This window comes from Sus scrofa, chromosome 2 (genome assembly GCF_054392235.1).
Source record: "Sus scrofa isolate SSC_HxYL_T2T_F1_AM1 chromosome 2, Sscrofa_HxYL_maternal_Yorkshire_Landrace_v2.0, whole genome shotgun sequence".
NCBI classification, from domain to species: domain Eukaryota; kingdom Metazoa; phylum Chordata; class Mammalia; order Artiodactyla; family Suidae; genus Sus; species Sus scrofa.
Genome location: NC_139384.1, coordinates 160,149,388 through 161,280,045, shown reverse-complemented (window position 1 = coordinate 161,280,045; position 1,130,658 = coordinate 160,149,388). Strand labels below are relative to the sequence as shown.

Below are 1,130,658 nucleotides of genomic sequence, written 5' to 3'. Positions count from 1 at the left end.
GACGATGGACTCCCAGGGCACGAAGAGGGCTTTAGGCGCTGGAAGAGCCTGTAGAGATGCTTCTAGAGAAGACTCTTGTGTTTGCAGATGAGGAAATTGAAGCGGAAGGTCTCCTGGGAGAGGTGTTACCCTCAGCACCTCCGTTTCTCTTCCCTGTTGCCCCCAAGCAACCCCGTTTGCAACAGAGATCCCCAAAGGCTCGAGCTGTGTCCCGGTGAGGTCGCCTGGGGTGGGGCGGCGGAGCTCCTGGCTGTCCTGGCAGGTGGCTGTGCAGGGCGCCATCAGCAAACCCCCCTCCCCACTGCAGCGACAGAGACCTGGCACCTGTCGGGCTGTCGTGCAGCGGACACAGGCTGCCCAGGCCCCGGAAGACGGTACTGTGTCCTCTTTGATTTTACAACAATAAAAGGGTGGAACATAATTCGACAAGAGCAAGCGATCCAGTGAGTGAAGGTGGCTCGGGGGCGTGTCACATGCACACTGTGACCGCCGGCAAGTGCAGTCAATTTTATGCACTTGAACTCAAGGGCCTCTTGAATTCAAAGGAGAGTGGCTGGAAGAGTGCTCCGTAAACTGCGGAGCCGAGCAGGTACCCAGGTGTCAAGACGGCGGAGGCAGGGCCGCCTGGCTCCGGATGTGCTCGCGGCAGGGGTCCCTCAGCCTCTCTCCATCTCCGGAGAGCAGCCGCCCTCACGGAACTACTGTCCAGCTTGAGTTTCCACCTTGGGGCTCCTGTGCCAGCAGCTCCTCCGCCTAGAACACTCCGCCTGTCCCCTGCGCCTGGCTGGTCCTGTCTCATCCGCCGCATCCCAGACGAAGCGTCCCTCTCGGACGGGCCTTCCTGCCCGCTGTGTCCTAAAGCGGTGCCCAGGCCCCATCACCTACTCTGAGTCCCTCAGTTAGTAGTTTCGCTGTGATACCCCGCCCCTGTGTTTCCAGCATTTTTTTTAAATTGTGCTAAAGTGCCCCTAATATAAAATTTCCATTCTAATTTCCCTTTCTACTGTATTTCAGTGGCGTGAAGCCACCATCGTCACACGGCTGTGCACCCATCCCCAACCTCCTTCTAGAACTCCTCCCATGTGTTTCATCTCCTTGTGTGCCGTCACCTCCCCTGGCTGGGGTTCCACGCGGGCAGAAGCGGCGTCGGGCCACCTGTCTTCTTCCCTGCTGTTCCCCCAGCAACCGGCACAAAGTAGCTGCTCGATAAACACAATGGGCTGCGCAGGTAGCACCGTGTCCACCGTCAAGGGCAGCACCCGAGGGCAGGAGCGGCAACATGGCCCCTTTGTTCCGTGCGGTCCTAAGGCGCAGCCAGGTCGCCTGGCAGCCTCGGTCACCACGTCGGGATTACAAGTTCGGGCCGACTCTGCGGAGGAAACAGCATCGAGAGCGCCTTTCCTCCCTGGTTCTGCGCCCCTGCGAGAGGTCAAGCATGCAGACAGCCCAGCACCCAAAGCACCTGGCACTGACACTCACTATTTCAACACATCACCTCTACCCAGAGCAACATTTTATCAGCTGCTGAAGGGCAGGTACAAAAATAGACTGTGGGGATCAAATGCCACCCTCTGCAGTGGCTGAAGGGCCCTGGTGTATGACAACTCGAGGCCTGGGGCCCGGGACGGGTCCTCTTCCAGTGGGGCGCAGACACGGGGAAGCCGTGGCCGGGGGGCATGGCCTTGGGCACCAAAACACTCAGCAATCAAGGCAGGTCATTTTGAACGCAATATTGCCGAAACCATCAAAATTCATGGCCCCAAATCGATGACGAACAAAACATCAAAATTCTAAATGAAGGCAGGGTCAGTGGAAGGACTCTTCCTTTTGCTTCGGGTGCCTCTCAGGCTCTGCGGGGCCTGCCCCCTGCCTTACAGATCTGGAACTGTGTTCAAGGGGGTGTCTGGGCGCTGGTTATTACCGTTACTTGTACAGATGTTTTCCCGTCTTTTTAGGGCCGCACCCGCGGCATATGGAGGCTCCCGGGCGAGGGGTCTCATCGGAGCTGCAGCTGCCGGCCTACCCCACAGCCACAGCAATGCCAGATCCAGTCCGCACCTGCGACCTACACCTCAGCTCACGGCAACGCCGGATCCTGAACCCACGGGGCGAGGCCAGGGATGGAACCCGCAACCTCATGATTCTTAGATTCATTTCCGCTGAGCCTCGACGAGAACTCTGGTTACTACCATAACTTTTAAATGTTGCATTAAAATATGATTTGTCTTGATGACTGAGTTTTTGGCATCTCCTTAAATTTCGTGCCTGGGCCGAGGGCCTTTGCCTCACTCTACTCGCCGCCTGGCTGAATGAGGATGAAAGAGTTGCCGAATGAGCAGGTGACCAAAGCAGGGTCAGCCCCGATCCTCCACCCCGTCCCTCTGGAGCCTGAGTGTCCACGCCTCTACAGTGGAAGCCATCACCCTCTGGCTGCTGCGGAGAATCCCAGGCCTGGCCACTGACGTGTCTGGAGAAGTCTCCAGTGCTTTCTCCGGGTGAGGGACTGCTAGTATTTCTTTTCCGGAGAGAAGTTCAACCCAGGGGTGAGCAGCAGTCAGTGTGGGGTTTGGTTTTGCTGTTTTTTCCTTTCTTTTGAGGTCTGCACCTGTGCATGTGGAGGTTCCCAGGCTAGGGGTCAAAACAGAGCTGCAGCTGCCGGCCTGCACCACAGCCACGGCCACGCCGGATCCGAGCCGCATCTGCAGCCACGCCACAGCTCTCACCGCAACGCCGGATCCTTACGCCACTGAGCGAGGCCAGGGATAGAACCCGTGTCCTCAGGGATACAGTCTGGGTCTTAACCTGCTGGGCCACAACGGGAGCTCCGGCATTCAGTTTTGAGGTGAGCTGCAACACACTGGCCTGGTCTATAATGAAAGGAGTGACGTGTGCTAAGTGAGTAGATTCGGCTGCAGCTGCAAGCCGGTTCATGGTCGGCCTGTTCTGAGGCCAGTCCTGGGCAAAAAGGAAGGCAGCCCTGGGGGCGGTGGGGGGACGCTGAACCCACTCCTGCTGTGGGACCCTGACCTGGCACGCTTTTCCTTTCAGCTACATTGCGTGCGGTTTCCTCAAAATCCAAAGGCCCAGGGCCGGGGCGGCAGGGCTGGCACAGGTCAGCCAGTGCTGTGTGAGATGCGGGGGGCGGGAGGGGGGCGTCTGCACGAAACCGGGAATGTGGTCAAGACCAGCAACGGGTGCACTTCGACACGGCCGGTTTTACGGTACGTGTATTTCACCCACAATAACGTGACACTGAATTTTAAAGAGTCCCAGGGACCTAAAGTAAAGCGCCCAGCACCCCCGGAGGTTCTCTGGGGTCCCCAGCGGCCACGTCCTGTGGTTCGATTTCTGTGACTCCTGCCGAGGCTGGCAGGGGACCCGAGGGAGCGGGGCCAGGGCTCGGCTGAGAAGCCCTTTTGCCTGTTAACACTGTTATAAATAACCCAGAAAGAGGCCGAGCGGGGCTCCTGGCAGGCGAGCGAAGGTCAGGGAGCCCCTTGGTGGCATCTGAGGAAATGTCACAGGGGCCGGGCCAGCAAGGCGCAGACTCACGTCTGCAGCCCAGGCCGCCCGGGCTGCGGGCAGCCGGGCCCACGTGCCGCGGAGCTGCAGCATCTCACCCATGCTCGGGAAGGGCAGCCCCAGGGGGGCAGGCTCCCGGGGGTCCTGAGCAGAGGGGCCCCCGGGGCGCTGGGGGCGCCAAGGGTAGCTGAGGCCGGCTCCCCCCAGAAGCCAGGCCGGGGCTCAGCCACCACCACACGAGCCTCGGCTTGTCAGCCAAGGCTCACCGCCCGCCAAGGGACAGGTGACTCAGCTGAGCTCAGCCCACGACTGCCCCGCCGGGGCCGCTGCACAGCGTGGGAGCTGGGAGGGCCTCCCGGGCCATCTGGGCCTGAGCTTCCCACGCTGGGCTCCCTGGGGAACCCCTGCGGGCGCGCCACCCCCAAGCCGCCAGCGCCCTGGGCTGGGAAGCAGGAGGGATTACGAGGCAGTTCATGAATTAAGTTTTCCCTTTTTATTAACCCAAACCCACGCAGTGGCCCCACCGCCCTCCTCTTTAAAACCGGAGCGATTTCAACATGGAGCGCTTGGCGAAGACCAAGCACACAAAGAGCCAAATTCTGTTTCCTTCTTACATATCAGAAATACAGGGACATGGCACTTTGCACAGGAATCCTATATATTCCCCAACCCCCACACACAAAGCTATTCCTCATAACGCGCTCTTTCACCGGCAATTTAAAGGCTATGTTGGAGTTCCTGTCGTGGCGCAGTGGTTAACGACTCCGACTAGGAACCATGAGGCTGCAAGTTCAAACCCTGGCCTTGCTCAGTGGGTTAAGGATCCGGTGTTGCCGTGAGCTGTGGTGTAGGTCACAGGTGCAGCTCGGATCCCGTGGTGCTGTGACTGTGGTGTAGGCCGGTGGCTACAGCTCCGATTACACCCCTAGCCTGGGAACCTCCATATGCCACCCATGCGGCCCTAAGAAGACAAAAAGATTTAAAAAAGATAAAAATAAAAAAATGAAGGCCATAGAGGGTTCATTTGACCCATTAAGAATCCACTTCCTGCAGAGGTGTTACCCGCCACTCAGAGCCCAGCAGAGGGGGTGCCCCCCGTTTTACAGACGAAGATGCTGAGACTTGGGCAGTCACGTGACTTCACTAAGCAGGATGTGGAGAGTCTCTCGGGCCCAGAATGCCTCGGCAACAAGCTGTGGTGTAGACCGCCTCCGAGAGAGCCAGAGCTGGGGCCAGCCCACCATTGCCAGGGAGCTGGGGCCACAGCTGAGACGAGGGGTGCCGCTCACTCTCGGAGAAGCCCTCCCTGACTTGTCACCGCCCTTAACAACACCCCAAGTCCCCACGAACCCTCCTCTCCTGGCTCGGCCTCCCCAGGCTGCAGACGCCGGCCGGGGCATCACCTCTGCAACGAGCCCCCGACGGCTCGGGCTCTCGGCCGGCGATGGCCCCGCCAGGCGCTGGGCCCCTTCCCCAGTGTGCGTCTCAGTGAGCGAGGCCCTCAGGGCGCTGGGGGTCACGTCCTCACCCTGGGTGCCATCCGCAGCATGAGCCCAGGGACTGCACGTCTGCCCTGCAGAAGACAAGCCGCCCGCGGCCGTGGTCCAGGCTTGCCCTCTGTGGAATCCAGGGCCTGGCACAGGGTCTGGCACCGAGGAGACGCTCACTACATCTCTGCGGGGGGTCGGGGGGGGTGCAGAGCTCCGGTTTCCCAGGTCAGTTTAGGCGTCTCTGGCTCGCGCTGCTCTAGGCCTGCGAGGCTGCCCTCCCCCGGGGCTGTCCTGCCGCATCCACGGATCCCCTTAAGGAAATCGGTCGCAGTGGCCAGATGATGAGAAAGCCAGGCCCATGGGCCCCCAGATAAAGCTGGCGGGAAGCGGACGTGCGCTGGCCCCAGCAGGCCCTCCCTGGTCACATGGTCACCAGGGGCCCCCTGGCTCCCTCCTGCTACGGGTGAAGCTGCCTCCTGCAGAAGCGTGTTCATCGGGTGTCTAAGGTGAGCCCGTGTCACACAAATCGGCCCCTTCTTCTCACGAGGATGTGTCCACGGGCTGGCACTGCCACGGGGGCCCCGGCCTGGCCCTGACAGTGGACGGAGAGGCACCTGAGCGAGGAAAGCAGGGCCACCTGGCAAGGCCCGGCGTCCACCCAGGCCGGAAGCGGGAGCGCCAGGGCAGCCAAGAGCCGCCGTACGTGGGAGTCAGCGTCACTCCTGTGACCTGCCAGCCGTCTCCCCCTGCCAGCACGGGGGTCCTGGGGCTCACAGACAGCCTCCGTGCAGCCCACCAGACGCCCTCCGGTTTTATCCTCACGGCAGGGCAAGGCTCAGCCATGTCTCGGACGGGGCAGCCGAGGGGCCGAGAGGGGACGTGACCTGCCCGCAGTCACAGAGCAAGCGGAAGGGAGGAGCAGAGCCCCAAGCCCAAGACCGCGGCCTGAGCGGAGGCCAGAGGGCACCGACGAGGAGCTAGTGCGTGAGCCCTCCGCGCTGCCAGCACGGGGTCGGCCCCCGGTGCCTCCCCTTGGTGGAGCCTCAGTGTCCTATACCCCCAGGCTGCCAGCCCTGGAGGCCACGGTCTGTCACGTGGGCTTTGGGACGCGTGGGGTCAGCCCGTGACGCCCCGGACGTGGGGAGAAAGCCTCAGGCGTCGCATCAGCAACTTCGGGGACAGGGAAAGACGGCAGGTGGCGGGGGCAGCGTGTCTGCAGTGATGTCGGGGGCGGCTGCTGGCTCCTGCTTCTCAAGGAGCTGCCCATGGACCAGCAGCGTCAGCCTGGCCTGAGCTTGTTCAGTCCTGCGGGTCTCACGCTGAACCCCGAGACCTCCCGAACCGGAACCTGCGTGTTAAGAAGATCCCTGGGTGACCCAGACACGCGGTAACGTTTGGGAAGCAAAAAATTTTAAAGCACAAGACGAACGCAGCAGGTGACCTTGGCTTCAGCGCCTCAGTCCTCTGAGCTCCAGAGTCCGCCTCCGCAGACAGCAAGGCGTACGGGGCACGGGACGGCCGCCAGCCGGACGCGGGACGGCGCGGGTCGCCCAGGGCCTGGCCGCTAACAGCCACCAAACTGCCAGTTTCTCCCGAAAGGCCAGAGGAAGAGGCCTCTGCTTCCACCCCAGGCCCTGCCCGCACATCTGGGAAGCAAGGAAAAGGGCCCCGCGGGACAGCCACGGACGGGGACGAGGGGGGAGCGGAGGAAATAAAGAAGCAAAACAAAAACAGGCCACAAGGCCTGTCCGAATCCCCAAGAGGCAGGCGACACCCAGAGACACAGTGGTGTCAGCTCAGGTCCAAGGCCAGGGGCGGGGAGGGAGAGAGAAGCAGGAGCCACCGGGCCGTGTCCCCTTGGAGCACACGAGACAGTGCCTTTCCAGCCCAGCTCTGATCCAACTCTGGTGACCACGGCAGACACAACGCCAAGAATCACTGGAGCCACGGGCACAGAGGGCCCGGAAGAGACGGGTCAAACTGGACTGGAAGACACCAACCCAGGGGACCGGCAACCCAGGAGCTGGACAATGGGGGCGCTGAGCTGTGTGATCTTGGCTGAATGATTTAACCTCTCTGGGCCTCAGTCACATGGCGGATAAGAATAGCCTTCCGGGCCTTAGGAGGGTTTAATGAGAAGGGCTTGCATTGTGTCTGGAACAGAGGAAGTGCTCAAAAGATAATGGCCATTCTTGAGACGATTACACAGACCTGAAGCAACTGCAGAAGGTCCAGCGCTCTGGGCTTGTAGAGCTCACACCCAACCACTGTGTTAACCCTTCAAGCTCAGACTGACCCAGTCCACACCGCCATCAGCTCACGCCCCGCTGGCGGCCACAGCTTCCTGCTTCCACGCCAGCCCTCTCCAGGCTGCTGGACACGGAGAAGCCACAGCCAAGTCTTTAAGATGCAGGCAGGACCCTACTGGATCCTGTTTATTTTTTTGTTGGTTTTTTTTTTTTTTTTTTTGCTTTTTAGGGGTGCATCCAAGGCATATGGAGGTTCCCAGGCTATGGGTTGAAACGAGAGCTACAGCTGCCGGCCACGGCCACAGCCACAGCAACAAGGGATCCAAGCTGCGTCTGCAACCAACACCACAGCTCATGGCAACGCTGGATCCTTAACCCACTGAGTGAGGCCAGGGATTGAACCTGCATCCTCCTGGATACCAGTCAGGTTTCTGAACCTGCTGAGCCACAACGGGAACTCCTACCAGACCCAATTTTAAATCCTGCTTGGGGCGATCCTGCCATAGCTCAGTGGAAATGGATCTGACTGGCATCCATGAGGACGCAGCTTCGATCCCCAGCCTCCCTCAGTGGGTTAAGGATCTGGTGTTGCCATGAGCTTCGGTGTAGGTCGCAGATGCGGCTCGGATCCCTTGTTGCTGTGGCTGTGGCATAGGCCAGTGGCTACAGCTCTGATTAGACCCCTAGCCTGGGAAGCTCCATATGCCGCAGGAGCGGCCCTAAAAAGACCAAAAAAAAAAAAAAAAAAAAAAAAAAAAATTAACCCTGCTTGCCCCCGATTCCTCCCAGGTAAAGACTGAAACCCTGCAAGAGGCCTGTCAGATTCCACGTCCTTGGGCTCCTGCCTGCCTGCCAGCACTGTTTCCTAGGACTAACCCACCCCGCCAGACTCTCAGCCCCACTGGCCCCCTCTCCACCTCTGGCACCTGCCAGGATCTCTCCCTTCGCAGGGGCTGTTCCTTCTGCCTGGAACCTCATCCCACACAGAGGCCGGGTCTCCTCACCCGCAGGCCCAGCCTTCACTCTTTACCTTGAAGCAGCTTTCCGTGAGCCCTGCAGCCCACACGCGGAGCCCAGAGGCACCCTCTCGCAGCCTCCTGGAGGCCCTGGGCCATCAGAGCGAGCGTAACACAGTTGGTAATTACACGGTATTTGGGTTTATTTTTGTGTGTGTCTTTTTTTTGTTCTTTTAGGGCTGCACCCGCGGCCTATGAAGGTTCCCAGGCCAGGGGTCAAATCAGAGCTGTAGCCGACAGCCTACACCACAGCCACAGCAATGCTGAATCCGAGCCGCATCTCTGACCCACACCACAGCTCACGGCAACGCCGGATCCTTACCCCACTGAGCGAGGCCGGGGATTGAACCTGCAACCTCATGGTTCCTAGTGGGTTCGTTTCTGCTGCACGGCGAAGGGAACTCCACACACGTGTATTTGTAGGGGCATTTTATCAGTGCTCGCCACGGACTCCCCGGCACCCGGCACACAGTAGGTGGTTAACAAACGTGGAGCGTAAGTGAATACCCCAATCTCTGCCAGCATCTCACCCATCCCAGGAAGTCCCGCCTTCCCTCTCACCTCATCCCCTCGGCTTAACTCGTTCCCGCCTTCCCTCTCACCTCATCCCCTCGGCTTAACTCGTCACACACACGACAAACGCCAGGACTGCCTGGTCCTCAACCTCCATCCCTGACCTGCAGGCCTCGCGCCAGAGAGCCTGCGTTTCTAGACCTGATCTTCTTGAAAGCGGCTCTGGGCCGTGGCAGTCAACGCTGATGAAGCTGTCTGGGGCAGATGAGCAGAGATGAGGGCAGGCCAAGATTTAAAAGCATCCGGAATCCATTTATTTATGGTTGTTCTGGCACGTCCACGCTATTTTAAGCTCTAGATCGATCCGACAGCCCGCCCCTCTCCAACGTCCCTCCAGAAACACCCAACATGCACCTGATAGGCCCTACCTGTCAGGGATCGGCTGCCCCCGCGCCTTGGGAGACGCGACCGTGATGAGAACGAAAACAGGCAGCTTAGTCAAGTCCCCACACAGTGTGACAGGTGTGTCCACAAGCTCCACTGAGAAGATGCGGCAACTGACACTCAGAGAGGTGAAGACACCGGCCCAGGGTCACACAGCTAGAAAGTGCTAGAACTGGAGTTCCTGTCGTGGCACAGCGGAAATGAATCCGACTAGGAACCATGAGGTTGTAGGTTCAATGCCTGGCCTCGTTCAGTGGGTTAAGTTTCTGGTGGTGCCGTGAGCCGTGGTGGAGGTCGCAGCACGGCTCGGATCTGGCGTGGCTGTGGCTGTGGTGCAGGCCGGCGGCTGCAGCTCCCAAGAGACCCCCAGCCTGGGAACCTCCATATGCCACGTGGGTGTGGCCCTAAAAAGACCAAAGACAAAAATTAGAAAAAGGGCTGGAAAGGGGATTCAATCCCACATCTTCCACATCCAAAGGTCAGACTGGGCTCCCAACCACCCAGCCACGCGGCCTCCCTCGCTCCCGCCCCGCCGCTCCGGCGAGAGGACCAGCTGATCTCAGGTCACGAGCCCGGCCGCCCATCCTGCCCACTCCGCTACAGAAAGGCCGCCAGGCTGGGCTGTGGCAAGAAGAGGGGCCGCGAACGTCATACGAGCCTGTTTGTTTTTAATGACGGATGGACAGAAAGACAGACGGCGAGTTCGCACGTCCCAGGTCACTGCTAGAAGGACAGGGGCGAGGGCTCGGGGGAGGTGGGCGAACGGGAAGAGGCAGCCGACGGGAACTCGGCACGTCGGGGGAAGCTTTCCTTTCCGTCTCCCTTCCTCTCCGCAGGACTTGCAGGTGTCACATGCGCTTCGACCCACCCTCCAAGGCCCATCGCAGCCGCGTCCCCGCGGGGCTGCCCTGAATGCGCCTCGCCGCAGCCACTCCGCGTCCGTCCACAGCCTGCTGCTCTCAGGGCACGCAGGTCCCTGGGCCCGCGTCCCCGTGTCCCCGTGTCCCCGCACACACAGGAGCCCCCAGCCGGGCGGGAGCGGACCCTCTGCGGAGCCAGGGGCACCCAGGGCCTGGGGAACCAACAACTCCCTTGCTCTGCATCTTGAGCCAAGGAAGGTGTGAACCCTGAAAGGGAGCTTGGCAGGCAGGGAGGGACGCAGAGGGTCCGAGGGCAAATTCGGCTTCTGGAGACCCGCCCAGCGCGTCCCTGGGACGAGACTCAAGCACTGCTCACGCCGACAGACCGTCCCTTTGGTCCCCGCGGTCACCAGTGATTAAAGCCGCCCATCTGGTGCCAGGCTCGAAGGAAGGGACAGAAACAGGGGCGAGAGGCAGGAGCTCTGTCCTCCGTCTCTCATCCCAACGGACCACCTAGGAAGCTGGGCCGTGCCTGAGGCTGGACCACTTGCTCCGACGTGGCCCTGGCCTTGGCGGGAGCCTGGTGATGGCCCTGCCTCACCTCCCAGGCAGCAAGGGGGTTCCCGGCTGCCTCAGCACCCACCCCCCCGGCCTGAGGCCTTGGGCGAGCTCTCGGTACCTGTGACACACAACCGTGACATTTTGCTGAGTCTCTCTCCTGGGCCCTGTCCTTTCAGGCATCTCATCACGCATCAGTACCAACCAGACAAAGACAGGGAGACGCTGTCCTGTCTACTGGGAAGATGAGGCAAGCGAGGCCCAGAGAGGGTAAGTAATACGCTTGAGATCACACAGCCAAATGACAATACTGGCCCTGGACCAAGGACGCAGCTGGGGAAGGGCCAGAACCAGAACTCCCCGGGCTAGAGCTGTGGGACTACAGCCACTCAGCACCTGGAGGCCTCGGTTCTCCCACGTTCCAAGGAGCTGTTGACCTGCTGCCTCTGATCACAGACCCACCGAGGGTGCAGCAGTGGGCTGAGAAATACACTCGAGGCCCAGGTCAGGCCTGGTGGCTCACCTTGCAACTCCCACTTCCCTCCGAGGATCTAGCCTGACAGAATGCTACATAATTCCACTGGCAAGGAAACCCTTCTTCTAACAGACAAAAAACAAAAGCATGCTGGAACTAGAATATAAAAGCTGTATTTTTTTTCTTTTTTAAAATAAGGACGTTTCCTGTGCTATGGATTCTGATGGAATTGGTCGTAAGTTTAGCTGACAAGGTAGGCGGCAGCGCCCGACGAGACTGACTTTGGAGAAAGATGTGCAATCATCTGGGCTCGGCCACTCAATCAGCTGTGTGACCCTGGCCAAGATACTCAACCTCTCTGAGCCTCAGCGTCTAAAATGGGAATGATATGACGATGCTTGCAAAGCAGGAGTTCTTAACCTTTTTTGAGTCCTGGGTCTCAGTGGCAAACTAGAGAAGCCTAGAAACTTCTTCTCCAAATGTTTATGAATGCATAAAACATAGGGTTATAATGGAAACCAACAATATCAAAATACATTTATAAAATATTAAAAAGAGTATCCTATGTTACAGTGATGGAACGTGCTTCCTTGTTACCACACTAAATAAGATCGAGCAGCAAGTGGACTAATTACTAGTGATTTCAAAGGAGTGATGAGTAGGATTTTATGCTCCGATCTGAAATAACGAGTGCGACAGGAAAATATCTGCTTTCCCTTGACGACAAAGTCACAGGTACCACTACTTTCACGGTTTGTCACCTACACTCAGAACAGACGAAATGCCAAATGTCACTTGGAGGTTGGCAAAGATAAAGATGGAATTTTTCCCCCAAGATCACACAGCTCTGAATTCGAGCACCCAGGGTTCAGCTGCTCAGGTGTGCAGCATCCTACGCGGTGGTGCCTGGCAGGCTCTGTCCAAGTTCTGGTTCAACTGCCCTCAAACAACAGGGCCGGGGTCCGCCTGCGTGCCGCCAGGAGTCCCCTGGGGAGAGGAGGCAGGCGCAGGGGAACGTGGGTCCTGCCGAGCTGTCCCGTAAGTGCGGGCAGCTCGGAAAGCTAATCCAGAAGCTTAGCGCCCAAAGAGGGTTAAGCCCCGGCTAGATGGGCCCGCGGCTCCCTAGGCTCCTTCCACGCAATAGCCGTGCCCTGACGACCCGCAAAGGAGCCCTCTCACGGGCTGCCTCCTCGGCGCCCCACTTGGCTGGCCTAGCAGCATCTCAACCTTGTGTCCAAACGTAGGGCTGTATTCTGTCTGCACCCAAGCCTTTCTCTTCAGTTCTCCCAGTGCCAATAAACGGCAAACCCTTAGCCAGCTACTCAGAAGCCAACCTAGGGGTTCCTCTTTCCCTCGCCCCCCCGATTCGATCCATCCAGTCCCTTCCCCCCAAAATACAGCGTTCTTCTCTCCATCTCTGCTGTCACCACGTGAACCCAGCTATCGCCACCTCCCACCTAGACCTGCGCTGTCCTCCGCCCATCCCTGCCCGTCCTACGCCTGGCTGTCCTCCCCGCGGCGGCCAAGGTAATGTTTTCAAAAGGTAAAGAGATACCAACCCCCTCCGAAGAGTCTTCTAACGCACCTGGAGTGAAACCCAAACATCCGCGGCTTAGAAGACCCTGCCGCCTTGCAGGCATCCTCTCTGGCCTTTCCTGCCCCACCCACCAGTCCCAGCAACATCAGAGCACAAAATCCAGTCACTGCCTCAGGGCCTTTGCACAAGCCATTATTTTTGCCGGGCTGGCTTCTTCCTGACACCTCCAGCAAAGGTCAGCTCTTCGGAGAGATGGTCCCTGACCACTGACGACAAAGGGGCCACCCCTCCCCGCTCCGGGACACTCTGCATCACGTGGCTGCATCTCATTTCCTCATGACCCGCAAAACTGACACGAACTAGTCCATTCTGCCCATGCGCTGGCTCTCTGTCCACCTCCACCTGAATGGAAGCTCCAGTTGCCGGGCACGAGTGCGTCCTGCTTCCTGCTACGCGGGGGTCCACAGAAGGCACGCTCCAGGCTTCACTGGGTGGGCCTGTTTCGCATACGGTGCACCAGGCAGAGGTGCTGACACATGGCACGTTGTTCGATCCTGGCAGCTGCTGTTATCTGCCTCCTACAGGGGAGAAGCCCGAGGAGGTCCCATGAGGTTTCCCAGCTTGTTGATGGTTGCCTGACTCCAAGGCCAGATTCGTTTTTGTTTTGTTTTGTTTTTGGCTTTTTAGGGCCACACCTGCGACGTATGGAGGTTCCCAGGCTAGGGGTCTAATGGGAGCTGCAGCTGCCGACCCAACACCACACCCACAGCAACGCCAGATCCGAGCTGTGTCTGTGACCTACACCACAGCTCATGGCAACACTGGATCCTTAACCCCCTGAGCAAGGCCAGGGATTGAACCCACATCCTCTTGGACGCCAGCCAGGTTCCTTTCCGCTGAGCCACAGTGGGAACTCCCCAGAGCCAGGTTCCTAATCACTGCATCCTACTGCTGCAGAAATGAGCCCTCGCCTCTCCCCACCCTCCCAAGTCATCCCCGAACAGGGGAGGGCTGCTTCTACCGAAGAGGCAGGGGGTGGGGCTGGAGCGACGGCAGCCCAGGCCTCGTGATGCTGTGACCTCATCTTGCTCAGAGTGCTCCCCCGCTGGGCCCAGGGAAGCTGGCTGGCAGGGATGCGGCACCCACACCTGGACTCACACTTGCCTGCAGCACCCCAGAAACTCCCCACGGCTCCTTCCTCCTCAACTGCCTTTTCCAGGCCTCTTATCCCCAGATCAGGTTTCCAGGGCTGGGGAGCCTCTGCTTAGGAAATTGCCCAGTGAGCCAACACGGGGCAGGTGTTAGAGCTGCCTGAGGCCGGAGGTCTGCGGTCGGAGCCCCGGAACCTCGGCAGGCAAGGTCTGGACAACCAACGGTCCAGCCCTCCTTCCGCTCTAACCAAACCACAGCTGCAGGGGCCTGCGGGCGATGGCCTCGCTCTCAGCTCCGTCTCACAGATGAGCAACCTTGAGGCCCTGAGAGGTTTGCCAGCTTCCCTTGAGACATCCAGCTAAGCACTCTGGGAACCCAGGACATCTGACGCCCTAAGCCATGACACGTACCCGACAGGCTAGAAGAAGAACAAACCCCTTTTTGTTTCGGAGCCTGGCCAAGGGCGTGCAGGTGGCAGAATTATAAAACAGAGTGAAAGGGGCCCTTAGACAGACCTGCCTCTAATTCTATTTTCCAGGGGAGGAAACTGAGGCTCAGAGCGGAAAAGTCTCTGACTGCTCCTGGGAGGCCGCAGGCGGCCCCCGATGCACTCTGCATAGCCCTGGACAGCGGGCAGAGCATGCAGGCGGCAGGCGCTCGTGGGGGGTGGGGGGTGGGCATGGCCCTGGACAGCGGGCAGGGTGCACAGGCAGCACACACTCGGGGGGACGGGGGCTGGGCCGCAGCCCCTATGAAGGACCCCCTGCAGGAGGCTGCGCCCTGGAGACTGGATTCCAATCTGCTTACAGCAGGAAGGGCAGGTGCTTGGCAGCTGTCGGGGGCGGGGGAAGCCGGCCTCAAACAGAGCCCCGTGTTGCCATCGCAGCCCTGTTGCCAGGGCATGACCCTGGCTCGGCTGCCGGCCTCCTTATATAGGGCAGCGCACAGGTCCCCGCCCCGCCTTCTCCCAATGCAAAGGTAGTGGACGCAGAAAAGATAAACAGGCAACTGCTCTTTGGAGGCAAACATATCCCGTTGCCATTTTACCCCTTTGAGGATGGGGCGTGCACGCGTGCGTGTGCACACCACGAAACGGCACGTCAGAACAAGGCGGCCGGGCCGGGGTGGGACACGGGCAGCTGCCCCCATGTGTCCCCGAGGAGGTCCCCTTGCCTCCCAGGCCTCAGGTTCCCCCTAAGGATAGAAGACTCCCCACAAGAGTCAGACTAAACCCTGCCGCACGCCCCGGCCTTCCTGGCCATGGCGCGTTTTGACCCTGCGACACACAGGCCACCCGAAACCTTTTCCCCTCATCAAAGCAGCAACACGAGTGTGAGACGCCACCCGCCGCTCGGTCTGCAAGGCCGTCCCCGACACACCCTGTCCTCCCGGTCAGGCGTCCCCACACGCGGGTTTTACCCTCCCTGATAGCGCAGGTCACAGGGGCTGGCAAACCTCTGCAAAGGGCCAGAGCGTAAATATTTCAGGGTTTGGAGCCAAAAAAACGAACTACTCAGCACTGGGGTTGCAGGTGAGAGCAAACAGGCAGGGCTGGTTTCCCAAACAACTTTCTTTATAGGGAGTCCCCTCTGTGGCGCAGCAGAAACGAATCCAACTAGTATCCATGAGGACGTGGGTTCGATTCCTGGCCTCGCTCAGTGGGTTAAGGATCTGGCATTGCCATGAGCTGTGGTGTAGGTTGTGGATGCGGCTCAGATCTGGCGTGGCTGTGGCTGTGGCATAGGCCGGCAGCTATGGCTCTGACTTGACCCCTGGCCTAGGAACTTCTACATGCCTCCGGTAGGGCCCTAAAAAGCAAGAACAAAAAAAAAACAACAACAATCCCAAAACTTTATTTACAGCAAAAAGCAAAAAAAAAAAAAAATCCCTTTATTTACAAAAACCCGCAGCGACTGGACACAGCCCTCGGGGCCTTAGTTTGCTGACCGAGGGAGCATCAGTTTCATCACCCCGCCCTGGGGTCCTTTGCTCCAACACAGCGCTGCCTCCCACTCCCTGGGCGGGGCTCTGGGGTCTTCGGAGCTGCCCTGTGCAGTCACCACTCTTGGCAGACACCTCTTCCAGCCGGGAGTCTGCCCGGAGCAGCTCCACACCCTCTGATCAGGTACCACTTCTCTGCAGGGACTGCTCAACCAGACCGCAAAGCCCAAGGCCCAGCTAAATGGGCATCCGTGGGCTCGGAAGGAGGCCTGTGCGGGGAACAGCAGTGCCTGGGCGCTGCCATAAGGATCTTGGCTTCCCCGGGCTCTGCACGACGTTCCAGAAGGCGGGGACAGGTGGCTGAGTGGGGTCTGAAGGCATGAGGAAGCCGGGGTGTGGCCTGTGCCTGCCACGCACAGTTGGCGCCTGGGCACTGCCAGGGGCCTTCTCCAGAGCCGTGGGCTCTCTCGGGGCTCCGTGCTCTCCACAGAACCGCGCGTGGCGTTGCTGGAGGCCCGTCGGTGCTCAGCGCACCTCGTCCTCTGTCCTTCCCCTGGGACGCCTCCCTCCGACAGGAAAGCACCTCCTGAGTCAGGGGTCCCTCCTGGCCACAGAAACCACTCCCCGCCTGCCTGACCCGGGTCAGGGCAACCACAGCTGCCCCCGTGGCTCCAGGCGCAGAGGGCGAGCCATCCAATCCCCATGCCCAGCCGGGAGGCGGAGGCCGGGGGGCTGGGCAGCACGCCCCCTACCCAGCCAGCGACCTGGGCCCCGCCTCGCCTCGACCCGACCTCTGGTCTCAAGGTGGCATGGCCACTGAAGGTCAAGGCGAAGGCACATCCACTTCTTAGAGGGGGGCCCAAGGGCAGGCCCCAGATGCCCGTGGGTGAAAAGCCAAGGCAAAGTGTCCTGTGGAGGCAGGGATTCCCTCTCCCAGAGGCTGGCAGCGCAACCTGCCCAGGGGGCTGGGGCGCCCGGGAACGCGGGCGGCTTGGACCAGCGAGTGTGACTGTCCCAGCGCTGTCCCCTCTGCTGCTTCGCCGCCAGCCCTCTCTTCAAGCCTCACATCAGGCCTCCAAGGAGCGATTAACGGCCCCCTTTGCCGGTGGAAAACCCTGTCACAGAGGTTGTAAGAGACAGAAGTCGCGCAGCCAGCGCGGATGAGACCCCGGGCTTCCTAGTGCCCGCAGCACAGAAAACCCCAGGCCTTCAGTGACGCTCAGGCTCGCGGGCCCACGGCCGCCCCAGCCCAAAGCGGAAGGCGTTCAGTCCGAGAGGCGGTCCTGGCCTATCTTTGACCCTTCCCTCCGGGGGGCGCAGTGAGGAGGGCAGGTGGGGACCTCACCCCGCCCCCACCCCATCCCTGGGCGCCCTGGAAGGACCCTCCAGGCCAGGCCTGTTTGCTAATTCCCTTTTTACAGCCTCCTGCCCGGCCGCTCCCCGCCACACCTTCGTACACGGTGTTCCACCCGCTGCCACCCTCCCCAGGGCTCCGCTGTCCCCAAAGCCCTGCCCTCCCAAGCCAAGCCCGAGGGCGCCTCTGCCCCGCTCACCGTCCTCAGTGGCTTTCATCACCTCCCTGTGCGGGGGCTTCGAAGCCAAGGCCACAGCAGGAGGACCTGCACCCTGGGCCCCAGGGCCAGCAGGTGCCCACCCAGCCCAGTCTGCGGGTGAGGAAACCATCTATAGACAGGGCCTGATTAATGAAACAACATAAACTAAATAACATTCTACACATTAAGTTAAAATTACAATCTTTAAAGTTAAGAAAATGTAAAATTAAAATTGAAAAAATTAAATTACATTTAAATGTTAAATATAAAACTTAAACCAAAACCCCCGAGGCGCTGGGACGTGGTTCCTCATGCTCTTAAGGAGCCGAAGGCTGCAGAACGGCGAGGGGAAGGGGCCGCCGGACGCAGGCTGATGAGAGCAGCTCTTCTTGTCGCCTCTACTCACCGGGCCGGCGGTTAAGAGCAGCTACGGAGGGAAGAAGCAGTCCGACAGTGGGGACCAACTCCCTTCTAGCGCGAATATTCGCTCATCGCCCCCTCCGCAGACACTGGCCTCGGCTATAAAAGCCCAGCCCGTCCTGGCGGTGAAAGCCCAGGATTGCGGCCCGGGAGACTCCCCTGGGTGGGTTCACGCCCAAGCAGGCGGCCCTGCACCCCATGCACACCTCCGGCGATTGGGGGCTCACCAAGCAGCAGAGGGACCACCTCTGGAAGCTCTGAGGTGGGAGTTCAGGGGGTCTTACTGGGGCTGCCAGCTGCCCCCAGAGTGGAAGCTGGGGTGGCTCCAAGAGGGGCGGTAAGGAGAAGGCAACCTGGCAGAATCAAAGGATACCCTTACGAAGGGTAAGGCAAGGCTTGGCTCTCTGACCACCTGCTGCAGCATCTCCAGGGGGAGCTTGGAGAAACGCTCTTTCCCGGGCCCTGCCCCAGAGGCTCTCATCACCTCGGGGACACAGGGCACCTACCTTTTCAACAAGCTTCCAAGTGGCGGAGCAGCCCACTGTCCACTGTGCAGATGCCCGCCCCAGCCCGGGAATCTGGTTACGTCACAGGCTGCACGTGCCCACCAGGGCCCCCTGCACAGGAGGGGTCGCTCCCATCCCCGCCAGGGCCCCCTGCGCGGGAGGGGTCCCTGGGACCTACTCCCAAAGACGCCCCAGAGAGAGGGACCAGAAAGCAGATCCTCAGAAGGCTTTGTTCTCAGTTCTTTGTTCATTTCATGAGCCCCCAACAAGGGCACCTGTCCACGTGCAGACGCCTCAGCCTAGAAGCACAGTCCCTTCCGGCCGTGCTGCTTTTATTCTAATTTTTAAGCCTCACGGGCCCCCAGGAAACGCAGGCTGCAGAGCAGCTTACTCTGGATTTGGCTGGTTTGGGGCTGCAGCAGCAGGAAGAGCTGGCGGAGGCCAGGGCCGCAGCCCGAGGGGTCGCTGAGTGCAAAGGCCAGAGGGCGAGGATGGGGCAGCTTTCACCTGAGAGGGAGATCTATCTGCTCAGAGCTCACCAGGGCGTCACAGTAAGTGATGCTGCAGAGAGAAAGCAGGTCCTTCGCCAGTCCCGAGGGGGCAGCCCGTGCCACCGCTCCAGGTCCCTTTAACCTCTGTACCCCTGACCTCCCATCACCACGTGGAGTGTTAACACCTCACCAGGCGGATCCTTACAGTATCTCTCTTACTCCCTACAGCAGTCCTAGACATCAGGTATACCTATCACCTGTGTTTACAGATGAGGAAAGTGAGGCTCAGAGAGGTTAGGTAGCTTGCCTGAGGTCACCCAGCTAAGAAATGGTAGAGCCAGGTGTGCCCAGGCAGTCGGACTGGAGGTCAGGGGCAGAGCCTCCGACTCCCAGGCTTCCCCTTCCTGCCTCCCACGAGGTCTCAGGAAGGTACCATCGAGCCCCGAAGGGGTGACACAACGCCACAGCAGCCTCCGTGGTCTCACGGAGGGAGTGGGTGGCTACAGAAGCCCTTCCTGCGCAGGAGATTTAGAGGTTTCACTTTAGACAATGGCTTTCAGGTGCACTGCACTTTACAGTTTACAGTGAGAAGCACCATAGGGAAAGGGCTCAAAGCAGTGACACCAGAACCAGGCTGCCTGGGTCTGACCCCTGCTCTCATGTTTATGGGATCTTGAGCTTGTGGCAAGGTCTGCACCTAACCATCACTTTCTATTAAAAGAGGATAACAATAGCTAACTACCTCGTGGAGTTATTTTAAGGATTTAATGAGGATATAAGGAAGGCACTTAGAACACAGCCCGGCACATAGAAAGCGGCGTTTAACTGCTTGCTGTTAGGACGAGTATCAGAAAATGATCTCACTTTTCTCACTTCACTTGATCCTCGTAACCGCCCCGCGTGGCCCACAGGGCTGGGTCATCTGTCCCAACCTTTGACCCCACCTGCAGATGAGACACGTGAGCTTCGCCAGGGAAGAGGAATCCCACCAGGACACACCGCCAGGGGCCAAAGTCTCTGCATTCTCAAGGTACCCCCCAGGCAGGCCCCCGTTCTGCCTTTCTTGTGTCTCTTTCTTGAGCCCGGAGGGTGACTTCCACTTGTTCTGTTGATTCATAGCGAAAGTGAGAGAGTTTAAGAAGAAAAAAAAGGAGTATCTCCCATACAAGAGACATGCCCCACTCGCAGCGCCTTCGCCCAGAGCAGACACTTTGCCACGGAGCCAGAGCGCCCGCTTCGGCCGCCGCAACACAGAGCCCCCGACAGGCATTTACCAACAGATCACAGACGGAGACGGTCAAACCCGACCCTCCCCTGGAGCGAGAGAATCTTCATTCAAACTCGGATGACTTCCAATTCAGTTCTGGTTGGCAGACCGGGGTGCCCACAGCCCCGTCACATCGGCCTGAGTGTCAGCCCCCCGAGAGGAGTGGCTCTGGGGAGGGTGCGGTCACAGGAGCACTGACCTTTCTCTGCACCAAAAAACTGCTCGACAGAACGCCTGGCGCAGCCCTGGCCCCCCGGTCTTGCCATCGTGACCAGAGACCACATCACCAACAGGGCAGGCCCGACACGTCAGCAGGTGTCCTCTGTGTTGTTATGGACACTGGTAAAAGGCATGGTAGGTATTTAGTTACGAATCACACATTTAAAACTCCCAACCCAGGAGTTCCCGTGGTGGCTCATGGTAACAAACCCCGCTAGTATCCATGAGGATGCGGGTTTGATCCCTGGCCCAGCTGAGTTAAGGATCTGGCGTTTCCGTGAGCTGCGGTGTAGGTCACAGCTGCAGCTCAGATGTGACGTAGCTGTGGCTTCGGTGTAGGCTGGCAGCTGCTCTGATTTGACCCCTAGCCTGGGAACCTCCATATGCCGAGGGTGTGGCCCTAAAAAGGAAAAAAACAAAATCCCAACCTGGAGAATGGCTTTTATGCAAAGTGGAGCTGTTCCATGGGTGCAGGGGCTTTTTAATCCGCCCACCATCTCTCTGGAGAAAAGTACCTTCCCATTCTGGATCTCCTGAGTCAGCAGTGCTGAACACACACACACACACACACACACACACACACACACACACACTCTCTCCTGGCTCAGGGCAGAACAAGTGCCCCATCCAGACGATCAGAGTCAGCCCCTGCGTGGCAGCTGGTGCTGTGAGAAGAAAAATTCCTTTTCCTGCTGCAGCTGCTAAGCTGCTCCATGAGAGGCCTTGTGGCCATTTTTTCCATTGACGGGGAAGAACCTGCATGAAGATGGAGCCCCCACAAAGGAAGGTAGAGCTGAGAGATGGAGCTCCTGGATCCCACTGGACCTGAACGCCACTTTTTCCGTTATGGGACACCAACCGTTCTTTTTTGGAAGGTGACTTTGAGTCAGCTCTCTTTCATCTATAATCCAAACAAACCTGACAGTTAAATACTCACATTCTGATGTGAGTGGAAAAAATTCCAGCAAGCATTCGGCCCCTGCGGCTTCTCTTACCCACATGCCACAGCTGATAACCTGGGCGTGCACGGAGGAGGGACCCTGCGTTCTTGGGGCACGCATGTTGGGGTCAACCTTTAAAGGTTAAGAACCACTGAGCTCATTAACTTTGTGATTTTCTACTCTTGGCTCTTTCCTACTCTAGACGCCTAATCAGCTGGGTGAGGCGTGAGCCACGGGGGCTGAGGCTCTGGCCTGGGAGGGAATTTCGTTTCTACCGGCAGAAGACCTCCGTCCGTTCATTTTCTCATTCACTCTCTCTGTTCCTTTCACGGACGTTTCCCGCTGTTTGATGGTCTCCACTCTACCCTCTGAAATCGTCTCCGTATTTCCGACAACCTAAGACTCTCTTTCCCCGACCGCCTCGAATTTCAGTTCCTGCAGACCGTCCGCAGCGCGCACGCAGCCGGGGTGACAGGCGGCCGCCTCTGTGACAAGGTGTCGTCGGGGAGTCATCTCTGCACGGACACCTCCTCTGGATCTTGGTGGCTACTCCTGGGGCATCTTTCCATCCGCAGTGGCTGTCAGGCTTGGTCCTTGGCTTTGGCTCGGGTTTGAGCCCAGCCTCTCGGGCAGCGCATAAGCTCGGAGCGCTGGGGGAGGGTCTGCAAACCATTCCAGGCTCTGGCTGCATTTAGTGCCAACCTGCGCTGGGGTGCCACGAGCCCCTGACAGTCTCTAACCCAGAGCACACTCCAACTGAGACCACGTGCAGGGCAGTCTTTCTATAAATACATGGCACTAAAAGATAGGGGGGGTTAGTGGTAAAGATTTATAAGTCATTTGAACCACAGTCAGACTGTAAACTACAAAAATGGAAGGGGGGTGCTTCCTAGGTGTCGGGCACTGTGCCGTCTCGTTGGCAACAGCAGAAAGGCGCGCCCTCGCCCTCCTCCCAGACCAAGAAACCGAGGGGCAGAGACGCCCCGGGTCAGCAGGAGATGAAGCCAAGACCCAAATCTGGGTCTATCTGGCGGTAAGGGCCACCCTGCCCGCCTCGTCTCTTTTCCGCCTGACCCTCAGAACCGGACCAGCCCTCCGACGGGGCGTCCGATCCAACGGCTGTCGAACAGGTGGGAGACGGAGGCCCCGAAGGAAGAGGCCTGCCTGGGACGCGGAGCTCCTGCCACCCTGGCTGAGGCGTCTCTCTAGACTCCTGAAGCCTGAGCCGGGACAGGGAACCCTGTCACGAAGACAGACGCGCTCTCCTCTCTCCCGACCCATCATCCGGCGCTGCCGTGAGCCAGGCTTCCGGGGGTACAGCAGTGGCAGAAAGACAGGGAGTCTGCCATCCGATCGTATGGGGGAGCCCCCAGACCAGTGCCCAGGGGATCAGAAGACGAAAGGGAAACCGCGAAGCCGGAGTGAGCGCCCGGGGCCCTGGCAGGGATAAGGAAGGAAAACGAAGCCCTTCGAGGCCGCAGCGGGAGGCTGGGCTCCGCCCCAAGACCGGGCTCCACGTGACGGTGGAGTGTCCTGTCCCCCGCAGGGCTGTGGCAAGACAGTGCTGGGCTCCGGCTGCCACGTGGACACAGGGACACACGGCAGCAGGAGGCCCAACTGGCTGGCTGTCCCACGGGCCAGAGAGACACGGCGGGTGCGGAGCGGGAGGAAGTAAAACGAAGAGCAGCGGATGCACTGGACCCGCTGTTTGTGGCCAAACAGGCGCGTGCGGATCGGCCAGGACACCCCCGCCCCGTCCCGCCCATGACTCGCATCTCGGTGACACCAAGTAATGAAATGCGCTCCTGGGGCGACACGTGGGGCAGGAGGGAAAGAGACGGTCCCAAGGGGGAGGCCCGAGTGGCCAACAGTCTCTAATTCCCGCGTGACACTGATGCTGCCACTAGGAGTTCTGGGGCCCATTCCAGAACCTCTGCCCCAAGCACCCCGACCGTCTGTCCACCCTGGAAGCTCAAAACCGCTGAGCATCTGGCCAGAGCTCAGGCCCAGCCCGCCCTGCGGGGGGTCACAGGAGGGCACCTGCTAACGCACAGGCCCCTGAGGCCACGCCGCCCCGGGACAGGTGGGCAAGGCTGGACATCGGGGCCAACACAGCACCCAGGGCTGCGTGACCCCAAACCCACCTACGAACAGATGAGAACCTGCCAGCCCCCTGCTCCTACCCAGCCTCCTCCATCTTGACAAGAAGGAAGGGGCGCCCTGAGGTGGTGCAGAGGCCCAATCCCCAGCTCAGCTGCTCTGGAGCCAAACCATCTACTGACCCCAGGGACACCCCTCCCTCCTCTAGCGACCCCGGGCTCTGTCAGCCCAGGCCTCACTCAGCCCGCACCCGGCTTTTGCCCCACTGACTATCCCGGGGTGCTTGCTGCTCCCCACCCCACATGTCTGGGCCACGGGGACAACAGTTTAGCCTGCGGCCACCACGGGCACTGGCCAGGCCCTCCCCGGGGAGAAGGGCGCGCGTGCTCTGGGCGGACACCTGCGTTCCCAGAGCGTCCTTATGGCTCCGAGGCCATCAGACCAACCTTGGCCCCCACCTCCCCCAAAAGCGCTGGGCTGGGCCACAGCAAAGGCCGCGGAGTGAACGGAGCAGGGCCCAGCCTCCCAAGCCAGCGTTCAGCACGGCCCCGGGGCAGTCGGGCCCCTCCAGCCCACACGGTGCCAGGGGCCCTTCCTGCTCCTCTGTTCCCACCTTAAGCTGCCCTCCATCTGGGACACAGCCTGATGCCACCTCCAGGAGGCACTGCCCAGTCACTGAGTTCAGCCCCCACCTGCCAAACACTGCCCTCGATGGGTGTACTGAGTCACCTGCCTGGCACTGACCAAGAGGGACCAAGAGTGGCCTTCGCCTCTCCTTGCCTTCGTTTAGGGGCAGCTAACAGAGCCTGTCCCACGAGCCAGATGTAAGTCGGTGGTGGCTGTGACGGTGTGGGGAGGGTTAGGAGGCCACCCAAGAGCAGCAGGAAGGGGTAGGTGATGGATTAGTGATGTCTGCCCAGGTGAGAGCAGGGTCAGCACAGGTGCCCGCTCTGCCTTTAGTATCTACTCCTCTCCCTGCCCAGCACCACATATCAGCACCAGGACAAAGCAGACAAGGCGGGGGGGAGGCAGACAAGGCGGGGGGGGGGGGGCAGACAAGGCGGGGGTTGGGGGGAGAGAAGGCTAACCACCTCTCGCCCACATCCGTGGCGGCAGCACCCAAAGGACCCCACAGTCATCGCCTCAGCCACTCTGGACAAGAAGCCTGAGAGGCAGATCCCGCCCCTGTTCCCCTAAAGAAACAGAGGCTCGTGCAGGTGAAGTGACTGTCTCAGGATCAGGCTACAGCTGTCAGACCTGGACCCAGGTGACAGAATGGCAGCCATCCAGAACCAGCAGGAATCATCCAGCCTAGCGCCCCAGAGACAAGGGACAGCCAAGCTGTCCGGGACGTGCTGGACTTCTCGGCCTGAGCTGGAACCTCTCCCCACGACTCCCTTCTCCAACGCCGCCCCCTCCCACGTCAAATATTTGCAGGCAGCTCCTACGCCGCCCCACCCCGCCGCCAACTGTCCCCTCTGGTGGCAGCTTTACAGCACCTGCCGTGTGGAAGAGCACCTGGTTTTAGAGCCGCCCTGCTTTTTGTTCCTCTTTCTCTAGAACAAACCTGTTTGCCTACGCTGCTGACAGAACCCTCCCCCCCAGATGCCAGGCCTCTGCTGATCTAACTAGATGCCCACAACCAGCGACAACTTCCTGAGATTCATCAAGCGTCACACTGTACGCAACCCCCTTCCCCAAACACCCCCCTCCAGCGAGGATCCACAAAACTAGAGCCAACTCGGGGAACAGACTGTCAGAGCGAGGGCCACGGAGACCCCGAGCACAGACCCTGTCACGGCACAGACGAGGGGAAGGGCCCTGTCTCGGGTTCAAGGGCGAGACGGTGGAGAACCGACCAGGACCCGGAATCCTGCTCCCACTCCGGGACTCTGCCCCCAACCCTCGGTGACGCCCGACTGGAACCCTGCGCCCGACGCAGGCTCAGGCGAGCCAAGCTGGCTCTTACTGAGCGCGGTCCAGAGATCAGGACGGGCGGCTGAAGGCGACACGCCTGGGGCCACACTTGGCCCCCACTGCTCCCCGGCGGCGCGGGGGGCGTCTCTCCAGAGTGTGGGCCGACCACGCTCCAACCCCCCACGGCTCCGCGTCCCGCCAGACCCTACAGCGGGAGCAGGCTTTCCGCCTGCAGGCCTGGGAGGTCCTCGCAGGCTCCTCGCCCCCAACCCCACCCGGGACGACGGCCCTTTCACCCAGACCCCCCTGCAGCTGTGGGGACAGGGAACCGGTCCCTCACATGCTGCCGGCCAGGGGCGGTCAGGGAACGCCAAGTGGAAGGGGAGCCTCCGCCCGGAGCGGCTCCCTCAGCAAACACCACGGAGCCCTGGGGGCCCCCGACCTCGCCGCCTCTGGATCCCCCCCACCGTGCCCCCCTCGCTGCTCGCCCTGCCCGCGCCACCCCACCCTCCTCTCGGCTCCCCCCAGGCCTGCCCGCGCCCTTTCTTCCCTGGAGGTCTCAGCAGTCAGTCCTGGGACGAGACCTCACCACGTCCACCCTCCCCGGCGTCCCTGCCTCTCCTGCCCCATCCCTGCCCCCGTCTCTGGATCTGCGTCCTTGTCGCCGTGCTTCTGCGAGCTCTGCGGGGGCAGCGGCCAGCCCGCGCCAGCCCGGCAGCTGCAGTGTCCCGTGTACAGTAGGTGCTCAATAAAAACCTGAGGGCACGCGTGTTGTGGGGTGCCAGAGGCGGTCCAGCGATACTCGGAGGGAGGGCCGAGGAGGCAGGGAGGCAAGGGAGTGCCTGCTTTTCCCGTCTCGGAGCTCGGGGTCCCCGCGGGCACCCCCCGCCCCACTGAAGGATGGGGAGACTCCGGCTCGGAGGGGGCAGACTCCAGGCCGTCTGGCGCGGGCTGTGCTCAGACGTGCGGCCTGGCTGGGGTCAGAAGGGGACGGGCCCTGGCCTGGCCTCGGTCTGGTGGCTGCGGAGAGCAGGGAGGGCGCTTCTGAGGAGGGGCTGGCCTGGCTCCCTCCGGCTGGGACACGCGCAAGCGCCCGGTCTCAGGGGGACTGACCTCTAGGGAATCACCTCCTCGAAGACGGTCTGCAAGTCCGCTGGTCAAGTGCAAACCGTGAGCACAGGCGAGCGCCCCTGTGAGCTGTTTCTAGAGCCTTCTGGATAAGCTCTTCCCACGGAATTCCGGAAACTCGGTTCCGAGATCACAGTCACACCCCCCTTTTCACTAACAAGGCACGTGACGTGGGGACGGCCTGCGTCCACCTGGGCAGGCCGGGCACTGCAGGCGCTGGATGTCTGGCCCGAGGTGTGTGCAGCTGAGAGGAAGGAGGAGGAGACACGCAGTGACCTGCGGGTGGAGTGAGGCCTCAGGAGGCAAAGCCACAGCCACGGCCACAGGGGAGCCGAGCCTGCAGCTCACGGCCCCTCAGGAAGCGCTTGAGACCAGCAGACCTGCCCAAGGACGGCCACAGGCAGCCTTGGGAGACACCAAGGCTCACGACCGAGCGTGGGTGCGCGGGCTGTGTGGCAGGCGGGCAGCAGATGCCAGCACTGCCTGCTGGGCGGGCTCCACGACGGCCTTGCCGTCCCCTTGACCCAGGGAGCCTGGGAGCCTGGCTCTGGGCCTCTTCTCACCGCCTCCAGGCCTCTCCGGCCGCCAGAGGCCCAGGCGGAGTCAGGAAGCCTCAGAGCCCGCCGCCCTCCCGCCAAGCTGCCGGCCAGGGTGAGAGACAGACGGCTCTTCCTCTTCGTGCCGGGAACGTGGGTCTCCCCACTTCTGGCTCAGGGGCTGCCCCCTGATGCCATGTCCTCTAAGCACATCCGTCTGCTGAGAGCCAGTGCTGTGGGTCCATGCACGTGAGCGGCTGGACGCTCTGTGTGTGTGTGTGTGTGTGTGTGCGCGCGCGCGCGCGCGTGTGTGAGGAAGACAGTTTTAAATCTCTCCTTCCAGGCGCTTCCCTCCCGCGGAGCCCGGGCTCTGGGGGGCGAGTGGGGCCGTGCGGCCCTCAGGACCAAAGAAGGCAAGAAGCTGGGATGCAGGCGGGGGCAGGCCACAGGCAGCTTCCGGAGGAGCCCAGGCTGTAAAAGGAGCGAAGAGGGCTCCGGGGGGGGCAGACACTTCACTCTCCCCCCCACCCTCCCCCGTGGGGAGGCGGGGACGGAGCGGAATGTCCCAGCATCCCAGCATCCCAGCCCAGGCCTGGGCACAGGCCCAGCCAGCATCCCCTCCCGGCGGGCGGCACAGCTGCGGCCCGGCCTCCCTCCTGAGCAGGGCGGGCAGGCCAGGAGCGGGGGGCTTTTGGAAGGAGCTGGAGAGGCTGGGGGCGAGGGAAACAGGCTCTGCCAACAAGGGGCAGCCTCGGGCCAGGCCGTGCCAACCAGGGCGGTCCTGGCTGGTGCTGACTTCGCCCAGAAGTTTCCACATCTGTAAAGTGGGCAGGCTGTGCGTGTGAGAGTCGACTGAGACCATGACGCCGGGCACATGGGCTCGCTTAACAGGAGACGAAACAGACCACACGCTGCCTTGGCAAGAACGACAGCGACCAGCACGCGTGTTGCCAGTGACGCCGGCCCGGCCCCGCCGCTTCTTTGAGAAGAGTCCTGTCGCCTCTTCTGAGCCGTAGGCCCCGCGGCTGCAAAATGGACGTAAGAACGACCCTCTGGCAAACGAAAAGCGCCCGCACGGGCAGGGGTGGCCCGCGGGGAGGGCCGGGGGACGCGGGACCGAGGGAGCCCGTGCGCGGGCCAAGAGCCTCGCGGCCGCTGCCAAAGAGAAAAGGTTCCTGGGCTGTTCCCACCCTCCTCCGGGCACCACGCGGTCCTGTGCAAACCCGCCGAAAGCCTCCGAGTCAGAAAGTGGCCAAGCAGGGCTATGAACTCAGGTCTCACTGCGCTGTTCGTCTACACGGCTGGCCTCTGGGTGGGTCTCCCCAGGGCCCTGGATGAATTTGCAACAGCCAAGGCCCACCGGGGTCTCCCCAAGCCAGCGTCCACCTCACCCGTGGCCTCGAGCCCCATGGTCTGTGGACACCAACCGGGTGGAGGCACTGCCAGGGCATCTGTGAGGCGCAGGTTGGCATGCAAACTCAACTCAGGGCCTGGGGTGCGCTGTGTCCTGCACAGGGAGAGCTGTCCAGGCTGGAAGGTTTCTGGTACCTTCCTAAGAAACACTCAACACAGCACAGAGGGAAACCAAGGCCCCAGAGGAAAAGGGGTGCATCCAGAGTGACTCGAAAAGCCAGCGATGGAGACGAGGCTACTCCGAGGGCAGGGCTCTTTCATCGCCTCCGTCACCTCCTCTGTCTTTTCTGGGGCACCGTGAGAGCCAGCAGAGCGCAGAGGGGGCCCCGGGAAGCAGCCCTGAATGAAGAAACTAGGAGGCAGGATGGCGCGGGGCACGGCCTGGGCTCTCTGGGCGGCGGCCCCGGCGGCTGGGCTGAGCTGGACGATCATTAGGAGGAGGCCGAGGAGGGCCGGGCGGGCTCTACTAGCCCGTCTCTGTCCCACGTGAGTGACTTTCCTGGGGGACCGTCCCATGCACCCAAGGCCACAACTCCCTTCGGGGCTGCCTGGGGAGATGGACGGGCAGAGAAACGGGAGGAGGTCCAGACAGAAGCGGGTCACAGGAGCCGAGAGATGCAGAGCCCCGAGGACTCTACCTCGCATCCAGGGAGAGGAGAGGGGCAGGTATCCCTGGCTGAAGCCCGCAAGCCAGCCGCAGACTCAGCATCCCTTCCAGACCGAGCGAATGTCTGTCTCAAGCCCGGCCTGAAGCTCGGTTCTGTTAAGGACGCAGGCCCGTCTGGGTTCGGGGGGAGGCGGTGACTGGTTCTGTCTGGCATGGGCGTGAAAGGGAGTTGCAGCTCCAGGATCATCAGTCATGACCTTTCTCCTCTCGTGGAAGCCTCACCCTGGTGCCTCCTCCGAGAAACCTGGGCAGCAGGCGGGGCCCGAGTGATCAAGTTGCTTCGAAGGGGAGGAAACCGCAGGCCCGCAGGGCCCAGGAAGCTGTCCCAGTGATGCCTAAGGTCAGCGACGACGGGGGAGGACAGGGCAGGGCCATCTCCCCGCTTGTTCCCGCGACACCCCTGCTTTCCAGGGACCCACAGAAGGGCACCCTCTGCCCTGCGGACTGCAGGCAGGGCTTCTGCAGCGAAACCCTGAGAAGGGGTGAGAGGCCAGCCACGGGGGGCCCCTGCAGCAGGGAGCTGCCCACACACCCTCACACACGCCTCAGCCACCCACAGACACACCCACAGGTGAGGCTGGGTACCCAGGGCCACCCATCCGTGCCCGGCTACAGCCACAAGCACCGACCGCCGCTCTCCTGCCTGGGACGGCGTCCCTCAGCCGGGTCACAGCCCCGAGTCTCAGATGAGCCGACCTGGATCCTGGAAAAGACGGGGGTGAAGGAACCGCGCCCAAGGCCACGCTGGCCAGCGGGAGGCGCGCCGGACCTGGAGCCCAGGGTCCCAGACAGGGGTCTCAGCTCTGCCACTCGTGCCGCCCCCGGCCCTACTGCGTTTCTTCTAGAAGCTGCTTTGATTCATCAGAGGCTTGGAGGTCTGCACAAGCCACCACCACAGCAACGCCCGGCCCCCGGCTGCCCCCACAGCCTGTCTGGCACCTGCCCCCAAACACCAAGGAGGTACAGAGGGCAAGCCCCGGCCTAGCCGTCTCTGGAGGCGGAAAGTCGAGCTGCCCGCTCAGTAGGAAACGCTGGCCGGCAGCACACCCGGCAGCGGGCCGAAACCCTCACACCAACACGGTCATGCCACGTGCACAGGCCATACCAGGCCTCGCCCAGTCACAAGCAGTGGCACATCCAACCCAACCGTGTACCCAGTCATTCAGCAGGTGCCGAAGACACCGCTCGCCACAGCGATACCACGCAGCCCACAGCCAAGTCCACTGCAGCAGGCGCCCTCGGACGCATCTGCAGCGCTAGCCCCACGCCCCACACCAGCCAGCAGGAGGCCGCCACTGTCACGCCCCACCCCACCCGCGACATGTCACCAGCATGTCCCACCGGAGCACACGAGAGGTCCCGTCCCGTCCCGTCACCATCGCCAGCCCAGCAAAAGCCTCCCCTCCCAGAGCTGCTGAAACGCACGGAGAAGCAACATGCAACACTGCCTGTGTATCCAAGGGTCCCGGGGCCACTCTGATCCGGAGCAGACGGGGGCCAGCCCCCCGGAAGACCGTCACCGCTTCAGCAGTGCCTGCCGCGCGCTGCCCACGCACCCCGCACAGCGAACCAGGGCCGCACCACAGCGGTCTCCCAGCCAACGCTCCTCTCGGCCCCTCGGGGAACCGCCTCCCCCCAACCCCCCCCCCAATGTGCTAGGTGATGGTCTCCAGACACGCGCCCCCACCCGTCACCCCACCTGGGTGGCCGGGGAGCAGCTCCTAGGACAGCAGAAGGGGGGTGTCGTGCTGAACAGTTCCCCGGGGCTCTGACACTGGATCCGCGCCCGGGGGCCGAGCCCACTGGTTCCTGCTGAACAGAAGCTCCTCTGTGCCCCCTGCAGGCCCAAGACTCCTGCGAAAGCGCGGGCGGGGCGCCGGCTGGAGCCCCGGGGCCTCCAGGTCAGCTAAGGCTGCATGACAAACAGCACACGCTGGGGGCGCAAGCAATACCATCCACTGGCTCACGGCTCTGGGGGCTGCAGGTCCAAGGGGCAGCAGGGCCCGCTGCTGGCGAGACCCCCCTGGGCTCACGGACGGCCACCTTCCGGCCGCGTCCTCACGTGCTCTGGTCTCTGCGTGTGCAGAGATCTCTGTGTCTCTCCACGGGGGCACCAGCCCTCCTGGATGAGGGGCCCCCCTCTGAGCTCATTTAACCCCCACGACCCCCTTACAGGCCTGCCTCCAGCACGGCCGGGGAGCGGGGGAGGCTCAGGGCTTCCACCTTGCATCTGGGGAGGGACACGCTCGAGTCCAAACCCACGGAAAGGCTTGGTTTCTCGCCCGCAGGTCTGAGAGGTGCCGGCCGGGGTGAGAAACTTCGCGTCCCTGAGCCTCCTTCCTGTCTGTCAACTGGCATCACAGCAACCAGGTCACGGTGGCATCGTCTGAGGATGAAAACAAGACTATAAAGCAGGTGAAAGCTGGAGCCACTGCAGACACTGGGCAGGGACATGACTTGAGTCACGGGAAACTGGCCTGGCGGGAAACTGACAAGGTGGAAACCCGCACGCCTTAAAAACTAGGGCCCCGACCCCAGCCAGAGCCCGCTGTTCCACGCTGACCGACACGCCCTAAACGGAAGGTAGCACACAGGCCCTTCTGCTCCATGCCAGCCCGGCAACGCAAAACCACAGACGATGCCACCTGCTGTATCGTCCCACGAAAAACCAGCAGAGGGAAGGAAGACGCTGTCTCGCTACGATGTATGTGCGGCCACAGAGGCAGGGCCCGTTGCCCGAAGCTTTTGTCCTGCTTCTTCTCCACTCCTAAAACCTGACCTCACAGCTCCCAGACCACAGCCCGCTGGTTCGCAGCTCCCCGCCTTCGCCCATGCACCTGCCTAGGGCACCCCCCGCCCCTGCAGGGTGGCCTGGAGCCCCTCAGACCTGGGCCGCCAGGGCCCCGCACGGGCTCTGCAGCTTAGAGGACGAGGCTCAGGCTCTTCCAGCACTTTCCCTCCCACCTGGAACCGGAGCCGCCTCCAGGTCCCCAAATGCTCTGCCTAAAAGGCCTGAGCCCCCCCGCCCCTGACCCACCACCACGGGATCACGGGATGAGGGCACAGCGCGGGCACATGGAGCACGGCCGTCTGCGGGGCAGTGGTGGACCGGGCTGAGACCGGCCGTCGGGGCACCCTCGTGTGTATCTCTGTGTGTGTGTGCGCGCATGCACACAAGCCGGGGGACCCCATTTGCCCTCTTGGCCCAGCCCTGATAAACCAGTCACCCACTTTCTCCCAGGTTCTAGAACATGAAATCTGCTTTCGAAGACGACCCTTTAAAGCGATGAACCATAAGCCACAGCCAGCCCTGCTCCTATAGCAAGTCTGTGCCCCATCTCATCACATCCTCAGGGCCGCGCCAGTACAACGCACGGATCCCACGCTGTTCCGAGGAACCTGAGCGTTTCTGCCGTGGGTCTCTGGTTTTTATTCTCAGCGCAACCCCTGGGAGAAAGGGAAGGTGCTGTGCTGTCCACTTACAGAGCCTGAGCCGTGGAGCTGCTGGGTAACAGCTGAGGGCTCCCAGGCGTGAACCGCCTCGCGGGAGGAAGCCTGGATTTCGCATGGGGGCCTATGCTGTTCCCTAACGGGATGGACAACACGGGTGAGGACAGACAGAAGGTCTTACATGTCTTGGGACCTCGAGGGGCCACCAAGCGACAGAAACAGTTCCTGGAAAAGGATAAAAACCAGGTCTATTTTTTTAACTTGACTCATAAGGAACTGAACAGAATTTGACAGCTGCAGAAGGCAGCTTGAGGACCCCGGCATTTCTCCCCAACAGACCAGAGCCAGCAAGAAGGCGGGGGCTCCTGCAAGCCCGACGGAGGCTCAGGTGCAGGTGAGGGGGGAGCCGAGCTGCCACACAGCTGAGGGGACTCTGGAGATGGAATGTGTCCCCTGCAGACAGCCTCACCCCCAAGCCCGCGATCAGGTGCTCTGACGAGAGGTTCTGCAGCTGCGGTTAAGGGTCCCAAGGTGGGGGGCTTGTCGGGCAGGTCCCCACGCAAGTGCGACAGGAGACGGGCAGGGGAGCCGAGCGTCACCCAAGGACATGTGACAACCGAGGCAGAGGTCAGGGCCATGAAGGGGACCGCCCGCCAAGGAATGTTGGCCGCCTCCAGAAGACGGACAAGGCAAGAAAACCGATTCTGTCCTGGACCCTCCAGGAAGGACTCGGCCCAGCCGGCCGCAAGCCCAGTGGGACCCATTTGGGACACGTGTCCTGCGGAACTGGTGAGAATAAACTGGCATTGCTCCACGCCTCTGAGCTTGCAGTCCTTTGTTACAGCAGCAACAGGAAGCTAATATAACGACCGTCCGATTCTGAGTTAGAAACGGCAGCCCAGAGAACAGGGAGTGGCCAGTGGTCCCTGAACCGTGGGCAGGACCAGGGAGGGGCGGCACTGGCAGTAAGCGTGATGGGCTGGTCCCAGCGGACGGCCTCTCCTGCGGCAGGTCACCTGGCCACCTCCGCTGCCAGGTGTAAGGAAGAAACCTAAGTCGTTACGCAGAATGTAACAAGTGCGAGCAAGTTCCAGGGGAGCAGAGCTCCCCTCAGTGCAAGGAACACCTGAGCTGTCAGATGAGCGAAGGGGACAGGCTGCCCACAGCGGGGACGAACGCTCCGTCCCTGGAGGCGACAGCTGAGTGGGTACATCCTCTCCCGCTCTGCAACGTCAGACCATAGGAGGTGCACAAATTCGTGACCTGAGAGGGTTCTGGAATGGCCTCTCCATTGAGAAGGAGCCTCCAGAGACCCGGGCAGTGATGCCTGCGACCCCGCGCTTGGGAGACGGCTAAGCACCGCCGCCCCCCCGCCGCCGAGCTTCCTGGGGTCTCCGTGCCGGCGGAGGAAAAAGCAGGAAGAAAACGTTCCCTGGGGACCCTGCCTTTCCCGACAATTACTTTATCACCAAGGCATCTCTCCAGCGGCCTCCCTCCGACCACGGCTGCTGGAGCCTTCGTGGGCTCTTGAACAAACACGCTTCCGGTCCCCACGTGCCACTTTACACCCAACCCACAGCCTGCCCTCCCGGCCAAGCCAGCAGGCCCTCGGGGGGACGGGCCATTCAATCCTCTTCAATCCAGGAAGAGAGGCAAGCCTGGCCTGGCCTTGGTTGAGAGGCCATGAGAGGGTTACTACGTCTGCACTTATCCGAAGGCAACAGCACTGACTGCAAAGGCTCACCGGTGCTGCCACCACCCTGGCGGCGCCACTCACAACAGCCGAGGCAGGAAATCAACCTGAGCGCCCATCAACAGGCCAACGGAGGAAGACGTAAGAGAGGTGTATATTTATGGCCACGTCGTCAGCCACAAAAGAAGGAAACTCTACCACTGGCAACAAGACGAATGGACCTGAAGGTACAGGCCACGTGAAGTCAGTGAGACAGAGAAAGACAAAGACCTGTGATCCCCTTTATACATGGAATCTGAAAAAACCCTCTCGAGCGATACAGAGAACAGACTGGCGATTTCCAGAGGCTGGAAGGAGTGGCATCAGGGAAGAAAGAGTCAAAGGGAAACCTCCAGTTGTAAAATCAGTCCTGGGGACACCACGTGCAGGCCAGTAACGACCGCTTATAACCCTGTACGGCGCATTCGAAGGGTTAGAAGACAATCTTTTTGGAAAAGGGTTAAGCAAGCTTTGGAATCAGACGGTTCAACTCCAGCTCCACGGTGCGAGGCGAGGTGTGAGCTGCCAGGCAAGTTCAGCGTTTCCGAGCCGCAGCTCCTGCTCTCAAACAGGGCGCTGCTGACATCGACCCTGCGACGGGAACGGCCCACAAAGGAGGCACACGAAGTGCTGTCAAGAAAGAGCTAAACAAGCGATCCCTCTAAATACACTGATGTATGGGTCACCAAGGCCCTGCTAGGCCTAGTATTCTGTAGTTAACCTGGTCAAGATAGTCCAGCTTGCCTTTCCCGGTTACCCATAACCACACGCCCTCATGTTTCCGGTCAATCTCCTTTCAGACCACCTCATGCAAGGGGTAAAAAAATTTCTCATTTTTTTAAATCCTTGAGGAGTTCCCACTGTGGTGCAGCGGGTTAGGGATCTGGTGTTGTCTCTGGGGCAGCAAAGGCTCGATCCTGGCCCAGAGCAATGGGCTAAGGATCTGGTGTTGCAGCCGTGGTGATGCAGGTCCACCCTGAGCTGGGCCAGGGAACCTCCATGTGCCCTGAGGGTGCCCCTACCCCAAAAACAGCAGGCCTGAGCCTGCAATTTGGGTAATCTGCCACAAGGTGGCAGACGTCCCCCGAGGGGCAAAGTCTCTTTTAAACTCTGCCTGATGAGTCAGAGGTAGTAGTACCTCTGCTCACACGACACAGACTGGGAATCAATACATTTCTACATGTATTCATTTTTTAATGCTTTCATTAAAACAACAGCCTTAAATAATTGAGCAAAATGTGCCAGGTATTGTCACATGCTAAAAAACAATCCCATAAACGCTTGCATTACTTTGCAAACAAGGAACTAAAGGCTCAGAGAGGTGCTGTGGGTGCCCGAGGCCACGCAGCCTGCATCTCTTGGAAGCAAGAGGACTCTGGAAACCGGGAGCCCTCTCCCCTTTCCAGCCCGAAACGTGCCCTCCGCTCCAGGTGGCTCCATCCCAAGGGCCCCAGGCAGGAGGTTCCTTAACAAAACCACAAGGTGACCGACCGCCTCGGGGCCGCCCGGAAGCAAGTGGCACCTGCCAGGTGGCCTCCAGGGTCTGTCTCTCCCCAGCCTGAAGGGCGTGTCCTCCCTTACTGAGCACAGGGGAGGGGGCTCTTCCCTCCTTTCCGTCCCCGGGTGAGTCTCCTTAAAAACAAAGTTCTGGAGTTCCCGTTGCGGCTCAGCAGTAATGAACCCGATAGGATCCACGAGGACACGGGTTCCATCCCTGGCCTCGCTCAGTGCGGGAAGGATCCAGTGTTGCCGTGAGCTGTGGTGTGGGTCACAGAAGAGGCTCAGATCCCATGTGGCTGTGGCTGTGGCCGGCAGCTGTAGCTGATTCAACCCCTAGCCTGGGAACCTCCAGGTGCTGCAGGTGCGGCCCTAAAAAGGAAAAAAAAAAACAAAAAGTTGTGTGTATCTCAGGGCTTCCCCTTACCCCTTCCTGGCCTCTCTGACAGAGACCTCCGCCGGCTGCCTTCCAGCTAATCCTGGGGGAAACTCCCTTTCTTGCGTTCTGCCAGCTGTACGCTGGCACCCCTGGCCGCCCCGCCACCCCCTAACTGAGCCTGCCCGCAGCCTCCGTGCGCTGAGACAGCCAAGGCCTGACTAAGCCCATCGCTGGACAAGCCCCAGGCAGCTCCTCCAGCCCCCATGCCTCCCAAGTCGGCAGGGCACGTGGCACTGTCCCCCAGCCGCAGAGCAAGCAGCAACTAGACTAGATCCCCTGCCTTTGGGCTTCAGCTCTGAGCTCCATCAGCCTGGAAAGGGTTGACGCTCAGGTCCTGGAGTAAAACCCTGAGAAGCTCCAGCCCCCCGGGCCCTCCTGCTCTGCGCCACTCTTGAGAGGCGCCCGGGGCTCAGGGACGGCCCGGGTCCCACCTAGCAGTCACCGGTCATTTGAGGGCCATGCTTGAATTTCCCCTGTCTCTGTACTCCTCCGACTCAAATGTCTTTCTGTAAATCCACTTGCTGGTCCTCTCAGCCTCACCCTATCATTAAGTTATACACAGCACACAACAGCTCTTTTCCCAAATGCACATTTAAATAAGCACCTGGCTCTGCACACGAAATAACCCCAAATCGCCCAGCAGACCACCCATGCCCCCGCCAACGCGGGGTTCACTCGTTCTCACGCACCCAACTCAGCCCAGCCGCCTGCCGTGCTGGCCTCGGTCCCTGCCCTGGGAAATTCCGAGAGTGGCGTCGGAGGGCTTTTCAAGCCAAGACCTGCCTCGCGCGCCTGCTCCTCCACGGGCCAAGGATGACGGCATCGCGGTACCGGAGTCCGGTCTGATGCCACCGGGAAGGCGCGGGCTCCACGTCCTTAGCCCCCTCCCACCAGCCCTCTCCTGTCCCCACTGGATCCGGCCCTCCCCCCCGCCCCCTTCTCCCCCATCCTCCCCCCCCCCGAGCCCTGACTCTGGCCGAGCCACCCCATCACCTCCTGGCCTGTGCTCTGGGCTCTGAGCACCTTCCACCCCAGCCCCCCGGCACTCCCTGAGGAGACGGGGGTGCTGCTCGGGACCTCGGCTGCCCGGTCTGTCCAAGGGAGGGGGAGAGACTCAAGCTGAACTTCAGACCTGGGGGCCGCGCCGGCCTGTCGGGGTCCAGGAAGTCACATGCCCCCTCCGTGTGCACAGCCTGACCTAAAGCGAGTCCTCAGGCTCTGTCCCGCTCCAGGGCCCCGGCCCTGCGCTGGTCCAGGCCCGGGGAGGAGACGGATCCCGAGGCCTCTCTGCTTCCACCCCGAGCCCCCAGGACGTCCGGGAAAAGCCCTCAGCCACCTCCCGCCTCCCTGAGACCCACGCTTCCTTCATGACCACAGGAAAAGAGAAACACACCAAGGGCTGAAGCCGACCCAAGCAAGTTACAGCTTTAATCGGAGCAAAAGGAGGTCGAGGGTCACCCCGGGACCTGGGGCCACAGCGGGCGCTCAGTGCCCCGTGAGGCCCCCCCCAGAATCCAGACTGGGAACTGGGACCAGGGTCCAAGGAAGATGAAGAGGCCCAGGAAGGGGGGGAGGAGGGCCCAGGGGTCCAGGGAGGGCCGGCAGGGCGAGCCGGGGGCGCAGCGACCCCCCTGTCCCCAACACCGTCCCCCAAGCAAAGCCGGGGGCCTCCGGAGGCAGCGCGCACCACGCCAGCCCTGCCCTGAGGACGCTCGAGGAGGCGGCCTCCAACACCTCGCACCCCGGGAGCCCTGGCGCGACCCTGGGGACAGAGACGGCGGCGGCCGGGAGGGCGGCAGAGCCGTGGACGGAGCAGCCCCAGTGGGGGAGTCAGCCCGGGATCGGCGAGAGGCGTGCGGCCCCCCCGGGGCCTCCTGACCACACCGGCCCTCTGCCTGTCGCTGCCCTGGCACTTGACCCGCCACCTCCCACCAGTCCTCGAAGGGACCCTGGGAGGACGAGGGCCCAGCCCCCGAGAGCAGGACAGGGGTCCACAGAGCCAAGGAGGGACAAGGCAGAGGCGGAAAGGAGAGCCAAGCCGAGTGCGCCTGGTGACAGGTGGCAGGGCAGTTTCCCCGCACGGTCCCACGATGAGGTGGTGCTGCTGGCCTCCTCGGGTCTGGACGAGGAGGCTGAGGACAGCAGGGACGGGCAGCCTGACTTGTTAACAAGACACGGAGGCAGGATGAGACCCCAAGCCATCCCTCCAGGGCCGAAAAACCAAAACAGCCTTGCAGAGTGTGACAAGGGGCCAGACGCCAAGCCAGCATCATCACAAAACCAAACCCTGGACGCCTCGTGCAGTTTTAATAACCCGGGCAGTGGGAAAGGTGCCCCATTCCAGGAGCCTTCCGGCATCCCCCGACCCTGCCCTCGGCTCAGGGCAGGACCCTCTTCTTCAGGGATGGCAGGCTCTCCTGACTGCTCCACGGGACTGGGTGGAATGAGGTCAGATGCGTCTGCTACACCTCGGGGCAAATTCCAGAAGTGCCATAGCTCCTCCGCCTCCCAAGGGGCAGCCAGGCACAGCAGGTCCGGGTGGCCGGTGCAGGAGATGGCTGGGGCTGTGTCTGTCATCTGCGCAGCGTGTCACAGCACAGACACCTCAGTGCTCCACGTACAAGCCCTGGGAATCCCAAGGTGTCCCAGACCCCTGCACCCGTCACTGCCACGGGGACAATGGCCACAGGGCCCTTCCAGGGCCATGCCAGCATCTCGCAGGAGCTGCCACCCAGAGCCCATGCCCTCGCTGAGCCTGCCGTGTGCCTGGGGCTGCACGGGGTGCAGGAGGGAGGGAGGGTCCCTGCACCACTTCCTCGCCTGAGACCCCAGCTCCTTGCACAGAACGGGGGGATGCTCCCGACCCCGGGTCAGAGTCTGTCATGGAAAATGTGGGAGCAGATGGCTCTGCCGGTGACCCGCGACCTAGGGTGGCCGCTGGCGGGCTCTCCGAGCCCCCACACCCAGGGCAGGTGGGGTGCCCCCAGCTTGGGGGCGCTCAGAAGCCAGACCCCCCACCAAGTCCCAAGCAGCAGCCCAGCAGCTGCCCTGGTTGCTACCACGGCCGCCGCTGGAAGGGGGTCACTCCTCCGGGGTGAGGACAGAGGAGCGAGGGCTCCAGCCTCGCCATGAGCCAGGCCACGCCTGCCCAGGGCACAACCCAGCAGCCCACTCCTGTCTGCTTGCTGCTCAAGTTCAACTCTGGTCAGCAGCCGCTTCAGGCAGGTGCCTTAGGTCTCAGAGTCCCCAGCTCCTGGCCACTGAATCAGGGCTGGTGGCCCCTCCCCCGCTGGCCTGCCCAACGGTGGCAGCTGTGGGCGTGGCATCCTGCAGCCACCAGGCCCATCTGCGGGTTTACGCTGGGCATCCTCCCTGAGAGGGCGGGACAGTCGTCTGTCACTTTTACAAATAAATAAAGAGACAAGGCACGGTCAATGACTTGCCTGAGATTGTGAGTAAAAGCTACCGGACTCTCCAGAACGAACCACAAAATCTCCAACTACATCCTGACTCGGAGTGTTACCCTCTGGAATCAAAACGGTGGCTTAAAAAGGTAGGGCCGGTGAGTTTAAAAAGGTAGGGTGGGGAGTTCCTGTCCTGGCTCAGTGGTTAACGAATCTGCCTAGGAACCATGAGGTTGTGGGTTCGAGCCCTGGCCTCGCTCAGTGGGTTAAGGATCTGGCATTGCCTGTGGTGCAGGTCACAGACGCGGCTCGAATCCTGCGTGGCTGTGGCTGTGCTGTAGGCCAGCAGCTCCGATTAGACCCCTAGCCTGGGAACCTCCATATGCCGTGGTTGTGGCCCTAAAAAGCAAAAAAAAGGGAAAATCACAAAGACAATAAGACCTGATTGGTCCCCCCCGCCCCCACCCGAGGAAAAAGATGTACGTAGGGGAAGACAGAAAAAAGGGACGTCCGTGATGGTCACTTCCAGCAAGTGAAAGGAGGGGTGGTTTTTATTTCTTTAATTTTTTCCAAAACAGACTTAATCCTTTCGTAATTAAAAATGCTAATACATTTTTCCTTTATCTTTCAAAAGCAAAGCAGAAGTTACTCTTGTGTGAACCAGAGGAGCTGTGAACGTATAAAATTAGTGGCCGGAGTTCCCTTACGGTGCAGCGGGTTAAGGATCCGCAGTTGTCACCGTGGCCGCCCGGGTCACTGCTGTGGCTCGGGTTCCATCTCTGGAAGCCACATGCTGTGCTTGCAGCCAACAAAAGCTAGTGACAATGGCCAATTCTTTAATTAATTCCACCTGCTTTAAAACTGGAAGTACGAATGTGAGAAGTATATCATTATAAAAGTTTATAATGATTTAAATATTTGGTGGATTACAGTGAAAAGCAGGCTCTGAGCCCGGGACAGACGCAAGACCTCCTGGAGCCTGGAAGGCAAAGCTCAAACCCACAGGCACAACTGGCCTGGGGACGCCTCCCGGGCCCGAGGCAGGCAGCTCCCCCGTGGGGCCCCTGCTCCTGGAAGGTGGCATCGGGCCACACAGGAGACCCCGCCTGACGCAGAGACCCCGCCAAGGGCGGGGACTCGCCCTCCGAGGTCCCCCCGCAGCAGCTGACAGATTCAAGGACAAGCGTAGTCCTGAGGGTGAGGCACATGCCCCGGTCCGTGTCGCCCCCCCTTCCCAGAGGACCCCAAGCTCGAGGTCAGGGGGGCCGTCTGTCCGCTGAGACGGTGCCCCTGACACCTAACACAGAGCCTGGCACAGACTACGGCTCGGAAGCACCTGCGGAATCCACGGACACGAGAAAGGACGCGTGTCCGAGGAGACGCGCGAGCAAAGGAACCCACAAGGGAACTTTGATCTGGAGCAAGGCAGAGGCAGGTGTGTCCCCAGGGCAGGCCACCCAGCCAGAGTCCACCCCGCGGGGGGCTCCGAGGTGGCTGAGTGTGTAACCTTACCATTGTGAGCGGTGCCTCCCACGGCCACCGCACGGCAGACGTGTCCCCAAGGCCAGCCGGCCCTGCCCGCAGATCTTGCTACGAGCCGGATGCGGGCAAGGGTCGCGGTGTGAGGGGCTGGGAAGGAGAGGAGGTCCCTGCCCCCAGACTGCTGCCAGGAGACACGAACCCGGGCCAAAAACAGGCCCCAGTGGGCCACCTGGTCTTCTTCTAGAACACAAACTCCTGGGGCCACAAGACTTCCTCCCCGGGAGTCCAAGGCCTGCATGTCAAGCTGTGTCCCTCCGGCTCTGCGGCCAGCGGACCCTGCTGGCCCAATCCCCCTCCCCTCCTGGCCTGGCCCCCTAGTCTGGCCCTGCCGGCTTCTCTGCATCGTGACCCTACCCTGGGCAGTGCTACCCCAGGGCTAAGAATCCCCCTCTTACTAAGCAATGAGCCCCCGCGATCCCATCTCTGCCGCTCTCTGAGCAGCGGGGCGTTAAATCGCTGATCCCAGGGTGGAAGCTGACTTGTGCGAAGGCGGCCTGAGGACGCTGGCACGGTGAGAAGGAGAGGCCGGGAGGAAGCCCTCATCGGCTAGGCAGCCCGCCCGAGCTACTCGCAATCACAGAAGCCTTCCCTCTGGCCGCTGGGAAAGGCCTGCCTCGTGCATCTGACTTTCCAAAGAAACACTGCAGCACAAGCCGTCTCCGGCTCTGCTCTCGGGGCGGGGCCCCCAGCCGGGGCCTGCTCTGATTTATAACTAGCACAGCACCTGCTCTGGAAAGATGCTCAGACACCCCGGGTCTCTAGGCAGCGCCCCCCGGGGCTCCTGGATGCCCAAGAAGAGGGACCAGCCCAGCTGCCCCAGGCCTGGCCCTGGCTGCGCCCCACGGCCCACAACACCCACCCCCTCCCCAGCCCCAGAACATCCTCCGCCTCCCACTGCCCAGAACACCCTCCGCCTCCCACTGCCCGGAACAGCCTCCCCTCCCAGCCTGCTTCCTTTCTGATTTTTCAGGCCTGGGCAGGACTACGCTCTCAGAGGGGGGCTTCTGGACCCCCCTCTGGATGCAGCTCACAACCCGCGTTGCAGCGCCCCCATCGCAGAGCCCCCACCGCAAGCCCGTGTGGAATTCACTCTCCTCTCAGGGTTTCTTACTGGCTAAAACCAGGTGTGATTTCTGCTTCTCTGGGGCCGGGTCTAGCTCGCTTCTCCGTCCAAGCCCAGGAAGAGAACACTAAACGCAGGGCCGGGGGTGAGAGGGAGACTCCCCGCGGCCAGACGAACAACGACCGACCAGGGAGACCCAGGCCCGGGGGGTCGGGAGGCCAGACCTGGTCTCGGGGGACGGGAGACCTCAGGGCTCGGCCGCCGTCAAGCTCACAGCTCTGCTCACCGGCCGCTGGAGGCAGAGGAGGGAGGCAGGTGGCATCGAACTCTCCGAGGTTATAGGAGAAAAACACCTCCAGGGAAGCGACCGACTGAATCAGGAGCAGGAAAAATCCTAGAGGTTCCAGGCAGCGGCCCGGCAGAATCGGCAACAGGGCCCGACGCCGGCCAGACTCCGCAGCCCTTCCTGCGACCAAGAACAAGAAGCCAGGCCGCGAGCTGCCCCAGGCCGGGATCCTAAGTCCCCAGCGTCGGGACCGGTGCCGACACGGGACCAGCACCTCAGTAAGTGTTTCTAAAATAACTTTATGTTTTATTCTGTGCCTTCTGCGTGGTAAGCGTTTTATACGCAAAGTCGACCCTGGGCAGCCAGGACTCCTGAAGTGAGACAGGCAGGCAGGGAGGGCAGAGCGAGGCCTTGACCCAGCTCGCTCAACACCTGGCCCCGGGCCTCCCGCAAAGCCAGTCATCATGACACCGCCTGCCAGGCCAGACAGGCAGGGCTCAGCCACTGCGGTCCCAGTAAGCCTCTCAATAGCCCCCTGCGCACCACGGAGCAGCCAATCGCTGCCCCAAAGGGTGACGTCGCCGAGTGTGGGGGCTGCAGCCACCGCCTGGCAACTGGGATCCCAACCCAGATCCTTCTCAGCTTTGAGCAAGAGGCTCTCGGGGTGCAGCCCACAGCCTCCCCCCAAGGGAGACAGGCTGTCATGGAAGCTGGAATAACTCACTACAAATCTCAGGATGCCCTCAAAGAAACGGCACGTAATCCATGGCTTCTGCTGTTTCAGGACAACCAGGGGCCCCGTCGCCTGTCGCCTGCCAAACCAGCCTGGGACTCGCGGCTGGCAGGTCCGCTCTGTCTGGGCTTCGCTTTCCCCACTGATTTAAGCAGATGACACAGCTGGGTTGTGTGAAAAATCTAAAATGTCTTCAGTCATCGGAATAAATATTAATGTGATGTTACGTTCTGATGGCTTTCCACAGTTTATAAAACCTTTCTGCACTGATCATCTTATGTATCCAGCAGCCCTGCTGTCCACCCACCGGCCTCGCTTTACAGAGGAAGCAACAGCGTCTAAGGGGCCCGGTCAAGTCACACAGCAGGACGGGGCAGGACTGGGATCCGCATCCCAGCCGAGGGCGGCGGGCTGCCTCCTTCAACGGGGGTGCCGGAGAGGAGGGCGGGGCCCAAGAGAGTCTGGGGGCGGGGGGGGGGGGGTCTCATACGCATCAACAGGCCAAGAATCAGCAACACAAGAGGCAGGTCACTGGAGAGGAAACAGGTGACTCTCCAGCAGGAGGGAGACCGCAAATCCAAACCTCAGAGACGCCCGAGTAACAAAGATCAAGAAAGCTGAGCAGCACGTGCTGTGCTGGCGAACCAGCATTTCTAGTTCGCGTCTGCGGGAACGCGCAACTGAGACGATCCCGTGAAGGGCAACGTGGCCACATTCACGGAAATTTTAAATGCACGCGCCCTTTGACCAGGAAACTCCACGTGCAGCATTTACCCTCCACCTCCACTCGCATGTGTGCAAAACGACGCTCCTACAGAAAGATCCACCGCAGACAGCGCTGGACGAGGAGTAACCCGCATGCCCCATAGAAAACGGGTGAAGCAAATTACAGCCAAGCCAAAAAATGAAGTCGTTCTTTATATACTGATACGGAATGATCTTTCCGACATACTATTAAGTGGCAAAAAGCAAGGCGCAGAGCAAACGTACTGGGCTTGATACCATTTGTGCAAACAACAGAGGCGGCGATGAGAGCACAAACATGCGGGAGCCGAGCACTTGATTCCCGGAAGAACATTTTGGAAATTGGTGGCAGGGTGGTGCAGGGATGGGAGCACAAGAAGGGAGACATGAGTTCCGTTTTACTTTTACAGTGTTTGGCAAGGAAGGATCATGTATTACACTTTCAAAATAAACATAAAAGCAAGTCTCGCGCCTTTCCCATGGAGCAATGCTGTGGGGTGAAAACCCGTAAGAAAACTAAGCTGCGAGGTAGCTGGAGCGTCCCTGGACCTGTTCCGCGAGACCCCCACCACCGCTTCCCCTCGGGGCGGCTCCACTTGCAGCCTCAGTCACAAGGCCGATCAGTTAACACTTTAAACGGCCTGGCTGAGTCAAAGACGCTCCATCGGGGAATCTGGGTTCGTGTACCTCTGGTAGCAGCACGGGTGTTTATCAAGCTCTGCAGAAAGACAGGAGGCACAGCGAGCGGAGCAAAAGCCCAACCTCTGGTGTGATTCAATTCGGGGTGTAATGGTCACGTGAAATACCTGGAGGGGACCGGCTGTGGTCCGGGCTTGCCACGGTCTGCGGGAAAGCAAGAGCGGTCACTGCGGCAGGCACAGGCTGGTGGAAAACACTGCCTCACATCTGCTGATGCCTCTACAACTTGCAATTAGCTCTGAAAAGCAGGACACACGCATCTCACAGCCACGCAGGGGCTGATCCCGGTGTTTGAAGGCGGCCAGAATCTGCAAGAGGTCACGGGGTGGGCAACAGCTAAGCCAGGACTAGAGTCCAAGTTCGCTGCCTCAAGGTCATGGGCAGAAATCAGTCCATGAAGGACGCCTGAAGGATGCGGGGAGGCAGAAGTGTACCAAAGAGGGAAGCTGGGCTGGAGGTGGGACAGGCAATGGTACTTTAAAAAAAAGAAAAGAAAGTAAGAAGAAAGTGCTGTTTCCGACTGGCTGCCTCTGGGTGTGGGATTCCTCTTTTCTCTTTTGCCTATTTGTGTTCTCCCAAAAGTCAATACAGGACTGCCAGCCACTTTTATAACAAGAAAATACAATGTATATAAAAAAGGACAGAAAGCCAAGGCAGCTGAACACACCCAACTGCTGGGAGTGGCTCTGTGGATGGAAAGAGGTTACAGGAGGGGTGCTTCACTTCTTTGACAAGTCAGCTCCTAATATTCAAAACGTTTGAATAGTTTCCAAAAATCTTCCTTAAAACATGCTTTAAATGTTAATTTTAAAACATACATTACCTTTGTTGAAAAGAAATTAAATTCTGGGGTAGAATGGTGATCAGTCATGAGGTGAAAAAACATTTGTTGAAAAATCAATAAAAATATAAAATCGAAAAGAAAAATGTAACACAATAAGTTATTTCTCCAAAACACTTCAAAAGGGTGGATTAGGGAGCAATTACACAAATGTCTAAGTTACAGCGATATAAAATGTTTGTTTTACGTTCCATCATTTTCAGCTGCCTTTATGACCTAACGAAAGTGCTTTTAAATCAACTTTTTCTGCAGGGCTCAGAGCCGAGCTTCCGGGGGATGCAGGCAGATCCCCTACCGAGACGGGGACAGGCTGCCTGCGCACACGGCCTAATCCACATCCTGCAAGACCCAGCGGCTCATCCGGGCCCAGGCGGCTGGGCAGCGCCGGTGCTGAATTGCCTAGTGGCTGCCTGGCGCAGTGACGAGTGGTCGCTCTTTTTCCACCTGCTGTGAGCTTTCTTTAAATAACTGCAAACCTAGTGGTTGAGCCAGTAGGTGCTGCGCCTGAAGGGCACCAGGGGCCTGAGCAGAGCCACCTGAGCCTCAAAGAGCACCCACGGCCAAGTCTACAGACCATCCCCCACCCACCCCCCACCCCCCACCCCCGGCGCGGGGTATCACACAATTTGGTGACACCGTCTCTCCCTGCTGAAAAAAGTTTTTAACTGAAACAGAGGAGGAGTCCCCACTGTGGCGCAAGGGGATCTGCGGCGCCCTGGGAGCACTGGGACGCTGGTTCGATTCCAGGCCTGGCACAGAGGTTTAAGGATCCTGCAGGGCTGCAGCTGGGGCTCAGAGGGCAGCAAAGACTCCGATCAGATCCCTGGCCGGGGCACTCCATATGCTGTGGGGCAGCAGAAGAAAAAGAAAGAAAAAGTAAATAAATAAATAAAACAGGGAGTTTCCCTCATGACTCAGGGGTTAACAAATCCGACTAGGAACCATGAGGCTGCGGGTTCAATCCCTGGCCTTGCTCCGTGGGTTAAGGATCCGGCGTTGCCGTGAGCTGTGGTGTAGGTCGCAGATGCGGCTCAGACCTGGCATTGCTGTGGCTCTGGTGGAGGCCAGCGGCTACAGCTCCGATTGGACCCCTGGCCTGGGAACCTCCATATGCCGCGGGTGCGGCCCTAGAAAACGGCAAAAAAAGACAATCAATCAATAAATAAATGAAACAGAGAGGAAAGCTAAAAGGCAGTTTTACAGATGAAAGAATGACGTGAGATGGAACACTGTGGAAAAAGGGAGAAACCCATTTTAGACATAACTTACCGGTAGAGGGTTTTGAATAATGTGCTCCTTTAAAAAAAAAAATCTGGCCCGACGTTCCTGATTTTCACGCAGTCTTTCCACCCCCGTGAGTGACTTTATCCAAATGTTCCATGATTCACTGGGGAGGTTGGAAATCGGGGCTCCTCCCGCCCGGAGTTCCTCCTCCACCTTCTCCTCCGAACCCACACATCTAAGGCACATGATCCCATGACAAACGTCTTCCAACGGGCAGTCAGAGAAGCCGGCGCTTGTCACCAGGAAAGGGGACACAACCTGGGGAGTGAGCTCCTGCCTGGGCTCTGCCTGCCAGAGAGACGGACCTCACGCTGCCCTCTGAGAGGTGCCAGTTCCCTGGCTCCATCCTCTCCAGCAACTAAGCCTCCCCTTTCTCTCGCCAGCACCTGGCGGCTCTGCCCCACAACAGAAAAAGGCTGAGTGGCCGGGAGAGGGGCAGACTTCTCCAGGGCTCCAGGGCACAGGCCTCCCGGCAGACCCCAAGGGACGCAGAGCGAGCCCCTCATCTCAGGGCAGCCCCCATGCGCTCTAAGCAAGCGTGTCTCTTCCCTAACCAGAACTTAAAGAGAAACCGATGGAAATCGCACTTTTCTGGGGGGTGCAACAACTGCAAAATCACGTCATAGAAGGCTGGGCACCTGCCGGAAGGGAGACAGTGCTCCAGGGCGGACGGAAGACAGTCCTGGGGACCCCGTCTAGACCCGGCACCGACACGAGCGGCTGCGGGGCCCTTTCAAGCCCCGTCCCTTCTCAACCAGGCGCCGTGGGGGGACCCGCACATCCCACATTCCTGTCCAGTTCCTGCAACAGCGACGTCACTGGGCAAGACCTCCCAGCATCCCCGAGCCCGAGGGTCTTCATCGGAAAAAGGAAAAGGAAAATCCTCACGAGGCTGTGAAACGTGGAAGCCAAACGCTGTGAGGACGCCACACGCCCACGCTGCCCACGCTGCCCACGCTGACGGGGAGGGGGTGCCCCGTGCCAGTCAGGAGCACGGGGGCAACAACCCCCGGACCATGCTGAGACCAAGCGAAGGCTTCCTCTGGAAAGCTACCAGCCCTCCCCGGCCCGTCCCCACCGGGGCCCCGGACACCCGCGTCAGCAGGCAAAGGACTTCGGTCCCCGGCGCAGGGGAAGCGCTGCGCCCTCGCCGTGCGCCCAGAGCTGGCGCGGAGCGGCCCGGACCCCGGGCTGTCGCTCACTCCATCCCGGCCACGAGGCTCGAGGGCAAAGCCTCGTCACCGTCCCCAAGCCCTCCGGCTCGGCTCGTTCCTCGGGACGGAGACCTCGGCCCTCCTCCTCCTCGTGACTCTCCGACACTTAATCCATCCTACGCGCTCTGCCCCATCACAGGAGTCCTGCAGCCACAGCTCAAACCCTCCGCTGATGGGGAGGGCGCTCGTGTGCGTCCCCTCCCCGCCCCCCAGGTCGCTCCGAGCTTAGTCACCAGCCACAGGACACGCAGGGGCTTGTCACAGGCGAGCCGTCCCCACCGAGTCACACAGCCCATCCCCCAATCCCTCTGTGCTTCGCAAGCTGTCTGGACAGTCCCTCTGCACCGGCCGCCCTGCACGGCCATCTGTGGACGCGTTTCTCCCAGGACGAGGAGCAGGGCTTGGGGCCACTGGTAATCCCAGCTTCTGGCAGAGGGACTGCTGCAGAGACAGGAAAAGGAAGGCCAGCCAACGAGAACCCATGGTCTGTAACCCACGGGGTCTCCCAGGTTCCCCACCAACCTGTCATCAAAACCAGCAGGCACTGTCACTGCTCCCGACACTAACCGCCCCCAGGCCCTCCACCGAGTTCTCCAGACCCGAGACCATTTCAACCCCCGCTGAGACACTTGCTATGATCCCATTTCACTTGGTAACCTGCACTAAGCCACTCGGCTGCCGAGTGACAGACCCTGGACTCCACCCCGACTGAGAGCTCCAGCCTTAACCACTGTTCTAGTCCATCTTCCAGGGACCCTCAGAATCCGGACCCCTGGCCGCACCGGCCCCTGGCACCAGCCGATCCTGCTGCTCCTCTGCCTGTCCCACGACTGGGTCTTGAAAACTGACTGTGAGGTCACCTGAGCAAAGGGGGTCTTTCTTCTCCTTCTGCGGTGGATTCTACAGCCCCTCAGTTCATTCTCGAGCCCAGGCTGCTGTCCCCAGGACTCGAGCCACCAATCTGGGTCTACACGGGGTCTACACGGGGTCTACACGGGCTCTGGGGAGAGAAGCTTCTGGTAAGACAGGATCACTGCCCTCTAGGCTGGCCTGACGCAGAGACCACCCCACCTCCACCGCCACATTCCTGCTGGGGGCTGGTCCACAAGGCACAGGCAGGCAGCCACTCCCCAGGCCACCAGGACAAAGAGCAAGTGCTGCTGGGCAGGTGCCCGTGGCCACACCCACGGCACAGGGAGGAGCTGCTGCCCAACCCTAGGAAGAAAGTGGTGTGAGGTCACAGGGCACTGGGGCATGACTCCTCGGGGGCAGGGTGCTGCCGGGCCCCTGGGGGCCTGTGCGTGCCTTGGTTGGCAAGAGCAGCTGATTCTCCAGCCCCACACTCACCCTCTGAGCCTCAGATCCCTCTGCAGACGGGGGCTTTGTGCCCTGGGCTGGCCGGGAGGGTTAGGTGAAATCGGTACAGTGGCTGGCACAGATAAAGAGCTCAACAAAAAATGAATTCATTCACTCAAGAAATATTCGGTGAATGCCAACCATGTGCCAGGCCCGAGGCTGGGCTCCGAGGGCACAGCGGGAGCCAGACAGGCAATGTCTAGTCCTGGTGGAGCTTCCTTTCGCACGGGGGCAAAGGCTATCAGCGAGGTGCACACTGACACACGCAGGCACCCGGGGTACAGAGAGCTTCCAGAAAAGCGAACGCGGCACTCCCGCGGAAAGAGGACCGAGCTGCAGGGCAGGGAGGCGCCTCCCGCGAGGCAGTGAGGGGCCAGCGAGCCACGGTGGTGCCTGGAAGAGCATTCCTGGGCACAGGCAACGGCATGTGCCAAGGCCTCACTACACCAGCGGCAAGATTCTTTCCACCACCAGGGAGCCACCCCCGCCTCTCCAGAGAGGCAGCACACAGTCTCTGGGCGTCAGAAGTGGGTCCTAGGCCTAAACTTCCAGACGCCCTGGGCCCACGACCTGCACCGGCGGGTCTCCGCGGGTCTGCAGCCGGCCTGCATTCCCTGGGCTCCCTCCGGTCGTCCTCTCCCAACCCAGCCCCTTCCTCAAGTAACCACGGCCCCACCACCTGAGCTGCCCCAGCAGTGGCTACACGGCTGAGGACGGGGCGGACAGACAGAGGGATGAGGCCAGTGTGAGAAAACCGACTCGCTGCAGGAGTCCGTCAAAGCGCCCTCTGGGGCCCGTCTCCCCCTCTGTAAGATGGGACCACTGCACCCCCGACAGGGAAGTGATGGGACGTGCAGACGGATGACACTAGATTGACGTGACGTTCGGGAAGGACAGGCCAGATGAGGAACCACCCTGCGGGACGCGGGCCTCCCCAGGGGGCTGCCCCCTGCTTCTCGGTCCTTCCTGACCTGCGCCCTGGACCACGGCGCCCGACGGACAGACACCGGCGGGGCAGGGTTAACGGCAGACGCTGCTACAAATCGCGGCTGACTGTTTCGGACCAACCCGGAGGGCGTCCTGACAGGGAGCCTTCCAGACACCCGGACAGCGAAGGGCCGGCCGCCAAGATGCGCACCCGGTCGTCGGGGATGCCCCAGACGTATCATTATTATTTTTTTTAACCACACTGATGATTCTGACACGCACCCCGGCTGAGAACGGCTGATGCATCCCACCGACTCTGGCAGGTGGGAGCTGTCGTCACCCCACTTGGGAGCGGCTGACTCTTCGGGTCACACGGCTAAGAGTCACGCAGCGGAGGTTTCAACCACACAGTCTGCTCTCATTCATCCCAAGGACACACGCGGCTTCCTGAGGCCCATCGGCGTCGGCCACAGGCTCGCCCTCCTGCTTCCAGGCAGCCCGGAAACCCAGGAGACAGCGTCTCACACGAGGAGACAGCATCGACTTTCAAACACGCTGGTTTTGGGGTTTTTTTCGTGTTACAGTGGCACTCGCGGCAGCCACATGCAAGTCCCGGGGCCAGGGGCTGAATCAGTGCTGTAGCTGCGAGCCACGGCCACGCAGGCCGGGATCAACTCTGCACCTCCCCAGAGACCCGAGCCCCTGCAGTCAGGTTCTTAACCCACTGGGCCACAGCGGGAACTCCTCAAACTTGCATGGCTGGACAAGCTCCTTCTGCATCTGGCACTGGGGACAGACGGCGTGTGCTCACAACATGCAGAGCGCAGGGACAGCTCTGAAACCCTTCCTGCTTCGGACAGACTCCCTGCCTGAGACGCTACCGCCAACATTCGCTTCACTCTTCCTCGCTTCCTCCCGGGGACACTGGCTGGCGCTCTCGCGCGCGCCCTGGCTGTTCCACTTTGCCCAGCAACGTGTGCAGAACCAGGGCCGCCTCGGCTCCTCCTAAGGCCCCGAGCCGCGTCCCGAGCCTCTGCTGGAAACGCGGGCCCCACCGCCTGCTGGCACGGACACACACACTGACAAAACTGGCTGGCTGCTCCTAACATCCTGCGGTGTGGACAGGACAGCCAAGCCTGGAAGAACTGCGGGCCCACGAAGAGCGAACCAGCCCAGGGAAGGCAGCTCGAGGTGCGCTCTCACGTGGGACACCCTGAGTCTCGAGGAGGCGTCCAGCCCGGGTGATGGCAAAGGCCAGGGCGAGTCCGCGGGTCCCCGGGGGCTCCTCCAGGGCACAGGCCGCCGCCCCGTCCCTCTGGAATACGCACCTGGGACATGGACCCGAGGCCCAGAGGCCCAGGGTTCCCGCCCCTGTGCTCTGTAGAGGGTGTAGGGCCATCTGAGCAAACACCTCCCTGCAGACTCCCGAGGCTCTGGGCCCCGCCCGGTGACAGTCGGATTCCTGGATTCCTAAGATCGGGTTGACATTCCACAAAGACCTGCCCACAGGAGGAGGTGTGTTCCGTGTGCTTTTGATTCCTGTGTGTGCAAGGCTTATCCTGGAGACGGGGCAGCGGACCCGTGGGGGGCTGGACAATCCCCCCACCCTCTCGCCCCCATATCCTCCTACAGCTCAAAGCAGAGAAGGGGCTTCTGGAGCCAGGCAAACGGTCGGCGACTTTCCTGAAAGATCAAGCAGCATCCGTTCCCTCATTTCGTCCCTCGACCAACATTTCCGGGAGGCCTCGAGTGTGCCGGCCACTGCCAGGGCACTGGGCGATCTGCTGGGGAGGCAGCTAGAGGGGACCCCTTGCCCCAGGGAGCTCCAGTCCTGACTGGTAGAGCGGAGAGGAAGGAGTAAACATACCAGCAGCAGAGCCGAGCCCAGGCTGGGAGCGGGTTTCGCGAGGGCCAGGGAAGGTCAGGACCGGGGGACCTCGCCCGCGGCTCCTCCTCCATCTCCAGCTCAGCTACAGGGGCGCCTCCGCGCCGTCCCTTCCTCCCACATCCGCTCCCCCCCCCGCCCCCCCGCTGAGGCCAAGTTCAGACGCCTCCTTCCTGCCGGCCATCACCCCTTTCCGGTCCTTTCTACACCCTCAGCCAGGCCGACCCAGGTTCAAATCTCAGCCCTTCCACGTCTGGGTGACGGGGAACAAGTCGCTGAGCTTCTTGCACCTTAGTTTTCTGGTTTCTCACAGGACCCACCTCAGCACGAGGCTGAGGATTAAACAGGACATGGTGCTGAAGGTGTCAGCTTAGGACCCGGCACACAGGACGTGGTCAGTCAGTGGTGGCTATGCTCCGTATGACGGCTATTAGCCATAACACTATTATTCTTAGCATCAGCCATAAGACTAATAAAAACCTCTGCGGACTCCTCGCCAGAACGTTCAAAGCTCTCTCTCCCTCTTAGGCAGCTTCCCTGGCCGTTTTGTTTTGGAGTGGCTGAAGGGCAGGCAGAAACTCGTCGGGACACTGAAGGCAGGGCACACAGTGTCTGCAAGCTGTGGGATCACAGACAAAAAGGGACCCCTTTTGCAAGGGGGATCCAGGGGAGGTGGCGCTCAAGCTGGCCTTGAAGGGGGCAGCTGGAGGTGGGGAGGGACAGGAGCGGCTTACGGGAGGAGCCCCGCGGTTGCCCAGGAGCCACTAGGGAAGGAACTACAGAATAGGACCAGCACCACACACTGGGGAGACGGCCTCCGTTTACCCAACTGTAAAATGGGCTAATAGTGGGGGCCACTTCATGGGGCTCCTCTGAGATTAAATGCTATTGACTGAAGGTTAGCACTTGCCAACTGCTTTCATCACCATCGTGGCTGAAGAGCAGGGCAGCCTAGGAACACCTAATACCAGGGTCTATGTTCAGAATACTATGCTGTTCTGCTTTGTGCACTGGATACACTGTTGCGAGGCCAACTGTGCCAGAGGAATAGATGGATGCATGGATGCATGGATGGATGCAGGGATGCACGGATGGGTAGGCATTTGATGCCACACCCAGGAGCTTGCTTCTGCAAATCCTGGAGCGTGGGGTGGGGGTGGGGGGGTCTGCAGGTGTTTTGAGCAGGGGATGCTGTGGCCTGGGATCACTTGCAGCATGGAGGCTGGGCCTCCCCAGGCGCCAAAGAGCCAGGGCAGGACCTTCTCCAGTGTCCTGGGTACCACATTTCTCCTAGAGGAGCCTGAGACCAAAAATAAAAGCTCAAGCAGCCCTGTTGCCAAGGCTGTTTGCCATGGCAACATCAGGGAGCCACTCGTGGGCCGGCTGCTGCAACTGCTCAGGGCCTGGTTCCTAACGTCTCCTCGCTCTCCCTCTGCTAAATGACTGTTCTGCCAGGCAAGCACAAGGAAAAAAACCCGGCTGCAGAGCTGCTGGGGAGCATCCATCTCAGCCAAGCAGGGCTCGCCCGGCTGAGTTCCCAGACAGTGGGTCCCAGACAGCTGAGTCCCTGCCACGCAGAGCCAGCCCTGGCCAAGCAGACAGCAGCCAGGAGTCTGGTCCTGCCTCTGCTGGGTGATCTGAAGGCATCCCCTGGTCTGCCTCCTGTCTGCTTCTGCACTGCAACAAGAGGGTCTTGAGCAAGTCAGTCTCGAGGGCACTGCCCACTGCCTGAAAGCGCAGGTTTGTCTGCGTGTGTTGACCTCATTACCACTGTCATCTTCAAAGTGGCTGCCGTTTACTGAGAGCGCTTACTGTGTCAGACACGGCGGCAGGCATGTTTATCTTCGGCAGTTAGCCTAAGAGCATACTATCATCATCCCTGATATTGCACGAGGCAATATCAGAGAGGTTAAGACACTTGTTCAAGGTCACACAGCTAATAAATGGGAGAACACTGATTTAAACCCTTGACAGTTCAACACCAAAGTCCAGAGCTCTTCATCACTATTTCTTCAAGAGGCATCTAACTGGATGGGCTTTCCTCAAAGTCAGTGCTGCAACATTTGGCTAAGGCTGCCTGGGGCTCCCCTCTGGTACCCCAGAAGCCGGGAAAGGAAACTGTAATACTGGGAACACGGGGTCTAGACAGGCTCAAGGACCAACAGCAAGGCCGGCATTAGACTTGTCTGTTTTTAATATCAACAACACCCCATGACTGGGCTGGGTTTCCAAACACTCCACAGGCCTCACCACGGAGCCCCTCCCAAATCCCCTAAGGTATGTGCTGCTATCAATCCCACTTCCGAGATAAAAACACAAGAGGCACAAAGAAATCTGCCAAAGGCCACGAAGCTTGTCCCAAGCAGAGTCCTGGCCTAGGCTCCTAAGCCCTCTAAGTCACTGAACCAATAGCTGTTTTCCTCCGGAGAAAAGACTGGGTAGGAACTACAGGGCCTTGGGGCTAATTCATCCACAGCTTTGCCAAGGACTTAGAAGTCTCTCCGTGGGGCTGCAACTCAGGCTCTGCCCTAAGGACAGGGCGGGCTGGGGAGCCCAGGAGCCTTGCAGCCACTGTAGCTGCGTGACCTCGGGCCAGGCCCCACCTCTCAGCTCTGACCCTGCAGCACGGTCGCCCTCAAGGGGTGGTCCCAAGCACCTGGCCAGGGAGCCTGCAAGGGGAGTGGGGGGGCCTCCCGGGTTCAGGAACCAGCAAGCAGGAAGACAGCGTGGCCTGCACCTGCGGCCTGCACCCAGGTCCCAGGGCCATTGACCCCCCCCCAATAGACAAGTGCCTGTAGCCCTTCCCAGTCCTCACTGAGGGAGCTCCCTGGTGGCTCAGCGGGTTAGGGATCCATTGTTATCACTCCTGTGCAACGGGCTTGGTCCCTGGCCTGGGGACTCCCGCAAGCCCAGCCACCCTGGGCAACAGCATTTCTCCAAGGACCAGCCACCTGTCCCTCCCCCAGAACCGAGACCCATCCTCCCCCCAAGTCCTGAAACTGGAAGAGAAGCAGTCGGGGCGCCGGGGAGCTGAGCCTCCTCCAGCCAGGTGGCTTCTCAGGTGCCTCCGTGTCTCTTCTTCTGGGAAAGAGGGGGCAGGAGGGATGCACTCCGAGGGCCCCCCGGGCCGAGGAGAGGGAGCCACTCGGGCCAAGTTCACATCCCAGGCTAGACACTCAGTAGCTCCAAGACCCTGAACGACGCACCTGAGCCCTGTGCCTCAACTTCATCCCTAACTAAATGAGTGACACAGAACCCACCTCACCAATCCAGAAAGAAACCACGCAGCAGTACCCAGAAGCCTCCTCTCAGACACACGCTCAAAGAGTCCCGGGTGACACGATGTAGTCTGTGGGCAGCGGTGGCCGCTGGTCCAAACTGGCTGAAGCTGGGTGTCGGGGGCCTAGGGACGCATGACTCTCTCTCTGCCACTGGCTCCTGCTGGCTATGCCTGGCATCTTCCACCATCAAATGCTTAAGATACAAAGGTCTTTGCAGAGAACCTGACACCCAAACATAAAAAAGACTCTGCTCAAAACCTCGTCTACTTAATGCCAGACAGGATAAACATTTTTTCTTGCCCTCCCTGGGCTGTCATCCTAGTTGTAGGGATAAAAGCATGCAGGCCCCTCCCCGTCAGGGGACAGGGCAGAACAGACACTTGACGGGCTCTCCAGAGCAGTCAGGTAGGAGCAGGGGCTGGAAACACGGGCAGACTGTGACTGCGTTAGCATGCTGCGGGCCCGCGGAGGGGACTCCAGGTCATTCCAGAAGCATTTCTGCACCTGTCTCTTCTCAGGAACAGGTGCACCAAAGACACATAAGGAGCCGCAGCATCTGCTCCGAGGAGGCTTATATTCTAGCACATTCCTTCACTCAGGGAGGATTTCATTTTGGTTTGAGCCAAACCAAAATTTGGCTTGCAGGAGTCCCCGGGCCAGGGACCAAGCCCATTGCACAGGAGTGATAACAATGGATCCCTAACCCGCTGGGCCACCAGGGAGCTCCCTCAGTGAGGACTGGGAAAGGCTACAGGCACTTGTCTATTCGGGGGGGGGGGGGGGTCAATGAAGCAAACAAAATCCTTGCACTCATGGAGCTTAACGATCTGGAGTGACTTCGTCAACACTTCACAAGACCCGCTTTAGAAAACGTTTCCGTGATTTGGTGTTTAGACTCGGCGCGCTGCGGTGGGTGCTTTAAATCCATGTAGCCCTTGGATTTTCACTGTCTCCTCCAAAGAACTTTATGGGCAGGTGCTATTACCATCACCTCTGCGCAGGGGGAAATGGAAGCTGAGAGAGGTCACGTGACCCACCAAAGGGCTCCGAGCTCGTGAATCACAGAACCCGGACCCGAACCCGGGGAGGCTGACGTCCAAGGGAGCGCTCGCCACCCCCCCCCCCGCCCCCGGGGAACGGAGGGGAGAAGGTGTCACCAAAATGACAGCAGGGGAGCTGAACACTGGACACAGCGGCGATGGAGACGCGGAGACAGAAGAGAGCAGAGCCTCTGCTTCCAGGAAGAGACTCGCGGCCAGGGCCCCAGAGAAAGCGCACGACTCGGGAGCGTCAGGGGCCTAACTCGCCAACGCCAAGTATCTGAAGGCCCTTGAACTTGAGGTTAAACGGACTGGGGAGCCAGGGATGACGTATGAGCAAGGGGGTGACCCCAGACACGCCCTGTGGGCAGACTATCTGCCAGCAGGGCTGAGGACAAGCAGGAGGGGCGGGGGCCGGTGTGGCGAAGACGGGCAGTCGAGGCAGGAGTCCCACTGTGGAGGGCCAAGGTCCTGGATCAGAAGTTTCAGAGGGACAGAAAGGGCAAAGCCCAGTGCCACTGCGCCCCCGCAGCCCACACGGTGGACGCCAGGCACCCACCCAGGCTGCAGCAGGGGAAGGGAAAAGCCCCTCGGTCTCTCCCAAAGGACTGTGCGGTCCCTCCACCCTGCACCCCAGGCAGCATGCTGGCCTTTCTTCCCTAGAAAAGACTGTGCCTGATCTCGCCCGTCTCAGGTGCCGAGACACAAGGGCTCCAAGTTGTGTGACCAGCAGGCAGATGTTATGGGCAGAGCAGGATCTTAACCCCCAATCCCCAGAGGTGGGGCCCAGCAGCCCCACTGCAGAGACAGAGGGACAGGGGCCTGGACAAACAGAGGGACCATGAGTTCGGCCTTCTCTCGCTCCGATTAGCCTTCATGTTTGCCCAAGTTGCTGGCAAACAAGGAGGAACAGAAAGCGAGCGGTCCCTGGCTGCATGGAGCTTGGAGTCACGAGGTCTGGGGGCCACTGCCTCGCTCTGCCTTCTACTCCCAGGCTGTACAGGGGGTCCCCTCTGGCCAGTGAGTGAGTTTTCTGAGAGCATAAACGCCTCATCCGTGAAACGGAATAACATCTACACTTCATAGTCTTTATGGGAATGAACCACAGTCACGCACTAGAAGGCTCGCCAGAGGCTCAGCACGCAGGGCTGCTCACCGAGTGGCGTGGAGGATGCGGGAGGAGACAGCCGTTCCTACCGCCAGTCTCGCTCCCAGCCCACGGCCCCAGTGGCCAGGCTGCCTCTGACTCAAGCCGCTGTTCCTTCTATTGTCCCAGAGAAGGAAGAGGGCGACGCACATCCTGGCAAAGATGGAGCTTCTGGCCCCAGCGGGGGAGGGGCGGGCCCCAGGGTGACGGGAGACAGGCGATCGGTCCCCGCCTTTGCCGGGCTTCACAGGCATCCTGATCAGCAGCAGCAGCCGGACAGCCCAGTGAGGGACCCCTGGGCCTCCAGTGAATGCAGCCAGCCCACCGAGCCCCCTCTGGACGCAGGGGAACAAGCCCCCCCCGGGGTGTCACACAGGTGATCCGTGGGGAAGGGCACCCGGCCCAGGGTGCACTCGCCCTGCCCTACGGAGGGTCAGAACTTTGACTTGGAAAAGAAGCCAGCCCTGGCTCCGGGGCTGTGCGGGCAGCAACATTCCAGAACTAGCAAAAGTCAACACCAGCACTTCGAGCCCCGCGCCCTGATTCTCCAGGTGGCAGGGGCCCCTTGTGGGCGCTCAGATCCTGTTTTAGAACGGGGAGGAGATAGGATTCCAACTGAGAAATGGGCCAAGTTCACCAATAAGACATTCCACAGGACTCAATCACTCATGGCCCCTCATCAGAAGAAAAGAGGGTTCCGTCTCACAAGTCGTCAAAGAATCGCACATTAAAAGAGTCAGCGGGACACCGTTTATTGATAAACAGACGTAAAAAATGAAAAACAACTTGCAGAGAGTCATCGAGTATGGGCACCAGGCATTCCCACCCAGCCCACACTCCGAGTGCAAATGAGCTCCGTCTTTCTGGAAGGCACCCTCCAGAAAGGCTGCTGACCAAATGCCTGCGTAGCTCCTTGACAGAGTAATCTCATTTCTAGGAATTTAGATATATACAAAGACAGTCATTTCCGCGTGGCTCATAACAGCAAAAAAAGAGAGAGAAACTACTTAAATGACTACCAATAAAGGATGAATTAAATGCATTTTGGTTCAATCCATGATACTATGTAACTGTTAAGATACTAAGTAGAAGAATTATTGATACAGAAAGATAGCCACAGCATAATCCTTTGAAGGGAAAAAAGGCAAGTTTAAAAAACAGTGTGATTCCACGTTACAATTAGCAGATAAAGGACGGCTCCATCTTTGTACAAAAGACACAATCGAAAGGACTCAATAGGCGAAGAAAGTGGACATGAAAAGCAGCAGCGGTTCCGTCGGGTAAGCTCACGTGTTTTCCATTCTGTCCTTGACGCTGGCCAGTGTTTTCTAACAATTCTGTAATTAAATATTTTCAATGATAAGGGGTTGGGCCCGATGATTCATCAGGTTCCTGCCAACTCGACATTTTGGGCATCTATGATTGTCGTCCCAAGCAACCAAGCGACTTCAAACAACCCATATTTAGTGTGGCCTCCGGAGCCTCGGCCGCTGCCCACAGCTGCAGCCCTCTGCATTCCTCTCTCCCCAAGCTCGCAGCCCAGCTGTCCCCTGTCCCCCCCTGGCCGGCCTAAGAGCTGCCCTCGCCTGCAGGTCCTGTGCCCAGCCGAAAGCCGAGCGAAGGCACTCAGCACGGTAACAGGTGCCACGAGGGCACAAAGAGATGACAGGCACGACTCCTCCGGTTCCAGAATCTGCCTGGGACACGGGGCTCACGCACCAAGGGCTCGGTTGTGCAACGCGGCCTAAGGAAACCCGAGGGGAGGGAGCAGAGTGAGCCGGGTCGGGAGGCCTGCCGGCTGCAGGAGAGGGCGATGCAGGCCAGGGGCGAAGGCGAGCGGAGGGAGGCCCACCCGGAGGCCTTTGGGACACACGCCCCGAACCCTTCCAAGAAGCTTTCGCAATCCTCGGCCTGCTGAATTTCGGAACTCTGACCTGAGGAGGTGAAAGTTAAGTCTCCTCAACAGAAGCTCTCCCTCTGGCTACTCCGGATTAGCCGCCAAAGACAGGACTTGGGGAGAAAGCTGATCAACGACCTTTTTCCTCACTCTTCCCACCCCTTCCCGAGGGGGAGATGGGGGGCGAGGGTCAAGGAGGGGCTGGGGAGGGGGGGGAGAAGTGGCAGCAACAACCGGACATCCCGCATGCAAACAGAGCTCACCCCCAGCGGCCACGGGCTCCGACTGCGGGCGCCACCAGCCCCATTTGACAGATGGCGGAAGGGAGGCTGGGAGAGTCCAAAGGGCTGGCTCCGGGGTCACCCAGCCAGAGAGCGGCGAAGGCGACTCCACGCAGGCCTTCTGACTCCAAGTCCAGTGCTATTTCCAGGCAACACACAGGACCTGGAGTCAGGAGCCCTGGGTGGCTCTGTCACCCACTGGCTGCGTGGTCCTGTACCGGCCGCGGGGCTCTCACAGCCTCTCTCCCCAGCTGTAAAATGAGCAGGCCCGCGATGGCCCGCCCAGGTCCCCTTCCGCCGGCTGGCTGAGCCTTCTAGGGGCGGCGGCAAAGCTCCCCTCTCAGTTACATTTCCCAAGTTGGGCCGGCAAGGATCACCGAAGCGCCGCGGCCCGTCACGTGGTTACATAAAAAAAGCCAACGTCCCAGATTAACTTTCACTGCACCGCTTCTGCCGCTACCTCATTACCCAATTTTCCAGGTTCCTTGGGTGAGAGATCCCTGCTGGGTAGGCCCGCCGGGCGGCTGAGAGGGCCAGTGATGAAGTACTGGTGAGCCAAAGAACACCGAGGATGGAGTGCGAACCGGGGGTCGGGGCCAAAGCGGACAAGTGTTTGCTATGGGGCTCCGGACTCTTCCAAGTCTCCTTCACCGGCGTCTTGGCTGAGAGGTTTGGAGTCACCCACCCAGACCAGCCCGAGGGCCGAGGACAGAACGGTCCCAGCGGCAACGGTGCCCCGGCCCCCGCCTGCCGGCTGGGGGGCTGCGGGGGCGGTGGCGGTGCCGGGGCTGGGCACCGCCTTGGGCGCTGACACGGCCGCGGGGCGAGCCACGGCCCCGGTGCCCGCCGCGGGAGCTCCACCGCAGTTTCGTCAGAGGTAAAGGTACGCGCCCGGCGCGCGCCGCGTGTGCACACAAACACAGCCTCGCGCGCGCGGACCGCGCATCGCCCTCTCCCGCCGGCCTGGCCGAGCGCGACCACACGCCCCCGGCGCCCTCGGCCCCTGCCCGGAACCCACCCGAGCGCGCCGCCACCGACCACGAGGCCCCGCGGCTCCCTGACGCATGCACGTCCGCAGCGGGCACGGGCTGGCCTCCTCCCGCGCGTGGCGGGCTTCCTCCCGGCGACAGCCCGCCGTGCCGCGCCGTCCCATCAGCCAGCGGGGACTCGCCCGCCGGCGTCCGCCCAGAGCGGAACGTCTCGGCTGCGGCATCCCCTCGGAGCGCGTCTCGCCGCCCGGAGTCAGCGCGCAAGCCTCTCCCCGCCCACCGGGTCCCATGACAGCTGCTGCCGCCCAAAGACAGGCGGATTCTAACAAGAAGCAAAGTTTCTCCCTCCCGCTCTCCCCTCCCACACGCCCGCCCCCCGCCTCCCCCTCCCTCCCAGTGTTATGCAAAGCAAGCCGGCACCGGCGCTCCGGCCCCAGGTACCAAACCGGCCCTCGCGAGCCGCGCCCGGTTGCGCCCGGCGGCCCCTCTCGGCGCTCGGGCGTGCGCCCGCATCCGGGGTCTCCCGCTCGGCTCCGCCGCGTCCCCCGCCGCCCGGCTGCCCGCAGCGGGGCGCCCGCGCGGAAAGCCCTAACTATGGGGCCAAACTTTAAGCTCGCAACAGGCAGGGGTGGGGGACAGCGGGGAAGGGGCGGGGGGCGCGCACGCCCCGCGCAGGCATGTTCGGTGCCGCGGGGGGCAGCAGCACCCCCCCGCCCGCGTCTCCACGTCCCCGGCTTCCTCGCTCCCCCCTCCCGGCACACCAAAGCACCCTCTCCTGTCACGCGCGTGTCGCCGGTGGGGCTCCCAGGCGCAGCCGGAGCCCGGGACGCCGCCTCGCCTTCCCTTCCCCCCCGCACCGCCGAGCGCGCACCGGGGCCGCGCGCTGCAGGGGGACCCAGGCGCCCCCACACCGTCCTCCGCCCCCATCCCGCCGCGCTCTGGCCCCCGGAGGCTCCGCCGAGTAGCGAAAGCAGGAAGGTGCTATCCCCGCCCGCACGTCCACGTGCCCCACAGACCCCCTACGCCCTCAGCGGGCAACTGGCAGGAAACTCCGCGCTGCGGCCGCTTTGGGGAGCCTCGGGGGGGCAGCAGCAGAACGCGGGGTATCGGAGACTGGGGAGGGGGGTCAGGGGACTCCGAAAACCGGGGCAGGCGCCTGTGCCCGGGCCACAAGTCCACGTGAAAGTACGGCGGCAAGTGCCGAGAGCCTGAGGGCGCGCCTCCCGCACCCAGAGCCAGCCTGAGGGTCCCGCACACCTTGGCGCGGCTCCACCTCCCAAAGAAGCGTGCAAACACCCCCCCCCTCCTCCAGCACGGCCGGGGCGGGGGGGGGCCGGACGCCCAGCAACCAAGGCTAGACCCTCCCCAGCAGCCGTGGCGCCCCCAAGGCTCCCGCCTGCTCGGGCGGCCCCCCAGCTCCCCGTGACCCTCACGAAGCGCATCGCGGGGTGCGCCGAACAGGGCTTCTGCACCCCGGAGCCCCGGCCCCCCAGTGCGCCCACCGCTGCCGCCGGCCTCTGCGGCTGCGGCAGCAGCCCCCGCGGCTCAGCCCCGCTGGCCTCGGGCCCGCGGCCCCCGCCGGCCGTACCTGCGCGTCGGCGAGATAGTTGAGGAAGAAGGAGGAGAGCTCTTCGTCCAGGAGCGCGCCGCAGTCGTTCCCCGCCATCTTCCAGCCGCGGCTGCAGCGTGCGGCGGAGTCAGCGCCGAGCCGGCCGCGGGGGTGGGGGGGCGGGCGCGAGCGGCCGAGGGAGGCGGGCGGAGCGAGCGCGGCCGGCGGGAGGGGGCGGAGCCAGGCCGCGGCTGCCGCAGGGCCGCTGGCGGCGGGGGCGGGGCCGCGCGCGGAGGGCGCCCGCGGGGGTCTCGCCCCCCCCTCCCCGCCCCGGCGCGGCGCTGCGCCGCGGCCGGCGCCGCGATCCGCTCCCGCGGGCCCCGGCCCGGGAGGAAGGCGCCGGCAGCCGGGCGGCTGTGCCCCAGCCGGCGGCCTGCCGCCTGCGCAGCAATGCGGGCGGCCCAGCGCTCCGGCCGGAGCGAATCACGTTGCGTTAGCGCTGGGCGGGTCCGGAGCCAACCTGCTTCTGCTCGGCTGGGAAAACTGAGGCCCGAGAAGGCAGAGGACTTTGCAGCCTCGGTGTGTTGCAGATTGCAGGGCAGACAGGCAAAGCCCCGGTCTGACGGCCCCGGAGGCTTGAGTTTGCCCAGCAGGGCTGCCGGCCAGAAAGGGAGGAACACCCTAGGGCCAAGGCGGAGAAATCAGGGAAGGCTCCTCGGAGGTGGTGGCTTTTGAAAACTCCTTCCATGGGAGATACGCTGACCAATATTCTAAATGTAACCATCTCTGGCTCTCAAGGCTCCTCTCATTCCCTAGTCCTCCCCTTCCCCCTCAAAAACACCCCCAAAACTTCACTGACTTCTCTAACCATGGCCCACAATGCCTTGAAGCAGCCAAACTGCCTGCTTCCCCAGGCCCACTGGCCTCCTCCCTGGTTGAACCATCTCACAAGCGGCCTCCACACCCTGAGTGGTAGCCCACATCTGCCCTGCGTCCTTCCCCACTGCCCCGCAGACTGTCGGCCATTGCCTCTCCCCTACTCCCACCGGGCTCCCTTACACCTGCAGGCCTTTTTTTTTTTTTTTTTTTTCCTTTCCTAATTTCTAATAATTCCTTCTTTCTTTTTTTTTTTTTTTCCTTTGGCTACCCCAGCATATGGAGTTCCCAGGCCAGGGATCAGATCTAAGCCTCAGTCGTGACCTGCGGCAACGCTGGACCCCTTCACCCACTGGGTTCGATCCCGCCTCCTGACACTACAGAGACACCTCTGATTCTGTTGCACCCCAGCGGGAACTCCAGATCTGCAGGCCTTTAAAACATTGGTAACGGTGGCATTTTACATTAGTGTCAGCAAAGATTTAATCTTCACTACTAAACTTCCTACTACACTCGAAGACCCATGAAAGCAAGGCCTGAACCTGCTTTTGCGCATGCTGTGTCTCCAGTGCCTGGCACATAGTAGGTGCTTAATAAAGAAGGTGTTAACTAAAAATTCCAGAGGATTTTGATCTACCTGCTGTTACCACCACCACACACAGTATAGATAAGGAAACGGCCCAGGGTCAACACTGTACCAGGAGTGAGTGCCAGAGCCAGGACCAGAACTCAGACCTCCTGACGCCAACCTTGAACTCTCATTGTTATGCCTCGCTGTTTGCCAGGCAGGAGATGAGGGCACCGCCTGGGTAAAGGCAGGAAGGCGGGAAGATTTCGGCCTGTTTTATTGGGCCCTCCTGCCTCCTGCACACACAGGGCTGCCCCACCCTGCCTGCCCTGCCTGGGCTCCCTCCCAGCCAGAGGAGGAAGCAGGGAGCGTCCCGAGAGAACACCTGCTCAGACTTGAACACCCCATCGAGAGCTTCCTTCTTCTCCAGCCTGAGGTTCCCAGAACCGGCAGGGTGTAATTTCAGTCTCTGGGCTTCAGACGAGGGTGCCTTAAAGGAACAAGGCATCCCAAGGGAGCACCTCCACATAACCTCGGAGCAATGACCTGGGAGTCGGCAGCCCTGGGTTCTGGCCAGTCTAGCACATCCATTCCAATATTGGGCAACCCAGGGAGGTAAGAGCCCGGGCGCTGCAGCCAGACGGCCCGGCTGCGAACACCTGCAAGGTGTATCCTCACGTAGGCTCGGGCCTCGTTTGCTCATCTACACAGATGCGGATGGCAGATCACTCACACCACGGGGATGCCTGGGTGATGGAGGAGGCGGTACCCGTCAGGTGTGTACCTGACTCCATCAGGAAAAGGCGGGCCTTTCTGGTCCCCTGGCTCCCCATCTGTAAAAACAGGGATCAAATATATGTCCCCTGAATATAACATAGGCCAAGGCCAATGTCCCTTCACTTTCTTCCAGGGCTTCGAGGCTGCCGACCACCTTGAACTTCGACGGATGCTCGCAGGCTTCGTGCCCTCGGGCCTCTCTGCGGCTGTTTCCTCCACGCAGGGGTCTTGAGAGGGGACTGCAGGAAGCAATGCCTGTGAAACCAACTGCTTGGCGCAGAGAAGTCCTGAGTCTCATCCTCACTGCCAGCCTCGTCACCACCAGCACCAAGGACCTAAGCTCTCCTAAGGCCGCGCCTTGCTGCTGCTGCCTGTAGACATGAGGGTCTGAGCCCCGTGGGTCTCTGTTTCCAGAACTGGCCCTACCAGATCCAACCCAGCCTCCGACTGGCGTTATGCTCCCTTACAGCCCAGGGGCCATTCTTGGAGGGTCCCCAAGGCCGGCCATCTCCAGCCTGGGCCTGGCAGAGCTACAGTACCGGACAGAGCCTCCCGGGGAAGGGCTCCATGCCCTCATCCAAAGGCTTTTGTCTTTTTTATCTTTTTGCTTTTTCAGGGCCACTCCCATGGCATATGGAGGTTCCCCAGCTAGGGGTCGAATCAGAGCTACAGTCGCTGGCCTCCACCACAGCCACAGCAACGCCAGATCCGAGCTGCGTCTGCGACCAACACCACAGCTCACGACAATGACAGATCCTTAACCCACGGAGCGAGGCCAGGGATCGAACCCACAACCTCATGGTCCCAGTCGCATTCACTTCTGCTGTGCCGAGACGGGAGCTCCAAAAGGCTTTTGTCTTTAAAACTCTGGTGTTGATAGAAAAGCCACAAACTGCCCAACTTCAGGTCTTTCTCACTAATCTCTGTGTCCTCAGAATGGGCATCTGGCTGGTAAGAAGCTCGGTGAGAAGGCTCCTCATCTGAGCTCCCCAGCTTCTTATACAAAAGCAGTTATCGCAGGAATTCCTTTATCACAGGCCGCCCACAGAGTCTCGGCCTCATCACCTTCTCTGGTCCATAAAAGCCCTCAAGAAGCCTAACGGGCTAGCTGATCTTGTGCAATTAGCTTACCCACTCTGATGCCGTGTCCTGACCTGTAAAAACGAAAGAGCCAGGCTGAACCATCCCCTCCCGAACCCTCCAATCCAGCTACAAGGGCAGTCTACAGGGATCGGTGCAAATGGCACAGCTTTTCTGTACTGCGCGTGCCCCAGACACCTGCGTTTCTGTCACCTCAGATTGTCCTCAGCGACCCCGAGCAGCCGCTGTGTGATGTCCATTTGATGCCGGAGGAAACTAAAGCTTAAAGGGGTTAAAGTGATTCGGCCAAGACCAAGCAGGTGGAGACAGAGCTGAGACCTGAAGGAGCCCTGGGCAGGGTCGAAGCCCCAGAGCCTGGAAGGGAACGCGTCACAGCCGCAACCCCTTCCAGGCAGTGGGAACGGTGGCACCTTTCCCATTTTATGACTTTCAAGCGAAGGGCAACAGGCACGCCAAACCCGAACCTCATGTGGCTCGACTCCTACCTACCTTGCCTTTTTACGGGCCTTGCCTCTCCCCGGGTTCGTGAAAGTTTGCTGTGCACACACTCTGGGCAAAGCCCAGAACCCTCCGGGCTCCGTGGAAATGGCTACAGCAACGGGAGCCCAGGGGGCTGGGACACTTTGAGTCACTGCTTACAAATGCTCAGCAGTAAAACCGTCAGCATCCTCTCCCTCTGATGATGGGAGAACACGCTCTAGTCAGAGTCTGCAGCTGCGCCTCTCCAACCCCGGAGGGGAGGAGGGTCCCGTGGGCCCCATCAGTAGCCGCTAGAGGTCCATAGGTCTACAGTGGGCCAAGGAATCTGCATTTAGTAGGCTGCCCTGCATGCCTCTGCTGCCAGAAACTACCCACTTCGCTGGCTGTTTAATGAGCACCTACTAGTGATGGGATGCCTGGATCCACAGCTGCGGCCCCGCCCGCCTCCTACTCCGCACAGATCCTTAGCGAGTTTTTGTTGACTGGGTGAGGGAGACAGGACTCGGGCCTTGTCCTCACTGCAGTTTCCTGCCAGCCACCCACTGCACGGTGACTCCCTGTCTGACCCAGGCCGGGGAGTCAGACACACACCCGTTTTCCACCTCTGCCTCGGAGGCAGGGACCCCAGCCAAGAGGAACTAAAAATCACCTGCTTTGTATTGTTAATTCAGAAGGCAAACGCCACCGTCCCCTGAGCCGCAGCCCTCAGGACAGGGGAGGGGCAGTGGAGGGCCTGCCACCCCCCACCCGCCCCCCACTCCCGGCTTCCCCGGACAGGCCGAAGAATGCGGCCACGGTCCCGCAACCCCTGGGCGGCAGAGCCAGGACTAGAAGCCAGGCTCAGGTGTCTTCTCCGGGCTGAGCCTGAGGAAGACATCTTTTGGTTGTGACAGTTGCGGGTCTCAGAATTGGGGACAGGTACTCCTGGCACCCGACCCTCCATCAGCAGCCAGGCATTTCTGTGCGTTAACCAGTGCCCTCTTTCCCGCAGGGCTACAGATGAGCCCTCCGCTCAGTCTGGGGGATGCACTTGGCAGATCACGTTCCCGCTCATGTGCTCCCAGTGACGCAAGGGCTTCCGATCTGGCAGGTGAGGGCATCAAACAGCCGCGCGGGCAGCTGTGACTGTTTCCGATCGCCAGTACAACTAAGGGCAGAGTTTCATTCACTCTCCTCAGCCTTGACAATGACATAATGAGAGGGGGTGGGACGAGAAACCTGGGCTTTTCCTCACCTGCCCGCAGAGCAATCTGATGCCAGACCAGCATGACGGAGAAACGGGCCCTCCTTATGCCCATTTGATAGATGGAGAAATAAAGGCCCAGGGATATGAATTCTTCTTCGTGGTTTTTTTTTTTTTCAGAGATGTGCATTTTACCAGGTTATTACTATATGTGTAATTTATGTTTATAAATTAAATGTATACAATTTAATTCAGACAGTTGCCTGAATTAAAGAGCGACATCTAAACGTAGCCTTCCCATCAGGAAGGCGAGCAGGTGGCGAGAATGCGGTTGCCTGTCACTGGGGAGTAGCCCTTAGCTCCTTTCCTTTCTGGCTTGGAGACCTTGCCAAGCACCGTCCTCTCCTTCCTACCCGACCTAGAGTTTGGGTGGATCAAGTGCATTTGCAAAGGGCTTTGAACGTTGCATTCACTATCCGAAGTCAACAATGCTCCTTCTGGAAATTTATCCTGAGGGTCTGATTCAAAAAATGAGACTGCTACAGTAGGACGTTGGTGTAGATGGACAGATGGACAGACGGCTGGACTCAATAAAGACCTTTAGGACGTGCCGGGCGCCAGGCACTGTGCTACAGGCCCTCAGATGGATCCTGTGGTCCAGCCTCTGCGCTCGTGTAACTCGCAGCTCTGATCGCCACACCATGCAGGCGAGAGACGAGTCAACGTGCAGTTTGCTAGCGTGTCGCAAGCTCTTTAATGGAGGAAGATGGGGGCTGAAGACGAGGTGAAGCTGGGATTAGCACCCTGGGGAGAGGCGGCATCCCGAGCTGAGACAGCGAAGGTGCAGGAGAGATCTGGAAGCCTGGGCCAAAGCAGAGCGGTGATCAACAGGCTTTGGTCCTAGGTAGAAACTGGTGGGGGACTAGAGGGAAGGGTCGGGACCCCCAGGTCCTGGCTCTACGGATGGATGATGGGGCCTGAGGAGGGCAGTTTAGGGGGACGTCTCCGAAGGAGGGCTCTCCGATGACTGTGACGTCCAAGGAGAGACACACAGGGGAGCACACGGGTGCCAAGCAGAAAACTGGCAAGAACCTCAACATCAAGTAAGAGAGACAGTTGAGCTGCATTCCTAGTCACAGCCGGAGACCAAGGCTCACCCACTGCAAAGAGAACCGTGCCCAAGCGTGTCCCCTGCAGGACTCGTCATTAGAGGTTGCTGGGAAATGAGATCCCACATGGAATATTAGACAACAGTGAAAATCCTCAAAATCTGCACGAATCCACCCGGAGGAATCACCAAGGCAGTGAGACAAGCAAGCAGCCTAAGGATACATACAGCATTAGGCCGTTTATGTAAGATTTTAAATCTGCAAAATACACGGAGTTGAAGTAAAAGCATAAACATGGGACACTGAAGGCCGCCATCGTTTTAGGAAAGGGGGACCCAGGGCTGGCTTCATGGCTGTGCCCCTCACCCAGGCAGTCATACTGGGCCCTGGCCATGGCTGAATGCTTTGCTGGGGCCATCTTGAAATTCATAATGTTTTGGGTTTTTGTCTTTTTAGGGCCACAGCCACAGCATATGGAGGTTCCCAGGCTAGGGGTCGATCGGAGCTGTAGCTGCCGGCCTACACCACGGCCACAACAACGCCAGATCTGAGCCACGTCTGCGACCTACACCGCAGCTCACGGCAGCGCCGGATCCTTAACCCACTGAGTGAGGCCAGGATCGAACCCGCAACCTCATGGTTCCTAGACGGATTCGTTAACCACTGCACCACAGGGGAAACTCCCTCAAAACTCTTTTTAAATTATCAATATGTGTTATATCGATGTGGTGTAGTGTTCCTTGTGCTTTTCTATATGTTGGAAATCGTTTATAATATAGAAACAGTAAAGGTGTAGTTATATAAAAAAGTGGCTTCTTTACTTGAAATACTCTGCAGAGGACAGAAAGCTATACGGAAAATGTGTAAAAAGCACGCATGACATTAAATGAAACAGGATGATAAAATGTTTACAAGACTGTTACAGTTCCACACATAAATGACGTGTCAAGTAGTTTGTGAGTGTGACATAAGGAGTGTGAACAAGTGAAACATGATTAGGAAGGCAGAAACAATCCCTTTACTATTTTCATCGGTGTTATGATTTTGTTTTTACAATGAGTAAAATGTAAGTTTCTGTCTGCTTTCTATACTAACAATCAGCGCCTCCGATAAACTATGTTGCTGGGTGTGAACTGTATCATTTAAGTAACAAATGTGCACCGGAACAGGGATAGTTTGTTCTTCCTTAACAGCCGCAGGTGCAGCAAACGGAAGTCCCTGGAGCTGCAGCTGAGGCCCACGCCACAGCCACTGCCACTGCCACACCAGGTCTGAGCAGATGTGCGACCTACGCCGCAGGTTGCGGCAACGCCAGATCCTTAACCCACTGGGCGAGGCCAGGGATCGAACCTGCATCCTCACTGACGCTATGCCAGGTCCTGAACCAGCTGAGCCACAATGGGAACTCTGTAAGAGGGACATTTTAAAGACTCAAGATCTCCGTATAAAAGAGTAGCTACGATGGAATTGTTTGGGGAACCCTCCCTAAAATGAGCTGTGAACTGGAAGTCCGGCTGGAGTCCCACCTGGGCACTAAGCTCAGATTTGGCCAAACCTCTTCTCCACTCTGAGACTCGGATTCCCGGTCTCACCACAAAGGGCCTGCACAGGAGCAGCCACCCTGACAGGCCTGGCGTGGGCGTCTCCTCGGGGCCTCCGCACTGACTGTGACGCTCTGGTCCCCTCGCCCGTTTCCAGGAGACGGCACCTGGGCCCTGCATAGTCTGGCCGCAGAGGCGGCTGGCGTCAGGACACCGAGAGGAGAACCCGGGTCAGCAGGGCACCCCGGGAGCACTTGACACGGGCTGGAATCTCCTTGGCTCCTGCAGCAGCAGAAACTGCAGAGTCCCAGGCAAAGGGCCCGGACCGTGGGCCCAGCCTCACGGGTGCAGCCCCGCTCTCTTCAGCTGCCCCACAAATACTGACAGACCCCGCGAAAGGAGAAAAACACATCGAAAGGGGATAGCCCACCTTCTGCGGAGTTATTTTTTCATTATAAATTATTTTAAATTACACAAGTGACACATAATTATTATATCCTTGTATGAAAAAGGGAAAAAATGCAAAAGAAGGAGAAGCCTCTCCAAGCACCTGCGCCCAACTAACTACCACTCCCTCCCACACGCACATGCGTGAGTGTTCCACCAGTGGCCTGGAGGAAAAGAAAAAGTTGTTTTCTTTGATTTATATACTCATTATAAAACCCACAAACTCTCAGAGCTCCCTGGCGGCCTAGTGGTTAAGGGTCCAGCATTGTCATTGCTGTGGCTCAGGTCACTACTGTGACATGGGTTGGATCCCTGGCCTGGGAACAGCGGTGGGCATGGCCCAAAAAACTCCAAAAACGTACAAACACTCAAAGTTTCATTTGAGACTTTGAAACAAAAAATGGAATCTTACAGAGTACCCTTGTGGCACAGTGGGTTAAGGATCTGGCCTTGTCTCTGCGGTGGGGTGGGTTAGACCCTTGGCCTGGGAACTTTCGCATGCCATGGGCACAGCAAAAAAAAATAAAATAAAAATAAAGGAATCTTAATAATTCCTGTTTTGAAATTTCCTTCATAGGGATTCTTAGAAATCTTTTGTTATCAGTACGTACAGATCTGCCTATTCCTTCAACTTGCTTCCCGGCATCCCCAGGGTATGTGTGCCACGGACTTGGTTTGCAACTCTTGGTGCATCATGTTTCTGGACTTATGCTCTCCAGGTGTTTGTGTGGTCCTGGTTATATCACTAAAGAATATGGGAGTTCCCGTTGGGCTCAGCAGGTCAAGAACCCAACTGGTATCCATGAGGATGCAGGTTTGATCCCTGGCTTCACTCAGTGGCTGAAGGATCCGGTGTCACCACAAACCGCGGCATAGGCTGCAGATGAGGCTTGGATCCTGTGTTGCTGTGGCTGTGGTGTAGGCCAGCAGCTGCAGCTCCGATTCAACCCCTAACCTGGGAACCTCCATATACCACAGGTGCAGCCTTAAAAAGAAAAAGAAATTAGCAGTGCGATTCTGCTGTGTAGCCCTGGGAACTCTGTCTAGTCATTTACGATGGAGCCAGATAATGTGGGAAAAGAGAATGAGCAGGTGTATGTGTGACGGGGTCACCTTGCTGTGCAGTAGAAAATTGACAGCACGCTGTCAACCAGCTACAAAGGAAAAAAATAAAAATCATTAAAAAAAACAAAAAGAAAGAAAAAGGAAATGGATGAAAGACTTACACATAAAACTTGCAATTAAAAAATAAATAAATAAACGTGCAAAGCTGGGCATAGAAAATAATGACAATGGGCCCATTCCTTTAGTCATTCAACCAACAAAAACCTACGGAACGCCTCCTTTGAGTATACACGCTTCATCTTTTAAAACAGGAGCAGCCAGAGCTGCACATACGCGTTTAGCAAATAACAGCAATCGTGTTGCTACATGGTTTGAAATTCATTCGTCATTCCTCAGGAGCAGCCTACGTGGTGCCAGGCTTTCTGCTAAGCTTGGTAGGACTCTGCGGTATTAGTTTTGACTGCTGTGGTTGCAGTGAACAAAACTCCTCTTTAAACTCTAGCAGATAAGGCACTGGCTTCCATAAGTAACCCTTTCAAAGGAGCAACGCTGCCGGGAAGACGGATGTTCATTTCTCAGCTGCTTTCCTCCGGGTCGGCTTCCTTCCGAGATGGGCGCTCTCCCGGCGCTGGCAAGGGGGTAGGCGCCAGGCCTAAACCCAATCCTCTTAGCCGTCCAGCAAGGGAGCTGCCCCAGTTGTCCAGCAAAAGATGAGGCTTCGCTCATATATCAGTTTGGCTCAGATGCCTCTGCCTAAGCCAGGCCCTTCTCGGACAGGTCAGTCGGAATCCGGAGTCAAGCTGTCGCATGGAAATGCCCCCAAGGCAAGACTTCTCAAAGCGGGACCACCCCTCCGGGAAAGCGCTCCTGTTCTAACTTCAAACCGAACTTTGGTGTTTCCCTTTATTATGAACCCAGCAAACGACACACGGCTGTATTAAAAGTACCCACCACCTTGTCACCAACCGAAATCACAGGTGTCTCACGGCACATGGCAGCTGCATAGCTCTCGCCGCGTCATCTATGCTCATCCCACTGTGAAATGACGGTGGCTGTCGGACCAATTCCGTCTTGTTATTTCACGTGTTAATACATACACATGGCACTATATCAAAAACCTGTTTTTCTCGGAGTTCCCGTTGTGGCACAGCAGAAACGAATCCGACTAGGAACCATGAAGTTGTGGGTTCAAACCCTGGCCTCGCTCCGGGGGTTCAGGATCTGGCGTGGCCATGAGCTGTGGTGTAGGTCCCAGACGTGGCTTGGATCCTGAGTTGCTGTGGCTCTGGTGTAGGCCAGCAGGCAACAGCTCTGATTCGACCTCTAGCCTGGGAATCTCCATATGCCCTGGTGCAGCCCTAAAAGGAAAAAAGACAGGAAAAAAAAAAAACTGTTTTTCTCATCATTTCGCAACTATGTCAGTATAACTGGCTTTTTAAACCATTTGTGGTTGGCATTAAACATTAAAAACCATCCATCTGAGAAGGGATCCAGAGGCTTCTAGGGACGGCCGAGGGGCCCATGGCATGAAAATAAGACTAGCTATGATATGGGGGAGGGGGGTCTCCCCAAAGGGAAACTGGGTGCCTCTGCTGGAGGGAGAGGAAGAGGAGCTGCGGAGGCTGCCATGACTGAGGTCGGCTGGGATGCAGAGATGAGGCAGATGTGAGCCTGCCCGCAAGTCAGACTACAAGCCCCTGGAGAGGCTCTGGTCCAGCCCCTTCCTTTGACACATAAGGAAGACCTGAAGCCTCAGAGGGGCCGGACTTAGCCAAGGCCACCTAGAAGGGGCAGTATTGGACCCAGAAAGGCTCCCGGACTCTTGCCCTCCTCTCTTAGTCCCACCTCTGCAGGGTAGATGGGAAGACGGTGCAAGGCAGCCCCAACTCCTGAAGTTAAACACGGCACACAAGGGAGGGTGTTTATAGTGCTAGTTGCCTGTATCTAAAAAAGGAGAGCTCCAGAGTTCCCACTGTGGCACAGTGGAAACAAACCCAACTAGTATCCATGTGGATGCGGGTTCGATCCCTGGCCTCGCTCAATGGGTTAAGCATCTGGCGTTGCCATGAGCTGTGGTGTGAGTTGCAAATGTGGCTCGAATCTGGTGTTGCTGTGGCTGTGGTGCAGGCCAGCAGCTGCAGCTCTGATTGGACCCCTAACCTGGGAACTTCCATAGGCCACGGGTTCGGTCCTAAAAAAGTAGAAAAAAGTAAAGAAATAAAAGAGAGCGAACTCAGAGTTCCCCGGTGGCCTAGTGGTTAAAGGATCCTGTGTTCTCACTGCTGTGGCTCAGGTCAGTGTTGTGGCACGAGTCCGTCTTCTGGCCTGAGAACTGTGGCACGACGCAGGTGCAGCCAAAAAAAAAAAAAGATCTCACATCATAACCGAACTCACCACTTTAGAAAAAATGGAGAAAAAGAACAAACTAAGCCTAAAACAAGCAGACGAAAAGAAATAATAAAACTCAGAGCCCAAAGTAACGACATAGGAGAACAGCAGAGAAAATCAGCGAAACCAAGAGCTGGTTCTCTGAAAAGACAGGCTTCGGTGACAAAGCTTCAGCTTGACCCCAAGAAAAAGAGAGGAGGTTCCAAGTCCTACAGAAATGAAAGCGGGGACCTTACTCCAACCCCACGGGACGGGAAGAATGAGACGATAATGCTGTGAACAGCTGGAAGCCGATGAATTGGGTAACTCCGGTCAAATGCTCAAACCCCTGGAAAGATACGAACTATTACAACTAATTCAGGACTTTCCACTGAGGCGCAATGGCAATGGGATGGCGGCGTCTTGGGAGAGGCTGGGGGGCAGGTTCGAACCTCCAGCTGGTGCCATAGGTTAAGGCTGCACCTTTGGCTCGGACCTGATCCCTGGCCCCGGAACTCCATGTGCCACAGGGTGGCCAGAATGGAAAAGAAGGACGGCTACGGCTACTAATTCAATAGGAAACAGAACATCTGAGGAGAGAAAAGCGAGTAGAGACTGAACTGGTAATCGAATAACTACCCACCACGAACAGCCCGGGTCGAGGTGACCTCACTGGTGAGTTCCACCAAACAGTTACAGAAAGATTCTTGGAGCGCCTGTCGCGGCCCAGCGATTCAGGAACCCGACTCGTGTCCATGGGGACACGGGTTCGATCCCTGGCCTCGCTCAGTGCGTTAAGGATCCGGCGTTGCCACGAGCTGTGGTGTAGGTCGAAGACGCGGCTCGGATCCCACGTGGCTGTGGCTGCGGTGTAGACCGGCCGCTGTAGCTCCCATGTGACCCCTAGCCTGGGAACCTCCATACGCTGTGAGTGCAGCCCCCAAAAGACAAAAATAAAATGAAATAAAATAACGATTCTTGCTAATTCTTCACAAACGCTTCCTAAAAATAAGAGGAACGAACACTCCTCAGCCCATCCTTATGGGGCGGTGTTCGTCTGACACCAAAGCCACACAAGGACATTGCAAGACAACGGCAGGCCGCTACCATCTTCCGAAGGCAGGTGCTAGGGCAGCTCTCAGGAGCCCTTAACTCAGGATGAAACAGCATAATGGCAAGAGATGTGTACAGATGTCTCTCATTCCCAAAAGCGTCTCATCATCCAAACAACGAGAGGCGGTGGCGACACAGGGAATTAACTTCAAGCGTGGAAGCACAGTGGGGCCGCCTTTTTAAAACAGGCAGTGATCATTCTGAAGAGTATTTTGTTCCTTAAACCAAGATTACTAATACTTCTCTGTGTCACTCTCCTATCCTTTTAGAAGTATTTTTAGCACCATTTAAGACAGAGGATGTGAGGGCATTTTAAAACCCTCTGGGAGAAAAATCACTGTTGGGACTTACAGAGCACAGCCCCACCGGGCCCACAGCCGTTCCACTCCTTGCAATGAGGTGTCTCCTGCCACAGGGCCTTTGCACTTGCTGTTTCCGTGACCAGGGACGCGCTGCCCTCAGCTGCCCTTGTGGTTTGCTCCCACCCTTCATCCCTGAGCCAAATCTCACCTTCTCAGGAAGGCCATCCCTGACCGACTGATCTACATGAAACCTCTGAAGTTATCTTAGAAGAGAAGCGAGGCGGGAGCAGCGTCTTATTACCCACCGTGTCCCCCAGGACAAGACGGTTTGTATCACATGCTATTTACTTTTTTTGGAGGGGGGGTCTGCCACGCTCACGGCATATGGAAGTTCCTGGACCAGGATCAAATCCCAACAGCCGCTGTGACCTGTGAGACAGCTGCAGCAGTGCTGGATCCTTAACCCACTTGCCACCGTGAGAACTCCAAGGATGCTATTTAATGAAGTAGCCATTCACTTCTCTTCTCATGTGCGGAAGAGGAATCTAAGGCTCTGGGATGAGAAATGACCTGCTCAAGTTTCGGTGGCAGGTAGGGTGACGTATCGTCCACCCTGGGAGGTTTTCACCCTGAACATGTGCTAAGCTGGACGGGACACGGGACAATAGGAGTAAACAGAAACGGCAAACCAAGACACCGGCCACACCTCAGAAGGGGAACTGAACTGGCAGGTGTGAGCCGTAGTCTCTGTGCTACATGCCAAGATCTGTGAAAAGCTGGGGGTACTTTAGCCACGTGCCTCTGCCCCCCCGGGAGCGCGAAGCTGCACGGCCCAGGAGCGGCTTGTCCTCACGACTCTGCAGACTCTACTGTCACCCACGTGTCATGAGGAGCTCCTCCAGAGCGGGAGCCAAGGTTTCCTCGGTCAAAGTCGGTGCAGTGACAGAAGGACCAAAATGGAACTGGGGTCTCCTTCGTGAAGAGAAGGCGGACCCTAAGCAACACTCTTGAGGCGTTTCCCGAAGTCACCTAGCTCAGCAGGTGCCAAGTGTCTCAGCCCAGAACCCAGCCATATGCCTGCCCTTTGACTAGGTCTCCCTGCTCCTGGGAGTTCACCCTAAAAATGAGAGAAAGAACGAGAGGAAGCAGGCCAGGCCAAAGCATTCACTGAGGTGGACTGGGGGCGGGGGCTGGGTTTGGAGCCTGGAGCCAGGCGGGCCGGGAGCTGCCCTCCTCTCCCGCTACCCAGATGGCAGCCAGCCCGTCCCCCGCAGCCTCACTGCTCCCCCAGGATCAAGGCGGCATCAAGTGGGTCCCCTGACGTCGGACTGGCCTGTTGACCTGCTTGGACCACGAGCACGCGGCAGAGAGGACGCAGTGCCAGGGCCAGACCCAGGTGTCAGGGCCATGGAGCTTCCACTCTGGCTCTCCGGGAAGCCACCACGGTGTCAAGAAGGCCAGCTAACACCCTGGACCATGCAGGTGGACAGAGGCCCCGGACGACAAGACCACAGAGGCGGAAACCAGCAGGTTCCTAGAGCCGTTTCAGCCCCTCCGGCTGCGGCGCCTGGCAGGTGAATAAACCCGTCTTGGGTCCTCTGGCTCCTGGGAAGCCACCTCAGTCAGTACCACGTGGGGCAGGGAGGGCCAGCTCCACCACGCCCTGTTCACACTGCAGAGTCATGAGCAAGTAAACGGGGCTTCTTCCCTTAAGCCACACATTTGGGGGCCATTTGTTACACAGCAGTGGATAACTCAAATGCTAGCTGCATAAATTCTGGGACATTATTAAAGCAATCTGTCTCTGATTCCTCATCTGTAATGCGGTAATATACCTACCTTATGGGACTGCGGTGATGCTCAAATGTTACAGAGTAAATATTTACTGATTTTGTGAAATGTAATACAATACTGTACAATAATATGGTATAATTGCCTGCAGGGGTTGAGTTGCCATAACTTCTTGGTAGGACTCTACTGGGTAGAATAGTATGGAATCATCAGAAAGCATAAGCCTAGGCACTCCCCTTGTGGCTCAGCAGTTAACGAATCTGGTTGGCATCCATGAGGATGCAGGTTTGATCCCTGGCCTTGCTCAGTGGCTTAACAGTCCAGCGTTGTCGTGAGCTGTGGTGTAGATCGCAGACGCGGCTCAGATCCTGCGTTGCTGTGGCTGTGGCGTAGGCCGGCAGCTGCAGCTCCAGTTCGACCCCTAGCCTGGGAACCTCCATACGCCACGGGTGCCGCCCTAAAAAAAAGAAAGAAATCATAAGCATTAAGTTCATAAATAAATGTATTTATTAAATAATCTGAATGGAAATTGAATAATGAAATGCAAAAAAAGAGTGACACAGAGAGCCATTTTTTAAATTAGAGATAGTTGACTCACAATGTTATGCCAATTCCTCTGTATAGCAAAGTGATTCAGTTATATATAGATACACACACAAACACATACACACATTCTCCACTAGAATTTTCTTTTTTTTTTTAGGGCCATATGTGCAGCATATGGAGGTTCCCAGACTAGGGGTCAAATCGGTGCTGTAGCCGCCGGCCTACACCACAGCCACCGCAACACCAGATCTGAGCCACGCCTGCAGCCTACACCACGGCTCTTGGCAACGCCGGATCCTTAACCCACTGAGCGAGGCCAGGGATCCCACCTGCATCCTCACGGCTCCTAGTCGAGTTCTTAACCCTCTGAGGCATGATGGGAACTCCCACACACGTCCTTTTTTCTATTCTTTTCCATCAGGGCCTCTCCCAGGAGACTGGATCTAGTTCCCTGTGCTGCACAGTAGGGCTCTGCTGTCTATCCGTATTCTAAATGTACCAGTTTGCAAACAAAGAGAGCCTGTCGGATTCCAAAGAAGAAAAAATTTCTGAATTAAAAGTCGGAAGTCAAAGCAAAGACATGAAAGCTGGTGGTGTATTTGGGTGGCGGGTTTATTTGTCTGTTTGGTTTTGTTTGTTTGGTTTTGCTTTTTCAGGCCACACCTGTGGCACTTGGAGGTTCCCAGGCTAAGGGCAGAATCGGAGCTGCAGCTGCCAGCCTACACCACAGCCACAGCAACTCAGGATCTGAGCCGAGTCTATGACCTACACCACAGCTCACGGCAACACTGGATCCTTAACCCACTGATCAAGGCCAGGGATCAAACCTGCATCTTCATGGATCCTTGTCGGGTTCGTTAAGCACTGAGCCACGAAGGGAACTCCGATTTTGTTTTAAAGTGTACCTTTAAGATTTCTTTAGGAGTTCGCATTGTGGCGCAGCAGAAACAAATCCAACTAGGAACCATGTGGTTGCGGGTTCGATCCCTGGCCTCACTCAGTGGTTAAGGATGCGGCATTGCCATGAGCTGTAGTGCAGCTGGCAGACACGGCTTGGATCCTGCATCACTGTGGCTGTGGTGTAGGCTGGCAGCTACAGCTCTGATTCGACCTCTAGCCTGGGCACCTCCATGTGCCGCAGGTGAAGCCCTAAAAAAGCAAAGGAAAAAAAAGATTTCTTTAGTGTGATTGTCAGCTTCTTAATCATAAATCATTTGAAGGCAATTTCCGAATGGGGAAGAGGTTTTGGAGAAAACATGCAGAAACGGAAACTGCAAATCTGAGTTTTGACTGCAGTGAAAATGTTCTCTGCTTGAATTTCCTGTGATTCAGTCTGCATAAAAAAATAATTCTAGTGCAATTATTAAATAGAAAAACCGGTGGCTGTGTAATTTATCCGGCACTATCATGAGCCCAGCAGGGAGCTAAGTGCTCACACTCCTTCGTTTATTCAACAAACAGGGAAATCCAGAGCCCAGGGGAGGGCTTTCCAGCCTCCAGCCACTCTCTGCGGTCCGGGGTGTTCTTACCCCCATTTCGCAGATGAGGAAACTGAGGCTCGGTTAAGTTACTTGCCAGAGTCCTGCCGCCTGGAAGGGCAGAGCTGAGATTCCAGGTCACGGCCCTTGACTGCATCTTGCCATCGTCGCTGCTCCTCTGCCCACAGCAGGGCAGCTGCTCCGAATGTTGGTGGGACTGATAAATGAGGCCGCCTGGGCGCCCGCAGAGTAGCGGTCCGGAGCCAGGAGACCTGGACTCGGATTCTGACTCACGACGGGAATCTTCCCTCTGGACCCTGGCGGCCTCGAGGGTAACTGAGGGATGCGGGGAAACACTGGACAATAATCCAAACCGCAATCGCTTAGATTTAACTGATTATCGTTAGGACACTCGGCCTACATGGTGCTAAAAATATGCCCCTGGTACTCGGGTACTGTTCTAAGCAGTATTTGGACTTAAGGTCTCGAGATCTGGCTTCAAAGACGGGCTCCACTTTTGAGCGACTCTGGCTCAGGGTGCTAGCTCTCCGAAGCTCAGTTTCAAGGACAGCAGCAACCCACCCTCTCTCACTGGTCACGGGGACCCAGGCAGGTGGCCGACGTGGAGGAACCAAGCGCTCAGTGAATAAAAGCCTGTCAGCTTATCCGTAATGTGCGTGACGTCGATCTTCAACCAAAGGTACCTGCACCAGACAGCAACGCAAGATGAGCATAAATCTGTTTTGAATTTTCTGACCGCCTATCAGCTCTTTGATATGTACATAGACATTTTGAATCCGTATGTCATGTATATGTGACATAGACATCAAATAACATGCAGAACAGCTACCTGGATCTCCTCTTTTTTTTTGTCTTTTTGCCTTTTCTAGGGCCACTCCCGAGGCATATGGAGGTTCCCAGGCTAGGGGTCTGATAGGAGCTGTAGCCAACGGCCTACACCACAGCCACAGCAACTCGGGATCCGAGCTGTGTCTGTGACCTACACCCCAGCTCACGGCAACACCGGATCCTTAACCCACTGAGCGACACCAGGGATTGAACTTGCAACCTCCTGGTTCCTAGTCGGATTCGTTAACCACTGTGCCGTGATGGGAACTCCGGGCTGGATCTCCTTGATGACGGAATTCTGAGCCAGGGGGAAGAGCCGCCCAGCCCCACCCAGTGCCCTCAACCCCTTCCGCCATCACGCAGGCTGGGGAGCTCGCCTCCCTATGTCCTGGCCTGGGCTTCCCTCTGTTAATGCCTCAACCCCTTGAGTGAGAACTTTTTTCTCTTTTAAGCATCCATTTTCCCCCGGGAGACCGTGAGCAAATCAAGACTAGGGACTGAGTCTGTTTTGTTTGTTTGCTTTTTAGGGCCACACCTGTGGCATATGGAGGTTCCCAAGCTAGGGGTCAAATCGGAGCTACAGCTGCCAGCCTACGCCAGCCACAGCAACACTAGATCCGAGCCGAGTCTGCAGCCTGCACCACAGCTCATGGCGACACCAGATCCTCAACCCGCTGAGGCCAGGGATCCAACCTGTGTCCTCATGGATACTAGTCAGATTCATTTCCACTGAGCCACCATGGGAACTCCGTTTTTGTTTTTTTTTTTCCCTTAGGGACTGAGTCTTAATCTTAGATACATCAGCCCTTACAGTAAATGACACAGAATGGGTAAATAAATATTTCTTAAACTGACCTGAACACAGAGAGCTTAAAGATTTCTAACCGCAGAAAGTATCGCTTTAAAATTATATCTGTTTTGGGAGTTCCCATTGTGGCTCAGCAGATTTGAATCTCACTAGCATCCATGAGGACGCAGGTTCGATCCCTGGCCTCAATCAGTGGGTTAAGAATCCGGCATTGCCGTGACCTGTGGTGTAGGTCTCAGACGCAGCTCAGATCCCATGTGGCTGTGGCTGTGGCTGTGGGCCGGCAGCTGTAGCCCCAATTCAACCCCTAGCCTGGAAACCTCCATATGATGTAAGGGCAGGCCTAAAAAGAAAAAAAAAAATCCATCTTTCTGAAGAGCAAATAAGCACATGGAGAGGCACTCCAGGTCATTGCCGGGCATTAGGGGACACAGGTGACAAGCACGAGGCAATACCACTACTCCGTCCCCGCGAAGACTAAGATTTTAACCACTGGCCATACCAAGCATTTCTGACGATGCCGAGCAACTGCAACGCTCCTGCAGCGCTGACAGGAATGCAGAATAAAACAGAGACAGACAGACAGAGAACGCTTTGGAAGAGATTTGCCAGGGTTTGGTGGGTTCGTTTTTATTTAAGTCAAACATATACCTTCCACAGGACCTAGAAATCTCTTTCTAGGTATCCAGACAAACACATTTTTTTAAACCACGTCCGCCCAGGAGGCACAGGTGGATTATCAGCAATTTGCTGACGAAAGCCAAAACCAGGAAAACATCCAAAGGGCAGGCTGACTAAATAAACTGAAGGACCGAACAAATCGTGGTACTAGCCGTCCAATGGAACACTGCTCAGCAATGGAAAGAAGAAATTCCTGATGGCTGCCGTACCGTGGACGGCTCTCAACTGCGTTATGTGCTAAGTGAAAGACGTCAGACTCAAAAGACTGAGGAGTGTAAAACTGCATTTAAATGAACTTCTAGAAAAGGCAAAATTAGAGTGACAGGAAGTCGAGGCTAGAGGGGGAGAGCCCGCAGACTGCAAAAGACAGAGAGCAATCCTTTTGGTTTGTTTTGTTTTGTTTGCTTTTTTAGTGCAGCACTGGCAGCGTGTAGAGGTTCCCAGGCTCGGAGGTGAATCGAGGCTACAGCTGCCGGCCGACACCACAGCCACAGCAGCACCAGGTCCGAGCCACATCTATGACCTACAGCACAGGTAAGTCAACGCTGGATCCTTAGCCCACCGAGCGAGGCCAGGGATTGAACCTGCGTCCTCATGGATCTCAGTCAGATTCGTTTCTGCTGAGCTGCAACGGGAACTCCCAGGAGAAGCAGACTTTTGAGCCTGATGGAAGGGTTTTCATCTCTGGTGTAGCGGTGGTTCCACAGCTCTGTTTGTCAAACTACACGACCGCTATACTTAAGTTGGTACATTCTGTTGTATGTAAATTGTACTTTAGTCAAGCCGATATTTGAAATACACATGGATGTGTTTGTGTGTTGGTTGGGAGGCGTGAACTGCTTTTTGAAGCGGTCAGTGTCCTGTCCCCAGAGAATTCAAAAGACCAGCCAAGTGGCTCTCGGTCAGGCACGCACTCAGAGGGATCCGGGAGCTGGGTGCCAGCCCAGAAGAGATGGCCTTCAGAGCAGTTGGGGTCACGGGAGGAACTCCGGCTTAGGTCGGTGTCGCCTAGTGCACCGGGGAAGGACAATGGGCCAGGCCTCGCGAGCCGCTCAAGCACCCATCACCGACTGCGCACCCAAGTGCCTGCCTGCGTGGCTCCACAGAGCTGAGCCCCAGCCAGCTGAGTCGGGATCCTGCACACTCACACCTAGAAGAATCCCAACAAACACAAGCCCGGTCCTAGGTACGAATTGGGTGATGCTGACTCTAAGAGCCGAAGGAGGGGAGGAGCAGGGCTTCTCGCCATCGCCCCGCGACGGCCTCGGTCCAGGCTGCCACTGCCTCTCACGTGAGCAGGTACCGCAGCCTCCTCGAGGGCGCCCCGAGCCCACCCCCACTGCCCCGCGTGGCCTCCCCCACGCGGCCGTCGGAGGGCTTCTGCCGCTTCCCCAGACCTGATGCTCGAATCTCTTCCACGGTGTCCCACGGCCCCAGATTAAAGTCCAAATTGCTCCACCGGGTTCCCAGGGCCCCTTGTGACAGAGCCCCGGGGGGAAGGGAGATCCGCCGGGGGCATGTGGGCTGCGGAGGGGGAGGAGCAGGAAAGGCTGGGATAAGGAGAGAGGTTTGGGAGGAAAAGCCATCCGGGTTTAGGCGCCGTCTGCGCGGTTGGCCTGTCCAGGCTGCGCCTCCGTTTCCAGATCACCCGGCGTTGGGACAGGGGCCTCGAAGGACCCCTGCGGTTCCAGGGTGGAAGGGTCACGCTTTGGGGTGTGCTTCCTGGCTCCCCCCGCCCCCATGTGTCCCTCTCACTCCACAGACACCTTTAAAGAAAGCTGCTCTCCGCGGATGTGACTCACGGATTCTAACGGGCTCCATTTGCAGCAGCTTCACCGCCCATCCTGCTGACTCGGACCTCTGCCCAGGGGAGCTCCAGGGTCGCGTTACTGACCCGACGGGCAAAAGAAAGCCTGGTGAGTGTCCTTTGAAAGGGCAGAAGACGGCATTCGCACTTCGAGCCACGGACGCCCTCCTGGACAGTGGCAGCTGCCTGGAACCCAGCAGAAGGGACCGAGCGGGCGAGGGGACGCCCGCCTGTCGGGCCTTCAGACGTTCGTCCAAAGCCCTCAACCGCCCCTGCGGAGGTGCTTCCTTCTAGTGAAATGGAAAGGGCACCCAGCGGGCTGTGAGTCAGCGGGCAGCTCGAGCCTCGGCCTCGGCTTGACCGTGACGCGGTCCCTTCGCGTCCAGCCCGGTTTCTTCACCAGCCCGTTAAACACAGGAAGGGCAGCTCAAGCTCATGGCGCAGTTGGCACTATTTTCAGTTTCGCCAACAGTACCTGTTCAAGAACGACAGGGTAAAGCGTGCATTTCGAGAGGGAAAAATACACCCCTTCATCCCGCCGTTGCGACCCAACAGATGTTTTTCTATTCCGATCAGCGCGGGGTGGCCGGTGCGCCCCGTCTGGTCTTTAACAAGGTGTCCTAACCACGTCCCCACGTCTCGACGCTGTCGCCCCCATTAGGCTGCTCAGATGTGCCTGGATGCCCGGGGACCCCCCGACGGAGGCCCATCTCCGCGCCTCGTTTCCCTCCTCAAAGCACACCCGATCCCGAAGAACCGGCAGGCGCCGCGTGTCACCCCGAAGACTCTGAGAGCCACGGAAGCGGGAATTTCACGGCTTCCCATCCAGCAAACACTCTCCAACGCCCAGCGGCAGAGCCCGTTCCTCCCAGGCTCTGACTTTCCTGCTCCCCCAGCACAGCCTCTCAAAACCACCGCTCCTTTGGGTCCGCTCCGAACTCCACAGAGCAAAACAACAGCCAGAGGGCATTTCTTTTTTTTTAATGATTTTTATTTTTTCCGTTACAGGTGATTTACAGTGTTCCGTCAATTTCTACCGTGCAGCAAAGTGAGCCAGTCATACATTTATACACACACACATTTTCTTTTTCTCACTTTATCCTCCGTCATGTCCATCACAAGTGACTGGACAGAGCTCCCTGTGCTATGCAGCAGGACCTCATTGCTTATCCACTCCCAAGGTCAGACGGCATTTCTTTTTTTTTTTTTTTTTTTTTTTTTTTTTTTTTTGTCTTTTAGGGCTGCGCTTGCGGCATATGGAGATTCCCGGGATAGGGGTCGAATCGGAGCTGTTGCTGCCGGCCTACGCCAGAGCCATAGTAACTTGGGATCCGAGCCATGTGCAACCTACACCACAGCTCACGGCAATGCCAGATCCGTAACCCACTGAGCAAGGCCAGGGATCGAACCCGCAACCTCGTGGTTCCTAGTCAGATTCGTTTCTGCTGAGCCTGAACGGGAGCTCCTTCGATGACACTTCTTAAGGATGGGCTTGGAAATTAATTTCACAGCATTATTTATTCATTCATCCCCAGAATACATACCAAACACCTTTATATGCTGGCCGTTATTTTCGGGGCTGAGGGATTCTTCTTTCAACAAGAGGAAAAAACCTTGGTTCTCTTGGGACCTGATAGTCCTCAGTGTTCACGCCAATGAAGGAAGTGGTGGGAGTTATTTTAACAGTCCAGTCATTGCCGACCCCTGTGTTATTTCCGATTCTCCCCTCCTGCTGTAAATAACACCACACGGAACATCTTCGTGGCTTCGGCTCCTATTTGGTAATTAAAAGAAAAAAACCTTTGCCGTGGCAGACCTTGTTTTTGTCATGACAATCTCGAGATTTACTGAAAAAGAAGGTAAGAGCCAGGAGAAACCAAGAATTTCCCCAGGGCTACATGTTTGCTTATTTGGCAGCAATTAAAAAAACCCAAAGACAGCACCTTTTCAGGGGAAAACAAGAAGGTGCAGCCAGGGCCAGATGACTCGAGTCATGCTTGGCTCACGCTAGAAAAATGTATGAGCAGCACTGCTCACATGAGCTTCCTGGAAGGGAAATAGGACTAGAAATCAAGATTCTTTACTCCAGGAGCTCCCGTCATGGCTCAGCAGTAACAAGACCAACGAGTATCCATGAGGACGCAGGTTCGATCCCTGGCCTCGCTCAGTGGGTTAAGGATCCGGTGTTGCCATGCTCTGTGGTGCAGGTCACAGATATGGCTCGGATCCTGTATTGCTGTGGCCGGAGGGTAGGCCAGCTGCTGCAGCTCCAATTGGACCCCTAGCCTGGGAACTTCCATATGCTGCGGGTACAGCCCTAAAAAGAAAAAAAAAATCTCTTTACTCTGGTTCCTCACTCTAAGATTTTTTTTCTACCAAACTTGCTTTGAGCTCAGCCACGTCAGATAATTAGAGCCTTGTCTGGTGCTAAAGAAGCTAAAAATGAGCAGATGAGTGGAGAGATGGGAGGAAGGACGGGAGAGTGGGGAGAAATGAAGGGAGGCAGTGACAGAAGGAGAAGATGAGGAAAGGGGAGTGGACAGTCGGGAGTAAGAACGATGGACGGACAGAGGGATGGACAGAGGGATGGACGGAGGGACGGACGGAGGGAGGGACGGAGGGACGGACGGAGGGACGGACGGAGGGAGGGATAGTAGGATGAGCAAGTGAATGAAAGGAAAAAGGAAGGAAAACTGGGCGGATGGACGGGTGGATGGAGGGATGGAATGACAGAAAGAAATACAGATACGCAACTGGAGAGAAAAGGATGGTGCAAGTATGAGAAGGAGGAAGAAAGGAAGGAAAGAAAGAAGCAGCAGGAGGAAGACGGAGAAAACAGGAGCGGGCAGGGAAGGCGGCACGGAAGGAGGGAAGGGGAGAGAGAAGGAAGGAAAAAGAGACCTGGCCGAAGAGCAATCCAGGCTCGGTTTCAGAGAAGCTCACTGCGGAGCTCGCGCTCCCGAGGCTGCGGCGTGGGAGCCCTTCCTCCCTGAGACTCTGCCGTCCGGCCCTTAACCGGCACTTGACTGCGGCTGACGCCCCCGGGCTCAGCAAAGTGCAGAGTTAGTCCTGACGGCCAAGGATCAAGTTTATACAGACAGACAGTCACACTGGACACTCAGGGCTCCAAAGCCAAGCCTCTAAAGGACAATGAAATCAGCCTTGAAAGGAGCGCTTTCTTTCTAACCTGTTGAAGAGGTAAAGGCACGGGAGGCGCAGCAGGTCCACAAGGAAGCAGAAGTCGCGCTAAAGCCAAGAGGCCCTAATGCCCATCTTTGCTCTAAACCAACCAGACCTAATGAACACCTGTTGGACTTGGGCAGACGGGTCGATGCTGATGAGAGGTGTGTGCCCGGCTCTGGGGACTTGCCTCCCCGCCCCGATGCTCTGAAACGTCTACACTAGGGCTTCTGAGGCTGTTTCGGAGGGAGGAAAACACACCGGGTGGGGGGGGGGGCACGGCCTGGCCTGGCGCTGACGCTCGGACCTAGACCACTTGCGTCCCTCTGGGTGTCGCCTTTGCTGGGACACCACCCTGGTGGCAAGAGAAGCCCAGGCCCGATCAGGCGGTAGGTTCATTTGCAGCGGCTGCCTTGGTGTGATTGGCCACGTGGGGGGCTGGGGGCGCGCTCCTGGAGGCCCTGCAGGTGGGTGGGGCCAGGGCCTAGCTCCCCAGGCCAGGAGGGCCCCAGCTGTCCTTGAGAGACGTGCCTTAAGACACAGGAAGGCCTGCGCTGGGCTCTGGGGACAGAGGGGACCGGGTAGGGGGACTGCTTTTTCAGAGCTTCCAGACTGTTCGGTGGAAGGTGACCAGAGGCGTTGAAGGCACAGGTTTCGAGGGTCTGTGGGAGCTCGGGGGAAAGGGAGCCCTTTCTGGCTGGCGCGGGGTGACGGAGGCTTCCGGAGCCCGGCCTGAAATGTTAGGGAGGGTTTCACCAGCTCACAGAACAGCAAGAGCAAGGGGCCTGCTCCCAAGGCCCAGAGCCTACCTGGCCGCCAGGACCGTCCCAGGGGCCGGGGAGGGCAGAGGTGGGGGGAGGGGGCCAGGCTGCGAGGGCCAAGGTTTTTGTCTGAAGCGTGGGGCGCCCTCGAGGCTGTTGAGCAGACACCCCATGGATGTGTAGATCCTGCGTTTCCCTCATACTCCGGCTCAGCAGGGCTCGATCCAATGCACATCCCAGGCCCCAGTAAAGGGGATTTTGATTCACTCTTTCTGGAAGGGTTGGTGGGTGGTTGGGTGCAGACAGACAAAGGGACAGTACGGGTTTTTCCTTTTTTCTGGCTGCCGCATGCAGTGGCTTGCTGCAGGATCTCAGCTCGCAGACTCAGATCGCAGCAGCTAAAGGGCCAAGTCCTAACCACTAGACCACCAGGGAACTCCCACAAGTGCGGTCGTGCTCAGGTCTCTATCAGGACGGAGCCTCATCTCTGGAAGCCTTCTGTTCACGGCGGCGGCGTGGGATGGGTAAAGGTTTGGGGTTGGCATCTGCACTGTGGTACATGGGATGGTTGGCCAGGGGGGAACCTGCTGGCGAGCACAGGGCACCGACCCAGGATTCTGGGCTCCTGGATGTGGCAGAACCGTTCTCCACTGTCCTCGAACCACGCGTCAGCAAAACTGCAATAATAATAAACAGGCCCCTCGGCCCTCAGCGTGTCGGGGATGGGGCCGTAGAGAAATGCGAGCCGTGGGCGGATCAGGAGGACACGGCTCCTCCCGGGCAGGAGACCCAGCCCCGCACTCCCGGCGCCGTCAGATCACCGCTCTCCCCCCGCAGCCTCGTGGGGGCTGGAGGAAGGCGGCCGCCAACCGACACGAACTTTGGCCTCGTGCTATCGCTTTTCCTGAGAAACTCAAAAGTGGCCAAGCAAACCCAAAGGTCTTTTATGACCAGGAGGGCAAACGTCAGCCCCAGCCATTAGCCATCAATTACCCCACACCCCGCCCTGGGCGCGAGCCTCGTCCCAGCCTCGAGAGTGGAACCGGGGTCTTGGTCCCCGGGTGACGTCAAGATGTCCTATCAGACTCGCCGGCAAAAGCTCCTTCAGAGAGAAAAGGCTTCCAGACCCACATTCGCTCAAGCTGTGCGCGCCCAGTGGGGGCGGGGGGTTAGGGTCCCACCAGCCGGAAAGAGGGTCCATTGCAAACCAGCGTCTCCATGACAACGACGACAACAACATAGTAATCCTGTGCCGGGGGTGTTCACCACCCCGGGCAGCGTTTGGCAGTATTTCCATGTATCCAACCACACTGCAACCTCCAACTTACACAATGTGACATGTCGACCAGATCTCAGTGAGGCTGGAAATAAAAGGTAAATCAGCCAGGATGCTTCCTCTGCCGGCAGCAGTGCCGACAGCCAGCTCTGGCAAGAACACGAAAAAGCTCGGGACCCTGTGGTGTTCAGTGGTGTTCAGTGTAGCACTGTCCCCGCGAGCTGGAAAAGGAACTCGCCCGTGTCCGGCCCTCGACCAACTGTCAGCGTTCACTGCGCTGGGCTGTCGGTGCAGCGTTTCACTTGCATTCTCTTGCTGAATCCTGGCAGGGGCCCTGGGAGGCAAATACTCTACTCAAGTCCGTTTTGCAGATAAGGAAGGAGGGGCCCAGAGAGGTTAGGTAACACGCCCAAGGTTCCACAGCTAACAGCACAGCAGAGCCAGGGTCTACAGCAACATGAAAAAAAATACTTCTTTTGGAGTTCCCGCTGTGGAGAGGTGGATTAAGGATCTAGAATTGTCGCTGCACCGGCAAGGGTTTGATCCCCGGCCTCTTGCAGCAGGTTAAGGATCCAGCATTGCCAGAGCTGTGGCGTAGGTTGCAGCTGCAGCTCAGATTCCATCTCTGGCCTGGGAACGTATGTGCTGTGGGTGAGGTCAAAAAAACTGATAAAAATAATAAACGACGTCTTTTGAGAAGGACCAAGATTGCTACACGGAATGATTATAACCACGTGAAACAAGAGGAACAATGGGAATGACTGGTTTATTTTTAAAGACTCCAATAAATAGTCCAAAATATTACAGTGCTTGCCTTAAAGTACTGGGTTTGTGGATGTTTTGTGAGTTTGGTGGGGGCGGGGCTGCATTTTTCTACTTTACATGATTGTACATTTTTATAATTCAAGGGAGAAAATGACTTCTTGTTTGGCGTGTCTTTTTTTTTTTTTTTTTTTGCTTTTTTTGGGGATGGCGCGCTCATGGCATATGGATGTTCCCAGGCTAGGGGTCGAGTCAGAGCTACAGCTGCCGGCCTACGCCAGAGCCAAGGCAACACAGGATCTGAGCCACATCTTCGACCTACACCACAGCTCACGGCAACACCGGATCCTTAACCCACTGAGTGAGGCTAGAAATTGAACCTGCATCGTCATGGATGCTAGTCAGATTCATTGCTGCTGAGCCAGGACGGGAACACCTTGTTTATTTTTAAACAGAACTTTAGAATTAATAATGCAGGAGTTCCCGTGGTGGCGCAGTGGTTAACGAATCCGACTAGGAACCATGAGGTTGCCGGTTCGATCCCTGGCCTTGCTCCGTGGGTTAAGGAGCCAGCGTTGCCGTGAGCTGTGGTGTAGGTTGCAGACGGGGCTCTGATCCCGAGTTGCTGTGGCTCTGGCGTAGGCCGGCGGCTACAGCTCCGATTCAACCCCAAGCCTGGGAACCTCCATATGCCTCGGGAGCGGCCCAAAAAATAGCAAAAAGACAAAAAAAAAAAAAAAAAAAGAATTGATAATGCAAAGAGGGTGGTTCTCAAATGGAGGGATTTTGGCAAAGGAGGAGTTATCAAAGGGCGGTAAGGACTTTGCTGCAGCAGCCGCCTCAGGACCTTGAAAGTTTCTGACCAGCTGGGGTTGATCTGAGCTAGTGTCCCCTCAGAGGTGTGCACGGAACGGTCGAGTAGAGAAGCCAAGATGGGGAAAGTCTCAGAAAACAAGTCCCAGGAGAAGACCCCTAAACCCTGGGTCCCAGAGCGTGCAGGAGACGAGGGAGGTTTTCCAGGGCCGAGGCTGGAGGCAGGGAGCTGGAAGCTTCCCGTTCCCTCTGCAGGGTGGGGAATGGCCTCCACCGTCTCCACTGCCGCCGGGAGGGAGGGACGTGGCTCCGGGCTGGCCTCTCTCTGATCTCGGCCTGCCTCCCCCAACACCCCCACGGCCCCTGCTTTATAACGAACAGGTAAAATTTGCTCGACCCAAGACACAGCATGACTAAAAAATTCTTTGGAAAATGGTTTGTATTGGACTAGAATATCTTATCAAAGCAAAACCCCTGTGTTTGTTGGACAAACAGTAGCTTCAAAACAGCCCCTCCAAGAGAGGACTCTGGAAGCACCCTGTGCTGACGCCGCCAGCACATCCCCAGGACCAAGGGGACCCAAGAAGGGGACCGGGGGACAGTCTGGCAGGTGGCACAGGGCCTCTGAGGGCTGCCGGTGAGGCAGGGCCCAGGGCTGGAGCTAAGGAGGCTGCCAAGGGCAGGGCCAAAGGGAAGGTGGCCGGGCGGCCTGGAGGTCAAGGTCAGGCCAGCACCGCTTCAGCCGCAGCCTAAATCTGGGGGCTTTGGGCTGAGAAACTCAGTTAATTACAGACCTTTTCCAACATAAAATAATAGCTCTCATTATAGAAAATTTAGGAAAAGAAAAAAGAGAAGTTAAAAAACAAATGGCCATTTCTCTGATGCCTTCATTTAATTAAAAATACTTTTTTTTCCCTGCCTCTCGGCATGCAGGAGTTTCTGGGCCACGGGTGGAATTCACACTAGACCAGCATGGGACTCCCCAAACTTTTCATTGTAGATTCATGTTTCTTTGGAGAGTAACCCAGGAGTGTCCTGTGTATACTTTCAACACGTCTGTGTTGTCTGAATGTTTTCAAAACTACCTGCTTTGTTTGTGCTGAGTGATATCTGTTGTTAATGCAGTAAATACAAAATAGGACAGAAAACAAACAGTGCTTTTTAACCTATTTTTTTTTTTTTTTTTTTTTTAGGGCCACACCCGCAGTGTGGAGGTTCCCAGGCTAGGGGTCAAATTGGAGCTACAGCCCAGATCCGACCTACACCACAGCTCACAGCAACGCCGGCTCCTTAACCCACGGAGCAAGGCCAGAGATCGAACCCACAACCTCATGGTTCCTCGTCAGATTCCTTTCCGCTGAGCCACAATGGGAACTCCCCAACCTAAATATTTCTTATCTTATGTTTCAGAAACGTTGATTTCATGACAGAGAGCGACTTTGCAGGGAAAGAGTCTCGGAAAGGACGCCCCTCACGTTCAAAGGGCACAGGGCGGGAGGTAGAGGGAAAGTCAGGCTCCTCCCCCGCTCCCCGCCCTGCGGAAATGCTCGGCTATTTCTCTTTCATTTTGACTGAGCTGATCTTTGCATTTGCAGATGTATGTTAACCTTCGGTTGGTAAGTGTGCCTGTGTGTGTTTCATTCACTGAGGCTCTGGGTTCTGAATCGGCCTTGGGATCCGTCCACGGGCAGCGAGGAGTCTGCTGCCTGGGACATCACCCCTGCGGACCCACAGGCTCCTGCTTCGTGTCGCACCCAGAGCCCTCGCAGCTCTCGCCACGGCGGCGAGGCCCGCAGCTCCAGGGCTCGGACGGTGGATGGACAAGGAGGGAGGCCTTCCAAAGACCTCTCTTTTTCCCTTCCTTCCAGCTTTTCTTCCTTCCTTCCTCTCCTCCTCCTCCCTCCCCTCTTCCTTGCTTGTTTGCCTTCCAAGTGAAAACAGCGCATTGCGGCTGTGTTTACTGCAGTCGTTAATCCAAATATACTTAACTGGGAAATGATCAGAAAGTTTAAAAAAAAAAGAGAGACTGTGACGTCACTCCCGCCATCACCCAGAAGAGATCCCCGTTAAACTGCAGCATCTGTCCTTCCAGTTGCTCTCCTGGAACACACGATTGTTTGTCACCGTTTTGGCCATTTTATTTTCTTTTTATTTAGTTATTTATTTGGCTTTCTAGGGCTGAAGCCACGGCATATGGAGGTTCCCAGGCTCAACTCGGAGCTGCAGCCGCTGGCCTAGGCCACAGCCACAGCCATGCAGGATCCGAGCCGCCTCTGCGACCTACACCACAGCTCACGGCAACGCCAGATCCTTCACCCACGGAGCGAGGCCAGGGATCGAACCTGCGTCCTCATGGTTCCTAGCCGGATTCGTTTCCGCCGTGCCACGACGGGAACTCCACGAGAGTCTGTTTGGACGGCACGCCTGCATTCAGTTCTTTGGGGTGTGAACGGGAAGTGGCGTTGCCAGGTTAAGGGGTCATCGTATGTTTAACTTATTGAAGAAACAGGCAATGGTTATCTACGGTGGCCATTCCATTGTGCATTCCCACCGGTGCTGCACGGCAGCTCCAAATTCTCCGCACTCTTAGCATCGCTTGCTACGGCCTGCTATTCTGAAACTGGGGCTCTCCCGGGGGATGTGAAGTAGTAGCTCATGATGGTTGCGTTGTTGTTGTTTTGCTCTGTTTGCAGCATGTGGACGTTCCGGGGCCAGGAACTGAACCTGTGCCACAGCAGCAACCCCGGTCACGGCAGCGACACGCCAGATCCCTAACCCGCTGCACCGCAGGAGACCTCGTCTCGTTGCGGTTTTGATTTACATTTTTCCCTGTTGACTCATGACCTTGTCTACCTCTTCCTGTGGTTGCTGGCCATCCATATAGATCCCCCCTTTTTTTTTTTTTTTAGGAAGCATATGGAGGTTCCCAGGCCAGGGGTCAACTCGGAGCTATACCTGCTGGCCTACGCCAGAGCCACAGCAACGTGGGATCCGAGCTGCGTCTGCAACCTACACCACAGCTCACGGCCACGCCGGATCCTTAACCCACTGAGCAAGGGCAGGCACCGAACCCGCAACCTCATGGTTCCTAGTCGGAATCGTTAACCACTGCGCCACAGCGGGAACTCCTGAGAGGGTAGATCTTAAAAGTTCTCACCTAAGGAAAAAATTGTACTATATGTGGTGATGGATAGTGACCAGACTTACTGGTGATTACTTCACAATATACACAAATATGAAATCATTCTGCCGCACACCTGAAACTATATGATGTTATATGTCCGTCACAGCCCAATAAAAAGTTTTTAATTTTGATGGAATCCAATGTATCTATTTTTTCTGTTGCTTGCATTCAAGGTCAGGAAGACTTACCCTTATGATTTGTTTCCTAAGAGTTTTTATAGTTTTAGATCTTCTATTTAGATTTCTTTTTCATTTTTGTGCACGGTATGAGGTAAGGGCCCAACCTCATTCTTTGCATATAAATATCCAGTTGTCCTGCATCGTTTGCTGGAAAGATTATTCTATCCCCCCCCATCGCGTGGGCTTAGGACCAAAAGCCAGTTGAGGAGCTCCTGCTGTGGTGCGGCAGGTTAAGGATCCAGCATGACCTCTGTGGCAGCGGGGGTTTGATGCCGAGCCCGAGAACGTCCATGTGCCATGGGTGCAGCCATAAAAAAAAAGAAAGGAAGAGGAAAAAGAAAAGGAAACCAATCGAACGAAGGTGTAGTCTTTATTTATGGACTCTTGGTTCTAGCCCATAGAACTATCTGTGAGACAATCCCTATGCCAGCAGCACAGTATTTTTATTATTGTAGCTCTGTAGTAAATGTTGAAATCGAGAACTGTGAGTCTTCACACTTTTTCTTTTTCAGGACTGGTTTGGCTATTTAGAGTTCCTTGCAACTCCACTTCAGAATCAGCTTTTCCACCTCTAAAAAATGAAATTTGTGGGATGTGGGGATTTTTTTTTTTTTAGGGGTTTCATTGAATCCGTAGAATACTTTGGGGAGTTCTGTAATCTTATCAATATTATGTCTTCAACCCATAAACATAGGTGTCCCTTTATTTCGATCTTTAAATTCTCCCAAACCCAAGGAGAAACGCACCCAGACATATTAATCAAACTGACCAAAATGAAAGACAAAGAGCAAATACTGAAAGCAGCTGGGGAAAAGAAACGAGTAACATACAAGGGAACCCGATAAGGTTATCAGCTGATTTTTCAGCAGAAACTCTGCCGCCCGAAGGGAGCGGCACGATATACTTGAAGTGATGAAAGCAAAAACCTGCAACCAAGATGACTCTACCCAGCAAGGCTTGCTTTCAGATTTGAAGGAGAAAGCAAAAGCTTTATAGACAAGCGCAAGCTAAGGGAATTCAGTGCCACCAAACCAGGTTTACAACAAATACTAGAGGAACTTCTCTAGGCGGAGAGAAAAGGCCCCAGCGAGAAAGAGAAAATTACCAATGAGGAGGCTCACAGTCAAGGCAAACGTCAGCGAAGGTAGGAGATCCTCCACACACAAGCATGCCACCAAAGCCGCCCCTGTGAGCAGAGGAGGGGCAAATGCAGGATCCCGGACCTGCCGTTGCAATGAAGAGACCAGCAACTTAAAGCAGTCTTGTGTGTGTACATAGACGCCGACATCAAAACTTCAAGGTTAACGCAAATCAGAAATCTGCAATAGATGCAATTCAAACACAGCACTAAAGACAGTCATCCAACCACAAGAGAAGAGAACAAAAGGGAAGAAAAAAGGCCAAGAGATGAAGGGCCAGAGAAAATCGACAAAAACAAATGCAAAACAATCAACAGAAGGGCCCTAAGAACGTACATGTCAATAATTACCTTAAATGTCAATGGACTAAACGCTCCAACCAAAAGACATAGACCTGCTGAATGGATATAAAAACAAGACCCATGTATATACTGTACAAAGAAGATGTCACACACACACACACACACACACACACACACACACACACTGAAATACTACTCAGCCATAAAAAGGGATAAAATAATGCCATGCCATTTGCAGCAACATGGATGGGACCTAGAGATTATTATACTAAGTGAAGTTAGTGAAAAACAAACATCACATGATATCACTTATATGTGGAATCTAAAAAAAAGAGACAAATGAACTTATTGCACAACAGAAACAGACTCACAGACTTTAAACAAACTTACGGTCCCCACAGGAGACGGGGTGGGGTGGGGGGGGAGTGGGAACCTGCAATCGGCACCCGCGCACTGTATCCTGAATGCCCGGCCAACAGGGACCTGCTGTACAGCACAGGGAAATCTACGCAGCCAATATTCTGTGGTCATCTGCACGGGAAAAGAGTCTGAAAATCCCTTTTCAGAACGGACGTGTGTCTGTGTAACGGAATCTCTTTGTTGTACAGCAGAAGTGATCAGAATGGGGGAAAAACGAAAAATAAAAATAAATTCTTCCAGCGATGCTTTGTAGTTTCAATACACAAGTCTTACATCTTTGTGGTTAAACTTAATCCTAAGTATGTTATTCTTTTTTGGTGCTATTGCACGCAATTTTTTCATTATGATAAAATACACATAACGAACATAATACTTATCATCTTGTACATTTTATTGTCTCTTTTTTTTTTAAGGGCTGCACCTGTGACCTAAGGAAGGTACCAGGCTAGGGGTCAAATTAGAGCTGCAGCTGCCGGCCACAGCCACGCCAGATCCGCGATGCCTCTGAGACCTACACCACAGCTCATCAGGGCAACCCTGGATTCTTAACCCACTGAGCGAGGCCAGGGATTGAACCCACATCCTCACGGATACCCGTCAGGTGTCGCTAATGCTGAGCCGCAGTGGGAACTGCTACCCTGCACAGACATCTTCAAGGGTAGAGTTCAGTGGTATGAAACACACACATGAAGTCAGGCTACCAACACCACCAGTCAATTCCAGGACTCGTTCACCTCATCGAATAACCTCTGCACCTGTTAAACAGTAACTCCCCTCCTGCCCCCTGCAGCCCCTGGCAGCCTCCGTTCCACTCTCATCTTTGCGATTTTGGCTCTTCTAAGTGACTCATTTAAGCAGAATCCTGCAGTATTTGGCGACTGCCTAATTGCGTCTAGCATATCTTCAAGGCTCGTCCACGCCGGAGCAGATGTCGGGCTTTCCTTCCTTCGTAATCTGAACCCCATCCATTGTATGTACGCACCACAGTTTGCTCATCCGTTCACCTGTCGATGGACACCTGGGCTGCTTTCACGTTGTATCTGTCATGAATCATGCGGCTGTGAACACGCGTGTACAAGTGTCTCTTGGAAACGCTGTTTTCAGTCCTGTTGGGTGTATACCCAAACCTGAGACTGTTGGATCACATGACGGTTCTGCTTTTATTTTTATTTTTTTGTTCGTTGTGTATTTAATTGTTTAAGGAACCACCATACTGTTTTCTGGAGTGGCTGCCCCATTTTATGTCCATCGACAGCACACAAACTTTCTAATTTCCCTGTACATAACTTTTTTTTTTTTTTTTTTTTGGGCTTTTTGCCATTTCTAGGGCCGCTCCCACGGCACATGGAGGTTCCCAGGCTGGGGGTCCGATCGGAGCTGTAGCCGCCGGCCTACACCACAGCCACAGCAACGCAGGATCCGAGCCATGTCTGCGACCTACACCCCAGCTCACGGCAACGCTGGATCCTTAACCCACTGAGCAGGGACCGAACCCGCAACCTCATGGTTCCTAGTCGGATTCGTTAACCACTGTGCCACGACGGGAACCCCCTGTACGTAACTTTTTGAACCAAACATCGTAACATCTGGATCTCTTTCCCTGTCTGGGTATAGAGGGCTATGTAATCATTTATGGCATTTTGTGGACATAGAACAATTTGTCTCCACAGTCCCTTAAGACTAGCCGTCCTTTTTAAAGCTCTAATGAATGTTGCCAAATTGTCCTCCAAAAATATCAGACCAACAGGCACTACAAACAACCACGGAAGAGGCGCCAGCTCCTCACACACGGTCCAAATGCCTTTTCCCCAGGGTCACTTCCAAGGGGCAAGTACAGGGCCCTGACAGGCTCCTTCCCAAGGCAGAGCCCCGTTCAGTGGAGACTTGAGAGTTAGCAACAGCCCCGTTCAGTGGAGAGGTCTTCCTCTTCTACCTAGAAGGGCCCTTCGCACATCGTTACTGGAAGTTTTCTCGTAAAGACCACTTGTCTGGTCCCTGTTCTCGGCGGGTATTTGTGTCTTCCTCTAGACTGTGAGCACCACGTGGCCCGGGCCGTGTCTGGCTTGTTCACTGCGTGCCAGGGTCTTGTAAATTGCCTGGCACAGGGAAGACACCAGAAAAGGTTAGTTATTATTAGGATGGGGTAGGACACCGATTGGTCCAAGCCAAAATTCCTGAGAAGAGGAACGGCATCTGTGACCGCCTTTTGTGCCCCCAGGGCCGGCACAGCCCTGGCACCTGGTGGCTGCTCGGGAGGTATCTGTTGAACAAATCAAAGAGAGTCCCTGGCTCTAGAGCGTGGGCGGGAGCAGATCTGAGGGCGCCCAGCCCAGCGCTCCCTCTGGCCCCCGCACTCTCTTACTTCTGCTCTTTCTCTGCATGTCTGTCTTCAGGGCCCCGTGGTCTCCGTGCTTCAGCACACAGCTCCGCTGCCAGACAGACGAGCCTGGGACATCCATCGCCCGTTGGCAGCTCTGAGGTCCCATCTCACCCTCTCAGGGGGTCTCGGGGGGCCAGGAGCAGTGGGGAGTTTCCCAGGCGTGCCCGGCCCTGGTCCATCTGCGCCCCCATCTCTTGGAGGCGGTCCTGTGGGCTGGAGTCAGCAGGAGAGCTATTTTTGACTAAGTGGCTACCTAATCTTACATAACCCTCACGATCCAGGCCAAGGTCATTCGGCTTAGTGCACGAAAGACACTTCAGAGATGGCCATGCCCTCCCCAGGCCCTCCAGCGACTGGCAGCTGGGAGGGTAGCGCCAGGGCTTCGGGGCCTTCCCTGCCAAGCCCAGGGAGGACCGTCGGAGCACGGCCTGACTGCTACAACCACCCCCGGGAAAATCCCCAACACCCCTGGCACGTGGTGGAGTGAGGGCCTCGGGACCCTCTTCTTCCCCCCCCCCGCCCCGTTCCTCCCCGCAGGCAGCCCCTCAGCTGCATGAGCGCAGCAGCCCCAGAGGCCCCGTCGGGGGGAGATCTTTGTCCCTCCGAGAGAAGAAGTGATGAGCCCACATGCTAGCCTCAATTTTGTGTCACTGGAAGAGAGACAGAGCGGCACTCCAGGCCGTCTGGAATCGCATCCCAAGTGGCTTTCCTCTCTCACCAGGCAGCTCTCAGCCAAAAGCCTGGCCTAAACCCGCTGCTCACGAAAGGCTCATCGAGCGGACTCCAGGGGCAGCTGCCTGAGGCTTTTGGACGCACCCGATTCCCCGCCAGCAGGTGCTGTGGGTGGACGCACACCTGGCACACGCGGGTTCCTTCGCCCAGGAGCCCCTGGCTGCATGTTTGAGCTTCAGGGATCAGTTCAAAGTGCAAGGCCTTGACGCCACCTTTCAACATTCCCCCTCGACAGAACGTGCTTCGAGGTTTTTTGTTTGTTCTGTTTTTGTTTTTTTGGCTGCATCCATGGCTTATGGACGTCCCTGGGCCAGGGACTGAACCGGTATCACAGCAGCAACACAAGCCACAGCAGTGTGCCACGAGGAAACTCCCAGCAAGTGTTGTTCTTTGGTGTACATTTTTCTAGCACCGCGTGTTGATGTTTGGTCTATATTTTTCTAGCGCATGACTGACATTTTTGTTCTGGGCTTTTTTTTTGGCTGCGCCCCATGGCAGATGGAAGTTCCCAGGTCAGGGATTGACTCTGAGCCGCAGATTCGACCTACGCTGCAGCAGGTAGCGAGGCCAGATCCTTTACCCACTGTGCCGGGCTGGGGACTGACCCCACACCTGAACCCACTGTGCCACAGCAGGAAGTCCTCTTTCCAAATCTTAAATGTTCGACTCTCCTTTGAGTGTCCATGGGCCAAAAATCCTCCCTGTGCTTTTTCCATTTTGAGATGGATTTCAGTCACGTGCTAGGGAGCAGCTCCAAACCCACATACAACGTGTCGTGGATGTAGTTTCACGCCAGTTTGCCCAGCGTCATGTGTGACGTGGCAGGGTGTTGTCTGAATTTCCGCTGTGAACCAGGCTCCTGTTGTTGGCTATCTGGATTATGTACATTTTTTCCACCCTGATGAGCAATGCGCCAGGACAACAGCCTCAGAAAGTCGTCTCGCATCCATGCAGTATTCTATCACAATGAGTGCCCTGAGGTGGGAGGGCTACAGCAAAAGGTATTCATATTTTTAAGGCTCGAGGACGCAGTCTTGAGCGCCTTGAGCTCTGTGACACCTGCTTCTGCCAGCGTCCCCGTCGGCACTGTTGCCAAACGCCTGCCCAGGATTCCACTGTCGTGCACTGAGTCGGCCCCAGTGAGTTGGATGCTCACCTGGCTGGGGGGCGGGGTCCCAGTTGGGGGTCCAATCTGCCCATGAACGATGTCCAGCTCTTTGCTGAAAAGGTAGGTGTGGGGTCAGCCAGGGTCTGAAGCATTTTCAGAGGGGATTCTAGGGACAAGGACGCGTCCCTGAGGGCACAGTGGACGCCCAGGGTGTCGGGAAGAGGAGGTCCAGCTGCAAGGTCATGGGTTGGGTCCTGAGGGCTTATCCCGGAAGGGAAGACGCGGCTGTGCATACCCAGCGGGTGGCAGCCAGGCCCGGGTAGCAGGGCGCGGCCCTTGTCTGGGGTCAGGGGACCAGTCAGTCCGCTGTTCCTGTGCTAAGTAGGTCAGGGAGCCAGGTCATAGGGGAGGTGACGGACACCGTGCCCACTGCGCTAGAGCTCCCAGCCCGGTGGCAGACGGACACGAGGTGGGTGCCACCAGGAAGAGGAGCGAGGAGCTCACGGGGCAGTGCTGGGAGCCGGGCCTCAACAGGCAGGGGCTCCTCCTCTAAGACGGTGGGGAAGCTTCCTGACAAAAACGGGTGCAGCTGAGCTGTGAAGGATGTGCCACGGTGACCCCAGTGAGGCATGAGTGAGCATCGCGGGCGGGGCAGCCAGTGGCCAAAAGGCCTGGAACCAGGGAAGTGCGGCGAGAACGCAAGAGATGGCAAGTCTGCCGGGCTGGGAGTCAGAGGGTCCGGGGAAAAGACCGAAAGACGAGACGGCAAGGCCTCTGCACGGCCAGGCCTCAGGGCCTGAGCCAGGAACTCTTCCCTGAGGCCGGTGGGAGCCTCTGAGGGGACACTGAGGTGGGTGGGGCAGGGGGACGCAGGGCCAGGGACACTCAAGAAACCACAGGGTACGTTTCTGGCACTGTGGCCTCTCGCAGGGGACCAAGGCTGGCCCCTGACCCGTGGATCTCAGTCCGCTGCAGTGAGAGCCAGATCCAGGGCCTTGTTGTCATGGCTGGTGCCCTGGCATCAGCCTGGGCTCCTACCCCAGGGCCCACTCTTTTTTTTTTTTTTTTTTTTTTTGTCTTTTCTAGGGCTGCACCCGCGGCATATGGAGGTTCCCAGGCTAGGGATTTAATTGGCGCTACAGCCGCCGGCCTACGCCACAGCCACAGCAACGCCAGATCCGAGCCACGTCTTCGACCTACACCACAGCTCACGGCAACACCGAATCCTTAACCCACTGAGTGAGGCCCGGGATCGAACCCGCAACCTCATGGTTCCTAGTCAGATTGGTTTCTGCTGCGCCACGACGGGAACGCCCCAGGGCCTACTCCTGTCATGGGTAAATACAGCACGTTCACACAACAGCCTAGCCGTGAGTAAATCTCTGCTTTCCACAAAGAAACAACATCCCCCCCGCCCCACCCCCCACCCTGCCTCCCACACAGACGAGAGTCTTTGTCATGAAATTAAATGGAAGGAGATAATGGAACTGAAAGTGCTTTGGAAAAGGAAAAGGGCTCCAGTTGGTTTTTTCTCTCCACTTGAGCAGCAAAAGGCGTTTTCAGATAAAATCTTGCAGTACCTCCGTGCAGCTATATCTGCTCCCAAAGGCTCAGATTTGATGGGTCCGGACGGAGCTTAGGCCTTGGGTTCGACCGCCCTCTTTACACCTGCTCCTCCCACCCTCGCGTGTCAGTTCTGACACCTCCTCTCACCCCTGCGCTCATGCTGGAAGCTGGGGGGCCGCCCTGAGGTCCCCCTCCCCCCGCACTCACAGCCCACCCGTGCCCCCACCGCTGCCCACCCTGGGGGCTCTTCTCCCGTCCATTCCCAGCTCCCCGTCACTGCCTCCCCCGCTCTGGGCCGCCATCCCTCACCTGGATTCTGTGACAGCCCTGCCTGCCTCCCTCAGACTGCACCTGCCCGCTTCCAGCCCCCTGCTCACACCCCAGCCAGAGGAGAACCTACGGAGGGCCTGGTGCGCAGATCCAGGGCCTCGACCGGCCTGCTTGTCATGGCTCATGCCTCGTGTGTCAGCATGAAGCTTGGTGCGTTTGCCTAGTTTGTCTAAACTGCACACACCCGTGCAGTCAACACCCAGGTCAAATGCGGGACTTCACCGGCATCCCAGCAGCCCCTGAGGCCCCCTCCCAGGCCCTCTTGTTATTCCCCCTGGACAATTACTGTCCTTACTTTTTTCTAAGATTTCTATTTTTTTTATTATAGTTGATTTACAATATTCTGTCAGTTTCTGCTGTACAGCAAAGTGACCCCCCCACACACACACACACACACATATACATTTTCTTTTTCTCACATTATCCTGTCATGTTTCATCACAAGTGACTAGATACAGTTCCCTGTGCTACACAGGAGGATCTCACTGTTTATCTACTCCCAATGCAATGTTTGCTCATGTTCATTGCTGTATAGTATTCCACTGCCTGTATACATCATTATTTATTTAGACAAGCACTGAGCGATAGTTTGGGGTTCAAAGTGTGGGGCTTTTACAAAGTGCAGCTGTCAATATTTTGACGGGGTGGGGGTGGGGTCACGCGCATAGCATGTGGCACTTGCCAGGCCAGGGATCAAACCACACCACAGCAATGACCTGAGCCATAGCAATGGCAATGCCAGATCCTTAACCCGCTAAGCCACGAAGGGCTCCCAGCTGTGACTATTCTTGTCGTAAGTACGCATTTGTGTCGGAAGAGAATCACTCCATCACGGAGAGTGCATGTGTTCACAGAGCGAGGCACAAGCGGACTGCGGTAGCCCCTTGCTTAAACCCTCCCTGGCTCCCCAGTGGCTTCAGCATAAAGTCACAACTTCTGGAATTTCAACGCACATGGGCCCTGCCTGTTCTGGCGTATTCTCTGTCTCCTTCCTTCCTCCACCTCAAACCCTGCTCTTGGACGGGCTCCTTTCCCACCTCGCTGAACCTCTGTTCCCTTCTTGGGACCTGCCGAGCCTTTTCTCTGCCAAGGACCCCCCCCCCCCCATTTGACAGGCTGCAGCTTCCAACTGGCCAGTTCTTACTTGCTCTTTCTTGTTTTTTGGTTTTCAGGGCCACATCCACAGCATATGGAGGTTCCTAGGCTATGGGTCCCACTGGAGCTACAGCTGCCTGCCCACGCCACAGACAGAGCAGTGCAGGATCTGAGCCTCGTCTGCGACCTCCACCACAGCTCACAGCAAGGCCGGATCCTTAACCCACTGAGTGAGGCCAGGGAGCGAACCTGCAACCTCATGGGTCCTAGTCGGATTTGTTTCCACTGTGCATGACGGGGACTCCCTTACCCATTCTTTATTTTGTAGACCAAACAGAATTTCCTCAAAAAGGCCTCTCCCGACCCCACTGTAAAAGAACAACCGTTGTCCCTGTCACCCATTGCCCACTGTCCCTGTCACCCACTGCCCGCTGTCCCTGTCACCCATTGCCCGCTGTCACCCATTGCCCGCTGTCACCCATTGCCCGCTGTCCCTGTCACCCATTGCCCGCTGTCACCCATTGCCCGCTGTCCCTGTCACCCATTGCCCAGCTCATAGTTACATGGAGACGCAACGTGGAGTCGGCTCACTGCAGACCGCCGTGTCCCGGAGACCATGAGCAAAGGGACTGGCACTGCTGGCATCCCCGCTGGATCCCCCACACCAGGCACTGCGCAGGGACACAGTAGGGGCTCAATAAATAACAATACTCTTCTCTACGGATCAGATAAGAGATGATGCAAGGCCTTGAAGTCGCAGAGTCCGCTGCTCTTGTGCCTTGAGGCAACTTCCCTAAACTCCCTGGGCCTCCGCTTCCTACTCTGTGAAACAGGGATAATCCTGTGGCCTGGAAACACACACACGCACACCACTGAGAAAGGGTCGGCCACGTGTCAGTGCCACTGCAGCAGTGGCTTCGGCGCTCCAGCTCTTTGGAGCCTTACCACAACCCGGGGGGCAGGCAGCCTTTCCTTAGCGATGAGGAAACGGAGCAACTCAAGTCCCAGGGGGTTCAATAGTCGGCCCAGTAATTCTGGCTCCAAGTCCCGGGCCTCCTCCGCGACAGGGCTGGCAGGGGTGGCATGAGAAAGACAATGAAAACAGAGAAGGGCCCATGGTGAGCTCCAGACAGCCAAGAGCCCGACTCGCTCCTGTCCCTTTGACGGCCACTCATCTCCACGAAGCCCAAAGGTTCCGAGCGCAGCATGACAACCCCTGGGCTACACAAACACCCGTGGCTATTAATAGCTAGGAAGGAGAAAATAGAAAGATCCCATTACAGAACAATTTCAAACTTGTATACAACAAACGACATCACAAATGAGGTCAAAAGACAAATGAGAGTGTGGGAGAAAGGATGGAGACCTCACAGAACAGAGGCTCGGCCTGGGGTGGACACGCTTCCGCAGATAAACAGGAAACACACACACGACCCAGTGGGAAAACAGGCAGACTGGGGACCGTACGCCAGGAGGAAATGACCCACGGCGCAGAAGCGGGGAAACGAAAATTAAATGACGAGCTCCCGAAGGTCTGCCGGTACTGGCAGAAATGAAAACTACTGGGGACATTCACGAGTGATGAAGGCACAAGAAAACCAACCCTGAGACCCGCCACGGGGCTGTGAAAAAATTAGAGGCTTTTAGGAAACATTCAGAAGTGAAAGAAGTGAAAGAAAGGAGAGATGGTGCTACAGATTGATGACAGATAAAAACACGGACAGACACAAAGGCAGTCCCTACGAGGTTTCTTTTTGCAATTGACAAGAACCTAGAAACACCCCGAGGCATCACACAGTTGTGCGTTAACAGAGCTAAAATCGCCAAGCTCCCATTACTTCCAAACATACGAAGTAAAACAGAATGTTAAGGAATCATTTCTTTGGTTTGAGCCTATTTTCGTGGAAAACAAAAATAGGCATAACCAAATCACCTTGAACAGTTCTTGAAGCAGAGAAGAAAGCCGGAAAATCTGGAGTCCAGGTTGTGGTGCAGGGGAGACGAAGCCAACTAGGACCCATGAGGATGCAGGATTGATCCCCACCCAGCCTCGCTCAGCGGGCCGGGGATCCAGTGTGGCCGTGAGCTGTGGCGGAGGCTGGCAGGTGCGGCTCCGATTCCACCCGCTGGCCTGGAAACACCCATATGCAGTGGGCGTGGCCCTAAAAAGCAAAAATAAATAATTTTAAAACAAGAAAGTAGGAGAATCAAATTTCTGATTTGGAGGGAGTTTTGCTTCATATACATCGTTTAAGTTTGAACGGTTGCCATGGGCATGTATTTTATTTAAAAATTAATGAATAAGCCCTGCCCACTAATCACGACTTATAAGCGTGGCCTGCCTGTCTACTCTCTCATGAACGCTGTCCTGCTTTTTTCCGCACTGACTTTGCTTCAGTTCCTACAAGTAAGCCGCTGGCTGGAGAGAAGGGGTCATTGGCCTCTGAACAACCTCCGCTGAGGAACCTCTTGGCTGCTCTGCTGCCCTGGTTTTCAGGGGGAGGAAACCGGTATCGTTACTCTTCTAAGAAGAAATGTATGTTCTGAGCATGCGATACCACGTGTAGTGGAAAATCCAAAGCGAACAGGAGCAGGTGGTGACAAGCGAGTCCCTGCCGCCCGGCTCTAGGCCAGTGTCCGGGTCCTTTCAGAGGTGGTCCCGGCAGACACTAGCACACGCGTGTGTAGAATCTACTTTTTCTAGGAACACAAATGCTGTAAATGTCTTTATACACGGAAAAGTCTTTCTAAAGGAAGATGCCTTTTGATCTTTTGGAGCCAGAACCTGATTAGTTCCAAGGTTGCACTTCTTTCCTGCTTGAGAAGCCACACCTCCCCCGCAGAGGCAGTGACTCCATCATTCGTCCGTCCACCAGTCTGTCTGTTGGTCCAGCCACCCATCCATCCACATCCGCTAATGAGTGTTTGGTGAGCACTCACTGTGGCCCGGACACTAGGCTACAGGCTGGAGAAAAAAGTGGTGAAAAGAGAAGCTCCTGTCGTGGCTCAGCGGTTATCAAACCCGACTAGGAACCATGAAGATGAGAGTTCGATCCCTGGCCTTGCTCTGTGGGTTAAGGATCCGGCGGTGCCGTGAGCTGTGGTGTAGGTCGCAGACGCGGCTCAGATCCCGTGTTGCTGTGGCTGTCGTGTAGGCCAGCAGGTGCAACTCCGATTTGATCCTTAGCCTGGACCCCGCCACATGCCTTGGGTGGCACCCCCACAAAAAAAATGGTGAAAAGATAAGGTCCTTGCTCTCAGCCAGCTGGCCTGCCGGGGACATAACAAATTGTGTAGAAGGAAACAAATAATAGAAGAAAAGGAACACAGTTCAGACCACGGGAAGGGCCCTGGGGAGATTCGCTGTCAGTTGGGGGGGCGGGCAGAGGAGGAGAGAGGGGAGAAAAGGGGGGCGCTGTTATGGATGGAGTGGCAGGAAGATCTCCCTCAGGAGGTGACATTTCGTCTAAGAACTGAATGACAAGAAGGAGCAGATGCTGCCGGGTTCCTGGCTCTGATGACTTTCCAGCGAGCGCTTTCCCGGGCAGAGCTTCAGGCCGCGCTGAGCGGCGAAGGGGGCGGGGAGGCGCTCATCTGACCCCACCTCGGCCACCGAAAGCCAGGGGGCCTTGGGGACGTGACTGAAGCTCTCCACGCCTCAGTTTCCTCACCTGGAATATGACGCCACCTAAAAGCAGTATCCGTCGAACAGCATGCCACTGAAAATTAAATGGACGGAGCAACGCGGGCTGCCCAGGCTGGCACGAAGAAAGGGATCCCAAAATAATCACGTTAAAAAATTATTGTTATTCTTATTAATGTATTTATTATCTTTTTGTCTTTTCTGAGGCCGCACCCATAGCCTGTGGAGGTTCCCAGGCCAGGGGTCCAATCGGAGCTGTAGCCACCGGCCTCGACCAGAGCCACAGCAACGCCGGATCCGAGCCTCATCTCCGACCTGCACCCCAGCTCACGACAAGGCCGGATCCTTAACCCACGGAGCGAGGCCAGGGAGGACGGAACCCGCAGCCTCACGGTTCCTAGTCGGATTCGTTAACCACTGCGCCACGACGGGAACGCTTGTTAAAAAATTATAATGTTAGGACAAAGAGTTCCCAGATGAGAAGTCAGAGTTTTGTCTAAAAGAAAAAAAGTGATAAAGTTTTTCATCAGAATTAGAAATAGTTTCTCAGCCATGAAAAACAAAATAATGACATTTGTAGCAACATGTATACTAGAGTTTATCATACTAAGTGCAGTAAGTCAGAAGGAGAAAGACAAATACCACATGATGTCACTTATATGCTGAATCTAAATTATGGCAGAAATAAACCTATTTAGCAGTTCCCATCGTGGTGCAGTGGTAACGAATCCGACTAGGAACAACGAGGTTGCAGGTTCAATCCCTGGCCTCGCTCCGTGGGTTAAGGATCCGGCGTGGCCGTGAGCTGTGGTGTAGGTCGCAGACACGGCTCGGATCCTGCGTGGCTGTGGTTCTGGTGTAGGCTGGTGGCTACGGCTCCGATTAGACCCCCAGCCTAAGAACCTCCATGTGCCGCAGGAGCAGCACTAGAAAAGGCAAAAAAAAAAAAAGAGAGAGAGAGATAAACCTATTTATAAAACAGAAACAGACTCACAGACATGGAGAACAGACTTGTGGGTGTCAAGGGGGAGGGGGAGGGAGCGGGGGGGGACGGGGAGTTTGGGGTTCGCAGAGGCAAACGATGACATTTAGGATGGATAAGCAGTGAGGTCCTGCTGCGCAGGGAACTCTACTCAGTCTCTTGGAACAGACCTTGACGGAAGACAAAGTCGGCAAAGGACACACAGACACACAGCCATGACTCGGTCCCTCGGCCATACAGCAGACACTGGCACACTGGCTAGACTGTGATAAAAACATTTAGAAATCCTGCCTCTACCAAAGACACCGTAAGCGCATAGAGACACGTTATAATCTGGGAGAAAATATTTGCACATCACACATCTGACAAAAGGCTTGCATCCAGAATATAGAAAGAACTCTCAAAACTCCGTAAGACAACAAACAACCCAATTAGGAAATGGACCAAAGACTTGAGCAGATACATCATCAAAGAGGATACAGTAGGGCAAGTAAGCACATAAAAAGACAGCGGACAGCATCAGCCCGTGCGGAAAGGCAAAATACACGCACTACACACCTATTTGAACAGCTTCAAAAATCTGACGATGCCAAGTGCCGACAGGACACAGAGAAAGAGCACCCCTCACGCACTGCCAAGGGGAGTGCAAAGCGGCCCAGCCACGCTGCAATCAGTACGACAGTGTCTTATAAGGCTAAGCCCACACCGAACCTATGACTCAGCAACCCCATTCCTAGAGAATCTTATTACCCTAGAGAAACGAAGACTTAGGTTCACATAAAGACATACAAAAATATTTATAGCAGCTCAATTCGTGATGATCCCAAACGCGAAGCGACTCAAATGTCCTTTGAGGGATGGACAGATAAACACTGTGATGAATCCACAGCACCCGAAAGCTACTCAAGGAAGAAAGACAAGAGAAAAAAAGGACAGAACTCCCGTCACAGGCAACGACTGAGTGAAGGGAAAGGAGCCAGTCTCAAAGGGGTAGGTATTAAGTGACCCCTTTCATATGACTTTTTTTTTTTTTTTGGTCTATTTAGGGGCACACTCGCAGCATATGGAGGTTCCCAGGGTAGGGATCTAATCAGAGCTGTAGCTGCCGGCCTACACCACAGCCACAGCAACACCAGTTCCAAGCTGCACCTGCGACCTACACCACAGCTCATGGCAACGCCGGATCCTTAACCCACGGAGCAAGGGCAAGGGTCGAACCTGCAACCTCATGGTTCCTAGTCGGATTCGTCGAACCTGCAACCTCATGGTTCCTAGTCGGATTCGTCGAACCTGCAACCTCATGGTCCCCTGAGCCATGACGGGACCTCCTCATGCGACATTTTGAAAAGACAAAGCCGGAGCGATGGAGAGCGGATGGGCGGTCGCCGGGACAGGTGCGGGCAAGGGTGTGACTACGCGGGGGCAGCTGGGTGGTTTCTGGGCTGGAGGAACTGACTTGTATCCTGACAGCGGCAGTGGTTACACATCTACGCATATTCAAAGTTCATACAAATGTCCACAGAAGGTCCATTTTATTTATTTATTTTTTTTTGTCTTTTGTCTTTTTGTTGTTGTTGTTGTTGTTGTTGCTATTTCTTGGGCCACTCCCGCGGCATCTGGAGGTTCCCAGGCTAGGGGTTGAATCGGAGCTGTAGCCACCGGCCTACGCCAGAGCCACAGCAACGCGGGATCCGAGCCGCGTCTGCAACCTACACCACAGCTCACTGCAACGCCGGATCGTTAACCCACTGAGCAAGGGCAGGGATCGAACCCGCAACCTCATGGTTTCTAGTCGGATTCGTTAACCACTGTGCCACGACGGGAACTCCAGAAGGTCCATTTTATTGCACGTCGACTAAAGAGGAAAAGTCAGAGGGATTGGTGTGCTCATTCGGTCTCAGCCCCTCACTCCCCGACCCTCCTCCTCTTTCCTCAGCAGCCAGAACTTGCTCAGAACAGGCACTTCCGCCCCTACATCTTTGAAGCCGAGCTAACAACCTGGCTTTGCGGCTCTGCGTACAAAGGCAGGGCATTTTTGGGGGAAAGCAGGAAGGATGAGGGAGGGAGAGGAGGAACTCCGTCGTCTCAGAACGTGGGACGTGTGTGACGCAGAGACCAACGGGCCTCAGGGGCCCGCTCTCCAGGGGGCACCGCGGGAAACGCTCCCACCAGGACCCCTTCAGAGCGATTCCGTACAAGGTTCAGCCCCCAGACGGTGGGGTGTAGTCCAATGGATTGTTCAGGAAAACAGGTCTGGCCCTGGGGAGAAGGACCTTGAAGGGTGAACATCCAGGACGCCGGCCCTTCTTTGCGTCAGACCAGAGCACGTCCAAGCCGGCTGGAGTCCTGGCGTGATCTCGTTTATCCAAGGCCGTTCTTGTCCCCGTCGGCCACCACACCCAGCAGGACGCCGCATCTCCTGGCAGCCCCTTTCGCACACGCTGGCCCTTCCCTCTGTGTCCCAGCTGCCACATCCTCTCTGCCACCGCCCATCGCTGCATCTGTCCGTCAAAGGCGACGCGTCATCCATTCATCTGCTCCTTCCTGCCCTCGTTCAAAACCCTCCCCGAGCCCCTCGTCTGTGCCGGGCACTGCGCTGAGGGGCAGGAAGGCCTAGGGCAGCGAGACCCACCTGGAGCTTCCAGCCTTGTCGGAAAGACGGCGACTGACCGCACAATGATTCCAACGCGGATTTCAGTAAGAACCGTGCTACCGCCTGGCCGTGGAACCATGTGGCCTGGTGAGAAGGCTCCCGGCCAGGCCAGGCTCCCCTGAGGAAGGGCGGTCACGCCGAGCCCCACAGAAGGAGCAGGAGTCGGCCAGGTTCAGAGCAGAGGGAAGGGCATTCGAGAGTGAGGGAATTGCCCAGCAAACCCCGAGAGGCCAGGGTGGCTCCCGTGCGGACCAGCGGGTGCCGGGGTCACAGCAGTGGACAGCGAGCACACCATGACAGCTCTCCCCGGAAACATTGGGGGACTCTTGCCACTGGCTTCGTGGCCTGCCTGGGCCTGTCCCTTCAAGTCCTGCCTCTGAAACAGAACGGTCCCTGCAGGGCCCAGCACATGGGACCTGGAGTCGGACCTAGGCCTCCCGTGTGTGTGCAAACAGGCAACAGCTTACTCCCTGGGAGCCTCCCTGCCCTCTGTAAGATGGGCATGAAGCTGCAACCGGGGGTTCCAGGAGAGAAGGCACACAAAGTCATGAAAGGCCACGATCACAGGGCCTGCCTCGTCGGCAGAGCCCCGTCCACGGTGGCCGGTGTTCTTGCTGCCCATGTCATTGGAGGCACCGCGGTCTCTACAGAGTCAAGTGAGGAGCTAACCCCGAGCCGGGCAGGGCTCCCAGGCCCTGGATTCCTGCAGACCCAAGTCCAGGCAATGACTCCCTTGGAATGACATTCCTTGGATCCACGGAGCATGTCTGAGGCGCGGACTGCATTTGCCAGTGACCCGGGCTGGGGAGCAGAGGACAGCGAAGACCCAGGAAGCTTCCCCGGATGACAAATGCGTGCTGCCGGCGGACACGAGCCCACCGCCACCCCCTCCTCCTGCCCCGAAGGCTGGACACTCGTCCAGAGGATTCCAGCGACACTGCCGGTAACGAGAGCCCCAAGATGTCCTCTCTGGGCAGAGGCGTCACGGGTTCTGCCTTCCCAGAAAAGCACCTTTGCTCCAGGGGGAGCTCGCCCTGGGACCGAGGAAGACGGGCCGTGTCCAGTTATGGGTAGGAATCCTGCGAGGGGGTGAGGCTATTTTTTGCCACATGCTCTATCTCTCCAGCAGGCACAGTGACATTGCCTGGGATCCAAATATTCCCAGCCCTAGAAGGTCATGCTACAGACCCGAAGGCCCGGCTCTCAAAGAGCCAGGTGGGGGGCGGGGGGCACAGGGAGGGGGTCCTGGTACCTTGAGCTGTCATCCCGCCCAGCCCCTGGCCCAGCTCCAGCCCACCACCCACAGGACTTCTGTGGAACCGATTCTCCTGGGCCCAGAGGCTGGTGGCCACTGTTTATTTTTAGCCAATGATTCCCTGACAATGAGAATGCAGGTGGCCCCCGTGGAGGGAGGAGGCCGGGGACCGAGGGCCTGGAGGGCAGCGAGGACAGGGCGCCGGCCGAGCGCTCAGCTCCGCCCCTGCGTCCTCCCCCTCTGGGCGCCCCCGGGAGCAGGGTGACCAGCCCCGTGTTCCCCTTTCTCTCTTCCCTGAAGGCCCTAGTGACCGTGGGCTTTCGGTTCCTCTTTCTCGCCACCCCCAGGGCCCTGGGCCCCCGGGGTTCTCTGCTCCACCAGGGGGGAGTGGGACAGAGTGCCTCAGCACCCCCCCCTCCTGCCTCTGAAGAGCCGTCTCGGGCCCCCCCTTGGGCCCGCCGAGCCCCAGAGGGGGTGCTCAGGAGATACGGGTGGGCTGAGGGATGGACCGCCCGGCCCCCCCACGTGGGCAGAGGCCTGAATCATGAAGAAGCCTAAGGGGAAGTTCGAGGGGTTTGGGAACTTACAAAACCCTTAAGTCACTGTCCCTGGCTGCTAGTTCCTATCTCCACCCCTCCACCCGCCCCAGGTCTCCGAGCCCCTGGGCCTCCTCCTCGCCTCGGGAATCCAGAGGGACGGCCCCCCCCCGCCTCCTTGGCAGTTCTACCTTCAGCCTCCTCCCTTTCTATTTATTTGCCTGTGTCCACGGCATGCGGAAGCTCCTGAGCAGAGATCAAACCCTCGCCCCAGCAGGGACCTGAGCCACAGCAGGACAACACTGGATCCTTAACCCACAAGGCCACCAGGGAGCTCCTACCTTCCACCTCCCCTGACAAAAGGACACAGGTGAGCTGCCCTCAATGCGGGCACGTGCTCCCCCTGTGGCCCCCGCAGGAGACCGCAGAGCAGGGCTGTGGGGCTGCGTGAAGACCAGAGTGTGTGCAAGAGGCCTGCATACAGTTGGCACTTAAAGGTGATGGTGGTATGATCATTAAATACGTGGTGCGGGGAACCAGGCCTTCTTTCTAAACGCCACCTTCTTTCAGGCGATACCTCATCATTCTTCAAATCTATAGAGCGCTTTAATATTTTATAAGGTACTTTCACTTCCATTAGCTCCTCTGATCCCCACACAACCCTGGAAAAGGGCCGGGTCATTATTCCATGATTATCATCCCATCGTCCAGATAAAGCCACTCGTGTTCCAGAAAAACGTAGCCGGGTCTCCTCACCATTGTGTCGGAGCACCTGACGGAGGGCCTGGCACAGAGCAGGTGCTGAAACCAAGCCAAGCAAAGCCTGTTGGCAGGAAGGGCCTAAAGCCCGGGACCCCTGCCTCCCCCTCTTGCTCCTCTGCGGGACGGGAGTTAATGCCACAGGTCAGACACAGAAGATGCAAAGCCGGAGACTCAGCTCCACCGCAAGGCTTGGCCTCTGTGACAGGCAGAGGGGAGAGAGGTGCGTGGAGCAAGCCCTTGCTCCTTCTCCGGAGGAGACACCCGCTCTTTCAGTTTCAGGCCAGTAACCGGGAGAGTGCCTCGAACAGAGACGTGGTTAGAGGTCCTCCCGGGAGCGCCTTGGCCCCAATGTCCTCGTACCCTGGGACTTAGGTGGACACTGAATTTTACAAAGGATGCGGGGAGTTCCCTTTGCGGACAGCGAAAACAATCCGACTAGTCTCCATGAGGATGTGGGTTCGATCCCCAGCCTCGCTTGAGTGGGTCAAGGATCCGGCATTGCCGTGGCTGTGGTGTAGGCCAGCAGCTGTATCTCCTATTCGACCCCTAGCCTGGGAGCTTCCTAGGCCACGGGGGAGGCCCCAGAAAGCAAAAAAAAAAAAAAAAAAAAAAAAAGAAAGCAAGCAAGCAAGCAAGGACATGGCCCATGTGCATGCAGTCGTGGGCAGCAGATCCCAGGGGATGTGCAAAGGGCTCTGGAGCAGAAATGACAATTTCCTCTACTGACCCCACGGGGAAGAGATTCTGCTGCCTTTGGAAGAGGTGGGGTGAGGGGACGGAAGCCTAAGAGAACGTTTAGGTGTGTCTGGTTGCTTTTTAGGTCAAAAATCATTTCAGTAAAGTGGGGACATAAAAATGTACTATGTATCAGTTTTTGCTGCAATCACCATCAGTCTATTGCATTTCAAAGTATAATCTTCGTTGTCAGGCAGTAATTACAAATCTGTGGTTCACTTTTAATTTATTGAGTTTTTTTTTTTTTAATGGGGCTAAAGGTGTTAGATTTTAAGGAATCTCTTGCACATGGAAGAGAAGCAGAAGTCACTCACGCTTGATTTAAGAAAGCCTCTGGGAGTTCCCTGGCAGCCTAGCAGTTAAGAACTCCGTGTGGTCACCGCTGTGGTTCAATCCCTGGGCCCTGGGGAACTTCTGCATGTCTTGGGTGTGGCAAAAAAAAAAAAAAGAAGAAGAAGAAGAAGAAGAGAAAGGAAAAGAAAGCCTCCAACGTGTGGGAGCTTAAGGGTTACAAAGAGAGCACGTATCTTTAAGGAAGTTACCGAGACTGTGTAGGCAGGAAAAGCTCCACTCACAGATGACAACACATGTCTCTTGGAACCTGTCTCATTATTGTGTATATTTTCTTTCCTAGAGACTGTAAATCACATTTTCCCCTCAGAATGATTTCCCGTGCTTTCAGATTCTTGGAATCGAAAACAAAGCTGATGTGTCCTGAGCTTCGGAGTATGTGGCAGCCACTTTTCTGAGGACTCTTTTCATCCTTACAACAGCCCCTGATGGAGGTTCTATTATTAGCTCCATTTTACAGACGAGAAAACAAAGTTCAGAGAAGCAAACTGACTTGCCTGAACATCCCAGGGTGTAGCAGCAGAATCCAGGTTGACAGCAAAGTGGGGAAGGTTCAGCCTGAAAGGAGGCCCCAGTCAGGCTTCGTCATTCACTACCGTTACCGCCTCGGCATCCACTGGGGCGAACCACCCCTCAGCCTCACTGTCCCACCGAACCCTGTGGAAGCCTCTTCTTCCCAGATCCCACCCCAGCGGGAACATTTTGTGACTTAGCTGATGAAAACACACCAATGCTTTTCAAATATTACTTTAGATTTTCGAACTCAGAGCAATTTGTTTTGTTTGTTTGTTTGTTTTTGGCCATGCCCACAGCATGCAGGAGTTCCCAAGCCAGGAAATGAACCCACGCCACAGAAGCAGCCCAAGCCACAGCAGTGACAACACCTAATCCTTAACCCACTGTGCCACCAGGGAACTCCTTAAAGAGCAATTTTTAACTCTTTAACCCTGACACCTATGGTCAATTAATCTTTGACAAGGGAGGCAAGAACATCAAATGGGAAAAGGAAAGTCTATTCAGCAAGCATTGCTGGGAAACCTGGACAGCTGCATGCAAAGCAATGAAACTAGAACACACCCTCACACCATGCACAAAAATAAACTCCAAATGGCTGAAAGACTTAAATATACGACAGGACACCATCAAACTCCTAGAAGAAAACATAGGCAAAACACTCTCTGACATCAACATCATGAATATTTTCTCAGGTCAGTCTCCCAAAGCAATAGAAACTAGAGCAAAAATAAACCCATGGGACCTCATCAAACTGAAAAGCTTTTGCACAGCAAAGGAAACCCAAAAGAAAACAAAAAGACAACTTACAGAATGGGAGAAAATAGTTTCAAATGATGCAACTGACAAGGGCTTAATCTCTAGAATATACAAGCAACTTATACAACTCAACAGCAAAAAAACCAATCAATCAATGGAAAAATGGGCAAAAGACCTGAATAGACATTTCTCCAAGGAAGATATACAGATGGCCAACAAACACATGAAAAAATGCTCAACATCGCTGATTATAAGAGAAATGCAAATCAAAACTACCATGAGATACCACCTCACACCAGTCAGAATGGCCATCATTCATAAATCCACAAATAACAAGTGCTGGAGGGGCTGTGGAGAAAAGGGAACCCTCCTGCACTGCTGGTGGGAATGTAAACTGGTACAGCCACTATGGAGAACAGTTTGGAGATACCTTAGAAATCTATACATAGAACTTCCATATGACCCTGCAATCCCACTCTTGGGCATCTATCCGGACAAAGCTCTACTTAAAAGAGACACATGCACCCGCATGTTCATTGCAGCACTATTCACAATAGCCAGGACATGGAAACAATCCAAATGTCCATCGACAGAGGATTGGATTCAGAAGAGGTGGTATATATACACGATGGAATACTACTCAGCCATAAAAAAGGATGACATCATGCCATTTGCAGCAACATGGAAGGAACTAGAGAATCTCATACTGAGTGAAATGAGCCAGAAAGACAAAGACAAATACCATATGACATCACTTATAACTGGAATCTAATATCCAGCACAAATGAACATCTCCTCAGAAAAGAAAATCAATCATGGACTTGGGAGAAGAGACTTGTGGTTGCCTGATGGGAGGGGGAGGGAGTGGGAGGGATTGGGAGCTTGGGCTTATCAGTCACAACGTAGAATAGATTTACAAGGAGATCCCGCTGAATAGCATTGAGAACTATGTCTAGATACTCATGTTGCAACAGAAGAAATGGTGGGGGAAAAACTGTAATTGTAATGTATACATGTAAGGATAACCTGACCCCCTTGCTGTACAGTGGGAAAATAAAATTAAAAAAAAAAAAAAAAAAAAAAAAAAAAAAAAAAAAAACTCTTTAAAATTTCGTCTTAAAAAGATTCTTTCTTTTGCTTTTGTTGTTGTTCTTGTTTTTCTTTTTAGGCATATGGAAGATCCCAGGCTAGGGGGTCAAATCAGAGCTGCAGTTGTCAGCTGGCACCACCGCCACAGCAACACCAGATCCAAGCCACGTCTGCAAACTATACCGCAGCTTGCAGCAATTCAAGATCCGTAACCCACTGGGCAAGGCCAGGGATCGAACCTGCATCCTCATGGATACTAGTCAGATTCTTAACCCGCTGAGCCACAGGGGGTTTTAATCCCTTTTATACATGATGAAGGCACAGGGGTAAGAAAAAGCCAACTTCTAATCCCCCCCAACTCCCTATTTCTGTCATGTCCTAACTAATCTGTCAGGAACCTTGTGAGAAGGAGAAAAGTGGGACCGTTTCTGCCCCCCCTCCATGCCCCTGTCCCGTTGACACTTCCGAAAGGAGTGCCCGACCCTAGCAAAGGCACTGGGAACTCAGCAAAGGACCGGCTCTGCCCTCATTTGGTGACAACCCACGGCACACAGGGGAGCACAGAGACGGAGGGAGCGAGGGGGCCGTGTCGTCTGTGCCCTGAAGGAAATCCCCTGCCTTTGGGGGGCGGGGGGGCCCGGGGATTGGGCAGGGGCACTCCTACCCCCAAGGCGGAGTCTGAAGAGGAAGCCCCGGCCAGGGGGCAGAGAGGTCCCTGTCGCCACAGCAGCACCCTCCAGGTCCCAGAGGGGCCACTTCCCTGCTGGCCCACGCTCGGGTCACCCTGCCCTCAGCGACCAGACACTGCCCTGACCACACCCGTCACAGCTTTACGCTCAAACCCTTCTTACGGCTTGGCTTTTATTTTTTCGTTTTAATGTATAGTTTTTTGGCTGGGCCCACGGCACATGTGGAAATCCCTGGCCCGGGGCTCGAACCCATGCTATAGCAGTGGCCCGAGCCACCCGCTAAGCCACCAGGGAACGCCTGGCTTCATTTTTAGACACATTTCGGGAGAGCAAAGTCTACCTGGTCGTGTTTGGACAGCTTATCTTAAATGTTTTATTTTGGGGAGGCTTGTTTTTTCAGGCTTAATTTCTCCAAAGAGCCCAAACGAATAAAAGGACACCAATGCCACCGCACACCCCAGACTCCTGCCTTCACGGCCGAGGGGGATCAGGGCAGAGAGCGTCCCCTCCCCCGAGCCTGATGCAAGGACTGTCCTGAGAGCCACCCCTCCGTGGCTGCCCCGCAGAGCCCAGGGACACCCTTCCTCCCCGTGACGTCAGCTGGTCGCACAAGAACCGGGCGGAGGACAGGCGCCCCCCAGGAGCGGAGCAGGCCCTCTGCTGAGGGGCACCCACTGGACTTCAGGGCCCTTCCTGCGTCGGTGTCTCCCAGCCTCTCTCCAGTCCTCCCTCGGCTTTCGCCCAATCCCTGGAACCCCCGTGCCATCAGCAATACACTTTCCAAGGCCGGCTGCTTTCCCCGGAGCTTACACACCTTTGTTTCAAAACAAAACTTGCTACCACTGCTCTGATGGGAAATCTGGTTTCACTTACCGTCAACGGAGGGCTGCCATAAACACCAGTGCAAGGACGTGTGAGCAAATCCCAGCTGGACACCGGCGCCTGCGGAAGCCTCCGCGCCCGAGGCCGGCTCCCTCTTCGCCCAAAGGCAGGGCGGCCGGTGTCAGAGGTGTTGGGCTGGCTCCCAGCTGAGGCTTCCTCCTGCGGGCCTGGGGGGAGCTGGGAAAGGGATGGACGTTCCTGCTGAGTGAGCAAAGGAACAAAGGCCAGGCCGTGCCTGTCAGACATCATCCATCGGGGCCCTCGTCTCGCCCCTGGAAGAACCTGGGGTGCAGCACCCCTTCTTGGAGAAGAGAGGCAGCTCCCTTGCCTTGGCACCTTCCAGGCTGACCCCAAGCACCACCCCCAGAGCCACCGTGGTGGTCTCGGAGGGCCCCTTCTGCAAGTCCGCTGGACTCTGCCTCCCTGGTGTGGGGTCGGCCCCAGGCTCCACGCCCGGAGCCCAAGGTCCCCGCCGGGGCCGGGGCAGCGCTTGGCTGGACTGTGCAACCTCTCACCAAGCACTGCCTCTGGGGTCCCTCGCTCCCCCAGACCTGCCCGCCATGCCAGCCCGGAGGCCCAAACCCAGATGGGTGTGCGGCTTTTCTGCTACCCCCCACGGTGTTCCCCCCTCTGCCCCGCCCACCGGCTGCCCACCCAGCTCCCAGCCTCACTGCCGCCCACTCCCCTTCCTCCCCCAGCTCTCGTTTCCTCACCAGCCCCTCCCTTGACGTGGGGATGTCAAAACGGACATTCCCTTTGCTTGAAGCCATCACCCACACCTTCTTCCCGTCTCGGCTGCAATGTCACTCTCTTCCTGGCAGCCCTGCCTCGTCTCCGAGCCAGAGCCCTTCCCTTAGACGCCCGCGTTTCTCCCACGCTCACGCTATTGGAATCACCTGTACCTGCTTGCGGCTCCAGGCCAGAGCCGAGCAGGGGGCCTGAACCACGTGGAAGTGCTTGTTGATTGACCGGAGGGGGCGTGTTAATTTCCGGGCCCACTTTCTACCTGCCCTGCCCTTGGTCCTCACCCGAGTTCCCCCTCTCCCAACCTTGAGGTTCCAGGTCCGTTTCCAGCTCTCCCACGAAACCGGCCCTTCTGGCTCCAGCACAACAGGATTCTCTGTCTGTAGATGGCGGAGAGCATCTGTTTGTGGAATGAATGAACGGAAGATATTATAAACGGAGCAGAGTGAGAAAACCAGGTCATTTAAAACACAAACGCATGATAATGACTTGTTTTCTAAGGCATGATTCCTACTCGGGGAAAAATGAATCTCAAAAATAAACCCTTGAGAGGCTGCTGGGAGGGGGGACAACAGGCTAAAATCACAAAGCCTGTTTGGGTTTTTCTTTGCAGCAAAGGTGAGATCCTAAGAAGAAAGTCTCTTTGAAGCAGTTACTTGTCCAGAGTTCCCACTGTGGCTCAGCGGTAACAAGGCCAACTAGTATCCATGAGGACACAGGTTCGATCCCTGCCCCCACTCGGTGGATTAAGGATCCGGTGTTGCCGTGAGCCGCGGTGTAGGTCACAGACGCAGCTTGGATCTGATGTGGCTATGGCTGTGACTGTGGCCAGCAGCTGTAGCTCTGATTCGACCCCTGGCCTGGGAACCTCCATGTGCCGCGGGTGCGGCCCTAAAAAGCAAAACAAGAAAAAGTTACTTGTGTACAGTTTGTACATGGTACAGAATTCGAAAGGCAGATGCCCTTGCTTGGTGCGCCGAATGACCGCGTTGGCTGTGCGGGGAGGTGGAAAACCCCCGTGTCCCAAGGACACAGCGTGAGAAACCGCGTTCCTGGGGGGCCCCCACCGGCAGAAAAGCGGGGCCCTCTGAGGGCGAGGACTCGGCCTGCAAATGTTGATCTAGGGTCTGTGGAGGGGGTGCCCGGGGCGAGGTCTCCGGGTAGGTGACCCCCAGGCCCAGGCCTGGCCGGCAGTGAAGCTGCCCTTCTGGCCTTGGTGACCACACCAGGCCGTGCGGGTGGCAAACAAGGGCACAGAACCCCAGCCCCCTGGGATGAAAGAGCCTCGGAGAACAGGCACCCCGGGCCTGGGCACCGGGGAGGACAGCGCTCTGGGGAGCCGTGGAGACCTGGGCAGGGCATCGGGCTCCCACTGAGGAGGAACAGGGCTCCAGCCAACGGTCTTCAACCTCAGGGCCACGTGGCCTCAGCTAGCACTGGGCGACAAAGAGCTTCCTGCATGTCCGCCTGTTTACTGACCCTGCGCTCCCGGCTGGACTGCAGGGTCTCTGAGGCCAGGAACCGGCTGTCATTTCCTCTTGTTAAAACCCCCCCACCCCCCGCCCCTGCCAATAACACTGAGCGGAGGACTGAGTCCATCTTGGTGGCCACCCAGAGCACCCTTGCTGAGAGAGGACTGGGACCCACGCGGGCCTCCCCTGCCACACGCACGCACACACACATCACACACACACACTACACACACACACACACAGTACCTGGAAACAGCCTGGGAGGGGAAGGAACCCCTGGGCTGCCAGGAGCCCTGGCCCTAGCATGGCCCCTGTACCAGTGCCCCACTTTGGGCCACCTAAGGCAAAGCCCGAACTCAGCTCTGGTTTCCCACACCTTCCAATCAACAGCTCAAGGGACCACAAAGCAATGGTTATGGCTGCTGTCCTGGCTGGAAGGTACAAAGGACAAAGAAGACCTTTCTAAATAATTCCCAAACTGTTGAGGTTACAATGGCCAGAAACCACGGTGGGCTGGGCAGCCGGGTCGAGCGAGATTGCCAGAGGCCTTTGGAACTGCCTCTGCGGCTCTGGAACGAGCTCCGTCAAATACGTGTCCAAAGAGGAGGCTCAAAGCCCCTGTGAGGCCAGGCCTGGCCGTCCTGCTGCCTCCACCGGAGAGATAAGAAAGCAGAGACCCGCAGAGGCTCCCGCCGTCCGTCCTCTGAACATCAGTAGGACGGTCCGGAGTTCAACCCATTAGGCCAGTACTAATTGCGGACTTCTTAAAAGCTCCAAGTGACTGACTGTCTGCCAAACTGAGGTTCTCCTTACGTTCCAGAAAAAAAAATCTCCAAGTGATGCCACCATTACAACAGGGCAGGACGGCTGGGGCTCATAGCCATTGGCTTGGTATTCTGGATTCTTGACATAGCTCAACTTAAATGTTTGCTTTTAATTATGTGCGAGTGAACTGGAATGCTCCCGGCATGTACCGATGTGTCATTTTGTTGTGCCTAAATTTAAATCATAACGCTGGGAGGCTAGTGCACTGGAAATACTATAACAGCCACTAAGTAAGCCCAGCCTGCTGCCCAGCGGCTACATTTCAATCGTGCTTTGCCGTTGTCACATGTCATGTACCCTAGAATTCTCAGGAAGTCATGTAAAAAGAGAAATCAAAAACTTACTTAGTAGAAAATATGGTTTCTGAAAAATAAGCCAGCTTGTCTTGGTGACGGAAGGGAGGAGTAAACACGTGTAAACGCCTGTTGTTTCTTAAGCCAGAAAATAGGACTTTTGGATAAACTGCAGAGCAGCTGAGGATGGGACCCAGTGGGGTCTCAGATCCTGAAAGTGGCAAATGTACCTTTTTCTCTGAACAGTCATTTAAAAAAAAGAATTTATAAAACTGTATCAAGCAGTCGATGGCAACGACAATAACACTAACAAAAACAACTCTGGGAAACAAGAGAAGAAATTTAGAGAAGCCGGCAAAGCATTCGATGTGCCGCTCGGGGGTGTCACCCTCGCCGGAGCCGGGCTCCGGGAGGAGGCGCTTAGACAAGCAGGCCTCGGTGGGTACACACTTTGGGCCCCCAAAGGCTCTGGCTTTCAGTCTGCAGCAGAATGGGGCACCCCTGGGGCATCTGGCCTCCTTCCGTACCGCCCCCCGGTCCCCGCCCATCCCGACAGGGCCGTCCTCGGCCGGTGGGAGTGATCCCTGCCGGCGAGGGCCCTGGGCTTCCTGCTCTGATTCCACTACACCCGCCTGCCTTCGTTTATCCACGCAATGGATCGCGCTTGTGCGCCCGATGCTGAGACTGTAACAGACAGCAGGGACGTGGCTTTTCCCCGGGGAACCTCACAGGCTCCTGGGAGGTCAGACACAGCAAGCACAAGATGCGGGCAGGAGCACGCCGCCTCAGAGGGAGCTGACAGAGCACGCAGGAAGGGGCCCCCAAGCCAGGTGCAGTGGTCAGGAAACACTTCCCAGGGGACATGCCATCAAGGATGGGACCCGAAGGATGAGCAGACGTTCCTTAAGCAAAGGAGGAGAGTGGAAAGGCCTCCTGAGTTCCCGGCCTGGCTCACTGGCTAATGAGCCCAGCCGGCATCCACGAGGATGTGGGTTCGATCCCTGGCCTCGCTCAGTGGGTTAAGGATCCAGCGTTGCCATGAGCTGTGGTGTAGGTCACAGACGTGGCTTGGCTCCCGTGTTGCTGTGGCTGTGGTGTAGGCCGGCAGCTATAGCTCTGATTTGACCCCTAGCCTGGGAACCTCCACATGCTGCAGGTTTGACCCTAAAAAGACGACAACAACAACAACAACAACAACAAAAGTGCTGTTGGTGGGAATGTCAGCTGGTACAACCACTATGGCAAACAGTATGGAGGTACCTTAGAAATCCATCATAGAATTACCATACGACCCAGCAGTCCCACTCTTGGGCATATAGCTGGACAACGCTTTGCTTGGAAAAGACACACACACCCGCATGTTCACTGCAGCTCTACTCACAATAGCCAAGACACGGAAACAACCCAAATGTCCATCAACAGTTGATTGGATCAGGAAGATGGGGTATATATACACAGCGGAATACTACTCAGCCATAAAAAACAAAATCATGCCATTTGCAGCAACATGGGTGCAATTAGAGACTCTCATACTGAGTGAAGTAAGTCAGAAAGACAAATGCCATATGACATCACTTATATCTGGAATCTAATATAAGGCACAAATGAACCTTTCCACAGAAAAGAAACTCATGGACTTGGAGAATAGACTTGTGGTTGCCAAGGGGGAGGGGAGGGAGTGGGAGGGATGGGGAGCTTGGGGTTAATAGACGCAGACTGTTGCCTTTGGAAGGGATGAGCATTGAGATCCTGCTGAGTAGCCCTGGGAACTATGTCCGGTCACTTGTGGTGGAGCCTGATAATGTGAGACCAAAATGTATACACGTATATGTGACTGGGTCACCTTGCTGTCCAGTAGAAAATTCACAGAACTCTATAAACCAGCTATCACGGAAAAAGTAAAAATCATTACAAAAAATAAAAAATAAACAAACAACAACAACAAAAAAGAAAGGCCTTCCAAGTAGAGGGAACAGTATGCCCAAAAGCCAGGTGTCAAGAGTACACAGCCAACTCGTGCTGGGCTTTGAGCTTCGTCAAGAACTTTGAACCTCACGACTGGAGTCAGGGAGAGTCGTTTCTGTTCAGGGAAACATGAAGAAAGCCTACAGAATCTGACTTTCTCCCAGGCCCTGGCTTACACCTCTTCCTCTTAGAGTCCATACCCTCCCCCGCCCACCCCCAAAGTGGCAGGAGGTTACTCTTTATTTCGTCCTGCCTTCCTCCCAGGCGTGAGTTGCTCATCCCGCATGCCCTTCATCTCTTTCCCTTCTGTCAGCAAAGACGTTTGTTTGCATGGTGATCATTCCTGAGCCAGGGCCGAAATTCAGCTCTGGAGTGCCCCTGTGGCCCAGTGGCTTAAAGATTCAGCCTTGTCACTGCTGCAGCTTGGGTCCCAGCTGTGGCGTGGGTTTGATCCCTGGCCTGGGAACTTCCACATGCTGCAGACACAGCCAAAAAATAGAAACAAGAAATTCAGCTCCTGCGCACACAGGTGCGGGAATGTTCAACGAAGGTCAAAGTCCCTCGGGGGGACACGGCTGCTCAGAGGATGGGGCCCTGGGAACCTGGCAGCTGCAGACCCATCCCAGGCCCGCTCAGAGCTCACTCAGGAGGCCGCCCATGGAACGGGTCCCAGGACCCCGGGGACCTGCTGCTCATCGACTTGCAAGTCCAAGTGCCATGGTCAAGGGCACAGGCTCTGGGCTCAGCCCCCCCAGTTCAGTCCCAGCTCTGCCCCAACCTCAAGAGGCTCAGTTGTGTGACTTCAGGCCAGTTACTCGACCCCCTAAGCCACTGCTTCCTCTTCTTGAAAATGAGCGTAACAATCAGAAAGCCTCCCTGAGAGGATTCTTGAGAGGGTGGAGGAGGTCAGGCATGCAACGCGCTTGGCAGAGTCGGGCACGCAGGAATTGCCCAATAAAGACTAAAGAGCAAAGCCAGTCATGTCTGGGACCCCATTTCAGTCACAAACGGGCACAGGGCGTAAGGCAGCAGGCCTGGAGAGTCGGGGCCGGGGTCCGGGATTAAACGCAGCCCGAGGAGTGGGCTGCTGCCTCGGGGCATCACGCGGTCACCTCTGAGCCCGCAGTTCAGACAAGCAGGTGGCCTCAGGGCAGCCGGGAAAGGGCCAGCACGGGGTCCCAAGTGCGCAGCAGCGGGTGGAGAGGAGCTCTCCGGAAAGGGCTCAGAGAATCTGAGAGGAAGCTGGGCTCCGCCATCTCCGGGTGGCAGTCCCGAATCGTGCCACCATAAGCCAGCCTCAGGAGGAAAAAGACAACTGCATTCATTTAACCAAGAGGGCCCAGGGAGCTGAGTCCAGTTTAAACACGGTCATCAACCAGTCTCCAGTTCCTGGCTCTCCTTCCTTCTGTCTTGGCTTTGTTCCCAGGCAGCCTTCTCTCCCTCAAGGGGAAAAGTCAGCCAGCAGCTCCAAACGGAGCAACCCCAGCAGAGAGACCTCACCTCCTCCGCCGCTGCTCCGGCCCAAACCCCGAGGCTGACATTCCCGAGCTTGCCCGGGTCACCTGCCCGCCTCTGAGCCAGTCACCGCGATGAGGAAAGAGAGCGCTGTCATCCGCCAGGCCTCTATCACGGCTTCGATCTGGAATCCAAACCGTATGAACTGAACGTAGAGAATCCCCTGAATAAACAGGGGCCTTGATTCTGGAAGAAGGTGGCATCCTAACACACTAACAAACAAACCGCAAGAGTCCAATTCGGAGGCCAAGCATTTATTTGGGCTCGGCGAATTTGGGGTACACAGATGTAGGCAGAAAACCAAATAACATTCTTTTTTTTTTTTTTAATTTGATGGTTTTTACTATTCCTCCATTACCGCTGGTTGACAGTGCTGTCAACGTTCCACCGCACAGCAAGGGGACCCAGTCACACAGGCGTGTACACATTCCGTTTCTCACATTATCCTGCCCCATCACGAGGGACTAGATAGAGGTGTCAGGGCTACACAGCAGGATCTCCTTGCTTATCCGTTCCCGAGGCAGTCGTTGGCACCAAAGAATGTTCTGGGACAGGCAGGGGCCTCAGGATTTTAAGAGGAGGCCAGCTTCAGCTTTAAGCGTCGCGCTTCACGGGCGGGCGAAGTGGTCACGAAGGAAAAGGTCGCGGTGGGTCCTTCCGACAGGACATTCCGGTTTCTCGGCTGACCTGGCACGTTGGCGGTCAGGTCCAGTTCAGAGGACGGAAAGCAGCAGGGGCAAGGCAGGGCCTCTGGAATGGGTGCTCCAGCTCTATTTTTTTTTTTTTTTTTTTTTTTTTGGCCGTGCCTGTAGCATGTGCACATTCCTAGGCCAGGAACCGAACCTGTGCCATAGCAGTGACCTGAGCCACAGCAGTGGCAGTGCCAGGTCCTTAACCTGCTGCACCATGATGGGAACTCCTCCAGCTCTATTTTATTTTATTTGTTTTTAATTTTTATTTACTTATTTATTTGCTTTTTAGGGCCGCACCTGTGGCATACGGGGGTTCCCAGGCTAGGGGTTGAATCGGAGCTGTAGTGGCTGGCCTACACCACAGCCACAGTAACGCCAAATCCGAGCCACATCCGCAACTACACCACAGCTCACGGCAATGCCTGATCCTTAGCCCACGGGGCGAGGCCAGGGATCGAACCTGCGTCCTCATGGATGCTCATCAGACTCATTTCCACTGCACCACGACTCCAACTCCTCCAGCTCTATTTTAAATGGCTCCACTCATGTCATCTTTCACAGGGGAAGGAGGACACACCAACAAGGGGTGCCCTCGGTTTGCCCACGTGAGAGACACGTCTGTGGCCAGATGTCCCTGGAGCCAAGCACTTGGCCTCCTGAGCCTCCATGTGCTTCTGCCGCAGCCGCCACAGGCCTGGTCCTCGGCAGAGGGTTCTAGCAGCTCTGGACGGGAGGAGCTTCTTCCCACAGATGGCCTTTGCTGAGAAAGCAGTTCTGGGGAAAATCAGGCACAGCTGGTTTGCACAAGCCCCCAGCTAGTGCCTTCAAGAGAGGCTGCGAAGGACAAAAACTAGGGGCGCTGAGTGGGGGAGGGGAGCAGGGAGATGCTGAAACGCCTCTGGCTCTCCAGAAGGCTCGGCCCCTCAACCACGGAGCACAGAGGCCACGGGGGGGCTGGCAGCCTTGGGCCGGGAGGACAGCAGGGAGCATGTGCCTTCTCCCGCTTCTTCCCAGGGTGCCCTCGCCCCCACCCCAGCACCCTCCAAACGCCGCGGTCCCGTGAGTGCCCCGCTTCATCCTGCACACACGTCTCCTGGGCCCTCGCACTCATTCAGCAATGGGATGAGCAGCCACAGAGGGCCAGGTCCTGTGCCAGTGGGTCCCGGGCGGAGCCCCCACGCTCGCGGAACACGCAGCTCTGGAAAGGGTGCATTCTTGGCTTTTAATTGCACGAATTACACGTATTCCAACTCTGTCTTTCCCACCGGGGCCATCTGACCCGACGCTCCGCAGCGAGCCGCCCTCAGAGGAAGCCGTCACACACTTGAGGTTTGTCGGGCCGAGCGTTCTTCTGCAGGAGCACATCCTAACTGCGCCCTGAAGGAGCACAGAGTTTGGTTTTGACTGCGTTTAGAAAGAGGTCCCAAAGGGGGAACATCACGAGACGCTGCCCTCCCACCCCATCCCCAGCAGCCATCTGGGGTCACCAGTTCCCAGTGCCCCTTCCCGACCAGCTGGGCCGGAAGCGGGCACACCTTGCCCGGAAAGAGCCAGAGCGTAAATGTGTTAGGCTGTGTGAGCTTACGGTTCTGTCCCCACTGCTCAACTCTGCCACTGCATTGAGAAAGCGACCACAGGCAACACGCCAGTGAAGGCGTGTGGCTGGGTGCCAAGGAGACTTCATGTGTGGACAGTGACATTTGAAATTCGTATCACTGTTATGTACAACGAAATAATATTCTTCTTTTGATTGTTTTTCAACTATTGAAAAATCTAAATATCATTCTCTCTTTTTTTTTTTTTTTTTTTTGGTCGGGCTCATAGCATGTGAAAGTTCCCGGGTCAAGGATCAAACCTGCGCCCCGGCAGCAATCCCCTGCAGTGACAGCTCTGGATCCCGCTGTGCCACGAGAGACCTAAACAGCCTTCTTGGCTTGCTGGCTGTACCAAGGCAGGCAGCAGGCTGGATGTGCCCTGTGGACTGCAGTTCTCCAACCCTAGTCTCTGTGCCAAGAAACCATACACGTGACTGTTGGTCCCCTCTTTCTGACACACGGCGAGCACACCACACACAGTGGTCTGTGCCTTGATGTTCTCACTTTGCGACGGGTCTTAAAGATCATGCCACATCCGTTCATATAAAACCTCTTCATTTTTGCCTTTGGCATAACATTACATTTCATTCCATGATGACACATTTGCCAGAATTTCCATAGCCCATCACTTGCTGGGGTGTAGTTAGGTTATTTTCTTTCGCTATGATAAATAATGTTTCGGTGAAAATTTTTGTACAGGAGTTGCCGTCGTGGCTCAGCGGTTACCGAACCCGACTAGGATTCATGAGGATGGGGGTTCGATCCCTGGCCTCACTCAGTGGGTTAAGGATCCGGCGTTGCCATGAGCTGTGGTGGAGGTCACAGACGCGGCTCGGATCCCGAGCTGCTGTGGCTGTGGCTGTGGGCTGGCAGCTGCAGCTCTGATGTTACCCCTAGCCTGGGAGCCTCCACATGCGTTGGGAGTGGCCCTAAAAAGAAAAAGGGAAAAAAGAAAACATTCATTTCTGCCACTCGGGCTTGTTTCCCCATACCCGCCTACGTCCACACGAGGTCTTCTCTGGGATGGCGGAGTGCCGCAGTTGGGCCAGGTCAAAGCTGGAGCCTTGAGAGCGTGACGTGCGGCCAGATCAAAGCTGGAGCCCAGTCTGGCCGTGCCCTCTCGATAGCTCTCTGGGCTGTTTCTAAGTTTTTATCGGCACAAACAGCACAGCCATGCACATTCTTGCTTTGCTTCCTTGTGTACAGAGGAAGCATTTCATGCGCTCAGAAGTGGGTCTGCTGGATGGAGGTGGACACACATTTAAATTTTTGGGGGCCACGCCCAGGACATCTGGAAGGTCCAGGGCCGGGGATGGAATCTGAGTCTCAGCTGCGACCTGTGCCCCAGTTGCAGCGACGTCAGATCCTTAGCAGACTGTACTGGGCCAGCATCAGCCCCCACCCCACCCCCGCCACCGCCGAGACAGAGCTGGATCATTAACCAGCTATGCCACAGGGGGAACTCCCAGATTTTTTTTTTTAATACGATAAACCACCATCTGAAAAAGCTCCACCAGTTAACAGTCCTCAGATACGGTCTGAGAGGGCTCGTTTCACTGCATCCTCGCCAGCCCTGGATATCACCCCTCCCGTTGGTGCCAACGAGCGTCTCCGTTCCCTCTGCGCCTCCCTCATCAACCTGAGGCTGAGCACAGGGCCGGATCCCAACCTGCGGCTCACCTCCTCTTTGGCAGCAGGTGATGCCCCATCATTTCTGCGTCTTCCTCACTGCCCAGCACGCAGCTGAGCGCAGCAGTGACGGATAAATGCTGGCGTCAGGTCCTGTGACTTCTGCAGTCCTGTGTGACAAAAACGTATTCTGAGACCCTACACGATTCGACAGTGTCTTAGTTCTTCAAGATTTAATTGTGGATTTTAGAGCTTCTACCTGAGCTGTGCTGACTCTAAGCCTTAGGAAATCAGGAATCCTTCCAAGTTTTTTGGTTTCTTGGTTTTTGCTGCACCTGCGGTGTGTGGAAGTTCCTGGGCCAGGGCTCAAACCTGTGTCCCAGCAGTGACCAGAGCTGCTGCAGTGACAATGCTGAATCCTTAATCAGCGGCGCCGCAAGAGAACTCCAGGAAATCAGGAATCATTTACTCCGGGTCTAGGGAGCCATGTTTTAGTCAACAGCAGAATGACTCGAACACCTGCTCAGGCTGGAACACAGGAGTCTTTCCACACAGGTCTTAGGATCCTGGGAAGGAGGAAACCTCTTCTGCAGGAAACTTCCTGACACCGTCATCCAAAAAGAATGGGGAAAGAAAGAAAGCCAGCCAGGAAGAAAGACAAGACAAGACCTCAGGGGTGGTTTAAGCCGTCCTGCTGTACAAGTCAGGAGACTGAGGCCCCAGCCAGGGAAGTGACGTGCTCCGGGTCCCACCTCCAGGCAAGAGCGGCGCTGGGAGAGCAGCCCAGGGGCTGATTCCAGGCCGGTGCTCTTTCCTCACAACACGTGGAATCAGAGAATTTGCCTCTAACCCCCTCCCCAAGATGCCCTGCTCCTAACTGGAGAACCCCACTGTCTCGGAACCCGACAGCTCTAGACGCAAGTCCCAGCTCGGCCACTGAGCTCTCTTTGACCCCAAGGCTCTCCTCCCTGGAGGGTTAATGTTACCTGCCTCCCAGGATTACAGCTAGGGTTAGTAGCACCTCCTGCACGGGGCTAGGTCAGATTTAAGTCAGCAAATTCAGGAAGCACTCACTAAACCGTGCCTCTGATTCCCCCTCCCATGCTCCTCCTCTTTAATGAATCAGCCGTGAGGGTGTAAAGACGCATTTATCACAGCACAGGGAACTCCCAGTTCAGACTCCATGCAGCTGAGTGGCTCATGCATCCCTCACTTTGTTTTGGGGTTTTGGGTTTTTTTTTAGAATATTTATTTATTTATTTATCTATTTATTTTGCTTTTTAGTGCTGCGCCTGCAGCACATGGAGCGTCCCAGGCTAGGGGTCAAATCAGAGCTGTAGCTGCCAGCCTACACCACAGCCACAGCAATGCGGGGTCTGAGCCATATCTGGGACCTACCCCATAGCTCACGGCAACGCTGGATCCTTAACCTGCTGAGTGAGGTCAGGGATGGAACCTGTGTCCTCATGGTTACTAGTCAGGTTCGTTGCCACTGAGCCTCGATGGGAATTCCCATCCCCCACTTTGTTGTTTCCGTTGGCTTGGCTGCAGGTGCCACCTCTCAAGTCACTCCTTTACTAAGCCACCATCCGCAGCAGAGGGACAGTCCACACCCTCGTTCATGTCCACTGCACAAATAGTACCGAGGACAAGCGTTCCTTTGAGCTCAGGGCCCCTGTCGCGCTTGGCCCCCATTGGAACCACTTGGTGGAACATGTCAAAAGCACCGCTGAGGAGCCCACCCCCCGTACTCCTTGTCATGATCCGGTTGGTTGGGAGTGGGGTCCAGGCAGCTTAGAAGCTTCCCTGGCGATTCTAACTGAAGTCAGGGTGGCCAGCCCCCCGGTCTGCACGCGTGGTTTTCAAACTTTAACATATGCATCTGGATCACCTGGGGAGACCGCCTCCATGAGGCGGCTCTGCAGTGGGGCCCACGGACCTGCCTTCCTCCCAAGTTTCCCCGGGAGGTGGATGCTGCGAGTCTGGGCCACGCTCTTGGGTAACCACCCATCCAGACGAACCCGCGTGGGGCCTGCGGGTCTTTTCGCTCCCGGCGTCATTCCCCACTCTGACCTGTCTGTAGTGAGCCACCCTGCCTTGCATCTTGGGTCATAGGTGGAAGTGAGGCTCCCCCTGCCCCCCAACTCCAGGAGCGAGAACAGGACCAAGTCTGGCTGATCAGCAGAGGCTGCAGCTTGGCTCCCGAGAGCGGGTGGTTCCAGCAATGGGCATGTCACTTGGCCCTCCAGGGAGAGTCAGCCCTGGACTCGCGCCGGAACCCTTGGGAAGAAGTGCTAAGCTGGTAGGATGCAAGCCTGGCGCTGCTGGCACCCAGCTTGTCTTGCGTGGGAAAAGCGTGCCTGAGGATGAAGCAGGCAAAGGAGGCTGAAGAAGAGACTGAGAGAGACCGAATCCTGACAACACTTCCTTAGCCCCTGCATCCAGCTAAGCCTGAATTTAGATGCCAGTGTTTCTGTTAGACGAGTCAATACATTCCCTTGTTTGTGCATCACAGGGAATATAACCATTATTTTGTAAAACCTTTAGATGGAGTGTAATTGACAAAAACATCGAAGCCCTTCATGGTACGCCTGAAACTACTGTAACACTGTAAATCAACCAGATTGCAATCAATTCCCTTTTTGCTTAAGCCGGCTTGGGGTGGGCTTTGCTGTGTGCAACTCAAAAAGTGCCGTCCACCGGGACACAACTAAACGCTTCCCACCCAGACAGTGGGACGCCGGGCTCTCTCCTGGGTGCAGCTCCCACCAGGCAATGACCTTCCAAGAGGCCCCAGAACCGAGCAGCAGAACTCCTAGCATCGTTCGGTGCCGTTTCCCTCCTGGTGCGCGTGGGGGGACCTGGGGGACAGGTGGCTGAGGACGTGTCCTGAGACATGCCTACCACAAAGCCTGGGAGATCTGCCCTTGGCTCTGTCAATAAATCCACCCAGGAGGCGGGCGATAACAGCCAGCAGGCGGTGCCACACACCGAGAGTCCCCTTCTCAAGGACACCCGCGCGGGGACGGGGCTGCCGCCTTCAGCACCAAAAAGAGCGTTATTGTTTCAGTTTGTCTCACCGCCCTTGAACAAACACAGAGAGACGCTGTTGCTTCTCATCGACCCAGTGGAGCGTATGGAAACGGGAAAATTCTTCTACGGGACAAGTGCGAGCTTTCGAGGGAAACGGAGCCTCCAGCCGTCTCACCACCCGCACCAACACTGACCACATCTGGGGAGCACGCGCCTTTGTGTTCGCCTTATCGGGGAAGGGTTAGGGTAAGTGGGATTTGCTGGGGCGGGGCGGGGGGGCACCCAGACTGTCCTCAGGAGCAAACGGGGGTGAGTCGGGAGTAAAGGCGTGAACCTCCGTTCTTGGGGGTGACATCCCCCGGTATTCACGGTGTGAGCACCGGAAGTGAGAGAGCAGGGGACTTTTTTTTCTTTTGGAGGCCACTGGGAGCTAACACAACCGATGAAAGACCAGAAGCGCAGGCTTAGGTCAGCAGGAATCAAGGAAACGCTGCGGGTCAAGACGCAGGAAGGAGGAACACCGGCCCCCTCCTTTGACCGGGACAGAGGTCAGGACGGCATCAGTGACACACAACGGCTATTGCCACGAAGAGAACTGGCTCTGGCAGAATGAAAGGCCACGGCGGAGAGCGTCTGACGCCCCACTGACGCAGCCAGGTGAGGAGAGGAGGGATCTGACCTCTCTGACTTCAGCGGGGGGAGGCCGGTGGTGGGAGGAAGGAGCCAAGAAGTGCCCCTGCCCCAAGACAGCCAGGGAGGGGCAATTTCCACTCATGAAACTGGGATGCTTTCAGGAGAGAGACGGGCAGTGTACAGCCCCAAACCAAGAGCTACCCGCCAGTGAGCCTAGAGAGGGCAACTTTATCCCTTGGCCTGCAAACCCATCCTAACCCACGACCTTGGCACACTGCTGGCAGACCTCGGAAGTGAGGCGACCAGGTTTGAGTGTGTGTGGAAACACCGGGCTCTGCGTCGTGGACTCTGCGAGAAAGTCTTCTCCCAAATCCCCTTGGGAAGCACCGGCAGGACCAGCCAGAGGGAATGTGCTCTGGTCAATAAGGCCATTTATTTAGAGGGCAGGGGCTGTGCCTAGGGCCGGGTATTGCTGACAGTCCTGGAGACCAGTGGTGGCCTGGTGGTCCCGGGGCACTGCCTCTAGGCAACAGAGCTGCTCCGTTTCAACAGTGCCCCCATGTGGCAGCCTCAGCAACTGCAGGTTGCCTAAAGGTAAAGGTTTTTCTCCTTCAGGAGATGGAACTAGCGCTGCCCCTTCGGACCAAGTTACCGCTCTGAGAGCTACCCTGGAGGTGAGCACCCCGAGTTGGGAAGAGAGTCATTCCCAGAAGAGGTGGCAGGGGAACTCAAGTTGTTCTGTCTTAGCAATAAAACTCAGGGGACACAGCATCCTTCTATGTAAAAACCGATTCGCCAAGATCGCGTGGTTACCGATTTCCCACCAGCTACCACCCAGCCAGCTGCCCTGGCATCTGTTCCACGGTTTTCCATCATGTGTAGCCACCAGGATGTAATCTGCCTGCTGGTCTGCTGCCCTGCTCCGCTAAGTTCAGACGTATTGTGTCACTGTCACCTCCTCGTCAAAGACCGAATTAGGGGCCTAGTTATTGAAGGGAAATGAAGAAACTAAATCCTGCCCTTCAGTGTCCCCTTTCCTTCCGAGGCTGTGTTTTTTTTGTTGTTGTTTTTGTTTTCGGGTTTTTTTGTTTGTTTGTTTTTGCTTTTTAGGGCTGTACCCTTGGCATATGGAGGTTCCCAGGCTAGGGGTCCATTCGGAGCTGCAGCCACCAGCCTGCACCACAGCCACGGCAACGCAGGATCTGAGCCACATCTGCAACCTACACCACAGCTCACAGCAACGCCGGATCCTTAACCCACGGAGCGAGGCCAGGGGTCGAACCCGCAACCTCGTGGATCCTAGTCGGGTTCGTTACCACTGTGCCACGAAGGGAACTCCTTCTGAGGGTGTTTTGTAGGAGACTCACATTGCCCTGGAAGTTCTGAGTCTTGGCCCTTGGTTCCAGTTTGGCCATTAAGTTGCTGTGTGATCTTGAGCAAGCTGCTGGAGTTCTCCGAGCTCCGCATTCCTCCTTAGGCAAATAACCTCCACATTGCCCACCTCGAGGCTGCTCACCAGTTTGAATGAAGTTAACGTTGCAGAAGCCTAGAAAAGACAAAATAAGTAATTATTCACAGCAAGTCATGTGTCTGCAGAGACTGCTGCAGTACTGGCTCTTCTGTGTCTGCAGAGCTGAACAACTAGGAAACAGGGTTCTGACTCCGAAAAGCAGGTGTGAAGGACCTTCTGTGCCTGTGTACATGGGTCTGTGTCTCTCTCTGACTCATGGTGCACGCGACTGTGTCTCTCTGTGTGTCTCTCTGCCTCTCATATTCTTTTCTCATTTTTATTTTTAAAAATCTTTTGTTATAGTTGATTTGCACTGTTCTGTCAATTCCCCTGCACAGCAAAGTGACCCAGTTATACGTTCACACACCTTCTCGCTCTCGCACCATCCTGCATTGGGCTCCCTCACAAGCGACTAGGCAGCGCTCCCTGGGCGACACGGCAGGGCCCCTCTGCCTCTCCCGCTCTCCCCTCCCCCACTCCTGCTGGCCGCTTTGCAGCCTTGGCCAGGCCAGGGCTCCAGTGTTTTCTCAAGGAACAGCTCAGGGCCCTTTGAAGCCACGTCTGCCCTCCTCTAATGGTTGTGGGGGCAGGATCAGGCCAAGTCAAGACAGCCTCTGGGTTTTTCTGGCTCCAGGCCTGAAGGGCAGAATATTTCAGTCTCTTGTAGGTCCCAGTTAAACAGGACCTCCGGGGCAGATTAGGGCAGAGAAGCCTCAGGCTGCTGAATTAGGCTCCTGCAGACGAGGGGGAGGGAGAGGGGGAGGGGATGCTGCCATGGCTTAGTGGCGGCTGGCCTCGGGCCACGGTAGAGCACTGATGCCCCCAGCTCAGCCCAGTGTCCTGAGCACCTCTGCCAGCTTCCTGCCTCTACAGCCTCTGGGGTCCAGACAAACCTGGGTGCAAAACCCGACTCCCCCACCTGCTCACTGTGTCAACTGGGGCAAGTCGTTCACGTGTTCTAGCTGGATTTGTCTGGAAAAAGGAGATGATAAGATGTCAGTTGTAAGCATCAGATCAACAACAGCCCAGCACAGAGCGCCAGTCAGCGCAGGATGGGCTGTAGACCAAGTCTGGCTCGCTCCCTAGGTTGGCATGAACTGCGGGCTAAGAATGGATTTTGTGTTTCTAAATGGTTAAGGGGGAGAAATCAAAAGAAGAGCAATATGTCATGACGTGGAATATGATACAAAATTCAAATTTCAGGGTCTCTAAAGCCTGGCCGGCACATGGCCACACCCTTATCTAGGGCTGTCGCTGCTTCTGCATTCCAGCGACAGACCCGAGGAGTTGGGACAGAAACGGTAGGCGGCCCTCAGTGGCCAGAGGGCCACCCGGCCACTTACAGAGAAAGGGTGCCTGCCCTTGGCAGCGGTTTAAGGACACAACCCCCGGTACCGATCTCTGTCCGGTCACTTACGAATTCCGTGACTCCGGGAAGGTCACACGCTCCGTGGGTGCCACGGTTTCTTCTCTGTAAAGCGCAGTAACAGTGGTGATGAGAGGTTGTTGCCAGGATGAAATGAGTTGATACCTGGGAAGTGCGGGACCAAGGAGGTCATCTGTGCGGAGGCCCAGGCGGTGACCTTGTGTTTTGGACTCTTGGCCGGAAGAATTCTTGACCTGACACTGTCCCGGGCAGCAGACTTTCGGTCCGACACCCGAGTGGAGGCGTCCACGGTCAGACGGCCGAACGCACCGAGAGCTGCGGGGATCCGGAGGGACCGGGGGAGGACGGAACCGGATCAGCCAAGGCCCCGCTGGGAACAAACGCGCCGACTGTACAGGGGACGACTTGGAGAGCTGAGCCTGCGTGCGGCCAGCCCCTCCACAGGGAGACGGATGTGGGTTTCAGCTTTGTTTGTTTGTTTGTTTGTTTGCTGCTATTGAAGAACAAAAAGAAGAGGAGCCGGTTTCTTTTCTCCTCCTTGACCGACCCATCCCTGCAAGAGGACAGGGTTTCTTTCTTTTCTTTTTTTCTTTTTCTTTTTTTTTGCTCACGCTCACAGCACGGGGAAGATCCTGGGCCAGGGATTGAACCCAAAGCCACAGCAGCAACCCGGGCCACTGCAGTGACAACGCCGGATCCTTAACCCACCGTGCCACAAGGGCATTCCAAGGACAAGATTTCTGATTCATGGAGTCTTGAAAAGAAGCTGAAGGTGGAAGCAGTTCTCCCAAGATGGGAGAGGGTTTGGAAGACCTGAGGGGACCCCGAAGACAGGACACCCATTTTAATACAAAGCATCAACTGCCACACCAACGGGAGCTCCATCTCAGGCCATGTTAATAGAAGCAGGTCTTGTAGAAAGAGGGAGGTGATCTCCTTCCACCTCCTCTGGCCAGCCCTGGTCTACCGTGGGCAAACCCTTCCTATCAGTTATGCCGGGTTTTCTTCACCCTCAGCATCCCTGATCCGAGGAGCGGCTGATAAAGGCCCGTAGTTCTGGTCTTTCAAACCTCCGCAATTATGCAGAATTTACCCCTCTCCCCTGGTGAAAGTGGGCCTGGGGGATGAGTCCGGCTGCAGGTCAAGAATTCTACTTTATCAGCAGCTACAAAAACATTAACCTGATCCCCGGGGGCGAAGTGTAGCTGGTTCGGCAGCTCCTGGAGTCGCCTGGCCTTAGGAGAGCCTGTGTCTCCCAGTGGCCTCAGAGATTGGGTGGCCCCTCGCAGGGTCTCCAAGGACCCGGCCGTGTGCTTACAGCCTGGTTTCCCACCCTCATCTCCCCTTTACACATGTACGATTCTGCCAAAAGAGAGCACGGTCCAGCTTTTTCAAAAACACGTTATATTAGTTGGTGTTGTGTTTTTTGGTTGCAAGGGGCAGAATGCCAACGCAGACTGGGCTGACCAAGAAAGGAAAGTTTATTGGCTCATGTGACTGAGATGCACAGGGTTATCTGGCGTCAGGCCCGGCTGCATCCAGCAGCTTAGGGTCTCCGTATCTCAATCTCTTGGCTCAGTGCTAGCTTCATTCTCAGACCAGCTTTCCCCTAGGAAGTTGTGAAATGGTTGCTGAAAGCTCCAGACTCGAATCTGGAGCTCATCAACATCAGTAAAAATAGAATTTCGCTGCCCCAAGAGCTTGAGCCCAAAGCTCGGGAATTAATGCCCAGAGAACAGATGGGATTGTTGTCCACCCCAAATCAGTTCTGCGCAAGAGGCACTGAGCACAGGGATGCCCAGGCGTGAGCCAGGTGGCCCAGGATGCAGGAGAAGAGGCCTCTCCAGAGGGGGGTACAGCGAGGGTTGGTCTGCCGGCAGCCGGGACTGGGGAGGGTGGCCTCTAAAGGACGCGGCAGATGCTCTGAACAGAGGCAGGGCCATCGAGCGACGGGCACGCAGCAGCCTGTGCCCACCGCCACGAGCATGCCTCTCTCCTCCCGGCAGCCGGGGCACTGGTATCGGGCCAGCAGAGAGCGGGGGCTGTAAAGCCCAGAAGAACGGCTCTGCGTGGGGAGGCTACCCTGCGTCTTCAGGACCGCGTGCCTGCTCTGTCTGGAAGGGGGACTGGAACACAGGGAACCACAGGAGGGTTTTGAAGTTTGAAAGCTGAGCTTCCTGCCAAGCTGATGACTAACAAAAAGAGAGGCGTCTCTGGAGCCTGTGTGCCGAAAAGGGGAGGGAACCCCGGGGCTGGGGGGGCATCGTGCGCAGACACCAGCCTGCACCCTCTCCACTCCGTCCTTTTTGAGGAGCCCTGTACGGCCCAGCTGTCCACTCGGCTGGGCCTCGCAGGTGAATCAAGACCGGTTCACACACATCCCGATGCCCCGCCCTGCTTGCCAACAACTGGACTAGGTCTGAACAGGCATGTGATTCTGCCAGTGACAGGCAAGGCCCTTCAGAACCAGTCTCCTCACCGACAAAAAGAAACACATACGGGGAATGCCTGTCGTGGCTCAGGGGAAACGAACCCAACTAGGATCCATGAGGGCGAGGGTTTGATCCCTGGCCTCCAAAAGCAGCTTGGGAATCCAGCGTTGCTGTGGCTCTGGTGTAGGCTGGCAGCTGTCGCTCCGATTCGACCCCTAGCCTGGGCACCTCCATATGCCAATGGGTGCGGCCCTAAAAAGAAAGAAAGAAGGAAGGAAGGAAACACATGGGCGTTCCCATCGTGGCACAGTGGAAGCGAATCCTACTAGGACCCATGAGGTTGCAGGTTCGATCCCTGGCCTCACTCAGTGGGTTAAGGATCTGGTGTGGCCGTGAGCTGTGGTATAGGTTGCAGATGTGGCTCGGATCCCGAGTTGCTCTGGCTGTGGTGTAGGGTGGCAGCTGTCACTCCGACTGGACCCCTAGCCTGGGAACCTCCATATGCCATGGGTACGGCCCTAAAAAGACAAATAAATAGACAGACAGACAGACAGATAAAAACCCATAGGAAGAAACAGACCATCACCTTATTCTGGACATGTCATGTCTGGAAGGGCATCAGCTGTCTTGCAACCGAGAGGAGAGCTGGCCTGAAGGCCACTTGGAGCCTGAAGAGGACAGGGCAGAAAAGCGGAAAGAATCTGACCTTTGCTACGACACCGAGCCACTGAAGCAACCAGCCCTGGAACCAGCCTCCTTTGGACGGGGAGTGTCATGTGATAAACGTCCCCATTGCTCAGGCCAGTCACCCTGGAGTCCTCTCTTTGCGTGGCCTCCGCACACTAAGTGACCCCAACAGCCTTTGCTGGTTGAAAGGGTTTCCACCGAGAAAGGACACTTCCCTCGCGGGGGCTGGGGCTCGAGGCAAGCGGCGGGGCCACTCTGGGAAGTGCAGGATGCGCTTGGGAGACTCCTACGCGCTCCCTCACTTTCCAGCCCCGGAACACGCTCGCTCGCCTCTCTAGGCCTCGGGTCTTCACCTGCACAAGAGGAAGAGTGACCGGAACCTCATCGGGTTGTCGTGAGGACTGAGGCCATGCACGGGTCGTGACATAAAACCACAATGGCCACACATGGAAGGTCCTCTCGTCTGTGCGTCATTGGACCAGGATCCCAACCAAGTCCAAACAATGACTGGCAAAGTGATGACACGTCTCAGAACTTCCTCAGAAGCTTCCTGAAAGATTCAGGTTCCCCGACGCCTTCCCTGGGGATCATGATCTGAGATGGGGACCTTTTCAGGTATAAGCTGCAGAAACTCAACTCAAACTGGCTGAAGCAAAAGCGAATGATAATAATAGTGATAATGAAAATAAAAGGGCAGGAGTTCCCACTGCGGCTCAGGGGGTTAAGAACCCAACTAGTATCCATGCGGACGCGGGTTTGATCCCTGGCCCCGCTCAGTGGGTTAAGGATCCGGCGTTGCCACAAGCTGCCATGCAGGTCTCAGATACAGCTCGGATCTGGTGTGGCTCTGGCTGTGGCTCCGATTTGGCCCCTGGCCTGGGAACTGACATGGGCCACAGGTATGGCCCTTAAAAAAAGACAAAAGAGAGAGAGAGAGAACTAAGAAAAATAAAAGAGTAATTTGTTGGCTCCTGCATTTGAAGAGCCCAGAGGAGAGAATTTCAAACGTGGCTGGACCTAAGTGCTGCCCATCTGTCACGAGTCTGCTCGCTCCCCTGCTCTCCCTCTGTCTCATCCCCTCTCGTGATTGGCCTCTGTGTTGGTTTCATTCTTAGTCAGCCTCTCCAAGCTGACAGCGACCAGCCTACGGCCTCCGAAAACGAGAGCATCTCTTGCTCTGCCCAAGTCCTGGGGCTGCCGCTCCAGCCTGGCCTTGACCCCTGGGCTGAGCCCCCTGAGACTGGCCCAGCAGGGGAACTCGCCCACCCCCGGAGACCACCCCAAACTACAGGGGGCTTGTGTGGGCAGTGACAGCTCCCTGAGGTAACAGGGGTGCTTCTCGGAAGAAGAAGAAACGGGTGCTGAGCAGACAAACCCACCACAGGCGTTGGAATCTGTCCTTTTGACCAAGTCGCCGGTTGAATGTGCAGCACAGGCCAGTCTGGGAAGGACCGCTGGACAACGCCTGGTTTAGGACTCCCTAGAGTCACGGCCTTCCCTTCTTCCTAGGAAATGCTAAACATGAGCAAATAAATAAAACGGATCCCCAAACAGCGCCATCCTGGTGGAAGGAGGGGTCTGGGGGCCTCCCATCACCCCCCAGGCAGCCCCTAAGGCCCCCGGGGGCTCCCGTGAGCACCCCGACTTCCTCGCTCCCCGTGGTCTCTTGTGCTCTGATTCTCCAGCCCTGCGTCTGGTGCAGGGGAGGGGAGGGGTCTCCGGGGTCTCCCCTAATGCCGTCCTCGCTGCCCCCCTCCCATGCGTCCGCCGCCAGCGCCAGAGGAGTAAACAGGGACAGGAGGGGCCGGCGGCTGACTTAGAAGCTGCGTCACACATGCCACATCGGATGCTTCTAGCTTTGAAAGCCCATCCTGGCCTGAGGCCAGAAGGCTCGTGGGCTCTGCGGCGCTGGGCCCTGGGGCGGCGTGGGCGCTGCTGACCCGCCTGTCTGCCGTGACAGAGCGAGGCCGACAGCGCGGCCTCGGTGGAGGCCGCGGAGGTGCTGCGGGGACACTGGCTGGGGAGACGCGGCAGAGGATGAAGTCAATTTCACACTTTATTAGTCAGGCTGGGGCCAGCGGAGGCCGCCCTGAAACTGGGCTGAGGCCCCAACCCCCTCCTCCCTTCGCCGGCAAGAAAGGCCTTTCTTGCCTGAAACTCTTCTTCTTGAAGGAGCAGGCTTCTTTTTTTCTACTCAACCCCCCCGCGGCATTCACGCGAGGAGCTGGAATCCCTTTTATTCTGTAAGAGGCCCAAGCTGAGGGGTGAACCAATCCTGTGTGTGCGTGGGGAGGGCGGAGGTGTTGAACTGCGATTTTTTTTTTTTTTTGTCTTTTTGTCTTTTTGTCTTTTCTAGGGCTGCTCCCGCGGCATATGGAGCTTCTCAGGCTAGGGGTCGAATCGGAGCTGTAGCCACCAGCCTACGCCAAAGCCACAGCAACGCGGGATCCGAGCCACATCTGCGACCCACACCACAGCTCACGGCAACGCTGGGTCCTTAACCCACTGAGCGAGGCCAGGGACCGAACCCGCAACCTCATGGTTCCTAGTTGGATTCGTTAACTGCTGCGCCACGACGGGAACTCCTGAACCGTGGCGTTTATTAGTGCGCATACTCACCCACCCTCCACTGAACAAATATGCACGGAGAGCCTACTGTGTGCCAGCCACCTGAGCCTGGTGCTCGGGGCAAGAAAACATCACGTCTTCGGGAACCTCCTTCATTCGCCAGCTTTCCCCCCAGCGCCTCCAGCCGGCACCCGGCACCCAACACGCCGGGCTCGGGGGATGCAGGGAGAACAGGCCGACGCAGCCCCTGCCTTCCGGGAACAAGGGACAGATCCTTCTGTAAAAAGGCGGTTCCAACAGAGAGGACGAAGAACCCGAGCAGAGGCACACACAGGAAGAGGACTGGGACCCAGGAAGGAAGGCTTCCGGGAGGAAGAGACACGTCCCTGAGCCCTGAAGGGCGACTTGGCAAAGGAGAGGAGGGCGAGTGGAAGGGCAGAGAGAACAGGCACATCCCGCCCAGCCCGAGCGCAGAGCTCAAGGAGCAGAAGGGAAAACGGGCCAGACCACGGCGCTCCGGTCAAGGACCCCGGAAGGACCAGCAAGGGCCCTGGACTCGGAGGCGTATTTCTGAAAGCTGACCCTGGTGGTGGCCCGCGAAGGACATGACGAAGGCGGGAGGCAGTGGACGCAGGGACGCAGGCAGAGCCCCAGCCCGGCATCGCGCAGCGGTGTCGCGGGGAGAGCTGAGGGATGCCGTGCTTTGGGGGGTTCTCCGGAGGGCAGCGCTCGAGTACAGGGGACAAAGACTCGACTGGGAGGCAGAGGAAGCTGGGTTCAGACCTGCTCTGCTCTTAGCACCGACGTGACCTCCAGCAGGAGCTGTACCTCGCTGTGCCTCCTTCATAAAACGGGACCCTACGCCCGCCTAACGGCTCACAGCGCGGGCAAAGGCACGGGCACCGTGAGGAGCACGTCGGAGCCTGCGAGGGGAAGGGGACACCTCAAAACCGAGTCCACAGGAAAACAGGGCAGGGCAGCCCATCTGCTCCCGGCATCCCTTGAGGGAACCACAGATCCAGCGTGCTCTCCCTATAAACCAGGGCTGAGATCCTACCTCCAGGCCTCTCTCTGTGGCCTCTGTGGTCACTCGATGCCTTGAAGCCTCCGTCTCCTCGACTGTAAGTCACCGACTTGGCAGGGCTGTCGTGGGGATGGGCCGAGAGGGTGCTTAGCACGTAGAAGGTGCTGCATAATCAGCTGCCAGGCTTCTTACTAATATTCGCTCTTCTTACTTTCATTCTTGCAGGAATCAGGAGCACTTCCTTCGTGCCAGGGCCTGTGCTGGGCATCAGAGAAAAGCTGCAAATAATAAAGATGTCCGTAAATATTTATTAAAGGCTCACGGATCGGATGGCTCTTTACGTGTGTGTATACAGGCATTAATTAATCAAAGCCCCACGTCCATCCTGTGCAAGAGCTACTGTTACTGTCAACTCCGCTTTCTAGGAGAGGAAGCTGAGGCTCAGAGCAAGAGGGGAGCTTTCCCAAAGTTACCCCAGGGGTGAGGGAGGTGGCTCTGAGCCTGGCTCGTCTGGTTCCTGAGCCCACACGTGAGGCCGCCTGCCACGCGAGGGTCAGCAGTCGGTGTCTGCTCGACCCAAGCCACCTGGGACCTCCCGGGGGACGAGGGACGGCTTCTCCTCGCAGTGGTCCCACACGCTGGCATCGGACGGCCTGGCTGTGGAGCCCGGCTCTGCCGCTTCAAGTCTGCGTGACCTTGAGGACGTTATTTAGGGTCTCTGTCCCTCAGCGCTTCCTCTGTAGACGCCACACAGCAACACCCTCAGCGAGCTGTGTGAGGTGACACTGAGGTGACAGCCTCAGCGAGACAGTGCATCCAAGCGCTCGGCCCAGTGCCTGGCACACATACGTGCTCAAGAACGTCGGCTGTTATTTCGAAGTGAAAGGGGACTTTATTGATGCCTGGAAATAAAGTACAGAAAGCACAGGGGTGGCACCGACCTTGGGCCACCGAGCTGTGGGACTTCCCGACACCGTCAGAGGGCGAACACTGGGCCACCGGGGCCTCTGTTACCCTGCCTCTCCCGCCCCCTCTCTCGCCCACATCATTTGCTCTCTTCTCTTCAGTCTGGCTTCCGCTCTTGGCACCATGTCCCCGAGATGTGGTACCATGGGCCTCGGGTAGGACTGTCAGTTAGAATACGGGGCGCCTGGCTAAACTTGAATTTCAGATCAACCATGACCAATGTTTCAGTGGAGTAGGCATCGCCCATTTGGGACCCGCTAAGGATTATCGGGATCTGGAAGTGAATACGATGATGGAGCCCTTCCCTGGGAGAAACTTACCTCTCTGTGGCCATGCCCGTGGCATGTGGAAACGCCTGGGCCAGGGATGGAACCTGTGTCACAGCGGCCACCTCAGCCGCAGCAGTGACAACGCCAGGTCCTTAACCCCCTGCACCACGGGGAACTCCGAGGAACTTACTTTCTAAATGAAGGCATCAGACGAGTAGATAAACAAGAAAAGAAGAGGCAGTGGCCCCTCTGTACTGACAGGAAGACCGGGTGAGGCACCGAGCGTGTCGGGGGCCAGAGGCCACCCAGAGGGAGTGGTCGCGAAGGCGTCGCTGAGGAGCCGACCCGTGTGGCAAGAAGCCGGCCGTGGGCACATGTGGGGAGAGGGTGTGCCGGGGAGGGAAGGGCCGGGGCAGGGTCCTGGGTGAGGACGGAGCGCGGCTAACTGAGCAGTGGAGGGAGGAGGAGCACTGGCCTCACTGCAGGGCGGGGGCGGGGGCGGGGGCGGGGCCATCCCCGCGGCCGGATCTGGGGGCGCACTTAGGGTGCGTTCAGCCTTAAGCCGAAGCGTCGCCGTGACTGCTGCACGGAGCGCGGGCGAAGGGGAAGGCCAGGCGCTCCTGCGGGAGCCCAGGGGACAGACGAGGCTGCTTCTGGACGGAGGTGGCGGAGACGGGACCGGGGCTGCTCTGGGGACGCTTCTGGAGGCGGCGCTGACAGGCCTCGCGGGAGGGCTGGGGGGAGCCGAGTGAACCCCAGGCTCGGGCGCGAGGAGCCGAGCGCAGCGTGACAGCGTCACCGGAGGGAGGCTGCCGAAGGCCCTCTCTGGGCTCACGGGTGCAGATGAGGTATTTGGTGGCGCTGTCCTTCCAGGAGGCTGAGGACGCAGGACAGGCTCTTGGGGGAAGAAGTGATATAATTCCAATTTCACATTCAGCCTTATCTAAAGGACACGCACATTGTAATACCCTAAGAAAAACAAAAAGCACACCATAGTCACAAACGACACAAGTCACACTGGACCAAGGCTTTGGGCGGGCAGCTCTGCTTCTCCGGGTGGGGGAGGGACACAGGAGTCCTAAGCGGGGCACACCTGCCATCTCTGGCCCGGGACGTGGCCGGCGGGGTGGAAACAAATAGAGGCTGAGGTTCTTCTAGTTGTGTGCGTGTGTGTCGTTGTGTTTGTCTTTTCGTTTTGGGTTTGCCATTCTGCCTCTGCTTTTGGTGAGGAGGGAAGGGTGAAACAGAATTTGAGAAGGAAAAACGCAAAGGGTGGGTGAAGGTAGCCTCCCAGAGGCCCATCGCCCCGCCCAGGCCTGAGGGAGCTTTCGAGAAGGAAGCCAGCATCTGACAACGGCTCCAGGGGTGACCTCTGGCCTCTTGAGACAGCCACCTGTTTTCAGTCTGGAAAGAGCTCACGCAGGGAGTGAAGTGTCCAGAACACAGACGCTAAAGCAGAGGCTGACGGTGCGGGGAGCGTCCGCCCAGAGGGGCCTCGGCCCGGGGGTCCCAGCCGGCAGAGCCAGGGAGGGACACTCTGGACGGTAGACGCCGCCCGGCTGGCTGTCCCCGCGGATCAATCACGCCAGCAGAGCTCGTGCGTCCCAGACACAGAGCCGAGGGCTTCCCCGCCTGACCCCGTCTGGATGCGGCACAGCCTGTGAGGCAGGGCTGGTTCCTGGTTCCGCCCAAAGGAGAGAAAGTCCCGTGTCCGCCGAGGCCACGCGGCTGGTGAGCAGGGCGCCAGGGTCCGAACCGCAACGATTTCCCTTTGCAACCCGGGCTCCTGACCCCCGGACGCCCTCCCATGTCCAGCCTCCTTGCTCGCTAGGTTCAATCCCGTCCTCAGACGGGAGGGCTCCAAGCAGCTCTGGTCCAGCCCCCGGGCTCACAATGAAGTCCCTTGCGCCCAGTTCTCAATCCTGCCTCCTGCCAGCATCTCTGTATCTTCAGCGGTCTTGCTCCCCCAGTCCCCAGGGCCTAGTGCTTGAACCTCAACCCAAAGCCTGGGACCTACTGCCCGCCCTCTGACCTGGCCTTGGTCTCTGTCCTGCCTGGACACTAGGAACTACCTGTCCTCAGGTGCCTCCTGCCCCCACGTCCCACCTCCCAGCCCCTTCCCCCGACCAGACCCTCTGCCAGCCCTAGCCCTGCTCCAGGGGAGAGGCCTGTGGCTCAATTCCAACGAGACACCAGCTTGTCCCATTAAATGCCTACTGAGTAAGGTCCACAGTGGTTGGCTGCTGTTGAGATTTGTGGGGTTTGGGGTTTTTTTAGCTTGCAGCCCTCGAGAGCGTCCTATGTGCCAGCTCGGATTAATCATGTAAAGCGATTCCCTCACGTGGCCGGCACACAGCCCTCTGAGAAGGGAAGAGGAGCTGCAGTGACTGCTATTAGCGCCAGGCCTTCCCTGGGGTCAGAGGCTCTGCCAGTGTGTGCAAAGTCACTGAGACCCCAACATGGAGACAGCAGGCTCCTCCCAGGCCAGAAGCCCCACCTCCACTTCCTGTCACCCTGGCAAGGCCCTCCGTGCCCCTTCCGAGGCAAGGCCTAACTCTGGCTGGAAGGAGGTGACTCCCTCCTCCTGCCCACAGCCCAGCCCTGTTCTCACATAAGGTGGCCTTGGGTCTCGTCTGTGTCCGTCTTCTCTGCTTCAGCCCCCAGGCACAGCTTCAGCCGGCCAAAACAAGGGCAGCTTGGCAGATCCCCACAGCCACTGACCCTGGAGTGCCACCCACTCAGCTGCTGCCTACAGCTGAAGATACTCCCGTGGGCTCCGGGCAGAGAGGGCTGGACTGTCCCCTGACGCAGGGAAGGGGCAGCAGACCTGGTGCCAATCCCAGTCTTCTCTGAGGGCTGGGCAGCCTGAGGGGCAGAGCTCCCAGGCAGCCTGAGGGCCTGGCTCCACCACCCACTCCCTCCCTGTGGCCCAGCTGCAGAGCTGCACAACAGTCACTAACCAGCTGGAAAGAGAACCCCTCTATGCTGTGTGAACAGAGGGACGTGAACACTGGCAGGTGGTCACGCAGGTGACAGAGGATCCTAGCAGCACCCCAGGCATTAACAACAGCAAAAAGACATTCCAGTCTTTCGGTTGGCAGAGCCTCAGGAAGAGGTAGAATTATCAGTGCCCAGTATCTGAAGCTACTGATGGAAACTGGGAGCAGAGCCACGCCTGTCCAACAGGACCCAGGACCGAGATGGAAGGAGCATCCAGTGGAAGCTGGAAGCATGGAGAAGAGTAGCGACTGCAGAGATGCTGCCTGAAGCAGAAGGAGAATGCCTTGGTTTTTTCCTCTCCTCCCTCCTGCCAGGGCCTCCCATTGGCCAAACCCACCAAAAAAAAAAAAAAAAACCAGGACAAAGGAGCCTGGGAGATGTAGTTCCCGGAAGCACAGAGCCAAGCTGGGCAGGGAATACACGTGAAAGCAGACAAGCAACCCATCTCTGGAGCTGTGAGCTGCTCAGAGGAGGTGGGTACAACTCCTGCACCCTTTGGCTCAAGCGTCCTGGGGGCCGGGCTGCCCAAACATACAGCCACAGAGCTCTCTTCCTACTCACGGGGCTCAAGGATGCCCAGAGCCCTGATGACAGGTAAATGGGCCCAAGACGGGGAACCCAGAGCACCCTGAGGTGTCCTGGAAGCATGGGGGCTTCCTGAGACCCAAGAGACCAGCATTAGCTTGTGCTCCTGAGCCCCCCATAAGGCAGAGCCCATGAGGACAAACCTGGTCCCCCCACCTCTCTTCCCAAATCTGCCACTGGAGCCTCCAGCAAGGAGCCTTGGTCCCCAAAGCTGCTGGGTCCTCTGGGAACACCCTGAGAAGCTGCTCTGAGACACAAAGGAGCCGGTAACCGGAGTTTCTGTGCCAGTCACTTCATGACTGACTAGAGCCTGCGGGCCTCCCCACCTTGTCCAGGTGCAGCAGACGGCAGGAAGCCCCGTGCTGGGGAGAGGGAGGGGAGTCCCGGCCACTCCTGACTGTGAGTGGGGACCTGGCCACCCTGACCCAGCTGCCGTCCCAGGCATGGCAGGTGGCGGGAAGTCCCAGAAATGCCTTTGGGGTGACAGCAGCCTCTGAGGGAAGCTCTGTTCCCAACCTCCACCAGGCGCTCAGGAGCCAGAACCACAAGTGGCCAGGCCTTGTCACCATCCCAGACACACATGGGGAGAAAGGCTCTGTAAATCTTCTTTCAAATGCCACGCTGCCTCTTCTCAGTCCCCACAACAACGACAACTCTGTTGGGAGACTTCCCTGGTGGCTCAGAGGGTTAAGGATCTGGCACTGTGACTGCTGTGGCATGGTGTCAGTCCCTGGCCTGGAAACTTCTGCATGCCATGGGCATGGCCGGGGGAAAAAAAAGATAACTGTTTACCAAGTACTAATGAGCCAGATGCTGGAGTTCCCGTCATGGTGCAGCAGAAACGAATCTGACTAGGAACCATGAGGTTGCAGGTTCGATCTCCGGCCTCCCTTAGTGGGTTAAGGATCTGGCGTTGCCATGAGCTGTGGTGTAGGTCCCAGACACAGCTTGGATCTGCTGTGGCTGTGGTGTAGGCCGGCAGTTGTAGCTCTGATTTGACCCCTAGCCTGGGAACCTCCATATGCCACAGGTGCAGCCCTTAAAAAAAAAAAAAAAAAAAAAAAAGAGCCAGGTGCTGGGCTAAGTGATGCTCTACCAGTATCTCACTGAATCCTCAAGCGACCTCGTGAAACTGTACTAAGGAGACCCTTGTCGGGGCGCAGACACAAGGCTTGCAACCTAATAGCGCGTGAAGGCGACAGCAGCGAGAACGGCATGAAAGGAAGACACTCCCAGGGACCCGACGATAGGAGATCAGGATCCCACAAAGCGGCAGCGAAGGAGACACGTGAAGCCTTTCATGGGAAACAGGGAGTGAGGAAGCCAGTTCTTCAGAGCAGATTCTCCAGCAGGACAGTCAGTCCACTCCTGGGCAAAAGATGCAAAGAGGGTGCCTGCTGTGGCCCCCACAAAATCATCACGCAGAAGATCGCACATCAACAACCAACCAAAACAAAACCCTGGTGTTTTGGCTGCTCCTGAAAAAGAAGGTCTGGCTCCACTGGGCCCTCGTTCTGATGCGGCAACACTGGCTGAAGCCAAGCCGCGGCGAGTTCCTTCGGGACGAGGCTGCACAGCTCTGGTCGGACGCAGGCCCCACCACGCCCTGATGTCCTTCGCCTGGCCCTTCCTCTCACCTGCGCCACCTGCCCGGCACCTCGACCCTGGCGCCTCCCGGGCCAGTCCCAGCTAATGGGTCGAGCCCTGCTGCCACCTAGTGGTTGGGGCGCACACGTTCCCTCCTACGCAGCAGTGCTGCTCCTGCTGTGATCCAGGACTCACACACAATTTTTGCTTTAATGCTCTCACTCATGCTGTGAGAACAGAAACTGCACCCATTCTAAGGATGAGAAAACCAGGAAATGTAAGTTCAAAAATTACCAGTAAGAAAACAGGAGCCAGGTTAAGAGAACGAGCTGTTGGGGATCCCAGCTCCTTGCAATGCTGCCAGGAGTAGAATCTGCTTTTTCCTCACCTCCAGGTACTTGAGTCTCTGCCCCACCACAACGGACCCCAAAATGACTCTTCCACAGTGGGGGAGGTAGCCTGGTGGAGGGGCTCCTTGAGATAAGCCAGAACGCTTCAATGAGTCTTTCTGGGGCTGAGCGGGGAGAACGGGGCAGGTGGGGGCCGTAATAAAACTGCTTCACATACAGAGACCACGATAAATGCTTATGGCCAAGCCGGCCCTGAGCTCCAGGACTTTAAGGCTGGTTCTGGGTCCTCCCCTACCCCCGCCCCCACCCCCGCCTCCGTTCCCCTTCCCCACTGACCTGTCCCACTTCCTCCAGCCACCCCCCCCCTCCGCCTCCTCAGCAACCCCAAAGCCCCTCCTTGTCTGAGCACCTACGGGCCTGGCTCAGAGCACCTCCTCAGGCTGAAGGCTTCCTGCCCCGAGGTGCCAGGTAAGTGCATGACGCGCACATTCTTGCACAGCTGGATGGGAGACTCCTGGGAGGCAGGTTTCAGGGCTCCATCCCATACATTGAGCACCTATTGCTTGAGGCAGGTGTTCAAGGGGAGATTCTAGGATGAACCAGAACTTGCATCCTGAAATACAACTCTGAGCGTGTCACTGCTCTGCTTGAAACCCAGCGTCTCCCCACTGCCCTCAGAATAAAACCCGAAGCCCATTACCACGCAGGCCTCGCTAAGCCATCTCCCAGAGACCCACCGCCCCTCCACACAGCCTGTGTTCAGTCTGCATTCCGACTCTGCACGAGCTGTGCTTGCTTTTACCTCCGGGCCTTTGCATGGGCCCTCCCGCCTACCTTCATCTAACCTGTTCCCCATCAGGCCTCAGCTTGGATATCACTTCTTCCAGGAAGCCCTCCTGGCCTCTCCTCTGGGCTCTGGGGGCACCTGTTACCGCCCTATCCTAACACTTAACACCGTGTGCAACTGACTGTGCCCTTACCTGCCTCCCTCATAAGACGGTGGACTTGGCCAGCGCAGGGCTCTGGGCTGCCTGATTTCTCACTCCACCTCCTGGAGACACGGAAGACGTGCAGGAGACGCTCGCTGGCACGTGAAGAAATGAGGTGCCTTCTTTCGGTACAGCAAACACCCAGGGAACAAAGGTCACACGCAAAGTCCAGCAAGGTCTCATTTCACCTTTGAGATCCTTTATTCCAGAGTCAGTCACCACGCCAGAGCTCACCATGTTAACCCAGAACCCACGCATCTTTCCTTCGCTATCGCAATCTTGCCCCCGTGCCTACCATCGGCGGGGGCCCAAAGCTGGCGTCCCTCTCCACCGTGAGTGCATCTTCAGCTCCTGGAGGTCTTGTTCACGTCACAGGCAAATACCTTAGCGAGCGTAACATGCGGCAGCCCGGCAGCGAAATCAGGAAGACACAGTGCAAGGGTTCTAGGCGTTTGGGGAGGACATCAGAGCCCCTGGAGAAGATTCAGGCCCTTCTCCCTCTTCTCGACAAGCATCTTCTCTCCCATCTCCTCCCTGGCCTGTGAGAAACCATAACCCATGCGTGGCTGAATACATTTTTAATTTCCCTTCATGAGCCAGATTTGGTTCCAAGAATATTTCAGTTTTCTCCCTCATGCCTACAAGAACATTCAATTCTGCTCAGGTCCCTTTTAAAGGCACTTAATAAATATACATTCTAGGACCTAACAAAACAGGCTGTCCTATTTCAAACCATCTCTCAAGCTGCCTGTTTGAAACATCTGAGCGAGCACAGAGAGTGGCTAGGGCCCGTCCGAGCTCACAGCTTGCGACCACTTCTGATCCCAGGCCTACTTCATCCCCTGCTGTGTGTCTAAAGCAGAGGTCCCAACCCTGGCCACACACCAGAAGGTCCTGAGGAGCTCTCTGAATTCCTGAGGCTGGGCCACACACCCCAGACTAATTCTATCAGCATCTCCGGGTGAGATCCTGGCTTCAGGGCGGCTGGAAGCTGCCCCAGCCACTGCTGTGGGCGGCCCTGCTGAAAAGCTCTGAGCTAGGACTCGAGCACACCGTAGGCTCGCATCAGCATCGTGGACCCACAGTGTTTTCCTGTGTCATTACCTGCTCCCCTGCGCTGCCTGTCTGTCTCAGAAACCTGAGCAGGAAGGAGAAAGGCACGAGTCGCAGGCACCTCGGAGAGTGAATCTGGGGCTGGGAGAGGGACCGCGAGAGCTGCGTTCCTCCTGCGTCGTGTCTGCAGCCTTCGCGCTTTCACACGCCCAGTCCTCTGGTACGTTACCGACTGTCCGGCACAGACAGGTACACACTTCTTCAAGGCTCTCCAAAACCCAGAGCTAACAGTTTTTAGGCACTACGGTTATAATAATGCAGAGATGTTCTTGGAATGAAGGCGAAACAGCCACCTGTTTTTACACACACGCTTAAGTTGGGTTAGTTTCAAAATTTGTAATTTAAAAGTCACACTGGGTCCCTTTGGCCCTCTCCTGCGAATCTTGCAACGTATCTGAGCCCAGAGCGACAACCCAGAGATGAAGATCCAAGAGCAGGGGCCTCCCAACACGCCCCAGTGGGCAGCCTTCCGGGCACAGGAACCGCTGTGAGGGCTTCAGAGTCTAAGTTCTGCAAAGGGATGATGGGTTTCTTCTCACTGAGTCTGACAGCCTGGTTACCTGGAATGCAGCCCCGGGAGGGATCCCGGGCTTTGGGGCAAGGGTGCCGCATTGACGAAGGACGTCAGTCATGGCCGTGGACGTGGGGCGTGCCAGCTGGTGGCCGAGGCCGTCCTGAGATCACTTCCGGCGCAGCCTGCAGTTTTTGCAGGGATTTGCAAGGAGCTTCCACACCCTCAGCATCATGTCATTCTCACCACAAGCCTGGGTTAGAGCCTCATGGGTGGAAAACTGAGGTTGCGTCCTAGGTCTGAGGTTCCACGGCCAAGTGATGTCACCTCCACTGTTGCCCCAGGCCCTTGGCTGCCTCCTGAAACCACCGGGGATTCTCCCGGGTCCCTTTCTTCCAGAAACAGGAAACCAAGTCCCGACCGCCCACTAGGACTTGAACCCCTGCCTCACAGTTTCCTCTGTGATTTGCATGCCCCTTGGCCTTCACACTCAAGACCAACAGCTGCTGCCAACAGCCCGCCCACACCCCGCCTCTCACCCCTCAAACCCCTGGAGCGGCCTCTGCATTTGCCCACACACATTCCAGAGCTGTGACTTGCTCACACCCACTCCCGGGCCAGCCAGCGTCTCCTGGGAACCTCTCCACTGCCCTCCCACTGGACACGGCGCCCAGCCTTCACTGTCCGAGATAACCCGGCTCCAGCTGGGGCAACAGAAGCTGGCCGGTCGGCCGTGGCCTCCCTCTCTACCACCGGCAGCAAGTGACCCGTCAGGCCACCACACAGCACACGGGGGACACGCATGTGGGTGACCCGCTCCCCTGGCAGGCCCGGGCAGGGCCACAGGCGAGACCAGCCATAAGCTACAGCAAGTCCTGCTTGATGGGCTGTGACCTGCCATCCAGGGTGTTGCAACTCAGGCTGGCACGCCCTCTTCACACAGGCGTGACGAGCCGTCCTGGTGGAGCCCTTCCTGCGCACCCACCCCAGCACCCCAGGCCCACCCGCCTCTTCTGGCTCCCGTCACCCCACCCTGGCCTGACGTCCCCTTCCACTGCGCCTGCTCTCTGCGTCTCCTCTTCCTGGGGCCACAGCCTCTAAGGCTCTTGGAACGTAAGCGCCAAGGAGGGCACCCTAAGAGGGCAGGCTCCAGCCCCACGGAGCTGGGCCGGGGACCCTGGCCAGGAAGCTGGAAGGCACGTAGCCCCTCTGTCCGTTCACTTCCACGAGGCTCCATTCCGGGTTCCCCTTCTTGTCCTGGGCCTCCAGGACAGTCACCTGCTGGCCGGCCTGCAGGCTCACTTCATGGCTGCTTCTGGCCGCAAAGGGGCACACTGCCACCACCTGAAACACAGGGAGGACGACACGGCAGCGGTCAGGGGGGCACAGACCCAGGCCGGAGAAGCTGCCTGTCCCTTCCCCCGCCTCAGTCCCCTGCGCTGAGCAGCCACTGCCTCCCAAAGACATCCCCGTCCGAAGACGCCGCGCCTCCTGCTGCCCCCACTGCTGACAGCAGCTGCGTGGCAGCCTCTTTGCTTGGTTTTGATCCCTGCAATCCCACACTTCTGTTGGAGCCCATTTTCTGGCTGTGCCCGCAGCATGTGGAAGCTCCCAGCCAAGGATCCAACCCACCCCACACCAGTGACCCAAGCTGACAATGCCAGACCCCCAACCTGCTGTGCCGTAAGAGAACGCCTGCTCTGTTTGTCTGATAAGGAAGATGAGACTCAGAGAAGTGAAGGAATTTATTCAGAATCACACAGCAGAGAAGCTGGGCCTGTCTGGTCTCAGAAGACGTGCTCTCAGTCCAGCTCCCCGGGCAGAGGGCTGACCGCCCTTCTGAGATCAGAGGCTACCATCCACCCAGGCCCATCCTCGGCTTAGCGTAGGGACAAGGAGCTTGGGCGACCGTGTCACTCTTTAAGGAAAGGTGGAAAAAAAGCCGGAGGGGAGGGCATTTATTAGGCTATTTCACCTCTCGCGGCCTGAGGTTCATCATCCGTGAAACGGAAGCAAGGACGCCCTTCCCTCCAGGTTATGGCGGGAACTGAATGGAGGCTTCTGCCTGCTAAATACGAGAGTTGAACAATTCCATGCTGCTTTGGGTGTTTCTCTTTTTTTTTTTCTCCCCCTTTTCAGGGCTGCACCCACGGCACATGAAGGTTCCCAGACGAGGGGTCCCATCGGAGCTACAGCTGCCAGCCTACACCACAGCCACAGCAACGCCAGATCCGAGCCATGTCTGCAACCTACGCCACAGCTCACAGTAATGCCGGATCCTTAACCCACTGAGTGAGGCCAGGGGTGGAACCTACATCCTCATGGATCCTAGTCGGATTCTTTAACCACTGAGCCACGACGGGAACTCCCTCCTTTGGTTACTTTTACCACGACTTTTACCACTGTGGGCCAACGCCAGGAACACTCAGGGGCAAGAGAGAACTGCGGTGGCCCCATGGGAGTCCCGCTGAGCGGCCCCGTGGACAAAGAGGAAGCAGCGGATGTGTCTGGGCAGATGGGCAGCTGAGCCCACGACATGAGCCCCTGGGTGGAGGTTCCAGGGACGCTGCCCAGAGTGGCTGGCGCTGGGGCTAAGGTGGGTGGCCAGGCTCTCCCGTGGTACTTTGTGGGGAACACCAAGCAGGAGGCAGCCCTGGTGTACCACTTCTAGCTACTGTGCCCGGCACTGGCCTGAGAGCCTTCCCGGCGTGTACTACAGCTGCACGTCAGCTTCCGCCAGCTTCTGCGCCACCCTCACGTGGCCCACTCCAGGCTCCTCTGGCTGCCCTGGCCATTCAGTGCAAGCCTCTGGGCCCTGGCCCCTCAGCCTGAGTCCTGTCTGCTGCTTCTCCATCACCTGAGAACCTCCTCCTGGATAACTGGGAGAGCAGCCTCGGTCGACAGAGGCCCCGTGTGCCAGCCAGCTTTATGGTCTCAATCAGCCCTCACGAGGCCTCCTCCTCCCAGGACTCTGCCCCGAACACGTCCCATCACTTTCTGTGTTGAGACAGAATTCACAGGCAAACATGCACCTTTTCAAAGGACACGGAGTCGGTAGTCGTTAATATGCGCCCAAGTTGTGCCACCATCACCACTCTGCTCCCAGAACACCCTCATCACCCCAAAAAGAGACCCGAGACCAGTCAGCGGTCAGTTCCCACCGCCCCTCCCTCCAGCCCCTGCCAACCACTGATCTCCCTTCCGTCCGCATGCGGAACAGCCCGTAAGGGACCCTGCGTTACGTGTGGTCACTTCTGCGTCGAGTGACAGGAGGCGGCATGGGTTGGCACCACGTTCTTTCTTGGGGCTGAATGACATTTGAACGCGTGGATATGCCACGTTCTGTTTACCCCTTCCTCCACCGAGGGACATGGCTTGTTTCCCCTCAGGGCCGTGACAAACATGCATGCACAAGTTCCCCACTGCTTTTAAGAGAAGGACCGACGCCCGTGCCAAGGCCACAGGCCCTGCAGCCGGCCCTGCCCCCAGCTCCGGCGGCACCTCTCAGCCCGGACCAGCTGCCTCCTCCGGTGAGTTGCTCACTCGCCCTGTCCTCCCCTGACCCTGGGCCTTGCGTTTGCCAGGCACGCTTTCTGGAAAGCTCTTCCCATCCCCACGCCAGCGCACCCCTTTATCTAACTCCGTCCTAGTCACCCTTCAAAGCTGAGCGCAAGCACGAGTCTTCTTAGGAAAGCCTCTCCTGACCTCCCCAAACCACGGCTCTGCTGCGTGTCGCTACGGAACTTAGGGTTATCCGCCTGGTTGTTTGATTAATTGCTGTCTTCTCCATCCCCCAATTATAAATTTGAGGAAGGCCAGGACCTGACTCCTGCTCAGCAGTGTACGTCTCACCTGGGAGAGTGACGGCCAACAGTGAGTGAATCAAGACGCGAATGCACACACAAGCGAATGAGAGCGCATCCCGCATGCTCTGCTCATGGGGGGGAGGGTAGGAGCTCTCGGCTGATGCGGGGCGGAGAGGCTCCTTCCTCAGGTCCCGCCCTGGGCAGGACACTGGGGCAGCCACTGACCCAGGCCCGGGCCTCACAGTGGTGTCCCCTCCGGACAGGAGGAAAACCAAAGCCCCGTCCAGGGGGCCCTGGGGATGTGAACCCTGCCCCTCTTCCAGGCTCACCTGAGTCACCGCTGGGACAGAGGGGACCGGGGCCAGTGTGGGCTCTGGCGTCAGCTGGCGGGAGTTTTCGTGAGGCTTCGCCTGTCCTCTGAGGTCCTCCTCGCTGGGGGCCACACGGTACAGCTCCAGTTTCCCGGCCGGCACGTACCCTCGATGTCCTGTGAGACACGCAGAAGGCTCTCTGGCTGAGGCTCAGCTGCCCACCCCTCGCGGTGGCGGGGAGTCACCACCACTCATGGGTGAGATTACCTTCGGCTCCTCTGTCCTGCCCCGGGCCGCCAAAGGTCATCTAGGCACCTCACCAGCCCGCCCGCCCCACGCTGCCTGTTTGGGCTTCTGCTCGAACCTTCCCGAGAGCTTGCTCAGTGCCAGAACCGGCCTCTGATTATTGAGGGGTGATTACCCACATCGACGCTGAGTCAGTCCTGCTACCTCCCTTTTAAGTCTGGGGCCCCTGAGCCCAGTGAGGCCTCCCTGAAACAATCCTGTGCGGATTCCATCTGGAGTGTCGCAGGCGCTCTGTGGAGGACAGTCCACTGGGCCATGTCCTCTCGGGCTCCCTGTGCCCCTGGCCGCTCGCCCTGCTTCCCCCTGGGGCACCCACACCCGAGTGGCACACTCAGGGGACAGGGCAGCCCCACCTTCCCTCTGGGTAACAGACTTCTGTCCGCACAGCAGGGACCCAGCACCCCTCCTCTGCGTATCTCTGTCTTTCGAGGTGATACTGAAGCTCTGGCCACACCTCTGTCTACACCAATGACCTGTGAGGCCCCCAAAGCAGAGGTCCTGGCTGCCTCACACAGTGCCCGGCACACAGCAGGCGCCCGATAATGGATGTGGCAATGGAAGACCAAATCTCTCTCTCTGGCATCTCATGTACCACACTCAGCGGCTGTGCCCCCAGCCCTGCACACTCAGCTGTGTTCACTCCCATCCTGGGTTTGCACAGCCAGACTCCCACCCACAGGTGTGTCCGTGTCTCCCCACTGCCTCCTGTTGGTGGTTTTCCCAAAGGGAGGGGACGCGCCCGTGGAGTCCCATGTACCTCCAGTGTCCACTAGCCATCGGCTGCTGTTGCCTTTGGTGTCCTTGTTTTGAAGGAGCGCCACAACATGGCCCCGCGGCAGGGTCAGGTCTAGAGTCCCCGACCCACTGATGTTGCTTGTCACCTGGTACAGCTTTCCCGAGCCGTACCTGCTCAAGAGAGCCTGCACCTGGCGTTCGGCCCCTGGAAGGAGTGGCTGGGAGAGAAAGGACAAAGACAAGTCACAGGTGTTGGAGCTGGCGTGTCAGATCCGGCTCCAGCGGTGGCCCACGTGCTGCCTGACAGCCAGGAAGCCCGGGCCAAGCCCAGCTCTGGAGCAAGAGTCTCTTCCCTAAGAGATGGGTGGAGCAGATGAAAAACACACGCTCTTAGTATCCAAAGGCGTCTCAGGAGAAACTTCCAACTTAACTCCTAAAGTCCCTCCCGGGTCGAAACGTCTGGGGTTTTCTAAAATTCGAATTCGGGTTCTGCATTTCTCGTAACCGAACTCCAGGACTGAGCCCCCCTCTGCCCAGAGCATCGGGCTAAGCCGTCCGGCAGGAAGACACCTCACCCTCGTCTCTCGACCCCAATGAGAAGACCGCGAGCATCGCGTGGGGACCTGGCCGCCCTCGCCGGGCGCCTTAACCAGTCAGCACGGGGCCGGCGTGGAGACCCTCACACACGTGTGAGCAAAGGGCACGGGGTCCTCCGTCCCCGGGAAGGAGACGGTATTTACTGTGCCCACAGGGCGTGAGGGGCCTTGGGAGCGTTGGCGTCGAAGCAGCGCAGGCAGCTTTTCCCTGGCGGACACGGGCGTCCAGCCGGGAGGCGACTCGGTGCACGTTCAGCACATCCCAGGTCTCTGCCTTCGTCCTCTCGCCCACGGCTTCCAGCTAAAGTATCCACAAGAAGGGACTCGGGCGGTCGTCCCCCAGGAAGGAAAAACGTGGCGCACAGGCTGTGTATCCTCTCTCTCCAGGTACCTACTGATGGATCTGCCTGTCTGCACACGCACATTCACCATGTTCTAGAGGGCTGCTCCTGGGCGGGGAGGGCTGGCTAAAGGGAAGGGGGCAGAGTGCCCCTCAGGGACACGTGGGCATCGACGCTGCCATCACCCCGACCTCCAGGGGGTTCCCGCGTCAGGATCAAGAACCAGGAAAAGGGAGTTCCCGTCGTGGCGCAGTGGTTAACGAATCCGACTAGGAACCATGAGGTTGCGGGTTCGATCCCTGCCCTTGCTCAGTGGGTTAACGATCCGGCGTTGCCGTGAGCTGCGGTGTAGGTTGCAGACGCGGCTCGGATCCCGCGTTGCTGTGACTCTGGCGTAGGCCGGTGGCTACAGCTCCGATTCAACCCCTAGCCTGGGAACCTCCATATGCCGCGGGAGCGGCCCAAGAAATAGCAACAACAACAAAAAAAAAAAAAAAAAAAAAGACAAAAGACAAGAACCAGGAAAAGTCGAGGTTTCGCAACAGGCCCTTAGATGGAAGCGTGGAGCCAGGGCATCCTGGGTTCGGAAGGGGGGTAAATGAGACAGGGGCAGCAAACAGCTGCCCTTCTTGTCTCTGCCCCGCCCGCACAGAGGGCAGCGCTCCCAGAGGGACGGGGGGGGGGGGGCCTACGAAGACTTCACCAGACGGCTCCTGTCCGGGGCCACCTCACCTCTCTGGGTTCCATACCCTTAGCCAAGTAAGTTAGGAAATTACAGGTGTGGGGTGTGTGTGTCTGTGCATGTGTGCGTGTGCACATGTATGTGTGCACATTGAGCACGCTGTGTATGTGTGCACTGTGTGTGTGCGTGTATGTGTGTGTGTGTGTGCCTGTGTGTATGTATGCATGTGTATGAGTATCTGTGTGCAGGTGTGCACACGTGTACTGTGTGTGTGTATAGGTATGTGTACACGTGTTGTATATGTATTGTGTGTATGTGCACTGCATGTGTGCACACATGTGGGTGTGGGTGCGTATATGTACATGTTGTGTATGTGTGAGTGTACCTGTGTGTGCATGTGCGCGCACATGTGTGTATTGTGTGTGTGCGCATATGTGTACTGCGTTGTGTATGCATGCGCGCGCACGCGCGTGTGTGTGTGTGTGTGTGTGTGTGTGTGTGTTGGAGGGCAGGTAGGAAGACAGGTGGGGAAAGGGAGGGTCTCTTCCTACCCATTTGCAAACCCACCAGGACTACGATGCTTCCATTTCTCTCTTTTCCCTTTTATCTTCTTTCTTCTACAACCACCATGGATTATTTTTCCGATAAGAAAAGCGTTGCTTTGCCTTCGGTGGAGAAAGACGGGACTTGCCATGACTCCCCTGAGGGGCTGCTCTGTTCCTGATTTTCTGCACCCTTCTTCTCCCCAGGCTGCGTGACCCACGCTCCAGCCCCAGGGGAGATGTTTGGGTTTCTTATTCTTGACCTGCATGCTCACCGGCCATGAAGACCGTGTGTGCGTGCGTGTGCGTGCGTGTGCGTGTAGTGCGAGCGATCCCCGCCGGACCCCCAGGGTGATGGGAATACGGGACCGGACAAAGCAGAGGATGGGGGCTGCCTTGCCCCCCCTAGAGATGAAGGGCAGGACCATCTCTGCAGGGAAGGGCACCACTTACCCGGGTGGTGGGAGGTGGCAGCACCTTCTCAAAGTTCTCTTGAAAGGAGCGCAGCTGGTGACCTGCCTGGTCCAGAGTGTCCGCCACCAGGTCCCTAAAGGCTGGTTCAGAGAGGTGGTGGTGGGGGAGCTGGAGAGGGACAGACACCGTCATCAAAACCCTCTTCAGGACAGAGAGGACAGGAAGACCCTCGGAGCCACCCTCCAGCCCCAGATCCTTCTAGTCAGGGAAGGATGGGCCTTTGTGTCTTGGGTGGCTCTTGTTTCAGCCTGGCCCCGGCCCCACCTTCCTTACAGAAAGGATCCCTCTATGTGGTGCAGTGGCATTGCCCCTCCTGATACCCGGCCACAGGACTGGCAGCCAGGGCAGCCCTCTGCCATCCACTGTGATCGGTCAAGGAGTGGACAGCGGGCCTGCACAAGGCCCCCTGGAATAATCGTCCCATCAGATATAGAGCAGGAAGGCTGCAAATGAGAGGGCGGCTCTTCCTGTAGATACTGCGATGTAAAGATGAGCCCTTGGAGCTGCCGGCCACTCTCTCCCACTTTGCAGAAAAGGCCTGCTTGACAAGAAAGCCAACCCAGAGAGGGAAGCAGCCAGGAGATGGAGCGAAAGTCAGCGCCCCAGGAACACTGTGCTGAACGGGGCTGGCCTCCCAGTTATACACGTCGAAATGCTCTTTATGCCTAAGGCAGGGTGGAAACTGAGGGGTTCTGAACAGCGCTCCACGCCGGGACCTTGGGCCTGGCAGGCATCGCCCGTGTTCTCATCACTCAGCCTAGGGGCGAGTGTGGCCCCACAGCTAACAGAGACATGTCCTCTCTGCCGGTCACCAAAATCACCACTCTTGGTTCTGAGAGCCTTTCAGAACCACCCTGGGCCCTTGCCAGGACGGTCCAGGGGAATGGGCCATGGGACACAGACGAGGAAGCTGGCACCAATGACTGACGGGCCCTCACGTTCCGTATTGCAGGATCAATCAAGAAATGGCCTGTTTCTGCTCTTATGACACAGAACTCTGCACTAAATGCCGGGAGGCCGAAGCGAAGAAAAGCTCAGCACTCCCACGGCGGCACAGCAGAAACGAATCCAAAAGGTACCAGGGACAATGCGGGTTCGATCCCTGGCCTCACTCAGTGGGTTAAGGATCCAGCATTGCCATGAGCTGCGGTGCAGCTCGGATCCCGCGTTGCTGTGGCTGTGGTGTAGGCTGGCAGCTGTAGCTCCACTTCGACCCCTAGCCTGGGAACTTCCATATGCCATGGGTGTGGCCCTAAAAAGCAAAAAAAAAAAAGAAGACGAGCTCAAGGAGTGGAAACAAGTTTATCCGTCCCCATGGCAGAAGGCAGGCTCTGATAGGTGCTCAGCAGAAGCACATCCTAAGGGCTGCCGGAGTACAAAGGATGAAGACGCGGATTCTGGGAGCTGCATGGAGACATTCATTCTCTTGTCACATACTTGGGGACAAATGAGTGTGAAGGCCTCAGGGCAAGGGGAGGGACATGCCAGGCTGCAGAAGGGTCTGTGCGAGGGGCTGTGGTCACACTCAGAAGTGGTGCACCGGAAGCAGAGGCTGCAGGTGTAGAAAGGGACTGGGGGACGGAAAGGAGGTGACGGGCGGGCAGGACAGTTTAGAGAAATTTTCATGCAACAAACTGGATGGGGACAGCTGAGCTGGGGCCCACGAGGCACAGGAGACGGGACGTGGTACGAGCAGTACCGAGACCGCTCCAGAGCTTAGACTCCCAGGCCCATCCGCTATGACGCTGACGTCAGAGAAAGAGGTTGAGAGGCAGCTGGGTATTCTTTCCTACACCAACCTCGGTCTTCAAAAATTCTAACATCAAAGAATGCACTCGGAGCTTTGTCTAAATCTCCGTGTGACCCATTTAAGCTTTCAGCAGATGGCTGCTCCTACAGGCTGTCAGACGTTGTGGATCAGAGCTCGAGCTTGGAGCTGAACCGCCAGGATTCATATCGCGCTGTTAGCTGTGTGGCCTCTCTGTGCGCTGGCTTCCCTTTTCTTTTCTTTTCTTTTTGTTTTTAAGGACCACACCCACGGCATAGGGAGGTTCCCAGGCCAGGGGTCCAATCGGAGCCACAGCTGCCAGCCTCCACCACAGCCACAGCACAGCAACTCGGGATCCAAGCCACGTCTGCGAACTACACCACAGCTCCCAGAACGCCGGATCCTTAAGCCACTGAGCAAGGCCAGGGATCAAACCCGCAACCTCATGGTTCCCAGTCGGGTTTGTTTCCGTCGTGCCCCAGTGGGAACTCCCTGGCTTCCTTCTGAAATGAGGACAGCGATAATACCTACTCTGTAAGGTTATTGTGGGGATTAAATGAGATACATACAGAAAGTGTTCTGAACAAGTATACAGTAAGTGCTCATGGGGAAGCAGCTGCTAAAAGCCGTAACAGGACCCCCAGCCTAGATGTTTACTCCCGACCGTGTGGAAGGGACCCCGCTCCATCACCAGCCCCCCCAGTACGTCCAGACAAGGGCCCCAGGCCTGTATTTTCCCAGCAGAGCCTGCTGCGTTTGAGTCCCAGAGCCTGGGGCGGCCTCGGGTCCTGGGTCTCTCCTCGCTCTCACGGCCTAACTCTATCAACGGAGGGAGAGCAGGCAGCAGGGATCCAGGTCTCCACGGCCTCCTCCTGAGCAGCCGACGGCCTGTCTGCAAGGGCTGAGCTCATGCCCTCCTGGCCCCAGCAAAGGGCAGGCTGCAGGGGCTACAAGGCTCTGCCTGGCTGTTCCTGAGGCCTCACCTGGGCCAAGCTGCTCTCCGCCCTCTGCAGCACGTGCTTCGCAAGGTCCCCCTGAAGAGTCACAAGTGTGCACAGGATCTGGCGCAGCCACTGCACGGCCAGCTGGTTAAACTGTGGGAGCTCAGCCACCAGCAGGGAGTTGAGGGCCTGATACGTGTGCCGGGCCGCCTCCTCCTCATAGGTCACGCTGCCCACCTCCGACAGCTTCTCTTCTGCCCTCTCGAAGTCCAGCAGTTTGTCCAGACGCTTCCGGATCAGGTTCTGAGGGCCAGCCAGGGCTTTGGCCAGGCTGCACAACGGCTGCCACACCAGACCTTCCAGCCGCTGCTTCTGTGGGGAGAGGTGGACTTGGAGAGGCGGAGGAAGTGGCAGAGGACAGGCGCAGGGCGAAGGGACGTTGGGGGTGGGCAGGATGGGCTCCCTCCCACCCTCGCCAACCAGCTGTGACCTCTAGCATGTTATTTGACCTTTCCGGGCCTCAACATGCCCATCTGAAAAATGGACACAATGCTCAAGGAGCTTAGCGGAGCGGCCCAGAATAAGCTTTCCATATTCATCACTTCTTAATAGGGTTGCTGTGCCCAGATCCGGAAGAGGATTTTGTATCGGGTGGTCGTCAAAAGCAGAGTCCTTGGGGCTCAGACCCCAGCTTGCCAACGACCATCTGAATAACCCGGGAGGCCTCCTCCCGGAGCCCCGGGCTCTCGGCTGCAGAACGGGGCTATGAGCAGCCTCCGCCCTTAAGTGTGTGTGAGGATTAAAGGAGGTAGAGGCCTGGCAGGGAGCAGGGCTCCGTGGACGCGAGCTGGGGCTGTTTTTATCAGGAAAACAAAGCAACAATCCTCTCTGCCCTGCCGACTCCGTTACAGCTGTGACCATCCGTCGATCATGCAAAGGGCCTGACGTGTAAACTGTACTCTTACAGGCGCTGCCGCTTGCCTACCAAAGAAAGCAGCTCCACTCACAAACTGGGGGAAGGCCTGGAGCTGCAGGTCTCTCGCCAGGTCGCCGTACTGCGCCACGGGCCCCCCGGGAATGTCCAGATGGGATTCGTGCGGCCGGAAGCGGAGCAAGACCTGAGGAGGACGAGGGCGAACGAGAGCCAGTCACAGCCCGTCCCGGGCATCTCGTGCCCGAATCCCTCCGCACCACGGCCGGGAGGAGGCTGCCCAGACTGTGTGCACACGGCCCGTTCTACCTCGCTCGGCACGAGTGCTAGAAAGTTCTTCCTCAGACGGAGCCAGCACCTTCCTCCCTATCCCAGTGCTTCCCCAACGTCACGCGTGCGCATCTCTCCCTGGTGATTTTTTCCCGCCACCTCCATATTCCTTGTGTCCTATTAATACTTTCTCTTCAATCCATCTAGCATTCCTGTTTAAATCAACGCATTAAAAACCCTTAGGACACTCCCATAAAGGGAGCGCCAGTAATAACTGCCATAAATAAGCATGTCGGAATAACTGCTACAGGAGCTCCCGCGGTGGCGCGGTGGAAACGGACCCGACTAGGAACCATGCGGTTGCGGGTTCGATCCCTGGGCTTGCTCAATGGGTTGAGGATCCGGTGCTGCCATGAGCTGTGGTGTGGGTCACAGACGTGGCTCGGATCTGGCGTGGCTGTGGCTGTGGTGCAGGCCGGCAGCTGTCGCTCCAATTCGACTCCTAGCCTGGGAACCTCCACATGCTGCGGGGGCAGCCCTAAAAAGACAGGGAAAAAAAAAACCAGAGTAGCCCCTACGAAAGTCCACCTGGGCATCGTGGCCTGCTGAAGGCTCCCAGCCCAAGCCTTGTTTTGCCTGTTTATTAAGGACGTGCCAGCAAAAAAGGCTGTTCCTGGACTGTGAGGATGAAAGGAGAGTCATCTTCTCGCGCCGGTGTCCACGCCATACGTATGTGTCCCGTAAGCCCCGCACTTGCGGAAACGCAGCCGCAGTCCTTCCCAAGAGCTGTGCCACCTGTAAAGCCAGGCCGTCTCTCGGGCGCCCCTGGCTTCTCTTCTTGAGGCTGCTCGGTCTCTTCTCCGAGGACCCTGCCCTCTGGCTCGCTGTGCCCGTCAGATTTCTCCCCTGGGGAGGGGCAGGGGCAGGAGCCAAACAAGCAGGGGGTGTGCCCCACCCAGAGACGCAGAACTGCAGCGCCCCCGCTCCCTCCAAGAGGCCGCCTCAGGTCCTGTCCTCCAAAGAGCCTGCGAGCGCCCGACGGAGCCGGTTCGCAAACGAGAACAAAACTACCTGGGCGGCCAGAGGGCCAGGGTGCACGGAGTGAGTCAGCCCCCGTGCCAGGAAGGAGGGATGGGGGCCCAAGGGACTGAGGTACTGGGTGGGGACGCAAACTGGTCCCCCTGGCTGGGTCTGGCGTGCGGAAATATATTTTCTTGGGTCTGAATAACATTTATATTTTTATTTACTTAGTTGCATTTCCAGTTTTCTTCTTCCTTAAAATCTGAACTGGCTGCACTGGACCCACCTTCCCCGGAGCGACAACCTCCGTGAGCCAAGGAACAGCGCGATTTTACGCCCTCGATTTTAGTCAGTCATTCAAACCCCACGTGTGACTACACACCCAACTCTACCAAAAACGTCTCAGAAGCAGACAGCGAGCCTTTGACACCCGCCCACTTCACTCACAGCATTACGTGCCTGGTCCTTTGAGCACCTGAGGTGGGCGACAGGGCCCCCCCGGGAGGCTCCGATTCCGCTGAATTTTGACCCAGCCCGGTGGGAGCCCCACCCCTTGAGAAAGCAATGGGCTCAGAAGCTGCCCCAGTCAGACGGCCTGTGGGCGCCTCTTCGGGCCTCGGCCGGCCGTGTGTGGCCTCCTTCACTTGGTCTCTGACGCGGGCGCCCGTCACCTGCCCCGAGTCTCAGCCCCGCCCTGCCCGCCGCTGTAAACGCAGGATGCTCACCTCCAGGGCATCCAGGTGAGCAGCCACGTTGCTCTTCAGCTCCGTGACACACAGTGACACGCAGTGGAACTTCTCTTCTAAGTCATCAAATTCCTTGTCTTCCAGCTAAGAGGAAAGTGACGCTCGTGAGGGCTGAGAACGCCACACGGGGGCACTGTCCACCCTGCACCCCTGTCCCCAGTCCTGCCCAGAGACGTCTTTCCACACACCTGCCCCTTAGAGCCACCTCCTCCAGCTCCAAAATTGAGGCAGTGAGGGCAGCTTAGCGGTTCTGCATTCAGACCACGGAATTAGACACACGAGCCTATGAGTCCCAGTTCATTGCTTCCTGGCTGTGTGAGCTCAGGCAAATGTTTCACCCTCTCTGAGCCTGTCTCCTCTTTCTAAAACCCGGCGATAATACGCACCCTTACCTCACTGTGGGGATCAACTAATGCCTGGTTCAGAGTGAGCTCTCAATGCACCTGAGCTGCTACAGGCAGCGATTCAGAGCTGGTGTCCTGCCCAGACCCAGTCATCGAATCTGCAGAAGGAGGCCCCAGTGCAGTGAAGAAGCACACCCGCCCCGACTCTTCAGAATCAAGTGGCGGTGCCTACGGCGCCTCCTCCTGGCTACTTGAGGCCAGGCAGTTCCCTTGCTCAGCCAGGAGTCCACACCCGGCCCCACTCCTGCTCACCTTGGGTACAAGCCCCGCCTCCTGCTTCAGCAGCTGGCTCAGCCTGGTGGTCTTTTTGGAGAGCGTGTGCGTGTTGATGCGAGCCAGTCGCTCCCGGAGGCTCAGCTGCTCCACCTTGGTGTACCTGGAAGCTGCACCAACAGAGGAGGAGGGCACAGGGCCAGAGCTGACCCGGGAAGGCCAGAGCCCCGACAGCCCAGGGGGGAACCTCTCGGGCCCTCTTCTCCCACATCAGGGCTCCTCCGTTGGAAGGGCGACTGGAGGAGGAAAAGCACGGGGCACAGAGCCCACACTCCGAGGCAGGGCCCTGGCCGGAGAGCTCCTTGCCTGCTTGACCTCCTGGGCCTCAGTGTCCTCCTCCGTCAAGAGGCTAAACACCGCACAGGACTGCGGGGAGGCTCACGTAACATGACGGGTCTCGAGCAAATGCCTGAAGCTCACATCTTACCCAACTGTGAAATGGGGCTAAAAGTGCCCACCTCAGGGCAACTGTAAGGATGAAATAAGATAATGAGTGAAAAACCGTGTCTCAGCCCTTGCTCAGCATAAGAATGCTCCCTGGTATGCTGTCTCGGCTGTGACACGGCGTTTTCCCCTCCTTGGGACCCTGCTTCGTGTTCTAGACCTTGCGGTCTTCACAGCTTGAGAGGCAGCGTCCTGCCCTCTTTCTCCCCGATACATATGCAGCTCTTGGCCTCATGCAGCAGCCACGTGATTCGGCTAAGATTGATCTCACTGTAGTGCAGCTGAGCGCTGACTGTGATAAGCCAGCTCACATAGGACCCCACCCCCGCCCCGGGCACAGAGACAGGTTCAAAGGTCACATAACTCAGGCCTGAGCCGATCAGCTCGTGACTTTCCCTTAAACCATGGCTACGGGTTCAGGGTGAGCATCTGACTCAAATAGCTCCTATCAGAGTGAAGCACCAATATAACTTTTACAGCTAAAGGGAGAAAGGCCCCATCTTATCCTGGAGGGTGTGGGCTGCAGATGTCAACCTTAGGTTAGCAACAGCCATAAGGAAGGCCAGCCTGAAGAGGAAGCTGACACAGATAGAAAGCAGAGACAAGGGAATTACAGGGAAATGAAACCAGCACCCTGATCAAACCCCACCTAAAGCCCACATCACCTCTGGACTTGTGGGCTATATAAGCTACTATATTTCCTTTACTGGTGAAGTGAGTTTGAGGTGATTAGGAGCAGTCTCGCTGAGGTGTCGTCCCAAGGCCCCAAGTCCTTACCCACTTCTTTGCGCCTCTTGTACTCATTGATGTGGGTGACCACGTCCTGGAGGGCAGAGGCAGCCCTCTGAAGGACGGGGTAGGCACTGGCATCGGGGAGTGTGTTCTCCAGAATTTTCTGCAGCAACAGTGGGTATTTGGTAACCCTCTGCAGAGGATTTACCAGCAAGAAACTGAGGCCTGAGGGTCCAGCTTGCGGCCTGAGGGAGAAGGCAGGTGTTAGGTTGGTCAAGTCCACTTCCAACTCCTATCCAGAGCTCCGGATTCACAAGGTCAGCTGTCCACCTGAGATTTCTATGAGGGTATGTCCCAACCACAGCTCTATCTGTTGGACACGCACTGATAGTTTATTTAATAAAATGGTTCTGCTGCTTAAAAAAAAAAAAAAAAAAAAAAAAAGGCTTTTAAGGGAGTTCCCATTGTGGCACAGCAGAAACAAATCCGACTAACATACATGAGGATGCCAGTTCGCTCCCTGGCCTCACTGAGCGGGCCGGGGATCCAGCACTGCTGTGAGCTGTGGTGTAGGCTGGTGGTTACAGCTCCAATTCAACCCCTAGCCTGGGAACCTCCATATGCTGCAGGTATTGCCCTAAAAAGACAAAAAAAAAAAAAAAAAAAAAAAAAAGGTGAAACATAAAACAAGACACAGGTTCCTCCCAGATGTACCATCTGATGTGATGTGTAGCTTATTCCAAGTCCCCTCCTGACAGTATCTGGAAACTGCAGAGGGTCCCCTAGTCAGCGGCGTCTGGGTGAGGCGCCAGTGGGCTCTCCTGGGTTCTGACCCGTAGCCCTCAGAGGCACCGTCTGAGACACGCGCGGGGTTTCAAACCTCGGTGCCACTCCATGCAGGTTCACAGATGCTGTCATGGCCGTCATTGGGCCTCCTCTCCATGGACCCTTGCCTCTTGCTCTTACTCTCACGGAAAAATTTCCAGAGCAAATGTCCGGGAAAGACCAGCCAGCCAGAGGCTCGGAACAGACTGAGCAGATGGGAGCCCCCTCATAGCTTGAGGGGGTGGGGACGCAGAGGTGGGCGCACCCGCCAGGACTCACCTACGCTGACCATCTGCTCTCACCCAGGCTTTCCTAGCTCCTGGCTGACGGTGGGCAGGAGAGGCACAAACGGTTGCCAGCTATTTGCAAAACTCTGTCCTCTGGGCTTTCTCTCCACGGGAAAGACCAGCTGCCTCGTGGGGTCAGCTGTCACCTCACAAATCAGAGAGGGTGGGGGGCCTTCAAAGAGATGATTAAGCTCTTGCCCACATCATCAAAGAGTCAGCGCAGAATTACGGCAGCCCCTGACATTCACAGCCGGAGGTAACTTGGAGAAAACCCTGCATAAAGCCCTTCAGATAAGGAAAAAAATCTCTAGATAATCGCCAGAGCTGGGTGAGCAGGAGGAAACCTGACCTCCTACATTCTCTCTCTTTTTTTTTTTTCTTTGTCTTTTAGGGCTGCACCCGCGGCATGTGGAGGTTCCCAGGCTAGGGATCCAATCAGATCTGAGCCGCCGGCCTACACCAGAGCCACAGCAACTCAGGATCCGAGCCGCGTCTGCAACCTACACCACAGCTCACGGCAACGCCGGATCCTTAACCCGCTGCGCAAGGCCAGGGACCGAACCCGCAACCTCATGGTTCGTTTCCGCTGTGCCACGATGGGAACTTCCAATTTTCCGTTATATACCAGTGCACTATTTGAATTTTCTTTTTTTTCAATAAGCGTGTGTTACTTTTACATTTAAAACAAAAAGAGCCAATAAGGAAAATAAGAGTTCCTATTGCGGATCAGAAGTTGAGAACCTAACTAGTACCCAAGAGGATGAGGGTTCGATCCCTGGACTCCCTCAGTGGGTCGAAGGATCTGGAGCTGCCATGACCGGCTGTGCAGGTCACAGAGGCAGCTTGGATCTGGCTTTGCTGCGGCTATGGTGTAGACCAGCAGGTGCTGATCGGATTCGACCCCTAGCCTGGGAACGTCCATATGCCGTGGGTGTGGCCCTGAAAAGACAAAGAAGACCACAGGTTACCTGCCTTCCGCAGACACTCTGCCTCAGCTGGGCAGACCTGCAGGCGATCTGTGCGACTTAGCTACCTCTGCCCGCGGCCTCCTCCCTCCCGCAAGCTATGCCACTAAAATGGTCTTGCCGAGGCAGGGCTTCCTGACGGCTGCAAGGGGGAGCCTCAGAGCCCCTCGGCCCCCAGATGGGAAATGCTGTTTGAAGAGACAGATAGGAGTTCCCGTCTTGGCTCAGCAGAAACAAATCTGGCTAGGATCCACGAGGATGCAGGTTCAATCCCTGGCCTCGTTCAGTGGGTTAAGGATCCAGGGTTGCTGTGACCTGTGGTTGCAGACACAGCTAGGCTCCCCCATTGCTATGGCTGTGGCGTAGGCCAGCAGCGACATCTCTGATTCCAGCCCTAGCCTAGGAACCTCCATATGCCGCGGGTGTGGTCCTAAAAAGACAAAAACAAAAAAAATCTAAATACCTCACCTACTCACTCATCCAAATAAAAAGTGGGAGGCAGCCTGTATTTTAGAATCACTAAGAATCTAATTAGATGGTGCTAGCTGCCCTATTTGGATAAGAAAAAACATTTGTGGTTGGTGCGAATTTAGTCAGTGAAGCTCCAGGAAGCGCCCCCTGGTCATCTGCGCAAGAAAGTCAGGACTGCTGTTTCAAGAGAGAGGGCACCAGAAGTTCTAGAGCAGAAACCTACCCACAGAAACACCAACCCGAGTGCACACAGATAAAGGCAGAAGCTATTCGGTGACCAGTCCCAGCGGGATATGGAGCACCGGGACACAGGTTCAAGCCACGGCTGGGCACAGTGGGTTAAGGAGCCAGAATTGCTACAGCTATGCAGTGGGTCGCAACTATGCCTCGGATCTGATCCCTGGCCAGGGAACTCCATATGCTGTCAGGATGGCCAAAAAAGAAAAGAAAAGATGGCGTTCCCGTCGTGGCGCAGTGGTTAACGAATCCAACGAGGAGCCATGAGGTTGCAGGTTTGATCCCTGCCCTTGCTCGGTGGGTTAACAATCCGGTGTTGCCGTGAGCTGTGGTGTAGGTTGCAGACGCGGCTCGGATCCCGCGTGGCTGTGGCTCTGGCGTAGGCCGGTGGCTACAGCTCCGATTCGACCCCTAGCCTGGGAACCTCCATATGCCGCAGGAGCGGCCCAAGAAGTGGCAAAAAAAAAAAGAAAAGAAGGTTCTAGAGCAGCATGTGTAGAAGTCCCTTAACGGTTCATTCATCATAGCCATCTACCCATCCTCCATCCAACACCTCACTTTCCCATGCGAGGTCATTTCTCGCTGCCTGTAAACAGAATAAAATTTGAATGACATGAAGAATGTCTTTTCAGGAGTTCCCTGGTAGCCTAGTGGTTAGGACTCAGTGCTTTCACCCCTGTGGCCCAGGTTCAATTCCCGGTCTGGGAACTGAGCTCCTACAACAAGCTGCTGTGTCTCACAACCAAAAAAAAAAAAAAAAAAGGAAGAAAGAGGGATGGGGGGAGAGGAAGGAAGGAGAGAAACAAAGAAACAAAGTAATTCCCACTGCAACACTGGACCTGAGGATTTGATTTCGGATTTCTTTGAGGGGTCTGTGGCATGTGGAGGCTCTGAGGTACAGCAGGCCTTTGATGGGCAGGGACCCAGGGACACAGGGCACCCTGCAAAGACAGTCCTGCACTATGGACATCCGTTCTGTGTCTCATATGTCTTGAAACTGGCTGAGATGTCAAGGACGCAGACACTTTTGAGACACCTGCACTCCAGCCAGTCACATATGGAATGACTAGGACACTACCTTTTGTAAATAAGACCCAGGTCGTGTGCAAGAATATCAGACTTCCAGAGTTCCCACTGTGGCGCAGCAGAAGCAAATCCAACTAGGAACCATGAGGTTGTGGGTTTGATCCCTGGCCTCGCTCAGTGGGTTAAGGATCTGGCATTGCCATGAGCTGGGGTGTAGGCCGCAGATGCGGCTCGGATCTGGCATTGCTGTGGCTGCGGCGTAGGCTGGCAGCTGTAGCTCCAATTGGACCCCTAGCCTGGGAACCTCCATATGCCACGGTTGTAGCCCTAAAAAGACAAAAAGACAAAAAAAAAAAAAAAAAGAATATGATACTTCCTCATTTCCTCCATATTTTGCTGTGTAGTGTGATTCCACTCTGGCCAGATCTTCTGATCTTTCGAGAGAAACCAGAAACTTTGATGTACCTACTTCAGTTGTGTTCTCTCCTCCTTTCTCTTTTCATACACGAGGAAGTCCCGTTTGTTACTGCTGCCTGTTGTTACCCCAGGGTCAGATACGCTCTGCTCTTGCCTTTTCCTGTACTTCTTGTGCAGAATAGCCTCTGACTCTTCTCTGCTTAAGTCCAAATGTCTTTGTTATAATGGAGTTCCCTTGTGGCAAAGCAGGTTAAAGGTCTGCAGTTCTCACTGCAGTAGCTCAGGTCACTGCTGTGGAGCAGGTTCTATCCCTGCCCTGGGAACTTCCACATGCTGCAGATTCAGAAAGAAAGAAACTATTTACTGTACGTAGGTTAGGTGAGAGAGGCTACAACAAACAAAAGTCCAGGACCAGATGGCTTCACAGGCGAATTCTATCAAACATTTAGAGAAGAGCTAATACCCACCCTTCTGAAACTATTCCAAAAAATTTCAGAGGAAGGAACACTCCCAAACTCATTCTATGAGGCCACCATCACCCTGATACCAAAACCAGACAAAGACACCACAAAAACGAAAATTACAAGGCCAATATCACTGATGAACATAAATGCAAAAATCCTCAACAAAATACCAGCAAACCGAATCCGGCAGTACATTAAAAGGACTGTACATCATGACCAAGTGGGGTTTATCCCAGAGATGCAAGCGTTCTTCAATATCCACAAATTAATCAGTGTGACACAGCACATGAACAAACTGAAGATTCAAAACCCTATGGTCCTCTCAATAGATGCAGAAAAAGCCTTTGACAAAATCCAACACCCATTTCTGATAAAAACCCTTCAGAAAGTGGGCATAGAGGGAACCTACCTCAACATGATAAAGGCCACTTATGACAAACCCTCAGTGGTGAAAAGCTGAAAGGATTCTGACTAACATCAGGAACAAGACAAGGATGTTTGCTCTTGCCAATACTCTTCAACATGGTTCTGGAAGTCCCAGCCACAGCGATCGGAGAAGGAAAGGAAATAAAAGGAATCCAAATTGGAAAGGAAGAAGTAAAACCATCGCTGTTTGCAGATGACGTGATGCTACACCTAGAAAACCCTAAAGACTCTACCAGAAAACTGTGAGAGCCCATCCATGAACTTAGCAAAGTTGCACGATACAGAATTAATACACAGAAATTGACGGCACTTCTCTATACACCAACAATGAAAGATCAGAAGGAGAAATTACGGGAACAATCCCATTTACCATCACATCAAAAAGAATAAAATACTTGGGAATAAACCTACCTAAAGAGTCAAAAGACCTGTACTCTGAAAACTGTAAGATGCTGATGAGGAGTTCCCAGGGTGGTACAGCGGAAACGAATCCGACTAGGAACCATGAGGTTGCGGGTTCGATCCCTGGCCTTGCTCCGTGGGTTAAGGATCCTGCGTTGCTGTGAGCTGTGGTGTAGGTCGCAGATGTGGCTCGGATCTGGTGTTTCTGGGGCTGTGGCGTAGGTTGGCAGCTACAGCTCCGATTCAACTCCTAGCCTGGGAACATCCACGGGTGCAGCCCTAAAAAAAAAGACAAAAATAAATTTTTTTCAAAAAGATGCTGATGAAAGAAACCGAAGAGGACACAAACAGAGATGCTGACGAAGGACCGGAGGAGCAGTCGCAGCTGCTTTCCGAGGAGCTGGTGTTGCCGAGGTTGCCAAAATGCTCTGGAGTTTTTAACTGTTTTTGAGAAAAGCCCCAAATCGATTTGAGACTGTAACAACAGAAGCTACAGCAAGAGGGTTCAGTGCCCATGCGGCGACAAAAGAGACAGCCAGAGTTCGTGGAAGGACGACCTCCTGTCCTCGTGTTTCCCACGGAGCTCATCTTTTATGCAGACGACCAGGGCTGACTCTGCACAGTCCTCATCAGTTTGCCTTAAAGGTCAAAGTGTTGGGAGCTACCCCAAATAAGCGTGTCGCCGTTGACGCTGCAGGGGCAGTAACGCCTCAGTGTTGCGTGGATGTTGCGACTTGTCACAGAGACGTTCGCTCCTGTCCCCGGCGTGTAATGGACAAGTTCCGTCTCCAAGTTTCTGGGCAGAGCCAGGGGAAGGCGTCAGGAAGGAAAGAGGTGGTGGCTACTCTTCTCTCGTGGGCACAAGAACAACAAAAGGAAGAGGAGGCAAAAGGCATAAAGGAACATTTATCTGCAAGTTTATTTTGTGAGCAGTCGTTTCAACCAGAAGGCAGAACTGCCTCCTCGGGACCTCGGCCACTGACCGTCTTCCTGGGAGGGGTGCAGTGCAGCTCTGATGCTTCCTACGCTGGCGGAGGTGGAATCGCTGGTGCTTCTCCACCTCCACTTAAGTGGGAATCAGAAAGCAGTGGCTGCTTATATCTCAGGTCTTACCACAACGGCTATACTTAGAACATGAGCAAGGAATTCAGTTGACTTCTGAAGGAAATTTATCTTGAAAATATGAATGTGGACTGCCTTTTATCTCTGCTTCACCCCCTTGCCATGCTACAAACTACTGAATGATTTACAATCATTGCAAATGCATCATAGATATTTTAAATGACTCTATAATTTTATTCCAAGGACTTCAGGCACATTATGTTACTGACAGCAAGGGTGCTTCTGAGTGACACTTGGGAAATTATTTGAAGAAATTCTTTCTATATCTAAGCCTATCCTGCAAAAGACTTCAACTAAGACACTTATTATTTTCTCATCTTTTTTCTAGTTCACTTTGATTGTTGAGGTCACGTGTCCTTCAAACTTAAAGGCCTAAAAGAGCAAACTAACCAGCCTGAAAATAAAATGATATTTATTTCCTAGCTGCGAACATCAACATTACTATGTAAAGTATACCTTGCCCTCTAGCATTATAAACCGTTGCCATGGTGTTTCTGAAATAACAATTTTGTAGTTCCCATCGTGGCTCAGTGGTTAACGAATCCGACTAGGAACCATGAGGTTGTGGGTTCGGTCCCTGTCCTTGCTCAGTGGGTTAAGGATCCGGCGTTGCCGTGAGCTGTGGTGTAGGTTGCAGACATGGCTCGGATCCCGCGTTGCTGTGGCTCTGGCGTAGGCCGGTGGCTACAGCTCCGATTAGACCCCTAGCCTGGGAACCTCCAAATGCCGTGGGCGCGGCCCTAGAAAATACAAAAAAATAAAATAAGAGTTTTATACTTAATGCATAGAGGGTAAAAAGGGGGGGGGGCATCAAGTACTGAGGAATCATGCTTATCTTAGGGTCTCACAGAAGACAGGGCATATTTAATTCATCTGGTGAACTACAGAAGAGCTTGTGGTCCAGCCACCAAGAAGCAGGGTGACCATTCTGCTTGGTCTAAGAACCCGAAAGGAAGGTAGGCATTTGTTTCGTTAGTGGGTACACCCTGCCTTTCCCTCTGGATAATGCTTTGTGTTATCAGCAGGAAAAGTCACATTAACTTTGCTCCTCCGGCCCTCTGCCTGCCTGGAAGCTACTCGCCCAGACTGGGACTCCCGATGCCTGGTGATTTCTGTGGAGGTGATCTTTCACCTTTAAACTCTAAGCCAAGTTCAAAAGAAAAAACCTTGCTCTCTGTGTCTATTTTATATCAGTCACGGAGACATTTTTTTTTTTTTGTCTTTTTTTTTTTGCTATTTCTTTGGGCCGCTTCCGCGGCACATGGAGGTTCCCAGGCTAGGGGTGTAATCGGAGCTGTAGCCACAGGCCTACACCAGAGCCACAGCAACGCAGGATCCGAGCCGTGTCTGCAACCTACACCACAGCTCACGGCAACGCCGGATCGTTAACCCACTGAGCGAGGGCAGGGACCGAACCCGCAACCTCATGGTTCCTAGTCGGATTCGTTAACCACTGCGCCACGACGGGAACTCCCACGGAGACATTTTTTAAGTTTATATTTATTATTAAAATAACCTTACCAAAAAGAGTCCCTTAAGCACAACTACTTCCGTTTCTCTACAGCCTCTTCTGATCTCTAACATATACATGCAGTTCACCTGTTATGTTCTCGTAACTGATCTTTCGACTTGGGATTTCATCTTGAGAGCACGATGCCCTGAGAGTCTCCTGCAAATCGTCTCCAGGTCTTCGTAAAGGACGCGCTCGCGCACGGCCACCGCAGCCGTCTCCAGGAACACACACAGACACAGACGTGTGCCTGAGGCTGGTTTTTGCAAGAAACAGTAATTTACTTCTCATCTAAAAGCTTTGCGTATAGTCTTTCATAGAAAATCCTCATTGTGCAACCATTTGGGGCATATACATCGTCAAATGGATCATGTCTGTACATTGTGTAACGACTGAAAAGCACATGAATGTTAATCTATTTTGAACTTTGTAAAAAAAAAAAAAAACCTCCAGTTGTGAATGCAATCCTAGTTTCTCCGTCCATCTCAAGTTCCATGTGTGTGCATGCACCTGTGTGTGTGTATGCAATAACACATTGTAAGAAACAAATTACTTTAAAAAAATAAAAGAAAATGGAGAGCTAAAAAAAAAAAAAAAAAAAAAAAAAAAGAGGACACAAATAGATGGAAAGACATACCATGCTCTTGGATTGGAAAAATCGATATTATCAAAATAACTATACTTCCCAAGGCAATCTACAGATTCAATGCAATCACTATCAAATTACCAAGGACATTACCCACAGAACTAGAACAAATTATTTTAAAGTTTGTTTGTAGGCACAAAAGACCCAGAAGAGCTAAATCCATCCTGAGAAAGAAAAAATGGAGCTGGAGGAATCAGGCACCCTGACTTCAGACTATACTACAAAGCTATGGTCATCAAAACCATATGGTACTGGCCCAAAACCAGAAATGTGGCTCAGTGCAACAGGATAGAGAGCTCAGAATTAAACCTACACACCTTCAGTCAACTAATATATGACAAAGGAGGCAAGAATATACAATGGAGAAAGGACAGTCCCTTTGATAAGTGATGCTGGGAAAACTGGACAGCTATAGGTAAAAGAACGAAATTAGAACACTTCCTAACTCCACACACAAAAATAAACTCAAAATGGATTAAAGACCTAGATATAAGACTGGATATTATAAAACTCTTAGAGGAACACAGGCTGAACATTCTCAGACATAAATCACAGCAATATCTTCTCAGACCCACCTCCTAGAGTAATGACAATAAAAACAAAAACAAACAAATGGGACATAAGCAAACTTAAAAGTTTCTGCACAGCAAAGGAAACCCTAAACAAAACAAAAAAAACAATCCACAGAATGGGAGAAAATGTCTGTAAATGAAGTGACTGACAAAGGATTAATCTCCAAAATGTATAAATACCTCCTGCAGCTCAATACCAAAAAAACAAACAACTCCATCAAAAAATGGGCAGAAGATCTGAATAGACAATTCTCCAAAGACATACCGATGGCCAAAAACCATGTGAAAAGATGCTCAACATCACTCATTATTAGAGAAATGCAAATCAAAACTGCTATGAGGTAGCACCTTGCAGTGGCCAGAAGGGCCATCATCAAAAAGTCTACAAACAATAAATGCTGGAGAGGGTGTGGAAAAAAGGGAACCCTCTTACACTGTTGGTGGGAATGTAAACTGGTGCAACCACTGTGGAAAACAGTATGGAGATTCCTCAGAAAACTAATAAGAGAATTACCATTTGATCCAGCAGTCCCACTCCTGGGCATCTATCCAGAGAAAACCACAACTCAAAAAGACACATGTACTCCAGTGTTCACTGCAGCACTATTTGCAGAAGCCAAGACATGGAAACAACCTAAATGTCCATCGGCAGAGGAGTGGATCAAGAAGATGTGGTCCATATACACAATGGAATATATTACTCAGCCATAAAAAGGAAAGAAATAAAGGGATTTGCAGCAACATGGATGGACCTAGAAATTATCATGCTAAGTGAAGGTAGTCAGACACCAATGTCACATGCTCTCACTTACATGTGGAATCTAAAAAAAAGGACTCCTAAGCAAAGTAAGTCAGAAAGAGAAAGACAAATACCACATGGTATCACTTCTATCTGGGATCTAACATATGGCACAAAGGAACCCTTCCACAGAAAAGAAACCCACGGACATGGAGAACAGATGTGTGGTTGCCAAGGGGGAGGGGCAGGGAGTGGGAGGGACTGGGAATTTGGGGTTAAAAGGTGCAAACTATTGCCTTTGGAATGGATAAGCACTGAGATCCTGCTGTGTAGCACTGGGAACTATGTCTGGTCACTTATGATGGAGCCTGATAATGTGAGAAAAAAGAATGCATACCTGTGTGTGTAACTGGGTCACCATGCTGTACAGTAGAAAAAGGGCAGAACACTGTAAAATAGCCATGATGGAAAAAATAAAAATCATTATTAAAATAAAAAGACCAGACGAAAAAACAAATAAAAATAAAAATACAAAAAAAGGATACCACGAACTTCTTTGCAGAACAGATACAGACTCACAGACTTTGAAAACGTTTTGGTTTCCGAAGGAGACAGGTTGGGGGGCGGGGGGATGGGCTGGGGGGTTGGGAAGGAAACGCTGTGAAGCTGGGTTGCGATGATCGCTGTCCAGCCAGAAATGCAGTAAAACCCACTGAGTTACAAACAAGCGAATAAATAAATAAAAATATAAAAAAAAACTATCAGGAAAGCTGAAATGAACCTAAGTGGTAACACACAGCCCTATGCAAAGAAAAAAATAAGTAGGTTAGGTACAGGCATCTGATGGCTTTACAGTATTTTCCAGTGTGCCGGGGCACAAGCACCCGCACATTGAAGTACGTATTACTTGGGAGTTCTCTTGCAGTGCAGTGGGTTAGGCATCCAGCACTGTCACTGGAGCACTTTGGGTCGTTGCTGTGGCTCGGGTTCAATTCCTGGCCCAGGACCTTCCATATGCTAAGAGTGCGGCCAAAAGGGGAAAAAAAAAGGAGTACAAAAGAAATACACATCACTCCAGGCAGAGCCTTCTTCCTGCCCACTTGCAACACTCACAAGCATCCTATTGCAATAAATCTATTTCTTGCCTATCAGAGAAAAAGAAATACAGACAGCTCCCAGTGTGATGCAGTGGAAATGAATCTGACTAGTATCCATGACGAAGCAGGTTTGATCCCTGGCCTCGCTCAAGGGGTCAAGGATCCGGGGTTGCTGTGAGCTGTGGTGTAGGTTGCAGATGCAGCTCTGATTCGACACCTAGCCTGGGAACTTCCATATGCCGCACCTGGAGCCCTAGGAAAAAAAGCAAAGAAAAAGAAATACATATGACTTTATTAGAAACTGTTTTTCTTTTATTTCTCCTTTAATTATAATTCATCCATTACATTGAGTTGTTTTCCAGTTATGTACATAGGCAGGAGAAATGTGGGTTTTTTCCCCCCAAATGTAACTCAGTATAATAATTTGTTTAGGAGTTCCCATCGTGGCTCAGTGGTTAACGAATCCGACTAAGAACCATGAGGTGGCAGGTTCGATCCCTGGCCTTGCTCAGAGGGTTAAGGACCCAGCGTTGCCGTGAGCTGCAGTGTAGGTTGCAGACGTGGCTCGGATCCTGCGTTGCTGTGGCTCTGGCGTAGGCTGATGGCTAAAGCTCCGATTGGACCCCTAGCCTGGGAACCTCCATATGCCATGGGAGTGGCCCAAGAAATGGCAAAAAGACCAAAATAAATAAATAAATAAATAAACTGTTTAATGTTTCTTATAAAAAGGGGGCCCTGGGGCCGACAAAGCTGAGAACAGAGCGGTCTCCCTGAAGCGCAGGCCCTGCCTGGACAAGATAACTACGACAGCTGGGGATCAGTACGCAGGGCTCCACACAGTGAGTCTCTGTCCCCAGGAGCTGCTGATATTACTCCCACTCTACATGTAGGGACAGTGGGTTCTGAGACATGAACCGGCTCTGCCAAGGTGAATAAGGTGCAGAGGCCGATCCACTGCCAGGCAGCCTGGTGCCAAAGCCCAGGAGAAAAGCCTGGCCTGGCCTGGAGAGGAAAGACCAGAGTGCAGAAAATGCAATGACTGCAGCCTCGGTGCCAACTAGGGCCCCACACGGTGTTTCTAAATGGTGAACGAGATGCCAATATTCAACCCTTGGGAGCGCCACATCAAGGTTCCTGGTTGCTCTTGAAAGATCAGAAAATTTGGCCACAGTGGAATCACATTTTCACATGGCAACTGAGGCAGACAGTTACCAAAAAATGGCTGCAATTACTTCTTCTCTGAATCTACGCCCTTCGAATATGTCCTGGAAGCTTCACCCATCAAGAAGCGGGGTCGTCTTCTCTACCCGAGGCGGGCACAGCATGCCAGTGCCCAAGTGAGGCCTGAAAAGGCAGAGCTGGGCGTTCCGGTCTCGACTCGGTGGCAACAAACTCGAGTGGCATCCATGAGGACTCGGGTTCAATCCCTGGCCTCGCTCAGTGGGTTAGGGGGCTGGCGTTGCCATGAGCTGCAGTGTGCGTTGCACATGTGGCTCAGATCTGGTGTTGCTGTGGCTGTGGTGTAGGTCAGTAGCTGCAGCTCTGATTCGACCCCTAGCCTAGAAACTTCCATATGCTACAGGTGCGGCCCTAAAAAGACAAAACAAAACAAAACGAGGCAGAGTTGAGTCAGCTCATGTGTTCCTGATACATAAGGGAGCCCAGCCAACATCAGCAGACCTGACTGGCAGTTGACCACAGACACGGGGTGTTCAGCCAGGACTAGAAGAATCATTTCCTGGGCCTGGCTAAATTGCTAACATGCAGAAGTGTGACCTAAAAAAAATGGTTTGCTTTAAGCATATTTTAGGGGTGGTTTATATTTTAAACCACCATCTTTGGGGTGGTTATATAGAAAAAGGGCTACTCAACTGAGCCCCAATCAGCTGAGGCTGGCTGCAGCTGCACTCCGCTCGGGGGCAGCTGGCTCTGGTTTGCCACAGTCCCCACTACGCCTTTCTGTCCCGTATCTGGCATCTCGCTTCCCTCATTTCTGCTACCTGCTTCACGCCTGTAGAAATGTATTCAGGGACCCTTGCAAAAGCCTAAGTTTATAAGATCCATGAAGGGATCAAAGGACTCAAAGGAGCAAACAAATGTAGGTTTCTCTGGAGGCCGGCAGAGCTAGGACACAGGGACTTCAAAAGGAAGCTTCAGGGCGCAGAAAGGCGGGATAAGACTCGGGAGAGACGAAGGGAAGGTAGCAGGAGGCTGCACACGAGACAGTATCAACCTCAAAGACCGAAACCTACGCTGTCTTTCCCTTGGGCTTAAAGGAAGCGCCTCGGTGAGACGGAACGACAGTAACAAACTCGGCTCCTCCCGCACTGATTTTCTGATTTTCAGAAAAGGACCTTCATCTACCTTCATTTGGTGATTTTGTCCTGGAGAAAATACAAGCCTTTTTAAAACAGAAAAGATGCAGAAAATTCACAGGCGAGGGAATACGAAGGCCTCCTAAATACCAAAAAAGATGGACTTTAACGATAAGAAGAATGCAAAATGAAACCATACTGAGATGCCACTTTTCACCTATTTCAGTGGCAACCACACTAAAATTTAACAACACACTCTGCTGGTGAAGCTGTGGGGAAAGAGACACCCTCATGGGACTGTGTGTTGCTGTGGGCTTTACAGAGGGGACTTTTGCAATGTTAACCTAAGTTACTGATACCCACGCCTACGACGTAGCCATTCCACATCTGCAAGTTTACCCTTGCACCTCAGTAAAACAACATATGTTCAGGAACAAACTCTGTAGCATTATCTGTACTATCAAAAGAATAGAAACAAATCACTGTCTACCAACAGAGACCAGTTAAATAAACTGGAACAGCCACATGATAGGAAAAAACGCAGCAATTAAAGGATAATACACATATGGACTGAAAAGGAAAGACCTCCAAGATGTAAGCGAAAAAGTTTATAAACTTTCATTTAAAAGCTGGGAAAGGAAGAGCATATATTTGTATTTGCTTGTACAGGCATACAGCAACTCTGCAAAGCTCCATAAGTAATTTATATGTGGTTCCATTACCTTTGTGCTTACGAGCAGGAATCGGGTTGATAAAGAGACAGGGTTGGGAAGATTTTTTTAACTGTATCAACTAAAGTGCTTTAACACTTTCAAACCATTTACCTGTTACCTGTTCAAATTTTTGATTTCAAAAAATCTGTTCTGGGAGTTCGATGGTGGCTCAGGGGAAATGAACCTGACCAGTAGCCATGAGGATGCAGGTTCGATCCCTGGCTTCACTCAGTGGGTTAAGGATCCAGTGTTGCCATGAGCTGTGGTGTAGGTCACAGATGGGGCTCGGATCCAGTGTTGCGGTGGCTGTGACTTAAGCCAAAGGCTACAGCTCCAATGCAACCCCCAGCCTGGGGACTTCCACATGCCACAGGCCAGGCCCTAAAAAGACCCAATTTTGCTCTCTGTGTATCTCCATCTGGAGGCCAACCAGAGCAGTTACGGTCTTTTTCTACTGGGCAGGACTCCAGCCACCTGTGGAGAGGGCTCCCCGGTGATTCAAACCTTCCTCCTGCCGGTTGTTTGCGGCACACGGTTCCCACATCACTGCGCCCTTCCTGTGGAGTCATGAGTGCTGTTCACCAAAGCCTTCTGCTCTTCCTCTTTTGAACAAATGGCAGGACGGCATGCCCTGGCCCCCCAGTTGCCAGACAAAGTCATGTGATCAGTTCTGGCCCATGATTATAATAAGCAATGGGCATTGCTTCTGGACTAGAGCATTTATCTTTTTTTTTTTTTTTTTTTTTTGCTTTTTAGGGCCGCACCTGCAACATATGAAGGTTCCCAGGCTAGGGGTCAAATCAGAGCTACAGCTACCAGCCTACGCCACAGCCACAGCAAGGTGTGATTCGAGCCGTGTCTACGACCTACACCACAGCTCACGACAGCATCAGATCCCTGACCCACTGAGTGCGGCCAGGCATTGAACCTGCATCCTCATGGATGCTAGTCAGATTCGTTTCCGCTGCACTAGGACGGGAACTCGCTCGCCTAGAGCATTTAGTTCCAGCATTAGACCCTCCAGAGAGCTCTTTTTTCCTTTGCCAAGTTCCTGGCAGTGTTCCAGAGAGTGCCTGCTGTCCACTTGGGTCCTGGGGTGAGGATGACACAGAAGCCCCAAGTTAACCCACGAGGGAGAATAAGTAGGGTGGAAACCGTGCAATTTGAAACCTCTGAGAGCTGGGGTTGTCTCCACAGCACAGCCCAGCTTAACTGACCAGGACGTGCCTGAAGCGGTGTGAGCAGCAGGTGGGGGCGACCCGAACAGCCCCTGACCTCCGAGTCCGGGGGGTCCCAGTACTCACAGCACCGCCTCGATGGTGCGCTGGATCCCCCGCTGCAGCTCTGGATCCTTCTGGTAGTTCTCCACCAGCAGCAAGGCCTGTTCGTAGCTGGCACAGTAGACCTTATAGACTTGCTCCAGCTCCTCTTGGAATTCCAGGAACACGTCACCTGACGGAGAAAAGGCCAACGAGGAGTTCTCAAAAACATGTCAGGTCTGTATGTCCTCTTACATAGGACAGGGGGTGGAGAGCGGCACAGCGCAGCTCCAGCTCAGTGAGACTGCCAGGCTTCACCAGCATTGTCACCCTGGACAAGTCCCCTCATCTGCCTGAGCTTCTGGGTTTTGTTTTTGCTTTTTGTTTTTCTTTTTTTTTAGGGCTGTTTCCCACGGCATATGGAGGTTCCCAAGCTAGGGGTCTAATCGGAGCTGGAGCTGCTGGCCTACGCCAGAGCCACAGCAACAAGGGATCCGAGCCGCGTCTGCGACCCACACCACAGCTCACGGCAATGCCGGACTCTTAACCCACTGAGCAAGGCCAGGGATCGAACCCGCAACCTCATGGTTCCTAGTCGGATTCGTTAACCACTGCGCCACGACGGGAACTCCAACATTATTCTAAGTAATAAGAAATAGTGATACTATGTGCATCCAGTATGATGCCCTCAGGACACCACAGTGACTACAGTATTCCTGACAAAAATGTATAACCTAAATTTAACAGTGAAAATAATTTTAATTTGATAAATCATATAAAATATAGAAGTTACATTATAATACAAAATTATAAAATATGGATTTTACATATAGGCGTTTACAAAATATGAAAAATCTTTTTTTTGCTTTTTAGGGCCACCCCTGTGGCATATGGAAGTTCTCTGGCTAGGGGTTGAATCAGAGATGCAGCTGCGGGCCTACACCACAGCCACAGCAACACAGGATCTGAGCCGTGTCTTTGAGCTACACCACAGCTCACGGCAATGCTGGATCCTTAACCACTGAGCGAGGCCAGGGATCAAACCTGCATCCTCATGGATATGAGTCAAGGTCATCACCGCTGAGCCACAAGAGGAACACCCAATTAACTTTAACTTTAATAATTAAAATCTTAAATCTAGGAGTTCCCGTCGTGGCGCAGTGGTTAACGAATCCGACTAGGAACCATGAGGTTGCGGGTTGGATCCCTGGCCTTGCTCAGTGGGTTAATGATCCGGCGTTGCCGTGAGCTGTGGTGTGGGTCGCAGACACGGCTCGGATCCCGTGTTGCTGTGGTTCTGGCGTAGGCCGGCGGCTACAGCTCTGATTGGACCCCTAGCCTGGGAACCTCCATATGATGTAGGAGCGGCCCAAGAAATGGCAAAAAGACAAAAAAAACCAGGAAACAAATAAAATCTTAAATCTATAAAGTCACTAAAGACAAGGAAAGACAGAAGAAGACTAAGGGAACATGACAATAAAATGAAATGTATCCCAGACTGGGTCCTGGACCAGAAAAAGGACATTAATAGGAAACCTGGCAAAATGTGAATCAGGTATTCAGTGTTGACAGGGTTGAACTGATGAAAATCTCCTCATTTTAATAACAGTACTACGGATTTGTAAGATGTAAAAATTAGGAAAGGGGGAAGAATGCAGCTCTCTGTATGATTTTTGTAACTTTTCTGTGTGTCTAACATTATTTCGAGATAAAAAATGTAAAAAGAACCTTGAAGAAGAGCTCCTGCTGTGGCGCAGTGGGCTAAGAACCCGAATGCAGTAGCCACGGTTGCTGCAGAAGTACAAGTTCAATCCCCAGGCCAGCACAGTGGGTTAAAGGATCCAGCTTTGCCGCAGCTGTGGTGTAGGTTGTAGCTGCGGCTTGGATTCAATTCCTGGCCGGGGAACTTCCACATGCCATGGGTGCAGCCATTTAAAAAAAAAAAAGAAAGAAAGAAAAAAGGAACCTCGCAGACATCATGGCAAGTGAAATAAGCCAGTTACAAAAGTACCAATACTGTGTGATTCCATTACATGCAGTAGCTGGAAGGGTCAGCTCCTAGACCCGGCAGGTAGAACGTGGTCCCCAGGGGCTGCTCACCAGTTTGAAGGTGAAAAAGTTCTGGGCATGAACAGCAGTGACGGTGGCACAACGACGTAGAAGTACTTCACGCCACTAACCACACACTTAAAAATGTTAAAACGGCAAATTTTACGTTACGTGTGTTCTAGTACAATGACAACCGAAACTTAAAAAAAGACTCTTAGGAGCTCCCCCCACCGCCCCGCCCCGCCATGGCTCAGAGGCAACAAATCCAGCTGGTATCCGTGAGGATGTGGGTTCGATCCCTGGCCTCGCTCAGTGGATTAGAGATCCGGTGTTGCCATGAGCTGTGGTGTAGGTCGCAGACATGATTCGGATCCCGCGCTGCTGTGGCTATGGTGTAGACCAGCAGCTGCAGCTCCAATTAGACGCCTAGCCTGGGAACCTCCATGTGCCCAGATGTGGCCCAAAAAAGAAAAAAAAAAAAAAAAAAGACTTTAAAACCCTACACGCTAATGTTACAGCAGCTGTATTCACAACTGCCAAAGCCTAGAAGCCCCCCAAGTTGTCCTCCAGTAGGTAAATAGATAAATACACTATGTGATATCCATACAATGGAATACAATTCAGTGATTAAAAAAAAAAGAAAGAAATGAGATATTAAACCAGGAAAAGACACGGAGAAACCGTAAATGTGAATTATCAGATGAGAGAAACCATTCTGAAAAGGCCGCATTCTCCAAGGTTCCAGCAATATAACATTCTAGGAAAGGCAACACTCTGGAAACGGTAAAAAGATCACTGATTTCCAGGGGCTGGGCTGGGGTAGAGGGAACAGGCAGCACACGGAGGAGAAACTCTGGGTAAGACACTGTGATAACGGTGGCATCAGACACTACACGCTAGCCTAAACCCAGAGACTGAGCGACACAGAGCGAGCCCCAAGGGACGCTGTGGACGTCAGTCAATGAAGATACATCGCGACGCACCGGTCAGTTGTAATAAACGGACCACTAACACAAGGTTTGGATAACGGGTCAAACTCTGTGTGTGGGGCAGAGGTTACATGGGAGCTCTCTGTACTTCCTACTTAATTTTTCTGTACATCTAAAAGGGCTCTAAAAAGTAAAGTCTATTAGAGCTACAGCATGTTGAGACCAAAGCAGGGGTCAACAACGGCAATAGCAACAGCTATTAGAAGGCTACCACGAACACGCAGGCAAGAGCATCAGGATGTCTACCTGGGGGTCGGGGAGTGATAAGGCTGAAGAGAAAGGTGTTTATCACAAAAGCCAAGTAAGCCGTGGGCCAAAGGACGCCCCGCGACCCTACTTCCTGCCAATGCTGCGGGCTGTGCTTCTGAAATGCACCAGGACCCCCTAAGGGACGCATCCAAAGGTCCCAGACAAGCAGGGTCCAGCTCGCAGGAAGACCCCCTCAATGAGACCACCACCCGGGGCCAGAGCCCTTCCCCAGGGCCTGTGGTGCCAAGCCCTCCAGAGCACTCGCTCAGGAGACGCCCCCAGAATGAGGGAGACGGGGACCTCGGAAGATCCCCTGAAACTGAAGCTAGGAGAAGGTGTGCGATGGGACATCGGCCCGCCGCAGAGCCGATCCCACCAGGAGAGGGCCTGGGCGTGGCCCTGAAACCCAGGCAGGTCCCACCTTCTCCTTTGCCAGGGTGATTCTGCAGGAATGCCACTAATGCCGCAGAGGCCATGGTCACACCGCGGTGGCCAGGGGCGGGACGGTTCAGGACCCGGAGGCTGGAGGAAGGCAACGCCCAAGAGCAGGCTGGCCAAGGAAGCAGGGATGCTCGGGCACCAAAGACTCTGGTCCTTTCCTCCGCCCTTCCTACCCACAGACTGTGAAGAAGTCACGGCAGCAAAGGAGGGGACTCCTCCCCTAGCGGGGGGGATGGGGAGGCGGGAGGTCAAGCTCTGGCTGGGTTCGCACCGAGACTGCCACATCAAGCTGTGCAACCTTAGGGAAGTCGTGTACACGAGTCTCAGGATTTCTTTAGTCAAACGGGAATAACAATAGTGACCAGCAAGCAACTGTGTCATGAGAACACAAAGGGCTGCTAAGGTCAGCTGCCCAGTCATGGCTGGCACCAAAATGGGCACTACTTTCACGTGGAAGGCACAAGACAGGCCCAGCGACGTGAAGGAGCTATGGGTGGCAGAACTTTGTGCATCAGACTCCAAAGCCTCTGCTCTAAACCTCTTGGCCTGCAAGCCACGGCCACACGTGGCTCCTGGGCGCCTGAAACATGGAGAATCCCAATGAGACGTGTTGTCGGTGTAAAAAGCACTGATTCCAAAGACTTCGTACCAAAAAAGAATAAAATACTGGGTTAAATAAGATATATCATTAAAATTAATTTCCCTTGTTTTAGTTTTTTTCATGTAGCCATTCAAAAATTTTTAATTAAATTTGGGGCTCACGTTGTATTTTTTTTATTTTATTTATTTATTTACTTGCTTTTTTAGGGCTGCACCTGCGGCATATGAGGTTCCCAGGCTAGGGGTTCAATCGGAGCTGTATACACCACAGCCACAGCGACACCCAATCTGAGCCGCATCTGCGACCTACACCTCAGCTCACAGCAACTCCGGATCCTTAACCCACTGAGAGAGGCCAGGGATCGAACCTGTGTCCTTATGCATACTAGTCAGGCTCGGAACCTCTGAGCCACAATGGGAATTGTGCATTTCTTTTAAACAGCACTGATCTAGGGCGTAGAGCCTTCCCGTGACAGAACCCTGTGGGAGGGGGGGAACTCCTGTGAACACCTGGGTAGTGTCTGGACCCTCAGTGCTAACTCATTTGGGAGGGAAAACTCTGATAAAAACAGCCATGCTTGAGGTCCAAAAATCCTTTAAAACGCAGCTAAAGAATGTGGAAAAGGACCTTCTTTGTATAGTAGGGCCTGGGGGCAGGGCAGGGAACAGAGTGAGCTGGCAAGGGCCAGCTGCGCATGGGAGAAGAAAGGCCAGGTGGATCCTTTGTGCTGGCTAACCATGGGCGGGTGCAAAGGATGAGGTTGCTTTCTGTAGACTCAGTAAAACCCAGGAAACAGATGCTCAGTTACATTTGAACTTTAGGGAAATAACACAAAATGTTTCCATACAAGTATGTCCCAAATGTTGCATGGGATAAACTTATACTAAAACATGACTCACCGATTTGTGAAACTCAAACATACCTGGGCATCCTGGGGAAGTCACGAAGGCAGGGCACAGAGCTAGCATGGGGAATGCTGGGGAGAAAGCAGCAGCTGGACGTTTTGCAAGTCAAGCAGGAAGGCAGAGCCGGACAAGTGAGACCTTAACAAGGACTTGGGTGGAACCTCAGGAGCCACAGCAACAGAAGACCCTGACCTAAGAAGCCCCAGACCCGTGGGTGGTCTTCAACCTGAGGCTATAGCAATTGCCATTCAAATAAGTGGTAATTATTAACAGGAACAAGTGCAAAATGATGAAAGGTAAGAATATCTAACCAGATAATTTAGAAAATCTTCATCTGGAGTTCCCATGTGGCTCAATGGGTTAAGGCTCCAGAACTGTCGCTGCAGTGGCTCGGGTTGCTGCTGTGGCGTGGGTTTGATCCCTAGCGCAGGAACTTCTGCATGCTGAGGGTGTGGCCAAAATAAATAAATAAACAGGAGTTCCCATTGTGGCGCAGTGGTTAACAAATCCGACTAGGAACCATGAGGTTGAGTGTTCAATCCCTGCCCTTGCTCAGTGGGTTAACGATCTGGCGTTGCCGTGAGCTGTGGTGTAGGTTGCAGACATGGCTCAGATCCCATGTTGCTGTGGCTCTGGCATAGACTGGCAGCTACAGCTCCAATTAGACCCCTAGCCTGGGAAACTCCATATGCCGCGGGAGCGGCCCAAGAAATGGCAAAAAAAAGACAAAAAGACAAAAAATAAATAAATCTTTTTTAAAAACTTCTTTTTAAATTTTCTATTCCTCTATCGCTTGTAGAGAAGAGTCACTCACACTGCTGTTTTAATAAAGAATCGTACCTTTAGGAGAACAGGAAACGCATTATGTACACGCTTCAATCCCACTGTCTACTGCACGGACGTTGTGCGGTGCAGCAGTTGAGACAACCGGCTCCAAAAGGTACCTGCCCCAGTGCACCTCCTGGCTCTGCCTGGCTGGACCACCTGAGCAGGTTACTTCCTCTCCCCAGGCCTCAGTGTCTCTAACTGGAAAATGAGAGGACGGCACCTACCTTTCAGGGTTGTTCTAAGGATTAAATGAGTTAATACATGTACATCAAAACAGTGCTGGTCCTTTAGTGAACACTCAGGAAGGTGGCTTTTTCTTATTTTTCCTTTGTCCTTTTAGGGCTGCACCAGTGGCATGTGGAGGTTCCCAGGCTAGGGGTCTAATTGGAGCCGTTGCTGCCGACCTACGCCAGAGACACAGCAACGCCAGATCAGAGCTGTTTGCGACCTACACTGTAGCTCATGGCAACGCCGGATCCTTAACCCACTAAGCGAAGCCAGGGATCGAACCCACTACCTCGTGGTTCCTAGTCAGATTCGTTTCCACTGCACCACGACGGGAACTCCAGGAAGGTGGCTTTTTCAAAAAAATGTGTTTCTCCCCATGGTGTACAGTAGGAAAAAAAAAAAGTGTGTTGGGGGAAATAACAATAAAAAATAAATTAAAAAAATAACTAAAATTGCTGAGGGAGTTCCCGTCGTGGTGCAGTGGTTAACGAATCCGACGAGGAACCACGAGGTTGCGGGTTCGATCCCTGGCCTCACTCAGTGGGTTAAGGACCCGGCATTCCTGTGAGCTGGGGTGTGGGTCACAGACGCGGCTCGGATCCTGCGTTGCTGTGGCTCTGGCGTGGGCCGGCGGCTACAGCTCCGATTAGACCCCTAGCCTGGGAACCCCCATATGCCACGAGAGCGGCCCTAGAGAAGGCAAAAAGACAAAAATAAAATAAAAAATAAATAAAATTGCTGAGAGCGGAAAAACATGGGTGTGTTATTTTTCATCCCCATCATGGTCATTTACGTCTCGGAAAAGGTGGGAGACGGGGGTGCAAAGGCCGGGGGTACTTGGGTGGACGCCCCACCTCATCCCCTTTTCTGCCCGACACCATTCACCCTTGTCCCGACTCCACTTGAAAGCCTCGGGGAATGGGGATTTCGCCAAGGAGACGCAGAGCAGCCGGTGGCAAGAGACGCGAGGACGGGGATGAGGCTCACACCTCTCGTCCCTCCTCCTCTGTGTCTGGTCATCCGGAGCCACTTCGGAACCAGGAGGCCACCTGCCTCTCTCACCTGGGCGCCTGGAAAGCCACCGGCTGGTCTCGCTGCTTCCACCTGCCACCCTCTCCCAATCCACGACCCACAGCTTCCAAAGGGATCGTTGAAAAAGGAATCAGACCACGCTACGCCTCTGCTCAAAACGGCGCACCACTTGCCATGACATTTAGAATAAATCCACAGTCCTCACCACGGCATCGGGGGCCCAGGCATCTGGTCCCTCCCGCCGCCTCCGTCTTGGCTCCGGACGCTCTCCCCTCCTGGGCCCCCGGAACCACACCACCTTCTCTGTGCCTGTCCTTCGGAGCGCCCGGGCTTCGGCCTGCCGCGGGGCCTCTGCGCAGCGACCCTCTCCCTCTCCCTCCAGCTCTTCCCACAGCCGGCTCCTCTCGCACACGCAAGCCTCAGCTCACGCGTCCTCTCCTCAGGAGGCCTCCTCGCAGCTCGACAGTCATCACGGGGTGTTACTCCTCTCGTAACAGATCACCCCTTGAAATTCCCCTGTTTATCTGGGTATCGTCTATCTCTCGCTAACTTGTTAACCCACAGGAACAGAAGGTCGGCCCTCTGGTGGATGCTGCGACCCGAGCACACAGCCCAGGGACTGGCACGCCGTCGGAGCCCCGCGGGTACCCGCGGGGGGAATGACCGTGGGCGAGCCCCGACGAAAGTCTCAGCCGTGCCGCTCACGGGCGCGTGTCCGTGAGGAGGTCTCCCCTGTCTCCCGGCCTCAGCCGCTTCTTCTGTACAGTGACGGGGACTGGACACTCCTGGCGGGTCCTGCGGCTCTGACACGCCATGTTTCAGGCGTCCCCAAGACAGCCTCTCATCGAGCTGCACTGCCCTGAGGCCCTGCGGAGAGGGCGGCAATGCCACATGCCAACAATGGCTGTCAGGAGCCCGGGCTGGCCAGCGCCGGGCCCTTCGCTTACCGACCAGCCGCACCTGCTCCTCTCCCCTGGAGGCCGCGTCCTGCAGATCTCGGAGCAGCCTGCTGTTCACCTTGATGACATCATCGATGTTCGAGAACAGGACATCCAGATCTTCCTGAGGCAGCTGGAAGGAACAAAGACGTCAGGGCAGGTGGCCTGGGAGTCGGGCAGGGCGACCTCTTCGGTAGGCTTGGGACAGGAGTCCAGAACACTCACACCATCAGGGGCCCATGACTCTTGGGAAGACTGTCCCAGTGGAGTGCTTGCAAGGCCTTCGAAGTCTGGTAAACTAGACATTTTTTTTTTTTGGTCTTTTTGCTATTTCGTGGGCCGCTCTCACGGCATATGGAGGTTCCCAGGCTAGGGGTCTAATCGGAGCTGTAGCCATTGGCCTACGCCAGAGCCACAGCAACGCAGGATCCGAGCCGCGTCTGCAACCTACACCACAGCTCATGGCAACGCCGGATCATTAACCCACTGAGCAAGGGCAGGGATCAAACCCGCAACCTCATGGTTCCTAGTCGGATTCGTTAACCCCTGCGCCACGACGGGAACTCCAAATTAGACATTTTTATTACTCTTTAAGAGAGGAAGAAATGGCTCAGCATGAAAGCTATTTTACCCTAGGTCTGCTGCTAACGACGCTATTTCTTGTCTCCTTTTCCCCATCTGTCATACACGGGTGGGAAGGTGGACTTCTTTCCAGCTCTGACATACCTGGCAACTACGCCCATCACCCTGAGATGTATTCTGAACTCTAGCCCCTATGAACTAAATTATACCGCTGTTTAAGGATGCAGCATATCTAGATAGGAGCATGAACACGTACAGGCGAAGAGACAGATGTCCCGGATGCACAATCAAGAGATAAAAGCTAACTACAGAGAAAGACCTAGGAGTTTCCACTGTGGCTCAGCAGGTTAATTACCTGAAACAACATCCGTGAAGATGTGGGTTCCATCCCCGGCCTTGCTCAGGGAATTAAGGATCCGGCACTGCCGCAAGCTGCAGCATAGGCTGCAGATGTGGCTAGGATCCAGTGTTGCCATGACTGTATACAGACCACAGCTGCAGCTCCGATTTGACCCCTAGTCCAGGAACCTCCATAGGCCGCAGGAGTGGCCTTAAAAAAAAAAAGAGGAGAGAAAGAATGACTGCAGTAGCTCAGGTCACTGTGGAAGTGCAGGCGCCACCCCCATCCCGCACAGTGGGTTAAAGCATCCGGCATTGCTGCAGCTGTGGCACAGGGCACAGCCACAGCTCAGATTCAATCCCCAGCCTGGGAACTTCCTATGCCTCGGGTGTGGCCATGAACAGGGAAAAAGAAATAAGAAAAAGAAGAAAAAGATCTAGAGGATGCTCTTTCTTTGTTGAAATAAGTAACAGTCTATATTTGCTTATTTAATGCCTACAGAGAAAAACCCTGATTTCTGGAGGGTGAAAATATGAGAGGATTTCACCGTCCACATTATCTGCTTCATGATTTCATTTGTTCAGCAAACACCAACGGAAGTATTCTTCATGTGTAAGAACTGGGATACAGTGAACTAAAGAGTCTTTCCCCTTACGGAGCTTACATGTTAAGGGATGTACATTTCAGGGAGAGCCTTATTATTTCTGAAATCGGGGTGGGGGGAAGATGTGAAAAATGAACCCTAAAATAGAAACCCATCAGAGCTGATAACTTTTCCATGTTACCACTCTCCAAATGAGACCATCAGAAATAGGTCACTTAAAGCCAGCTGTTCTGAACTTCATAATGGGCTATTTTATCCATTAGCTCACGTAATTCTCGGAGCGGTTATTCCTCTGCCCATTTAGCAGATGGATATACTAAGGCTTCAGTGTTAAAAGACGTCCTGAAGGGTTTACACCCAGGTGACTCCGCATTCACCATGCCTGCCCCTCCATCAAGCCTGTCCCAGGAACGGATGCGAGGTCTCCGAAGCTGGGGCCCACATTTGCCCCTACAGAGACAGGCTGGGCGTAGCCCCTGGCAGGTACCTGCTGCAGGCGGCCCCTGATGTCTGAGGCACAGAGCTGGAGCACATGCAAATAGGAGGCCTCGGTGTCGACGAGCTCCCTGACGGCCAGCCTCTGATGGAGCAGGGATCTGTCCTCAGAGACCAGACCTTCCCCGTCTGGACTCCCCGTCCGGGAGGACAGCTCGTCATCCGCAGGCTCGGCCATGTCAGCAGGTTCTGCGAAAGAGAAACACAACCCAACTCACTTCCGGGAGCTCTACTGGGACATGCTGTCTCTAATCCAAAGACTTCAAGTGGCCTAAAGCATCTCCAGCTGCCTACAGTCAAGATGAACTGCGTACTCGCTTTCGTGGGCTTATCTGAACCACCTTAGAAGGCAGAACGCAGTGCAGCTAACTGTGACTTAAAATCCACTTCCCAGGATTCAGACAATGTGCTTGCCCCGCTTTCCTTCCGCTCTTCCCCCCCCCGGCTCCTGACCACATTTCTCCACCTGGCCCAGCCGCGTCTCTCTTACCCCCCCCTCCTCTGAGCAGCCCCCTCCCTCCACTACCCCACTGAGGCTCCACTACCTCCACCTGGATTATCTCCACAGCCTCCGGGGTCATTTTTTCAAGTGCGAATCCCTTTCCCACCTGCTGCCACCCACGCCCCTTCATCCTGGCTACGCTTCCAGTTTAAACTTCCTGAAACAAAGCCTGGGATGTGGGTGTCCTCTGCTGGAGGCCGCGACGCTCCCTGCTGCTCTGGGGTCTACCTCCAACCTTATTTTCCACTTTCCTGAGGCAGTTATGTGCTTTTCTCCACACCTGCACGGTCATTTCCCGACTCCGTGCTTTCGTGCCTGCTGTGCCCCTCCCAAATCTCTGTCCTCCGACACTCCTCCCTAAGGGCTTTCCTGATCCTTCCAGCCAGACGTACTTTTCTCCTTTATCTCTAAGTTTAAAAAGTACAAACGGCAATACAAGGAAAAAACCCTACTACCGAAGACCTAGAAATGCCAGATCAGCTGCAGCACACCTGTTTCACTGCATGGCAGGACTTGCAAGAGAGGGAAGGCAATCAGCACAGGTCCCCAAACAGGGCTTGAAAACCAGAGCAAGAGCGCCAAGTTGATGCAGCTGTGGCCAAAGCAGACTGGGTGGGCAGGGAAGAAGGCACTGCCAAGCTCAGTAAACCCGACCTGGGTGTTAGTGCTGAGGCAAAGGCAGGGGACAAGCTCCTTTCCAGAACTAGGATCCTTCAAGCACGCCAGTGAAACGCCAGATCTGGACCCACGGCACCACCAGGGAACGCGAAGACCTGTATCGTTTTGTAAAGCACCAGGCAGAACTCACAAAAGTTAAAAATTCAGTCTCTGAAATTAAAAACTAAACAGGCAGCTTAAACATCTAGGAAAGAGGAGTTTCCTTCTGGTGCAGCAGGTTAAGGACCTGGTGCCATCACTGCAGCAGCCCAGGTCGCTGCTGTGGCGTGGGTTCCATCCCTGGGCAGGGAAATTTCACACGCTGTGGACACAGCTTCCCCCCAAAAAATTAGGAAAGAGAAATAGTAAAGGGGAAGGAGTTCCCCTCATGGCGCAGCGGAAACCAACCCGCCTAGGAACCACGAGGTTGCGGGTTCGATCCCCGGCCTCGCTCAGTGGGTTAAGGATCCAGCATTGCTGTGAGCTGTGGTGTAGGTCGCAGACTCGGCTCAGATCTGGCGTTGCTCTGGCGTAGGCCAGCAGCTACAGCTCCAATTAGACCCCTAGCCTGGAAACCTCCATATGCCGTGGGTGCGGCCCTAAAAAGACAAAAGACAAAAAGAAAAGGTAAAGGGGAAGATAAGATATGAAGAAGTTATCCCGACTTTTAAAAAGAAAGAGAAAACCTGGAGTTCCCTGGTGGCCTAGCAGTTAGGGCTCTGGGATTGTTACTGCTGTGTCTCAGATCACTGCTGCTGTGCAGGTTTGATCCCTGGCCTGAAAACTTCCACAGGCCACAGGAGTAGAGAAAAAAAGAAAAAGAAAAATCATGGAAAATATACAAGAGCATTAAGGGATCTGGATACTGAAATAAGAAGGTCATGTATCAGAGTCTCCTTTGTGGCGCAGCAGAAACAAATCCAACTAGTACCCATGAGAACTCGGGTTGATCCCCAGCCTCGCTCAGTGGGTCAGGGATCCAGTGTTGCCGTGAGCTGTGGCGCAGGTCGCAGACGCGGCTTGGATCTGGCGTTGCTGTGACTGGGGTGGAGGCCGGCGGCTGCAGCTCTGATTGGACCCCTAGCCTGGGAACCTCCCTATGCCGTGGGTGTGACCATTAAAAAAAAGGAAAGTCGTGTATCCAATCTGTGTTCCAAAAGACAGAAAAAGGTGAGCAGAGGCGATATATGAAGAGCTGCCTAAACCACTCTTAGCCTTTTTGTCCATATACATTTTAGAATCGTTGTATGATGTTCCAGTTTTTTTAAAGCAAACCCCAAATCCCCAAACCCTGTTGAGAGTTTTGCTGAGATGTGTGGTGAGTAGGTTTGGGTCAATTTCTGTCTTTATGACGTTGACCCTTCCTATCCATGAACATTACCGTATCTTTACTTGTGACCAGCTTTTTTTATTTGGCCATACCCCCAGCATGTGGAAGTTCCTGGGCCAGGGGTCAAATCCACACCACAGCAGGGACCCACACTGCTGCAGTGACAACGCCAGAGCCTTAACTCACCGCACCACGAGAGAACGCCTGTGACTAGTTCTTAAGTGTCCTTGAATAAAATTTTATAATCTCCTTCATAAAGATCTTGCACATGGAGCTCCCTCTGTGGTGCAGCAGCAGGTTCAGATCTGGCATTGTCTTGTGGTGGCGCAGGTTTGACCCCGGCCCACGCAGGGGATTAAGGATGTGGTCACAGCTGTGGCTTAGACTCTATCCCTGGCCCGGGAATGCTTCCACGAGCCATGGATGTGGCAAAGAAACAATCTCATACATCTTTATTTATTTATTTGTTTGCTTTTAATTTATTTTTTGTCTTTTTAGGGCCACACCTGTGGCATATCGAAGTTCCCAGGCTAGGGGTCGAATTGGAGCTGTAGCAGCCGGCCTCCACCCCAGCACAGCAGCGCGCGATCCTTAACCCACTGAGCGAGGTCAGGGATCGACCCTGTTTCCTCATGGATGCTGGTCAGGTTTGTTTCCCCTGAGCTGCGATGGGAACGCCCTAGCTTTTTTTTTTATTTTTTTTTTCTTTTCTCCCTATCTTTTTTAAAATTAAGATATTTAGAATGAAATTATGTATTATTACACTATTAAACCTTTCATTATGCTGCTGTTTTTCCTTAAACTGTGCTCTTAACATTGTTGGTACATATGGGAATATTATTCATTTATTTACTATGTATGTTTTGGCTGTGCCTGCAGCACATGGAAATCCCTGGGCCAGGGACTGAACCTGAGCCACAGCAGTGACAACGCCAAATGCTTGACCACTAAGCTACCAGGGAACGCTGGAATATGACTTATTTTTGAGTAATGATCTCCAGGAAAATTGAGGCATTCTCATTTGTTCTTACATTGGATGTTCACTCCAACGCTATAAAAGCGTATAATTTGAAGAGATGGATAGTTCTACATGTGTGGTGAGAAAGAGCAACAGTTAATTCTATAATGTGTGTTCTGAAAAGCAGCCTGTCCTCTTCTCTCTCCCGCTCCAGCCACTATCAGGCAATTCCTTCTGTCATTTTCAGCTGATTACTTTAAAGCATGTACCGCTCCTTCTTGAGCTTTCAGCTTGGGCAGTGCTCTTCAATCTCTGCTCTGGAAGATGAGGTTTCAGCGCCTTCCCACTCCCTCTCCATCACCCTATCCTCTCGGCGCATAATATGAATTAGATCGCCGGCATGATGACATGTGTAGATTATAGTTATAACTAAATTAAATAGTGACATACAATTCCTCTTATTTTTTCTGCACAATTTCTTGGGGATTTTTTTTTTTTTAAGGGCCGCACCTGTGGCATATGGAGGTTCCCAGACTAGGGGTCAAATTGAAGCTAGAGCTGCTTGCCTACGCCACAGCCACAGCAATACCAGTTCCAAGCCACGTCTGTGACCTACACCGTAGTTCACGGCAGTGCCAGATCCTTAACCTCACTGAGTGAGGTCAGGGATCAAACCCACAACCGCATGGTTCCTAGTCAGATTTGTTTCCGCTGTGCCACGACGGGAACTCCGTGCACAATTTTTTGTTACAAAAATTTTTATAACAGTTGTTTTATTTTTGGTTCTTAGTTTTGTATATATTATCCATGTGATTATGCCTAAATAAGCACCGTATTCTCTACCAATCCAATAACTCTGTTCTCAAGACATTCTCCTGCTCTTATTTGCTGTCTGCCTACAGCCAACAGTCAGATTTAGGGTTTCCGTTCTCCTGTCTTGGGGGTTCCTGAGCCTCTGTCACATAGGAAGTTACCATAAGGTAGGGGACCTGACCGATCAGATACAAAGATCTATTTGAAGTCATAGTAATTTAAAAGTATGATATTGACACAGGGGCAAAGAGATCAGTGGGGCAGATTAATGAGCCCAGAAACAGGTCATAGTCAATGTGGAAACTTGACATATGCCACACGTCATTGTAAGGCACTGAGAGAAGGACGGCCCGGGGGACAACTGGCCTCCCTACAAAAAAAGAAAGAGGAGTTCCCCCATGGCTCAGCAGGTTAGGATCTGGCACTGTCACTGCTGCAGCTCTGGTTACAGCTGTGGTGAAGGTTTAATTCCTGGCCCAGGAACTTCCACATGCCATGGGGGTGGCCAAAACATAAAATAAAATAAGCAAATGCAATCCCACATATGTAAACAAATGTAATCCCACATCACACCCCAAATAAACTCCAGATGGATTAAAGACCTAAATGTTAAGTGTGAAGCTAAATTCTTAGAAGAAAACAGGAAAATATTTTTATACTCTCCAGATGGGAAGGATTTTTTCAACAGGACATAAAATGTACAAATCCCAAAAGAAAAGACTGATAAATCTGACTACAATAATACTGAGATGTTCTGTTCATAAACAGTTCTAGGAGTTCCCTTATGGTACAGCAGGTTAAGGATCCAGCATTGTCACCGCAGGGCTCAGGCCACTGCTGTGGTGCAGGTTTGATCCCGGCCCAGGAGCTTCCACAGGCTGTGGGTGGGGCCAAAAATTTAAAAAAAAGAATGTATGTAAATCATACACTATGTGTTTTTGAATCATATCATATGCAACCTTTTGAGACTGGCTTTACTCAACCAGCATAAACCCTGGGGATTCACGTAAGCTGTTGTGTGTTACCAACGGTTCCTTCCTTTTTATTGCTGAGTATCTGAGATGTTTTATTTGTTTTCAACAAACTGAAGCAAGGAGTTCCGTCATGGTGCAGTGGTTAACAAATCTGACTAGGAACCACGAGGTTGTGGGTTCGATCCCTGGCCTTGCTCAGGGGGTTAAGGATCCAGTGTTGCCGTGAGCTGCAGTGTAGGTTGCAGACACAGCTCGGATCTTGCATTGCTGTGGCTCTGGCATAAGCCAGCAGCAAAAACTCTAATTAGACCCCTAGCCTGGGAACCTCCATATGCGGCGGGAGCAGCCCTAGAAAAGACAAAAAGACAAAAAAAAAAAAAAAAAAAAAAAAAAAAAGGAGTTCCCGTCGTGGCGCAGTGGTTAACGAATCCGACTAGGAACCATGAGGTTGCGGGTTCGGTCCCTGCCCTTGCTCAGTGGGTGAACGATCCGGCGTTGCCGTGAGCTGTGGTGTAGGTTGCAGACGCGGCTCGGATCCCGCGTTGCTGTGGCTCTGGCGTAGGCCGGTGGCTACAGCTCCGATAAGACCCCTAGCCTGGGAACCTCCATATGCCGCAGAAGCGGCCCAAGAGATAGCAACAACAACAACAACAAAAGACAAAAAAAAAAAAAGACAAAAAAAAAAAAAACTAAAGCAAATATGGTAAAAATGTTAAAACTAAACAAGGTGGGGGAGTAAGAACATGGGTACTCGTTTTGTTCTTTATTCTTTTCTGGACTGCTAAAATATTTTCTAATAGTGATTGACTGATTGGCTATGCCCATGGCATGCAAAGTTCCCAGGCCAACAATCAAATCTCTGTCACGGCAGGGACACGAGTCGCTACGGTGACAATGCCACGCCAGATCCCGAACCCACGGCACCAGAGGAGAACTCCAAGATACATCCTAACATTAAAAGTGGCACACACCCCTCCAGCCTCGTACCCGAGATATTACAGCTAAGCCTCGTGTTCCTCTCACTACGCTCTTGGAGACAAGAGGAGCGTCCATCCACTGCGTCCTCCTGTCTGTCTCGCACAGCTAACACACACGCGCACACACACACGCACACACTCGAATGTGTATTTGCATATCTAAAGAGCCTTTTTTTCTTTAGGGCTGCACTTGCAGCATGTGGAAGTTCCCAGGCTAAGTAAGGGTTGAATCAGAGCTGTAGCTGCTGGCCTACACCACAGCCACAACCGCACCAGATTCAAGCCGCATCTGCAACCTACACCGCAGCCCACAGCAACGCTGAATCCTTTAACCCACTAAGTAAGGCCAGGGATCGAACTTACATCCTCATGGACACCAGGTGGGTTCTTAACCCACTGAACCACAACGGGAACTCCCTCAATAGTCCTTTTCTATGTATTAGCAGCAGGAGTTTCTGTCCTGGGCCATAAGTATTCGCCTATGGCTCAGAGAGTACGTATAGGAGTTTGGGGAGAACACAGCTGTTCAGGAGACAGAAGGCCCAGAGGATGCTGGAACACGCCTGCCTGACACACAGCTCTGGTCCTGCTCCTGAATGCTGCCTCCGGCCTGCGGACGCACCCCCGGCCTGAGGTGCTGGCATTCGTCACCCAGGGCACAGCTTCTCTCGGAAGATTCCCAGGAGGCTTTCAGGAGAGCTACTCAGGTTCCACTCATCACAACTGTTGCTAAATAAACACAAAGCATAAGTAATACTTTACAGAGAACCGCTAAATATTTAAAATGGCACTTAGGTTAACGGCAATCGAGACCTCTAAGCAGGCCCGGGCAGAACCTTTCTGCAGCAGCATTTTGTCATTTTCTTAGTTTATAGCCCACCTAATGGAAAAAAGCACACTATTTCCTTAAAAATATTACATATCATTCGGCGATGAAAAAGAATACAGTACTGACCTACGCTTATCTTGAAAACATTACGGTAAATGAAAGAAGTGAGCCACAAAGGACCACATGTTTTATGCTTCTATTCATGTGAAATGTCCAGAATAGGCAAGTCTACAGAAACACAAAGCCGATTCAGTTTCCAGGGCTGAAGGAATAATGGTCTGGGGTATGGTGGCTGGGTTTCTTTTGGAGACGGTAGAATGTTCCAAATTTATTGTGGTGATGGGTGCACAACTCAGTGAATACGCTAAAAACCACTGATTTGTACTTTTTTTTTTAGGGCCACACCTGCAACATATGCAAGTTCCCAGGCTAGGGGTTGAACTAGAGATGCAGCTGCTGGCCTATACCACAGCCACAGCAACGCAAGACCAGAGCCACATCTGTGGCCTACACCACAGCTCACCACAGATCTCTTAACCCACTGAGTGAGGCCAGGGATTGAACCCTAAAACTAGTCAGATTCACTTTCACTAAGCCACAACCTGAACTGCCAGTATGTATCCCCCCGCCCCCTTCTTTCTGGTCTTTTTGTCTTTTTAGGGCCACACTCACGGCATACTGGAGGTTCCCAGGCTAGGAGTCCAATCAGAGCTGTAGCCGCCGGCCTACACCAGAGCCAAGGCAATGAGGGACCCGAACTGTGTCTGCAACCTACACCACAGCTCACAGCAATGCCAGATCCTTAACCCACTGAGCAAGGCCAGGGATCGAACCCAAACCTCATGGTTCCTCGTCAGATTCATTAACCACCGAGCCATGACGGGAACTCCCCCAATATGTACACTTTAAATGGATGAATTTCACAGGGAACAATGTTCAATATCCTGAGATAAGTCATAAAGGAAAATTAATAATTTAAAAGAATGTATACACAGGAGTTCCTACTGTGGTACAGTGGAAACAAATCCAGTATCCACGAAGACGCGGGTTCGATCCCTGGCCTCGCCCAGTGGGTTGGAGATCTGGCCAGTTGCCATGAGCTGTGGTGTAGGTCTCAGATGTGCCTCGGATCCCACACTGCTATGTCTGTGGCTGTGGTGTAGGCCGGCAGTTGTAGCTCCAATTCAACTCCTAGCCTGGGAACTTCCATATGCCGCAGGTATGGACCTAAAAAGAAAAAAGAAAGAATGTATATATATGTATAAATGAATCACTTTGCTGTACACTATGCATTAACACACCATTGTAACTCAATGGCACTCCAATAAAATATATATTTAACAGGAGTGCCCTGGTGGGCCACCAGGTTAAGGATGCAGCATTGCATTGTCACTGCTGTGGCCCAGGTTTGATCCCTGGCCTGAGGAACTTATGCATGCCACGGGACCAGCCAAAAACAAAGACAAGAAACAAACACGAGTTTTTTCAAAAAGGTGAAAAATACAGGCTGGATTAATTATACGAGATGAATTACCTCTCAATAACGCTGTTGCCTGGAAGATCTTACCGAACGTGAAATGCTGGTCAGGAGGCGGAGCAACTGCATCTCCCACACGTCGCTGATGGGAACGTAAAACGGCGCAGCTCCTCTGGAAAATCGCGCGTGTGTCTCTGTCACAACCGAACGCACGCTCGCCAGCAATCACACCCGGGGCAGAAGTTCCAGAGGAAGAAAACGTATGTCTCTACAAACACTGTCTACGAATGTCCATGAAAGCTCTATTCGTAATAACTAAAACTGAAAACAATCAATCACAGGGCTGCTGCTCCTTCTGTTGGCCACACTGGCGGCACGTTTAAGTTCCCCAGGCCAGGGATCGAACCCGAGCCACGGCAGTAACCTGAGCCATAGCAGTGACAACGCTCCGTCCTTAACCACTAGGCCACCGAGGAACTTCCAAACGTTGTTTTAATAGATGTTCCGTTTTTTAAAAAAGCGGCATATTCAATACCACGGAATACTCCGAAATAAAAAAGTGTGAACTACGGACACACTGTCACAACGGGATGGTTCCTCAGGGGGCCGCGCTGCCTGAAAGAAAACAACCTGAAAACAACCTATGTGATTCTACTTACAGAACATCCAAAATTACAGACAGAACTGATTTCCGGTCCCTTGAGGAGGGAGGAGGGAGGAGGGCAGGTGAGAGACTGCGAAGGAACAGCACCAGAGAATTTCCTGGTGACAGATCTGTACTGTCCCGGGGGGGGGGGCGGTTACAGAAGTCTACAGTGTGATAAGAGGACATGCGACCATCGCACGCGTGTCTCCTGCCAATGCCAGTCTCCTGGTTTGGATACTGTGCAATATTCAAATGAGAGGTAGCCACCGGAGGAACTTGACAAAGGTGCACTTAACCTCTCTGTACTATCTCTGCAACTTCATGCTGACCTATTATTTTTTCAGAATTAAAAGTTAAAACAAAGTATTAGACAGCTTAAGTTAGCCTCCATCTTTGCAACACTCTCTGGACAAACACAGCTTAAAAGCCTGAACAAGCAGCCTGGGTGCCTCTGTTCCATTTCCTGGTCCTGTCTGATAAGGAGTCTGGTCATGGAGAAAACATTCGGGAAAATATGCCTTTCAATATAGCAAAGTTCATGCTCAGTCCTGAGACCGCATTAATGCCCTGTGACAGGCCAATAAGAACTCAAATCAGCAGTTCCAACTGTGATGCAGTGGAAACAAATCCGACTAGTATCCATGAGGATGCAGGTTCGATCCCTGGCCTTGCTCAGTGGGTTAAGGATCCCGCGTTGCCTTGAGCTGTGGTGTAGGTCGCAGATGCTGTGGCTCTGGCGTAGGCTGGCGGCTACAGCTCTGATTAGACCCCTAGCCTGGGAACCTCCGTATGCCACGGGCGTGGCCCTAGGAAAGACAAATAATGATACTAAAATAAAATAGCTGGTTATTTGCTCTAAGTTTCATTCCACTAAAAGCAGAGGACTAAGTCAGTGTTATGGACATCCGGATCATTTCGTCCCTTTTAGGACAGAAGTGACAAGGGAAGTGACACTTGGAACCTAATTCCGACCAAGCAGAAGAAGCGAACGGAGAGATGGAAGTAAGCAGATCCCAGGGGAAAGTGAAATCACCCTAAGTTCTTCCAGCAGGTAAAATGTCGCCGCAACAGCACAGGAACACCCATTAACCTCCCATCCCAGGTTATATTTAAACATCTAAGAAAAGAATGGAAAAAAAAAAAAAAAAGGGAGGTAAAACCTCTGGTGTGAGACTCAAGGGATTCGAGTTCATGAAAGACTGATAAAAAAGAAGTTAAACATCATGGCAGCAAAAGACCCTACTGAAGAATACAGGCGGGGAGATAAACAGAGAAACGAGAGTGGCCATACAGAGCTCCTGACTCATGAGCTTCGTTTCTATGCACAAGGGTCAGAGGGTCCTGTACACAGAGTTTTCAGAACTTTAAAATACAGAAGGATCTGAGACTAACAAAATGGTTTTTTTGTTTTTGTCTTTTCTGGAGCCGCACCCGTGGCACATGGAGGTTCCCAGGCTAGGGTCCAATCGGAGCTGTAGCCGCTGGCCCACACCAGAGCCACAGCAACGCAGGATCCGAGCCTCATCTGCAACCTACACCACAGCTCACGGCAACGCCGGATCCTTAACCCACCAAACCCGAAACCTCATGGTTCCTAGTCGGATTCGTTAACCACTGCGCCACGACGGGAACTCCGAAATTAACAACATTGTAAGCATAACCTCCAAAGCTCTGCCCCTACTAGGAATGCCAACTAAATTTTAAGATTCAGGTTCAGAAAAAATAAGAAGTAGGCCCATTATTTAAAGGCTTTGCTTTCCTGTTAGCCCTAAAGAGTGACTGCAGGGGGGCACTGTGAAGCTTAGGAGCCCGGACCCTGGAACAAGAAAACTTGACTTCAAATCCAGATCAATCAGCTGGCTTTCCTGGGTAATTACATAATCTTCCTTATAGGATTGTTATAAGATTTGATAAGATAATCCACGTAAAATGCCCAGGGAATGTCCAATAATCAGTAAGCTTTCAACAGCAGTAGCTGTTGCCTTTGCTACTATTGTTGTCAAGCTGGAAAGAGCAGCACGACCGTGGAGCAGAGGGATGAAGTTATCTAAGGACACCTGACCGATCACATTTCAAGCAGATGGTGAGAAGGGCCAACCATGACGGTAATAAGTAATGAGAGCTACATAGCAGAGCCTGACAGCCCAGCTAATACCAAGGCAAAGGAGCTGAGATGGAAAGACTGTGAGACCAGGCCCTGCTGGTACGACTCGGTTCACACGGAGACTGACTCCCTTTGGATTTTTTTTTTTTTTTAAATAGGAGCTAACACATTTTCATTCCCACCCCACTGTGGCATAAACCACTCTGAGCTGACTGAACAGATGGTCCATCAGCCCTTGGGGAGGGAAAGAGAGGTCACTGGGAGGCAGGGCAGGTCAACAACAGCCAAAAAGACAGGTCAGGACAGCTGAACCTCATTCCTCAATGAAAGTCGGCGAGATGGGCAGATCAAAGGAATACCACAGGCTAGTGTAACCGGACTAGGACGGTATTAAGGGGCTCTCGTGACATCCTTACGAGTAAGGAGCACCGTGTGGCAGTGGAATAAGATGGGCTGATGGAGGCTGGGGGAGGAGGGAGGCAACAGGACAGGAATATGGACTACCGACTGATAAAATACTGAATCCAAAGGGCGTTGCTTGGGGTCAATCTCTGGGATCCGCCCCGATTTATTTATTTTTTTTTTTGCTATTTCTTGGGCTGCTCCCGCGGCATATGGAGTTTGCCAGGCTAGGGGTCTAATCGGAGCTGTAGCTGCCAGCCTACGCCAGAGCCACGGCAACGCGGGATCCGAGCCGCGTCTGCGACCTACACCACAGCTCACGGCAATGCCGGATCGTTAACCCACTGAGCAAGGGCAGGGACCGAACCCGCAACCTCATGGTTCCTAGTCGGATTCGTTAACCACTGCGCCACGACAGGAACTCTAAGAGCATGTTTCTTATCTTTATCAATGCAGCACCTAGCATCTACTGTAGACCTAGCACATTACAGGTGCTCAATTAACTGAATGAATGAATGCATGACATGGGGAACACTGGCAGAATACTGATCAAATTGCCAATGACACTATTACAAGTGGAGTTAGACACACAACTCTTGGAAGTCAGCACAAAGTCTGAAGTCAAGTAAGAGACAGAAACTCCCCTTGAATTTTATACGATTGGAACTATACAGTATGTACACTTTTTTGTCTGGCTTCTTTCTTTCAATAAAATTATTTTGAGACCCATCCATCCTAGCATGTTATCAATAGTTCATTACTTTTCATTGCTGAGTAGTATTACATTATATAAATATACCAGTTCATTTATCTAGGCACTGGATAAAAAAAAAAAATAGTTGCTTCCTATTTTTCTATTACAATAAAGCTGGACCTAGGAATACAATGTCTAGATCACAAGATAGGTATACATTTAACTTTTAAAGAAAATGCTAAACTTTTAAAAAAGGGCTGTACCATTTTACATTCTCGTCTACCCTGTATGAGAGACCCACAACCTCATCAACACCTGGTGTAGCCAGTCTTCGGATAAAGTGTTATCTGCTTGTGGTTTTGATGGGCACTTTCCCCAATCATCTTGACATCTTTTTCGAGTGCTTATCTGACACCAATATACTTTATTCGGACATCATGGGTTTTTTCCTTTGCTTGTTTAAATTAAAAAAAGAGGTTCTGGAGTTCCCATCGTGGCGCAGTGGTTAACGAATCTCACTAGGAACCATGAGGTTGCGGGTTCGGTCCCTGCCCTCGCTCAGTGGGTTAACGATCCGGCGTTGCCGTGAGCTGTGGTATAGGTTGCAGACGTGGCTCGGATCCCGCGTTGCTGTGGCTCTGGTGTGGGCCGGTGCCTGCAGCTCCGATTCAACCCCTAGCCTGGGAACCTCCATACGCCGCGGGAGCGGCCCTAAAAGAGGCAAAAAGACCAAAAAAAAAAAAAAAAACTAGACAAACAATGTGGAAATTTATAAGTAATCAACAGTCCCCCAGGCTCCAATACACACATAGGCAACCAGAGTAACTAGGAGCACTTACTAGGCACGCAAATTCTTGCCCCCGCTCCTGAAGACTCTGATTCGGAGGTCGCGGATGGGGCACTTGGACAAGACCCTAGATAATTCTGATACAAGGAGTCTACAGATCATTTCTCGAGAAAGTCTGCTCTTACTCTTTTTTTTTTTGTTCTTTTTCAGCCACATATGCGGCATATGGAAGCTTCCAGATCAGGAATCGAACCCCAGCTAGAGCAGGGAGCTGCACCACAGCTGCACAACGCTGAATCCTTAACTCACTGGGCTAGGCCGGGAATCGAACTGGCACCTCCACAGAGACCAGCCAGATCATTCGTCCACCGCCCCACAGAGGGAACTCGGGTCTACGCTTACTTTGTCCTACTAAGTAGGAATGAAGACAGTGAGTCTAGAGGAGCAGACACGTGGAAGTGGTGCACGGATTGCCTTCAAACGAAGAAAAGCCTTTGCCTGACCAAATGGGTGTGGGTTCTATGCTGTCTCATGGAGCACCAAGAGTTTGGAACCTAAATTTCAAATTAAAACAAAACATTCCAATAGCGCTACTGTGAAACAACATGAAGCAACAGAGCCAGCAAGGTAAGGAATCTGCCAAAGTCATCAAGGTTGCAGAAGGACTTCCTTGGGTTGAGAAATGACCGGGGGGGGGGGGGGAGGTAAAAAGAGAGCAAGAGACATTCCAGACATACGCGTCCCCTCCCTCCCTCCCTCTCTCTGAGGAAAAACTGCCCGTTATAAACACACAGGAGGAATGTAACCACCAGACAGGTAGTGTGTGTCTTCACCCAAATTAAATAGCAGCTATTTGCCCTGAGCCATACTCCCCTGGCTCTATTTGCAAGGCCTAAAATGGCAGAACAAGGAGACCACACAGCATTTGGTAGGGGCAGCTTTCTTTTGTTTTTTATGGATAAGTAGGCCTGTCCTCACATTTTTGGACCCATAGGTTTTAAAGATCTTAAGCCTGTCAATAGCAAACAGGCTTTGAACAATCAAGCTCAACAAATGTCGTTTTGCTTGCTACAGCACCTAGACAACTCCCCACCATAACATCGGTTAAACAAAAAGCCATTTATCTGTTCCAGAGCAGAAATCAACCCAGGCACTGTTTACCACAGCAAGCTGCTGATGCAAGAGGGATGTGAGCAAACTGCCAAGTGACTCCTGTACCCTGGCAGAAACTCAGCTGAGCCTCCACTGCTGGGCAAGATTTGGGCGTGCCCATGTTCTCACATATGTCCTCTCTCCTCTTCCTTAAAAGCTATACAGGTGCTGGCTGCATTCGAAAGGAGCAAGTGAGGCCCAGTAAACAGTCCTTGCTAAAGCATCTGTAGTTTCTACTTTTAGCATTTGACCTTGGCTGCTATGCATTATTCTGAGTAAGAGTACTTGGGCACAAACGGTTAAGGATCCGACATTGTCACTACAGCAGCTTGGGGCACTGCCGTGGTGTGGGTTCTATCTCTGGTCCAGGAAACTTTCATATGTTGTGGGTGTGGCCAAAATAAAAATCAGTACAGTCTTACTTAGCTTACTATCACCAAGGTATGTGCTGCTGTTTGTACATCATAATAGCATTGACTTTATATGTGCACGGTTTTAATTTTTTAATTTCATTGTCCTTTATTTTGTACACAGCCCGACTTCCCCCAGGTCATCACTCTTTAATGGCACAGCTTTGACCAACTGGCTTGTGTGGACCAGCCTTTTTACTGAGCGTCCACTACATGCCAGGCACCGGGCTCAGCATTCACTTGTAGTCTGACAATACCGTGAAAGATGAAGCGGACAGTGTTAGCTCCAGTTTACAAAGAAAATGGGGCCTTGAAGAGGTTAAACTACGCGTCCAAGATCAGGCAGCTAGGGAGCCTAAGGCCGCTCTCTGAACTCAAAGCAGAACTCACTCCTTCACCAGGTGCCTCCTTCTAAAGAAGCAAAAAAACGGGGAGTTCCTGTTGTGGTGCAGCAGAAATGAATCTGACTAGTATCCATGAGGATGAAGGTTTGATTCCCAGCCTTGCTCAGTGGGTTAAGGATCTGGAGTCACTGTGAGCTGTGGCATAGGTAGCAGACATGGCTCGGATCCTATGCTGCTGTGGGTGTGATGTAGGCTGGCAGCTGTAGCCCCAATCTGGACCCCTAGCTTGGGAACTTCCATATGCTGCAGGTGTGGCCCTAAAAAATAACAACAACAACAAAAACAAACAACAACAACAACAACAAAGAAGCCAAAAAATTGCTCTAAAGAGATCCCTGGTGGCTCAGGGGGTTAAGGACCAGTGTCGTCACTACAGTGGTTTTGCTTACTGCAATGGCACTGATTCCGTCCTGGCCCAGGCACTTCCGCATGCTCGGATGCCAGAAAGACACAAAAAACAAAAACTGCTCTGAAACAGCGCAGCCTGAGTGCCCACAGCAGTCGTGCCTTACAGCAGGAATGCTTCACGCAGCTGTCCAATCTGAAACTGTGTGCAAGGGTATGTGTGAACCCTGGGGAACAGGACCCAGATTTTTAAGACGTCAGTGACCCCAAGGTTAAGAGCCAGAGCCTGGGCCAGCTACCAGCTCCCCCATTCTCCTTTAAGTTCCTGGCCATTGCTGTGTGGCGAGAACTGCAGCAGGAGCCGGAAGTTCTGGCTTCCAGCCCCAGCCTTGGCAGCACTTCTCCGAGGGCCCTTGGCCCAGGCAGCTCACCTACGGATCACAGACTTCCTTCTCTTCTCTCCTGCTCTTACCTGTCTATTTCTAATTACACCTATCTTGGCAAGAAAACTTTATTAACCATTGTTTGTGTTATTCCATTGTCTTAGCGCATGGGTTCTTCTTAAAAGCCATAACCAATCCTACACTGAAGGAGGGACGGATAGACAGACACGAGGAGTAGTAATTCGTTTTCAACAGGCCAGCTTAACTCCCTGGGCCTCAGTTTCCCACCTGTAAACTGACCCGCCGGGGTCAACTGGATCAGGTTGCTCGCATCCCCATTAGGCTCGGGACACAAAGCCAGCCTATGAGCAACCCGGATCCTGCGCGCTCCCACCGCCCTTTCCGGATCTGATCAAGCAGCTCTTTTCCCGCGCCCCTCCCTGGCCCCATCTGCGGGCCCCAAGCACCCGGGCAGACTCACCGCACGCGCAAAGTGCTGGCTCCTGCGGGGAGCTCGGCCGCCCCGGGGACTGCGCAGCCAGGGCAGGAGAGGCGCTGGGCTCCAGGACCCGCGCGGCGCTGCGGCCCGGGCGCTCTGTTCCCACGGAGGGCGCGGGCGGGCGCGGCTCTGCCCAGGCTGCGTACGTGCGTGCGCCGAGGAGGGGCGGCCCCGGCTCCCGCCTTTGTTAATTGTCCATCTGGAGGCAGGTTGTTTTGCTCTGCTCCCTGGAGTGGGCCCCAGCGGGGTGGCCTGGCGACTGCAGCGTTGCGCTTCTCACTCAGTCGCCTCTCCTCTGTCTGGCTAGTCGGCCCCATACAGGGAGCCGCACCTGTTTAGGCCACCCCCGTGGGACTGTGGGCCCCAGGATCACTGAGTATCTGTGCTCCTGCCCCAAACACTTTACTGCAGGCTTTTTTTTCCTAGTGCCGGCCGCCCAGGTTCCTGTCCTAGGTCTCCTAGGAGCCCTCTGCCAGGCTGAGATCACCGCGCCAGTCTCCTCCTTTGACTCCCAGCAGTGAGCAGGACACTGGCCCAGGCACCAGGTATGCAGCGGTCATCACCACCGACAAGGTCCCGGCCCCTTGGCGCCTGTCAGTGAACGCACACTTGAAAATAACCATTACTGTGAAAAGTACAGAAAGGTTCCCATCGGAGCAACCAAATCATGTTTGCAGAGTCATGAATGGACTCAATTAACTTTCTAAACCCTTCTAACTTTTATGCTTATTCGCATTCTGTGAACTTTACTATTAGTGATAGCAGTAGAAATACCGCTCACTCAGTGCCAGGTACCATTTACTTGTGATTTCTCATTTGTCTCATTTATAATTTCTCTAAGAGGTATATTTATTATCCTCATTTTAAAAAGAAAAACTGGGAGTTCCCATCGTGGCGCAGTGGTTAACGAATCCAACGAGGACCATGAGGTTGCGGGTTCGATCCCTGCCCTTGCTCAGTGGGTTAACCATCTGGCGTTGCCGTGAGCCGTGGTGTAGGTTGCAGACGCGGCTCGGATCCCGCATTGCTGTGGCTTTGGTGTAGGCCGGTGGCTACAGCTCCGATTTGACCCCTAGCCTGGGAACCTCCATATGCCACGGGAGTGGCCCAAGAAATGGCAAAAAGACAAAATAAAAATAAAAAAAGACAAAAAAAAAAAAAGAAAAAGAAAAACTGAGGCAACCCCCCCCCAAAAAAATGAGGCTAGAGAATTGAAAGAACTTGCCCACTGTCACACAGCTAAGTGACAGGACCAGTACTCAAATTCTGTCTGAGGCCTCAGGGCGCTTAGTCACCACTCCATAAAAATATAAAGACCAGAACGGTGCCGTATCTCCAATGTGACGGATGAAACTAGAAGAGGACGGGTGATTTTAGTGGAGAAGAGCAAAGTCGAGAGCTTTCTGAAAGAACTGTCCCTGCATCAGACGTCCCCGATCTGACCTCAGGCGCCACTAGCAGGGGGAGCGCTATAGGGAGACGAGCTGCAAATATAAGGAAGAACGGATCTAACAGCATTTCAGAAATGACATCGGTTGCTTGGAGAGCGAGCATCTTGTCACGAACAGTCAGCATTCAAGCAGAGGCTGACTGGGGATGTTTCAAAGAGTCATGCAAAGGTTAAGAGCTGGCGTGGGTGACCCCTACGTTCCTTCCTTGCTGCAGGAATTCTGAAGAGAATGTGAGTCCCAGCGCTGTGAACTGACTTGTCCACAGTCACTCAGGGAATGCAGACCCAAGCCCCAAACAGGTCTGACTTCTAGGGCAGACTTCCTGTTGGGGGGTGAGGGTCTTGTCCCAGGGGCCCGGGATCCTCTGCTCTACTTGACCTGCCATTGCTAATATGTGCCTTTCCTCCTTGCTTGTGTTTTCAGATACAGACGTCAGACCTCCCGGGCAAATTACTGGAATGCAGGGTCCGAGAGGTACCGGGATCCCCACTGCCCTGGAGTCCTATTTATGTGGTAATTGAAGGGAAAGGAGACAAGCTGACAGTATTTTCACTTGAGACCAATCTTCCTTCCTTCCCTCTTCCTTTTATGGCTGGACCTGCGGCACACGGATGTTCCCAGGCTAGGGGTGGAATCCGAGCTGCCGCTGAGGCCTACGCCACAGCCATGGCCACACTGGATCCATGAAACTGATGTGTCTTTGATTCTATTTTAGCATTCTGGCTTATCTTGAGTTAAATTTCTTTTTTCTTTTCTTTCTTTTTTTCCTTGAGTTAAATTTCTCATATATTGGCACTAATTCCCCATCTCTCATCTGGGTCACAAATACTTTGATGAGCAGCAATCTAGCTGTCAGCTTAGGAGGCATTCTCAGAGCTCTAGAGAGCGATGAGTTTGTTTTGACTGGAAACCTCTTGTAAAAGAATCCAGTTGCCTTTGGGATTGATTTCTAGAATATTTACAAAGAAATGAACATCATCTTGTCCCCAGTGATAGCATTTTAAAGATAAAAAGAGTTTCCCGGAGTTGCCATTGTGGCCAGTGGGGTAAGGACCTGACATAGTGTCTGTGAGGATACAAGTTCATTCCCTGGCCTTGGTCAGTGAGCTAAAGATCTGGAGGTGCCACAAGCTGTGGTGTAGGTCACAGATGCAGCTTGGATCTGCTGATGCCCTGGCTATGGCATAGGCCTGCTGCTGTGGCTGATTTGACCCATAGCCCAGGAATTTCCATATGCCACAGGTGTGGCCCTAAAAAAGAGTGAGTTTCCCTCACTTCTCCCCTCAACAGAGTGATCCATTTCTAAAATGTATCATTTTGTGTATTTTTAGGGGCGCATCAGACTCTTTTGGTTTGAACATTACCTAAAGACTATGCTCCAGCCAGCGTCTTCCAGTTGTACGCAATAAAAACTGATTTGGGTTAACAAGCAGAAAAGGAGTTCACTGAAAAAGTATTGAGGAGCTCAGAGAATCAACGGAAAGGCTAGAAAACCAGGCTAAGAGCATACAGGCAAGCACCAGTGGAAGCTGGGGGGCCCACAGAGGAAATCACAGCACAAGGATGCTGCTACAGGACACTGGCAAAGTCCTGGCGACTGGGTGCCATAGCTGACCCGGCTGCCATCACCACCATAATAAATTCTACACACTGCCTGCTTCCCTGCACCCTTGTCTCCAGAGTCACAATCCTGGAGGGATGGGCTAATCAGGCAACAATCAGGAGCAACTGATGCCAAGGTCTTCTGGCTTCCACGAGTGAGATGTATGGCCCTGCCTCACACAGTGACTTGTTCCCCAAACATAGAGACAATTCGGAGGCTGAGGAGCCAGGAGTATGACAAATGTCCACTAGACAGTCATCTTCTAACACTTTCTAAGCCAAAAAATGAAAGAATCAAAGAGTCTAATCTGTATAAAAGGCTTAACATAGCACCTGAGCTGAACTCTCAAAACTGGAAGAGGTGGCTATCGTACTTACTACTCAACGTTTTAAAACTTTTGCGGATCCGAGTACTGCATTATAGTGCCAGCGTTTTCCCTCCAAGCCTTTTACTCCTTATGGGAATCACAGTTGCAGAGCTGAGCAAAGAAAGTTGAGAAGAGGTACACGACGCAAAAGTGTACTTAGGGACAGTGCCACGAGCATAATAAATCCAGTTTAGTTTTCTAATAAATTTTTTAAAAGACTGCCTCTTTTCAAGTCTCAGTCTTAGAGCCTCCTTGCCTGCCTGCCTTTACTCCTCCCAAGTGCTTTATCTTAATAGCACTTCCATTCCTTGCCTAAAAAAAAAGGTCTCAGTCTTGGGATCGTATCTATTTTTTCATTTAATTCTGTGAAATTACTAATTTCTACAATAATAATAAAAATAGGTGCTACTCACTAAGTGCCTAATATATGCCAGAAATTTTTCATGGATTACTTTTAATCCTGACAATCATCCTATGTGATAGATATTATTTGCATTTTGCAGGTGAGGAAACTGAAGCCGAGAGATTAAGTAAGTAACCTGTCGAAGAGCACACAGCATGGGTGGCAAGTGCGCAGCCAAGTCTACTGCGACCCCACACTGTCTCTCACGTGGGTGCTTTCTCCAAAGATTCCCACCAACATCTTTTAAAAATTCCACTAAATCCAAGTGTATGTTTCTCAAATCATTTTTTCTATCTTGAGATATTATTAAATTATCAAAAAGACAGGTCAAGAAATTATTTGTTGCCAGGTCTTTGGCACAATTAAACTTTTATCAGATAACATGGTCGTGTGCTAACCTCATTACTAACACACAAACGTTCTTATAAACAAGAGCGACTGCTTTATTAAGTCCAAATTATAAAGCAGCTACTCTGCTAGCCAGCCCTAAAAGACAGGTACTACCATCTTCTTTTTACAAAAGAGAAATCAGAGATCTAGAGAGACTGAGAAACTTGCCAGGGGCCTCACTGCTAGAGGTGGCGGAACTAGGACTGCAGCGTCAGCAGTCTGACTCCAAAGCCTGCATTTCCTCCGGTGTATCATCCGCTCTGGGCCAGGCTGATCATTTGCACTGAGAACCACCACTCCTTCCCCTTTCTGGCTTCCAGTGGCTTCCCTGTGGGCACCTGGCCCTTGGTAGGAATAATAACCCTTCAAAGGACAGCGCTGTTTTCTCTTCCCTTGCAGGTTTTCCGGCTCCCTCTTCCTACAGGCAAGAACACAACCTCCCTACACAGACTCAGCCCCGAGTTCCAGAACATTCTCTTCTTTTTTGGCCCTGCGGCAAAGGGAAGTGCCCAGAGCAGGAATCAGACCTGAGCCACAGATGTGACCTACACCACAGCTGCAGCAGCGCCAGGTTCTTATCCCCCTGAGCCAGGCCAGGGGCCCGACCCCTGGACCATCCTGTTCTTAATTTGCACAAACATGTGGAGCCTTGGCTTTGAGGCTTAGGTGAGTCCCCCTAAGTCTCCTTGGCTGGAACGCCATCACTGATTGTGTGCCTTAGTTCCAGCCACTGGGTTTAACCCATTACCATCGTGGTTTGTTAGCCCCGCTTGGAGGGACTTGCTCTGCTCCTACCACACTCGTATTCGTCAGTACACCTTTGGGTCTAGAATCTAACTCGTCCAGAAGCTACAACGTCTATTGGAAGAAAAGACCAAGAGAACAAACCCTTCAAAAAGCTCTCCAGCAAGCAAACTTCTCCCTCATTGCCTAGAACAGTGTGTCCACACTAACCATACCTAATCTGAAATTGTTGGCGTAGACGGATGAAGACTCAACTCTGGGCCATTCCCTTTCTGAAGCATGTAGCCGTGTAGCCTTGACAAAGCTGGAGTCTTACTGGGAAAGAGGAAACATGAGGGCGAATACCTTGGGTAGGCAGCCAACAAAATCTGCTGCCGGAGAGAGAAAGCAATTCTACCGGGAGGTTGGAGGGCCAAAACAAGGTGATCCTTGCTGCTGAGTCTTTAAAGAGATTTCTCTCTCTCTCTCTCTTTTTTTTTTTTTTTGGCTGTGCTCAGGGCACGTGGAAGTTCCTGGACCAGGGACTGAACCCACGCCACAGCAGCCGCCTGAGCTACAATGACAACACCAGAACTTTATTCTGCTGGGCCACAAGAAAGGTCCTAAAAAGGGAATTCTTACCAAGCGGATGACATGCACAGGCATAACTGCAAAAGCATGATAACCTGCAACTACCTTCTGTTCTTCAGAAATTACAATCGCTTCACTGTAACTGGGGTGTGCAGTGGCAGACAGGGCTGGAAAGCGAGGCAGGCATGTATGCCATGCTAAGGAGGCAATGAGGGAGTCACTGAGGTGTGGGGACAGCATGATATTATTAGAATTTTCCAAAGATAATCTGCTCACAGAATGGAAAATGGATCCCAGAAGGATATGAGGCTGAAGGGTGGGAGACCAGGTGGAAAGCTGTTAGTTTTCACACAGGGGAGAGATGATAGGCTCTACGCTTGGCTGCAGTAATAGTGAAGCAGAGGAGGAGGGACGAGAAAAACGCTGGAGAGCTTTCTGCAGAATCTGCTGATCTACGGGATAGGAGCCTGGAAGGCCTATGCTGACTCTGAGACGCGTGCCAGCAGTCTTCATTAAAGAACAAGTATCCCAGAGAAGGATCAGGTTTGGAGCAGCGGTTTGGGGGAAAGCAATACAGCCAGTTAGGGACCAGCTGCCCCCTGTGCTTGTCCACGTGAAAGTGCCCAGGGGAAAGGTGGAGAGAAGTTGGGCCTGGCAGCGCAGGGTTGGGGCACTGGCGTATCTGCTGCACAGGAAACGCTGAGTGAGTGAGCTCACCCTGGGAAAGTAGCAAGGACGGAAAAAGAAAACGCTTCGGGACAAAGACCTGGTGAACACAGCCTGGAGGCAGGCAGCGAAGAGGCTGAAGAGAGTCAGATCAAATGTGGAGGAGAGCTGGCCTTTTACTCAGCTTCCTCACCAACAATTTCATTCAACTGCTGCGTTTCACCTGCTGCGTTTCACACCACACACTCCTTTCAGCTGGTTTCACACTACCTGGTACAACCATGGTTAAAATATTTGACCACTGCCTTTTTAAGTACTGTTTGAATTATCAGATTTTTCACTCATTGGTTTCTAGCTGAGGGTCCCTTTAGTCAAGTCAAAGGAATGCCCTCCTGGAAACTGCATGAGAAAGGAGTCTAGTGAGAGAAGGAAATTCCCTCTCCTGCAATATGCATTCACCACCCTGAGTATGGCCTCCAGGGCTTGCTGCCACATATTTTAGGATCAGCAAATGAGTAGGTAGGCAAGGGTATAATTTGTAAGCCTGTGAGTTGACAAAACCTTTCTGACTCGGAAATTTCACTATTATCCTATAATAAGTGCACAGAGATATATGCATATGGTTGTAGTTTGTGACTTTAAAAAAAACAATCATGGAGTCCCCATCGTGGCACAGCAGAAATGACTCTGAGTAGGAATCATAAGGTTTTGGGGTTGATCCCTGGCCTCGCTCAGTGGGTTAAGGATCCGGCATTGTCATGAGCTGTGGTGTAGGTCGCACATACAGCTCAGATCTGGCGTTGCTGTGGCTGTGGGGTAGGCTGGCCGCTAGAGCTCTGATTGGGCCCCTTGCCTAGGAACCTGCATATGCCACGGATGCGGCCTTAAAAAGACCAAAAGGAAAAAAAAAAGCTAGAAACAGCTCAAAAACTATCAGCAGGAGTTGGTTAAAAAAATCCAAGAACTTCCACACCGTGGAATACTACACAACCAATTAAAAGAACATGGCTTATTCTGTGGTATGGACATGTGAAGAAGTCCATTTTATAGATATGACATACGGTTAACTGACAAAAAGCAGGAAAAGATGACAAAGCAGAACTATCACATGAAAAAAGAAAAAGCAGGTTTCAGAGCCATATGCTGAATATGTACATATGTAAAGTTATACTCTATTCAATCATTCAAAGCTTTTTTTTTTTTTTGCCAAACCAAGCAGCAGCTTGATGTGGGATCTCAGTTCTCAGACAAGCGCCACAGCAGTGAAAGCACTGACTCCTAACCACCAGTCCAACAGGGAGCTCCCTCAAGAGCTATTATTGAGGCAGGCGCTGTGTTGGGGGACACATCAGTGAACAAGACAAGGAGCTTCTACTGTGGCGCAGCAGAAATGAATCCAACTAGCATCCATGAGGATGCAGGTTTGATGTCTGGCCTTGCTCAGTGGGTTAAGGATCGGCATTGCTGTGAGCTGCAGTGTAGGTCAAAGACATGGCTTTGATCCCATGTTGCTGTGGTTGTGGTGTAGGACAGCAGCTGTAGCTCCGATTCAGACGCCTAGCCTGGGAGCCTCCATATGCCATGGATGCGGCCCTAAAAAAAAAAAAAAAAAAAAAGACAGAAAAGTCCCAGTCCTATTGAGCAAATGTTCTAGTGAAGGAATAAGTCACTTAGAGAGTAAAATACACAGAAATATGTAACTGTGTATTTATACATAATTTTAGATACTAGTAAGTGCTGTGAAGGGAAACAATAGGTAAAGAGCTGAAGAGCAATGAGTATGTGAGAAGATATACATAAGGGGCTATTTAAAAATTTTGGTCGCGGAGTTCCCATCATGGCGCAGTGGAAACGAATCTGACTAGGGACCGTGGGCTTGTGGGTTTGATCCCTGGCTATGTTCAGTGGGTTAAGGATCCAGTATTGCTGTGAGCAGTGGTGTAGGTCGCAGACATGGCTCTGATCCCGCATTGCTGTGGCTCTGGCGCAGGCCGGCGGCTGCAGCTCCAATTCAACCCCTAGCTTGGGAACCTCCATATGCCACGGGAGCGGCCCAAGAAATGGCAAAAACACCAAAAAAAAAAAAAAAAAAAAAAAGAATTTCACACATGTGAAACTACAAGAAGTCTGCAACTCCCAAGAAGGTCTTTGCCAGAAGCTAACCTTGCTGGAACCCTGATCTTAGACTTGCAGCCTACAGAGCTGTGAGAAAATAAATTCCTGTTCTTTAAAATACCCAGCTTAGGATTTCCCATCAGTGATGATGGAATAAATAACTGGTTATCCATACGGAAAAGATATGTCTTTGTTTTCCTGTCTCTCTTATCCTGTGACCATGTAACATACGATGCGCTGACTTTGTATCATAGCATTCAAGTACAGCTAACAATACCAATGCTAGATCTTGTTCAGAAAACACAACAGGTCTTCTCAAAATCTTGACGCTTGCCTAGCTCCTTAAATGTTTTTCTAACTTCCCCAGCTCCAGCCTTTTCCTGGGCATCTGACTGTTCAGATAAAACTAGGTAATTCGGGCCCAGAACCATGCTAGGCTACAGAAGCCAGCTGATGCAACAGCAAGTGAGTGTGTCCACAAGATGGCAGCATTGCATAATGATTGAAAACCACCGCGGGCAGCTGCTTGAACCTACCCTTTCTGTGGCAAGGCACATGATCTATTAAGTAATGTCTGGGTTTTTTGTTTTGTTTTGTGTCTTTTTAGGGTTGCACTCACAGCACATGGAGGTTCCCAGGCTAGGGGTCCAATCGGAGCTGTAGCTTCTGGCCTACACCGGAGCTACAGCAACACCAGATCCGAGCCGTGTCTGCGACCTACACCACAGCTAACGGCAACACCGGATCCTTAACCTATTGAGCAAGACCAGGGATCAAACCCGCAACCTCATGGTTTCTAGTCAGATTCGTTTCCGCTGCACCACGACAGGAACTCCCAGTAGACGTCTGTTTTTATATCTTCAATTAATCTTGAAATAAATGGGCAGTTTCCTTCCCAGAATACTTTACAGTCCTGAGAGCACGGACTAGAGAAATGAAAAAGCAGATTATCTGGAGTCAGAAAAAGTCTGATTTCAAGCACAGAAATGCAGCCCTCACTAATTTAGTGCACTTGGGCACTTAAGATCTCTGGGCCTCAGTCAACCTATCAACAAACTTTGAACAGGGAGCTCCCCTTGCGGTTCAGCAACGAACCCGACCAACATCCATAAGGATGCAGGTTTGATCCCCGGCCTCAGTCAGTGGGTTAAAGGAGCCACCGCTGCCATGAGCTGTGGTGGAGGCTGCAGAGGTGGCTCAGATCTGGTGTTGCTGTGGCTGTGGTGTAGGCTGGCAGCTACAGCTCTGATTCAACCCCTAGCTTGGGAACTTCCATATGCCAAGGGTGAGGCCCCCCCCCAAAAAAAAGACAAAAAATTAAAAAAATAAAAACTTAGAATAATGAAATTACTTTCCCATGATATCTCTCTTTTTTTGACATAAGGTCAAATGAGCAAAGAACAAAACTGTATAAACATTAAAAGTAAGGAGTTCCCGTCGTGGCTCAGTGGTTAACGAATCCGACTAGGAACCATGAGGTTGTGGGTTTGATCCCTGGCCTTGCTCAGTGGGTTAAGGATCTGGTGTTGTCATGAGCTGTGGTGTAGGTCGCAGACATGGCTCAAATCCCGCATTGCTGTGGCTCTGGCGAAGGCCAGCAGCTACGGCTCCAACTGGACCCCTAGCCTGGGACCCTCCATATGCTGCGGGAACAGCCCAAGATATGGCAAAAAGACAAAAAAAAACAAAACATTAAAAGTAATTATTACTTGGGAAAATCAATCAGGGTAGATGCCATTTGAAAATTCAGTATCTTCAGACTGACTGGAAGAATCTCAGGGAGGTCCCATTGCAGCACAGCTGAAACGAATCTGACTAGAATCCATGACGGATGCGGGTTTGATCTCTGGCCTCGATCAGTGGGTTAAGGATTGCCCTGAGCTGGGGTGTAGGGCACATTCGTGGCTCAGATCCCACGTTGCCGTGGCTGTGGTATAGGCCGGCAGCTGCAGCTGATTCGACCCCTAGCCTGGGAACGTCCATATGCCACAGATGCAGCCCTAAAAAGCAAAAAAAACCCCAAACCAAACCAAAAAACCCCATCATCTGAGGCCTTTAGGATAGCCTAGAATACTTTATTTCTGTTTCCTGTGACACATTGTAAAAGCCTATGGTAGTGACCTTGTCAGAAGGAGTCAGCTACATAAAGAAATCGGTTGTGGTTTCAATTGACTTTTTTTTTTTTTTGGCTTTTTTAGGGCCACACCCATGGCATATGGAGGTTCCCAGGCTAGGGGTTGAATCGGAGCTGTAGCTGCTGGCCTACACCACAGCCACAGCAAGGTGGGATCGGAGCCATGTCTGCGACCTACACCACAGCTCACAGCAACGCCGGATCCTTACCCCACTGAGCAAGGCCAGGGAGAGAACCTGCGTCCTCATGGATGCTAGTCAGACTCGTTAACCACTGAGCCACGAGAGGAACGCCACAATTGTCTTATTTTTGGTTTTGGACAATAATTGCGAAGTTCCTATTTCAGCTGACAGCCTGTCTTTCTCCACCAGAAAGGTTAGAAAAAGTCACCTCTGGCCTGAACTGCCTAATCATAGCAGCAGCAGGGTACGTCTATATGAAGATTGTGACGAAGTGCTTTTACACATCCTACTTCAGGTGGGCAGAAACTGGTAATCAAAGACAGTGCGGGACAAGAACATACGGAATAAGATGATCAGTAGAATGTGAAAGTCTAAGCAACAAAAGAAAATATAAAAAATATGAGTTTTCTGTAGGTTAAATGGGGCTATCGTTTGCCTTGCCTAGGACACGGATAAGCAGCAGTTTCAGTTCAGATCTGATTCAGGATCTGACAGGAAGTAAGGAGGGTTTGGACAGTCTGCTAGGTAGCTAACATTTAAACAGGTCCGTTGGTTAAAAAAATTTTTTTAATAAGTTAAAAAATGAAATGGGTCTCTTGGCTTTAGAATCTGAACGGGGGAAGGGCAGAAGTTACTAACACTGGTGGCAAGAGTATACAGCACTGTCTAGGAGGGTGGCTGGTGGGAACAGGAGGACGGAGGTAAACAATGAGGTCAGGGAGGCAGGATCAAGGAACCAGCTAGAGAGCCAGGGACTACAGGGTCTGGGACTCAGACACGGAGGCAATAGGCCAGCCCTCAAAAGTACAGGCGTTCTGACACAACTGGAAGTCAGAGCCCAGACCCTGCTTGGGCACCACGTTACAGAATTTTGACACCGAGAGCTCAACTGAGCAGCAGATGGGCTGGATCAACCAGCTGGAGGGGGATAATTTAAGTCACCTACTGAGATGCTGACTGCTAACCTATTCCCACCCGAGAGCTACAGCAGCACCAGCGTCTGGCCAGGCTAACTGTGGGCGTGAACAGGCACACACTATAGAACAATGGTATGGTCTTGGAGGTTTTTCAAAAGCTGGTGTTGTTGGGTAAGTCACCACCCATCTCCAGAGCTTCAGACTGCTACATAAAATAAGTATAATGAGATGTTTTACCTATCTCTAAAACTGGTCATGAAAAGCACAATTTAGTGTGTCACAGATTGCTTTATGAACTGTAAAGGGCTCTCTAAATACAATTTGACTTCTTTTGCTTTATGGACTTGGGGCCTACAATCCAGAGTTCTTCTCCCCCTGCTCCCAAACCAGGCCCTGGGTTCTGCTCACTGCAGAAAGTCTTCTTGCAGTGGTATTGGGCTTCGCCAAGATCAAATGGAGTAGCTATTCCATTTCCGGTGGTAAGTACCAGAGCTTCCTGGCATTAGCGTGGGGAGCGGAGAGTTAACAGGATGTGTTCTTAGGACCTGCTCTCCTCAGCAATGGCTACTCCAGCATCTTCCAAATTTAGTCTCACAAAGAAGAGTAGATTACTATAGTGAGTAATAATGAGTCACTGGGAGCAGGGTTTCACGGCCTTGCTAATGAACAATGCAGGGGAAGAGAACAGAGGCTGAGAAAAGAAAGGGACAGAGAAACTGCAGAAACTCCAAAACACTAATAAAATTCTTCCAAGTTCCTGGGCTAGGGTTGAACTTGCCCACAGCAGCAACCTGTGCCCTCACGGTGACAACACTGGATCCTTAACCTGCTCAGCCACCACGGAACTCCAAACTTAGCTGTATTTTGTGGTTATTATTGTTGGTTTTTGTTTCTTTCGACCGTGCCCACAGCATCTTCTAATTTCGAACTATCTATTGCTATGTTCACTGTTAGAAAATCTGATTTTCTAACAATTAAGTATTAAAGGAGGAGTTCTCTTGTGGTAAGGATCTGGGTGTTGTCGCTGCAGCAGCTTGGCCACCGCTGTGCTCAGGTTAGGTTCCTGGTCTGGGAACTTCCACACGCCTCGGGTGTGGCCAAAAAAAAAAAAGGATTAAGGTGAACTGGTGAAGGCTTGCCCATCAGAACCTTAAGTATTATCTGAATTATCAGAAACTAAAAAAGGAAAAGCGCATGTTAATTTCCTCCTTCTATTTAAAAACACAGGAGTCATCTTCAGTAAATACCATTAATATTTTCTAAAGCTGTAAGAAACTTTAGTTTAGAATCTCACTTCTTTTTTAAAAGATTACACCACTGAAACCTCGTAAAATACTTAAGGTAGAGTCACAAGTAATAGTCAGCTTTTCTGAATACTTGGATCAGGATACATTTCATTACACTATTGAACCTACCCCTTAAGTACCCAAATGAAGGGACAATCTGGGTTCTCCTTTCCCATCTCAAACTACTTTTTCAGAATAAAACAGGAGTTCCTGTCGTGGCTCAGCGGAAACAAATCTGATTAGTTTCCAGGAGGACACAGGTTCAATCCCTGGCCTCGCTCAGTGGGTTAAGGATCTGGCGTTGCTGTGGCTGTGGTGTAGGCCAGCAGCTGTAGTTCTGATTAGACCCCTAGCCTGCATCCATGTCAAGGGTGCAGTCCTAAAAAAGGACAAAAAAAGAATAAAATAAATATCCATTACTCCAGTATTGTTTCCTTGTCACTTTTGTAAGGAAAAGAGAGGTCACCATTTTACGTGTGTAAAGGATTATTAAAAGTTCATTGGGTAGTATACATACAGAACCTATCAATCTTAAGAATCCTGAAGCTGTACAGGTCAAAAGGAAGACATTTCCAAATAATTAAATTAATCAAAATAAATTTAGGGTTAATGACAATATAAAACGTAAGAAATGTTCGTAGAATGTCTCAGAAGTGTTTGAAGTTGCTATCACAGATGCAATACACTTTCACAAAACCCTGTGAATAATGCAGAGGGGGAGAACAGAGACAAGACACGAAGGGAACACAGAAATTGCTGTCACTGTCCAAAACTAGAAGAAAGACCGAATGGATTATCACAGATTACTTTATGAACTCTAAAAGGCTCTCTAAATACAATTTAACTTTTTTTGCTTTGTGGACTAGGGGCCTACAATCTAGAGGTCTTCTCCCCCCGCCCCCAAATCGGGCCCTGGGTTCTGCTCATTGCGTAGTCTTTTTGCAGTGGTGTTGGGCTTTGCCAAGATCAAATGGAGTAGGACATTCTTTTTTTTTTTTTTTTTTTGTCTTTTTAGGGCCATACCGGAGCCATATGGAGGTTCCCAGGCTAGGGGGCAAATCAGAGCTGTAGCCACTGGCCTACACCACAGCCACAACAATGCCAGATCCAAGCTGTGTCTTCGACCTACACCACCCCTCACGACAATGCCAGATCCTTAACCCACTGAGTGATGTCAGGGATCAAACCTGCATCCTCATGGATACTAGTCAGATTCGTTTCCACTGCACCACGACCGGAACTCCCAACAGAACATTTCTGATGTTCTCATGTTTTCAATTACTCCATTAACTCACTTATCTGCTACTGATTATGCACAAAGCTGGGTAACAAAGACCTGAGAGAGTGTTTGACATATCCCAAGTCATTCCATTTTTCTACTTATTTGTACCAAACAACTCTAGAGATGGGCAGGCCACCCTTGTGTTTTTATTTTCTCCATTACTACACCCGTCTGTATCTCTTGTGCTTGTCCTTAATCATTTTACTCAAAAGACACCCTGTCTACTAGTGACCTTTTCTTGGATAAGCACTGTGGTTTGTTTTATTTTATTTAGTTATTTTTTGTCTTTTTAGGGCCGCATCCATAGCATATGGAAGTTCCCAGGCTAGAGGTCCAATTGGAGCTGCAGCCACTGGACTACACTACAGCCACAGCAACAAAGGATCCGAGACACTTCTGTGACCTACCCCACAGCTCATGGCAAAGCCAAATCCTTAACCCACTGAGCGAGGCCAGGGATCAAACCTACATCTTCATAGATCCTAGTTGGGTTCATTAACTGCTGAGCCACAAAGGGAGCTCCAACCAAAAAAAAAAAAAAAAAAACCCTTTAAATGTACACCTCACCCCTTACGGTGAACTCCTTAAGCTGAGGGATCCGTCAAATTTGGGGTAGCTATAGTAGAAAATCAGCAGAACAGTCACTATCTCTGGAAACTTCAAGATACTTAAAACTGATTTTTTTCTGCTCAGCCCCAGCATGCAGAAGGTTTCAGTCCAGGGACTGAACCTGAGCCGCAGCAGTGACACTGCCTCCTTAACCTGCTGCATCAAAAGGAAACCCCAACTTTTTTTAACAAAAGAAAATCGAACGGCAGAGAGTTTTAACTAGGTCGGACACACTTTGGAGTCACCAGTGAAGACTGTCCTTTTGGGGGTCAGGGGGCCTGGGTTTTGTTAGCACCTCAAAACTTCACCTTAAACCTTAGAAGTCTCTTTCCCTCTGTTCTCAAATTCAAGACATTTAGGTTAAAGCTTTATGAATACAAATATTTAAGCCAGAAATAAAGTAACATGGAGAAATCCTAGTCAAGATATCTTTCAGGATGAACTCCATTACTAACTCCTTGATCAGCTTTCAAAGTTGCAGTTGAGGTACATTTTTTTCCTGTTTTAATGACATTCTTTTACTTGGGATAGTAAAATAATGCCGCTTTTGCACTTTCACAACTGAGGCTTTGATTCACTCATTCGTCAGCGTTTGACTCAGACTGCAGATGACAGCAACATGGACATTTCTCCTGGGATCATCACCACTAAGCCCAACCGTCTGAGGTCAAATTTTGTAACCCAAAATGTGGTCAAGAGGTGACTCTGTTCAATGTTTTTGTTTGTTTTAGGGCCGGACCTGTTGCATGTGGAGGTTCGCAGGCTAGGGGTCGATCGGAGCTGTAGCTGCCGGCCTGCACCACAGCCACGCCGGATCCTTAACCCACTGAGCGAGGCCAGGGATCAAACTCGCAACCTCATAACCTCATAGTTCCTACTCGGATTCGTTTCGGCTGCGCCACCACGGGAACTCCTGTCCAATTTCAGTAAAAGTTTTTACTGTGTAGAGTTTTAAACGCTGCCAATCTTATGGTCTAATGGTCATTTTTATCCTGTGTTTCTGGGGTCAACAGCTCATTTTCCCACACGACCAGGATAGGGTGTTTCAAGGCATTTGGGAGGGGGATAACTTTCGTTTTCCCCCGGCTGCAGATCTTACTTTCTATCGACCACGTACGTGCCACTACCCATGACTTGGATATTGGGGTTTTCCTCCGGGATCAAACAGCGTCAGCGGGAAGCAACCCGAAGCCCCAGAGCAGCAGGGCTGGCGCCTGCGCCCCTCTTCCCGGGAGGGGAGAGCGGGCCTCCAGCCCTCCGAAACCCTGGGCGGCCAGAGCCGCCGGGCTGCGCCGCGGGAGCCCCGAGCGCGGCTGCTCGTCTCCCGCTCTCCACCGGAGGCGACAGCTCCGCCACAGCGGAGATCGGCCGGAGCCCCGCAAAGAGCGAAAGGGTGAAAACCGCCTCCGACCAAGAGCAAAGGTCGGTACCCAACTCCCCGGGAGGCCTGACGCATCCCCTCCCACGAGCACTGCAGTGACTCCTCCCTAACACGTCTCGAGGCCTGGGCCGCGCGGCCCCTCACCGAGCAGGCGGGTCTGAGGTGACTAACAGGCAGCCGCGGAGGAGCAGCGGGCGACCGGAAGTGGAAGCGGGCGCGGGGCGGGGCGCGGGGCGGGCGCGGCACGCCTGCGCAGTCCGCGGCGCGGCAGTGCGCCTGCGCGCTTGGGCGGTGACGGGGGACGCTCGGAGCGTGGGCCGCGACTCTCACGGATCCGGTTCCGCCCTCCCTCTCGCCGTCGACCCTCGGGGCTGGCGCCCGCGATCCCTTTCCCAGCGTGCTCCGCGCCGTGAAGAAGCGGCTCCCGGGGACTGGGGGCATTTTGTGTTGGCTGGAGCCGGAGCAACAAGATGGCGGCGTCGGCGGAGTGACAGGGGTCCCTCCGGGCGGGAGCTGGCGGCAGCGGGGGCAGCGGGATCGCCGCCCTAACTCACCGCGCCCCTTTTCCAGCCGGCGACGTCGCCGCGAGAGCGAGGCAGCGGCGGCCGCCAGGAACAAGTGGCCCGGCCCGGCAACCGCGAGCACCGCCTCGGCAGCCTGCGGCCTGGCCGGAGGAAGCCTGACAGCCGCGGAGATCCGGGTCCGCCTGGCCGGTTCCGGGCCTGTAGCGCCGAGAAGGAGCCAGCGCCCCCCGGTTCCTGCCGCGCTCCGCGGACGAGCGCTAGAGGCCTCCGTCGTCCCCTAGAGGTGTCGGGGCTTGGCCCCAGCCTCCATCTTCTCCCAGGATGGCGAGCAGCAGCGGCTCCAAGGCCGAGTTCATTGTCGGAGGGAAGTACAAACTGGTGCGGAAGATCGGCTCTGGCTCCTTCGGGGACATTTACCTGGCGATCAACATCACCAACGGCGAGGTAATCCCCCGGGGTGGGGTTCCCGACCGCGCCTGCCCCCCCCCCCCAGCGGCTCGGGCCTTTGCCCCCCGCGCGCGCGCCCCGGGAAGTCCAGAGGGAGCCGGCTCTCCCGGCCTGGGAACCTCCACCGCTGTCCTTCCCTAAAAGGGAAAGAAGCGAGGCAGACGTTGGGGTACTGTGGAGTTTCCCACCTTACTCGGACTTTTAAACCCATCCTCTAAGGTGAGAACGGCAGAATCCCTATGCTTCGCTCTCTCCCTATTGAATTCTCCTGGGGTTCTTGTTCCAATTAGCGCAGCTTCCGATCGCCTGGCTTCTTCAGGACCTCTCTTTACGTTTTCTGGATGAATCATTTTCCTGCACTTTAGAGGACGTGCCGCTTTCGTCACTGCCCCCTGAAGAGGCCTTTGAGGCTGGATGCCTCGTTTTGTAATTACAAAGAGAGCTTTCTCCTCCTGGCTCTACTGCCGGGAGAGTTGGGGCTTTGCTCACGTCGCCCCGTCCTTTCCGAGTGACATTGAGTCCGTAAGGATGTTGATGGCATCATTCCCTCTCCCCCGCAGGAAGTGGCAGTGAAGCTAGAATCTCAGAAGGCCAGGCATCCCCAGTTGCTGTACGAGAGCAAACTCTATAAGATTCTTCAAGGTGGGGTCGGCATCCCCCACATACGGTAAGAGTCCGTGGGCAGACGGCGCTCCTCCCGGGGAGGTACCCGAAAGGGGGATGTGGGAGCGGCGGGGACGGGACCAGCTGGATCCGGCTCTTGAGGTCTGAGTGGCCGGGGTCTCCGTGGACCGTAAGTCACCCCAGTCCCCGAGCAGATCGTCCTTTGCCAACTTAGGCCGCGTTTCGGTTTGCGCACCCTGCTCCGCTTAGCGTCCGTCCGTCTGGCCGCGGTTTTGAAAGTGCGCGGCCCATCTTTGATCCCGACGCGGAAGGGGTGCCTGCTGCCGTCTCCCGGTCGGCTCCTCCGAGGCTGCTGGGATTGCCCGGCGAGGGCCTGAGGCTGCGGGCGGCGGGGCCCGCCGGCTCGGGCTGGCGGAGCCGGCCTGGGAAATGGCTGCTCTTTTGTTGTGTTTTGTTCCAACATGTCTTCCTGCTCCGCTTAGAAAATGGCGGAGCGACGTGACTCAACCGCACGCCCCTGCCCTCGCCTCTGCCGGGTTCACGCCTGAGGCTTCCTCGACGCCCCGGCGGCAGCCCTGAGCGGCTCAAGCCTTTGAAAAGCCGGGATCGGGCTGCAGGCAGTGGTGGGGTTCACGGAGGGGGCTGGCGTGACGGCGGCGGGCTTGCGATCGCCGCCGCAGATGCGAGGTGAAATCCAGTCCCTCCACGGGCCCCTCCAGGGTCCTTTGAGGGGCGCGGAGCCCTCCGGAGAAGGGAAGTGTTTGCTGCCTTTAGTCGTGTCCTAAGTTTGGTGGCTCATGGCAAGGGCAGCTGGAGCAGCGCTGTGTTGAAATGGACTCCGTTGTATTAAAAGAAAACTTAATCATGCAGTTTGCTAAGTAACTAACCTGTTGAGTTAGGTGGTCAGCAACTCCTCATAGCTGGGAATTTGTGGGTTTTTGGAGATGGGATATTGGTGAAGGCAAAGAGTAATCGGGATAAAGGAAGACATTGGCTTCTTTTAAACGGTTAAGTTTAATGGGTTGTAGACTAGTTGGACTCTTGAGATTAAAGAGCCTTTTCCAAGAATAGAATAGTTTGGACCTAGCCCTTTTCCAACAATTCCTCAAAAATAACATTTGCAAAAATATATCAGAGGTTGTTGTGAATTAACCGGAATGGTATTTATTGTAGCCTCTTTTCCTATCCTTGCTTTAATTTCTCAAACCTTGAATTAAGGATTGGAATATATACAAAAATTCTGATGTGGAAACAACCCGAATGACACTATCTTTAAAAAATTTTCAGTGATAATAGACATTTTTAATGAAGAAATGGAATGATACAATGTTCTATTGGTGGGAAATGCTAAAGTAAATTATTTGGAAGAAAATTCCGGGTTTATCTTAGGACGTAAATTTTAAGGTGAAACCTGAGATGATCCAGATTTGAGATTTTCTTAATGGTTCTCATCCCTTAAAAGAAAAACAACAAAACTCTGCTGTGTGGGAAAACACATTTGTTATTGTCAAGAATGAAAATCTTGATTAGAATGTCTAGCTTTTTTCTTCACAAAATAAAAAATGTTATTTTCATTGACCTTAAATTTTTAAACCCCTTTCCCCTTGCATTTATTTCCATCCCTTCCACCTCAGCCCCCAATACTCATTTTTCCTCACATGTAAATATATATAAATATATATACCTAACTTCGCATAAGGTTTTTGAGATTCATCTATGTTGGGTTTTAAAATTTTCACAAGTCAGGTTGAATTTAGTTTATTTGAAATCATTTTCAAGAAGCATTAAGCATTTGGTGGCATTTTCAGTGCTAAACCCAAGTTAAGTGCATGCACTTTTATTTGGTAGCTTTTATTTAGGACAGTACTGATGCAGATCAACAAGGGCAGTAGTTGATATACTGAATAAGCACATAAATAAGTGAAACTGGCTTGTAAGCAAAATTCTAAGATGCTGAGTGCCGAGAGAGTTTGCTAGTTGTGAACTGGGTGGAGCTAAAGAGATTAACCTGACTTTCAAGTTAGGGCTTTCTGGGAGAGGAGATGGGCTTTCAGGATCTGGCTCTAAGGAAGAGAGCTTGGGGAACTGGTTGAGGAGGGCATTCAGGAGTAGGTGTGGCTTCTGGGAAGATTCTGGGAAGGGAAAATGTAGTGCTTGGGTGAGGGTGGGGGAAGGGTGATTGGTTTTAAGAGTGGTGTTGTCTGCGTACAGGGAAAACAAAAGTGCATCATTGGTTTTAAAGGAACATAGGAGAGAGCTGTTTTTCCCTGAAGTGGGAAAGATAAAGACTCAAGTTTTATTTTGGGTACCGCTGTCTTCTGCTCAGTTTGTTCCCCTCCATTTCCACATCAACTGTATACAGTATACACTTCATATTTACTTGGTAAATACGGAATTAAATTGTTTGGTTTAGCTGGAATAACTAAGGCAGACTGTGTTGTGCCAGTTGTTTTAGAAATGTTAACACTAATTTAAAACTTGAAGATTTTGGAGTTCGAGTTACAGTGTGCAGTGGAAACAATCCGACTAGTATCTATGAGGATGAGGGTTCGAACCCTGGCCTTGCTCAGTAGATTAAGGATCTGACGTTGCTGTGAGCTGTGCAGATGCAGCTCAGTCCCGTGTGGCTGTGGTGTAGGCCCACAGCTGTAGCTCTGATTCAACCCCTAGCCTGGGAACCTCCGTATGCCGAGGGTGTGGCCCTAAAAAGCAAAAATAAAAAATTGTAGATTTTGCTGAGTTTGTTATTTTAGTAGTGAGATGCCACTCAGATGTGCCTCACTAATATCCACCCACCCATCAGTTCCCCTACCCTGATTTTCTTAAAGAGACTATGTGATTTCCTAAAGGGATGAAAATTACCAGGCCTATATAGCATACCTGCTTTATCAAGTCTTTATATGTAGGCACCTTACTCAGGGACCCATTGTTATGCAAAGAGTAGCATCTCCTGAGTATAAAGAACAAGAATAAGGATGACTATGTCTCGATATTTTTAAGAAACTTAAAGTCCTTGACCCTTGTGAATTGACTCTGGGAGCTCATTTTATTTATTTTTTATTTATGTGTTTATTTTGTCTTTTTTGCCATTTCTTGGGCTGCTCCCACGGCATATGGAGGTTCCCAGGCTAGGGGTTGAATCGGAGCTGTAGCTGCCGGCCTACACCACAGCCACAGCAACTCGAGATCTGAGCCGAGACTGCAGCCTACACCACAGCTCACGGAAATGCCAGATCCTTAACCCACTGAGCAAGGCCAGGGATCGAACCTGCAACTTCTCATGGTTCCTAGTCAGATTCCTTAACCACTGCGCCATGACGGGAACTCCTGGGAGCTCATTTTAAATGACTATATTTTTGTTAGAACCTTCCCTTTGTGTCACTTTGAATTGAATTAAATTGTTCTCTAAAGATGCAGTTAGGCTCTAAGCCAGCTCTCAATCTGCCTTTTGGTAATGACTGAGTGATCTAGGGTCAGTCAGTCCCTTACTCTCTCTGGGCACCTCCGTTTCCTCATCTTTGAAGTAAAGAGTTTTACCTGGAACTTTCATGTGCCAAGGGTGCGGCCCTAAAAGACCAAAAAAAAAAAGTTTTCACCAAGTCAGTAGTATTCTAATTTTGTTGGAGTAGGAAAGGAGAGTACTAGACAAAAGTTGAGGACTTCCTACTCTTGTGCTGGAAAAAGGTTTGCATGGTAAGCTTTTGGGTAGGGTTTTGTTTGAATACGTTTCCCTACTTTAGTCACTGGAGCTTTTGATCTTAGAACTTTCAGCTCTGAAATTTTAAAATTTGTCTTCAGATGATGGTAGCTAGAAAGCATTTCATTACGGTTTGCTTTGTGTAGATCTTAAACGTCGAATGTTATTTTAGTAGTGAGATACCACTCAGGACCCTTAAAAATGCTGTCTGCATCAGGTAAACCATAGGTTACCATTTAGGGGGAAGCAAATTAATAGAATTGACTTTTTTAAATGGGAAAACGAATAAAGAAGATGGGAGGGGGCATAGAATTTTTGTTGCTTTTTTTTTTTTTTTTTGCCATTTCTAGGGCCGCTCCCTTGGCATATGGAGGTTCCCAAGCTAGGGGTGAATCAAAGCTGTAGCCGCCAGCCTACACCAGAGCCACAGCAACGCGGGATCCGAGCCGCGTCTGCAACCTACACCACAGCTCACGGCAACGCCGGATCCTTAACCCACTGAGCAAGGCCAGGGACTGAACCCGCAACCTCATGGTTCCTAGTCGGATTCGTTAACCACTGAGCCACACGGGAACTCCCTGCCTTGTTTTTTTAACCACTTTTTTTTTTTTTTGCCCTCTCTGAATGTCAGATATTCTAGGAGGTATTTATAAAGTACTGGCTAATCCTTACTGTTCAGTGTTAAATGCAGCTTAAATTTTAATCCGAGCTTTGGGCACTGGGCATGTATCTTGTAAATAAGTACTACCGTGGTTAGCAGGGAAGAGGGTGATTGATCTCCTCGGGCTGTGTCTTTACAAGAGATCACTGGATACACAAGGAACTTGAGTTTAATTCCTAGAGTAACTGAATCTGGTGAACCGAAGGTACCTCTGTTTGATTGGCTTATGCTAGATTTCTAGTGTGCACTCAGGTAGTGATGCCTAGATAGCATTTTGAGCTGGGTGAGATCTGAGAGCTAACAGCCCAACACCTGAAACACATTAGGCTATTGCGTCTCACAGGGTTTACTGGACGTCTCCAAACTCCCAGTTTTTCTGTGAGCCGTTTTCACCTTTAAATCAAGGTCAAATCCTGTCTGCTGCATCCCAGACCTTTTCATTGGATGCTGCAAAGCCATATTTTGCCTCCTTCACTTCTTGGCATTTGGTCTCATACAGAAAAACTAATAAACATAAGTAACCTATTGTTTGTATTGCTACTTAGATGCTTTTAACTCTTCTCCCTTTTGAATCCATGAATTGCTGGATATTACTCATTTGAATCTTACAGTGGAGTGAATACTTGCAAAGCTTGTACAGTCCCCGGATTGTACTGCCTTGGCTTTAGTCATTTGTGGAGCTAGGTCACTTCCTTTCAGAGCATACTTAGGCTGTACTGTAAGTAGTATTTAGTAAGCTTTTCTCACCATCTGTCTTGTTTAGTAAGGAACTGTAATGTCAAGAAGTCCAGGGGTTCCCATTGTGGCTCGATGGTTAACGAACCCAACTAGCATCCATGAGAACTCGGGTTCGATCCCTGGCCTCGTTCAGTGGGTTATGCTGTGGTATAGGTTGCAGATGAGGCCCTAATCCTGCATTGCTGTGGCTCTGGCGTAGGCCAGCAGCTACAGCCCTGATTCGACCCCTAACCTGGGAACCTCCATATGCCGAGGGTGCAGCCCTAAAAAGACCCCCCCCCCTCAAAATAGTGTATACAAGAGAAAACTAGAACTTGAAACAAATATTACAAATTTAATCTTTTAAGCTTGTTCCGTTTATTCTTAAAATTAGTACTTGATTTTTAACAAATTTTCCTGGTGCTGAATGAGCACCTTAATAGCTTTCATAGTAGAAGTGAATACCTAGTTTTGGGGTTTGTGGGGGTTTTGTGGGTTTTCTTTTTTGGTCTTTTTAAAGACTGCATTTGTGGCATGGAGGTTCCCAGTCTGGGGTCATATCGGAGCTGCAGCTGCCAGCCTACACCACAGCAACACCAGATCCAAGCCGCATCTGTGAGCTGTGCTGCAGCTCGAGGCAAGGCCAGGGATTGAACCACACCCTCATGGATCCTAGTCAGGTTCTCAACCTGCTGGGCCGGAACAGGAACTCCATGGATACCTAGTTTAAATGATGCTTCCTCTTAACTGTTTTTGTTTCCAGTACAATCTCAGGTAGCTTTTGGAATTGAATGATTAGTAATCAAAGCATAGCATGGAGTGATGCATGGGATTTTTTTAAAATGAGATATAATTTTCGTATAGTTAAGTGTATAAATCAACATGCGTTGAATCGGTTTTGACAAAAGCATACACTGATGTAATCTATATTCTATAGCAATAGAGAATATTTGATTTTTCTTTCATATTGCTAATCTTTCATAAGATAAATTCTGTGGCAACGTAGGTTTTGAAAATTCTTATTTTTTTTTTTTTGCTGTGCCTGCACCATTCAGAAGTTCCCAGGCCAGGGATCAAACCCAAGCCACACAGTGACAACACAGATCCTTTACCACTAGGCCACCAGGGAACTATATATTCATTTTTAAATTGATCTTTTGGATTATAGTTATGTTTTCTGGATTCAATACTGATTTGTCTGTATGCAAGACTACACGTTAGGAGTCTGTTTATCATGTAGTGGGCTGTGACACCTAATAAAAGGATCGTGGAGCGTGGTGAGTCCTCAGTGGCAGTTGAGATCTCGACCTTACTTCTTCTTTTCCTCCTTGGAGGAACTCGAATACCTCCTTTTCCTTGTCTAAACCTCCTCAGTGGGGTGTGTTGTGTAGTGGGGACTCGACGAGTGCTGTAGAAAAGGCTTAGCTGGGCGGCACCTTCTAGTCCTTAGGGAAATGGGAAGAGCGGAGTTCTGTTGAGAGCCAGTACTTGGGGTTCTGTCTGTGATGTCGTCTAGATTGGAACCTAGGATGAATTCTGTCATGAATGTCAGCCTTTGTTTATAAAAGTGTAAGACCCATTAGATCGTGAGTTTTCTAAGTGCATTATGTAGAGGAATGGCAACAGAGGAATAAAAGATGCCTCTTCCGTTCTCTGATGCAGTGACAGTTGGTTCTAATTTGAATGTATAGTTGCCTTTCATTGATAACATTGATAAGTACTTTGAAGCAAGTGGGTAATAGGTTGAAGTTAGTGTGGCTCAACATTCTTTTTTCCATCTATATGCAACAAAAAATCAACCATTATCACAGCATTTCACATGGTCTCATTACACCTCTGTAAGTTAGCGTTTCATGTAAAGTGAGTCAGAATGGTTCATTTGCCTAAAGTCACACAGCTAATGTGTTATTTGAATCAATGTTACTGCCTCATTCAGCTGTATCAGTGACTCTCAAACTTTGCTGCACGTCAGAATCACTTAGAAAACTTTTAAAAAAATATTGACAACTGGTACCTAACCTCAGTATTTTAATTGGTTTGGGGGTATGACTGTTAGTGTTTCTTAAGTGAACTCGGCTGAACTCACTAGATGGCAGTTGAATCCTAATGTAAGGATACTACCATCTCAGGAGTTCCTGTCGTGGCTCAGCCGTTAGCGAAACTGACTGCGTGGGTTTGCTCCCTGGCCTCCCTTGCTCAGTGCGTTAAGAATCTGGCCTTGCTGTGAGCTGTGGTATAGGTCGAAGACATGGCTTAGATCTCGCGTTGCTGTGGCTGCCGTGTAGGCCGGCAGCTGCAGCTTTGAGTCGACCCCTTGTCTGGGAACCTCCATATGCTGTGGGTGTGGCCCTAAAAAGACAAAAAAAAAAAAAAAGAAGAAGAAGAAGAAGAAGAAAGACAAAAGGATACATCATCTCAAAGTTTCTGATGGCTCCATGAGTTAAAGATCTGGCACTGTCCCTGCTGTGGCTCAGGTCGCTGCTCTGGTGCAGGTTCGATCCCTGGCCTGGGAAGTTCTGCATGCCACAGGGAAAAAATACCACCATATCATACAATGCTAATGTCTGTTTCACAGTAAAGCTTGCTTATTTGTCAGCTTCAGTGTGCATCAGTGGTGAATTGGCCTTTTGGAATTTCTTTTGGTTCAAAGTTGCAATTTTTGTACTGGAGAATTTTTATTTTTAAGGGAGATAAGATGGAATATCTAGTAAACATTATATGTTTCCTTTGTGCCATCATCAAGTGTACAACAGCTTAAGTGTGCAAATCAACCTTCCAGAATCGAGGCTGTCCTATATTTCAGTTCATCCAGAGTGCGCTACGTACTCAGTTAGCTGTTAACGTTTTTCTGCACTGGCAGACTAATCTGTCCTTAAGGTGGCTTCTTTGGAGAGAGGAGTGAGATCTGGTTTAAAGCTGCCGTCTTTGTTGGAGAGTGGTACAATGAAGATCTTGCAGATGTTGTCCATTTCTCACCGGCCTGGACCTTACACCTTTATGTGAATACTGTTCCCTTTTCCATTGCTGTACTCTGCTGTTCGCTGTGTGTTCAGGTTAGGTTCTCCTTTTGGCTGCTCTCTGGATTGAAATTACTCTTACTCCCTAACTCTGCTTACACAAATCCTGGTATTCCCATTTTTGAACGTTCATAATACTAGTACTTTGTATGCTTCTTAAAGAAAGGATCGGGAGTTCCCTGACGGCTCAGCTGGTTGAGGACCCAGCCTTACCACTACGGTGGCGCAGGTTCAGTCCCTGGCCTGGGAACTTCTGCGTGCCAAAAAAGAGGTGGGCAAGTGATGGTGGCTTTTTCTGTAGAGATTAAAGCTCTCTTGTTGGAGAGTGTCCGTGAACTTGATACGCTTTACAGTGCTTCTGCAGTGCAGTGTTTCTTTTCATTCAGTCAACAGACATGTATTTGAGTGCCTACTGTATACTAGCAGTTTCAGATTCTGGGCACATTTCAGTGGACATGTTGAGGCTTACATTCTTTTTGAGCATATGCCATTACCTAACATAGACTTGTGAATTTGTCTCTCGCTGAAAATGGGGAGCAAAGATGTCTAAATTTCACACTGTCTGAGGACATGAACCATTCCTAAACATCAAAGGGATGATACACTGAAGCTGAGTCTCCAGCAGCATATTCTGAACCATCCAGAAACTGTCTTGATTTGACAGGTCAGCAGGGACCCCATTATGTTTCCCTCTGAATCCTGCTTAGTCAGCATTTTCTCAAACATCAGCCATGCATAATAATTACCTACAAGCTACAGAGCTTGTTAAAATATAGGGTTCACTGCCTCACCCCCACATTTGTTTGACCAGTGGTGGAATGGGGCCCAAGCGTCTGTACGTTTAATAAGTACCTCAAATAATTTCTCCTACAGACCAGAGAGCCACTTTGAGAAGTTCTGTGCTGAGATTTAGATATTCCATTTGTGTTGAGCTGTTGGGGGTAGTTAGTTATTTTGCTGAGAGGGCTCTGAGTATTATAGGAAATACTATTGTCTTGGTTGTTGGCATTTCATCATTGTTGGGCAACTGCTTTGTGCAGTGAAAGTAATCCTTATATTTATGAAATGCTTTGCGACCTAAAGTGCTTTCACAATCTCATGATTATTACAGTGCTTCTTGATAGGTTGATGTTACATTAAGAATGTTTGACCTACGAGCAAAAAGTTGGCTTATAGATAAGAAAATAGCTGAGTTCCCGTCGTGGCACAGTGGAAATGAATCCGATTAGGCACCATGAGGTTGTGGGTTCCATCCCTTGCCCCGCTCAGTGGGTTAAGGATCCGGTGTTGTCATGAGCTGTGGCGTAGGTCAAAGACGTGGCTTGGATCTGGCGTTGCTGTGGCCGTGGTGTTGGCCAGCGACTACAGCTCTAATTAGACCCCTATCCTGGGAACCTCCATATGCTGCAGGTGTGGCCCTAAAAAGACAAAAGACAAAAAAAGAAAAAGGAAAAAAGAAAATAGCAAAGCCAGAACTGTATCTTGGGTTTTTGGTTGCTCATTCAGTATTCTTTGCATTATATTACATGTACTGTGAGTTTAGCCAACTTCCCATTCTTAAATCCAGCTGCCGATTTACTGGGCCAGTTTTTAATATCTAGTCACTGAAGGTCTTATTTTTGTAAGTACGTATTACGTAGTTCTATATTATTTGTTCAGACTTGCATAGAGTTTTAATTTATGGATAGATAATCGTGTGCTTATTCATTGCTTTTTTTTTTTTTTTTTTTTTGAAATTAGATCTTTCCTTTCCAGAAGCTTGTGTTGCCTCTTCCATTTTGCCCTTTCCTATATCTTATGTTGCACTTCAAGCTCAGAACTTGTGTTCTTTGTTGTGTTATTTTTCTACTTTTATCTTTTTCTTTTGGCTGCACCCACGGCATACAGAAGTTCCCAGGCCAGGGATCAAGCCTGCACTACAGCAGTGAAAACGCTGTATCCTTTAAACCAGAGGCCATTAGGGAACTCCTATTACGTCAACTTTTAAAAGATTATTAATCATTTTCTTTTTGTGTTCATTTGCTAATGTAGAGAAATTTGAGTTAATTTTTTTAAACCTGAAATCTTTTTTTTTTTTTTTTTTTTTTTTTTTGTCTTTTTGCTATTCCTTGGGCCGCTCCCGCGGCATATGGAGGTTCCCAGGCTAGGGGTCGAATCAGAGCTGTAGCCGCCAGCCTACGCCAGAGCCACAGCAACTCGGGATCCGAGCCGCGTCTGCAACCTACACCACAGCTCACGGCAAGCCGGATCGTTCACCCACTGAGCAAGGGCAGGGACCGAACCCGCAACGTCATGGTTCCTCCTTGGATTCGTTAACCACTGCGCCACGATGGGAACTCCTGAAATCTATTTTAAAAGAATTGCTGAGCAAATTAATTGGGGTGGGGGGAGTGTTCCATCCAGCCAAAATTATTTGTTCACATAAAACTATCTCTGTTAATACAGCAGTTCCCTTCGTGACTCAGTGGGTTACGAACCCGACTAGTATCCGTGAGGATGCGGGTTCTATCCCTGACTCCACTTAGTGGGTTAAAGATCCAGCATTGCCATGAGCTGTGGTATAGGTCACAGGCATGGCTCCAATCTGGCATTGCTGTGGCTGTGGCGAAGGCTGGAAGATGTAGCTCCAGTTTGACCCCTAGCCTGGGAACTTCCATGTGCCACAAGTGCGGCCCTAAAAAGAAAAAAAAATTAATAGGAATCATTAATGCAAATGATCCCTATAGAGCAGAAATTACCTTGAAGAAGACCATTTGGTCTCTGAATAGTGTACTAAGAGATATTTTGCTTTTCATTACTTTCAAAAATTTTAATGTATGTTTTTTCATATTTTCTCTTATTAAGAAGTAGAGGTAAGTTACTTTAGTCTTGATCTTGAGAATTTGAGGTTTATTTATTTATTTATTTTAGCTTTTTTAGGGCCTCACCCATGGCATATGGAGGTTCCCAGGCTAGGGGTCTAATCAGAGCTACAGCTGCTGGCCTTTGCCACAGCAACAGCAACGGGCAGATCCATGCTCGTCTGCAACCTACGCCATAGCTCACTGCAGTGCCAGATCCTTAACCCACTGGGTGAGGCCAGAGATCAAACCTGCAACGTCACAGTTCCTAGTTGGATTCGTTTCTGCTGCGCCACGACAGGAACTCCGAGAATTTGGGATTTAAATTAGGAAGTCAGAAAGGGGGGCCCAGGAGTTCACTGGTGGACTAGTGTTCAAGGATCCAGCATTGACACTGTTATGGCCAGGAAGCTTCCACATGCCACAGCCATGGCCAGTAAATGAATAAATAAATTAATTAATTAATTAAATGAGAAAAAAAGAAAACGGGGCCCAATTTTGATATTTTGGAAGGAGGGTGGATGATTATAGCTCTGGACGTGTTGAGTTTAAGGTGACAGGATATCCCAAGTTTAGCATTTGTATAATTGAGTTAGCAGAAAATATAGACTGAAACCTATTACAATCAAACCCCAAAGCCTTTAAGTCCCATTTCTTGTCTCTGGAACTGCCTTCCATATTAATACCACACCACCTACTCTCTCCTTGCCGTATCTCTGAATCCACCACTGGTTCAGTCCTCGTGTCTCAGTTCCCTTTCTCCACTACGACTTCTAATTCCCTGGAGTATTTGCTGGAAAAGTAAATATATATATTTGTTGTTGTTGTATTGTTTTGTTCTTTTTAAGGCCGCACCTGTGGCATATGGAGGTTCCTGGGCTGGGGTCCAATTGGAGCTGCCCTGCAGGTGTACACCACAGTGTGGCAACACCAGATCCTTAACCCACTGAGCAACAAGGCCAGGGATTGAACTCGCAACCTCATGGTTCCTAGTCGGATTTGTTAACCACTCCTGAGTTCCCGTCGTGGCTCAGTGGTTAACAAATCCGACCAGGAACCATGACCTTGTGGGTTCGATCCCTGCCCTTGCTCAGTGGGTTAAGGATCCTGCGTTGCCATGGGCTGTGGTGTAGGCTGCAGGCGTGGCTCGGATCCCACGTTGCTGTGGCTCTGGTTTAGGCCGGCAGCTACAGCTCCGATTCCACCCCTAGCCTGGGAACCTCCATATGCCGCGGGAACGGCCCGAGAAATGGCAAAAAGACAATAAACTAGATTTTCCCTATGTTAGCTGTGAACAAGAGAACAGGGTGATATTGTCTTGCTGTGTACCAAGCATGCTGGCGATGTTTCTTGTGAATAACAAGCTTTATGCGTTCATAACCCCCACCCACATGTTCCTGGGCCATCTTCCATTTATGTTCTAGGAATCAGCTATGCGTCTTCATTGGGGAAGCTTTCCCTAATGCATCCCTCTAAAAGATCGATTGGGTCCCCAATCGATTGGGACATTAAGATGAAGGAAAACAGGTCAACTTAGTTGACATTACTATTGCTGAGTGAACCGTACATATGGTTCAGATCATATTCAGCATCAGTTTTTCTTTCATCACATGTGGGTTTTTTGTTTTTGTCTCTTTAGGGCCGTTGCTAGGCTAGGGGTTGAATTGGAGCTGTAGCTGCCGGCCTACGCCACAGCCACAGCAACACCGGATCCTTAACCCACTGAGCAAGGTCAGGGATCAAACCCGTGTCCTCATGGATGCTAGTCAGGTTTGTTAACTGCTGAGCCACGACAGGAACTCCAGTGGTATTGTTTTTTATGTGTTACTTCTTTACCTACATACACTGTGCTATAAGCTGAGAGCAGGAACCGTGTGGCTTTGTACTGCTCGTCACCATAAATATTGAAGGGTAAATGAATAGTAGTGGCTTTAGTAGTGGGTAATGCTGAGTATCAAAGCACGTTTTTTTGGTTTTTGTGTTTTTAAAATTTGTGGGTTGGGGAGTTCCTGTTGCGGCTCAGTGGAAATGAACCATGACTAGTATCCATGAGGATCAGGTTCGATCTCTGGCCCCACTCAGTGGTTAAGCATTGCCCTGAATTGCGTAGGTCCAAGATGCTGCTCAGATCCTGAGTTGCTGTGGCTGTGGTGTAGGCCAGCAGTTGTAGCTCCAATTCAGCCCCTAGCCTGGGAACTTCCATATCATCTATGGCCCTAAAAAATTTAAAAATTAATTTAAAATAAAATTTTGGGGGAGTTCCCGTCATGGCGCAGTGGTTGACGAATCCGACTAGGAACCATGAGGTTTCGGGTTCAGTCCCTGCCCTTGCTCAGTGGGTTAAGGATCCGGCGTTGCCGTGAGCTGTGGTGTAGGTTGCAGACGCGGCTCGGATCCTGCGTTGCTGTGGCTCTGGGGTAGGCTGGTGGGTACAACTCCGATTGGACCCCTAGCCTGGGAATCTCCATATACCGCGAGAGCAGCCCTGAAAAAGGCAAAAAGACAAAAATAAAAATAATATAAATAATAAATAAATAAAATTTTGGGTTACTGCACATTTATGCCTTTTTTTTTTTTTTTGGCCGCACCCCTGGCACATGGAACTCCCAGGCGGGGGGTCAGCTCTGAGCCGCATTTGGGACCCAAGCCACATCTCCTCCAGTGCTGGACCCTGATCCCGTTGTGCGACAACTTGAGCTCCTTGTGCATCTTTTAAGACACGGCAAGGAACAAGGAGACTGAGAAATATGGAAATAGCATAATTCACAGATTTTAGGGATGATATTGTGGTCAAAGGATTCATTGTCGCAATTAGGGACATTAAGATGAAGGAAAACAGGTCAACTTAGTTGACATTACTATTGCTGAGTGAACCATACATATGGTTCAGATCATATTCTGCAGTCTATTTAACTTAAAAATCTGTTTAGTGGAGTTCCTGTCATGGCTCAGCAGTTAAAGAACCTGACTACCATCCATGAGGACGTGGGTTCCATCCCTGGCCTCCCTTGGTGGGTTGAGGATCCCGTGTTGTCGCGAGCTGTGGTGTAGGCCAGTGGCTGTAGTTCAGGTTCGACCCCTAGCCTGAGAACCTCCATATGCCAAGGATGCAGCCCTAAAAAGAGACTAAAAGAACCCCCCCTCAAAAAAAATCTGTTTAGAGCAGGGGTTCTTAACTTGGTTCAGGAATATCTCCTCTTCCACTCAGAGAGATCAGCGAATAGAATAGGAGAAAAATTCTGTCTTTGTTTTTGTGTTTCGTCTTTTCTAGACGTAGGCAACAAACCCCCACTAGTTTTGGCAGTACCTACGGTTTTGTCGCTAGTAGGAACCACGTTTTTTTCATATCACATTATTGTTGCATGGACCTCAAAATAATTGTTACTCCCATCACTGTTGGAAAATTACACTACTAATTAGACCTACCCCTAAGTCATATTACCTAATGCTTTAATAAAGAGCATGTGTATTACTATATCAAGGTCGATATCAAAATAATGTTATGGTAACCAAATTTCCCTAAAATTGGTTTCCTTTATAATGCTACACATTTTATTTTATGCAATTAAAACACTTGGAGGAGGGATGGATGGGCCTCATTAGACTTTCAAAGGTGGAGGATCCATGGCAACAAAAGAGATTTAGAACTCTTGGGGCGTAGAACTAGTTCCTTCAACTCCCACCCACACACAACTTGCTGGGATAAGTTCTTGGTCATTGAGCTAAATAAAATGTATGTATTTTATTAATAAATGAATCTCAATTGGTAGCTTTTCAGTATTTGTTTATTTTTCCTTTTCTAGTCTTGTTCAATTTTAAATTGCTTCCATGCTTGTTAATGCCCTCCCCAGGGATGTGAGATTGTAAAGGTGGGAAAATCAGCCAGTTAAAAAAGGTTTAAGCAGTTCTGGGAAAGGTTCAGTGAAGTAATAGATTGAGTTAGTATCTAAAATTTTTTGCCATCTTCACATTATCACAGTTGCTGCTCTGTTCACCATACCCACAGCTAACACTGTGGTTCTTTTCCTCCATACTGACTCAATCCATTTTCAACATATGGGGAAATTGTCACTAGATATTTGTGTTTCTGGTTTTAGTTGTCTACTTGCTTTTATTCTCCAGAAAATTGAGTGTTTCTTTATTAAACCTGATTGTCTAGTTCCGTACAGTAGCCAGAAAGCAGTATCGAGTGTCTCTCCCAAGTGAAAGTACTCTGGATCCAAACCCATTTCAGAGATATTTCTACACATTGTAAATCCAAAGGATTATGAATGAAAAACTTGTGTTGCTGACCTTATAAAATGCGAACGTATTTTCAATGTGAACTTGCAAGAGAAGGACGTGACTCAGTGGTCTTAAGTTGTTGGCAGCAGGAGGGAGGAGGTTTAAGAGCATTCAGCCCTAGGTGTCTTAGATTCAAAGTGAAATGAAGGCCAGAAACGCCACACGTCTCAGCGGCAGATATGGGCAGAGCAGTTGAGGAGAATCAGAGTTAAACAGTAATCTTGTATGCTAAGAATTCGTGGAAATGAGGAGGTGACCCACGTCTAGTACTGCCTCTAATTCTTCCCAGGGGCGAAGTCACCATGAATCAAAATGCCGTCAAACCGGTGCCTTATGGGTCTGTCTTTGTGATGAATACCGTTAATTAAATGGAGCTTAATACGTACTAACAATTCTGTGTTAAAGGGGTTACACTGGCTTTAGACTCAAGTTCATAGATGCCTCCAGCTTCCAGAAGTATTCAACAAATAAAATAAATCCAGTACTGGGGAGACGAACTTTCGAGACTCAGGAATTTAAGTCGAGGGTAGAGGAGCTGTGCCGTGGAGGGAGGAGTCTGGTCTCAGGGCCGTGGAGGGAGGAGTCTGGTCTCAGGAGGGGGAGTAGGGAGCGACCTTCTGGACTCTTGGAAAGAAACTGTTAACCTCAGTGCACCCACACCAAAAACGAAGCAAAAAAGGAAATGAAGCCGGCATGGCATAATGAGAAGCAAGAGGGAAGGAAGATACGGGAGAAGATAAGCAGTTACCTGTAGGGAATTTTTTTGGTCCATGATGTTTTGGGTGCTGCTGAAGGGTGGGGAAAAGAGCTATAGCTTGTTGTGGGTTTGTTCGGGGTTTTTTTGGCTGCACTAGCAGACGTGGAAGTTAACCAGGCCAGGGCTTGAACCTGAACCGTATCAGAGACCCAGGCCACTGCAGTGGCAACACCAGATCCTTAACCTATTGTGCCACGAGAGAACTTAGAATATAATAAAAGACAGTATTGTTACAGATAGCATACGTAAATGTTAATGTATAGGAACATGAAAAGAAATTCAGACAAAAGAGTAGGGTGACTGGAACCCTAAAGGGAGAATTAGAGCTAATAGCTCTTAGACTTAAGCAAGATTGTATTAGACCAAATCCTTAATTTCTCCCCGCATGAAAAGGAGTATAAAGGTTGGATGATGATGAGTTGGCAAGAGACTAAGTTTGTGATTCAGTGTCTTGAGAATGTAGACGGTATGAAAACAGGTTTATTAGTGCATGGATTCAAGTGCTTAGACTTTTTAGTTGTTCACTGAGGACTCTGACAATAATCTAAAGATGGAAGCATTTTCTTTTCAGGGCCGCATTTGCAGCATATAGAAGTTCCCAGGCTAGGGGTCGAATCGGAGCTGTAGCTGCCGGCCTACACCACAGCCACAGCAACTGGGGATCCAAGCCAAACCTGCAACCTATACCGCAGCTCACAGCAGTGCTGGATCTTTAACCTACTGAGCAAGCAAGGCCAGGGATCCAGCCAACATCCTTGTGGATGCTAGTCGGGTTCGTTACTGCTTCGCCACAACAGGAACTCCGAGATAGAAAGATACATGGCCAACTTTTTGTTTTTCAAGGCTCTTATATTGATTTAATTTTATTATGTCCCAGCTATACTCTACTGATATTTCCCTGGTTATTTATAGAATTTAAAGCACTTTAGTCTGGCATTCAAGAGTCTATATAATACAGCCCCGAACTCTCAGCCACTTTGACTCTCCCCGTTACACGGGCCGATAGTCTGTTCCTTCCTCTGCTTGGCACACCTGCTGTCCCCATCAGAATATCCTTCCTCCAGCCTCCTAGTCAGATTCGTTTCTGCTGTGCCACAGTGGAACTCCACTGCTTGCTTGCTTGCTTTAAATTAGGGCTACATATATGGAAGTTCCCACGTTACGGGTCTAATCGGAATTGCAGCTGCCAGCCACAGGCACAGCCACGCCAGATTTGAGTCAGGACTGCAACCTATACCACAGCTCATGGCAGTGCCGGATCGTTAACCCACTGAGTGAGAATAGGGATCGAACCTACATTCTCATGGGTACTACTCAGGTTCATAACCCACTGAGCCACAACGGGAACTCCCCTGATTTTTTAACTAGAAATAGTCTCTATGGGTTTATAGGAAAGGAAATGCGAGCACAGATGGACCTTACCTTTCCTTAGCATCTTCTTCAGACCTTAAACCACAAGGCATATGGAGGTTCCCAGGCTAGGGGTGGAATCGGAGCTGCAGCCACTGGCCTGTGCTGTGTCTGCGACCTACACCACAGCTCACGGCAACACTGAGCGAGGCCAGAGAGCGAACCCGCAACCTCACGGTTCCTAGTCGGATGTGTTAACCACTGAGCCACGACGGGAACTCCAGGAGTAAGGTTTTCCTGTTGGTTTGTTTCAGATTATCTGTAAACTTAGATGCCTCAGAGAGATTAGTGCTTACCCCTCACCTAGGTTCTCTAAGCCTTAACAGGAGTAGAGTGAGAAACACTAAAGTAACAGTACCTGAATCAGGGGGTTAAATCTCAGATACAAGCTGTAATCAGTGGCTGTGGGAGTTCTGGGAAGTGGAAGACCAGTGTAGGTGAGGCTGCTTAAGGAATATTTCTTTCGCATCTGGATATTAGGATGTGGGCAAGTGAAAATAGAGAATTTGGAAGCTCTCAGAATAGAAGTGGAGGTGAAGGTAGCATCTGAGTAAATAGGACTTGGGTAAGGAGGAAATTGTTGGTAGCTCCTAATCTGTGCGTAGTGATGTCTGGATGGTCACGCGGGTGGAAAGCGCGGGTGGGAAGGGCGTGAATGTTAGCCGTGGAGAACTCCATTCCGTGTTCCTTGAGATTGAAAGGAAGCATGAGAGGTAGAACCACCTGTCAATTACGTTTAAGGAGTTCTCATACTAATCTCTAAGCAGAAGTACTTAAATACATGTCTTAACCTCATATACTTCTACAAGTAAAAAAGATGCCCAATGACTTGGTGGGTGTTGTTTTGTTTTGTTTTGTTTTAAACTGTGTTTCTGAGAGTTCCTGTTGTGGCTCTGTTAACAACGAACCCAACTAGCATCCATGAGGACATGGGTTCGATCCCTGGCCTCTCTCAGTAGGTTAAGGATCCTGTGTTGCCGTGAGCTGTGGTGTAGGTTGCAGATGAATGTTAGGAGATTATCAAGGGACTAGGTTTTGTATACTTTTTTTTTTTTTTTTTTTTTTTTTTTGGTCTTTTTGCCTTTTCTAGGGCCCCTCCTGTGGCATATGGAGGTTCCCAGGCTAGGGGTCAAACTGGAGCTGCTGCTGCTAAGCCTACCCCAGAGCCACAGCAACATGGGATCCGAGCTGCATCTGCGACCTACACCACAGCCACAGCAATGCCGGATCCTTAACCCACAGAGCCAGGCCAGGGATCAAACACGCAACCTCATGGTTCCTAGTTGGATTCGTTAACCACTGAGCCACGACGGGAACTCCAAGGTTTTGTATACTTTTACTTCAGCTGTTCGAGAATGACTTCACAGACATGATAAACGAGTAACTCATCAAACATGCCAAAAATAAATTCATTTTCACATTTTGCAGGGAAAAGGTAGCCTGATTGTGCCCACTAGCCTAAGAAAAGCAACAAAATGCCAGTGCGGCAACAGCAGAGTTGATTTGTCCTTATTGTGCTAAAAACTGTGTTCCAAGCTGCTATAAATTTCCATTTTCTTTTTCTTTTTTTTTTTCTTTTGTCTTTTTAGGGCCGCACTCATGCCATATGGAGGTTCCCGGCTAGGGGTTGAATCTGAACTGCAGCCGCTGGCCCACACCACAGCCACAGCAACGCTGGATCCAAGCCACATCTGTGACCCACATCCTCAACCCGCTGAGCAAGGCCAGGGATCAAACCTGTGTCCTCATGGATGCTAGTGGGGTTTGTTAACCACTGAGCCACGATGGGAACTCTCCTCCATTTTCAATCCTTTATCTTCCATATCGGAATTCAAAACCTTTCACATTCATTCAAGCATTTGTTTGAGAGAAAGGCTCCCTGTGTTTTGGGGGTGGGGTGGAGTTCAAGGTGGGAAAAGATGGGTGAGACATAACAAATAACAATATTAAAAGATAAATGATGAATAAATGAATAGAAGATGTTCTCCTTTCCTCATTGCTCTTTTGTTTTCCTTCCCTTTTCTCTTCTTTCCTAACTGCAGAGGCAAATCTGCTAGGAAACTACCAGGAACTTGCCATTACAAACATCCAATAATAAGAATTATGACAGATTTTTAATATAAATCTAATTTATCTAGGTTTTACAGAAAAATAAATGAACCTATATAAGATCGCCAAATCCAAAAAAAAAAAAGAACACCAAATCCAGTAAGAACTAAAGTAGAGAGGGAAATTAACCAAAAGCCAGAGGCAAAAGAGAAAGCACAGGGCGTTTCCTTGGCACAGTGGATTAAGGAGCTGGTGTCACTATAGTAGCTCGGGTCACTGATATGGCATGGGTTTGATCTCTGCCCCGGGAACAAGGGAGAATTAGATGAATTCAGAAATTGTTTTTTTGGGAGTTCCCGTCGTGGCGCAGTGGTTAACGGAATCCGACTAGGAACCATGAGGTTGCGGGTTCGGTCCCTGCCCTTGCTCAGAAGGTTAACGATCCGGCGTTGCCGTGAGCTGTGGTGTAGGTCGCAGACGCGGCTCGGATCCCGCGTTGCTGTGGCTCTGGCGTAGGCCGGTGGCTACAGCTCCGATTGGACCCCTAGCCTGGGAACCTCCATATGCCGAGGGAGCAGCCCAAGAAATAGCAACAACAACAACAACAAAAGACAAAAAGACAAAAGACAAAAGACAAAAAAAAAAAAGAAATTGTTTTTTTGGGTTGTTTTTTCTTCTTCTTCTTCTTCCTTGTCTTTTGTCTTTTTAGGGCCTCACCTGTGGCATATGGAGGTTCCCAGGGTAGGGGTCAAGTCAGAGCTGTAGCCACTGGCCTACACCACAGCCACAGCAATGCAGGATCCAAGCTGCTTCTGTGACCTACACCACAGCTCACGGCAAGGCCAGATCCTTAACCCACTGAGCAAGGCCAGGGATTGAACCCGCGTCCTCATGGATGCTGGTTGGGTTCATAACCCACTCAGCCAGCATGGGAACTCCTGAATATTTTTAAAACTGTTCAGATGGTTAATCCCTAGTATCAGTTCTTGGAGTTAACAAAGAAATTACTCCAGTCTAGCTTTAAAATAACTTCCTTTTTAAATTTTGGGTGTGGCTTTTTTTTTTTTTTTTTTTTTTTTTTTAGCATTTTAAACAGTAGTCTATTTTCAAGCAGAATTCTTAATCTAGATAAGTTTGAAATAAAAAATGGTTGTACTGGAGTTCCCGTCGTGGTTCAGTGGGTTACAAACCCCACTGGTACTTTTTAATTTTTTTAATTAAGGTTGCACCTGTGGCATGTGGACCTTCCCAGGGTAAGGGTTGACTCGGAGCTGCAGCTGAGACTTAAGCCACAGCCATGGCAGCACGGGATCCTTAACCCACCGAGCAAGGCCAGGGATCAAACGCACATCCTCATGGAGACAATGTTAGGTCCTTAACCCCCGAACCGCAAAAGGAACTCCCAGTAGTGCTCATTTTTAGGAGATCACCGGTACCAGATTTAGAGGCATGATGAAACCCGAAAGCATCTATTGCAGATTCCGAGTCCTTGGAGTCTCTGAAATTAGCAGCTGATATTCCTAAAGTTATGGGGACAGATTGTGTATTTATCCACAGTAATACAGGATGGGACGATTACAGCATGATGTTCTTCCAGTTAAAAGCGAACGTCATCTTTGTGATAACATTGGTTGTTTTCTATCATCTGAAACTAAGCAAAAATGCAACTCCTTATTAATGGTAGGAAATGGAACAGGAGTGACAATAAAAAGGAATCTGTTTTCTGAAATGTTTTGGAATGGATGATAAAACCGCCTTCATTTCTTAAATTAAAAAGTAAGCCCAGCTGAGTTGAGGAGCCCAAGGTCAGTGGATCAGTAGATGCATAGAGACTTCGCCAGCGCTGCTAAGGCGCCGAGGGTGTTGCACAGGTCCCAACTTAATTGGTCAGTGGGGTGGCTTTACACGAACAAAAGCTGCCAATAATCAGCTTTTTATAATGCCTTCCCTTTTTCTTCCCCTTTGTTTTGTTAGGTGGTATGGTCAGGAAAAAGACTACAATGTGCTCGTGATGGACCTGCTCGGACCCAGCCTCGAAGACCTCTTCAACTTCTGTTCCAGAAGGTTCACAATGAAAACTGTACTCATGTTAGCCGACCAGGTATGTGAAATTTTTATGAGACTAAAAACTGAGGAATACTACTGCTTTAACACCTCATAACTCTAATTTAAATGTGTATAACCCAGAATATTATAATCCCGTGTATCTCTACTTGACCTTTAGATCAGCAAAAAAAAAAAATCTATCATAAGGTATGGTCGTTCAGGTGTGTTACTCTGATAGGACTTGTCGGTGTTCTCCTGTGGTTAGCGGACAAAAACAGATGGCACTAGTTTAGTTCTCACCTCTCGTCTGGGAGTTTTCGAGCTTCTCCCACCAGCTAGATTGTTTAGTGTCGAATGTAACAGGTTTCCTTGTAGGATTTTTTTTGAAGAAAGGATTTGGAGTACATGGATAAATATGTCCATGTTGAAATTTTGGTTAAGTTAGTGGTAGGTATTACATGTGGAACCCTTATGAAAGGCGTATTTTTTAAGGAAAAGAAGACACTAAAGTAGCTTAAGGGCCAAGTAGACGCTTCTTGAAGTAAAGGGTTTTCAGCCATTGGTAACATTTAAGCAAAACCAGGGAACACAGAGTTTAGTGGAGAGAAATGAAAGTTTCTGTCATGGAAATCTCTGTTAAATACACTAGTAACCTCAGGGAAAGGGTGTCATCCAGGGCAGAGGGCTGTGGGGAAGCGTTGATTTGCCGAAGGAGAACACGGCTAAGCCTTGCGCAGCAGAGCAGGTGACGCGGCACCTTGGAAGTGGGCTGCGGTCTCTGCCGCTACTTGGACTTTGCCCGCTTTTCCCCCTCGAGTTAAGAACCACCATTTAATGATAGGTATTACTCAGCTAGGACAAATATGTGCAGAAAGTGAGCCAAATGTTTTGTTTTGGGGTTGTTTTTGGTTTTTGTTTTTTTTGTTTGTTTGTTTTTGTTTTGCTGTGGCATATGGTGGTTCCCAGGCTAGGGGCCTAATCAGAGCTATAGCCTCCAGCCTACACGAGAGCCACAGCCATGTGGGATCTGAGCTGCATCTGCGACCTACACCACAGCTCACGGCAATCCCAGGTCCTTAACCCACTGAGCGAGGCCAGGGATCAAACCCGAAACCTCATGGTTCCTGGTCGCATTCGTTTCCGCTGTGCCACGGCGGGCGCGCCTTGTTTTAGTTTTTGATACAGGAGTTGCTCTGTACCTGAAGGGTGGTGTTTGAGCTTTGTGTGCCTCTACTTCCCTGAGAGTATAAATAGTTTAAGCCAGCGATTACAGTTGGACTTCCAAAGACACTCGCCCTGATAGAGAAGTAAGATTGAGAATCTCCATAGCCACGGGGGTAAAAGGTCTGGAGACAGATACAAAGTAGAATCCTGATACGTACTATTGAGAAGAGCAGCAATATATTGGTAGAAAGATAATGTTGGCAGCCTTTGGAGATGGGAAACATTTTCAAATACAATTTGTATTTTATGGAAGACGTAGGCATATTTGATAATTTGAGAATTAAAACTATTACAGAAGTTCCCTTTGTGGCGCAGTGGGGACTGACAGGTATCCATGAGGATGCAGGTTTGATCCCTGGCCTTGCTAGTTGGGTTGGGGATTTGGCATTGCCTTGAGCTGTGGTGTAGGTCACAGACACGGCTGGGATCCTGAGTTGCTGCGGCTGTGGTGTAAGCCAGAGGCTAAAACTCAGATTCTACCCCTAGCCTGGGAACTTCTGTAGGCTGCAGGTGTAGCCCTAAAAAGCAAAAACAAAACAAAATGAACTATTATGGAGGAGATGCCTTAATTAAAAGACAGAATTTTTCAAAATCTAAACCCATTTACATAACAAATGACTGATAAAAGATTCTTGTATGCAAAGCATTCTTTTTTTCCAAGCCACATCTGCGACCTATGACGCAGCTTGTGGCAACGCCAGGTCCTTAAACTCAACGAAGGAGACCAGGAATCGACAAACGCACGTCCTCACAAAGACAGTGTTGGTTCCGTAACCTGCTGAGACACAATGGGAACTCCTGCCGAGCACTCTTAAGAAAATCAGAGTGTAGATTGGCAGTTCAAGGAATAGTACTAAATCCAAAGAGTCAGTAAAATGAGCAGGTTTGGAGCTATCAGGAAATAGCAGTGAGATTAATATGTGTCACATAGGCAGAAGGTAGAACTAAAATAACTTTGCTGGTAGGAAAAAAACAGTACTGCTGGAAAAATGAATTGTTACAGCCTATTTTGAAGAGCAGTCTGATAGCATTTATCAGAATGAAAAGTATAGGGAGTTCCCTGGTGGTTAGGATTTGTTGCTTTCACTGCTATGGCCTGGCTTCAAACTGTGGTCTGGGAACTGAGATCCTACGTAAATAAAGTCCAGGTCCCACATGAAGCTGCTGCACATGGCCACAGGGAAGAAAAAGTATATGTACCCTTCAACCCAGGAACTCCTCCTGTAATCATGGGAGTTATAGCCCATAGAAGGAAAAGCACTGGTAGGATATATTTAAGTGTATTAATAGTGTTATTGTTTATGGTGGGAACATGCTGGAGATAATGGGACTGCTGTGAGTTAGGGGGTAATTGGGGAATGCTTCCGTCTATCACAGAGTATTTGTAGCCATTAAGAAGAACACTAAGACCATACCACTTGACTTGGCAGAATTTCCAAGAAATTAAGAAAAGTTTGCTAGAATGGCATGTTTATTACTCAGTTTGGGGATATGATTGCATAAGTACAGAGAAAAAGCATGGGAGAGTCCAAAAGTGTGCAGGAGAGGAGACCTAGGGCAGTCACTCAGTCCCCCTCCACCCAAGCGCACATGAGCTTGTGTGTGTGTGTGTGTGTGTGTGTGAGCGAGCATGGAACTAGACCTGGGTAATAACAAGCTGTTTTCACACAGGTACCTTGGGGGGCATAGATTTGGCTTTTAACAACAGAAACAATTCTAAATTTATTACTTTTGTAATTTAAAAATTAAACCAAGTGTTTCTATCAAGTTAGATGACTGTCGTGTTTATAATCATTAATATTAAAAGAATAAGTCCAAAGGACACTGCAGGTTTCTGCTCCGACATCCATCAACCTAGAGGTAAATGAAGAGCCTGGTTGCCCTTTCTGTTTAATTTTGTCTAGCACTGTCTTTGTGAACTCTAAATAAAGTTATTAAAATATACTTGTGATCTTGGAAAATAATTGATGTATTGAAATAATTGAGAAATAACATGTTGCTTAATTCAAATCACTCATTCAATTATCTCTCCCCCCTTTTTTCCAGATGATCAGTAGAATTGAATATGTGCATACAAAGAACTTTATACACAGAGACATTAAACCAGATAACTTCCTAATGGGTATTGGGCGTCACTGTAATAAGGTTAGTCACATGTTCTTTGCATGAAAGAACAAAGAGTAAACTACTTAAGGAATTGCTTTGGTGAACTTTGAATCTTTAAAAAGTTATAGTAAGCTGAATTTGCTATGGATAATTGCTTTAATTTGTACTAGACGGATAATCTATTAACTTATTAGCAACTTGAAACACTCTTATTAACTTAGTAACTTGAAATAAATTCTCTCCAACTTACCAACCAAGGTTAGTTAATCTATATGGAAATATAAAATTCCAAGGGCTTTGTAATGAAATATAATCCTCTATGTTACAGTTTTACCTGTTTTTCACTTATTCAAATAGCAAAGCAAAAAAATCCCCGAACAAACCCGTACACCTTTCTTCCTGAATGATAAAAATCAAATTTTGACCTTTGTCTCCGAAGTGTGGGTTTTTGTAATATATGTGCTTGTGCCAGCATGGGAGCCACTGACCCATCTGTCCCCATGGCGTTAGCATTTGCTGACTGAGCATGGTTCATAATGAGAATTCTTCAGTCCTTGGATTTGTGTATTCAAAAGGATAACTTTGGGGCCTGTTTCAAAAGTAGTTGACAGTTTCTCACTTGCGTGCCAAGTTGGGTCGGGTTCCCCTCCCTTTCTCCCCCTTTCAAAGGAAAATGCAAGTGAAATGAACTTTCACAACAAAATCAGTGTTCAATGGGGGTCTCAGAATGGTTGAACTTGCGGGGTAAATTGGGTTTTAGCTAGTGACGCATGACTGTAGTTAGAATCTAATTGTGTTGAAATTTTTTCTGCAATGATTAGTTTTCTGGGTGAATTGCTTGATTTATCAATTCAATGTTGAGCTCGGGCAGACAGGCAGCATATTGGCAATGCATTAAGCATGTGATGATCTGATAGAAATTCTCAACTTCAGGACAACTTGGGGGCTTTTTGTTTTTTGTGTTTTTTGTTTTGTTTTGTTTTTGGAAGGAACATTCCCGTTTGTTTTACTAAACTGTTAGGGAATGTTTGGTGTTTTTAGGTCTAGCTATAAATGTTTACCTTCGTTTGCCTGTATGAATGCCAACTTGGAGCCGTTGCCATTAGATCTGGTGTTACTTGTTAATGCGTGAGATGTTACTGTTGATCTGACCCAGTTTTAGGAATTTAAATTTTTTTTTGTTGTTGAAAGCTGAGCTTTAAGTAATAAAAGGTGTTTACATATAACCTTTCTTGCCATTCCCAAATTGCACTTTTTTTTTTTTTTTTTTTTTTAAATATTGTACGCTTCTATCTTTGAAGCACCCAGGTCCTTAATTGTTACTGTAATACCTGGTAATTTAATAAAAAATTATTAGTCTTAATTTTAGGGGGCAGTTTTGTCAGTCTGACCCTAATCTTTTGACCATTTCCCAGCCCTTTCCTCCCGTTTTCTTCCTGTTAGAGACCCATTATCCATGTGGTCCGTGCTCTGCATGTTGACATTGCAGAAAGTACGTGGTTTTTGTCTTAAATTTAGTGATGGCCTAAATAATACCTCTTTGCCTTTTTCCCCCTTTACAAATAGCTTATTAATCACATAGTTGTGTTAGGAAATCCGAAGTGCCCGGTGATACATAAACCTTTTTAGACGCTTGTGTCCTCTTTTAGAGATAAAAAGAACATTGTGAAGCTGCTTGGCTGTTACTCCGGTTCAGGGAGACCCTAGGGTAGAAGTGCAGTGTTTTTCCTAAGATGCAAATTCTAAATGTTGTACCTAAACAGTTTAGACTAGCGTTCTGTTTATGTAGTTGGTTTTTAGTGTTTTCTGTATTTGCCAGTTGTATGAGACTGGATTCTTTGGTCAGCTTGTTCCAGTAGTTTTCTATTTGTGGGAAAGAGGTTTTTGGGGGGGCTTTTTTGTTTTGTTTTTTTTTTTGTTGTTGTTGTTGTTTTTACGGGGTGGGGGGTTGAGTTTTGTTTTTTTTTTTTTAAAGTCACATTTTTTATTTGGGAAATTGTTCTGAATTTGATATTTAGGAGTAGTCACTCCAATCTTAGTGAATTTGCTCATCTCTTCCAGTAATCAGCCCTGCATGCTTATGAAAATAAATTTTTAAGGTGACTAAATGCCTTCTACCTCTTCCTTACTGAAGATTTTTTTCCCCTGTACAATCTTTTTTAGGGGAAGGGCAGATTGTGATACCAAAGATTGCAGATCCAAATTCCCCATTTTTTATTACAAAATTAAAGAGCCAAATGTCACCATTGCTATCCCTGTTTCAGGCAGTGACACAATATAGTGGCATTAAAAACCTGAGTATTTGCCAGAAATCAAATGCTCTTCAGCATGTAATTTTATTTGGAAAACTGAGAAGCTACAGTGCTTGTGGAAGAAGGATGGCATTTGGCTACCCTGTTCTTTCTCTGATGCCTCGGTGTTGCCTGTCTGCGCGGCCGTTGTTGCAATGTAAGCAATACTGTTTGATGCACTGCCACCCTCTATTGTCTGTTCAGTGTTTAGAATCTCCAGTGGGGAAGAGGAAAAGAAGCATGACTGTTAGTACTTCTCAGGACCCATCTTTCTCAGGATTAAACCAGGTCTGAAACTGTCTCCTATTCCAACCTCAATCCCAAATTCATGTGCTTTTCTTTTTTATTGTTTTATTTTGATTATTTTTGTTTTGTTTTAATTCTGGAGAATGTAGATCTTGCTCAAGCACCTCTTACGTTGGCATTATTCAGACATACTTGGCAAACATATAACATTACTAAGATATTTCGTTTTGGCTTTTGCTTAAAATTGGTAGAGTTTAGAGAAAACCTAAATGAAAACAGGATTATGTTTAAATCTCTAACATCCACATGAGGAAATATGTTGGCCTAGCATTAAAATTCTTTACCTAACGGTAAACTTGGAATAGACTGTTCAGTTTTTAAAAATATACTTGGAGTTGCAGAACTAAATGCATGACGTGTGTCTGAATCCAGTTGCATCAGGGCTGTGAGATGGTATTCTGCCTCAGCCCTTCCCAGTGAGTCTCAGGTGAGTAGAGATCAGGCCTCAGATGGAGCTTTCCTAGAATTTGTGTATCTCAGCCTGCGAACTCTCTCAGCTTCAACCAAATGCCGTCAAACACTCAAAGAGCATTATGTGTTCTGGGACTAGAATATGCTGCATTCTAACAATATGGTAAGAACGTAATTGAAGCACTTACCAGTAGTAACCTCCAAGATAAATTAAACAGGTGCATAACCTGACGACTTAGTGTTTGGCAGGCTGGATAAACATTCCAATAATTTTCTATGTTTTTAAAACATGTCAACAGAATTCATTTTCTTTTACTTTTTTAGAAGTAGCTTTATTGCTGTATGAATTTTCAGATAAACAAGGGGGAATCCTTTTTTTTTGTCGCAACATTTAGATACATAGTTTTTTGAAGCTCCTGAACAAATGAATCCTTTATCATTCAGTTTTGTGTACACTGAGAAGGAAGTATGATAGGAGTAATCAAAAAAGAAAAAAAGCTGCATGTCATGGGAGCATTCTTTGTAGTTCTTTATTAAACTACACGCATCATCTGGGTAATCATTTGATTCTTCTCCATACTGCCTAGCGTTATTTCAGGAACTGCATTCTCCTGCTACTAAAAAAAGGTTTCAGAAATTCAATTTTTTTTAATTTATATATATATATATATATATATATATATATATTTTTTTTTTTTTTTTTTTTTTGCTTTTTAGGGCCACACCTGCAGCATATGGAGATTCCCAGGCTAGGGGTTGAATCTGAGCTGTAGCTGCCAGCCTGCACCACAGGCACAGCAATGCCAGATCCGAGCTGTGGCAACGCCGGATCCTTAACGCACTGAGCAAGGCCAGGTATTAAACCTGCAACCTTGTGGTTACTAGTTGGATTCATTTCCGCCTGCACCACGACGGGAACTCCCCGTTTTACTTTTATTCACAGCCGAGGAAATAGCAGCCCTGGTAACCAGATCGTGGTTGGGCGAAGGGAGGATGGTGGGCAGTCAGGTACATTGTCAGAAAATAAACTGCCCTTTTTCTACTTGTATTTTAGAACATAAGCATTTAATAATTTCCTTAAGGTAGTGCTGTTTATGCTCTGTATTTATATTATGTAGGTTTGCCGTGTCAGGAGGAAAGTGATCTTGGGACTTTTTGGAAGGGCAGAGACATTTGACCCTGGTTAGGAGAAAACCAAAAACTAAAAGTGACGATGGTATTTCTGAAAAAAAAATGCCCGTCTGATGAATGGAGTTAATCCCAGTACATCCAACATTAACTCATTTCCACATACCTTTGAAGAGTGTACTTCGTTGTTTAAAACAGGCGCAGATTTTACCTAGAACATGTAGTTAAAACCCACGGAAAGGGAGCCCGACCACCAAAGAGGTCAGACCTCTCTCTGCATACGCGGACCTAGACAAAGGCCCTGTTTTGTGACTGAGTGAATGCAGTTTGGCTTTACTTTTACGTCTCTCTGGCTGTTTGTATCCTTGATATCACATGGTTTCACGTAAACACTTCTCTTTTTTTTTTTTTTTGCTTTTTAGGGCCGCCCCCCTGGTATATGGAGGTTCCCAGGCTAGGGGTTGAATCAGAGCCACAGTCACTGCCTTACACCACAGCTCAGAGCAAGGCAACACCAGATCTTTAACCCGTTGAGTAAAGCCAGGGATTGAACCGCATCCTCATGGATCCTAGTTGGGTTTGTTAGCCTCTGAGCCACCACGGGAACATTTGTTTTTATTCATTTTTAAATTCAACTATAGAGAGCTACTAAAGAAGCTTGATGGGGACCAAAAGATAATGAACTTTCAAGAGATTTGAAATAAGTTTAAGTAGTTTTCCTTTCAGTTGTTTTCTCTTATTAAAGTGGTATACCTTTATTTAGCTGTGACCTGACTTTTCCTGACTTTTTTTCAGTTTTTATTGAAGGAAGAATTTTTAAATTTATTTGCTTTGTCGTTTTTTGCTTTGATGTTACAAATTGAGATTTTTAAGAAGATGGTGTTTGTATATTTTTTGTTTTCTTCATATGTAAGGTTTTCACATTTTAGAGTGGTAGAAGGAAAATCTCCAGTGAACACTTGAGTTTTTATAAAGCCGTCTTTAGTTGTCACAAAGTTATTGAGTTATTGAGTTGCAAATAGAGCCATTCAGTGTATTTCAGACCTGGATGTAACTGTCAGGCAGAACCTTTTCAGAGTTGTTCTGTTTTGTTTTCTCCCCTGTTTTGGAGCCTAAAGGAAGCAATCCCAGAAAAACAATCCTTAGAGGAGAGTCCTAATTCTTAGAGTTTTAAATACTCTGAAGCCCGATGTCTTTCTCTGTTTTACCTTTATTTTCGTTTCAGCGTGAATCTGTAGAACCTAGTCGTAATTTTCATTTTGCTTTCACACAAGTGTCTGTTGCTCATTTTAATACTGAAGATGCCTGAGCCAATTTTCATATCAAAAGAAACAAGTATGTGCTTTATTTCCCTCGGTGTCTGTAGCCTTCCTCTTCCTCTTTTCCAGTAAGGTAATCGCTTAGGAAGTGAGTCATCCTCCTAGGGAGTTGTCCTTACCCCCTGGCGTGTTACTAAACTTTTAATCCTTCTTCTCTTAGAGGAGACCAAGCCAAAATAAGTGTTTCATTGCTAACATGGTTGGGAAGTTCAAACCTCTGTCTTGCCAGTCCCCCACACAATTAAGACTAGGTTACAATGCCTGCCTGAAATAGGTGTGTTTTTCATCTTCCTGACAGAAGGACTTGGTCCGCTTTTTCCCGAGTCAGTAGCTTGCTTTGTTTTTAACGCAAACCCTAATAGGCTAGGTGACCATGTTGCCAGCACCTCACAGGCTGTGAACTGCAGCAGAAGTGGGGAAGAGAACTGCAGTTTAGGAATAACTGGGAAAGAAGAGTGTAGGCTACGCAATATAAAGGCACGTAGACCTGCTTTGTCTGATAGACTTTGTAGACATTAACTTTGAATAAGTAAGTGATAAAGACTAAGTAAAACTATAAGTTACGATTATTATTTATGATAAAGACTAAGTAAAACTATAAGTTAAGATTATTTTACTTTAGCAGGTAGGTAAATAGGAATGTATTTTGGTCACTCCCCCCCCCCAAGATACTTTTTTCTTCTTCTTGTAAAGGTTTAAATCATGGAGAGTAAACCTGAGTTACTTTAAAAAATTATACATGTTATAAATGGGTATCTTATTCCCTGTGTACTCTATAAATGAGACAGCACTAAACATTATTTTGTTCTAAAATACCCGTTTGTTTTTTAGTTAGCTCATTTAAACTGCTAATTGTAAGCCACTTTGATTTAAATAAATACTAAGTGCTTTTTTAAGATTTTAGATCAACTTGTTATAGTTTCCGGAAGTTTAACCTGATCACATGTATAAATGTCAGTTGGAAATAAAATGAAATGCATGCTTGTTTTTTGTAAATAAAAATTTGGTGTTGTTGTCATTATGAAATTTTCAGAGTTGTCTTATTTTTAGATAATGAGCATTCTGTTGGCGTCCTAAAGAGCGGCCCTGGTAGAGGGAGGAGTTCCAGACCGCTTCTATCTAGTTTCTATAATCCCGTGCTTGTTTACCACCAGCAGTGACAGGACGTCAGGCTTCGCTGTGGCCCACAGCACACCTGCCACAACTCTGCTCTCAGGCACACGTCTCTTTCTCCACTCCTTGAGAGAGTCCAGAGACAGGCTCCCGAGTTTATAATGAACTGGGCCTGCGAAATTTGTTTAGCTGACAAGGATCAACCACCTAACTGCGTTTTTTTTAGCTTGATTTATTGATGAGGGCTAGTAAAAGCTTGTTGGAGTGTTAGTTTGTTCAGTGTCTGTTCTGCTTATAATAATTTATTTTGATATAATGGAACAAAATAGATTAGATGCCTTTTAATAAATAAGAAGTAATTTAATTGAACAAGATTGGGAACCTAATGTCTCTTTATTTTCTCTTAAAGTTATTCCTTATTGATTTTGGTTTGGCCAAAAAGTACAGAGACAACAGGACAAGGCAACACATACCATACAGAGAAGATAAAAATCTCACTGGCACTGCCCGATACGCTAGCATCAATGCACATCTTGGTATTGAACAGAGGTAAGTTTGAAAACTGAATGTGTTTCTCCAGCCCATGGCAAAACCACTAAGGGGTTTTTGAAATGTTTTAGTTTCTTAAGCTATCTAAAGATCTCTTGGCTGAAGATTTAAAAGATACTAATCCTTTTCCTATTGCTGTAGACAGTGTAGAGAAGCCAATTAAATGAGGCCTTTTTGTTGTCTTTGAAGGTTGTCTCTTGGGGACAAAATATTGCATGATGGAAAAGTTAGAAGCATAAATGCAACCTTATTTTTGCTACTGAAGACCAAAGACAGGACTTATTAATGTTGATCTCAGGCGTTTTATATTTTAGTGATTCAACTTGAGTTTTAGTGAAGACTTGATTATTTTTACAAGGCACATGTTACCTAATTCTGATGAACCAGAGGGGGTCCGTGGACCACCCCGTTGCACTCTTCCGCATGTGCCTCAAGTGACAGGAGGCGTTTTAAACATTGGCCTAATGTCTGCGCTCTGTTTTTTGGCTTGGGTTCTAGTTTTTGATCTACTTTCATCTTGTATCTTTTTTTGTTTTTTTTTTTTTTTCCTTAAGCACAGAAGTGACCAGTGGTATGCTTCCAGCCTTAGGGAACTTCATGAGACAGTTTTTAAGCTTAGGAAATCCATCTGAATCTTCTGTAGGCCACTATATTACCAGTCCTTAAAGACAGGTACTCATGTGCCATTATCTCTGTGTGTGCCATATAGAAGTTTCATTAGCTTTAAAGTGATGATTTATTTCAGCATCCCTAAATAATTTTTGTGAGCTTGTGCAAACTTAAAATTGTCCTTTATTCATTTAGATAGTTATTTAGCTAAATTCTTTTTGCTCCTTAAAAATTAAGTTGCAGGATGCTATTGGATTTTATAATTTTGGATTCTGTAAGAAAATTCTATTTAGACGTGAGCCTCTGGTGTGCAGTGGCTTGACTTCCCAGACCAGGGATTGAACCCAGGCGATGAAAAGCATCCATGAAAGCAGCAAATTCAAACCACTAGACTACCAGGGAACTTTTTTTTTTTTTTTTTTTAAGGGCCATACCTGTGGCATACGATGCTTCCCAGGCTAGGGGTCGATATGGAGCTACAGCTACTGGCCTACGCCACAGCAACAGCAACACAGAATCTGAGGCACGTCTGCCACCTACACCACAGCTTATGGCACTGCCAGATCCTGAACCCACTGAGGGAGGTCAGGGATTGAACCCACAACCTCATGGTTACTAGTGGGATTCGTTTGCCACTGCGCTGCAACGGGAACTCCAGGAACTTTATTTTAATATATACTGCTCTCTCTACTTGATTGGGAAAATTTATTTCTTGTGTACCTGGCTTTCTTTCACGTATTCGTCACAATAATTCCAGCTTATAAATTTACCTTTTTTTCTAGTCGCCGAGATGACATGGAATCATTAGGATATGTTTTGATGTATTTTAATAGAACCAGTCTGCCATGGCAAGGACTCAAGGTAAACCAGATGCACATTACCAGCTTTTTGTTTTGCTTTAAGAATAAAAATACATCTTGGAGATGACCATTCATAGCCCTTTTAAGTATGATGTTTTCTGAGGGGAATAACTTTATTTTTACCTTTAATTGGAAAAATAAAATCTGATTATTTGAGTAAGAATTAAGTTTACAGAATGTCACAGTCGTAGCAAAGAACAGTTGTTCTTTGGAACAGTTAGCAGGTAGCCATTGATGAAGCCGTAGCTTTACCTGGAAGGAACTTGACATGGGCTAAGAAAGGCAGAGACCTTCTCATTGTCAGGTGCTGCCATTGGGTTTAAATGGATACTTTTATGTAGAGTAAAACTGGTTTATCCAGTAATACTTACTCAGTTATCCTAACATTTTACTTGTTTCTATTAGGAGTTTTACCATTACTTTTGTGAGTATTTGTGTTTAATGATAAAGTACTGGGTCCAAGAATATAATGGCTATTTAGACTCTTTATTAGTCCTTTCATGGAAAATGGTCCCTGTATTTATGGAGCATCTGTGAGCTGGACATACTGCTCCATGTTGTGGGGGTGGCTTTATCCAGTGTGAATACTTTTACGTTGGAAGGCTGTTTGGAGTTAACACCAGTCATTAGTGTCAGTAGATGGTGGGCACGTTTGTTTGGTGTTGGTCTGATACACGTTTGCCCTTGTGTTGGATATGGGATAAGAAAGCTCATTTCAGATTTGACTCCACCTGCTTTTTTTCATCATACATTTTTATGTTCCTGTTAGACTCTTTTCTGATAGCTAAAAATATTAATGAAGCAGGTCATGTGAAGTCTTAACAGTTTAGGAAGAGAAAATTGAAATGTATCGTCCTTTCATTTCTTTTTTATTCTAGGTTATGATTTCTCTTGAATCTCAAGTTTACTTTTATGTATAGTGTGTTACACTCTTAAAGTTCTACTTAGTAATACTGAGTATGTATCTGTGGTTTGATTCTTACTCTCCACAGGCTGCAACAAAGAAGCAAAAATATGAAAAAATTAGCGAAAAGAAGATGTCCACACCTGTGGAAGTTTTGTGTAAGGTAAGCATGCAAGATGGTTTTAATGTAAATGGCGCAAGAGCAAAAGGAACATTTAACTTCCCAGCCCCCAAATCCCAAGCGTCCTGTCTGTTGGAAGTTCCTGTCGTGGCTCAGTGGGTTAAGGACCCGACATTGTCTCCGAGATGCCGTGGGTTGATACCTGGCCTCCCTCAGTGGCATTGCCGTAAGCTGCCGCATAGGCCACACACGGATGGAGCTCACAGCTGCTGTTGACCCGGCTGTGGTGTGGGCCTCAGCTGCAGCAGTAAAAAGGAAAAAAAAAAAAGGATCCTATTGGGAAAGTACTTGCTGTTTTAAATTTACTTTTGCTTGATTCTTGGTATCTTCAAGAATGACTTGAGTATTCTAAATAATCGTGTAATGTTGCTGGTTTAGGCCCTATGAACTGTTTTAAATTCAAGGAAAAATAAGAGGGCGGGGAAACTTCCAATAGAACCTCGGCAATTTATGAGAAAGTTCAGTTAAGAAGTACTCCTCTTGGGAGTTCCCGTCATCACACAGCAGAAACAAATCTGACTAGGAACCGTGAGGTTGCAAGTTCGATCCCTGGCCTTGCTCAGTGGGTTAAGGGTTAAGGCTCCGGCGTTGCCATGAGCTGTGGTGTGGTGTAGGTCTCAGACGTGGCTCGGATTTGGCATTGCTGTGGCTCTGGTGTAGGCTGGCAGCAACAGCTCCGATTGGACCCCTGGCCTGGGAACCTGCATATGCCGCAGAAATACTCTTCTTATCTTTGAACTACCTTAAACTAGTGCCAGAGAAGAAAGGCTATCCACAAGTGGTGTGTCAAGGAGTTAGCGAAACAAAGGCAAGCAGATCCAAGCAGTCCCAAATAAGGCGCATCCAGCAATAGGAATGGCGGTTTGACTCAGGTTTCTCTCTCAAATCTCAGTCTTCGGAGAAAGTCATGCGGGTTGAGGAGCCGCAGACCCTCCACCTCCTGGTGTCTCTTCCATGGAAGGAGGACCGCGCGGTCGTCTTTGGGAGTCACACACCTGAACTAACCAGGAAACAGCATCTGATTGCCTCACTGTAGGGAGAGGGCGGGAGTCAGCCTGAGTTGAAGTCGGCTTTGTGGAGGGAGTAAGCGAGGAGTGTGGCTGCTCTCCTCCGGGTCTGTGGGGACGGGGCCGGGGGGGAGAATGGGATCTTTTCTGAGACTTGGGGATTTGTTTTAAATTATGAAATACATTGAAATTAATGAATAAAGTGTTCATGGCGTAGTCCACTCACGTAGCTTTAAAAATATTTTAACCTGTAAAAGAGTTCATGAAGCAGAACATAATATTTTCTGTACACTACTCATTGCCAAAGATTGATTTGGCTTCTCAGAAAAGTCAGCCATCTCTAGAGGAAGAGAAAGGGAGCAGTGAGTACATTTGTTGCTTGGGTGCTGCGTCTTAATTTTGATGAAAATTGCGAACTGTGGTTTTCTCAGTTAGACATGCAGTTGCTTCAGGGTGCACTGAATGTATATTTAAAAGTTTAAAGTCCTTTTAAGAGTTTTTTTTTTTTTTTAAATTAAGATGTGTACAGTGTATTCATTATTTCAGTGAAAATGAAATAACATGAAAGTACTTTGTAAAAATTGTGTTTATGTCACTGCAGTCAGCACAAATACGTTGCAGGTGTATACATTCTATATCCTGTCTTCTAGACATGAGAAATTTCTCAAAACCATAAGGTTGTGAGAAGACACTGCCTGTTTTAACTCAGCTCCTCCTCTCAAATTTACATTTACTCATGGGAAGGAGATGTGGCGATTTTTGGTTGTTTTAATACTTTGCATTTCTACATTCCTGATAGGAAAACCCTTTTGGTGACTAATACCTGCAGTCTTAAAAATGTTTATATATTGGAGTTCCCGTCATGGCTCAGCGGTTGACGAACCTGATTAGCATCCGTGAGGATGCAGGTTCGATCCCTGGCCTCACTTAGTGGGTTAAGCATCTGGCGTTACTATCAGCTGTGGTGTAGGTCGCAGACACGGCTCCGATCCCGCCTTGCTGTGACTGTGGTGTAGGCCAGCAGCTGCAATTCCAGTTTGACCCCTAGCCTGGGAACTTCCATATGCTGCCAAAAAGGAAAAAAAAAAAAAAAGATAATAGGTTAATGAGTGAGATGTCTTAATTACTTAAAACAATACTATAAAGGGTATATATTTCTTCTATCAATATTAAAAGATTATTCCTACTAAGAATGTCAGGGTGATTAAATTTTTAAAGAGGATACCAAGTCAATTATTTTAGTTCTCAGATCTTCCAGCAAAGTAGTAAAATATTCTCAAATACATTTTTTGCTTGTATTTAAGTGTATTTGTTTTTCTGTCTTAAAATAAGTTTTGTTTTCATTTTGTGCTTTAACTCATAGGGGTTTCCTGCAGAATTTGCCATGTACTTAAACTATTGTCGTGGGCTGCGCTTTGAGGAAGCCCCGGATTACATGTACCTGAGACAGCTATTCCGCATTCTTTTCAGGTCAGTTTCTAAGACTGTGAACGCCAGTGAGGGAAATTAGTTAAATCCACCCAGCATACTGTTCTAACAAAAAGCACGTAAAAGTGGGTCTAACCAATATAAATAAAATGTTAAGAAACTGTGACTGTGGCAGTTCCCCTTGTGGCTCAGTGGTTAACGAATCCGACTAGGAACCATGACGTTTCGGGTTCAATCCCTGGCCTCGCCCAGTGGGTTAAGGATGCGGCGTTGCCGTGAGCTGTGGTGTAGGCCGGTGGCTACAGCTCTGATTAGACCCCTAGCCTGGAAACCTCCATATGCTGCAGGAGCAGCCCTAGAAAAGGCAAGAAGACAAGAAAGAAAGAAAGAAAGGAAACTGTGACATTTTTCCATTTCCAAATGTACTCGAGATATTTTAATTTAGGTTGGAGAGATCGTTGAATCAAACTCGAAGTAGAATGTAAGTTTTCCACAGTACTTACACAATCACATCAGACGCAAGTGACTGTTGGTGGCACCCGGGGCTCTCCAGCTTGGTAGAGACCCTATTCGATACCAAGATGAACAGCAGTTAAACTCTTAAGGTCCCTAGGTGTAACCCACACACCATCTCCAACACAGGGAGAAGCGTAAAGTAGTTCAGAATCTTAGTTGGACAGCAAGAATTAGGGGCGAACCTCCAATCCCAGAAAAGTCTTCCCAGGCCACCAGCTTGGGCATCTCCCTCATAGACTTCGGCCCCATATGCACCCCGATTTGTTTTTAGGGGGTACCTCCTACTAGGAATAGCCCTTCAGATGACTGACAGCTTGACTCTGCTTTTGTTGTTCATGCTGCATTTCATTCTCACTCCCCTCCTCCTTTTAAGAAAGACCAAAGGCAGCTTCTTTTTGAAAAGGGAGCGGGCTTATTCTTGAAAACAGCAGACCAGGGGTTCCCATCGTGGCTCAGTGGTTAACGAATCCGATTAGGAACCATGAGGTTGCGGGTTCGATCCCTGGCCTTGCTCAGAGGGTTTAAGGATCTGGCGTTGCTGTGAGCTGTGGTGTAGGTCAGAGACACGGCTCAGATCCTGCGTTGCTGTGGCTGTGCTGTAGGCCAGCAGCTGTAGCTCTGATTGGACCCCTGCCTGGAAACCTCCATATGCCATGAGTGCAGCCCTAAAAAGACAAAAGACAAAAAGAAAAGAAAGAAAACAGCAGACCACAGTGGTGGGTGACATCATTTCCTCCAATTGTGATGTGTAAAAAATGGAATTAACTGAGCAGTTAAGTCATCGACAGGGAAAGAAATCTTACAGAAGCTATCACACTTAAGAGAAAATATTCATTTCCTCCTGGCGTTGCTGTGGCTGTGGTGTAGGCTGGCAGCCGCAGCTCCGATTGGACCCCTAGCCTGGGAACCTCCATGTGCTGTGCGTGTGGCCTTAAAAAAATACTGTCACTGTCTGAAAAGTGAGGTAGAGTGATTCGACCCTATTATTAATGGGATGACATACAGTGTTTCGTTTTCCAGGACCCTGAATCACCAATATGACTACACATTTGACTGGACAATGTTAAAGCAGAAAGCAGCACAGCAAGCAGCCTCTTCAAGTGGGCAGGGTCAGCAGGCCCAAACCCCCACAGGCAAGCAAACTGACAAAACCAAGAGTAACATGAAAGGTTAGTAGCCAAGAACCAAGTGACGTTCCAGGGGGAGAAAATTGAACACAAAATTGGGTCATTCATCCATATCTAACAGTGTTAGATCGAGGAGGTGGTTTAAAATACATAAAAATTTGGCTCTTTGTTTTAAAAAAAGACGTCCTTGGAAAATTTGACTACTAACTTTAAACCCAAATGTCCTTGTTCATATATATATATATGTATATGTATTTGTATATACATATATGTGTGTATATTTATATCATTCCTCTTGGGATTTTGGGTCATTTTTAACAACTGCATCTTTTTTACTCATTCATTAACCCTTTCCAAAATAAATATTTGGTCTTGGGAATATGGTGTGATCAAGCAATCCAAAATCCTAGACCTAACACTTGTTGATTTTTAATAATGAATCTGGTTAGCCTTGATATTTTGACTTTTCCTTCAGACTAACAGTGTTAAGCCTTTTTCTGCATGTTAAAGCTCTATTTCACGTTTAAAATGGAAAAGTGGGAACGTGATCTAATTTTAAGAGGTGGGTCTGGCATTGCCCCCAGAGTGTCTGTCTGCTCAGTGCAGAGCGCTGTGGACATGCTCTTAAAGCTCAGACGACTGAAAAGCTTGGCACGTCTTCATCACAAAAATAGATCTTCCGTTGCTAGTTAATGTGTTTTTAATTTCAAAATCGTTTTTTTCCTTAAGATTTGATTTTTTTTAAGTGTACAAATATTCAGGGTCCAGGGGTCCACCATGGAATTGAATTCTCTAGCTGTTCCATACAAATTGAATAAAAGCATCAACTGGGGCAAATGCCATTGAGCTGCTAGTCTGTCTCCTTTCTCTCCCTGGCACTCCTAGTGCTGCGGAGTGGAACTGTCAGGGCACAGGGCCATTTCTTACGACTGTTGCCGTGCAGTTCAACTCCTGTGTTTTTGTTTTCGTTTTTTTCTTTTCCCCTTTCTGGGGCTTACCTCCAGATACTTGCCTACTTCCTGCAAGTGGTGGGCACGTAAGGTTTGATTTTGGGTTCTGATTATTTAATTTCTGAACGCCTGCTCTAGTCTGAACTTGGTCTTCTTTGGTCCATATTTTTAGTGTTGTGTTTAAAAAAATTTTTGTAATTTACAACTAGGCTCTAATCTGAGGATGTTTTTCAAAAAGTGTAGTTAACTGATGTCGTCCTCATCCCAGCAGCTCATCTGTTAGGAATGAAGTTGAAATACTTGGCTTCCATGTTTCTGTATCTGGGAAGGATCCACAGTTGAAGGTTTAGGGAGTGGGAGTTCTTAATGAGAAGTTGGAGGTGAGGAGAGCAAATACTAAAGCTTGCCCAGTGCTCTGCCTCTGCATCACAGTTGGGACCTAATTGTCCCTTTTGAGTCGTTGCATAACTAAGCGCCATTCAGCAAGTTCTTAGTGAGGTAGGTGGCTAGTATTGCTGAGGAGGGGTCCTGCCTGTTGGGTGAGACCACATAGACCCTCTAAACTGACAGGTTGGCAGCTGCAGTGTATTTGCTTTCTCTCCCAGATGAGCCCAAGTGTTGGCTAAAGCTGGCTGGGTGATAGGAACATCATGGTGTCTAGAATTAAATTAGGTGAAAATCTCGAGTTGGACCGGGAACACTTCCCTTCAGGCTTTCAGCAGCCTTCAGAAGGAATTATCTTATCTTGAGCTAGTTCCATTGTTAGTTTACTCTGTATCTCTTACTCAATAAACAAGCAGAATTTTTGTCCTGCCTTATCCAGGTCTAAAAGATGAGAAGTTGGATCCATTGAGTTAGTATGTTTCCTTGGAAAAAATTGTAATTAAACTTAAGTTTAATCCTTACTTTTGTATTGTAGCTGTTTTTCATAAAAACAACTTAAGATCTTAAAAAAAATTCATAGCATTATTTGACACTGGGACTATACACATTATCACATGAACCTGGATTTGCAACATTTTGAAAAATTGGACTTTTCATAAAGCACGCCACATATTGACTGCTTTCAGAAAGGCGTTTCCAGGCTGTATGTTTTGACTCCAAGTAAAATACTGCTTGCTGTTAAAACATGCCTCTCCACAGAATACAGACAACACAATTCCTTTTAATCTTTGATTTGTATTATTTTGGACATAGAACTTTGTGCTCTAAACAAATCTTACACAAAACCCTGGTACATAAAACCATAGCATAGCACAGCAGGTTTGAGGGTGGCATGAAATACGTATGGGAAGCCTGTTCCCTGGCTGACCTCTCCCCCCACCCAGTTACCCGAATTGGGTTCAGTGAGAAATCTCCTATGAAGCCTAGAGCTTAAAAACAACTGTTCCAGCTTTACTTACTGCTGGTGTCCTTCTCTCAGTAATAAAGGGGTTTGAAAGCATATAGGGTTCCCCACAGTCGTTTTTTATTCAGGGAAGAGCTCCTCCAGCTCCATATTTATTGATTTTAAGAAATCCTATATAGGGAGTTCCCGTGGTGGCTCAGTGGTTAACGAATCCGACTAGGAACCATGAGGTTGTGGGTTTGGTCCCTTCCCTTGCTCAGTGGGTTAAGGATCCGGCATTGCCATGAGCTGTGGTGTAGGTCGCAGGTGCGGCTCGGATCCCACATTGCTGTGACTGTGGGGTAGGCTGACGGCTACAGCTCTGATTCGACCCCTAGCCTGGGAACCTCCATATGCCACGGGAGCAGCCCTGGAAAAGGCAAAAAGACCCCCCCAAAAAAAGAAAGAAAGAAATCCTATATAGTTCCTGCTGTGGCATGGGTTTGATCCCTGGCCAGGAGCTTCATGCTGTAGATGTGGCCCCAAAAATGCATATAGACATCCTATAGATTATTCGTTATTCACTAGTTATACCTTTGGGGGTTTCCACATCAGATACTTTCGTTTCTTAAATGAATCTTCAGCAGGTAAATCTCTATTGCAGGCCCATGCGTTCCGGCGGGAAGGAGGGAGGGGAATATCCCCCAGATGGTGGCTTCAAAGTCTGACTATTCAGCTGTGATGGGCTTATTAGATACAGTAGACTTTTCTTTGCTTTTCTAAAGAAATGGTCTTTTGAAAGACTCCATTTCAAAGCCCACCAGAAGACTAAGGTCCAAGGCCTCTTTCCTAATGATGCTCTGATCTCTACTATGAGGTGTCTGTCCTGTTGCCACGTGCTCAGGTACCACAGGCTGTAATTACTGTTTCACACACAGCAAAGAGGGAAAGAAGAGATTTTCATCTCTGCACTTCCAAATGCATTTTTACTCCCTTTGCTTGAACTATATGCGATTATAAGGAAAGTGCTTTGCAAGACCTTGAAGTAGTAAAGGAAAAGGAAGTCTTTTTAGGACATTCAGGATCTACCTAAGTTCCCCATCTCCTCCGCTGAGGCAGAGATGGGGAGAATTTCAGAGGGTAGTGGAGCCAAGTGGAGCCTCACATGACTCTTGTTACTCGCGTCACCTGAGCCATCTGGTCACGACTGTGGGCGTCAGGACGAAGCGTAGCTTTGCTGTGACGTGCATGGGTGTCAACTTTTTGGCCTTTGGTAGATGAGAAATAGGTTTTCCATCACATGTCCTACACATCCATGGTCTTCCTTGAATGACCTCCCAGTGTTTACTGGGCTTCACTTACTACTCATGTCTAGCTTCCCTTTTTCTGGCTTCACCAATCGCTGCTAGGAACGGGGCTGGTCATTCAGCAACGTAAACCAAATCACAGGGGAAGACCTTGAAATATCTGGAGAGACTGCTCTGCTCTGAATACTCTCAATCCAGAGACGTGCCAGGGAGCTGCGTCTGTTTGCTGAAATCTTTGTCAGCTTTTTCTCACTGTGGACAGTAAAGCTGGAGAGAAAAGAACCAAATAGCCCAACAGGAAATGAAGACGAGCACTTGAGAGCTGACTTGTGGTGACCTGAAGCCCACGTCTCGAAGGCTTGCTGCGTCTCGACAACTTTGCGACGTGGCGGGCTGACAGCAGTCAGAAGACCTAGAGGAATGGAGTGCTGCTCGGCGGTGTCCAATGCAGACCGTCTGCCAGTTGGGGAAGGAATCACTTGAAACAGGTATTTTACACTTGAGCCACCTTAGAAATGTGTAGCAGAATGAATTCCGTTAAAGGGAAGAAAGACAGAGGAAAGATGAGCAGTCTCTTAAATGCAGCTTAGGGATGGTGTGTGCCTGCTGTACTTAAAAGCTGTCATTTATCTTATTTGTAGCGATAAAAATAAAATCTTCTTTCTCTTCCCAATTTAATACTTGTTTAGTTTCTATGGGAAAGGAAGAGTGATTGTAGTTGTTGTTTTGTTTGTTTTTCTTTAATTTTGATGCTGCCAATCTGATACAGAATTCTCTAAGCTCAATTCTGACTCGTGGCAACCAAAAAAACCCTGCAAGCGTGTTATGGGAGAAGTTCCTGTAAATGGCATTGTCTGGTGAATATGGACATCATGCCCAAAATTAATGTGAGAAAGTTATCCTGTGAAAGGATCCTAGATTTTTACAAGCACATTACACACGTCCTGGCCTTTCCTATTAGTACCTCTTGAACTAGTCTGTGGTTCTGTTAAAAAGAAACGACCAGGTCTGTCTTAACGCACAAGTGTGAGCGATCCATACTTTTTAGGTTTCCCATTGGAGGATAGCCTATCTTGGTTAGTCATACAAAATAAACGTTTTTTTCTCTTTTTGCAGATTTGAAAAGAAACTTAAATGTAGCTATGAACTCCTGAATTTGTCGCATTAATGTTCCAGCCCTATCTTAAGCCTTTTTTTTTTTTTTCCTCCTTGTTTTTTAGGAACAAAGGGATTCAGTCCTTCATTCTTTGTTTTGACTGTTGCAGTGAAGATGAGTCTTTGGACTTTTAGAAGCTGTTTGACACCACCTAAACCGCAAGACACACCAGGGACTGACGCACCCTGGGGGAAGAATGCTTACTCGCTGCAAGATTGAAAACGGTGACCACCCAGCAGATGCTCCCAATGAGATTTTTCCTAAACAAGCAACAGTAACGTTTTAGGACAGCTCACTGGAAAAACTGATCCCTGGGTGGAGGGTCCTGCCGTCGGCCAGTCTGAAGAATGAAATCTGGATTTGACTGCTCTGTTCTCCGGGAATGTTGTTAGGCCAGCTTTTAACCAGCCCCTAAACAACTGTAATTATTCCCTGGCCCAGCAGTTCTTCAGATGTCCCGCTAAGAGATGAACAGACACAATTCTTACGCCTGTTAAAGACACAAGAATCTGCTAATATTTTGACTGCCAATGTAACTTATGTTTGTTTTGGGGGCTTTTTCCCCCCATTACCGTGACAGCAGTTTCCATTTTGAATATCCAGTCGGTTGGATATTCAACATAGAACAACTTTCCCCTCTATCTAAGTAGAGCATTCCCGTGAAAGCTTTTACAAGTGAAATGGTGTAAAGAAGGCGTTACCTCAGGATGCCTCCTGCTCATGAATGGGGGTGGAGCAGAGATGCTTGCAGACAGCGTACAAGCTGAGGCAGGGCAAGGCTGAGGGTAGGTCCCGGCAGAGACCGCCCCTGCTCTGGGCTGCCAGTGAAACAAAGGCAAAAATCCCCTTAGTGAACACCGGTGCTAATGTAGGTCTTTGATGAAAAGTGCAGTGGTATAAAGTGGACTTTGGAAAAGTAGGGGATACCTGTAATAAATCCTTCAGTGAAGAGTACCAGTGTAAGAAGGCTATGCGGAAAGAACACTCAGCGGTTTTAGTGGCTGTGAAGGGCTTTTTATTATGTGCGACAGTGGTTGCAGGCCTTGAAACCAAATGCTCGTTGGGCTAAGGGTCATTGCTGTTCAGCTCATCCCTGTTAACATTGGACCTCAATTACAGTATAAGGTCAGATTTTAATTCAGCTCTGATTTGACAGCCTTCTTTTTGCGTTTACACTGCTAATCCTGTTTAGAAGATGCATCCGATAGGCAGTATTCCCTGGGGTGTCCATTTGCAGAAAGTTTCAGTAGGTATCTTTCCTTTTTGGCATTTGCTGTGTGAACTTAGTCCTTGGGATGGCAACGAAGGTCTCTCCTGCACCTGCTCGGTTGCCGGGCACCTTGGAGAGACAGCAGAGTGCAGCATGCGTGCACATCGGTGTCTTTAGGGCTTGTCAGGAGGTACTTCCTGAGTGAATGAAGGGGCCAGCCTGCCCTCAAGTGCAAAGCCTCCTAGATAACAAGGTAGTGAGAGAATATTTACCAAGAAGTGATCTGTTACTGTTCGGTATTATCTTTGAAAAAACGAAGGCATTGCATAGTGTGTAAAAAGTGAATTTACAGAAATATTTCATTTATTCCACAAAATAAAATAAAAGTCCAGCAAATGTCAAAGTACCAAAAAAAGGAGCAGCTTATGATGGACAGAAACATGGCTTGTGCTCAGGAAGTAGGTGATAAGAGTGGGCCAGGAGAGAACAGTTGGACAAAGGGGCAGTGAAGCCCTAAAGGAGGCCCGTAGGTGAGAGGAGGACACTGATAATGACGGGGTGGGTGTCCCTCTGCCTTCGGCCATGGCTGCACAGGTGGGGATGGCCCTGTTCCTTGTTGCCTTTCGCCGTAGGTAGACCTACCTGGGACGCCTTCTGTTCAAACCTGCCTTCTGTGGGAGGTCTGCAGTCTGATTTGTGGGTGAAGAGAGGTGTGTTTACAGGTTGGTGAGGCTTGAAGTAAAGCCACGGAAGCCTCACTTGTTTACATGTTCAAATCGGCGATAAAACTAAGGTTTTTAATGTAGAAGTATGGAAGTACCCTTCTTTTAAAGTCTGAGGCTCCTGTGTAAAAATCATGCTTTAAATATTTAGCAGGTTTGTGTTCAGTGGAATAACGCAGATAATTATGCCTTGAATACACTTATCATGAAAGCCTTTTGTTCCTCATTTGTATCAGAAATGCTATACAGGAAGGTTCCTGCTCATAATATGGTTAAAGTATACTTTCTAGTTAAAACAGAGCAGTCTTATTTTTTATTAGACAAATATTTGAAGACATCCTGTACTCCAGGTACTAGAAATATGGAAGTAGACACAGCGGGCTTACTGCAGCTGCTCCTAAACCTCCCTCTGTCCCGAGTCCTGCTGGACGGAAGGCTTTCTTTCCCTCACTGTGTGCGGCTCCCGCCTAGAGGCATCCCGAACAGAACACTTTCCCGTTTCTCTGTTTTTAAACGCTGACCTAGTGATTTTCACATAGACGGAAAAGGAACTGTTTCCCTACCTTGGGTGCGGTTGAGAACTTTCTGACTTGGAGTTTTAACATTCTCTTTTCTGTTTTGATTTTTCTAAATAGGTTTCTAAGCATGAATCGAGGAACAGAAGCAGCAGAGCAGATGATCGGAGCAGCATTTGTTTCTCCCCAAATCTAGACATTTTAGTTCATATGTACACTAGCCAGTGGCTGTGGACAACCATTTCCTTGGTGTAAAGAACTTCATTTCGGTATAAACTGGCTCTGGGCAGCACTGGCGATACTGCGTCCCGAGTTGTAGCCGCTGTAATTGTGAATATTAACTGAGATAGTGAGACATGGTGTCCAGTTTTCTATTGCATTTTTTCAAGTGGAAAAGTTAACTGAGTGGTTGACACACACAAATTGGTGGACAGATTGTGCATATGCCAATTGTTTTGTTAAAACCTTTTCTTTTGAACTATACTGCTTTGAGATCTCACTTCAGAAGAACGGCATGAACAGTCTTCAGCCGCAGTTGTGATGGTTGTAAATGCTCGCAGCTGTGCGTTCTTAGGGTTTCTTCATCCCTGGGGTTTGCAAGTTGTTCACTTAAAACATTCTTAACATGGTTGGCTTCTTGTGTGCAAGCCAGCTGATATGGTAGCAACCAAAGATTCCAGTGTTTGAGCATATGAAAGACTCTGCCTGCTTACCTGTGCTAGAAATAACAGCATCTAAAGTGAAGACTTAAGAAAAACTTAGTGACTACTAGATTATCCGTAGGACTCTGCATTAACTCTATAATGTTCTTGGTATTAAAAAAAGCATATTTGTCACAGAAATTTAGTTAACATCTTACAACTGAACATGTGTGTATGTTGCTTAGATAAATGTAATCACTGTAAACATCTATATGATCTGGGATTTTGTTTTTATTTTGAAATGGGAGCTCTTTTTTGTTTACAAGTTCATTAAAAACTAAAAACTGTTTCTGTAAGGAAATGAGATTTTTTTAAAAACAAAAAAATGCCTTGCTGACTCACTATGAAATCAAAATCTCCCCAATTTTTACGAGACTATTTCAAGCCATTTGTTATGTAATTATCCTTTGCAAATCATTTTAGATTTAGTACGAGGACTTCTCAAATGTTTTTATTTAAAAATTTTTTTCCCTTGAAGCGAAAGGCATTCTTACCATTTTCTTTTTTTAATGACTTGCAGGCGCAATACCTCGTGCTGCAGCCGCAAGGGCCAGGACTTGGTATTGTAACTCCTGCAGCCTCAGACGAACAGCTGGACTGATTTTGAATGAGAATGAAAGCGTTAAAGGGTTTAACTACAAAATGAAGCTTTTCTTTAAATTCCTTGCTAATTGGATCTGAGGAGGTTGACTCCGAAACTTTGGAAAAGCATCTTACCTACCCTGTGAGGTTCTGGGATTGCCAGCCCTCCCTGGCTGCACTTCGTCTCAATCCTAATATGTGGCTCTTTTCTCTTTCTGACCCAAGAAAAAGAAAAGCTAAGCAATTCTTTAGTGTAATTTCTTCATTTATAGCATGTCCAGATAAATTAAAAGAACTTTTGTCTGAGAAATGCTGCCAGGCGCCTATTGTCTAAATGTAGGGTATTTTCTAAAATAACCTTGAAATTGTAAATTGACACGTGTTTGATCAGATTGTGTCAGGTTTAATTTGTTCCTTTTTTTTTGAAAACCACGTTAGCAATAACTACTTCAGTGACTAACACGTTCTGCCGTGAAAGGATCCCTGCTGGCACCATCACGAGTGTGAACTTGGGGGAGGCAGCTGCTTTGTTTTGTTTCCTTTCTCTCCACCTCTGTCGGTTAAGGTACTTGTTCCTCGACTAATAAACCCTTTGATACTTTTAGCCAGAAATCAGTCTCATAAAGCTATTTTTGAGTATAGTTTGTGTAAAATAAAAATGTTTAGCTTTGGTAATGACTTTTCCAAGCTGAACTCCCTCTAGCAAGATATTTTTCAGTGCTTTTATTTACTATGCACTTAGACTATGCACTTTTTCTGAAATATTTTTGTAACACTTAACTTTTTTGTATTTTGCCATTGGAAAAGGTTGTGGTGTAGTTGGTCTGTAATTAATTACGTTGCAGATGTAAAACTGCTGTTAGCTTTGTAAATCAAACGATAGGTGTTTTGTCCTGGTATATTGTCATTCCATTATCTTCACAGTTCACACAAGAAGAATGTGAATTTCAGTGAATGCTGTTACTAATCCTGTCGGGAGATGAATCTCATTTCACCAAATTAAATTATGTTTTTCCACTAAAATGATGGTACAAGTTGAAGACACATCACTTTGAAATTGGACGACCTCACCACTTGAGCCCCGCGGTGGCTTCCTCCGCCGAACTCGAGGTTACTCTTGATTTGTTCACCCACTGGGGGTGCAGTTCCTCTAAATGTTGGGAGATGGCCATTCTAACTACTGTTGAATGTCTCTGTTTTGGGAAGGTATAACAAGAAAATAAAAAAGAATATATATGAAGGGAGAGACTGGTTATCTCCTCCCCATATGGTTGTGCCGATGCTCCTGTGGCTGCAAGTGGAAATTTGGAGTTTGGAGGGTTGCTTTTCTTAGTTTCTATCAGCAGATGTTAAGCCATTTTCCTGTTTATACTAGTCCTTGCGATATTTTAAAATTCTGTTGTAATAGAAACGCCAAACAAGAGGATTTTAGAATCTGGGCCGCTGAGCTCGTTTTCTCTAACCTTTGCTGAGGTTTCAAGAATAGGCTCTTAGAACTTGACTAAAGTGAATCGTGCTAAGGCCTGTCTTAGAGAGTTTCCGCTTAGCTCTGCAGCATTTACCGTAGTCTGTGACATAGTTGACGCTTTTCGGCCAGTCTGATACTTGGCGGTATTTCAGGTGACTGCTGACCGTGTGACAACATGTAAGTCTGTGTGAGGTACAGTACAGTGTTACAGGTAAAAGACTGTATTTCAAACGTGCTGTTCCCTTTCAAGTGAGACTGTCCTTTAATCATAGTCACAACGTTTTGAGGACCGCCCCCCCGCACGCCACAGAAATAAACCCCTTCCATTCTTTCTCTAGTATATATTTATTGACAGCTTTGAGTGCATTTATCATGTATTGAGAGCCTAAGATGGCAGAGAGTGAGAGTAATTGAACTAGGCTGTGCGTCCTGTATTTAATCATCCGACAGTATATTATTGAAGTAAAATGGATTATATTCTGAAATGATGTGTGAGGCCGATTTCGAGGACACACGCAAATGTGTAATAAAAATGTTGAGCAATATCACAGCCGTTAGAGAAACGAGCTGTCCCAGTTGTTGGTCAGATTCATTGTGTCATTGCTGGAGGCTGAGAACAAAAGCGCGGCAACTTTGGGAGACCTGGGAACTCACTTCTGCTTGATTTCGGCTCCTTTTCCAGCAGGTGGGGTGGGTCGGTTCATTATACCTTTTCCCAGAATCAGACTAGATCCTTTAAAGAGGCTTTTGAGGAACTCCTGCTGGATTGCCTTTCTTGTCCGTCTGTCTGGGTTGAAACTCGGAAGAAATACTTGTAGCAGCAGTGATGGTCGTCAGTACCGGGAGCCGCGTTGAGTTGCTTGGAGTCAGAGCACCTGCTTCTGCGTGACCTGCCGGAGCAGAAAGGGAAGGCGGAGGTGGTGAAGGGAGTCTGAGAAACCGGTAGGTCCGCATCTTCCACCGCGAGGATGCCCGCCAGAGCTTGTAGCTTACAGGTGTTCGTCTCAGAGTTAAATTCGGGATTTCCTGATTGTTTGGCCATTTATCACGCCAATCTTGTGCGTTTTTCATAGGTAAACATTTGTTTGTTTTCCTTCGGCACCTCACAGCACGCGAGTTCCCTGGTCAGGGGTCAGATAGGAGCCAGAGTTGTGACCTATGCTGCAGCTGCAGCAATGCTGTGGGATCCTTTAACCACTGTGTGGGGCCAGGGATCGAAGTGCCATCTGGTGCCGCGGGGACACCACAGATCCCATTGCCCCACAGGAACTCGTGTAAGTGAATACGGGCAAGGGGAGTTGGAAGAAACGATTTTAGCCATTGGCATCACAGCGCACCTTCCAGTTGCACTTGAGGATGTCGGGAGATGCACCAGCCGCACAGATTCAGAGGCGACTGAGATGGTGGGATGTAGTGGGGAGAGAGCGAGTTTTGCCCCGAGGAACTGTTGCTGAAGAGCAAGCATTCGGTGGCTGTGGGAGCACCTAGCAGGGATACCCAACTCGGAGCTGAAGGACTTCGAGAGAGCGCCTAGAGATGTGAGCAGATGCGGGCCGGTGCCTTGGCTGGGAGTGGCCAGCGAGAGATGCGAGAGTGTGGCAGGCAGCAAGTAAAACAGCTGCAGAGCCGCTTTGAAGGGACGACCCCGGAAGTGTCCGTTGGAGGGATCGCCACGTTTTGACTGAGGGGTGGGTTGGAGGTGGAGAACTCACTCAAGCTGGTCTGGGGACCACAAAAGAAAGGGCCCCGGTGGGAACCCTGGCTTTATCTGCCTCTGTCAGAACTTAGATGTTTGAAGAGTTGCCTTGTGGCTTAAGGATCCAGTGTTGTTCCTGCTGTGGTGCGGGTTCAATCCCTGGCCTGGGAGCGTCCGCGCGCTGCGGGCATGGTCAGGAAAAGCACATCCGGTGTTTATGCCGGCTCTTCTTAGATGTCATTTAAAGTTTCAGATCCCTTCAACTTCATACTCGGGAGTTAAAAATGTTTTCCTTTGCACTGGTAACAGTAAATTGCCCGTTTATCTACTAAATATGGTCTTTGTTCCAGCTGCCAAGCACGAGCTTAATCCTGGGTCCTCGTGAACTGAGTCAAGACCCTTAGAAGTCATCTGTGCTTTTCATTACCTTGTAATTTTACAGGTGACATCCATATGCTCTTTACACAGACCCAACGGTCGAGAAGATTTTGGGGTTGACTGCGTACATTTGCTTTTTAAACATACGTACAGGCTTCTTGGCTGCTAGAGGGTAGGTTACAGAGTCATGACCCTTCATACTCTGGGAACTAAGCCACGCTCCTACCGAGTGCCGCAAACACTTAGAAAATCTATATGAACATTTACTGGGAGTTCCCCGGGTGGCACAGTGGAAGCGAATCCCACTAGTATCTATGAGGTTGTGGGTTTGATCCCTGGCCTCACTCTGTGGGTTAAGGATCCGGCGTTGCCGTGAGCTGTGGTGTAGGTCGCAGACATGTGGCTCGGATCCCACGTGGCTGTGGCTGTGGCGTAGGCTGGTGGCTGTAGCTCTGATTTGACCCCTAGCCTGGGAACTTCCACATGCCACAGGTGCAGCCCTAAAAAGACAAAAAAAGTGGGGCAAAAATGTTGCTCCTAGTGGCAAAAGTCTTCATTAAAAATTTAAAGTGAGCGTAAGACTGTTGACTGAAATTGCTAGTATCGGATGATTTAGGGTATGTTGCCCATGTCTGATGTAAGTGGAATGCAGGGGTAAAATCTGCATTCTGCCGGATAAAACATCTGAGCAAGTTATTTTTGCCTGTGTTTGTGACTCTGACTTTGGCGCGGTTCCATTTAAGCAAAAGCTTACAGAAGTGGGTGGTTCTGAGGTCCTGGCGTGTTCGCCGCGAGTGTTTTCTTTGCCTGCGGTACCGTCATGCTTGCATAGCTTGATAATGTCATGTGTGGAATAGAAGGTCTGGGGTAGAAAAATGTGGCCTTTTCTCAACATAACCATGAATCGGTGTTACTGACTCCGAGAAGTGACGTAGTTTGAATCACCATTAGAAGCAGTTTCTTTGGGGCGTCAGGCGGCCATCCCTTTGCTTTCGGCCAAAGGACCGGGGCACACATCTTGGTGGTGATGAAGTGCTGAATTCGATTTTGGGGTTGGAAGAAAGGTGGGAGGTAAGAACAGAAACTGCTCTCCCCAGTTGCTGATCAATTTTTTTTTCATTAATTGCAAAACTGGTTGGCACTGTGCAACGTGCACCTCCATTAAGAATGCCATATTTTAGGAGTTCCCGTCGTGGCGCAGTGGTTAATGAATCCGACGAGGAACCATGAGGTTGCGGGTTCAATCCCTGGCCTCGCTCAATGGGTTAAGGATCTGGCCTTGCTGTGAGCTGGGGTGTAGATTGCAGACGCGGCTCGGATCTCGCGTGGCTGTGGCTCTGGTGTAGGCCGGTGGCTACAGCTCCGATTCCACCCCTAGCCTGGGAACCTCCATATGCCACAGGAGCGGCCCTAGAAAAGACAAAAAGACACACACACACACACACAAAAGAATGTCATATTTTAGTCTTGATTTAGAGCCAGTGAAACTAATAAATTGGCCTCTAGATTTTGTGTATGTGTGTGGCCGCCAGAAACCATGAAGGCAGCATGTTCTTAATATCCTTGACTGTCCTGTCCTGCAAAGTGGTGAAGAAAGTGTTAAATTATTGCCTCTGAGTTTTCTGTGAGGGCATGCAGTTTTTTAGCTTGTGTGCTGAAGTGCAAGTTTTGTGCAAACAACAGTAGAGATTAGTTTTAGTTGCGGGTAGCATGGTGATCCAGGAGTACTTGATGGGTCTCTTAAGGGCCAGGCAGTGTGCCCCTGGGAATTCAGGGGTGGCAGTTCCCGTGAGACTCCAATACGGACATTGCCAGGATGGATTCAGTACTGGTGGAACAGAGGGGTGATCAGAGAGGAATACCTCTGAATTGCATCTTGAAGGATGAGGAGAATTCCTGAGTAACATATAAATCACATAACTTTTTTTTTACAAGAATTTGAAATAATATGGGAGTCGTAGACAAAGTTCCACACAGCCTCGTCCCTGTTCAGACCGTTGTACAAGCTCTTGCATGGCCATCGGGGGGTGGAACTCGGAGAATGACGACGAGATAAGAGACCAAGTGGTGGGGCAGAGGAGGGTGGTGAGTGGTGACCAGATGGCAGCGGCAAGCATACACGGCGGTTCGGGCACGGGATAGGCTGGGCCCGAGCGCACAGCCCTCCCAGGGGAGGGTCTTCTCATTGCCTTGGGCCAGGTCCGGCCCTGGCGCCCCTGGACACGAGGCGAGCAGTTGCCGCAGCAGCAGTGTCTGCATAGCTGACGGTGAGGACTCCGTGGGTTCTGTTGCATGTGAAAGCAAGTCTTTGTTGGGTTCGAAGGCTGATCACCTGTCACCGCGATAAATATATTGTGATGTCTTAAAACGCTGCTTGTCTGCAGTTTGCATCTCCAGAGGAAAATGCGCTGTTTACAACCAAACATTAGGAAGGAAAGGACATGATTTCATTCTGTGCGTTGTCAGCCAGCAGAATATTAAGCCTAGTGTGGGGATTTTGCTGCTTCGAAACCTGGAGGTCCTCGGCTCTTTTTTTTGGTCCGAAGATACTATACATGGAGCGGCATGAGGACAAGGTGGAGAAACAGGCTAAGATGGATGAACAGAGAGTCGCAGGACACGGCAAATAAACAAGGTCCCTGAATCTTGAAACTGATCTTCCTGAGGATTAATAACCCCTGTTCAAGGTCACAGCCGAAGACCGGCAGAGCTCGGAGGGAAGCCAGCCCGGACCTTTTGTCGCTAAAGAGGCCTCTGGGCACAGGGCAGTGACTCCCAGGTGGAGTTCAAGGCCAGCAGCCACAGCAGCAGCTGGGAGCTTGCTAGCAATGTGAATTCTTAGACGCTGCTCCGTCCTGAGTGAAGCTCGGGTGTTGTAAGAAGACCCCGAGGTGCCCCCACGCTCCCTGAGGTTTGAACACTGGCAAGAGATGAGACCCGTGGGGGCCAGGCTGAACTGGGGAGGAGCCTGAGTTCTGTGTTTCCTCATCTGCAAAAGCGGAGCAGTCACCGGGTTGTCGCCTGCTGGTGGTTGTGAGTGTGAGGTCAGAAACAGCATGTAGGAAACGGCACTCTTGCCAGCACCACATATGGTGACCCCCTGTGGGGGGCAAGTGGAAGCCTTACGTGCCAGGGCTTTCCCACTGCCCCAGTCCGCTTATCAATGGGCCACTCGCTCCGGAGAATGAAGTTCATTTTCTCTGTCCTCTCAGGTCTTGAGTGAAAATTGCTTTTTAGGTGGCTGAGGTTGGAAACCGGAAAAAATGCTAATTTAGGGGAGAGGTCTGATTTACATATCTTAATAGGACTTCACATTCTCTATAAACCAATAGAGAATTCTGTGAAGCCACCCCACCTGACCCCTCCACCCCCCGCACACACACACACATTTTGAATAAATTTTAAGGCGTGAGATGCTGATTTAGGAGTTAGCACTACACAGATGATGGTCAGAACTCCGGGAGTCGGTGCATTTTTCCAGACCCAGTTTTGCTCTGGGTGAGAATAGGGTTGAACAGAGAGAACCCTGGGACGATGCAAGGATGAAGAATGACGGGGAGTTCCCATCGAGGTCAGCGGGTTAAGAATCCCACTAGTATCCATGAGGACGTGGGTTCAACCCCTGACCTCACTCAGTGGGTTAAGGATCTGCGCTGCTGTGAGCTGTGGGGTAGGTTGCGGAGCAGCTCACATCTGGCGTTGCTGGGTTGTGACCTAGGCCAGCAGCGGCAGCTCCAATGTGATCAGTGGCCTGGGAACTTCCATATCCTGTGAGTGCGGCCTTTAAAAAAACGTCATTGGGGGGGAAAAAAAAAAGAACTACTGAAGAAAGATGGGAGAAGTCACAAGAGAGGACATCCAGAAAGTCCCCTGTTGCTCGGAGAGAGGAAGAAGGAGGCCGTGCCAGTCCAGGTGCTTGGTGCCGATGGCCGCAGTGGGCAAACTCCAGAAAAATGGCATCATGCACCAAAAAACCTCTCCGTGTGAGTGGAGGAGCCCTCGGTCCTCGTCCCTCCGGGCTGCTGGAGCAGCAGCACCAGCGGTGAACTTTCTCAGCAGGACTGAGGTGTATCGCTGTCTTTTTTTTTTTTTCCACAGACCACTGGCCAGGACAGTCAGGCCTGTCTGTCAGAAAGGAGGCTCATCAGTGTAAGGACACGTTCTTGGCAGGCGCGGCGGTAGAGGAAGTGAGGTGTGTCGGAGAGTGGCCTCTGAGCCCCGCGCCGCCGTGTCCAGGCGCCGTCTTCCAGGAGGGCAGAGCCTGGAGCCCACACACTCTGATGGCTCCTCTGGCACAGGCCCCTGCCTCGTTCAGGGCTGGTCCCATAGGAAAACAAGCCATGACGTCACCGTTGCTAGGAAACACATAAACACAGCAAGAAATAATGTGCCTCTCTGCCCAGGGTTTAGCATTGCAGCTTGCCCATAAGTGACCCGCAGCCGTTTGACCTCTGTGGGGGCTCTGTCTCCATGGCGACAGAGTGATAAGGGAGAAACGGCTCTCCAGCCTGCTGGAAAAGGAGTTCCTTTTAGTTTCAGCCCAAGCCTTTCCCCCGTGTTCATCGTCTAGTACGAGCAGGTGGTGGGTAAAATCGCTTTTGACTGTTAACCTAGCCCAGGATAATAGTGGTTGTCTTTCAGCAATAGAATGCTGTTGATTCATTGGATTTGTGGTCAATTAAAGCCTACACTTGCTCTCAAAATCTGTTGCCAGGCAACATCTATCTTGGCCCTTTGCAAAAAAAAAAAAAGAAACTACTTGTCTACCGGCCAATGATTTTTTTTTTTTTTTTTTTTTCCCATGCCAGTGGCATGTGGAAATTCCTGAGCCAGGGACCCATCCAGCCCATGCCACAGCAGCAACAATGCCAGATCCCTGGCCCACTGCACCCCAAGAGAACTGCATGATTTTAGATTCAAAACTTTTAAATGGTTCTGGAGTTCCTGTCGTGGCGCAGTGGTTAATGAATCCAACTAGGAACCATGAGGTTGCGGGTTCAATCCCTGCCCTTGCTCAGTGGGTTAAGGATCTGGCGTTGCCGTGAGCTGTGCTGTAGATCGCAGGCACGGCTCGGATCCCGAGTTGCCGTGGCTGCGGTGTAGGCCAGCGGCTACAGCTCCCTTTCATCCCCTAGCCTGGGAACCTCCATGGGCGCCACTCTAAAAAAAAAAAAAGAGATCAGAAAGAGCTCTCCAGAGTCAGCTTCTTGAAAATGGAATTATAATCTCCCCCACTGTACAAAGAATTTCACTGATACTTAATCCGGGGTGCGTATGTGTGTACATTATCAGTAGGTCGGTGTTGTGGGCCTAAATCCGATTACTTTAAGTTATTCGGCTTCCTCCAAGCCCTGCTGGCCCTTAAGCAGACCTGAAAACGGAGGCGCTTTCTTCCGCTTGCATGTTGCTCTCGAACCTTGCCATCCCTTCTTTGCCAGAGACCATGGGCTGTGACTTGAAAAGTTTGTTTGGATCTGTTTGTTGTGGGCTTCAGAGCCCACAAGGAAGGTGGCTTGTTACTTTGGCAACATGTGCCTAGTGATTTGTGGCATCTAGTGTGTGATTAAACGCTCACCTCTGGCTTTTGGGCAACCTGAGGTCCAAGATGCAAGCATTGCCAAGTGTCAGGGTTGACGCGCTGTGTCTGTAAATGAAGCTACTGTTTTGCCTCCTTAAACATGTTCTTCCTGCTCTCATTCTCTCCCGAAGAACGGAATCTCCCAAGCAGGACAGCAGGAGCCATCCTTCCCTGCCCCCTGCACATGCAGAAATTCTGGGGCTAGGGATCAAACCTGCGCCACAGTGCCAAGGCCAGGTCCTTAACCCCTTGTGCCACAAGGGAGCTCTAGCGCCTTTGACTTATCTGTCAAGTCCATCTCCGCATTTCCCTCACTGGCTCCACCTAAATGTGGCCATCATCTCTCCTCTGAACTCTTGTAGAGCCTCTGAAACAGCTCCTTGCCTCGAGCGAAAGTGTACCATCCTTCCGAGAGCGCCACTGCCTCTCCCCGGTACCTCCGGATAATGGCACGCTCCACGATGCGTCCCCTGCTCACCCGGCTATTCGGCCTCATCTCTTGGCCAGCACCCCCGGCGCCGGTCTCCATGCCAACACCCTGCCCTCCACATACACAGGTCCTGTGCCGTCGGGCTTCCACGCAGGTCTGTGCCAGAGATGCCCTTCCACGTTCTCCACCAGGTGCCCACGGGTTCGGTGCCAGCAGCTCGAGGAAGCTGGTGGCACGAGTGAGAAATGGGGGCGCACACCCTTCTGAAGCAGCTCTGCTCACCACTGTCCTTTGGAGAAAACGTGTGTCCACTCCTTGTTCTCTCTGAACCCCTCCTTCCACACCCAGGATTTAATCACAGGTGCCTTCAGCTTCTTGCCTTCCTGTCGTTCCGTGGTTGCCCCTGGAGCTCTTTGAAACCAGAATAGGCGCTGAACTGCAATTTGGATTTTTTAAGTTCTTGTGACCCTAAACCTTGAAGGGTTATTTCTTCTGGCTAGAGTTGCCGTCACAGTTATAGCTCATTGATCAAGACCACATAAGGACATTACACAGTTTGATAACAATAAGAAGCATTAGGTTTTATTTATTGCGATAGATGTTTTAAACACACGTTCATGTGTACATTGATAAATGCTATGTACACCTGCCTTGACAGGAGTCAGAACTATCCCATTTCGCATTTTAATTCAGGTGTAAGTCGAGAAGAACTGTTCCCAAGAGTATAAGAAACCAGGAGTTTTGTTGTTGGACTCCCTCAATTCTTTGCATTCTTCCCAGGAGATACGCCCACATCCCTTAGAGCTCTTTTCCTGAAACTCAGGGAACAGCTCCAACCAGACTTACCTCAGTGTCGCACCGTGGCAGCCTCCTTTCTCTAAGGCTGTTGCCCTAAAGGAGCTTCCAGAACTAGGAAGAGCGGTTTCACGATATGGCCGCAGGTTGGACGCCCATGAGCGGAGAAGCTTCCGGAGAGCGGAAGGCTCCTGAGCCCACCAGAGGCCGCGCGTCGTTTTCTCGTGGCTCTCACCTTCCTCCTTCCCTCTCCAGATGTGCAGCTCTAGATCTGGTGCCGGAAACTCCCTCAAGCTCAAAATCAGGATTTTCTGCCTCCCACTCTCAACCACCCCTCTCCCTGAGTTGACTGTCTCTGCAGGAAAAGGTTCGCCTGGTATAATTAGCACGTCACGTCGGGTGGAAAACGGTGCTGCCGCTCTTAAAGCAGCAAGGAGACGGCCTCTGAAGGCCGGCCTGCCGCACTCACCTCCTGGGTTCGGAATGGTGCGCTTTTGAGAAGACAAGCTGGCTGCCAGCCACAGTGTCGGATTTGTGAGCCCTTTCGAGTCAGCTCTTACGCAATATAGGGAACTAACCGGCTCCGCTCCATTCACTAAACGACTCTAGAAAATTCTGTGGTGCTCGGCTCGCCCCAGCTTGCCCCCGTTAGCATTTTAGTTCAGGACATTAACTTTGCTTTTGACTCTGGGCCTGTCTGGCTCTGTGCCTCTTTCTGACCACATTGCGGCATCAGGTTTCAGGGACCCTCTCCTTGGCTCGCTCCCATTTCTAGTAAAGGTGAAGTCACAGCGTCAAAGCTGTGTTCCCTGGCACCTCCCTGGTGGGTTAACCTTTGCTCTGAAATACAAACAAAATTGGCTTTGCTGCCGAAAGGCGGCCGATGCTTGGAAAGAGCACAGAAGCACCGAGACCAAAGTTACGAGCCTGGTAACGTCGCTCTGACCTCGAGCGACCCCCATCAGTTCCCTCCTCCCCCCTGGCCCTCAATTCCTGCCTCTAAACAAGTGGATGCAGGGGGTTTTGCCCTGTCTCATCCTCCGGCCAAGGACCAAGGGAAAGGCAAGGGGTTTTCGGTGTTGGGAGCAGTGCCGAGCCTGCCGTTTGCTGCTGAAGAATGTTAGCCGGGAGACATGTCCCAGGGTTGGAGGCCCGGCTCACAGGAGAAGCCTTGGTCCCGACATCAGGGAACACGGGTGACGCAGGTTTTGAGGAGGAAGACGGGGCTCCAACTGGTGGGCAGACGCCTAGGGTGAAATCATTTCTTAAGCCCAGCATCCAAGTGGGGGGGGGTGCTGGTGGGAGGTGGGTGGAGGCCTAACTGGGCGGCTGCGGGCCCCCCCCCCCCCCCCCCCCCCCGCTTTCCACGGCCCCTCCCGGGGCGGGGCTGGGTGAGTCACGGTGTCCACCTGTCTGCGCAGCAGGTACCCCGCCTGCCTGGTGGAGGGGACGCTGGGGACACGTGGGGGAGCGCGCACGCCTAGACCCGAGGCAGAGGACCCGACGTGCTCCCAGGGGAGCCGGGGAAAGAGCCCGCATCCAGCAGCTTCGGCATCTGGCAGCCTCGGCCCCCGCCGTCAGACCACAGCCTGTGTGCTTGGGAGCTCGGCGGGGAGTCGGGAGGGAACGTCCGGCCTTCTAGGCCTTCAAGGGCCTGAGGCTGGAGAGTGATGACCTCCTGCGCTGAGACGGCGAAGTTCACGGGGTTGAGTGGGGGGGAGGGGAGGAGCAGCGGAGGAAGCCGTCGTGACTGTGGGAGTCTTGAAGATCAGTTCAGACAGAGAGCGACCCCTCGGGGAGCCCAGGAGTGTGTCTCCAGGGCGCAGGGGTGCCTCGAAAGCACTAGAAGGCAGAGCCGCACTGGCTTTGCAAGCGCATGTCTCAGCGCGTTTTCTTGGGGAGGTGACCTGAGCGCTGAGGACGCGGCCGACACCCGCGAGCCGGAGTGAGCCTCCTCCTTCACCGTCGGGGGGACCACGGTTCGGCTCTGAGGACTGCGGGGGTGAACCCCGGGAGGCCCAGGCCCACGGTGGAGACCAGGCTCTCTGGAGGCCGCGTGGAGCCAAAGAGGACCGCGGGCCCCGCCCTGGCGTCTGGAAGGAGGGCCCGCGGCCCAGGGGAGGAGCCTGAGCCGCCCAAGCCAAGAGAGGGGGTGGGCGGAGGACCCACAAAGGCAGGGGCTCCTCCCTGCCCCCCCCACCCCCACCCCCACCCCCCGACAGACCCGGCCTGTCATGGTCCCTTCCACTCTGGCTACATTCAACTCGGGAGCTTCTGATGCGCCCTTGCAGGGCCGCCTGCGCCTCCTTAGAAACGCCTCAGGAGCAATGGCGAGGGGAGGGCACCTGCCCGCCTCCTCATCTCCAAAGCCATTCACCGCCTGTCAGAGGCCCTGGGGCCGCTCCTCAGCCCTCAGCCGGCCCGGTGCCCTCCCCGCAGCGGAAGCGCCAGCCCTTGCGCTCTCTGCGGCCCTGGATGGAGAGGGCAGAGGTCAGAGCCCCTCCCAGGGGACGGCCAGGCCTGGTCCCCCTTTATAGGTGCCCAGCCAGGTCATGTCACCCCTGCAGTCACAGCCATCTCAGGCTGCAGAAGGCCCGTCTGTGCGGAGCTAGGCCCACGCCACCCCGCCGGGCGCTTATGCGACCCCAAGAGGCCTCCCTCGCACCCTGGCCAAGAGGCCAGCTTCTCAGGGTCCAGCCTCTGCAGAGGCAGCCCTCCCATCAGCCCTCTCCCCTCTCCCTGGTTCTTTGTCTCCCACCAGCGCCCTGGGCCCTGCGCTCACTGTTGTAAAGTAACAACCAACCCGGCTCCGGCCAGGATGACGGCGGCAGCTCGCGTGCTGATGCTTCTGTGTCTGGTCACTGCCTCATCCCTGGACGCGGTACGGGGCCCGGCAGGCCTCTCCCAACTGGCTCTGGACACGGAAGGATAAACGGGATGCCGAGATGAATTAGGCTGGTGACATAGGCTGCGATACCCTCCCAGGCCGGGGAGGTCCCCTCCCAGCTAGGGAATCCTGAAACGTGCCAGATGCGGCCTTTTGTAAGAGAGGAGAGACGGAGCGGTGGGTCAGGATCTTGGCTGTTTCAAACACCAGCAGGTGCAACCGCCGCCCCCATCCCTCCCTCCAGACACGTTGCGCTGTTTTCTTTTCCTGTCTGAATGTCCCTGCCTGTGCCCGTATGACGCAGCGACCCAAGCCTCGGCCCTGATGAAGCTGAACCCTTAGCTCACGGAGCCCTCAAGGAACTCCAACACTCCTTGTAGTTTTTAGAGAGAGTGGAGTTCCCGTCCTGGCGCAGCGGAAACGGCCCCGACGAGGAACCAGGACCTTGTGGGTTCGATCCCTGGCCTCGCTTAGGATCTGGCGTTGCCATAAGCTGTGGTGCAGGTCGCAGACGGCTCAGATCCCACGTTGCTGTGGCTGTGGTGTAGGCCGGCAGCGGCAGCTCCGATGCAGACCCCTAGCCTGGGAACCTCCATATGCCGCAGGGGAGGCCCTAAAAGAACAAAAGAGTAAGATAAAATAAAAGTAGTTTCTGGAGAGAGCATAATCTACCCGTTTGATCCCAACGGTCGCTCTTGACTGAATTTTCTCTCTCTCTTTTTTACATCTTTTATTTATGGGAGACAGATCTCGGGTGGGCTGCTTGGTGAGTCGTCCGTACACGCTCGCCTGGGTAATTGGCACACAATCCAAGACCTGAGGCCAGCCCCACAGTCCCCGCCGCCCTCCTGGCATTATCACCTCATTCATCCGTGTCAGAACTTCACCTAGACGGAAGCTTGCAGCACGTGGGTGGGTGGGGGCTTCTGTGTCCGGCCTTTTCCGTCCAGCATGGTGTCTGTGAGGCACCTGGCCTGGGTCACGGGAGTCTGCTCTTTCCTCTTAGCCGTGGCACAGCGGCTTGACGGGGGAGCTCGGTTCCCAGGCCAGAGATTGAACCCCAGCGCCGCGTTCTAACCACCAGACCTGCAGGGAACTCCTGGAGTTGGCTCATTTTTAATTGCTTCGTGCAGCCTTCGCGGCTTCTTGAGTGTGGACTGCAGGAGCTGGACCAGTTCTTTCATCAGCCTCACAAGGGGCACGGGGAGACCCCCGCTCACTCAGCCCTCGGGTCTCGGGCTTTTGGAGCTACGCGGCCTAGAGAGAGGTCCGACCCAGACGGGAGACCTGAGCGCAGCCCGTGGAAGGCAGACGCGCGTCGTGACCAAGGACTCGGGCCCTGGAATCATCCTTCACTCCGGGGCGGTGTGAAGCCTGGCACTTCCCTGAGCCTTTCTCTTTGTCTCTCGTATTCATCTGCGCAACGCAGAGGTAATTTCACGACTGACTCTGTGGCATCGCTGCGACGACTGAAGAAAACGACCCATGCGTCTGTCGCCCCCGGCCCGGTAGAGATGCGGATGAATGGCGGCTTTTATTTATTTATTTATTTCATTGCGGCTCCCGCCACCAGACACCTCTCCGTACCTGTTTTTACTGGGATCTTTGCCCCACAGGCCAGGCCGTGGCTATTTCCTCCCCTCACCCCCACTGGGCTGTCGGCTGAGGCCTCAGTTTCCCCATCCTTCAAAGCACTTTTATAAACAGGCACAGGGGAGCCACCAGAACCCAGAAGAAACCCATTTACAAGCACCGTAATGAAAGCTTTGTATCCGCGCTGGCTAAGATTCATTATTGGGTCTTCCTACAGGACTTTGAACTTTGGCTTCACAAAGCGCCGAGGGAAGCGGTGGCTCCGGTGCAGGGGGTGGGCACCAGTCTGAGCTTCCGTCCGCTTCCCTGGAAGGAGACGCCTGAGCTGCTCGCACCCCCACCCCCCACCCGGCAGCTGCTGCCTTCCCACCAATGCGGCCACAGAGACACAGCCCCACGGACGGGGCCCAGGCACCTGCTGGGGTTCTCAGGGTCACCCCATGACTCAGCCCCTGGGACTTTCAGCCTGGCCACAGCACAGCAACGTCACCCGTCAGCCAGGACTGTGTCAGGGGTGCCTGGGAAGCGCTTAGTCACACCACCGGCCCCTGTGATGACCTGGGCACCGTCAGAAAGAATCGATAACAGCAGCAATAATATCGGACATGGGTGACAACTGGTCTTTCAGTCACGGATTAAGTGGGACTCGGAGCATCTTTAGAACTGCAGCTGTCGGAGTTCCCTTGTGGAGCAGTGGGTTAAGGAGCCGGCGCTGTCACTGCAGCAGCTTGGGTTGCTGCTGTGGCACAGGTTCGATCCCTGGCCTGGGAACTTCCACATGCCACCCACTCCGCCAGAAAATAAAATAAGAACTGCTGTCTGTTGGTGAGAGATCTCGGTGCCCTCAGCAACCACTGAGCCCCTCTTCAAGGTCCCCCTTGCAGTGAAATTCTGGAGCCACACTCCAGGGATAGGCTCGCACTGTCCCTGCAGCAGTCACCCCATGGGACACCCGGCAGCACACCAGCAGCCACCAGGCAGGCAGCAAATAACAATACGAAAATAACTCAGGAGTTCCCGTTGAGGCTCAGTGGGTTACAAACCCGACTAGCATCCATGAGGACACATGTTCGATCCCTGGCCTCGCTCAGTGGCACTGCCGTGAGCTGTGGTGGAGGTCACAGATGCGGCTCGGACATGGCGTTGCTGTGGCTGTGGGGTAGGTCACAGATGGGACTTGGATCCCGAGTTGCTGTGCTGTGGCTGTGGCGGAGGCCGGCAGCTGTGGCTCCGATTGAACCCTGGCCTGGGAACCTCCCTATGCCGTGGGTGCTGCCCTAAGAAGCAAAAGAAACAAGCAAAACAATATGAGCATATGACACTAACAAACATTTTTTGAGTGATGACTCTGTGCCAGGCGCCTAAGGCCTTAGCTCAGTGAACCTCCTCAGCCAGTCTGTGAGGTCGCGTTATGGGTCAATTCCCCCCAGAGATGTTGAATTCCTAACCCCCAGCACCTGGGAAAGTGGCCTTGCCAGGAAATAGGGTCCCTCCCTGCTGACGACAAAGTTGAGATGATGTCGTTAGGATGGACCCTGAGCCAGTCCGACTGGCATCCTGCTTAAAGGGGACCCTTGGACACAGCGACACGTGGACCTGGGCCCGGATCTAGGCTCAGAACCAGGCGGAAGGAAGTTGTGCCAGAGCCATGACTCATCGTGGAGACAAAGCCGCCCAGGCAAGGTGCTGCTTCAGGACACGAGCTGCTCCCAGGGGCAGGTGCCCGCCCCACCCCGCCCTGGGCACCGGCTGCAGCCCTGACCGGCCTGGGCAGGGACACAGCTCTGGCTATAACTCGGCGCTCCCGTGCCCAGGGTCATCCCATCGGCCCGGTTCCCAGGACCAGACTCCCCGAGTCCCCCTGATGCCTTCAGGTGTGGGCTTTCTGGAAGGGCTTGCTCGGCCTGGAGATGTATCTGGTGTCCAGAGCCCTGTCCCCCCCAGCCCCCGCCCTGCGCTAGGCAGCCTCTGTAAAGCGGTGGCTTTCACAGCTGCTCCGAGCTCCCTCTACAGTGCCCGGTCCCGAGTCAGCCTTGCCGACCTGCTCTGTGTGCTCGGCACACACTTGGATTCATTGAACACGCTATGGAATGTCTGGATTGACCAGCGCTCCCTGGGCTGGCTCTCTTCTCGTGCCACTTCCTAGAGCCACTGCCACGAGCGTACGTGTGGGCATCCTAGCTGGTACTCAGGACTCCAAAGAGACTAAGAAAAAAAAGTCAGGCACTGGCGTAGCTGGGAAGAGCCTGGTTTCCATGGTGGTGAAGCAGGTGGCCCTGGCACGTGTGAGCACCGGGCACAGGGCAGAGCCAGGAAAGCCTCTCCAGTTTTCTCGGGCATCTCAACACAGTGACACAGGTCCCAGCTCAGAGCTCTGGCCATAAGGCGGGAGCGTCTGCAGCTGGGTTTCACAGAGCTGACCTCTTCAGCCCTGTCACGAGGGAAGCTTGTGGAAAACACTGGAAGGAAAAAACCCTGAGGTTCTTCCTCTAAGGATATTAAACATCCATACGAATGAAATGCCACAGGTGAAAACGGGTGTTCTGAGTTAGTTGCCACCACTACAAGGATTGTCACGTGAAAATCTGGAGTTTTGTCTTCGGTTGAAACCTTGGGAAATCCTGCAGCGCTGGAAAAGTTTGCCGAGGAGCCAGGGTCCTCGCCCTGACTTCACTCTTGGCTTAGGCTCACTTTAGCTGTGACCCGTTAGGCGTGCCCCCAGCCTCCTTCCCTTATTTCTGTTATCGGCCTCCTTCCCCAGGTGGGTACATTTTTTTAACTCCTCTGCAGTCCAGCTGTCAAAATAAGTCCAATCACTTGAGGAAGCCCCGCACTCTCTGTCCTGCTCTTCTTCATGCCCAGGGCCCATGAGCTGATAAAGGCTCTGAGAAGACCTGCAATTTCCCAGAGCATGATGGTCCCCATGGACATAGCAGGTGTCTCCCCAGACGAAGAGTCGGTGTCTCTTCAGACAGTCTCTGTGTCTTGGGGTCAGCCCCTCACCCAGGGTCACTCTCTGGTATCTCCTCAAGCCCCGGGCAGGTCTGAGGAGCATGTATGTGCGTGAGGGATGCTGCCTGCTTGACTTGGACAGACAGAGACAAAAGAGGATCAGGTGACAAGCTTCAAACCCAGACCAGTGAGTCAGCGTCTCAACCCCAGGCTTGCCCTGGGCCTGGGCATCCCCTCGCAAGCTTGGCTGATGCCAGTATATCCTAAAGCTTGTCCGTAATTAGCATCTCTCCCCTGGAACCCCTGACCACTGGCTTCAGGCCCCTCCTGCGCTGGTTATTCTGCTTAAGCAGAAGTGCTGACTCAGACTCAGGCTATGCCAGCATCCAAAGCAGCTCTGCCGATCGGCCCATCCTGGCTGGCTCCTTCGTGTCAGCCAGGATCACTCGGCAACTGCTTCCTGCCGAGCACTGTTGATTCTGAGTCTGACCAATCCGGAGCTCAGCTCGGCCAACAGGTAACGCCACGTGATCCACCGGTAGCACCTGCCATGGCTGCAAAGGAGAGAGTGGTGGGTTTGCCCCAGTTAACATCCTGGCTCTCGTCTGTGGGTCAGTTCAGAGGCCCTTCCTGGGATTAGAGGGAGCCTGCGAAGGAGTCTGGGCGCTGCACTTTATAAAGGGAGCAGAGGCATGAAGGAGACGGTTCGGGCACAGCCATCTGGTAGTGCTTGTCCATGCCAGCCCCGGCCCCTGTGCCAGCCCTTCCCACCTCCTCCTCCTCAGGAGCAGGCATGTCCAGGCCTGTGACCCCCAGCTCCCTGGCTGCAGCTCTGCACCGTGGGTGGGGACCCAGCCTCTAGGCTGAGTCAGCAGCATTGAGGCGGCTGTGGGAAAATCAGCTGCAGCAAGGAGGTCCTCTTGGGGGGAAGATGAACCAAAGGCAAAGAGGGGAACCGCTGGCCGAGGACCCGAAGCTGAACCACAAGCCTAAGGGCAGAGAGAGGAGAGAAGCCGCGCATGCGCACGCGGGGTTAACGACACAGCCTGGAGCGACAGCCCTCCTCCTGCGCTGACACACTGGCTCTGGGAGTCACCGTGGGTGAGGGCGTGGAGGGCAAAAGCCAGGCTTCTGGTTTACAGGAAGCGGCTCCCTCTAAGCCACTGTTTCTGGCCCCTGGGGTTTTTCCTCGGGGCCTACCCTCTAGACTGGCTCCCGTGCCTGCTCCCATCCTGGCCCCCAGGGTGGGCCGCCAGGGTGGGCTCCAGAGGGCAGGTCGGCGGGACCCTGAGTGGGGCTGTTTAGAGTGACAGAGACTTCAGGGCGAACCCAGGCCGCACACACGTAGCGGGACCGCTGTGGGCGCATCCCGCTGTGCCCTCTGGGGCAGGGACGGGGCCTTGAGAGAACAGGAGGGAGTCCATCACTGCTGCAGCCTCTGGCCAGAGCCTGGCCTGGCCTCACCAGGCGCTGACAACGAGCAGCTGAGAGCCCGGCCGCACCAGCCAGATCCCAGGCTTGGCGGCTCAGCTACCGTGAGACTTTGGGCCACTGCTGTCAGGCCCCTGGGCCTCAGTTTCCTCCGCTGTGAATGGGCCATGAGGGCCCCGCCCAGGGTCACCGTGAGGGATGAACCGAAACCCTTACAATGCGGCCTGGCACAGAGCAGGGGCTACTCGGGTCACCTGTGCGGGGTGCAGAAGGTCCCAAGGAGGTTGGGCCCTGCCCTCGAGGAGCCTAGAGTCTAGAACTCAGTGGCTGCTGAGGGCCCCACCCACCTCTGACCTCCACGCTGCGGGGAAGCGGGTCTTTCCTGGGCCCAATCGCAGCCAGCCTTGGCGAGACAGACATCCGTCCCCGGATTCTAGCCCTGCGTCCCCCTGCCACCCAGCCTGGCTGACAGTGCGGACCAGGCCTGGGGGCAAGGAGCCTGTGCCCCGGGGGGTGGGGGGCGGCAGGAGCGCCAACACCACCCGGGACCGTCCTGGCGGTTCCTTCTGCTCAGTGGCCCCGTGTGGCAGATCCGCACTTTGGGAAATCCGTCTGCAGTTCCCAGGGCTGCTGGCCACACACTGGGGCTCACACCAGCACACCGATTCTCTCACAGCTCCCGAGACCTGTGTTTTGTCTCTGTGTCCAAATTTCCATAACGACACGAGTCAGATCAGATTTTGGGCCCTCGCTAGGCCAGTATAACCTCATCTTAACTTGATTACATCTGCCGAGACCCTGTTTCTAAATAAGGCCGCATGCCCAGGTTCTAGTGGGTGGCAATTTTAAGGGGACACCATTCAACGCAGTGGAGTCTCTTAGCCCTCAGTTATCAGAATGAATGTGGTGCTGTTTCCCCCATTCGACAGATGAGAAAACTAAGGTGCAGACCAGCCCAAGGCCACATGGCGAGCTGGACTTCAAACCCGGCTCCTCTCTGACCCGCAAAAGGCCTCGGAGCCCCGAAGGAGACCAGACACAAGGGCGCTGGGAGGGACCGGGCCTCACTGATGAGGAAGCAGGTAGGGAAAAGAGGAAATCCCTTCTGGGGCAACGTCCAAGGCTGCTTATCAGCCCAGGGTGGCCTCCGACCTCCCAGCCTCCTCCCTCTGTCTCCGGCCCCGCCACACGGCCTCCCCAGGCGCCGGCAGGAAGCCGCTTAGGCTGCTGCTCTGCTGTTCCGTGCTGATCGGAATCAGCCCACGGCCGCTTAGGAGGCAAAGCTGGAAGGAATGTTTATCGTTTATCTGGGGCCAAGAGAGGGACGGGCTGGAGCCCGCACAGCCAGAGCCGCGTGCCTGGGAAGGCCCATCTCATGTGCGTGTGTGCGTGCGTGCTGCGTGTGTGTGCGTGTGCGCTGACTGAGGCCACGTTGCCTCTCCGGGGGCCCCGCCAGAGCTGGGACAGCTGCTGATTCCGAACACACGTGTGTTTGTCGGGGGGCCTTAGAGCCAGCCCGGGCGGGGCCGTCGGTGAAGGGCCCCGCCCACCACCGGACTCGCAGCCTCTGATGCCGCCTCAAACGCGTCCCTACGACGGCCATCAATCCAGCAGAGCTGCCCACCGCAGACCCAGGCGTCTGAGCCTCGAGAACACCTCCCCGAGGGCTGCGGAACTGCCTCCAGGCCCTGCAGCTTGGAGAGGAGCAGGCCTCGCCAGTTCTCCCAGTCCAGACCCCAGGCTCTTAATGACACTCGGACGCCCTACACAGGGCGACACCCAAGCCTTCCCGTCTCCCCACTCCCTGTGAGTCACCCTGGCCGCTGCCAAGAAGCAGGTTTCACAGCGCTGGCGTCTGGGGACGGTGGCAGCAGGCCCACCCCGGCCCCAGGCCGGCTGGCCTGGGTGACACACACAACGGTTCAGAAGTACAGGTAGGAGGGTGTCCCGTCAAGGAAGTTCAAGGGGGGGTTCTGGGCAGAAGAGTCAGCGTGTGCACAGGGCCTGACAGAGCCCGGGGAGAAGGGGCAGGGCGGCGAGGGGGCGGCCGGCCTCACAAGACCTGGGTTCTGGGCCCGCCTTAGTCAAGTCCCTGCCCTTCTGGGCCTCGGGGCCCTGTCGGTGGGGCGGCAGGACCAGGTATGTGCCCTACAGGCTGTTCCTTCCTGTCGGGGGTCCCCCGAGCCCTCCCCACCGTCCTGGCTGGTGGAGACCAGAGGCTCACCCTCAGAGAGGCTCGGCCGGGCCGGGAGCTGTGACTCAGCCACCTCTGGGCTTCCGCACGGCCCAGCCCAGGACTAGGGCGGGAGTGGGATAGGCTATCCTTTCTGCCTTTGTGTGCTGGGACAGGAGGCAGCTTGGTAAAGGTACCAGCCCCTCCCCCACTGCTCCGACCCGGGGAGCCAGGCACCTTCCCTGGGCCCTCGCCTCTGTAAGCAGCAGGCCACTGGCCAGGGACCTGAGGGCCTGGCAGCCACTGGGGCGGCAGGAGCTGGGGGAGGCGTGCATAGCCGGGGATGGGCTTACTTGCCTGGGCTGGGAGGAAACTCTTTGCCAGCCAGGCCGCAGCCTCTCCACTCTCCCCGGGCCAGCCACGTCGTCCTAGGCAGCCCTCCCGCCTGCCACGTTTCAGGGCCGTCCTGCCTCATCCTACCCTACACAGACATGAACTGGGGCCAGTCGGGGCCACCCACTGGTGTCTGGCCGGTAGCCTGGAACCTGCCACTGCTCTGCCCTAGCCGTGCATCTAACCCCTGCGGGGCCCGACAAGGGCCTTGCTTCTCTGGCCTCAGTTTCCCCTTTCCTATGACACGGGCACAGGACAGGACAAGATGAGGAAAGCTCGGAGAGACCCTTCGGGCCCAGGAGTCAGGGCCTCTGTGACCCGGTGGCCTCGAGCACAGCTGTCACTCGTTCGCCACATTTGCAGTCGCTGAAAGGGCCTCAGCGAGGGAGACGGCGTTGAACAAACTCCTAGTCGTGCGGCCAAGAAGACTCCTTAGGAACAAAGGAGCAGAGAGGGACGAGGTGAGGGGTCACGGAGGGCCTTGTCCCCGAGGTGACGTTTAAGCGGAGATGCGGAGGAGGAGCTGGTGCCAGTGTCACTGAGAGAGGAACACACCAGGCTTCAGGGCCGGTCCGCCAGGCTACAGTGTCCCTGAGAAAGGGGCAGAGGGAGCTCTGGTCATGGCTCGGGGTTAACGAACCCGACTAGGATCCATGAGGAAGTGGGTTCGATCCCTGGCCTCGCCCTGTGTGTTGAGGATCTGGCGTTGCCATGAGCTGGGGTGTGGGTGGCACGCAGATGCGGCCTGGATCCTGCGTTGCTGTGGCTGTGGTGTAGGCCGGCAGCTGCAGCTCCGATTTGACCCCTAGCCTGGGAACCTCCATACGCCTCGGGTGCGAACATAAAAAGACAAAAGACAAAAAAGAGAGAGAGAAAGGGGCAGGGAGGAACCCGCCAGGCTACAGGGCCGTGGGTCCTCCCTGGTGAGGAGCAAAGCCTGGTTAGGGCCATGAGGTCAAGGAGCCCCCGGGACCTTAGAGAGGGCCCTTAACGCCCCCACACTTCAGTGTCAAAATCGCTGATTTGCAAGATACTCATGAGGATTTAATTATATGGCGCCCCGCATGTCTCAGGGCCTACGCGTAGGCACGCAGTAAATGGCAGCAGAGTGTCTTGTAATGCCCTGTGCACGTAGTAGCATTTATAACCACGGGTTTGATGACATTTTATAACCCACTTCTCTTTGTTTGTCTTTCCCCTCCCTCTCTCCCCACCCCTCTCTTTCTCTCTCTCTCTCTCTCTCTCTCTCTCTTTCTCTCTTCTTTCTCGGCCACACCTGCTGCATATGGAAGTTCCCAGGCCAAGGACGGAATCCGAGCCAGGGCTGCAACTCACACCACAGCTGCAGCAAAGCCAGATGCTTAACTCGCTGCTTCAGGCCAGGGATGGAACCAGGGCCTCCACAGAGACAAGCTGGTCCATTAACCCACTGTGCCCACAGCGGGAGGCCCATGTTTTTCTTTACTCTTTTGCTCCCTCCTTTTTCTGGCCCCGCTTGCCGCATATGGAAGTTCCTGGGACAGGGACTGAACTTGTGCCACAGCATCGACCTGAACCACAGCAGGGACAACACTGGGTCCCTAACCAGATGAGCCACCAGGGAACCCTGTCATTGGGCGTCTTGTCTGAATGAGGGCTTTACTGAGAAGCGGCGGTGGGAAGGGTTGACTGAGTAGGGCTGAGACTTCAGAACAAGGAGGAGAGAAACTCTTGCTTCCGCATGGGGGCGGGGGGGGGTGGTCCTAGGCAGCTGGGAGCTCGCCTCGAGGGAGAGGAAGGCCAGAGCCAGGAGGCAGACTGATGGTGGCTGGGAAACACTTTGGCCGGGAGTCACTCAAAACGTCCTTCAGCCTAGCTGGCTTCGGGAGGGCTGGGGGCTCAGGGAACCACCCCAGGCAGAGCTGGACGTGTTGGCAGGGACTACGCCCTTCCACTGACCCTGCGGGACAAGCGGGGAGCGGGGAGAGTGCGGCAGAGAGAGGCCCACAGGAGTGAGTTCAGAGGGATGATCAGAAGAAGGCTGGGCTGGGCTCTGAATCTCAAACCACCGGGTCCTTACAAGCTTGGAGGGCCCCGCGCATGGAGAGGCGACCCCTGGCCGCCTTAAACTTACATATTTAAAAAAAAAAAGAAGAAGAAGAAGAAGAAGAAGAAGAGGAAGAGTTCCCGCCGTGGCCCACGAGGATGCAGGTTCAACCCCTGGACCCGCACAGTGGGTTACAGTATTGGGCCTTGGCGGTCGTACCTGCCGCTGGCATCTGCCACCTGGCCGGGAGCTCCACACAGAGGGGCAGCCAAAAGAGGGAAGGGAGGGAGGAAGAAGACCTGCTCCTGGGACCAGCCCCTGCCCTACGACATGTGACCCGGCCCGGCCGCCCTTCCCTGCCCGCATGCCCCCTCCCCACGGCTGTCACAGCGGGTCATTCCCACCTCGGCCCGGCGCCCCCCGCCGCAGCCCCAGGGCTGGAGACAGGCCGACCCGGGCCCAGGACCGAGAGAACGCTGATGCGCCAGGCGCTCTTGGGAAACCTCCGGACCGCAGCCGAGCTGAGAGCCCCCAGGGCTCCGCCTTGCCTGCCGCGGGCCGCCAAGGTCACGGCTCCCTCGCGCGGGGATCCGGCTCTCTGCCGCCCCCTCCTGGGCGTCTGCCGCCTGTGAGCGCAGAGAGCTGCCCGCCGCACCCGCCCTCCGTGCGCAGCCGCGCCTGCAGCTTTGCCGCAGCACGGGTCGCAGGAGGGCCAGGCTGAACGCTCCTCCCCAGGGCCTGAGATCTGAGTTCATTGTCTCTCCGATGCTTTTGGCAGCCCCGACGTTCAGGAGATGCCCAGGAAGAGACAGTGAATACAGGGATTGGCTCATCAGTCAAAGGGGAAACTGAGGCCCAGCGAGCTGGTTGCACGTGCAGGACTCATGCATAGCCCGCCAGGTGCCGGGCTTGCTCTGCCACAGCTGCATCTGGGCGCAAATCCTGGCCTTACCCTGCTTAGCACGAACCAGACTTTCTCAGTTGACTGGGTCGCCCCAGGAGAAGAGAAGAGGTCTGTCCCCAAACTGGTGCAACTGGGCCAGACTGGGAAGGCAGGCAGTGGGAGGAGGGGGGCCGGAAGCCAGCCTGCCTCTGCCGGGCTCCCAGGCTGGTCCTGCTGGATTGTGCTGAGCTGCCCCCCGCCCGGATGCCTGACACAGACACGCCTGGGAGCCCGAGGGGGTGGGGGTGGGGTGGGGGCCCAGCTGCCTCTGCCCCGCCCGCTGCCTCTGCGGTGGTGTCATCCTCCCTCCAGACAGATGAAGTTCCGTGAGGCCGCATCGCCCCAGGCCACTCCGCGGGTCCAAGCCTCTCCCACTGACCCCGGAGCTCCCCCCCACCCCCAATCCTGCCAGCAATCTCTAGCTGCCCAGGGCGTGCGCCGCCCCCAGAAAGACAGGTCCACCTGCTTCCCATCCCAGGGCTCCCCTGTCTTCTAGTTACTCAGTGTAGGAAAAGGGAAAACAGAAAAGCACCAAGAACGTGAGACCGGTTGAGCTACCAAGCAGGTGACACCCCCCCCTTCCCCCCCACCCCCCCCACCCCCCACCCCAGGCCTATTGACTCTGCTTTGCTGGAATCTAAACGGCTTCCTTCTTCCCCTTTCTCCAGGACCCAACCCCTCCCTGACCTCTGTGTGGCCTCGCCCAATCCACCTGCAACTCCCTCCAGCCCAGTTTGTCCCCCCCCCAGGATAGGCCTCTGTGCCCTCCCTCCTGGGCGACCCTTTCTTTCTTTCTTTTTTTTTTTGTCTTTTGTTGTTGTTGTTGTTGTTGCTATCTCTTGGGCCGCTTCCGCGGCATATGGAGGTTCCCAGGCTAGGGGTTGAATCGGAGCTGTAGCCACCGGCCTACGCCAGAGCCACAGCAACGCGGGATCCGAGCCGCGTCTGCAACCTACACCACAGCTCACGGCAACGCCGGATCGTTAACCCACTGAGCAAGGGCAGGGACCGAACCCGCGACCTCATGGTTCCTCGTCGGATTCGTTAACCACTGCGCCACGATGGGAACTCCTGGGCGACCCTTTCTCCCACAGTGACAGCTTCTGAGGTGGCTTGGGAGCCCTGTGGGGTCAGACATACTAAAATTCCATTTCTCCCTTACTTTCTTTCCTTCTTTCCTTCTTTCTTTTTTTTTTGGCTGCACCCTCAGCCCAAGGAAGTTCCTGGCTCAAACCACAGCAGTGATGACGCCAAATAAGATTCCATTTCTATGAAGTTGTGGATTTGATCCTCGGCCTCGCTCAGTGGGTTAAGGATCCAGCGTTGCCAAGAGCTGTGGTGTAGGTTGTAGGCACGACTAGGATCTGGCGTTGCTGTGGCTGTGGTGTAGGCTGGCAGCTGTAGCTCTGATTCGACCCCTAGCCTGGGAACCTCCATGTGCTGCAGGTGCGGCTCTAAAAAGCAAAAAAAAAAAAGATTCCATTTCTGAGTGAGATGATTGGGTCAGTCACTCTCTGCTCTAAGACCTGCTGTGGCTCCCAGGCAGACACAAGAACAGTTTTCAGACAGGTCAGTGTGGGGTTCAAGGCCCCATAGTCATGCCAGCCTAAGGCCGCCCCGCCTATGTCCTTGGCACTGCAGGTGGGCAGGGATGGTCCGCTTCCTTTGGGGCTGGCTCCCTGACAGCGGACAAGGTCAATCAGCAGAGGCTGCGCCCGCTTTATTTCGAGGGCCTGGCACACTGTGGGCTCTCGGTAGATGTTCACGAGAGGAACCACCCCGGGTGGGGCAAACCAATGCACTCGCCTTAGTAAGAGGAAGAGGCGTTTTGTCAGCATGTATTATGTCCAGGTACCGTGCTGAAGGCGTTCCAGGATCCCACACTTTATCCTCAGAAACTGCTTTCTAGGAGTTCCCGTCGTGGCTCAGTGGTTAACGAATCCGACTAGGAACCATGAGGTTGCGGGTTTGAGCCCTGGCCTCGCTCAGTGGGTTAAGGATCTGGTGTTGCTGTGAGCTGCGGTGTAGGTTGCAGACTCGGCTCGGATCCCGAGTTGCTGTGGCTCTGGTGTAGGTTGGTGGCTACAGCTCCGGTTAGACCCCTAGCCTGGGAGCCTTCATATGCCGCGAGTATGGCCCTAGAAAAGACAAAAAAAAAAAAAAAAAAGAAAGAAACTGCTTTCTAAGGTGATGCTACTACAGTGCCCACTTTCCAGATGAGGGGACATTCAGTGACTCGATCAAAGTACATCCAGGATTCTTCCCCCACCCGTGACCTTAGGCCGTGGGCTTTGCCGGCTCCTGCCTTGCGAGCACACTGCTGTCTCTTTTTCCCAAAGGCTGTTCCATTCCGCCCTCTTTCAGGCTCAACCCCAGGGCCTGGGCAGTGCAGGGCGAGTCTCAGGTGCGGGGCTGTGGCTGAGCACGCCGCCAGGGAGGCTGCAGGGATGGTTCTGCAGAGAACAGGAATACCGCTGCTCTGTCATGCGTCTAAACAAGATTCAACAGGCCGATTTTAGGTCCTGAAACTCACGTTCCCGACCGGAGCTTGAATGGTTGCAGCTCTGGAGAGGCCTGGCCTGGGACGCTGGACTCAGGCACAGCCCCACACTCACTATGTGAGCTTGGTAAGGGGCTTAGCTCCAGTGAGCCTCCGCTGGCACATCTGTATAATGGGCACATCTGTATAATCAGCACCTCCACGGTGTCACCGGGAGGATGAAACATGGGCAGGCGTGGGAAGGCATTTCATAAACTACAAGGCTGCCGATGGGGGAGGAGGGGCTGTCCTTGTCCTGTGGGATCAGCATCACAGTGGCCCGGGTGAGGGGCTGGCAGGAGGCAGAGGCCCGACAGGTGCCCCGGAGGCCGGGCACAGGTTTTTCTGGTTAGGATGTGCAGAGCTGGTGCCGAGGGAGACCTGAAGTGGAAGGGGGCTCGTGAGGTAGGCAGAGCCTCTGTCGGGAGCTGCTGGCGTCCCAGAGAAGCTGCTGAGTCACCCACCTCCGCTCTATCCTTGTTTTAAAAAGTCTTAATTACCTTTCTCTGCTTGCAAAACCAGTCTGTGCCCCTTGTGTAAAGTTCAAACAACGCTGCACTCTCCAGTGCGGCAGGTAAACAGTTTCCTGCTCAGGCTCCCCGGGTGTAACTGCTGCAGACATTTGGTGTGTGTGCGTCCCGATTTTTCTTTCGATAAATAAATACACATTTTCCAATTAAAAGAGCACGTTCGTTGAAGATAATCCAAAGCAAGGCAGAACTAGATAATGCGTATGCCTTTCCACACCCCTCTCAGAACCAGCTGCTATTAACAACTTTGAAGGGAACTCCTTCCCCTTTTTAATGGGTGTTTATATTCCCAAGAGGGCAGAAATGAAGCGGGGCCGTAATGATTGTGGTGACAAAAGCCAAGCCTGCCAGGTACAAGCCCCAGTCCCAACCGTGACTAGCTGGGGGACCAAGGCAAGTTCCTTGGCCTCACGGAGCCTCGTTGTCTTTGTCTGGAAGATGGGAATGCTGCTTGCCCCTACTTCAACGTGCGATGGAGAGAATGAAATGAAATAGTTGGCTGTGCTCAGCATAATCCCTCAGTGAGCATCAGCTATCCTTCCAGACACACCTAAAGAGAGTCATTCTCCCCACGAAATTGGGATCACATGACGCATACTGTCCTATTTGGTTTGGAGGAAGAGTGACGTGGAAACATTAGTCAGGGGGATCCTGAAATTTCCATCGGAGGCGAGAAGTCTTGCATCTCGATTCAAAGAATTGGTTGCATCAGTGTAGGATGGGAAACTTAGATTTCCCAAACGGAGTCACCACCACCTCTGTGATGTGGCTGGAGCCAGGCTGCATCAGTAGATATGGAGGGTTTGTTTTTTTTTACATTCCACCTGCAGCATATGGAGCTTCCCAGGCTAGGGGGTCTAATCGGAGCTACAGATGCCGGCCTTCACCACAGCCACAGCAATGCCAGATCCAAGCCACATCTGCAGCTCGCAGCACTGATGGATCTTTAACCCACTGAGCAGGATCAGGGGTCGAACCTATGTCCTCATGGATACTAGTCAGGTTCATTACCACTGCACCACCACGGGAGCTCCTGCCAGAGTCTTGGCACCCGCTCCTGCTCCCACCTGAGCCCTGGATCCTTCATCCCCACTATCCTGCTGGCATCCATCCGATCTCTCCTCAAATGGCAGCCCCGCAGAGACCCTCCCGACCTCTCAATTTAAAGCAGCCCTCCTAGGGGTTCTTGTCATGGCGCAGCAGAAACAAAATCTGACTAGGAACCATGAGGTTGTGGGTTCGATCCCCGGCCTCGCTCAGCATTGCTGTGAACTGTGGTGTAGGTTGCAGACGCAGCTCAGATCTGGCGTTGTTGTGGCTGTGGTGTAGGCCGGCAGCTGTAGCTCTGATTTGACCCCTAGCCTGGGAACCTCCATATGCCATGGGTGCAGCCTTAAAAAGCAAAAACAAAGGTGCCCTCCTAATCCGGCCACCCGCGGGTGTAGCCCTCCTAATCTGGTCACTTCTCGCCGTACCACTGGGCTCCATTGTCCTCCTTGACTCTGTCGCGATCTAAGATTGACGGTGCGGTGGCTGATTTGTTTGTGTCTGTCTCCTGCTCTAGACTGTAAAATCCTCAGAGCTGGGATCTGTCTTATTCTCCCGTCCATCCTGGGCACAGAAATGGCACTTGGCGCATGGCAGGCCCTCGGTGAACTTTCGGTGAATACAGATGTTAACGGCGAAGGCCAACCACGCCCTGGAGACTGACATCCACTAAAGAAAGCGCCCTTGGAGTCCATGGACCCGCTCAGCTGCACATAACACCTGGTGTGCACCTGTGCTGTCTTCCGTGAAGACGGCTGAGTGTTTTTATTAGGGTCTCAAAGGAGGTCCTGGCCTCCCAAAAGAGGCCTTGACTGTGCAGGAAGGAAAACAAGTTAAATTCAGTCTCGGATGCCCACTGGGGGCCCCGGGCATGTTTAGCCTGGAGGAGAGAAGCCCAAGGAAGCCAGGGTCACTGTTTGTAAACCTCTGTGGGCAGCAGAGGATCCGGAAAATGACAGGGCTTTTCCTCCAACGAGAGAAGGAGCGTCTCACAACCCAGGCTGACCAAGGGCCCAGGCAGGCTGGTCAGGTGACGAGATCCTTGTCATTGGGGTGTGCAAGCAGATGTCCCTGTGGCTCTGTCAGAATTCGCTCTGGGATGAGCGGGCCAAACGAGTTTTGGGAAGTCAGAGGGGTGGATGCTTGGGTCAGAGGGGACAGTCTCTAAATGAATGTAACTGTGGTTCCTTCCGGCCTCACACAGATTGGAGTGCAACTGACATGGCCCTGGCCATCCCCAGAGGGAGCCACTCAGATGCCACCCTCACAGTCCACCTAAAAGGAGCAAGTCTGTACCTGCCCCTCGCTGCTGGCTGGGTGTCTACTCTGCCTGCGCCCATGACCCGAAGAGGGGCTGTCTAGGTCTGAAATGCAAGCACAGAGTTCCCGTCGGGGCTCAGTGGTTAATGAATCTGACTAGGAACCATGAGGTTACGGGTTCGATTCCTGGCCTTGCTCAGTGGGTTAAGGATCCGGCGTTGCCGTGAGCTGTGCTGTAGGTCGCAGACACGCCCGGGATCCCGCATTGCTGTGGCTCTGGCGTAGGCCGGTGGCTACAGCTGCTATTCAACCCCTAGCCTGGGAACCTCCATATGCCGCGGGAGCGGCCCCAGAAATGGCAAAAAGACAAAAAATAAAATGCAAGCAGAGGACAGGTCGCCTCTTCTGGGCACTGCCCTTTCACAGCAATAAGCTTGGCTGGCACGGGAATGCCGGAGGCGTTCGGTGCCCCACGGGCAAGGCGGTCTCCCTCCCATCTCCCTCCGGCTCCTAAGCAGGATGGCCTGTCCTTCCCGGGGAGGCCACGAGAGGGCGCCGCCCCTCCTGCCAGCGGCAGCCTCCTTGGCCCCTCCCCCGGTGGGCGTGGCCCAGGACGCCTGTCCGTCAAAGGAAGGGCGACCCTCGCTGCTGGAAGAGCGCGAGTGGTCCCGGGGGTCCGTCCGCGGACCTGTCAGGGGTGCCCGCTCCTTCTCCCCGCAGGACAGAGGCCCGCGGCGAGCCTGGCAGGTAGGGCTGTGCTGAAAGTGTTCGTGCGTGAGGCTGTGTCGCAAGCGGTCTCAGCCCCCAGGTTCGCCCTTGTGCACGTGTGGGACGCGTCCCGGGCGGGGCCCCGGTGGTCGCGTTCACCGCCGCGTCCCCCGCAGCCCGCGCGCACGGGCCCAGGAAAAGCGGGCGGAGTTGCACCGAGGTACATAGACCGGACGGTCAGCGTTCCTTGGTGGCCTAGCCGTGGTCGCTGCAGCAGCTTGGGTCGCAGCTGTGGGGCAGTTTGAAGTTTTGGTCTGGAAACTTCCCCGTGCGCCGGGCGCGGCCAGAAATGGAAAAGCAGAAAGAAAGAGGCCACTCCCTTCGCTGGGTCCTTGCCGTTCCTGCTGTCCTTACCCCCGCCCCCCATCTCAAACCCTGGTGGCGAAGCCACCCGTGGGGTCAGGAGGCCCCCCTGGCGGTCATTACCCAGCGGTGTGGAAGGTTCTAGAAGGAACGCAGCAGGACGAGGCCTGCGCGCGGAGCTCGGCCCTGTCCCGCCTCTTCCGCTGTCGCTGGGGCTCCCGGGTGCCCGGGGCTCCGGGGGCCTTGGGCTCCTCGTCGTGAGGACACGCGCGTCGGGGCGGGGAGGCCCTGCGCATCTGGGCAGCTCAGGGCAGATGCTCTGGCCAGGGTGTGGGGGTTTCTTCCCCACAGCGGGGCCGGGTTGGGGGACCCTCAGAGGTGGCGTCTCCAGCGTCCCCGCGTGGTGGGCGGGATGCGGCCGCACAGCCGCCGCAGAGGTCCCTGTGAGCCCGGACCCGGGCCACGCGGTTCAGACGCCGTCCCCGTCTCTCCTCTGGTCGGTCAGTCACCCCGCTGGGCTTGGAGGGGCGAGGCTGCCCTTCGGCGGGGCCGGTGGGTGACCCGGCCCCGCGGCTCAGCCTGCGTCTTGTCCCTCCCTCAGGCCCTGGCCTCGTGGGGCTCTCCCCCTCCCCTCCCTCTGCAGCGGGTGCTCCTGGACCCCGCCTGGCACTTCCGGGGGCTTCTGGCCGTGCTGACGTGGGCCCTGGTGGCTGGCCGGCCTCTGGAAACGTCCAGCCGCGGGAAGGGCCGCCTGAGCAGGGGCCGTGTCGGGGGTTTGTCTGCCCCCTCCCCCCATCCCCGATGGGCGCTTCATCCCGGGACCTCAGGTGGGACGCATTTGAAGGCAGGGTCTTGAAAGAGGCAACTGGTGTTAAGCAAGGTCACCTGGCTGGGCCCGGAACTGCACCTGGACCTGTCCATGTAGGAAGAGACTAAGATGCGGACAGCGGCGAGGACACGGGGGGGGGGGGGGGGGGGCGGGGGCGGGGGAAGACCTCAGAAGGAGCCAGCCCTGCCCACATGTGGACCTCAGACCTGCCGCTTCTAGCACTTTGGTGGGATGCCACAGTGTTGATGAAGCCCCCCAGTCTGGGGTGGTGAGGCAGCCCTAGCAAACTAGTACAGGCCCTAAGCTTCTCTCTCTGCCCTTCCTCCTCCCTCCCCACGTTCCCAGGAGGAAACAGGCCATAGTCAAGGGTCCAGGAGTTTATTATGGTCGCAGTGCACAGGAGGGGCCCCTGAGGTCTCACTGAAAGCTTCTCCCCAGGGAAGGCCGCGGGCTGGAGCCCCCCTGCCAGGCCAGGCCAGGTGGGCGAGCTGGGCAAAGGGCATGTGACAGGGCCTTGGTGGGACACCCCCCACGACTTCTTAGCTGTGTGATCTCAGGCAAGTCTCTTCACCTCTCTGGGCCTTGGCGGCCTCGTCTGTGAAATGGAGTGAGTGACAAAATCTACCTCGCTGTGTTATGAGACTCCATTGAGACAGTGTCTGGTGAGCTGTGAACACGCCGTGGGTGGAGGCTCTTGTTATCCTCGGGGCAGATCAGATGTCCTCACGGTCAGGCCAGCCCCAGCCCCAGTCTCTGTGGACCAGGGGGGAGGGGTTCCCAGCCTTCGCAGATGTCTTCAGTGGGGCCGATTGGCAAGACAGCCTGAGACACGCGAGCCACCTGGTCCCTGGAACACAGTGCTCAGACCCCACAGCGAGGCTCCTGTGGCCAGGGCACCTCCTGTCTCTTCCAGTTCCATGAAGAGCACCAAGAACGTTCTAGTGTTGCACCCGGACCTCTCCAGGTCTCTGTCAGTCAGTGTTTTCTACGTCTATTCAGATGGTCTTCCTTCTGTTTTTTATTTCTGCATTTTTCACTTTTGGCTACGGAGTTGCCACAAGCCACTGAACTTGGAATCCGTCCTGGCTCTGTCTCATGCTATCTGCGTGAACTTGGGTTGGTCACTTCACCTCTCTGAGCCTCACCAGTCCCACTGACCTTCAGGAGCTTTGAGGGAGAAGGCAGGTGATGCAAGTTAAAGTTGAGAGTGATGGAGGCATCAGAGCTCATGAGGAGTGGGCAGGGCTCCAGTGGTCACTGGCTCAAAAGCGACTGGGGCCAAAGGAATCTCGCTGCGTGTGTGTCTGCAGAGCCGTGCTCCTGGAGGGGGTGGAAGCAGGTGCCACCACAAGAGGGCACTGTGAGCTTTTTTGTTTTTATCTTCACGGACAGGTTTTTAATCTTTCTATGTCTCCATTCCAAATTGAACTAAAACTTATGTTTTTTAGTTTACCTAACTAACATAGTAAAGCTTTTTAAGTGGATTTAGGCACATGTATTCATTTGTCAGTAATGCTGATTTGATACCGTGGCCCCTACCGCTTGGCATGCTGGGAAGTCGTGTGGGGCCGGCGAGGGGGCGGCGGAGAGAACACGTGCCTTATGGTGTCCTGGTGCAGCCGCTGCTCAGCTGAGCGCCTGGACAGATTTCCCAAGAGCAGGACAGTTTTGAAGTTCCCATTCCAGTCTCACAGGATGTTACGAAATGGATGGAATGGAAAGAAAAGCAACGTAAAGGTCAGAAACACAGTCCCCGGCCTCTTACCTCCAGCGCGTGGCCTTCCACTTGACCTGCTGCTGCGCTCAAGCCGAAGCTGCGTGGGGACCGCCCTGGGCTGGGAAGGAGGCACATCCAGCTGGTAAGCCATGACCTCAAGAACAGTATTTCCAGGAATCCCCATCTCAGCATCTAAGGGATTCCTGGGAAAACTGGACCGTGAGGACAAGGTGAGAGAGTGGCCTTCGGCCCCAAGGCCCTGCCATGTCCCTAAGGACCAGCCGGAGTTTTCTTCTGCATCCAGCCCCACCCGCGGAAGCCGGTGTGGCCACCGTGTCTCACAGGGTGTGGCCTGCTTCCCCCCGGGGGAGTGGCGAATGGAACTTCAGGTGCCCTGAAAGGTGCCTTCCCTGGGGCCAAAGGCCCTGGTGGGGACGAGAAACCCCCTAGGACGCTGCCCGCTGCGACTGCCGTGGCTCGGCCGTCCTCCTGCCTCTCCAGCCCGAGGGCGGGTTTTCTTCTCTAAACCCACTGGGCGGATCTGGTTCCCAGTCTGTTTGGCAACCTCCTTGTGGGTGGCCTCCGACAGGTGCCGTGACCTCTGCTTCCCTGCTGGCAGGTGGGTGGTCAAAAGCCTGCTGGGGGAGGGGGCAGGTTCGGTCGTGGCTGGGGGCGGGGGTAGGAGGAGGGATGCTCACAAGGTTAATGGAAGTGTCCGGGTCTGGCTTTGCTGAAAGGGACCCGAGATACAGGGACAAGGCCAGAGCAGGATGTGTTACGCTCTCCTCCTGCTCCCCCCCCCCGGTGGGGGGGCCCTCCACCGTCCTTGCTGCGGGTAAGACCATCCGTCTGAAGGCAGATAGATTAGGTTACAAGGCCAGCTCAGCATAGCAACGTGTGACCTTGGGCGAGCTGCTTACCCGGGTTTCTGATCTGGAAAAGGGGTCAGTAACATTGTCCACTTGCTAAGCTTTTTGGGAGGCTGCATAGAACTGGGTCTAGCCCAGCAGTGTGCCTGTGCTGTCCCTGGCTTGTCTGAAGCCCCTGAAAGCGCTCCGGTACTTGGGGATGCTTGGACTAGTGGAGGCAAAAGCCTCAGAGAGCGGAGCGCCAGACTCGAAGCCCAGGGCCGAAAGGGTCTCGGGAATTGCCCATGTCACGGGTGGGGATGGGTGCAGCCTTGCGTCATGAGGAGTGGCTCTCCGGGACTCGGGGTTGAGCAGGGGCCGAAGCTGCCCCTGGACGCTTCCAAAGCGGGTGCCCCAACCCTTCAGCAGTGCCTGCCGCGGCTCTGAGAACGAAAGCAGCTGGGGTGCTGGCCCCTGGCCGCCGCCGAGTGCCTGGTACGCGTCCACAGCTGGACCCCGGGGGGCACAGGGGAGCCCCGACTGCGCAGAGTCACCAGGAGAGAGTGGCAGAGGCAGGCCTCTCGGCCGGACCTGGCTCAGCTGACAGGTGGGCGCGTGGGAACGCCCTGTCCTTCCCGGTGCCCCGAGCACCTGGCCCCCACGTACCGCTTCCCGATGGTGCAGCAGAGCAGCTTCTCCCTTCCCGAGCTACAGTGCTTCATCTCAGACTCCCAGCTGACCAGAGATGCAGCACTGCACCTCCGGCTGGGGGACAGGGCGCCGCGCCGCGCCAGGGCCGGCGGCGGGGTCCGCCTGGCAGGAGAAGGGCTTTGGAGGCCCGCGGCGGCTGACTCCAGCGACCCCGGGTGTGCTTCTTTCTTGTCCTCGGCCTGGCGTCCGAGCTCTCCGGGGCCAGCCTCCACCTTGCTTTCCCTTCCGAGCAGTGTTATTGAGACAGAATTCAGCCATTTAACGTGTCCGATGACACGGTTTGTTACCACATCCACCAGTGGTGCAGCCGTGGTCACAGTCAGTTTTAGCACATTTCAGGGTCCAAAAGAACCCTCTTACCGTGTAGACCCCCTTCCCTCCCCACCCTGGGCAGAGCGGTCTCTCTAGAGCTGCCTGGAGACATTTCAGGGGACGGAGCCACCCCACAGCATGGCCCGCCTTTCCCAGCTCGTGCCCCCCTTTACGGCTGGCACATCCCAGTCAAACAGCACATTCGTGCTGCTTCTATTTTATGTTACCCAGCGCTGGCCTGGCCTTCTACGTGGCCTCCCAGCTGCTGTGCTTTGCTTTTCTTTGTCTTTTTTTTTTTTTTTTCTAAGGGCCACACCCATGGCATAAGGAAGTTCCCAGGCTAGGGTTCGACTCAGTTACCCGATAGCCTACACCACAGCCACAGCCACGCCAGATCCAAGCCATGTCTGTAACCTATGCCCCAGCTTGTGGCAAAGCTGGATCCTTAACCCACTGAGCAAAGCCAGGGATCACACCCGCATTCTCATGGATACCAGGCAAGTTCTTAACCCCCTGCGCCACAAAGGGAACACCAAGCCTCCCAGCTTCTACTCCCAACTTCCACCCGTCCTTCACAGCCATCCTCCCACAGTGATTTCTCAAAATTCAGATATGGCCACATCTCTCCTGTGCTTCAGATGCTGAAAGATCTAGGCCTGCCCTTGGCTACGTTCTCAAGCCCTCGGAAGGGCTTCAAGGCTCCATCCGGCCCAGCTGGGTGCTCTCTCTGGGGCCCCTGCCCCTTTTCTCCCTTCCTCTAGGGAGCCCTGTGCCCGCCATCCCGTGGCTCCCAGGTGCCATGCTGCTCCCTCTCGCTCCCTGGCTTGTCTCCAGTTGGTAGGTGAGTGTCTCCTCAAATGGCCACTTCTTCCGGGAGGCCCTCCCTGACTTTCTCAGACATTAGGACGCTGGTTCGTGTCCTCACACATCCTGTGCCCTCTTTCTTTTCTGTTTTTCTTTTTTTGGTCACAGGCACAGCATATGGAAGTTCCTGGGCCAGGTATTGAATCCAAGCTGCAGCTACAACCTACACTGCAGTTGCTCTGATCCCAGTCCTTGAGCCCCCTGCCACAGCAGGAGCTCCTGTGCCCTCCTTCTAATGCTTTACCACGCTTGTGATGGGAGATCCCTGCTGTGCGCTGTTTGAGCGGCTGAATCGTGTTCCTCAGTCCCATCCTCCTCAGTGTCAGAGCTGTTTGCATCTGGGTCTGTCTGGGCTAGACCTCCAGTTCTCTGAAGACAGCACCCACACTTGTTCGTGGGGGGTCTCTGGGCCTCGTGGAGGCCTTTGCACAGGCTGATGGGCCCCAGGGACCACCACTTGGTGGGTGGTTGAGTGGCCACGCACAGAACTCACTTTGCTGAGACCTGGCTTGGGTGGGGACCTCTCCGCGAGCAGGCTGAGCTCCGCCCTACGTCTCCTGTCCCCTCAGGGTCCCAGGGCGCTCCCAGAGGACCCTCCTGCTTGCTGGTGGCCTCGGTGGCGATGACAGATTCTCCCAGGGGTGTCAAGTTTGAAGGGGGCTGGCAGCCTTTTCTCAGGGCTGGGGGAGAGCAGGAAAACGCAGCGCACGCCCCCTTCAGGTAGCGGTGGCTCTTGGGGCCCTGCCAGCCGCCGAGGTCGGGCCGCCTGCAGCGTCCCCACTGGCCTCCCGCTGGCCTGCGCGAGGCACGGCCCCTCCGGAGGCAGAGTCCCAGCCAAAGAGCCGCCCTCCTCTGATACGTGTAGGGCTTCTTCGCCCACCGCGTTTTGGGAAGCGGGGCGGTGATTCTAAGGTCGGGATCCCCCTCGGGGGCCTGCCAGCCCCCAGCCTGTCTCTTCCGCTTTCAGCCTGGTCAGCGCGCGCAAGGGGCCAGGGAGGGCTGTCCCCACGGGGTGATCACTGATGTGGACGCAAAAGCTGACGCGGCAGCCCCCGTGCCCCTGGGTGCGGGGCTGGTTCCACAGCTCCGCCACCGTCCCCTCTGGCTGCCCAGAGGCGGCACGGAGCACCAGCGAGTCTGCAGAGTCTGTGGCCTGGACGCTGCCTCTGGACGACGGAGGGACTCAGGCTGTTCCCTGTCCATTGGCTTCCAGTCCCGTTTCCCCTGGGGAGGGGGTGGGGAGACGGCCCCAGCTTGGGGCTGCCCCGCGGCTGCCAGCTCTCTGGCTCTTATTTATCTGCTGCGGGCCTGGGGCCTCGCAGGGCCTCGTGCCAGGAGCAGGAACACTGCTGCGTTTTTACTACCCTGTTCTTACCCTTGGTATCTCCTCATTACAGGCAGTGTTCTACTTTCCCAGGGGTTTTTAGGTACTAAAAAAATACAATGGCCCGCAGGTTGGACAGAAAGGAACAGGGGGCATCTGAGTGCCGCTGCCATTTGAAAAGCTGCCGCATCACGTTTAATCTGCAGAACAGCCGTGCGCGGCTCAGGGGACCTTATCACCGCCAGGAAGGGCCAGGAAGGGGAGGGGACCGCTCCAGGGTCCCAGCCTGGCTTGAGCCAGGGGAGTTGAGGGCTATTTCCAGCACAGCCCATTGGGCTCAGGATATTGCTGCCGGGAGAGCCGGTCTCCTGGGTGTCGCCACAGGAAGGGCAGGGGGACTGTCCCACGCCTTGTGGGAAACTGAGCTTGAGGCCTTTGACCCGGGAAGGTATGTGCCTCTGAATCTGCCGAGGCTCTAGGCCGCCCAGCTCTGCGGCTTTGCGTCTAGAGAAGCCGTAGTGATACCGATGGTAAAAGACGGGCCGTGTGTCGGAGGTTTCCGTCGCGCTGATCCCCAGGGCCCCGTGGAGCCAGGATCCCAGCTGGATTCCCTTCGGAACAGCCGGCTCAGGACCCTCCTCACTGCCTTCCACGCTGCTGTCTCCCCCCCTGACCAGTGTGCCCGTCCTCTGGGCTTGGGCTCAGGGGCTCACCATCTCCCGGCTCCATCCAGCAAACCGAACGCATCGCCTGCGTGCCGAGGGGAGTCAGGCCTGAGCCCGATGTGCCCCTTGCTCTGGGGGAGCGTGGTCAGAAACATGCCCTTGGCAAGGCGAATAGGGGACAGAGCCAGGTGGCACGAGAGGGAGCCTGAGAAAGGGCGGCGTAGAGGACCAAGAGGTTCCCACCCCGGGGGAACCTGGGGGGCTTCCCGGAGGAGGAGGTGCAGCTGGGCTGGGAGGAGGGCAGAGGTGCAGAAGAGGCGCCCCGCGGGCTCTGGCCCCGGATCCCTTCCCTCATGTCTCGCGTCCTTGCTGGGCGGGCAGACGGCGCTGGCCCTGCGTGCTGGTCTCCTTCCGGGGAGGCCTCAGCGAGAAGGCCATGGCTCTCCTGCCCCCTTACCGCCTGAGCGGCTCCTTCTCTCTCTGGGTCCCCAGTCAGGAGGTGGGTCCCACGCGGGGGAGCCAGGTGGTGTGGTCCCTTCTCAGGGCGCGCCTCTCTGTCACCCTGCCTCCCCTTCTGCCTGAAGAGGCAGGTGAACAGGTGGCTCACAGCCTTACCTGGCGGAATCCTACCTGGTGCTGGCTGTCCACCATCGGGGGTGCTGCTCCCAGAGGGTGGCCTGTGTCTCCATCTCCGTCCCCTGGTGTCTTCAGGAGATGCCCCTTAGTCCAGGGGGATCCTCTGCCTTCTGCCGGGAAGTGCTGGGAGGCTGGGAAGGAGAAAATAAACAGTGGCCGTCTGGACTTTCTCGCCAGGCCTGAGCCAGGAGGTCTTCCTGGCTCCTTATATGGCCTGGCCTCTCTGGGCCGGGAGCCTGCCGCTGTGCGCCGCCACCCGCTGTCACCGAGGGCTGGGGGCCACTGCTGGGCACCTGAGGCTCTGATGCTACGGAGGCCAGGGCTGAAGGTGGAAGGTGGGACCCAGGACTTGTTCCTGTGGTCGCCTGTACAAACTGGCCAACTGTCGTGGCCTCTGGGCTGCTTGAGATGCAGCTGGTGGGGGAATTTATAGCGGAACAAGGGGGAGGGTGGGGGAAGGGACCCGTCTGCCCTCCCCCGTTGCTGCCGGGGTCTTGTAAGGGTATGGAAACCATGAGTTAACCCTCACAGCAGCCCCATGACGGGGGAGCTTTTGCAGTGTCATTTTACTGATGGAAAAACAGGCTTCGAGAGGCTAATTGGGCCACAGCTGTCCCGCTTAAAAAAGGAGCAAAGGCAGGATTTGAACTTGGCACTGTTTGACGTCGGGGTCTGTGTTCCCAACGGGTTGATGGCTAAGGCTGCTCTTGGTGGTGATATTCAACCACTCGCCCGTGCTGTGTCGAAAAGGTTTCTCGGGAGCCGCCCCCACGCCCAGGGACCCAGCCCCGAAGGTACTGTTCCAATAAGCAGTGGAGGCAGAGACTAAGTCCTTCGTTGCTGTGTCCCCAGCAGCCCCTGCAGGCCTTGCGCAGACAGACGCAGGGCTTTGGGAGAGCGGAGCTGCGGGGTCACTGGATGCGTGAAGCTCAGGCGTCGCGTCTGTGCCACGGGCACAGTCTCCCGGCGCCCAGGCATATGCTGAGGATTGGCACACCCTGGATGAGCATGCCCGCGGATGCCCCCTCCACGGCATCGTCGGCGTCTCTCTTCTCCGATGCCTCCTTCCCCTTGACGTGCCCAGCGGCGTCTCCCCAGCGGCGCTGTTCCCGCTCAGCCCAGCTGTGGGACCGAGTGTCTGCTTGGGGCCTGGGCTCTGGCGGCAGTGACCGTGGGAGAGGCTGCCGCTGGGGCGGGGGGAGGGGGAGGTGGCGCTGGGCTGCTGGGAACAGCTCAGAAACGAGCCTCCCATAAGCACCAACATCCTGTGTGCTCTCGAGCTAGCCCCGGAACCTCCCCAGCCCATCCATCATCGCGGCATCCTCTCGGACCCCGGCCCCCTTCCTGGGGCCCAGGGGCGGGGTGAAGGGGCCGAGGACGGACTGTCAGCGTGCGAGAGACCGCAGCTGGCAGCTCTGCAGGCCTGCACAGTGTCGGCTCCCGACAGCCGGGGGTGGGGGCGCCTGCAGCCTTCTAATCCGATTTGTTTGGACCCAGCCTCCGAGGCTCGTCGGCTAGTGCGTGAGGCCCAGGTGCGGGCGCTGTGCTGGGGAGCACGTTTACACACACGTGTGGGCCGTGAGAAGGGAGCAGGTGTGCTGTGTTGCATAGGCCGGGCCAGGCCGCCCCCCGGGTCTGGCGTGTCAGCCTCCTCTGCTCCCTCCTGCTCTTCCTCCTCGACTCCAGCCCCGGGACCCCGTGCGGGAACCCCGTCTGCACGGCTCTGAGCGGGTCCCTGAGGTCCCCGGGCCTCCGTTCTCCACCTGCTTAAGGGTCCCATCCCTCACCCTCCTGCTGCACCCACAGCTGCTCAGTGTGGGGAGGTGACAGAGGTAAAAACAGCTGCTCCGCGTCCCAAGCACACCCCCGCCCCTCAGAGCCTCACCGGCGGGTTGAGTCACCGCAGGCGGACACGACCCTGCGTCTCCCTGCCTGCCTCTGGCGCATGTCCCCTTCCTGGGGGGACTGCCCGCCCGCCACGGCTCCGCGAGCCCGCCCTTCCCGCCCTCGCAGGCTCTGTGTTACTGCGGAGCCGGGCGGGTGCTTGGCTCCTGGCGGGTGTTCCTTCTTTGGGTCCACTTCTCACCGACAGCTCAGACCCGACAGCCCCGAACTGCCTCCCCCCCCGCCCCCGTCAGCTCTGCCCGCTCTGGAGCCTGGTTTCTTGGTCATTCTCAGGGTCGGGACGGGCGCTTATCCTGAGCCCAAGGGCTGCTGCTGCCAGGGCGCGGCGCCCGGGAGCAGAGGTGGGTGCCACTCACCCTCCGCAGCCGCCTCGGGTTCCCTCTCCACCAGCGCCAGGGTTGCTGGGGTGGCTCCCATCCGCCAGTGCCCTTGCCTGGAAGGAACAAAGACAGCTCCTGTCAGAGGATGCGGGGTGCCCCGTGGCCAGGGCCCTGTTCGCTCTCCTAGAATGTATTCTTGTTCATATTTTTCTACTCTTTTTTTTTAAATTTCTTTTTGGCTGTCCTGAGGCGTATGGAGTTCCTGAGCCGGGGGTTGGATCGAAGCCGCAGTGTGGCAATGCTGGATCCTTTAACCCACTTTGCTGGGCCGGGGGTTGAGCCTGCATCCTGGTGCTGCAGAGGCACGGCTGATCGCCTTGCGCCAAAGCGGGAACTCCAGTATTTTGGACTTTTCAGCTCTGGGTCCTGACAGCGCTGCTGGGCTCGGATTGAGGGTGAGCCTGGGCGGCGGCCAGGTTCTCAGGAGCCTCCGACTGAGCCTGCTGAGGTTTTCCAGGCCTCACGGCGCCTGCTCCTCAGGCCATGGGCTGCCGTTATCTCTGCTGTGCTTGCCTAGCGTTCAGAGGGGGTCCCCTGATCAGCTTTAAGCTCCAAGAGCAGAGGGGCCTCCTTCCCTGCCCGGCACACCCAGGCCCCCAGGCCGCATCTGCCAAAGCACGGGTCTAGAGTGAAACTTGCCAGAGGCCCCTCCGACCCATGGCCCCCACTTCCGGCCTCACACATGGGAAAGAAGCCATTTTGGGGCAGATGGAAACTTGGGGTTAACACAGTGGCCAAGACCGAAGGGGCAGCCCTGGAGCCACCTGTGACCAATTCCAGCGGCACAAGCTTTCAGCCTACGAAACGCTCTCCGGCCTGTAACCTGAGGAGCACAGGCAGCCACGGCCAGAGGTGGGGGTGACGTCCCTGCTCCCTGAGGCTCAGAGGCTCGGCAGGCATCCAGGGGACTCCAGGTGAGGGTCTCAGGCTGGCTGGAACCCTGGGCTACTCACGCTCAACCCAGCTGCCTCCTGCGCTTGGGTAGCGGCTGACTGGGTGACCACAAAACAAAGCTCGTGTCGTCACAGTCGTTGCAAAAGCCCCTGTCCCCTCTCCTGGCCTCGCTCATTTCCAAGAAACACGACGGGCTGGGCACACGCCACATCTGCGAGCCAGATGGCACTGCTGTGGGAGAGGGCCAAGGTCGGGGCCATGCAAGCTCCCGAGCCGTGCCCTTTCTTTCTGGAGGGGCCCCCACCCACGCACCCATCCCCTTCCTCGGCTCCCTCACACGTGTCCTCCTTGGGCCCAGGGAGGGAAGAGCTGAGAAGACGGCAGTCCTGGAGCCTGACAGGCCTGTCTTTGAATCTCCCCCGGCACTGGCTAGCTGTGTGATCTCAAGCTGGTGGCTTCACCTCTCTGAACCTTGGCTTGTTTGTGAAGGGCAGATGAGCTAGATGTCAAGTGTAAACCCAGTTGCTGGCCACAGGCAGTAGCTGCAATTTCCAACATGAGCTCAGGGCTGGGCCCACAGGGAGACATGGCCTTGGGAGCAAGAGAAGCAGGAAGGATGGGAGCAAAAGTCCGAGGAGGCGTCTGGAGAAGATGCAGACGCTGGGCTGGGGCCGCCGTGGGCCTCCGTGTCCCCTCCATCGTGCAGCTTCTCTGGGCCTCTGTTCCCAGGGCGCTCCCACCCCCTCTGCAGCCCAGCCGAGTTCACCAGCCTCACATGCTCCCTGCTTCCTCCCCAGGGAAGGCGGCTGCTGGGGATGCCGAGCAAACCCTGGGAACGCAGCCTGAGGCTGCGACAGGAGGATCCCAAGAAAGGGGAACGTGGGAAAGAGCAGGGGCCCCGTCGTTCCGCGTACCGCAGGGGCACATGGAAGGACCCGCCGACGGGGACCTGCTGGCGAGCACAGGGCACTGACCCAGGATTCTGGGCTCCTGGATGTGGGAGCAGACGCCGAAGGAGCGGGGCCGTGTGTCCGCGATGAACACGGCATGACTCGGCTGCACGGCAGACCCGTCCCCACACTGTCCTCGAGCGAAACTTAAGAACAGGGCAGCGTGGCCCAGACCTGCCTCCCCACAGCCCCAAGCCCAGGCTGGAGCAGCTCGGGCTCCGGCGGGGCGGTGGGGTCAGGATCCCAGTCCCGCCTGTCACCCTGACCCGCCAGTGCCAGCAGCCTGGAGGAACAGGGACACGGGTGACAGCTGCCACCTACCCAGCTCACGTCAGGAGGTGCCTTGGTCGTAACAACGGCTGATGGGGGTTACGGCCGCCGCATCGATGTGCCACCCTCGCCGAGTGCTTTGTTTCACACGGGTTTTCTCCTCTGGTCCTTGCCATCACTGAGACGGTGGGTAGCATTTTTCTTCCCAGAGGAGGAAACCCGGGCAGGCTCCCAGGAGTTACAGCTGGCCCTCGGGGTCACACAGGCGGGACGTGTCAGGATCCGAACTGGCTCCTGGCAGCCCAGCCCGCATTTTCAGGCCTTCTGTAGGACTGTTCACGGCGCCCTTTCTGCAGAGCGGGGCTGGCTCAGCGTCCAGCCTGTGTCAGTCTTTCTGCAAAGGAGACTGCAGACAGGGCGAGAGCTTGCAGTGTAGGCGGCGCGGTGGGGGCCCGGCAGCTGTGCCTGCGGAGCAGGGGCTTCTCTTTGCGCTCTGCCACAGCATCTGTCCCTTGCACGCTGTTTGAGGTAAACGCCATCAAGACGCTAGGTGTCCCTTCTATCTTGTCCACTTTGCCAAGAACCAAGACCTCCCGGGTTCCAGGTTGTGGAGCTGGGGGGAGCCGTGTTGGTTTTCTCTGGAACGTGTTGAAGAAAGAGCAGCGGGTGAGGTGCCAGGTCTTGCGTAGGCCTGCTGTGTGATTGCAGGCGAGCACCTGCCCCTCTCTGGGCCTCAGCCCCACGTGCTGGGGAGAGCGCTGGGCTCCCAGGGTCAGAGGGAGCTCCCCCAGCTGCCCCTCGCTCCCCTGCCCCTTCTGGCCCTCGCTGCTCAGCCCGAGACAGGCTCCAGGGGCCTGGACCTCAGGGTTTTCAGCAGCAGGACGTGGCATCTCAGCGCCGGAGGCACCGGGGCGTGTGCCCGTCGTTCAGAGGGGGAAACACGGCGTGGAGAGGAGAGGCTGCGAGCTCCAAGGGATGGAGGCCGTCGGAGGCCCGACTGGGAGGGACCCTCCGCTCTCCACGGGGTCCTGATGGGTCAGGCCTCCGCAGAGGGCCCCGAGGGGAAGGCGGGAGAGAGGAGGGCCTCTGGGTTCCCTTGGCTTTGAAGACCGAGTCGCCACGACTTCCTTTTCTAAACATCTTCGGGCCCTTCCTAGAACCAGATGGCGGATGTTTGGAACTAGTGTTGTAAATAGTGTTTAAGAAGCGAGCGGGTGCAAACGCGTTACTTTCTCCAACCACCGAAAACCAGATCTGGGGGGAGGGGGGAGGGGAGCGGACCGAGAGGGGTCCAGGGGACCCTGGGGACAAAGGAGGAGAGATTGGTGGAGTGGGAGTGAGCCAGGGAGCGAGGAGGAGGGCAGGGGAGAGGCAGCCGGGGGAGAAGGGGGAGGGCCGGGCAGGGGCCCCTGGGTACAGCCTCAGACAAGCCCCATCGGGAGCTCAGGAGCAAGCCCTGGCTTTTGCTAAAAATAACCGGCCTTTCCCCCAGTGGGGCTGGCAGCAGGGACCAAGAGAGGCATGCTTGGCCTTTTATGGTAAGAAAAATCCGGATCCTCTGAGGGAGCTGGGCTGGAGCCTGTGGTTCTGGATGGAGCCCAGCCCTGGGGTCTGGGGTGGGACTGGGATGGCTGGAGGTTGTGACTTGGTGGGATTCCCTCTGGGGCAGAAAGGGCTGAGGTGGCCACGCTGGAAGGGCCTGGGCTCCTGGAGACCCCTGGTCCATCCCGCTGTGCCGTTTCTAGGAGAAGCCTGGTTCCAAGAGGAGAAGAGAGTGTGGGACCCCAAAGGGGGGCTTCTAAATGTGCAGGTGAACGAACGCCGGGTCCGCCCGAGGACGGTGTACGTGCTCCTCATCCTGGAGGGCACGCCGGTCAGCAGAGGGAGCGCTGGTCTGAGCGTCAGGAGACCTGGGCCTTCGCCGGTTTTCGTGGGATTTGCTCTGTGACCTTGAGCAAGCTGCTGAACCTCTCTGGTCTTAGCTTCTCTCAAAGGGGTGATCACAATGGCTTTCCCAGCTCTTTGCCTCTCTGGGGATTTGAGGCTGGAAAGCAAAGCTTGGGCAGAGGGGGCGTCTGCAGGCCTGTTTCTTGCCATGCCTGGCCTGCTTCTGTGCTGAAGCGAAAGCCACGATGGCCTGAGGACGAGAGAGGAGGCCCCACAGGAGGCTGGGGCCGGTTGGGAGGGAATCTCTGCCCGTGCCGGTTGGGTCTGGCCCTCCCCGAGCACACTGGGGCCAGAGAGGACCTGATCTCAGGTCATGTTCGAGGTCCCGTGGCGAGTTGGGAGAGCGCCAGGAAAAGAACCCAGGGCCCCGCATCCCAGCCTTGGGCTCGCGCTTCGGTTGAAGGCCTATTGTCTGTAGCAGCCGACAGCTGTGGGGACTCTGTCTGGCCAGGAAAAGGGCCTTTCTGTGCCAAGTAGCCAGAACCCACTGCTCTCATGCTCTGACCACGTCTCGGAGGTGGATACGGGGCACCTGCCTCTTCTCTGGTCCCTCCTCGGGCGGAGAAGACCGCCCGTCATCGCCATCTCTGGTTGGAAGGCAGGGGGACGCCAAGAAGGAGCATGGCGGGGTGGCTGCTGGCTGTGTCGTCGCACGCAGGTCCCTCCCTGTCACCGGCCTTAGGTTCTGCGTCTGTGGTGCGAGGAGTGGCCTTGATGCTTGCAAGGGTGCCTTTTGGCTCCAGTGGGACCAGGAGGCTCGGAGGTTAGACTCCACACCGGGCGCATTTGTTAAGCATCTGGTGGGGCGCCCGGGGAGTGCGGTGGGCCCGGTCGTTCCCTGCTTTTCATCCCCTGAGGCAGGGCCCCAGGGCTCCGGGAAGCCCCCGTGCTGACACCCTCCGTCTATTCTGGAAACCTTGGCCGACTCTCTGACTCCAGCCTGAACCCAGGCCTCGGGGAGCTTCGGGCTTGAGTGTCCAAGAGTGCCTGCTGGTCTGGCCCATGATCATGTGCCCACTGCCCACAACCCTCCCCAGGCCTTTTTAGTTTTGCTTTTTAGGGCCGCACCCACGGCACATGAACGTTCCCAGGCTAGAGGTCGAATGGGAGCTGCAGCTGCTGGCCTCCACCACAGCTCGTGGCGACGCCAGAACCTTAACCCACTGAGCGAGGCCAGGGATCGAACCTGTGTCCTCATGGATGCCCGTCGGGTTCATTGCCATGGAGCCAGGACGGGAACTCCCTGCCAGGCCTGTTCTCCCCTCCCCATTCTCCCATGTGGCGTCCACGTCCCCAGGCCCTGCCAGCCCCCAGCCCGGCCCTTCCCATGATTCTGCTCAACAAGGACTCCGTTTTCCCCTCCCGCTGCCGAGGGGGAGGGTGAGACAGGAAGAAACGGGGACAGAATTCCCACGAAGACGCTCCGGGGCGTGTGAACAGGGCTCCCAGGGACGCGGACCCCTCCATGTGGACTGTTCCCTGGGGAACAGCCAGGCTCCTGTCTCCCTGGTCAGGCCGCCCCCCGAACCCCCCGCCCCGGGAAAGGCAGAGGCAGCAGGGGGGCGGCAGGGCATCCTTAGAGGAAGGGGGCGTCCCTAGAGGCCCCTGCATGAAGTCAGGGCAGAACTGCTGTCACTCCCGGCTGGATGTCAAGGCAGCAGGGGCCCCGTCCTGATTGCCCCAGGGCTCCTAGGCCTGATGCCACGTCCTGGGCTGGTGGTAGGGGAGGCCGTGAGGCCCAGCCTCCTTTAAAGTTTGGTGTCTCTACAGAGTCCCCGCTCAGCTTGCATTCTCCTGGCGATGGGGAGCTCACTGCTCCGCACGCACCCCAGCTCTCTCTGGACAGACTGTGGAAGCCCCCCGGCTTCCATCCCATTGAGCCACTTCTCTGGGCTGCATGTCCTGCCCTTTGGGCTGCAGAGAACAGGCTCCTGATCCCAGAACACCCGTCCAGCCTTAAAGAGGGTGACTGCAGCCCTCTGACTTCCCATCCGAGGTCTCCTGGCCCAGCCCTTGACTGCAGGCGTCACCAGTGCCCAGATGCCCAGGTCTGTACTGGGCTCAACCTGGCAGAGTTTTGGGCGCGGGTGAAACTCTCCTCCTCGCGACGGACACCGGGGAGGACGTCGGTCCCCTGAGGCCTCGGTGTCTGGCGCTCAGAGCCACTCCATGGCCAGGCCCTTCCCCATTTGCCAGCCGCCAGCCTTCTCTTGGCTCCAGCCAGATGGGCTTGTTTGCTGTCCTGGAAACGTCTTTCTGGTTCTGCGTCCCGGCCGCCTTCCCCTCTCTTCTCTGTCTGTCCAGGGTGGGGCCTGGGACTCTGACCAGCCCTAGCCCAGGCTTCCCCTCCCTGAGAGCTGGGCTCTCACCACTGCACACGCAATGGCCAGAGCTGTCACCTTCCATCGCAAATCGGGGACCATCTTTGCCTGGAGGGCTCAGAGGGACGGAGGCCCCTCTGCTGGCTGCAGAGCCCAGGCGGGACGCTCAGCTGCTTCTTTCCCTTTTGCCCCGTCTGGTTCCACTGAACTCTGCAGATGCCCTCAGACACAGCGGGGTTGTCGGGTCACCTGCCTGAGGTCCAGCTGGCTCCAGGCAGCCTGACCAGTGGCTGCTGTGGACGCCTCCTGCGGGGGGAGCCTCCCTCTGACACCCCCCCTCCCTGCTGCCCTGGAAAAGAAGGGGCGAGGGTAGAAGCTGGTGGCAGCTAAGCGGGGTCCCTCTTAAGCTTGCAGGGTCCAGCAGTTTTCCAGTTTGGGCTGAAGGAGGCCCCGGGCGGGGGACATAGGCCTGCATTTGGTCTGGGCTCCAGGCATGTGCCAGGGTCAAGCTGCTGTGTCCAGAGCTGGCCCAGCTGCCTGCCCCTTCTGGTCGAGGGCATCCCGGGACTGCTCAGGCCCCCAAGGGCACCCAACCTGCTGAGCTGTGCCCACCGAGAGAAGGCGTGTCTGCATTTTCGTCCTGGAGCAGGCACGGGGCTGGGCCTCTCCTCGTATCTGCTGTAACAGTGCCTGATCTCGACGGAGGCGTCTCCCTTCGAATGCCCCCCTTTCTAGGGGCCAAGACTTTTCCTCCCAGGCTGGCAGAACCAGAAGTAGCTCTTGCTCCTGGGCTCGGGAGGCGGGGGGCGGCGGTGGTGCAAGAGCGTTTGTGCATGGGTGCTGGAGTCAGCCAGACCTGGGTTTGAGTCCTGGTTCAGCCTCTTTCAAGCTCTCTGACTTTGGGCAAGTGCTTGAGCTTTCTGAGCCTCTGGGTTACTTCAGGGGGTGCTGGCTGTGGGGTTGCCCACTCAGAACGACTTGGTGCAGGGCGGTGCTTGTCTTGGAAGGAGCCAGGGCAGCGTATCCCCCTAGGGGGAAAGGGCCGCACCCCTTTCCCCAGAGAAGCTGCCCTTGGTCATCAGATTGTAGCCGTTATTTTTTGGTGAGCACTTCTGTGCCAGTCACTGTTGTGAGGGCTTCACGAGTTTTTTAAAAACTCACTTAATCCAGACAACTGAACGGCCTTCAGAGGCAGGTTCTCTTTTTTTTCTTTTTCTTTTTCGTCATGTTAGAGCTGCGCCTCAGCACATGGAGCTTCTCAGGCCAGGGGTTGAAGCAGAGCTGCAGCAGCACCAGATCCTTAACCTGCTGAGCGAGGCCAGGAATCGAACCCGCATCCTCATGGGTACTAGTCGGGTTCTTAACCCTCTGAGCCACAAGGGAACTCTAAGAGGTGGGTACTCTGACCGTGCCCGCGGTCGTACAGCGGTTATGAGGTGGGTCTGGGACTCGGGCACCCTCTGGCACCTCTCACGGCACCAGCCTGCTGGGCCTTAGCCCGCCCCTTCCCCTTCTCACCTGGGCCTGAGGACGCGCGCAGCCCCCACCAGAAAGGCCCCCGGCTCCAGGGTCAGCCTGTTTTCTCACCCAAACCAAAGGGGCCCTGAGCGCGGGGCCTCAGGCGGGCTGTGCCTTAAGGCCTGTTGGGGGTTCGAGCAAAGGCTCCTGCTGGGAGGCTCGCGCCAGGTGTGGTGAGTCCCTGGGGGCTGAGACCAGCCCAGGAGGGGGCCACCACCGTGGGCTCTTTCTCGCGACTCCCCGAGGACCATGGCAGGCGCCCTCCGATCGGACGGAGGGTCTCGGGGCGGCGCCCGCTCCCTGCCCAGGCCCGCGGTGTGCGCTCCAGCTCGGGGCCGGGGCCGGCAGAACCGTGCAGCCCGCGTCTAGGTGGCGGTGTGGACGGGTGCTGGCGCGTTTCTGCTTCCTCTTTACGTTCTTTCGATACAGATTTGATAAAAAACAGAGGAAAATAGCAACGTCCACGCTTGAAGGATTCGGGTAACCCGCGTGGTCGAGTGGGAAAAGCTCACACGCTCGGGCGGGTGTGGTGACGCGGTTCGGCGCTCCGGCTCCCGATCTGCTTTTCTGTTGTGTTGATGGGCACCCGCCTGGGAGGGACCCCGGAGAGACTCTGGCTCACGTGCCCCGGGGGGTGCGGACAGAGTCCGTCACAACAACCACACCTGGAAAAAGTCAGTGTGGCAGCTCCTCGCTCGCGTGGCCCAGAGCCCTGAGCCCCGGGGACGGTTTCGTTGAGAAACTGCTGTGGAGGTGGGGCCCCGGCGTCGCCCGAACCGACCGAGGACCTCAGAGACCCCTCCCCTGACCCTCAGGACTCCGCGGGGTTCGAACACAGCCCGGAGCATTCTGTTCCCCGGCGCTGTGTGCGTCAGCTCTTCCTTAGGACAGGCTCGCCCGGAGAGGGTTGACTTTGCTCGAGGGGCCGCCATGCGGCTCCTGGGTTCTAGTGACAAGCAAACTCCTTTCTGTCCCCTGGCAGTGGCCTTGGAACTGGAAGACCTGGGTTCAAGCTTGGGTGTGGCCCCCTCCTAGCCTCGGCCTCCTCTGTGAGGTGGGGTTCCCTGTCACTGCGCCTGGGGGGGCCCTGGGGGCCCCACGAGCATGCGTTTTGTAGGCAGAGTCCACGTGCCCTCTGCCCCTTTCAGGCCGTCTGACCCTGGCCCCTCCGGGGGTTTCCTTCGCTGTAACTCGAGAGGGTGGGATGATGCTGGTTCTTGCCTCGGGGTGACCCCGGGAGGCTTCTGTGACACCACAGGGGGCTCAGCCCAGTACGGGCCGCGGGGGAGGTCCCTCAGGCCTGCTCACGAGGTGCCTTGGAGGGTCTCCAGGAGGTGAAGCGGGGCCGTGGCCAAGGGGCAGGGCAGGAGGTGGGAAGCCCCTGGGGACGGAGCCCCCAGGCGGCAGCGCACCTGCGGTGTCCGGGTCTCACCGGGCACGAGCTGCGGGACCCGAGGCAGGCGCCTCACTTCCCGAGTGTCCTTTGCTCGCGGGGCCTCGGGGATCATCGTCGTACCTACCGCGCCGAGGTGTCTTGGAGCGTAAGCGGAGTCAAGGCCTCAGGCCCGCACGGTCAGACTCTGGGCACACGTCTCCCATCAGCCCGGCCCACGGAGGCCTGGGGGCCAGGGGCTGGCTCTGCCCCGCTCTGCCCCGCTCTGCCAGCCGCGCTCGCGGGACCTGAGCAGCGCCCTCTGCTCGTGGCTTCCGCTCCCTCACCTGCCTTGGCCTAGGTCCCAGGCCCCGCGGCCTCACCACAGCCTCGAACTCCACGGGCAGCGTTCCCGGGGTTTCTAACACGGATTCCGCCTCCACCCACGACTCCCCGGCCGTCCCTGTGTGCGCAGTGGCTCGGACGCCACATGTGGGCCCCAGCGCCCACACATGCCGGGAAGGAGACCCCGCTTAGCCCATTGGGCATCTCAAGCTGCTCCCTCTGCCGTGCCCCTTAACCTCTGACCCCTGGCCTCGCCCTTTCTGCCTCTTTCTAGACCTTGTTGTTTCTTGAACCTCCGTGGGTGGCCCTGGCTGCGTGTCACTCCCACTTCCCACTAAGTGAAGCTTTGGGGCCGTCTCGCCCCCGAGAGGAGCAGGCCCCGCTGGTGATGGTCGTCAGTCCCGCTCCCGTGTACGTGCGACCCGCTTGTCCTGCTCTCGCGTGCGAACGTCACCCGCACCCTGCCCTTAGGTACGCGTGTTCTTCACACCCGTGGCGGGCGAGGGAGGTCGGAACCCAGACTGCACCGTTCTGCAGGGCAGGAAGCCGGCCCAGGGACAGCGACGCCCGAGACGCGCTTGGTAAGTGAGCAAGCCAGCACTGGACCCGGGCAGCTGGAGTCCAGAGTCACCCGTTGGACCCTCTGGCCTCTGTTCTTGTGGGATCAGAGTGGGAGCTGAGGTGCCGGGCAGGCGGTGCTGGCGGGCGGGTCCATTCGGGGCCCAGGGCTTATTCCGAAGAGCCGTGCGGCCTGCACGTCTCCAGCACTGCGCCCAGGCCTCTGCGTGCATCTAGCCCTGCCTCCCCCAGTGGCTTCCTCCGCGTCCACTGGCCTCCCCACTTCAGCCCCTGAAATTCTCTGCTGTCCTTTCTGTCCCCACCCCACTCCTGGACACTGGCTTTAGAGGCCAGCCCCCCAGGGCCTTTCCTAGCCGGGGGTCCTCGGCCCCTTTGCTCCTTTCCACCAGCCGAGGCCCCACCTCCCCTGGGCTCAGGGTGTCTGCTTGGACCCTGCGCGTGTGTCCCAGCGGTGGAGTCAGCTCTGGGCCTCCTGGGGACCAGCTGCCATCCAGGCTCAAGCAGAAGCCACATCCTGTGTGGAGACGATGCTGTCCTTTTGGCGCAGGTGGGGAGCTCGGCCCAGAGTGGGGAGGGTGCCTGCCCAGGGCCGCAGGGCTGAGGCCTGCGAGCCTTCCCTCTGCTGCGTCCCCGCCGACCCCCGAGCCTGCCCGCTCTCTGCCTGTCTGCCGGAGCCCGACCTGACATTGCTTTCTCTTGCGTCTTGAAACCACTGTTTGGAAATAGTCGTCCTTGCCAGGAGCCCCAGGCTCTTAGCGCGGAGAAGTCACACCTTATAGGCTGCTGTGTGTGCGGCGAAGCCAGCTGGACGGGCCAGACTTGGGAGCGGCGGTGACGCTGTACCCTCCCTCTGCTCCCCCCCAGCCACAGCCCTGAGGAGTCCTTAAAGCCAACAGGACCGTGGCCTGCACACCCCTCAGAGCAGCACAGGCGCTCACAGATCGCCCAGTTCGGCCCCTGTGCGGACGGGGAAACTGAGGCCCCGAGCAAAGACCAGCGCGCAGAGGGAGGCAGCGCCCCCGCGCCCCCGCACCTGCCGCTGGCTCTTACCTCTCCTGGGGTCTGGTCCAGGTGTGGCTCCTGTGGCCTGGAGACGTGGGCTGGCCCGTTCGGGGAAGGTTGGAGGGGTCACTGCCTCCCAACTGACTTGACTGGGCCTCTGGCATCCTCACGGCCACTGCCACGGGGGCACTTTTAAACAGCTGGCACTGGGCCCCCCTCCCCTGAGCCCCTGGTCCGCTGCTCCCTGGCCGCAAAGGCCCCTCTGCCTTTTACCTTATATGAGCTGAAGAGGCGAGCCTGGTGTCGGGGTGAGGCGGGCGCCCGGTGCTCCCGGGGCCCCCATTGGCCCAGGCGGCGGCCACGTGACCGCCTCGCCTTGACCTGCCCCGGTGCCGAATGTTGCTTTTACCCCCTAAGGAAGGAGTGGTTGACAATTTTCATATTTCTTCTAAATTTGGAGATTTCAGACAATGCTGGGAGGCTTGGCTCGGCTGCCAGAGGCCCATGTGGAAGTCATTAAGCGGGAGCAGGGGGGCTGGGCGCGCGGGAGGCAGGGAGGGCAGGACGGGGACGAGGACGAGGAGGAGGCCGGGGAGGAAGGGGGCCGGGGCCCGCCAGCCGCCTGAGCACAGCAGGCGCCCTGGGCGCGAGCGAGCCCTGGGGGGGCCCGGGACTGGAGTGGGAGCGCTGAGCTTTTCTGGGAAGCTGCCCGTCCTGGTCCCGGGGTCGGAGGGTGGTGAGAGGGCCGGGACAGGGACCGGGAGGAGGTCAGTCCCCTCCAGAGAGCCGGGCTCCCGAGGCCGGGACGTGGCTCTGCCCTGCTCGCTCTGGAGGCTGCAGAGGGAGTCCAGGGACGGGCCTGGGGGCTCGCTTTGCCCAGAGGCCCTGGTCCTGGGGCGTGCCCCCCTCAGCCTTTCTCATCAGCTCGGTCAGGTTGGCGCCCCGGGGTGTCCTTAGCGGCGCAGGCCTTGGGGCAGGGGCGCCCTCTCCCGCAGTGCAGGCCTGAGCGGGCTCCTTCCGCTTTGGCGCAGAGTCCACCTCTGGAGGCCTTGCCTGCCAGTGCCTTTCGCTCTACGCTGCCCCTGCTGCGTGCCCCCCAGGACTGTGCCCATTTTTTCCCACCCGCTGATTTGGGTGCTTGGCATCTAGCCCTTCCAGGAGAGCGGGAGTCCCTGGGGAGGCCTGGGTCCCCAGGCCTCCTGCAGTGTCCACGAGGAACAGCCAGAAAGATGCCGTGGAGGGGCCACCACTGGCATAGCACGGCTGCCCTTGGGCCCGTGGTGGGCTCCTCCCGTGGTCTTGTCGCTCACAGCCTGCCGTCCGCGGCCGGGCTGGCTGGGCCCCAGCCGCCCTTGTTCACATTCTCATTCGCAGCCCCCTGGCCCCCTGCCCACATGGGACAGCTGTCCCCTCCCTTGAGGCAGGACCCCCATCCTGTGTGGGGTGGCGGGGGGCCCAGGGCTGTGGCTGCTGGACCTTTAAGAGGCTCCCCTCCCGTCCAGCAGGAGAACCCTCGCCTCCACCTCGTCCCTTCCGAGGAAAGGGTTCTTGATGCCCGGAGGCCTGGATGTTTGTTCCCGCCTCTGCCCACTTCTAGCTGTGAGTCTGCGCGGCTCCTCAGCGGCGGCTCTGAGCTCCCTTTCCTCCTCCTGAGATGGGGACAAGAGGGCCCGCCTTTCGCTGTTGCTCTGAAGGTCAGGTGGGGTGGCCCCTGCAGTCCTGGGGTGGGTGGGCACTGCCTGCGCTGCCTCCCTCGGCGGGGTGGGGGGATGGGGTTTAACATCCGCCAGCCTCACTTTCCTCCTCTGTAAAATGGGGCCAGAAGCAGCTGCGTCTCCCAGGCTTTTGCTGTGAGGACGGAACGAGACCCGGCTTGGGAAGAGGGGAGCCCCAAGCCGCGGTTCCAGAGCAAGGGCTCAATGCGTGCCAGATGTTTTAAGGGTTATGACGCCACACCTGCCACACAGCAGGTGCAGCGTTCATGTCACTCCTGTCCCGCCAGAACCAAGAAGCTGGATGCCTTCCTTACAAGGCCCTCGGCTGTAAAATCGTGGGCCGGGAGGGCTTGTAACCCCTGCTCCCATCCCTGCTGGCTGTTCCAGTTTGACCCCCCAAAGCACCGCCAGCAGATCCAGGGTGATGATAAAGCCAGCCCAGCCGAACCATCAACATTATGGAGAGTCCACTTTGGAGACTGTGACACTTCAGTTGTGCTTCTGTTACTTCTGCTAGTGTAGAATCAGGGGTTTTTCTTTTGGCCGCCCCGTGGCACGTGGGGTCCTGAGCCAGGGATGAGATCTGAGCTGCAGTTGTGGCCTGCGCTGCAGCTGTGGCAACGCCGCTTCCTTTTAACCCGTTGTGCAGGGCCAGGGATCGAACCTGCGTCCTGGTGCTGCAGAGATGCCGCCCATCCTGTCGCGCCACAGCGGGAACTCCAGCATCAGAGATTTTTCATCAAGACAAAAACAGAAGAAGGGCGAGTGTGGCTTCTGGAGGGATCCACCATTTCGACGCCCAGGAGCCGTGGGCGTGCGCCGGCCTCCTCCGTGAGGTCCTGTCGGAAAGTCCATGACAGCGATCAGAATCCAAGCTGCCCGGAGACGGGTCCTGGAGAAGAGGGGTCCTGACAGCCTAATGGAACGGCAGCCGTTTGTGACTCAGTCTCCGTAAATCTGTCTCCAACATTTGTGTGTGTGTGTGTGTGTGTGTCTTTTTGTCTTTTTCTGGGGCCGCTCCCATGGCATATGGAGGTTCCCAGGCTAGGGGTCTAATCGGAGCTGTAGCCACTGGCCTACACCACAGCCACAGCACCTTGGGATCTGAGCCATGTCTGCAACCTACACCACAGCTTATGGCAACGCCGGATCCTTAACCCACTGAGCAGGGCCAGGGACCGAACCCGCAACCTCACGGTTCCGAGTGGGATTCGTTAACCACTGCGCCATGACATGGCAAACATTTTTGAAGCCATCTCTCTTCCCTCCCAGGCCATCCCTTGGGAGTTACGAGTGCTTTATGCCTGCGAACCATTGTGTGACGTGGCCTTTCTTTCCAGACTGGCAGGGCAGCCTCGAAATGCCTCCACTCCCAGAGAAGGCGGGTCCGTGAGCTCCTGGCTTCACAGGGATGAGTGAGGCGTCTTGGGAGGTGGGGGGAGCCTCTTGTTAGGGGCCAGGTGCGGGAGTGTGTTTGCTGAAGTCTGTGTCCTTAGAGGTGTGGGGTGTCAGGGGCAGGGACTCCCCAGGGGGGGCGAGGGGCCTGGCAGAGCTGCCTCCACTGCTGCGGGCGACAGAGGCAGAGGGCGAGCTGGGGCAGTGGGGGCCTTCGGGAAGATGCTGTTTAGGCCTGCGCCAGAAGGGCTTGACGAGTCAGGGTTTACTCCGGGGCGAGGTGGGCTCGCGAGCTGCACCGGTAAAGCCGCGAGTGCTTTTCACGAGAGGATGTCAGGTTGTCACTGAGCTGGCAAGTCCCTCCAGCCCCGGGGACCGAGGAAGTTCACGTCACGCCCGCAGCCTCACCCCTAACCTGTCCCTGAGCCCCAGCCTGACTTCGTACTAACTTGACCCGAGAAGGCCCAGCTCAGGGTGGTCCCTCGGGCAGTTACATGTTGGGCAGGACTGAAGAGTCAATGCCGTGCGCTTTCCCTGGTGCAGCTTCGGTTTCGTTGACGGACTGTGACTCTGAGGTTCGTAATCGTGAGGAAGCACAGGTCTTCAAAAATAGCATTTTATTTTATTTATTTTTAATTTTTTTTGGCTGCGCTCGTGGCATGAGGAATTTCCCTGGCCGGGGATTGAACCTGAGCCACAGCAGTGACAGTGCTGAATCCTTAACTGCTAGGCCACCAGAGCTCCAAAAATATCATTGTATAGTTCACTGTCTAGAGTGTATTATTGAACTTAAAGGTCACGGTGGCGTTCCTGTTGTGGCTCGGTGGCAGCGAATCTGAGGAGCATCCGTGAGGGTACAGGTTCGATCCTTGGCCTCACTCAGTGGGTTAAGGATCCGGCGTTGCCGTGAGCTGTGGTGTAGGTCGCAGTCACGGCTTGGATATGGTGTGGCTGTGGCTGTGGCGTAGGCCGGAGGGTACAGCTCGGATTCTACCCCTAGCCTGGGAACCTCCGTATGCTGCAAGTGAGGCTCTAAAATGACAAAAAAATAAATAAATAAAAATCAGTGCCGCCAGATGCATGCTTTCCATGGTATTTAAAAATAACTAACTAACTAAAGGTCATGGTAGAGAAGGAGATAGAATAATACCATTTAAGTAAAACGATGTATTTGCCACACTGCCGTGAGACGCCACATTACATGGTAATAGTAATAATACCACCGCCACCAAAACCCCTGGGTAGAGACTCGTGCGTTGATGCCCATGGCAGCATTATTCACAAGGGCCCAGTTGTGAGCACAAGCCAAGGGTCCATCAGTGGACTGCTGGATAAACAAAATGCAGTGCGTGCATGCAACAGAGTATTACTCAGCCCTAAAAAGGAGTGCAGTTCTGGTAATGCAGCAACATGGTTGAAATTGGAAAACATGACGCTAAGTGCCATGAGTCAAACACAAAAGGACAAAAGCGATGTGAGCCCACTTATACGAGGCATCTAGAATCGGCGGATTCGTAGAGACAGACGCAGTGGTGGCTGCCAGCACGTGGGGCACGGACGGGGGAGGTACTCTTTAATGGGGTTAGGCGTCCTTTTGGGATGATGAAGCAGCTCTGGGAATGGATCCTGGTGATAGGCAGCAACCCTGTGAATGTACTTAGTGCTCCTGAAAAACAGCTGAGAGGTCCCTTCTCTGGGATGAGTGTGTCTGTGCGCAGGGGAGTTCGGCTGTAGCACAGAGCGGAGCGGGAGGCTCGCTCAGCTCACTGTGTGGACGGGCCAGGACAGCAGGGTGCTGTGAACCGCCTGGGGAGGGGTTCTGGGAAGGGCAGGGAGAGGGCTGGAGCGGAGCCGTGAGCCGATCGCCAGGGGAGAGCGGCTGTCGGGCAGGCGATGCTGCGGCCTGGTGCCCCGGCACTCCCGAGCCTCCCTGGCCTGTAGGTGCTGGTGGGAAGCGGGATGGGTTTGCTCTTGTTGAAGGGCCCTGGGCCTTTGGCTTGGAGCCCTGCCCTGGTCTAGGGAGAATCTTAGCCTGCACCTCTGTGGCCACTTTGGGGGTTGTGAACTTGGCCTACAACTTGGGGTACAACTCAGTGAGACCAGCTTCTGTTTGGACATTCATGTCTTTCTGTCACTGTCATTGTCAGCATGCTGCTTCGGCGCCAGCAGGGACCGGACGCTGCCCCAACCCAAGCCACCTGTAAGGACTGGCAGACCCCCGGGTGCCTAAGAGGAAGGAAATTCTTAAGAACCTTTTTTTTTTTTTTTTTTTTTTTCTATTTTAGGGCCACACCCATAGCATATGGAACTTCCCAGGCAAGGGTCGAATCAGAGCTGTACCTGCTGGTCTCCAAGACAGCCACCGCAACATGGGTTCCAGCTGCATCTACACCACAGCTCCTGGCAACGCCAGATCCTTAACACGGAGCAAGGCCAGGAATCGATCCCGAATCCCCATGGACCCTGGTCGGGTTCATTACTGCTGAGCCACAGCGGGAACTCCTGGAGGGGCAAGGACCCGGAGGGGGCGGCCACACGGCAGGTCGAACCTCCTGTCACCTGCATGCGGGCCTGGAGCGTCGGAGTCCCAGGACCAGCTGGGCCGTGGTGATCGCACGTGAGCCGTGCGGGGACCAGCGCCCTGTGACGCGTGCAGGTGGCACGTGGTACACGTGTGTGTGAAGATGCGCCGTTGGAAAGTGGGGACCTGGCTGATGTTGGCTTATTTCACCGAAGTTTTCTGGTTTTGATTTTTTCCTGATTTGCACTGAGGTAGTGAGCTTAGCTCAAGGGGCTTAGTAATAAGCTATACTGTCGTTACACACAGTTGTTATTTCTGCCTCTATTTTTTCTAATTTCTGTTTTTTGTGTTAATGGGCTATAGTAGTAGTATCATACTCTACCGAGTTTATAAAAGATGTCTTTTTAAAAATAACTCAAAGGAGTTCTGTTGTGGCACAGTGGGTTAAGAACCTGACTAATATCCATGAGGATATGCAGGTTCAACCCCTGTCCTCACTCAGTGAGATAAGGATCCGGCATTGCCACAAGCTGCAGTGTAGGTTGCAGAAGCGGCTGGGATCTGGGGTGGCTGTGGCTGTGGTGTAGGCCAGTGGCTACAGCTCCGATTTGACCCCGAGCCTGGGAACTTCCACATGCCGCAGGCGTGGCCCTAAAAAATAAATTTAAAATTTAGTGACGTCCCCGTGGAGATTTAGCCCGCTGCCGCTCCCTTTTCCCCAGGGAGGGGGGCTGTTTGCAGGGGCTCCTTTTGTCATAAAACCCGAGAGGCGTGTGCTCTTGGTTCACCCACCTGCCTTAGAGCAAATTCATGCTTCCTTCCCATGTGTGGAAGGGTTATGGTGACCGAGGGAGTTACTGGAGACTGTTTCCATTTGGGGGCAACTCTGGTTGCTGGGATGTGGGGGACCTCCTTTAATAGCCGCACCCCCACCCGTGGCCTCTGCCCAAGCTGACTTTGCTCGTCCATCTCTCCCCTGGGCCGCCGAGACCCCCCCCGCCGCCCCACTCCCCCCCCGCCCCGTCTCCCCGGCGGACAGACCTCAGCAGCCCTCAGGACGGCAGACCGACTCCAGGTCTTCGTAAACCGGCCGGGACTGTTAAACACATCCTATAATTAGAAGGCAGGTTTTCTAAACGAAGTGAAAAATGGAACGTTCCCCTTTGTTTGTTCACTGGATGCTCAGTGCATGTCCCATGACCCAGAGGAGCTGTGACTTTGGGTTTCCAAGAAGCCTTAATAAGGTAATGTTTATAAAGTTGTTCGCTTTACAACTCCGCCGGAGCACAACTCTGTGAAATGAGGACAAGCCCTCGTTCCGAGAGAGCTGCCCCCTCCTCGCCCTGTCCCAGGGGTGGAGAAGCCCGTCCCCTTCCGCGGTGCGCAGAGCCTGGGGTTGAAGGAAGCGGGTTCTGGCCCCTGCTCTGACGCGGATTGCTGTGTGACGTTGTGTCAGTGCCCCTCCCTCTCTGGACTTGTTTCCCCACGTGTGAGAGAGAAGCCGTGATGAGACTTGCTTGTTCTAAGAGTCGCTTCTGACTTCAATGTCCGGCAGTTTGGTGTGTGTCCCTCTACGACGGGGTTTATGTCCAGCAAGGAGTCCGCTCCAGAGCTGACCTCCCTTCTCGGGGCTTCTCGGAAGAACTTGGTGATAGGCCTCGAACGGGACACATCGGGGCTGGAGCTGCCAGGACCATGGATCCGTCTCTTGGTGCCTCAGCGCTTGAACCCTTGCAGTCCTCTCTCAGGAGAGAAGATGCGTAAACGGTCATGTGACAGTGACTTGCAGGAAACAAGCTCTGCGAAGGAATTTCAGTTGCGGCTCACGAGCAAGAAGGCTGCCCGTGTCCCGTCGGGAGGTGGCAGCCCCGCGGGGAGGACAGCACTCTGCTCACGCCATTCAAAACCCGGCACCTGTGGAGCTCTTTCTGTGAGCCCGACTCTGGCCCCTCGGTCGACCTCACAGCAGACCTGCGGAGCGGGTGCTTGTCATCAGCCTCACCTGACAGGTAAGCTGACGTCTAAAGAGACGAATTTGCCTGAAGGAAATACGTGGTTGTAGCCAAGACTCCAGAGCCCGTGGCTGCCTCCACTGCCGGCAAGCCTCTGATCCTGCTTTCACGCCTCCGGAGGCAGGTATCATCGTGCCGCTCCCAGCACTCCGTGTGGCCGCGTGGTTCTGACGGCAGAGCGCAGCCACGTAGCCCGCGCGGGACTCGTGGTGTAGGCGAGAAAGGCCGCTCTGCTGGGCCCGTTTCTTACTGCAGCACCACCTGGCCCGTCCTGACCGATGCCGCTTGTCTCAGGGCAGAAGGCGCAGCTTTGTTCTTCGGATGCTCAAGACCCAAGTTGTCATCAGCGGGTGGAAGGAGCCGGGAAGCAGGCGCTTCAGACGAGGAGAGACTAAGAGGCAACTTGAGCCTCCAGTGAGAGCATCACTGAGACCCCAGCAAAATGGCCCGTAAGGTCCGCGGGGCCTGTGATGCTAAGAAATGGCCTAAAAAACCCCAAGACTTGTAGGCGACTCTGGAATGGCAGGTCAGAGCTGGCTCTGTGGCCGGAACGCCCAGGCCTCTCAGGGTGGAAGCGGAGAAATCGGGGCCAGAGCTGTGCGATCGCTTGACCGGAGAGCCCGACAGCCCCGCTGTTTCCCAGCGCGCCCGTGAGCCCGCTCCAGGGCTGACTCAGATCGTAACCCTCGGGCCCTGAGCCCTCTGGCCGGACTCGGTTCCCTCTGGTGTGGCTGTGGTGTGGGCCCGCAGCTGTAGCGCTGATGCGGCCCTGAGGCTGGGAAGCTCCGTGTGCGGCACATGTGGCCCTAAAGAGAGAAAAAAAAATGACGACGCGATTGGGGCGGCTTTCGCTGCTCTGCGTGACCAGCCTAATGGCTCTAACCCTTGCACGCTCCCTTCCGGGGGCGAGGGTGGGGGTGGGGGTGGTCAGAGGGGGCCGCAGGGCCCAGCCTCCCTCACTGTATGAGCCTCACTTTCCTCTTGGTTTTTTTTTTTTGTTTTGTTTTGTTGTTTTTTTTTAATCTTTTTGCCTTCTCTTGAGCCGCTCCTGTGGCATATGGAGGTTCCCAGGCTAGGGGTCAAATCAGAGCTGTAGCCACTGGCCTATGCCAGAGCCACAGCAATGTGGGATCTGAGCTGTGTCTGGAACCTACACCACAGCTCACGGCAACGCCGGAACCTTAAGCCACTGAGCAAGGCCAGGGATCGAACCTGCAACCTCATGGTTCCTAGTCGGATTTGTTAACCACTGCGCCACCACGGGAGCGCCCTCACTTTCCTCTTTTGTAAGAGTCTTGCTCACGTGGGCTTGGTGCCAGGAGCAAAGCCAGGGACGCGAATGTGTGTAGAGGCAGGAGGGTACCCTGTTCCCAGTGGTGGTTACTCCCCGCCCCCGCCGGGGTCCTCGGGCCCGGCCGCCTCTGTCTCCCAGGCCCAGAAGCCTGACGCTGTCTTCTAAGAGTAGGACAGCGACGGACACATCTTTCCTGGGAACAGACGTTGTTTGCAAACGGTGGGATTCCACGTCAGCCGCTTCTCCCTCCTTCCCCACAGATACTGTATTTATGAGAACTGACCTCCCGATGGAAATTTGGCAAGATTTCACGTTCTGGAGACGTTGTACCTTCCAGCCCGTGTCCCGAGGACGGAGGTCGCGGGCTTCCCAGGAGATGCGGCGTTCCCCTGGGTGCAGGAGTACCGGGGACCGAGAGGAGGGGCCCAGCAGAGCCCCAGGCCCCAGGCGGGTCCTCCAGCGGTGATGTTGGTACTCCGTCCGTCCTGCATAAGACCGTGAGCTCAGGAACAGGTCTGGCCGTCCACTGCTGTGTGCCCAGGGCCTGGCACGTCGTAGGTGCTCAGGGTCCATTTGTTAAATGAAGGGAGTAAACCCTTCTCGAGAACTTTGAAGGGTCTTCCTTGCCTGTACTGAAGGTCACGGCTCCTGGAAATTACGGAGCCTCCCAGACAAGGCTTTAAACTGCCACCTGGGGCAGCAGCTCGGCGTTGGCTCCCAGCAGGTTCAGGCCAGAGAGCAGCCTCGGCAGGAGGCTTGGGCTGGGGTTCCCTGCAGCCCTAAGAGCCTGCCGGTTCCCGAGGCGGTTTTCTGGTGGGGGAGGTGGGGTGGGGGCTGGTGCCCTGGCTCTGGCAGTCAGGTCGGGCTGCTGCCAGGCCCCCCAGCGGTGGGTAGTGCGTAGCCTCAGTTTCGCTGGTCTCTTAGCAGGTCCTGTCCTGGTACAGTGGGTCCCTGGCTCCTGAGCCAGGTGCTGAGAGGCACGTGTGAATAAGGCATGTTTGCTGCTTGCGAGAAGCTTCCGCCCAGTGACTCTTCGGAGCAATAACAGAACATGCACACGCAAGACTCCAAGCACAAATTCACGGCCACACAGCCACACACCGAGCCAGTACAGTGACTGCAGCACCGTCTGAGCCCACAGCAGCAGCCACCACGTCCAGAGGCTGGTAAGCACCATGGGTTGGTTGCTGTGTTGGCGGGGGTGGCCTTTGAACCCAAGCCACAGAGGGAGGGTGGCCCCTCCCCTGCTTCCCCCTCCGAGCCCCCCCCCCCCCGCCCCCGCAGCACACGCTGCTCCCTGCACCGGTCTGGGCCCTGGGAATCTGACGGGAACATTTCTCCTGTTGGACCCTGTTCTGGCTTCCGCTGGCGGATGGGGCTTCCCACCAAAACTGATGCGGGGCCAGCAAGAGGTGGGGGCTGACAGCGGGGCGGGGAGCGGTCAGAACTCTGGGTCTTGTAAGTCCAGACGTCCTGTAAACTCTGACCAGAGCCTAAACATCCCTGCACTGAGGGGAGGATGTGCTGCTGGGCAGGGGGCCCGGCGCCTCCATCTGCTCCGGGACAGGCTGTTTATGCCGCAGCCCTGGAGGCCCCGGGCTCCTTCCTGTCGCGGTCTGGGCAAGTAGAGGCGGGAGGGGCAGCCCCACCTGGGGGCCTGAGGCCTGGGACTCAGAGTCCACCTGTCACGGCCAGAAGGGAACTGTCATAGCTCCAGAAGCCCAGCTCTGCCCCCTTCTCGAATCTCCCTCACAACTGGTCCCCTGGTTCCTCCTAAACCACCTCAGCTAAGGGGGAACTCTCTTTTCCCCAGGGCAGTCAGTTCTATTATCTGGCAGCTGGAAAGTTCTAGAAAAGATGAGTTCTAGAATTGTTCAGTGCACCTGATTGAGCACAGCCACAATAACGTCTGCACCAAAATAATAGCGTCATTCGCTGAGCCCACACTGTGCGCGGTACTTTACGGGCGTTATCCCGTTAAATCCCCCTCCTCTGGAGGAGGACACACGGGCTCAGAGAAGGTAGGGCCCTCGCCCAGGGCAACCCAGCTGTTTCGTGGAGAGGCCGGGGTCCAGTCACTTTAGTTCAAAGTCTGTGCTTTTAAGTATTAGTCGATACTGGTTCTTTACCAAAAGCCAACATTGCACTCACACCACAGAAACTCCGTCCAACAAACAATAGACACGGAGCTCCCGTCCTGGTGCAGCGGAAACGAATCTGACTGGCATCCACCAGGACGCAGGTTTGATCCCTGGATCTCAGTAGGTTAAGGATCCGGCATTGCCATGACCTGTGGTGTAGGTCGCAGACGCGGCTCGGATCTGGCGTTGCTGCAGCTGTGGTGTAGGCCGGCGGCCACAGCTCCGATTGGACTCCTGGCCTGGGAACCTCCCTGTGCCGAGGGTGTAGCCCTAAAAAAACAAAAAACAAACAAAAAAACCAGGCACACGTAAGCCAACCAGATCACAGTAAAAACAACCCATGTCAACCACATCTTAAGTACCAATTGTGTGCCAGGCAGATCAGAATTTTAATGATAAGGCCGTTTAACAATCAGGTGAGGAAACTGTGGCTCACTGAGGTTTGGAAAAATGGATGAGGCCACATAAGAAGGGGCAGGCTGGACAAGTGTCCAGCCACCGTCTCTGAGGTCTGCACTCTCCCGCTGCACCCTGCTGCGTGATGGGGAGGGGGCTGTCGTATCATGAAAGAGAAAAGATTTATTATTTTCAACAACAGCAAAGAAGCTTTAAAAAGTGGGATGTGCATCCTTAGCGAGGCACCATCTGCCTGCACTGGAGGGCCCCGCCAGGACGCTTTAGACGGGGCTCCCGCACTGGCAGGGGCCCCGCAAGATAGTCCCCAGCATCTGTCTGCAGCCCCAAACACCAGCTTGGGGTCCTCAAGCCTGAAGGTGGGGTGGGAGGGGGGCCTTGGCCCCCCTTCCCGGAGTGCAAGCCCACCCCCACCGCCACCCGCCTCGCGTTCTTTGACTGCCCCCCGCCCCCCCCAGGGGAGGAGGCCTTGGCGCCTGGCCTGGGCCGAAGGTCCTGTGGATGTGCCCGCCCTGTCCACCCAGGCCTTTGCCCTTTTTTGAGAACTGGGAGCTTTCTGGATGGGTCTGTTCCCACCACCAGTGTTCCAGTCCAGGGAGCTTAAAATAGTGCCTCTTGGCTGGGGCTCTGGAGTGAGCAGTGAGGGAGGCATTTGTGCAAATATGGGCCTGGGAGCAGGACTCCTGCCCCGAGAGGGTGGGGGCGGGGTGGGCAGCCGGGCGGGAGAGCCAAGGCGTCCGGGGAAGATGCTCCCTCCCGGCCTGACGCCCTGCATCGCGCGGCAGGCGTCTGCTGGTCTCCTGCCCTCCCCGGCCTCACGGGCCCACGTGGGCACATCTCTGCACCGCATCCCGCAGGGCTCCCGGGCCCGGCCAAGGCTCCACGGTGGCCCCCGGGGATGGGGACCTCTGCCTTCTTGTGCAGGTTCTGTCCTTGTCCCCGCCTCGCCATGCCGTTCCTGCCAAGGAACCCTCCGGGAGCAGCCTTTTGAAGCCCCAACTCCAAACCTGTTTTAGCAGTTACAGTGACAATTGCAGCCACCACTGACTGAGCGCTTACTTTGGTCAGGTGTTCTGCCAAGTGCTTCAGCATTTTCTCCTCTGGTCCCCACAGCCATCCCCGGAGAGCCAAGATCCTATCTTTTCCGCTCTGCAGAAGAAACTAAGGCTCAGAGAAGTCAGGTAACTTCCCCAAGGTCACACAGCTCAGAACTGACAGGGGCAGGATGAAAACCAGGTCTGTCAGCCTCTGGCGTGTGAACTCTAACCTCCCGGGCTGTGCGTCCCCACTGCCTGGGGCTCCCATTCTCGGTCCAGCATTAGCGCCGTGCATCACGTGCATAGAGCCGCTCTGAGTCAGTGTGTCAGGTGTTTGGTGGGTGCCTGCTCTGTGCCAGGCACCTTGCTGGGCACCATGCGCACGCCCTGGAGTGCTCAGGTCCCCTTGAGGACTCTAGGTGGGGCTTGGGCTTCGCGACGCACCCCCCCGCCTCCCGGGCAGGGTCTGCTTTGACCTTGTCAGGGTGAGGGTGAGGCTTAGCCCCTCCTCGAGGCCCAGCTGCCCAGGTGGGCCCTCCCCTCTGTTCCCACACCGCAGGGAACCGTGTGTGCAGGAACCGGATCTCCTGCGGCTGTGGGCTCTCTGAGCCTCAGCTGCCCCGTCCGTAGAGGTACCTCTAGGACCTCGTGCAGGCGGTGGGGGGATTTAATAAAATGGCGTGGGAGGGACTCGGCACAGTGCCTGCTGGTCAGTGAGCACAGTTAGGCAGCCCCTTATTGCTCATTGTTGCTTCCTGAAAAGCCTGGTGTCTGGTGGTACCTACCGGGCCGGGCATGAGCTTGGTGCTCCAGCTGAAGGGAGGCGCTCGCCCCAGCCCAGCCCTGCCCTCGCTTCCGGCCAGCTGTGTCCTTCTTGCTCTGACGTGGATGGTGTCCCAGGCCCTGGCCCTCAGCAGCAGTCGGGTCGCTCGGGCAGCCAGGAGCGAGCATGGGAACTTTACGTGCTCTCCTGGGTCCCGTTCCAGGGAAAAGGGGTGGTGCGCCGGGAAGTGCTGCCAGGGTTTGCCCGCCCCTCGGGGACATCTGGCTTTCTGGTGGTGCCACCTGGCGGTGAGCACAGAACTGCTCCTAGCTGGGCGGCGGCCGAGGGGTCTGTTGGCTCGGAGCACGACCACTCCCTGCTCCTGTCTCTCCAGCCCGTCCACCCGTCCCTCCTTCGCCTGTCTGACCGCCTTCCGTGGGAAAAGCTCTGCTGTGGGGCAGGAGCCCCCGAAGCCCAGGTTCCCACGCCTCCCTCAGGCCTGCCTCTGACCGGCCGTTTGCTGGTTGGCCAGGGTTCCCACTTAGGATAGCCTTGAGGGCACATGACCTCTCAGGGGTTTCTGGAAACCAGGGCTGGGAGAAGGGGGCCTCCTTCTTGGTCCCAGGATGGAAACTCAGGGATGTCCCTGGGTCCGTCCTTGAGTCTCCACAGCCCCTGCCTGGGTACCTGGGTACCCACAGACCCCCCCCCCCCCCATTAGGAGGGTCTGGCCCAGCTCCTGGTTCTCTCCTGACCAGGCAAGGGGCCCAGCCTGGCCCAGGGCTGTGCGTATAAGGTTTGGGGAAGAAGAGTAAGAACTGGAAGACTGAACTGCTCAGAGCAGCCTCAGCCAGCTCCGCACCGGCTCGGAGGGCCTGCCCGGCCTTGGTTTCCTCGGGGTAGAACGGGGAAGGGCGGGGAGCCCCGGGGCCCCGGTCGGGGCCTTGTCAGGGTACAGGTCCCTGGGCCTTCTCTTTCACAGCTCCAGGGCCAGGGCCTTGGACTCGGGTAACAAACGCACAGAAGCTGCAGGCGGCGCAGATGAGGAGAGTGTCGTGGTTTCAGGTCCTGAGAATCCAGTTGGAGCCCCGTCTGCTTTTAATTTCCCCGCCTTTCTGTGGATGCGGTGGGGGGGCTCCGCTGCAGGTCTGTCGGCCCCCACCACCAGCAGGAGCGGAGGGGCAGCAAGGAGGCCGCCCGCATTGCCGCCAGGGTGCCCCAGCCCCAGCCCCTCCCGCGCGAGTGCAGGGCCGGGACAGCCCGGGGTGGGAGTGGGGCCCTTGCCGCTTGAGGAGGTATTTTCGGAGTCCCCCTCCCTCGAGCGTTTGCAGCGATGGAATAGAGCCTGTCTAGTATTTGACCAAATATGGTGGGGTCTCTTGTGAGCTCGAGCCTCAGCCAGCCTCTCGGTCACGCTGTGGAAACCTGCCCTGGGGAGATTAATCTTGGGACGTTCCGGAGCGCCTCGCACCCTGAGCGCTTCCCCCGGCGATTCCTGTAAATGGCCAAGCGCGGCCGCGAGCAGGAGGGTGCCGTCTGGATGCCCGCTCGTGGTGTCGTCCCCCGCCCCCGGGACTCGCTCACTTTCGGCCGGGCTGTTCCCTTGCGGGGAGAGACCCAGCCCAGCAGGGCCAGTCTGTTCAGGGCAGGGTTCCAGGACGCGTAGACCCGGGGGTCACCGGAGCTCACAGACTTGGAGCCAGGCCCTGGGAAGCCCAGGGCCGTGTCGCCAGGAGAGCGGGCCGAGGGGGGCAAAGGAGAGTTGGCTGAGCAGCGGGAACCGTGCTTGCTCTCACGTGAAATGGAACAGCTAATGTTTAGAATAAGCATTATGTCATTATTTTCTAATAATTTCCATAATTACCTGCTGTGTTTATTGAGCATATACTATGTGCCAGGCACTGGGCCAGCTGTTTCGCCTGGGGGATTTCGCTCTGTCCTTGTAACAGCCCCCAGATACTGTCACGTCCTTGTTCCAAAGATGGAGGGGCTGAGACTCAGATTTCAGAGGGGACGGGGGCAGGCTCACTGTCACACTGTCCATCCCTGGGCACAGCCCCCATTTTACAGAGAGAGACACTGAGGCCGAGAGAGACAGGACGCCACAAGCAGCCACGCGGGGCAGGCCCCGGCGAGCCCCTTTGCACGAGGGGCCGTGCTGCGCCCGGGGGCCAGGACAACCAGCCGGAGGCCTTCGCAGACCGTGGCTTGGCCTGTGCCGGAGCTCTCGGATGCAGGAGCGTGTTCATGGCAGGCCAGAGCCGTGCAGACAACGGGCCAAGACAAACAGAGTGGGGTGGTGGTTGAAGCCCTGCGCGGGGCCCAGGAATGAGCCCTAGCTCTGTCGCCTCTCGCTGCTGTGCCACCCTGGATAGGTCCCTTCTTTGTTCTGGCCTCAGTTTCCTGCCTGAGATCTAAGGGGTGGGACTCTGGGCACCCAGGGCCCCGCGCTCCCCTGAGGCTGGCTGAGGCCAGGGTGCCTGCGGCCGCCTCCCTGGGGGCTGGGGCCAGCACCCTTCGAGAACATTTGCTCTCCCGACCAACGGACAGCCTGTGCCTCCTCCGCCCTTGCCCCCTTGCTGTCCCCAGACCAACGAAGCGGATTGTCTTCACCGGCCCTGTGGGTGCTGGCTGGGCGGCCGGCCGCAGGCCACAGGCGGAGGTGCCACCCGCCAGAGCCCCGCCAGACACACAGGGCATTGTCCCTCGGTCAACAGCCCCTGGGCACCTCGGCCCAGCTCCTGGCCTGCCCCCACGCCCCTCGCTGCCTACTGCGCCAGGCCCAGCCAGCTGGGGCCCTAGGGCTCCCAGGCGATGATGAGCCCACCCACCCACGCCCCCAGCAGCCCCCTGATGAGCTATAATTGCTTCGCTCCGTCCTGTTGCTGCCACTCTCTGGGCGGCGGCATCTGGGCTCCGGGCGGGCGGCAGCTGCGGGCCGGTCGCCGGGCTCACGGGATGGACTGGCTGCACCACCTGGTACGTGGCGATCCCCGCCCCACCCCCGCTGCTTTTAGGGCTCGAGGGTTTCGTTGTTTCTTTCCTACGGATTCATGGCAGCCTCTGTTTGGCTTGGAATCTGCAGAGGCGAGCTTTCCTCTGTCCGGTCCCTGAGGGCGAGGAGGAAACAGGCTGGTCGCAGAGCCTGCAGCCAGGGCAGGAGCTCCGGCCCTGAGCAGGCTCAGCCCCCGCCACACTGGAGCCCTTTCAGGCCACGGCTGCGGGGCCTTCCTGGCAAACAGTTATCAGGCTTTTTCCACAGAGTCTCCCGGTCCCGAGGTCCGCGCTGTGGGACCTTGGGCAAGTCCCGTTTGTCCTTCTCTCTCTCTTTTTTTTTTTTTTGTCTTTTTGTCCTTCTCTTCTGTAACGGGAAGGAGGCTTTGATTCTGTCCTTGGAGGAGTGGAGAGCCAGGGTTAAGAACGCCGTGTGAGCAGCTCAGACAAGAGAGCCTGTTGTTAGGGGACATTTTTCTACCCCAGAATCAAGGACCAAAAAGGAAGAATTCAGCGACTTGAGGCTGTCACAGATTTTGCGCCAAGAAGTGGTTGCGCCAAGAGGGGCTCTGCTGAAACTTGTTTCCAAGGGCCCAGGCCGCCGGGGTGGGTAGATGGGCACGAGCTATGTGAGCCGTGGGGGAGCCTGGCTTGACTCCGGGAGGGACCAGCCCTGGCCCCCATCCAAATCGCGGCCCTTTCCCCTAGCCCCCTGAGGCGTCTGCATTCTGCTGGGCCTCCGAGTTCTCTGCTGTGTGTGCGTGAGAGGCTTTCTTTATGCTCTGGTTCCAGGGGCAAGAGGTGGACGACGGCCAGCGAGGGTGGACACGGGGCAGGGCAGGCGGAGGGCTGGGGCGTGGAGGAGGGGTACAGGTGTCACGGAGGCCGCAGGGACCCTGGCCCGGACCTGCCGTCTCCCAGCTTCGTCTCACAGCCCCTGCTTCCCGCCCCGTTTCAGCCTCACTGCTCCCTTTCAGCCACGTTCTCAACCAGCCGAAACTTCCACGCACACACACGGTTCCCACCCGCCCCACCCGGCACTGGCGTTCCGGGCTCGTCTGTCCACATCTGCCTCCCCCCGTGCCCTTCAGACCCCTCCCCAGATGGCTCTGCAGGACCCCCGCTGCCACGAGGCTGGGCAAGCGGCCCCCTCTTAGACCACAGCGCCTGGTCCCGGGCTCACACTCGCGCAGCGAGGCTTAGGTGCTTGTTGTCTTGCTCACCCCGTTCTCCTTGCCGGGCCGGAAGCTTCAGAAGGGCAGCCACGGCGACAGGCGTTCCCTTGTTCAGCCGGTGTTTACTGAATGCCTAAGTGCCCAGAACCGTGGAAACGCAGGGACAGGACAGTGTGCGGCAGTGGACACAGGGCTGGCCCTCACGGAGCCTGTGCTCCGTGGGGGGCAGACCTATAAACGAGTCACACGTCCACCCTGCTAAGACGTGCGGAGAGCCCAAGGTGGTCCCGGAGGCCTCAGAGGGGCGAGAGGCGGGACCCTGCGAGAGGAGCACAGGGCGCGGGGGTGAGAGGAAGCCGGAGGCCGAGGCACAGATGCAAGGAGCTGGGAGGGCCGTGAGGAGGGAGGGCTCGGCGGCGGCAGACAGGCCAGGAAGGCGGCTTGGCACACCCGCCCACAGCTCCGTGCTCGGCCGGGGCGTGGGGAGTTGATGGGAAGAGCCGGTTGGGGCAGACGCGGGAGGCTGTTGAGCCGTCCAGGCGGGCGGGGCTGCGGTGCTGGTGGACGGGTGGACGGGTGGTGAGACCTGCAGGAGGAGCAGCGGGACTTTGCAGGGAGTGTGGGGCATACGTGTGCCGGGACGCGCGTCTGGCGGGCTGGTGGGACCAGGCCAGGCATGGCAGGGGAGGGTGGCCGCCCCAGAGGCTCCCCCCGCCATGAGCCCCAAGTCTTTGCCCAGAGGGCGACCTGGCGTTCCCGCCTTTGACCCGTGGCCTTCTTCCGCAGCTCTTGCTTCTCACCATCTCCGTCTTCCTGGGGCTGGGCCAGCCCAGGAACCCCAAAGGCAAGCGGAAGGGGCAAGGGCGGCCTGGGACCCTGGCCCCTGGCCCTCAGCAGGTGCCGCTGGACCTGGTGTCCAGGGCAAAGCCGTTTGCCCGCATGGAGGAATACGAGAAGAACCTTGGGGACATGGTGGCCCAGCTGAGGAACAGCTCTGAACTGGCCAAGAGGAAGTGTGAGGTCAACCTGCAGCTCTGGCTGTCCAACCAGAGGAGCCTGTCACCCTGGGGCTACAGGTAGGCCAGGGCTGGGGAGGCCTCGCCCGCTCCCCTGTCGTAGTGAGGTCAGGACTTTGGGTCAGACGCCCGGGTCTGCACTGTGGCGCTCGCTCGCCCGCTCTTCCAGGCTGTGTAGCTGGGGCAGGCTGCTTGGCTTCTCTGCGTCTCGGACTCCGCAGCCGCAAGCGGAGGGGATGGTGGCCCCTGGTGATCAGAGGCTCGTTATGAGGCGAGACGAGGTCAGAGCACTGCCTTCGTGGTCTCCAAGTCGCCGGCCAAGCGCCCGCAAGGCCTCTTGGGAAGGTCCTGTTGCCCAGCTTGGGATGCTCTGTGCCCACCTCTGGTTACGGCGCTTGCGGGCAGCCCCGAGTTGGTTGTGTGCGCCTGGCTCTCAGGCCAGCCTGGGACCAGCCCAGGGCCTGCATCTGAATCATGTAAGCGTCCTCCTGCCCCCGCCCCCCACGCCGCCAGGGTCTCCGCGCCGAGGCCCAGGAGGTGGTGTTGGATACGTCGCCCCGTGATCAGGGTCCATGGCCAGGCTGCCGGGTCAGGGTGCTCCCCAGGTGAAGCTTCCCAGCTCGGGGGTGGCTCCACCGCCCTGCAGGGCATCTGGCACACAGAGGGGCCGCGTGCGCACGAGCTGGGGCAATACTGACAAGAAGGGCTGGCCCTGGGGGATCCTCACTCAGGAACTCAGGCCAAAGGTTTTTAGCCACATGACTTATGTCCTGAGACGCTGGAACAGCACGTCCAGGAGAACTTTCTGTGGCAGGGAAGAGTCCAACGTGGAAGGAGCTAATTTTGATTAATTTAAACGTAAACATGCCGCTAGTGGCTCCCATACCCGGAACGTGGCAGCTGGAAGGGCCCATAAAGGTCCTCTGCGACTGGGCCTCTGCTTTACCTGCCCCGGACTTCTCGTGGCCCTTAGGAGTCTGCAGGGGGAGTTCCCCGTGTGGCTCAGTGGAAATGAGCCCAACTAGGATCCATGAGGACGTGGGTTCCATCCCTGGCCGTGGCTCAGATCCCGTGTTGCTGTGGCTGTGGTGCAGGCCGGCGGCGACAGCTCCCATTCGACCCCTGGCCTGGGAACCTCCATGTGCCACGGGTGTGGCCCTAAAAAGCAAAAAAAAAAAAAAAGTAGGAGTAGCATGCAGGTTTTGATTCAGGAGGCCTGGACGGTGAGAGAGAGTGCTTTTCTAACAGCTCCGGGATGGTACTGAGGCTGCAGGTCTGCGAGGGCACTGCCCCCCCCAGCATGGCACAGTCTTGCAGTGGAATGGAAACCCCGGGTTCGGCCGGGCGGGGACTGGGGGGCGGCCCCTCTTCGACAACCTCCTTCTACCCTGCGTTCTCTCCCGCCTCTCACAGCATCAACCACGACCCCAGCCGCATCCCCGCGGACCTGCCGGAGGCGCGGTGCCTGTGTCTGGGCTGTGTGAACCCCTTCACCATGCAGGAGGACCGCAGCATGGTGAGCGTGCCCGTGTTCAGCCAGGTGCCCGTGCGCCGCCGCCTCTGCCCCCTGCCGCCGCGCACCGGGCCCTGCCGCCAGCGCGCGGTCATGGAGACCATCGCCGTGGGCTGCACCTGCATCTTCTGAGACGCTCTCCCCGCGCCCCCAGCCGCGAGCCAGGCAGCGGCGGGTGAAGCGAGACCTCGGGTCTGCTCCTGGGGCTCCGAAGCCAAAAGCCGTGGGAGGTCGATTCCGGCAGAGACGAAGGAGGACCCGTCACCCGGAGGCCTCCACCGCGGAGACAGCGCATTAAACGTTTCGTTCATTCCTACCACTTGGGATGGCCAGACGCGTTCTTGAATTGGAGTTGATAAGCCTACATTTCAGCCATGGGAGTGGAGCTTGGTTGGTACAAAGCTGTGCAGGCGGGGACGCGAGGGGGCCTCCCAGGTTAGGTCGGGGCCACGGCAAACAAGCCCTTTAGAAGCAGCGAGCTGCCCGTCTCTGGAAGGAGGTTCCCCCTCGGGAGCGGGGGTGGTCTGCGTGGTTGCCTTCAGCTCTGAGGTGCACCGCAGGTCCGACCGAGACCCAGAGAGGAGCCTTGGGGCTGCTGGGGCGGAGCAGGCTTTCTCCGGTGGGCCAGCAAGCCTGGCGTTCTCGTGTGCGTTTGCCCTTCTGGTCTGCAGACCCCTGGCTTTGCACAAAGGCTCGGGGGTGGAGAGCAGCGGCGCCCACGGCTTTCACCCGCCCTGCGCACAAGGGGTCTGGTTGGATGACGCGCTGCCTCACGCGTAGCTGCACCCGAATCCCCTGGAGGCCTTGTTTAAACACAGTGCTTCTGAGTCAGTAGGTTTGAGGTGGGGGCTGCGACCCTGCCTTTCTAATGCCGCGCTCCCCAGGTGACACTGCCACCGCTGACAGGGGGACCGCACTTTGAGGGCCACTGGCTTGTACCAAGACCCTTTGCTGATTCAAAAGGCAGCGTGGACAGACTGGTCCTAAAGCCCTGCAGGCTCCTGAGCCCCGGATGCTGAGCCCCCCACCCCCCGCCACCCCCTCCGCCCCTGCGATTCAGTCCTCCCCGCCCTCCCAGTCCTGCGACGCATGCTAAATCAGCTGTTCTAGGGGCTAAAAATACCTTCCACCCCGAAAACAGCTGAGGGGCTCAGGCCGATTTCTGAGGCTGAGACTAGTTGGCACTGAGCGTTAGTTTCAGTCAGAGGGCAGCAGCGGGAGAGGAGGCGTTCCTTGGCTGCCAGCCTCAGCGCCCGAGGCAGCTCTAGTTCGCAGGCTTTGCAGGGCCCATTCATGAAAGGGCGGTGGTTAGGTATGTGCCTGTCTGCGCTGGCAAGCACCTTACCTTTTTTGGTATTGTTCTAGAGTGGATTCTGGCTAAAATTATCCCGGGAAGCTTCGGCCCGGTTCCAGACACATGGAAACAGACTTCATGTGCCAGTGCAGGCTGATCTGTCCGCAGCCGCCTCCTCCCGAGGGGCTGCTCTTGCCTGAGGCCCCGCAGCTGCTCTCCAGGCCTTAAGACTTCAGCTGCAGCCAAGGGACCCACGGCCTCCAGAGCCTTTCTGCGGGGTAAGGGCCTGGGAGCCCCAGGGCGTGGGCAGTAGGTGGGGAGACTCCTCTGGGCGGGGCCGGCCGTCCTCCTCCTCAGACACGGAGACGCGCAGGTGCCAGCTGGCGGGACGCGGCCGCGGCCTTGCCTCTTTCTGGCGGCCGTTTCCTGCTCTGAAATGAGCAGGTGGGATCTGGGCATCCCCAGGCTCTCCTCCAGCTTCACGGTTCTGAACTCACGAGTGTGGCTGGCACCTGGAGGAGCTGAGGCCCTTGGAGAGCCAGCTCTGCACTGTACCCCGGAACCTCCTTTGCTCTGATTCTAAGTGGTGCTTGTGTTTTCCACTGTCTGGTGAGAAACCCTCACTCCATGAGAACAGACGCCCCATCTGCCGTCCAGCGCTGCATCTTTGGCCCGCGGCAGAGTGAGCGCCCAGCGCAGGCGAGGGGTGCAGCACTTGGTGAATGAATGCCCCTGGGGGGGGGGCCCACGACCTGCTCCTCCTGAGTCAGGAGCAAGGCATGCTCTCCCCCCGAACGCCCCCCTCCCCCCACGTCTGAATTTTGCTGGGTGACCTGCTCTGGGGTAGTTGTAAACATTTACCACATCCCGGCACTACTGAGGTGGCGATGCCTCGTTCCTGTTTATTTGGCAGATTGTAGGGTTCTGTCTTGGCAACTGCTCTCTCCCCTCCCAGAGAGCTGGGGGCCCTTGGGGGCTGCCTTCTGGAACCTCTGGCCTCTCCTTGTGGGCAGAGGGGCGGTGGGAGCCAGCCCTCAGCTTTGGGCTCGTGGCAGCAGGCGGCGTGGCTGGCTGCTGTCCTGAGCTGGCCAGGCCTGCCCACCCAGGGACAGGGAGCTTCGGAAGGACCAGCCCGCCCCACTGCGGCCAGGCTGGGGATCACACGGGGCTGCCCTGGTGCCTCTTCTGTGCACATGTCCTTAGGGATGCGGGGGGGGGGGGGGGCTGTCAGGGACAAGACTGGTATTGGCCCCACGCCCCGGTCCTCAGCCACATGGCGACGGCCCGTGCCATCATCACGTCTGACCCCGGCCGTGAAAAGAGGCCGCTGCACATGGATCTCTGTGGACCTGGGAGGAGGGGAGGGCGCCGCCCCGTCCCCGCCTGGGCGACACTGTGCCTTTCTCCAGAGCCGGCTCCCCCCTTTGATCTTGGATGAGACCCTTGGTGCCGCGGTGGGACCTGACTGTTCTAAGCCCATCAGTTTAGTCTCGTCCCCAGTGTCCCAGGTACTCGGCCAGCCGCTGAGCCCAGAGCCCGTCAGCACGTGGCATTCTCTCGGCCCCAGGAATTGGTTCCACAGGGGCCCAGAGCCCAGACTTTGCTTCATGGGTCCTCGTGGGAGAAGACCCTCTGACGCTGGCGGCTGTGGGCAGCCGTCTCTGCCCTTGAGAGGAGGCAGGGCACCTCGCCGTGCTCGGTGCTGGCGCGGCCCCGGCCCTTCATCATAACCAGCGAGGCCCTCTGTCGCTTCAGCTAGCCGACCTGCCGTCCTCTGTCGCACTGGGGAGCGGTCTTCCTTCCTGCGACGACCGAGAGGCGTGCGCCCGTGCCCGTGCCCTTTAAAAGCACCAGCCGGTCCGCCACCCCTGCTGTCACCTCTGCCTAGTAAAACAGGAAAGCCCAGTAAAAGCGACTCAGAGGCCACGGAGCCTCTGCCTGCGTGAAGGGTACTTTGCCCCACGCCGAATTCAGTTAATTCCAAGGAGAAGCTCCAGGCTGAAGCCCAGTTCTGCGAACTCACTGGGAGACCTGGGGCCAGTTCTCTTCTCGCTTTGGCCTTGTAGCTCCACCTCTACCAGACGAGGGACAAGGGCTGATGACCTCTGGGGCGTCTAGGAAGTCCTGACGTCCAGGTCCTCGGCAGCCTGGTGTCCTCTTGGTGTCTGCGTCCTCCCCCGAGGCGTGTTTAGCAGGTCGGGGTGGGACCTGGGCGTCCTCACCTGAACGCCATCCCACTACCTTCTGCTCTGCGGCGAATGTCTGGGCTGGACGCTCTCCGCCGCCGGGAACTTGGCTTCTCCCAGGCGGATGGGCCGTGTTCTTGCTCAGCCCTCGCTTTCCGGGCAGAGGGTCGGTCCTCCCAGGCGCCTCCTTCGCCTGCGATGCTCCCTTTGCCACTGGCTGCCGTGAGGCTCGAGCTCACGGGCAGCTCTCTGCTCGGGCAGCCTTTCTCCCTTGTGTCCTTCCACGGTCGCCTCCCCCACCCGCAGGGGGATCCAGAGGCTGGACTGTCGCGCAGTCAGTTCTCAACTGGGCACTTTGCATCTAAGGTGCCTGCAGTGAACAGGCGCCGGCGCCCTGTCCTAGGTTTTCTGACCTCCCCTCTGCGGGGAGCCGTCTGATTTCTGGAAAGCACTGCCTCAGGTGCCTTTTGGGAGCTGGCAGGGGACGCACCAAGAAATCGGATTCCGAGTTCTCTGCCTTCCACGGCCTCCCAGAGTCCTCACGGTGTCCTCTCAGAAAACCAAGTCAGAAGCAGCTTGAGATGGGTTTTTATTTCTTCTTAAAAAAAATAAATAAGCGGATAGAGGGCGGGAACGTCCTTCCCTTCCCCCCTCTCCCGTCGAGAGGCTCCCCCGGGAGGATGGTTTCGCTGGAGAGGCGGGGGGTCCTCCGGGACCCGTGCTGGAGGGCGCCGGCGCTCCGCAGCCCCGGGGTCTGAAGGACGCTCCGCCTGAGGGGACAGAGGGGGTGCGGTGGCGGTGGGGGGCCCCTCCTTCAGCTCGGCCGGCTGCTCCCTGGGCCCCCAGGCCTCACAGCTCCGTCTTCACCTTGTGCATCAGATCCTTTTGGTCAATCTTGTCCAGGTCCTGGTACCAGCGGTTGAAAGCCAGCAGGGCCACGTTCTTGGCGGCCACAGCCGTCACCTCCACGGAGCTGGCCGCCCACTCCAGGGCGTTGAGGTGGAAGAGCTGGTCGTGCAGCATGAAGCGCGGGAGCGGGCCGTGGGGGCTGTGGACGGGGTGGGCCTGCCACTCGGCCGTCTGGACCGAGTAGTAGGAGCGGAAGAGGGTCTTGAGCTGGGACCGGAGGAGGGGCTGTGGGGACCGGACCCGCCACACGGCGGCCTCCTGCGGCTGCCTGCGCCGGAAGCTGGCCGAGACGTTGACGGGGCAGAGGTTGTCCAGGGCCAGGAAGAAGCTGGGGAAGTCGGTGGTGAGGATGGTGGCGAAGGGGAAGAGCTTGGGGTCGGGGAAGCCGAAGTAGGAGGAGTTGAGGTAGCCGTGGACCAGGGAGACCACGGTGGGCTGGAAAGGGCCTTGGGCGACGGCGATGGGCGGGTCGAAGCCCCCGAAGGTGATGGAGCTGCCGCTGTCCGGGTGCAGGGGCGTGGCGATGACCACGATGTCGTAGTAGTCGGAGCCCACGCCCGCCTCGTTCTCGTACCACACCTGGTACAGGGGCTTCCCGTCTGGAGGGGGGCACGAGGGCACAGGCCTCAGCTTCGTCCTCGGTGTCTCCCCGCCCGTCTGCCGCTGGGGGGCCCCGGCACCAAGGGAGACCCCGCCCAGGGGCAGCGAGGCTGCCCCGATGCGCGGCTGCGGGGCAGCCCTGGGCTGCGGTCGGGGGAGGCTCGGCCTGAGGGCGCGGTCGCTTGACTCGGGACAACAGTGCCCTCTGGTGTCAGTGCTGGGCTTCCCACTGGCTCTACGGAGCCACCCCGGGAGGTCGCAGACCAGGGTTCGGGCACAGAGAATGTGGGCGTGTTCGCCGTCCAGGAACGGCGTGGCCCCGGCCCCGCCCTGTCGACTCACCTGTCTGCTGCAGGGTCACAGAGGTGACCGTGGCGTGGATCACGTTGGCCTTGGTGAGCTTCAGCAGCCCGGAGCAGACCAGCTTGTTGCCGCCCTCCACTGACCACAGGCTGCCCTGCGCCCCTGCCAGTGACATGGCTCCTAGGCAGAGAGAGGGCTGGCTGAGGACGTGGCCCTCAGGCCGAGGGCAGGGGGCTGGCCGGTGACTTGGCTCCTTGGCAGAGGGAAGCGGGGCTGGCTGGCGGGTTCTCGGCTCCACCCTCCCCGGCCTCGCTCACAGGCCAAGACGTCCTTCCCACCCCGTCACGGGGCACCGACACAACAAATAAATACAACAGATTCACAGTGTTAAGAAGTAAAAACCCAATGCTCCGTGCAAGAGCCAGTGCAAGAGCCCAGACAGCGTGAGTCTGTTGACGCAGACCGCCCGCCACGGGCAGACCCAGACACGGGGGAGGTTGGCGGCTGCCGCGGGCTGCAAGGCTGGGGCGTGCTGGCTGTCGGTGTGGGCTTTCTCTGGCAGTGGCAGGAGCGTGGGGACAGAGGCGCAGTCTGCACACGTCCAGTCCTGCACGTGAAGTGGGTGGCCTGCGGCAGGTGAGGACGTCCTGAAGGCCACACACGGTGGCGGAAGCGTGAGCAGGGTGGCCTCTCTGAGGGGACCCCAGGCAGGGCCTCGGGGGTGGGAAGGGGGTGGCCGTGCCAAGGGCCAGTGGAGCGGTGCCCTGGGCGTGTGGAAGGCGCTTGTTAATCACACACGTTTGCATTCCTTTCTTCGGGGGGTGGGGGGAAGGCTGAGGGCCCGTGATGGGGTGATGGCGCCGTCGTGAGGGTTCGTCAGTAAACGGGACACAGAGTCCTCTGGGAAGCCTGTGTTCTAGTGGGAGGAGAGAGACAGGTCGCTTCGGCCTCCGGGAAGAGGTCAGCCGCAGGGCCTGGGGACGGGGCCTGTCGGGACAGGAGGGGGCCCGGCCTCCGTGATGAGGCAACATCGTCACAAAGACTGGGGGGGAGCAAGAGTTTACCCAGAGGGCGTCTCTGGGAAGAATGCTTCAGGCACCGGGGTGGCCGCACAGAGGTGGGACTGGAACACGACGGGCGAGGAGGCGGAGGGGCTGGGCTGGGTGAGCGAGCCGGAGGTGGTGGGGCCCCGACAGTCGCTGGAAGGACTTTGGTTTTATTTCAAGGAGAGCAGACTCCTCTGACGAGCCTGCCTTTTGTTGGAAGAGGACCGTCTGGCTGGCGTGTGGGCACAGCCTGGGGCGGGGCGGGGGCCTGGTAGGAGACCTGCAGTGACGCAGGCGAGGGTGGCTGGGAGCTCGGACCAGGAGGTGCTGGGTGTGTGTGGGCTCTGAAGCCGATGGGCTTTCCGGGCGCTCGACTCAAAGGAGGTGAGAGAAAGAAGTGACTCAAGTTCTGGCCCCAGTGACAAGGGGAGTCATTACCAGCCAAGCCGGGAGATGCTGGGAGGGGCAGGCTCCAGGGGAAGGAAGGTCAGAAACGCAGGTTTGGACGCGCTGAGCCCCAGCCACCCGTTAGCACTTCCAGTGCCGACACGCGAGCCTGCAGCTCTGCAGAAGGGGCCAGCTAGACGTCACATTTGGGGGCCAGGCGCGTGGAATGTCAAGCCTCGAGACGGGCTGCGCCCCACAAGGGAGGGGAAGAGAAGGGCCGGCTCTGCAGGCCAGCGAGTGCCCGCCCGGTGCCTCGGCCGCAAGGCCTCTCCCCCATAACCTCCTCCCACCTCTTTCAAGGCCAAGAGCAGCACCCCGCCTCGGGGCAGACCTGTGGCCTGTGCTGGAGGGTGGCCCGTGCATGTGCCCACTGGCCCAGGGATGAGCTGGGGACGTTAGCTGCTCTAATAGGTGGTCAGCCAGGGGCCCAGAGGCCTTAACCCGACTCCAGCAAGAGTGGCCAAGGCACCCTGGACGTGAGCCTGAAGCTCGCTCTCACCATCTGCTGCCAGCTCGGAAACTGGAGGCCGGAGGCCAGAATCGGGGTTGTGGTGCGCTGCGCGGGCAGCCGCGCTGAGGCCGGTAGACGGGGGGTTGTCGCAGGGGCTGCGGAAGGACGGGGGCAGCCCGGGGGCTGGCGGCTCACCGGCAAAGGCGGGCATCGCTGCCGACTGGCCGTAGCTGGCCCGCAGGACGGCCGAGACGACGTCGTCGATGAAGCGCTGGCTGACGCCCACCCGGAGCAGGGACTCGGCCACGGAGCGCCGGCTCATGTTGATGAAGGCGGCCTCCCCCAGGGAGTAGAGCAGCTCCTCCACGCCCGAGAAGGCGTAGCCGTGGGCCTGGTACTTGTAGATCCTGGAGACACACGGAGCCAGGGCCCTTGTGCAGAGGCCGTTCAGCTCCTACCTGCGGCCGGGCCTCGCCGGGCGGGAGGGGAGGCTGGTTATGCGCCTCTGGCCTGGTCACGGGCTGTGGAGGGCCTGCCCGCCTAGGGGAAGGCTCGGAGGAAAGGACCCCCAGACCCGGCTTTACCTCGAGGCTCAGCTGACTGACCACCGTGTCACCCCTCGAGCCACTCCCTGCCTGATGTCCCAGAGGGGGCCGTGCCACCGCCCCGCTGACACCCGCCCCCTGCTGTAGCAGCTTCATTCTGCCCTGGCTTCTAGGACCACGGTGGGCCCGATGGCAGCTGCCTTGGGCCAAAGTCGTCACTCTCTCTGCCAGCCTAGCCCGTCCCTCCCTCTGGCTCAGTCTGCTAGGACTCCCGCTCACCCCCTCTTGCTCCCCCCACCTGCCCCAACCCCAGGGACTGGCATTTGCCTGGAGTCGTCACAGATGGCTGTCGGATGGATGGTCTTTGACACGCTGCCTCTGGGCAGCTGTGAGTGTGTGGAGTTGGGTGACAGACGGGACACCCAGACAGGGGCGTCCAGGAAGCAGTTCGAAACCGTCTGCCCAGGGCGCTCTCGTGCCACAGCGGGTTAAGGGCCTGGCGTTGTCACTGCGTGGCTCGGGTTGCTGCTGGGAACTTCCGCGTGCCACAGGTGTGACCAAAAAACAGAAACAAAGTAACCGCTTCGTGAGTCGGAAGCTTCAGGGGAAACCGGGGCTGGTGGCAGAGGTGACCTGCCAAAGGGAGAGTTTGGGTAAAGCTGACACGAGAGGAAAACCTCAGAAGAGAAGGAGGAAAGACTCACGTCGGGGGACGCAGAGAGAATGGGAGGACGCGCCACGCAAAGCGCGGTCAGAGCGGGAACGCGGAGGCGTCCAGCACGGGAGGCCCTGCCTGAGCGCCCGACGCTGGAGCCTGTGTCGGGGCCAGGACACAGGGAGCCTCCAGGAGGGACTTCAGGGGAGAGCTGGGTGCCAGCCTGCCGAGTGGAGAAGGCAGCGTGAACACAGTGACACCAGCCCGCTTGTCCTTGTTATCTGGAGGTGACGGGGAGGGGGCCGGACCCAAGGAAGAGAGACGGTGGGAAAGAACGGTGTGTGTTCTGGAGGGGTCTGGGGGACAGCAGAGACAGTCAACGGTGGCCCACAGGCCGCCTGTGGCCTGCGGATGAGTTTCCTTTGCCTTATGAGTTGAATTGGTTGCCTCCCTTGAGGAACAGAGATTTCACCTGTAACTCCGGATTTCCAGCTTCTGCTGCAGCACTGGACGATCTAGCCAGGTGTGGCCGGCAGGTGGCTGGAGCAGACAGCTGGCTGCCCCTTCAGACGGGGCCTGGCTCTGCAGGGCCCTGCCCCCTCTCCATCCCTTCCCCGTAAGTGCTTCACTCATCCCGCCCCGAGGTGGTCCTTGTAGGTGGCTGACCTTGCAACCCACGCTTCCGTGGGCCAGGGTAGCCAAGGGCAAGAGGATGCTGGTGGGGCCACCCCAGAGGCCAACCACTGCTGCGCCAAGGAAGTACCTTCCTGATGCTGGGCGGGATTGTGCTGGGTTCTGACCCCGCAGTACCCTTTCCTTCCCACCAGGGTACAGTCCAGCCGGTGCCTTGGGCACCCCTCCTCCTCTCGCCCCGGGATGCCCCCCGCCGGCTCCGCCCAGCCCTACCTCATGAACTTCTCCATGACCTCCTCCACCCACAGCTGCAGCCTCAGGAAGCTGATGCCGTAGTGCCACCAGAGGCGGAAGAGGTTCAGCAGGTACCAGTCGGTCTCCTCCAGCACCAGGCTCTCCCCGTTGAAGATGGCACTCCTGCCTCCCACCTCTCGCCGGTGCCGCAGCCCTGCCGAGACAGGACAAGGCCCTCAGGTCCCCTTCCCAGGGCCACCAGGGGACCCGGCGATGCGTGAAGCTTCCGTTCGGGGCCTCCCCGAAGGGTGCCCTGGGACTGGCTCCGTGGGGGGAGATGAACACAGCAGTGTGTGCACCTGTGCTGCATGTTCAAGAACAGCAGACAGGAGTTCCCGTCGTGGCTCAGGGGTTAACGAATCCTAGCAGGAACCATGACGTTGCGGGTTCGATCCCTGGCCTCGCTCAGTGGGTTACGGATCCGGCGTTGCCGTGAGCTGTGGTGTAGGTTGCAGACGCGGCTTGGATCCTGCGTTGCTGTGGCTCTGGCGTAGGCCAGTGGCTACAGCTCCGATTCGACCCCTAGCCTGGGAACCTCCATATGCCGAAGGAGCGGCCCTAGAAAAGACAAAAAGACAAAAAAAAAAAAAAAAGAAATAAAGAACAGCAGACAATACGCTGGGAAGATACCTGGCCTGGTGAGTCAACAAAGACAGGACATTTAAGGAACCGGGTCACATTTTGTTTTTCTAACAGGGGATCCACTCAGCCAAGAACAAGGGAACTTCAGCCATCGTCCTGGACCGTCCAGGGGCAGACGGCCCCAGGGCTCGTGTTGGAATGGCTGACCTGGGCACAGAGGCCACGTGGAGGCTCACAGCTCCCATCCCGGAGTCACCAGGTCCCCCTCCCCAGAGGCAGCTAGGAAGTAATTCCTTCAGCATCCCTCCAGAGCTATTTTGTGCAAACACTTACAGTCAGGGACACGCCTCTGAGTGACTCCTCCCCGACCACTATGTATTGTAGACGCTGCTCTGAACCTCCTGACGCGCGTCTCAGAGATTGTGCTGTACCTGCGCCCACAGGACGTCCGCACCCTGGCTGCTCCAAAGTCTGTTCTGTACGTAACACTTTCTTTAATCTCAGATCCCGGCGGGTGGGCAGTGAGGATATTTTCACGCTTTTGCTGTTATAAACGATGCTGTAATGAGTGACCCCATCTGCCTGCCACCCCGCGCATCTGTGAGTGCACCTGCGGGATCCCTTGTGGGAAGCGGAAGGTCTGCATCCAACTGTGTGTGCGTGTGTGTGTGTGTGTGTGTGAGTGAAGCGGAAGGTCTGCATCCAACAGTGTGTGTGTGTGTGTGAAGTGGAAGGTCTGCATCCAACTGTGTGTGCGTGTGTGTGTGTGTGTGTGTGAGTGAAGCGGAAGGTCTGCATCAAACAGTGTGTGTGTGTGTGTGTGTGTGTGTGTGAGTGAAGCGGAAGGTCTGCATCCAACTGTGTGTGTGTGTGTGTGTGTGTGTGTGTGTGTGTGTGTGTGAGTGAGGCGGAAGGTCTGCATCCAACAGTGTGTGTGTGTGTGTGTGTGTGAGTGAAGCGGAAGGTCTGCATCCAACTGTGTGTGCATGTGTGTGTGTGTGTGCGCGCGTGCGTGCGTGCGCGCACCTGAGAGGGCCGCTGGGGCCGCATCTCGGCTCTCACTCGCTAGCTGCAGGGCCTCAGACGAGGTGTACACGCTTTCTGAGCCTCGGTTTTCTGGGGAGGGGAACAGCACTCGCCTTGCAGGCTGGTAGGGAGGATTCGGGGTCGTGCCTCTGAACCACCTAGGAGGGTGCAGGTGCCTTTCTGATTCTGACGATTAGGATGGAGCAGCAACCTGAAGGGAAAGAGCCTGGCCTGGGAGCCCAAGCTGAGCTGTAACCCGGGCTCCGGAACTGACTCACCGTGTGACCTCAGGCAAGGGCCTTCCCCTCCGGACTCGGCTGCTCCATCTGTAAGATGAGGAGCTTGGGCGGCACGGCTTTCTGGCCTTGACCCGAGTCACGCTATCTGGGAAGGGCCGGATGGCGGCCTGCCCGAGACCCCAGCCCCAGGCGCGGCCGGCGCACTCACCCAGCTGCTTGACGAAGTCCTGCATGTGGAGGCTCAGGGAGTGGAGGGAGGCAGCCCCGCTCTCGTAGTGCTGCTTGTTGACCGAGATGGTGGCCAGGCGGCCGCCCACAGTCCCCTTCTCAAACACGTCGATCTGCACCCGGGGGCCAAAGTGCTGCTGGAGGAAATGGGCCACGGCCGAGCCCCCGACTCCGGCTCCCACCACGGCTGTCGGCAGGCGCGGGGAGAGACAGAGCGGTGGGTGTGAGACGGGTCACAGCACCTCAGAAAGGAAATCTGAGCTGCACGCTCGTTCGTGGTAAAGCTATTAACAGAGAGCAGAGGGCAACCCGAAAACTGCCACCTTAACAGAGAGCAGAGGGCAACCCGAAAACTGCCACCTTAACAGAGAGCAGAGGGCAACCCGAAAACTGCCACCTACGATGACCCTTATAAAGAAAAAGACCAGTTAGCAGCAGCAGGACGGGAAGGAATCTCGGAACTCAGGATGCTTCGCCTGCAAGCACCAGTTTCATCTTGTACCCACTCATCCCTTTGTCCGTATCTCACCTCCCTCTGAACGGGGGAAAACCGGGTGGGGGACGGGCACCAGGAATCCACTTCCTAATCCGGGGGTTGGCAAACCCACAGCCCAGCGGCCAAACTGAGGCAGATGCCTGGTTTGCCAGCCAAGTTTTCTTGGAATACAGCCACACCCTTGCTCCAGCGCACGGTCTGTGGCTGCCTCCGTGCCAGGCCGAGGTGAGCGCGGCTGCGATGGATACGGTAAGCACAGCCTCAAATCGTCCTCTGAGGACGCCAGGCAGGCCGTGGCCTCGTCCGACCTGCCACCTGGCACGTGCGTCACCTCCACATCTGTTTTGCCGTGTCTGCGGTGCCCCCCAGGGAGGGCTGCCCCCCGGGGAGGGCTGCCCCGACCACGGAGGCCACGCTGGGCCTGGCCGCGCAGTTTCAGCCTTATTAATGCCCTCGTGAGTCCTGCCCCGTTCACTGTCATCGCGACGCCGTCTGCCCTCCTGTTCTTTGCAAACTTGGTTCAGAGGCTTGTCCACCTTCTCCACCGATACTCTCATCTGAGTCACTGAGAAAAGCGTGTCATCGGACAGGGCTCTGAGATGCTGCCCGGAACCGCTGTCCAGACAGGTGCCAACCGCTAACGCGCACCGAGAGGACAGGAAGCAGCTGAGAAGCTCCCGAGTCAGACGGCCCCCCGAGGATCCAAGACACGGCGTCCCTTCACTCGAGAGTCTAGTAACCGGCCCCCACCGGGGGAACGAGATACTTCTGGTGAGATGTGGCCTGACCGGACCCACGTTGGGCCCAGAGCCTCCCAGTTCGTGTCGGGTGGGCCCGGATCCACGGTTCTTGGGATCTGGGCCCTGCTCGTTCCTTTCCTCCTCCGCGCCCAGCCCTCCTGCTCTGTCCCGAGCTCTGGGCCACGAAGCACGACCTTTGTTCCCCGACCCCCATTCCTTGGTCCGTGCTGCTCCCTTGGCCCTGAACTGTCACCCTTGGCCCAGCTGCCTCTCTGACCCTTGCCTGTCCTTTGTGGCTGGCTTGCCTGACCCCTGAGACAGGCAAGGGTCCCTCCTGGGTGGAATCACGGCACAGGCCTGGTCCACTGCCCACTGTCCTCAGGTGGTCCGTTTAAGGACTCTGGCCAGGTGACTGTGTCCCCAGATCCCGGCAGGCAGGGAGCTCTCTAGCTGTTGCATCTTGAAGGAATAAACCACTGCCTTCCTCTCAGTGTTCACAGAACCACTTCCCAGGAGGCCCTTGGCCTTTTAAACCAACATGCTCCCCGCCCCGCCCCCCCCCTTCAACAAAGCCCCAAGTTACCCATTTTTTTCTCCAGAGAAACTGCTGTCACAGGGCCTGGAAGCTGCCCTAGGGCCACAGGGAAGCTGAAGGCCCCACCTCATGGAGAACTGGCTCATTCGATGCCCTCGACCTGACACCGGCTCTCTGGTCTCTGGTAAGATGTCCTGAGACATGGGATGCATCGGACAGAGGGCTTCTGCCTCCCTGAGCACCGGCAGGGGAAGGGCCGCAGACTCATGTCAGTCAGCTGTGACAGTGCGTCACCCAGTGCAACCAGGGGCCCCAGAGGAAGGAGCAGTGAATTCTGCCCGCGGGCTTGGGCCCCAGGCTTCACAAGAGAAGCCAGGTTGGCCGGGACCCTGGAGGACAGCTGGCTCGGCCCGTGTGCTGAAGCACATCCTCTGTAGGAACAGCACCCAGAGGGGCCGTGTGGAACCGCGGGGGCGAGTTTCAAGGGCCCAGGGCCACAACGAGGGGTTGGGATTTGATCATGCAGGAGTCGGAGGGCCAAGCCGTCTGAGCAGGAAGCTCCTCCTTCCCCTTGTGGGGGAGTCCTCACCACCAAGGATGGACAGGGGCTCTTGTCTGAGGGCCGAGGACAACACAGAAAGCTACAGGGCACCTTGGCACTGGCGAGCACCCCGCCCTGAAGACCCCTGGGGTGAAGGGGGGCCTGCTGGAGTAAGGCAGGCACCAGGGTCTGCAGTAGAGCTGTGGGGAGGCCCTGCCCCTGCCTCAGTGGTCAGTGGGAAGCGTCCCGCTCTGCCGCCGTTGCCCTGCACCTGCGGATACTGCCCCCCCGCTCCTCCTCCTCCGAGCCTGGCTCAGAGTCGGCCTCCTCGCTCGGCCCGCTCAGGACCCCCTTTCCTCTGAACACTAAATGGCCAGTCCCAGCCTGGTTTACCCCTTTACGGCCTGAGCTGTGCTTTGGTAATCTAAGAGGCCTGCACACTGCCCTCGCCCCACCACGCCGGGGGTGGTCCCACCGCACAGCCCTCCGTGCCAGCTGGGCTGCGTGGAGGCCGGCCGAGCAGAGCAGGGACTCTCCTCCCACGCTAGGAGCCCAGCGGCTCTGCCTACGGGGATTTTCTACACACAGGACTTGATCTTTGAGCCACGCAGAATTAAAATGACAAATGTTATGAAGGAAAAAGCTGTAAACAGTACGGAATGCTGGTGAGCAATATACACGCAGTATTTAGCAAAAGTCCTGATGTCTGCATTTACTTTGAAATGCATTAAAGTGCAGGCTGGCTTGATGGCCGTGGGGTGGTACGTGACAAAGCCGATATAGCAGCAGCCTCTTAACAGCGGACCTAGGTGGTGGGGGCACAGGTGATCACTATGTAATTCTGTCACCTCTCGTCTACGTTGGAAAACTTCCATAAGCAAATGTTGAAAAAGGGGACATAAAGGAAAAGACTGCTGTTAAAAATCCCCCGCTTTGTCATTCAGCAGGTCGCTCCCCAGAGGCCTTACGGTGGGTTCTGTCTCCCCTAGGACTGCCTCCTACCCCCGCGAGGTTCTGGCTGAGCCGGTCCTTCTAGGAAGCCCTCCCAGAGCCGCAGAGACTGGACGAAGTGCCCCCTCCAGATGCACGGTCGAGCACTAACTTCCTGGAATTGTGCAGACGGGGACTCTGGGGCACTGCGCCTGCTACTCCGTGACCCTCAGTATGGATGGTTCACAGCATCCAGACAGGCCAGAGTCTCGTTCCTGGGGGCACCTGGCAAAGAGCCAGGTCCACAGCCCATGCTCAGTGCTCCTGGACTTTCCGGTAAGATGAGTGGCCAGGCCTGCTCAAGCCTCTTTTCCGCCCCAGGTAGCCCTGGCCCCAAGCCCAGGCCGTCGCCCTTATGGGCACCGTGCCTCTTGCGGTCCCCCTCCTCGCCGGGCTGCAGGGCCTCGGCTCTTCTCCCCGCGGCTCCCCTCCCGAGGACCCCTCCCTCGCCCAGCTGCCTTCCCCTTCCCCCACCCAGCTGCCCCCGGCTGCCAGCCCCCTTCCCTCCGGCCCTCCCCGGATCGGGCCCCACCCCCCCGCTCCTCCCCGCACCGATTTTGCTGGGCCGGGCATCGCCTGTAGCGGCGGCGGCGAGGAGCGCGGCCAGCGCGGGCAGGAGCCGGGCGGCACGGGCCATGGCGGGCAGCGACGAGAGCAGCACGCCGCGGCTCGGGCACTGGCGGGCTGGCTCTGCGCTCCGTGCCCCGCCCCGGTGCCCCACTGGCTGTGCCGCGTCCAGCCTCGCGGGTCGCCGCCTCTCATTGGACAAGCGGCCGTCCCTCTCCAGCACGAGGCCCGCCTCCGCCGCATCTCTCTGGGGGGAGGCCCTGTCATTGGCAGCCTCCCCGGCCCGCCTCCTGGATGCGCTTTCCTCATTGGCTGAGGTGCGCGGCCTTCCGTGGCTCAGCATCAGGACCGGGGCCCAGCGGGCGGGGGCGGGAGGGAGCTGGTGGCAGAGAAAGGACCGAAGCCTCCACCGGCTCGGTTCAAATCCACCCTCTGAGGCTTACTCGCTCTCTAACGTTTCTCCTCTGTATCTCAGTGTCCCTGCTCTGCTTTTGTAGTGGTTGTGACAGTCACGTGAGATAAAGGACCTGGAATCACTGGGCAGTGTTGGCAAGTGCTGGAAATTGCTGACCAATCACGCAGCCGGGGTGGTTAGACACTAGGCCATGCATATATGCTGCATCAAGGCCAGAGGCTGCTGTTACAGTTGCTGCGTGGACTGGCAGTTTATGTCTCTGACTTTTACTTAAAAAAAAAAAATGTAGGGGTTTCATTATCCACTCTCTTCTGCTGGTGGTGGTGGTGGCAGTTGCGGGGACAGGGAGTAGGAAGGGATAAACTCCCATATTAACCCTTTAAGACAACACGAGCCGCTTGCTGTGGCTAGAGGTGACGGATTTCCTCCACCAGAAAATAAAATTGGGAATGAGTTTCAGTATAAAATAAGGAATATTCATCTTTCGTCAGTCAGATGGTGGCTAAGAGAAGAAACAGAGGGACTCAGAGAAGAGTAAACAGGCAGGCACAGCACCGAGATCCCAACGAGCTTTGTGAGGGCCTGGTTGGATTACTGGTAAAGGTAGTGGAATAAACATGCCTCTCTCATATTAGAAAGTCATTTTGGCAGTATTTGTGTTAGAATATTAACATGTTTCCAAAGACTTTAAGTGCCTTTCCAAAGACTCAGGATATTCCCTCATCTTTTATTTTTAATTGAAATATATTTGATTTACAATGTTAATTCCTGCTGTAAAGCAACGTGATTCAGTTATACATATATATACATTCTTCTAAAAAATGTATTTTTTTCTTTCTTCCTTTCTGGCCCCACCCATGGCATGCAGAAGTTCCTGGGCCAAGGATTCAACCCACCCTAGAGCAGTAACGAGGGTCACAACAGTGGCAACACTGGATGCTGAACCTGCTGAGCCATCAGGAAACTCCTATGTATGCTTTCCATTATGGTTTATCAGAGAATAGTGGACATGGTGCCTTGTGCTGTGTAGTGGGACCTTGTTGTTTATCCATTCTGTATATGATAGTTTGCATCTGCAAACCCCAAACTCCTACTGCATCCCTCTGCCACCTCCCCTCCCCCTTGGCAACCACAAATGTGTTCTCTATGTCTGTGAGTCGGTTTCTGTTTCATAAAAGTTCCTTTGTGTCACATTTTAGATTCCATGTATAAGTGATATCATTTAGATAATTCCATTCATATTGCTGCAAATGGCATTATTTTGTTCTTTTTTATGGCTGAGTAGTATTCCATTGAATGTATGTACCACATCTTTATCTGGTCATCTGTTAATGGACATTTAGGTTGTTTCTGTGGCTTGGCTGTTACGATTAGTGCTGCAGTGAACATGGGGGTGCATGTATCTTTTTGAATTATAGTTTTCTCTAGATAGATGCTCAAGAGTGGTATTGCTGGAGTTCCCGTCGTAGCTCAGGGGTTAACGAATCCACTAGGAACCACGAGGTTGCAGGTTTGTTCCCTGGCCTTGCTCAACGGGTTAAGGAACCGGTGTTGCCGTGAGCTGTGCTATAGGTTGCAGACGCGGCTTGGATCTGGCGTTGCTGTGGCTCTGGCGTAGGCTGCTGGCTACAGCTCTGATTCGACCCCTAGCCTGGGAACCTCCATATGCCACAGGAGTGGCCCAAGAAATGGCAAAAAGACAAAAAAAAAAAAAAAAAAAAAAAGAGTGGTATTGCTGCAGCATATAGTTGGTCTACTTTTAGTTTTTTGAGGAAGCTTTGTACTGTTTTTTTTTTTTTTTTGTCTTTTGTTGTTGTTGTTGCTATTTCTTGGGCCGCTCCCGCGGCATATGGAGGTTCCCAGGCTAGGGGTTGAATCGGAGCTGTAGCCACCGGCCTACGCCAGAGCCACAGCAACACGGGATCCGAGCCGCGTCTGTGACCTACCCCACAGCTCACGGCAACGCCGGATCGTCAACCCACTGAGCAAGGGCAGGGACCGAACCCGCAACCTCATGGTTCCTAGTCGGATTCGTTAACCACTGCGCCACGACGGGAACTCCTGTACTGTTTTCCATAGTGGGTTCCCATTTCTCCACACTCTCTCCAGCATTTATTTGTTATTATTTCTTAATGATGGCCGTTCTGACCAGGTGCGAGGTAGTACCTCACTGTCATTTTGATACGCATTTCTCTAATGATTATTGAGGCTGAGCGTCTTTCCATGTGCCTGTTGGCCATCTGTATGTCTTCTTTGGAGAGATGTCCATTTGGATTTTTTTGCCCATTTTCTGATTGGATGTTTGTTCTTTGGTTGTTGAGTTGCATGAGCCGTTTGTATATTTTGGAAATTAAGCCCTTGTCTGTTGCATCATTTGTGCATATTTTCTCGCATCCCATAGGTGGTATTTTCATTTTGCTTATGGTTTCCTTTGCTGTGCAAAAGCTTGCAGAAGAGGGTATTTTTCCCCATTGTATAGTCTTTCTTCCTTTGCTGAAGAGTGACTGTAGGGGCATGGGTTTATTTGGGCTTCTCTGTTCTGTTCTATTAATCCATGTCTGTTTTTATGCCAATACCATGCCATTTTGATTACTGTAGCTTTGTAGTATTGTCTGAGGTCTGAGAGGGTTATGGCTCTTGCTTTACTCTTTTTCCTCAGGATTGCTTTGGCAGTTCTGCTTCCATACAAGTTTTAGGATTGTTCTAGTTTTGTGACAAGTATCATGAGTAATTTGATGGGAATTGCATTAAATCTGTAGATTGCTTTGGGTAGTATGGCCATTTTAACAATATCAATTCTTCGAATCCAGGAACGTGGGATGTCTTTCCATTTCTTTGAATTATTTTGAGTTTCTTTTATTAATATTTTATGGTTCTCAGTATATAAGTCTTTCACCTCCTTGGTCAAGTTTATTCCTAAGTATTTTATTTTTTTGATGTGATTTTTAAAGTTTTTTTTTTTTTGTAGGTTTGTTTTTAGATTCCATTTCTGGTATTTGTTAGTGTCAAGAAATGCAATTGATTTCTGTATGTTATTCTTGTATCCTGCTACATTGCTAAATTTATCAGCTCTAGTAGTTTTTGTGTGGAGTCCTTAGGGTTTTCTCTATATATAGTATCACATCATCTGCCTGTAATGACAGTTTTACCTCTTCCCTTCCAATCTGGATGCCTTTTCTTTTTCTTGTCTGAATGCTGTGACTAGGACTTGCAACACTACATTGAATAGAAGTAGCGAGTGGGCATCCTTGTCTTGTTCCAGATTTTAGTGGGAAGGTGTTTCACCACTGAGTATTATATGGGCTGTAGGTTTGTCATAAATAGCTTTTGTCATGTTGAGATATATTCTTCATATCCACTTCAGTGAGTTTTTATCATGAATGGATGTTGAATTTTATCCAATGCTTTTTCTGCACCTTTGAGATAATCATGTGGTTTTTGTCTTTTCCTTTGTTGATGTGTTATGTCTTATTGTGTATGTTAAATTTTCTTTTAAAAGAAGCATTCATTGATCACTTTGTCTTTTTTTTTTAGGGCCACGCCCATGGCATATCTGAAGTTCCCAGGCTAGGGATCCAATCGGAGCTACGGCTGTTGGCCTACACCACAGCCCCAGCAACTCAGAATCTGAAATGAGTCTGCTCACGGTGACGCTGGATCCTTAACCCCAGCGTCGGGTTCTTTACTGCTGAGGGATACCGGTCGGGTTCTTTACTGCTGAGCCATGATGGGAACGCCTCATTGATTACTTTGTACCGTGTTCTCTTACGTGCTAACAATGTATTTCATGTGTTTTTTTTTTTTAAATAGGGTCACATCAGGTTAACTTTAAAACTCACCTTGACTCTGCTTTACTCTTAGAGTCTTCAGTGACTCTAGATTCTAGAGCTGTGTTTTCTCCTGTTAGGAAATTCTTCCAATCCTACAACACATCAATGACGCGAATCAGAGTTGTAGGACTAGTTCAGAAAAGCTGCTCAAGGAGTTGCCTTGTAGCACAGTGGGTGAAGGATCTGGCCTTGTCACTGCTGTAGTGCAGGTTCGATCCTTGGCTGTGAACTTCTGCAGCCACTGGTGTGGCAAAAAAAAAAAAGCAAGATGCACAATTCTGGTGGCTGAGGTGTAAACCAACGAGTAGGGAGACTGGGAGTGAGGGGACGAGACCATCAGTTTTTGCTGCGTAACAAACCGCCCCAGAGCTTAGTGGCTAAAAGTGACCATCTTTTTCTCTTTTTTTTCTTTCTTTTTTAGGGCTGCACCTGTGGCTTACGGGTTCCTCGGCTAGGGGTCCAGTCAGAGGTGCAGCTGCCGGCCTACGCCACAGCCATGGCAACACGTGATCCGAACCACATCTGTGAGCTACATTGCAGCTCACGGCAATGCCAGATCCTTAACTCACTGGGTGGGGCCAGGGATCGAACCCACATCTTTGTGGATACCAGTCGGGTTTGCTACCATTGAGCCACATTGGGAACTCCAAAAGTAAGTCATTTTGCCTGCAAATCTGCATCTGGGGCAGAGCTCGGTGAGATCAGCTCATTTCTGCTCCATGTGACGTCAGGTGGGGCTGCTGCCCTGGGGGCTGGCGAGTCCACTTTGAAAAGCGGCTCACAAGGTGGCTGGCAGGATGGTGCTGGGTGTCAGCTCAAAGCTCAGCCATGGCCTTCAGATCCGCTGCACAGGCTGCTTGAGCTTGTTCTTTGGTTTGATGGCTGGGTACCAAGAGTGAGCATCCAAAGAAAGTCTGGGTCAGGAAACTGGCAGTGTGACTTCCACTCTGTTCTCTTGGTTCAGATTCAGGTAACTGGAGCCATGTTTTAAAACCTCTAGTGCACTTGAGAACGTGGGCAGCGTCTGCGTGGATAGGAACAACATACTTACCAAGGACCACTGGGAACACGGATGATGGAGCCAAGACTGGAAGAGTGACGATGCAAGGCCAAAGCTACAGGGGAGGCTGGTTCCAGAGGGGCACGTACTTAGCCAGGAGGCTGGGTATGTGGATGCCCGTGGGAAAGCAGAGGCAAAGACAAGGCCAGGCCACGGTCAGGAAGCACACATGGAAGCAGAGGGCCATGTGCCAGTCATCTGGCTGAGAGGACGGCCAGAAGTTCTGCAGCTCAAGTGAAAAGATTAAAGCAGGAAAAACAACGAGAACTAAGCAGCCAGCACAAGAAACTGAGGCCGTGCTGGAGAAGAAGGCGGCACAGGAGTCCGGACCTGCGGAGGTGGGAAACCGACAAGACTGGGCGCGTCCACTGAGCGTCAGCAAAGTAGGCCAGCCAGTGACGTGACCGTGACATGTCACCACACAACGTGAATCTGGACCAGAGACACTAAACGCAAGAGACACAGTTATTTCAATTAAGGTTTTATTGAAACTGTTTCTGAAGATTCTGTTTCATCCTTAGTTTTCCTTACTTGATTTTGCTTTAGTGTCAAGGAATCTTTCTTCACTGATCAAATCCTTTGCCATGAAAAAGCACCACATGATGTATATCAGCATCGAACAGAATGATCCCTTTATGGCAGTGAGGAAAATCCGTAAAAGCTTTGTGGAACCCAAGGACCCAACGCCAAGACCCCCTTCAGATGAGCCAAACTTCTTCGCACGCCCATCTACAAGCCAATAAATAATACTCTTTTCACTTTACCATCAAGATGAAAATAATTAAGAAGAGTAAAGCAATTTTTTTTCTCCAGTCAAAAAAAATGAGGATTTCTCTGTTATGGTTAAAACACACACACACACACACACACACACACACACACACACACACACACACACACACACACACACACACACACAAGCTGAAAAAAAAAAGTTCACTGTGATTGATTAGCTTATGTTCCTTTTTTTTTTTTTAAAGTCAAGTACCACTTAACCAGTCTTCTCCGTCCCCTAGACTTTAGGTAATAATAAAAACATCAGAAAAACAATGTGCATAATAAAATGTCGTAAAAAATATTTGAGGGCCTACTCTAATAGTCAGTTGGCACGTTTCACTTAATCTTTGCAATATCTTGAGAATTAAAACCATTTCACAGGCAGGGAAGTGGGCTCAGCAGAGTGAGTGACGGTCGTGCCGAGTCAGTGCCTGCAGGGCGTTCGCTTTATTGTGCTGCGCTGGCTCCTGCAAGCCCGTCAGCTTTTTGAGATTCTCACCGTTGCAGCTCCATCTTCTAAATTATACTTTTAAGTCTGCAAAACTACTGAATAATAGAAGAATCTAAAATTATTTTTAATGTGCTTGCTAAAATAGGAGGCTGGAAGGAATATTAAAAACTCTTCAAGTACTTAGAACATTGCATCCCCAACGTTGCGGTTCTTCTCACTCACTCGTAATAACTAGTAACCCGAGAACACACAGGAGATTACAGTGGGCTCAATTTGGGGGTCACCATTTGCCACTATCAAAGGAACGAAGGCAAAGAAAGACAACTTCCTACCGTGAATGTGGACTGCTCACTATGGTCACAGAACGCACTCAGTGGAGTGCCAGAGAGGTTCTGGTTTTAAAATCTCACCTCCCGTCTTTTGTGTGCCTCTTAGAAGCAAGTATTTGTTCTTTTAAGGTGTCTCAACCTGATGGAGCCGGTCAGACTTTGTTGACACGTCCGTGCAGTGCGCCAGAACCAGCAAGGACATCCGGGAGGGCAGCCTTCACCACTCCGCAGAGCAGGGTCTCGAAGTTCAGGTAGAGATTTACTTACTTTACGGGTGACTAACTGACACCTAACCCTGGGTAATGCGGACACCTAAACACATTTAATTGTCTGCTGGGGACATATTTGCATGTTTGTTATAGAACTTGTGAATCTTTTTTTTTTTTTTGCTTTTTAGGGCCGCACCCGCGGCACATGGAGGTTCCCAGGCTAGGGGTCTAATTGGAGCTCCCAGCTGCCGGCCTACGCCACAGCCACAGCAACGAGGGATCTGAGCCAGGTCTGCAACCTACACCACAGCTCACAGCAACACCGATCCTTAACCCACTGAGCGAGGCCAGGGATCGAACCCGCAACCTCATAGTTCCTAGTCGGATTTGTTTCCGCTGCGCCAAATGGGAACTCTGAATCCTAAATGATTGAAGTTAATATCTAGTTGTTTCTTAAATTCGTACTGACATTTCATTTACTAGAGATTTTTTTTCTCTGAGTCTGGTCCTAAAAAGACTATTTTCACACTTTAGAAGAGCTCAAAGGGTGAGATTATACAGTCATTAACGCTGCTTCTAACTTCAAAGTATCCCTAACGACCTCCTGTCTAATGTCTGATTGATGTGTCATTCATTCACTGACTCGTTATTGAATAACCTTTTACAGGACACAATCAATACCAAGTCTGAACTAAAACATACATTCATAGGCTCATTAACTCTAAGAGGTCAAGACATAAAAGGGAGGCTAGATGTTTACACACGAGACATAAGACAGATACAAAAACTAGGAAATAAAGCTTGTCAGTGTCAGAGAGGTAGTGAATTGTGATACCAACCCTCCAAAAAACCCCCAAGGCAAAACACCTCCCAAACCCAGCAGAACCACATGAAATGGCAATGAGAAATCACGGGAAGCTAATGGTTTTGTCCCGACCACCTCTCCACATAATCTCATGCAGGACCACAAAGTACATCTGACCAAATGGCCGGGGATTTAAGGAGAAGTCAGGGGCAAAGGACCTACACAGACGGATGTAGGGCCTTAGCTGCTGGGCCGCCTCCATCTCCCCGAAATGATTATAGAAGCAGAAGGGCCGAAGCTGGTCTGGCGACAGCTCAGCCAAGCAAGCTCAGGGCTTCTTGGCCGTACTTGCTCCAAAGGGATCTGGACGTTTGATTTCTTGTTGCATCCCCCCCACGTCTTGCCTGGGCCTTTAGTTTTGCAAATGGGAGTTGAAAAGGGCCAGTGAGTATGGATATTCTGAAGTCTACCTGGCAGGAACTACAAGGCCAAAAGATGGCTAAAAGGAAAATAAAATCAAAAGGGGAGTTCCTGAAAATCTGTGTGCATAAAAATCAACCCAAATATCTAAATTCCTCCAGCTCTGCAGCCTGCTCTTTCGGGACCCACATAATGAACCAGTCCCACCATCGCCTCTTCCTACAAACACAAGGCCCTATACAGGTCCTGCTACAGGGACCCTTCGAAGGAATGTTTAGTTGAAAGTACATAAACATATACTCATTTCCACCTTTAGAAGAGATTTTGGATTGGAAGTCATCCGAGTACCAATTTTAAGATAATTTTCTTAAACATATTTTGATAAGGCCACAGGAACACTTATCACACACTGTTCAAATGCCCAATGGCAAGACTTCTGATGAGACCAAACAGGTCACATGAAATCAAGAGAGTATCTTAGAAATAAAGCCAATATGACTAAATCCAGAACAGATCACATGAAGTACCTCATGTACCAGAGAAACCTCGGGAAATAAATAAAGGGATCCCAGGCGGCTGTGCTCGGGGAGAGCAGCTTCAGAGTCGTCTCTGCGACTCCACGGCCACTTCTACCCGGGCGAGTCTAATGGTGCGGCCGTGAAGTTTGTAGCCATCTTGCCTCACCAGTGCCACGGTGCCCGGCTGCACCCCAGCACCGGCGGGCACGTGACAGATGAGTTCGTGCTCGTGCGGGTCGTACTGGGCACCAAGGGGGGTCATCTTCTCCAGGCCGTGTTTGGCAAACACACTCTTCAGCTTTGCTTCCAGAAGCGACAACGCTCGGAAGATCTTCTCTAGAACGAGCTTCTGGTCCCCAGGCTCGGCCTCTTCAGAAGCACACCCCGCAGTCTTCTCCAGAAGGTCGGCCACCTCCACCAGGTCCTTGCAGAAGCTCTGAATTCCTACAGAGAGACCAGACATTCTCACTGCTGGTAGGAAATCCCGGCCCAGAGAGGGCGAACCCCAGGTCGCGCCAAGAGCCCCACACGGGAGGGGGGGGGCCAGCATTTCTCTTGGGAGACGTAGGACCTGGAAGCTTTCTGGGAAGTGGGGAAGCTGTTCAGAGCCAAGAACTAGGTAAGACTGCACACCGCGTTCAGAAAGGTTCTCAGGCACCAAAGCAAAGTCCAATACGGAAAACCTGTAACGCTGCACGCCATGCAACTGCAGGCGCGTGCTTGGGCTGTGGGATGGGAATCCGGTGAAACCAGATTGTGATCATCATTATGCAACTACAGATGTGATCAATTCATTGGAGTAATAAAAAAAATGAAAAAAAAAAACAAAAAAACAAAACCAAAACCTGCAGGCACAGCAAAAGTCATCACATGTGCCCTTCATGCGTGAACCCCTTACTCAGCTAGCATCGTCACGAGCAAATCCGGAACGAGGCGTGCTACATTCGGGGAGAAATTTCTCAAAGGCTTGGAAATGGGCCAAAAGCTTATTCAATGTCACGACTGCAAAAACAGATTTGACCCAGGACAGCTTTCAGGGCTGTCGGATTCCAAGTGGTCCGAGCCTTTGACTCACACCGCAGCAAGCGGAGACGGCTGAGGGTGATGCAAAGGACTTTTGTCGGCAGTTGTGAAAATTGGTGGGGACACTGCTGATCATCGCACTATGCATATAGACCAGTTCTGCGTGCCTGAAGCAAATTTCAGCATTTCTGACGGCCTGTGTATCTGCTTTTTGGATTCGCCGCTGAACATTTTCATGACTCACTTGTTAATTAGTGAGTTAAACAGAACTGCCTGTATAAGCACTGGAATGTTCACCACAGAGGCTTGAAAACTAAAATCACAGAGGTTTGGTGAACAGACACGCAAGCGTCATTTGAGCAAATGGTTCACTTGACCACATTCCAAGACAGCAGGACCAGAGGAGAGCCTGTGGGGATCCAGGAAGGGTAGGGCGTGGGTGTTTTGCTAAGCAGTGTGCAGCACGGCGAGCAAGTGCCCTTAAGCTCACAGATACCTTTATTATGAATAAACCTCTCACCAAATATCTTGGCATCTTCCACACATCTCTGGGTTCGCCTTCGTATGTTTTCGCCATCAGCTACAGCTCTCTGGTACCTGACCTGAGCATTGAAAGCAAAGCCAAGATGACAAGAAACCAAATGCTTTGTTGGTGAAAAAAAGAAACTTTCTGCTTACTTTACAAATTTCACCCTTGGCATAGTTTTTTTTGTTTGTTTCTGTTTTAAAGGGTCACACTTGTGGTATATGGATGTTCCCAGGTTGGGGCTGAACCCACATCACAGCCACAGCAGCGTGGGATCTGAGCCACATCTGTGACCCATGCCGCAGCTTGTGGCAATGCCAGATCCTTCACCCACTGAGCAAGGCCAGGGATCAAACCCGCATCCTCATAGATACTAGTCAGGTTCTTAACGCTCTGAGGCACCGTGGGAACTCCGGGATGAGTTTTATTTAAAAAAAAAAAAAATTAGGACTTGTGCAGGAATCTCAGATCAGCTATCCCAAATTCCAAGTCAGAGTAGAACTCTAACGCAGTTCCGACAGGCTGTCAGTTGGTGTGCTGGTCTGAACAGTCACAGCTGTTTTCAAGCCCCTTATCTTGAGAAAGAGCTTTCCTTTTCACCGTCAGCCAGCACTGCCGCCTACAACTGTCTTTTGTTCAACTCAAGGACAACCAAGAGTCAAGTGAGAAAATACTGATGCGAAGGCAACGAAGGCAACGACTCTAGCCCCCTCGCCCTTTCCTCTTTCCTCCTCCTCCTCCCTGCTCCCCTCACTACTCTCAAAAGACACACCTTCCAACCTCCTTCCCTTCCGGGGGCGGGCGGGGGTCTTGCTTGGGAATTGCTCTGCTTGCTTAGCTTTCTCAACATCTACCTGCCCTCCAGCAACGACCCAGTAAGCCAGCTGTGGTCTGACGGCAGATACTAGCATCCACGACCGCATTCGTGCCACAAAGGCTTGCTGAGTGTCTCCCTCATGCCAGGCACGGTGCTGCCTTCGAAGCTACCACAGCATCAGCGAAGGGCTGGGCCACAGCAGGGAAGTGACGAGAGACGCGCGTGTGCAGTCAGCGGTGTGTGTGCACCTGCACCAGACCACCCTGCCGACCCCAGAGCCAGCAAGAGGAAACTCAGTTTAAACAGCCGACTGAAAACCCTTACAGGGATGTTGAAACCAGCGAGACGACAGGAACGCAGGTGACGCGCAGTCTACTCACGGTCAAGTCCTGGACTTCCTTCTCGAGTTTAACGGCTCTCAGCTTCAAGGCTCGCTCTGTGCGCGGCGGCGGGTCCTCAGAGCCGCAGTCCTCGCCGGCCGTCCTCTGGGTGGCGGTGCTGAAAGGCAGCGGCCGTGCCCTGGAGCGGGAGGGGGTGGCACCTCATGGAGAAAGGCCATCCCGAGCGGCCAAAACGGCAGCCGAGGTCCGAGACGGAAAGGCTCCCCAGATGGACCCTCTGGACGAAGCGCCTTCAGTTTCGGGAACAGCAAGAAGACTCACGTGTACCTGCTCGCTGCCGCGGCTGTCAGAGTTTTACTTAAATCACCTTTTCATCGCACGACATGCGAGAGAAACGGTATTCTCACCCCTATTTTCTTTCTTTCTTTTTTTTTTTTTTGTCTTTTTGCCATTTCTTGGGCTGCTCCCACGGCATATGGAGGTTTCCAGGCTAGGGGTCGAATCGGAGCTGTAGCCACCAGCCTACGCCAGAGCCACAGCAACACAGGATCCGAGCTGCATCTACAACCTACACCACAGCTCACGGCAATGCTGGATCCTTAACCCACTGAGCAAGGGCAGGGATCAAACCCGCAACCTCATGGTTCCTAGTCGGATTCGTTAACCACTGCGCCACAACAGGAACTCCCTCACCCCTATTTTCGAAGCGAGAAAACCGAAGCTCAGAGAGGCTTACGACTTGCTCAGTGTCTCTGAACTGGGACACTGAGCATCAGGCAGTAGCAGCAGCCGGAAGCAGGAACGTACAAGTCAGCAAGAGGAGATCAAATTGTAACACCTAGAGCCAGCAGGGCACTCGTGGGAGCTAGAAGCGCAAGGCCGTACAATTCAGGTTCGGTCCTTCGCTTTATTGATGGGGACAGTTACGCCCGGTAAAGGCACCTCGACTTGAAATGAGGCCTATAATTCTAACACCTATTTGATCACAAGCTCTTGCGTACAAGGCTTTTATGCAAGAGAACGTGCGCTAAGAGAAGATGAGTTGGGAACTCGCCTATGTGGAGAATCGAGTCAATTAAAACTTCAAAAACGTTTACTGTAAGTTGTGGACTGTGACATGTAAACAGGTGAATAAAACAGATCTTTGTATTCAATTACGTTTGTAATCTAAGATTGTGTACAGCTAGAATGTTTGGCACACAGTTCAGTTTACATAAACAATTCAGGAGTTCCCGTCGTGGCGCAGGGGTTAACGAATCCGACGAGGAACCATGAGGTTGCGGGTTCCGTACCTGCCCTTGCTCAGTGGGTTAACGATCCGGCGTTGCCGTGAGCTGTGGTGTAGGTTGCAGACGTGGCTTGGATCCCGCGTTGCTGTGGCTGTGGCGTAGGCCGGTGGCTACAGCTCCGATTCGACCCCTAGCCTGGGAACCTCCATATGCCGCGGGAGCAGCCCAAGAAATAGCAACAACAACAACAGACAAAAGACAAAAAAAAAAAAAAAAAAAAAAAAATTCAGAGTAGGGGCTGGCTGGTTGACCTTGGACTGTAGCAGTTCTCACCTCTTCTTCAAGGACATTTTCTGTCTGTGTTTCTTTTTGTTGAGTGGCTGCATGCGAGGCATATGGAGGTCTCAGGCTAGGGGTCTAATCACAGCTGTAGCCTCCGGCCTACACCAGAGCCACAGTAACGAGGGATCCGAGCCACGTCTGCAACCTACACCATAGCTCACGGCAATGCCGGATCCTTAACCCACTGAGCAAGGCCAGGGGTCAAACCCGCATCCTCATGGATGCCCGTCAGGTTCATTTCCACTGCGCCACAGCGGGAACTCTGGGGATGTTTTCATTATACCTCCTGGGTCTTCTTAATTTGGTTTGAGGTAAAACCATCAAGGAAATCTGTGAGTGCAAAAGGTTTTTTAAAACAAATAGTTTATTTATATAAACTGGCACATGCTGAAGAGTGGTCACTGCAGTGAAATAGAGGCGAAGGCGGAAAGGGGTTAAAGGAGTCTGCGTCCAGAAATGGAAGCGGGACTAACAGAGGCTGTGGGCAGGACGACTTTTCCCTTCCAGTCCCGAGTGCGGCTGTTAGATCTGGTGTCATCACACACGGTTACACATTTTTAGTTCAGAAAACGTGGTCACCACAGATCTGGGGCACATCACACGGGGTGAAATCTTTCCCCCTAAACTCCTAACAGACTGCTTTTCTCCAACTGAAAGTAGATCAATGTCCCCAGGGCCAGTTCAAAGAGAAAATGGCCAAGTCCACGTCCTGAAAAAGATGGGAGTTGTGCAGTTCCCACTGTGGCTCTGCCGGTCAGGAACCCAATTAATATCATGAGGATGCAAGTCGGACCCCTGGCCTGGCTCAGTGGGTTAAAGGATCCTACGTTGCCTCAAGCTGTGGCACAGGCTGGCAGCTGCAGCTCCGAGTGGACAAGCCCTAGCCAGGAACTTCCATATGCTGCAGGTGCAGCCTTTAAAAAAGGGGGTGGTGGTGGAATTGTAGCAGATTCCTTCAATTCCTACTGTTTCAGGAGGAGTGGGGGGAGAATTTTATCAGGAGGAGCCATTTTTCTTCTGATTACTTCCCTACACCACAAACTGCAAAAAAAGACTTCAAAAAAAAACCTTCGGGAGTTCCCATTGTGGCGCAGTGGTTAACGAATCCGAGGAGTAACCATGACGTTGTGGGTTCGGTCCCTGCCCTTGCTCAGTGGGTTAAGGATCCAGCGTCTCCATGAGCTGTGGTGCAGGTTGCTGACGCGGCTCGGATCCTGCGTTGCTGTGGCTCTGGCGTAGGCTGGTGGTTACAGCTCCGATTCGACCCCTAGCCTGGGAACCTCCATGTGCCGCGGGAGCGGCCCAAAGAAATAGCAAAAAGACCAAAAAAAAAAAAAAAAAAAAAAGTTCGACAGCCTCTCACCTAGAATTCAAGCTCTCAACCAGGTGCTTGAGCAGGGTGCTGGATCAAGAGTGTTCAGATAAAAGGCGACAGACAGTTATGCAGAATTCCCAGGTTTCACCGCAGTTTCATCCATTCTTCAGAGCTCCTACCTTATCCCCCCCCTTGGCAACTTTTCTTCTTTCCCATAAAGAAACTGTCAACGGGGAACTGTCCCGGAGTAACTAACACCGGTCACTCAAAGGACCATTCTAGGGCCCTGACTGATTTCCAGGGCGGCTTCCACCCCTTCCCGAGCATTTAGGTTTGCAGACGTTGCTCGGCTCTTCCAAACTGTTTCCCCAAGGAAACGGGAGAACAGAAAGAGCCACCAGAGTCCCGCGACCAGCACGATAAATGACGCAAAGACCCGCGGCCACCGCGGATGGAGGCAGCAGGCGGGCCTGCAGGCTCCCGGGGGCGGGTGGAAGGGCCGTTCGGAAGGACCGAGTCCTTCCTTTAGCGACAGGTGAGGCGAGGAACGGGCAGCCGCCGGCCGTCGGGGTCACGCTGATAACGACCGGCCGTCAAGGTCACTCGGCGCAGAGAGAGCCCCTCTCCACCCGCAGACCCCTGAGCCGGGGCGGAGGCGCGGGGCGGCCCCTCCCGGTCTCGCCGAGGAGCTCCCACCCCGAGGGCGCGACCTGGCTCCCTCCCTCCGCCCCGGGAGGCGCGGCCGCCGTCCGCCGTGGCCCGCCCTGCAAGCCGGGTGGGAGCGCCAGGTCGTGGCGGCCAAGGGGCTCGGCGGGCCCACGACCGCCCCTCCGGCCCGCTCGTCCGGCATCGCCGCGCGTCCTCCACCGCCCGCCCGCCTCGCTTACCTGCCGTCGGACACGGCCCTCGCCGCCAGGAGGGGCCGCACCCGCCCTCGGGCCGCCCACAGGCACCGCGCGGCCATGTTCCCAGCGCGGGAGGAGGCCGCGCACGCGCACTGGCCCCGAGCGGCCGGCCGCGCTCGCTCCCGCCGCGCTTCCCGGCGGCCTCCGCGGGCGCGGCTGCCTCTGGGCCCGCGGGGAACCTGCGCTTCCGGCGCCCGGGGCTCCGCGCGGCTCGCTCCCCGCCTCCCCGGCCCGACGCAGCTCTTCCGGGGCGTGTTCGGCGCGGAGGGTGGGCGCCGGCCCGAAGGGCGCAGGCTCCGGGCTGGCGCCGCGTGTGCGCGGACGGAGGCGTGGCCGCGGTGCCCTCGTGGCGCTCACGTGCGGGGCGCCCAGCGAACAGGTGCAGACGCGGGAACCCTCGCGGGAGGCGCGGGCTTGGCCGGGCTCTCCCCCGAGAAGGCACTTTGAGCCGAGAGCTGAGGCACCAGGCGCGGGTGGAGGGACGCGGCTTCTCAGAGTCCGGAGGGCGAGGGTCGCGGGGACGGGAAGGCGGTGCTGGCGGCCCCGGGACGCCTTCCCTCCGAAGCCCGGCCCCCATCTCCTGTCCCGCTTCCCCGCCGTTTCCCCTCCAGTCCCTCCCCCTTTCCACCTGACTTACTGAATTTGAAAACTTTTGTGTGTTTTCTCATTTCCCCCTGCTGACATGTAAGCTCCATCACGGCAGAGGCTTCTTTTTTTGTCTGTTCATAACTTAATGAACACTGCCCTCGTGTAGTTCACATTTTTTGTGTCTCGTGAACTTGAGTCTTACTGGGTTTGCAGTGGGGTCACAGTGTCTCCCGTGTTGAAGGGGTCCCTGCTGTGTAGAGACTGGTGCGGGCAAGGAGGGGCGTGTTCCTTGGCGGGGTCGTCTCACCAGAGGGTCAAGTTTATAACCAGCTCTTCTAGAGGAGCTACTATTGTAGGTGTGGTCAGGGCTTTTCTGGCGTTTTGTTTCCCCAGCTAGGGTATGGGCTCCATGAGGGTGTTTATCTTGCTCACAGCCTCTTTCTGACACCTCGTGCACATGATAGATGCTCAGATATTTGTCGACGGCATTACTGAAGTTGGGTGGAGTCCGCGGAGGTGGGAAGTGGAAGAATTTTAGATTTGCTCTGGAAAACCGACAGGTGTGGCGAATGGACTGGTCATTGCGGAATTGCGGCGCAGGGCCCTTGGAACTGCCAGGCTAGTTGCTGGGTAGTCCCTTGTTATCGACTTATCTATGTTTTTTTCTTTTTTTTTAAGGGATGCGAAGTGTGCCTTCAGTATTCTGCTCTTCATCATAGCATGGTTTACTTGGCCCATAGCTATTTAGGTTAAGTTTTTTTTCCTTGCATGTCTGTGCATTGCTTAAGGGTAAAGCTGGCGTCGTTTGCATCTTTATGTTACATCCAAGGCCCAGCTGAGGTCTCTTGTAACGAGTACCTACTGTTCCTTCTGGCTTTAGGAGCAGAGCAGCATGGTTTCAGGAGCAGCTGTGATCCTCTTTCACATATGAGGCAACAGGCCCAGAGAGGCTGGTCAGTTTGCTCAAGGACCCCCACCGAGGATCCAGAGATAGTAGAAATTTGGTGGTCCAGACACTCGGCAGTGTTGGGGAGGGTGGACTTTCAGGTCCACCTTAGACCCATGAGCCTACACTTTGAAAAGACCACCGAACCCAAGCTGACATCCATGCTTTAGCCATTTCGTGAACACTTCTCTTAGCTGAGTTTCACCAAACGTGCCGCACACCTGGATCCACTCATCCATCCGCTTAGGCGGGGCCGGTGTGCTTCTGAGTGCTGCCGTGCGCGAGGAGCGGGGACCTGAGGGAGACGGAGCCTTGGAACAGGAGGAGGGGGGGTTTTAGGGTCAGACCCCACGTGTTCAGGTGCTGGCTCCACCCCTTCTTGAGTTAGTTACCCACCTCTGCGGCTTCCGTTTCCTGAGCTGTGCAGGCTGGGATAACAACCTGTCTCCAGGGGTTTCGGTGAAGACTAGCAGGATAACACCTCGAAAAGCGGTTAGTACTGGGATTGGCTACATAAAGGGCAGAAGGAAAATGTGGAGTCCCTTGTTCAAAATGACCAAGAGGGTAACAGCAGAGCCTTAAACAAGCCCAGGGCCTCGCTAGGCTTGGGGCCTCGTGAGACTGCACAGGTCATGCCCCTGGGTAGCCGTTCGTGGCTCATAGTGCCTGATGCATGGTGAGTGCTCAGTGAATGCTGATTAATTTCCTGGGGCCCCCCCATCTCAAAGAGCAAGACCTACTGATGGGAAAAGGCACTTCACCTCAACATAGCTGCTTAAGGAAGAAGGTGCCACACACGGTGGACCCAGTGGATTGTTGGCTGCTGCTCCAAGATCCACACTTTAAGAGAACACTGACAGTCCAGATGATTTGAGCGCCTTTGTCACTGACGACAGGCAGTGGACTCTAGGTGAAAGCTGACAGTACGGAGTGGCTGCCTTCTAGCTTTGGTGGTTTTGTAATAATTGTGTGGAAGTCATTCCCTCTTCAGCACCAGGGACCCAGGATTTGAGTCAGACATTTCTTATCTAGCTGATAAGAACCACTATGGCTGAGCATTTCCTGTTAATTGGACACTGCAAGATGCTTCCTGTGAATTATCGCATCAAATAGTAGTTGGGATGAAAGTACAGCTCTCCGGTGGTTTTCACAGGTAGGGAACGCAAGAATCAGAGAGGTCAGAGTCCCAGCTGGCAAGCGGCAGAGTCAAGGCTCAAACACCGCCTGGTCTGGATCCAGGCTCCTCAGCCCTAAACCTTACTCTGCCACTGACAGCTGGGTGCCCTGGGCCAGGTTATTTCACTTGGTCTCCGGCTACTTTGGCGGGTGATAGAGTCGAGGGAAGTGAAGCGTGTAGCCTCTAGCAGCGTGTCCAGAGGTGGTTCTGGGGCTTCCCTTACCCCCCAGGCTGACCTGTGAGCTCATACAGTTAAACAGTGTATCTTTTTTGGAGGGCAAGGTGGTAAAACCTGTGAAGCGCCTACAGTGTTGAGAAAATTGTGCGTGGCACCGTTAGGAGACTGCCTGGGACTTGAAGTCCTTGCCTATAAAAATACCAAGTGTGTGTGAGAGGTTTAGCACCCTGGTGGCAGACGCGAGCCAGCATCCTCTTGGTCCCCTCCGTGATGGTTTTACCTGACAGCGGGTGTGGGCCTCCAAGTGCAAGGTCAGGTTAAAGCCATAAAGAGTGTCACCTGGCTTTCTCACCACAGCTCCACAGCTCCCGGAGCCCGAGTGTCATGTACATTGGCAGGGGACTTGATTGACAGCAAGGGACCTCACCCTACAGTGCCTGCGGCTTCTTAGTGACTTTAGAAAGCCATGCTTCTGTCACTTCGTAGCTCTGTGAGCTTAAAAGGGGTCAGCTGCGGAAGCTCTCGGCCAAATCTCTGATTTGAAAATACTCACATCTGGGATTCTGGGTTCTGCGTCGTGAGGAATGTCTGTAGAATTTGCAGGATGTCTGTGGTTTTTGTTACTGTATGGGTAAGTGTGTGGATTTTGCAGCCTGTTCATCTTGCCCAGAGGTTGTCAGGAATGCCCTGTAGGAATTCCTGTGGCGTAAGCATGATCGGATTGTCAAGTCTCATCTCCTTATACTGCATCACGAGCCTCGCACCGCTTTCCTTTGCCCCAAGGACTGGGAGTGGGAGGGAGCGGCTCATGCACATGTGCTTTCATTTCTTCTTCGGAAGGGAAGGCAGGCCGTTAACAAGATCTTTGTAACTCTGCAGACCGCTGGCTCCCTCGAGCCCCGTTTCCACCGTTTCCACCTCGCGTGAAGTTACAAGGATGCCTCCATTCCCCCTTCTCCCCCCCCCCCCCAGTTCCCTAGAATCATGCAGAGAATAAGGGCTGGTCTTTTGGGTGCCCTGGACAGGCGGGCTACGTCCAGTCTGGTGAGTCTCCTGTGAGGAAGGCCTTTCTGCCCTGGATGAGAGCCTCCTCTTCTAGGTCTTCTTCCTTTCCCACTCCTGAGGTAGAGAGAGACAGGAAGGGTCAGTGGGGTGAGCGTCTAGGGCGACTTAGGATAAAAGCACTGCCCTGCCCCTCGCTATGTACAGCTCCCCGGGGCTGGAGGAGTGGGGTGCTGGTCCCACTCTCCTCCTTTGGCCTTGGGGAAGCAGCGTCTCCATGTGCTGGGACTCGTGTCTCAGGGGCTCAGACACCACAGCAGGGAGGCAGGCCCAGGGGTCCGAGTGGGGGCTGCCCCAGTGTTAGTTATCCCACAGCCCCTTGGCTGGGCCGGGAGGCGGACGGGAGAGGAGCCAGAGCATTTGGTCAGGCAGCTGAGGGCGGACAGCCCACAGGGCTCCGATCCTCCCGGGCCTGGGTAGGGGTCACCTGAGGCCCGGGACCACACCCTAAGCCATCCTCAGGGTCCCCGGCCGGCCCCGGAGGGGATGGCGTGAATCAGGGCAGAAGGGGAGGCTGGAAACTTCTCGGTGGAGACCTCGTTAATCCCAGACTGCCTCGCGCCTCCAGCACCTGCCTAGATCACGGGTGCTCGCGGGTAGTGACCCAGGAGTCACCCCTGATTCCTTTTGCTCATCCTCCACGTCCTCAGCCAATCCGGTCCTGCCCCCAGAGCGCGCTGCTCGCTGTCACCTCCACGACACCTTCCTCATGTCCGCTGCTCGGGCTGCTTCTGACGGGCCCGTCCTCCACACGGTGGCCAGACGGGGCTTTTCGCGGGATTCATGCTCAGAAGCTCCTTGCTCCCAGCCTGCCGGGGACCCCACATCCGTGCGAGCCCATCCAGAGCCCTTCCCGTGCCTCGAGGCGCACAGGCCAAACGCATGTCTGTCACCCTTCAGCTAAGAACGATGCCCAGGTTTAAGTGTGTGAAGAAAAAGGACAGTCATTTTCCATGACCCGGGGAATGTGTGCGAAATTCAGGTCTCCCTGTCCACAGACGGCGTTTTAGGGGCACCCAGCCATGGGGGTCCCTGGCGGCCCGGGGCTGCTTCCCACCCTGGCGCTGAGCCGGTGGTCGCCAAGGAGACTCGGGTCCGCGGAGCCTCGGAGGTTTGGCGGCGGCCGGGCCGGCGGGGCGGGGGGGCTTTGCCGACGCCCCACTGGCCTATCTCGCCCCGAGCTGCCGCTTCTCCCCCCGCCGTGCTGACGCCCAGGCGCCCGTCTTTGAGGCCCGCCCTGTCCTGTCCGCAGCCCCGGAGTCCAGCGCGCTCTGAGGCCACCGTGCCTCCCCCGTGCTTCGGCGCACACTCCCGGGGCGGCCGAAACCTGACCCGAACCGATGCCAGGCTGCCCATTCCACGGGCCGCGCCTCGTCCCGTGTCCTGCCTCGGCCGCAGTCGCGCGGTTGCTTGCAGGTCCCGCCCGAGGGCGTGGGGTCGTCGTTCTCCGCCTCCCTGGGCCGTGGGACGCCTCTCGAATGCAAGAAGGTCTGAGCCAGCCGGCCCCCATTGAGAGGTGGGACTGTGGCATCACAGAGTGACGCCTCTGCCAGCCTTGGCTCCGTCCCCCCCACGCCCCCGAGGTGGGGCCTTTCGTGTCCCAAGACACATCACAGGCTCGGAAACCAAAGCTGGCGAGACGCCGTTTTAAGAAGGAATAAATGTGTCCGAGTGAGATTTGAGGGCTTCCCCTCCGAGCGGAGGTCGAGCATTTTGCTTCGTGGATGTGTTGGCAGTTCTCTGCCTTTCTCACTAGCTGTGATTTTGGCTCTTGGTGAGGTTCCAGGGAAAGGAAGCTTCCAGATCTCTGCATTTTGCCGAGCTGAGCTATGGACGTACCTTGGCTTTTTGCAGCACCCTTCCTTGGTTGGAGGTTACGATGGACGGGCTCCTCTTCCGTAGCTCAGAGACGCAGTTGACAGGGAGAGGTTGCTCTGGGGCGCTGCCCTGGGGCTTGCTGGCCGCTTCCTGTTGATGACAAGAGACAGTGACATGAGGCGAGCTCCCGAACTGGCTACCCACGCCCTGCCTGCCTGCCTGCCATCCAGAATGCAAGCAGGGAGTTCCCGTGGTGGCTCACTGGTTCACGAATCCGACTAGTAACCATGAGGATGTGGGTTCGATCCCTGGCCTTGCTCGGTGGGTTAAGGATCTGGTATTGCCATGAGCTGTGGTGTGGGTTGTGGAGGCGGGTTGCAGCCCGTGATGCTGTGGCTCTGGCTGTGGCAGCTGTCGCTTGTATTCGACCCCTCGCCTGGGAACGTCCATGTGCTGCATGTGCAGCCCTCAAAAAAAAAAAAAAAAAAGCAAGTAGAAGGCTCTGTGCAGACATGCCAGCATCAGACAGGGTGAGGGGTGGGCCTTGGAACAAAGATAATGCCTAATATTACCACAATTCCCCTGACTGAACCCTCACGACGCACCTGGCGTTGCATAGTTGAGCTCCTTCAGCCTTTTCAAGCCCACACAAGGCAGGTCCTGTTATGAGTCCTCTTTTTATAGGGAAGAAAATGAGCCGGTCGCTCCTCAAGGCCACGCGGCTGGGGAGGGAGGGCTGGGCTCAGCCCCCAGCCCTGTCCTTTTTGGCCTCCTTCGCAGTCTCTCCACTGCCTTTACTCCTTAGGTTCTCCGGGTGGTGGCCTAGTCCCCCCCTGGGCGGGTTCCTTGAGGGGACGTGTTAGTAGCTAAGCCTGCAGAGAACCCAGAGGCGACTCTGTCTCCAAGGGCCGTCACAAGGTGAGAAATGGAGGGGAAGCCTCTGGGATGTGGCCTGCGGGGTGTGCTGGCGGAGGAGGGGCCACCTCGCCTGCACCAGCGTCTGTGACGCTGGGAAGTTACTCCGTCCCGGCCGCAAGCCCCTCTTCTGTAAATGAGAAGCACTGCTGGGCTGGGAGGACCTGCTCTGGCTTCCGAGTCGGGAGGTGTGGGCTCACATCGGACACTAGGCAGTACTGTTTGTTCCCAGAGACCCCTCGCGCCCAGCAGACCCGTGACTCGGTCTCTCTGAGTCTCATTTTTTCTTTGTCTACAAGCAGATATAACATTTATTCATTCGGCATTTATTGCACTCCTGCCGTTTTTCAGATTCTGAAGGATGAGGGCTCTAATGATCCCGTAGACACGGCCAATTCTTTTTTTGCGGTTGTTGTTTTTCATGGCTGCATCCGAGGTATATGGACGTTCTGAGGCCAGGGATTGAATCCGAGTTGCAGCTCTGACCTACCCACAGCTGTGGCCGAGCCAGGGGTTGAACCTGTGCCTCCACAGTGACCTGAGCCTCTGCTCTTGGGTTCTTAACCCACGGTGGGAACTCCTACATAGTCTTAATGAAAGTACAACCTAGTGGGGAAGACAGCGTCAGGACATGACTATGTCTCCTGTACGTGTGTGCATATCCCTAGAGTCACACGCAAGTTGTGGCCAAGTGCTACGAGGCAGAACAACAAGCAGCACTGTTGGGAACCTAGACCAGTGGTTCCCAAATGAGGGTGATTTTTGTCCTCCTAGGAGACACTTGCCAATTTCTGGAGACATTTTTGGTTTTCCTAACTGGGCATGGAGCTGCTGGCACCAAGTGGGTAGAGGCTAGGGATTCTACCAGCCATCCTGCAATGCTCATGACAGTTCCCATAAACGGGAGTCATTGGCTGCAAAGGTCATAGCGCCGAGGTCCGGGCACTGACAGACCGAGGTCGGCGGAGTTCTCCCTGGGGATGTTCCAGGCAAGGCGAGGGTTGCTGGAGGCTTGGAGATAGTGGATGCAGAGGCCTGAGCTCAGGGCCCGGGGCCCTGGGACCCCAGCAGAGGGCGCGTGCCTGGGGCCTCGAGCAAGGCTCTGGGGTCTGGACTTGCTGGGGTGGGGATCTAGGCTCTCATTTGGCGGTGTGGCCTCGAGCAAGTCATTCAACATCGAACCTCGTTTCCGGGTCGGTCTAATGGGGTGAATACACATAATCCTGCCTCGCGGAATGCTGTGAAGACAGTGTGAGACAGCACAGGTTAAGACGCTGTATTGGCCCGTGTAAGGGGGCAGCATGAGTTATTTTTGCTCAAGGTGGAGTAGAGTATCAGTGACCCCGAGGCTACTTGTGAGGTCACACACAGGATAGAGTCAGATGCCGGGGCTTCAGCAGAGAGAACACAGGCCCGAGAACTTGTCCCAAGAGCCCCACAACCTCACAGCTGTTCCACTCAGGGCACTTCCCCTCCGAGGGCCTTGGCCCTCATCTGTAAAGGAGCATGGCTCCTGCGCCCCAAGAATGAGCCCGAGGTGCTGCTGCACACACCAAGGGGTTAAGGAGCAGGCGCCCCCGGCGCCGCGGCGCGGACTCACCCCGCTCTTGGTCCTGCTGCTCACGGAGAGCCCCAGGGCTGGGCCCCCCGCCAGGGACTGCTGCAGGCGCTCCTTCACAGCCACCAGCCGCAGCTCCAGGTCTATCCTGCGCTCCTCCTTGGCCCGGCACTGAGCCTCCAGGGTGCCCAGGGCCTCTTCCAGAGCCTTTATCTTGGCCCCTGTGTTCAAAGACACGGACAACAAATAGCTGAGCTGGCCTGAAGCGACAGGGACGTAGGCAGGGCCTCAGGCCCTCGGCTGTCTTCCTGGAGGGCCTTTCCAAGCCCCAGTCCTGGTTCGGGGTGGACTTTGGGCCTGGGGTTCCAGCTCTGCGCTGGCCTGTGTGGTTTCAGCTGCCCAGTATCCGTTCCCTCGTCCCCCTCTCACTCCCTAGAGTCTGGATGGGGCCGACCTCACCCCTAGTTCAGGGGTTGGCACATAACTTGGACGTGGCCCACAACTCTGTCTCATTTTCAGGTCACAGTGATGGGTTTAGGGATCAGACTTGGTCCAATCCAAGCGAGTCCTGAGATCACTGTCGGGCGGGGCCACTGGGAAGCGAAGCCTCTCTGCTTCTCGTGGTCGCGTGAGTTGGATGAGGGCTGGCTCTGTGCGGTCTGAATAGCACCCTCCGCGGCGGAGGGTGAAGCGCGTTGTGGGGAAGGAAGACAGGGTTAGGGAAGTACTTCCTTGTGACACCACCCAAGTCCCTGGGCCTCGCCAGGCCAGGTCACGCCCGTTTCCATCACGTTCTTTTCGTTTCTAAGCCAGTTTGACTTTGGTTTCTCTTCCTTATAGCCAAGAATCCTAACACAGGGCCTTTAACAGCAAGCACAGGATCTTGCTGCTGCTTCAGTTTAAGCCAACACACCTGTATTAGGACTTTCTTTGTGCCGAGAGCTGTGTTGGATTTTCCCAGGTTTAAAAATTAGTTGGGGGGTTTGCCCTGAGGAAGGCGGCCCTGGAGTGTTTTCTAGCAATGGCTGTTCTTTGCATTTGCTCATTTGCTCATTTATTCGTTCACGTATCCATTGGGTAAATAGTTCCTGAGTGCCTGCTTGCACCAGGCACTGTTCTGTGCCCTTGGGATACATGCGGACAAAACAGGGGAAGATCTTTGCCTTTGTTGAACTGATAAGTGTGTGTGTGTGAGAGAGAATAATATAATCTGATGTGTTAAAAAATGATAAGCGGAGTTCCCGACGTGGCGCAGCGGAAACGAATCCAACTAGGAACCATGAGGTTGCGGGTTCAATCCCTGGCCTCACTCAGTGGGTTAAGGATCTGGCGTTAAGGATCAGCCATGAGCTGTGGTGCAGGTCGCAGACATGGCTCGGATCTGGCGTTGCTGTGGCTGTAGTGTAGGCCGGCAGCTGCAGCTCCCTTGGCCCCCTAGCCTGGGAACCTCCATGTGCCATGAATGTGGCCCTAAAAAGCAAAAAAAAAAAAGTGTGCTAAACAACTGTGGAGAGAGTTGAGCAGAAACGCAGCAGAAGGTGAGTGCAGAGGAAGCCGAGGCAGGCAGGGCCTGCGGGGAGCACCCTGGCGGTGTCAGGGGCCGCTGCTCCCAGGACCTGGACCCGCGTCTCGCGCACACCGGGGCGCTCAGCGCATGTCTGTGAGTGAGCGAGTTCCCGTGAGGGTCAGAAGGGTGCTTTATTTCCTTGATTCAAAGGCACGTTCTGTTCCTGACATTTTAACCTTTTTCTAAAATCCGATCTCGTTTTACCCCCTTAAGTGCACACATTTGTGTTGCTTTTTCATCCCCTTGCTCTAAAGGCGGTTATTAAGCCGCGGCGCTCCCCTGGTGCGGAGGGATGATGCTGAGCAAGACTGGATGCCGAGGGGAAGGAGGGGGAGCCGAGGGGGCAGGAGAAGGGCACCCGTGCTGGAGGCCGCCCCGCAGGGATACCTGGGCAGTCCCGAAGGGCTTCCTTGAGCTGCCTCTTTTCCTGCCGCAGCGCCGCCAGCTCCGTCCGGATCGTCTCTTTCTCTTTCTCCAGCTTCTCTTTTTCCATCAGGTACCTCCTGGCGTCCTCCTCGGCTCGGTTCTTGCCGTACTTGTATTGGTGGGCACCTGCAGAGGGAGACAGGACAGGCCCTCAGCTCTGACCCCGGGTGAGAGTGTCTGGGCACGGTAGTGTCTCTCTCCGCCTCCATCTCTCGCCCATAAAATGGGGACATTTCCATCCATCCCCCCGGATATACTCAGGGCCGAGACAAGGAGCTGAAGCGAGGCCGGAGTGCGCAGGCCCAACGAGCACAGGCTCTAGCCCTGGACCGTCTTGTCTCTCCTCTTGCCCTTTACGGATTGCGTGGCATCAGGCCTGGCGGATGTGGCGTCTGTCTGCCGTCCCCCAGGCTTGAGCTTCCTCCCTTGTGAATGTGGGGGTTGGTCACGTTTACCTCTTGCCGTTGTGGGAAGGCGGAGAAGAGGTTATAGCAGCTGGCAAATGGCCAGTGCTTAATAAATGGTAGATAATAGTAGTAATTAAAACACAGGCCGCGATGCAGACATGCTTGGGTTTTAAAAGGGCATTTTTGTAGTTAGCGCTCAGCATATATAAGGTAAATAAATGGCTACATAGGAGTTCCCGTCGTGGCCCAGTGGTTAACGAATCCGACTAGGAACCATGAGGTTGTGGGTTCGATCCCTGGCCTCACTCAGTGGGTTAAGGATCCAGCGTTGCCGTGAGCTGTGGTGTAAGTTGCAGACATGGCTTGGATCCCGCGTTGCTGTGGCTCTGGTGTAGGCTGGTGGCTACAGTTCCGATTCGACCCCTAGCCTGGGAACCTCCATATGCTGCGGGAGCGGCCCAAGAAATGGCAAAAGGACCAAAAAAAAAAAAAAAAAAAAAAGGCTACATGTAAGTTACATTTACAGAGAATTGAAACCTGGCTAGAAAATCAGGCATCACTTATTCTGTTACTGCGAAGTGGTGGGGGCAGTGAGGGACCTCGTGTCTACAGCGGGCGCCACACGATGGTGACAGTAACAACAAATTCTCTTGGCCACCGCTGTCACCATTTACCATATAATAGGCCATTTACATGCATTTCTGTTTAATCCCCACGAAAGCTCACTCTTGATGGGTCGTCTTTATTGCTGAGGAAACCGAGGCACAAAGAGGTTTAGGTCTCCTGGCTGATGATGGTGGAGGCGGGTTTGAACTTGCTGACTCCAGGGGCCACACTAGGCTAGACTGGTGGAGCTTGGGCAAGGCCGTGGTCCGGCCTCTCAGTGGAGGTTTCGTCTTGTCTTTTTTGTGCTCTAGACACAGCCACACGCAGTCCTTTGAGTGGGGTGTGGAGCGCTGGTAACGGGGGGCCTTGTCTCTCCAGCTCTGTGGGGACCCAGTGCTCCCCCTGGCCATGCGGAGTCAGGTCTGCACAGGTGCCCTGCACTCTGAGCCGTAGTGTGAATAAAGCAGGGAGGGCGAAGAATGGGACCCGCGGCTCCCTCTTCTTCCCAGACACACCAGGGCGTGCCAGGCGGCAGGGGGTGCGGGGGTTCTCAGACTCTTGGCTTTTGTAGACTGGGAAGATACACATCAGCAGGGGTACCAAAAAAGGGCTGCCAGCACTCTACTGTATCAGCTAAAGCCCTTAAAACCACAATATTACTCTTCCCAGGAGTCGATAAAATTATATTTTAACATCCCAAGTTGGACACAAATATGGAATAAAATAGTCATTTATATTGAATAGAATTAACTTTGTGTAAAGCTTCGTGCACTGTGCTTATTTTTCTCATTTCATTGTAGCTGGGTGGACACGTCTTCAAGGACCAGATCAGCAAGCAGAGTCACCTTTTGGAGCCACCGCCCGGGTACGCCTTGATGGGTCAGCACCACGGAGAGCAGCTCACCTCACGCCCAACCCTGGAGCACTGTCCCTGTGGCGGTAAGGAAGCAAGCTGGATTGTTTCTGATCCATAAATTGTAAGAAGCTATAATTCTTCGGGCCTCATAGTATTAGTGACAAAATATTTGCTTCAGAATTGTCCAAGCACCTTCCAGAAAAATCTGGGCCTCCATAATGAGGAAAAAAAGGAATACTTAGTGTCCAAGTTAGTAATGTAACTAATACACAAATGTTGTAGTATGTATTAGTGCGTCGTTCCTTTTCATTGCTGAATAATATTCCAGGTGACCTCAGGGGAAAATACGTCATCTTGTCTGATGAGAAGTCGGCTGTTCGCGTTGCAGGGGATACTTTGTAAGCGGCGAGTAGATTTTTTTTTTTTTTTTTTTTCTGCTTCAGGGTTTCCTCCTTGTCTTTAGCGCTAGATTTTGAGCACCATGTGCCTTTTGTGGATGGCTTTGCCTTATCCTCCTGGAACTTCACGGAGCTTCCTGGATGTGTAAATTAATGCTTTCAATAAATGTGGCACCTCTGCAGGCATTATGTAATGTTCTCTATCCTCCTTTCTCTTTCTCCTCTCCTCACACTCCTTCTATGCGTGTGTTAGTGTCCTCGATGGTGTCTCGCGTTTCTCTGAGGCGCTGTCCGTTTTTCTCTGTCCTTTGCTCTCTCTGGTCTTGGGAAGGTGTAACCTCTTGATCTAGCTGTAGGTTCACTGATTCTTTTTGCCAGTTCACATGTCCGGTTGAGGCATTGATAGGGTACTGTCATCTCTTTTACTTTTTTTTTCATTACTAAACGCCATGCTTTGTTAGATTGCCTTGGACTTTACCTAAGGTCCTTTCTCCGCTACACAGCTACCCCCTCGCGTTTGGTGGTCACGTGTCCTCAGGCTCCAGCGAGGCGCAAGCGTTCCCTTTTCTCCGCATCCTCACCGGCGCTTGTTATTTGATGCAGTTTTGGATACTGGCCATCGTGGGGCGCTGTGCCATCTCATTGTGGTTTCGATGTGGATTCCCCTGATGCCTGGTGGTGCAGAACGTGTTTTCATGTGCCCGTCGGCCATCGGTCAATCCGCTTTGGAAAAACGCCTGTGGTCCTATGCCTAGTTTTTAATTGGGTTGTTTATATTTTTCGATGGATGAGTTCTCTGTATGGTTGTATATTAACCCCTTATTGGATGTGTCATTTGTAAATATCTTCCCTCATTTAGTCAGTGGCCTTTTGATAGTTTCCTTCACTGTGCAAAAGCTTTTTAGTTTGCTGTAGTCCTATTTATTTTTGCTTTTGTTTCCCTTGCCTAAGGAGACATATCCAAAAAATACTGTTAAGACCAGGAGTTTCTGTTGTGGCTCAGCAGCAATGAACCTGACTCGTATTCATGAGCTTGTGGCTTCGATCCCTGGCCTTGCTCAGTGGGTTAAGGATCCGGCGTTGCCATGAGCTGTGGTGTAAGTCACAGATGCAGCTTGGATCCCATGTTGCTGTGGCTGTGGCGTAGGCCAGCAGCTACAGCTCTGATTTAACCCCTAGCCTGGGAACTTCCATGTGCCATGGGTGTGGCCATAAAAAGACCAAAAAAAAAAATTGCCAAGACCAATATCAAAGAGTGTACTGCTTATGTTTTTGTCTAGAAGAGTTATGGTTTTAAATCTTTAATCCATTTTGAGGGTTTGTTTTTTTTTTTTTTTGTATATGGTCTGAGAAAATAGTCCATTTTTGCATGTGACTGTCCCATTTTCCCACCACCGTTTATTAAGACCCTGTCTTCTTCCCATTGTGTGTTCATACTTCCTTTGTCATAGATTAATTGCTCATATAAGTGCGGGTTCATGGCCCACATAAATGAGAGAGAGCTCTCCGTTCTGTTTTATGGATCTACATGTCTGTTTTTGTGCCCGTACCATACTGTTCTGATGACTGTAGCTTTTTTTTTTGATGACTAGCTTTGAAGTATAGTTTGAAATAAGGTAACATAGTATCTCCAGCTTTGATCTTCTTTCTCAAGATTGTTTTGGCCCTTTGGGGTCTTTTGTGTTTCTGTACAAGTATTAGAATTGTTTTTTCTAGTTCTGTGAAAAATACCATTGGTATTTTAGTAGGGATTGTACTGCATCTGTAGGTTACCTCAGGTAGTATGATCACTTTAACAATATTAATTCTTCAATCCATAAGCACAGTATTGCTTATTATCATCTGTGTTGTTTTCAATTTCTTGTAATTTTCTTTCTTACTGCTTTTTGAGCATAAATCTTTTATCTCCTCGGTTAGATTTATTCCTAGATTTATTCTTTTAAATGCAACTGTAGAAGTTCCTGTTGTGGCTCAGCAGGTCATCATGGCTCAGGGAAAATGAATCTGATGAGTATTCATGAGGACGCAGGTTCGGTCCCTGGCCTCACTCAGTGGGTTAAGGCGTTGCTGGGAGCTGTGGTGTAGGTTGCAGACAGGGCTCAGATCCCACATTGCTGTGGCTGTGGCATAGGCTGCGAACTGCAGCTCCGATTTGACCCCTAGCCTGGGAACCTCCATATGCCGCAGGTGCGGCCCTAAAAAACAAAAAAAAGAAAATGTAATTGTAGGAGTTCCCTCTGGCTTCGTGGGTTAAGGATCTGGAATTGTCACTGCATTGCTTAAACTTCTGAATCTGTGGGTGTGGCCAAAAAAATATGGGAAGATATGCGTGGGGTGTATGCAAATACTCCTCACTTTAAAAGATGGGATTGTAGGGAGTTCCCGTCGTGGCGCAGTGGTTAACGAATCCGACTAGGAACCACGAGGTTGCGGGTTCGGTCCCTGCCCTTGCTCAGCGGGTTGATGATCCGGCGTTGCCGTGAGCTGTGGTGTAGATTGCAGACGCGGCTCGGATCCAGCGTTGCTGTGGCTCTGGCGTAGGCTGGTGGCTACAGCTCCGATTCAACCCCTAGCCTGGGAACCTCCATATGCCGCGGGAGCGGCCCAAAGAAATAGCAAAAAGACAAAAAAAAAAAAAAAAGATGCGATTGTAAATTTTTTCTTAATTTTTCCTTCTGATAGTTTGTTGCTATGTATAGAAACGCAGCAGATTTCTCTAGGTTACTTTTGTATCCTGCAACTTTACCAAATTCATTGATGAGCTCTAGTAGTTTTTTAGTGCTCTGAAGGATTTTCTATGTATCATATCATGTAATCTGCAAACAGTGACAGTTTCACTTCTTCCTCTCCAATCCTTCCTTTACTTTTTTTTTCGTTTCTTTTTGCTTTTTAGGGCCACATCCACAGCATATGGAAGTTCTTAGGCTGAGGGTCGATCTGAGCTTACACTGGCCTGCGCCACAGCCACAGCATCTGCAGCCTACACCACAGCTCAGCGACGGATCCCCCAGCGCTGATTGGGGCCAGGGATGGAACCCACATCCTCATGGACACTAGTTGCGTTGTACCTGCTGAGCCGCAATGGGAACTCCTCTTCCTTTTCCTCTTTAAGCCTGGTTGCCCTTAGTTCTCTGAACATACTTACAAAGGATGCTCTGAAGTCTTTGTTCAATTCTGCACGTGGGTCCTCGCAAGGCAGTTTCTGTCACCTGCCTTTTTTCCCTCTTTTGGGTCACACTTTCCTGTTTCTTTGTGTGTTTCATAATTTCTGGTTGAAAATTGGACATTTTGGATAACATATTGTAGCATCTCTGCACATACTGAGCCTGCCCTCCTCCTCCAGTCGCTGGTTTGGTCAGCGACCTAGCGGGCTCTTCTAGTGAAGTACATTTTCTCCTCGTGGTGCGAAGCCTCCAAGGTGGGTCCGCAGAGGCTGCAGCCTTGGGCACGTGCACAGTCACCCCGGGGAGCAGCGGTCTCAGTGGGGCTCTCTCTGCCTCTCGTCCTGGTCTCTCTTCCACTGCCTGATTCTGTGGGCGTCACAGCCAGTCGCTGGGCTCCACTAATTGTCCGCTGATTGCTTTTTGGGTTTTTTCCCTCTTCTAATGGTTTATTTTTGTTTTACCTCGTATGTTTTATATACTGTAAGATAGAGCAAGTTAAAGCCTCTCCTCTCCTGAATCTTGTCACCACTTCCAGCGGCGCAATCAGGATGAATATGCCATTTCTCTCAACCCCCGAGTCTCTCTTGCCCTCGGCAGTCAGTTCACTCTCCCACCCAGCCCCCGTCAGTGCTGATCTGCTGTCTACCAGCACAGTTCTCACGGTCCTGGGATTTTATATCAATTGAGTTGTGCAGTATTGGTGTTTCGCCTCTGGCCTCCTTCGTGCAGCGTGATGCTGTGACCTCAGTAAATAGCGCTCTTTTATTCTGCGTGTCGCCTCCTGGCGTCCGCGGTGTAGACGGAGCACCATGCATGCGTGCACGCCCCACTTGAGCAGCACTTGGGTTCTCGGCGGTTTCTAGCTGGTCACAGAAGGCTGAGCTCCTTGAATCGTCAAGCGCGAGTCTTCGAGTCGGCGGCCGCGGTATCATTCGCTCTTCCTTGAAAAAGAGCCACGATGAGAAGGCCTGGGCCCCGCTGCTGCTCCTGAGCAAGAGCCGGGGGGCAGCGTTTGCTCCCGGCTCGGTTTCACTGCCGCCTCTTCGGAAGGGGAGGCTTGGCGGGTGGGCTCTGTAGGGATGACCTGCCTTTCACGCTGGGCGCGGTCTCCCCGTCGCTGTTGCGAATCCGAAGGTGGAACAGCAGCTGACACCTCTGTGCTGTCGGCGGGCTGCAGCTCCGGGACCGCGCCCGGGCCCTCTTAGCTCGTCCCTCCCAGTGTGGAACCCCGGCCTTGGGCGTGGGCGGCGGGCAGGGCAGTGGGGACCCCGTGTCCTGGGCCCGCGCCGCCCCAGGGAGAGCCTCTGCCACCAGGCGGGCCTGGGTGGCGGAAGGGAGGCCCCGGTGGGGCGACAGTCGCCCGGAACTTGGCCTCTGCGCACGGAGCTGGGCTGCGCAGCAGCGCTGGGGGTCTGCTCTCGATGGGGCGATGCAGCCGCTCGGGCCTGGCCGCCGCGGGACGGAGCGCCCTGTCTGCGCGTCCACACCCGCCGGGGAGGAGACGGGCCCGCTGGGCGGCGAGGCGGGGAAAGCAGTGCGTCGTGACGCACAGGCCACCAGCTCTCACTGCTCTTCCTGAGATGGGGTGAACTTTCTAGAATAAGTGTCTTCTGGAGCCTCCACTTTCTGGAGCCTCGATGATTGATTTCGCCGTTTTCACCAGTTACGGTCGTTTCCGGGGACTGAGTCTCTGGAGCCTCTCAGGGCACCATTTTCCTCACGACCCCTCGGTTCGGCCGAGTTTTGTCGCCGTGTCCCCGGTCCTTTGGCAGGCCTCCCGCGCTCGGCGGGACTGACCCGCCGAGCCCCTAGGGTGTCGCAGGGATGATCGGCCGGGCTCGGCCGCGGAAACGCTGCGGCTGGGGGAGCCCGCCGCCCGGCCCTGAGGACACGCAGCCCGGTGGCCAGGCCCCGTGGAAGGCACCGAGGCCCCCTCTCAGGAGCCCGCGAACCGGCCACGTATGAAGTGAGCCGCTTTGGGGGCAGATCCTTCAGTGTGGCAAGGCTTCAGACTCCCAGGGACCAGCCCGCGTCTTGCCTGTGACCTGACCAGCGAGCCTCAGTCAGAGCGACCTACGCCAGCGGCCCTGAGGATTCCTGACCCACACAGGCTGAGACGGGACTCACATTTATGTCTTGAGCTAGTAAATCGGGGTAACGGGGTACGTAGCAGCAGGTAATTAATACGTGATCTTGGGCGAGGCCCTCCTCTCATAGCTTTCAGTTTCTTCCTCTGAAACACGTTGTTGCCCTAGACCCGCGGTTTTCAGCCGCCTGCAAGGGGGCCTCTGCTTTCCCGGGGACAGGGAACAGGTGCCCTGGTAACAGGCTCCCGGTCGGAGCGGCCTCCCGACTCCAGTCACGGCAGCTCCACGTTTCTCTCTCTGTAACCTGGGCTTCAATGTAAGATTTGATTCGAATAAAGAGTCCAATTTTTATCTTTGCTGTAGTTTTTTTTCCTACGCCTTGTGATTTCTTCAATCCTACGTGCTTATTTCAGTTTCGTTTCCCGGTTGGAAATGGGCCTTCCCTACGGCCTGCGTTTCCGGTTTCCACGAGCAGAGCGTGTGGGAGTGTTACCAGCGGCCCTCCAAGTTTTCAGGGGGAAACGCAGACCCAGAGAGGGGAGAGGACGTCCCCAAAGCTACACAGTAATTGAGTGGCCAAGAGAGGAGTAGAATACAGGGCTCCTGACTCCCAGAAGAGCTCATCGATGCTAAAGAAAGTATTAAAAAATAAATCTTCAAAAAGCAAAGACTAGAACTTGACTATTCAGCTACAGGAGGAGGAAAGTAAAAGCAACAAATACAAGACTCTTGGAACACACTGTTCTGTAGGAAGCTGGTTTTGCTCCTAAAGCTGTAGAGATTAATGCTGGGAATCAAAGAGAATTTACCATAGAGTTGTCTGGCCTGCTTTTTTTTTTTTTTTTTTTTTTTTTGTCTTTTCTAGGGCCACATGGAAGTTCCCAGGCTAGGGGTCTAATTGGAGCTGCAGCTGCCGGCCTACGCCAGAGCCACAGCAACGCAAGATCTGAGCCGCATCTGCGACCCACACCACAGCTCACGGCAACACTGGATCCTTAACCCACTGATTGAGGCCAGGGATCAAACCTGCAACCTCGTGGTTCCTAGTCGGCTTCGTTAACCCCTGAGCCATGATGGGAGCTCCGAGTTGTCTGGCCTGCTTAGTCATTCCTGAATAGCGTGGCAGTGAGGCAGTCCAGCAGGCTTCCATGGAGTGCTGGGCTGGGACGCAGAGGTGAGCTGTGCGTGCAGGTGTGTGTATAGGTAGCCTTACGTGGTGTTCAGAGTTTTTCAATCGTTGCTAGTGTTAAAAGACAAACGGAGCTCACATAAAGTCTAGATTTCTGGTCTCTTTGGAGCAGTTGGCCAATCTGGACTGGCACTGCTGTGCAGGGCCTCAGCTGGAGCTGGTAGTGGCTGCCCCTGGAGCTGGGGCCTGAGCCCTATAGCTTCCCACAGCCTCCCCAGCCCAGACCCTGTTGTTGTCCCTCCGAGGGCACCTGCCAGCAGCCCCTTATCCTGCTGCTTGCCATGTCATTTTTCTCAGAGTGGTTCTTAGGACTGCTCTTCACTCATTTCATCACCTGCCCGGTTCCTGGAGGCATCTGATTGTGAGAGCTCCCCCCCCCCCACCCCCGCCCCCACAACTCACTGGAGGCGTGGCGCTTGACCGAAACCTGCGGGTCCACCCGATGGGACTTCTCACTGCAGGAGGAGGCGTGGCGCTTGACCTGGGCTCCAGAGGGACGTGCAGGCTTCTCGTCCTGGGTGGAGACGGGAGGAGAAGGTGCAGGTGGGCTCCCCGGCCTTGGTGTGGGTGCCGTCTGCATGCTTGGCGGCTGAGTGCTTGGCGGCCAAGTGTTTCATGGCCTCTGTGGGTGTGGGCAGCCCTCGACAGTTTATAAACCACCCGCGGCAGCCAACCTTCCTGGGGGGGGGGGGGGCAGCAGAAGGCAGCTGTAGGCTGGAATTGTGCTGAGAGGAAAACTGCGGACGGTTTGTGTATTTGATTTATCATAGTTTGTTTTCACATCATTTGGATGTAGCCTTCAAATTTTCTGAATTGCTAATGTGTGTTTTCACGTAAAAAAAGTCATAGGTGAGATGAGCCAGTGGCAGAAGTGACATAACTAAATGGACTGGTTCTGCGTTTGTGCCTGAAGCGTGTGGAGAACCCTCAGAGTCTCGTCCAAGCTCAGGGAGCCACAAGTCAAACGTGATCGTGTGAGGAGGAGGAGGACATTGCTAAGGACGGTACCACTCACTCCTCTGTGTGAGACCTTCCGATGCCCAGGCCCGGGGCTGAGCGCTTTCCCTGAGTTCTTTCATTTGGTTCTTGCAGTGGTCCTGTCAGCGAGTGTTACTATATCCACGTGGAGATAGGAAGTGAGGACCAGGAGGTGAGGACCAGGGAAGTGAGGACCAGGGAAGTGACGACCAGAGAGGTGAGGAACAGGAGGTGAGGACCAGGAAGTGAGGACCAGGGAAGTGAGGACCAGGAAGTGAGGACCAGGGAAGTGAGGACCAGAGAGGTGAGGACCAGGGAAGTAAGGACCAGAGAGGTGAGGACCAGAGAAGTGAGGACCAGGGAAGTGAGGACCAGGAGGTGAGGACCAGGAGGTGAGGACCAGGGAAGTGAGGACCAGGAGGTGAGGACCAGGGAAGTGAGGACCAGGGAAGTGAGGACCAGGAGGTGAGGACCAGGGAAGTGAGGACCAGAGAGGTGAGGACCAGGGAAGTAAGGACCAGAGAGGTGAGGACCAGGGAAGTAAGGACCAGAGAGGTGAGGACAAGAGAAGTGAGGACCAGGAGGTGAGGACCTAGAGGTGAGGACCAGGGAGGTGAGGACCAGGAGGTGAGGGCCAGGGAAGTGAGGGCCAGGGAAGTGAGGACCAGGAGGTGAGGACCAGGGAAGTGAGGGCCAGGGAAGTGAGGACCAGAGAGGTGAGGACCAGGGAAGTGAGGACCAGGGAAGTGAGGACCAGGAGGTGAGGGCCAGGGAAGTGAGGACCAGGAGGTGAGGGCCAGGGAGGTGAGGACCAGGAGGTGAGGACCAGGGAAGTGAGGGCCAGGGAAGTGAGGACCAGGAGGTGAGGACCAGTGAAGTGAGGGCCAGGGAAGTGAGGACCAGGAGGTGAGGACCAGGGAAGTGAGGACCAGGGAAGTGAGGGCCAGGAGGTGAGGACCAGGAAGTGAGGACCAGGAGGTGAGGACCAGAGAGGTGAGGACCAGGAGGTGAGGACCAGGAGGTGAGGACCAGAGAGGTGAGGGCCAGAGAAGTGAGGGCCAGGGAAGTGAGGACTAGGAGGTTAGGACCAGGGAAGTGAGGGCCAGGGAAGTGAGGACCAGGAGGTGAGGGCCAGGGAAGTGAGGACCAGGGAAGTGAGGACCAGGAGGTGAGGACCAGGGAGGTGAGGACCAGGAGGTGAGGACCAGGAAGTGAGGACCAGGAGGTGAGGACCAGAGAGGTGAGGACCAGGAGGTGAGGACCAGGAGGTGAGGACCAGGAGGTGAGGACCAGAGAGGTGAGGGCCAGGGAAGTGAGGGCCAGGGAAGTGAGGACCAGGAGGTGAGGACCAGGGAAGTGAGGACCAGGGAGGTGAGGACCAGGAGGTGAGACCAGGAGGTGAGGACCAGGAGGTGAGGACCAGAGAGGTGAGGACCAGAGAGGTGAGGACCAGGAGGTGAGGACCAGAGAGGTGAGGACCAGGGGAGTGAGGGCCAGGAGGTGAGGACCAGGGAAGTGAGGGCCAGGGAAGTGAGGACCAGGAGGTGAGGGCCGAGGTGAGGACCAGGAGGTGAGGACCAGGGAAGTGAGGACCAGAGAGGTGAGGGCCAGGAGGTGAGGACCAGGGAAGTGAGGACCAGGGAAGTGAGGACCAGAGAGGTGAGGACCAGGAGTTGAGGACCAGGGAAGTGAGGACCAGGGAAGTGAGGACCAGAGAGGTGAGGACCAGGAGGTGAGGACCAGGAGGTGAGGACCAGGGAAGTGAGGACCAGGAAGTGAGGACCAGGGAAGTAAGGACCAGGGAAGTGAGGACCAGGAGGTGAGGACCAGGGAAGTGAGGACCAGAGAGGTGAGGACCAGGAGGTGAGGACCAGGGAAGTGAGGACCAGGGAAGTGAGGACCAGGAGGTGAGGACCAGGGAAGTGAGGACCAGGGAAGTGAGGACCAGGAGGTGAGGACCAGGGAAGTGAGGACCAGGAGGTGAGGACCAGGGAAGTGAGGACCAGAGAGGTGAGGACCTGGAGGTGAGGACCAGGGAGGTGAGGACCAGGAGATGAGGGCCAGGTAAGTGAGGGCCAGGGAAGTGAGGGCCAGGGAAGTGAGGACCAGGAGGTGAGGACCAGGGAGGTGAGGACCAGAGAGGTGAGGACCAGGGAAGTGAGGACCAGGGAGGTGAGGACCAGAGAGGTGAGGACCAGAGAGGTGAGGACCAGGAAGTGAGGACCAGAGAGGTGAGGACCAGAGAGGTGAGGACCTGGAGGTGAGGATCAGGAGGTGAGGACCAGAGAGGTGAGGACCAGGAGGTGAGGACCTGGAGGTGAGGGCCAGGGAAGTGCGGACCGGGAGGTGAGGACCGGGAGGTGAGGGCCAGGGAAGTGAGGGCCAGGGAAGTGAGGGCCAGGGAAGTGAGGACCAGAGAGGTGAGGACCAGGAGGTGAGGACCAGGGGAGTGAGGGCCAGGGGAGTGAGGGCCAGGAGGTGAGGACCAGGGAAGTGAGGGCCAGGGAAGTGAGGACCATGAGGTGAGGGCCAGGAGGTGAGGACCTGGAGGTGAGGGCCAGGGAAGTGAGGACCAGGGATGTGAGGACCAGAGAGGTGAGGACCAGGAGGTGAGGACCTGGAGGTGAGGGCCAGGGAAGTGAGGACCAGGGAGGTGAGGACCAGGGGAGTGAGGGCCCGGGGAGTGAGGGCCAGGAGGTGAGGACCAGGGAAGTGAGGGCCAGGGAAGTGAGGACCAGGAGGTGAGGGCCAGGAGGTGAGGACCAGGAGGTGAGGACCAGGGAAGTGAGGACCAGGAGGTGAGGACTAGTAGGTGAGGGCCAGGGAAGTGAGGGCCAGGGAAGTGAGGACCAGGAGGTGAGGGCCAGGGAAGTGAGGGCCAGGGAAGTGAGGACCAGGAGGTGAGGACCAGGGAGGTGAGGACCAGGAGGTGAGGACCAGGAGGTGAGGACCAGAGAGGTGAGGACCAGAGAAGTGAGGGCCAGGGAAGTGAGGACCAGGGAAGTGACGACCAGAAGGTGAGGGCCAGGGAAGTGAGGGCCAGGGAAGTGAGGACCAGGAGGTGAGGACCAGGAGGTGAGGGCCAGGGAAGTGAGGGCCAGGGAGGTGAGGGCCAGGGAGGTGAGGACCAGAGAGGTAGGACCAGGGGAGTGAGGGCCAGGGATTTGAGGACCAGGAGGTGAGGACCAGGAGGTGAGGGCCAGGGAAGTGAGGACCAGGAGGTGAGGACCAGGAGGTGAGAACCAGGAGGTGAGGACCAGGAGGTGAGGGCCAGGGAAGTGAGGGCCAGGGAAGTGAGGACCAGAGAGGTGAGGACCAGGAGGTGAGGACCAGGGGAGTGAGGACCAGAGAGGTGAGGACCAGAGAGGTGAGGACCAGGAAGTGAGGACCAGAGAGGTGAGGACCAGAGAGGTGAGGACCTGGAGGTGAGGACCAGGAGGTGAGGACCAGGAGGTGAGGACCTGGAGGTGAGGGCCAGGGAAGTGAGGACCAGAGAGGTGAGGACCAGGAGGTGAGGACCAGGGGAGTGAGGGCCAGGGGAGTGAGGGCCAGGAGGTGAGGACCAGGGGAGTGAGGGCCAGGGGAGTGAGGACCAGGAGGTGAGGGCCAGGAGGTGAGGGCCAGGAGTTGAGGACCAGGGAGGTGAGGACCAGAGAGGTGAGGGCCAGGAGGTGAGGACCAGGGAAGTGAGGACCAGGGAAGTGAGGACCAGAGAGATGAGGACCAGGGAAGTGAGGACCAGGAAGTGAGGACCAGGGAAGTGAGGACCAGGAAGTGAGGACCAGGGAAGTGAGGACCAGGAGGTGAGGACCAGGGAAGTGAGGACCAGGGAAGTGAGGACCAGGAGGTGAGGACCAGGGAAGTGAGGACCAGGAGGTGAGGACCAGGAGGTGAGGACCAGGGAAGTGAGGACCAGGGAAGTGAGGACCAGGAGGTGAGGACCAGAGAGGTGAGGACCAGGAGGTGAGGACCTGGAGGTGAGGACCAGGGAGGTGAGGACCAGGAGGTGAGGGCCAGGGAAGTGAGGGCCAGGGAAGTGAGGACCAGGAGGTGAGGACCAGGAAGTGAGGACCAGGAGGTGAGGGCCAGGGAAGTGAGGGCCAGGGAGGTGAGGACCAGGGAGGTGAGGACCAGAGAGGTGAGGACCAGGAGGTGAGGACCAATGGAGTGAGGGCCAGGGAAGTGAGGGCCAGGAGGTGAGGGCCAGGGAAGTGAGGACCAGAGAGGTGAGGACCAGGAGGTGAGGACCAGGGGAGTGAGGACCAGAGAGGTGAGGACCAGAGAGGTGAGGACCTGGAGGTGAGGACCAGGAGGTGAGGGCCAGGGAAGTGAGGACCAGGGAGGTGAGGACCAGAGAGGTGAGGACCAGGAGGTGAGGACCAGGGGAGTGAGGACCAGAGAGGTGAGGACCAGAGAGGTGAGGACCTGGAGGTGATGACCTGGAGGTGAGGGCCAGGGAGGTGAGGACCAGGGAGGTGAGGACCAGGGGAGTGAGGGCCAGGGGAGTGAGGGCCAGGAGGTGAGGGCCAGGGAAGTGAGGGCCAGGGAAGTGAGGACCAGGAGGTGAGGGCCAGGAGGTGAGGACCAGGAGGTGAGGACCAGGGAAGTGAGGACCAGAGAGGTGAGGGCCAGGAGGTGAGGACCAGGGAAGTGAGGACCAGAGAGGTGAGGACCAGGGAAGTGAGGACCAGGGAAGTGAGGACCAGGGAAGTGAGGACCAGAGAGGTGAGGAACAGGAGGTGAGGACCAGGGAAGTGAGGACCAGGGAAGTGAGGACCAGAGAGGTGAGGAACAGGAGGTGAGGGCCCGGGAAGTGAGGACCAGAGAGGTGAGGACCAGGAGGTGAGGACCAGGGGAGTGAGGACCAGAGAGGTGAGGACCAGAGAGGTGAGGACCAGAGAGGTGAGGACCTGGAGGTGAGGACCAGGAGGTGAGGACCAGAGAGGTGAGGACCAGGAGGTGATGACCTGGAGGTGAGGGCCAGGGAAGTGAGGACCAGGGAGGTGAGGACCAGGGGAGTGAGGGCCAGGAGGTGAGGACCAGGGAAGTGAGGGCCAGGGAAGTGAGGACCAGGAGGTGAGGGCCAGGGAAGTGAGGACCAGAGAGGTGAGGACCAGTGAAGTGAGGACCAGGGAAGTGAGGACCAGGGAAGTGAGGACCAGAGAGGTGAGGAACAGGAGGTGAGGACCAGGAAGTGAGGACCAGGGAAGTGAGAGCCAGGGAAGTGAGGACCAGGAGGTGAGGGCCAGGAGGTGAGGGCCAGGGAAGTGAGGGCCAGGGAAGTGAGGACCAGGAGGTGAGGACCAGGAGGTGTGGACCAGGGAAGTGAGGACCAGGGAAGTGAGGACCAGGAGGTGAGGACCAGGGAAGTGAGGACCAGGGAAGTGAGGACCAGGAGGTGAGGACCAGGGAAGTGAGGACCAGGAGGTGAGGGCCAGGGAAGTGAGGGCCAGGGAAGTGAGGACCAGAGAGGTGAGGACCAGGAGGTGAGGACCAGGGAAGTGAGGACCAGGGAAGTGAGGACCAGAGAGGTGAGGACCAGGAGGTGAGGGCCAGGGAAGTGAGGACCAGAGAGGTGAGGACCAGGAGGTGAGGACCAGGGGAGTGAGGACCAGAGAGGTGAGGACCAGAGAGGTGAGGACCTGGAGGTGAGGACCAGGAGGTGAGGACCAGGAGGTGAGGACCTGGAGGTGAGGGCCAGGGAAGTGAGGACCGGGAGGTGAGGACCAGGAGGTGAGGACCAGGAGGTGAGGACCAGGAGGTGAGGGCCAGGGAAGTGAGGGCCAGGGAGGTGAGGACCAGAGAGGTGAGGGCCAGGAGGTGAGGACCAGGGAGGTGAGGACCAGGGAGGTGAGGACCAGAGAGGTGAGGACCAGGAGGTGAGGACCAGAGAGGTGAGGACCTGGAGGTGAGGACCAGGAGGTGAGGACCAGGGAAGTGAGGGCCAGGGAAGTGAGGACTAGAGAGGTGAGGACCAGGGAAGTGAGGACCAGGGAGGTGAGGACCAGAGAGGTGAGGACCAGGAAGTGAGGACCAGAGAGGTGAGGACCTGGAGGTGAGGACCAGGAGGTGAGGACCAGGAGGTGAGGACCTGGAGGTGAGGGCCAGGGAAGTGAGGACCGGGAGGTGAGGACCGGGAGGTGAGGACCAGAGAGGTGAGGACCAGGAGGTGAGGGCCAGGGAGGTGAGGACCAGGGAAGTGAGGACCAGAGAGGTGAGGACCAGAGAGGTGAGGACCAGGGAAGTGAGGACCAGGGAAGTGAGGACCAGAGAGGTGAGGACCAGGAGGTGAGGACCAGGAGGTGAGGACCAGGGAAGTGAGGACCAGGGAAGTGAGGACCAGAGAGGTGAGGACCAGGGAGGTGAGGACCAGGTGGTGAGGACCAGAGAGGTGAGGACCAGGAGGTGAGGGCCAGGAGGTGAGGGCCAGGGAAGTGAGGTCCAGGGAAGTGAGGGCCAGGGAAGTGAGGACCAGAGAGGTGAGGGCCAGGGAGGTGAGGGCCAGGGAAGTGAGGACCAGGGGAGTGAGGACCAGGGAAGTGAGGGCCAGGGAAGTGAGGACCAGGAGGTGAGGACCAGGGAAGTGAGGACCAGGAAGTGAAGACCAGGGGGACTTGGACTCAGGCCTGAGTGCAGAGTTCACCTCCTGAAGAATTATGCTGTCTTGCTACTGAACTCTAGCTGAGAACAGGCTCAGGCTGCATTGACTGGCTCATCTGAGTCTGAACAACGACCATGGAAACAGAAGGATGGCTGCAGTAGTTTCTAGCAAAGGGCGTCCTCGAGGTGAGAGCTCAGAGCAGCCCAGCACTGTCCGAGGCAGGGGTCCTGGCCCTCGGCCACTGTTTTCCTCAACTCCCTCTTTGCCTCCCTCAGCCAGGGGGCCCAATCGGCATGTGGTCCTCTGGCTTGCCCGAGGCAGAGCAGGCACACGCGTGCTGCGGGCCCGGGTCGAGGGATGGCTGCGGGGCTGCCCTGTAAGCCAGTAAGCTGGCGCCCCTTGGTTTAGCGAGCACGAGGGGGACATGGTCCTGGGGTTGAGGCCAAGTCTGTGGAAGCCCCCAGGTGAAGGCCCGGGGGTGGCCCCCCGTTGTCATCCCCCGACGCACAGCTCAATCCGTCCGTGCACAGAGCGGAAAGCAGGGGCGGGCAGCCCAGCACCCTGCTCAGAGGAGCAGTGCGTCCCAGCTGGCACGGCCCTGGCCTCCCGCCCAGGGACCTCGCCCCCGCCCTGCCCGCCTCCTGCACCAGGGAGTCCTTCTCTTGAGCCGTGGTCTGCCGTCAGAAGGCCCTTCTCCCGAGCCGTCTGGCTGCTGGTGAAGCGAAACTGGTGTCTCTGAGGCAGAGGAAGGAACGCGCCGGGGAGGAGGGGGAGGGGGAGGGCGAGCTGATGGGTGGCCTGGCCGCGTGCCCGACGCCCCGGGCAGCCGTACCTGCATCTTTTCGTAAGGGACATCATCGTAGATGCGGGGCTCAGGCCACGGATCCTGGCAGGATCTTGCATATCTGAAAAATAAGAGGGACGATGATGAGGATGTGGTGGCAGTGCTGCCATGCGGCTGGCAGTGCTTCCCCGTCTCCTCCCTCATGCGATTCTGGCGGCAGCTTGTAACCGCGGTCGGAGGGCCAGTGCCCGCAGCAGGCCGGGCAGCCCTGGGCCGCTGTGTGCTAAGGGCTTTCCAGGCAGGGACCTGCGGGGTTCTCACGACAACTGGGGAGGCAGGTGGTTCACTGCCTCCATATTTAAGTGAGAAAATAGAGGCTCTCAGCTGGCACTTCTCGTGCCAGATCCATGTACCAGCCCTGTGCCACCCGAAGGCTCAAGAGTATGAAACCCTCCATTTCCTGGCATGCAAGCAGAGCTCAGGCCACTGTACGGAAGAGTTTCTCTCTCCAGCTCCTGTCAACCGCCGCATCCCCTGCGCCTGGGTCGCCTCCTGCTGCTGGGAGAGGAAGGCCCCCGTCTGAGCCCGAGGAGGCAGCCTTTCTCAGCCCGTCCTCTGCCCTCCCCATCCCAGGGCTGGAGTCTGCCGTGAGAGGGAGCCGGGCCGGGCCGGGCTGTGGGCACGGTGGGCCGCGGGGCGCCCTTACAGGAAGGAGCTGCGCCCCGCGGTGACAATGCTGGTCAGTGTCTCCACGTCCACGTAGTCATAGTGCAGCGCTTCCGGAGTGACCCTGGAGCCTGTCTCCACCAGCAGCAGCCCGAGCCAGCGGCCCATGTCCTCCGAGCAGCTTGCCTGGGGAGAGAAGGCACACGTCAGGCTCACCTTGGCACCGTCAGGGCCTCTGGCTGCTGCTCACGTCACCCAAACACAGGTGCAGAGCATACCTGTTACACGTGCCGCGGTTAGGGATCCGAGACTGGAACGCACACCTAGGCACCCACGGCGGTCCCCCGCCCCAGGCCTTTGCTCTAAGGCCACCTCCTCAGAGAAGCCCTCCCTGACTGTCCCCTAAGCCATAGAGCCTCGATCGCTACCCTTGGAGACCTCCCGACCCTTTGGCTGTGAAGACACAGTTTAGATGTCCTGAATTTTTATTTTTTTATTTTTTTGCTTTTCAGGGCCGCATCCATGGCATACGGAGGTTCCCAGGCTAGGGGTTGAATCAGAGCTACAGCTGCTGGCCTACGCCACAGCCACAGCAACGCAGGATCTGAGCCGCATCTGCAACCTACACCACAGCTCACGGCACCAACGGATCCTTAACCCACTGGGCGAGGGCAGGGATCGAACCCGCAACCTCATCGTTCCTCGTTGGATTCATTTCCCCTGCACCACGATGAGAACTCCTAGATGTTCTGAATTTTTAAAATACGTTTACTTTTTATTAAATGAGGAGGTTCCTTATCACAACCCAGTCAAATTTTTTCTTGTGTTAAAATTGCCAGTGATATGCAGAACTGTGTACAGTAGAATCTCCAGGAAGTTGCTGGTCAAGTAAATACCTATTTATGTTCTCATTTGAAGAGCATCGTTATAACATCGTTAGCACACAGATACTAAACTTGAATTTAAAAAGCACACTTTTTTTGAGAGTTCCCATCATGGTGCAACGGAAACAAATCTCACTAGGAACCATGAGGTTGCGGGTTCGATCCCTGACCTCCCTCAGTGAGTTAAGGATCTGGTGGTGCCGTGAGCTGTGGTGTAGGCCGGCAGCTGCAGTTCAGATTTGACTCCTAGCCTGGGAACCTCCATATGCCGCAGGTGCGGCCCTAAAAAGACAAGAAAAAAAAGCTCACTTTTTGACAGAAAGCTCTGTGTATAACTGAAGAAACAGGAGACCCACCTCAAACTATTAAAGATACAAGGGACTTCGAGAGTCAATAGTTCCTGAAATTTAAGGATGGAGAGGGGCAGTGGGTACTGGACACAGAGAGCAGGACCGAGGAGCCTGGTTTAGTTCCAGGAAGAGACCAAGAGGCACCGCCCTCTGTGGAGCTTTGGATGGAGCCTGGGCTGCACTGGCCTCAGGTCCTCTCTGTAATGGGGGGACTAGTTGCTTAAAGTCTTCCTCCCGTGGAGTCCCCGTCGTGGCGCAGCGGAAACGAATCCGACGAGGAACCATGAGGTTGCGGGTTCGATCCCGGCCCTCCCTCAGTTAAGGATCTGGTGGTACCGTGAGCTGTGGTGTAGGTCGCAGATGCGGCTCAGATCCGGCGTTGCTGTGGCTGTGGCGTAGGCCGGCAGTTGCAGCTCCAATTAGACCCCCAGCCTGCAAACCTCCATATGCTGCGGGTGTGGCCATAAAAAGCAAAAAAAAAAAAAAAAAAAAAAATTTACATTCTAAATAAGTGAAGGATTGGCGTGTGAAGAGAGTTTCTGTGTACTCCGCGTGACCCCAGGGAGGAGGGCTGGTGCCAGTGGGTAGATGTGACCAGGCGTGGGCGAAATGAAATCACATTTTCATTCAGCCATTTGTTCAGCAAATAGGACTGAGCCCCTGGTATGTGCTCGACATAAGGCTGGTTCCGGAAAAACAAAAATATGCAGATCCGGTGTGGTTGCTGCTTTGCTGGAGCTTGAGGATTTCAACTCCGTGTAGAGAAAATCTCTGTGAAAATGGAGTTGCTTGGTGGGAGGAGCAGCTACCTGGCAGGGCCGTGGGTCATCCGAGGTGGAGAGTTACTGGTGCAGAGTGTTGTAGAGAGGGTTCCAGAATCCGATCGGGGTTAGATCAGGCTAGATGCCTTTCCGGGGTGGGATTATATTTACAGGGGAGAAGGAGCCAAGCTTGGGCCTCGGGTTGCCAGATGTAGCAAATAAAAATGCCCAATTCCCTGTTAGATCTGCATTTCAGGTCAGCGACGCAGGCACGTGTTGGTAGAGGCAGGTCCCAAGTGTGGGATGTACTTACTTACAGAAGAAGAATTACCTGCTGTCTGTCGGACATTCAGACTTGAGCGGGGGCTGCGTAGTTTAACGGGCGCCTCTGCTGATCACTTGGCAGCATCGGCTGACTTGCTTCCCCTCCGACCTTGGCCCCCACAGCCTCAGGAGCCAGGCCCCTGGACCAAAGCCCAAGCCCGGGCCCAAGCCCCTGTCCGCCTCCGCCACCAAGGCCCCGCTGTTGGCCTCTCACCTCCAGGATGGCGACCTCCTGCCGGTCACGCAGGATCCTGAAGGCAAACGGGTGTCTGGGCCCGAAGCCCGGGGCCACCTCGCAGCCGCGCAGGGCAATGGCGTTCACGTGGGTCCTCAGGTCCGTCCGGTCCTTGTGGAAATACAGGGTGCTGCCCTTGAGGCGGCACCAGCGTTCCTTCCAGCCGTGGTTCACCAGCACGTTCAGGTGACCTGCGGGGGGCACCAGCAGGGTGACTCCCGGCGCTTGGGGTGCTCCCGGGCACCAAGGGCCCCCAGCTGCAAGGAAGGCCCGCTGGCCCGCAGCCTCAGGCCCCTGTCCGCTGTCTGAGTTTCCGTTTCCTGCCTGTGCCGCGGGGGTTGAGCATCACCCCTGCACGGCCCTCAGGCAGCAGTGGGCGGGCCGAGGAGGGCGCAGCTACTGTATGGAAAGCTGAAACCACAGCTCTTGCTGCTGCCTTTGCTCCTGAGATGCCCCGCTATCCCTGAGGACACAAAGTAGTGGCTGATGCTGACCTCTGGTGGCAGCACGTGGGAACCAAAAGCCACGATAAATTATGCAAGCAGCCAGGGCGAGGCTGATGGCTGAGGAGTTAGAATCCCCCCTCGATGTTTTAGATGTTAGTTTCCTTGTCATCGTAACGTGTCCCGATCCACCTGAAAATGTTTCTTGATAGCCATATGCTTTTCTAATACTCCTTCTGGGTTATTAGACTAGCACTGCGTATCTAAAAAATAAAATTTCCTGTTGGATCCCAGTACCTGGAGCGCTACATTTATGTTTTTCTTTCCAAACCATTTTTAATTCATACTGAATGCATCTATTTGTTTATTTATTTATTTTGCTGTCTAGGGCCGTCCTGGCGGCACATGGAAGTTCCCAGGCTAGGGGTTCAGGTGGAGCTGCAGCTGCCGGCCTACACCACAGCCACAGCCGTGCATCTGCGATCTACACCGCAGCTCACAGCAGCATCAGATCCTTCACCCACTGAGCGAGGCCAGGGATTGAACCCACGTCCCCGTGGTTCCTAGTCGGATTCGTTTCTGCTGCGCCCCCATGGGAACGACCCCACGCCCTTTTCTTTTGAGTGCATTTATAATAAAAGTGCTTACGTATTTTTACCCAAGAACTATCCGTATAAGACTGGGCCCGAACTGAAACACTTGGTGGATTATACATGCGAAGGTCAGAGCGTCTCCTTCTGTCCCCACAGAGGAAACCAAGGCCAGGGGCTTTTGGAGCTCAGCTCCCCAACTGCGTAGACAGAGGAGCTCAGCTGGCCTTTCCTTCTGTCAGGCGCCAGGGGCCCACGGAGAAGCGAGGGCGGGCCTGGCTCACTCAGGGTGGATGCCAGCCATCCGGGAGGAGGCGTCCGCGCTCTGCCCGGGGAGCCCTCAGCAGCAGGATCTGCGTTGCCTCCCCGCGTGCACGGTACCCACCACAGCACGGGACTTCCTCCTCGGCAGCGGACGCCTGCAGGGCTTCGGCCAGCGCCTTCTTCTTGGAAAAGCTGATGATGCGGGTGATCTTTCGGCCGGCAGCCTTGCTCACTGACCCCTTCAGCTCCGACAGGCTGTTCTTCTTCCCTTTGCCTGTGGCCATGGCAGCGGGTTAGGGGAGGCGGGGGAGCCCCACCAGCCCGCTAGCCTTCCCGGCAGCCCCTCAGCCTGCACACAGGGCCTGGCCCACAGCTCCAGGCGAGCACAGACCAGGTCCCATAGCCAGGTGTCCAGAGCGGTCAGGACCTGCTCTGCCCTGTGCGCTTGTGGCAGTGGCCCCCCCACCCCCCAGCTCTGGCATTCTCCCGTCTGAGGCCCCAGAGGCTCCTACCATGTTCACGGCCAAGGGTGGAACAGCTGTCTCCCAGGCCCAGGCTGTCAGAGTCTGAGGTCTGCTTCTCTTGGGACGGCCTCTGGGGAGGGACACAGACAGCCGTCATCAGCGGGCGCGCTCAGACGGGCCCCTGTGCTGGCCCGTCTCCCCCGTCCCTGCCCACGAGGATTGGCCCCCAGGTGTGTTACAGACTCGCGTGCCCGATGCCAGGTGGCATGAGGAAGACGGCAGTGGCCTAAGGGGGTCGTGTCCTCCGGTCCCAGTGTATTCGGGGAGAAAGGCACTTGATTATAACGGACTGCGATGAACCTCCTCGGAGTTTGGACCCTATTTGGTGGCTGATGGGAGCTGGGAGGGATTGAAGTGCAGCTCACGCGCTGGTTTTGGAAGCTCCCCCCAGCAGCTCGGCGGGGGTGGGCAGAGAAGATGGGAAGCGAAAGAGGCACTCGGAGTGTCCCCCAGTGCAAGAGAGACTGACAGGGGTGAACCGAGCACCCTGACCGTGGAGGCCAGCAGGTGCGTTGGCCTCTTCACCTTGGCGAAAATTGCAAGGATCACTTGGTGACCACTAAACACGAGTGGTGATGAGAGAGGCGTCCATGGCAGTCCTCGCCTGGATGGGGAGGGTGGTAGCGACACACACACACACACCGTGGCAGCAACTTCACTGTCAGCCAGGCTTATTTTCACTCGTTACGCCAGCTGTTGACGCACCATTCCTTTGCCCATCTATCCAGGCATTCATCCCACCAGGTACCATGGGAGTGGTGCAGTGTAGACAGATGCAAAGTAGACACACGCAGTGCAGACAAATGGACGGTGTAGAAAAATGGACAGAGGACAAATGCAGTGTAGACAAAAATGGACAGAGTAGACAAATGGACAGAGGACAAATGCAGTGTAGACAAAAATGGACAGAGTAGACAAATGGACAGAGTAGACAAACGCAGTGTAGACAGATGGACAGAGTAGACAAATGCAGTGTAGACAAATGGGCAGAGTAGACAAATGGACAGAGTAGACAAACGCAGTGTAGACAAATGGGCAGAGTAGACAAACGCAGTGTAGACAAATGGGCAGAGTAGACAAACGCAGTGTAGACAAATGGGCAGAGTAGACAAACGGGCAGAGTAGACAAACGCAGCGTAGACAAATGGACAGAGTAGGCAAATGCAGCATAGACAAAAATGGACTGAGTAGACAAATGCAGCATAGACAAAAATGGACCGAGTAGACAAATGCAGTGTAGACAAATGCAGAGTAGGCAAATGCAGCGTAGACAAATGGACCGTGTAGACAAATGGACAGAGGACAAATGCAGTGTAGACAAAAATGGACCGAGTAGACAAATGCAGTGTAGACAAATGCAGAGTAGAGCAGTGCAGACAAATGGACCCTGGAGAAATGTGGCCTCTGCCACCAGCCATCCGCGATGGGAATGCGGGAAAACGCTCTAATCTCCCCATGGCTGCTCACTTGAATTCACACACCCCTGTTGGGGTGCTGCTGGGAGGCAGACAAGCCGGCCCAAGTGAGACCCTGAGGCCAAAGCCCGTCGCGTTTCTCTCCGCCGTGCGGTGCACAGCCGTCTCCCTTTAAGGAGCCAAGCGGTGCCGCGGACTCAGGACAAGGCCAGCATGACACCTGTCCTCCTAAAAGCTGTCCCTGCGGGGCTCTGCGGCCCCTAGAGCTTTCCGCCGGCGCGACCAGAGCAGGCCCGGGGGCGTCTGCCGTGAGCACAGTCCCGGGGCGGCGGGGGAGAAGGGGGCCGTGAGCCCCCCGGGTCCTGAGGCTGGCAGGGGCCGCGGGCGCCGACAGCGTCTCCTGTGAGCCGCGAACCAGAGGCTGCGGCGGTGCTGGCTGTGGGGCGGGAACGGCCCGGCCTGTGTCGGGCGGGGAGGCAAATGCCAAGAACGGCTGCGAGCACTGGGCGCCGGCTCAGTGCCCACGGCGCTTGGGTCCCAGGGGCCACGGTGGACGGGCACCACTGCTCATCCCCATGCGCCTCTGCTTCAAAAACGCCCCGAACGTTCTAGCCGCCCGCTCAGCCCAGGATGGCTCCTCGCTGGGGGCTTGCTCCTCTCCCTCCGGCGGCAACACGCTCTCAGCTGCCCTGCAGCAGGCGCCCGCACACGCACACCCGCATCCGCACACACCCACACCCCCCCAACACACACCCGCACCCGCACACCGTCCGCCTGGCTCTTCTTCAGGCCCCACCTCCAGCGAAGGCCGGTGAGCGCAGCTGAGAGCCTCGCCCTCCTGTCCTCGGGACCCCCTGGCCCCGTCCTGGCCTCTGCTGCTCCGGCCCTCACAGCCACCTCTGCCCAGTGCCGTCTTGCCCACTCTTTAGGCTCAGCCGAGTGCCCGGCCTCCCTGAGCCCCCGCCTGCGAGGCCCTGGCCTCTTCCCCGCCGCGCTCTCCGGCTCCAGAGCCTCGTCCCTCTGCTAGGAATGCGCTTCCTGCCCCTGCTCGCTGCTTTCTCGCCCTCACCTCGAGTGAAAGGCTTGGGCAGCCTTCCTCGCTCCTGGACAAGAGCAGCCCCTGGCATTTGCTCCCAGCGCGCCTGGCACCGGTCCCTCCCAGCACCTACACCGCCTGGCATTTCTACGTCTGCATGATGATTGGGTTCATATCCGAACCTCTCCCTGTGACTGTCAGGACGGTGCCCAGTGGGGGGCGCTGTACACGTCACAGGGCAGATCAATGCCCACTAACTGCTGGTCCAGGGGCGCTCAGGAAGCTCCCCGTGAAGGCAGGGTGGCCAGGTCACCAGGAGTCAGGCTGAATGCGTGTAAACCAGCTAGCTCCACTTCTCGGCAACGGGGCGACTTTGGGCAGACCTCTCTGTGCCCTGGTTTCCTCTCCTGAAAACGCGGTTCATCAGAGCCACAGAAGTTACGTTAGGTTGAGCACGCGAAGCATTTAGAACAGTGCCGGCCACACTGTGTATCTTCTCTAAGGCCAGCCTTCCTGATGCCGCCCGAGACCGTGTATGCGGGCCTGGGCCCTCGCCTGGATTTGGGGCCGAGTCCCCGGCTCGGTCACAGCCCCTGACAAAGGACAGGCACCGGCAAGAACCTGCCAGTGGCCTGAGCGACTGCGAAATAGCACTTCGCTGGTGTCTCGTGGGGCCCTCTCCTTCTCTGCCGGACGCATTCCAGTCGAGCTGTCATGGCTCGGTTCGCATGTGGCCTCTTACTGTCCTGGCAGGTCGTCACTCCGCCTCTGGCTTGTACCGCGCCCTGGACGTGGGCATTCATTCATTCATACGTTTATGAATTCAGTAGGCATTTACTGAGTGCCTACTGTTGGGCCAGTCTCATGGCTTCATGACATCATGGTCAGTGCCTGGCTTTACCACCAGCCTCAGAGTCCCCGGGGGCAGAGCCTGTGCTGAGCCCCCGCTGCCTGGCCCGGGGGGACCTTGGGAAGACAGGGGTACCTTGTCCAGGTCCAGCTTGCACAGGAGGACAGGGGATCTCGGCACATCCGCCCCCTCAGCGCCCCCAGCAGGCTTGCTGACCTCTCGGATGACCTGTGGAAAGACACACATCTCTGAGCCGGTGGGCAGGGATGCTGCGGACGCCAAAGCAGGAGTGGGGTCTTTGTGGTCAGGGCCAGGGAGCCGAGCAGTTGGTATCACTGGATGGCAGAGGTGGGTTGATGCGCCCTGTGTTGCATGTGTGGGGCACACCAGGATCTGAACGGACTTCCCCTGGTCTGTCCCTTGAATTAAAAAGATGAGGGGCGGGGAGCCCAGAGGCTTGGCCTCTAGACTTGGCACCTTTCCTCCTGCTTGGGAAGCCGTTTCTCTGCCCCGGGGCCTCCGTCTCCCCGTCTGCAACGCCGGCTCCGCTGGTCCTCTGTGCACCTCCTTAGCGGTGTGATGCTTGTGAGGGGTCTGGCTGCTGTGCCGAGGCGTGTCAGCCCCTCCAGGGCAGCCAGGGTCATTCCCTCCATTTCACAGGGGTGGAGACTGAGCCCCAGGACACGCACCAAGGCCACTCAGCACAAGCATCCAGATCCCGAAATAACGGCACACCACTTGCTGCTCACTGTTGGGTGGCTTTGCGTGGGTAATCCCGCGGTACCCCCCCAGCAGCCTGGTGGGGCAGGGGTACTCCGGTGCCCAAGTTACGGATGAGGGTGGAGCTGGGGCTCTCTGCTCTGTCCTCGGGGCTCATGGCCCCCGGGACCGGGCTTCGAGGCAGGCCCCTTGGCTCCAGGGGTAGGATTTCTTCTTCTGACCCACCTAGGCCCCTGGGGACAGAGCCCCCCCCTCCCCCGCCCCCAGCAGGCAGGTTTCCTTCCCTCCGAGACAAAGGCAGTAATGGAAACAGTAAACACGCAGGGCAGCCGGGTTATCACCGGCAGGAAGGGAGGATGGGAGGGAGAGAGGGGTTCTTTGTTCCAGAGGCACAGAGGGAGCTGCCCTGAGGGCCTGGGCCTGAGGGCTTCCCCGTGGCTGAGCCAGCGACTGCCTGACCAGCCCGACCAGCCCTCCGTCAGGGCCTCTCCTGAGGCCTCACGGAAGAAACTGCACAGGGAGGCGGGCTTGTTGGCGGAAGGTCACATGGTCAGTAAGGCTGCTTAGGTCTGGGACCTGAACTCCGCTCTGCGGCTGCCCAGGTCTTCTCTCGTCTGCACCCTGCCACCCCGGCCGTGGCCCCTGCAGTAGGTTTCCTTGTTTGCTTCGAATTCTGACCCACCCGCTTGGCCGGTGACCTTGAGCGAGTCACAGGCCCTCTCTGCCTCGGTCTCCTCATCTGTAAAATGGGAACAGTGTTGATCCCACCGTGAGGAGCAAACGAGGCCATGTCCTAAAGCTCTTAGCGCGACACATGTCGCAGGGTGCACACTCGGGGGCTCTGTTTTGTAGTGATGCAGAGGCGGGCTCATAGCCGGACATGGTAATATGCCTATTTCACCTACGACAAGGGAGAATTTCTCCTTTCTTGAAAGGAAAAAAAAAGGATTAGCTTGTCTGATGATAAAATCAGTTTCCTTCGAGGGTATTCAGCTCTCATGCCAGGCGTGTGCCGGCGAGTAAAACTGTAGCAGGCATGGCAGGGAATTCAGATAACTCGGAGGAACCCAGGCCTCAAGCCTGAGGTCTGTCTCCTGGGGAGGTCCGCGGTCCATTTCCCCATAAAGCCCTAGCCGTGTGCAGGGCACTGACCCCCTCTCCCCCCCGCCCCCCCACCACCCCCCGAGCCAGGCCTGCTCTTCCAGGGACAGGAGCCCGCCCCTCTGAGGGCCGGGCCGGGGATGAGAGGAAGGGAGAAGGCGGGGGAAGCATACAGCGCCCTGTACCTTCAGCCACTCCTCGGCCTGCTCCCGGCTCTGCAGTGCCAGCACCAGCACTTCGGTGGCCCCCTGGGAGAAGCGCAGCTCGTGCCTCTTGTGCCGGCCGTCCTTGGGCACGTAGACGACGGTGCAGCCGTCCAGCGCCAGCCTCAGATGCGGCTGCCGGTCCTTGGAGCTTTTGTAGCACTGCCCGGGAAGTGGGGGTTAGAGCCTCCCGCAGTGGGGGGCGGAGAGAGACGCGGGGAAGCTCTGCCTGCCCCACGGAGACCTCCACCACCCACCCCGACGGGGGGCTCTGCCCGCAGGCAGGGCTGTGGCTGCGGGCTGCGGAGAAGTCTGGGGGGGGGCATCCGTGGGCTGGCATCCTCCGATCTCGAGGGTGGCCACGGGGCCCCACGGGCCACAAGTACCTACTTAGGAAGAGGCAGCTTTTAGCACAATACTAGGAAGGCCACTCCAGTCTGAAGACTCCGGGGAGAAACAGACTGTCTTGGGAGCAAGCCAGCCCCTTGCTATTCACGGGCCACATGGCAGGAATGTGCGAGAGAGAAGCCTGGCAGAGAGGGCGGGTTGGGCTTGGGAAGTCGATAGTTTGTCAGTAAGGATTCTTCCTTCCCAGTTCCTGGGATGAGGCTAGCATTCACTTGCTCCCGGAACCCGACAGTGACGTTACACAGAAGGAAAATGATGGCCTCGCGGTGAAAGCCCGGAGCCCAGCGTTAGCGGGGGGATCCAGACGCGGTGCAGCAAGCGTACTGCATCGAGAGCAAGTGGGGCTGTCTCAGGAGGGCGTGAGTGGGTTCTCATTCAGAAATTAGCCTTCGAATTACTTCATCATGTTCACAGACAAAGGGGAGAACCACATTCCTCAATAGAAGCAGGAAGAAGTTTGCGGAACTTCTACACCCATTTGTAACATAAACTCTCAACAAACAAGGACCAGGTGGAACTTCCTTACGGTGCTAGTAAGAGACCCCCGGCCAAGCCCACAGCCGACGGCAGCCTCGACGGGCAGTTACTGAACTTTGTGTTTGAGACCTGGACTGGCACAGGGACGCCCGCTGTCCGCCTTGTATTGACATGGTACTGCAGTCCTCGCCAGGGCAGTAAGTCCCGAAAAAAGCCAGAAGCGTAGGGTGTGGACGCACGTACGTCAGGGCTCCTGGCCTGGTTTTGGCCTGGGATGGGCTGGGGGCTTTTCACTGTCCAGGGAGGAAACGTGCTTCAGATGTTGGGTAAGACTCATCTAGGCAAAGAGCTAAGCTAGTTTTCCTGAAATTATATCCATCCTTCTACTCTGGAATTCAAGGTACATTTTCCTTTACAAAATGACTGTGATGAAAAATGGCAAATTTTAAAAAAAGTTTTACAAAAGCAAGTTACATGGTGGCGAGTAATGCATGGGCTCAGTTTTAGAAAAGCCAGAGAATCGAGGTTGTACATTAAAACCTATCAGTGGTTGGTTAGCTTTTGCTCAGTGGGTTTACAGGTGGGTTTTTTAAAAGTCATTTTTCATTTCGTTTTCTTGTAGTTTTATGAATAAATCCATTTACTTGCGTAATGAAAAAATGATAAAAAATGCTAAACGTTATTTTAAAGTGATAAAAAAATTCATCTCTGGCAAAACACAAACTTGGTGAAGTTTTTACCAGGTCTTTAAGTTTTGCTTTGTTGCTGGATTCTGCTCGGGTCAGAAGAGCCCTGATCTCAGAAGCACTAGGCTTTCAGCCTCCGCACAAAGCAAGCCCAGAGGAGCCGAGGCAGGCGCGCCTGCACGCGCACAGATGCACGCGCCCACACGCGCACAGACACACACACGCCTGCACGGGCACAGACGCGCAGACGCCCGTGCCCACACGCGCCCGTCCGCGTGAGGCCGAGCGGCCCTCGTCTGCGGCCACTCACCAGGAGCTGGTCCTCCTTGAGGACGGTCAGCTGCTTGGCCCACTGCCCGAAGCGCTTTTTCCGCAGCAGGAAGGCACACATCCTGCAGTCCCTGACCAGGTGCATGGAGGCCTCCTCCGAGGGCCACTGGTGTGTGGGCCGCGGCCCTTTGCCCTCCTCCTCCTCCTCGTCGTAGGACTCGTAGGAGCTGCTCATGGCGTCAGAGTCATTGTCTGCAGGAAGCGGGGGAAAGGACCTGTCCCTGCGCCATCGCCTGGGGGCACCGTCTCCCCCCCTGGCAGGCGTCCCTGCTCCGGGGCCCTGGCGCTGAGGGGCGGGTGTGGGGTGTGGCCTGGTAATGACTGCGCCCTCACGTGGGCCCCGTGACCTCTAGATGTGCCGCCTGCTTTCTGGTCTCAGTTGCTCCCGTTTCTGCATCAGTAAGGTGGTCCTGAGAAATGATGATGCCACCGCCCTGGGCGGGCATGAGGAGCGGTGATCGCAGTGTGTGCCTGAGTGTCTGGCCTCACCGAGGACTCAGTAAAATCAGCTGTTGTCACTACCCATCAGCGCTGCATCCCTTGTCCCAGGCCATTTCACCCAGCAAGCCCCCGTTTTATGCGGAGCATCTGGAAGCCCCGGGGGAATACATGGCTCGCTCAAGCTCGGTCACCACGCGGCAGGGCAAGGGCTCGGGCCCGGGGCTCCTGCCTCCATGCCAGCAGGCTGCCCGCTGACCCCCGGGATCACTGAGAGCAGGGCTGCCGGGCCTCCCGGTGACCCCAGGGGGGTGAGGCGCTGAGGCTCGCCGAAGTCAGGTCGAGGCCTTTCTCTCTGCGCGGCCGGAACCCACCCGCAGGCCCACCCGGCACTTACAAGAGTTCTTCAGCTCCCCGTTCACGCTGGTGGCCGGGTAGCTGCTGTCCGCGTCCTCGTAGTAGCCGTCCACGATCGACTGCGCTGGGCTGCAGCCGTCTGCGGGGTCGGCAGAAAGAGCAGCTCGTGGGTGGATGCGGGCCGCCTGCGGGGGCCAGGGTGGGGGAGGGAGGCCTCGGGCAGCGCGCCCTCCTCGGGACAGAGAGTGGCGCTCCGTGTCACGCCCTGGCCTCCTCTGCATCCCGTCTGCCCGGCTTCACACCCGCACCCGCCCGTGCTCCTGTCGCCAGGAGGCTGCCCTGCTGGGGCCTGGCTCCCCTGCGTTCATGCTACGCCCCTGCCCTGTCAGCATCCGCTAGAGAACTCCTACGCCTCCTTCAAGGCCCGGCTCAAGGCTCTCTCCCCTGGCCTTCCTGGGCAGAGAGCCCAGCCCTTCTCCGACCCCAGAGCACTGGTGAGCGGCCCTCTGTCTCGTCGGAGCTTCTGGTCTCCGCACTGCCTTTGCTGTGTCCCCGCAGGGGCTTGATTCATTGGCGTGGGCCAAGCTGAGGGACCTGTGCTCAGAAAAACAACTTCTTACCAGGCGACTTCTAAAACAGAAAACATACTGATCTCTAAGGACTCAGGTGTTGTTTTTTTTAAATGAAGTTTTTTAACATTCTTTTTAAACAACACAAGGAAAGAGATTTTGGCGGAAGGTCTCGAGAGCAGCGCTGAAGTTCACTGGGTCAAGGGCACGTGCTCTGGGGTTGATCAGATTTGAGTTCAACTATGTCTCCATCATTTACTGAGGGACCTTGGGAGGAAAGCGGTTTCTGTACATTGCAGATTCTTCACCTCTAAAGGGACATGAACGCTTCCCTCCTTGAAATGGTGATGGAACGAACGCATAGGAGCTCTCAGTGCAGCGCCTGGCACACAGAGTGTACCAGGCAGTTACCAGTAGCTTCGTCAGTGGTACCTTCTGGATCCCCACGGTGCAGAGAGGAAGGTATCAGACCCTCTTGACAGACGAAGAGCCCGAGGCCGCCCTGTTGGCAGTGCTAGAGCCTGGTCACAGCTGAGGTGCCAGCTCAGGGGATAAGCACACTGCCTCCAGGAAGCCTTCCCCACCCAGTCCAGCCCGCTCTCCCTCCGCTGTGCTCCTCAGAGCTGCCGCGGGCTCCCTGGGTCCTGAGGACAGCAGCGCTCAGACCGTCAGTGCCTGGGACACCCGGTGCTGCCTGCCCTTCCCAGCAGGCCCTCCCCCGAGGCCTCAGAGGTGGCGGTGTCCCTGGGAGGCAGACCGGGGGCCTCAAGGCCAGCGTGGGGGGGAGCAAAGACCTCGGACCCTGGCAGGCGGACCCCGTGTACAGGAGGCAGGATGCTTCCTGCCGGGCTTGGCGCCCTCTCCTGCCCAAGGTTCCGGGCCTTTCCTGAGGCTCTCCCTTCACTCCGGCCCCAGGACCCCGGCTCCTCAGGGGGCGGGGGGGCAGCTTCTCTGTCCTGAGTTCTCCGGGGAGTGGAGGGGAGCCTCACCCAGCTGAGGGGCCCAGCAGTATTTCTGTCCCCTTCTTTTTCCTCGTCCTCCAGTGGATAAAATAAATTCACCTGCTTCAAATGAACGGCTGCTGGCAGCGACGCAGACCCCAAGACTCTCAAGGCAGAAGGGGGTTCCGCCCCTCCATTTCACCACTGAAATAATATCCCATCGTATCCCAAAGGTGGACACAACCTGACAGATGACAAGCCATTTGTGGGGTGTCCACACTATGGAATATTGTTTATCCACAGCCAGGAAAGCGGTCCCGTGACACCTGCAGCAGCAGAGACGGGCCTCGGAAACTCACGCGGAGTGAATAACGCAGACGTAGAGCCTGCGTACCGTGGGTTCTGTTTATAGGAAATACCTAGATGAGGCCGATGCAGAGCGGCAGAAAGATGGGTGAGAGGAGAGGGGGAGTGGCGCCTGACGGGACGGGGGCCTCTTCCGGAATGGTGAGCACGTGAGAACTGGCGGGGTGACGGCCGCACAGCTCTGGATGCGCCGATGGCTGGACATTTTAAGTGGCCAGAGCGGTCTGCTGTATGTTGTGCGTATCTCATGACCACTTGCTGAAAAGCAGTCAGTGCCAGAGGCTGGACGGGAAGTCTGCTCCCTTCCGCCTCGACTTCTGTCCATTTCCTGTAGGAAATACTGCCAAGTGTGTCTTGTCTAACCTAGAAAAACCCTTAAAATGCATGTGTGTGTGGGCACCGCATTGAAAACAAATGGAATCGTGCTGTGTGCGGTGTTCTGTTTGATGTTGTCCCAGCATCTATCTCGGGGTCATTTCTGATGGGCACAGACAGACTATCTTGCGTCTTTTTTGGTGGTGGGAGAGTGCAGGGTGACAGCATGGCAGCCACACACATCCTCTGCAGCCTCCGCTGCACCTGCTGCCCACCCAACCCGTGGTACAGCTTCCTGTATGAAAGGCTAAGATCCTGCGCCCCAGCCCGGGCGCGCCTCCGTGACCCTCCCTCCTCGCGCACTGGCGTGTGCGTATCGAGCCCCTCGTCTTACTCGAAGGCAGGGGACTAGAAGCCCAGAGAGGGGAGGAGGGCGGTCCAAGGCCGCCCAGAACCGGGAGCAGAACCCAAGCCCCGACCCCTGGGCCATGCCCGCGGGCCGCCCCGGCTGCCGCCGGCGAGGCCGGGAGCTCCCGCAGCTCCTCAGGAGGTGGATGTGGCTGTTTGGCGCCAGCCCGGGCGCCCCAGGCCCCGCGCACGCGGGAGCTTCCCCACCGCGCCGGCCCCGGAGACGAGAACGTACCGTGGGAGCTGACGTACTCAGGGGCCTTGCCGGGGCCCAGGGGAAGGGCCTCCTCGTAGAACTCCTCAGGCGGAGGCCTGCTGGGCAGCGGTGGAGGCGGGTCGGCGGCCTGAAGGGGACAGAGGCGGCGCGTGAGACCCAGCTGGCCAGGAGGGCAGAGCCGAGCAGGCAGAGAGACAGGGAGCGGGCTGGGGAGAGGGAGGTAGGCGCTCCTGGAGCGCAGGGTGCCGTCTCGGAATGGGCAAGGACCTGAGAGGGCTCAGCGGTGTGGGTGATGATGGCAGTGAATTCTACAGTCGCCAGACCATGTCAGATGTCACGGGAGCCCCCGTCCCAATTCCCCGGCCCCAGAGGCCGGGAGATCTATAGGTGAGCAGCTCCGGCTCGGAGATGTGAGGTGGCCTCTGTGCCACAGCAGCGAGGTCACCGCCTTGTAAGGGAGCTGCACTTGAGCCAAACTTCAGAGAGAGGTGTCGGGTGGTCTGGCTCAGGCCCCGCAGCAGACGGGGAGGGCGGAGGCCCCCAGCTTGTGATCCCAGCTCTCCCTGTCACTCCACCTGGGTCCCTGTGACCTGAGGTCGGGGTAGGGACGTCCTTTGGGCCTGAAGAGACACGTCGGTCCACCCTGGCGCCCCTGCTTGGCAGGGACGGTGCGCGCCCCCTGAGCCCCTGAAATGCTCCCATCCCGCTGTTTCTGCCTTTAATCACCTCACTGTGGGGACAGCAGGTCCCGTACGGCCAGGAGGGCCCCTGTGTTGCGGGGAGAGCTAAGCTCAGCCCGACCAGAGCAGCAGAGGGCCTGAGAGATGGGAACTCACATGTCTCAGAGATGGGCTTCTGGCCGGCTGGGGGCTGGCGCCTTTGTCGGGCTGCCCGTCGTCCTCTGGCGCGTCTCGAAGGTCACCCAGGTCACAGTCTGTGGACAGTCAGGCCATTGGGGCCGGGAAAGTGGAGGTGGACACGGCAGGGCGGAGAAGGGCTCAGCAGGCTCCGCCTCCGCCTCCAGGGTCCCTGACCAGGTGGCTCCTCCCTCCCTCCCCCGGGGTGACCGAGAGGATGGGGGGGGTGGTATCTGCCGGGGTGCACAGGACATGCTGAAGCCTCTCTCTGGACGGCGCAGGGTCTTGCCCGAGTTCGCGGGGCCCGAGGCGCGCTCCCTGTGCTGACCAGCACCGCCTTCTCTCGGCTACAGGTGAGGGATGGCACAGCCCGCACACGGCTCCCACACCCGGGACACCTCTGCTAGGCCCTCACGGCTCCCTTTCTGCTGAGCTGGGGCAGCTCCACCCAGGGAGCAGGCAGCTGCGAAGGCGGGTGTGGGCTGCAGACGAGGCAGCGCCCGGCGCCGGTCTCCTTTGGCCTGCCTGCGCATCCCTACCTGCCCTCCAGGCCCCGGGCTGATGCCCCCTAAGGGTATGGATTTTGACTAGACCTTCAGACACGGCGGGGCCCAGAGATGCCGAGGGACCTTCCCAGAGGGTCGCAAGGTCGTAACGTTAGAAGCAGGCGCAGATGCTCCATCCGGGGGCCCCTCCAGAGGCTGGGGTGGGGGGCAGGCACGGGGGCCACGCCAGCGTCCAGCGGGGGGCGAGGAGGGCCGCTTACCGAATTCCTCGAAGAGGGACTCCACGAAGCTGGGCCCGCAGTGCAGGTCCGCCGTGTTCAGGTACAGGTAGGAGACTTCCTTGGCTGGGAGAGAGGAGGACAGCGGCTGGCCGTGAGCAGGGAGCGGCCTGGGGCAGCTGCTGACCCCGCGGAGGCCGCCCACCCGCCTGCTTGGCTTCTGTCCTGCCCAGGGCCGAGTGCCGCGCGGCAGGCGCACAGCCTGAATCACATCCTGGCTTTCCAGCCTTGTTTTCCTCTCTGCACCGGTCCTGAGAATTGCCTTCTCTGAGTGAAAGCAAGCCCAGAGCCCAGGATGGAGGACAGAGCAGAGGGCTGCTCCGGGGAGATGCCGGGCAGTCGGCCACCTGCCACCCTTTCAGTCTCCGCCGTCCTGGGAGACACGGACGACACTGACCTCCTTGCTGCTGGGAGGTGGGGTTCCGTGTTCCCCAGGGGTGACTTTCCACCCCTCCAGCCCTGTGGAGCCCGGAGCACCTTACTGGTTTCCTGAGTTCTCGATGTACCCAGATCATCTCATGGGCCGAGCCAGGGTTGGAGGAAGGGCCAGGGCGGAAGAGGAGGCCTTGCTGCTGAGCGCACAGCGAGCGGGGCTGGGGGGGTCACGGGAGGGGCACCCAGAGCCGGAGGGCAGGCGGATGCCCCATGAAGATGAGCCGTGTGTGGCGTTCCCGTCGTGGTGCAATGGAAATGAATCCGACTAGGAACCATGAGGTTGCGGGTTCGATCCCTGGCCTTGCTCAGTGGGTTAAGGATCCGGCGTTGCCGTGAGCTGTGGTATAGGTCGCAGATGTGGCTCAGGTCTGGCGTGGCTGTGGCTGTGGCTGGTGGCTGTAGCTTCAATTCGACCCCTGGCTGGGGAACCTCCATGTGCTGTGGGTTTGGCCCTAAAAAGACAAAAAAAAAAAAAAAAGACAAGGCGTGTGTGATGTGTTTGCGCATGTTAGAGTGTTGTACTGTGTGTGGGAGCTGTCGTGTATGCTGCGGGAGCGTGCCGTGTGCGTGAGTGTGGCGGCGTGGATGTGAGCGTGTGTGGCGTGTGTGTGGGCCATGGGAGTGTGCGGAGGGCCGGGGCTGGAGCCAGGGCCGCAGGGAGAAGGGCTGATGCCGGTGGGGCCGTGCAGGCAGTGGGCAACCTGGGCGGTTCGGGCTTCCTCTGCCCGCGGGCCTGGGGGTTCTGAGGGCTCTTGGGGAGCTCAGGGCAGAGCCCCGGGGCTGACCTGGGAGGGGCTGCAGGCTCTGCAGGATGGAGGCCACCGCCGTCTTCTTCTCCAGGGCGGTGTCGCTGAGGTGCTCGTGGTCCAGGAGGCTGAGCAGTCCCGTGAGCTCGGGGAGCAGCTGCTCGAGCGCTGAGGAGGAGACCCGGGGAGCACGGTCACGGCGCCGAGTCCAGGATCGGGACCTGCCCTGCTCTCCGGGACCCGGGGCCGCGAGGAGCCCTCAGAGGCCGTGGCCCAGCTGTCCAGGGCCGGCCGTCAGCCTCCCTGGAGAGAGCCCTGCTCAGTTACTGTGACGATCTTCCGGCCTCCCCACTCGGCCCCAGGCCTCACTGCCCTTGGCCTGAGCACCGAACCTCCCAGGTGGCCCAGCAGAGGCCCTCGCCCTCCCTTTGTCCCGGCCTGCCCTCTGCCTTGCGGGCCTGGGCCTGCCTCCCTGCAGCTCGGGGACAGCGCAGGTCCCAGGCAGGAAGCCGGCCGTCCAGGACGCAGGGCAGGAAGGAAGCCTTCCTGTCCCATCATTCCATACTCTTCAATCTCTGGAACCTTCTGTTTCCGGTGGCTCGGTGGGAGCCACACTAAACATTAACCCTTCCCACCCAGGCCCCGGAGTCTTGGTGTCGGTCCTTCTGTGCCACACCAGCGTGCCTCAAACTTGAGCGCATGGAGGAATTACCAGGGGACCCTGTCCAAGCGCAGATTCTGCCTCGGGAGGTGGGGGGTGGGCCTGAGGTTCTGCATTGCTGACAAGTTCCCAGCTAAGATCGATGCTGCTGATCTGAGACCACATGGTGTTGCAAAAATTCTGGAGCAGAGTCCTTTTTGTTTGCTTTTCAGGGCTGCACCCGAGGCATATGGAAGGTCCCAGGCTAGGGGTCAAGTCAGAGCTGTAGCTGATGGCCTACAGCCTAGGCCACAGCCACAGCCACAGCAGTTCGGGATCCGAGCCATGTCTGCAGCCTATACTGCAGCTCAGGGCATCATGGGATCCCTAACCCACTGAGCAAGGCCAGGGATCGAACCTGCATCCTCATGGACACTAGTCAGATTCACTTCCGCTGCACCACAACGGGAACTCTTCGAGCAGAGTCCTTTCAAAAGCCTGGAGCATGCCAAGACTGTGACGTCACCCACGTCTCCCCTCCTAAGGCAGACTCTTGGGACTTGGTTTGCCTTAGAGCCAAAGACAGGCCTCTTTACAGTAGCAGCATTGTCCGCCTTTGCAAATCGCGAAGCCCTTGTGTCTAACGGACGAGCTAACGTGTGCCGCATGGTTGCTGGGCGCTGCGCCGACCTCTCTCGTGCCTACTCTCTTCCTTCCGTCTCCTCGCGTGTATTTTATTCTCACTCTTGTAGGGAGGATGCAGCTAAGGCTTCGAGAGGCTAAACGGCCTCTCGGGGCCGCAGAGCCTCCAGCGAAACCTGGTTCCCTCACTCTGGACTTGAAACCGCGGCGCCAGAGGACGCTGCAGTATTTCATAGGGTCCTGGATCCTGCCGAGTTTCGAGTTTGGCCTGATGATCATGCTCGTGTCTTGGATGAAGACGCGAAGGCTCAGGGCAGATACGTAAGCTGTTCAGGTTTCCCGGGCAAAGCAGAAGAGCCAGGACCCCCCTCCAGTCTCTCGACTCCCCCTCTGTGTGCTGCACCCGTCAGGGCCCCGGGTGTGGATGGGCACGGGGAGCTACAGCAAGGTACTAAGAGCATCCATCCCAGAGCCAGAGGTTCTGGGTTCTGGGTTTAGGCTCCATCAGGCCTCAGCAATGGGCCCTTCGACACGTTACCTGGCCTGTGACCCAGACTCCCCTCCGCGTTGGGGCGACACAGCAGCACCTGCACCCTTGGGGCCTCCTGAGGAGCGGTTGTGGCACGTGCCAAAGTGCCTTGCCCTGAACACAGAGCATCCCAGCCGGGCCGGCCGTGGTTACTGTGGGTGTAGTGGGTGCCGTGCGGGTCTGTGCTCTGAGCTTCGAGTTTCCCTGAGCGGCTGAGAGGCTCTGGGAAGCGGGGCCTGGGCTGCGTCTCGGCGTCTCGTCTGGGGTCTGCCCACAGGGCTGCCCTATTTGTGGTAAACGGGACAGGGAAAGGAAAGGCGACCGCGCGGCGACCGTAAAAGCGGAAGTCGGACGTGCAGAGTGGCACTTGTTGGGAAGGCGTGAGGTCTCCGCCTCGGCGTGCCGGTCCAGCATCCCCCGGCTGTGGCCGTGAGCTCCAGGCTGCGGCCCCCAGCGCTCTCCCCACCTGCTGAAGTGGCCTTTCCCTGCCTGCTGCGCCCCGCTTCACCCCTGCGGCCCTGAGCAGGTCCTCCTGCAACACCTCTCTTGCGGAAGCTGTGGGACGGTCGTGCAGCTTGAATGAGGAGGAGCCAGGCTGATCCCAGGTTTTCGCGATTCCCGGTGCTGCTGGATCGCGCAACTCCAGGCCTCGGTCCAGAGCCCAAGTGAAAGGGGCCTGGGGCCCCTACGGTGCCACTGGGTCGGGGTCCTGGACGGGGAGGTCTCTCTTGGAAGCAGGTTATCATTTAAGATCGTTTTAGCCACGTTTTAGCGGTTTTGAAGAAAGCTTTTCAGGTGGAAACCCAAACCTCTCTGGCACCAGCAGCTGACCCTCAATTCCAAAGTATATCCTGATTTACCCTAATTTTGTGCCAGCCTGGCCACTTGGGGGAGTTAGAAAGTGAGAAAGACGCTGTGCCCGTGGCATCCTTTCTCCCTCTCTCTTTATCTCACGGGAGGCGCACTCAGTGCTCCAAGGAGGGCACCGGAGGCCAAGCCGGGTGGCTTCTCGGGGCTGCGGCCACGCGCCTGTCCACAGATGCCTGGCTCGGCTTCTCTGTCCCACGGGAGCGTCCAGGCCTGACCCTGCCTCAGCCGTGTGTCTCTTGAGCGTCGGTTCTGAAACTGATTGGTCCCAGGGCTCCTTTTCGCTTCTGGCAATTATCAAAGACGCTCCCAAGGAGCTTGCGTGTTCTGTGGGCTGAATCTGACCATACTGAGGTTATTAACAGCTGTAACTGAGAAAAACGTCAAAGATACGCAGTCACACATCCACGACCTTCATAAGAGCCAATCATTGCCATCACGTGACCCGGGGAAGCCACTGTGTGTCCCTTAGAGAATGAGCGTGAAGAGGTCGTGGAGGTCTCGGGACCACAGGACAGCAGGCAGCTCTGACCTTGAGGGCCCCCCGAAAGCATCCTGGGACCCCCCGGGGCATCCCCGTCCCCAACTGCACCTTTCTGAGATTTGCTGCCCTTCAGGAAGCGACCTCAGGTGGCTAAGCTTTCTGTATTTCTCGGGCCATCCATCCGTCCATCTGTCCCTCCCTCCCTCCTGGCTGCCCTCCCTTTCTGTCTCTCTTTCTCCTGGCTCCGAGGTTCCCGGGATTTCTTCTTGGTGCCATCAGCAGGTACCTTGTGTGGCAATATTCTGCCTTCTCAAAGCACGCCTGCCTCCGAAGAACAGTTAGGTTCTAAGTAAGTTCTCCACATTTAAAAACACGAGTTTTAGCACCCAAGCTTTATAATGCCTTTTCTGGGTTTTTTGTTTTGTTCCTGGTCCTTGATGCGATTCCTAACATGAAACCCGTACTTCAGAGTGTTTTCTGTTTAACAGAGTTGTGGTCACAGAAGTCCAGGCGGAGCAAAAGAGGCAGCTGAGCGAGTCTGGGAGAAGCACGCGGGGAATGAGAAGGTGCCCAGTGCAGTGGCCTTGGTTTCTGCCGCCTGGGAGAGTCACACAGCAGTTCTCAAGTGCGGTTGGCAGAGGAAGTGTGCGTCCTGGGAGAAAGCTTAGCTTGCAGCATCAACGGGGAAGAGCCCTTCCTTGGGAGTTCCCGCTGTGGCTCAGCAGAAACGAGCCCCGGACTGGTATCCGTGAGGACGCTGAGTGGGTTGAGGTTCCGGCCTGGCTGCGAGCGGTGGTATAGGTCGCAGACCCGCCTTGGCTGTGGCGTTGCTGTGGCTGTGGCATAGTTCTGATTCCACTCCTAGCCTGGGAACTTCCATCTGCCACAGGTGTGGCCCTAAGAAGCCGAAAAAGAAAAAGAAATAAAACTCTTAGAGTTCCCTTTGTGGCTCAGTGGTTAACAAACCGGAGTATCCATGAGGATATGGGTTCGATCCCTGGTCTCGCTCAGTGGGTTAAGGATCTGGTGTTGCCGTGAGCTGTGCTGTAGGTGGCAGACGTAGCTCGGATCCCTCGTTGCCGTGGCTCTGGTGTAGGCTGGTGGCTACAACTCTGATTGGACCCCTAGCCTGGGAACCTCCGTATGCCGAGGGTGTGGCCCTAAAAGAACAAAGACAAAACAGAAAACAAAACCCAGAAGAACTCTTCCCTGAGCCGCGCAGTTTCCATTGTGCGGGGCAGCTACCGCGCATCATCTCGTCTGATCCGCACAAGCCGCACGGGTATTGCTGTTATCCGGGTGCTACGAGCGAGGAGGCGGGCTTGGACGAGCGCGGTCACACCGCCAGGGAGTGGTGAGATCAGGCTGTCGGCTTCAAAGCTGTTGCCCCTGAGCCTAAACCCTCCATCGCGGGACGTGGGCTCAGGGCAGGGGACTGTGAGGAGGAGGCGGGGGCCCCACAGAGCTCGCCCGCTGAGCTGGGCCGGGGCTTCTAAACTGGGGCTCCGGACCCGGGTCCTCTCACCGGGTGGTGGGACACCCCTGCTGTGCTCAGTGGGTCTTTCTCCACCAGCGCATCAACCTTGGAGCCCTACCTGGCGACTCTCCAAGAAGGAAAGCAGGTGACTCAGAGCACACCCCACTCAGCGGAATGCCATCCCAGGGGGAGATGTGTGCCCCGCGGCTACAGGACAGCTCTGAGCCAGGCCTCAGCTCTTCAGAGACGGGGCAGACCTCTCCCCCAAACTCGCTTCCAGGTGCAGTGAACACAGAGGGCCTTTCGTCCTTTTAACATCAGAGCGTTCACACCACGGGGATTTGAACCATCGAAGAGCTTGATTTGGAGAGAAATCACATGCCCGTAATGATGCCATGCTTATGACAAACGGTCACACCCTCTCCTGGGGGGTTTTAGGGAAATGCAGATTCTGGGGTCTCCCATCTGGAGACCGTAGGCCCTGTCCTGGGACCCAGGAAGCTGCAGGTTAACAGGGACCCCAGGTGGTTCAACCTCTGAAAAATACGCCACCAGAAGACGTCCTGGCGGGCATGGCTGTGCACATGAACATGGGAGGGCCTTCCTTGTCTCCCGAGCAGTTGTCCCGCGGCAGCGCCTTCGGAAACGAGGGAGAGGCGGCGGGGGGGGGGGCTACGAGCCCGGGCAGCCGACTGTGAGGCATGCACAGTCCCGCCTGGCAGAGCGCAGGAACGGGGCTTTGGGGTGAGACCTCTGGGAACGGGAGCCCTTGTGCTGCGCCTTCTGCGCTGCCCCAGGATGGGCCCGCTGGAGAGGTCTGAGCTGTGCTTGTCTCGTCCGTAAGGTGAGAATCACAGGATCCCAGCCTCCCGGGCTGGGAGATGTAGGCAAGGCCATGCTGGCAAAGCACTTTGTCTGGGTCGTGCCTGGAGCCGGCGCTCATCCGAGGCCACGTTTCTGTGGCTGCTGCTATTTCCTCATGTTCCCCAGAACTATGCAGACTCTGGCGCGTAGAGCAGAGAGGATTTGGGGATGGACTGGCTGGACTTGCCACGACAGGCTCTGCGAGGACGTGTCTGCATCCGTGTCTCGATCCGAGCGCACATGCCAACAAGCACGCATCGAACACGAGATTCCGATGACCTAGTCGGACCCTCTCATTTTAAAAACGTGGAACGTGAGGGCTCACAAGGTCAACACACGGAACCTGAGAGGACGTCGCGTCAGGTCTACCCTGAACTTGCTACTTAGACGAGCCCTGGCGGAGTGGCGGGGCCACGGGCTGCGCAGGCGCTCCACTCTCCGCTGTGGGCAGGTAGCTTTGCTTCGTGGTCCTTTCTTCATCTGCAGACCGTGGGGGCACAACCGGAGCTGCGGGGCACGAAGAGACGCGGCAGATTCAGCGGTGGTGCCGGACGCGAAGCGGGGGCGGCCCTGGGGCAAGAGGACCTCGGGGCCCTGCACGCCCCACCACGCGGACTGCTCAGGGCCCCGGGCCTGACACTGGGCGTGGAAGCGGTGGCCTTCGGGGGCAGGGAGCCCCTTTCCTCAGGGCGCTTTCGTCCCCAGAGCCTCTTCCTTGCCACGTGGGGGGACAGCATCCTTCCACGGGAGGGCAGTGAGGCACCAGTTCCTGCCCCACCCGCCTCCCGCCTCTGCTCCTGGTCTGAGTCTCCTCTGCAGTCTGCGCGCAGATGGGGGCACCGGGACTCTGCTTTTTAGGACTGGGTTTGATTGAGCGTCACAAATGCATTTCAGTGACCTTGTTTGGCTGAGGCGGGCGGTACCTTTAGGAGGTACCGTGACTCCGGTGAGGAGAGACCGGGAAGAGGTGGGCTCATCACTGTCCGCCAGGGGCCAGGTTTTCACTAAGCGGGGCAGACAGACACAGAAACCCAGGCGGGCGATCAGTCTCCTCTGGGAGGCAACAACGTTTGCCAGATAAAACGAGAAGGCTGCTGAAAAATGTATCTAAGAGTAAACTGCTCGGGGGAATCCCAGCCGATCCTAAGTTCCGCGTTCTCCCTGCGCCTCCACCCTCCCCACCCGCCTGGAATCAGCGTCGTCGTGTCCGGGCAAAACCTCTGCTGCTGGTTCCCAGAAGGGCACCCCTGGTCCCTGGTGCAGCTTGAGGGAAACCTTTAAACCGAGGGCCTTCGTCACAGCTCCGAGGGTTCTAAGGGAGGGAAGGTCAGATTTAATTAGAGACCCAAAGGCAGGAGGCGTAATTTCCATGACGAAAGATAAGTGAATAGCTCCTCTTCAGCAAACCACAGCAGTAATAACCCTGTTTGGACTCCCACCAGGTTAGCTGGTGGCGGACTTTTGTTGTTGCTGTTGTTCTTTGGGGCCGCACCCTTGGCCTATGGAGGTTCCCAGGCCTGGGGTCAAATCGAAGCTGTAGCCACTGGCCTATGCCAGAGCCACAGCAATGCAGGATCTGAGCGCGTGTCTGCCACCTACACCACAGCTCATGGCAGTGCCAGATCATTTAACCCACTGAGGGCAGCCAGGGACCGAACCCACATCCTCATGGATACTAGCTGGGTTTGTTTCCACAGATTCAACGCAATCCCTATCAAATTACCCATGACCGTTTTCACAGAACTAGAACAAACAATCCAAACATGTATAGGGAACCACACAAGACCCAGAACGGCCAACGCAATCGTGAGGAGCAAACACCAAGCAGGCGGCGTCACCCTCCCAGACCTCAGGCTCGATGACAAAGCCACAGTCATCGAGACAGCGTGGTCCCGGTACCAAAGCAGACAGACAGACAATGGAACAGAACAGAGAAGCCGGAAATAAACCCTGACACCTACGGTCAGTTAATCTTTGACGAAGGAGGCCAGAACGTAAAATGGGAAAAAGACAGTCTTTTCAGCAAGTTGCTGGGAAACCTGGACAGCTGCGTGCAAATCAGTGAAACTGGAACACGCCCTCACACCAGGCACAAAAATGCCCCCAAAACGGCTGAAAGACTTAAACGTGAGACGAGACACCATCCAACTCCTGGAGGAGAACACAGGCAGAACACTCTCTGACATCCGCCGTACGAGTGTTTTCTCAGGTCAGTCTCCCAAAGCAGCAGAAATAAGAGCAAAAATAAGCCAATGGGACCTAATCAAACAGACAAGCTTTTGCACAGCAAAGGAAACCAAAAAGAAAACAAAAAGACAACTTACAGAATGGGAGAAAATAGCTTCCAATGATGCAGTCAGCATGATTTAAAAATGGAGAGTTCCAGAATGCAGTTTTATGCAAGGCGTGCAGATTTTCTTTTGTTTTTACTCAAATTGCGTTTCACATTTCCCAACAATGAAATAACCCGGCGTCCACCATAGAGCCGCCCGCCCTGATCCAGTGTCTTTCCTTTCACAGTTTTTGATCAGGGAGCTCCTGTTGTGGCTCAGCAGTTAACGAATCTGACTAGGATTCACAAGGACGGAGGTTCGATCCCTGGCCTCGCTCAGTGGGTTCAGGATCCGGTGTTGCCGTAAGCTGTGGTGTAGGTCGCAGACACGGCTCAGATCCTGCATCGCTGTGGCTGTGGTGCAGGCCGGCGGCTATATCTCTGATTCAACCCCTGGCCTGGGAACCTCCATATGCTACGGGTGCGGCCCTAAATAAAAAGACAAAAAATATATATATATATATATATATATATATATATATATCTTTTTTAATCATGATATTAGAGATGGCTTTTGGTAAACTGTGTGTTTTAACAAGCTAGCACATTAATGAGCTATGACCCATCATAGCAGTGAGGCGGTAACTCACCCTGGGAAGGAAAGCAGTTTCCTTAGGAGGTGTGGCCCCAGGAGTTGGGTCAGGGCTGGAAAGACAGAGGAAGCTTTGCTGTGGCCCTCCAACCCCCAGGCCCTTCCAGACAGCCCTGCCTCAGCCGCTTTCACGCTGTGTTCCTCTGCCTCTTAGCCCCTGCGCTCTGCATATGCTGTTCCCCCTGCCTGAGTTCTCTTTTCCTGCCCACCGGGAGCGGGCCCCCATCAGGCCTCTGCATCCTCAGACTGCCTCAGGGAACCTCCCCTGCCGTCTCGACCACAGCCGTGCCCTTTGCTTTACGCTCCCGTGGCGTCGCTCTCCCTGCCGGCCTCATGTGGCCGTGGCATAGAACCTGTGGGATGAGGGCGCTGACTCGGAAGGCCTCGAGCATTCGAGGGTTTGGGTATCCCCAGAGGTTCTGGAACCAATTCCCTCAAGATACCAAGGGATGGCGGTGTTCACATGTGTATTTCTCTGATTAATGTCAGGTGTCCCCCCCGCCGCCGAGCCTTATGGCCTAGAGGGTGAGGACAGCACCAGCTTTTGCTCCTGCCTGACTCAGAATAAGTGCTTAAGTATTTGGGGAATGAGTGGATTCTTGAAGCAAAACTTTCTTAAGAGTTAATAAGTCTAACAGCTAGTTAATAGATTTTAAAACCATGCCTGCCCACCTGGTGGCTCAGGAGAGTAAAATGATGCTTGTAAAAAAGAAAAAAACAGGTACCAAAAAGCCCCAGGGGACACAAGGGAGCAGAAGCCCAATTTCTCATGTGGCTAAACTCTTCAAACCCTCTTTGGTTGAACTTACATCCCTCGTAGGAATACGGCTGCTAGTTGGTTTAGGGATGTGCATTTCGCAGTTGATAGATTTTTAATCCTAACATATAAACTGGGAAATAAGAATAACTACCGTATATCGAACAGCCCAAACTCCGAGTTCAAGCCTCATTCCCCGTTTCCTACCTGTGTACCTTTGAGACACTTCTATAACCAGCCAATGCCTCCTGTCCATCCCTGGCCACCTGTGAGCGTGTCTACCTCGTCGGTGGCAGGGGCCCTGGTCCGTGAGAACGTGCCTAGAACAGCCTGGCACAGAGCAGGTCCTCGGTAAATGGTAGCAATTTCCACCACGCGTCCTTTCCTCTCATGTCCAACTCTGCTTTAAGAGATTTACCCATATTATTTGCATACTTGCACCTGTCCAGGTGTGGGTCCAGGATGGGAGGCCTCCTTGGGCTCCCTGGAGATGCCTCTCCCGGCACTGCTCGAGGACGGTCCTTCCATGTATGTCAGGCCCCGAGCTCAGGCCGCAGAGGCCCCGGCCGTACAGGTGAGGCCGAGGGAAGTGCCCGTTCACTTTGTGGGTACAGAACCCTCCCCTTGTCCTGTCCGTCGGCTCTGCTCAGTTGCTGCCACCCTCCCCCCCTGGGCCATGGATGGCTTCATGTCCCTCCTCTGAATGTATAAGTGCTTCTCTGAGTCCAAACACAGGCCAAACAGTGGGCAGGACGCGGAGAGGCGCTCGGAGGCCGGACTGGCATGCCCGTCCCTAAAACAAGCGCTTCCTGTTGTCCCGGGCTGTGCGGGGAGGACCACGGTTCACGTGGCTGGAAAAGAATGAAAAGGGAGCAGCGAAGAAGCCCCGTGGCCCGGCCAGGGCCTTGTGCTGACTGCTTTCCAGGAGTTAAATATAGCTCCTGTGTGTGGCGGGGGTGGGGCGAGGGCACCTTGAAAGGCTTTTGTGTGTGTTAACTCAGCTTCTGCAGGAAATCGCATGTCCTTTATGCTGAAGAGAATACTCTGCCTCCCTGGGAGGGAACCCGGAGTCCTGAGGGAGGGGGTGAGGATGTGGGGGGCTTGGGGGTTGGGAGGAGAGGTTTGGATTCTAACTCTTCCCACTTGCTGGTGTGGAATTTGGGTCAGTCATTTAGCCCTTCTCAGCATCTTCTTCCTCTTTTTTCACTTTTGGTCTTTTTAGGGCCGCATCTTCGGCCTTTGGAGGTTCCCAGGCTAGGGGTCGAGTCGGAGCTGTTGCCGCCAGCCTACACCACAGCCACAGCAATACCAGATCCGAGCCGCGTCGGTGACCTACACCACAGCTCACGGCAACACCGGATCCTGAACCCACTGAGCGAGGCCAGGGATCGAACCCGCATCCTCGTGGATCCTAGTCGGGTTCGTTCCTGCCGAGCCATGACGGGAACTCCCGTTTTCCTCTTGTAAGAAGGGAAGGGATTTAGAGTTCCTGTGTCCAGGTGTGTGGGAGGGAAACGGGACGGCTGGGCAAGAGCTGTAGATCCTTTTGGGGCTCCTGCTGTGATGGCGCCTTCTTCTGCTCACTTCTCTGCTGTACCGTTTCGAGGAGCCAGGCACTGAGAGGGCAGGGAGGTTGCCGCTCAGTGGGGATGTTTCGGGGACTCGCTTCCCGGGCCAGGGTGCCGGGATCTGGGAAGCCCTGCGTCTTAATGGCCTCTGAGCAGCAGGTCTGTGCAGGTGCTGTCCTCGAGCAGGGGGCCGCTCGTCTGCACGGCACCCGGGGTGGCCAGGGCCGCCGCGGCTCTCATCAGGATAGTTCCAGATGCGAGGGCTGGGGCCAGCTGCCCACTTCCGTGGAAGTTGCTGTTGCCTGTGGGACTGGGCTCTCCCAGAATTGTTCCTTTGTCTGCAGACTCCTCCCTGGTGAGCTCCCAAAGGAAGCGGTCCAGGAGGAAGTGGAAACTGACACGCATGCTCTCCGCTCGCACACAAGATGGCAGCTGTTTCCGTCGGGGGCAGTGGCTCCATCTCCTCCGCGAAAAGGAGAGGCCGGGGCACCCGGAGCTGCAGGCGGAGTCATCTCGCTCCCACGCGATGCTGCAGACGCTTCGCATGGGGACCTCATCTGCTCCTCGTGGCCCCGGGAGGTGGTTAGCTTTTTTAACCCTCCGATTGACACATGAACCAAGGGAGGCTCCGAGAGGCACAGTAGTTTGTCTGAAGGTACACAGCTCTCAGAACCTAGAGCTACCTCGAGGGCCTACATTTCCAGCTACTGCCCCATCATCCCTTCTGGCCACCTCCTTCCCATAGAGGCTCCCGACCCCGAAAAGCTCACCAGCACAAGCCCCTCGGGACCGTCCCCGGGCCTGGCCTGAGGCTGAGCCGGGGCTTTTCTGTTCCTGCGAAGTTTGAATTTGAGGCCAGTCTCACCACTAGCCTGGGGCAGAGACGAAGGCTGTCTGGCTAGGGGTTTGCTGGTAGCGCCGGGAATAGTAAAGCTTCCAAGGGGACAGCGAGCACTTCCTGACACTTCTTACGTCTGGGCGCTGTGCCCGACACTTTCGTTTGGACAAAAATGCACCTCGCGTGGACAAAAATCGGGTTGGTCCTAATCCTTGCTTCTTGAGACACTGTCCTCGGGGCCGGGCGTCGCTCCGCTTTTGCTGGTATTTGTTTACGGAGTCAGGTAATCTCGGTGACGTCGGAGGTGCCCGCACGTCTGCCCATCTCCCCTCGGAGCAGCAGCCTGGGTCCAGACAGTGTCGCATCCAACTGGGATCTCAGGCTCCTGCTTCCCCCGCCGACCCCGACGCCACCCTCAATGCTGGAGTCCTCACACCCTTACAGGTGCCGCTGGATGTACCCACTCAGAAGTTTTAGCTGGTTTAAACTTTAAGTGCCCTGGGTGATCTTTGGTGACGTCTCCTGACCGTAGTACCGCTAAGGCGTCTCCATGTGGTGGCCTGTCATTGTGGCCCTCGCCGTGTGGTCTGATGTTCCGTTGCGGGAATGTTCCCTGTGCCTTTACTTCATTGAATCTTTGCAGTAACCCTCTGTGGTAGGAGCTCTTCTTAGCTCCGTTTCACGGACAAGAACCCGGGGCCTAGAAGGCTCAGGAACCTGCTGGAGGTCCCAGATCCCAGGCGTGTGCCTTGCTCTGGCCCTCACTGGAGGCTGTGTCTCAGTTCAGAGGACAAAACAGGAGCTAGAGCTGACAGCCCAAGGTTCGATCCCCAGCTCTGCACTTATTGGCTGTGTGGCCTTGGGCAAGTGGCTCCATGTCTCTGAAGCTCGGTGTCCTCAACAGTAACGGGTGGTGTGCACAGACCCTACAGGCTCAGGAGTTCTGCACACTTAACGGTTGGCAGGTGCGCAGAGGCGGGAGTTTTCTCTTCCCTGCTCTTCAGTGAACACGAAGGGGAGTTGGCCGAACGCGCTTTGCTGCTCGCCTGCAGTGTTGGCTGCCGTCCTTGTCTGCTCACCTCTTTCCACCCTCTCCCTTTCAACCCCGATGTGAGCTTTAATTCCCCCCAAGTGGCAACACGGAGCACCACCCCTCCTGCTTGCACCTGTCGGGAGCCCCCAGACACCTGTTTCCTTTGTGACACCGGGAGTGACAGATGTGCCCTCCCTGGGGCTTGTCCTCGTTCCGTCTGTAATCCCACCCCTTCCCAGGAGGGGCAGGCGAGGAGAGAGAAGGAAGGCATTGGGGAGAGAGCTGGGAATCCCTTCTGATCAGATAAGAAAGGGGCTCATTTACAGGCCTGGAGGCGAAGTGTTTAAGCGTGAGCTTTTTCCCCTGTTAAACTGCACGCTTCCTGCTTTCCTCGTACAAACCCCCCACTGCCCCACGAGGCGGGCAGGGGAGCCGCACCTCTCTCTGTAGCTGAAGACCCGGAGACTCCAGAGGAGAGCTGGGGTTCAAATCCCAGCAACCTGACACCGCAGCTAGGCGCTCGGCTCCCACGTGATGCCGCCGCTATTATTAGTCACCAGTCCCCTTTCAGTGAGGGACCTGGAGGATGAGGCTCCGGTTTCCGTCCCCCTGCTTCTCGGGGCTGTCACACGCTGCCCACTTGGTGCCCTGAGCCGGGCTTCTGTGCCCATCTTCTTCCGACTCCATCATCTTCGCCCCATGGAACACTGCCCCCCCGTGTTCCTGAGCTTCCTGGCTGGAAGGTTTCCCTTGGGTCTCCGGGGCCTTCCTAGAGTCTCTTTGATGGACACTGACCCGACAGGCCCTCGTGTCACAGGCACAGGGGGCAGAGTCCTCCTTTCTCTGCCGCACCAGGAGGTTCAAGACATGGAGCCCCTTCAGCTGCGGCCGGTCGCGGGCTGGGGGCGAGGCGACGGGACCGTCCCTCTGGCCTCCAGCACCCTCGCTCCTGCGTTTGTTTTCTTCTTGGTTCAAGTGGAGCTAAAAAAATCCCCTTGGGTTTCACATCAGCTGGACCTGCTCTCAGCAAACCCTCCAACAAGAATGGGCAGGAGGACTACATCTTCATTTTACAAATGAATAAATCTGATTCCATCTTCAAAAGGAAGCCTTAGTATCAATTATCATAATTTCTCCATTCTAAGATTTCTCTGATTTAAAGATATTTTTATCTACTAAATAACAGCTTTTTGAAGGAAAAAAACCCCCAGAAAAATGAACAATATATCAAATTTAAGATAAGTTCTGGTATCAGTGAGATATTTTAAAAAATAGGATCCAATTTCAATTTTTTTGATTCTGGTGGTCTCAGAAAAAAGGCCTCCCAGCCTAGGGACCCCTGCGAAGACTGGGCAGGTGTCAGCAACGTCCCGGCCCTGAATTCCTGGGGTGACCGGCTCATCTGGGACCCGTCAGTGCCTCAGGGACCAGCGGCACAGCCCCAAGGCCCCGGGCCAAGCTGCCGCCTCATGACCACTGGGGAAAGCTGGCTGGGGTCCCTCGTGTGACCTTGGGCCAGACATCACCCTGGAGCCTCCGTTTCCCCAGGTGTCAGCGAGGGGCACAGGCGTAGGGAAGCGATTTTTGATGCTCTCTGCAGAGAGGGATGGGCTCTGGGAGCCGCCTCGGGGGCTGCCCTGGGGCAGGAAGCGGGAGGAGGTTCTGCTCAGTATTTTCACCCGCCCCTTCCCGGAGCAGCTCGGCTGCTCCAGATCGTGTTCGCTGAAGGATTCGGAGGCTGGACGTCATTTGAAAGCCACTGGTAAACGGTATTCCGGGGTCTTTCCAACATGCGTTTTGAAGCAGGCTCTCGTCTGATCTAAGGACAGTGCCTCATTCCTCAGCCCGGCCACACCCTCAGCCTGCGCTCCAGGCGGACACTCCCAGACTTTGTGCGGTCTAATCCAGGGGCTGGCCACCTTGGAGCCCATCTAGGCTTTTCAGGCCCCGTGGGGTCTCTGCCGCAACTGCCGTGGTCTGCCCTGCAGTGAGAAAGGAGCACAGACCCTCCGGGCGTGGTGTGGGCCAGGGAACGTCTGTGGTGGACGGGATTCGATCCACCAGCTGGGCGTGCTGATCCCTGCCCTGGAATAAATGCTTTGACCTGACAGGTGCAGAAACTGGAGCCCCCGCCCCAACTGAGGGGGTTGAGGGAGCTGGAGCTGGTGCGGATCCCGTCCCCAGCGACATGCCGCCACTGGTCCCCGCCGCGCCCTTAGCCGTGCCCCCTACCCTGACCTGGGAGTACACCCTCGACGGAATGGTGCCCGGAAAAGACACGCGCCCCACTCCTCCCTCCCAGGAGAGCAGCTCTCCCCGAGGTGCTTAGATGGCTATAAAAAGCCCCTGCGCGTCTCTGGTGGGACGTGCTGTCGGTGAAGTCCCCGGAGCTGGAATGACTGCAATGTGGTGCCCCGTCCAGGCCCTGCCGCAGCCTGACAGCTGCGCAGCGAGAAGCAGCAGGCCCAACCCCTCGCCCTCCACGCCTGCTCGGGGCGCGGCTGGGATCCCCGAACGGAATTTTAGCTGGAGGACACACTCTGCCTGGGCCCTCCTGGCTCAGGCTCTTGGCCAGTCTCCGGAGGATGAGTCCTTGACCTCGAAACACCAGCGCTCCAAAGGCCACAGGGGGGGCGGGGCGAAGGGCCAGAAACAAAGTCTCACCCCAGCCGCCTGGCCACCCTTCCGGATGGAGGCTGGCCACCCCCGCTGCTCCCCACCTGCAAAGCTCTGCCCAGGGCGTCCTTTCCAGAGTGGGCCTGGGAAGGCTGCTCCCGATGCATGGAGAATCAGTGGGGAGCAACGGTAGAGAACTCAGGCTTGGGAGTGGACGGGGCTGGGTGGATAAACCACTTTTGCTAGGCCGCAGTTTCGTCCTTTGTAAAATGGGGCTATTTCAGAATACACATATATGGAGTTCCCGTCATAGCTCATCGGTTAACGAGCCCAATTTGTATCCGTGGGGACGTGGGTTCAATCCCTGGCCTCGCTCAGTGGGTGAAGGATCCGGCATTGCTCTGAGCTATGGTGTAGGTTGCACATGAGGCTCGGATCCTGCATTGCTGTGGCTCTGGTGTAGGCCGGCAGCTGCAGCTCTGATTGGACCCCCTAGCCTGGGAACCTCCATGGGTGAAGCCCTAGAAAGATAAATGTAAACTAAAATACATGTATTCAGCACATTATAATTATGTACTGAAAATAAATTACAGTAAAAAAAATTTTTAATGCAGCAGACGGCAAAGTCACATTTCCACTGAATTTCACAGAGGATCAGAACCTTCAGACTGTGCGCTCACACGCTGACACGGGCCACAAGCACGCCTTCGCAAGGACTCTCGTTCAGTCTCCGCCGCAGACCCACAACTGGCCCTAAGCTACAGCACCTTCGATATGAAGTTGCGTTTACATCGTTTACAATTCACATACGTGTCCCGGCTGTGATTTTAGAAAGTAAAAGCCACACGCCATACAGACACTCTCAAGTCACAGCTGCTGGCCGTGTTTTTGGATGGAATTTCTCCCCCGATAAAATTAACGGCATCTTTTATGTACACGAAAGGTAAACTGCACGTGGCTCCGGGCGCACGTGGACGCTGCCCGCCGCACCCGGGTGCTCGGCTGGCGCTTCTACTAAACGCCTGCCGTGTGCTGGACCCTGGAAGTGAGCCGACGAGCGGTCTCAGAGCTCAGGCTTCAGACGCACACGAAGGAGGGTTTAGGTTGCACGCTCTTCTCAAGCCTGGACCGAGGGAGGGGGTGGTTCCCGGGGTCAGAGGCGAGTTGGAGGCAGGAGGCGGCGGGTCCGGTCCATCGAGGGGTGCTGAGTGGGCTCTTTTGTGGGTGGGGGGAAGGGCACAGTCATCTTTTGGAACCGCAGCTTTTGCATTTGTCCAGTGGGGCAGACGTCTCCGCTGACCACTTCCCAAGGCTTTGGCCCGTTAAAGGAAGTCCGAAGAGAAACTCGGGGCAGAAAGGGACCTAGAGAAGGGGTTCTAGGGCCAGTTCCCTGTCCGACCGTCTCTGCCACTGCAGGTGCCTTCTGGCCCAGAGTCAGCCCCCACCCCACCCCGCAGATGACCGCTGGGTGGGAACATGTAGGATCAGCAGAGGCTGCCCAGGCGCCGAACAAAACACGCCGTGATGCTCAACAGCCCTGACGCTAAGAGGAAAAGGACACAGCTGGCGGATGTGAAAAGGTTTAAAAGCTCAAAGGCGTTACAAAGATGCAAGTACTCGCACTGCAGAAGGGAGTGGCTGAGCCAGGGCTGGGATCTGGTGTTGCTGCTTCTGTCCCAGAGCCACTCCTCGGCTGGCACGTTGGTACCAGTCCGCTTGCTGGAGGCTTGTCTCCTCAGGCTAGAGCTGGCATACCCTGGGAGCCCGGGGCAGGGGGAGGACGGGCTAGGAAAGGAGTCCTAGGAGAGGAAGTCCTGCACAAAGATTTCCGTGTGTGTGTGTGTGTGTGTGGTGTTCGGGTGTGTGGTGGGTGACAGTGGAAAATCTGTTTGGCTTTTTAAAGATAAAACGACACATTTCAAGCTTGTCACTTTGGGTAACAGGCCCAGACCTCAGCGTTTGACTGGGTTGAAGTGTGAGAAGCAGTGCTCGAGCGAGGCACAGGGAACCGGGGGGTGTCTGAGCAAGGTCAAGGGTCAGGACAAACGAGGGCACTGGACAGCCGGCACATCAGACTCACCGGGCAGCTCTGCAGAGAGCCCGCGTTCCCAGACCTCGCTCTGGACCCTGCTGAGACCTCGAGGGGCAGAGTGTCAGCAGGCTCCATGGGAGAGGATTCTGAGCCCAGCTGGCCTGGGGAACCACTGCTTCAGAGACAGAGAGTGGTCCTCAAGGGAGGCCGCAGAGACAGGAGCAGAAACACGAAGCTCCCGTAGGAGAGGACAGGATAGGAGAAGAAGCCAAGATAGGTTTTTCAATAACAGGCAGCAGGATTGGGTCCGGCTACCTAAGGATGGAAGGGGGGGCCAGTGAGCAGTGGCGAGGCCTACGTTTCTGTCCCTAAAATGAGAATCCCGAAAGGGGCCACGTCCGTCTCTGATCTGTGAATTTTGTATTTTTTCTTTCATTTATTCATCATCTCAACAGACATGTTTTGAGCACATACTGCATGTGACACATTACACTAGATGCTGGGGCGAGAGCCATGGACAAGGTTAAGAAGGACCCTGCCCGGAGGTCCTGTTGTGCTCAGCAGGTTAAGAACCCGACTGGTTTCCATGAGGATACAGGGTCGATCTCTGACCTCGCTCAGTGGCTGAGGATCTGGCCTTGCCGCAAGCTGCGGCGTGGGTCACAGACGCGGCTCGGATCTGGCGTGGCTGTGGCTGTGGTGTAGGCCGGCAGCTGCAGCTACGATTGGACCTGTAGCCTGGGAATTTCCATATGCGGCAGGTGCGGCCCTAAAGAGCAAACAAAAGAGCCCACAAAGAAGGACCCCGCCTTCACAGAGCTCACATTAACAGCTAATTCAATCCCATAATTAATGATACCCACGGAGATGGCATCCGTGAGAAGTACGGGGTACAGGGCACCTGCAACGGGGCTGCAGCTGGGGAGACGGGGAGGGACGGCCCGAGGAAGCAGTGACCGAGCAGGACGTCGTTACCCAAGCCAAGGTGCGCAGGCCGGTGTGAGGAGAGCCCTCGGGAGGAAGCGGGCGGGGCCCAAAGTAAGCTGGTGGCAGGCGAGGCCGGGCCTGGAGCGCCACCACCACCAGGATGGCAGTCTGCCTGCACACTCTCACACGCACACACACACACATTTCAGTCTGTGTATCTTAAGAACAGTGAGAGACCATTTAAAAGAGTTCCAGCACAATCAGATCTGTAGTTTTATTTCTTACTAAAAAAATCTTTTGTCTTTCATTTTTTGACGGACCCATGGCATATGGAGTTCTAGGACCAGGGATCAGATCCGAGCTGCAGGTGCAACTCATGCTGCAGCTGTGGCAGCGCTGCATCCTTTGACGCACTGTGCCAGGCTGGGGGTTGAACTTGGGCCCTGGTGCTGCACAGAAGCCGCTCATCCCATTGGGCCACAGTGGGAACGCAGGATCTGTAGTTTTAAGTAACTGCCCTTAATTGCATCCGGCCGTCCTCGTCCCGAATTCTGTCCATAAGCACAGATAATTCAGAAGCCCCATTCGCAGCTATGCTAGGTCACACGTATGAAGAAAAGGCGAGTGCTTGAGGTTGAAGCTTTTACAAGCCCTGCTCTCTGCGGTCTGCAGAGGCAGAATGCTTCTGGAAACCTCCTCGATCTTGAGGGACAGTGGTTTGAACCTGTCCATTACTCTGGCCCCCGTACGAGCCATCCCGCGGCCCCCAGATCTCCGGCCTCAGCCTCTGCTTCATCCCGTCCCCGGGCACCTCCTACGCTGTCACTGAAGCGCTCTTTGCATCCGTACGCTTCTGCCAGTTGTGCCCAGCTGGCCTCTGTTCCGCCTCTGGCGTGGCTTTCTATAGCCTCTCCTACAGGACGGCGAGTTGGGGAAGCGACGCCCTGTCCCCCTTTCAAATCTAGTCTTATTCACAGACAGCCCCGTTTCCTTGGGCGGCTCCTCACGTGCTTGTGTCGGTAACAGAAAAAGAGAAACAGGAAGGGTGCTGTGATGTGGTGAAGAGGATGCCTTCCAAACTGGGCCACCCGGAGGCCGAGGCGACTTCCAGATGGAACGGTGCCGTGGGCAGGAGCCAGGGCAGGAGCGGAGCTCAGCTCCCGGCTGGAGGTGGACGGGGAGAGGTGCCTTCGTAAAGGGGTTATGTGCCAGCATGAGTGCAGAGGATGCCCAGGTGCTGGGGAGATGGGGCCAGAGCCCCCAGAGAAGGGGCCAGAGAAAGAGATGGGAAGAAGCCCCAGGAAGCTCCCCGCACGGGCCCGGCACGGGCGCGGGGCAGATACCGTCACACCGCAGCCGCCCGATTCTGGGCGTCTTTCCTCCTGCTTTACACACGGAAGGGACAGATGGAGTTGGGTCATTGCTTTAGGGCACGAGAAGCCCAGGGCCTGCGAGCACCTCCCACAGTGGAACCGGAGGCGGAGTGCGAAGAGAGGCGGGACGTCTTCCCGGCGGAGGGACAGTGGTGCTTTCACCTGCAGGCTTGACGCCCACCCCCACGCTTTCTCCATATTTGCGGATAAGAAACTAAAAAGGGGAGAGGCTCCGAGCCACAGGGAAGCCCAGGGAATGGGACTGGGCAGGGAGGGAATCGGCCCAGGGGATGGGACTGGGCAGGGAGGGAATCGGACAAAGTGGAAGTGGCTTGTGACCCTCCGGCGCGGGCTTTCAGCCGGAGGGGACCGGGAGAGACTGCAAGGCGGGCGAGACGCGTGGGCAGAAAGGGGCTGCAGTGTGTGGCCAGGGGGTATTTTTCTGTTCAGTTGCAAGTGTTTTTAGGAGGGTAAGAGAGTGTGCGAAGCTAAGGGCATCCAAAAACAGGGTTGTTTTTCTGAACAAAGTTCAGAACGGAATAACAACAGGTCCTTGGCAGAGGGTGACAGGGATGAGCTTACCCGGCAGCGTGCTTGCCCACGTGAGAAGTGGGGTTTGGAACTCATGTGGCGGTGAGGCAGAAAAACCCTGACTGGGACAGGGAAACGGAAGTGGGGACCAGTGACCCAGCAGAAGCCTCTGCAGGGAAGAGAGTGAGGTTGGATGCTATGCATAAACCCGCTGCAGCGTGTGGCCGAAATCCAGGTAATTGTGTGTGGCAGATGTCGCATCTGTCATCTACGGAGTGTCCCGTACGGGCTGGCCCCCACGCATCACCTTTTCCCGTGACACCCCAATGAGAGGAAGCTGACGTTCCGAGAAATTAATTTGCCCAATTCATACAAAATCACATGGCTAGGAAGTTGCAGTCGAAACCTAAGCGTGTCCATTCTCTGAACCCTTCAGCTCTGCCGAGTCTCCAGGCAGATAAGATGGCCTCGTGGAACACACTTGGAAGGACACCACGAATGTAGGTTAGTATCCAGAAGAAGAGCAGTTGATGGGAAGTAGGAGAGAATGGACGCGGACGTCAAGGCAGAGGTGTGGAAATTCACAGCCCTGGGGACGGACACTGGGCCGTGAGTCACAGAGGGAGCGCATCACAGGAGGGGACAGGCTGTTTGGCCACTGGGGACCAGAGGCAGGGAGATGTGCTTCCTCGTGCAGACCTCGAAGCTCGTCCAACAGAGGCAAGACAGAGAGTGGGTTCTCGTGTCATCTCCTGAATAATAAAAACCTCATTTAAGGAAAAGCAGAGCTTCAGGTTACTTCTGGAGGTGCCCAGGAGACGGTATGGTCTTCAGAGAATACAGAACGCAGCCAAAGAAACTCCCACCTGGGGTTGATGGCACCTGGTTGCAAAAGAACTCGGTGTGAAGTGGAAAAGGAAAAGCACTTTGAGGAACGTGATGGGCAGATCAGACATAGTCTTGACACTAAGAAGGCAAGTGGTGAAAACCAGACAAAGTCCAGACCAGACTCTACAGCAAACATGGCGCCAGAAGGTCCACAAAAGAGAAATTGTGAAGACACAGCCACAGTCCGTAGGCGTGATCAAACAGAATAAGTAAGAGAAAATGTATTGCTGGCGTACGTATTAGAGTTTCTGCCAGTCACTCAGAACCCTCCAGTCGGATGGCCCAGTCGTTGCACGGCAGAGATGGAGTTCCGAGAGACGAGCGCCTCGAAGGAGCTCCAGGATACAGACCGGACATGCTCTCTGTCTCTGAGTATACAAAGCTGTCTAGCTCAGTTCTAAAAACAGAGTAGGCAAAATCAACAAATAGCTCACGCAGCTCAGTAGCAAAAAGACAACCCAAATGAAGAATGGGCAGAAGGCTACATAGACATTCGTCTAAAGAAGACATATATGTGGTCAAAAAGCAGATGAAAAGATGCCCAGCATTGCTCATTACTAGAGAAATGCGAGTCAAAACACCAGTAAGGTATCGCCTCACACGGGTTGGAATGGCCATCAGCAAAAAGTCTACAAACAGGAGTTCCCGTCACGGCGCAGTGGAAGTGAATCCGACTAGGAACCATGAGGTGGCGGGTTCGATCCCTGGCCTTGCTCCGTGGGTTAAGGATCTGGCGTTGCCGTGAGCTGTGGTGTAGGTCGCAGATGCAGCTCGGATCCTGCGTTTTTGTGGCTCTGGCGTAGGCCAGCGGCTGTGGATCCGATTGGACCCCTAGCCTGGGAACCTCCCTATGCTGCAGGTGTGGCCCTAAAAAGACAACCCTCCCACTCTGCCACCAAAAAAACCCAGAAACAGACTCCCAGACATTGAAGACAGACCTAGAGTTAGCAAAGGGGCGAGGTGGTGGGGAAGGAGAAATCAGGCCTCTGGATTAAGACACTCACCCTGCGTATGAAACAGAGCTCCTGCACAGCAGAGGGAACTCTACTCCATATTCTGTAATAACCCACATGGGAAAAGCGTGGAAAAGAAGGGCTGTACCTGCCAGTACGACTGAATTACTGCTGGTTTCAGGTTAATACACCTGAAACAAACACGACATTGTAAATCAGCTCTACTCCAATAAGAAATATAAATTCAGTGAAAAATAATGGGCAAAACGAAAACAAGACACAGTAGAAACTCTAAAAGTGTCCTCAGCATCGGACCAGCTTGAGGCCAGTGGAATTTTATTCCGTTCCGTCTGATGAAGACTGGTTATTACAAGAGCCGGCATTTATCGAATGGGTCTCATAAAGGAGGAATTGTGTGAAGTGTCTTCCATATATTCAACATTTACAACAACCAAAATAGGCATCATCACATCCGCATTTCATCCTCCTGGGAGCACAGGGGATTAAGGGCCGCGCTGGTGGCCGACTCTCTCTCTGTGATGTCCGTACGTGTGTGAGTTGGGAGGTCCCGCTGGAAGGAATTTCGCTGTAATGCCAGCGGTTTCTATGTCTGTTACTTGGTCATGTGAATCCTGCCGTACTCACGGAAAGACACAGCCTGTTGGAAGAGAAATCCTACTTCCCAGGTTTGTTTTCATTCTCGAGTCAGTGGACTTCGATGCTGAGCTTTTATGCTGCAATTACTACTGAAGATCTGAGCAGAGCCGTCGTGGCACAATGGCGGTGCCTGGACCTGCCGTCGGAAGGGCTGGCACCCCAGCCCTGCTCTAGGGCTTGGGGAGGTCGTCCGCCACGATGGAGGCAGCCAGCAGCCAGCTGAAGAGCAGGACGTCGGTTCCAAGCCAGCTCTGTCTCTCACGGGATGAGTGAGCACACACGTTAATACTGGGGACCCGGTCCTCCTATTACGGACTGAATTTTGTCTCCCTGCCCTAAATCCATTCATTGAAGCCCTAACCCCAAATGTGACTACATTTGGAGCTAGGATCTTTAAGGAGGTAATTAAAGTTACGTGAGGTCATAAACGTGGGCCCTCGTCCTGCAGGACCGATGCCCTCCAAGAAGAGGAAGAGACACCAGACATCTGTCTCCCGTGCCCGCACACGGAGGAGGCCCTGCGCGAAGGCGGCGAAGGCAGCATCCGCAAGCCCGGAAGAGAGACCTTGCCAGAAATCAATCCACAGGGCACCCTGATCTTGGACTTCAAGTTTCCTGAACTGTGAAGAAATGAATTTGTTGTTTGAGCCACCCAGGCCATGGGACTTGGTTATGGTTGCCCTAGCTGACCGATAAACTGCCAGGCCTGCCTTCCTGTGCGGTGTAGGGGTAATGCCAGTCCCTGCTTTTAGCCGCGGGGGGGGGGGTAATGCCAGTCCCTGCTTTCAGCCGCAAGGGGGGGGGGTAATGCCAGTCCCTGCTTTCAGCCGCAAGAGGGGGGTAATGCCAGTCCCTGCTTTCAGCCGCGAGGGGGGTAATGCCAGTCCCTGCTTTCAGCCGCGAGAGGGGGGTAATGCCAGTCCCTGCTTTCAGCCGCGAGGGGGGTAATGCCAGTCCCTGCTTTCAGCCGCGAGGTGGGTAATGCCAGTCCCTGCTTTCAGCCTCGAGAGGGGGGTAATGCCAGTCCCTGCTTTCAGCCTCGAGAGGGGGGTAATGCCAGTCCCTGCTTTCAGCCGCGTCCCGCCGCGTGTTCCAAGGAAGCCGGGTAAAGAGCGAGCACGTTGCCCGGTTCACGGTAAGAGCCTCGTGATTTCAGTTGTTACTCTTCTCAGTAGTGAAGTGTGGTCTCCTCCCCGGTATCCTGGGCGTGGCGGTCCCGTCTCCCACACGGTAGGGATGGGGGTGAAATGAGACTCCTGCCTCAGAAAGCTTCTCTGACGATTGAAGAGGGGGCACAGCCCACCGGGGCTAGCAACACAACAGTGTCTCCACTGGAGTTTATTTTTGAAGTTTCACTTTGTGTGTGTGTGTGTGTGCGCTTAGGGCTGCACCTGCGTATGGAGGTTCCCAGGCTCGGGGTCCAATCGGAGCTATAGCCACCAGCCTACATCACAGCCACAGCAACACCATATCCCACCTACACCACAGCTCATGGCAATGTTGGATCCTTAACTTAGCGAGTGAGGCCAGGGACTGGACCTGCGTCCTCGTGGATGCTAGTCCGAGTCGCTTCTGCTGAGCCACGATGGGAACTCCCAAGTTCCACATTTTATCTTAAAGACCCCCACAGATTTCGCATTCTGATTCTTACGTGGTTGTATTTGCGTGCATTTGTATGGTGCTTGCAGGGCAGACACCTGAGGATCTAGACAGACGCCCTGGCCCCTGTGTCTCGCCCACCTCCTCTGCATTTGAGAAGCCTGGGCAGGTCGTAGCAATGGTTCTGCTGTGAGGATGTAGTGGCATGTATTTTAACGTCAGCGTAACAGGGAATCACCTTGTGGCGTGTTCCCCATCCCTCGTTCACAGCCCACCCCTGTTAGAGAGCGCCTGCTGGGTGCCAGGCGCGGGGGCCAGCACAGCGACCCCTGGGGCCCCCGCCAGCCTTCCACAAGCTTACATGCTGGCGGGGGAGGTAGGCACTAAACGCACAGGCGGGCTGTGACAGGAGCTGTGAAAGAGAAGGAGAGTAGGCTAAGAAAGCCTGCAGCAGGGCAGAGGGTCAGGGCCCTAGAACGTTCCAACAGACTCTCGGGAGTCTGCCTCCCAAGGAAGAACGCTTCCTTCTTAAGTGAGGAATTGGTCAGTAAGTCCGCGTTTGAACTCCCACCTCTGTCGCCTTGGTCCCTGGAAGGAGGACACAGCCCGTTTTCCACGTTCTGGGTGTAGGCTCGGTACGCACTTCTGTACTGGGGACCCGACGGGGTGTTTGGCAACTTGTGGGCCATGAGGGGCTGGAGGGCAGCGCCCGCGGCCTTGGACGGACCATGTGTGGGGGGGGCATGGACAGAGGGACGTTAGTGCTGCCGCTTCTCTCTTTCTCCTGCCTGGCGAGTGTGTATACTCTGCGCAAACCTGTCCAGGAGTCAGTTAGCAGGTGACACCTGCTTTACAAGTCGCAGCCTCGGTCCCCAGAGCCCCCTCCACTTTCTCCCGGCCTCCAGCTCCCAGCAGGAGAGCAGACGCAGCGTTTCGTGCCGGAGGTGGTGTGCGGGGAGTTGTCCCCCGCGTCTTGAGCAGAGCGCCTGGGCTCTGACTTTATCTGACGCGGTGCAGGGAGCTTCCCCAACGCCAGCAACTGCTTTCATCCTCCCCCGCCCTTCCGAATTTCTTCCACACCCCTGGCCACTCCTTTTTTCCTCTTGGAGGCCTCAGCCCAGCAAACAGGCAGATGCCAGAAGGGTGTAAGGTTATGGGGGGGGGGGTTCCATTAATAATAAGAACAAGAACAACCTTTCTCACGATGGCACAGCACTTAACAGTTTACCAAATACATCCACACCGATCTCGCTGGGGTTTGCACAGCTGGGGAGTTAGGGCCCTGGGGTCTGATTCCCAGCCTCTGACCCTGCCCCCACGTCCTGCCCACTGTGGCGTCTTTACCTAAGCACAGCTCCCCATGAGGGCCCCGTCTCGGTCCCTGTCAGTTGCAGTTGCAACGAGCCCTCACCGTGTCTGCGAGACTTTATCAAACACTCGCATTTCCTGAAACAAAGTCCAAACAAGAAGGGGTCTCAGGGTCCGACCTTGTCACCAGCCCAGAGAAAGAGGGGGCTGGGCTTACACAGCTGGCCGGGAAGAGCGCGGGGCTCAGACACCAGGCGCGCGTCCCCGTCGCGGAGCCGCGTCCCGCAGCGCCCCTCGGTCCCCGAGGCCGTGGGGGCTCCTCAGGTTGGGGCGCGCTCGCTCGCTGGGGAGTGTGACTTGTCGGCGCGCTTCACCCTTGGGGGGATGGGGTGGGAGGAGCTCCGGCCGCCGGAATCCTGTGGATTCCTGCCCGAAGCTAAGCCTCTGCGCGAGTCCCTCCCGAGCAGAGCCCTAGCTGCCCCGGCGGCGCGAGAGCCCCGAACGAACGCACAGCGGCCGCCCCCGCCGCCCCCGCGATCGCTCCTCGCCCGCCCGGGCCCACCGCCCGCCGCCCCTCCGCCTCTCCGGCCCCAGGTCGCTCGCTTCTCCCTCCCCGCTCCGCAGCAACAAGTGCGGCCGCCGCGCGTCCTCTTACCCCGGCCTCGGTCCATGGCGGCCGCCGATGGCGCGGAGCAGGGCGCGGCGGCTCCGGCGGGGCCGCGGCCGCCTCGGACGCGGTGCGCTGTCGTCTGGCCCCGCGGGAGTGCGCTCCGCGCGTCCCTCCCCCGACAGGATGCTCGCGCGGCGCCCCCGCCCCTGCAGCCGCTCCCGGCTCCCGGAATAGCCCCAGAGCCCGCCTCTGCCCCCGGGTGGCCGGCGGTGGCCCTCGGCCGGCCGCACGTGTCCGCGCCCCGCCCTGCCTTGCTCAGGCCCTCGGCCCCGCCGCAAGGGCGCAGGGGACCCAGCCCAGGTTCACACGCTCAGTGCTCGAGCCCGCGCGTCCCGTCCCTCTCCCAGACCACGGCGGCGGTGTGCAGCTTGGCTTGCACGGCAGTAGTGACGAGAGGCTGACTACCGCGCCGCCCAGCCCGCTCCAAAGTTTTCAGATTGTCCAGACTGTTAGAAACGGTTTTTCTCCAGCGGAATCAAAATCTCTTTCCATGCTGCTGCCACCCGTTTCCTGGCTGTGGGTTTATCTTCTCGATTCCACATGTCTTTCTGGAGCGCCTTCTCGTGCCAGACACACTGTGCTGGTTCAGTGTCCATGATGTGGAGAAGGGAAGTAGTAACGATAACAATAATAAAGATATTTGGGGAGTTCCCGTCGTGGCGCAGTGGAAACGAATTCCACTGGGAACCATGAGATTGCAGGTTCGATCCCTGGCCTTGCTCCGTGGGTTAAGGATCCGGCGTTGCCATGAGCTGTGATGTAGGTCACAGACCCGGCTCGGATCTGGCGTGGCTGTGGGCTGTGCTGTAGGCCGGCAGCTGTAGCTCCGATTCGACCCCTAGCCTGGAAACCTCCATATGCCACGGGTGTGGCCCTAGAAGGACAAAAGACAACAAAACAAAAACAAAAGATCTTTGAAAATCACCTAGAAAAAAGGAGAAAAAGAGGACTGCTAAAAGGTTGGCCATGGTCTGGGATGCATCCAAATTCTGAGGTTCCCTGGGTACTAAAAACGTGAAGAATGCCAACACGGAGTGATAAAATGACGGAAGTGAACACTTTTTTAGCGTATAAATGCAGTGCCATCGCAGAAGTGCTCTTCCCAGAATAATTACAGGATGTAGGCAAAATGTTGCTGTGGCCAGTGTGGCCAGGAGTGGGATTTCAGTTTAAAGTTGTATGAAGAAAGCCAACATCTTTCACCCTGTTAGTTGCTCGCTGTGGAAGCAGGTCTCAGGCCCTTACAGACAGTAGGAAAGGTCTAAATGTAAGAGCCGCCACCGAGTGCAGGCCAGGTGCATTCTCCTTCTAGACTCTCTTCCTCCCCAAGAAGGCCAGGTCCCAGTCTGCAGCGCTGGCCGGGCCCCTCCTTTGCCCCGAACGTCTGGCAGTGGGACCGCGTGGTGCAAAGGCAGAGAGACAGGAAGGGCCTGGGTAGAGCATCCTGCCTCCTCTCGGACCAGGAGTAGTTCCTCCAATAGCTTGGATTAGGCAGGTTGAGAGTGACCCCGGCTTTGCCAGATTGCACAGGGAGTTTGTTGAGCATGTCTGTGTGTGAGCCCAGAGGAAAAACGGTGTCATGAAAAAACGGTGGGATTGGAGTCTGAAAACTTGTGTGTGAGCTCTTGCTCTCCTGCTTACGAAGTGTATAATTTTACGCCTGTGAGGTTTGCTTGCTCATCTGTGCTGTGGGAAACCTCATCCTGACCCCACAAGGCTCTTGGGAGGGCAAATAAAAAGATGGTACAAACCCACTTTGTGAACCAAAAATAGCTCTAAACATGGGAGCCATTATTATTTTCCAAGTTCCTCTTTGTTCCTGCCCACTTTTCCAATTTGGAAAGGTCAGTTTAAATTCTAAAGCAGACAACCCACAATTTACAAGCGGATCCACTTCCAAAAGTTCACGGTTTGAATTCTGAAGCACTTGGAAACAAGGCCATAAATTGTAGTCAAGTTCTGAGGCCGGCCCATTAGTGCTTTAAAAGACCTAATATTCCCTTTGAAATAGCGTTTTAAGATAAATGGTGCGTAAGTACTGCAAGAGCAGATGGAGGTTTCGGTCGGTTTTTAGGACTTTCAGAAGCTTGGAAAGTCTTTGGAGGTTTCTCAGAGAGTCGGAACATAAAATCAGAGGAGCTAAGGGAAATGCGTATGTACTACGGAGTAACTGATGGAATGGAATCAACTGCGCTGTGGTCCGGGAGAGACGTAAAACCGTGGAACGCAGTCTTCGCTCGGTTCCAAGGTTGACAGCAGGAAGTTGCGGCGAAGGCGCCCAGGTGCTCTGGTTTAATCACCACCCACAACGTCCACAAGGTGGCACTGTTGACTACAGTTACCGCGGCTTGGTTGCCGTTGGGCACCCGAACACGATGATTGGGGCGGCCGTTTGGGGGTCTGGAGAAAGGAATAACCGTATTTTTCCTGCACTTCCCCTTTGATTAAGTCTGTCGTCCCCGTAAGAACGACACCCACTTTTCGTCAGTTCTCGTAGGAGCGTGTTGGTTGCACCCTGTGCCCATTCCCGCTGGGGACCGCATGGTGAGTCGGAATGATCTCCGGCCTCAAGGAATTCAGCATCCAGGAGAGGAGACAGATACGTACACAATAGTTCAATCGAGAGTTATTACATGAGGAGTTCCCACTGTGGCTCAGCGGGTTAGGAAACGCACATCGTGTCTGTGAGGATGGGTGTTCGATCCCTGGCCTCGCTCAGTGGGTGAAGCATCTGCTGTGGCTCGGATCCCGCGTGGCTGTGGCTGTGGCGTCGGCCGGCAGCTGCCGCTCCGATTCGGCCCCTGGCCGGGAAACTTCCATATGCCCCAAGTGCAGCCTTAAAAGAAAAAAAGATATTGCATGAAAAGTACCAGAGGAGAGATGACGTGCCCTTGGACGTCATTACCACCAAGAGGACTCTCTCTCTGACCCTGGGGGGGGCGGGAGTGGGTGGCAGGCGTGTGGCTGGGCCTGCAGTGAGGCGCCGACACCACAGGCCGAGGTGGTGGTCCTGGGACGAGGGAGGGTGGAGGCTGGGGTGGGGCGCCCGGCCGCCTCCTCCCTCCGCACGTCCGCTCTCCGGGAAGGACTCGAGGCCGCTGCCCTGTATGTGCCGCTGCCTGCGGTGCCGCTGAGTCCTGCAGGTCTGCCGGGTGCCTGGCTGACGAGGTCCGCGTGGGGAGACCCAGCTCTGCAAGAGACGGCGGCTTTGGTCCCCGTGAAACACTCCCAGGAAAAAGCTTTCAGCTCCCACGTGCTCCCAGTCCCGAGAAAACAAATGACACCCCCAGGCTCATTCGTAGCTTGTCAGGCGGAACTGGGGCGCCCTGGGGAAGAACAGTTGGGCCCTAAATGGTTTTTGTCCCAGCGAGAGAAAGATGCTTGAGCTTTCCGGCCTTCAGGTCTGTTTCCGTCTTGGCCGCCGGATTCCACAGCTCCAGTCGGATCCCCATAGAGGGTTTGATGGCTGCCCTTTGCCCTCAGTCTAGAGTCCAAATCCCTTGCTCCCTGAGCCCCCGGCCGCCGTTCCTCAGAGCAGACAAATAGCCATCTGAGGGGACCCTGGAAGCGTAGGGAAAGCCCTCCAGTGGGGTTCAAATCTGGGTTCCGACTCCGGCACCGCGTGACTCTCAGTTCTCCCCTGGGTCATCCTTCTCTGCTCAGCTGGCCCCGGCCCCAGGACCGGCAGCTTGGGGGAGGCAGGCCCAGCAGCTCGGGGGAGGCAGGCCCAGCAGCTCGGGGGAGGCAGGACCGGCAGCTCGGGGCAGGCAGGCCCGGCAGCTCGGGGGAGGCAGGACCGGCAGCTCGGGGCAGGCAGGACCGGCAGCTCGGGGCAGGCAGGACCGGCAGCTCGGGGCAGGCAGGACCGGCAGCTCGGGGCAGGCAGGCCCGGCAGCTCGGGGCAGGCAGGAGCTGCATCCTCCGCACGAGCAGATCCCTTGGGCCCAGGACCGTTGCCGGCATCCCGGAGGCGGTAGGGAGGGTGGGGAGAGAGTGAGTGACGGTCAGAGTCAGGGACCTGGACCTGCGAGGCTTCTGTTACCACAGGTGCCCTGAGGGAAGGTCCCCTTTATCCTCTGGGATGGCCTGCTGCTTTCTGCGCAGAGGAACAGGAGCCTGCAGTGCAGGCCTGGGAGTCATGAATGCCTCTGTAGCTCCCAGCCCGCTGCCTGCTGCTGCCCAGGGCCCTGCCCCCCAGAGCCTGGGTGCAGGGTCAGCCCCAGAGCCCCTTGCGTGAGTGTCTGCCCATGCTGGTGGCTGGATGAAAAGCTCTCTTGTTCCACTCAGCACCACGTCCCCATTAGAGCCTCTCTGCTGGGACGTGGCACAGGCCCGCTGGTCCACCCTGGGCCCGGGAGGCAGATAGAAATCTGAGTGGCAGCTGCTGGGAGAAGGAGAGTTTCACGGATGGATGAAAACCCTACTCCTGTTGCATTTGTAGGTTTTGTTTTCAGGCCCCTGGGCTCCTACCTGCAAGCAGGCTGCAGGCTCAGCCTCCGCTGTCACAGAGCCCAGGGCACTGTTGTGGGCGGAGGAAAAGGAGCTTTTGTTCTTAGGCCCCAGTGCTGCACGCCCCTCCCCTCTGGTCCTTCCTCGAGAAAAGGGCCCCCTTGGCTCCTATGTGACACTCACAGGCTGAAGTGGCCACAGCGGGACAGGGGAGGAGGGTGTGTGAGCTGCCCAGCTGGCAAGGCAGAGCACCCTTATTCCATCTGAACAGCTGGCAGCCGGCAACTCAGCATGGTGCCAGTGGGAACATGGGCCTGGAGTGGCCAGATTTTGAGACTTTTCAGGAGAACCCAGGAATCCAGATTTCAACTTATGATTTTAAAATGGTGATAACTAACCCAACTGTTTTAACACATTGCAAGGCAAACCCGAATACCCCTGTGGGCTGAAACTGGCATGCAGGCTGCCCCTGTGGACCCCTGAGAAAAACTGGGCCCGTGAAGACTTCCGGAGGGCCCGTCCAGCCGGGTGCCTCTCTGTGGGGGCAGAGGCCCTGCGGCACAGACCCCCTCCCTTTGGGAAGGCCGAGCTGCGGGACCCCTCTTCGCCTCCAGGCTGCAGCTTGATGCTAGGTGCAGAGGTCCAAAGCGAATTTTTTAAACCTGGAATTAGAAAAACTTCAGAGCCAGGAGAATCCGGAGAGATGAGCCAGTCTGGAAGCTTCACCTGTTAGATGAGGAAACTGCAGCCCAGAGGGGGGGAAGAAGTCTTGCCTGAAATCACACAAGATCTTAGAGGCAGAACCAGGGGTGGTGGCGAGGGCTCTCGTGATGTCTGGCGCTTAAGGTCGGGTTCTGCCACATACGGGTGACACCCTGAATGAATTCCTCATCAAGGGCTCAGTTTCCTTATCTGTAAAACAAAGAAGACCGTGTTCCCCAGAGATGGGGTGAGATGCCTCAAGGGCTTAGTGCAGAAGTGGGAGCCACTCTCGTCAGCCTGGCTTTCTTGGAAGACAGGGCGGGTGCTTGGGCACACGCTGATCTCAGCTCCCTTCCAGGCGGCCCCCGGTGGGAGTTCTGTGTAAATCAACCCCCGGAAATGTGAGTGATTCTGCGGTTTCCTCCCTCGCTTCAGAACAGCGGATCCCCTGGGACACGAGCGCTGGGGGGCCTCCAGCTCCTGTTACCGCCGCGTCTGAGAAAGGCTGGCGTCTTGTAGGTACAGCTTTCAAAGTTAAATAGAGCCGTGATTTGGCCAGAAGGACAAATTGCCTGGTTCACTTTCTCCTGATCCAGGTGGACAAGACCCTGTGTGTCAGGCTGTCACAGTTCCTCGGTGTGGCAGTCCAGTCTTGACCCACAAGAGAGCTGCGGGAGCGAGCAGGCCTTGGGTCCAGGCCCTGCAAGCACCCGTCGTGCTGATCCAGGCACGCTCTGGCCCCTTCCTCCCGGCTCCCTAGGCTCCCGGCGAGTCCCTGGGGCAGCTGCCTGAGCAGGTTACGCAAGACCGCGGGTCTCGCACAGACAGCAAAGTGGTCAGTATGGCTTCACCGTGAGAGCCAGTGGGTTTGTCATGACTCCGTGGGTGGCACGTGCCACAACCACAACTCGAACCAGCTTAAGCCGCAAAGGGAATTACTAGCTCAGAGGGTAGCTGGAGATTTGGAGGAGGAGCTGGGTTTAAGGCAGGCTCAGATCCAGGAACACAAGCAGAGTGCTTCCTGCTTGGTTCTCCACCCCCCCCCCCAATTTGGTCTTCGTCATCAGACGGAGTCTCGTCATTTGTGGCCCAGAAAAAGCCACAAGACTGCAGGCCTGCACACCTTGACCGGCTGAAATTCCAGGTCAGAAAGACCTGCCTCTCTTCCTGTCGTTCCTGCACCCACCCTGGCGGTTGGGGGGGCACCGACCTTCGGCCCCCCCACCAGTCTTTATCGCTCATGAAATGAGTGCTGTTATCGCTCCTAGTTTGCAGTCTGAGTGTCTGCGGTGTCTTAGCTTGCTAGGCTTGTCGTGACAGTAGCACAGACCGGGTGGCTTAACAGTGGACAGCTCCTTTCTCCTGCTTCTGGAGGCTGGACCTCTACAGGCCAGGCGTCAGCAGGACTGGTTTCCTCTCTTTGGATCGGGGGCCTCCTTGGCCTGCAGGTGGTGGCCCTCCTGCTCCCCGGTCCCCTAGCCTTTCCTCTGGGCACACGCACCCCTGCAGGTCTCGTGTCATCAGGACACCAGCCAGACTGGCACAGGGCCTGTGCTCACCTCCTCGTTTCTGCTTGTCACCTCTCGCAAGGCCCCGTCTGCGAACCCAGCCTCGTTCTGAGGGCCTAGGGGTTAGAGCTTCAACATGACTTTTGAGGGGGTGCATTTCAGCCTCTTACCCCCCTAGTTAGTGGTGAGGCTGAGATTTGTGCCCAGGGAGGCCGAGTCTAGCCTGCGGCTGCCATGTCCCTGCCACGGCTCGGGCTGGGCCCCGTGTAGGCCGAATCCTTACAACCCCGAGCAGCCGGGGAGGGACGGTAGCCACTGAGGATCTCAGCAAATGGGAAACCGCCGGCCAGGACGTCCGAGGAACAGCGGCCAGTTGTGGGGTCCTGGCTCCCTGCAGCGCACTGGGGCCACGGCCCTGGCGGCCGCTCGGGGTACCTGTGAGTTCTGGTCTCGGAAGCAGCTTCGGATGGTCTTCCCAAAGCCCAGTCGTCATGCGGGAGCCGAGGGCTGCTCAGCTCCCCCTTCTGCCAAAGAGAACAGTCCTTCCCAGGGTGTGCAACGCGGACCCGTCTGAATGAGTCAGTTACGTTTAGCGGCTCCTGGGCCCTGGCTTCGCAGAGTGATGCGTCAGTGAGTTCACGCCGGAAAGTGGCCCTTGCCCCACGCTCCCTGACGTTGCTGAGGACGGAAGTCAGGGACGGGCCGACTGAGCGCAAAAGGTCACAAGGACAGCACGAGGGAAACAGCAGCGGGAAGGTGGGGTTTGAGGGCCTGAAGTGTGGGAAACGCTGGGTGGTTCCCCCCGGAGGAGACTCTTGGTTATGGCCATAGGCGTCCGCTTCCCCCTTTCGTGTGTACACGCCGGCCTCGCCTGCCCCAAGGACTCACCGTGGGGGTGACTGCAGGCCTTTGGTTTCTTCGTCTGTGTCCCTGTGCCAGCCACACTGGAGCCCAGGTAGAGAGGCAAGTGGGTGCTTGGGGGACAGCCAGAGGCCAGCCCTTGTCATCATGGCTTCGGGTTGGTGTTTATTTAGAGTCTTGCTCGAGGGCTTCTGACGGCGGCTCCCAGCCCTGTATGTAAAAGCAGGTGTTTATCACTGTTTAGTCAAGGTTTTAGCACCTCCACGTCTGACGCGGGATGAAGCCTTTAAAACTGAATTACACACGGGGCATAACAGAGTTGGCATAAATCTGTAAACTCAATTCACCATTGCTGTGAATTTTAGTACTGCTTGGTGGCCCTTGCATTTCAAGCCCTTCTGCTCCGTGTTTGGCTCTGTTCAGTGGCGGCTGCAGCTGCTGACACCTTCCACAGCCGGCTCCTCAGTGTCTGGGCCAGGTGCCTGGAGGACAAGTGGCTCTGGGTGCAGGAGAGCTGGCTGCTTGCCCTAATCGGCTCAGATGCTCGTCGGGCCTGTTTCTGTGGCTGCAAAACGTAGCCCTTGTGGCGGTGCGGGCTCCTCCGTGATCCTGCGGCCCCCAGGTGGTGTCCCTCCCTCGCTCCCTCCCTTCTTTCTCCCTTTCCTCCTCCTCCTCTCTCTCCTTCCTGTTGGCTGCACCTGTGGCACATGCAAGTTCCTGGGCTAAGGATCAAACCTGAGCCACAGCGGTGACCCAAGCCGCTGCAGTGACGGTGGCGCCTCCTTAGCCTCTGCGCCACAAGAGCCCGCTGTCTTCTGCTTTAGTGACGTCAGGTGGCCTCCCCTCCAGGGTCCAGAGAGGTCTTGTGCACAGAGAAAGGGCTCCTTTTTAGGACTCCAGAAAGTCGGACCCAAAATATTGCTGTGTCGTCCAAACAAGGAAGACGGTTGAGGGCAGCCGCTCCCGAACTTCACCGTGGGTGTCTGTCCCGAGGGGCCGTGTTGAAACACGGGTTTGGACTGAGTGGGCTGGGAGCCAGGGCCGAGGTCCTGCCTTCCTGACAAGCTCCCTGTGACGCCGGTGCTGCTCGTTGGGACCCCACTTTGAGCAGCGGGACTTAGAGCAGCTTCCCTGCTTCTGGCAGCTGAACCCCTGCCCCCAGTGCCAGCCAGGTGGTCTCTGCAAAGCCTGCCCGAATGCCAGGTGTCCTTCCCGTCCCTGCCCGCCCAGCCCTTGCCTGCCTTCCTGCCGCCTCTGACCTCACTCTCCCCTTCGTGTGCTTCACTCCGGTGTGGTTCAGTTCCTCAAACACACGGCTTTCACCCACCCCGAGCCTTGGCCTGCGCTGTCCTCTGCGCCTGGAGCGCTCCTGCCGCACTGTGCCCTTGCGCGTCGGTGCCCGCAGCTGTAGGGGTGGGAAGTGGGTTCCCTCGGCCGCTGCTGCTCTGGGGCCCGTGTGTGTCTCTGCAGCCGTTCACTTTGTGGGCCTTCTCTTCTCCTGTTCACTTCTTCACAGTCTGTTCCTGCCTCAAGACCAGAGTTGCATGACCGCTCAGCCCTGCCTTGCACACCGTTGCACCCTCTGTGCTCCCGCTTCAGTAAACATCTGGTGGGCATGCGTGTGGCCAGGGAGCAAGGGGACAGTCCTTCCTTTTTTTTTTTTTTTTTTTTTTTTTTTTGTCTTTAGGGCCGCACTCAAAGCACATGGAGGTTCTCAGGCTAGGGTTGAATCGGAGCTGTAGCTGCTGGCCTACGCCACAGCCACAGCAGTTCCGGATCCAAGCCGAATCTGTGACCTGCACCACAGCTCACAGCAACGCCGGATCCTTAACTTACTGATCAAGGCCAGGGATTGAACCCACGTCCTCATGGGTACCAGTCAGATTTGTTAACCACTCAGCCACGACGGGAACTCTGAGGAGCATTCCTGAGTGTCCTGTTTCACATCTGAGCCACCTGTCTCGAGGGGCTGTAGGGAGGGTGCTATTTAGAAGACCATAGACGAGAGGTCAGGCAAGGAGCTCCTTTTAGGCCACGTCTCATCATCAGAGATGTCAAAATGTGAAAGTATCTATCTTAAAATGGATGAAATACAGTAAGCCTAGCTTTTCTTCAACAGTTATGTCAAATTAGTTGATGCAGCATTAGATTAAACAAAGGTACCGCAGGGCTTCCTAGGACTTCCGGCAACATGCATCGTGCTTTGCGGAGGGAGGGACAGTGGCCGTGGCCAAGACCCTGTGACTCACTTTGCCGGAGGCCCGTCTGTCTACCTCCTCTCTCTTTGCCAGCAGTTGCCTGCCCCCCACTGGCAAGGCTGAAAATGCCACTTACTCCGTTTTACTCAGTAGCTTGGCCCTGTTGCCTAGTTCTGCCAGCAGAACCTGCGGAGGAGCCTGTGGGGGCCTTCTGGGGAGGGTTTTCTCGTGAAGAGAGGCACACAAAGGGAAACTTCTTTCCTGCTTCTCGATGTGACTGTGTGAGGACACGAAGCCTGGGGCTACAGCAGCCGCTGTAAATGTGAGGAGTCAGCCCGGGCGTGGTGGCATGGAGCCACGCGAAGAACCTGGGCGAGGAGGGGGGAGGGAGAGCTGCAGGGAACCCTAACCCAGGGCTGCAGCAGCCCTGCCTCTCGGACCCCTGGTTGTGCAAGACAAATGTGTTTTCGGCGTAGAAGCCACTTGTGAGAAGGCGCGCTGTATTGCACTGGAAGCATCCTGACTGAGAGCAGTGGCTCCGCGGCCTTTCCAGCCAGACGGATGGACTTGGCTCCACGGTCATGGGGCGCCCTCCTCTGCGAGACAGAGGCAAGAACAGTGGCTCCCTCTTGGGTTGTTACAGAAGCTTGAGTGAGATGATGCGTGCACAGACCTCCGCGTAGAACTTGGCATATTGCTGGGGCGTTATGGTGAGGAACTGTTATTATTACTGTTGTTGTTTTAAGTATAGTTAATTTCCAATGTTGTGTTAGTTTCAGGTATACAGCAAACGGATTCAGTTACGTATGTTATTTTTATTCCGGTGATTTGTCATCATAGATTATTACAAGATAGTGAATATTGTACACACACACACACACACACACACTCTTCAGGTTCTTTTCCATCTAGCTTTGTTACAGGGTGTTGACTGTGTGCGTGGCAGGAGGATCTTGCTGAGCTCCTCTGTATATGTGGTCGTTTGTATCTGCTAGTCCCCGACTCCCAATTATCCCTCCCCCACCTCTTTCCCCTTTGGTAAACCTCCCTTTGTTTTCTACGTCTTTGAAACTGTTTCTGTTTTGTAAGTCCCTTCAATTGTATCCCATTTTGGATGCCACATGTGAGTGATAACACATATTTGTCTTCCTCTGTCTGATTTACTTCACTTACTAGGATGTCTCTAGGTTCACCCATGCTGCTGCAGGTGGGCAATGTTTCCTTCTTTTTTATGGCTGAGTAATATTCCAGTGTTTATATGTAACACATTTCCCTTATCCATTCCTCTGTGGATAGGTATTTAAGTTGCTTCCATGTCTTGGGTATCGCACACAGTGCCGCAGGGAACACTGGGGTGCACGTATCTTTTTGAATCATGCTAGTCTCCGGATATGCGCTCAGGAATGGGCTCATGCGGGGCTTCTGTCTTTATTCCGTTAAGGAACCTCCGTGCTGTCTTCCATGGTGGTTGTACCAGTTTCCATTAGAAGCGCTGCCTCTTCTCCGCACCCTCCCCAGCACTTGCTATGGACAGGCTTCTTGATGCTGCTCATTCTGACCTTTGTGAGGTGCTAGCTCATACTGGTTTGGATTTGCATTTTCCTAGTTATTAGCAGTATTGAGCATCTTTTTGTGTACTTTTGGCCATCTGTATCTGTATGTCTTCTTTGCAGAAATGTCTATTTAGATCTTCTGCCCATTTTTCGAGTTATCTGTTTTTGTGATATTGAGCTGCATGAATTGTTTATGTATTTTGTGTATTAATTCCTTGCTGGTCGCTTCATTTGCAAATATTTTCCCCCATGCATTGGCTATGTTTCCATTTTATTCACAGTTTCCTTTGCTGTGCAAAAACTCAAGTTTAATTAGGGCCCGTTTGTTTATTTTTACATTTAATTTATTTATTTTTCTTTTTTTTTTTTTGCTGCACTGCAGCACATGTAGTTCCTGGGCCAGGGATCAGATCAGAGCCACAGCTGCAACCTATGCTACACCTGTGGCAACTCCAGATCCTTCTAACCCACTCTGCTGGGCAGGGGACCAAATCTGTGTCCTGGAGCTGCAGAAATGCTGCTGAGCCCAGTGTGTCACAGTGGGAACTCCCCCATTTGTTTATTTATTTTTTATTTTCCTTATTCTAGGACATGGATCTAAAAAAGATACTGCTGCTATTTATGTCAAAGAGCATTCTGCCTATGTTTTCTGCTAAGAGTTTCATAGTATTCGGTCTTAGATTTAGGTCTTTAATCCATTCTGAGTTTATTCCTGTGTATGGTGTTAGAGAGTGTTCTAATTTCATTCTTTTACATGTAGCTGTCCAGTTTTCTCAGCACCACTTATTGAAGAGACAGTCTTTGCTCCGTGTACTATTGCCTCCTGTGCTGTAGAGAAATTGACTGTAGGTGGGCGGGTTTATCTCTGGGCTTTCTGTCCTGTTCCGTTGATCTACATTTCTGATTTGGTGCCAGTACCATCATGTTTTGATGACTGTAGCTTTGTAGTATAGTCTGAGGTCAAGGAGCCCAATTCCTCCAGCTCCTATTTGTAGGCTTTATGATGATAGCTGTTCTGACCTCTGTAAGGTGATACTTCATTGTGGTTTCAATTTGCAGTTTTCTAGTAATTAGCCTCTTTTCACATGCCTGTTGGTCATTGGTATGTTTTCTTTAGAGAATTGTCCATTTAGGTTTTATGCTTGTTTTTTGATTAGGTTGTTTTATTGATACTGAGGTGTATGTATATTTTTGGAAATAAACCTCTTCTTGGTCACATCCTTTGCAAAGTTCTCCCATTCTGTAGGTTGTCTTTTTGTTTTGTGCAAAGCCTTTTAGTTCCAAGTTGTTTATTTTTGCAGTTGATTCTTCTGCCTTGGGAGAGCGATGTAAGAAAATATTGCTGGGAGTTCCCGTCGTGGCGCAGTGGTTAACGAATCCGACTAGGAACCATGAGGTTGCGGGTTCGGTCCCTGCCCTTGCTCAGTGGGTTAAGGATCCGGCGTTGCCGTGAGCTGTGGTGTAGGTTGCAGACGCGGCTCGGATCCCGAGTTGCTGTGGCTCTGGCGTAGGCGGGTGGCTACAGCTCCGATTCAACCCCTAGCCTGGGAACCTCCATATGCCGCGGAAGCGGCCCAAGAGACAGCAACAACAACAACAAAAGACTAAAAGACAAAAAGAGACCAAAAAAAAAGAAAATATTGCTATGGTTTATATCAGGACTGTTTTGCCTATGTTCTCTTCTAGGATTTTCATGGTATCTTGTCTTATATTTAGGTTTTTATTTATTTATTTATTTATTTTTGTCTTTTTGCCATTTTCTTGGGCCACTCCCACGGCATATGGAGGTTCCCAGGCCAGGGGTCTAATCAGGGAGTTCCTGTTACAGCACAGTGGAAACGAATCCAACTAGTATCCATGAGGATGCGGGTTCAGTCCCTGGCCTTGCTCAGTGGGTTGGGGATCCAGTGTTGCCATGAGCTGTGGTGCAGGTCACAGACGCGGTTTGGATCCCTCGTTGCTGTGGCTGTGGCGTAGGCCAGCGGCTGTAGCTCTGATTCAGCCCCTAGCCTGGGAACTTCCATATGCTGTGGGTGTGGCCCTAAAAAGCAATAATAATAATACAAAATACTAACCATACCAGGTGTTGGTGAGGACAGGTGTTGTTTTTATTTTCATTCCTCTAGTCTTTTTTAGCTATAGCTATTTTACAGTGTGCATGAGGGCATTGTTTAAGATTTAATTTGCATTTTTCCTAAGAACAAATGATAAACATTTTTTGTGGGCTTATTTACCATTCCTGTGTCTTTTTGGTGAAGTATTTAGTCACATCTTCTGCCCATTTTTATTGGGCCATTTGTCTTACTGTTGAATTTCACGAATTCTTTATAGAATCTAGATATAAATCATCTGTCAGACTGAATGCTTTGCAAATATTTTGTCTGCAGCTTGCCTTTTCGTTTTCTATGTTATTGAGAATACAAAGATTTTTTTTATGGTTGATTTACAATGTTTTATCAATTTCTGCTGTACAGCAAAGTGACCCAGTCATATGTTTTTATACATTCTTTTTCTCCCATGATCCTCCTTGACGTTCAAGTCACACGTGACTAGGTAGCGTTTCCTGTGCTACACAGCAGGTCCCCGTCGGCCAGTCATTCCTTATACCACAGTGTGCATATGCCGGTCCCGAGGGCCCAGACCATCCCTCCCCTGCTTGTCCCCTTTGGTGACCATAAATTTGTTTTCAAAGTCTGTGAGTCTGTTTCTCTTTTGCAAATAAGTTCATTTGTATCCTTTTTTAAGATTCCACATAAAAGTGATACCACATGATGTTTGTCTTTCACTGTCTGGCTGACTTCACTTAGGATGGTCATCTCTTGCTCCATCAGTGTCGCTGCAAATGCCATTACTTCTTTCCTTTTCATGGCCGAGTAATACTCTATTGTGTATATGTACCACGTCTTCTTTCTCCATTCCTTCGTTGATGGACATTTAAGTCGTAGGTGTCTCAGATAGTGTAAACAGAGCAGCAGTGAACATTGGGGTGCACCTATCTTTCTGTTTTTGTCTTCTTTTTTTTTTAGGGCTGTAGGCACAGCACATGGAGGTTCCCAGGCTTGGGGTCGAACTGGAGCTGTAGCTGCCAGCCTACACCACAGCCAGAGCAACGCCGATTTGAGCCACGTCTGTGACCTACACCACAGTTTACAGCAACACCGGATCCTTCACCCACTGAGTGAGGCCAGGGATTGAGCTCACGTCCTCATGGGTATTAGTTGGATTCATTTCCACTGCGCCACGATGGTAACTCCCTAGATCTGCCCATTTTTTGATTGGGTTGTTTGTTTTTTTGAGATTGAGCTGCATGAGTTGTATGTTTTGGGTATTAATCCCTTGTTGGTTGCTTCATTTGCAAATATCTTCAATTCTGTGGGTTGTGGTTTTGTTGTGTAAAATCTTTTAAGTTTAACAAACATTTGTTTGTTTTTATTTTCATTCCTCTAGGAGATGGGTCCTAAATAGAAATTGCTGCAGTTTATGTCAGAGAGTGTCCTACGTTTTCCTCTATGAGTTTTATGGTATCTGGCCTTATATTTAGGTCTTTAATTCATTTTGAGTTTATTTTTGTGTATGGTGTTAGAGAGTGTTCTAATTTCATTCTTTTACACGTAGCTGTCCAGTTTTCCCAGCACCAGTTATTGGAGAGACTTTCTTTTCTCCGCTGTGTGTTACTGCCTTCTTTGTCATAGATTAATTTTATTTCTGGACTTCTTATCCTGTTCAATTGATCTATATTTCTGTTTTGTGCCAGTACCATACTATTTTAATGACAAGTCAGGGAGCCTGATTTGTCCAGCTCCATTTTTCTTTCAGGATTGCTTTGGCCAGTTGGAGTCTTTTGTGTTGCCATACAAATTTCAAAATTTTTTGTTCTAGTTCTATGAAAAATGGTAGTTTGATGGAGATTGTATTGAATCTGTAGTTTGCCTTGGGTCGTATACTCATTTCGACAACACCAATTCTTCCAGTTCAGCAGCATGGTATACCTTTCCAACTGTTTGTGTTATCTTTGATTTCTTCCATCAGCATCTTGTAGTTTTTAGAATACAGGTCTTTTGTCTCCTTAGATAGGTTTATGTGTTGGTATTTTATTCTTTTGGATGTGATGGTAAATGGGATTGTTTCCCTAATTTATTCCTCATTTTGTTGTGAGTATTTAGAAATGCAATTGAATTCTGTGTATTAATTTTATATTCCGTAACTTTACTGAATTCATTGATGAGCTCTAATACTAATAGTTTTCTGGTAGCATCTTAAGGATTTTATATGCATAGTATCATGTCATCTGCAATGATTTACCTCCTCTTTTCCAATTTGGAGTTCTTTTATTTCTTTTTCTTCTCTGATTGCTGTGGCTAGGACTTCTAAACTATGGTGAATAAAAATGGTCAGAATGGACATCCTTGTCTTGTTCCTGATCTTAGTGGAAATTCTTTACCTTTTCACTATTCAGAATGATGTTAGCTGTGGGTCTGTCATATATGGCCTTTATTATGTTGAGGTAGAGTCCTGCTATGCCCACTTTCTGGAGCATTTTTATCATAAGTGAGTACTGGATTTTGTCAAAAGCTTTTTTTATATCTATTGAAATGATCATATGGTGTTTATTCTTCAATTTATTAGTGTGGTGTGTCACACTGATTGATTTGCAGATATGGAAAAATTCTTGCTCCCAGCGATAAATCCCACTTGAGCATGGCGTATGATCCTTTTAATGTATCGTTGCAGTCAGTTTGCTCGTATTTTGTTGAAGATTTTTGTGTTTATGTTCATCAGTGACACTGGTCTGTATTATTATTATTTTTTTTTGTCTTTTTTTTTTTTTTGTCTTTTTGCTATTTCTTGGGCCGCTCCTGCGGCATATGGAGATTCCCAGGCTAGGGGTTGAATCGGAGCTGTAGCCGCCAGCCTACGCCAGAGCCACAGCAACAGGGGATCCGAGCCGCATCTGCAACCTACACCACAGCTCACGGCAACGCTGGATCCTTAACCCACTGAGCAAGGGCAGGGACCGAACCCGCAACCTCATGGTTCCTAGTCGGATTCGTTAACCACTGCACCACGACGGGAACTCCTTTTTTTTTTTTGTCTTGGTCTGTATTATTATTATTATTTTTTTGGTGGTATCTTCGGTTTTGGTATCAAGGTGATGGTGACCTTATAGAAGCAGTTTTTGAGTGTTTCCTTCCATTGCAATTTTTTGGGGTTAGTTTCAGAAGGATAGGTGTTAACTCTTTAAATGTTTCGTAGAACTCAGCTGTGAAGCCACCTGATCCTGAACGTTGGTTTTCTGGACCGAACCCACAACCTCATGGTTCCTAGTCGGATTTGTTAACCACTGCGCCACGACGGGAACTCCGGTTTTCTGGAAGTTTTTAAGTCACATTTTCACTTTCAATACTTGTAATCGGTCTGTTCAGATTTTCTGTTTCTTCCTGGTTCAGTCTTGGATAACTGTACCTTCCTAAGAGTTTGTCCATTTCTTCTAGGCTGTACATTTTATTGGCATGTAGTTGCTTGTACTAGTCTCTTGTGATCCTTATATTTCTGTGGCGTTCACTGTAACCTCTCCATTTCTAATTTTACTGATTTTAGCCCTCTTCCTTTTTTTCTTACTGAGTCTGGCTAAAGATTTGTCAATTTTGGTTATCTTTCAATTGCATTGATCTTTACTATTGCTTTCCTTGTCTATGTTTCATTTATTTTTACTGTGATCTTTATAATTTCTTTCCTTCTCCTAACTCTGTGTTTTGTTTGTTCTTCTTTCTCTAGTTGCTGTAGTGGAAGGTTAGGTGGTTTGAGATGCTTCTTATTTCCTGAGGTAGGCTTGTGTTGCTGTCAACTGCCCTCTTAGAACTGCTCTTGCTGTGTCCCACAGGTTTCGGATCATTGTATTTTCATTTTCATTTGTCTCTGGATATTATTTGATTCCCTTTTTGATGCCTTTAGGGATCCATTCATTGTTTAGTAACACATTGTTTAGCTTCCACATGTTTGTGGGGTTTTTTTTACAGTTTTTTTTCCCTTGTGGTTGATTTCTAATCTCATAGCAGTGTGGTTGGAAAGGATGCTTGATGTTTCAGTTTACTTAAATTTACTGAGGCTTGCTTTGTGGCCAGCATGTAATCTATCCTGGAGAATGATCCATGGACACTTGAGAATGTTGTGCATTTTGCTGCTCTTGGATGGAATGTTCTATAAATATCAATTAAATCCATCTGGTCTAGTGCATCATTTAAGGCCTGTGTTTTCTTATTTATTTACTGTCTGGTTGATCTGTCCATTGCTATAAGTGGGGTGTTAACGTCCTCCACTCTGACTGTGCTGTCGTTGATTTCTCCTTTTATGGCTGTTAGCAGTTGCCCTATATATTGAGATGCTCCTGTGTTGGGTGCATATATACCTACAATTGTTACATCTTCTTTTTGGATTGATCCTTTGATCAATAGGTAGTGTCCTTCTTTGTCTCTTGTAACATTCTTTCTTTGAAAGTGTATTTTGTCTGATATGTACTGCTACTCTAGCTTTCTTTTGATTTCCGTTTGCACAGAGTATCATCTTCCATCCTCTCACTTTCAGTTTGTATGTGTCCCTAGAAGTGAAGTGGGTCTCTTAAAGACAGAATATATATGGGTCTTGTTTTGCATCCATCCAGGCAGTCAGTAGAGATGCAAAATACAATAAATGAAATACAAATTCAGTAGAAGGAACCAACAGCAGAATACAGGAGGCAGAAAAACGAACAAGCAAGGTGGAAGACAGACTGGTAGAAATCACTGATGCTACAGAGAAAAGAAAAAAAAAGATGGAAAAGGAATGAAAACCGTCTCAGAGAACTCTGGGACAACGTTAAATGCACCAACATCCATATTATAGGGGTGACAGAAGGAGAAGAGAGAGAGGAGGGGCCAGAGAAAATATCTGAAGAGATAATAGCCCAACACGTCCCTAACATGGGGAAGGAATCACTCAAATCCAGGACACAACGAGTACCATATAAAATAAACCCAAGAAGGAACACCCCGAGGCACATATTAATCAAACTGACCAAAATTAAAGACAAAGAGAAAATACCGAAAGCAGCCAGGGAAAAGAAATGAGTAACATACAAGAATGTCAGCCACTATTTCAGCAGAAACTCTACAGGCCAGAAGGGAGTGGCACGATATACTTAAAGTGATGAGAGGAAAAATCCTCCAACCAAGATGACGCTACCCAGCAAGGCTCTCATTCAGATTTGAAGGAGAAATGAAGAGCTTTACAGACAAGCAAAAAAGCTAAGAGAATTTAGCACCACTAAACCAGCCTTACAGCAAATAATAAAGGAACTTTTCTAGGTGGAAAAGAAAAGGCCACAACTAGAAACAAGAAAATTACAAATAACAAGGCTCCCTGGTAAAGGCACACATACAGTAAAGGCAGGAAGTTATCCCCACACAAATACACCACCAAAACCCGAAATCACGAGAAGAGGAGGGTCTCTAACATATCTCCATTTTTTTCACTTCCCCTCTGCACATTTTGTGATTTCGATGTCCTATTTTGCATCTTCATATTTATCATTTGCTGTTAATTGTAGTTTTAATCACTTTTATAAATTTTGTGATTTTTTTTAATGTTCGTACTGGCTTATTTAAGTGATCTTCAGTTCTTTTATATTTCCCTTTGATATTGTGTTTTTCCCTTTCCTATAGATTCTTGCTTCTTTTCCATTTAGAAAAGAACTTCCAGTATTTCTTTTAGGTTATGTTTAATATTTCTGTATTCTTTCAGTTTTTGCTTCTTTGAAAAAGTCTCTCTCCTTTTTTTTTTTCAAACAGCCCATCTGCAGCATATGGCAGTTTCCAGGATAGGGATTGAATTGGAGCTGCAGCTGCAGGCCTATGCCACAGCCACATTGTATCCGAGCCACATCTGTGACCTGTGCCACAGCTTCCAGCAATGTCAGATCCTTAACTCACTGAGTGAGGCCAGGGATTGAACTGCATCTTCAGAGACAGTGTCAGGTTCTTAACCTGCTGAGCCAGTGTGGGAATCCCTTTCTCCTTCTCTTGTAAATAATCATTCTGGAAAGAGTGTCTTGGTTGCAAATTTTCCCTTTCAGGATTTGAATATATCAAATATATTTTGATATGTTTTTGGCTTGCAAAGTTTCCGTAGAGAAGTCAGCAGATAGCCTCTGGGAGTTCCCTTGTAATGGACTCTTATTTTTTGCTTTGTGCCTTTCGGATCTTCCCTTTAAATTTTGCCATTTTAAAGTGATGTGCTTGGTGTGGGTGTGTTTGGATTCCCCTTGTTTGGGGGAACCTCTGTGCTTCCTGTACCTGGATATCCATTTCCTCCTTTAGGTTTTGGAAGTTTCCAGCCGTAATTTCTTCAAGGGCGTTTTCAATCCGCATTTCTCTTTCTCCTTCTGCAGCCCCGTCACGAGCAGGCTGATGTGCTTTATATGATCCTGTTGTATGTTGCCTTCACTTTTCAAGTTTGTGTCTCTGTTGTTCTGGTTGGGTGATTTCCCATGTTCTGTCTGCCAGACCCCTCACTCGCTCTTCTGCGTTATCTAGTCTGCTCTTGATGCCTTGACCTGTTTTTACCTCAGGAGTGGATTTGTCCGGTTTTGACTGGTTCCTCTTTACAGTTTCAGTTCCTTAACCGTGGTCTGCATTTACCTGCTATTGTTCTTTCCCCCCCATTTTTCAAGAGTGGTTGAGTGCAGCGGGTTTACAGTGTGGCAGTTGCTGGTGTGATGATTTGCGTGTCTACTGATACTCTTAATTCCCTTAGTGTTTTATAACCTCCTCTTTGAATCTGAGGTCTAGTAGACCACAGAGGCCTGCTCTACGGTCTGTTCTGGCAGGGCATCTCTCTTAGCCTTTCATTTGGGAGTAGTTACCATGCTTTTTCACTTTACTTAAATTTATCTCTGTGTGTTGAGGAGAAAGACGCATCTACTGAGGTCTTGCAGGGCTGTTTTTATGCAGAAGCGTCTCTGTGTGCAGTGGGCGGGTGCCGTGTTTTCGGCATGGTTGTCAGGCCTGTCTTTCTTTAGAGTGTGCTGGCCGTCATCCCCTGATAGGGGGCGCAGTTGTGGGGAACCTGCCCTGGACGTTGGGCAGGGCTTCCTCTTTGTCCTGAGGCTGTCACAGCCCTGTCAGGGGTGGGGTCTGCTCCCCTGCTGTTGGCATGAGAGCTCTGAAGGTGGGGTTCGATGAGGCTCCCTTGCCCTTCAGTGTGTGCTCTGTCCCCACCGAGGTGAGTGTGCCAGAGAAAGTGATGCCTGTGTGGCCACAGCGAACCTACGTGCCACCTGTGCAGGTGTCCTCAGCTTTGCCCAGAAGCAGCCCAAGCTCAGGTCCCTTCCCTGTTGTGTTTGTCTGAGACCTGGTGTTAGGTGGGTGCTGGGGGCTGGGGCATTGTGGCTGCAGGGATGGAGGTGGCTGTGCTGCCACTAGGCCCTGGGCTGCCTCTGTGACAGGGTTCTTCCAGAGCTTGTCCTACCCAGATCTGGCTCCAAGCTGTGAGGTCAGGTAGGCAGAACTGGGGCACTCCCGCTGGGAACAGAACCACTGCGTACCCCTCCCCGGGGCTGCTGCCAGGGACTGCGGTCCTGTGATGCTCTGCCACCTGCTGTGCTCACCCACACAGTCCATTGAGGCTGGACCTGCGCCTGGACCTTCCGTTGCTGTGGCAACCTGACCGTCTGCTGTGCTGCCAGCCCCGGCCAGCACGTCCGGGCTCACAGAGCCGCCGCCAGGGGGGGCCACGTCTCTCCGTGAGCACTGTGACCGTGGTTCTTACGGTGGCCCCGGGCGCTGCCCTTGCACGCCCCCCCCCCCCTCCAGGCCCGCTGAGCCCTCTCCACCCACGAGCCGAGTCCTTCCGCCCGAATCGTCTGCTCGAGCCCGCGTCTCCGTGCCCAGCGCGGGGTGCGGCCGACACGAGTGATGATGCGGCCGCCTCGGACGCGGGGCTTGTCCTGCCCGGACTGCCGGCCCCTGGGCACACGTGACCCTCTCCAGCGGGGACCAGGCCGCTGCGGCTCCCGCTCCTCTCCTGGCTGGCGAAGGGGGCTCCCCGGGTGAGGGGCTTTTGCTCTTCCGCGGCTCCCGTTCCGGGGTGCCAGGCCCTTTTTCCTTTTTGGTCCTGCCCACGTATGCGGGAATCTTACAGCTTTCGTTGTACCAACTGGATCTCCTGCCCGTTTCCAGGAGGCTTTCTGTGGGGACCCCTCTGTGTGTGGAGGTACTTTTGACGTGTCTGCCGGGGGGGGGGGGCGGTGCCCTCTGCCGTCCCGACCTCCCCCCTCTGTGTCTGTCAGGAGCGGAGGCTGAGTCGGAGGAGAGCCCTGCGGAGCCGGGGGGTTTCTGGCGGAGGACGAGGCCTCGGACCCGCGCCCCGCTTCCCCCGCTCCTGGTTCGCTACGTCTGGGAAGCCGGCTGGCTTACCTGGCTCCTCCTGTGAAGAGGGTGGATCAGGGAACCTTGTTTGCTATTGGAGCATCCTCTTCCATCCAGCAGGACCCGTGTTGTGCGGGCAGCTCTGGGTCATGCTTATCGCATCAAGCTTTCCTACAGAAGCAGAACCAGAGGCCAAGGCAGGGCTGGCTGCTTTCTGACCCTTGTCCTTTGAAAAATATGCCTCGTTCAGCCTCCCCCCAGGTCCCTCATTTTGACTCACACTAGAAATGACAGAAGGACACACGTACGGGGTGAAATGATGTGCTTTTATGAGAAAGAACATATCCAGCAACAGTAACAAAAGCCTTTCTGTCTTTGCCAAGTTCTCAACCAGTGATAATGAGGCAGTTTCAATGCTTGCGTCTGGCTGGGGACATTTCGAAAGGGGTCAGGACAGTCGAAAGACATAGGCCAAAAAGAGACGTTGCCAAGAGGGTTGACAGTTTAAATGAGAGCCTGTTAACCCTCCCTTCTGGCCCCCATCCCACCCCCTTTCAAGTCAGCCTCCTCCCCGTCAACAGAGACCTTTCTGGACGTTGCGCCAAGGCCGTCTCAGCCAGAGCGCTCTCCTTCTCAGTAATGTCACTTGCCCACGCTGTCTGTCACTTCCTGCCGCACATCATCCTGTTTGACCACGTGTGTGACGATGCCCGTTGGTAGGGCGTGTGCCCCGGACGGGGCCCCACGGCGATCATCCCGGTATACCCATCTCCCTCCCCCGTTCGGTGCGCAGTATGCAGTAGGTGCTTAGCACAGGTGCTCAGTGAGGGTTCGTTGGGTGGACGTCAGTTCTGGATTTGCCACATCACGTCGGCAGCCCCCTGAGAGTCGAAATTGCCACTTCTGCTTCTTCCTCCTTGACCTCAGTGGTCTGACTCAGGGCATCTCCAGGGAGAAGGAGATCCCACCAGACATCGCCAACGCGCCGCTGCAGGTTGGGGAGGGGCGGAGAGAAGGTTCACCGCCCACCCCCGTCCCGGAAGGCAGGGAGGCAGGGAAGGCAGCCGCCGAGGGAGCCAGCAGGCCCACGAGGGTCTGGCCGGCGCTCCACTTCGGAATCCCGCAGGCGGCCCTTCCTCCGCAGGGTCTCCCGGGACCCGTGGCCAGCGCCGCAGCGGGAGCCGAGGCACCAGCAGATGGAGGACACGGCCTCGGTGACCCAGGCGCTGTGTCTGTCTGTCCAGGCCTTCGGCTGGAGCTGGGGGGTGACTGTCTGTCCAGGCCTTCGGCTGGAGCTGGGGGGGAGCCTGAGCCCTGCGGTGAGGTGTCAGGCACGTAGATTGTCGTAAGGCTGAGGACTTCAGGCGGCGGTCACGGGCCTCTCCTCCAGGGCGGGAGAGCCAGGAGGTTCGGGGAGCAGTGAGCGGGGCCCTGAGAGGTGATCACCGTTCTAGCGGGCGCTCTGCTCCGCCTCCCGCTCCTTCCCTCCGGTTCTCCACTGGGCGCCGGGCAGGGGCCGCTGGCAGTAACGGTGCGGGGAAGGGAAGTGCTTTCTCTCCTCCTCGGGGGGGTCGTAGATTAGGACGAGAGAGGGGGGAGGCTCAAGGGACGGGGCACTGGGAAGGGGAGCGGAGGCCAAGGTCCTGGCCGCTGGTCTGCTTCTGCAACGAGTCGATGTGGGGCCCACCCTTTGGGCTGCATCACCCCCAGGGAGCACGTGAGCCCTCGTGGGGGTGGTCAGAAACCCCTTCCCGGCTCCCAGAGGTGCTCAGAGACTCGGGACGGATGCTGTGGCTCCTCCCAGGAGGGGGCCCCCCGGGGCCAATAAGGTGGGAGAACTGCATGGCCAGCCTGGCCTCTGGAGCCTGGGGAGCGGAGCCAAGCGGCGGGGGGGAGAGAGATCCCTTGGGCACCTCCGTTAGGAGGGAGAGGTGGGCCTCGGGGAACCCAAGTCAGGACAGGTGTTTTGGTATAAAAAAGCTCCCCAGTAAAAGGACGGGAGTGCCCTCAAATCCCTTCCCAACCCCAGTGCACTTAGAAAAGAGAAAGTAAGGAGCATAAAAATAGCTCGCTGATGTGGGCTTGCCTGATGGTACAGAAAAAGGAGTCTCATGGCAGGCAGCGTGTCCCATTACACAAGAGAGGGTTATACCGCGCTTCGGGATAGAGATTTTACATATATCTGTATATAAATGCATATATATTTATAGAGCCTCTGCCTAGAACAGCCGGGCTTGCTTCTTCAGTTCGTTCCTCTTCCAGAGGGCCAGCCGGTCAAACTCGGAGATGGTCATGCCGAAGACCTGGTAGAACTCCTCCTGGGACAGGTGGCGCTGCAGGGAGGTGGGGCAGACAGAGAGGGACGAGCCTGAGGATGCGAGGTGGAGGCCGGGGGCAGGTGGAGACAGGCGTGGTCCCTGTACGTTTCCCCCGGCTGTGCTGTGTGCCTGGCACAGCGTCTGACCCATGCAAGGTGTGGGGTGGATAGCTGCTGAATGGATGAACGCGTGACGCCTGTTTCTTGGGAGGGACCGCTGCAGCTGGGCCGGCTGGAGAGCGCCCCCCGCCACCTGCCCGAGACCTCTCCTCCCATCCTGGGGGGGCCTCCCCCGCCCCGCATCCCTGCTCCTCGCCTTCTGTGTGCAGGAGCGTGCACGGGTTCATGCTACTGCTCTCTGCTTTGGAAGAAAAAGGAAGCAGAGACAAGATTTTAGGGTCTATTTCCTCTCACTACGTTTGCAAAATGATCTAGAAGGCTGCTCCTTAGGCCAGTCAAGAAAAAAGGACTGTCCAGATTTTTCTACCCCCTGAAATGTCCTTTCGTCTCTCTCCTTGTAGACCACATAGTGAACCACTGTTCTCCATGTCTTGGCAGGTTTTTTAAACCCCTTGCTGCCTGAGCTTTGCCTCCCTTCAAGCAGCCTTGAAAGTTGATACAGTGTCAAAAGCTTTTAAAGTTAGAAATACAGGCACTTGGAATGTGGCAAAAGGTAAACGATGGTGCATTTGGGTGCAGGGTAGATGGATGCTCATTATTCTTGCAACTTGTATGGATGTGTCCAATTTTTCAAAGTAAAATTTAGTTATGTTTTTAAAAATTTTTTGTTTTGTCTTTGCCACATCCATGGCCTATGGAGGTTCCCAGGCTAGTGGTCAAATTGGAGCTACAGCTGCCGGTCTGCACCACAGTCACAGCAACGTGGGATCCGAGCCGTGTCTGCGACCCACACCACAGCTCACAGCCATGCCGGATCCTTAACCCACTGAGCGAGGCCAGGGATCAAACCTGCGTCCTCATGGATAGTCAGATTTTTTTCCTACTGAGTCACAATGGGAACTCTTATGTTTAAAGAGAGAAACAGATGGCATATATCCTGCCTAAAAATTTATTGCAAACACTGAGCTGACCTGTTGGTAGCAATTATAAGCTAATTGGATAGTGAAGGAGAGTAAATGAGAATTATATACATAGCCACATAATAATTAGCCAATTTTGGACTTCCCGTCATGGCTCAGTGGTTAACAAATCTGACTAGGAACCATGAGGTTTCAGGTTCGATCCCTGGCCTCGTTCAGTGGGTTAAGGATCCGGCATTGCCGTGAGCTGTGGTGTAGGTCACACATGAGGCTTGGATCCCGAGTTGCTGTGGCCCTGGTGTAGGTTGGCGGCTACAGCTCCGACTGGACCCCTAGCCTGGGAACTTCCATGTGCCTCAGGTGCGGCCCTAGAAAAGACAAAAAGACAATAAGTAAACAAACAAAAATTAGCCAATTTTCTGGTCCATCACTGTGAACTAACGTTTTCAGGACTGAAGGTAAAAGTAACTTCGGTACTTCTGTTAGGCATCATTGGTTGCTGGTGACTCTGAGTTTTTTTTTTTTAAATTACTACCTAGTGTTACCACCCCCAGTTCCTTGCATCACATTTGTATCATGCTCAGTAGTTCATAACTGTGCGTTTTCCTCATTGAGTTCTGGCTGCTCTAGAATCCAGGAATTACTCCTGTGCAGTTGAACGATGAGAAAACCCAGAGTCTGAGAATGCGGTGGGCGTGGGTCGGGCGGAGGCAGGTGGTGGAGCTGAGACCAAAGGCCAGGGCTTCCGACGCCAGGGGCAGTGTGTTCGCCTTGTCCCTCCTGGCCAGTCCCATTACACATTTCTTAGGTCTTTCTTTTACGAAACTTTCAAAAACAGAGGAGAGGAAATCGCACCTTGCCCATCCACGCCTGTCACCCAGAGTCGGTGAGTGTTAAGAGTCGGCCACATTGGCTTCATCTGTTTTCTTTGTCGAAGTATCTTTTTTTTTTTCTTTTTGCCATTTCTTGGGCCGCTCCCACAGCATATGGGGGTTCCCAGGCTAGGGGTCGGATCGGAGCTGTAGCCGCCGGCCTACACCACAGCCACAGCCACAAGGGATCCGAGCCGCCTCTGCAACCCACACCACAGCTCATGGCAACGCCAGATCCTTAACCCACTGAGCAAGGCCAGGGATCGAACCCGCAACCTCATGGTCCCCAGTCGGATTCATCAACCACTGAGCCACGAGGGGAACTCCTGTCGAAGTATCTTAAAGTGAACCCTGGTCACTCTGTCAGTTCAGTCCTGCAGTTTGCATCTCAAAACACTGGATGTTTTCTTGCCGAACTGCAACAGCCTGGGTAAACCCATGGAAAACGGACCACAGTTCCATGGGATTACCTCACACCGGTCGATAAGGAAATCCCTCTGTTTGCCGCCAGAGTGTCTTTACAGAGGTGGCTGTTTGAGGATTCAGCGTCCACCCGTCACATGTGGTGGTTAGGCTCCTTCGGGCTCCATCAGTGTAGACGGTGCCCTTCTGAGGTTCGGGCTGCTAACTCGCCCGTGTTGGTTTGATTTTCACTGAGTGCTGAAAACCACGCGGCTACGAGGGCTTCTCTGCTCCTTCCACAACATGGGCTGCGGGGAAGCTAATTCAGTCTCGCTTGTTCTTTTTTTGTGGGCGAGTCGTCGTTCCTCTTGATGCTCCAGCTGGCTTTCTCACTGGGTTCGCAAGTGTTCTTTCTACACCACAGGGTAAAGCAATGGCAGACGCCACCCGGGCAGGCGCAGGAGGACCCGGGGGGCGTCTCGAGCTTTCCTTCTCTCCCTCCGGCGCAGGGCGGCTGCAGCCTTCTTTCTCCTCGGAGATCTCAGACGCCTGACGGCACCCTGTCCGTCTGATGTTCGCCACAGACTTTAAAGCACCAAGGATACGGGCATGGGCTCGAGCGCTGGGCGGATGGGAGTGTGTGACCTTGGGCATGTCATGTCACCTCGCAGAGCCTCAGTTTCGTCTCTGGACAGTGGGAGCGACCCAGCACCTGCCTCCGGGACACAGCGAGTGGGCCTGAGATGGGGCGGGTCTGGGGCCCAGCACGGCGCTCGGCCCCTGACACTAGTGCGGTGAGCTCTTCATGTGTCTGGCACAGAGCAGGCCCTGGTCTCCGGTCCCGGGGCTTCCTCGCCTCCTCACCCTGGCTCGTGGGCCCGGCCCTGCTGCCCTCCAATGCAGCGGGCCCGTCCTGCGTTGGGGCTGGGGCGGTGGCGGCGGCTGCTCCTCTTCCCGCGTGAGGCCGGCTGACCCCCACCTGCTTCAGGGCTTTGCTCAGCTGCCACGTTTCCAAGGAGACCTACCCTGAGCACCCTTTTAAAACGGCGCCTCGGCCCCTTTAACTCGCAGCCCCGTCCCTCTGCCCCTCTCCCCCCACCCCAGCCTCGCTGCCTTCCCACATATGGCATCCGTACCGCACACACGGTACACATGGTACATTCGTGATCTGTGCCACCTGCTGTCCATGTGCTCACGTGAGAACGCCAGCTCCAAGGGGGCAGGGATCCTTCTTTCACTCACGCATCTACTGCAAGCATCTAGAACAGTACCTGGCGTATATAATAGGTTTTAAGGCATATTTGTTGAATGAACAAATATCTATACTCTGAGCCCTTGAGGACAGGTCAGGGCCTTCCTTCCTCCGTGCCCTCCCTGAACCGCTGCAAGGAGCTGGCAGTGTGTGTAGCTCCGTGTTCTCAGCTCCGCTTGTACAGCAGATGCCCGTGGAGCCTCTGAAAAATACTGAAGCCCGAGCTTCCTCCCCAGATTGTGGTTTAGTTGGTCCTGAGTGAGGCCCTGGGTTGGTATTTTTAAAAAGCCCCTTCAGTGATTCTGATGCCCAGGGAAGGCTGCTTTCCCTGCTCTGAGCTTCTGGCTGTCCTGGAGAGGTGGGGGCACGCAGTCCTCCAGGGCGAACCGGGCCGGGAGCACGTCCATCCCTGAAGCTGGCTCTGCTGAGCGGCCGTGGGAGCTGTCCCCTTCAGCACCCGCAGACGCTGCCATGCAGCCAAAGGAGGCTGTGGTTACGGCTGTTTCTGCTGCTGCCGCGCCCCGGCTGCCCTGGGGCGGGAAGGACTTGCGGAGCTTCCTGGCCCAGCTGCCTCCCCCTCCTCCAGCCCCCACCCTCTGCCCTGGGCAAGTCCCTCGGCATCGGGTCAGGGTGCTTGATAGGCTGGTCCCAGGAAGCGCCAAGCCTCCTCTCGTCTAGGCCTGCCCTCGTTCTGCAGACATGACCTCAGAGCCCCCGGCGGAAACAGACCCAGACGGAGGCGGAAAAAACAGTTGTAAAGGAGGGAGGTGCTGACTTGTGCTCTGGACACAGGGCTGCCGGCAGCCTGGAGCGAGAGCCGAGCCACGCAGCCTGGGGAAGGCTTGGGGGCACCGGCCTCACTAGAAGGGCCTCAGGAGCGAGCAGCCTGGCGAGCTGGCAAGGGCGTCCCTGGGGAGAGGCGGAGAAAGGGCGGCATGCGCTCCTGGCACCAGTGTAACCAGGGGTGGCACTCCACACCGAGGGTCGCGGCAGGTTAAGAGCCCAAGGCCACGCCCAGGCCACCGCTGCCCCTGCCCTACGCTGTCCCCACTGCTCGGGACGCTCTGCTCCTCCTCTCCATCCGCGCAGGCCCGCCCACCGCCAGCCACCCACATCCCTCGTCTTCCTGGACGCCGTGTCAACCCCCCAGCCCCGGCGTGTTCTCTGAGCAACAGCAATGAAACCTGGGTGGAGAATTTCTGCTTCGTCCACGCCAAGCTCTGTGGCAAGGGCTCCGCGCCTATCGTCTCGCGTGTGTCATCTGGCACCTGGAGGGAAGCATGGCAATCTCTCCGCTTTACAGAGGAGAGCACTAGGGTTTGATGAGGTCCTTGTCACACAGCCAAGCTGTCCAGCTGGGGTGGCAGCATCGAGGCTGGGAGCTGGGGAGCCTGACTCGAGCCCTGCCCGCGTGCCTTCCCTCGCATGGAGCCGTCCCTCTCTGCTCTCACAGGCACTGATTTTCTCTAAAACCCTGCCTCACACCAGTGCCCTTTCTGCTGGTCTAACGGACGGCAGGCCCTGAGGGCAGGCCCCAGTCCAGCGCTCCTCCGATGCCTTCGGGAACCTCCGCCGAAGCCTGCTCGGCCAGAACATCCGGAACAGCACTGGCTGGACCCTGCTTTCTCAGCCGGCTGTGCAACCTTCATGCCTGGCGTGCTGCCTGCCCCTCCCGAGCTGCGCAATTTCTGGGACGGCGTCTAACCTAAAGGCTCCTGCCCCTCCCCCATGTACCTCTAAACGCGTCCGGTCCACGTCCTTGGGCAGCCGGTTTCTTCCTCTCGTGGTGACCAGCAGCAGCTCGTACGGGTAGATCTAAGGAGAGAGGAGGGCGTTTGCGGGGCGGTCAGACGTGTGCCACGCGTGGGCTCCCGCCTCTATCCAGAAAGGCCCAGAGCGTGGCGTCTGGAGGGAGGGCTGCGTCTGTCCTCTCTGGGGTCTCCTGACAGCCTCGAGGTACCGTCTCCCCGAAGGCAAGGCCCCGGAGCCCTCAAACAGTGCCAGGGGCGAGCGTGGTGGCATGTGGCCTTAACGTGAGCCCACAGGCTCCTGACTGGAGGTGCCTCGCCTGGCAAGCCTCCGAGGTCAGGGGACGGGCTGCTTTCAGGAGGCGAGAGACGGCGGGCCGGATTCCGGGGACGCGGCCCAGGAGGGACCGGGCAGGCCCCACGAGCACCCGGGGCTACACACTGACGTTCCCTTCCCTGCGCAGGCGGTGCTGTCATCTTCCTGCCGGTCCCCAGGGTCGCAACGCCCAAGTCCCAGAGACCCTCGGGGCCTACGTATCTTCTTTACCTTGTACTCTGTTGGGAGAAAGGAGACAGAGTGGAAACCATCAGTCTTGGCTTGCATCGCAGCACTGGCCCCCGTGCCAGCAGCCCTGTCCTTGTCGAGGCTGCGGGGAACACAGTGGGGAGCGGGGGTCGCGCTGATCCCGAGATGCGTCTTTAGGGGAAACATGACTTTTGAGAGATTTAGAGTAGAAACAAGAGTCTGAGGCGGCCAAGCTCAGGGGCGGGACCCCTGACGTCTGGGGGATCCTCGGCTTGGATGTGGGCCTGCCGTCCCGCCCGAGCCTGCTCTGAGGCCCTGGCAGAGGTGGCGGGAGAGCAGCACTGGCAGGGGACACGAGGCTCGCGGAGGTTTGGCGCAACAGGGCGCCCTGGGCTGGCAGGCGCCGCCAGCCCAGCAGTACCGGGCGGGGAGCTCTCGGCAGGGGCTCTGGGAGCCCCGATGCGATGGGACAGATGGTCTGGGGAGGATGGAGGGAGGAGCCTGGGACGAGGGAGGGGGCGGGAGGGAAAGGCGCTCAGGGTTTGGACGGAGCCCAGCACGGGGCCAGCATCCGTCCAAGGCCAGGCCGTGAGGAGCAGCGCATGAGAAGGGGGCCCTGAGGAGTCCCGGCCGAGGCCGCACCCACCTCGCATGCCCCAGTTGACGGCATTCATGCTGTCGTAGTGGAACAGGTCCGCGCTGGGCGTCTGCGGGGGGGACAGAAGCAGGGCTGGCCTGAGGCAGGCTCACCTCTGCCTCCCGGAAATACTCACCCATCTCGAGAGCATGGACGGGGCGGGCTGCTGGGACACGGGGCCGACTCGGAAGCCTCGGTCTCAGGTCGGGGTGGCCTAACGCACTGCCAGCCCCTGGTGCCCGGTCTGGCACACACTCGGGGCTGGTGAATCACAGCTCACGTTCTCTTTCACCACTGCAGTGTCTGCCCCGGCAGCCCTGGATCCGCACTGTGCGAGCTGCCCACTCCCAGCCCCCTTCCCCTGCTCACTTCCGCCCCCACCTCGTGTAAAGCGTGACTTGCATCTTGTTCCTGCTCGCGCAGCTCCTCCCTCCCAGAGTGCAAGCTCCAGAGACAGGGGCTATGTTTTGTTGGGTCACCGAGGTACCTATTCCAGGCACCAGGGCAGTGCCTGGCATGCACAAAAGGCCCTCAGTAAGATCTGTTCACGAGCAAACGTCTCGGCTCAGGGTGTGTTGAAGGGACGGGGTCTGTGTGTACCGCAGCCGGGGACTGGTCGTTACGGCCACGGCATCGCTCTACCAGGGGGCTCGGAGCCCCTAAAATCGTCTCTTAACAGGGCTACCATTCTGTCACCTGCAGTCTCGTCTCTGCCCCAGAGAGAGCCCATTACAGACCCGAGGTGGGTGGCGTAGCGCCTTGCGGGAGACGAGTCCTCACCGGTACACAAGTCCTTGCTGGTGCACAGAGCCCTAGTGACACCTCTGGCTCCCTCCATCCCAGCCGGGTGTCCTCCCAGCCCACGGACTGTGACGCTGTGCTTCCCGCTCGCTGGTGGCTCCTGCTGGTGTCAGCACAGCGAGGGACCCCCCTGCACTCGGGCCTTTGTTTGCAGTCCCCTCCCTAACCTCGCTCCCCCTCCTTGTCCTGTCCTCCATCCTGCGACCACTGCCTTGGGGTCGCACGTGCACTGGTTGGTTGTCTGTATCCCTGGGTAGCACGGGAGATGCACGGGAGCAGCAGATGTATTCGCTGCAGGGCCCCCTGCACCCAGAGCAGTGCCTGGCACTTAGTAGGTGCGCAGTGAGTAAGCGTCATTTCCGGGTCCCTGCGCTTCCCCTATCCCGTCTGGTCACAGAGCCTCTCCTTTTGCCAACAAGACGGGTTTTTCATTCCCTTTCGGCTCTTGCGCCGACCCGCAGCTTCCGTGGAGGCTTTCACTGCAGAGCATCAGAGCGCTCAGAGCCACGGCTGGGGAGCAGAGCCGGCACTCAGGGCTGGGCTGCAGGGACAGCGGGCCTGGGCTCGGCTCCTGGCTCTGCCCTCCTAGGAGAGCGAACGTGAGCAGGCCCCGCACCCCCCCTCCTCCGAACAGGCTTGAGGAAGAGTCGTAACTACCTTACAGTGAGAGCGAGCTGGTGAAGGGCCCGGCCTGGGGCAGCGCTGCCTTAAGGACTGGCTGCTCCCAGCCTCACCCAGAGGCGCTTTTTGGCAGATGCCCTCCAGCCCAAGGCCCCCGTCCAGGCTTCACCCATAAGTCATCACCCATGAGCTGCGGCAGGAACAGGGCACTTCCTGGGGACACTGTCTCCCGCACGGCCTCTCTTACCCTGTGCAGCCCGTTTCTTCTGTAGGCAGGCAGGGAAGCGGATTTGGAGATGAGGGGATCTGAAAAGAAGGAGCCAAGACAATGACCAGGAGCCCCGAGCCAGGGTCTCCTCTCCCTGAGGCCACCAGCTGCACATGGCCAGTGTTGCTGCCTAACCTGGTGAGAAGGGGTGGGCGGGGGCCAGGGCTCCTTCCCCAGCTCTCAGAGCAGCGGGCCACCTCAGGGTGCCTCGCCCTGGCAGAATTCTCGGCCCAACCACAGGACCCACTCCCAGAGTCTTCTAGCCTATCCACCCTCCGTGACGGGTGCACGTGTTGTGGCCCAGGGTGGCTCTGGACAAGGGCTCCGGAACTGGAGTTGAGCTGAGAACTGAGACAGGCAGGCTCCCACGTGCATGCGAGAGCCGCTGGGCACGCAAACCCCGGCTCCAGCACCAAAGCTGAAGGCGCACATCTTCCAGACACATGCAGTGGACTCCTCCCCCGGAGGACCATGTGGGGACATGGATGTCGTCTGGTCATCCCAGGCTAAGGGGACCTGAGCTGACTCAGCTCCGGCCGTCACAGAACAGGATGGGCTGAAGGGGGGAGGCAGAACTTACCGCTGTCAGCCAGGTAGTGGGACCGAGGGGCTGCAAGAGAGCGAAGCTGGGGGTGAGTGTCACGGAGACAGAGATGGCCGGCCCATTTCTGACCCACCAGGACCCCACCCTCCTGTCCCCGCCCACTCGCAGCCTGGCACCTGGTGCACTGGGGGCTCTGTGATAAATGCTGCACAAATGCCACGGAATGAGGCTGAATTAGGAGCAGCCCTAGTGTGCTGCCCAGAGCCCAGGGCCCAGGGTTGAAATGAGTGCCCCCCAGTGGCCAAACAGGGAACCGGCTCATCAGTTCATCCCGGCCGGGCCCTTGGATACGTAGCTTGAGACACGTAAGTCATGCTTCGGTTTTCTTTCTGTAAAATGGGGAGGGACAGTGTCTCCTTTATGGGTTATTGTGGAGAACATGTGACACCACACAGTCGAGTTCTTCACACAGACACAAACCCTCACCGGAACTGGCTTCATCACCACCACCGCTGCCATCGCTGGTCTCACCTAGCGTCAAGGGCCGCCGGGCAAAGAGGGAAAAGCTAAGGACCCAAGGGCCACCCTTACTTGGGTCTGATCCTGGCTCTGTCACTTAGCTGGCTTTCCGCGCCTGGGCAGGACGCTTAACCTGACGTCCGTCATCTATAAAGTGGGTGATAATAACCCTGCTCCGTTGCGCGTCTCGCTGAGGACCGAGAGCGCTGGGATGACGTCTCTGCAGACGCCTGATAAAGATGCTCCTTTTATTACCCATCAAGTGTTGACCTGACGGCACTTCCTGGTAGGGCCGAATCTCACAGAGGTAGGAGAGGAGGCAGGCGGGCAGGGGTGTGTCCAGAGAGAGCTGCTCAGGGCCAGGCGCTTAGCCAGGCCTCTGCTTTTCTCCCTCCAGTGATGGGAGGCTCGCTACCTCAAGCAGCAGCCCCATTTTCTCTGAGCCATTCAGACCATCAGAAGAGGCTTTTCTTTGCCTGGAACCTGACTGGGAGTCATGGCTTCAGGTGACACATGGCAGCGGCAGGGAGGCTCAGGACAGAGCAAGGCCTTACCTGGTGCCCAGTACAGGCCCTCGCCAAGTCTGCCTTCTAGACGCTGGTGAGACTTAGGGCAGAACGGATGGGGAAGAAGGCGCCCGCCCGCCCACCCACGCCCCGAGCCCAGGCGGAGCTTACAGCCGTTGAGGGACAGCTCGCAGCCAGCGGTGTGCAGGGCCTCCCGGCTGCTGGTGGAGCTCCGCGGCGGGGCCCAGGGGTCTGCGTAGGAGCTGGACCGGGCCCTCATCTCTTCTTTCAGAATCAGGCGGCCAATTCCGCTCTGGAGCTGGGGCAGCAGAGGGTGAGACGAGTGAGAAAGACGTGGGGGAGGCTGAGGGACCACACTCCCTCGAGTGAGCCTCTGGCAGTCTCTGGCCTTCCCGGCCGCCCCCTCTCCTTGTGGCACCCGGGTTTTCCTTTGGGGACCTCATTTCTCCCCCACAAGTAGCCCTGTGGTCGGGGCGGGGGGTTGGGCTGGCGGTGGGCATAGAATCCGGCCTGGCCGCGGTGACTGGTGGGCGCTGGGAGGCGGCTCTGGCCGGGAGGTGCTGGCATCCATCGTCTTTTTAAAAAAAAACTACAGGAAACTCACCTCACATACAATTAACCATTTCAACGTGAACAAATAACAATGGCATTTAGCACATTCCTGAAGTTGTCTAACGGCTACCTCTGTGTGGTTCCCGGGCACTTCTGTCTCCCCTAAAGGAGGCCTTCCACCCACGAAACGGCCACTCCTCCTTCCCGCTCCCCGGCCCTGGCCATCACCAGTCTGTGTTCTGGCTCTATGGAGTCACCTCTTCTGGATGCTTCATATAAATGGCACGGCACAGCACGGGGGCTGCTGCGTCTGGCTTTCGACTAAGCATAGTGTTTCGAAGGTTCCTATCAGCTGCTGGACATCTGTGCTGCTTCACCTCCAGCTGTTAAGCAGAACTGCTGTGAAGCTGCGTGTACACTGTTACTTGAGAACCAGTTTTCAGGCCTTCTGGGTCTGGGCCTAGGAGTGGAATTGATGTGTCTGTGAACAAAGAGTGCCACCTGCCCTATCCGTAGACAAAGACGTCGCAGCCATCCAGCCACCCCTCTGCAGCCCCTCCGCCGGTGTGCCCTCAGGGGACCCAGGATGGAGGGAAACAGGATAGACCCCAGAGAGTCGAGGCGCCGATCAAAGGGATGGATCTGGATTTGAGCGCAGACCCCTTATCCGCCCACACACGGAAACGCGCCGAGTTCCTGACGAGATGTCTGTTCTTTCTTTCATGAGCAGCAGTCTTTCCATGCTGGACTTACTGATGTTTCTTCTGCTTTAACAAAGACTCCTGTGTATCCTGGCCCCTTGTTTTTGCACCGGTCCTCAGAGCTGTCTGAGAGGCTGTCTCCAGGGCTTGAGTCCTCAGTGTGTCCACTGAAAAAACCCTAATTCTCAACTTTTAGGTTGGGCCTTTTTTTTTTTTTTTTCAGTCTACACTTTTGGTGACCGCAGAGGGATGCAGAGCAGGCTTCTCTCCTTTGCCGGAACGCAGCAGCCTCCAGAGCCGAGGTACCTGCGGAGGTGGCTCGGGCCTCTCCTCCGAGCGTCCAGATGCACCGGGTGAGTCTCCCGTGCTTCTCCATCTCTCATTATTGGCTGCTGATTCTAGGTTTTATTCGGTGGTGTTAAACGCCTCTCTGGAGGCGCAGGAGGTCCTCCTGGAAACTTGGTTTCAAGAAGAGGTGCTTGGCTCATGCTCAGGTGCAGACACTGGGCAGATGCTCTTGCTCCGCACGGACACTGAATGGGCTGCCCTCAGCTGTCAGACCGGGGAAGGCCCCGTCGAGAGACACCCAGGGGGCTGGACTCGGGTCACTGGGAGGAAGACTGGCCGGCTGCGGTTCCCGGAACGGGCTACCTTCCTGGGGTTTGTCGGCGTCACAGGGAAGATACCTCCCGAGGGCTTTCAACTCCGAAGAAGAGAGAGCTCGTCGGGCCGGGCACGGCTTTCCCAGGCGCCGGGAGGGAAAGGGGAGGAGTAGGGAGGCGAGGCCTGGTCCCCGTCCCCTGCGGCCACCCTGTGGGGACGCCCACGCTTCCGCACTGGACTCTCCTGCCGGGGACCCGCCAAGAGCTGGCGGTGGCGCAGCAGAGCCCCGCGGTGGCCCCAGGCTCCCGAAGCCCACGGGGCTGAAGCGACCCGGGGAAAAGCCAGAGGGGCTTTCGGACAGCGCATCAGCTCCCCACAGGGTCATCCCCGGCCACTCTGTCTTGACACACTGACCTTGGGATGGGAACAGAGCTCTCACACCAAGAAGGAAAAGGAAGACCAGCTGCCAGCTTCCACCTGATACCCCCGCCAGAGCTGTGGACGTAGGAATCGCCTACTTACGAGGGTTACGCGGTTGGGAATTAGAGTAACTAAGACGGGGGCTCTTTTGCTGTCTCCGCAGTTAAGTCGGAGAAAAAGATGGTCTGATAAAAACATCTTTTCAGAATTCTGATCTTAAAGAAACAACAGTCCTTTCAGGGGGAACTTGCATTTCTCTCCCTGTGTCTTCGAGATGCAAATGTCCTTGCTGATTTTCTCGGTGTTTGTCTGGTTGCGTCGGGTGTGTCTGTGTCTCTCGGGCACCGTGTCTGTGTCTGTGTCTCTCGGGCATCGTGTCTGTGTGCCCTGTGTCTGGGTACTGGGTCTTTGCCATCCGGAAGGGACATCTCTGTGTACATTTGGCAGCCAGTGAAACAGACCCGGATTCTGAGCAGGGTTTGTCTGACTGTCCAACTCTCAGGCCATCTTGACCTTCCTCGTGGCAGCGGGAGACAGAGGTCTTTCCCTTCCTGGACATTCCGAGTGAACCGCCGAGATCTTCTCAAGGCTAGTCCTTCACCTCTCTTGTGGGGACTCCTCTTGGGTCTTAGTGATTTGAGTCACTATTAAGACATATCTTGTTAACAGCCAAACGATGGAGCCTTCATATAAGAGAAACTTCTAAATTTGTAAGTTTTGAGAGAGCTGTTTCATGAGTTACTTATAAGGAAAAAAAAAAAAACAAAAAACTAGAAGATGGAGAAAGATAGACGTTTAAGCTAAGAACTCCCTCAACTGACAACAGCAGACTGGCAGACCGCTCTGGGAAGCCTCATTTGTGGTCTCTGCTTCCTCTCAGTGAGTCTTTCGGATGTTAGTAAGACATGAAGATAATTCATGTTAATTAGGTTGATGAATAAGGAAGTAAGAAAAAGAGAAGACAAAGTTTAAAGACTTCTTCCCCCAAAGGTGGAAATTTTGAAGAATCTATCCCCAAAAGTAAATAAATCCCCAAATTCCTGCCTTGTCCTGCCATAGGTGCTAAGAAACTAAAGGAAAGGCTGTTTTCCCATCCTATGGAAACATGTGCACATATGAATATGAATCAGGCTAAGGAAACTTTTTTTTTTTTTTTGTCTTTTATCTTTTTAGGGCTGCACCCTTGGCATATGGAGGGTCCCAGGCTAGGGGTTGAATCAGAGCTGTAGCCTCTGGCCTACACCACAGCCACAATGCAGGATCTGAGCCGTGTCTGCAACCTATGCTGCAGTTCAAGGCAACGCCAGATCCTTAACCCACAGGGTGAGGCCAGGGATCAAACCCGCATCTTCATGGATGCTAGTTGGGTTCATAACCCGCTGAGCCGCACCTGGAACTCCAGTAAAGAAATCTTTAGATGGTTATTTAAATGAGGGATAAATTGGGAGTTCCCTAATGGTCTAGTGGTTGAGACTCAGCCCTTTCCCTGCTGCGGCCCAGGTTCAACCCCTGGTCTGGGAACCGAGATCCCACATCAAACCTCTGCATACTGTGGGCACGTAGAAAAAAATTAATTTTACAAATGGGATAAATAAGAACAGATGTCAGTGGGATCGATCAACTTTACCCAAGGCGGGATGGAACCAGGGGCTCCCTCTGGTCTCTGGCATTAAAGGGCCCCAAACAAGTTCACTCTATTTACCCCATTTAAAAACATACATATAAACAGCCCGAAAAGAATTATCCTGAGCTACGTGACCAACAATTACTTGGGGCAACTTGGGGCCAATTATGTAAGTTAAAAGATTGACTAAAGTCCCTTGGCTCAGCCCCTCACTGGGGACCCCAGAGCCTTTCATACAAAATGCATACTTGGGGAATAAAAAGAAAAGAAAGCCTCAGGACTCCTCGGAGACTGAGTCCTAGTGGAAATTAAAGGTATAAAGGTTGATAGAATTGAGATGCAGGTTTATAAAAGTTGGTACAGATAAATGGGCTTTATACACGTTGGTTCCTTCTCTTTTAATTACCCTGTGGGACAGAGTTTCACTGGGGGTGCCTCCTAAGACTAGGCAAATGAATCTGCCCCCCGGAAACAGTTTAAGCACACTAGAGGAAACCCTTAACTGAGCCCATAGCTATAAAGCAAAAACTGGGAGCAACTATAGCAAACAGGGGGGATACTAGTTGGAATCATAACCTGCTGAGCCACAGGGGAACTCCTGCATGTATCTTCTGACTTAAGGTTTTCTCTGGATAGATGCCCAGGAGTAGGACTGCTGGATCATATGGTATCTCTCTTTTTAGTTTTTTATGGAATCTCATGCTGTTTTCCATAGTGGCTGCACCAGTTTACACTGGGAGGGTCCCCTTTTCTCCACACACTCTCCAGCGTTTATTGTTGTTTTGGCTGCAGCCCTGGCACATGGAAATTCCCAGGCCAGAGGTTGGATCTGAGCCACAGGTTCAACCTACTCCACAGCTGTGGCAACAGCAGATCCTTAACCCACTGCACCCGACCGGGAATCAAACCCAGGCTGCCGCTGAAACAATGCCAGGCCCTTAAACTGCTGTGCCAACACGCAAACTCCCTCCAGCATTTACTGTGTTTTTTTTTTTTTTTTTTGTCTTTTGTCTTTTTAGGACTGCACCCGCAGCATATGGAGGGTCCCAGGCTAGGGGTCTAGTCGGAGCCATAGCTGCCGGCCTACGCCACAGCCACAGCCACAGCGGATCCTTAACCTACTAAGTGAGGCCAGGGATCGAACCTGCAACCTCATGGTTCCTAGTCGGGTTCGTTTCCGCTGCGCCACGACGGGAACTCCAGCATTTATTGTTTACAGACATTTTGCTGATGGCCGTTCTGAGCAGTGTGAGGTGCCAACTCATTATGGTCTTGATTTGCATTTCCCTAATCATGAATGATGCTGAGCATCTTTTCATGTACTTTTTGGCCATCGGTATGTCTTCTTTGGAGAAATGTCTATTTAGGTCTTCTGCCCATTTTTCAATTGCGTTGTTTGTTTTTTTGATACTGAGCTGCATGAGCTGTTCGTATATCTTGGAGATTGGTACTTTGTCAGTTGCATTGTTTGCAAATATTTTCTCCCGTTCTGCAGGCTGTCTTTTCAGTTTGTTTATGGTTTCCTTTGCTGTGCAAAGCTTTTAAATTTAATTAGGTCCCATTTGTTTATATTGTTCATTTTTGTTTTTATTTTCACTACCCTAAGAGATCCAAAAAGATATTGCTGAGATTTATGTCAAAAAGTGTCCTTCCTGGGTTTTCCTCTAAGAGTTTTATAGTGCCGGGTCCTCCATTTAGGTCTTTAATCCATTTTGAGTTTATTTTTGTGTGTGGTGTCAAGAGAATGTTCTCATCTCATTCTTTTACATGAAGCTCTCCAGTTTCTCCAGCACCACTTCTTGAAGGGACTGTCTTTTCTCCATGGTATTATTTTTGTCTCTTTTGTCAGCAGTTAATTGACCATAGGTGCTTGGGTTTATTTTTGAGCTTTCTCTTCTGTTCCATTGAGCTAGATTTCTGTTTTGTTCCAGTACCATACTGTTTTGATGACTGTAGCTTTGCAGTATAGTCTGAAGTCAGGGACCCTGGTTCCTTCAGCTCCATTTTTCTTTTTCAGGATTGCTTTAGATATTCAGAGTTTTTATGTATCCATAGGAATTTAAAAAATTTTTGTTCTACTTCTATAAGAAATGCCCTTGGTAATTTGATTGGGATTACACTGAATCTGTAGATTGCTTTGGGAAGTACACTTGTTTTGACAATATTGATGCTTCAACCAAAGAACATGGTAAATCTTGCCACTCGTTTGTGTCATCTTCAGTTTCTTTCATCAGCGTCTTACAGTTTTCAGATCTTTTGCCTGTTTAGGTAGGTTTATTCCTAGGTATTTTTTCCTTTTTGATGCAGTGGTAAATGGGATTGTTTCCTTAATTTCTCTTTCTGATTGTTTCTTGCTACTGTATAGAAATACAACAGATTTGTGTGTATTAGATTTATATTCTGAAACTTTACCAAATTCATTGATGAGCTCTAATAGTTTTTTTGGTAGCATCCTCCAAATTTTCTTTGTCATCTGCAAGTAGTAACAGAGTAACTTCTTCTATTCCAAATTGGACTCCTTTTGTTTACTTTTCTTCTCTAATTGCCATGGCTGGTACTTCCAAAATTATTCTGAATAAAAGTGGTGAGAGAGGACATTCTTGTCTTCTTCCTGATTTTAGAGGAAATGCTTTCAGCTTTTCACTCTTGAATACATGTTTATCATATATGGCCTTTTTAATGTTGTAGATTTTTGGTTTGTAGTTACCATAAGGATTTGACATACAGTTCCCCCCCACACACCTCTCTCTCTCTCTCCACACGCATACACAGACTGTTTTAAGGTGCTGGCCTCTTAATTTCAAAGGTATTATCCCCAGTATCCTGCATTTGTACGCTCCTCTTCTCATGGTCACTGGTTTTGATATATTTGTATGTGGATGACTTTCTGTGTTTATTGTATGTTTGCCTTTACTGGTGAGCTTTCCCATTTGTAAGTTTCTTGTTTCTATTGGGGCCTTTTCTTTTCCACACAGAGATGATCCTTTAGCGTTTGCTGTAAAGCTGGTTTGGTGGTGCTGAATTCTCTTAGCTTTTGCTTGTCTGTAAAATTTTTGATTTCTCTGTAGAATCTCAACAAGGTATTTGCCAGCTAGAGTATTCTTGGCTATTGGTCTTTCCTTTTTATCATTTTAAGTGTAGCAACTCCCTTCTTGCCTGCAGAGTTTCTGCTGAAAAATCAGCTGATAGCCTTATGGAGATTCCTTTGTATATTATTTATTGTTATTCCCTTGTTTCTCTTAATGTTTTTATCTTTAATTTTTGTCCATTTGATTAGTATGTGTCTCAGTATATTCCTCCTTAGGTTTATCCTGTATGGGACTCTCCAAGCTTCCTGGACCTGGATGACTATATCCTTTCCTGTGTTAGGGAAGTTTTCTTTTTTTTTCCTTTTCTTTCTTTTTTTTTATTACTCAAATGAATTTATCACATCTGTAGTTGTATAATGATCACAACAATCTGATTTCACAGGATTTTGTTAGGGAAGTTTTCAGCTATTATCTCTTCAAATATTTTCTTGGACCCCTTTTCTCTTCTCCTTCTGGGACCCTTATAATGTGAATGTTGGTGCATTTAATATTGTCCCAGAGGTTTTTTAAACTGTCCTCATTTTAAAAAAAATTTATTTAAAAATTTATTACAGTTGATTTACAATGTTGTGCCAGTTTGTGCTGCATAGCAATGTGACTCAGTCATACATATATATACATTTTCTCTCTCTTTTTTTCCCTCTGTTTTTGGCTACACCTGCAGTAACACTGGATCCTTAACCCATTGTGCCAGGCCTGGAATGAACTGGCTTTGCCAAAGACAAGCCAGATCATTGACCTACTGCGCCACAGTGGGAACTCCTATATTCTCTTATTTATTTATTTATTTATTTTTTGGTCTTTTTTTGCTATTTCTTGGTCTTGGGCTGCTCCCGCAGCATATGGAGATTCCCAGGCTAGGGGTCCAATCGGAGCTGTAGCCACCGGCCTACACCAGAGCCACAGCAACGCGGGATCCGAGCCGCGTCTGCAACCTACACCACAGCTCATGGCAGTGCCGGGTCGTTAACCCACTGAGCAAGGGCAGGGATCAAACCTGCAACCTCATGGTTCCTAGTCGGATTCATTAACCACTGCGCCACGACGGGAACTCCTATATTCTCTTTTTTAGATTATTTTCCATCATGGTCTATCCCAGGAGATTAGATATAATTCCTGGTGCTATACAGTAGGACCTTACTGTCTGTCTCTTCTAAGTGTAATAGCTTTCATCTATTACCCCAGAGTTCCAGCTCATCTCCCTCCCCTGCCCCCTTGGCAACCACAAGTCTGTTTTCCATGTCTGTGAGTCTATTTCTGTTTTGTAGACAGGTTCATTTGTGCCATATTTTAGATTCTACATATATCTATATGATATAAGTGATATCATATAATATTTGTCTTTCTTTCTTACTTCACTTAGTATGATAATATCTAGTTCCATCCATGTTGCTGCAAATGGCACTATTTTGTTCTTTTTTATGGCTGAGTAGTATTCCATCTTGTATATATACCACATCTTCCTAATCCAATCATCTGTCAATGAGCATTTAGGTTGTTTCCATGTCTCGGCTCTTGTGAATAGTGCTGCAGTGAACATAGGCATGCATGTATCTTTTTGTGTCCTCATGTCTTTTTCTTTTTCCTTTATTCCCCTCTGTGGCAGTGATATCCACCATTTTCTGTCTTCCAGCTCACTTATCTGTTCTTCTGCCTCATTTATTTCACTATTGATTCCTTCTAGTGTATTTTTCATTTCAGTTACTGTATTGTTCAATCTATTTGCTTTTTTTATCTTCTAGCTCTTTATTAAGCACTTCTTGTATCTTCTTTTTCTGAGATCTTTTTCTGAAATCTTGGATCATCCTTTTTCTGAGATCTTGGATCATCCTTCCTATCATTATTCGGAATTTTTTTTCAGGTAACTTTGTCTATCTTCACTTCATTTCATTGTCCTTCTGGTTCCTTGGTCTGGAACAGATTCTGTTGCCATCTCATTCTGTCCAGTGTTCTGTTTTTGCAGTTTATGTCCTCCAGGATGCAGGACTGTGGTTCCTCTTGCTTCTGATGTCTTCCCTCTGGTGAGTAACGTTAGTCTAGAGGCTTGTGAAGGATCCCTGGTGCCTGCCCATTGGTGGATGGAGCTTGCCTTGTCCCTCTGGTGGGCAGGATTGTGTCAAGGGGTGTGTTTAGATGAAGCTGCGGTTCAGGAAGACTTTAGGCAGCCTGTCTGTTGATGAGTGGGGCTTTGTTCCTGACCTTTTGGTTTTTTGGCCTGAGGTGAACGAACATTGGCATCTATAGGCTCTTGGGTGGGGCCAGGTCTTGGTGTCAAAATGGCAGCCTCCAGGAGAGTTCATGCCTATGAGTACTCCCTGGTACGTATGCCACCAGGGTCTTTGTCCCCACAGTGAGCCACTGTTGGCCCTTGCCTCCCCCAGAGACCCTCCAAAGCCAGCAGGTAGGTCTGGTCCAGGGTCCTATGAAATCACTGCTTTTCCCTTGGGTCCTGATGTGCATGAGAGCTTGTGTGTGCCCTTCAAGAGTGGAGTTTCTGTTTCTCCCAGTTCTGTGGAGCTCCTGTGATCAAGCCCTGCTGGCCTTTAAAGCCAAATGTTCTGGGAATCCCTCCCAATGCCAGACCCCAAGGCTAGAGAGCCTGCTGTGGAGCTCAGAACTCTCACCCCTAGACAGGATTAGTATGGCGGAGTAGAAGGACTGGAGCTTACCTCTCAGGAAAAGACCAAATTACAACTAACTGCTGAACAAAATAGACTGGAAACTACCAAAAAAGATGTCCTACACCAAAAGACAAATAAGAAGCCACATCAAGACGGTGGGGAGGGGGTGCTTTTGCAATATAAACAACCCTATACCCATCAGGTGGGCAACCCAGAGACTGGAAAATAACTACCATAGAGGCTCTCCAAAAGGAGTGAGAGTTCTAAGCTCTATGTCAGGTTCTCACACCTGGGGATCCGGCATTGGGAGGAGAAGCCCCAGAACATTTGGCTTTGAAGGCCAGTGGGGCTTATGCACAGGAGTTCCACAGGACTGGGGGAAACAAAGACATCACTCTATGAGGACACCAACAGGCTTCAAGTACACTGGGTCCTAGGGCAAAGCAGAGACTCCATTTGAATCTCGATCATACCTGTGGATCTTGGATGATTTCCTGGGAAAACAACAGGTGTGTGTGTGTGTGTGTGTGTGTGTGTGTGTGTGACTGTGGCTCATTGTGGGGGAAGGACATTGGAGGCAAAGATATAGGGAATAACCATCAGCATGAACTCCTCTAGATGTGGCCATTTTGGAAAAATCTGGCCCCATGCACCAGGTCTGAGAAGCCCCAGGCCAAACAACAAACCAGGTTGGAAACACAGCCCTGCCCATCAACGAGCAGGCTGCCTCAAGTCCTCCTAGGAACACAGCCGCCTCTAATCACACCCAGAGGCAAAGCCCCACTCACCAGTGGGTTAAGAATCAGCTCCACCTACCAGTGAAGCCTGAAACAAGCCCCTGTACCAACTTCAGCCACAAGGGGGGCAGACATCAGAAGCAAGAGAGGCTACAATACTACTGAATGTGAAAGGAGACCACAGAAAATTCTACACATAATGAAAAGGCAGAGAAATATGATCCAGATGAAGGAACAAGAAGAAACCCCAGAAAAACGGCTAAGTGATCTGGAGATTATCGACTTCCATGAAAAAGACTTTAGACTGATGATACTGAAGATGATTCATGATCTTGGAAATAAGCTGGAGAAAAAGATTGATAAATTACAAGAAATACTGAACAAAGAAACAGAAGGTTTAAAAGTTAAGCAAGCAGAGATGTAAAATACAATAACAAATACAAATTCACTAGAGAGAACCAACAGCAGAATATAGGATGCAGAAGAATGAATAAACGAGGTGGAAGACAGACTGGTAGAAATCACTGACACGGAATAGAAAAGAGAAAGAAGATTGAAAAGATATTCAAGAGAACTCTGGGACAACTTTAAATGCATCAACATCTGCATTATAGGGGTGCCAGAAGAAGAAGAGAGAGGAAGGGCCAGGGAAAATATTTGAAGAGATAATGGCCGAAAACTTCCCTACCATGGGAAAGGAATCATTCACTCGAATCCAGGAAGCACAATGAGTACCATATAAAATAAAGCTAAGGAGGAACACCCCGAACCACATAATAATCAAACTGACCAAAATTAAAGACAAAGAGAAAATATGGAAAGCACCTAGGAAAAAGAAACAAATAACTTACAAGGGAACTCCAAGAAGGTTATCAGCTGATTTTTTTTCAGAAGGGAGCGGCACAGTATACTTAAAGTGATGAGAAAACCTCCAACCAAGATTACTCTACCCAGCAAGGCTCTCATTCAGGTTTGAAGGAGAAATCAAAAGCTTTATAGACAAGTAAAAGCTAAGAGAATTCAGCACCACTAAACAAGCTGTACAACAACCACTAAAGGAACTAGGTTGAAAGGAAAAGGCCACAACTAGAAAGAAGAAAATTAGAAAGCTCACTAGTAAAGGCAAATGTATAGTAAAGGTAGGAAGTCATCCACACGCAAATATGCTACCAAAACCAGCAACCATGAGAAGAGGAGGGTAGAAATGCAGGATACTGGAGATGCAATTAAGAGACCAGCACCTTAAAACAATTTTGTATACATATAGATTCCTATATCAAAATCTCATGGTAACTGGAAACAGAAAATCTACAATAGATACACACACAAATAAAAAAGCAATCCGAACACAACACTAAAGATAGTCATAAAACCACAAGAGAAGATAATAAAAGAAGAAGGAAAGAAAAACACCAACAAAAACAAATCCAAAACAATTTACAAAATGGCAATAAAAACACACATATCAATAATTACCTTAAATGTAAATGGACTAAATGCTCCAACCAAAAGATACAGACTGGCTGAATGGATACAAAATGAATGGATACAAAAAGGATACCCATATATATGCTGTCTTCAAGAGACCCACTTCAGTTCTAGGACCACATACAAATTGAATGTGAGAGGATGGAAGAAAATATTCCATGCAAATGGGAATAAAAGAAAAAAAAAAGCTGGAGTAGCAATACTCATATCAGACAAAATAAACCTTAAAGAATATTACAAGAGACAAAGAGGGACATTACATAATGATCAAAGGATCAGCCACAAGGGGGGCAGACATCAGAAGCAAGAAAGGCTACAATACTACTGAATGCAAGAAGAAAATACAATGATTGTAAATATATATGCACCCAACATAGGAACACCTCAATATATAAGGCAACTGCTAACAACCTTAAAAGGAGAAACTGACAGTAACACAGTAACAGTGGGGGACTTTAACACCCCACTTACAGCAATGGATAGATCATCCAGACAAAATCAGCAAGGAAACACAGGCCTTAAATGATGCATTAGCCCAGATGGACTTAATTGATATTTATAAAATATTCCATCCAAAAGCAGAAAAATGCACATTCTTCTCAAGTGCATGTGGAACATTCCTAGAAGAGATCACATTCTGAGCCATAAATCAAGCCTCAGTAAATTTAAGAAAATGGAAATCATATCCAGCATCTTTTCTGACCACAACACTCCATGACTGGAAATCAACAACAAGAAAAAGACTGCAAAAAGCACAAACACATGGAGACTAAACAACATGCTACTGAACAACCAATGGATCACTGAAGAAATCAGAGAGGAAGTTAAAAAATACCTAGAAGCAAATGACAACAAAGACACAGCAATCCAAAACCTATGAAATGCAGCAAAAGCAGTTCTAAGAGGGAAGTTCATAGCAATACAAGCCTATCTCAGGAAACAAGAAAAACCTCAAATAAAGAACCTGACTTTACATCTAAAGCAACTAGAGGGAGAAGAACAGACAAAACCCAAAGTTAGCAGAAGGAAAGAAATAAATATCAGAGCAGAAATAAATGAAATAGAAATGAAGAAAACAATAGAAAGGATCAATGAAACCAAATGCTGGTTATTTGAAAGTATCAACAAAATTGATAAACTTTTAGACTCATCAAGAAAAAAAGAGAGAGGACTCAAATCAATAAAATTAGAAGAGGAGTTCCTGTTGTGGTGCAGTGGTTAACAAATTTGACTAGGAACCATGAGGATGTGGGTTCAATCCCTGGCACAGCTCACTGGGTTAAGGATCTGGCATTGCCATGAGCTGTGATGCGGGTTGGAGACGCGGCTTGGATCCTGCATTGTTGTGGCTCTGGTGTAGGCTGGTGGCTACAGCTCTGATTAGACCCCTAGCCAGGGAACCTCCATATGCCATGGATGCGGCCCTAGAAAAAGGCAAAAATAAAATAAAATAAAAAATAAGAATCAGAAGTGAAAAAGGAGAAGTTACAACAGGTATCATGGAAATACAAAGGATCATAAGAGACTACTCTGAGAAACCATATGCCAATGAAATGGACAGTCTAGAAGAAATGGACAACTTTAAGACTAAACCAAGAAGAAATAGAAAAGATGAAGGGACCAATCACTAGTACTGAAATTGAAAATGGGATTAAAAAATAAACTTCCAACAGCAGTTCCTATTGTGGCTCAGTGGTAATGAACCCAACTAATATCCATCAGGACGCAGGTTTGATCCCTAGCCTTGCTCAGTGGGTTAAGGATCCGGCACTGCCGTGAGCTGTGGTATAAGGCAGCAGCTACAGCTCTAATTTGACCCCTAGCCTGAGAATGTCCATGTACTATGAGTACAACCATAAAACAAACAAACAAACAAACAAACCACTTCCAACAAACAAAAGTCCAGGACCAGATGGCTTCACATGGGAATTCTATAAAAAATTTAAAGAAGACTTAATTCCTGTCCTTTTGAAACTATTCCAAAAAATTGTAGAGGAAAGAACGCTTCCAAACTCATTCTATGAGGCCACCATCACCCTGATACCAAAACCAAAGATATCACAAAAAAGGAAAATTACGGACCAATATCACTCATGAACAGAGATGCAAAACTCCTCATCAAAATACTAGCAATCTGTGGAGCTGGAGGAATCAGGTTACTGGACTTCAGACTATACTACAAAGCAACAATCATCAAAACCACATGGTACTGGCACAAAGACAGAAATATAGATCAGTGGAACAGGATAGAAAGCCCAGAATTAAACCCATGCACCTACAGCCAACTAATCTATGACAAAGGAGGCAAGAATATACAATGGAGAAAGGACAGCTTGTTCAATAAGTGGTGCTGGGAAAACTGGACAGCCACATGGAAAAGAATGAAATTAGAACACTCCCTAACACCATACACAAAAATAAACGCAAAATGGATTAAAGACCTAGATATAAGTCAGCATAGAGGGAACCTACCTCAACATAAAGGCTGTATTTAACAAACCCTCAGCTAACATCATTCTCAATGGTGAAAAGCTGAAAGAATTCCAACTACAGTCAGGAACAAGTCAAGGATGTCTGCTCTTGCCATTTCTATCCAACATAGTTCTAGAAGTCCTAGCTATGGCAATTAGAGAGGAAAAGGAAATAAAAGGAAATCCAAATTGGAAAGGATGAAGTAAAATTATCACTGTTTGCAGATGACCATCCTCAAGTTGCTACCAGAACACTGTTAGAGCTCATCAATGAATTTGGTAAAGGTGCAGGATACAAAATTAATACACAGAAATCGACGGCATTTCCATATACTATCAATGAAGGATCAGAAAGAGAAATTAGGGAAACAATACCATTTACCATCACATCAAATTAACTACCTAGGAATAAACCTACCTAGAGAGACAAAAGACTTGTACTCTGAAAACTGTAAGACTCTGATGAAAGAAATCAAAGATGACACAAATAGATGGAAATATATACCATGCTCTTGGATTGGAAGAGTTAATATTATCAAAATGACTATACTACCCAAGGCCATCTAGATTCAATGCCATCCCTATCAAATTACCAAGGACATTTTTCACAGAACTCGAAAAAGAATATTTTGAAGTTTGTTTGGAAACAGAATACACCCCAGGTAGCCAAACCCATCCTGAGAAAGAAAAATGGAGCTGGAGGAATCAGGCACCCTGACTTCAGACTATACTACAAAGCTACAGTAATAAAAACAATATGGCACTGTCACAAATACAGAAATATAGATCAGTGGCACAGGATAGAAAGCCCAGAATTAAACCCATGCACCTACAATCAATTAATCTATGACAAAGGAGTCAAGAATATACAGTGGAGAAAAGACAGTCCTTTCAATAAGTGGTGCTGGGAAAACTGGACAGCTACATGTAAAAGAATGAAATTAGAACACTTCCTAACACCATACACAAAAATAAACTTAAAATGGATTAAAGACCTAAATATAAGACCAGATACTATAAAACTCTTAGAGGAAAACATAGGCAGAACACCCTCTGCCACAAACCACAGCAGTATCTTTGTAGATCCACCTCCTAGAGTCATGACAATAGAAACAAAAATAAACAAATGGGACCTAATTAAACTTAAAAGTTTTTGCACAGCAAAGAAAACTTTAAACAAAACAAAAACACAACCCACCGAATGGGAGAAAATATCTGCAAATGAAGTGACTGACAAAGGGTTAATCTCCAAACTTTACAACCACCTCCTGCAGCGCCATACCAAGGAAACAAACAAGCCCATCCAAAAGTGGGCAGAAGATCTAAACAGACAGTTCTCCAAAGAAGACATAGAGATGGCCAAAAAACACATGAGAAGATGTTCACCACCACGCACTATTAGAGAAACGCACATCAAAACCACGATGAGGGACCACCTTACACCAGCCAGAATGGCCATCATCCAAAAGTCTACAAACAGTAAATGCTGGAGAGGGTGTGGAGAAAAGGGAACCCTCTTACACTGTTGGGGGGAATATAAACTGGTGCAACCACTATGGAAGACAGTAGGGAGATTCCTCAAAAAAAAAACAAACAAACAAACAAAAAAAACCAAAAAACCAAAAATTATCATATAATCCACCAATCCTACTCCTGGGCATCTATCGGGAGAAAACCATGACTAGAAAAGTTACACAAAGGCCAGTGTTCATCACAGCACCGTACACAACAGCCAAGACATGGAAGCCACCTCAGTGTCCGGGGACAGAGGAGTGCATCAAGAAGATACGGTACACACATAGAACGGAATAGGACTGCGCCACAAAGAGAAGGAAGTAATGGCACTTGCGACAACATGGACGGACCTAAAAGTTATCAACTAAGTGAAGTTCGTCAGACAGTGAGAGACAAACGTTATATGCTATCTCTTATACGTGGAATCTAAAAAAAGGATACAGTGAACTTATTTGCAGAACAGAAAAAGACTCAGCCTTTGAGAAACCACGGTTACAAAGGGGACAGGTTGTGGGGAACGGGTGGACGGGGGCTTGGGATGGAAAAGTTGTAAAAATTAGGTTGTGATGATGCTTGTACAAGCATACGTAGAATAAGAGTCACTGAATTAAAAGCAGAAGAACTCTCGCTCCTATAGGAGAACCTCTCCAATATAATTATTTTCCAGTTTGTGGGGTGCCCACCTGGTGAGTATGGGATTTGATTTTATCTTGAATGTGCCCCTCCTGTCGTGCTGTTGTGGCTTCTTCTTTGTTTTTAGACATACAGTATCTTTTCCGGTAGACTCCGGTCTTTTTATCAGTGGTCGTTCACCAGTTAGCTATGCTTTTGGTGTTTTCATGAGAAGAAGTGAGCCTAAGTCCTTCTACTTCTTACACAAGCTTTCGAAGGCATGATAAATTAAGCCCTAAAAGTCTAGAACCTAGAAGTCTCGAATTTCAGGTTTGTTGGAAATCTCTCACTGATATATAAAAGCAAATTAGAGAAAATACAGTTGGGAAATCAATCTTTAAATATCATTTAAGTGGCAGACCCGTTCTTTGGAGAATTAAAAACAACCGTCTTTGTCTTGCAAATCTGTACAAATCTGAAATGTAAATACAGCTCACATTAACCTGAGACGGAGCCCAATTTGCTCAATTACCTAAAACCTGAAACCAAGGAGGGAAAGAGCCTTTTAAAGCTCAAACTGCTAGGACGGCCCCCTCACCCACAATCTCATTCATAGCCTCCTTAAGGTTTATCAAGGACAAATACAAATCTTACAGGTCTTTTCCACAAATAGCAACGCCTTAGTCATCTAAGCAACAAATTTATCTTATCCCAAATGTTATTTATAAATGAGTAAGTTTATATTTAATACCTGATTCATAACTTTTTAGGGTGAAGCTATGAGATCTATAGTTATGTCTGTTTGTATGTCTGTGTACTCATTACACGTGAGATGTCTCTTTCTCCAGGAGAGAGTGAAATTTAAATTTATGAGAGAGCTCTATTTCCTAGATTTAAAAGTAAAGGCTTATAAAGTAAATAGCTTACGAAATATAAAAGAAACCAGAATAAATTTCAGGTTCATGTGATCAAGGAAGTAGTCGATATTAAAAGAATGTATGGTGACCTATGATCCTATTTGACCAAGGGTTTTGAAAACTTTTTGGTATTCTTTTAAAATTAAAAAAAGGTTGGTTTACTGGTGACAATACCAGATCCTTAGCCTGCTGCACCACAAGGGAACTCCTATTTTTTTTTTTTTTTTTGATGAAAGTTTCCAGGATAGGGGTCAAATCAGAGCTGCACCTGTCGGCCTACACCACAACTACAGCAATGCCAGATCCGAGCCATGACTGTAACCTACACTGCAGCGCATGGCAATGCTGGATCCTTAACCCACTGAGCGGGGCCAGGGATGGAACCCATGTACTAGCTGGGTTACCACTAAGCTGCAACAGGAACGCCTAACCGTGCCATTTTAAGTCTTGTCACTCATAGACAATTACTGTTTTACTCTGATGCTTTTGTAAAATGAAGATCTCGAAGAGAATTCATAAAAAGGACTTTCTGCTAAATACAAGTTTAATGGCGTTTAGATTATACTCCTCAACTGGGTGAGACATTTAGAAACTCTACTGAAACACCAGACGGCTGCGTCTCGATCTGCGGGAGTTAATTCCATGGGGTTGAATGAATTGATAAACACGATGGCTTGTATGACTTTTTCTGAAATATGCTGGTTTCTAGCCTGTTTTCCAGAAAACTGCCTCCTACCCTCTGGCCTGTACACGGTGATAACGCACATCTTTGTACACCACGATGGAACTGTCATCTGTCCCCTCTCCCTCGTCCTCCAGCATCTGGCTTCTCCTCTGGTCTCTCGTTGTTTTCAAATTACTTATGCCTTGCGTCTCTCTCCGCTGCACTATCAGCTTATTCCGTTGCCAGCTGTAACACGTATATCCTGGCAGTTTGTAAGACTGGTGACTCCTGCATTACCCAACGTATAAATACACCTCCAGCAAAATTAAGGATGCCTTGAGGCCAATGATGATATATACATATATATAAAACTCTACATAGAATAACTGTAATAGAGCAAGTGTAACTATGGGAAGAAGCATCAAGGGAAAACATTTCCTAGATAACAGCCTAGTAGGACAGGTGATCCAGAGACTTTTAAATTATCAAAAGGGCCTAAGCCAAAAAAAAAAAAAAAAAAAAAAAAAAAAAATCAGCACACCGAGTGGCCTAGCAAGAGAATCTCTGTGCGAGCTGCCGTCATGGCTCAGCGGAAATAAATCTGATTACTGTCCATGAGGATGGAGGTTCAATCCCTGGCTTCACTCAGTGGGTAAGGATCTGGTGTTGTCTTCAGCTATGGCGTAGGTTGTAGATGCGGCTCAGATCTGGCGTGGCTGTGGCTGTGGCATAGGCCAGCGGCTACAGCTTGAATTCCACCCCTAACCTCGGAGCCTCCACATGCCGCAGGTGTAGCCCTAACAAGACAAAAAGAAAAAAAAAAAAAAAAAAAAAAGAGAGAGAGAGAGAGAATCTCTGTGATCTAGAAAAGAGCCTTCCTAGTGCCAAGGGACAAAATCTGTCATGCAATACTTCCCAAATGTTGATTGCATTCATGACCAAGAGGAGGCGCTGTAAACAAAGGATGTTGTAGTCATCCAGCCGGTGCCCTCTGCGGCCACCCGAGGCGTGTGCCCTAGGGGATTCAGGGTGGACAAAAGCTGGATAGGCAGACCCTGGGTAGTTAAGGCGCACATTTTTAAAGACATGGTTTTCTTTGAGCCCAGACCTTCGCATCTTCCCATGCATAGAAAAGGGCTAAATTCATTAAGTGGAGATGTCTGCTTTTTCTTTAATTAGTAGCAATGTTTGTTTGTTTGTTTTCCACAAAAACTCATATATCCTGACTCCTCCCTCACGTCTTGGGAACAGTCCCTCAGAGCATCTGAGAGGCCGTCTCCCAGGCTTAAGTCCTCAGTGTGTCTGCTGAATAAAACGTAATTCTCATTTTAGGTTGTGCATGTTTTTCCAGTTGACCGTTTCTATGGTAATTTTATGTTTAACTTTTTGAGGAACCACAAACTCCCTCAGCAGCCACACCACCTTGCATTCCCTCCAGCAACACACAAGTCACTGGCACCTGCTGACCACGACGTGAGAAGAACCCGCCTGAGCATGAGGCCAACACAGAGCAGAGAGAGAATTTCCCTATGGCAATTTGTTGAGCAGCTAGATCAAGTCCTACCTGAAGCTGTTTCTACCAGTTGACTTTTCAGTTATGCCAAGTTTTGCATTTCTGTTTTCCATCATGAGTGAGTTTGACTTTGGCTTCTGTCCATCACAAATGAAAAAGCCCTCTGTGACACACCGTCTAAGCATCTCATTAGTGGCATGGCCGACTTACCTTCTGCATGCTGCGGTCAAACTCATCCTCCTCTCCTCCCGATGAGAATCTTCTGGCTCGGGGCACTGATGGAAGACGGACAGGATCAGTTCCTGCTCATGCTCCCCACTCAGCCTGCCCAGGGTGGAGGCATGGGGGTGGTTCAGCCTCAAAAGGCGGGGGTTTCCTCTAGGCTCTGCCACGTTCTAGCTGAGTGGCTGGAGAGTGCCCTTTGCGGAGCTGCCTCCATCCTGGGCCCCGGGTTTGGGGACACCCGGCATCCCCTCCATTCCAGGGCCAGAATGTGCAGGTGAAGCCGACTGCCCAAACCCAGCCAATAAGCCTCCATGGTGGGACTTCTCCGGTGGGAGAGAGAAGTCTTCTTTCTGCCAAGGGTCGGAGGTAAGCCTGGACCTGCCAGAGTTCATCTTGCCATGATGAAGGCAGAGTCAGCCTGAGGCTGGCGTCCCCCAACCCAGGGGACAAGCCAGGTCCTCTGGTGTCCATCACTCTGCACAGCCGCGCTGCACAGACTTGCAGTCTCTCGACCCAGGAAATCCCTGTTTCTGCTTAAGCCATTTGGATTCCTTTTTGTTCTGTGTGTAACTGCAAGAGTCCCCTCTAAGACTCCCCCCCACCCCGAAGCCTTCTGGTCGTGGTCCCTTTCACCTGTGGTACCCCTGACCACTGATGTCCCTGGGCACCGACCTCCCCTGAGCACTGATCTCCCCTGAGCACTGCTCACGACCCACTCTGGTCACAGTTGCCTCGTCTCATCACCTTTCTCAGTGGCTGGGCTCCCAGGAAGCTTTGTTCAAGATGGACATGCAGTTAATAAAGGTATGTGCCGAACCAAAGTGGCACTTAGTGAAAATTGCTCCCCCTGAAAGAAACAGCTGGAATGTCTGACTGGGTGGATGGCACCCGAGGGCCATTCAGACCCCTTGCATCTCCCCATTCTCCAAGCCATTTCCCACCTACGGCCAACGTGGCCTCTTACAAACACCGATTAGATCGTGTCACCCCTTTTAGTGGCTTCCTTTGTCTTAGGATAAAGACCAAAACCCTGCCCTCGACCCACAGGCCGTGGGGACTGGCCGCTCCTCCCCGACCTCCTCCCCTCCCCCTCTGAGCTCAAGGTCAAGCCGACAGGCCTTCCCTTCCCCCACCGGAGCCTGCCTCCCCAGCCGGGGTCCTCACACAGCGCTTCTTCGTGCTGCTGGCTTACCTGCTCCCCAGCCTTCCTACGGCAGCTGAGCCTCTGTCTGGGGAGCCTGTGCCCTCTTCCAGGCTGGCCACCGTGGCCACTGTGCCCCCTGCACCTGCTGTACATCACTCCCCTCCAGCTGCGACCTGCATCTCGGCCACAAGGGCAAAGACCTGGTCTAGTCTGCTTGCTCGTGTCTCCTGAGGGCCCTTGGCTGGTTCTCAATCCACATTTTCTGAGGGTGTAAGTGCATCAGTGTGGGCAAGAGTGGCCCTCCAGGTCCCTGGGGCAGGTGCCAGGGCTCCGACCTCAGCTCCCCCGTGGAGGGCAGTACCTTTCGGGGAGCCATGGTAGGTCCAGTACTCAGACTCCGCAGCGTAGTAGGGGTCTGGCGAGTAGCCTGGGCTGTACTTGGAGGCTTGGCTGATGTCTTCACTCGTTTTGCTCTTGGTTGCCGTCGACAGATCGCCTGCAAAGGGCCCAAAGAGAGGACTTAGGGGGAGGCAGCATGTCTTGGAAGAGTGTCCCAGACTCTGTCCCCAGACCAGCCAGCCTCCAGACCAGAGGGACGAGGCCACTTCCAGGCCAGTGTCTGGGTCGTGGAGCTCTGGAGCTGAAAGAGCACCGAGACCAAGCCTTGATGGATGGGAATCCAAACACCAGAAAAAAGGGCTCGCTCAGGACCACGCGGCAATTTGGGCCCAGCCCGGCCCGGCCCCCGGCTCAGGACTCCCTCTGCTAAGTCCACGGCTCCCCCAAGTAAGAGGGACTTGTCTCAAGTCCCAGGTGAGCCCACGCCCTTGGCTCCTCAGCCCCCAGAAGGCACATCTAGGGCGGGAAAGCAGACGGGGCCTGCTCGGTCAGCCAGGTCAGTCTCCTCCTCAGGCCCGCCCGCCAGGCCCTGCCTGGGGAGACGAGGCGGCCCGAGGGGCGCAGCACACAGTCAGCAGTGCTGGGGCTGGTTCCAGCTCTGTCACTTGGCTCAGCTGCGGCACTCGGCAGGCCGGGCCCCCTCCGCCTCGGCGTCCTCCGTCTCTGAGTCTCAGAATTGGTCTGCTGGCTGAGGGGTCATCCAGCTGCCACCTCCCCCCTGAAGGCCACCACCACACCCTCTGCGCCGTGACTCCCAGGCCCAAAGACTGACGAGAAGCTGGGGACACGGGCTGGGCGCGTCGTCATTTCTCTGGAGAGAAGCTGCAGGGACCAGCTCTGGGCTCGCGGGCCAGAGCGGCAGCGTCCTGGTGAACCCGCGGCGCTGAGCCCAGCGCGTGCAGATCCTCCGTGTGCTGGCTCCTGGGCAGCCCTGCCACCCCGGCCGATCTCATTCAGCCCGTTCTCTTGCCCTCTCGTCAGCACAGCCCTCCCTACCCCAGGCTCCCGAGCCACCTGGGAAACTCCACACAGTCCGGGGGGGTGGGGAACAAGGGGGCCTTTTCTGGATTTCAAGCCAAACTACTTCTGTCAGGGTTGGTGCCTTTCCATGGCCACAGGTAGACGTGCTCTGCTCAGGACTCACCTGGACCACAGCCCAGATCCCTTTTTGGTCACAGTGGTCAGGCGGGTCTTAAGGCCCAGAGCCCGTTTATACTCTGCCCCCACCACCAGCTCCAGGACAGCGCTGCTTCTGCCCAATTCCTTGCTCAGCCAGTTCTGTGCTCCCCATGTGATCCAGCCAGACCCCAAGTACCCAAGGGTGTTAAGGGCAGCAGCTGCGCCACTGCATCCTCAGGAGGGGAGCGCGTTCAGCTGCGGGCTTGTGCCAGAACCAACCGGTCTTGGTGGTGGTGCCCGAACTGAGCACAGACACAGATCCTGCATGAAGCCGCTTACAGGGCTGATGCTGACCACACCTCTTAGTGCTTCTAATCCAGGGGGCCGGGGGAGGGGGGCGCGGTAGTGGGCAGGGGATCCTGCTTTTAAACAAATCTCTTGGGTCCAGTTGGTCCACAGACTGTTCTGGAAGGAACGCTGAACGAGTGAGCGGGTGGATGAAGACACTCCCAGCTCCCCTCTCCCCCGGCCTCTGCTCACTCTCAGGACGTGCAGACTGAGAACCGAGAGAGCTGGGCCGGGCGTATTTCAAGTTACCTGGCGGAACTGATACAAATACCAACGGGGACTCCTTAGGTCGGGGTGGGGCCAGGAACCTGTACGCATCCCCCTGGATGCCAACAAACAGCCAGGTTTGAGGACCACTGCCTCAGAGTGTCACTCTCCCAGGGCCACGTGCATGTGACCAGGGTTACTCTGCCCACGGACTCGGGACACCACACGGGGGGGGGGGGGGGGGGGGAAGAAAGGGTGTAAGGGGTCTGAGGCCTTCCCTGCTCTTGGGAAATGACACCAAGTCCCTCCCCAGGGCCGAGGCTCAGCCGCCCCGCCCCCTGCCCCGCCCATGGCCCCGCCCACCACCCTGTCCCGAGGCCCCGCCCACCGCCCGTACCAGATCGCCTGTAGATGGGCGGTTTCCGGTAGATGTTACTTTCTCCAGCTGCCGGCGGCCGGACGGCCCGGGAAGGGACAGTGGGGAGGAGAGACAGAGACAGGAGAAAAGCACAGCACTTGGTCAGGTGGTCCGGAAGAGAGACGGTTAGCGACTCCTCCCGGGGCCCCCATCGTCCCCCCGCCGACTTCCTCTTCCGAAGCTCAACTCCAGCCTCCTGCCATCAGCTTCCACCAAGGGCGAGGGACCCAGACGGGGCTGCGGAAGGGACTCAGGCTTGAATGGTGGGCGTGCGGGCACGAGGCAGGCACATGCTCAGCGGGACCCCACGCAGTGGCCACGCCGCACTCCGCGTGCAGGTCCCCAGAGTGCTGCAGCCACAGCCACCCCCCCCCAAAAACAGACAGGATGGGACAGCTGAGGAAGGTGCGGGTGAGACGGCAGGGGGAGCTCCTGGGGAGGGCGGTGGGGGTGCAAACCTGACCTGGGGCTGGGAGACTGGGGTCCAGGCCGGGCGCCGCTGTTCACTCGGGATGAGACCCTGTTGGGGTCACCGGGCCCCGCCCCCTCCTGAGCTCCTGCCACCTCCGGCCAACCTGCCGGCGGCTGGCACAGGGTCAGCCTTTGGACTTGCTGTTCCCCCACGCAGGATGTTTCCCCTGACTTCTCTTCTGACTCGGATGAAGAAGCCATCCGAGGGCTTCCTCCGATAAGCCCTCACAGACCACCTTGCCCGCCTTCCCCGCCCTGTCTATCTGTGGCAAAGTCCCGTTTTACTGCAGTCGGCACCTGTCTCCTGAAGCTACCCTTTCCTCATCTGTCTATTCGTTTATTAGCTTTCTTCCCACAATTAGAACTTAAACACCGTGAAGGTGGGATCTGGGCAGGTTTGAGCACAGCTGTGACTGCAGAGCCCAGAACAACGCCTGGCTCTACAGAAGGAACGACACGGGCTCACGGAAGCTAAGTAACTGGCCCGAAGTCACAAGCTTATAAGCAGAATGGAGATTCGACCCCAAGATTTTGATGCAAAAGCCCATGACCTCCAGCGGGGTTACCGCTGTGTCCCATCCTGGCCCTCAGACATTCGAGGCGCTTCCCTGGGCTGCTTCTTGATGGTCAAGGCTGGTTCTGTCTAGGGCTGGACCGGGCCTGTGGGTGGAGCTGGGGGTGGGGCAGTGCGGTGGCTGGTCAGGGAGGGGCCCTCGCCCCCCGGCCTCCCCGCAGCGCTGGTGCAGGGCACCCGGCGACCCCACGGAGCATGCATCCACGCAGGGAGCGCCAGGCTGGCCGCCTACCTGGGATGTGAAAGTGCTTGGGAGCCTGGTAAGAGGTCGGAGTGGAGGACCTCACATCTAACTGGCTATGGTATGGAGAGCTCCGGCCACTCTCGGGCCCTGGAGCAGGCAGGCAGTGGTCCCCAGAGAGAACAGAGGCACAGAGAGAACAGGCATTAACGCGGTGGCGGTGGTCAAGCAGCAGTGAGGTGACGACAGCAGGGACGGTGGGGGGCTGTGCTCGCATGCGCCTGGCTGCACAGACAGACTCGACCCTGCTCTCTTGCTTCATCCACAGGCAGATTGCGTGGGGGCAAGAATCCACAGCACTGAGCTTCCGAACGGCGTCTCTGCCCCTCTGAGCTCCCCCCATCCCCCACCTGGGCCCCTCCCTTAATTGCTCTGCCCACTTCATCCCCAACCTCGAGGTGGTCCCCTGCTGAAGGCCAGGCCACTGCCCTGACGCGGGCCCTCTCGTTCTGCCCTCTGCAGGACAGGGACGGGGACGTCTCCTCCCAGCCAGGGTGGCTGGGCTGCCGGCCATACCCTCCGCCCTCCTGCTGCTTCTCAGTACCAGGGGCCCCCCTCCACCTTCCAGGGGCTTCTGCAGGGACGCACGGAGACCTGGCCAGTCACCTAGGTGGCCGCAGGCCTTCAGAGCCCGTGCTGTGATGGAAACATCCCCGCGTCTCTGCAGCTGGGGACATCAAGCTCTGCGCTGTCCCCCGGCTCTTCCTGTCCCTTTGGGGGCTTCCCCCTTCCTTACCAGAGCGGTAGTAGTGGTGAGGCGAGCGGGAGAAGGTGGGGGACAGGCCCTGCCGGCTGTAGGAGGGGGAGTCGATGTATCCCGGGCTGGAGGCCCGTCTCTGCCGGAGGTCCAGGTTCTCATAGATGTCCTGGGGGAGGAAGCGAAGCCGTGAGCGGGACCTGCCTTAGGGAGGCCTGCGACCCAAGGGTCTAGCAGGCGGGGTGGGCGGATGACGTGGCATCTGGGATTCCAGGGGCTGCAGCAGGATGCTGCCCTTCTGAGTGCGGGGACCCTCCCTGGGTCCCACACACAGCCTGCGGACAGCCGCGGAGACGGCAGGCCCTGCAGCGTCACTCAGGGCCCCGCGTGGAAAGGGCGTCAAGTCCCCACATCCCGGCCAAGGATCCCGGCGCGTCGGACAGGCCGCCTCTGGGTGGAAACGCACAGCCGGTTCCAGCCCAGCCATCTCTACCTCGAAGCCACTGCCACTTCCTCCAGGTCATGCCCCTAAGTCTCCCGCTCTCTGCCCGGGCTGGGGGAGCACCTCGGGGCTGGGGGGCATGCGGCGGGTGCTTGGTCGGCACAGAGAGACGCAATCGCAGTAACGGTGTCCCGAACCGTTTAATTACCTGAGAGTAGGGAGACAGCGTTCCCAGCGACTTGGAGGTGCGGTGCGAAGGCAGCGAGGCAGAGCGGAAGGCAGGCAGGAGAGGAAGGGACCAGAGCGGTTCCGTGAGGAGCAGAGAGGCCGCAGCCGCCTCGGCCCCGCCCCGATCCCGGCACATCGGCGGGGCTGGGCAGGAGGGGGCCTGGACATCAGGCCCCTTCTTAGAAGCAGGAAAAAGCACGTCCCAGAGGGGACGAGAAGGAGCGAGCATAGGGTCCCCTGGACCTAGGCTGCCCGCCACAGGCCTAGAGCCACTTCACGGCCCTTCCCGGTCCCTCTACCGGCCATGCCCCTTCTGTGGCTCCCAAGGACAGGGCCAGGGCAGGGGTCCCAGATGCTGGCCAAGCAAGGGCCAGGCTGGTGCCTCAAGGCTGGCTTGGCGGGGAGGTGCTGGGCACAGAGCACCCAGGCCCCAATCGCCCACGTGCTAACACAGCTCAGGTCTGCAGACTCTTCTGTGGCATCTCCTCAAGTTTAAACGTGGGCAACTCACTTAGATTTTAAAAGACACTCCTGAGCGAGACCAAACAGCTCTGGGGGCTGGCTGTGGCCGAAGCCGGTCTGCCGTCTGCGGCTTCACCAACACTTGGTGCCTTTTTCTGGTGCATTTCAGAGGCCAGAACCCACTGGGCTCCAAACACATGGAACCCCTTCGTCTTAGACAGGAAGGGGCAGTGGCGAGTGGGGACAAGGACACGGTCCCCACCGAGCAGGTCAGGGCTCCGTCTAAAGCTCCACCTGATCTCAGCTCAGGGGGCCGGGTGGGGTTAGACACCGCCTGGGATGTGGCCGGCCGGGGACCTCCAGGCACCTGCAATCATTGAACGATTTCAAAAGCCCGCTGACGCTGAGCTGCTGGAAGAGGGTCTTCTATTCTGAGCACAGGGGCGGACAGCCAGGTGCAATACCCTGGGCAGGGATCACAGACCTAAATGGCCACGGAGTCTGGCTGGCGATGAAAGCCACGGGCTGAGCATAAAATCTCTCCACTGTACAAGAAGCAATAGCTCGAGTGACGAGTGGTCACAGGTTCCCAGCTTTGATGTTGGGGTTCTCAGAAAAACGGTGGGGGCCGGGGAGAACTGGGGAGCTCATGTCCTGCTTATATGGGTGCTGCTCCCCACCTCCAGGGGGTAGAAATACTAGCATAGTGTTGCCCTGGTTTTTCAAGAAAAGCTAGATTTTGGATGAAATAGCTTAATTTTAAATGCTGACTATAAGCGCCAGTTTAAGAGTCTGGGGGCCAACACCATGGAAGCCAAGTCTCTGTGCTGGCGGGACTGGGGACCCCACGGGCCCGCCTCTGCTCCGGCAGCCCCGGAGAGAGGGCGAGACGCCGTACCTCGCCGTAGCCACATCGCTCCAGCATCTCGTCGGACGTGTATCTGGAATGAGGCTCGTAGGAAATGAGGTCGGGGCGTTGCACCTCATAGATGGACTTAACCTTGGGGAGAGCTGCCAGGTCCTTGTAATTAAGGATCTCATTGTCCACTTTAGCCTGAGGAAGAGGGAAAGAGACAGGAAAGACGCGGAGAGGTAAGAGCGAAAGGAGAGGAAACAAAAGCCAGGCCGGGGGAGCGAGCTTCTCCATGAGGCTGGAAGACGTGCGGATGTTAGGACAAGACCGACCCATCCATCCCACCAGGGCCGAGGGGGACCGAGCACGTGCTGTGAGTCCCGCGCCGTGTGGCCGTGAATGCCGCTAAGCGTCAGACACCCCCGTGTCAGTGTTACGCCCATTTCCCAGTCGAGGAAACTGAGGCTCAGGAGACTCTGTGGGCTGACTCCAGTCTCAACTGCACGGCCTGCCTGCCTGCCGACCCCACACAGAGGCGCCTCATTCGCAGCCTCCTTGAGGAAGGGGATGAAGGCGGCAAAGGCAGAACCAGCCATGACAGCGGATCGCGGGCTAACATCTGGGGACCATTTACAGGCCAGCCTCAGTCCGAGGAACCCTGGGTCCAATCCATACAACCCACGCCTCCCGCAGTACACGCTAGTAACTTCCTCCTCATTCTGCAGGAGGAAAAGGCACAGCGAAATCAATGAACTTGCCCAGGCGACACAGCTAACAAGCGGCAAGACCAGGATCCAAACCCAGGCAGTCTAGCCTGGGAGCCTGCTGTCCCCATTGGCCTCCATGGCTTACTTTGCCTGAGGTCAGCCCTCTAGGGCCGCCAGGACTCAGAGGCGCCTCCCCGGCCTGGGACAGCCCAGGCCTCACGGCTCCTGTCGCCGTGTCCTTCCTGTGACTGTGTCCCTGCCCTCAGCCATCCCGGCTTGCTGGTCATCTGGTTTCTGCTCCGGTCAGTCAGGATCTGTTGCCCATGACGACCGTGGCTCCCAAGGTCCTGAGATGAGGGGACTAAGAGAAAGGCCACCGAGAGAGTATCAGAGGAGACTGTGTTGGCCTGTAAGGTCCCCCGGCACCCGGGCCGGGCGAGTCCCAGGGTCACGACCGCCGTGGAAGGAACAACGTCCACGGGGACCTTAGGACCCTGATGTTTTAAAAGCCCTCCGAGGCCCTTCCGCTACTGTCCCCATCCCAGCCAGGGCACCGTCATGGTCACCGCCCACTCCTCCTGGCCCTGATCTGGGCTCCGGGGCCTCACACACTGTGTCACAGGCTGCCTGGCCTTCAGCTGGGCCTGGCTGGTGGGGCTCCGCAGACTGAGGCTGAGCAGAGAGGGGCTGTGGGGCCACCCTGCCCGGCCGCGGTGGGCTTGGTCCGGTTCCGGCTGCCCCTCCCTTTAGGCTCAGCGTGGTGACAGCCTCCCACTGGAGGCTGCATGGGGTCCGGGGTGTCCCCTGACCCTGCCCGCACTTCTGTAAAGGCCCCCTTCCTGCCAGCGTCAGACACCACGTCTGTAGCAACTTGGGGTGGGGTGGAGAGAAGGAACCTTCTCAGGAGAGTTCACTCGCCGACCTGTCTGCAGGGATGTCAGATCCTGACTTGAGAACAAACACGTATCTTACAAATATGTCAATATCCGTCTTGGCGCTTTACTCCAAGAGACCTCAAACATCCTAAATTTCCAGTTCCTCCTACAGCTGCTCTGTCTGCAGGGTTATAAACGAGCCTTAGGCCTCCAAGTCCAGCGACAGCAGAGGCTCCCAACACAATGAGGCAGGCAGGCAGGCAGAGAGCAGGTCGGGCTGGTCCCCGTCAAACACCCGAACGTGATTCTAGCAGCCAGTGGGCTGCGGAGCAGAGTTTGAAAGAACCTGTCCCCCCCCGCCCCAGCTCACTGGTCATTCTACTCCCGCACTGAACCTCCGCAGTGACCAGCATTAACCCAATCCTCAATCTTTCTGCCTGTTACTGAACCGCCCCAAAGTGGCCGGAGGGATTCTCTGCTCCATTTGGAGAGAAGGCTTGGGATGGTCTGATTGGAACACGGCTCATGTGACAGGGGCGGTCACTCCCCAGAGCAGCTGGAGGTGAGAGCAGAACAGGCAGGGAGCAGGTGCCTGCGCTGGAAGGCCAGGGGTACCTGTGCTCAGGGGAGCCCCCACCTGGGGCGCCCAGTGGCAGGTGTCCTGGCTGCTGCTGTTCACCTGCACCTGCACTGGGGCTGCTTCTCACAGCGGCAGCTTCCCGAGCCGCCTCCAGAACTGCAGGGTGAAGGTCACCAGGGTCTAACTCATTCCACAGGAGTCAGTGCGGGTCCAGGAGCACAGAGGGGACAGCCAGGGATGAAGGGCTTCCGCGCAGCTGTGTGTGTCCTGAGCTCTCGCATCCTGGGGACGCCCTTTGAGAGACTCGCTCACTTCTGTGGGTAACACTCCCACCTGCAGGCCCTGAAACTAAGCTCCTTAGCCTCCTGTGCCTGTCCCCATCCACAGGGCTCTTGCCCTGGGCTGGGATCTTCCGTGAGGACAGCCCGTGACCAAAGTCGCCTGTCTTTCGCGGGAGCCACCTGGCCGTACTGACCCGTGCCGAAGTTGCCGTCAAGGACAGCTTGTGGGTCTTTCTTCGTGGGAACAGAGGGAGAAAGGAAAGGGCACAGTCTCATAACGGGCATAAGCCAGGATCAGGGACCCACGCTGGATGCGGAGTGAAGTGATGGAGCCACGGCGGGCAGGGCCCCAGGGCTGGCTGCCTGGCGCCTCCCTGCGTAGCCTCTTAGGAGGGCGGGCAGGGCGCCTCTGGTCTGAGAAAGGCCGGGAGAGCCGGAGTCGGACCCGAGCTGCTGAGCCGGCCTCCCCTGCTCGCCGCAGGCCTCTCTGGCTCCGCTCCCCCAGCTCTGTGACCTTCCTGCTGTGTCCCCGGCGTGAGCGTCCCCCTCCTTCCTCGGCAGCCCGCTCGGAGCGCCTGCGCTTTCCCTCCCAGCACTTACTACAACAGTGTCTGATTATCCGCGGAATTACGGCGTCCGTGTTATGAGGACAGGCCGCAGGTGGGCGCCGAGCACCAGAGCCCAGCCCTGCCCGGGGGAGCCACTCCGTATGCACTTGAGGAATGAACCTACGACACGTCCAAGGGGCCTGTGAGGGCCTCTAACTGAACCGCTGTCCCTTCTGCCGCGTCCCCGCAAACGGGTGGCGTCTCCGGGTTTGCAGGCTCCGGGGAGGGAGGAAGCCCTTCTCCAGGTCTGCAAATCCCTCACGGTCGTGTTTTCAGGCTCTCGTGGCTTCTCCCCCCTTTCTGCCTCTTTAGGACACACCACCAACGCCCCACGCCATCCCACCCCGGCCGCCGCGAATGCGCCCTGCTCCGAATTCTCCTCTCGCCCCGGGAGGAGCACGCGGCACTGGGTTCAGGGCTGCCAATGACCACGACGTGACCCCTGCGGGCTCCGTGAGGGCAGCGCCCACGGCGTCCCTGTCCCCCACTGTCCCTCGGGACCTGGCCCAGCACCTGGCAGGTGACCGAACACACCAGCTACCGGCTGGAGGGCTGGCCTTAGACGCTCTTCCGTTGCCAGGCCTGGGGGTGAGTGAGGCCCGTCGGTGGCTGCAAAGGGATACGTACGCAGATGACTCGGTTGGGTGACCCGATGCTGGATCCCGGGGGTGAGATGGACGTTTCAGACGTGCGCCTGTGCTGGGGGAGACACGGGGCAGAGGTGAGAGCGTGCTCGCCCGGCGGGGCCGGGGGCAGTTCTTCAGGGAGCCCCAGCCGGCTGTTTCTACCCTGTTCTCTGCCCTTTTAATCAATGCCTGAGTATAAATGAAACCAGAAATGCACAGAGCTTCAGGCTGTGGCACAGATTTTTTTTTTTTTTTTTTTTACACATCTGTCATTGGCTACTTTTAGATAGGCAGTTACTCAGAAAACCTTTCATTTTGGCTTATCCCAGTCAATAACATATTTACTCTAAAACAGTAAAATTGGTATCATTCCTGAGCAGTTCATTTATACAAAATGTAAAAGTACTGATTCTTTCTACGGCGTATCCGCTGCAAACGACATTGAACAAGTGAGAAACTTCAAAAATCTTTTTCTGGGAGTTGCCATCGTGGCTCAGTGGTATTGAACCCGACTAGCATCCATGAGGACATGGGTTCAGTCCCTGGCATCACTCAGTGAGTTAAGGATCCAGCGTTGCCATGAGCTGTGGTGTAGGTGGCAGATGCAGCTCGGATCCGGCGTGGCTGTGGCTGTGGCTGTGGTGCAGGCGGGTGGCTGCAGCTCCGATTCGACCCCTGGCCTGGGAGCCTCCATATGTCGAGGGTGCGGCCCTAAAAAACAAACAAAACCTTTCTCCCAACAATGGGAATGATGGATGAGCTGCTCCCTCAACAGAACAGAACTGAGTTCTTCTTGCTACGGCCAAGAGGCTGTGCCGTGGTTAACCCTTCAGAGCCTGGAAAGCCAGGGGGAAACCCTGCGGCGTTAGGGCTCCCGACTCCCCGCTGCGAAGGACCCCGTCTCCTCCCCACCTCCTTTCCTCTGATTGAAAGCGGCCTGCGGCGACTCAGCAGCACTGGTTCCTGACGGCTGATCACGGACGGGTGTGACTCCGGGGAGGTGAATTCGGGCAGAGACGCCGGTAACACGGAGCCACAGAGCGGGAGGGAAACGGTAGCCTTTCTTTCCGTCTTCCTGGTTAAATCAGGAGGAAGTCTCCGCCTGGACCCAAGACCTTTCAACAGGTGCTAATTCTGCCCCTACCATTGCTTTGCTTTGCTTTTCACAAAGAGAATACAGGCAATACAATCTATCCAGAATTTCTAAAAGTTACTCTTATGAAATATTCATTTTTCAATGAATTTACTTATTACTTCTATTTATAGAAAGTAATATAGGTTTTCCATGTGGTGATAGAAAGGTGTTTTCTTTGTTTTGTGTTTTAGGGCTGCAGCATATGGAGGTTCCCAGGCTAGGGGTCCAATCAGAGCTGTAGCTGCCGGCCTACGCCACGGCCAAGCCAGAGCCGAGCCGCATCTGCAGCTACATCACAGCTTCTTAACCCGCTGATGGAGGCCAGGGATCGAACCTGTACCCTCGGGGATACTAGTCAGGTTCTTGACCTGCTGAGCCACAGTGGGAACGCTGGTGATAGAAAGTTTCATTTGAAAATAAGTTTGATTAAGTAAAAAGGAGTGAGCTGAGTTAAAGGAAAAAACAGGTGATACCCATGATACAGGTGGTACACAGAGCAAAAAGCAACACGGTTGTGGCCGGCTAACTGATGTCTGAGAAACGCCAACAGGGAGGAGGAAGCAGGAAGAGAAGGACAGCGAGGTCTCCTTAACGGGGGAGGCTGAAGAAGAGACGGGAAAACCTCACGGCTCAAACAAATGATGCATCGACAGACCAGCTCTTTCACAAACGAGAGAGACAAGACGGCCGGAGAGAGAATGTTTAACCAGCTGGTCAGAACTGTACACACGCATTTTTTTTTTTTTTGTCTTTTTGCCCTTTCTGGGGCTGCTCCTGCGGCATATGGAGGTTCCCAGGCTAGGGGTCGAATCGGAGCTGTAGCCACCGACCTACACCACAGCCACAGCAACGCGGGATCCTTAACCCACCGAGCAAGGCCAGGGATTGAACCCACAACCTCATGGTTTCTAGTTGGCTTCGTTAACCACTGCGCCATGACGGGCACTCCTACACACGCATTTTTAATTGAGACTCTAGCATGTATAAGCTTAACAGAGTCCCAGGGGCTGAGGTGACATCGGGGCCAGAGTGTGGAGAGACGCCTGGAGATGGAGGAGGGCCCCCAGGACACAGCCCCAGTCTCCCCCTCCACGGTGTCAAGGACTCAGGTCTGCGCCCCCCCACCCCACCCCCCGCAGTTCTTGGATCAAGAACCCAGCCGCCCAGGACTTCCTGGTACTTGTCAGAGCACAGAGATTAGGGACACAGGACCTCACCGGCCCAGCGAGTATCTGGGGACGCTGGCTGCATTACTGCGAGCATGTCACCTCCCTCCTGAGGCCTCAGTTTTCCCCAAAGCAAAGCGAAGAGAAAATTCTTCACCCAACTGCCCTATGGGGTTAAAGGAATCAAATCCGACAGTGGCTGTGAAGACGCTTTGCTCACTATCTCTTTCCAGGACAATTCCAACCAGCATCGTTAATACACGATCTCAGGCTGGGGGGAGACCGCTGGCGTGTGCGCCTCGGCGAGGCCACCACCTTGGGACGTAAGCTCATCCCAGAAACACTAAAAACGCGCATTCCCTCAGTTCTGGGCAGATTCCAAGGTGCTGCCACGGCCGCATCCTGGCCCCTTCGGAACCCTATGAGGGGGCGTCCCTGTGATGGAAGACCCACGGGTACAGGCAGCTGTTTGAAAGCGCACACGCTAAGGGACGAGCAAAGCACGGTGCCCCCAACGCGGGCTGGAAGTGGCTGGCTTGGTGTCACCACTGGCTGGCTTACCTTTAACTTCTTCTCTGCCCGCGCTGCCTGCTTGCAGATGGGGTGCCAGACCTCAGAACCTACGGGGCCAGGAAAATAACAAGGGCTCAGACCTTGCACCCCTACCGGAATTTAGCTCTCCCCCCATCCCCCACCTCCATTTACCCCCCGGCAGCAGCCAGGAGGACCCCTGGTTCCCCGGGTCGTTGCTGCTGCATCGAGTCAACCACCCACACTCCTGCTGCTCTCCAAAGCCTGCCCGTCCGCCAGGCTCGCGCCAACTCCTGCCAACCTTCTCACCTGCCGGCGGGGACGGCCTCCTCGCTCCTCTGTGGTCCATGGTCCCTTGTCTCTCTCCCAACACAGGCCTTAAAACACAGGGGCTGGTGGACTTATCATCCCGACTAAATCAAGAGCTCCTTTTGGGGGAGCTGGCCTTTCTCTACCGCGGGACCTTCTGCGGCACCGCATCCGCAGAGGACTCTGCCCTCGGCCCTGTGCATGTCGGTGGGGTGAGGGCATGAGCAGGCAGCTGGCAGTGAGTGACACAGAGCAGGTGCTCAGTAAAGGACAGACGGCCGCGAAGTCGGCCTTCCTTTCTCTTCAAAGGCTTCTGACCGCCTGCCAGAGGGATCGTATTTACAGGGCGGGCGTGTCGTGCCGTGTGTCTTGCTTGCGGGCCCTAAGTCTTGATCTGCTGCTGATCCCTAAGAGACTTCAGACTCTTCACGTTCGGCTATGCGACTGCCCACATTTTCCTGCGGGTGAGGGTCCAGCTGGCCAGCCCCAAACTCGAGAGGCCAATTTGGAAAGGCATGAGCAACAGGTGGCTGGTCTCATGTTGAGAAGCGGCCCCAAATATTACACATTCCCCAAAGAAGGAACAGGTGTCCTGGATGAGACGGAAAACCAGGCACACGTTATCCCTCCGGTGCCAGGGCTCTTGGAACCACAAACGGCCACATGCCTGAGCACCCAGACGGCATCTGTGTCCGACTTTGTTTTTAGACTATAGTTTCCATTACGGTTTGTTGCCTGGAAGCCCTAGGGCTGGATGCTGGCTAAGCCTGGTGGGGGGTGGTCCGGCGGAACAGTGAGGCCAGGAGCGAGGGGGAGGAAGCAGGGGCGCGAGGGAGGGAGGCCGCAGGGGCTCGGCTCCGGCCCACTTTCTTCATCTGAGTCCAAGGAGCTGGGCCCTGAGACGATGCTCATCCCCCAAATTCTCCCTGGAGGCCAGATGTGAATTTGGGGAAGGGGGGCTCGCCTTCCGAGGTCACGTGCAGTGGCGCTCAGAGCCCAGCAGGGGGCCTCTGGGTCCATGGCCCCTTCCAGCAACCTCGGGGTGTGGCCACCACCAGGGGGTGGGGGGCGGCCCCGGCGTTGGGGAATTGCCGGGAGCATTTTCTGGGTCTCCGAACCCACCGGGAGTGGTTTATGGCAATGGCTCCGGCAGGAAGCCCACGCTGCAGGTCACTGTGTTCACGAGGTGAACACAAGTGTCTGAGAAGGTCGTGAGCTTCAGCGAAAAAGGCATAAGCAGGTACAGGGCTGGGCAGAGGGTCTCCCGGGGTGGGGCGGGGCGGGGCAAAGATGCCTCCTGGGCGGGGCGATGATGTCTCAGGGGCGGGGCCGGACAGCCTCCCGGCGCCACTGACCCATCTGTTCCCAAAGGAGGCTGAGCCACAAATGGCTTCAGCCTTCTGCATACGGGAAAGCAGGGGGTTTTTTTGGTTTTGTCTTTTTTAAAATTTAAGAAGTCAGAGGGGAGGGGACAAATAAAATTTAAGAAGTCAGCGGGGAGGGGAGAAATAAACTGTAGCTGACTAGAAATTTTTTAAACATCAAAAGTTTGGGTGTTAGCAGTACATCATTTAAATAAGAGAGGGAAGGAATTTGTTGGAAGTGAGCAATCAACTTAGATAAATGAATGTAAGAAAAGACGACTGCCTCATGAAGACGCCTGTGAGCCTATGGTCTGCAGAGTCCGACCGTCAAGGCTTCTCACCCCAACACTCTCCGCGGAAAACAGAACTTGATTCAGAAATGAACCGTCCCCCGGCTGGATCCTATCTTTGTGTTTTTCAGAGACAGAGCTCTCTGCACCCACAGGACGATGGTAACCAGAGCAGAGAGGCACCCAAACTAGGTCTTAAGGCAGGGTCTTCTCCGTGCAGAAGACAAGACAGCACAGAATGGTGAGAAGGCTTTTACAGTTTAACGCCTCTCCCCCGGCTGAGAGATTATCTTCTCTCAGGAAGCAGAACCAGGATTAAGGGCAGGGGGTACAAAGTACCATCTAAGATGGGCTCAGGGATATACTGTACGAGGCAAAGAACACAGCCCATGTTTTGTAAAGTAACCTTTCAAAATTGCGTAGAAATGATTCAGGATATTTTAAAACTTTCAGAAAAGGCGCTAAGGGCCAAAGTTTCAGGGAAGGAGAATTTAACGTCTTAAGATGGAAGGGGTTCATTCTGAGAGTGAGCTTCCTGTCGGTGCAGGTAATTAGGCAGACACTGGGAGCTAAATGCTTAGCAGGGATGCTGTCCAGGAGACACGTCACGTGGTAGTTAGCCCAACAGATGTTTCCTATGCCCCCCAAACCCCTCGAGATCCGGTTTCCACACTAACAGGCCCTCTTTAGAGAAGAAAAGAATTATCTGCTCCTATCCAACAATCTTGCCGAGAATGTAAATTTTATAAGTAGCAGGATTCACATTTGTTTCACCTACAGATATACCTGCAGGGACTGTAGCTTCTTAATCACCTAACACACGTGAAGCAAACAAATAAACAGAAGCAACGCATGAAATTCTCTTTTAGGCCAAAGGAACCCTCCAAGCTGGTCTCAGAGACTCGGACGACCGGTACCATCCAGACTCGGATCGGACAGCTCCAATTCCAGACCGAGTGTCTCCGAGAATCTTCAGCAGCTTGGGGGTCTGTAAAAATGTGACCGGGGCACCACCTGTCCAGCACCCGGGAAAATGCAGATTCCTGGGCCCCCTGAAGTCAGTTTCCTAGAGGCGGGGCCCGAATATCTGCAGTTTTTCACAAGCTCCCCAGGTGATTTATGACTCTTAGGCTGGGCTAAGATGTGTGATTCTTACCAGTTAAGACCGGTTAACACTCCCAGTCTGTTCCCATGGAATGTCACAGGATAAAAACACAAGACAGAACCCTTTCAGGTGTAAGAATTCAACACTTTTGCTTATTTGACCCCTGATTCCAGAAGTACGCTCATCCTTGGAGACTGTGGCTCCTAATACCAGCTTCTGCAGTTAAAACCTCCTGCAAATGTTAGGGAAGTGAAGGATTCGCTCTTTCTGTGTCATCTGACTCGGAGACAAAATCTACATCTCCCGAGCTGTCCCTCGGCCGGGCACTGAGACTGCTTTTAATCCTCGGCAGAGTCAGCCTTCAGTCACATCTCTGACTGGCTACAGCGCACCCCACCCCTGTAACATGCTGGATTACTTAAGGTCGGGGAACCCACCCAGCTCTGCCAGACCTTGAAATTCAATTTGCCAACACGGGATTTTTTGCATTTGTCGAGATTTTAATACCAAAGCTGGAGCTGATGCCATAGGCTTCCAGAAGCCCAGCCAGGCTTACAGACACAGCAGGGATGGAAACTGGCCCACCCTGCAGGTTCTGTTTGGCCAACACAGTGGTTTTTTTGGTTTGGTTTGGTTTTGTCTTTAACTCACTGAGCGAGGCCAGGGATTGAACCCGCAACCTTATGGTCCCTAGTCGGATTCTTTAACTATTGCGCCACGACGGGAACTCCTGTTTTCTTAAAGTATTTTTGAACATGAAAGCTTTAGACCCTGCAGGTAGCCAGGGACCCTCCCTCCTGTCTGCCTCCAGCCCTTCTCGCTCATTCAAGCAAGCATTTCAGTTTTCAGTCCCTGATCTCAGCTGGAGTGTTAGGTTTCTCCCCTGGATTTCTCTTGATTGTAACAGGGTGAGGTTTCTGATTTCTGCCTTTACGACACAGTCTTGCTAGGACCGTGGAATGGCTTCTTTAAACTCCTCGACCTGGATAAACAAATGTGGTGTATCCATATGATGGAATATTACTCAGCCACGAACAGCAAGGAAACACTGATGCCTGGTAGAGTGTGGGTGCATCCGGAAAGAAGGGTGCATTACGTAAGGGAAAGAAGCCAGACACAAAAGGCTACATCTACACGAAATATCCCACAGAGGTAAATCTCAAGAGATAGAGCAGACTGGTGGTTGCTGCGGGGGGGGGGGGGGGGGCCCTCCAGGGACGGGAATGGGGAGCAACTTCCTAATGGCTCTGGGTCTCCTTCGCGGGTGGGGAAATGTTTTGGATCCAGGCAGGGGTTGGGGGTGCGCAGCACTGGGAATGTACCAAAAGCTACTGCGCTGTTTGCTTTCAAATGGTTAACTTTCTGTTACGTGATTCTGACCTCAATTAAAAAAAAAAGGCCCTGCCCCACCCGTCACTGGGGGACAGCTTCTGCAGCCCACCGGCCCTCTGCTCCCTCCGTTCCTAAGGTTCCAGCCTCAGCGGGGGGAGAGGAGCGAGCCCTTCTGCTGACGCTGACATGTAACAACCACGTCATCACCATCACAACTGTGGGCACCGGGCAATCCTGACCACACGTGAGGCTGTCTCTGCAGGATCCCAGGCTAGGGGTTGACTCGGACCTGCAGCCGCTGGCCTGCACCACAGGCACTGCCATGTGAGATCCAAGCCGCGTCTGCGACCTATACCAGCCCTCACGGCAACACTGGATCCGCAACCCACTGAGCGAGGTCAGGGATAGACCCTGCGTCCTCACGGATACCAGTCAGGTTCATTACCACTGAGCCATGGCGGGAACTCCCTTTAATGTGATGTCCTTAAGGGGTTCCAATTCTGGCGACACGACTTCCCAGCTGCATCGTCGACACCAAGTCAGCTACGTCTGTGTGCCCCCGTTTCCCCATCCGTGAGACGGGGAGGGCTGCGGTGCCTGGCGTGTGTGTTTGTGGTGCAGATTGATGGGTTAATACGTGTACGGTGCTGAGAACAGTGTCTGCGAGAGCAGGCCCTGTTGTCATCATTATCTCCCGTCCGCCTACGAAAACTCCGTTTGCTGGGATCTAGGTGGGTGACAGGACAGGAGTCCTGCAGAGATGTGAGGGGGCCGGTGGTGTTTACTCGCCTACTCCCAGCACCGGGGCCTGGCTGGGGAGGAGGGGGCACGGGCAACAGAGGGCTGGCCGGGCAGGTGCACTCGCTGGGCAGAAGCCTGGCTCGGCCGCCAGGACACCCTCCTGGAAGGCGGGGCTTGTGCCCAGGGACGGGGACACCACAGGAGAAGCGAAAAAGACCAGCCTGCCTGGCGCTGACGCGACCAAGGGGGGGTGGAAGCTTCCTAAAGGGCTGGATGGAGCGAAGTGGTCCTGGGAGGCTGGGCACCAGGGAGGGCGCCGGGGGCCAGGCCATTCCCACTAAGAGTAAGGACAGCACATCCCATGTGTGTCAGGCACTAAGTATTATTATCCTTATTGTCATTATCGTAACTTTTAGAGAGTAATATCGTACTCTTTAGAGAGTGCCTGTGCCAGGCCTTATATACACACTTTATATCAGTAACCGAGTGAAAAACAGCAATGAGTGAAGCTGTGCCCAGCCTGCTGCTCAGCCTTATTAACAGTGACGAGACTACCGACAGTAACCGGCGTTCCTCAGCGCCTGGCTCAGGGGGAACAGCCGTTTCTACAGGACGGGGTGTTTGTACCATGACCTGTGACACAGGCCGGGACCTGGGCCTGTGCTGCGGTGGCTGCAAGGCTGGGCTTGGAAAATCTGCTCCTCCAACAACAGCACACAAGCGAAGAGCAAGGGGCTAAAAATAACTGTGTACACGCAGAGCCGGGGAAATCATGGGCAACGAGACCCAAAAAACTAAAAACCCAACCGGCACTTTTCCTTTTTTTTGTTTTTGCCTTTTCTAGGGCCGCTCCTGCGGGATATGGAGGTTCCCAGGCTAGGGGTCGAATCAGAGCTGCAGCCACCAGTCTACTAGGCCAGAGCCACAGCAACACGGGATCCAAGCCACATCTGCGACCTACACCACAGATCACGGCAACACTGGCTCCTTAACCCACTGAGCAAGGCCAGGGATCGAACCTGCAGCCTCATGGTTCCCAGTCAGATTCACTAACCACTGCACCACGACGGGAACTCCCCCAACCGGTACTTCTGAAAAGCTGAGAACCAAAGCAGTGTTTCACGAGCAAAAAGAGTCCTCTGCATGCTCCCTGCACACGCCACCACCGAAGGGGCGGGCAGCCCACCTAAGCGCCCCTCCGGCCTCAGACCTGGACCAGCCCCTACCTGTGCCCCATGTAAGGAACCAGCTTGTCCCCACCTTGGGGAGCAAGCAGGGCAGCCTGTGGTTGTTTTCACTCCCTTCACGGCAGCAGTGGCCCCAACAAAGCCTTGACTGGATTTTCCTGTCTGGCCCCTTCTCAATTTCTATTGATCAAGGAGGCCAAGAGCCCTGGACGGTAGCACCGGGACTGGTGGAGCCGCTGGAGCCAGGCTCTATGCGAAGCCTTCCCTGTGCCTTTGCTCACTGCACCCCCAAGAGCCTGGTGGGGGAGCCTAGGGTTGTCTCTGTCTTCAGACGGGGTCCGGAGTTTGGGAGCTTGGGGGTTCTGCCCGCTTTTGCCCATCGCTGTCTCCCTGCCCCAGCCTGGGTGCGGGCATGTGACCAAAGTCAGGGTCCCAAGTGCCTTCGGGCCTCCTCTGCTGAACTTTGCGGGAAAAGCTGTGCCACTGGGCCCATGGTGCCCAGCAGCTGGCCATGCCCCTCCCCGTGACAGGGAGGCAGTGAGTCTGGATCAGGAGAGCACAAGGCTGTGCACAAAAAAGAAGCAGGGGGAGACCACCTGCTGCCCCCAGGGGCCCTCAGCCTGGCTCCGCTGCTCCTGGATGCTACCAAGGTCGGCGAGCTCATCAGTCCCCTTTCACCTGATGTCCTTTGAGCTGAGCTCCTGCCACCTAACAAGTCCAGACCAATAAAACATCTCACGGAGCTAAAACCCGAGTATCTGACAAGGGCTTGGCTTGCCCAGCAGGCAATTTTGTTTCCTAGAAAATAGAGGAAGCAACCAGGGAAACTGCTATTCTGGACCTAATTCTGACCAACATGGACAAATTGGCTGCTGAAGTAGATGTGACATGTCACTGGCGAGAAAATGGCCACATTGTCTTGAGTTTGTGGCACAAGGAGCAAGTTGGAAACACATACAAACCTTCAACTACTACACTGTAATATTTTCTTTATGATTCAAGATGTTTGGTAACCCCCAACATCTAAAAAAAATATTTGCAGCTCATCAGAAATTAAAATGTACTCTATTTAAAACGAAATATGCTTCAAAGACTCAGACTTAAGGAAATATCAATTTAGTACAGTAACAGGCTATGTTTGAAGAGTCTAAAATTATGTAGCAGGATTGGGGAAACATAAGATTTAAAGTTTTTAAGCATAACTCCTACAACCTAAGCTGTCAGTAGAGAGATCCAATTTAAAATAACAATGCTAAACTCCCAAATTATAGCAACCCATGTCACGTTAGTGCCTTTTAAAGTGTGGTTTGCTGAGAGGGAATGAAGACGGTGGAGTAGAAGGACGGGAGCTCACTTTCTTTCATAAAAGCAACAAAATCACAACCTTCAACCAAGTAGACGGCAAACTATCCAAAACCCACATCCTGCTCCAGAAGACAGAGAGGAGGCCACATCAAGACGGTTGGAAGGTGATGAGGTGACATCAGCAACCCCATACCTGCCGGGTGGGTGGCCCCGGAGTGGAAGGTAACTGTATCACAGAGACTCACCTACAGGAGGGAGAGTTCTGAGCCCCACACTGGGTTCCCACATCTGGGGATCTGATATTGGGAGGAGGAGCCCCTGGAGCACCTGGTACTGAAGGCAAGCAGGGCCTGTGCAGAGAGGCTCCACAGGACTGGGGGAAACAGAGACCCCATTCTTGAAAGGCGCACACAGGCTTTCATGTGCATTGGGTCCCAGGGCAACGCAGAGACTCCACAGGAATCTGGGTCAGACCTGACTGTGGTTCTTGGAGGATATCCTGGGAAAATGGGTGACTGGCTCATTGTGGGGGAAGGGCATTGGAGGCAGAGGTCTCGGGAATATTCATCAGCGTGTGCTCCCCTAGAGGTGGCCATTTTGGAAAAATCTGGCCCCACCCATCAGGGCTGAGAAGCCTCAGGCCAAACAATAATCTGGGTGGGATCATAGCCCCAGCTATCAGCAAAGGCTGCCTAAGACTCCCCCCCACCAGGCATACAGCCCTCTCTAATCTCACCCAGAGACAAAGCCTATCCCCAGAGGGATAGGAATCAGCTCCATCTACCAGTGGGCAGGCACCAGTCCCTCCCATCAGGAAGCCCCAGCAACCCCCATTCCAGCTTCAGCCACAAGAGGTGCAGACATCAGAAGCAATAGAGGCCACAACCCTACTGTATGCAAAAAAGAGACCACACCAAAAATCTATACAAAATGAAAAGTCAGAGAATCATGACTCAGATAAGGGGGCAAGAAAAAACCTCAGATAAACAGCTAAGTGATCTGGAGATTACCAACCTCCATGAAAAAGACTAAACTAATGATAGTAAAGATGACTCATGATCTTGGAAATAAACTGGAGGCAAAGATTGATAAATTACAAGAAACACTAAGCAAAGAAATACAAGAGTTAGGATTAAGCAAGCAGAGATGCAAAACACAATAACTGATAAAAATGCATTAGAAGCAACCAACAGCAGAATACAGGAGGCAGAAGAAAGAATAAGTGAGGTGGAAGACCCACTAGCAAAAATCACTGATGTGGAACAGAAAAGAGAAAAAAGGTTGAAAAGAAATGAAGACAGGGAGTTCCCGTCGTGGCACAGTGGTTAATGAATCCGACTAGGAACCATGAGGTTTTGGGTTCAATCCCTGGCCTCACTCAGTGGGTTAATGATCTGGCGTTGCTGTGAGCTGTGGTGTAGGTCGCAGACGCAGCTCAGATCCTGCACTGCTGTGGCTCTGGCGTAGGCTGGTGGCTACAGCTCCAATTAGACCCCTAGCCTGGGAACCTCCATATGCCATGGGAGCGGCCCTAGAAAAGGCAAAAAGACAAAAAAAAAAAAAAAAAAAGAAAGAAAGAAAGAAAGAAATGAAGACAGTCTAGGGGAGCTCTGGGACGTTAAATGCACCAACATCTGCATTATAGGGGTGCCAGAAGGAGGAGAGAGAGAGAAACGGCCAGAGAAAATACTTGGAGAGATAATAGCCGAAAACTCCCCTAACATAGGAAAGGAACCACTCACTCAAATCCAGGAAGCACAATGAGTACCATATAAAATAAACCCAAGAAGGAACACCCTGAGACACATATTAATCAGACTGACCAAAATTAAAGACAAAGAGAAAATATGGAAAGCAGCTAGGGAAAAGAAACAAATAACTTACAAGGGAACCCTGATAAGGTTATCAGCAGATTTTTCAGCAGAAACTCTGCAGGCCAGAAGGGAGTGGTATGATGAAAGAGATTTAAAGGGATGAAAGGAAAAGGCCTCCAACCAAGATGAGTCAACCCAGCAAGGCTCTCTTTAAGATTTGAAGGAGAAATCAAAAGCTTTACAGACAAGCAAAAGCTAAGAGAACTCACCACCACTAAACCAGCTTTACAACAAATACTAAAGGAATTTCTCTAGGTGGAAAAGAACAGGCAAAAACTAGAAACAAAAATATTACAAATGACAAGGCTGACCAGTAAAGGTATATACACAGTAAAGGCAGGGAATCATCCACACACAAATATGCCACCAAAATCAGAAATCATGAGATGAGGAGGGCACAAAGGCAGGACACTGGAGACGCATCTGAAATTAAGAGAGCAACAACGTAAAACAATCTTGTATATATACAGACTCCTATATCAAAACTTCATGGTAACTTCAAACCAAAACTCTACAATAGATATACACAGAAATAAGCAATCCAAACACAACACTAAAGATAGTCATCAAACCACAAGAGAAGAGAACAAGAGAAGAAGGGAAGAAAAAAGACCAACAAAAACAAATCCAAAACAGTTAATAAAATGGCAATAAGAACATACATATCAATAATTACCTTAAATGGAAATGGACTAAATGCCCCGACCAAAGACACGGACTGGATGAATGGATACAAAAGCAAGACCCATATATACACTGTCTTCAAGAGGCCCACTTCAGTTCTAGGGCCACATACAAATTGAAAGTGAGAGGATGGAAGCAAATAATCCATGCAAACGGACATCAAAAGAAAGCTGGAGTAGCAATACTCATATCAGACAAAATAGACCTTAAAATAAAGAATATTATAAAAGACAAAGGAGGACACTGAATAATGATCAAAGGATCAACCCAAGAAGATATAACAATTGTAAACATATACGCACCCAACATAGGAGCACCTCAACATATAAGGCAACTGCCAACAACTTTAAAAGGAGAAACTGAGGAGTTTCCATTTTGGCTCAGGGGAAATGAACCCAACTAGTATCCATGAGGATGCAGGTTTGATCCCTGGCCTCACTCACTGTGTTAAGGATCCAGAATTCCATGAGCTGTGGTGTAGGTCACAGACATTGCTTGGATATAGGTTGCTGTGGCTGTGGTGTAGGCTGGCAGCTGCAGCTCCAATTAGACCCCTAGCCTGGAAACTTCCATATGCTGCAGGAGTGGCCCTACAAAAAATTAAGAAAAGGAGAAACTGACAATAACACAGTAATAGCAGGGGATTTTAACACCCCACTTACAGTAATGGACAGATCATCCAGACAGAAAATCAGCAAGGAAACACAGGCCTTAAATGATGCATTAGCCCAGATGGACTTAATAGGTATTTATAGGACATTCCACCCAAAAGCAGAATACACATTCTTCTCTAGTGCACATGGAACATTCTCTAGGATAGATCATGTTCTGGGCCACGAATAAGTCTCGGTAAATTTAAGAAAATTGACATCATATCCAGCATCTTTTCTGACCATAACACTATTCGACTGGAAATCAATAACAAGAAACAGACTGCAAAAAGCACAAAAACCTGGAGATTAAACAACATGCTACTGAACAACCAATGGATCACTGAAGAAATCAGAGAGGAAGTTAAAAAATACCTAGAAGCAAATGACAACAAAGACACAGCAATCCAAAACCTATGGGATGCAGCAAAAGCAGTTCCAGGAGGGAAGTTTATAGCCATACAAGCCCACCTCAGGAAACAGGAAAACCTCAAATAAAGAACCTAACTTCACACCTAAAGCAACTAGAGGGAAAGGAACAGACAAAATCCGCAGTTAGCAGAAGGAAAGAAATCATGAAGCTGAGAGCAGAAATCAATGAAATAGAAAAGAAGACAACCACAGAAAAGATCAGTGAAACGAAAAGCTGGGTCTTTGAAAAGATCAACAAAATTGATAAACCCTTAGCCAGACTCATCAAGAAAAAAAGAGAGAGGACTCAAATCAATAAAATTAGAAATGAAAACGGAGAGGTTACAATGGACATCGCAGAAATACCAAGGATCATAAGAGACTGCTGCATGCAGCTGTGTGCCAATAAAATGGACAACCTAGAAGAAACGGACAAATTCTTAGAAAAGTACAATCTTCCAAGACGAAACCAAGACAAAACAGAAAAGATGAACGGACAGATCACAAGTACCAAAACTGAAACTGTGATTAAAAAACTTCCAACAAACAAAAGTCCAAGGCCAGATAGCTTCACAGATGAACTCCACCAAACATTTAGAGGGGAGCTAACACCTGTCCTTCTGAAACTCTTCGAAAAAATTGCAGAGGAAGGAACACTCCCAAACTCATTATACGAGGCCGCCATCACCCTGATACCAACACCAGACAAAGACACCACAAAAACGAAAATTACAAGGCCAATATCACTGATGAACATGGATGTAAAAATCCTCAACAAAATCCTAGCAAACCGAATCCGACAGTACATTAAATGGACCGTGCACCATGATCAAGTGAGACTTATCCCAGGGATGCAAGGACTTTTCAATATCTGCAAATCAGTGTGATACACCATATTAAGAAACTGAAGAATGAAGCATATGATCCTCTCAATAGATGCAGAGAAAGCTTTTGATAAAATCCAACACCCACTTCTAATAAAAACCCTCCAGAGAGTGGGCATAGTGGGAACCTACCTCAACATAATAAAGGCCACATATGACAAACCCTCAGCGAACATCATTCTCAGTGGTGAAAAGCTGAAAGAATTCTGACTAACATCAGGAACAAGACAAGGATGTTTGCTCTTGCCACTATATGTTTTTCAAGTCCTAGCCATGGCAATCAGAGAAGAAAAGGAAATAGAAGGAATCCAAATTGGAAAGGAAGAAGTAAAACTCTGACTGTTTGCAGATAACATACTATACCTAGAAAATCCTAAAGATGTTACCAGAAAACTGTTAGAGCTCATCAATGAACTTGGTAAAGTTGCAGGATACAAAAGTAATACGGAGAAATATATAGCATTTCTATATGCTAACAATGAAAGATTGGAAAGAGAAATTAGGGAAACAATCCCATTTACCATCACATCAAAAAGAATTGGCAACCTGGGAATAAATCTGCCTAAAGAGGCAAAAGACCTGTACTCTGAAAACTAAAAGACGCAGATGAAAGAAATCAATTATGATACAAACAGTTGGAAATATCTACCAAGCTCTTGGACTAGAAGAATCAATATTGGCAATTTGACTGTATTATTAAAGGCAATCTACAGATTCAATGCAGTCCCTGTCAAATTACCAAGGAAATTTTTCACAGAACTAGAACAAAATATTTTAAAGTTTGTTTGGAAGCACAAAAGACCCAGAATAGCCAAAGTCATCCTGAGAAAGAAAAACAGAGCTGCAGCAATCAGGCTCCCTGACCTCAGACTATTCCACAAAGCTACAGTCGTCAAAATAGTATGGCACTGACACAAAAACAGAAATATAGACCAGTGGCACAGAATAAAAAGCCCAGAATTAAACCCACACACCTACAGTCTATGACAAAGGAGACATGAATATACAATGGAGAAAAGACAGTTCTCTCAGTAAGTGGGAAAACTGGGTAGTTACATGTAAAAGAATGAAATTAGAACACTTCCTAATACCACACACAAAAATTACCTTAAAGGGGATTAAATACCTAAATATAAGACTGAATACTAACTCTCAGAGGACAACATAGGCTGAACACTCTCTGACATAAACCACAGAAATATCTTCTCAGATCGTCCCCTAGAGTAATGACAATAAAAACAAACAAATGGAACCTAATTAAAGGTTTTTGCACAGCAAAGGAAACCCTAAATAAAACAAAAAGACACCCCACAGAATGGGAGTAAATATTTGCAAATGAAGCAACTGACAAGGGATTAATCTCCAAAATATATAAACACCTCCTGCAGCTCAATCTAAAAAAACCCACAACCCCATCAAAAAATGGGCAAAAAGGAGTTCCCATCATGGCACAGTGGTTAACGAATCTGACTAGCATCCATGAGGACGCAAGTTTGATCCCTGGCCTTGCTCAGAGGATTAAGAATCTGATGTTTCTGTGCCTGTAGTATAGTCCAGCAGCTATAGCTCTGATTTAACACCTAGCCTGAGAACCTCCATATGTCATGGGTGTGGCCCTAAAAAAAAAAAAAAAAAAAAAAAAAAAAAAAAACCCAAAAACTTGGAGTTCCCATCGTGGCGCAGTGGTTAACGAATCCGACTAGGAACCGTGAGGTTGCGGGTTCGGTCCCTGCCCTTGCTCAGTGGGTTAACGATCCGGCGTTGCGGTGAGCTGTGGTGTAGGTCGCAGACGCGGCTCGGATCCCGTGTTGCTGTGGCTCTGGCGTAGGCTGGCAGCTACAGCTCCGATTCGACCCCTAGCCTGGGAACCTCCATATGCCGTGGGAGCGGCCCAAGAAATGGCAAAAATAAAAAAAAAATTAAAAAATTAAAAAAAAATGGGCAAAAGATCTAAACCCTATTAAAAAATGGGCAAAAGATCTCCAAAGAAGACATACAGATGGCAAAAAGGCACAAGAAAAAATGTTCAACATCACTAATTATTAGAGAAGCACAAATTGAAACTACCATGAGGTACCACCTTATACCAGCCAGAATGGCCATCATCAAAAAGTCCACAAAAAATAAATGCTGCATGGAGTTCCCATCATGGCTCAGCAGTAGCAAACCCAACTAGTATCCATGAGGACGCGGGTTTGATCTCTGGCCCTGCTCAGTAGGTTAAGGATCTGGTATTACTGTGAGCTGTGTGTATGTCACAGATGCAGCTTGGATCTGGCATTGCTGTGGCTGTGGCGTAGGGCAGCAACTGCAGCTCTGATTCCACCCCTGGCCTGGGAACTTCTGTATGCCATGCGTGCAGCCCTAAAAAGACCAAAAACAAAAACACAAGACAAAAACACTGGAGAGGGTGTGGAGAAAAGGGAACCCTATTACATTGTTGGGGGAATGTAAACTGGTTCAACCACTGTGGAAAACAGTATGGAGATTCCTCAGAAAACTAAAAAGAGAATTACCATTTGATCTAGCAGTCCCACTCCTGGGCATCTATCCAGAGAAAACCATGACTCAAAAAGACACATGTACTCCAGTGTTCACTGCAGCACTATATACAATAGCCGAGACATGGAAACAACCTCAGAGTCCATCAACAGAAGAGTGGATAAAGATGTGGTCCATATACACAATGGAATATTACTCAGCCATAAAAAGGAAAGAAATAATGGCATTTGCAGCAGAATGGATGGACCTAGAAATTATCATGGCAAGTGAAATTAGCCAGACAGTGAGACACCCACATCATATGCTATCGCTTACATGTGGAATCTAAAAAAAGGATACCATGAACTTCTTTGCAGAACAGATACAGACTCACAGACTTTGACAACGTTTTGGTTTCCTAAGGAGACAGGTTGGGGGGCGGGGGGAAGGGCTGGGGGGTTGGGAAGGAAACGCTGTGAAGCTGGGTTGTGATGATCGCTGTCCAGCCAGAAATGCAATAAAACCCATCAAGTAACAAAAGTAAGAAATGGAGTGCGCTCCGATGACATGTGGAGCCAGTGACTGAGGGCTGATGCTCCACCGTCCGTCACAACATGGGCCCCCCCGAGCCTCTGTCAACTCAGGGCACCTCTCACAAGGTTCTCGTCGGGGGAAAAGGAGGCCTCGGCCAATATCAGAGGCTTCTCAAGCGGAGCCAGAAAGACACACCTCCTGGTACCAGGAATATGCGTCATCTGAACGGAAACAAAAACGGGATCTGAGGGAGAGTCCGTTACACAAGAGCAGCATTTGCTGCATCATCAGAGAAGCCCTCGGGCTCTGTTCCGGATCTGTACTGATACAGAACTCAAGATTTCACTGTCTCTGGCTGTGGACAGCTCTGAGAATCTGCTAAAGGCTACAGACCCCATCTTCAGTGAAACACACCCAAGCGCAAGATGGGGCAAGCGATTTCAGGGGACTCATCAACCTCAGGAGGCCAGCTATGAACTATCGGCTCAGAATTCTGATAATGCATGGAAAAAATGCCTGCCACAAACCCACCGAGACAGGTGAGCCAGCCTTGGCTCAGGGTCACAGCCTTCCAAAACTTCCTTGTTCTCTGAAAGGAGGCTCTTGGCTCACAGGGTTGTGAGGATAAAATGAGAGATGCTGCAGGAAACTCAGCAACGAGCTTGGCTTGTGGTAGGGACTCCACAAACATCAGCGACGACACTGTCATTGCTGTCAGGACCTGAATTTCTTACAATACTTTCCTTAGCCGCGGATTTGTCCCGGGACTTCACACATGGCCTCCTGCCTGGTGGGTTTTAATTCAATACACACATGACTCGTTTGCAAACACACAGCTGAAACCCTGCATTCCCTGTGTTACGGGCTGTCTCAGGTCCTTGGAGCAGGACTGCCTGTAGTGCAGACAGAAGGTGAGAAAAGTCTGTTTTTCCTTTCTCTTGGGAACAGGCGGATTGAGAACAAGAGTAAAATCTATCTTATGAAGCACTTTTTGATTTAGAAAAACTCCCACCGATCCAGCACTTGTAAGTAACCTTTGCGGGATTTGTAGAAGTTTTGCCCCTAACCTGCAGCATGTGGGCTAATATTCGGCTGCACAGAATCGGTGACCTACTTTCCTGGTGAGGCCCAAATGAAGGCTTTGGACAACGAACAGATTCGAAATCTGGCATCTTTACAACAACAGTTACAAGACTGAATGTACAACAGAACTTGAAACAAATAAAACATGCTTTGTCTCCCGGGGCCCGGAAGTTCTCATCCAGACAGATGTCAGACTCCTCCCAATTAGGGTCCATCAGAAAGCCATCACACAGCAATTAAAACACAAACAAAGTGACCAAAAGACCCTCCCGAGGCTGGCTGCCAGCAACTCCACGTGACCCGCTATGGAAAGGACTAGACGGGGTTTTGAGCTCTGCGGGCTTCCTGGCGCCCTCTCTGATGCGTGCAGGTTACCTTCTGGGGCACTTGGCATCTTTGTGCTCACCCTTCCCTCTATAAACACTCGCCAGGCCCTGGGGGCGGGGGCTGCTCTCTGCGCACTGGCTGTGTGGGCCTGCCTTGGTTTCTCGACCATATATGCTTCCTCTGGGGCTGGGGGTTGGGGGACTGCGCACCTGCTCCTCTCTCTGCCTCCACGCTCTCCCCGCCCCACCTCCCACTCGATGTCAAGATCTTGGCTTGAAACGCCCCTTCTTCAGCAGAGCCTCTCCTGGCCTCGGCTGAGATGAGGAGCCTTGGAACCCACCCGTTATTCCCAAGCTTCCTGTCACAGCACTGGTCACAGCTGGTCACTGCATGTTGGACCTTCTGTTAGATGAAGGCTGGTCTCCTGCTCCGGACAGTAAACGCCACCCAGGAAGCCAGCACCCCTGCTCGTTCATCTCTGAGCATCCAGCATGCGACAGAGAGGCTGGCGCGAGCACGACCTGAGTCTGAATGGATGATTCTCATTTTACAGCAAGAGGAAGAGACCCCTTGGAAGCAGTTACTTCTCAAGGTCGCAGACCACCAGGAGACGTGCTCGTGCTTGGACCCAGGAGCCCTCCTGGCTGCCTCTCCCCCTTCCTAAGCCACGGGGAGGGCAGTTTTCTTGCCATTTCTGGGGTCCATCACCTCGAGTCTCATCACCCCTGCCCGGGAGGGTGTCCGAGACGATGGCCAGCCCAGCTCTCAGTGGAAGCAGAAGCCCCTGGTGGCTGCCAACCGAGACACCCACAGCCCGTGTCAGCACCACTCCAGCAGGATCACTCAGCATCCCACGAGGCGGGTCCTTAAAGGCCCTGCAATTACTCCCACTCCCCCAGGAGCCGGGAGGGGAGCGATGGGGATAATTAGGGAGGAGGGTGACAGCCCTTCTTTATCACCAGGAAAGTCTCCACCTCCTGGAGGCACTTGTGCCGAAGGTTTGATCTGCACTTCATCACGCTCGCTCTGCAGCATCCTGTGAAGTGCTGTCCAAAGCGGGGCTGGCAAGACTCCACCCCGGGGATGTGCGTGCCAGGAGGGCCGGAAACTGGGGGACTTGCTCCGGCTATGTCTCCTGCTGCACTTAATAGGCGTCTGCTACATGAAGGAACGAGGAGCCTCCTGCGGGTCAGGAATGGACAGTACCTCAGTCTTAGAGGGCCTGCTGCTGGCCCCCGGCAGACTGGGCAGCAGAGATGTAGGGAGATTTAAGGGAACCATATCTCCTCACTTGTGCTGGAACATGATGGAGGATAATGTGAGAAAAAGACACTGTGTGTGTGTACACACACACGCACACATATGTATGACTGGGTCGCTCTGCTGTACTGCAGAAACGGACAGAACACTGTAAATCGACTATAATAAAAAATAAAAACCTTATAATAAAGATTCACCTACGGTTGAAAACTCACTGAGCAGTGCAGCCAGGATGCAAAGTGCCCAGTGGGCAAAGCCTAGGATTGGGAATTCAGCAGGAAGGGAGAGAGGTGTTGGCTTCTAGTGACACGGGCATGGGGGCAGTTCTGTCCCCAGGGAGACATTCACCAGGGAAGGGGAGGCAGGAGCACGTAACGAACTTCCAAACCAAGGGCAAGGTCCTGCTTGCGGGTCCACGCAGACCATCTGCTGAGAACACGGGCGCTCCCGGCCTGCAGCCCAGGGGCCTGCGGCAGGAACGACTCCAGGCCCCAGGCACCGAGGGAGCAGTGCTCTCGGAAGGAGGGGGTCGAGTTCTGGCGGGGACCCGAGGAGCAGTGGGGCCTGGGTCTCAGGAGGCCAGACGGGCAGAGCCCTGCCGTGGGGGCCATAAGGCCCCGTCCCCTCTGCACCGGGACCCTCGGGCTCTCAGGCGGTCGCTCCCCTCTCTCTGCACCTCGCTTTCCCGTCTACGCAGTGACGGTTGCTACTTCACAGTCTAGGGCGACTCCTGGGGTCCTTTCACCTCAAACACCATGGGACTGTACAGACAAGTGGCTGTAAGGCCACAGCATCTGACAAGCGGTCACCTCGCCCGCCCCGCCAAGCAGCCGCTGCTCCGGCATCCGCAGCGGATGGCAGGAGCCTCTGCTGAGAAGCTCTGGGCTCCTGGTTCTCAACTCAGGTGGGTTACGCCTCCGAGGGGACAGATGACAGCACTGCGGTATTTTTGGTTGCCACAATAGGAAGGCTACTGGCATCTAGTGGGTAGAGGCCAGGATGCTGCTGAACAAACACCCTGCAGTGCACAGGGCCGTGTCCACACCAGAGAATCGTCTGGCCCCACATGTCAGCAGTGCTGAGGCCGAGAAACCCGGCTCCAGGCAGAGGGGCTTCACGGCACGTGAGAGCCTGGAGGCGCAGAGGGACGGAAGGCAGGTCACAGGTCACGTCCCACCAGCCACAGCGGCAACCTTCCCAAACCGCCCGGAGAGGGCGAGGAGGTACCATCCTGAGGACGCGCCAGAAGCGCAGACGCTGCGGTGGCAGGAGACCTCGCCTCCTTTCCGGCCCGGGGCCAGGCCTGCTTACCCGTGAGGTACATCTCCTCCCCTTCGGTGAACATCTGATGGCAGCGGACACATCTGGCGCAGGTTGGGTGATAGTGCTTCCCTCCGGCCTGCGGAGCGAGGAAGATGACAGCGGAGGTCAGAGCTGGGGGCCTGCGGGGAGCCGGGTGGGTCGCGCACTTCCTCACACCGTCGTGCCGCCGGCGTCCTCGCGGCCCTGAGGCTGGTTGGAGGTCTATTCAGGGGAGCCCAGAACAGTCTAGAAGTTCGCCAGAAGCTCGGCGACCCATACCAGGGGCTCCTGATGGCATCCGAGGGACTCCCTGGGACACCTGCACGTGTGTTCTAGCCGCAGAAGGGCCCTTGGAGGCTGCTGCCCCCCCTTAATTCCAGGGGCAAATGGTCTTACCTTGAGGACCCCTCATTTCCCCAGGAAGGGGCCCTTGCCACCAGTGACAGAGGACATGGCTTCACGTGGTACAGGGACCCAGGGCTGGATAACGCCGGAGCCAACCCCCTGAGTGGCTCTTTTCAAGGAGAAGTATCGGGTTTGGGACAAGGCGTCTTTCACATCCTCCCAAACGTGCTCATCTACCACGTCAGGAACAAGGACAGATGGGAAGCTCGGCGCTTCCACCAGCAGGACATGTGCTCGTCACTGGCAGTGTGGCGAGCCACCCTGGCCTTCCCGTCGCGTCAGCTGGGTCTCCTCGTGCGCAAGGAGCCAACTGGAAGCTACGCTCCACTGTCAGGTGAGCGTGAGTACACGAGGTTTACAGGCATAAAGCCGTGAGAGGGGCAGTGAGGGACATACTTTCAGGGCTCAGGGGACAAATAACAGGACCTACAGTGCCAGGACCTGCTGGGGAGCCTCTACCCCTCAGGCCAGTTCGGTGACTACCGCACAGGGAGCTCGCCCCATGCCCAGGGCACTCCAGTCTGGCTTTGGCGAGCCAGCCCCCCTCCCCATTCCTATTTCAAGTAAGAGTGGCAGTGATTTGCTGCTGTGAATTCCTCTAAAGGGGAAGAGGCAGCTTGGAGAAGGCTGTGACTCGTTCCAGGTCCTACTGGGAGCCACTAGCAACGCTGGAGTTGCACCCAGGAGGGCTGGTCCCTGGTCCAGCGCTCGCCTCCATGCCAACAGCCCTGCCCCTGCAGTCTGGCCAAGTGGACTTGACCCATGAGGGCCCTGCAGGGCAGCTCCAGAACTGCTGTATAGGGGGTGTTGGGCACAGCAAAACTCGGGGGGATAGCGCTCGTTTTGAAGGTATATTTTGTGTAACAGGGCAAGGTGTTTTGGGGGTATTCCTCAGGGAAATTGGTAGATACTGGGGCACTGTTAGAGCCCCCCCCAAGCCATCACTTGGTCTGATGCTAATGGGTTTCTTCCAGTTTTCAAACTGTTACTGAATGATGCTGAAGACTTAGCCCTGAGTCTCTGTAGTGGAGGGAGGGTTGGCACGGGCTTGTCTATTCTGGAGAAACTTGATTTACTCTAAAAATTTAGCAAGAACATGGAAAGGGCAGACTTTTTTTAAAAAGGAAAAAACAAAAATCCCAATTCCTTTTTCAGTCTCGGTTGTTTGCGTGGCTCCCACCGATGACAGAATGTCCCTGTCGCCATCCAAGCAAACTGTGTTCACGCTTTGGAAGGGGCCTGCTCTCTTTCCAAGCGGCGATGTCGTGGGCCCGATCCTCCCATCCGTGACACGGATAATCGTTTTAATTAGCAGTCTCTCCCTACTTTGTGCCGCTTTATCATTTCAATTATAGACCTGTTTTCTAGGATGGCAACAGCACGTTGGCAGAACTGAAGCTGGCATCTTCCTAAATGTCACGCCCCAGCATCCTGCTCCAGCCGGAAGAGGCTTTGGGCCCCGCTCAGCAACCCCGGCTGCGGGTGGTGCAGGAACCACCTGAGGGGCAGGGGAGGGAGGCTGCTGAGCAGCAGGTGCCACAGCATCAGGGAAACCAGGCCCTGAGCCTCCCGCCATTCAGCTCTGTTCTGACCCTCTCCCTGGAGAGCTCAGACCCCAGAGGTGAAGGGTTTAGACCCACAAGACCCCCCCATTTCAATTGAGAGGTAAGTCCTGGCTTGTCCCCTGCATTTCCGAGTGACCCGCTATAAACGGGGGTTCCCATGACCCTCGACTTGGGTTTAATAATTTGCTAGGGTCGCGCACAGAACTCAGGGGAACAGGTGCATTTACCGGTAGATTAGACAAGAATACGCTCAAGGGTGGAGACAGCCAGCCAGACAGAAGAGGCGCAAGGCACGGGGGTGGCGGAGGGGCACAGAGCCCCGCGCCCTCTCCATACCCTGCTCTCCCAGCACCACCACGTGTTGGCCCGCCTGCCAGCTCCGTGAACCCCGAATCCAGGGATGTTTATGGAGACTTCCTTGCCCGGGGAAGGATCCGTCCTTGGCTCACGTTCCAGGCCCCCTCCCCTCCCTGGAGGGTGGGCTTTGGCGAGGCTGAAAAGTTGCAAGCTTCTCATCATGGCTGGTCCTTCCGGTGGCCAGCCCTTGCTCAGGAAGCCACCCGTGGTCACCTCATTAGGACAAAAGCTGCTCCCACTCTCTGAAAAAATCCATGGGACTCAGGCGCTCTGGGTTCGGGATCCAGATGCTCCTGGCGCCTCTGACTTAGGCAGTTAGAAGGTTCAGGGGCTCCGTGCAGGGACCAGGGGCAGAGAGCAATAGACATACCGCTATTTCATACCGACGTGCCTGCTAGGAGCCAAGTAACAGCAGCATTCTCCACGGACACACACAGAGTCGAAGACTCAGGGAAAGTGACTTGTTCAAGGTTTCAGGGTGAGAAGCAGTAAAACGGGAACCTGAGTCTGTTTCACACCCCCTGTGTATTTTCATGACATCCCACGGCCTCAGAGGCCCTGGGTCGCTGACAGCTTGTGGGCATTGGTGTGGAGCCCGGAGCCCTGGGCCTCAGCTCTGTCTGTCCCAGAGATGCTGCACGTGACCTTGGAAAAGCACCGCCTGCCTTTGGGCTCATTCTCCTCATCTGTAAAACGAGGAGGGGAACTGGCTGATGTGCTACAAGTCTCTTCCAGCTCGAAGAAAAAAATCAATATGTCCCAATGCTAATGGAGCCTCCGCCACATGCAATCAATGGAAACCCAGTCGCAGAGCTGCCTGGGAGAGAAGGTCCCTGCAAGGCTTAGTAACAGTGCCACGCGGGGGAAAGACAGCCACCGCAGACGCGGCTCCCCAGCAGCCTGGAGATGCTGGCACACATTCCCTCTGTGGCCCGGGGTGTAGCTGAAATCTCTTCCTTCTCGTGACCTCTCGTGCCAGTGCAGCGCGGAAGCCCCTGACCCAGCAGCCTGCACACCCGAGAGGTGGTTTTCTGAAGGTGGCCTCCGTATGCCCAACTGCTCTGTGGATCCTGCCCAACGCTCTGCTGCCCAGCCTCTGTTCAATACATTTCTGCCCAGGTCGGCGTTCCCCCCCCCCCCGCAACTGCTCCCGTGTGCCACCCCAGGTCTGCAGATGCCAACAGCAGACTTCCTCTCACCCAGGCTGACTCTCTGGGTTCAACTTGCGGCCTCTTCTCCTTCGATGGTTATGCCTACAAGGTGCCCCACGGCTGCAAAGCTGCTGGCATTTTTGTTCCACGGTGTTGCAGACAGGCTGGCCGCCCCTTCCTACAGGGGTCTTGCATCCTTCCTGCGGGGGTCAAGGCCTCCTCTCTGGGAGGAGGTGCAGCTGGAAGCAGGTCACTTCTGCCTGGCCTTTCCACCGTTACAAAATCCTCTCCCTGGAACCGGGCCCTCTGAAATCTGGGGCCAAACTCTCCCTGGGCCCGTTTCATGCCGTTTCTTCCACACTGCACTCTGAATGCTCCCTGGAAATGCCTGATGGTTTATCCACTCTAGGCATGCGTTTGTCTTCTGATTCTCTGCAAAAATCTTTTACACACATGGTCTCATGTTCTCTTTGGTGTAAAACACCCCAGTGGCTTTCCACCATCCTTTCTGTAAAATGCAAACTCCTGAATGGGTCTGCGGAGCTTCCCCTGATGGGCCCTGGACAATCTACCCATTCTCCACTAGCTCCGATGACTAGAATTCAGCCACGGACAGGGCCGAGCTCCTTCTTCCTCTAGCTCTTCACACGGCAGCTTCCTCCTCATCCTCAGAGCCCAGCTGCGATGCATCTTCACCGAGGGTCCTTGCCTGCTTGCTGCGCTCCTGCTGAGCCCAGATGTGGCCGCAGAAGCCTTCTCAGCACAGTGCTGACTCCAGGTAACCATGACCAACGGGCCAGATGTGTCAGGTGTGCTCACAGACCTGACGCAGACTGCCGCACCCCAGCCACCTTCAGCTAAGAAAACCAGGCCTGGAGATAAGGCAGAGGGGCCCACTGAAACCCTGGGCACGAGGGAGCAGCTGAGGCGATGCTGGCACCCAGTTACTTTAGCTCTCAGGCTAGTGTTTTCCATTTGCACCAAACTCTTTCCTGTTTCTGATTCCTCAAGGTGGGTGGTCCCAGAGCACAGAAGGAGCTTCCCAGGCCCACAGGGTGTGTGTGTGTGGGGGGGGGGGCGGACCAGGAAGGCCAGCAGGCAGCAGGCACAGGCAGGGGCTCAGCAAAGGAGCTGCAGGTTGTCTGTCACTGGCAGAGCGAGCCGTGCATCAGAGGCAGAGGAGAGCTGTTGCCATGGTGATGGACCAGCCACAGAAGGGCCCAGGGAGCAGGCTGCTAGACAAGCTGGTTCTTAAATCAGCATATTACCAAAAGCTTAAAAAAGTCGAGGCTTCCATCCTTGAGGCAGGGCTGGGAAGAAAATCATCATTGTCACTCCCCAGTAATCTCTCTGTGTCTGAATCCAGAAAGGCAACGGATATTCCCAGCACGGCATCTTCTGAACAAGGAATAACTGTGTCCGGCTTTTCATGTGGGGGGGACCCAGAGAGGCAAGGTTATCTGGTCATGCAGCAAGCTAAGCCGGGGTAGAGAAAGCAGGGCAGGTGCAGGCTACGGAAAAGGGGGTGTGGGGTGCCGTTCCCTCCCCCAGTGACGACGTTTTGGAGCCAGAGGCCAACGTGCTCAGACGCTTCCCCCGTGCGCGTCCCACTCACCTCCAGGACCCTGCCGCTGATGTATCGGTCGCAAGTCTCGCATTTAATACCAAACTGGGAGTGGTAGTCAGACTCACAGTATGGAACGCCATCCCTGCAAGAGGAAATGCACGCAGAGAGAGCAAGTTAGGGGGTCCGGGCAGGTGTCACGTGGCTCTTCCCGGACCTGCAGCCACCTGTGACTGGGCCAAGATGAGAAGCACTCGGGGAGCCATTACAAACGCAAGCTCCCGGACAACCTCGGACCTATGAAGTCAGACGGTCCCTGGGAGTGGGGCCCTGTGACCTGCATCCCGACGAAGCCCCGAGCGGGCCCGGGAACCACCATCGGTCTGCTGCGGGCCCTGCCCCTCTCCGTCCCACACACTCCCCAGACCTCCTCTTTCCTTTACCCCAAAGGGCTCTTTTAAAAAGTCATTAAAATTGTTTTAAAAAGAGAACTTTCATTTTATCTAGAACAGGTAGGACGTGCCTTGGGTGCACTGCAAAGGCACAAAGGGAAGCGTCTCCACCTTGCTCTCAGCCTCGCCCGCTTCCCCTCCCAGGATGCCCCCAAGGTGGTCCATCTGCACATCCGTAAGGCTCTTGTAAACACTAAGAATCGTCTGATCGTGCTCCTGGATCCGAGCCTCAACACAACCCTAGGGGGCAGGTCTCTTTCTTGGCCCTGTTCTGAGAAATGACAAAACTGACTTGGAGAAGCTGAGTCTCTTGCCGAGGTCACGCTGGCTGGGCTTCTAGATGGGGCACCAACAGCACAGCCAGCGCCTCTGAGCGCCCGCCACTCTGCTGGCAGCAGGATAACGAGCTGGAAGCCTGCTAGGGCCCAAGGCACTCAGGCTGTGCCGGCTTGAGGGCGCTCTGGGCAGACCCTGACTCTCCAAGAGAATCCGGACTGAGGCTCATGGACTCAAGGGCTCCTAGCTGGCCACTGACCAAGCGCACACGCCTCACTTGGCCGGCACGGAGGCGCGCGCCCAACTCCCACTGACGGGGCTTTCGCAGCTCGGGGCCGTGACCTCGGCTCACCTCTGCAGCCTTGGACTTCACCTGTACTGAGCGCCAGCAAACAGGATGGGTGTGGTCTGGCACCTCCCTGCCCCTGCCCAGGCCAGGCATTCTGCTCGCGAGCTTTTCTTTGTTGCATTTTCAAGTCTCATACCCCTTTTAAAAGTCCAGCCCGAATCGACTATCTTCCACAAAGCTCTCACATCGTCCAGCTTCTACTTCTGCCACTTAGAGGAGCCACAGCCCCTCGCGTGGGCCTCTGACACAGACAGGTGTCGCTTGGCCACTATCCACCCACTCTGCCGGCCACGGTACCCCCGGGTTTTCCTGGGACCCTGCTCATCTCTGGCAGTTACAAAGGGCTGCTCTCCGCCCGAGGACTCAGACCCTCCTGGCCAGTGATTGGTCAGGAAGAGGCATGTGACCCGGTGGTGGCCGAATCAGAGGCGGCCGCGGGACTGGTGCTGGGGTTCTTGGAAAAGAGGCCTCTCTCTGCCAGGTCTGCGGAGCTGATCAATGAAAGTCTGGAGCTGCCGATGGTCATTTTTGCTACTAGCTGGGGAGGGCCTGTCTGAGAAGGAATGAAACAGAGGAAGGCAACGCAGGGGAGGAGAGAGACAGCGAGAGTGTGAGAGACAGAGAGAGACGGAGATAGACAGAGACAGAGAGACAGAGACGGAGAGTGAGTGAGACAGAGACTGAGACAGAGAGACAGAGACAGAGAGAGACATGAGAGAGAGAGACAGAGACTCCTCAAGAGCTAATAACATCTCTAACGCTCCTGGCCTTCCCATTTCTAGAGCCAATAAACTCCCACTTTTGCTTCTGCGTTTGAGGGAGTTTGCGGTGGGTTTTCTGTCACTTGTCACTGAAACGGTCTAAAGAGCAGAACTTCCCTCGAGCCCCCCTCGCGCACCCCCTGGAGTCGTACTTTGTACGCACGCGGCTCAGCTCCATCGCTTCCTGACAGCAGAAACCACGGAAGAACAGCTGCGACTTTGCCCGCCCCCGTTTCCCGGCACCGGCCCAGAGAGAGCCACCTGAGAGGGAGCGGCCCCGAAGGGCCACCGCGCGAGGGTCTGCGGCCCTGACTTCGTTTAGGTCCGTGAGTACGCGAATGGGGTCCCAAGGGCCTGCCGGGGGTTGTGAGCTGCCTCGTGCTCAGCGGGGCTGGGCCCTCTCTCTGCATAACGGCGGTCCCAGCATCTTCTACCTCAGGTCATTCAACAACAGTACGAGGGACCACGGGTGGGCGAGGGGCCGAAGGCGGCATGGACTCAACCCAGTCTGGCTGGCTGGCGGGGACAGACCTCAGAGGGGATTCCTGGAGCAAGGTACTCCCCGGGACGCCGTGTCCACGGCTTCTCAGAGGGGGTAGCTAGCTCACGGGGCAGGGAGAGGGTTTACTGTGGCAATTCCAACACACAGTGGGCCTGCTCCTTGGCCATAACAAACGCTCAGTAAGCGGGAGCCAGCAGTCCCGCCGTTACTGAAAAAGGGACAGGGATAAATACGTAACTGCAGACGGTGCTGGCCCTATGAGCAAACGAACAGCGCAGAACGGGGGCCATGGGGCGGGGGTACCCAAGGGGCCGGGAGGAGTCTGGAGCCCGTCTGGGGAGGGCTCTGAGAGCAGGTGGGACCGAGAGGAGCCGCTGAGGCCGAGGACCCGGGGGGCGGCTCAGGGAAGGGGACGTGCTGCCTGCAGCCGGAGGGGGGAGCCGGCGGGATCCGAGGGGGACGATGCTGGAGACCCGGGCAGGGCCACGCGTGGGGCCAGGCGGGGGGGACCCACTTGCTGATGTATTCCCCGGTGAGGATCACGCTGCAGGTCTGGCACTTGAAGCAGCTGACGTGCCACTGCTTGTCCAGCGCCAGGAGCGACTGGCCGTGTTTGATCTCCTCCTTGCACCCGGCGCAGTCTGCGAAGACAAGAGGACACCGCTGAGCACAGCATCCGGGGCCTCGGACCCCGGCCGTCAGCTCACACGAGACGCAGGGAAGCCCCTCCCCGGATGCCAGCTTTTCCACAAGTGCGCCCGCCCTGGCCCTGGCCCCTGTCAAGCCTCTGCCAGGTGAGGGAAAGGCCAACGGACCTCCCATGATTCTTCCAGAAAGTTCCCTGCTGGTCCTCCCGACCAGGGTTCCTCCACTGCTGGCCTCCTCCCAGCTCCTAAACTAAGCCCACGCGACTCCGTGACCTGGGGACCGACCGTGTGAGCGTCCCCTGAAAGCTTGCGAACGTGGAGCACTGCGGGCCACCGGGAGCAACCGGATTTTCCCAAGACCCTCAAGCACAGAGGGTTTGAGACTCCAGGAGCCAAGCTCAGCATCTGGTTTTCTCACCTTCGGGCTCGTCTGCCCAAAGACAAGGACCGTGTCTGTGCCTGGCGTGTTTTGCCGTCACATCTCCTGCCCTGTCGAGCGCCGTGCTGCGCGCGGGCTAAGAACTCCAAGCAGACCTGCTGAATGCGGGGCGTGAGCCGGCCTTGGGGCACCCGGCAAAGGGGAGAATTCGCCACACATGCCCTCCCTCCAACGGGACCGTGTTCCAAACATCTGCATCCCCGAGTGGTGAGGCTCAGAGAGTCTGATGAGACCGTTCCACCTTCCAGAGCAGAACGGTGCCCTCGCTCGCTGCTCCTGTCACCCCGGACTGGACCATGCGCTGGGGCCCAAAGAATGCTGGCCGGGGCGGGGGGCGTCCCCCCGCTGTCCCAGCAGTGTCTGGCTACGCGCAGGAAAGGAGGCGGCATAGGCGCTGGGAAGATGCTGAGAACTCAGGCCGAGCCAACCGGATGTCCCGCTCCGGACGGGGAAAGGGTCACGGGCCAAGTGCACCAGAGGACAGGCCTGCCTCCTGGCATCCGAGGCCCACGCACAGGCGGGAGCAGCGCGGGTGGGAGAGATGCCTGTCCAGCTGGGAGAGGCGGAATCTCACTTCCAGCCGGAGCCAGTCTGGGGGAGGGGACGTGCCCTCAGTCCAGGAAGGGGGTGCACCCCGAGGCGCGGGGAGGGCCAGGCCCTGATGAAGTGTTTGTACAAAGCGGCTCCCACGGCCCCGCCTCCTGGCCAGTCGCCTTTCTACCCTTCGCGCAGGCGGTGGGGGGGGCGAGAAGGTCCCCCACTGCACAGTGCTTCGAGCCCCCGCCTTCAAATGGGGGCTGGGAGAAATGTTTGAGCATTTCTTTCTTTGCCTGTCTTTTCTTCCGGGCTAAGTGCCTCCGTCCGATCGCAGGAACCGCCGTCTTCCAAATATCAGCGTTTAGACAGGGCGGGCGGCCCCTTGCTTTTGTAGACGGACTGGCCCCCGACCTGACTTGCCCGCGCTCAGTACAGAAAAACCCCTGGGCTCAGGCGTCTGGTCCAGGCCACAAATACAGTCCCCATGTCTCCGTGCACCCCTTGATGGGGTTAAGTGACTTCACGGGCTCAGAGCTCCCAGAGCCCCTGGGTCAAACCCCACCAAGGCAGGAACCCACTGCATTCTCAGTGGAAGGGCGCTTTGCTCTGTGTTGCCACTTCCAGGGGTGGGCAGCTCACCCCGTCTCGAGGAAGTCCACTTTGACTTTCCACAGCTAAGATGGTCAGGACTGCCCCCCTCCTTTTTTTTTTTTTTTTTTTTTTTTTTTTTTTTTTTTTATGGCCACACCTGCTGCACATGGAAGTTCCCGGCCAGAGACTGAATCTGAGCCACAGCTGCAGCAACACCGATCCTTTAACCCACTGCACCAGGCGGAGGATCGAACCTGCACCTCCACAGTGACCCAAGCTGCTGCCGTTGGATTCTTAACCCACTGTGTGTGCCACAGCGGGAACTCCACGACTGCCTTCTTTATAGGAGCTGAGGCTTGACTCCGTGACGCCCCCTAGTTCATGCAACGAGGAATCAGCCACCTCTCACCCCACACGACAGTCTCAAATATTCAAGGACAAGCACTCTTTTCCCCTCTACTCCTCAGGCTTCCCACTCCCGTGCCTGGCAAGGCCATCGGCTGGGCAAATTCACCTGCGGATTCCATGAGACAACACACTGTCTATCTGCGCCATACCTGTCCAAAGAGCTGCAGCCTTTCGTGGCCACATGTGAGTCATGCATTCCATCTCTTTAAGTTGCAGTGATGCCTCTGAGATGAACTGACCTCATGAGTTAAAATTTAGGACATGGGCCAAAGTCGCGGTTAGAGGTCGAGCTGAGCGCTTAGGGCGGGCAGAGCGAGGCTGGCTGAGGCAGAATCCCAGCTCCCCAGCTCCGCAGCCGTATGACCCAGGTTCCTAGTGAGGGCCCAGCTCCCTCATCCGAGCATCTTCCTTACAAGCCTGGTTGTGAAGACGAACAGAGGCCAGGCCTGGAAGGACTGCACACGGCGTGAGTGGTAATGACAGCAACCCGGCAAGTGGTTTTTTCATTATCATTCCATGTTTTTTTGTTTTTTTGCCATGTCCAGGGATCAAACCTGTGCCAGAGCAGCGGCCCAAGCCGCTGCAGTGACCTCAGACCCTTACCCCGCTAAGACACCAGGAAAGCCCTGTTTTAACCCACATTCCGGGCATCAACCACGCTCTGATCTGAGGTCAGGAGCAACACTCCTGATGTAGGAAGGCCTGCGATTCCTCCCGAGGGCCCGGGGACACCCGTCCCTGGTGCTTCTTCTCCTCACGTTCAGGGCTGGTCCTCCGGCGCTGGCTTCGGATTTACCGAGACCACCCTCTCCTTCTCCCAAGCCTCACTCCTGACCCCTGGTGGGGCCTCCGGCACCCTCCCCGGGAGCCCAGCGTGGCGAGTCCGCCCCCCAGCTGGGCTCTGCAGAGACAGCTGTCTACTCCATTCCTCAGACATTGCTCATCGCTCTTGATTTCAGAATTACGACCTTCAGCTGGCAGGAACTATGAGCCACCACCTGTTCCTCCGGAATACTTCAGCTGACGGGAGTCTCCAGAGATCCCAGACGGCTACTTTCAGTGGTTTTGTGTGTGTGCGTGTCATTCATTCCACTTAGATCAGCAAAAACAGATGGGTTCATCAGCCACAGCAAGCTCCCTCCCTTGTTTCAGGCCACAGATTCAGGAAGACCGGAGCCCTCCTGTTGGCAAGGCGTGTCTCTGGTACCGAGAGCTGAGGGGGCAGGCTCCAGAGCCGGGCTGTCTGGGCTCACACGCCGGTTCCGTTACCGTTACCTGCGTGACTCTGGGCAAGTCATTTATGACCACTCGCATCCCCTGCCGAGAGGTGGTGTAACGATTAAATGAGGTTCTATGGATAGAAAATGCCGTGCGGAGTCCGACAAAAGCAATGGCCCATCAGTGTTTGTAGGCGGGATCGGGGTGGTTCTGGTGGCACTGCCACTGCTGTGGATTCTTCTCAGCGAGGTCCATGCGGTGTCAGCGGTGGGGATGGTAACGCTGGCGAGAGCCGTGATGCCGCTGGTGCTGAAGACGGGGCTGGGTGGTGATGGTGCTTCTCAGGGAGGACTCACTTCTTCTGCCTGTGCTCAGGAGCACATTCTTCTCTCTTGTCAGTTCCCAAGGATTCTTTTTGTTTGTTTACTTTTTTCCTAGGGCTGCTCCCGCGGCATATGGAGGTTCCCAGGCTAGGGGTCGAATCAGAGCTGTAGCCACTGGTCTACACCAGAGCCACAGCAACACGGGATCCGAGCCGCGTCTGCGACCTACACCACAGCTCACGGCAACGCCGGATCGATGACCCACTGAGCAAGGCCAGGGATGGAACCCGCAACCTCATGGTTCCTAGTCGGATTCGTTAACCACTGCGCCACGACGGGAACTCCCCCAAGGATTCTTGATCTTTCTTTTTTTCTTTCTTTTTAGAGCTGAACCTGTGGCACGTGGAAGTTCCGGGGCTAGGGGTCGAAGTGGAGCTACAGCTGCTGGCCTACGCCGCAGCCCCAGCAATGTGGGATCTGAGCTGCTTCTGTGACCTACGCCACAGTTCACAGCACTGCTGGGTCCCCGACCCACTGAGCGAGGCCAGGGATCAAACCCGCATCCTCATGGACACTAGTTAGATTCGTTTCTGCTGTGCCACAATGGGAACTCCTTCAGGATCTCTTTTGAGTAGACACTCTTCCGGCTTTTCCAGAATGTCTTTCCATTCCAGGGATGAAATTTCACACTCCCGTGGCTCAAAAAGACGGCAGGGTTCTCCTCCTTCCTTTTCCGTCCCCAGGTGTCTTCTTCATCTCGGCATTCCCTCGCATCTGGTTTTAGCTTCTCCATCCTTGGGGACCTCGGCAGACCTTCCAACCTCCCCTTGAGTCAGGAGGCGGCCTTGCATGTGGAGGATGGACAGTGACCATTCTTGGGAGAAAACACCTTCTCCGGGTCCACAAACTGCCCTGCAGCCGTTGGGAGAAACACGAGGAGCCACGGCGCTGCCCGTGTGCTCGCCACTTACCGCCCGGGCTCGCTCCTCCTCCCCGTCTCCACCTCCTGATCTGCAGGAGCCTGGGGGACACTCGGCAGCCTCTGCCCGTGGCCCTGCTCCCACGTGGGCCTCCACGCTCAGCCTGGGGGACACTCGGCAGCCTCTGCCCGTGGCCCTGCTCCCACGCGGGCCTCCACGCTCAGCCTGGGGGACACTCGGCAGCCTCTGCCCGTGGCCCTGCTCCCACGCGGGCCTCCACGCTCAGCCTGGGGGACACTCGGCAGCCTCTGCCCGTGGCCCTGCTCCCACGCGGGCCTCCACGCTCAGCCTGGGGGACACTCGGCAGCCTCTGCCCGTGGCCCTGCTCCCACGCGGGCCTCCACGCTCAGCCTGGGGGACACTCGGCAGCCTCTGCTCGTGGCCCTGCTCCCACGCGGGACTCCACACTCAGCCGAGGACATCTCCCGCCTGTCCCTCATCCCGAAGGCACGCAGTAACACGCGACACAAGCTGGGGGACGTCACAGCAGATTCAGGGATTTGGTTCTCAGTGCTCCTCTGGTCTGCTTTCCCGATTAAATCTCCAAGCCGACAAAACCCCTCATTTCATATTTCCAGGGCATTCTGCACACTATGACGTATGTCAGTTTGAGTCCCGAATACTGAAATATTTGCTTCTCACAAAGCTGGGCAAACGGAGCCACAAGGAGGCTGCGTGACAGGTGTGCATTTCACAGAAGGAGGGCAGCCTCCTGACTGAGGCTGGCCTCTCGCTACAGCCTCACACGTGGTCCTGCTGTGGTCCAGGTGTCTCGGCAGCATCAGCCATGGCGCTGTGGTCCTGCATCCCGGCCTCTCAGCCTTGCTGTAGTTCTGGATGATGCTTTCTCAGAGTTACGAAGGATAACAGTGTGCACGCAACCACCTGAGATGGGACCCTGCTCAGGGCAGCAGACTGTGCCTGAGCCCCCCAAGGACACTGAAGGAGCATCTGGGGCAGCTGTGATTTGCCTGACAGAGAGGAAGGGCGGGAGAGGGAGCTCACCACGCTGATGGGGCCTCTGGAAGCCGAGCCTTGCTGACTTGGGGTGACCCGTGCTCACCCTCCTTGGCCAGACGCAGCCCCGGGCTTCTGGCTCCGCTGGTGGCGTGGCCGAAAGCTCGCGCTCTGCACAGCGATGCTGATGGGCTTCTGTTGATTCTGCCCATGAGGCCTCTGCAAGTGTCATGTAACAAGAAGGGGCGGGAACTGGCTTTCCAGGACCTGGGGGGCTTGGACTGTGTGCCCCCCACGCAGTCAGTGGGCTGGCAGACAAGGGCATCTTGGAACAGTGGCCGAGACATCTTATCAGCAGACACACTCGAACAGAGTGGACATCCCACAGACGAGCTGACTGTTGGGAGGTACACGGTGGACCCTCGGTCCCTCCAGTCCCCAAGCTACGGTTTGGTGACAGAATGTGACCTTCGCGATGGCTTGGCAAGAATGTACACGGTGGTTCTCAGACGTAGGACCAGCAGAGAGTCGTCTAGGAAGCTTGTTAAGATCGGAGACTTCCAGGTCCCGTTCCTAGAGGTCCCGAGTGGACCCAGAAAGCTGTGTCTGTACCCGCGCTGCAGTGGGCAGAGGCCACGGTCCACGGCGGACGCCCTAAGGGACAGAGGCGCAGGCGTGCTGCTCTCTCATAATCCCTCTTCTGTTAAGATACGTCTGCAGATTCGTTTTTAGTGGAGTTTGTCAAAATTGAGAGCCAGTGGTGGCAAACACGCGATCAGCTCTGCTAAGATGCCCTTGAGAATGGGGCTCAGACCAAAGAGAAGCTCAGGAGCCCCGCCGATCCCAGCAGAGCCACCCAAGTGGACAGCACAGGGCCCAGGCCAGCCCTGTTCCTGGCCGGGCAGCCTGTTTTTCTGGCATTTGTGCTCAGGGGAGCTTGGGAGTCTGGGCTGGGTGCCAGCGGGGTCGGGTGTCAGGAGCTCTCCGGGGTGGAAGCCTCCCTGGCTCCCCCTGGGGCCGCAGAGGCGGGTAGGAAGTTGGACCAGGAGGGCCTTGGGAGGGGTGTCCGTGGACAGGGAGGGACCTGGGACTGGAGGGAAGGGGCACTCACGGCTTGGTCCTCGGATCTTGATGGGCTTACTGCTGGTCATGGACTGGGAACACGTCTGGCACAGGCATTCCTTTCCGCTGAAGGTCACCTTGTCTCCAATGGGGAAAGGCTTCCTGCCAGGGGGCAAAGGAGAGATTCGACACCTCCTCTCCAGAAGGTTCTGGGTCCAGAGGTGACTGGACAACACACCTGCCTGAAGATCTCCAGGGGCAGGCACAGGGGACACACAGAACCAGGACATCCCGGGGCTGTTCCCAGGGCCGGGCTGACCTAGGTGCTCACTCGGCTCCGGGGCTGGAACTGCAGAGCCGGCTGCACCACGTACGTGCTTTTGAAACTCCGGGCAAATCATGACACCTCTCTGAGCTCACGCTGCTCTCCTATGCAATGATGAGGCTACAGGGGCTTCCACCGCCTGCGAGGACTTTTTCCCTCCCAACGGGACCTGTCCCTCCAGGTTAGGAAGCACTCATTCAACTCCCCACTCTGCCAAAATGTCCTCCTTTCACCTCCCAAGATATTCAGACCCCCACCAAGACCCTCTCTCTCGCCTCCACTCCTGCAGTTCAAGTTCCGCCACAGCTTGGGGGCTCAAGCTCGGCCTGCCCTGCCTCCCTGCCTCAATGGAAACTGCCAGAACCCTCGGCGCAGCAGAGCCCCGCGCACGGCCGCTGCTGCTCACGCAGTCTGGAGCACCTGTTACTCTGGGCTCCGGAGCACACGGCCCCCCAAGCCTTGGTGACCCCACTGCCCTTAACGTGAACAATGGAGGGAGGGCCAGGGAGAGAGGGGGGCTGTGCTCTCATCACAGCCCGGTTCTCACTTGTGGTCCAAGGACACAGCATGACCTTGGGAGGGCGCCTCATCTCTGAGCAGCTTCACCAAATCTTTTTTTTTTTTTTTTGTCTTTTTGCTATTTCTTGGGCCGCTTCCGCGGCATATGGAGGTTCCCAGGCTAGAGGTCCAATCGGAGCTGTAGCCACCGGCTTACGCCAGAGCCACAGCAACGCGGGATCCAAGCCGCGTCTGCAACCTACACCACAGCTCTCGGCAACGCCGGGTCGTTAACCCACTGAGCAAGGCCAGGGACCGAACCTGCAACCTCATGGTTCCTAGTCGGATTCGTTAACCACTGCGCCACGACGGGAACTCCCTTTTTTTTTTTTTCACCAAATCTTTATACCACACGGACCCTACAAGGCAAATCCCGATGGTTCTGGGATTCCAGGACCCGAGGCCCAGGTTTTAGGGCGGGATGCATGAATCCCGCTGGTGGTTTTCTGTTCTATGCACTGTGGCATTCATCTCCACCAGAAACTCTAACTCGTCACTAACGGATGGTTATTTCGTGGGGAGAAAAGTCAACCTATCAGTCGCTTTCCCAATTAAAAGCGTGTATGCAGATGTCAATCCCGCTTTCCTTTGGACTAGAGCCGTCCATCAAATGTTAACCTGTCTGTGGGGAGCACTGGGGTTTCTGTATTTCTTCGTATTCCTAATGTGGTGCTTGGCAGACAGAGGGCCCTTAACGTACAAGTTAACCAGCGATGTGGATGCTGGGGGCGGAGTTTCCCGTCACCTGTCCGGTGCCTTAAGAGGCTGGACGATGATCAGTACAATGAAAATAATAAAATCTGGTGCCGGTCAATGAGCTAAGGTCTCCGCAGGCGCCCTATCATTTATCTTCACAAAAACTCAGAGGATGGACTGGTTTTGGTGCCCATTTTACTGAGGAAGTTGCGGCGGGAGCGAGGTGGGGTCACTGGCCAGGGTCATGGAGGACCCCATGAACAGGTAACAGGTACCACATGGGGCTCAGGGCGTGAGAGCCTGAGCCAGCTCTGTGGCGTCCAAACTGAGTTCTGAGAGGCGGGGGCACGCGGTGCTTCCCCGGGGGCTTTTAGACGGAAGGAGGAGGTTAGCGTGCGGGCTCAGATCCTTACTCTGCCTTCACCCGGGACGAATGAATGCTTTACATGGGACCACCCCCGCCAAAGCGGACTAGCTGCTCAAAAGTTGAGAACCACGGGCCTGTCGGATCCTTCCAGCCCCGGGAGTCTAGGAATCCGTGTGTCCGGCACAGAGCTGGGTCAGCCCCAGATCTGCCTGGGAAAGGCCACGTCCTCCCTTCCCGGGGGCCCGGGCAGAGAGCCCCCGCCCCCAGAGCCCAGCCACTAACCTGCACAAGCTGCACACGAAGCACTTGGGGTGGTAGGTGCGGCCCAGCGCGGAGATGACCTCGCCGGTGATGAAGTCCCGGCAGCTGTCACAGCGGGTGCCGTAGAGCTGCTGGTAGTCGCGTGTGCAGATGTACTCCTGGTTCTTGAAGAAGAAGCCCGACTGGGCCAGGCCACAGCCACACACTTGGGGGGACAAGGAGGGAAAGGCAGGCAGGGGAGTCGGGAGGAACGCCAGCACAGGCTCTTACGGAGACGAGGCTGGCCAGTGGAGGCACGTGGGATCGCGTGGCTCGGGGGCAAGTTCTCCTTAAAGGACGGAAGACCCCTTGCATCAGAAGTGCCTGGTGGGCATCTTGAGCTGCAGCTGCCTGGGCCTGAAGCAGACTCCCTGGGGCGGGAGGCCAGGCACCTGCTTTTTAGTGCTCCTCCCAACTGCTCCTGACACCCCGAGACCAGTGCTGTCCAGCCCTCTCAAAAGAGGGCCGACAAGCTTAAGGCCACGCGACCCATGCGACGCAATGCAGCTGATGGTGTCATGAGTTTGACAGAAGAACCATTCATGAAAGATTTCCTGGGCACGTCCCACATGCTGGGATGGCAATGGATGTACAATTTGAAGATTTTACTCTGTCCTCACCAAAGCCATAAAAGGTGGATCTGTTCCCAGGCAGGAATGAACCACAAGCCCCGAACTGCAAAGAGCTAACCACGTATGCAGCGGGAAGACCGCACAGAACAAGTCAGTGGAAAGAGACCACGGGCTGGGCAGGGATTGTGAGTGGGAGCAATCCCTGAAGGCTTTCTGGAGGAGGTGGTATCTGAGATGAACTCTGAAGTTCACCTTTATGCTGTAGCTCAGGCTCAGGCTTACTGAGCTAAAGCATACAGGCAGCAAGCTGCAAGTGCTATCTGTGTGGTGACAGGGCTAGGGCAAGGTGGTATTTTTAGAGAGTGGAGGCAATAATACAGCACAAGACAGCTGGGCCGCTGGAGGGGAAGGGGCTGAGTCCCACGTAAGATGTTCACGCTTTGTGGGAAACTGAGAAGCCACAGATGGTTTTTTTTCTCTAGTTTAAAAAACTTCCAGTTATTCTGAAAAAACTTAAACATATACAAGAGGAGCGCGATTTTAATGAGTCCCCGTAACCCAGCTGCAGAGCCCATCACCTCACCGGTGACTCTGAACAGAGAGCCGGCGTGATATATACGGAACTCCGCAGAGTCTGCTGGGACATCCTCGGGGACAAGGGAGCCCTGCGGGACAGGTAACAGCGCAGGTGGATATAAGCACAGGTGTCTGAAGGATGGACTCAAGGGAGCCTCCCTCCCCCAAAGGACCCAGGAATGTGGGGAGATGAGATTTCCCTCTGGGACTGAAGTTCCGAAATCCACACACAACGGGCAGAGCAGAAAGAGGCCACGTCTCTCCCAGGACAGCAGATGTCTGTGCGGGCCACCGGAGCTGCTGAGTGCAGATCCGGTGACGGCACGGACGGTCCGCAGGCAGAGGGAGGCCACGGGAGGCTCTTCACGCCCGGGACCAGCCTCCCTTGTTCTGAGTCTGCATTCACCTAAGGCAGTGACGGTGTGACCTCCTACCTCCATTGACCAGAGCAGCTGGGCGGGACCCCACGAACCAGTACAGCGGAGAGTGCCAGCTCTTGCCTACGTGACTAAGCAGGCGCTCTGGTTTCATCCAGCAGCTTCCCTAAGGTGCGGCTAGCCTGACTCGGCTTTATCAAGCATGATGCGCAGCGGGCAAACCACCAAGACGGTTTCTAAGCCCCTAAGTGCCAGGGTCTGGCCTGGGCTGGGTGACATCACCCCAGTAAACACAAGCTCATCTTTAAGAGGGACGTTGTTTTGCAAAAGCAGCCCAGTTAAGAGTAGGAGGGACTTCCAGGTGAATGGCACGAGTATTTCGTAAGTGTTTGTCCACTTTGCAGACCAGGCGCAGGTTTAAAGGGGAGGGGGGAGGGCACGTCCCAATGCCCCCAGAGCGGGGGACAGTGCAGGACTGCGGCAGATGTGCTGCTGCAGGAGTCGGACCACCTGGGCTCCCCGATCTTGTCACTGCCACTGACTCTGGGTGACAAGGAACGTGGCCCTCTGCTGTCTGGGGCCTCTGGTCCCTTCTGGGTAAAAAGCAGAGGCTGGACAAGAAGGGACTTGAGCTTTTCTTCGGACGCTGACATCCGGTGAGTCTAGGAGGAGGAGAGCGGCCTGCAGGGCTGACTGTGAGCCTCGACATTTTAAACTTCCTGCGGGGCGGAGGCAGAGGCCCCTGGAGACGTCCTGTGCCGAGAGGCAGGGCTTACAGGGGGTGGGGTGGAGGTGGGGGTTCCCCTTCCATCAGGCTCCCTGAAAACGCAGCCCATCAAACAATGCCTGCTCTGCAGGGCAAGCAGGGCCAGAGAACAGGCTGTTCTGGGGGTGCAGGTGGCCGATCGATTGACTCCACGGCTCTGGAAGTGGTGAGGTCACGGCCGTGACCTCACTGGAAACAGTGCTTGTTTTTTCCCCGTGTCTCTGGCCGCTCCACCCCCAGAGCCACCTGTCCTAGTGGAGAAAACCAGAGGTCACATGAAAACTTGGAACAATCAGTTCCTCCAGGTCCCCCAAGGAGCCGAGGGAGGAAGTTTTTGGTAGAAAAGGACGGAAAGGCTGATGAGAATCTCAGGGCTGCTGGAGCAGCGTGGGGACAGGGTGGGGGTGGGGGGCTGGACCAGTGCAGAGGGACGAGGGCTGAGCAGAGAAGAAAGGCCACGGAGGGCGCCTGCAGCGTGGACATGATGTGGCATTAACATACCCAGGGCAGCCGTCACTCTGTGGGCCAAAAAGTCTACCAATGAAAAGAAAGACGATATAGTCTCACAACGGAGCAGAGCATGACAAGTCAGGACGGCTTCGGCAAAACACAGAACGGATCCGCGCTGTAAATACAACGTCTAGAAGAGGCCCGGCCCACAGCCGGACGGTGCTCCGGTGGAAACGTGCTTCGAGGGTTACTGGACTTTTCTCCATGTTCCGAATCTGTCACTCGATGCTCCTCGACTTTGCAAAAGGGACCTCGCCTCTCTGGAGCTCAGGTGCCTCACTTGTAAGAGAAGGGGGCTCTGGGGTAGCTGAAGACACACCCAGATCCAAGAGCCTAGGATTCTGTCATATAATTCTGTTGCCTGTCAACTTTTCAAATGAGACGGTTTAATGGAATTTCAACATCAAAGTGTTCTAGAAGGGCCCTGAGAGCGACCTCAGCACCTTAACATTGAAATGTGAACGCTCGCTCTGCACAGGAAATGCAGGAAGTGTCTAAGCGCAGTGTAAACTGGAAGGAAAGACTCTCCCAGGTACCCACTGCCGAGTCCTCGACCCAGAACAGGACGAGCACCTGGGAAGCCTGTTCCCGTCTCCCTCCGAGCCGCCTTCCCACCTTGTCCCCAGTCGTGAGCCGATCACCCTCCTGCTTTTCTTCCCAGCTTTGCCGCCTTCAAGGTGTCCAGCAACAACGTGTTGCTTGGCTTTGCCTGCGTTTGGACGTCGTATTGGTGCCATCACGTCACATGTCCTCTCCAGTATAATCTACGGCTCCATCCTGAGTGTCAGTTACGTTCCTGAGACCCACCACGTCGATGCATGTAACCGATGTGACTGCACTTCGCCGTCACTGCGTCAATGCATCCTGTCATCTATGTCACAGTTGATCCACACCACTGCTGAAGGCCATCTGAGCTGCTGGTGGCTTTTCTTTCCTTTATGGAAACGCGGCTTGGAACATTCTCGAGTTTACGATGTGGCGCCTCAGCGTTTTCCAAAAAGCAGTTCTCACTGATCTGTATTGCACAGACACTGGTGACACCCCACTTCTTATATTTAGTTAACATGGTGGAGGTGAGATGGCATCCATTGTGATTTTAAATTTTGTTTCCTTAGGAGTTCCCACTGCAGATCAGCGGGTTAAGGACCTGATGCTATCTTTGTGAGGATTTGGGTTCAGGACCCAGCATGGCTGCAAGTTGTAGCATAGGTTGCAGATGTGGCTTAGATTCGACCCCTGGCTCAGGAACTTCTGTATGCTGCAGGTGCCGCCATAAGAAAAATAATTTATTTTCTTGATTATTAATGAGACTGAGCAGATTATATGTTTACGGGCCACTTATGTTTTTAGGTTTCTCCACATGGAGCACATTTCGGTATTTCGTTCCTTTCTCTTGCCAAAGGATATTCCACTATGTGGCTATACCACACTGTACTTATTCATTTACTGGGTGATGGATATTTGTTTCAAATTTTTGACTTTATGAAAAATACTGCTGTGAACATTTGTACACAACTTGCTGCATGAACATATGTTTTCATTTCTCTTGGGCATGTGTTTGGAGTGGGATTTGCGTTTGCGGAGGTCAAATGGTAACTCTACGTTTGCCCCTAGAGGAGCTGCAAGACTGTTTTCCAAAGAGCTGCGCAGTTTCCACCCCACCAGCAACGTGTGAGGGTTCCAGGTCCTTCACAGCCCTGCCAGCACCTGTAGTATCTTTTTGGATCACAGCCCCCGGAGCGGGTGTGAGCAGATCTCACTGTGGCCATATTTACATTTCATTGATGACTGAGGATGTTGAGCATTTGCTCATGTGCTTATTGAGCATACATATAACTTCTCTGGAGAAATGTCTATTCATAATCTTTGCTCATCTTGAAATTGGGTTATTTATCTTTTTCTAATTAAGTTGTAGGGCTTCTTTATATAGTCTAGCTACAAGTTCATCAAAGGTATGATTTGCAAATTTTATCTCCCATTATGCATGTTGACTTTTCACATTCTTTTTTCCTTTTTTCTTCTTTACAGCCACACCTGTGGCAGACAGATTTCCCAGGCTACAGGTTGAATTGGAGTTGCAGCTGCTGGCCTATGCCACAGCCACAGCGATGCCGGATCTGAGCCAGGTCTGTGGCCTACACTGCAGCTTGCAGCAATGCCAGGTTCTTAACCCACTGAGTGAGGCCATGGATTGAAATCGCATCCTCATGGATACTACATGGGGCTCTTAACCCAGTGAACTACACTGGGAACTCCTCCATATGCATTTTACAATCGGTGTGTCAACTTCTGCAAAGAAGTCAGTGGAGATTTTATAGGAGTTACATTTGCCATGAACCGAATAGTCCCTTCCCCCATATTCATAAGCTGGAGCCCCAAGCCCTAATGTGATAGAATCAGGCTTAGATGAGGTCATAAGGATGGGACCGTCATTATGGGATTAGTGCCCTTATTAGAAAAGACACCAGCAAGCTTGCTCATTCTCACTGTCGCCCTCGCTCCCTCTCTGCTATGTGAAGACACAGAGAGCAGGCAGCCGTCTGCCAGCCAGGAATTGAGTGCTCCAGAACCCAACGATGCTGGCACCTTGATCCTGGACGTCCAGCCTCTAGACCTGTGAGAAAATACATTACCGCTGTTTAAGCCACGCCCTCCGAGTTATGACGTCATGGCAGCCTGAGCTAAGACAGCATCCAGTTTGTAGATGGATCTGAACAACATTGCCTTCATAACCACATTAAGACTTCTGATCCATGAACATGGTATATTTTTTCATTTACTTAGATCTTTACTATTGTGTAGTTTTATTTTTCATTTTATTTTGATGTTATTATAAACAAACTCTTCGCAGTCTTATCTTCAGATTGCTCATTGCAAATGTATAGAAATGCAACTGATTTTGGTATATTGATCTTATATCTTGAAACCTGTTGAAGTTGTTAGTTTTAAGTTTTTTGGTGCATTTCTTAGAATTTGTCATGTCATGTACAAAGAGTCTTACATCTTTTTAAATCTGGGTGCCTTTGATTTCATGGACCTAGCATGGACCTGCAGGGCCATGTCAACTAGAAGTGGGAAGAGCAGACACTGTTCTCCGATGTTTGATCTCACATTTAGACAGTCTTTTACCATTAAGGATGATCTTAGCTGTTGAGTTTGCCTTTGTTCTTCAAAGACAGGTCTGCTGAATACATAACCCTAAATTTACAGTTACTTCTCTGAGTACATAAAGTTATTATTCTACCGCTTTCAGATCTCCTTGTTGCTACTAAAACTTCAGCTGTCGGCTCATTTGCCTTTCATATGTAGATGATCTATTGCTTCTCTCTGGCTGCTTTTAAGATTTTTTGGGGGGTGGTTTTGGTGAGCTGAAATTTCGCTGTGACATGCAGAGGTAGATTTTTTTAATATTTTTCCACTGGGATTTATTTAGTTTCCTAAATTCAAGGATTTGTGTCTTTCAACAATTCCACACAATTCACAGGTGTTATCTCTTCAAATATTGTCCTCCTACTCATGTTCCTTTTTATATCTCTCTAGAATTCTGATTAGATATACGTCAAAGCTTCTCACTATATTCTCCACTTACAAACTTCTCTTTTATTTTTCACCCCTTCCTTATATTTCTGGGCTACACATATATACTTCTCTCTTTGCTAAATCTTACAGTTTATTAATTCTCTCTTTAGGAAGATTTGATCCATCCATCAAGATTTGTTTCTTTTTCAAATTTACTGTTATTTATTACAGTGTGTTCTTTGCTCGTTTTCTTCTGGCTTCTCTTGTTTAAATGTATTGCATGTAGTTATTACATAACAACAGAAAATTCCAATTGGAAGTCTTTGAGGTTCCGATTCTACTATTCTACTCTCCGTTTGCTTTTTTTTCCTTTTTACAGCCACACCTGCAGCATATGGAAGTTCTTGGACTAGGGGTTGAACCCTTGCTGCAGCTGGGCCTACGCCACAGTCATGGCAACACCAAATCTGAGCAACATCTGCCATCTATGCTGCAGCTTGTGGCAATGCTAGACGCTTAACCCACCGAGCAACGGCAGGGATCGCACACGCATCCTCCAAGAGACTCCGTTGGGTCCTTAAGCCATTGAGCCCCAATGGGAACTCCCTGACGGGTGTGTTTTTGCCTGAGTTACTCATTTTACTAATAATGTTGTCTGTAGGAATTCTCTGAGGTCTGCAATAAAGCTGAGTTCTTCCAAAGAGGATTATCGTTTGCCAAGTGTGGGGCCACTTTTTTTCAAATTCCATTTTACGTTTTTCAGAGCCTGAAAAGAGAGTGCGAATCCATGTAAAGGGTGGGTTATGGATAAACATTTTGATACGTGTTTCACTCTCTTCTAAGCAGTGCCAAAGTCGGTGCACGCAAGTTTCTGTGCTCTTTCCTTCTCCAGGTTTCTTCTTACCTGTCCATACATGTGGAAAATAAGCTTAAAGATTTTTTTTTTTTTTTTTGCTTTTGCTTTTTTAGGGCTGTACCAGAGGCATATGGAAGTTCCCAGGCCAGGGGTTGAACTGGAGCTGCAGCTGCCCGCCTACACCACAGCCACAGCCACGCCAGATCTGAGCTGAATCTTCGACCCACAGCTCACGGCCACGCCAGATCCTTACCTCACCGAGCAAGGCCAGGGATTGAACCTGCATCTTCATGGATACCAGTTAGGTTCATTACCACTGTGCCACGATGGGAACTCCCAAGAATAAGTTTTTTGCAGGGAGAAATCCCAGCTTTGCGCTGAGGTCTCCTGTTAGAAGCCTACTTTGGTCAGGGTCTAGGCTTTGATGCCTCTTTTCTAGGGTCCACACAGCTGTCAAATAAACGCTCAAGGTTTTCAAGGTTTAGCAGAAACCACGAGGCTTAAATCCAGCATTTGTTCACACTAGGATTTCTGCTTTTAGTTTTCACCTCTGCAGATTCCTTCCTTTCATGTCAGCACAGCAGTGCACTTTAAAAGCCTTGTAAAAGAAATTCATAGAGATTTTAGATTTTTCAAATGAGAAGGCTATTTAGGGTAACAAATGTCTATATTGGTTACTGCTGGAAACAAAAATCCTCTCTAAGCGAACTGCCACTGAAAATATTCAGAAAAATAAGAGTCAAAGTTCTTAAAATCTCCTTTAAAAGAATTTCTATGACCTTCCTGTGGCAGACTGTCAAAATGGCCCAATTCTTCCTTTCTCTGTATCACACCCTTGAATCCGATGCTGCAGATCCTCTCACAAAAGGCAAGGTTTATCTCTCCACCCTCTTGACTCTGCGGTGGTCGTCTGACTTGCTGTGGCAAAGGGGACATCAACAAGCAAACACAAGCTGCGGCTTGCAAAGGTCTCGCTACGGACACCTGCTCCCTGGCTGCACGGGACCCTGAGACCATCATGAGGCCAAGCCGCGGCCCCGGAGGATGAGAAGCCATATGGAGGCACTCAGGTCAGCGGCCTGCCAAACACTGCCGGCTGACCACATCACCACCAAGAGGCACGCAGAGAGGAGAGCGCCAGCAGCGATGGGAAGCGCTGCCCAGCCAAGCCGGAGAACCGTGAGCCGAACACAAGATGGTTCTCAACTGTTCAATGTTGGCTTAAAGCAAAAGGTAAAAAAAAAAAAAAAAAAAAAAAAAAAATCCAATCTCCTAAGAATACAACGGCGGAGTCACAGCTCAAACCTACGTATCCTTTTCTGGTCATTCCTCTTCATCCTGTCTCAACCTGGGCGGATGTACAACGGCCAGTCCCCAGGGTGTTCTCGCGGGTCAATGTGCACGAGAGGTCCTGACAACTCTTAGCGTAAAAGGCCAGCTGCGCAATGAAAACACACGCGTAAACCCAGGAGGGAAGACGGCCCCGGGACTGACTTGCTCGGTGCAGAGCCCAGTCAGATCTCGAGGAAAGAAATCTGGGGCCTCCCGCCATGGCAGAGGGATTCGATCGGATACACGAGGCTGAGGGTGGAACACGTACTAAATAAAAAGATCTGGGGGTTTCAAGCGGCCTTCGATTCAGCAGACATCGATGGCGCGAACTGGCTCTTCGGGAAGTTAATTCCGCATCGGTCACGTTAAAGACACGTGGTCCTTGCTGTATTTGGCAGACCTTGAGAGCTGCGGTCTGTCCTGGGCATTATGCTTTAGGAATGATAGTGACGAACCAGAAAGGAGCAGGAAGACGACCCCGGGGCGGTGACACAAGCTGGCACCACTTCAGATGGTACCCTGGTTTAAGGACCTGCCATAAACTGGGTACGGGACAGACCTGGCTACAAGTGCCTGAAGGGCAGCCACAGGGAAAAGCATCCCAACAGCTCATCAACCCTCACGAGGACAAACCCAGAACCAACATGTGGAAGTTACAGGTTTGGGGTCATTTTTCAAACCCACAGGACAGGATGGGTTTAGCGTGGCTACATCAGGACGGCTGCTCTGTGGAACAGGAAGCCTGGATGAAAAGTTCAAGAAGTGGAGCCTGGAGCGGCTTCAGTCAGGGACACTGGGGGAGGGAGTGTCCCCCTGCTCTCCCCCCGGAGTGCTCGCCAGGCCCCTTCAGCCGAGTCCGAGTCCCTCTTGCTCCTAGTGAGCCTGCTTCTTTGGGGATGCTTGGCTCGGCTGAGTCGAGGGTTCTCTAAATTAGCCATCTAAATGGCTGTCACCCTCAGGGGTGACCCAACGCCCATCCGCTCCCAAGTGACAAAGCTTACTGATTAAGATGTACCCTCTCTCTTGTTAAACCCAAACTTTGACAACTGTTAGACTCAGCTCCAAACTATGACAAATTTTAACCACCACAGCTTGCTCTTTCATTGGCTCTCAAACTGACTTCTGGGCACAAGCCAGGAGCCTTCTCAGACATGTGACGTGGCCCGCCGGACTGCCTTTTTCTACCTGGGTCAGCGCGTCCACTCCAGGGTCACCGGGCCTCCTTCTGCCCCCACCTCCCCGGACCCCAACTCAGTGCTCACTCCACCTCCTTCTTCACGCCACAGCGCTTAAGGGAGAATTCTCGTAACCAGCCCAAGGAGGGTCTCTGTCGGCCCTTAGAGGTATCTGTCGTGACCGCCTGTGTTTGTTCTGCCTCTGCCCCACGGCCTGACCTGGGGTGAGCATGTGGCCAGGAACCTGAGAAGGGTGTTGGGAACTGGAGCCTCCTACCTTGACAGGTGAAGCATCGGATGTGGAAGTGGTTGTTGTGGACACGAACCACCTCCCCTTTGCAGGTGTCTCCGCATCGGTAGCACTGGATGACACTGGAGCCGCCCCGGGGAGCGTAAGGGTTCTGCTGGTAAGGAACTGTAGAAAGAGACCAAGAGATGAGGGCCTCATGCTTTCACGTCTGCCGCAAGACCTTACAATCGTAACTGGCAGAAAGAGCAAAACGGGTGGGACTGATGAGCCAAGCACCCTCAATGCATCATCAGGCTGAATATGCCAAGCCAAGCCATCATTCGCAAGTGAGCGGCATTAAGAGATGCGTCCGCAAATGCCCTGAGGGATGCAGAGACTCGTGAGTGAGCGTCGCCTGTTCTGGCAGTAACAGGGGCCAAAGTCATGAAGGAGGAAAAATAAAAAAGAAGAGCATTTCACGGTAAACGATCCAGAGATAGGACTTCTTGGGAGATCTCTGGACCAATACCAGGTCCCAAACCAAGGGAGTTTGGGTCTCGCCACTGACTTGCGGGTCTCAGGGAAATGGGTGCTGTGTCTCCAGCCTTTTTGTTGAGCAAGCTGTAGCTCCTCTCTCCAGAGAGAGCACAGTTTTCACACCTCTAGAGGGAGAGGGGTCAATGGTGGCCAGCTTTCTATGAAAGAGGCATGAAAGCAGGTGCCCTGGACGGAGGTCGCTGAGGTGACACATCTGCGGCTGCCTCTACACAGCACGTTCCGTCACGCTGAGAAAATACCAAACCTGCATCATTAAGAAAAAAGGGCTGGCGGAGATCAGGACAGGCTCAAGTCGCTGCGGGCAGCCGTGCTGTGGTCAGCCGTGGCCCCAGACGAGCCTTTTGGGGCTACTGATGGATCACGCGCTGAGACCATCTCATGGCGACTTTGCCGCAGTTCTTTCCCTGAAATACACGTTGCTTGGCATTCCAAAGTTTGGCCACTTCGTATTTAATAACAGTAGGCACTGGCCCAGAACATAAAATTTCAGGATTGCAAGGGATATTAACAGCTGTTGGGTCCAACCTCATTCTGTACCAACTGCTGAGCGGACTCTGCCAGTGAGAAACCCAATCTTCTCTCCCAGAGGGAGCCCCTGGGGGTCCTGGGGAGGGAATCGCTCGCTTCCTCAACTCTCACCCAAGGCTGAAGCGATGGTCACAGGCTCCCGCTCCTACCCCATTAGGAGAAGGCACACTCTGGTCCTAGCTATAAAGATGACCCCTCGACTGGGGCGGGGGAAATAGTCTATCATTTAGACATGCAGACTTACTGGCTGAACTTGGAAGAAGCCATAGAAACGTGAACTGCAAGGAACCTAGAGCTCACCTACTTCAAGGGTTCTTGACCTTGTGTGGTAGTTATTATGTCTGTTCACTGAAACTTGAGCCTTTGATTCTTGGCACATAAGGATGGCACGTGGTGTCTTGCTTGGTGACGAAACGTGAATGGACATTGTGTGTCACTTCCAACTGGAAGCCACAAGAGCCAGGATGGGATCTGCCATCCTGCCTTTCCCATAGCCCAGTACCCAGTGATTCCCCCCGACGGTGTGCAGGGCATCAGCTTGGATCCCGGGCTGCGGAGCCCCAGGGCAGAGATCTCAGCTAACCCAGGATGAACGTCTATCAGGAGCACAGAGGAACGGCCGTGGCCCGTATCCTCCAGCACGTCCTGACGGATACGCCTGGGATCGAACACTTTTCTCCATGACATACACGATGTGGTGTTAGGTACATTATCCTACAGCTTTCGTCGGATTCTCAAAGATGATCCCCGTCACTGATGGCGTCCTCTCCCCTCCTTTTACAGACACACAACAGGAAAGCAGGACTTCAATTACCTCTCGCACCTTAAATCCTAAGTGCACTGTTGGGCCAACAGCTGGCTGCTTGGCCCTGAAGTTGCTGCTGCTCCCGCCTCTGCTGTCTGCGGTGGGAGACTAACATTTCTCAGACGGTCTTCCTCGCAAGGGCTTCCTGTCCCTTAGGTAACTAACTCCTTTTGTTTCTATCTTAAATTTCAGACAAGCGTTGAATGAGTTAGCCAGTTAACGAAACCATGAACTCAGGCAATGGGTGAATACGTGTCAAGCATTTTGAAAAGTGCGGGAAGAGCGCGCCACGAATGTACCCAGTGCTACCCTCGAATCGCACCCCACGCATCCTCCCCAGAGCTCGAGCAGCCCTTCCCCGCGCCCAGAATGGCCACGGACGTTCTCTTTAGTCCCATCTCTTGTTCTGATTCCCGCTCCACGTCCCCTGGAAAAGATTCCGCTCTCCCGTCTCCCTCCCCATTTGGGAGAAAAATGTAGATTCTGTTCCTCGAGCAATGTCATGACCTCCTGCTGCGGAGGGTACGTGAGCTCTGGGTCCAAACACAAACGAAGAACCAACCGTCTAATCACCAACGATGAGGGCTCTCGCGAGCATCCCAGAGGCCCTCCAGAATCCCTGCACCCACTTTCGTCTGCCTCTTCTAACGCATCCTGCCTCACGGCCCAAGAGCCAGCCTCCAGGATCGATGCCATTTTTTCATGCGTTGATGTTTCTGGGGAGCTGGTCTTCGGTCAGAACTCAATCTTGGACTCATTCAGGTGAAAAGGCACAGACTCAGAGTGAGGGGACGGGTGGGAACATGGGCCTTCTGGGCAGAGTTACCCACGGGCTTCCAGCCTCACTACCGCTTCCTGCAGGAGGAGGGCGCTGCGCGGGTGATGCTGACGTGACCTGAGTCCAGGAATGTCTGTTGTTTAGAAACAGCCCCAAACAGAAATGCGTGCGCCACTGGTGTGAGTTCTTCCCGATCGCTGTCATCTGCTGGGATTACAAAAGGGCAGCCGTGTGGCGTGGTTTGAGCTCACAGACGGGAGGATCTTTCCTTCCAAGAGCCACTCGCGGGTCACCGGAGGCGCTCCTGAGATGCGGAGCTCCACACCTGCCCCCGCCCGGCCACCGCCTCACTTCCGGTACGATGTTGTATTCTTCCTAAGTCAGCAACTTACTCTAGCCTCATTCTGTGTGGGGTTCTTTGGGGAGGGGGGCATCACTTCTTCCCTTCAATCTATCATAGCCTCTGCAGCTCTACAATTTTATTGTTAACTTTCTGCTGGTTATTATTTCCATTAATTTCTGTCTCAGAAAGCACTAAAGTTCAGTCATGCGATTTGTGACATTCATCTTACAGGCAAACATCTTTTGAATTCCAAATGGACTTACACATCAAGTGTTGGAACTGCCTCGCCTTCACAGCAGTGTGTGAGAGCCACCGGCCTCCACGTGAGCCACAACCTGAGCCACGAGCCTCAAAGGACATTAGCCCTTCTCACTGGTGAAATAACCCACGGGGTTACCAAGTCGAGACGTTTGGACTCTCTGGCTTCTGTCTGATGTGATTTGGCCGATAGAGACCGAGGAGAGACAGGTGCAGTGACTAGTCCTTACGTGGTGAGGTCCGATAGAATTTTCTGAGATACGGAGAGGGTCTGTATCCACACTAACCAGTGGACAAACCACCACCCAAACGCGGCTACTGGGTTCTCGAAATGTGGCAAGTGTGACTGAGGTACTGCATTTTTAACTGTACTTAATCTTAATTACTATAAATTGACACTGAAATAGCACATATGACTAACGGCTGCCATCCTGGACACGACAGCCTGATGGTTTCACAAACAGAACACCAGGCACTGAGAATGGGGGACAAGAAATGAAACTTGGGTTGCATCCTATTTTTATTTACTGTTATCCTAAACAACGCGTACAAGTTAATTTGGGAGTTAATTAGGATAAGTTATTCCTTGTATTTAAAAAAATCATTTGCAGTAAGAACCAGTCACACACACAGTCGTGCATCCTGAATTTGGACTGGAAACAAAAGGTTCTGAGCAGTGAAATAAATACTGATTTTTTTTTTAAGGCACAATTTTTCAGGTACTGTAAGAGAATAATCTTAATTTTTCCAAGAAAAAAAAAGAAAGAAAATCAGTTGGCAATGGCTTTCAGCGTAAGTTTTTAAGACAGAAAATCAGATGAGCCAAGCCTGTGAGATTAAAAATGAAGGAACTGAGACACTGAGCGCTCTTCAATACGCTTTAGCAAATCCTTAGTGTTCTGTGAGAAGACAGATCTTAGTTCCATGACTAACTTTGCAAGAAAACTCTTCCCCAAATGCTACCAAGGTCATTAAAAAATTGCTGGAGCAAAACAGCGCACTGGAAAGGGAGGGGCTGGCCCCTGGGACGCGGAGAGGCGCTCGGAACTGAACGCAGCCCGAAGCAAAGCGGCATCGGCGCCTCCTCCCGGCGCCCCCTCTCCCCCCACCCCGTCCCTCATCTCGCAGGGCTGGGGGTACCCTGGGTTCCAGTCCCCTCTCCCCGGTCACCAAGTTTTAAAATCTCTGGCACATCTTGCAACTTCTCTGGTCTCAGCTCCCTTCTTAGTCTCTGAGGACACTGGGCAGAACGATTCATCAAACTGCCTCCAAGGCACAGCTGCTTCGCTCCGTGCGTCCATCTGTCATTTCTGTGCCTCTGTCTTTCCCTCCAGCCTTCTCTTCTCCATCAGCTGGTCCTGCTTCTAAACTAGACCGCACTCTATGTGATGGGATTTATTCGTCTCTCTTAAAAGCCGATAGTGGCACGATTTCTTTCTCATCGACGCCACGACCCCCGGTTACACCCTTTGCTGATGTGGGGCCTGCGGGAGCGTCTCCCCCCCGCCTCCCGCCCCCGAGGGTCGCTTGGCCGCTTGGCCTTACAGACGAAAATGTTCCCACGGCCTAAGGGACTATGTATGTTTAAAGCAGTCTTTAAAAGTAGAAGCACCTATGCCATGCTGGGGCATAATTAAAAGAGTGACAAAGCTGACACGGAGACAGTGTCACAACTGTGAATAATTGGCTGGAAGTGTAATACAAACAGAGCAGCTCCTGGCTGAACACTGAAACATCAAGCAGAGAATCAACCAGACCAGCACTGAGCTCGCAAGAGCCCAGCGCCCAGGAACGCCCCAGGGGCAGCAGCGTCGCGCTGGCTTCCAAAGCACCCTCGCTGTGCTCACGGGTCCCCGCGAGGGCCTGGAGGGGGCTCGAGTGAGGGTCCGGCCCCGCCTGTAAGGTTGGGGTGCCGTCTGGTCATCGGGATCAGGGCCCTCAGGTTTGCCGTTGGTGGTGAACCCGAATGCGTGGCAATGGTCCTGTCCCCCGAGGCAAGACCACAGGGACGGGGACCCTGTGCTGGAAGGGTGCGAAGAAGCTCACAGCACAGAGGTTAAGGGTGTGGACCTTGTTTGTGCACCTGCCCTGCCAGTCGCTCGCTGGCGGCGTGACTTTGGCCAGATGGCCTGGCACCGGTCTCGGTCTGCTCATTTTAAGCGTGGGAGTGATTCCGGTGACTTGGGAGCATGAAACTACCTACATGACAGAGAAGGATGCTCTACTGCCGGACCTGAAACTTGGGCTCCCTAAGGATAAGCAACAGCATTAAAGGCTCTTCCAAGCCAGGCACCCCCAGCCTCCTACTCGATGCAGGAATTCCTTCCAAGTCACTTCCCCCGCCAGCCTGTCCACTGCTTGGACACTGTCGAATCCGTTTTTGGGCCAGTCCACCTTGGGTGAAGGTTTTCGAGTTCTCCCTCCCTGCTGACTGCTAAGAAGAAAGCCCTGGACTGTAGCCCTTTCCACCTTGAGCAGCCTTTCTCCTCCCCCACCTCTGAGCTCTGTTTTTGGGTTTCTCTGAGCTGCAGAGGTGGGTGGCTGACATGCTTTTGATAAATCCCGCAGAGGAATGTGTGAGTTGGGTGTTTCCTGTTGTGGAAATGGGCGGCAATGATCTATGGTCTCCCAGGGCGCGGTATTTCGGGCACATCTGCTGCTTCTGGGGGTGGGGGAGTTAGCGTGCTTGTCGTGTGTGGATACTTGGAGAAAGTGAGTAATTTGTTTTCTGAAAACTCTGATGGGGAGACTGTGAGGGCTGCTTTTGGTAACCCCGTTAGGGTCATGCACGTGTCATTTCATTGTGCCATTCCATCTATGTCCCTCCTGAGAATACCTGGAGCCCAACCTGGAGCTGAAGGGTGACGGTACAACAGGTGGGCCAGCGTTTCAAGATGCAGAAGCACGGGAGGGAGTCTGGAATGGAGGGCGTGCATGAAGAAATGGGAAGAGGAAATGCATAAGGAGAGGTCTTATAGTAGAGAATATTTAGGAAGCGGTTACTCTGTTAGGAATTTTGCTCAGCAATTTACATATGTCATCTCCTTGAGTGTTTTATTTTATAGATGAGGAAAGAGAGGCCCACAAAGCTGAAGTCATCTGTTCAAGGTCATGCAGTTAGTAAGTGGCAGAGGCAGGATCTGAACCCAGGCATCCTGACCCCAGAACCTATGTTCTCGCCACTAAGCCATCCTGCCTGCCATGCAAAAGAGCCAAGAGTGGCTACCTCTGGGGAAGAAGTGGGTTTGGGGAGGCTAAAAAGGGTATCTAATTTTTTCCTTCAATAGTAATCACCTGTTACTCAAATGACTTTTTAAAATTATATGTATATGTCAATTTTACAAAGATTTAAGAATCGTGATGGAAGGCACTAGAGTACAGACCAGGAACCAGCAAACCGGGAGGGGTAATTCAGCATCTGGTAGACGATGAGGAAGCTGTAACTGCTACCCCCGGACTGGGGATGTCTGCCTTGAGCAGCTTCCCAGGTGTGGGCAGGTACGGCCTGACAGGTGTGCATTCGGGTGCCCTGAGAGAGGCTGGCTCTGCAGGTGCCAGCAGCTGTGGCAGAGCAGAGGCAGGAGCCCCCTGGGGATCGCACAGATGGCCCCGGCCTGGCCAGAGTTTCCCATGTCAGCAGGTCAGTAAAACAGTCTGTCACTCCTAGAGGTTACTGTAAAACCTTTGCTGCAACAGAAACTTCTCCACAGCCGCCCTCTGCCAGGCTCGTTGGCATGTTCCATGGTCACAGTGTGAAGCTGGCAACATGGCTCATGCTGCCATCTTCAGCAACGTGTTGTCAGAACACGTGTCAGGACTGCATGCTCTTGGCCTGACAGCTGCTGCAGCTACAGCGGGGAGGATCCAGGCCAGGCCCAGACGGCCTTCCCCGGGACAAGCCAGGAGGCTCCTGCAGTCCTCAAAAGGACTGAGGTGTTTCTCACCTGTTAGGGAACTTACTCGAAAAAATGGGAACTGCTTCCTTGTTACTCGCTTGGCAACTTCAGAAAGTTGGCTCAGGTACAATGGCACAGAATTAATTTTTCATTTCTTTCTATATTAATGTTATTGGAAACCCCCCAAAACTGTATACTTCTGATTGAATTCAATCAAACACTTTAAGATTGATGACATGATACTATATGTATAGAAAACTCTACAGAATCCACACAAAAATGACTAGAACTGGAGTTCCCACTGTGGTAGAGTGGGTTAAGAATCTGACTGCAGCAGCTTGGGTTGCTGCAGAGGCCTGGGATCAGTCCCCAGCCCGGCACAGTGAGTTAAAGAATCCAGCATTGCCGCAGCTATGGCATAGGTCGCAGCTGTGGCTTGGATTCAGTCTCCAGCCCAGAACTTCCATATGCTGCAGGTGCAGCCATAAAAACACAAAACAACTACTGGAACTACTAAATGAAGTCAGCAAGATAGCAGGACACAAGATGAACATACAGAAACCAGCTGCATTTCTTTACACTAACAATGAAATATCAGAAAGGGAATTTTTGCAAAAAAAAAAAAAAATCCCTTTTAAAATCACACACACACAAATACTGAGGAATAAACCTGATCCAGGAGGTAGAAGACATATGCTGAGAACTACAAAACATTAACAAAGGAAATGGAAGATGACTTAAAGAAATGGAAAGGTATCCCATGCTCTTGGATTGGGAGAATTAATATTGTCAAAATGGCCACACCACCCACAGCAATCCACAGGTTTAATGCGATCCCTGTCGAATTACCCATGACATTCTTCACAGAACAAGAACAAATAATCCTAAATTTACACGGAGCCATAAGAGACACAGAATTGCCAAAACAATCCTGAGGACAAAGAACAAAGCAGGAGGCATAACCCTCCTAGACTTCAGACTATACTACAAAGCTACAGTAATCAGACCAGAGTGGTATTGGCACAATGGATCAATGGGTCAGAATAGAGAGCCCAGAAATAAACCCACACGTCTATGGTCAATTCCTCTTTGACAAAGGAGGCAAGAATATGCAATGGGGGAAAAAGACAGTCTCTTCAGCAAGTGATGCTGGGAAAGTTGGACAGCTGCATGCAAGTCAATGAACTCAGAACACACCCTCACATCATCCACAAAAGCAAACTCAAAAGGGCTTAAAGATCTAAACATAAGACATGACACCATCCAACTTTTAGAAGAGACTATGGGCAGAACATTCTCTAACATAAACCCTAACACTGTTTTCCGAGACGGGTCTCCCAAGGCAACAGAAGTAAAAGCAGAAACCAGTGGGACCTGATTAAACTTCCAAGCTTATGCACAGCAAAGGAAACCATAAACGAAATCAAAGACCACCTACAAACTGGGAGGAAGTATTTGCAAATGAAGCAACCGACAAGGGCTTAATCTGCAAAATATACAAACAGCTCATACAACTCAATAACAACAAACTAAACAAGCCAATCAAAAAGTGGGCAAATAGACATTTCTCCAAAGAAGACATGCAGGTGGACGAAAGGCACAGGAAAAGATGCTCGGCATCACTAATTATTAGAGAAATGCCAATCAATACCACAGTGAGGTACCACCTCATACCAGCCAGAGTGACCATCATCCAAAGCCTACCAATAACGAATGCTGGGGAGGGTGTGGAGAAAAGGGAACCTCTCACACTGTGATGGGATGGAAACTGGTGCTGCCGCCACAGAAAACAGTGTGAAGGTTCCCCAGGAGAACTAGAACTAGAGCTACCCTGTGATTCTGCAGTCCTGCTCCTGGGCGTCCATCTGGAGAAAACTCTAATTTGAAAAGACACATACCGCCCCTGTGTTCACTGCAGCACTATTCACAATAGCTGAGACACGGAAACAAAAGTCCATCAGCAGATGAATGGATAAAGAACAAGTAATACACATATACAACGGAATACTGCGCGGTCCTAAAAAAGAATGAAGTGATGCCATGTGCAGCCACATGGATGTCATGCTAAGTGAAGCCATGGAAAGCAAGACAAATGCCATATAATACTACGCATGTGGAATCTAAAATTTATGACACAGGTGAACTTATCTACGAAACAGAAACAGATCCAGAGGTTATGCAGGGGAGGGATGGATTGGGAGTCTGGGGGTAGCGGGGCAAACTGTTACACACGGAATGGATACCAACAAGGTCCTGCTGCTTAGCACCGACTTTCGGTGAGGCCTCGGGCAGGGCACCGCCCGTCTCCGGTCACTGTCCCTCCATCAAGCGGAAAGGCTGCGTTCTGTCGTCTCGCGGTTTCCCTTCAGATCCAGTCGTCTACACCTATTCACACAGTTGCAACGCAAGTACCTTCGGGGGCCAGGCAGGTGAAGTCGGTGAGACGCCCACCCCAGGGGACCCGATCCGAGAGACCGGGCCTCCAGAAGGGGCGGAAGCTGCGGCCCCCGCGGATTTCCGTCCTGCAAAAGCACATCGACGTCCCACGGGGCCTGTCTGTGGGAGCCGGAGTCTGCCTGGGCCACCCGTTCGGGACTTCTGCCTCCAGACGGATAGATGACCCCAGTCACTTCCGATTACCGTCAGGGGACGGCACGTGCTCGCCCCAGGCCCGCAGCAGCGTCTGGAAGCAGGGAACAGGCCTGAAAGGAGGCCTCGCAGGGCTTCAGGCAGGCCGAGGGAGCGCCGTGCCAGCGGGTCCCTGCCAAGGTCTTAGTGACGTCACTTGGGGGACAGAGGTTTCCAACTTTTTTTGACCATGACCCACTGGAAGAAATAATTTTGCACAATGACCCAGTACACAGCCATGTGACACAAGCATTTCACAAACTAAACACTCAGTACACATAATACGAAGCAATATTTTCTTTTCTTTTTCTATTCCCTCCCATTTCAATGCTTCATGCCATTTCATTAAAAAAAATACTGTTTGCAGAGTTCCCGTCGTGGCGCAGTGGTTAACGAATCCGACTAGGAACCATGAGGTTGTGGGTTTGATCCCTGGCCTTGCTCAGTGGGTTAAGGATCCAGCGTTGCCGTGAGCTGTGGTGTAGGTCGCAGACGCGGCTCGGATCCCGCGTTGCTGTGGCTCTGGTGTAGGCCGGTGGCTACAGCTCCGATTCAACCCCTAGCCTGAGAACCTCCATATGCCGCGGGGGTGGCCCAAGAAATGGCAAAAAGACAAAAAAAAAAAAAAATTACTGTTTGCAACCCAATAATATGTACAGGCTCAGCAGTGAAAAGAATGGTAAAGATTATTCTTGGTTTCCAAGGTCCAGTGTGGGAGCTATTTGGTATAAGTGGCCATTCAAATGGAAACTAAATTTTTTTTTATTCTTATTTCCCCAACACAATTTTTTCCCCACTGTACAACACGGGGACCCAGTCACACACACACGTATGCATGCTTTTTTCTCCCATTATCATGCTCCGTCATATGTAACTAGGCATGGTTCCCAGTGCTACACAGCAGGAGCTCATTGCTAATCCATTCCAAAGGCCACAGTCTGCATCTGTTAACCCCAAGTTCCCCATGCAGCCCACTCCCTCCCCCGCCCCCAGGCAACCGCAAGTCTATTCTCCGAGGCCATGACTTTCCTTTGTGTGGAAAACTAAAATTTTAGAAAATTAAACTTCAGTTCCCCAGCTACATCTGCCACAGTTCAAGTACTCAATAGCCACATGTGGCTACTGGCCACTGTACTGGACGACAGGGAAAAAGAATGTTTTCATCCTTGTAGAAGGTTCTATGAGACATCCCTGGTCTGCAACAAGCCTCCCAGTCTCGTCAATGAAAAAACCAAGGCCTGTCACCCTTCAAGATGTATTTGAACCTGTAGACGCAGGGGCTGGGGACAAACGGATGTCTGCGAAGTGTCACGAGAGGAGAGGGTGAAGATTCATGCCCATGACAGGATTCGCCGTCGGACTCCATCCAGCCTGCGTGCACAGGTGCGAGGCGGCATACCAGAAGCTTGACCTTCACAGAAAAAGCAGCCCACGTCCACGGCTCTATTTATGGAGTAGTCTGTCTGGCTGGAGACAGAACAGACGCTGGAAGCTGTCGGACCTGGGTTCGAGGCCAGGTTGCGTGACATCAGGCAACATGCAGTGCCACTGGCCCTTGCTGTCCCCATCTGTAAAACGGGGACAGCGGTATGTACCTTTAGGGTTTTTCTGGCTAAGCCCACGGCCTTTGGAAGTTCCCAAGGCAGGGATCTAGCGCACACCACCGCAGTGACAATGCTGGATCCTTAAGCTGCTGAGCTACCAGGGAGTCCAGCCTTGGAGAATGTTTGAAAGGAGAACGAATGTGCATAAACAGCCAGCACGCTGTGTGGAATACTGTCAACGCTAAGCCGAAGTTCGGCACGCTCATGTGACAATGACAGTGGCAGGAACAATGTCAAAATGAAGCTGAGCATCACGGAGGTGGAAAGATAAAGCACATCTCCTTCTCACAGGCAACTCCAGGGTGGAGAAGGGGAGATTTTTAAAAAAATACCGTCTCTCGAATGCAAACCCAGGACTGCGTACTAGCAGGTACGCAGCTCATACTTGCCAAATGAATGCATGTTGAAAATACATCCCCAAATGCCTCCGTCTGAGGTCGAAATGGGTAAAGGAATCAGAGGTCCCGAGGGGAAGTGCTAGGATTTTAATGAGTTACTTCCGACTGGGGAGGGGAGAGGAAAGAGAGAAAAAAATAGGAAACACCGTGGAGAGACGACATTTCTGTATTTTCTAGCAGATTATTAATACCTGACATGTGCGATAAAGAAGATACCCAGGAACGAGGAAAAGCAGAGAAGGAAAAGCCCGAGAGATCCGAAGAAGACAGACAAGGAACACAGCCTCTTCCTGAAAGAAAACCATTTATGAAGACAAAGATCCTCCTGAAGAATCGACACACGAAAGGTGCTTATCTTTAGGAAACAAAGCATCATTCAAAGTGTCCACCTGAGTTTGCGCGGTCCAGGGGAGCAGGGGAAACTGTTTACCATCTGCGTGTGTCACCAAGTGGCCCTCCGTTACTGCTTTTGGCCCGGGTATCACACCCTGCAAAGTGCTTTTTCCATCCATAAGCGTAGTGGACATCTGCTATTTTGCTTCTTCGGCATCTGCTCTCTGCTTCTGCTGGCAATACTCCCTCTCCTTCCCGTGGGGAGCCCATGCTGGGGGGTTTGGGAGGCGACCCTAGTCCAGCAGAGCATCAGCAAGGAGCCTGCGCCTGACCAGCCAGAGAAGCCCCATCTCCCCTCCCTGTGACTGGCCGGTAGGTGACCTAGTGCCCTGGGGCTTCTCCGACAGGAGCTCCTGGAGAAGCCATCTGAGTTGCTAAGCCAGGAGGAGGCAGTCTGAGACGCCCTGGCGCCCGGTGCTCTCGGGCTGAGAGAAGGTGCTAGAGATGGAGGGAGAGTGGGAGGTCCCCCGGTGCCTCACTCGAGGCTGTAAATCAAGACCAGCCTGAAGCCACTGTGCTTTGGAATGTTCCAATTCTATGAACCAATACAGTTCAGTCCCTTAAAAAAAAGAAAACGGAGAGTTGGGATTTCATCCTCTGCAACCTGCTCCCTCATGGCCTAATTCCTCACATTTTCCATCCAAATCCTGAGCTGCTACCAATTTAAACAACCATCCGGACCTCAGGTATCTAACACGCCCCACAGCTTCCCGCCAAGGACACCACAGACCAGGTGGACACGGGCGCTGCCCCCACCGCCACCTGCAGCAGGGCCGAGGGCAGGCGAAGTGCTACGCAGCGGCTGCCTTCCCAGCAGCCGTTCCTCTCCCCCTCTGCCCCCGAACCTCTCTCTTCTGGGGAAGGCCATTTGGTTGACCCTCCCCTGAGCAGCCATGCCTTTCAGCAAAGGCTGTGCCCTCTTCCCGGACCTAGAGAGGGAATCCGGACTGGTGCAAACTGATGCTCGCATTCTGGCCAAGTGACGGCCCTCGGCAAAGCACGTGATCCGCTCCTGGCCGAGGAGACGTGAGCGGAGGTCAGGCGGGCGTGTGTGTCCTGGCAGGTTTACCGCGCTCTTCTTGGCTTCTGGCGACCGCGGTCCCCCTGGGAAGCTGCAGCGGCAGCCCAGGTACTCAGGAGTCACTCTAAGGGAGCCACTCCAGGTGGGTATTGGACAATGATGCCAAATTTCCTAACTAACCTGCCCTGGATCTGCCCCTCTTCCAACGTGCCGATGCGTCTAGACCGTCTGAGCCACTCTGAGTTGGGGGCTGCCGTTGGCTGCTGCGGGCAGGGTATGGGAGCAAGGGTGCTGCTGCAGGGTCGTCTGAGCCGTCGGGGGCTTTCTGGAGCCACGGTGGTGAGAAACACTAGCCAGCACGGCAGGTGAGATGAGGGGGTTACAGAAGCCGGTGGTGGACATGAAAGCAGAACAAATCCCTCCATGGTGCTTTCCGCTGTGTGAGTGCTTCTCAAAGTGACCAGCTAACCACCTGCTTCAGAATCCCCTGGGGCTGGGGTGGGGGGGAAAGCCGGGTGTGGATCATAAAAATGCGGATTCCTAGGCCCTACCCCAGACCCACTAAGTCAGAGTTTGCAATAAGCTCCTCCGGAGAGGCTTGTTCATCAAAGGCTGAGAGCCCTTGGGTCAGCGACTTGAAGCCTCACACAGTCTTTGGCACTGAGATGAGAATTTCAGACACCCTGACATGTGACTGTGTATCAAAAGTGCCGTCACAGACAGTCTGCCGACGCCCTTCCGAGTATTTCAGAGTGTGTTTTCTCTGATGTGAGGTTGGCCAGCCCTCACAAACCTTTAAGAAAGAGTCAACTGGCACTGAAACAACGTCCTAACACAGAGGGATTAAACACATACTTAATTCCCTCAGCCTGGCAGATGGTTTCTCTTTCCTAAAGTCGTCGTTTCTTTTAGGAAGAGCTGTTCCTGGTCTGTTAGCAGAGTGCCCCCCCCCCCCACCAGGCAGAGAGGAACAACACGCAGGCAGAAAGATGAGCAAGTGTCTGTTGAGAACACGGGCTGTGGGGTCTGAAATCCAGCTGATGGTGTCACTTGCGCAAACCGCAATCAGTCCTGCCGGGGGACGCGCCCTGAAACGCATCGCTGGTCCTGACGCAGCCACCGTCACGGTCCATCCGCCGCCGAGCCACGCGGGTAGCTCTCCTGTTCAGCCTCATCTCCGGTTCACCAGCCCTGGCCCAGCCACAAGCACCTCTCCCCTGGGCTACCACAGTGGCCTTCTCTCCAAGCCTCTTTCTAGATCAGTGGTGCCTCAACCAGGGGCAATTCTCCACACTTCCCTGATCTGTTCTGGCAGGGGGTCGCCCGACAACGCCTGGGGACATTTTTGGTTATCACAGCTGAGGCGTGTGTGTGTGTGTGTGTGTGTGTGTGTGTTACTAGCAGACCTTTCCAGAAAAAGTCTGCCAACTCCCGTTCTTTAGAATATTTATAGAGGCAAACATTTCAGCCCAAAATAAACTAGACGACGAATGCCATGTGTCTATGGGCCACCCCACCCCTCGGCTGGAGCAGGGCTCGTGAGGAGGTGAGGAAGGCGAGAAAGAGCATCCCTCTAGCAGGTGGGTAAAAAGACCATCCGCTTGCAGAGCCATCCTGAGACCTTTGCTCAAAACACCGGGAGACTCAGGGCAGGGCCTCTGAACCCGTTTAGGGATGCTGAGAGGACGGACCTTCCCAGCTGGGCTGCTCAGAGACGAAACCAGTGAGCTTCCCACATGTGGAAGGTGGCTGAGGCTGCAGAGTCCCTTGGCTTGACAGACAGGTCTCAGCTCTTTGGGAATCAGATGGATAACTGCATCCAATGAGGGAGCACAGAGCCGGGGCTCAAGGCGGTGGGAGTCCCAGAAAGGAGTGAGTGGATGGGGCGAGACGAAGCCAGGGGCAGAGGCGGCCAGAGACGCAGTTCCTACTTGATCTCAAGTGACTCCTGCCGTGTGGGGACAGGGGCTCAGTGAAACCAGAAATCTGGATTTTAAAGTAAAATCGCTCAGTTTTTAAAGTTTTGGCTAACATAGGAAAAAAGAAATAAAACACAGAGTCAAATAAAACACAGTTACGGATCACTTTGTCACCCGGGGCCACCGGGTAAGATAAACTTTGGTGTCTTGGCCAGCTTAAACATGCTTTGATTCTAAGAGAATAAAAGCAAACATTGATTGAGGGCTTCTGATTTTCTGCATGTCTGGGTGTCGTATTTCAGATTTCTGTATTCAATAGCACAGACAGGATCAGAACCCAGGATCCTCTGGGCCAGAAAAAAGATGTGATTAACAGACTGGACGGGGGGGGAAGGAAACGGAGGCAGACAGGGAAGGCAGAGGAGCGAGAAGCCTGAGCGAGCAGGAGACAGCTCAGCGCCGGGCACGTGTGGCCAGGGCAGCACGCACTGGGGACGACCGTCCACTGGGGTCCCGAGAGCGGCTGCTCCAACCAGACCCTCCCTGGATTTCAAAGGTCCAGGAGCCAGGGGATTCTTGTTTACCTTGAACTAGCCTGACCTGGGTTTTCGTCACCTGCCACCTAAGAGTTCCTACAAATGCCAAGTCTTAGGGAGGAATTACAGAGTGGCACTATTGTAGCATAAAAGCAGCTTTAGACAATCTGTAAGTGAATGGGCATGGCTGTGACCCAATAAAACTATTTACAAAGACAGGCAGTGGGACAGAACGGACCTTTGAGCCACCGTTGGCTGAGCCCCGCCTGCAGAATCATCCAATGGGCCAGCAGAAGTGTGTCCTGGAGCCCCAGTGGCGCAATCGGTTAGCTCGCGGTACTTACAGAGAAGTGTCTGTCTAGGCTGCGTGTCCTGAGACCCCCACAGTTCAAAGTCAGCTCACAGGGTATTTGGCTGGGTTATTAGATGGTCTGGAAGATCCCTACCTACCGCGAGAGTCTAGAATGCTTTGGCCTGGTTTTGTCTTAAGGATTTAAAGGTAGAATCGAATTCAAGCGATGAGCAGAATGGAAAATTTCCTCCAACAAAATGCCTGCGATCCTAATTACCAGCTCTGTAGCTGAGCATATGTTGCAGGAAGCCTTACTTCACGGAGAGCCAGTGAAAATGCACGGAGGGGACAGCTAGCAGATCTTGCAAGCTGGAGTCCAGGCTGTTAATTACTTTTGTAAAAGAAATATATCAACATGCAGATGGCAACTGTAGTAAATACATTCGTCTACATATAAATACCAAGATCCAGCCTACTCCTCCCGGACCACCTCATATGCGACAAACTCTGAGAGAGACGTCCAGATTCTCCCCATCCTCCGCCACACGTGAGCGCCTTCCGACTAAGCAGTGCTTCTCGACGTTGACCAGGCATCGGAGTCCCTGGATGTCTTGCCCAAACACAGATGGGGAGTTCCAGTCATGGCTCCGCGGTTAACGAACCCGCCAAGGAGCCATGAGGTTGTGGGTTTGATCCCTGGCCTCGCTAAGTGGGTTAAGGATCTGGCATCGCCGCAAACTGTGGTGTAGTTTGCAGATGTGGCTCGGATCCCGCGTTGCTGTGGCTGTGGTGTAGGCCAGCACCTATAGCTCCGATTCGACCCCTGGGAACCTCCATATGTCACGGGTTCACAAAAGACAAAAAACAAAAACAAAAACGAAAACAAACCCACAAACGGCTGAGCCCCACGGCCAGGGTTTCTGATCTGGAAGGTCCATGGTGGGGGCTGAGAATCTGCGTTTCCAACAAGTCCCCAAGGGATGCTCATGCTGCTGCTGTGGGGACCCCATTTGGAGAAGGATTTACCCAGAGCACAGTCGACCTTGTAACGTTGTTACCTGTGTGCTTGTTTCCCCCGTGGCATGTCCATAAACCCCGCAGGATTCTGTGGGCGCCCCACAAATGTCTAGACACACCCATGGGATGAGTTGAGGTGTTTCGTTTTTGGTCAGGATGCACCTGACAGCTGTTTCCTACAATAGGAAATTCTGGAACCTGCAAGGAAGGCAGATGCAACAGATGTGTTCCTAAGGAATAACCCGTAACCAGTGCAGGAAATTCTGTGGCTAAACCACGCTGCCAGAGAATTCGCAGCCTCGTCAAGGTCAATATTCTGGTGGAAGACCAAAATAGAAATGAAATCCCTCAAGCTGTTATATAACTTTTCCTACACATACCGCAGTTACTTGGGGGGGGATGGACAATGACAAATAATAGAAACGCTAAAGGTTATCTAAATCCCCTTCAGAGGGAAGCCAAGAAAAAGAGTATGTTGGCAAAATCAGAATGTGGCTGGACTTGGAGGGAGGGGCTTTAAAATGGTGATTAAGTTAAAATGGGGTCCCCGGGGGTGAACTCTACCCCAGCAGGACCGGTGTCCTTGTCCGAAGGGAAGAGGAGGACCCAGACATGCCCAGAGGGAGGGCGAGGCGAAGGCACCGGCAGAATCGGCGTCTACAGCCAGGGAGGGCGGCCTCCGAAGAAACCACCCCTGCGGACAGGTGGCTCTCGGACTTCTAGCCTCCAGAACTATCACTAGACAAACTTCCGTCGCTTAAGCCACACGGGTGATCCACGGTTCTGGCAGCTCTAGCAAACCAGTATAAACTCCCAGTTATTCTTGTAAATAGTATCAAGGGTATAAAAACTTGCAGGAAATCAATACCACGCAATGCCCGTGGAACAGGAGGTGCTCTGTCCACCTACCCCGACTGCCCGCCCTCTTGCCTTGGGGTCCTAAGTGGCCTCCTCTCCCACTCATGTCTCCGCACAGTCGCCACAGTGATGCTTCCAAGAAGCAAATCCCATGATGCTCGCTCCCAACCTCACCACTTACCAGGGGCACTGGACATTATTTAATGGCTTCACTTTCTTCTTGGGATAAAGTCGGACTCCTGGCCATGGTCTACAAGGGCCTGCATGGTCGGGTCCCTGCCAGCCTCCCCCATCTCCTGGCAGGCTCCCCTTCGCTCTGACAGCCTACGATGGCTACCTCCTTCCTTTCTTTTCCCTCCCGTGTACCCTGCTCCCCCTCGACCCTGGGGGAGTCCCACTCCAAAACAGACACGACAGAGGTGCTTTCATGCGGACATGTGTCACAGGTCCTGGAAGATGCATCTCGAGGCAGATGGCATTCTGTCCTGACTACTCCTGCCCCACTGCCTCATCAGGCTAGTCACGGGTAAAAACTGCCTGAAGAACAACGTGAAAGCACTGTTTCCAATAGCCAAGGCATGGAGACAGCCCAGGGGTGCTTCAAGAGAAGGCTGCCTTAAGAAGATGTGGTGCATATGGGTGAGCAACGGAATATTACTCAGCCATAAAAAGAATGAAATACTGCCATTTGCAGCAACAAGAATGGACCTAGAGATTATCCTACCAAGTGAAGTAAGTCAGATAAAGATAAATGTTACATGCTATCATTTGTAGGTGGGACCTAAAGAGTAATACAAATGAATCTGTATACAAAACAGAAACATACAGACATGGAAAACAAATTTACAGTTACCAAAGGAGAAAGGGAGGAGGGAAGGCTAAATCAGGCGTATGGGATTAACAGATAGCAGACAGACACCACACATAAACTAGAAAAGCAACAAGGATTCACTGCACAGCACAGGGAACTGGATTCACTATCTTGTAATAGCCTAAAATGGAAAATAATACGAAAAAACTACACACACACACACACACACACACACACACACATGCATAACTGAGTCTCTTTGCTGAAGAGCTTAAACTTACACAATATTGTAAATCAACTACAATTCAATTTTTCAAAAAAGAACAGCTGGAAAGTGTTAGGGCTGATCCGTGCGGAGTGCGGCAGCAGTAAAAAGTAGGTGTGCGAGGGTCCTTCCCGACAAGGCACAGGTGGACCCTGGGAGCTCCCGCGCATCTGGGAGCCACAAAGGGAGCTGAAGGGAGACAGGCTGCGCCCGGCAGCCGGGACTCGTCACCTGCTCCGACGGGGGTGATGAAAGGGTTCTTCCCCTCTGGTCTGGCTGCTCACTGCCCTTCCAGACGCAGAGAGGACAACGCTCCCTCCCGTGGTCCCCGGCCTGCGTCGCTTCTCATCGTCACGTAACCACAGAGACCTTGCTTTCTGGGCGAGGCACCGAAACGCGTGGCTGGGGGCACAGCCTCTCCACGGGGTGAGGCGTGCGAATGGGGGACGCTACACCCACAACCGAGGACTCTGTCTACCTTGCCCCGTCTACCTACAGCCCGCATAAGGCTGGATTCGCCTTGGGCTCCGTTTCTGCCCAGAACTGTATTAAATTTTAATGATGAAAGGAAGAGAGCCAACAGCCAAAAGTCATCAGAGCCAACAACCAAAAGTCATCAGATTAAAAAAAAAATTTTTTGCTGACATCTCTGTCAAAGAACAGCCCAGGAAAGAAAGCCTCGATTTAAAAACTAGCAAGACAGAGGCTGACGCAAAGGTTTTTTTCATGTGTTGCCTTATTTGATGATCACCGAACATGAATGGGGTGAGGCGAGATCACTCCATCTCCTTTAGATGGTGGAGGCTCAGACCCCAACCCGGGCCTTCCAGGTCCTAGTTCAGCGCGCTGTCCGCCTACACCTGCACAGACACAGGCGGGCAGACCCCCTCGACTCCCTGTCCACCATCCTGTGTCCTAAAAAGCCACTGTTTACTTCCCGACCCTCATGGCAGCAAAAGATCATCATTCCAACAGAAGTTCAACAAATCCCCAGAGATTCACCAACAGCTGGTTCCCAAACCCCAGCTGAGTGGGGCGCTCACACAAGAAACATCATCCTCACAGCCTAAGCTAGATGAACGCCTCAAAAAATAAAAAAAAAAACAACCAAAAAAAACTACCGGAATAGTTCCAGCCCAAGAGGCCCTCTGTCCCCAGCCGACTCCAGGAGCCCTGGTACAATAATTAACATGTGGGCCAGAGGCCCGGACTCATTGGCACAGGACAGATTCTCCGATGAGAAACAGAGAAGCCCCAAATCCCACTCACACAAAGGGCGTGTTGACACACTATCTGCTGAGAAGCGCGAGCCTTCCGGGGAGAGCGCAAGGCAGAGGGGAAGCAGAGGGACGGCCGCAGACCAGGGGCACGCCTGCCCCGTTTCGAGCCCCTCCGGCTTTCCCCAGAGTGTTCTCGAAGGTCGGGCGCTCAGGTGGACTTTGGACTGGCTAACTAGCATTTCCCCAAAGCACCGACGTCACAGAAGCCACAAGAATCCAGGTCAGCAAACACATTCCAGCGGTAAAACAGAGGGTTTCAGGGGGCCCCTGGGGGCCATCAGCCGAGGGGAGGCCCAGCGACCTGGACTCGGGGCGACTCCAAGGAGACACAGCCTCGATGAGGGCGAGGCCATGCTGATGCAGAAAGCGCCCCCAGAAGGCAGCTGGATTGTTAGGGGGGTGGAGGACAAGGCCAGCGCTCCACGGCCACGTGACAGACGGACGGGAGGTCAGATAAGGCCGAGTGTGGATGGACGCAGACGCAGGCACTCGTTCTGTCTGTTTCGGGCCCTGCGCTGGGCGTGAGGCGCGGAGGGCCCGGGGTGGAGGACCAGCCCTGCAGGCTGGATAGTGAGCCTGTCTGAGCTTTGGACTCTCCTCAACCTGGAGATGCATGCAGAACCCCAGGCTACAGCCCAACGGAGGGACCACAAAGCAGAGCCATAAATACAAAGTGTCCCCACCTTCCCAAGGACAAGATGTCCGAGGGTTTCCTCGAGTCCCCGGACACAAGCAGCTCCTCCTGAGCGCGCACACTGCAGGGATGCTAGCATTCTCCTGGTCTCGCGGTCCTGGCACCCCCCAGGCCCCAGGGAACACCTGGCTTCACGCGCAAAGTCCTGAGTCAGCGGAGATGACAGAGGGCATCCGCCAACGCTAGTGCAGCTTCACTGGTGTGGTTATTTCCTGGGCAGTGTTCACTGGGTAGTTTCTTTTCCTTTCTTTCTTTTTTTTTTTTCCTTTTTGGGGCTGTACCGGTGGCAGATGGAGGTTCCCAGGCGAGGGGGGTCAAACGGGTGCTGCAGCCACCAGCCTGCACCACAGTCACAGCAATGCAAGATCCTGGCTGTGTCTGCAACCCACACCACAGCGCATGGCAACATCGGATCCTCAGACTCGCTGAGCGGATGGGCACATGAGAAGGCGTCACAGACGCACTAAGCCAGGATTAGGGGTCCGTTCTTCTGTTTCTAAGCCTAGAACTCTTTTAAAAGGTTCTCCCTGGAGTTCCCATCACGGCTCAGTGGTTAAAGAACCTGACTAGCATGAGGACGTGTGGTCGATCCCTGGCCTCGCTCAGTGGGTTAAGGATCCAGCATCGCCAGGAGCTCCGGTGTAGGTCACAGATGTGGCTCGGATCCCACGTTGCTGTAGCTGTGGTGTAGTCTGGCAGCTACAGCTCCAATTCGACCCCTAGCCTGGGAACCTCCATATGCCGCGGGTGTGGCCCTAAAAGACACAAAGACAAAAAAATAAAGTAAAATAAATAAAAGGAGGTTCTCCTTATCTATCTAATTGGGTATCATTTACAAATAATGAAATATAAAGATCTTAAATACAAAATGTTTTGACAAATACATAAACCCATGTAAAGAGCATCTCAGCCAAGAGAGGGCACATTTCCATGAACGGGAGCCAAGCGGCTGTAACGTTTTGCAATCCGTCGCCCTCCCCCCAACTAGAGGTTAACGCTTATGAGTTCCATCCACACAGACCAGTGCTGCCCGTTCTTGAACTTCAGACGACGGAATCACCCAGGATGTGCTCTTTCACTCCGCATGCTTTTGAGACTCATTCATGCCGTGGTGCCTATCAGTTGCTGGTTTGTGCCTTCTGCTGAGCAGTCTTCCACTGCAGAAGTGAAACAAGACTTGCTTATCCATTTGTCCACAGATGAGCATTCGGGTTCGTTCCAGCTTTGGGATGTTACGAATCAAGCTGCCAGGAGCATTCCCGCCCAAATCTTTCTGCGGATTTAGGCTCTCATTCCGCATGGGTAAATACCCGGGATGGAGTCACTGGATTTTCACTACGCGTGCGTAGCGTTTTCATAAAACTGCCTAACGGTTTTTAAAGCTGTTGTACCTTTTCACGTTCCCCCACCAACGCTGGAGGCATTTAAGCCGTCTTGTGGGTGTGAGGAGATAGCTTTCATTTGCATTTCCCTGGTGACTAAGGAGGCCCAACACGCCTTTGGACATGTTCTTTTGTGAAGTGTCCGTTGGAATTTCGTGCCCATTTTTGCTGCTTTTAGTGTTTCAAGAAATCCCTGCCTACCTGAAGGTCATTAGAGATCCTCCCGTATTCTCTTCTAGAAGCTGTAGCATTTTAGCTTCTAGTTTATTAAGGTCCGTGATCTAGTTCAAATTTATGTTTCTGCATTAACCAGTGATGGACAGGTTGTCAAGTGTCAGGACTCCGTTATTTTTATTTGATTTTCCACCTTTTCTTGTGGCACAACTCGCGTCATCAAGTCAAGTGTAGAAACACGACGAACAAAAAAGCTAAAAAATGTTCCACTTGTTTACATCGTGTAACCACATCCAGATCATCTGAGGACTTCTTTATATTTTCAGAAATATTAGTTAGCCTATGTTAGTGTTATTTTATTTATTTTTTTTAGGGCCATGCCCACGGCACATGGACGTTCCCAGGCTAGCGGTTGAATCGGAGCTGCAGCTGCTGGCCTACACCACAGCCACAGCGATGCCGGATCCTTAATCCACTGAGCAAGGCCAGGGATCGAACCTGTGTCCTCATGGATGCTGGTCAGATCTGTCTCCACTGAGCCACAATGGGAACTTCCATTGGCATTATTTTAAAGCACTACTTATTTCACCATATTCGACAGCCTCTCATGCACTGGAGGCCCGGTGCACACATGGATTTGTTGGCTCCAGAAGCAAGGCTCTGACTACCCAGGGCCTGCTGCCCGCAGTTGTGGGGCAAACCCACTATTCCCTGTGGACACCGGTCTCCTCTCCTCAAGGGGTTTATAAGCTAAGAGGGGTGCTAGGAATAAACCATGAAGAAACCATGTTGAGTTTGAGCAAATGACCCACAACCATAAGAATGTTCTAGAACAAAGACCAGGGACGGCAGAAGCGGGCATCAAAGCATTGCAGGAGCGGATGAGAGGACGTGTCAGCCTAAGGATGGATTTGGGTAAGCGAGGGCAATTAGGTGAAGTAACTGCCAATGGGGAAAACTGCAAAATAACACCAGCAAGTGCCTCACTTAGGATGCGTTCTGTTGCTACTTTCAGAAACCCAGCGGAGTTAAAGCAAAAAGGGCATCTGCAGAATTCCCGTCGTGGCGCAGTGGTTAACGAATCCGACTAGGAATCATGAGGTTGCGGGTTTGATCCCTGCCCTTGCTCAGTGGGTTAAGGACCTGGCGTTGCCGTGAGCTGTGGTGTAGGTCGCAGACGCAGCTCAGATCCTGCGTTGCTGTGGCTCTGGCGTAGGCCGGTGCCTACAGCTCCGATTAGACCCCTAGCCTGGGAATCTCCATATGCCATGGAAGCGGCCCTAGAAAAGACAAAAAGACAAAAAAAAAAAAAAAAAAAAAGGCGGGGGGCATCTGCTGGTTCCTGCAACTGAGGGTCTCAGCTGGGGTGGACTAGGCGGCCTGTGGCTTCAGGCCCGGCTGGATTCGGGGGCTTTACTAGACAGTCACAGGGATGACTTTTTGTTTTCCAGACGGCGTCGTCCCACATACGGGACAGGGACGGCATCGGCATCCTCAGAGCCTCGTCTCCTCTGGAAGGATTGCTTCCTGCCAGGAAATCCCTATCCAATTTCAGGAATACTCTGGTGGCCCCTCTCGGGTCTGATGTCAGACCCTGTGGCACAGGCACACGGGACACTCTGGCTAGCCTAGGTCACGGGCCAAGCCCTGGGGATGGGCAGCATACCCTGAGTGCCATTAGTACGCTGTGGATCTGGGGGAACGTTCTTGCAAAGAACCAGGAAGAAATGGGCTGGACAGAACCTCTGGCTCCTGGGCTGCGTCACCAGGGACCGGGGGGCTCTGGGTGGGGAGGAAGCGTGAACGGGGAGCAGAGGAGGAGACGGCTCAGGACAGACGCTGCGACGATGCTGTGGCATGGGCATGGAATACCGCCCTGTAGGAGGTCTCTCCCCAAAGCCGAGAGGCTCCGGCCTGCGTATCAAGAGCTGTTTACACAACCGATCCCAGAGCAGCCTGGCATTTAGCGGTCACTTGAGAAGAGCCACGTAATGCCAGAGTGCGAACGGTGGACTGTGCAGAAAATGAGGGCGTGCAGAGCATGGAGACAGCCTTCTCGTGCCCCTTCTGCGTCTCCCTCTCCAGGGAAACCTTTAGCAGCCCGGAAGTCCCCTCCCCTGGAGCAAGAAGATGAACCCGGCGAGAGAGACCAGGCCTTCCTGCATCGCCAGTTTCGACTGGAATTTCACAGCTGCAAGAGAACGTGGGGGTCGGGTGGTCGAGCAGCAGCAGCAGCAAAACTAGCCCAGGGGCTAAATCCCCGCACCTGTATTTTTGGAAATAAATTATGACTGCATTCCCACCTCATCCATCGGACCACACTTGAACTACAAAGGCCAAAAGAGTTAGCACCTGGCCTTGGAGGAAAACGTTTGCCGACTCCTGGTCCAGCGTGACAGGCTCCCGATTCCGTCAGGACTGTCCCCTACGATGTTACTCTGACATCGCGCCCGGATCAAAAGAGACGGTTCGTGGAAAGCCTGGAACAGAGTCTGACGTATAATCAAGCCCTCCCTGGTTAGAGCGACAAAGTCCTGGCTTAGCAACATACGCCTCTTTTCTCTTTTCTCTTCTCCCAGGGGAATGACCGCGAGGCCTCGGGGTCTACCCCTGTCAGGGGCTGTTAATGCCTATATTTAAAGGTGGTTTTCCCGGGACATTCAAATGGATTGCACTGAGTGTGCGCTAAGGATCCCCACCCCAGCCCCACGCAGTGCTCCCGGGGGGTCCCCCCCCGGGAGGAGCTGAGGCTGCAGAGGGGAAAGCAGGACACCAAAGGCCGCAGAGTTGGCTGGTGGCTGAGCTGGCACCTCAGTCCAGGCCGTCCGACTCCACAGCTCAGGTGCTTATCAGACACACTGTCTCGGGCGTCTCGGGGTGGTGGCTAACCTCGTTTTCAAAGTATCAGTTGCCAGAGCCCCAGAAACTGGAATCAGGTAGCAGGTCCTCGTGTGGGCAGCAGGGCAGTCCTGCTGAGAGCAATGCACAGCGGGGCTGGGGCGCACCGCCCGCTCAGGCTCTGCCCCCGCGCCCCCTCTCCTGCACGCACGCCTGCTGCCCGTGCTCAGCCAGCCTCTCACCGCCCCGGTCTCCCGCCCATCAGGTGCCCGTTGCCAGGGAGATGCTCGTAAATAATGCACAGCTCTGGGGGCCATGGCTCAGCTCCAAACCTCTCAGGGCTCCTCAAGGGCCACAGACGGCACCAAGTCCTCCCCAGCCGGGCGTGTCGACTCTCCAAGACCTGATCCTCACCCGCCCCAGCCTCATTTGCTCACCGTCCCCCTCACGCTCCACAGACAACCAGACGGCCTGACCTTTCCTGAAACTCTCCGCATCTCCTGATTTCCTCCCCCCGCTGAGCCAGGGACGGGGACACAGAAGCTGTGCTCCAGGGGCTGTGGAGGGCCTGCCTGGGAGGGAGGGGGCTGGCCCTCCGGAACGCCCCCTGCCCCTTCCCAGCTACCTCACAAGGTCCAGGCTGAAAGCTGGCTTCTCCACAAACGACTCCCAGGCCGCCCCGGGCAATCGGCCTGTCTCCTTCACTCCTTCCTTCGCTCTCAGCACCCACGGGGGTTAGGGCAAGGGTGCTGTGGCCACGCCTCGACACAAGCCCCTGCACTGTGTGCACCTCGCTCTGTCCTGCGCATCTCGGATCCCACAGCACCTGGCACACTGCCACACAGCACAGGGCTTGTGTCGCTGTCCCAGTGAACAGGAGAGCAATGTGGGGACATCTGACAGGAAACTAGAAGACGCCCGCCAAAGCCACACTCCCCCCGACCCCGGGGCCCCCGTTACAGTCAAGTGGGGAAAGACGGTGACAAGGAGAAGGAGGAAGCAGGAAGGAAGGAAAAAGAGGCTCGGAGTCAGCCTGATGCTTTCCAACACCTGCCCCACCAGCTCCCAGCGCGTGGCACCTGGGCCAGGAGGCTGCCCCTTGGAACCTCATTTCCCTTCTATGCAAAATGGGCGTAGTAAATAGTCCATTCTCGTATTCATTCGAGGCTCCATTACTCATTAAACAGGAGATCTGGGGCCGGCTTCCTCTTGGCCGAGCCTCCGTTTGCTCCTGTGAAGTGAGGGTCTTGTCGGCATCGGCCCCGTGGACGTGCACGAGGGTTCAGAGCATGTATGTCTGTGAAGAACTTAGCCCCGTGCCTGGCACCCAGTCAATCAGCAAACACGAGCTGGCACGAGCCATCCACGCCTTGCGCCAAGTGCGGTAATGAATGTGGGGGACTCAGCAGAGAACAAAACAGGCCCCTCACAGAGCCGCCGTGTGGCTCACAGGCCGAAAGGGGTAAGAGGCAGGAATAAGGGGAACTCGCCAGTGGCTGAGACAATCACCGCCAGGCGAGCTCTGTGAAGGGGCGAGGACCCTGTAACCCAAGGGACGGGCCCTCGAGGCAGAGCAGGGAAGGCCACGCAGGAGGCTGCGAGCACCGAAGAGCCAATACTTGCAAACAACTGCACCCAGTCAGGCTGTGGCTGGAAAAGAATGTTTCCTGCTTAGGAGGAGAAGAACCGGGTCTGAGGCGCAGGCGTCTCTGCCGTGGGCTGGGCGTCTCTCCTTCTGAAATGCGGCCTCCCAGGCTCCTTTGCCCGGCTCTGCCCTTTGAAAGAGGGATTCATGGTCACTGGAGGCTCCTGTGCCCCATCATCCTGCATCACAGGCACTTCTCCTTGCAGAGCATCTCATGCCGATGGTGAAGAGCTAATTTTACGGCTGCCTCAGACCGTCCTTGGACGGGCAGGGTCTGGATCCCCGGGCTGTTTCCCCAGATTCCAAAAAGCGGGAGCAGACTCAGGCCGGCCCTGCCCCTGCACGCTGAGAGCAGCTTGCTGCAGGAAGATTGGCATTGGGTGGAGTGTGCTTCAGGTGCTTAAAATAGATCAACTGTGTCATTAGACCACTGGCAAGCCGTCATTTCATTGGCCCTGCTGGTGCTGGTGAGGGCAAGAGATAACAGCCCATGGAGAAAGACCTGTGCTTTGCACAAAATTAAGCCGATGTAAGGAAAAAGCTGTTGAAATGATACAGGCAGGAGAGAGTGGAATTCTGCCAGGAGAGGGGTGGGGCTGTGGCAGGAGCACCGAGCAGTAACCACAGCCCGGGGAGCAGCAGGACAGCGCGGTGCAGCCTGTCTGGACCTCTTGTCTGGCGGGTGATGCGCTCAGAAAAGACACTAAGACTTGTGGGCTGCAGGGCACCGCCCAGCAGTGTCCTGTGAAGTCAGCAAGGGGGCGGCCCACAAAGCCACAAAACCAACCCGGGGGGCTGACTCTGAAGGGCCCCTCCTGCTCCTTCAGAGCCCTGTGCCCAGGGAACGATGAGTCCTCCCACCACACCTGGGGATGCTCCACCCTGAACGGAGCGCGCAGCCACAGCCGGATCCGGCTTCTGCAGGGCAGCGCTAGGACCGCCTCTGGACCCCGCGGCCCTGGAATCACATGGCCCAGCAGCTCACATGGCTCTGACGCCTGCCTCCGGCTGAGCTTGAACTTGCCCCATCCCCTCCCCCAACCATTTCCTCTAACACGGCTGCCGTGGCTGGGGCTGCGGACTCGGGGAAGTGGCCACAGTGGAGGAAGAAGAGTTCAGGTCACGTTTGGGAGCAGGAAGAGCCAGCTGTGGGCACAGCCTGCACACGGGACGGCGAAGGGAAGGGGAGTGGAGATGAGCTCGACTTTCTGATGACGAACCCATGCGACGACGGCTCCAGCTGTCGACTGGGATGGAGAAGAAAGGGTTTTTTCGTCTTTTAAAAAGAGTATGTTCATTAAATTTAGTTTAAATTTGAAGCGCCATGGACCACCCAGGTGGGCAACTCGGTGGAGAGTCAGAAAGGCCACATTAGAGCTTAGCAGAGATCTTCACTAAGAAAGAGTCTGTTTTTCATTCATTCGCTCATTCACCAAATACCCTGTGAGCACCCACAGTGCACTAGGCACTGGGCTTTGCTTTCTATGAATTACTTGCTACCGTGATTTCCTCCAGAGGAATGCAGCAAAATCTGCTCTCAATCGAAGGCATGATGTTGGCAGGATTCAACTTCCCACTTTGCTCCCTCAGGCAGGAGACCCCGTACGAACAGAGGAGAGGGGTCCATGTGCGACCTTCTGGTAACGGTCCCTTGGCAGGGCGGGCGCCTCAACTGGCCTTACCGACGTGGAGTCCCAGACGTCCTCCACTCAGCCAGGCAAGTCCTCTGCGTCACGACCACCTCTGGACAGTCCAGCCTCCTAGGGAAAGGCGCCCTTTGGGCTGGAAAAGGTACCCAGAGCTGGACCCAGTTGTCCAGAACTGCTTCCCTTTGGTCTGAGTCCCACCCCCTACTCACAGATTCTTCTGGAAATGAAACTGACCTCTAGGAGATGGGGGTGGGACACTGTTTGCTCAACTGTATCCAACAGGATATGATTTCATGCTCTGGGAATGGGTCAGCTGGGGAAGCAAGGACATGAAGCAGGATTTTGCTCCTTTCAAGCGGACTTGACAGCGTGGCGGTGTTCGTCAGTGCTACCTCCAGGCAGGACTTTCCGTCATGCCGAGCAGACACACTGCAGTCTCCTCACCTCTGTGGATGGTGCCATACGGATCATCTTCTAGACTGGGGTCTAAAAATTCAGACGCCCACGTCTAACACAGATGAACAACGAGCATGTACCATAGAACCACGTGGCATCTGATAGTAACCTATACTGGAGAAGAATTGAAATACATGATGCGTGTGTGTGTCTGTAGGCTGAATCGCTTGAAATACAGTATCATGCATCAACTATACTTCAATTTTTAAAAATTCAAATGCCTACAGTGGCAAGGTAACAGAAAATGTTGCGCCGTCCTTGTGCAGTGTACTAGGGAGTGGTGGCCACTGTGGCTCACTGGAGACCAGCACACGCCCCGCTGCACACAGGCAGCCCTACTGAGTGCTGTCACACAGGAAAACTGGGGCAGGGACACGAAATCTTTCAGCTGTTCTTCATTTTTTTGTCTTTCTGCTGTTTTTAAAGAGAAGCTAGAAATCCCAATTTTGATTTCTGAATGTTGGCAAGTCATTTAAATTCATTGAAAACCTGGTGTAGGGTAAATATACCATGTCCCATTATCCTGGCCACAGCTGACCCATTTAACAGGGTCTGTGTGATCCATGAAGGCAAGGACCATGCCTGTTATACTTACTGCTGGGTCTCCAGCCACCCGCCTGGTACAGAGGGTGGTGGTCAGTAAATACTTTTTTGAATGAACAAACGAAAAATCCGATTCTTCTTCCCCATGTTGGACTGCCCCAGGAACTAAGCAGATTGGAAAACAACACCAAGATGGAAAATTCTGTTTCACTGTTGAAATGCTACATTTGCGGATAATGACCAGAAGAGGGGATGAGGCTGGAAGCGTATGTTCTGCAGACAGACTGTGGAGTGTCAAGTCACTGCGGTTCTCTTTTCTGGGCACCTCCTACCCTGAACACTCCCCTTCAGGCTCCATCTCCACTGGTCAGAGTTGGTAAAATTAGGATTTAAACATCAAGACTAGGCAGAAAATCAGCTATCAGCATCCTACACTATCCCCGAAGAGTGGTTGACATTCAGGTAAACCTATCCACGAGGAAATTTTCAGGAGTCATTTACTTAACAAACACTATGTTACGGATGGAACTGCATCCCCTCAAGTTCATATACTGATGCCCCAACCCCTAGTACTGCAGAATGTGACCTTACTTGGATATACAGTCTTTACAGAGGTAATCGAGTTAAAATAAAGTCATTAGGGTGGGCCCTAATCCAGTAAGACGGGCGTCCTTATCAAAAGGGGGAAATGTGGACACAGATATGCGTAGACAGAAGTCGATGTAAGGAGACACAGAGAGGACTCGTGCCTTCCTTACAACCCTCAGAAGAAACCAACCCTGCCAATGCTCTGATTCTGGACTTTTTAACTCCAGAACTGTGAGACAATACAGTTCTGTCACTGAAGTTACCCAGCTTGTGGTACTTCGTTATGGCAGCTCAAGCGAACAATATACACTATTTTTATTCATTTTATAAGCACTTGCTGTATGCCAGGACTATTTTAAGCAATGTGCAACTCTAATTTATTCTCTATAATAACTCTATGCGAGAGGCACCAGGACTACACTCTCTGTGATTGTTCAAGATGAGGAATGGAGGACGGAGAAGGTAAGTGACCTGCCCAAGAACCCACAGCAAGGAAAGGGCAGGGCTGGAATTTGAACGCAGCTAGCTAGTTTCAGTCTGTGCTCTTAAGAGCTGCAGGAGAACAATTTACTGGCAAAATACCCAGCAAGTAAGAGGTGCTTACATACTTCTGGTTGTTTTCTGTTCTTTACAATGGTATCTGGCAAATGCTGAGTATTGGCCAGTTGTTGACCATTCATGACAGCAGATGTTATCGCAGCCAGATAAAGCTTTTGCCAGAGAGGAAAGCTGGAGCTCAGAATTGATATCACTTCCTTTATGCAGTGCAAGTACTCTTGAAAGCACACTGTGATCTGCAGAGACGTGTGAGACCCATTCTGGATGGCTTTAGCAGTGCTCCTCGCATGACGCCTCTACCCCCCCACCCCCTTAGCCTCAAGGGGTCATGTGTCAACAAGTGCTCCATTCATTTAGGAAGCGCTGCTTCCAAAAAAAAAAGTCTCTATCCTTGTCAAGTGAACAATCATCTCTATGTCATCTGTTTTGCAAATTTAGAACTGCCTCAGGGGGCTTCCTCCCGGGTGTGGGTTTGGAATGGATTCTTCTCTCAGGAGCTGCTGACCTGGGCAGTGACAGCAGCAGAGGGAGGTCACCTCGCTCCCCATGCTGGGTGTCTTCCATTCTGAGATCCCTCGCCTGCCGGGGCCGCTCTGCTCCTCCTCCACCCTGGGAAGCTGCCACGACGGGCCCATCAGCTGCCTTCCCTGCCGCCTGGCTCCGGGTGGGAGTGGGCACCGGAGGAAGTCCGAGGAGGAAGGAGAGAGCGCTCAGGATATTTATCCCCCTGGTTCCTTCCGTGGGGTGTGGCCGTGAGCTGCCTTCCGTGAGCCGGGGCCACCACTCCTACCAGGCACTCCTTCCTCTGCCGCCTGCTGGGCCTCTGGCTTCCTGCCCACACCCACCCCTGCCCCGCTTTGGGTCTGGGGCAGGTGCAGTACGAGCGGTAATGGGTGAGGGTTACCAGCCTCCCCTCGCACCGTGAACGGGCTGGGCCATCCCAGCATCTCTGCGTTGTTTCCCTTCACCTCCTCGCACCCGGGCAAAGACGTCTGTGAGCTCCTCACACTGCCCACCGTTCCCTGCCAGGACCCTCACTGACAGACTCCTCTCGCCTTCACCCTACAACGCCGGCAGGGGCAAGGCCATGCAGGTTATTTTCTAAAGCACCTGTCCCTTATTTCTACTCCTGAGCCGCCCAAAGGCTGGCCCTCAGATCTTTCCTGAACGAGCCTACCCGTCCCTCCTCTAGGATCTGCGTTTCCCGTCTTGCCCTTTCTGATCACCCCACGTATACGCATCACCCTCCCGGGGGCCGCCTGAAAGCCGCGGCTCTCCTCTGCCCAGCACCCAGCGTCCGCTACGACGCCAGCAAAACAGGCTCATTTTCAGCTGGACGGGTGGGCTCTCATGACACCGTCGCTTCGGAACGTTGCTCTGCTCAGTGGCCAACGCCACGTCAGACGCCACTCCCTTCCCCGAGACCCCCCATCGATGAGCCTCTCAGGTTTTTTTACTGAATCCCCCCAACCACGCCACACGGTCACTCCTGCCCACAGGACACCCATGACACCACGTGGGATCAGAGACGTGGTCTACGCTGTCCAAGATGCCAGCGAGAGCGCGTGAGCGATTTGGAAGCGGCTCTCAGCACCCATACCCCAGAGCGCCGGCGTCCACGGCCCCAGGGTGGCGTCGGCCTGCCCCCGACAGCCCCTTACACAGGACCCGTCCGCGCTCTCTTCAACAAGACAGAGTCCACTCCAAAAGGGTAGCAGCCCCCTGGCGTGCGAACCCACGCTAACGACCAAGGAAGGCAGCCCATGGAGGGCGGAGGGTGGACCTCGGGATGCTCTCCCGCCTCCGTGAGGAGCCAGCGCTGCCTCTGCGCCGAGGAAAGCCGCCGCCTCTAGAGGGCCTGGGGCTCCCACCAAGGGAAGCATGGCGTTTGTTTCATGACACACCTGACACACAGAACTGACTCCAGCTCCGGGCCTCTGGCGCGCTGGGATTAACTCAGCCTCCTCTGGCTCGGATTCCCAGCTCTTGGGAACGCCCGGGGCCAACAGGGAATGGGAGACACTGACGGCAATAACCAAAGACTTCGTGATGCCTAAGAAGACGCACAGTAGGTGGTGACATCCTAACGGCTCTGGGGCCTGTGTGAGAGGGAGGGGTCTGGAGTCAGCTCCCCCCTTGCTCTGGGGTTCTGGAAAATGCGACCACGTAAGTGATCGCGTGAAGAGAGACAAGGCCCTAAAGGACAGGGCCAGGGGCACGGAGAGCATCGCTGGGGGACGTTAGCTGGACTGGGGCCAGGCGGGCCAGGAGGCGTGATGGGCAGAGGGGCTGGGGGTGCGGGAGCGAGCGGGCTTTCCCGGAGGGGAGGGAGGGGCCCTCCGGGGCGATGGGAGCGTGAGGAAAGGCTGGGGCTGCCCGCAAGGCTGGGGCTGCCCGCAAGGCTGGGCCACAGGGGACCCTGCAGGCCTCGCTGAAGGGTTTCCTCTCGCATCTGAAGAGCAAGGGGACCTGCACTTGAAGCAGAGGGTGGATGGGGGAGACTGCAGGGGGCTGGGCTGGGTGAGGGGGGACCATCAGGAGGCTGCCTCAGGTCAGGAGACACATGACAGGCCCTGGGAGTCAGGCTGGGTGTGTGCAGGGAGGGAGGGCTGGACACAGACCCACCCCACAGGGCGCTCTTTCCCTGAAGCCCTTGGCCCATGGGAGGCACCACCCCAGGCCAGGGCTGGGTGTCCTGCTCAGGCTCATGGGGCCTTGGTCTCTCTGCAGGGACCCCTCCTGCGCCCCCGCCCCCCCCGCACTGGCTCCGAGGGCCGGAGCCCACCTGTTGCATTCTGCCAGGTCTGGACCAGGCCATCATCCGCCCACTCCACCATCTTCGAAATTGCCCCCTTCTCTCATGGCCCCGCTTTTGCTGTGCTAAATCTCAGCTCTCAGAGGAATTCTGAGGAAACTAAAAGGTACTTTGAGAAGTCACTGACTGGACGCTCCCTGTATTCGCATCCGAGACACGTGTTTCTTCATTGATAAAAACAATTTACACACAGTTATAAGGCAGTCTCTCACAATCCTGTTTAATCCTCAAGATCACATGTCCACATTCCTCTCAACTGATGATGAAGGGGTGACATCCGAGAGGATGAGTGACTTGCTTGCTCATGTCCTGAAGTCAATAATGACAGGAACCACCAAAACCACTGCGGTGACGATGACAGCCTGGCCACCATTGCTGACATGACAACAGCTATGTTCTGGGTACCGCTCTGCAAGTTCTACATGACACGCGGCCACGTACCTCTGGTCCCCCCAGGCGAGGTCCCCTCACTCCCACCTCGCAGATGAAACAAGCTGCTGCGGACCACACAGCTCGTAAGTGAAAAGAGAACAAGACCCCAGGACCGCCCCTTGCCAGGGCCCACGTGATCAAGTCTTACCTGCCATCCCCGGACTGCAACCCGCACCCCACTTCTCCTAAGGAAGCGACTGACGTGTCCTAACAAGCTCATGGGGACATGGGACCTGCCGATGAGCCACGGTGCTCACGGCTGCAAAAGGCCCACATCCACGTCCCTTTCCCAGTCCAACCACTGCCTGTGTGACTTGAAGTGACTGAACATTAGCTCCAGGGTTTCACCTGTAAAACGGGGGCAGGAATACCCGTCTCACAGGCCGGGGGTGCGTTTAGGGAGGCCGTGCAGGTGAAACGAGCAGCACAGCGGCTGCTAGAGAGCAAGGGCTCAGCAAGTGCACGCGACAGAATGTCTCAGGTTCCGTGTCGGCCACGAGGACTGAGCTCAGAAGATGACAGCGCTGAGGGAGGAGGTTTTTGCTTAGATCGGTCACCCCCAGGCCCTGTGCCGATGCTCTGGCCCTGTGACCCTGAGGCCCTGTCACTCCCTCCCTCCCACAAGGTCTGATTTCTAGTCCTTGTGCAGACGCCCCGTGTGAGGAGGAAGCTCAGCCGCTAAGCCCTGGGCAGGAGTTCCCCCTGCTGCGCCTCCAGACAGCCCTTGGAGAAGAGCTTCCTCTTAGGGAAACTCAGGGGCCCCCAGGGCTGCCCAGGTCACCGTATTTTCCACTAGTCCTAGAAAATAAACACACTTGCCCACTCAGAAAAGTGTGTATGAGGTTGGAACGACATTTTTGTGAGCCCTTTTCTTCTGCAGAATTCAATTCTATCAGTTGTTATTGAAAAAAATCAATACAAAAATAAAGATCCGTGTCCTTCTGTTAGAAATACTCAGTCTTCCCAGTGGGGCAAGAGGTCCTTCCGATTCCAGAGAGAAGAGGGTAGGACGGGCTGCCTTCTTGCCTTATTTCCCCGTTCCCTGACAGACAGATGAGCCTCTTTCTCTGCTGTCACTTAGTGAGAAAGGACTCCCATATTAAATACATTTTCTCCCTTAGAGGTGGTGAGAAATGACAGGCAATTCACATCTGTACTTGTCTGAAAGCTCACGGACGCAAATACGAGACGATCACGCCTCCCAAATTTTGCTTCTTTCCCGAGCCTGCTATGAACCCCAGCCCCACGGCAGGCTGGCAAAATCAAGAGGCGACATTCTTGGGCTGAAAGAGGCAGAGGGAGTCCAGCGACACTCCCTGCTTATAGCACAGCTAAGGAACACACAAAGGAGGACCAGCGGAGAGATGAGTCACGCCAATACATAGTAAATAAATAGACTTCATCTCCATCTCCTTTTGGCTTTCGTTTTGTTTTCCTCCGCTCCCTGCCAACAGCCTTGAAATGGAGGGAGGGTGGGGAGTCTGGGTTTGGTCTGGACACAGCCTCCGAAGGTACCAATTTTTCTGGCCTTGCTTCTCAGCTGTAGCTTTTTTAGAAGAAACTTTCAGATTCTTAGATTAGAAGGACCTCTAATTCAACCCTCCTCATTTTATAGACGAGCAGTCTGGGCTCCAGAGAGGAGACGGCGAAGTCTAGAGCCTGGGAGTCGAATGTTTCTGGGGTTCTCCCCTCCAACAACCCCACCTGCTGCTGAATGACCCGGACGGGCTAGGCCGGCCAGGCGGCAGGAGCACAGACTTAAACCCAGACCCCTTTGGCAGAAGCCCTTGGTCCAAGGGGCTGTCCTGAAGAGGAGCGGATGGGGCCTCCCGTGTTTCTTACTGCACTGGAGCCACCGAGGCTCAGCCCAGCAGCAAAATGTCTGGTCCTGGCTCTGCAAAGCAGCTGCTGCTGCTGGCATGTTGGAGACCTTGGCCAAAGGCTGTCTCTTTTCTCCCCAGCTCAGGACGGCTGAACAGCCTGCAGGTGTGTGAAAAAATCAGCCCTGGGCCCACAGGGCTGCTGGCGCCTAAGAGCGGAATATTTCACAATCTCCAGACCCAAAGGTGGCTTCCGAGCGATTTGTTTGTCAAAGGGCTTGTTTCTATCCCACCGCTGCCGCTGGCCCACATCTACCCACCCACCAGCTGGAGGGCCGCCTCCCTGCTCCTCCCAGCTCCAGGACCAGCAGGGCCTGCCATGGCTTTCCAGCTGCGAGCCAGGAGGTCTCCCCAGAGCCCCCCCAGTCAGACAATGGCCACACGACTGCTTCCCAGGCCTTCCCAGGCATTGCTAGAAGGAGACAAGCAGCCTTCCCCACAGAGGCAAGCGGCGCTGCCGATAAAACGTTAGCAAAATGATCACGAAAAGCAGGAGCCATATCCCCGTGCCCGGGAGGGAGCACAGAAAGGACCAAGGAGGAGTCTAGCGGCCATGTGTCCACCCCGGGCCAGGCTTCCTTGCTCCTGCCAGGCAGCCCCAGCGCCGGCTTCTGCACCTCCCGCCCCCACCCTGTTCCCATGGCGAAGGAGAGAAGGACCCACTTACTGCTCGTGTTCATGGTGATGCCTTCGCACTGGGTCTTTCATTCAATACGGAGACTCCGGATGCTTTTTAAATCTTCAGACCGTCTGACCTCGCTCATGCCCTGGGGAGTGAAAGGGCAGCCCCGGGTCAGCTCCGCATCCTCAGGTGCTCTCTCTCCGCCCGGGCTGGAGCCCCCGGCCTTGAAGGCGGGCGCACTAACCAGGCGCAGGTGAGAGCAGCCGGCCAGGAGGAGGCGGCGGCGGCCGCAGCGAGGACGCCGGCGCCCCCGGCCTCCTGCTCCCGGGACCCGACAGCCCGGCAGAAGCGGGGCTGGCAGCGCCCGCCCGCGCGCACCCCCGACCGCCGCGGCCCCGCGGCTCCGGAGCCCCGAGGGGGTGTGGACGCGGGGAGGCCGGGCGCGGGCCGCGCGCGGGGCGCCGGGCTCCGCGGGGCAGGCAGCGCGTCCCCGCCCGGCGGCCGCCCGCGGCGACGCGCCCCGCCCCGGGACCCACCTCTCGGCCGGCGTCGGGAGCCGCAGGCCCCTGCCGGGCCCCGGCGCCCGGCTCATGAAGCCCGCTGCCCGGCTGCGGCCGCGAATGGCACGGCGAGCAGAGCCGGGCGGCAGAGCTCGCCATCCGGGCTGCGGGCTCGCGGGGTGGCTGCGCGGGGGGCGCGGCCGCTCGCTGCTGCCACCTGCTGGGCGCGCCGGCGCGCACCCAGGCCCCGCCCCGCCCGGGCTTCCCGCGGGGTCCTGGGCGGGGAGGAGCGCGGGCGGGACCCCGGGGCCCTGCGGCCGGCGGCGGGGTGGGGAGGGGGCCCTGCCGGAGCGCTCTTCCGCTCCTTCCGTGCGGGGGTCCGAGGCCTCGGCCACGGCGGGCAAACAGGCCCGTCCTCGGGTCCTCGGGAGGGGCTGCGAAGCAAGGACTGGCTGTAGCAGGACCAAAGGCAGGGCCAGAGGGGTCACTCCCAGCTCTGCTTCTGACCCGCCGGGGGTGGTCTGGTCCTGGGCCGGGGGGGGCGGGGGTGTGTGTGCTGTGGCTGCCTCATCGCCCTCGGGTGTAGAAGGTGGGGGCTGGGCAAGCGGGCGGGAGGTAGGGGGTTCCTCCTGTCTCCTAAGGTCGGTCCCTGCCTCCCCCTTCCTCCCCCTTGTCAGGGACTCACCTGCTGCAATGGGTCATCATCCCGCCTCCCGTGAGAAAGTGAGCGCAGCCAGAGAATGGGTCTTGTCTGGAGGGTTCCCAGCCAGGCCCTCCGTACCTAGAAGAGCACCTGGCACAGAGTAGGAAGCAATAAACATTTGTTGACAGAATGGCCCAGGTGTGCTCTGGATCTGCTATGAGGCTGCCCTCCGAGTAGGTCTAGAAATCCCCACCCTGAAACACTTCCCTGTCTGTGGCTAACAGCGGGTCTGTGCCCTCATGACTCAAGCTCACCCGTGCACCCAGGCTTGCATGGCCAACTCATTCTCCTCCAAAAATCTCTTTCCTGTAGTTAGTTTTTGTGGGTGTGTGTTATGGAAACCTATGTTCAGGTTTTCTTGGTCGAGGGTGAGTGGAGCAAGATTCTTTACATTCCGCTCCTCACCCTGTCACCTTCTGAACCTAGTTCACGGTCACAAAACCATGACTTTTGAATGTAGAAAAACAAGACCGAAAGACCTTATAATCCCTGTCTATAGAATGACTCTGGTTAAAGCATGTGTAGAATCAAAAAGCTGTGAATACTCACACCCTCAACTTAGAGACAAGGAAACAGTGGTTTAGAGAGGCTGAGCCACCTGCCCTCAGACACACAGCAACTGGTGGCAGACCTGGACCAGATCTTCTCATTTCTAGCTGGGTCCCTTGTGAGAGTGAGTCAGTGCACTAGAATCTGGGGTGTCAGGCTAAGGGTGGGTGCTAACTTCTGAAAACTGGGGCAAGAACTTTTAGATGAACACGATGTTTCCACCTTACGCAGGTGAAAAAAATTTGATGTGGTTCATGACTGCGAGATGAGACGAAAGGATCTTTAGATAAATGGCGGGGGGGGGGGGGTGGATTTGAAACACACTTTGGTAGCTTATTAGGAACTGTTTCCAGCAGAGGAGGGATAATTCCAACCTCCCCACAGTTTTGTTTGTATCACAGTCACGGGGAGAGCTGCAACAATGTGGATTCCCAGGCTCCTGGTACTTTTGCTCTGTGTTTTAAACAAGCATCCCAGGTGATTCTAAGACCACTCTGCTAATGAAAGGGCCTAGAATAGCTTTGAAAACAGTAACGCTTAATAAATATTTAAATGATTCCAAGATCGCTTTGGAGCGCCCCTACATTTTCAGATTGAGATTCCTGATTTAACCAAGTTATATATAAATTGCTGGGTTCCAGTGCTCGGGAGAAGGTATTCTCCCCCCCAGGGGAGAGAGCAGCTAAACTTTATATGTAAAATTGATAGGACTGTTCAGTGAACATAGTTATCACCCAAAATGTCAATGTTCAGAACTTTTCAAGTTTCAGATTTACGTAGTCAAATAAAAGCTTATTAGCCATTTGCTCATTCATTCACTCAATCAACAGTCGTTTATTGCGAGTCTACTTTGTGCCAGGCCCTGTGCTGGCAGTTGCGGATACAACCAGACAAACAAGGACCTCCTGGTCTTGTTGAGTACATCTTTTGGGGGTAGTGGGATCGACAGGACTTAACGAAGCTGGGTATCAATTAGGTAAACGAGACGGTAGCTTGCTCCAGAGCCTAGAAGCTTCCCCCCTTGGCTGATTTTCAGTCTCGGCTCCGTTACTTACTTAGCAAGAGACTCAGCCTCTATGAGCCTCGATTTCTTCATCTATAAAATGGTTACAGCATGGTAACTGCTTCCTGGACTGTCATGTGTATGAAAATACTCAGTGCAAGGCTTGGCAATTCCCGAGGTGGACGTATGAGAATTATGAATATTCTCCCTCTGGATCCCTACCCTCAGAGACAGCCCTGTCATTTTGTACTGACGGAGACCTTTCAGCCTCTTCCATAGAATGGTGGCCGTGAAAATATGCTTCAGAAGCTTCCAGTTACAGGGGGCTTCACCGACCAGTTCCTCTGGGCAAGGGCTCTTTTGAGTACTGCATCCAGCTTGGTGCTGATGAATTCAGCTCTTTGGAGAGATGACTGGTCTACTCTGAAAGCCCCGATTGGCTTCTGTGGGGGCAGCGATCTTATTTTCCCTGCACAGTCACTGGGATGGGAAGAAAGGGGTTAAAAGAAGCTGACAAGCTCTGCCGGTGAGGATGTCTTCAACAATCGAGGGAGGGAGCCGGGAAAGACGCAGGAGGAAGCCAGGGTGGGACCCTCCGTGGAATCAGCTGTGAAAGCCATCAGGAAAGCCGACTCTTGGCTCTGCCCTGGCAGGGGAATGGAGCTGAGAGCCACGGAGCAGAGGGTCCCTTTGTCTGGACGTTTGTTTTGAACTTCAAAGACTCCAGAAGGGACATAAACAAGCCTCACTCGGAAACAGGCAAATGCCCCTGCGTGTTGGAAAACCAGGTGGCCAAACCACTGGGAGACAGAGTTTCCACCTTCTTCAAGGGGAAAGGGGACAGGTTGGGGCCCAGCCCCGCCCAGGCTGCTGCCCTCCTTCTGCTGCTCTTCCCCCAAAGGGCCCCCTTCCCTCCTGACCTCCTGTCCCGACCTGGGGGCGCCTCTGGCTCTATCCCCCCCCCCCACTGCTATTATTACCAGCAGCCCTGGGCCCCCACCTTTTCCAGTTGCATTTCTCTTATTCCCATCCAGCCCCAACTTCCGTCCTTCACATGGGCCCCCCCCGCCCCACCTCCATGAATACACTCACGTTCCTTCCTCACCCTGACAGGTCCTTCTGGTCTGTGTGGGGCGGGACCGGTGGGCACAGGTGCTTGTGAGCGGATGGTCTCTACCCGCCACCCTGGACTATCTGAATATCCCACCACGGGTGCTACTCTTATTTTCCTTTTTGAAAAACAGTACAAACAACACCCAGCGTAGTCGTTCTTAGCAACGTGATCGACACGTGGTGGTCGCGGGGGCAGGTTTTCGTTCTACGCGGTTAAGAACATTGCAGGAAAATATACAGGTTCTTTAGGGTTATAGACATATGAGGGCATGTTGTGCTATATATGACATCACACATTTAAAATACAGAGAACCACGGAATATACAAAATATATCAAATAGTTCCATCATTTTTCTACCAACAGGCTCCTACATAGGTCCTACACATACTCAGACCTGGGATGCATGGAGAAAGGCCTGGAAGGGCACACCCCTAATTATCAAGCCCTTGGATCAGGTCAGCTTTTGGATTGTGTGGGTGTAACAAAATCATTTGGACAGGCATGTGATGTGAGAGACTTGGGCAGAAATTTATTTGAAGAACTAAGGCATATCTTTGTTTTTTAGTTGATTCATTCATTTACTGAATCAACAACTTTTTTTTTTTTTTTGCCACCCCCTGGTCTATGGAGTTCCTGGGCCAGGGATCAGACCTGAGCCACAGTTGGGACCTACACCACAGCTGCTGCAAGCCTGGGTCCTTTGAACCTGTGTCCCGGCACTGCAGAGACGCTGCCGATCCCACGGCGCCGCAGCGGGAGCTCCAGCAACTTCTGCTTGTTCTTTCTTCCTTGCCAGGCACCACGGTGGCCAGGAAAGCGGGGGGGAGGCCATGGGTAAACACACACTTAGGGTTATAATCCGCAAAGCCAGGGGAGAGGGGCACTCGGGGCATGAAGGGGGGGCGTCTGCCCCAGCAGGCCACGCTGGAGCTGAGGCCGAAGAGGGCGGCATCAGCATTGTGACTGGGAGCAGGGCTGGGGGCACGGGGCAAAGCAGAACCGCAGGTCAGAGTCGGGGCGGGCCCGGCCAAGCGATGTGTCTGCAGGGGCGTCTTCGCGGAGGAGCTGAGCAGGGTGTAAACAGAACCTCGTCCAGGACCTGCGACCTGGGGTGGAAGGGGCCCTGCTGGGCCGGGAGGTCAGAGGCCCTGCTTGCTGTCCCGACGCAGCAGGATAAAATGGTCCCGATTAGAGGCCCGGCTCTACGCTTCACAGCTGCGTGGCCTTAGGTGACTGACTTAACGTCTCCAGGCCACAGCTTAGCGTGTAAGGCAGAGATGAGGGCGGTACCCACCTCACTGGGAAAACCAACAGCAATGACAGATGCCAACCTAGCATCGTGTCCGTGTCCACACCCTTCACTGTCTCGGAACAACGCGGCGGACCTGAGAGGGGCCCCTCTCTGGGCCTGAGTTTCCACGTTTACAAATGGAAGATGGACAGCTGAGTCCTGAGCGTCCCTTCACCCTCATGGTCTTGGTTCTAAGCCTCTGAGTGTGTGGGGCTGCGTCCGGCAGAAGGTCCGACCATGATCTAGGCTGGTCCAGGGACGCTTGGTCCCGTGGGGGCCCCACCGGTCTGAGCTGAAGTCCCAATCCCCAGGGAAGAGCGGTCCTCCGGCCAGGGCACATGTGCGGCCTCCTAACGCCACGTCTGCACCTCTCCTCGTCCTGGGGGACCCCTCGCCTCCGTGCAATTGGCAGGACGCAGGCCTGTTTTTCTGGCCGAGACAGTGTTGCGATGGGGCCGTGCTTTTCCTCTGGTTCCACGCATTGTTCTGCGGAGAAACGTTTACAAAAATCAAAGGGGTTCCTGAGGTCTTTGGGAAGCTTCTGGTGGGGGGGGAACAAAGGGCCTGGCTTTGAGATCAGAGTGTTGGGGCCACAGTGTCGGCAGCAGGGGAGCCTCGGGCAGACGGTTGCACGGCGGGGTTCTCCGAGGCCTCGCTCCCATCACATCCGACCGCAGCCTGAACCTGCTTCCTGCCGCCACCGCGCCAGCAGGAGCCAGGAGCTGGGCTGGAGCCAGCCCCGGACGGAACCTGGGAGAGGGAGAGCCGGACCCGGGCCTGCCGGTCCCGAGGGAGACAGCCTGCTCTGGGCCGAGCTGCTGTGTGGGTGCATCCAGTCTCGAGGGGGGCCCCCCCGACTCGTTGTTCTCTCCACCAAGAGCTCAGCTCCCGCCTGCAGCTCGGCTGGCGGTGCCTTCCTCTGCTGGGCTGACCTTGCACACAGCCAGGCATCTCCTTAAGGTTCCCTCAGGCCTCCTGCTTTCCTGGGAGGCGTCCTCTGAGCCCAGATCAGTCACTCAGGGGCCACCTTAGCTAGCGCCTCCTTGGGCGCCCTGCACAGAGGCCCTTGGCCTGTCCGTGAGCTTTTCCATCTCGGGAAAAGGGCACACGTGCTCCTACCTGTACCTGGTTGGCTTTTCTCCTGTTTCTTAGCAAAGCTGGAACCTTCTCACCCCCCGCGTCTTCACTGAATAGCCGCTTCCCTAGAGAGGCCTCCGTGACCCGCTCGCTAAGGGACCCCAGAGAGGACATTAACTAGTGGGTGGAGCAAAAGCCTCCCAGGCGGCGTGGACGGAGCTCTCCTCAGGGCTCACCCACGGCATGAACCCCCAGGCCCTCGTCCCCCAAACTTGGCTCTCGTCCCTCTTTGTTCACTTGGCTCTTTAGACCAAAACTCTGTCTCTGAACAGCATCTTCCACCAGGTCCCTGCGGCCCTGAGGAGGACGCGTGTCTCTGCTGGTTGTTAAGGTGCCAAACGGCTCTCCCCAGCGACACGGCTGGGAGGTCCAGGGCTGTCCCGCGCAGGAGAAAAGGACTGCGAATCAGAAGACCTGGCTTCCAGGTTTACTCTCACGTCCCAGCTCGGGCCACCAAGTAATTCCTGGTGTGTCCGTCCACTCTGCTGTACTGAGTAAGAGTGTCCATAAAACATTGTTATACTGTTGAATTCTCCCTTTCCCGTGCGTGTCCCGGGGTTGTTCCGGGCGTGAAACCGCGTGCTCTGCGAGCTAATCTATGCAAAGTGGGTGGAGGTTTTTTTTCATTTCATTGTAACAGCAACGCAAGCTTAGTTATTTGCACGCAACTTGCAGCGGGTGGCAGCCGAGCCCCTGACGTCCAGGAAGGCCGAGGACAAGGACGAGCAGAACTCAGTGCAGGAGTCCTTTCCCCAGGGACCCTTAGTCCTTTCCCCTAAGGGTCGGTGCAGTGACACAGTGCAGCCCCCGGGCCGCCTGCACGCACTTGACAGCCTGGGGAAGGGAACCTGACCTCTACTCGCGAGAGAACCCTGCACCGGGTTTTCGGTTGCTTTCCCTCTGCGTTCTTAGCGTTCATCACCAATAAGTTTCTCACTTGACAGAGTCCCAGAGGCGGTGGGAACCAGCTCATGTCAGGCACTGAGCTCATGGTGAAGAAAGATCTCCGGGTCTAGTCGACTGCGGGGTTGCGAGAAATTCTCACGACTGATTCCGCGTGGGCATTTAGGAATTGCAGCTAAGAGCAAAGCCTCCTCCCACTGTGGAGGAATGCTCACGAAGGGCACAGAGAGGAAAGCCCTCGGCAGCATCCTTTTATCCGTAACACAAAGAGAATGGGACACTGTTTACACCAGAATCCATAGGGGGACGGACTGCGGAATGTCACACTGAGGAATATTACACAGCAATCTGCAAAGTGAGGCGAGTGTTTACATGACCTGGGTAGCTCTTCAAGACCTACTGTCTCGCGGGGAGCAAAAGCAGGTTGCAGAACCATTTCCTGCAGGATGATATAATTTATTAAAACCAACCCATAAAAATCACACCATCTTATCCAGGAGTGCACACGTGCATCTGCAGGCATAACAAATGGTCTGGGAGGCTTCCCAGCTAACTGAGAATAAGAGCATCCCGCTGTAGTGGGATAGAGGCCACGGGCTAATAAGACCACCAGGGTTGGAGGAGAGGACTCTAGGGGACATGAGCCTTGGGGTCCAAGTTTTCTTTCATTTCTTTCTTTCTTTTAAATAAGAAAAATATGGAGTTCCCGTTGTGGCACAGCGGAAATGAATACAACTAGGAACCATGAGGACGCAGGTTTGATCCCTGGCCTCGCTCAGTGGGTTAAGGATCCGGCGTTGCCGTGAGCTGTGGTGTAGGTCGCAGATGTGGCTTAGATCTAACGTGGCTGTGGCTATGGCTGTGGCATAGGCTGGCAACTATAGCTCCGATGAGACCTCTAGCCTAGGAATCTCCATATGCTGCAGGTGCGGCCCTAAAAAGCAATAAAATAAAATAAAATAAAATAAATAAATACATAATAAGAAAAATGTGTGATGAAAATGATTAAAATGTGTGATTAAAAAAGAACGAGTCTTATTTTAAAAGTTGGCCTTAGACTCTCTTGAACGCTTCCTCACGGCTGATTCAGGAGTGACTAACCTTGCACGGGTCAGTGGCTTAAGGGAAGGGAGGGCCACTCTTCACGGTCATGCTCTGGGCACTCTGTTCCATGCCAGGTCCTGAGAGTGAGCACAGCGTGGCCAGAGGCCGGTACAGCGGGACCCTCCTGTAACTGGCGTCCTGGTGACTCCACGTGAAACAAGTGTCTGCCCAGCACAGCCGATGCAGCACCGTCAAATCCGTGAGCACCGAGGCTCCAGGTCGAATCGCAGCCCTGCCTCCTTCTTTGGGGGGACCTGGGCTCGGGCCATGCCCGTGGTCCCAGCACGCTGCCGGGCCCAGGCTCCGACCTCTTCCCCCACAGGCTTCCTTTCCATGCGCCCACCTGCGACGCTGGCCCTGGTTGCTATTCCTTTTGGTCTGAGCCTCTTCCCTCCCAGGTCCGCGTGACGGGCTCCTCGTGCTTCAGGACGCGTCTCCATTGAGCGTTTTCTGCCCCAGAGCCCTTCCGCGTCACCCTCCATCAGGCTCGCAACGTGCTACATGTCCCCCTGAGCAGGGACATGGCCTGAAGTCACGTTGTTTCACATGTCGAAGCTCTTTTACCCACGGCTTTGCCCACTGGATGGCAAGGGCATAGGAGCCGCACCTGTCCTCCTCTGAGCCTGAGAGCCAAGAATGGCACGTAGCAGGTGCTCGGGAGAGATGAAAGGAAGGTGTGACCTTCTCAAGAGCAGGGAGAAGAGTGCGCTTGGGGACGGGGGTCACCCCTAGAGCCAGGCGCTAAATCTCCGAGGCAGGGAGGTGTGGGCAAAGGGACAAGCCCCGCGGCCCCTGTTCCCAAGTCGGCCACCATGTGCTGAAGGGCCAGGGGCTGTGACCTAAGGCCCAGATGCTTCAGTTTGCTCATCTAGAAGATGCTTCTTCTCGGCTCCAAGATTTTACTAGATTATAAAATACAAATGGTTTGGGTCCACGTGCTCAAATCAAGATATATGCTTAAATACACCTTCTTTAATACTAAATATCAATTTAGTGTTGTTTTTTCCACCTTCCTCTTTCTCATAAAAAATGGAACGCAGACTGTGTGGCAGCATGGTCTCTGGCGTACGGTAATACGGAGCCCTTTATGCAAAATTCATTATGGAATCAAAGGCTGCAGTTTTCTCTCCTCGTTTGTTTCTTGTTCTCCAAACAGTTTTCAGCTTTGGCATCTTTGTTAGTGTCCTTTGGCCTTTCAGCAGAATGAAAATTCTGTGCATCTAGTCATCGGGGCTGAGTTTCGAACATGGCTAAGCAGGCCTGCAAAAGAATATGGAATATTTGTTCTAGAACCCTTTGTTCAGGCACGTGGAGTTGGGAGTGAGAAGGGTGACTTGCTGAATTTCCATGCAACAGAAAGGAGCTGGGTCAGCTTGCTCTCTGAGGCTAGATTCTGATTTCAGGACTCTGTCTCCAGAGGTAACTGAGCAGGTGCCCTTGATTTGGAGGCTGGAGGCCAAAAGCCTTATAAAGCCTTCTTTTACTGAGCGCTTGCTATGTGCCAGGCCCTGGACTCACAGCTTTGCAGATATTATCTTATTCAACTGGGATTCTTCCAATTGCCCTGCGAGATAGAAATTCTTACTACCCCATTTTTCAGATGGAGAAACCAAGGCTTAGAGAGGGTAAATCAAGTGTCTCGGCTCACGTAAGAGTGGAACTCAATTTAAACCTAGGCTGTCGGATGCTGAGCCTATGGACATTCCACTACCAATACCAGTACCAGTGTAGTACAGGATACCAGGCATATCCTGGAGTGCAGGTCTGGCTCTGGCAGGACAAGGTACAGATAATAAAAATAACCCCTAACATTCAAGTTTCAAATGAAGATTTTTTTTTTTTTTTAATGGCTGCACCCACAGCATATGGAGGTTCCCAGGCTAGGGGTCGAATCCCAGGCTAGGCCCCAGGTCACTGGCCTCATTCAGTGGGTTAAGGATCTGGCATTGCCGTGAGCTGTGGTGTAGGTTGCAGACACAGCTCAGATCTGGCCTTGCTGTGGCTCTGGCATAGGCCACCAGCTACAGCTCTGATTGGACCCCTAGCCTGGGAACTCCCATATGCTGCGGGTGTGGCCCTAAAAAGCAAAAAAAAAAAAAAAAGTGGCAATTGACATCAGATTTTTAAACAATGATCATGTTATAAGCAAGTCAGGTACCATTCATTCCCTGGATAAACTCACAAGCACTTGTTATGCGCCAGGAGAATGTATATACCTTGCTGCCCCAAACAGAGACAGGCCCTGCCTTGTGGGGCTTCTGGTCATTTGACATCTGAGGAAATCAAAGTTGAGAGATTCTGCATAACCTGCCATTTCCATCCAGCTTGTCGGAGGCAGAAGAGACATTCAAACGCAGCCACAGGACCCCACGGCCACCGAAGGTGCCGCTCAGAGGGAAGAAAGAAGATCTCTAAGCTTTCAATTTGAATAGTTGCTTATAATCGCTTTCTTTCCCCTGGTCTTTGGAACTCTTCAACTAATCAGTCAAAAAATTGCCGAAGATCTGGATCAGTAAGAGCGGACTGCATGGGGCGGGGTTTCTTCACAGTGGCGCCATCGATATTTGGGGCTGGATAATTCTTTGTCGTGGGGTTTTCTGTGCATTGTAGGATGCGCAGCATCTCTAGTCCCTCCTACCTGCTGGAAGGTGGTAGCCGGCTGTGACAACCAAAACTGTCTCTGGATATTCGCAAATGTCCCCCTGGAGGCAAACTGCCCCTGGCTGAGAACCACTGGAAGTGAGTGATTAAGCAAACAAACAAACAAACACGCTCCCCCCAAATCGTCCTTTGCTCCAAGTCGGTGATAGTGTCACATTCATGGGACTCGCATCGTGTCACAAGTTAGGACCTCGCCATCTCATTTAGTTAAAATAATCCTCGGAATAACTTAGAAGCTTGGCGTCCTGGGGTGACCAGTTTCCCCAAGTGGTTTTCTCTGTAGCTCAAAGGCCCCGTCTGTGCTGCCCCCTGCTGGTTGCATCTTTAATTTAATTTTGGTGTGGCTCTGAAGGGAAGGAAAGCCAGGCGCTCACCACCCATGAGGTTCCTTATCCCTGGAAAGAAACCCCGGGGGCAGGATTTAACAAAATGTCAGCAAACCCAAATCATCTAGGAGACACCTCAAAAATGTGCAGGGACCTTCTCTCCAGAGATTTTGAGCCCGTTGTGATGTATCCCCCCCTAAAGAGACAGCGCAGGCCCCCTTTCCCAGGTCACCTCCGCCCCGCGACTCGTGACTCCTCCTCCTCGCTTATCTAACCCCCTTCACGTCTGTACACAGTCCCGATAAGTAAACACTTGTATATTCACGTATTTACCTATTTACCATACGCTACATCCCCAAGGAAATTATTGCTGCTGAAAACCTCAGCTAACACAGGATAGTACCCTTTTCTCCGACTAACCCTACCCCCCTCGTCCGGCTACAGGAGGCAGGGGTGTGGTCTGTCCTGCTCTCTGCGGGTCCCGCACCCAGCTCAGGGCCGGCACGGGAAGGGTACACCGCGTGCATGTGGCGGAAATGAAGCAACCTCCCTCTTTCGGCGGATGTGACCCTTTTCCTCTTCTGCTCACAGTCATGCAGGCGCTTCTGCACCCAAACTGCCCGCCCTGCGAGTGCTCCAGGCCAGGGTCTTCAGCTTCGCGTCACAACGAGAGGGATGGAGTCGGCAGAGGGAGCTGTAGAGGTGCCGCGGAAGGACCAGAGCTACAGAGGGAAACTAGGGGACATTGGGAGATCACTGTACGTTAATATTAATAACTGCTCAAGAAAGCCGTCAGCACAAGGCAGGCTTGCTCGACTAGTGGCGGCGTGAGAACGGCCCCGGTCACTGGGTGGGGGATGGGATGAGGCCCGGATCCAGATTCAGACCAAGGGCAGGCCTGCGAGGACCGCCCTTCTGCGGACGGGAATACACACCTCACTGGGTGCCAAAGAGGAGCTACTGCTCCCAGAAAGGAAGAGGTGGGCTTTTCCGACCCCCACGCCCCCCGATGATAAAACGGTGGCCCAAGGATCCAGAGCTTCCTTGCCTGCCGGCTTGCATCTCTCACGAGCGTCCCATCTTAATACATCTATTTCTTGCCTGTCACTTTGTCTCTCGCTGAATTCCTTCTGCGCAGAGACACAACGAACCTGAACCTCAGTGAGTCCAGACACCGGGTGAGTGAATTTAACTTGAAAACGTGGATTCAAGTCCCAATCTGGGTTTAGGCCGGGTTTGAGTCCCGGCACGTGGGTTCAAGTCCCAGTCTGTGTTCCGGCGGTTAATACCGTCCGTTTCAATAATGTGTCTTAGAGCTGGTCCCCTGACCCTCGACCTGGACCTGCTTCGGCCCTTTCCCTGCGGAGGCACCAACCATCATCATCCGACCACCTCCCCGTAGACGGCGTTAAGCGTCCTTCCGCTTCTCACCGTGCCCACCACGCTGCTTGCACGGGGCTGCTGGTGCCCAGGTGCGAGTGGCTCCAGGGAAGACACGGAGGTGGACTCGCTGGTGGACGGGCTCCTCCTTCCTCTCCCGTTCCCTGGGGCGGATGCCTGCAAAGCTGAACGTTTCTGAAAGATGAGCTGGACGGAGGACAAAGTCTTTTCCCTGAGAGCCGGGGAGTGTCAGACCCAGGCTTGTCACACACACACACACACACACACACACACACACACACACCCCTCCCGCCCAGCCTGCTCACTAGGAAACAACTTAAAGCACCACTGGCTGCATCTGTCTCCTTTCGCGGGAGCATCGGCACCGAGTCCCGAGGTGTGAGTCTCCGCAGAGGCCCAGCCGCAGACGCGCCTCAAAGTGCCGACCACGTGGCCGCGTCTTCGTGGCCGCAGTTCCCTCGTCTCGGTCGTGGGCCAGGGGCGGCCGTGTCACCTGAAGACGCTTCCTCGGCTGCCTCTCCCGGGGGAGGCTGCGTTGCCTGCCCGCGACCCCAGGCCGGCTGTGGAGCCAAGAAAGGGGAAAGCGACGTTTGGGAAGGAGCACCGGGCGATGCCCGGCGAGGTCGGCGCGGGCCTGGCGGTGGCCTGCGTCCGGGGCAGCAGGTGGGCAGCCCGGCTCCTCCCTGGGCGGCTGGCTCGGTTCCTCGGCGGACCCTGGCAAGGGCTCGCCGTCACCCCTCGCAGAGAAGAGCCTGGGCGTCACCTGGGCTTTGGCGCCGTGACTTCTGTGCACTCCTGCCGCCGGCTGCTGGCTGCACCACACAGGCAGGTCCTCCTGGCTCGGCGTGGGCGTGCCCAGATGTGCCCAGACTCTTAGTTTCCAGATTTCTAAACTGGGGATTGTGTTAGTGCAGCTCTTACAGGGTATCGTAAGGATGAAGTGCTTGTTTCTTTTGTTTTTACTTTGCTGACCAAGATTTATTACCCGTAATATAAAATAGTTCACATCACAAAAAATGTAAAATTTTAAATAAAGCACTTGTTATAAACACCAAGGATTGGCATCTGATTGATGTGGAGGGTAGAATGGAAAACAGCTGAGAGATGAGAGTCTGCCGGAGGTGGGTCAGTGAGTCTCCAGAAAGGGACCTTTCTTGCCGGGTGGCTCTTTGCTAGAGCTGGACAGACTTATTTCATTCTGGAAGTTCTGCAAGAGTAGGATCTTGGTCAATTTCCTTCCCTGCTCTATGGCTAGTGCTCAGAAAAGGGTCCCCCACAAAACCGGTGTTTTGTAAATACATTTGCTTTTTTTGGTTTTACTATTTTTATATTTTTCTTTTTAATTTTTAAAGTTTTATTGAGCTACGGGTGACATATACATGGTATTAGTTTGGGTGTATAAAACGATTTGATATTTGCATATATTGCAAAATGATCACAAGTCAGTTAACAGCCTCACACAGATAAAACATTTTTTTCATGTGATGAGAACTTTTAAGATCTACTCTCTTAGCAACTTTCAAATACACAGTACAGTTGTTTTGTTTTGTTTTTTTATGGCCACAGCTGCAGCTTATGGAAGTTCCTGGGCCGGGGGTCGAATCAGAGCTACAGTGGGGAACCTAAGCCATAGTGGATCTGAGCTGCATCTGCGACCTGCATGCAGCTCATGGCACTGCCAGATCCTTAATCCATGGAGCCAGGCCAGGAATCAAACCCACATCTTCACAGAGACAACACAGGGAGCTTAACCCACGGAGCCACAAGGGAAACTCCTAGTACAGTGTTTTTAACCACAGTCACCATCCTGTACATTCCACTCCAAGGCTTTTTTATCTTATAACTAGTGAGACAGAGAGTCTTTGTCTGATTTATTTCACTTATCATAATGCCCCCAAGGTTTATCTATGTTGTTGCAAATGGCAGGAGTTCCTTCTTTTTCATAGCTGAATAATATTCCTATATATATATTTATACCCCATTTTCCTTCATCTGTCAGTGGAGACTTAAGTTGTTCCCATGTCTTGGCCATTGTAAATAACGCTGCAATGAGCAACACGGATGGAACTAGAGACTCTCATACTACGTCAAGTCAGTCAGAAAGAGAAAGACAAATACCATATGACATCACTTATATCTGGAATCTAATATACGGCACAGATGAACCTATTTACAGAAAAGAAACAAACTCATGGACGTGGAGAACAGACTCGTGGCTGCCGAGGGGGAGGGGGAGGGACTGGGATGGACTGGGAGTTTGGGGTTAGCAGATGCAAACTATTGCATTAAGAGGGGATAAGCAGTGAGACCCTGCTGTACAGCACAAGGCTCTGTATCTAATCACCTGTGACGGAACATGATGGAGGGTAAGGTGAAAAGAAGAATGTATATGGATGTATGGTTGGGTCACTTTGCTGTGAAGCAGAGTGGACAGAACATTGTGAATTAACTAATAACATTAAAAAAAAGATACTGCATCACTTCTCGGCATTTTGGCCAAGATCAAGTGTAAAAAACAGCACTGCAGTGAACACGACGGTGCCCACATATCTTCTTACGGCGTGATCTCTTTACTCAGACACGTACCTACACGGGGAAGTGCTGGGTCATAGGGAGGCTTTATTTTTAATTTTCCCGAGGAACCTCCATGCTGTCCTCTGTAATGGCAGCACCAACTGACACTCCCACCGAACACGCACTCGAGTTCCCTTTCCTCCACAGCCACGCCAGCATGTGCCACATCTTGTCTTTTTGGTCACGGTCATTCTAAGAGACATGAGGTGCTGTCTCGCTGTGGTTTTAATTTGCATCGCGCTGATGAATGGTGATGGTGACACTGTCCCTTAGACCTGCTGGTCATTCGCGTGTCTTCTTTGGGAAACTGTCTATTCATTTTCTCTGCCCATTTTTAAATCAAACTGTTTGTTTTTTGCTATCAAGTCGTATGAGTTCTTCACATATTTTGGATATTAACTCATTAGATATGCGTTTTGCCAATAATTTCATCCATTCCACAGGTTGCCTTTCATTTTGTTGATGAAGTTCTGGTTTTCTCGTTGAGCGCATTATTCTCCTCAATAAGGATGCTTATTGTAAGATTCAGAACAGAGTATGGCCCCGTAGGTCAAGTAGGTGGGAAATAAATCTGATGAGCATAAAACAAACGCGTGAATGAACCAGAAGTGAGGAATCACGTTCTGCTTCCACTTCCATCCCGACCTCCCTGACAGCAGGGCCATCTATCGCCTCTCCCAGCTTCACTGGCCTCCCCCAGACTGGCCTCCAGGGTCCCAGACCAGCAGTTTCTAGGGGCGTTTCCCCATCGCACACGCTCTTCTCATCTGTTTCAGGGGTCGAAATTCCATCCTGCAGGATGCACCATACAGGCCACCTCCTCCACGAAGCCGTCTTTGTTCTCCCGTTGGGAAGCGTTTCTTCCTCCTCACATTTTCAGTATATTTCTCTGTTGGTGAGTCCCCCAAACGACATTTTGCATCCCAGTCTTTCTCCTGAACTCCAGAGTCGCATATTCCACAGTCTACTTAGCGTCTTCATTGGACATTGAATAGAGTCAATGTATCCACTTCCCACCCAGCCCCCCCCCCCCACCAGCTAAGTTAATAGCTCCACTTGCGGGCTCTCCCATCTCAGTTAAACCTCCTCCTTTCTAGGTGCTCAGGCCACAACATCAGTCCCCCTTGGTGCCTCTCTTCTCTCACCTCCTACCCTAATCCATCTGGGAATGTTTTGGGATCAGAGCACTTTCTACCTCGTCTTCTGCTGTCACGTCGTCCACGTCAGGACCAAGAGCCGCTACTGCTGCCCCCTCTCACCCACAGCCCATTTCTGCAGGGTCTTTGTAACGTAAGGGTCAGACCATATTGATCATCGGCTAAAAATCCCGCAATGGCTCCACATCTCACACAGAGGAAAGCTAATATTCCTTTTTCTTTGTTTGCTTTTTAGGACCGAACCTGCGGCACATGGAGGTTCTCAGGCTAGGTAGGGGTCTAATGGGAGCTCTAGCCTCTGCCCTACACCACAGCCACAGCAGCGCGGGATCCAAGCTGCATCTGTGACCTACACCACAGTTCACGGCAATGCTGGATCCTTAACCCACTGAGAGAGGCCAGGGATTGAACCCGCAACCTCGTGGTTCCTAGTCGGATTTGTTTCTGCTGTGCTACGATGGGAACTCCAAAGCTAATGTTCTTAATTGACCTACAGGCTTTACCAAAGCACGTGCCTCTCTGACCCTCTCCCCGTCTGCTCTAACCTGGACATTCTCCGTTTGGCCCCCAGGTCCATCCTCCAGCCTTTTCCACTGCTTTCTTTACCAGGAGAGTGGCCACGGGAATCTTCAAACGCGCTCACTGCCTTCCGACCTGGATCAGTCGAGTGGCCCAGGAAGGGGGAGTGGCTGCCGAGAGAGGCGGGGGTACCTCATCCTCGCTAAGCCTGGCTGTGGCCTGGACCACGTCCCCCACCAAAGACCACGTCCCTCCCACCAGCCGTCTCCAGGTCCAGAAAGCCTGCTCTCTGCTGCCCCCTTCTGGCCTATGAATGCGAAAGACGTGTGGCTACGGCTACTTCTCCAGGGCCCGGCCTGCGGTGTTTCTCTTTACTCTGTGCAGAGCTCTGTAAAGAGTCTTTTTACTTAACACTCTTCAGTTACTTTGTAAGGTGCTCCCTGCTGCCTGCTCACCTTGAGAGCTCCCTGAGCCTGGCTCACCCTGTTTATAAGCAGCACTTGCCACCCGGCTCTCCCTCTAGCATCCTAGGCACACTCCTGCCTCAGGGTCTTGGCACTGGTGCTTCCCTTTCCCCGCAGACTTTTCTCCTGGATGTTCCTGCACCCCTCCCTCAGCTGTTTAAATCTTTGCTCAGCTGTCACCTTCTCAGGGACCACGTCTCCCTGTGCCCTAATAAATACTGCAACCCCTCTACCCTAGCAGTTCCTGTCTTTTTTTTTAAGTTAAAAAAGTATGTATCCTCTTATAATTGCATCACTTATTTGTGATTTTTACTAACTTTATCCTCCTACTAGACCACAAGACCCTTGGAGGCAAGGGTTTCATCTTTTTTTTTTCCACTGATGAATCACCACTACCTAGAATAATGCCTGGAACATGGCAGGTGATGAATGCGTGTTTGCTGAATGAGAAGTTTGAGTATATCCCACTTGGTTCTTATCTCTCGATGGATCCACCACGTCCCCTTGAAATGTGTGACCCAAGGGCATGTGTCCTCCCTGGGAGATCTCCGAGGGGAAGAATTAGCATTTCAACCTGAGGCCCTTGGGCTGGACTTGGCCTGCAGGACAGTTTGTTTGTAGCAAAGCATTGGACCGCACAGTGTTTCAAATATCATTTTGATTTACCTTTCCAGCATTAAGAAATGGAATATTTCACTTGAAGACGTGGATTTGTTTTTCACGGCAAATGCGAAGGTCCGGTCATGTTTTCCGTCGTGGTTCTCACTTTCTGACAGCTGAGCAGGGCCTTCCTCTTCAGATGGGCGCGTCCCCCGCGGTGCGTCCGGGCGTCCCTCTTCCTGTTGTTTTCCGAGCCCTGCGAAGCTGCAGCCACCCAGCCAACTCCACGACCTACTCATCTGCTAGGCCCCTGGAACCGCAGCAGTTTGCAATCCCTGTGGGTGAAGCATATCCCAGCGAGGCAATAAATGATGAATGATGATGATGCGACACTGATGACGGAGAAATAATGGGCTGAACTTCTACCTCTTCTATTCTTTTCTCTTACAACTTCTCTTTGTCTCCTGGTTCTGTCAATTCGTGTTGAGACCTCCAGATACAATTGTGGGTTTTTCTTTTTTTAGCTACATCGTTTTGCGTTTTGTATTCTCAAATTCTATTACTAGGTCCACTAATAATGTATACACATGATTGTATGACCCCTGTGGACAGGAAGGACACGTTCCACCCACTTGTGCTGGAGGACGTGAAGGACTCCGTCAACCACCCTGACTCAGTGAACATGTACAGAACATTCTTCTCAACGACGGCAATGTAAACATTCTTTTCACGCACCCAGGGAACAGTCTCCAAAGTAAGTCATATTCTGGCCACAACACAAATCTCTGCAAATTTATAAGGACGACAATAATACAAAGCATGTTGTCTGATTATAATAGCATTCAACCGCAAATGAATAAGAGGAAGAGCAAAAAACTCTAAATAATTAGAAATAAAGAGATACACTTCTTAATAACTCACAGACCCAAGAAGGACCCAGAAAGGAAATTCTAAAGTAATTTGAGTTGGACAAATGAAAACATAACATATAAAATGTGTGATGCAATTAAAGAAATGCTCTGGGAACACGCACGATATTAATTACTTATAACGAACAAAAGTCTCAACAATGATCTTAGCTGCCCACCTCTAGAACTTACAAAACAGAAAGCAAGCTAAACACAAAGGAAGCAGAAAGAAGGAAATTAACAGCAGAAATCAACAAAATAGGAGCCAGGAAAACAAAAGAGAGAATCAATGAATCTATACTTTATAAATTTTTGGGGCTACATCCAGGGCATGTGGAAATTCCTGAGCCAGGGATTGAATGCATGCCACAACAGCGACAGATTTGCTGCAGTGACAACACCAGATCCTTAACCCACTGAGCCGCAAGGAAACACTTATACTTTGTAAATTTCTATCCAGTATGTTTAATTAAAAAAAGAGAGAGAAGGCACCAATTTGCCAATGTCAATAATGAAAGAGAAAACTTTATTATCTATCCTACAGAAATTGAAAGGTTAAAGAAGGAATATTATAAATAATTTTATACCAATAAATTTGAGAATTTACATGAAATGGAAAAAAATTGCCCAAAGGACCCAAACTCCCAAAACTCACTCAAGAAGAAATAGATAGTCCAAGCAATGATATACTTATTGAAAAATTAAATTTATAGCTAAAATCTTTCCAACAAAGAAAATTCTAGCCCATATGAGTTCAGTGGTGAATTTTATTAAACACTTAAGGAAGGAATAATACTAATTCTAGAAAAAAGTTCCCCCCCAAATGAAAGAGGATTATATTGGAAATATTGGGATATTTTCCAATGTATTTTATGAATCCAATATTAACCTGATAGCAAAGCCAGACAAAGACATTACATGAAATCTACAGCCCAAATATCCCTCATGGACATAGATGCAAAAGTCATTGGCAAAATATTAGCAAATTAAATCTAGCAATACATGAAACGGATAATAGAATGAATAAGTGGTTTTATCCTTGTAGTGCAAGGTTAGTTCAATATTTGAAAATTAATCAGAAAAGAAAGAAAATTCATCATTGTAATCACCATAAAAAAAGAAAAACGATTCTCTCAATAGATGCAGAAAAGGCATTTTACAAAATTCAGCACCCATTCATAACAAAATCTCTCAATGGAGTTCCCGTCGTGGTGCAGTGGTTGACAAATCCGACTAGGAGAGGTTTCGGGTTCAGTCCCTGGCCTTGCTCGGTGGGTTGGGGATCCGGTGTTGCCGTGAGCTGTGGTGTAGGTTGCAGACACGGCTTGGATCCCGCATTGCTGTGGCTCTGGTGTAGGCTGGTGGCTGCGGCTCCGGTTGGACCCCTAGCCTGGGGATTTCCGTGTGCCGTGGGAGCGGCCCAAGAAATAGCAAGAAAAGACAAAAAAAAACAAAAAACAAACAAACAAACAAACAAACAAACAAACCTCTCAAGAAAACTGGAGATAACAGGGAAGTTCTTCAACCTAAAAAGGCCAACTATGAAAACGTACAGCAAGCATCCTACTTACTGTATGACTGACTGCTTATCCCTAAGATCTGGAACAAGGCAAGGACATTCGCTCTCACTAGTATTCAAAATTGTATAGAAGACAAGAACAAGAAAAGGTACATTAAGATCAGAAAGGAAGAAATAAACATTGTCCTCCCTTGCAGACGACAAGACTACCTGTGCTGGAAATCCTCAAGGCTCCACAAACGATACGTTACCACAGTACCAAAACCAGGCAACACAAAGAGATAAGTCTACGAAAACACATGGAGGATTTATGTGCAGAATTTACAAAACATCGATGAAAGAAATGGAACGAGACCCCCATAAATGGGGAGACGAACTGCAGCCATGGATTGGAAGGTGGCCTCAGTGTTGTCTGGATGTCCTGTCTCCCGAAACTGATGCACAGGTTCAGTGCCTCGCCGTCACCTGGTGCACCAGTGTGCACTCTGGATGCTCCAGACCAGTCTGCTGAGGCGGACGCCCAGGGCATCCTCAGCAGTGAAGGGGTCCTCCCAGGACATAAACTGGAAGAGGCTGCTGCCCTCCTTAAAATGCTCATGATGCTCAGGGAGCTTGGAGAACCAGTTCCGGATCCAAGCAGCCAGAAACACAGGCCCTGTGTTTCACGACCTGGCCCTGCCGGCTCTCGGGCTTCATCTGCTTACTCTCCCCCGGGGAGGCAGCAGGCTTGCCCACGGCTTCTGTTTTGGGACAGATTGATTTGGAAAACTTTCTGTAACTTGGTGGAAACCTTGGTTTTTGCGGCACCGCCCTGGATGAGACTCCAGAGGCCACAGAAACAGTCTCTCCCTCGCGGGGGAGCCTCGAAGCACCGAACTGTGACTCTTCCCTTTGAGTTTCTTCTCGTGTTTGCTAAACGGGAACTGAAGCTTTCCTCCATGTCCTGACTTGCTTTACTGAGTTATTAGTTGCCCCTTTCTCAGGAGGTTTCAGGCGATAAATGTCTATTTAATCTGCCACCTAGAGCTGGGTACGTGGTCCCAGGCGGCCCAGAGTGGAGCGGGTTTGGCCGTCTTGTCCTGTCTCCTGGAGTGACCTACAGTGCCTCGCTATGTGGGAGCCTCATTTACAGATAACCCATGTTTGGAGTTTGAGGGTACCTAAAACCTGGACCCGTTTCTTTCTCTTTTTTTGCACTTTAAAAAAAAATTCAAGTCCAGTTGATTTGCAATGTCATGGCAATGTCTGCTGTACAGCGTTGGGCATGCTTCTCGGACGTATTGTTCTTCAGCCATTTCCCCACCTATCCTTGCGTCATTGTGTTTTTGAGTGTATTTTGAGCTAAGATTATTACATTTCTTGTATTTGCTTGTTACCTTATGCTGACATTTCCTTCAACCCTTTTGAGACAGTGGGGATTCTGATTCTCTTTCCTATGCACCCTGCCGCCCTCACCAGCGACCTTCACCAGCACGTGTCCAGGCTCCTCGCCGAGCACCCTAAACACGTCTCAATACGCCTCCCTTTGATCCCTCTGAAGCTTGGTTTGATCTTCATCCGGAAGTGGAATGCGTATCCCAGCTAGTCACACCCTCTTCCCACCCCTCCAGTCGTTTGTCTACACTGAAGGCAGGCTACGGTCTACAAGAGAGTTCACCACATCCCCCTGCCTGAAACCCTGCAGCATTTCTGCTGTGAACAGAACACACGCATGTGTGTCTGTTTCTCTTACATGCGCATCAGCGTTCCTGCATTCACTCAGTATTTCTTGGTACCTGCTCTACGGTAGGCGCAGCTCCAGACACTGGGGACAGAGCTGTGAGCAACGTCGCAGGAATTCTCTGCCCTCTCGGGCTTACCCTCCAGCATGTCTGGAGAGCCTCATGGCTCCTTCCCCCTTGCTCACTGGCCTCTTACTCCTTCCCACTAGTCGTGTTCCCTCCTGGCACAGGGTCTTGGAGGGACAGGCTGGTCCCTCTCCTGGGAATTCTTTTCCCTCTTGTCTTTGTGACGCTTATGTATCTTTCAGGTGTTAACGTAAAAGTCACTGCTGTCGGGAAGTCCTCCTTGATTGCCCGCCTGGATCAAACGCCCCTTCGATGTGCTCAGCAGCACTGACAGTCCCCCCTGTCGCCGCCCTTACTGCGCCGCCGTCTGGGCTACACTCCGATTGACCTCGAGGTCCTCAGTGCACTGCGGGTTCTGTGAGGGCAGGGGCTCTGTTTTCACTCACCCTTGCCGGGCGTGCCCAGGACAGAGGAGGCACCCACTTGGTATCATTTACAGGGAGGCACTTGTGTCTTCATCCAGGATCATTAAAACCTGGCCTGGGACGAATGAAGGCTGTGACGACGAGCGCGCTACGCACACAGCATCCAAGGAAGCAGTAACTTCTCAGCGGTCTTTACATCAGTCATCAATCCGTCTAACCTTGTTTGGATTCAGCCCATATTTTTTCCAGCTTATTTGCAAGATCTCGTGGGAGGCTCTTCTCAAGTTCAGCTCACTCTGTCAAGTGCATCCCTCTGCTCTGCTGACTATCCCAAAAAGGAAGTGAGGTTCGTTTCCTGCAACTAGATTTCGTGCAGAGCCTCAACCTTCCTGGTCCTCCATCCTCTCACCTGTAAGATGCTGGGCCCCCTCGGGAACTTCCCAGCTTCCTTCTGCCCACGACTGTGGGAGGCAGGGCTGGGGGCTGGCTCGTCCAGGCTGCTGGGGGTGAGGGGAGACGCTGCGTGCACAGCTCCGCCTCCACCCCGAGAGCCAAGGGAGGTGGGGGGCCTCCCCGTGGGCCAAGCCGGCCACGGAGGGAGCAAGAACGGCAGCCTTGGATCTTGGGATGCTCTCTGGCCTCCTCACCACAGCCCCTCCCCTCCCCCCCGGGAACCAAACTGTGTATCTCACTCCCAGAATGTGAGGAATGTGCCACAGGCTGATAGGCATGATGCCATCTGCAGAGAGGCGGGTGGGCTCTGCTCCCTTGAGGCCTGGCAGTGCAAGGACTCTGGGGCCTGAGGGCCGGGCTGCCCCTCCCATCCTCCCTGGGCCTCCTGCTGCTGCCAAGATCATCAGAGGCTGCATTGTGCCTGAGCGGGACTCGGTGCCTCATGTGCCTTTTGACGCAGAGAAGACAACGCAATACTGAAGGAGAAGGACCACACTGGAGGACGGATGCTACCTGACTTTAAGACGCACTACAAACCTACAGCCATCAAGACAGCGTGGTATCAACGCAAGAGAAGAGAGAGTTCAGGAAATAGGCCCCCATAAACAGTCAACTCACCTTTGACAAGGGAGCAAAGGCAGTCTTTTCAACAAATGGTGCTGGAACATCCAGGCCTGTGTCTAGTCTAGACCAGACGTAATAGTCCTCAGAACCAGTAGCTCAAAATGGAAAACAGACCTACATGCAAAATGTGAAACTGCAAAGCTCCTAGAAGACAACCCGAGAGGAACCTAGACGACCTTGCACATAGTGATGCCTGTGTAGATACAGTATCAAAGACATGATCCAAAGGAGAGACAGGAACCAGACTTCATTGAAACGGAAAACTTCTGCTTCAGCCAAAGACCACGTCAAGAGAAGACAAGCCACAGGCTAAGAGGAACTATTTGCAAAAGACACGTCTCAGAAAGGCTTATTCTCCGAAATACACAAATAACACTTAAAACTCAACAATAAGAAATCAAACAACCCAATTAAAAAAGAGGCCCAAGACCGAATGGATATCTCCCCAAAGAAGATACGCAGACGGCAAACACGCATAAGAAAAGCTGCTCCACATCACAGGTCATCAGGGAAATGCAAATTAGCAGCTCTGCACACCTGGCCGAGTGGCCGAAGCCCAGAACACTGACGGGGCCGGCGCCGGTGAGCATGCGGAGCAACAGGCGTTCTCGTGTCTTGACAGTGAGAATGCAGATAGAACCACCCCTCCGGAGGATGGTTTGGTCGTTTCTTCTGAAACTAAATGTACTCTTACTAAATAATCTAGCAATTATGCTTCTCGGCATTTATCCAAAGGAGGTGAACCCTTCTTTTCAAACAAATGCTTGCCCAAGGATGTTTCTAGCAGGTTTCATCATAACTGCCAACACTTGGAAGCAACCAGGATATTGTTCCGAACGTGAATAAATGGTCGTGCGTTCAGACAATAGAGTAATTTATTCAGTGCTGAAAAGAAATGAGTTAGCAAGCCACACAAAGACAAGAGGAACTTTAAATGCAGATGACTAAGTGAAAGAAACCAATCTGAAAAGGCTACATACGGTGTGAGTCCAACTCCATGGCGCTTGGGAACGGGCAAAACTGGACACGAGAAAAAGATGAGCGGTTGTGGGGGCAGGGCTAAGAATAGCAGAGCCCAGATTTTCAGAGCAGCGAAAAGATTCTGTGTGATGTTATAACGATGGATGTACCCGGATAATGATGGATATATCCATTGTCCAAACCCACAGAATGTACACCACCAAGAATGAACCCTTGGATAAACTATAAACTGAGTGATTACGCTGTGTCAATGTAGATTCTAGTGAGTGGGATTGATAATGGGGAGACCATGCTTGTGTGGGGGCAGCAGGTACATGGGAAATCTCTGTGCCTTCCTCTCAACTGTGTTGTCAACCTGAAACCACTCTAAAAAAAATTGTCTTTAAAGAATGAACAGAGCCTCAGGGACATGGGAGAAGATAACAAAACGTCCAACATGACATAATCAGATTCCCCAAATGAGAGGAGAGAGAACATGGGCAGACATTTCCTCAAAGACACAAATTCAGGAAGCTCAGTAACAGGAATCAGAGAAAACTGTCTCTAGTCACTTACAGTCAAAGTGCTGAAAACGGAAGGTGAAGAGGAAATATTGGAAGGGTTAGAGAAGAAGACACAGCACCTGTCGTGGGAAATGATAGAGTCTCTCCTTTGACCAAACATGCATCCATCTCCTCTGAGTCCCCTTTGTGACCAGGTGCCAACCGTGGGCTCCGTCCTTGGTCCACTGAGTCTAGTTTTAGCACGAATCCCTCACTCGGGATCTGATCTCTTGCACTCTGATCGATTCCTCATCCTCATCCGCAGCATCTTCTCACCTCGCCGTGGCTTCAGCGAGATACTCCCATCCCTGACTTGTCCTCTTAGTAATTTTCCATTTCCTGACCCTCCTGTTTCTTGGCTATTAATCTCCATTTGTCCTTGTAGTTGGAGTTGAGCCCGAGCCCTCCTCCCTGCTGCAAAACCCCAGCGTGGTAGCCCTTCTGGAATAAAGGCTCCCTTATCATCTTTAACAAGTGTCACAAATAACTGTTCTTTAAAAAATAACCTCTCCAAAGACCTCTGACTTCTTATCACAAGCCATGGGAGCCAGAAGACTGTAAAACAACACTAGGAGTTCCCGTTGTGGCGCAGTGGTTAACGAATCCGACTAGGAACCATGAGGTTGCGGGTTCGGTCCCTGGCCTTGCTCAGTGGGTTAACGATCCGGCGTTGCCGTGAGCTGTGGTGTAGGTTGCAGATGTGGCTCGGATCCCGCGTTGCTGTGGCTCTGGCGTAGGCCGGTGGCTACAGCTCCGATTCAACCCCTAGCCTGGGAACCTCTATATGCCGCGGAAGCGGCCCAAGAAATAGCAACAACAACAACAACAAAAAAAAAAAAAAAGACAAAAAAAAAAAAAAAGCAAAACATAAAAATAAATAAACTTTAAAAAAAAAAAAAGCAACACTACTTAAAAAAGAGAGACTGTCAAAAGTGACTTTTCAAAAGTGAGACCCAACTGTATGCTATGCACCAGATATACACTTGAAATATAAAGACAGGTCAAAAACAATTGGGTGGAAAAAGATAGCATGTAAGGTCACTGAAATGGTACACCAAAGACAAAGTCAGTGTGCGCTTGAAGAGTAGATCTTTAAAATATACAAAGAAGCAATTCTGTTATATTTGGAATGGGTGGGCACAGCACAGGGAACTCTGCGTGATTGGACCACTTGGCTGTACAATAGCAATTGAAGAAACATTGTAAATCAGCTACATCTTAGGAGTTCCCACCTTGGCAGCAGTGGAAAGGAATCCAACTAGGAACCATGAGGTTGCGGGTTCCATCCCTGGCCTCACTCAGTGGGTTAAGGATCCAGCGTTGCCGTGAGCTGTGGTGTGGGTCGCAGACACAGCTCGGATCTGGCGTTGCTGTGCCTGTGGCGTAGGACGGTGGCTACAGCTCCGATCAGACCCCTCGCCTGGGAACCTCCATATGCTGCACGTGGCTCTAAAAAGACAAAAGGCAAAAAAACCCCAAAAAAACCCAAAACTATAATTAAAAAAAAAACACCCCCCCAACAAAAAAATAAACAAAAAGAAGCAACTGAGAGGAGAAAGAGAAATTCTATAATCACACCTAGGGATCTCAACACCCTCTCTCAGCAATTAAAAGAACAACAGAATAACACAGTTGAAAGAACACAAACAAATCGGAAAAAACAAAGATGCCTTGAAGACCACTTGATCACTTTGACGTAACTAATATTTATGGGACCCTATGTCCTGTAGCCATAGAATGGACATTTTCTCTCATGTAACCGCTACATTTACGAAGCCAGGTCAAACTTGCGGAAGAAGGCAACTCAAGTTCAAAGTCACCTCATCTGCAGATGATCTAGACACCCCCATCAAGTTCATCTCTGTAAGCACATTAACTTTGACTGTGGCATTTGCACACTTACGTATCTTTCATCCCCCCCAACTGGAAGGTTCATTGAAACCTCTTTGGGCTGACATACAAAATGCTGCCCTCTCCGGCTGTCATTTTCACCCTCGTGTGGTGACTCACTATATTTCACCCCGTACCATGTTCCCCACAGTTGGTATGGACTCTGTCCTATCTGCCCAGCCCACCTTGCACCTTTGACGCCAAGTCTTCATCCATTTCTTTCCCACTTCCTCACGCTCCCGCTCAGTTTCACGCGGGATTGGCTGCATCCTCCAAAGTGCAGCTCAGTTATCATCTCCTTCGCCGCATCGCCTCGGATCGGAGGCAGGAGCTTCTCTCTCTCTCTCTGGAGCTTCACTGAATTGCGCTTCTGTCCCCTGTCACACACTGGTTCCACTAGCTGGTTTTTGATAAAATGACCTGGCCTTGAGGAGAAGGGACATTGGGACCATGGCTAGTTAGAGGCAGAAGCAGAATTTCAGGCATGCGTGGAGCAGAGAGGCAAAGCAGCAGCCGCCTCCCAGCTCAGCCAATCTCTCGGACTTGACACTAAAGAATTAATCTGGCTCTATAGATGGCAAGGAGTAATCCATGAGGAGGACATGAATGGGTGGCTTTTGAAATATCTCACACTGTCTGCAAATAAATGGAAAGCAAATGGCCACCATCTCTCGGAAAGGCCATGTGAGGATTTGGCTTCCTTGTCTCCAGGGAGATCCTTGTTTATCAGAGGACCAGTCAAAACTGACAAAGAGTTATTTGACACCTCCTAAACGCTAGGTACTGAGATAGTTGTGTCATTGATGGCTTCTTAAAAATAAGGGACTAGCTTTGAACAAGAGCAAAGTGGCAGCTCTGAGCATAAAATTTCCAGGTGCTCTATGCCATCGCTTTAGAAAGGAGACGGGGAATTCTCTGCTTACAGCGGGCGCAGGCTGCAGGGTTTTGCAGAGAGTAAAGGAAGCTACTGGGCACAGCACCAGTACTGCTGTGGTGGGAAACTGCTCACATACCCTCCCCATGGAGAACAATGCATGACAGGGAAGTTAGAGTTACCCAGCAAAACCAAGCAAAGCTGGGGATGCTGCCTGACTCGATGCATGTTTAATATCTTCCAGAAAATACTGGCTCCATGTAGATTTACCCAGGAAGTGACCCGGTGCAAGGGTGCATGGTCAAGGTGGTGACAAGAATAAGGGAGAGATTTCTCCACTTGCAGCCTTTCATTCTCCAAACTAAATGTCTCTTCCGGGGACATCACAGACACTCACTATTCAAAGTGTGACCCACAGACCAGAAACCTCGGCATCACCTGGGAGCCAACTAAAAATGTGGAATTTCAGACTCCACCTCAAATCTACTGAAAGCTGAGCCTGCATCTAACAAGACTGCACATAAATGTTTTTGCACATTAACGTGTGTAAGCAGCACTATCATGATACATACTCAAGGGCCAAATCTGGACCCCCAAACGGCCAGCACACAAAGAAACAGGTGTTGTCTCTTAGAGACCAAACCTAGAAGAAGGAAAATGTCCATAAGATACATCACATTTGTACGTGTGAGACATTGTTAGCATTTTAGAATTTCATAATCTTCAGTGTTTTTACAAGAAAAAGCTTATTGGACACAGGATGAGAAAGAAGGGAGGCCAGGCATCGAAAAGGCCACAACCGCCCTCGGCAGCAGCCAGGTGCGCACGTCCTGGGAACCACCCCTGCGAGCTGTGCTGTCCCTGTGGCCGGGCCACTGGGTGTCACTCTTGGTCTGTGTGCATTTGGGGTCAGGTTTCTGAAGATGGTCCAGCCTCTGCTGAAGTCCCCCTCCTCCCTCTCTGGGCTGGTATATCTCCACGGAAGGCTTTTCTGACCACGTGGGCACTAAATGGAGAGTAAAACTGTCTCGGAAGCTGACTTCTGATTGGCACATGGGGGAGGGGCCTGTCTGTTATAGAAGCAAGCAGAGTCCAGCATCAGGAACTAACTGCAGCAGCAGCACTTTGAAAACGAGTTCTTAAAACACAGATATATTGCATTAATCTTGCAATTTGTCCATTATTTCCTTCTTTCTATATTCTTCATTTTTTTTGTCTTTTGTCTTTTTTTTGTTGTTGTTTTGTTGTTGTTGTTGTTGCTATTTCTTGGGCCGCTTCCGAGGCATATGGAGGTTCCCAGGCTAGGGGTTGAATCGGAGCTGTAGCCACCGGCCTACGCCAGAGCCACAGCAACGCGGGATCCGAGCCGCGTCTGCAACCTACACCACAGCTCACGGCAGCGCCGGATCGTTAACCCACTGAGCAAGGCCAGGGATCGAACCCGCAACCTCATGGTTCCTAGTCGGATTCGTTAACCACTGCGCCACGACGGGAACTCCATTTTTTTATTTTATTATGTTCTTATATTTAATTGAATTCCTTCATTCTATGTAACATATAGATGAAATGGAAATTAAACCCAGAAAGAAGGATTGTGAAGAAAAACCAGAACTGATAAAACCTTTGGAGAAATATAAATTATGTTTAGTTGGAGTTCCCATTGCGGCTCAGCAGGTTAAGAACCTGACATAGTGTCTGTGAGGATGTGGGCTCAATCCCTGGCCTCGCTCACTGGGTTAAGGACCTGGCATTGCTGCAAGCTGTAGTGCAGGTTGCAGATGCAGCTCGGATCCCTCACTGCTATGGCTGTGGTGTTGGCTCCTGATTTGACACCTAGACTGGGAACTTCCATAGGCCACAGGTGTGGCCCTAAAAAGAAAACAAAAGAAAAAACAAATTATGTTTAGGGAGTTCCCTGATGGCCTAGGGGTTAAGGGTTTGATGTGTCACTGCTGTGGTGCAGATTTGATCCCTGGCCTGTGAACTTCTACATGCCACCACGCAGCCAAAAAAAAAACCAAAACCTTTTAAATGAGTTTAACATACTCTTTTTATTTATTTTAGTTTTTTTTTGCTTTTTAGGGCCACACCTGCAGCATACGGAGGTTCCCAGGCTACAGGGTGAATGGGAGCTACAGCTGCGGGCTTATGCCATAGCCACTGCAAATCGGGATCTGAGCCAAGTCTGCAAGCTACACAGCTCAAGGCAACATCAGATCCTTAACCCACTGAGCGAGGCCAGGGACTGACCCCACATCCTCATGTATACTGGTTGGGTTTGTAACCCGCTGAGCCACAACAGGAACTCCCTAACACTCTTATTTTATTTTGCCTTTTTGTCTTTTAGGGCCGCACCCACGGCATATGGAGTTTCCCAGGCTAGGGGCTGAATGGGAACTGTAGCTGCCAGCCTACACCACAGCCACAGCAACAGGGGATCCTCCAAGCCCTGTCTGCAACCTGCACCCCAGCTCACAGCAATGCCAGATCATTAACCCACTGAGCGAGGCCAGGGATTGAACCCGCGTCTTCATGGATGCTAGTCGGGTTCCATAACTGCTGAGCCATGATGGGAACTCTTTTTTGTTTGTTTTTGCACTCTTATTTTAGCTCTCTTTCACTTCTAGTTCTTTTATGTCTCATTCTTGCAATGCAAATTCCCTGGATGGTTGGTTGCGTCTGCTCATCTTCCCTCCTGGTAGTTAATTTCCTTGTGGGATTTGTATCTCATGAACTATGAACTACTCTTTTAAACGTCTCTAACATTTGGGGGGGGAAAAGCAAAAACAAAGGGGGAGGCATCTCATAAAACTTGCCCTGTTGAAAGAATCCTCATGGAGTAGGTTTTTTTTTTTTAATTTTTTAATTTGATTTTTTAAATTTTTTTGTCTTGTTTGTTTTATCTTTTCTAGGGCCTCACTCGTGGCATATGGAGGTTCCCAGGCTCAGGGTCGAATTGGAGCTGTAGCCACTGGCCTTCACCAGAGCCACAGCAACGCGGGATCCGAGCCGTGTCTGCAACCCACAGCACAGCTTACGGCAACGCCAGATCCTTAACCCCCTGAGCAAGGCCAGGGATGGAACCTGCAACCTCATGGTTCCTAGTCGGATTCATTAACCACTGCACCACGATGGGAACTCCATGGAGTAGTTTTTGTAACTGTTTCTGCTGTCTTCCTAGAGAATCAACATCCAAGGACCAGTTTTTGTCACTACTGCCCAGACTGGGACCCTGTAGATCGCAGGGTAAGTTCCGACCCTACACCTTCTCAAGGAGCAAGTGGAGGGTTTGATTTTTCTCACAGATGTGTGGCTTCTCAGGGCATCCGGGGAAGGTGGGACTAAGTTTTCTAATTATTTTTTGATGGAAAAGCAACACTTCCAGGCTTCATGTTTCTTCCAGGGACCAAATGTCCAGCTCTCCTGCTTGCCATAGGCCCAAGGTCATCTCTAGTAAGGGGGGCGGGGGGCGGAGGTGGGCGCTGGAAGGCCAGCCAGCTCGAAGGACCAGCGTTCAGGCTGAAAGTTCCCAGGGTCCCTGTGGCATCTGCTCCCATGTGCTCAACAAGCCTGCACTTGTTTCCGAGTCCCACTGATTTCCTTGATTTCTTTAAAGCAAGTATGTCCTAAAATATTTATCTTTGTCACATTTTATCCTACCTTGATCTTGAGCAATTCAATTGATCTTCTGGTTCTCTTATCAGAAATTTTCAAACAGGATCCTCTGAGCTGCGGGGGAGAAGAAAAAGTGAAAGGGGTACAGACACCTTCCTCACCCCAAACCCTTCTTGCGGCTTTGCTTTAGACTGGCAGCGCTTCTTGTGTCCTGTTCTAAGACAGCCCAGCTGTAGGACTCTAGCAAGCACGTCCTTGCTCTGTGCCTCAGTTTATCCACCTGTACAAAGGGAACCATGGCAGCGCTGTCTCACAGGACTGTTGTGAAGCCCAAGTGAGAAGATCTCTGTGAAACACGCTTGTTGGCGCCTGGTTCTGAGACAGGAGGGAAGGGGGCAGGTCATGACGTTTAAAAGAATGCCATAGCTGTTGAGAATGTGACCCAAACTGGTCAGAGCCTATCAGGCCTGAAATGGAGGGAGATGGGGTTCCAGGAACGTTGAGTCTCATCATGAGCTCATCGTGGTGACACATTGGCTAAATGACATGCCCACAGGCGCTGTGACAGCCCCAAAGCGGACCATAAAAAGGCTAAAAAGTGGGTGGGGACCCAATTCCTGGAAGTCTCCGCCCCTTCTCCAAAAGAGCTGGAATAACCCTCCCCTTGTCAGCCTGTGAAAGTCCCCAACTCCATAATCGGGGCCTGTCGCCTCGAGAGACCGCAGTCCGCCTCCAGAGTGTGTATCTCAGCAAACCTGCTTTCAGCGGCTCGGGCGCGCTCTTGACCTCGGTCCTGTGTGAGGCCAAGGCCCCTCACTTGGCGGCCGGTCCCAGGGGCTCACTCGAGACCCGGGGCGTGCCTGTCCTCCCTCACCACGTCTTCCTGCAACATCCGCACAAAGGAGGGGTCCCCCCCTCCCCGCTTGGTCCTCTGACCATAGAAATGTAGCCCACCTCGTCTGGGGGGAAGAGCCCTCCGGCCTCTCCACCTGCACCTCTCACGAACATGCTACGCTAATCTCCTTCCTATCACTTTGCCTCTCGCTGAATTCCTTCTGCGCCGAGACATAAAGAACCTGAGTGTCACTAAGTCCTAAGGCCACTTGTGTGGTTTCAGTTCAAAATAAGCACCCAGGAAGGGATCTTTGTTAGTTATTGGGATCCAAGTCATAGTTCTTTTAAAAAATGACTGAGGAGTTCCCGTCGTGGCTCAGTGGTTAACGAATCCGACCAGGAACCATGAGGTTTCAGGTTCGGTCCCTGGCCTTGCTCAGTGGGTTAAGGACCCGGCACTGCCATGAGCTGTGGTGGAGGCCGGCAGCTATAGCTCCGATTCGACCCCTGGCCCAGGAACCTTCATATGCCACGGGAGCGGTCCAAGAAATGGCAAAAAGACAAAAAAATAAAAAAATAAAAATTGACTCTGAACTTAAAAAAATATATGTCTTTTTAGATCGAGATGGGGCTTTCAAAACCAGATATATTCCAGGCTGAATAATTTCTAAAAGACCTTCTCATACGAAAGTTCTCTATTTCTAGTCAGCACTATCGTAGGAAGGTTCATTTTAGCCACGCGTGGAACCCAGCAGGACAGGCACAAAGACCTCTCTTGTCTTTGGTAATTTTCTTCCAGCCCCCAGACATTCCTTCAACCCCACTTCCCATCCCTAAGCAATTCTATTCTTGTCTCAATGATTCATAATGAACTGGCTGTAACAGTTGTCCAAGCTTCCTTCTGACTAGTCAGCCTTGACTCAAGGTTTCCCACCGCCCCATCATCTGTTCCTACATATTGTGCTACAACTGCTTATCTATAAATACATTTCGTTGAATGGCTCCTTTCCGGCCTTTACATGTACGGCTGCCCTCCGGACATGTCTCATGAAAGCGGGGGCCGTGGAGTCTCAAGGAGAAGAGAATTAGGCAAAGGGTCTGTCTTTGTTTCACGGGAGAAGGTGCCTTTGGGAGGGGCATTTTCATTCTTGCTCTGATCCACTCAGCCCTTGTTCAGCTGAGGTCTGCACGCATGAGCCGGTAGCAGCTGCTCTTACTTGGAAGCGTGACTACACGATGAGCCAATGAGATGGTGAGTCAGGCTTCAGCGTGAGCAGCGTGGGCTGACGGGATGCACACTTCACATGCCAGTGTCAAGTGCAGAAAGTGGCAGTTCTGTGGCCTTCATTCAGGTGCAAGAATGCTACTGTCAGAGGTCCCTTGCTGTGCGGCAGAAACAAATCAACGAGTATCCATGCGGATGCGGGTTCGATCCCTGGCCTTGCTCAGTGGGTCGGGGATCCAGTGTTGTTATGAGCTGCGGTGTAGGTAACAGATGCAGCTCGGATCTGGCATTGCTGTGGCTGTGGCGTAGGGCCTGCCGGTGCAGCTCCAATACAACCCCTAGCCTGGGAACTTCCATATGCTGAGAGTGCCGCCCTGAGAAAAAAAAAAAAGAAAAAAAAAGAAAAAAAAACCTCTACTGTCTTCAGTGATGAGGTGAGATGCTCTCTTTGAGTCCAGAAAAGTGACAGGAACTCACTGGGTATCGGCTTCTCTGCAGGTGGCTCAAACTGACATGACGTCAGCTGATGTACATTCCCAGCGTCTTCTGAAGGCCCAAGACCCTCAAGATCAAGAGGCTCAACTGTGAATAGCGTTGTTCCAACGCTACTGAGAATTTGGAGCCATGGTCACCGCTGAGTTGATACCTTGGGTAACAGGTGATGGGTACACTTGGCATAAAACATCCGCAGAGCATGTTGTCAAATGTCCAGTGGAAGCAGAGAGACTGTTAAGCCAGGCGCACCCAAGCTCTTAATGGCGCTGAAGTCTGAGGATGTGAGGAGGCTGAGAGGAGGACAGAGGACAGACAGGCTCCATCAGCCAGGACCACGGGGACCAGCTCAGCTTCTCACGGAGTCGTCCCAGTACCACTGGGCGAAAGAGTACTTTTCTTCATTGACTTGGCACCCTTGGGGAAGAGCAACGGATCACAGGTACACAGGTGATTTCTAGAATATCAGTTTTCTTTTTTTCTTGTTAGGGCTGCACTCAGGCATATGGAAGGTCCCAGGCTAGGGGCTGAATTGGAGCTGCGGCTGAAGTCTAGTCACAACCACAGCAACCCTGGATCCCAAGCTGCATCTGCAACCTATGCTGCAGCTGTGGCAACGCCAGATCTGTAAGCCACTGAGCGAGGCCAGGGTTCAAACCCACACAGAGACAACGTCGGGTCCCTAACCAGCCGAGCCACAACGGGAACTCTCAGACTCTCAATTCTATTACAATGATTTGTCCTTAGTCCAACAGTGTCTCGATTTCCATTGCCTTATAAAAACCCTTGAGACTGAGAAGTGTGAGATCTCCAACTTTGACCTTCATTTTCAAGACTGTCTTGGCTATTCTGGGTCCCTCGTTCTCCACATAAACTTTAGTATCAGCTTGTCAACTTCAAAAAAAAGGAAGCCTCTGGGATTTTGAAACGGATTGCACTGAATCTGCAGATTCATTTGGGAATATTGTTATCTTACCAATATTAAGTCTTCCAAGTCCATGAACATGAGATGTTTTTCCATTTCTTTATATCTTTAATTTCTTTCAATGTTTGGTAGTTTCCAGAATATAAGTTTGCACTTCTTTTCTTCAATATATTTCTAAGTGCTTTGTTATTTTTGATGTTTGCATAAATGAAATTGTCGTAATTGCATTTTTGGTTTGTTCATTGATAACGTATAGAAAACAACTGATTTTTGTACATTGTCTTATATTCTGAAAACTTATTAAATTTTTTTCTGACAGTTTAAAAAAATTCGATTCCTTATGAGTTTCCACTTATAAGATTTTTGTCACCTGAGACTAGAAACAGTTTCACCTCTTCTTTTCCAACCTGAAGCCCTTTTATTTCAATTTTTGGCCTAGGTTTCCTTCAAATCTTCAGACCGTCTGACCTCGCTCATGCCCTGGGGGGTGAAAGGGCAGCCCCGGGACAGCTCCGCATCCTCAGGTGCTCTCTCCCTCCGGGCTGGAGCCCCCGGCCTTGAAGGCGGGCGCACTAACCAGGCGCAGGTGAGAGCAGCCGGCCAGGAGGAGGCGGCGGCGGCCGCGGCGAGGACGCCGGCGCCCCGGGCCTCCTGCTCCCGGGACCCGACTGCCCGGCAGAAGCGGGGCTGGCAGCGCCCGCCCGCGCGCACCCCCGACCGCCGCGGCCCCGCGGCTCCGGAGCCCCGAGGGGGTGTGGACGCGGGGAGGCCGGGCGCGGGCCGCCGGGCTCCGCGGGGCAGGCAGCGCGTCCCCGCCCGGCGGCCGCCCGCGGCGACGCGCCTCGCCCCGGGACCCACCTCTCGGCCGGCGTCGGGAGCCGGAGGCCCCTGCCGGGCCCCGGCGCCCGGCTCATGAAGCCCGCTGCTCGGCTGCGGCCGCGAATGGCACGGCGAGCAGAGCCGGGCGGCAGAGCTCGCCATCCGGGCTGCGGGCTCGCGGGGTGGCTGCGCGGGGGGCGCGGCCGCTCGCTGCTGCCACCTGCTGGGCGCGCCGGCGCGCACCCAGGCCCCGCCCCGCCCGGGCTTCCCGCGGGGTCCTGGGCGGAGAGGAGCGCGGGCGGGACCCCGGGGCCCTGCGGCCGGCGGCGGGGTGGGGAGGGGGCCCTGCCAGAGCGCTCTTCCGCTCCGTCCGTGCCGGGGTCCGAGGCCTCGGCCACGGCGGGCAAACAGGCCCGTCCTCGGGTCCTCGGGAGGGGCTGCGAAGCAAGGACTGGCTGTAGCAGGACCAAAGGCAGGGCCAGAGGGGTCACTCCCAGCTCTGCTTCTGACCCGCCGGGGGTGGTCTGGTCCTGGGCCGGGGGGTGCTCATCGCCCTCGGGTGTAGAAGGTGGGGGCTGGGCAAGTGGCGGGAGGTGAGGGGTTCCTCCTGTCTCCTAACGTGGGTCCCTGCCTCCCCCTTCCTCCCCCTTGTCAGGGACTCACTTGTTGACAATTGCTTCTCTTTCCCAGGAGAGTATTAGCTCCATGAAAGAACAGATGTGTCTGCTGACTTTACCACAGCACTCACTTTCCCTCCAGAGCCTAGATGAGTGAAATGCCTGCTCCATAGCTGGCGCTTAGTCAATGTTGTGGATTGAACCCCCCAGGCCCTCTTACCTCCATACTTCTATAGATAGTGGTTGCATTATTCTCTGCCAAAGTATTAATTAGGAAAAATCTCTCGAGGGCCCAGCTCTGGACTCAGCCTGGCAGATCCTTAATCTCGGCTCCATCACTTGCAGATGTGTGACCTTTGGAAATTTACTCAGCCTCCCAGGGCCTCAAATTCTTCATCTGCAGATGAAGCCATGATAGTTTCACCTGACAGGGTGGTCGAGGTGTATTCAAAGCATAAACTCTTTAAAATACTAAGTACAGTGCATCCATGGGAAGCCTTCAATGGAGGTTAACTGTGACTGTTGTCATTTACTTGCACTGACGCATGTGACAAGCCCACTGTCTCCCTTTCTCCTCCATCAGCCAGCTAGACCTTCCCCGGGTCAATCCTGTCTCTGCATTTCCCTGCCTGGGCATGTGCAGTGCGCTCTGCCGCCATGGGGATTGCCAGGTGTGGTCCTTCCTCTGGGCCAGTGACAATGCTGTGAAATAAAGCTGGCTTGTGTCCCTGGTTCCGTCTCCTTGCTCTGTACTCAGAGTGCTAAGGCAGGGACCAGGCAAAGGGAAGCAGGCTTCTGGCTGCTTCGCTTCTCTGCTTCCAGCCCATCTCCAGCAACTGCAGTAGGAATTTAGTCCTGACTGCTTGGTTTCAGAGTCCTGTGAGTACCTGCATGAAAGTGCTTTCGAAGCATCATAAATTCATAGACGAAGGTTACATGGTCTTGACTCCTTGTTCTCGATCCCAGGATGACATTAACTTCCTTCTCTAGGACCCAGCATTTCTCCCCGTTGGGTGAACTCAGCTGAGCAAACAGGCCGTGCTTCCCAGCGTCTCAAGTAACAAGATGCTTCCCAGGATCTTTTTTTATTGTCGCCTCCTGCCCACTCTGCGGTGCCCACGAGGCAGGGGTCACATTTGATAGCGGAGGAGCTGCACCCTGGATAGAAGCTCAGCCTCTTAGCCTCACACGGGGGCAAACCTGAACGTGAGGCCCACACCTCCTCGTGGAGGGGGCTTGTCATGTTGCCCAGCTGGCTGTGAAGGATTAGGCTGTTGAATCGTGGGCCATGTGGAAATCCCACATCACTCCTAATGGGAAAACAATCTTCGTTTCCCTGCAAAGTTATGAGGACATGCAGACAGGGGTCCATGGAGACAAGATGCCACCCCACCAGGACGTCCATACCCACGGTGGCCACCAGGAAGGGGCGAGAGGAAGCGTGGGCTGGGCTTCTCTGCGGGGCTTGACCGGGAGAGCTGTCAGACGATTTGGATCTCGACTCATTCCTCTCCGGCGCGTGAAACCGGGACCTGGGAGCAAAGCATCTCTTTGTTAGGAAGTCTTTTTTTTTTTTTAGGGCTGCACCTGCGGCTTGTGAAAGTTCCCAGGCCAGGGGTCGAATCAGCGCTGCAGCTGCCGGCCTATGTCACAGCCCAGCAACGTCTGTGACCTTCACCACAGCTCATGGCAATGTGGGATCCTTAACCCACTGAGTGAGGCCAGGGATTGAACCCCCATTCTCATGGAGACTAGTTGGGCTCTTAACCTGCTGAGCCACAGTGGGAACTCCTAGAAGTTTGTTGTGCACGTTGTTTTGGTTCCAGGAAGGGTGATAAACACCCTCCACCTTTCAGCTGACCCCCTTCCTCGCTCCTCCCGCCTCTGCGGGACGTGCTTCTTAGGACCCCATGTCACGGCCCGTCCCTGTTCTCATGTTCCTCATGCAGCCTGGCTCCAAGTCACCCTTATCAGTGACTCTCTCACCAGCACCGAGTCTCTCACCCGTGTCTCCCTGTCTCACCCACTTTGCCAGCTGGGAGCTGGCTACTGTCCCTGCTCTGTCTCCAGGCTACTGGAAGAAAGACGTGAGCACCCATGATCAGGCCCCTGCAAACTCCTCTCAGCCATCCCAGCTCGCCTCTCACCGTGCCTCTCGTTTCTTTCCCATCAGTTTTGTTTTTTTTTTTTTGTCTTTTGTCCTTTTTTAAGGCCACACCAGTGGCATATGGAGGTTCCCAGGCTAGGGGTCGAATCGGAGTTACAGCTGCCAGCCTCCACCACAGCCACAGCACCTCGGGATCTGCGCCCCATCTGCAAGCTACACCACAGCTCACCGCAACGCCAGATCCGTAACCCACTGAGCGAGGCCAGGGATCGAACCCGCAACCTCACGGTTCCTAGTCAGGTTCGTTTCTGCTGCGCCACGACGGGACCTCTGTTTCCTCCGTGTTCTTGATGCCGTCCTGCATCCCCCTCTCCAGCTGGCCCACCCCAGAAGAACCCTGTTTTGAGACAGGCTCCCTGGGCACACCCTCAGGTCCACCCCAGTTGTCCTCCCCCGGACACGTCTAGGTTGGCGTTCTTCCCTCCTGCATCTGTAGTCTGCTCTCTGGTTCATACTGGTGACACAGAGCTTTACTCTGGGCTTAGCTTGATGTAATCACCTCTGTGCCCCCGGTGACTGTGGAGACACAAGGCTGTGTGGCGAGGGTGGTGGAGTCTGTCTAGATCCCCCCGGCCCCCCGTCACCACTGGCCCACACCTGCCCCCGCTGCTGGAAGGTCCAGGGTTAACAGCTCTCAGCGGATCGCTCTTTGGGCCTCACCTAGAACGAAAGGGCACCATCTCCGGATCGTGTCCCTTCCCAGGGCAGCCTGCCCTCGGTGACTGCTATTCACAGGGGTGTGGCCACTCCAGGGACTGGTTGTTACCAGTGGCCCCTGTCCAGGACAAATCGGAAGGGCCGTGCCTACTCCCCGCAGGAGCCAGCGAAGGACTCTGTTGGGTCTGCTTTGCAGCCTACGTCCCCTGGCCGGTCCCCTGTCCCTCAGCCTCCTACACGGATCCTGGGAACATGTCCTCTCAAAGTTCCCGCCTGCGAATCTTCATCTCGGACTTGCTTCTTGGGCTTGACCTGCCACGGCAGACTTTTAACATGTGAGGAGGCGTCTGGGGTGTGGAGGGAAAGGTCAGTGTCCAGACTGATTTCTCTGCTTGGAACATAGAGCCCAAATCTGAGAAGATGAAGCTCTTTGGATCCTGTAACCTTTAGGATTCTGTAGCTTAAAAAACACAGTTGTACAAGCACAAGATGTGACAGGTTTTATTTATTTATTTAGGGCCACACCTGCGCGATATGGAGGTTCCCAGGCAAGGGGTCCAATTGGAGCCATAGCTGCCGGTCTACACTGCAGCCACAGCAACGTCAGATCTAAGCCACATCTGTGACCTACACCACAAATCATGGCAACGCCAGATCCTTAACCCACTGAGAGAGGCCAGGAATCAAACCCAAGTTCTTCTGGATACTAATCAGTTTTGTTACTGCTGAGCCACGAGGAGAACTCCTGACATGATAGTTTTGGGGAGGCATTTATTTGAAAAAAGAACGAAGGGGCTCCTTATTACTCGGCCATAAAAAGAATGAAATACCGACATTAGCGGCAACGTGGCTGGACCTAGAGATTATCATACGAAGTGAGTCGGTCAGAGAAAGACTAATATTATTGGATACCACTTACATGTGAAATCTCAGAAATAATACACATGAATCTATCTATATACAAAACAGAAACAGACTCACAGACACAGAAAACAAACTTACGGTTTTGACCCAGGGGGCAGTGGGGGAGGCTTACCTTAGGAGTGTGGGATTCGCAGGTGCCAACGACCACATATAAAATAGGGAAGCAACACGGATTAACTGTATAACGCAGGGAGTAATACTCAGTATCTCTTAATGACCTGTAACAGAAAAGAATCCAAAACATACCACTGCATCACTGTGCTGTACACTTAAAACTAACACAGTTGTATACCAACTACATGTCAGCGTAAAACAAAGGCATTTCTCAGTTCTCCAGCTCATTCATTTCTTCATTCACCACCCAGACCTAGGAGTACAATCTGTGAGGTGAATAAATGGGGGGGGGCAGACATAAGGAATAAAAGGGGGTAGCTCTCAGAACAGGTGACCTTTAATGGAAGACTGACAAGGGACCTGCACCATTTTCGGGGGGCAGATGCTTGGGCCATCAGAGGTAAGGCTCTCAGGGTGTCAGGTCAAGGCCCCATCCTCTGCTGAGTGGAGGCCTCCCGTCCTGGAGGAACCGCTGCAGGGCTGCCGCCCATGACCTGCTGTTCAGAGGGCGGTCCCAGGCCCAGCAGAGGCTCCACACCAAGCTCCCCCTGGAGCTTCTCCCCACCTCCCGGTAGAGTCCTGTCCTAGAGCTGCTGTAACAAATTCAACCTTGGTGGCTTAAAATGACACTGATGTCTCAAAGGTCTTGGTGCTGGCAGTCTGAAGTGGGTGTTACTGGCCTAAATAAAATCAAGAGGTTGGCAGGGCTGTGTTCCTTTCAGAAGGTCTAAGGTGGAATTTGCTCCTTGCTTTTGCCAGCTTTTTAAAATTAATTAATTAATCTACTCACTGTCTTTTCTAGGGCTGCACCTGTGGCACACGGAGGTTCCCAGGTCTAATCGGAGCAATGCGGGATCTGAGCTGAGTCTGCAACCTACACCACAGTCCAAGGCAACGATGGATCCTTAACCCGAGGCCAGGGATTGAACCCGCAACGTCATGTTTCTTAGACTCGTTAACCACTGAGCCACGACGGGAATGCTCTTGTTGGCTCGCAGAGGTGTCCCACAGTCCTTGGCTCCTGGTGCCTGGATCTTCTAACCACTGTCTCTGATTCTGACCTCTGCTGCCGCGTCTTCTGCTGACTCCGACCCTCCTACCTCCCACTTATAAGGACCCGCACTATTCAGTCTGGATAATCCACTCCCCCCAAATTCCGTAATTTAATCATGTCAACAAAGTCTCTTTGGCCAGGAGAGGTAACATCGTCACAGCTTCTGGGGGTTGGGACACTTTGGGGGCCACTGTTCTGCCGGCCACAGCAGGTAACTCACATCCTGTTAAAATCTGAGAAGCCTTGGTCACCCTGTTTAATGATTTTTCTTTCCCACTGTCCTTTGAGGCTCAAGCATTCTTAGTGCATGTACGATAAACTTGTTGGCTTGTTTGCTTGACCTCTGCACATGTGTGGTTCTGTGTCAGTTTTAAAATTCTGATGTTTATTATTAGACAGGGGTTACCGAAGCAGGCACTGGAGGTTGGGCGCTGTGTGTGTGTATATCTGGCTCATGTCTTCCTGGATATCTTAATGCTGAAAGTTAATTATGAGCTGGTGCTGACTGACATGCTGGAGAAAACCCATCTCTGCCAATTACTTGTAATAAGAAGTCACCTGTGACAACCCTTTCATCCCTTCAAAATGCTGCCAACCCCTATGTCACGGATTTGGTGTGAGGGTGTAGTGAGATGGAGGAATCTGTCAGCAGGGAACTCCTGCGGACTTGGTAAGTCATTATTCAGTTATTTGAATAAAGGGGACCATCTCCCGTTTGTTTCCATTAGAGGGACGCCCCTGCATGTGCTGCCCTCTTGTGGTGACAGCCTTTCATTAACTTTGTGGTGAATCAGAAGGTGAGATGGGCATTTACACTCCTGCCACACCTGCTTACCCCGCATCCCTGGGGCGTTAGCTGCCAAAATTTGGATGCACATTAGAAACACTTGGAATGGCTCTGAAAGAAGACCTTCAAGCACTCTGCTTCCAGAGAGCATATGTTGGGGCTGGGTGAGATCTAGACATCTGAATTCTGATAAATCTCTCCCAGTGAAAAGAATGTGAGCTGTCTCCTGACTCAGCAGGATGATTAAGCTTGGAACCCATTAACAGAAATACAGCAAGTGAGACGAAGGAGGGGGCAGTGCCTCAAAGCCGTATGCAGACTACGAAACTTTACTGCACAACTATACAGACTATGAGACTGTGGACAATTATACAGACTACGGAACTGTACTGGACAATTATATAGACTACGGAACTGTACTGGACAATTATACAGACTGTGAAACTGTACTGGACAATTATACAGACTATGAAACTGTACTGGACAATTATATATAGACTACGGAACTGTACTAGACAATTACATAGACTGTGAAACTGTACTGGACAATTACACAGACTACGGAACTGTACTGGACAATTATACAGACTATGAAACTGTACTGGACAATTATACAGACTATGAAACTGTACTGGACAATTATATAGACTATGAAACTGTACTGGACAATTATACAGACTATAAAACTGTACTGGACAATTATATATAGACTACGGAACTGTACTGGACAATTACACAGACTACGGAACTGTACTGGACAATTACACAGACTACGGAACTGTACTGGACAATTACACAGACTACGGAACTGTGCTGGACAATTACACAGACTACGGAACTGTGCTGGGCAATTACACAGACTACGGAACTGTGCTGGGCAACTGGACGGTGATCTAGGTCCCCCACTTCCAGGGGAACCTGGTCCTCACAGGAGCAGGACGTGGCTGGTGCAGGGCCTCAAAGCTCCACTGCACCAGGAAGAGGGAGAGCACGGAAGGGCAGGTGGCTGACCTGCCCCAGGTCCCCCAAGGAAGCTTATCAACAAAAAACACCAGGCGGTGGTGGGGATATTTCCTCTTGCTTGAAACGTATTTGTTTAGATCCCAAAGCCAGACGGCGTAATGATGAACAGAGGGGAGCATGAGATTTTCCTTTTCTTTTTTAAGGAAACAGCTTTACGACACCTGCTGATTGAAAACGTTGATGTGCTGAGGAGCAAGGACAGAAGTGAACGTTTCTGAAAGATGAGCTGGACGGAGGACAAAGTCTTTTCCCTGAGAGCCGGGGGGTGTCAGACCCGGGCTTGTCACACACACACACACACACACACACACACACACACACCCTCCCGCCCTGCCTGCTCACTAGGAAACAACTTAAAGCACCACTGGCTGCATCTGTCTCCTTTCGCGGGAGCATCGGCACCGAGTCCCGAGGTGTGAGTCTCCGAAGAGGCCCAGCCGCAGACGCGCCTCAAAGTGCCGACCACGTGGCCGCGTCTTCGTGGCCGCAGTTCCCTCGTCTCGGTCGTGGGCGAGGGGCGGCCGTGTCACGTGACGACGCTTCCTCGGCTGCCTCTCCCGGGAGAGGCTGCCTTGCCTGCCCGCGACCCCAGGCCGGCTGTGCAGCCAAGAAAGGAGAAAGCGACGTTTGGGAAGGAGCACCGGGCGATGCCCGGCGAGGTCAGCGCGGGCCTGGCGGTGGCCTCCGTCCGGGGCAGCAGGTGGGCAGCCCGGCTCCTCCCTGGGTGGCTGGCTCCGTTCCTCGGTGGACCCTGGCAAGGGCTCGCCATCACCCCTCGCAGAGAAGAGCCTGGGCGTCACCTGGGCTTTGGCGCTGTGACTTCTGTGCACTCCTGCCGCCGGCTGCTGGCTGCACCACACAGGCAGGTCCTCCTGGCACAGCGTGGGCACCAGCCTGAGTGGTGAGGAGCAGTCAGCCTCCAGGGTGGGACTCTGACTCCGCCCGCCCTGTTACCTGGGTGAGCCGGGGCGAGTCCCCAGACTCTGCTTCCTGATTGCTCAGTAAGGGCTGCAGGTTGAATGTGGACGCGCCCCTGAGCATCTAAGAGCCAGGAAGCACTTATCGTCAGTATGGTCACCATCCGTAGGGACGCGGCCTTTAGAGCAGGTGGCGGCAACCCTCAGTGAATGAAGAGCCCAGCGATGAAGGAATCAGCAGCTGGGAGGCTTGCGTCTCCGCTCCTCCGAGGATCAGGCCTCCAGCCCACTCCGACGCAGGGTTTCCTCACCTTGTCCCCGGTGACCATCTTAGCACCTTTGCTGATGGCTCTTCCTCAGTCTGGAAAACCTGTGTCTGCCCCTCAGTCACATGCCACCTCCTCCACGAAGCTCTCTTTGCTTTTCTCGCCTGGCCGGGTGTCAGGCCCAAACATGGGGAGCCGCCCTCCGCTCCTCCTCCCGCACCCTGCATCTCAGCCACAGGTCCCTCTGCCCTCCTTTCCCCACAGCGCAGAGCAACGCCCAGATGGCCAGATGCTCCCGAACTCCTCCTTCACGGGCTAATGTGACGGAATGCGTGACTGTCCTTCTTCTCGCTCCTGGGGTCTGCATTTGTCTCCCAGGGCTGCCCTCACAAAGCACCACAGACTCCGTGGCTCGGAGCATCAGAAATGCATTGTCTTGGAACTCTGGAGTCCAGAAGCCCCCAGTGGAGATGTTTACGTGGCTACGCACCCTTTGAAACCTGCAGGGGAGTCCTGCCTTGTCTCTTCCTAGCTTCTGGTGGTCACTGGGAGTCCTTGGCGTTCCTTGGCTTGCAGCTGTAGGATTCTAATCTCTCCTTTCACTTCACCTTCTGTGTCTCTATCTCCTCACAGGGCGTTTTTAAAAGTAAGCGGCCAGCATACGGGATGAGGCGCCTAACTTACTCCAGTACGACCCATCTTAACCTAAATAATCACGTATGCAGCAATCCTGTTTCCAAATAACGCCACATTCTGAGTCTCAATATATCAGTTTTGGGGGCCACGAGTCTACCCATGATTTCTCAGTTCTTCCCTTGAATTGTAGTACCCAAGTGTGTATCTTATTATCCTAACTAGAGTGTAAACTTCACAAGAAAAAAATTCAAATTTTCATCTGAAGTGGCAAACTGGCTGCCCTTGGCCTGTAGGGATATTTGTCAACCGCGAGCATGGGCCCCCAACGTGATGTGGAAGTTTTCCTGAATCAGTTCATGAATATTTATTTATTTTTGCTTTTTAGAGCCGCACCTGCAGCACATGGAAGTTCCCAGGTTAGGGGTCCAATTGGAGTTATAGCTGCCGGCCTACACCACAGCCACAGCAATGTGGGATCCAAGCCGCATCTGTGACCTACACCACAGCTCAAGGCAACACCAGATCCTTAACCCACGGAGTGAGGCCAGGGATTGAACCCATGTCCTTGTGGATACGTGTCAGATTCATTTCCACTGAGCCACCATGGGAATTCTCCGGTTGGTGAATATTTAAAAGTTTGGAAACTGTACCTAAGATTCTGGGGGTCTGGTTTCCACGACAAGTCAAATACCTGGTTTCACACCAGAGAAACAGTGCACTGTGTCCCTCATTGCCTGAAGCCCAGCGGGGCTTCTCTGCCTCTCCTTACACTGGAGAGTGTTCTCCTCATGCTGTATAAATGGAAGTACATACACATACAGTATTGGATTTGTTTCCCTAAGAGAACTTAGAATAACATACATACATAGTCTTTTTTTTTTTTTTGTCTTCTCTGCCTTTTCTAGGGCCGCTCCTGCGGCATATGGAGGTTCCCAGGCTAGGGGTCGAATCGGAGCTGTAGCCACCAACCTACACCAGAGCCACAGCAACGCGGGATCCGAGCCGAGTCTGCAACCTACGCCACAGCTCACGGCAACGCCAGATCCTGAACCCACTGAGCGAGGCCATGGATGGAACCCGAAACCTCATGGTTCCTGGTGGGATTCGTTAACCACTGCGCCACGACGGGAACTCCCATACATAGTCTTAAATATGCTACTCATTCAAAACTCTAAGACTTTCTCACTGCCTCCACTGCTGTCACTCTGGCTCCAGCCACCCTCATCTCTCTCCCGGACGTTACAATTGCTGCGTACGTGGAGTTACAGCTGCAGCCTCTTTTCCAAGGAGCAGCCAGAGTGACCCTTTAAAACCATGAGTCAGTCACGTGACTCCCGAATTTCGTGTCCTCCACTGGCTCCCACCTCCCTCTGCGTAAAAGTGGCTTTTAGGTGGCCTTCCAAGTCCTACACAACTTGGCCCCTGCTTCACCGGCCTCGTTCTGCACACGGCCCTGTCCCCCGGACCCCAGCACCCTCGCTCCTCTTTACCGTGTCCCAGGCGAGTCCAGTCTTGGGGCCTCGGCACCCGCTGCCCTCTGCCGGGAAAGCTCTGCTCTTGCCAGTTCATCGGAACCACCCATAAGCAGAATAATACTGACTTCTTGCATCTTTATCTCCCATTTATTTCATATTTGCCAAAAATGTGTGTCTTACCCAACTGCCTCAGGGAGTCCTCTCTGAGAGATGGCCCGGGAATCCGTGCAGGTCCGATTTCCAACCGCTGTCGCCGCAGGCTCCGGCTCAGGGATGTCCTGCACCGATTCACGGAGAGGTGTTAAGTCTGGGCATCCGTCTCCGCGTGCAAGTCAGAGCAGCTTTTCTCTTCACTGAGTCTCAGGTGCCTCCCGACGTGCTGAGTAGCTGCCTTCTCAAGAAGCCTTGCTCGTTTATCTCAGGCCCAAGGAAACATCCTAATTCACAAAGCACCGCGCTCTGGTGACGGGAAAGGACGCGGGACACATCATGCGAAGCGCATACTTCAAGCAGACCTGTGCAGAGAAGGCAGCCTCCACGACGATTTTGTGACCAGAGAGACCTGTGCCCCTGTGCCCCCCCGCCCCCGGGCCTCGGTCAGCGGTCGGCCAGCTCCAGAGGGCTCAGGTCACGAGTCCTTCCTCACCGGAGCTGTGGAAAGAGCCTGCATATCAGAAAACGGAAGCTCCTGGGCTGTGGCATCAACTAGACGTGGCTCAACCCTGAATCTGAGGTTCACAAATGGTGGGGCCTCTGCACGTGTTTCCTCCCTTACCAGACAGAGAGGACGCGGCTGGTCTTACGGAGCTGTTACAGGACTGAAATGATGCCAAGTGTGATGAGTGCCTGGACTATCCGGGAGTCAAGCCAGACCTCAGGGACACGGGCGAGACCCTGTCACCTGGGGCTGAACGGTGGTAGATGCAGTGGACACTCGTGCTCCTCCGGGGGGACTGGCCCCTGGGCTGTCCTCCACGCTGTCACTCCAGCGCTCCTTCCAGAATGCAACCTCAGCCAGACTACCTCCTTCCTTCGCGCGCCTGTGAGACGGACCCCAGCCCCGCCTCCCAGCAGCCCGCCAGGCGGGCTGTCAGGACCCTGCTTTCTCGCGGCCCACTCACCACTGACCTTTGCTCGGGGCATTAAAGCAACATTAGGTGCCTAGTGATCCTGGAGCGTGGCTGCTGGGTCAGTCAGGCCTCTAACTTCGCTGGCAGTCGGCAAGTGTTTTCCGTCTCCTTTAGGAAATGTGGGAAGCTTTCTGAAATTTAGTCACCCTGTCAAGAGCATCCTCTGCCCTCTCCTTACCCAGAGCGGAAGAGTTTGGTCTGGTGGGATCCACTTTTTCTAAGTATTTGTAACCTCAACCTTCCTGGTCCTCCATCCTCTCACCTGTAAGATGCTGGGCCCCCTCGGGAACTTCCCAGCTTCCTTCTGCCCACGACTGTGGGAGGCAGGGCTGGGGGCTGGCTCATCCAGGCTGCTGGGGGTGAGGGGAGACGCTGCGTGCACAGCTCCGCCTCCACCCCAAGAGCCAAGGAAGGTGGGGGGGGCCTGCCCGTGGGCCAAGCCGGCCACGGAGGGAGCAAGAACGGCAGCCTTGGATCTTGGGATGCTCTCTGGCCTCCTCACCACAGTCCCTCCCCTCCCCCCCAGGAACCAAACTGTGTATCTCACTCCCAGAATGTGAGGAATGTGCCACAGGCTGATAGGCATGATGCCATCTGCAGAGAGGCGGGTGGGCTCTGCTCCCTTCTGAGGCCTGGCAGTGCAAGGACTCCGGGGCCTGAGGGCCGGGCTGCCCCTCCCATCCTCCCTGGGCCTCCTGCTGCTGCCAAGACCATCAAAGGCTGCATTGTGCCTGAGTGGGACTCGGGCCTCATGTGCCAGGGAGGAGGCAGAGGAGGGACACCGCTGGGAGGCTGTCCCCTCCCAGTGCTCTTAGGCTGGTGTTCCCAGGGGTCTCGGCCCTGGGAGGATGGTGCACACATGGGTGGCTGCTTCTGCATCCCCGGGGAGCCGAGTCCATCCTGGGGCCTAGGTGAGTTTCCTGGGGGGCCCTGGCCTGTGGCTTGGCTGAGGCCGTGGGCCAACGACGCTTTAGGGATCTGCTGGTTGAAGAAGCTGCTCTTCCAAAGATGGGAGGTGGCCGCGCTCTGGGGCTTTCTCTCCTCCCTGCCTCCTATAGCTGGTGTCGTTCTGGCTTCATGAAAGGGGTCGAAGCCTGGGGAATCCCTACTTTCCCTGAAGAAAGAGGCTTTGAGCTGCTCTAGGAGGGGAGAGAATGCTGCTCTCGGCTGCCACTCCCAGGGGGTGACTAAGCCCTTCCTGCCTTTCTTCCCAAGATTCCCTGGTCAGGAAGGAAGCTCAGGCAGTGAATTCCTCTGAGGCCCAGGAGTGGTCATAAACTTGGCCTCAGTCACTCAGCCGTATTTTTGTCAGGATTACTGTTACTGGAGAAAAACAGGCAGTTTCCTGCCTCCTACCTGCCACAGTGTGATCTTTTGTTTTGTTTTAAATTTTAGTACGTCAGCGTGAGGTCAGAGTTGTTGCTCTCACAAAGTGTCAGGTCACCTGAGACTTAACATGAGGTGACCAACCCTGCTGATCTGCCCGGGACCCAGGGCTTTCCCAGGGCACCGGCAGGGCTCACACCGGGACAGGCGCAGGCAAGCAGGTTGCCCGGTCACCTGCCCCTTGTCTTTTCAGAGCAAGACCCAGGTGAGGCCTGTGGCCGCCAGCATGCGGGCGGGCTCTGGGGGAGGAGGGGGAGTGGAGGAGGGCTTGTTTGGGAGGCAGAAGACCCTTCGCAACGGGTCATCACTGCCAGCCTTGTTAGAATTTGGTGTCTTCCTTGGAGGGGGAGCCCAGGGGAACCCCAGCCTCTGCTAGATGGCTTCCCCTTATGAGGTCTTGTGACAGGGGCTCGACAACGTGGACGTCACCAGGCGTTTCCTAAAGGGACCTGAAGCAGCCACGTTTGCTTCCTCAGCTTGAAGTCCCAGCCTAGGCACCCTGGCACCTCCTGCAGAGAGAGGCTCCCAGACTAAAGCCCCCCTGGACTTAAAAATAAAAGTAAAAATACCCCCAAATAACACCCTTGACCCAGAAGCCACGGACCTTCAGCTGGAAAATGTTTTGTTTCTCTTTCTAAGAGGCACACACTTCTGAGGCCCTCCCTGTGTATCTGTGTCACTGTGCCCGCGGGAGCAGATGTACAGAGGCTGCGGAACCATGAAGGATCACGCGTCTGTAAGGCAGGGACCCAGGTTCTAGATGTGACTCAGTCTACCTCCTGTCAGGCAGGCATCTTCGTGGTTAAACACCTGGCCTTTGAGATCAGAGCCTCTGGGTTCAATCTTGGTTCTTTGATTGGACTTGAGCACTGTATTTAACCTCTCTGTACTTCAGCTTCGTCGCCTGTAGATTTGATATCGTTATGCCTTTCTCGTACGGTTGTGGTGGAGATTAAGTCTACATGTGAAACACTTAAAACAACCTGGCACACGATTAAGCACGATAAATAAGACGAGGCGCATTAATCATAGCTCTGTGACCACGGCACATCACACACTCAAGGCCTGCCGCTGCTCATCTAGAAAATGAGCGAGCTGCCAAATCAGCTTGTGGATGTATCTTAGGGAGCCCTGCCCCTGTTCCCTGACCCCCAGCTTCAGCTGGAGCAGCTCTGCTTCTGTTTGACACCCTGTGTTTGAGTCCACGATGTCTTGTAAAAGAATTCTAGAGCTTCAAGGAAACAAACCGCTGAGCACATTCTCACAGTTCCTATGACATTATCGTTCAATTATCCTATTGTTTCGCCGCATTTTTGCCATCGCACTGGCTGGCATCCTGAGTTTACTTTTCTACTCAGTCAGCCTGATATTATTTCCAGTGAGCCTTTTCATGCCATTTCCCCAAACCGTTTTCTGAACTTGTCAGGGAGCTTCCCTGCGGAGCATGACATGGATGTCACAGGTCTGAGGCCAGCTGCTAAAACTATCTCCTTCCACCTTCCTTTGTTTACCAAGGGAAATGGAACAAAGTATGACAGACACGCCCTGGAGGGAGTTAACAGTGTGTGACTCGGGCAAGCCCCCTGAGGTCTTCGAGCCTGTTTTCCCGTCTGTAAAATGGATCTAATGACAGCATCTTTCCCATGAAGCTTTGGTGAGGATTCAATCAGACAATGCCTCTTACGGATTTAGCACAGCGTCTGGCCTCTGACAACTCCTCAGTAACTGTGCTGTTTCACTGTTAGCCAGGAGGGACCTCTCTACATCCCTTCCCCCCTAACTCCCGGGGCCACCAGAGTAGAAGTCTGTGCTCCTTTGCTTTGGCGGCTGCTGCACTGATGCCTATTTACGTGCGAGTAGACAGCTAGGCCAACAGTCCTCAGGGGTTAGGCAGGCAGAAAGGAGAAGGCCTGATAGCACTGAGCCCTGCCCGGCTGCCCAGCTGGTGGCTGTGGTGTGACATAATGACAAACGCTGTCCCTGCCTGCCTCCAGGCACGCTGTATTCTCACTCATGAACTCTGCCTATAACATCTGTTCCTGTGATGTTTCTCACTGGCTCACACATAGTGAGAAACATTCCTCACTCTTGATTGAACATGGGCAGGAAGTGGGTTTCGGGTAAATGCATCATTTCTGACTTCAGGTCCCCTGGAGATTCTTGCCACTACAACTGTACTAAACCACAGGTGCTCACTTAGGATCAAAGAGCAAGTCACGTCAAGACTAGGGAGTTCCCTTGTGGCACAGTAGGTTACGGATCCAGTGTTGTCACCGCAGAGGCTTATGTCGCTGCTATGGCACGGGCTCAGCCCCTGGCCCAGGAACTTTCACATGCCGTGGATGCAGCCAAAAAAAGATTTGTTGGTCTAAACGCTTCCAGCACTGTCCTCTTATCTCTCAAGGCCATCCTGGAGAAATCTGGCGGTCTTAGGCCCTTAAACAGAGGATGTGGGGGAAGAGATACATCTGCCTGCCTTGATGGCTGTTGTTTGCGACTTTCCTTTCACCTTTTTTGGTAAAAGTGAATCATGAGGAGATGCAGGCTGAATACTGACAATAGCAATTGATGCTTCACATTTAAACTTTAAAAAACTTGTGAGCCACTTTGAATATACCAATAGTAGAAAATATTAGAAAAATATGCAAATTTATACTTTACCTATTAGCTTTAGAACTTCATTTACTTAAAAAAATAAAACATTATAAATATACTTTGGGCTCCCTGGGTTTTCCTCAATCTCATTACCCTTGCTTCCTCCCCCAAATTAATCACATTTTTGAATTCAGGGCTTTTGCGCTTTTATTACATATTTGTTTACTTATAATCATTGCAAAGAATTTATTTTGAAGATTTTTAAACTTAAAATGATATATTATGCAACCTGATGTTTTTGGCTCAATATTATTATCTACGACCAAGTCAAGTAGACAGATACAGCTGTGGTTCCAAACTGATATTTATCCCGACCAGGGCCATGTGGGTTACATCCTAAAAACTGTTGGTGCTGTGCTCGTTGGGCTGAAGGAAGACAAGGGGGCGGAGAACAAAGCAGGCAGGGCAAGGTTTACTGTTTAGTTTTCTTCTTAAAATTGGGGGTGTGGGGGATGGGTGCGATCAGGAGAGACAAAGAGCAGAAATGGGGGTGACTTCTCATTTCTGGAAAGCTTCTGGAGTAAAATGTAGTTTGTAGTTCTTTTTTTTCTTCTCATCTCTTATGATACGATGATTATTTTTAGGACTTTATTTGGATTTTTATCTTTTTTGTTATGTACCTATTGTAGATTTTTGGTTTGTGGTTACTATGCATATATCAGTCCTGGTAACACACACACACACACACACACACACACACACACACACACACACACACACACACACACACACACACACACACACACACACACACGCTTTTTTCTTAGGGCTGCACCTGTGGCATATGGATGCTCCCTGGCTGGGGGCTGAACTGGAGCTGCAGCTGTCAGCCTACATCACAGCCATGCCAGATCCAAGCCTAGGCACAGCTCGCAGCAACGCTAGATCCTTTAACCCACTGAGTGAGGCTAGGGATCCAATTCACATCCTCATGGATACTAGTCGGTCTCCACAACAGGAACTCCCACATACACATGTGTGTTGTGTATTCTCTAACCACTTACTGTGACTATAGATGATTTACTACTTTTTAAACTTTCGTACTAGCTTTATATGCAGTTGATTTACTTTACTGCATATTTGCCTTCACAAATAAACGTTCTCCTTTCATAACTTTCATGTTTCAAGTTGTGGCCTTTTCTTGTTCACTATCAGATGTCCTTTTAAAAGCTTTTTGTAAAGTTGGTGGTGCTGCACTCTTTTTAGCTTTTGTTTGTTTGCCAAACTTGTGATCTCTCCACCGAATCTGAACTACAGCCTTTCCTGTCAAGTATTCTGGTGGTAGGTTCCTCCTTTCCAATGCGTTGTGCTGCTCCCTTCCGGCCTGCATAGTTTTTGCTGAAGAGTCCGCTAATAGCCCTATGGGAGTTCCTCTGTTATGTAATTTGTTGCTTTTACCTTGAGGCTTTTAATAGTCTCCCTTTATCTTTTACTTTTGTCATTTTAACTACAATGTGTCTCGGTGTGGGTCCCTTTGTGCTGATCCTGTTTGGGACCTGTACCATTCCTGTAGCTGGAGGTCTGTTTCCTTTCCCAGGGTAAAAAGTTTTCAACTATTGTGTCTCCAAACATGTGCTGTGTCCCTTTCTTGCTCTCACTCTTTTCCTTTAACATGAATGGTAGTTAGCATGCTTGATGCTGTCCTAGGTCTCATAAGCTGCCTTCATTTCTTTTTATTCTTTTCTGTTTCCAGCTTCAGTGACTTCCAGTACTCTGTCTTCCAGCTAGCTGATCTGTACCTCTACAGCATCTAATCTACTTTTGATTCCTTCCTGTGTATTTTTTGTATCAGTGATTATATTCCTCATTTGTTTCTTTATATTTTCTGGATCTCTGTTAAAAACTGCTACCTTCTCACTCTGTTCATCTGATCTGAGTTCTCTGAACATCCTTCTGAGCATTACCTTGAACTGCCAGGTGAACTGCCCATCACCACTTCACTTAGTTCTTCTTCTGGGATTTTATCTTGTTCCTTTTGTTGGAGTGTATTCTTCTGTTGCTTCATTTTGCCTAATTTGCTTTTTAAAAAATTTCTCTGTGTTAGATAGCTTGATTATGTTTCATGACCCTAGAGTAGCCTTTTGTAGATGTCCACAAGCTACTGAACAACCAAGGAATCAAAATTTTTTCAAAAATTACTCTGAGACCAATGAAAAAGGAAATATTCCAAAATTCATGGGATGCAGCAAAAACAGTTCTAAGAGGAAAGTTCATAGCAATGAATGCCTACCTCAAAAAATAAGAAAAGTTTCAAATAAATGAATTAACACCTCAAGAAACTAGAAAAAGGGCAAATGAAGCCCAAAGGCAATAGAAAAAAAGAAATAACAAAGATTAGAGGAGAAATAAAATAGAGACTAGAAAATTTTAAAAGATAAATAAATTTAGGATCTGATTCTTTGAAAAGATGAAGAAAATTGACAAACTTAAGACTCAAAGAAAAAATAGACAAAACTTGAATTTTAAAAAATCAGAAATGAAAGAGCAGATATCACAGCTAATACCATAGAAATACAAAGTTTTTCAAGCACATGCTATGAATAATTATATATCTACAAATTGGACAGCCTAGAGAAAAAAAGATAAATTCCTAGAAACATACAATCTAACACGAATGAATCATGAATAAATAAACAAAAAGCTAAACAGACCAATTACTAGCAGGGAGATTGATTCAGTAATCCAAACTCCCCTAACAAACAGAAGTCCAGGACCAGATGGCTTCACAGGTGAGTTCCATTGAGTATTAAAAGAAGAATTAGTGTCAAACCTACCTAAACTCTTCCAAAAAATAGAATACAAGGAAACTCTTCTAAACTCAGTTTACAAGGCCAGCATTACCCTGGTACCAAAGGCAGACAAGGACTCTATAAGAGAAAAAACAAAACAAAACAAAACAAAACTGCAGGAGTTTTTACTGGAAAACACAGATACAAAACTCTTCAACAAAATGAGGAAACTGAATTCAGCAGTTCATTAAAGGGGTCTTATACCAATGTAAAATAAGGCTTACTTGAGAGATTCAAGAATGGTTCAACATTCACAAATCAGTCAGTGTAATAAATCACACTGATATAATGAAGGATGAAAATTATCACCTCAATAAAGTCAGAGAAACCATTTGACAAAATTCAGTGTTCATTGATGATAAAAACTGTCAACAAAGTGGTGATAAAAGTTATGTACTTCAATAAAACAATCATACACGATAGGCCCCCAGCTAACATCACACTCAATAGTGAAGAGCTGAAATAATTTCTTCTATGATCAGGATAAAGACAAAGATGCCTGCTCTCAGCACATGTAATCAAAATAGTACTGAAAGACCTATCCACAGGTAGTAAGCAAGAAAAAGAAATAAAAGACTCTGTTTGGAAAGGAAGAAGTAAAATTGCCTTTATTTGCAGATGTATCTATGCATATATTCAGCTTGATGTACTACTGTCAAACAGCTTCCCAAAGTGAAAATTTTTTAAATTTATTCTCATACTTGCAGTATATGGGAGTTCTAGTTGCTGTGTATCTTACAAACACTTGGCTTTACCCATTTTATTTTCATCTCTCATTTTCACCAGCCTGTACAGTGGTGTTTCACTGTGGGTTTTTCATTTTCCTGATGAACTTCCGAAATTTTTCGTAAATTTACTGGCCATTTGGATGTTTTCCTTTTTAAGGAAATTTCTGACTACCCTCAGGTCATGCAGATACTCTTCCATATTTTGCTCCAAGTTTTTACTTTCTTTCTTTTTAGGGACACACCTGCAGCATAAGGAAGTTCCAGGGCTAGAGGTCAAATGAAAGCTTCAGCTGCCAGCCTACGCCACAGCCACAGCAACCTTGGATCTGAGCTCCATCTGTGACCTATGCCACAGCTTGTGGCAATGCAGAATCCTTAACCTACTGAGTAAGGTCAGGGATCGAACCTGCATCCTCACAGACACTATGTTGGGTTCTTAACCCACTAAGCCACAATGGGAACTCCTGTACAGGTTTCTCTCTCTCTCTTTTTTAAATAAGCACCTAGGAGTTCCCGCTGTGGAGCAATGGGATCAGCAGCCTCTCTGTGGTGCTTGGATGCAGGTTTTTTTTTTTTTTTTTTTTTTTTTTTTCCCCACTGTACAGCAAGGGGGTCAGGTTATCCTTAGATGTATACATTGCAGTTACAGTTTTTTCCCCCACCCTTTCTTCGTTGCGACATGAGTATCTAGACATAGTTCTCAAGGATGCAGGTTTGATCCCTGGCTGGCACAGTGGGTTAAGGATCTGGCATTCCCCCAGCCACAGTTAAGGTCATAACTGTGGCTTGGATTTGATCCCTGGCCTGGGAACTCTATATGCCACGAGCAGCCAAAAAAGAAAAGAGTAAGCACCTAAATAATTCTGAGGCATATCGTCCACAAATCACATTTAGCAAACTGTGATATTCTGCTCTAAACTTCACATGTCCTTTAAGAGCTGCGTGCCCCGCCCTCTCCCCCAAACTAGAGTCACCATCCTGGACCTCCTTCTTCAAGGTTGGCTCACGCCATGGCCTAGCACGGTCTTCAGGCAATTGTTTCTTCTCATGGAGTCTTACATAAAGCTCGCCAGGGCTGGGTATACATGAGCGAGCTGGCAGTTTGGGGACTGTGATGGCGAAAACAAATACCCCATAGGGGTGGCAACAAATACTCAGCCCTAGCTGACCGTGGCCAGACGAGCATGGGGCCTCAGGCTAGAGTTCTTCCAGTTTTCAAAGCCAAGCCAAGCATCTGGGTAAAACAACCTGATTTCTAAATGACGTAGAGCAATCCAACCTCTAAAAATTCACTGCGGGGGAAAATAAAACAAGAAAAAAATGTTTGTGGGTCTTCTACGGCCTGCAGCCTCCGGTACACCAGTTGCCGAACTTCGTGCTGGAGCAGCAGGCAGGCTGTCGTGCCCACCGCGCCCGCGGGCCCTGAGGAGCCTCACCCAGGAGCCCATCAGAAACGCAGGACCTCAGGCTTTCAACTATCGAGACAGAATCTGTATTTTATCAGCATCCCCAGGTGACTCACACGCTCCTTAAACCTTGACAACGTTATGAAGCTATGTGGTTCTCAATACTGGCTCACAGCCGAATTACTCGAGGAACTGAAGCCTAATACCTGCACCGGCGTGGAAGGGTCGCGCTCTCCCCGGTCAGGCCTGCGCCGCCCCGAACGAGGGGCAGATGTCATGGCGAACAGGCTGCTCTTCTCCTTCCGCCCCGCGGGCTCCTGGCCGCTCCTCTTGCCCGCGGGTGGTGTGTGGAGGGCAGAGGCGCAAAACCGCGCCAGACCTTGGTCTCCAACCCCGTGGTTCACGTTGCCGGCGGGGCGTGGGGTGGGGAGGGGCCTGACGCGCGGCCACTTCCGCCTCGCCTTCCCCGCTGGTCTCGCGAGTTTCGGTGTGTCTCGCGAGGCTTCCCGCCGCCTCACGCCGTGCGTGCGCACGCTCAGGGAGCCACGCGGCACGCACCACGCTCGGGGCACCTCGCACCCCCCTTGTCCCGGGGCGCTTTCCGCGGTGTCCCTTGGATGCCTGAGACTGAGCAGCGGCGTCATTTCCGTTTCCAGAGACCACCTCGCCGTCCCCTGAGGTGGCGCGTCCCGTGAGCCGTCTGCTTGGGGGTCGAGACGTGGAGCGGGCAGGCCTGGGCCCCGGTGGGGCGGGTGCCTCGTCGCGGTCGTCCTCACTGCGTGCTGGCGGACGGACGTGGCCGCGTGTCCCCCTTCGCCAGGGTCGTGGGCGGGCCGGCCGTGCGAAGCCAGGATCTGTCAGGCCTGTCGGGCCAACCCCCGCTGAGGCAGACGGACGGGCCTGGGCCTTGCGAGCTTCCCCCTCCCGGCTGACCGGGAAGGCGCACGGCGGCCCCAGGCTGACCCGGCCCGCGAGAACTGGCGCCACTCGAGTGGCCCTGTGGCCCTGGTGCGGGGCTGGTGGGTGGGGGCAGCGGCCCCCGTGAGAAAACCTGTAGCGACCCGACAGGGAGCCTTGGGGTACCTGCCCCCCCCCCAGCGGGTGGGCAGAACCCTTCAGCTTCACAAGCGGGCTTAGCAGGCCTCACGGTGAGGCCAAGGGCAGCTCTATGGAAAAGAAAAAGAAGAAAAAAGGGAAAGAGAAAAATATCATGCTGCACCATGAGCAATGGAATTCAGCATTTCTGGAGATGAGGCCTAGGCACTGATGTATTTAAAACGCAATCTGGGTGACTTGAATATGCAGCGCTAATTTAGATCCAGTCCTCATTTATGATCTGGAAAAGTGAAATCTCAAAAAATGGATAGATGGCGTATCTTGACAAGCCTCAAGTAATATATAACTTGTATCTCATGATTACCGAGCTAGAAGCTTTTTGCTGCAGTTACTTTTGGTTCCCCGAGGGGCAGAACTGCAAAATGACCTAGTCGCCTGACTCTAGCTCATTATTGCCAGCTTTCCAGCTAAGCCTCGCTTTCAGCACTGACCCTCTAACGGAATTTATTAGATGAAGGGCTGTGAGCTGATGGGCCCCTCCTTCGGCTCATTCAAGCCAAAATCCATTTCATTCTCCCAGTTCATCACCCCCCTCCACCCAAGTGCTAACTGCCTGCACTATGAAGAAACAGAAGCGTCTCCGCGTGGGTCTCACTCTCCCGATGTGTAGGCCTGGAAGGAGGCAGAGACTCCTGGCAGCAGTGTGAAGACTTCAATTCGGTGTTAACCAGCAGTGACTAGATGGCATGTGGTGACGTCATCCCTCTTCAACACGCTTGGGTTGCATCAGGAGAAGCACAGGTCCGGAATGCAAACCTCATAGGTCTTTCCGATCTACCCCTTCACAGTTGAAGAAGTTGGATGAACGAGATGAGTAACTTGTAAACAGTGGTGGAACCAAGTTTCTTAATCTCACTTTCCAGTATCAGGTAGTGCTTCTAATGTTCTGACCCCATGGTGGAGTCCTTGAGCAGTTTGCTCAAAAGATTAGGATAACCAAGAGTAACATGTGAAGGACCTGACGTTCTTCTGTTACAGTTTGAGGATAGCATAAAGGAGGCCCACATTCCGTATCAGTTCTTGTGAAATTCCCTTCTGTCCTTTCATATCTACTGCCTTGTGCATTGTAGCTGCGCTCTCCGTCTCTTTCCAACTCTATGCCATCGAAAATCGCCTCTTTCCTAACCCTAGTCTGTGCTATGATCTTCTTTTCTCTCATTTTCACTCCAGTTTTATAGCAGAAAAGACAGGAACATTTTGGAAAGCTGGGAAGGAAAGGTTTCCCATACAGAACTCCATGCAGTGGGCAGATAGAAGGGCAGTCTGGGGGCAGTGACACATTTCAGGGCCATGACAGTCATGCCCAAGCCATCTCCCAAATGATGCCCTTCTCCCTTGCTCCACCCCAGCACTGCTGTTATCCACCTTGCTGCAGTCAAATGAGTGGTGACCTCGTAGGCTCAGCAGATAGTGAGCACCTTCAGTATGCTAAGCCACGGGACTCAGCCGGATTTATGGGTGGGAAATATTTTTTAATAAAGTGGGAACACCCAGACTGCTGTAGGATTGAGGTAGCCTGAGTGACAGTTCTTTGGTAACAGTTGAGTACTAAATAATTTTAAAGCCGTGGTGATAATTATTAGAATTCTTCCAGGCTACCAGCCCTGGAGGGAAAATGATCACTCGATAAAAAACTGCACCCTTTGCTTACGGCTTTCTTAACACTCTCACAAATGATCTTTCATTTTATCTCCTCCAGGTAAAGAAACTCCTTCCAAGGATCCAACCATATCGAGTGAGTTTATACCCTCATCTGAAAACAAGGAAAAATGTTTCCTGTCACAGAACATGACTCCAGGTATCTAAACCCCAAAGACAAAGCCTATTAAAATATTTTCCGTGTGGAGCACTGCAGTAATTCCCTTATCAGTCCTATCTGCACCTTCCCTCCCTCTCATCTTTCTAGGCACCACCATCAAATACAGCTCTGTAGGCATGGCCTTGACTGTGGTACTTGCTCACAGATCTTCCAGTGCTCCCGCTGCACATAAGGTTAAGCAAAACCGTGTCAGGTTGATGCTCAGAGCTCTTCACAATCAGGCACTTATTAGGTACTTCATACCTATTCGCTGTGTTCAGTGAAGCATGTCATTGAATAGATTTTAAGGTGCTCAAGGACGGGGGTAGTTTTTTTTTTTTTTTTTTTTAAATTAGGCATTCTACATAATACCTAAAAGAGTTGTTCGTGCATAACTGGTGCTCAGAAAATGTTGGGTAAGTCCATATGTGAATAATTGAGTGAGTACAATGGAGGTCATGTGTCTTTTCTGTACACCCCCTGGAACTGTACCTTATACAGAACTGGCGACCTAATGAATAAGTGAAGAAAGGGTCGAGGGCATGGGGTGAGACTGGCTGAGCAGAAGGGCGTCTTTCTGAATCTTTCCGGCACATGGAGGTCCCCAGGCTAGGGGTCGAATCGGAGCCACAGCAATGCGGGATCCGAGCCCCATCTACAACCTACACCACAGCTCACGGCAATGCTGGATCCTTAACCCACTGAGTGAGGCCAGGGATCGAACCTGCAACCTCATGGTTACTAGTTGGGTTCGTTAACCACTGAGCCATGACAGGAACACCTCAAGTGAAAAAAATTTTATTCTCAACACATGTCTTTCACAGTGTCCCCCTAAGAGACTTCAGTGAAGCTGGCAAAGAGAGAACATTCTTCAGAGAGAGCTCCTACCCCTGGGCTGAACCTTGTACAGGGAACTCTGAGGATAAGGCTGTAGAAGACTCACTTCTGTTATACAGTAACAGGGACCGTTTTTGAGGGCAAATCATGTGCCAGGCACATGTGGAGTAATCCCTGATGTTTCTTTTCACCCTCACCTGATCACTTCCAGGAGGTGGCAACACACTCTCCAGTCTTCCTTTCTTTTGTTTTTTTCTTTTTTGCCACCATGTGGCACATGGAGTTCCTGGCCCAGGGATTAGATCTGAGCTGCACTTGCAACCTATGCCAGCTGCGGCAGTGCCAGATCCTTCACCCACTATGCTGGGCCACGCATTGAACCTTCATCCCAGCGCGGTCAGTCCTGTTGCACCGCAGGGGGAGCTCCCAAACTCCCCATTTCAAAGGCAGTAAACAGAGTCTCGGAGAGGGGGATGACTCCCCCTCTACACAGTTAATATGTGGTGAGAAGTGGATCCAGTCTCTGGTCCTTGTTCGTAACCACGAGGCCCCATTATCTTGCAAACATACACACCTCTCCAGCACACGAAATAGAGATTTGTGGAAAAGATTTGCATCATGAATGTTTTAAAGGATATATGTTACATCAACAGATAGTGTATAAATGTCATGCCAGATTCTTTGCCCAGTTTCAAATTGGGAAACTTCTTGATTGACAGAAAAATCTTGCCCTTTGTTTCTCGCTGGTATGTCAATCTGCTTAGCTGTCTGTCAGCTTTGGGCCATCCCTGAAAAAGCTGAATCACCCACCACCTGTTGTTTGATGAACGCGTGGAGTCAGCATTTTGCCTTATCAAGCGTGAAGGCCAGTGAACAGAGGGTACGTGTAGGTGAAACTTACCCAGCTGAGCCCGAGCTTGTCCATCTTTCAGCGTTTTCCGCCATGAAGCTGTTTGTAGGAAGGTCATAGAGTGAGATGGAGAGACTCAACTCCAGCTGCCAACCTCTTTGTGCGGAAGAGTCACAGGCAGAATCAAATGCATTATCGTTTTTAAACCCCTGGTTTTCAGAAGGATTAAAAGCATGATGAAATGAGCTTCACGGTGGAACTTGCGTGACCTTGATTTACTCCCCCATCCACAGAGGACCGTGTAAGATCCTGCAGTGGCGAAGAGGTGCTGCTCTGAATGTCACCTCTCACTGGTTGAGATCCCCAAGCAGTTTGCTTGTTTAAATCCAGGTCATGGGAGTTCCCATTATGGCTCGGTAACAAACCCAACTGGTATCCATGAGGACTCGAGTTTGATCCTTGGCCTCGTTTAGTGGCATAAAGGATCCAGTGTTGCCCTGAGCTGTGGTGTAGGCTGGCACCTGCAGCTCTGATTCAGTCCCTAGCCTGGGAACTTCTAATGCCTGAGGTGTGGCCCTAAAAAAAAACAAACAAAAAGAAAAAACTAGATCATAACCTTTGATTCAAGTGCATGGCAAGGAGATTCACACTGAAGAGGCTGTCACTTATCAGGAGCTATTCCAAGGGAGATTCTGGAGGGAATTTGGATCAGACTTTGGAAGGGCAGGAGGTTTGGAGAAAAGGGACTACAGAATGAGACTCAAGGTTAGTTGCGGTGTAAGATGAGAGCAGCAAGCACTAACTACTGGAGGACTGGGGCGGGAGTGCGGGGTTTTGAGGGGCAAGAGCTAATGCTCAATGTGTTTACTGAACATTGAGGATGCACGTAGTCTCGTTTAGTAAGCCTCTTCAAAACCCTGTGGCATGGTACTCTCAGCCGTTTTGCTAATGCGAAAAGTCAAGCGTGGAGAAGTAACTGACTGCTCAGGGTGGTGCAGGTAGCAGAGACGGAGTCCCGCCTGGAGCCCCAGTCTCTGTGGCTCCTCCTCCCCGGGCTTAGCTTCTCCCAGAGATCAGTGTGCAGTGACGTCCCAGACGGAGGGTTGCACTTGAACTGCCGAATGCGGCGAGCTTGCGTGAGGTTAGAGCACAGGCCAGGGAAGAAGAGAGTGGAGCAAACATTCACCTGAAGCTCTCACTGATGTCAGGTCAGTTTGGGCATGTTCTGTCGCAGCTGGCCTGCAGCCACGGCATTTTCAGGACTTGTAGGTTAAAGACAGGCCTTTTAAAGATGGAAGTCCAGGCTGCCTGTGGACCCAGGCTGGCACCACAGGGGCGGTGTGTAATGTACTCAGGAATTTGCAAAGCCCCTGGCAAGTTAGGCATAGAAGACAGACCTTTGTGCTTATCCGTTTGATGCCTCCTTGGTTCATTGCGTTTGTAATTATTAATGAGATTGCTCCTCATTGTCTAGAGAAGACACATGGCAAAGTGCAATTATAATATGAATCTTTCCCAACAACACTGTCCACCCTCCGGCAGCTCCATCACTCCGCCTCCTTATTGACACTTTTTATTCATAGCACTTTCTTCCATCTGAAATTACTGTGTTGATGAAATCGGTTATTTGCCAAGAATACAAACTCCATGAGAATAGGACCATGCCTGTTGTGTTTCCTGCCGTATCCCAGCACCTAAAACAGCCTCTGTTCACAGTACTGGTTGAATGAATGTACATTCTGAAGCAATTAAAGGTAGACTTTAACTAACCAATTACTCTCGACAAACAATGAATGCATTATTGGCAGAAGCAGATTGGAGAAAATGCATGTGTGCTATCTATTACATATCATTAATTTGATATATAAATGCACTTCTGGATAAATTAGTATTCTGTGGAAACTTGCACAAATCATCCATAGGAAGAAATACATGTACTAGCAGGTTCTGTGTGGCACTGTTCCTTCAGTGCCAGGAGAGGTAGGAATATGCTCTGTATAGGCAGAAATTGCCAACCCAACTGCACGCCTCCTGTGATCCAGAACATTCCAGGCCTCAGCATTTTTTTTCTTTTTTTCTTGCGCTGGGGAGAGTTGAGGTGCTCGGAATCCTTTAAGATCACGCCTAACCTCTCACTGAGGAGGACCGCCCCATGGGGTTGGGTGTTGCCGTGTCCCCCCCTCATCTTTCTCCCTCTGCTCTCTCTAAGACCTGACCCTTTCCTTCAGCGTGAAGAGCCGCTCCCGGAGGTGTGTCAACGGCCCCCTGCAGGAAGCCGCGAGGAGGCGGCTCTGGGCGCTCGAGAATGAGGACCAGGAGGTGCGCGCGTTGTTTAAGGTGAGCGTCGAGGAGCCGTGCGAGCTCGCGTCCTCCTGCTGTCTGTCCGCTGCAAGCTCCGTAGCACCGAGGACGGCGCTGGGAGCAGACTGGGCCTCCCTCCGGAGTCGGAGTACGTGTGGCTGGATGAACAAAAACGTCCCACTCCCTGCTGGGCAGGAATGGTCAGCCTGTGGAGACAGAGTCAGAGAAAACTTCTTTTCAGATCCGCCACTAGTAGGTTTATCTGTAGCACGAGCATCATGATAATACCTACCTCATGAGGTATACTGTAAAAAATGTGGCGAATTTGACTTTTTAAAACTGTGAAATGTACACAACATGACACTTTGAGTTTTCCTAACTTCTGAGTGTACAAGGCGTCATCACCACCGTCCTTCCAGCATTTCTCATCACTCAAACTAAGACGCTCTACCCACTGAGCAGCAGCGCCCTTCCTTCCCTTCCCTCCGCTGCTGGTGACCACCAAGTATGCCTTTTAACTACCGAAACTGCCCATCAAAATTTAATAGTTATAAATATTAAAATGAGAGGATGGAAAGGCAGTAAACCAGTTTATCTTCTTTCATAGTAGGCAAGTGTTGACCCAAAGAAGGGGGTGATTAAATTGTTTCTGCTTTAGGAGCCACTTACGGGGAGAAGTAAAGTCAGGAATGGTAGCTGCAAGTGTGGGAGGGAAAACATTGCTTTACAGAATAAAGTAGTAGGTTCTCATTATTCTGCAGTCTCCAGTGTGAATTTGATACAAATTAAAAAGAGAAATATACTCTGTAAATCTATCATGTAAAGAAAGATAGTGTCTGGTTTTCTGGGAGGAGCAAATGGGATAGTATCTGCAGAGGGCTTGGTGTTGTGCTTGGGTGGCTGGAGGTGTTCTAGAAATAGTAGTTACATTATAAATGGCAGAGTGTTTTTGTTTTTAAATCTCCAGATTTCCGGAACTTGGAGGCATTAGCTCCTAACTGGCACCTCAGAATTTTTTTTACTTTGAATCACTCTTGGCACTGGCAAGAGCTGGCTTTGGTTGAGTGAACTGACCCTGGGCTGAGTCTTGAGCTGGGCCGGCCTGTGGGCTGAAGCTGAGGCCTGGAGTCACTTGGGACATCAGAGCCTCCTTGGCTTACCCTGTCTGTGCCCTGGAATCCTTGACTGTGACACAAAGATAATGCCATTTTCTGTGAAATCTGGGGTGCCATTTGATTATAAGTGTATTACAATTTTATGTTCCTACCTCTCAGAAAAAAAGTAAATGCTGCCAATTGCATATGATGCCATATTTCCTCCCTTTTTACTTCAGAAATGGTTAAATGAGATACAAGTGGATCTTAGAATGAGTTCAGTCCTATAATAATAATTATACTCTTTTCGTGGGGTTATTGTGAGGCTGAATGAGGCATTGCTCATCAGACTCTTGGTAAAATGCCTGGCACATAGTAAATTCCCTGTAAATCACTTTTGACCTCGGACCCTTTCCCTGATTACCAGGCTCTAATCCTCCAAGGCCCCGGGGCCTCCTGAGGCCTGGTATGGGCGGACCCCAGAGTTCTGACTTTGCTGAAGAGAGGGCTTTCTTTGGGTCCTTCAGTCCTCTTCTTTCCTCAGGTTTCCCTCAGGACGGGGTTCTAGGGCTGCTCTTCAGTAGCCCGGCCTGGCTTACGGGGAGAGGGCCCATTCTGATCATCACTTGTTCTAGTCAAGTCCAGAAGCTTGGGCTTCTAGAAAAAAAGATTTTAGGGGAAAACCAAGGCTGGCCGGTGATTCGGGCCCTTTTATTCAGGTACTTCAAAAGCAGAGGGGGTCTGCAGGTCTCCACTTGCTCTGCTTGTTAGTATGTAAATTAGTCCAGCCTTTCTGGAGGGTAGTTTGGCTCCTGCCTTTTAGGACTGAAGATGTGCATCCCTACTTACACTTCTTAGAATTACTGGTGTCAGAACAATCAGGAGTGCCTACAAAGATTTAGACATGAGATGTTTATCATAGAACTGTTTAGGATATTAAAAAACAACCGTATGTCTAGGGAGTTCCCATTGTGGCTCAGCAGTGAAGAAACCGACTAGTAGCCATGAGGATGTGGGTTTGATCCCTGGCCTTGCTCAGTGGGTTAAGGAACTGGTATTGCTGTGGCTGTGGTGTAGGCCGCAGCTGTAGCTCTGATTCAACCCGTAGTCTAGGAACTTCCATGTGCTATGGGTGTGGCCCTAAAAAAAAAAAAAAAAAAAAAAGGCAAAAAAGAAAACATAAAACATTAAGAATTAATTATGTTAGGAGTGCTCACTGTGGCGCTCCAGGTTAAGGATCTGGCATTGTCTCTGGCGTGGCTCCGGTTGCTGCTGGGGCATGAGTATGATCCCTGCCCCGCACAGTGGGTTAAGGATCTGGTGTTGCTGCAGCTGTGGTATTGGTCACAGCTGCGCCTCAGGTTGGATTCCTGGCCCGGGAATTCCGTATGCCATGGATACAGCAAAAAAAAAAAAGGAATTAATTAAGTTAATGCCACAATGGCAAATGTAACCATTAAAATGTAACCATTAAAAATGACTACTAATGTGGGAGATGGTTCATAAAGTTTTGTTTAGGGACAAACGACTACAAAATACTTGGCTGTACAGCAGAAATTGGCACAGTGTAAATCAAATATACTTGAATAAAAAAATTAACTCCCCCCCAAAAAAACTAAAACCACTTAATAACATAGATTTCTTTATATAAAAATGTTTACATGGAAACTAAGGGGCATGGAAGATATTCAAAGTTAATGCGTAAGTTATTGACATTGATGATTCTAAGAGGAGGGATTATGGATATTTTTATTTTTTTGTGCGCAGCAGCTTCTTAAAAATAATTATTAAATATATATTCCCCATCAACTTTGTTTCCAAGGTGCCTTCTGTGGTTCATCTTCCAGCCTCTCACAAGACCCCCCGCCCCCCCCCCCCGACATAAAATACAACATTCTCTGCAAGTAGCTGCAAACTCTGGTTTCTTTTTGTTGCTGCTGCTGTTTCATTCATGTGCATATTTGGGGCCTGTATCAATACACAAAGAACTCCTTTCTTCTTTTTTGTGGACGCATAGTATGATATTCCCTGTGTAGACGAACAGAATTGGTTTTAACCAGTCTCCTGTTGATGAACGGCCTCCGTTGATGAACGTTTAGGTTCCTTCCTTTTGGGGGGAGGGTAACATAAAAATAAATGCCGGAATGGATGACAGTGGTCAAAAGGTACAAACTTCAAGTTGTAAGAAAAATAGATCCTGGGGGTGCACTGTGCAGCATGGAGACTGTGGTTAAACATACTGTGTTGTGTATTTGAAAGTTGCTAAGAGAATAGATCTTGAAAGTTCTCATCACAAGAAAAAAAGGATCCGTAATTATGGGAGGTGGTGAATGGTAGCTAAACTTACCGTGGCCGTCATTTCAAAGTGCGTACACACGTTGAATCGTTAGGTTGTACACTAAGAATTAACACCATGTTGCATGTCAGTTATAACGCAATTAACAGAGACTTCGTGCACAGCGTGGTGTTGTACATACGAGTCTGTTCTCGGGACGCTTCTGTCCTCTCAGGCCGACTCACTGTCTCCTTCACTCAGGACCTCTCGGCCAGGCTGGTGGGGGTTCAGTCCCAGAAGGCCCAGTTCCTCATCACCTTCAAGACCGTGGAGGAAGTCTGGAAGTTCTCCACCTACCTGAGCTTGGGTATGACCTGGAGCGGGCTGTTCAGCCAGTTCGTGGAGCTCGACCTGAAGGAATTGGTCTGGCTTTGATAATTAAAAGAGACAGAGCCCTAACATGGATGGTTGACTTTGGAAATATCACAAACTGCCTGGAACTTAATTGAAAGCAAATAGGCCTCTAAAATGTCACATGCAGCACTTCTTTGTGTTCAGGAAGAGGCTTATTAGATAATCAGTCAAAACTGACAAACAGTTACTGATCATCTGCTAAATTCAGAGTAAGACAGATTCAAAACTGATGGTTAAAAGAAAAAAAAAAGGAATATAGTTGTTAGTAGGATCAGGGTAGCTGCTCAAAATAGTAAAGTTCCAAATACATGTTCTGTGTTTTCTGAAAAGTCAAAGTTATGGGGGAATTACCTGCTAAAGGAGCCTCAGAATGCGGGGTTTTCTAGAAGGTAAAGATGGATGTTGGGGCACAGCAGCAGCACCAAAGTGGTGGAAATGGGTAAACCATTTCCCATGGTTAACCTACCCTCTCCATGGAGGATAACTCATGATAGGAAAGTAACAATTGCAAAGCAAAACTAAGCAAATCAAGAGGAGCCGAGTTCCCTGGTGGCTCAGCAGGTTAAGGATCCTGCATTGTCAGTGCTGTGGCTCGGGTTACTGCTGTGGTGTGGGTTCAGTCCCTGCCCCAGGAACTTCTCCATGCCATGGGCATGGCCAAATTAAAAAAAAAAATAGGCGTCCACTTGCAAAATGCATGTTTTCTCTCTCTTAGGAAATGCTGGACTCCTTGCAGACTTACAGGGGAGGTGGTTTTGTGTAGGGGTGAAGGGTGAAGGTAACCTTGGCTGGAAGTTCTCCTTTTGTCCCGATGACTGTGTGCTCTCCATACCACACATCTACTTTCATGACCATTAGAGATGCTGCTGCTGCTTCTTTTTTTGTCTTTTTGCCTTTTCTAGGGCCTCTCCCTTGGCACATGGAGGTTCCCAGGGTAGGGGTCTAATTGGAGCTGTAGCTGCCGGCCTACGCCAGAGCCACAGCAACGCAGGATCCGAGCTGCGTCTGTGACCTACACCACAGCTCACGGCAATGCCAGGTCTTTAACCCACTGAGCAAGGCCAGGGACCGAACCTGCAACCTCATGGTTCCTAGTCAGATTCGTTAACCACTGCGCCACGACGGGAACTCCCAGAGATGCTTATACTTCCGAGTGTGCTCTATGGACCAACAGTATCTGCATCATGTGGGGCTTAATAGAGAATGGGAATCCTAGGCCCCACCCTGGAGCTACTGAACTGGCGTCTGTATTTTTATAAGGCCCTAAGTGACTTGTGTGCACATTTGAGTGTGAGAAGCACTGTTGCAGAAGATACACAAGGCCTAAGTCAGTACAGTGGAGGGTCAGAATCAGATTTTTGCATCTTAAGAAAATAAGGAGGTTTAGAAAGAAGCAAAATTTTATTTTATTTTATTTTTTTTAGTTTTTTAGTTTTTTTTTTTTGTTTTTTGTCTTTTTAGGGCCATACCCGCAGCATATGGAGGTTCCCAGGCTAGCGGTATAATTGGAGCTGTAGCCGATGGCCTGCTCCAGAGCCACAGCAACGCAGGATCCGAGCTGCATCTGCCACCTACACCACAGCTCACGGCAACACCGGATCCTTAACCCACTGAGCGAGGCCAGGGATCGAACCCACAATCTCATGGTTTCTAGTCAGATTCGTTAACCACTGAGCCACGATGGGAACTCCAAGAAGCAAAATTTTAATATAAATAATTTAAATTTATAGGCATGTTTAAATACTGTCCATGATTGTTATAATTTTGTAATTTGTGTCGTTTTTCATTTGGTTTTAACAAGATCTTGCTGGGAATGGGGTGAGGAGGAGGGTTGGAGGGACATTGAAGTAAATAAATCCTGACTCCTTTGTGGGCCGTGGAGAACCCCCGCCCCCCCAGCTACTGCATCATCCGGGGTACAAGAATTTGAATTTGGTTAAGAGAATTTAAGGGGGACTCAGGAATTCTCAGAGTCGGCGCTGGAATCTTGGAGACCCCCATGGATGTGTTAGAGAAAGGTAACTTGGTGTGAGAATCTCCTTGTGCGTCACTGAAGCCCGTGATACATTGAGAATAAACACCATTTTAAAATAACCTGTACTTCCCAACAGACACTGAGAAGAGTCAGTTCATTTTAGAGACTTTTAGCTACTCCTCTTATGCTCTTTTAATTCTAGTTAAGTGGCGTCACGTTAGGGATGGAAGTCTGGGAGGGAAATTCAGGAGCGCACTTGCTCACCCTAATGCTCAACTAATGACACTTCTTGGTGCTGAAGAGTCTTGTTGGCTTGATGTCTTAGGCTACGTATCTGCGTGTTTGGAGCATCTCCTCTTTGACCACAGATTCTGGCTCAACTGCCGATTGGTGGAGGATACAGAGATCCAAGTGTCCGTCGATGATAAACATCTGGAACGCATATACCTGGGACTTCTGATCCAAGAAGGTGAGCTCGATAGTAGGGACGGGCGTGGGGGGTCTTATCTGCGTATTTGTTACCAGAGTCCCTGAAATAATTAGGACGCAGAGGGAGGTAAAACCATCCACACTCTCACAAGTGAATCCACCTGTTAAAATATTACTTCAGACATCTCTCTCACGTTAACAGCATTGTCACATGAACAGCCGTGTTGGCCAATCTTGCTGATTGTCTGATGTTAGAACCACTTGGGATTTTTTTGGCTACTCTGTGGCATGTGGAAATTCCTGGGCCAGGTTGAACCCTTGAACTTGAGCCATAGCAGTGACAGTGCTGAATCCTTAACCTGCTGAACTTCCAGGGAACTCCACACTTGAGGATTTTTTTTAAGAAGATGCCCATGTTAGGACTCTACCAGAGCCGGTTACTCTCCAGAGAAGGGCGTTAGGCTTTGCTATTTTTTGAAAGTTCCCCAGGTAATTCTAATGTGCATCCAAGATTGAGAATCACTGTCTGAACATATGATATAATTTCATTGTAAAGTAAAAGTGCAAATCTTGCAAAACCTGCAGGATTTCATGAGCTCGAGGAAAGTGATAGTGGGGGAACTGCCTGGAGCACCCATCAGTCTGTCTGCAAGGAAGGATTTGATCAAGGCTGCAGGTAGCCAGTTAATAACTGATGACAGACGCTTCAAAAGAGCCAGATTTGCACAGGATATTTTGTGAATTGATTGGCTTTCTGATTGTACTGCATGGATCATATATGAAGGAAAAACTTTTATACTGAATGACTGTAAAATCTAGTTGGATAAATTATATGCCCCCAGATCAACTTAATTTATTTTCTTTTGGTCCTAAGTTTAAGTAGGAGATTGCCATTACCACTGAAGTTCTGTTAAATATTTTTTCAGAAGCTTTTGTCTCATTTTTCTTTTTTCAAGCTGAAGTCTTCAAACCTTGTTCTTGAGAATTACTCCTAATTTTTGGTGTCTGTTTTGAGTGAATTTCCTCTCATTGGCTCTTTTCCCTTGGGCCAGTTTTCCTGGAATCACAAAGATCTCTGTAGTGCCTCCCCCGGACCGTGTACTTTATTCCCAGCACGAAAGGTCCTTGGGCCCCGGATGTACCTTGTGTGATACCCCCTTTTCATTTCCTCCTACTCCTTGGAAAGAGCTTTTCTCATTATCTACAGGTCATTTCTTCTGCAGAGCCATGTGCTCTGTGGCTCAGCCAACTGAGAAGGAAGGGGAGTATTTGACACTTTGCAAGAATGAGTTAATCTCGGTGAAGGTAGCTGAAGGCGAGTCCGAGTGGGACGGTGTGTCCTTGGTGACGGGTCAGCGGGGTTTGGTGCCAGTGTCGGCTGTGGAGCCCCTTCCTCTCCCTTTCCATCAGTGAGTAGCCACTTGCCTCCTGGGAGAGGGTCCTGGGGCAGACTGAGGTACCGTGTCCATAACTTGCAGATGGGGACGTCCGTGGTGCCCGGACGGGAACAGACAGACCTAGGTGGCTTTTTTACTTGTCAAGATTTGCATACCTCAGTGAAATGGGGACAACTCCAAATTTCAGATGGACGTTGTACCAAAGAGGAAATACACTGCGTGGTCTCCAATACAGTGTTTCTCCAAGTGGAGCTTGGGGACCATTCGTGCTCAAGTCACCCAGGGACTTGACTCTGAATTCTACCCCGACCCTCCTCAGACTCTCCTGGCGTTGAATCCAAAAATACACATTTTATGAGAGCTCCTCTTAAACATGGGGCGTGTTTTTGACATTAAAGCATTGAAGTGGGAGACTCCCTTCTGGAAGCTGTTGTAAACTCAGCCATCCAGAGTGACAGCAAACATGATTCTAGGCCATGGGCCCTCTGTGGCCCTCCTTTGTTAGTCAGTTAACACCAGACCAGTTGCTGAGCCAGGGAATATCCCAGGGCTGCTGAGCTCCTGTCCTTTTCACAGTGCCTGATACAGAGTAAGTTCTCAGTAGGACATTTACCACCATTGTAATAAGAGCAGTCAGAATAACCATAATACTTCTCATCCTCACCCCCACTGTGATTTTAATGGACTATTCTGCTCACCATTTGTTGAAATTTTTTGAAATCCATGTTTGCAAACCCCATGTTTCTTTCCATTGGCAGGTGGTTCCTGAAGAATTATCCGGGAAGCTGTGGCCTTTCCAGGAGGAGGGATTGGACAGGCTCCCATCAGATTGGTATGGCTGAGTTGAAGTCAGTATTATTAGGGAGATAATACTGCTCTGCCTCCTGCTTTCTCTGCAGATCTGGAGTCAGTTGATGTGAATTCCTGGCTTACCTCTGCTGCTGACTGAATCTGGGAAAGCTAGTTACCATCTGTACACATGGGTTTCCTTGCCTGTGAAGTGAGAAGCCTAAGACGAGGGCTGTAGATACAAACGCCTCCAGGGGCTGAAGCATGGAGGGCCTGGATAGGAGATGCTGAGGCATGGTCGGCACCATAGGGGTTTAACGATAGTGGGCGACCTCCCACCTCAAAACCAAAATAAACCCTAAACAAACAAAACAAAACCCCATGTAGGCCAAATGTGGCCTGCAGGCTGCTTGCTTTCATGCTCTAGTTAAAATGTTTTCTAACTTCCCTTAGAGTTTTTGAATCTTGAATTTAGGAAGATTAAGAATGCTTGGCACATGGTGGGTGCCCAGTACATATTTGTTGAATCAATGAAGTATATACATATATATATGTATAAATACATGCATAACATTTTAGGTAACCTCTATACATACGTGTATGCATATATGTCTATACACACACGTTTATCTAGAAGTATATGCGCGTCTATTGGATAATGAAATTTAATGTCTTCTGCGTATCTAGAGTGTGCATTCTATTCATCTTCATCCTCAGCGCTGCCTTTCCACACCTAGCACAAAGTGCAGCTGTTCACGTTCTAAGCCCACATAACACTTAAAAAACCCCAGCAGAGTGAATTATGAAGCCCAGGCATTAGATCTCATTCGTAACTGACCATAAACAAGGTGTTTAGCCGTCGGAGGCAGCCTGGCCTGTGGTCAGGAACATGGAGCGGTGAAGTCTGCTCTGGGTTCAAATCCAGCCTCGCACTTGAAGCCAGCGTGACCTCGGCTGCTTCACCTGCCTTTACTGTGCCACATGGTGGAAGGCTCCGCTGTTTCTGCCCTGTTCAGCTGACCTGGGTGCCGTTTCCCCACAGGTAGAGGGAAATGTAAGGCCTGGAAGGCATATGAGAGCGAAGAAAAGGATGAACTGAGTTTCCATCAGGGAGAGAGCATTGAGATCATCGGCTTCGTCATCCCTGGGCTCCAGTGGTTCATCGGGAGGTCAGCGCTTACAGGAGAAGTGGGCTTTGTCCCCACCCGGCACGTCGATCCTGATTCTTACTCCCCAGTGTGAGTATGATAAGCAGGCCATCCGGGGTGTCTTGGACCGGGGCCGCCTTCCTCAGTGGTCCTGCCCGGTTCTGGGTAGGTTTGCAGACAAGCTTCTGGGTTTCCTGGTGACGGGAAGCCAGAGGAGCACATTCCGACGACCAAGGCCGGTGCGAAGAGCCGTAGGAAGGATAAATGGGTGACCAGAGCAGGCGTCAGTTCAGTTCATTTCAACAGATCGTCCTGGAAGCATTTCTCTGTGCACGGAGAGAAGTCCAGTCCCCAGACACAGGGCTTGCTCTCAGCCCTTCCCATCCAACCAGGGGCCCGGTCGGGGAGGTGCAGGGACCCAGAGACTAGAGCTTAATGAGAGTCCCTCCCATGTAGCTCTGTCTGCTGAAGGCCTAACGTGTGAATTTGCTGTAGGCCAGGATGGTGGGTGCACTTTTTACGCTTTCCTGCCTGGCGTCCAGAAGGCCTGGCTCAGAAGAGCAGAGCTGCACGTGGCCGGTCAGCAGCAGTGGCCAGCCTGCTCCACTGCTCCCCCGCCACCCTGACCCCGGTTTCTCTGGGTGGGCTTTCTGCACTGGGGTAGGAAACAGTAGGGCCCTGGCCCAGGAAGGACAGTGGGAACGCAGAGTTGGTGGCTGACGTTGTGATGCTGTAGCCCTCTCCACGGGGAACTGTGACCGGAGCAGTGTCTCAGGCTCTGAGCACCAAGAGTGGAACTCCCTCCTGTGTGGAAGAGCCACTAGGAGAGGGAGCCAAGGGTAGGAAGGTCCTCTCAGCCCCATCCTTTATCAGGAGAGGAGAGAGAAGGTCATTTTCCCGGCACAGAAATGTGGGCACCCAGGCGCCTCTCCCTGAGGAAGTTCACTCTGAGCTGCCAGAGCCGTGGGGAGCCCCGTGGGGGTTTGTGAGAGAGGTGACCGTGAGTTCAGGTGTGAGCAGTGTGAGGTATTTCAACAGACATAAACGGGGAAAGGAGCTCACAGGTGGGAGAGTGAGGGCAGTTGAGAAATGACTGGTCACTGGGAGCAGGTCACCAGGGGGCACTAGTGTGACCGCAGCTCAGTGGGGCAGTGACATGAAGACGGAATGCCCAGGCCAGGGCCTGTCCTCCACCTGCAGGGAATGGGGAGTCGCTGAGTGTCTCTAAGCAAGAGTGACATGATGTGGTGGGAACTTGTCTCTGGCTTTGGGTGAGGCAGGAAGGGTCGGGCAGAGCCTGCAAGCAGGGGTTGGGGCATTTAGCAAGGGCTGGGGGTGATGGAAAGGCAGGACACTGCTGGGACCAGTCAACAGAATCTAGAGATGCTGGGAGCTCTGCAGTTTGGATACCTGTGTTCTGCCCCCAGCAGTTCTGCCTCGTCGGTCTGGGTGGGGCCTGGGCAGGAATGGTTATGAAATGATGAAAGCTCCCTGTCTGGGGCTGGTGCATAGCCCAGGTGAGAACCTCTGCTCAAACCATCACCTCCCTTAACAGCAGAGGGAGGTGAGGCCCCTGGGGGGAAACAGCCGAGCCCATGGGCCTGGAGCTCCAGAGTGCCGCCGATGTTGAATCTAGAGTTCTTTCCAACGGCAGAGTCCCAGACCCGAGTTCCCAGGGAAAGGGAGAAAGACTAAAAAGAGCCGAGCCTTGGGAGGAGGAACCATTTCCAGAGCAGATGAAGAAAGAGTACAGCGGAGTGGCTGGCTGAGACGGGGACTCAGCCACGGGGACAGGAGGATGCTAAGCACCTGCCCAAGGACTTTGGGGCTGCATTGGAGGTCGCTGTCACGCGAGTCAGCGTAGCCCAGCAGTCAAGAGTTGCAGAGCCAGACTGCCCACAAGGCCGTGGGGGCACATTGTTTGGCCCCTTCGTTTACCAGCCAGGTGACTTTGGGAATGTTAATTTGTCTCTATGCTTTAGTTTCCTCCTCTGGACAATGCATACAAGCCCATAAGGTTGTTACGATTTGAAATGAAGGAATACACGTAAAGCTCTTAGCATGATGCCTGCAAGGGTGTGTGAGTGCAGTCAGCACACGTCGTCTTGCTTGCTGCTGCTCTTGTGGGTGGTGGTCTTTGAGAGGCAGTCTGCATAGGATATTGGGGCCAGGCATCAGATTTCATCAGTTAGATTGGACTTCTCATACCATGCCTCAGGTGACAGTAACCCGGCAAGACTGAATTCGTCTGATCCCACAACTTAGTTGTAGGGGGTACACGTGCCCTTCCGAACACCACCCCATATCACAGTGGTGACCCGAGACCTTCTCCTTCTTGCACAAGGGTGCCTGGTGGCCTCCATCGGTCACCTGCGGGACCCCGTGCACCGGAGATGGCACAGTCTCTAGGGAAGGGGACCGTGAGAAAGCAGGAGACAGGGAGGGGTGGGGGAGGGGAACAGGCTCACTGAGCACCCCAGAGCGCTCTGGCTTACAGACCTTCCTGAACCCCAGCCATCAGACAGAGGAAAAGCCCACAACCGCCCTTGGCAGCAGCCAGGTGCGCACGTCCTGGGAACCACCCCTGCGAGCTGTGCTGTCCCTGTGGCCGGGCCACTGGGTGTCACTCTTGGTCTGTGTGCATTTGGGGTCAGGTTTCTGAAGATGGTCCAGCCTCTACTGAAGCCTCCACCCCCTTCCCACAGCCCCCCTCCTCCCTCTCTGGGCTGGTGATTGACTCCCTGAAGTGTTTGTACGTTTGCATGTACTTAGGCATGTGTTCATTTATTCATTCACCCAAATTGGCAGTGTAGTGAGAATGAAATTTCCCAGAAGCTATCTTCTGAGTGCTTTAGGCTGTGCCTCTGACACATGGGAAAGGGGTCCTACTTATCCAGAGAAGCAAATTTTTGTGGGTTTCCTCTTTTACAGCCCAGATTTCAACATCAGCTACCTAATTTCACAGCAACAGCAGCTGGAAAAGCTGGTCTTAAAGTTCTGGCATGTCTTCTGTCTGAACAGACAAAAAGTGTCTGCATTTGGCCAGGGTGACTTTAGGGAATTCATCCTTTTGAGGGGACGGAAGGGCATACCTATCCTTTAAACGAATTAGAGAAAAAAACAATTTATGTGTATGTTTTAAGTGAAAAAAGTCTCCAGATACAATTGAAGATGCCTTTTTATTCCTTCATACCTTCATTCTCTGATCCTGAATCCCACCTCAGAGGCCAGTTACATTTGAAAATGATAGGTATCTCATTCTGATACATTTTAAAATGGACATTTTTCATAAAACAAATATACTGTAGTTTTGTGTATTTAAAAAGATATATAATTTTTTTTTCTGCAGCTGGCCTTTTCCTCAGTTGATGTTGTAAATTTAGGATACATTCACATGGTAAAAGATATAATTCATATAATAAAATGCTACTTAAAGGAAATTTATATACTTAAATGTCTAAATTAAAAAATAAAGCAAGGTTGAAAAGTTAGTGCACTCAAACCCAGATAAAAGAGCAGAGGAGAGGGGTTCCTTGTGGCTCAGAGGTTAAGGACCTGATGTGGTCTCTGGGAGGATGCAGGTTCCATCCCTGGCTTCCCTTGTGGCAACGCCAGGGAAGGGTCTGGCGTTGCTGCAAGCTGCAGCATAGGTTGCAGATGCAACTCAGATCTGTCATCGCTGTGGCTGTGGTGTAGGCCAGCAGCTGCAGCTGTGATTCAACACCTAGCTTGGAAACTTCTGTATGCTGCAGGTTCAGCAGTAAAAAGAAAAAAAAAAAATGGCATAAAAGAAAAGCCAGTATTTCATAGTATTAAACATTAAAAATGTTTCTATCTTGTTAATCCCCCTTTTTATGATTTCTGTTTGTTTATCTGTGCCTTCTTTGCAATTCCGTTTCTTGTGGCCTCTAGTTTTTTATAAGGTTCTCTCTCTCCCTCTCTTTTTTTGGCCACACCTGCCAACTGTGGAAGTTCCAGGCCAGAGATTGAATCCAAGCGACAGCTGTGACCTGCACCACTGCTTTGGCAACACCAGATTCTTAACCCACTGCTCTGGGCCGGAGACTGAACCCATGCCTCTGCTGCAGCCCGAGCCACTGCAGTTGCATCCTCAACCCACTTTGCTACAGCAGGGATTCCTCAAGGTTCTCTCTTTGTTATTGGTCTTTTGCAATTGTTCCAGGATCTGTCCAGCTCCGGTACATTCTATTTATTTATAGTAAGTTGTTTACTTCCTTCTCCACCATGTATACCTCATCTTATATACATCATGAGTTGTTAAATGCTCTGTCTATAGTCTTTGTCTTAAATACACTCAAAGTGTGTACTCTTGGATGGTAATTTAGCTAGTTGTAAAGGGGAAAAATAACTTAATATAAAATTTCAGATCTGTTTTGCCAGAGTTTGAGAGAACCCGTTTTTCTTTTGTTGACCATCTTTATTATTCCCTTGTTTTCTGTTTCATTAATTTTATATTTACCTTTCTAATTTTGTTCTATTTTGCCTTTATTTCATTAATTTTTGTTGGTATCTTTTATATTTGACTCTTCCTTCCCATAAGTTGAACAGTTAAGTGATAGATAATTGAACCCAGAAAGAACGATTAGGAGAAATAGAAAACCCGAAAAGATGTTACAACCTTAAAGAAATGGAAATCTTGTTAAAATGATAATATTTATACTTATTTTGCTCAGGACTTGGTGTGCTTCTTCAGTTTGGAGATTCCTGTCTTCCTTCACTTTTGGGAAATTCTCAGCCATTCTTCCTTTGAATGTTACCTCTCTCTCATTCTCTTTAGTCTCTTCTGGACTTCCTGTTAGAGGTATGTTGGACTTGCCATTCTCTCCCTGATCTTGTTTAATCAGTTCCTTTACATTTCTCATCTTTTTGTCACTCCTACTACATTCGGCGTGATTTCCTCAGACTAGTCTTCAGTTTCACTAATTCTCTCCTCTCCTATGGCCAAACCTGCTTGTTTAACTCACTCATGTAGTTCCAGATAGTCACGCTTTTATTTTTACGCCTAAAATGTATATTTTGCTATTTTCCACATATGCTTGTTTTTGCTCACAAAGTCCCATATTTTCATTGTAGCTTTTTTTTTTTTTTTTTGTCTTTTTAGGGCCACACTTGTGGCATATGGAAGTTCCCAGGCTAGGGGTTGAATCTGGGCTGTAGCCGCTGGCCTGTACCACAGCCACAGCAATGTGGGATCTGAGCCACATCTGTGACCTAAACCACAGCTCATGGTAATGTTGGATCCTTAACCCACTGAGCAAGGCCAGAGATCAAACCTGAGTCCTCATGGATGCTAGGCAGGTTCGTTACCTCTGAGCCATGACGAGAACTCTGATTGTTGCTTCTGTTCATTATTTATGTTTCATCATTTTAACCATGCTTATTATTACAGTTCATCTTCATATTATTGTCATTTCTAGTTTTCATAGTGTTAATTTACCCATTTGTGCATCTGCTGGCTCTTTGTCAGTAGTTCATTTTCTTGCATGGATTGTATTTTTACGTGTATAGTTACGTGAATGAATTTACAGGATTTTAAAAGATGGTCTTTGCCTGAAGCCTTGACTTCAGAAGGCATCCTGGCAGAGCAGTTTTGGCATTTGCTTTCCCTGGAAATTTAGGAACTCAGTGGTCCAGGCCTTGTTCTCTGAAAGCAGCACCTACTCAGTGCAGTGTAAATTCAGGTCCCATGTGATGGTGTAAGGGCCTCAGACATATGGAAAATGTGTTTTCGGTAGGTTATAAGAAGTTTCCAATCCCCTCTTTATAGCAATTGCCACCCTTCCAGACTTTAGGCTCAAAAGAACTCAAAGCTATCAATGTCGGGATCTCTGTTCAGCTTCCCTGCTTCACACAGGTCCAGAGTCCCATCTCCTGTCCTTGGGTGGCATTATCAGGCCAACCCCACCTCTGAGGGCCAGTGTCCCTCTGAGAACCCTCAGCATCTCTGGACCAAGGGCCAGTGTCCCATCTGAGAAGGCTCGGCGTCTCTGGACCAAGGGCCAGTGTCATCTGAGAAGCCTCGGCGTCTCTGGACCAAGGGCCAGTGTCCCATCTGAGAAGCCCCGGCGTCTCTGGACCAAGGGCCAGTGTCCCATCTGAGAAGCCTCGGCGTCTCTGGACCATCTCCTCTTGCTTACCAGCTTCGCTTTGCTTTCTCCTTTTGTTTCTGGCTTCCAGGAATTTCCCTTTTTTTCTTTGAAGTGGTGTTGAAATATTTATTTTTATCACATTTTTCCATGCTTTGTCTGTGTATATGGGGAGAGTAGCCCCGTGTGGAGCAGCCCCGCCTGCTGCACTTCTAGAAGCCCTACCACACTGCTAAGCCCACCTCCATGCCGAGAAAGCCCTGATGGAATTTAGACTCTTCTGGGACTCTGTCTTAAGTATCTGGGCTTCAGGAAGTTAGCAGGTCAGCTGTGATGCAATGGACACGAGCAGACCTCAGCTTTGGTCTGACTTTACCACTTTCTAGCTATATTATTCTGAACATGTCACTAAACCTTTCTGAATATTCATCTACAAATATGGATAAAAATACCTGTATCATAGGGTTATTATGAAGACTAAACTAAATAGTAAACTCAGGTACGCGTTATAAAATGTGAGAATTGTGCAGAAGTTTGCGGTCACGGTGTTCTTTTTATCTCAAGTGAGTTTAGACGTAGACTTCGGTTACAGGCTCTCTTGAGGATGGAAGCTCTCACAGTGCTGGCCAGATGCTGGAGGTCAGATCAGAGCGGCGGGGGTTCAGTGCGTATGGCGTCAAGGGCCACAGTTACCAGCACACAGCTTAGTGCCAGTTCCTCCACTAATCAGAGGTGCGACCTTGAGCAGTTCATTTTAGTGGCTAGTTTTCTCACCACTGACTTCAGAGGCATTTATCTGAGCCATGGGAACAATGGGTAAGTGGCAGGCACCCCATCCCAGCCCCTCCCTCAATCTTGCTTAACATAGAGAAACTTCTATGCTGCTTCACCGCTCCCTAACCGCCAGCTTTATTTTTTTGTGACTTGGTCTTTTCCTTTGTAAAAATGGTATAAAAACAGTACCTGCTTCATAGGGCAACTGTGTATATTAAAAGCATTAATAGTGTGTGCTTCATAATAAGTATCCCTCCAAGTATTAGCTGTTATTAACCCTTGGCCTTCCAAACTATTATTACTATTTGAATGAATTTTTATTTTTTAAAAAATTATTATTATTATTCTTTGGACTTTTTTTCAGGGCTGCACCCATGGTGTATGGACGTTCTCAGGCTAGGGGTTAAATGGAGCTGTAGCTGTGGCCCTACACCACAGCCACAGCATCACAGGACCTGAGCCTCTGCACTGGATCCTTATGCCGGATCCTTAACCCACTGAGCGAGGCCAGGGATCAAACCCGTGTCCCCATGGTTGCCAGTGAGATTCGTTTCTGCAGAGCCACGACGGAAACTCTGCCAAACTATTTTCGTTTAAAGTTAAGTTAAAGAAATATTAACTGATGTTAAATATTTGGAGCTGAAAGAGATCTTGTGTCGTCCACATAGATATTAAACTGAAGGCTTTTTATCTTCTTCGATTCTGAGACAGATCTCTAGCGAACAAATTAGCTTTAACCGTCAGTTTACACAGTAGAATACACAAAACTCTGTTATTTATAATCATTTCTTCTAGCCTGGGCCCTCCTTCCCCGCCTCTTCCATGCCTTAGCGCTCTTTCCCTCTCTTACCTGCTAGGCCACCGGGAAACTCCTCTCTTTCCCTCTCCAGTGCTATGCGACACTGTTGTTCTGGGTCATGGGCTCTCATGTCAACACACCAGATGAAAGGTTCTTTCTGGCCACAGTCAAGAATTTTTCTATTGTTCCTCTGGAGTGTGTCACCTTTTCTTGAAATAGCCTGTCAAAGAAACATCTTTCACTGTTCCTTTTCCAACCCTTACATTTCGGGCAGCCACCTCCTATTTCTTCCCTTAAAAATGAGTACCATGTGGTCTCAACGAATGGGTGGGGGTCGGGGGAAGGGCTTTGTTTTTCTTGGGGAATGAAGTGTTTTTATCACCACTTGGACCTGCTCGGCAGCTCCATAGGTTGGTTCTCCACGGACAAGGTGCTGCTGGCTCTTCTTCCTTGTTGGTATAAAGTAGCTCGTGTGCAGTGGTGGGATAAGGAGTCTAGCTTCAGCTGCGGGCATGTGGGTTGATGGCCTCTTAGTGACCTTCGCTCCGGCCTAGGATGGATGAAGGTGTGTCTGGAACTCGCACTGATCCTTGTCCCTGTCTTTTGCCTCAATACAGGAGCAAGCACTCTGCCTTTTTCAGTGATGAGGAGAGATGCTCTCTGGGGGTCCTGGGAAGTGACAGGACAACTGAGTGTGCCAGCTTCCTCCACGCGCTTGCTCAGACTGACATCGCGTCTGTCTACCGGCTTAGTGAGTGTTGGCTCCTCGGACCCTGTGCCAGCCCAGGCGCCTCAAGATGAAGGGAGTGTTTCTGACCAGGAACAGAACATCTCTAAAGGCCGATCCCACGCACGTGTTGGGGCTCTGGCCACTCCTCAGTTGATGGCCTGGGTCGTGTTTGATTTGTAGCGTTTCCACTTTGGATTTCGGGTGATTTTGGAGTTGGGGGCCTTGCTGCCTAGAAACGACGAGATGTGATGAGATCAACTCAGCTATTGCATGGGAGGCTCAAGAGCCTTCCGTTGTAGTCGTGGAGAAGAAAATGTCCTGAGTTGTGACTGAGAGTCCCCCTTCCAGGGCTGAAGTGGGTCTAGCTCCCCAGTGATAGAGGTGGGCCCAGGGAACCTTACAGCTGGAGGGACCCTCAGAGGTGATTTCTCCTCTCATCTCACAGACCAGGAAACCGAGGCCAGAGCGAATTAGTGCCTGTCTGGGATGGGAACGGCCCTCCTCTGTTCTCTAGTCAGAACGAGCCTTACTTCGCCACGTTGCCCAGAACACAGAAGGACAGTGGACTCTTGGGTGTGTTGACCTTGGGTGGGCGGGGGCCTCAGGGCCTCGCCTGGTTCCCAGCAGTGTCTGCATGACTGACGGGGTGAACGCGTGGCGCGCCTCTCCCTCCACTGCGTGCGGGGCCCACACCCGTGGCTTTGTGTGGGGACATGTGTTCATCCGTTGTCAGGTCTGAGGAAGGGTTCTCGTTTCTCCTTCTCTTCAGTAATGGCGGTGTTGTGTCCACTCCTGTGTGGCCACATGAGATGGCACACATTTCATGGGTTCAGCCAGAGATTCTGCACAGGGCCCTCAGGCCCGTTCCCAGGAGCAGAGGTTGAGGGGGAGCTTTTCTCCAGGCCCAGGGTCATTTGTGAGGAGCACCTCACCCAGGCACCAGCACCAGCCCTGGCAGCAGTTTCTTGCCTCCGGCAGAACACACCACCTCAGCAGGCCGAGCCAGGAATCTGAGGCTGTGGACACAGCCCTCTAGACAGGAGCTGAGATCTGAAAATCAAGGACTGCTTGGGGTATACCTTGAAGGCAAGGGGGGTGGCTTCAGACTTGGATCCAAGACATCTGCCAACTGTTCATCCAGTGTTTGAGAGAGATCCAGGGGCAGGTCTCAAGGAGCCCATTAGCTCTTACCTGCAGTGCAGGAGTGCAACTCTGCTGGGTGTAGAGCTGTGCCCTATGGCTGCACAGGCTGTCTTGCACCATGGCACCAGCAGAGGGGGCGTCCTGTTGGTAAATTGCAGCTCCCCCAAGGCCAATGTCTTGTAATTCTTCTGCCCAGAGGAGGCATTTTTTATTTTTTTGTAACTCACGCAGCATTTGTTCTCTCAGTGGGCCTGGCCGGGAGAGAAATGGCTGCAGTAAGACTGGCACATGTTCTTGCTCCTTGAACAGCTGCATGAACAGCTCTCTGGAGCCCAGCTCTTGAGCCCTGCTGTGTTTGGCTGTGGGACCTTTGGGGGTTTCAGATCTCAAGAATCTGCAATGACACTCACAGAAGAAGGCTTCCTGAGAGAAGAGCAGGTGGAGACTCGACTTGGGGGGAGCCTGCTGCCGTCAGAGCTGTCATGAGCTCAGGATGAGGCAGCAGTGACTGGCCATTGCTTCTTTGCCAGCAAGAGGCAGACTCTTCTTTCTTGTGGCCCCGGCCTTTGGAGCAGGATCCTTGCTTTCGCCTTCCCTGTGGCTGCTTTGGCCAAGGGGTCAGCTTCTTTGCTGCCAAACCCAGGGTCGTCTTGGTTATTACCTTGTCTGTTTACACTTTTGTGATGTTGGGTGGCTGTACCTGAAGTCACCTTGGTCTCCGTGTCTCCTCTCTTCTCTGGCTGTGCCTTTTCGGCCTCCTTCCCTGGCTCCCGTCTTCCGGGAAAGGCTGGCTTCTCTGGGGCTTCACAGGCCTCCTCTCCCTCTTCCTCCCCTTGCTTTGCCTTCTCTTCCAAATGCCGCTTCTGAGCCTTTGCCCCACTCTTTGTGACCCCTCGTCAGTCCCACGTCTTAATTTGCAAGTCTCCACGTTTCTCCTTGGCCACGGTTCTGTTTCATTCTCTGCTAGAACTCCTGCCAGTACCACAAACTCAGAAGGGCTAAGAGTACTCAGTACTGTCCCTTCTGCCTCCTCCCACCTGGTACTTCAGGCAATGCAACTGAGGAACTGCAGATGCTATTTTACCTTCTTTTCTTTCTTATTTGCATTTGGTCACCTGTCCTGTCAAATTTGCAAAGCACACTGTGCAGACCAATCTGTCTCTCGAGTTGCCAGATGATGAGTGAGTGGAGAAAGGACAGGAAGGCTGTACACGTGGGAATAGCAGGCAGAGCCGTGTGCCACAGAGTCACAGACTTGCTGAGATTCCATAATCCCCTCTTCCCCGTACCTCTCAGCCTAGAGCTCATGGTTCTAGCTTTTCCCCCTGTCGTTTCCACCTCACTTTCCAGGTGTCAGGTGAGTGGGTTCAACGAGATGGTCCCATGTCCCTGCAGTTCTGGGGATGATCAGGGCGGCCCTGGTGGGGGACGCTGCTCAGTCCCTTAGCGATGGCAGATGGTCTGAAACCTACCGAGTGTGCTGGGCCATTGGTCAGGGAGCACCCGCAGGCGTAGGCCGGCCAGCCTCGTCTGCCCTGACACGCGTCCATCCTTCATCTCTATCCAGGTGGGTTTGAATCAATCCCGAATCTTCCAAATGATCTGAGTGGTGAGTAGAGATCATGCCGAGCCTGACCTCCAGTCCTGCCGGACAGCATCGCGCCCTCGCCAGGAGCTGGCCACCGCGGTTGCAGGTACTTAGGCGTGCTCCGTTCCCCCTGTCCCTTGCAGAGTCCCAGCCTGAAGGCTTCCGAGAGACCCGGCCTGGTGGATCCTGGGAGCAGCATCAGGCCCTGGGCTCCAGACGTTCCAGCAGCTCCGAGGACTCCAGCCTGGACGAGGAGCTGCTGTCCGCTGCCTCAGACACATACCACCTGCCGGAGCCCGGTGACCTCAGTGACCCGGAGCTGCTCATGGACCTGAACACCGGTCAGGAGGAGGGGGAGGCTGAGAACTTGGCTCCCATCCTGGCTTTTCTGGATCACGCGGGCTACGCCGAGCACTTGAAGAGCCTCTACGACGTTCCTTTTTCCTTCCTCACATCTTCGTTTCACAGCTACTCTGAGGAGGACGAGCTGGTGGCCTACCTGGAAGCTTCGAGGAAGTGGGCCAAGCGGAGCCACAAGACCTGGGCTCACGCCCGGCTCTGCTTCCTCCTGGGCCGGCTGAGCGCCAGGAAGGTCAAGCTCTCCCAGGCCAGGGTGTACTTTGAGGAGGCCGTCTGTGTGCTCAGCGGGGCATTCGAGGACCTGCCCTTGGCGGCCGCCCTGTACATCAATTTGGCAGCCATCTACCTGAGGCAGAGGCTGAGGCATAAAGGCTCGGCCCTGCTCGAGAAGGCAGGTGCCCTGTTGGCCTGCCTGCCTGACCGTGAGTGTAGTGCCAAGAGCGAGCTGGACGTGGTGGCCTATGTGCTGAGACAGGGCATCGTGTCAGGCAGCTGTCCCCTGGAGGCCAGGGCCTGCTTCCTGGCCATCCGATTGCTCCTAAGCTCCGGACAGCATGAGGAGGTCCTGCCCTTCGCCGAGCGCCTGCAGCTGCTCTCTGGCCGCCCCCCTGCTTCGGATGCCACAGCCGCCGTCTTGAGTTTTCTCTATGACAAGAAATACCTGCCACACCTTGCGGTGGCCTCTGTCCGGCAGCGTGGTCCTCAGAGTGCCCAAGGGGTGGCCCTTCCAATTTGGCAGGTGCATCTGGTCCTCCAGAACAGCACCAGGCTCCTCGGCGTCCCTGCTTTGGTCTGGGGTGACGTTTCCGCCCTGGCCTGCCCGGCACTCAGGCAGGCGCTGGCTGCCTGTGAGGAGGAGGTGGATCGGAGCACCCAGAGGGCCCTGTGTCTCATCCTGTCCAAAGTGTACCTCCAGCACAGGTCCCCTGATGGTGCCATCCGCTACCTGAGCCAAGCCGTGATGCTAGGCCGGCTGCTGAGTGAGCACGAAGCTTTTGAGTCCTCCCTCTGCTTGGCGTGGGCCTGTCTCTTGGCCAGCCAGGCAAAGAAGGCTTTGGACATCCTCGAGCCGCTCTTACACCACCTGGAAGAGGCAGAGAGGGCGCCCCAGGAGGGCGTGGTCCACAACCTCCTGGGACTTGCTCTTCAAGGTGAAGGCTGCGTGCACAAGGCAGCCAAGAGCTATCTCCGGGCCTTGAACAGAGCCCAGGAGGCGGGGGACGTGCGTAACCAGGCGGTGGCTTTGGCTAACCTTGGTCATCTGAGCTTGAAGTCCTGGACTCCGCAGCCAGCCAGGGACCATCTTCTGCAGGCCGTGCAGCTCTATGCGCAGCTCCAGGCCAGCATGGAGACAGACATGGAATTAGTACAGGTGCTTCTCTGGTTGGCCCAGGTCCAGGTGCGTGGAAGCCGGCTGGCCAGTGGCCGCGTGTGTTATGAAATGGCACTGCTGTTTGGCTTAAAGCATCGACACCTGAAGAGTGAGTATGTCCTGTGCTGCTGAGATGCCTTAGAGAAAAGTGGTAGAGCATGTTTTTCTTTGTCCATCTCTGGTCATCTCATCCATGTCCCTGCTTTATACTCAGGTCAGCTTCAGGTCACCAAATCCCTCTGCCATTTCTACAGCTCTGTGTGCCCAAACCCTGAGGCATGTATCACCTACCATGAGCACTGGCTGACCCTGGCTCAGCAGCTCAGGGACCGGGAGATGGAGGGGAGGCTGCTGGAGTCCCTTGGACAGCTCTACCGGAACCTAAACACAGCCAGGTGAGTTCAGGCTCAGAGGCTCATCTAAAGGAGAATTTGTATTCTCTTCCCAAGAAGTCAGGTCCGAATGCACAGGGCATGTTTATGGCGTCATGGAAAAGACTGTGGGCTCTGCAGCCACCACACATTGCAAGCCCAGTGCCACCCGTCACTTACTAGCTGTGTGACGTCGGGCACGTTTTTCCACTTCTCTCTGCCTCAGCTTCCTCACCAGTTAGTGCACATGGATGCTTGGAACAGTACCTGGTAGAGAGAAAGGGCTCAGATTCGAAATGTTACCATTACCTGTGTGTTTCCGTAACAGCGATCACGTGACCGTGGCTGAGGGCACATAATCAGATAGGTGGTAGTTACCCGGAGGGCCGTGGAACCCTCAGGAGGTCTTTATTACCTGAGCACTGTTGATTTTAGAGAAAGAACACAAACGCATAGAAAGCAGGGGTGCAGAATGTCACAGTAAAAAATTTTGGTTGGAAGCTTACCTTTAAAGTGAAATTGGGAATGATGAAACTAAGTTTATTTTCACCTTTTAGTTAAGAGGCTAAGGTTATAATTGCAGCTATGCTTTAAGTCTTAGAATAAACACACAATGGAAGTGTTAATTTTTTAACTTAATTGTGGTGACAAAAACTACATAATAGCACAATTAAACATCCTCTGTTTTGTGATTGACATTTCACCTCTCTCTTAGAATGACTCATTTTTGCAAAAATAATACCAAAACTTAACTGTTTTACCCCATGGGTTCTTTTCACCCTCTGATATTTAAGTTATTCTCAAGTGAACTGTCCTGCCATCTCTTGCTAATTTTTACTTTTCTCTCTCTTCTCTGGTCAGATCTGCCTGGTTTTCATTCGCTGATGGCATGGCCTGCAGTTCTGCTCTTTAGCAAGCCTTTAATTGATCCCATTAACTTCTGTATGGTTTGCAAGATATTTAATTTCACCTTGTGGTAGATTACTGTTGTAGTATTCATAATTATGACTGACTTCTAATACAGAGCGGGAGTACTTGCTAGCGTTGAGCAGAGAGAGGTAATTGAGGAGGAACGATTGCAATGACACTTTTTGCCTGTGTAGGTGACCTTGGCACCTGGTCAGTCAGACCGCTAATAATCAGATAGTGGATTCTCTCTCTCTCCCGCTCTCCCTCCTCCCGCCGCCATCTCTCCTCTCTCGCAAGAATCGCATGTCCTCCCGGTCTCCCATTTCCTTTGGTTCCAGGAAGGGAATTTGGATCCTTGCAGCCTGTGAGGGACAGGATGCCTGGTCCCGGCCTAACCCAGCTTCTATTCAGAACACCCTAGGAGTTTGTATGGTTCTGGGGCAGAGCCAAAAGGAGGCTTGGATTAATCTTAGAGATGAAGTAGTCACATATTCATGAAGAGGCAGAGTGGGACTGGGCTTTGGGAAAGTTGACTTTTAAAGGGACTGGCGTGTGGGTGGCAGGTGTGTGTCAGGTTTATTGCCACTCCTTTCTGTGTGCAGTTCCCGTCTCATATTCACCACTGCTCAGTGATTAATCACCTACCCCACTGCCATCCTCTGCTGAGGGCCTTGCTCCCACCTCCAGTTGTCAAACACCACTGAAATCCTCTGTGTAGAGTGCAGATCCCTTATCGAAGGCAGCGTGAGGAAGCATGGGCTTCCTCGGTAATGAGGGAAGGGGCAGGACTTCAGTTCCTCCCAGAAGTGAGTGGGGAAGTCACAGGCCACAGTTGGGACAGGGGTGCCCAAAACTGGATTAGGGGTCAGGAAACCTGAGCCTGCCACGAGCTAGCAGTGTGTTCTTAAAACAAGTCATTTCTCCTCTTGGTTGCCCCATTTTAAGGTTAAATTAAACGAGGTGCCTTCCAGTTCCGAAACATTGTGTCTAGGACCAGCCAGTTACATTACACTGTGCTGACACTGGCGAGAGCTCTATTCGTGCAGGAATTCCTGCTGCCTCCAAAGAGTTTTGAAATGTGAGGGCATATTTTTAAAGTTGTGGGGCTTCTTGAGGGCCTTTTAGATCAGAGACCTAGGCTTTTGGGGTTTTGAGAGACTGCCGGAGCTTCAGAAGGTCTTGACGCAGTGACTGTAAGCTTCCTGTGGTGGACGTCATGTCTAGCACACAGCAGAGAGACATACACATTTGTGTGGGCAGCCAAGTAGTTAATTACTTATTCAGTCCACTAGCTCACAGCCCTGAGCTGAAGCTGTAGGCTGACTTGGCTGCTGGAGAGGGGATTGAGATGGAGAATGAGGGGGTTTGCCTAAGGGAGCCCCCAATTTCTTTGTTCAGCATTCAAGTTAGGAGCAAAGATGCTTGCAAATTGGAGGCAGGCTTTGTGGTTGTCAGTGGAAGTCACAGTCCTGAGGCTGCTGTCAGTGGAACCTCGGAGGCCCTCCCAGCAGTCTGTGTGTAACGGGGCTACAGATAATCAGCTGCAGAGGCTGCTGTTGGTGGAACCTCGGAGGCCCTCCCAGCAGTCTGTGTGTGACGGGCTACAGATAATCAGCTGCAGAGCAGAGTGGTCTTTCTTCGGAGTTTGAACTGACAAGGAACCAAATAACAGATGGAATTTCGGGGATTTCCACCCGAATCAAAGATAAGGGTTTACCCCCCAAATTATTAAAAATTCTATTATAGTATTTGCTTATGGTAAAAAAAATTAAACCGATATTGAAAGTTATAGTTGAAAAGTAAAAGCTCCCCTTGCAACCTCCCCTTCCTTAACACTTAGAAGTAGCTACTTATAGATTTTGAAATAGCCATCAAGAAATATTCCATCCATACAAAATATTTGGAGTTCCCATTGTGATTCAGTGGTAATGAACCCGACTGGTATCCATGAGTTGTGGGTTTGATCCCTGGCCTCGCTTAGTGGGTTAAGGATCTGGTGTTGCCATGAGCTGTAGTGTAGGTCGCAGACACAGTTGGAATCTGGCGTCACTGTGGTTGTGGCTGTGGCTGGCAGCTGCAGCTCTGATTCGACCCCTAGCCTGGGAACTTTCATATGCCACAGGTGTAGACCTAAAAAGAAGAAAAATAAAATCCGTTCAGCCATTCTTTGTCTTTTGAGTGGAGTGATCAGTCCATTTACACTTAATGTAATTACAGGTAAGGTAGGATTTGTGTCTGCCATGTTGCTGTTTGTTTTCTGCAGTTTGCTGTTTGTTGTATCTTACATGTTTTGAAAAGTCCTCCTTTTCTTTCTTCTTTTGTGGTAAATAGATATTTCCTCTTGTACCACTTTGACTTTGTTGTTATTTATTTTTTCTTTTTTTTGCCGTGTGGCACGTGGAAGATCCCAGGCCAGGGATCGAACCTGCACCACAGCAGTGGTACCATATCCTTAACCTGCTGTGCCAAAAGGGATATCCTGTCATTCTTTTTTACCATGTTTCTTTCAGCTATTTGTTTTTTCTAGTGGTTACCCTGGAGATTATAATTAACATCGAAGTTTAAAATAATTGCAGGTGTTTCCTGGGCATGCACACAGTTTTGCACATGTGTGGTCTTCTAGATTTCCTGGGCCTGTGTTAGAGCTTTGCAAAGCCTCCCGTGGATGTTTTTTTTCCCAACTTTCCCTTTTATTTAAAAAAAATTTTTTCTAGCTTGTTTGCTCCAAATGTTTTTAACCTCCACAGGCAGCAGCAGTGTTAAACTATTGCTGCTGATCTTTATGGACAAACACCTCGGAGAAAAGAATGTTTTACACTGAGTGAGCTCTGAGTTAGTTTAAGTAAAATAAGTTCTGTAGTGTGGAGGCTTTCAGGCAACTTCCAAGCAGGTAAAATAGTGACAATCCCCTGGGTATAGAATAGTGGGAAATTCCAGACTCACTTTGCCCCTTCCAGTGGCTGTGAGGCTGCTGGTTTTCCCAGCTACCGTGATTGAGAGGGTTTTAGTTTTCAAGCCTCCAACAGACCTGGGGAGAGAAACTGCCTCTACAGCAAGTTAAAAAGCAACAAACCTCAGTCTCTCTCTTTTTCTCTTTATGGCCACACCTGCGGCATATGGAAGTTCCCAGCCTAGGAGTGGAATCAGAGCTGCATCTGTGGCCTATGGTGCAGCCATGGCAACACTGGACTCTTAACCCACTGAGCGAGGCCGGGGAACAAACCTGCCTTCCCAAAGAGACAACATTGGGTTCTTAACCCTCTGAGCCACAATGGGAACTAGAGAACCCGCCGTTTTTAGCATGATTTAGCTGTTCTTGAATAAATACTCTTTGAATAGATGCAAACATTTTGTTAATGTCCGGAGTTCTGAAAAAGTTGGCGGGGATCATTTTTGCCTGTGTTCTCATCGCCTTTTTGGCGGATTGAGTTTTGGAGGTCCTCCATTCAGTGATCTGGAAATTGATCCAGATTAGGATTTTTAATCTTAGCACTAGAGAATTCTCAGATCCAAGATTCTTATTTGTGTAACTGCGAGTGAGTATAACATCCAGTTTTCCTGCTTTCCCACTAATACGAGCGATACTGTGAGGAAGATAGGAGGTGCCTTAGGTCAGAGGAAACCTCTGCAGACGTAAAGTGGCGGTCACTTTGCAGACACTCTTTTCATCAGGGAGAACATGATATAAAGCTAGGTTTATTTAGCATGGATAAATCACCTACTCCTACACAGCCTTTGTGAAAAAACAAGAAAACAGAGCAGCCAGCAGACATAGATAAACAGGTGTTTCCATGCACCTGGAGGTGATTACTGTAATGTAGCCTAAAGCTTCCTGGTAGATGAAGTAAAAAGGGGAAAACCATGTGAGGTTCCCACTGTCTGATAAAACAACGTAAACAAATGTATCTGTGGGAGCAGATTGTTCCTGGCACTGATTTCTAGGAGGAACTTACTAAGTCATTTTGGATGTAACGGACACATTGTTTCAACTCAACTCCACTCATAGCACTTCCACTCTCATAAAGCTCACATAGCTCGCAAAGGCAGGTGTCCATAGGCAAGATGGCACCTCCAGAGCCAGGCTTGGAGGGGAGGAAAGAACGCTTTCAGCTCAGGGTTGGGAGAATCTGTCAGGGGAAACTTCTTGAAGGTGAGAGCGTTTAAAGACACCCTTGAGGAAGAAGACAGATTTTGCACAGCGGAGAGGGTAAGAGAATACCATTTGGGACGAAGGGAGTAACGATAGCAGTGGAAAGGTGAGGACGTGTTTGAAAGATCACCTGTAGGCTTTAGAGACCAAGTTTGATGTTTCTCTGGGTGGAGGTACTAGAGGAGGGAGAGGACTCCAGCCTGTCACCTAGCAGGGGCCGTGGAGGTTGTAGCAGGTAGGGCGTTGCAGTGGGCCTCTGGACAGCTCCGTCAGCATCCACAGCGAAAATGCTGGTTCTCACAGCAGCAGAAGGTGTTCAGAGGACATGCACGAATTACCAACCAATGTGCAATCCCAGGATGACCACATGTGGGAGAAAAGAGTTGTAGAAACTGAGAACTCAACGTCAGGCGTGATGCCACACTGCAGAGATTGAGCTGGACCTGAAGCTTTAGAAATGAGCAGTGCAGGAGTTCCCGCCGTGGCGCAGTGGTTAACGAATCCGACTAGGAACCATGAGGTTGCGGGTTCGGTCCCTGCCCTTGCTCAGTGGGTTAACGAACCGGCGCTGCCGTGAGCTGTGGTGTAGGTTGCAGACGCGGCTTGGATCCCGCGTTGCTGTGGCTCTGGTGTAGGCTGGTGGCTACAGCTCTGATTCAACCCCTAGCCTGGGAACCGCCATATGCCGCGGGAGCGGCCCAAGAAATAGCAACAATAACAACAACAACAACAACAACAAAAAGACAAAAGACAAAAAAAAAAAGAAATGAGCAGTGCAGACGCGGACAATGCTAAACATCCTCTGGGTTTCTTTACTTACAAAATGGGCTGAGAACTCTCACGGCTTGGGGTCTCTGAGGGTTAAATGAGAGAATATGTACTGAAAATTTGTATACTAATGCCTGGCGCAGGGTCAGCCCCCAGTGAGTGGCAGTTCTTACTGTGGTAACAGGATGGGACACATTAGTGGAGGCTGGGCTCTGGCCAGAGGTCAGACAGTCATGTAGGCAGGGCAGGGACCTGGAAAGCCCCAACAAGGCTTGGTAGGAGGAAGTCTAGGGAGGCAGGTGTGTCGAGGTCACCTCCCCACAGGCTCCTGGCTGATGTCCAGGTAGGAAGGAAGAAGCAAGGACTCAGCCGCAGGGATTGAACTTTGGAGGAAGGAAAAGTGGAAAAAAAAGACTGAGGGTTGAAGAGGACAGGAGACAGCGAAGTAGCAGAGCCCAGGCGTTGCTGGCTAGAAATGCATGAGACTTGGGATCGAGACTGAACTGGTGCTGTTTCTCTCGTGCTCTTTACTTCTTTGATTTGGGAGCTGAGCCACACAGAGCGCCTGTAGGTGATCCATGGAGGAGTTGAGGTGCTGGCCATTCCAGGCCAAACTAGTGGCTTATCTGGTAGGTGACAGCATAGCCACTGGCAGATGTAAACCCATGGCCTGATGAGTGGTGATTGGAAAGAACTGGCAAAGCTAGAGACTGCTTCCCAATTTTAGACCACGAGGCACTTGTATTTTATTGGAGTCACGGATCAGGTATAACTGTGGTGGAGGCAGTGGTTATTGGAAAATCCGTACACTTAGGGTCTTGATAGTTCTGTGTGAGGTCTGGGTCTCTGTGGGGCCTCGCTTCCCCGGTGGAGAGGAACATTGACCTTCTTTTTCCCATGGTCATGGTGAGCACAGAGAGCTTCGGTTTCCAGGTGTGCTGTACGATGTCGGGTTCCTTGAGCCTCACACGTTCTATGAGTCCCTGTCCACCCCTAGGTCCCTCAGGAAGTCCCTCACCTGCATCAAGGAGAGCCTGCGGATCTTCATTGACCTGGGGGAGAGAGACAAGGCTGCCGAGGCCTGGCTTGGGGCTGGCCGACTCCACTATCTCATGCAGGAGGACGAGCTGGTGGAGCTGTATCTGCAGGTAGGCCTCCCACAGAGCTCATTGGCTGACCTAAGCCAGGGGGGAGGCAGCTGTGCAACTAGGGAGAGGCGATGTCCTCTCCGAGGCCATGGAGGGACACTCAACTCTGGGCTTCTCCCTGGACACAGGGTGAAAACTAGCATGGTCTGGTAGGCTGAATACAAGCAGCAAAGGCCAGTCCCTGAGTCCTCTGTGCATGTGTGAGCTGTCTAGGAGCATGGTAGGAGACGGGCTCAATTCACCTTTCCAAAGCTTGACACAGACGATGACTTCAGGGTCTTGCTGCAATTCGAGGGAAGGTTGATGTGTGCGGGGTATTCATATTATTATTTTATGATTTTTTTGCTTGCATACCTTTAATATCTGAGGTATATAGCACAGTGGAGTGATTAAGGACCTGGGCTTTGAAGACTGACAGGCCTGGATTCAAATCACTGCGCCACTGATGGTGAACTCTGACCTTGGGCTTACCACCTGAGCTCTCTGGGCCTCACCTTCTTCATGGGTGAACTTCTCTGCAGTCAAGATTAGGTATAACCCTTGCATAGTAAACATACATAAAGATGAGGTGGTTGGGACCTAGGTATGCTTAATAAGTGGTATTTTGTCATCATCCACACAGTACTGACATGATAGATTTACTCCATCAAAAATATGCCTGTGTTCTTTTTTCCTTCCCATTTCTCATTTTCTCCTCTTTTATTCCCCCTTATTTTGTGATTTACACTCACACAAATTCACTTTGACTGAGACTTAATAATGGTTGTATAACATTGATTGAAGGCTTACTATGCACAGGAAACTTTAAGCACATCACATGCCTGAAATAGTTTAATTCTCATTACAGATGCAGCAGGTTTTTCTAATGAAATTCCCCTTTTACAGAAGAGGCTCTGGGAGGCTGAGTAACTTGCCTAAAGTGATACAGCTAGTAACTGGTGAAAACTGCACACTGCCCTGGGGTTTTAAGGCTGGAAAAACTATCAAAGAGCAGACAATTCAGTCTTTTTCAAAATTAATTAACTAAATAAACCTTTTATTTTGGAATAATTTAGATTTATGAAAAAGTTGCAAAACATGACTGAGAGTTCCACTCTCCCCGTCACCCAGGTCCCCAGCATTAAGACCTTGTATTACTGTGGCACGTTTGTCACAACTAGTGAGCCAACAGTGATACGTTAATATTAACCGAAGTCCAGTCTTTTTTCAGTTTTTTAAAAGTTTCAGGTGCATATTGGAGTTTCCATCGTGGCGCAGTGGTTAACGAATCCGACTAGGAACCATGAGGTTGCGGGTTCGATCCCTGGCCTTGCTCAGTGGGTCGAGGGTTCGGCGTTGCCGTGAGCTGTGGTGTAGGTCGCAGTCTCGGCTTGGATCCCGCGCTGCTGTGGCTCTGATTGGATCCCTAGCCTGGGAACCTCCATATGCTGCTGGAGCAGCCCTAGGAAAGGCAAAAAGACCGAGGGGGAAAAAAAAAAGCTTCAGGTGTATAGCATAATTATTTGACTGAAATACATCATAAAATGATCATCACAGTAAATTCAGTGACTCTCCATCATCTCATATGGGTACAAAATTAAATAAATAGAAAGAATGTTGTTCCATGTAATGAGGACTCTCAGGATTTACTCTGACGACTTTATGTGTCACACACTGCAGTGCTACTTGTGTTTATCACGTTGTACATTATGTCCCGGTCCTTACTCATCTCATGACGGGGAGTTTGTGCCTTTGGCTGCTGTCATCCAGTCCCTCCCCGCATTCTCCACCTCTGGGATCCGCAAATATGATCTCATTTTCTGCGACTTTTTGTTTGTTTGTTTTTGAAGGATAACTGGCCTACAATGCTATGTTGCTTCCTGTTGCACGGCACAGCGATGTCTATACATTTCACAGTGAAAATGTAGTTATGATACGTTACCATACGAAGGCATTACACAGTTATTGACGAGACTCCCCACACTGTAAATATCATACTCTTTTTAAAAATCATTTTTTTCTTTTTGGGGCCTCACCTAAAGCATATGGAGGCTCTCAGGCTAGGGGTCGAATTAGAGCTGCATCTGCTGGCCTGCACCACAGCAACTCAGGGTCCATCCCAGCCACTTCTGCAACTTAACACTGCAGCTCATGGCAGCACCGCATCCTTATCCCACTGAGCAAGTCCAGGGATCAAACCTGCATCCTCATGGATAATAGTTGGGTTTGTTACCAACTATTATCCATGGAACTGCTTATGCTGTTGTGGTTGGAAGTTTGTACCTCTTAATCTCCTTCACCTGTTACTTTCCTCCCCTAACCCTCTCCCTTCTGGCTACCACCTGTTTGTTCTCTGTTTCTGTATCTCTGTTATGTTTGTCCATTTGTTTTATTTTTTGGATTTCACATATGTGTGATCATATAGTGCGTCTTCCTCTATCTGACTTATTTCACTTAGCATAATACCCTCTAGGTCCATCCGTGTTCTTGCAGATGGCAGGATTTCATTCTTTATCAGATATGTGATTTGCAACATTAGCTCCAAGTCTCTGGTTTTCTTTTCATCCTTTTGACAGTGGCTTTTGAAGAACAAAAAATTTTAATTTTGATGAAGTCTGATTTACTAATTTTTCTTGTATGAATCATGCTCTTGATGTTATATCTAAGGAGTCATGAAGGTTTCTCATGTTTTTTTTGAGAACTTTTAAGAGTTTTTTAAAAATGATTTTTATTTTTTCCATCATAGCTGATTTACTGTGTTCTGTCAGTTTTCTGCTATATAGCAAGATGTCACACATACACATTCTGTTTTCTCATGTTATCATGCTCCACCATAAGTGACTAGATATAGTTCCCAGTGCTACACAGCAGGATCTCATTGCTTATCCACTCTGAAGGCAATAGTTTGCATCTACTAACCCCAGATTCCCAGTCCAACCTGCTCCCTTCCCCTCCCCCTTGGCAACCACAAGTCTGTTCTCCACGTCCATGAGTTTCTCTTCTATGGAAAGGTTCATTTGTGCCATATATTAGATTCCAGATATAAGTGATATCATGTGGTATTTGTCTTTTTCTTTCTGACTCACTTCACTCAGTGTGAGAGTCTCTACTTCCATCCATGTTGCTGCAGATGGCATTATTTCATTCTTTTTTATGGATGAATAGTATTCCATTGTGTATATATATATATCTTCTTAATCCATTCATCTGTCGATGGACATTTAGGCTGTTTCTGTGTCTTGGCTATTACAAATAGCACTGCAGTGAACACATGGGTTCATGCGTCTTTTTCAAGGCAAGTTTTGTCCAGATATATGCTCAAGAGTGGGATTTCTGGGTTATATGGTAGTTCTATATTTAGTTTTCTAAGATACCTCCAAACTGTTTTCCGTAGTGGTTGTCCCAGCTTACATTCCCACCAACAGTGCAGGAGGGTTCCCTTTTCTCCACACCCCCTCCAGCATTTGTAATTTGTGGACTTACCAATGATGGCCATTCTGACTGGTGTGAGGAGATATCTCATGGTAGTTTTGATTTGCATTGCTCTAATAATCAGGGTTGTTGAGCATTGTTTCATGTGCTTGTTGGCCATCCTGTGTATCTTCCTTGGAGAAATGTCTCTTCAGGTCCTTTGCCCATCTTTCAATTGGGTTGTTGGCTTTTTTGCTGTTGAGTTGTATAAGTTGTTTGTATATTTTAGAGATTAAGCCCTGGCCAGTTGCATCATTTGAAATTATTTTCTCCAATTTTGTAAGTTGTCTTTTTGTTTTTTTAATGGTTTCCTTTGCTGTGCAAAAGGTTGTCAGTTTCATTAGGTCCTCTTGGTTTATTTTTGCCTTGGGAGACTGACCTGAGAAAACATTTGTAAGGTTGATGTCAGAGAATGTTTTGCCTGTGTTCTCTTCTAGGAGTTTGATGGTGTCTAGTCTTACGTTTAAGTCTTTAAGCCATGTTGAGTTTATTTTTGTGCATCGCGTGAGGGTGTGTTCTAGTTTCATTGATTTACATTTTGCTCTCCAGTTTTCCCAGCACCACTTGCTGAAAAGACTGTCTTTTTCCCCTTTTATATTCTCGCCTCCTTTGTCTAAGATTAATTGACTGCAGGTCTCTGGGGTTATTTTTGGGTTCTTGGTTCTGTTCCCTTGGTCTGTATGTCTGTTTTGCTACCAGTACCACACTGTCTTGACTACTGTGAATTTGTTTTTTTATTTTATTTTTTTGTCTTTTTGTCTTTTTAGGGCCACACCTGCAGCATATGGAGGTTCCCAGGTTAGGGGTCTAATCGGAGCTGTAGCTGCCAGCCTATACCACAGCTCATGGCAATGCTGATCCTTAACCCACTGAGCAAGGCCAGGGATCGAACCCACGTCCTCATGGATGCTAGTCAGGTTTGTTAACCACTGAGCCACAACAGGAACTCTTTGATTACTGTGGCTTTGTAATATTGCCTCAAGTCTGGGAGAGTTATGCCTCCTGCTTCATTTTTGTACCTCAGGATTGGTTTGGTAATTCTGGGTCTTTTATGGTTTCATATAAATTTTTGGATTGTTCTAGTTCTATGAAAAATGTCATGGGTAATTTGATAGGGATTGCATTGAATCTGTAGATAGCTTTGGGCAATGGCCATTTTTATGATATTAATTTTTCCAGCACAGGAACATGGAATATCTTTCTATTTCTTGAATCCTCTTTAATTTCCATGATTAATGTTTTATTGTTCTCAGCATATAGGTCTTTCACCTCCTCAGTCAGGTTTATACCCAGGTATTTAATTTTTTGGGGTGCAAGAAGGTATTTTTGTATTCCTTTTCTAATATTTCATTGTTAGTATATAGAAATGCACCGATTTCTGAATGTTAATCTTGTATCCTGCTGCTTTGCTGAATTCATTGATCAGTTCAAGTAGGTTTTGGGTTGAGTCCTTAGGGTTTTCTGTATAGAGTACCATGTCATCTGCATACAGTGACAATTTTACCTCTTCCAATTTGGATACCTTGTATTTCTTTTGTTTTTCTGATTGCTGTGGCTAGGATTTCCAATACTATGTTGAATAACAGTGGTGAGAGTGGGCATTCTTGTCTTGTCCAGATTTTAGTGGGAAGGCTTTCATCTTCTCTGCACTTAGTATTACATTGGCTGTGAGTTTGTCATAAATGGCTTTTATTATGTTGAGGTATGTTCCTTCTATACCCACTTCGGTAAGAGTTTTGATCATGAATGATTGCTGGACTTTGTCAAATGCTTTCTCTGTATCTGTTGAGATGATCATGTGGTTTTTGACTTTTCTTTTATTAATGTGGTGTACGATGTTGATTTATTTGTAAATGTTGAACCAAGCTTGTGAACCTGGGATGAATCCCAGTTGGTTGTGGTGTATGATCTTTTTTATATGTTGTTGGATTCGGTTGGCTAAAATTTTGTTGAGAATTTTTGCATCTATGTTCATCAAAGATATTAACATGTAATTTTCTTTTTTGGTAGTATCTTTGTCTGGTTTTGGTACTAGGGTGATGGTGGCATTATAGAATGTCTTTGGGAGTGTGCCTTCCTCTTCAACCTTTTGGGAAAGTTTAAGGAGGGTGGGTATAAGTTGCTCTTTGTATGTTTGGTAGAATTTGCCTGTGAAGCCATCTGGTCCTGGGCTTTTATTTGTAGGGAGTGTTTTTATTACATACTCAATTTCATTTCTAGTGATCAGTCTGTTCAGTTGATCTCTTTCTTCTTGGTTCAGTTTTGGCAGGCTGTAAATCTCTAGAAAGTTGTTCATTTCTTCTAGGTTGTCAAATTTGCCGGCATACAGTTGTTCATAGTATTCTCTTACCCTTTTTTGTATTTCTGCAGTACCCATTGTGATTTCTCCTTTTTCATTTCTTATTTTGTTTATTTGGGTTTTTTCTGTCCTTTTCTTGGTGAATCTAGCCAGAGATTTTGTCAATTTTGTTTACCTTTCCAAAAAACTAGCTCTTGGTTTTATTGATTTTTTTCTATTTTTTAATCTCTATTTTATTGATTTCTTCTCTATCTTTATGATTGCCTTCCTTCTTCTGACTTTAGGTTTTGTTTGTTCTTCTTTTTCTAATTCGTTTAGGTGGTGGGTTAAGTCATCGATTTGAGATTTTTCTTCTTTTTTTGAGTAAGGCCTATATCACTATGAATTCCCCTCTAAGCACTGCTTTTGTGGCATCCCATAGATTTTGAATGGTTCTATCTTCATTATCATTTGTCTCCAGGTATTTTTTAATTTCCTTCTTGATTTCCTCATTGACCCATTGGTGTTTTAGCAGCATGTTGTTGAGTCGCCATGTGGGCAGTTGTTTCTCATTTCTTCTCCTGTGGTTGATTTCTAGTTTCATGCCGTTGTGGTCAGAGAAGATGATGGAAATAATTTCTATCCTCTTAAATTTGTTGAGGTTAGCTTTGCATCCCAGTATGTGATCAGTGCTTGAGAATGTTCCCTGTGCACTTGAGAAGAATGTATATTCTGGGTTTTTTTGGATGTAGTGTCGTGAAAATGTCATTAAGTCTAACTTTTCTATTGTGTCCTTTAGGATCTCTGTGCCTTACTGATTTTCTGTCTAGAGGATCTGTCCATTGCCGTGAGTGGGGTGTTAAAGTCTCCTACTATGATTGTATTTGCATCCGTTTCTCCACTTATGTCTGTTAGTGTTTGTTGTATGTATCTGGGTGCTCCTCTATTAAGGGCAGGTATATTGACCATTGTAATATCCTCTTCTTGAATGGATCCTTTTAGCATTAGTAGTGTCCTTCTTTGTCTTTCTTTATGACCTTCATTATAAAGTCTATTTTGTCTGATATGAGTATTGCAGCTCCTGCTTTCTTGTCTTGTCCATTGGCATGAAATATCTTTTCTCATCCCCTCACTTTCAGTCTGCATGTGTCCTTTGCACTAAGGGGAGTCTCTTGCAGACGGCAGATTGTAGGTTTTTGCTTTTTTATCCAATCTGCCACTCTGCGTTTTTGATTGGAGTATTCAGTCCATTGACATTTAAGATAATTATTGATAAATATGTATTTATTGCCATTTTTTCCAGTTGATTCTGTTTCTCCTTTGTTCCTTTTTTTTTGGTTGGATGATTTCCACTTATTTTTATGCTTGTGTACTTTTCTTTTTAGTTTTTGTGAATGTAATGTTTGCTTTTGATTTGTGGTTCCCCTGTTTTTTAAGTATATTAACCCCTTCCTATATTTTCTAGTTTAGCCTGATAGGCATATAGGCGCAAACACATTATTTTAAAAAAAGAGACTATTTTCTTATTTTCCTTCCCCACATCTATCATTTTGAAGTCCTTTTTTTTTTTTTTAACATCTTCATGTTTGTCCTTTTGCTGTTCCTTGTGTTTATCATCACTTTTACAGTAGGTTTTTCCCCCTTTTAGTTCTGTATGTTGGCCTACTTAAGTGATTGCTTTCCAATTCTAATTTCCTCCATCCTATTTTTTCTTAATTTTTTTTTCTTCCAATTCTAGGGCTGCTCCCACAGCATATGGAGGTTCCCAGGCTAGGAGTCTAATCAGAGCTGTATCTGCCAGCCTACACCATAGTCACAGCAACATGGGATCCAAGCCATGTCTGCAACCTATACCACAGCTCACGGCAACGCTGGATCCTCAACCCACTGAGCAAGGCCAGGGATCGAACCCACAACCCCATGTTTCCTAGTCGGATTTGTCAACCACTGAGCCATGATGGGAACTCCCTTCTTACTTCTTTTTTTTATTTAGAGAAGCCCTTTCAGTATTTCTTTTAGAATGGATTTGGTATTGCTGCAATCTTTTAGTTTTTCTTTGTTGCAGAAATCCTTTATTTCCCCTTCTATTTTAAATGATATTCTTGCTGGGTAGAGTATTCTAGGCTACAGATTTTTCTCTTTCAGAACTTTGAATATATCTTGCCACTGTCTTCTGGCCTGTAGTGTTTGTGTAGAGAAATCAGTTGATAGCCTTATGGGGTTCTCTTATAATATGCTTTGTTTTTCTCTTGCTGCCTTTAGAATCCTTTCTTTAAATTTACCTACTTTTATTATAATATGTCTTGTTGTGGGCCTATTTGGGTTAGACTTGTTTGGGGCCTTCTGTGCTTCCTGTATCTTGATATCTGTTTCCTTGAGATTTGGAAAATTTTAAGACACAATATGTTCAAATGTATTTTCAATCCCCTTTTCTTTTTACTCTCCTTCTGGAATTCCTATTATGCATAGATTGGCCCACTTTATATTATCCCATAGATCCCTTATATTGCTTTCATGTTTTTTCATTTGGTTTGTTGTCTGCTGTCCTGATTGGGTAATTTCCATTATTGTATCTTCCAATTCACTAATTCGTTCCTCTGAATTATTCCTTCTGCTCTTTAGTGCCTTTAGCATAGTCTGCATCTCTGCAAATGAATTTTCTAATTTTATGTTCCTCTTTATATTTTATAGTCCCTTTCTAAAGGAATCTGCCTTACTTTTTATCTCTGCTCTTAATTCATTGATATTCAGCCTTAATTCCTTCAGTATTTTCACCATCTCTGTTTTGAACTCAGTGTCTATCAGACGGCAGAGGTCTGTTTCATTGTTTGCTGCTTCAGGTGAATTTCCCTGTTATTTTAACTGGGAACGGTTCCTGAGCGTCTTCAACTTGCTTATGTTTTTCTTTTTCTCTGAGTTTAGGGAAGCTAAACTGTAGTCTCAGAGAGCTATTTCTATGCAAGAGCACCCCTTTGTATATTGTGGGGGTTACTCTTTGTTTTTGGCATAGGAGTTTGGATATTTGCTGTCTCTTTCTTTGGTATGAGCAGGCTGTTATGCCACAGTGCTGAGTGTTTTTCCAGGGAGAAGGAAGCAATGGTTAGGGCTAGTAGTCAGTGCCTGGTTGCTGGGCTCTTAACAGCAGCAAGGACCTGCAGGAAGGTGGCACAGTCTACTCCTAGTTGCAGGGCCCTGGGAAGTGGTAATGAGCCTTAGGCAGATTTATGAGGTGCCCAGGGCATTTGGCAGTGGCAGTGGTAGGGTGTATGAGTTCCCAGGGGAGGGAGAGCAACAACGGGTGGTGTTCGGTCACCATGCCATCTTCTGTGGTGCCTCCAAGGTGATTGGGGTCAGACGTGGTACCTGTCCACACACGCCTGATGGTGGTGGGCCACACCCACCTCTGGAGCCAGAGGTAACTATGGTGGTCTGCCCCCACCACCTGTGGACCAGAAGCACCCCGTGCCACTTAGCCCACAAAGGAGGTGCTAGCCAGTTCTCCTAGTTGCAGGGTCTTGGGAGGGACAGTGATCCAGCATCTGGGCGCTGCACGGAGTGTTTGGCTGTGGCAGCAGCAGGGCAGGTGTGTTCCCAGAGGAGTGAGAGCAGCAGCGGGTGGTGCTCGGTTGCAGTGCTCTCTTTTTTGCCGACCTCTGAGGTGACTGGGGTCACAGGTGGAGCCTGCTCACAGACCCCTAGTGGTGGCAGGCCATGCTTCCCTCTGGTTTCTGAGATGACTACTTTGGTTTGTCCCTGCCACCTGTAGATCATACAAGGGGAGCTATGTCACGCTTAGCCCCCCGTGCCCTTAGCCCAGACAAGAAGCTTCTTGTGGGAGCCAGAGAAAGTGATATGTTGCCACCTGTAGCCTGCGCCAGAGGTGCCCCGCCCTCTGAGAGCCTCTGCATGTGCGTGCAGGGAGATGCCTACGTCGGTCCGCCTCTCCTCCTCTCGCCCTCCCCAACAGTGGCGTCTTGATTCTCCTGTGGGCCCAGACCTCCTCCCAGCTTCCCTTGGCTGTGGTGTTCCACTCTCCAGCCCATGGCGCAGTGCTCCTTAGCCCCTCAGGCTGTCCCCACACAGCCAGCCCTAGTCCTCTTCCCCAGAACTGACCTCCGCAGCCTGAGTCTCAGCACCCAGCCCTTGCCCAAGCGCCCCAGGCTGTGCCATCCGGGGAGGGGGTGCAGATGATCTGTGCCGCTCTCACTCTACGTTGCCTTTCCCAATCCACCTGCTGTGCTTTTCTCGGTGACTTTGAGGTCCCTCCATGTCAGCTGATCTACCCATCAGTTAGATGGCTTCCCAGGATGTGGGTTCTTTTTCTCCTTCACAGCTCCCTTTCAGGAATGTTAGTTCTGTCCTGATTCCTTTTCTCTCTCTCTTTATTTTCTTTTTTGTTACCCATTTATGTCAAGAGTTTCTTGCCCTTTTTGGAGGTTTAAGTTCTGCCAGCATTCAACAGATGTTCTGTGCAAGTCACTTTACATGTAGATTTTTTTTTTTCTAATGTGTTTGTGGGATGAGGTGAGCGCGATGTCTTGCTCCTCCACCATCTTGGTCCTTTTCGGATTGTTTCTTACATTTGAATCTGTGATCAAGTTAGTTCATTTTTGTCTAGTGTATTGTAAGTTTGTGTTTTCTTTTAAAAAAAATTTTTTTTTGTGGATATCCATTTGTCTGAGCATCTGTTCTTGGTTAAAAAAAAAAAAGATTAGTCTTTCTCCTAGTGAATTGTCTTGGGACCTTTGTTGAAATCAATTCATTATAAAAAGTAAGGTTTTATTTCTGGACTCTTAATTCTGTACTGATGAACTGAATTTCTTTCCTTGTTCCAGAAGCCCACCGTATAGCTTAATTAATGTGTTATATATAGTAAAATATGAAATCAGTGAAAGTTCTCCAACTTTATTCTTTCACCAAACTGTTTAGGCTGTTTTGCTACCTTTCATTTCCATATGAGTTGTAGAATCAGCTGTCAATTTCTACCCAAAAAAAAGTCTGCTAGAATTTTTATAGAGACTGCATTGAGTTGATCAATTTGAAGAGAGTTGCCTTCTTGATAGTATGAAATCTTCTGAACAAGAATTACTTCTGTTTACTGAGATCTTTAATTTCTCTCAACAATTTTTTATAGTTTTCAGTGCATAGATCTTGTATCTCTTTATTATATTTAATTCTAAGTATTTAATTCTTTTCCATGCTATTGTGAATGAAATTATTTTGCTAATTTCTTTTTTATTAGTGTATAGAAATGCAATTGAGTTTTACATATTGCTTCCTATGACCTTTCTAAGCTTGTTTGTTCATTCTAGTCTGTTTTGTTTTATTTTCTTTTGGTGGGATCTTTGGGATTTTCTACACATAGGATCATGTTCTCTGCACTGAAAGTTCTAATTCTTCCATTTAAAATTGGATGCCATTAATTTCTTCTCCTTCCTCCTTCCCTCCCTTCCTTTGCAATATGCATATGTATGTTGTTCCACTGATCTGTATTTCTGTTTTTGTGCCCATACCGTGCTGTTTTGATTATTCTAGCTTTTTAGTATAGTCTGAAATCAGGGAGCCTGATTTCTCCAGCTCCCATTTTTCTTTCTCAGGATGGCTTTGGCTGTTCTGGGTCTTTTGTGCTTCCAAACAACTTTAAAATATTTTGTTCTAGTTCTGTGAAGAATGTCTTTGGTAATTTGATGGGGATTGCATTGAATCTGTAGATTGCCTTGGGTGTCATAGTCATTTTGACAATATTGGTTCTTCCGATCCAAGAGCATGGTATATCTTTCCATCTGTTTGTCATCTTCAGGTTCTTTCATCAGCATCTTATAATTTTAAAAGTGCAGGTCTTCTCAATTCCTAGGTATTTTATTCTTTTTGAGGCAGTGGTAAATGGGATCATTTCTTTAACTTCACTTTCGATCTTTCATTGTTAATGTATAGAAATGCAAGAGATTTCTCTGTATTCGTTTTGTATCTTGCAGCTTTACCAAATTCATTGATGAGCTCTGGCACTTTTTTGGTAGGATTTTCTATGTATGGTATCAGGTCATTTGCAAACAGTGACAGTTTTACTTTTTTCTTTTCCAGTTTGTATTCCTTTTATTTCTTTTTCTTCTCCGATTGCCGTGGCTGGGACTTCCAAATTGATGTTGAGTGAAAGTGGTGAGAGTGGACATCCTTGTCTTGTTCCTAATCTTAGAGGAAATACTTTCAGCTTTTCAGAGCTGAGTGTGGTGTTGGCTGTGGGTTTGTCATATATGGTCTTTATTGTGTTAAGGTAGGTTCCTTCTATGCCCACTTTCTGGAGAGTTTTTTTTTTTTTAATCATAAATTGGTGTTGAATTTGTCAGAAGCTTTTTCTGCATCTATTGAGATGATTGTATGGTTTTTATTCTTCAGTTTGTTAATGTGGTATATCACACTGATTGATTTGCAGATATTGTGTCTTCTTTTCCTTTGGATATAGAATATCTTTTTTGGTAGGTTCTAGTCTTTTTCGTCTGATGTCCACCAGTTGGTTGTGATTTTGGTGTTTTGGTGAGTGCAGGTGAGCTCACGTCCTTGTACTCCTCCATCTTGACTCCATTCCCCAGACAGTTCAGTTCTGCCTTTTTTTCTCTAGAAGACAGAGGCCGGGGGAGCTGTCTCAGGGTTTCACCTCACTGCCTCTATCTTTGTGGAATTGCACATGCAGTTACAGAAACTGAGGAGTCTTGCCCTAGTAATCACTGGCCAGAACTGGCCCCGGGCCTCCCAACTGCAGACTGCCGCCTGGCTTCATCTTCTGCAGTCCTTCCCGCTGAGGTGAATCATTCTCTGTCTAAAGGAGTTTGAGGTCCTGTAGCTGTGCTGCAGATGCTCTGGTACATGCTTCACTCTTCTACTTCCTCATCATGTTTTGTTCAGGTGCAACATGAAGCAGATTTCTTGAGATAAAGAGGCCGTAGGCCTCAGAAGAAGGGTAATGGGCTGGAAGACGCTAGAATTCCTTTGCCACTACCTCCTGATGTGAACTGGAGTTCCTTATTCTTTCTGAGCCTCAGTGTCTCCATTTGGAGAGTGTTGGTGTTGGATGACATCAGTGTTTTCCAAACTTCAGCCATTTATACATCAAGTTCATGGTGTTGTCATATCCCTGTACCTTCTGTACCGTTATTTATTCATTTTTCTTTGATTCAACTTCAAATCAACTTAGGTTTTTACACTGAACAATGCTATCTGAAATCAGAAGCTTTGAAATATTATTATTTTTTTCCAAAACACATTAAAATACATATTTAATTATTCAAACATAAAATGTTTGTCACTCTACTGCTAAAAATCATTTCTAGGGCCAACAGAGTAATCTCTCATACCATGATAGGGAAATGCCAGACTAGGGAATCCTCAAGGCTTTTTACCAGCCCTCTGAGTGTGGAGGACAATTTAGGGTTAAGCCAGGTGGTCGGGATCAGTCCCCTGGACGTTAGGACGACCTTCTCCCCCCCCCCCTCCCCGTGACAGCAGTCTCCGTCCTCCCCAGGCAGCCGTCCAGAAAGCCCTCAAGTCAGAGGAGCCCTCCCTGGCGCTCAGGCTCTATGAGGAAGCGGGCGATGTGTTCTTCAATGGGACCCGCCACAGGCACCGAGCCGTGGAGTATTACCGAGTAAGTCCTGGGCCTCTCGGGGCAGTGTCCGCAGCCAGGGCCTGGCACAGACGCAGGCGAGGCCACGTGGACTGGCACCTGCGACCCCTTCTGCTCTCTTGCTGGTATTCCTTTTTTTCCCTTTCCACGTGTTCTCCCTCATTTTTAGTCTAGCAGGCTCTCAAAAACGAAGCTGATAAATTCTCAGGCTGGATGGATAAAGGACCCTTTCTGGGAGAATACACCGTAACAAAATTATGGCTTTGGGTGCATGTTACTTTACAGTTTGTAGTACATTTCTGTGTTCAGCAGAGTGTCCCTAGGAACCGTTGCCGGCGTGGCGGGAGATGATTGGACGAACACTAGTACTTCACTATGGTTTTGCAAAGTATGCTTCAAGACATATTTTAAATTTTTAAAATGTACAATACCAGTTCATTGAACGCATGATTTCACAGATATTATTGCAAAGAATGAGGCAAGAAAATAAGAGGTAATTTAGGAGATAATACAAATTATCGTATGTCAGAAATCATAATTGTTGTTTGCACTGACTGAATTTTGGGAAATCTCATTATCTTATTTGATCCTTAAATGGTACTTATTCGGATACTCCTCATCATTTGCTTGTCCAGTTGTTTATTCAGTCATAGACATTCCTCAAGCACCCAGTATAGACCAGGCCCAGAGCTCGGGGCAGGAAGAACAAGAACTCTGCTCCTGGCTGTTGACGTGCTCATGCTCCTGTGTATTTGATAGATAAAAATCCAAGGCTCAGAGAGGTGAAGTGACCTGCCCAAAGTTCTGTCAAAATAAAAATAATGGAAACGACTGTTCACTGGCCACTCTCAGACCCTGCGCACACTCCATGTATGTGCTTTGTAGGTTAGCACTGTGGGCGCTAAGGGAGGGGCACACAGCTGGGAGGCGAGTACTTTCCTCCGTGACCTTGGGGAAAGTCATCTTCCCTTCTTCCCGTTCTCAGTTTCAGAGCACCTGATGACCCTCACTCTTCCTCCTCTGAGGTCGGGGCAGAGCAGCAAGAGCAGGGACCAGGCGAGTGAGCTGAGAAAGGCAGGCACAGAAGGTGGCCGTCGCCCCTTGGTTTTAGTCACCGCCGTCCCCCAACTCCTGGCAGTATGAAATAATAGCGCCTCCTAGCGTGTGGTGCCTGCCAGGGATGCTGGGCCAGACTAAGGTTCCTTGTGCCTCTGTTCTCAGACTGGGGCTATTCCCTTAGCAAGGAGGATGAAGGCCGTGAGAACGGAGCTCCGGATTTTCAACAAGTTGACAGAGCTGCAGATCAGCCTGGAAGGCTATGAGAAGGCTTTGGAATTTGCCACCTTAGCAGCCAGGCTCAGCACCGTTGCAGGTAGGTGGTCCGAAGGGTCTGGGGTTGAATGGCAGGGAGCGACACTCCTTCAGGAGGGACAGCCAAGTCCTAAGAACACCAGCTCTGGAGTCGGACTCCGTGGGTTCAGATCCTGGCCCCAGTATCAGGGAGCCCCGGTTAAGCCAGCTGCTTAACAGATACCTCTTTTGTCATCAGCAAGTCAGGGTTAAAAAGGGCCCCCGCATCCATGCAGTTGTGAAGACCAGTGAAAATCCAGGTAAAACCCACAGCACAGTGCTTGGTGTGTAAGCAGTCCTTGATAAGTGTTACCCGTGCACATTAATTATTATGTCATAGTTGCTATTACCGGTATTACCCTCTGAGTCCAGGATAAATGGTATTTTATCCTGTGCACAGGCAGTGCCCCTTTATACAAGCACTGGGCCTTACTTTTTGGTGAGTTGGTTATTAGTCAAGTGCATATTTTCCCTGTGGAATTGAAATGTAAATGAAGTTCAGATTCTCTTTAACTTAACTCACTAAGTAGCTAAAATAGCTTGCATGTACGATGAAAGCTACTGGGAAAGAATATAAGTCATTAAAACAGAAAAAAAAGGAAGAATAAAAAAACCCACCTTATTTCAAACGTTGGTGCTTGAGGAAAAGCAGGTTTGATTAGCGGAGGCTTGATTCGATGTAGGGGCAGATGGAGTCTCCTTGGTGCTTCCAGAGGGACCTCTGGGCATTCTCAAGGGCATGAGATACGGTTGGCATGGGCTTTACTATGTTCAATGGCACTTCAGAGCCTTCTCCTCTTTTCCTGCCTTTTCCTTTACTGCCTGACTGTCTGCTAATTTCAGGAAGGCCTGGGGGCCCGGGCAGCCCCCTTGGAGCATTCTTTATCCTTCCCCGAGTGGAAGCTGAAAGGAGGCCATATCCACCCTTTCATGTGCTTCCCCGGGACTCGATTTTTCCATATCACAGAGTTGGATTTTCCCTTTAGCTTTGGCTTTTGGCCCTTTGAAGATTAAAAGTGATTTTTTTAGATTGCATCAAACACCACCTTGCAAATACTGCAGAAGCATAATTGGAAGTCTTTGTTCCCATTAAAAGGCTACTTTGTATTAAAGGAGTTACTGACACAATAAACACATCAAAAAGCAAAACAAGTTATAGATCCATCAGATACCGAGATTCTAAAGCATGAGTTAAAAGAGGAAGGGTCTCTGTAGCTTATTTGAGACTGAAAACTGGTGCCTGGTCAGAGGGATGGCTGCTGGCAGCCCTAGAGCTCTCTCTGAAGAGACGGACGTTCTGGGGAGAGGACACTTGTTATGGGAAGTTAGGGATTGTCAGAAATTCCTAGCTACTCCCGTCAAGATACTCTCCTCACAACATCCCATCCCAGGGCAGTGGAAATGCTGACTTCCCCGAACCCCGAGTTGCAGTGCCCTCCATCGCAAGGAGGAAATTCTCCCTAGGAGCAGCCCCAGAGAACTTGTCGGGAACACGGACTCCCGTTCGTCACCCTCACAGATGGCTGTGCTTTCTCTTGTACCAGCTCTCACAGGTGTGCTCTGCCTTTGTGGGCTGCTTAAGGATTGTCTGGGTCCTAAGGAGACAGGAGGCAGGGTTTCTCCTTTGTTTGCTGGCTCCCCCGCTCAGTCCCCGATGCCTAGGGGACCTCCCAGCAAGCACCGTGTGAATGCGTGGGCTACGCGGAGCGTGGCGGGAGGACCTCTCAGTCTTCCGATTCCTAGGGGATCGGAGGCAGGAACTGGTGGCCTTCCACCGTCTGGCTACTGTGTACCACTCTCTGCACATGTATGAGATGGCTGAGGACTGCTACCTGAAGACTCTGTCCCTCTGCCCACCCTGGCTGCAAAGCCCCAAGGAGGCCTTATACTATGCCAAGGTCTATTATCGTCTGGGCCGACTCACTTTTGACCAGCTGAAGGTAAGAACCAGGCCTCCGAGGTCATCGGAGACTCATGTCCGACTGACGTCCTCCCCGACCCTCAGCTTTCAGGGGAGAGTGCAGGGCTGGCACGGGGAGCGTTGTCTCAGAGGGCGGGTGCTGGCCCCTCTGGGAACACAGCAGCTCTCCACGTGGCCGCTGGGATACTCAGAGAGGGTTCTGTCTCTGCTAAGGAGATGGTCCTAGCTCCTCTTCTTGTCCAGCTGGGACCTCTGGGGCCAACTCATCCGCAGGTACTGTGGGCACATGGCCTAGTGCCATGAGCTCTTCTCGGGCCTGGAAAATACATGAGACCCAGACAGTACATGAGACCCCAAAAGAACTGTGAGCTCCAAAGTTAAAATTAATTCTCAACTGTATGTCTTGAAAATGTTATAGATGAACTGGTCAGTTGCTATTCTTTATAAAATTCTACAAACTATATGAGAAATCTAAGTTCATGTTAGTCTGTTTGCTGTAATGACATGCATGGTGTTAGAGTGTAAGCATGCCTGGGGCCTGAGCAGCTCTTAGCCTGGATTGCTCTGCTGGAGCTGGTCCAGCCACTTCAGGAGTCTGTGGTCTGCCATTCTCAGTCACTGTTCAGGTCCTGGGCCTTGTCCCCGGACACTTGCTTCCCCTTAGCAGAGGACACTGTCTGCGCCAGCACAGCCCTTAATGTCTTCACACAGCGGCTTCTGAGCCGTGCCTGTGTTTGGCCCCCAGAGGACCCTTAGGACAGCTCCACTGTCTTTTTCTTCTTTGCCAGGGTTTTTCTGACCTGATTTTATTATTGACTTATGAGGGTTAATGGGAACCAGACATCCCTTTTTGAGTCTCACCCGAGGAACCAGGGTTCTGCATCCCAGCCATGTCGTAGAGACGATGGGAGTCGTGAAGAACTTGCCTCAGTGACCTTGCATTTGCCCTACAGCTCCCAGGAAGTGGGACAAGGTGTGCGAGGCTGATTGCGTTCACTGAGGGCTCTGGGGCTTGCCCGGGAAGAGCTCTACTGGGGCTAGCTGAAGCAAAGAAGGAGGAGATTTATTGGCTCAAGGAACTGGGAAGTTCAGGTGTACGTTTAATCTCAGGTAGTCCTGGAAGCTGGGGCTCATCATGGTTTTCCCCACCTCTTCGTTTCTCTCTTGGCTCTGTAGGTTTCTGCTTCTGTCTGGTTCTTGGCGTTTTCTCTGCAGTTATTGGTAGGCTCAAGCCTGCAGCTAGAAGGGTGAGGGACTGTGTTAGGTCGCACCTGAAAGGTCCCGGGATAGCTTAGGGCAGGTCATCTTGAATCCTTTACACATCGCTGGAGCTCTGTGCCCGGGGCAGTGCTGCTTCCTGATGGTCTGAGCCGAGCTAAGGAGCTACTTCTGGGCCTGGGGAGGGGGGCCACTGGGGTCGCACTGTCCTGACATGCAGTGGAACTACGCGGGGAGGCTCCTCCATGGAGCCTGGAGAAGGCGGCAGGGAAGGCTGTGAGACAGACCAAAGCTAGTGTTGGGAGCGTTCGAGCACTTCCTCTCGGCCTCCCTGGGACGTGTCTGCTAATGCTCTCTCTTCTCTGCCCCTGTGCCACCGGTTAGGATGCCCACGATGCCACTGAATACTTCGGGCTGGCCCTGGCTGCAGCGGTCCTGCTGGGTGACGAGGAGCTGCAGGATGCCATCAGGACCAGGCTGGACAGCATCTGCCGGAGCTCGCTGTGGCACAGCAGCCCCTCTGGGCATTCCTCAGAGAGGGCGCGGTGGCTGAGCGGTGGGGGCCTGGCCCTCTGAGGCCAGCTGTTCTGTGTCCGACCCCTCGCTGTGGCTGGGAGCCACCTCTCTGCCCTAGGCTCTTAGCCACTAATTTGGGGTCCGAGTCATCCCCTGGCCAGGTTCTCCTCTGGCGGAGGGAGGAGTGCAGTCTGGAGGGAGAGGACCCCTTCCAGGTCACACAGGATGTGGGCAGGGTGGCAGGGACAGGGTCCTGGCATTGTGGCTAGAGCCTTTCCAGTAGACTGTGGCCCTGCCAAGCACTTTCTAGACACATGGTTCTGGAGAAAATGAGAACCCTTGCCCCTAGAAAAGCTGTCTCCTTCCTCAGTGAGGAAAGCGGACACTGCTCTGGAGAGAAGGGGAGCAGGTCGGCCCTTGTTCCCTTCGGTGGCTTTTCTCAGGGAAGCATTCCTCCCCTTGTCCGTAGAAAAACTGCGTATTTCTTTCTAATCTCTGTTCAGCCGGAGGAGGCGTCGCTCCCTGTCATGCGGACTGGCAGGTGGAAGTCGACCGTGTTCTCAGCCCCGAATGCACAGGGTGAGCTCTGAGGCAGAGGCGCCGTCGCCCTCCTACCCCAAGGTCCTGCTCCCCCGTAACCTCCCATAACCCCCGGGAAGCCTCCCAGGGGTCAAGGCTGAAAAATTGAGCTCCAAGATCATTATGACGTCACTTGCATGTCAGTAGTGTGTATTATTAAATATTGCTCATGTACATTGTTTCACACCTTTGTCTCCTTCGTGATGGGGAAGATGAGGGGAGGGATTTGAAGGATGTGTTGTGTTTCCAGGGGTCATCTTGATTCCAGGGTTGCTCCTGTGCAGGCATCTCCCCTCCTTATCCATCGCTGCACAGTTCACGTAATGGCTTGGAATGTTCACTGTCTGACAGCTTCTGTGGGAAGGCGGGGGTCCAGGCTGGACTCAGCTGGGTCCTCTGGCTCAGAGTAGCTCCCAAGTTTGCAGTCAAGGGGTCAGCTGCACCTGCAGGCTTCTCAGGCTCAGCAGGCTTCCCAGGGGAGGTTCTGCTTCCAAACTTACTCACACTGCTCTTGGCAGGAGTCAGTTCCTTGCCCTCTCCAGAGGCTGCCCGTGGGTCCTTGCTTTGTGGGCCTCATAGGGCAGCATATGGCGTGGCAGCCTGCTTCACCAGAGAGAGCATGTGGGAAGAGCAACAGCAGGAGTGAGGGTCGGTGCTCGCTGTTTTCTCATAACTAAGCCTGTAGGTGGCATCCAGTTCGTTTTGCCTATTTTATTTATTACGTGTGAGTCACTCGGGTCAGCTCGCACAAAAGGGAGGGAATTACCCCAGGGTGTGGATATGCAGTGGTGGGCAGTCGGCGGGGCTGCCCACACAGTGTCTGAGTTCTTTAATCATGGAATTAGGGATTCTCCAAGGCAGTGACTCCAGGGATGGTCCACTGACGAGACCACCAGCAGCAGCAGCAGCACCTGTGAGATGCTTTGAACTGTGCTAAGCCTCCGATGCACGGTCTCTGGGTCCTGGGAGCCCTAGCTTTTCCCCACCTTTCAGGTGATTCTAATGCACGCTAAAGGCTGAGACACACTGCCCTGGAACCATGGTTCTCAGAGGATGTGGAAGGGAATTACCTAGGGAACTCATAGAAAACGAACTTTCTGGTTCTTACCCCAGTAATTCTGATTCGGCAGGTCTGGGAAACCGCCTAGAAACATGCCTTTTAAATGAGCATCTCAGATAACCCTGATACTGGTGGTTTACCCTCACTCTGAAAGGTGGGGACGTACACGGTCTAGCTGTAGGGCTTTTCGTCTGAGCCGCAGCAGCTTGGGTTTCCTGGCAGACCCTCTGCCTTGCTTTCTAGCTGCTGGGGCCAGTCGGATGATTGGTGGTAGAAGCGGGGATGGGGTGGTGAATTGAGTTAGCAGTGCGTCTCAGGCGTCAGATTACTCTCTACCCTCTTCTTCTCCAGGAAGAAAATGAAGTTACCTAGTCCACCACCAAGTAAGACAGATGTGGTTTTGCTCCCACTGCAAACCGTAAAATGCCCAAGAAGGAGGGATGTTGAGGATGAGTTGAATTTCCCACGCAGTGTCCTTTCACCAGCATTCCTGGGAGACTGACGGGGGCCCCTGTGCTCCAGGATAGTCACACATCTTGTGTTTGAGTAAGGCGTGCTCGGCCCTGGGACTCATGCTATGAACCACCCCGGCTCTCCCTTTCCCCGCTGACCTAGAACTCTCTTCTGACCACATGCCAGTTCCTATGCCTCTGTTAGTGTGGTTCCTGCAGCTGGTATTGGCTGGTGGGTGGAGAGTACAGTGGGTCATTTTTGTACTTAATGGGATTTAATGTATTTTAATATTGCATTAAGATTCTTATTTTTCCCGACAGCTACCTCTTACCTTTGGCTCACTTTGAGCTTTGAGTTGAAGTTTCTTCTCGCATGAGTTTCTCTTTGGCCAATTGCTACACATGTACGTACAGTTACATAAATACCTACACCTGTATATACATAAATATACAACAATGCCTACAAACACACACATGCATGTGTATATGTGAAGGGTATTGTATCTACCCATTTTACATTCACTGGGAAACTTGGTTACAATTTTCTGATTCTGTGTGCATTGGTTCATTTGTAAAGCTGGTAATTTTGCCTTTAACGAAGTCAGATATAAAAATGTTCAGTACATTTCCAAAAAAAAGGATAAGACTTTTTTTAAAATGAGAAAAACCTTGTACTGTATCATTGCAATGACTACATCCCATATGCAAAGACTCTACTAAAGTAGTCTTTAAAAGTGTCTGAAAATCCTGTTTTAAAAATGTGATGAAGTATTCCCCCCGGAATTGTGTGGATCCCATTTTTCATGATCCACAGAGAGTGAGTGAAGTGCTATTTGGATCTGGTCTCTTGTAAAGCAGGTTTTATTATACACAGGGAGGAGACAAAGATGGGTCAGGGACTCCCCCGAAACTCAGTGGCCTGCCCACTCCCGGCTCCTTGCATCTAATCTATCACCTAATCTCAGTGAAGAACAAGGCGGGAATTACAACATTGTGGAAACACCTGTAACATGTTTTCTCAGCTTTCAGGTATTTTACTTCCTTTTCCAACCATGTGAACACTTGGAAATCTAATATTGCCTTTATCCTTTGCTTATTTGCTTTTCCATTATTTTAAGATGTCTTTATTGTGTGTGTGTACTTGCTTGTGCTTTGAAAGTAAAATCTAACCCTTGTGTCAGAAGTTCACCTGGGGGAAAAGTACATGGGGAGGGGAGTTTCAGAAATGAGGGAGAAACAGCCCATCAGCGTGGGGGCGGGGGGGGGGAGACCTCGATTTCGGTCTTGGATTTGACCTTAAATCGTGACGTGACCTGGGCCTATCACTTCAATCTCTATACACTATGGATCTGATCTCTAATATAAAGCTATGACCTCTGAGTTTCTTTTCAGCAATGTTATTTCCATGCCATATGAGTAGGAAGAGAGATTTGTATCTGGGAGATGAAGTCATATATTTTTATGGCCCAGTTTTTTCCTCTTCTTTTTACAGGTGAGTACACAGAAGACCAGAGCAGTAGTTTTCTCCCAGCCACACGTGTAGTTGTGGTAACGGCAGCAGCACCCTGGGTCTCATGACCCAGGGACTCAGCCGCAGAGATGTTTTGCTCAGGACAGCTTTCATAGCTGTGCCCATGTGTGCGTGTGCACATGCTTTTGTCACATGTGCCACCCAAACAATTACTTACCAGTTTTTTCTAAGTGGATTCACTTCCTTTATTCATATAATTTTATGAAGAATGCTAGTCTGGGTAGAAGAAGAACTTGTACTGCTTTCTGTAAATAGAATTTCATAAGTAAAAATACAGTGAAAACAAAATAGTGCGCTAAATTCAAGCTAGATCCTGTTGCTTATGACAGATGCCCAGCCGAGTCTTCCTCTGGCCTTATTCGAAAGGGAAGAAAGGAGTTCCCAGGGAGTGTTCAAGACAAACTAACACGGTTCCCGAGAAGTTAGGGAGGACAGGAGGCCTTCGGAACCCCTGACCTCACAGTGGGGTCGGTGCTGCCCGGTGCCGTGTCTGCGCGCACAGCTTTCACTCCGAGGAAGCCGGGACTGGGTTGCATACAGAGGAGGGGCAGATGTGAATATGGTCCAGGACGGAAGCACGGCGATGGGAGCTGCTTACAGGGCACAGGGAAAACTTGGGGAGAGGGAGCGAGGGTGTCAGGGAGGACACCCTGCAGGAAGCGACGTTGAAGCTGAATTCTGAGAGTCTGTGCTGCAGCCTGAGGGCTGACAGACGGAGCATGTGGCAGGAAAGGCCCGGGGTGCTTTCTGGGAAGAGTAGTGACTTGAGCAAAGCTGGGGCAGGGTCAGGGAGGTAGGGAGGGGAAGCCAGAAAAGTCTCTGGGAAGGGGAGCTGGAGGCAGATCTCGAGGACGAGGGGGAGCCAGGAAAGGTTAGAAGCAAGAGAGCTGCACTCAGATGTGTGCTTTGGGAGATGAATCTAGAAGCAGCCTGAGAATGGACTGCAGGGCCCGATTAGGACCTGCCTACTGTGTGCAGCAGCACATTCGAGCTTGTCATTTGGATCTCACCAGCTTGTCCTCTAGTCCTCTCTTGGTCCAAGGTCTCAGGTCACCACCTGGCACGCAGCTGTCACGTTTCCCTCGCCACCTCTGCTGCGGTAGTTTGTCAGCCTTTCCCCAAAGTTTGGGATCTTGAGTTCCTTCCCTGTTGGTAATTGCTCCCATTGAGATGTGTGGACAAGGGAGAGGGAGGGAGGAGACATTCAAGGGGCTGAGCCGTGTGCTCCCCCAGCGAGGGCAAGGGAGTCAGGCGTACTTGGGTTAGAATCTGTCTCTGACTAGCTGTGTGACCTTCAGCAAAATGCTGACTTCTCTGAGCCCAGTGTTGTTAAACACACGTGAAAGTACAGAGCAACTTAGCGCCTGGCACTAAGTGTAAACTCTATATGCTCTGATAGATTTGTCTTCCTTCTTCATTTCATAGATGAGGAAATGGCTGAAGCATATCTGTCTTTGGGGAAAGGCCTTTACCCAAGGGGGAAAAAAGGCCTGTTTCGAGACTCAAAACAAATGAGGCTGTTTTGAAAGTAAATTAATAACATGGTTCATGTTCTAAAAATGCCTACTGTGATGCCACCCATTATTTATTTTAAAGTTCAGATTTAAAGTCTTTTTCGTACTAGGTTTTATTTGCCACTTTGCAGCTGAGTCATGTGTTCTTTCTTTCTTGGTGTAAGCCTTTAAGTTCAGAAGTACAGCCAGCCTTAAAGTGGCAGCTGGGACCTCTGGGCCCACATTCAGGGGCACCTGGGCCTGAAATGAGCCGAGTGACTCTGGGCAAGTTACTGTACGCATGTCAGCCTCCAGTTAGACTATGCTCAAGTTTTACTTGAGGCCTTGGGCGTGGGCGGCTAGGTGTGAGCCTTCAATTTCTAGCAGCCTTCATCCTGAAGCAGGACTAAGTAGATTCTTGGCAAGTTTGTCTGGTTCTAGGCTCCACATCTTAAGACAGGGGTGTGTGTCAGGAGTGCTCTTCTCTCAGAGCGTTGACCTCTTAGTGAGGCCTCCCTCTTGGTCGGGTGGGACAGTCTTATCTTTCTGAGGCTGTACCCTGCTGGTCCGCCCTGCTAGGCACTTATCTTAGAAATCAGGGGGCATGTAGAGGGTGGGGGCTGCTGGTGGTCCCAGCTCTGAGAACATGCAGTCAGTTCACCTTCCTCCAAGGGTGCCCAGAGGAGCAGAGACCCATGGCTGCTTAGGGGCTGGGGAGGCCCTTCGCAGCTGTGAGGTGTGATGGGGCCGAGGTGGGACCACAGTAGCGTGTGTGGCTCAGCCTCCAAGATTACTTTCAAGGTGAGAACGCGGGCTCTCACTTCGAGTGCTGCCTTTGACGCGTTCGTTGCTGAGGGCATCAGGGTAGCCCGAGGGGTGCGTCCTCCCAGGTGGGCTTCCAGATGGGGTTCAGGAGGATGGTGAGGTCACAGGGGCAAGAAGCAAAGTCTCTGTCCTCCTACCGGTGTCCTTTTCCATGAGGAGTCAAGGGTTCCAGCAGAGGGCAGCAGTGTCTCTCCTAAATGGTCTGTCGTTACTGAAGAGTGTACCTAAGGAGCTTTGGATCAGCCTAGAACAGTGGCTTTCAAAACTTCTTTTTTAGGCTGTGACACACAGTAAGAAGTGCACTTTATGTTGTTTCTCAGTATGCATGTGCACAGACATACATGTTTGACAGAACACCATTTAGTGCTTATAATATGACATGCACTTTGATCTATTCTATTCCATTATATTCACTTTTGAAAACATTGTGTTCTAATTAAAAAATACCCAGTTTATTACCTGCTAAACTGATTTCTATATACACTAACCTGCAGGTTGAAAAGCACTGACCTGGAGGGGGCTTCTCAAAAAGCACAAGAGGGCTCTGGCTTTTATTCTTTCTTATATATCATTTGATGGACAACTTTACTGAGACCAGAGAATGTGTACATTTCAGTGTCAAAATAATGGTTGACATTGTTGGATGAGTATCATGCACTAGACCCCGAGAAAAACCTCTTGGAGGAAACTGTCGTGGACTCCACAACACGAGGAAAACGCTGTTGTTGTTATGTCTCCATTGAGGGTTAGAGAGTGGAAATGGCCTGAGTCCACAGGGAGTATGTCAGGGGTTGAAGTGAGGTTTGAACTCAGGTCTCTCTGGTTCTGAAACTAGCATGTGAACCTGTCGTACCGTATTGTGCATCTGTGTCAGGTGATCCATCTCTGGGACAGGTGCCGTCACTAATGTGATCATAAGTAGAAACAAGGTTAAGACTTGTTCAGCAGCCTGGAATGTTGGCCTGAAATCAGTAGAGTGATGCTGGTGGGTCTCAGATCACTCCAGAGCAGGACTCGAGAGCCGATCTTCTAGGAGGTCGTGAGGAAAACCTGGAGGTTATCACTGATCACAGTCTGAAAGAAATGATAAGCTGTCTGCCCCAGATGGAAAAGGAAAGGAGACATGGAAAGGTAGAGGCTAGGTCAAAACAAATTAGAAATTAGATTTTAAAGACTGCAGATAAGGAGCGGGGTGAACTTGCGAAAGGCTCCTGAGCCAGGAGTAGAGGACCATGGGCCCCTGAGAAGTGAGGCGGCCGGGGGGATGGAGCCGTGTGGGTCCCACTCGGCGTGGCGCCTGTGGCGTGTGGCAGCTGCAGACACACGTGAGGGAACGACCCTCTTTTGACATCACGGGAGGCTGGTGGGAAAGCCTTTGGGCTCCAGTGTGTCTTATGAAGCAAATAGCCAGGAGAAGCCCATTCTCCTGTTGAGACGCTTTCACTCTGATGCATAAACAGTGTTAGAAACAGGTTTTTTAAACTGACTCACAATATTTAGGAGCCCTTATCTGTTTTCTTAATCTTCTGTTTTATTTTCATTTGGGATTGCAAAAATTTTCTTATGCAAATTCATACCTATTGTAAATTCTTTATCTATGGAAAGATTTTTAAATAGGTGATTTCTTCTATCTTTATTTCTAACATTTTAGATCTAAAATATGATATTTAAACATGATGGGAGTTCCCGTCATGGCTCAGTGGTTAACAAATCCCACTAGGAACCATGAGGTTGTGGGTTCAATCCCTGGTCCCCGCTCAGTGGGTTAAGGATCCAGCATTGCCATGAGCTGTGGTGTAGGTTGCAGACACAGCTTGGATCTGGCGTGGCTGTGGCTGTGGCGTAGGCCAGTGGCTCCAGCTCCAATTCCACCCCTAGCCTGGGAACCTCCAGATGCGGCGGGTGCGGCCCTGAAAAGACAAAAACAAAACAAAAAAACCATGATGAATATGATTTTCAACTACTTTACCTTTCTTGCATGGGCCAGATATTATGTATGAAGGTGAAATTTTTGTTCTTGCACTTTCTTGTACATTGAAAATGTTGAGGTTTGTTCATCTGGGGAGATGCTCCCAGGAGTGCCCCTGATGTCTCTGCACACTGTCCCGGACAGTAGTGACACCAGCTACATCTGCATTTCTGGGGGCTGCCAAGGGCCAGGCTGAAATAACAGCTGCATGGTAACCCTGGTGACCGAACAGCTGCTTATGCAGGAAGCAAACAAAATGGGCTTTTGTCTGTCCTAGAATGGGTAGCTTTGGGACTCTGTGGGTGGAGGGAGGGAGAGCCGAACAGAGGATGAGTGGGAAGACCTGCGTTTTCCGTTGTCTTCAAGTCCTAAGGGATTATGGGGCCTTAGGGGCTGACCCTCTTCCAAGCCCTGTGCCAGTCCTTTCTTTTCTTTCTGGTTATGTAAAGTCTGCGCCTCTCTGTTCTCGTGGTGTCCTTAGGTTAGGCTCTTCCTCTTGTATGTGCTCGTAGATCCCTGCACATTTATCACAGTTTATATTTAATTATACCGCCTGTGTGGCTTTTTAAAAAATTCCTGTGTACCACCTGGATTGGAAGCCCCAAGAGAGCAGGGACCTTGTCTTGGTCACTCATCTATTTCTAGAGTGGTTCCCAGTATCTGACACGTGGTAGAATCTCAATAAAGGTTTGATGAATGGATTAATAAAAAGTGAATGAATGAAACTTTTGATTCAGGTTGTGACCGCTTCTTATCACCTATGAGAGGGAAAAAGTATTAAAACCATAATCTACCTGCTTTTTGCTCGTGAATGACCTAGGGAATCATATGATAGGGCTGCTCACACTCAGAGCAGGTGCTCAGTGAAGGTTTATGGAAACTAATAAGCATAATTTTCATTCGTTTAGGATGAATTGCTGTAGAGGTACCGGTCTCTTCCTAATTTTTCTTTTGTCTTTTTTTTTTTTTTTTTTTTTTTTTTTGTCTTTTGTTGTTGTTGTTGCTATTTCTTGGGCCGCTCCCGCGGCATATGGAGGTTCCCAGGCTAGGGGTTGAATCGGAGCTGTAGCCACCAGCCTACGCCAGAGCCACAGCAACGCGGGATCCGAGCCGCGTCTGCAACCTACACCACAGCTCACGGCAACGCCGGATCGTTAACCCACTGAGCAAGGGCAGGGACCGAACCCGCAACCTCATGGTTCCTAGTCGGATTCGTTAACCACTGCGCCACGACGGGAACTCCCTCTTCCTAATTTTTAAGGAAGTAGCGGTCATGACCGGGATGATCAGAGTCTCTTACGGAGCCCCTGCCCGGTATGAGGCGTCTGGTGCTAAGCAGTGCACCTGCAGTATTTGGCTTGATCCTCTAAATGACCCTACATACAGAGGAGGTTCATATCGCCACTTTCCAGGTGGAAGAATCAAGGCTCAAAGTAGTTAAGATACTTGCAGATCTAAAACCTGTTCTTTTTGACCTGAAAATCAGCGTTTTTAATAACTATATAATCTGGTTTCAGATTTTCTTCTTTAGAACTTAGGATCTTGAAGAAAATGATTTTCCTTGTGAATATTTGATGGTTCCTCTTTGTCTTTAAGGAAGAGAATGACCAGGAAACCTTAGGGCAAGAAACTTGGTTTATACAAAGATTAATCCACCAAGCATCACAAAAGATCCCATTAGGGCCCAAGGGTCTTTGGAAGAAAAGGCACCAGGGCACAGATGATAGCTTTAGGGTATCTGAGGGCCTAAGTGGGCAGAGTGTTATTTCAGAATTCCAAAGATCCTTCCTTGGTGAATCATAAATTGGGGGAGTGGTGAAACACAGGGCAAAAACCTAGTCCCTGGCTCTGAGTATCTGCTGGTCTTCTTGGAGGAGAAGCTCTGGGAAGGGGAGTCTAAGTCAAGGCATAGCTCCTGTGGGACGGTGGCAGCAGAGATGCAGGCAGCCAGCCAGCCAATATGCAACACCTTTGTGTGCCAGACTCACACGCTAGTGAGGAGAGTGGCATGGTCTGTAATGACCTCTAAATGGAGGTCAGGGGAGCCTAGGGGCTCCTGAGTGGGCCAGGGTCCCAGATGTGTGGTCCCCTTACATCATTGACTTCTGCTGATGGTCTCACCCCACCCAGGAAGTAATTGCACAGTATAATTGTTCATATGGAACACACAAGCAAACAAGTTTAGAAAGGTTAAGAAAGAGATTAACTCTTACCCAAAGTCTCGCAGGCGGAAAGTGGCAGAGTCGGAGAGTCGGTCAAAGCCTCGTCCATACTGCAAGTATTGTGTAAAACTGAAGCTGGACTCTGGCTAAATTGCGAAGAACCTCAGCTAGATTGGTCTTGTCCGCCCGAGTATCCTGGCCGGGAAGAATGGTGGTGTCATTGTACAGCTGCACTGCTTATCAAATGTGGGATCTCAGAAGTTTTTAAGCTCTTGTAAAAATGAGGGTGATGATAGTACTTTTCGTAGGGTTCTGGTGAGGTTTAAGTGCGTTAGTACATGTGAAGGGCTTAGACTCATGCTGGCACATGTCATCTAAGTGGTGGCTATGATTGTGTGGTTCTGTTGACAGGCATTTGTGAAGAGTCTGCATGAAAAAGAGAATGAATTCCGTTTGGAACACGCAGAGCAAGCGTTTAGTTTACCCCCAGTCCAGCTGGATGTGAAACCAGTTGAATGTCCATTTGACCTTATGTGCCATGAGGTCGGAGATTGTCTGGCTCACCCCTGTACCCACAACACGAGAAGAGTGCCTGACCTGTGGAAGGTTCTCATACTGATTTCTTGGGTAAATGAATGAATGAATAAACGAAGGCACGGTAGGCATTCTTTCGGGTATAAGTTGTACGTGAATAGCAGAGTTCAGTTGTGTGCCCTCTGAAGGTCACCAGCAGGTGTGAGGTAGAGGGGTCTGCAAGTGAGAGTGGTCTTCCTGCAGAGACTCCCAAGGCTGTATGGCCTCCCTTCCCTTTCCAGATCTTACTGAGTGGTCACTCCTGGCGTTCTCTGCCAGCCAAACTGCGTTGCCAATCCCCAAGAAAATACAGGATCTTTTTTCCTGTCCTTTGACTTCAAACTGGGGTCAAAGGCCTTAGGCTGATGTGAAAATAACTAAAGGCCCTGAGCAGACAAAGGCCCTCCTGCAGCCAGCGCCCACTGTAAACACTGGCCTTCCTTTCCTCTAGCCTGAAGCTTCCAGGTACTTCCCTGGGCCTATCGTGACCTCTCCCAGCCTGACAGTCTGGTGGCTGCAGCAGGTCCCGGTGAGTGTGTGGGAAGCGACGGGGGCTTCTGAGGGAGGTGACAGCTGGCTCTCCGAGAAAGAAAACGTGTGTGCCCATGCATACTCGAGTTGATGGTGCATTGTACTTTTCTAAGGGCTGTACAGCACACAGCTTACAAGTGGAAATAGAATATAAATGCTTTTATTGTGAATTTCAAATAATTGATTCTCAGATAAGACATTCATTGATTTACTCGGAACCCTTGTATCTGGAGTCAGCTGTGGTTGCAGCTGGATAACAGGAGCACTTTGGACATTAATTAAACATTAACATTAATTGATGTTTTCATTACTAAGGTGAAAGTGAAACAACAAAGAGGTTGGAAATCACTCATTTGTTAATAGTGTAAGTGACTTTTTCCCTGAATTTGAAGGAATATTGCCTCAGTTTTTTGTGCTCATCACCATGGAGCAGGTACAGACTTGACAGAGCTTAAGTGTCATCTCCATTATCATCACTGCTCTTTAACTTCAGACAGTCAACAAAGCCAAGGATTAAGTATTGATTTGTAACATTCACAAGTTTCTGTGATACAAACACTCCCCCCCCTGGGTGATTTCAGGCCTCTGAAGTGATGTCAGTGAACATCCGGCTGAGAAGGACGAGCCCGCACCACACAGGGTTTCTGTCATACGCACAGGACATGTGTCCACAGCCTTGGTAAGCAGAGTCCACCAAATTAATCAGAAAGTGATGAGTTTTGAGTAGTTATTGCCGCTTTTTAAGGTGATGTATTTGATCATAGGTTTATATTCTTTATCTAGTGTAACTTTTATAATAACGACTGCCTTTAACAACAAGCTCACCAAATTCCTGAAATTTAGTAATTAGCTGTCAGGAGTGGGTTTGAGCCCCCTCTGGCTTATCATGACCCCGGCCTTATCAAGGGAGATAAGGTCAAGAGAGTGAGCAGGCATGAGGCCCAGAGGTTTGGTCCATGAGCCAGTGCCAGCACTGGAGGTGACATGGGACAAGGAATTCCTGGGACCACCAGAAATGGAAGACAGAGCAAAGAGACCCCTCTTATTTGGGAAGAAAAGTCAGTTCTCCTGGGACCCTCTTGACTCACCCCACCCATAACAGTTACTCCTTGGTGTTTTGTGTCTCCATAGATTTTGTGGGTTAAAGCTTGCCTAGCATAATGTAGTCTGCGCTAGTTCCTTGGGTTTTCACGGGAGCTTTGCAGAGGTGGTGGTGATGGGAGTTTGCCTTATCAGAAAATCACCTGCGAATGAGTGCATCCTCACAAAACAGCTCTAGGCAGTTGTGATCTCCCTGTGTTGGCACTTTCCTCTTGACCCGTGTTTAATGGGGCAGGCATTTTGACCTCTGTCCTTTGCACTGAGGATGCTTTGCTTCTGTGCTTATAACTGCAAGCATTTAAAGCAGCAACATGGTTGAATTTTTGTCAAGAAATCTTTTACTTAATTAAGTCTCATTAAGCCATTTTAATTAATTGTCTTCTTAGGGCTGCACCTGCAGCATATGGATGTTCCCAGGCTAGGGGTCTGATTGGAGCTGCAGCCGCTGGCTTCCATCACAGCCACAGCAATGCCAGATCTGAGCTGTGTCTGTGACCTACACCACAGTTCACAGCAATGCCAGGTCCTTAACTCACTGAGCGGGGCCAGGGATTGAACCTGCATCTTCATGGATCCTGGTTAGGTTCGTTACTGCTGAGCTACAACTGGAACTCCACATTAAGCCATTTTAATTTCAAGACCAACGTTCAGTATTGTGCAGTGAAACCATTTCTATTTTTTGTCACTTCTCTTATTGTTTTATCAAAGTCAGTTTTATAGTCAACCTTTACATGTGAATTTTTACAAGGAAGGCTTAATTTATTGATTATGATTATCTGTATCAAATGTAATCATCAAATATTAGCTTCTGCCAGAGTGATTTTCTGTTGTGGCTTTATTTCTCTAAGTCCAATTTTTCTGGGTCTCATTTGGTTGATCTGAACTTTGTTAGGACAATTTGATTCTTTTGTCAATGTTTAGTCTTTAACACATTTTGCTTTGTGTAGTTTAGCTGTAGTCAGTTTTACTTTGAACGGAATATTTCAGACAAAGTGATGAGATACAAATGCTCAACCACCTTAAGCATCTATGGAGGCCAGGATTGCAGCCGGTAAAGGCAGACTGGACCAGATCTGAATGAAATACCGTGAGCTAAGTTTTCATGCATAACAGACAAGCAGACAGGCAGATCACTGGTAATTGTCAATGATAAGCATTTTATTTATTTATTTATTTATTTATTTATTTATTTTGTCTTTTTAGGGCCGCACCTGTGTCATATGGAGGTTCCCAGGCTAGGGGTCTAATTGGAGTTGTAGCCACCAGCCGACACCAGAGCCACAGCAACGCGACACCAGAGCCGCATCTTTGACCTACACCACAGCTCATGGCAACGCCAGATCCTTAACCCACTGAGCAAGGCCAGGAATCAAACCTACAACCTCATGGTTCCTAGTCGAATTCGTTAACCGCTGAGCCACGATGGGAACACCAATGATAAACATTTTAGAGAAATGGCAAAATGCTATTTTGCGTGAAACATGGAGCATAATGATTTTCTAAAACTACCCAAAGCTTTTGAGCTGTGCGTGTAACCCCCACTAAGGCATCCTGACCCTGGCAGGCCCTCGGCACATGTTGGAGGGAGTCAAGTTAAATTGGTATGATGTCGCTAAAGAACCTCGGCTCTGGGTCAGGTGACCTGGGTTCTGAACCCTGCTGTCACTCTCTGTGTACCTGGACAGGTCCATTTCCGTTTAGGTCTCACTTTATCACTGTCAGAAGATGGGTTGGACCTTTGTGAAAATCCGAGGAAATCTGTGATACCTGGCTTTAGAGTTACACACACCCTCGTTTTGCGTATAACTTCAGAGAGTTCATGGACCCTTTAATGGCTGCCCAAGGATGATGGGATAAGAACACTCAGCCCAGGTGATCTGTCAGGGCCTGTCCAGGATCGACTTGCCAGGACTTAGGTGACATGTGTATATATACACGCACATTTGCCAGGTAATGCCTGAGAGCTGGCACACACACTATTTACGGACTAAAAATGAAGAAATCCTCAAAAGAACTATCTGGAACCCTTAATACACATGATTAATTCATTAGTGTTATCAGTGGTTAATATAGTATAGACCTGGGGGTTATGCTGCCTGAATTAAAATCCCAGCTCCGTGCATCATCTTGGGCAAGACACTTAACCAGTCTAGGCCTCAATTTGTGCATCTGTAGTATGGTAATATTAATAGTGCCAACTTGATAGGGCTGTGGTATGAAATGGTAGATACTAAGTTGTTACTTCTTACTGCCTCTTAGAACCAGTGCTTAGGGAGTTTTAGGTCATAACAGGTGGTACCTGTTACAGTCTGGGGTCTCAGAGACCCTCTGGTTCAACTGTTGCATTTTACGAAGAGCCTGGCCCGAGGTCGCCCAGCTCGCTTGAGTCAGGACTGCTCTCAGAGGCTACTCTTAGACACTGGGAAGAATGTCAGCTGACACGATAGCATAGGCATGTCCCTTTCCAAAGCAAGAGGAAGCCCGTCCTGTGCTGTGTGTGTAGGGTTTTCTGACGCCAGCTCTTTCTGCTCGGGAGGGACGGTGGAGTGATTCACGGCACTTTGCGCATCAGCAGGTTCAGTTTCTACAAAAGCGGTTTGCGAGAGCCTCTCATTCTCCCTGGAAATGAGTCACTCCAATTCTAGTTACAAGGCTTCTCTGACCCTGGCTTCTGGGACTGACTGCCCCACCTAGAGCAGGCATTTCAACCACCCAACTGCAACATTCGGGGATTGCTTATTGTCACCGCCACTAAAAGAACTGGTACCTGTGGGAGAAACCCTTCTGACCCAGTCCCCTTAGTCTTTAATTCAAGGCAAAAGCTAAGCTGGAAGCCTGCCCTGGACCCTCGTGAGCTCTCCCAGGCCCCAGGCAATGCAGGGTGGCCCGTGGAGACGAGAAGACGAGAGTTGGCTTTGCTGCTGAGGGCACTGTGGGTTGTGGAACTGGTCATGGCTGTGCTACCATTCTTTCGTTGCTCAGGGCCGGGGAAGGGGCGTGTGTCACCCACCCATAAGCACCTCCCTGCCCCGGTGGTTTCAGCAGTTTGTAGGCAGTTACAAGAAGGGCCCTGGGCCCACTGCCCGCCCCGTGGGGTCCTGAGCAGGGCACCCAGTCTCTCAAGCCTTGGTATCCTCATTTCCATGACATAACTATTTAGAGAATTGAATATTAATAATAATTATAGATAATCTGAACACTTAATAACCACAGTATTGTTAATAGGAGTGCTTGCCAAGGACTGCCTGTATTTTTGTGCTTGTCTTCAGCTTCGCAAATGACAGGGCTTTATGTGACCCTCTCGCATCGGAGGGGTGACCTCACTTGATCTTCAGAGCCCTGCCTTGTCACCTGTCGAGATGAGGAAACAAGAGGTTGAATGAGTTTCCCACAGCTGAGGGAGAGCAGGCCCGGGATTGAACCCCGGGGAGTCTGACGCCAAAGTCTGGTTGTTCTTCCATTGGGCTGCCTCACTTGCTCTCTGCCACGCTCACTGGTGTCAGGCCTTGCACCATCTTAAAGGCACTTGTAATGCGTTTATCCGCACACCACACGTGGTGTGTGCGTGTGGAAGCTCACAGAAAAGAGTCTTCTAAGAAATGTGTTTACTTTTAGCCCATGCGAAGTTACCTGGCTTTCATAGTGAATACCCCTGGTGTTTCAGAGGGAAATATTAAAGGTTTTGGGGGCTCAGGGGAATTGGGGTCCTGCAAGGCCTATGGAACGCGTTGACGCATATTCAGCAAGTAACTCTAATCCGAGTTTTAGGAAGTTAATTTTTTTTGTGAGACTTGACTAGACTTCAGGCTTGGAGTCAAGTTGACTGAGCACTGATACCTGGTAATGTTGGGACCTTGCAGACTTGACCTAACTTCTTTGCATCTCAGTTTTCTCATCTGGAAAAGGGGGTATTCTAGAACCTACCTCACAGGGTTGCTCTGAAGATGAAGAGAGATAACGTATTTAAAATAGCTGATAGCCTTGTACATAGCAAATACTCCATAAATAATAGCACTAATAAATTTTGCCCTGTGTATTGTATAATAAATAATGACAGCTGATGTTGACTGAGCATTTCCTAGGTATCACGCACTGGGTTAAGCCCTTGATATGCGTTGTCTCGTTTCATGCTCAAAACACCCTTGAGGTGGGTAATGTTAGCATCTCCATTTTACTGATGGGAAGCTGGGGCTTGGGGAATTTCAGTAATTTGTGTAAGAGCTCACACTCTGTGAGTCACAGGGGCAGGGTTTGGACGCAGCTGATCTGACCCCAGGGCCATGCCCTTTGCCACCGGGCTGTTCTGATCACTTCTGCTCCTGACTTGGCTTCTTGGCAGTCTTGCCTCCAGGCAAACCTAGTCACTCACGTCTCCTTTCAACTAATTGACAGTACAACATAGTGTGTGTGTGTGTGTGTGGACAAAGGCCTGCTCATGTGCGAGGAGAAGTATGAACATTTACACGTGGCGGAAATGAGGCTCAGAGTCACACATCTGCATTTCCAAAGAGGAACTGTTGATCATCTTAACATGAATTTTATTTTCTCATTTTTGAGTGTATTTTAAATGGCAGATATCCTAGGGGGAGAAGGACTGCCCGTGTGACTAGAGACAGGAATACGTCGGAGAAGAAGAACAGAGCAGCCCCCCACCCGTACGTTCTGCCCTGAAATCTCAGTTGAGGCTGTCTCAGTCTCTGCAGTACGGTTCCCGGGGAGAGAGGACAGAGAAAAACCGTGTGTGAAGGGGATGCGAATGGAGTGAGAGGAAAGCTTGTTTGGAAATGAATCGTGGGAGGAAAAGACGCCCCCACCCCGTTGAACACACACACGCACACATGCACACACACGTGCGCACATGTACACACGTGTATAGCCTCCTCCCCACCAGGAATCCATTCTCTTCTGATGTGTACCCCATTCTCTCCCAGCGCACGTGGATTGATCGTGAGGGTGGTTCCTGAGTAGCCTGGTTCCTCCTTAGCATGTGCCAGCCGCCTCTTCACCCCGACTGCAGAGTCTCTTGGGTCTGTTGTGTCCTTGCCCGGAGTCCTCTGACGGGATTCCCAGCATCCACGCACCTGCATCCACAGCACACAAGCTAGTCAGGCAACTGCAGAATTATGCCAGTGACTGCATTAACATAAATAGCAGTCTGACAATGTCAGATAATCTCCCAGACCCAGATTCAAGTTCTTCCCTCAGGGCAAACCCCAAGAATACACAGTTCTTTTGGCCAAGCTCTGGCTACTCTTAATGATTCAGTAACTGAGGTGTGATTTTTTGGATGTGTGGGAATTCAGACATGTTCCCAGCTGGGTTTCTGTCGCTCGAGAGGTGGGTCTAAGTTCAGATCTCAGCTCAGGGTGCTTCGTGTCTGTGCCGCTTTAGCAAATCACTTAACTCTTCTGAGCCATGTTTCCTGCGGCTGTAAAGTGGGAGTAACAAATACCTATATCGTAAGGCTCAGACGTTAACGAGGTAACATGTATAAAACGCTTAGTGCAATGCCTGGAATATGGGAGGTACTACCTTATGACTATGTTTAAGACTGTTACTTTAAAAATGACTCATAAAGGGAATTTAATGACTCCAGAAAGAACTTGGAGAAATTCAAAGAAAATAAGTTACAAAACAATGACAATAGCAAATTCTTCTATGACTCAAGACATTTGTTTTGTGTGTTATGTGTGTTTCTGTGAGCGTGTGGTTGAGGTTGTTTTAAGCTCTCTCGTGTTTGGGTTCAGTAGGGCACAACTAGATCAGAGAAATAAGCATCCCACATCCAAAGAAGAAAGCAGAGTTACTACCCTTAAAAATTGGAGTTCCCAGGATTATGTTTTTTGAACCATAAAGGGGGACATGTGACCTGCCCTAGGATTTCTGTGCTCTTCTGTGATGGGAGAGGCAGCTTTACAAGGTATGGAGTTGATACAGTACTGTAACTTCCCCTAGACTCCTGCGATTTAATGGAAAGATTGTTTGAAATCAGGATAATTTTGAAAAACGTAATTACAAGCGCTCTAGACCTAAAGTTACAGGCAAGTATTTGGAGCCAAGATGATTAAACTAGTTTTGTAATACATTTTTTAAGACTCAACTTCATTGTTTCACATCCAGTGTGAACGTTTTCAAATTCAATAGGAAAAAATAAATCCCAACTTTAAAATTTAATTTTGTGGTATTTAAAACCCAGGAATTTGTAAACTTTTATTAAGAAAGGGCAGAGCCTTGCATAAATGAGCATAAATGACTTGTGAGATCAATTCAGGGTCATAGAAACTTGAAAAGGAATTTGAGGCCGTGTTCCAGTTATTTATTGTTGTATAACAGGCCACTCCAAAACATTGTGATTTCAGACAACACCTTATCATCTCCCTTGGTCCACTGAGTTGCCTGGGTTCACCTGGGAAGTTCTCTCTTGGGGTCTGTCATGTGATTGCATTCAGATGGTGGCTGGGGCTGGAGTAATCCGAAGACACTGGGCCAGGCATCCAAGCCAGGTTTCTCAAAAGCTGGTGGTGGATGCCGGCTGTTAGCAGGGAGCTCAGCTGGGGCTGTGATAACTGAAGTGCTGAGACATAGCCTTTCCACGGGGCTTGGGCTTCTTACAGCATGGTGGCTGAGATCCAGAAAAGAGCATTCCAGGAACTAGCATTTCAGGAAACTAAAGTGGGAGCCCTTAGACTTCTTAAGACCTAAGTCACACAGTGTCACTTTGCTTCATTCTGTTGGTAGGCAGATCCAGCTTAGATTTGGTATTGCTATGGGAGGGATGACTTGGTGGCATGAATATTGGGATGTGTGGTTCATTGGGGGACATCTTTGAAGAGAAAATACCAGAGGAGCTTTACAAGACCAGATGGCATCTCAATTAGGGTAGGATTTTTGGAAATTACTTTCATTTCCATGGAAAAAAGAGGAAGATGCTTTGTTGCCCGCCGTTCATAAAATCCAGTTGGTTTCCTTGAGCCTTTCTCCGTGGAGCTCCTCGCGTGCATTCACAGATCTTATTATCTAGTGAGGCTGGGAGAAATCAACTTTCTCTCTAAGAGGGGAGGGATGGTAATAGGCGAGTCATCTTCTCTTCTCCCAAACTGGGCAGGTGTGACTCTGCCCCGGCCAGAGTCAGGTGCAGCAGCGTCCTCAGGCTTTTCCTGTGGGCATCTGAGGAAGTGGAAGTGAAGATGCTTCCCTTTAAGTGAACTCAGTATAAAAGCTTAGCTGAGCCACAGAATGATTTTTGGGTGAAACAATCCCACGTTCTAAAGAACCCCTCAGGCTGTAGATGAGCCTTAGAACGAGGACATGACTGGCTACCTTTATGTACTGGTTACGTGGTATGTCACTGAATCCCTCCGCTGCCTTCATGGTAAGGTTCCCTTGTTTTTGTAGTGCTTTCCAGCACCTATTTTTTTTCAGTGGTTGTATGGAGTGAGGTTCTTAGAAAAGTACCCTAAGTTCGCTTGAGAGGGAAACCCAGACGGCTGTGTGGGGCTCGAATGGACCATGCCCGAGACCGTGGATGTAAAGACCACGCAGGTCCCCCCGGGACGGGCCAGTCTCCCCTCTTCTGGAAAAGCCATGAGAGGGTTTCATCTTGGGTAAATAACTTTAAGTTTATTCATGCATTCAGCAAGTGGTTATTAGATTCTTTCGATGAACCTAGCACGACCCCAGGCTCTAGAACGAAACCGGTGAACAAAAGTCCCTGCCCTCCAGGAGCTTAGACTCTAGAAAGTATTTCCAGACATTCCCAGTGGTGGCAAATGGAACCAACCTTTGTTCAGAACGAAGATGGTTGGCAAGTATGGTTTTTTCCCCATACGCAGGTAAGTTTCAATGATTAAATTTAGAAGCATTTCTTCTAAAAAAGGGAGACTAATAAGATGATTGTGGAAAGGATCTAAAATAATTTCAAATTTGAGAAGCAAGCACAATGAATTCCCATGAAAGAGATCAGTTACCGAGTTAATTCTTCATTTTCCAAAAATCGTTTCATAAACAATAGCTCCCTGGCATGGAACTGGAGTCTTTGAAAACTCTGCCTCTCCTCAGAGTTCTTGATATGACCTCATCTTGTTGCATTGTTAAATAATCTCAACCCTTTTGGGTGTAACTGATTTAACAAGTTAACACTCGATGCTGTTTAGACAGCATGTCCCTTGAAGGAGCAAGACAGGGCAGGCCTGGGTGATTACGGCATGGGAATGGGATTTAGGCCCCTCGAGTCTGGTTGCCTGAGCAATTCTCATTTTTCCACCGGGCCTGTGACACCTACAAGTCACCCAGACAAACGACTTAAGCAGTTGTTGAAGATACCAGTCATTTAGTCAGAACCGTTGTGAGCATAAATGACTTGGTTAAGATCCAGAACCATTTTTACATAGTTCAACACCATTTTTTGAGGACCTATTTTGTGCCAGTCCGTATAGCTAATAGAAGTTCCTACCCTGGCAAGCCTGCCTTCCAGGGCGGCAGAGAGCCCGCAGAACCAGTGGGTGGAGGTGGGCGTTAGTACCGGGAGGAAGGAGACGGGGATGTGTGACAGGGAGGGAGTGGGGCTTCCTCGCAGACCCTGTGGTGGCCTCACCAGCCGGCTGTGTCTGACTGATCCATGTTCAAACCAGCCTTTAGATGAAGGTTGTGCAGGATAATGAGAACCCTGGATGTAGGGTTGGAAGTTCTGAATTCCCTAACTAGCTTTGCCCCTGACTCCTTTGTGTGATCTTGGCTTTTCAGGGCCTCTGTTTCTTCATTGACTGTCATGAAGAGCTAGGACTTGGTGGAAGAACTTGAAGGTTCTTTTATTCTAACCTTTAAAAATTACGTTCTCCGTGCTGTCATTTAATAATCCTGTGACCTCTGCTGGGAGGTTTTAAGAACGCTTGGGCTTGGTGAGATTGCCCACAGAAAGCCAAACTTACTAGCAACGTCTGCTTTCTTTTCTTTCTTTCTTTCTTTTTTTTTTGTCTTTTTGCTATTTCTTTGGGCCGCTCCCGCGGCATATGGAGGTTCCCAGGCTAGGGGTCGAATCGGAGCTGTAGCCATTGGCCTACGCCAGAGCCACAGCAACGCAGGATCCGAGCTGCGTCTGCAACCTACACCACAGCTCACGGCAAGCCGGATCGTTAACCCACTGAGCAAGGGCAGGGACCGAACCCGCAACCTCATGGTCCCTAGTCGGATTCGTTAACCACTGCGCCACGACGGAAACTCCAACGTCTGCTTTCTTATCCAGGCTCGGTGTTTAACTGCTTTCCGATTCCAGAACTTTTTCCCATCCATTTTTCTCCTGATCCTCACAAAAATCCTTTAAAGATGAAGAAACAAGTTTAACGTAGCTGAGTAACATACACAGTTCCGCCTGGGCAGTGAGGAATCTACTGAGCGGAGCCCTAATGAGAGACCGTTGATCACGACTGGATCCAAACAGCCCTCCTCAAACAAGATTTCCTTTTTTTTCCAGTCTGAATAATATTCCGGGGTGTGTGTGTGTGTGTGTGTGTGTGTGTGTGTGTGTGTGTAATCTCACTTTCTCTGTTGCCGTGAGAGTGGGTCCTTAGGCTGTTTCCATTCCTTGTCTGCTGTGAGTGACGCTGCAGCGAACATAAAACCTGCCATCGTCACCGCAGGGATGAACCTAGAAGGCGTGATGCTGTGTGAGATGAGGCAGACGGAGACAGAGACCGCGTGAGAGCCGTGTGCGCGGTCTGCAAACGTCAAACTGTGAGAGGCAGCGAGAACAGCCGTTACCGGGGGCTGGAAGTGTGGTGTGTAGGGACATGGTCAAAGTTTCGTGTATGCGCTATGGGTAAGTTTTGGAAATCTAATGGACAGCATTACATTAGTTAAAAATATTGTATACTGGAAATTTGCTAAGAGAGTAGATCTTAATTGTCACTCCCCACGCCCCCCCTCACCAAAAAACCATGGGAAGTGATGTATATGTTAATAGCTTGATTGTGGTAAACAGTGCAGTGTTTACATAATCATTATGTTGCACAAAGTGGTACATGTAATTTTTGTCAGTTATACCTCAAGAAAGCTAGACATATATATTTTTGAATATATTTTAAATAATATTTTTATATCGGCACTACCCAAAGATCTGAATCAGTGACGTTTAAGTTCCTTTCAGACATCAAGGTTGTGCATTTGTGTCTTTTTTCTAAAATCGCTCTAGAGCTAGGACTCTGAGTCTCGTGCCACAGAAACGATGGAGGGGTGTCTGTAGGTCACTTTTCCCTCACCAAGGACATGAAGGCCTTAAGTGGATGGAGATGTGACAGTGTTAACCTATACAAAATGACATCCCACTCAATTAAAAACGAAGGTGCCTGGGAATGCAGAATGGAACAGCCACTCTGGAAAATGCTTTGACAGGTTTCTTAGAAGTTGAACATCCACCTAACCCACCCTTCTATCCTTGCCACTTATACTAGCGAAATGAAAACTTGTGCACCTAAAAAACACGTCAAAATGTTTATGGTGGCTTTGTTCATAGTTGCCAAAGTAGGAACACTAGAAAAACCACCTCCCGGTAAATGGATAAACGGTGGTACCTGCACACAGTGGAGTACTACTCAGTAATAAAAAGGAACAGATCCTTGATGCCTGCACCAACTTGGATGATTCTCAAATGCATTATGCTAATTGAAGGGAGTCAGATTCAAAAGTTACTTACCCCGTGATTCCATTGATACGACATTTTGGGAGAATATAAGTTCAGAGAAGAGATCTCTGGTTGTAGGTCCTGGGGGTGGGGGCAGGGTTGCTCATCAAGGAACACAAGGGAATTGTGCTAAGTGATAGGACTGTCCTGGATCCTGACTGGGGACAGGTAATACAACTGAGTTCATCTGTCCAAGTTCTTAGAACTATGTACCTAAAAGGATGAATTACATTGTCTGTAAATTATGACTTCAAAACCTGACAGCTTCAAAAAAATAGTAACGTATATTTGCGTGTGTTTTGATTTTAAAATGTTTTGAGTGACAGAAAAGAAAATCATGGACTTGGAGAAGAGACTTGTGGTTGCCTGATGGGAGGGGGAGGGAGTGGAGGGATCGGGAGCTTGGGCTTATCAGACACAACCTAGAATAGATTTACAAGGAGATCCTGCTGAATAGCATTGAGAACTATGTCTAGATACTCATGTTGCAACAGAAGAAAGGGTGGGGAAAAAATGTAATTGTAATGTATACATGTAAGGATAACCTGACCCCCTTGCTGTACAGTGGGAAAATAAACAAATTATAAAAAAAAAATGTTTTGAGTGAATAGCTCTCTGTTAGAAGAGCACCTCATTTTTACACAGTGTTTGTTTATTTATTTATTTATTTTGCCATTTCTAGGGCTGTTCCTGCAGCATATGGAGGTTCCCAGGCTAGGGGTCGAATCAGAGCTGTAGCCACCGGCCTAGACCACAGCCATAGCAATGCGGGATCTGAGTCACATCTGCAACCTACACCACAGCTCATGGAGACGCTGGATCCTTAACCCACTGAGCAAGGCCAGGGATCAAACCCGCAACCTCATGGTTCCTAGTTGGATTCGTTAACCACTGTGCCACGACGGGAACTCTGCACAGTGTCTGTTTTTTTAGGATATCAGATGGGGTCAGAATCAATCATAGTTCCATCAGGGAGAATCTCAGTTAACCAGATCAGCTTGCCCAAGTTGGGGGGACCATGAAAACCATTTAGAAATAATCTATGAGTAACCTTTCATTGCTTCTGTCTCCAGGACTCACCTTATCCTTGTTTGGTAATTTTTTTTTCTTTTTATGGGTGCATCTGTGGCATAGGGAAGTTTTGGGCCAGTGGTCATATTGGAGCTGTAGCTGCCGCCTGTGCCTCAGCCACAGCAACACTAGGTCATTAACCCACTGAGCCAGGCCAGGGATCCAACCTGCATCCTTACAAAGACAACACTGGGTCCTTAACCTGCCGAGGAACTCCTGTTTTGTAAACTTTTAAATGCTACCTTTGTAATGTATTGTGCTTTTAGCATCATTGCTTTTTTTGACCAGTTTCAGATTACACACTGTTCGAGGTCAGAGAAGCGAGTGGAACACGTGGCATGCCAGGTCGTGCAGGGAGCAGTTTTCCCTTTAGCGTCTAAGCTTTTTGAGGACGGGTACTTAGGAAGAAGTTTACCTGTGGCACCAGGTACAGTTGCTTTGAGGGCGGGAACACCCACTAAACCTCTAAGCAAATGTGGAAATTTATCTTTCTTGAGGACACAAGCTGACAAATTCCAGCCTATATACCAACCTGAAAGACCAAGCAAGCCTTGGAAAAAAAATGAAGCGCTGGCCAGTCCAGAGCGAGGCAGAAGATTGAGTCAGGGGTTTCATCTTAGTCAAAAGGATGCACCTTCTTCTTCTCCCTCCTGGCATATCTGCCTCATGAGTCCTGAGCCCAGGTGAGGCCCTCAGGGTTCTCCTCAGTGTAGTTCTTCAGGTAGGTAGTCGTCGTCAGTGCACCAGAGATGGCATTTGTATATAGGTCCTTTTGAAACAGAAAGAAACAAAAGGTGAATTAGACTGGCTTAAGTAATTTTTTAAAAAAGAGGAGTTCCCGTGTGGCACAGCACTGCCGTGGTGCTGGTTTGACACCTGGCCCATGAACTTCCATATGTAAAGGGCATAGCCAAAAAAAAAAAAAAAAAAAGATTACAGATGAAATTAAAACCGCTAATCATCTGACTTTATTTTTTAACTTTTAATTTTTTTTGGTCTTTTGTCTTTTTAGGGCCACGGAAGGCATACAGAAGGCATACGGAATTTCCCAGGCTGGGGGTTTAACCAGATCTAGAGCTGCCGGCCTACACCACAGCTCACAGCAACACCGGATCCTTAGCCCACTGAGCAAGGCCAGGGATGAACCCACAACCTCATGGTTCCTAGTTGGGTTTGTTTCCGCTGTGCCATGATGGAAACTCCACAAGAAAGGCCATCTGAGTTTAAATTATAAAGATTATCTAGGTAGGCACAGAATAATCTTTACTAAAAAAAAAGAAGTGTATTGGCCCACGTGACTGAAAACCAAGGCCGTTCCAAGAGCGGGTTGGCGGTACCTCGCAGCCACTGCTGTCTCGTTTCTGCTTTCCCATATTCCCGAGATGTGGTGACCAGCAGCTCCACATCTTACATCCCAACTCCCCCAGTTTTGATAGTAACAGCAAAGAAAACACCTTATCCCAGTGCTTTGGGCAAGCCCCCTGGGGCTAATGATCCCCCTGGCAGGGTGGGATTGCACTTTGCGGTCACGTGGGACACTTGGACCCCCAAAATGAAGCACATGGGAAGGGCTAGAACTCCCCCAGGTCAGAAAGTAGAATATTTTATTGGAAGCTGCATGTGTGGTTCACTGAGATGAAGCCAGTGTGTCCTCCCTCATCTAAAGTCTGATCACTCAGAGCATTTCAGCGCCCAGGTGTGCAGAGGGGGGACGGGCCGCAGCTGATGTCCTGGAGCAGCCGTCTGTGTAAACTGAGTCTCAGGGTCAGCAGGCTTCCACGGGGCTGCCCCAGCCCCCAGTGCATTTGCTTCTGGGTGCTCCTTGCTCTCTGCCTCTTTCCAGGTTATCGTCCACTCAGGACCTGGCCTGTCCTCTCCGCTGCCGTATCCCAAGCCACAGTCAGCTTCATGGCCAGGTGACATTCAACAGAGACAAGGTGAGAGTTTCTCAAAACTCTTCCTTACAAAGGCAGTTAAAAAAAAAGAAACGAGTGAAGCAAAGTAAAGCAAAGTATAGAATTCAAAATGCCTTAACAGGACGTGTTTTGTAGAGCCCGTGATTGAATGCAAATCAAGGAAACTTGGCCATCAGACAGATCCCAGAGTGTCAGAGCAGTGAGGGACCTTCAGAGAGTTTCCAGCCCACCCTCGTGACCTTGTAGACAGGCCCTCGAGCCTGGGAGGGAAGGACTTCCCCAGAGTTAACATCAGCATCAGCGTCAGTGTCAGAGCTGGCCCAGGACCCGCATCTTCTCCTGGTCCAGTTCTGTTTCCAGACATGATGCTTCTGCTGTTCCAGCCTCCTAAAACGGTCGTTCCTCAGGCCCACATGTGTTGAAATAGCTCTTTTTTTTTTTTTTTTTTTCTTTAGCAGTCTCTGTGCTAGCAAATAGATTTTTTAGCAGTCTCTACGGAACAGATAATGCATTCTTTTGGTTTCCAAATCAAATATTATCAGGGAATGGCATAAAAAGCCTTTCTCTTTCCCCTGCCTCTGTTTCTCCTATCTATAGACAATGCTTCTTCTTAGCTTCTTGTTCTTTTTTTTTTTTTTCTAGGAATTTTTTTTGCATATGTAAGCAATTTGATGAAATACTCTCTCCCCCCTTTTTTTTTTAAACACAAATTATAGCACACTGTATACTCTGATTTCGCTTTTTCCCCTCAAGTTTTTATCTTGGAAAACTCCCCAAAGGAATGTACAGGGAGTGCCCTCATTCATCTTTGCAGCAGCAAAGTTTTCCATTACACAATGGGGATCCTAGTTTATTTAGTTGGTCCTCCAGGGGTGTCAATTTTGATGGTTTCCAACATTTTGCTCTTATAAACAACACTGCAGGAGATACCTGTATATACCTGTCATTTCGTGTGTTTGTGATTCATATATGTAAGATAAATTCCGCAAAGATGAAGTAGAAGAATCTTAAGGGTATATGTATTTGTCGTTTTGATAGACGTTGCTGAATTGCCCCAGTAACCGTCGTGTCAGTGTAGACTCTTATAATGTTTGCAAGTTCCTCTTTCTCCAGGTCCTCTCCAACACAGCCTGTCAGCAGATTTCATATCTTTGCATATTGGATGATGAGGAGATGGTATTTCAGTATTTAAAAATTCAAGCTATAGGAATATTAACGTTAATAACTGAACCGAATCTCCCTCCTCATTGCTTCTGAATTCCCTTCCCAGGATACACTCACTTTGATTATAGGGATCTCATTATGTAATTTCTTTTTCTTTTTTCTTTTTTGCTTTTTAGGGCCTCCCAGGTTAGAGGCCACATCAGAACTGCCAGCCTACGCCACAGCCACAGTAACATCAGATCCAAGCCGTATCTGTGCCCTATGCCTCAGCTCACAGCAATGCTGGATCCTTAACCCACAGAGTAAGGCCAGGGATTGAACCCAGCATCCTTATTGATACGAGACAGGTTCATAACCCGCTGAGCCACACCGAGAACTCTGGTAATTTTTTTTTTTAAACTCAAAATACATCCTTCGCATTATTCAGAACAGCACATATCTGCCTCATTCATCCATATAACGGTTATTGCATTTATTAGGTTTTAGATCCTGGAGATAAAGCCCTAAACAAAACCAGATACTTTCCGTGTCTTGTGGAACTTATATTCGCTTGGGAAGACATGTTAAAAATGGATAAACAGGGAGTTCCCGTCATGGCGCAGTGGTTAACGAATCCGACTAGGAACCATGAGGTTGCGCGTTCGGTCCCTGCCCTTGCTCAGTGGGTTAACGATCCGGCGTTGCCGTGAGCTGTGGTGTAGGTTGCAGACGCGGCTCGGATCCCGAGTTGCTGTGGCTGTGGCGTAGGCCGGTGGCTACAGCTCCGATTAGACCCCTAGCCTGGGAACCTCCACATGCCGCGGAAGCAGCCCGAAGAAATAGCAAAAAAAGACAAAAAAAAAAAAATGGATAAACAAGTAGACTGTTATTTAAGAAAATGCGAAGTGTCTTGAAGACTACACAGGGTGACTCGGTGACGGGGCTAAGGTGGGGACATGGCTTGCCCCCCCCTGGTTGTTAGGAACACATAGGATAATGGCTGTTGAAGGAGCAAAGTGCTCTCCCAAGCTTATTGTTGCTAGTAGTAATTTGTTTGATTAGTTCGTTTTGACCTGAACTGACCTGCTGCCAGGGTATTTTGTAGACAGAACTTTCAGACCACCGTGAGTAGTGCTGCAGAGGGGCTGAGCTAGAGACAGAAAAGGCCCTTCCAGTTCCCCTCATGGGCTGGTGCTAGAAACACAAATGTCAGTCTGATTCCTGAGGACGAGAGCCAGACTCAGAGGAGAGAAGATGGTCTCCTCCCTTTCACCAAGCCGTGAACATCTCCTTGTCTCGTGCGGGTTCAGCAGATCCCGCTGGATTTGGAGCCACGCGGATTCGGTTGCGGGAGAGCCCTGCTCAGAGGATCAGGTGCAGGGAGCTGTTTCTGATTCCTGTCCCTTGCTGCCACGTGACTCTGGACAAGCCTCGGCGGAGACTTGAAGACTTCTGAGCAGGTAGCTTGATGAGAAGCCGAGTCACTTGCTGCCGTTTCGATTCTGGCCGGTTCATCATGAGTCTTGGGTCCTCCTTCAGGAACCAGCCAGACCCCCTCCTTGGACTTCAGTTCTGGCCTAAGTCTTATGTGTACTTACGTACCAGATTCTCCTCGTGTTTAGCTCCCACTTCCCTCTCCTGGAGGCCTTGGTCGGGTGACCTGTTCTCAGACCTCCCAGAAAACTCTGGCCATTGCCAGCTTCCAGGCCTGTGGTTCCATGTCCCTGGTGCTGGGGCGCACCTGTCTCCGCCTGTCTTGCGGGGCTTCTCTCAGGCTGCTCTCATCTCTGCGTTTCCTCAGACGCCGCCTTCCCAGAGCGTCTTCCCACCCCTCTGCCCTCACCTCAAAAGCTCGTCTGGTTTCCACCTTCTCCCTCTTGCCCGTACCGTGGCGGGAGGGAGAGACTGGACTCGAGCCCAGGTTGACAGCCAACTTCGTCTTTAGCTCTGAAACTTACTTGGCACACTTGACTTTTAAGTGGCGGCCCCAAGCAAATCAAAGCCTTGCTTAGGCGAGTTAAATCCGAAGAGAAACACCCAGTCGCTTACTAAACACAGCTGACATCACAGGACCCGAGACTCTCAAAGTCTCATTCCAGATCCTGAACTAGGTCGTCTAGTCTCTCCTCTTGTATTCCGCTCAGAACTCAGTAGCCTGCTAGGGCCATACAGTGAGAGCAGCCAAATCCAGCTTCTGGACTGTGTTCCCCTCAAACAGAATGTGATTCAACCCTTGATGCGGCAGAGGCCGCTGCTGCCCCGTGTGTTATTCCTGCTGCCCAGTGCTACTCCTGCTGCCCTGTGCTACTCCTGCTGCCCTGTGTTACCTCTGCTGCCCTGTGTTACCCCAGCTGCCCTGTGTTACCTCTGCTGCCCTGTGTTACCTCTGCTGCCCTGTGTTACCCCAGCTGCCCTGTGTTACTCCTGCTGCCCTGTGCTACTCCTGCTGCCCTGTGTTACCTCTGCTGCCCTGTGTTACCCCAGCTGCCCTGTGTTACCTCTGCTGCCCTGTGTTACCCCAGCTGCCCTGTGTTACTCCAGCTGCCCTATGCTACCTCTGCTGCCCTGTGTTACCTCTGCTGCCCTGTGTTACTCCAGCTGCCCTGTGCTACTCCTGCTGCCCTGTGTTACCTCTGCTGCCCTGTGTTACCCCAGCTGCCCTGTGTTACTCCAGCTGCCCTATGCTACCTCTGCTGCCCTGTGTTACCTCTGCTGCCCTGTGTTACTCCAGCTGCCCTGTGCTACTCCTGCTGCCCTGTGTTACCTCTGCTGCCCTGTGTTACCCCAGCTGCCCTGTGTTACCTCTGCTGCCCTGTGTTACCCCAGCTGCCCTGTGTTACTCCAGCTGCCCTATGCTACCTCTGCTGCCCTGTGTTACCTCTGCTGCCCTGTGTTACTCCAGCTGCCCTGTGCTACTCCTGCTGCCCTGTGTTACTCCTGCTGCCCTGTGTTACTCCAGCTGCCCTGTGTTACCTCTGCTGCCCTGTGTCACTACAGCTGCCCTGTTACTCCTGCTCTGGGTGCTTCATCAGTGGTAGTGAGTGAATGAATGAATTTACTGAGGAGCTGTCGTGTGCCAAGCACCCTGACCTTAGCTCTTAGAACAGAGCGGTGAGGAAGGTTGGCCAACCTGGTTGCTTCTGTTTTGGAGCTTGGAGTTAAACAGGGACTTGAGCCTGAAACCAATGATCACAGGGCATTAAGGGAATAATGACAATTCTCTGGCCCTTTACGACAAGAGGACAGAAGCCAGGTGGCCTCAGAGTGGCCCGCTGGAGTGAGGTGAGGAGGGGGTGGAGGTGGGTCCTGACCTCCAAGCTCACCTGTCTCTTCCTCATGCCTTTTTTTGCCTCAGGGAACTGGGCTCCGTCATGTTGGCCAAGGGTGTGGCCAAGGCCTGACTGAGGGAGGCAGTGACCTCAGCTGCCAAGCTCTGTCACACCTACAGTGAGGGCCATCTCTGCCTGGCTCCCAGAACCAGCAGGTGCTGCGTCTCTACTCACCAGCTGAGTGCTCTGTTCCCGGAGTCCTCCCACGCTGTCTGGGTCCTCCCACACTGTCTGCCCACGCTGTCGCTTTTGCCTGGCGTGGCCGCTTCTACCTCTCATTACCCATCAAAATCCTTTCCATGCTTCAGGGTGAGGCTGAAATATCACCTCCTTCAGGGCGTCTGCCCTGATGACCGCTCCCACTTCCTTACCCGAGAGGAAATGATCACTCCCCCTTCTCACCTCGCATCGTGCCTAGTCTCTCTCCTTGCAGGTCCAGAAGCAAATCAAGGTGTGTGTTAGGCCATTTATCCACTCATCCCACACCCGTTTACTGTGTGCTCTGGATGAGGTCCCTGCTTTCGTTAAGTTTGCTTCGGTAGGAGAATCAGAGAAGAAAAGGAATAAACAAAGGAAATGTTTTCAGGCTGATAAGGGCTAAGAGAAACACGCAGGATAGAGAATTTTGGGGTGAGGTGTGTATTCACCAGGTTAGACAGGTCGGTCAGGGATGGCTTCGCTGAGGAGGTGAAATCTGAGCAGAGCCGTGAATGACAAGAAGCGGCCAGCTATGGAAAGAGCTGAAGGAAGGGCATTCCAGCTCGAGGGGAGAGCATGTGCCAAGACCCCAAGGCAGGTGAAAGCTTGAGGTGTGTTTGCAAAACAGAAAAAAGGCTGGTGTGGGCGTAGCAGCAGGAAGGGGGTCCGGGAGGCGGGCAGGCCCCAGGTCAGGGCGGCCCCGTGGGGGTTGTTAAATATGGGGACCCCTGGACAGTGGTAAGCAGGAGAGAGGCGAGGACTGACGGATGCCCCTTCATTTCTTCCGTGATGACACAGGCCGCCTCTGTGACGACAGAACTGGGTGCTGGAAACGCAGGGCCAGAGATGCTGCCCGCCCTCCAGGTGTGCAGTGGCTGAGGGGCTCTCCTCACGGATGTCACCCTCAGTGCCCGGTCTTGTGTTGCCTTTGCCCATCCAGGTACTTGATCTCTCGGGTTCCTCCCGCCCTGGTTTTAGGGCTGTGGTCCGTGAGCCCTGCTGCATCGCCTGGGGAACGTGAAATGCAGACTCTGGGGCCCACCCAGACCTGCTGATGAGAATGTGTATCCCGCTGAGTTGTGAGAAGGGCTGCGTCTAGTCAGGTGGCATAATAGACTCTCAGCAAACTGAGAGCAGGGCAATGGGTCAGATGCCAGCTGAACAGTCCACGGCAGAGGCTCATAACCTCTTACGTGAGTGTATCTCAGAACTTTAAAATTCATGCATTCCACCTGGGAAGCTTGTTAAAACGCAGATTCTGCTGCGGTAGGTTGGAATGTGCCCCCTGGGCCTGTGTGTCTCTGACTTTAAGGTGATGTTGAGGCTGCTGTTCAAAGGAGCAGAGAGCTGTGCATGAACCACATGAAGGGCAGCGAGGCCAGAGCCGGTGCGGAGGGGAAGGGTCCTGGGGGAAGAGCTGGAGGGGCCGCCTCGCCACGACGCCCACGGTGCTTTGTTAACAACTCCGTGAAGCTCTTACCATGTGGGAATGCAATCGGGGCATCAGGACCAGACTTTTTTTTTTTAAGTGTCTGTAGCCCCAGCACAGTGTTTGGTTCATAGGCAGGACTCACTAAAATATCGATTGAAGGAGGGCCAGTTTGATACAGGATGGACAGCCTGAGATGGAGCATGTCCAGGGCCATCTTTGCTGAGTCAGCAGCCTCAGTACACGTCCCCCACCTGTTCCGATAGCAAGGGGGCATATGCCCCAAAACAAGACAGCTCCAGAAGAAGCCCCGCCTCTGGTTGAAATCAACGCACACCACCGTCTCTGTCAGGTGGCCGCAGAGCCAGACAGGAAGTGTTTTGCGAGTGAACAAGTGGTTGATCAAGACCTAATCAGTGTCAGAGTAGAAACTGGAACTGAGTGTAAATGACGTAAGAGGAAGGACAGGGGCATGGCCTCCCCGGGAAGTCAGATAGGCTGGCAGGACAATGAGCCCTGGCACAGACGGGATCTGGCGGCTGAGCCTGTTAACTGGAGAAAAGTCAGACCCAACCAGGATGAGCGGGTGCCCAGGAGCGAGGGTCTGAGTCACCACTAACATCAAGCCACACTCGGCTCCTCCTGCCTGCCTGGTGAAAACCGTTTGCTCAAATCCTGTTCTATTTCAGGAAACGCCAGCTGTGTCATAGGAAGTCCTGCTCTTTCCACTTTAGGGACAAGACTCACTTCTCTGTTTGCTTTGGGACACTCACACGGCGCTGGTCCAGAAGGGCACAGGGGTATGGTGCTGCTCACATAGGTCGATAGAGACAGCCTGCCCCAGGAGGCTGCACAGGCCAGGAAAAGCTGGATTTGGGAGTTGTCACCGTAAAGTGTGGCTTTCAGTCCTTCTAAAATGTTCCTTGCCTGCTTTGAAGGAAAGAGGAAAAGTGGCCAGATTTCATGGATTGTCATAGCCCCCTTTCCCTCTCTCCTGGGCGTGAGAGGTGCTTTGAAACCCTGGCCTCGTCTTCCCAGAGGACGGAGGGACGCTGGAATGCCCTCTCCTTGATGGGTGGATGGCTTCCGCGTCTCCGACATCCGTGATTTCCCTGGGACCATTGCCGAGAGCTGCTCTTCGAGGTGGACTCAGGGCAGGCAGACTGCAGGTGACCTTCTCAGTGGGTGAGAGGGTTTCCTCTCTCCTCTCTCCTAGACCAGATTTAAAGCGTTACATTCAGTGTATGGTGAGGGCTGCTGAGTGCAGGGGTGCTCCCTGAGAATTTTATAGGACAAAGGGTCCTTAAGGGGTGGGGCTGGGCTCCCCCCCACCACTGAATTCCTTATCATAGCAGGTTATCCAAGGATGTGGGATATGCAGAAGTGTCTACAAGCTTTCTAGGTTTTGTTTGGGGTCTTGGTGGATACTTCTGCTAAAATAACTTCTTCTTTTTTTTTTTTTTTATTTTCCCACTGTACAGCAAGGGGGTCAGGTTATCCTTACATGTATACATTGCAATTACAGTTTTCCCCCCGTAAAATAACTTCTATAACACATGAAAAATGAGTGGGTAGAGAAAACAAAAAAAAAAATAAAAGGAAAAAAAATTGATATTTGCTAATGAAAGGGGTCACGGTGTCTGCCGGTTTGAGATGGATTTTGATGTCTTCCTATCCAAAAGTACGATGGGGTCGAGAGGGTTTTAATCATGATGAAGAGCAAGTGTAAGAATTTAGTTAGTTAGTTTTTGATCCTCACCCCGTACTTGTCTGGCCAGAAATGCAGGGAATTGGGGTTTGTTGTTGGCTCTGCCCTTCAAGGGCTGTTCATCCTTGGCCTGCTCACCACCCATCTCTGGGCCCCAGCTCCCTCTAGAAAATGAGAGGCTGGATTAGACATGATTCCCTAAATCCTGTGACTGATTATTACAACATGAAAAACGTGAAGTCACGTAAGAGACAGTTGTGCAGAATTTAATTCCCCTTTAATCCTCCTGGCTAAGGAAAGGAGAACATCCCCCAGGAGTGTTAATGGGTGTTTAGCATCCTTTAAGCACTTTCTGACTTCTACACAGTGAGAGCTGGCTTCGGGCCAGAGTCTTCCTGAGGCTGTGGACGTACGTCCAGGTGAGAAGTTAATTATGTTGGCTTATTTTTCATTTGCTTATTTTTATGGTTGCCTTTTTTTAAATGACAGTTTGATCCTGGTTTTCCGTTTACGACAGTAATGTAGTTTTCTCCTACAATGAAAGCGTTTACGCAGATGAGAACATTTGAAGGCGCCTACAATGTAGTATTGGAATATAGCAAAAGCCATGGTACTTCAGTGGCTGCACTCGGGAAAACGCTGTGGCTTAGATGACTCTTGGTGCCTTTCCAGCTCTGTGGGCCCGTGGATGTGAATGCTGTGATTTCAGGCCAGAGCATAATGTGTCTCCAGCTGTCTTAAATGTAAGCTTTGTGTGCACAATAAGTGTATGTGGCTTTTGGCCACTGTATCCAAAGCATCTGGTTCAGTGGGTGGCCCATGGTCGAATTTCACTAAATGATTCTCAAGGAACAAAGGCATGACTCAGGTGGAAAATAGTGCATTGTGACGTCTTTTTATGTTTAGGGGCAAGAAGGGACCCCCTGCATTTCAGACCCGTGGAGTAGTGAACAGTCACAGGTGGCTGCTCATGCGCGTGCGCACACAGACAAACAAGCTTTGTGCTTTGAATGTTAAACTAAGTTGAATTTTTGTGATATTGACATTTGCAGAACACATATAATACTATTTTTGTTTTTAGTTTTTAAAATAATGTGGCTCTTGACATCTTAGATCTTCTTGGAGAAAGGCAAGGTTTAAATAATGAATGAGTGAACCAGGAAAGAGGTATTTTATTTTGAGTTTTCCTGGTTTTTAAATCCCATTGGCTCTCTGCTTGGAGTATTTTTAAACTGACTGGCTGTTTAGTTCAAATTATGCTTTAAAAAAGTTTTGGCGCAGGCTCTAGACCTAATGTTTTGCTGGGTTGGCGTTTGGGCGTGTCACCAAGCTGCTTTGGCTGGGTGGCAGTTAAACACAGCCAAACAGCTGATCCTGCCGGGAGAGTTAGTGATGAGAAGATTCTACAGAAACCATGCCTTGGCCTGGATCCCTGCCCAGCAGGAGCATCTCACAGGGTCCAAAGGAGACCACCGGTTTCAGGGGAGCCATCAGTCACCCTCGTCCAGCTCTGTTTTCTCTTCCCTTCTCCCCTCGGAGCTGTGGATGGCTCTGGCTTCCAGTTGTTGGGAACTGCTGCCTCTGCAACCAGTTAGGGGGACAGAGAGCAGAGACTGGGCTTTCTCGGCAGCCTCACCTCATGTTTCCAGTGAAGCCTGGTCCCCGGATGAGGTGATGTAAGAGGACCAGAGACCAACTTTCAGGTGGAGCCATCCTACTCCCTCAGCCCATTTGGTTTCGTTTGTTAGTTCTTCTGAGGGCGGAAACATCAGGCATGAGGTCAATGGAAGCAGAAGTGTTTGCCTGGTCGTGAAACTTTCCGGTTACATAAGCAGCACCATAGCTATTGCAGAAAGAGCAAGTGGTGTACCCCCCAGTGTGAATAAAACATAGCTCCTGTGTCCCCCCCATCGGATTCACTCCATAAATACTAGTGTTTAACTCTTTCCACAGTAACTGGCTCCTAGTAGGTCTCAGTAGGTGTTTGTTGAATGAACAAATGATGGCACTGGCGGCTTTAGAGAGAGGAAACTAGAGGTGTCCAGGCTGAGGATGTGTATGACCAAATTAGGGTACTGATACTCCCAGCAAATGTTACAATATAAACGGAACTGAGCTCAGAGATAGTGATTTATTTTTGTTGTTGTTATGACTATGCAATTAAAAATTTTTCATTGAAGCATCACTGATTTATAGTTAATTTTTACTGTACAGAAAAGTGATTCAGTTAGACATGTATATACATTCTTTCTTTAATATTCTTTTCCATTACAGTTTGTAACAGGATACTAGATATAGTTCCCTGTGCTATACAGTAGGACTTTGTTGTTATCCAGTCTGCATATAATAGTTTTCATCTGCTAACCCCAGACTCCCAGCCCATCCCTCCCGCACCTGCTCTCCCTGCTGGCAACCACAAGTCTGTTCTCTGTGTCTGTGAGTCCATTTCTGTTTCACAGATAAAGTTCATCTGTGTTATATTTTAGATTCCATTGACAAGTGACATCATATGGCATTTGCCTTTTTCTGAGTTACTTTATTTAGTGTGATAATCTTTAGGTCCATCCATGTTGCTGCAAATGACACGATTTCATTCTTTTTTATGGCTGAGTACTATTCCATTGTGGACATGAACCACATCTTCTTAATCCATTAATCCCTTGATGGGTATTTAGGTTGTTTTCATGTCTCGGCTATTGCGGATAGTGCTGCTATGAATGTAGGGGTGCGTGTATCATTTCAAATTATAGTTTCATCTGCATAAATGCCCAGGAGTGGGATAGGGCAGCTCTATATTTCGTTTTCTGAGGAACCTCCACCTGTTTTCCATAGTGGCTGCACCAGCTTACATTCCCACCGACAGTGTGGGAGGGTTCCCTTTTCTCCTCACCCTCTCCAGCGTTTGTTATTTGTAGACTTCCATACGATGGCCTCACTGACTGGTGTGAAGTGGTACCTCACTGTAGTTTTGATTTGCATTTCTCTGATGATTAGTGATACTGAGCATCTTTTCTTGTGCCGGTTAGTCATCTCTGTGTCTTCTTTGGAGAAATGTCTGTTTAGTTCTACCTATTTTTCAATTGGGTTGTTTGCTTTTTGGTGTTGAGTTGTATGAGCTATTTGTATATTTTGAAGATTTCAGCCCTTGTCAGTTGTTCAATTGCAAATATTTGTTTCCATTCCACGGGTTGTCTTTTCATTCTATTTATGGCTTCCTTTGCCAGGCAAAAGCTTGTAAGTTTGATTGGGTCCCACTTGTTTATTTTTGCTTTTATTTCTGTTGCTGTGGAAGACTGACCCAGGACAACATTGGTGCAGTGTGTGTCAGAGGATGTTTTGCTCGTGTCCTCTTCTAGGAGTTTTATGTGGTTATGTCTTATGTTTAGTCTTAAAGTAACTTTGAGTTTATTTTTGTGCATGGTGTGAGGGTATGTTCTAACTCCATCGACTTGTAAGTGGCTGTTCGGCTTTCCCAGCACCATCTGCTGAAGAGACCAGAGCTAGTGCTTCATACTGGCCGGCCGGCCGCCCCGTGGGCGTTCTGCAGGAAGGCGGCTTTCATGGGCCGGACAGCCCGGGGTGGCCTCCATGTACTCGAGCCTTTGTGTGCCTGACGTGGACGTCCGCATGTGCCTCGCATTCAGCCACCAAGCTTTCAGACGCGAGAGTGTAGCAGCAGCCCTTTGGGGGCAGTACGGGGGGCAGTGAAGCCGTGGGCATCCTCTCTCTAGGGCAGGCTTTAGAGCTTTGACGAGTGGTATGAAGATCCGAGGAGCCTGCTCCTGAGCGGAGCTTTCGGGAGGAGGTGAGCTCTCGCAGTCATGGCGATGGTTTCCGTGTCTCCTCTCTGACCGAACGGTGTGAAGACACGACGCTGCCAGAACCCCACACTTGACTGAGGTTGACCGGATTCGAGAGGGACACCGTATGGGACATTACTGGTAGTGAAGAGTCAAAGCCACATGGGAGTCTCTTTCTGAGCCACGGCTGGTCCCATCCCAGATAGTGCGAGACGCCCAGCGGCGTGGCGTGGGCTGTCCTTGGGCTCAGTAAACCCTTTTAAAATTCCCTGTTCAGATGGTCTCTACCTTCCAAAGGTAGCTCAGGAGCCGTGATTCCAAAGGGGGCCGGGCCAGTTGGCGGTAACTGTTTGCCGGGCACGTTATCCAGGGGCTCTAGCCCCACAAGGAGTGTCAGTTAGCACAGCGGATGCCGCTGCTCCATGCCAGCCTACCGCGTGCGGACAGGTGCGCGGCCCTCTGTGCGGATCGCCTGTCAGTGCTCCCCTCTGGGCAGCCCTGTGGCAAGTGTGTGATGAGAGGTACCCTTGTTTGTGGTCCTAGGCAGCAGTCCTGCTGCCCAAGAGCCCTGACTTCCCTGTGGGAGTTCTCTTCCTCTCTGTTTTCAGCCCTGTTTGAGTGGTAAGTCAGCTCACTCGTGCTCTCACGGTGGAGCCTGAAGCGTCCTCAGATCACTCTGTGAAGGCGCGGGCAAGTCCAGTCAGAGTCGCTCTCTCCTGGAACTTGGAATCCTGAGCTTCTCATATGAGAGCAGAAGAAATCCTCAGAACTGGATTACAGCTCCAGCTCCGGGGCCGGATTGCCAGGTGACTTCTGCTCCTGCTCTGAGTTTTTGCTACGCCTTCTTTTCTGTTCTTCCCTGTGAGCTGCTCCACACCCACCAGTATATCTGAGTGGTCTTCAGTTTAGGTCCAGCTGCCTCCAGAGCCCAGGAACTTAACCACGATGCAGTATGGGACGGAACTTCTCTGTTTGCTTGCAGGCCAGAGGTTCTAAGAGGCACTGCAAGTCCGAGAGTGTACAGTTCTAAAATGATGTGAGTGATGCCTTTTCGTTTCTTTCGGACATGGTCGGTGATCACACCTGCAGGCCCTCCTCCCCTGTCAGCCGTGGATCCGAGCCGTGGGCTGAGTCAGCAGCAGGGTGTGTGTGTGTGTGAGGGCTCTTCGGCTCTAGCTCAGCTGACAAGCACACCCCTTTCCTCCTGCTGGCCTCTCCCTTTAGGCCCGACCTGCCCGGTCTGCTCCCTTGTCTGCAGACCGGGGTCTGTGATCCCCAAGGAAACATCTGCAGGCCACACTGGGAAAATCTGAACTTGAGCAACAGTGGGGAAAAAAATGCGCTGGGACGCTTCTTGTAGCATTTTGCCCTGTTGACAATGCCCTGGGCATCCCCAGGGGTGATTTCTCCACTAAGCAGTGATGATCAGCTTCAAGAAACACCTCACAACCCACGTACAGAAATCTTCCCCCTTATCACCGCTAAGCAGAGGCAGATGTATATTCCTATTTAAGGGGCTGCTTATTTCCTCTGTGTATTCTTCATTCAAGGAAGTAGACAGTTTGAAGTGTGTGAACAGATACATTTTTTTCCCATTTGATATTCAATAAAGCTATTTTAATTTTGGACTGAAATTTAACCTAAATTTTCCTGAGTTGCCCTTTGCCCACAAATATTGCTTACCTTAAGGTGTCCTGCAGACTCCTTCAGTGTAGGAATCTGCCTTCCGTCCTCTGATCTAGATTCAGTGACGAGCCTGGGAGTTTTCAAACTTCTTTTTTAGTAAAGGAACCTTTTTTTCAATCACAGTTTTATTCTGATTATAACATACAGAACAGATACGATGGAACCTCTCTGTTGAAGTCAGCCCTGTGGCCTGCGGCAGCCCTCTCACTCTCTCTCCCTGGGTCCCTGGGACAGCGCTGAAGAGTCACAGGAGCTGAGGAAACATTGGAAAACTACTGGCCCAGCACCTGACTGGGAACAAAGGGGACACGGTGCTGAACTAGGTGTGGGCTGGAGTGTTGGCGTTGCCTTTGCTCTCTGTCTCTGTCTTGTCCTCCTTGTTCCCCCTTCCTTGTCCCAAAATACGGCTGAGGGAAGCAAGAGGGTGACTCACAGAGATGAGAAAAGTCGGGCCAGTGTATCGTGGAAAGCTGAGACTCCAGGCGAATAGCAGGACAGAGGCAGGAGGATGGGAGTGCTGAGCTGGGGGAGACGAAGCTCCTGGCAAATCCTCAGGATGCTGCAGATTTACAGAAACCGAAGAGAAGGGCAAGGAAGTTAAGACCAGGCGAGGGCAGCATCCGAAGACAGCCAGGGGCCGGGTGTCACGTGCTGAGCTGTCTGCAGCCCCAGGCGTTTAGGTGGTGCCTGGCCTTCCGCCGAGCTGGGTCGGGCACAGCGTGAGGGCTTTTGTGCTGGCGGGAAAGTTGGCTAGGTTTTTGTTTGTTTGCTTGTTTGTTTTTGCTCCGCTTCTGTGCTGTACTCAGGGTTTTACTCTCTCTGTGAAGAATATACTCATTAGCGGAGCCTCTGAGGTAGCATTTGGGGCAGTGAAAGCCAGAAACCAGCCAAGTTGACTTATCTGTGGTTTTCTGGTTCGCCAAGTACCTTTCTCCGCAGCAGCTCATCACTCCTTTAAGGTAGGTCGGGAAGGTCCGTGTGGGCAGTGCTGCACGGCGCCCGATGTCACGGAACCCGCACGCGCCCCCACCACGGAGAGAAGGCAGAGCGTCGAGGAGGCAGGAAGGGGAGACGGTGCAGACAAGCTCGTTGCCGTCTTTTCTGTGTGTGCCCCCCCGCAGGCCTGGCCTCGGGGCCGGACAGTAGTGGGCATGCATTCCATTCCCAATAGGTCAGCCTGGCTCTGTGCTGCTTCCTGGACCGCGTCACTCAAATGTGTCACAGGTGCTTGGTTGTCAGAGCGAGTTGCTCAAGAGGATGATTTTCTAGGCCAGAGGTCACGCACTGGCTGTCCCCAAGCTGCGCTGGCCCCCAGGTCTGTTTCGTTTGGTCTGCATCAGGTTTAAAATTTTGAATTAGCTGCCACACTAAAACGATTAGAAGATATCAATATCTGCATTTCTGGTGTTCTTGAAAGATGGGAGGATCTGACTACAGGGGTTTTGCAGCTGCTGTCTTTCCGTGAGTCATGTCATCTTTACACTGCCAGAGACCCCACCCTGTCTGTTTGCTTCTCCACATGCCATGCATAGCCCCGTGTGCATTCGAGACTGAGCCTCTTGGCCTAGGTGTTTGTCTTATGTAGCTTGCCATGTAGAATAGAGGTTGGCAAACTATGGCCATGAGCCAAATCCGGCTCTCCACCAGTTTGTGTGAATAAAGTTTTATTGGGACATAGCCACAGTCATTTGTTGACACATCGGCTGCTTTCGCAGTACTCAGCGAGCAGCAGTTGCTAGAGAGACCGTACTGTCTGCAAATCCTAAAATATTGTCCAACCCTACAGAAAACTGACTCTTGATCTAGACCGTGGCTAGAGTGCTGATTTTTCAGCACAAAACGGCTCATCAAGTGTTTTCGAAACAAAAGTTTCACCTCTCAGAGGAATTCTACCAGTGTTCTAAACTAACTTCATTTTCTTTCTCTCCAAACTTTATTTAGAACCTACCAAACTGAGAGGGGAAGTTGGTGACCAGCTGTTCCCTGGGTCTGGGTTATTAGGAGGTCATGCAATGTCAGTTTTAGTGGCTGGGCCAGGAGGCACTTGGCTTCCTTTCATTTTTCCTTTGCCTGCCATGTTCATGGAAAAAAGAACAGGACTGCCTAGAATACCGGCATCCTGCTTTTCTCTAGACTCGAATTAGCCTCGCTGTTGCTGTTATTATTTAGGAGACTGATAGCCTGCATGTGTGTAGTGGAAGCAGTTAACTCTTTCACGGTATTTCTGCACCTTTCCTCGCACTGCTTCCTCAAAACTGTCGCGCCAGGCAGGTCAATCGATTGCCCGTTCAGCACCTCTTCTCATCTTCTTTGCTATGGAGCCCAGCTCTAGGTAGTGACTGAACATGCCAGAATCTTGCTTTTCTAGCCTTCTACAGTGGCTGGGATAATCACAAGACAGATAAGGGAAGTCTTCTAGAGAAGATTTTTGTACCTCATAAGAAAGTGACATGTGCAGGAGAGAGTCCCATGTCCCTTGCTTTCTGTTTCTGGCTGTGGCTTTGTGAAGATGTGATGCGCAGAGCTGCTGCAGCCATCCTGGGACAGGAGGGGAGGCAGTGAAACATGGAGGATGTTGGGAGGGAGACTGAGAAGATGCTGAGATCCTGGGGCCCTCTTGCGGCCTGGAACCATTGCCTGCCCGACGGTTCTCGTTATGGGAGACTTTCATTTTCTTTTTAGGATCACACCGGTGGCATATGGAAGTTACCAGGCTAGGGGTCAAATTGGAGCTGCAGCTGCTGGCCTAGACCACGGCCACAGCAATGCAGGATCTGAGCCCCATCTGCCACCTACACTGCAGCTCATGGCAATGCCAGATCCTTAACCCACTGAACAGGGCCGGGGATCAAGCCTGCATGCTCATGGATACTAGTTGGGTACTTAACCTGCTGAGCCACAGTGGGAACTCCTCATTATGGGAGATATTAATGAAATTTTCACTTAAAGCTACTTCAGGTCATGGATTCTGTTAGTATAATAGCCGAAAGCATCTTAATTTGAATGATCAGCTATTACTTCTAGTTTATATAGTTTTTAAAAAGTAGCAAAAATGTGTGTAATTCTTACTATGTGCTAGATACTATTCGGAGTTCCAAATAGTGCCTTGTTTAGTCTTTATAATAGCACTAGAAAGTAGGTATTATTATCTTGGTTTTATAGAAGCATGAAATGACACTCAAAAATGCTAATACCACATGAGACCACATTCCTGGTAAGAGCAGCGCTTTGGTTTAACCCCGTCTGGCTCTGGAGCCGTGGGCATAATCATTATGCCACGCTCTCTAGAAGAAAGGAGATGCTTTGCTCCGTGTCATGTGACACGTTCCCTCACAGCATCCGGTGCAGCCCTTAGCCTGGGACAGCTTGGAGCAGACTTTACACTGCCCATCCTCGTCAGACAGCGAGCGCTCCATCGCTTGATTTTCTTCCCCCGTGGGCTTGTCACAGCCTGAATCTTAGTGGGCGCTCAGTCCTAGGACGGGATTTCAAGCCCTGTGCTGCTCACCTAGTGCTCTTTATTCCCCCATCCTACCTGCAGGCGCCAGACCACTGCCGGCCCAGGGAGGCCCAGGAGGAGGGTGTAGCAGGGCTGGCACCCTGTGCCTTGTATCCTAATGAGGGACGTTGCAGGGTGGCCATGGATACTGGGTCAGACAGAGTCAGGTTATGGCTCTGCAGCTTCTAGCTGTGTCGTCACGGGAAAGTCCCGTCGCCGCTCTGAGCCTCGGTGTCCTCTCTGTAAAATAGCAGTGACCCATCCAGTGAGGTTGTTTGGGGCATTAGAATGATAGGGGTTTAAAATGCTTAACAAAATACTTGGCACCATGTAATTACCCAGACAGTGGTAGATACTATTTGTAGTAAGGTTGCTTTTTATTCTTATTGTCATTATGTCTCAGGCTGTTTGTGACCTCATGTATCTGCAGAACCTGCTGTCTGTAAGAGGAGGGCCTAAAACTCTGGGAGTCAAGAGAGGGCTTACTGCAGTGGTGACCTACAAGTCAAGAGAGCAGATGCTCGCCAGGTATCGTGGCCTCAGGGTCTCCCTTTCCCTCGCTGGGCTTCAGCGTCCTCACCTGTAAAATGCATGTATTGGCTGCGTTGACCCCTAAGGGCCAGTTTGGACGGGACACACTGTGAGATGCACTAAATACACAGGCCTGCCTTCTCTCCAGGTCTCTGTGCAGCTCAAGAGCAGTTACCGTTCCTGAGAGCCGTGAGGTACTGAACCAGCCACAGTGCCACAGGTTTCCATCCCATCGGCCACGGCATGGACAGTGCCCGCTGCCTGGCACCAGGTACCTGGTCAACGATTCTGAGTTAGATGAATGAACGGACTCCACTGGTGGCTGAGTGGCACCTGTGACCCCTGAAGGTTGGGCCAGTTTGGTTTCTTGTAGTATAAATATTTAGAATATGACTGTTATTATGGTTTTTGGCAAGGGCGAATTACTTACTCATGGTCATGGCCTTGAACCTAGCCAAACTGTGAGCCGGCCCCAGAATAAACTGTATTCAGCTGCTGGTTTCACAGCCAAAGGGAAACTGACTTTCCATTGACCCCTGAGCCAGGTCTGATTGTGCAAAATTTTTTTTATACAAACCGGTATTTAGCAAATGTTGTCAAACCGGATGCTTCCTTGCGTTTTCTTTTTTAAAACCCTAAACTAGAACGAAATTAGACCCTATATCATCCTTGTTTGTATTATTGCACAATATATTAAAATAATGTTAGCTAACACTCGCAGGGCACTACTCTGTGCGAAGTGCATTATCTCATTTAGTCCTCAAATAAACCTATGAAGTAGGTACTATTTTTATTCCTGCTTTACAAGTGAGGAAAGTTCAACAGCTAAGTAACGTTTGCCAAGGTCGCACAGCCAGCCGTGAGACATCAAGGTGGACGTTTGAACCCAGGTCGGCTGGCTTCCTCAGCATCGGTGACAGCACATTTAACGAGCACGTGTTACGTGGCAGTCACGTGTGGGCCGAGTATTTTGCACGTTAACCCCTATAGCAGTGCTGTCTGCAGTGTACCATATCAGCTTCATTTTAGGGATGAGGATGCAAAGCAGTAAACAAATCTAAAAAATTTTTTTTATTTTGTGCTTTCTAGAGCCACACCATACCTAGGGTGGAATGGGAGCTGTAGCTGCTGGCCTACACCACAGCCACAGCAATGTGGGATCTGAGCTGTGTCTGCGACCTACACCACAGCTCACAGCACCGTTGGATCCTTAACCTACTGAGTGAGGCCAGGGATCGAACCTACATCCTCATGGATACCAGTTGGGTTCGTAACCTGCTGAGCCATAGTAGGAACTCTAAAGCTTTTGAAAAATTATGTAACCTGCCTGTAATTTGTGGCTAGTGACGCCACGGTGTATTCCTCTAAACGGCGGAGCTCAGAAAACTCTCAAGGGCAGCAAAGGGGGAGAGTTTACCAAGGTCACACTGTGTGTTGGTGGTTGAACTGGGTCAGTGTTCCACTGGTGGTTTTTCCCGGTCACTGCTAGCAGGGTATTGATGCAGTAACCAGCCCTACGGCCAGCCCACCGTGTCCCTTGCCCCAGTGGCAGGAAAGAGTGCCCAGTGGATTAGAGCATACACTTTGGAGTCAAACAGACCTATGTTCAAATCACAGCTCCCAAGCTAACTTGCTGGCTGACCTTAAGAACGACCCTTCCTCTCTCTGAGCCTATGTCCTCTTCTGCAAAATGGAACAGTAACCTCGCTCATTTCCTGGGGTTGCTGGAGGAGTGAGTGCGAGAAGGCACATGGGGTGTCTGTCCAGCGAGGCCACCCAGTTGATGTGGACTAAGCCGTGACCTTGTCTCTGAAATGATCCATGAGCTGAAAGAGCTTTGCAGCTGCCGTTCCACATAAAGAAGCCCTGAAATCTGCTTCACGGCGATGACGTAGGCTGGGAAGGAGGCCAGAGGCCGCAGGGTGTCTGACTCTGGAAGAGACCCACACACCCTTGTGAGACGTAGGTGCACACATTGTGTACACGTGCATGTGCACAGGGGGATGCTCACACAGGATGCGTGCCGTAGATATGCTCACATATAGATATGCACATGCTCACACGTCTGCGTGTGCCCACACGCGTGCGCACCCACACTTCCCGTGTACACATACTTCCTCCTCTTTGCCTGGTTAACACTTACTCCTTCCGCCTCCACCCGCAGGTCACTGCCTGGGGGCAGCCGCCCTGAGCCCCTCAGCTTGTGTTCCCTTGGCCTCCTGCATTTTCCCCCTTCCGTTTGCATCTTAATTGTCATTGAACAATTGTGTAACAAGCTGCTTAATTCTGGATTTTCTACTAGACTCTTATCTCTGCAGAGGGCAGGGACAAAGCCTGACTGTTCTCCAATGATGGAAAGCTCCTAGCACAGCCTAGCACATAGTAGGCCTTTGACAGATACGTGCCATTGTTTTTTTTTTTTTTTTTTTTTTCTTTTTCAAGGGCTGCATCTGTGGCACATGGAGGTTTCCAGGCTAGGAGTCAAAACAAAGCTGCAGCTGCCAGCCTATGCCACAAGCCACAGTAACGCGGGATCCCAGCTGCGTCTGTGACCTACACCACAGCAACAGCAATGCCGGATCCTTAACCCACTGAGCAAGGCCAGGGATCAAACCCCCATCCTCATGGATCCTGGTCACAGTGCGACTTCCGACAAACATGCGCCATTGATTGAACAGAACCTCAGGGATCCCTTTTGGGTGCAGGCAGGAGAGCAGCCTCTTCACTGTGGGCTGCCTTGTACGGATTTCTGGCCTTGGGTCTGTGGGAGGTTTTAGGCTCAGCCAGAGAAACCCACCCTCACAATGTTGCGGAGGCTGGCGAGGAAGAAAACGCAGTCGCCAGGAAATCGCGTGTCAGTGGTGAAGGGATGTCCAGGAAGCCCGAGGGCAGAGAGCTCCTTGTTGCTTCTCGCTTGCTTTCCCCCGGGAGGCGAGGGACACCACAACTGCCCCAGGTGACAAGGCTGACCAGTCGCTGCCTGGGCTGGCACAGGGCGGCCTCCCTTGCCTCAGGCCAGATGAGGGCGGTAAGCAGGCGTCTTCAGGGCAGAGAGAGGGCGGAGGATGATGCTCTGGTGGGAGTGAGATGCAGTGCTGGGTGGCTGGAGGAGATTTCCTTCCTTTATTTATCAAAGGAGTACTTACGGACACCTTCTAAGTGCCAGGCACTGTGCCAGCTGCTGGAGATACAGGAGAAAGTGAGTTATATGTGGCCTTGGACCTCCGGGTGCTCAAATCTTACGGGCGATGTGGATAAGAAACCAGACCATCCCCATGCAGTGTGGTCCAGGCTCCCCAGGGGAGCTGAGACGCAGGCCTCCTAAGGAGGGTGGGAGTGGCTTATGGAGGAGAGGGTTTCTGAGCTAAGGCCTAGAGAAGGAGCCAGGCCAGGAGACGCGGAAAGAGTGCTGTGAGTGGAGAGAAGGGTTTGTGGGCCGGCCCCAAAGGGAGAGAGGGCACATGGCAGGAATCCAGCGTGGCAGTGGCTGGCTCGTCCCGGTGGGGTGGCCATAAGCTGGGGAGGAGCGGCGGCCATCAAAGGAGGCTGAGCATCTGGGAGCAGTGAGGTCCTGCAACCTGAAGAGAGGGGACATGGGGAAGGAGCCTTGCTGTTCACTGGACATGACCTTGCCTTCTCTGGGCCTGTTTTCTCACCTGTCACGTGGACAGGGGGGCTCGGTGACGGCCCACATACTTTCCCAAGGCTGCTGTCTAAGCTCCCATCAGGCCGGGTGAACCCTGTGCGTCCCCCCTTCCCCACCCCTGTGCTCTCTGCCGCCTCCCATCCTGCCCCACATCCTCTCTGTCCTGTGCCGTCCACCCTGGCCTCTTCCTCTGCCACTCCTCAGAAGCCGTGTCTCGTAGGAGCACCTCCTTGATGGGGTGATCATGTCACCCACTTTTCCATCCTCGTCCTGTGCCCTTCTCCGCACCGCACCTGAACTTCTCTCTCCAGCTCCCAGAGCTGTTTCTTGTCTGGAATTCTCCGCCTCCTCCCTCCCCTCACCACGTCTCACTTTTGTCTTGCCAATCCTTCCAGTTCCAGCTAAGCCCTTTCTTCAGTGAAGCCCTCCTCTAGGGGCCCAGCACCTGCCCCGTGCTGTGTTAACACTCTGCCTCCTTCCCAGCGCTCGCAGGGCGGTACGAACGTGGTCGTGTGTGATGACGGATGCCCACCCCTTCCGAGACAGAAGCAGGGGCAGGGGGCGAAGCACATGTTTAGTAGGTTCTGGGTGGTGAGTTGAGTGGATAAGTGGCTGTCAGTGGATTTAATGCCTTTCACACATATATAAGTTATTAATTATGCTCAGGCCAGGACTGTAAACTGAAACTTTGTTCATCAGTTCACAAAGTAGAGTGACATGTTTTGCCACTAGAGGGCATCGTGAAACCGTAAAGTTGGGGGTGAGCCTCAGGGACCCTGGCCTCTTTTTGAGTTGACGTGTAAAGTTCAGTCACTTTGTATTCTGTGTCCACTCAGGACACATCAATTAAAATTTTAAAAAATGTGTAGACCCTTATGAGTTGGAAGGCTTGCCAGAGCCTGTTTGGTCCCACCCTGGACACTTGAGACCTGAGGGAGAGTGAGTTCCCCTGCCTTCATTGGCCCCAGGACACCGATTTGTTCCTGGCTGTGGGAAAATCCCTCTTTTTCAATATTCCTTTTTTCCTATTATGTAGGAGAAACTGTTCTAACTCCTGTCTCTTTCAATCCATCCAATAAATATTTACTGACTTTCCACCGTGCGATGGGCACTGTGTTAGGTGCTAGTATTTCTAGTTTGCAAAACAGGCCTCTGTCTCATGGAGTCCACTGTCTGGTTGGGAAAATGAATATTGAAAAGTAATATATAGATACTATCTGTGATTAGTGCAAAATGAAAGTCAGAGCCTGAGGACAGGACATAACAGAGCTCCTGCCTCTTTCTTGAGCTCCCTCTTGGAGGAGGGCCATTTGGCAGAAACCCAGAGGCTGAGCAGCCACTGGCAGAGGGATCAGAAGGCCAGGTTTCCACCCTGGAGTTCCCTGGTGGCCTGCTGGTTCAGGATCTGCTATTATCACTGCTGTGGCTCACATTTGATCCCTGGCCTGGGAATTTCTGCATGCCAGAGGTGTGACCAAAAAAAAAAAAAAAAGACCAGGCTTCTATCACCAGGCCCATTTGGGCTGCCAGGCGTTGCCGGGAAAGTCCTGTCCCCTCTTTGTCTTCTCTTCTCCCCTCTGTGTGCTTATAGGAGCGCTTCGAGCCTCAGCTTTTGCTTAGGAGGGCACATATCTTCAACATCTGAGGTGCATTGTGCAAGGCTCTTAGTCCCGGGGTCCAGCCCAGGGGTTTGACCAGCCTCCTGGGTGGAAAGGGGAGTCCGAATTGGTGGCCTCCCACTGAGCAGTGGCCCAGTGGCTGAACCTCAAATCTTGTTCTTGATTTTGGGCAAACCCCTGGGGCAAATCCTTGGGGCAGCTTGGCTCAGGCCTAGGAAGTCTGCGACCTTAAGACCTCGCATAAAGGCTTTCCCTGTGGCTCAGACTGCCCCGAGGAGGAGGAGGAGCTGGCTTGTGCGCATGTCTGTGCGTGGACCTCCCCTCCGGGATGCCGAGGTGGAGGAGGCCCCCAGCGCCGGCACGTTGCCGAGCTCTCCAGGTGACTCGGCTGCGTCTTAAGGTCTGGATAGCCTCACCCTGGAGCTTTCTGTAGAAAGGATTTGTGACACTCAGCCCTCCAGTGGGCTTTGATTTACGTTTTATCACGTGTCTTCCAGAAAAGCTGTGGCTAAACTGAGTTTTTGTCGTTCATCTGATATCCTCAGTGCACACAGGGACCTCCCTTTCGGGCGTCGCCATTTGTGGTGGGACGTTTCACTCCAATAGAGTCTTTCATGTCCATTAATTTCTGCACATGAGGATCACACCTATTTATGCTGCACGGACTAAGTAGCTAATTAAATGAAAACATCAGGAATTTCGCTTTCTGGAAGGTGGGCAGTCTGAATTTCCAGAAGGTAGGGAGATGGGGAAAATTTGTGGCAGGAGGCACAAAGAATTAAATTTCAAAACCTAGAGTTAAGCTCCTCCAGGTTAAAGCACTTATTTATTGTGAGATTTGTAATGACTGCCCACCTGGGACAGGTGAGCCCTGGATGAAGTGTCCCCTGAATGCAGTTAAGAACCTGATGCCCTTGAATGTGCCATTGCTGAGAAGGCTTCTGCCAGGGAGCCATCTGTGGGATTAAGGAACACTCTGATCGCCTCACTCGGAGCTGAAAAAGGGCTCATGCAGAGATATCTTGCATCTCAAAAATGTCTTGGCTTTTGATAAGGAATTTTTCAATCGGAACTCTTACCTTGCTGATCTGTTGCTTCAGTCCCTGGCTTGCCCATCAGATTTCTGGAATTCGTGGGGGGCGGTTGCAGCAGGAGGCTAGGCTGGCCCAGAGCAGAGCTGAGGGAGATGGGGGCCCAGTCGGTTCTTGCCTGTCCCAGGATGGCCGGAGGCCTCTAAGGAAGAGAGAGGGAGGGAGCGTGAGGCCGTGTAAAGCACAGAGGCGCGGGGCTCTCTAGGCCCTGGCTGCCTGGGTCACACCGAGTTGAGTCCGCAGCCCAGGTCAGTTGGATCAGAGACAGGAATCAGTTGGATTTAGGGCCCAAAGGTCTCCTCCCATCTGCAGTGAGGGAGAAAGGAGACGGTGTCTGAAGGGGCCGGAAGGATGAGATGCAACAGCAAGAGCAGGCGATCAGCATTCGTCCGAGGACGTGAGAGACCCAGGACCCGTGGGAGGGGAGAAAGGAAAGGCGTCCTTTCAAGTGCTTGAGAAGGGCATTGCCTTTCATCATAATCCTTCACGTGGGTTTGACACCCTGTGCCCTTCGTGTGCGTTTCACGTGTACACGGGTATTGTCCCCTGTCTCTCCTCGGATCCCCCGCCAGCGCCGTGAGACGGGCCAGTCGCGTCCATGTTACCAGCGAGGAGGCTGAGGCCCACATATTACCAATGAGGAGACTGAGGCAGAGCTACTTAGTGGCCAGAAGAAAGCCTGGGTCTCTGCACTCTGCCTAAGCCATTCTGTTAGTAGTTTCTCGAGTTTAGCCTTGTTCGTGGGACACCGGATTGAGGCAGGGAGCAGTCGTGTAATAAAGATGGAGCTGCCCCCTCTCAGATCTTCTCTCCTTGAGTTCTCACCGTGGAACTCCACTGAGAAGCCACCAGGTTTGCCTGTGTTTAGTGGCGTAGATCACCCACTGTCACTCCTTGGCGGCGGAGGGGCCCTGGCTTCCTGCAACACGACGAAGGCTGCGTACTTTAGTCTGGTGGTGTTTGAAGGAAGGGGCAGGAGGGAAAGCTCGCAAGAGGGCTCCTCCCAAGGAATCTGACCGTTGCGAAAGCGGTGAGACATGTGCTGCGGTTCTTATCAGGAATCGCATTCAGTTGGTCATGGGGCCGGCAGGCAGCAGAGCCTGTCGAGGGCAGCGGGTTGTCAGCCCGAGGCCTGGAGGAGGAGTGCCCAGTGTGCCTGGTTCAGGAACCCTGCGCTGGGGATGAGAGCTGGACCCTGGAGTCAGACTTAGGTTCAAGACCCTGCTCTGCCACTTCCTAGTTTTGTGCTTGGACCCCACGTGATCTCTCTGACCTTAACGGCTTCGTCTGTACAGTGGGAGTAATAAGGTTTGTGAAGATGAGATGAAATCATGCTTTCATAGTAACCACGAGATAAATACCGGTTGTGGTCATCGTAATTATCTCGGACGATGGAGTGAATTATATTGAATAATGTAGCTGCACTGAGTAATGGAACATGCCCCTGTCTCCTCCAATGGATAGATTTTCCCTTGATTTCATCCCGTCTTTTGGGCTACCTGCTTGTCTTTTCTGCCTTCCTCACCTGAATTATTTTTTTTTTTTAATTTTTTTTGTCTATTGTCTTTTGTTGTTGTTGTTGTTGTTGTTGTTATTGTTGCTATTTCTTGGGCCGCTCCTGCGGCATATGGAGGTTCCCAGGCTAGGGGTCCAATCGGAGCTGTAGCCGCCAGCCTACACCACAGTCACAGCAATGCGGGATCCGAGCCGCATCTGCAACCTACACCACAGCTCACGGCAACGCCGGATCGTTAACCCACTGAGCAAGGGCAGGGATCGAACCCGCAACCTCATGGTTCCTAGTCGGATTCGTTAACCACTGCGCCACGACGGGAACTCCTGAATTATTTTTAATTTTTTTCCAGATTCCATTCACTGTGGAAACAGTTAGCCTCATGCCATGAATCAGGAAACTGGGTCTTGGAGATGTAACTTTAGTAACACCTTTAGGCGAGGTGACCCAGCTGACACATGTAGCATCGCGCACTGCAGCCTATACTCTCAGCCGAGGCCTTTTGGCGGGGGACACAGACTTCCTTACAGATGACGGAGAAGTGCCATGACTGCCTCGGTGGGAACGTGCAGAGGGCTCTCACCTGGTGTCCCTGGGAGTTGGCGGTGCTGTGAGGGGTCAAGGCTCCTCACTGGTGAAACGCCAGGGCTGGAGGCCAGCAACTCCCGAAGGAGGCAGGAGCAACCCCTTCAGGGAGCTGGCATGTGAGTAGTGTGGTAATAATTATGCCTCAATTGTCATGTATTCATTATAAGCTATTCATGCGAGAGGCTCTGTTTTGACATTTAGGAAGCGTGAGCCGATTTCCTTTTCAAATGCATCATCATGTGTGAAGACCAGCAGTAGGTGAACATTAGATGTGGTGCATATAGAGGGCAAAACGCACGACCCCAAGAGTCTAGTGGCTGAAGTTTGGGAGCTGGTATTGGACTGCTTTGTTTTTTTGTGGAGGAGAAAACTGAGTCTCCGAGATGCTGAAAGACTTGCTGATATCGCAGAGCGAGCGGGTCACTGAGCGTAGTTGTGTGAAAACGTTTCCTTCCCCCAAATGCTGTGAGGATGGGAAAGTTGCACATCAAGTCTGAGCCGGAGACATTCGACAAGTGGCTCTCAGTTCTTCCGGCAGCCCGATTCTCGGATTCGAATCTTGCCGGTGCTCTCCCCGTTTTTATTTGTGAAATTAATTTCCCTTTCCAGTCTTCGTCTCTCTCCCAGATCCTCTGCTGTGGTGAGAGGGCCTCTGCTTTATTTATTTATTTACATAGTTATTTATTTATATGTACACACACACACACACACACACACTTTTTGGCTGTGCTTGCAGCATGCAGAAGTTCCCAGGCCAGGGATCAAATATGTGCCATAGCAGTGACAACCCTGGATCCACCAGGGAACTCCAAGAGGGCCTCAAATTTAGAAAGAGAATTTGTGACCAAGTCCCTTTGCTCTCTTGGCCCTTGAAGCATTAGGTTAAGTTCTTTTTTTTTTTTTTTCCTGTCTTTTTGTCTTTTCTAGGGCCATACCTGTGGCATATGGAAGTTGCCAGGCTAGGGGTCAAATTGGAGCTGTAGTCGCCGGCCTACACCACAGCCACAGCAATACAGGATCTGAGCCACATCTTCGACCTACACCACAGCTCACAGCAATGCCAGATCCTTAACCCACTGATCGAGGCCAGGGATCGAACCTGCGCCCTCATGGCTGCTAGTCAGGTTCATTAACTGCTGAGCCACGACGGGAACTCCTGGGCTAAGTTCTGACCCTCCTCTGACCTTACCTGGAGATGGAGAGGGACAGACCCTGGATTTCCACCTGGATAGGGCTGGAGCCAAGCTAGGCCTCTACTTGGGTGTGTGGCCCCGTCCCCCGGCTGCTCGCCTCGTAGGGCTGTCAGGAAGAGAACGTGAGACCGAGAGCTGAAAATCCGCCACTGAAGGGACTGTATGACCGATTCGGGCCCCCTGTCAGCAGTGACAAGGCTCGTGAGTGGTGAGCGTCAACCATGCCGGCCACCTGACCCTGGAGGGCTGTGCAGGGCTGACCCTGCTCTGACGCCGAGTTCAGAAACTGTTCGCGTTTGCTCAGCAGCCAGCTGTTCCGTGTCAGGGACAACCTGCCATTCGTGAGTGTTGAGTTTGCAGTCTCCCTCAGTCGTCATTGTCATCACTGTTTGGGAAGGAGGGAGCTGGAGCGGGGGCTGTGAGGGAGGTCTGCCCCCGTGACCAGGCTGGCGGATGGTGACCTGGGAACCAACCCCGGGGGTTTCGGCTGCCAGGCGGGGCTCTCCCGCAGCACGGCGCTGTGCCCGCACGGAGTTATGGGGCGGCGTGCGAGGATCTGCCCTTTGTTTCTGCCGTTGTCACGAACTGTCACCTGGTCCTCATTTTGTGGATGGGAAACAGGCCTGGAGGGAGGAACGACGGGCAGGACGACCATTAATCTCTAATTAGTTTCCAACCAAATTAGGAAGATCCGCTCTTTTCCCGTAAGTGGAGAGGATTCTGACAGTTGTAGGCTGTTTTCGTCATTAGGATCTAGATTTCTGGAAGGATTGGGGGAGTTTGAATTCGTCTCACATGAACTCGCCCAGCTTTGGTCTGCTTCTCTGATTATTGCCATTACTCTGTGTCTGGTGGTCAGGCTTCTCCAGAGAAACCGGAGCAGTAGGATGTGCGTATGGCAGATACATGACAGGTGTGCGTGTGTACACGTAGACAGAACATACACCTGGATTACGTATGCACTTAATTTTTAAAATTATAGTTGATTTGCAGTGTTTGTACTTAGGCCTTTACTGTAAGGAATTAGTTCATGTGACGGTAGAGGTTGCCAAATACCACATCTGCAGGATAGGCCGGCAGATGAGGCCCTAGGAGAGAGCTGCTGGTACTGCCGGGACGCGGAGGAGTCTGGGGGTAGCGTTCGCTCTTCTCTGGGAGAGAACAGTCATTTTCTATTCTGTTCTTGAAGTGACTTGATGAGTTCTGCCCATGTTACGGAGGGTCATGTGATTTACTCAGATCAACTGATTTAAATGTTAATTTACTCTACAAGTACCTTCGCAGCAATATCCAGTTGTGTCTGACCAAATTCCCGGCACGATGGCCTGGCCAAGTTGACGCATGTAACGAATCATCAGGCGTATAAGCATGTAATATGTAGGATAACATTAGCTGATATGTACTGACCGTTTATGTGTATTGAGATAATATCAAGAATATTATCTCACTGAATAACTCCTCCTAATGGTTATAGTGCAGTACTTTACACATAGGCAGAAACAAATGATGGCTTTAAAATTAGGGGGCCATTCAGAATAGAGGTTAAGAAGGAGGTTTTTAGTGTTGGGCAGACCTGAGTTCCAGTTTTAACGCAGCCAGTATCTAACTGGGGCAGATTAGTTAATCTCTCCAAGACTCTGTCCTCATCTGCAAAACAGCGTTAAGAATAGAATTTCCTTCATCAACATAGCAGGAGCTTGGTAAACGTTTATTGGCAAAATGAAGGTTGGAGGAATCTCCAAGATTGCTATGGGAATTCAAGGAGCTAATTTGTCTAAAGCCCGTCGCACAGTTCCTGGCACATGATGAGAACACACGGAATTTAGCTGCCTGTACCATGATTATCTTCCTTCTCGACGGCTGCGTACACAGAGTCATGGCTGCCAGCTGTTAGGATCCACGCAGCAGGACTTGGTGAGGTGTGGCTTCCAGGAAGGTCTTGCCTCTAAAGGCCAGGCCAGAACAGAACAGAAATCTCCCTCACCCGCTCAGAGGCTGGTTTCCCTTACCTCCTTGGCACCGTCTTGGGCGGCCCGTTCTTTGCTGCTCCCAGAACTCCTTTCCCGGAGCTCTGGCTGCGACCGCCTTGGCGGGGAGTGTTGTCCAGGTCACGCGGTCTGGAGCTGGACGAGCGTCCCACGTCTCTGCCAGCACACCCAGCGCCTCGTCTGCAGCGCTGCCCTCAGCCCTGCCACGCGAAGCACCACTCCCTGAGCCTCGGTGGAAAAGAGCTGCCTCCTCCTGGGCCACCATCTCCCTGCAGATACTCCCGCTGTCGAAGAGGTGATTGGGCCAGTCATTCTCCTTTATTCTAAGGCAGATACGCTCTTTGTGCTCGGAGGAAAAGGACATCCGGACAGCGCGAAGCAGCGTCGTGTGGCTCGTTCTTCCATCATTCAGAACGTGGTGCGGGGCACTGAAGACTGGAACTCCCAGCTCTGATTCTCACCAGCCGTGTGGTCTTGGGCACATTTCTTGATCTCTCTTATGCCTCAGTTTCTTCATTTGTAAAGTGGGGACCATACTAATGCCTCCTCAGAAAGGTTATTACGATGTTTAAAATCAGCTCATAGGTGGTAAAGCATGTAAGCACCTGCCTGACCCAGAGGCGGTGCTCCGTAAGGAGTAGCCAGTCGTAGCTGTTACTATTGTTGTTATTACTGCAGCTGATTCTTTTTGTTTTAAGCCTATTTTATTTAATTTTTTTTCTTTTGTCCTTTTAGGGCCGCACCTGCGGCATATGGAGGTTCCCAGGCTAGGGGTCGAATTGGAGCTGTAGCCACTGGCCTACGCCAGAGCCACAGCAATGCCAGGTCTGAGCCTCGTCTGCAGCCTACACCACAGCTCATGGCAACGCTGGATCCTGAACCCACTCAGCGAGGCCAGGGATCGAACCTGCAACCTCATGGTTCCTAGTTGGATTCGTTTCTGCTGTGCCACGACCGGAACTCCAGCTACAGCTAGTTCTAACTCCACTTTGTGCGGCAGCTCTGCTGGGTGATGGAGGAAGAGCCGTGAACACAAGGCATTCTCTCCTCTCCTTTGTGAAGTTTCTATGCTGTGAGTGGCAGAGAAAAAGAATAAATAGGTGAAGGAGACAGATAAAGCCCCTTATGTGCGATTACACGTTGTGTAAGTATCCTAAAGCAAACCAGCAGGAGGCTTTGACAGAGACGCACAGCGAGCTGGGGAGTGACACGTGGGGACACTGGGGACAGGTGACGGAAGGTGTCCCGAGCGGCCAGTATTTAGGCTCAGCGCTGAGGGATGCGAAGGGGAGGAAGCAGGAGCAGTGGGTGTGAGGACCAGCACGCATGGAAGCCTTGAGGCAGAAGGAGCTCGGGTGCTCCTGAGAGTGGGAAATGCCACGTGGCCGGGGGGGGGGAAGCGGGAAGGGCGGCAGGAACACGTCGGGGCGCTCGCTCCGCGGCAGACGCCCCTCCCTGCGCCCACCTGGGGGAGGAGGGACGGGCCTGGAGGGGCCTGGTCACGTCTCCCCGCTCGCTCGTCTTCCCTGGCTTCTGCTGCCGGCAGCACCAGGTCAGATCTCAGCGTGGCCTGTCGCATGCTTCACAGCGTAGCTCCAGGGTAACGTCTCAGTTCTATTTCTTTTTTTGTTTTGCCCGTCACCTTAAAATTAATTTTTACTTGCATAAGTCACCCAGAAACATCTTTTCTTGTGAAAATTTAAAATTATTCAGGCAACTGCAAGCTCCTGTTCCCGCATCTTCCCTTCCCCATCTCTACGCCATGTGCTTCCCCGGAGGGCCGCGCTGCGCCGCTTCCCGCGAATCCTTTCAGGCGTCCCTCAAATCGATGCGTTGTGGATCTATCTAGAGAGTGTATAAAAGTGCAGAAAACGTAGAGGAAGTTTTGTGGTTTTAGTAAATAGAACAATTTGTTGAATTGTCCTCATTGCTTGATTGAATAATTCCTGCACAGTCCATTGGCCAGACCGTTGGGAGACTGCACCCAGACCAAGGCCCTGTGCCTGGAGGCTCAGGAGGCGATGGGGTTATAATCTTCCCTCCTGCCTGGAAAGAGGAGGCCTGAAAGGGGTGAGTACTAGAGGTTTATACCACGGAGAGTGATTTTTTAAATGTCCTTTAAAAACTAAACTTTCCTGAAGAAAAATGTGAAGTCATTTTAAAAAGCTAATGAGGAGTTCCCGTCCTGGTGCAGTGGAAACAAATCCGACTAGGAACCATGAGGACGCTGGTTTGATCCCGGCCTTGCTCAGTGGGTTAAGGATCCCGCGTTGCTGTGGCTCTGGCGTAGGCCGGCAGCTTGTAGCTCCAATTGGACCCCTAGCCTGGGAACTTCCATATGCATAAGTTCCATATACTTAACAGCAAAAATAGACAAGGTAGGAGAATGTACTTTCCAACCTGAAAGGTCTGTCATCCTGTGCTCCTGTGGAGTCGTCTGATTTGGTGACAAAGGCTACAGGCATTGTCCTGCAAAGATGTTCAAGCCCCTGCTGCTGCCAGGTGGCCCCACCCTAGTTTGCCAGATGTCCAGCCTGGAAGGATGCTGACCTCCTGTCCCTTCCCCTCTCTGCTCAGAAAACTCAGTCACCTACCCCTCGGCCTGCGGTCCTCCTCCAGTTAGACCCACCGGCCCTCCCTGGAAAGGCCTGGAGACCTTGGCCCCAGGTGATGGCCTCTTGCTAGTCACCAGCATCCTTCCCACCTAAATCACCTGCAGCTCCTGAGCGTGCGGCATGGGAACATGCTTTGAAGGGGATCGTGTGTCGTTTCGGCAGGGTTCTGTTTCGGGAAGTTTTGGAACGTAGCCAGAATGGGGAGCAGCTGCAAGGGGAGGGGAGAGGGTAAAAGTGGAGAAGGGTAGGAGGTGGGGGAGCGAGGGAGAGGTAGGGGGAGGAGGGAGGTGGGGGGGGTTGAATCCCTTCTCTCATTCTCAGTTCCGTTTTTTTTTTTTTTTCTCATTTTTATATTTTAAATGGTCACTTTGGACCAATTTCTGACAGGTAGCACAAACAAGCAGATTTGCAGGAATTAAAGACGTGAAGACCAAAGCATCCGTTGTAGCACCCACATCCCAACACCTGGAATCCCTTAGCGTGACTGACAATAAAGCACCACACTTGATGCTCACGAGCGCCCCTGTAAGGAGACCAGGTCAGGTAGTCAGGTCAGAGCTGTTTTAGAGACGTAGACCAGGAGCTGAGAGGGTTAAGGCACTGGAGTGAGGTGGGTCCCTTAGCAAGGCCATGCTGGGACCCAGGGCGAGGAACAGGGTCTCTGGACGTCCCAGCCTGTACTCGTTAAGCTGATACCACCACTCAGTTGACCTTCTAGTCAGGATCCAAGAAAGATGCTTGTCTGATTTTTTTGTTTGTGAACCTACATTAAAGGAAAGCACCCTTTAACCTTCTTAGAAAGTCCTGTGGTTCTCACACTCAGAGCATTCAGCCGAATTCCTAATTCAAAATACTTTGAGGTTCACTGGCTTCCTCTTTGGGTAAATATGCCGTGGCTGACCACTAAGGCAGTATTAAACAGTGGGAAACAGTAATTAAATTGAGGCTTCTGATCCTCTCCCCCCCCCCCCGATGTGGGGGGGGAGCCCTCCGCTCAGTTATACAGTCGTGATCCCTCTTGGTGAGATTGTACTTTTTGGTGGATTAGCACACATTTATTTGACCATTTATTGATTACGTGCAGTTATTGATGTTCCTGAGTTCTGATAGGCCTCAAGATATTTGGGGTTGTTGGATTGTGAGTGTTGGGATATTTTAAAGGACTTGGAAAATAGCATCCCTTTTCCCTGCCCAAGCTGAGAAGTGAGTGTCAGCTGAGGATGAGGAGGGAGATGTCGGCGTCATTACCGGAGTTCCGGCTGCGGGCACATGGATTGGTGGTGACGCTGGCGCGCTGCCGTGCAGGTTACACCCCCAGTCCAGCACAGTGGGTTGAGGATCCACAGTGGGTTAACGGAGGCCAGAAAAGGAAAAAGAAAAAAAAAAAAAGATGTCAGCATCTGCTTGAAGCTGGGTTGGGGGATGCGCCTAGCTTTGGAGCCGAATGGGCGTGCCGATGCTTGTCCCCAGTGCCTGGCAGGGCAAGCCCACTGGAGGCTTCCCAGCAGGTACAGAACTGGCTCCAAGCTTCCTGGCCTCAAGCAGAGACCAGACAGTGGGCCCCTTTCTGCCGGAGCCCATCCGGAGAGGAGAGAGGATGAGCCCAGAACTTCTAGTCTCTTCTGCACGAGCAGTCAGACCCGCCCCCTTTTCCTCCTGGGAGAAGGGCTGTGGGGGAAAGAAAGACACCAGAAGTCCTTTCTAGACAAAGTCCTTCTACATGGAAATGCGGGTGATGAGGAAGATTTTCCCCTTTTCAGTGAGAAAGGAGCGCAGGAATTTATAACTTGTTCCAGTCAATTCTCTGGGAGTTCTTCACAACTCCTGGACTAGGCAGCCTATGTAGATCACAGAATGTTTGTATCTGGGTAAACTCGTGTCTGGATTGCAAAGGAATCCGTGTTGCAAAGGAAAAGCTGATGGAAGGCTGCTGGCGCTGGGACGGAGTTGCCTCTTCTTTGGTTTCTCGGGCTGGGGCAGCTGGGTTTGCAGGAGCAGCCGCGAGGGTGGGCTTTGGGGTGTTAGATGTTGATACAGAATCAACACCAGTGAAAGGAAGGGGAGGAGGCAGAAGTGGCCCCAGGAAGGAGGCAGAGCAGGGCTGACCTCTGGCTTCAGTGCCACCCCACGATAGGCCCGAGTGCCAGGGCCTTCAAGGCCCTGTGTCCTTGGTCACCGGCCGGGGCACAGGCCCGGTGGCTCTCTGTGGCTGAGGCAGACTGTGGGAGCCCGGGGCTGGGCAGCAGGGCCTGGGCACCTTGGCTGCATCCCTGCCACAGAGGCCCTTCCTCAGAGCCCCGGACCGTGCCTGCTCTCTCATCCTTTGCCTTGCCTACTTTTTTCTTGACATTTTAGTAACGCCCAATTGCTTTACCTCCTGGCAGGCCTAATGCCTCTTGTCATTGTCCAGACTAGCCTTTCTACTCACTCATTCTTGTTTCTCTTGTGTCATCTCCGGGATGTCGTCTCCTCTAGGAAGCTCTCGCCAACCCCCAGGCTGGGCCGAGTGCCGCGCTGGGGTAATGCTAGCATTGTCCTGGCACTTCTCAGTACCAGGGACAGACCTGCCTCCAGGTCTGAGTTGGTCTACAGGATTGCCTTCTGTCCACCTTTGGACCTAGAGCGCCCGGAAAGGTGCTGGTCCAAAGCAGGTGTCCAACTGACACCTGTTTTCTCATCCCCCCATGGGAGCCTCGTCCTCATTCACTGAGCCCTTTTGTGCAGCTGTCACAGGACACCCTCGGCGCAGTGGGCCACCTTCATGATGGTAGCCGCCACCGTGCCCAGAATAGAATCTTGTACATGATCTTTTTTCGGGAAATAATGTTTTGAAAATCAGGTTCTGTCTTCTCTTGCCAAAATGTGAAGGACCTGAGCAAGTCTTGCCAGGTGCCGGGACACGCCAGGCCTTGGAGAGTATTTGAAATAATTTCTCAGGGAAGGAAATCGCTAAGGCAGAGGCCCTTCTTGATTTGCTTTTATCTGTGCCAAGGAGGAATTGGTTATGGCTCTAGAAAGATAAGTGACTCCTAGGTGATTAGATCTCTGAGAAGTTTCAGGGCGACGCGGTCAGGATGGGCGTGGGGTTTGCCCAGGGCGCCCCTGATTGTACAGTCCTCGGGGAAGACACAGAGGAGGGAAGCGGAGGAAGTCTGACTCTGTCCCTCCTTCACCTCCAGTTCTCTGGGGTGGGAACCAGTCACGAGATGATCAGGAAGGGCTGGGAGGCCCCCAGATACCCCGCTTGCCTAGATTGGATGGAAGTCTGAAAACACATGCTCTTTGGTCTGCTGGCTGAGCCACAAATCCTGCACAGAGGCGAGATCTGACGCGCAGAAGCAAGTCAGGGGCTTCCAACCAGCCAAACGGGAAAAGGAAAGGCCCCTTCAATTGTTCGAGGGAGAAGAGGAAGACCAAAGGCAGTGTTATCTTTCATCAGCCTCTCCCGTGGGGGAATGAGTTTTCCAAGAGTACAGCCTCCTCGGAGCAGGGCAGGGAGGAGCTGCCTCTTTCTTCACCAGAAAAAGCCTGATTCTGATCAGATAGCCAGTCAGTGAGAACTGGGACTCCCTGGGGTCCAGTCAGAGCCAGTCACCGGGTTGGCTCTGGTTCTCTCCTCTGTCCTGCGTGTGTGTGTTGAGGGTGGCTGGGGAGGGGTGACAGGGGGCTGTGAGATTTAGGCTGCAGAAGGTCACTGGTTTGTAAGGAGTCCTGGCTTCTGAGCTGTCGGTATGGGACACAGACGGGATTATGAGCCAGCTCCTGTCCCCAAGGGGCCGGAGGCCAGTGGGAGGGATAGACACGCACTCTGATGATGTGGGCAGTAACGCTGCGTCCGGAGGGCTTTCTGGACCGTTGTCCTCATTTATTCCTCCTGCCGGCGGCGCTGAGAGAGTGACTCCTGCCGGCAGCGCTCCCCAGCAGCAGGCTCGGAGAGCCAAGGCGCCTGTTCAGAGTCAGCATGGCAAAGCAGGTGGCCGAGGAGAGAGTCCACCCAGGGCTGTGGGCCGCACACTCTAAGCCGGACGGTCTCAACTGGGGGTGATCGGGGTCCCTGTCCTCCCCACCCCAGGGGACATGGGCAGTGTCTTGGAGGCAGTTTTGGTGGTCACACTGCAGCAGATGGCTCCTGGCGTCTGGTGGGTGGGAGCCCCGATGCTGTCAAGCCCCTGCCGTGCCCAGGTCAGCCCCACCCCCACCCCACACCTCGATGGTGCTGAGGCGGAGAACTGCTGCTTGGCCAGGCCAGCTTTGTCCGTTGCGTTAAGACGAGTCCCCACCTCCCCCGGGGATGCTTAACTCGGTTTCTCAGGGTTTCATTTGACGTCCCTTTCCTTCGCAGTGTATTATTTTTACTGTTTGTGATTGCATTTGTAATCTGTCTTCCTTGCTCTAAGCTGCTTGAGGGCAAAGACTTTTTCCTTCACTCCTCTGTCTCCAGCACCTGGCACAGGGCCTGGGACATAGTAGGTGCTCAGTGAATATTTGTCGAATGAGCAAGTGAGCAAATAAAGAGAGAAAATAAACCCTCTGTGCCAGGTCACAAGAACCAGCTGCCTAACATACTACTGAACCCTAGGTCTGTCCCAACAAGGCCCCGAACCCTAGGTCTGTCCCAACAAGGCCCTGAACCCTAGGTCTGTCCCAACAAGGCCCTGAACCCTAGGTCTGTCTGAATCCGCACCACGTGCTCCCAGCTCCATGCACAAGACGAAGACAATTGAGTGACATGGGACAGGATTGTCCTCTAGGAGCTCTGAGTCCCACGGAGGAGAGAGGAAAAGTCAGTGGGTGTCAGGGTCTGATGCCACGTTCACACTGGGAGAGAAGTGAGGGCTGCCGGGAGATGAGGAGAAGCTCAGGGCTCAGCCAAGGGCCTGGCACTTGCAGACCAAGAGCGCCCTGAAAGGAGGATTTCCCAGATATTAAAAGAACAGCTTAAAATGACCAGAATCAATCTTTCTCCCCTCTCAGAAAGGATGGTCAACCCATTTATTTTTTATTTTCTCCCCGTCCTCAGGGACTCTTGTTGCCAAAAATAATAGCTGGTGGCACCACAGATGCATGTTCCAGGTCTAGAAGCACCCGAAAGTCAAGTTCCAGGCTGGCTCCCCGTGGCGAATGCGCCCTTGGCAGCAGCTGTCTCCTGCCCCCAGCTTGTGTCTCCTCTGCAGCCTGCCAGCCTGCCAGCCAGGCCTTTCGGGAGCCAGTGTGGGAGCAAACTGCCGTGACTCATGGCTGGGGAAGCTGTTGGGGTGAGGGGAGGCGAGGGCGCACAAGGGCAAGGGCAGTGAGATGGGGAGGCAGAGAAAGTGGGCAGTGGGTGGGAAGGGAGAGCCAGGTTGGAACAGGACAGGGAACCCGGGTGGCGGGGGAGCGTTGCCAGTGAAGCAATGACAGCACGTCCTTGGAGTGTTGACAGTGGCCTCAAACTGTGGGAAGTCCTTCCAGTGTGTGATCACCTTTGATCCTGAAAGCATCGCTCTGGGGCAGGTTCCTTTTATGGATCAAAACGACCCCCAAAACCCCACAAGTCACAGAGTCCATAAGCAGTTTACGGACACACAGGTCGGTGGTGGTGGACTCGGCCGGGGAAGAGGGAGGAAAGAGCGGGGCAGATGGGGGGTGGGGGGCAGAGGGGTCTGGAGGTGTTGTGTGTAGCAGACAGCAGAGTCCTGTACTCAGGCTCCCAGTCCTTTTTTTTTTTTTTTTTTTTTTTTCTTTTTTGGCTACATCCATGCAAATGGAAGTTCCTAGGCCAGGGATTGAATCCGAGTCACAGCTGTGACCTATACTGCAGCAAGGCTGGGTCCTTTAACTCACTGAGCTGAGCTGGGGATCAAACTGGAGCCTCCACAGAGACCAGCCAGATCATTAACTCATGCACCGCAGTGGGAACTCCCTGGCGTGGAATCCTAATGAAGGGCTGTCTTCAGCCAGCCTGCTCACCTCGTATCCTAGGGTCAGCCCGAGAAGGCTCCTGGCTTGCGTGGGCTTCCCCCGCAGAGTCTATTGGAGCGTCCTTGGTGACAGGTAAGGTAAAGGCAAGGCCATCGTTAGACACTGAGTCTTCCTTTGTAACACACAGAAAAAACAGGAGTCACAAAGACTATCCAATGTTGTGATGCTTGGGGGCAAGGAAAACAAGGAAAGGAAGTTATATTAAAATACAAATAGCTTTCTCCGGAGTTCCCATCATGGTGCAGTGGTTAACAATTCTGACTAGGAACCATGAGGCTGCAGGTTTGATCCGTGGTGTCACTCAGTGGGTTAAGGACCCGGCATTGCTGTGAGCTGTGGCGTAGGTCACAGACGCGGCTCGGATCCCGTGTTGCTGTGGCTGTGGCGCAGGCCGGTGGCTACAGCTCCGATTAGACCCCTAGCCTGGGAACCTCCATATGCCATGGGAAGCGGCCCTAGAAAAGGCAAAAAGACAAAAAAAAAAACAAAACACAAAAAACAAATAGCTTCTATATGCTTTAGCACGTGTGGGTCCCTTTCACACATGCTACTGTGTGGGGTCCTCTTGTTTTGTGGTAAGTGTTAGGCTCCCCATTTTATCAGAGAGGAGATAGGTTCAGAGAGAGGCTCTTTCTTCAGTTAGTCAGAATCTGGGATCCAAATCTGGGTCTTTTCCGAATCTGTGGCTCCTCCCTAAACACAACCTCCTGGACCCTGTACTGAAAGTCATGTCATGTTCAGTGTCCCTTAAAGGCAATTCTTTTTCTTCAAACTAACTTCCCAGAATGAAAAGTTCTGTGAAATAAGGAAAGTTTTGTCCAGAAGGTGGAGAATTGACAGAACACTCTAAACCAGCTATAATGGAAAAAAAAAATCATTATAAACAAAAGTTCTGTGAAATAAGACCCTGTCCAGTTTCTTATGAAGAGAAGATTGATGCTAGGATCTCTTTAAAATCATACTGCTTATGCTAAATGTCCTTTTGATAATTGCTTATGAAAAAGCTTATTTAAAATACAAAAAAAATTCTCCAAAAAGTAGTATGTGTCCTCCTCCTCCTAGGAAGAAATTAGTGAGAAGCAAACAGCAGTGTTCTTGGAAATCCCTTGGATAAATACTTTTGTACACGCTGTTCCCTTTGGCCTGCCTCACCTGGGGCTACACCTGTTCCTCTCTTGAGTCGGCTCTGCTGAAGTTCTGTCCTGCTCTCTGCAGCCTGGTTGCCCTTCGGTCCCTGCACTCCCCTCCCGCTCCCTCAGCTCCCGAGGACCTTTCTTTCCGTGTGACTCCTTCGCCCTTCCTGTCCACACTCCTTAGAAAGCAAACCCACAGGGCTGGGACCTGGTTTTTCTTCACTGTCACTGTGTCCCCTGCATGCTGCCCGGGTTATAGTAGTTGCACAATAAATATTTGTTGGATGAATGAATGCATGGGTCATCAGCCACTGAACACAGCCTGGCTGGCATTGTTAGTGCAAGTTCTCTTTCTTTACTTGTCTCTTCTATTTATATTCTTAATACCAGCCCTGGCACACAGAATGGGAGCTTTGTAAATGTTTGTCAGATGAATCAAGGAGTGAAAGAAGTATTGAGGAGTTCCCGTCGTGGCGCAGTGGTTAACGAATCCGACTAGGAACCATGAGGTCGCGGGTTCGATCCCTGGCCTTGCTCAGTGGGTTAACGATCCGGCGTTGCCGTGAGCTGTGGTGTAGGTTGCAGACGCGGCTCGGATCCCGCGTTGCTGTGGCTCTGGCGTAGGCCGGTGGCTACAGCTCCGATTCAACCCCTAGCCTGGGAACCTCCATATGCCGCGGGAGCGGCCCAAGAAATAGCAACAACAACAACAACAACAACAACAACAACAAAAAGAAGTATTGAAATACTGTTTTATAAAACATGCTTTCAATAGACACAGGATTTATCCGTCTTGTGAAATAACATCCCATCTCCTCCTGTGTCCTGAAGAGAGGGGAGCGTGGAGAGCTGAGTGATGGGCACATTTCTACATCTCTATACATGGGTGCATTTTTATGGTGCCTCTGCATGATTGCAGAGTCCTAATGCTTTTGTTTGACAGAGACCTTAACGGTTAAGCGGCAGGAGTGATCATAGTGACACTTAACAGTTACTGGACACTCCAGGCCAGGCTCTGGGCCAAGGGTTTTGTTTATATTAGCTCATTAAATTCTTACGACCAACTCTGTGAAGTGGGACCTCGTTCTTATTCTCATTCAGCAGCTGAGGAATCTGAGGCACAAAGAGCTCTACAGGCAGGACCCTCCGAAGCCTTATGGGGCGTGTGCGCTTCGAGGCTGTTCTGAGGGTGAGGGGACGGTGCAAGACCAGATCAGGGAAGCGCCGGCCCTCCCCTTCCTGGATCCAGAGCTCTTATTCTGGTAAGTGTTTTATATGGTGGACTTCTGCAACATATTTCTTAGAGGAGCAGGGTTTTATCTAGCTAGAAAAAGGTCTGTAAGCAAGCAAATGAAAACGAGATGTTTTAGTTTTGCAGATAGGATACCAAGGTTTCAGGGACATTAGATCCCCTGGCAGTTACCATCAGTGGCAAAGCCAGGTCTAAAAATCTCGATTCCAAATAGTCCAGGAATCTCTTTCCTGTGCTATGTTGCTCTGGTGCCCAGGTGTTTCTAGAATGGCCCTTGAATTTGGTATAACTCACTCACCACAACTTCTCTGTTTCCAGATGTATATTCTGAGCAATACGAGTAAAATAGGGTCAGTTACATGGTAAGTTTAGAAATATTTGTCTCGCGGAGTCACTGGAGGAAAACAGGAAAGACGAGGCCAAGCTCGTCAAGGCAGGAAGTGGAAAGAGGACTCGGGGCACCTGTGTGTGTGTGTGTGTGTGTGTGTGTGTAGGTCTGTGTGCGTGGGGGGTGCTGCATATGCCAACATAGGCAAGCTTCTGACCCTGGAATAAAGATGACAATAGCAGTGACAGTAACAGTAGCATTATTTCCTTTTACATTTAAAAAAATTAATTTTTTATTATAGTGGATTTGCAGTGTTGTGCCAATTTCTGCTGTATAGCAATAACATTATTTCTTGAATGTCTAATATGTGACAACTTTCAAAAAGCTAAATGCTTTATCTGCATCCTCAAATTTAAATGGTGAGGTCAGTCAGCCCTCCCCATTTCCTTGAAGGGGAGACAAAAGCTTATAGGGCTGGTAATTGGCAGCAAGAAACTCAACCAAAGTCTGTCTGACATTAAAATGTGCACTCTGATCCCATCAGCTACACTTGGACTTCAGAGCCCCCAGAGTCACAGGGACTCAGGCATTTTGGTACCAGTGGCAGCTCTTGAGATTGGATCTGCCTCAGAGGCAGGGCCCCTGACTTCCACGCCGAGACACCATGAAAAGCTTGAATTAGATCTACCTCTCCAGCAAGTTGAGTCAGTCCAGGATGATTCAGCCGCCTGCAACTTGGCTGTCTGAGGTTCTTTGACCTGGGAACCAAGCCTTCCATTCCCCACGTAAAGATAAAATATCACGATTCTTGTAGCTGTGTTTTAGTCAGTGAGCAAGTTGGAAACAGTGGCCAAAAGCAATCCCAGCATGTGTACAGCCTTTTAAGATTTTCAAAGTATTTCCCCTCTGTGTTTTGTCAAGGTAATTAGAGCAGCCCCTCTTTGACAGATCAGATCAGAGGGAAGTGTTACGTACATCTCAGAAGGGCTCGACTGGGAACTCAGTACCTCATCTTTTTAGGCCATTTCCTCTTTGCCGGGCACTGGAACGATGAAGGTCCTAGGAGGGGTTAGAAGCTTGAAGGGTGGGGAGAAGTTCTGCTGAGGGACCCACTGTGGGAAAGGAAAAAAAAATCAGCAACAATAAGTGACTCTTCAGAGGGTGCAGCGCTGGCCAGCCTGCTTCTCTTCAGCCGGGTGGGGGCCCAGAGGAGCTGTGCCCGGAGGTATTTTTGTCTCGTTGCTTCAGCTCAGGCAGCTCCACTTGGAATGATTTATGATGAGTTCTTGGGTTTGTTTTGTAAACACAGCTCATACGGCAGGAGGGAGTGACATTCCCAGGGTCTTCCTTTATGAGCACTGAAATTATTTTGCTTTGGGCTGATGCTCTCAGGTTGTTGAACCTAGTACATTCGGATGGGAAAAGGCAGCGCAGGTCACCCAGCCTCTGTCTCATTTTGCAGCTGGTGAAGCCGAGGCCTGGAGACGGCGAGGGAGTTGCCTGAGGCGCACAGCTTTGGCCAGGGCCTGGGCTGGAACACCCCTGCGTGCTCAGCTGTCTCTTCCATCATCACGATAGCTCTGGGGGCTGAGGGGAACAGTGAGCCCGCAAGATGCAGTCTGCTCCTTCGTGGAGCTCGGGCTTTATCGGGGGAGCGTGGCCAAACAGATCATCAAAAGCCACTTTGAGATATCACTCCCCACCGGTCAGAGTGGCTGTTATCAGAAAGTCAAGAAATACGGAGTTCCCGGCTTCCCACTTACGCCGTGGAAATGAATCCAACTAGGAACCATGAGGGCTTCGCTCAGTGGGTTAAGGATCCGGTGTTGCTGTGAGCTGCGGTGTAGGTTGCAGACGTGGCTTGGACCCCGAGTGGCTGTGGCTGTGGCCGTGGCCGTGGCCGTGGCCAGCAGCTGAAGCTATGATTCGACCCCTAGCCTGGGAACTTCGTATATGCCATGGGTGGGGTCCTAAAAAGCAACAACAACAACAACAACAACAAAACAGGTCAAGAAATAACAAATACTGGTGAGGATGTGGAGAAAAGGGGACCGTGTGCACTGTTGGCAGAAAAATAGAAATTGGTGCAACCACTATGGAAACCAGTTTGGAGCTTCCTCAAAAAAACAAAAATAGAACTATCATACAAAGGAGCAGTTTTACTTTTGCAAATTATCTGAGGGAAAAAAAACACTAGCTCGAACAGATATATGCACCCAGTGTTCATTGAAGCATTATTTATAACAAAAAAGATATGGAAGCAACCTAAGTGTCCATTGATAGATAAATGGATAAAGATGTGGTACAAACATACAGTGGAATATTAGTCACAGAGAAGGAAATCCTTTTTTTTTGGTATTACAATAGCTTTTTTTATTAGTACACATTTAAGTAAAAATTGTACCTCAGTTTTCTCTGCATTACTCTTTCATGTTTGATTCTTCTCTCTATTATCTCTTATTGTGAATGATAAAAATTAGAAAGCTTAATATTCTTCAACATCGAAGTTCTGTTTCTCTTTTTAATTTATTTTTAAAACCTTTTTAATGTAATGATTTTTATTTTTTTCCACTGTAGCTGGTTTACAGTGTTCTATCAATTTTCTACTGTACAGCATGGTGACCCAGTTACACATACATGTATACATTCTTTTTTCTCACATTATCAGGCTCCATCATAAGTGATTAGACATAGTACCCAGTGCTGCACAGCAGGATCTCGTTGCTTATCCATTCCAAAGGCAATAGTTCGCATCTATTAACCCCAAGCTCCCCATCCACCCCACTCCCTCTCCCTCCCTCTTTGCAACCACAAGTCACTTCTCCAAGTCCATGATTTTCTTTCTGTGGAAAGGCTCATTTGTGCCATATATTAGATTCCAGATATAAGTGATATAATATGGTATTTGTCTTTCTCTTCCTGACTTACTTCACTCAGTATGAGAGTCTCTAGTTCCATCCATGTTGCTGCAAATGTCATTATTTTGTTCTTTTTTTATGGCTGAGTAGTATTCCATTGTGTATATATACCACATCTTCCTAATCCAATCATCTGCTGATGGACATTTGGGTTGTTTCCATGTCTTGGCTATTGTGAATAGAGCTGCAGTGAACATGCAGGTGCATGTGTCTTTTTCAAGGAGAGTTTTGTCCAGCTATACGCCCAAAAGTGGGGTTGCTGGGTCATATGGTAGTTCTATGCATGGTTTTCTAAGGTATCTCCATACTGTTCTACACAGTGGTTGTACCAGCCTACATTCCCACCAACAGTGCAGGAGGGTTCCCTTTTCTCCACAGCCCCTCCAGCATTTGTTATTTGTGGACTTACTAATGGTGGCCATTCTGACTGGCGTGAGGTGGTATCTCATGGTAGTTTTGATTTGCATTTCTCTAGTAGTCAGTGATGTTGAGCATTTTTTTCATGTGCTTGTTGGCCATCTGTATATCTTCCTTGGAGAAATGTCTATTCAGGTCTTTTGTCCATTTTTCAACTTTTTTGCTGTTGTGTTGTATAAGTTGTATATTTTAGAGATTAGCCCTTGTCTGTTGCATCGTTTGAAACTATTTTCTCCCATTCTGTAAGTTGTCTTTTTGTTTTCTTTTTGGTTTCCTTTGCTGTGCAAAAGCTTGTCGGTTTGATTAGGTCCCATTGGTTTATTTTTGCTTTTATTTCTGTTGCTTTGGGAGACTGACTTGAGAAAACATTTGTAAGGTTGATGTCAGAGAATGTTTTGCCTACGTTCTCTTCCAGGAGTTTGATGGTGTCTTGTCGTATAATGTCTTTCAGCCATTTTGAGTTTATTTTTGTGCCTGGTGTGAGGGTGTGTTCTAGTTTCATTGATTTGCATGAAGCTGTCCAGGTTTCCCAGCAATACTTGCTAAAAAGACTGATTGACCATAGGTGTATGGGTTTATTTCTGGGTTCTCTATTCTGTTTCATTGGTCTATATGTCTGTTTTGGTACCAGTAACACACTGTCTTGATGACTGTGTCTTTCTAATAGTGCCTGAAGTCTGGGAGAATTATGCCTCCTGCTTGGTTTTTGTTCCTCAGAATTGCTTTGGTCTTTTGTGGTTCTATATAAATTTTTGGATTGTTTGCTCTAGTTCTGTGAAAAATGTCCTGGGTAATTTGATAGGGATTGCGTTGAATCTGTAGATTGCTTTGGGTAGTATGGCCATTTTTACAATATTAATTTTTCCAACCCAGGAGCATGGAATATCTTTCCATTTCTTTACGTCTTCTTAAATTTCCTTGATAAATTTATAGTTCTCAGCATATAAGTCTCTCACATCTTTGGTCAGGTGTATTCCCAGGTATCTGATTTTTTGGGGTACAATTTTAAAAGGTTTTTTTTTGTATTCCTTTTCTAATATTTCATTGTTAGTATACAGAAATGCGACTGATTTCTGAATGTTAATCTTATATTGTGCCACCTTGCTGAATTTGTTGGTCAGTTCAAGTGGTTTTTAGGTTGAGTCCTTAGGGTTTTCTATATATAGTATCATGCCATTTGCAGACAGTGACCGTTTTACCTTTTCTCTTCCTATTTGGATGCCTTTTATTTCTTGTTTGTCTCATTGCTGTGACCAGGACTTCCAGCACTATGTTGAATAGCAGTGGCGAGAGTGGGCATCCTTGTCGTGTTCCAGATTTTAGTGGGAAGGCTCTCAGCTTTTCTCCATTGAGTATTATATTGGCTGTGGGTTTGTCATAAATGGCTTTGATTATGTTGAGGTATGTTTCCTCTATACCCACTTTGGTAAGAGTTTTTATCATGAAGTGATGTTGGACTTTGTCAGTTGCTTTTTCTGCATCGATTGAGATGATCAGGAAATCCTTTTGTTTATGACAACATGGAAGGATCTAGAGCGTTTGATGCTAAGTGAAATAAATTATACGATAAGTACCGTATTATTTCACTTATATGTGGAATTTACAAAACAAAACAAATGAAATGTAGGGGGATGGGTGAAATAGGTGAAGGGGCTTAACAGGTAGAAACTTCTAGTTATAGAGTAAGTCAGTCACAGGGATAGAGTGCACAGCATACGGGTAGAGGCAATTCCGATGTGACAGGTGGCGACTAGGTACATTGTGGTGATCACGTCATAGTGTGTAAAGATACTGAATCACTCTATTGTCTACCTAGAACTAACATTGTATTTTAAGTCAATTATACTGCAATAAAAACCAGTTAAAGGCATTCCGAGGGAGTAGGGTGCTTCAAAGGCTTATAACATGGGGGCATACCCTGGCCTAGGGTTCAGTGACGGCTGCCTCGAGGGCATAAGGTTTAGACGAAGGAGAAAGGTTGATCCAGGAGCAGCAGGAAAGAGCTCCGTCTGGGCAGAGGGCCCAGCACACACCAAAGACAGGCAGAAGCGTGACTTTGGGGCTCTGAGAACTGGCCAGTGCAGGAGCCAGGGGCCACAAGGCAAGGTTGGGGGTGGAGCAGGGGCTCTGGCAGGCCTCAGGGGAACTTCGTTTGTATTTTAAACACAGTGGAGAGCCAGGAGGGTTTCAAGCAGAAGAACCAGAAAGTGATGAGGTTTGGTTTGCTTTTTAAGTCAGATCCCTCCAGCTGCACCGAGGAGAATGGGCTGGGAGCACTGGTCTCTTGCCGTAGAGACTGGCTTCTTCCCTCTGCAGGGTGTCCCCCTTGCCAGTCACATATGCACGGCTGGGGTAGAGGATTCCAGCTGTAGTTTCTTTGGGGGCAGGTGTTGAGCACAAAGCTGGGCATAGGACACATGCCCTGTAAAAGCCCCGTGGCTGGAACTGGGGCAGAAGCCAGACAATGGTGTTTATGCTGGTGCTCGGGGGACACCGTGGAAGCTGGCAGGGCCTGGAGAAAGTGCATGGAGTGGAGGAGGTGATGCCCAGGGGCCCCAGTCCAGCCTGGTAGGTTTCGGTGGCTGGCCTGGCCTGAGTCTCTTGACTTGCATGAGGACAAAGCTGTGCTTGCCACCTGCAGGGAGAGGAAGAGAGGCATGTCTGGTAGCGCCTGTGAGTTCGGGGAGCTCCGGAGCTCCCCCAGCAGTCTCCGCATGCCACGTCGTCGGGACACCAGAGTCCGGAATTCCACTGACGAAGCGCTTCCCCTTACAGTTCAGAAAGATCTTTTACGTGTTTGTTTTTTTTTTTACTTACACATATTATTTTTCCTGTCTTCTCTCTCTCATTCTGACTGCTTCGCTGCCTGTCTCTATTTTTTTCCCTGAGGAGGCAGTTTGATGCGGTTAAAAGCAATGTGCTTTAGAGAGAGGCGAGTCTGGGTTCGAATCATGACGTTTCCATTTGCTTGGTGAGCCGCTTCGGGCATATTTCCTATTTCTCTTGGATTCTCAGTTTCCTCATTGCTAAAATGGGTTTATTAATAGTGTAATCATATTAGTTGTAAGGTGTGTAAGTTGGGGAAGGAGTTGTAAGGTTGGCATCACATAAGAACTTGACACGTAGCTGGTGCGTAGGGAGCTGCTTTTGCTGTTCATTTGTTCAGCACTGATCAGGGAGCCACTGTGGTCAGACCCTGGGCTAGATGCTGGGGTCATCATGCTCGGTCCCCAGATGCCCCTGTCAAGTCCTGGGCGGGGCCAGGGTCCCCACACCCCAAGCGCAGCGTGTGGGGAGAATGGCTGCCCCTGCAGGACCCAGAAAATGGCTCCACATTCTAGAAGTGGATCCAGGTGCTAAGGGAGGCTGTCAAGGACCTAGGCGCTCCTCTTTGCCATACTTTCCTCTTGCAGTTTCTTTGTTCAGTTCCATTCAAATAAAAAAGAACACTGTGCCTACTGCCATGTGACAGGTCCTGGGCCAGGTCCTACAAAGGACAGCAAGGTGACTAAGTTGTGGGCCCGGTCCATCTGATAAGGCCACAGGGCGGTGACCGAAGGGGTCCCAGGACAAGACCTGCCCAGAAGGAGTGTCTGCAAGGGCCAGTCTCTTTAGTTGGTGGTAGAAGACTCAGTGAGCCTTCTAATTTCTGAAGCCCGTCATAGGAAGGGGACCGTGTGTTATTTTTGGAGGCAGAGCCGGGTAGAAATCACCGTAAGGCATGTTTTAGCTCATTCAAAGGAACGGAGCTCTCTGATACCTTCAGGTGTCCAGCAGTAGAACAGGCTGTCGGTAAGCAGAGCAGACTCCATCTCTGGGAATGCTCAGGCAAAGCTGGAGAAACACCCCCCGCATGTTATAAAGAGAATGCTTGATTTGGGCGGGAGCTTTGACGGGGTGACCTCGAGGTTTCCTCGTAGCTCAGCGACGCGGGGACTCTGAGTTTCCATTGTGCAGCTCGCGCCACCTTCCCCTGGGCGCCGGCCAGCTTCCTCCCGCAGGAGCTCACCCCGCTGCGGCTTACCTCACTCCTTCCTGAACCCAGCTTCGCAGCCTTGCCGGGGCACCTCACCAGCCCGGGCCCAGCGTGTCAGGCCACTAGGGCATGCGGGACGTAGGGTCTAGTCTGTTCTGGCTGCACAGCTTTGTTCGTTATTCAGTCATCCCTGTTTAGAAGTCTCTCCCCTTTAGGTGTGTGAGTTTTCTTTCCTAGAAGTATATTTCACATACATGTTGTAGAAAAAAGTATACCAGCGTCTGTCATTATATTTTTTGACTTAATTTTTATTGAGGTATAGTTGATCTATAATGTTGTTTGTTCCTATACTTTTAAGCTTGGTGTTTCGGAAAAGCAACATCACAGTAGCTCTACAGTCAAGTTGCTGGATTCGAATCCTAGCTCCATTACTTAATAATGGTGTTGTCTTGGCCAAGCCTTTTAGTCTGTCTAAGAGATTAATATCTTAATATCTGTAAAACAAGGTAATGATGATACCGAGCTCACGGGGATGCTGCTAAGACTGGATAGGTAATAACATGCAGAGACCTTCCAGCGCCGCTGGTACATTGTTTCCATTAAACGTTACTGGTAAATCAGTAGTCACTCTGTAATTATTTTGTTCATCACCCTTCGGTTACATTTTATTTTTATTTATTTATTTTTTTTGTCTTTTCTAGGGCCGCACCCACAGCATATGGAGGTTCCCAGGCTAGGGGTCGAATTGGAGCTGTTGCCACAGCCACAGCCACGTGCGATCTGAGCCGCATCTGCGACCTACACCACAGCTCACAGCAATGCCAGATCCTTAACCCACTGAGCAAGGCCAGGGATCGAACCTGCAACCTCATGGTTCCTAGTTGGATTCATTAACCATTGAGCCACAACAGGAACTCCTTTCAGTTACTTTTTATGTATTGATTTTAGAATGATGTCTTGCACATTTTAGAAATCCAAATAATATTGGCTTTGAAAAAGTTACCAAATTCAACCCATCTTCTTCTTGCTAGGGGAACTGAGTCTCAGAGGAGTGAGCCCCTTGCTCAGGTAGAGGCGGAGCCGGGAAGCAGGTGCAGGCGTCTTTGCTCTTGCCAGATGCCCTTTCACACATCACCGTTCTCAATGAGGATTGACTAAGTAATGACTCTTTTTTTGGTGGCTTGCTTTAAAAAAATAACCAGTCATAAGCATATCATTAAATAAATATTGAAGTCCTTCCAGTGAAATTTGTTGTTTAAAGACTCGGAAACAGGGAGTTCCCGCTGTGGCTCGGGAAGTTGTGAACTCGACTAGTATCCATGATGCTGCAGGTTTGATCCCTGGCCTCGCTCTGTGGGTTAAGGATCCAGTGTTGCTGTGAGCTGGGGTGTAGGTCGCAGACACGGCTCCCATCCTGTGTTGCTGTGGCTGTGGTGTAGGCTGGCCTCTGCAGCTCTGATTCAACCCCTAGCCTGGGAACCTCCATATGCCATGGGTGTGGCCCTAAAAAGATTAAAAGAGAAAAAAAAAAGAGTTGGAAACAGGAAAATGGAGTTGATATACTCTTTTCTCTGTGTTTCAGAGGGCTTTGGGCATTGGCTCTCCAGGATCCAGCAGCCCTGTGCACTCCCCCCGCCTCCCCGCCCATGCCTCTCGAGCAGCAAGGGTCAGCTGCCTGAGACAACCGCGCATGGATGCCTCTTCTCAGCAGTCCTCCTAGTTTACTTTTTGGAATACCAGTTCCAGGGCCAGTGCTCTCAGCCTGTGTGGTTTAAATCATTTACAGATGCCGTCCAGCTTTTGTCAGTGCGTGTACACCTCATTGCTTCAGCTGCACATCCCACCGTTGCAGGGCCACCTCCTGGGGAGGGTTCTGCGCTAAGTGGGAGGCGTGAGTCCTACACCGTGGGGTCCGCTGGCTGTGAAGTGGGGCTGTGAAGTCACGGGAGCTCCAGGGGGGGCTTTATTGGCATCAGTGACAACTTGGTTTTGGGGGGTTTATAAGAAAGCACAATCAGTGCAGAGCCAAGTTCAAGTCAGTCTTCAGTGCAGGACTGTGGGGCACTGAGTGAACCATGCAGTTGTGACTGTCTCACGGAGGGACCTTGTCAAACACTAGCCTTACCCTGCATGTTCTCAGTATTGCTGATTTTAAATAAGCTGTCCCAAATTCCAGAATTTGAACGTGTATTGTGGACAAAAGGCTCTGAGAGCCGTTGTCCTGGGCATGATAGGGAACAAAGTGTTCCCTGGTGCCGTAATTCAGCGCAGTCCTGGGCCGGACACAACTCAGCCTGACTCCTCCCTGCAGGACTCCTCGCTGCCTTTAGCGCCACTCCCCCGGGGCGCGTGTGGAATGCAGCAGTCATTCATCTCTTTTGGTCATAGGGCCCTGTTTTTCTTTCCAGACACATACGTGAAGCCCGGCGTTGGAAGAAAACACATTGGCAGATGCTGTTCCAGAAGGATTTCACCTTCTCTCTGTTTGTAGGAGTGAAGTCTGGAGGCTGTCATACAAAGGGTTCATTGCAAGATCGGCCCTTGGTGGTCCCTGACGCGCCACGCAGCCTGGAGACGTACCTCCCCTTGGGGTGGTTTTTGAACCCCTCTGAGAAGGTTTGAAGGGCGACTCACTCTCCCTGGGGAGACGATGGGGCCACTTGTTCCTGCGAACAGGAAAGGTAGTAACTCGTGCACTTCCCCTTTGGGTTGGGGCGTCTTTTGGGCACCTGGCCTCCTTAGCTAGATGTTCTTGTACATGCCTCTTGCTGCTTCCAAGATGTAGCTGCCAGGCGGCCCCTGCACGGGTCCCACTGCGTGTTGGACCTGATTGCTGTCGTCTCGAGGTACTCTGCGGAAAGCCTTCATGTCTTGGCTGCAGGCTGGAGCTAGTCCTCTGGCCAGTAAGTCATTAGCCTGATCAAGTTAATGCCTTGGAAGGTCTTGCCCTTTTTTTGGAGTCACTTTTTCTCATCGCTAAGTGTAATGAGTACTCAGAGACATTCCCTGAATCTCCTCCGAGCCAGATGTCATGCTCTGGCGATGCCACAGTGAGTAAAGTAGGTGTTTTGGATAGAGGCTTCACAATAAATTAAAGTCCCGCGTGCGGTCTGCGTCTTACGCTGCAGACAGAGATCCCGTCTGTCTGGACGATCTTTAAAGCCCCCTCCAGCTCTGGTTTTCTCAGATTCCACGCCCCCAAAGGCTCGTCTTCCTCTTGCCCTTGCCCCCGGGCCTTCTGATCCTCCCGGTGACGGAGAAGGTGAGGACGGCTGGCGTGGCTGCTAGACGACCGCCAGCGCATCGCCTCTCGCCTAAACTTCACCCGACACAGGCATCCGTTCCACCCAGGCCAGCAGGGCCCTCCTGCCCCTCGCCCCCAAGGAGGGGTTCATGCTCGTGCTGTGCACGGGGTGCTGTAGACGGTTGGGCTGGAGTGGAGCCGAAGCTGTGGTGCCCTTCATCCCCTGGGCCGGCCTCCACGGTTCCCATGGGAAACCTCAGGCCCCAAGCACGTCTCCGGGCATAAAGAGAGCAAGGAAAGTTCTTCACCCGGGGCCCTAGACCCTCTCCGTTTGGCCGCAGGGCACCGGTTTATGGCCTGCCCCGCTTGCCTGCTTTGTGCGCTTGGGAGACTCGCCTCCTTCTTTCCTCCTCCTCTTTTCATCTCCTTCCACATTTCCAAGAACCACTTGCAGAGGGTGATTTCAGCAATAATGGAGTCATCAGTACTCATGAGTGGCTGGCTTTCGTTTCAGACAGAAAACCCGGGATGCGTGGGCCGAGGATCCCCAGCTGCCCCGGGGTGTGAGGCGAGACTTTGGCTCTAAGAACCTCGAGGCACTTCTGGTGCACCCGAGAGAGCCCCGGCCCTTCTCCTCCCTCAACAAAAAAGAGTTCCATTCCACCAGGGACAAAATACCAGGAAGCAGCATTGTTAAGTAGCTGTCGCCACAGGCCACCCACCCTCTGCCCTTCCTCACCTTTGTATCCCCAGGGACACTACAGCAAACAAAGAGTTGTGTCTGGAGAGAGCCCAGGGTGGGCGGCACAAGGAAGCCTAGAAACCTGGAATGGGGAGTCCAGGAACGGGAGGGCCGTTGCTTCTGCCTGCTGGAAGCCCCTTAGCTGGGGTAATGACGGGGAACTCCCTTCCATCCTTCTGCGTCGTCAGAAAGCAGGTCCTCTCACCTGCTCCGGCCTCCAACCTGAGGTCGGCACCTCCCCGCTCCAACCTGCTCCATCGGGAAACTCCCCGTCCACCCTGTGAAAAGCTGAGCTGCCGTCATTCGTTCAGAACCCCCGGCACTGCCAGCCGCCGTCTCCCTCCCGCCCGCTCTCTTTCTTTCTCTCTTTCTTTCCTCCTTCTCTCTCCCTTCCTTCCCTCTCTCTTTTCTTTCATTCCTATTCTTCTTTTGATAGATATTGAAGTTTTTTCTCTTCATTCATTCACTTCTTACCAATCTCCCTTTGACGGTTACTGAGGTTGCTTCCATTTTCTTTCTTTCTGTGTTTGTTTATTTATTCACTTATATGCCCGTGTGTTCGTTCACACGTGATCCCGTTACAAACAGCGCCGTCACGAATCCCTTGTCCCTGCGTCTTGGCGCATGTGTGCTCAGCGTACTGGACGCTGCTGGTCACTCTCTTTTGATACTTACTGCATCTCTAGCTTCTGTCTTGCTTCCCTTCAGCCCTACAAACCACTCTGTTCCTTGAGTACAGGAGGAACGCTCACCCCTCCCTGCTTCTGTCAAAGTCTCTTCTTCTGAAGCGACCACTCCCCACTTACTCTTCTTGGCCCTGATTCCCCAGGCCGGTCTTCCCCCACGACGTCCACTTATGGGGCACTTAGGACGTGCTTGGTGCGTGCTGGAGCAGACCTTGTGCCGTGCCATCCATATCAGGAGGGTGAGGCATGGACTGTGCTGCTGTCTTTTAAGATGATTTAAAAAAAAAGAGGAGTTCCTGTCGTGACTCAGCGGTTAATGAACCTGACTAGTATTCACAAGGACCCGGGTTCGATCCCTGGCCTTGCTCAGTGGATTAAGGATCCGGCGTTGCTGTGAGCTGTGGTGTGGGTTGCAGACATGGCTCAGATCCTGAATTGCTGTGGCTGTGGCTGTGGTGGAGGCCGGCAGCTACAGCTCTGATTAGACCCCTAGCCTGGGAACCTCCATATGCTGCAGGTGTGGCCCTAAAACGCAAAAAAATAAAATAAAAGCTGACACTCAGAAAGTTAAGGAACTTGTCCAGATCATTCGCCTTATTAAAGGAGGAGCGAGGATTCAATCCCAGCCTCTCCTGCCGTGTCAGCTGTGAATTAACGTCAGCACCGCTCACACTGCGTCTTCCGCTCTGCCGCTCGCAGGACCCCGCACACGCACGCACCGCAGCACCACCGGGCGGCGTGGTGGCCACTTCCTCACACGCTGTCGCCCTTCACTAAAATGGGCACTCCCCGAGGGCAGACCGTGTCTCCTCTTCCCGCATTTCCGGTGTCGAGTCCAGAGCCTGTCTTATCTGGGTTGCGATCGGGACTGGAATGGATGAACCGTGTTTGCTGAATGAGGGAGGAGCGGCAGCGCTCCCTGAACCAGGTCAAAAGCTGCTCGTCCGCACTCCGTAGCCTGCTGACTTGAAGTTTACTTCCTGCTAATTAGTGAAAATAGAGTATCCTACTCCCAGGGCTCTAATTAACTACATTACAAGAAGCTCTTTCGATTGGCAGGCAATAGAACACAATGATTAAAAACCAGGCTTGGAAGTGAGACGGCCTGTATTCTGATCCCAGCTCCGCCATGTCTTCCTTAGGCAGTTATTCAATTTTCATAATTCTCAGTTACCCAGCTGGTAAAATGGAGCTAATGACAGTTACTGAGAGCGAACTGGGTTGTCACGAGAATTAAATGAGGAAATTGACAGAAACACAGCATAGCGCCTGGCATACAGAAGGCACTCAGTCAATGTTAGCTGTGCTGTTGTGAGGACGAGTCGTAGCGCCTCTCAGTCTCTGCTCAGAGTGGAATAGATCAGGCATTCATTTTTCTTACCACGCTTCCAACCTTTGACTGAGATAATTTTTTTACCTTCTGTTTCCAAAAACAATATGCTTTCTGGCCCTTACTTGTAAAACAAACATCTGCTGAGTGCCTTCTGTTTACCAGACCCCTTTCTGATTGGTCTTTCACCTGCTGGGGAGAGTCTGCATTGGGGAGGCTAAGCGTTACCCAGGCCGGCAACCCCAGGGGAAGCTCTCCTGCTCTGTCCTGCTGAGAGCGTCCTGTTTGATCAAGTCAGTTACATCAGCTTTGACTGATTTGATCGGATAATTTAAACTTAACTTTGCTGTTAAATCAAACTTTACTGTTTGATTCTCTGAAAAATATACCTCTCTTTTTCTTGTCAGACTTCAGAGATTTGTTTTATTTTGTTTTTTGCCTTTTTAGGGCCACACCCATGGCATATGCAAGTTCCCAGGCTAGGTGTTGAATGGGAGCTGTAGCTGCTGGCCTACACCACAACCATAGCAGTGCCAGATCTGAGCCACGTTTGCAACCTACACTGTAACTCACAGCAGCACTGGACCCACTGAGCGGATCTGGGTATTGAACCCACAACCTCATGGGTACTAGCTGGGTTCTTACTCACTGAGCCATAGCAGAAACTCTAAGGATTTGTTTTAAAATGTCTTTTCATGAAAGTCTGAAGGTTTTGCACCATAGTGCGTGAAGAAATGGCTAAGCCGTTTTTAGAGTCTGATTCATAGAGGTGCCTTGCTATGTTTTTTGGGGAGAGACAGAATGCTAACAGCAGGTCCCCAAAGTGACTGCTGGTTCTGTGCATGGTTCTCACCCATGTCCAAGTATTTACTTCTTTAGCGGGATTGTTGTTGTTTTGTTTGGGCTTAAACAAGTCTTTCCAAGGACTCTATTTGGGAAAGACCCTGCCCCTGCAACCAAAACCAAAACAAATGAGAAAGAACCCCCACCCCGCCCCCCGCAAATGAACGACTCAGTACAGGGAAGCTTTTCAGACCTAATCAATAGATTATTCAATTCCAGACCATAAGTTCCCAGGGAACCATGCCTGCTATTTATTAAATTCCCTCAAAAGCAGGAAATTCCTTAGTTACACTGCTCAGCTCTGAAGCTTGGGATTGTCTTTCTTTGATGTAACATACAAGTCTCTTATTACAAATGAAAGGGTCCAGGAGTTCCTGTCGAGGCTCAAAGAACCTGACCAGTATGTATGAGTTTGTGGGTTTGATCCCTGGCTCTGCTCAGTGGGTTAGGGATCCGGTGTTGCTGTGAGCTGTGGCGGAGGCCGGCAGCTGCAGCCTGGGAACTTGCATGTGCCTCGGGGGCGGCCTTAAAAAGACAAAAAGAAAAAAGGGGTCCAGGTGGTATCTGTTCAGGAAAGCCAGCTTCAGGGATGCAGGAAGACATGACAAGGGAGAGAAAGCCTCGCTCCTCTCTGGCGGGTCCTGAAGTAGGTGTGGCTTCGCCTAGTGCAGCGCAGGGTCGCCTGCACCAGCAAGTCTGTGCTGTCAGGGGGCAGGATTCTGAACTGCCAGGTGCTCCTAGAGGCTCCCAGTGGCTGGGAGCTTATTCTTTCTCCTTGCTGCCCCCCAGCCCTGCCTTCTTCATCAGATGCTCTGTATCTGAACTGCCCAGGCCACCACACTAACGTCAAAGGAAATTGTGGGCCAAATGGCCCAAACTGTCACCTTGCACCCAAAGTGTGACCTTGGACGACCCCTTCCCTCTCTGAGCTTCAGTTGCCTCAGCCTGGAAGTAAGGCTTTTTTCACTGGAGTGTTTCTCGGCTCTGAGAACCTGGGCTTCCAGAACCCCTTCCCCACCCAAGCCGTGACCTAGTTGGGGAGGACAGTGAGAATGAAGCCGTTGTTTGGAATTCATGGGTGGGGTGGGTGGGGCACCTGCTAACAACCTTGACTGAGTTGGAGCAACCTGTTTGTCCGCGCCTCTGCTGAGGGCTGAACGAGGCACGTCCCTCCAGCGCATGGCTGTGGAGACCTTGGAATGCACTTAGCCGAGCACCCTGGGCTCATAAACCTGCCACTTCACCCTCTGAAATACCGACAAAGGTGAAAATTGCGCACGGCCGGAAGGCCAGGTGATCCGCAGAGCGAATCAGTATTTCAGCTCTGCTGCTCTGAGGAGCTCCTGTTGGGGGGCCACCTCTCTGGCATCTCAAAAGGCTTTCTAATTCAGTTTCTCCTGAGTGAGTTTCTTCCTGGGAGGAACTACGGGAGGGCCCACAGGGATTTCAAAGGCTTAGTGTTGGACTAATTCTGTGCCCTAATGATTTTGGAAGCCTGTGTATTGAGGGAGTCTGTGGCAGAGAGCCTGGGGCTGGGAGTCAGGAGTCTTGGGCTCCAGTGCTGGCTCTGCCACAGCCCGGCTGTGCAGTCTTGCCCGAGTTGCCCCATGTCTCTGGGCCTCTGTGTTCTCATCAGGCAGCCTCCCGCTGTGGTGCCAGCCTGCCGCAGCACACTGTGGCTCCAAGCCCCAAAGGCAGAAGTGAACAGGCTGGATCCACCCAGCTGTTTCTCCTGTATCCCCTTCTTCCCTCCCGCGTAGACGTCCCCTGGGGGAGGTTATACTCCCGCAAGCGCCTCCTTTTTGAAGGTCTTCGGGATGCACCCCGGGAAGCAGGCGAGAGGCGTGGATGTTTGGCGCTTGGAAGGGGCTTCAAGGAGATCGCCCAGCGCTTTCCAGAACACCTCCTACCCCGCCTTGTCTGGTGGGAGGGGCTTGGCCAGTTTAGGCGTCAGCATTTCATAAAAGTTAAGAGCCCTGGCGTCAGGCTCAGCTCTCTCTTTTCTCACATTCCTGCCTTGCCAATCATTACAGTTCATCATTCAGCAAATATTTATCACACGCCTGTTTTGTTCCAGGCACTGCACTAAAGCTGTGTTGCATATGTTATCATGTTTAATCCTCACAGCCCTAGGAGGCAGATACTAATTTTATCCATGCTTTGGATGAGGAGACTGAAACTCAGAGAGGTGATGTGACTTACCCAAGGTCACACAGCTAGCAAGTGGCATACATGGACGGGGCTTGAATCCAGGTCCAATAGCTCCGGAAGTGTGGCTCTCAGCCACGATGCTCTGCCATTTCCCGAACCTTATTTCGTTTAATCCTCATTTGCTTTGTTGCAAAACGTTCACTTCAGTGCTTCAGAGCAGCCTCATGAGTTTGCCAGTCCGCACCGTGGACTGACGAGCAGATCCACTTCTGCACGAGGATGGAGTAGACAGACTTGGGATGTTGCAGTGGGAAAAGCTCTGAGGCATGTACAGCTCCAGCAGCTCAACTTGTAGGCCTGCCTGGCCCCCGCCAGTCATTTGATCTGAGGCATTTCCACGCTCTGGGCTGTACCAGCCTTGCTTTCCTCCCAGGGGTATATTGTAAGAATCAACTGAGAGCATGGCTAGGAAAAGACTTTATAAATTAGAAAGTAACGAAAGCAGACTCATTATTGTAGTCCAGCTGCTCTGTTTTTGCCACTCACCAAACTGGACAGTGAATTGCACGTTGTCTTCAAGACACGTGAACTGCACCGCCCCGTGGTCCGAGCCCCGGAGCCCCATGAGGCAGGATGGGGAGCTTTACGCCTGGCACTCCCGCCTGACTCATTCAGAAATGCCGCGTTCCGGGCTGTGCAGCATTATGAAGGCTGCTGCTGTGACATGTGGTCAGCCCAGAAGGGCTGGAATATGGCATTCCTGAACAGATTCAGGCATGAGAAGAGGAAAGAAGAAGACACAACATTTGTAAGCAGGCAGTCTGGGGCTCGTGTTCTGTACACTTGTTTTGAAAGCCCGTGGAGGTACAGCTCTGCCCATCCCTGGAGCGTCCATCCGTTGGGAAGCAGGCCCTGGCACACGCCTGCCTCACCTGGGGCCCGGTGCTTGTGGACCCTGATTCCTGGAGGGTGCACAGGGGACTCACTTGCTGACTTAGCCACTCAGCCCGCCAAGGAATGAGAGAAGCTGAGAAACGAAGGTGTGTCTGCAGGCGATGGGAGCTGCCCCGCACCAGCGGCCGCGCTTTCTCCATGTGCAGATTTACCCTCTGCTCTCCTCCTCGTTGTGCTAAGGATGACACGGGGGCAGGATTTTATCCCTTTTAGCGACTTTGTTTGTGTGTAGTTTGGGGCCCAAGAGGGAGGGAGAGAAACAGACCCATGGGTCCAGGCTTGGATAAGAGCACTTCTTTAGTGAGACAGAGGACAGAGACGGCCAGAGAGAAAGTCACAAAGCTCCCAGGGCACGTCGACATCCATCCTGTCTAACAGTTCGCAGGTGATCATCTGTTGGAAAATCCGCTGCTTGGAGTGGTACCCGGGAAGGATCTCTGTCATGGAAATGAGGAAGGCAAGTGTCCGGAGGATGCTGAAAGCAAATGCCATCCAGGGAAAGGCCTGTAGGGCTGGTTGGAGACCTGGACTCCAGTCCCAGCCCTGCCTCTGGCCTCGCTGTGGACCTGGCCAAGTCTCTGGCCCCCTCTGGGATGGTGTTTTGTGGAAGAGGGTAAGACGCTGACCCCTAGGTTCCCTTCCGAGCCTGAGCAACCGTCCCAGTTTGCCGAGGACGATCCTGGTTTTACTACTGAATGTTTCCATCAGGAATCTCTGCTTCCAACCGAAAACGCGTCTTCCTGATGTTCTAGTAACTTTCCTTTGAGTCTCAAACCCTTTCCTCTGTGTTCCGGAAAGCTGTCCCTGGATTGGAAGAGCCCTGGGAGATGCTAAAGGGAGCAGAGGCGATACTCAAAGCGCGTAACTCCCTCTATGCCGGGGCATCAGCCCGTTAGAAAGGGCGGGACTGAAAGCCGGGGCTACTCCAGGCATGGGCAGCCCTGCACTGAGGGTGGGCCTCCGTCTCCAGGCCTGTGATAATTCTGCACCAGTAACGTCAGGGCCCCTAGAGCTGAAGGGTAACCCAGCTTCTCTTCTGATCCTTGTTCTCAGACCAAAGGCGGGGACTCCCCAGTTTCTGGTCTGATCAGCCTCAGCCCAGCCTCTTAGAGCTTTCAGAGCTGAGATTGCTCTGGGCCTTGCTGACTAAACCCAGAGTATAGTTTCTACCAGAGTGAGGGGCTGACAGTTTTCTGAGTCAGAGGAGCCTCTAAAGTATTTGGGGTTGAGGAAGATGAAAGTTTCAAGTAATGGTTGCCATGCACTTATGAAGGACAGAGAAACAAGGGCTCATGTGACCTCTGGCTCTCGTTCACCTCCATGCTTGCTTTTTTTTTTTTTTAGGGCCACACCCTAGGCATATGGAGGCTCCCAGGCTAGGGGTCTCATCAGAGCTGTAGCCGACGGCCTACACCACAGCCACAGCAACGCCAGATCTGAGCCGCATCTGCGATCTACACCACAGCTCACGGCAACGCTGGATCCTTAAGCCACTGAGCGAGGCCAGGGGTCGAACCTGCAACCTCATGGTTCCTAGTCGATTTGTTTCCGCTGGGCCACAATGGGAACTCCCACCTCCGTGCTTGTTGAGTCCATTTCATGTGACTTCCCGCCTGGCCTTGGTCCTCCCTGCGGTGTCCCTCAGCTGTTCATGCTGCAGTCACTGGCGCCGGGCCCTGTGCTACAGGTCGGTGAAGCTGAAGGTGGATCTGACCCTGGCTGTGATGCTGCCGGGTGGCAGGGCAGCCCCACGGGAGCAGCTATGCTGGATGTGACTTGTGTGCTCTAACACCTGGGGTGCCACAGCGAGTCATTCTGCCCTGGGGTGACATCTGGGCCCAGAAGGCGAGGAGGAGCTGAAAGTGGAGAGAGCAGGCATGCCAGGCGCGAAACATGGCACACACAAAGGCATGAACTCTCTTCCACCCTGTCCCCCTTTGTCACCCACTGTGGGTGGCGCTGTGGGAGGCAATGGGTCAGGAATTGCAGGGTCAGAGCCCAAGGCAAGCAGAGCCGGTGCTCGGGAGGCTCCTTCCTCTTTCCTCTGCAAATGGAGGCCCCCGACGGGCCTTCCCTCCCTCTCCTTCTCCTGCTTCAGAGGACCCGCATCCTCCTGGGTCGGAGGACCAGCTCTGGCCCTGCCTTCAGCCCCCAGGTCCCTCTCCACTCCGTCACCGGGCACCGTCGATCCCTTCCGGGCCCCGTGGGCTGTCCTCGCTGCTGTCCAGTTCCACAGCTACTGCCAAGGTTCAAACCCCAGCCGTCTCCCCCCCGGCTGGTTGCAAAACCTCCATGTTGGTCCCGAGCCCGAGGCCTCTTTGTTCCTCGCCGTCCTGTGTGTGTTGCCAGATGAATCTTCCCCACACGGTGTTTTGTTGACCTCATGCACCTGTTTTGAAATCTTTGTGAGCACATTTCCTCAGACCTCACCGTCTGCTGTGTGCAGACAAGGCCGTGTTCGAATTCGTGACCCAGTTGTCTCTGGCGCCTGCCTCTCTGCTGACATGGGCCGTGGTCTCTTCCAAACTGTACCCCGAGCAGTTCTGGGAAGCCCCGGGTATCCTCGGACCATCTGGACGCGTCTGTGACCAGGCCGGACATACCCCGGGAAAAAGTGTGTGGAGGTTTTACATAGCAATGTGACAGGCTGTGACCTTTAGCACACGTGACTTTTTAATGTTGCAAAGCAAACAAACAAGACGCTGCCCCAACAAAAAGCCGCTGGTCCTTCACCACAGAGGCTTTGCGAGCCGCAGCCCTGGGTCTCATATGCAAATACCCCTCTGTGTGTTTCCTCATCTGCTCCCTGTTACCCACTGGCAGCCTTGGAGTTGCTTTTTCAGAAAATCAGTCCTTCCTGCTCCACTTCTTGGAGCACAGCTACCCAGTGTCTTCATACAAGAAACAGCTTGCTTAGAGAGTGAGAGAGAGAAAATTCAGAGCATCTGCCCTTTTAACATTAAATTTGAAAGAGAAAGACAAACACCGTATGATATGACTTATATCTGGAATCTAATATACGGCACAAACGAACCTCTCCACAGAGAAGAAACAAACCTGTGGACGTGGAGAACAGACGTGTGGCTGCCCAGGGGTGGGGGAGGGGGTGGGATGGACTGGGGGTTTGGGGTTAATAGATGCAGACTACTGCCTTTGTTACGGATAAGCAATGAGATCCTGCTGTGTAGCACGGGAACTGTGTCTAATCATTTGTGATGGAACACGATGGAGGATAATTTGAAAAAATTAATGCATATAAATGTATAACTGGGCCACTTTGTTCTACAGCAGAAATTGACCGAACATTGTAAATCAACTATAAAAAAAGACAAAAAACATTAAGTTTGAGATTTCCATTTCAAATTACTATTTGCATTCTTTCTCTAAAGTATTTTTCCCCCTGTTTAGCATGATGACTTTAAAAAAACACACTTTATTTATTTATTTTTGTCTTTTGTCCTTTTAGGGCCGCACACGCTGTATATGGAGGTTCTCAGGCTAGGGGTCGAATTGGAGCTGTAGCTGATGGCCTGTACCACAGCCACAGCAACGCCAGATCCAAGCCACGTCTGCAACCTACACCACAGCTCATGGCAACGCCGCATCCTTAACCCACTGAGCAAGGCCAGGGATCGAACCCGAAACCTCATGGTTCCTAGTTGGATTGGTTTCTGCTGCACCACCACGGGAACTCCATAAAAAAATACACTTTAAAATCAACTTTATTGGGAGTTCCCATCATGGTTCAGTGGTTAATGAATCTGACTAGGAACCATGAGGTTGGGAGTTTGATCCCTGGCCTTGCTCAGTGGGTTCAGGATCCAGCATTGCCATGAGCTGTGGTGTAGGTTGCAGACACGGCTCAAATTTGGCGTTGCTGTGGCTCTGGCATAGGCCGGTGGCTACAGCTCAGATTCGACCCCTAACCTGGGAACCTCCATATGTCTCCAGTGTGGCCTCAGAGAAGACAAAAAAAAAAAAAAAAGATATAAAATCAACTTTATTGAAATATAAGTTCCATACCATAAAGTATACTTATTTTCAGGTACAGTTTAATGACTTTTGATCAATGAAAATACTTATTAGCTCACCACCCTAGTTAAGGTAGAAGGCAGCTTCGCCACCCAGGAAAGTTCCCGTGTGTTCCTTTGCAGCCAGTCCCTACTTCCACCTGCAGTGAGAGGCCGTATGGATCTGCTTTGTGTTACTTCTTCTGAAGATTGCTTTGGCTTCTTCTAGAATATCGCATAAAGGGGCTCACTGAGAAGGGGCTCTCTGAGGTCTGGCTGCTTTTTCCCCCACAGGATGATTCTGAGATTCATCCATGATGTTGTCTGCACTGTTGCTCCATCCTCTTACTGGCCAGGAAGCATTCCTTCTGCCACAGTTTGTTTATCCATTCCCTCGTAAGTGGCTCTCTGGGATGTTTCTAGGTTTTGGCTCCTTCCGTACGTTCTCTGCACATTCATGTGCAGGTCTTTGTTTGAACCATTGTTCTCAGTTTCCTTGGGCTAATACCTGGGGGTGGGATGGCTCCGTCATATAGAGAAGAATATGTTTAACTGTGTGAACAGCCAACATTAATCCACAGGCCATGTCGCTTTTGATGCGAACCACGTGCTTTCTAACGAGACCCTCCTCCCCCAGCTCTAGCTGCTCTGGAAGCTATCAGTTGTGCCCTGCCCCAGGGACGCACCAAATCCGATTTCATGTGGCATTTGTTATTGTAGTAGCATGACACTAGCTGTTACGGTCACTTTGAGTTGTGTTGCAAAATACTAACCTGCAGTAAGAAAAAATATGTTGAAAAGTACTGATGTTTGTGAAAGATTTGTCTTAAGAAATAGATGCATCGAATCAATGCATATGCAGAACATATGTGGGGTTCAAGGTTCCCTTCATAAGACATGTTTTCGGAGTTCCTGTGTGGCTCAGTAGGTTAAGGATCTGATGTTGTCACTGCAGTGGCTCAGGTTGCTGCTGTGGCACAGGTTTGATCCTCGGCCTGGGAACTTCCACATGCTGTGCGTGCGGCCAAAAAAACAAAACAAACAAAAAACAGCATGGCACACATTTTCCTTCAAGTAGACTTAGCCTATCCATTGCTACAGCTTAGAGTAAGTAGCTGTGATCGTTAGCATCCAGCCTGAGTTGTGTATCGCAGAGACTCACAAAAACAGCAGCTAAATTAAACAAGGGAGAAGTCGGTTTGTCAGTCACGTAGACCACTCTGTGGAGCAGCTGGTGGCTGTTCGGAACCTCCCCAGTCACTTGGGACCCAAAGTTCTTCCAGCTCACCATCCCTAGGGGTGGCCCCCCAAGATGGAAGCCCAACTATGGAAGGGAAAGAAGGACACACTCGCTCCTCTGGGCACACATTCCAGAGCTTGGCTTGCTCCTTCCGCTTACATCCCAGGGGCCCGGTCTTCGTCACATGGCCACGTCTCGCTACAAGGAATCCTAGGGAGCTCCCGTCGTGGCGCAGCGGAAATGAACCCGACTAGGAAACTTGAGGTTGCGGGTTCGATCCCTGGCCTCGCTCAGTGGCTTAAGGATCCAGTTGCTGTGAGCTGTGGTGTCGGTCACAGATGTGGCTCGGATCTGGCATTGCTGTGGCTGTGGCGTAGGCCGGCCACAGCAGCTCCGATTGGACTCCTAGCCTGGGAACCTCCATATGCCGCAGGTGTGGCTCTAAAAAGACAAAAAGACAAAAAAAAAAAAAAAAAAAAAAGAAGGAATCCTGGGAAGCATAGTAATGCTCTTACCTTCAATTGGTGGGCTGCGTTACTGAGGGAGACGGGAAAAGCGAATATTGAGGAACAAGAAGCAATTTCTGCCGTAGTGGCCACTATTGAAATGTTAATAGCTACTCTCCCACTGTTGTAATTTCTTGGGCTCTGCAGCACTTTGGTGGGAATGGCAGCGTGGACATGCCAGTTAGGAGTGCTTTGAGCCTGGGAACAGTGCCACCGCTGGTGTTGGCAGACTAGTCTCATCGTCTTCCCTTGGTATTCAGGCGCCCCAGCCTACTTTTCCAGACTTGCCACTCTTTCTGTAGGAGGTCCTGTTCTAGCCAAGGACGCCTTAAACACACCTTACCCTTCTTCCCTCCCTGTCATCGTCCGAGTTGCTCCCTTCCCTGAGAACCTTCCTCGAATGACCTGGGCTTACTCCCACTGCAGCATTCTTGCTGCATCCGCCAGACAGCGTTGCATACTGTCCTGCTTGGCTGTGTTCCTGAGAAAGATGGGAAGAGCAAATACTGGGGGACAGGACCTCATTTCTGTCATTCAGGTCTCATTTCAGGTGTCAGTGCTGAGAAAGTCCTTCTCAGACCCAGTCTTCTCATTCTGCCTCTCCCCACCCCATCTGGCCCACCAGCTGTCCTTTCTTCCCAGCCTCTTTCTATCTGAGTGACATTGGTCCTTTGTGTGTTTATAGCTTTTCTGTGTATTCCACCCTGGACCCTCAAAGACTTGTCAGCTCTCCGTGAGCTGCCTTCGAGGCTCAGAAGCCCACTGCTTCATTTGACAAGTGACCGGACACCTTCTTCCCTGAGTCTGCTTATGCTCGGGGGCCCAGCCCACCTCGTCCGCGGGCCCTGTGAAGTGTGTTTCCCTCCTTTCTGCCACCTGCATCATCCTGACTTGTCGTCTTTCAGGTTGAAACCTAAATGCCACTGCCTTGGAAAGGCCATCCCTGCTGACCGCAGCTCAAGCGGGCGTCCCCACTCCCTTGTCACAGGGCCCTGCTCATTTCCTGAGGGCTCTCCTCCTGACCGAATGCTACCTTTACTGACCCGTGTACCGAGTTTGGTCTCTCCCCCAGAAGGTAAGCTCTGGGAGTGGAAGGTCCTGTCTGTCTTGGTCCCCTGCATACCCCTTGGCCCAGGAGACTGCTGTCTCCTAGGTGCCCCAGAGACTGACGGATTGACGATGAATGGCTCACCTGTTCTGTCCTCACCACTTCCCCGGAGAATAACGGTTCTCTCTGATTATTTTAAACTGATCTTAAGTCTTGCACAATTCTGCATCTAGGCAAATATGATCCCACCGTTTTGTAAGGTCCCTGCAAACAGGGACCAGTTCCCTCTTTCCTCTTCGCCCGGCATCCTGGGTTCCTTTAGACCAGGTTTCTATCTAGTTCGGGAATGTTAATAAGCATTAAAAGGAAACTGGATTCTGAGGCCAAAAGGTTTGGTTAGGATTAGGATAAACTTAAAAAGCTTTTTTTTTTTTTTTTTTTTTTTTTAATAGAAGAATTTATAAGGATTTTATTTTATTTTATTTAGGGCCACACCCGCGGCATATGGAGGTTCCCAGGCTAGGAGTCAAATTGGATCTATAGCTGCCAGCCTACGCCAGAGCCACAGCAACGCGGGATCCGAGCCACGTCTGTGACCTACACCACAGCTCACAGCAACGCTGGATCCTTAACCCGCTGAGCGAGGCCGGGGATCAAACTCACAGCCTCATGGTTCCTAGTCGGATTGGTTTCCTCTGAGCCACGACAGGAACTCCAAGAACTTTATAAGGATTTTAACCTGCTGTGGCAGACTCTAAACCTCCTAGAGGGGAGATAAAGCAGTCGGCATTGTCCGACTGTATTTGCACATAGACCCTCTGGTTCTTTATTCAAAGACTCATTGATGCACCCTGGGTGTTTAGTAGTACACACTTCCTTTTTCTCTAGTTCTTTTTTCTTCTCTCCTGTCTCCTTACTTCCTCCCTACATTTTCTCCCGTCAGGCTCCTTTCTTGTTAAAACTCCCTCGTAAGCAGGCTCGACACTGAACCCTGACCTGCGATGTGCAGAGCACAGGTGCCCTTGCTCAGCCCCACTGACGCCCACACGTCTCTGGGTCTTATTTTCCATTCAAAGGGTTTAGAACATGGGGCAAAAGAGGTGCTTTCCTTATGTGTCAGGGGGATGCCACTGAGATCTCAGACCATTTTTGGGGTCCATTTCCTGTTTGGAAGAGGGAAGTGACGACCGATGAGGAGCTGTGAGCAGCATGTGGTCTGCAGGCAACCTCAGGGCAGAGCGGCAGGGAGCCTCCCTCGGCACTGGCCTCGCGACCCTTTAATAGAAGTCAGTGTCTGACACGCCTTGTGAGATACGAGGGTCTGATCTACTGCAGAGAAGTGTTTTCTACGTGAAACACTGTGCCGGCGGTAGAAAAATAAGAAGAGCAGTAACAATAACAACAACGACAAACCACAACACAAAGAAACAAATAACAGGTGGTCCGCATCCACCAGGGAAAGCGCCAGCCGACTTTGTGAAGATTTATCTCGCGCAGCAGAGTTCCCGGATCGCAGAGTCAGGAGCTTCGAGAGAATGTCGCCTGCTTGGCAGAAGTGAGGTCGCGCCGAAGACGTGTCTGCCCAAGGCCGCGTGAGCGAGGCTGCGACTGAGCAGGGATCAGCGTTCGGAATGCCTGATTCTTAGGCTGGTGCCCTTTTTGGTTTCCCCAGTGTTTCAGTAAAGGCTATTTTTAGTACATTGTGCTTATTAAGTTTTATGTTCTCTGTCGCTGTCTTGCAAGCTTGGGAGCCCAATGTTTTTATAAGCAACCCAAATTAAATAGCTGATTCTATGTACCCCTTAATTGATTCCACAGGACTGTTTGGGGGCTCAACTCAACGAAGACAAAGCCTGCAGAATAACTAACGCAAGGTGAAGAAGGACGCGCGCCTCCTGTCACCGTCCTTTGAGCTTTGCTCGGAAAGAAGACAGGACCACCTCCCAGCTCGTCACAGAATCTGAGCACGTCAGAGCCAGAGGCAGCTGAGAACACCTCCGTTCCATGTGCGGACCCCGCAATGACAACACTAGGTTAGCGGAGAGGCGCTAGGTCCTGCACATGCTTATCACAGCGCCTGTCGTGGTCTCGCTGCGGTCACGGGAGTCATTTTCCTTGTCACCATCAGCATCAACTTCCTCATCCTTGTCAAGGGCTCCTTCTGCTCTGGTGATCTATGCTCACTCTATGCTTTGTGGCACTCGCAGCCGGTCCTCAGTGGGAGACGGAGTGTTTCCTAATTTAACTCCTAGCAGAAGGATGGGGCGTCTTCCTAGTTGAGTCTCCTGGCCTCTTCCAGCCTGGTTGCCAGAAGTAAACCAACTTCAGCTTGAATGCCTGGGAAATGAACACCACACCCTCAGCCAGACCCTGCTCCTGGAGAAGAGGGAAGGAAAATAGTATACTCTGGCTCAGCTAAGCTTCTCAAGAACATATCAACCTGACACTGCTAAGGCTTCCAGGTCAGCTTCTGAATCCAGTGGGGTCCTCCGTAGGAGGCAGTAGACAGACACCACGCTTCAGTTTCATTTTCATTCCTTCACAGGATGACCTTGGCCAAGTCATTTTGCATCATCATGGGGAGGCGCCGACCTCTCTCTCTGCTGAGAATTTCCTGGGCGGTGCAGAGTGGTGCCCTGTGCCAGCAGGCAGTGGGGGATGGGAAAGCCGGCTAGCAGTGTGCATGATACAGGTGTTAGATGTAAGGTGAGCTTTGTCTGGTGTTACCTCGAGGGACTGCGGTCTCCAGAGGGATATCAGGGCATGCAGTGGGTACCCTGGGACATGGAGAACAATGCTGCAGGACCTGTGCCCTGGGGCTGCTGGAGAAGCATGCAGAGCCACTGCCATCTGCTCTAGTGCTGGTTTTGCTACCTGCCTTGGAAGTCCATCTTTCACCGTCTGCCTTCTCTCAGTCGCCGACTTCAAGTAAACCATTCGGTGAGGTCCTGCCATCAGCAGACAAGGCGCGCTGGTTTGCTCTGCTTCTCACTCTAAACACTGTTTAGGACCTTGGGCATCGTGCCATGATGGGAGCGGTGGGGGCAGGGGTGGTGAAGAAATGTACTGTTTAGAAGAGCCATTTCCCCTTGGTACTGAGAGGCATTCAGCATCCTTGAGAAACGCAGGATCCCGTGTGCGTCGTGCTTCATTTGCCTCTGCCTGGGAGGGCAGCACAGGGTCTAACTAGGTGGTAAAGCAACATGTCACGTGTCTCTGAGTAGAGATGATACTGTGGTGCAGCCCTCCTGATAAAAGACAGAGTCTGTGTTGAATCCAGAGCCACCCTTCAACTCCCCGCTTCTTATTCAGGAGTCCTGCACAGCTTCGGGCTGAATCCCGGCTCTGCCACTCCCTCTGTGATCTTGGGCACCTTTTTATTTGGTTTTATTTATTTATTTATTTTATATTTTATTTTTTGTTCCTGTTATTATTTCTAATCGTTCTTTTCCCAGTACAGTTTTTTTCTGCTGTACACCATGGTGACCCAGTTACACACACATGTACACATTCTATTTTCGCACGTTATCAAGCTCCATCATAAGTGACGAGACATAGTTCCCAGGGCTAATTTCCTCATTTGTAAATCAGGGATCACAGTGCCTACCTCAGGGTGGTTACGAGTGTTAAATGAGATACTGCGTAAAAATGTTTAACCCGGTGCCTGGCACAGAGCAGGCGCTCGCTACGTGTTAACTCGCACTGCTGCCACTCCTAGTGATGGGGGGAAAAAAGAGGAGAAATGGCGAGGTGGGAGTTGAGCTCAAGCAAGTAACCCAGCCAGAGATGTGTCATTAAACTGTAAAATAGGTACCCGCTACTTGGCTGGCAGATCGCACGGCCTTCCTTGCTCAAGTGCCGAAACAGGGAGCCCATGGCCCCTAACAGTCTCCCTATTTTTTTGATCGTGCCCTCTATGAGTAAAATAATTTTATGGACTCTTCCATAATATATGCATATTTACTTTTTATAAATTGGGTGGACCAGTGTACCATCAAGCACACTATAAAACATATAAAAAATTTAAAAACTGAGATAGAAATAAATATCACGAGAAGCGTACTATTTCCTCCCATTTTGAGACTTCTGTGCTGGTCTCTGCGTGGGACTAGGGACTTGAAAGACCATTCTATCAAGCTGCCTCTTGCAAGGATCAAGTTAAATAGCCTTCTTCATAAAGCAGTGATAGGATTTTAGTTATGCTTATCATTATAGTTGTTTAAGTCGTATGTGCACATAAGAAGTAATAATGATAAAAAAAAAAGTCTCCTGAAAGTTGTGGTTCAGTGATAGCAATAGAACTATACTTCGAAGGGTCTAGTCATCAAAACCTCACCGAGAAATGCCATACCACATACCGAATGCTGTTGCCAAAACTGGGGATGGAGATGAATAAACACAGTCCTGGCCACGCAGCATCTGGACTTTAACAGACGACATCCAGTGAAGAAACGCAGCACTGTGTCAAGCATACAGCAGGAGAAAGTACAGTGTCAGAACAAGAGGAAGGATTAGGGGCTGTCAGGGAAGGCTTCTGGAAGGAGCGATCCCTGTACACTTTTGAAAGGTGTTTCACAGACAGAGAAGGCGGGTGTTTGGGCTAAAGACAGGTGTGAAATAGCCTCTGTATGGAGCATCCTCCATGTCGTCTGGAGTGCTTGACGTGGCTGATGTGACTGGGTTGTGGAGGGGGCGGGAGGAGGCCAGAGACAGTCCTGGATAGGTGACCGAGGGCCGTGTCATGGGGACCTGTGCCCATTGCTGAAGTTCAGGTTGAACCCAAGGCTGGGGGAATCCATTCAAGGCTCTAGGAAGGGGGGTGGCGTGGTTGGGTTTGTGTGTTAGGAGGATGCTCCTGAAGGTCCTGTGGCATGAATCTGGGCAGCTTCTGGGACTCTGGGAGGAGAAGGGGGGGGGGGGGACTGAACTGACTCTGCAGGAGGGAGCGTGGGCCTGGTGAAGACCTGAAGAAACTGGAACTGAGGAAACCAGGCGTGGGGTCTCTGTGGCCCTCTCAGGTTCTTCTGTCTACAGATTAAAGGAATTGCCTCATCCTTGAGATACAGTGACTTGAGCAGAAAGCTTCAAAGCCTCAGGTCTAGAGACCCCAATGCATTAGACTTTACTAGACATGAAACCAATTATTTCACCTGCTTTTCAGATGTCCAGTCTCTTTCCAGCGTTCTTGGAAATATATCCCATTGCTTATGATTCCTTGTGCCTACACTTTTATTTTCTGAACATTTCCCCCTCATCTGTGGTTGTTTAATGATCATCACAATCCAATTTCACAGGATTTCCATCCCACGGCCCAAGCACATCCCCCCACACCCCAAACTGTCTCCTCCGGAGATGGTAAGTTTTTCAGTGTCTGTGAGTCAGCATCTGTTCTGCCAAGAAGTTCAGTCTGTCCTTTTTTCACATTCCACATGTCAGAGAAAGCATTTGATGTTGTGTCTCATTGTATGGCTGACTTCACTTAGCATGATAATTTCTAGGTCCATCCATGTTGCTGAAAATGCTGGTATTTCGTTCCTTTTAATGGCTATTTTCTGAACTTTTAAGAGGAGTATAGCAAATAGAAAAGCACACAAATCGTTAAATGAATTTTCACAAAGTGAACACACTTTGTAACCAGCACCGAAATTAAGAAGTAAAAATATCCAGCATCCCAGAAGCCCCTTTGCTCCTTCCTGTCACTGCACCCAAAGCTTAATCGATGTCCTGACTAATAGCAGCATGAATTTCTTCTTCCTGGTTTTGAAGCTCTTCATCCTAAATAGCCTCCTAATCTGTCTATTTATCACTCCTGTCACCTTTCCGGTCCAAAGGAACATTAACTCATCCTTTTGATTCCTGCAATACTTTTCTTACATCCTGTTTCTTTTCTCTAAATTCCAATAAGTAACAACAATAACTAATGCTTATCGAGAGTTAAACCCAGCACTGTGCAAAGCACTTTATTTTCACTTTCTCATTCAGTTCTCAAGAGTTCTCACCACCAAATAGAAGAGAAAACTAATTAGAAGCAAAATTCTCAATACTCAAGAGTTCTTCAGTGGCTTCCCATTGCCCATTCCCAATAATATCATTATGTAACAAAGGCCTCCAGACGTCACTGTTTTGAAAGCAATGGCTTTTTTCATCTGTTTACATCATAAAGTTACAATTTGGGCAATTTGGACTCAGCAAGAGAGGCCCATCTCTTTTCCTTGGGGCATGACCTGAAATGGTTTCATTAAGGGATGGAGCGTCCATTTCCAAGAAGGCTCACTCATACCCCAGGCAAGGTAGTGCCGGCTGTTGTCTGTATGCTCAGCCGGGGCCCAGAGTCAGGGCCCGCAGTTCCTGTCCCTGGGGCCTCTCTGTGTGGGCCTTTGTACAGGTTGCCTGGGCTTCCTTACAACATGGTGGTTGGGTTCCAGACGTGTCCCAAAGGACAGGAAGTAGCAGCCACCGTTTCTTAAGACCTGAGCCCAGAATCTGGCACAGCATCGCAGAGCCCAGATAAAGGTGAGTGCCTAGAAGCTCCTCTCACTGGGAAGAGTATCCAAGAGTTTGGGGGTCAAGTTTTTACCTGCCGCATCCTAACGATAAAAATTCAGAAACTAAGCTAAGGGCTTCCCGTGGTTTGGTACCTGCTAACCAGTCTGTTGTTTCATTTTGTGGTGACATCCCCCGTGAACGGTGGCCTTTCCATTCCTCCAATACGCCAAGTCCTCACGCACCTTAGGGCTACTGCATCCACCATGGGCCTCCCCGCAGTGCCTTCCTGGTCTGTATCCAGTCTCCTGGCTTTAGCCCTCAGCATAAAACGCCTCTTCCAGTACTGTTCCAGGTCAGGCCCCTTTGTTTTAAACTCTCTCTGGCTCACAGTAGGTATGTCATAAGTATATTTTGAAAAAAAAAAAAAAAGGTCGAATGAATGAAAAAATTCATTGCACCTTCAGTCTGAAGCTGTTTTCCCATCCCCCTGTCTGGTCTTGGTGTACCTCAGCCCCACCCAATGTCCTGTTTCTGGGTGGATGGATGGACCTGATCTCTCAGTTTTTCTTGAAATTCCATCTCTTCCAGGAAGGTGACAGTTTCCCACCCAGTATGAACACACAGCATTCAGGACTCACTGGCTCCACTGCTTGTGTGAATGGAAAGTCTGGATTCTTGTTTTCATGGAACCTCTGTCTGTGGGTCCCAGTGTTCCCATTAGCATTGTCACCGTTGATTTTGAAGCTCCTGGAAGGCAGGCACACTGTCTCTCTGACTCACTCTTCTGTATATTCTTAGGAAACAGGAAACAGACGGCCTGCGGGCCAGCAGAGTGAAGTTGAATTTTAGGAGGCCGAGGGTGCGGGATGAGCAGAGACGGTGTCCGCTGGGTGTTCTCCTGCCTCTGGGGAGGACGCGCTTCTCATCCGGCCACCGCCTAGGATCGATTTCTGGTCAGGGAAGAGACGGCGCTTGTAGTCGAAAACAGCTGGACAGCCATCCAGCGTTCTGGTTTGCCACTTCCTGGGAATTGTCTCCTTACCTGTAAAGCAAGGGAACTTACACAAGGAGGTAACAGGGGCTGCTCCCCCTACAGTGATGATGATTCTGCTATCATTTAGTTCGACAACTAAGCAAGGGGTTAGTGAGACCCTCTTACTGGATGATGCGGTGTGGTGGAGTGGCTACAATCTTGACTTTGAAGTAAGATAATGCGTGAGCTTAAATACTGGTTTCATCATTATGAGCTGTGGGACCTCAGACAGGTGAACTATATTTATTTTTCTCTTTTTACAGCCTTACCTGCAGCACATGGAGGTTCCCAGGCTAGGGGTTCAATCAGACCTGCACCTGCCGGCCTACACCACAGTCACAGCAGCGCCAGATCTGAGCAGAACCTGGGAACTATGCTCAGCTTGCAGCAACGCCAGCTCCTTAACCCACTGAGCAAGGCCAGGGATCAAACTCGCATCCTCATGGAGACTATGTCGGGCTTTTCACCCACTGAGCTACAACAGGAACTTCCCTTTCCGATCTTTCGTGTTCTTATCTCTTATCGTGATTGCTATTGTGATGTGATTATCATGATAGTTCAATAAGATATAGTATATAAAAAAGTTTATCACAGTGCCTAGTATGTAGTATATGCTCAATAAATAAAAGCTGTTTTGTTTATTTGTTTGTTTGTTTTAGGGCCACACCTGCAGCATATGGAAGTTCTCAGGGTAGGGGTTGAATTGGAGCTGCAGCCGCTGGCCTCTACATCACAGCCACAGCAACGCCAGATCTGAGCCACCTCTGTGACCTACACCACAGCTCATGGCAATGCCGGATCCTTAACCCACCGAGTGAGGCCAGGGATCAAACCTACATACTCTTGGATACTAGCCAGGTTCCTAACCGGCTGAGCCACAATGGGAACTCCCAATAAAAGCTATTTTTTAATTATTACAAATAATTACTCTTTTTAAGGGACTAACATGTAGATCACTCTGATTTGCAAGAGAAACATGTAGAGGAATACAGCGAGGTATTTAAAAAAGAGAGGCTGAGATCACACGTGGCGGTTCTTAAATGCACAGATAAGGCTTTGGATTTTAGTCCTTTGGCGATGACAAGTCACTGAAGAAGACTGGGGTTTCAAAAGGATAATGTCCATGTAGAGTATAAGAGAGATTGAAGAGAAGACACGCTGGAAGTGGAGAGACTTTTCATTCATTCATTCACTCTTTTATCACGCATTCTTTCAATAGTCTAACATCATTGAGCCCCTAGCTGTGAGGCATTAGTTGCTGAGGATGCAGAGTTAGATAGTTACTTAAGTACTACATAAAGTGTGGAGTTCCCACTGTGGTGCGGTGGGATTGGCGACAGCTTCAGTCCCCAGCTTTGGCATAGGTGGCAACTGGAAATTGAATCTGATCCCTGGCCTGGGAACTCCATATGCCAAGGGGCGGCCAGGAAAAGACAAAAAAAAAAAAAAAAAAGAAAATTAAAAAAACAGTAATAATACGTAAAGTGTACTATGTGCTAGAACGGAGAAGAACCTGCGAGCCCCCAGCATTCAGAAGGAAGTGATATTTAAACAGAGGTGCAAGGTCTCAGAGAGGGAGAGCACACCGGGCACAAGCAGTGTCAAGTGCAAAGGCTGCTCAGGCTGGGGAGCAGGGCAAGGGGACGTGAAAGGCCCTGAGTCTTTAAACGAAAGTGAGGAGAGTCAGAACTGGGGTGACGGCCCCAGGGACAGAGAAGAGGGTAAAGGAGTGTGTCGCTGTGGACATAAAACTCAGGATTTGATGACGCACTGGGCATGTGGGATAGAGAGGAGAAGTCAAGGCTGACTCTGATGTGACAGCCCCTCCTGTGCTGGCAAACCCTGCCTTTCATTTGCCTTTAGCTTTTCAAGCTGAATGTGGCTGTGTCAGCATAGTGTAGTTGGGAACTACAGATGCTTCCCTTTCTGGTCCTAGGCCAGAGTTGTGCGAAAAAAGGAACTTGTACAAGCTTTGCAAGGCAAATCTGAATCAGCAGCCATGAATACTCTCTGAAGGTCACTGTGTTCAGATGTGGTGACCGGTGCAGAGGTATGTAGTAGGTTTCAGTTCATCCAGCAATTCCTCTCAACGACCAGTAGTTCCAGCTCCTCTTGGAACCCCCAGAGGCAGTAACGTCTGAGAGAGAATGGATCTCTTCAGGCATTACCCCTTTGTGAGCCTGCTGTGGTAGCTGGACATGCTTGACTTTTCAGATTTACTAGGACTCCTTACCTGATTCTTCAAATAGGCTTTCAAAAGTTTCACTTCCTCAGCATCACCCACAGTTGCGTAAGGTCCAATTTTTATAGTAACTTATTCCATCACATCCATGATGAATCTACCCTCAACTGAAACCTGACCAATACAAGCCTCACAAAGTTCTGAGTAGCTTGAATTTCACTTGTCCTTGGTATTCCTGGTGTACTCGGCAGCCAAAGATAGGCTGATACTGATGTTTCTTCCCTTCAAGGAAAGACAATGATCCTAATGCCATTTAGTCCAGAACCAAACAAAGACTATTATTAACTCAGATCAAGGCACAGGAAATGACAAGCCAAATGGCTAAGCAGCACGATAAGAAAAGGGGAGAAAAGAAAGGTTTCAAGGAGAGGTCAGGATGTACAGGTCACAACGCGTTCTTGTCAACCTTAGGCTTGCTGTGGAAACTAAGTGAGGTCACGGGCGTGAAGGTACCCTGCAGGTTGTGTAGAGGTGTGCAGATAGGGCCTCACAGTGAGAGGGCCGTTTCTAAGAAAGACGCTTTGCTTTCTGCTCTTCGCAAGTCCTCTGGGATCTTCAGTTCATCCACGTGCTCCAGCCATCGGACAACTGGAATTTCGAAGAACGTAAGTATGTGGCTAGTGCCACAGGGGTGAAAGCAGGTGGCTCAGGGCAAAGGACTGTCTGCTTCTGAGCCACCAGGAAAAAGGAACTGAGAGCCTCTCAAGACCAGTTTGTTCTGCTTTCACACCAGGATGTCTCTGGAATGGAGGTGTACGGACAACCTCAGAAGTACTTCACCTTTCCTACCCTCGGCGCTTTCCACTTATTTTTTCTCCTCTGTCCCTTGGACAAGTCAGGGAGAAACACCCCTCAGGAATCTTGACTCCAGCACGTAGTATTGTGTGCATATGGACACCTGCTTGAGCTCTGCATCTCCGTCTCTGCATCTGCAAGGCGGGGACAATGACTTAATGGAGTTGTGAGGATTACACTACCTGTGCCCAGTCCTTAAAACAATGCACAGCACATCATCAGTGATCAGCAAATGTTAAATGATCTTATACGAAAAATAATGTTTATCGCTAGTATAGAATCAGAAGGTCAATTGTAGCCTTCTCATGTTCATATCAGATGTTATGATGTTCTCCATAACCTTTATTTCTGGTATTTTCTTCTTGGGGAAATCAAATGGCTTAGACGTTCAGTGCTTCCCAACCAGTAGTAGCAAAGCTTATCAGTCCTAGTGTGCGTGTGAGAAGCTGGTCTAATTCATCTGTTCAGATCATGCTGACCGTGAAGTGGGAAGGTACCCCACGGAGCTGGGCTCTTCATCAGCGACCACTCCCCCGTTCCCCTGGCCTGTGTGGCCCTGTGTCTCCGTGTGCCCTCTCCACTTCTCCTCTTGCCCACCTGCTGATGGGCTACCCCACTCATCAGCTTCTGCCCCCACCCTGCCACAGCAGCTGGCGTCCCAAAGGTGACGGATGACCTCCCGGTTCCTGAAGTCCAGTTAAGGTAGCCGTGTGTGGGGACTACTTCTGCCTTCTGGAATTATTCTTGCAGGACACCGCCCTTTGCCTCTGTAGGGCTTTTCCTTACTACCTTTCTGGCTGCTGCTCATCCTCCAGTCGCTTTTACTGTTTCAGTCCTATTCTCTGCCCACTCCTTACATGTCCGTGTTCTTCAGGTCCTCTCCTGAGCTTTCTCGTCCTCTCACTACAAGCGTCTCTCATCCGTCCCCGAGGCTCTATCATCTGATCCACAGAACTCGAGCCCAGCTCCTCCGCCTGAGCTTCCGACGCCACCTTCTCACTGAGCGTCACCACCTGAGTATCAGGTGCTTCAAACGCAGCTCATCCTACAGTGACCCGATGACCTTCTCCCGCAGAGCGACGTCCCGCCTCCCATGCTCCTCCATCAGCAGCGGCGGCTCCTTTGGCAGGTGGCTTGGTCTCTGTATCCTCAGGAATCCTCCTAGCAGCCCGCGTCTGCCTCCCGCTCACCTCTCCCACTCAGTCGGCTGTGGAGTCGGCATTCCTCTGGGAACAGACCTCTTTCCTCTCTTCTTGAGCCTTGTTTCTTCTCTTCTGGTTCTTATTCCGCCTGTGGACTGACTCACCGCGAGAGCCTCCCGACTGGCCTTCGTGCTTTTTTTCTTAGAGGCAAAGGAAAGCTTTATTCTTTGATCAAAGAATGCAGAGGTGGGAGCCCCCTGCTCTGGCGCGAGCGCCCTTTCCCCCCCCCCGGCGGTAGACGGGGCTGCTTAACAGGCTTCTAGTGGTTTTTGCAAGTGGGGCACAGCTGTGCGGCGCGCGCTCCGGCCCCGGAGCTGGTGCAGCGCCTCTGCGCACGGCCCCGCGCCGCCGTCTGGCCGGGCGGTGTCGGCCCAGGGCTTCTGCGCATGGGCCGTGCGGCCCTCGTGCACTGGGCCGTGTGCACGCGGCTCGACGCTCGGCCCCGCCGCCATCTTGCCGTGAGGGCGCCCAGCGCCTGGGCGCTCCGCCCGCTGAGGCGTCCTGGGCGGTGGCCGCGGCGGCTGCGCCGGGGAGCCGGGGCCTGAGGCGCCGCGGGTGAGCTTCCCGGAGCAGCGCCCGGGGAGCAGGTGAGGCCGGACTGAGCGCAGTGGAAGAAAGGTTAGACGTTATTTTACTACGCAGGTTCTCTTCTCATTTCCCGCGAATGGTTAATGGGCTTCGCCTGTGGGGACTTTGTTGTTGACTCATTCAAATGCTCCTCCACCGAGTTGCCGGAGTTACAGTTTGTAATCGGAAAATTGATGCTGATACTTTTCTGCTTGAAATACTTCTAGGAGTTTTTAGGGTAAATTAGAGTTCCTAACTGAGGCGTTCCTGTCGCGGCTCAGCAGTAGCCACCCCGGCTGGCATCCGTGAGGACGCGGGTTCCATCCCTGGCCTCGCTCAGTGGGTTAAAGATGCGGTGTTGCCCCGAGCTGGGGTGTAGGTCGCAGGTGCGGCTTGGATCCGGCGTTGCTGTGGCTGTGGCGTAGCCCAGCAGCTGCAGCTCCGATTCAGACCCCCAGCCTGGGAACCTCCATGTGCCACGGGTGTGGCCCTAAAATGACAAAAATAAATACAACCCACCCCCAAACAAAGCCCCGAGCTTGGACGGCCCTGTAGCGGTAGCTCCCTGGTTCCGCCTCTGGCCTCGTTCCCGCCTCTGCGCAGCCTCTGTCAGTGTCACGCCCAAACCTCCTGCCCTGGGGGGGAGCAGAATGTGTCTCCAGGGCCTTCTCTGGAAGCTTCCCAGGTAACTGCAGCCCGTCTTGAGGTCTCAGGCGGCGTTTGCGTCTTCCAGAAAGAGGTTCTGGGCCAGGACCTCTTTCTGCGGGGGCCTCAGATGGCTCTTCTGATAGTTGTGTCCCTTTCCTTGCGATTTTTTTCCAGTTTGGGCTTTGCAGTTGGGCCACTGGGATCTGAATTCCAGCCCTTCCACCACCTAGCTTCTATTTATCCAGTGAGCCTCATTTTTTAATCTGTACAATGGGTGTAATAATAGAAGCTGTGTTTTATATTGGCATGTTTATTGAAATAGGGATTAAATGGCATTTAATTCATTGTTTGTATAATTAAGAATTTAAAATCCATATTTTTAATTTGAATTTAAGCTGTATCATGGCAGTGCCTATGCCCACCGCTGAATGCCCAGTATCTGCTAAGTGCAGGTAGCAGCTCAACAGAAATACATTGAATACATTATTAAATATAATTTAATCTGTTGATTATTGAAATAAAAATTTTCACATTATCTTGGTGGCTTAATAGTCTACTGCATAATGTCCCAGATTTAACTCTTCACTTATGATAGTGCATTTGGGATATTTCAGTTCTTCAGTTATTGTACATTTGGGATATTTCAGTAATCAGTGAAGAGTTATTCTGAGAAGTGATTTAACTTTTCACTTATTGTACATTTGGGATATTTCAGTTTTTTATTATTGGACAAAATATTGTGAAAGGTATTTTCTGCACAGTTTTGTCTATCTTACCTTCTTTCTTGAAGTTCCTTCTCTAGAAGAGGCATCTTCTTGTTGTAAGTCGTCTTTTGAAGATGTTCCAGAACTCTCTATTCTGCTTCCTTTTTGAAAAATTGCCTACAAAACAGCCACACTTTCTATACTGTGACTTTTCTTTCTTCTGATGGCTTTGGGGTAAATAAGAGCCCAGAGCCCAGGGATCGGCCTTCCTCACCCTTCCTGCTCTCCATTCTGGCTGTGGATGTTCTTGCTCCACACTGGAAGCTACCAGCATGTAGTCTTACATCTCTGGGATATTCAGTGTTGCAGGTCACAGAGGGGAGGAAAGGCAGGTTATTACTTTTATTATTCTTCTTCTTCCTCCCCGTCTCTTCTCCTCACCTCCCCCTGCTCCTCCCCTTCTCCCTTTCTTCTTCCTCTTCTACTTCTTCTCACACTCACCTTTTTGAAGAAGGAAGGATAAAATTCTCTGAAAAAATGGCAAAAATATTTACATTCTATGATGTGGGTAAATAAGGTAGAAAAATAATGAAAAGAACGGAAAGCGAGAAAGAGGAGAGAGTGACAGAAAGAAGGAAGGCTAGAAAAAGAGAAGAGGATGAGACCAGAAACAACTTTCAGTATTGAAAGAATAATTAGAAAATGAGAGAGGAGAAAAGAAAACAAAGCAAAAAATGCAAATGTAGCAAAATACATATTTGGGGCCATTCTTTTACATCTCTTTGATTTAAATTTTATCTGACCACCTTTCCGAGATTTGAAGAAGCTACTCTGATTCCATAAGATTAGTTTTTATTTTTATTTATGCTTCTCCAGGGTAAAGTTATCTGATTCGTTCTCTCATTCCTCTGGGGACATAGTTTTCATACTCCTCAGTAGTCCCGTTACCTTTCTTGGGTCGTATTCAGTCTGTCAGCTTTCCTATTAAAGTGTGGTGCTCAGGGTTGGACCGAGCAGTCCCGAGTGTTCCTGGTGTGCGATGATGGACCGAGCACGATTGGACAGTCGCTTCCTGCGCTGGGCACATGGAACTTCAGTTTTCTCTTTTGCTACCTCCCTCTCAAACATTTCAAGCAGTCGTTCTAAAACTTCTTGGTTCTAGATCACTTTACTCTCCTAATGAATTATTGAGCACCAGAAATGGGTTCTGTTTATGAATATTTTTATTTTCTGATATTTACTATGTGAGTAATTAAAACATACACATTTTAAAAATACTGATGTATTAATTCATTTAAAAATAACAGAAATAGGCTAAATCCATTATATGTTGACATCATTAATATATCTTTGGGAAAATTTTTCAAAAACACTAATATTGAGAAAATGGCATTGTTTTTTATCTTTGTGTATGTTTCTAATATCTGCCTTCGTAGATGATAACTTGATTCTTATTCTGATTCTGCATTTAATCTTTTACAATGTGCTGTTTTGTTGAGGTGTATAAATAAAGCCAGGCCTCCCTCAGAGGCATAGTTGAAAAATGTGAACATATTTTAGTGGCCTTTTGAGCTAATTGTGGACATTCTTTGCTATTACCTCAAAACTTGCCAAGTAATTTCTGAAAGGTTAGTTGCAGTGTGGAATAGGGAACCATTTCAATGAACTTTTCATATTTTAATATAATCCATTGGCACAACTTACCCTTTAAGTGGTTCTTTTATCCATGCACTATTTTATAACATCATGCATTGGTTATTGGGAAAATATTAGCTCACTGAGCTATGCTGAGTTTCCAAACGTTAACTCATTTCATTCTATCATGTGAAAAAAATCACATTCTTCAATAAAACCTCAATCTAATTAGAAAAATCTTTTAAGTATTGGGAAACTGACAAGCTCATGGCAGCGGATATGAGTCTTCCAAAATTCACTTGAAAGCTTGAATTTTATCATTAGCAGCAGGGAGTTCCCGTTGTGGCGCAGTGGTTAACGAATCCGACTAGGAACCATGAGGTCGAGGGTTCGGTCCCTGCCCTTGCTCAGTGGGTTAACGATCCGGCGTTGCCGTGAGCTGTGGTGTAGGTTGCAGACGCGGCTCGGATCCCGCGTTGCTGTCGCTCTGGCGTAGGCCGGTGGCTACAGCTCCGATTGGACCCCTAGCCTGGGAACCTCCATATGCCGCGGAAGCGGCCCAAGAGATAGCAACAACAAACAACAACAACAAAAGACAAAAAGACAAAATAAATAAATAAATAAATATCATTAGCAACAAATATTGGTAGTAATTTTCCTTGAAGTGACAGGCTCACTTCATTCGTTTTTGGGAAAATGTCTTCCAACTACTCACATCTGAATTACAAAGTTTGTTAGGCAGTCCTTCTTTCAAGAAAAATAATTTTTTTTAATGACGAAAGCAGCTAATTGACATTGCAAATCAGATATCTGTGTGAGTGCTGTTCCTTTAGATACGTGTTGTATTTCAGTGTCCAGCAGAGGAAGTTTATGCCTGTCTTGATTTTTGTCACACAGACTGTTTCTAAGAAACACACTTGAGGGTCAAGATTTAATAAAGTTAACATTTATTGTTAATAAAACGCAATGTTAAGTGAAACAGGCTTTTATATTTGGTTGGAGCAATACAGGATACAATGATGAACTGTACAGTTGGGAGTTACTGTTTCAATTCATGCTGAGGTACTAGCAGTTCTGTCTGCCACTGCTTTTGCACTTTTGGTGTGAATATTGCCATAGTGAAAATGGCAAGGTAGTACCATCTTGAGAATTGTTTTGGCTTGCAGATCCCTTGAAAGAATCCTGAGGACTCCCCGGGGTCTGTGGACTTCGTCTTGTGAACTGACTGTCCAGATAACCAGTGTCATTAGATACGTCCTACACGGATTGCATTGGTGACGGCTGAGCTGTCACCAACAGGTTGGGGGTCTTTAGAGAAAGAATACTAATGTATCTTAGGTGCTGCATCAGATGCTTTCTTATATATCACCTCACAGCAATCCTTTCGGTAGGTTCTGTTTTATCCTCAATTTCAGATGAGGAATTGGAGATCAGAGAGATGAGTTAACTTGCCAAAATCACACAGCTGGTAAGCAGGAGAGCCCGTATGTCAGTGCAGGCAGTGTGACTCCAGAGCGCATGCTCCGACTGCTTTGTTATTGCTGGAGGGGCCACGAGGATGGGCACAGTGAGGGAGTAGCAGGGCAGAGGGGCAAGAGGTCAGAGCGGTGGCTCGGGGTCTTGGACCCCAGGGGTCTAAGTAGCAGGTCAAAGAATTCCTCCAAATCTGCTTTTCCACCTGATTCTCATGAAAGCCCTGAGTTGACTGGTCAGAGTTCTGACTCCCGTTTCCTAAGTCAGGGAGTTGATGCAATGTTAGCAGAGGAGTCCCTTGAAGCCTCAGAGTCATATACTCACCTTCTCACCCAAAGCCAAGGACGCAGGGCCCCTCTTGGTAGCTTTTTCCCCTTGGAGCCCATGCTATGGGGGGGAACTTGGCAAGGCAGGCAATGGTGCCGCTGGTTCTAGACAGAGGAGCAAGCCTATTAGCCTGGTGTCACAGAGGAAAAGTGCCTGGGGGTCTGGCAGCAGTGAAATCCCTCCTCACCCTTGGTGTCCATGGCTGCAGCTCATGGTGGTTCTGGAGCTGCAATTTCCCATCCAGCCAGAAGCAGTTTATCTGCCAGCAGTCGAAGGTGTGGAGCAGCCAGGGAAGACAGGCCAGAGGCTGCACTGAGGACTTGAGACTGCTGGCAAGGTTTGAAGGAGCAGAGAAGAGGGTCCAGAGGCAGCCCAGATCTGTGGTGAGGAACAGAACTACAGAGGAGGGGAGTTTGCCAGAAGTCATCCGGCCCTTAAGTAGAAATGTCCTGCCAGCTCCCAGGCCCCGATGCTTGCTTCACAGCATCGCCGATACGCGCAGCAGCCTGCCTGGGACCTCCCTTCTGCTCTCAGAGCACACCGGGGCCCAGCTGGCTGCCAGGGTTGCTCTGCAAGGAGAAGCTCAAGCTCTGCTGCCATGTGCCTCTTTTATGAAGTTCTTATGAACTGAGCTGAGAACCCAGATGGAGCCTTGTTGGTTTATCTGACCCCTCCTCCCACACCCTTAAGTAGAAATGCCTGGGGTTTGTGATGGTGTCCTCCTGTCAGGCCACTCTGGTGGTGGTTCAGTTCCAAACAGGTTTCATATTCCTTTCGCTCTGAGATGCCTTTCCTTCCAGTGCGTCGATTTTGCCTTTGTTCTTTTGTTTATATTCCTTAGACAATCAAGTTCCTGACAGTTACTGGCCTCCTGGATGCGGAAGAGGAGAAATTTCATACAGTTCCTGAATGTCCAAGCCTTCAAAGCCCCATGTGAGGCCAGCAAACAGCCCCCATAATCAAGGGGGAGAGCCTTCCCAGGTCAGAGTCTGCTCCAGGTGGGATGCCTATTCTCAGGTCTGCATCCCACTGTGGCCTCCCTGCCTCGGGGTGGCACCTGCCGCCGCCTGCATGGGGCCCCATGGAGAGAAACTTTGCAGGAATAAGGGGGTTGGTTGCTGTTCACCAGGACAGAAGAGGAGGTTGTGCTATAGGATGACTTCCCCTCTCGTTCCTCGTCCTCTCTTCCTCCTCTTCTGCTCCCAAATGTTTATTGAGACTGCTGTGTTCAAGGCCCTGTTTTAAGAGCTGGGGTTCAGCCGAGAGGAGCAAGCACATTCGGTGCTGTGGTGGAGCTGGGTCTGCGAAGGAGCCAGATGATCGATAATGCGGCATCAGGTTGTGTGTGAAGCACAGTGTAGATTTAGTGCCTTGAGAGAGACAGAAGTGGGTTTAGACTGAGTAGTGAGAGGTGGGCTTAGATCCAGGAAAAGGGTTAGGCAGAGGCACTGAGGAGGGAGGGGCTGTTGAGACGAGACCTGAATGAAGGGAGCACCTGTGCCCTGTAGCCACGTGGGGGAGGGGCCCTCCAGACTGGTCCCCTTCCACCCAGGATGGCCTAGGACCAGTTCAGTCCTGTTTCCAGGTAATGCCCTCCTCCACGTGCTCAGAGTTCTTAGGTCCCAGTGAAATCTTCTTAACCCAGCTACGCTGGCTCTTATCCTATCAGCCTCAAGTTGTTTCCTGTTAAAAACAGCTATGCTAGAATCTGGAGTTACTTGACTAAATCTTTGGTTTTTCTTCTTCTCTTCTTGATCCTCAAAAGATTCCAGGGTCTTCGAGTGCAAAGTGCCCTTTGAGGTCAGAGGGCCCAACCCCCTCATTGTAGAAGTGGAGAAAGTAAAGCCCAGGCCTCGGAAGGACTTGCTTAGGGCTGGGCACAGGGTTAGGTGCAAAGCTGGCACGTGTGGACACAGACGTTGTGCACTCCTGCTGCAGTGTGTCCCTTCCACCCACCACGCCACGTGTGCCCGCTAATCCTCTCCTGTCTCTTCTCCTTGCAGGACAGCAGCACCAGCTCATGTTTCCCCAGAACTTGGGTTTCCTCTCACATTGTGGTTCTGTTCTTCCCTGAGGAGGTTTTCTGAGAAGAGAGCTCCCTGTAGCTTTCTTTTTTGCCCTTTAAACTAAATATTATCTTTTGCTCTACACCGGGATTTGTGCTTAAGGCCAGGATTTCACTTAACCCTCACAATAATACCCCCCGCCCTTTGTGAGGTATTGTTAAATTCATTCTTATTGAAAGACTGGGACATTCAAATTTAGAGAGGGTGAGTGTTTTACCCACGATTACACAGCTCGAGAACAGTGGCACTGGAATAGGAACCCAAGCAGTGTGATTCCAGAGCTTATACCCTCACCCACTGGGCTAGTCTGTCTGCTCTCCATGGAGAGCATCCGGCACCAACCAGGGCAAGAGTGCTCGTCTTGGATCACTTGTCCCTTCAGACTCCTAGAGCCTCTTTCTCTTTGGACATTCTGGTTACTTTACCACCACTGTCGCAGCGGGTGGTCTGGGTAAGGAGCCTGCTATCCCTCCCCTTCCTCTGCGAGACTCCTGACACATAGGTTGCCACACTTAGCATCACCTGACCTTGGTACCTTGACAAGTGGTGACACAATGCAGAATGGCAGTTTGACCCAACGACATGCCAGCTGTGTACAGTAGGAGTGCTGTGCCTTGTCTGGGGACTGGATGGACCGAGTCAGGCCTTATTTTTTAGCAGTAAGATAGGGGTCAGCCATAGACCAGTCCTTCTCAGAGGACGCAGTGACAGATGCCAAATGCATATAGAGAGAGATGAGATAATCCAGTCACTAAGAGTGAAAGTCTAGAGGCTGAACAGTAGTCTCGCCTCCATGTGGTTTGGCTTCTGCAGCTCATATGGTTTCTTTTCTTCCTTACTTCTCTATGAATTCTTAAACTGCTGATAAGTGGGTGTCATGAGTGGGTCACTGTCCATGCCCTGGAGGAGGTGGGTAGCTGTCCTCAGTCTGTGTCCCTTCAGTTACAGCAGTCAGCTCGGCTCATCACCCTCCAATGCCAGGTGCCCACATCATCCAGAACTTACTTTTGCAGCCGTCCATTTTACTGGCCCCTGGCTAGACCTGAGGTCATTTTCCCAAAGTGAGGCTTAGGGACCGGCTGGCCAGACTCCTGAGGCCCACCCTGACCTGCTGAATCGGAATGTCTGGGGGTGGCATCTGAGGGGTTCATGTGCCCAAACTCCTCAACAGCTTTTATTCCCAAGTGAATTCTTTGGATCCTAAAGTTTGAAAACGACAGCCTCGGAGACCTGCTTTGGGGTCAGATAGCCATCCTGGGTTCTACTGAATGTGATGAGCATGCGGTCTGTGGAGTCATGTGCCCACATTCTCTTGGGGGATTGGAGGCGTGGAGCATTGGATCAGAGCAGGCAACACCTGCTGATGGGTTTTAGGAACTGGTTACACGTGAAATTGCAAATGCAATCCAGGAGCGCAATCTGTGAGTTGCAGAAGTACTGTATTTGAAATTGTGAATTGTTTGCCAGCCTTACTGATGAGAAGAATTTCACACACATGCACACGCACACACACAAAATACTGAAAACCTGGAAGCCATAGTAGCACTGAACCTTCATTCTGTCTGGCAACAATCAACTGTTGCCGAATAGTGGGTGCCACTTTTATGTGGGTTTGAGGCCCCCTTTGCTCCCTTTCTCTCCAGTCTCTTCACATTTGAGGCTGTGTCCGTGATTCAAGAGAAGTGGCACTGAGCACATTTCTTGGTGGATGTGAAGAATATTCGTTTGTGTTTTTTAATAGGTCAGTTTTGTGACTGTATTAAAAACAATGCAATTACAGACGGTTTGTGCCGCTGACCCTGCAAGCATTTGGTTGGGACCCTGGACCCTGATTCCCAGACCCCTCTGGTTCTGTAACTGGAAGCTCAGAGTCCACTGTAAACTCAGGGAGTATTGGAATCTGAGCGTGAAGTGCAACACCCTCCTTACACAGGTAAGGATGCGGTAGCCAGGAAGGAGGAAAGCCCTTTGGGAGGTCCCCGGGAGGTGGAGCGTGGCCAGGGTGCACCGTCCACCCAGCCTCCCCTGCTGGTGCTCTTTGCTCCATATTTCCCTTATCCTTGGTCATACCACTTTTTTCCCTGGATTTTTTTGTATTCCAAGTACAGTGCTGACAGTAGTGTGTTACAGACACATCTGATTTAGTCGTCACCCCTCTTTGACGGACAAGAAATTACTTAGCAGAAGGGACAGGATCTGAACCCAGGTCTGGGTGCAGTCTGAGCCTTCCCTGCTGTGTGGCTTCCTTCTGACCAGCCCAGCAACCCTGCCAGGAAGACACCGTGTCATTCCCATTTTGCAGATGAGGAAAACAAGAGGGTAAGGATGTCCGCCAGGACCCCACAGCCAGTAGCTGATGCGGGCAGGACTGACGTCTACGTCCGGCTGCAGGGCTGGGCGTGTAACTGTGACTCCATCTGCTGCTCTTCTGCACCTCCTGGAACCACACGAGACCCTCCAAGTTTCATTTGTATTTCTTGGTCTGTAATCAGCCTACAAAACTCACTGTCATAGGTAAATTTGGTTGTACAAAGGGGCTGCGTCTGTTCCGTGCCGGGGTTAGTGCCCGTGTGGTTTTGTGATCATGCAGCCTTCTTCTGGGCCGAACAGTGAGTGCCAGCCACAGCCTAGACCCTCAGGGGCAGTTACCTCCATGGACAGGGACTCTGAGTCCAGAGACAGGAAGGGACTTCTCAGATGTTACACTGTGAGTGCTAATCCTCCAGAGACTAGAGCCAGAACACCACAGAGTCTAGACAAAAACCCAGGGCCAGGCCTTTTTCTGTAGCACCCTTTCTCTTTCCAGCACAGTGCTAGTTCCCTCCTGTTGCAGTTGAATCAATGGTTTTCACTCCATGCACCAAAGAACGCTGTAGTCTCCTGTAGGTACTTCTAAGATTTCAAAAAGAGTAACATCTTTGCCGCCAAAAAATAAAGATTCAAACTGACTAAGGAACACATTAATCACCCATTTAGAAATATATTTTATATGCTGGCATTGAGTCCAAGAGGTCATTTTAAAAAAAGACTTCTGATGCTAAAAAAAGATTGCACTTCAATGTTTCCCGGTGGATTAGCAGGTTAAGGATTCGTCATCGTCACAGCCGTGGCACAGTTTCGATCCCTGGGCCCAGATCCTCCATATGCCGCTGGTGTGCCAAAAATAAAAAAAGATGGCAGTCTCTTTTTTCTAAAATGTCATGGGTCACAGAGCTGCAGAATCCATCAGCCCAGAGGTGGAAAGTACTCTGCATCAAGGTCACATGTCCCAGCAATGGGAAGGAAGCTAAGTCTTCACCTTGAGCTAACCAAGCACCTTGCTGAAAGGTGATCCTGTCTCCCCAGTGTCTCCACCGCAGTCTGCTGGGACCACGGCAGAGCTTCTCTGTCCCCACTGGGTATGTGTGGACCTGCCCCGTCGTTGCAACACGGGCCCTGGAATGCCTGGCTCTCCCTTGGCATGAGGTCTGGAGGGTCTTAATGTGCAGGTTGCTCCGTGGGATTCTCCAGTCTAGGTCCTAGAAGCCGGCTGTAGATTCCGGCCCTGGGCACCTGGGGGCCAGGGCTGCTGGCAGAAAGGGTGCTGTGGAGGTTTCTAGAAACAGCTACCGCTGATAATTCCTCCTCTCCGAATACGAGGGATTAGAAAGGTGTGTTCATGCAGGAACAGACTTGAGAAAAGCAAACAGATGAGGAGGTACACACACACTCAGGCCTCTTCTCCCTTTGCCTCCATAGCTCGGGTGGGCGCGCACACACACACACACACACAATTTCCTTAGACTCCGATTTAGACTTGGTTCAGTCCAGCTGTAGTGCTGGTTCAGCTGTGGTTCTTGGTAAAGTGGTTTAACTAGTAAGGTCAGATTTCCTGCTTCTCTGCTCTCCAGCCAGCCTCACCACCTCTCCTCCTCATCTTTTTCTGTAGCAGGTAAATAACCATGGCCTTTCCCCTGGCCTCCCTGGCAGCTCACTCAGCCCTGGACCCCCTCCCAGTGCTCATCTCCTTAGCACCATCAAGGCCAGACTCCTCAGATACTCAGACCTCAGAACTGCAGGCTCGGGGGGCTGGTCAGTTCTTCCTCTGTAAACCCTCCTCTTTACACGTGGAAAACACCGGGGCCTAATATCTCAAATGGCAGCTGCATCTTCCAAAGGGCACACAGCCTCCTGCATGAGGCTGGAAGCCTTTCTTAAATCAGATTTCACAAGTGGTAGCTCTCAGGCTGTACCAGCACCACAGATAACTTTTTTTTTGGGGGGGGGGTGTGGTTCATATACTGAGATGTCACAATATTATTTTATAATTTAAATTCAGAGTCAGCACTTTAAAATGGGAAAGCTTCTACCTCCATAGTCTAGATTCTGGCCTCTTTTGAAAAAAGGCAAGTCTGCCAACCTAGACCCCCATATTCCATTGTGGCAGTAATTTGCCAAATGGTGGAGAGTCACTCCTCTTTGGAGGTGGAGAACTGGCTTAATTCATTTATCTTTCCAGTTGGGACCCTATAGGCATTTTTATGTGCAACCTCTGTCTTAAGGAAATATAATAAAATAATACTGATAATTATTTATGTACCTGGAGTATTCTGGCATTAGCAGGCACCATGCTCAGGACTTTACATGTGTATGTTGTTTAGGTCTCACTAAAGCCCTACAGGATATGTTTATTATTATTCCCATTTCACAGATTAAAAATAGAGGCTCTGATGAGTTAAGAGCTTTGCCCCAAATCACACGTATATGAGGAAATAGAGCCAGGATTCAAAGCCAGATTTATCCAGCTCTCTAAACTGTGCTGATTCCAAGGTCTGTGTAGCCTTTGTCCACAGGCATGACGTTCATGGCGGTAACGCAGCCGTTCCTCCAGCCCCGGTCTCTGTTTGGAGTTTCAGGCTCTGTGGGACGTTGCCGCTTGCAGGGCCACGAGAATTCACCAGGTGGAGAGTCTGAGTCATAGAGGAGAGCAGCCTCTGCACTCTTCTCCTTGAGGCTGCCGATCCTTCCTCTGCTCCTCCTGACTGCTCTGCTCAGGCTGCAGTGGCATTCTCCCCTTTTGTGACGCCACAGGCACTTAAATGTCATCTCTGATTCTCCTTCCCCTGCTCCCTCTTTTGAATCCGCATCTAGTGATACATGAAACCCTGTTCATACGTTCTCTGTATTTCTGGTGCTGTCTTTGTTTTAGGCTCCCTCCCTCCTCCAGTGCGCTCTGTAAGGTGATGCCGTACTGATCTCCTTAGAGCATTTGACAGATCACACTCCTCCCTTCTTTGAAGACCAGCCCTGGCTCTCCATTGCCTTTTGGAGACAAGCTCCCCTGGGTCGCAGGCCTCGGAGATGCTCTGCAACACTCAGGAAGCTTCTCCAGACATAGCTTCCGGGAACTTCTCTTTACTGTTCCAGCCCTCCAGCCAAGATAAACTCGTCCCAGGTTCTCAGAAGTCCCCAAAGCGTGTCCTGTCTAAATACTTGTCCCTTCTGTTTAGCATGCTCCACTGCTCAGCTTTCCTTGTGGGATTTTGTGCCCCCTTTTAAGGTGTAGCTCAAAAGCTACCTCTAGGAAGCCTTCCCTGAACAAAATTCTCTCTGTCCCACACCACCCTCATCCCTGTTCCCCAGCCATGGTGGCACACTCTCATTGGACAGCTCTTTGTGGAACATCTGCTATGTGCTGTGCGCTGTGGATATGCACGCTTCCTCCCGACTTTGAGCAAATACTCACTGAGCGCTTACGGTGCGGCTGGCTCGGTCCTGATGCAGGAGGTCCTCATTCCCGTGATACAGTGTAGTGCAGTGAGGAAAATATAAAGCAGTGGAATCTGATCTGTGACAGTGAAGATGCAGGGAGTGAACAGGATCCAGCAGGACCCACAGCACAGAGGGAAGCCTGTTCCTAGAGATGTGCTGGTCTAATGAGGCCCCCAGGAGCCAAAGTTCAGTATCCGCCTCTAGCAGTTCTGTGGCTTTTCTTGCAGCCTGACTCCTTCTTTGCTTTTGATTGACACTAGGCTGCTGGGCCTCCCTGTTTAGCTGTCTCCAAGGGAAATCGGCCACCAGAAGGATCTGCCTGGTTCCAGGGCCTTCAGATGCAGGAGCTGCCCATGGCTGGACCCTGCATTCTGTCCTGATGCCAAGCTCACACAGGAAGAGGAGGAGCTGCAGGGCCAGGTCACCAGGCAGAACAAAACCTGCAGAGCAGGGGACGGGGGTTGATCTTTCCTTCCAGGCGCCCCTCAGAAGTCTGTGGGCAGGACGGCAAGCTTCAGCCAAGAGTGGCTCAGGTGGACTGATCGTGCTGGGTATGCTGGACACCACAGGCAGCCTGGCTGCCTCCTCTGTGCTCCACTCACTCAAGTTTCTCCATGGGGAATGTTGGCCCCACCTTCCTCTCCACCGCTGCTGCTGACAGTACTGATGAGAACCACAAGGAGCGTTCGCCGAGGCTCTGTGCTGAGTGAGCTGTGTGATTTTCCCTATTTCATGCTCATGTGCATGAACCCGGTTTTGTAACCAGATTTCGTAAGGATTCTCAGGCTTAAGAGAGGCTTAAGAGGAGACTCTTGGGCTTAAGAGAGGTTAAAAAATTTGCACAGGGCACACCAGGCACAGGGGAGTGTTACAATTCAAAACCAACTTGACATTAGACTCTTCAAGGCCTAAGTGTAACCACATCATAGCGTCTGCCTGTGCTGTTAAAATTCCAAGGCTTCCTTCAGGTACCGGCTCTCCTGTGAGGCTTTCCTTGTTTGCCTTTTCCACCCCTGAATGTGGCACATATACGTGTTCTGAGCAGCGGTCGTCAGCCACTCATTCAACATTTGCAGCATGTCCACTAGCTGCTCCTTGGTGGATGACTCTGCGTCTCCTCTTTGGAAGCGCCCTGTCCAGTCACCACAGGGGAGGAGCAAGGCCACTTTGTGAAGTATTTTGGTCTGCTTGAAGCAGCACACCCCCTTTCCAGGGCCTCAGAAAGCCGTGGGTCTTGCCCTCTAGGTAGACTATCAAAGTCATTTAACAATTCAGGTCAGACCTAAGGAAGTTTGGCAAAAGCTGCAGAACAAGCAGATGGAGAAGCAGGAGGGAGCTCCACCAGGCAGCACCTTGGCTGCGGGGAGAGCTTTGCAATTCTTGCCCCTCTCCCTGTAACACTCTCCCAGAGCTGAGCTTCTGAGTCCTCTGAAGGGAAAGGGGTGATCTGCTGGGGCTGTGCTCAGTGTGATTCCGGTGTTTCGAGCTTTTACCAAGTATTTATGAAACCAGTTTAAGCAAAGTCCTACTCCTTTCTCCAGGGTGTTGTCATTCCAGCACCTCCAAGACCAACCTGATCAGGACTTAGAAGGAGCCAGGCTTAGGCTGTGCCCTAGAAAATTTGAATCCCAGGTGCAGTCCAAGAGAAGACTACCTCCTTCCACTCCGCCAAGTAACAACAGTGTTTGTTCAACCAATTAGAAGGCATTTAAGAAGGAGGATGGTCATCCATGAGGTCCTGCTGTCCAGCACAGGGAGCTCTATCCAGTCTCTTGGGATAGACCGTGATGGAAGAGAATATGCATGTATGACGGGGTCACTGTGCTGTATGTCGGAAATTGACTCAACACTGTAAATCAACTATATTCTAATTAAAAAAAAGAAAGTGAAAAAAAAAAAAAAAAAAAAGAAGATGGGGAAACTTGCTGAAAATGGCTTCAGGCAGGCTATTTAGAAACTGCCAGCCTTCTCCCTGGTGCCTTCTGACAGGTCCTTAGGCTTCCGCTGGAGGCAGTGGTTCAGCTTTTCTGTGGAACAGATGAAACTTTGAGAAACATTCAACATTTTGAAATCTCCTCCTACAAAAATCTCTCTCCACGTACAACCTAGTGTACAGTTTTAGGGGATTTCTGAAGTCCATCCACGAACCTGGCGTGAGATGTCCCCCCCGTGTTGTATGCAAACAAGATGACTAGGTGGTATGTGGACACGTATTTTAAGTTTTCATTACTGAGTATTTATTTTAGTATGTGTTGAAATCATAGTCAGAAATCGTGTCTGTGATGTTATAGATGTTCTAGGATGAGGATACACTGGAAAATTAAGACTAGAATTGAAGTCAGTTTTAAAGGGAGCATTAAGTTAGTGCTCATCATTCCAGGGAGCTTGTGTCTGGAAAGGGGTAGGAAGCACAGCCCCCGTGTGCCTGGTGACATGGGTGTGCTGCCCTAGTCTGTGGAGTGGCCGGTCTGGTTCCGCAGTCTCCTTGCACCAGGAGGCGGCCAAGTTGGGGGCCCCACTGGAGAGCTCTCGCTAGGCAGAAGCAGATTGGAGGGGAGTCTCCAGAGTAGCACGTTCCTAGGCCAGTGCTTTTTCTGTAGCTCCATGGGAGGCAAAAAAAAAAAAAAAAAAAAAAGGTGGGGGTGTCTTCCTAGGTTCACTTTGGGAGCAGAGAACCAGCAGCAACCTCAAATAGCCAGTTAGATCACTGTCATTTTACAGTGGGTTTTACTAGTATTTTCCTTAGATTCTTCTCACTGCTTATACTTACAAATGAAACAATGTTCCAAGATGCTTGTCATTCCTTCCACATTGTTCCAGGTTTGTCTGTGTAGCCTCTCAGGAAATGATTTGATGTTCTCCCTTGGGGGTTGTTCTCTTTAGCTGGGGTCATAAGAGAGAATCAGCTTTGTTTGTTGTGAGGCTTCTTTCAGTTTGGGTTGACACTGTGCTTGCTGGTCTGGTTGCCAGGTTGACAGCTAGTGGTGTGTAATGTAAAGACTTTAAATCCTCTGCCTGGGTCAGATCCCCTGGGGAGCCTTGTTCTGGGTTCTGAATGATCCATTTAAGAGGGCACAGACCTAAGTGTGGTCAGAGAGAGGGCAAGAGGCCAGGGAGGAGACAGCTGCCCACATCAGAGGGTCAGCCGGGAGGACCTGGCATTGCAGTTGCCAGCAGAAGGCTCCAGGGGCCATTCCAAGGTCACTGTCTGCAGCTCTTTGAAGGGCTGTTGTGAGACCTGGTGGGCCAGGCAGGGCAGGGCAGGCATTCAGCGCTGCAGGTGCGCTGCACCTCAGTGGGTGGCAGAGTGAGTTGGTCACCCAGGGATAGCGAGGGGTTTGCAGCACCTTTGGGTAGTTGTCATGTAGGCTAGAAATCTGAGTTTTACATGAAACCTGATTTTTAAATGGTGGCAATACATTTCATAGTCTTATATGAAATCGGTGGTTCTTGGCAGGGCTCATTTTTCCTGCAGGGGATGTTTTGAAATGTCTGAGAATATTTCTGGTAGTCACAGTGTGGGGCAGGAAGATGCTCCTGGCTTCATGTGGGTTCAGGCCAAGGATGCTGCTGAGCATCCTACAGCGTGCAGGGCAGCTCCCACAACAGGGTCATCTGGTACGGAATGTCATCCGTGAGCTGAACAATAACCCGGAAACAGACTACGACGAAAGAAATTTCATGGGGTTTTATATATGTGTGTACACATATGTGCATATGTTATGTCTCTCTGGGTATATTATCTATGTTTTATTTATTTGAAAACATTTTCTTGGCCAGACAAAACACACTGTGTGTTGGGTCTCAGCAGTGGACTACCATTTTATGACTTTTGCTTCTATGCTCATGAGGTATTTTTGTGTTCCTGGTCCCAGATCCGGGACTTAGGCCCAAGCATAGACTCCCATTTGTGGGGTGGCAGTTCCTGTGGTGTGGCCCCACGAGCAGTGTTCATGAGGGTACACGTGGGCTTGGAACGGCATCTTCATCACTCTTTGGGGCAGAGTGGGATGCTCCGAGGGCTGGGAGACTCCTGGTATGAAGGGAGGGTCAGGCAATGCCAGGATACCTGGAGGAGGTGGCATGGCACCTGGAAATGTCACGCACACAGAAGCAGGAGGTGTGAGTTCTCACGCTCCCTCTGTGATCCCTAGCTGTCCTGGAACAGGTAGCGCCTCTGAGTCTGTTTCTTGCTCTGTAAAATGGGAGGTGGTATTGGATGGGGTTTTGATATTTCCATGACGGTCGCTGTTCCTCACCCTCAACCCCACCCCTGTAGGACCTCTAGGTCCCTGTGTCCTATGTTCCCTTCTGCAGGTCTACGAAACCCCTCTGCGGAGCCAGCCTGGGTCCAGCTGCCCCTTCCCACCCCTCAGGGATATCACCCCACTCACTCACTTCTCCTCATCGCTCCCTTGGAGAGCGTCTCCTAACCCAGCCCAGGCCTTTTCCCCAGATGGATGGACCTCCCATCAGGGTGCTCCCTTCAGTGGCCCTACACCTTTATTTGTGTGGTTTTCAGGTTCATATCTCCTGGCATAGATTGTCCTGGCGATCTCTTCCAACCCTGATACTCAGTGATTCTGGAGTTACCAACCAATAAGGGGCAGAGCGCTGCACAGTGGTTCTCAGGCTTTAGTTCTGCCCTGTGCCCCTAAGAGATTACAGCACACGCCCAGCATGAACTGGGCCCCTGGACAGAAACACCCACCTGAGGCGAAGAGCACAAACCCGGGCTTGACCTCTCCCCTGCCGCTTGTCAGTTGTGCGAGTTTAGACGTGTTTCTTCTGTAATTCGGGAAAAACAGCTGCTCCACAGGGTGCTTGCGAGGCACAGGTGAGTGAAACCACTTACCTTCTGTTGGGCACAAAGCAGGCAGGCCACACATGGAGACCATGGACTGTTTTCAAATCGCAGGTCAGAGCATCCTTAGCTAACAAACCCCAGCTGGAGTTTTGGATATTTGCTCTCTTCACCAGTTAGGCACCCCTGTCTCCATGAAAGGACTAAGGGAGACAGGGGTGTAAATCAGTGGTTCTTAACCTGATGCCTCTCTCCATCCAAGGACTCAGGGACACAGGGGCCAATCAGTGGTTCTTAACCTGGGCTCATCTTTCCTCCAGGGGACAGTTTGCAATGTCTGGGAGTATTTCTACTTGTCACAATGCAGGGCAGGGAGATGCTACGGGCATTTAATGGGTACAGGCCAAGGATTCTGTTAAACGTTCTACAGTGTACACGGCAGCTCCCACAACAAAGAGTGTTCTGGTATAAAATGTCAATAGTGAGCTGTAAAATAGCACAGGGACACAGGCTACAGTGAAAGAAAATAATTTCATGCAGTTTTGCACATGCGTATATAATATATACCTACACATGGATACATGTTATGTCTCTATAGACTCTCTGTATATGGCCTGTGTCTTTTATGTGTAGGTACATACAGTCTCATATGTCCTAAAGTCCATGTGCATACAGTCAGCTGACAGCCAGCACAGAGCCAAAGCCGGGGCACAGACTCCCAGCCACAAGCCAGACTGACTCACACTCTGGAGGCTAACTTACTGGAACGGGAAAGTAAGCGTTTGATTTACGCACAACTTTTCAGGAAAGTAAAGCTTCAGGGAGGCTGGGATGTCCTGGCTTCCTATACAGCGTGGTCACAGAGCATGACATACATCAGTGCCCACACCCTCTTCCTGCCCAAGCTTTCCAGTACCGAGCGATTCCTGCCCCGGGGAAACTGTTTAGGAAAGTGAGAGGCCAAAAGGTTGCAGGCAGCAGGGGAAATGGCGGGGGCTGGCCGTTAATGCTGTGCCACCAACTGGCCAGGCCTTCTCAGGTGACGCCCTTTCCCCTCTGACTTTAATTCCCTCGTCGGTGAGATGAGTGCAGCGTGAATTGATCTTACATGTGTTCCTTCTGTTGGGACAGTGCTGACTCTTAGGAAGGCAGAGTTGGAATTACCTGGTGGAGGGCCTGTTTTCCTAGCTCCTGTGCTAGGCAGGGCACCATAGAGAAGTTGGGAATGCCAGCTTGGGAGTTGGAGAAATCCTAGCTCCTCCTCTTACTTCTATACAGCCTTTGGAAATTTACTTAAATGGGAATAGTAATACTCCTTACCTCAATAGGCAGACACAAGATGAAGTAAGATACTGTTTGACTAGTCTCTGACTCAGAGTAAGCTCTGGATAAATAGAAGCTGCGATTATGATTATTGTCAGTATTATTATTAGGTATCAGGTGATGGTGGTGGCGGTGTGATGGAGAACTGGTCTTCGTCCTGGAAGAATTCACAGTCTACCAGGAGAACCAGCTAAGTGATACAGAGAATGACGAAGTGCCAGGTGGAAGCCTGGCCGGTGTGATGCAGGCTGGGGTTTGCATTTAGGATGGAGAAGTTCATCCTGGCTGGAGAGGCCAGAGAAGGCTTTGTTTGGTGGAAAAGGCAGGATTGGGGCTGGGAATGTTTCAGGCCATGCTTGGAAATTCCCTCGCTTAAGATGCTCTCTGAATTCTAAGCGCCTTCCTCTTTATGCTCCTAAGCAGTCACATGGGACAAGCGGATTCTCTCTGTGGTCCACGTTCAGCCCAGGTGTCTGTGGAAGCGATGGTTCCATAAATACCTTCTGCCTGACCCCTCTGCCAAAAGGAACTGGCCAGAAAGGCGTATATACTCTGTGTCAGAAAATAGCATTTGGTGGCAGGACACAAGTGCACAGAGGAATGAAAGAACACAAAAGAGCAGGACAATCCGAGTTGCCTCTTCTGACCAGGAACTCGGGTGGGGTTTAAGAGCGGCTGTCTTCCGCCTCACTGTTTTGTTGCTCTGTGAGGCTCCACCTCACACAAGCTGTGCCAGTGCCCAGCCACATACAGGGCTCTCAGGCAGCAGAGTGACTGCCGCAGGAAGGAGCGTAGGACAAGTGAGGGAGAGTCCAAGGCAGTGAGCAGGACCACGGGCTAGTCTGAGCGCCCCCTCCGCCTTTGAATGAAAAAGCCAGCTGTACAGCACGGATGGCTCTTGGGGGGTTTGCCACGTGCAGTAAGTCAGACAGAGCGACACATTACTGTCCATTTCACTCATGTGGAATATTGAAAAACACACAAATGAATAAACCAAATCCAATAAGAACAAGCACAGAGATGCAGAGAACGGAGCAGTGGTTACCAGCGGTGAAGCAGGCCGGGGCGGGGGAAACGGGTAGAGTGTGTGGCGAGGAAAGGAAACTGGACGTTGGTAGCGAGTGTGCTGTCGTGTGTACAGCGGCCCAGTGTCATGCCGTTCTCACGGATACGTAATCGAGTTTTATTTTAATAAAGCCACCTGGAGGCAGGGCGGAAATCCCGGATGTGGGTCCGGACGTGGTGGGGCTGCCGTCCCACCTTACCAGGTATGCCGTCCCTACTTCACAGGTTGTAATGGGATTGAGCAGGAAGCCCCAGGTGAAGGGATCACGGCACAAAGCCCTGTGTGAAACAGAGACGCTGCTGTTGCTGTTGTCAGAGATGAGGGAACTGAGGCTTGAAGGGAGGGTCTTTGCTGCGGCCCAGCTGAGTGAACGAGGGGCTGAGAGGAAGGCTCCGTCGCCGCAGGGGAGACGGACAGGTTGCCAGCAGGCTGGGGCCTCTGCTCCAGCCAGGGAGCTGGGTTGGGGCGATAAACAGCCAAAGGCACAGCTGGTGTGCGTCTGAGCAGCCCCAGCCCCCGCCCCCCCCACTGCCCAGCCCGCAGGTCTGCTGTGGAAGCCCTGGGAGTGAGAGGAGGGACACGTGAGGGACACGTGGGAAACCGAGCCCGCTGAGAGAAGTGAAAAGCATCTTAGCTGGTGCGAAGGGAGGAGGACGCGGAGACGCAAGCCATGGCTTCCGTGTTTCCGTCACCTGTGGCGAAAGGGCTGAGTGACTTCCCACAGGACCAGCCCCAGTCCAGAGCCAGGCTGCTTAAGCAGAAGGCCTTCGGACGTCTCTGTCAGAGTGTCTGCACGTACGGTGATAATGACAAAATCACTGTGATGCAGACATGCCGAATTTCCACGCTCGGCTTCCAGGTTAGTCCGTGGAAACCAACGTGTGCATATTTTGAGGATGGCAGTGGGGCTGGGGAAACTGTCATCTAGTGACAGATTTCTCAGCCTTTGGAGTCAAGAAGCAAGGATGCAGGAGGGCTTCTGTGCCTGCTGGCTGCAGTTTGTTGAGCCAAGCACTTGCTCTACTTGAGCCTTTGATTCCCCAGCAGGATAGTTGAATGGAAAGAGTTCTGGGGTGAGGCATGTGGGAGAAGAAGGGAAACACGGGTGTTCATTAAGTCCAGTTGTTGGGGAATACCAGCTTGCGTATTTTATGTATATTCCATCCTTTAGCCTTTAGGGTTTCTCCTTGAGGAGCGTGTGCTTGTGCCTAGTTTAGAAATGGGGAATCTGACGCCTAGGGAGGTTTCGGACTCCTCCAAGTCCACACAGCCCAAGTTGGGATTCAGAGCCATGTCTTTTGCTCCTCAAAGACCACAGCGAAATAGTGGGCGTGATATTTTTGCCCGTGAAAGTGATGCTTTCATTGAACATGCATGCCTTGTTTCCCCTTGGGGGCCTGTTCCATGTCCTAACTCTGGATGTTTTTGGAGAAAGAGCTCCAGCTTTGGAGATGGGCACAAAAAGGTGTGCTGGAGCTGGCTTGCACTGTCTCAGAAGAGTCACTGTGTGCATCTCATTCTCAGCCCCACGTTCAGCGATGTCATGTTGGTAGCTTGAGACTGGCCATGGTAAGAGTATTTCCCCCTGGAAACAGGCCCAGCCCTCACCAAGAGTCAGCTCACAACACACCTCTGGATATTGCCTCATCTCCATCCTCAGCTGAGAGAACAAGCATTTAGAAACCCACACAGTAATTTTGGTTTTGCCATGACATCTAAGTACACGAAGAGTGACTTTCCCAGAGCTGGGTTAGACTGGTTGGGTGTTGGTGAGTATCAGAATTACCTGGTGTGCTAAGAGAGAGGACAAGAGACCCAGGCTCCTTGAAATAGGATAGGGCTGTGTTTTTCCCAAGCTCCCCCTTGACTCTGCTACCCACCACAGTATGAGAACTGCTGGTCTCAAGTACAGACTGGAACTAGGAGTCCCCCTTGACCTTCCTCACAAGAATGGTGATTGGAAGCATGAACAAAAAGAATCACATCTTGAAAAGGAAGGCATCCTGTAAGCACCACTGAGGATCCATCTGATGGACTGTACAACGTGGGTGATCCTGCCTCTGCTCAGCAGTTACGGGGAAGGTGATTCTGTAGTGACGACTTTGTGAAGTGGGGTGGCTCTGTATTAGCGGTGGCATTGTGGAGACAAAAATAGGAGCTGAGTCCTCCTTTGGCTCTGCTTTCCTTGGAGTGCTGGGGAGCACCCTCTTTCACCTTCTGCTCCCCATCCTATTTTTGAACCTGACATATTTTGGCCTAGGGATTAAATGACCACTGGGGCCAGCAAACCTGCATGACTGCCCTGCCTTCAGCATTTCCCGGCATCTCTGCTCCTTGTAGCAGCTGATCTGCCTCCTCCCCATTCCAGCTACTGGCCTCTTTCCCGGGCTGAAGGCACCAGCAGCCCCATCTCCTTTCCCAGAGTCGCTTCTCAAAATCGAACGTTCAGCTTTTTATGTAGCAGCTACTTCACCTCAGGGAGCTACTCAGTTTTAAAATTTTTAATACATTCCTTTCTCCCCTGTGTTTTGGAGTTAGGCCAACCCATCCCCTGCCAGTGACCTCCTCTTGTGGGTACAGCTGAAGCGCCCAAGCCCGTGGGTGCAAGGGGCAGTGTTGTAGTGTGCCCGTGCTCTGATCCTGCTAGCTGCCGTTTCTTCTCTGGGTCTCTGCTTCCTCCCCTGGTGTTTCCCAGAGGGGAGCTGTTGGCATTTTGTGTGGGATAGTTCTTTATGGTCCTAGAAATTGCGGGAAGTTTAGCATTCCTGGCTCCCAGCCACTAAATGCCAGTAGTGCCTGCTTTGTCACGGTGACAACTTTAAGCATCCCCACACGTTTTCAAATGGCCCCATGGGCTAGTTCCACTCAGGGATTGTATTCTGAAGGGCCTCAGTTTCCTCATCTGGGAAATGAGCCAGAGAGGTTCCCCAGAGCCGGAGGGGCTTCACTCAGGAGCTCCCAGAACTGCCCGGAGCTAGAGAGAAAGCGGTGTCTCTGCCCCCTTCTAACTGAGCTCTGCTTGGGTTAATTTAATCTACAGTGGTTCCACAGAATGACTTGTTTGGAGAAAACCTCCTGTGGGTGGGGGGAGGGGAGTGTGAAACCCACTGGCTCAGAGGTTGCTAAATGACAGCCAAGGGTCCAATGCGCTCTGCATTCATGTTTTGTTTGGCATGAGATTTAAAGATATTTGGAACTGACATTAAAAAAAATATGTCTTTTAAGGCTTCTCCAAAAAAAAAAAAAAAAAAGTGAAAAAGAAAACAGGAAGATTTGACAACACTAAGTCTAGTTTCTGCAGGGCAGCAGTGGGCTGTAGCTGGGTGCTGGCTGCCGTGGGGCAGGGCCTGTCCCGTCCCTCATTGCCTGGCCTGGCCTGGCCTCGGATGCCTCTTGGATGCAGTGTTTGGATGAGACCAGTGGTTCTCAAACCAGAATATCTGGAGGAGCTTTTAAAATGCTAGCACTAGGGCCCTAAGCCAGACTAATTTAATAACTGTCTCTAGGTGTGGGGCTTAGGTATGAATACTTTAAAAATATCCTTATGTGATTTTATGGGCCAGGCAGTCATGGAAACTAGTGGACTCTCTTTCCGGCCTCAGGGCCTTTGCACACGCTCTTCCCTCTGCCTCTGACTTTTTACACCCTAGTTTCCTCCTCTGATTTCTTCTCAAGTTTCAGATTTCATCTTAAGTGCTATTTCTGCAAACAGTCATGCCCTCATCCCACATTATTCAGTAACTATCAAATAAAGTGAATGAATCCATTATATTTTTACTGCCTTTCAAGCTGTTTCTACAAACTGTGATTCTCTTGCTTGTCCTTTGGTTTCCTTGTTACCATGTGTTCTATTGATTTCTGTACCCCAGGACCTAGCACCGAGCTGGGTACCTGGCATGGGTACCTGGCATGGGTTTCTGTTGAAGCAGCCAGAGGATGGATGCCCATGGTCTTCCGGTCCCAGACTTGCAGTGTGCCCATGGTGGATGGTGATGGCTGTCACTATTCCAGCCCTGACGTTTTAAAATGCCACAGACTGTACACCATTAAAGTGTCAGTTCACAGTGGGCCACTGGGAGCTCCATGAGTCTGAGTCACTCAGGGGATTATTCCTATCTTAGTGCCTTTGTGACCATAATAGGCTTTCTTTAGTGGAGGGATACTGATTTCTTAAATGTCAGCACCAGAAAGGAACTCGCCGACAATGAAAGCACAGTCTCTTCATTTGACAAGCAAGGAATAAACCCTTTACCCTGATTTCTGTTTTTAATTTTGTGTGTAATTAAAAGTCACAAAACATGAGACCATTCTTGCTAAGAAGGTCAGACCACCCTGTGCCCTTAGTAGAAAATATTGCCTTTCTCATGGGCCTCATGTGAGTGCCTTGATGCTTAGTCCGATGTTCTGGCTGTGGGCTGTACTTCCTAGTGCAGAGGAAGGGGAAAGGAAGGGGTCAGACTTTGTGATTTTCACTGGAAGCCTCCAGGTTGACAGAGAGGCTGATCTCAAAGAATTTGTGATGATCCGCTCTTATACCTGATGTCAAAGGGAAATTGAGTTATTTAGAAAAGCTTACACCCTCTCAGCTTAAAATAGATGCGGCTTAGCACTCAGTTTTTGTTGTCCATCAGCAGAGTAGAGAGGAAGAAATCTGTGAGATGGAGTTGTCGAAGAGTATTAGGAAGAAGAGAGAAAGGACTAAAAGAAAAGGAAGAAGGGAAAGTAGAAGGTAAAATCTCCGATCTGAGGTGCATTCGAAACCCCCAGAACTACGGAAGAGAGGATCTGTACGAAGAGGAGTGCGCCGCCTCCTGGGCTCCGTGCCGCTCTCTGCGGGAATCTAGCATGTGACAGTGTGCCAGCCCTGTCCCCTCTCTGGTTCTCTGTAAGATGACAGCGGTGGACTAAATGGTCTTGCAGTCGTTTCTAGAGTCCTCTTTACTGGTCACTTTTTGATTCAAAACCACAGACAGATCCCCCCAGGTGAGCCGAGAGCAGGCTCTCACATCCTTTCTGTTATGTGCCAGGTTACTCAAAATCAGGCGTTTCAAAGGCTGATGGATCAGAGTGACAGACTGAGTATCAGGCAGTAAAAGCAGAGCTTCTTCCTTTTGCTCAGGTGGTCAGCCAGGCGTTGCGGGCCTGATGGCAGCTGACAACATCCCAGTTCTGTATCCCCCAGAGCCTAAATCCAAAACGCTTTGGATTACAAAACCAATAACGAAAGCCTTTACATTTGTGTACATGTCTTTTGAAGCTTGTAAAAGGCTTTCACAGACTTTATTTCATGTAAGTCTCATAAACAAATGTGAGAGGGATTATTCTTCTCAAATTGCCAACAAGGAAACAAAGACTCTGAGAGATGAAGTGATTTGCCCAAGGTCACCTGGGGTGCCTGTCAGCCTTTGCTTTCGGCTCCTTTCTGCACACTTCGCCCTGTTCTGTCCTGAATCACTGGGACTCTGTGCTGCAGACTCCCTACCTGTTGCTTCAAGGCGAGTTTGGCTACTGGGAGTCTATGATAGAAGACTGGAGGAGAGCAGAAGTCGCTGTTTCTCCTTCCTTTCTGCCTCCCTCTCCGGGCAAGTGACATCTTCGGCAAGTGGCCTCACGTGCTCTGTGTGCCTCAGACTTCTGCCAAATAAGTGCCTTGGCTTCTGGGATCTTGTAACACCACCTTCTTCGATGTCCCTTCAGGCCCAGGAGCAGCAGCATCTTCCTGTTGTTGCTAATCTCTGGTTCCTCATCATCCCCTGTTTGGCTTTGCAACTCTTCCATCACCTGTGCTTCCAACTCCTTATGTTAAATTCTGCCGAGAGATCTAGAGTTGTTTCCTTTTCTTGGTTGGACCCAGCCATAATTCCTTGGCTTGGGCATCCCTGCCATGAGGAGCTATAAGCCTGGCAGAAATAGCCCGCGATAGCATGTCATACTGCTGTATGTGTGTGTACCTCATTATCACATGGTGAGAGCCGTTTCACCCAGGGACCGAGCTTTTGCAGCTTTGGGTCATGTGATTCTAGCTCAGCTCCTGGCATGTAGCTGGTGCCAGTAAATGTTTGCTGACCTACTATATTTGTTTGGTAAAACAAACACAGCCAGAGTGGCTGTTTAGTTTATCTCTATATCTCTATGTGTCTATTTAGTATAAGAAATTCAGGTCCTTCTAGTCTGTAAAAGGTACCATTGAGCCATTCAGCCATGCTTGACAAAGCCACACAGGGAACTGCATCATTGGCAATTTCTATGGGATATTTCTGACTTTCTGAACCACAGTAGTTATCTTAGATGGGAAGATATTAATGATTTGAAACTTGGAAAAATATACAATTGTCCAAAAAAGAAAGTGGGTGAAAACAAACTGGATAAAAATCATGGAAAAACATGAAAAAATCTTAAATTACATTAGTTTTCATGTGCTTATGCAGGCAGAGTTTAACAGAGTCTAGTATTGTGCTGGAGTGGAAGATCTGGGTGCTGTGGTCAGCTCTGCCCCAAGCCAGTTGTGTGACCTTAGGCAAGTCATTTCTCTCTGGCTCTGGTCTCCTTGGTACAGTGAAGAACTAAGAGGTAAAATGATCTCTTGCTAAAACACCCAATAGCTCATCAGTAACTAGAGAATCAAGCCCAGTTTTATTATCATATAAAATAAGACCTCACCTAATCAGACCCTAGCTACCCTTCCAGCCTCACCTCACTCCCCAGCCCGCGCGTCTGCCTGCTCAGCCAGTGTCTTAGAGATCTTGACCTCCAGTCCTCCTTTCTCTATTTGCAATTCTCTGCTCTGCTCTCTCTTTTTTTTCTTTTTTCTTTTTGTCTTTTTGCCTTTTCTGCGACCTATACCACAGCTCACGGCAACACCGGATCCTTAACCCACTGAGTGAGGTCAGGGATTGAACCCGTATCCTCATGGTTCCTAGTCGGATTCGTTAACCACTGCACAATGACGGGAACTCCTCTTCTCTGCTCTCTTGACCTCACTACACGGCTCAACTTAAATTCCCCTTCTTTTTGTATTGGTCTCATTTCCTGCCTCCTGTTGGGATTTACAAGCATAAGCTTTCTTGTTGTGAAGGGGCACTGTGGGGTGCTGGTCAGGACAGTGGACTTTGGGGCTATAGAATGAATATGCTTAAGTTCTGGGGTCTGCAGTTTACTAGCAGTGTGACATGTGGAACGCTACTTCCTGACAACACCTCAGTTCTTTTCACCTGCAAAGTATTGATCATGATGGTTGTCATATGAAATTTCTTATGTGGAAAGACCTCAAGTGGTTCCCGTTTTCTTGGTTGGGCACAGACTCAATCACCTGGCTGGAGAACAGTAGCCGGGATGGGAGCCGTAAACACGGCAGAAATGGGTAAGACGGTAGGTATACTGGCCGTAGGAGGGTGTGCCTCCCCTTGTGAAGCAGGGAGAGTCTTTCCACTGTGTTTTTGGACTTCTAGGCTCTAGCGTAGCAGGTGACATGGCAGATACTAATGAAGGTTTGCTGAATTTGATCCTGACAGGGATTAAATTAGATAATACACTCTGTGCCTGGAAGTGCACATGGCACTCAGAGATGCTTGGTGATGCAGCTATTATTAAAAAAAAATTGTCCCACAAGGCTTTTATTTTCCTGTATTATAGCAGTTATTACATTGTCTTATTCCATTTTTTAGTGCGTCCATCCCTTTCATTAAACTGTCAAAGGTGAGGGGACAAATTATGTAACTCTCCAAGTTATAGGCTGAAGTCTGAATCTGGACTACCTCAGAATGTGGCTAGACCTTTCCGACACAAGTCTTAAAACCTTTCAGGAGGTAATCACGTTAGAAGGAGGCCATCAGAGTGGGTCCTGACCCACTCCGACTGGAGTCCCAGGAAGAGGAGTTGGGAACACAGCGCAGGGATGCGAGCATGCAGAGGAGAGACCACCTGGCCAGAGGACGCCAGCTCTGCCAGCACCTTCATCATGGCCTCCTCCAAAACGATGAGAAAAAATCTGTCGTTGAAAGTACCTAGTCTGTGGCATTTTGTTATGGCAGCCCCAGCAACCTGGAACAGAGGCTACGTTTTCATTCATTCATTCACTAAATATTTATGGGGCATCTACTACCAAGCACTGATCTGTGAAGCAGGGTATGGAGTGCTGACAAAGAGAGAAAAGGGCTTTGGCTCCCGCAGAGTGTGGCCCAGTGGGCGCGGTAAGCCGTCAGCAGGTCATGTGAGCAGTGTAGAAAGCGTGGGGAGAAGTTGGTGTGCTCTGAGGGGGCAGGATGGTGCGCAGAGCTGGGGGGTGATAACAGGGGTGTCTGGTGGAATGTACTGTTTTGTCCTCAGTGCCGTTATAGCAGGGCCGTGCTCACAGACACTACTGTGTAAATCTTGGTAGGCGTTTGTGGAAGGCTCTGATCTGTCGATTCTCTATGTGGAATAACACAAATTTTTTAGCCCTCAGAGAACGAGAGCCCATGGGCAGATGCTGCTAAATGTGACTGTTTATGGGGCCCTGCAAAGCTGGGGCAGTGGGAAGGCTGATGGACGAGGAGGAAGAGGAAGTGGTTCTCAACTCAGCCCTGCCGCAAGCTGGCGGTGTGGCGACCTGCTGCAACGCCCTTCCCTGGTCTAGACTCTGTTTCCTCAGGAGGAGGCGGGAGTTGTTCGTCTTTAAGATCCCTTCCAGCTCTGTGAGGTCTTCTGAAATCTAGTTCACAGAAGACTCGTACTGAGGAGAGGAAGGAAGGGCCAGAGGGAGGCGGGGGGACGGGAGAAGTGGAAAGAAGTGCCTCCATTCTTGCTCTTTTCCAGAGGCCCTGGGCAAGAGGTTGTCCCTGCTCTGAGACTCAGTTTCCTGTGGCTTGAAGTGAGGAAGGTGTTTATCTTTAGTGTTCTTTCCAGTTCGTGGCGATTTTATAACTCTGTGAGTATTGGGAGACTCCTGAATCGTGCGTCCCAGAGTGTTAGTTAATTTCAGTAGGAAGACGTCTGGGGGGTGAGAGTCCACACTGAATGTAACCTTGATGGCCTCCGTTTCTCCGTTTGCGCCTTTCGGCGTGAACACTCACACTGGCGTAGCTTTCAAACAGGGAGTTTTAGAAACGTAACTCTTTACCAACCACAAGTCTTCCTAACCAGATCATCAACTAAGTCAATCCCCACTGAAAGAGGTCACCAAAAAAACATGCAGAACGAAGGGTTGGTCTGTAGCTGTTTCCAGGAAATAAAGTAATGTCTTTTACCCAACTACTTACAGTGAGGAGCAGTTACTACAAGTATCTTAAAAGCCAAGTTCTGTAGGAGAACAGAGAGTAGATCAGTTAGAGGAAATTAAATTATTGTCCAGCAGTAGGGAGATACTTTGACTTTGATTCATTCATATGAAATTTTATGTAGAATTGAAACTAGCATTTTGATTGATTATTTTATTTTGTTTATGTGATTTTTTTGCTTTTTAGCGCTGCATCTTTGGTATATGGAAGTTCCCAGGCTCAGGGTCCAATTGGACCTGCAGCTGCTGGCCAAGCTGTGTCTTTGACCTACACCACAGCTCAAGGCAATGCTGGATCCTTAACCCACTGAGCAAGGCCAGGGATTGAATCTGCATCCTTATGGATACTAGTTGGGTTTGTTAACCACCGAGCCACAGTGGGAACTTCTAAAAGATTATTTCATAACATGTAGAAATACAATACGAAGATAGGTTTAAAAAAGCAGGATACAAACCATGACTTAACATAATCTTAATTTTTAAATATATGATATGTGATACACACACACACACACACACACACACAGAATAAAAAGACTTGAAGAGAAGAAATACTCCAAAATAGTAACAGAAGTAATGTCCTGAAGGGGGACTGTATGAGTGATTTTTATTTGCTTCTTTATACTATTCTGAATTTTTAAATTTCCTTCAATATGTATTCATTTGTGTGTTTAGTCATTGAGCAAATATTTCTTACATATCCATTATGAGCCATTTTTGTTATAGATACTAAGGATAGAAGCAAGTCTCGCCTCCTGTTCAGCATGCCCTCTAGTGAGTGGACACAGATAATAAAGAAAAAGGTGGGCACAAGCAAGACCACGAGGATGGTGGTCTCTGCTGTGAATGCCTCCAGCAGGGGGGCAGGAAGGAGCGTGGGTGGGGCCACGCAGCAGCCTTGCCTGTGTGGTCAGGGAGGGCAGCCCGGGGGAGGTGTCTTTATTTATTTTTCTTGTCTTTTCTGGGGCTGCTCCCGCGGCATATGGAGGTTCCCAGGCTAGGGGTCGAATCGGAGCTGTAGCCGCTGGCCTACGCCAGAGCCACAGCAACGCGGGATCCGAGCCGCGTCTGCGACCCACACCACAGCTCATGGCAACGCCAGATCCTTAACCTGCTGAGCAAGGCCAGGGATCGAACCCTCAACCTCATGGTTCCTAGTCGGATTCGTTAACCACTGCGCCACGACGGGAACTCCAGAGGCGTCTTTAGAGTTGAGATTGAAGGACTTGAAGAAGTCTGCCGATCTGGGAGAAGAGCACACCAGTCACGGGGAACAGCAAAGCTTCAGGGCCCTGACCATGTCAGCACACAGACCCGGGAAGGAGTGCAGCTTCTGTTGTAGCTGCGGTGGGGGTCACAGAGCGCTTGCGTCCCGTGGGGAGTGACAAGGTTGCCTGCCCCCGCTGCAGAGAGGAGAGAGGCAGAGGAGAAGCCGGGAGACCTATTACAAGACATGTTTTCTTATAATTTGCCGATTCTGTGCTGTCGGTTTTCACTGCCCAGATGAGGCAGTGGGGCAAGGGCAGTGATTTCTAAGAGTACTTTAAATTCTTAAAAAGTAAAAGCGTTATTACTTTTGTATACCTGTGGACTTTTTCTAAAAGTGTGTAAGCTTCTTAAACCCAGAACCCAAATCTTACTCGTCTGTTTATTCTCAGTGTGCTGCCTTGTGTCTCGCAGGACCCAGTGAAGGAGTGTGCTGGGGGCTGGTTATCAGTTGGAGGGCATCATGAGTTCCCAACATGAGTTTCCGCTGTGCTTCCTTGTGGGCTCACCTGCTGAAGCCTTTATCTTGAAGGCAAGTGGGAGCCACTGAAGGTTTAAGCAAAGGCTGAGTTCTGTCTGTTAGGAAGTTCAGTCAGACCACCGTGAAGGGTCTGCAGGGGCCGCGAGCAGGAGAAGCACAGAGACGGAGAGATCCGCTGTTTCCTGGAGAGCCCCTGGGCTGTGGTGGTGAGCAGAGACCTGCCTGTGAGAAAGGGACCCAGCATCTGCCCAGAACCACCTCACAGAGGCCCTCACACACGGGGAGATGAGAAAGTGCAAGACTCCGCCTATTTATAGTTGGGGGAAATGAGGCACAAAGAGACAAAGTGACTCATGTGCCAAGGATTTCTGACTTCAGGGCCTCCACTCAGCTAATGTGAAAACCAGACTGCACTTTGCGTGTCACCCAGGGAGGGGGAGGGATTTTGCTTGTGCCAGAGTGGAAGGCAGCGTCGGGGGTGGGCCGGTGGGGGGGAGGGGGACAGCAGGGATCCTGGGCAGAAACTGTGACAAATGCTCCGATACCTTCATTTTGACACTCCCATAATCCAAGAAGGGCTAAAATTGGCTGTAGAGCTTGTGTTATGAAACCAGAGCAGGTCAAATAAAAGAAATAAGCAACACTTGAGTCAGCCAGATGATGATCCTTGTGGAGAGCGTGCATGTTCAGTGAAAATAGATCAGAGACATTTTCCCAAGGGACACAGAGCTTGGAGATCCTGGAAACAAACCCCTCGTGTGAAAGAGGGGAGGAAAAGGTGGGAAGGGAGGTTCGTGTCACACGCTGCAGGTGGAGACACGCTTTGCCGGTAGAGTCAGGACTAGGTGTCAAACCCAGCTCTCGCCGCTGAGAGCTCAGAGTGCACATCCCTCCTTCAAAACCAATACTGGGTCTGACTCTATTTGCCAAACCTACGGACAGGCACAAGAGCAGGTGGCAGTTAAAGTGATTTCAAACCACGCCCTGTGCATGCACACACAGGCCTGTACACATACACACGCGCGCACGCACACACACACACAGAGCTTTAGTTTGGCAAAGTTTCTTCGTTAAGTGCTATGGGCCAGTTAAATATCTGCCTTCACTGCCCAGATCAAAGGCACAGCTCACAGAACTTGAAGGTATCCTAGTCCCTCCCCTTTATTTTATAGACAAGAATTGGACCCCAGAATGGCTGAAGTTGCAGTCACTTAAACCAAGAACCAGGGCAACCGGCTTCTGATTGCAGTACCCTTTCTAGCCCTGACCCCAGCACTGTGGGCAGGCAAAGTATGATCTTTAATATACATGCAGAATCTCCATGTTCTTAAGCCTGGATTCTCAAAGGGAAGGTGTTTGAGATCTAGACAATTTCTAGTGTGTTACTTTGGCTGAAGCCTGAAATCTTGGCATACTGATTAGTAAATTTCTAGAGAAGTCTTTTAACTTCTTTGGAAGTTTTTACCATGATAGCAATCACAGTCATCCATAAAATAAACATTTACTGAATGTCCACTATGTACTGGGCACTCTGCTGGGTCATCATGTACTTTTAATCTCTTAATGTTCATAATACTATGCTACGCATGTCATCATTCCTGTATGTATGTGTGTGTGTGTGTGTGTGTGTGTATTTTTTTTTTTTTTTTTTGCAGAAGGGAATACAGTTTGGGGAGGTTAAGAATTTTGTCCAGGTCACAGACTCAGGAAGGTGAAGATCTGGGATTTGACACCCTGTTTGTCTCTTATTATGCCAAGCTCCTTATGTATGAGGGACTCAGTACGACACCAGGGCTGCTGCATGGCAGTCTCAAGTCTAGAGGAGTGTGAGCCTGTGCTTCTCCAGATCCCATATTTCTCTGGGCTGCTAAGGTCCCCTGTGAGCTCTGTGCTGCATCTCAGGTTTATAAGCCCCTCCCAGAGGCTCAGAGTAGCATTTCCGACAGCCAGGACCCAAGGTAGCCTGGCTAGGCTATGAAGAGGCCCAGATCAGAGCAAAGATCGTTAAGTCGTGAGGACTCGTGTCCTTGAAAGATTTGGCTGATAGATGTGAGAGGAGCGTAGTAACAGTGACTGCAAAACAGATTGACTCAGACTGCAGAAAGGAGACCGAACATGGGACAGAGTTTTACAGAAAGTTTGCTTTGTGTTTTATGTGAATTCTCTTTTCGTAGAGACTTGGAGAGTTTCCTACACATAACTAGAATATCCTTTAATGTCCCTGATCGCATTTTTGTTTCTGTCTTAATGTCCTCAAGAAGAGAGAGCTCCTTACCTTTCAGATTATTGTAATTGTTAGAAAGTTCTAGTCTTCTAACGGGGTCAAAAATCTGTCTCCCACATATGCCTATGCGTTGGGTCCAGATTCGTCCTTTGGTTTCCAAAGACTAAATCTGCTTCCGTCCTACCCAGCAGGACTCTGGATATTTGAAGGCAACTTCCATTTTTTATACCAGTGTTCCCCGGAGTGTGCTAAGCAGACTAGTAAGTTTGCACGGTGTTAATAGGTGTCCTCTATAAAACAAACACATCAAAACAAACAGACAAAAGCCCATAAATAGCACTCTGTGGGCATGCTAGGTTAAACCAGGTCAACCAGATATGTTTCCTGCAAGGCTGCTCAGAATGTTTACTGTGGTGCTGCAGAGTATGAATTCCAAAGTGGAAAGAGTCTGCATGCAATGTTTCCCAAATTTTCAACCTCCCAAACTTTGGATCTCAAAATCTTTTTCTCCCCCCTTCCAGTGTGCTTTTTACTATTTTCCACATACACTTTTAGAAACACGGTTTGGAAAATGCTTCCTTATGCAAATCTCCATTCTTACTTGTCTCTCCAAGCTAAAAAGCCAGGCTCCTTCAGCTCTTCATTTTGAGACAAAGCAATAGGTTTCCTCACCGTCTTCTCTCTGGTTCTCTAACAGGGCCAGCAAGTTCAAATACAAGATACCCAGTTAAATTGGAATTGCAGATGAGCAATGAAAAGAATATATAAATTTTTGGAGGGGGTAAAAACATGTTCTATACAACATTTAAGACATGCTTATATGAAAAAGAATTTGTTGCTTATCTGAACCTGGATGTCCTGTACTTAGACTTTCTGCATCTGGCAAGCCTAGAAGGGCCCCAGATGCCTGCCTTCCCTTGAAAAAGCTGGCCCTCAGAACTGGGCACGGTATTGCAGAGATGGACCATGACAGGGACAATTGATAACTTTGTGAGCCACCATCAACTCTGATTTCCCCTGAGAGATTTTTATTATTTATTTATTTAATTTAATGTTTATGTTTTTTGTCTTTTCTAGGGCCACACCCACGGCATATGGAGGTTCCCAGGCTGGGGGTCCAATCGGAGCTGTAGCCGCCAACCTACACAAGAGCCACAGCAGTGTGGGATCCAAGCCACGTCTGTGGCCTACACCACAGCTCACAGCAATGCTGGGTCCTTAACCCACTGAGCGAGGCCAGGGATCGAACCTGCAACCTCACGGTTCCTAGTCAGATTCGTTAACCACTGAGCCATGATGGGAACTACCATCCCTGAGAGATAGTATTTTTTTTTTTTTGTCTTTTGTCTTTTTGTTGTTGTTGTTGCTGCTGTTTCTTGGGCCGCTCCCGCGGCATATGGAGGTTCCCAGGCTAGGGGTTGAATCGGAGCTGTAGCCACTGGCCTACGCCAGAGCCACAGCAACTTGGGGTCCGAGCCACGTCTGCAACCTACACCACAGCTCACGGCAACGCCGGATCGTTAACCCACTGAGCAAGGGCAGGGACCGAACCCGCAACCTCATGGTTCCTAGTCGGATTCGTTAACCACTGCGCCACGACGGGAACTCCAGAGATAATATTTTTATAGGTCATTAGAGACCACTCTGAGATTGACAGATACCAGATATATTTCTTTATTTTTTTTTACATATATATATATGTGTGTGTATATGTGTATACATATGTGTGTGTGTGTGTGTGTGTGTGTGTGTGTGTGTGTGTGTGTCCTTTTAAAATATTCTCTTCCATCGTGGTCCATCCCAGGAGATTGGATGGAGTGCCCTGTTGGGACCTTGCTCTTTATCCAGTCTACATACCATAGTTGGCATCTACTGACCTCAAATCCCCAGCTGATCCCACTCCCTCTTTCTGAATCTACAGGCAGAATCCTGAGGCGTCTCCCATCACTCAAGCCTGTTCAGTATGTTGAAGTTTCTCTGATGTTAGTGTTCGGGAACTTGATCCAAATAAGGTTTATAATTCCCCTTTCATGGTCTTTCTCCCTGAGACTGTGAGAAACTAAAACAGCAGTGGCCCACCTTGTCCACCTCGGTCATGGCTGTATCCCTGGTTGTTAGCACAGGTTCCGGCATATGTAAGTGTTCAAACAGCTTTTGAACACGGATGAACGAATTAGTCACATACGGCTTAGAAGGCTAAGTAAACGAGATAAGCTGATGCTCTGGGGGGAAGCATTGGCTAAAGGGCGCTTTCCTTGGGGTTGGGATTTGTCATCGACGCCAAGCTTTCTCTCACTTCCTCTGTGCTGAAGGCGGTCCTGTTGGAAGGTGTGTGCATCAAACAAGAACATCTAATTGCTCTGACTGAAATAATTTCAACTCGACACAAGCCGTTTTCAAGAAGTTGAAATACTTCCTGGAGCCTGCAGTTTTTATCGAGGTGTGGAACCTGGCCCTTAAAAGCAGGCTGGGCTGTGGCCCAATGGGTGTGGGATTGGGGCAGCAAATCACACGGGGTCTTCCTACAGCAACGTCCTGATCCAAGAGGAGTTAGGCGAAAGGAACAAGCACGGCCTCAGTGGAGCCCTAGGCTGCCGTCAGGGCAGGTATGGGGAGCAAGACATGTGATCCCGTAGCTCTGACTTGGTAAAAGTGGGTCTGATGACTGGCGTGAGGAACCTTGTGCCCTAAGCCATAGCTGACAGAGCTGCCCACTCCCAACATGAGCACATGGAAGCTGGAGGCTTGTCAGTCTTGAAAGCATCCTGGGGACTGTCCCTGGAGCTGGCAGTCACTTACCTGTAGCTTGGCAGCTGTGCCTTCCATGCTGGAGAGGGTTACCCTAAGTTTTTAAGATAAAATACTGCAGAAAACAGGAAAATACAGTGAGAAGAACTCTGGGTCCTAGGAGGGTAGTAGAGTGCAAAGAGCTTGTTTTGTTTTCTGCATATGCATAGGAAGACCTGAGTTCAGTTCCTAACCCTGCCAGGGTTTAGCGCCACGTCCTTACGCAAATGTTGAGCCTCAGTCTTTTCATCTGTGAAAAGGAAGACCCATGACCTCCGAGCAGTGAGGCTCAGCCAAGGTGGCAGATAGAAAAGCCCTTTGTGAACTGCCAGGTGCAGGCTCAGTATGAGGCATTGCTACAACAGGAGCTCCGTGAGCACAGGGCCGTGGTCTTCTGCCCTTGGTGTATGTGGTACTTCATTGCTGTGATAGCCTAGGGAAATACCCAGCTGAAAGAAAAGAAGGATGTTCCTTACACAGCCCGAAGCAAAATAAAAAGAGCTTCAAATTACATTATATAATTCCTTTTAATTATGAAGAAAAACATTTTGCAAGCACATATTTGAAAACATAAAATCTCAGTGGGTAGGAATCTTTAGAATATCAAAAAGAAAAAAAAAATCACTTCGGAACATGCTTAAGGCCCTAAGCTGTAAGGCTCTAGGTGAGCCTTTAATTCTGCGTGAATGTTTCTGTTGCTCTCCCTGGAGTCTCTCGCTGGCTCTGGTCAAGGCCCTTGTGGGCTTTGCTGGTAAACAGGAACAAAAGGTACACAAGTGTGGTTCTAGTTCATTGGAGGGAAAATAATGCAGGGTGTTGTGGCTGATAAATTACTCACGACTTCCTTTGCTGTGAGATGGTGCACTCACTGGAGGAAAATTGGTTAAAGTGTGGATCTGTGTGTACCTGTGTTTTCTGTGCCCAGGAAGTAAGGACACAGTCAGACCTCTTGCCTTGAAAAGGCTTTCTTCCCCCTCCCTCCCTCCTTTCTCTCTCCTTTCCTTCCTTCTTTTTGTCTTTATCTCTCTCTTTCTCGCCCCTTCCTTCCTTCCTTTCTTTCTCTCTCTTTCTCTCTCTCCCCACCCATGGCCACATGAAAGTTCCTGAGCCAGGGACCAAATCCAAGCTGTGACCTGTGCTTCAGCTGTTACAATGCCAGATCCTTTAACCCACTGAGCCAGGCTGGGGATCTACAGTGACCTGAGCCACTGCAGTAAGATTCTTAACCCATTGTGTCACAGTGGGAACTCTGAAAAGGCTTTCCCTTTTTCTTCCTCCAGCATCACGTTTCATGCGGTGGCTGCTACTTGCCGCTCCGTTGGGGATCCCCATTGGGACCGCAGAGCCTTCATTTACATTTATATTTCGGTATTGCTGACTCTGTGCAAAGATGACTTCAGGCTTGGAGTTGGGCAGAGTTTCTGCTTACAGTTCTGGGAGGGAGGGTACAAGGCAATCTTTATGCAATCTGACTGCCCATCCTCCCTCTTTGCCTGGGCCAAGAATAGTGAAGAAACCCCTCCTTGTCACCGAGTGCTCCGAGCCAAGAGGTGGGGGGAGAAGAGCTGGAGGCACAGGCAGGAGGCCAGGCCACAAAGCCCAGAGCTCCAAAGTCAGAGGGTTCGGTCCCCTTGCGCTTGCACCGGGGACTGGCTTAGTTAAGCCTGATGCTGCCCAGCAAGGAGGGTGTTTCCCTGCCTGCTGAGGCACACTGATTTTGTATGTACCCTGCGTGTAAGTACATCGGGGCTGTGTTCACACCATTGGCAGGTGCATACTTACATGTAAATAGGCATTTCTAGGAAAACACGCAGGCGTACGTCTGTGTGTACTTACCTACGCGAGAATGCTTGTGTATGGAAGGCACATCTTCAGGGATGGTATCTCCAAGTGCAAATCTGATCTCTGCTGTTGACACATCACGGGCTTTCAGATGCTGGTAGGATAAAAAACCAAATTCTAATGCAGCTGAAAAGGCCCGTCTCTCTGCACGCCTTCTCCATGCTGACCTTGGCTTAGTCCTTCTTATGCCCGGGGTTTCCTTCCACTACGGGACTTTGTAGTTGCCTTTCTCCCTGAGCAACATGTTCTTCCGACCTCTCCTTTTCTGGAAATTATGTAGGCCCCCTTCAGCTCTCAGCTGAATCCTTGCTTCTTCAGGGGCGCACTTCCTCACCTCTCAGAATTAGTCAGATTCCCTCAAAACCCTCCGAATCTCCTTTGTAGAACCTGCTGCAGTTAAAAATTTGCATGCGTTAAAAAAAATAAACATACTTATCCCTCCCATTACATACCATCTCAGTAAGGGCAGAGATAGGCTGTTTTTGTCCACCCAGTGATCTTTAGCACCTCGCAATTCCTGGCGCTTAGTAAGAACTCAGTAGACATGTATTGAATCAAGGATGTATATACTTACCTAGCAAGAAGGGCCTGCATGGGGACCTGTGTGTACGTAGGTAGCGGTGGGACCATGATTTCGTAACATGGCATATTGGCTCAGGAATCCCTATCTAAGGGAGAATGTTTAGATTGACTACATCTGTGTCCTATATGTGTGTACATATTCATATAGGAGTATACACAAAAGGACATAGATGTGTCCATACGTGTGTGCGAACATTCATGTGTGTGCCTTTGAGTTGCTACGTGTGTGGGCGTCAATGTGAAAGTCTCCGTGTGTTACGTGTGTTTATATGGGTGTGTGCATCTAGGGAGGTGTGTGTGTACTTAGGAATCATTGCCTTCGCTGCAGCTGCGTGAGTCCCCTTCAGATTTCAAAAGTAGGAGGGTTTATGAAAATTCTGCAAATCGATTTCAGATAGACCTGCATATGATTTGACTTAGTCACAGCTGAGTGTCCATGAGGAAGGGGCACTGGATAGAGAGTCCATTCCTGCAGCAAAATCCCTTTTTTTCCCTGTGCCGCTATTTCTTGGTCTACATGCAGAGGGTTTGGGACCATGAGACAAGAATGCCCTTGAGGGGGACAAATGTGTGGATGCCACGTTGTCACTAAATACATTTTTAACCAGTGCCTGATGGGTCAAGGCACTTTGTTATCACCTTCATCTTTCATAGTAACTTCTTATCATTTGTAAATTATTTTCATCTACATGGTTTTATTTGATAACAGGGAAATTAGGATTCTGTTTATCTGACAGAATGGTTATCTTGGTGAATGCTTGCGGCTGCACAGGGTCACTTTTACATGCCTATGCCTTGTGCCCTTGAACAGAAAGCACGGGGGTGGGGGGGAGACCGTTCAATCTCTAGGTCCCCAAATTGCAGTCCTAGGAGCATTTCAGTCCTCTGGGGAATTAGTGGCAGAAGGCAGATTGCTGGCCCCCAGCCATTGTCCTGCTAGAATCTCAGGGAGGGGGGTCAGGAATGCTGCTTTTCCAGAAGTTCCCTCAAATCAGTTTTGGGCTCCGTAAGGTTTGGGATTCATGGCAGTAACATGCAATATTGTCAAGAGACGACTCTCTCAAGCCAGACTCCTAACTCTTCCACAGCTTCACGGAAAGAGGTTTCTCAGCCTGCCCACCGCAGGCTCTCCAGGTTGACCCTTGGTTCTTTTAGGGTGAGGATGCCAGGTGAGCATTTGATTTATAGAAAGACACCGTGGAAGCAGAAGCAGGAAAGGAAGTCTGAATATTTGTGAGCAGAACAGGCTTATTGTTATAAAACATATCGTGAGAACATTGTGTCTCTTTCAAATAAAACAAAAAAAACCCCAACAGGTCGTCAGGGTTGACTGTAGTATTTAGAAACATCTACTAGAATTTTTATAAAGGGAAAAGAAACACTAGGCAGCAGAATAGAGACAGAATTGTCAATGGATGAAGGAAATTCCCCAGTGGCATTTGTGGCTTCTGGGCACAAGGTCTGAGGCTGAAAAGCCGGTAGGTATGCTGTGGTCCCCAAGAAAGCAGGGACTACCTAGGACTGCAATTCTGCTTTGTCATGGGTGTTGCTGTTGTGATTTCAAAACCTGTTTTCTCTTCCTGGAAAAGTGAATACATTCAGAAAAATCCACTCTTCCTCTCACAGCGCTAGAAAAATAATAATAAAACCAGCCCCGACCTTGCTCTTGGAATCCGGGGTTTCTCAGTACACGAAGGGGATACACGCTTGCTCACGGCCCATCCTACCCCGATATTCTCTAATGTGAAGACTCAGATGCAAGGAGTTCCCGTCATGGTTCAGCGGGAACTAATCCATGAGGATGCCGGTTTGATCCCTGGCCTCGCTCAGTGGGTTAAGGATCTGGCATTGCCGTGAGCTGTGGTGTAGGTGGTAGACACGGCTCAGATCCGGTGTTGCTGTGGCTGTGCGGTAGGCCGGCAGCTATAGCTCCAGTTCAACCCCTGGTCTGGGAACTTCCATATGCCGTGGGTGTGGCCCTAAAAAGCGGGGGGGGGGGGGGGGGGGAAAGACTCAGATGCAGCTACAGACCTGGGCCGAGAAATGCGAAGAGCACTCCATTTCCAGATGTCAGGGGCTTCCTGACCCTAAAGTAGTGATTTGACTCAGTGCAAACTCATGTGCTGTTAGCAGGCGCTTCCCTCTGCCTCCTCTGGCTTGGCCTGGCGGAAGATCACCCAAACCGTGAATAATGGTGAGAGTGTGCTGCCAACTCTCCAAGCAGTCTGGTTTCCTAGTTTATACTTAGCCACGCCTACTTAGGGGGTATGGGCTTGCCCCTTAGTTCTGAGGCTCAGAAAGGACCTCTCTGAAAAGAGCCCTTGGGGAATAAAAGCAAATGCACTCATTAAAAATTTCCTCTCATCATTGTCTTCGTCCTTCTCTCTTACCTGATCCCCATGGGTGGAAATATTCCCTATCCCAGTGGTAAAGCACATGGGCTCTGGCTCAGATCACCTAGGTTTTACTTCAATAGGTTGTGTAATCTTTAGCAACTTAGTTAACTCTGAGTTTCGGTTTTCTGATGTATGAAATGGGGAAACCTACACTAGTCCCTGTTGTGTAGACTTGCTGTGAGTACTAAAGGAGACCATGCATCCGAATTACCAAGTATAAGGCCTGGTTCCTGGTAAGCACACGGTGGTTATTAGCCATCATGATCATAACAGGTGCTTTATGAAATAGAAACCTGCTCTTAGACTTTTCAAATAGTAGATATCAGTCACTGTATAACTTGAATAGACTTATTTAAACACACGTCAGTAGACCGGGTCAGAGGCACTTAACAATGCAGAAAGAACCCTGCCCTGAAAGTCCAGTGGTTAGTTTCCCATGCTCTGAAAGCAGAGCAGAGAGCCCAGGTGCAGAAAGAGAGGTGCTTTCAAAGAGACAAGTACAATATGGAGCATCTTTTTTATCCACTAGCAGGGGAGAGGGGGAATTCTGTTTAATTCACAGAATTTCTCTGTCATGTTTGTGGTCTTTGGAAAAAATCCATAGGAACATGCTAAAATACAAATTCTTGGGCCCCCGCTCAGATCTCCCAATTCAGATGCTCTGGAAATTATGATTCTTTTCTATTCCTAAAGTGTGAAAACTGCTGAATACTCTACTGCCAGGCCAGTAGACCAGTAGCAGTTATGATATCTGAATTATATTATACATAAAATACAAGGAGGCATCTGTTAAAGTTTTATCAGTGGATTCAAAATTATATGAATAATTAATTCCATTTTTATTTAATATATATTGCTACTTATTTGTATAACTAGGCTTAGGACAAAGATTGAAAGAATATACATCATATTTAACAGTGTGATTTATCTCATTTTGTGTGTTCATATATTTTAAAATGTTTGGCAATGAGTTCTATTACCTTTTTAACAGGAAAAAAATATGCTTTTTTAAAATTATTTTTTATTTTTTTTGCTTTTTAGGGCCGCACCCACGGAACCTATAGGTTCCCAGACTAGGGGTCGAATCAGAGCTACAGCTGCCGGCCTACACCACAGCCACAGCAATGTCAGATCTGAGCCGCCTCTGCAACCTACGCCACAGCTCACAGCAATGCTGGATCCTTAACCCACTGAGCCAGGCCAGGGATTGAACCCACAACCTCATGGTTCCTGGTGGGATTTATTTCTGCTGTGCCATAATGAGAACTCCAAAAAAAAAAAAAATGTGCTTTCAGTATAAGAGCCACATAGTCAAATGTGCAGCACTGAAGACTTCCTGAAATTTCACGGAATTTTGGAGAAAGAAGGAAACATAGGACTTACATAAACCAAACCATCTCTGCTAAGAGGTGAGGAAACAGATCTCGAGAAGGGAAGTGACCTGCCTGAGGTTGCCCAGTGGTTAGTGGTGGGCTACGCAGTTCCCAGGTCTCCAGGATCTTGGGCCAGAGGGCCCTGAAGTGTTTCTCAGGCTGGCTGGGGACCTGCTGCCCTTCCTTGCCGTCCTGCGAGGGCAATGGAAAGACCGCAGGAAGTGCAGTGGGGTTCTGAGGGTGGAAGAGGATGTCCTAGCCTTTGCAGGGAGGGCTTTGCAGTGCTCATCATTCTCTCTCGGGGGGTCAGTGGGTCACTGGCAAGAGGCATGGGAAGAGCAGCTGATGAAAAGGTCTAACGGTTTGGAAAACTGCTTAACCTTATTGCTCTATTTCTGGATTTCCCCCCACGGCCAAGGACTGTTGAGATCCAAATTTCCCCTGGAGGTTTCCTGGTTAGGAATGCAGTGAAACTTATGAAATTCAGAGGAATTGGGGAGAAGCCCAGCTGGAATTAGGGAATGGTCTGAATACTTTTTAAGGACATTCACGTCTATTGTTTTCAAGGACACAGAATCACAGAGTTGGAAGGAGCTTAATCCAGGCCCTGCTTAGTAAGGGAACCCCTTGTGCCTCATCCCATGAAAAGCATTATTTGTAATTCTCTTGAGTGCCTCCAGGCCCTGCTTAGTAAGGGAACCCCGTTATTTGGAATTCCCTTGAATGCTTCCAGTGATGGGAGACTCACTCTTCTGATAGAGAACCTCTTTCACCCCAAGAAAAGTCTTCCTTTACCTTCCCACGTAGGTCTCCTTGCCTTCTGGTGTTGATGTAACACAGGTACACTCCTTTTCCCCAGAGAGTCCGTAAATGTTTGAAAGCGGCTATCATGCACCAAATAGTCCTTTGCGGCATTCTCTTCGGCAAGCTGACCATCCCCAGGACATTAAACCATTATTTATGTGGCAAATGTCATCAACTCAAATTAGAAACATAAATTCCTTTCTCTAGTTAGCCTCTTAGTTAATGGCTATGTAAACTCAGAGCGAGGCAGAGCTTAGAGACCACCTGCATGAGTCTTTGTATTCTACCAATGAGCGAATTGAGGTCCCCTGAGGAAAATGGGAAAACTCCTTGACCCAACTTGAGAGAGAGACAGAGAGAGAAACACAGAGCGAGGAGAGGCCCAGTTGAGACCTGCAGTCTAGCTGCAGAAGTCCCAGTCCAGGCCTCTTGTCACCTTACCCTGCCTCCTCGTATTCATAGGACATAAGAGTTTCTCAAGTTCTTGAAAGTGGTTGGGAAGTTTGTTCTCTGAGGTATTTCAAAAATTCCTCCTTCCAATTATATTTGCACTGTCCGTCAAGTAGGGATTAGCACAGCGCTGAATTTAGTGACGGTTGTTCTGTCAACGGAAAGCATCTTTCACAGTGTGTTGACCCTCCCTGCTCTCTGCTGGCAGAAGGTCGTGTCCCCTGCCCTACAGTGCTCGCTCGAAATGGACAGCACATTATAGGGCCAGCTTGTCCTGCCCAGTGTTCCATAAGGTCAGCTACCTGCTCGATGGAGGAAATCTTCCACTTTTGGAACCAGACAGTGAATCTGCCAGGGCACGAGGCGGACTGTATTTCTGCTTTCTCCTGTGCTTGTTTTACTGTTTCACATCCTCTTTTCAATTTGGCCTGATTCTCTGATGAAAAGACAAAGCAAAGACTCAGAGAAGCACACCAGGCACTTCAGCAACTGGCTTCCTGTCTCAGTCCCCAGCACACCCTGCAGTCACATGCTTCCCGGGGAACATTCCTCTGTCCCCGACCCACAGCCATCTCCCTCTTCTCTCAGCAAGGTATTGCATTTCCATTTCTGACATGTGTTCCCGCATGTATGGTAAACTGCATCATGCCACTTCCTGTTTGCATGTGTGCAAGGAATCACATGGACCTGGGTTCCAGTCTAAACGCTGCAGCTAGCTGGTTGTGTGGCTTTGGCAAGGGACTTAACCTTTCCCCTCATTTGTTAGATGAGGACGGTTTTGCTACCTACTTCCTAAGACTGTCAAGGTTACATCATGCCTAAAAGCTGCCTGTTACAATGCCGAACGTTTAGTAATATTTCATAGACGGTATCTGTGTAGTATTACTAGTATTATGCTCCAGAAATCAGAGATTGAAACCGGTATTTTTCTCCTGCTGCACACAGTAGTTGTAAATAACTCCTGGCGGATTCTGGTCAAGCTTTTCTTGGTAGTAGGTGCATCAGAAACATTCTAAGCATCATTTAACAACAGGTCCTACTTCCCAGCTCCCTTTCCCCCAGGACCCTTCTGCCAGTAATGATCTCAGTGAGGAGGCCCACCCTGTTCTGCCACTTTGCACACCTGTCAGCTTGCATCTCAGGATAAAGTTCTCACTTGACAGACTCCAAGAACTTGCTGTCCAGGCAAAGACAACTTTATGATGATGCATCCAACACACACCTTACGTAACCAACCTGTCAGTAAACAGGGACAGATGCTGGCAAATGCCCACTCCCCAAAAGAAACAAAACCGGATGAAAGGAGATGGAAAGCAAGCAACTGAGATAGGCCTTAAAGGCTCCTGATTGTCAAAACCCTTAAAACTGATCAAAGTTCTTGTATTTAAAGTATTCCCAAACAGACATGAATTAGGCTTAAACTCCCTTTTAGCTGGAAGTTTATGAAGTAACATCATAGCTGAGTTTTTAATTAAAACTACATTAGATAATCCTCTAACCAAAAGAGTATGTATGTATTATTGTCCATGGGAGTTAGACATGATGACGGTAAGGTTTCCAACCTTTTTTTAAAATAAGCCTATGGAAAATTTCTACCTGGAATGGCTTGAAATTTCTGGCAGGTCGTAAAGAGTTAAGGAATCTCCCAGTTTCCCTAAATGCTGAGAAAAAGGAATGATTCTCTTGTCCCTACTGCACATTATTTGTTTATTGCCTGTGTTTTGTATTACGGACCTGAAAGAAATGTTAACGTCTGCAGAAATGAATTGGTTAATGTGCCAGTCCCAAGGAAAAGCTTCCGCGATTGAGAGTGAGGGCAGAATCCCATGATAACGTGGTAGAGAGAATACACCAATTCTGGGCACGACAGCTGGGTTGCCTGGCATTAGCCCTGACTCTGACATCCTTGGCTTCTTACCTTGGGCTGATCTTCCCCCTTCTCTTTGGATGTCAGATGCTTTCTGTGCTTTCTCTTCCAAGTCTGAGATCCCCTGAGCCTATGAGGAGTGTGAAGATTAGCTGGAGAAGTTGCCTGCATCTCTGAGTGTAGGGCCCAGAGCAGGGGAAGCATGTGATAATGGGTATGAAAGCCCTTGGAGAAAAAGCAGAAGTGCTGAACGGCACACTCTCCAATGTGTGGAGGCATATTCTAGAAAAACAGGCTCCCAACTTTCTCCTGAGAGCTCAGTACTCATCCAGACACCCCATCACTGCACTGAGAGGAAGTAGAGAAGACACATGCTTTTCTGGTCGGAGACCTTGGGTGGGAAGGGAAGGGAAGGGAAGGGAAGAAAGAAGTGGAGTCAGCTTCATGAGAGTGTGAAGTGGCAGTGAACCTGCAGGTTGATCTCTCCAGGCTGGCGTTGCCAAGGAGGACGATCTACTCGGTCAAACCTGGGCCAAGCGCTGGCTCAGACACCCAGGCAAAAATAGAAAGGGGTGGGAGAAGAAATGTGTTTACTTTTGTGATTTTCCCTTACTGCCTCTTGACAGTATGATCGTCTCTCCACAAACAGGCAGTCGCGGCTCATGGGCCTTGCCTTCATGGATAAACCCTCCCCAGCAGCTCAGTCTCCCCGTCCGTGTCTGGGCAGCAGGGGAGTAGGCTTGGAAGGTGGCCTGATGGAGGGGAAGAACATTGCCCTGGGGTCTGGGTTAATGGCGAAAAAAATCCCTCTCTGACGCCCTGCAAAATAAAGTGGTTACATTAGGCAGAATCTAAAAATCTGTTTAGATTTTTGAAGTTTAAAACTGAGGTTCTCAACCAGGGGAAATTTCATTCCTTAAGGGAGGGGTATTAGGAAATGTCTGCAGACATTTTTGGTTTTCACAACTCAGGAGGTGTTCCTGGCGTCTAGTGGGAAGAGGCCAGGGATGCTGCTGGACACCTGGCGGTGTATAGGACAGCCCTCAACATTGGAGAATTATTAGAATTATTAGCTGAAAATGTTAATCTTGTGAGGTTGATAAATCTGGATTTATACTGGTGACTAGAGTCGGGGAAGGGGGGACAGGAGGCACAGCAGGACAGAGAAGGAGGGGTCAACCCTGTTTCTTGGTCATGAGCCGTTCACCAGTTAAGTGTTCTCCAGCTTTCCCCCTACATCCCATGGCCTTTTTATTTCCCTTGGAGTTACCAAGCTTTGTGTGAGTATTTTCACAAGAACTTCCTTATCCTTAAAATGCCAAGCCCTGATGTACTACAAAGATCTCTACCCTAAGACACGGTAAAGATAAAAACAAGCAGAAACCAGCAGAACTGAAAGGTGGGTGGTGAGGGCACACAGAGGGACATAACTCTGTTCCTATGAGTCAGTGTTTCTGATGTAACGACACAGAACACTGTGCATAGGAAGAGCGAGATGAACTACGCTGGGAGCGGACAGACTGCTAGGGGGACATCAGCAGTAGGAGAGAGACAGGTTTGCAGCCGCAGATTCAAAGGCAAACAAAAGGGTTAAGCAATCAGTGCATGTCATTCCTGTGTCATTCCACATTAAGTCACTGGGCACTTATTATAAATAGTTACCTGCGGTTTCCAGTGGGGGAGGAACCACACTCCAGTCAAGGGGTTTTGGAGAAACAGGTGCAATGAAGTCATGGTCAAACAATTTATTTACTGTAAACTTTAGACTTTGCTCAGGAAAACAACCAAAGCTGCCCCTCAAATCCCTGCCTACAACACCCCGTTTGAGCAAATAAGAGGGGTGGAGAGAGTCCATGTTCACAGCTGAAAGGTCCGAGAGACTCAAGATCCTCCAGTCCAAGGGTGCAGGAAGGAAGGTCTCCTTCAGAAACAAATTGCCAGCAGCAATATATTACCCCTAATACTTGATCAATGAGGTAGATATGCGGAAAAGTCATCAAAACATACCAGCCCCACGTCCTCTGGGACCGAAGGCCTGCAGACATAAACTTACACAAGTTCCATGCAAAGAGGAACTGAACTGTACAAGAAACAATCACTCAAATAATGTTTTCTCTTTTTTACAACTTAAAAAAATAAAAAATAAAAAGGCAGAAGGATGTTCCTCCTCCTGCACATCTCTATAGACGTTCATTCTAAATTCATCACACTCGAGTTGTTTAGTGTTTGGCTGGGAGGGAAAGGGGCGCTTAGAAAGTAGACACCTGCATCACAGCATGGAGTCATTTGTACTACAGTTCCTCCCCTGTGAATCAGTGCTATCATCGGGCACAGTACCTTGCCGGTGTGCACAGCCTTCCGGGCCTGGGGGCTCCTCACACAGCCGTTCGCTGTCTTTCTCCTCCCCCAGGTAACAGCCACTCTGTTCCCCTGTGTAGTCAGTCCTACCGTTGCTGTTGCTGGAGCAGCCATTCCCATAGGCCTTCAGGGAAGACCTGTGCAGGCACAGAAGCTCCTGGAAGGCCATCCTGAAATCTGGACTCCGGCAGTAGATGAGGGGGTTGAACGCCGAGTTGACGTAGCCCACCCAGTTTAGCAGGATGTAAACTTCCTTGGGGATGAGGTTGTCATGGATCCCGTGCACAATGTTGACGATGAAGAAGGGCAGCCAGCACAGGGTGAACGTCCCCATGATGATCCCTAGCGTCTTGAGGGCTTTGTGTTCCTTCAAGCAGAACTTGGAGGACCTCCGATGTCCCGGCCCGCTCCGCCCATCCTGCTCCGCTTGGCTGAGGTTCTGGGCGTGGAAGCGGCCCTCAGACTTGTCGATCTTCTGGAGCTGCCTTCTGGCTACTTGAAAGACCCTGGAGTAGACGAAGACCATGACTACCAGGGGCAGGTAGAAGGACACGATGGAAGAGGCGATGGCGTAAGGCTGGTTGGTGAAGAAGTCGCAGCAGGCCTCCTCTGCATAGCAGTTTAAGGCTTCCCGGTGGGTGGCCTGGTACCAGTGCATCTTAATGGGTAAGAAGGAGATAAGGCCCGACACGACCCACACCATCAGAATGACCACCCGGGCCTTGTTCTTGGTCAGCAGGCACTGGTACTTGAAGGGGGACGTGATGGCAAGGTAGCGATCCACGGCGATCACGCACAGGGTCTCAATGCTGGCCGTGACGCACAGCACGTCAATGGAAATCCAAAACTCGCACCAGAAACTGCCGAAAGTCCACATTTTCATGAGGATGTGGCTGGCCCCAAAGGGCACCACCGCCAGGCCCATGACCAAGTCAGCACAGGCCAGGGAGGTGATGAAGTAGTTGGTGACCGTCTGGAGACGCTCGAACTTGGCGATGGCTGTGATGACCAGCACGTTTCCAAACACGATGGCCAGGACAATGAGCGACATGACGATGGCCATGCCCACCACCCATGCCTGGTCCCGCTCCTGTGGGACGTCCTGGTCCGGCGCATGGCTTCCGTTGGGCGCCAGCAAGAAGACGCTGCGGTTCCCGGGCTGCCCCATGGCGCGCAGGCGGGCAGGTGAGCGCGCTGGCAGCCGGCGCACCCGCCGCGCCTCAGCGGGCCGACCTCCGGCGGGGGGCTGCGGGCAGCGAGCGGGCGCCTAGAAGCCTCATTCAGCGGCCGTGGGGTGGGTGTGGAGGGGGCGCGTGGTGCACTCAGCTCCCGGGGTGCTGGAGGCTCGCAGTGCCGGCGGGTCTCTGCCTGCGCTCCGGAGAAGCCGCCTCGGAGTGCGCGCTGCCCGTTATGTGCACAGGACTTGAGGGGAACTGCCCTCCCCGTGACGTGCTCCAACTTGGGACCAATGGCGCGCGGGAAGCCCCAAAGGGGCGAGGCCCCCCCCCCCCCCGCCCCTTCCCTCCCTCTCCCGCCTCCTCCTGGGGCTGGCCCGGGCGGGGCCCGCTGCTCCTTGCCGGCCCGTCGCCACTCCCTCCAGGCTACCCAGGCTGGCCCCAGGGCTGAAGCTGAAGTTGGGGGGTGCCGCTTACCAGCGAGCTGGGAGCTGCGCAGTCTTCTGTGGCTGCTACCTGCCTGCCCGGGCTTGTCGTGAGGCCTGAGGACCCTGGGCAGAGGGTAGTGCGCAGGCACTCCCTCCTATTCGGAAATAGACGAGAATGAGAGTGCCCGCCAGGACACGCACGGACAGGCACAATTCACCTGGCAGACGTGCACGGACTTAGACGGAGCCACAGCCACCGACACGCAGACACACCCATCCAGCACACCGACAAGCACACGCGCGTGTGCGCGCGCGCAGACACACACACACACACACACACACAAGCAAATCGGCGCAAAGTCAACCTTAACTAACGCAGAGAGGTGGCCAGGAACAAACCCAGCAGCACCCAGAACCACAAAGTCATAGGTACACACGAAAAGAAGTAAACAACACACTAAGGGCCACGTGGAGGCAAGCCGGGAGTCACAGCCAAGGACGTCCCCACCCATGTTCTACAAACCCTTCTCCGGCACCCTGGATCTCCGTCCTTTCCTCCCCAGCATGCGGACATTTCGCATATTCCCTTTCAAACATTTGGCGAGACCTCAGGAGGTGACTTCAGCAGCTGCCCATTTCCTCAGCTCGCTCGCTGTCAAGGACTTTCAGTGCTCTCCTTGGGAATCTGCAGGCACTGAGACAGGCTTTTACGCTTGGGATTTCATTCAGACCTGGGCTATCCATGCGTGTGTTTGGGGACAGAAAGAGAAAGTTGTATGCTTTAATTTTAATTCTAGTGAGTGTGGCATCACTCCTTCATTATCTGTTCAAGTGAAAATGTACTGAAAATAGAATAATTTTTCTTTGAAGCTCTACTTCATTCATGCCTGGGCAACTAGAAAAATCATCTGCTGGGTAGTTTGGTGATCCGAGCCATATGAAATTGCTGCTAGTCTATAATCTCTGCTTCTAAAACATGGCAATTTATTATGGTTCATATTACTAAGAATGTGTAACATTAAGAATGTTTTGAGGCGTTCCCGTCGTGGCGCAGTGGTTAACGAATCCGACTAGGAACCATGAGGTTTCGGGTTCGATCCTGGCTTTGCTCAGTGGGTTAACGATCCGGTGTTGCCATGAGCTGTGGTGTGGGTCGCAGATGTGGCTCAGATCCAGCGTTGCTGTGGCTCTGGTGTAGGCTGGCAGCTACAGCTCCGATTCGACCCCTAACCTGGGAACCTCCATATGCCGCAGGTGCGGCCCAAGAAATGGCAAAATGACAAAAAAAAAAAAAAAAGTTTTGAAACCACAGAAAGGAAAAGGTATTTTTTCTTAAAAAAGTCAGACCAAGCTTCAGACGAGGTCATTTTCCATGAAATATTAGCCTTTGCATCTGGCATGTGACTTCACTGTTAAAAAGAAATTAATTTTCAGGGTTTGATTTTTACATGTATTAGTAGTGTCTTTGAAGAACTGAAAGTGTTTCACTCAGTGTAACCAAACATATTTTCTAGATTACATAATAACTTAACAATGGCTAACATTTATGAAACATTCTGCTATGTGCTTTTCATGCATTATTCCATTTCATCCTTCCCACAGTCGCCTGGTGGTGTGTGTGCTGGGGGTGGGTGGGGCGGATAGCTATTTTTAATTTAATTCACAAAGGGGGCTGGAAGAGGAGAATAGCTTGTCCACAGGCACAGCCTGGCAATGCCAGGCAGGAGCTGAACCCAGTTCTCCCTGATTCTAAAATCTCTTTTTTAATCCTTTCAATGTACTTCTTTACCATGTGCAGAACAGAGTGGAGGGTAGAGAAGGATTACAACTGGAATTGGAATACTGCATTCCAGTTTCTTTCTAGCTCACATTCCTTAGGCAAATCCAAAATCTGGAGCCTAATTTCCTCTATGTCTAAATGTGCAATAAAGTTGCTTCTTTTGAGCTAAATGAGAACCAAATGATGTAATGATAAATGAGATAGTGCTTTTGCAAGTAAAAACTTCACCCAAGTAGGGTTATAAATGAGATTGATATAAATTACTAAATAGTCCAGAATATGTTGTTAGTGTTCACTAGTGGACACTGAAGTACTTTAGGACAAAAGGACTTGGGCATTTACTCCAGAACTCAGAAGCAAAACCACATGCCCCATTTAACTTCCTTCACTAGCAGAAATTGTTTTTGCATGACAAATGCCTTAAAAAACAAATATTTCCCATAAAAGCCACAGATATTAATTAAGGATCTATTATGCTCACATAATTTTCAAAATATACCCGTCCCATATTTGTGTTTTCCAAAATTGGCTCTGGCAGGATGCATTTTAGGAAGAGGCCTTGTTTGTTATGCAACATTTCTTTAAATACATGTCTTCTCTGGAATTGTAGAACTGAGCCATTTAAAGCTTCTGTCCTATTTGTGATGCTGTGCAATAAATAAGCATATTGTTTAACTCTCTTATAACCAAAAAAAAAAAGAGAGTCCTTTTAGAACAAACCTCATGGATCATTTAGGCATACACATAAGTCATTAAAAATTTAACTTTGAATATTTTGGGAAACACCTTTGAAAAAAGCCACAAACTCTAACTCTAGAAGGGAAGACGGCTTGGCTTACATCAGCACCATTCCAGACCTTTGCCCCACCAGCCCCGCCAAAGGGACAGTACCTTCCCTTCTCATTCTCTTCCCCTTTGTCTTCCCCGCATCACCGAGTCTTTTCCCGACCTTCTTTTAGAGTTGTAGGCTTAGAGAGAGTTGGAGCAGCAAAGAATTTACTAGACCCTTTACTTTATTCCTCCTGCTCCTCCAGTTTGCAAGTGAGGGACTAAAGTGCAGGAGCCAGAAGTGCCTGGTTGGAGGCAGCAGAGAAGAGGGAGTCTAGCTCGCTTCCTGGCCTCACATGTTCTCACTGCCCACCATCACGTCTTCATTCCCCCGCAGAAGACTGTGACCAGCACAGCGTTTTGGGCACAGCTTTAGTTGAACTGGAAAGTTCTTTGTAGACCAAAGACACCTGTATCTGACATGACAAAGCAGGCTCTATTATGGTGATTGATAGTGTCTAATTACATACTCTTTTTTTTTTTTTTTTTTTGTCTTTTCTAGGGCCGCTCCTGCAGCATGTGGAGGTTCCCAGGCTAGGGATCGAGTCGGAGCTGTAGCCGCCGGCCTGCACCACAGCCACAGCAACTCGGGATCCGAGCCGCGTCTGCAACCTACACCACAGCTCACGGCAACGCCGGATCCTTAACCCACTGAGCAAGGCCAGGGATCGAACCCTCAACCTCATGGTTCCTAGTCGGATTCATTAACCACTGTGCCACGACAGGAACTCCCTCTAATTACATATTCTGTCCATCGCTTTAGACACCATTTGTTTTTTCCTGCCTGGCAAACAGAGAAAAAAAAATCTTGATTTACCAAACAAATGTCTGAAAAGGAGTAAGAGTCTGTGAGCGAAGGAGTGCTCTCACATGAATATCTGGATGCCTTAGGAAAATCTTATCCCAGTCTTGGCTGAGACAAGATTCCTTTCATCTTTTAAAAAAAATGTATGTTGAGGTATAACTGACATGGAACATTATATGGGTTTCAGGTGCGCAACGTAGTGATTCAGTATGTGTGTGCATAGGTGGTGAAATGATCATCTTACGTCTAGTTACTGTTCGTCACCACGCATCATGGTTAGCTCTCAGGGTTTGCTCTCTTGGCAGCTTTGGAGTCAGCTCTGCGGTGTTACTGACCAGGGTCAGTGTGACGCACATTGCATCTCCCCGGCTCATTTCTCTTGAAATTAGGAGCTTGTGCCTCTTGACCCTGCACCCGTTTTATCCTCTCTCCATCTCCCCCTGCTCCGGCAGACCCCATGGGCTTCTCTGTATCTGTGACTGTCATTTTGGTTTTTATTGTTTGTTTTTAGATTTCATATGTAAGTAGACTCACACAGCCTTTGTCTCTCGTTGACATGTTTCACTTAGCATAATTCCCTTACGGTTAATCCATGTTGTCGCAAATGGCAAGACTTCATTCCATTTTATGGTGGAGTGATAGTTCATTTACATGTGTATAAATGTATTTATAGTATATATAATATATATATATATATCGTTTATCTGTGTATTTACCAATGTATACTCAGGTTGCTTCCTTATCTTGGGTATTATAGATAATGCTGCAGTGAACATGGGGATGCGTTTATCTTTTTGCGTTAGTGCTTTAATTTCCTGCAGATAAATACCCAGATGTGAAATAGCTGGATCATATCGTAGTTCTGTTTTTAATTTTTTGAGGAACTAAACGCTCCTACTTTTCCACAGTGGTAACACCAACTTACCTCCCCTCCAAGAGTGCGCCAGGGTTCCTTTCCTCCACATCCTCACCAGCACGTGTTATTTCTGTCTTTCGGATGATAGCCATTCTGCTGTATGTAAGGCAATGTCTCATTGTGGTTTTGATATGCATTTACCTGATGATTAGTGATAATGAGCATCTTTTCATGTGTCTGTTGGCCATCCATATGTCTTTGGAAAAATACCTATTCAGATCATCTGTTCATTTTCAAAAATCAGAATTTTTAATTTTCTATTGAGTTTTATGAATTCTTTATAGAATTTTGATATTAACCTCCTATCAGATAAATGATTTACAAACATTTTCTCCCATTCAGTAGCTTGTCTTTCATTTTGTTAATTGTTTCCTTAACTTGCAGAAGTAAGTTTGATGTAGTTCTGTTTGTTCATTTTTGCTTTTGTTGCCTCTGCTTTTGGATTCAGATCCAAAACTTTATTGCCAAGATCCATGTCAAGTAGTTTACCGCCTCTCTTTTCTTCTGGTTTTATGCAAAGTGGGTAGAGGGACGGTCCCTCAGCGTAACCAAGACCATGTATTCAAACTCAGAGAAAATATCATACTCCATGCTTTTCCTCTCAGATCAGAAATACGATGACGGGGGTGTCCACTCTCCCCACTTTTATTCAGTGTAGTGTTGGAAGTCTTTGTCAGAGCAATTAGGCCAGAAAAAGAAGTAAAATGTACCTACATCAGAAAGGAAGAAGTAAAACTGTCGCCATTTATGGATGACATAATTTTACATAGAAAACTTTAAAGATGCCACCAACAAACTGTTAGAATAAATGAATTCAGTTAAGTAGCAGGGTACAAAATAATATACAAAAATCGTTGCATTTCTACACACTTGACAACAGACTATCAGAGGGAAAAGTTAAAAAAATCCTGTCTACAACTGTGTCAAAAAAGAGTAAGATACTTAGGAATAAATTTAACTATGGAGGTGAAAGACTTGTACTCTGAAAATGCTGTCATTGATGAAAAATTCAAGAAGGCACACAGAAATGGAAAATATCCTGGGCTTATGCCACGGAAGAATTCATGTTGTCAAAATGTTCACAGTACCCAAGACAAGCTTCAGATTCACTGCAGTCCCTATCAGTGCTTTTCACAGACGTACAATAAACCATCCTAAAATTTATTTGGAACCACAAAAAACACCAAGTAGTCAAATCAGTCTTGAGGAAGAAAAACAGATCTGGATTTTGCTCCATGCTCCTTGGAAACTGCATTACAAGGCTATAGTTTTCAAAACAGACGTATAGATGAATGGAACAGGCTAGAGAACCCGGAAATAAACCTGTGCTTACATGGCCGGTTAATTTATGACCAGGTAGGCAGGAATACCTACTAGGGAAAGAGCAGTCTCTTCAGTAAGCAGTTTTGAGAAAACTGGACAGCCACACACAAAAGAGTGAAACTAGACCACTGTCTGGTACGATACATGGGAACTAACTCAAAATGGGTTAAAGGTTGACCTCAGTCCTCAGGAGTCCCTGCATCTTTGCCATCCTTTAAGCAGAGGAGCTCCTATAGATTTTTTCCTAAATGATGGTCTCAAATGTCTGTCTTTAATATTAGTTCTGTATGGTATCATCTCATTAACTTTGCTTTAAATGAGATTAAATGCAGGAAAAACTTAGCGTGCTGCCTTGGAAAATAGCTATTACTGAAATCTTATTTTTTAATTAAAATGTATGTATAGAATGCATATGTCTTGTCAGATCACAGTGTGAAAGGACACTTTGAATGTAAATAAGGAGTTATTTGTTTATTGGCCACACTATGGCATGTGGAAGTTCCCCAGGCCAGGGATCAAACCTGTACCACAGCAGTGGTCATGCCAGATTCTTAACTGCCAAGCCACTACAGAATTCCCAAATAATTGAGTCATTTATTTTTAATTTGAATTTTTGTGAAAACGAATTCAGAAAGGAACAAAACTTGGTTCCTTAGAAAGAAGACTGATTCTGAAAATGACCATCGTCATTGAGTTATGCAGCTGGGTATGATGTTAGTGGGTTTTGAATGAAGCGCATCACAGCCTAGTCAGCTCTTTACCCAGGGCGTCCGCACACCCTCTGGCAGCCATCCTTAACAAAGGCAGGCTCACCAGCTCCTTCCATCAGCGTGTGTTTTGCCAACTATCCAGATATTGAACGGAAATCCATTTTCTTAGAGCTTCTACACATGGACCTTAAATCTACCCCCTTGAGGCCATTCAAACAAGTCTCTTCTCTCTTCCCCAAGATTTTCCTTGAGATTTTGGGAAAATCCCTTAGAGTTCTCCTGAGCCTTTTCCTCTAAATTTAGGTTAAATATTTCTGTTCCCTTGGGTCTGCAGTTTTCTTTACCATCATAGCAGGGCTTTTACTAGTCATACTTGGGTTTTTCAGTGTCTAACTTAATATCAATACCTAGAATGATTCTAGAACAAGTCATCAAGCAATCAATGTACAGTCACCTTGGCAACCATAAAGTAAGCAGAGCACCCAGCAAAGCTTTTAGACCAGCTGATTATACCAGATGAATTTAATTTCCTGCTGTGCCAGCGTTTTATGGGAGACATGCTCATAAATCCTCTGCATCTCAGGGAGACTGAACAAAGAGAAATGGCATTAAATTAAAGCAGGAGGAACTTCAGATGGTCATATGAAGGACTCCTTGGCCTGAGAATAGCCGGTCATCCAGAGGGGCTAAGCTCTAGCAGCTTTCCTCAGCTGGGGTTTGGCAAGAGGATTCAACCCCGCAGGAAAGTATTTGAGTGGCTGTTCCTCCCCATTCTCCCAAGGATGGTACATAGATCTTACCCACCTGAGAACGCACAGTGTGACAGATGCCGCAGGGAAACGCCCTCGCTGCCTCTGAGCCGGACTGCGCGGTGTCTCCCTTCGTTGTGGGGATGAATGGCGCCTGATGGTGGATGCCAGTTGTCATGAGTTTGGAGCAGAGGCGAGATGAGGAGACCTGGGTTTGGGCCCCAGAACAGCTATGATGTCATAGGTGACCTTAAGAAGCTGCTTTCTTTCTTAGAGGCTCAGTCTTTATCCATGACGTGGGAGGAAGGCCAGGTGACATCTTACGACCTTCCTCTTCTAAACTGGACAAGCATGTGGTGGAAAAGAAGCACATTGATGGCCGCTGAGGAGAGGAGTTCCTCTTGTGAAGAGCTGCTGAAGGGTTGGCAAGCAAAACCCAGCAACATCCTATGAAACAACTTTTTTTTCCCCCACATACTTCACCATTGTGCTTCCTGCTATTCTGAGTAGCAGGTGTACTATTATTTATGAAATACATCTTGTGGCACTGATTTACGTCTAAAACTCAAATGCATTTATTTTTAAAGAAAATTTTGTGTGACTGCCATTACTGCACGTGGAAAATTGGTGTCATGGGCCATAAATAGCAGGTAACCATGAAAACAAAACAATGTTAATAAATTCTAGTTAGATTTTGTTGCCTGCCAAAGTTCTGAGCCTGAGGGCTGCTCTCGTTTTGTTGAAAAGGAAGATGAGCAAGGGTCAGGGAGATATTGATGGGGCACTAGCACCGTCTGTTTTAAAAGATTGAAAGAAAATTGAAAAGGGTAAAAGTAATTCCTAAGTAGTGCACTGTTATTTAATGTAGTTTTACTCAAGTGTTTAAAATAATGTCTTCCAGGAGTTCCCATCGTGGCGCAGTGGTTAACGAACCCGACTAGGAACCATGAGGTTGCGGGTTCAATCCCTGCTCAGTGGGTTAAGGATCCGGCGTTGCCGTGAGCTGTGGTGTGGGTCGCAGATGTGGCTCGGATCCCGTGTTGCTGTGGCTCTGGCGTAGATCAGTGGCTACAGCTCTGATTCGACCCCTAGCCTGGGAACCTCCATATGCTGCAGGAGCAGCCCAAGAAATGGCAAAAAGACAAAAAAAAAAAAAGTCTTCCTACAGCTGAAGGTGTCTCAGCCCCAGGCTTGCGCCAGTGGGACACACTGCTGTGGTGGAAAGAGCATGGCCTTTGGAGCCAAATGGATCTGGATTCCAACCTTGATTCTGCCCTTAACCAGCTGAATGCTATAGGTACTGTACCTGAGACCTCTGGGCCTCAGAGTGTTTGTCTGTACAGTGAGGATGAAATCCCCTGGATGACTGTTAAGGGATAGAAGGAATGTATGAGAAACTGGGTTTGGAAAGGGAAGGAGAGAACCGGGAACAAGAGGACAGAAGAAATCGGCATAACTTGAATTGGCGGGGACTTGGGGAGATGAGTCCAGGGACTGGGGGCCATTGCCAAGCAGGGGTGAGGGGGGCAGTGGCCTGAGTGTCTGTAGGGCAGGAAGGAGTGATGGTTTCCGCTGTGGCCGTATCAAGTTTTGAGGTTATGGTTGGACATCAAAACAGAAGTGAAAATACCATTGCGAATAGAAGATGGGTGGGTTTGGGATGATGTGTCTTCGGTGGTTGTCATTACAGTGGAAGCAGCCCCTGAATAACTGTATCTCAGAGGGTGCTTTTAATGATTCAGTGAAATAATGCGTTGAAGGCGCTTATGAGGGTTTCAAAAAAGGGGTTTCTCATCATCACTGCCATCATCATCATCATCCTAGATTTTCTAGTGCCGTCTCAGTTTCATGACATTAGATTTGTTTCTCTAAGGGCAGTCCTTTAAATGAATGAATGCATTTATCCAACATGGAAAAAAAATCCTCTTTATATATCAGACTACTAATGGTGGTAACCTTTGGGCTGGATTGTTGGAAGAAGTCTTAGGTTGGACTTCCTAGCAGCCGCTGACAAAATAAGGGTTTGTATGCAAGTGATTGATGAAGGAAGGGCTCCCAAGAAAAACAGTCAGGGAGTGGGAGCAGCAAAGCCTGTGTATGGTTTCAGACACAGACCCAGGCTCAAGGCCCAGGCCTGGGAGGCACTCTGAGGCATCTCTGGAGCCAACTGCTTGGCTTGATGTCCTACTTCCTCCAGTTCTTAGCTGTCAGACCCTGAGCGAGTTACTTAATCTCCCTGTGTCTCAACTTCCTCATCTGTAAATTGGGACTGTTGCTAATAATATCTTACAACCTCTTTGGGATGTTTAGAGGAACAAATGAGTTAATATCTGCAAAGTGGTTAGAAGGGGCCTGACACATACTAAGTGCTCAATTAATTACTGATGTGAAACCCAGGGACGCTGAGGGAAGGTCTGTTAGCCACGACACTCAGGAAACCCGTCATGGGGAAGAGACTGTGTATGCAGCCTCTTGGGCTGGAAATCCCGTAGGTGCAAACTGCCCAGTGCTGGAGCCCATGAAAAAGACCTGCAGGTCTGGGGCCTGCAGCAAGCAGTGTGTGCTTGAGGAAAGGAGGCCAAGAAGCAGGGCTGGCAGAGAGATGATGCGAGAAGGTAGAGCCAGGCGTGGCTGGGGAGGTGGACCAAGGAGGAAAAGTGCCCCAGGGGCACTCCGAAGGGAGCAAGGAAGGCCCCCCAAAGCAGGGTCTGCTGCTGGTGCTGCAGAGGGCGAGGCCACACTGGCTCAGGGAGAGGAGCGCCAGACGCCTGGGCAAGGCTCATCCCTGCGGGGCGCTGGAGTGTGTGCTGGCTCACACCTGTGATAGCAGTGCCCTCGCTGGGCCTTGGTTTCCTGGTCTCTAAGATGGGCGGCAGAATCGGGTGATGCCTTCACAGTCAGGTGTTGGCTGTTGAGGGGTCTGAAAGACCGCCGGCATAGGTTTGAATTTCTCACGTGTGCATTCTTTTTTTTTTTTTTTTTCAGAAGATTCTTTCTCTCTTCCTTTTTTTTTTTTTGCTTTTTAGGGCCACGCCCAAGGAATATGGAAGTTCCCAGGCTAGGGGACAAATAGGAGCTATAGCTGCCGGCCTACACCACAGCCACAGCAACTCCAGATCTTTAACCCACTGAGCGAGGCCAGGGATTGAACCCAAACCCTCATGGTTTCTAGTCGGACTCGTTTCCGCTGTGCCACGATGGGAACTCCGTGTGCATTCTTTATACCAGCAGCTGGGCAGGGCCCCTTGCATACCTACTCTCCTCTTTCTTGTCACCTCTGTTTGTGATGAGCTGGCGTTTACTCCTGTTGCACTGAGAAGAAAGCTGAGGTATGAAGAAATTAGGCAGTCCGCCACGCATCACAGCATAGGTCAGAGGAGGAGCAGAAGGGCTTCAGACCCACCTCTGTCTGAACCTCCCCCTCAGGATTCGGACTCGGGGAAGGAACTGCGTGTTCAGGGCTAAGTTTTACCACAGCGCTCCAGGCTGGCATAAAGAGATGGCATTGTCCAGTCGCTAATGGGGACAAGGCCAAACGCCCAAGACTTCAGAGCAAGCATCCTGGTCACACTTTCTAAAAACAGAAAGGATGTTCGAGGTTGAAAGTCATTGGCCTCGAGCCTCTGGGCTTCGTCCGGGCTCCTTCCTCCACTTGGAGCAGCTGCCTATTCCCTCTGCTTCCTTCTCCCCTCGTCTCCTGCACCGTCTCCACCCTGGACACACACACACACACACACACACACACACACACACACACATCCTCGGTGCATGGGGCTGCACCGTCTCCACCCTGGACGGACACACACACACACACACACACACACACACACACACACACACACACACACACACACACACCCACCCACCCTCGGTGCATGGGGCTGAGGGCTAAGGAGATGAACAACACAGGGTCCTTGCATTTAAGACACTCAGGTGAGGAAAGGGAGTTAGTATGTAAACTTTACTTCCATGTGATGACTTAAATACGATCAGCTAGGAGCTTGATTTTATGGACAAGAGAGGATGGACTCCATACCCCCATCTCCCCACATAAATAGTTGGGGGGCCTTGGGGAAGACTTCCAAAGGAGCAGAGAGCAGCGGAGAAGAGCAAGTCTTCATCCAGGAGACTGATAGGATTTTTAAAAAGAAAATGAATGGATCTAGCTGTCCAGAGAGTAATTTGGTAGAATTTATTAAAACATGAAATGTACATATCCTTTTGCCCAGCAGTTCTCTTGCTAGAAATTTGTTCCTTGCATGTCACATGTTCATGTAAAGATGCTGTTTTACTTTTGTTTGTAGTAAAGATGAAAACAAAACTAATTGTTCAGAAAGGGGAAATGGTTAAACAAATTAGACATCACATTAACATATGTTGTGATGTGCAGTTATTGAAAAAAGTGAAGTAGATCAAGACTTGCAGACTCAGGAAGTTGTCCATGCTGTCTCGTTAAGGCATAAAAGCAAGCTGCATCGCAGGTGGTGTGGAGTGATTCTGTTTTTGTTATGTTAAGAACATACATGTGAGAATTTGCAGAACCGGGGCGGGGGGCAGGGGGCACCGTAGTTACTGTGTCCAGGTCCAGCTTGAAAGCTCTAGAGGGACGGTTAGCTGCCTCCCCAAGACTTGCTGAGGCACAGTGGAGTTAAGGAGGAAAGGTATGCTACCTGTCACAGGTGTGTGACAAAGGCTGTACAGGGTGCAGGAGCGATCTGCCTTCACCAGAGGGCTGGTCTCGTTAGTGAGGTGGAGGGAGATAAAGCAGAATCCCTGAAACGTGTCATTCAGCTGGTGGCCTTTGTGTTTGGCCTGAACGACAGATGTGATCTGAGTGGCCAGGCAAGGGAGCAGGGAGAACCACGGGAAGAGCCGGTGGAAAGGGACACAGAGCGGGAAACCTGGCACTGCCTCTGAGGAACAGCACCTCTGGCAGGAGACCTGCAGCACCTGCTGTGTGGCGAGGGGAACAGTAGGGTGTGAGTTACGCCGTGTCTTTGGATAGCCCCCCAATCCAGGATAAGACGTTGAAGTCTAAGAGAAATCATGGAAGGAGGCAGGCCAGCCATGAACAGCTAAAACTGGAGAAAAAGCTGATTGTGGATACATGAGGCCATGTCACAGAGATGTGCCCAATAGCCCTGTGCCAAAGAGCTGGTGAGGAAAGAAACCAACTTGGCAAGGGGAGCGACGCGGCCCTGCTCCCGTGGGTCGCGCTGGGTGCCAGCTCTTCATTCCCACATTTGTAAAGCACGTTTTTATCTCTCTCCTACCTGCCCTCAGACGGGTGGTGAGAGTCAATGCGCTAATGTGCGTGCCACTGCATCCCACAGAGGACTGTGATTATTGCTGCAGGAAGATGCGGGGCAGGCCTCACACGCAGGGAGTGCAGGGTGACCCAGAGAGAGGGCTGCGTGACAAGCTGTGGGAGCACGTGATGTCTCCTGGGCAGTGAGGGAGGAAAGGAGGTGAGTAGACTGATGTGCAAAAGCTCGAACAACAAGGAGAAACCTTTAAAATCTACCACCCTGGCAAAACCGAATGCTTTACCAAAAGGCAGAGTTGGAGCCAGATGCAGGTAGAAGCTGTTCTTGCCCCACGGAAATTTAGAATGCACATACTCTGACTCAGCAGTTGCAGTGCTGGGAATCTAGGAATTTCTTTTGGAGGTACATGCACACAGATACACAAAGGATAAATGGGTGGGGTTTTTTGCAGTATTGTTCAGCATAATTAAAAAAACAAACAAACTGGAAATAACCTAAATGTTCGTGAAAGGAAAAAAGCTGAATGAATTAATGTATTGACATACAGTAGAGTATCACGCAGACATGGGTGTTCGTATTAACTCTCTTCATAATTGCCAATCTTGGAAGCTACCAAGATGTCCTTCAGGAGGTGATGGATAAATAAACTGTGGTACGTTTGGACAAAGGAGCATTATTCACCTCTAAAAGGAAATGAGCAATTTAGCCATGAAAAGACACGGAGGAAACATAATGTATATGACTAAGTGAAAGAAGCCAGACTGAAAAAGGCTGCGTTCTGTATGACTCCAACTCTATGACATTCTGGAAAAGGCAGAATTACAGATACAGTAAAAGCATCAGTGGTTGCCAGGGATTAAGGGTGAAAAAAGAATGAATAGGCAGAGCACAGGGGATTTTTAGTGCAGTGAAACTACTCTAAATGATACTACAATTACATATATATTTGTCTACATTTGTTAAAATCCTTAGAATGTACACCAAGAGTGAACCCTAAACTGGACTTTGGGTGATGTTGATTTCAACGTAGGTTCATCAGCTGGTGACAAATGTCCCACTTCTGTGGGGGAGGGCATGAGTCGGGCAGGGGACATGTAAGAAATCTCTGTGCTTTCCTCCCAGTTTTGCTGCGAACCTAAAACTGCTCTAAAAAATAAAAGGCCTCACCAAGAAGAGGAGGAAGCAATATCCAAAATATGTCATGAAGTGAAAAAGCTAATTGTACAGCAGTATAACACGTCCCCGTTTGTGGCAACAAACCATTGTATGTGGCATTTTCTCACCAACCCCCATTCACATCAACAGGGAGATGTGTAAATAGATTAAATAAATGTAACTAGGGGAGAATTTTTGCTGCACTTCAGAGGAATGGGATAGACGTATGTGAAAAGCTCTCCAAGATACTCAAAATATTAAGGGAAAAGGGTTGAAACAAAACAGTATGCTTATCACCCTTTTTATTTTTGTCTTTTTAGGGCCACACCCATCGCTTATGGAGGTTCCCAGGCCAGGGACTGAATTGGAGCTGTAGCCGCCAGCCTACACCACAGCAACCTGGGGTCTGAGCCTCGTCTTTGCCGACAGCAATGCCAGATCCTTAACCCACTGAGCGAGGCCAGGGATCAAACCTGCGTCCTCATGGATGCTAGTCAGATTCATTTCTGCTGAGCCACGATGGGAATTCCCACCTTTTTGCATATGTAACGTATATTTCTATTTTCATGAACATATTTTGGAAAGATACTCAGAAACTGTTAACAGTGTTTAATATACAGGGGACAGGGCATTGGGAGGTGCGGCTGGTGGGAAAGGCAGGACAGTACACTTTTACTTTCATTTTTTCCTCGTCTGCTCTGTTTGAATTTTTACTCTGAGTACTTTTTTAAAGTATTAATTAAAAAACATAATGCCCCCAGAATTCTGGAATATACTGTCATGGCCGCAAGAGTCTTTTCCTTTGGCTCCCCCCCTTTTTTTGCGAAGTAATTGAGATGCAATTTAAGCAAACGGTGGTGAATTAAACTAAACACTAAGTCTGCGTCTGTGGAGACTGAGGGTGGGACTGGGGAGGGAGGTGCAATAGATAACAGCAAAGAAGTGAAAATAGAAATTATTAGCGTTTTCAGCAACTTCTTTGGAGGGGGAAGAGGAAGGATATGAGAAGAAATCAGGAATTGAAAGTATAGGTGGCAAGGCTTGAACAAATGAGGGAGCTGTGGGAGAGAGGACAGCTTGCTGAAGCAGCTTCTGGGGCCTGTTTGCTCTTTGCAGTGGACATGAGAGCATGTGTCTGCCGAGGGGCCTTTCTGACAGTCCAGCCCATTAACAAGCTATAAACCATTCCGCCTCAGAACTGGAGTGGCTTTGAGGATTGCCTAGCTCAGCAGAGCCCCCGCGTCCACAGAAGGGCCTCAGCGGCAGCCACAGATATAGGGAGGTGGTGGGAAATCCTTGTAGCTGCTTTCCTCAGCCTCTGTGTAAACCTAGATTTAGATTTGGGTAAACCTTCCATTGCTAAAAAGATATTCCAACCCTCCCACAATGTGAACGGGGAGACAGATCCACAGTGAGAAAAGTGAGAGGAGATATCACAATGATAGTGAGAGAAACGGGTCAGAAGCCAAGGCTTTCGAGTCTCATCTCCTACAGCTTTGTGTTCTTATGTGTTCGTTGAGACTGAACAGAAGAGGAGCAGGTCTGCAGGCCAAGCTCAAATTTCAGTGGCTGAAGTTGAAAGGAGATGTTCCTAGGAAAAAAATACTAGACTTGCAAAGACCAAAAAGGAGAAAAAAATCAGAGTGACATAATGATAGAAGAGAGTAGGCAGCGGAGGAAAGTTAAGCCTAAATATTTTTGAGCATGAATTGCACCATAAAGTGGAAACTTACAAAACTGAATGGCAGGGATTAAGAAAATATTAGCTGGAGCAACCCACAAATACGTTTTGATTACCCACTGTGGACCTGACACTTTTTGAAGCTGATTCAGTGATGAATAAATCAGCTCCAGTTCCTGCCCTCAGTGAAGTTGCCGTCTGGTATACAGTTGGCAGTTTGCACACAACAAGACCATGCATTTATTTATACAAACTCTCATTTGACATGCCCTTGTAAGGTATCAATAATTTGCAAAGTGCAACAAAGCCTGCCGGGCCCTGTTTGGCATAAAAAAGATGTTGGCCTGGGCCTCTATAAAGAATGAAACTAGCCCTCAAGGGCAGCTGATGAGGGGGAGAGACCTCAGGCACTGCTTCCTGGTTATGGTTATGGGAAAGTGGAGGAGAGGCTGGATAAACAGCAGCCAGGGGAGCAAAGTAGAGTGTTGCTAAGAGAAAAGGGAAAGGCGGGGAACAGAGCTCCTGGTTGGCAGTGGGGCTGAGTTGGCAATGGGCTAAGTGGTTGAAGGAGCCAGTGGGTGACCATGCAGCTCAGAGGAGGCAGTACAGATTCTCAGACCTGTGGAATCTGAGAACTGTCCAGCTCACCGCACAGAGGAGGAGCCTGGGGCCCGACAACACAGCAAGTTAGAGCCATGCTGGGAGCAGAACCCAGGATTTTTCTTACTGCTCCATCCTGCCCCGCTAAAGAAGTATCAGTGCTTAAATGCGGGATGTTTTGGAGTTACATAGACCGGGATCTGCATCCTAGTTCTGCCACTTGCTGCTGGCTTTATCCTTAGCCTTGATCCCTCCACCTGTACAGTGGTATCGTGGTGGCTTATCTCCGACACGCTCGTCAGTGACGCCTTTCCGCCTGTGTGCGCAGGCCATCGCCCCTGCAAAGATGTGCTTTATTCTTCACCCCCTTGAATCTGGTCTGACTTGTGACTGCTGTGACCAGTGGATTCAACAGAAGTGACCCGCTGGCGTTTGGGGGGCTAGTCTCTATGAAGACTGGCGATTGCTGCTTGTCTCTCACGAATGACTTTGCTGGAATGACCTCCGCCATATAACTATCCAGAGACCTCGTGGGAAGATCGGGGCCTGGGAAATGTAAACAGCAAATGATAGCTTTTCCTTTTAATAAACTAAAAGCAAACAGGTCCCAAGTACCCCCATCAGTCTCTTATGGGACGTGTCCCCCTACTGGATGCTTTTGCAGACTGCACAGGACAAATCCCACTTTTCCTCCAGCCGTCCTTGCGGCATGCTCCCAGTACACGGGCCTTCTCAGTGCTCCGTGTGACAGGTATTTGCACGCCCTGTTCTCGAGGCCTTGCCTCCTTGCTGACATCACTAGTGCCTGCTCATCTCTTAGCTCTCGGGTGAATCATCATCCTCTGGACGTTGAGGCCCCCCCCGGGACACCCCCCTCCACCCAGAACCCACTTCCCTCTTTCCTATTGCTCATCTCGGTGTTGCAGCTTTGCATTTGTCTGTGAGGCTTTTCAGTCAGTATCTTTCCAGAAGACTCTCTTAGGGGAAGTACAACATCTTTTTGCTTTTGCTTATCACTCTGGCGCCCCAAACTAGGACCTGCTGGAACTGTAGACGCTCAATAAATACTTTTGGCCTGCAAGCCAGCCAACTCCTGATCCTTTTGTGTCACATCTTCTTCGGACTATGCATCCCCAGTCCCTTCAAGGTGTAGGGCTCCTTTCTGACTCCTCTCTTTCCTCCCTCTTTTGGCCTCAAGTCCAGGTTGTTCGGCCCACATGCTCTTCCCTCCCTGCCACCTTCTCAGCTCTGACCTCAAGCCCTGTAATCAGTGGCTTGTTTAGTCTTTTTGCTATTTTGGGAGGAGGCGTCTTCTAATATTAAGCGGTTCCTCCTCCACAGTTGTCTGTTATCAAACAAGGCACTTCCTTCCTCAGACTTGAACAGTGAGTCCCTAGGGCTGCAGGCAGAACTGCAACACGGGCACCCCTCCTGGATGCCCAGCCCCTCTCTATATCAGTTCTCCCAACACCACACCCCCTCCTCTCTTCTCCAGCTTCCCTCTCTGCTGCCCCAGTTAGGGTGCTAATCATCCCTCACCTGAAATACTGTCTTTTCACAGCCTCTGGTCTCTCTCCATGCCAATCTCTCCTTCACATCAGCTGTCTCAGAAATTTCCTCGGGAGTTTTCTGCTCCTGTTACTTCCTGGCCTAAGACCTCTGTGAACTCACTCCTACCCTCTTTGCCTTTAGCAGAGGTGGCAGGTTGCTGGCCACGTATGTCTTTGGTTTGTCTTAGAGAGTTAGAACAGTAATTACGCACTAACATTTAAAAATTGGGGGACTGTCATGTATCTATATGCTCAGCTTCTCTTGCTGTGTACTCACACTGGAAAAGTGGGGGAGTGGGTTGGAGGTCTGCCATCCTTGGGGTGTGTGGTCTTGAGTTTGCTGCAGCCTCCAGCGCTCTCCAGCATCCCCGTCCTTCAGGCCAGTATTCAGCTGCCGTGTGCGACTGCACTTGCAGTGGTGCATCTCGGGTGTTTTCACTTGCTATCCTACTTCCCCGGTTTCTGTAGGCCCTTGAATTACCACCTGGTCCTGGCTTGTAAGAATTCTTTACTTCAGAGTCTGTTAAGAAGTTGAAAAGGAGGAAAAGGAAAAGAGTAAAGAACATTGTCACCAGTCAGACTCTAGTAGTCTGGTAACATTTGTCATTTACAGAGAAATCTTAATTTTGTGTATGTGGGGGTGAAATTATGGTGACTTTTATTTTCTTCTATGTGCTTTCCGAAAGTTCCCAGACTTTCTATACTAAACATGCATCCTTCTTGCAAAGCTAGTATTAGGTAAAGGACATACCTGCAGACCTGTAGCTGTGTCTGGTAAAATCTGAAGTACTTAGTTCTGCTTTACACGGGTACATCAATCTCTATAGTTACATAGATCATTTCTTATCACATGATACTACTGTTAGTTCCTAAATTGAACTAAATTTACATCATTTTCTCCTTCTTACAGTTTTATTTTTTGGGGTAATCATTTCATTGAAGTAAAAATCATACATGTAAGTACAAAAATCTCAGGCATGCTTAGTACATTTTTACACATGCATTTGGATGTTTAATGTGTTTTATAAAATGACTACACTTTTGTAGATAACACCCAGAACAAGCAGGCACTTCTGTACTTATTAGCTAATTTGATCCTTATGATCTTGAGAGCCAGGTTGAATTGCAGATGAGGAAACGGAGACCCACAAGAGGCCAAAACAAATGCTCTGCTTTAGCTCTCCTGCCTGGCACGTGACGGTGCTGAGACTTGAACTGAGTTCTCCACTGTGGTTGAACCCCCAAGGCTGCGGGAGGCAGAGATCAAGAACAGGCCGAGGGGACTGGAGAAAATCCTGTTGCCGTGGATCAGAGACGCAGTAGGTTCAGGCCCTTCGTGCCCACAAAACTGTTACTCTTTTCATTTGCCTCCTCCCACTTGTTGCTCCTTCCCCTGACACCCCCATCTCCCCGCATTTCAGTTATCTTGTCATTTAACTGAATGTGAAACCTTCCCCTTAATGGCTCTTTTGGGATCGGTCTGTCTAGGCAAGTCACCATATTGGATAAATGCACCCTGGCTTCCTTCCCCTGCCTTCTTCGGGACATGTAAACAGTAGTTGCAGAATGGGAAAAAGGAAATGTCATATTTAGATGATGGCTAAAGCCTGAGGCAGCATCCTCCAGAGGGACAGCATCATTCAGAAATCCCTAGCAACTCCATGGTGCTTCTGCTGTCAAGTCCCTGCTTACACTTGGAAAGGCCATCAGCAGCCATCTAGGTCCTTCCCTCTGCCGCATATGGGAGCCTGACACTCAGAGGAGGGAAGCTGTTTGCCCAAGGACATAGTCAGCCTGTGACAGTGGAAGGGTTCAGAACCCGTGGGCATAATCCTTCATAATTCTGTGAAATCTATATACCTTGGTATCAGGTTCTTGGCTCGTGGTCCTAGTTCTGTGCCTATTGTCTCTCAGCTCCTATGCCACCTTCCTGTGCCTGCTCGATGATGCTGCAAACTACATTGTCTGGACTCCCTTGCTGGGTATCTTGATGTTGCCCTCTGACAGCAGAGGGCAGTCATGAGTCTACCTCCAGCAGTTCTTGCATACCCGCATCCCCTGCGCTGTTCTCCACTTAGAACTCCAGGCTACAGCAGTGTGGTTTCTGCCCATCTGAGCTCTGATCTCCGGCCATGCCTGACACCCGCCTTCAACTCCTAGTTTCTGGTTGCATTTCCATTCCACTTCTGTTCTTCAGTCCTGTGGGTCTTATGGGGCTGCTTCCTGCAGTTACTCGTACCTGTATTTTCTCAGCATTCTCTTTTTGCCTTCCCTTCCTTCTAACAACTGTACAGTCAAGCCCCTATATTAAATACCTTTTATTTGAAATAACTAGCTTTGATTCTGATCTTTAAGCTCCAGCTGATATGCTGCTTAGAATTTTTTTGCTTTCTAATTTTTTTCAACTTTCTTTCATCCCTAGAAACAAAGTAGGTGATTCCCAGCATCTGGGAAGAGAGGCTAGCATTCATTAATTCATTAATCCAATAGAAATTTACCTAGGATCCATCTGGATTCTGATACTTGATTTTAAGGAATCCTTGTTGGAAAGATCTTTGAAGTTTTGTGGGAAGACAAGCAGTGAACAGGCACACATAGTGCAAAGTGGTAAGGGTGTGGAAGGTGGAAGCACGAAGGCATTCGAGGAATATGAGAAAAGGCCCTAATCTGGTTTGTGGGTTCGCACAGCGTTAGTGAGGACTTCTCCAAGAAAGTAATACCTAATCAAAACTTGAGTAAGAGTTTTCCAAACAAATTGGTGACTGTGGTAGTTTGTTGGAAGAGATAGTAAGGGCATAAATGATAAGAGACATATCAGGGCCTGTTGTAAGTTGAGTTATATCTCCCTCACCTTTATAAGTTGAAGTTCCAACTCCCAGGATCTCACACTGTGACCTTATTTAGAAATAGGGTCATTGCAGACTTAATTAGTTAAATTAGAATGTGGTCGTGAATTAAGGTAGGTCCCTACAGTATGACTGGTGTCCTTATAAAAAGGGAGATATTTGGGGATAAACACACACAGGAAAAATGCCATGTAAAGATGAAGGCAGCGATTGAGGCGATGTGTCTATAAACCAAGGAATGACAAAGATTGCCAGGAAACCTCCAAAAGCTAGGAGAGAGGCCGGGAACAAATTTCCCTTCCAGCTCTCTGAAGGAAGCAACCTTGCCAACAGCCTGATCCTGGACTTGTAGCCTTCAGAACTGGGAGACAATAAATTTCTGTTGCCTAAGTCACTGAGTCCATGTGCTTTGTTATGGCAGCCTTCTCAAACTCGTATGGGTTCTAATCACGAGAAGTATTATAAAGCTGTTAGTAGCATTGGCCACTTAGTGAGCACTTAGACAACAGGCTCTGTTCTGAGTGCTTTGTAGGAGTTCGCTCATTTAATCTCCAGGACAACTGTTACGGGGTGGGCACTGTTACTGTCTCCTTTTGACAAATGAGGAGGATGAGGACAAAGAGCTTAAGTGACTTGCTTGAGATTGCACAGCTACTGAGCGAAATGATGAGCCTGGGTGTGGATTACAGAACGGGAATGACTGTCTGACCCACTGCGGAATACTACCACCCTGCTTGGTATTTTACCTGTAGAGCACTGACTATCATTAGGCTTTTTGTGTCGGGTTTATTGAGGTGTAGTTCACATACAGTGAAATTTACTCTCTTTAGGTGTGCAGGTCCATGGATTTGGACAAATGCGTGTAGTTGTGTAGCTGTCAGCATTATGAGCTGTGTAGCTGCCATTGTTAGGGAGTTTTCAGGAGAAAGATGATATACAATTTTCATTTAAGAAATGTAACCCTAGATATGGTATGGAGAATGAATTGGAAGGGGGTGAGTGTGGAGTCCATTTTTCATTGGAATGAAAGATAGTGGTGGCCTAGACCAGAGCAGTGGTAGTGGACACGGAGAGAACGGAACAGCTCTCAGAGCTCTGTAAGAGGTGGAATCCATGGACTTTAGAAACCATTTCTTCAGTCACATGCAATCTGAAGGACCTCAGAGCATCTGCAATCTCTCAGTAAGAGAGAGATTTTATAAACTAAGAAGATGATACATGAGCAATAATGTTTAGTCACCTATTGCTGCTCCTTTTCTGTTACCTACTCTGTCCAGGAGTCACTCTACTAAGCTTAGAACAATTAGTGTTTGCAATTAAACCTGAGAAAATTAAATAATTTGAGGCCACTAAGTTACACTAAAATTATACTGTGAAATTGAATTCATGATTAAAGATTTAATTAATTAGTTAATTAATTTTGGGAGGGGGGCCACACTGGAGGCATGTGGAGTTTCCCAGGCTAGGGGTCAACACAGAGCTGTAGCTGCTGGCCTACACCACAACCACAGCAACACAGAATCTGAACTACATCTGTAGTCTACACCACAGCTCACGGCCATGTCAGATCCTTAACCCCCTGAGCAAGGCCAGGGATGGAACTTGCATCCTCTTGGATGCTGGTCAGATTTGCTTCCGCCAAGCCATGACAGGAACTCCCATGATTAGAGATTTATTGACGAAGAGGGACAAACTTAAACCAGCTTCAGTATGCATACAATTTAACGTTGAGGCACTTTCTATAGCTGTTTAACAGCTTTTGGGTCCTTCTTGAGGTATTAATGCCTTTAGTGCTAGTTCTACATAGCCTGTGTTTGTTCATGTCTTTTTTTTTGTGTTTTTAGGGCTGCAACTGCAGCATATGGAGGTTCCCAGACTAGGGGTCAAATCAGACCTGTAGCCGCCGGCCTACACCACAGCCACAGCAATGCAGGATCTGAGTCTCGTCTGCAATCTGCACCACAGCTCACAGCAACGCTGGATCCTTAACCCACTGAGTGAGGCCAGGGATCGAACCTGTGTCCTCATGGATGCTAGTCAGGCTTGTTACCGCTGCGCCACGGTGGGAACTCCAGTATACGCATGTCTTTCTCCTTCCTTACCATCATTCCGTTCTTTGCTCCAAGCTCCCTCCTCAGAATGCCTTCACTCACCACCACATGGGAGATAGCCCTCACCTTGCACCCGTGACTCGGTCTCTTAACGTGCTCTATCTTCTTCATGGGCTTTTCTTTTTCTGCAACTTTCAACCTGTTTATTCTGTATTCCTCACCCCCGCCACATACCTAAAACACAAGCTCCATGATTACAGGGACTTTGTTTATATTGGTTATTATCATAGTCACAGTGTCGGGAAAGATGCCTGGATGTGATGGTCATGCAATAAATACTTCCGACCTTCACATGTGGTTCACTAAGGAAAATCCTCAGCATGCAGTCGTTTGGATTTGCGGATGAGGCAGTTAAGGCCTAGGCAGATGCAGAACTTAAGATTCCAAGCAGGTTGGTGGCTGGGCCCAGCTGGTCCGCAGGGTCCCTGGTTCCTGTCCAAGACCTCTTTCCACTGCTTTTTATGGCCTCTTGGGCCTGTCAGTCCCAGCACAACAGAGTGGGTTAAGAACATGGACCTTGGAAAACAAGAGACCTTAATTTAAATCTGAACTCTGCCATTTGGGGAGGAATTGCTTTACTTCTCCAGATCTGTCTTCTCATTCTTCTCACCCATAAGTCAGGGATGAAATAAAACTGACCTGGTAGCATTGCTGTGAGCCCTAAATAGGATAACTCAGTCAAAGTCTTTGCACATAGCACAAAATAGATTCCCCATATATTTAAGATACTGTTATTTCTTCATGACAGCCACCAGCAGGCCTCATATCTTTCCTAATTTCGGGGCCTAGAATAATTTCTCATTTAAATTTTAAGCTGTCGATGGCAGACAAGTCCTAGGTGATAGGTGAATGTATGATGAAATAGAAGGGAAAGGGCTCCCGTGAATGGGAGGGAGACATAGAAAGACCTAGTCCTTTCCTCATTAGATCCAGTTGTCCACATCTGTAGAGCCGAGGGCAGAACTCTAATATCCATGATACTGGCTGCGTCTGGCGTCCTGTGATTCATCCCCTGAAGACAGAATGAGGGTAAAATGATTCGTGCTTAATACGAGTGAGAAGTTGAGGGAAGGTGACCTGGTGCATCCCCCTCCCCTTTCTCCCCCTAATGATGGTGGATTGCTTTGGAGTTCATTTCTTCCTGAATGAATAGACACTGCATGTCCACTCTGTGCTGGACCCTGTGTCGAGCATGGCAATGGCTTTGTCTCTGAGTATCTGAACACACGGCTTTTCCCAGTTCCTTTTACAGCCAAAGATTTTTTGGCTTCTGTTTTCCTTGGCTTCCATCAACTGGGTGGCTTAAAACAACAAAAAGTCATTGTCTCAATTCTGGAGGCCAGAAGTCTAAGACCAAAGTGCCAGCTGGGTGGATTCCTTCTGAGGACTTTGAGAAACAATCTGTTCCTCTCACCTCTGGGTTTGGTGGTTTTCTGGCCGTCTTTGGCATTCCCTGGCTTATAGATGCTTTGCCCCCTTCTCTGCCTTCATCCTTATGTGACGTTCCCCCATGTGTCTAAGTTTGCCTTTTCATGAGGACACTCGTCCCAGATTAGGATCCACTCTAACGACCTTGATCTTAACTTGCTCATTGTCAAAGACCCTGTTTCAAAATCAGGTCACATTCATAGGCACCAAGGGTTAGGTTTTCACCTTCCTTTGTGGGGGACATAATTTAAACCAAGGCAAGCACTCTTGCAGCCTTAAGTAGCAACCCTGAGCCTACAGAGAGACCAAACCACGTTCTCTTGGCTTCGCCTTCCTGTTGAATCAGGCTCACAGCTCCCGAATCCCACGAGCCCATGAGCACAACCCAAGATGCCACTTGTGTTTCTTGCAGTCACCTCCCGTCATGGGCTCATATTAAGCTTGTGGTCAATTAAAAGGCCGAAATTTCTTTCGTATTAGTTGACAAATCAGCTCGTCACACCCAGTGCTTGAACAGCTAATTTATGAAACCAAGTACCAGACTTTACATGGATTCCTAGACGATTATCTTTGAATGGCTCAGGTTGGTATCATGAGAACTTAAGTTATTAACAACTTTAGGTCCATAGACAGTTTCTTTAGTTACCATTTGTCTATGGCCCCAGGACTCAGAGGACTATTCCGTTCTAGCAATTGGTGCGTTAGTCATAGGCCTGTAGCTCCTTGAGCGCGATCTCTCCCAGCCCCAGAGACTTGTGCCCAGTACTGGCGGTCCCCAGCCGGGGCTGGCATGAGGGTGAGATAGCAAGGCACTTGCCTTGGGCACAAATTAATTCAGACATATCCATGATGAGCAAAATATTCAGATTTTAAATAAAGACAGGATCCAACAGGGACAGAATGAGGAGAAGGTGAGGTGAATCATGCCAAAGCCAGGTGCACACCATCTTCATTTAAAACTGGGGCAGAGGCCGTGCAGTAGACTGGGAGTTTGAGGTGAGCAGATGCAAACTCTTACATGGAGAATGGATAAGCAATGACTCTGCCCTACAGCACAGGGCACTGTATTCAATCCCTTGGGATAGAACATGGTGGAAGATAATATGAGAAAAAGAATGTGTGTGTGTGTGTGTATGCCTGGGTCACTTCGATGTACAGCAGAAATTGGCACAACAGTGTAAATCAACTACGCTTCAATAAATATAAAAAATAAAATCTGAATATTTAATTCATTATGGATACTTCATATTAACTTTGATTTTTTTAAAGTGTTCTATGAAAATATTATTTATCTTTGAGTCCCCTTAAAATTTGCACTTTAGGTGTGTGCCTAGTTCACCCCACCCCGGTCCTGGCGTTTGGTCCTGGTGTGGCTTCTGGTGTGGCAGAGTGGATGCTGGGATCAGTCTCATAACTGGGAGTCCAGGTGCCTCGGTCTTATCCGAGGTTTAATATCAATGGCCTGGGTATCATGAAGTTACTTTCCCTTGTTAGGCCTCAGGTTCTCCGAATGCTAAATTATGGGTAAATTAAAGGTACAGACTCATCACACGGACCTATGATGTTAACCAGAGTTCAGACTAGGGGTCAGGAGGCGCCCTCCTCTGAGCCTGTCTGTGTAGTTCACTGACTCTGTGGTCTTGGGAAAGTCAATTCCCAATTAGACACAGACTTTTTTCTCTTCTCTCTAGCTAGGGTGCTTTTGAGATGATCTGCAAGGCTCTTTTAAGCTCTGTGTTTCTCTGATCCTTTTTCTATTTAAATGTAACCAAGAATATCCAAACACCTTAAAGTATTAGAAGCTAGGTGCCAGTTACAAGCAGCCATATTTTATCAAAGGGACTTACTCTGCAGCACTGTTCACAGTAGCCAAGACATGGAAACAACCCAAATGTCCCTGACAGATGATTGGATTAGGAAGATGTGGTATATATATACACAAAGGAGTACTACTCAGCCATAAAAAAGAACAAAATAATGCCATTTGCAGCAACGTGGATGGAACTACGAGACTACGAGACGAGATACCACCTCACACCAGTCAGAATGGCCATCATTGATAATAAGTCCACAAATAACAATTGCTGGAGGGGGTGTGGAGAAAAGGGAGCCCTCCTGCACTGTTAGTGGAAATGTAAGCTAGTACAGCCACTATGGAGAACAGAATGGAGGTACTTTTGAAAACTATCCACAGAACTACCATATGACGCAGCAATCCCACTCCTGGGCATATATCCGTACAAAAGTTTTCTTGAAAAAGACATATGCACCTGCATGTTCACTGCAGCACTATTCATAATAGCCAAGACATGGAAACAACCCAAATGTCCATCAGCAGATGATTGGATTAGGAAGATGTGGTATATATACACAATGGAATACTACTCAGCCATAAAAAAAGAACAAAATAATGCCATTTGCAGCAACATGGATGGAACTAGAGACTCTTATACTGAGTGAAGTAAGTCAGGAAGAGAAAGACAAATGCCATATGATATCGCTTATATCTGGAATCTAATATATGGCACAAATGAAACTTTCCACAGAAGAGAAACTCATGGACTTGGAGAATAGACTTGTGGTTGCCAAGGGGGAGTGGAAGGGAGTGGGATGGATTGGGAACTTAGGGTTAATAGATGCGAACTATTGCCTTTGGAATGGATTAGCAATGAGATCCTGCTGTGTAGCACTAGGAACTATGTCTATCACTTATGATGGAGCCTGATAATGTGAGAAAAAAGAATGTGTGCATGTATGTGTAACTGGGTCACCATGCTGTACAGTAGAAAATCGACAGGACACTGTAAACCAGCTATAATGGAAAAAATAAAAATCAGTATATAAAAGGCAAACAACAACAACAAAAAGGAACTTACTCAAGAGCACAATTACTTTGCAAGATGTCAGGAAGTGAAAGGGAATTTAATGTCAAATGGGAAATATATAGCTTTTGTTTAATTTTGAAATACCCTAATTAGAAACTTAAGCTAGTGTGTTTTGCTGTAGAAGAGGAAAGTATGGATCAGGGTACTGTGTTTTCATTGACATGTTGGCATTTCATCCAGTGTGTGGAGAGGCCCTCATGGAGGCTCAGCATGAGCGCTGTGTAAACCCGAGAAAGGCTCGCGGCTGCTTTGGAATTCTTTTTCACCTGTGGAATAGGGGCAACGAGACCTGCTCCTGCGGATGCTGCAGAAATCAAGTAAGGTCTGAGTATAGGTGAAAGTTTAAGAGTTCACATAAATTACGAAATCTCATTCAAAATTACCGGAGGGCAGTTTGAAAATGCATATCAAAGACATTTAAAATGACTCAGTAATTCAACCTTCAGGCAGTATGTCTGGGGAACTCATTAAGAATATGAACAGAGATGTAGCTGCTGTGTATTTATTGCAGTATCTCTACAATGAAAAGTGACTTTGCAAAGAAGAGCTTACTGTTGCAATAAGAGGGCATTGGCTGAGCATGTTGTAGTAGCTCCACGTGATAGAATGTGTTGAAAATGACCTCATGGAACATATTAATTGACATGCATAGATGCTCAGAACATGTTGAGTGAAAATTACAAAATAGTATATATAGTATAAGGCCTTTTTGGTAAAAATGAGCATAGGTTATCTCTGGGTGCTGCTAAGATTTATTTTCCTTTTTTTGTTTTATCTGCATTTTCTGATTTTTCTACAATGAATATATATGGCATAACATTTTTAAAAAAAAACCATCATAAAAACAAGCAGAGATACGTCCAAGAAATTGCTTGGTTTTTTTTGTTTTTTGGTTTTTTTTTTTTTTCTCCTTCTTAGGGCCACGCCTGTGGCATATGGAGGTTCCCAGGCTGGGGGTCGAATTGGAGCTGCAGCTGCTGACCTATACCACAGCCACAGCAATGCCAGATCCAAGTTGCATCTGTGACCTACACTGCAGCTTGTGGCAATGATGGATCCTTAACCCATTGAGTGAGACCAGGGATCGAACCCATGTCCTCATGGATACTAGTCGGGTTCTTAACCCACTCAGCCACAACAGGGACTCCAAGAGATGGCTTTTTTTGAAAACTGTATTGATCACATGTCAAAAACAACTGAATAAGTATCAGGTTTTATGATTTTTTAGGGAAATGATAACTGTGGGATCTTGATTTAGAAGATTATTTTCATTTTTGCCTAAATTTCCCTACTCTCTTCTTTTGCTGAATCCTCTGCATGTACGCTTTTCATGGATCCATTCACTGACTCACTCATTCATCTTGCCAACATCTATCAAATATGCATTACGTCCTGGACAATGGTACAGTAGGTAGTGTTGCAACATGGTTGAGTGATTGGTTGTCCTGCTCTAAGTGAGTGGGGTGGATTATGCTAAAGTAGGCTTGGATACTATCTTTAAAATTTGGGAGGGGGGGAGCGGGGTGGACTTGGAGTTGGGGGTGAGCAGATGCAAACTTATATTTGGAATGGATAGGCAGTGAGAGCCTGTATAGCACAGGGAACTATATCCAGTCTCTTGGGATGGAACATGATGGAAGATAATTTGAGAAAAAGAAGGTACCTATGTGTATGAGTAGATCACTTTGCTGTACAGCAAAATTGGCACAACATTGTAAATCTGTGTGGTTGGCCCCTTGTCCTCGTCCTTCTCAATTTCTCCAGAAGAACTTTCAACCATCTGCAGGGCTCCTAGCCTTGGAGTCGTTTGTTCAACTCCAGGTCATTTCGTCGTAGTGGCCGCGCATGACCAGCTCTAACTCCCCCGCACCCTCTCCTCCCCAAAGCCGCTCCCATCAAGTTCCTGACTCTCTTCCTTCCTCTTCACTTTCATCACCATGTCTTGATGTAAGCCCTGTACGTTTCCTTCTCCAGGTCATCCAGTCTAGCAACCTCCAATCTTTTCGTAATCACACATATATCCTTAAAAATAACATTTCTGGACACCCAAACCCAGTGTATGTATTTATAAATCATGTGTCACTTTCAATCCATGTATTAAGCAGTAGGGCATTAATTTCTTTATGGCTTTTTCAAACAGTATAAACAGACATAATAATTTCTTCCTGTGTTCCAGTGGGTCATCTTGCAAACTCCCTGGGACATTGGGGGACCTCTGTACTACCTCGAGGTCCAATAGACACCGAAAGTGAACTTCTCATGTTTTTAATCTGTCGTGAACTTGGTTTCAAACTCTGGAAAATTTACATTGGCCTTATAATAACCTAAAATGCTTGATCCCTGGCTTCAAGGTCTGTTACTCATTGTATCCCTCCAAATAAGTCTTAGCTGATTTTAAGCCAAAGTCACTACGCTGTGGTTTCCCAATGTGTGTTTTATGTCACGAGTCCTGCGGTCAGATGAGGTTGGGAAACCCTGACACCTTCAGCCCCATTGGAGTCCACAGGAGACTGAGCAGCAAAGGTTCTGAGAAAGCTCTAGTGAAGAGGGAAACAGAGCGTTTCTCAGGCTGACTCGACTCTTCATTGTGTAACATTTACTCACACACCTTGAAACTAGTGTTAGCGTAAGATTCTTTGGGAATCTTACTGACTTGTGCCTAAAACCTCACATATATATTTGCCATCATCAAAAATGGCTTCTTTCGAGTTCCCGTCGTGGCACAGTGGTTAATGAATTCGACAAGGAACCATGAGGTTGTGGGTTCGATCCCTGGCCTCCCTCAGTGGGTTAAGGATCCAGCATTGCTGTTAGCTGTGGTGTGGGTCGCAGACGTGGCTTGGATCCCACGTTGCTGTGGCTGTGGCATAGGCCAGCAGCTACAGCTCCAATTGGACCCCTAGCCTGGGAACCTCCATATGCCAAGGGAGCAGCCCTAGAAAAGGCAAAGAGACCAAAAAAAAAAAAAAAAAAAAAAAAAAGGGTTTCTTCCTTCCGTGTCTTCTCTTCGCTGGAATCTGCCTTTATCCTTTAGTGAAATTATCCCAGATGAACCATGACAAGCCACAAAACTCTTTATTTTATTTTTTGTTTTTTAAGGCCACATCTGTAGCATATGGAGGTTCCCAGACTAGGGATCGAATTGGAGCTACAGCTGCTGGCCTACACCATAGCCACAGCAACGCGGGATCTGAGCCACATCTGTGACCGATACCACAGCTCATGGCAGTGCCGGATCCCCAACCCACTGAACGAGGCCAGGGATCGAACCCAAGTCCTCATGGATGCTAGTTGGATTTGTTTCTGCTACGCCACAGCGGGAACTCACAGAACTCTGTATTTTAGAGATCTCCTGGTGTCTCCTGCGTAGCTCTGGGTAGCAGTCAGTTATGCAGTAGTCTTGTAAAAGCATAGATCCCCTGTGTTATTCCTCTGCTCCAGACCCTCCAATGGCTTCCTAAAACACGCAGAAGAAAATACAGCCCCCCCTTGCCCCAGGGCCCAGTGATCTGCCCCATCTGCTTTTTCAACCTTGTTTTCACCCCCTCTTACATCTTTCCGTCACGCAGGCCTTTCCTCAGAGACGCCAAGCTCACTCTCATTTTGGAGTCTTTGCACTCACTCTCCCTTCACCTGGGATGCTCTTAGTTTAGAACCCGGGTGTCTCACCCCCTCTCTTTGCTCAGGATTCTCTCACAGATCACCTTCCCAGTGAGGTCACACTGGACCTAGGGGCCTTCCATTGGCTACTCTCTGGCCCCAAGCTCTGCTGCTTTTCCTCCATGGTCTAACCACTACCTCCACCATGCCATCCCATCATTAGTTTATGTGTTTCTTGTCCTCCGCCACCAGAATGCAAAGCCCAAAAGGGAGGGGAAATTGCTCGCCTTCTTCATCACTCTACCCACAGAGCCTAGAAGAATGGCTGGCACAGCGTAGGAATTCAAGAAGTATTTGTGGAACAAGTGACTAAAGAAGAATCTTAGTCAAGGTTCACATTCTAGCTCTTTCCCAGAATTTGTCTGGGCCTCTGTCTGTGCTCCTCTCCGATGGCACTGCCTGTTATTATTATTATTCTGCTCACCTCAGTCACCTAACCGCTAGCCTGTAAATTGGAGAAGAAAGGAGTGGTATTTTATTTATCATCCCGTAGCCCGCTGGCACAAGCACAGGACCTTAAAATATAAGGGCGTTGCAGACTTGATGCCTCCTAGTTCTGGTTAGCACAATTCACTAAACCTTTGAGATACGTAGCTTTCTTGAGAGTCTTTCACTTTGAAAGTAATGCAAGCTTTATCATGCTTTTGATTATTTTTTCAAGGCAAAATGCAGTTTTACCTTCAGCATGCTACCTTTGTTCTGAAGGATCTACAGTCTCTGTGGTTCCTAAATATAGCTGTAGGTGCTCTTTGCTGTGATTTGTATTGAACTTCAGGCAGGAGGCAGAGGCTGTGAGCCTGGAAAACCTTGAGCTACTCCCTCCCCTGATTTCTGGAAGCACTTTCAGGATTCTGTAGGTCTTGAGTGAGTCTTAACAGGAGGCGAGAGGCCTTGGTAAACACTGAGTTGAATTCTTTGTGAAACAGAAATGTACCCCGCTCTCTTACCCATTTCTGGGAAGGCAACAGGTCAGTCATGGAGACACTTGCCACACTGGGTATGATGAGGGCGCTCTCTGCCCACAGCTGTTACACAAAGATCACGCGAACAGTGCAGGTACGATGTTGGGTGCAGTCGTAGACACTCTCCTTTCACTTTACGGTTTTCCACGTGCTGACTCCGTGGGCTGGCACCCAAGAAGGATGGGGAAATGTTGGCTGATGTAGTTCTTAACTCAGACACTTTTCCTAAGGCTTGCAGAGTGATCCTCTCTCAACCAATCAATGCACATTTTCAGGGCTTTTTTCGTTTGGTATGTTTTCTGTACTTGGCCCTCTATAAGGCATTGTAAGAGAAGATGTAAACCTATGAGATAGGTACTTGAGATGCTCGTAAGTCAGGGAGAAAGTGTAAGTGGCTAATACCATTTGAAAACTGGGAAGGCTGTGAGGCTTGAAAATGGACTGCAAATGAGACCCCTGGGTTTCTCATGCTCGGAGGGACAAATACTACCTGACACACAGGGAGGGCAGGGGCGCTCTAAGGACGGGGAACGGAGAGAGGGAAGGGGCACGGTCAGAAAGGGAGAGGTGGGTGATGAAGGAAGGGAACCGATAGCCGGGGGATAGTGAGATAAGCGAGGAGAGGGGAAGCCGGGGAGGCCGACGGGGAAGAGGTGTGGGTCTCGCCGGCTGCGAAGGAGAAAAGCAGAGGCAAAGGAAGAAGCCAGACCGCCGGGCTTTCAGCCGGGCTTCCTGCAGGGGTGGGGCGTCTGTAACGTAGCGGGGGCTCCGGGAGTGTAGAGTGGAAAAGGCAGTAAGTGGTGCTGAGAAGAGGAACAGTGGCTCTGGGACTGGGTTCCTGCGGAGGGTCGGAAGGAGGGAGGAGATGGAGGATTTGGCTTAAGCAACAGCAAAAAAGGGTGTTTCTCCAGAGATGGGAGACGAGTCATCCCAGCGGTGGAGTCAGATGTGCGTCAAGTACATTGAGGATGTACGGTCTCGTGTGACATGACCCTGTGAAGCAGCGTCCCCTCAAGGCTCGCGGTGCTTCCATGAGACAGGTGCTTCGAGGCTTGCAGGAAGGTTGCTGTCCAGGGTCACGCAGCACCTACGAACAGACACCAGATTTAGATTCGGAAAGTCAGACTCTAGAACCCGCTCCCCAAACCCTTTTCCAAGGGTTGTCCAAGGGCAGGGAGGGGTAGGACACCAGAAGGCGTGAAGCTGGGGTCAACTCAGGAATAAGTCACAGGCCGGGAGAAAGACTGGGGCGTGAGGCTGGGGGGAAAGGGGAGGGCAGAGCCCTGGGGGGTGAGGTGAGGATTGAAGGAAAGAGGTCGGGAAAAAGCGCTGCGGAGAAAAACGAGAAAGGACACAGAGGCAGCCTCCTGGGGGGTCGGTTGACAGGGGCCCTGGGGAGTCGTTTGAGGCGAAGCCTTGCCGAGCCCTCATCGCCGGGACTGCCCCGCAGCATTCGGGGAAGGAGTTCCCAGTCGCCCCTCTCCAGGCTGAACATCACTTTCCCCGAGTGGAATCTGCTCAGGGTGCAGTGAAGTTGCCACTCCCTCCGAAAGCGGGGTTCCCAGTGGACCCGACAGAGCTTCTCACTCAGCTCCCCTGCTCACTGGCTGGGAGTCAGGGGCCAGGGATCACTGTGCCTCCGCTTCCGTAACCACCCAGCACCCACTTCAGAAGAGTGTGGGTAGAATTAAGTTTCTAACACAGGCTGATTCCACTTCCCCAAGATGCACAGCACAGCCTGAAAACTAAACAGCTCTAGCAGATAAAGGGAAAGAAGATGCAAACCATGACCCCTGGGTTAAAGGGAACTGTGTTCCGAGAGCTGTGTTAGCTGTAGATCTTTAGGCGTTGTATAGATAGCATGTGTTACTGTTGCTCCTTGCTGTGAGCCGGTAGTCGTTTTAAACAGGATGCAGCTCATGGGTTAGCTTTTTTGCTTGTCCTTTTGCCATCTTTCCTTGCCTTACTGACTTTTCACTGAATGACATTTAGCTGTTTATACAAAGTGCTTTTCACTTGCATGTTGTCATTTCATTTTTAAAACAAACCTGGGAGGGAGATCTTGCAAATGAGGAAAACTGAGGCCCACACATAGGAGGTGATTTTCTCAAGGCCACATGGACTTTCTACCTCCAAAATCTGTCTTTTTTTCAAAGGAGGCAAATACCCTGCCAACCTCTGACCCCCAAAATGTTGATAAAATACAAGAGGTGATTAAGCCTTGATCACATGAAAAGTGCTACCATGGAGCGTGAGGTTTGGGAAGCGAGGGTGGAGGACAGGAAGCCAGGGTGACTTGGCTTGGACTCCCGGCTCTGCCCACCAGGCAGGTCACCGGGTCTCTTCAAAACTCCGTTTCTAGTTACTTGTCATCTCTGTCCCTTAGCTTCTGAAATTATAGGATAATCATTTTTATTCATGGAGTTGTTATGCGGATTAAAGGGGATAGGGCATCTGAGCGTGGATCCTAGGCTAAAACACACAGAATTCATTATGAATTTCTTCCTCTTTTATTCCATGCAGTCTCTTACTGGTCCACAAACCACCTATTTATCTTCAATGCAGGGAGATCTCCTCTCTTAACAGCTTGTCGGAGATACTGTAAAATCCCCTCAAGCCTTTGGGACCTTGGTGTAGCAGTTAAAAATCAGAGTCTGAGTCACAAAGTCTGATTTCCAAAGTGAGTCATTTTGTAGCTAGCATTTTGCCTCAGTACGAGTCAGCGGGGGAAGGAGGGAGACCCGTGGCGGGGTCGGGGGTAGGGATGGGACTTCTGCTTTGCATGGAGAGCGGCTCTATAATGGCTCAGTGCTCTTTCACTGGACCAGTTGTTTCCGTCTGTCCTTACTTCCGGCGTTTCCATGTTTCCAGCTCTTTACTCCTCATGAGCTTGCTCTTGGAACAATCTTGCTGTGTGCCCTTGGCCTGGTCTCCTCCCCTCTCTGGGCCTTATTCATACCTGTTAAGTGGTAGGATTGTACCTGATATCCCTGAGGTTCGTTCTTCTTTGGCATTCGGACCCTCTGGGAAGGAAGGTGGAGACTCAGGTAGGTTCTTCCTGTGCCTGGGAGAAAGCATGACACGGTCATGACGCCCATCTTTTCCTGGATCTGGACACATCATCCTGTACTTGGTGCCTGGCTCCCAGGGCACCTCATGCCAGACAGTTGTTTTCCATCCTGCCTACAGCTCTGCCATTCTCCTGGTATGAGGAAAACGGTGCTGGCGCTAGGGAGATGGAGAACTGTCAAGGGTCCAATGCCCCCAAGGGTCCTTTACTCTCCCGAGGTCCTGGATGACAGCTCAGGAGCCAGAGGGATGGCTTCATCCCCAAACAAAACAAAACCATTGGTCAGGAGTCCCTTCTCATGTATGGCTGGTTGTTGTGGTTACCAAACAAAAAGAAGGACATACATGGAATTGCATTTTCTTCTCTCTCTCTCTCTCTCTCGCTCAAGTTTTTAATAGTGAGGTGGGGCCATTGTGGGATTAGCTTAGCGCTGTGAGTCACTGGGCATGTTTCTATTTGTCTGGCATTTATTATTATTATTATTGGAGTACGTGGTGCCCTGTGAATACGGAGCCCTACCGGCACCACTTCTGCTCCTCCGGATGGCCCCTCTGTTCCTATATGCATCGCAAGCATGACGAGAAAGGCCCATGTAGACAGACAGCAATGGAAGGCACCGCCTGCTGAAGTCAGGTCAGAATTCTGCACACCTGACAAGCTGTCAGGCTTAGAATAGTTGGGAAAAATGGGGGAATTTTCAGAAAGCGGCAAGTGGAGAGAACACTGAATTGGGAACCAGGAGTTTAAGCTCAGCTATTGACCACGATATAAATTTGGGACAATGATTTTGCTACTTTAAAAGAGCAGGGTGATTGGGACAGATAAAGAGAATAAAGTTCATCGAGTTTGCCAGACCCCGTTTACTGGTGGTTGCTGTCTGCCGTGGCATGCCGAGAATTACGGGGCGTGATTTGGGCTCTGAGGAGGAAGACCCCGGGGGAGAGGGACAGCCCTGGGGCTCTGTCCAGAGAGCTGGGTTCAGCTTAGCACCGTCTCCCACTGACTCCAGGGACAGGCGTGTCAGGGGAGGGAATGTCTGCCACTCAGGCGCTAGATGACCTCTCAAGGCCCATTTAGCTCCATAATTGGAAATTAAAGAAGAAAAACGTATCCCCAGTCTGTCACCACTTCCATTTTCTCAGTGGGACTTGATCACCAGGGCATCTAATGGTCAAATACAGCTGCATTACTGGAAAACTGCGTGTCTCTGGGATTTTGTTATGTGCACAGCACACATGAGACCTGATGAAAAGTGCCAAATAAGAACTGTAAGAACTTCAGGTCATTGTTAGGGAGGTGTCCCCTAGCATTCTCTGGGGGACTTAGCATAGGATGGATGAACAGTGCGTGCAGTTTTAGAAAAAAGTTGTGTTCCCAGGACTTACTGATTTTGTAGTACACACTGCAAAAAACAACCTCCCCGTCCCCCAACCCCTTTCAAATCTTGGCTCATGTTTGGGTCATGTGTTTAGAAGGGATAAGAAATATTACCAGTCATAAAGTTGAGGCAGCTTTTTGAGAAGAATAAACGATGTTTGGATGCAGAGATGGGGAGCTGGCTTGACAGAAAGTGATGTAGGAGTCTTTGGTAAACACAAGCTCTAATAAACCAACTAAATTTTTGGGCTGCTGAAAAGCTGAGCTAATCTTCAGCAAAATTAATAGAAGTACAATGAGTATAAAATTTCTCCATACTCTAGCCTAGCAGGTCCACATATGGGCAGTTGCACTCAAAATTGAGCATCGCGTGATCGGGATGGCGAGGTCTTGGGAACTCTGTGTGGTTATGCACGCGTGGAAAGGCAGGGAGAAGAGAACGGGGCAACCAGGGTTTTCCTAGGGTTCATTCTGGGTGAGTCCTGTCTCAGATGTCACAGCTCAGTCGCATGTCCTCCTGCTGTAGTTGGGATTTCTCCATAGCGACACAGGCTGGGCTTTCTGGGAAAAGACGCTCTTAGGATGGAGATGTGTTTGGAGTGCTGTTCGGAGCAACATCCGTGGAGGAGTGAGGGAAGCGGGGCTGAGGGGAGGGAAGAGGTGGGCTGCACTTTCACAGCAGAGGCCTCGCCCACCAGGGGGGTCCTCGCCCGGGGGGAGCTCTTCACAGCTGTCAGCACTGGAGGAGCCAGGGCCTGATTCGTTGGCTGTGGCCTAACTGCACCTGAGAGGGTATAACCACGCTCAAGGCTGCTCCCTTTGCCCAGTGGAAAGACTTGACTGTGAGCTTCCAGCCGGCAGCACTCGTGGTGTCTGGGAGGATAAATGCAGTGTATCCACCCTGGATCTCCTGGCACACCTGGCAGCTCGTCACAGCACCCGCTCCAGTGAGGCCAGAGGCACAGCCCCCAGGAGCCCTAGATTTCTGTTTTCCTAGCCCTGTGACTGCAGAGAGAAATGGGTCTCAATTCTGACTTTAGTTGAGACTTTTAAAAGTCTTGGAGAGGTACTCTTACTGGGTGGGCTTGGGTCACCAACTCTGGCCCAAGGTTGAGGAATTATGATCGACTGATTCGGAATCTGGTGAACTGTTAGGGCGAAGTGATGGAACTGGTTATCAGAAGAAAGAGTGCCAGCACTACCCGGGGGCAGCCTTACCTGTCATGGGCGTGAAGGAGCTCATTGGTTCTGCATAGCATGAAAAGGCGCAAAGAATGGATTCAGCTCCATGGAAAGTTAATTCTCTTTTAGTAATTGAAAATGCTTTCTGTGGGGGGAAGAAATCTCCTAACTGGGAATATTCCAGAAAAAGCCATGTATCTTTCCAGTACTCTATAGAGAAATTTTGTGTATTTGGATCAGATCAGAATTAAATGGACAGCTTTAAAATGATACTAATTGCTGGACTCTGTTATTAGAAATTCTGATTCAGTAGGTCTGGGGTGAAGAGTCCATTCGAGGACTCAGTATGTTTTAAAATCTTCCCATTTAGTTTTCATATGCTGCTAGGTTTGGAAACCCCAGAACATGAAGCAGATATTTGCAGAACTGCTCTAATTAAATTGTGTGTTTGAAGCTCCAGAGGGAAGTGTGGGAGGTCGGCAGAGACAAGGAGGGACGGAGTTTACTTGTCCACCCTGTCACTCTGCTCTCCCTAAGGTGATGTCTAAGCCATCTATGTGGGCCAGAATTTAAAATCCACTAAAGTGGACTAAGATTTTAGACCATCTTCCAGCTCTAAGAACTCATTGACTCCATGGATATTCCAGGTAAAATAAAGCAATAACTTTGATCACTGCTCTTTACTGTTTTACGTATTTGTGTGCAGTTCTGAGTGGAAACTTAATTGGTGAGAAGAAGTTTATTAGATATGTCTTATGCTTCTTCAGACTTGCCTAAGAGACAACTAATCGAGGGCTCAAGAGTAAGGAAAGAATTCAGTTACCTTTGAAAGCTCTAGGGTCATGGCCAGTCTCTTCTGATTCAGCAGAGGAGATAAATTAAGAGTGACCAGAGATATTCTTCCTTCCTTAGAAAAAGTGCGTGCTTACATAATACTTTTGTATTTTGTAGGGGATTAAAAAAATATTTTTTGAAGGTATTAAGCTATTAACCCCTTGTCTTTGATTTCTCCCTGTCATTATCCTGATGCAAATGGAGATTTTATTCAGTTTATGCGATCTATTGTTTTATTTTTTCCACTTGGCATTATTTTATATACACATGTTTATGGCCCTTGTAGCGCTTTCTTTTATGACTGCGTGGTATTTCATTGCTTTAATGTGCCGTGGTAGACTTTATCTTACCTAATTTGGGGCATTTGGGTGGTTTCCATTTTGTCATTAAGCATTGCATTGTCATGAACCTCTAGTGGCTGTCCTCACCTGAAACTGCCCCACCTCCAGAATTCCCAACCCCGAAGCTCCTTGCGCTGACTGTCAGTTCTCTCCCAGTTCCCTAGGTCCCCTCACATGTGATCCAGTGACCTGCCAGTCCGGCTCCTCTACCCACCTGTTTGCCCATGACAGTTGAAGAGCTTCTGGTTCCTATTGCTGTGTAAGGTTTTCTGTCAGCTTTAGCAGGTGGCGATTGCTCAAGAAGTGTCTGCTAATATAATAGTGACTGTGCTGTTGATCCGGATTGTTGAATTCAGGGTCACTGTCTTACTCACCGTTGTCCGTTCCCTCCCAAGAGTGTGGGAATCACAGACTCGTTCCAGAGTTACCTGCTCAGTGAGTGGATGGTTTTCATGTTAATTTTACATCAGATGTGCTTTTACTTGTGAAACAACAGTCCGCATAAAGATACCACACTGAATTCCTGGAGCACAGAAAACATATCTTTTATTCCCAATACGAATCTGATTTCTGTCCAACTTTGACAATTTTATCAAAAGTCTTTTTGATGGCTTCTGCTTTCCTTTACTGTGTTAGTAGTTTTCTTTGGATTTTTCTGGTTTTGTTACGATAGGATAATCCGTATTTAATCAGAAAATAATTATCTTACCATATGGATGAATTCTATTTACATAGATTCTATTTCAGATAGTCTCATAATAAAACTAATTGCTTATAACAATTTTCTTGTTATTTAAGAACAGGGACTTTTTAGAACAAAAATTTGAAAGAAAAATTTCCTGTAGTAATATTAACAGTCCTTTAAAATTTTTCCAGTTTTCTCTTGGTTCACTGTAAGTTTACATCTATTTCTTTTTGGTCATTTTTGGTCATTTCTCGTTTTGTCAAGACTTATCCATGTCACTAAAAATTCACATATATTAGCATGACACTGTGAATAATACTAATAATTTCTTAAGGCACTTTTTTTCTTAAGAAGTAAGGACTAAGTGATAATGCTCATGTATAGTTTAAAAATTCAAGCCATAGTTTATAATAAAAAATAACCATCCTTCCCCTGCGCATCCATATCTTAGCTCCAGTTCCCAGAGCCAACCGCTTTCAACTCTTTTTAACTGTGGCCTCTGTTCTCTCTCTCAGTATTTCTGAATAACCGGCTCATGCTGACACTACTTTTTCAGATAATCTGCATGTATTTTGATTCTGCCCTATCCTCATTCACAGAGATCCTGGGACCCCATTCCCTGGGGGGCTGGGTCTATAGCCTCCCCCTCCTGCCAAGAGTCTGTTGACACCCGATGTTAGAGACGGTCTTCTCTTCCTTTTGTCCTTGTTGACTGACTGAAAAAAATATCCGACAGTGTCTGTTGAGTGGCCTCCAGGTGGAAGTAGACAGACGGCGTATTTACAACCTGCCATGCTTGACTAGTAGTCTGTAAGAACTTTAAAAAAATTCAAGGAATTAATTAATCATGATAGATAAACTAGTCTTGGCACTCAAAATTCAAAAGGTGCATGAAAAGTTTTAGACGAAAAGCACTCATTTTACCATGCCCGGCCCCCCGCCAAGCAAGTCTCTGTGGGCACTGCCAGTGGTTTCTTGGACGGCCTGTCAGAGATGCGGAGTGCGTGAATGTGCAGCTAGGTCCAGGTGTTATTTAGTTCACAGTGTTTTGTTTCCCATCTTAGCAATATGTCTTGGACAACATTTTTTATCTTTATATAAAGAGTTTATTTCATTTTTTAGTGTCTGCATAATATACCATGATTTATTTGAGCAGTTATATATTTTCAAATATTTTGCTTTCATGACCAGTGCTGCAGTAATTAACCTGCTGCAGTAATTAACCTTGTTTGGTTTTGTTTTGCTTTTTTTTTTTTTTTTTTTTGGTCATTTTACAAGTCAATTGATTTGTAGGATAAATTCCCAGAAGTGCAGTGTGCAGTGGCTGGGTCAAAAGTACACCCATTTGTCATTTTGTTAGAGTCTGTCAAGTCGCCCTCCGCATAAGTTGTCCAACTCACATTGTTCATCTTGGCAAAGTTTAATGTGTGTTTTTCTCTCACTATGAGGAAAGCAGATTGTCCTTTCCTATAAGTAAGAGCCACTTGAATTTTTTTCTGTGAATATTTTATCTATTCTTCGCCCATTTTTTTAATGGGTATGGGTCTTTATCACTTCTGTGGAGGCTCTTTACTCTTTAAGGAAATAACGTGTGGTTTGTCATATGAATTTTGTATTTTCCCCAGTGTGTCATTTATCTTTCAGTTTTGCTCATCCTTTATTTTGCTGTAGACAGTTATTTTTACATAGTCAAACTTATCAAATGAATTATTTGCACTCAGTGGAATTTGCCTCTTGGGTTTCAGACCTGCTTGGGAGCAGAGCCCGTGTTCTTCCTGCCTGCTCCCCTTTGTGGGAGTGCGAGTGTGTGGCCTCTGCCCATCCCTGTGTTTTGGAAGCAGATAACTTATTCTCTCGTTTCACAAGACACAGATAGAGAAAAATTTTGTCCCTAGATGAATGAAATCCAGAGTCTTATCCATGCCTGATTTAAATAATTTAGAGCCTGAGATGGGCTTTTTGAGTCAAGATATTAAGGTGAGGTTTGAGACTCAGAGTTGATGCTGGAATGGATTAAGACTTCAGGAGTGAACGTGTTCTGCGCCTGTGACGGACATGAATTTTGAGGGGCCGGAGAGTAGAATGTTGCAGGCTGAAGAGCGTCTCCCACAAATTCACGTGTACCCAGAACCTCAGAATATGACCTCGTTTGGAATAAAGGTCTTTGCAGATGTAATTAGGATGAAGATTGAAGTGCTGTCATCCTGGGTGAAGGTAAGCCCCCAATCCAGTGAGCGTTTCCTTATCGAAGACAGGAGTGGCGCGACCATGGAGCCCGGGCTCGGCTGCCGCCGCCGCTCTCAGGCACGGACCACCAGCGCCTGCGGGCCGTCCCCGGACGCGCGGAAGGAGGTTTAAAGCCGTTTCTGCCTCTGGACCCCGGGAGGAACCAGCCCTGGCAACACCTCGATGTTTTCGACTTCCGGCCCCCTGAACCGTGAGAGACTTCAACCTCTGTTGTTTTTAAGCCGCCCGGTTTGTGGGGAGTTACGGTGGCAGCCCTCGGAAATGCATAAACCAGGAGCTGGAACATGGAAAGGAGGAGAGCTGGCAGGGTGTGGGGACACGAGGGAGGATGGTTAGGGCCATGGCAACTCTTAGGTTCCCTCATTCGACAAAAACTTACCCACTAAACGTCTGACCTCCTCTGTGGTGCGTGTCGTGGACATACCGGGATGAATCAGATATACGGATGACAGTATGTTCACATCCCAGGATGCCTGGGTTAAGAAGGGCCAGGAGACGAGATGGTGAAACTCAGCAGAAACGCCTTAGGTAGGGCAAGCCTGAGGGACCAGTTGAGGAGGGAAGCGGAGCAACTGGAGACACGGGGAAGGTTAGGAAGGAGCTTTATCCCTGGGGCACAGAGGGAGCGGGTGGTGGTGGAAACGGCAGAGGGGGCCTTTGAGCTGGGAAGCCTTTTGGATTAGACACCTGAGGTCATGGATGACTGATAAGAATGGTGAGAGCCTCAAAAATCAGAGTTAGGAGTTGATAGGGTAAAGTGCTCTTTTTTTCAGAATCTCAAAACTAATGTCTTCCTCGCACTATTAATTCCTCCCCTTAAAACATGGGCCAATACTGCACCAGGTGCAGGGGTATGAGAAGCAAGATGGCACGGTCCCTGTCCTCTTGGAGCTTAAAGTGCATTCAGTGAAACAAACATTGACCAATAAAATTATAGGAAATATTACTTGATTTCACCCACAATAATGTTATAAAGGAAAGTTTATTGGGAATATATGAAAGGCCAATCTTACCTCGTTTTCGGCGGGAACTGAATGAAGTAGCTGTTCATAAAAGCATGTGGTATATCTTAGGCTTAATATGTACCAGCTGATATTAAAAGAAGTCTTTTGTTTTAAAGCGGAGGCAGCTTAGGCCCAGAAAAGTTCATTGACTTGCAGCGTGTTGTTAGAAAAACCAGGATGGTAGTTTAAATCTTAGTCCTAGTTAGTGTTCTTTTCTAAACTATATGAATTCCTGTGACACACACACACGAATCTATATGTATCTATCTGTATGTCTATATATTCCATATATTCACATATATGATCTGTGACATTAAGAAGTACATTTTACAAAACGAGTCAGTTTAAATTTTGGAGCGCTGCCGTACATGAAGAACACTTTGTTTATAATCCTAGCTCTTTACCTGTACTGTCATAGGCCAACCACATTCTTTCTGGAAACGGGTGAGTTTATACATCACTAATTATGGAGTGGTTATTTCATCTCTGGTCTGGAGATTCTCAGCCCTGAGCTTTTAGGAGGTACTTCATTGATGCTGTTACCTTTGTTGGTGGTGTCTGCATCACAGGCTTCCCTGTGGGACCAGAGAGAATTTTCATGGTGAGAAAGTCTTGTTTAATTGCACAGTCCTCACCCCTAGTGACTCTCACGGCTCAGTTGCCAGGCTGTCAGTTAGGACTCTCTCTCGGCGAGACACTCGGGGCTCCTCTGCTCTCAGCAGCATTTGCAGTCTCTCCCCTGAGTTGGGGCCCCTCAGAAAATCCATGTTTACGTGTACAGACAGTGCCTTCTTTTCACCGTAATGCTCTCCTGGAAACTGTTGGAAAGCAGATTAACCAAGAGCAGGTTTAATTTTTCGATAATGTTACCGTTGGTTCTTTGTTGGTAACCACGGCTTCTGCATCAAACCTGTCAAGGGTAAGCCCAGCAGTAGGTCTGGAAAGCAGAGATACTGCTAACAGCCACCACTGATATTTAAAGTTAGTATATCATGCTTACTTCCAAATCTAGAAAAACAGTCATAAATACGTTGTGTCCATTGATTGATGCAAGAGGCACCCTAATGCATAAATGACACACGCAGGACATGAAATTTGACCTGTGTCCCTAGGCTGACAATATCTTGCTTACTGTGCAAAGGGAGAAAGCCAGTGAATTTGGGGACCAGCTGTACTGAGTGTGAATCTCAGCTGTTTTACTTCCAGCCAGATCACTTGGGAAAGTTATGTAATCTCCTCTGAGACTTCTTTTCTTTGTTTATTAAGTGGGGATGATTTCAACACTAAGGGTATATTATGAAAGAAAGTAAAGAATGTAAAAAAAATGTTGACATTTAACAAATATTAGTTTGCCTTTCTCTGCCTTTTCCCTTAATTTTTCAAATATAGAAAGTCTGGAAGATGTTTCAAATGACTCAGATCTCTGAAGAAAACTCCTTTAATAATTTTAAATGTCTTGGGGGAAAACATTTAAAAAAATACTAAGCCAGTTTTTATTTCAAGTAACCACTAGTAGTTTCTAGAGTTTTTAATAGCCCATGGTTAAATCATACACAATCTGATAGGGAAACACTGCTGGTTTGCAAAACAAAACCAAACCCCACCTTATGAGAGGGAAAAAAATATTTCTTGAATCTGGGGAATTCAGTTCACCTTTCAGTGTGAAAAGTATTTCACATGCAAAGAGCCAAACGAGGAAAATCACAGCACCGATTATATGTCAGCCGTGAATTTAAAAGGATGAGGATGTGAAATAAGAGCGACGCCTGCCACAGCAGGTGGGGTGGCAGGGCAAAAGCTGGCATGGGTGGGAGGCACGCGAGAGCAAGCCCGCAGTTTTGTGAGGCACCCTGAAGCAGGGAGTAGATGCCAGGGAGTGGCACAGGAAGGATGAAGCCTCATCTGGCAAGGTGCATGGCACTTCTGTCCATATGGCAGAGTAGTGTAGAGAAGCGATGCCAGAGGGAGATGCCAGGGTGAGTCGGGTGGGTGCAGGGAGCCCTAATCCCTTCAGATTGGTGAGAGCTCCCTGGGGCCCAGGGAGCAGTGGGAAGGAGTGCGTGGTTTGTCAGACCAGGGGAACTGTGGTTAGGCTGAAAAGGTCCTAGTTTGCAGCTGTCTCATGATCAGAGTCCGCAGTCAGTAGACATCAGAAGTGGATGCCAGGACATGCCCTCAATTCCAGTTTGAGGAATCATGTCTAGCTGGTACCAGAAGGGTGCCTAGAGTCTGGAGCCAAGAAGGTCCTCTAGGTCCTGGATGCCAGCCTCCAGTTTTGATGTTCCTCACTCCCTAAGCCAAAGGTGCCATGCTTGCGCCCCTTCCCCCAAGGTGCCACTTTAGGACATAAGGGGAGTGGAGAATCCTGAGTCAGGTAGAATACTCCTGATATGGAAATTTAATTATACATTGCCTCAGCTTTTACCTTGATGATAAAAAATATCGTAAGTTTTCAAACAAAACTAACTACATTTCTGTCGATATTTTTTGAAGGAGAGGAAGATTCAGAAAGAAAATTAAATTCTATTTGAAAAATAAAGAAATATCCGTCCCTGCCCTTTTGATTTCTTCAGTATAATTTTTATACCTGCTCCAAACACAGGACTCGCTCCTCCTAAGGAGCGAAGAGCATGTCCAAACCCTTCTTCGTTAGTATACCACATGGCATCTTAAGAGAGGCCTTTTAAGTATGTGTGTCTGCCTACTTCCAGTTTTTCCCCACTAACACGAAGGAACCTGAGGCCAGAATTATACGCCGTTAACTTACCCTAGTTTGGAAAGGACTTAGCACATGGCAGGTGTTCACTGAATACCTGAAGAATCATTTAATATCACTGGCTTTATTGCTAACACATGAGATGTGCCTTTTCAAAAATAACTGATAGGAATCTTTGGCATGACCAGACCGTATACAAATGCATCTATAAACAAATACGTTAAAATTGAACCAGAGGCCCATGTTAGGAAGGCTGAATTGAATGGAGCAAAGTGACCATCTAGCGTGAGTGATGAAGTTCCTAGAAGTCATAACGCTTTTTACAGGACAGGATTGCATATTGCTATGTCAAACTAAAAACGAAACATTCAGGCTGTGCTAAACCAGATGTCACCTTATACTTGATTCCAGCATAGACCAGAATTATAGGAGCCAGCAAATATGCCACAATTAATTATTAAAGTTCAGAAAGTTCTGAAAATACAGTAAAATCCAGCAGGCACACTGCTGGTGGGATATGGATCATTTTAGAGGCATACAGATAAACATCTTAACAGTTATTGGTGTGTTTTAATGAGTATTAGAAAAAATATGACTAGTGCAAAAGTTTCATGATACCACAAATCATATTGCTTTGGATGAGGCTAAAGTAGGGGTCTGAGCATAAGAGGTGAGTTGATCTGAAGAAGAGAGTGACGTAAAGAAGAATACAGATGGTACCATTGTGGCCAAAAGCACAGAGGTTATACTGAGATCAAGGAGGTTCGACATACTCAACACTAGCTCAGCTTTTATAAAAAATGCAGTTATTTCCCAGTTTGTTTATTTCAAGGTAGATTAGAGATGGTGGATTATCTGTGTTGGAGTTTCCTGGTTCTCGTCAGTGGGTAATTTGCCCTTTTGGAGCACGTCGTGCGGGTGGAATCCTCATCTCTTACAGGCAAAGGTTAGACCGAGCCAACAGTTTCCAGACTATCTTCCTTAAAACTAGGGCTTCGTACTTCCTGGTTTGCCCAGGGAAGTCTCAGCTAGCACTTGTTATCACAGCCGTTATTAATAGAGGCTTCTCTCATGCTCAGAGATGCCCTGGTTTGGCAGCGTGCCCCATGGCTCCTTCACTTGGAGCCAACTCGGAGCAGGCCACGCAGTGGGTGCTAGTCTGGGCGGTGGGGAACGTGCAGAGGAACTGCTCGGGAGCCCCTGTTTCCCATGGGGCAGCGGTACTTTTAGACGTGAGGGTTTTGCATAAGATCTCATTTGGACAAAGAAAAAGAGGAGGATTATAAAGATAACGAATAAGGAAAAGTTAAGGCTGCTCCACAAGATGTAGTTCAAGTTCCTGTCTCACTGCTCCAGCTCAAGGAGTTTGACAGTGAATGTGTGCCGTCCCCGTGGGGCGCAGCCTCGGGATCCATGATTGAGCAAGAGCGCAGTGATTTCCACTGCTGTGTGAAAACCTCAGGAGACAGTGAGGGCACTTCTCACTCGCCGTCAAGGGGAGGCAGTAGCAGAGCCTTGCCGTGTGGCTCTTCTCCTCACCACACTGCCTTTGACTCTAGGTGTCATCAGCACCAACAGACCGAAGATGTCTGCAGAGAATCAGGAGGCTTCCTCCGCTGTTAAACTCAGGTGATGGGTCTTTGTGAGGTTGAGATAATCTCATTCTCACATCTTCTTTGACATTTCCCATTTCCTTTCAACATAATTACATAAAACGGTACTTCCTTGGCTGTAGGGCGTAAAAATAGGGTCATGATAACAACCACAGGAGTCTCTGGCTCGGCCCCTCTGTTCTCTCTTTGGAAGCACCAGTGCCTCTCAGTTCTTTCCAGGTAGCGTTAGGAGCCCCCAAGCACCATCTCCCAGGTAATCCAAAGACTGGCTCTCCAGGCGGCCAAGGGGTCTGGCATCTCTCTCGCTTTGTGGATGTCTTATTGCTAATATTATCTTCTGGAGGCAGTGATGCCACCAAGAGAGCTGGGGTAGAAAAAGAATCTTCATATAGGATAATGACTGCGACTCGCAGGGTCATCATGCGCCAGTGCAGACCTTGGGCTCTGGCTTCAGGTTGCCTGGAATCACATCCCGGCTTTGCCACTTGATAGTTATCCAAGGTCTCAGGTGTCAGTTTCCCTGGAGAAAAAAAGGATACCTGCTTGACTGGACTGTTTAAATGAGATGATGGTGGAGAGTTCAGTACTTTGCCTTCATTAAGTGTTAGCCGTTTCTCCTTTGACCACTGTTGTTTTGAACCGCTCTCTCCATCCTTCTCTGGACCACTTCTCAGGAGAATTTTTAGTGTCCCCTGTATTTAACCTTCTAGCAGACTTGTTCCTTCCCTTGAATCCTGAAGAAAATATAGCTTAGGCTCAAGCTGTGTATCTGCAAAGAAGCAATTAAATTATCAATTAAATTCCAATCATTTAGAAGTTGAATCAAGTATTTAAAAATATATTTTATTACATTTATTATGTAAATTAGCTTATTTGTTTATATTATTACACAAATGATAAAAGCACATGATATAGTAGTTAGACAATGTAAAAACATTTCCAATGAAAAAAATGTATCTCTCATTCTCCCTAGATCCTCGGTCTCACTGCCTTGAGGCAACTGCCTTCAGCAGTTTCTTGCATGTTCCCCCAGAAGCTTTTTATGTACATATGCTTTTTATGTACATAATGCAATTGGAACAGGTCTGAGTTTGCTCCATGATTTTGGTGTCCTAAATATCTCATCCCCCAAACATGAAGATCTGATAGTTAACGAAATCACTCGTGCTTGAGGGGATTTGCCTTCCTAAGGGTGGCTGAAGACTCTTGGAGCTTTAAAGGGTATGAGAACTGGCGAAGGCAGGGCATACCCAACTCTCTGACTCCTGCTGTGGCTGCTCCATGCTGGGGACATCACTCACCCTCCAGTGGGCTCGGAGGTGCCCCCATACCCCTTCTCTGCACTAAGCCAGGCTCAGCTGTAGAGAACCCCCTGCTTCTGTCAAGAACACATGGCTACAGTCCATGATCCACAGACATTTAGCAGTCAGAAAGTTCTCTCTAAAAAATTCTTGAACCATCTCAGTACTGCTTAGTTTCAGATAAACTATAAATCGATTGGAGCTTTCCTTCACTTTAATGCAAAGCCTGAATTTATACCCCTTCTGGAAACAACCCAGAAGAAAACCCTGCATGCCTAGAAAGGGCTGGGTGGAATTTGTCATCCCCAAATCCAACAACTTGTGATTTAGGCTATAAACCCAAAGCTACTGACAATCCTCTAGAGTAAGAGTGCCTTAAAAGCCTATTTGTGAGAAGAAAGATGTACTAGCAGCAAGGACTACAGACACAACTATTCCCTCCAAGCAATTTACTGTCTAGAGCAGAAGAAACACAAATGAAAGATTTTAAACAGTGCACTAAAAGGATGCAGAGATACAGTGAAACACAGGGGAGATCTCTGAATTAGAGTTGGGGAGCATCCTGGAATCTTTGTGGAAGAAGTGATACATAGATGCAACGATTTTAAAACATTTTTTTTAAATAAAGCATTTTTCCTTTGCAGCAACATGGATGGAACTATAGATTATCATATCAAGAGAAGTAAGTCAGAAGGAAAAGGACAAATACCATATGATGTCGCTTTTGTGTGAACTAGAATGTAGTGGAAATGAGCTTATATAACAGACTCATAGACACTGGGAATAGACTGTGGTTGCTGGGGGGAGGGAGTTAAGAGGTCTGAGAGAGTGGGCGTTTGGGGTTCGCAGATGCAAACTATTATGTATAGGATGGGAAAACAACAAGGTCCTACTAAACAGAAAGGAGGAATTATATTCAATATCGTGTGAGAACCCATAATGGAAAAGAATATTAAAAAGAATGTGTGTGTGATATACCTACACACACACACACACACAAAACTGAATCACTTTGCTGTCCAGCAAAAATTAATACAACATTGTTTAAGTCAACTACAATTTTAAAAAAAGAAAAAAAAGCCTTTTTGTATAGCATGAAATGTTCAGACATCAATTAGACAAACTTGGGCTGAAATTCTAGGCTCTACCATTTGTTGGTTGTGTGACACTGGGCAGGTGATAGGCATGTTCCTTTAAAGTTTTGTTTTACCATCTATAAAATAGTGATGAAAGTAGTACTGACCTCGGGGAGTTCCCGTCGTGGCACAGTGGTTAATGAATCCTCCTAGGAACCATGAGATTGCGGGTTCGATCCCTGCCCTTGCTCAGTGGGTTAACGATCTGGTGTTGCCGTGAGCTGTGGTGTAGGTTGCAGACGTGGCTCGGATCCCGCGTTGCTGTGGCTCTGGCATAGGCCGGTGGCTACGGCTCTGATTCGACCCCTAGCCTGGGAACCTCCATATGCCACGGGAGCGGCCCAAGAAATAGCAAAAAGACAAAAAAAAAAAAAATAGTACTGACCTCATAGTGTTATTGTGGAAATTCAGTAACATAAAACACATGCAGCTTAACCTGGTGTCTGGAACATGTTTACTCTTCAGTAAGTAGCTGCTCCTTACTACTTCTGCTGTTACACTGTTTCCGCACTAGTCAGTGTATAGATCTAATCAGATTTTCTAGATATTTAGTCTTCTCTATATTTTCAGAAATATTACAGAAAAGCTGCATTCCTTTGTCAGAGGAGATTTTGGGGTAGGGGTCACAGATGTGCTTGAGTATATGAGGAATCTACCAGAAGGTGCTAGAGAGGAGGCTGTGTGGGACCCTGGGTGAATGCCAGTCAATCAGGATTTTCATCTGGAAACCTCCCTGTAATTTGGAAATGGAGCTGGAAGCCATGGTGGGAAGGGGTGGGGCCGCCTCGGGAGCTCAGCATCCCTCAGTACTTCACCTCTCTTCCCAACTCCAGTCAGTACACGGCAGCATCAACAGTGAGGCAGGCGCCGGCCCCACCTTCTCTGCACTATCTTCTCCATCTCCAGAAAAACGCAGACAGAATGGAAGGAAGGAAAAGACACAATGGGCAAAATGTCAGGAAACACTTTCCTTTTAGAGTTACTGGCAGCGAGTACGCCTTTCTGGTGTGGGGTAACATTTAAGATATCGTAGGATCCTTTAGGAAAGCTTTATGGCGATCCAGAAAGACCAGTTCATCTACCAGTTTTATAGATTAGGAAACTGAGACCCCGACACATCTACAGAAGCGCTGGAAGGAATCGCAGTCGCTGAGAACTGGAATCAGTTATCTGAGGGGTTTCTGGAGGGAAGCAGCACGGCACTGACTGAGGACCAATAGTGGCAACGGCAGAGGGCACATTTTCTGTAAAAAAGGAGGTAATGACTTTCAGAGCTGCTCTGAGATGAAAAAGAGAAACCTGGGGAGCTAGGCCATCGCCTGATAGGAGTGTTGCAGAAACTGGAGGGTGGAAGGGGTGATGGGAGAAGGGGAAGAGTGGGTGTGATGATGCTCGGGAGCCCTTCCAACTCTACATTTTAACCTGCTTAGAAGCAGCTAAAGAAAGTCAGAATCCTTTTAACTCAGTGATTTAGTAATTTACATTTTGGTAAATCCAGTACATTTCAGGTACTTTCAGTAAATTACAGGCAAACTTACCTGTGTTGCGGCTAACGCATGTTCCAGAGGTGGAAAGATGGTAAAAGGGGGCATTTAGAGTTCCCACACCATCGCCATCTGTTGTTTCTATGCTTTTAAGGAAACCACGGGCATAGTCTCTGTGTCCTCCTCTGGAAAGTAGGACGTTGTGTTGCCTGAATAGTACGATGTATGTGAAAGTGCTTTGCTGAACAGCTGAAATGATTAATAATATTTAAAGATGGAAAACATGCGTGAAACACAGGGCCATACAGATAAGACTTCTGTGTGCTGAGACATTTTAAAAATAATGATTACCTTTCACAGCTAATTCAGGGCATAGATAGCATCTCAGATGATTCTCTATGTGTGTATAAAGCACAGATAATCCCCAGGTTTCCAGGTGAAAAGTTTTCTCTAACAGAGAGGGAGCAGGGTGTGTAGGTCACCTCACGAGAGAGAGACTCTTGTAGTAGCTCTAGGATGGCTGAAGTTCGTTGTGGCAGAAAGGCCTTTAAAGTCTTTCTGGTTAAATGGAAACTTGTCTTGTCCAACAATCTGGAGTGGAAATCCTAGCTCTGCCACATGTTGGCTGGGATAGCCTCGATGAAGTTATTCCAGTTCTTTGAAAGTAGGTATCCTCATCTGTAAAACAAGTTTTGGAACAGAGCCTGGAGCATGGTAAGGCTTCAGTAATCGCAAGTGGTTATTGTTATTGCTGATGTTTATTTTACTGTCAGAAGTTGGTGTCTAGAAAGAAGCAAGGACTTGCTCAGGACCACGCAATGAAATGTGCACTGTGAAGAGAATTCAGGAGTTTTTTCCCCATGCAGTTTAGTTCTCTCGTCATTACAGCCCCTTTGCTTTCCCGCTAGCCATCTGCGTTCATAGATTCAGTGTGTATAGGATGTAAGCTACTGATCCAATTCCACAACTCTAACCCAACTTCTCCTGACTTCCACTTGTACATCCCCAAGCTCAAATCCTCCTCAGGCTTGCCAGCTCTGCTTAAGTCCAGCCACCCCTGTGAAACCTTTCAGTATGTTGCCCAGAGAAACATTGACAACCCCCTTCTTGGAAGCAGTGATCTCAAAGCAAGTCCAAGTCCTTTTGTAAGACTTGCCACCTCCCCTCTCTGGACTTTTATTTCTCCATTTGTAAAATGAGAAGGATGTAAGAGGGTCAGTAAACTGCTGATTGCTGACTGGAGGCTGGGCCATGTGCTGGAGGACAGAACAAGAGAAGATTTCGTTTACTTCAGGAAGCAGGAGAGCAAGGGTGAAGTTGCAAAAGTCTCCGTTCCCTGAGCAGTAGCTTCTTAAGAGAGATTTGAAAGAATAAGTAGAAAGAAAGATTGTATCAAGAGGGTGGGAAGTTAGAAAAAATGGTATCTGAGTTGGGTCTTCTTAGCAAGGCGGGTAGGAAGAAAGGACGGAAGGCTGATGGACAGAGGCTGAGAGTTGATAAGGAATAAAACCAAGTGGTCGACGATGACAGGGTTTTGGGCGCTGGAGAAGATTTAGGGGATGCAGTGAGGGCAGTGGAGAAAGATGGAATTGAGACTGGCCTCTGTCTCCCTCATTAAATTTCTGACAACAGGAGGCAGGAGCCTCGGTCACCAATCTCTCCTCCCCCCCCCCCCCCCAGCAAATAGGATGTGAACAAAACCCTTTGATGAAAAAACAACAGGAAAGATTCTTAGGCCGTGAGAATAATATGCCATGCTATGGATTTGGGCTTTCTCTTGTACCAGTGAGGGGCCCTGTAAAGCTGTGAAACAGAAAACAACACACTTAGACAGAGGCTCTGGGAAAGATGGCCCTGGAGGCTGGTAGGGGACAAGTAAGAAAAGATTGAGGCTGGGGTTGGGAGCACCTGCCAGGAGGCCATCCACTCACTGGAGAGAAAGAGGCCAAGGCCCTGAAATCAGTGGAGAGACACGAAGGGGGAGGAGGTCTCGGGAGAAGAACGGCCGGGCCCTGCGCGCTCCTTGCTTGTAGGACTGAAGCAGGAAGGAAGCGCAGAAGTCACTGAGAGTTCTCTCCGTGCCTGTGGCCGACCGTTTTCTGTTGGCCTGTTGCGTAAAAGGTCCTAGTGGCTCAACTAGAGAAATACACGGCCTCACAGGCCGCTGGCACCTGAGTCCCTCCAGGTCTCTCATTCCAACCTGTTCCACCTACTTGCGCTTTTTCAGGGCCGTCTCTCTAGTAGATGCTGGTGATATGCCTTGTCTAGACTTCTGCAGCCGTCTTCCAGTTGTTCCACCCACATCCTCTTCATTCTCTGTGCAGTGGCCAGAATGCTTCTTTCTGAGACAAAAGGCTAACAAAACATAAACCCCCAAAACAACAAACAAACGATCATTTTCTCTTTCCCTAAAGCACGCCAGTGGCTTCTCGTTACAGTGTGTCATTCACAATGTCCTAGATACACTCAAAATTACTAACATACAAAGAGCGGGAAACTTTTGCCTCATAGTTTAGAGAAAAGGCAATCAGAGGAGACTGACTTTGAGGTAAACCAAATGTTGGAGTTAGCAGACAGAATTTTAAAGCAGCTGTTATCATCATGCTCAGAGATGTAAAGTAATAATAATATTGTAATAAATAGACACATAAGAAATCTTAAAAATACTATAAAGACTGGAAATTCTAGAGCAGAAAAATATAATATCTGAGAGAAAACATTTACTGAATTGACTTAACAGCCAATGAGAGGTGTCAGAGGAAGAGTTGGTGGATTTGGAGACAGAGAAATAGAAATGATTCAACCTGAAGACAGAAAAAAGACTTCAGACTAATTTAATATGAGCTCTGCAATGTTTGGGGACCATATCAAAAAGATGAACAAAAATAGAGGCGGAATCCCAGAAGAAGAGGATGGAGAGGGTAGAAGAGAAACAAAAAATCTTCAAAGAAATACATTTCCAGATAAAGTCACAGATTCAGAAGAAGAGTAATCCCAAGGAGAAGAAATACAGATAAGACCACATCTAGGTATATCATAGTCAAGCTGCAGAAAACAAGGGATAAAATCTCCAAATTGAAATGAGAAGAGCAGCACATGACATTCCCTAAGGGAGTGACACCGCAGGTCGTTTCTGACTTCTCGTCAGTAATGATGGATTCCAGAAGAGAGTGGAACTCTCTCTTGAAAAAGCTGAGTGAGAGAGAGGGAGTGGGTGGGAAAGAGACAAACTTCTCAACTTGGAATTCTACATCGGTTAAAAAAAATTCCAAGTGTAAGGTGAAATAAAGATGTTTTCAGATAGAGGAAAGCTAGAGATTTTATCACCAGCAGACTTACACTTCAGAGAAAACCAAAACATGTTTTCTAGGTTAAAGGGAAATCATACCAGAATGAAATATGACCCTTGCAGTAAGAAAAGAAGAATATCAGAAATGCTAAAAACGTAGGTGAGTATTTCTTAAAAGTATCAGTTTTCTTCTTAATGTCCTTAAAATGCACGTGACAGTTTCAAGCAAATACTGTAACTTTGAGTCGTGGGGTTGATGACACTCATCTGTGTAAAAGCGCTGATGACCGAAGCACACAGGGCTGTGGTGGGTGGGTAAATACACGCAGATGGCTGCAGGTTCCTGTCATTCCGTGTAGAGTGATGCAGTGTGAACTTTAACCAGACTGAAATGTTAAAAATATGTTGCCATCCGCTAGAGCTACCACTTGAATAATGAAAACAAAATAATCATAATGCAAAGTGATAAAACTAAAAAGCCAATCAATTAAATGGAATTCTAAAAATAAATAAATAAATGATCCCTAGGAAAAGCAGGAAGGGAAAAACAGAAGAACAAGAAGCAAATGGAACAAAAGGAGCATGGCAGGCCTAAATCCCCATCAGCGTGTCAACTCTATGAAGGCAAAGGTTGTACGCATTTCTGGTCGTGATTTACCTGAATAAGTAGGTGAGCACTGAGTGAAGAAATGTATGCCCCGAGCAACATCTCCATTCCTGGGGTCTCCGTGATGACTTCTTGTGATAAATAGGACACGTGGTACATTTGCTGATGTTCTGCTCATCAGAGTTTTCAGTGTTTTGCGTTTCTAACTCTAGGGGTGGGTAACTTCTTGAAACGTGGAAAGACCTGGGCTAAAAGCTGAATTGGATAATCCTTTATGTTGAAGTTGCACAAACCCATTCAAGAAAAATCAGTCCCATTTCTCTACATGGAAACCTGGCTGTGAACAGAGTGTTGCCTAGGGAGTCCCCTAGGATTTTGTGGGTTACTTTTGCCTTTGCTCTGAGACTTAACTGTTAAAGGAATAATAGCAGATACTTTGATTATATGATCGATTTTGATTTCCAGGGGATCCCATCTGTGGGAAAAGGAGAAAGTCTCTAATCGAGTACAAGCGTTTCGTGGTGTGAGCATGAGAGGCAAGGGATCCTTCTAAGGACCAAATAGTCTCTGTTTTTCTGAGGGACATTTAAACACTGGTACTTGGAGACTTTTTAGTAGCCTCCCCAAGGGCCTCTTCTTTTGAAGACAACTCCTAATTGATGAGTTTCCACTGAAAATACGTTTTTCCATCAAAAGTAGGAGGGGGAGTGAAGGAGTAGTATATTTAGCACCTTTTTTTTTTTTTTTTTTTTTTTTTTTTTGGTCTTTTTGGGCCTCACCGCAGCATATGGAAGTTCCCAGGCTAGGAGTCCAGTCGGAGCTGCAGCTGCCGCCTACACCACAGCCACAGCAACATGGGATACGAGCTTCGTCTGAGATCTATACCACAGCTCACCGCCAGTACCGGATCCTTAACCTCCTGAGCAGAGCCAGGAATCAAACCCACATCCTCATGGATCCTAGTCGTGTTTGTTACTGCTCAGCCATGGGATGGGAGGGAACTCCTGGCAACTATTTTTTGAATATTGATGGTGACTGCTCAAGATTTTTATTGTTTCTCATCCGGAAAACATGACACCTCATGAGGGAACTCACTTTAATGGAAGCCCGTTATAGTAGAAAGAGGAATATATTGGGAGGAGGTTCCTCATTCATCATTTATGTGATGTCTGCTTTTTCAAGGGAATTTCGGAGCTGGTTGGAGACTTGCGAGAGGAAACATCCCTTTAACTCCCACTCTGCCGTTTACTGTCAGGATACCCTAAAACAAGCCGCCTGGCTTCTGAGTCTGTTTCCTTCTCTGTAAAGGGGACAAGTGGTAACACTGTATCTGCAGATCTGAGATGAAATCAGAGAGTAGGTGTGAAAGCCTGAGGTACTGGATAAGTGATCGCAACCAAGAGAAAAATGTAAAGAAAAAGATGACATTCTGAATTGGTTTGCCTTTTTACTTGTGCTGCGCGTGAGGCAATAGTAAGTGGCTTGCATGTTTCACTTTGATGTCGTCCATGATGCTTTCATTAGTGGTAGTAAACCCATCAGTCATACACCCGCACAGGTAGGGAACTAAATATATACAATAAAAGCAGTATTTAAAACAGTAGAGAAAGATTGTTCAGTGTGCAGTCTGGGGAGACATATGTTCAATTCTTAGCTTCCTCGTATAAATTCCAAGAGAATACGGAGTTTAAATATAAATGTGAAATCGTAAAAGTACACAAAGAAAACAGTGATAAATGTTTTAAAAATCTTGCTCAGAGTGAGGAAATTCTCTCAAAGCAAGACAAAAACCATGCAGCTATAAACTGTGGGATCCATTTACCCACGTAACAACTGTTATGCGGAAAAATAAATTGCAACGCATAAGATAGAAGAGATGCTCTTTTTTTTTTTCTGAAACAAATTTGAAAAAACAACAATGAAATTGAATAAATGATATGAACAGGAAATATCCAGAAAATAAGTAAAATGGCTTCTAAATTTACAAATAACTCAATCTCATTCCTAACTAAAGAGATGGAAATGAGGAGATCCCGTCATGACTCAGCAGGTTAAGAAGCCGACTAACTATTCATGAGGATGCAGGTTCAATCCCTGGCCTCGCTCAGGGGGTTAAAGGATCCACTGTTGCTGTGAGCTATGGTGTAGGCCACAGATGTGGCTTGGATCTGCTGCGGCTGTGGCTGGGGCTATGGCCAGCAGCTGCAGCTCTGATTGAACCCTTAGCTTGGAACTTCCATACACCACAGATGTAGCCCTGAAAAGAAAAAACAAAAACAAAAAACAGAGGAATAGAAATGAAAACACTGATACTGAAAGTAATGGCAGTAAGGACTCACTTTCTATCCTGTGTGTGTCAGAATACGGGTTGGTGGAACTTTCTTGAACAGCAGTTTGGCAAAATCTGTCACGCTTGTAAATGCCCATCCTTTGGACAGCAAAGATGTATGTACATGCTCATTTATTGTAATACTTTTTTTTTGTAGTAATAAGAAACTGGAAAAAAAAAACCTTGGTTGTTCATTAGTAGAGAACTATTAAAAATTTATGGAACATCTGTATAGTGGAAAAGCATGAAGCCATAAAGGAAGAATGAAGTAGAGTTTTATTGTAGCTCAAAGGTATATCGTTACGTGATCAGAGCAAAATCCTGAACAGCAAGTATGGCATGTGTATTTTGGGTGATAAAGAAAAAAATTTGTCGCGTATTTATATTAGTAGTCCCAAATGAATTAAAAGGTAGCTGCTCAACAGATGTTCTTCAAATAGTTTGATTCACCTGCTTTAATCCATGGTGTAGTAATTAGCTCTGGTTACCTATGAGGAAGCCGTACTTTTCAAGGCTTAAATCTCCTCTCAGAATTCCTCCTCACTTATTTTTCATGTTTTCAGAAGGACCATTCATTGATGCACACACACCGTATACTTACTTTTATATGTACACACACATCCCTTTAAATAGTAAGTAAGAATTAGGAAACTATCTTTTCATGAACTTTCACAAGTAACAGTTAACAATCAACGGAACTTCTTGGAAATCACGACTTTTCCAATTACAAATGACATAAACAAAACCATTTTATGCAAAATGTCTTGCTTTATGTGCAGACGTATCGAGGGGTCAAATGATGTCATCAAAACACAACTTTCTCCCTTTCTTTTCACTCTCTTTTCTTCCATGAGTTCATTTCATTCTTTCCAAATATAGCAGGTGTCTATCTTTCCGTTCTTAGGCAGTAAGGCAGTTCACACTTTTTTTCCTGCTCCTTGAACCCAAAAGGGAAAGTGAATGCTCATTCTGTTCCAAAGCAGAAGCTCCCAGGCAGGGACCTGGACTGGTCCAGCTGAGGTGGCTCGTACTTCTGTGAAACCATCTCTGTGATAAACAGGAAAGATGCCCTGTGTGCCAGGCCCTGGGCTCCCTGCCCAGCTCTGTGCTGGTGTGAAAGGAGATGCAAAGGCTTCTGTGACTCGAAGCCCACCAGAATCACCAAATTCAAGTCACAGAGTTCCTTGCAGTGGTTCCATCCAAAGTGGACTCATGAGCATTTTTCAGCACTGCTGATCAGGGTACGACCCATTTCTTAGAGTGTAATAAATGCTGGCTCACAATTCTTTTTTTTCTTGGAGGCCAATAAAAAGGAAGATGAGATGTCTATGAGCTGTAGATAGAAGGGAGACACTTATCTTATTTTCTCTCTTAATAGCTGCTTCCTTGTATTTGTTGAAAATCAAAAACCTGGAGCTTTGGTTAAAAACAGGTTTTCAGCAGAGGTGCCTATTTGACACTGAGTTCATTAGGAGAGGAATCGCATTTGACAGGCTTCTGTTGCTGCCCCAGTACCTATGACACAGACCGGGACATAGGGGTTGCTCAGTGATTACTTGTTGAGGCAGAGAAGGAAGGAAGGAAGGGAATGGAAGAGGGAGCTGCTCTAGCAACATGCTGGGTTAGATCCTTTAGATCCCGGGTATAAGGAGTTCCTGCTGTGGCAGAGTGGGATTGGGGTGGTCTCTGCAGTGGCTTGAGCCACTGCAGGGGGCACAGGTTTGTACCCTGGCATGGCTCAGCGGGTTAAGATTTGATCCCTGGCCAGGGAACTTACATATGCGGTGGGACAACCAAAAATAAAAGATACCAGATGCAAGTAAGCCCAAGAAAAACTTTTGACTCTAAGGTGAAAGCTTTAAAGATTCATGGAGTCTTATCAAACAGCAAAAATACAAAGAATAAAATAATTTTTAAGCAGAAATGGAGAACCGGTAAGACCAGAGCTAAAGAAAAAATGTGCCTCATATATTTATTTTATTTAACATTTTGTTTCTCAGAGCCGTTTATTTCATTTTGAATGGTTATGACATTTTAGCAAGTACACATATGCACCCAGTCTATAAAACATGTTATTCTCATTCTTGGTTACCTTCAGGAACTCTCTCCATCTGGACAATGAAACTGAAGGCAGTGCATCACCACTTATATTGCCTGTGGATAAAATTCCCAAGAGACATCCTGAGACTTTGAGGCAGAGCTTGCAGTGGAAAACACTAGATAACATTAGCAGACAGCGCACAGTTTGAAAACTATCAAGCACAGAACTACTGACAGCTTCCCATAGAAGTTATATACTCCGGGCTAGAACCATTGGCTAAATTTATGTAGACACTTAGCAGTGAGACCTGGCAGTGAAAATAGGACTGGGAGTCCTTGGGAAGAATTTATATAGAGAAGATCAGCAATGGAGAGGCAGGGTCAGGAGCACCAGCAAAGGCAGAAGAAAGGCACAGGATGTGTTTGGGACCCAGCTAAAGTCTTTCCCCGGCTCTAGTACAGATGAGCGAGGAAAGCCAGGCCGGTGTGCTCGGCCAGGCTCGGGCTCGCGTTAGAGAGAGGTGTGTGCAGCCACGTGGAAAGCGCAGGACGTTCTCGGGTCCAGGACTGGCGGGGAGAAAGCATGTGAGGAAGATGAGCTCTGCGCCAGGAGCCGAGAGGCCAGAGGCAGGAGGAACCTTGGGAGGGTGCTGTGGGGCCACAGCCCCAGGAGGCTGTGCGAGAAACACCACCACCTGATTTTCACGCCTGAGGCGCCGACCCCAGTCCGTAAAGGAAAAAGCGATCCTTACAGTTCCCTGCGTTGACGTGTTTCTTTGAGTATCTTGTTTTCCACGTGTACACAAACACAAACCTTGGGGTAATTGGCTCATTTTGTAGCTTGTCTATAACTGAAACAGCAAAAACAAAGTCATACATTAAATGAAGCCAAATGGCAAAATAACTCCAGTTTAAGTGGACAAACTTAATTAAGTGCGAAGGATAATCCTATTTGGCTGAAAGGAATTCTCTGCTCACACCTGTTCTGACGAGGTCTCTGGGAGTTTGGCTTGTCGGCATTCCCGTGAGCCTCGCATCTCCCATCACAGGTTTTGTTTGCACTGCTGCGAAGCTTTCATTCCATGAAAGTCCGTGAAGTCATCTGGCTTTCACTTACTGTGAACACATGACTTTTTCATGAAGACTACCTCAATTTTTTTTTCATTAGCCATGACAACCAAGTAGTATTGCTTGGGGCCAAGGCCCATTTCCTTAAAAGCACAACAGAAACAGGTGCTGAAATCCCCTAAGGTGGTGGTGCAGGTGCACAAGTATTAAAAGTGTTAGAATGATCACAAAAGTCAAATGAAAAATGATACCAGTAGCAATTGGTGGGTCCCAAAGACTCCTCTGAGCAGCGCTGGTGCCATAGAAAGGTTTACTAGGGCTGTGGCCTCTTTCGAAGGGAGCTGCCTTTTCTCAGCCTCTGCTTCTTAAGTGACCACGTCCTGCGCCTTATCACCTGTTTGGCCTTTCCCCACCCCCGCCTTCTGGCCCCTGTGGGCTGGGGCAGGGAGATGGGGTGCACCTGAGCCAAGGATACGCAATCCGCTGGCTGGTCAGGAGGCAGGAATTTTTAGACGGCAGAGTTGCCGTCCCCACATGTAGAGAGAGAGAGTGCAGTGGACAGCACCCAGGCGTGCAAAAAGGTGACACTGAATAGGGGCTAGAGGCCTTTGCTGCCTGCGAGCAAAGCGAAGTTTTGGGGGAGTGAGCGCTGTGAGCTCCCTGAGCATTTGCCGTCGCCTCTTGGTGGCAGGGATCAACAAATCCAGCCCAACTTAAGCCAAAACAAAACGAAACAAAACGAAAGGAAATGCCTGCCGTTGCTCCAAGGCGGGAAAGTCAGTCCTTTCACCCGGACCAGGGTTACTCCGTGTAGTGGGCCTCCCTTCCGCCCTCATGGCTTCGCTGCCACGCACCACGTGATGGTAAGAGGGAGAGTGGACACCGCTCTCCAGCCACCTAGCACAGTCTTCTTGATCTTACTAACTCTCAACAAGTCTGTAGGCCCATCTCTGAAGAGATTTCTGGGACCTAGAAAGTCTAGTACTGTGGTTCACAAGCCCCATCCTTAGAACAGTGAAACGTGTTGTCAGATCCCCCCAAGCACGCGGACTGAAGATGGGGTGGGGGTGTTCCCCAGGGGAGAGCTGGAAGGATGGGGGACACTTGGCAGCAACACGCCTTATCCCGCACACGCTTTCCCTGTGCTCCTGCTGCTTTGTGATTATCGCACTCCTGCTCCTCCCCACCCGAGGCTGCTGTGAAAATGAAACGAGGTGACACGAGTGAACACGTTTATAAACTACAAAATATGTACAACAGAAAGGAATACCGTCTCAAGGTCTCGTTATCCCCCCGCGTCAAGTACACAAGTGCATGAAGCTGCCTGGGCGTTTTCCCCCCTTCTGATGGCAGCTTCCAGTTTCCTGGAATCAGTTCCTCTTGCCGGAGTCAAGGGTATTCCCCTCATTTTATTTTGGGCAGCATATGTGGTCCACAAAATGCAAATATTGCTATTTTAATGGCAGCTGCCAGAGCTTTATGGAGTCATTCATTTTAATAGTCTGAAGGCTTTCCCATTATCCAGATGCTTTCACTTCACAGCTCAGGGAGCATGGACAACCTGTATTTTTACTGGAATCTGGGCTGGAAGAGAATAGTTGTACCTCAGAAGAGGAGGCGCACCCTGAGGAAGCAGACGACCCGTGTGTGTGAAAGCCTTCCTTGTTTTTGAAAGGTATGTGGTTCAAAGAGCCAGAGAATTCCACCTTCGTCCTGAGTCTTTTCTGTGACAGCGCAGTTTGATGCAAGAGCTGTTAGGGTAGGTTGGCGTTTAGATGAGCAGCCCTTCAGGAAGGATGATCAGTGGTGAGAGGACAGCAGACTTGGAGCCCAGAAAAGTCTGCCTGTGGCAACAATAATAGTGAATCAGCAGGGCCTACTCGCTGGGCTTCTTTGACAGGAAAACCGAGCCCAGATATGCCTGAAAGAAGTTGAAGACTAAGGCATAGAGGGAACGGTTCGGATAGAATGTTTTTCTAGGTTGGAAAAATGGAGGCGGACTTCTTGGACTTACATTACTGTGTTGAACACAGATCCCAGCCTCAAGTCCAAGAAAATTCAGTATGTACGTCTGGCTGCATTTTCTGTATACCCTGTGTCAGCGTAAGGGTTGTGGAATTGGTCATTAGATACTGTTTGGAGGAAGGGGACTTGGAAACACAGCAATTCCTATGCCGTCTGTGGGCCACTCTGACACAGTGGCTGGGTGTGAATGACAAAATGGCACCTGCTCCCAGTGGACCAAGAACAGGAAAGCTTTTTCTCCTCTGGGCTACGACAGTGCTTTACCACGGCCCGAGGCTGGCCCTGCAGCCTACTTGGCTGGGGTTCTGTGTGCAGGCAGAGGCTACACGCTCCCAGGGAGAAAACCTGACAACTGAAGAATCCTAGTTTGTTTGCATCTGGTGGGGTGGGGGACAAAAGAATCACATACCTTGTTTTAGTCGGCATCTGGGGGCACTGCTTTGGAGCAGGCATTCTTAAAGGGCCTTTAAGACAGAGTTTTGAATTTGGGTGTGTAATTCTCAGCCCAAGAAAGCGCAGTTTCGAATGTCCGAGTAAAGGCTAGACTTGTACATCTTGCACATACTCTCTGGGATGTGCTGATGCTCTGCCATCGGTTCTTTTCCTGACCAGCCTCGGGCTCCCTGGAGTCTCTTTCGTGTCCTCGTTGCGTTCAGCGGGCTTCTGAACCTGTGGCCAGCAATGGCCTTGTGAAAGCCTCTCCTCCCACTTAGGGCTGCACTTCGCATCACTCCTCCTCCCCTGAATTCCTTCAGGGCTTTGTCTTGCTCACGCAGCACGTAGCACTGTGTTCTCTACTGGAGTTCCTCACACACAAGCCCCCCAAAGCCCGAGACTTTGCGACACTCCGGGGTCACCCACGGGGGCCCGTGGATTGTGATCTCCCTGTAGAGAGCTTTTCCCTTGGCCCTTAGAGTGTTTAAAACTTTTTTGAATTGCTGTCAGTTTTTAAAACCATAGAGGTATTCGTCCATCTCTAACTTTCCCCCTGAATATAGTGACCATGGTGCAATAATTTTTCTGTGAAAATATCCAAAGTCCTGCCAACACAGGCCCTCCACTCCCGCCTTGCTCCTTTTGACTGGAGCTAAGTCACTGTTTCCCCTTCAAATGGGGGTGCACTCTAGCTCACCGCAGTCCCCGCCGCGCCCTGTTGTGTGCCACTAGGCTGCTTATTTCATTAACGGGTCTTTCCTGGCACCTGTTAGGCATTTGAATTTGTATCCCCATTAAGCACTTTTGATTTCTTCCCAGTACCTGACTTTTTCTAGGAGCTTCATAAATATTTGCCAAGTGGCAAAATAAACGTCTTAACTTCCCCAAGGGACGGGCGCTTAACTGGACTTCTTTGCCTAATCTGCCAGATAGGATTTCATAAGAAGAACAAAAGGGTGTATCACACTTGGTGTTGTGGCTTTCCCCAGTCAAGAATGATGAGCTGGTTCCTCATTTTCAGGAGCTTTATCTAAATCTCTTTGCTTACCAGTTGCCAAGTAGCTAAGCAGTCCTCCTCAAGCTGGAGGAAATTGATACTAAACATGGGAATTTGAGTCAGCAGGTTGTTCTTACCCGGTCTCTCCCTGAATTTTTGTGTGGTAACTTCATGTTTATCAGAGCTTTCAGAGTTGGCTTCACACAGCCCTTCACTGGAAAGCCCCTTGGACTGAAGAGGTTTCGTCCAGGAATATCCCTTTTTCACAGCTGCCAGGATCACCGCCACGTTTTCTAGGAGATATAGGTGGAAGGGTGTTTTCAAAATGGGTTTCTGAAATGCAATCCCATCTCCTTAGACCTCCACTTGAAATTCCTCAGTATCCTCCGTCCCCACGTCCTATAGGGCATGTGAGTCTTTTGAACAAATTTTAGGAGGTTTGTGAGAATTTTATAACTTTATTGGTCTTGGGCTTATTTTTCTGGTTACCTATTCTTTATGGCAAATGACACCGTTTTTCTATACGTGGTATTGACAATATTATTAAGCTTTCCTTTAAAATATCTACATAAAATTAAGTTTATTGAAAGAAAAACAAGGGAATAATAGTTCTGATGGAATGAGGCTGTGGCAGAAATTCTAAGTTTGCTACAGGTAGGACACTTGTTTGTGAAAGCCTGAATTTTAAGATCAAGTCTGAGGCCCTCTGCAAACAGGGCACTCCCACGTCTTTGGCCTCAGCTCCCACAAATGCAAATCCCCCTTTCCACTGCACGTCTTAATACAACAGGAACTTTTTTGCTGTTCCTCAAACACACTGGGAGTTTTCCCTACCTTGCAGAAATGGTTTCACAGTGGCTGGAAGTCTCCTTCCTAGAGAGCATTGAGTATTCGCTCTGCTGAAGCATCCTGGGCCCCCACTCCAGCCTCACCATCTTCTTCCTACGACTGGTGCTTCTCATCCTTCAGTTGCAGCTGCCATGCCACCTCCTCTGAGTGTTCAGAGAACCACCCTATGTAGTGCGGCTCTTGTTTCCTGTTTCCGACATAGCATCCTGCTTCGTTCCTTCCTAGTTCTTCCCACAAACTATACTTTAAAAAAAAAAAAAAAGCCTGTTTCCTCCTCTCCTGCTTATTAAAAGTCTCTCCCACTGCATTGTGAGTTCCTTGAGGACAAGGCCCTTGATTTCTTCTCACTGCTGCATCCCCAGTGGCCAGCAGAGCCCCAGGCGCGCACAGATAGTGGCTCAGTGGTTATTTGATGCCCGGGTGAGTGTTCCTCCTCCTCTGCACCTTGGTGGACTCCTTCTCACCCTCCCAAGTCCATCCATCCCGGGAGCTACTCACCTTCCTCAACCACCAGAGTGTCTCTCTTCCGTAGGTCCGTGAAGCAGCACCCATGCGCCACGGCTAGGCTATCAAATGCATTGTACGGAGGCTGCGTTCATGGTCTCTTTACCCCAGGAGACTGTGAGCTTTTGTGGAGGTACAGTGCCCCTGCCCTGGCCCCACCACCTGGCATTTATTCTAAGCGCGATACTACGCACACCAAGGAAAGCCGCCTTCTCCTAATGACTTTGTGTCCAGAGCTGACTGGGGTGGGACGTGAGAAGGGAGAGCAAAGACAATGAAAAAACAGTTACTAATACTAAATACTAAATACTAATACTAAAAAAACAAGCCTAATAAAAGATGTTATTTCTTTAGAGAATTGTTTGGTTTAAGATAAACCTGCCCCTCAAATCTCCAACATGGTGCTTCTGTCTGCAGAAAAAAACGGAAGTCTGCCACCTAGTGGTAGAAATCATGAACTGCAGATATACATTTATTACTCATTCATTTTCTTTCTCACACTCGGCAGCTATTTTTTGGCCACCTACTAGTCGCCAGTCATTGACACACACAAGTCTGTCCTTATTTAGTTATTCATGTATTGATCACTTTCTGTGGAGTGTTCTCTGGCGCTTTGGTGTCCACAGGTTTGGATAAACAGACCCATGGGAGGCCAGACGTGTTGGTGCAGAGGTCAAACACCGGCACCTCTGGGCTCATACAAGTTGCTTTTTAAAATAATACAAGGTTATGTTTACGCACACAGACAGAGACTATGTGAGCTTCTGGCTTCTCTGGCAAAATCATGAGATCTGGCAACAGTGCCGGGCATTCTTGCATGTCAGCAATTGGCTGGAACTTCTAGTTGGGGTGACTCTGTGGGCCCCGCATGGGCTGTCTTACTCATTTGTGGGTGATGTCTTTTCTGACCTAACCAGGCACTTGGTGGGTTTTGATTCCTACTTAAATCTCTCCAGCACATCCAGGAAGGCCCCTCTTTCCAGAAAAGGCAGTTATAACTGCACAATTATCAAGGAGATAATGTGCTCCTGGGTGACTCCTAGCTTAAAGGTTAGCTATTTCTCCAGGTTTATGTCCTTAGGAAAATCCTCTTTGTTCAAGTCCACTCTCACCCCACCCCAGCTACACACGCACACACACGCACACACACACACACAGTTCCTTCCCCGTCCCACCTTGCTCGGTGAGATAGAATGTGCTTATAGAGATGTTGAGTATTCCTCCCTCTATTTGTGGAGGCTTAGCCAGTCTCAAGAGAGACTTAATGGACACTTCCTGAGGCCAGGACCTGCGCTTCATGTGGGTGATGTAGCTGAGGATACAACGCATATACCCTTAACAGAGCTGGCTGTGTGGCCATCATAAAAAGTCCGCGACTTCACAGGACCAGATAAAAGGAAGGCCGGACCTACTCTGGGAGTGGAGATGGGGTCAGATGGTGACCCTGGAGAAAGTAACACTGACCCTCGACCCTCAGGATCGACAGGAGTTAGCCAAGGGGGCAGAAACGTGCACAAATGCCCGGATTCAAGAAGACACTTGGAGGGGGAGAGAGAATTTCAGCCGTGCCTGTGGACTCTGGAGAGGCGCAGACTTCGTCGGGTGATGAGCAGCAAGGGGTCCGCAGTCAGGGCAGCGAATGTTCCCGTGGAGGTTTTCAGCAGATCTCACCACCCAGAGATGCACTTGAAGAGATGTGGCTGAGAGCTAGGGCTGATGCTTCCTTTGGAGCCCTCCTAGGTCGGTTCTGCATGGGACAGTCTTGGCATCCCGAAGGCACTAGGCCGATGGCTGGTGTCCCATCCCTGAGGCAGCTCGTGCCTTGCCCTTTAAATTCTTGTTTTTCTGTCTCCCCTTTCCTGGGAGTTCTCTCTGTTTTCTCTGTAGTTCCTCACCACTTTCCATGTATTTCAGGCATCTTCCTAGAGCTGCTGTGGGTTTGTGGTTGCCTCGAGAACCTGGCAGCAAGGTCCTGAACTCTCCACCCACCCCAGGGAGCCCTTATATCAAAAAGTTAGCTTCAAAGCCTAGTTGGAAGTAGTTGATATGAAGCAAAAAGTCAACAAACACTTCCCTGGAGTCTTGGCACCCGAAGGTCTTTTTCCTTTTGCTCAATCCTCAGCCGTTCAGCAGCCTGAACTTCTGCCTACTCATCTGATCCCCATGGCAGCTCCCAGCTGTGCCGTGGCCGTGCCTGTTGAGGTGGGACGTGATCCAGCCTCCGCCCCATCCAGGGGCCCTTCTCCTTTCTGACAGTGGGCCAGTCTCCTCTCACAGTGCCCTGGTTTCTGTGCCTGGCACGTCTGCCTTCTGGTTTGAGCTGCTGTAATGTGAGCTCTGTGGTCTCAGGAAACTTACTTTGGGCCACCACTTTGGGCCCACGTTTCCTTTTCTGTAAAGTGAGAATGGTCGTCCCTGTTCTGACTACTTCATAGGATTATTCAAAAAGGAGAAAATGACTCTACAGATCATGCCATCATTTACGAAACAGTCACTGAAGACAGCCACGTGCCAGCTGCTGGAGACGAAAGCCCTTGTTAAATGCGCTACACAAATACGACATTCTCAGGTGCAGAGGGTCCCCTGTGAGTCCTGCTTCTCTCACCTGTCTTGCCTGCAGGTGGCAGCAACCCCGAGCTGCCCGAGAACTGCCCGCCCACAAGCAGTCAAGGCGGAGCTTTAGTAAGAGACTCAATAAAGAGAAGATACCCATTACCAAAGAAAGGTCTGTGGTGACCAAGCCAGTGTGTGGTTAGAAGCGTAATTACGTCTGGCACCAGAGGCTGTGAGGGTGGGCAGCCGTGTTCTTCCTCCTGCTCCAGCACCGGCCCTCAGGGCCCCAGCAAGGGACAAAGAGGGGTTCGCCCTCATTCTAAAAAGCGTTTCAACACTTGGGGCCGGGACACCCCTCTCCCCACACGTCCTCAGGCTTCCTGAAGTCAAAGCTGGCCTCGCCACCAGGGCTGCTCAGCTTCCTCCGTCCTCCCCGCCAGGCTGCGTGACACACGTCTGGGAGAGGAGGCGAGGGAGGGGGCGCCCACAGGGTCCCCCTTACTGGAGTGCAGTGCTCGTGGGGTGGTGGCAGAGGGTTAGGGTCCCAGTGGGCAACAGAGGAACCTTACATTGGAACCATCTAGGTGAGTTTTATCGACAGAGAGGACCACAGCGTCACGTGCAGTCAAGCCCAGGTGGTGGCAGCAGCAGCGCTCCTGGGCTTCCAGGCAGGAAGCAATGAGGGGAGGAACCAAAACCCAGAAGGAAAGAGCGTCTCAGACCACTCGGAAATCTTTTCCAGTGGTCGGCCAGGGTATGGGTGGCCCGACAGAGAAGGGGCAGGAGCGTTGGAGGGAAAGGGGAAGGGATGGAGCTTTTAGGGAGGCAGACTTCAGAGGCTCGCCGGTGGAATGGGTCGTGAAAGGGGAGGGAGCAAAGGGGAACAGAGGTTTCGGGCTTGGGCGACCGGGTCAGCGGCCATGCCATTCATTTTCAGAGGGTGGGGGTTGGGCTGGCTGGAGGATCCCCGTTCAGTCTGGGACCTGCCAGCTGGGAGTGGCTGTGCGACATCTGGGTGGAGGCATCCAGCTCGAAGGACAGAATCGCGTGTGAACAATTACAGTTACCTCTGTACAGGCTGCCTTGAGATGCGTTCTGTTAAGTGTGACTCTGGCTGGGTGAAGAAGCCAGTCCTTGGCGTTTTGAAAAGTTGTCTTCGCTACCACCCTGGTATTATGGCCGTACCTGGATGTGCTAAGGCGCTTACCCAGGCACGTGCTAACTACTAACCGCAAAACGGCCGAGGCTCAGAGAGGTCAAGTGTATGGTTAGGGTTGTTACTCTTGTAAGTGACCAGAGTCTCCGTTTAAACAGTCAGAGGAATTTATTGGCTGAGGTCTGGCGTTCCTTTTGACTTAGGGCACAGTTTGATCCAGAGGTTCGGAAAATGGCAGTGAGGCCCATTGTCTGTACTTTTCTATTTGTTCTACTTTTCTTCATACATTTGTTGGCTTCATTCAGATTAGTTCATATTCATGATAGCAAGACGGTACGGCAGCTCCAGGCCTCACAAAATCAGGCCTTTAAGTCTAGTGAATAGATTCCAGGCTCTTCTCTTCCAGAAGCAGGTCTCAAGTCTTCACAGAGGTTCTAATCAGGTCCTGTTCTTAGCCCTGATCCATCACTGAGCCCAGAGGGATAGGGTGTGGCCCTTTGATGGAGACAGAGCATCCCTGAGAGCCGGGAGGAGCCAGTCACATGGAAACATCAGGGTTTCTTGGTAGAAGACAGGTGTGTCCACAGGTGAGAGACAGGGTACTGTCACCTGAGAGGAGATGCTGGCGAGGGAAAGAAACAGTAACCACAGGAAGGAGGGACCAGGTTGCGGTCACCCAGCTTCTCAGCATCAAACAAGAGCTCAGCTGTTCACCCCATCTTACTTTCTTCCGAGCCTCTGCCCCTGACAGCTCTGTTTCCACCCATGTTCCTAGAGACCTAAGGTGTCAGACACCAAGAAGGGGCTACTGAGAAAAATAGTAGAGATAAAAAGTCACAAGCCCTTCAGCACCTTCCTCTGGCTCTGGGTCACACGCTGGCCCAAGCTGTCCTAGAGAGCAACTGGAGGAAAGGCACTGCCCCGCGTGGGCGGCCAGGAAAGCTGCTGCTGAGCGCTGCCCCAGCCCACACTCCCTCGGCCTCGGAGAGGTCAGACCGTAGGCAGCCAGGAACTTCCAAGACCTGTGGAGAGCGGGTTAGGACCAATCCACCGTGGTTTCTGAAAGCGTCTCCCGTTCGTTATTCACGGGCAAGTTATTCCACGTGACTTTGTCACTCTTTTCTCTCTGCCTTCTCTAGGGTCACGCGGTTTTGCTGGTTCTGGTTATTTTTAGCTCAGTATGGCCTTTGGGGATCATCAAATCCAACTCTCTTTTCTGGCAGAAGTGAGACGTGAGACAGTGTTGGACAGTGAGCTCTTAAGGTCACACACTTCCTATCGAGGTGCTCACCCCGCTCTGGTCACTTGGCTGCCAGCTCACGGATTCCAGGGCCCTGGTGGCTTCCATCCACTTTTTCATGATTTCACCAGCGGGCCCAGCTGGGCTCTGCCTCGTTAAAGAGCCGACTGTTGTCCCAGACTGACAGACGTGGGCTATTTTTATCTGAAAACAGGGAGAGTCCCCAGGAAGATGTGTAAGCTGGTCTCTGAGAACTCAGGAGCACTTTCCCTAGAAAGAGGGTTTTGTGTTTTGCAGGTCCTCGGTCTTACAGAGCGCACCAGCCCTCAGATACCACAGATCAGCGGTGAAACTTGGTGGCACTCAGTCCTCAGCTGCTGTCTCTGTTCCTAAGGCCGAACACTGAACTTGACTTGAGCACTTTGTTGCAGGAGGGGGTCGGGACTGCTGCAGGATGCTTATTCTTTCGCAGTGTGTTTGCAGTCAGTCAGTCGGGGGCCCACCTGATTTCTTTGCCTTTGAGCGACGGCGTCCCCGTGTTTTCAGGGCAGGCTTCACAGGCGTGCCGTCAGAGTATTTACTTGCACAGCGACCCCTCGCTCAGCAGGTCCTGTGTTTATTTTAATGCTTTGTTGTTGCTATCTTGAACTTCTTAATAATGTCATCTTTGCACTCGTGTTTTGTCCAAACGTCTCCTGGGACAATGGAACATACATGCAGGCAGCGCAGACACACACATAGTAACACGTGTCCCCTGCCTTTGCTCACAGCCGCCTTCATGTGGAGCATTCATACGTGCCACAGGCACAGACTTCAGCTGCACCCATGCTGCGTGGAAGGTCAGTGAGCCTCCACGCGAGGACCAGGTGAGTGTGTTGTGTGTACCACGCAGAGGCTGTGCTTCTGTTCAAAGCCGCACTTGCTCTGGAAAAAGCAAACAGACGAGGCATTCTAAGACACACAGATGGCCAAGGACCTCCTTCACGGCCTTTCTACTCACGTGACGCTGGGTGTCAGACAACACTTAGGCTGAAAGTTAGGACGCAGGAAGAAGCACCTTCCTCTCCCCTAGTTCCCTTCCCTGCAGTTCTTTCTCCCTCATAGTGAGGTAAAGGCAGGCAGTGTTGGGAAGACTCACCGGTAACAAGTGAAATAAACACAGTTGAGGCAGTCTTTTCCTCCTGATAAGAAAGAAATTTACATACACGTGTGAGCTACAAAATGCATATCCAGCATATGAATTTGGGGGGGAACGCAATTCAGCCGATCACAGGGGCTTTCACACTCTTTCTTTTTATAATAGCCTTGAGGGAGCAGCCAGTACATTTATGGTGTAAATCCATTCACTCGTTCCTTCAACAGGTGCTTACTTGGGACTTAACTAATTGCTAAGACCAGCTAGTTGCTAAAGATAGAACAATCAAGAAGACAAGCAGGTCCCTGCTCTCATGGAAATTAGGCTCTAAGTGGGAGATGGGCAAAAATCAATTAAGCAATTAAAACAGTTGCTTACGGTGAAAATCACACGTGAGACCATAGACACAGTGCTCAACAGGTTAAGAACCCGACTAGTATCCACGAGGATGTGGGTTCCATCACTGGCCTTGCTCAGTGGGTTAAGGATCTGGCGTTGCCGTGAGCCGTGTAGTTTGCCGATGCAGCTCAGCTCCCGTGTGGCTGTGGTGTAGGCCAGCAGCTGCAGCTCCGATTTGATCCCTAGCTTGGGAATTTCCACATGCCATGGATGTGGCCCTACGAAGAAAAAAGAAGTAAAAAGCATTAATATTCAATGAACATTATTTTTGACATGTGCATGTATACATAGATAGGTTGGATAAAAACGTAAAAGTGTTCTTACTAAGAGTTCCCTTGGCAGCACAGCGGGTTAAGGATCCAGCTTCGCCACTGCGGTGTCTCAGGTCGCTGCTGTGGTGTGCGCTTGAGCCCTGGCCCTGGCACTTCTGCATGCCGTGCATGGGCGCAGCCAAAGAGAAGAAAAAAATATGTCCTCAATGACGATTCTTCTATGGTTAAAAAAATACATATACCATAGCAATTTGAAAGACATCCTCATTTTTTAAGGTATGTATTTCGATTGTCGTTATGTGGATGTATTTATGTAATGTAGATACATTGATATCGTCTCCATCTTTTCAACAAGTCAGCAGACGTTTTTTTGCGAAGGGTCATAGCCATTCTACTCAGCCATAACAGCAAGGACGCCGTCAGGGGCGATGGCTGGTGGCTGAGCGTGACAGTGTCCCGGGAAGTCTTCTACACACGTGGATGCGGGGCTGGCTTTGGTGTGGACTGCAGTCCGCTCACCCTGCTGCCAAAGAAGAGCATGCCTGGGCTTGCTTTCCTTCCACCTCACTTGTCCAGATTTTGCTTGTGCCACTTTGGCCTTGCTCAGGCTTTGCTGTGTATATTCTCTCATGCTTCCTTCATGCCTACATGTGATTACCTTTAGCTCTGAGATTAAGTAAACTTGGCGTTTGTCTTAGTCCATTTGGGGTATTATAGCAAAAATATGAAAAGCTGGCTGGCTTATAGACCCCGGGTATTTGTTTCTCACAGTTATGGAAGCAGTGAAGTCCAAGATGCTGCCCTCAGTGGATGTGGTGTCTAGGGAGGCCCGTTTCCTGCTTGGCCATCGTTTTGCTGTGTCTGCACACAGCGGAAGGGGCAGGGCTGCTCTGGAGTCTCTCCCATAAGGGCATTCATTAGTCCATCGTGAGGGTGCCACCTTCACCATCTGATCACCTCCCAGAGGCCCTGTCTTCTAATAGTATTTCTGTGGGCATCAGAATTTGAACATACCAGTTTTGGTGGACACAAATATTCAGATCATAGCAGCATTTTACACTAGTTCTCCCTTCCAAAGTTTTTTCACTCACAAGTTCTTTCTTCTTCAACTCTTGTTCACGTGGAATGGCAGTTGATTCTTAAATGACATGGAGGTTAGAGGTGCTGATCCCTGGACAGTTGAAAAGTTACATGGAACTTTTGATTCCATGTAAAACTTAACTACTAATAGCTTACTGTTGACCAGAAGCCTTACTCATAAACAGCTGGTTAACACTTATTTTGTATGTTGTACATGTTGTATATTATATTCTTAGAATAAAGGAAGCTAGGGAAAAGAAAATGTTATTAAGAAAATCATAAAGGGAGTTCCCGTTGTGGCTCAGTGGAAACCAACTTGACTAGCAAATGAGGACGCAGGTTCGATCCCTGACCTTGCTCAGTGGGTTAAGGATCTGGCATTGCCGTGAGCTGTGGTGTAGGTCACAGATGCGACTTGGATCTGTTATTACTGTGGTTGTGAAGTAGGCTGGCAGCTACAGCTCTGATTGGACCTCTAGCCTGGGAACTTCCATGTGCCACGGGTGTGGCCCTAAAATGACCAAAAAAAAAAAAAAAATCATAAGGAAAATACATTTATAATACTGTACTGTATTTATCAGTACAGTAAGTTTACATCATCTATTTACAAGATAAGTTGTCAGTAGCTACATTAATATTATCTTATATAAAACACTGTAGATGTTATACATATTACTAATACTAGACGTCAAAAATGAAAGGATAATGTGAAGAAAGTCAGGTTTATTTGCAGGTATATCAATCATGCATTGATAATGAAGTAGCAGTAGAATTGCTTTATGGTAGCCCAGCTTATATAGTAATGAATGAGTTTTATAAGATTTTTATGTATACAACATTCCAATCATAGTCATAGTATAGTATGGGAAACATTAGTAACATTTTTAAAAAAACCATGTACCTGGGATGGTCGGCTGATACAGTTTCTCCAGTTATGAGAGAGACAGGGCAGACTGCACAGTAATGTAATTCTTTGCAAGCAAAGTGATAAAACAGTAAGAAAACGAAAACATTATTAATATTAAATATCACTCACCCTTCCACAGTGTAAGGATAGACCAATATCTACATATATTTTACGCATTCATGATACGACTTTTTAGAAATTGTTTTGATATTTCTGGGCTACCTGGTTTGTAAGTTTTTTTCAAATTGCCACCAAGCTCCCAAGAATTTTCCAATGTATTTACTGAAAAAAAAAAAAAAAACAAAAAAAAAAAACCAATGCATCAAGTAGATCCCCACAATTCAAAACTGTTATTTTTTTAAAGGTCAACTGTATTTGTCAAAGAGTTTTGTTTAGTTTGTTTTTGTTTTAAAGTGAGCTCATAGGTATTAAATTTCCTTCACGCCAGAAAATACCTGTCTGTTGTTTCCGGACTTGGTGGCGCTCCGACTTGGTCCAGCGTTCGTGGGGCGCACCGTTTGTCTCAGAAGGTTGTCGTCATTGCCCCACCGTCTCAGGTGGTGGAGTGGACACGGCGGAGGCTCGAGATCCACCTATTTATTTCCTCTCCTCTTGAGGCTGACTTGCCTTTGTCTCCCCGAATGTCAGAAGGATTTTTTCTTTATTCTTAACAATTAATAGTTTAACCAGGAAAGATCTCAATTTTGATCATTCTGTATCAAATTTTCTTTCTTTTTTCATTTGTATTATTTTTATTAATCATGCATATAATTCTGTGAATTTTTTAAGTTTTAATTTTACTGGAGTACGGTTGATGTACAAGGTACAGAAATGTGAATCAGTCGTACATGTATATGTGTCCATTCCTTTCAGATTCTTTGCCCATGTGCGTCACTGTAAAATGCTGAGTGGATTTCCCTGTGCTGTATACAGTGGGGCCTTGCCACTCGTCCATCCCACTTTTAGCAGAGTGCGTACGTCAGTCCCAGCCTCCCACTTTATCCCTCCCCTATCATTTCCTCTCTGGTATCCGTAAGCTTGCTTTGAAATCTTTGAGTCTGTTTCCGTGTTGTGAACAAGTTCCCCTGAATCATTCTTTATTAGACCCCCCATTTAGTAATTTCATATGCTATTTGTCTTTCTCCATCTGACTTATTGCACTTAGTATGATGGTTTCTAGGTCTGGCTGGCTGCAGTAATCAAGATAGTATGGTCCTGGCACAAAAACAAAGTGTCAGTCAGTGGAACAGGATAGAAAGCCCAGAGATAAACCCGCGCACAGTTGGTCACTTAATCTACACAAAGGCGGCAAAAATATGCAATGGAGAAAAGACAGTCTCCTTAATACGTGGTGCTGGGGACTGGACAGCTCCATGCAAGAGAATGAAATTAGAACATGATCTGAGAGCACACACAAAAATAAGCTCGAAATGGATTAAAGACCTGAATGTAACGCCAGGCACCACGAAACTCTCAGAGGAAAACACAAGCAGAAAACCTGTTGACGCGCATCACAGCAGTATCTGTGTGGATCCACTTCCTAGAGTAATGAGAATAAAAACAGGGCATTCCTGTTGTGGCTCAGCGGTGACAAACCTGACCAGTATCCATGAGGATGCTGGGTCGATCCCTGGCCTCGCTCAGTGGGTTAGGAATCTGGCGTGAGCTGCGGTGTAGGTTGCTGACGCAGCTTGGATCCCATGTTGCTGTGGCTGTGGTGTAGGCCGGCAGCTACTGCTCTGATTCATCCTCTAGCCTAGCAACTTCCATATGCCCTGGGCTTCCCAAAAAAGATAAAAGAAAAACAAACAAAATAACTGGAACCTAATTAAACTTAAAAGCTTTTGCATAGCAAAGGAAACCATTAAAGACAGGAAAGGACAACCCACAGAGTGGAAGAAAATCTTTGCAAACAAAACAACCAGCTGACAATGGATTAATCTCCAAAATGTATCAAATTTGCTTGATCTAAAGTGTGCATCTCTTACCTGTGAATGCAGCTCTTCCTTTCAGGCAGGTCTTCCTAGGACAAGTCTTTGAGTTCAGCTTTTCTGCCTCTGCAGGGAGTCCAGGTATCCTCACGTTGGATGATTCTCTCTCTCTCTCTCTCTCTCTCTCTCTGTCTTCCCTCTTTCCTTTAATCACACTGTCTTTTCACTCCACACTGGCTGTGATTTTCTCCAGCCACTTCTTTGGGATGTTTTCAGTCCCTTTTTTCTTTCCTTTGAAGTAACAATGTTACTTCATTTCTCTGAGTTTTTCTTAGCTCTGCAAGCTCTTTCATCTTAGTCAATTGTTTTATTATTTTTCTTTGAGGTCTTGTTTTATTGAATTCATATATTAATTATTGAATTAATATCTTAATTTTTCTCTGTAGTGAAACATTGCTAGGAAATCAGCATTTCTCCTTTGAGTTTTATTTTCTTCCTGAAGATTTGTTTGTTTGTTTTGTCTCTGTCTTCCCTGATATATATTACTCAGTCTTTCATTGTAGCACATTTGCATACTTTCTGTACTACTTTTCGTTTTGCTCACGTTTAACAGCGAGCATCTTGGCATATAGCTTCCTTGAAATGGTGCGGATAGATTCTTCCGAACATCTTTCCCACTTTACCTGAGACCGCTTTGTCTTCCCTCGTTCACCTTCATGGTACGATTTAAGACTGACTGCTGCTTTTGATTTCTTTTCAATTAGACAACATCATTTTGAATGTCTAGTGTTTTGCTGACTGTTTTCGGGAGATGGGTGTGGCCTCAGGAGTTGTCCTCCAAGCTTACCAGAATCTCTTTCTTTTCATGGCCACCAAACCTAGAAGACTGTGGTTCAAATACTCTTCCTCTCTGGCTGCTGCTGATAATTTATTGGCCTTAAAGAAATAATTGGGAGTTCCCTTCATGGCACAGCAGAAACAAATACTGCTAGGAACCATGAGGTTGCAGGTTTGATCCCTAGCCTGGCCCAGTGGGTTAAGGATCCAGCATTGCCATGAGCTGTGGTATAGATCACAGAGGTGGTTTGGATCCCGTGTTGCTATGGCTTGGGGTATAGGCTGGTAGCTACAGCTTCTGCTTGACCCCTGTCCTGGAAACCTCCATATGCTGTGGGTGTAGCCCTAAAAAGGAAGAAAAAAAAAAAGAAAGAAAGAAAGAATTGGAGTTTCCATCATGGTGCAGCAGAAACGAATCCTAGTAGGAACCATGAGATTGCAGGTTCGATCGCTGGCCTCACTCAGTGGGGTAAGGATCCAGCATTTCCGTGAGCTGTGGTGTAGGTCACAGATGCAGCTCAGATCCATCATTGCTTTGGCTGTGCTGTAGGCCGGCAGCTGTGGCTCCGATAGCACCCCTAGCCTGGGAACCTCCATATGCTGGGGGTGCAACCCTAAAACCAAAAAAGACAGAAAGAGAGAAAGAAAAGAACTATTTCATCAGATGTGGAAAGAAGTTTCTGTAATCTCATTTTATTCTGCTGTCTTTAGGTGTTTAAGCAAGAGCCAGGTGCAATTTTAGAAGGATTGAGTTATGAAATGGGACAGACCAGATGAATTTCAAAGTCCCACTTAGTTTCACATTCTAAGACATGACTTATATACCAGCAGAGGCCACCCAACAATTGAAATTGTCATAAAGTTTAAAAACAACTTAATTGTAAGAGACATTGCAATTTTTAGTCCGCTAGAGGGCAGGACTTGGCCACAATTTGAAGTAGTCGCACATTACGGTAAATGTTGTCGAAAGACTTAGACTGGATTTCACTTAACCTTTTGCAAAAAGTGTGAGAATAACCAACAGTGAGGGCCATGGGCTCGGGTTATCCGGCAGCTCCTCACTTGTAAGGTGGATCCCGTGTTTCTTTCTCTGGGCATCTCAATCCAAACCCAGTTCTGAGGTCACGTCTCTTGGTCCCCCCAGTCGTTTATGTTTGCAAACTCTGAAACCACACCCCAGTTCTCAGTCAACGGTGCTGTTTTCTAGTTAGTGTACAGAGAAGTGAAAGGACTTGCTCAGAGTTACAGCAACCCAGTTTATAAACAGCAAATCTGAAGTGGAGCCCCCACCCCCGCCCCACCCTTCAGGCTCCTGGGCTCTTGCTTCTGAAATTCTGTGGTCGGGATTGTAGCCTCAAGAGAACCAGGGCCAGCAAGAAATAAATCAGAGTCCTCCCTTCAGCCCTAGCTGTCAGCAGCTCCCTGTGGCGTTCTGCGTCTTTAACTCTGACTGAGTCTTTCGAGGCCCAAAGAGAAGCCTCTGTATGACAAAGGCGATGGAGAGCTGCCTTTGCTGGCAGCAGTTAACACTTGTTTCCCAGGCGGGATCTTACTGCAGAAAGTACTATATGCTGGTGTGAACTTTCAGGTTTTTCTCACCAAAGTCTTCCTTGTATCGCTTGCAATCCTTCAACAGGGAATTTAAGGCTAGTTTTTTTTCTTCTTAGGAAAAGCTATATTCTTAGCCTTAAGTATTTAGTGAGATATTTGATCATATACATATAAAACAAAGGCCCACTCATTGGACTCAGGGAAGCTGTGAACCCACGAAATCACTCAAACTCTGCCAGAGATTTCAGGTTGGGGTAGAAAGTACTCAGTCATAACAAAAATTGGGAGTATCTTTACTAGGACTGCGTCCTTACAGAGAAGAGACATTTTCTTTATTTCATGTAGATTTAATTTGGTCTGTCCAGGAAAATCACGACTTTTTTCTTGGGGAATATGTTGGCTTAAATACCGTCACTAGGTTTTCACAAAACCAGATCCCTCCCAGCAGGCAGCGGGCAGGTCTCCTCTTTCCTCTGGGCTGAGGTGTAATAAGCATGAGCTCTAGCTGGTGTGGTGCGGATCCTTGTGGGCCAAAGTTTTCACTACTCCCTCCTCTACCACGCTTTTTAATTGGATCAAACACAGAGAACTATACTTTCATATCTATTTTTTCAATTATCTATGTTTAAAGTATAATTGATTTAAAATATTGTGCTGCAGTTCCTGTTACGGTGAGGAAGTATTCCCCAGGGAGCCTCAGGAATAAGAAGAAGTCCCCCAACGAACATGGACATTTCGTAGTAAATAAATAAAATATAAGGGGGGGGCTCAGGCAACATTAGGTGGATATTAAGCAGAAGCAGCTCCCTTGAACACTAAAGGAACTTTTAGGAAATTAGAGGTACGTGTTGTTAGGGCTTCCTGTTTGACCATCTGCAGCTTTCCATCTCTTAAAATGAATTCACACGAGGAAGGCTGGGATCACCTTTAAAGGGAAGTTCAAGGAAGAAAATGTATGTTCTCTTACCATCAGTCTCTGGCTGGAACATCCCTGAAGGAAAAACAGAGTGGAGTTCATTGCTAAGCAAACACACAGTCTAACCCTAATTGCTAAGCAAACACACAGTCTAACCCTAGCAGGCAATGCAAGATGTTTACATTGCAAAGAACAAGATCACTGAAACCAGGAGCATTTTAGCGGAGAGTGAAGTCCTGTGGGTAGTGCAAGGAGTAGCCTCTTTAATTACTTTATGGTTCTGAAAGAGATGGGAAAAGCCTGTGTCTTAAATAGGAGTGAATTTAGTGTTACAAACTCATAGAGTTACAGATTTGTGGAGTAGCAAGCAAATTGGGTAAAGTGTGGCTGGGCGTAACAATGTAACCTTTTTTTGGCCCAGGGGGCGGGGTGGTGTTTTAGGGCTGCACCCATGGCAAATGGAAGTTCGCAGGCTAAGGGTTGAATCAGGGCTGCAGCCTCCAGGCCTGAACCACAGCCACAGCAACTTGGCATCTGAGCCTCGTCTTCGACCTACACTGCAGCCCGAGGCAACCCTGGATCCTTAACCCACTGAACAAGGCCAGGGATTGAACCCGTGGCCTCATGGATACTGGTTGTGTTCGTTACCACTGCACCACTACGGCATCTTCTATAACCTGTGTTTAAGTAAAGTACTCCACATAACAAAATCAGAAGAATGGATGAATAATACGTGATATTGGGAATAATTAGAGAACACTTTGGGGAAGAAGTTCATCCTAGCACCATACCTCATTACCATGATATACTGGAAAATTACTTTTAAGTCATCAAAGTCTATTACCTCCTTCCTGTAATAGCAGATTTTCACTTGGGGGAATAACCTCTCCGCTCCTGTGTACAGTGTGGACTTTGCATCAAGGTTCTTTGTGCTTTTCTGGTCAAGGGGTAACTAACTGTCACCCAAGCCAGGACAGTCGGAGTCTTTCTCAAGACACTGGATGGAGCAGAGAGGGAAAGAGTGTTGAGTACCTACTGTGTGCGGGCAGAAGTCCCTGCCCCGAGGCTTGTACTTCTGGGGGTGGAAGGGGAGGGGCAGAGAGCAGGGAGCTCCTTTTGTGCCTCATGAGGGGCTTCTCCTGCTCAGACCCCCAGAGCTGCCTGGCTGGCTATTCCCGCTCCAAGCCACGCTCACCAGCTTTCCTTTCAATTCTGTAAACTCATCTCAGTCTTTCCAAAAAATTCCCTTTTGGCTTAAATTATTCTGAGTCAATTTATTGCCTGTGAACATAAATTTGAAATAAATTTCGTATGGTTTAAAAATGTAATTTTTAACATCTAGAGGGAGGTTAAAAATACACATTTCTGTGATTCTTCCAGAGAAATTAATTAGGTGTGTCGTGGGTATTGGGCATTGAAATAAACAAAACAGGTAATCTGGTGCAGAGATTTCTCAAACCACTCTTTGAGAACCATTAGATTTAAGAGTCCATTGATGTTTTTAAACATAGGAAGTCAAGCAGAAAATAAAACATTTATGAGAATGGCAACTTTCTGTTGGTTTGAAGTAACAGAAGCAACTGCAAATGAAAACATGTTGATAGAATCATGGGAATGAACATGAAAATATCTGTAAATTAAAATTTAAAATTAAAGCATAAGAAGCAAGGCAGAAAATGTTTTTCTCAAATATGACACACAGCAATCTAAGATCTATGATAATATGTGAAGAGTTTTCAAATTTTTTATTTGTCTTTTTAGGGCCTCACTCGCAGCATATGGAGGTTCCCAGGATAGGGGTGGAATGGGAGCTGCACCTGCCAGCCTACACCACAGCCACAGCAACATGAAATCTGGGCTGCGTCTGCAACCTCTACCCCAGCTCACAGCAATGCTGGATTCTTAACCCACTGAGTGACACCAGGGATCGAACCCCCATCCTCTTGGATCTAGTTGGATTTGTTAACCAGTGAGCCATGATGGGAATTCCTCAAATTATTAATATAAACGGATACAAGGTATTTCTTTTTACATGAAGGAAAACACAAATAGTAAAGAATGTTATATGTTACACAAATGAGAGACTGTTAACTTCTAAAATAATCAAGAAAATGAAACTGCAGCAACATGGAGTTGTCATTTTATATCTGCTAATAGTGACGGAAGAATCAAAGAAGTGCCAGTGACACGCTGGCTGGGCTGGGCTGTAACTGTCTCTCTCGTGCCCTGCTGGCGGCATTTTACCTGGGATTGAGGACATTATTGGAAAACTACGTTCCCAGAAACGGCCAAGTTGTTCTTTTCTATTCTTGGGGTCCATGGGCCCCAGAACAGGAGACTTCTGCTTTTAAAATTGATGACTCTCAAGGAATGAGTCCCAGCTCGTCTCATTCTGCAGGACCCTCTTCTGTCTTTCTGACCTTAGACCAGTTGTCCTTTATAGACCCAAGGGCCCAAGTTCTAACACTATCCTGTGCTAGTGCTGCCAGGTTTAGCAAAAAAAAAAAATTTAAAATAATAAAATAGAGAACAGACATTTTGGAGTTTGTATTGTGGCCCAGCGGGTTAAGGATGTGGCACTGTCCCTGAGAGAATGCACGTTTGATCCCTGGCCTTGTTGAGTGGGTTAAGGCTCCAGCGTTGCTGTAGGCTGCAGCCTAGGTCACAGATGCCGCTTGGATCCAGTGTTGCCATGGCTGTGGCACAGGCCTGCAGCTGTACCTCCACAGCTGGCCCCCTAGCCCAGGAACTTCCCTAGGTCTTAGTGGCAGCTGTGAGAAAGGAAGGAAAGAAAGAAAGAACAGGATATACCTATACCAAAAAATTATTCTTTGTTTATCTGAAATTCAAATTTAACTGGACACCCTGTGTTCTCTCTGACAGCCTTACCCTAAGTGTGTGTATCCCACCCAGGCTTTCTCTTCTAGGAAGCTTGCGAAAGGACCACCCCTGAACAGTCCATGAAAACCTCCAGCTCCAGGCACGGTGGTACCTTAGATCCTTGATTTCTTAGAACCACAGAGCAAGAGCAGGCAGGACGTTCTCAAGCATTTAAATCTACGAACTTTCATCCAGAAGCTAGGTTCACTTTCAGCAGAGTCCCTTGACTCTTGACCCTTGGACCGGATCCTCTAGCGGACAAGCGCTCTAGGGGTAGGTGGACTGTTGACCAGCCAAAGATGAGCCCAGTGGAAGACTCAGTCGACCCACTCAAAGTTTGGATTCCTCGTGTGTAAAGGAGAATGAATAACACTCTCTGTCTTCAGTGAAAGTAAGAATGTATATGTTCAGGTTTCGTTTCTGCAGAAAGAAGGAAACCAAACAGATAAATAAGAGGCCAAAGTGGTTCCCTGGAAGGACGAGAGTGGGAATGAGGTAAATGTCAACAAGATAGGCTGGGGACGTCTCTGGTGTAGCTTTTTGTATCATTTTAGGACCATGTGAGTGGGTGATGCCCCTCGATACCCTCTCTGGCAGTGCTGTTCTGAGGATAAGAGTGCAGTTCTGGTCCCGCCGCTACCCAGCCTGACACCCTCAGGGTTCCCTGTCAGAGAGCGCGTTATTCCTGCTGCAGCACCTCTCACCGCCTGTAGGGGGCCTGTTCCCTGTCTGGCACCTGAGTGCCTGTACACACAGCATTGCCAAAGTCATCCGCTGTGTTCCAGGGAGCTGGTCTGATATTTCTTTAACCCCTGACGTTTATGACGCCTCTTGCTTCTGTGACTTCTGCGTTCTTTCCTTCCTGCCTTCCTTCACCCACAGGAAGGCCAGTTTGGGGCTCCGTGATCTCATTCTGGCTCACCGCTGCCCACGCCCTTTCCTTCCACTTCCTCTTCGTGGACAGTGGATCAGCAACTTGTTATGTCTTAGATGCAGCGGCTCTAAGAATAGCTGGTGTCAAGAACTGTGCCAAGGAAAGGAGTTGGCTCTGAGTGGGCATGGTCAAGTGGGAAAGCAGTGAAGTGAGGAGAGTTAGGAGGCCTTTGATTAATACCAGCAATTTAGAGATTCATGTGCCCTTTCTAGCTTCCAGAAGCCTCCCAGGCTGACTTCATCCGGTTTCGGGGAGTGTCTCTCTGGTCACGATTTATTGGGGACGAGACTCATTTTCCAGCAATGAATATAGAAGAAAGGATGCTGGGAGCACTTGTATTCTCGACTTATGGGAGGTGGCTGAGAGGGGAGGACATCAGCAGGAGGCCCGCAGGGTGGGAGCGGGGAGGAGTCCTGCGGTAAGGAGCCCGGCCTCGGCGTTCAGGAGGTGGGACGCACATCTTCACGGCGCCTTTGCCGTTTGCTTCATGGTGACCCAGGCGCCGTCCAGGACGTGTAAAAGGAGACCCGCAGAAGGTGCTGAATGTCCTGGCCAGTCGTGGATCACTTCCATTCACCATAAACTTCTCGTAGCCAGGGCTCCTCTAGGAGTTCACTGAGATGACGAGGAGGGGTTGGGATGCCAGATGCAGAAGCTGCGATTATAATCGGGGCTCTGCCACTTGCTCTCTGTGTGACCTGGGGGCAAGGCATGCAGTTATTTACTCCAATTTCTTTACCTAAGAAATAGGGATAAACTGTATTAAGCACATGCAACTGTAAGGACAAAAAAGACGATCTCTGTGAAGCACGTAGACCAACCCTTGGCACATAGTCGTTCAGGAAATGTTCGTGGAGCAGCGGTGGTAACGGTGGCGGTACAGTGTAATGCACTGAAAGACGAGGGCAGAATCGGGCGCACAGTGAGCTTTCTCTGTGTGGGCGCTCTCCTCACTCCAGCTTCTCCTGCCTTTAGGAGCTCCTCATGACTCCGTCTGCCCCGAGTCTTGCTCCAGTTCTGGCTTTTCCCTGTAACAGAAACTCCATCCCTACCAGCAGCTGTGGACTGAGAAGCGTTTGGTGCCCTGCGTGAAGGGGGAGTGATGGCAGTGGGCATATCTTGTTTATCCTGGCTGTGATTGGCAAGCCCTTAGGACTTGTGCCTGGCTTTCTGAGCTTATCACTGTGTCCCTGCCAGGTCCAGAGCCGGGCAGTGAGTTCCAGGCTGTCCAGGAACCACATTCCCCCTTCATGTGGCTTGTTGTATTCTCCTGAAGTCCTCTTTCCAACCTACCTGGGACTGCTCCTGTGAGGCAGCATATTCCCCGGGCATGAACTCTTGCCACAGTATCCACCTCTGTATCAGCCGCCCTGCACGTCCGAGCCTCCTGAGCTGGGCTGAGTGGTCTGCAAGCTTGCTGCCCGCCTCTGAGTGCACGATTCCTTACTCAGCCTAGACACTCCCCTTGCTTGCCCTTCGTTGTCTTAAGTTTCCTCTCTTCCTGGTCGCAGGTCGAATTGTTCATGATACTTTCAGTTAGGAGCTTCTGTTACCCCTTGTTGAACTCCAGAAGCGTATTATAATTACAAAAATAAGTGTCTCTGTTGTAGAAAAGGGGCATGAGAAGAAGATACACCAGGAAAGGTCTTGGGTCAGAATTTTCTCTGACTCTCAATAGTGTAGAGGTATCTGGAGACATTGGTTTACGTTTTCATTCCTTCATTTTTCTTTCATAAACGTTCTAGCTGAGTGTGGCACCTCGCCGTCTCGGTGGGTCAGAATTTCCTCTGAAGCTCATAATGTAAAGGTATCTTGCGACACTGGTTTACGTTTTCATTCTTCCATTTCTCTTTTAAAAAACTTCTAGCCAAGTGTGTGCTGGCACCTAGCACAATCTTGGTGCTTCTGTCACTTTTTTTTTTCTTTTTTAATTTTTCCTGGGGAAAAAATGCAGTAAGCTCAACTATCATAAACAGAAGGCCTTAGGATGTGGCCTTCATGAAACAAATGTTGAAAACTAGTGCAAGTTATATTCATGATACGGGTGTATTATGCTTCAGCAAGAAGCGTTGCTCGCTAATTTCATTCTCCAAGTGGTATTTTAGAAGGCTTCATTGACTTGATCCATTAAATGAGGGTCCGGACTTGAAACCATCGAGAGTTTTGGCTTTTGAATGAGGAATGTCACCCTCAGAATACAACTTTGATTTTGTCTCCTTGAAATAACTCTGTCTTCAGTTTGCCCATGAATACTTTTTTTAAAATTTGCTAAATATGGAAAAACCAGCTAAGATAAAATATGGTATTTGGGCTGGAGCTGTCCTCTCTATTTAGCTATATGTTTGAAAATTATTATTAGCATAAAAAGTTAAGAGTGCACGTTGAGTAGTTTATATTAATGTTGGTCTTCTCTACTCTCAGTAAACATGTAGTCAGGTGATGGGCGAAACTGGGCATAAGACACTGACATTCATTCATGGTAATTTGCATTACTACTAAGGCAAGAGGTAGTGGAGATAAAGAAATGAACAACGTAAAGTGTCTACCCTTACAGAGCTTGCATTCTTACTTGTAAGATCTTACTTAATAGAATTTTCAATTAAAGAATTCATGGGAAGAGAATTTTTTTCCACTCATGATTTGGTGGTTGAGAAGGATTTTGACAAATGGTGTGGAAAGTTTCAAGACTTAAGGAGGAGTGGGAGTTCCCGTTGTGGCGCAGCAGAAACAAATCAGACTAGGCACCATGAGGTTGCAGGTTCAATCCCTGGCCTCACTCAGTGGGTTAAGGATCTGGTGTTGCCGTGAGCTGTGGTTTAGGTCGAAGATGCGGCTCAGATCTGGTATTGCTGTGGCTGTGGCGTAGACCCCTAGCCTGGAACCTCCATATGCTGCAGATGTGGCCCTTGAAAAGACAAAAAGACAAAAAATAAAAATTAAAAAATGAAAAGATTTAAGGAAGAGTCTGAACAAAGGCACAATGATGTAAATATACACATGTTCCCAGAAACCATAGTAAAAATTTTGCTGCAGTGGTAGGTGGAAGTATAGACAGATTATGAAGGAAGCACACTTCTAATTTTCCTTTCTTTAATGCTAAATCAAATATTTTAAATAGATCACTGAGCATAGGCAACTCCTACGTATAAATTTTAAGGGTCCCCAGGATCAAATTTTAGAAACACGGACCAAAACATCTGATTGCACTGAGAATTTTCAAGTAGAAAATAAAATGGAAATGTTAATACCAAAAAGCAGCAGCTTGATGGGTCTTCCGCTTGATGGAGTTAACTCACCCTGGGTTGCGATGTCTTTGGCAAACACGATGGTACCGATTAAATTCCAACCCCAAACTAGCCACATTGAGTAGGAGCTCCACCAGTCAGGAAAAGTAACGTGAGTCGTTGACATAGGGCACTGCCTCTTGGTGGAAGAGTAACTTCAGATAGAGGGGAGCTGGATCGGTATGGAGTTAAAATAAAAGGAAGCCGAAATTCTTAAGCACCTAGCTAGAACATCTTGATGAATTATCATCTTCTCTTTGGAAATATTCTGCCTCACTCTCTGATGAATTACAAGCCTTCCCTGTGGGCACTGCTAGAGTCACACTGAACATTCTTAATCAGAACTTCTCATTTTTCTAGACCCATTTCCTTGGGCTGTGTCAGAACTACATGTCAGGGATTATATTGCTTGAGTTCTATTTTAATCTCCTCCACCATATATGAGAAGAACTGTCGTCTAATGAGTGGCACGTTCTTAGAGCTTATTACTTCTGCAGATGGTAATCTCATCTGCTTCACATAGCTTCTCTTGGAGGGTGACATTAAAAAAGGAAATTGCATTTCTTATTTTCTTCATGTAATTGTTATACACATTTGATGTAGAAATTTGGATATAAACATAAACAAAAAAACCCCAAGTCTTCTATAATTCCGTCATACAAAAGGAGACATGTTACATATGCCATAGGATAATTTGTGCTACAATGGTTTAAAATTGTTTTCTGTGTAATTAAATATCCAGGCATGAGATTCTCTTTATTTGTTTGTTTTTTGTCTTTTTAGGGCCGCACCCATGGCATATGGACATTCCCAGGCTAGGGGTCAAATCAGAGCTGTGTCTGTACCACAGCCACAGCCACGGAGGATGTGAGCCGCGTCTGCGACCTACACCACAGCTCACGGCAACGCTGGATCCTTAACCCACTGAGCGAGTCCAGGAATCCAGCCTGCATCCTCACAGAGACAATGTCAGGTCCTTAACCTGCTGAGCCACAACAGGAGCTCCTATGAGATTCTTTTTTAATAGCTATATAGTATTTTGTTGAGTTCATAATTACCTGGTTTACTTAGCAAATCCCACATTGTTAGATATTTAGGTTAATTATATTAGCTTACACATTTTGCTGCATTGAATATTCTTGTAGTTTATTATTTTTGTTAACTTTTTCACCTCTTCATGGTTATTTTCATGAGAAGTGTCTACGTGTAGAATGGCTTGATCAATCTACATCCACATCGTAGGGCTTTTGCTAGATACAGTCACACTGATCTCTTAGAAGGTTGTTTAAGGCATATGGCAACTGCATTGTTTGAGGATGCTTGTTTGCCTAGATGAAACATGTCCTTTTTTAAACTTTGTCTCCAAATTATGGGGTTTTCAAATTTGTAATCTATGAATTAATTGATACATGGTGACCATATGGGAAGAATAGTGAATTTCCAACATGATCCCTGCCCATGGCAGTTACATTTGTTAATAAAACGAGTGAATTAGGTAAGAAAGTCTTTTTTTAAGCACAGTAGTGCCAAATTCAAAGCCTTTAATGAAATGGAGAAGATTGAACGTCAACTTAGGTAACCTGGCTTGAATTCTGGCTCTTTAAACAGGTTCAGTCACTATACGCTTCAGTTTTCTCATCTGTAAAATGTACAGTTTAAGCTACTTTCAGTTGAGTTTTATTTGCAGCCAAAAGCATCTTGGCTGATTCAAATGTCTTTTGCATTATGATTCAGAAGAACACAATTTGAGAAGCATAAAAACAAGACAATACCATGAGATGATAATTTTTGGTGCGTGTATATGGTTGAAAGAGGACAAAGGTGAACTTTACAAGGTTTCCGGAAGATGAGAGATTCTGACGTTAGTGTGCAGTAGAGCTGTTCTGCTGCGAGGTGGGGGGTGGAAGCTGGATGGAGAACAGGGAAGGAAGAGATGCTCCTTGGTTTCACACATGCTGACTTGCAGAAGTTCTCTGTGCCCCGTTCTTTCGGTGCTATGGTGCTTCTCTCTGCCTTCCCCGACCCCTCAGGGGACTTCAGACACCGCCTGCTTCACCAGATCATTCCTTCCCAGCCCACCCGGTTTTGTCACAGTCCACACTTCTGGCCTGGAGGCCTCTTCCTGGATTCATGGCTTAACTAGTAGGGGGCTTAGTTAATTAGCATATGTGAGAGGTTTCAGCCTTTTAGTGGCTTGGGGGTAATTAGGAAAGCAGAGCCGAGAGGTTTTTATTACCTTCCTCTCTGCTGGTCTCTCTTCCTGCTGCTTCTGGAGAAACTAGCATTGATAGGGATTTGAATGCACTTAAACTGGTCATGCCGTCTCGGGTGATTTTTCATTAAATAGATTCGGAAATCACCTAGATTCCATGTGGGAAACACTTTCCAAGGATCGGTCATTTCTCCTGCAGACCAGACAAATTCAGTGTTGATAAATAATGCAGGCTTATCATCGCCATAAAGGGCAGAGTGTTTGAAAGCCGCAGGTGAAATGCGCTGGTTCCCTGCAGCTTCCTCCTGCAAGAAACCCTTTCCACTGGCCAGCTTGGACCTCAGTTCTCTCATGATCCCCTTCTGCTAATTCTCTCCCCACTAATGCACCCACCATGCTCTGAAAATGAGGCAGTTTTGAAATGTTCTTTTTCCCCCACTTCTTGATTGAATATTCTTTGCTCTGCTTTTCTTATTTTACCACGCAGAGGATGAATCAGTTAGGAACTGTATTTGGGGGCTAATGACAGAAACCTGAAAGAACATGGTTTAACAGGGTGGAGGTTCGTTTTTCTCTCATATGTAGAGGCAGCCTGGAGGTTGACTCTGCAGTTATCACCGTGGTTCTCTGACACAGTCTGTTTCCTAGGCTGCTTCCATCTTTCTCTTCTATCGCTAGTAGCACGTGACTTCCACCTTCAAGCCAGATAGCTCCAGACATCAAGTCCGTATTCTAGGCAGGAAGAAGGAGGAATGGGAAAATGCCAAAGAGCCTCCTGCCAAATTTAACAGCCCTCCTGAAAACTTCATCCAGGACGAGCTACCCGGCTGCCTCTTTCCTACGGTGATGCTGGGAAGAGTAGTTTTGCCGTGTGCACATGGATGCCCCCAACAAGATCGAGTTTTTGTTACTACGGATGAGGTGAGGATGGGTAATTACCAGCTTCTGTCACACGGCATTTCTGAAGTGTGTCTTAAATAATAATCCTTTTCCAGTCATAATTACTCATATTTGAACAGCATGTTAGGATGTCAAAGCCAAACCCTTCGGTGGTTGTGGCCTCTTGGGGTCTTCAGTGATTTAAAATAACACAGAGACCACTTTATCTGAGAGAATGTGAGGAAATTTTTATTTCCAGCTGTGACCCATCTAAACTAGAGATGGAGGGAGAAAGCGTCTCAAAGATTTTAATAAGTTCAAACATTACACTGACGTCCCCAGACGCTTTCCAGGAGTTTCACCTGAAATCACTCTGGAGCAAAAGGACAGAATAGGAGGCTCTCCTGCATCCTGTGTAGGGATCCTGACCAGTCTCTGACTCTTCCAGTTAGATTTATCTTGTTTCCTGTAGCTTCAGCAGTGTGTTTTTTAAGGTCACTTTCTCACCATTTCAGGCATCAACTAACGAAGGCAACCCAACTAGGGACACAGGAAGTCACTGCAGGATTCTAGGGCATTGCGGGGGGGCAACCACAGCAAAACAAAAGATGCTCATTGTGTGACGACCTGGCCACTGATCATTTTCAAAACTGTTCTGCCTCAGGGAGATAATGGCAAATGGTTGTGTGGGGATGAGCAGTGAGGGCGGTGCAGGAAAGAGACAGGTAGAAAAAGCCTCCACCGTCTTCTGAGTTGATGTAAAGAAAAGACTCAGCAGAGAGCAGGTTGGCAAGTGCTCACTCAGAGTCGGTGCCCTGTGCCCTTTGGGATTCTGGGGCCAGGAAGTGTCGGAACGGCCGGGGAGATTCTCTCAGAGACCTTTCGCCTCCGCTTATCTTTATGCTGTCACCTAGAACTAGAGAGAGAGGCAGAGTGCTGAGACCTTCTTCAGACCCCAAGTTAGAAAACATTTCCTCCACCACTGTTTTGGGACGGTTTAGTATTTGTGGGTTAGGCCTCATCCAGAAGCTATTTCTGCCAACAAAATGCAGTTTTCTTCTCTCCCACCACCCACTTCTTGCCCTGCCTCTCTCAGCTGTTGTTTTCAAAGAGCAGGAAGCAGGACTAATACACCCTTGGATTCACTTCTGCTGTCTCCTAACGAGGCAGAGGTTCAGGTATGTGGAGATGCATTGGTCCTGTGAAGTCCCTTAGCCCTTGTCTTCTGCTGATGCCGTCTTAGGGCATTCATCAGTGCTCAAAGTTCAGAGGCAGTGCCATTGTTTGGGAGAGCATATGGAACCTGAGTCTCATTTCTCCCCTGGGACATATGCTGTTAATTAAACGCAGATTCTCAAGACCGCAGTCGGCGTATGCATTGTCACACGGGAGAGAACTGAAAAATCCACTGACTCTATTTCAGCTTCCTGTCAGTCATTCTATACTTGAGTGAAAACAGTAAGCTATTCTTTATATATCACATTTAATGGAGGTGGTTAATACGCTGCTTAAAATCCTCCAGTGCATTCCCAACTCCTTGGAGAAATTCTAGACTCTGCAGCAAAGCCTCTAAGATCTTTTGTGGTCTGGTCTCTGGCCATCTACCTTTTCCATGTTTTACCTCCTGCTTTGCCATCTTCTATGAGGTACTTGATAATCTAGTTGTATCAAGCGAACAGTCCTAAAAGGTCACTTTGGGGCCAGGATCTGTGCGAAACTCTCGACGTAATTTCCATTTAGTTCACAGATCTCAGGGGCATCCTTCTTAGGGGTGTCCTGATGCACGTTGGTCATTGGTGGTTGCTGTTCTGTTCTTTTCAAAGTCCCCGAGACAATCATGTGTCTCTAATCACAGTTTCTACCTATGTCCCTGAACTGGATTTCTGCTTGATGCTCCTGGGTTTCAAGGACATTCTTCAGTGATGCCCAGGGTCTGCGGTCAGCCCAGTCACCAGCCCATCTGCGTCCTCGGAGCTGCTGTGACACTTGCATGTCGGCATGTTGATTGACACTCATCTTCCGTTACTCTTAGGGGTGCCCAACCCTGTCGCCTGCCCAACCTTGGTCAGCTATTATGGGGCAACTCTGCTTGCCAGAATGGAAAACTGTATGCTTTGGTCAGTATCTTCCATGCAGCCTGTTCTTATTTTTTTTTTTCCTGAATTTGAATTTATTTTGTTTCATCAGTCAGCAGTACTTAATCACAACTCATAATATATAAAAATATTCTTCGTATATGGGGAAATAATGCATAAGGGCAAAAGGCAAAACGAGAATTCTACTTTGCTACAGGTTTTACTTGTATAATACTGTTTCTATTCCTCTACAAAAAATGATCGTAATAACTTATTTAAAAGAACTTCATTTCCATGCAGCAGCCTGTTCTTGAGATCTCATTGGTGGAGGGAAATATATGTGGGTGTAGAGTGTATTGAAATGATTCATTATAGGCGATGTACTGTAATGCTTTATATGGACATGCAATATATTGTTATAAAAACATATCAAAGACAACTTTATTAACAAAGCAGCATTTTCAGTAGGGTCTAGCTGTACGCAAGGTTCCTCTTTTAGTGGTCACGAAAAATCCTGTGATTTAAATAAATGAGATTAAGTCCTGTTATTGTTACAGATGTGGAAACTGAGGCTTAGAACCAGCTCACCGATGTGTTGAAGGCGCCGTACAGCAGAACAGCTCAGCCAGCGTCCCGGGGGGGCGGGGGCGTGCACCGATAGCTCTCAGGCTGAAATCAGCCACAGATTTTTGAGAGAGGAGAAGGAAGAGGGCCCAGTAGATTTTGTTATTATAACTTTAAACATTCAGATTTACTGGCAGTTTCATACACACACACACACCTCAACACAGGTCTGGATTTCTGTTGAAAAATTAGTATTTGTAGGAATGCTAGGTCCCGCCTAGCATTGGTTTCTGGAGCCATGGAGGTCTGTCGTCCTCTTTGAACAGCGCGTGCCCTCCTTAGTTTGCCGCAGTCCGCACCGCTCTCTCTCGACGTTCCCAGGACTCAGCCACCTCCGCTCGTTCCTATCAGCTCTGGCTCCTGTGGCCCTCGGAGGTTAGGGTCGCTCTTCAGCTCCCGCGCTCCCTTTGCAGTTCCTCTGAAGCCAAGCGCGCCTTTTCCTCCTTACAGGTGCTTGAAGGAAGGTTCGCTGGCCCTTCCCGCCTCTGTCAGTCCGTCCCAGCACTTTCCACCCTGCTGACAAGGGCCTCTCGAGCACTCCAGGCACACCTCTCTCTCAGTCCTTTGGGTGTGTTGTTCACACAGACCCGCGGCCGGCTGGGAGCAACGCAGGGTCTTTCCCCTCCTGCATCTTGAGGCCCAGATTGCTCTTTCTCGTTAGGATTTGAATGAGTGGATGGATGGATGGGTGAATGCCTGGTGTGCTGACCAGAACTCAGGTAGATACCACTTTCCGCTCCCCTTCTAGAGCAGGAGAGGTGAATCAGAGGCATCTGTAGGGACCTGCCCTTGGCTTTTGACCGGTGTGTAGCATGTGTTAGAACTGCTTGTTGATCTGCTCAGAAGTTGCTTGTAAACCAGAAATATCCAGGAGGAGAGACTACAATGTCTTTTTCCTCTCAAAAGAAGTTAGAGCACTGAACAATGTTAAGCCACAGATAAAGCTGAATGATCATGTATATATTTATTTATTTAGTCTTTTTAGGGCCTCACTTGTGGCATATGGAGGCTCCCAGGCCAGGGGTCGAATCAGAGCTGTAGCTGCCAGCCTACACCACAGCCACAGCAAAGCGGGATCCGAGCCATGTCCGCAATCTACACCACAGCTCACGGCAACGCCGGGTCTTTAACCCACTGAGCGAGGCCAGGGACCAAACCCGCAACCTCATGGTTCCTAGTCGGATTCGTTAACCCCTGGGCCACAACGGGAACTCCAAAGCTGAATGGTCATGTCGTTTTTAAGAATTCAAAAGAGCACGTCTCTAGGCTTCGTCACAGACTGGGGTTGAGTGCTGAATGCAGCCTGAACTAGTAGAGAAGACAGTTGCAGTCCACTTCAGAGAAGCAGGACTGACCAAGACATTGTCGTAGCCAGAACGTTTCTAAAATGCCTCGTTATCTGATTATGCCACTGAAATATTTTAGTTGACTCTTATTTCAACGAGGCCTTCTGCCGTCTGCAAGTAACAATATCTTACGTATACTTTCCCAGCAGTTTGATTTTGTTTCCTCCTTCGTAACCATTGCACTGTGCAATTCCCCAGTCCAACACGAATTGTGAAGTTAAATGCCGACTTTGTTCTGGTCCTTACTGAAAAAAATTATTGAGGTGATATATTCATATGGGGAAAAAAATGACGTAAAGCCTCATCATAAGAAACTGCCGTCCCTGGTCCCGCCTCCCCAGTTTGAAACAGTGGCAAGCGTTTCAAACTATTTTTAGTCATGTCTTATTTTAATATTTCTAAATGCTGTGCTTTTACTGCTTTTATTATTAATTTCAGATATTCTGCACTGCTCGTTCCAGAAGACGCTGCATCAGCTCTCTTACGCGATCCCTGCCTCGACTTTATCCTGCCCATCTTCTCCATGTATGTGGCCAACACCACGATTTTAAAAATGAGACCCATGACCCGTCTTCACTACTTTACGTGCAAAATCCCGCAAAGGCCCCTCGTTTCTTCTCCACCCTCCCTGCGTTCTGGTCTTAACAGCAAGCGGAAGGCTCCTTCTACAATGCAGGGAAGATCCTGTCACAGCGGCTGCTCACAGCCTCTGCTCACAGCGGCTGCTGAGCTTACTCGGAGCGACAGCCCACGTCTTTAGTGCAGGGTCCTTCAAGGCCCCGCATGGTCTGGCTCTGCTCTCGTCTCTTCCCGCTCTCTGCTCTGCTCACATCTTTCCGGCTGCGTTGATCTTCCTGCTCTTTGTCCTCTTTGTCGAGCGTCTCAGACCCACCCTTCCTAAGGGCCTCTACAAGGGCCGGCGCATCCGAATGTTACTCTCTTCTCCTAAATACTTGTCTGCCCGACACCCTTGCCCTCCTCTCAGCCTGCCCTTCTCCTCCCTCTTCGTAGAATTTTTAGGTCCTTTCATTCTGTTAATTCTTTCAATTTTTCAATAGCACGTACCGCCTTCTCTTGTATTGAACTTACTCCCTTGGGTCTCCGTCTGCTGTCTGTAACCTACTCCTTGCTAGATCGAAAGCTCCGTGAAAGCAGAGCTCTTCGTTTTTGTTACTGATGTTTGCCACATATCTAGAAGGGTGCCTTCCACATAGTAGCTGTTGAGAAGAATTGCAGAAGTGATTGAATCAGTGTTGTGACCAGATGTGACATGCTGCAGGGCAGGGCCAGGTGTAATATCATGGGGAGGTCCCCGTCTTTCTCACGCAGTTTCTTTTTCTTCCAGAGTTTATAACTATCCTTTTCTTCTCTTATCCCATGTCATCCATTCATTCCAACTCTCATCCCAAATGTTCTGTAACATCAGGGTTTTGCTTTTAAGGAGGATGACTGATGTTTCTCTGATAAGTATACTTTTGGCTTTAGTAAAAGACTTTTTAATCATATTAAGAGAGCATTCTTACACTATTTTTAAAACTGCTTTTTTAAAGACAGAATTCACAGATCATACAATTCACCCCTTTAAAGTATACAGTTTGATGATGTTCTAGAAGAATGAAGTGTTTTCAAAATTTATATGTTAAAGTTGCAATCTGCAAGATCTCAGAATGTAACCGTATTTGGAGGTGAGGTCTTTAAAGAGATGATGGTTTAAAATGAGGCCATTAGGGAGTTCCTGCTGTGGCACAATGAGATCGGAGGCATGTCGACAGCACCAGGATGCAGGTTACATCCTCGGCCCCTCACAGTGGGTTAAAAGGATCTGGTGCCACAGCTGCAGTATAGGTCCACCTGTGGTTCAGATCTAATCCCTGCCCTGGGAGCTCCACATGCCATGGCATGGTGAATAAAATAAAATAAAGTAAAATAAGGCCATTAGGGTGGGGTTCTAATTCAGTATGGCTGGTGTCTTTATAAAAAAGAAGAGATACCGGAAGTGCACATGCGCAGAGAGATGACCTTACGAGGACAAAGCCACAGATGGTGGCTGTCTGCAGGCCAAGGAAAGAGGGCTCAGAGGAGACTGGTCCTGCCAGCATCTTGTTGGTGACCTTCTAGCCTCTAGACTGAGATAATCCATTTCTGGTGTTTAATTTGTCTAGTCTGTGGTGCTTTGTTACGGTAGCTGTAAAAAACTTACAGAGATTTTTTTTTAGTATATTCACAAAATATATGCACCCATCACCACAGTTAATTTTAGAGCAGTTTTATCACCTCAGAAAGAATCCCCGTACCCTTTAGCTATGCCTCCTTTGTCCATCCCAGCCTTGGTCAACCACTAATCTACTTTGGGTCTTTGTAGATTTCCCAATTTCAGCAATTTCACATTAAGGATATCATATTATATGTGGTCTTTTGTAACTGACTTCTTTCTTGAGTGGTTTTTTTTTTTTTTTTGTCTTTTTGTCTTTTTGTCCTTTTGCCTTTTCTAGGGCCGCTCCCGCAGCACATGGAGGTTCCCAGGCTGGGGGTCCAATTGGAGCCGTAGCCACAGGCCTACACCAGAGCCACAGCAACTTCAGGATCTGAGCCACGTCTGCGACCCACACCACAGCTCACAGCAACACCGTATCCTCAACCCACGGAGCAAGGCCAGGGATCAAACCCAAACCCACAGCCTCACGGTTCCTAGTTGGATCTGTCAACCACTGCGCCACGACGGGAACTCATGTGACTGACTTCTTTCACTCAGCATGTTTTTAAGGCTCTTCCATGTTGTGACGTAAGTAAGTCTTTCATTCATTTTGTGGCCTAACACTACTCTTTGTATGGATATACCACTTCTGGCTTTCCATTCACCAGCTGATGGATATTTGGGTTGTTTCCACCTTTTGGCTGTTATGAATAATGCTGCTGTAAATGCTTGTGTACAAGCCTTTGTTTGTACACATATGTTTTCACTCTCTGCTGTACACTAGGAGGAGAATTTCTGGGTCCAAAGATGACTCTATGATTGATGGTTTGCGGAACTACCAGACTGCTTTCCAAAGTGGCTGGACCATTTTACATTCCCACCAGCAGTATATGAGGGTTCCAGTTTTGCTGTATTTTCACTAACACTTGTTATTATCTGGCATTTTAATTATAGCCATTTTATTAGGGGTGAAGTGGAATCTCACTGTGGTTTTGATTTGCAGTTCTTTGACTAACGCTGTCAAGTATCTTTTCATGTGCTTATTGGCCATTTGTATTTCTTCCTTGTAGAAATGTCTGTTCAAGTCCTTTGCCCATTTTAAATTTGAACAATTGGGCTCTTTTTCTTATTATAACGTTGAAAGATTTCTTTATATTTTCTACACACACGTTCCTAATCAGATATATGATTTGCAGGTATTTCCTCCCATTCTGTGGGTTGTCCTTTCACTTTTTTGATAGTGTCGTTGGCAACACAAAGGCTTTCAGTTTTGAAGAAGTCCAACTTAAATATTTTTTCTTTTGTTGCTTGTGCGTTGGTATCATGTTTAAAAATCCATTTCCAAATCTGAGTCCATAGAGATTTATCCCTCTGTTTTCTTCTAAGAGTTTTGTAGTTTTAGCTCTTAGATTTAAGCCTTTAACCCATTTTGACCTAATTTTTGTATCTGATGTGAGGTAGGGGTCCAACGTCATTCTTGTGCATGTGTTTCAGCACTATTTTTTTTTTGGAGACTAATCTTTCCTGAGTTGAACGGTCCTGGCATCCTTGCTTAAAATGAGTCGATCACAGACGCATGAGTTATTTCTGGCTTTCAGCTCTAGTCCACTGGTCTGTATGTCTCTCCTTACGCTAGCGCTCTACCGTCCTAATTCTTACTACTTTGTAGTAAGTTTCAAGATCGGGAAGTGTGATTCCTCCTGCTTTTCTCTTCTTTTTCCATATGGTTGTGAATAGTCTGGGTCCATTGCAATTCCACATGAATATCAGAATCAGTTTACCAGTTTCTACAAAGAAGTCAAGTGGGATTCTGACAGGAATTATGTTGCATCTGTACCTAAATTTGGAGAGTGTCACCATCTTAAAATACTAAATCTTCTGATAATGAACATGGGATGTTGGCCATTTATTTAAATGCTTTAAAATTTCTTTCAGTATTGTTTTACAGTTTCAAGAGTCTTAAGTTTGCATGCTTTTGTTAAATTTATTTCTCAGTATTTTATTCTTTTAATGTTATTGTAAGTGGAATTGTTTTCTTAATTTCATTTTAAGATTATTTATTGCAAGTGTAAAGCAATACTGTGGACTTAGTTCAGTTTTTTCTCTCCATTTTTTTCTCTTTTTTTGATTGTAGAATTTCTATACATTTTGCTTCATGTATGCGAATTCTTTCTTCTGTCATTTCAGATATGCTATTGAACACCTCTAGTGAAATTTTTATTTCCACTATTGTACTTTCAATTCCAGAACTTCCATTTTGTTCTTTTTTAAAATAATAGCTATCTCATCAATATTCCCTAATTGATGCAACATTGTCATATTTCGCTTCTTTAATCATGATTTTCTGTAGTTCTTTGAACATATTTTTGGTGGCTACTTTGAATGCCTCGCCTGTTCAATCTGACCCTTGGTCGTCTCACAGGCACTTTATTCTCTCTGCTTTTTTCCTTTGTGCGCATGTCGCATTTCTCTGTTTCTGTGCAGTTTTGTTGGAAGTTAGCTGCTGTAGATAGTGTATTGTAGCAACTCAGTACTGCCTTCTCCTTTGCGGCTTTTCATTGCCGTTTGCTTAGTGACTGGCGGGATTAGTTCAGTGGAGTGTCTTTCCTCCTCCACCGTGTTAAGCCTCTCATTTTACTTCTCAGGGGGTGAAGCTGGCATATGCCTACTGTCCTCTTGGATTGACAGAGGTTTTGCCAGGGCTCTCTTCGACTCTTCTTTCCCCTGCCCACAGCCAACTGTTCAACTCTGTTAAATGCAGGTTGATTACTCTGCTGGTTTTGCTTTTTTTCTTTTAAAATGCCTTGAGGTATAAATTACTCCATAGATGAAACTATCCAAGTTTCGCCTCTTTTGAAAAGAATAGTACCGAGGTCTGTGGGTGAGTACACTAGCTGGTTTACACTTCAGGCTGTAAATCCAGTGAATGCACCAGTTTCTTCCCATTGCCTTTGACCCATTGTCTCTCACGGTACCTGAGAGTGTCCTTGGGCTTGAACTTCTCTGTGTTCTATTCCAAGTGAATTCAGTTCCTTCGGGAAGAGGTTAGGATCTGTCCGCTTCATGGCCTGCTTCTCCCTCCAGCAGAATATCAGAGAGGGTTCTAGACTGGAGTGTGGGAAAAGGAGCCAGTTCTCTCGGAGTGGTATTCTCCTTTAGGAGCCGAGCTCTTGGTGGAAGTGGGGGCGGTCGTCTTGGGGTTTTCAGCCCGCCTCTCCTGCAAGGAGCCACCACCTTACAAGTTGGGGCAAGCCCCTTGCTTCTGGGCTCCAATATCCCCAGAGACAACATCCCCAAGGTGAAGCCTTCATACCGCAGGTGGAGGACGAGTGGAAGAACTGAGCGCTCACCTCTCGGAGGCTCAGCCTGGAACTGAGCCTCACCAGCAGGTGTCTGGCGGCAGGGTGAAAAGTGCCGACACTCTGCTCCTCCTGGAAAGACAGCTTTTTGATGTGGGGCTGAGGAGAGGGGTCGCTGTTTTTCCATCTGACCCAGTCTGGAGCCGAGTTTCCAGCTCACTCATCTCAGAGGAAGGAGGCGGGAGTGTGTCTCTGTTGAAATAGCAGACTCGCTATTATTACCAAGTTTTAATAGACTTTCCTGTGTAAAGTTCATTTGCTGGTTTCCTTGGGACCGTTTCCGGACACTTTAAATGACTGTTTTTGTTTTATATAATCTTCACCAGTTTCGGGGGAGAGTGAGTGTGTGGACCTTGTCATGTTATCACGGTGCCTTGGCTATTTTTAAACCAGCCCCAAATCAGAACTGGGTCTTAGGTGCTGTCAAATGATTTATTGCTTCTCTTGGTGTAGTTTTATTGTGAATAAGCTTTTGAGATGAAAATGAACCTGAGATAAGGTCCATGAGGATGCAGGTTAGGTCTCCGGTCTTACTTAGTAGCCTAAGGATCCAACATTGCTACAAGCTGTGGACATGGCTGGGATCCCGCATTGCTGTGGCTGTGGTGTCGGCCAGCAGCTGCAGCTCCAATTGGACCCCTAGTCTGGGAACCTCCATACACCACTAGTGCAACCTTAAAAAGAAAAAAAAAGAAAGAACTTCTGTTGTATTCTTCTAGCAAGCATTATTCTTCTGGCATTTTCTAGTGTGTAATAATGTGTCACTTCATTCAGTTAGCTTTTTCTTATTAGTAAGTTTATGTCTGCAAGGGAAAAGCTCCCCATTGGTGTGTGTGTATGCGTATACCCTGATCGCAAGTAGGAATAAAACCAATTATTCCTTTTATAGAAGTTTGAGTAGTTTGCTGTTATTTTCTCTTTGGGGAAGTGAAATAGATGACTCTTTGCTATTGGAAAGTTTGGAGAAATTTTGATCAAAACAAGTGTTTCCAGTTTTGTGTATGTGGTGCATGGACAGTTTTTCAACGTATCTAGTTACGAGATGTTCAGATTTTCTCTTCCTTATTGTGACTATTTTTATGTTCTGTATTTTTAGGATGAAAATGTGGAAAAGTATAAATAGTGTAGGCCTTGCAGATCTGAATTTGAATTCCAGCTGCATCTTTTAGTAGCTGGGTGACCTTGGACTTACAGCTTCATCTCTCAAAACTATGGTTCTTGCCTGTAAATGGAGGACAAATATTTATCTCACAGGGTAATCACAGCAGCAGAAGGAAGGAATGTACATAAAACACGTAGCGCTGTGCCACAGTGTCTGGTCAGTGCCCAGCAAGTGATAATTCCCTTGCTTTTGAGAAAATAATTTATTTCACATCAAATTTAAAATAATTAGCATTTAACTGTGCCAAGTGTTTCCTGATAATATTTTCCTATTATCCTGGATGCTCTATTTCCTGCCTCATCTTTAATTTTATTAGTTTTTAAATTAGATTTGCTGTTTGTTGGCCATTTGTTAGTTTTTTTCCCAACACTTTATCTTTGGTTATATCAGTCTCTTTACGTTTTCTTTACTATTCCACCAATTTGTTGTTCGTTTTGTCACATTTACAGTTTTCCTTGTTTTCTTACTCATTTCTTCATGTATATAATAAGATGAGAACTTAGTTAATGTTCCTTTATTTTTTTAAATAAAGACAAGTATAGTTATGAGCCTTCCTCTGAATGCTGTTTTGACCACTTCTCATAGATTTTGATTTATAATTATTATTATAATCATATTCTGCTGCTGTGTTCTGAGCACATACATGATTAGAACCAGACTTTCAGGGATGGACTAGAAGCAGGGACTAAGGAAGCTATCCCAGCTGAGAACGGAAAAGGATGTAGCCAACTGTCTAGCTGAGAATATGGTGGGTGCCAGAATCTCTGGGGCGTAGTAATAAAATCAGCCAAGACCAGCTGCATGCCTGTTAGGTGCCGAACACTGTTCTCATAGCAGTTTTTTTGCATATGTGTTGCCTTAACTCCCACAGCAGTGTTGTGATGCTTATCTCATTTCTTTTTTTCTGGAATTGAAGATGCTAGAGTACTCAAATGATTTGCTCAGCAGCACAGAATAAGTATAATCCATTTCTCAGGAATCCTGGTTGGACACTCTTTCCATTGCTATATGCTGTCACTTCATTGTAAATCTCCTCTAGGCCTCGTCTTAAGCCAGGTCTTATTCTCCAGACTGCCAATGGTGTTATTGCATTGTTAGCTTTTAATTAATATTGTGGGGACAGAAATGGTTTGTGTTTACTTTGCAGTGTTACTTAAGGTCAGTTACCCTAAGAGAAGACAAGGGTGTCAGTGGGAACAATTTTCAAATATAGGAGAAGGCTTACATGTGGAAGAGTTTACCGATCTATTTCACAAGACTCCCTAAGACCGAGCTAGGTACAAACGCTAATAGCAGTTCCACTTAATTAAACAACTGCTGTGTGCCAAACACTGTGCTGTGAGGATATGACATGCCTCATTTCAGTTAATCCTTATCATGGTCATGAGAGGTTTATTACTACTTTTATTCTTACTTATTTATAGGTTCGCATATTGCAATTCATCCCAAGTTGCAGAACCAGGAAGAGGCACAGCTGACAGTTAAATTCAGGTTATCTGACTTCAGAACGAGAGGCCTTATCTTTTTTGCTTAATTGCCTCTCCTGGGAGCTATAAAAAGGCAGAATATTAATCAACATGAAGGAATATATTAAGAATGTGCTACCTCAGGACCTAGTGGATCTTTTTGTTTCTGGAAGGATCCAAACAGAGCCTTGTGTTCCTCTGTAGCCTGCAGGCCATTGTGGTGCTGACCCTGAAAAATTCTCTAGAAGAATTTGTTAGAAATAGGGTAGTATGTGCTGGAAACAGTCAGACTGACTTGTGAGGTAGTTGGAGTCTTGTCAGTGGGTCGGGTGGGGTAAACGGAATAGATTTTGCAGATAGAGGCTACATTCGGAGGGATCATTTAACTCAGTGGCCTTTTAATTTTTTTCTGATGACCCTTCAAGGACTTTTACAAGTTGAACATCTTAAATATTAATTTTGATTTTGCCAGAAAGAGAAGTTAGGACAGCAGTTTTCAGGTTTTTGAGCAGTGTGGCTCAGATTCAAACACGAGACATTTAGAGCTCACCTCAAGGAATGAAGAGATTCGAAAGAGCTCTAAACAAGTCGAAATATTGCAGTGTGAACACTAATCCTGCGTACTGGTGCCTCCGGGGGCCTGCAGAAGCATCCATAGTTTGTACCAGGTAACGTCATCACCCGTCAGCACTGGGGAGACTCACGCCCAGCCGTACGCCAGCAAACAGGCGTCCTTTCTTAGATGCCAGCTAGACACTGCGTTGCACCAATGGTCCCAAACGAGTTCTCTGCATCTTTTCCATAAACTCTCAACCCCATGTTATGCCTGAGAAACTGCCGTAAGAGCCGGAATCAGCAGGTAACGGAAGTGAGCTTCCACAGTGAGTAGTGGTGGCAGCGCCCCTGTGTTGAGACCGCAGTTCAGTGGTTAAGTGAAGAGCACTGCCGAAGCGGTAATGTTTTGACCACTGATGCTGTCTGAGCACAAGCGGGTGGCTGATTTAAGGGGCCTTTTATCATTACTGTCCAGGAACTGGACGGTGTCAGTACATCTTGAACACACCTTCATTCAGAGGGAAGATCTGCCCTGTATTTTCTGCTGGGCTTCAGTAAGCCCTGCCTGGAGTCTCCGGCTTATGTGAGGAAGTCTGGCTGTGCCTCCGTGGCCACTCTTGCCCAAGGTGAACAAACTCCACAAGCCCTTGTTTCCAAGGCTCATCTTCCTCTTTTGATTTATTGCTACGGAATCTAGGCAAGTCGCTGAACTTTTGTGAGCCTCAACTTCTTTCCCTGTAAAATTGTGGTGTTAGTCATATTTTCTCTGTCAGATTGTTCTGTGGAGGAAAAATGAAATAAAGACAGTGAAAGGTCTTTATAAACTGTAAAGTGCCATGAAGGAGAAAGAGTAATTATTATTTTAAAAGAGAGGTTCTGGCAGAGCCTGGACTGTGGCCGAAAGCAGGCTGACGCAGAAGCAGGTCTGTGGGGGCTGGAAGCCTGCTGGGGCATTGCCAAGGAAGCCAGCGGAGCCGCAGACGTCACCGAGCCCCATCCTCACCTGCCCTGCGGGGCATCCGCCAAGAGCACAGACAGTGCGAGGGGCTGGTCACGGATCTTTTGGGGAGAAAACCCACCGGCTTCCATTTCAGGAGGGAGAGACAGCCTGAGCAGCCTCCGAGGAAGGAAGATGTTTCTCCTGGTTACCCAGACGAGAGCACTTGTGAACCCTTCTAATGGGTGTGGGTAATGCCCTCTGGGAGGCAGAGGGAGAAAGCTGGCTTTTAGGTTTCCTTTCAGAAGGGGAAGCCTTTGTCCCTGGTATCACTTGAAGATTGGTAAGGAGGTCAAGTTCAGTACAGTAAGCCTTAGGAATCCCCTGGGCTCCGGGGCTGGGTCCCATCGACAGCTGCTGTATTGAGTAGAACACATTGGGTGAAAAAGAGTCTTGAGGTCCCGGGAGGAAAACTGCAGAAAGTCCCCATGTGCCCCTTTGTATTTAGCAACCTCTCTCACACGTCTCCTTCTTTGCCACGAATACTTCTCCGCTGTCGTCTTGATTTCCATGAGTGATTTTTCTCCTTGCTCCCTTTACACCTGTAATGGAGGAGGCCTAATGAAAGTTCCGAACGCAACTTTCCTTGTCATTTGTTCTCACTCCTCCCCCAGCACTGGAATTGCAGCCCCTCTTGGATCCCTTAAGTTGTAGACCTCAAGGTGATTTTGCTCCTTGACATTCTCCTAACTAGTAAAATGTCAAAAAAAAATCCTCCTGATTTTGTCTTCCTGGATCTGCTAGTCCCCTGGGTCCTCACCTAGTCTTGTCTGAACGGTGGGTCTGGGCCTCGCCTCTAACTTTCAGCCACTCTAGTGCTTCTTCCTGAAGTAGCTAAATGCACCTTCCCGAGGTAGACAAGGTGTGCCTTCTCCTACTGGGAGTTTGATGACTCCCCATTGCCTGTAGACTCTTTTCCGTGACATTCACTGAGTTCCTTTTAGGGGCGCTGCTGGGAATTGTGTAACCAAGCAAATAACTGTAGTGTCAGGTGGGGCCTAATGCAGTGTGGCCCTAGCTGAACCCTAGGCAAGATCAAGAGTCCTCCACAAACAAGAAATCGTTGTAGGAAATACAAAGATCCCTGGATATATAATCAAATTGCTTTTTATAAGTGTGTTTTCTGAGAATCCCATTGGTCATTAGCAGCTCTTTAGGTCCCCGAATTACCTTTGGCCTGGATAACTAGGACTAGCAGAGGGGCCATGTAAAAATGAGGGATGCGTTAAATACACAGACGAGAAAGCCTTTTCCAGTACAAATTTGTAAGCATGAAAATTGGACTCGGGACCATCTTTATCGAGAGTCAGTAGGTAGGGTTTATTGAAGAAAGCCATTTACAGTCTGCTTTTCACACTAGATCACACTCAAAATTATATGTATTGTTTAGTTGCTTGTATACTCTTGTATTAATCACTGTCTCTTAATTATGGCTTTAAAAAACAAACCAAAATGTTGAAAAAACAAAGTATCTAGTCCTTTTAGAAATGGCAGTCTTTCGTGGAGGTCTCTTTTTCTAACGACTTTTCCATTAGGCACTGGCGTAGAATCAGACTGTAAGGTCTTCCGGGTGACAGGCATTTCAGACAGACACACGGAGAAAGGAAACTGGGACCACGGTAGCTGATCAGGATTAAGACCAATTAAAAGCAGACAAGATGTATTCATATATGCTTAAAATATTCCAGTGGATACACATGGAATGATGAATAGTGGTTACTTCTGCAACTGGGTGGGACATTTTTACTTTGTGGTTTATACATTTTACATATGGAATTTGCTTAGCCATGAGCATGTAGTACTTCTATTAAGAAACGATTAGGCGTATGTATATGTATTGCTATGGAAGGTATGCAGAGTGCATTATAAACTGAAAAAAGTAAGTGGTAAGTGTTCTGTACTGTATAATTCCATTCTTGTTAACAAATATATATGTATATATTTTTTTGGAGTCTTCTCTCTCTCTATATGTGTGTATCAAATTGTTTTCTTTCAGTCAAATGAAATCTGACTTTGAGTATTCATTGTGACAGGAGGACAAGAAATTCAATCTTTGTGATTTGGAGGGAGTTTTCCTCCCTTCCTAGAGTCTGTGTGTCGAGGTTTATGGAAGGTAAAATTAGAGTGAGAATAAAAAAGAATTTAATATCTTAAATCATTTTTCCAGACTCAGTTTACAGATAAGGAACTGAGATTCAGAGAGATGAAGCAACATATACAAGGTTAAGCACTAGTACGTAGCAGTGATAATTTAAAATTCTGATCTCTCTAGCCCCAAAGCTCACTCTCATTTCCTCGGACATTACCGTAACCACATTTTATAGTAAATACAAAGACTGCAAATTTCAGGCAAACTTTCCCAGCTAAAAAAAGCTATTTGAAAACTTGTAGGGAAAAATACCAAATTGCTTGATTTTTTTTCTCCCTTTTCAGACTATATCTGAAGGGCAGGTGTTCTGATAGAGAAACAACCATGAAGTGCTAGGATTGGAGGAGACTTTAGGGCTGAGTTGTTTTGTTTTGTTTTGTTTTTTCTTTTTTCTTTTGTCTTTTTAGGGCCGCACCCACAGCATATGGGGGTTCCCAGGCTAGGGGTCGAATCGGAGCTGTACACCACAGCCATAGCAAGGCGGGATCCGAGCCATATCTGCAACATACACCACAGTTCATGGTAACGCCAGATCCTTAATCCACTGAGCAAAGCCAGGGATAGAACCTGTGTCCTCATGGATGCTAGTCAGTTTCGTTTCCTCTGAGCTACAACGGGAACTCCCGATTGTAGCTCATGTATATATGTATTTTTTTTTCTTCTAAGAAGCGCTGTCCTAGGTTATGTGGTTTTAAGCAACAGAAACCCACTCTGCCTAATGTATGCCAGTGAGGAAACTACTGAGAAGATGTGGGTGAGTCGCAGATTCCAAGGAAAGTTGACATAGCAGACCTTCGGAAGAGCAGGTCTGGGCCATCTTTTCAGTCTTTTTCCTGAGAGTTAATATGTTCCAGTTTTGTTCCTTATGTGAATTCTATGTTTTAAACGTACTTTCCTAGAGAATCTGATCACCCTGATGTGGTCATGGAACCACCCCTAGGCAGGAGGCCTTGACTGACACCCCATGAGACCCTGCAAGGTGGGGGTGGAGGCGGTCGTCTTTGCCCCCAGCTGCCCAGCAAATGTGGTCAGGACAGAAATCACAACCTAGACTTTCCAACTCCAACCCTGGGCAGCTTCCACTTTTGATATCGAGATTATTGTGCATTCCATCCCAAGCACATTCAAATTAGAAGCTACACTGCGGAGCTTGGAGTATTTTTAGGTGCTAAGCTCTTTTCAAGCATTTTTAAAAACAACCGTATCCAAACAGTCAAGAAGAAAAACTGCAAACATTGTGGGAAGTGATTATCATTCATCAACTGAGATCAGATTTTCTACAAAACTGTTGTGTGTGGTTGATCTGCCGCCTGATTAGAACTGAATGAAACCTGGAAGCCTTTACCCGTCAGCTCTCAAACCTGGCTTCATGTAAGAGTCAACTGTGGGTTCCGATAAGGGCTGGCTCTGGAGCTGTTTGACCTGGGTTGGATCCCAGCTTTGTTTCTACCCAGCTGCGTGACCGTGAATAGGTTGCTTAGGCTCTCCAAACCTCAGTTTCCTGATCTTAAAAAGCTGACAAATTCACTTTCAAATCATAAGGTTGTTGGAAGAATTAAATGCAGTCCTTTGTGAACTGGCTTTATCATCATGGCTTGGCACCTAATACGTGCTCAGAAATATTAGCAGTAGAGTCCACTGGATTCTTCTTCCTTCATTGTGACTTTTTAGGCTTTGCAAAACCCTTCCACACATGCACACACCTCATCAATCTTCTGCAGCTCAATAAAATCTATAAAAGCTAGAATCCCATAAGACCGCAAAACAGTTATTTCATGAAAGTAGAATTTCAGAAGTAAATTAGAATTGATCTGCTCTTAGAAATGAAAAGTATTTGATCCAGAAGGTTCACTCTTATATTTAAATCAAACAGCGCTTGAAAAAGCCACGAAAGATACTGTCAAAAGCAGAGTAACTTTCTCTTCCCTGTGAGGGTGATGGCTCCTTTTTGGTGGGAAAACAGCCATCCTGGGCTGTGGTTGGGGACCCACTCTCTACTCGCTCCTCTTTGTCACTGAAGAGGCTGCAAGGCCAGGGGCCAAGAATCAGAGCCGAGATGAGACGTGGTGAGTTGCCTTTTCTTCCCTTCTGTTTGCAAGAGGCCTGTCCCTTGAAGTATCAGGGCAAGAGCAGTGGACAGGCAGGTGGAGGGCAAGAAAGGCTGTGGCTGGCACGAGACACACACAGAGTGGAGATTCCCTGCCGGCACCTGGGGAAGCCTGAGCACCGATGTCCAGCGCCCTGCAGTCCCAGGAGGGCCTCTCTCCGAGGAAACAGGCTGTGATGAGTAGGAAGTAGTGGTCTCACCAAATCCGAACGCAGGTGCCGGGAAGCACGCCAGGGTGTGTGAAGAAGGTGACAGTGTGTGAGTCGGTGTTCATTTCACCCAGGTTGGTTTTGTTTGTTTGTTTGTTTTTGCAGCTAGGGAAAACTATATTTGTATATAATATTCGCATCTTTTCTGATCCTCCGGGGTCTCTCAAGTGATTTTGGCTTACCAGCTGTCTCCGCCCCCACCTCTTCAAGGGTCCATTCCTCTGAAGAGAAGCAAGATAAAGTTGCAGATTCTGTTAAATGTCTTTTTCAAATGCTCTCTCAGGTTATACTATGAGTTGTTAGGTTCTGAAAAAAAAAGGTGAACTTAGGAGCGAAGTCATTGAAACCGAATTGATAGGGCCGCCGTTGCTAAGGCTTGGAGAGAGTCCTGTGTCGCTAAGTTAAACACCGTTGAGGAACTATTACCAGCAGGTGTTCTACGGACTGCGAACGCAAGGGAAGCGACAAGAATGGATTTTAAGAAACTTAAACCTCGAGATCTTGAGCCTCTTGTTCTGGTTCTCTGCTGCTGTGTAACTTGATGACTGTCCATTTGTAAACCAGTGGCACAAAACACCACTCTCTTATTATGCTTTGGATTCTGGGAGTCAGGAAGGCAAGGGAAACTTGCCTCGGCTTCACGATGCCTGGGGCTCGAGCTGGGAACACCAGAGGGCTTGAAGAGACTTAGCGGGTTGGGGCTCAGATCACCTCAAGGTCCCTTGTGTGCCTGGAGGGCTTTGCTGGCGACCCACTGGGGGCTCTGGACCGGAACCTCTCACGTGGTCTTTCTCTGTGGGCTTCCAGCTTCCTCACAACGTGACAGGGGCGTTCCAAGAGGACCCGGAGGAAGCTGCCCCTCTTTGGACGACCTGGCCTCGGAAGTCGTGTGTGGTCACAGTCTCACCCAGATTCAGGGGAGAATCTGCTTCATATCGAAAGAGGAACGTGGGGGATATTTGCTGGGGCCACCTTCGGAAAAGACAATAAACCATGGAGTTCAATACCTTCAATCCCTTTCTAGAGATTAAAACCCTCCCCCAGTTTCTGACGCTCCCGTGCTGAAGTCCCGGGCCCTGGGATGGCCCCGCACGCCTGACGCCAGCCTCCCCGCGCCCCGACGTCCTGTCCTCTCTTGCTCTTCGCGCTCCGGCCACACCAGCCTCCTGGCTCTTCTTCACACGTCAGCTCTTTGTCACTTGGGAGCCCCAAACATGCTGGCCCCTCGGCCTGCTCGCCTCTCCCCTTTGTAATGCCCCTCCCCCGGGGAAGGACTGAAGCAGGATGGTTTTCTGTCCATGGCACCAAGCTCGTATGCTTGTCACCGCACACACTGTCTTCCTCGGAGCCACTGACCCTGACGGAGGGATGGAGAGCGCTGGCCCTGCAGAGCATGCGCCCTCCTGACCCTCTGGACCTGAGCACAGCATGAGCGAAGTGCGGATCCCAAGTCTGCAGCAGCCCCGGTCTCACCAAGCAGAGGCTGGCTGGCTGCTTCTGATGCCAGAGATGACAAGTCCCACAGGGCTTTTCGGTTGTTTGTTGTGTTTTGTTTTTCAGATGGGGCACTGCCAATGGAGCTCGCCTGTCCCCACCCCTGCAAGTAACTGCCTCACCCTGGCAGGCACAAGGGGCTTATGATACGGGAGTGCGACCTCCGTTCTCTCTAAGGACGCCTGGGCCCAGAGAGCAGGCTGATGGCTCGGAGGGCACTTTTCCTGGAACCAGTGTAATTCCAGCACTTTAAACATTGAAATCCTCCCCTTTAGCAGCATCTTCAATCCTGACGACTTCATCTTCTCCAAAGAAACCTTTTCTTATAATCCAGGAAAAGAAGTTATGGCAAACTTTTTCTGTAAAGGGCCAAACAGCAAATATTTTAGGGCTTTGCAGGACATACAGTCTGTCACAAGGACTCAGTTCTGCTGCTCTAGTGAGAAAGGAGCCGCAGAGGATATGTGAAAGGGGTGTGGTCGTGTTGCAATGAAACTATTTATAGAAATGAAATTGACATTTCGTATGATTTTATATCTCATGAACTCTTCTTTTTTTGACTTTTTCCAACCATTTAAAAATAGAACCAATCTTATCTCTTGAGCTATACAAAAACAAGCAGTAAGGCCAGACTTGACTCACTGGTCCTAGAAATTTAATTCATTCCTCTAGAATACTCAGTTCTCTCCAATTTACAATTTAAATCATCAGGTCAAATCATTTGCCAAGGGCAACCTGGCTTGATGGTAGTGTTTCTCCAGTTTCTATACCACGGCATCGGTCTTGTCTGCCTTGTTAACTGTTACACATTCTTTCAATCTCAGTTCGGTCATTCTGTTTTTAATTTTTAAGGGACTCTCCCTACTGCTTCCCATAATGTCTGTACCAATTTACATTCCACCAGCAGTGCAGGAGGGGTCACTTTTCTCCACACCCTCAGCCACACTTGTTACCTTTTGTCTTTTTGGTAATAGCTCTTCTGACAGGTGTGAGGTGATATTTTGTAGAGTTTTTGATTGGCATTTCCCTGGTGATTGGTGACGTTGGCACCTTTTCATATACCTGTTGGCCATCTGTATGTCTTCCTTGGAGAAATGTCTATTCAGGTTTTTTTGTCCATTTTTATATCATGTTGGTTATTTGCTATTATGTTGCTTAAGCTTTTTATATATATTAAATATTAGCCTTCTATTAATTATATGGCCTATAAGATATATGGCTAATATTTTCTGTTCATAGGTTGCCTTTTTACTTTTTGATGGTTTCTTTGCTGGGCAGAAGCTTTTTAGTTTGAGATAATCTCACTTGTATATTTTTGTTTTTGTTGCCTGTGCTTTTGATGTCAAATCCAAACATTATTGCCGAGACTGATACCCAGTTTCTCACGACCTGTATTTTCTTCTAGGGGTCTTATGGCTGCAGGTCTTACATTTAAGTCTTCATTGGATTTTCGGTTGATTTTATATATGGTGCGAGATAGTGGTCTGGTGTCATTCTTTTGTATGTGGCTATTTTTTAGTCTTAAAAAAGAGGAAACCTTGCCGTTTGTAGCAGCGTGGCTGGATCTGGAGGCCTAATTTGCTCAGCCCAGAAATAAGTCAGACACAGAAAGACAAACAATGTATCATCTCCCTTAAATGCAGACTCTAAAATGCTCAAACTCAAAGAAGCAGAGACTAGCAGCGTGATTGCCCGGGGGGGGGGGGGGGGGGGGGCGTGTTGGGAGGGAGGTCATGGTCAAAGGACACAAAGTTTCAATTAAGCCAGGTAAATAAGCTCTGGAGAGCCTCTCCTGAGTATCCTGCCTGCAGCATTACCCTATCATGCACTTTCCACTTGCTAGAGGACAGAGGGCTGTGTTAAATGTTCTTACCACACACACACACACACACACACACACACACAGTTATACAGAGACCAGGGAGAAACTGTAAGAAACAGTAAGAAAGATGGCAGATATGTCTGTGGTTATGATGGTGTGATGATTTTCAGGACATATTCTTATTATCAAACTCACGGAGTTGTGTATATTACATATGTACACCTTTTTACTGGTCAGTCATGCCTTAGTAAAATGGTCTCACAAGTCTTCCTAAGATGAACCGCAGTGCTTAGAGAAGCCCTTCAGGAACCTTACTCAGAATTAAATTTTCCCATTGGTTCCTTACTTCTTGGTACCTATAACTTGTATTGTCTTTGTTTGTGGATCAGGTGGTTACCACCCATCTCTCCTACAAAACTGTGAGGCTCAGAAGGGAGCCCCATGTGTCCACTGCACCGCCCATCGCCTCTTAAGTTCCAACAGAGTGCTTGACACCCAGCAGAACTCCGTAAATGTCTGAGGAAGGAGTGTTTCCTCTGTTTCTGCTCCTGCTTTGAAGTGAAGCAGAGCCCCTGCAAAATGGCACTTGAAAAGTCAGACTAACTGGGGAGGCAATAGAGAATTTCTTGCTTAGGTCTTAGAGTAGGGTAGTTAGAGCTGAACTCAGACCTCAAACATGCAGGAAGGTAGAGTTCCACAGACTGCCACTCTCCCCGTTCTGAAAGCTCGACCTCTGTGAATTAGATCATTGCTGCTCCTGGTTCCCTCCATTCATACTACTTACTGCAACTTTAATCATACGTTTATTCGAATCTGACTAGGAAGCATGAGGTGGTGGGTTCAATCCCTGGCCTGGCTCAGTGGGTTAAGGATCTGGCGTTGCTGTGAGCTGTGGTGTAGGTCGCAGACGCAGCTCGGATCCTGCATTGCTGTGGCTGTAGCTTAGGCCGGCAGCTGTCGCTCCGATTGGACCCCTAGCCTGGGAACCTCCATATGCTGTGGATACAGCCCTAAAAAGCAAAAAAAAAAAATATACATTTATTTGTGTTATCGTGTTATCACTGTTTTCCCTCCATGGCTGGAGGGACTGTGTACATTTTGTGTAAAAACTGTCAAAATAGGAAGACTTTGAAGACAAACGTAGAACTAGGAAACTGCATGAGATAAGATAAATGAGCTGGAAAATGAGTCCATTAGGCACATTTATTTGGAACACAGTTTTTGGTCAACTTTATTTTTCAGTTCTTAATTTTGTCTAGTTATTACACTGTCAGGTTAATATAACTGTGTCTGATGATCTGACGGATTTAGACAATGTTTAACATATGGTTTCAGAGTAATGCCAGGGAAAGGCTGATCATTTATCATTCATTCGTTGAGAAATGCAAGATTTCAAAAACATGGTCCTTCCCCTGAAGAAGCTCAATGTGGAATATGCATACCGCTTCCCTTCTCCCTCCCAGTCCCATCCCGGACTCACTCTGGAGTCTATAAACGGGCATCTGGTTAGGCCAAATCTGGGTTAATCCAGTGAGCCCATGACCACCAAGAAAGTCTGCTGGTTTCTGGGCCTCTGAGGTTCGCCCGAGTGAGGGGGATTGTCAGTGTCTTGGATTCTCCGTAGCCTGCGGACCCCCCTCTCTGTCCCTGTGCTCAGTGAGACCCCAACAACAAGATTTGGCAGCAGCTTCGTGTGCGGAATCTCCTGCCAGGAAAGCATGGAAGCCTGACGGGCCCAGGACTGCAGATGGGAAACCTTGGTTTCCTCCTGGCACCTCCACAAACGCACTTCATAAACTCAGGCAAATTGCTTTTCTCTTTCTGGCCCTTAGTTTCCAGTAAGAGCAAGGAAATGAAAAAATTAGGTAATTGGCCTCTCACACCGTATGCAGGGCTCACGTTCTTCCCTTCCTACTCGTTACTCCGCATACGCCTGTAGTGGAGAAACCACAGCCACCCCTGAGATGCTCAGCTCTTAGTTTACTAACCATCCTGTTTTGTTAAAGTCAGTTTTTCATTGTTTCTTAAAAAAAACCTGATTGGGTCTCTAGTGGAGAATAGGTGAAGATCAAGAGGCTCTATGCTGTGAAGTGGCGATTGAAAGGGAAGGGAGGGTTTCACCCTGATTTTGAGGATTTTGGGGGGAAACCTCTCTTTGGATGAACCCAATCTGATAACAGGAAGAGGGAGAGGGTGTTTCGTTTTATTTTTTATGCCCGCACCTGAAGCATATGGAAGTTCCCGAGCCACGCATTGAAGCTGAGCAGCAGCTGCAGCAACACCAGATCCTTTAACCCACTGCACTGGGCCAGGGAGGGAACACTCTCCCCCACAGCGACCAGAGCCACTGCAGTTGGAGTCTTAACTGAATGCATCCTAGCGGGCACCCCAGGAGAGGGTTTTTTATAGTTCAGAACAGCTCACATTTATTGAGCATCTGTTAGATGGCAGGCACAGATTTAATTGCTTTGCATGTATTGCCCCTATTTAATCCTCTCTGCAACAGTATGCCATTCAAACAGAAAATTGAAAGAGTTCTCTTCTAACAGGCCAGCAAGGCACAGGATGCCTAGCACCAAGACGAAAGTGTAAAGGGAGCAATTAAAAATGCATTTTTATGAGTTCATGGCTCTGCAGTGAAATACCGGTGTTTATTTTATTCACCAGAGGCTCTCTAGCAGTCCCTTTGGTCCAAAGCCACTAGCTATTCCATGTCACTGCAGCTTAAATCCCATGTTTAATTGTGAAAAATAACGGAGAGGATAAAGAGAAAGAGGCCTGAGCCAGTAGGTGGAGGGGAGTATGTGTTTGCTTTAGATTTACTGGCCTGGGGATGGTTCATGTAGTAATAAATGGGGGAGTGGTTTGAAAGGGTGAATTGAGCAAAATTAGTAGACGGGTTTTATTCTATGATAAAAATCACTATGTTTGTTTGCAGGGAAGTCAGAAGCCTGATGATGAGTGGTTGGAAGTGACAGGTACACGCAAACACAGGAAGCACTAGCCGGCACCAAAGGGAAGAGTTAGGGCGTAGGGCTCGGTCAGGAAAAAGGTGGCAGCGGCTTAGGAGGGGAAGGCCGCAGGGCGTGTTCAGGATGGGGCAGACATTGGAGGGAGGGAGGAACTGGCAGAGAAGGTGAGAGAGGGAGAATCCCCTCCAGCCCTCCTTTTCCCTGCCCTTTCTACTCAGCCTCTCAAAGGTCCTTCAAAATCAGCATTCCCCACTTTGTGGAAGAAACCAAGTTCAGCCCTGTTTCATTCTAAACACTGACTGTGTCATTGACTAGAGTGGAATTGAACTTGTTTGCATTCGATCATGGTCCCTCCGTCTTTCCTGCCTCATTGAAAGCATCGTCCAGCTGTTTATACCTAAAACTTGGGAATCAGCTTTGATTCCTTCCCAGACCCTACATTGACAAAACGAAGTTTATAGCAGACTCTACTCCACCTTCTGGGGATCTCAGGAAAGCTTCCCCATTCCAGTGCAAGGAGTCGGACAATGAATAAAAGAAAAATCAAAACGACCCTGCATGTTGAATGTGCCAAGAAGAACATGACGACAGGAAGGGTTACAAGACTTACCAGGGGAGGACATGCAGTTTAAAGAACGTGCTGTGGACGCCTTTGAAGAGCCTCGCTGGACAAAGGTGGACGAAGTTGAAGGGGTAAACCCTGAGAATTCCCAGACATCCTGGGGGAAAGAAGAGAAGGACTGAGCACGTGGTTTAATATTCTAGAAACAGCAGGACATGTGTGTGGTGGGAATGGAGCAGGTGAGTGGGAGATAAGAGCAGAGCAGTGAGGGGAGGGGCAGATCCTTCTGGACCCTTGGCTTATACTCTGAGCCACTAAAGTGTTTTTTTTTTTTTTTTTTTTTTTAAAGGACCGTACCAGCAGCACATGGAGGTTCCCAGGCTAGGGGTCCAATTGGAGCTGTAGCCACCGGCCTACACCAGAGCCACAGCACCGTGGGATCCGAGCCACATCTGCAACCCACACCACAGCTCACTGCAACACCAGATCCTTAACCCACTGAGTGAGCGAGGCCAGGGATCGAACCTGCATCTTCATGGATGCTAGTTGGATTCGTTAACCACTGAGCCATGACAGGAACTCCCATAAATGGGTTTTGAGCAGAGAAATTACACAAGGAATTCCTTCAAAAGATTCCTCAAGCACTTGCACATCCTGCTGTACTCTGGCACTAGCCTTGTCTAAACCACGACCGTCTCTTGTTGAACTTCTTGAAAATCTCATCCTGGCTTTCACAGTATGTTCCCTTGTCAAGACTGCTCTCTGTGCAGCAAGCGTATGATCTCTGAAATGTATACTGAACTGTAACGCACAGCTGCCTGCCCAGAAGGCTTCAGGGCCCGATTCCTTGCCACCACCCGCAGTCAGTTTCCTTGCTCTGCTGAGGGCCACGTGAACCTTCCCTCCGTTCCTCAACCCCTGGACGCTCCGGCCTTCAGCTCTTTGCAGCTGCCTGGAACCATCCTCCCCCAGCCCTTCAGAGGCCCTCTCTCATCTTGGACGCCTCTTTCTGAGAGACGCCCGGCCCCGCTCTCCTCCCGTCAGGCCACCTCGCTCGCCCCTGCACCGCCCCTGTGTGCCCGGTAGGCAGTTCTCTCTCTGTGTGCTTGCTTGTGAGTCGTCTGTTCCTCCTGCTGAGCTGTGAGCTCCCCGAGGGAAGAACTCTTGTACCTCTCTTGGTCAGAGCCTGCCATGGTGTCTGGCACATTCTCGTTGGCACTTGTGAAAAAAACAAACAACTGAATGAATATTCATTTATTCATAACCAAGGAGAAAGGTTCCCACCCTGGCGCTGTGGGTTAGAATCTGACTGCAGTGACTCAGGTAGCTGAGGAGGCTTGGGCTCGATCCCTGGCGTGGATTAAAGGATCTGGCATAGCCACCACTGTGGTATAGGTCACAGCTGTGGCTCAGATTCAGTGACCCTGCGGGGTTTTTATACACACACACACACACACACAGTGTATGTGTATGTATGTATGTATATGTACACACACAGACACACTTCCGTCACAGTTTGGGCCGCTGTAACAGAATATCACAGTCTGGGTGGTTTCAACAGCAGCTGGTTGTTCCTCGCAGTTCCGGAGGCTGACAAGTCCAAGATCAGCATGCCTGCAGTCCTGGTGTCTGGGGAGAGACCTCGTCGTGGTTTGAAGACTGCCGTCTTCTTACTCATCCTCGTAGAGCTGAGAGGAATATCCCGTCCCCCCGTCTGTTCTTGGCAGGGCACAGACCCCTTTCAGAATGGCCCCGTCCTCAGGACCTCATTATATCCCAAAGGCTGCACCGTCATACTGGGAGTTAGGGTTTCAACAGGTGACTTTTGTGGAAACAGAGACACTCAGTCTGTAACACTCTACAAATAAACTGTATTGGTAGGAGGAAGGCAGGCAGGCAAAGGCATTGTTTCCTAAGCCATCGTAAACAGTCTCCTAGACGAAAAGGGCAGCAAGCACAGTATGAGTCCTTAAAGGAGTGACATTCTTTTACTTTGTAAAAATTGTATTTTTAGTGTGTTCATTTCTCTGCATTTATTTTGGTTCCCATGGGAACCTAGAGAGGGACCTGCCCTATTTTACCCACCCCTTTGGACTTCAGTAAAGGACAGTGGGCAATAAGGGGTTCTTCAAGGGTTGCTTCAAAATTCACGGGTCACTAAGTGACTGGGGACAACAGATACTTGCCGAGACTTGCTCGGTGCCAGATGCTGTGCTTGGCATTGTGGAAAAGGAGGTGAATGAGATACAGTGCTTACCAGGAAGGTCAGGGGCCCCTCTAGGAGCCACTTCAATCCAGTGTAAAAAGCTTTGTGATGGGCTTTGCACAAGGTGTTATGTGGTTAAAGAGGGAAATCAAGAGAGGTTCTAGAGAGACAGTGCCTAAATTGTGGTTGTCAGGGAGTGGGGGAGGGGGATGGATTGGGAGTTGGGGGTTAGTAGATGCAAACTATTACATTCAGCATGGGTAGACAAAGGATCCTATTGTATAGCGCAGGGAACTATATCCCGTCTCCTGGGATAAACCATAATGGAAAGGCATATAAAAAAAGAATATATACATGTGTACAGCTAAGTCACCTTGCTATACAAGGGAAAATAACATTACAAATCAAGTATGCTTTAATTTTCAAAAAATAGGACGTAGTCACTATTAAGTTACGGGGCTTTAATGAGGAATGCAGGCATAAAGTGTGTAATTTCTCTTGCTCTCTCATTGGCCCACGGAGAAATCCAAATAGTGGAAGCAGCCATTATTCAAGGTAATGCATTTTCCTGCAATTTTTGAGGACCTAATAATGCCTTAACCCGATGATGACGGCCGTGGAGGATATTAGGCTTGGTGGTGGTCCTTGATGCTTGTGGCATTGCTCATGTAAATAGTTTCCTCATTTCTGTTTTTAGCCTCATCTCTCATCCAAGGTGTCAATGCGTAACCTTAAGTAACTTGAAGACATTGCTTTGTAGATGTCCTTCAGCCAAAGGAAATCGAATAAGCTTAAAACTGAATTCATTGTTATTCTAGAACTATGCTGTTCAATATGGCAGCCGAGAGCCACAAGTGGCTGTTGGGCCCATGAAACTGGTCAAAACTGAGATGTACTCAATCTCTCGAGGACACTGTGAAGTGTCACCCATACTCAACTTCAAAGACTGAGTGCAAGAATGCACAGTATCACATTAATGGTTTTTATGTGGATTGCATGCTGAAATGATATTTCATATGTATGTAATTAAAATATTATTGAAATGAATTTCACCTGTTTCTTCTTACATTTTAGAATGTGGCCATTAGAAAATTTAAAGTTATGTAACTTAAGTATTTCTATTGGACAGTGAGGTACTAAAAGATCAAAACTGGGTGGGACTGCTCTCATTTTATGATTAAAGAGTGAAAATAAGAACATGATTAAGTTTTCCATGCCTAATAATGTACCTTAGCACTTACATGTACTGTCTCATTTACTGCAATCCTATGAGGTAGATACTGTGACGTCTATGGAGGGAAGTAGCTTGTTTTAGCAGTTTTAGAGATGACGTCTATGGAGGGAAGTAGCTTGTCTAGTGTTGGAAAGCTTGTAACTTGGATGCTCGCTGTGTAGCTTCAGTTCCTATAAATGATGGAAAAAAAAAAAAAAAACACAGAGGCCGTGGGCCTGCCTCCGTGGTTCCCGCTCACTGAATCCACCCTTCTCTGGTGGCTGCTGTGCTATAGACTAACTCCTCAGCTATCTGGGCCTTTAATTCTCATCCCATCTTCTCCTTGAAAACAATATATGCCCAATTTAAAGGAAAACTCCTTCCCTGGGAGCAGGGACCTCTATAATTACTGCGGAATTGACTTTCTTAACTACCAAAAAATGTTAAGCTCTGTGGTGGGAGGTGAGTTTTCATTCTGCCAAGAGGTACATCTTACCTGTCACGGCAGCACATGGGCACGTTACCCATACACACGCGTGCACAGGCGCGCGCGCGCCCACACACACACACACACTCACACACATGTTCACACACATCACAGATCCGTCTTCCCAGACTTTGTAGATATTTACAGCGCCGCTGCATCTTACGTTTGGTCTCGAAAGTTAGTTGAAAGGTGAAAATAATATACGGGCAAAATTTACAGTGTCACTAGATGTCTTTATGAAGGACAGCATTGGAAACCAGCCTGCTGTGTCACCATAAACCCAATTTGGCTAATGTCTTCTCCAATTTAAAGTGGATTGTTGCTTCGTTAGCTGCGTGTCAGTTGATGTTGGTTGTTTGTATTTAGGAGACATGTTATTTGAACAGATGTATCACTTTCGGCACTAAAGTCATGCTTAGCACAGAGAGATGTTCATTTCAGCAGAGGTAAGGAAAACTGAGAACAAAGGAAATTCACTCCTCCCACCTCTCGCTTATTCTAAGACATACAGTCCTTGACGGCAGTGGAAGGCAGAAGTGCCCTAATGTATTTAAATCGTTGTTTTTCTCTACTTTTTGATCAGCATATAAAATTGAATTTGTGCAAGTTAAGTGGTAGATAACATGGGCTTCTCAGGGGTCTGTGATGCATGACAGTCCTCAAGGGGGGAGTTGTGAGAGAGCAGGATGCGAAGAGTTCCTCTTTCATGGGCTTGAAGAACGCCCGAGTTCGTTCACTATTCTTACACCCGTGACCGTGTGTCCTCTATATTCCTGATGCCCTATCAGGTGCCAAGAAGTCAACGATGAGTTACGAGACTTCCTTTGTCCCTAGCTACTCAGAAACTTTTAAAAGTTTGCATATTTTAAAAAACAAATGCAGGAGTTCTCATGATGGCCCAGTGGGTTGAGGCTCCTGTGTTCTCACTGCTTTGGCTCTGGTTGCTGCTGTGCAGCCTCGGTTCGATCACTGGTCCAGGGATTCCCACAGATTGCCTGTGTGGCAAAAAAGAAACACACACACACACACCCCCCCAAGAGAGAACCTGAAATAAATGTTGCAACTCTCATTTAAAAAAAAATAAAATAAAATAAAACCCAAATGCCCAGAAGGGTTATGGGTCTTGTTCCTAAGAGGTCAGATGAATAGTTTACACTTGATCTCATTATCAATATTATTAGAAAAAGGAGGCGGCAGAGGCTGGAAGGAAAAGGAATACTGGGAAAAGGTCCGAGCGCCGAATGGGTCCTAGCACAGGAGGCTGAGGGGTAGAGTGAAAAGAGGCCTGAGCTTTGGAGAAGACAGGGCACAAACATTATGAGAATCTGAGTAGGAAAGAATTAGAGTGGACTAGTAATAAGTTGTCTCCTTTTAAAGCATTTCTGGTTTAAACTGTGTGGGAAGTGCAGACAAGAGAACTAATCTCTTAAGGAACCAGCATCAACCTTGTTGGATGCTGGAATCCTGCTCTCCGGATAACGTTACCGTGTCACTTACCAAAAAGCTACAAACCTTTATCTTGTCTAATTATCGTTTTCTGTACTATGGAATGAAGCTTGGAGAAATGCCATCAAATTTGTAGTTTATTTGCCAAGCAAATGTTTATCTTTTTTAAAGAAATTTTGTGCTTCATTTCTCCCCTAAGAGCATGATCATCTTGCGTTGCCTTGAAAAGCCGTTGGATAGCGATCCAGCAGGCTTTCCTTCCCGCAGCCCAGGCACATCCCCAGCCCCAGGGGGTCCTGGGAAACTGGGCTGTGATGATCATTATACAGCTACAGAGGTGATAAATTCATTGCAGTAAAAAATAAATTAATTGAAAAAAAAAGCCGGTTGGGTAATTCATTTCAAAAGTGCCTCCTTGATGTTGTGTCCTTAATCTTGAGTTTATTGTATTTACTGGTGCCAACATGAGAGAATATCTCTATCAACTTTGTACCTTCTTTCATTTTTCTGTCCTCAAGGTACTTTATGACCCAGGCTGCCTTCTGGATCAGAAAGATACTGGAAGCTGTAAAACACACAAAGCCAGGCTTTGTTATCACCTGCATGTACGGAAGGACACCGGTCCTGAGTGTGAGCCTCCTCGGGCCCCGGTCACGTCTCCTCCGTCTTTCCCCACCGCGGTCGCCTGGGTCCATCCCTGGACAGAGGATGAAGGAAGCCAGCGTGCAAGCAGGCTGCCTGGAGCCAGCTGCCCAAGCTTGGAGGTGAGTTCCTGTGTTCACGTCTCTTGGAGCAGGTGGAATGCACGCTCGGCGTTGGCAGTGTTGTCTCGGGCTACACCTGCTTCTCAGGGCCTGAGAGGGTAGTCCTCGGCACAACTGTGAGGACGGCTCCGCTCACCTCGGGAGCCAGGCTGCTCCGTGTCCCATCCGTCTGAGCCCAGGTGTGGCCACAGCCCCACTCTCGCCCCCTCGGCGCAGCTGATGCCGGCTGTATTCCCACACAGCGACATGGTGTCCATGCTCGACTCTTCTCAGTTAAGAAAAAAATGCTTTAAACACATCTGGAAAAAAGGCAATTATCACGGTAAGACACGTTCAGTATGGAAAATTCGACAAATACTGAAAAGTGTTAGGCAGAAAAGGCAAAGCATGAACAGGGATTCTGCCACCCAGAGACAGCCATGGGCCATGTTTTAGAAATGCCTCCTAGATTTTTAATCCTGTACCACAGGCATGTCTGCAGGCGGGATGCTGTGAAGGTTGCTGACAGGCAGTCCACTTGTTTCTCTTCATAATATTTTGTGAATATTTTTCCATATCACTTAATGGTCTATGATCCACGTTTGAATATATTTATGTGTGTATACACAAGTACACAATGCTTTCTAGCAATGTCTCCTATAATTAAAAATCTCCCGTAGGTGGAAAACTATCCTAGAGTCCTGTATGGCATTAATTTTCATGTATGGGAGCTCTAGAGTTCCTCAAAATCATATGTTTTTGGTGTTTTTACTCTCTGGTCTCTCCATGACTCATTGTCTTCATAGTTTATTTTTTTCATCAAAGATTAAAAAAAAAAATCAAATAATGCAGTGCTTACAGAAAAAGTGATAGTTACCTGTCTGTTTTCTCTAGAGAAGAGAATTTTTTGTTTGAGTTCATCCATCAATACTATTTAACTTTGCAAATTACAGGAACACCAGCTGAATTGGTTAGGAATGGGTTTGCTGAATATACTGGAAAAGACACATCAATAGTAGCTTAAATACTTTATCATTTATTTTCTTGGATAAAAAGAAGCCTGAAGATAGGCAGTCATTCTTTGCTGTGTAAGCTCCATGTTCATCAGAGACCTGAGCTCTGCTCTTTGCCTGCTTCCTCCTGGCGTCCATTGTCACGGTTTCAGAGTGCGAGCTAGACAAAGAAATACGTCATGCTTTAGCCATGGCAAGAACCTTGAAGGAGTCTCTGTGGAAGCCGCACACAGCATGGCTGTTAAAATTTAATTGCCCGGAGCTCAAGCCCTGTCCTGGGAGACTGAGAAGGTAGCCTTTTACTGGAGATTAGTACACCGCTGAATAAAATTGGGGCTTATTACTCCTAGAAGCAGATGAAGAATACATTTGCTTCACAGAAATCAGAGAATACATTTTTTTTGTTGTTGTTGTTGTTGTCTTTTGTCTTTTTGTTGTTGTTGTTGTTGCTATCTCTTGGGCCGCTCCCGCGGCATATGGAGGTTCCCAGGCTAGGGGTCCAATCGGAGCTGTAGCCACTGGCCTACACTAGAGCCACAGCAACTTGGGATCCGAGCCGCGTCTGCAACCTACACCACAGCTCACGGCAACGCCGGATCGTTAACCCACTGAGCAAGGGCAGGGACCGAACCCGCAACCTCATGGTTCCTAGTCGGATTCACTAACCACTGCGCCATGACGGGAACTCCCAGAATACATTTCTTGACACAGCTAAATAGTTGGCAGGTTGTCTATGGCTTCAGTCGCAGTTGGATCCAGCTGGTGATACTCCATGAGGACTTCTGTTCTGTTTCTTGGAGCGTCTGCGTTTGCTCAGGCCTTGTTTCCACTCTCAGACTGGCTCAGCCAGGATTACAGAGACGGCGGCGGGAGTATTTCATAACGTTGCATCCTTGTACCTCACTGTCCAGAGAAGGACTCATCTCTCTTTCTTCACTTGTGGGTATTTACTGACGTCTCAATGTCACATTCTCAGTTCCTTCTTTGGTCACCTCCACAACTTTAAATAGCACGACTAAACTTTGATTTCTCATTCCATTGAACACAAGGATGGACAGCCATTGATTCCCATGTTGTATGATAAGGACATTAAAATCCTTCATCCATTCCTAACTTCCCATCTCACCTCTCCACCTTTGCCAGTTGTGCCTTTATTATATAATGTTGAGATTGAGAAATATACCTTCTGACCGTCTTAGTTAAGTCGCTTCAATGTCCCTAAGTTGATTCTCTAAGTTTAGAACCGAACACAACATTTAAATCATTATGATCTGCAAACGTTGTCCTTGAGGATGCAAATGCTGTGCTAGGTGTGCCTCCTTTCCAAGTGGTCAGAGAAATGCCTGTGCCACTGAAGTTCAATTCCTTCTGGGTTTTTTGTTGTTGTTGTTGCTATTTCTTGGGCCGCTCCCGCGGCATATGGAGGTTCCCAGGCTAGGGGCTGAATCGGAGCTGTAGCCACCGGCCTATGCCAGAGCCACAGCAACTTGGGATCCGAGCCACGTCTGCAACCTACACCACAGCTCACGGCAACGCCGGATCGTTAACCCACTGAGCAAGGGCAGGGACCGAACCCGTAACCTCATGGTTCCTAGTTGGATTTGTTAACCACTGCGCCACGACGGGAACTCCTTTTTTTTTTTTTTTTTTTTTTTTTTTTTTTTTTTTTTGGTCTTTTTGTCTTTTTAGGGCCACACCTGCAGCATATGGAGGTTCCCAGGCTAGGGGTCGAATCGGAGCTGTAGCCACCGGCCTACACCAGAGCCACAGCAACATGAGATCCGAGCTGCGTCTGCGACCTACACCACAGCTCACGGCAACGTCGGATCCTTAACCCACTGAGGGAGGCCAGGGATCGAACCCACAACCTCATGGTCCCTAATCGGATTCGTTAGCCACTGCCCACAGTGGGAACTCTGCTTCTGTTTTTAAATGCCACTTTATCGTTTCTGTAAGTTTTCTAATATCCCATTTAAACTGATTTACCCCTTTCTGTGGTTTTCCAAAGAGAGAGCTCTTCTGTGGTCACCTAGGCCAAACTAGACCAAGAACTCCGCATACCAGTGGCGTGAATAGTCGACATCCAAGAGGCAGATGTGGGGCGCTAAAAGGAATTCTGGGCGCGGCATAGAACTTGGGGCCTGTGGTTACAAATGGTGACTAGAGCAAGCACGGTGGATGAGCAAGCACGGTGGATGAAGCAGGACAGGGTCCTGTGGAGAGAGAAAGACGAGGAGGGGCTTTGACGTTTCGGTATAAGCCAGAGAAGGAGCTGGCAAAAGAGACTGAGCTTTTCAGACCTCCACATAAGAGACTCAGTGAGCGGGGGGCGTGGTGGATGTGATGCTGAACCTTGCATCCGGAACAGGGGCTCTTGCTTCTGCATTCCTGGCAGATGGCACCCAGCCTGTGCTTTGGTACCTGCAGTGCTAGACAGCTGCAAATGTTTTTATTTACTTACCATCGCTCGAATTTTTATTACATTTATAGTTGTACAGTGATCACCACAACCCAATTTTATCACAGCTCCAGATGTTGAGACAGTCTTACAGCAAGCTGAATTGTTCCTCCGTAGTAACCCAGCCCGTTTGCTTTCTTGTGTATCAAACTCCAGCCTTTTATTGTCTCTCTCTGTATAGCATCTCTTGAAAAGGTACGAGATAGCTCAGTGTCCAGTGCCTTTACTACCATCAACAATTAATGTTGTTTATATGTGGTTGTTGTTATTATGATCTTGTTTTTATTTCAGGGTTGCTCTCAGCAAAGTCTTTAATGCCAGACAAGCGGAATCCTAACTTGGCTCTGACCCTTTCTAGACATGTCATGTCGCTTCCACACCAGGTTCCTTAACCCTGCTCGGGGATGTGACTAGCAGAGAGCAAGCTCTCAGAGGTTTGTTAGGCAATCGTGAAATAGTGACAACAGTGGTAACTACTACACGCTCCGTTTGCCACCTGGGCGCACCTTATTGGTGCCCTCAGTGTGTGCAAGTTGTCTGTGACCGTCCCTGTCTCTCCAGGTGGCTGTGAGTGCTTTGAAAAGAGGGATCCATCCTCTTGGCTTATTTGTCACATCCCCCATGGATGAGCACAGGGTCTGACACATAGACGACTAGCAAAACATTTGTGGGACAGATATTTGCCAACCCCTTAGCTACCCATGTTGCCCTTCTTTTTTTTTTTTTTTTTTTGTCTTTTTGCCATTTTCTTGGGCCACTCCCGCAGCATATGGAGGTTCCCAGGCTAGGGGTCGAATCGGAGCTGTAGCCGACAGCCTTCTCCACAGCCACAGCAGCATGGGATCAGAGCCGCGTCTGGAACCTACACCACAGCTCACAGCAACACCGGATCCTTAACCTGCTGAGCAAGGCCAGGGTCGAACCCGCAACCTCATGGTTCCTAGTCGGATTCGTTAACCACTGCGCCACGACGGGAACTCCCAGGTTGCCTTTCTTTAAACATAAAATGATACTTCAAAACATCCACTAACTATCCTATTACAAGTGACCCCTCATTACCTGTGGGAGACCCCAGAGGGCCTCCACATGTGTAGCCGGAATCTCAAGATGTCAGCCATGCTCACCTGCCCAGCATGGCTCTGATCACTGCCGTTGCTCACAGTGCTTCTTGGTGACAGGTCACTGCTGCCTCTGTGCTTCATGGGACCACTGCTGTCTGTGCCAGGGAGTCTGGCTCTGAATGACCTGCCTCTCCAGGCACAAGGACAGGCTTCCTCCCAGCTCTGAGCCTTGCTTCATTAGTTGGGACCTGAACACAGAGTCTTGACTTGTGTCCAGCTTTTCACATATCCTTCCTGAAGGCTCCTCTTGGTTTTTGCTTCTAACCCTTCCTCTCCACAGCTCAGACGGATCCAAAGACGCTGGTGGGGTTAGCGGCCATTCCGTATCCCTCAGTTTTCTCTTTTTCCCACTGTCCTTTCTGCCTCCACTGGAGCCCCATCTTCTAGTTACAGGGGAAAAAGTGTCCAAGTTTACGAATGGGACAAACTGATGTAGGACCGGGGAGGATGGGCCGTGAGGAGGGAGAAGAGACCTGTTCATGTTAGCCAAAGCGCATCAGAAATGTCCTCTTAAATATAACAGTTAAAAGTTATCCCCAAATGCCCTTCTCCGTGTTAAAATTTAGTTTTACCTTATCCTGAATGTGGCGTAAGTCATGCAACTCTATAAAGTTGTTAAAACTCACAGAACTGCACCCCCAAAAATACAGGAAATTTTTTGCTACATATAAATTTGAAAATAAATTGTAAAATTTCAGTTGTGCCAGAATTTTGCCTGGAAGATCACACTTCTGATGTTTTTCCTGTGACTTGGCTGTTCTTGGAAGATTTTTTTCTTTTCTAGTTTTCCTTCCCTATAGACTGAATATCCATGTAATTGATTTTTACTGGATAACAAAACATGGATTAGTTAACGGCTTGTTCAACCATAAATAGATTAAATCCGACAATATCAGAAAGACTAGAGGACAAAGAACAACTAAGCAAAAAAAAAAAAAAAAAAAAAAAGGCCAGGAACCTGTTATCTGAAAAGTGATAACTCTGCTTGGCTGCCTTTTATTTGCCTCTCTTCTCTGCTAATTCAGGCAGCTGGCTTTTCAGTGTCAAACTAGGTTCATGGAGACTTTGCCACACAGTAAGTTACTAACAACACCCTGCTCCCTATCTTTGGATTTATCTGGTCTCGTACGGTCTTGCTCAGTCCTGTTAATCCCCTTTGGAGTAGTCTGGCCTCTGAGCAGGTCTTTCCTGGTTAGAGGCAACCTGAAGCTTCGCTCCTCCTTCTCCAGATCCTCACCCACTTTTCAGGTGCAGACATAATGTCACAGCATCTGAACCCCCTATTCCATGTCACAGCCCCTCCTGCACATAAATCTGTATCTCCCGAAGCCACATCCTCTCCCAGAGGTCAGTGATCGGCCTTTTGTCCACAGGGTTGTGGGTTCCTTTGGCCTCCAAGGGCCTTGGGCAACCCTGACCCCCTGGAAAGCACCAATGCAAGTCCCAGTGTCGCGGTCACGCTCCTATCCGTTCACCTCTTAGCAAAAGGCGCATCCACTCTAAGCCAGGTTCTTTCTGAGTGTGGAGTCTATTACCCCAGCAGCTTATGTTTTCCTGGGGTGGCAGAGAGTAAGCAAGTAAAAGATACATGAGTGAACGAGTCGCAGAGTGAGATAGGGCATCGGATGACCTAAACAGAAGCTAGAACAAAAATAATGGGATGAGGGACACCCGGTCAAGGGGACACCTCTCCATAGAAGAGGTATTTAGGCCGAGCCAGAAGAGAAGCATTTCCGGTTTATGACGCAGTGAACACAAAGGTCCTGAGGCCAGAAAAAGCTGTGTGTGGCTAGAAACCTGGAGCTGGGCATGGCCAGAGCCCCATGGGAGCGCAGAGCGTGTGACCTGGGCGAAAGGGCGACCAGCGTCAGGACCAGAGCGCCCTGAGGGCTGAGGTGCGCTGTCTGAGCCCAGGCCTCGCTCGGCAGGTCTGGGTCGGGATTGGGAGATAGTCACGCATTGCAGGATGTGCAGCAAAGTAAGAACAAACATGACCCTCTGTGGGAGATTTGAGTCCGACAGACAGCAAATTGCAAACGCTTCTCTGTTTTCAACTTCCTCTAGAGAAGGTTCTGTTGGAAGTTGTTGCCTGACAGAGAATGATTGTCTCGGAGGTAAACTGAGGACTCCCGTGAATGACCCAAGTGCCCATGGAAGCCCCATTGCCTTGTTCTAGGGTTTTGTTTATTCTGCGGTGTTTATTGGAATGAAGCTGGCCACCCTGGCTTCATTATAGGAAAGGTATTCACAGTTTGGTTTCCGTCCTTTTGCAGCTGCATTCAAACGCTTTGTGCGACTGTTTAAATTTTTAGCAGCTCTTAAGTGGATAGAAGGTATGCAGACTTCAAGTCTGTGAGTTCAAGAGATGCATTGATTTATTTCAGCAATTTGGATTTGGAATTTAATTTCCATCTTCTTTGTTCCTTCCGCTTTGTTCTCTCCCTACTTTCTTTCTCCCTCTCTGTCAAACACACACACACACCCCCTCCCTCTTGCAGCTAAGGCACTCACAGGAAAATAAGCTTGAAACAAGCTTTGAGACTTTGAAGATAACCCCCATGGTGTGATGCTGATAAGGTGCTTTGGTCCATGGCAGCTGCTATGCAGTAACTGCGTAACAGGACATTTGCACCACTTCAGCAAAGTGTGGACAGCCAAAAGAGAAAAATAGTATTTGCTTCTGCAGACTAGAAGACCTTAACAATAGAAAACCTCAGCTTTTGTTATTTTATCAATGAAATAATAGAATCAAAACTTTCTTAACCTCCTCTGAGTGGTGTTTCTGGCCTGGTAGCTCCACTGAGCTCTGTGCATCAAAGGCTTCCTGGCAGGCATAACCGCCTGATGCCTGGCATGTTGAAGGGGCTCATAGTGGACATTGATAATGTTCAGGCTGCCAGCTTCCGTCTTGCCTCCCTAACAGTACCCTGAATTGACTGGGGAAATAAAATTGTAATGGAGACTTGGTCGGAGGAACTGGATCTTTCCTGCCTCACTTTCTGATTCAGAACAGAGGGAGAAGACACAGAGCTAACTTGAGCCACGCTGTGTGTTCTCCAGTGACTTTGGACTTGCTTGAGGACCCAGCGATGGATGACTGGCAGAGGCCCCTCACCATGTCAGGGGGTGACCTGTGGTCCTGATGAGTTCCTCTGTGAGCCACGTGCTTCACTTTCTGCCTTTTGTTTCGCTGGATCTCTCTTGGTACCTGCTTCTCCCAGCCTGGCTTCCAACATTTTAGCAATTTTATGAGTCCTGAAATAGCATTTCAGTAATTTCCCTTTTGCTTAAGTTATCTAGAGCCCTTTTCTGTTGGTTGCTATTGAAGACCTCAACTGAGATAGCACAATAACTGTTCCTAGAGCGAATGAATTAATGGAATGACGATAAGCCCAGATTATATTTCAAGGCTTTTGCGATTTTTCCCCTTCTTTTGTCATAGAGAATTGAATCTCATCTGAAGATGAATTTTCTTGGAATTTGGAAAAATATTGAAGTTTTATACAATTTTCCTTTCAGAGGCAAAGCTATTTTCAAAAAAACAATTGAACCTAAGTTTTATTTTATTTTATTTTTTTTAATTTTTTTATTTTTTGTCTTTTTGCTATTTCTTTGGGCCGCTCCCGCGGCATATGGAGGTTCCCAGGCTAGGGGTTGAATCGGAGCTGTCGCCGCTGGCCTACGCCATAGTCACAGCAACGCGGGATCCGAGCCGCGTCTGCAACCTACACCACAGCTCACGGCAACGCCGGATCGTTAACCCACTGAGCAAGGGCAGGGACCGAACCCGCAACCTCATGGTTCCTAGTCGGATTCGTTAACCACTGCGCCACGACAGGAACTCCCCCTAAGTTTTAAATATAGGTTTATTATATGGTAGTTAGAAAATAAAGATAAAATATTCATAACCATCTTTCTCTATAGTAAATATCAGTTGACAAAATCGTGTTTGATAAGTGAATGTAAGGTGGTAGAAATAATAATCTCCCTTTCCACTGGGGCTGTTTTCAGCTCTTCAGTCTTACAGCGGATCCTGGGAGCTCCTCTGTGGCTCAGGGGGATAAGGACCCAGCGTTGTCACTACTGTGGCCTGGGTGACTGATGTGGTGCACGTTTGGGCCCTGGCCCTGGAATTTCTGTATGCCACGGGCACAGCCAAAAAAAAAAAAAAAAATCCTGCAGTGAACATACTCTTAGATAAGTCTGTGGACCTTGGCTTACTATCGTTATGATACATTCTAAGTAGTAGAATTGTTGGGCCAAAGAGTTTGCATATAATCATTTTACTTGTAACAGTAGCCCTTTTTAAATAAAGCTGATAAAAAACTTATATTGTGGGAGTCTTTTTCAGCAAAAGCAGAACAAAAACAAACATAAAATGAAGGAAAGGAAAGTCTGTTTCACGTTATGCATCAAAGCAGCCCCATTTAAAACCACATCCCATTAACTGAGGTACCTGGGTTGACCAACCCAACTGAGTAAAGACAGACAGGACAGGAAAAATGGTTAATCGCCCTGTCCCTTCCGCACAGCCGACACTGCGCTTGCTCTCTTCATCCATGCATTCAAAAAAGGGAGTTACGGACTCTCTGCTCGGGATACCTGCTGACGCCCTGGCGTGGATCTAGGGGCTGGGACATAGAAGGGGACGTAAGGCCTGCTGTCCCCTTGGAGACACTTACCATCCAGGGACCAATCAAACCTGCAAATTACTCATAGTCACAGAGTGTGGTGGTCACGGCTGCAGTAGAGAGTAAAGCAGCATTGCGGGACTAGGGTCTGGAGCAGTTTCAACTTGTGCGTATAACGTCTGTTCTTTTCTCTTGTTCTCGTCTCTTCTATTAGAAAGAATCAGCTGAAATGGACTGTTCCTTGAAAACGAGAGCGTTCTGGAGAAGGGAGCGATGAGGAGGAGCTCCGTGGAATCCATGAGCACCCGAGAGAGGTAGGATAGGCCGCATCTGGAGGGGGAGGCGGGTACAGACGAGAACAGAGAGCAGGTGTTCAGGGAGCAGCCTGCCCGAAACGCTAGGTTCGGGTATACCCGGATGGCTGAACGTAGGGGCTACTTCGGATGGCTGTTAATAATAAGGCAAGGCATTCCTGCGTACCTCTCCAAGTAAAAGGAAGACAGTGTATTAGTTACCTATTCCTGCTGCAACAAATGGCTTGGTGGCTTCAAACAACACAAATTTATTATCTTACAGCTCTCGTGAGCAGACGTCTCACCTGAGTCTCCTTGCACTGAAATCAAAGCATCTGCAGGGCGGCCTCCTCTCTGGAGACGCTAGGGGAGAATGCGTTTCCTTGCCCTCCCCTGCTCCTGCATTCCTTGCCTTGGAACCCCTTCTTCTTCCTTCAAGGCCAATAGCTGGTCAGGTGCTTCTCACGCTGTGTCACTCTTGACCTCTTCTCGGGCCTGTCACTTCTACTTTCAAGGACCCTTTTAAAGGCCCCCTTGTGCCATCCAGGATAATCTTTCATCTCAAGATCCTTAACCTAAATCACCTCTGACTCAGTCCCTTGGGAATAGGGAGGAAAGAACAGGTGTTGGTGGCCAAGGGAGAGGCCCCCTGGGCAACGGGAAGAGGCTGAGTGGACACGGGGAGGCGGGAAGAGAGGTGGAGTGGTCTGGGGTGATCGGGGCTCTGTGCGTATCATTCACTAGGATGATTTGGTTTAGGGAAGTGGCAGTGTGGTAAATCTAAGTGCAGAGCTTATAGTTAGAGAAATAACTAACAACTTCTTCACTCTCCAATTCTGAACGGAGGGTATAAGGTCAATAAATACTCAAGAGGTATGCAAGCCAGGGAGAGAAAAGATGAGTAGGAATGGCTGAGACGGAAGTGCTGAGACAGAGACAGGGCACAAGGAAAGGAGGGGAGAGATACCTGGGGTGGGGAGAGCCTGCGATGCGACGGGAGAGACGGAAGAGAGACGCGTGTGCAAGGAAGATGGGGAAGAGATGCAGAGGGCGACGAAGACAGGCAGGGCCAACCAAGTGCGGAGCAAGGGGCAGGAACGTCAACCGAGAATCTAAGAAGGGCCCAGCCAGAGGGGTCTGGCATGGACAGGTTAGTGCATTTGCATTGCCAGTTCGCTGGGGTTGGGCTTACAGTTGTAAGTTAATAGTTTTTAAGATTGGAAAGATTGCTTTGCTTTGGAAGGTTACATATGTCCCAGCTTCTCAGTTGTGTCAAGAGCTTCCTCGCAGACGCCGTGGGCCTGGAGGCAACAGGCCCTTGGGCCCCGGCCCGTCTCACCCAAGGACGACGGCTCCCCCCAACCCCTTCCCCATCCGGCTTCGCTCTCCATTTGTTTTGTCCCTGGAATCTGGGGCCTTAGAAAGACGTCTGAGGAAAACCGCCTTTCAGCACAAGGCGCTCATGCCACAGGCAGAAGCGTGGCTTCAGGCTCAGGAGAGGGGTGCCTGGGCTCCACTTCACAGGCGGAGCCGCGAGCCTGCGCTTCCGCTTGCCCCGGGCGCAGGGGTGCGCGCAGCCCGGGCGGAACAGGCTTCCTGCGAGCAGGGACGGACGCAAGTGTGGACAGGGTCCCTTAGGGAGGCTTTGGTCCCCTGAAGCACTGGCCCTGGGAAACCGAAGCCGGCACCACGGAGCGCCCTCTGACCCCTGCTCTGAACCGAGCCCTGGGAGTGGGGGCAGGAGACGCAGCGGGGGGACAGCTCCCGCCAGGGCCCCCACGGCGCTTTCAGTTTGCCCCTTGCCTGTCTTTCAGTAGAGGAAGCGGGAGCTCCGAGACGTTGGCCCTCTTGCCCAAGGTCACCCAGGGCCGGCGGGGCGCCAGCCCGGACAGGCGCCCGCTGACCCGCCCCGAGCGGGGAGGTCCCTCCGACCCCCTGGCGCCCGCTCTCCATGCGTTCGGCCCCGCGTCCCCCCGCCCCGCCCTGCCCTGCCCGGGCGTCCGCAGAGGGCGGTCGCGGGGACCACGCGGGCCGGGGGCTGCCGAGCCCGCGGAGCCAGGCCGGGAGAAGGACGATGCACAGCCCGCCCCGGTGAGCCGGGGCGGCGGGGAGCGAGGGGCCTTTCCCCCCTCCCCGCCGCCCCGGCCGGGCCCGCGCCGCGCTCCCGCCGGCCTCCCCGCGCGGGGGCTGGAGCTGGCACCCGAGGGGGCGGCGGGGAGGGCGCAGGCGGCTGGGAGCGCGGCGCGGCGCGGCAGCGGCGGCAGAAGCTCGGCTGCGCGGCGAGGGGTGGCCGCTCCAGTCCGCCAGGGCGCCGGGTCCCTCGCCTCGGGCGGCGGGTAGGTGCGGCCAGGGCGCCGGGGTGGCACCTGGAGCCCACGTGTGCGCGCGGCGGGGGCGGGGCGGCTCGTGGGCTCTGGACGCCTGGGACCGGCTTCTCCTCGGGGGTGGGCTGCAGGTGGGCTGGCCGGTGGTGTAGGACATGTCCCCAGCGAGGGACCATGGGGGCCGGGCTCGGGCCCCGCACTTGTGTGCGTAAGTACTTGTGAAACTGCTTGTGTTCGCTGGCTCCAGGAGGTAGTGTGTGTAAAGGGTGTGTGTGCGTGTATCTGACAGAGAGAGCGAGCGAGCCAGGAGCATAGGCTGTGAGTCTGGACCCGTGTGTGCGTGTGTGGCCTGGGTGGATGGTTCTAGGTGTGTGATGGCGAGAGTGTGCTCTCACTCTGTGTGTGGGTGACAAGACGTGCGTGTCTGAGGTGTACAGCTGGCAGTGTGGCTGTGTGTGTAGGGGACCGTGGGTGTGCAGGCTGTGCTGCATGAAGGTTCACCGCGCTGCCGGGACCAGCGCCCTGCGGTTAGTTGTCTTTCCCGGGATTCCAGTCCCAGTGGAAGCTGCCTTTCCCTCAGCTTGCTGCCCAGTGCGCGGGCCACGGCGCTGCCGGCGCCTTAGGAAAGAATGCTGTCCGCACAGGGAAGGGGCAGCTGGCAGAGGTGGAGCCATTCACGGCAGGGATGCTCATCTTCCGAAGAGTTCAGTGTTGAGAAAATGTTGGATTTCCTGTTGGTCCATTAAAATGGGCAAAAAATGTTTCTTAGGGTACATGTTGTTGTGAACCAAAACGTGGCTTTTGATGGAAGGACACGGAGGCTAGTTTGCTGTCCTCGGCTTGGTGTTGCTGAGATGGAGTCCCCAGGTCAGAAAGCTGTGCCTGACCCTGCAGCTGGTGGGTGGCGTTTGCCTAGGCTCCTGTGCTGGACTTCTGCTTTGACGATGAGGGAGAGTTGCTGCGTCCTGCTGGTGAGCCCAGGTGATGAGGGGAAAGGACCCTGGCGAGGGACGCAGTGCCCGGGAAGCGAGGAAGAAGCCAGGACGCAGGATGAGACTCAAGGGATTCTGAGGAGCAGCTCTCATGTATGAAATGATAAGTGGGGAAAAAATAATATAAAGAGATTTGCTGCATTCTCAAGTCGTTTTTCCGTCTTGTCTATTCTTCCCATGCCATCCTTACCGTAAACTCTCTCCTGGGTTTGCATCATTTCCCCCCTTGGGAAATACCTTTATTATAATTGTTATTGTATATTGTTAAACACCAGGAAAACTGTAGCACACCAGGCTAGCAGGAGCTTCAGGGAGTGTTTAATTTGGCCCATGTCGAGCAGGTGGAGGTCCCAGAGCCCAGAGGACAGCCGTGCTCCTGGTTGCTCTAAGTGGTCTGGATTTCACTCCTGCAGCTGGTTTTTCTCGCTGGGGTATATAGCTGGCAGTGTGGCCGTGTGTAAGTGAGCCTCGTAACCGCCAGTTCAACGTGTTTCATTGCACTTGAGTTCTCCTGGACCTCCTGGACACTCTTTATTGCTCATCTCTCTCCCCAACCTCACAGACTAAAGATTGCACCTGAAACCCAGGGTGAGGGCCTGCTACCCCAGACCACGTCCTTGCCCTCCTGTCTCTTACGGAGCAACCACCATCTTCCAAGTCACCCTGACTGGTACCTGAAGCCACGTTTTTACTTTTCCTCTTTTTTCATCAGTAGCGTCCACAGCTTAGTTCACAGGCAAGTCTTATGTTTTTTATCTCAGTAACTTCTGAATCTCATTTTTTTGTTTGGTTTTTGTCCCCACTGCCACCACCTTATCAGGGATTTCCAGAGATAGGAACAGGTTTAGACTGAGATTGTTGAAAAAATGTGAAGCAAATGCAGCTAGAGGAGACCCTTGATTTTCTCACTGACTAATAAATAAATTCTTTGGAAGAATCTGCACCTTCTGATGGTTGTAGTATTTCATGACCTAGATTAAGTTTCTTGGCCTTTCTAAATCTCAGCGTCTTCACCTGTGAAATGAAATGGAAGATTTAAACTAGAATCTCTCACTAGATCATATCTTAGACTTTTTCCAACTCTAAAATTCCCTGATTGTCTTTGGTGTTCTTTGTTTTAGCAAGAATCTTTTACCCTAATGCTTTATATTACTTTCCAGTATTTAACCATCTTTTTTAAAAAATTCAGTTGGTCTTCAGGGAAAGGAAGGGGTCAAAGGGAAGGTCATGAAAGTGCACTGTCGACTTCGTGTGGTTGAGAGGCATGGCCCGCATCAGGCCTTGGAGAAGAGAAGATCTGAAAGTTCACCCATTCTCAGCTCTGGTCCAGAGCCAGAATCTTCCATCCCACTGTGTTTCTGAAAACTGGAAAAAGAATGTCAAGTTTTATTAAGATGACTTCAGACAACGTCATCATTCAGGGTGTCCCAAACGTCAGCTCATGTTTTGGGCTTGATCATTTTTTGTCGTGAGGGACTAGCTTATGCATGATAGGATGTTTCGTAGCATCTCTGTCACCCATTGCAGGCCAATAGTGATTATCTGTTGTGACAGCCAAAAACATCTCTAGATGTTACTGGCATCTCCTTGGGGAACAAAGCCCCCCCCCCCCAAAAAAAATCTCTTGAGAATCACTGTTGTTAATTCCAACACAAGTCTCGGGGCCTTGAACAGAAAGACCTTACAACAAAGTATTTTATTGGACGGAGGAACTGCTGTGTTGCCAGCTGCTTCTGCACCCCTTCCAGTTTAGCCCCTCTCACACATTTACCTTTACCTCCTGGTTTCACACTGCCTTGTTGCTATGTCTGGAAATGCTCAAGATGCTGCTGAAGGCTGAGAATCGTTTTAGAGATAACATGATAATAATCCTAATAGCTCACATTCATCCAGCCCTTGTTATGTGCCTGGCGCAGTTCTAAATGCCTTACACGGCTGATCTCGTTTAATCTGCGTTAAGAATCCTGTAAGAGAGATACTTGTATTCCTTCCATGTTAGAGATGAGGTAACTCAGACTCAGAGAGGTGGAGTCCTATGCCCAGGTTTGCTCAGCTGTGAACTGGGGGAGCAGGAGGGGGGCTGTGTGCGCCCGAGTCTGTGTTCGGCATCCTCCGACGGCACTGTCTTCCAAGAATGAGATCTCGATGTCGCAGGGTAGAAATGATCTTCAGCAGCATCTCGTCCCTTGTAGACCCCAGTCTGCTTCTGCGAAGGCTAAGGGACCGCGAGGCTAGGGACCGCGAGGTTAGGGACCGTGAGGCTAGGGACCGTGAGGTTAGGGACCGTGAGGCGGACAGTTGTGTTCAGCCGGTAGATTGTGACTTCTTCCCTCTTTTGTCTCCTCCTCTCTTTGTGACACAGGTTAATGAGAAGAAGCTCCAAGATGTATGCAGAGTGAGGGGGGTGGTGACAGGCTGAGGAAGATTACAGGAGAGGGGCTGTGAGAAAAGAAGCAAACAGTGGATGAAACATTTCTTTTTCCATTAAGTCCTCACCATAATCTAAACTTCTTTTATCACCAGAATTAGAGTTGCCGTATTTGTATCACCTCCCTCCGTCTGTATTAGTCTTGGCTTGCCCTTTCAGTCTTCCATTCTGCACGCTGTGTTTATACTTTGGGGCTACAGAAAGTGGTACACATTTAGGCAGAGGGAAATATAAGTGTGATATAAATAACCGCTAAACAGGCTTATCCATAGGGCTCATCTTCAGTAGAGTCAGAGTAAGAATGGCCACTTTACCAGTGACCATTAAACCTGAAGATCCAGGGCAAAAGCTCTAAGAAGGTTGACTATTTCCTCTAAGACCCTATGTCAACACATGGATTGGTGGTCCCACCTCCCAGAGTTTCTGATTTAGTGCTTCTGGGTCGGGGTCTGAGAATCTGCATTTCTAACAGGTTCCCAGATGATACGGATGCTGTTGGTCCAGGAACCACAATTTGAGAACCTCGTGGTTAAGGCCTAATAACCAAGTAAAGCTCATAACCCACCCACTTGGGATTTTTTTTTTTAAATAAAATGGTACCTTGTTTTTAAGATAACTGAATATTTGGATTTAGGAGAATCAGTAGATAGAGCAAGATTGAAAGAACACCGAGCATCTAAGCTTTGACTCTCATTTTGAATTTCAGGAAGACCTTTTATTTTGGTCAGCTATAATACGTCTAGGTTAGGAATTATGGTCTTAGGTCTTTTCTTGTTCCCTCCTTCTGCCTGCCGTTCTGTTTGCGTAATACTATTCCTCTTTCTTCATAGGATAATCCGGCCAGTCCTGAGATTAACAAGTGTGTGTTATCTGCGCATCCAGCTTTTGTTCCCCGTTGGCTTTTTATTTTCTTTCCTTTTGAATCAGCATTAGCCCAGTGGAGAAACCCAGCAGGAATGCATGTCAGAACATTGATATGTAGCTGATTAATTTTTAACATGTTTCAGTTAGAAAAGTTTCTTTTAAAGCCAAATTTCAAACTCATTTAGCTCCGTCCTTCCTGACTGCCAGCATGTTTCTCTTCGCATGACCGAATGCCTTCCACCTCAGCAGTGTGACGGCAGCTACCTCCTCAGACACACTCAGTGATTCTGATGCAATTCACATTTGCTCTGGACTGGGGGCTTGTACACCTAATCTTTTTTGGTTGCTTTATCAACCACTGAGAGACGAGGTGTTTTTCGTATTTAGAGATGAGGAAACCAAGGCCTGGAAATTTAAAGAAAACTCTTTTATTATTAGAAGGCAAATTATATGAGTACATATTTTTTTGCTTCTACATAATAAAAGCCAACACTAGCTTGCTTAAACAAAAAAATGAAATTTATGAGAAGGATAATGGGGCTTCTCATCCGTTCAAGCGACTAGACCCCAGGAGGGATGGGAACCAGGTCCTCTCTGGAGACCCCGGCTGCAGGAATTGCTCTGCAGTTAAGGCGGCCCCTTCCCATGACTGTATCTCTTGGTTCACATTCTTAGCAGAGAGAATCTGACGGGCTGGGATCATAGCCGAAGCACAGTTTCCGTGGACTTACCTCTGTGTTGTGGTGGGTATTCCTAGTAAAAGTCATCGTTTCCTAGTAGGTCTTGAATGAACAGCTCTTGTCCTGTAACTGCTGTTGCAGGGACAGGATTTGATCTCATGTTTAACTGCACATCCAATGCATTTCTCCTACCACAGGGGTCACTGAGAGAGAAACACATTCGTTTGGCGTGTAGAAATGGCCACTTGCCTTGATTTTCAAGCCCCCCGTGTTAGACCTGCCTTGCCTACGTCTTGCTGCATTGTCATCTGTGCGCACTTCCTGGTTGCTGATGCTTCTGTGACCGCATCCTGGCTCCACTCCATCCATCTGGTTTCTATGCCGTATGGCCTGGCTGCTAATTCTGCTCATGCATGTCGTGTCTGTCTCACCTAGCACAGCTCTGACCCCTAGATTCTAAGAGCTCGAGGGATCTATCATCTTGTCCCACTTCTACCTGTATTGTAAAAATCATTTCTAAAGCATGCCAGACCCCTAGCATGAGCGTTGCTGAGAGCTCTCTATTTCACCCAGCTCTTCCAGCAGTGCTGCTCTTGCCTTCTGGGGGGTTATTTCCCAATAGTGTATTTTTTTAGATATTTAAGAGAATAGTTGAAAGAATTGTATAGGGAACGACTACAGATTCTGCAATTGCTCTGTCATATTTCTTTCTGTACATTCCTCTACCCATTTAGCAGTTAATTTTTTGGAGGATTTCCATGTAAGCTGCTATTTCTTTTTTCTTTTCTTTTTTTTTTTTCATCTTATTGCCTTTTCTAGGACTGCACCCTCAGTATGTGGAGGGTCCCAGGCTAGGGGTCTAATTGGAGCTGTAGCCACCAGCCTACGCCAGAGCCACAGCAATGCAGGATCCGAGCTGCATCTGCGACCTACACCACAGCTCACAGTAACGCTAGATCCTTAACCCACTGAGCAAGGCCAGGGACCGAACCCACAACCTCATGGTTCCTAGTCGGATTCATTAACCACTGAGCCACGACGGGAACTCCTGTGTAAGCTGCTATTTCTAATTCTCATTTTTATCACTGGGAAACTGAGACCGAGACAAGTGACATGACGAGGTCACTTATGAGGAGGTGGTAAATTTAACACCAGCATCCTGACTCCCTCAAACCACTGTCTTAACCACGAAGCAACACTGTATCCCCTGGAAGGGGAGAGAGAAAGGCTCACTCAAGGTCACTGAGTGGCAGGCAGTGCCCAGCATCCAGGTCATCTGATCCTCTAGCTCCCGAAAGTTCCATTGCATTGAGCCATGATAAATATTCTACTTTCTGAGCAGAGGTGGTAGTTCTCCTGCTCCATAAAGATCTGCAGTTTTGGTACTTTACAACCTACTTGAGATCTTTGGAAAATCTGATTTTTGACAAAGATGATTTGGCAAAACTAATAGACTCTTTCTTCCTTCTCAACATTTTAAAATAATTTGTGGAAATGACAGGGCTGGGAAATTACCATTTCAGATAACTTTTTCCAGTGTTCAGAGGACTTTAACATATGTTATCTTATTTGAACTTGATGAGTAATAGCAGCTCTGGAAGACAGGTGGGCTGGATATCAACCATATTGAACAGCTGGGGACCTGGGGCTTATGGAAGCAAAACTCAGTGTCACCTGGTGCTAAGAGCAAAGTTAGGCTTTGGGTAAAAAAAAAAAAAAAAAATTCTCTTTCAGGTGTCAGAAGACTCTGTAGGATTTGAGGAGCTGTATAAATATATAGTTAATAAAATTGAGCTGGAAAAGTTAAGCTGGGGGACTGTTGAGATATGGATCCTTTCTGGTAACTTAGTGGTTAAAAGGTCTGGCTCTGGCGTGGCTTTGGACAGCATCTTCTTGTGCCTCAGTTTCTTCATATGTGAAATGGGCATAATAGCAGTGCTCCTTCATAGCATGCTGTGAAGATGAAATGAGGAAGTGTACGTGAAGAATTTGGTATTGAGCACGTGTTAAATAAACATCAGCTCTAGAAAGGGGTCATTACTCCTCTCCTGCTTCCTCCCCAGGAGTCTGATCTTCTGCCTTACATGCGCCCTTCTGAAGTCTACGAGCATAGTTTGATCTTTTCTTCTGGGGGGGGGGGGCGCGGTTTGTTCAGGAACCATTGGAAAGAAACTGTGGGCAGCAGCCTTTCGGGAGGTAACATCTCATTAGGCCACTAAAGATGCAGATTCTGCTTAAGGATCTCCATCTCAGCTCTAAGTAGCCCGTGTCCTTTGAGATTGCACCAGCCTGCTTAATTATTTGTGATAATCAGCACATGATATCTGAAGTAGAGGGCTTTGTGTACACTGCTTTCTGCTCCGGGAGATTCAGAAAAAAATAGAAAAGCGTGCGGACGAAAGAAGTAAGTCTATTCAGGAGAGACCTTTCTTTTGGTATGAACAGCAAATACTGTAGTCCTCATTTCTCTGCTGATGGAGGCATTCTCGGGCCCAGCTTTCAGGGGCCTAGTCTGTAGAGAAGAGGAATCATTTCTGTAACCAAATCCCAGAGTAGGGGAGATCAGCCTACTCCCCAGGTGCATTTGTGGAGAAGCAGAGTATCCAGATTTTGATGACTGGGGCCCTTCTGAGCTGGAGCCCACCTTGTAACAATAGCTGGCTAATATGATATTGTGAACTTTCTGGGTACCTGCTTTATAGGTATTAATTTTCTTTTACTTTTTGCAATAATCTTGTGACATTGTTATTTTGTTTATCCATGTTACACAGATGAGTTCACTGAGGCTAAGAAAAGTAATTTGTCCACAGGCATACTGGTAATTGCTGCCCTGAATCAGGGGCTGGCATACTATCTAAGTGGCTGCCTGTTTTTGTATGGCGTGTGAGCTAAGAATGGTTTTTACATTTTGTAGTTGTTGAAAAAACCAAGAGAAGAATACTGTTCTGTGACGTGAAAATTGTATGAAATTCAAATTTGGTGTCCACGAATAAATTTTATTGGAAAGTAGTCCTGCTCATTCATCTAATATTGTCTGTGGCTGTTTCCACCCTACAGCAGCAGGGTCGAGTAGATGCAATAATGACCTTAAGCTTAAGGCAGCCTCAGATACTGCTCAGTGGTCCTTTAAGAAAAATCAAGACACCTGCCAATGTCTGCCTTCAGTCCCTCCGCTAGCAGGTCCCAAACTTGTGTTCTTGAGTGCTCCCTTTGTGATTCTTGCCACCTTATGCCATCTGGAACGTTAGCGGACAAGCACTTTTCTTTAGGTCAATTAGTTTTCCTTAAATAAATTTATTTTACAAGGAAACAAAAATGTAAGTGGAAACCATTACCAATTGCAAGAAATTGAAGGTATCTGTAAAAGCAAATACGAAAAAACACCCTCAGCTGTGTATTAGATGTCAGCTAAATAACTGGAGCAGGTACTCTCCCTGTTCCTCCCGTGTTCCTGTGGAGCGCCTCAACATTTCTGCATGTTTCCCCTTGACTTCCAGTGATGAAGCTGCATGATTTTTGAAGGGCTGGCCTCAGTCTGCTGAAACTGACCTTTCTCACAAGTGCTATGGACTGGCGGTGCCTGGGAATTCGTGTCCGCTGCGGACAGCCCTTAAGCCGTAAATGACGGGGGTGGCAGTGTCAGTGCCCCAGTCCCTCCCCACTTGTCCACGGTAACGCCGAGGCACGTGTTTTACACCATGCTTCCCCGTGGGATTAAGCTTCGGTGGCTTAATAACGCATTCCTCCTCATTCACTTTTCATCTCCTTTTCTGGGTCATTACTCCCCTGCCTGTGTGCCTGCACCTGCCAGATCCACTGTGTGCATCTGTTTAACCCTCACTTCAGGGTGTGTTTCTTAGGAGGACCCCAGTAAGACAGTAGTACTTCTTACAAAAGACTGTGAACCTAGGACCTATTTTTTTTTAATTACAAAAGAGAAATTACCAAATATCAGGAAGGACTTGAAGATAAGGTCACACATATATGCATCCTTTTCTTCAATGTAAATAACAGTGATTAAAATAGAAAATGAAAAGAGAACTCATTTTCTTAACCATATGATCTGATGGCACTTAATGCTCTGTCCACCTGTGGCCTGATACAGTGTGCTTTCTCCAGGAGGCATGAGAACCATGCTTCGAAATCTGTGTCTTACCTTAAGTAATGGTCCAAGAGCAGCAGCAGCAATACCTGGGACCTTGTTAGAAATGTAACTTTTCCACTCGGCCTACCAGGTCAGAAACTTGGGGTGAGGCCAGCCATTGTGTTTAACAAGCCTACGGGTGATTCTGGTGCATGCTTAAACTTGAGAACCCCTCCTCTATTATAAACAGCTTCTTAGTTAGTTCTGCTCTCACTGCATTCCTGGATTTCATTAGAATTCAGAATCATCTGAGTTGCTTCCTCCCCTCAAACGTGACGGATGGTTTTCTGGCTTCTCTTTGAGCCTCCCACTGAGATGGACCTTGTTGCCAAGGCACCCAGGTCAATTCCTTTTCTAATTATCAGGTAGAACTTTCATATCATGTCATGCCATTCCCTCAACAAATACTGATCCTGTACTGTGTTCCTTTCCCCATCGAACATATGGCCATACTGGGAGTGAGACATTAATCAAGTGATCAGAAAAGAAAATTTATGAGTAAATACCTCTTGAATCTTCTTTTTTTCCTTCGTAAAATATCCAGATCCATATTTAATTGGATCTGGTTTCTTATAACCTCATTCCACTCATCCCTTTCTTTTGGGGCAGGGGGCAATCTCTGCCTTTAAAAAATCTGATACCTGGACACATACTCTAGATATACTCCATGCAGTTGTGCATGAAAAGGCCGTGCATGTTCCTCCTTTACTTTCCCTATAATTCATTTTTGTCCCCAAAAGGTAGAGTGGCTGTGCCTCTTTATTTTCTCATTGGTTAAGGGCTGTTTTCAATATCAGTTTTTTAATAAAGGGACTACAGTTCCCAGCTGAGAAATATTTACCTAGGAAGAATATTTTCTTAGCTATTTTGAAAAAAATTTGAAGTCGTTTTCTATGCTAATTGTCTATATCAGCATGGTGGCCCCTTAAGCGTTACTGAATTGGCGTCTGTATGCATTTTCAGTTAAGGAAATGAAACAGCTAGAAGCTGTTTTATTTAGGACTAAATCTTTCTAGATGACTTAGCACAAATGGTGTTTTGACTCCCAGCCCTAGAGAGAGACTCTTGCATCCAAGTCCAGCTCCTGGAAACCCCCGCCCCCGCCGCTTTTTCCCCGGGTTTATGCACATCTTCACTTGTGCAGCATGTAGATGTCTGCATAAACAAACAATGGGGGGGGGGTTTAGGGGGAGAAATTTACAGAGAGAAATTCTTTTAGAGAGTATGATCAGCTGATGCAGGTTAAAAACTTGCTGAGACAGCGTTCTACAAGTTCCAAATATTTTCTAGAAAAGTCCTAGTATTTAGCCAGGGAGAGGAATTTTTTTTCTTCCATGTAGTGAAAATTTGCACAGTTGCGATTTTTCGGATGATCTAAGAGGTTGTTTTTGGTTTTTGTTTGCTTGTTTGTTTGTTTTGACGGTTACTAGGAAATCACGATCACCAAGGGATGCAGAAGACGATCTGGGGGGATGCTTGTGTCTTGGCTCCCGGTGAGGTTGGGTGTTTCGGTACATATGGCTGAGAGGGAGGGCAGTGAGGTGATGAGGTCAACAACAGCAGCTGACAGCTAACTCTTAACAAAATTCTGGCCTGAGTTAATGACACATTGCTCTTCTCTTAATCCCACTTGCTCATAAATGTCTTTGATTGTACGCAGTAGTTGGAGCCTGTTTGAGACAGCGTATGTGAATTGAGCGTGCATTTTTTAAAATTGGAACATATTCAAGACACTTGGTCTTTTGCTGAGGGTTTGAGCAGCAGAACTAAGATGGATTATTATAGATAGTCCTACGGTTTTAACATTGGAGGAAACCCTATCAGGCACCAAAATCACATCTCTCATTTAGACGTCCTTAAATAGTTGTCCACATGCTGCCTAAATGCCTCCAATGGTAAGCAGCTCGCCTCTTCAAAATTTCCTTTAACTTCCAAGAAGTTCTAATTGTTTGAAATGTCTCCCTTTGCTCACCTTACCCAATACTCTCTCTCTGGTCCACATGACTCTCCAGTTGGGACGGTGGAGACCCAGACTGACAAACAGACTCGCTTAAGGACGGGAACAGTGAGTAGCAGGTCCGGGGCTGAGTGACGCCTGGTTCAGTGTTCCTTCCATTGTGCCAAGCTCCCACCCTCAATTTGGCAATTAAGATAAATAATGTTTTACTTATTCCTGACACTTGTCCAAAACAAAGGTATTGGAATATGCCCTTTGATGTAGAAATTTAACCCATGCCGGCATACTTTGTAAGGAAACATGGTCAACCCATGCACAGTTATGCATGAACATCCATCTGTGCAGCCAAAACCAAAGGAAAAACCCCCAAGTGCAGCAAAGCAAGCTGAGGTTATGACATAGTTCTAGGCTGGCAGATGTTGGCACTGTACCAAACTACATGTATATTTCACTCCAGTAGTCCAGTGGGGACTGTTTACAGGTGAGCCCTGTGCTCACACTTCTCATAACAGAGATGCAACTACACACTTTGTGTTAACCGTTCACAAGGGTTCCGCAGCAATCCTTCAGCGTATTCTGGGTAAAAGAACCAGGGTAAAGATGGGGTGTACTTACCTGATGGAGTTGCCCTTTAGTTATTTAAAATCTGTAAACGAGACAAGCAAGGGTTAGAATCAGCATTTAGTGGCATACAGATTTTTACCTCTTCCTCCTCCTCCTCCCATTTTAGGGAAAGATCAGTCTCAACATATCCAACAAGGAGAAGAAGCTCCAAGGAATCCGATGGAGGTGTATGTTGCTGTAGCTTAGTTTTGTGACAGATAAAGTGTTTCGGATCATAAGGGGCTTGAGCCTGCCTTTTTCCGAGAGGATACTGAGACCTTCATTTGTACCTCCCTTGGTAGAAGGGTTTGTCTGGCTCCCTTTTGCACCCCTTTCCCAGCACTTGCTGTGCCGTTTTTCCAGTTCTGATGATCTCGGACTGTTTCTCTGAAGGAGACAGGGATAAAGCATGACTGTCATTAAAACACATGCATACACATATGCACGTATGTCACAGGCATACAGGATCTAATTGAATTTTAAATTAGAACTTTTTAGGAGTTCCCGTAGTGGCTCGGTGGTTAACAAATCTGATTAGGAATCGTGAGGTTGCGGGTTTGATCCCTGGCCTCGCTCAGTGGGTTAGGGGTCCAGCATTGCCATGAGCTGTGGTATGGGTCGTGAATGCGACTTGGATCGGGCATTGCTGTGGCTCTGGCGTAGGCCGGCAGCTACAGCTCCAATTAGACCCCTGGCCTGGGAACCCCCATATGCCGCGGGTGAGGCCCTGGAAAAAGACAGAAAGACCGAAAAAAAAAAAAAAAAAAAAAAGAAAAGGACTTTTAGAAGTAGCAGAGCTTATATCTGAGCATAGGAGATGCTCTCTATTGACTGTGCTTTTAATTAACTAGGCAGTGTTTTGTTAAGGAGTCAGAGGTGTAAGGACACAAGACGGAAGCATGGTTCCTTGCACAGTCCCTCCCTCTGCTCAGTCTTCCCAAAGGGGGTGTCCCTACAGTCAGGACTCTGATTAGATACCTGGGAGAGCAGGCAGGGAAGAGTAGCCTAGAATGGACAACCCGTTCAAGATAGGAACTGATCACCTGCTTCTCTTTTGTTGCAGTTCCTTTCTCTCTAACAAAACGCATGTTCTCATTGGCTTGTTCAATGACAGTTGTTTTGCATTTGGTCACTGAATTTCCCTGAGCAAAGTACAGCAGTGTACATTGCTGTGAGTAGATAGGTGTTTCCACGTTACAACATTTTCAAATGTAGTTTCAGTGAGATGAACTTTAGCTAGCTCTTAACTGGTTTTCTTAGTTTCAGCTTTCTTCCTTCTAATCTCTATACAAGTACAATATTGATTTTACTGTATGTAACTGAAGATTCTTTTGGTTTTAGAGAATGGTTGGAGCCCAACTCAGACTGGCTTACAGAGGGAAAAAAAGAATTTGTTGGCTCATGTAATTGGGAAGTTCAAGTATAAAACCGTCTTAAGAGGCTGCTAGACCTTAAGCCTCAAATTATGTCATCAGGACACAGCATTCTCTATGTCAAAACTCTCTTTTCCTTTGGGTATTAGCTTCATTCTCAGACAAGCTCTCCCCACAAAGTGGCAGTGATGGCCACCAGCAGCTTTAAATTGAAAATCTATCAGTTTAGCACCATCAGGGAAAAGACACTCTTTCTAGCAAAAATCCCAGGGCTAGCTTTTCCAGTCTAGCTGGTGAGTTAGTGAATCCATGTGGCCAGAGAATGGACTGTTCTGATTGGCCAGTCCTGGTCATATGCTTATCACTGGGATTGAGCAGGGGAGGGGTTCCAGGAAGGAAAAGCAAGGCCCTGTGCTCAGAGAACCAGGAAATAAATGACGAGTATAGCATGAAAGCCCTTTGATGAGGAGATCCCCTTGTTTACAGTGGGATGAAGTGTGATAGGATGGCAGGGATGATGCAAGACAAAGCTCGACTTCTGAAATTCACAGACCTGAATTCAGTTCCCAGTTTGGTTACATGCTGGTAGGTGACTTTGTCAGGTCACCTAACCTCTTTGACCCTTTGTCTTTTCATCTAACGATAGAGATAAAGACGCAGAGGTTGGAGGATCAGGAAAAGGACAGGATTTGGCACTTGTTCACTCTTAGTAAAGGGTAAATAAATAAGACGACCTGGTTTTTGATACCTGTAAAAATTGCAATATTGTATTCTGGAGTGATTTATACACTACCTCCCAGAGGGAAAGTCATAAAGTCTCAAGCCTCAGTTTCCTCATTTGCAAAACAAATTAACTACTTAGTTGACTCAAGAAATATTTTTGAAAAAAATACTACATGTTAGGCATTTTTCTAGTCACTGCGGTTGTAATGGTGCTCAAGATATAACTACCCCTTCTTGAAACATATTCTAGTGAGAGAAAGACTAAAGAAGCAAAGGAGTATATATAATGTGTGTGCTGGGAAGAAACAAATAGAATGGATACAAAGGGTAGAAACTTTCTGAAAATGGGGTCTGAAATTTTACTTAAGAGGTTGTGGAAAAGGCTGCGGGGCATCCTTGAGTGAGACAGGGGAGGAGCCGGGGCCAGATGGTGATACAGAGTTTGGATTTCATTCCACGTGTGACAGGAAGCCACTAGAATTGTATGCACTCAAGAAATGGTCTGACTTACATTTTAATACTGTTCTGGCTCCTGTGGGGAGAAGAGGAGGTAGTGGATCCAGCAGGAGACCAGTTAGGAAAGTTAGGAGACCTGTGGCTTGCATCAGGTACTTGTTTTGGAAGTGATGAAAAAAGGTCAGATTGAGGAATTCGTTTCTTTTCTCTTTTTCCCTTTCCTTCCCTTCCCTTCCCCTTCCTTCCTTCCCTTCCTTCCCTCCTTCCCTCCCTCTCTCCCTCCTTTCTTTCTTTCCTTTCCTTCCTTCGTTCCTTCCTTCCTTTTGCTTTTTAGGGCCGCTCTCACGGCATATGGAGGTTCCCAGGCTAGGGGTCTAATCGAAGCTACAGCCCCTGGCCTACACCACAGCCACAGCCACGCCAGATCCGAACCTCGTCTGCAACCTACAGCACGGCTCACAGCAACGCGGGCCCCTTAACCTGCTGAGTGAGGCCAGGGATCAAACCTGAGTCCTCATGGATGCTAGTCAGGTTCATAACCTCCTGACCATGACAGGAACCTCCTGAGGAATCATTTTCAAAGTGGAAGGAATGAGTGGACTGATGTTTTGGTTGTAGAGTGTAAGAAAAATGTGTTGTTTGGTCTGTGTCACTCGGTAGAAGGTAGAGCCATTTACGGAGATGGGTGGAGAGCACGAGGGAGGAGCAGGTTGTGGTGTTGGAGTGGGAAATGAAGAGTGTAATCTGAAACCCTCTTTAGTCCCAAGCTGGTGAAAATAGGCAACCATATTGTCAGGGTTAAAATCCTACCTTGCCAGTCAGCCATCCTGTTTCCTATGAAGAGTTTTAAATTTGTTTTTAAGCGTGGATCATCATTTATCACTTTGAGAGTCTAGTAAACTCTTGAGAACCATCTTCCTAGAAAAAAAAAAAATACATGTGCACAGGCATACTCACCCACTTTCTGGGGAGCCCACGATTCCTCGAGGCCACTCCACGCATCCGGGCTAAGACCTGGCCACTGGAGGCGAGTCAGCCTTTCAAACCACCTGTGCCCTTTAACGCGTAGGCCCTCGGTCCTCTCTACCAAGTCTGCGCTCTTCATCGGCTGTGCTGGTCACTTTTCGGAGAAGTCCTGTGTTTTTTACCACGTTTGTTCCAAAACACGGTGAATCAGAGAACGTCGGGGCAGAGCTCTGTCTGTTTCTTTGGGGGTTTCCCTAAGTACATTCCTTTCTCCTTCTAACTTCTCCTTCTCGGATATTCCGTAATTCTGTCTGCTGGTTTTCAACCTAAATTTCAACGAGGGTAAATTGTAAATCTGTCTACGTAACAGAACCCGAAACGCAGCCTCGGCCCTTGGAGTCCTTGGTCAGGGTGAACCAAACATATGTGCCAGGAAGCCAGGAAAATAACGACAGGCCGCCAGAGCGGGAAAGGATGCAGATCTCCCTGTGCTTTTCCGAGTTTGTTCTTGACAACCTCTCAGATTAGCACGGGCTCCCGCGGGCGTCTCCGGGCCACTGACAGGTTCAGGTAGCTTTTTGCTGTAGTATTGTTTATTGAACACCTTTCTGATCATCCGTGAAAGTCCTATTAGAGTTCCCGTCGTGGCTCAGTCATTAACGAACCTGACTAGCTCCGTGGGGACGTGGATTCGGTCCCTGGCCTCGCTCAGTGGGTTAAGGATCTGGCGTTGCCACGAGCTGTGGTGTCGTTCACAGACGTGGCCAGGATCCCGCATTGCTCTGGCTGTGGTGTAGGCCAGCAGCTGCAGCTCTGATTCGAGCCCTGGCCTGGGAACCTGCATATGCCACAGATGCAGCACTAAAAAGACAAAAAGCGCGCCCCCCCCAAAAAAGTCCTGTTTAATAGGAAACAATGCATTTTTTTTCCTTAATGGCTTTTTTATTGTTCTGTATTACCATCTTGCCTAACCTCCTCTTTACTTCTCTATTGTAGTACCCCCTGGGCACTGAAACCCATCTCACCCATGCCTGGTTCCTGTAATGGACGAACTTGATGCTAATGGGAGGTATGTGACACTGCTGTGCATGTGCTGCTGGAAATTGTGGTCCTTTGAACTCTCAGGCCTCTGAAAAGCCTGTTGTTGTGGAGTTGCAAAGCTGACCGACCTGGGTTTTCTCCAACATTTCATATATAATCACAAGTGTGGTGCTGTTTGATTATTAATTGTTTTCATTTCTGCTCAGATGCTAAATATAATATGGCTGTAAATGATTCCAGATGCCTAGACTAAAAGTATGCATTACGGGAGATGCCGTTACATCAAAATAGATATTTATCTCTGAAATAGGAAAAGAGAAGATATGTTTAAATGGGGGTGAAGAATTTTACCTGAACATCTCAACTTCAGATATGCACTGACATAGCTTTTGTGGCAGGTTCTGGTTTGCCAGTTCTCTGATCACCCAGCTCATTAGATTATGTGACATAATGGTTGCATGGTATGGTTACATAAGCTAAGTCTTTTTTTGGGGGGGAGGCATTTCCTATCGTTCCCTGCAACCCTTGGAGATGAAATAACATGATGGCTCCTAGGGAAGGTTTTTTCCCTTTAAAGACGTGTGCACTGTGCTCGGCACAGCCAGGTAGCGTGGCGAGGGTGGTGTTCAAGAAGGCCTCAGTGTCAGGAGTTGGTACGTGAGGCTGAGGACATCGTGACCATCGGTGGAGAGCAACAGCTGGAAGGCAGCCTCAAAAGCACACTCTTGGTGCCGTCACGGGAGCAGTTTTCCTTCACCTGGCGTCTGTAGACAAGCACATTTCAGGGATAGATCAGGGCACGGTGCCCCTGTGTTTGACGCGGGAGGACGCTGTGCCAAAAGGGAGCTGTCGCATACCTTGACAGAGGTCCTAGTGGAAGGTGACCGGAGTTGCAGAGACGTGCTGTCACCCAACCAGGGCTTCCTTAAGGGCGGACCGTGTCTCACGACTCATCCGTGCACATGGTGGCTCTTTGCGAAGGAGAGTTTGAACAGCTAGTCACCGGGCCACGTGCCGCTCGCATGGGGCGGTGTTTCAGGGCGCAGGTGTGCACAGACACCCACACCCGGCAGCACGTCATCTCATCCTCCCAGCGGAAACATCGCGGACTTCGTCATTTACCCACCACACTGACTTGGTGCCGAGTCTTAGGACTTTGACGCAGATTTTTAGGCTGGGGCTATATGTAATTTTCCTCTAAAAGCTTGAGACGTTATTTGCACAGAGAAAGCATAGTGGAATCTAGAGAATGTCTTGCCTTTTTACTCATTAAAAGGCCAACATGAGCAGTGTGAGCAGTGTTACGTTTATCAAAATTGTTGTAGGTTTCCTACACTGTATTAAACTGGATCATTTGTTAAAATGCACTTCTTTTTGGATAATCAAGTAGTGTGACTCCTCACATTTCTAGCTTTTGGCATTTATTTATAGCAGGATCAGATTCGAATAGCTGGATACAGTTCAATTAAATGCACGTTAGCCGTTCCCCCCGGTGCCGTGGGCCTGTAACGCGGGGTACGGGTGACAGCAATCTTCAGACTCCTGTCGCTGGACCTTCCTTTCTGTCTGATTTCTAACCTCATCCCATCAACGTGTGCCCATCCTCACCCACTCCCCCTGTGCCCACAGTACTGGTAGTGGGTAAATGCCATGGCCTTGCCCCCGTTTCCTTCTCAGCCCACCTTCGTTTATTTACTCCGTTGTGATGCATACATCACGAGTCGTGCGTGATGGTTTTAGGTGGTATGTGAACATCTGCTTTATTTTAAAATGAATATTTATTATTCATTTACTTAATTTACTTTTTTACAAAAAACATTTACTTAATTTTTTTTTTTTTTGGTCTTTTTAGGGCCACACCCATGGCATCTGGAGGTTCCCAGGCTAGGGGTCTAATCGGAGCTGTGGCCGTCAGCCTACACCACAACCACAGCAGCACCAGATCCTTAACCCACTGAGCGAGGCCAGGGATCGAACCCGCAACCTCATGGTTCCTAGTCAAATTCGTTTATGCTGCGCCATGACAGGAACTCCCATTTATTCAAAATTTAAAAGTACAAATGAACATCTCCTCAGAAAAGAAAATCATGGACTTGGAGAAGAGACGTGTGGCTGCCTGATGGGAGTGGGAGGGAGTGGGAGGGATCGGGAGCTTGGGCTTATCAGACACAACTTAGAATAGATTTGCAAGGAGATCCTGCTGAAGAGCATTGAGAACTCTGTCTAGATACTCATGTTGCAGCAGAAGAAAGGGTGGGGGAAAAATGTAATTGTAATGTATACATGTAAGGATAACCTGACCCCCTTGCTGTACAGTGGGAAAATAATAAAAAAAAAAATTTTAAAGTAAAAGCTATGTTTAAAGAAAAATATTATAGAGCAGTATTAACTGTATTTTCCATTTTGTACTTAATTGAGAGTTTGCATCTTTTAACTGCCTTCATCCTGTTGAGAGAGTAAATCCGAAGTGCTCTCATTATAAGGAAAAGTATTTTTGTCTTTTTCTTTTATTAAGTGTCTACATGAGATGATAGATGCTCACTAAACTTAGTGTGGTAATCATTTAATGATATCTACCTACCTATATCTATATATAACTATATAGATATGTCTGATGTGTATAAGAAGTCAGCTTATTATGCTACATACCTTAAACTTAAACCGTGCCGTATGCCAGTTATACCTCAGTAACACTGGAAAAAAAGAAAAGTAGTATGCACCTTAAAAACATTCATTAACAGGAGTGCCTGTCGTGGCGCAGCAGAAACGAATCTAAGAACCATGAGGTTGCGGGTTCGTTCCCTGGCCTCGCTCAGTGGGTTAAGGAGCCAGTGTTACCGTGATTCGTGGGTCACAGACATTGGCTTGGATCTTGTGTTGCAGTGGCTGTGGCGGAGGCCAGCAGTTGTAGCTCCGATTCCACCGCTAGCCTGGGAACCTCCATGTGCTGCGGGTGTGGACCTAAAAAATAAAATAATAAATAAATAAATAAATAAAAATATTCACTGATAAACAAATGTGAAAAAAATCACATGGGGGTAGCATGCAGATGACTAGGATCCTGAAATCTGTGTTCTAGGTGTAAATAGATAAAGTAAGTTGGATCATTTGAAGAGTAGGAGCCAGAATTTCTCTTTTTAGTCAGGAAATGTCTTCACTTGGTAGAGTGCCTGTATAGAGTGAGAGCCTAAGGTCCTGGGTCCCTGGCACAGGGAGGAATTCTTTAACTTACTCTGAAGACAGCAAGATGAGTGAGCAGGGGAGAGAGAAGGTAGGAAAGGGGAGATCAGAGGAGAGTCTGGGTCCCGCTGGGCAGAAGGGGGAGCATCTGGTGGCTTGGTGGCTGTAAGTCACCTAGAGGGTGGGGTCGCATCTTTGTCTTTGTTTGTGTTATGAATGTGCGTACTGTGTGGAGAGACCTCTCCCAGCCCCGGGTTCTCCAGTAAAATTTTCCAGTTGGCTGGGAATTGAGTGTGGAATGTCTACTGTGCGTGAGGTCATCATGGGCTATAAACTTAACGTGTATTATCCCGTTTAATTTTTAAAACAATCCTGGGAGGCCCCTTTTACAACGTGCAGAGACTAAGGTACAACGCGCTCGGGGTCATCAAACCGCACTGCCTCCTCCTGTACCCCAGGCGCGCGCGCGCACGTGTGTGTGTGTGTGTGTGTGTGTGTGTGTGTGTGAGCTGGTGAGAGGCCCTGCGGCCTTCCAGCCTGGGTCGATGTCATTTAGAGAATGCACACCCAAAAGGCACAGGATGGGAGAAGCGCAGAAATGCCGGAGGAAATTTCAGAAACCTGAGCGGCAGATTTGGGCTAGAGAATTGACAGATTCCAGCCACTTTCCCCGGATACCAAGAAACAGAGAGTTCCTAGCTGACACTGAGGGCTAAATAAAATATCCCGCTTAAATGTATTTTGTCAGGCCATCCTGGCTACTTCATTTTTTGTTGGTTTAGTTTCATTGAATTGAGTTTGCTCTTTCAGCGTGATCCTTGAGTTGTAAAGCGGCCAGTGTTGTTGGCTGCGAGTGTCAGAAACTCACTTGGGCAGTAGACTCCTCCTCACGGATAGTGGCCACCCATTTGCTGTTTCCGTAAGCGACTGCAGGGGCAGAGTCAGACATCTGAGTGGCCACGCCAGTTACCCGTCCCCCTTTCATAATAGGAGGTAGGCATCACTCCGGAAGGTGACAGGCAATGCAGGAGAGTTCAGTCCTCCAGAGAAGCTGGTGCTGTTGAGGAAGGGGGACTTGAGGATGGGTAGCCAAAGATATTAGGGTCTGACTCCATTTGTTTTGTAGCAGTTAGATTTATGTGCGGTATTTAACTAGTGTTGCTCCGCCGGTAAATAAAAACAAGTGAGGGCCCCTTCATGAGTGGGGTGGAATGCCGTGCTAGACAGAGTTCACCGAAGTGCCTGTTCTCGGGATCTCGACCTAGAAGACCGTCCCACACACATGGAACTGAACACAGTGACAGGAGGACCCGGCGAGGGAGCAGTGCCCTGAGCTCTACTCTCCGTGAACTAACTAAGGGGTAGGACTCAAAGGAGAGAAATCCTAGGTCTGGATTTTAGAAATAGGAGAAGCAGTACAAGCCTTTTTCCCTGAAGAGCTTTCATCGCAGAGACTGACTCATGATGAAAAGCCAGCAGTGACTCAGGCCCTGGTTAGAGAGACAGCTTCCTGACTGTCCTTTGGTAAATAGTGTCTCACAAACGTCGTAGTGGCCTCTTCCCAGACAGGACGACACCCACCTGGTGTCATGTTTTGGTCGATCTGCTTGTTGTCGGGGCTCCCGAGGAGACAGCTGCCTCCTTTGTGAGGGACTGAGAAAGGAGGATGGGAGCGGTGGCTTTGGTTGCGTTTGCAGCAGATCCTTTCTGAGGATGCCATTGGCCTGTGTCTGGGCAGCGAGCCCAGTGGTGCCTGAGTCCACGAGGCTCCTTAATGCAGCCCTGAAGCTCTTACTGCCTGACTTCAGAGATGACTCAGGCCTTTCGGTTTGTGTAACCACCAGGTTCTTCCCATTGACATACGGTTCTCCTTGGCTCAAGCGTGATCCCTAAAGGCGACCTAGGGCTCTGTCCTTCTCTTCCTGCATATGTTACACGTAAGCACTTTGTGCTTTCTAAGAATTTTTTTTCCTATCAATTTCTAGTTCCAAAAAGTACAGGATCCAGGCAGGGGATAATAAGAGGAGGAAAAGTCAAATATACACAAACTTGTCTTGGAAGATTTCTCAAGATCAAGACCTCAGTCAGACTCTGCGTGAAGAGAAAGTTTATATCTTGATTCTTTTTGGCTGTGGCTTCCTCCTAGCCTTGACGCCTCTCCCTACCCCAACACGCTTTCCCGCGGCTCTGACTGTCTTTAGGAAGAACACCTTGGTTAAACCTCTTTTTCTCCCTCACAGAACAACTGCTGTGATTTCTAATTAATGTTTCTCATTAGCAACCGAAAGGCGTCCTATACAAATGGTAGCATTTTCCTCCTTTTGCTAGGGTTTCTAGGAAAGTTAGAGCCAAATTTATACCTCCTGCCTGCAGGTGTAGACGACCTCTGGGCAATTACTAGGTCTTTATTTTTCCAACTCTTTTTTTCACTTCATCTTCTTTCGTTTGCTTTCTTAACTGTATCTCATATTGTTTATTTTTGTAAGCCACTTTAAGGAATGAAGGAAAAAAAGAAAAAAAAGAGGAAGAAAAGAATCCAAAAAGAAACCATTTCTCCAAGGGAGAATCTTTCTTTCTTTGTTCTTGGATAGGGCTTGGTTCCGTGAACAGATCAAAATGGCAAGCTTTTGTGTAAAACACAGAAAATCTGATTAAATACTAAAAGCTGAATACTTTAAAATATAAAATATATACGCAATATGAATGCAGTCACCTGCTGTGTACACAACATTAATTAAAACCATAAGAGAGATGAACATCCAGCTTTGAGATACAGTTGAATAACATGGATCCACTTATAAACATAGGGGTTTTTTAGTAGTAACTGCTGCACTACTACATGGTCCGAGGTTGGTTGTATCCATGGATGCAGAACTACGGGTAGCAAAGGCTGACTATAAGTGACACACAGATGCTTGACTGCTCGGAGGGTCTGTGACCCCAACCTGCAAGCTGTTCAAGGGTCGACTCTCATTACCTGCTTGCCTTAATTCTGTCATGGCGCTAAGTTGTAGTTCCTCACTTCAAAACAAGAAATAAAATTAACTGGAAAAGAGCAATTTTTAAAATAAGGGCATTGATTTCTGGTTTGATTATTAGTACTGGTGACAATACTTATATTTCACTAGAGGCTCAGGATGAAGTTGGAATTTTTGATGCTAAATATTGTAAAGTCTTGAAATAACTCCTAGAGTTTAAAATCAGTGTGTACAAGTTGTCAGCCCTAAAGACTTAACAGTGTGTAATTGATTTGGAAGTGTAGTTAATTCATGTTTGTAACCTGGCAATCATAGCTGTGAACATGTGCAACTTGAAAGCAGTGAAATGTTTTGCAGGAAATCTCTCTTCAGGTTTTGAAACTGCCATGCGTTAGCATTTAGGGAGAAAGCGAGTGGGTACCATTTAAAAGTTAGGGTTATTTTTATGTTGCTTTAGAAATGAGAATAATGGGAATAATACTCAACTTCATTGCTTGATACAGTGGTGACTGTTCACTTAGTCTTGTGAGCAGATCAGGAGCACAGTAACTGCGAACTGGAACTTGCCCTGTGGTGGAAACCCCTTTCTTCATGGGGTCGCAGGGGCCTTAAGGGGGCAAGTGACATTTACATTCCTGAAACAAGGGTCTTTTTGAAGTTCCCACCATGGCTCGGTGGAAACAAACTCGACTAGTATCCATGAGAACGCAGGTTCGATCTCTGGCCCCGCTCAGTGGGTTAAGGATCCAGTGTTGCCCTGAGCTGTGGTGTAGGTCGCAGATGTGACTCGGATCTGGCGTTTCTGTGGCTGCGGCATAGGCTGGCAGCTGCAGCTCCGATTCGACCCCTAGCCTGGGAACTTCCATATGCTGTGGGTGTAGCCCTAAAAAAAAAGCAAAACACAAACAAACAAAAAACAATGGTCTTTTGCAATGTGTGAAATTTACTGGTTGTGGTTGTGGCGCTAGGCTCGCAATCTTCTACTTGATGTCACACTATGTGGCTTCCAAAGGATGCACGTACCGCAGTGGCTTCACCTGGCAGCATCACCAGAAGCTGGCAGAATGGCGTTTTGAGAAACAGAGTGATACAGTTTCAAGTCTTGGCTTTCCCACTCACTAGATACAAGACCTCGAACTAATTATTTAATCTCTCAGAGCCTTTAGTTTTGGCATCTGAAAAATGGGGGTTTTGTAAGGATTATAAGTGACATAGGGAATACTCTTAACTTAGTATCTCACACATGTATGTATCAGACAAATGGTTCGTGCTGTCTTCATTGGACACAGTGGTCATGAGACATAGGTTTTTATTACCCTTAGGACTGCTAATTAATTACTGCATGCTACAAGTTTCTTGATTGCTTAAATTCAGTGCCCATTTAGTTGGCTGACCTTATTAATCACTCGTTAAATTTTTTGACTCTCTCTCCCTGATTGTGCCCATTCTCTGTCGAGGAAACTGAGGCTCCCAAAGGTGATAGAAGCCCTTCACCGTTGGGGCTCATAAGTGGCATAATTGGGACGAAACCGCTGCTCTTCTTATTCAGCCCTGTTTTCTTTTCACTCTGCAGTTTCCATCAGTATGGACCCATTGCTCTTTGGGAATTGGAGGATCTAGGATTAAATCCTTTGTCTTTCTGACTCAGTTTTGTGCTCCATTCAAGAAAGCCATCTTCCCTTTATATGCGGTGCCTTCCTTGACTGAGGGTCTTAGTTCAGAGACAAACACCTCGGACTTAGTTCTTTCTGCTTCTGTTTCTATCAATGTCCAGTTGAGAAAAATAGAAGCTATTTAATGACTTTCAAGCAAAGGGGGAGCTTAATGCAGGGAACTGGTCCCAAAGCTCCCTGGAAGAGCAGGAAGAAGGGGACGTTAACCAGGGGTTTGTTGCAAGCCCTGCTGCCACCACATGTGCTGCCTGAGGAATCATTTGCTGCCTCTCTGGCTCTTGATGAGACCTGCAGAGAATGCTGCAGAAAATGGTTCTTTTCCCCTTTCGTTGTCTAATTTCCCACTCCGAACTTCCTTTTTGGAGAATATAAACAGAGGCCAGCTGGCAAGGAAGTATGGAGAATGTAGTTTCTAGACTTATCCTCCGATCGAGGTGAGTGCCATCCTCCAAAGCCACGTTTCTGGTGGGAGGTGGAACCAGTGTTTTCACCCAAGTTTGCCTCATGTCAGAGTCTAAGTTTCTAAGTTGCAAGGATTTCTGTGTTGTAGAATGTGTGTTGCTCTGCATTCTTAAACTTGGGTTCCCACACGAAAGGCAAGGTACAAACCTGTCTAGGTTTTTAAAAATTGACTTAAGTGCCTGTGGGGAGGCTGGGGACTGTCCAGTTTACCAGATCCTATTGTCTGCAAAGAGCCATTACCTTGCCTTCTGCAGCCACAGGGTCCAGTTGGTCAGAGGCTTCAGTCCGCCTGCCACACCCTTAAAGGCTTTTTATTTTGTCACTTACATTTTGAAAACAGTGGTGAGAATCATCTCCACTTTTATGACCATATTACAACACTTAGTACCTGCTGTTTTCTCCCTGGAAATTTGTTTTATTACCATTTAGCAAATAGGGTTGTGTTGAATTAAAGAACTTTTTTCAATTAAGGAATTGGAACAGGTTTCTAAATAAATACTTGTTAAGTGATTACCATTTTATCCGTCAGGTAATGATGTTCAGGCAGTGTGCTTATTTGCATTTCTAAAGAACTGTAAGAATAATCTTTTTTTTTTTTCCCATTCTCCTCTTCCTACTCACTTGCTCCTTAACTTATAATAGCTTCATTCGTTTCAGTGCTTGCAGAAGTATCATACAAAGTACTCATCCTCAAAGGTTCAGTGCTATCATGCCTTTTCATAACAGATACAGATGCATATCGACTGTAAGGTCGCACTAGCAACCGTGTAACTGACACTTTTAGCCTCACCTTATTCCAGATGTCGCCGTTATTCATCACGTAGATTTGTTACAGTGTAAACCCTCAAAAGGTGAATTTCAGAAAAAGTATATGTGTACATAATATAGAGCTACAAAGTTGCTTTTTAAATATGAAAAAAAGACAACTTATCAGCTTTCAGAAACTATTGTTTTCCTTGGTCGATGAAGAAGATTAGATGTGGAAGGTCTTGAAATGTGGTCCATCTGCGCAGAAGAGGGAGGAGTCCTGGCAGGTATCTGGGGAGGATGACTCTGAATGCAGACTGAGCTACACGGGGTGCCAGGGGTTAGGGGCCCAGGGGCTCAGGAGGCTGTTACACTTGTCTAGAGTACAGTGGGTAAGAACCAGAACTAAGACAGAGGTAGCAGGGATAGAAGAAGAGACAGGTTCTGGAGGAAGTTAGGACATGGAGTTCGTGGTCGCAGGGGACCAGGTGCCTGAGAAAGAAGAGGAAGTGTTGAGAGTGACCAGGGAGGAGAGGGTGTCCGGAGAGAACAGAGCATAGGCTTGGAGCTGATGGAGACGGAGGAAACTCGGAGACGCACTGCGGAGAAACGTCTGATGGCACGTGGGCTGCAGTGGTGCGGAACTTGGAGGGGACTGTTTTGGGAAAGATTCTGATCCCAGCTGATACACGATGGATTGACTAGAGTAGAAGTTGACCCCAAAGCTCTGCTGATCTTCTAGACAAGGGGAAAATTGAACGTAGCTCTCCAGTTGTTAATATCAAAGAGACTGCCTTTCTATGAAACTCCTTCCTTTTTGAGACTCTAGGGATTATTTTATTCTCTAACTTACAAGTAACAAGGAAGGTTTGCATAAATAGGATGTGTGTGACCCTACCGAATTTCTAAACTCAGAAAGCTTAGGGGAGCAAGCCACCTGCTGTATATCTTTAGGTAATCTGGAAATATGAAGTACTTCCTTTGTGCTTCCATTTCTAGTCAGTGCGATTGTGGAATTGAGTCTAATATATTTCATGGTAGATAAATTACGTAGGACTCATGGGGTTCTGATGTAAGCACTGCGGGAGCATTTGGAACGTAGTCGTGCATTGACTAGTGTGAGATTGAGACAGGTTGTGATAACTATGGATTTCAGCCCCTGTAGTGCTTTAAGAGAGGGTAAGATAACACCCCCTCCCTGCAAGGAACGTTTCGGTGGCTTGTCCTGGGATTCAGCTGAATCTTATCCTTGCATCCCTGGCAGACGTTTTGAAAGTAAGTTGAGTTGCCCCACAGAGTCGAGAGAATCAGGAAAATGGGGCAGATTTCTCTTTGTAACTCTGACTGTGTCCTTTTCTGTGGTTGATTATTGATGGGCGAGCATGCTCGTAGTTGGGGGAGGAGTTAACAGCCGGTCTTCCAGGGCGTTGAGAGGTTTTTTAGGCCCCTCAGACCCGTGCTCTGGGCAGTCAGCCTGAGGTCAGAGTGATGACATCCTGCGCTTACGAAAGAGGACTTGGCTCTGGCTACAGCTCTGCTTTGGGGTCCCGGGAAGCACATTTGTAGAAATAAAATCTTAAGAGAAAGGTCCAGTCCACTTCAGAAAAAAACCTGCTTCTGAGAACCTCCCTTTAATTGTTTGCAGGAACATTGATGCTGCTGATTAAAAGCAGGAAAGTTGAAAGGTATTTAAAATATCTCATCTAGTCAAAAAACAAAAACAAAAACAAAAACAAAAAAACACAAAACCCTAAGCAGTTAGTCATATTTTTTAAAATTGTGTAATTCATATTGGATTAATTGTGACATACCTCTATCCAGTTATGCGGAACCGATGAGGTTTTACTCTGTGAAGAAAATAACTAGTAACCTTTTTACACCAGCTTAATTTTAGCACTGTTTGCTTTAGAGTTATGTAACCTTGACTCTGCAACCCTCTCCTTCCCTCCTGTCATTTCTGTCATTAGACGTCACCATTTCTTTGCTGAGGGACTGGTGTCCTCTCCAGACTCTGTCTTCGACTGCGGCTGACCCACCCCGATCGGTGTCGCCGCGCAGTGCCCGGCCACCCTTCTGTCGCTGTCTTTCATCAGGCCCATCCCCTGGCTTTTGTCCACGCCCTAGTCACACCTCAAGTTCAAACTCACCTTCTCTAGACCCACAACAGTACTGTTTGTCACTGTCCGAGTTGGTTGCAATGACTTATTTCTGTGTCTGCCCCTCCTGCTAGATGTCTTGTGGCCCGTGTGTAGCAGGCTGTCTGGTGTGTTACAGTGTGGGAGGAATTTCACTAAAATTGAGAAGGCCCTTCGGTTTCACTCTACAGCTCTTTAGGCGCTGTCGCGTCCTCACTGAAGTCCTGTCCTAGGCGGGTTTGTGCCCAGTAGATCTCAACAGCCTCCACCTTCACCGCCCCCCCCCCGACTCCCACCCCCCGCCCCAGCCACTGAATTTCATTTGCAATTAGGGAGTCTCGGGCTGTGAGATTTGGAGAGGAGACGGGAGGGTGAAAATTCCAGTTCCCTCTTTAAAGGTGACAGGGCCTGTCCTGTGGGCTTTTCACAGATGACGTGGCAGGGGACCTCCAGGGGTCAGTCAGTGCTCCCTTTGTTTTGCATCCTGTACCTGGGTAGACTCCTTCCTGGTGCTGCCCTCGCCCCCACCACCCCTGTTATGTCCAGCTACCAGGGAGCCAGCACTCAGGAATGAAGGTGCTGTGCTGAGTACTTTCTCAGTACTTTCTCGTTAGCTCCGTCTAATAGTTCTGTGGAGGGTGCTCCATCGTCTGCATTGTATAGGTAGTCATGTGAGACTTAGATTAGTTAACTTGCCCGTGGCCACACAGCTCGTATGTGGTAGATTCAAGGGTCAAGTCACGAGGTCTGGCTCCTGAGCTCCAACCCCCGACTCCTGCACTGCAGGTTCGTCTGGACCGCTGGACCACAGCAGTGCGTGGCCGATGCTGGCGTGGTTATGCCAAGGCCTCAAACCACCATTGCTCCTTCCTTCTGCAGCTTCTACCACGACTTCAACTCTTACCATTCATTCTGTTGTTTCTCCTGTCTCTACCACCACAACGTTGCGTTCCTGACGCTTTCTTTGGTCCAAATACTATGCCAAGTGCTTTCTCGACAGTGCCTTGGGTCCCTGGGTCACAGTGCCGACGGGCAGACCTGCGAAGGAAACTGTGTCGCTCCAGGGAGGGGAGTCCGGGGCTCTGCGGTCAGCTCCCCAGGGGAGCTGCTGCCCCGCTCAGCGGGCTGCTTCTCTTTGCCTCGCTTTCCGCGAGTTCTTCTTCACCTCTCCCCGGAGGTCCTTTGCTGCATTACCTGTATGATCTCCCCAACCTCAGGAGGGACTGAGAACAGCCGAGCACCTGCAACGTCAGCGTAACTGTGGGCCGCCAGAGACCTTCGGAGAGGTGCAGCCTCTCCCGTGTCTCAGAATCCCCACCCACTAGGGTGTCCTAGAAAGCAGACACCTGCTTCTGCTTGGAAACTCCAGTCCTCTTTCTTACTAGGTCGAGGTCACTGAACCTTCAGTTCAGTCCAGGTTATCACGTGTTTCAGTGGGGAAAAGCAGCCCCGGTGGGGTTGTGTCAAATTATGCAGTATTTTAATAGTCAGGTCTGGCAATAGGTTTTCTTTTACAAACTGTTGAGCTCGCCCTTGTCCCTTTACTCTTCCTCTCATTGTCTGTGCTCTCGCCCAACTTGCTAGTTCTATGTTCGTGCAGCTGCCGTCCCTGACTCTCCCCACAGAGAAGACGGCATCTGTACCTGCCACCAGGGAACAGGTTCGCTGGGCTGGACGGCTTGCCTTAAGACAGCTTCAGGGGGCCCGTTCTTTCCTACCACCTTGGAAGCCCCTGGGGAGCACAGAACCCCTTTCCATCTCAGTCCCTGGGTTTCCCAGGCAGATAATTCTTGTTTAAGAACGACGGAGGCCTGTCTGCTCTGTCACCTTTTCCTGTGCGCTGCTGCCTTTTCCACTCCTCTTGCTCTTGGACGTTGTGTTACTGGCTGGTCATCTTGCATCCCGGTCACCTGTCTCCGCGGTTCTCTTGCCTTTCCACTCTGTCCAGCGTTTCTCCTCTCATTTATGCCCCATCATTTCCTACCGCTTCTTTTTTCTCAGTATTTTCATCTCTCCTGACCACCTCGCTGACTTCACTGGCAAACATTTCCCTTTTACAAGTGGGTTTTAGGACTGCTTGCATACACATTTGTGGATTGACGAGTGGTCACCAACTGTCCACAGTATGTCTGGTTGGTTGTGGTTGCAGAAAAGTCTAAGAGTTCTGGCTCGTGAGAGGGCCTCCTAGTAATAGTTTATTCACATGGTATTTTAAAGTTTACAATGTGCTTTCACATCCAGCAAAACAGGGCAAGTATTATTAACCTAACTTACGGATAAAGGAAATGAAGATTTGAGAAGTTATAAACAATTTTCCTAAAGTCATACAACTGATATATGACAGAACCAAAATTAGAATCAAGATGTTTTGATTCTTTGTCCAGTGTTTTGTTTTGTTTTTCGCTATACGTTGGGCAGGAAGTGCACATGAGAGTATCGTTAAGTACATCAGCATGGAAACAGCGACGCTGTAAGATCCTAAAATATAAGCAGAGAATCGTGATATAAACCTAGGTATTTGTCCTACGTTGGGATCTATGGAAAGGCAGCTACTGAGATCTAAGGACAAATGATCCATCAGGACATGGAGAAACATAACGAGTACATAATGGAAATATTAGTCCATACAGTGATGTTATGATAAGCAGCTGGTATCAGGCAAATTCAGCAAACAGTAATATTTGTACCACAGCAGTGGGCAGTCTGAGAGTTGACTATTTCAAAACCATATGGATTATTGTCCTTAGGGAAGTTTTGCAAGGTGTGCTAGCGGCTGATGGGAAGAACGGCAAGGGAGACCTCTGCTGCCAAAGTGACTGGGGTTTGGGGCCATTGTCACAAGAGTAAGAGACACAGGGTGCATTTTGTTACCAGTCACAGCTAGAAAGTAAACTGGCAGCTGGGTCTCAGGATCCATACTGAAGCCAAGAGCCCAGAGCTGGGATACGATCCAAGTGAGCAGTAAGGATGGCTTGACACTGAGTGCTGTCAGTGACCCAGCATGAATTATTGCAGTGACCTTTGAATGTTCTTGATTATGGATGGACCAGATCTTCAAGGCAGGTTCTAATAAGGATAATGTGCCCTATGGAGCGTTTATTTGAAGAGGATAAAATAAAAAGAAATTTAGGGGGAGCACACAGCCACAAGAGAGACTTCTTGAGAAGCTGCCTTTGAAATACAGGGAGAATAGACATTATCCAGGTAGCACTTAAATTGTAAAGTGCTGTTAGTCAGGATTCTTCCGTTTTCAAGCCAATGAAAAGAAGCTTAAGCAACAGTGAGAATTTATTAGCTTGCTGAGAACTGCAGAGTTCAGGAGCAGCTGGACCAGGGCCTCAGACAAGATCCTTGGACTTGCTCTGTCTGCTCTCCCGTCCTCTTGAAGCAGGACCTTTCCGTGAAGCGATGCCTTGACGTCGCAGGCGTTCATCCTCTCGGCTGATGAAACCAAGGTCTCCTTCCTGTCAGAGTCCCACGGTCACGTCTCCTGCGCCCGTTGACATCCGGGCAACCATCTCTGCACCACTGCGGTTTGTGTCATATGTCTCTGGACACTAAATGTGCTCTTCCTGGAGATGAGAGGCGGGGGAATAGTCTCAGTCCCACCAGGTCACAGGCGCTAGAGCAGACGTGAGATGGTCACCTCAGGAAGGGGCGTTCCTGTCCCAAAGAAAGAAGATGACTGTCCGACAGCCTGAAGGTGCAGATGTTCGGGACAGGAGCCAAAATCCTTACTTAGAGGAGACTGACCTCAATAGTTAAGAGTTTTTCAAAGTGCAGATGTGAAGGAAAGCCTTTATTTCCTAAGTAAGAATGTATCATTATGTAAAATTATCCTGTCACTCTGGGTGGACCAAACCCGGTTTAGATCAGGAGTTCGATGCATTTGGCACATACGAGAGGTAAGTGTGCCAGGTGATAGGTGCCAGTGACATTGACAAGGCCGTAAGGACCAGGTGGCTCTTAGGATTCCGAGAGTGCCCAAGTCCAGAGAGGACACTGAGAGCCTGAGAGCTCGTTGTGGTGAATCACTAGAGGTTCTCATTCCAGGGAATGAAAACCAGTAGGTTTGGTTTTCACGCTCTGCTACGTACCAGCAGCCCTGGAACTCTTAATCGTAGGTGGAAGACCTAACGCTAGGATTGCCTTTCAGTGAACTGGTTTCTAGTCAGGACACAGAAGACTCAAAGTTCAACAAACCCTCTTGAATTTCAGAGAAACTCTCTGATTAGCAAGCATGGGTGAAGCTCTCTCATTCAAACAAATGACTGCAGTTGACTGTAGAAATGCAGACCTCACTGTACCTCGTGATTCGGCTAATATTCCTTCCCTGTTCGTGGGCATGATTCAGACACATGCCGATACGGTTGTGTGCACACATGGTGCGCGGTGTACATGCGAGGTGGTTGTGGTGACTGTTCTTCTAAGGGGATGTATATTCTTGAGGGGGTGTGAGTTGTGGATACAACAGATGCTGTGTCCCCATGTGGTTTTCTTAGTCTGAAACCAGGCTGGGCTTAGAGATAGGAAAGACAGTGCGAGCTAAGTGAGTCTCCCCCACTGTCATAGTGTCACAGAAACCTGGAGAGAGGAAGGGACTTCACACAACAGCTCTCTCCACTTGAAATGGAGTGAGGACCACAAATGTGCTGCAAATGTGATTTGAAATTTTCTAGTAACTGTTTTAAAAATAAGGAAACTGCGAAAAATGAAATTGATTTTAATACTTTATTTTAAACTCAACATGTCCCAAATATTATTCCTGCTTATAATCAGTATAAAAATTATTAATGAGATTGTTCACATTTTGTTTTCATACGTAGTCTTCAAAATCTGCTGTGTTACTTCCCACTTAACAGCACATCTGAATGTGGACTAGCCACACTTCAAATGCTCTCGTCTGCGTATGGCTAGTGGCTACCATAACAGACAGTGCAGTTCTAGAACTCCCGTTCCAAGGTCAACAAATCCCTTGAAAAAGCCACCACTCTCTTCTCGCCCCAACTACAGACACTCCCAGTCTACCGCTCTTTGTTCCCACGTCCTCCTTCCGTGATGTCCCAGCCTTGGGAACAGGTTTTGAGGCAGCCGCTCCCAGCTGATCAACTCACTTAGAACCGTTCCGTCAACGCAGATAGTTCAGCCTCTGCCTTTCCTCCACCGTCTCCCCCTGGACTCCGTTACAGGGGGCCTGACCTGGCCTGACCTTGCCCTGAAGAAACCGCTAAGTCTTTCTCTCTGTTTTTCCCGAATATGCTGACAGGTTCAGCCTCCCACACCGAGTTTGTCTATTGCCCGTTCTTGTACCTGGCTATTTATAATGGGTATTTTTAGCATAAAAAAACCTCAGAGCTTAACATTTTTTAAAATTCTTTTTATAATATCAACTGCCTCATTTCTGAATAAACAGGCTACACTTTCCAAGCTCCTTCTTTGGACCTGATATGTTTCATGTTTTTCTATTTTCTTTTGTGACTCTGTCAAGTTACAGCTCATTTCCTGCTTTGGCCTTTTTTTTGATCTTCCTACTCCAGCTCCCACGGTCTTGGCTGGACCAAGACTGGACCAGGGACTTGCTCCTCTGCGGACTCCCAGCTGTCTGTCTGATCTTGCTCTGTGTCCGTGGCCAGGCTGTGTGGGCTCCTGCTGGCTTCATTAGTGCTTTTCTTGGGCTTCACTGCAGATGTCTGGTGATAGCTCCATGTTGTCTGTACATAAAATTTGGTCTGAGGCAAGAATCTGAACAAAAAACAATTTTGTTTTGAGTCGAGGTCAGTGCCTTGGGTTTCCATTCCATTATTAACTTAAATGATGGCCTAGTTTTAAAAAATTTTGCTTTCTTGGTCAAAAGAGACAATTTTATCCAACGTAGGGAGATATCTTTGTTTTCTTTTACTGTTGTTTGTAAATGCATTTGCTTTGCAGGCATCATTAATTTTTGTTCATTAAGACTTAATATATTATTAAATCCCAGTGTTTGACAGATCAGGACAGTGAGATCCAGCGAAAGACCCAGTGGTCCCAAGTCCACCTGTAACTAATTACAGGCAGAACCAGACCGATTTCCTAGTTCTGACTCCAAAGTCAGAATTTTTTATACCTGTTCCTTTTTTTTCTTTTTTTTTTTTTGAGATCCCTTCCTCCCTCTTTCCCTTCCTTCTTTCAGTTGTTTCTAGGGAAGCTGGATCAATTGCAGTCAATATAACCTTTACAAGGTATATTCCAGATACACCTACTAAATCAAACAAATATGAAAGCGGTTGGGATTCCTAGTATGTGTTACCATCTTCAGTATATCTCTGTGATTGCCAAAGCCTAGATAACAGTGACTAGTAACTTGTATTAAATTAGCAGTGGCCCTTAACCTTGAGCTTTCAATGTTCACATTTATTTCTAGACTGAGGATTTTAATGGTTAACCAGATTTGGGGTTAGATAGATTGAAGGTAATGGGAGGCTGCAGCTGTCACGGTCCCCCAGGAAAAATAACATGAATGGGGTAAAGGTGTGCAGGGTTAGAAGAAGAGGGGTGAGGGCGTGCCCTGGATCTCACACAGCAGGGACTGTTACCACCCCTGTGTCTGAGGCGCAAAGAAAGAGAAGTGTTGCCAGAGTCCGAGGATGATCTGTAACTGGCTGGAGCAGGTCACCCATGAGCAGCCGTGGTCTTTGGTACCGGAACACAGCTGCTGCCAGCTGATGGCCCAGCAAGAAGAAATGGAGCTCTGACTTAACTCTGCTGTTGACTAAACCCAACCGGAAGCCGGGGGGAAAGGGAGCGGGTTGATAAGATCCCCACACAGAGCCACGCGGAGAAGGCTGGTGAGTGGATCTGGAGCAAGTGGAGCACAGAGGCTAGCGGTCGTGAATAGTTATTGTTTCTGGCTTCCCAGCACCTGTCCCGCCTTTGCCTGGTAACAGCACCCTGATTTCGCTCTAGGGAATGACCCCTCCTAATTCTTGGGCTCTTGTGTTCATTGAGTGTGGTTGACTTTGTCGCCAGGCTCCAGAGTGGGCGTGTCCTCCAGGCTTGGCTCCCCTCAGAGCCCTGGGCCCCTGGCCTCAGTAGGTGGCTCAGGTGTGTATCGTCCGCGTGACCCCCAGGACTAAATCCGAGAAATCCTCTTTACCTGGAATTCCTGAGAACACAGAGCCCTAGAGGTGTTGACGCGCCATCTGGTCACCTTTAGGGGAAAGCCTTCCCGAGAGTTAAGCTGTTACACAAGAGGGAACTTCTGGGAGGCAGCGAGAGGGAGGTCATGTCCCACGGACCTTGTCTGAGTGTGTGGGTCCTGCTGTGCGTTCAGCCCTGTCTCAGCCATACATTCACTTTGGCTTAAGCTCCTTGGAGGTGTGGCTTCTGACATGTAAAACCGAAGAGTCCTAAATAATTCATCACTGTAAGAAGTTAGGGAAGAGGCTTTTACTAGGTTAATACTAGTAAAAATGGAAAGGAAAAAGTGGTGTAGGACTGGGGACTTAATAAAGATATTTACGGTTGTGTGCAGGAGACGAGCAGGAGTATGCAATAAGGTTAGTAAAATTATCTGTAACTGGTGGTTTATTCTGTTAACGATTTCAAGTTTTATGGCAGTAGATAAATAATTGCAGCATCGCATGGAATCCATTGAGGACCCTTTTGGCTCTTGTTGAGTTTGTGGGGCATGTTGTGACTTGGCGTATACGGGCATGCGGCTCTTTCAGAAAGAAATCTGCGTGTGCGCAGAGGATAATCTAGAGAGGTGAGCACCGAGATATTTGCCGTGCTGGTCTCTGGTGAGCAGGATAAGGGATGGTGATGCTCATTTGTGTGTCTGTATTTTTCTGCTGTTTTGTTAATGATTACACATTGCTTTGTAATAAGAACAAAATAAAACAGACTTAATTATAGTCAACAACGTTACATTTTTCACCACAACTGACGAGGGTAAATGCCGATCACAGTGGGTGGGAGTTGCTGTTAAGGAGACGGAAAATCCCCTTGTAATTACTCCGTTAGAGGAGGTGAACTGGTGAGGGTGGGGAGAAGACACGCAGAGATCAGGCGGGAGGCTGTTGAAATAGCCCGAGTTATAGGTAGTACAGGCCTGAAATTGGCAAATGGAAATAGAGGCCGTTTTTACCTACTTCCCCTCTTGAGCCGATGATCATTACAGCATACCGTGCCAGCTTCCCATCGAGGAGAATTTTCAACACATCTTGGAAAAATAAACCACCAGAAAGGTTTAAAATAACTGTGCCTTCTCCCTTCTCAGGAAAATGCAGAAGCATGTGTGTCAAAAAGTACTCTGTGGCTCTCCCGACAGTTCACTCCCGGGCTCCTTCTATCTCTCTTCGTGCAGATGCTCGGAATCCATTCATCCAGCACATCCATGGCCCTTGTTGCCTGGCAACATGAGTGGAATTGCTGTGTTTGCTTCTTAATCACTATAAAGTCTTGTCCTTTGCTTTATATCAGAAAATAGAAAAGGGAAAGAAAGACTATGGAAAAAAAGTGAAAAAAAATGCTCAGACCATGTCTTCCAACTGCAAATTAAATCATAGCATCCGAGTAAATTTAGGCAGGGGAAGATTTTTCAAAAAGATTTTTGGTTTCACCTGAAACCAAATAAAGATTGACAGATGACTGACAGATGAAAGTCCTGAGTCGGCGTTTTGCCTGAGCAGTTGGCAAGCAAGGAGGTGAGTCATTTCTTCAGGAACTTCTGTCTGTAAGGCCACGAGGGCCGGAAAAAGCCCCACTCGTTCTCTTTCTTGGAAAGTTGTTATGAGCGGTGGTTTGTTTGGGGTTTTTTGTTTTGTTTTGTTTTGTTTGTTTTTTGGAAGCACAGCATCACATTAGGGTTGTTCTAAAATCCCTCGTTTCCTTTATAACCCTCCTGAAACTTAAAAAATTGGTGTAAATAGAATTTTTAGGTTCTACAGCTTTTAGGATAGTGAATTCCATTAATTGACTTTTCCTTGAAGTCAAATTTCACTCAAGGGTTTTTAAGATCAGTGCCTAAAATGTATTTTCACACAGTTAAAAAAAAAAAAAAAAAAAAAGGAAAAGATCCTTAACAGTTCCTTAAGCTGTAAGCATTAAAGTACAGTACACAGACGTGGAGACAACAGTGCCCTCTTTCAGTAAATCCATGTCACCATTTTTCTTCTCTTGAGAACCACGTGAGGTAGTTGTCGTCTATTGGGGGGGGGCATGTTTTTAGAAATTCAAAAATGCATGTCTTTGCTTACCTGAATTACAAGCAGAGTGGCAAAGTTTGTACCCAGTGAAGGGCAAGGGGAGCTGAGTTGCCTGAAGGAACAGCTGATACCCAGGTCCTTCTCATGCTTTTGGGGGGCATGTGGTCCTCCAGGGGAGTGGTGAGCGGAATGCCTGCAGTATGCAGTTGGCCCCTTCCTTTCTCTGAGTAAGTGAAATGAGTGTACAATGCAACTTTATTAGAAGTCGTGCTTTAGTTTTCTGTCTATTATCGTACCGATTTTCAGGCAACAAGGGGGATCCCTCCTTCTCTTTTTCGAGAAATCGGTGAACAAATAATTATTCACTCTTAATCCCTGTCACCAGCCCAGAATTAAAGTTCTGCAGACTTGAAGGGCTCCTGCGTGCTGTGAACCAGTCCCCTACCTGACGGAAGAATCCCCTCTGTGTTACACCCCTAATAGAACATGGCATCTTGATCAGCCCCCTAGCGTCGATGGTTGCAGATCATGTGAGCTCAGAGACTAACATAACGTGAAGTCCTCCTGCTTCCGTCTCTCAGGACGTTACCGTCTCTCTCCTGGCGTATTGCAGCACTTCCTCCGGGTCTCAGGGAGGGACTGACAGAATGTTCTCCTCGCTTGTCTCCCTTCAGTGCATTCTCATACCACGTCCGGATGCTGTTCTGGAACGTGGATCTTGGTATAGGCCACTTGCCCACTTAAAAGGCGTTAGCGGTTTCCTGTTGTTCTGGATTAAAATCCAAGTTTCCCAACGTAGCCTTTCGGGATCTCTGCCCTCTGGCCCTGCTCCGTCCCTCTCACATCGCCCGCTCTCCCTGTGCTGCTTGCCTTCGGTCCTGCTAGAGGACTTCCACTCTTGCGCGCGTTGCATGTGGCGTGTATCCTCTTACTGCTGAGAGTGTGTTCTTCACCTGGTGAGTTATGTCACTGCCTCCAGGTCTCAGCACAGAGGTTGCTTCCTCCAGGAAGCTTTCCTGCACCACCCGAGCCTGGATTAGGGGCCCTTTCAAGGTGTGCCTGTAGAATTTCATTTGGCTCTTAGGATGTTGATGAGACATCGTATTTGCCTATTTGTTTTCCCTACAGGTCTTAAGATATAGGAAGGCAGAAACTGTCTTATTTTACCCAAATTCTCAGCACAGTATATGCTCAATAAATGTCAGCTAAGTGCAGAAGTAAACTGGGTTCACTCTTTGGCTCCACAACAGCCTTAGCTGCTGCTTGATAGCTAGCTCTTCATCCAGACAAGGCTACGTAGGCTGTGTTTTTGGACAGACTTCAGATCTTAGGGTATAGTCCCAACTACCTCAGTTTCCAGTTGTAGTTAGTGTAGAGTAGGTGTCTAGGCTGTTGGACTTGTCCTCATTTCAGCTGTCATCCTCCAGTATTCTGACTGGAACCCACAGGGGTCAGTGGCTTGGCAGCATCAAACTTCGCCAGGTTAACTCGGAAAGCCTAAAGACGTAACTTGCATGGTTTCTGCATTTCTGCATTCACTCCCCTGAAAACTTCATCCCTGAGTCAGGTGGGACTTAATCCTTGGGACTCAATTATGTTTTAGATTCTAAAGAAAGGAAAGGGAATCTTGTGGGAGTTCCTGCACAGTCTCCTTATTCTTCCGGACGGACCACCGTGGACCGTGTGCATACATCATCGCCGCTGCCGGAGGGGTTTGGCTCTTGGCCAGGCTGGGCCTGGGCCACGCGCTCCGTCTCTGGAGGGGAGGCCGCCCTCCCCTCAGGCCACCTGGCCTGTGTGTGGGGCTGGGGAGATGTGTTAAGATGACTTGGGGCCAGGTTAGAAGAAGAATGGGAAAGGATGCTGAGGGGACGGGGTGTGGGATAATAAAAATCCTTCAAACATGACTATTTTAGTTCCTTCACTTGTCTTTGCTCAGTTCCTGGCCCCGGACAGCCTTTATTATTGCTGCCCGTGGTAGAGCATTGGACAGGCCAGGTCAGTGTTGCAGCTTGAAAACGGTCTCAGGTTGTCCGGTGCAGTCTGTGCCTACTGCTTTTTTCCGTGTCTGTGTGGTGGTCTGGCACTGCCTTGAGCACCTAGGTGTGCTCAGGCACTGCCTTGAGCACCTAGGTGTGCTCAGGCACTGCCTTGAGCACACCTAGGTGTTTTATCTCAGTTAACAAATGAGAATCGGATGCCTGAGAGATGAAGCGACTTACTGAAGATAAAGAGGAAGGAACAAATTAGACTCCAGTCCTGATCAAGCTGACCCTAAAGCCTGTGTTTTTCTCCACAATACCTTTTTTCTTCACCCAGGAGGAGTATTTAATTGGATAGGACTAGCTTTATTCTTTGGCAGTGGTTTACTGTAGCATTGCTTAGGTGAGAGAGGCATGGAAACATTACCGGGTAGGCTTTATGTCTACAGAGTATCCACGTGAAGTATAAAATGCACCTAGAAATGTGCCCAGATAAGAATATACCTTGATAAATTTTCTCAAATGAGGAGACTTAAATAACTGGCACCCAGATCAAAAAATAGGTTTCCTAGCCCGGAGTTGCCAGTCACTACCCCCGTCAAAGGCAACCATGATCCCACTGGCTGACGTAAGTTAGTTTGGTTTCATAGAAATGAACTCATAGATTCTACGTTCTTTCACTCGCCAGTATAGCTTTGTGGTATCTTTCTATCTGTATCCATTTTGTTGCTTATAAAAGCTGTAGTGCATTTTCGAAACTCTTAAAGTACTCTGTTTGTGCCAGCATACCACCATTGATTTATTCACTTTGCTCTTGGGTCTTGGAATTGTTTACAATTTTAGGCTAGTAGGACTAGTAGTCTATAGACTTTTTTTTTTTTTTTTTTTTTTTGTCTTTTTGCTATTTCTTGGGCTGCTCCAGTGGCATATGGAGGTTCCCAGGTTAGGGGTCAAATCAGAGCTGTAGCCACCGGCCTATGCCAGAGCCACAGCAACTCAGAATCTGAGCTGTGTCTGCGACCTACACCACAGCTCACAGCAATGCAGGATCCTTAACCCACTGAGCAAGGTCAGGGATCGAACCCGCAACCTCATGGTTCCTAGTCGGATTCGTTAACCACCCGCCGTGACAGGAACTCCCAGTAGTCTCTAGACTTTTTTTGATAGGTGTGTGTACCCTAGTTTCTGTTGTGCATGAGTTAGTAGTGAGGTTGCTTGGGCCACAAGATGTGCGTGTGTTCAGCCTTAGAGAAAACAGTTTTCCACCAGAAGTGTGTGAGAGTTCTAATTGCTCCACATCTTTGCCAGTGCCAATTAGAAAATGAAATTTTTGTTAAGCCTTTTGCCCATTTTATTATTATGTTTACTGCCTTTTCCTTATTGATTGTTGGGAGCTATTTCTATATTCTGAATTAAAGTCCTTTTCTCCCCAATATATGTATTGTAAATGTCTTCTGCCACTCTCAAAGGTGACTTTTAGTGTATAGAAGTTCTTAAAAATGCAACCCAGTTTATTGATGGCATTTTTTATGGTTCAAAATTTTTTTATATCCTGTTTAAGAAATCTTTGATTACCTCAAGGCTAAGAACATATACCCTGAAGGTTTCTCCTAGAAACTTTATTACTTTATCATTCACATTCAGATTGATACTCCATTTGGGATTGAGTTTTTATATGTGGCAAAAATTAAAATGAATTTTTCAATATAGATATTTAATTGACCCAGAGCCATTCATTTAAAAAGCCACTTTTGTCCATTCGACTCAGTATCCTGTATCCTGAATCAGTGATGAGTATGTGAGTGTCTCTTTCTGGACCCCACCCTGGTCTTCCGACTGATTAGTCTGATTTATGGCTACACCACATCGTCTTAATTATTGTAGTTCATCATTTAAAATTTCTTTTGATAGTTATTTTGTTACTATTATTAGAAATAAAATTTACCTTTAAATTGACCTTGTATCCAACAAATTTGCTATTTCTTTGGTTAATTCTAACAGTTTGTTTTCGTATTATTTTGGGTTTTCTCTCTCTCTCTCTAAAACAAGATCCTGTTGCAAATAATGACAGTTTTGCTTCTTTCATTTCAATCTTTGTCTTTATTTTTTTGCCTTTTTACACCGCCAGGGCCTCCAGTGCACTGCAGAGTAGAAATGGTGAAAGTGAATGGCTTGGCCTTCTTGATCATATAGAATAGTTTTTACTATTTCCCTATTAAGTATGTTATTTGGTGCAGTGTTTTTATAAGATATTCTTTTAAAGATTAAGAAAATTTCCGGAGTTCCCATCATGGCTCAGTGGTTAAGGAATCCGACTAGGAACCATGAGGTTGTGGGTTCGATCCCTGGCCTTGCTCAGTGGGTTAAGGATCCTGCGTTGCCGTGAGCTGTGGTATAGGTTGCAGACGTGGCTCGGATCCCGCGTTGCTGTGGCTCTGGCGTAGACGGGTGACTACAGCTCCAATTGGACCCCTAACCTGGGAACCTCCATATGCCACCGGAGCGGCCCAAGAAATAGCAAAAAGACCAAAAAAAAAAAAAAAAAAAAAGTGAATTTCCCTATATCCCTAGATAAGAGCTTTTTTTAAAAATTACAAATAGATGTCAGACTTTCTCAAATGCTTTTTCTAAGATAACATGAGTATTCCTTATTTTATTAATGGAAGAATTACATTTATTTATGTTTGAATGTTTAACCTCACATTACTAAAATAACTCTCATTGTTGCTTTAGATACTATTGCATTGAATTTGTGTTTCGTTTAGGGTTTTTGAATCTATATTTAGGAGATAAGTTAGCCTATAATTAGCCTTCTTGTAATGTCCTTTCTGATTTTGGTACCAAGGTCATGCTGGTCTTTATTTTCCAGAAGTTTCTGTGTAAGAGTAATGTAAACCATTTCTTAACTGTTTTGAAGAATTCACCGGTGAAGTTACCTGGTTTTGGAGATTTTGTGGAAAGGTTTTGGGTTATGGATTCAATTTTCTTTAGTAGACATGAAGAGTAGATTTTTGAAATTTCTTATTGAGTCAGTTTTGTAAATTATGATTTTCTAGGAAATTATCCATTTCACGTAAATTTTAAAGTTAAGTTGTTCATATTATCCTTTTTACTACCTTTGTAATGATATAGAATCTCTGACGTGTTTCGTATTTTATTTATGATATTAATAACTTGTGTCTTATCTCTCTCTTTAAACATTTTTTTAATAATATCTGTCCTGGGTCAATTTTATTAGTCTTTGCAAAGAAGGAAGTTTGGGTTACTTAATTTTCTGTGTTATTTGTTTTAATTAAATTAATTTCTGCCTTAGCCTTTTCTGTTTCCTTTATTCTACTTTCTCTGGGCTTCTACTTTCTTTAATTTGCTCTTATTTTTCTATCTTCAAATATTTAAATCATTTAAGAAGTTTTTAATTTTTGTTATGGTCTCAATAAATGCTTTTTTTTTATAACATATGCATTTAAGGTTTAGCTTTACCTCTAAGCACTGTTTTATTTGTATTCCACAGGTATTAATGCATCATATTTTAACTTTCATTTAGTTCAGAATACTTTCAATTCCCATTTTGATTCCTTCTGTGACCCTTGTTTTATTTAGAGATAGATGTACTGCTTAATTTCCAAATATTTTTTAAAATCTCCTAATTATTTTGCTGCTAATTTCTAGCTTGACTCCACTGTAGTCAGTGGATTACTCTGAGTGATACAACTTTTCAAAAAATTTCTTGAGCTATACTTCTAATCAGGTTTGATACATTTCCATGTGTATGGGCAAAAAATATTCTGTCATGGTTGGGTACAGTGTTCTCTGTGTCAAATAGGCCACATCTCTTAATCCAGATTCTCCATCCTTATTGTTTTTTTTTTTTTTTCTTTTTTTGTCTGTTTCTTCTTACAAGTAGAGAGGAGTGGTTACTGTCCGCCGCTCTGATTGTGGATATATCTTTTCTTTTTTATATTTGAAGATATTACATACCTGAAACTTGGAATAAATATATCTTCTTGTTTCATTGACACTTTTGCCATTTTGAAATATTTCTCTTAACATCTGAAATACTTTTAGCTTTATCTGTTCTGATGTTACAATAACCATAGCAGTTTTCTTTTAGGTAATGTCATATGTATATGGGCATGTGTGTATATACACACAATTTGTGTATATACACCCAATTCGATTGCTGAACATTAGGGAGGATAGGAGTGCTAACCCCTCGCTGCAGTCAGAACTCTGCACACAGTTTATAGTTGGTCCTGAGTATATGCAGTTTCTTCACATCCCCGGTTCCACATCTTTGGCTTAAACAACCTGGATCATGTTGTACCATAATATTTACTAAGCACAGTTCACGTGTAAGGGGAAACTGCACAGCTGAAGCCCTGTTGTTCAAGGTGAACCGTACTTATATTTATTTGTGTCCTTATGTTTATATTATATGCAGCCTATATTTTTTAATCTAGTTTATCTTTTCCTTTATATTGATGTATTTAAATGATTTACATTCCAACTTGAGTCTGTCTACAATGTCAATTTTTAATTTCTAGTTGTCCTATCTACTGTATGATTTTTTTTTTTTTTGCTTTCCTGCCTTATTTTGGACTAGTAATTTATTTTTAATTAATACATTATCTTCATTATCTTCTTAGATGTCTATCCTTTCAGTCATTACTCTAGAAATTAAAATAGGCATTTATGTGTTATTAGAGTTATATACAAATTTGTACTTTTACCACTTCTCAGACAACCCTAGGTTCTTAAATGCTTTTTCATTTATCTTCTCACTTTCTATTATGTTTTGCGTATTGGTCTACATATATTGTAAACACCACAATACATTATGTGTTGTTTGTACAGTAAAAAATAATTTAGGTTTATGCATATATTTAGCTTTCCCATTGTTCCCCATTCTTTTTCTTTCTTTCTTTCTTTCTTTTTTTTTTTTTTTGGTCTTTTTGTCTTTTTGTCTCTTTAGGGCTGCACCCATGGCATATAGAGGTTCCCAGGCTATGGGTCCAATCAGACCTTTAGCTGCCGGTCTACACCACAGCCACAGCAACGCCAGATCTGAACCACATCTGTGACATACACCACAGCTCATGGCAACGCCGGATTCTTAACCTGAGCAAGACCAGGAATCGAACCTGCGTCCTCTTGGATCTTAGGTTGATTTCCACTGAGCCACGACGGGAACTCCCCCATTCTTTTTCATATTCTCTTTTACTCTGGGGTCATTTTCCTCCCTAAGGAGAACTCTCTTTAAGATTGCCTTTGGTGCAGGACTAATGATGACGTGTTCTCTTAGTTTTATTTGCCTGAAAATGTTTTTATTTTTCTTTCACTTTTTAAGGATATTTTCACTGGATATGGAATTTCAAGGTTGACACTTTTGTTTTCTTTCAGCACTGCAAAAATATTGTTTCATTGTCTTTTGACTTCTGTACTTCCTATTGAGAAGTCTGTTGTAAATCTTGTTGATTTTTTGAACAAATGTGCCTGTTTTCTCCTCATTGCTTTAAAATGTTTCTATTTGTATTTGAGTTTTAAGCAGTTTTTATTTTTTATTTTGTGCCTAGATGTGCTTTTACTTTGTAGTTATCTTGGTTGGGTTCATAGTATTTCTTGAACCTGAAGTTTGATGTATCTTAGCAGTTTTGAAATTTTCTTTTGGAGTTCCCATCATAGCTCAGTGCTTAACGAATCTGACTAGGAACCATGAGGTTGCAGGTTCAATCCCTGGCCTTGCTCAGTGGGTTAAGGATCTGGCGTTGCCGTGAGCTGTGGTGTAGGTTGCAGATGCGGCTCGGATCCTGTGTTGCTGTGGCTGTGGGGTAGGCCGGCAGCTGCAGCTCCAATTCAACCCCTAGCCTGGGAACCTCCATATGCTGAGGGAGCGGCCCAAGAAATGGCAAAAGAAAAAAGAAAAAAAAAAAGACCAAGAAATTTTCTTCAAAATAATGCCTTAGCCTCTTCTTCTCTTCACCTTTCTTGAATATTAATTGCATTTACATTACGCTTTTAATTGGTCCTATCTACCATGCTCTTTTTTTCTATTTGATTTTTATATCTGAGATTCAGTCAGCATTTTTCTACTCTCGTATATTCCTATTTTTTAATACTCTCTTCACCCATAGCCAATCTGCTATTCGTCTCATCTATTCCATTCCTAATTTCAATAATAGTATTCTAATGTTATAGAATTTCCGTTTGGGTTTTTAACAGATATGTAAAGCTTTTTCTTGTGTAAGTCTGTCTATCTTGGCATCTATTTTCTTGGACATATTAATGAAACTGGTTTTAAAGTCTGTGTCTTAAATGGGCAGCTGCGTGTAAATCAGTTACGCTAAAGCATGTCCTCACGTCATGCACGAACATGAACTTAAAATGGCTTAAAGATGTAAACCTAAGACGTGATACCATAAAACGCCTACAAGAGAACAAGGCAAAACCTTCTCCGACAAAGACCATACAAATGTTTTTTTAAGGTCAGTTTGCTAAGGCAATAGAAATAAAACCAAAAACAAACAAATGGGACCTAATCCAACTTACAAGCTTTTGCATATCAAAGGAATCCATTAAAAAAAATAAAAAGACAACCTACAGAATGGGAGAAAACCGTTGCAAATGATGCAGCTGACAAGGGCTTTATCCCCAAAATATAAACAACTCATACAACTCAGTAACAACAACAACAACAAAAAAAAACCCAATTGAAAAATGGGCAGGAGACCTAAGTAGACATCTCTCCAAAGAAGACGCATGGATGACCAACAGGCACATAAAAGATGCTCAGCATCGCTAATTACTAGGGAAGTGCAGATCAAACTGAGTGAAGTATCAGCTCACAGTGGCCAGAAGGGCCGTGATTATTAAGCCTACAAAACAAATGCTGAAGAGAGTGTGGAGAGAAGGGAACCCTCCTACACTCTTGGTGGGAATGTAAATTGGTGTAACCACTGTGGAAAACAGGATGGAGATTCCTCAAAAAACTAAATACAGAACTGCGGTATGATCCAGTAGTCCCTCTCCTTAGCACATATCTGGACAAAACGGTAATGCAAATAGGTACATGCACCTACATTAATTGGAGCACTGTTCACAGTAGCCAAGGCATGGAAATAACCTAAATGTCCGTCAGTGGAGGCGTGGACAAAAACGATGTGGTATACCTATGTGCAATGGGATACTACTTAGCCATAAAAAAGAATGAAATAATGCCGTTTGCAGCAACATGGGTGCAACCAGAGATTATCATACTAAGTGAAGGAAGTCAGAGAAAGATAAATACCAGCTTATATCACTTACATGCCGAATCTAAAATATGGCACAGATGAACCTATCTACACAACAGAAATAGACTCACAGACTTAGACATACTTGTGGTGGCCAGGGGGGAGGGAGGAGGGCGGATTGTGAGTTTGGGGTTAGTTGATGCAAACTATTACATTTATAATGGATGAGCAATAAGATTATAGTACAGGAAACTATATCCAACCTCTTGAGATAAACCGTGATAGAGGATAATATAAGAAAAGGAATGTGTATATGTGTGTGTGTGTGTGTGTGTGTTACTGGGTTACTTTGCTGTGTAGTAGAAGTTGGCACAACATTGTAAATCAGCTAAATTAAAAAATAAAGTATGTCTTAAAAATTATAAGTGAATCTGCCAATGATACATTCAGTCTTTCAATATGAGTCTTGTTACCAGAAGGAAAGCTGCTGGGAGACAAGCCCAAGGATGTTAGCCACACTGCTAAAGAGCAGGTTTATTTTAAGAAGAAGAAGATTTGGTCAGAATCCATTAATCAGATGTTTATTTAGCACCTGCCGTCTGCCAGGGCACTTTTTAAAATGCTGAATCACGTGGCTTGAAGATCTCATGGACCATTAATTTTCACTGACTTCTCTTATTTTGCTCTCAGCTCCTGGGCTTGGAGCATCACTTCCATTCCACCCCAACCTGTCCTTCCCTCATTTTCTCCTTGCTCTTTCCGCTGTCTTGTTGCATCTACACTTTTGCTGGTCCTACTGTTTCCTCTTGGTCTCAGAGTCTTCCCTCAGAGTTCACTGGACTCAAGCTTGATGGCTACCTGAGTAATCTCACATGAGCCGTTCTCTGCCTTCAGCAACGTTTGGTCAAGAGCTTTGAATGTCTGAGTGAGAACTGGACTTTGAACAGTTCACAGTGAGACTCAGTCTAAGGGTGAAGTTCGGGAGTGATGAATTTGAAGTTTGTTTCAGAAAGGTGAGTTAGGACTGCTTGTTCATGAGTTAGGGGTAATTGTACTGATTCATTGAAAGAAAAAAAAAAAGAATTGCCGAAGGCACTTTTAGAGACCAGTTTTATTATCATCGTGTTCTAAGCACATTTTCACAGAGGTTGTGCTTGTCGCTTAAAATGGGTGTCAGATAACTACAGTCCACCCACTCTTGGGTTGGGGGACTGCTTATTAGCATTTGCCTAATTCCTGTGTCCGCATCTGCTGCTCTAGGTTGTAATGGAGGCACAGAAGCCACGTGCTGCAGTTGGTTTCCAGCTACAGTCTTTGCTCGGAAGTCTGTGGGCTGCTGATCGGTGCCTGAAGCAATTGATCTTCTGCACTATATTTTTAACTCACTTGGAGAGATAAAAATATGATGTTGCAGTGATTATTAGTCATGGCAGTAAATAAGTGTGTCACTACTCTAACTCATGCAGCCCACAGTTTTATGGATTTCATCCCTGTAAATGGGTGGCAGCATTTTTAGAGTTTATATTATTTAAATTGGAAAAAGATTTTTAAAGCTATTTTTTTTGAAGTTGCTGATGGATGGCGTGAGCAGAGGCCACAGAAAATTTATAAATGATCTGTCACATCAGCGTAAAGGGATAGGAAAGGACAAATTGATCTCTTTATTACACTTAGAATTAATAGTAATTGCTTTCAGCAAGGTGATTTACATAGAACGGTCAATGTGTCAGTCTCAGGCTAATAATTAATCATGTCAGTATAAATTAAAACAACAAAAATATATGAAGATTTCTCCTGCTATAAATGTTATATCACTGTATTAGAAGCTCTGTAAACAGCTCTCCTATGTATGGGGCATTTTTTTTTCTTTGTGAGTAGAGCATGTTCTGTGTCCTGAGTGCTGTCAGTTAAATCCAGCTCAGTGAAGTTTTTGGAAGAGATGAATGTGAGGGTACAGAGGCTGTGGGAAATCCACTTTCTGGCTTTGGGAGGCAGTGGAGGATCTGGCTTTAGCAGGAGGTCAGTACAGGTGATACTGGTTCTGGTGCCTGCCCAAGCCCAGAATGTGAGCTGTGGCTCTGCCCAGTGGTGATAGCAGTGCTGAAATTTTCTCTGGAGTAGGCCCATAATGTTTGTTTGTTTGCTTTTTCCAGTTGAGTAGGCTCCAACCCTAGCTCTTTGGTCTTCCTAGAGATTCCGGAACTTCCTGGGTCTTTAATAAAACTCTTCTCTATCTTGGTTAGTCAAGGAGTGCTTGCTCTTTGCACCTGGAAATCTTAATATCCCTCTATTATGCTATTTTTTTTTTAAAGAAATTACGTTTGCCTGGAAATGAGTCACAGTGGTTATTTCCACCCGGTGGGATTTCTGGAGAGTTCGATCTCTTACGAGTTTGTTTTTCTTTATTTTTGAAATTTTCTATAATGGATAGAAACTATTTCTTATGTCAAAGCTTCTGGGTAGTAAATACATGGGAAAACTTGATTCTTTTTTATTTTATTTTTTTGTCTTTTTGCTATTTCTTGGGCTGCTCCCACGGCCTATGGAGGTTCCCTGGCTAGGGGTCTAATCGGAGCTATGGCCGCCGGCCTACACCACAGCCACAGCAATGCAGGATCTGAGCCGCATCTGTAACCTACACCACAGCTCACGGCAACGCCAGATCCTTAACCCACTGAGCAAGGCCAGGGACCGAACCCACAACCTCATGGTTCCTAGTCGGATTCGTTAACCACTGCGCCACGACGGGAACTCCAAAACTTGATTCTTTATAGTGTTAATCCATTTATGGAACATGAGAGACGAGAAATCCTATTGATTTTCTGAGATTAGACTGAAATTATCGTAAAAAGAAAAAAGAGTCAAAGCCATAGCACTTCTTGAAGATTAAGGAAATCAGATTCATTACCAGCTTTATCTCTGACTAAATGTGTGACCTTGAGTACATCGTAGCCTCTTTGGGCTTATGTTCTTTCATTTGCGCAGTGACTGGGTTGAGGTAGATGAATGCTTTTAAAATTTGGTTCTATATAGCTTCTGTCTTTCTGGCCAGCAAGAGGAGGATTACATGTGCCTGGGACCGCGGTGTCCTGTAACTTACCAAAAGAGGTTGACATGGAGCTCTCCTTTGGATTTCAAAGTTTTTTGAAAAACAGTTTCATGGCTAATAACAGCTTTAAGAATCTATGGACTGGGAGCTCCCCTTGTAGCTCAGCAGAAACGAATCCAACTAGTATCCATGAAGATGTGGGTTCAATCCCTGGCCTTGCTCAGTGGGTTGGCGATCTGTGGTGTAGTTTGCAGACCTGGTGTGGATCCCGTGTTGCTGTGGCTGTGGTGTAGCCTGGCAGCTGTAGCTGCAATTTGACCCATAGCCTGGGAACTTTGATGTGCCGAGGGTGTGGCCCTGAAAAGCAAAAAAAAAAAAAAAAAAAAAAGAGAGAGAGAGAGAAAGAGGGAATCAGTGGACCTAAATTATCTCAAATGTCCCAAATGTCCTTTGTTCCTTTTTGCCCTAATATTTCATGATTCCATTATTTTTCCTACTGAATTGCCCTTATTATAACACTAGGTAGCTTTTGTCTCTTCTCTCTCTCTCACACACACACAAAACACAGAAGTTTCAGAATTTTGAACCTCAGCTTATCACTCTTATAATTTCTAATCGTATCATCTGAGAAGCAAGTTCCTCATTAAGAGCTTGCTTGACTTAAGCATTTATATGTTTACGAGGAGTCTATGATTATATTTATCATTGGCGGTGTGTTTATAAGAAATACAATACCTTATTATTGGAAATATATTATGTCGTGACTGATATCTGAACAAATGAAAGTAATTCCAGCAGCATTACTTAAAAAGTAGAGTATTGTTGCTAAAACCTAGCAGGCTTTCACTACGAAGCAAAACGAAGAATAACAATTTCATCACCAGAAGATGTAGGATAATAATTCATGATGAGAATCTTGCACCTGACCTTTTTTGGATCAGCTCATTGGTTTTCTCTTAGCATATTCAAAGTATATTTGCAGGGATCAAAGTAGATTTAAAATTGAGTGTGATTGAAGCATTGGTCATTTAGAGGCATTGAGGTGAAATTGGTAAGAGATAAAAGCATAAAAGGAACATGAAATTATCAATGACCTTGAATTTTTTCTTAGATCTTGTATTTTATTTTGAAGGCAATGAAGGGCCATAAAGATTTTTAAGCAGAAGAGTGTCAACTGTATTTGAACTTTAGAAAGATCAGTCTGGCCACAGTGTAGATAATGAATCCGAGGAGCTCAGGTTTTGTAGCAGAGGGAGTAACTGGGAACCTGTTTCAGAGATGAGATTCAAATACTGCATTAGTTGTATTAGAAATGGAGGAAAGTAGATGCATTCCAGAAAAAGTGAAGAGGTGGAAGCCATAGGACTCACATATTTGGATGTGGGAGTAAAGAAATGAGAGGCATTGAGGATGATGCTGTGTTATTTTCTTAGATAATTTGCTGGAATAAAATCAGAAGGAAGAGGAGTTCCTTTGGTGGTTCAGTGATAATAAATCTGACTAGTATCCATGAGGATGCAGGTTTGATCCCTGGCCTCGCTCAGTGGGTTAAGGGTCCAGCATTGCCGTGAGCTGCGGTGTAGGCCACAGTCGCAGTGCAGATTCCACGTTGCTGTGGCTGTGGTGTAGACTGGCAGCTGCAGCTCTGATTTAACCCCTAGCCTGGGAACTTCCATATACCACAGGTGTGGCCCTAAAAAAGCAAAAATTAAAATAAAATAAAATAAAATAAAAATTAAAAAATTTTTTTAAATTAAAAAAATAAAATCAGAAGAAAGAGTAAAAGAGTAAATTTGGAAGCAAATGATGAAAAGTCCTATTTTGTAAGGTACATATGTGAGGTTCGGATTTATGCTACTTTAGTAGTCTTGGAAAGCAACCCTAGAAAATATTGTAAAATTGGATCTGGAAGGTTCCTGCCTTAAGAAAATTCAAATATCCTCTGGAGAGACATGCTGTATTTGTTTTCTAGAATTGTCACAGATCAAGTATTACCAAAGATAAACTCAGTCTAAAACTGTGAAAATATATGAGAGAAAAGATTGTTTTCAGTGGGAGTCAGCAGACCCCTCCCAATCAACAGGATTTTAACTTTAAGAACTTGGGATGGTAAACCAATTTTATAGAAATTATAAAGTAATTGTTTACAGTGAATAAAGCCATTAAAGAAGGAATCAAAACTGTGTCATGAGAGATGATAATAACCAATAAGCCAATATAACCAAACAGAACTTCTTTTTTTTGTGTGTGTGTGTCTTTTTGCTATTTCTTTGGGCCGCTCCAATGGCATATGGAGGTTCCCAGGCTAGGGGTTGAATCGGAGCTGTAGCCACCGGCCTATGCCAGAGCCATAGCAACGTGGGATCCGAGCTGTGTCTGCAACCTACACCACAGCTCACGGCAACGCCGGATCGTTAACCCACTGAGCAAGGGCAGGGACCGAACCCGCTACCTCATGGTTCCTAGTCGGATTCGTTAACCGCTGCACCACGACGGGAACTCCCCCCCCCTTTTTTTTTAATGAAAATTAGTTAAACATTTATTGGATATAATTTACATGCCTATATACAAGAATTAGTTTTCATTTCTATTAATTGTCTATAATTTACGGAGTTTTATTTTATTTTTATTACTCAAATGAATTTATCACCTCTGTAGTTGTGTAGTGATCATAACAATCCAGTTTCACAGGATTTCCATCCCACAGCCCAAGCACATCCCCCCACCCCCCAAACTGTCTCCTCCGGAGACCATAAGTTTTTCAATGTCTGTGCATTAGCATCTGTTCTGCAAAGAAGTTCAGTCTGTCCTTTTTTCCAGATTCCACATGTCAGTGAAAGCATTTGATGTTGGTGTCTCATTGTTTGGCCGACTTCACTTAGCATGATAATTTCGAGGTCCATCCATGTTGCTAAAAATGCTGGTATTTCGTTCATTTTAATGGCTGAGTAATATTCCATTGTGTATATGTACCACATCTTCTCTATCCACTCCCAAACAGGACTTCTGAAAAGAAAAATGTAGTAATTGAAATTAAAAATCTTCAAAAGACATTTAAGTGTGAGATATGCTAGAGCTGAAGAGAGAATTAATGAACCGAAAGGCTGAAGTAAGGAAATAAGCACAGTTGCAACAGAGAGAGAATACCTTAAAATTTAAAAGATGGAAAACAGGGGGAAATTAATATTTAATCTTTAGTACATAAAGAGACACCAAAAAGTAACTTAAATGAAAGAAGAGAGGCATTATTCAAAGAAATTATGGCTGAGATTTTGCCAGAATTGATGACTATTAATACATAGGACTCACAGTGAGTCCTAGGAATAAACGAAGAGTAAATCCATTTATAAACACATTTCAGTGAAGCTGCACAACACTAAAGATGTGCAGAAGACTAAAAGTTATCAGAAGGAAGAAGAGCAGCAACACACTTTCAGCAACAGTAGAGGCTAGAAGACAAGGGACTATTATCTTCAAAGCTGAGAGGAAATAGTTATTAATTTAGACATCTCTATCCATTCAAAAATCTTTCAATATTAATTCTGAAATAAACGCATTCCCAGACAAGACCAAAAGCACTTATGTATCCATCCCTCATTTAAGCATTAAGGGTAGAGTTTAGGAAGAAGGAAACTGAACCAGAAAGTAGAAATACAATGCAAGAGGCAATATGAAGCAACGAATTTGATCAACATACGAAAAATGCTAAGCAAGTGCTTGTTCTTCTGTTTTATTAAAATAAACGTAATACTAATTATTTGGTGAAATAAAAATAAAGTGGAACTGAAATCCTTGTGAATATAGCATTTTAGATTAGAGAGATATTACAAACACCTAGGATGGTATTAGAGTAGGGAAAACATCTTTCATAAGACACATAAAGCACAATCTAATAATAAAAGGTTGACATCTTTGAGCATTAAAACAAAAGTTTCTATATAGTAAATATATAAAAACAAAGTTTAAAAAACAAGCCAAACTAGAAAAGTTATTTGTGAATGATAACACCAACACAGTATGAATATATAGAATATAGAGTTCCTACACAATGGTAAGAGAATAAACACAAAATGAGACACAGGGTATTTCTTTGAAGAACAAAACTGAATGACCAATAGATAAATGGAAAGCTACATGATCTCATACTTGGGATACCATTCGATACCTATCATATTGGCAAAAATCAATCAGGCAGAGATACCCAGTGATGACGGGAGTACAGAGAAACGGGAACTCTCATTCATGGGATGATTAAAATGTATAATTGTTTTGAAGAGCCATTTGATAAAATTTGCATCTGTATATTTTGTGAAACTTTGGTATAACTCTTCCGGAGAGCGGTAGAATGGAAGAGCCCACACCCAGTAAGTTAGCCATTCCTCTCTAGGTTTCCTGCTTAGAGTTAACTGTGGAATTTGTGCACAAGGATGTTTAAAGCAGCTTGCTTATGACAGCAAGACTGGAAACAAATCCTCTTTCCTTCATAGGAGGGTGGATAAAAGGATCGTGCATCATTAATATGCTGGCACACCCCTTAAGATGAATTCACTCAGTCTCTTTGAATACTGCAAGGTACTTTTCGAAAGCATGACGCTGAATAAAAGACTATACGGTCGATATGATGCCATATTCATATAGACAGGGAAAATACATAAAATGTGCAGGAACATGAACATGGTATGTTTTGTTTCTGTTTGTGCGCATATGTAGTAGTAAAGGTACTAAAACTTACCAGCGGGTGATGTGCAGTAGTGTGCTGGTAACTCCTGGGGAAGGAGGGTGGAGGAACGGAGGCTTCAGTCGTATCTGGTTTGTCCCAGAGTTTAACGGCTAGTCAGTGTGACATCTCGCTGTTTCTGGACCTCAGAGCTTTTCTCCAGTAAACCTTGCTGAGGCCTGGGTGTCTGGTCATTTCGTCCTGGCTTTCTTAACTCAATGTATTGTTTTCTTTATGTTTTGCAATGTAGGAAATGTTTCACAATTTAAAATTGTTTAGAAAATTTAAAGAAGCTCTTAATAATGGCAGGTGGTACAGTGACGAAGTTAGAGGGATGCTGAGAAAAGGCTCTTGCTCCTGTAGTCACAGAACTGATGAATAGTTTAGCAGGGGAAGCCCAGAGCTGGCTGGTGGCAGAAAAAGAGCTTGCTTTGAGTCTTAGGAATCTTGTGTTTTAAAATTTCTTCCTTCTGATCACACTGCTTCCCTTTCTTGGTTAAAATTATTTAAAATGTCCCTAAATCTAGTTGGCAGGGTAACAGGGAGAGGCTGATCGTAAAGGGAGTGAGAGCAGAAAAGCCCACAGCTGCAGAGGCTGGGGTGGCCAGCAGAGGAAGTGGAGGAGGACAGGGCTGCCAAGTGCAGCTAGCCAGGCGCCTTGCATGCACAGCTTGCCCGTCTGCTGGGAGGTGCTGAGTCTGATTTACCGACTCTCGGTTCTTGGTAGGACTGGCGCTGGAGCCCAGGTGAGAGTATGAGCAAGAAAAGAGAAGAGATCCCTGCAGCCCCAGTTTCCCTGTGTTCCAGGCTGTCTTGTTTCTTCAGAGGCTTAGTTAAAGGAACATCATTCTCTCCCCCAGTTTGGATCCCCACACAACCTGCTTGGAAAGAGTAAGCAGTAATTAGTTATATAAAGTGACAGAAAAGATACAGATACAAATTAGTGAAGGAGGCTGAAGGCGCAAATGTATCATTATGTGGGAGGAGCAAGCATCCTACCTTTAAGAGTGCTGCTGGGAGGAAAAGCCTGAAAAAGGTGGGCTTAGCCCAGACAAAATCTTGATGATGTTCTGAAAATCCACCCCATTCTACCCAGCTTCCTCCCACTCCCAGGACCTCAAAGCATCCTTGTCCTGTACCAGACCAGTTTGGTTTGATAAAAGCAAATTTGATTTCCTGTCCCAGACCTGCCACGACCCTGCTCTGGGATTTAAATACGCCATCTGCCTTTCTAAGCTTCACATTCCTCATTCTCAAATGAGAGAAGTGGAACCAGACAATATCTACATTTTTTTTTTCAACTTTGATAGCCTGTGCAACTTGAGATATGTTTAAGATGTTGGTCCGGCAAAATTAGCCCTGGATCCTTTACTCATGGTCATACGTCATCTACTGCTAAGAGCTGGGAAAATTACATTTTAGCGCTAATACCAAGACGGCAAGCTCAGATGTCTTTGGGGAGCAGGGAGGTAGTATAAATTTCTGAAGCAGGCAGGTGTAACATAGTAGGGCAGTGTAGGCGTTGGGAAACTTGCGGAATGTCTGCTTACGCAAAGGCGTTCATGTGCAGATGTTTCATAAACACTGGGCTGAGCAAACAAAGAATTTCTGGAGCTGGATTTGGGCCAAGAGCCACCAAGTACAGCCCTTGATAAAAGAAAAGGAAAATCTGTGATGGCATTTCAGGCATCGGTCACATGAGGTTTAAGAGGGTTGGGGCCGCAGGGAGTGAAAGGATGGGAGACCAACGTTGACTGTAATGGTTAGTCAGTTGTAATGATTATAGTCAGTTATCACTTTCTCTCTCAGCCCGCGTGTATCTGACGTTTTAGGCAGGTAGCCTGTGGTGGATTTCACCCTCACCTTGCCCCTGTTAGTTGGACTCAGTCTGTTGGATCTAGAGGCAAGTATTAGGCTTCACTTTCCTGCCGTTTCGCAGGAAAGGGCTGGAGTATCTTTGTTCCAAGATATTTTCTTTATCTTATATTCTACAAAGCTAAATATGAAATGGCTGCAGGATTCATTCATCCAACATAAATTGCCAGGCATAATTCACAGTTATTCATCAGATGAAGATTTGCTTCAGGAGCCTAAAATTCTAGAGCTGAGATTCAGCATCCACTTGACAAATTTATTCACTAGCAGTTCTGTTTCCAGGCATTGTCCTGGCCTTTGGAATGTAGTTGTGAGCAAGGTAGAAAAGATTTCTAATCCTATGCAGATAGCAACAAGCATTAGGGGAAAAAAATAGTAAGATGATTTCAGCGGGTTACATGCACTAAAAAGAAAATGCTGGGGTAAGGATAGTATTTTCGGAGGTGCTGTAAGAAAAGTGGCAATCTAATTGAGACCTAAATAATGAAAGAATGCCATCCAAATAAAACGAGGGAGGAAGAACAGCCCGATGCAGGGGGCAGACAGTGTCAAAATCCTAAAGGAACAAGCTTTGCAAGTTTGAGGAGGGAGGAGACGATGGCTCCTGGGAAGGTGGGTGCAGTGTCTGCATCACGTGTGCGGAACAGTCTGGCCATGCAGTCGTCACGGGGGAGTCTTTGCTTGCTCACTGGTGCTTTTAAACCACCACTAGGGATCTGTTTTCATTTGAACATCCTTTATTTGGGTTTTATACATAAATACACACACAGAGAGAATGAAAGAAACTTATCACTTAGCACTTAATGGTGCTTAGAGAGATTGAGAGAGGGTGGTAGCAAATGAAGAGTCCACCAGAATGGAGTTCCCGCTGTGGCTCAGCAATAATGAACGGGACTCGTGTCCGTGAGGATGTTGGTTCAATCCCTGGCCTTGCTCAGTGGGTTAAGGATCCAGCGTTGCTATGAGCTGAGGCATAGGCCACCCAAGAAGCTCGGATCCTTTGTGGCTGTAGCTGTGGCTGTGGCATAGGCTGGCAGCTGCAGCTCTGATCTGACCCCTACCTGGGAACCTCCATATGCCACAGGTGCGGCATAAAGAGCAAAAAAGAGAGAGAGAGAGACCATGGCGCTAAGACTTTGTTTCCCGGGGTCATCATGATGGACAGCAAGGCATTCGCTGGATGGTGTACAGACACTGAAATCCAGGCGTGTCCGGATGTAGACGAGAGATCACACAAGAGTCGTTAGCAGGCTGCAGTTCCGCCCTGACGTCTGCCTTGGACGGCTGTGTGGTGTCTGGAAGTCTGCGGTCAGCTCGCCTCTCTGGGCTGTAGTTTCCTCGTGTGTAAAATGAGAGTGTAACAAATGGCACTTTGCCCAGGGCCCCCACTGGAATATAGGCACTGTGAGAGCAGGGATCTTATTTCACTTAGTCACTGATCCACCTGCAGTGACCAGGCAGGGCTGCACATCCGTTTGGAACTTAGTAAATGGATGTTAACTAAGCTTTGAATGATCTTTCTGGCTTTAGCATTGTGGGATTCTGAGGCAATATTTGATGAATATTCCTTAGTCTTATTTAGGTAATTTGTGCTTTCCACAGCTCATCTATATAGAAAGTTATAAGGTAATACAAGTTGCTTGCTGAGCAGTTAGAGGGACTCCGCATATATTCCCTGGTTATATATTGAATAACAAAACATAATTTCAGGGATAAATTCCTGGGTTTAACCAGGCTACCCTACCTTGAGGGCTCGCAGTATGCCAGGAACCGTGATAAGCTATATGTCTGTAGGCTATATATACACACACATTATTTTACTTTAAAATAATCCTGTAAGTTGGAAATTTGACACTCAGAAAAGTCAGGCACCTTTCTCAATGTTTGGCAGCTATCCAGGACTCAAATCCAGATCTGATTTGGGAGGTGCCTTTAGCCACTGTAACATATTGCTTTTTGAATTGTCGTTTCTCATCCTGATTAAAAATATAAGTAGTTCACGGCTGGTGAAGGAGGTCAGGGGTATCCCAATCCATGCTCCTTTAAGCTTTCCATTTTGTTTTCCCTTATGTATGGCTGTTATAGCACCAGACATCAAATTCAAGTTCAAAGGAAAGAGGGGGAGGGATGATGAGCTAACCAACTTCTGCTTGTTGGTTAAAGCTATCTTGTCTCCCCCGGTAGCAGGGGAGATTGGAAAAGTGAGTAGCTTGATGGAGCTGGGCATGATGGTGCCCTAAACAAAACCGAGCTTCCACCACCCAGGAGGGAGGAGACGATGGCTCCTGGGAAGGTGGGTGCAGTGTCTGCATCACGTGTGCGGAACAGTCTGGCCATGCAGTCGTCACGGGGGAGTCTTTGCTTGCTCACTGGTGCTTTTAAACCACCACTAGGGATCTGTTTTCATTTGAACATCCTTTATTTGGGTTTTATACATAAATACACACATACAGAGAATGAAAGAAACTTATCACTTAGCAGAGCTTTGGGGGGGTATCAGTCAGATGCCAGGCGGGGTCGTGTAACTGGAAAGGATATGGCCCTGGGCTCCTGGCGAGTGGACTCTTGCTGCCCGGCCAGTCCTGGTTCTGCCTCTACCTCAGGATTTGAAGATACTTCTTTCCTCAGTTTTTCCATCAGTAAAATGGAGAGTTTGAACCAGAAGAAATTTAAAGGATCTTTGAGTGGCACCTTTTGCTAATACGATTTATGTCAGTTGTGGGTTGGCATTTGAAAAGCAGGAAGGGTGTTGGTTTAGTAGGCACAAAATGCTTTATATGCTGTTATAAGATGTGAGAGAGCTTTTGAATACCAGTTGGGTTAGATGGGGCGAAAAGGTTTAAAATAAATAACAGGTAAAATAAGATAGAGGGAGTCGTAGAATCGGGAAACAAAGATGAAATGTAAATACCAAAAGAGCTGCATTTTGCACTCAGCAATGCAAATACCACCATCAAGTTGGTGTTAAGAGACAGGAAACTTCTGGATTCTGGTGTGGTCATTTCCAGGACTAGAGTTTCAACAGTAGTTGTCTCTAGGTGTATTCAAGAAGCAGCAAAAAATAAATAATAGATAAATAAAAATGGCCAAGCGTCTTCCCAGAGAACAGTGGGAGTGCTCATTGCTGCATGGCCTTTGCCTGGCTGGTGTGCGGAGCGAGTGTGTGGGTGGTGCTTTTGTAGGCTTTTGCGGTTCTTCTTTCTAATATAAAAGTGATGGTGGTGGTGCTGGTGGCAGCTGAGGTAAATTTCTAAGGGTTCACAGTATGTGCCATAGCCTGTGAGAACCACTTGGTAGGTTTTATCTCTAAGCCTCAATTTCTTCATCTATAAAATGTGGGTATAGTTGTCTCCACCTCGTTCTTTCATAGAATGAGTAATTATTAGAGACCTAGTTAGCAGCAGTCACCCAAGGGACCTCTGTACTAGTCTCATCTCAAAAGGTCTGCCTGGAAGATGAAATCATGAAAACAGACTAATGCTGCGCATACTAAGTACCTGGAAGTGTTTGTCCTCGTTTCTTTGTAGTCACCTGACTTTTTCTGTGCAGTGGGCACCATTGTCCCCTTGATATGCTCGAGGTTCACGGGGTGGGAGTGGTTCACTGTATGTGTCACAATTCGGAGATGCTCCCGCAAGATTTCCTGCTCCCTGTAGTATGTGCTCCTTCACCTGTGCGCTCAACGGAACGCTAATCCAGATACCGCTGTGAGGGATTCTGCAGATGACCTTAGGGCACCATATTAGCGGACCTTGAAAGAGGGAGATTATCCAGGTAGGCTTGAGCTAATCGCATGAGCCCTTATATCTCAGTCTAGAAGTGAAAGTCACGGAAGTAGGAGAGGAAGTCAATACGAGGGAAGATCCTGGCTTCGGAGATGGAGCAGGCTCCATGGCATGGGATGTGGGCATCAGGAGCCCCAGCTGATGGCAGCAAGAAATGGGGTCCTCAGTCCTTCAACTGCAAGGATCTGAATTTGCCAACAGCCCTGTCAGCTCCAGAGAGTACCCTGAACTACAGATGAGGCCCTGATGTGCATGCATCTTGATATTAGCCTGTGAGATCCTGAGCAGAGAACTCAGACATAATATGCTCAGGCTTTTGACCTACAGAGCTGTGGGTTAAAGAATGGATGTTGTGGGAGTTCCCGTCGTGGCTCAGTGGTTAACGTATCCGACTAGGAACCATGAGGTCGCGGGTTCCATCCCTGGCCTTGATCAGTGGGTTAAGGATCCGGTATTGCCGTGAGCTGTGGTGTAGGTTGCAGACGCGGCTTGGACCCCGTGTTGCTGTGGCTCTGGCATAGGCTGGGCAGCTACAGCTCCGATTGGACCCCTAGCCTGGGAACCTCCGTATGCTGCGGGAGTGGCCCTAGAAATGGTAAAAAAAAAAAAAACCCAAAAAACAAAAACAAACAAAAAGAATGGGTGTTGTTTTAGGCCATTGAGTGTGAGATAATTTGTTGTCTGGATATAGAAGACTGAGATGCTTACCCTGAGACACATGACTAGCTGATGGCAGAGCTAGGATTTGAACTCAGGCCTGGCTGGCCCTAAAGTTTTGTTCCCAATCTCTCTTATCCTGGGGAAGTATACACATTCGAGATTTTCTGTTAGGCAAGAAATAGGCTTGGATATTCTAAAGTGCTAAGTGCAAGTTTAAAATGTAAGTAAATGACTTGGTGGATTTGGCGTAAACACTGAGAATTACGAGGAAAATAAATTGCCTGAAAGTTACACAGTTTATGCATAACTCAACCCAAGATGTTATTAAAATGAATGTGAAAAGGGAAGGTTGGCTGTGCCCCCAGGCTTCATTTAAAGAAAGAATGGTGACATAGAAATACTTAAGTGTATTACTCGTTGCCACATTAAGTTGGCAGAATCTGACAGCTGTGAGTGCGCTTAGGAAATTCCTCTGTAAGGAGAGGATGCCCGGAATTTGGACAGATAGAACCTGGTGCACAGAACCCAGAGACTGAATTTGCCGTGGGTTCCACAGTGTTTTGAAGGGCACCTGGTTTCTGAAGGCTGGCACAGGAGGCAGCGGTGGGCAAAGGGCATCATGACTCTTCCGTGGGGTGCCATGCATTGGGCTTGGGAGTGCCATCCTAGGAACAAGGCATAGGCAGTAGCTATCAATAATAATAATCACCACCACAGCAGTATTTATCAGGGACCCCTCTGCGCCAGACGCTTCTCTAAATGCTTTGAGTGAATGTCCTCATCGAATCCTCGAGGCTGATACTATTTTGAAGAAGCCTGAGATACAGAAAAGTTGAATAGTCCTAGTAAATAGTAAGCACTAACTGGGACTCAGGCATGTCTCCAAAGGCTATTTTCTTAGTTGCTATACCCTTCTCCCTGGAAAAAGTGCCAAAGTTCTAGGGAAATGTATTTTTGTTAACAAGGAGAGCGTATTAATATGATTAAGAAATAGTGTTAGGAGGAGTTCCCTTCATGGCACAGTGGAAGCGAACCCAACTAGGATCCATGAGGATGTGGGTTTGATCCCCGGCCTCGCTCAGTGGGGTAAGGATCCAGCATTGCTGTGAGCTGTGGTGTAGGTCACAGATGCAGCTCAGATGAGGTGTTGCTGTGGCTGTGGTGTAGGCCGGCAGCTACAGCTCTGATTAGACCTCTAGCCTGAGAACCTCCATATGCCGCGAGTGTGGCCCTAAAAAAAAAAAAAAAAGAAGAAGAAGAAGAAGAAAGAAAAGAAATAGTGTTAAATGAGAGTATACGTGTTACATTATCACTTCCATAAAAAGGAAAGCCACACTTGTGCGAACAATGCTATATCCATATTGAGTAGGAAAGCGCTCGTAATTACTAACAGCAGATGTCCCAGCACTGTGCATAGAATGAGGCCTCGAGCACTAGCAAAGCGAGGTTAAAGTTTATTTGAACTGCTTGAATTTTTTCCCTAGAGAGTTTGTAATTTATGATGCTAAAGGTCAAGGTAACAGGGTAACACACCGTGTAAAGAAACAAGTTTCCAGGTACCATCTTCCAGCTCAGGGGATGAGGCATCGCAGACACAGTTGAGTCCTCTGGGTTTGCATCCCCTTGCTACCCCAGCAGAGGCACTTGCCCCCCAGAGTTTGGAGTCTGTTGTTCTCTTGCATTTCTTTATACTTTTTTACATTAGTGTATATTTCAAAAATATTATTAATATGGCAATACAGTATTCATGTTTCATGTGTTTTTAACTTTACATAAACAATACACTGTATGTATTATTCTATAGTTTACTTTTTTAAACTCAGCATCATATGTGCACAATATCCTTTTGGTTTTTTTGGCTTTTAGTGTCACGCCTGTGGCACATGGAGGTTCCCAGGCTAGGGGTCCAATCAGAGCTGTAGCTGCCGGCCTACACCACGGCCACAGCAACGCAAGGTCTGAGCCACATCTGAGACCCTCGCCATAGCTCACAGCAACACTACATCCTTAACCCGCTGAGAAAGGCCAGGAATCGAACTCGCGTCCTCATGGATGCGAGTTCGATTCATTAACCACTGAGCCACGATGGGATCTCCTATGCGCAATGTATTGATATGTTTATCTAGATTAATTTTTTCACTCCTGCATAGTAGGCCACTATGTGACTATAACTTATTTTTTAGTTCTCCTGTTGATGGATATTTAGATAATTTCCAATATTTTGTAATTATAGGAAATTTTTCCATAATCATCTCACCTTGGATAGATGAGTGCATCTCGGCAGGTTTTAGGCCTCACAGTGGTGTGCAGAATGTATACATCTCGGCTTTATCTCTGCAGTTCCCAAATCCTCTGCAGTGCGATGGGATTCTGATAGCCATTCATAGGCAGCTCCACTTTCTGGGGCTCGGTCCCCACACGGCCATGTCAGATATTACCTCTTGCTAATCCAGTTTTGTTGACTGAAGAATGGGTTCATGTTTTACCCATGTAATTAAAAAGATAGAGAAGGGGGAGGAGAGCGGCAGACAGAGAGACAGAGAGAGAGACAGAGAGAGAGAGGAGGGAGGTAGGGAGGGAGGGGAGCAAGGGAGAGAGAAGAAGGAATCGGGCCTCAGGCACAGAGAAGGAAAGGAATCCTGCCACTGAACGAGGCGCGACGGTGGTGCCTGGGTGGGCGGGGCCACACTGGCACATGGGCCGGCAGCGTTGCGGGTTAGGCCTCTAGGTCGCTGACCAAGGCTGCTCACCTTTCCTGTGATCCGAGGCTGTATTAACCCCAGGATTGGCGCTTGAGAGGAGCCTGTCGTGGGCCAGGTTGGTGAGAAGAGACAGGTAGAAGCAGGTGGACAAAGAGAGGACCACTCAGAAACTCTCCTCTGGCTGGGCCAGTGAGCCCAGTTCCGTCAGCCAGTCGGCCCTTCTGTCTGCAGGTGATTGAGCGCACTTTCAGGGTCCTGGGTGGTTAACTCGTAGGTGGACACAGTCATTAGTTACCCGGTAATGCTGGCTTCCTCTTGGGGTGTAGTAACCAGCTCCACCCTGAGGACTTTTTAACGGCGTAAACCAGAGAAAATTAGTTTATGTCATTTGGCGATGTATGAAAAGTAAAATGGATTCCGTGGTGGTTGGAAAAATTTGATGTAACATAGAATGTCAAAGATCAATACTACCCCTGAGGACGGGGCAGTGCCCTCTGCTACAGGACTCAGGTCTCTCGAGCCCAGCCTTCCAGCACCAGCTCTGGGGGGCGTCGGGCTGATGAGGTGGTTCTTTCCCCACTGGTCAGTGTCGACAGAGGAGGCCGCCCATGCTGGGCACGCACCCGTTCGGGGCTTTCCTGTGCATGGGCCACCCATGTAGACTCGCTAAGAGTGAGTGAATGAAATTAATCTTTTTCAACCTGAGTGCTCTTATCTGAAAGTATCAGTTATAATAAGGATTATAACCTCTCTGATCATTGCATAGACAGGAAGAGCCCGGGAAGCTTTCGCTGACTGAAGGTGGACTTCAGATATTAATTTTGAAAATCTGTCCTATGTGTCTGTGTGTCTGTGTGTGTGTGAGAGAGAGAAAGAGAGAGAGAGAGAGAGAGGGAGAGAGGGCCTTTGGTGCGTGTCTGCTGTTTTCTCCCCTGCTGTATCCGTCACTGGCCAGGCTGACGACGGCTAACGGGCTTTGGGTGAACAGGCTCTCATTTCCTCCCCGAACCATTTGCTCTCCTGCCTGTAGATGAACAGAAAGGCTGCTAGCCGGTTCCGGCTTTTTAAAGGAATATTGGTAGCAGTACACATCTCGCTGTAGAGGTTTCTCCGGGTGGAAATCGTTTGCCTTTCTTTTTTGTTCCTTTTTAGAGCCACACCCATGGCCTATGGAAGTTCTCAGGCTAGGGGTCAAATCGGAGCTACAGCCGCCAGCCTACCCCACAGCCACAGCTCTGTGGGATCCGAGCCACATCTGCGACCTACGCCACGGCTCACGGCAACACTGGATCCTTAACCCGCTGAGCGAGGCCATGGAACGAACCTGGGTCCACATGGATGCCAGTCAGGTTCATTACCGCCGAGCCTCGACGGGAGCTCCCTTGCCTTGTTCTCCGTTTGATGTTTCCGATCATCACCTCTGCTTTGGAAGAGAGGCGGTGCCATGGGCTCTTCTGTGGAGCAGAGAAGCAGCACGAATCATCCGTCCGTGTTTTGGTCTGTTTTCGTTGAGTCAAAATCACTCCAGTGCTGGGCCATGTGGCTGTTTCCAGACTTCAGTGCCAGAATGTCTCAGCCGGACCCAAGGGCACACAGCGCCCACTGCGCTGCTTGTGGTGCCCGTGGTGCTCCTCCCTGTTCTCGCCTCTGGGCACCTCCTGGGTTTGAAATCCTCCCTCCCCCGTGGCCGTGGGCGGCCGCGTGTCTCGTTGTGGTGCTCAGCGAGTCATCGAGTGGGAGTGATGTGAGCCACCTTCAGGCAGGGCGTTTGGCAACCCGTCTGTGTGGCACGCGCCCCCTCCCCCGACCCCTGTCGCCCGGGAGCAGGGCGCTGGCGGTGGTGAGGACAGCGGCTGCCCTGCAGTCTGGTTCCTGGGCCAGCATGGTGAGTAGGGCCTCCCCGGCCACCCTCGGCGGCCACGCTCCAACATCGCGTGAAACGTAAACCTTTGCTCTCTGCAGCCGCTGACGGCTGAGGCTTGTTTGTGACTGGAGTGAAATGCGGCCCATTCTGCGTGACACAGTGATGACTGAGGACCCTCCTGAGAAGCGTGCCCAGGACGGCCTTTTAGCTGTACGGGTGGATCAGACCCGTACCAAGAGGGGGACGTGACTGTCCTTTTCCCTTTGGTTCCGTTGAATTCTCCTTCGTGTTCTCTCTCGCTGGACCCAGTCGCACTTTTCACCCATGTTTTTAACCCATTTTCTCAACTTGTCGTGCAGAGAATAAACCAAAGAGCTTTGTAAAAATTCTGGTAAACTTGATCTAGATACTATTTATTGTGTCTCCGGATACTCATTATCCAGGAGAAGTCTCAGGATGTCCTTGGACCTCCTGCAGCTCTAGCCTTCCTGTCTTTAGGATCCCAGAACCTGCCTGCAGTGTGTCATATCCTAAGGCGAGAAGGGGGCGAGATAGTGAAACGTCGTAGCGTCGATGGACTGACTGTCCTGAGGGAGTCTGGGCATCGCTGCAGTCAGACTGCTGAAGGCGGGAGTCCTACAGGTAGGAAATGATGGGTGGAGAGCGAGAGACTTGAGGTTGGGATCGCTGGGAGTTACAGCTCTTGGTAATGACAAGTGCAAGGTTTGAACATTCACGTGCGTGACTGAGGGAGTAGGGACACAGCTTGTTGAAGGACAGCAGGCTCAGGTTCTCCAAGGAGTTTCCGAGGGGTTATCAGAATAGTTTGGGGGAGGCAACTAACATTTATATTCATCTCTATTCCAAATTATGTATTTTAAGTTTTAGATTATCTTCATAAATTGTGTCACTGATTGTTAAATTTTTTCTAACATGTTGGAACATTTATCCTGGTACACCACAGATTCTGGAGTCAGGGAGACCTAGATTCAAATCTTGAATTTACTACTTAGTGGTTATATGACTTCAGGCCCATCAGTTCCAATCTTTGAGCCTCAGTTTCTTCATCTGAAAATTGAATAGAATAGTAACACCCATCTCCATAAGCTTGTTGTCACGGGAGAACGAGTTAATGCTTGAAAACCAGCATTCTTGCTGGTGCATAGTGGCCCGCAGGTAGTGATGATAACTACCCTTTAACCCGTTGTTATTAAAGCAGAGAGGCCAAAGAGGCCTGAAGGATGGGAAGGCCGCGACAGCCAACCCTGAGGGACTACCCTAAGGACACTGCATGGCATAGCATGACATGACATGACATATTGCAGCCTCGCATTTATTTTCAAGCTAACAACAAGATTAATTTTTCTGTCTCTGCAGTGTGAGCACATGGAAGCCTTTCTACCCCATAAATTATTGAGAGAGAATAGCACACCCACAAATACCCCCTCACAGAACTCCCCAAACTTGATTTGTAAATATTGTCAAACTAGATGTTCATGAGATAATGAAATACAGCTTTTTATGGAAGATGTGTGTCACAACTGTTAAAAATCTTCAGAGCTGTGAATGAGAAGCGCTTGAAGCTAGGGCAGATCTTTCTCATTTTCTTGATAGAAAAGTGGTGGGCAGCTTCTGCCTCTGCCCTTTCATGTCCAACTTTTGAGACTCACTGATCTTCTTAGCCACGGATTTCCAGGACTGCTAAATCAGGACCACTGTAGAGCACTCGTTTTAGACAAGACACTTAACATTCCAGAAAGTAAAGCAGCCAAGCTCCTGAAAGTCATTACACTTTGCTGGAAGTGATGCTCCATCGTAGCCAATCTGCCACTACCCTGCCCTTTTTATTTTTAAGTATTTATGTATTTATTGTCTTTTTAGGGCCATACTCGTGGCATATGGAGGTTCCCAGGCTAGGGGTCGAATCAGAGCTGTAGCTGCCGGTCTACACCACAGCCATGGCAATGTGGGATCTGAGCCGAGTCTGCAACTTACACCACAGCTCACAGCAATGCTGGATCCTTAACCCACTGAGCGAGGCCAGGGATCGAACCCGCATCCTCATGGATGCTAGTCGGGTACGTTAACCACTGAGCCACGATGGGAACTCCCTACCCTGCCGTTTTTAAAACAAATATTTTATACTACCTCTTGAATATACCGAAATGAAATCCATGAGTAAAATAACCCATCTATATACCCAGTTTTAAAATTATGCACATAATTCCTTGAATAGAATACAAAAAGCAATAAAATGAGTTACTTATAAAAAATAATGTTTCATTATACAATGCTCAGACTTGTCTGCAATGGCAAACATAGTGAAGCAGTCAGATACGTGTGCATGTAAATCACTGTGGATGCAGCAACTGCTCTCGAAGTCTAGCACTGGGTTTTGTTGTGTTGGCAACTCTGGTACACTGAGTGGCATTCACTCTTGTTTTGAACCAAGTGAAAGCATAATTTCACCTTCATTTAGTATATAGAAATTACCTTGCAAAAAATTATTCATGTTTTTATGTAAAAGGAATTAAGTTCCAGCTTGGGTAACTATCAACAAATTTTTCACTTACTCAAAAGGCTGATAGGACATTCTAAAATTATAAAGAATGTGGGAATGGCATTTTTTTAAATGAGAGATTGTTCTTCATTTTTTTTTTTTCTTTTTAAGGCTGCACCTGTGGTATATGGAGGTTCCTAGGCTAGGGGTTGAATCAGAGCCACATCCGCAGTCTACACCACAGCTTGAGGCAACCCCGGATCCTTAACCCTCTGAGTGAGGCAGGGCTGAGCCTGTATGTCCCTCATATTGTAATGTCCTCTGTCCTCTCCCTAAACGCCCTAGTGTTGCCCGGTCTTAACCACAGCCTGGTGCCCTGCAGGTATCTCATACAGCCTCTGGGTGTGGTGCACTTCTACTGAGAACCGCATTCTAGATGTGTTTGCTGCAGTACAGGAAATTAAAAGATTTTTTAAATTACTGGGGACAAAGACCATCTAAAAAGAAAAAATCTGCAGTTGTCCCTCTATGGCCCAGATGTGTCTAAATGCAAGTCTCATCTTGTCGCCCTGATGCCCACCCACTTCAAACCATTCGTAACCCCACACCAAGCTCACAGTGAAGGCCTCAGTACTGAGCCCAGCCTCTGGTCCCTCCTGATCTGACGCTGGGTGGCCCCATCGGATGGTGGCTTCCCTGGCTCCGGGCACTCCAGTTACGTTGGTCTGCTTTCAGCTGCTGGAGTAAATCACATCCTTCTCAGTGCTGCACTTCTGGCCCTGGCCCTGACATTTCCTGCCTTTTTTCAGCCAACTCCTGCGCTTCCTCCTCCCTCCCTCCCTCTCTCTCTCTCTCTTTCTTTCTTTCTTTTTCTTTCCTTCCTTCCTTCCTCTCTCTATCTCCTTCCTTCCTTCCTTCCTTCCTTCCTACCTTCCTTCCTTCCTTCCTCATGGCTGTGCCTGCAGCATATGGAGGTTCCCAGGCTAGGGGTTGAATCAGAGCTGCAGCTGCTGGCCTACACCAGAGCCATAGCAACACAGGATCCAAGCCTCATCTGCGTCCTGCACCTCAGCTTGTGGCAACACCAGATCCTTAACCCGATGATCGAGGCCAGGGCTCTAACCCACGTCTTCATGGATACTGGTCAGGTTCTTAACCCACTGAGCCACAGCGAAAGCTCCCTGTTCTTTCTTTAAATTGCAGCTCAGTTATCATCCCCTCAGGAAAGTGTTTTCTCATCTTGAAGCCCAGTTGGCACCGTCATTCACCCCTCTTTTCATGGCCTCTGCTGAAGCTGTGTGTGCATCGTCAGATCCACGTCTGTCTGCTCTCGTGGCCTCTGAGCTTTCCGAGCAGAGGAGCCAGGCCTGTTCTCCTTCCTCGGGGCGTCAAAGAGCAGAGCCCTCACGTATTGTGTTGCGTGCGTACACAGATGGCTGAGCGGACACAAGGATGGTTGAAGGGGCAAGTGACCCAGCGGGTGCCCTTGGCTAGGCTGGCAGGCCTGGGCCCAGCCTAGTGGAGTGCGTGCGTTTGCTTGTTTGTCTTCCAGGCACGGCAGAGCTCACACGCACCCGCTCAGACACATGAGTGCTGTCGTGTGTGACTCAGGAGGCAGGAGCAGCAGGCTGGCCTTCTCGGGCGGCCGCAGAAGGGCCGTGGTGGGGAGCCCAAGGGAAGGCGGAGGTGGCCGCGGGCGGCCCTTCCTCGCGCTGCGGCGGAGCACGCGGCACCTCGGTCTGTTCTGGCGAAGCCCCGGGTGAGCGAGTCTCCCGTCGCCTTCTACGCCCCCACCCAGCCTGCGTGTCAGTAGCGCTTGGGTGTACATGCTGCTGGCCGCAGCCTCTGAAGTTACTCCTGTGTACGTGTGGACACACAGGCGTCCGTAGCTCCCCTCCTTTCGCTTTTGATTTCCTGCACAGGCTGAGGGTATCATTATGGGATGGGTCTATGACTTGTTTCATTTGACCACGTGGCTCGGAGATGCTGTTTTGTTAATATTTCATTTTACCACATATATGTAAAGATATACACACATATTTTTCCATTTTAAAAATAAAACACCTCAAATATAACCAAAGCTTAAGATGCAAAACATGGCAAATACAGTCAAAATCTCCTCCTAAAACAATGGCACCCTCTTCTTGCCCCACCCCACAGTCTACCCAGTGCTTGCCTTTATAGTGTTTTTTTTTTTTTTTTGACGTGTATACAGATCCTTTCTCATTCGTTTTCACATCTGCATAATATTTTAGGTTGTCTGAATGCACTGGTTTAGTTAATCACGCCTAGATGGGTGAACCTTTACACTGTTTCCAAGCGTTTAGCGTTAGAAACGACGTAACAGCACACACCCTTTTCCATCTGAGCGAGTCGCCAGGCTTTTCACTGGAACAGAGATGTGGGAGATGTGTATTCACAGTTTTTAAAGGTCCTGCCAAATGAGCATCCACAAAATTTGGCAGACGTTTCTTTCCCCAGGTAGCCGCTGAGTACCTTCTTAGCCCACCTTGTCTCAGCTCAAAAGGTTGTTAATGTGTCTCCAACCCGATGGGTGAAAATGATCTCTCCGTGTCTCTATTACGTTTTCGTAACCACTTGCAGTGTGTGCACCTTTAGGCAAGTTCACAGACCGTTTTTCCAAATGGTCTTTACAGCATATAAGTTATACCACACGTTCCATGAAGACAAGGACTATTCTGTCTTGTTCTCCACTGTAGCCCCAAGACCAAGCATGTTAGATACATAAATGCTAACTGGTTGGCTAGTTGACTTGTTGATTAATTAATTACCAAACCCTCATGTATACTTCGAAAAACTCACTGAGTAGAAATGCTCAGTGAAGAAAAATGAGTCTTGCAGACTCTTGCCTTTGGAATGGATTAGCCATGAGATCCTGCTGTGTGTGTAGCACTGGGAACTATGTCTGGTTACTTAGGATGGAGCCTGAGAATGTGAGAAAAAAGAATGTGTACATGTATGTGTAACTGGGTCACCATGCTGTGCAGTAGAAAATTGATAGAACACTGCAAACCAGCGATAATGGAAAAACATAAAAATCATTATATGAAAACAAAAAAAAAGAAAAAAGAAAAATGAGTCTTGCAATACTTATGGCAGAACAAGAAAGTGGCACTAAGAGTGGCTAAGAACCGTAAACATTGAAAAAGAATACTTCAGCTGGGCTTTTATAAAGGCAAGAAGAGTGGAGAGGACAGACTTACTGTGGTATCTGCTGGATATAAAATATGTAGATTTGTGGAAAAGATAGAGTGTTTGATTTTTAAGCAAATGATAAAAGCATCTGAACACAGTACTTTGGTCACAGTAAATAGGTGCACGTTATCTACTGTGGCCTGAACTGTGTCTTCTCTCACTAATACACTGAAACCCTAACCCTCAGCATGATGGCATCTGGAGATGAGACCTTTGGGGTGTAATGATGATTACACTTAGATAAGCCTCTCAAGGTGGGATCAGTGCCCCTCGGAGAAGAGAGACCGGAGACCTCGCTCTCTCTCCACTGTGTAAGGACATGCAGAGAAGGCAGCCTTCTGTAAGCTGAGGACAGAGCTTTCGCCAGGAACCCATCTGCCAGCATCTGGATCTTGGACTTTCCAGCCTCCAGAACTGTGAGAGAATAAATTTGTGTTAAGCCGCCCAGCCTATGGTATTTCGTTTTGGCAGCTTGAGTAGACTAAGGCATTATTGTAGCAGGTGGTATTACCATGATTTATAAGACAATGTAATGGCATCATTTATTCCTTTACTTATTTAAACCAGTATTTGTTGATTACCTACTACATGCCAATAAAACAAAGGCTCTGCTTTCATGATGCTTACAATCTATGGGAGGGTGGGGGTGAGGTGGGGAGGTGCATTCAGTAGACACCGAAAGAATCAGGCAATATGTTAAATGAATGCCATGAAGAAAAATAAAACCGGAGAGGGAATTTTACAAAATGCCACATTTCTTTTATCAGTAAATTAATTAATTTTTAATGGACCTTTCAAAGGAGTTTCAAGGGGAAATTTAATCTCAGACATTTTGTGGACGTTTTCCACCTTTGAGGACAAGCTGGATCTTTTGCTTTCCAGTCCACTTTGATCACCACAGCTAGGCTAGTGGTCCTCTTCTTTTTGGTCCCTGGAAGAAAGGGGGTTCCACTGCTTCTGAGTCGAGCTGGACGCTGGAGCCTTTGGTTGGAGTGCTTGGTCTCCGTGGGTGCTGAGAGCAGGGTGGCGTTTCTTCTTGCTGTTCTTGGGGCCTGCAGACCCTGCTTTCGTCTTGTCGTAGCCCTTCCAACCTCCCTCCTTAGCTGATTCCCTCTGGCCTGGTCAGGTGCCTGTGTTCTGGTGCCAGAAACTGTTGCCTCCTGCCCTGAACTTGAAAACCCTGTAGTCAGTGTTGCTGATAACTCAGAACCCAAATCTGTTATCTTCTTGGGATAGAGGAGAAAGATAACCACTCGTTCCTTCTGGGGTTTTTTGTGGTTTTCAGAAAAAGGTCACAGATTAATCTCTCAACAGTTATTTTTTTGGACCCATATATATATATATATATATATGCACATTTTTACAGAAAATTGAATTTGTGCTTCACTGGTATTTATGAGAACTTCCCCTGTTGTTAAATATTCTTTTCAAACCTGGGTTTTAATGGCTATGTAAATATTAAATAAATATGGAATTATTGATGTAAACGATACCCAAATCTAGACATTTGTGTTGTTTCCAACTTCCCGAATTATAAGCAATATGGTTGTGAGTCATAATATGCATAAATCTTTAAGAGGAACTCTCCTTAGTTACTTCTTTAGGATAGGTTCCTTAGAAGAGGAGTTATTGGAGCAGGTTCTTTTTACACGTGTCATAAACGTAACCTGGACATGCGTTTACGATCTGTAACACAGTACAGCTCTCAGGTTGCCAGGTGTGATTGCCCCAGCCTCATCTTTCAATAAACTTACTTTATAGGCTCTCGGGATGGGGGAGGATATCCAGGTGGAGGATCTGAACGTAATCTGTTTGTCTCTGGTTGACACTTCTTCTCTGGGCTCTCCTCCACTCCTGTCACTTCTCAGCCTGCTCTTCGGGATCACGTATGTGGAGGCGTGAGGAGTGTGCTCGTGCTGATGGTGAACTTGAATGCGGCGCCGTTCTCTTCAAAACCCTCCTACCCCATCCCCACGTCTCATGCTCCTGGCAGCTCGGCATGCTTCCAGATTCTTCCCCTCACGTGTGTCTATCCACCTTTCAAACTCCCTCTCCACGCCTGGGAACTCTCAGCTGTCCCATTTGCTCTTCTACCAGTTATGTCTGGAAAAACTCCAGTATATTCTTCCTCACCATCTCTCATCTCTGGACTCTATTTTTAGTTGTTATTGCAACAACCCCCAGCCAAATTACAACGTGCTGTCATAGTGATCAGTCATCGGCCAGGCTTTCTTGCTGTACCATGCGCTGGAGAAGCAGGAAAAAATGTCAAGGCCATTTGTGCATTTTTGAAATAAACAGAAAAGGTGAACACTCACAGCATTTATTGAGCAGGTGGTATATGCCAGGCAATATCCCGTGTGTTTTCCAGGTATTTTCTTAATTAATCCCTCTAACATCAGTGCCTCGATGACTGAAAATAGATTAATAGGTATTGTTTTAGAAAGTCGATGTAGGAGTATCATTAGCCTTCAGAGTACAGCCTGGGAGAGGCTTCCGATGTTCTCTGGAGCAGCTAGCTAACTATTGGGTGATCTGCATGTGCTGTTACCAAGTATAGCTTGTAGTTCAAAGAGGCGGTCAGTGGCTCTAATACACCTGACTCGGGGCGTGACTTAGATGAAGGTTAAATACAACCGCCCAGTTGAGGAAATGGAAAATACCTTTACGTTGATTGCTACAGACTTTTTCTTTTAAGCAAGGGCTAACATACATCTTTTTACTTGTTTGGTACATGTTTGTTGTGCTAGGCACCATGGATACTAAAACAAATTAGATAGTATGCATAGGGTGACATATATTTAAATGCATACTTAAAATATAGTGTGATTAAAAACTACAGCATGCAATTACAGAGTCCCATAAAGCACGTGAGCAGAAGTTGTCAGGGATGGGGTGGCTTCCCGGAGGGTAAGGTACTTAACGGAGCGCCAGAGGCCACGCAGGGGCTGCCGGCTGAAGCAGAAGGAGGGTGTGTCTCACTGGCCTGAGCGGCCGTCGGGGTGCTTCTCTGTGGTGGAGTCGATTGTGGAGAGCGCCGGGAAGCGCCGGGGAACCGAGTGTGGACCAGGGTAAACCAGGTCAAGGGGGATCCTTTACCCGCATTGCAGTGGGACCTCATTAAGGAGTTGGGGCATCTGTGGAAGGTGAGCTAATTTCTTCTTGCAAAAACCAAAACAAACGTCGTCACTTGGTTGCTGATGATGGCTGGGAAGAGGAAGCGTCAAGGCAGGGAACTAATGACCGCGTCTCCATCCATTTCTTCACTCCTTCGTTCATTCCACAGATACTGTCTGAATACTTGTATGTGGCAGGTGATGTATTCGGTGCTGGAGACACATCTGTAAACCCAGCAGACCCAAGTCCTGCTTTCAGCAAGATGACAGGCCGTTCTAGTGTGTGGTGGGCACGCTGTTAGCAGCTGTGATAATCAAACTGAAGACGCAGGAATCGAGAGTGAGGCCAGGGGTCCTCTTATGAACACGGGGGTCAGGAAAGCCTCTCTTCAGAGGCGAATCTGAGCAGAGACCCGAATGAAGCGAGGGGCTGAGCCGTTCTTACTCCTTGGGATAAAGAGATCCAGCTGGAGGCAGCATCAAATGAGAGACACTGCGGTGGGAGCCTGGTTGGCTCCTTGGGGAATGCTGAGCCGCCTGGGAAAAGGAGAAGGTGGGAGGCGCCGAGGTCACGGAAGCTGGGTGTCACCGGGCTGTGTTAGCGCAGGACGAGCCGTCTCAGGGGTAGTGAGGCGGATGGTAACATGCTCCCCCCTGAACACATGACAAGGCTCCGGGTCTGCTGGTGGAGGGTGGATTGTGTGCGGGAAACAGTGGAGGCAGGAAGCGCCGTCGGGAGGCCTTCGCCGTCGCCCAGGTGGGGCTCGATAAAAGGGGAACGAGGATGGCGGTGGTGGAAGAGCTTGGAAAGGCTCAGAATCAGAAAACACGTCTAAGGAAGCATCTCAGGATTTGTTGACATAGGTGAGGTGTGAGAGAAAGAGACTTGTTAAGAATGAATCCACAGTTTTTGGCCTGAGCAGTTGGAAAAATAGATTTGCTGCCTGTTGAGATGGGACGCAGGTTTGAGGTGAAGGTAGTCTGGAGTTCAGTTTTAGACTCGTTAAATTCCGGGGAGCTAGTAAAGTGATACCTGAGGACACCATAGCCGTAGTGGCTGTCATACTCCAGGCAAAGAGAACAGGAAGACTTCCATTGGAAAACTGACAGCAGAGGTCGGGAATGAACCCGACTAGTACCTGTGAGGACATGGGTTCCACCCCTGGCCTCTCTTCGTGGGTTAAGTGTCCGGCGTTGCCCTGAGCTGTGGTGTATGTTACAGATGCAGCTCGGATCCTGCGTGGCTGTGGCTGTGGCCTAGCCTTGGAACGTCCATATGCTGCAGGTGTGGCCCTAAAAGGACCCCCAAAAAAGAATATTGACAGCAGACTGAAGAGAAGTGAAGAGACTTAAACACTCAAAGTAGATAAGGACCTAGGTAATGAAGACAGAGAAGTGCAGAACGGTCCCCTGGAATGATACTGTTTTCCATTAAATGAGGAAATCCAGAGAAGTGAATGGCTCCCAGTTCAAGAGGTGCCTTTTCATACTCTCTTAGAGGATCTAGTATCTCTGTGCCATGTTCTTTCGACCAAACATCTCTCTGATTCCGAAATAGCAGGGATCATCAACCTTATTTCATAAAGGGTCCAGAATAAATAGTTTCAGCTTTTGTAGGCCATACAGTCAGTGCTGTAATTACTCAACCCTGTCTTTGCAGTGGAAAGCAGCCGTTGAAAATACATAAGCAGAGTTCCGGATGTGGCTCAGCAGGTGAAGGACCCGATGTCGTCTCCTGCTTCCATGAGGCTGTGCGTTCTATGCCTGGCCTCACTCAGTGGGTTAAGGATCTGACGTTGCTGCAGATCATGGCATAGGTTGCAGATGCAGCTTAGATCTAGTGTTACTATGGCTGTGATGTAGGCCTGTAGCTGCAGCTCCAATTCAACCCTAGCCAGGGAACTTTCATGCGCCACAGGTGCAGCTGTAAAAAGAAAAAAGACAAGACATAAGCCATTGAGCATGCCTGTGTTCTATTGCACTTTTATTTACAAAAACAGACAGTGGGCTGGATTTGGCCCCCAGGCCATTGTGTGGCTACCTCTGCAGTAAAGTAACATTAAACACCTTCTTCTTTCATCTGAGCCTAAGATTTTTATATTATCAGAAGCAGAGGTGAGATAGGAAATCCTGAGGACACAGCAAGTCAGGACCATGCAAAATATGCAGAGCTGGATCCATTAGCAGTTAGGCCCAGTGACAGAGGCAAACTTGAGCAAAGCGATGGGAACAGGTCGTTATCAGGGTGTGGGAAACTCTGTCTCTCCTTGAGGCCTTTTCCTTCTGATAAAGAAGGGCGTGGAGAGGCCCCATGTGGTCCCTGTTTTTCCCTGGGCTGGATTTCTCATAACCACAAGAATAATTTCAAAGAAATGATCAGCCAAATACTGAAAACATGCCACGTGTTTTATTCCAAAGGAAGACCTTTCTGTACCTGATGAACATTTTAATTATGGGCAAAGAGGTATTTGCCAAACAAGCCAGAGACCCTACACTGAATCGCCATATAAAGAAAAAACATTATGATAAAGAAGGAAGAAATCTTTCTCTGGACCTGTTTGCTCAGTCCCGTTGGAAGAGTGAGTTTTCTTAAAGTGAGACGCACCTCTAAGGTTTAATTTCCTGATGCTGTCACCTAGTGTTTTCTTTCCTAAAAGAATGGAAGCCTTGGTAGTTAACATTCTGTGCCGCAGTGAGGATCTTGTCGCATCAGCTCTGGCTTGGCTTTACGTCCAGACATGGCCTCAGAGAACAGTGTCTTTGATCCTGCTATCTTTTGTGTTCCTCGCAGCTTTGAACTCCAATATATGCCACACAGACAGATCCTTTTTAGGCTTTGAAGTTTTTCTCATGCCCAATATGTGTGATCTTTGAGGCTCTGGAAAAATCCATTGAGAGCTTGCCACATGAATTTCCTCTGTGTGTTTCCACTTGAACAATAAACCTCTCCTACCTCCTCATGCCCCACTCCCCATCCCCACCCTCCCACCTTCCTCCATAGGCCCTTCAAAAGCTATCGAGAAGAATTCTTTTAGCAGTGCAGAGAAATTCCCATCTGCATGAATTTTTTCCCTGCCGTTTTCTCTAGCCATCGTATTTGTACAAGGCATATTAAACTGTCATCATCAACATTTTTAAGTTCTTTTTCTTCGTTACTCGATGAATTTTATCACATTTATAGTTGTACAGTGATCACCACAACCCAGTTTTATAGCATTTCCATCCCAAACCCCTAGTGTACCCCCCAACCCCCAACCTGTCTCATTTGGAAACCTTAAGTTTTTCAAAGTCTGTGAGTTAGTATCTGTTCTGCATCCTCAACATTTTTGATACTAAGTTTCTAGACACAAAGTAAAACTTTAGTATGTCTTTTTTTTTTTTTTTTAAGGAAATTCATTCAATTCTAAATGAGCATGTTTAAAGCTTAGTGGGTGAGGCATTAGGTTTGTAATCTGAATGTGTAGATTTAAATCCCAATTCTGCCCTTTGATAGCTGTAGGAGTTTTGTTTTTTTGTTTTGGCCTTTTTAGGGCCACACCCATGGCATATGGATGTTCCCAGGCTAGGGGTCGAATCAGCTGCAGGCCTACAATGCAGCTCACAGCAGCCCCAGATCCTTAACCCACTGAACAGGGCCAGGGCAAGACAAAAAAAAAAAAAAAAAATCATATTGTTTAACCTGTGACTTCATGGTTACTTGTCAGGTTCGTTATTGCTGAGCCACAACAGGAACTCCAATAGTTATATCATCTTAAGACTCCTAACCAGGCTGATCACCCAGTCTGTTCTGAAAAAAAAAAGAAAGAAAAAGAAAAAGAAGGGAATTGTGCTATAGATTACATGGTAATTGTGCAGATGAAACGAGCCAACATTAAAATTCTCCTTAGTGTGTTGCTTGCCATATAATAGGCGCTCGATAAATCAATGTAAGAGTCTCCCCACTTCCGAGCAGGAGGTTTCTAAACCTGTGAGTGAGAAGGTAATGGGCAATGGAGAAATGAGGGTAGGGTAGTGCGTCTCTTAAAATGCTTGAGGTCAGTTGGTCTTCAAAGTGTAATTTCCAAACGTCACCTAGGAATTTGTTAGAAAAGGAGCTGTGGAGCCTCCTCCAGACACTTCGAATTAGAAACTGGACTGGTGGGTCCAGCAGTCTGTATTTTAACCTAGCCTTCTGGGTAGGTGTGATGCTTCCTTGTGATTCTAGAGCACCACTACTCTGAAGTTCTCATTATAGAGACAGTTCATGTGAATTGTTTATTTAGTCCTTCTGTTAAAAAGAAAAAACAAAACAAAAAATCATGTTTAGGAGTTCCCGTTGTGGTGCAGCAGAAACGAATCTGACTAGGAACCACGAGGTTGTGGATTCATTCCTTGGCCTTGCTCAGTGGGTTACAGATCCGGCATTGCTGTGAGCTGTGGTGTAGGTTGCAGATGTGGCTCAGATCTGGTGTGGCTGTGGCATAGGCTGGCGGCTACAGCTGCGATTCGACCCCTAGCCTGGGAACCTCCATATGCTGCGGGTACAGCCCTAAAAAATGACAAAAGACAAAACAAAAAAATGTTTAGGAAAAAAAATCATATTGTTTAAAAAAAGCTAACTGGGCTACCTGAAATGCTATCGTTAAAAACCCAAGGTAACACAAGCCAAGAGTATTTATTAAAGAAATACTTTTCCCCCAGAAAAGACTTTTACCTACTTTGAAAATACAGGATTCCAGGTAAGTGTAAAATCTAGAACATATCTAGAATGTGAAAACAAAGATCAAATGAATGAGGACAGAGACTGTTTAGAACTTGCTATAGCAGAGGAGTCAGCCATCAGCACTTGCATTTAGCGACGCCTCCAAGTCACGAGGGCAGTAGCAAAATGTATATTAAAAAAAAACAAGGCTTCAGCTGCACTCTGATCAAAGGTTGTTGACCTAGAGAAGCAGGAAGTGTACTAACAAGAGGTGGGGCATCCAGTATAACCGCTTTGAGGAACATATTTGGTTTTCTGTGGTTAGTCTTTAGTTGGAAGCAGGTAGGAGGGAAATATGGAGACTAACAGTCATTGAACAAGGGCTTGTTGCTGCAGAGATCATCAGAGGCCTGTCGTTACTTAGGGTCTGGCTATTGTTTGTACATCAGTGTCTCAAGAAACCTGGGAAAAAATGTTCCCATATTTACGGAATGACGTTTACTTTAAAGAGGCTACAGCTACGTTATTTCCCAAGTGTTTTGTCTGTAGAGGAAATCAGTGAACATACTTGTGGACTCTACTATTTCTATTTTAATTGAAAAGGCTTTTAAAAATTAACTTACATAAGAAATATTGCCAACCCAAATATCATCTGAGTTTAACTTTCCTGTTTTGTTCATGGGGGGCAATACATGCATGACCCTGTGAATGACAAAAACCAACATACTCTGTTAAAGCGAGAATTGTACTGGACAAAGTTAACAAGTAAAGGATGACTTTTTTGAAAGCTATTGCAATAGAGGAGAGAGACTGGAACATAGTCTATTTTTTTTTTTTTTTTTGCTATTTCTTTGGGCCGCTCCCGTGGCATATGGAGGTTCCCAGGCTAGGGGCCGAATCGGAGCTGTAGCCATTGGCCTACGCCAGAGCCACAGCAACGCGGGATCCGAGCCGCGTCTGCAACCTACACCACAGCTCACGGCAACGCCGGATCGTTAACCCACTGAGCAAGGGCAGGGACCGAACCCGCAACCTCATGGTTCCTAGTCGGATTCGTTAACCACTGCGCCACGACGGGAACTCCTGGAACATAGTCTAAACTCAGTCGCACTGCAACAGTGGTCAGCAGAGGTTTGCAGAAATGGAGTGGCGGGGGTGGGGTTGGGGCAGGGATCCTTGGCCTTCTGCGTTTGCTAATTGGCCTTACCTAAAGGAAGCAGGAGGTGGTTTTACAACTGGGAGCAATGTTCCCACTGAAAATGGGAAAACAGGCTTCTACCGTCCCACAGAGACTGGGAGACGGGGGCTCTCTCTTCCTTGGTAATTTCAGAGGGGGGCTACCAGGTCTTTGCAGGAGACACCTTAGCTTAACAAGCTGGCAAGAGGCTTTTAAAAATGTTTACGTCTGAAAGGGCCAGAGAAAGAATTTATGGTTGCACGTTTTCTGAAGTAAAACGCTGTGAGACAAGGGAGGCCAGAGCCTGGAGTCAGAGAAGCCTATCGAAGGGTTACTTAAAGTGTCTAACTCCTAATCTTTTCTCATTATAGAAGACACCAGAGGGAGACCTTGCATGTAATGTTAAGAAAAGTCACACTAGGAAGAAAAACATCCCGTTTTTCTTTGTGCTGACGGTGGAGGGGAAGAAAATGAGCACTGCCTTCTCGCGTACACGCAGGCATCTCTCAAAGGGCTTGCGGTGCTGGGCAGGGTGGTGACGGAAGCCCTGGATGGGGGGATTCCGAACTGCTCGGAGTCTTTTGTGGATGTGCTGGGTGTCTTTTCCAGAAGCCTGGTTCTTGTGTGGTCGGCACTCGTGACGGTGGGAAAGGAGACACCTTTGCAGAGGTTGTTGGTGCAGCGATGGAGCGCTGTTGTCAGAATTTTATTGCCAAGTTCAGTACAGAAGAAGAAAAGGGAGAAGCACTGTCGTTGCCTTGCCTCCTTGCTTCCCTTCATTCCCAGAAGCGACCCTGTGGTGTCCCAGGGAACTAGAGGGGGACACGTTTTTCCTCACTCGATATTTTCTCTGTGCTTGGCTTCCACAGCCACACTCTTACCTCGTGGTCCCCACACACCCCTGAGGAGGCCTCCTCTGCTTCCTTGCTCACCTTCTGCTGCTGCTTCCTCCTTCTGTCCTGTGTTCTCGGTTCCGGGGTTCATCAGGACTGTGCCCCTCTTCTCGGATGACTGCATCCTTCCCGGGGGCTCTCAATCCCAGGGAAGTGCTGCAAGTACCAAGCCCTCCTTTCTGCGCTCCAGCACGAGCATCCGTCTGCCCACGCGACGTCTCCATGTGGGTGTGTTGTACATATCCCACACTTAACATTTTCCCCAGCTCAGCTCAGCGAAGCCAATCGGAATAGTAATTTTTCTGCTTCTTCCTCTCCACTCCTGGATCTGTTGCTCCTACCTCTCCCTTTACTTGCCCAGCGTACCTTTATTCCACCCACTTCTCTCCACCCCCGGGGCCACTGCCCTTCTCTCAGTCGTCGTCTTCCCTTTCCTGGACCTTGGCAAGGGACCCTTACATTTCTCTTACAGCCACATCCCAGTGTCACTTTTCTTCCTAACTCACCTCATGCGTCCTCCTTTATCATCACATAGAACGTCAGCTTCTCAGCAGCACATCAAAGCCCTCAGGCTCTGACTCCTGGCTACTTTGAGAGCTCATCTCAGGTTCCCTGTTCCCTGCTCATTCCCTTCCTTTAGTGGAGCACAGCAAGTCTTTGCTGCCTCAGGACCTTTGCACTTGCTCCTCTCCTAGTTCCTCTAACTCAGGGATGCTTCACGTGTATCAGAACAGCCAGATCCAGCGTTCCCTGCCTGCTCCAGGTTTCCCTCTAACCCACTTGCTCTCTGTCGCCGTCATGCCAGTGCCCCTGATAGTCCTGCTGCCCTAAGTGGGATTGAGAGCCAGTGGCGAGAGCATCACATCTTCACAAGCCTGTGTGTGGGCTCTGGAGGGAGGACACAAGCCTAGACCCCACCCCAGACCAAAATAGAATCTGCATTTTGCCAGTAACTTCAATAGATTAATATGAATATTAAGATTTAAGAATGTGATTTTGAAACACTGATCACAGACTATATTTCTTTATATTTTTACACTTGCTTAGCATCTGTTTCCGCCAGTCATGTGAACTCCATGAAGGTGGGGGCCTCGTCCACTTTCTTCACTGTCATAACCCAGCGCTTAGCACAGATCTTGGCATGCGGTTGGCAATGAATACATGTTTGGTAAACCAGAGGTTTACTCCAGCTTCCTGGGTTGACCCAGGGTGAAGCTGAGGCTCAGAAAGGCAAGTGACTTTTTTGAAGTTATGTCGCTGTTGCTAACAAAGCTGGTACAGGGAGAGAGAGAGGCAAGTATTTTTGACTACTAAGACATTGTAGTGTGTGTGTGTGTGTGTAGTGTGTGTGTTTGTGTGTGATCTTGGAACCAATTTCTCTGGATGATACGACAAAGCATAACCTTAAGCTTCCTTGACTGTTGTCCTTGGCTTCTGAGTTAATGCCGATGGTTTTACTTACATTCTACTTTGCTCTTCCCAGTCCTCTTCGACATACACTGTCCTGTGTGGAAGTTTACCCAGAGTTCTTGTCACAGGTTTGCTTTTATTAAGAACAAAGGCACTGGTAAACAGACCCAGCAAGCTTGTGGAGTTTCTTTATTAATAGATCAAGAGATCACTAAAAAGGCAAAAAAGAAGAGAAAGTAAAATTTCTCTTAGGAATAACTGTCCAAGAACTGGTTTGGTGACTTGGAAAGCTCTTTGCCAGGTGAAACCTGTCTGCTGGTGGTTGACACAGTTCCTGGAGGGTGTCAGAGGTGGCACGAGGATCTCACCAGGGAGTTAGCAGAAGTGGCTCCTACGTTATTTTCATTATCGTGGCTGGACTTGCCTTCAGTTCAAAGGACAGTTCTGCCTAATTAAAAACGCTCCTTCTCTGGTGACATCTTTCTCTTCCTTCACACTTTGGTTTATCTGTTTCTGTCGCCTAATTGGCGTGGCCACAAATGAACCGTAACCCTGAACCTGGGATGCTCTGACCCTCCCATTCCCCCGTTCAAATTTGCTTTGAAACATACAGTCTCCAGAGCCAGAGATGCTCACTGCAGGCCCCGCGTCTGTTGAGGGAAGACAGTGCAGGGGTGGCTCTGATGGTGAGCGTGGGGATGACGGACCCTTCACGTCTGAGGACGTGTTCAGATCGCTGTTCACAGGTGAGAAAGGGACCTGGAGTCAGCCAGTCCCACCTCCTGCAGTTCGAAAGCCCTGTATGTCATCCTCACGCGTGGCCGTCCCTGCGTTCTTCTCCTTAACTGTGATAAAATAGACGTAATATAAACTTTACCAGTAATAGCATAAAATAACCGTTTTTCATGTGCAATTCAGTGACAGTAAGTTTATTTTTATTTATTTATTTATTTATTTTTGCCTTTTTAGGGCTGCACCCTCACCATATGGAGGTTCCCAGGCTAGGGGTTGAATTGGACCTGTAGCTGCCGGTCTACACCACAGCCACAGCAATGCTAGATCCAAGCCACATCTGTGATCTACACCACAGCTCATGGCAATGCCAGATCCTTAACCCACTGAGCGAGGCCCAGGATTGAACCTGCGTCCTCATGGATAGTAGTGGGATTCGTTTCTGCTGAGCCATGATGGGAGCTCCCACAGTAGGTTTATTCACAGTGGGGTGCAGTCGTGATCATTCTCCATTTCCAGAATTTTTTGCTACCCCAGGCAGAAACTCGATGCTCATTAAATTCCCCGTCCCCCGTCCCCGGCAGCCCAGCCCCTAGTAACTGCTATTCTACTTTGCTTCTCTGTGAATTTGCATGTTTTAGACTCCTCATGTAAGTGGAAGTATATGGTATTTGTCTTTTTCTGTCTGGTTTATTTTGCTTAGCGTAATGTTTTCAGGATTTCTGTAGCATAGATCCGAGCTTTCCTTTTATGACTGAACAGAATTCCGGAGTATGTACCTGCTGTCTTCTTTCCATCCTTTCGCTGTTGATGGGCATGTGCGTTGTTTTCACCGTTGGGCTGCTGTGAACAATGCTGCTGTGAACATTGCAGTGAATGTATCTGTTCGTGTTCCTGCTTTGATTGTTCGGGGTGCGCTCCTGGAGTGGTGCTGCTGCATTTGATGCTTAGCTTTTTGAGAAACCACCGAGCCGCTTTCCGCAGCAGCTTCACCAGCGGTGCAGAGGCTCCAGTTTCTCCACAGCCTCATCGACACTCAGTTCCGTTTGTTTTCACCATAACTATCCTAATGGGTGTGAAGGGATGTCCGACTGACACCCGGGTATTCTTCAGCACTTCCTGAGCCAGGGAGCTCAGAACGCCACCAGGGAGTTATTGTGGGTCATCCTGAGTTATTAGAAAATCCTCATTCTCTGCTGCCAGGTCTCGCCTCCCTCCAGCACTGGTTCTCCATCTCAATTTCACTCCCCGTCGCTTGGGAGCTTTTAAAATTCCAATATTCAGGCTTCACCACAGACTAATTAAATCGGTGTCTTTGTGAACAGGGCCCTAGAAGGTACGGTTTCTAAGACTCTTCAGGTGATTTCACTGCTTACAGTCTGCTCGCTGGGTCCACTTGGTTACATAACCTACAGGGCAGAAAGTGTGACAGGCCTGTCACTGAGCCTTCTCTGACAATCCCCATTAGATAGCCAGCATCTCAGCTCCCGCTAATAGTCTTGTCTCCTTTCCCTCTTAGATTTCTTTCCATAGTTCGTCACTAGCTCACTTTTCTTATTTTTTTGCTTATCTAATCATTAGTCTCTGTTCTGCTCATGTATGCTTCCCAAGGAATACAATGCCTAATCCAAGACAAGGGCTCAGGATTACTGAATGAATGAATGCATAACCTATTCTTATTTCAAAGGACAATCCTTCAGATAGTTAAAAATAGCTATTAAGGAGTTCCCATTGTGGCTCAGCGGAAACGAATTGGACTAGTATCCATGATGACGTGGGTTCAATCCCTGGCCTTGCTCAGTGGGTTAAGGATCTGGCATTGCCATGAGCTGTGGTGAAGCTTGCAGACAAGGCTCAGATCCCACATTGCTGCAGCTGTGGTGTAGGCCGGCAGCCGCAGTTCCAATTAGACCCCTAGCCTGGGAACCTCCACATGCCGCAGGTGCAGCCCTAAAAAGACAGAAAAAAAAAAAAAAAGCTTTTATGTTTCATCCTTGGGTCTTGTCTTGATTAGGTAAAATCTTTTCTGTACTTTTAGCCTGTCTTCAAAGACACTGAAGAATAAGCTTCACCATTGTGAATACAGCGTCTTTCGCTCAGTTGGGGAGTAGCTGTGCCCTTCCTGTGTACTAATCTGCCTTTACACTACACATGCTGTAGACGCTGTGCCAGGCCCTGGGGGTTGCGGTGAAAAGGTGACCAAAGTCAGGATATGGGGGTGGGACACAGGCGGTAATGATGGACCTAATTTCAGACACGGCACGCATGCTATGAGACGGTGTTGGCTGTGGCACATTAATTGGGGGTTACCGTTCCTCTGAGGCCTGAATGATGAGAAGAAGCTACGAGTGAAGAGAGCTCGAGAGGGGACAGGTTTCAGAGGGGTTCTGAGTCGCAGCCTCTGAGAAGGACAAGGACAAAACCACCACCCCCTCTTTTATTAGACTCTTTACTTTGATTGGCATGGCTTCAAATCAAAATGATTTGGGGTAGCCACAACTCCCGGTTGAAGCCTTTTTCCTCGTTAAATGGTACCTGTCCATTATCTGCACTGTCTGTAGTTGGAAAGGTGATTTAGAGGAGCCCACCTCAAATTTCTTTTCATCTGCATCCTGGTACTTCAATCAGCAGTAAACACACTCGGGAGCAGAGTGGAGCTTTCCGACTCCTGATTCCAGGTGTCGCCTGTCTTCCAGGCCAGGCCAAATGGAAAGCGCTTCAGACACCACCAGAGCCTGGACTTGGGGCCAGCAGCCATCCTGATTTTGTCAGAAATGCTCAGTAACACAGATCTTTCTTGACCCTGCGGCCAGTGTTTCCTCTGGCGGCCTGCAGAACAACCAGCTTCTCCCAGACTAGCTTCTAACATGCTTTCCCCACCCGGGTCCCATCCCTGGGCCTTAATTTCTCCATGTTGAAAAATGTGTTTGGGTCTACGAGTTTTAAGATCATTTGAAATTTCCTTTGAAAAGTTTTTACTGCTCTATTAAAAACCAAATCTTTTTCTGTTGGTTCTTAATAACCTGCAGGTGTGCTTTTATTGACAGAGAACCCTCACTTTCAAGTTACAGAAACAAAATGCACAGTTGACACTAGGAGAGCAAGGTTTATAGAATTAAATCAGCTGCTGAAATGCACAAGAACGCAAATTTGAACTTATATTCATTCAGCAGCAAAAGAAATGTGGTTCACGGAGTTCCTGTCGGGGCACAGTGAAGGCAGAATCCGACTGGAAACCATGAGGTTGCAGGTTCAATCCCTGGCCTTGCTCAGTCGGTTGGGGATCTGGCATTGCCTTGAGCTGTGGTGTGGGTCACAGACATGGCTCAGATCTGGCGTGGCTGTGGCTGTGATGTAGGCCAGTGGCTACAGCTCCGATCAGACCCCTAGCCTGGGAACCTCCACATGCCACAGGTGCAGCTCTAAAAAGCAAAAAAAAAAAAAAAAAAAAAGAAAGAAAGAAATGTGGTCCAAGGGCAGTGACAGGAGTCCCTGAGCTTATTGATTGTTACCTTTCCAGTGGGCTTTTCAGCAGCTGAGATCAGTTTGTGCAGGTCAGCCACATAAGAACAACCTTCAAACCATGACCTGTTTCTTGGACAGCTCGCCTGCACACAGCAGCTTCTGCAGGGGCTGGGCTGGGATGTACTGAAAGCCAGGTGGCCCTGGTATTCAGCAGACCCCGGTTCAAGTCCCCGTCTTTCATTTACTTAGCACCGTTTTTCTTTCATCCACTGACTATAAATGATGCATTGAAATTGAGCTGTCAGTGGATAAAACAGATGAGGTCCCTGCCTCCTGGAGCTCACAACCTAGCTGAGTAGGTGTGCCAGACAAGGACCGACCCAGTGCCATTTCTGAGCGCAAGCTGAGCTAAGTGCTCTGAAGGAAACGGCGAGTTTCCTGATGCGGAGAAGCACTGTGCAGTCCCAGGGGAGCTAATCCAGCTCTCTGAGCCCCCTCTTGGCATGTGGGCGTCCCCCAGGGTAACGTGTAAAGCGACAGGTGCGGGCATCGCCACACATCAGGTGCACAGTAAACGTGTGTTGCACCTTCCTGAATATTAATGAGGGAAGATTAGGGTTCTTCCTTGGGTTTCAGAGTTTCCTTCAGTCGTGTTGGCCTGTGTGTCTTTCAGTTCCAAGGAGGGTTTCGGGTCCGTGGAGAAGGTCGTGTTGCTCACGTTTGTCTCGGCGGTTATCCTGATGGCTGTCTTGGGGAACCTGCTGGTGATGGTGGCTGTGTGCAGGGACCGGCAGCTCAGGTGAGTTGCTGGAGGTGACCGCACGAGGGAACCTGGGTGGAGGTCTGGGGTCTCCCTGGAGAACCGAGGTCCGAATGTGTAATTCCCATTATCATATAAAAGGGGATGACGCTTGGAAAATAGAGCAGGGAAAGAATCACACACAATCCCACAGTTGTGACACAGTATAAACATGTAAGTGTGATTTCCCCCTTCCCCCCGCTCTCCCTCTCTCTCCCTCTTCCTTCCTTGCCTCCCTCTTTGTCTTTCTGTCATATATATATATATAAAATTCTCTCTTTCTTATATATGTGTAACTATATAATATATATATAAAATGGCTGAGAGCATATCTATTCTAACCATTATTAATTGGTTCGGAGAAAGGGTAGCTGACGAGGGGCTCATGTAGGGTTTAAACCTGGGTCTTTGGCTCTTTCCACTTTATTCTCATCCCTGGCTGCAAATTAAAAGCATTGGAAGGCGTTTAAGATTAATCATGTGTGGCGTGAGTGTGTGCCATGCAGGATTTGGGATGTACTAGAAAATCATTCATTGTTTATCTGAAATTCAGAGTTAACTGGGTGCCCTGTATTTTATCTGGCAAACTTGCGGGTGGGTAATAAGTTCATCATCCAAAGTCCCTGAGCTAAACTGACCTGGCGTGAGCCCTGGGCATCAATACTTCGAAAAAATTACTGGGCGATTCTCGTGTGCTGCCTAGATTCAGAGGCGCCAGGCTGTAAAGGGGCTAGAGAATGCAGTCCTGCCTCCTCCTGCCGCCTTTCTAAGCAAGGCGTGCTCTGATCAAGAAAGTGGAAAAAGCCAGAGTTCCTGTCGTGGCCCAGTGGGTTAAGAACCCAACATAGTATCCAGGAGGATGCAGGTTCAATCCCTGGCCTTGCTCGTTGGGTGAAGGATCCGGCGTTGCCCCAAGCTGTGGTGTAGGTCACAGATGCAGCTCTTGATCCAGCATTTCCGCGGCCGTGGTGTAGCTTTCAGCTGCAGCTCTAATTCATCCTTAGCTTGGAAACTTCGGTGTACCGCAGTTCTGGTTGTGAAAAAAAAAAAGGAAAAAGAAAGAGAAAGAGAGTGTAAAACAAAATTCTAGCAAGTGTGATAAATGGGAGGCCCATGGTCCTCAGTCTAAGAGTGGAGTTTGACGTGGCTCCTGAGGGGAGGGGAGCCCAGGTCTGGAAGGTGGTGGGCGGGGCCAGGGCTGCGGTGGGCGGGGCCAGGGCTGCGGTGGGCGGGGCGAGGCCTGTGAAGGCTCCGGAGGGGCCCAGGGGGAGGCAGGGAGGGCGGAGCGCTTGCGGGGCGGGGCGGGCTGGAGAGCCCCACGTGACGGGAGGGGGCACGGAGGCGAGACCCATCCTCTGACTTCGCTCTCGTCCGCCCTCTCTTTGCTTCCTGACCTGCTCTGTGCTCTCCTGCTCCTGCCCCCACTTCCTCCTCCTGCCCCCTCCCTTCCACTTGGCTTCCCACAGGAAAATCAAAACCAATTACTTCATTGTGTCTCTTGCCTTTGCGGATCTGCTGGTGTCCGTGCTGGTGATGCCCTTTGGAGCCATTGAGCTGGTCCAGGACGTCTGGATTTATGGGGAGATGTTCTGCCTCGTCCGGACGTCTCTGGATGTCCTGCTCACGACGGCATCGATTTTTCACCTGTGCTGCATCTCTCTGGACAGGTAAGGCCAGAGCCCTGCGAGTCGCGGAGCTCCTGCTGGAGACAGCCAACGTCTGGGCTACCGGGCTGTGTCTCTCTCTCTCTCCCCTCGTTCTTGGGGACGTGAGCCTCAGAGACGCAAACCTGGCTGTTCACTTTTTTCTTTGCTCTTCCTTTGCAGTCAGACGCTCTCTGGGGCCCTGCAGACCCCGAGCTGAGTGAGGCCTAGAATCTGCGGTCTCCATAGTGACACGTTCTGCAGCCCCGTTTCTCCTAGGTACAGCTCAGGTTGTACCCTGATGACATGAACAGAACTCTGAGGATGCCGAGAAGCAGGAATGAGTCTGTCTGTCCAGCTGGCAGCAGGGCATGACAGTATTCTCTTTGAGCATGACCTTCTGAAAAAGTGTCCGTATCCTAATTTCGTGGGCTTATTTAGGTTTGTGCCTATGACTGTAGAGACGCTTCTCCAGAAAATTAAAGGTGATTGTGAAACCCCACTAAGTACCTGCTTTTGGATTCACCGCTCATTTCATCCCTGTGTCTTTCTCTTCACTTCTGACTTTAGGAGGCCTAGTGATGCCCATCTTTACGCCATTTGTGGGAGGTGCATGTTTACCGTTTGTGTGAGTACTTTTGGTTTTCCAGTTCCTGCTCATTTGTAGGCAACAAACAGTCAAGCCAGAATGTAATTAGAAATCACCCGACCACATACTGCCATCACTGCCGTCACATCTCAGGGGTAGTTCCCAGAGGAAGATGTGCTGTGAAAATCACATGTTGCCAGAATTGCCAGGGACAATCTCTTACTGTCTCTCGGTTCGTCCAGCAGACCCGTCTTTCCTCGTCTTGAATGGGTCACTCTTTCTTTAATGGAGTTCATCGGCTTAAAATTAGAGCTTTGGTATATCTAAAATGTGGCCTTCGTACACTAAAATCAGAGCTTTCCCAGATAGTTACTCATGCTGGGAAAGCTCTGTAGGGACTGAAACCAGCTGAGGGACCAGCAACTTCATCTCCTTTTTTATGGGACAGGTGCTTATTGATTAGCATGGCAGTTGGGAGTTCCCACTGTGGCACAGTGGGATGGGAGTTTCTCTGCTGCTCCAGGACATGCACAGGTTCGATCCCCAGCCCGGCACCGTGAGTTAAAGGATAAGGCATTGCACAACTGTGGGGTAGGCCGCAACTATGGCTTGGATCTGATCCCTGTCCTGAGAACTCCATATGCCACGAGGTGGCCAAAAAAAAAATAATAATAATAATAATAATAAATCAATAAGTAAATAGAAAGGAAAAAAGAAAAGAAAAAAAAAAAACAGAATGGCAGGTTTCTAATGGCCTGCTATAAATCGTGCGTGTGTCTCCCCCTCTCTCTCTTCCAAGAACATGTAGATGCGTGTGTGTAAGTTAAATGCAGTGTATAATGAGACTCCATTCTACACCCTCAAAGAATAACATTGGTAAAACTGAACTGTTGGTTGCAGCCAGAACCACAGTGTCACAGTTTGATTTTCTGTGCAACAGTCTGACTTTGGTGCATGAAAGACGTTTTAAGATGAGTTCCCGTTGTGACACAGTGGTAACGAATCCAACTAGAAACCATGAGGTTTCAGGTTCGATCCCTGGCCTCGCTCAGTGGATTAAGGATCCGGCATTGCCATGAGCTCTGGTGTAGATCGAAGATGCAACTTGGATCCCATGTTGCTATGGCTGTGGTGTAGGCCGGCAGCTGTAGCTCCGGTTCAACCCCTAGCCTGGGAACCTCCACATGCCTCAAGTGCAGCCCTAAAAAGCAAAAAAAAAAATAGAAATTAAAAAAAAAAATTTTAAAAAGACTTTTTAAGACAGTTGGTATACACTAAAAAAGTTGCCATTAGGAAAAAAAAATGCGAGGAAGGAAAAAAGATATGGAAATCCTGCAGGACAGCCTGTGACCGTTGCCAGAATAAGTGGTGAGACCCAAGGTGTTACGAGAATGTGGAGAAGGCAAAGCTGAAGAGATCAAGGCAACTGGAGGGAACCTCGAGTTTGGGCAAAAGCCAGGGAAGGCGATGAGCAGGTGGGGAGGTGTCGAATCGTCTTCCTAAGGGGAGGGTTTGCTTTGGGAGGCCTGGGGAGAAGAACTCAGGTTTCCTCTGAGGTTAGCTCTCATATCCTTTGGAAGGCATGGAATTTTCCCTGAGGAGGCCTGCATTACTGCGCAGCAGTGTGGACTCATCCTTAAGAACCATCTGCTTTAGAACTGAGGATGTCTGGGTTCAGATCCCAGCTCAGCCAGTTTTTAGCTGTGAGAGTGGCAGTAGGTTCCTCAGCCTTCATGACTCTCAGTTTTCTCGGCTTTAAAGCTAGCGCCACTAGCACCTATTTTATAGGGCCGCAGTTAGGATAAAGTCAGATGCTTCGTTTAGGGCATCGCCTTTACCCAGCTTGGCACAGGCCTCAATGTCCGTGTGTATTCATTTCAGCTGCTTGTAACCCTCCACATCATTCATGGTCTTTCTTACCCCACTGTGACCTCCTTCTCTGTAAATGGCTTTGCCAGCTGCCACGTCTAGAGACCAGGTATTTACCCTTAAGGGAGTCTTTCCCGTCCTCTGCATTTAAATAAGGACAGTTCCTGTAGATCTTCCTTCGCCACATCTCCGTCATCCTAGTCCAGACCGAGAATGTCTCTTGCGTGTCACTGCCGCCACCTCCGGATTGTTTTCCTCAGTCTCTTTTACCCGCACCGGTCCCCTCGGTCCTCACAAGACCTCACAGCCGTCTTTTAACACTGCAGCTCTCATCCCACTGGTGCTTTGCTCGGAACCCTTCCCTGCCTGTTCGTTGCCCTGAGGACCAGAGCAGACTCCGTGGTCTGTAGGGTTGGGTACCATCAGTTTCCTGGCTGAGCCCCCAGCCCCTCACGCCCTGCACCAGCCTCTCTGTCCAGACCTTCTCTCCCTTCCTCCAGGGCTCTGTGCTCAGCCGCCCTGGCTCCTCCTCCCCCCGGGAAAGCTCCTGCACCCTCTCCTTTCCTGCAGGTCCTTTATGTTTTAGCTCGGTCCTCTCTTCCTTGTAAGAGTCCTCTCTGATCTGACCCGATCAAACCCCACTTCTTTAAAAACGTCATGCATTTGTGATTAAAACCACAACTAGTTTTTCTTTAATTTTTTCCCTTAAATGTCTCTATCTCCCTCAGTGGGAAAAAGCACAAGGGTGTGAATAAGGACAAGGCTTCTGTCCTCACAGACTTACCTTTCAGTTGGGAGATTGACGGTTAACCAGTAATCACATAACTATTGACTTGGCTGTTTTGTGAACACGTTGAACAAACACAGTATTCAGCACATTCTCTTTTTGAGCATGGCTGCCAGGAATTCCATTTCCTTCTCCAACAGCTGACATCAAGACTCCAATAGTTGAAGCGAAATGGGATCAAATGGTTTTTCTTCTTCTTCTTCTGGTGCCTGGCAAACTTGCCGTCATTTCCTGTTCCAAGAGGCCCATTGAGGTGGAAGGTCCGCTCTGGACGCTAGAGGACATGTGAGCGTTGCAGAGTGTGGTCTGATTTACATCTGGCTTCTGTTTTGCCGTGTTCCTCTTCTTCTTCTCCGCCTCCACTGCTGTACACTTTAGAGTTAACAGCTATAAATAGCAGCCCCTGCAAATTCCAGGCGTTGCATGTGCAATGAGCAGTCTTGTTGTGTGAATATATTTTAGTTTACTCAACTGGATTTATGTTTTAAATGAGCTTTTGCAGAGGGTTTTCCCTGTATATATCCTAATGAATTCCCTGCATGTAGTGTTTTTCCCAGCTTGCTTGCGGATGGTACAGTGGTCCGGTCTTTTTCGCGGTGTGTGTGGGACAGAAAAGACATCGATCATTCGTCGCTGAAAAGTCACAGGCTTCAGACGTGGTTCTGCAGGGTCTAGTCTAGCTCTCTCCCTGTGTTTCTGTCTCCCCTCCTCTTCGTCTCCCTTTCCTGCTCTTTCTCTTTGTGTCGTCCTCTCTGTCTCTGTTTCTGTTTCTCTATGTCTGATCCTATCTTTGTACCCCTCCCTCTTTGTCCATATGCCGTTTTCTTGTTGCGTCCACTCTCAGGATTCAGAAAAATAGCTATAGGCAACGTGAGTCTTAAACCATCCTTATCGTCTGAGTCCAGGGAAGAGAAACCGAAGTGCTACCTCTCAGTGAGGAACTTAGGTTGGCTTTGTCTGAGTCAGTCACTCTCCTCTTGACCGGTCAGGCGGGGGATGACACATCTGGTTGCTGGGCAGAGGTGAGGCACTGCGATTGTCAGCTTTACCAGAAGCATTTGCTGCAGGAGAATGGCATTTCCCTCTGGAAGGACGAATGTTGAGCAGACAAGAATAGCAGGTACCAGCTTCTCTTAAGCTGACCAAAGGCATCTCTCTGGAGCCTCCACAGCAAGACAGAGGTGTGTCTTCCCCAAGTCTTCTTTATATCAAGCCAGGTGTTGCTAGATCCTTCCACTGGCTTCGGATGTCTTACTTCTCAGACTTTTAACCATGCTGATCCTCCTTCTCTGATCATGCTGTATTTTGCCTTATACTTGGCTCAGATGCAGTTTCCTTTAAAAAGTCTGTTTCAGCTCATTGAGGATACCATTCCTATAGCACTGCTCCCATTTTCCTCTGATACGTCCAGGTGAATTATCGCCCTTCCTCCTGGCAGCCCAGGAATTTGATGTGTTTTAATCTGCAGAAAAATCCTCCAACAGTTACTCAGTCACAGATTTTCTTTTAAAACAGGTTTTCTTATAAAACATAAAATTCTGATTCAAAGATGACGTATTTCATCTTGTTCTAGAAATTAGTGTGCCTGTGTTTCCTAATGATCTCTCTGGAGCCAAAGTAAATGTTGTAGTGTGTAAATGCAGAGTGTCTGTCCCTGGAAACGTGTGTCACACAATTGCGTTTGTTTTCCCAAGACGATTGAAAGGCGTCTCTGCAAGGGGTGCCTCTTTTACGTTTCCCTTTCTCACATACTTTTGCTCCGTATGTAATAGTAATGGTACAGTAATGGGAATATTTATCTACTATTAAACAGTAATATTTATTGAGTCGGAGTTGATGCTTGAGGATATGAAATCTTATTCTTATATTCGTTTCATCAACTATTTATTGAATGCTTACTGATTGCCAGGAGCTGTGTGCAAAGCACTGAAAGGACGGTGGTGAACCATCCGAAAAGCTCTGAATCTTGGAGATTTTAGTCCAGTGGCAAATCCAGAGAGCACACAGGGAATGACGGTAAAATCGGTGGTCATGGAAACGTAGTAAGGAGAAGTCAAGGAAGTTGACTTCAGTGCAGGGAAAGCTTTCAGAGAAAGCGCTGCTGAACCTGGGATCCGTGCATGATGTAGAGGCGAGGGGGTGAAAGGGGAGAGGGCGAGTAATGGGCAACGACCATTCTAGAAAACAACTTCTCTGAAGCTCGAGGTTTCTTCAGTGACGCATTATCAACTAAAGGCTAAATGCTTAGCTTATTTTCGAGTACTTTTCCTGGAATTAACCTCAGTCTGCCTTTCCCATCTCAGCTCCCACCCATGAGTGGTCCGGTATCATTTCCTGAGTATGCCGTGTGTCATCATGGTTCCATGTTGTACCTGTGACTTGATTCCTTTTCTTTTCCTGGTGAACATGCACCTTCTTCAATACGCACCTTCTCCACCACCTGGCTGAGCTTCCTCCCCAAAGAAGATGTGTTGTTTCTTCCTTTGCACTCATGGAATCTTAAATATTAGCATAGTAGTAGCCACTCATTTTAATAATTGTTTGTTCGTTTGTTTGTTTTTTTGGCTCACCCTCCACCACCAGCTCCTGGAGAGTCAGCTTTTATCTCCTCTGTTGCTGTGTTTTTCTTACACATCCACAGTAGCTGCTCCAGGCTTATTTAGCTGAGCATAGAATGATCTCCATGTGACTTGTCTGACATGACTTTGGTGTTAGCTTTTCGACCCTTTCAGAAGTCTTGATACATAGATGTGTAAGAATGAGGCCTGGGGTGCTAGGTTTCCTGGACTCATTCTCAGCCTGACCCGTTATCAACTGTGTGATCTTGAGAAAGTTAAATTTTCTGGGTTTTATCTTCTCATCAACGGATTTACACTAACAATAGCATGTTCTGCTTGGAGTTTATGTAGACTAAATTATTTATGCAGAAATCATAAACCGGGGTGTGGCCTCTAGTAGGCATTCAGTAAATGTTCACCACAATTATTCCATTATTGTTTTCCTTTCCAAGTGCACATTTTTAGGGGCTGCTGTCGGTAGTTACCTTCTTCCCGTTGCGTAGCTGGGTGTCCTTCAAGGTGGGCTCCTCAGCCTTCTGGCCCCGGGTATCTCTCCTTTCTCTCCTGGAGAGGTCACCCATCCTGTGGCGTCACCTGCAGTGCTGCCTCATCTCCCCTGCGCTACTGTCCCGGGCTGGGTCCTCCGGGGCTCTGCTGAGCAGGTCAGCTGCCTGTTCACCATCTCACCCTAAGTATCTTTCTGTCTTCTCAAACCCAGTGTGCTCAAGTGGAAATTTCCATCATAAACTAATATCTTCTTGCGCTTTGTACATCAGAGGTGCATCTTTCAGTCACCTTTTAGTCATTTCACCGTAATTCCTCTTTTAGGGCATCTTTTACTAATCTACCTCGACCAGCCAGATGCCACGTCATAGCCAGTTCCCAGTCCGTAGTGCGTGCACGCAGGCTTAGATGGACCTTATTTTAGGGGGATTTCAGGACTTCGACAATCCTTCAGGTTTTGATATTCAGTGTTTCTGTGCTTTAATTGTTCCCAAAGTGGTTTGTAAAGAATTGGAAGAATCCCCCAGGGACGTTGAAGAGGCGGCAGAGTGAAGTGACAGCAAAGAGGGAACATCCCGGCCCTCAAGGGGCTCCCGGGGTCAGATGCCAGCTTGGTTCTTACCCGACTGTGACCTTGGACAAGTCTCGACACTTCTGTGCTCCTGTTTCGTCCTCTGTGGAGTGGGTGCACTTATAGTTCCTATCTCCAAAGGAGCTGTGAGGACCAGACCAGATGGCACAGGTCGAGGCCTTGATACGTAAATGAAAGATAGCTCTTGCCATTAACGCCGCCGGTGTGCTTTGCCTGAATTCCAAATAACTTGCAGAGTCACTGGCTGCTTTGGTCTGTCACTGTTGTGCATGAGTTTGGGGGGCAGTTCGTAATGGGACAGGTCTAGTTGTTGTTAGCACTGGCAGTGGTGGTGTTCACATGGAAGTTTTAAAAAGCAACACGAGGGGTAAAAATGAAGTCGTCTCCTTTCTATCTGGTCCTTGATCTATAGACGAGTTAATTTTAAGGAAGCTCCCTCCATTAGTCAGTTAATACTAGAACTCAGTTCTTATTTTTGTTTTTCTATTTATTTAATTTTTTTTTTGGTCTTTTTGGTTTTTTTAGGGCTTCTCCCATGGCATATGGAGGTTCCCAGGCTAGGGGTCTAACTGGAGCTGTAGCCGCCGGTCTACACCACAGCCACAGCAGTGCCAAATCCGAGCCACGTCTGCAACCTACACCACAGCTCATGGCAACGCCGGATCCTTAACCCACTGAGCAAGACCTGGGATCGTACCCTCAACCTCATGGTTCCTCATCAGATTCATTTCCTCTGCGCCACGACGGGAACTCCTAGAACTCAGTTTTTATTAATCACTTATTTGGTAATGTTTGTTTTCACATACTTAATTTAGGTTCTTGAATGCCGCTTTCAAGAAGATGTTTATTTTTCTAAAACCTTTGTTAGAAAGCAAAGATTGGAAAGGTATGAGGAAAGAAATGAGAAGGATGTGAAGCGGCTTATTCCTGGTAGCTGCCTCAAGGGTGTTGAGGCTTTGGGAAGAATCGTGGGCCACAAAGTCAGGTGGATGCCCTCATTTTCACTCCAATAAAAACCTTACATTCTCTACTCCATGCCCCTTAAAATCAAATTACTTTTATTGGGAGACACAGCATTAGATTGAAGATGTAGAGGAGAAGATTTAAGTAAAACATTCAAGTAAGACACAATTTGGTGTTTTTATTATTTACCTTTAACTCTCACTCACAACTCAATCGATGTAATTGAAAGAAAAATAAGCTTTTCTTTTTCCCTTTACTTACTGCTGATTTCTAATGTAGGAAGTCAAGGATTTCCCCTCCTTGGCCAGCCGCTGCACACCGTGCAGGAGTAACCTTCATCACCTGCTGTGCAGGGACCCTGGCTGTGTCCCACCTTCGCCCCCTGGGGCGGGAGAGCTGTCCGAGCAACTTCCTTGCAGGCACTCAGTGTCCGGGGCGCAGTCTGCAGGCGGACGCGCAGCGGGTGGTGGGCCGTGCGCTGCAGGTGCCTGACCCCCTTGACGCTGAATCTCAGAAGGAAACCTGTCACCACTATTGGTTTCTCTGTAGCAGCAGCGGGCCTAGCAGCCTACGGTGATGCAGATTGAAGCTTAGGCATCTGGACAGCAGGACCCAGGGAGATTTTACTGTCCTGCGCTGTGTTCATGACGCCAAGGGAATCAGACGGCTGCCCTGGCTGCGCTCGACTAAGGCAGAAAGGCTTTCCTAACAGTGCTTAGAGCAGCGGTATGGCTGTGTGTTCAGAGAGCTCTTCTGTAAGTTCTCTGATCTTCCCAGCGTCGTCCTCCAAGCACCTGCATCCGCTTACGGAAACTGCAAGTATCCTCATCTTGCTCCCACATGCCTTTTCTCCAGCAAGGTGTTTAATTTGACTTTGTCTTTTTTGAACTTTTGGATTTATATGCCAAAGGGGCTCCAACCTAAATTGCCAAAATATTGTCTTTACCCAATATCTTGGCATCCGGTCCACACCTCAAAAGTCATAAATTATATGACAAATGGGGCAGAATCTATTTTTCATGTACCCCTTGACTGTCTCTTTGGGGCTGGAGGATGAAAGGTGCTGTGATTTTAGCTATGATCTGGAGGCGTATTGAACAGAAACAAAAATGTTCTTACTGAGAACAAAGCACCTATGAAGGACATATCTGACGTGCAAAATCGTTTTTACCGAGGCAGAGTACTTTGGTTGTAAGTAACAGAGACTGCCTTTAGCCAGTTATTAGCTTTGGCTGGAGCTGTCGTCACAAACCCCACAAACTGGTGGCTTGGAACACAAGGGTATTTATTGGCTAACAGTTTTATTGGCTGAAAGTCTGAAATCAGGTGTTAGCAAGGCCCTGCTCCCTCTGAAATTAGGAGAAGATTCTTCCCTGCCGCTCCCTGCCTTCACGCGTCTTGCTGGCGGTCTTTGGCTTGTAGAAACGCCAGCTCAGTGCTGTGCCTTCACTTTGCTGTCCTCTTTCTGAGCATATCCGTGTTGAACTTTCCCTTTTAATGGCGATGCCGTCATTGGATTAGGACCCCCTCTAATGGCCTCGTTTTAATTGTACTACCTCTCTAAATAGTCTCTTCTCAGGTAAGGCCATATTCCAAGACACTGAGGGTCTGGATTTCAACATCTCTTTCAGGAGAAGGGAATACACTTCAACCCATAACACGAGCTTCAGCAAAAAGGGAATTTGGGAGTTCCCGTTGTGGCGCAGTAGAAACGAATCTGACTAGTAGCCATGAGGATGCGGGTTCCACCCCTGGCCTTGCTCCGTGGGTTAAGGATCCGGTGTTGCCATGAGCTGTGGTGTAGGTTGCAGATGTAGCTTGGATCTGGTGTTGCCGTGGCTGTGGGGTAGGCCGGTAGCTGCGGCTCTGATTGGACCCCTAGCCTGGGCGGGTGCGGCCCTAAAAAGCAAAAAATACAAAGGGGGTGGCCTGCAGTGGGTAGATATGAGATGACTCGTTTAACTGAAGGACAAGCTAAAGGCTGAGGACCCGAAGGGGCGAGAGCACGACCGCACCGAGATCTGAGGAGCAGGAGCCGCTCTCAGCCCCACCAGGCGGCTGTGGGAATGGAAGGCTCTTGGGGAAGCTCCTGTTGTCTCTGCATCGCTCAATGTGCCGTTCAGAGTCCCAGGAAAATGTCCGACTGTGTTAACTCCCCATCGAAAGAGCCCCGTTCTCAATCTTTCCAACCGCGTGACAGTGACAGAGAATTCCCAAAGGATGCGGGGTTCTGTTACCAAGGAAAGGGAGGAAGAGGGTACGTGTCTAATCTAGGCCCCGAAGCTGGGAATGAAGAAAGGAGCAGAATTGGGAGGGAAAGACAGAGCGGTTTGCGTGTACTCCGAATTCATCAACTCTACGTTAGTAAACCTCTGATGATTCTTAATTAATACAGCCATTCAGAAAACGTACCACTGTGATAAAATTCGCTTTTCTTGTGTATGTCAAGGGCATGGGCAGAATGGAGAGTTATCTGCGGTTGGGTTGGGTCCTCACGTCAGCTTTGTGGGTAGAGAAAACGAGTTCCTGAGTGATTTCCTCTCCCACTGTCTTGTCTGCTGTTTGAGCTCTGGCCCAGTTCAGGACACTCCACTGTCCTGCTGGTCGCAGGACGCTCCCTGGGACGGCGTGGTCAGCTCCTCTTTGAGGCCACGTGGGGGATCAAAGCCCCTGACATACTCCTCTCGCGCTCCGCCGCTGGGCTCTGCTTCTCATTTCCCTCTCTCGCCCAGCTCCCTACCACCGCTTTGTTATGTGAGTTACGCTTTGAGTTAAGGAAAGAAAGAGGTGGTCAGATTCACACTGACCTGCGTCGAGTGCGAAGCATGAGGGGCGGTCCTCAAGGGGTGGTATTACATGCTAAAGCCGAGACTTGGCCTCCAAGCTGCCTTTTTGCAGTTTTTCTTTGACTCTTCTAAAGACGTAGAGCTGGCAGATCTACCATGGTGTTTCGCCTGGTGTCAAATTCCACGAACTGTCTAGACGTGGACGGAGTGGTCTCTGGGACTGGAATGACCTCCGGCGTGTCGTCTGGGAGTTAGAGTCCAGACCGTTGAGTCGGGCAAGTGGTGCCTTTATCTGGAGGACCAAGAAAGCGAGTGCCGTAGACAGAAGCCAGGCTTGGGGAAGGATGAGCAGGGAGACCCACGGCAGACATCATACCCGGAGGAATGGGAATGAGTTGGTCTCTAGCAGTAGGTAGGCAGTCATGACCAGGACACACTGGGAACTTGACGTTCTTGGCATCAGAGGAACAATTAAATGGTTCAGCCCAGAAATAACATGTCAGTTCTGCTCACGACTCATAGGCCGAAACAGTCACTTGGCCCCACTCAGCCACGCGGAGCTTGGGAAGTGCAGGGGCCTGCAAGGGGGATTGGACGTAACGGAGCAAACAGCAGCGATCATTCCGCTCTGTCAAAAGTGCGCCAACTCCGGGTTCCTCCCCAGCAGCTCAAATCCAGGCGATCCTGGGACTTTGCATTTCCGGTGGGTGTCCCCTGAGTGTCTGATGCAGGGAGAAAGGCAGGATCCTTGGACCACAGTTTGAGGAACACGGACTGGACCTTCTCCTCAGTACGGATAGGTGATCAAGGGAACGAGGACCCGTTTGAGATACCGTTTCTGGAGCGCAGATGTGGGGCCACTCTGGGTCACCTCAGGGTGCTCTCAAGGAGGACTTGGGTGTTTTGGACCCTGCAGCCTGGAGGGTCACACAGGAGCTCCCAAATGCCCAGGCCTGTGGCTAGATTTGGATCCCACCTGAGACGGAGCAGACCCTCGGGTGCTTGTCGAGCTTCTCGGGTCCTGGGAGAGGAAGGGGGATGCGGGCTGAGCCCTGGTAGTGGCTCTTACGTGTGTGATCGACGGTGTGTAGGAGCAGAACCTCACCGGCCAGTGTAACCGTTTATTGCACAATTGCGTTTTCCCTGTTCTCCTCCCTCCTCCCCTTCCTCTCCTTCCCTTCCTCTGCGACCCACGCGCCTCACTTCCTCGCATTGTCTCCTTTTCCTTCCTTCTTTCAACTCCCTGCCTCCCCCTCTAATCTCCCCGTCCCCACTGTTTCCTCCTCTAAACTGCCGCATCCTGCCTGCCGTCTCTCCTCACGTCTGCTCCCCTGCTCCTGCTCCCACCTGCCCTTTCCCTTGGCACCTGCCCGTCTGCCCCCTCTCCAGGTACTACGCCATCTGCTGCCAGCCTCTGGTCTACAGGAACAAGATGACCCCTCTGCGCGTGGCGGTGCTGCTCGCAGGCTGCTGGGCCATCCCCGTGCTGATCTCCTTTCTCCCCATAATGCAAGGCTGGAATAACATCGGCATAACTGACCTGGTGAGCACCCTGCAGACGCCGCTGCCCCGATTAGCTTTGTGTGCCCGGGATTCTAAACAAACACGCAAAGTCAGGTTGGGTGGATGGGCTGAGAGAGAGCCTGCTAGTGGTCCGAGTAACCACCCTGACAGCCAAAAAAAGCGGGCTAACGCATTTGAAAGCTGACCGTGTGCCAGAAAGTGTGCTTAGTGCTTGCAATCCTGAAACCATGCCTTTGGGGAAGAGTCTAATGATTTCCCCTCATTTCATAGGTGGCAAAACTCAGCCTCAAAAAAGGTGAGGTGACGTGCCCAGTGTCACACAGCCAGTGAATAGCAGGACCAGTGTTCAGAGCCTAGCAGAGGGGCTCCAGAGCCTGAGGGGCTCCAGGAGGCCTGTGTCCCATGTCATGCTGAGACGTAGGAGGCTTGCGGTGACCCACAGAAACCCTGTCATGCGGGTGAAAGCTTCTGGAGAGTGAAGAGAGCCCTGGGCAAGGAAGGAGTCAAGAGAACGGGGCCCAGCTCTGTCCCAGACCCACTTCCTGGAGGGCGGTGATGAGAAGACCCATGGTCCTCAGAAGGGGGCAGTGTCTTCGGGTGGCCCAGCCGAGCAGCATCCGCCAGCTCCTGTCTAGGTGCTTTTTAGGAGTCTCCAGCTCGGACGCGCTGTGTTTGTAATCCCAGACTTGGGAGGAAGATCAAAAGCTGTGGTCTGGATCCATGAGCAGATTATTCCCTAAGGGAGTTACGGGTCCCTTTCAAACGGGCCCCGGGACCGTCTGGAAGCAGGAGGAAATGGGGAGGAGAGGCAGAGAGGGAGCTCCGGCCCGAGGCCCAGTCAGCGCAGGAGCTGCCCCTTCCTCTCTCCGTCCCATTCCCAGCCCCTAATCTTGCCTTATTCTTTGTCCAGGAAAGGACATCCAAACCAAGACTGGGCCAGGATTTGCATGTGGTATGTGAGAACACGAGTTCCTTGGGCTTCTGAAGGAAATGCTTGGGACAGGAGTGGAGCAGTGAAAGGGGACCCGTGCAAGGCAGACTGTATGGATGTCTTCTTAAGTCCCACCCCTCTTCTTTCACACCTTCGGTTTTGTCATTCCTGGGGGAAATGAAATTCAAATTCCTAACAACCAGGGTAGTAATAATAACAAGGCCTGCAAATGTTGACCGGTGACTGTGTGCCGAGCCCCACTTTTTTTTGGTCTTTGTTTGTTTGTTTAGGGCGGCATATGGAGGTTCCCAGGCTAGGGTCGAGTCGGAGTTGCAGCCCCCGGCTTACACCACAGCCACAGCAACTCGGGATCCTTAACCCACTCGGTGAGGCCAGGGATGGATCCTGCATCCTCATGGATGTTAGTCAGATTCATTTCCACTGAGCCATGACAGCAACTGCAAGCCCCAGGTTAATTTCGTCATTATTTTCTTGCTCAGGTCTCACATCAGTGCTAGGAGGTCAATCCTGCCATTGTCCCCGGGAAACAGAGGGTCAGAGAATGGGGGTCACGTATCTCTAAGCCCGGGCTTACGGGACTCCAGAGTCTGTGCCCTCGTGTGTGGGCCAGACTTGATCCCCGATGGAGAAGAGCTTTGGAAGCATGAGCTTCGGTGCATCAGAACTTACAACAAGGGCACAGCTCTCTCAGCTTCTGCCATAGACGTTCCCAGGAACCTAACCTAGGGAATTCTGTTCACTCGTGCGCATGAGATGAAGCATCCTCTGTCTACTTCGTGCGACTGGAGAACGGGGCATGTGCCTCTGTTAACCCACGCCTAGTGCTCGCTCTGCGGTGTTGTAATGGCAGTCCACGTCTTTGACTCTGTCTAGAGAGCTGGCATGACCCACATGCTCACAAGACATGGACACTTGCTCTTCATCAGTCACAGTAATTAGAGTCCATAAAGTTGCCCCAAACACTGAATTAGCAAATTATGTATCTTTGTTCCTGGGAGAAATACAGGGTTAGGTTCCTGTGACTCTCTGGTCACAGTATTTTCATCAACCAATCAAAACATAATTTATGCTGCTTATAAGGGAGGGCCATGAAATGTAAGGTGACAGAAAGGTTGAAAAAACAATGGAAAAAAATAAAATAGGCAAACACTAACAGGAGGAAAGCTGCTGTAGCTGTTCTCATATCAGTGATAAAAATAAATTTAATGCACTTTGTCACATTAAGATAGAGATTTTATAATGGTGAAAATGTCAATTCAGTAGGAGGATATACTTAGCCTTGCAGTACACTGTAAGACAAGATACTCAGTGAAATAGTATATTGAGTGCATATATGTTTTTGTTCATATCTGTTCATGTGTATATTAACATTGGATGTAAGCTGGCTTCAGGAAGGGACGTGCCGTTGGCTTACACAGCTTTCTTCAGCCAGGAACTATTCCTAGAGAAGGCTGATAACTAAGAGCTGTTAGGAGGCAGAGTTTATAGTCAGAAAAAAAGCGTTTCAATTCTTAAGAGGGGTCTTATATCACAGTATCCAATACAGGTGAGGTTTGTTCCAGAAATGTAATCATGGTGATTCACTAAATTAATTAAAAAAAAAGCAAGGGAGGAACCCACGGGATCATCTTGTTACTGCCAAAAATGCATTGACAAAATTCAATATCCAGTCTTAATTTTAAAAAATTCTCATGGGGAATTCTCTTGTGGCCCAACAGGTTAAGGATCTGGCATTGTCACTGCAGCAGCTTGGGTTGCTGTTGTGGCAAGGGTTTGATCCCTAGCCCAGAAACTTCCACATGCCACAGATGTGGCCAAAAAAGTTAATAATGATATACAAAGATGAAAATTTACATCAAACTAAGAGTAAAAGGGAACTCCCTATTTCTCAAATAGAGGGCTCGACGAAAACGCTTAACAGCAAGTATCATGTTTAAATCATTCTTAAAAGTAAAATATTGAAAACCAGGATGGCAGGTCTTATTAAGTTCATTGTGCAAGAAAAACGGTGTTATGATAGAAAAGGAAGAAATGAAATGTTCGACAGTCACATGAGTGTTCATGGGAAAAACTCTAGAAGAACCTAGAGTTGAAGTGTTCATTACTAATTTTACAAAGTTGCTGGTACATAGCTAATATACAAAAAATTTTATCTGAAGTCTACGTATTAGCAACAGAAAATTAGGAATACGAGTTTTAATGTGCTGTTTGCAATAGAATAAAAAACAGTACTTAGGAATAAATCTAGTAAAAGATGCACAGGACGTTTACACGCAAAAGATAAAGTATTACTGAAATAAATATTTAAAGATTTACATGAAGGGAGAGAATTACCATTCTGTGAATTGGAAGCCAACAGTGAAAAGATGTCAGTTTTCCTTGGTCATTCTATTCTAACTCTAGTCCAAATCCTAGATTTTTATGGACTCAATAAGCTAATTCTAAATTTTATCAAGAAAATACTGAGATCTAAGAATAGCCAAAGCAGGGGAGTTCCCTTCCTGGTGCAGCAGCTCGGATCCCACGTTGCTGTGGCTGCGGCGTAGGCCAGGGGCCACAGCTCTGATTCGACCCCTAGCCTGGGAACCTCCGTATGCCATGCGTGAGGCCCTTAGAAAAAAAAGGAGACGAGGAAGAAGAATAGCCAAAGCAGCCAAAAGCACATTCCTTTCTGCCGTCATGGCTCTGTGTGCTGTAGGCTTGTTAGAAGAAGAAGAAAGGCTGTTTTTTTTGATGTCTTCTTTTTTATTTCCTTTCCCTTCACCCTTCCCTTTTCTTCATCCCCCCTTCTCTGTTCGACACCTCTTCTACCGTCCAACCCCTCTTTTTCGCTTCTTTTTTCTTATAATTTTTCTCCTTCCCTCCTACTTCTTCCTCTTCCCTTTTTCCTTCCCTTTGCCCCCACCGTCCTTGTTTCTCCCTCCACCTCTCAGATAGAAAAAAGGAAGTTCCACCAGAATTCGAACTCTACGTACTGTATCTTCATGGTCAACAAGCCCTACGCCATCACCTGCTCTGTGGTGGCCTTCTACATCCCGTTCCTCCTCATGGTGCTGGCCTATTGGCGCATCTACGTGACAGCTAAGGAGCACGCCCACCAGATCCAGATGTTGCAACGGGCAGGGGCCCCCGCAGAGGGCAGGCCTCCGTCCGCAGACCAGCACAGCACCCATCGCATGAGGACAGAGACCAAAGCGGCCAAGACCCTGTGCGTCATCATGGGTTGCTTCTGCCTCTGCTGGGCTCCGTTCTTCGTCACCAATGTCGTGGACCCTTTCGCAGACTACTCTGTCCCCGGGCAGGTGTGGACCGCTTTCCTCTGGCTCGGCTACATCAATTCCGGGTTGAACCCCTTTCTCTACGCCTTCCTGAATAAGTCTTTCAGACGTGCCTTCCTCATCATCCTCTGCTGCGATGATGAGCGCTACCGAAGACCTTCCGTGGCCGGCCAGACGGTCCCCTGTTCAACCACAACCGTCAACGGATCCACTCATGTGCTAAGGTGAGTGCTTGGGGCCGTGCGTGCGTGCTTGTCTTCATGGGCATGACTCGGAAGAGAGCTTTCCAGTGTCTGTTTCCAGATGGGTGATTCTTGGAAACCTGTGCAGCATTTTCAGAGATTAAAGAGAGTTCTGCCGTCTGGAATAAAGCGGTGGGTGAGGGCTCAGGTTCTGGGGAAGAATGACGTGTGTTCCCATCCAGCCACCTCAGTTCTTTGACCTTGGGCAAGTCATGTAACCATTCTGAACCTTGATTTTACTAAAAAACCCCTGAAAATCAGGCTCGTGATTTCCACGTCACAGGGCTTTCGCGAGGATCAAACTAGCTCCTGTCGGTAGGGCACACAGTGCAGAGGCCGACGTCAGTAGGAACTTGGTAAATCAAATCCACCCCTGTTTCAGAGGTGGCGCTGTAAGGTCATGGTTGAAAGCATGGTAAAGTAGCCTTTGTTTTGATTCTCAGTGCCACTCCTGTCACTTGTGTAATATTGCTTGGTCTTCCTTTTCTTCAACTGTTAAAAAATGATGATAATACTGTCCATCCTGTAGGGCTTTTGTAACACTCAGGGGTAATGTGTTCATGTAGGGCCTGACACACAGTACGTGCTCATGATACTGCGAATAATGTTGTGACTAGTAGTAGGAATAGTCATAAGAGCAGGGAACCTGGCACCCTGAGGTAGCCGTAAGTAACGTGATAAACCAAACTCAGTAAACTAACAAACAGGCAGTAGCAGTGCCATGTGATAAAGCACATAATGAAGGATGGACAATGTCGAGTGTGGATTTGAGCAGCAAAGAAAGGGTTTCGGTTCAGGGAATCCAGGAAAACGTCACAGAAGAGCCTTTTCTAAGAATTTGAGCCTTGGAGGAGCTATCAAGGAAGGCATTCCAGATGGAAGGAACAGCCCGAGGAAGGGTGTGCATTATGAGCGCGCATGGGCCGCGTGGGTGGTTAGCCCCAGGGCACACAGTCCAAGGAGGCGGGAATAACTTTGGAGGTGCATTTCCGTGGCCAGGCGGGATGCCTCTTGCCAAACTCTGAGCGTCTTCTTGCTACCCTGGCTTAGAGTTGTTCTCAGCTGTGAAAAGTCATGTGTGATAAATACGTTCCTCCTGTGTCTAAGATGAATTGTCAATGACAGTTTTTTTCCTTTGCCCTGAGATGCGTAGGAGTTTCCAAAGAGCAATTGCTTCTTTTGGGAGAAGCACTTAATTTTTCCGATGATGACATATTTAGCTCTTCTGGCAGCTGAAAGTTGGGCACTTTTCATTTGCATGTGTAAGAAAAGAAAAAATAGGAATTGCCATGAAATACAAATACTGCCTCAGAGACTGCTCAGAAGCTTGAAGTCAACTTTCTGCTACTAGTGTGGGCAAGCTTGTGGCCGAAGCCTAGTATGGTGTTGAGATTGCAGCTGGTGGAAGGGCCTCAAAGGGCACTCCTGCAGGCTGACATTCTTTTTTTTTTTTTTTTTTTTTTTTTTTTTTTGTCTTTTTTTGGTCTTTTTGCCATTTCTTGGGCTGCTCCCACGGTGTATGGAGGTTCCCAGGCTAGGGGTTCGAATCAGAGCTGTAGCTGCCACTGCAGTGTGGGATCCGAGCCATGTCTGCGACCTACACCACAGCTCACGGCAATGCCGGATCCTTAACCCACGGAGCAAGGCCAGGGATCGAACCCGCAACCTCATGGTTCCTAGTCGGGTTCGTTAACCACTGAGCCGCGACGGGAACTCCCAGGCTGACATTCTTAATCATCGTGCCTCGGCGAGTGTCATAGAAAGGATCCAGCAGTAGAGTGTGTGCGCAAGAACTTCCGTGTGGGTGCCAGAGAGTTTTCAGCAATTCGAGCGTAGCATTTGCCCGTGCGGCCGTCAGCTCGTTCCACAGTAAGCGGTGCGCTTCCTAAGTCAGCTGTTTAGAGCTGGCACCTTTCCCCGTAGAAACGGTGCTGGAAAGATGGGTTCTTGTTCACGGCGGTCGAAGAATGAACTCTGCAAACACACAGGCAGCAAGCAAGCCAAGTTTTTATTAAAGGAAAGCAGATGGCTCCCAGGGTTACTGGGAGTGGGGAGAAGAGCCCTCCCCTTCTCTCTTGTCCTATAGGGGTTTTTATTCCCTAAAGTTGGGGGGCAGGAGTACCCGCCTGGGGTCCAGAGAGGTGTGGTCTTCTCCCATTGGCCTTATTCAATTACTCGTATCAGTCCTTGTCCAGTACGGTTCTAGGGGTGGAAATGTCTCCTAAGTCTCATAGTTTCTTTGACCTTTTCCTCCCTAAACTGAGTCACAGGGGATTAGGGATTGAGGTCCATCCTCCCTGTAGTAAAAGGGGCCTGTGGGGTTGTTTCTCCCTGGAGCCCTTAAGCCACGGATGTTCATCAGTGGCCATATCAAAGAATGCCTGGAAGCCCCTGCTCCTGCACTGACAGCCTGAGTTAATATTCTGCCTCAGAAACAGACCTAGAAAGAGTTGAGGGTTACTAGGGCAAACCAAGACAGGTGTTTTATTAATACTGTACTGTTTTATCCCTGCTTCTTCTGCAAATCTGTGCATGATTGTTAAACAGAGATAGCAGTTTAGAGACGGCTTACGTGTATTCTTATTATACTCCTTACAAATATCTCTTCCTGAAGTCATGAAGAGTGCGGGAAGTTGGTCTGAGTTATTTTTCTGTGGGGGGCGAGGGATTTTATGAGAGTGGGGATAGCCTATTCTGAGAAGAGAAAACTGTTTGGAACTTGGATCCACTAGAGTATAAGCCTTGCAAGGACAGGAATCTTGCCTGTTTATTTCCTGCTACATAATAAATATCCAATATGTTGCCTGATGCATAGCAGGAACTTAAACTCTTGATGAATAAATGAACAAATCTTAACAATTAATTCTCCACATCAACTGCTTTAACTTAACACATCCTAAGAAAAATTTGTGTTTTTCCTAAAATGCCCACAAGTAGGACATCAGCAGATTCCGATGAATTCATGATATGAAACCAAAACAGTGAAAAGTAAAATCAGCTTTTATCCTGCCAACCCCACCCCCAGCTTCGGAGCCAGCCCTTAGCACTAGCCGGGCAGTCTTTTCAATGCGTGTACAGCCATTCCTAAAAGCAGACGAACTCAGATTTCCGAGGTTTCTCTCCCTTTTACTTTATGTAAACGGGGCCATTCTGTGTGTACTTTTCTGCGTCTTGCGTTTTATCCCTGAACAATGCATTTCAGGTACCACCTCACCTCAGAACATATAGATCTAACTCATTTTTTAAACTGTTCCATGATGTTCTGTACTTAAAAATACCTATTAGATTTTGTTTAATTGTTTCCCATGAGTGATATGCGGGTGTTTCAATCTTCTGCTGTTACAGACTGTGCTATTTTCGTTGCCGTGGAACACACTTCTTTGTGCATATGCCAGTATTTCTTTTAGGGGCTGCTTGGCATGTGTGTACATTTTTAAATGTTCTGTTCACCATGAAGTTGACCTCCCAGGGCACCATTTCATCAGCAGGGTGTGACAGTATCTGCTACTCAGATTCTCCTTCCCTCTCCAGCACTGGTGGTTATGCATCTTTTATTAGCATGCTAACTTTAAATACACGCATTCATTTAGTTTGCATTTCCCCGACGATTTGGTCGGAACCTTTTTTAAATTAGTTGCTAACGGCACCACCATATGCTTGGTGCATTATCTGACAGCTTTGGTCTATTTTTCTCATCAGTTAATCTTTGGTTATATAATTTGCAACTACGTCTTCCCATCGTCTGCTTAATTTTGAAATTTGGTTAACTTTGTCTTACAGAAATTTCAAATTTTGAAAAAAACTTTTCTTACTTGACCTTTTCCGACTGACCCACCTTCCTTCTTGAAATCTTTTCCGCGTTAGTTTTCCTCAGCACGGTCCTCGTCCGGTTCCCTCCTGACTAGCAACCTTGCTTTGCATCCTTTGCAGTTCTTGCTCCTCCGCTGGCCTCTTCAGAGCTTGGTTCCTTGAATGACAGTCTCACGTCATGTGATTTTGACACTGACAGCACTTAGGACTCAAACGCAACCAGAACCCAGATTGGGACTTGAACCAGTGGTTTTAAAATTAGAATCGCTCACCCAGTGTCTGGACGTACTGAAGTTCAGGTTCTTTGTGCCTCAACACAGAGGAATTCAGTGAGACAAAGTGATAGGCAAGAAATACATTTATGAAGGCGAGATGCAGGTGGCAGGCAAGGAGGCTCTGCCCTGCGGATCGAGTGGGCTGCGTTTTTATAATCCAAGGGAAGTGGGGGTGGGAAGAGACCGCCGCCTCCTCTTTCTTAGTAGAAGCGCCACTTTGGTGTCCGGTAAGAGAGTATTTGACCCTGTAAGGTCAAACTAGGACTGTCAGGGTGCTTATTCAAATCAGCAGAAGGGTGGTCCTTATACACCTGCCCTTGGTCTGAACCTGAACACAGGCCGCACCCATCCCCCACCCAGTGACCTGAGGCATATCTCCTGCCTCCACTGTCGGGCAGGCCTGCCCCCTTCTGATGACCCTCCCGAGCGATCACCAACCCACAGTGATCTCCCGAAGCTCCCCAGCCCCCTCTCCATCCACGGTCCCCCACTGGGACCCCCACAACCACGTGTGCAGCGGCCCCACTCCATCCCTATCAACTTAACCGTCCATGGCTTTAAATGCAATCTTCATGCTGTCAGCTCTCTCTTTAATGACTATCTCCAGGGCATACCCTGAACTCTAGACCACAGGATACAACTTGCTTCCTTGAAAACCCCATTCAGGTGCCAGTTTGAAGTAGCAAATTTACTTTATTTTACTTATTTATATTTTATGGCCATACCTGTGGCATATGGAAGTTTCTGGACCAGAGGTCGAATCGGAGCTGCATCTGCCACCCTACGCCACAACCACAGCAACTCCAGATCTAAACCGCATCTGCGGCCTGCCCCACAGTTTATAGCAATGCTGAATCCTTAATCCACTGAACGAGGCCAGGGATCAAACCCACATCCGCAGGAATACTGTGTTGGGTTCTTGACCCTTGGAGCCACAGCAGGAACACCTAGAATATCAAATTTAGTGCATCCAAAACAGAATTCTCCTGTATCTCACCCCCAACCACAGATTTCCTGAGTCTTCCGTTTCTCCACGAGTGGAACCATCATCTACCAGACTCTTTGTGGCTCTGAGGGAAAACTAAAATGTTAGAAGGCAGACTTAAAGATTTTAGAAAGGGACTTCCTGTCATGGCTCAGGGGAAACAAATCTGACTAGTGACCATGGGTTGCGGGTTCGATTCCTGGCCTTGCTGCTCAGTGGGTTAAGGATCTGGTGTTGACATGGGCTGTGGCGTAGGTCGCAGACGCAGCTTGGATCTGACGTTGCTGTGGCTGTGGTGTAGCTCCGATTCAACCCCTAGCCTGGGAACCTACATATGCCATGGATGTGGCCCTAAAAAGAAAAAAAAAAAAAAGATTTTAGAAAGGAGAACCAACCAGCCAATATTGGAATATAGAGTTAAATAGAAATAATAAATGTAAAATTCAACCAAAGTGGCAAAATACAAATCACAGAAATGTAGGATGATGCCTGAACGAATGTACAGCTGCGTATGTAAAACCTGGAACGTGGTAGGTGTTCGTTCATTTTCCTTTCTCAAGGCACCTGTTGACAAAGAACTGGGCAGGGCCTCAGAGACCTCCTTCTACGTTATTAAGAAAAATGATTATGACACCTAACATAATTCTGGAAAAGAGTGTGCCCGTTTTGAATGCACTATTGCATTTAACTTGTGTGACACTCCCAAATTTTGGTATTATAATTATCATTGTTTTAAAGATGAGAAAAATCGGAGTTCCCGTCGTGGCACAGTGGTTAACGAATCCGTCTAGGAACGATGAGGTTGCGGGTTCGGTTCCTGCCCTTGCTCAGTGGGTTAACAATCCGGCGTTGCCGTGAGCTGTGGTGTAGGTTGCAGACGTGGCTCGGATCCCGCGTTGCTGTGGCTCTGGCGTAGGCCGGTGGCTACAGCTCCGATTCAACCCCTAGCCTGGGAACCTCCATATGCCGCGGGAGCGGCCCAAGAAATAGCAACAACAACAACAACAACAAAAGACAAAAGACAAAAATAAATAAATAAATAAATAAAAATAAAGATGAGAAAAACCAAGGTTTCGAGAGGGTGCGTCACCACCCTGACTCACACGAGTCGGAAACGACAAAGCTGGGATTCAGACCCGAGTCATTCCAACTCCAGAGCTCAGTCTTGCCCAGGCACTTAGAGTCAGGGATGAGGGGACCACTGCTTGTGTTTCCCTTGACTCCTTGGATACATCTGGCGAGACATTTGCCAGTCAGCTCTGCCATCCTGCTCGTATTTCTCTATCTTACCTGCACACTGTGAAGGTTAGTAACTTGTTCAAGTCCAGAAAAATTTCCATCTCTTTTCTAAAAAGGAACTAAGGATAGATCAGAAGGGCCTATTCTTAGCATTCTCATGGTGACTCCTGTCCCTGGGTACACACTGAGTATTCCAAAAAGTAACCCATTTGCTAGAAGCTCACTTTCGGGTGGATACCAAACTCTCCCTTCTATGGAAAACACCCTTGTCGTCGTCTCTCAGTTGGGTCGTTTGTTCATTTCGACTTCCTCTGAGTGGCAGTGGCCTGTTGACAGTCCTGTTTTTCATGGAGTTTGAGCTCTTTCATAAAAGTCTTAGTTTAATTCCTATAAGACAGTTATTTCTTACAAGTAAGAACTTTGTCTTTTATCTCTGTACACAGCCCCTCACACAGTGTCTGTAAAAAAGTAGATAATCAAATGATCAGTACATTTTTGCTGGTGAAATATCTTCATGATTGTTTTCAGGTTTATGAAGTGTTCTCACGCTCAAAATTGAAAATGACCTGTTTTCTGAAAATTCTTCGCTAGGACTCTAAAAAGTGTGGAGACATTAGTTTACAACCCAAGACTCACTCTGGGGAGACTCAGTTCAGGGCAGCCCTCTGAGACAGTGGGCATTTCCTCTTGAAGTCTTCTTGAGGGACTGGGTTGAATTAAAATCAAGCCAGTCTGGCCTCAGTGGTTTACAGCAGCAGGTTTCCGTTGCTTGGTCCTGTCCTCCTAGTCCTCCCCTGATGTCCTCAGAGCGCTTACCTGAACTTGCCTGATGCTTATTATAAAACAAGCAGTTGGGCAGCCAGTGAAATAAAATAGGCTTTTACAAGACGTTTTTAGAGGACTTAGATACCCAGATTGTGCTAAATAGTGTGTCAATAGTAGCTGAGATGGCCGAGGTTGTGTTTGGGTTGTTGGATAATTGTCATCTTTGGGAATAGTGAGCCCAAAGTCAAAATACCATTTCAACTTTGATACCATTTCATTGGCTAATGAAATAGTTTGTCCAGATATATTGGTTATGCAGTTTTAAAACATAGCTTCCAAACATGAATAGTTGTCATGTAAATGTTTCTTGGAGCAGTTTTAATATGTATGCACACGTATATAAGAAAGAGGCGTGATGCCAGCACATAGGCGGTGGATTCTTACAGGTTCAGCTTGTGTAGGAACTGATTCTTGTGAATCTGGAGCCTGCTTCTCTCTCCTTGTCCTGTCTGTAACCTGATTCTACAACTGTGTTTTCCCCGTCGGCCAGTATCTCTCTTAGTCTTAGAGAAGTCATTTTTACCAGTCTAGGGAACACATCAGATATGAGGGCAGAGAAGGGAAGAACTAACCTAATGAGGAAACATTGGCTGCATCCCCGCTCAAGTCAGGGATGAGGCGTGGATGCCTTGTCGCCTCTGCTGTTCAACACTTGGATACAAAACCCAAATGATAGAAAGGAGAAACGTAAGGTATAAAACTTAGGAAAAAAGAGCAAAGCTGCCACTATTTATAAGCAATGGGATCACCTATCAGGAAAAATCGATGGTACACTGTGAAAAGTCAGTCATTGCGCAAGGATGTCCACATATTAGGTGACATTTGACCTTCAGTGATTCTGACACACTAGAAACAGCATGAATATGAAATAGAAAAAACACTACCATCCGCAGAAGCAATAGCTAAAATTACTAAAAAAGAAAAGAAAAGCGTAAGACATTTATCAAAGGAAACTTTAAACTTTACCAAAGGAGAAGAGCAGGGATATTGCTGTGGATAGCAGAGGACAGTTCTCTAAAACCCAGATTTTTCTTTGACGTTACAGGAAATTCATCAGAAATCCAGGTTTGCATATTCTGGAACTTGATGTTTAGGTTCTAAAGTTGGATTCACAGTAATAGTGTGCTGAGCACCTAAGGTGCCAGGGACTGTGTATGACCCGGTAGATGTAAAAATAAATGAGAGGAGTTTCTGTCGTGGCGCAGTGGTTAATGAATCCGACTAGGAACCATGAGGTTGCTAGGTTTGATCCCTGGCCTTGTTCAGTGGGTTAAGGATCCGGCGTGGCCATGAGCTGTGGTGTAGGTTGCAGACGCGGCTCGAATCCCGCGTTGCTGTGGTTCTGGCGTAGGCCGGTGGCTACAGCTCTGATTCGACCCCTAGCCTGAGAACCTCCATATGCTGCGGGAGCGGCCCAAGAAATGGCAAAAAGACAAAAAAAAAAAAAAAAAAAAAAAAAAAAAAAAAAAAAAAAAAAAGATCCAGTGTTGCCGCAAGCTCGGATCCTGCATTGCTATTGCTGTGGCTGTGGCTCTGGTGCAGGCTGGTGGCTACAGTTCTGATTCGACCCCTAGCCTGGGAATCTCCATGTGCCAAGGGAACAGCCCAAGAAATGGCAAGAAAACAATAAATAGATAAATAAATAAGTAAATAAATTAGAGGTGGCGTTCCACTGAGCTCACAGCCTGAGGAGGGAGAACATAGACAATGAATCACAGTACAGTGGATGTTGCTGGGGTTGTGCACAAGGTTTAACAGGAGCTGAAGCATTGTTGCCTAACCAACAGTTTTCTCGTCATCGCTGATAGTCGTTTAATTTCTGCTTGAACTCCTGTAATGAGAGGAGCTTATTACTTACTTGATGAGCTTAGTGGTCGAGCGGCTCCAGAGTTAACAAGAGCTTTCTTATACTGACTTGAAGTCTCTAATTCCTGTGGATAGATTCCTCACCACTGGCCGTAGAGAAAGAGAGAACGCTGGAGCAAAAGACAACCAAGCTTTGTCTTTTTTGTTGAAATGACCTTTTTTGTATGTTTTAGTTGTATTTTTTTTTCTGAGGTTTTTCTTGACAGTCTAAATATCCCAATTTCAAATTTTGGATCATATTATAGAAGGCGATGGCCACGAGGAGCTCGAAGAGTGGACTGATACCGTTCACCTGGTCGCAGTGGAGTACAGGGAACTCTGTTCACTAGTCTGTGACAGTCCATATGGAAAGAGTCTGAAAAAGAACGGCTATGTGTGTATGGATAGCTGAATCACTTTGTTGTATAGCAGAAATTAGTGCGACGTCGTAAATCAATAAAATCAATAAAACTTCAAAAAAGATAACTGGGAGCAATCTGGAGGGGGCATGGGGATTGGAAGCAGAAGGAGGCGTTGATGCAGTTTATGAGGGGTGATGATGAGCTGGTGTGGGGAAGTGAGGAGGCAAGACAGATTGAATATGAACCAATAGGACTTCGTTGTTGATGGACATGTAAATAAATAATTCCCATTTGTTGCTGTTAGTCTCGTAGTGCAGGCACATACAGGGCGCTGTACCAGGTCAGAGAAAGCTTCACAGATGGAAGGACATTTAAGGAAAATGGAAGCTCACCGAGCTTTACGACCTGACGAGTGGGAGAAACACGATAACATGATATGGTTGATCCGGCAACCAGATGTTGCAGATTCTCAGTGGGGTTTCTTGTTAGAGTTACCTGGGAAGCTTTAAAAAAAAAAAAAACATTAATGCCTAAGACCCACCGTGGGAGGGCCAGATATAAGTAGTCGGGTGTTGGGCCCAGTTACACACGCGTTTCCAGAGCTTTCCAGGTGATTTTCACGCGCTGCCCGCATGAGGCCACTGGGCTAAGCAGCAGCTCACTGTGGTTGAGACTGGGCATGCGCAGAAGAGCGGGGCACTTGAAGTCAGAGGTTAGCCCGATGCCATACGAACCCGGGACATTTTTCAGAGTAAAAGGAAGCTGCTGATACTCATTTACTGGGATGGTAGGTGACAACCAGGACGGTTGCAGGGTGTGGATGTTTAGTCACACCGTCGTATGAACTGTGAGGAGAACGTGATGTTTTCTAAGGATCGTGTTTGATTACACGTCACGTTTGGAACTGTTTTGACTACAGCAGTGTGGGGAAGGGGTTGGAAAGGGCGAAGGCTGAAAGCAGCAGCCTAGGTGGGAAATGATTATAATCTTTCAGAGCAGCAAGACTGTAGACCCAGGTAACGATTTGGTTGTAGGATGAGAGAAGAGAAAGGCAGAAATGTCACGGAGTCACCTTGGCTGGAATCCTAGCACAAGTTGCTCTGGGCTCAGTTAAACCGGCAGGGAACATTTTATTCAAAGCTACTGCAGTAGGGAAGTGAGAAAAGAACTTACTTCGAGCTCAATGCCACTGAAACAAAGGTTAGGAGGCTTTCATTTTTTTAATGAGGTGTAGTTATTTTACAATGTACTATTGGTTTCAGGTATGCAGTGTGGTAGTAAAGATTTTTAAAGATTTTGCTCCATTTAGAGTTATTGTAAAATATTGGCTGGATTCCCTGTGTTGTGCAATATATCCTTGTTGCTTATATAGTTTATACATAGTTAAAAAAAAAGAATAAAATTGAAAGAAATATCCCAATTTCTTCCTTTATTCTCCATGCAGTATTGCTGAAAGTTTGGAAAACACACTTATATTTCCATATTTGAAGCCTTTATTTTTACTTTTCTTGATTATTTTTCCTTCAAAGAATGGTCAGAAGACCACCTGTATTAGAATCACCTGGGAGTTCCCTTCTGGCACAGCAGATTAAGGATCCAGTATTGTCATTGCAGTTGCTCAGGTTACTGCTGTGGCTTGAGTTCAATTCCCAGCCCAGGAATTTCCATGTGCCTCGGCATGGCCCCAAAAAAATTTCAAAAAAAAAGAAAACAAATCATCTGGAAGCTTAGTAAAAACCCCACATTCCTAGCTTCCATTCACTGAATCACGGCAGGCTTAGGAAAATGGTATTTTTGTCGCGATGACTCTAATACATATCAACCTTTGAGAACTGGAGTCCTGAGCTTTTTTTGCATATAAACCGCCCATTTGTATGCTGTCATTGATGGTGCTTCGGGATTATTCCACACTTCATAATTCTTAGGTTCTTTTAGAGTCTTTTAGATGACAATAGTTTTATCTGCTATTAACCAGTAAAATATGGGAAAATATTCCTTTGGGAGCTTGCCTCAGCTCAGCCATTCTTCAGGCCAAGTGATGCCCGGCCTCCACTTGGGAGGCGGAGTGTGAGCACGTGGGCTGTGACCACATGTGGTCACACGAGTGATCGGTGACAGGAATAAGCCATGTCGGTTTGATTTGGGGTTGTGTGGGGCATTGCATCAGGAGTTCTTCGTTCACTGGATAAATGCCAAGGAGTGTGCCATCGCATTCACAGCTGTATCCTCGGAGCCTCGTAAAGTACCTGGCACATTGTGAGACTTGACAGAGGGATGGAGGAATGCTTCTGTTCCTTCTTCCCTGGCCTGGCTTCTCTTTGGTTTAGCGGTCTGTATGGTGGTTAGCCCGGATGCTCCAAGGCAGAGTCGGAACTTGGAATGCTGACTATAGCTTTAGGAACAGAGACTTTTCTCTGATGAAATCCACTGAGAATTCCAGTTTGGGCTTCTTGGATAAATAATTCCCATCCTGCCTATCTCACTGCCTCACTGTGAAAATCAAACAAATAATGGATGTGAAATTGCTTTGCTAACTGCAAAGCTCTGGCCTCAAGGGAGAGATGATTATAAGAGCAGCCTGTTTATAAGTTGAGTAACACAAGCAGAGATCGTATGCCTAGTTTAGCATTGGAGATGGGTTTCTCTGCTCATGCCAGGCTTCAGTGTCTTCCCAGGTTCATCCAGTTTAGATCGTGCTCCAACTTAGGTCACTCACCTGATTCCTGAGAAGCCTGAAAATTTTGGCCAGCACTTCCCAAAGAACTTCTTACCTACCTAACTTGGATCTTGGCTCTCGTCTTCCATTACACAGCCTCAGTCCCCGACCAGCCAGGTGTTCCTTTGTCCCGGAGGTCTCTAGACCTGCCGTGTCCAATGTGGTCACCACTAGCCACATTCCAAGAGCTCAGGAGCCACACCTGGTAAGTGGCTACCAGATTAGACAGTGCAAAGGTAGAATATCTTATTCACTGCGGAAAAGTTCTAATGCACAAAACAGCTCTGAGGCAGTGTGAGCCTTCTTTCTGGAAGGAGGCAGTGTGCGCTCTCGTCATCCTCCAGAGCTCGATGGTAAATAAACTGATTGGGGTGGACGGGCTGTGAGTCTTTGCCGTTTCCATGCTCAAGATGAGTACGTGCGAGAGGTGTATGTGGACTCAACAGAGGAAAAGATACGAAGCTAGAGGAAAAATGAAAGTGAAGAAGAGGCAAAGAGAATGAGGTTCCCCTAAAAAAGAGTAGAAGAAAGCAGGAGTTCCTGTCGTGGCACAGCAGAGGCGAATCTGACTAGGAACCGTGAGGTTGCGGGTTCGATCCCTGGCCTCACTCAGTGGGTTAAGGATCCAGCATCGCCATAAGCTGTGGTGTAGGTCGCAGATGTGGCTTGGATCTGGTGTTACTGTGGCTGTGGCATAGGCTGGCAGCAACAGCTCCACTTGGACCCCTAGCCTGGGAACCTCCATATGCTGCAGGTGTGGCCCTAAAAGGACAAAAGACAAAAAAAAAAAAAAAAATCCACCCAGGTCATTACTGCCTTTTGCTATCATATCTTACAATTGTACTCATTTATTTTTTACTTCTTTGTTATGAGTCTCCCCAGTCAGACTGTCAGTACCTGAAGGCAGCTAATGTCCATTTTACTCCTAAAATTTCCTGCAGGGAGTAGCACACAGCTCAGGGAATTCATTTGTTGAATGAACATGCCCTTATCAGAGCCTATCCAGACTCTGTCACTCCCCTGGACTCTGTACACTGAAATACATTTTCACCACCTGAAAAAAATTTTTAGCTGGAACTTAACTGGAGTAGTTGATTTTTCACTGTGAGGTGGCTACTTGCCAACTTTTAATTTCCCCGTCCAGAATTCCCCACTTAAAGAAAGGTTTTCACATACTAGATTGGAAGATTATACATGGATGAGGAAATAATTTAGATTTGATTTACTTTGGATCCTTAGAGGTTTCTGCTAATGTTGGAAAGCTGTTTGACATTTAAAAGCCATTTTTTGGCCTTTGCCTTGAACTCTGGAGATTGCGGCGGCACCCACCATTTAGCTCATTGTTTTGAGCCGAGGCGGTCTTCACCCAGGTGGAGCAGAGATGGATGAAGACGACCCTGCCGTCTGTTCCCCGGTCGCCCCCAGGGCTGGCCACGTAACTTGCAGCCCCACCTCAAAATGAAAATGTGGGTCCCTTCGTTCAATGGGGAGGAGCAAGTTTCTGTTAAAAGTATTACAATGTAAAGCTTTTTTCTTTCAACTGCAGCCTTTCTCTCAACTTGTCATGTGTATTTTATTTGCTACTTCCCTTTTCTCTAGTAGAAAAACAAAATGCAATTTTAAATTATTAGCAGAAAATTCACCTTATGTCTTTATATTGTGCAGTGACAGTTTTAAAAGCAAAGATAAGAGAATTTAATTTGTGTGTGGAATCACCGAAATCACACAAATTGTATTTTGTAGTTCAGACACGCTTGTGTGTTTTATTTTTATCAGCACACAAAACTAAAACAACTTTTAAAAAAAAAATTTTATTGAAATACAGTTGATTTACAATGTTGAAACACTTTTTTGTTTGTTTTTGCCTTTTTTGGGCTGCACTCACGGCACATGGAGGTCCCCAGGCTAGGAGTCTAATTGCCATGGCAACACCAGATCTGAGCTGCATCTGCCACCTGCAGCACAGCTCATGGCAACACTGGATCCTTCACCCACTGAGCGAGGCCAGGGATCGAACCTGTGTCCTCATGGATACTAGTCTGATTTCGTTTCTGCGGAGCTGGGACTGGAACTCCAAAACAAAACTATTTTTATTTCATTCGATACACACACATCTTACTAACACTGTCTTTTTCTCCTTTCTGAGGAGAAAAGAAGGACTAAGGAGAAAAGAACCATGACTTTCTCTGTCTTTTCCTGTCTCATCCTTTGTTTTGATGTCAGTGTTTTCAGGGTAGGTGCTTGGCTAATGCAGGGAAGCAACACAAGAGAGGAAAGGCTTGGTAGGACTCCTCGATGGTTCCTTTTCCTTAGATACATCACTGCCTTCTTTCTGCATCCGGAAAGTGCAAAGTGGTAGTGGCCCTGTGGTCGGTGGGAACAACTCCGCAGGTACAAGGGAAGCGTGTTACAGAAGCTGCTGACGGCGAGACCGCAGAAGAGAGAAGAATGCCTCGCGGATGTTATGTGTTCATGTGGTATTTGCTCGAGTCTTGCTAAGCCTTGGCGTCTGCTGGGTCCACCAGAGTCCGGGGCCTCACTCCTGTGATCGGCAGCGAGGAACCACTGCGCGCACACGTCTTGTGCGTGTCTCTGCTCACGTGCATGCTCAGTTGTGCCCCGGACTTCACGGGTTCAAAGATAAAGTTATTGAGAGGATCCCAAGATGAGGACAAGCTGAACACTACACAAACTCTGGATTCTCCGTCACTGCTCTGGTCACACAGCCGTGAAGCTGGCTCTGTCCCCGGTCCTGCCCCGATGCTCGCTTGAAGCTCCTCTCACCAAACATTGCTCTTGTTGAGGTCACAGCGGGAAAACAGTGAGACTAACATCAGAAGAAGCTGCACTTGGCTCATCAAAAAGTCAAGGTTAGAAAAGGTGGGACTCTTTGCAGAACGTACCTGCACAAGTCGGGTAACCAAACGGCTGAAGCTGCCCTCCGGGATGCCCGCTTCTAGGCTGACGTGCTGAGGTTTAAACATCATCCCATCTGCTGAGACATGGCGTCAAGGACGGGTCCTGCCTCTGATGCAGGAAGAGGGGCTTTGGTATGGAACCCAGTGTAGCATCCTGGCCGTAGGGGCTGGAGTCTGTCCCAGCTGGGCGTCAGTCCCGTCTGAGACATGTCGTTTACTATCTGTGTAACCTTTTGCATGTAACCAAACATCTCCAGGCCTCTGTTTTCTCGCCTGCGAGACGGGGATAACGTTAGAACCCATGCTGAAGGTTAAGCATGGTACCGTATTGGCAGAGCTCAGCCCAGCTCCTGTTACCCAGAAAGTGCTCCATGAAGGGAAGCAGCTGTCACTGTTGTTATTGTAACTGTGCAGCTATTCCCCTGTGGCACGGTGGGTGAAGGAACGGGTGTTGTCATTGCGGCGGCTTGGGTTGCTGCTGTAACGTGGGCTCATTCTCTGCCCCGGGAACTCCTGTGTGCTGCACCCCCCCCCCAAATTGCAGATATAACATCGTTCCTATCTTGCTTAAAGTAACAACTTCTCCAGCTTCCTGATAAGCACTTTTTAAGAAATGAGTCAATAGAAATCTCTCTGTTCTAAGCACAAGCACTGCTGCTTAAACCAGGAAGGCAGAGCTCCCTCTGCTAGAAGAAAAGCCAGAAATAAATGAAATGAAATTAATCACACTATAAATAATTGTTTAAGCAACATGAGACAAGGCTTGTTTGCTGGGTACCTCATGCTCTGTGATGAACAATTGGGACTATCATTTTGAATATGCCTTCTGGCTTTTAAATTACCTGTAGGCATTTCTTTAATTTTCTTTCTTAAGTTTTAAGGTAAAACTTGCTAACCATGTTGAATAAGTTGGATTCATTCTCTGTTTTCCCCTTTTCGCTCTACACATGCTCTTGTTGCTAGGGTGGTAAGGGTCTGTGTAACAGGCCCCTGAGATTGGTACCCCCTCTGCGTGCCACGCGGCAGGGCGCATCCCAAGCCACACCCAGCTCCACAGGGGGCCCAGTGGTTTATCAGAGGTCCAGGATGGAGCCAGCGTGCTGGGGGCTCTGACCCTTGACTCTGGCTGCACACTCGTCACCTGGGGGCTCCTGAGTTCCTTGTGTGGAGATTGTACTTTGATTGGTCTGTTTGGGGACCCGAAACGCACATTTTTAGGAGCTCTAATGTCCAGCGGCACTGAGAACCATTCCTGGAAAGAGCAGGAAGCCTGTCTCCTCACCCCTTACTGATCTTGGCACCAGTGAAACAGGAACGTCGGAGTAGCTCATGCTTCACATTGAGGCCTGAGTCCACGTCTTCAACCGCTGAGAGAGCATGGATTTAAACTGGCCGTTCTCGAGGGGGCACCAGGAGACATCTGGCAGCAGCTAGAGGCACTTTTGGTTTATCCGGCAGGTAGATGCTCCTGGCGTCCCCTGGGTGGAGGCCAGGAGTGCTACTGAACGTCCGAGATTGCGTGGAACAGGCCCCCCACCCCAAGAGAATTGTCTGGTCCCAGATTTCAGAAGAGTGCTGAGGCTGAGAAAGCCTGCTTGATGCCAGTCCTCTGCGCTTTGCAGCCCAGACCCTCCTTCCCACTGCCGGGCTCAGCAGGAGAGGCCTCATGGTCGTGCCTGGAGCCGTGTGTGCGTTCATCTGCCCGCGGCAGTGCAGCTCCTGCACCCACGCCTCTTCCTCCGCATCCTCCCCAAGACGAGACGCGACAAGGGGGGACCCTGGAGAAGGCAGCTGTCGTTTCGGGAGGAAGGGCCCCGAGCGTCTGTGGTTGGAGCGCCCGCGGTAACCTTGTGGCGAAGCCCTTCCACGAGGCAGCCTCCGAGAGCTCGTTCCCTCACAGCGTGTACTTGGCAGGGACACGGCCTCCCGATTTAGTCAGAGCAGCTGCTCAGGAAGGACCTCCTCCAGAGCACACGGAGACACCCGCCAGAAAACCATCCCCTGTAAATGTGTGCCTTGTCCACACTCGTGATACCCGACCCCAGCCCAAGGAGCGGTGGGGTTTCATCTCATTCTGGGTGTTGACCACCTAGAGCGTCTCCAGGAGACGGGAAACACCATGATTTTCCTTGCAGAATTCCCGACACATGCAGAACAGTGCAAGGAATGGGGGATGCTGGTTTTAGGGCTCAAAGGAAATTTGGGTCCAAAGTGTTGTTTTATCTGAGGGCTGTTTTGGGAAAGAAGGACCCGATTTGTTCTGGAAGGTCCCAGGAGAGAGAGGCAGATTCAAAGGACTGAAGATTTCAGGGTACATGTCTTAGCGCAGGTGGAACGGACTCCCTACTAAGATGAACCCGACTAGGAACCATGAGGTTGCGGGTTTGATCCCTGGCCTCTCTCAGTGGGTTAAGGATCCGGTGTTGCCGTGAGCTTTGTGGTAGGTTGCATACACGGCTGGGATCTGCTGTGGCTGTGGCATAGGCTGGCAGCTGTAGTTCAGATTGGACCAATAGCCCTGGAACTTCCATGTGCCACAGGTTCGGCTCTAAAAAGACAAAAAAAAAAAAAAAAAATTGACCCTGAGTCACAGGAAGCGCTGCCTGCTCATCAGTCAGCACGGCCAGGGAAGGGGCGGGAGGTCAGAGGTGTCCTGAGACCCTCCCTTGGTGATTGTGTGAGCCCCTGAACCACGAGGTGTTCCCCCCCTCCCCCGCCCCCCGCAGTGCCACACCTACTTCAGCTGGCATAGCATTTTGTTTGGTCGAAGCTGGAGACCTTCTGGAAGAAAGGTCGCCAGTGGGAAGAGATGTGCCAGAGGTGATTCTGTCCATGCCAGGGGTCATCTCATTTCCTTTAGGGGTCCTTTAGCTGTCTGGCTGGTGGGGAGTGTAGGCACATCTAAGGAAGGGCTCTAGATGCTCAGTGGTAAGCAGCTGATGCGATGTCTGGGATTCTTTTTGCGAAAAATACGGTCATATTCCCCCAGCAGGATCAGTGTCTACTGTTGGAGGCTTTGATATGAAGAGAGGCATCGCTGTTTAAAGATTTGTGTGGAGGAGGAGACCTAGACCGAGATTAAAGAGACATCCCCTTAGTCTGGTTTTCATGTCCTTCCTTTTCTATGGGGACAGTTAGGACCAGGGCGTCAGGCTCTGGAAGTAACAAGGCCGGATCCTCACGTAGGAGAAACCAGAGTGCTGGGGAAGCAGCTCAGAGTCAGGGCTAGAAGCGCAGGACTTGGCATTTGAGGGACTTGAGCCTGAATGCAGGTCCTGCCCTTCGAAGCTGCGTCATCCTGGGCAAGTTACTTGATCTCTTGGCGCGTCGGTGACACTGCTCTGAGGCTGGTGAGAGACACCAGCCAGACAGAGCCTGCACCAAGCAGTTACTGATAAATCGTGTTCTCCTTATCATAACCGTCGTCTTGGTAGGCAAAAAAGGCAGGGACACAGGTTAGGAGGTTACAGCTCCTGTTTCTGGAACACTGATTTGTGGTCGGAACCGGGTCTGCGGGGAAAGTGTCAAAACCACCGTCATAGCTTCCTCATCAGGGACAGGGTAGTCGCCTGCAAAAGGAGAAGGAAAATTGCTTTAGCTGCAAGGATAGGGGAGCTGTGAGGAAGGGAGGGGGCAGAACGTTCTAGCTGCTGTTCTGCAAGAAGTGCTGTGAAATCATCAGTGGATGGCTTCTGGTTATACACGTAAGCGCCTGAGTGAGCTCGGGGCTACATTTGACCAAAGAGCCAAGAGCCTGCTTTTCACAAAGTGATTTCTGAATTCTTTTCTCATTCTCATTTTTCACAAGATTCTTTGAAACATTTCACAGTTAGAATTGTTCTTGAAGAGCTTTTTCATCTCTAAGAAATGGGTAAGTCTATATATATTTTTTTTAATTTTTCCACTGTACAGCAAGGGGGTCAGGTTATCCTTAGATGTATACATTGCAGTTACAGTTTTTTCCCCCACCCTTTCTTCTGTTGCGACATGAGTATCTAGACATAGTTCTCAATGCTATTCAGCAGGATCTCCTTGTAAATCTATTCTAGGTTGTGTCTGATAAGCCCAAGCTCCCGATCCCTCCCACTCCCTCTCCCTCTAAGTCTATATTTTGATAAACCTGAAAACAAATATATTTGGTGCCTGTTCATGTTCCTTTTATTCTTTTCCAACGTTTATGTCCTTTGCTGGCTGGTATAATGGGATTTCTCTTCTCTTTGTAAAGTGGCACTGTCCGCTTTGAGTTTCTCACTTTGGGGGGAGGGAGAGAGAAAGACGGAGGGAGAGAGAGACTGGCGGTCATGTTTAATAGCTAGTTGTCTGTGAGTCATTAGGTTTCCTGGTCCAGGCATCGCTATAGCCATTATTGTCATCTTAGTATCTGCCGTTTACTGAGCACTGGTTTTATACGCCAGACAGTGAGTTGAGTGCATTACACGTCATCCCATCGAATCTCTAACATGAGCCATGAAGTAGGTATTGCCATCCCCGTGTTACAGACCGAGACTCAGAAAGATGAAATAACTTGACAGCTGTTCCATAGCTAGAAAATGGTAGGGCCAGGATTCTAACACATGTTCATCTGATTTCAAAGCCCTGCTCTTAGCCACTAAGCTGTGCTCCTTGCTAGTCAATTGAAAAATCTTGAAATAAGCACAATTTTTGACTCTTAGACATGGGAAGGGGTTCGAAAGGGCTCTGGGCGAGTATCCCAACCAGCGCCGTGATCTACAGTTTACCTGGTAGGTGGTCTGCCTCACCCCCCAGTGAGGGGCAGTTTACTATTATTGAAGACAAGACATTGGCAGGGGTGCACATTGTAATTTTTTGCCTCTGATTGTCTTTTGGGACTATGTGTGTAATAAAGCCAGAAGCTATTTCACGTGTGTTGTTCAAGCGGCTGGAGGGGCCCTTCAGGCATGTGGGATTTTAAACTGGAAATGCCAGCTACATTGAGCTGTCATGGAATAATCGTGAGCAAATAGTGTGACTTGCACTGGGCAGATAGTAAAGGGCTTATAAAGAGCTTCTTGCCCCACCCAGTCTGATTTTTCTGACTCATTTCCCTAAACGCTCCCCTGATTGAACTCCCTGCACAGCGAATTCTTGGGCCTCTGGGTTGCTTTTCTGCTGCCTCGGGTGCCCTTTCTCTCTGCTGCGGGGCACAAGCCCACTCACTCCTGGGGGCGCTGTGCCAGTTTGAACTCGCTCGGCTTTCCCGAGCCCCAGCCCTCAACCTTCCAGCCAATCATCCCCTCCTCTGGGCTCTCGCACCACATGCTTCTCTTTTTCTGGAGGCTCAGCTCAGCTCGTGGGATCTTTCATGCACCTGACACACTGTCTGCTCACCGAGGCAGCTTCTCGGGAGTGGGACGCTTTCCTACCTGCAGCGCCTAAGAGTCAAGGGTGCCTGTTTCATGAAGGTGCACATGTGGTGAGGCTGGGCCACAAAGCTCTGAGTCGCATCACCTGGTTCAGGTCATGGCTGCACCTCTCCTGAGATGTTTGACCTGGGCAAGTTCCTAGGCTCCATTCCACTCAACCAGAGCCTGTAAATAAGAAAACCTGTGTCACAGGATTCTTGTGAAAATTATGCGAGAAAATCCATGACTAGCTTAGCGTGGTCACTGGCACATGGTAAACAGTAAATATTGGCTGATTTAATTATGGGTCCATACCACCAAGACTCTTTCTCCTACGTATTTCTAGCTTCTGTCATACAGAATATTTCCGCAGGAGAAGCGGGCAAACAGTCTGATCCCTCAGATGCTCAAATTTCCAGTCTTTTATTTGTCATGTAGGAACTGCGGTGGGTAGTGGGAAAAAAGTTCCACGAGGCAGCTGGTTTGGCCTTAGTTACATGTGCTGATGGAGAAACAGAGGTGCGTGGGCATTGGGATAAGCCATGCCTACTGATTTGGTCTTGCATTCGGTGCGTTAAAACATGGACATATTCGAGGCTGAGGATGGAATTGAAGAGCCCCTGAGAATACATTGTGTCCAGAGGCAACATGGTCAGGCCCTCCAAACTGTGCAAATGCAGCTTTCTGAGGTCTTTCTGCAAGCGGCACAAACTCACAGAAAAAGCGGCCTAAGATCCCAGCATGTCCGCCCTGAGGATGTGTTTCCCTGCGTCTTCGCTGGGACACTCTGCACTCTGCAGTTAAGTTTTGTCATCTGTCTGATGGGGATTTTTGTCATTTGCCCGCTATGTTCACATTTTTTACCCATATCAGCACTTCGCCTGGGCTATTTTCAATCTTAATAAATCTGTGTGTAAAGGAAGCTCTGTGTCATAATGTTAGATGCAAAACCACATAGAGAAGATCATTTTAAAAATAAACACGTTGAAAACGAAACAAATTATTATTTTACATAAATTGTTATTATTAAAGTTTGATAATATTTCTTGCCAGAGGCTCTGAGCCGAAGGCCTTCTCTCCATTTTATTAGGTGTTGGAGACGTAAATAAAAAGCCGGAGTGGGGCCTCACCGAGTATTTCTCTTTAAAATCAGCAGAATGAGTGAAAGAAGCATCGGGTCCACAGCCTTGAGTGCTGTGCCCTGTTGTTTGGCATGTGGCCTGTGGCACATGCCCATGGTTGGGAACTACTGGATCTTCCAGAGTTACTCTTCTCTTCCGGTTGATAGTAATCTGAAGACAAATGAAGAAATTGGCTTGGACTCTCTCCTTTTGAGTTGTCGAAATTACTGATAACTCTACTGCTCACTGTTTATAAGCAATTCAGTTAGTTTTTCTTTAATCAGCTCCTTGTACCCAAGCATTCTATTTTTTATCATATGAAAAACACTTTAAAAATGTTGCCTTGTGCACCTCTTTAGGTTTTTAGCCATCTCATTTTCGTAATTCATCACCAAGCCTTTTCTCATTTCTTCATTGTCAGTGTCATAAAAACGAACAGATAGCTCTTGTCCGCGTTGCTGAAATGGCCTGTGTGTGCATCCGCTGCTGCCGTGCTGAGCCCTGCGCCCAGTCCCTGCATGCCTCGAGCCCGTGCCGCCGGCTCCGGCCTTCCCACTGGCCTGTCCTTCGTCCTCCCTGCCGTGTGTGCCTCTCGTGCTGAGCTCTGCCTCAGGCGCGTGCAGAGCAACCGGACGTTCATCTCCTCAGAGGAGCTGACACGCCGGAGAGCACTTGCCAAAAAAATGTTGTTGCAGTATAGTTGATTTACAATGTTGTGATCATGAGAACAACTTTTTAAAAAGGCAGATTCCCTGTCACCCAGCCTCCCCCTCGGAGGTCTGATGTGGGCCCTGGGAATCCGTATTAGAGGTCCCCGCGGTAGTTCTCATGCACGGAGTCTCCGGACAGGTGTGTGAAGGATGGCTTAGCTAATGCTCCTCTCCTGTCTTCCTCCTCTTCCCTCCCCTCCTCCTCCTCCTTCTGCAGCAAAGGTAATTGCACTTCTCTTTCACCGACCGTTGGTATTAAACTTCGTCACTAAACTTTTCCCACCACACAGATCGTCTCGTGTTTCCCGATAGATGGAGTCCCTGATGTGGGGGGCAGGAAGCCTGACTTCCAGCACTAGATGGCTGTGAACCAGCCCCTACCCCCCATTGCCCCCGCCCTCCTTCCTGACAGATCTGAGCTGGCTCCGTGCGAAAAATGATACCAGAATGCTTCCTAAATTGTAGAGGATTTTACCAGGATGATTAAAACAAAAAATTGCATTTTAAAAACTCATCTGTTAAAATATCCGAGATCCTTTTTTTTTTTTTTAATTTTCCCACTGTACAGCAAGGGGATCAAGTTATCCTTACATGTATACATTACAATTACATTTTTCCCCACCCTTTCTTCTGTTGCAACATGAGTATCTAGACAGAGTTCTCAATGCTATTCAGCAGGATCTCCTTGCAAATCTATTCTAAGTTGTGTCTGATAAGCCCAAGCTCCCGATCCCTCCCACTCCCTCCCCCTCCCATCAGGCAGCCACAAGTCTCTTCTCCAAGTCCATGATTTTCTTTTCTGAGGAGATGTTCATTGGTGCTGGATATTAGATTCCAGTTATAAGTGATATCATATGCTATTTGTCTTTGTCTTTCTGGCTCATTTCACTCAGTATGAGATTCTCTAGTTCCATCCATGTTGCTGCAAATGGCATTATGTCATCCTTTTTATGGCTGAGTAGTATTCCATTGTGTATATATACCACTTCTTCCGAATCCAATCATCTGTCGATGGACATCTGGATTGTTTCCATGTCCTGGCTATTGTGAATAGTGCTGCAATGAACCTGCGGGTGCATGTGTCTCTTTTAAGTAGAGTTTTGTCCGGATAGATGCCCAAGAGTGGGATTTTGGGGTCATATGGAAGTTCTATGTATAGATTTCTAAGGTATCTCCAAACTGTTCTCCATAGTGGCTGTACCAGTTTACATTCCCACCAGCAGTGCAGGAGGGTTCCCTTTTCTCCACAGCCCCTCCAGCACTTGTTATTTGTGGATTTATGAATGATAGCCATTCTGACTGGTGTGAGGTGGTATCTCATGGTAGTTTTGATTTGCATTTCTCTTATAATCAGTGATGTTGAGCATTTTTTCATGTGTTTGCTGGCCATCTGTATATCTTCTTTGGAGAAATGTCTATTCAGGTCTTTTGCCCATTTTTCCATTGATTGATTGGCTTTTTTGCTGTTGGGTTGTATAAGTTGCTTCAAATGATGCAACCGACAAGGGCTTAATCTCGAGATCCTTTTTTAATGGTGTTTTGCGTCAGGGATTTTGAACAACTCTGCCAGTGTTTCTGATCAAGCATATGTTTGAGGACTGACAGTTGTGCTCTCACTGCATTTGACACTGTGGCGTCTCAGCCCCTCCCTGTCCTATCCTGCCCAGATACATTTAACAGCTTTGCAAAGTAATTTCACAGATTCAGAAATTGAGGTCTTCCAGATTCTTTAATACAAATCCAAAAATTATCCTCCCTGGGTTTCCAGCGAAACCTCTTCCCTCCACACAGAATATAAAGCATCAGATACTAACAATAGAATATTAAAAGCCAGATTTGCAGCAATTACCCACAGCTTTGGAGAACAGTCCCACACACAGCTGGTGCCCAATCAGAAGGTCTGTATCTGTCACCCCCCACCTCTGCTACTCACAGAACTGGGATGTCATAGCTGCCCCGCATCTTACAGATGATCCTCCGATTTAACGAATAGGGAGAGTGAGGCACAGGAGAGGGACTCAGCCCTCAAGGGCTTGCACGGATGGAGGCTTAAAGGGCATTCGAATCCAGGTTCCTGTCTTAGGGCTTAATGATCCCATTGCTGCGTTAGTAGAGTGGCCTTGGAGCTGAAAGTGAAAGGGGCTCACTGAGTGTGAAAGCCAAGAGCACCGAGTGTGATTTGTTTTGCTGGGGCTGCAGCGTTTTGAGCCTTGATTTTACATCTAGAATGAAGACCTGAAGGGCAAATGACATTAAACTGTTAGCTTTTAAAAATTAAATTAATATTGTAAATCAGCTATACTTCAATAAAATTAAGAAAAAATTAGGTGTAATCGGAAAGGCCAAAGAGGGCACAAGATTACCTTAGCGTTATTCTCAAGTACCGTTTTTCCCGGCTGAGAGGGAGGTGGTTGTGAGTTCTCCGTGGAGTTGAGAGGCTTGGCCGTTCCTCTTTCTTCCCGACTCCTCTCCTTGGCAAGGGTCATGTTGATGTAGCCTGAGTGAGAAGGAGGGGGGCCACACAGCCCGTAGCCACTGTGCATAAACCTCAGTCGTTGGTTGGCTCTAGGGAAGGATTATGAGAGAAACAGTGGAGTCTCCAGGAGCCTCCTCTTTGTGCCCCAGCTGCCCTGGAGCCTTCCACACCCCCAGCTCTGTGGCTCTTTAGTCCTGGGCTTCCTGCCTGTCTTCTATCCACTGTCCTCATTCTTTGTGTTTATTCACTTAGCCCCTTCCTCTGCTCTTTCTCCTTTCCTCCTGACTTGGCAGGCTCTTTTTCCTTTTCCACCCAGTCTCCCCAATTCTGCATCACAGAAAATATATGCACCGCCTGGCAAAGATGCTCCTTTGGTGGGCAAGACAGGTTAGCAGGAAAGATTCTCTTGTTAAAGTCCAGTCACACTGTGTTTCAATAAAAGGAGGAGCCACATCACACTGTAGGCTTCCCCCAGGAGGAGCTGATGTAACATACAGATATCCCCCAGGAGGAGTGGATATGAGATACAGATATCCCACAGGAGGAGTGGATATGAGATACAGATATCCCCCAGGAGGAGTGGGTATGAGATACAGATATCCCCCAGGAGGAGTGGGTATGAGATACAGATATCCCCCAGGAGGAGCCGATGTAACATACAGATATCCCCCAGGAGGAGTGGATATGAGATACAGATATCCCACAGGAGGAGTGGATATGAGATACAGATATCCCCCAGGAGGAGTGGGTATGAGATACAGATATCCCCCAGGAGGAGCCGATGTAACATACAGATATCCCCCAGGAGGAGTGGATATGAGATACAGATATCCCACAGGAGGAGTGGGTATGAGATACAGATATCCCCCAGGAGGAGTGGATATGAGATACAGATATCCCCCAGGAGGAGCCGATGTAACGTGCAGATATACACCCATGTACATACTCCTTTTCACCCTGGAGTCTGTGATGAGGGACAAGGAATTGCTAGAGGCAGCAGCCCCTGGACTTAGTGGTAGTTTTCATGATGACAAGTGACAGTGTATCACGACCATCAGGAGCCCAGACTTCGGGATAAGAAATGACCTGAATGTAAGGTCTGATCCTACCATGTATTAACTGAATACATTTTGGCAAATTATTTGAACTCTGAAACTCCATTTCCTTGTCTCTTAAGTGGGTATAAAATACGTGAATCAATGCGTACAGCCCCCTTAGCCCCGCACACAAGCGCTGCCCTAGCGGCAGTGGTTTTCACTGTTGCCCGTCGTGAGGATGGGAAGTGCAGCACGGAGGGAATGAGAAACTTTTCCTTCCTTCCAGCCCGCCCGCCTTCCTTTCTCTCCACCCATTCTTTCTTTTAATAGCTGTGTCTCATGACTAAAACAGATGAAAATGTGAGGGGGTGTGTCACGACGCGAGGCCACACCTCCTGTTTTCTGCAGAGCTTCTAGTTGAAAAATGGCCGGTGGGAAATCGAGAAGACAGAACGTATAGTGAAGGATAAATTAGAAGCTGTGTTCAGAATGAGTAGCAAACCCAGAGCTAGGTAACTGCTGTTATTTAGGGGAGATACCTTACATATCCTGCTCCAGTAAGAGTAGTGTTCCCAACTGCAAAGAAGAGAGCTGCTGCCTGGTCGACAGAAACCTTCCAACTGTCTCTGAACCAAGATGTGCTAAACCTCAGAGGGTTCAAGACCTGCTCGCGGAGACCTCTGACCGCTGCGCTTTTGTGGACTCAGGGTGTGGTGGCAGCCTGGAGACCAGTAAATACTACCCCAGGACTCAAAGACGAAAGCTTGACTTCACGAACTCTAGACTTGTCTCTGGAAATAGACCTGACCAAAATTCTAAGACAGTTATTACACACATGATTTGCAAGCCAGAGTCAGCGTTATTTCATTAAAAAATAATTCATGCCAACTAACTGCATTATCTATTAAGACAGATTTACTGCTCAGCAGAGACATCTCAGCAAGGCTTGGCCCCGAGTCTTCTATGGGTGGGTCCGTTCTCAGGCACTCTGTTTGTTATCCTTTTGTTGGGCTGCCAGGCTGTGGTGGGTACCACGATTCCTGGGCGTAGCCCTATTCAATCAGTGGTTTTTTCTCTTCACTCAAGAGTCAGGATCTAAATGGCCCGTGATACTAAACTGAAAGGTTACCTGATCTTCCTCTGTGCTCGTAGACGCCTTAAGGTTAGTTCGAGTCTGTGCTGAATAATCGAATCTTGAATGTTGAAATTGTTATGATACAGAATTGGCTCAGTTGACTAAAATGATACCAAAACAATAAAATGAAATTCAACAGAGACAAAATCCATTATTTGGATTAGATGAATAAATGAATGAATGAATAAAAATAAACTAAACTTCACCAGTGAAATCAAGAACCGCAGGAACTGACAGCTGTGTGTCAGAGAGCTGAACGGTGGCAGTGGCCTCAGCGTATAAGCAGGAGCGCGTCTCTCTTGTCAGAAATGAACTTCGTGTCGCCTGTGTTCGCAGACGTGAACTAAACGGATGGTGGCCGGCCCTGCCCGGTCGGGCTCCCTGTGCAGACTGGGGCTCTTGCCTGGTACCGAATTTCACGATAATTACGATGAGGATCGTGTTTAGAAGACAGTGCCCATCGTGGGCACTAATCTGGAAGCTGTAACATATAATCAACTGTTACAGAAAATGGAAGCGTGTGGCCTGGAGAAGAGGCAGCTTGGAGGTAGAAGGAGCAGAGGGAGAGTTTTGAGGGGCCTGGAGGGCGTGGTCGTTCCGCGGGTAGAAGCTGCAGGAAGGCTGATTTGGGCTGGACATTAATGAGCTCTTTCCAGTGACTGGAGCTGCTCAGACTCCACCATGGCCTCTGGCCGGTCCGTGGAGACGCGTACGCAGGGGCCGCACGCCCCCCCATCTGCATGCACAGGGCTTTCCTGCAGGGGGGCTCTTTCACCGTCCGCGACATCCGTGCCGACTCTGAGGTTCTCTGGTCTTCTCCCCTCTCTAGGGATGCAGTGGAGTGTGGTGGCCAGTGGGAGAGTCAGTGCCACCCGCCAGCAACTTCTCCTTTGGTGGCTGCTCAGCCCAGTGACACTTAGGGCCTGGGGCCGAGACCCTGAAGACAGCATCCCTCTGAGAGCAGGCCAGGTCCTAAGCCGCTGCGTGTGTGTGACCGCGCCCCGTGTTGTCCTCCCCCAGCACCGCACACCCATCGGGCTTCTCCTCCGGGATTCCGGCAGGTGGCACTTGAGGGGGTCGGGGGCAGGAGGCCCCTCGTGTTCCCTGGGGGCTCTCCTCCAGAGATCCCCCTCGAAGGGCTCTTTTTATTTCCCTCTTTCTGGCCTTTCGCCTTCGCCTCCCCCTTTCCGTTGTCCCTAATATGCCCCCTTCCTGTGCCTTGTTTGTCTCGCTCATGTTCCACGCAGAAGCACTCACTGTGTCCTGTCTCAGTCACAAATAGTCCTTCTTGGCTTTGCCTGCTCGCAGACACTGTCAGAGCAGAGCAGGTCCTCCCTGTGCTGGCCTTGGTCAGCGCTGTGTCCAAAACACGCTCCTCCTGCCCGTTCTCGTCTGTCACGGCCGTGTTGGAACTACTCCCTGGCTCATCTCTGTCATGCTCTGTGCCAGACACGGGTGCACCTCCCCCCCGGAGTCTGGGTACAAGTGCACCTCCTCCCGGCAGCCCCCGTGCCAGGCGCAGACTCCCCCTGGCTGTCCCTGTGTCCGTGTCACTGCTTCTCTTCAGGACATGCTCCGTGTATTCATCGTGGAAGGAGCAGAGTAAAGACCCTTCAGAGGAAACAGCCTCTGCAGCAGCCTCGGAGGGAGCTGAAGACAGGAGCCCCCCGGTGCCGTGGCCTGAGGCTCTTCTGCCCTGAGAGGCTCACTTTCCTAGAACAGATCTTCTCCTCAAGAGCCTTGGGCAGGGCTGGCAGCGTCGTCGCGTTTGTGAGAAGACTTTGGAATCTTTCCCATGAGCTTGCGGCACAGCCCACGGTACCCGTTTATAATCCTTGAATCTGGCCCTGTTGCTCCCAGAGGAGAGACGTGCTGGGGGCTCACATTGCCCAGACTTGTCACTCACGGCGGTCTCCCCAGGTGGAGGAAGCAGGACCAAGCAGCGCTGGACTCGACGTCAGAGGACCTGACTTCCAGCCCTGGCTCCTCTTGTAACGTGCTGTGAGTTCGCGACCCACGCTAGCCCATCCCTGGACCTCACTTTCTGCATCGATCAACTCAAGGTTGGACCAGGGGATCTCTACTTTCCTTTCTGTTTCCATGACAACAGGATGCTGCTATAGCCATCAGCTACCTCGAAAAGGTGTGGCCTGCCTGCCTTTTGACCTCGTTTCAAAGAAACTAGACGCCTCCTCTGGGCCTTCTGGACCTTCGACTTTGCCAGCTTTGCCCTTCCGATGATTCTGGATGTCTTCCATTCAAAGCTGAGTTCATGGCTCTTGCTGTCTGCACTGGAATGAAGGTCCCAGGGAGGTGAACACTGCCGCGTCCCAGAGCCAGGGAGGTGTCCGTGTTCGTCTTGGCTGTGATGTGGTCGCATCGCAGGACTTCATCACGCTGTCCTTGTTTTTACTGCTTGAAGTCACTTACCTTTACCAGCGATGCTTGCTTCCGTTCCGGAATTGCTCCAGGCTGGAAAGGGACTTTGGAGTGAGGAAGAGAAGATGGCCCCCAAACCATCCAAAGGCCAAAATAATAATAATAATAATTCTGTGTCCTGCAAAGACTTATAATTTTGTTGGGGAGAAAGTCATGCCTTAGGGGAGTGTGACTTGGAACTCCCAACTGCTCTTGAGAAATCCTGGGCCAGGCTGAAACCTCCTGGTGTAGGCTGGGGCGCTCGCCGGGAACTGACGGGGGACCTATTCTCATCATGTGGGAACAAAGTTTCAGTCCTAACTTGTGCATTGACTCTGGATGGACCAGTCCCTGTGCTTCCTTAAGTCGCTGCTCCTCTGTGGTTGCGAGATTGGGGTTTAGGAGGCAACCACCTTTCTGGGGTGGGGGGGTCCTTCCCTTTGTCTTAACGATGGAGTGAGCAGCAGGTTTTGAGTCTCAAGGCCCTGAACCTGGCCGTGAGACTCACACTGTCGGCCTGGCTGCTACCCACACTGCCCGTGGCCTCCATGCACCCAGGCAGTGAGGACGGGGGGCGGCAGAGTCACAGCACCGGCACCGAAGCAGTGTGGACTTACCGTGTGACTCTGAACCCCTAGCTCTGGCCTCAGAAGCAGTTTCTCCTGCCTACTTCACGAAGTTGTGGAGATAAAGATTTGTGAAAATGTTGTGTAAATCATAAAATCTCATTCTGTTTGTTTGTAACTTTGAGTTACTGTGGATGCCTCTGGGCTTTCAGGGACTGAGACTTCCTTCAAGAGATGAGCCAGTGTGGAGAGTGAGCTTTCTGTGCTGAAAAACAATGCCATAGGGCTCTCTTTCTGGGGTCCATTCTTCCAGATTCACCCGTCCCCCCGCAGGTTACCCACAGCATGCCAACACTGCAAATTCGTATGTCACAAACACTCTCATTTGAAGGGATTTTGTTGTTCTCAAAGCAGAGAGGTGAGTGGAGGAGTTCCCGTCATGGCGCAGCGGAAACGAATCCAGCTAACATCCGTGAGGACGGGGCTTCGATCCCTGGCCTCACTCCCTGGGTTAAGGATCCCGCGTTGCCGTGATCTGTGGTGTAGGTTGCAGACATGGCTTGGATCCTGCGTTTCTGTGGCTGTGGTGTAGGCCAGCAGCTGCAGCTCCAATTCAACCCCTGGGCTGGGAACCTCCATATGTCTATGAAGAGAGAACCTTCCACTGTGGATCAGATCATGAATGACCAGCTGACAAGAATTTTATATAAAGATTCTGTTAAGATACTGAAACAGATAATTTTGAGACTTTTTTTCCCCCAATTGATAGTCTGTGTGAATAATTGTTAGTTGTGGTTTAATGTTCTTTAGTTATCATTAAACACATTAATTCTTTTACATTTTTGATAAAGCAGAATTACTAGTAGGGCCACTGACACAGTTTCTGGTGAACTGAGTCCCCTTGTGTAATCCACATATGAAGCACATGTGTGCCCATTATATAGAACATGCAGCTTAATGACATAACTTCAGAGGCATACAAATTTTATTTTTATTTCCCTAATGCATTGTTTTTTTTTTCTACTGTACTGCATGGTGACCCAGTTTCACATACACGTATACATTCTTTTTTCTCACATTATCATGTTCCATCATAAGTGACTAGACATAGTTCCCACTTAATGATGGTTGTATTTTTGGTTTTATGAAATTGTTAGTTATGCTTATGATTTATTTGAATCTAAAAAAGGTTTGAAACACAAGGATCCCTGATTCTAATTTATCTTTATGGAAAGTATCCTTGGCTTTATAATGATCTGCTTTTGTCGCAGTTCCCAAGATGCATTCTGGGAAGAACAGAAGCCTGTGTAGACTTTTTTGGGGGGTAACTGATAAATTCTATTTATTGATAAACATTGATAAATTACACGTTTATATTTGTGCATTCTGTACACATGTTTGTATAAATCATACATGGGGGAAATCTTCAGTCTTCAAACTGGTAATGGAATTTTAAGTACATAATAAAATGCCAAAGTCAGTTCTTTGCCCAGTTCTGTGGAGCGTCTCTGTCACCTCCGCCTCAAGTGTTAGGACACATCTCTCTTTCGTGGGTCAGGTCAAGAACAGAGGAAGGGCAAGCATTCAGCCAGCCGCTCCGGGGCACACGCCCTTCAAGGCAGAGTGACCGTGAGCCTGTACATTCAGAGGTCTTGAAGTGGGTCATGGAGCAAGGGCCTCCTTTCCTGGTGTCACAGAGCCCCTGGAATCCTAGAGTCCCGCTCCCTTGCCCCGGAACTCCTGGGGTATTAGCCTAGGCCATGCGCCAGTGACATCCAGGCCCCGACTCTTCTGAGGGCAAGGCAATGGAAAGACCCCATCAGCACTCAGGGATGGGGTACCCAGCCCAGTTTTTCTGTTTGATCCATCTCACATGTAAAGTGCAGGGGTGGGAGTTCCTGTCATGGCTCAGCAGTTAATGAACCCACCTAGTATCCCTGAGGACACAGGTTTGATCCCTGGCCTTGCTCAGTGGATTAAAGATCTGGCTGTGAGCTGTGGTGTAGGTTGCAGATGCGGCTCAAATCTGGTGTGGCCGTTGCTGTGGCCGGCAGCTGTAGCTCTGATTGGACTCCTAGCCCGGGAATCTCCATGTGCTGAAGAGAAAAAGAAAAAAAAAACAACGTGCAGAGGTGGCCAAGAATGAGGTGTTCAGCCAGGCTCCTTTCTCCGTACACAGATTTACCGGGAACTGCGTTACAGTCGCCGGAGTAGGGTGGTCAACGGGGATCTGGCTCCCTCGTCTCTGTGTGTTATTTATTATCCATCCCTGAAAGGAGACTTCTTGGCAGCCAAAACACCTAGGCAGCTGGACCAGGCTCTTTGCACTAAAAGTGGGTGATGGTGCTTGGTTTCCCTCAGTTTTCCTAAAGCATGTCTGAGACTCCCAGACATGAGAATCACACCTGTCCACATAGCTCCTTCCCGCTTCTGGAAAATGCCCCATGTCCTGAACCGTCCATCTGGAGTGACAACCTGAGCCTCCACTCTCAGGGGAGCACCTGCGCTGTCAAGGCCGAGAACTAGACCTCAGGACCTCAGCCCACCTGGCCTTGGATGGCTGTCCTCTCTTTGCTTCTCCTTCCAAATCGTCTTTCTTCACTATGGAGCCGCGGGTCTCCAGACCCACACAAGGCGGGGGCACCAACACTGACTTAAGAGTCACTGTGCTAGGTGACTTCTGTGTCGTATGGAGTTTAATTCTGTCAACAACATTGCAATGTTCAGAGAAACATATTTTGTTAAACACGTACCACGTGTCAGAGCCTGTAGCCAGAGGTCCGGTAATAAACAATACTGATGAGATCTCTGCTCCCTCATTTGGGAGGCAGAAAATACACAAGGAGACATATATCCATTAACCAGACCCCCAAGTGCTGCAGAGAAGGAGGCATAGAGCTGAGGCAGGGCTGCGTATGCCCCCTGGGGTAGCAGAAAGCCTCCAGGAGGAGGCCAGCCCCCTGTGACCCGGGACAGGGCCCTTGAAGAGGGGTCAGTCGTGTTAATTTGGGGGAATATGATGGCAGGCAAAGGGAGCAGCCAATGCAGAGAATCTGAGGCAGAAACAAGCTTGGCACGTGTGGATGGCATTCAGCGAATGTGGGGAAAACGGTAGGATATGGGGTCAGAGAAGTAAGCAAAACTGACCATAACATGGTAGCTTTAGTTATCATTCATCAGCTGCTTACTATGGGCCAGGCTTTGTAGGAAGCATTTTACATGACACCCTACAAGGTAAGTATCATTTTCCCATCACATGGAAGTTACTCTGGGAGTTCCCG

At 51.1% G+C, this 1,130,658-nt stretch overlaps 17 protein-coding genes, 13 long non-coding RNA genes, 3 other non-coding genes and 1 pseudogene across 242 annotated transcripts in view; 15 read left to right on the top strand and 19 right to left on the bottom strand.

The window, feature by feature from the left end:
• Positions 1–62,360, bottom strand: part of PPARGC1B (PPARG coactivator 1 beta) — a 101,897-nt gene extending 39,537 nt beyond the window's left edge. For 3 of the 7 annotated variants that reach the window (XR_002342022.2, XR_014839150.1, XM_021085008.2), the window contains exon 1: positions 62,235–62,360. Coding sequence is in view for 2 of the 7 variants with exons in the window: in XM_021085008.2 (XP_020940667.2) it covers positions 62,235–62,312 (78 nt within the window). In the remaining 5 variants the exon portion in view is untranslated. Of the gene's footprint in view, positions 1–51,993; positions 52,141–59,639; positions 59,874–60,675; positions 60,914–62,234 lie in introns of those variants that run through there. The other 4 variants (XR_014839149.1, XM_085015085.1, XM_085015087.1 and 1 more) reach the window with 3 other exon arrangements.
• On the top strand, positions 10,218–11,462 carry LOC146405836 (uncharacterized). Its single transcript, XR_014839175.1, has 3 exons — positions 10,218–10,352; positions 10,832–10,922; positions 11,326–11,462. It is a non-coding gene; the product is annotated as an uncharacterized LOC146405836 (long non-coding RNA).
• Positions 41,929–52,510, top strand: LOC146405835 (uncharacterized). Its single transcript, XR_014839176.1, has 2 exons — positions 41,929–42,606; positions 45,598–52,510. It is a non-coding gene; the product is annotated as an uncharacterized LOC146405835 (long non-coding RNA).
• On the bottom strand, positions 59,764–59,843 carry MIR378-1 (microRNA mir-378-1). Its single transcript, NR_038523.1, has one exon. It is a non-coding gene; the product is annotated as a microRNA mir-378-1 (primary transcript).
• LOC146405834 (uncharacterized) lies at positions 60,084–67,331 on the top strand. Its single transcript, XR_014839170.1, has 2 exons — positions 60,084–60,540; positions 64,550–67,331. It is a non-coding gene; the product is annotated as an uncharacterized LOC146405834 (long non-coding RNA).
• A 13,869-nt stretch (positions 67,332–81,200) lies between these two features.
• On the bottom strand, positions 81,201–142,853 carry LOC110259538 (uncharacterized). Of its 5 annotated transcripts, none has more exons than XM_085015119.1 (8): positions 137,926–138,152; positions 137,472–137,553; positions 134,484–134,768; positions 133,986–134,038; positions 132,924–133,102; positions 118,189–118,304; positions 117,152–117,337; positions 81,201–83,559 (listed from the first exon to the last, which is right to left on the bottom strand). In XM_085015119.1, exons 5-8 carry the CDS (start codon positions 133,021–133,023, stop codon positions 83,518–83,520), a joined length of 444 nt encoding a protein of 147 aa, XP_084871245.1. In that variant the 5' UTR covers positions 133,024–133,102; positions 133,986–134,038; positions 134,484–134,768; positions 137,472–137,553; positions 137,926–138,152; the 3' UTR covers positions 81,201–83,517. The 5 variants fall into 5 exon arrangements, 1 of the variants encoding a protein (XP_084871245.1); XR_014839164.1 differs by lacking the exons at positions 81,201–83,559; positions 117,152–117,337; positions 118,189–118,304; ... (2 more) ...; positions 134,484–134,768; positions 137,926–138,152 and adding exons at positions 135,917–136,062; positions 138,952–139,073; positions 140,243–140,387; ... (2 more) ...; positions 141,376–141,442; positions 141,638–142,853; XR_014839166.1 differs by lacking the exons at positions 81,201–83,559; positions 117,152–117,337; positions 118,189–118,304; positions 133,986–134,038; positions 137,926–138,152 and adding exons at positions 131,966–132,144; positions 138,952–139,589; positions 139,724–139,847 and having other exon boundaries at positions 133,073–133,102; positions 134,484–134,537; positions 134,650–134,768.
• LOC146405833 (uncharacterized) lies at positions 95,471–97,674 on the bottom strand. The gene is made up of 2 exons (XR_014839174.1): positions 97,463–97,674; positions 95,471–97,196 (listed from the first exon to the last, which is right to left on the bottom strand). It is a non-coding gene; the product is annotated as an uncharacterized LOC146405833 (long non-coding RNA).
• LOC106509609 (uncharacterized) lies at positions 110,537–111,916 on the top strand. The gene is made up of 2 exons (XR_002342018.2): positions 110,537–110,659; positions 111,494–111,916. It is a non-coding gene; the product is annotated as an uncharacterized LOC106509609 (long non-coding RNA).
• Positions 130,696–141,474, top strand: LOC106509607 (uncharacterized). Of its 2 annotated transcripts, XR_001307281.3 has the most exons (4): positions 130,859–131,169; positions 131,343–131,580; positions 132,172–132,230; positions 141,390–141,474. It is a non-coding gene; the product is annotated as an uncharacterized LOC106509607 (long non-coding RNA). The 2 variants fall into 2 exon arrangements; XR_002342017.2 differs by lacking the exon at positions 132,172–132,230 and having other exon boundaries at positions 130,696–131,169.
• A 6,234-nt stretch (positions 142,854–149,087) lies between the features above and the next one.
• Positions 149,088–226,470, bottom strand: ARHGEF37 (Rho guanine nucleotide exchange factor 37). 13 transcript variants are annotated; one of them, XR_014839155.1, is made up of 14 exons: positions 224,218–224,296; positions 191,623–191,819; positions 189,619–189,742; positions 181,395–181,542; positions 165,902–166,101; positions 164,660–164,790; positions 163,983–164,087; positions 162,044–162,154; positions 161,079–161,408; positions 158,307–158,435; positions 155,715–155,910; positions 154,670–154,827; positions 150,015–151,878; positions 149,088–149,449 (listed from the first exon to the last, which is right to left on the bottom strand). XR_014839155.1 is itself a non-coding variant. In XM_085015116.1 (13 exons), the coding sequence occupies exons 2-13, from the start codon at positions 191,806–191,808 to the stop codon at positions 151,669–151,671; spliced, it is 2,028 nt and encodes a 675-aa protein (XP_084871242.1). In that variant the 5' UTR covers positions 191,809–191,819; positions 225,233–226,470; the 3' UTR covers positions 149,088–151,668. The 13 variants fall into 13 exon arrangements, 3 of the variants coding, with proteins under 3 accessions (XP_084871242.1, XP_003124138.3, XP_084871241.1); XR_014839162.1 differs by lacking the exon at positions 224,218–224,296 and adding an exon at positions 207,956–208,075 and having other exon boundaries at positions 162,022–162,154; XR_014839154.1 differs by lacking the exon at positions 224,218–224,296 and adding an exon at positions 207,956–208,075.
• LOC100736604 (motile sperm domain-containing protein 1 pseudogene) lies at positions 171,776–172,606 on the top strand (annotated as a pseudogene).
• Positions 224,344–273,939, top strand: CSNK1A1 (casein kinase 1 alpha 1). 6 transcript variants are annotated; one of them, NM_001444851.1, is made up of 11 exons: positions 224,344–225,041; positions 225,605–225,711; positions 247,075–247,201; positions 250,417–250,515; positions 252,972–253,055; positions 257,454–257,593; positions 258,985–259,063; positions 260,055–260,129; positions 262,518–262,624; positions 264,119–264,231; positions 271,533–273,939. In NM_001444851.1, exons 1-11 carry the CDS (start codon positions 224,919–224,921, stop codon positions 271,538–271,540), a joined length of 1,062 nt encoding a protein of 353 aa, NP_001431780.1. In that variant the 5' UTR covers positions 224,344–224,918; the 3' UTR covers positions 271,541–273,939. The 6 variants fall into 6 exon arrangements, 4 of the variants coding, with proteins under 4 accessions (NP_001431780.1, NP_001431782.1, NP_001431783.1 ...); NM_001444853.1 differs by having other exon boundaries at positions 264,119–264,267; XR_002342015.2 differs by having other exon boundaries at positions 224,513–225,041; positions 264,119–268,297; positions 269,030–273,935.
• Positions 273,940–303,419: 29,480 nt separating this feature from the next.
• IL17B (interleukin 17B) lies at positions 303,420–345,583 on the top strand. 8 transcript variants are annotated; one of them, XM_085015068.1, is made up of 12 exons: positions 303,420–303,561; positions 324,165–324,274; positions 324,662–324,819; positions 326,780–326,968; positions 327,639–327,940; positions 328,262–328,374; positions 334,472–334,907; positions 335,087–335,377; positions 337,880–337,947; positions 343,522–343,811; positions 345,165–345,267; positions 345,419–345,583. In XM_085015068.1, exons 10-12 carry the CDS (start codon positions 343,675–343,677, stop codon positions 345,560–345,562), a joined length of 384 nt encoding a protein of 127 aa, XP_084871194.1. In that variant the 5' UTR covers positions 303,420–303,561; positions 324,165–324,274; positions 324,662–324,819; positions 326,780–326,968; positions 327,639–327,940; positions 328,262–328,374; positions 334,472–334,907; positions 335,087–335,377; positions 337,880–337,947; positions 343,522–343,674; the 3' UTR covers positions 345,563–345,583. The 8 variants fall into 8 exon arrangements, with proteins under 8 accessions (XP_084871194.1, XP_084871192.1, XP_084871195.1 ...); XM_085015066.1 differs by having other exon boundaries at positions 326,777–326,968; positions 334,472–335,377; XM_085015069.1 differs by lacking the exon at positions 328,262–328,374 and having other exon boundaries at positions 334,472–335,377.
• Positions 306,579–306,664, bottom strand: MIR145 (microRNA mir-145). Its single transcript, NR_038484.1, has one exon. It is a non-coding gene; the product is annotated as a microRNA mir-145 (primary transcript).
• MIR143 (microRNA mir-143) lies at positions 307,974–308,053 on the bottom strand. Its single transcript, NR_038529.1, has one exon. It is a non-coding gene; the product is annotated as a microRNA mir-143 (primary transcript).
• Positions 308,590–325,440, bottom strand: LOC100514340 (uncharacterized). The gene is given in 3 exon segments (NM_001244954.1): positions 308,590–311,922; positions 314,053–314,129; positions 325,323–325,440. Coding segments are annotated over 3 exon segments (357 nt in total). The 5' UTR covers positions 325,439–325,440; the 3' UTR covers positions 308,590–311,758.
• Positions 336,726–338,787, bottom strand: LOC146405832 (uncharacterized). Its single transcript, XR_014839142.1, has 3 exons — positions 338,589–338,787; positions 337,826–337,915; positions 336,726–336,905 (listed from the first exon to the last, which is right to left on the bottom strand). It is a non-coding gene; the product is annotated as an uncharacterized LOC146405832 (long non-coding RNA).
• Positions 345,584–346,703: 1,120 nt separating the features above from the next.
• Positions 346,704–373,246, top strand: LOC146405831 (uncharacterized). 41 transcript variants are annotated; one of them, XR_014839120.1, is made up of 10 exons: positions 346,704–346,836; positions 354,642–354,698; positions 355,324–355,495; positions 355,594–355,687; positions 357,826–357,969; positions 358,538–358,657; positions 360,004–360,280; positions 361,855–361,957; positions 365,781–367,684; positions 368,605–369,830. XR_014839120.1 is itself a non-coding variant. In XM_085015072.1 (9 exons), the coding sequence occupies exons 2-6, from the start codon at positions 354,742–354,744 to the stop codon at positions 358,571–358,573; spliced, it is 516 nt and encodes a 171-aa protein (XP_084871198.1). In that variant the 5' UTR covers positions 346,704–346,836; positions 354,642–354,741; the 3' UTR covers positions 358,574–358,657; positions 360,004–360,280; positions 367,563–367,684; positions 368,605–369,830. The 41 variants fall into 41 exon arrangements, 3 of the variants coding, with proteins under 3 accessions (XP_084871198.1, XP_084871197.1, XP_084871196.1); XR_014839107.1 differs by having other exon boundaries at positions 356,433–357,969; XR_014839109.1 differs by having other exon boundaries at positions 354,528–354,698; positions 357,789–357,969.
• Positions 347,441–360,675, bottom strand: PCYOX1L (prenylcysteine oxidase 1 like). 4 transcript variants are annotated; one of them, XR_014839095.1, is made up of 7 exons: positions 360,557–360,675; positions 356,683–356,889; positions 354,607–354,781; positions 352,696–352,907; positions 352,041–352,166; positions 350,596–351,472; positions 347,441–350,252 (listed from the first exon to the last, which is right to left on the bottom strand). XR_014839095.1 is itself a non-coding variant. In XM_003124085.5 (6 exons), the coding sequence occupies exons 1-6, from the start codon at positions 360,639–360,641 to the stop codon at positions 349,594–349,596; spliced, it is 1,479 nt and encodes a 492-aa protein (XP_003124133.3). In that variant the 5' UTR covers positions 360,642–360,675; the 3' UTR covers positions 347,441–349,593. The 4 variants fall into 4 exon arrangements, 2 of the variants coding, with proteins under 2 accessions (XP_003124133.3, XP_084871186.1); XR_014839094.1 differs by having other exon boundaries at positions 350,596–352,166; XM_003124085.5 differs by lacking the exon at positions 352,041–352,166 and having other exon boundaries at positions 350,596–350,736.
• GRPEL2 (GrpE like 2, mitochondrial) lies at positions 366,342–375,977 on the bottom strand. Of its 2 annotated transcripts, NM_001244870.2 has the most exon segments (5): positions 366,345–366,753; positions 366,796–369,829; positions 370,929–371,010; positions 372,132–372,270; positions 375,866–375,977. In NM_001244870.2, coding segments are annotated over 4 exon segments (663 nt in total). In that variant the 5' UTR covers positions 375,943–375,977; the 3' UTR covers positions 366,345–366,753; positions 366,796–369,464.
• Positions 375,941–502,383, top strand: LOC106509605 (uncharacterized). Of its 9 annotated transcripts, XR_014839102.1 has the most exons (5): positions 376,147–376,262; positions 387,894–388,070; positions 483,287–483,786; positions 484,887–484,965; positions 501,216–502,383. XR_014839102.1 is itself a non-coding variant. In XM_085015062.1 (3 exons), exons 1-3 carry the CDS (start codon positions 375,941–375,943, stop codon positions 501,288–501,290), a joined length of 489 nt encoding a protein of 162 aa, XP_084871188.1. In that variant the 3' UTR covers positions 501,291–501,511. The 9 variants fall into 9 exon arrangements, 2 of the variants coding, with proteins under 2 accessions (XP_084871188.1, XP_084871187.1); XR_014839096.1 differs by lacking the exon at positions 484,887–484,965 and having other exon boundaries at positions 387,932–388,070; positions 483,287–483,416; XR_014839103.1 differs by lacking the exon at positions 484,887–484,965 and having other exon boundaries at positions 483,287–483,416; positions 501,263–502,383.
• Positions 379,577–448,175, bottom strand: AFAP1L1 (actin filament associated protein 1 like 1). 15 transcript variants are annotated; one of them, XR_014836288.1, is made up of 21 exons: positions 448,051–448,175; positions 426,646–427,898; positions 421,928–422,056; positions 420,690–420,773; positions 419,903–420,000; positions 419,085–419,193; positions 416,291–416,389; positions 415,436–415,647; positions 413,537–413,716; positions 411,666–411,758; positions 408,218–408,299; positions 407,827–407,979; positions 406,388–406,599; positions 403,895–404,040; positions 403,237–403,309; positions 395,228–395,339; positions 386,080–386,244; positions 384,168–384,346; positions 382,258–383,805; positions 380,526–381,802; positions 379,579–379,891 (listed from the first exon to the last, which is right to left on the bottom strand). XR_014836288.1 is itself a non-coding variant. In XM_085009186.1 (20 exons), exons 8-20 carry the CDS (start codon positions 415,628–415,630, stop codon positions 379,868–379,870), a joined length of 1,743 nt encoding a protein of 580 aa, XP_084865312.1. In that variant the 5' UTR covers positions 415,631–415,647; positions 416,291–416,389; positions 419,085–419,193; positions 419,903–420,000; positions 420,690–420,773; positions 421,928–422,056; positions 447,432–447,533; positions 448,051–448,175; the 3' UTR covers positions 379,579–379,867.
• On the bottom strand, positions 465,038–469,907 carry LOC146405830 (uncharacterized). Its single transcript, XR_014839144.1, has 2 exons — positions 469,785–469,907; positions 465,038–469,684 (listed from the first exon to the last, which is right to left on the bottom strand). It is a non-coding gene; the product is annotated as an uncharacterized LOC146405830 (long non-coding RNA).
• Positions 470,042–598,659, bottom strand: ABLIM3 (actin binding LIM protein family member 3). Of its 50 annotated transcripts, none has more exons than XR_014839081.1 (23): positions 598,500–598,659; positions 598,009–598,108; positions 561,548–561,685; positions 551,570–551,753; positions 549,391–549,503; positions 542,694–542,820; positions 539,891–539,984; positions 534,807–534,894; positions 515,705–515,763; positions 512,844–512,915; positions 509,211–509,366; positions 507,831–507,860; positions 507,220–507,349; positions 506,475–506,573; positions 505,177–506,340; positions 503,068–503,202; positions 501,548–501,612; positions 481,961–482,108; positions 480,801–480,830; positions 480,200–480,258; positions 478,536–478,600; positions 477,354–477,434; positions 470,042–472,069 (listed from the first exon to the last, which is right to left on the bottom strand). XR_014839081.1 is itself a non-coding variant. In XM_085015036.1 (23 exons), exons 2-23 carry the CDS (start codon positions 598,019–598,021, stop codon positions 471,956–471,958), a joined length of 2,076 nt encoding a protein of 691 aa, XP_084871162.1. In that variant the 5' UTR covers positions 598,022–598,108; positions 598,500–598,659; the 3' UTR covers positions 470,042–471,955. The 50 variants fall into 50 exon arrangements, 23 of the variants coding, with proteins under 23 accessions (XP_084871162.1, XP_084871165.1, XP_084871166.1 ...); XR_014839080.1 differs by having other exon boundaries at positions 477,354–477,922; positions 478,540–478,600; XR_014839073.1 differs by having other exon boundaries at positions 477,354–477,922; positions 478,540–478,628; positions 505,177–505,224.
• LOC146405829 (uncharacterized) lies at positions 541,857–551,041 on the top strand. Its single transcript, XR_014839143.1, has 3 exons — positions 541,857–541,999; positions 544,861–544,984; positions 545,347–551,041. It is a non-coding gene; the product is annotated as an uncharacterized LOC146405829 (long non-coding RNA).
• A 3,323-nt stretch (positions 598,660–601,982) lies between the features above and the next one.
• Positions 601,983–655,033, bottom strand: LOC146405828 (uncharacterized). Of its 7 annotated transcripts, none has more exons than XR_014839052.1 (7): positions 645,912–645,960; positions 645,648–645,757; positions 644,700–644,797; positions 638,360–638,465; positions 634,720–636,031; positions 629,633–629,701; positions 601,983–603,609 (listed from the first exon to the last, which is right to left on the bottom strand). XR_014839052.1 is itself a non-coding variant. In XM_085015033.1 (6 exons), exons 4-6 carry the CDS (start codon positions 634,723–634,725, stop codon positions 626,719–626,721), a joined length of 399 nt encoding a protein of 132 aa, XP_084871159.1. In that variant the 5' UTR covers positions 634,726–636,031; positions 638,360–638,465; positions 641,628–641,822; positions 644,700–646,154; the 3' UTR covers positions 626,631–626,718. The 7 variants fall into 7 exon arrangements, 3 of the variants coding, with proteins under 3 accessions (XP_084871160.1, XP_084871161.1, XP_084871159.1); XR_014839054.1 differs by lacking the exons at positions 645,648–645,757; positions 645,912–645,960 and adding exons at positions 616,036–616,304; positions 654,820–655,010 and having other exon boundaries at positions 602,337–603,609; positions 644,700–645,170; XM_085015033.1 differs by lacking the exon at positions 601,983–603,609 and adding exons at positions 626,631–627,042; positions 641,628–641,822 and having other exon boundaries at positions 644,700–646,154.
• On the top strand, positions 646,372–710,359 carry SH3TC2 (SH3 domain and tetratricopeptide repeats 2). 50 transcript variants are annotated; one of them, XR_014839044.1, is made up of 18 exons: positions 646,372–646,560; positions 657,429–657,527; positions 661,443–661,551; positions 665,146–665,251; positions 667,599–667,742; positions 668,910–669,111; positions 669,858–669,931; positions 670,931–671,126; positions 679,334–679,467; positions 682,157–682,198; positions 682,321–684,018; positions 684,164–684,304; positions 691,105–691,255; positions 704,500–704,622; positions 705,823–705,973; positions 707,695–707,891; positions 709,475–709,646; positions 710,110–710,185. XR_014839044.1 is itself a non-coding variant. In XM_085014978.1 (18 exons), exons 1-18 carry the CDS (start codon positions 646,401–646,403, stop codon positions 710,187–710,189), a joined length of 4,038 nt encoding a protein of 1,345 aa, XP_084871104.1. In that variant the 5' UTR covers positions 646,372–646,400; the 3' UTR covers positions 710,190–710,359. The 50 variants fall into 50 exon arrangements, 39 of the variants coding, with proteins under 39 accessions (XP_084871104.1, XP_084871107.1, XP_084871108.1 ...); XM_085014978.1 differs by having other exon boundaries at positions 661,424–661,551; positions 684,124–684,304; positions 710,110–710,359; XM_085014981.1 differs by lacking the exon at positions 710,110–710,185 and adding an exon at positions 708,826–708,845 and having other exon boundaries at positions 661,424–661,551; positions 684,124–684,304; positions 709,475–709,985.
• Positions 710,360–711,030: 671 nt separating this feature from the next.
• LOC106509601 (uncharacterized) lies at positions 711,031–803,919 on the top strand. 4 transcript variants are annotated; one of them, XM_085015022.1, is made up of 16 exons: positions 711,597–711,791; positions 712,019–712,101; positions 712,572–712,726; positions 720,089–720,304; positions 720,702–720,779; positions 721,363–721,460; positions 731,518–731,696; positions 733,917–734,055; positions 734,641–734,873; positions 735,472–735,565; positions 736,885–737,089; positions 737,998–738,147; positions 741,013–741,154; positions 752,767–752,864; positions 753,016–753,215; positions 753,957–757,608. In XM_085015022.1, exons 2-7 carry the CDS (start codon positions 712,071–712,073, stop codon positions 731,546–731,548), a joined length of 609 nt encoding a protein of 202 aa, XP_084871148.1. In that variant the 5' UTR covers positions 711,597–711,791; positions 712,019–712,070; the 3' UTR covers positions 731,549–731,696; positions 733,917–734,055; positions 734,641–734,873; positions 735,472–735,565; positions 736,885–737,089; positions 737,998–738,147; positions 741,013–741,154; positions 752,767–752,864; positions 753,016–753,215; positions 753,957–757,608. The 4 variants fall into 4 exon arrangements, 3 of the variants coding, with proteins under 3 accessions (XP_084871149.1, XP_084871148.1, XP_084871150.1); XM_085015023.1 differs by lacking the exons at positions 734,641–734,873; positions 753,957–757,608 and adding an exon at positions 711,031–711,178 and having other exon boundaries at positions 733,917–734,311; positions 753,016–753,647; XM_085015024.1 differs by lacking the exons at positions 711,597–711,791; positions 712,019–712,101; positions 712,572–712,726; ... (8 more) ...; positions 753,016–753,215; positions 753,957–757,608 and adding exons at positions 713,090–713,189; positions 785,597–785,786; positions 801,678–803,919.
• LOC146405827 (uncharacterized) lies at positions 775,290–783,725 on the top strand. The gene is made up of 2 exons (XR_014839061.1): positions 775,290–775,476; positions 777,257–783,725. It is a non-coding gene; the product is annotated as an uncharacterized LOC146405827 (long non-coding RNA).
• A 14,130-nt stretch (positions 803,920–818,049) lies between the features above and the next one.
• Positions 818,050–826,693, bottom strand: LOC146405826 (uncharacterized). The gene is made up of 2 exons (XR_014839059.1): positions 821,351–826,693; positions 818,050–820,858 (listed from the first exon to the last, which is right to left on the bottom strand). It is a non-coding gene; the product is annotated as an uncharacterized LOC146405826 (long non-coding RNA).
• A 20,162-nt stretch (positions 826,694–846,855) lies between these two features.
• Positions 846,856–852,264, bottom strand: LOC146405825 (uncharacterized). Its single transcript, XR_014839056.1, has 2 exons — positions 849,829–852,264; positions 846,856–848,441 (listed from the first exon to the last, which is right to left on the bottom strand). It is a non-coding gene; the product is annotated as an uncharacterized LOC146405825 (long non-coding RNA).
• Positions 852,265–857,322: 5,058 nt separating this feature from the next.
• On the bottom strand, positions 857,323–860,965 carry ADRB2 (adrenoceptor beta 2). 2 transcript variants are annotated; one of them, XM_085009693.1, is made up of 2 exons: positions 859,644–860,965; positions 857,323–857,531 (listed from the first exon to the last, which is right to left on the bottom strand). In XM_085009693.1, the coding sequence occupies exons 1-2, from the start codon at positions 860,830–860,832 to the stop codon at positions 857,455–857,457; spliced, it is 1,266 nt and encodes a 421-aa protein (XP_084865819.1). In that variant the 5' UTR covers positions 860,833–860,965; the 3' UTR covers positions 857,323–857,454.
• Positions 860,966–918,325: 57,360 nt separating this feature from the next.
• Positions 918,326–925,340, bottom strand: LOC146405824 (uncharacterized). Its single transcript, XR_014839057.1, has 6 exons — positions 925,138–925,340; positions 924,441–924,596; positions 920,759–922,690; positions 920,531–920,629; positions 919,831–919,892; positions 918,326–919,253 (listed from the first exon to the last, which is right to left on the bottom strand). It is a non-coding gene; the product is annotated as an uncharacterized LOC146405824 (long non-coding RNA).
• Positions 925,341–1,079,161: 153,821 nt separating this feature from the next.
• Positions 1,079,162–1,125,313, top strand: HTR4 (5-hydroxytryptamine receptor 4; the record flags this gene model as incomplete). The annotated part of the gene is given in 6 exon segments (NM_001001267.1): positions 1,079,162–1,079,289; positions 1,080,756–1,080,956; positions 1,092,970–1,093,123; positions 1,094,015–1,094,056; positions 1,096,990–1,097,558; positions 1,125,223–1,125,313. Coding segments are annotated over 6 exon segments (1,185 nt in total), but the record flags the coding sequence as incomplete, so codon positions are not given.
• Between the last annotated feature and the right edge of the window lie 5,345 nt (positions 1,125,314–1,130,658).

Bases quoted from the DNA above. Each gene is read 5' to 3' on its own strand.
- SH3TC2 (XM_085014976.1), top strand. From the start codon at position 646,401: ATGTGCCAGGGAGGAGGCAGAGGAGGGACACCGCTGGGAGGCTGTCCC. The intron at 665,252-667,598 runs GTATGACCTGGA...TTGATGTCTTAG, and splicing joins CTCCACCTACCTGAGCTTGG to GCTACGTATCTGCGTGTTTG. The intron at 684,019-684,123 runs GTGAGTATGTCC...CTTTATACTCAG, and splicing joins AAAGCATCGACACCTGAAGA to GTCAGCTTCAGGTCACCAAA.
- LOC106509601 (XM_085015022.1), top strand. From the start codon at position 712,071: ATGAGTTTCTCTTTGGCCAATTGCTACACAT. The intron at 720,780-721,362 runs GTGAGTGTGTGG...GGGTGATTTCAG, and splicing joins GGTGGCTGCAGCAGGTCCCG to GCCTCTGAAGTGATGTCAGT. The intron at 721,461-731,517 runs GTAAGCAGAGTC...TCGTCACCGCAG, and splicing joins GACATGTGTCCACAGCCTTG to GGATGAACCTAGAAGGCGTG.
- AFAP1L1 (XM_085009186.1), bottom strand. From the start codon at position 415,630: ATGAGCAGCTCCTACGAGTCCTACGACGAGGAGGAGGAGGAGGGCAAA. The intron at 413,717-415,435 runs GTGAGTGGCCGC...CTTCCCGGGCAG, and splicing joins TCAAGGAGGACCAGCTCCTG to TGCTACAAAAGCTCCAAGGA. The intron at 411,759-413,536 runs GTACAGGGCGCT...GTCTTTCCACAG, and splicing joins AGGCCGAGGAGTGGCTGAAG to GTCATCCGAGAGGTCAGCAA.
- PCYOX1L (XM_003124085.5), bottom strand. From the start codon at position 360,641: ATGGCCCGTGCCGCCCGGCTCCTGCCCGCGCTGGCCGCGCTCCTCGCC. The intron at 352,908-354,606 runs GTAGGGCTGGGC...GTGTGTCTCCAG, and splicing joins GTCATGGAGAAGTTCATGAG to GATCTACAAGTACCAGGCCC. The intron at 350,737-352,695 runs GTGAGCCGCCAG...CTCTCTGCCTAG, and splicing joins AGCGATGCCCGCCTTTGCCG to GAGCCATGTCACTGGCAGGG.
- ADRB2 (XM_085009693.1), bottom strand. From the start codon at position 860,832: ATGGGGCAGCCCGGGAACCGCAGCGTCTTCTTGCTGGCGCCCAACGGA. The intron at 857,532-859,643 runs GTACTGTGCCCG...TTTTTCTCCAAG, and splicing joins AGGCTGTGCACACCGGCAAG to GGCTTTCATACCCATTATCA.
- LOC110259538 (XM_085015119.1), bottom strand. From the start codon at position 133,023: ATGCGGAGCTCGGAGAACTCCAGCAGCTTGCTCAAGATCACACAGCAA. The intron at 118,305-132,923 runs GTGAGTCTCCTA...TTCCACAAACAG, and splicing joins CTCAGAACTTCCAGGGCAAT to ATGCTCTCCGCCATCTACAG. The intron at 83,560-117,151 runs GTAAGTGAAACC...GTTCTTGAACAG, and splicing joins ATGGCAGCCCTCCGTTGACG to GTACTGTTGGCGAAACTGAA.
- GRPEL2 (XM_085009193.1), bottom strand. From the start codon at position 375,942: ATGGCCGCGCGGTGCCTGTGGGCGGCCCGAGGGCGGGTGCGGCCCCTC. The intron at 372,271-375,865 runs GTAAGCGAGGCG...CTCCCGCTCCAG, and splicing joins AGGGCCGTGTCCGACGGCAG to GGCACGGCCGCTGCCTTTCA. The intron at 371,011-372,131 runs GTGAGTAGACTG...TTCAATGCTCAG, and splicing joins AGGAAGTCCAGGACTTGACC to GTCAGGTACCAGAGAGCTGT.
- ARHGEF37 (XM_085015116.1), bottom strand. From the start codon at position 191,808: ATGGCCGAGCCTGCGGATGACGAGCTGTCCTCCCGGACGGGGAGTCCA. The intron at 189,743-191,622 runs GTACCTGCCAGG...TGTTCCTTCCAG, and splicing joins TCAGGGGCCGCCTGCAGCAG to CTGCCTCAGGAAGATCTGGA. The intron at 161,409-162,043 runs GTGAGTGGAGCT...CTCTCCCCACAG, and splicing joins TCCAGGCCTTCCCCCAGTTT to AAGCAGCGGCTGGAAGGTCT.
- LOC146405828 (XM_085015033.1), bottom strand. The intron at 627,043-629,632 runs GTAGGATAAAAT...CTTCTATAACAG, and splicing joins TTGAATTGCTCAAGATCAAG to ACAGGCCCCTCCCCCATGTG.
- CSNK1A1 (NM_001444853.1), top strand. From the start codon at position 224,919: ATGGCGAGCAGCAGCGGCTCCAAGGCCGAGTTCATTGTCGGAGGGAAG. The intron at 253,056-257,453 runs GTCTGAAACTGT...TTTCTCTTAAAG, and splicing joins CTTTCTCAGGATTAAACCAG to TTATTCCTTATTGATTTTGG. The intron at 262,625-264,118 runs GTCAGTTTCTAA...TTCGTTTTCCAG, and splicing joins CTATTCCGCATTCTTTTCAG to GACCCTGAATCACCAATATG.
- LOC146405831 (XM_085015071.1), top strand. From the start codon at position 354,742: ATGGCACTCCTGCCTCCCACCTCTCGCCGGTGCCGCAGCCCTGCCGAG. The intron at 354,808-355,323 runs GTCCCCTTCCCA...TTTTTCTAACAG, and splicing joins AGACAGGACAAGGCCCTCAG to GGGATCCACTCAGCCAAGAA. The intron at 355,496-355,593 runs GTAATTCCTTCA...TATGTATTGTAG, and splicing joins TCCCCAGAGGCAGCTAGGAA to ACGCTGCTCTGAACCTCCTG.
- IL17B (XM_021085004.2), top strand. From the start codon at position 341,525: ATGGACTGGCTGCACCACCTG. The intron at 341,546-343,521 runs GTACGTGGCGAT...CTTCTTCCGCAG, and splicing joins TGGACTGGCTGCACCACCTG to CTCTTGCTTCTCACCATCTC. The intron at 343,812-345,164 runs GTAGGCCAGGGC...CGCCTCTCACAG, and splicing joins CTGTCACCCTGGGGCTACAG to CATCAACCACGACCCCAGCC.
- LOC106509605 (XM_085015061.1), top strand. From the start codon at position 375,941: ATGTTCCCAGCGCGGGAGGAGGCCGCGCACGCGCACTGGCCCCGAGCG. The intron at 376,263-387,931 runs GTGCAGACGCGG...ATTTCATTGTAG, and splicing joins GCGGGGCGCCCAGCGAACAG to CTGGGTGGACACGTCTTCAA. The intron at 388,071-432,984 runs GTAAGGAAGCAA...CTTTGTCTGCAG, and splicing joins GGAGCACTGTCCCTGTGGCG to ACTCCTCCCTGGTGAGCTCC.
- ABLIM3 (XM_085015036.1), bottom strand. The intron at 539,985-542,693 runs GTGGGTCCCCCC...TTCCTCTTGCAG, and splicing joins ACCGGGGAATACATCAGCAA to GGATGGCGTTCCATACTGTG. The intron at 477,435-478,535 runs GTGCGGCCTCGG...CTCTCTCCTTAG, and splicing joins AACTGGGGCATGCGAGGTGG to ATCTACCCGTACGAGCTGCT.